Source organism: Triturus cristatus, chromosome 8, assembly GCF_964204655.1.
Source record: "Triturus cristatus chromosome 8, aTriCri1.1, whole genome shotgun sequence".
NCBI lineage: Eukaryota > Metazoa > Chordata > Amphibia > Caudata > Salamandridae > Triturus > Triturus cristatus.
Genome location: NC_140591.1, coordinates 1,470,496,266 through 1,471,649,698, shown reverse-complemented (window position 1 = coordinate 1,471,649,698; position 1,153,433 = coordinate 1,470,496,266). Strand labels below are relative to the sequence as shown.

At 46.2% G+C, this 1,153,433-nt stretch overlaps 3 protein-coding genes and 5 non-coding genes across 12 annotated transcripts; all 8 read left to right on the top strand.

Annotated features, from left to right (window-relative positions):
- The first annotated feature begins 310,353 nt into the window (after window positions 1-310,353).
- FCHSD2 (FCH and double SH3 domains 2) lies at window positions 310,354-800,624 on the top strand. 4 transcript variants are annotated; one of them, XM_085623301.1, is made up of 21 exons: window positions 310,417-310,719; window positions 331,904-332,001; window positions 425,609-425,654; window positions 527,986-528,062; window positions 533,657-533,801; window positions 572,119-572,252; window positions 585,157-585,211; window positions 593,482-593,610; window positions 676,266-676,388; window positions 683,843-683,938; window positions 686,230-686,295; window positions 713,438-713,554; window positions 718,845-718,949; window positions 725,539-725,628; window positions 757,788-757,922; window positions 768,574-768,657; window positions 768,788-768,965; window positions 772,967-773,187; window positions 776,104-776,233; window positions 776,799-776,881; window positions 798,127-800,624. In XM_085623301.1, exons 1-21 carry the CDS (start codon window positions 310,699-310,701, stop codon window positions 798,208-798,210), a joined length of 2,217 nt encoding a protein of 738 aa, XP_085479427.1. In that variant the 5' UTR covers window positions 310,417-310,698; the 3' UTR covers window positions 798,211-800,624. The 4 variants fall into 4 exon arrangements, with proteins under 4 accessions (XP_085479428.1, XP_085479427.1, XP_085479425.1 ...); XM_085623299.1 differs by having other exon boundaries at window positions 725,539-725,700; XM_085623302.1 differs by lacking the exon at window positions 686,230-686,295 and having other exon boundaries at window positions 310,354-310,719.
- Window positions 800,625-840,073: 39,449 nt separating this feature from the next.
- On the top strand, window positions 840,074-925,192 carry LOC146805957 (NACHT and WD repeat domain-containing protein 2-like). Its single transcript, XM_085620570.1, has 7 exons — window positions 840,074-840,224; window positions 856,123-856,211; window positions 879,149-879,265; window positions 879,781-879,984; window positions 894,437-894,563; window positions 908,049-908,632; window positions 921,249-925,192. The coding sequence occupies exons 1-7, from the start codon at window positions 840,113-840,115 to the stop codon at window positions 924,972-924,974; spliced, it is 4,959 nt and encodes a 1,652-aa protein (XP_085476696.1). The 5' UTR covers window positions 840,074-840,112; the 3' UTR covers window positions 924,975-925,192.
- A 164,784-nt stretch (window positions 925,193-1,089,976) lies between these two features.
- Window positions 1,089,977-1,108,921, top strand: RPS3 (ribosomal protein S3). Of its 2 annotated transcripts, none has more exons than XM_085623297.1 (7): window positions 1,089,977-1,090,130; window positions 1,093,525-1,093,655; window positions 1,094,234-1,094,327; window positions 1,099,413-1,099,507; window positions 1,100,134-1,100,321; window positions 1,100,970-1,101,190; window positions 1,108,860-1,108,921. In XM_085623297.1, the coding sequence occupies exons 1-6, from the start codon at window positions 1,090,101-1,090,103 to the stop codon at window positions 1,101,185-1,101,187; spliced, it is 756 nt and encodes a 251-aa protein (XP_085479423.1). In that variant the 5' UTR covers window positions 1,089,977-1,090,100; the 3' UTR covers window positions 1,101,188-1,101,190; window positions 1,108,860-1,108,921. The 2 variants fall into 2 exon arrangements, with proteins under 2 accessions (XP_085479423.1, XP_085479424.1); XM_085623298.1 differs by lacking the exon at window positions 1,089,977-1,090,130 and adding an exon at window positions 1,090,859-1,090,977.
- Window positions 1,093,981-1,094,125, top strand: LOC146805956 (small nucleolar RNA SNORD15). Its single transcript, XR_014968370.1, has one exon. It is a non-coding gene; the product is annotated as a small nucleolar RNA SNORD15 (small nucleolar RNA).
- Window positions 1,095,481-1,095,617, top strand: LOC146805955 (small nucleolar RNA SNORA29). Its single transcript, XR_014968119.1, has one exon. It is a non-coding gene; the product is annotated as a small nucleolar RNA SNORA29 (small nucleolar RNA).
- Window positions 1,099,565-1,099,709, top strand: LOC146805954 (small nucleolar RNA SNORD15). Its single transcript, XR_014968373.1, has one exon. It is a non-coding gene; the product is annotated as a small nucleolar RNA SNORD15 (small nucleolar RNA).
- Window positions 1,100,630-1,100,775, top strand: LOC146805953 (small nucleolar RNA SNORD15). Its single transcript, XR_014968371.1, has one exon. It is a non-coding gene; the product is annotated as a small nucleolar RNA SNORD15 (small nucleolar RNA).
- LOC146805952 (small nucleolar RNA SNORD15) lies at window positions 1,108,583-1,108,728 on the top strand. The gene has a single exon (XR_014968372.1). It is a non-coding gene; the product is annotated as a small nucleolar RNA SNORD15 (small nucleolar RNA).
- Window positions 1,108,922-1,153,433: the final 44,512 nt, after the last annotated feature.

Genomic DNA, 1,153,433 nt, shown 5'->3' with positions numbered 1-1,153,433 from the left:
GACATTCCCATAGTGTGAATAACGCTCCTTCTTGTACACCTGTTTTCTGATCCTCACCCATTTTGTTTACACCACCCCGACGATTTGTTCATTCATGAATCCCTATTTGACCCCCACTTTGCAGTCTGCCATGTCACTTAGTGTTTTGGCTGCTGCCCTGGTAGTGTATCTGCAATCAAGTCTTTGAAGTCGTCATTGCTCCTCTGAGGGTCCAAAATTACAATATTTGATTTTTAAATGTCCTACCATTTTTCCCAAATATCATACTACATGGTTCACGGATGTGGCCCAATGTGCTGGTCGGCCTTCACCAGAATTGTAAAGGGATTTTGTATTGGGCGTCACTTCATCTGCAAGGTGCTCATTTGCTTTTCCATGGAGGCTGGCATTCTTGGTCACCTCTTGCCTTAGATCCATTGTCGCCCCAGGTGTGGTGGTGGTTGTTGTTGTCGTTTGTCACTTGCCAGGCCCTCTGCAGTGCTTTATGAATCATCTGAAGCAAACATACCTGACTCCACACTACATGGCATGTGTGGGAGTCAAGTGAGCAGGGTTATTGGGAGCGGGATTGGTTTGGGCCACTTTTGCCATTGTTCGCATCATGGAGCTGCTATTTTGCCCCTGATGTTGCCTCTGTTTCTGTGTGCAGCATTCTCACATCTCCAGTGCTTGGGAGAGATATTTGATTTGTTTCTGCAGTTGATTTCTTGCCTTCAATACTTATACTGCTGGTTTCAAGCGTGGCGTATACATTGATTTAGGTGTCCTAATGTTCGATGTCATTCTTTGGGTGATGTGTTCTCTTGTTTTTTGCTGCAGGTGTGCTCAGGCTGCACGCCTCATTGCACTTTGTTTTCCTAGGCGGCAGGTGGAGGCTGCTTGTGTGCATGCATTAAGTTGCTTACAATATTATAGGGAAATTCTGTTCTTGCATAATTATTTATTAAATTACCTGTACATTGATTTACTGTAAACCAGGCTTAGAAGGCGTCAGAGCACTTTACAGAGGTGATAAATAATCCAGTTAAATACTGCGGAAATGAGGGGCACATACAACATTTCACATATTTGCACAGAAGGAGGGCACATCTTGAGACAGATAAATAAACATACAGCAGAAAGTGGAAGAGCTTCAGTGAAACCCCAGCGAGCAGGAAAAACCCTACTGACACAGCTTTATGGGGATAAGGCTTTCGGGCTTTAGGTTTTGGGCTAAGGCTTTGTCCTTTAGACGAGTGGCGGCTCTGAAATAGTATGCAATAGTGGTATTTTCGAATGCTACCTGGAAAGCAGAGACATGGAGCACAGGAGGGCAGTGTTCCAAATTGTTAGGAAACACTCTTAAGAGGGAGCATCTCAGAGAGTGGCAACGGCAGAAGAGTCCGGCAAGTTATCACACTTCAAGTCAAATGGCGCTGAGCGCCTGCTTGTAGGAAATTATCACTTAAGCAGGCCATTTTGGAAATCCACCCGATAAAAATAGACATTGTATTTTGATAAGAACACAGAAGAGTAAAACCGACAGCTGCCTGAGACTATATGGGATGCAGCCTGAGGAACTTCAGTGAGGTGGGTAAGAGGTATTTAAGGTCTCCCATGGAGGAAATCTCAGCACAACTACCTAATGTTGTCCTGCCCAATGATGCAGTCTGTTACATATCTGAGAACCCTACATTGGAATTGGCAATTCTTGGCCAAGGATGCAGTCTGTTACATCGCTAAGAATCCTAGATTGGGATTGGTTATTCTTGGCCAAGGATGCAGTCCGTTACATCTCCAAGAACCCTACATTGGCATAGGCCATTCTGAGCCAAGGATGCAGTTCGTTACATCTTTAAGAACCATAGATTGGAATTGGTTAGTCTTGGCCAAGCATGCATTTCGTTACATCTCTAAGAACCCTAGATTGGGATTGGCCATTCTTGGCCAAGGATGCAGTCTGTTACAACTCCACGAACCCTACATTGGGATAGGCCATTCTGAGTCAAGCATGCATTTCGTTACATCTCTAAGAACCCTAGATTTCGATTGGCCATTCTTGGCCAAGGATGCATTCCGTTATATATCATATATCATTGATGAACTGCTCGAGTTGAATGGCCAAGCACATTTCTTTGATCTTCGTAGGAAGGAAATACCCAAACTAGTATGGACGATGCAGAGATCTTTCAAGCCATTAGAGGCTTTTTTAAAGAGGGGCCATTTATGAGGCCATCAGGGTCCTCACACTGGTCTAGTGAGTAGTTCCCCGGACCTGCACAATATAGAGTAATATGTGGTTTATGTCATTATTAAGTATTAATACGGAAAAGTTGATGGAGTAACTGAAAGATTGAAATATGATTCCATGGGCACCCTGTTTCTATTTCTAGATGAGTACGGTGGTGAAGAATTGTATTGTTGTCCTGATGATGACCACCAAATTCTGCATCGAGGTCAAAACATCAGCTACGGATATGTTGATTCTTCAATCAGATTAAGATACTTTGCTAAAACTGTGACTCCTTCTTTGATTTTTAAGTGCTGTTTTAAATTTAATTTGTATTTAAATTGCACTTTCTTCTTAAACCTTGTTTACTTCATTGCAAGCGCCTTTACATCCCCATCTCCTTTAGAAGTCATTATTTTTTTTAATCATTAGTTATAAATACCCTTTATGTCGATTAGAAGCCCCCGGATTTTAAATTACTCACTGTTAAATCGACAATCCCCACATTGCATGAATTGTGCGGATTTTTACGCACACCCTCATTTGGATAAGTTCTATTTTTGAATGAGTCCAGGGGAGATATTGTTGCTAGAGGAACTATAGCAAAGAATGGCCTGATAATATGTCTTCATAGTATGTTTCAGTATTTTACGGCGAGTGTTTTTAAAATACCACTGAAATATTTAATTTATTATTCTAAACAACATACCCCGAATCCAAGTGGATTTGAAGTGGTACTAGAAAATATACATTGTATCGAAATCACGTCCGGTCCTCGTAAAATATGTTTATATTTAATGAATGATGGTAAAATATGTTTATGTTTAAGTGGTGGACTGACTGCCTAACATTGGAGTGACTTACCTTGAAATTATACAGAAACCTTGATGGCAGTGGTTGTATACTTTTTTCCATTTTAACTGTTTTTGGTCATAGCCTAGTGGAACCTGCTGTATAGATAAGGTCTCCAAACCTTGATCACATCAAAGAACAAGAAGTTTAAAGTTCAGAGGAATATTTGTCTCAAAAGTTAAGTTGATTCTTATAGATATATTTTCACCAACTCCCTAGATTTTGAGACAATGCCGCAGCCCAGGAGAGTGAATGCCTGTAAAGTAGCAAGAGATGTAATGAAAGAGAGAGAAACAAAGAGAGATAGAAGGCAAAGAGAGAAACAGAAATACAGATAAAGAAAAAAGAACGGAAGGAAAGTAGTTAAAAGGAAGGAAGATAGTAAACATAGGTGCCTCAATCGGTCATTCGATAAAAAACAGGTTGTAAATTCTACCAACAGCAAATAGGATCTGAAACGTGTGTAATAAATCACTTTTAAAAATGAGAATACAACATTCTTTATAGATTAAAAAATATTCTGAATAACCTAAACTGAGTTACATGGAGTTCAGGCGCGTAGCTAGGGGGGGGCGGTGGGGGCGGACCGCCCCAGGCGGCACTATATTTAGGGCGGCTGCGGCGGCCTTTTAATTTATTTAGGGACACAGTGTCACTAAATAAATTATAAAGTCCGCCACGGCCGCAACGGCGCGTGCGGCCCAGGTATAGTGCAAGCAGCATGCACTAACCTGTAGTGCTGAGTGCGCCACCATGATGACCGTTAATCAACAGGGGTTATCACTACTTTTCTTGCCGCTATGCTTCATAGCGTGGGGCTTGATGATAGGAGAAATGTCGCTTAGCGACATTTCTCCAGTCATGTCAGGTCAGGAACGCCCACTTAGCATCTCATTAGAGATGCAAACCTGGGCGTTAAGAATCTGGGCACTAATGCAAGGTTTCACGCGATAGCGTGACCTTGCTAATTAGGCGATTAAATTAGTGACACTTTTCGCCCGACAACGGACGCAAAAGCGGCGATAATTTTATATCGCCTCGTTGCTGATATGCCCCTTGATTTCACCCAGTGGAGCCACGATCTGCTTTGGAAAGTGCGTCTGACTAGTTATTAAATATTTATTTATTTATTTGACTTAAGATGCACCAACATGTTGGATAGGCCATTTCACAGCGCAAAGAGGAAGGTGAAGGGAGGAAGCAAGTAAATCTTTCTTATACATTTTGGGAAGCGTTTCATGTGTCCATATTATGTTACATTACCCAGAAAAGGAATTTAAATGTGCGATAACAAGTCTGTTGATGAAATCGTTGATAGTTAAGGAGGTTGGGCATATCAGCAGGCGCGTAGCTAGGGGGGGCGGTGGGGGCGGACCGCCCCAGGCGGCACTATATTTAGGGCGGCTGCGGCGGCGGTGGCCTTTCAATTTATTTAGGGACACAGTGTCACTAAATAAATTATAAAGTCCGCCGCAACCGCGCGCGCGGCCGGGCGGCCCAGGTATAGTGCAAGCAGCGCGCACTAACCTGTAGTGCTGAGTGCGCCACCATGATGACCGTTAATCTCTCTGCCCGCGGCGCCGCCCATCCCAGCCTGCTCCAGGGCCGTCAATCCAGGAGAGCGCGCGCCAGCGCTACCAATGACGGCCCTGGGCTACATTTTTGCCTGGCCCTCGCGATGAGAACGTAGCGGTGACGCGTCACGCGCTTCACCACTACGCACTCTCGTGAGGACCTTGTGGCCTGGGGTAGTCTGCTGAGCCTGCTGCGTGGATAATTCGTTTTAGTGCAGACTGCAGTAGTAGGTAAGCGAATGTGTTTCTTTTCTTTTTTTAAATATGCGCAGGTCCAGCAGGATACGTACTTCGTGTGCGCATCATTTAAACAGTTTTTATCATTATCATGGCCGATGCATTGGGCAAAATATTCCTTGCCACCACCTCCTTTTTTACCGGACGAACTTTCCACTTCATTGTCACTACTGCACAGGCACATATATGAGACTGTCGTCTCATTGCCCGATTTCCTGTCAGTGTCAACACCGGTTTATTCCAGTTCTTGACACAAGATAGCTGATGTAACAGAGCAAGAGTGGCTCTATCAATACTTGTAGTATAGTTTGATAACAATAAAGTTGTGTGCGCACTTGATGGTTCTCATTAAATGACACTGCACATCATTGTAGCTAGAGCCGGGCTTGTTGCCCCACAAAATAGTAAAACAGTTATGCTCTCATACTGCCCAACAAACATGCAAATGGTCGCCACTGACACTCATTACATGTGCATTTGATTCATGCATATATCTTATAGAGTACCCAGGATATCTACCTGGATTTCACTACTGAGTGGGTGGATGAGCCCAGCTTTGGATAAACATCGAACATCTGCTCTCCCTTGTCAGCCTGGATCCTTAGCACTGGTTTTGCAGAGTAGAATCCTACTATAATCCTTGCTGATTGCTGTCGCGCCTAAAGTGCTCCGAGGCAGGCGAATGGTGATTAGTAAAGCCATGTAGAAACCGTAAATAAGTAAGTAAACAAATAAATTAAAAACATTTGCAGAGAATCGAGGCATTTCAAATAAGAAAATGTTACTGAGGACCGTTCTTTTAATCTATTGATTTTTTTAAAGCCTGTTTACCACTTTAAACCCACTCCCTGGTGCATTGGTGCCAGGGATTAGAGAAGGTTTGAAGAGGCGAGAGAGGTAGGGGCCGGTGGATCAGACTGATTTGCGCTCGAAGCAATTCCAGACCCGTGAGTGGGTTGGGTGGACTGCAAGGCATGTGTTTTTGGGTGTTTAGTGGGTGGCTCTACGCTGCTGCTCCTGCAGATCCAGGCCATAAGCAATGTGGAGCAGGAGGAATTTGAGGCCAGGCCTGATGTTCATGAAGCTCTACTCTGTGTGGAGGTCCTGAGTGCGTGCCTTGCACAGGATTTTGGGCGCAGAGTCCTTCCCTCAAAGTGCTTGGGAGCATATCAGCAACAACCGGCGATAATTATCGCTAAGCGCACTTAGTGCTAGGATAATTATCGCCGGCTAACGTGGATTTTTATCGCTGAGATAGCGTGCTACTAGCAACGTTTATCTCAAAAGCGATAAAAATCCTAGCGCTAACTGCTTAACGTGAGATTATCACTGGAAACCCAGTGATAATCTCATTAAGTTTGGCGTTAGCTTGTTGATAGGGCCCCACAAACTTAGCCATGATATCCACCTTCCATAGGCTATCATGGCTAAGTCAGTCCTGAAGCAGACGTAAGGAAAGTAGCGATAACAGGGGTTATCACTACTTTTCTTGCCGCTATGCTTCATAGCGTGGGGCTTGATGATAGGAGAAATGTCGCTTAGCGATATTTCTCCAGTCATGTCAGGTCAGGAACGCCCACTTAGCATCTCATTAGAGATGCAAACCTGGGCGTTAAGAATCTGGGCACTAATGCAAGGTTTCACGCGATAGCGTGACCTTGCTAATTAGGCGATTAAATTAGCGACACTTTTCGCCCGACAACGGACGCAAAAGCGGCGATAATTTTATATCGCCTCGTTGCTGATATGCCCCTTGATTTCACCCAGTGGAGCCACGATCTGCTTTGGAAAGTGCGTCTGACTAGTTATTAAATATTTATTTATTTATTTGACTTAAGATGCACCAACATGTTGGATAGGCCATTTCACAGCGCAAAGAGGAAGGTGAAGGGAGGAAGCAAGTAAAAATTTCTTATACATTTTGGGAAGCGTTTCATGTGTCCATATTATGTTACATTACCCAGAAAAGGAATTTAAATGTGCGATAACAAGTCTGTTGATGAAATCGTTGATAGTTAAGGAGGTTGGGAATATCAGCAGGCGCGTAGCTAGGGGGGGCGGAGGGGGCGGACCGCCCCAGGCGGCACTATATTTAGGGCGGCTGCGGCGGCGGCGGCCTTTCAATTTATTTAGGGACACAGTGTCACTAAATAAATTATAAAGTCCGCCGCAACGGCGCGCGCGGCCGGGCGGCCCAGGTATAGTGCAAGCAGCGCGCACTAACCTGTAGTGCTGAGTGCGCCACCATGATGACCGTTAATCTCTCTGCCCGCGGCGCCGCCCATCCCAGCCTGCTCCAGGGCCGTCAATCCAGGAGAGCGCGCGCCAGCGCTACCAATGACGGCCCTGGGCTACATTTTTGCCCGGCCCTCGCGATGAAAAGGTAGCGGTGACGCGTCACACGCTTCACCACTACGCACTCTCGTGAGGACCTTGTGGCCTGGGGCAGTCTGCTGAGCCTGCTGCGTGGATAATTCGTTTTAATGCAGACTGCAGTAGTAGGTAAGCGAATGTGTTTCTTTTCTTTTTTTAAATATGCGCAGGTCCAGCAGGACACGTACTTCGTGTGCGCATCATTTAAACAGTTTTTATCATTATCATGGCCGATGCAGGACATCAATAAGACAATAAAAGATGCCCCAATAACGCTGGTGATTAATGATTGGCTTGAGAGAAATTATTTGTCTGTTAGTAGTTTTTAAATGCTTATGAACTGTATTTTGTGTGGAAGCTCAGTGGGTTGCTGCCTTTGCCACAGAGATCCTTGTGTTACTTGCAGTTCAGAAGTTACAATCCTAACATAGGACAGTGACCAATGAACTGAGTCTTGTCACCAAAGAGCTGCATACAAGCGTGAATGGTATAGATTTGTTTTGTGATATAGTTAGAACTTCCTCAGTCTTTCATCATTCTAATGTTGCTAAAATGAGTATGTTTGGGCAGAGATACATTTTTATCAGTAAAGCTGACCCCCATGGAATACTCTTTTAAATCCTAAGGTTGTGTTTCCCCAGACCAAACCCTCTCAAAATATACTGCCCACCAGTATGGATGACACGGACCTACTTTGAAATACAGTGCGGCAAAGGCTACCGGTAATGCTATTTCCAAGCCTGCCTCTCCACAATATTTTACGGCCCATCTTAATCTGAGCCCATGAGTGAAAGCGCCGAGATCGAATGCTATGTTAGCTTTTTCTCAACATTAAGCAGTTAAGAAACCACAAGAGTCTATCACCCTCCTCCGTCTCCAAATGGATTTGAATGAGTTTACGCTCCATTTAGAACAATATATTTCAGCAGTAACGAGGGGTGACATTCTAGACTGGCACCATGTACATCTTTTTTAGCACTGATTATTAATTCAACCATTAAGTGGCTCAGAAAACATCCTGCAGAGTAAAGAAGTTGACTATATTTTCCATTTCCTCTTTTTTAATCCTTGACAGGCAACAAGATCAATTGCCCTAGGAGTAGTTGAGAAACATCTGTGGCCAATAAAGCGCGTTTCTTCTTCCTTTTTAAAGAATAATGACCATGTTTTGGTCAGAATAATCATGTTACGAGTAGGCCTATGCATTACCATTTAACACCTGCTGGTCATGGCAGAAGTGTAAGTGATTAAATGAAATTTAACTAATTTCACCTCTGATGTGGCTATGTGATCTTCAGCTGCTTTCATTTCCCTTTGTGTATTATAATTTTTGTTTAATTTAAAACATGTATCAAGCTGTGCACGCTGTGTAACGTTTCGACAGTACATTGTATGGCAGCTGTTTGATGCAAGTTCCTTCAGAATAAAGCAAAAATAAAAATTAATTATGCAGGGTAATGGATTCAATGAAATACGTTTGTAGCTGGTCAGGTACAGTTCACATTAAATCACACAAATTAATAATTAAATGTGGCTTCAAAATAAATTATTGAAAAAGAAAAAAGGTATTAGGTTTTTGCAGCAAGCAGGAGTGTGTGCAGTTGAAATAGCATACACACAAAGCAACACTTGGAGTGTTTTGCTGCAAATAATCTTTTATTGGGGAGGTTTTTAGAGACATTTCATAACAAATCACACTTTTGCTTCCCTCCTCGGCATGTTTAATTCCATTTTGCTAACATTACAACGAAATCATTGTATCTATAGCAATGAAACAAGATGAAAGAGGGTGTGGATGAATTCAAATGTGAGCGCTTTGCAGAGACAAGAAAAGACAAACAGGGGCATATTTATCAAGGTTTTGCGTCGTCGCAAGGGCACAAAACGGCGTCACAAAACCTAAATGAGATTTATCTAGTCCCGCAAGGCCACCTTGATTTGAGGAATCTAGAGTAACACAAGGCAGCGCAATCGCTGCCTTGCGTTAATCTGCAGCAGGGAGGCATGCCTCAGGTGGAGTGTAGGTGTTCCAGCACATTTAACCATGGATTCTGACACATTCCCAGATTCACCAACATTAGTAGACCTGGGAATGTATCAGAATTGTACGCCTCCCCACCAGAGGCACAACGGGGAGAAATATCTTTATTTATGGTTGTTGTGTCCTCTTTCTAAGTATGCAGCAGATTCCTACACCTTGTAATCCTCATTGGCTTATGTGACATTCCCTGTAGACTGATTTACATACTTGTATGATTCATTGTCTCTGTATAATATGTTCGTGGTGTAAAGTGCAGACACACTACACTGATATGAGTAGCGCTAAACAACAAATGCATATGAGAGAGGGGCTACGGAGCGATGAGGGGCACAGGTGGAGGGTGGCAGTGAGGGAATCTGAGGAGGAGGTAGTTGGAGGGGCTGTGGAGCGATGAGGGCACTGGTGGAGGGTGACTGCAGGGCTCGAGTCTGGGTACCAGGCGGGTGGATGGCGTCCCCTCACTTATTTTCACGGGAGCTCGATTACTGGAGCCACACATTTACTCTTTGGCCTCTCTGGGGCGAGATCGGAGCTCATTCAGAACGCTGCTCACGCGCTGGCTTCTCTGATGCAATGGCATCTAAGGGGTGAGCGAGGGGAGGCAATGAGTCTGATGGTGCAAGCAACCTTTCGTGACATCACTTGCTGTTGTGACGTCAGCGTCCCCCCACTTCTTTTTTTAAGGACTTGTGCCCTGGGTGACAGTGAGGGAATCCGAGGAAGAGGTCATGGTGTGGAGGGGGAGCTAGGGTGAGATGAGCACTGGTGGAGGGTGGTAGTGAGGGAGTCTGAGGAGGAGGTCATGAGGGGGAGAGGCTACAGAGAGATAAGGGGCAATGGTGGATGGTGGCAGTGAGGGAGTCCAAGGAGGAGGTCATGAGGGGGAGGGGCTATGGGGAGAAGAGGAGCCCCTGTGGCGTGAGGCAGTGAGGGAATCTGAGGAGGAGATCACTAGGGGGGCCATGGAGGGATGAGGGGCACTGTTGGAAGGTGGTAGTAAAGATATTTACGGAGAAAGAGGTTATTAGTGTGGCGCCAAAAAAGACTTTCGCATCAGCGCTAAAGCCGGCCCTGTCATGGCCTTTCTGTTTTTGTTTATTTAATTAGCAGTCGGGTCATAAGGGCTACTGTGGAACATACTTTAAAGTGCATGCTAATTATATTTACTGCTATATTCAATGTTTTAAGTTTGAAGGTGATTTTACTAATGTTTTTACCGGGAAAAAGCAAAGTGGAGCCCGATGGGGCCTGATATGGGGCTGGGGGCCCAAGGTCAGCTGTGAGATAAGGTGCACTGGAGAGAGTAGTAGTGGATAATCAAGCCTGTAAGGGAGAGCGTTGCCGAGTCCGGGGTCAGGTGGAGGTAGTAATGAAGAGGGATTCTCCCTGAAGGCTCGCACAGAGGGAGCCTGTAAGGGAGTGCGTTGCAGAGTCCGTGGTCAGGTGGAGGTAGTAATGAAGAGGGATCCTCCATGAAGGCTCGCACAGATGGAGCCTGAGTAGTATCACTTGCCTGATACTCCCACCTCAGAAAATTCCTCTTCCCATCAAAGGAACATTACATGGAAAGTGATAATATTTAGAAAGAGATTTGGAAAAGAGTGAGTTTTACTGGTCCTATTTTTCTGGTTTCTTCTGAATATTCAAGGAGTGCCGCAGCGCCGGAACAGTTTGTCCCGGGTCTTGGATAGAGTTGAACAAGTTCCCATGGCCCCCACAACTGTGTTTAAGGATTGTGATCATAATGTGTCGCCCCTCGCTGTATTTTAGCTTTGGGCCCCCAGGCATTCTGTGCACCATGTGTGTGCTGAGGCTGCTGTGAAGGAGAGATGCACTATTACAAGCTGGTTTTGGGTACCAAGAGCACATGTCTTTTCATTCCCAGGGAGTTGGTTGCTGCTGCCTGGAAGTAATGACAGGGAGCGACCCCTGGTTGTTGCCTTTGGGCCACCAGAGTGGGCTTTGTATCCGGTCTGTGTTGGCAAGGTGGAGCTGACTGACCCCTTTGTGCTGTGTTTAGTTTTAAGGGCACACAGTGAGTCATTCCCTGTGAATAATTAATTTGCTGTTTTTGAAAGTTAAAAAAGAATCACAGGCTTCGACACTGTTAAGTTGGTTTTGGGTCCACAGAGCACATCACCTTTGTGCAGGTCCCCACTGCTTTAATGGGGGGGGGGGACCATGATGAATAGTCATTTAATGTCAGCTGTAGATGAAGGTTACATGAACAGTGTCATGAATGTGCATGTTTGCATTGTGTTGAGGGGATTACCAGGTAATTGTTCACGCAGCTCTCTGATGGATGTCACATGCAGTTTTTATGAGTCCCCAGATAGATCATGCAGTCTGTGTGTTCTCTTTTGTACTGCCAGTCACCGGTGTTTTCAACTGTGTAGCCTTGGACCGTGTCATGTATGTGCATGTAACTTGCATGATCAAGGTAACTATTAGCGGCGATACTACGTGTCTCTCGGACCTCTTTGAAGTGCATGCCCTCCGGGGGGGGGGGGGGGGCAATCTGAGGGATAGCCCCGGGCGCCACAAGCTCTAGCTACGCCACTGATGGAGTTTTCAACATTCGAGATCTACACATGAAAAGACTTACTATATTGTTTACACACCTCAGACTTGCAAAACCTGTACCAGTGAAAGCACAATTAATAGCGCCTAAGCAGGGCAAGAATATTAAAGTGGACACAATTTTGAAATGTCACTCATTGCTATCCAGCTAACCGCCATCAGTTTGACAGTTTTAATTTTCTATAGTTTGCAAATGTAGATCTAGGATCCGTTCTGGTGGAAACAGAGTTCGTGACTTTGTGGTCACCAGAATTAATGATATTCATGATTTATTATGTCAATATTTTTTCTGGATTGTATATCACGAACAAAGCCAAAGAGGCTTAACAAAGAGACAAGAAAACAGAAGTTCAAATCTGCACTAAAGATATGAAAGAAGTTACAAGTTTGTGTAATATTAGTATGAAAACAGATCAGGACAGAAGCACTTCATGAGTTCTGTTTACTTTCTGTCTATACTGCTGCCTTCTGTACCCTGAGACAAGGTGTAAAGAACACAGTGGACGGCATTACGTTTGTATTTTTGATTTATTTCCTTCTTTCTGTTTTAACCTCTTTTTACTCTGGCCACAGCAATACCCAATGCACCGCAATACTCAGAACTTTAGAACGATTGCACATGTGCCAACCTCCAAACCTGATTAGGAGCGGAAATATGCTGAACCCCTACTAACATATGATCGAGTATCTACTGTGAACAAGGCTGAGTCAATGCGTAAGAAAGTGAAATTTAGATTTGTAGACCAATGCTGTATACATTGCAGGCCGTATGACATTGCATTCTCTGAAATGTCTGCATCAATTATGTTTTTTTAGACATGTGTACACAAATGTGGTGAGGTAATGTCAGAATGTGTGAGGTAATGAGTGAGCGGAGTGTAGAATGAGAGGTAGCATAGGTGAAATATAGAACGCACAGGATGAGGAGTTCCACAGGAGCTTGGAGGTACAAGCCGCAATGTTGGATATGATCACTATGTTGTAAAGACTGGGGCTGAATAAAGTATATAGCTTATGGAGGCGTCCCTGCTTTCACTGCGATATTGGCGACGAGGATTTATGAGCAGAAGCATCTGTTCATTTTGCAATGTACCGCGGTGCCAACAAATACTTTAACAAGTCAGTCATTTTTCTCAAGTTGTTTGGGCACATTTGGCAGTACATTGCCTACTTATATTATGGTAGGCAGAGTGGCAGAAACAAACAGTGCTGTTATTGGGCATGCCAAGCACTGCTCCCATACTAGCAGCTGCTCCTTCTCCTACTTAGCAACCATCATTTGGAACGTATTAACTTTAATCATATCTATCCTTTTGGAAACTGGTAAAAACCTACTTGATCTCTTGTTTCATCAGAACGCACTCTATTTCAAAAGCGTTTAAAAGGATAATTCTACAAGCGGTGGAGTCATATTCAGTTCTTTGAATTTATCCACGCCGCAAGCATTTCTGTCGGCAAAAGGTGAACCCTCCATGTGATGGGAAGAATGGAAGGAGTGCTTTTGTAATTACATAGATACTTTTTGAAGCAGACAAATTTACACCTGAAAAGAAGAAAAAAGTGTTATTACATTGTTTAGGAATGGGTGGGGTCAAAACATACAATCAAATTGAGAAAAAGGTCAGACAGGGGGAGATAGTGATGTTTTCACACATGCACTAAAGGATCTCGATAATTATTTATTCCCGGTGTGTGTCGCTGTGGAAAGATTAAAGTTCTTCCAATGCAAGCAAGGCAAAAATGAGAATGTAGATGAATATGTCGCATCACTTAAGCATTTGGCCATTACTTGCAGGTTTGCGGCTTTGCAGGAAGAGCTGATTTGTGACCAGATTATTATGCATGCTAGCAATGCCAATATACAGGACAAAGGATGGGTAAATGGGGAGACCCCTTTAAAGGATGTTGTAACACTGGTAAACAAAGCAGAACTCACAGGTAGATGTGCCAAAGCCATTGTAGAGGAGGCTCAAGGGAAAAGTAAATTGGTTAATATCGTGAAGGGGTTACAAAAAGGGTAAAAGTAGCATGTACACTTATAGGAATGTTGGACAAAACACTTCTACATCCACCAGTAAATCTGACACAAAGAAGAAGGGTAAAGAAGATGCTGTAAGGAAGTGTTATAGGTGCGGCAGTGCAGAACATTTAGCATATTTTTTAGTGTCCAGCACGTACTCAAAAGTGTGCCAAGTGTGGCATTTTTGGCCACTACGCTAAAGTTTGTAAAAGGAAAAAAGACAGTAATGTGAAGTTTATTCAGGAAGAGGATTCAGAACCTGACGGACAAGGGGAAGATTTGGATGCCAACAGTGTATTCTGTATAGAGTATGATGTTCTAAATGTTGACCATACAGTTAGAAAGAAACCGATGTGTGAGTTGATTGTTGATGGAGTTACCGTGAGTGTAGTAGCAGATTCAGGATCTCCATTTACAATTATTAACAGAGTTGTGTAGGAAGAATTGTTTGGAAAGGTGCCAATTCATAAATTAGCGAAGTCAGATGTAAGAGCAAAAACTTACCCGGGAGAGAACATTGATTTGACAGGTTTGAAGTTGTCGGAGGTCACTTTTAAGCAAAGAAAAGCAACTTGCAAGGTTTATGTTTCAGAAAAGGTTCCATCTGTGCTAGGGTGGTATGGCCAGGGAGAGTTGGGGATTATACTAGATTCCAACAACATAGAACCGGTGCTTACTATTCAACAGGAAAAGAACATTAGCAAAATAATTTTAGGAGCATTTCCAGGTGTTTTCTCTGGAAAAGTGGGCAAACTAAACGATTTCAGCCATAAAATCGAATTAAAATCTGCAGCTAGACCATGTGTTCATAAAGTGAGATACATACCATTTTCCATTAGGGTTGAGGTCACACAAGAGTTGAAAGAAGTAGTCAAGAATGGGGTGATTGAATAAGTAGAGTCAGCAGAATGGGTTTCACCCTTGGTGGTCATCAGAAAATCAAACGGGAAAGTCAAGTTATGTGTGGACCTCAAAACATCTTGGTTGATCAATATGCTTTGCCCAGGATCAACAAGATGTTGGTAAATACTATGGGTGTGCACTGATTTTCAACATTGGACTTAAAGTCCGCCTACCACTAGGTGCAATTGCATTCCGAATGTTGAAAGTTGACCATATTCATCACACCAATTGGGTGTTTCCAGTATTTAAGAGTCCCATTTGGACTTGCGTCAGCAGCTGCCATGTTTCAGAGACTTATGGGTAATCTTTTTGAAGGGATTGGAAAAGTTTTGTTCTTCCTTGACGACATCCTGATAATGGGTGGGACCAAAGAGGAACATGATGATAAGTTAAGACAGGGCCATGAGATTTTTGGAACAGAAAGGTCTCACTATGGAATTTGGGAAATGCAAGTTTGCCAAAGAGGAAATAACACACTTGGATCATAATATTAGTGGTAAGGTGATTAAGCCCAAGGAGGCATTAGTTGATGCAATTTTGTAATGCTCTGCCGCCCTCAAGTAAGGAAGATGTAAGGGTGTTTCTGGGATTAGTCGAGTTTTACACAAAATTCTAATGGAATTTTGCTGAGACAAATTACAGTATTGGAAATTTGTTAAAATACAGGGTTAAATTTGAATGGGCCATGGAGTGTCAAAGTGAATTTGCTGATTTAAAAAAAACACATTTGTAAGGTACCATGTTTGAAGAGTGTTGACCCCAATACAAAATAGTTGTCACTACGGATGCAAGCAAGAAAGGATTGGGGGCTGTGCTTTCCCAAATGGAGGAGCAGGGTAATGAATGGATTGTAGCTTTCACATCACACCCTTTTTCATCAGCAGAGGAAAAACATGCGGTCAAAGATAGAGACACGTTAGTGTGTATTTGGTGTTTGATTCATTTGAGACAATTTGAATGTTACACCTAAAACTGATCACAAGCCCTTAACAAAACTTCTTACCATCACTAGATCACAAAGAGCTTCACCTCAGTTGGCATTTATATCTATCAAATTAGTGGATTTTACTTATGAAGTCAAATAAATATCAGGTGTCAACAACAGGATTGTTGATTTTCTTGAGTTGCATGTCTGTACTGGCAGAGGACAGTTGTGAGAGTTTTTTATTTGATGGGTGTGTTTTAGGTGTGTTTGATGAAGGAATTATGGGAATTAATAAGGAGGAGTGGCTAGAGCAAATGAACATGGATAACAGTGTACAATTGCAACTGGGTACAGAGGGAGGAACATGGCGTCAGCAGGCTAGCTGTCGCGGTACTCTGCTCCGAGTTCTGAGCTCTCGCTAGAGCGCCACGCCCCCAGCAGTGATTCGGAAATGCTGAGCGTGTGAACCTTTTCACCGGCGATCCCTGGGGTCTACGCTGCCGTTTTACGAGCCTGATCTCGTTCTTTCTGTATTTTTTTACATTGAGGTCTTGCTGTGTTCACTGGCCCCCCATCCCACGTTGCATGTGTTTAATGTGCCTAGAGAAAGGCATTTCAGCCGCGCCGGAGCCTTACTTCATCTCACGGCCGGTCGGCGCGGCTCTCCCACAGGTATTGAACCTGTGGCACTTGGCCGCCCTGGAGCTTGGCCGCGGGAGGCGGGCGCGATATCTTCAGAGGGATCTCTTTGCCGACAGTCTTACCCTACGGAGAGAACCACCAGATGCTACAAAAGGGAGTGCAATTATCGGGAAAGCTGGGAAAGCAGGAAAAGCCCCACGAGCTACGTTTAAAATATCCACATTACCTATGGATCAGGCAAGGGAGGAAGTGGGTGCTGGCAAGGGGGGAGCAGGAGGCTACGGATATTTTTCAGATCCCAATAGCGCATCATCCTGTTTTTTTCCCTCCCAAATAAGTGAGCGGGGAGCCCACAGTGGTGTGGCAACCACAGAATTCATATTAGAAAACACCCTAGAAGGAAGTATACCTAGCAATTCTAGCCTTCACCCTCGCCCTCAGCCCAGACAGCCCCCACCCCAGTGCCCTAGACAACCTACATTCACAATTAGCAGGGGGCGGAGGGGGCAGAGTGGGTCAAGAGATTTTTGCAACATTAAGAGAGGCAGTCCAACGCGTAGTAAGGGGGGAAGACAAGTTAAAGATAAGGAGGACAGGAATGGATGCGTAGGCTCCTCACCGCTAACATTGGAGGCCGTAGTACCCACTCATGCTACCACTCAAGCCTTAACAAGAGCTAGCCATGAGTTTATATCTAAAGTATCTTCTCATTTAGATATAACATCACCTATTAGAAATTCTTCCTACCTCTCTACTGTGGTTAAGGCTAAACGTACCAAGAAGTCCAGGAAAACCGTTAGGCCTGTTCTAGACTTTGGTTCTAAGATCACGCCCTCATTGCGCACTTACTTTAAAGTTATACCCCAGGTCTTAGATTTGGCCCAGAATAGCCCCTCCACAGTATCTACCCCCCAGATACCTCAGATACCTCAATGACTATGTCTGAGTCAACCCAGGTTAACTCTACAGCTACCAGCTTACCTTAGGCACCACACCCTCTTCTTCCAGCGTTGGCAGTTCCCACCTTAAGTACCAGTCATAATGTACTATCCCAGGATCAGCGATTAATCCTTCCTGCCCTCATTAATCCGGCTGTTGAGGATACAGACGTTTCTAATTTGGAAATACGCCATGAAGAGTGTGAAGATTCTGGATGCCAGATGACAGAGGGACACTTGATCTTAATACCTAATGACGAGCAGCAAAATGATGTTCAGGCTTCTCTTCCTTTGGTTTCCAATGCCCTCCAGGCTTCCTCCTCTTCTATTCCTACTGTAAATACACCTCCTGATCCCTCAGCCCCCTCATTACTGTTGATGTTCTCAAATCTATCTGCTGACATTAAAAGAGGGTTTGAAGAATCAACGATCCTTCAGAAAGAGATCCGCTCATACTGTGAGACCTTAGACAAAAAGATAGATGGCCTCCTTACTAGAACTGGTGTACTGGAAGAGTCAGTCGCAGGGTTGGCTGTAGAGATGGACCGCGTAAAGGAGGAGATTTACAAGTTGAAAAATGTAGACTCAGCCCTAATAGACAGGATGGAGGTGTTGGAAAACAACGCGAGGCGAAATAATATCCGCATCCTGAATGTGCCGGAAGGCAATGAAGGGCAGGATATTAAGTCATATATCATTCAACTCTTAAAGAAGTCTCTCAACTTCGATCATTCTGAAGAGCTCCTCGCTACCGATATCCAACGGATCCATAGAGATCCATTCAGACGCAACTCACAGAGGATTAAGCCCCGTAAAATTGTAGTGAATTTTCACACTTATGCTTTAAAGGAATCTATCCTGAATCTGGCTCTTAAACAAAAATCACTTACAGGTTCTGGCTTCACCTACCAAGTAAGACCTGATCTGTCTAGGGTTACGCTAGACAGACAATGGGAGTTGGGCAGGAGAATGGAGGCTTTTAGGAAATTAGGGGCGACCGTGCAGATGAATTTTCCAGCAGCCCTGAAGATAATGTTAAACAATAAGATGCATAACATCCGTTCAGTAGAAGCAGCTGATGATTTACTTAGGGTCATGGGGGGGCCGCGGGGGGCTCAGTCTGATAAATTGAATCGCCTTTTTTGGGTGGCCTCTCTTCTTTCGCATGACCCACTCTATCCCCCCAGATCTCCATTTACCTTACTTCTTCCCGGGGAAGGTGTGAAGGGCATACCCATAACATCTCTAAAGTCAATAAAGTTAATAAAGTAAGAATAAGTTACAAAGGAAGAGAGAAAAAGGGGAAGAATAGTGGAGATCAATAGGTTAATGAAATGGAAAAAAAAAAAAAAAAAGGGGGGTGAGGCAAAACAGGAAAAAATTGGATAAGATAGGAGTAAAGGGAAAAAAGGGAAAAAAAGGAAAAAAAAAAGTCCCAGTATTTTTCTCTATTTTGTTATTTCATTATTTGCCTTATCAGGTAGGGCATAGAAGATTCTTATTTAAGTAATGTTTTCCTTTTTTTTTTTCCCCCCCTCTCTCCCCATAGCGGGGGTTCTAGATCTCAGCAGTCCGTGAACATTTCAATCTTGACTCTTCCACCTAGCAGTGGCGCTTAGCCGAGGCTCAGACAGGGGCAAGGGTACCACTATCCGGACTGTTCCGGCTAGACTACACAGGGGTTCCTCAGGGGTGGGGGGTGGGGCTCTCTAGGTTTGGGGGGGGTGGGCAAAAAATCACTATAAAACTTTCCTCATTTTCTGCCAGGCTGATAATCCTTTTTTTTTCTTTCTTTAAAGTAAGGACAAACCATATATGTGGTTATAGGGGCCATAGGTCACCCTATTTTCCTATCCATCAGTACATATTGAGAAGGAATGGCTAACCTACGGATCTTTTCCTGGAATGTTAATGGTCTGCGCACCAAACCCAGAGCAAATAGGATTCTTCAATATCTACGTGATATGGATGCGCAGATCATCATACTCCAGGAGACACATTTAGCTAAAACGGAGATGCTTGAGATCGCAAACAAAAACAGATGGATAGATCAGTTAGTTTGTACGTCCCAATCTTCAAACACTAGGGGAGTTTCTATCCTTTTTAAAAAGGCGAGCAATGCTAGATTAATCTCGCAGAAAATTGATCCCGCAGGTAGATGGGCAATTGTCTCAGTGATCATAGGAGGTACATCTTTCACTATAGCCGGGTTTTATGGGCCTAATAGAGACGACCCCTCTGCCTTGGAAGCATTATTTTCTGAACTTCTGCACTTCCCTGAGCCTGTTATTCTATCAGGGGATTTTAACATCGTGCTTGATCCCTTATTGGATAAAACTCCCTCTAGTCGACAACAGGGGATGTCTAGGTCTAGAGCGTTTCTGCTTAAATGTATGGATCAATATGGATATATTGACATCTGGAGAGCAATAGCTAGTTTGAAACCTGGATATTCATTCCGAAATTTTAAATATCGTCATAGTTCCAGGATCGATTTTTTTCTGATTAACATAGCTCTCCGTGATTCAGTAAAAAATATCAGTTATCTTCCCTCTCATTTGTCAGACCACTCTGCTGTTCTGCTCGAGCTTGTGGATGTGATCCAATCTTCGACCAGGTCTTGGTCCTTGGATCGTTCCTTTCTTTCGTCACCAGATGATATTATATCTCTGAGACTAGACACAAAGGAATTTCTGCAAGCTAACATTGGTTCAGCCTGCTCCTCTATGGTATGGGACGCTTTTAAGTGTTTTCTGAGAGGGGTTATAAAGAGCAAGACAGTATATCGTAGGAGGCAATACACTCAGGAAGTCTCAAGTATAGAGGCTAATTTGACATTATTGCAGAATGAGTTAGACTCCTGCGGTGATGGCCCCAATTCCAACATATTGCGTGAGAAGCTTGTTGCTCTAAGGGGTGAATTGGCCTCGGTGCTCAATCAGCGTATTTTCCAGAGGTGGGAGGCGAGTAAACTTGCTCACTTTGAATTTGGAGAAGGGGCGGGTAAACTGTTAGCCTGGAAATCTAGAACGGACAGGTCATGTAGCAACATCAATTCTATCATAACCAGTGCTGGGAAGGTATCTTCTGACCTAGAGATAAGAACTGCCTTTAAATATTTCTTTCAAAACATCTACCAGGAGGATAAAAACATCTCCCCTGAGAAAATAAAAGATTGGCTAAATGGCATTACGTTACCATCACTATCTTTAGAGCAGAGCTCCTTTCTGGAAAGTGCAATTACTGTAGATGAAGTTATGGGGGCGATTCAAAGCTGTAAGAGTGGTAAAGCGGCGGAGCCGGATGGCTTGCCCGCCGAGATATATAAACATCTTGTGGTAGAGGTTGCACCTTTCCTTGCGGTATTATTCAATCAAATCCTGCAGGAAGGTGTTTTACCGCCCTCCTCTTGGAATAATGCCTCCATCACTCTCATCCTTAAGCCAGACAAAGTCGCAACCGACTGTGGCTCATACCGCCCAATCTCCATACTTAATGCAGATTATAAAATCTTTGCATCACTGCTGGCTAAGAGACTGGGTCAGGTTGCCCCCTCCGTATTGCATCTTAACCAGAAAGGCTTTGTTAGGGGTCGCCAGCTCTACGAGCTGACGTATGACCTTATAGGAGCTATAGACATGGCTATTGGTTCATCTTCACCTCTAGCTATCTTAACGTTAGATACTGCCAAGGCCTTCGACAGGGTCAACTGGTTGTACCTGTCGGGGGCCTTGGAGAGGTTTGGCGTTGGTGGCGTTTTTCGCAGAGCTGTAGAGCTCCTATACCATAACCCCCTTGCATCCGTTTTGGTCAATGGAGGTCTGTCCGACCCTTTTACCATTACAAGAGGAACGCGACAGGGATGCCCACTCTCTCCGCTCCTTTTTGATATGTTTATTGAGCCTTTTGCCCAAAGAATTAGAGAGGATAACAATATCAAATCCTTTAAATATAGGAATTGGGAAAAAAGGGTGTCGTTATATGCTGACGACATCTTGATCATGACATCGGAGATTAGTGCGGCATTCCCTGCAATTATTAAACTAGCTCTTGAATTTGGAAGTATTTCAGGATATGAGGTCAACTCTGCCAAAACTGAAATCATGGCATGGAACAGCGACCTTTCTGGATTCAATGAGCAAATGAGCAACAACTTGAGGTATCTAGGTCTTAGAATAATTAAAGATATAAATAAGATCGTCTCTATGAATTTTTCTATTGTTGCTAAAGAATGCCGGAAGTTAATGGGATCTTGGGTCCATCTCCCCCTAACAGTCTTGGGCCGTGCAAACTTAGTAAAGATGTCCATCTTGCCTAAGTTGACCTACCTCTTTAACACCATCCCATTACATTTTGAGGCATTGCTCATTAATAAGATGCAGAGCGATATTTCCTCATTTATCTGGAAAAATAAAAATGTGAGGATAGCATGGAAAAAAGTCAGACGGCGTAGGGAGAAAGGTGGACTGGCTGGTCCGGACCTCCAGATTTATGCTTGGGCCTTCCAGATGACACATGCTCGTATGTTGCTAAAAATTCCATCTGCCCATGGAATAGGGAATATGTTTTCAGCCCTATTACAGGGTGAAGGAGTTGGGCAGTCAGGCTTTCTATTTAAGTTTGGGGACCCCAAGTTTTTAAAAAAAATCAAGCTGAAGGTGCTCCATGGCTTGGCTAAAACCTGGTCTAACCTTAGGGCTGGTATCGAACTAGGGTATTTTTCAAATAGATCTCCAATATGGAACCTTCCACCCCCCCCCCGGCTGGGCTAATGAAGCCTTGGTAATTCCATTAAAGGATGCCGGTATTCAAACCTGGGGCGATCTCTTTTTGGAAGGCTCAGTGTTTCCTTGGGAGTATCTGGTTAACAAGGTCGGTCCAAACCTTTCTAGATTAAAGTACATACAAATCTCAAGTTGGGCCCAGTCACACCTATCCAGTGCCCCTCGGAGCTTCAACATGCCCCTAGGAGGAAATAGCCTACTTGTGTCAACGTTGTTGGACAGAGCACCTCAATCTAAAGAAGTTTCCCTTTGGTATAATCTAATTTTGGACGAGATAGATGGGGAATTTCTTCTTCCTGATCATCTGTGGGGCACCTTACTGCCTAATGAAAACCTGAATGAACTCTGGCGTATGTCTTGTAACATCATGTGGGACCTGGTTAAGCCTGCCTGGCTACGCAGAAATCATCTCTTTACGATCCACAGGGCATATTATTCTCCTCAGAGGCTCTCTAAATTTACTCCGGGAGTTCTGGTGGCATGTCCCCGTTGTGGTTTAGTCGAGGCTTCCGATGCCCACATGTTTTTTGAGTGCACCCATTTGTCACCTTTTTGGGATTCCATTAGCACTAAACTCTCTTCTGCTGTGGGTTTTACTGTTATTGTGGACTTGCGATTAGTAATATTTGGGACTGTGGATCAGAAGCGAAGTCCAGCAAAAGATCTTGTGTTTTATTCCATCCTGACGGCTCGAAGGGAAATATGTATCAGCTCTAGAGGCTAATCTTATTCTATTCAATGAGTGGATCACAGGTGCTGTTGCTTCAGTCTCGGCGGCTGGCCAACCTAGGCTGAGAAGAGAGTCCACTTCTAAACCCTGGTTTACCCCTTTGTTACGGAGTCTTAAACACAACTGCAAAGTTGCAGAAAGGGCCTGGCGCTCCCGTGGCTATCTGCTCCACGACAAAGTGCTCCTTAGGTCTGAGCAAAAAATCTATTATAGAGCAATTGGGGAGGCCAAGGGCCTGTACTTCGCTACGCGCATTGAACGAGCCAATAACAACGCCAAGGAGATCTTTGCCATAGTGCAGTCTTTCCTTGCCCCGAGTGCTCAGGTAGCTGTAGCCCCTACATCGGACACCTGGTGCAACACCCTGGCTTCTTTTTTCAAAGACAAGATCATCAGTATCCAGGAGACATTTCGGCCTCTGATGAAGTCGCCCAGCACTGAGCTGGTTTCCACCCTGCCCAAGATCCCTCCACTCTCCCGCTTCTCTGATTTTTGCCCTATTGAGTTAGTCGACTCTCTTAAAATCCTTAAAGCCCTCAAGTCTGGCTCCCCGCACGATCCATGTGCCGCCCGATTACTTTCCGATCTGGCAGACACCATCAACCCCGAGGTCAACTATTTGGTCAACCAATCGCTTAGGGAAGCTCTTGTTCCCTCGGCATGGAAACATGCTCTAATTCTGCCACTTCTTAAAAAGCCCTCCCTGGATCCTCTGCTCCCAGAGAGCTATCGTCCTATTTCACTCGGATGTATGACGTTACAACGCATACTTTTACAACGCATGCACTTACAACGCAATTTTTACAACGCAACATCCACTACAACGCATTCCATTACATCGCATGACACTACAACGCATTTTAAAAAACTACCTTTACAACGCATTCCATTACATCGCATACTACCTTTACAACGCATACCATTACAACGCATAATGTTACATTGCATTTAAGGTAAGTATTGGATAGTATAGGGGTAAAAATTACTATTCTTACTCCAGGGGTGCAACAGTAGGGTAAGTGTTGGATAGTATAGGGGTACAAATTACTATTCTTACTCCAGGGGGTGCAACAGTGGGGTAAGTGTTGGATAGTATAGGGGTAAAAATCACTATTCTAACTCCAGGGGGTGCAACAGTAGGGTAAGTGTTGGAAAGTATAGGGGTAAAAATTACTATTCTAACTCCAGGGGGTGCAACAGTAGGGTAAGTGTTGGATAGTGTAGGGGTTAAAAATTACTATTCTAACTCCAGGGGGTGCAACAGTAGGGTAAGTGTTGGATAGTATAGGGGTAACAATTAATATTCTAACTCCAGGGGGTGCAACAGTAGGGTAAGTGTTGGATAGTATAGGGGTAAAAATTAATATTCTAACTCCAGGGGGTGCAACAGTAGGGTAAGTGTTGGATAGTGTAGGGGTTAATTAATATTCTAACTCCAATGGTATGCATTGTAATGGTATGCGTTGTAATGCCTGCGTTGTAGTGACATGCGATGTAGTGTCTGCGTTGTAATGGTATGCGTTGTAATGGTATGCGTTGTAGTGTCATGCGTTGTAAGTGTAGTGCGATGTAATTGTTGCGTTGTAAAGGTTGTTTCCCATTTCACTCCTGCCTAGTTTGGCCAAAGTGTGTGAGAAGGCTGTCACATTTCAACTGACCAACTATGTTGAGGTGGCTGGCGTGCTTCATTCTGCGCAGTCTGGATTCCGGGCCTCCTACAGTACCGAATCCGCTCTGTTGGAGGTCTCGGAGTCAATTCGCGAGTGTCTGGACACCGGCGGGAGAGCGGCACTTATACTGCTGGATCTCTCGGCGGCGTTCGACACGGTGCCCCACGCCAAGCTCCTCGACCGCCTCTTGGACATTGGAGTGTCTGGGAATGTGTTGCTCTGGATCAGGTCTTTTTTGGAGGGTAGGTTTCAGCAGGTCTGGCTCCCTCCGTGCGCTTCGGCTCCCCTGAATGTCACCACGGGGGTACCACAGGGGTCGTCACTTAGCCCTCTGCTTTTCAATATCTATGTGACTCCACTGGTTTTCCTGGCGGAGTCCCTGGGGGCTAAAGTGATGGCCTACGCCGACGATACCCAACTGCTGTTTACCTGGAGCAAAGCAGATGACTCGGTGGTTAAACCTCATCAGTGTCTGTCCTCTGTATTTCAGTGGTTGGCTAATGCACAGCTAAAATGCAACGAGGCTAAGTCAGAAGTTCTGCTGTTCGGCTCTTTTCCCTCTGAGTTTAGAACAAGACTTTGGCCCTTGGGCTTTCCATGCCCCCCGGCGATCACTGGAGCCGTTAAAAACCTCGGTGTTTGGTTTGTTGATAACCTGAACTTTGCCTCTCATATAAAAAAACTTACCGGCACATGCTTTGGGCTTTTGCGGAGTCTTAGGAAGTTTCTCCCCTTGATCCCGATCAGGGCTAGAGAAATGGTGGTGCGCGCTTTGCTCTTATCCCGTTTAGACTATGCCAATGCCCTCTTGGTAGGGAGCCCTGGTTACCTTGTATCGAAATTACAGGTGGTCCAGAATTCAGCAGCTAGACTTCTGGGCGGACTGTCCTCCCTGCAAAGTGCCAGGGACCAACTGCGGGCTCTTCACTGGCTCCCCGTTCAGTCTCGTCTTAAATTTAAAATGCTGTCAATTGTTCAAAAAGCCCTTTATGGTCTTGGCCCCAAATATCTTCAGGTCAGATTCTCCTTTTACATCCCTAGGAGACAGCTGAGGTCTTCCTCATTGCTGCTTATGCAGACCCCCAAATTTGAGCGGGCCCGCTTGGGGGGCAACTCCTTCGCCCGTAGAGCCTGCCTTGCCTGGAACGCTCTTCCCCTGTCTTTGAGGGCCATTCGTGATCCTCTCCTGTTCAGGAAATCCCTGAAGACCCTGCTGTTCTGATGAATTTCGTGGGATGGTTGCCTATTTCTGTTGGTAGCGCCGGGACACTCCCGAGTATCTGTGCGCTCAATAAATTTAAATAACATAACATAACATAACATAAGCGCTGGAAAGAGACAACTCCACCTTCTCTATACGACTGGCAGTCGGCTATGCTACAAATCTCGAAAATAGACCTCCTTAGGTCCGGCAATCTGAGTAAAAGAGCTGTTTGGTACTTACTTGATTGGTCTCAATGACAGACTGGGGTTTTTTTTTTTTTTTCCTCCCCAGGTCCGATGATTATGAAGCCATGGTTTACTCTCCCTGCTAATGCCGCATGGCATTGATGCCAATTCTCCTGCGGATTTTAGCTATGGTGGAAGCGGTTTCTGGTTGACGTGTGTTGAGTCCATTACAAGATGTTAAGGTTGGCTGGACGCATGACATAGATGTGGGGTCATGGTCAGCATTTATTTACCTTAAGACCTCTTCCAACTATCTGTTGAGTCAGCTTGTCAATGTCCTAAATGCCATACTTTTGTTTTGGCCTACGCAAGTTTCAGCCTTGGTGAAGATGAGGACAAAATAAAAAATAAAAAAAAATAAAACAATTGCTGTTAAAGCATGTGGTGTGTGTGCCGGAAAAAACAGAATTTGAATAGAGATATACAGCCATTTTTGGAGATTCGGAATGAATTGAGTGAGGATGTTGGATTTTTACTCAGGTGTTGTCAATTTGCATCACCGTGCGGGTTAAGGATGAAGATTCTTGCAATTGGCCACGAAGGGCATTTAGGCATTACAAAAAACAAAGAATCAAAAATCTATATTGGTGGCCTGGTTTGGACATTGGCATAGAAAGGTTCGTTAGAGTGTGTATGGAGTGCAATAGTTCTGATAAGGCACTCAAAACTTTCTGTCCACCTTTGTGGCCCATTTCATGTCCTAATATGACAGGGGAGAACATTGGACTAGATTTCATGGGTCCCATTGAGAATGATATGGCAGAAAATAAATAAATTCTTTTGGCTATGGATCATTTCTCCAAATGGCCGGAAACAGAAATTGTCAGGACAGCAGATTGTTGCATTATAAAATGTTTAAACAGGATTTTCTTTAGAGGAAGACTTGCCGAAACATTTGTTCCCTGACAATGGTTCACAATTTGTGTTTGATGTTTTTAGAAACTTTTTCGTGAGGAATGGGATTACACATCACTTTATCATCCGGCAGGGAATGGTCTCATGGAGTGCTTCAATAGAGTGATTAAGAACTCAATACGGACAGCTGTAAGTATTAAACAGAACTGGGAAGTTGACATTTTTAAAATGTTGTGGGCATATAGGATCACTCCTAATACTAGTACTGACAAAAGCCTGTTTGTGAGAGGGATAGAACCTTTAAGTAAGGACACAGCGTGGTTGTCACTGTCTGCGGAAGAGGTGTGGCGCAGTGGCCAGGGCAACTGACGCTGGAACCGGGGGCTCACGGTTCGATCCCCAGCGGCAGATTAGCCCAGCACCATGTGACTCTGGGCAATAGCTCGCTTAATCTTCCTGAGGGCCCCCAGCGCCTTGACACCTTTGGGTAATTGTTCGCGTTTTACAAATACTGGACATTCACATTTTACATAGGCAGGTAGAGTGGTCAGCCGAAAATGTTAAGAAAAAATGTATACTAGCTAAACAAACTTACAAAGAGCATCACAATAAATGGCAAGGTGTGAAAGCGGTGCCGGTGGCAGTGGGTGATTGGGTGAAAGTAAAAATGGAGACAAAACTCAAAAAAGGGGACAGCAGATTTTCTGGATAATTGAAAAACAACAAACGGTTCTGTAATTCTGTATTATTGAGTGATGGCAAGGTGTGGCATCTAAGTAGGCTGGCAAAATGCAGGTATGCTGTTAATGAATGTGATAAGATCATAGAACGTGGGATCAATGAACGCAATTATGTTTGGATGGATGAGAATGAGATGGAAAAGAAGGCGGATCAGTCTGGTAATGAAAAGAGAGGAGGAGCCCAGGTTGGTGTTCAGGTGAATGAAGGTGCTAACTCTATGGAGAGGTTGGACACACAACACAAGGAGTTCCAGGCAAGATGTAAAAAAAAAATTTGCAAACCAAAAAATATACTAGGATATAATTTGTACATGAGCAATTGTAGAATGTTGCATTAGGGTAATCTATATCATGTTAGTTAAAGTTATTCTCATGTAGAGTATATTGAATATTTGCACAACCTATTTGCAATTGATATATCAGTATGAGTTTAAAAAATGTTTTGCTGTATTAGTCATAGGTATGTTTTTTCCGTTTTTATTTAAGGAGGAAGATGTGTGGTGAGGTAATGGTAAAGTGTGTGTGGTAATGGTAGAGTGTGTGAGGTAATGGTAGAGTGTGTGAGGTAATGGTAGAGTGTGTGAGTGTAGTGTAGAATGGGAGGTAGTGCAGGTGGAATGTAGAGGGCACGGGATGAGGAGTTGCACAGGAGCTCGTGGGTACGAGCGGCAATGTTGGAGATGATCGCTATGTTGTAAAGGCTGGAGCTGAATAAAGTATTTAACTTACATAGGCCTCCTTCCTTTTGTTGCGGTAACAAAGTATATCAAATTTTCCTCAAAATTATGCTTTCTCTACATTCTTGTTACCTGCTCCTGGGTCTCTGCCCTCTTCAATACTCCTTGTTTAGCTCTAGCTCTTCATTTTGCCCACTTTCACTAGCCATCTTGAATGCTTTTCAATTCATATATCCTCAGTGCTTCGGTAGCCACTGCTTGTTTCTGTCAACATGTGGCTGCCATTTTGTTCAAGGGTCAGGCCCTTAAAGTGGGATTCTCAGTTGCACTGTCACATACTCAGAAATAAAGAATATCAGAATGATAAGTACCATCTCGAAATGTACAGTGTCTCATTTCCCCATGTTGCGAGGAGGAAAAGAGAAATCTTCTTATAGAAATGCACAAAAGCTGGGGACAAAGAGACTGGTCATGAATACACAAAAGGTCCAGAGAGCAACTCATTAGACATAAACATCAGTCTTATTCACTGTCCCGGTGAACCTCTTGCTCCATGTCATCATGGCCACTGCTTCCAGTTCTGAACTTTTCAACAAGAAATCACTTCTATTAGATGTGCCAATCTAATTGGTTTATAGAAGGAACCCAAGACTACAACATCCAAAATGCATTAGGCTGACACAAAAAAAGCCCAAGAGTGGAAACTGTGTCTGTAATGAAATGGAGGGCGGTGGTCATGCTATTCACCGCTCCAGGACATCCCGTAATGCAACAACCCAACTTGATAGAAGAGTACCACTCACAACAGGTCCAAGAGGATTGTTTTAAGTGACAGACAAGACGTCCTAATAGCTGGTCTAGGTACACAGAGGGTCAGATGACCAGAACCCTTACTGCGTAAACCCGGGCACGCCTGCATAGACAACATAACAGCACATATACCCAGGTAATTGTCCAAAGTTAACCTCAGAATATTTTCAATATTCACATATTTTACGTTAATGAAGTATTTAAGTATGTTTTAAGACATTGTGCCATTAGGTCATAAAAGAGACACTATGAAATCTTTGGTGCCTTAAAAATATATTTTATTTACTGAATTCTTAACGTTTTTCTAACAGTGAATGTATCAGACATGTCGGAATTTTTTGTGAGGCCCGGGTCAAAAATGTTCTGCTGGGCCCGCATGTTACAAGCACCTATGAAAAAACATGTTCTCAGTAAAGTGAAAAAACACATTACCCTTCTGCATCTGGCGCCATCTAGTGGTTTTAGCCATGTTAGCTGCTACTTCATTATTAAGAAACAGGTAGGGCCTGATTCACAAAGGTAAACTGAGATGAAAGTCTGACTTTACGACTTTCGGTATTCACAAAGGGCCTTTACAAGCAGTAAAGTTAGACTTTTGTCTCCGTTTTGGTCTCACTTAAACTTAAGATCAAAACTTAAGTTTAACTGAGAGAAAAGTCTAACTTTACAACTCGTGAATGCCTTTTGTGAATATTGAAAGTCGTAAAGTTAGACTTTCGTCTAACTTTCCCTTTTTGAATCGGGCCCGTAGTATTGTATCAAAGTCTATGACTAGATTTTGGGGAAAGAAGTCGTACAAAAATGATAATTTTTTCTTTATTGAACTGAAATTTATCATGTGTCAATTGTTTTTCAATAAACAGAGTTATATAAAAAAGAATACATGGGACCTGTGGAATTATGCCACTCTGCCCCACCTTCTGGCGGCCCTGATCATAATTACATTGAAAGTTTAATCTATTCCATAACAACAAATAAATAGAAGGGAGATTACACCAGCACAACGTGGTACCCAAGGTGAACTGATCGTTTGTGAAATTCGGCATTAGCTGTACCCCCAAACTCTAATGTAACGGTCTAGTTGTTCTGTGAGAGCAGACCCCTAGCCCGGAAGGGCACACACACATTGTAACACTCTCTGGCCAGGCATGGCCAGAGAACATAAATAAACGGGCGGAGGTCGCACGGGACATCCGGCCCAGACTGTAACCCAGGCGTACGTGTCATATGTGTCTAGTGCCTGTACAAGTGTCCAGGCTGTCTGCGAGGGCCAACTCCACACTGACGACGAGCGTGGGTGTCTATGCCCACATACTGCTGTCCCCCTATCTCCGGTGACAGGAATTTGGTGCCGACCGCGCCTTCGTCCAGGTGCCTGCTCATCACGCTGAAGTCCGGCGCGCTCCCGCTGCCTCCCGCAGCACACCTGCGGCTGCAAGTAAGCAGCAAGAACCTGCTGCCGTGCTTCTCATCTGCCGAGGACAAGGTGCCACCCTGCCGGCCTCTGCACATCATCCACTGTGTGCCCAGAGTGAGTCTTTACCCGCACGCAGCCTCGACGACGCACGCACGCGTGCCTCTTCCAGCCGCGTCTAATGCCTGCCGCGGTGCTCTGGCCTTCCCGCTTTACCTCGCGGAGGCACGCTACACCACCTGCTGGTCACCAGGAGCAACTGCATGCTCTCAACCCGCGGTGTGTGTTCCTCTCGGCACACTGGTTGGCCCTGCACGTGCCCTGTCACCTGGCTATTGTGCATACCTGCACATTTACCTGGAGGTGAGAGTGGAAGACGACACCCAGCCTGCAGAAGGGTGTGGTCATCGCCCTGATACCCCTAGGAGCAGTGAGAAGACAGACTCTGCCAGGGAGGCCAGGCAGGCCCAGCGCGCGCCACTTACCTGCTGGTGAGAAGTTCATCAGACCCTACAAGGGGGAATCACCTTGCTGACGCCGCCAACATACCACCATGTTGCTCCCAGCTGTCGGCCGCGCCCGCAGCCCAACAGAACGCGCCGACGGCCCAACACGTGGCGCAGCCCACGTCGCATCACTCACAAATTGCAGCGCTGCCCCCGTTCAGCGAGCTGATTGATCCAGCCACGGCGTGGCCTAGGTGGACGATTTGGATCGACAGGCTCAACAATTACTTCACCACCACTCGTGAGACGGACGGCGAAGTCCAGAGGTCGCTACTACTCAATTTTGGTGGGGAAGAAATTTATAAACTATTTGCTCACCTCCCAAATACCGGTGCTCCCAATGATTATGAGGCAGCAGTTAGGGCGTTAAACGCCCATTTTGACCCGCAACTAAACCTAGACTACGAGCGTTTTAAGCTCCGTCAGGCGCGTCAGAGGGAAGGCGAAACAATGGACTCATTTCATGCTCCCCTGCGAGAACTGGCCAGTACCTGCACGGACGACGATCAGAATAAGGAAGTAAGAGCTCAAGCAATCCAAGGTACCGCAACAAACATCTTCGGACCCTCATACTGCGACAACCAGGGATCACCCTGGAAGACATCCTTATCCTCGCAAGGTCGCACGAACTCTCCGATGCCAGAGCAACAGTTATGGACGCCGTGCTTGCCCAACAACCAGAAAAACCAGCAATGATTAAAACTGAAAGAGCGGATGCCATATGCACCCCATCCAGAGGCACTCAAGGGCAATGGCCAACCAAAAACCCACGAGGGCCCCGCTGTGGCTACTGTAGAAATGAAGAACACCCACCAGAGGAATGCCCTGCACAAGGTCGGACATGCTCCAAATGCGGTATCCCGAATCACTATGCGAGTGTCTGCAGGGGAGGAGCCTGAAGCAGAGGAGCTCGTGGAAGACGACCACCATCCAAAGCGGTACGACAATTATCGCTTGATGAGGCGGAGCACCCCAAAGCGACGAAGACATCAGCCAACCGGAGACAGTACTTAGAAGACTCGTCCACTGATGACGAGGCAGAGGCTTATCTGATATAATTTGCAAGTGACCTTAAAAGGAGACGGAGACCCCAACCGACGTGCGCCATCGAGATTGCAGGAACACCAGTGACAGCTCTAATTGACACAGGTGCGTCCGTACACGTAATGGGCTGCCAGCTGTATAAGTAACTGAAGCCAAAGCCGGCATTAACCCCATCAAACGTGAAAATTCTGATGTACGGAAGCCAGAAGCCATTACCCCTAAAAGGAAAGATGATGGTGCAGGTCAAGTCCAACACTCACGAGGTCACCACGATGTTCCACGTAATAGCCTGAGAGGCAGATATCTTAGTAGGCAGCCACATGGCTGAAGATCTAGGGCTGGTGACGTTCGCCAACGCGGTCAAGACACTACGGACCGACGACATCCTCGAGCTGTTCCCACAGCTCTTCAAAGGCCTCGGGAGCATGAAAAGACCTCCGGTGAAGCTGCACATTGATAAGGCCATGAAACCAGTTGCCTTACGACACCGTTGCATACCTTTTTCACCTCCGGCCGCTCGTCTAGCAAGAGTTGCAGAATCTAGAACAGCCAGGAGTAATAGAAAAGGTCACAGGACCGACGCCATGGGTGTCACCCATGGTCATTGCTGAGAAACCGAAGCAGCCAGGGAAGATACGTCTCTGTATCGACATGCGCATGCCAAATCTAGGAATAAAGCAGGAGCGACACCTCAGCCCAACAGTCAATGACATTCCGGCTAATCTCAACGGCTCCCGATGGTTTTCTAAGCTCGATCTCAATGCCGGCTACCACCAGCTGAAGTTGGCGGAAGAAAGCAGATATATTACAATGTTCTCAACCCATCTAGGGCTACGTCGCTACAAGAGGTTGAATTTTGGTATCTCTTCGGCAGCGGAGATATTCCAAAATGCAGTCAGAGAGATGCTGTCAGGACTTCAGGGAGTCCTCAACGTCAGTGACGATATACTCATACATTCAGCAACGCTCGAAGGGCATCACCGTCATCTCAAGGCCACTCTACAACGCCTAGTCGACCATGGAGTGACACTTCACCGGGACAAGTGCCAATTCTTCCAAAAGTCCATTGAGTTCTTTGGCTACGTGTTCAGTCAAGACGGCGTGCAAGTAGATCCCAGGAAATCGCAAGCTATTCAGCGCCCAGCACAGCATCAGAAGTTCAGAGCTTTATGGGCATGGCCACATACTGTGGGCGGTTCATACCCAACCTTGCTACAGTAGCCAAACCTCTAAGGGCTATCACCAAGAAAGATGCTGTATGGAAATGGGGAAAAGAAGAGGAAGAGGCATTCCAATGGGTAAAGTCGGCCCTGCTGAACAAAATCACCATGGCCTATTTCGACACTGCACGGCGTACAGAAGTGATAGTGGACGCCAGACCCGTGGGGCTAGGAGCACTTCTCGCCTAAGAGATAGAGACAGGGAAGTGGGCCCCACTGGCTTTCGCGAGCAAAGCACTCACACCAACTGAAGCTCGTTACTCGCAATTTGAACGTGAAGCGCTGGCTATCAAATGGGCTTGTAACCACTTTCACCTCTATATCAGCGGCATCCCTTCAAGGTCGTAACTGACCACCAGTCATTACTCCCTCTGTTCAGAGGCACCGCTCCGCATCCGCCTCCCAGGATCGAAAGGTGGGCGATACAACTGCAACATTACCAAATGGAGATAGAGTACAGACCCGGGCCAAGAATCCTGCCGACTTCCTGTCACAGCATCTGCCAGATGTGCCCCCAGGAGACACTGAACAGGAACAACGCACCGAAGAATACGTACACATGCTGTCACAATGGGCCTGTCCACGAGCCCTCACAGTAGAAGAGATCAAAGCAGAAACTGATAATGACGCAGTGCTCCAGAAAGTACTAGAAGCCATAAGCTGCAGATCGTGGGAAGGGTTCCTCCAAGGCATCACAGGCTGGAACGAAGCACTAACGACAGTGGCATGGTACTACGAGGGTCGCGGATCGCCATCCCGGTAGGCCTCCAAGAACGAGCGACAGTTCTAGCGCATGAAGGCCCCAAGGAAAAGTGAGAATGAAGTCAAGGATGAGAGAAAAGGTGTGGTTCCCTGGTCTGGAAGCTGCCGTAGACACCGTTGTGAGGAACTACCGTGCCTGCCAACTCACCAGCAAGCCAGAAGGGCCAGCGCCAGTGATAACGGAAGACCCAGTGCCCGCTCCGTGGTCATGGGTGAGCCTAGACTTCGGGAGCTTCCCTGACAGAAGGGTGACTGCTGTCCTGGTCGACAGCTACATGAAATATCCAATTGTAGAAGTCATACCATCCACATCATTCAACCATCTGCAGCCAGTGCTGGAGAAGGCGTTCGCCCTTTTCGGATTGCCTCAAGTTGTAAAAACCGACAACGGGCCACCGTTCCAAGGAGGAGAGATCAAGGAGCTATTAACGCAACTAGGAGTCAAACACCACCGCATCACCCCGCAATGGCCGCAAGCTAACGGCGAGGCAGAACACTTCACGCGAAAACACTAAATAAAATCCTTCGAATAGCGGTGGCAGAGCAGTCTGATCCAGAAGTGGCACTTCACCGATTCTTAAGAAAATATCGCAGTACCCCACACTGCACCACACAACGGTTGCCGTGGGCACTCATGCTAGCCGGCCCCCGGCTAGACACCATTCCAGTGGCAGACAACTGGGTACCAGAACCATACAATCCAGTCGACACGCAAACGTGACAAACTGTAACTAACAACAAAGTTAGCAGCCAAAGAAGAGCCCGGCCCAGAGTCATAGCACCAGGATGCACCGTCCTAGTGCGCCACCGCCGCAGCGGAGGGAAATTCCGCACAATATATGAGCCAGGATTGTGGACAGTACTGAGCATCAACGGAACTGCTCTCACCGCTAAAAAGGTATTAAAATCTGGTTTGCGATGTCAACATAATCGGCGCCACCTTGTCCCCTCTCAGGCCCGTACGCTCACTTAAGCAGTAGCCATTTTGAAAGCACCATGGCCCCTCTGCCCCTCGCCGATCACCAGCGCGTTCCCTTGGCGCTGCAAACATCCCCCCCTGCGTGCCGGCCACCCCCGCTCTCTCATACATGGGCCATAAACCCTCTCCTTCTGCGCGACCCTGCCATGGAACCACATCCCGCGCCTGACCAACACCTCCTTTCATCCCATCATGGTCATACGTCCTTTTGATAACCCCCTTCCTCTGCGCACGATTGTCCGAACCGATCCCAGGCCATCACCTAGCCCTGCGGATGCAGTTTATTGCCCCCACTGTAAGGGAAACACCTCACATCAAAGGGATTACAGTAGATCAAGGCCCCCACCCCCTGAGACCCGACCAGTCGCACACACCCCCGGGAATTGGCAGAATGTCCACCTGTGTGATAGCCATCTCTTACTGTGGGTGGGGTGGGGACTTCCACTGTAGATATGTGTAGGAACAAGCTTGAAGTGGGGATTCCAAGGATGCCTTTCCGTACATCAAAGTCTTAACAAGAATGTGTCACGTGTAATAAAGCAATAAACCTGTGTATAAGAGGCCAGGCCTCAGAGATGTGGTCAGAGCACCTCGAGACGATACCTTGCTGTCCGATCTGACGTGTTCTGCTCCGACGGAATAAACCCTTGTTTCTTGCCTTCCAGTCTCCAGCGCCTATCCTTTTTTTTGGTTAATCATCGAATGGTATAAGAGGCAATTACCGCCGGGCAATACTTGAAAGGTTATCGACTGAAGGTGCCGCTACTATTTAACAAAGGGAGGAGAGACCATCACCCGGAACATCTCCTGGTTCAAACATGTACAACCGGATGATGCTGAGCCATCGCATCCCGTTGGACTAGGTGATGAGCATCCTCCAAGTGGAGGCCTGTCGCCACGCTCAGACGACACTCAGAGCAGGAACCACGAAACTGTCACTCCAACCACGGATGGTGGACATCATAACATCATGGAAACTCTGCCAGCCGCCAGCTCGATGAGAACCCAACGAGATACACAGCACCGATACAACCTAAGGCCAAACCCCAGACCGAGTCAGAGACTGGTAGACTTTGCATGTTGACCTATCATTAAGATTCCTGTTGAACACTGATTTGGGATGGGATGTAACGGTCTAGTTGTTCCGTGAGAGCAGACCCCTAGCCCGGAAGGGCACACACACATTGTAACACTCTCTGGCCTGGCATGGCCAGAGAGCATAAATAAACGGGCGGAGGTCGCACGGGACTTCCGGCCCAGACTGTAAGCCAGGCGTACGTGTCGTATGTGTCTAGTGCCTGTACAAGTGTCCAGGCTGTCTGTGAGGGCCAACTCCACATCTAATACACCCCCTTACCAGGGTGAAAACCAGATTGCGGCCTCACTAAATTATTCCAATGCAAATAATGATGATGTTATTAGCGTGACTGCAGATGCAAATGTGGTAAGTAAACAGAGCTACCAGATCACAAAAATACTGAGAGGGTTTTATGTTCATTGTATGGGCATCACTGACTACAGAAGAGCACTCTCCTTGGCTTTTAAGTCACTGCAAATATATGCATTGCCACATACATTTAAATAACCTTAAGTAGGGTTATTTCTAAATAAATGTCAAATGCTGGTTAGATGCTCAAAAGGTGTTCTGATCATCATTCTACACTTTCCATTGCTTCCTTTAGGTGACTTTTTAGCCTTTATCTAGCAGCACTCTGTGTCAGTGCATGTGCTTCCTTGCTCTTCCCTCTTTCTTTTATTTGTTTATTAGCATTCCTATGCAGCCGCAGCGCTACAGGTAAGAGCAGTGGGGAGGTGAGGTCGGCTGGCGGGGGGATTTCGAGGGACGACCATAAGGGAAAATTAAATAAAGAATACATTTCCCACCCAGCCGGCCCCACCGCTCTTATCTGCAGCAACCGTGGCTGCTCCTATGTGTTTTATTGCCACCTGGATGTTCTGTCTTTATTTAATTTTAAGAGGACCCAGCAGCTGCAAAGTGCCACTAGGCTCCTTTGTGCTTCAGTGGCAGCTCCACTGCTAAGGCGGAGGAGCGTCGCCCCACTGCCTCGGAGCAGCAAAAGAAAGGAAAAACTAAAATGAAAGTAACCAATGTTAATATCATTTTATTTTGTCCTCCTGCTGCGGCAGCTGGTGTGAGGGGGCGAGGCTGAAGAGTAGGGAAGGAGGTTACAACCCTCCTAAGTGTGCAATGAAAGTTTGGGCGGCACAAGAGTCATGCGCACTTTCCCCGTTCTCCATGCAGGCTGCATTACAGCCTGCAAGGAGAACATGCCCACCCCATCAGCCCCTGGCTGAGTGCTGTGTCATGGCGCTCAGACTAATCACAACACTGCATTGCAGCATTGTGATTGGCTGCAGGGAGCGTGGGAGCCCTGGTGCTTCCTGCTTCCTGTTTCTTACAAGAAGCCAGGAAAAGGACACAGGGGAGGCAGCGGGAGCTGGCCAGCCGGCCGGCCGGCCAGCCAGGAGGTAAGTGTTTTTTTCTTATTGTGATTCCACTCGCCCCTTCAACCCCCCACCCGGCCCACTGCTGCTTCCGTGACTGGTGTGCTTTGTTTTTTCTCTCATACTCCCTCTCTTTTTTCCATCCCAATCTGCTTCTCGCTCCTTGTTTTAATTTTTTGACTTGATTATGTTTTTTATGAAGTTTCTGCAGCTGCAAAGTGCTACTGGACTACTTGTTTCTTTTTTTGCTCTGCTGTGTGCTATGTTTTTCAATGTATTTAATTTTTAATTTCACTTTCTGACATGTCTGTCCTCCATGTTGAAAAGTAAATTTAAAATGGTCTCTGTCCATGCGTCATGACGCACACGTGCGAATGTGTCATGACGCACATCACGCGCGCATGAGACTGGCAATATAAAAAAAACAGTTTAAATAGCAGGGGCAAAGCCAATAGCACAGCCTTATAAAGCAAAGAATTGTTCTCTTTTCCAACTCTTTCTATTCATAAAGGCGCACGCAGCTTTTTGTCCTCTAGACTCAATTATTACCTGCCCCCCATAGGCCCATCCCACTGGTGACAATTAGATAGGAAGATTAGGAAGATGAAGGGACACCAAGAGATTCAGTGGCCATTGCCATCTCGCTCACCTCTGCCTTAACCCCCACAATGCCTCATGAAGGTTTACAACACATTTCCTCCTCCCCCAGGGTCTACGGGGACACGTTTGAGCAGAGGCAGAGGCTGAAGGCATAAGGGAACTGGAGTAGGCTGGCTCTCTATAGAGTGTACTAAAAATAAGTTAACTGTGCGAAGAGTCCAGTAAATCCCCAAATGGTATACAGAGGTAAAAGCAGATAATTCAAATGCCCTTTTTGTGGTAGTGTGGGCGAGCAGTTACGCTAAAAGAGGGTAGTGCTAAGCATTTTTTGTACTCCACAGAGGAAATATATGAAACACACACTAAAGAATAAATCTGAGACCAGTTTATAAAAATACTATCGATTTTTATGTAATGTTTAAGATCAAGAACACACTTCAAAGGTAAGTACTTTTTGGAGTTATGATTTTTCAAAGTTCACAAATTATATCGCATTTCAGCGCAATTATGCACCATTAGAAGTAATGGGGGAAAAGCAAAAAAATATATAGAAACTCAGGCAATGCTTTCACGAAGTTCACCTTCTCGTTTTAGGATAATGTGGGGACCAGGTCCAAAGTTCTAGCAGGAGAAGTTCTGGAGCAATTCGGATCGGGCTGGAGCAGCGTACTGAGGGATTTAGAAACTGGTGCGCAAAGACAAAGGGGGCTTCAAGAAACAACTCACTGCACAGGTGGACCTAAAAGTAAATTCAAGGGGGCGCCATCAATGGAGGAGGTCACAAGGGCGTGTGGACTATGGGAATACAGCAGGTTAGACGGTGCCGGTGGGGCCCGGTGGAGAGCGAACAGGTCAGCTGGGCATCGTGAGTCTCGAGGTCCTCGCTGTAAGAAGCAGGCAACTTGGAAATGCCATCTCAGGACAACTGGGCCACTCAGGAAGTGGATCTCAGGTGTCTCGATGTTCCTCAATGGGTGCTTGCTTCTGGTGCTTTGGGAGTCGGCAGTGGACTCTTGTTCTCACTGTTTGCCGTTGGGGGTCCGGTACCCTGGGTATTGGTATGCCGTGGCTCCGGTAGATCACGGTGTCTCCAAAGTTGGTGGAGAGGCAGATCTGACCCTCTGGAGCTGTTCTACCTCTTCTTGCTTTGTTGCTGCATCAAGGTCATCGGGGAGCAGCAAACTGACAAACCAGGAGAGAGATACTTTCACTCCAAGGGAGATTCTCTGTGATTTCAGGACGACACAGTAGGCAGTGATTGTCGGGTCCTTGGACCAGCTGGAAGGGTTTGGAGGCTTTTTCTTCAGAAGCAGGGCTTCATTTCCCGTGCAACGGGTCTTCTTTGTCCTAGTCTTCTTTTGTCCGATGAATCTGAAGTTCAGGTCTCGGGGTGCCACCTAAATACTGAATTTAGAGGCGTTACAAGGGGAGACAGGTAGAATCCAATGGGCTACTTACCTTTAGGGTGTCTACCCCCTTAAGTGACCCCTTCCAAGGGGAAGGGCCACTACCCTAGCCTTGATTGGAGGTTTCTCCACCATTCCGAGATGGTGAAAATCAGGAGAGGAGTTCACATTGCCTGCCCTAGGGGTGATGTAGGCTTAGTGGGGACCCTCCTCGTCCTCTAACTAATTATCCTGCATTTCCTCCCACCAAAAGTGGAACACTATCTGGAGAATCGGGAGAACCCTGGGTTGGACCACAAAGGCGGTATAGCCTTCGAAACTTCCTGTGTGAAGCATCTCTGCCCAGAGTAGGCTTTGTTCCTGTCTTCCGAGAGCCCTGGTTCTCACCCCATGAGGTCAGAAACATGTCTGGTGGTGGCATGCAGAAATCCATCATGGAGCTAGGAAACTCGTGTTGACAAATAACCAGCCCATGTTCTCTTTTATGGCTTCCCTATTCACATATAATATCACACAACGGGCTGAACATTGTAGGGGCATCCTGCTGATATGCCCACACATAGGATATTGTGCACCCTGACTTAGGGCTAAAGGCCTGCAGTAGGGGTAACTTACATATATATTGTGCAGTGTAAGAGTGGCATAGCACAAAGGGCTGTGTATCATGTCAACTCGGATTTTCCTGCACCAAGGCATGCATCCTGCAATGGCAGAGTGCATTGCCATGGTGAGGGGTCCCTAGGGTGGCACAACCAGTGCTGCAGCCTCTGAGGACCCTCTTCAGTGCCCATGCCCTAGGTACCAGTGGAACAATTTACTGGGGACTTACAGGGGAAGCTGAAGTTGTGCCAATTGTGGTAAAGTGGTTGGGAAAGAGATCTGGCACTGGGAACCTGGTTAGCAGGGACCCAGTCACTTATAGTTTGAAGTCACATCAGGCATCAAGCACAAAGTGCGGGCTAACCATGCAAAAAGAGTCCCTTTCCAGCACCCATTTTCATGCACCAAAGATGCATCCACAGAGGCATACATGGCACAACTGTTCTTCCTTTTTGTGTGATACTCGTGTGATTTAGCGTGACAGTCTTGCCATTATGTACCACTGTAAATATGATGTGTTATTATTCAGTGTACACTTTTTATTAGCCTTAAAGGAAGAAAATTGTTGTTGGCCACAACAAGATTTGAACCTGAGACTTTTAAGCTGCTTACAGGGTTCAACGGTATTAACATTAATCCACTTTTCGCCATCTTATTGGTTATATCTACCGTTCAATTGTATGAGCTGGTAATATGGCTCAGTGGACTAATGCAACTGTTGCAGAGATCTGTGTATCAACAGGCCTCAACGTTTAGTTGCTTCAGGGGCTCAGCGGGTCCTCTACAATGCACGCTATGTAACTACAGTCACAGGTTTCTTACTAGGAGACTACTCAGTGGATTTGTGTGTTGTTGTAGAGACGCAGTATGCAGGGCACGGGTTCCATTCCTGGTAAGACAGCTATAAGGAAGTGAGCTTGAATGCCTGCAGGGCAAACTGAAGGTGATAATCACCCACAGTAGATATGTCAGTCATGCATCAATCAGGACATGTTATTTTGCTTTTATATACTGAAGACAGAATGCAGTATATTTTCAGCAGATTCTGCTTTCTCTCATTGTTGTGCACAAATGTTATCAAAGTCTATGTAGAAAATAATTTACCGTTTCCTCAAGTTTGACCATGTGTATATTGCTGTTAGTTTGGCTCTTAACTGATGTGTGAATTGACCAGATTGTAGTGTTAGAGTCATATGGCACTGTCCCTCTGTACTCCAGTCCCTCTGATGCCTTAGACCTACTCCAGACACTGGTACTTACCAATCCTAAAAACATGACAAAAGGGTGTAATCTGATTGTCCAGTATTGATTGCATAGAGAGCTAGCTTCTCCCTATTCATTCTTTGTTTATTCCTCTGAAAACTCCAAGCAGATTTGGTGGTCCTAAACAGGCATGGCTGTGTGTGGGCAGCTGCAAACAAATTCTCCTTTATTGAGACGTCATTCCAAGATGGTCACCAAAAACAGACACCACTGCAAGATGGCCACCAAACATCAACGCCATTCAAGTATGTCCCTTTTTGAGAGAAGACCTTTCCTGTCTGGTAGTTTCTGTGCAGAGATCAGTCCCTTACATCAAGGTGGTTCCTGTTCTACTAGTATATAAGGAATCTCTGATCAATGTACCAGGGCATCGCAACTCCTTCAGGGTGTTCCTTGTCTTGAATGCTTTGTCTCTGCTCCAGTCACGTTAGAGCTACAGCTCGGCTCCAGTCCTACGAGCTCCACTGCTGTGCGCTCCAGCTTCAGCTCTGCTCCAGTCTTGGTCTTACCCAGACCCAAAACATCCTGTGATTGTTTGAGTGACGTGGCTTGTACGACACCTCCATATATTAGTTGGGTATCCAGCACTATAATTTTAAGTTTCAACTTCTGTTGTGAGCATTGTAGGTTGCCATCTGGTTATTGGTGCTCATCAGAATCTACTGAAGAAGAATAAGGTAGATCTGCTGCTGAACCCGATACACTGATGTACTTCTGGGCATGTTCTCCTATGGCCAGTCAACCAGTTCCCTGGTACCTCATGAGCTGAAGCCATCAAAAGTCTTTTTCTAGCATTCCCCCAGGAGAGCTGAAGGTGATTAGGGAACAAGCGGGTTCTGCCCACCCTTATGATAGAGCTTTTGTGTGAAATAACCAAATAAAAGCTCAATATTACCATGTACACAGCGTTCTTGCGAAGAACAGACACCTGTGATCCTAATATTTCATGGAGGCCTTTCGGATTACATAATGTTGAATTCAGAATCTGTGACCAGTTCTGACCCAGATTTTCTGTCCATTAAAGCTCTGCCAGATGAAAACCACCATCTAGAAAGCTTACCGGCCGACTCCAAAAGACTCAAACACCCAAACCTGGGACAATCAGGAGCTAAGCCACAGTTTAATGCCCGGTTGCATCTTGTGTCACTGAAAACCCGCTTGTTTGCCATTACTTTGGCAGGAAAGAATCAATACAGGTTGTCATCTGATCTAATCTACTTACAACAGTTCCTATAGTCTGATTCTCACCTTTTCCACGAAACATGGTTCTTGTTCAGCAATGTACAAATGGTAGTAAGTGGGAAGCTACAGCCGTAACCCTTCTTCAGTGAGACCAGTGCTTTGTTTGAGCCTGTGGTTTCCGGTGCTGGGCCCTGGCACTTAATTGGTTTTCGGTGCTCGGCACAGGCACTTAATTGTCAACACCGCACCTATGACAGTCGGCCACATGGTGGCACTGCTCATCTAGTTTAAAGATGATTACTCTTATCCGGTAAGATTAATATGGGGGCCGCTTCTTGTCTATGTACGATTTGGGGTTCATGATCAGTAGCGTGTTGATTTATTTTAGTTAAAATGTAAGTCAGGAGATGTCGGCATTACAGGTACCTTGTCATGATCTTTTTGTTATTACAAGTCTCACAATGTATGAATCACCAAATAGGTGATGTCGGCATTACTAGGCATCTTGCCATGATTTTACCGCTAGTATAAGTCTCACAATGTACGAATCACCGCTACTTGTAGCATTTCAACTTTAGTTTTTTAGTTGCCTACTCAGTTACATACTTTCTTTATCTGTAGATTTCTTTACGCTTCATACTATACAATTTGGTGTGTTCGTCAGTTCGGATTGGACACTCTATACTTCTATATCGCCTTATATTTGGTTTGGTAAGTGTCCATTCATATATTACTGTGTCCTTATATTTCTATATTTCAGCTCCTATTGTCTCTAGGAGGAGGCTCTAATTAGCCTGTAAGTTATGCTTTTCGCCAAGACAATTCATATGAATTTTACGTACCTAGCACTATATGGCTATATTCAGCTTTATAGTTTGTCACGCTACACACCAGAACATTGGCTCTGCGGAGGGTTTGCTAATTAGTTTGGCTTTCCTTCATTATCTTAATGAATTTATACTACTCCCTCACCCGACTTGTGATTACGAATGCTTTATGACTCTGTTCTCTTATACCTCCCAATTCGATCAGATTATTGACATCATTGCACACCCCCCTTTTTCTCTTCATTAGAATTTTGCTTATTACGTGATTACTTTGGAGACTCTTATGTGATTGGACAACCCACCTATATTGATGTATTGGAATGGTGGACCCAAAGTATGGATTTTGAGGTGGGTTCGAACTTACATATTGGTGGTAGAGAGCACTTTTTTCAGGTTCTCTATTGGTTACTTGGCTCCTAGACGTCAGCAGTTGGTTGACATTTCTGATATTATTATTCAATCGTATTTCACTAGATTTCTTGACCAGAACTTTACCTATTTACTCGTCTACTCATTATATTTTAGGTTTGCACTTCCTATATGATCTTACGTCCTCCTCATAACTTAAACTCCTTTCTTTAATAGGCCACAGTGATGCTTCTTTTCTTCTTGATCCGTTCTTTTTCTGACTGGGTTTTGGGACTCAGAATTACACTAATTTCTTATTATGGTATACAATGCTTATTACCCAACACAGCTAGCCTTCTTCACCTCTATTTTGGGCAGTTTTCACTATTTGGTCACACTTCTGTCGTTCGACTTCTTTTGCTCCTTCAATTTATGTTTATTTACATGTGCATATTCCTGTCAACAGCCTTGAAAAAGTCATTGTACCAATTAAGTACAGACGAAACACGTGTTGGCTGGGCTGCATCTGATATTGGACGCTTGTACCACATTTCTTGGAGCTGTATTCATTATTGGACGACTGTACCACATCTCTTGGATATCATTTTCAATAAAGAGGAACAACTTGAACATAACAGAGGACCATTGTATCCTGTCCAGTGTATTCGATTGGATTACTAACTTCTTAGAGACACTTTTCTTTATAACGTGTACATTCAGATGGACTGCTATATACAATTTGGTATAAGGGTGTGCTTGATAGCTGGTCTTTTTCTAATATAGTTTAAAGATGAGCAGAGCAATGGTTGCCTATTAATACAATATACTTTAAAATGGCTAATACCTGTCGCACTTGCAGGTGAAAGAGACTGTTAGTAGTTGTTTTGGTACCACCATTGGCAGCGATGACAGGGGCAATGGGTGTTGCAAGCTGCAGTGGCCTCCCGGTCAGGGCCCTGGCACTTATTGTTTTACAAATTAAGCACCAACTGAGACTCCATTCCATGGTGGCTACCACCACACACATACTCCACTCCAAGATGGCCCAAAAACATCAGCACCATTCCAGTATTTCCCTTTATGAGACCGGTCCCTTCATGTCAGGTGGCTCCTGTTCAGAGACCAACCCTTTCTTTCCTTGTGGTTCATTTTTCACCAGTATACAAAGTGTCAGGATCCAGCAGCCGGTTAAGCACTGACTGACTGCAATCGGGAGAACTAGGAAGTAACCCGAAAAAAAAACTACATTTCCCAGCATCCATAGCGAGAGTCATGCTCCACGTGACTCGGGCGCATAGCAGTAACCGGATATAAGGAAGCTGGGCGATCCGGACGCTGCCGACTATCCTGGCAGATTTCCCGTGGTAGCTGTTCCGAGGGTCTCAGAATCAGAGGCGGTAAGAGTGCTTTTGCACCGCTGTGTGCCTTTCTGGGCATTTCTGGAGGTACGTGTGCTCTGGCCGGTCTAGTGGGCGTGCCCATTCGCTCCTCTGTTGGTGAGACAGCGCGTTCAGCGGTCTCTTGCGGAGGAGCGCATTGCGCATCCGGTGACATTGTTTTCCTGATGCTCCCTGTTGGCGAGACCAGCTTTCCGCTGAGGTCTCATGCGGGGAGTCATTAGTTGCTATACCCTGCTCGGTGAGGCTACACCTACGTGTACGCTCTTGCTTACGATCTGGGAGCTGGTTGTGTACGACAAGGCTATACATTGACACTTCTACTAGGCTTCCTTAGTAGTACCAGACTGTTGATCTACTGAATGCATAGCGAACCTTTGCTATTTGTGATATATGACAAGCAGTGTTGTTTCTCGTGATGGAGCAGGTAATGCAAAATGTTGTATACCTCCTCTATTTTTGCATGAAAATACTAATTATATAATCTATTAATTATAATATTATTAAACGAGTGTTGCATGTATACTAATCAACATTATTAATACTTAAACTACACATGGGATTTGCTATTTGCATGGCTAAATAACTCTTGTAACTAAAATCTGTACGCATATTAACAATAGTATGTGTGGTAATAGAATACTGCATGATATATGTTGCTTTGTGATGTTGCACCCTCGAGGAGGATCAAAAAAGGTGAATATAATTGCTTTAAATGTCGCTATATGCTAGATAAATACAAGCACATAGAGGGATTAGCAAGGGGTTAACATTAGAATCTCAATTTCTATGAATTCATTATTCTCTTGTGTTTGTTTCGCTTAAGTTGGCATCTGGGCCTAAATCCAATATGGCCGCTGTCACTACACGCAGAAGTGGCCGCTGCCTCATGAGGCGCGGAGTGAGCTACGCATGTGCGAGAAATCTCCTAAACATCATAGCGACCTTTGCACATCATGTACCCGGTCAAGGATACGAAACGGGGCGTTCACCATGACAGGGGAACAATCAACCTTACAGTAAACCGGAACAAGCGGACACTTCGCTGACCAATGACCTCACCCCTCGAACTGTACTGAAAATCTGGGAATATAAATCGTACGATCCCAACCAACCAGTCACCACTGTTCTAAAGCTCAAAATTGTATCTTCTTTAACTTGATTTTATTATAAAAAGCGTAGTAGAATAAGGAGGGGTACTCAACTACTTCATCTTTTCCTTGTTCGAAGCTATGTTCGTGGCGCCTTTCCTGATGATCCAGATGCTGCCCGATCGCTTGATGACTGTAAACCTTTTCTAGATCCACGGGGCTATGATGGATGCTTGCACGATTTCTGGTCCTATGATAAATTGGGACTGTAGCGTGCTGAGCAGAGGACTTTGAGCTTTGGCCTGCTTTTCAGGACAATTTACAACAAAATTTGGTTATGCAGAGCCAATGAATTAGAGGACTTCAGATAGCCAGATTAGGTAAATATGATGTTCTGCGATTTATTTGAATTGATCTAAAAATTCTAAACTTTGACGAGACAAATGCACATATTACTCATTATGAAAATTTAGATAAACAAATATTGATTAACAAGAAATATGAGTTTGTGGTTTCATTAAGGGAAATAAGGATTCTGAGTCTTAAAATGTGTTTTAGCTGGTTCTAAATCACCATCAACCAATCCAAATAAATTGGTCCATTGAGCAAGTGGGTGGAATGCCTTGATGTTTGGGACTAGGGATCTATAGGCGAAAGATGTTAATGTATATTTTGTAAAATAACTTTTCTCACCCTGTAGGTTATAAGGTATTTCCCCCCCCCCCCCCACATGTCCAGGGTTTGAATTACTCATCCCTCCTGTGTGCAGACTCGTGAGAGAGACATATGAGTGTTGGTGTTATGGGCCCCACCAATGAATGTGTGTATGAATGAGCTAGTGTGACGTCGGGTCTGCGACGCCGGGAGGATATCGGTAAATGTTATTCCCCATTTCCAGCAGTTTTTCCTGGTAGCAGTATGATGGTTTTTATTGTTTTGGTTTGGTGATTATTGCTTGTAAATTGCTGATTGATTATTGATTGTGGGAAGTATTGGTTTATGTATTAACACTCTATGTTGAGTCGCGTTGAGTTCTATGTTGTTTGACGGCTTCTGGGATGTAGGAAGTCGGAAGTTTGTAACGGTTCTGTTGTAGAGCAGAGGCAAGCGCTGTTCTCGGGAAAGACGGGATTGTTGTTGCCCTGTAGGTACACGGGGAAAACGTGTGACGATTGAAGTTGCACGACACCTTGTCTGGGTTCGATTCAATAACATCATCGTGTGTTGCCATTAGGGATATTTTCTGTATGAGAGAAATGTATGGTAGCAAAGGTCACCTGTGAAATTTTGGTCTCAGGTACCAGGAGTCCAAAAGGCACTCTGATTACGCTTATCACTGGAAAGGTAATAGATGTTCCCTAAGCTTGCTAGAAGGATAAAGTAGAGGGAAGTGCTACTTTATTAACGAGTGTAATAATTCTGTAGTAGGGCAAACTGTTCGCTGTTCTCGGGGAAGACAGAATTCTGTGTGAATGAACTACATTTTCCGTATGAAAGTGCGTGAATGAAATAGCATTCAGGCTAATTGTGAAACTCTGGTTAATTTTCTCAGGAGCAGAGCGTCTCTAACTAGGAGTCTTAATTCTGGAGAAACGGTTAGCTAATGCTTGTTAGAAGGGTAAGGTAGAGGGATGTGCTACTTTATCAACGGAAGTAACGATTCCGTAGTAGGGCCGAGGTAAGCGCTGCTCTCGGTAAAGACGGAATTCTTGTAAGAAAGGTAATTAACTATTCTTCTGTTAGTGAAACAGATAATGGTGGCGTTTTTATGTCGTTACTAACAGATTTGTGAGTCAGAAAGAACGTAAAAAAGTTTGCCGATAAATTTTGTAAAGGAGGGGGGTCAGCAGAAGCAGGAGTAGCGAGAAAAGCTGACGTCAGAAAAACGTCATGGTGCCAAATCCCACAGGGGTATACAGAGAGCCCCTCAATATTTAACCAGATATTGAAAAAGTCCTTAGAAGATCTAGAGATGTCCGAGAGCTCGGTACTAGTGCAATATATCGACGACCTGCTTGTGGCGTCAAAACCACGAGAAGCTTGTGTGGTGGATACCATAGCATTGCTAAATCATTTAGCAGATGGAGGACTTAAAGTATCCCCATCGAAATTGCAATTCTGCCAGAAAGAAGTGCAATATTTAGGCCATAACATTGAAAAAGGATTGAGGAAAATAACTGCAGAGAGAATCAAGATAATAAAAGGAATGAGAACCCCAATGACGCAAAGAGAAGTAAGAATGGTTCTTGGAATGGTAGGATATTGTAGGATATTGTCGTCAGTGGATAAGTTACTTTTCCCTGATTGCAAAACCTTTGGTACGCCTGACAAGAAGTGATGTAAAAGACCACATTGAATTAAATAAAGAAGAGTTAACACCCTTTAAACAATTGATAGACAGTTTGTGTAAGGCACCAGCACTTGGTATGCCTGATTATGAAAAAGAGTTTGAACTATACTGCAGCGAAAGGAATGGATGTGCACTCTCTGTATTAATACAGAAACATAGAAAACTGAGAAGACCAATTGCATATTTTTCAGCTATACTCGACCCAGTAGCTGTAGCGTTACCCAGTTGTGTGAAAGCAGTGACTGCCACTTGTAAGAGTCTGGAACAGAGTGAAGGAATTGTGATGGGATATCCTGTGCGCGTATTTGTACCTTATGATGTGGCAATCCTTCTAACAAGGAGCCGCACTCAGTTCATGACACATAGTCGGCTGACTAAATATGAAAATGTCATATTAGGTGCAACGAATGTGAGCCTTGTAAGATGTCTGAATGTGAATCCCTCAACGTTATTGCCAGATGCTGAGAATGTGGAAGTCAGAGATGATGTGGATCATGACTGCTTGGATGTGCTTGATTTCTGTACAAAACCACGACCTGATATAAAAGATGTACCTTTGACAGAAAGTGACTATGGGATGTTTGTGCATGGATCATGCATGAGAACAGCATATGCAGTGTGCACAGTAGCAGCAGTAATGGAAGCATCTTACCTAAAGGGAGTAAAGTCAGCCCAAGTTGCGGAACTTTTTTCTTTAACCAGAGCATGTAAGTTGGGAAAGAATGTGAGAGTGATTGTGATAACTGATAGTCAGTATGGCTTTGGTGTTGTGCATGATTTTGGCCAAATTTGGTCACAGAGAGGATTTTCGACTTCAAGTGGAACCCCTATAAAGAATGCTGAAGTGGTTGGGAAATTGCTTGAGGCGATACAGCTGCCTAAGCAATTGGCTGTTGTGAAGTGTGCCACCCACTCCAAAACCGGAGATTACATCGCAGCTGGGAATCAGTATGCGAACGATATGGCTCAATATTGTGCGCGAAACCAGAATTCGGTGAATAGGGCAAAAGGGAAGGAAATGAATTCATGTCCCTTGTTGTTTACTAACATTGTGAATACATGGGAAGAAGTGAGGCAGTTACAGGAAGAAGCAGGAGATGAGGAAATGAGACAATGGGTCAAGGCGGGATGTGCACCAAGGGAAACAGATCATGTGTGGGTCTATCGGGGTGGAAGACCAGTTATGCCTGATAGCATGGTGTCAGCCATGGCCCGGATGTATCATGAACAAGCACACATAGGGAGAGATGCAATGCTTAGATTATTTAAGCAGACATGGTACAATGCAAAATTCAGACTTGTAGCTGAGAGTCTTTGTCAACGATGCCTTATATGTCAGCAGTTCAATCCCGGAAGAAAAACAGTGGTAAGTCTAGGAACGATAGATCGAGAAGGAGGGCCTTTCACCAGAATGCAAATCGACTTCATTGAGATGCCTCCCTGTAACAGGTTGAGGTATGTTTTAGTGATGGTCTGCCTGTTTTCCAGATGGGTAGAAGCATATCCCACAAGAAGAAGTAATGGAATAACAGTAGCAAAACTGCTTTTGAGGGAGTTCATCCCCAGATTTGGGTTTCCAGTCACAATTGAGTCAGATAGAGGAAAATATTTCCATAATGAAATCATGAAGCTAATTTGTGATGCATTGAATGTACAACAAAAACTGCATTGTGCCTATCGGCCAGAGGCTTCTGGTGTGGTAGAACAGGTAAATGGTACTATTAAAAACAGATTAGGAAAGATGTGTTTGGCCACAGGACTGAAATGGCCTGATGTCTTGCCTCTGGTACTCATGACTATTAGATCAATTCCAGATAGGAACACAGGTTTGAGTCCCCACGAGATTGTGATGGGTAGAGCAATGAGGCATGTATTCATACCAGTCAACAAGTTATTGCCTATCTCTGATCACTTGGTGTTTGATTACTTACTGTAAGGGGCTGGCTGACGCTGTACATTCTGTGTTTCATCAGGTTGGATCGGATGCCACCACCCTTGAAAAGAAGCCAGCTCATGATTTTAGCCCAGGTGACTGGGTGAGAATTAAAGTGCACAGAAGAAGGAACTGTTCGGTCCCACGTTGGGGAAAACCATGACAAGTAATTTTAACTACAACAACAGCTGTAAAGTGTGCAGGAATAAAGAACTGGATCCATGCTAGTCATACCTTGCGAATTCCAAACCCAGCGGATAACAAGGAAGGGGAGTATTTTGAAGAATCAGAAACTAGCTCTGAATCTGAAACTGAAGACACTAGAACAGGACAAAATTCTGAAAGGGGGGAGTCAGAATCAAATTTGACCGTTGCCCCAGACAACATTCCCTTGAGGAGGAAGTTGCAGATTTCTCACACCAGCTCAGACTCAAAGACTGAACAAGCACAGGTACATACAGGAAAAGAGAAAAACAGTGAAGAGACAATTAAAGAAGTTCTCGATACAGAAATTCCTGATGGAAAGTTGAGAGAAATTCCACCTGAAGTAACAAAAGCAGATGGTCAGGTGACAAATACAGAAAGTGAGGGAAAGAGTTTTGCGGAAGACCCCCGAGGAGTTGTAGGGAATTCAAACATCCAGTTAGAGGAAGGGACGTTTAGTCAGCAGGAAGATTGTGTGGGAGAAACACGAGGAGGGACAGAAGTAGGGAAAATAAAAGAAGTGGTGGAAAGAAAAACAGCTGAAAGTAAAAGCCAAATTGAAACAGAATCAGAGGACAGTGATGAAGAAGCACCAGAAGGTCGAGTTCTGAGAAAAAGAGCATGGAGAGCTGAGAAAAACGAAAAGGGAAATAAATTGATAAGATCAGCAAGAGATGAAATCTGGCCAAACAAAATAAAGAGATTAAGATACCGACTGACACGAGTAAATTCATCCAGAGCTGAACAAGTGAATGAAGTATCTGGTCAAGAAAAATTGAAAGACGAGGGAAAAACGACAACAGAGGAAAATAAGAGAACAAGAAAACCTAACCAGAAGTATAAGTCGCCGGAATGGTAATATGTGGCGCTGCCTGAAATAAAAGAAGAGGCGGATAGCCAAGAAAATCTAGAGGTGACTGTACCAGAAGTGGTTGAGGAAGACGAAGAATCGGAAATCCTGAGAGTTATCTTGTCCGACATTGGAGAAGAAACGGATGTTCAGGAAGTTCTGTATCAAGATTGTGAAAGAAAAGTGAAAGACGATCAAATGCCAAACTGAAAAGACCAAAAGTGATACCAATGGAAAGACAATAAATTACTGGAAAAGACATAACTGATAGAACCAAGTAGGTACTTAGAGCCTTGGGTTAGACAAAACTAGTTGTGAAGTAGAAGAGGATAAGTCAAAAGACACTGATCGTTTTTCGAAATGGCAAACACAGAGAATAGAAAAACTAAATGTGTATTTCTTAGAAGATGGTTAAAAATGTGTTGTTGTTGTACAGGATAACTAATGCTTCTATGGAGTGTTTTTGCTTTGATGATCTCATTTAAAGTTGCACTAGAAACAATAGAAGGACATAGTGGGAATAAAACTAATGTAGAAAAGTTTCAGAAAGTATATCCGACTAATATAGATAGAAATTATTTACATAAAGACAGGTCTATAAATGATTTCTCTAACAATGTATTTTCAAAATTACTATATGAATATGTAAAGACAATGGACGTGAGGGACTGCTACGTCTGCATGCAGTTACCTGCATCTGAGGGAGTGACCTATCATCACCTCCCAGTAACGTATGGAATAACATTTAGTGTAATAGCAAGTTTAGGGAAATTAGAACATTACTTTTCAGATGTAGATAACATATTTTCACAAGTACCTGTAATTAACAAATTGAATAAAGTAAACCCGCAAAGGTATTAGGTGAATTTTTCTTAGAAACTAAAGAATTAATATTAGAGTCCATATTTAGAAATAATCTAACTTGTAGTTTAAAGAAGGAGGAGAAAGTGTTCTTGGATATGGTTGAAGAAAGGAGATTGAAAATGCAAAAGAAAGCATCTGAGGGAAGAGAAGAAAGGACAGTCTGGGATGTTGAAAAGGAAAAACATTTGAAAGGAGAAGCTACCCCAACAATGGCTTTAGATTGGCCTCAAAAAGGAAAGTTGTGTATTAGAAGCAATCAAACTGCATATGATAACTATTATGTAGGTACAAGTGATTGCCATGATACATATCGAATCATGGGTGGATGGGGGTTTAAAGGAGGAAATGATCCAGTTTTTCCTGGATTATATTTTATCTGCGGGAGCAAAGCATATTATCGATTACCAGATCACTGGTTTGGCACATGTTATGTGGGCCTGATTTTCCCAAAGATATTCCATGTGGGAAGAGGAAGAGATGGTGTACATGAGTTAGGAAGACAACTAACACGTAGTAAGAGTGAATCTTAGTCAGAAATTGTGGGAGACATTTTTGGAGCATTGATACCAGCAGTGGGAATATCTCTGAATGCACATAAAATTAGAAAATTATCAACAGTAGTGGATCGCTTGTCAACAAAAACCGCTGGAGGATTTTTATTGGTAAATACAGAAATGGTTGCCATGCGTGCCATGATAATGCAAAATCGACTTGCCCTTGATATAATTTTGGCAAAAGAGGGTGGAGTCTGTGGGATGCTGAAAGTGCAACATTGTTGTACTTGTATTCCGGACGAAAGTCAAGATCTAAAGTCATACATTTAAAATATAACTGATTTGCATGAGGAAATTGCACTGCTGGAGGTTGAAGGTGTCTGGGAAAAGATTGGAAAGAAATTATCTTCTATTAAAGATTTCCTATTAAAATTAGGTAGTACATTTATAGGTAAAATCTTATTTCCACTAACCTGTGTAATTTTTCTAGTATTAGTTATAAGACTAGGATGTTTATGTTGTAAACGAAAGAAAATACAGAAAAATTTAAAGAGAGAAACTTTGAGAAAGAAAGAAAATAAAAAACGAGAAAGAGAATTTGAAGAAGTAGAATTAGAAGAAATGAAAGATAGTATGTATTGAAAAGCAAGAGGAGAAGAAATTGGGGAAACAGAAATGTGAACTAAAAATTCTATGAATTCATTTTCTTTTCATAATAAATTTACAAAAGTTTAGGTATTGTGGTGATAAAATCACCAAAGGGGGGATTGATGGAGCAGGCAGTGCAACATTTTGTATACCTCCTCTATTTTTGCATGAAAATACTAATTATATAATCTGTTTATTATAATATTATTAAACGAGTGTTGCATGTATACTAATCAACATTATTAATACTTAAACTACACATGGGATTTGCTATTTGCATGGCTAAATAACTCTTGTAACTAAAATCTGTACGCATATTAACAATAGTATATGTGGTAATAGAATACTGCATAATATATGTTGCTTTGTGATGTTGCACCCTCGAGGAGGATCGAAAAAGGTGAATATAATTGCTTTAAATGTCGCTATATGCTAGATAAATACAAGCACATAGAGGGATTAGCAAGGGGTTAACATTAGAATCTCCATTTCTATGAATTAATTATTCTTTTGTGTTTGTTTCGCTTAAGTTGGCATCTGGGTCTAACTCCAATATGGCCGCTGTCACCACACACAGAAGTGGCCACTGTCTCATGAGGTGCGGAGTGAGCTGCGCATGTGCGAGAAATCTCCTAAACCTCATAGCGACCTTTGCACATCATGTACCCGGTCAAGGATACGAAACGGGACGTTCGCCAAGGCAGGGGAACAATCAACCTTACAGTAAACCGGAACAAGCCGACACTTCTCTGACCAATGACCTCACCCCTCGAACTGTACTGAATCGTACGATCCCAACCAACCAATCACGACTGTTCTAAAGCTCAAAATTGTATCTTCTTTAACTTGATTTTATTATAAAAAGCGTAGTAGAATAAGGAGGAGTACTCAACTACTTCATCTTTTCCTTGTTCGAAGCTATGTTCGTGACGCCTTTCCTGATGATCCAGATGCTGCCCGATCACTTGATGACTGTTAACTTTTTCTAGATCCACGGGGCTATGATAGATGCTTGCACAATTTCTGGCCCTATGATAAATTGGGACTGTAGCGTGCTGAGCAGAGTACTTTGAGCTTTGGCCTGCTTTTCAGGACAATTTACGACAAAATTTGGTTATGCAGAGCCAATGAATTAGAGGACTTCAGATAGCCAGATTAGTTTAATATGATGTTCTGCGATTTATTTGAATTGATCTAAAAATTCTAAACTTTGACGAGACAAATGCAAATATTAATCATTATGAAAATTTAGATAAACAAATATTGATTAACAAGAAATATGAGTTTGTGGTTTCATTAAGGGAAATAAGGATTCTGAGTCTTAAAATGTGTTTTAGCTGGTTCTAAATCACCATCAACCAATCCAACTAAATTCGTCCATTGACCAAGTGGGTGGAATGCCTTGATGTTTGGGACTAGGGATCTATAGGCAAAAGATGTTAATGTATATTTTGTAAAATACCTTTTCTCTCCCTATAGGTTATAAGGTATTTCCCCCCACATGTCCACCGCTTTAATTACTCATCCCTTCTGTGTGCAGACTCGTGAGAGAGAGGTATGAGTGTTGGTGTTATAGGCCCCACCAATGAATGTGTGTGTGAATGAGCTAGTGTAACGTCGGGTCTGCGACGCAGGGAGGATATCAGTAAATGTTATTCCCCATTTCCACATTTGTGCTGGAGCACTCGTACCAAATACCTCAGTGATTTGAATGACCGAGCAGGATGCTTAACACAAACTGAGGGTTATGGACTGCTGTTCATACATGTATATGAATATAAAACGTGATTTGCTTTGGGTATTGTGGAACCTGAACAAGCCGAAGCCTGCTCCGTTTTATGCATAGTACAAGAAAGTGATTGTAAAATGTGCCTTTTTCTATACGTTTGGTTGTTGTTTATATTTAATTTCCTAGGAGAGAGAATTAGAGGGTGTTCAGGAAGATATTGCTTTGCATACCAGGCGATTCCACATGTACACCTGGGTAGGTGGGGGGAAATTCTCATACCTCGTTAACCGGAATGATAAATGCTATGATGGTGTATGTATTACTCTCACTGTTTATTCTCTATTCGTATTAGTTTTGTGTTGGAAGTCTGCAACCACCCTCTTCTCTCTTCTTGTATCGCTCCCTCTTTCTTTTACTTAGTGTTTTACAAACATTTCAGTTGTTTTATGTAGTCGTGTTTCACCTATCTGTGTTATTGAAAAAGTGGGCTGGGTATTTACGGTGTCTTTACTGTGTTATCATCAGATCTCCTTCCATGCTGTTCCTACCCTTTCCTTCCCTCAATTGACTATCTCACTAGTCCGTGTGTATTGATATTCCGGACTTGGGGCAGTCGAAAGGTGGACCCCTTTGAGCATCAGCACAATCCCGAGGATTCTGGAAGGTGGAACCTGACACAAAGAACCTCTGATCAGTGTACAAGTGTGTGGCAATGACTCCAGCTTGCGCCTACTGTTGGACTCTGTGCTCCTGGTCTGCTCCGGTCCTGCTAGCCGCAGCTCTGCTCCAGTGCTGGAAACCGAATTTCCAATCTTCAGCCTTGCAGGAACTTCTCTACAATTGGGGCTCAACACTTTGGAGGTTTTTTGTGCTAATGAGCTTTCCCCTCCGTGTGCAGTCTGGCGCTGCTTTCCAGAGGACATCCTCTGTGCAATCCACGGCTTCTGGAAGGGGTCCCCATTTCAGCAGAGCCTCCAAGAAACAGGTAAGTGATTCACCCCCTTATGTGTAACACTTGACATCAAGGCATACTAATGTCAGAAGGGAAAAGTGGAAAATCTGTCTTATCAAGGCCATATTCTTTTTATCCATTTATTTATTTAGTATTTTTATAAAGTGATAGCAATCCAAAGCAGTGCCAGCACGCTCTACCGGACTACGATAGGCTGGGGCTCCAGGCATCCCTTACATAAAAGTCCATGGTTAACCCTGTAGTACACAAAGATAAGCATATTCTGCTCTGCTGTGCATTCAGTAATACCAACCGTCTTCCAGTGCTCCAGTCATACCTGGCAATGGAGATCCTATTTGTGGATACAGGACCGGAAGGCTGGGCAGTGCTAGCAATAAATCTGTGATGCACAAATTATGCATTAAAAGCTTGATGCTGCCATAGTGTTATTGCATGACATAGATGCAAAGATTATAATAAAAAGAGCTTGTGAAAGCATAATTCTTTAATTATATAGTGAAGAACATTTTAACAGTTGTAGTGTAAAAGTCTTTGGAAAAAAAATTAATTAAGGCCCTAAGGTTTGCCACTGTGGAAAAGAGTCATAGCTATTATGAGTTCAGCAGGTGCAGTCGCAGCGGATCTAAGTCTTAGCGGCGAAAAGCAACTTCTTTGTCTGTCTTCTAATACACAACCAGGGGCAGCAAAGAGTGTTTAGCTTGTTTTCACTAGGGCTCATGGCACCTATGCAACACCAGCGCCTCTCCCATTCCTCCAGCCATACTCACCCAAAACGTCAAACGGCTAGGAGCACTGCAGATTGAGGATGTATTTATGCAGATCAATACATCATTTGTTCAGTGTCCAGAGAAAACTAAAGCCAAGTCCCTCCAACCTCTCTCTCTCCTTTCCTTCAATCCCCTGTTTAGGTCTCGCCTACAGACGGCTTTAGCTGTCTTTTGGCAAACAGAAGTATTATATCCTGCATGCTCCGAGTGGGCTATGTGCCCACCACTTGCAGATAAGTCTTTCAATCAATATCTTGCTTCCCGATGCTTGTGTTTGTTACACTCAAGGAGATCTGTGATCTCACTGTATTTCGAATGGATGACTTTCTACTGCTTTTTTGAGTCCTTGCATTTCAGGGCACGAAGGACTCTTTTCTCTCCTTTCTGCTTCTTGATGCTCCTCCGCTCCTTTCCCGCAATGGTCTCTTCATTCAAATATTATCCTCCCAAGTGCCTGCTTTCGCTTTCACTCTGAGCATTCAACTCTCTACATTGGTGGGTAGCAATTTTAAAATAGTTTTAAAATCATTCCAAGATGGCCGCTACTGTTTGCGCATGCGCAGTAGTCACCTTGGAATGTTTTATCATATGGTTTAAGCAAAATCAATCCAAAAACGCTACTGCGCCTACAGTTGGTGTCATTGGCGAGAGACCTATATTAGCTTGTCAGTGCTTGTTTCTCTCCTTATCACCTCTAACATCAACCTTTTCACGTACCATACTGTCAGCTCCTCACCTTACAAGTGATCGCTGAGACCTAATAACTTTTCAGCCCAACATGCACCGCTGCTTGAAACATCATCCGATGAGATAAAATCACAAATTGTGGTGTTTTATTCATTGTCCTGTTTGTTCTCCAGCCTTCATATTGAAAGCAGCCACACTTCTGCTTATGTATAATCTTTCCAGTAACAACCTCTTACAAAAGAGAGGCAGTTCCAAGAAGCAATACCAGTTTCTGTTTTGGTACCTTAGTTATCGAAATATTAAAAGACAAGTTCTCTGATCTGTAGGGTACTGATTCGAAGTCGAGTCTTTCAACCTCAAATCAGCTGCCTATTATTATCGAAAAGACACGTGCAGTCATCTGTGGGTTTTGCATTTCAAGGAAGGACTCCAGCTTATTGTCATCTCTGTCAAATCGTTTCTTCATTCCAAGGCAGGTGAATTCCCTCTCTGTTCCGCATGCTTTGGGAAGATCTTACTTCACAGTAGAACTGAGCTAAAATTAACCATTTATTTGAAGCTTGATTAAGGAGCCTTGTGGTCCATTAATGGTGCAAAATCTTGTTACCTCTGTAAAATATAGACACGGTTCTGAAATCTTTCACCAACAAGTGAAATCATTCTACCAAAATCACGCCTGATTTCCACTGGCTACCGATGCAGTATTTTTAATTTTTTTTTATCTAATAATTTATGTAGTTTATTTACAGAAATGTTCATATAAATCAATCTTTGAACCACCTATAAATGTTATGATATATTAATTCAGTTAGTCAATCAACTTTGTTCGATCTAAATAATTAGACCATAAAAGCAAATTAAAAAAGTACATACAAAGATGCAATAAAAGTCCCAGATCATTTACAACAATACCTATTTTAAAAACATTTCAGTTCGATAATAATCATCAATTACATCATTTAACTCGCTTGAGCTGGAATTTATACATACAATCAGAAAATATACAGGCGTGAAAAAACCTCTCATCCGGGTCCGCCATACATTCCTCATCTATTCTCTTGCATTGATTTGCATTCATAAAATAATTGATAAGATCCATATTTTTAATAATTATCGTAAAAAAGGCAAGTTAACTGAAAGACCTAGGTCATTTAGACACTTGCCCGTGTCATACAAGTTTATTCATGTCATATATCAAGAGGTTCTTCCTGGCATAGAAAACACTCCATAGAAACCTCGACATTCTTACACATATTTCAGTAGTGGGCAATGTCTGTAAGAAAAGATACGCCGAACGACATTGAGTGAACAGTAACGACTTCAAAAGAATTAGAATATAGCGTTTCCACCGTATATTGTAGAATTTGCAAAAGAGTACAACATGCATTGTACTCTGTGCCGAGGTGCTATCACAGGGGCAATTGCATAGATTTGAGAACCAATCATTAGGTTCCAGGAAACTGATCATCCGGTGAAAAATGTCCATTCTACAACGAGTCAGGATGAGTCTATGCCTGTGATTCGGTACAGCTATCAAATAAGGCTGTATATTGTTAGAAATGGGGGTCTCTAGTTGGCAATGGCTGGCCACTGTCCAAGTAGGGACCCTTCTTCCTAAGTCAGAGTAAGCGGGCTACACCCTTTGATAACCCCTGCTCAACCCTGTGGTAACGTACCACGAGCAGCTAGGCTTATCTCAGAGGCAGTGTGTGAAGCATTTCTGACCATACACAGTAACACAGTGAAGAACACTACAAAGGGACACCACACAAGTAGTTATAAAAAATAAGTATCTTTATATATAGACTTAACACAAGACCAATAACAGTAAAAATCCACAATACTAGGAAAATAGGGTTGCTCTTAAAATGCTGTAAAAATAGTTCAAAGTGTGCAAAGAGGAGTTCAGTTCAAGGCAGTGGTCTCTGCGACCCTTTTACTCACAAAGTACCTGGATTCTGTAGCAAAGCAACCAAAATGTCGCTGAGGAGTTGTAGCGATGATTTTCCTCAGGCGTGACCAGTGATGCGTTGAATCCTTGCCGCAAGGGAGGATGATGCGCTGATCTGTGTGAAGGACAAAGCGACAAACTTCTCCACGCTAAGCCCGCGATGCGTTGAAATCCTTGCCGCGAAGGGAGGATGATGCGCCGGGCCTGTTGCGTGTGCGATCTTGTTGCGATGAAAAGAAATGGTGCCCCGAGAGGGAGCGGCGATCCTGATGTGATGCGATGAAAATGGCGAACGCTCGGCGTCCGCGCTGCGATGTCGTGAAGCGATGAACTCGATGCGATGATCTTTGGTTAGCGAGCGCTTGGAGTCCCGCAAACATGCGATGCGATAATCTTCGGGTTAGCGAGCATTCGGCAGCATGCAAACGTGTGATGCGAGGATCTCCGGTAGCGAGCACACAGAGGCAGCAGCGCAATGATTTTCCTTACGCTCTTTAGCTGCGGCGGCTCGCTAACGGGCGTTAGCGACGATTTTCAGCACTCTGTTCTCCACAGTAGAACTAGAGGCCCTGGAACTCACAGGAGCCTCACCTGCAGATAGAAATCCTCGCTGGGAGGAAACAGGAGGCTGGTGGTGGAGTCTGATGTGCCTGAGACTCCAGCAGGAGGCTAGCTCTCTTCTAGCCCTTGGGTGATTGCTGTAGCAAAAATAAAAGTTCCTTTAAAGTCCTTTTCCTCTTCTTCCAAGTCCAGTAGTAACCACTGCAGGCCAGTCCAAGAAACAGCACACAAGCACAAGGACAGTCCTCTCCTGCAGATTCCTTCAGTTACACGGACAGAGGTTCTTCTTATTGTCCAGGAGCAATACAAATTGTATGGGTTTCAGCACAGATATTTATACCCCAAAAGTCTTTGTTCTCAGAAGCTTCAAGTCACTGAACCCAGCCAGAACCAGTTCTGCCCAGCCCTGGAGCACTTTGTTTACCAGGCTGCATCCTTCCTTTCAGAAAGAGGGGGTCTGCCATCAGACGCACAGTGGGAGGTGGAGCCAGCATTCACCTTGCCAGGCACAGCCCTATTCAGGTCCAGGAGCTACCCCACCCCATACTCCAATGCAGATCTCTCTATTCAACCCAGGTCTGACTCAGCCTGCCCTGTCCCTCCAAAACCAGACAGCCAATACACATAACAGCAGAGCAAACTGGAAGGCTTAGGCAAGAAAATACCTACTTTCTAAAAGTGGTATTTTCAAACACAGAATATAAAAATAAACTTCACGAAAAGATGTATTTTAATATTCTGAGCTCAGGCATACTAAATTCGTTTTTCTACCATGTTCTGTGGGTCAGTTAGGAATATAGAATGTAATAGCCAAACCTCCCATTCTGGCCTATGGAGAACAGGTAGCCTTACAGTAGTGAAAAACGAATTTGGGTGTAATTCACTACCAGGATATGCTACACACATGAGAGCATGTCCTACCTTACACATACAATGCACCCTACCATAGGGGTGGCTTACATGATGCCAAGGGAAGGTTCAGGGGCTGGGAAGTGGGTGCACTTCACAGCCAAGAAGGCAGTTCTAGACTGCACACAGACACTGCAGTGGCAGGTCTGAGACACACTTTACAAGCTGCTTCTGTGGGTGGCGCAAACCAGCGCTGCAGGCCCACCAGCAGCATTTGGTTTATCAGCCCTGGGCACACACAGGCCACGCTACTAGGGACTAACAGGTAAACCAAATAAGCCAATCATGGATATACCAATTCACATGTCATCTTTACACAGGGAGCATTCGCGCTGTGGCACTGAATGGCAGTGGCACAGCGCCCAGAGCATCTATTACCAGCAAAAACAGAGGAGACAACAGCAAAAAATGGAAGGGAGACCCACGCCAATGGTGCCAGGTCTAACATATATCATAGCTAGTTAGAATGAGCTGATTCCTTAAAACAGTGGACTTAAATCATTTGGCTGACAACCTTATGTTTTCTAAGTGTGTTAAGCATTCAGTTTTTAGATTTTTCCTACTGATTTGTGCTAAAGATTCAGGGTTATTAAAATAGTCTGGATGCCCCAAATCCCAGCAGAACTGTTGTATGTATGTCAGCCACGGAATACGTGTGTATAGAGTTGACTTTAAACAGTTCCCTATGACATAGCCGTTTAAGGCAGTATGTTCATAAGTCCAGACTTTGTGCCACAATAAAATGGTTGAATCTTAAGTGAATCAGTAAGAAACGATACTCCCAACTCAGCAAGGCATACAAATGTAGGAGCGCTTTTAGGTGTAGCAAGCAAATACCTCAGAAACTCATTTTCCACGAGCTGAAGCGTCATATAATTTGCGTGTCCCCATATACCCGCCCCATATAATGCTATGCTAATGCATTTAGCCTTATAGATTTTAGGCATCTCTAGAGGGGGATTTGTACCTAACCTAGTGGTGCGTTTTCGTAGGGCCATACAGGAGCTTCTAAATAGTAGTGCCCTGCTCTTAATGGCACGATTCCATGTGCCTTCTTTATCAAATAAAATTCCCAGATACGAGAAGTTGTTGGTAACTTCTATAGTAGTGTCCAGGATTTTGATGGCATGACAAGTAACAGTTTTCATGGCACACTTCATTATAAAAGTTTTAGCTCGGTTCACTTGAAGATCAAGTCCAGCATACAGCCAACAAAGTCATTAAGTACAGAATGCATCGCAAGGGGGGTATGGGCCAGTAAAACAGCGTCATCGGCGTAGAGGAGAGCAGGCACAGGACGATGACCCACCTGAGGGAGATCTTTGGCATGTAGTGTCATAGCAGTGCACTATATTGTTTATATAAAGCGATAAGAGAAAAGGTACTAAAACGCAACCCTGTCTCACTTCTCTCTCTATGCTTAAAGGCTATGTACATTCACCCCTGGTCACATATCAAACCCTTGCTTTCATACCAGAGTACATATCCCTCAAAAAAGTGATGATCGAAGGCTCCACTCCCATGTCAGTCATGATAATCCATCGCTTAGAGTTATTCACGCATATATGTTAATTCAATTCATAATGCTCACAAATAAACCCGGGAGGGGTATCTCAGTGCAACACAGCGAAAATTAGTAAAGGAGAAGACTGATTAGGCCTAGGCTAACAATGTTTTGAGAAGTTTCCTGAATTTGAAATGGTCTGCACATTGACGTATATGAAATGGGAGCCTATTCCACCAAAGGGGAGCTAGGTAAGAAAAGGATCTACCGCCTGAGCGAGATTTCATGATATGTGGGGTTGCCAGCAGGGCTTTGTCACTGGATCTAAAAAATCTGCAAGGACGAATATGAACAAGCTTTGCAGGGATATAACTGGTTGCAGTGCCCAGCAAGGACTTGTGAGTCAGGCAGCAAACCTTGAAGATGATTTTCTTGTGCTTAATGTAACTTTGACTTCACAAGAAATAGATGATATGGGCAGATGGATTCTTGTTAACCTTCTTATTGATAATGTACCACTTACTGAGTTAAATGTATATGCTGCTACACTTACCAACCATAATTTTGGCCCCCTTTATCCAGGAAATGAATACAATATAAAAATTCACATTTTATTTTGCGGAGAGATTGTAATCAAATTATGGATCCTTTTTTAGATAGGTGTTCTTATGTCCGACTTTTGTCCCAGCAAATGCATAAACAATTCCTTACTACAGTTCATAACAGTGGCCTAATGGAGTCATGACGACTTTCCAACCCTACATCACAGGATTATACTAACTATTCATTCTCTAATAGTACACTTTTACGATAAGACCACATTTTCCTTTCCAAATCTCTCTCCCAACACTTTATTCCATCTCAGATTTCTCCAATTATAACTTCTGATCATGCTATGGTTATTACTGACTTGGATTTGGTTCCTCCCTGTTCATCCTCTCATAGTTGGTGTTTAATAACTCTCTTCTACAAGATCTTCAATTTTCTAGCTCCTGTATCTCCTTTACTTCTGAACTTTTTTCTTTTAATGATAATCCTACTATTTCTCCTTCTCTCCTTCTTTACCTTGGGATACTTTTAAAGCGTCGGCAAGGGACTTTCTTGTAAATTATGTCGCTCAGTTGAAAAAGAGCCGTGCTACGGAGCATCCTGCTTTGCTTTCTTCCATTAAATCTTTAGAACACCATGAAATTGCTGGCGGTGGCGGAACGCATAATATGCTCAGTGAGACTGTGCCAGTCCCGCTGAGCATCTTACATTGTGGTGCAGCTCCACCACCTCCTCCGCCACAGCGCATTTTAAAGAAAGTCGTAATGTGGCGTACGGTGGACCGCACACTGCTGCGCCACCACAAGTGCGGCGGTCGGAAGACTGGCGCACTTGTAATCAGGTCCATATATCCTAAACGTATTTTAGGAGAGAATGTAACTTTATTTTATGATTATGACTCCACACATTTTTTTATTAAGAAACTGAATTGTCAACAAACCTGTGTGCATTTGTTTGACCAATATAGAAATGGATCTGTTAACATCGCAATCCTCAGCATTATCTATTTCTGCATGACATGATTTGATGGCCAGCCTTTTTATATGCAATTATTTTTGTAAAACTTTGCACAAGTCTATAAACTTGTCCTTTATGTATATTCCTTCCTCTTACATGTGTTTATGCATTGATGTATGAATCGTATGATTATTGTATTAAAATGTTGGTCCACTGCATAGTGTACATTCATTTGAATTGTAGCACTCTCCTGCACAAAACTAATGGTATGACGACGTATCGTTGTTTGAAAGATCATTGATAGACTCTTCAGAATAGATTTTATGGTACTGAAATTTAAACAATAGCTATAATAGTCTCCTCTAGGATTTCCTTTTGGGATGTGTAGGCATGTAGGTACTTCACTGTCCGCATAAGTGTAGGATCAATCCCTAGCTCTTGCAGCCAGCAGGCTGTATTTGGTGCAGCTCCAAGTGCCCAAAATGTTAATATTTAATCTATGATTTGATTTGATTTGATTGGTATATTTGTATGCGCAACTAATGCCCGAGGCCGTCTTGGCGCTAGACTCGGTAGATCTGAGCAGGGTTGGTGGCGTATACAGGATGGATCAGTTGTTAAAGAGCCAGGTTTTTAGCGCCTTCCTAAAGGACAAAAGCGATGAGCTGCTCTTTATGGAGATTGGAAGTAGATTCTTAACTGTCCCTAATAGGAAGCTTCTTCCACCCCAGCGGGCCTTCTTAAACTTAGGTGTCTGCAGAAGTTTCGTATGGGCAGATCTTAGGTTTCTGGCTGGCACATACTATTTCAGGTGTGTCCTCAAAACTTGCGGCCCTGTGCCATGTAGAGCTTTGAAGACAGAGACCTACCCTCCAACAGAAGATGCGTCTGAAACGCCCCAAATCCGTACTCATATGTTCCATTCAGCAGAATATAATGGATTTCCTTCCCATCCACATACGTTTCAATGTGTAGTTAGTGGTGTACAATTGCTGGCACAAGCAGCCTTGTACTAATTGAAAAGTAGTGAAGACATGAGGGACACCACATGTGATACTTTTTTCAAGGGGTCCCACAGAATTTTTTCCAAACAAAATTATGCAAGAGCTAATAACCATCAGAAGGATAAGACAACCTTTGTGCAATTATGAAATACTAATGCGACATTTAAAAGACAATGGCTAAGAATGGGTAAGAAAATAGCTTCAAATGCCCCTGAACCCTAAAGGCCTTTCTACGCTCCTAAACTTCACTCATCCTTGAACGCTTAAAAACCCCTCTCGATCCCTAAGCTCCTACCCATCCCAGACCCATGAAACCCCTCTCCATCTCAAAGTTCTCCCTATCTCAGAACCCCAAATCTCCTCTCCAACCACCCCTGAACACCAAAAACCCCTACCAACTCCCAAGATCCACCCATCCTAACCCCTAAACCCTGAAAACCCCACTCAATTCCTAAGCTCCACCCATCACTGACCCCTAAAACAAATCTCCACCCCAAACATCTCTGACTACTGAAACCTAAAAGCCCCTCTACACCCCTAAGCTTCACCCATCCCTAAACCCTTAAAAAAGCCCTATCCACCCAACTTCCACACATCCATGAACCCTAAAAATCGCACTTCACCCCAAAGCTCTACCATCCCTGAACCTTAAAAAACCCTCTCCACAGCAAAGCTTCACCAATCCCAGAACCCTAAAAATCCTTCTCCTCTTCTAATCTCCACCCATCTATGAATCCTAAAAACATCTCTCCACCCTTAACCACCACCTATCCTTGCACTCTAAAAACCTCTCACCACCCCAAAGCTCCACCTATCCCTGAAACCTAAAAGAACATCTCAATTCCTATTCTCCATCCATACCTGACCCTTAAAAAGAGCCCACCACCACGTATCTCTGCCCATCATATCCCTGACTCCTAATAGCCCCTTACTACGACCAAACATCTCCCAGCCACACACCTTTCGGCCCTTAACTCCTCCCATTCCTTGTCCTATACATATGTTTCTTAGCTTTTAAGGCAAGGTCGGATATGAAGTAATAATCCTAAGTCACTGGATCCGAAGTAATGGTAAACCTTAAGTAAATACAGCAAGAAAGTGTAAGTCGAACTAAAACGTCTGACAAAGCTCCTAGAAGCCAAGCAAAGGATCAGAGGTCAGAGCTTCACCAATTGTACTGTGGAGCTCTAGAATGTTCTTCCTGGTTCATTGAACCTTGAGAGAACTTTACTCAAGTTCAAACAACTTAAGGCTTGTGTTTTTAAGCAGACGTGTGCTCTTGTCCAGTGTAGTAGATGTCTGTGCTTTGCTTGAGGCGCACTTTCTATAGTGCCTTGGGTTCCTGCTGTTAGCACACTCTATAAATAACTGTAACATAACATAATAACATGGGAGGGTGGAAAGATGCAGGGAGTGCTCTCGAGAAATGGAGCAGTGAACATATGCAGTGGCTGTGGAGAGATGTGACAGTGAAAGGATGTATCGGCTGTGGAGAATTGAAAGGGAACTATTGGGAAGCGCTAAGACTGTGGAGCAATGGAGGAGTGAAGTGATGCAGAGGCTGCTGTTGACAGATGTGGCAGTGAAGAGACGTAGGGGCTGTGGAGAGATGAGACAGTGTAAAATTGCAGAGTTTGTACAGAAAGAAGACAGAGAAGAGATGCAGAGTTGTAGAGAGATTGAGCAATGATGAGATGTAGAGGCTGTGGAGAGACTGGGTAGTAAAGAGCTGCATGGGCTGTGGGGAGAGGGGTCAGTGAGGGAGCTCCAGGACATAAGACAAAAGGAGGCAGTGATGAGATGAAAGGGCTGAGGAGAGAGGATGTAGTGAAGAAATGCAGTGAAGTGGCACAGAGGCTGCTGTTGAGATATCAGACAGTGAATAAAGGCAGGAGCTGTAGAGAGAAGGGGCAGTGAAGAGTTACACAGGTTGCACAGAATATGATAGCGAAGAGATGAAGGGCTTTAGAGAGACGGCGCAATAAAGAGTTGTAGGGGCTGTGGGGAGGAGGGGCAGTAAGGTTTGCAGGAGCTCATAAGAAAGGATGCAGTGAAGAGATGCTGGGGATGTGTGGAAAGGCAGTGAAGAGTTTCTTGGGCTGTAAAGAGAGAATGAAAATGAGCAGAGGAAGGAGCTGGTAAGAAATAAGTCAGTGAAGAATTCAGGGGTTGTGGAGGGATGGGGAAGCGAAGCACTGCTGAGTCCAATTAGAGAGAAGGTACTAAGAGATCACATTGGGCAGAAACAGATGCTTGATTTTAGAAAGAGGAAGCAGTGGAGAGATGCAGGCCTTATGGAAAGATGTGACAGTGAAAAGATGCAGAGGCTGTGGAGAGATGGGGTGAAGAGATGCATGAGCTGAAGAGAGATGGGGAAGTGGAGTGATGCAAGGACTGTGGAAAGATGGGGCAGTGTGAGTGAATCAGAGGCTCTAGAGGGAGTGGGCAGTGAAGAGATGAAGTGGCCATGGAGCAATGCGCCCATGAAGAGATGCAGGGGCAGGAGTCAAGAGGTGAAGCAATGAAGAGAGGAAAGTGCCGTGGAGAGATGTGACTGTAAAGAGGGTACGAGCTGTAGAGAAATTAATAGGGGCTATTGAGACATGATGGGGCAGTGGAGGCATGCGACAGTGAAGAGACGCAAGGGCTGTGGAAAGAAGTTCCTATGGTCCCCAGTAGTGTGTGCATCTCACGTTCCTGGTAAACAATTTGCTTACATTAAATCTAGTTACACATTGAAATTGTTACTTTCTGCAGATCTTGGATGTAAGTAAAGAGGCACATAAAATGTTATATAATAAGACAAACCATAAAGCTGTTGCTTAGGACACTGATACCAAAGCCACTCCCAGCCCTAAGAATTCCTTTTATCACCCCCCACCTCCTCGCACCTGCAGAGTGCCACCATCACTCTCGAGGTAAAAGATGTATCTAAGAATCAAGAAGCCTTGATGATTAAAAAGAAGTGATTTACCTATATTGAAAGGGATACACGAGTTCGAAAGAGGTACCGCAATTTGCTTTAATTGGGGAGTTGCCTACATAGCATCAAGAGATGTATGCTGTATATTAAAGCACAATTTTGTAAAACAAGTATTGCCAGTGCCTGCAGGTTTCAACTATTTCTCATACTCTGCCCAGCTTCGCTTGCTCCTTAATAAATGTTGTGCCATTTTATATTAATTATTTCATACAGCAATGTCCCAGCACTGAAAATATTCCACTGGTACTCATTCAAACAATGAATGTCCCAGCACTGAAAATAATCCACTGGTACTGTTAGACCTGGCATCTTTTGGCGTGATTCCCCTGTCTTTTTGCTTTCTGACCTCTCGGTTTTGCTGGTTTAGTGTCTCTGCGCACTTTCTCAGTGCTGTTCAGTGTTAAAGTGCTAGTGCTCCTGTTGTAAATCGTGTTATGGATTGGTGTTTCCATGATTGGTGTGCTTGATTTACTGGTAAGTCCCTAGTACAGTGCACTGAGAGTATTACTAGCAAAGGGGACCCCCTCTAAGAGAGACTAAGGTCAGGGAGAAGAGGAGAACACAACTGGGAAATTAAAAGGAAAAACTCCCTCACGACCTCTCATTCTTTAACTATTAGCAAGCTTCTAGTATGGGCTAAACAATATGGTACTCCAAATTGGACACTTCAACAGTATAGTTTATTTGTCTTGATTTTATTGTTAAAAAAAAAGTTATATCATAAATACATTTAATTTTTTTCATTTTTTATAAAACTATAAAGACATACATTTTCATTTAAATATAATGATTTTAACATAGTCACACACTACCAACACATGTTAGACTAGATATGACATGTCCCTCCTGACCCGTAAATAAAAATGGTAAAAACCAATTCACAAATTCACTCAATCACAGCCACATGCATTCATACATCATTCAATCCAATAATTATAATTGGATCATGGGGAGACTTTAGAACTCATAAGTCTCTAAGCCCTGTCGTGAGGGCTAATGCAACAGGGTTTGGCCAGAAGGTTGATGTGCATTTCGGTGGGTGAAACACAGATGGAAACCACCTTCCTCAGGACCATGCCAAATATAGTGGTTTGTAACAACCAACCAAGGGGTACAGAGGGTGTACTATTGAGCCTAGAATCTTACAATTGCCGGTACATTTGTGTTCGCGATATACCCTTGGGTGCTAATAAATTCTACTTTCTCTCATTTCTGTAGGTTCATAATACATGTACTCGAAATCAGTTAGTGTAGGCAGATTCCCAAAAGATGCATGCTGTATCAACTTTGTAGGAGAAATATATAACAGTGTGTATATTTCTGTTGTTTACAGCACCGTTGTAGCCCCGGATGGAGCTACCGACTCGGAGAAACTGTGTTTTCAAGTTATTTTTTCAAACATGAAGTATTCTTGCAAAGTGCATAATTTTGAGTAACTGTATGTTGGACATTTATCGTTTTGGTCTTGTTTTGGATACATAAAAATATTGGATATTTTTCTAAACTGGTGTGGTGTCTTTTTGTAATGTTTTCACTGTATTACTGTTGAGTATGTGCAAATGCTTTACACACTGCCTCTGAGATAAGCCTGACTGCTCATGCCAAGCTACCAAGGGGGTGAGCAGGGGTTATTTTAGGAGTGTAACTCCCTTACCCTGACTAGAAAGAAGGGTCCCTATTGGACAAAGGTACCTACCTCTGCCAACTAGCGACCCCCATTTTTAACAGGTACTCATTCAAACAATCAATATCCCAGCACTGAAAATATTCCACTGGTACTCATTTAAAAGATCTGCGCTATTGATCATCTTTATTGTCACTTCTAAAGTCTAGTCTTTCAACCTCAAATGACCTGCCTATTCTTATCGAAAAGACACGTGCAGTCATCTGTGGGTTTTTTCGGATTTCAAGGAAGGACTCAAGCTTATTGTCATCTCTGTCAAATCGTTTCCTCATTCCAAGGCAGGTGAATTCCCTCTCTGTTACGCATGCTTTGGAAAGATCTTACTTCACAGTAGAACTAGGCTAAAATTAACCATTGTTTTGAAGCTTGATTATGGAGCCTTGTGGTCCAAAAATGGACCAACATTTGTTACCTCTGTAAAATATAGACACAGGTCTGAAATCTTTCACGAACATGTGAAATCATTCTACCAAAATCACGCCTGATTTCCACTGGCTACCGATGCAGTATTTTTTTTTTTAAGTCTAATAATTTATGTAGCTTATTTACAGAAATGTTCATATAAATCAATCTTTGAACCACCTATTAATGTTATGATATGTTAATTCAGTCAGTCAATCAACTTTGTTCGATCTAAATAATTAGACCATAAAAGCACATCAAAAAAGTACATTAAAAAATGCAATAAAAGTCCCAGATCATTTACAACAAAACATATTTTAAAAACGGTTAATTTCATTTCGATAATAATCATCAATTACATCATTTAACTCGCTTGAGCTGGAATTTATACATACAATCAGAAAATATACAGGCGTGTAAAAACCTCAAATCCGGGTCCGCCATACATTCCTAATCTATTCTCTTGCATTTATTTGTATTAAAAAAATAATTAATAAGATCCATATTTTTAATAATTATCGTAAAAAAGGCAAGTTAACTGAAAGACCTATGTCATTTAGACACTTCCCGTGTCATACAAGGTCATTCGTGTCATATATCAAGAGGTTCTTCCTAGCATAGAACACACTCCATAGAAAACTCGACATTCTCACACATATTTCGGTAGTGGGCAATGTCTGTAAGAAAAGATACGCCGAACAACATTGAGTGAACAGTAACGACTTCAAAAGACTTAGAATATAGCGTTTCCTCCATATATTGTAGAATTTGCAAAGGAGTAAAACATGCATTGTACTCTGTGCCCAGGTGTTATCACAGGGGCAATTGCATAGATTTGAGGACCAATCATTAGGTTCCAGGAAACTGATCATCCGGTGAAAAATGTCCATTCTACAACGAGTCAGGATGAGTCTATGCCTGTGATTCGGTACAGCTATCAAATAAGGTTGTATATCATAGCTAGTTAGAATGAGCCGATTCCTTAAAACAGTGGGCTTTAATAATTTGGCTGGCAACCTTATGTTTTCTCAGTGCGTTAAGCATTCAGTTTTTAGATTTTTCCTACTGATTTGTGCTAAAGATTCAGGGTTATTAAAATAGTCTGGATGCCCCAAATCCCGGCAGAACCATTGTATGAATGTCAGCCACGGAATACGTGTGTATAGAGTTGATTTTAAACAGTCCCCTATGATACAGCGGTGTAAGGCAGTATGTTCAGAAGTCCAGACTTTCTGCCACAATAAAATTGGTTGAATCTTAAGTGAATCAGTAAGAAACAATACTCCCAACTCAGCAAGGCATACAAATGTAGGAGCGCTTTTAGGTGTAGCAAGCAAATACCTCAGGAACTCATTTTCCACGAGCTGAAGCGCCATACAGTTTGCGTGTCCCCATATACCCGCCCCATATAATGCTATGCTAATGCATTTAGCCTTATAGATTTTAAGCATCTCTAGAGGGGAATTTGTACCTAACCTAGTGGTGCGTTTTCGTAGGGCCATACAGAGCTTCTAAATAGTAGTGCCCTGCTCTTAATGGCACGATTCCATGTGCCTTCTTTATCAAATAAAATTACCAGATACAAGAAGTTGTTGGTAACTTTTATAGTAGTGTCCAGGATTTTGATGGCACAACAGGTAACACTTCATTTTAAAAGTTTTAGCTCGGTTCACTTGTAGATCAAGTCACGCATATAGCCAACAAAGTCATTAAGTACAGACTGCATCGCAAGGGGGGTATGGGCCAGTAAAACAGCGTCATTGGCGTAGAGGAGAGCAGGCACAGGACGATGACCCACCTGAGCGAGATCTTTGGCATGTAGGGTCATAGCAGTGCCTACATTGTTTATATAAAGCGATAAGAGAAAAGGTACTAAAACGCAACCCTGTCTCACTCCTCTCTCTATGCTGAAAGGCTATGTACATTCACCCCGGTCACATATCAAACCCGTGTTTTCATACCAGAGTACAAATCCCTCAAAAAAGTGATGATCGAAGGCTCCACTCCCATGTCAGTCATGACAGCCCATAGCTTAGAGTTATTCACGCATATATGTTAATTCAATTCATAATGCTCACAAATCAACCCGGGAGGGGTATCTCGGTGCAACACAGCAAAAATGAGTAAAGGAGAAGACTGATTAGGCCTAGGATAACAATGTTTTGAGAAGGTTCCTGAATTTGAAATGGTCTGCACATTGACGTATATGAAATGGGACCTTATTCCACCAAAGGGGAGCTAGGTAAGAAAAGGATCCACCGCCTGAGCGAGATTTCATGATCTGTGGGGTTGCCAGCAGGGCTTTGTCACTGGATCTAAAAAATCTGCAAGGACGAATATGAACAAGCTTTGCAGAGAAATAACTGGGTGCAGTGCCCAGCAAGGACTTGTGAGTCAGGCAGCAAACCTTGAAGATGATTTTCTTGTGCTTAATGTAACTTTGACTTCACAAGAAATAGATGATATGGGCAGATGGATTCTTGTTAACCTTCTTATTGATAATGTACCACTTACTGAGTTAAATGTATATGCTGCTACACTTACCAACCATAATTTTGGCCCCCTTTATCCAGCAAATGAATACAATATAAAAATTCACATTTTATTTTGCGGAGAGATTGTAATCAAATTATGGATCCTTTTTTAGATAGGTGTTCTTATGTCCGACTTTTGTCCCAGCAAATGCATAAACAATTCCTTACTACAGTTCATAACAGTGGCCTAATGGACTCATGACGACTTTCCAACCCTACATCCCGGGATTATACTAACTATTCATTCTCTAATAGTACACTTTTACGATAAGACCACATTTTCCTTTCCAAATCTCTCTCCCACCTCTTTAGTCCATCTCAGATTTCTCCAATTATAACTTCTGATCATGCTATGGTTATTACTGACTTGGATTTGGTTCCTCCCTGTTCTTCCTCTCATAGTTGGGGTTTAATAACTCTCTTCTACAAGATGTTCAATTTTCTAGCTCCTTTATCTCCTTTACTTTTGAACTTTTTTCTTTTAATGATAATCCTACTATTTCTCCTTCTTTACTTTGGGATACTTTTAAAGCATCGGCAAGGACTTTATTTTAAATTATGTCGCTCAGTTGAAAAAGAGCCGTGCTAAGGAGCATACTACTTTGCTTTCTTCCATTAAATCTTTAGAACACCATGAAATAGCTGGCGGTGGCGGAACGCATAATGGAACACATAATATACTCAGTGAGACTGTGCCAGTCCAGCTGAGCATCTTACATTATGGTGCAGCTCCACCACCTCCTCCTCTGCTGCAACGCATTTTTAAGTAAGAATGTGGCGGACGGTGGACCACACACTGCTGCACCACCGCAAGTGCAGTGGTCGGAAGACTACCGCACTCATAATCAGGTCCATATATCCTAAACGTATTTTAGGAGAGAATGTAACTTTATGATTTTCCTGATTATGACTCCACACATTTTTGATTAAAGAAACTGAAATGTCAACAAACCTGTGTGTATTTGTTTGACCAGTATAGAAATGGGTCTGTTAACATCGCTTTCCTCAGCATTATCTATTTTTGCATGACATGATTTGATGGCCAGGCTTTTTATATGCAATTATTTTTTGTAAAACTTTGAACAAGTCTATAAACTTGACCTATATGTATATTCCTTCCTCTTACATGTGTTTATGCATTGATGTTTGATTATTGTATTAAAATGTTGGTCCACTGCATAGTGTACATTCATTTGAATTGTAGCACTCTCCTGCACAAAACTAATGGCATGACGATGTATCGTTGTTTGAAAGATCATTGATAGACTCTTCAGAATAGATTTTATGGTAGTGAAATTGAAACAGTAGCTATAATAGTCTCCTCTAGGATTTCCTTTTGAGATGTGGAGGCATGTAGGTACTTCACTTTCCGCATAAGTGTAGGATCAATCCAAAGCTCTTGCAGCCAGCAGGCTGTATTTGGTGCAGCTCCAAGTGCCCAAAATGTTAATATTCAATCTATGATTTGATTTGATTGGTATATTTGTAGAGCGCAATGAATGCCCGAGGGCGTCTTGGAGTCGGTAGATCTGAGCGGGGCTGGCGGGGTATACAGGATGGATCAGTTGTTAAAGAGCCAGGTTTTTAGCGCCTTTTTAAAGGACAAAAGCGATGAGCTGCTCTTTATGGAGATTGGAAGTAGGTTCCAGGTATTAACTGTCCCTAACAGGAAGCTTCTTCCACCCCAGCGGGCCTTCTTAAACTTAGGTGTCTGCAGAAGTTTGGTATGGGCAGATCTTAGGCTTCTGGCCGGCGCATCCCATTTCAGGTGTGTCCTCAAAACTTGCGGCCCTGTGCCATGTAGAGCTTTGAAGACAGAGACCTCCCCTCCAACAGAAGATGCGTCTGAAACGCCCCAAATCCATACTCATATGTTCCATTCAGCAGAATATAATGGATTTCCTTCCCATCCACATACGTTTCAATGTGTAGTTAGTGGTGTACAATTGCTGGCACAAGCAGGTATGTACTAATTGAAAAGTAGTGAAGACATGAGGGACACCACATGTGATACTTTTATCAAGAAAGGGTCCCACAGAATTTTTTCCAAACAAAATTATGCAAGAGCTGAAAACCATCTGAAGGATAAGACAACCTTTGTGCAATTATGAAAAACTAATGCAACATTTAAAAGACAATGGCTAAGAATGGGTAAGAAAATAACTCCAAATGCCCCTGAACCCTAAAGGCCTCTCTACGCTCCTAAGCTTCACTCATCCTTGAACCCTTAAAAACCCCTCTCGATCTCTAAGCTCCTACCCATCCCAGACCAAAACCCCTCTCCATCTCAAAGTTCTCCCTGTCTCAGAACCCAAAATCTCCTCTCTAACCACCCCTGAACACCAAAATTCCCTACCAACTCCTAAGATCCACCCATCCCAAACCCTGAAAACCCCTCTCCATTCCTATGCTTCACCCATCACTGACCCCTAAAGCACATTTCCACCCCAAAGACCTCTGACAAATGAAACCTAAAAACCCCTCTACACCCCTAAGCTCTAACCATCCCTGAAACCTAAAGGGCCTTTTCCTCCCCTAAGCTTCACCCATCCCTAAACCCTAAATATCCCACCCCACCCATAATCTCCAACCTCGGCGGAACCCTAAAAAGCCCTCTCCACCCTTAACTTCCACACATCCATGAACCCTAAAAAGCGCTCTTCACCCCAAAGCTCTACCCATCCCTGAACCTTAAAAACCCCTCTCCACGGAAAAGCTTCACCAATCCCAGAACCCTAAAAATCCTTCTCCACTTCTAAGCTCCACTCATCCCTGAACTCTAAAAACCCCTCTCTACCACCCCAGAACCCTAAGAACCCCCTCCAAGCCATAAGTATAATTTATTGATTAATTTGCAGAGTTACATAAAACCATTGCAATAAGTCACAATATGAAAACACATATTACATTTCGTTGCATTAATATCGGTTGAAGTTAGGTGAAAAATCTTGTTTGAAATGTAAAAACTTTAGTAAAATCCATAGTAAGAGCCATAGTAAAAGGCTGTATACAAAACAAATTTGTAATTAACATTTATAAATGATAATATTCATAAACCTCACCAATCCCTGAAGTCAAAACATCCTTCTCCTCTTCTAATCTCCACCCATCTATGAATCCTAAAAACATCTCTCCACCCTTAACCACCACCTATCCTTGCACTCTAAAAACCTCTCACCACCCCAAAGCTCCACCTATCCCTGAAACCTAAAAGAACATCTCAATTCCTATTCTCCATCCATACCTGACCCTTAAAAAGAGCCCACCACCACGTATCTCTGCCCATCATATCCCTGACTCCTAATAGCCCCTTACTACGACCAAACATCTCCCAGCCACACACCTTTCGGCCCTTAACTCCTCCCATTCCTTGTCCTATACATATGTTTCTTAGCTTTTAAGGCAAGGTCGGATATGAAGTAATAATCCTAAGTCACTGGATCCGAAGTAATGGTAAACCTTAAGTAAATACAGCAAGAAAGTGTAAGTCGAACTAAAACGTCTGACAAAGCTCCTAGAAGCCAAGCAAAGGATCAGAGGTCAGAGCTTCACCAATTGTACTGTGGAGCTCTAGAATGTTCTTCCTGGTTCATTGAACCTTGAGAGAACTTTACTCAAGTTCAAACAACTTAAGGCTTGTGTTTTTAAGCAGACGTGTGCTCTTGTCCAGTGTAGTAGATGTCTGTGCTTTGCTTGAGGCGCACTTTCTATAGTGCCTTGGGTTCACTGCTGTTCGCACCCTCTAGAAATCACTGTAACATAACATAATAACATGGGAGGGTGGAAAGATGCAGGGAGTGCTCTCGAGAAATGGAGCAGTGAACAGATACACTGGCTGTGGAGAGATGTGACAGTGAAAGGATGTATTGGCTGTGGAGAATTGAAAGGGAACTATTGGGAAGCGCTAAGACTGTGGAGCAATGGAGGAGTGAAGTGATGCAGAGGCTGCTGTTGACAGATGTGGCAGTGAAGAGACGTAGGGGCTGTGGAGAGATGAGACAGTGTAGAATTGTAGAGTTTGTACATAAATAAGACAGAGAAGAGATGCAGGGTTGTAGAGATTGAGCAATGATGAGATGTAGAGGCTGTGGAGAGACTGGGTAGTAAAGAGCTGCATGGGCTGTGGGGAGAGGGGTCAGTGAGGGAGCTCCAGGACATAAGACAAAAGGAGGCAGTGATGAGATGAAAGGGCTGAGGAGACAGGATGTAGTGAAGAAATGCAGTGAAGTGGCACAGAGGCTGCTGTTGAGATATCAGACAGTGAATAAAGGCAGGAGCTGTATAGAGATGGGGCAGTGAAGAGTTACACAGGTTGTACAGAATATGATAGCGAAGAGATGAAGGGCTTTAGAGAGATGGCGCAATAAAGAGTTTTAGGGGCTGTGGAGAGGTGGGGCAGTGGGGTTTGCAGGAGCTCATAAGAAAGGATGCAGTGAAGAGATGCTGTGGATATGTAAAAAGGCAGTGAAGAGTTGCAGGGGCTGTAAAGAGAGAATGAAAATGAGCAGATGAAGGAGCTGGTAAGATATAAGTCCGTGAAGAAGTCAGGGGTTGTGGAGGGATGGGAAGTGAAGCTCTGCTGAGTCCAATTAGAGAGAAGGTACTAAGAGATCACATTGGGCAGAAACAGATGCTTGATTTTAGAAAGAGGAAGCAGTGGAGAGATGCAGGCCTTATAGAAAGATGGGGAAGTGGAGTGATGCAGAGACTGTGGAGAGATGGGGCAGTGAGAGTGAATCAGAGGCTCTAGAGGGAGTGGGCAGTGAAGAGATGAAGTGGCCATGGAGCAATGTGCCCATGGAGAGATGCGGGGGCAGGAGTCAAGAGGTGAAGCAATGGAGAGAGGAAGGTGCTGTGGAGAGATGTGACTGTAAAGAGAGTATGAGCGGCAGAGAAATTAATAGGGGCTATTGAGACATGCTGGGGCAGTGGAGAGATGTGACAGTGAAGAGATGCAAGGGCTGTGGAAAGATGGGGTGAAGAGATGCATGAGCTGAAGAGAGATGGGGAAGTGGAGTGATGCAGAGGCTGTGGAGAGATGGAGCAGTGAGAGTGAGTCAGAGGCTCTAGAGGGAGTGAACAGTGAAGAGATGAAGTGGCCATGGAGCAATGTGCCCATGAAGAGATGCAGGGGCAGCAGTCAAGAGGTGAAGCAATGGAGACAGGAAAGTGCTGTGGAGAGATGTGACTGTAAAGAGGGTATGAGCTGTAGAGAAATTAATAGGGTATATTGAGACATGCTGGGGCAGTGGAGGGATGTGACAGTGAAGAGATGCAAGGGCTGTGGAAAGAAGTTCCTATGATCCCCAGTAGTGTGTGCATCTCACGTTCCTGGTAAACAAATTGCTTACATTAAATCAAGTTACACATTGACATTTTTACTTTATGCAGATCTTGGATGTAAGTAAGGAGGCACATAACATGTTATATAATAAGACAAACCATAAAGTTGTTGCTTCGGACACTGATACCAAAGCCACCCCCTGCCCTAAGAATACCTTTTATCACCCCCACCTCCTCACACCTGCAGAGTGCCACCATCACTCTCGAGGTAAAAGATGTATCTAAGAATCAAGAAGCCTTGATGATTAAAAAGAAGTGATTTACCTACATTGAAAGGGATATACTAGTTTGAAAGTGGTACCGCAATTTGCTTTAATTGGGGAGTTGTCTACATAGCATCACGAGATGTATGCTGTATATTAAAGCACAATTTTGTAAAACAAGCATTGCCAGTGCCTCCAGGTTTCAACTATTTCTCATTCTCTGCCCAGCTTCGCTTGCTCCTTAATAAATGTTGTGCCATTTTATATTAATTATTTCATACAGCAATGGCCCAGCACTGAAAATATTCCACTGGTACTGTTAGACCTGGCATCTTTTGGCGTGATTCCCCTGTCTTTTTGCTTTCTGACCTCTCGGTTTTGCTGGTTTAGTGTCTCTGCGCACTTTCTCAGTGCTGTTCAGTGTTAAAGTGCTAGTGCTCCTGTTGTAAGTCGTGTTATGGATTGGTGTTTCCATGATTGGTGTGCTTGATTTACTGGTAAGTCCCTAGTACAGTGCACTGAGAGTATTACTAGCAAAGGGGACCCCCTCTAAGAGAGACTAAGGTCAGGGAGAAGAAGGGGACACAACTGGGAAATTATATGGAAAAACTCCCTCATGACCTCTCATTCTTTAACTATTAGCAAGCTTCTAGTATGGGCTAAACAATATGGTACTCCAAATTGGACACTTCAACAGTATAGTTTATTTGTCTTGATTTTATTGTTCAAAAAGTAGTTATAGCATAAATACATTTAATTTTTTTCATTTTTTATAAAACAATAAAGACATACATTTTCATTTAAATATAATGATTTTAACATAGTAACATACTACCAACACATGGTAGACTAGATATGACATGTCACTCCTGACCCCTAAATAAAAATGGTAAAATCCAATTCACAAATTCACTCAATCACAGCCACATGCATTCATACATCATTCAATCCAATAATTATAATTGGATCATGGGGAGACTTTAGAACTCATTAGTCTCTACAGCCCTGTCGTGAGGGCTATTGCAACAGGGTTTGGCCAGAAGGTCGACACGCGTTTCGGTGGGTGAAACACAGAAGGAAACCACCTTCCTCAGGACCATGCCAAATATAGTGGTTTGTAACAATCAACCAAGGGGTACAGAGGGTGTACTATTGAGCCTAGAATCTTACAATTGCGGGTACATTTGTGTTCGCGATATACCCTTGGGTGCTAATATATTCTACTTTCTCTCATTTCTGTAGGTTCATAATACATGTACTCGAAATCAGTTAGCGTAGGCAGATTCCCAAAAGATGCATGTCGTATCAACTTCGTAGGAGAATAATATAACGATGTGTATATTTCTGTTGTTAACAGCACCGCGGTAGCTACAGACTCGGAGAAACTGTGTTTTCAAGTTATTTTTTCAAAAATGAAGTATTCTTGCAAAGTGCATATTTTTGAGTAATTGTATGTTAGACATTTATCGTTTTGGTCTTGTTTTGGATACATAAAAATATTGGATATTTTTCTAAACTGGTGTGGTGTCTTTTTGTAATGTTTTCACCGTATTACTGTTGGGTATGTGCAAATGCTTTACACACTGCCTCTGAGATAAGCCTGACTGCTCATGCCAAGCTACCAAGGTGGTGAGCAGGGGTTATTTTAGGAGTGTAACTCCCTTACCCTGACTAGAAAGAATGGTCCCTATTGGACAAAGGTACCTACCTCTGCCAACTAGCCACCCCCATTTTTAACAGGTACTCATCCAAACAATCAATGTCCCAGCATGGAAAATATTCCACTGGTACTCATTTAAAAGATCTGCGCTATTGGTCATCTTTATTGTCATTCCCAAAGTCGTGATCTGTAACCAGTGCTTCATTTGGGGGACACCAGCCCTTATTTCTGGGGATAAGCACTTATTTTCCCATGTGAGATATTTACGAAAAGTGAGAGAGGCACTAAACATGCAAATCAGAAAGATGGGAGAAGAGAAAGTAGGAAAACCCATCACAAAGGGACAAAGCTGGAACCTGCAAGAGTTACATAAAGGGGAATGGAGCGTTTTTTAGTGAATTTGTGAGGTCTGAGGTGGTTTAAGACAACCATCCTTGGAATTTGGAGCAGCAACATTTAGTTACAAATTAAGCACTGCGTAAAGTTTGGGGCTAGAGCTTTCTTGGTGGCCCTGGCCAAGATCTGGAACATACTCCCTGTGTGCCTTCAGTCCACTTGAAACCCAGCCTCCTTTAGTTCGGAAACTTCTCTTCAACCTGACATCATGTCTTCTATATTCTTGTTACTTCTTAGCACCAAGATACCTCAGTGAACAAGTGGTCTTTGAACTGTATTTTTCCCCAAGTACCAGACTTGTGTTTCTTCCCACCCCAAAATAACGCAGGACTAAGAGGATGTGAGATGTCTGCCCACTGTACTCAAGAAGGATCCAGGCACTCCAGTAACACCCCAGTCCTGACCGAATAACACCCATCTGCAGAAGAGCTTACTATCAGAGGCGTAGTTACCATTGGTGCAGCAGGTGCAGTGCACCGGGGCCCAGGCCCTGATAGACCCATTGAACCCTGATAATTGCTATATTTTACTACGCCAGTAGCAGTCAAAGGGCCATTTTCTTTGCCTGCACTAGGACCCATGGCATCCTTCCTACACTAATGCTCACTACTGTATTTCGAGAAAAAGCTTTGGGTTAGCAATGGACTAAGAAATGCCTCGGTCTAACCTGGAGAAAGGAGGCAGGTTGCTTACTCTAGACTAGAATCCAGATGTTTGTAGTCTGGTGCCCTAATGGAATTCTATTTAAAATGGTAGCAGTCCAGGAGATTGAGTAGCCCCACCATATCATCGTAAGCAAAATATTTAGGACCAAAATATACAATCAATCAATCCGTGGTCTTAAAAAGTGTGACTACTCACCATTGAGGGTCTCAAGGCGCTGACTGCGTGGGGAGGGTATGGGTCTGCAGTTCAGTCAAAGATTGCCTGAGGTGCAGAGGCAGCGAGTTCTAGGTCTTCACAGCGAGGCAGGAGAAGGATCTTCTTCCAGCGGTGGTCTTGCGGATCCGTGAGATGGTGGCCAGGGCCAGTTGGGCGGAGCGGAGATGTCTGGTGGGAGTGTAGAAGGACAGGCAGTGGGTGAGGTATGTTGGTCTAGCATTGTAGAGGACTTTGTAGGTGTGCATGAGAGTTATGTACACATAGGTAAGTATAGATTTAATATTCTTAACTCCACATCTGTATCATCAAGGTACATAGAGGTGGAGTTAAGCATAGTAAATGTATACTTACCTATACTGATTTACCTTGTTAATATTTTGGTCCTCATTAGTTTACGTACGATATTGCAGTGGGAGGATATTTTCTGCTCGATGTTCTGTACCTCCACCACTTAAAATGCTGCGCTACTATATGTTTATTCCAGAACAGAGGAGGAATCACTCGCACTGAAATCAGCTGGTCTGATGACCCCACTGTGGTCTAGAAAGGAGGGAGCTGGGGTGTGTTTCAAGTCTATTGGCCTGTAAAAACCTGCCTTTGCCTGTAAATGGCTGCTCCTTTTTGCACTCATCCCTGAGAAGGAGAAGTTATATGACCTTGCTTCAAAGGTTTAGCTCTCTTCACCTGAAGGTGCACCTGAGTGATGTCCAGCAGAGGACTGCTGCTGCACACTCTGCAAGGCTTGTCAAAGCTCCACCATGTGCAGCAGCCCAGATTTTTGAATGTGCATCATTGAGAAGCTAGACATAGATCTTTCAGCCAACGTTTTTCTCCATGCATCCTTACCCCGCAGCCTAGCAACCTGCTGACCAATGATGTCCCTCAGCAGTAACATACAAACTCTCTGCCGAGGCCCGCTCTTTTGCTCCTGTGGCTGTTCTGCTTTTCACGCTGCCACTAAGAAGGGCCCAGGGTGGGTTGAGAATTCTTAAACTACCCACCACTGTGATTGGCCATCAAGGAGGGCGAAGGTCCCCTGAGATATTCAGACACCAAGTTGTTCATCAGTCTCTAAGACTGAGCAACACCTTTACAGCACCAGGTGACCCTTTCTAAAGGGTAGATCTCTGAGTGTGGCATTCCAGGTTGTCCAATTTCTTTATTCCTGCCTGTGTATACCCTACTGAGCCCTACTTGATCCATGTAGATGCCAGCTTGAGGGGGTAGGTGTTGTTTCATCCCTGTGACTCTGTGGCGTCTGATGATCATTCGTGGTTGGTCATTGCTCCAGCACATGGTTGACTCTCATACACAGACATTTCTGTTTCTATTTAGTCTCAAGCCACTGCTAATAGACCTGTGCACCTTGCTTTGAACTAATCTGCCCCATTGTAGGAAGCTGGCTCTCTATATAGTGTACTAAAACAAAGTACACTGTGAAGAGAGTCCACTGGGTCCCCAATTGGCTTACAGATGCTAAAGTAAATACATCTAACGCTCTCTTTTGTGGTAGTGTGGACGAGCAGTTAGGCTTATCATTGGGTAGTGCTATGCATTTGTTGTACTCACAGAGGCCAGAGTCAGAGTCAGAAACAGCTTTATTCGATTTTAAAAACAAAAGCACACATATATAACATTTCATTCATGGCAAAAGACAACAAACTTTAAAAGACAAAATGTTACCATTTAAAAATAATCTAATTCATGGAGATCCTGAATCTTATAATAGTTTTAAGAAACATTGACACAGAAGAGATAAGAAATTCATCATCTAACATTTGCAATCTGACCAACGCCACTCTACATTGCCTCAACCCTAACTTTTTTAAGACGGGTCGAAGAATAGTTTTCCTTGGTTCTGAGTAGTATTTGCAGAAAAGAATACAATGAAGGGAAGATTGAACAGAGACCTGATCACAGGGACAAGGAATAAGTTCCTTTAGCCAGCAATTCTTCTCAGGGAAGGTGACTAATCTAAAAAAGATATCTGCCCTGAAGCAAGACAATAACATTCGGGAATAACAACTAGGGACTAATTTCAAGTATGGCTGAATACCTTGATTTTGAATAAGTAAATGGTTGGCCATAACAGAACTCTTGCATTTCTCTGACTGCCAGCGTTGCTCTGTTAGGAAATGCAGGCAGGTTTGCTTGAGCTTCTTTCTTGATAAGCCCACCATACTGTCTGGAGAGTCAAAAAATTCCGGGTGACCCATCTCTGCAAAGAAATTTTTTAGGTATTTAAACCATGAAATTTTCGAGACCCCATCAAGACCTAGACAGTCCTTGATTATATCCCTATTCAGGCCTGTCTCAATTCCAGACCAAACTTTATGCCACAACAAAATGGGCTCCAGTTTAATAAGGTCCGAAATGTATGGTACGCTCAGCTCTTGATGACAGACATAAGAAGAAGTGGACCCAGGCACTGCCAGTAGATAACGAAGGAAGGCATTCTGACAAGTCTGAATGCTTGGGGTGTTCACTATCCCCCAAATTCCTGCACCGTATAGTGCTATGGATACACATTTAGATCTATAAATGTCTAACAAGACTGGTACTGGCCGGCCTCCTACCTTATTAGAAAAATGTTTAACAGCCCCTATTGCTCGCGAGAATGCTAGTTTTCGTGATTCGCCTGCTACTGTCCAAGTTCCCTTTTTATCAAAATTAATACCTAGATAAGAAAAAGTATTTACAGTCTCGATTTTTGTGTTAGATAAAAATGAATTACAATTAAGATTCTTCTTTTTTGTGCAGCACATGTTAAAAGTTTTGCTTATATTGATCTTTAGGCCCCTGCTACCCATATACTCTGAATAGTTACTGATCGATCTCTGAAGACCGATTTGGGTCCGGGCCATTATTACAGCATCGTCTGCATATAAAAGAATGGGGATGTAGGAGTTGCCAATTTTAGGATAATCCTGCTTGTCTTCCAGGAGGTGAGACGCAACCGAATTAATATATAAATTAAACAAAAAAGGAGCTAAAATGCAGCCTTTTCTCACGCCCTTTCCTATAGGGAATTTGGAAGTGCAATCCCCCTTGTCCCCAAAACGTACCCTAGCACCTGCCTCCCGGTATTATTCTCTGATAAATATTAGGAGGTTTGGGTCCACTCCCATGTCCTGCATAGTTAGCCAAAGTTTATTGTGATTAATGCAGTCGAAGGCCGAACTTAAATCCACAAATGTAAGAAATAAATTCTCATTTTTGGCCTCGACGTATTTGGCTACTAGGAGTGCTAGGTTCAATCCTTGCTCTATTGTTCCCAAGCCTTCCCTAAAACCATATTGAAACTGAGAGAGAATACCTCTATCGTCAACCCATGTTTGCAATTTGTTAAGTATAACTCTCCCCGCGATCTTCATGAGTGAGTCAAGTAAGGAGATCGGTCTATAACATTTCGGTATATTGCGATCACCTTTCTTGAAAATGGGCACCACGATGGCTTCCTGCCAAGTCAGTGGGAAACCCACTTTAGTAAAGCTGTTAAGGACATTAGTTAAAAGCGCAGCCCATAGCTTATTGTTAGCCTTAAAAATGTCCACGGGTATTCCATCCGGGCCCGGGGCCTTTCCCGCTGGGCTCTTGTCAATAGCTGTCAGGACTTCCTCCATAGAAAAATCAACATTAATTGGATAAGGTACTACATCCTGAGTTCTTAAATTTAGCCCCCTTTCTGTCACTACCTGAAAGTCTTCTTGGTAAAGCTCCCGGAAGTAGGTCACCCATGTCTCTTCCGTAATAGCTATTTCAATGGAATCTGTTGCATTATCAGTAAAAAAAGGAGCATTCACCGCTTTCCAGAAAGCAGTATTATTTTTTGAATGGCAAGCTTCCCGAAGGGTATGCCAGGCTTCCTGTTTAATTTGTTTTTTCCTTTTTTTAACTGCCTGTTGATAGGCAAGTCTAGCAGATCTAACTTCAACCATTACCCTAGGGTCTCGTTTTAGTTGGGCCATTAAATGAGCATGGGTCTTACTACACTCTCTATCAAACCATCTCTTAATTCTGTTAGCCCCAGAATGCAAAGGTTTCGTAAGTAACTTTCTAATTTCCTCAGTAATACTAAGGAATGCATCATTGACTTTAGAGGGTTCAACGTTCTCTGTGAGGCAGGTATTAAATTCCACTTCTTTAGAGCAAATTAAATTTCCAAAGAAGGCCACTGGTTCCACTTTTTCCCATTTTAGGGTAAAACCTACTTCCTTGCAAGTTCCAGTCTAAAATCATATAGATTCTGGACCGTAGAAGCAGTGTTGCTTTTTCCCCTCAGTATGGCAAGGGACATACTAAGTGGTAAGTGATCACTCATTGCTACCTCACATATTTCAAACGCACGGATATGGTTGAAGATATCGTTTAGATATTAACATGAAGTCAATGACTGATTTACAGCCCCGTCCTATAAATGTGGGGTTAAACGGAACTGGTGGAGAACATAGTTCGTTTACGAAGCCCAGGTCCAGGGAGAAAAGTATATCGTTTAAGTGGTTTCCCAGAGATGTATGGGAAAAATGTGCCGAGGGAACACCATCCATCTCTCCCAGACCACATGTATTTTGGTCGCTAAATGGGCATAGGGAGTAGTTGAAATCACCAATCCAAATCACACAGAAATCAGAGGGTTCTTTTTCATCTATATTTTTAAGGGTCTCGTGTAGTTCTTTAAAAGTCGGGGCCCATAATTCTTTCGGGATGTTGTTATAGAAGTTTATCAAATTTATATGTTGCTTGCCCCCAAACGTTATATGCAAAATGTGATAAAAAACAGAAACAGGAAAAAAAGAAATCTTAGTTTCCTTTAAACAGTTTGAGACATAAGTGCATAGACCCCCTTTATTTCTCCCTCTTAAGGTATGTATTGCTGGCGTATGATAGGTGCGGTAACCATTCATATGAATGGGATCAACCGACCAGCATTCCTGGAGGCAAATAATCTGTACTCACAGAGGCAATAAATGAGACCAAATAAGAAAAATAACAATTGTATATATATTTCAAACTCAAGAACTTAGTTACAAGTTAAGTACAGTTTTTGATAACAAATATTCACAGGTAAGTAAAGCATTCAGATCACTGAGCTTTTACGCACAATGCAATCCTATGGAAGGAAAAGTCAATGTACATAAAGATTCGATACCGTCGGTTTCAGGGGTCCACCTTCTGGATAAGAATAGCAGTTGGCCAAGGTTCAAAGTACTACCAGCAGTTCATCAGGAACTATCAGAGTCCTCCCGGGAGCAGGGTGCTGGTGAGGCTGGTTACTAGTGTGATACAGAGAAGGGGGGCCACCTAGAAAGAGGCTGCACATGGGGGCTTGTAGGCAAGTCCGAGTGCTCCCAAACTGGGGCTCAGGTCATAAGGGGTCTTGGAGCATGGATGCACAGTCGGTTCGTCTGGACCCGGGCCAGAGGGCTCGGGAGCAGAGTGGGTTGGGTCGGCAGGGCTGGTGCGCAAAGATGCACCTCATGGTAGGGACTAACAGCTGGCGGGGCAAAAGCAAGCAGCTGGGCCACTCTCTACATGGGTCTCAGTAATGCTGACATCCCTTGATGTCTGCCTGGTCCTTGTGCAGTGAGAATCTGGACTGGACTCTCACTGTTAGTTATTGGTGCAGGGCGTCCGGTACCACAGGGATTGGTACTGCACGGCTCAGGTTGCTCCAAGTGTCTCCACATTCAGTGGGGAGACAGATCTGACCTTTCAGAGCAAGAGTACTTCTCCTGGTCGTCTGTGGCGTCAGTTGGGCCCGGGAGCCGCAAGGATGTGGACCGGACCTGTGCTGTCGTTGTTTGTCGAAGTGCTGGCAGGCTACCCAAGGGTTTAGTAGTTCTCCAGCTTGCAGGATGAGTCACTCCGTCACAATTGTCGAGAGAGGGCTGAGGACAGTAGGGTATCTCACCATAGTCCAAAGTTCTGCTGCAGTTCTCGTCAGGCAGTGACTCTTCTTCATCCTTCTTCTGTTGATCTGTCGAATCTCAGTTCTTGGGTTCAGGGGTGCCACCTAAATACTCAATTTAGGGGAATTTACGGGGATTGACAGGTAGTAGCCACTGGGTTACCCACCTTAGGTTGGCTACACCCTCTTTATGACCACTTCTTGTTGGAAGTGGGCATTACGGTGTCCTAATTCCGTCCAAAACAATATGGAGGAATCTGAAAAGTGGGGTCCACATCAGCAGACCTGTCCTAATGGTGGTGCTGGCTGAATGTGGGCACACCTCCCAATCTTACTAGTTTTCCCGCCTGTCTTGCCACCAAAAGTGGGTGAAGGACAGCGGAGTGGGCATCTCCACTATCTGGAGAGGCCCTGAGTCACCTAACAAAGGCAGCAGGGCCATTCAAAGTTCCCACTCTGGAATGCCCATCCTGCTTGGAAGAGGTGTGCACACCTCCACCCATAGCAGGCTTTGTTCCTGACCTCCTGGAGCATAGCCTCTCACCTCAGGACATTAGAGACCTGTCTATGGTGGGTGGCTGGTTGAGCTCAGTCAGTCAACACACTAGTAGTCAGTAGTTTTTAGGAGACCCCCTAAGGGGCCCTCAAGGAGCATCGTCTAATAAATCCATCACTGGCATCAGTGAGGATTTATTAAGATGAGATGTTTGGTATCAAACATCTTGGGGTACAGTCAAGCCATTATGTATCCGAGGAGCCCGTAATGATGAGTGTCCAGCTCATGTATTCATTATGGCTTCCCTGTGCACTTGTAAGATTTAAGGTTTTGCTTAGACATTACAGGGACATATCCACTCAGGCAGATATGCCCACACATGGGGTATAGTGCACCCTGCCTTAGGGCTGTGAGGCCTGCTGTAGGGGTGTCTTACCTATACCACATGCAGTGTTTCGCTGGCATGGCACACTGGGGTTTCGACTCTTCAGTATTCTCTGCACCAAGACACGCAGGCTGCGATGGCAGTTTACATGACCTTGGTGAGGGGCCCCTTAGGGTGGCACATTTCGTGCTGCAGCCCTTGGGGTCCTCTTTAGGTCCAATGCCCTAGGTACCAGGGGTACCATTTGCAAGAGACTTACATGGGGCCTACAGGGGGTGCCAGTTATGGAACAAATGGTACAGTTTAGGGAAAGAACACTGGTGCTGGGGACCTGGTTAGCAGAAACCCAACACATTTTCAGTCAAAGTTGCATCAGATCCCAGGCAAAAAGTGGGGGGTACTGCAACAAAAACCCAGTTTCTTACACCCATCAGCTAGTGGACCCCACACTTTAACCATTCCTTATTCCTTCAGTGGAGCGTACATGATATATGTTATGTTATGTTATGTTAATTTATTTCTTCTATAGCGCACGGCTACTCCCAGGAGCGTCCCGGCGCTTTGCTGAAGAACAATTGGCAGACAAAACAGAAACATAGCGACTACAAAAAAAGAGACAGAAGAGGGACTCAAGTTATCTAGAAGAACTTAATTAGTGAAAAGCCACGTTTTAAGCTCCTTTCTAAAGGCAAGGAGACTCGGGGCCTGTTTAAGAGAGAGTGGTAATTCATTCCACTCCTTCGGGACTAGGTAGCGGAAGGATCGACCACCCATCCTTGCACGCTTAATGACCGGGACTGTCATTTTAGATAGCAAAGATGATCTCAGGGCCCGGTACATATCGGGAAAGACATTTCCTTATGTACTTGGGGCCGGAGCCTTGTAGAGCCTTAAAGGCAAAAGTCAGGCACTTAAAAAGAATTCTTTTAGTGATCGGCAGCCAGTGTAAATCTCTCAAAAGGGCCGTGGCGCCGGCTCATCTTGGGAGCCCGTAAATAGCACGGGCTGCCGAATTCTGGACCACTTGCAGACGGGTCAGAAGATATTTTGGTAGGCCCAAAAAAAGGGCGTTTGCGTAGTCCAGTCGCGATCCAATCAAAGCCTGAACAATAGTCTTCCTATGCTGAACAGACAAAAGAGGAAGGAACTTTCTCAGCATCCGTAAAATGCCGAAGCATTTACCAGAGAGGCACGAAATATGTGGCCCAAAAGACAGTTCACTGTCCACAATTACTTTTTGCCTTGAGTGACACACTATCAGGAGGAAACAAATCTTGAGGCCACCAGGCTTTCCAGTCTGGTTCAGAGGTGCAACCAAAAAAGAGCAACTCCGACTTGTCGGGATTACACTTTAACCCATTACAGCTAAACCACTCGAAAGCCGCCCCCAAACAATCCTTAATCTGTACGCCATCGAAAGTCCCGCCCCTGTCACAAGTGAACAGGAGCTGGGTATCATCGGCGTAAGATATGACCTGGGCGCCAAAAGACTCCGCGACTGCCGCCAGAGGGGCCATAAAGATATTAAATAGCGTGGGGCTAAGGATGGAACCCTGCGGTACCCCTACCTCTAATGGAGACATATCCACGGAGAAAGGAGGCGCCCAAATCGTTTGTCGGCGGCCGGCTAGAAAAGATTTAAGCCAACTCCACACCGTCCCCTGAATGCCGCACTCCCAGAGTCTTTCTAGGAGGCGATCATGAGGGACGGTGTTGAACGCTGCCGATAGATCTAACATTACCAACATAGCCCTTCCTCCAGAGTCGAATACTTCCCTGATGGCATCAGTGACCTCTAAGAGGGCCGACTCTGTGCTGAAATTTGCACGGAACCCAGATTGCGTGTCGTGCAGCAGATCGTGCTCCTCAATGAAATTAGAAATCGTCCGATGTACAAATTTCTCGGCCACTTTCGCTAGGGCGGGGAGAAGGGAGATAGGTCTGTAGTTGGCATGGATAAGGGGGTCCGAGGTAGGCTTCTTGATCAATGGCAGGATCAAGGCATGTTTCCATGCTTGTGGGACCACTCCCGTTAACAATGAAGAATTCAAGAGTGGATTCAGTAAAGCATTTAAAGCAGGTGCCACCTTCCCCAGATGTTTAGCTGGGCACGGATCAAGTGGAGAACCTGATTTCAAACCAGACAGAAGCTCCAGGGAGGTGTCAAGACAAAGATGAGGAAAGAGTGAAAGAGAAGGGCCTGTACTCTCCCTAAATACAGGGAGGGATGAAAAACCTGCGGCCAAGTGTGAGCCAGGGTAGAGAAGAGAGGCTTGAATAGTTGTAATTTTGGACGTAAAGAAAGTTGCAAGCTGTTTTAACCATTCTTCAGAATGAGTATGAGATGGAGTGCAAATAGCCGGGGACATAAAATCCAAAACAACTTTAAAAATTTCCTTACAACCATTTTCAGCCTCATCAATTCGTCGCTCAAAGTATGCTTTTTTTTCCTTCCAAATTGACTGATGGTAGGCTTTAGTTATTATTCGAAATGTTGCTTTCTCAGTCAGGTCATAGGCCCGTCGCCAAACTCTCTCTGCCCTTTTACAGCCCTGCCGCTGCTCCCTTAACTGGGGAGTGAACCATGGGGCAGACACTCTGCGCTCGCCATATTTATGCTTCTTTTCGGGAATTAAGGTCTGAAGTCTGGCTGTCAGCCAATTCTGAAAGAGACAGAGATTCTCTTCCAACGTACCCGAAAGAGGACATGGAAAGATATTAAGGGCCTCAGATAGCATTTCCGCCGAAAGTAGATGGAAAGGGCGCGAAGATCGCGAGGTCTCTATAGATTCTCTCACCCGGGTGAGAACGGTGACAGGTACCGAGAAAGAGACCAAAAAATGATCAGACCAGAGTACAGGTTGTAAGGACTCTATCACAATAGCTTTTGTAGAAAAGATCTGGTCGAGAGTATGGCCTTTATTATGTGTCGGCTTTAGAAGAAACGGAGACAGACCTAAGGTATTTGTAATGTCACTTAGTTTCATTGCGTCAGGGTCCGCTGCGATATCCATGTGGATATTGAGGTCCCCAAGAAGCATACAGTGCTCTGATCTGAGACAGGGGACAGAGAGAGCGACTTGTAGTACATCAAAGAATGACCCTATCGACCCCGGGGCTCTATATAAGAGAATCCCGGTACAAGCCTGGAGGGGGAGAGCTGAAGGGTGAAGCCCAAGGCTTCGCATCCCTGAATGATCTCTACCGGAAAGGTTGAGCAGGGAATGTTTTTATTGACCACAAGAGCTACTCCTCCCCCTCTACCAGAAGTTCTGTCCCTCCTAAAGATGTTATATTCCGGAGGGATGGCGTTGGCTAAGTCAGGTGTTGAACAGTCACTCAGCCATGTCTCCGTAAGGAATAAACATGATATATCGGAATTATACAATAAATTCCAAATATCCAAAGAGTGACCGATCACGGATCTAGTATTGAGAAGAAGGCATTGGTAAGGGAGCGGAGTGGTATTAGGTGCAGTCCCGATGGAAATTGGAGGCCGCCATCCACAAGTAGAACAGCTTTTTCGAAAATGCCGGCTGCCAGGAAATGAAAGATGACATTGGCCACTAGGGGGGCGCAAGGCAAGTAAATCGGCCGCACTGTAACATACCATACCGGTAAGATTCCACACCGGTATTACCAGCATAGACAGCAATAGACACCTCTCCGTCCTGCCCCGGACACTCCCGAGACGCGGACGAGCGCAGACGGGCAGGACTCTGGCACGACTGGCGCAGGGAGGCGCACACCACTGCGCGTCACCGCTGCGCGTGCAGACGGCTAGTTTAAATGCGCCGTCGGAGCCTGCACTGCCCGCCTACTCCCCCAAAATGGCACCCAGCAAACACCTGCCAGTTCCTTCCCAAACCAAGATGGCTGCAAAAAGAACACCACACTTCCCAGTAGCGTGATCCGCCAAAGAGCGGTGTTGGAGCAAAGTTTTATAGTGCAAGTAAGCGGGTTGAATTGTTGCTAAAATCAGGGGATAACAACAAATAACAAATCAAATAGCATACAAAAGGGTTCGATTTTTAAAAATACCGCTAATCGCAAACGCGTTTAAATCTGCAGCCTCTTTGGTCCTTGCCCACCCTGGCTGCACCTTCTTCAGTGGGCTAGAGATCAGTCTGCTCCTCTCACCCCTCACAGCCATAGACTCAGGTGCAAACTATACAATCTACCATGAATCAACTTGATTTATCAAGGATATCGTATCTTTCAATAAGTGTCTCAATGTGTTCAAGCACTGGGAAAAGGAGTGCACTTGTGGGAGGGCACTGATGTGTGACTGTATAGTTTACTGCCAATTTGCACTAACCTTTGCCTCCCCACAGTTGAAGACAGTAAACCATCCTGGTTTATTTCATAACTGTTTTGTCCTTTGGGTTTGCCCTTATCTGTTAGTTTGTTGCACAGGTATGCAGCATGGATGCTGCTGGCTTCTCTTTTAGGTGCTAATTCACTTGACCTTGGTTAGTACATTTCCTTATGTATCTGTAGAAAAACTGTTTTTGTAGTGATGCACGAACTCCTGGAGGCACTGTTCTTTTTGCTCCTTTGTTTGCTACTAAGAACACCTATGCCTTATTGGCTACAAGCAATCCCGGAGGTTGGTGTGGCAGAGACCAATGCTTATCCCTGAGCATCCAGCTACCTAAAACTGCTCCTAGAGGGCTATAGGCGTTATATTTATTTTAGCAAACATTTTCAGTGTGCACCTCCTGCTTCCACATCCTATGCATGCTACGAAAGATCTTCAAATGGTTTCCTAAGAACACCAGATGAACTGTCACACAAGCACTCATCACCAGCAGGCTGAACTACGGCAACACTCTCTACTCTGGACTCTCCAAACAACTCCTACACAGACTCCAGTTCATCCAGAACGAAGCCACAAGACTCATACTCAACCTCCCATGCCGCACCCACATCCCACCGCACCTCAGGAAGCTTCGCTGGCTCCCCTTCACAAGTGCAGCCAACTTCTCACGCACACATTCAAAGTCCTACACAACACAGGACTAAAATACCTGAACAACCATATACACTTTCACCAACCCACCAGACATCTACGCTCTGCCTCACTCTCACTCGCACACACTCCCTGCGTCCGCAAAAGCAGCATTGGAAGTCTCTCATTCTCCTCCATCATACCCAAGACTTGGAACAACCTCCCTCAACACATCAGAGCCTCCTCCTCACCTCTTAAGTTCCGCAAGAAGCAGAAGACCTGGCTCTTCATATAAGCACCTTGGGACCACACACCAGCACACCTTGACCAAGCACCTGGATACTCTTTTGGGTGATTTGTGCACTTACAAACCAACATAACATAACAACATTTCCATATGGTTAAATGGCACTAGAGATGTAGATTAAAACACTTATGCGATTACAAGTGTAACTGAAAAAGAGCCTATTGTAAAGATGAAACTATTGGTATTTTTTCTTTCCTGCTGCACTATAAAATGGACTTACTGTGGTCTCTTTCATCGATATGTTTAACTAAATTCATTTTGCTGTTTGCCTCTAGCGCTGTTCTTAAAATATCACAATCACATTCTCTCTAAATGGCATAGCTTGACAGCATTGAAGCAAACAATGGTGCAAACCAAGCTACATTCTTCACATTTATTACATATTTTGCAATAAAGATAAGGTCTTCCGAGGCCCCATTCAAGCACATATGGTGTATGCAATACTCTTTAAAACTTGACCTTTGGTTAAGATTGGCACACACACATATTTAACAGGTATTATAGCTTTTATGGACGCCATTGCAAAATACAAGCCTGCAGCCTTGAACCCGAAAGGAGGCATTTTACTGGAGCCAGCTGTTTTCTGTGGTGCCAGCTCATGGGACCCCAACAATTGCACTAGAGACGTATCACCTGGGTGGAGCCAGATACGCCTCTCTGCCTTCTAAGTTTTACATTCCACCTGGAGAAAGGTAAAGCAACCATTAACTCAAATAGGCACACAATAAAAAGATACAATAAAAAGAATGAAAGATAAGCATGCTGTAAACAGAGAGAAGCATTTAAGAGTTCCTTCTAGGCGCAAGGAGTTAACACTATGGTGCCTGTTGATGTATCCAAATAAAGTATTTTAAGTGAAAGTACACTCCTGTTCTCATTGTGTCTCTCCTCGCTCACATGTGATTTGTTTCTCACTGTCCATCACTCTCTTCCTTACCCACCCTCACTTTCTCTGTCGGTCATTCCTCCTTCTCTTCCCCTCTTGTGTGCGCTCTCTCTACCAAGGGTATCACATGTAAAGGGGCAAGAGATTTCGAGCAGTAAAGGTTGCCCAACCACATCAATGCATGTGGGAAGAGGGCAGAATGTGTCCCTTCTTCCTCTCTTTTCCTCCCTTTCAGTCTGTTTCTCTCCAATTCAATTCAGTTCAGTTCAATACATTCTTCTTAGCATGACTTATTGATTGAGCATTGCCAAAGCCAAGTAGGTGCTTAGGCATAACAAGATAGGTCTTCGAATCTCTGCTCCACATTTTGTCAAACATGATTCTTCTCCAAGGAGGATACACATCTTCAGGTCATCCTTCAGTTCCGACAACTTAATAGTCTTCTCGGAGAATTTATTGTAATCGTAGTTCCTTATTTGCACCTTTTTTTGGGTAGTGTTTGACTAGATGTTTTCTCATATGCAGTGAGGCATCTACCTTAATGTCTGCTTAACAGGTCTTTCTAAATTATCCTTTAGCTGCTCTCTAGCATTGAACACTTATCCTGAGTGGTTGAAGCTACTGATGACTTCACATACACCAGCAGACATCTTGACACTACAACCAAACAATAACAAGAGGAAACAACTAGAGACCAGTCAATGAGAGTGAAGACATGATTGATAATCTGATCAAGGGTGAGAGGTAGAGGATTCCAGAGTTGCAGTTTTAGAGCAGAGAAGAACATAATTCCATCCCCATCTAATCTAAAGAGAAGGACTTTGTCGAAAAGGAAGAGCGCAAAACAGAAGGAGCGATGTGGAAGAGAGCATACTAAGTCTCACTTGAATATAACTGGGTGCAAGACCATAGAATGCTTAACCGGCAAGACATAGAGCTTTTAAATTGCTTCTTTGCAACTGGCAGTTCATGTCATTGGTGACGGGTATGTTATAGATGATCAAAATTCTGAACCTTAAAAACAAGCCTGACTGCCATATATTGGAGAATCTAAAGTTTTGTTAGAGTCTCAGAAGCATGCCTCAGGTAGCAAACATTTGTACCATTGATCTGAGAATGCAATCCTGCTCCAACCACCAGGGCTCACAGATGCTGAGTCATAGAGTGGAGGATCTCCTTGAAGGGTCTCATCTGGTGGAAGCGGGGAGATACTCGTAAATGTACTTGGTCCTCCACATATAACTCTTTTACCAAATCGAAATGCCAGGTTTTTATCAGTGGACACAGGGAAAGGGCACAGACCCATCAGCTGAGGCCAAAGTGAACAGCCACAGACAACAACTCCTGCTTTTCTTGTGTTGCTCTTCAAAAGATCAGACTCCATTCAGGCTTTTATCACTATGAGGTATGAATTGGGAAGCATGCTAAAGATCAGGCAAAGATTTGTTGACGCACAGCATCAGTAATGTGTCGTCTGAATATGATATGCACGTGAGACCAAAGGATCTTATGATAGCGATTAGAGAACGCATATTGGTATTAAATAAAACAGGATCAAAGGAGGTCCCATAAGGCTCACTCCACTCTGATAAAAAAGGAGGAGAACGAGGGTGATAGATTATTATGATAAGATTAGCTGAATCAAATGCAGCAGAAAATTAGGCCTTGGCGAAAACAAAATTATGCAAGTCTAATTTATGTCATATCAGAATTTCTTATTACGCTTGTTATGCAATATTTCTTGAAATTACGCCATGTCACATAATTACACCATGTTTTCAACAAACTTTTAGCCCGGGAAGGCCGGGACAAGAAGAATATGAGTGCCAGCTTTTCGCAGCACTGGTGTTTTTGACACTATTATTTAGTGCAAAGTGCATCCTCATGCCCAAAATGTAGCCAGGGACGTATTTCACGCTATAATATAGCACTGAGTGCCGGATTTGCATTTTGCATAATTACCTGTAATTAATTTCCCATCATTTTCCTGAAATTACGCTAATTTCGCACACCCCTACAGGAAAGTAAGTAAAACAAAATCAGTAGTGTGTCACTATATTTGGTGATCAATTGTCTGTATTCGAGATTAAATATTCTTCTAGGGAGTTGTTTCTGTTTAGGAGTTTATTGTATTTCATTTTGTGCAGTGTCTGTTTTTGGGTTTGCAGGAGGGTTGTTTGTTTTCTGTTTGTTTGTTTTGTTTCACGCACAGATTAAGGTACTGCGCTTGGGAGTTTTTCTATTTCTTTGATCGGTGTTCATCGCATCTTGGTTTTGCATTTGAAGTTAGTCTTCGGATGATTTGTTCTCTGTTGCTATAGAGTTTATGAGCGTTTTTATGGTCTGGCTTGACAGTACTGCTGCCATCAGACAATTATTTGAGCATCACTAAATAGGGGCTTTGGCTCAGCCCCCATGTTGGGGAACCAGGAGAACATATTTTGATTGGGCAGAAGTTGTGAGCTTCCACAAAAAAGTGCTTGCCCTCCAACAGCTGTGATCTTATTGTTTATGTATCCAGCTGTCTGAGCTGGATCTTTCAGGGGCACACATGTAACATTATACTGCCATTACTACATTATGCTGCATGAGGAAGCTTTAGCAGCGGTTAATTTGGCTCTCCCCTCTGAGTATGCGATTTTTACTCATAATCGTAACTCGAGAGGTGGTGGAATTGCGGCTGCTGTAAAATCCTGCTATTCATGTACTTGGAAGGCCTTAGACATTGCAGGTTGCGAAAGTGTTCACTTTCGTATCTCTATTAGTCCTCATTTTACTTTTTCGGGGCTACTTATCTATCGACCTCCGGGCCCGGATGCTGCCTTTAGCTCTTCCTGAAGTTGTGAGCGCATTAGCCTTAGGGGCTGCCAATTTTAGTATTATTGGCGATTTAAATCTTCATTTTGATGCTCCTCTTTCTTGCATGGTCAGCAGCACCATTGCCGATCTGGAGGCTCTCCAGCTATTTCAGCTGGTTGAGCATTGCACTCATGTTGGTGGACATATTTTGGACCCTATCTTTACCAACTTCACTTCGGCTAAAGTGCTTTCTCCCAGGCCGATGGTCTGGACTGATCACTATCTCATAGAGTTGCATCTTACAATTGAGGATTTCCCTCATAGAGCAATTGCGCCTGTGTCCTTTCGACGCCCATGGAAAAAACTAAAGCTTGCAGATTTTCATCGGCTTCTTGGGCTCTATCCGCTTGGCCCTTTTTCCGATGTTGAGTCGGGCTATGATCTTTTTTGTAGCTGGCTGACTAGAGCCTTAGACTGTCTGATCCCAATTGCCGAGAGTAAATGTCGTCGTGCTGAACCTAGCCCATGGTATGATGATTCACTCCGGCTCCTAAAAAATATGGCGTAAGTCATATCTGCCTGCTAGGAAAAAGCTGTATCTTGTTAAGATCAAGAAGTATCATAGAGCGGTATGTCAAGCTCGGGCCGCTTATTACTCTCGTGAATTTAACATCAGCACCAATCCCACTAAATTAATATTTAAGGTGCTTAAGGATCTTACAGCCAGTAGAGCCCCAGTCGCTGAGATCTGCTCTGTTTCACATTGTGAGGACTTGGCCGTCTTCTTTGTAGAAAAGGTGGAGGCTATTTACCGCTCTTTGCCTGGCTCATCTGTACCTCAGGAGAAGCTGAAATCCAGCCCGAAGACCCTTATGTCTTTGTGCTCTCTCCCAGAGCTATCAATGGAGGAGTTCAACAGAATTGCGGCGAAAGTCAAATCAGGCTCGCCAATGGACCCTCTTCGACCTGCCCAATTTAGAGAATCTGCGTCACTGTGACTCCCTCCTCTACGTGACCTCGTCAATCTATCTCTGACGTCAGGTTCTGTTCCTGGCAGCTGGAAACAGGCCCAGGTGATGCCCATTTAAAAAAAACCTGCCCTGGATCCATTAAAGCTGGAGAACTACCGTCCCATATCTCTTCTTCCGTGGGTGGCAAAGTTGACCGAGGCCCATGTCAACGCTATCCTTTCCACTCATCTCCACTCTGCTAATATTTTAGATCCTTCACAGAACGGCTTTCGATCTGGCCATAGTACTGAGACTGCGCTGCTTTCAATGGTCGATCATCTACGTACTCTGGTCGACTCCGGTCAAACGGCGGCTTTGGTGCACCGCGTTCGACACCGTCTCCCACGCCATTTTATTAAGTCGTCTGGTTGAGGCTGGTGTGGACAACATGGCTCTTGAATGGTTTCGATCATTTCTATCTGGTCGTACTTTTAGGGTTGTCACTCCTCCTTTCCAATCTAAACCCTATCCTATTGCACAGGGCGTTCCATAGGGGTCGGCTCTCAGCCCCACACTTTTCAATCTCTATGTGCAGCCGCTGTCTGCTGTCGCCAAGCGTTGGAACCTGACTATGGTGTCCCGCTGACGACACGCAGCTGGCGGTTGCAATAAGTGGGGCATCCGACCTTGAGGCTGCTAAGTTTCGTGAGGGAATTAGCTCAGTGGCCCGGTGGATGACTGATAACTGCCTACAATTGAATGCCAAAAAAACTGAGGTTCTCATTGTTGGCAGGCAGAGTCATCTTTGGGGCGATCATTGGTGGCCGTCTGAGCTTGGCCCAACTCCTCTTCCTGTCACCGAGGTAAAAAATCTAGGGGTTTGGCTGGATTCAAAACTTAGTTTTGTCTCCCACACGAAGAAAACCGCTGCCATGTGTTTTGGGACTCTTCGTAGACTTAGACCCATTCTCAAATTTTTTGATGCTCCAACCAGACAGCTTATTGTACAAGCCACAATCTTCTCTAGGTTGGATTATGCGAGTTCTCTTTTGCTGGGAGCCAACGTGGCCGAACTTTCCAGACTCCAACGTGTTCAAAACGCTGCCGCCAGGGCTCTGGTTGGTTTGCCGAGATTTTGTTCGGCCAAAAAAACTATCCATAAACTTCATTGGCTCCCCGTTGTTCAGAGGATTCAGTTCAAATCTCTTTGTCTTTCGTTTAAAATCTTGAAGCATTCTTCTCCCCAGATATTGGATCATTTTATTTTACCGTATGTACCTCCACGGTCTCTAAGATCTTCAGGGCTTCACCTGGTCACATTTCCGCGTTTTAAGAGGGCCAGAGCCGGTGGCCGCTCTTTTAGAGTACTTGCTGCTAGGCTATGGAACTCTCTTCCTGTTCATATCCGTGCCATTGATGAACTGATAGTCTTCAGGAAGGCCATCAAAACCTTCCTCTTTCCTTTGGACTTGTAAGAGCTGTTATGGCCGTGTTCCCTGATACTGCTTGTTGTCCGGTTTCTTTTGTCCATTATAGCGCCGGGACGCCCCTTTGCTGGGGCAGCTGTGCGCTCTACAAATCCGGATAACATAACATTAAAGTGTATTAGATAATTTAGGTTGCTTTTCTCTGGCAGCAGCATGGACGGTAGGAGGGCAGTCAATCACCTACAGGTATGTTTAAATCTGGAATGACACTGCAACTGTCAACTGACCTTTTAACCTACACAGTTTATTTCTACAGTTATTTGTTTCTACACAAATTCATATCTATTCCCATGCTATTTATTTTTACTGCCTTACATTACCATACAACATTCCTTTAATGCCAGACCTATTGGCGGTTATGTGACGATACAACGCATGCCATTACCCCACATGCCGTTGCAACGCCAAACTTTACCCCGACTTGCTGTTGTGGGAGTGATGGAAGTTGGAATAGATTCATTTTCTACTCCAACTTCAGTGTGTGGAACAGTAGGTGTTGGAGTTAAATCCAGCACCTTCTACCCACTGCTAAACACCTTTTTCGTTGCAACGGCATGCGGGGTAAATGCATGCGTTGTAACGGTTGCGGTTTAAAGGCTGTTTCCCCCTATTGGCATTGCCAATGCTTGTCTCAAATGTATGCAGATATTTGCAGTAATTGTATGTCAAGCGGCCATGTGTGCCGCTCTAGGTCTGATGAGCAGGCATTATTGGGAGCCTTCCTTGTTTGTAGAACAGCAGGTGCATGATTTCGGCTAGGTTGTATTCTCACTGTGTGCATCATTTTAAGACCCATGGTGATCCCACGTCAGGCACAGCTGCACTGTGGGTACATTGCTTTGAGGACATTATATGCCTTCCCCAATACCGCTTTATAAACATTGGGGCAGATTTATATTGGACTTGCGCCACTTTTACGCCGCCGTTGCGTCACTTTTGTGACGCAGCGGCAGCGTAAACCCTGCGCCATGTTGCGCCCCATTTACATCGTGACGCATCTATGGAGATGCGTCACGGTGTAAAGCCCTGCGCCACATGAAACCTGCGTCAGGTTTCATGTGGGCTTTTCAACTCAGGGGGGGCGTTCCGTCGCAGGAACGCCCCTGAAAAGTGACTCAGTGAAATCTATAAGATTTCACTGAGTCACTTTCCCAACGCTGATGCGTCAAAACCCTGCGCCTGCTTGAAGCAGGCGTAAGGCTTGACGCACCATGTTAGGGATAGGAAAGGTTGGAACAGTGCTGGAGTTGCGTCGCGCTTGCAACGCAACTTCAGCGCTGCGCCAACCTTTACGCCGGCAGATGCGTCACGTATCTGCTTGTCCTTGTGCCACGATGCACCGCATTGTAAATGATTGTAATGCTGATTTGCAGGGATGCACCAGGGAACATAAATCTGCCCCATTGTATCCATCTCACATTGGGTACATTTCTTTCTGGAAAACTAGAAAGCGTAGGGATAATTTCTCTTTCTGTACCTTGTATATGTTTGTGTTCAACCATGTTTGCATGAATATGAACAATTGTGCTATAACTGGAGAGGAAATTTATTTGGCTCTAGTTTAGGACAATATTTTCTTTTATAGTACTACTTTGGGTCGCATTGAACTTTTACGTTTGGCTTCAGGTTTCTCCCCAACCCCATGTTGTCAGCAAAAATCATAATAAGAATACTTATGTGCATAGAGGGGCTTTGGATAAGTTCTCTTCATTCATTGGTTTGCTCAAATGTCATTTATAATTTGCTTCCACCCAGAGCGTACAACATGGAGCAATGGGTCAGCTCACTTCACCCACCCGCTCTATTTATTGTGAGCGGCAGCATTTCTCTGCTACACATGTATGTATCCGCCAAAAAAGAAATGCACTTTAGTGTGAAAATGTCTGCTTTCATTTCTGCTTAAATTTCATGTTTACATTTATTTTGGAATGGGGCGTTGTTTACCTGCTTTGCTTTTCCAAACATATCCACACCCTTTGAAAGGTATTATTTTTTGTTATTCAACTATTTTAATGTCTATTTCATATGTTTTTTTAAAAAAGAAATGCATAAAAAAGTGAAGACTTATCATGGCCAGACCAATTGGCTTTGCCCGTGTTAGTTTCCAGGTTGCTGCTTACACTCATCCCTCATTAGTCGATAATTTCCACATGGTCTCGATTTTTCCAAGTGGGAGTGATCTTGCTTTGAGGAAGTGTCCTGAGCTGAGTGTCTCCGTGTTTCTCTTTATGTCTTTGAATCTCCCTGTTTCTTCTTTCTTCTCTGTTTCTAATTTTGTGGCTCTTTGCCTGCTCATCTCTGACTTTCTGTGACATCTGCACTTTCCTACATCTAAGGCAGTGGCAGGGGTGTGCCACTGTAAATGTTGGAAAATACACTTAAAGGTGAGCCCTTGTATTCATTCACCAACATTTACAATTCACCTCCCACCCTAGTTACACACATAAAGTTGCAACTACAGAGGTTGGCATATGCAGGGCAGTGGTAAAGAGCATTATCTCTGACATAATATGAAACATATTGGCTGCAAGGCAAAGAACTGTCAGGTTTGCAAATTCCAATAACTAATAACACTGCAAGTCAAAGGGGAAAGTTTACGCTATGGAGGAAATCAACTTTTTGTGCTTCGGCCCTGATGTCCACTCCAGCATAGATATTTGTGCAGTCTGCCACACATTGAAATTTTCATGAATTTACCTTTATCCAAGTCTATTAGAAGACCATCAAATGTTTATATTTGCTCTCAAGAATTTCTTAGTTTTCACTTGGATTCCCAGTGAGCTTCTTCAGAAAGTGAGCATCTGCCCATTGTGAAAAACATTTGAAAGCTATTTTTAGGGAGTATCTGTGACTCCTGGGAATAGTATTCGTATTCTCTCTGTATTTGTGCTCATAAAACAGTGCACAATGCTAGAGACCGATTCTGATTTACTGTCTGGTTTTTGTAATATACACTGCCAATGAAAGGCATGTTTGTTTGAACTTTGAGGCATTTATATTACATAGCCTTATTTATTTTTATTAAATAGCTTCATAATGAAGGCAAGCATAACATCCCTCTGGTGACATCATAAACCAAAACCCGAAGGCCAAATGGTTTGTAAATGCCACCGGAATACCACGGAGGCAATAGAGGCCTATATTATGTTAACCATAATGCATTTTTTATATTACAATGTTATTTTGGAGTACTGAGCTTGAACAACAGTTTTCTTCGAGGTACAGCTAGCAGTGGTCACTGATTTAAATGAAAAGGTTTAGGTTCACCATCCATGAACAAATTGATGGTAATAAGACAATGGTGAGGTTCAGTGGAATTAAGCAATTCTGTGACTGCTGCCTTTACCACATAATGAAGGATTTACATCACTTGCCACAATATTGCTTCTATATCAACAAGATGAAAAGAATACTGCCAGAGAATGTGCCTCATAATGTAATAATCTTGCTTCATGTTTTAGGAAACCTTTTAGCATAATCCTAGTGGACATGAAAATAAAAAGCTCTGCATAGTGGTCTGGGGCCTGTCATTATGATGATGAAACACCCATTTTCCATAGAACCATGAGATATTTGCCATATTTCAGAGTTTCTTGTGGAATATTATTTTTATACCACAACAGTTTGTGCACTTAATCAAACAAATACACACGCACACTGATATTTTGCTAGTGGCTGTGCCTTAAACTCTAAAAGACATGAAATAAATGATCCAATTTCAGTGTTTTGAAATAATTGCAATGTAGCATGCAGCACTTTACAAAACTATGTAATAATTGAAAAATAAATACATTTCAAGTGAATGGCTTCCATGGATGAAAAGATTTTGTCAACCTTCTTATTTTACCAAGCCGGGAAAATGTCTGATTGTGCCAGGTATAGGGTTGACTCTGATCATGCCTCTCCTGAAAATCAAGACAGCTGACCCATGATATCCGGCTAACTATTGGCTCAAGTATAACCTCCACATCCCCAGCAAGATCTTTAAAAAAGAGCTAACAAGACAACTCCAAGAATATGTTGAACTAAATTACATCCTTGGTGACCATCAATCTGATTTGAGGAGTTTGAGGTGGAATGAATCAGCCCCCGATGTACTTTAGGAAAAACATGATTATCTTCTTGATTAAAATAAGAAATAATTTATTTTTGACCCCTCGGCAGCCTACAATAAGGCCTGGATTGTTTAGAATTGAAGTAGATTGGGTCAGATCCTTCAAACCCAATAACATACAACAAATCACACCAGAATGTTTGAATCAGTCTAGCGTGGCATACAACAGAGTTCTTCAAAGTTTTCACTACCCTGAATTATTTTCAACATGCCCCCTCTGGGTTAGCCTCTAGAACAATACAATGTGATCCTGGTGATGTATGCATGGAGAACCCTTTTCCACTTTCAAATGGGATATGAGCCAGTGAGCCAGGATAGCATGAACTGTATGCTGTAATGGGTGAAAGTAGATTTCTGTAAATGAATGAAGCAAAGATTGAGGTTATATGATTAGAAGGACCAGTGTTGGACCACCTACCATTCAACGGGCCCCTCTGCTTTCTTGTATCATTCTTTTTTCGCTACTCGGAAGTGAGCAATTTGGAAATTCTCAGAAACGCAGAGGTCTCTTTCTCTCCCTTAGTTAATTCTGTAGGCAAGCACATCAGAATCAATTTTCAGCTCCCATTCCTCAGAAATGTCCTTTACTCCTGCAAACCACCCTCCAAGTTGATGAGAGCTTTGGTGTTGCCATGAAACAGATTATGGCAACACCACATATGCTGGGCAATTGAATAGGCTGGAACCTTAACAGGAGTGACCATATCAAATCTACCCTGAAAGTCCACTGTCATTTGGTGGTGACAAGAATAACATTCTAGTTTTTCTTCACTCTGCACTAAAATACTGGGGTAATTGTCCCACATGCCTACACAATTCTGGAACCCTCTATTGCCTCCACACAGATGTATGTTCAACAACTGCTCACCTAATAGATCTAAGAGTTTGTAAATGCATGAAACATAGCAGAACACCCTTCTAGTCAAGGTCCCACTGATATGGAATGCCTGAATACAAACCTGTGGGCTGAAAAACATTATGGGCCATATGTAGATAATTTATATTTACCGATTCATAAATACCGAATTTTACCGATTCGGTATTTATGAATCGGTAAATAGAATGTAGGTAACCATTCGGTAATTATTACCGAATCGGTAATATTCGGTATTTATGAATCGGTAATTACCGATTCGGTAATAATGCATCCCTTCCCATTCATTCCTATGGGCCTGGAGGCCCATTGGAATGAATGGGAAGCCATTCACTATTACCGATTCGGTAAATACCGAATCGGTAATAGGGGGAGCATATTCATGGGTGGCAGGGTGTCACATTGACACCCTGTTGCAACCCTGAATCGTGTATGTGTGCACATGTGGTGCACATACATGCCCTAAGGGCATGTATGTCTGCCACATGGCACTTTCCAAAAAGCACAAAATTGCTTTTTTAAAGGTATTCGTCATTTACCATCAACTTGTAGTTGATGGTAAATAACGAATCCAGAAACAAAAAATGCACTCACTTGAGTGCCCCCTACATAGGATTTCAGGATTCTGTAATTTACCGAATCGGTATTTTACCGATTTCTTAAAATTCCGATTCGGTAAATTACCGAATCCTGAAATCCTGCCACCTACATCTCAATTGCCTAAATACCGGTCGGTAACGGGATATTTACCGAATTTCGGCCGTTACCGACCGGTATTTAGCTACCTACATATGGCCCTATATGTGCTTCAGGACAAGCAGAAAACAGCACTTTCAGGCTCACCTATAACTGAACAAAACTAACAGGGGATAGTTATGAAAAATATTATCTAGGGTCCTCGACTTACTGATTGCACTCCAACTTCACTGCATACTTTTCTCTGATACAACTTCAGTATTTTGAAATAACTTCTAAACAGTATGCAGTATAAGGTATCCCAAGGAAATAGATTCAAGGATCAATTATCAATGTATTATTGGTACCAGTCTTTTTCACCACTTCCCTAGATGTTTGTTTGTATTGTGCAAGGCTTGCCACTTTATTTGCCAACGCCACAAACTTTCAGGAAAAAGGAGCACTCAACCCTGAACAGCAAACCTGGCTGGAGCAGGTTTAAGTAGAAGAGTTTGCTGAAAGCAAGGTCCATTTTCATGTCCATATTGAATCAACAGCAACTAGTGGTCTGAATCATATATTTGCATTGACCACAGTGGCGCCTAATGATGTTTTCTGGATCAAGCCTTCTAAACATCGAATAACATTCCTATCTGAAGAAAGGTGCATGCTGAAGCTATTCAGAGTGTTGATCACACTTCATTAACATCTGGGGATGAGGTAAGTGAAACTCATGCTAGAACAGTGGTCACAACCACAGGTCATATTGAACTTTTGGTGAGTGACATCATGGATGTGCCATATTTTGCAATTGACATTGGAAACCATTAGTTGAGGAACTATGATTGATCTTATTATTAGATGGAGAGAAAAATTAATGTATTTTTCATCAATGCATTGAAATATCTATTGTTTTTGAGGAGAAGGGTGTACCCGGAATCAACCTTTGACCTATTTGGTAACGTAGGCCTGGGCGGAGTTTGCGGAACAGAGCTACGCGGAACTCCTCGCAGTCGCAAAAATACTCTGTGATGCTATGTGGAATTCCGTTAGCAGGCGGAGTTTGCTGGTGCATCCATTTGCATTGCAATGGGAACCTGCAGGGCGAATTTCACGTGAACTGCACCACGCGGTCCGCAGGGGCATGCCCATTTTGTTTTTCTGCTCTCTGTGAGGTGCTGGGCCTAAAATGTAACCTCTCTCTTATCTGTGTAATCCTCCCCCTTTAAAACTAATCTACCCCTAATTTTTATTTTTTATATTAGCGTGTGTCTTTGTGTTTGTGTATTTCACATTTTGGGAATTTGTTTCGTTGCTTTTGGTTTATTTCCCCTTATTTACTTCCCTCTTTCAATTTCTTTTTTTTTGTGTGTGCTTTTTTCTGAACCCACCCAGCGTAATGGCAGAGATAGGATGGCTAAGTTGCGGGTGGCACTGCTGCCCCGGTGTGCAGCCCCAGGCGATCTTTGGTGAGGAGGAGGTGGCAGCACAGTTTTTTTCTTTTTGCAGCGCCACCTCCCCTCCATGCTGAACAGGAGACAGGCCCAGTAGTGAATACCCCCTGCAGGAGCGTTGACTGGTCTGAGGGAGGGTGCGCCGGTGGTGCGGTGCACCGGCAGGTTAGGCGCACAGTTCAGCAGCTGACGCACCGCTGGGTGGACATCCTTGACCAGGAACATGACCTGCTAGGGACTGAGATTACAGGGCTCAATGAGTATTAATTATTTGTTGTGTTTGTGTTTTACAATGCTAACATTTTTCTCCCAATTAGCATGCTTCTCACACTATGCGGTGAGTTGCGTTTAGTTTACTCTCGTATATTGTGTGATCCAGTTTCTATTTTCTGCTAGTACAGGTGCTCAGGGCTACCTAATCGTATTCATCGTTGGCGCTGGGTTTTGGCTGATTAATTAGGAAGCCATTGCAGACTGTTCTCCTGTCACTATAGTGAATCAGTGAGTATTGTGTTCTCTCTGTGACTTTGTTTGTGTAGCTTGTACAGTTCCAAGTTATTTATTTCACAGCAATAGGTAGTATGCATCTAAATATTGCAAAAAAAGGGAGACTGAGTTTGTCCATCAAGGGGATTGAGAAATGGGAATAGAATCAAAGATCATTCACTGCAATGCATTAGTTCCAAATGTAGTTTTTGTTAAGGAAATTTAGAATAGGGATTTCAGGATTAGTATGGGCAACTCAACAATAGTCGATAGACTTGAGTCGAAACTAGTAGTAATATAGGCAATCTGTTTTAGAGAAGTACAATGTGACTTTGTTTGCTTGTCATGAATCATATTATGGAGATTATTAACTGAATCACTAATCTATTTTTTGTATCTTTTTCATTTCTTACATCAGCACCCAAGGGCAAGAAGATGGACGTTGTTGAGTGTCTGGGAGAAGCTGGTCAGCCGGTGCCGACCATCAGCGCCGCTGCCGAGAGTTCTGCTGCCCCCAGAAAGTCCTATTAATTATTATCATTGTTTCCCTAATTTTGGGCTTTACTATTGTTGTGGAGTTTTTTAGGGCAGTATCTTGGGGTATTGGAATGTTGATATTGTCTATTGTGAAGATTGCAGGCCCAAGCAAGCTAATATTATTAATAAAATTCACCATGTATGTCTGTTGAGAAGGCTTTATTTTTCCTGCTCATGCTCTAACACAGTTGAGGCCACGAAAGACTGGCCATGATCATTGCCCCCCCCCCCCCCCCCCCCAATGTAGTGTGCTGCTGTCTTGTTCATTTATAGTTGCGGTATACCAGAAGTTTCCCATGACAATGCAGCATGGCTGGAAAAAGTTAGGAGGTCTCACCCCCTTTTCATTTGCTAACCGACACCACATGTCTTTCATTTTCCATTTTTCCACCCCTGGCTAGTCTTACTTTGTGAACCAATCAAATGCCCAGAGTGATATTTTTGTTAGAAGGTACTGCAGTGCTAACTGAACTGTGGTGCTGTATTGCAGTTGTATTTGGGGTGGCGTATCCGGCATCTAAAATATGTAGAATGTTTTATTCTAGCCACACAGAAAACCAGTGATGCTGGATCCAGTGCCGCTGCAGGATGGGACAGGTCAGTGGAAGGGGATTACTATACTCACTAGCTAGTACCAGAGTGTCCTCAACATATGACTGTGAAGTGAACCCCCAGCTTTACAGCGGTGGTTGAGTTATTATGGTCTCTTCTATCTGCAACTCAGCAAAACCTCACATTATGAGCATTGATGACTTGAGGACAACATGAAAGAACGGAAGGTTAAAAGAAAGGAAATGGTATATGAGTGAAAGGGTGGGTGGGTGAAATGGTATGTGGGTGGGTAAAAGGATGGATGGGCGAAAGGATGGTTTGAAGAAAGGATAGATATTGAATAGACGGATAATGGATTGTAAATGGTGAAAGACTGAATGAGAGAAAGTAAAGCTTAATCAGGGTGGTTATGGGTGAATTAGAATGAAAGGATGAATGAATATTCGGATTGTTTGGATGAATAAGCAAGACAGCTCTTCTCTTGAGGAGCATACTGCTCACCTACTTTCCTCACTTGGTTTATGTAGGGTTATCAAAGCTATGGTTCAAAGTGGGGGGTATTTTTAATGTTTTGTTCTACTCCCTTGACTCACTGACTCTTTTGACATCCATCCCCCTTCTTGCCCGTGGCATTTTTGCCACCTATGACCAAAGTGCAGTATGGGTAAATTCGTGACTGCAGCGTTGGCTCTGCAATGTGCGTCTGCTTTAGTTAATGTGGTATGTACAATGTTTTCGATGCATTGCAAACAGAACACACAAGGTGTGTTGTTTCCCTTCGCCCAATCAGTCATCTCTTAGTACTTCACTCCTTTATTTTTTTCCTCAGTTCTTCCATCCAAGCCTACCAAATTGGAAAATACATTCATGGCAAGTGCCACATTTCATTTTATAACCATGTGAAGTGAAGTGATCCCAGAATATATTTCATGGTTTCCTATAACAGATTTATTTTACACTTGTTCAGAGTTTTTCCTTTCGAGTTGTACAGTGACTGGATAATCCAAAGATGATGAATCAATGATCAGTGTAGTGATCCCTCTAGTCTATATCAAAAAGCTCTACACTGTCTAATCCCTTTACCCTACCCTGCAGTAGAGCAAGTCAAGTTTCCTTTCCTTGCTTACTGACCAGCGAAAAAATTACTATTCCCACTCCAAAGAGTGCAACAGTAGGGAAAGTGTTGTATAGCGGGGGAGTAAAAATTACTATTCCCACTCCAGTGAGTGCAAAAGGAGGTAAAGTTTTGGATAGCGTAGTAATAAAATTTACTATTCCAGCAACAGTAGGGAAAGTGTTGGATAGCGGAGGGGTACAAATTACTATTCCCTCTCCAGTGATAGCAACAGTAGGGAAAGTGTTGGATAGCGGAGGGGTAACAATTATTATTTCCACTCCAGTGAGTGCAAAAGTAGGGTAAGTGTTGGAAAGTGGAGGAATTAAATTTACTATTCCAACTCCTGTGAGCGCAACAGTAGGGAAAATGTTGGATAGCGCAGGGGTAAAAATTACTATTACCACTCTAGTGAGTGCAACAGTAGGGAAACTGTTAAATAGCGGAGGGGTAAAAATTACTATTCCCACTCCAGTGAGTGCAACAGTAGGAAACTGTTGGATAGTGCAGTGGCAAAAATTACTATTCCCACTCCAAAGAGTGCAACAGTAGGCAAAGTGTTGGATAGCGGAGGAGTAAAAATTACTATTCCCACTCCAGTGAGTGCAAAAGTAGGGAAGGTTTTGGATAGCAGAATAATTAAATTTACTATTCCAACTCCAGTGAGTGCAACAGTAGGGAAACTGTTGGATAGCAGAGGGGTAAAACGTACTATCTCCACTCCAGAGAGTGTCACAGTAGAAAAAGTGTTGGATAGGACAGGGGCACAAATTACTATTACCACTCCAGTGAGTCCAACAATAAAGAAAGTGTTAGATAGCAGAGGAGTAAAAAATACTATTACCCCTCCAGTGATTGCAACTATAGGGAAAGTGCTGGATAGCGGAGGATAAAAATTACTATTTCCACTCCAGTGAATGCAACAGTAGGGAAAGTGCTATGTGGTGGTGAGTGAGACCACTGAGTAAAGTGGGAGTAAGTGCATGATTTGATGTCAAGTTTGGCATATGGAATACACAGTGACAAATGTGCCAAATACAATTTATATAACCAGTTCCTTTCCTTTCCCTGTAGTGCAGCCCATCAGATTCATGTTTCCCAATATCTACTTACGGCAGACAGGATAATATTAGTATTCACATTTCATATGTGAGGTGTGTGATGTAGTATCTTATTTATTATTCATCTACCTCTTTAGAGTCAGGGTAGAAAGAGAAATGCATTTGGAGAAGAGCAGGGCAATTGGATTTAAAAAATAGATAATTGCCAGACAGTAGCAAACTACCTGAAGCACTGGCTAGCAATGAGCATCGCTTCATTATTTTAGCACAAAACACAACTTGTACTTCATACAGTGCATAATGCCGTACTCATTAATGAGAGGTAATTCATTTTTCAACTCAAAGTGTCTCTTTATAGTTACTTGAAAAGCCTTTAGAAGAAAAAAATAATCAAATCACTGTTTTTTTAATCCCGTTTTATTCTGCCTTTTAGTACTTTCCTGCCACACAGTCAGTGCTTTTTATGCAAGGCATGTGTAGGTAAAACATAACATTGGCAATGTGACTCTCCTAGTTATAGTCACGTCAAATTCCAATGGCCCTAGGGACCCAGCAAATTTACTGCTACTGTGCCACCCAGTAATTTAAAACAATTGTCTGTACAGAGCATTTTGTTACAATTTGTCTTTTTTGTTTTTCTCAATACAGCTGCTCTTGCTGGTCCAGCTGGACCACCCAACAGGCAGGAGATAGCTGCCCGTTTGCAACAGCAGAGGCTGGAGGGTATCCTGCAAGAGTACCAGCAGCTGTTAGTACTGGAAGAGGAGTAGGAGGAAACAAACCTCTCTCAGCAGGTCCCCTTCATCCTCCAGCCTCCTGGCCATCCCATCGCCAGCATCACCACCATATTCCATCAACTGCTGCCACCCCCTTCTAAACTGACAACACTGCCAGGCAATTGCTATGCCGCATCCTGCAGCGAATGGTCTCTATCGAGAGCAGGCTCAACACAATGGAGAGGTGCCTGGATCAGCTCTGGACAGACATCAGCAATGCCCTCTTGTAGCACTTTTTGTAATTTTTTGTTTTGTGGGAGGGACTTATTTGTTGGGCTGGGTAGAGAGGTTGGGAAGAGAGTTGGGAGTGATTTTCCTTGGACATTTTGACTTTTGGGACTTTAGGGCTTGGGTCAGTTTTAGTTGGGGAGAGGAATGGGCATGTTTTGTGGGTAGAGAGGGTGTGTTTCTTTGTAAAAAAAAAAAAAAAACCAATGAAACAATTTTATTTCATCTACATCCATGCCTGTAATAGTTTGTTTTCCTTTTACTTTGCACTGCTGCCTTCAGCTTTTATACAAAACAATGGGGAAGCCCTGTGTCCCTCAGAACCTGGGTATCAAACAACAAAACTACAGTGGTTCCGTCAGGTGCAAGCTGATTTCTTCAAAACATTATACACTTGATATAATATAAACATCCAAAAGGAACACATTCAAAGCTTTTTTCTTTATGCCAAATATCAAGTGTATAATGTTTTGAAGAACTCAGCTTGCACCCGACGGAACCACTGTAGCATTCAGCTTTTATGCAGCCTATTTATGTGCTTGTAAGAGAAGAGTATAGAGCTTTGTTATAGAGTTATTCTTCTTTAACTATCTTGACCATTAGGGGAAATGCTCCCATGATGACCTCTATTGTCTACAACAACCTAGATAAACAATAGCAGCAGTTACTTACTTACTTACTATTCTGACTAGTTCAGTTTACTATTTACTAGTTGTCTTGCCAGAATATAAACTAAGCAATAAGAGAGAAGGCATCACAACTTCACAAGCGAGGTCCCACTTCTAGTCCCACCCAAGTGAGCTCCAACTAATATTGCTAAAACACAAAAAATAGCAATACTATCAAGTTTTGGCTAATGGGGAGCTAGTAGAATTATTTACAACCTCCTCAGGTTATAAAAAAAATTGACCTCAAAGTCTGGAGTTGACAAGCTTAGGTTAGGCGTTTACGGTTATGCAACACAAGTCCTTAATGATGATGCTGGTGATCTTCATTCTATATCTAAAATATGGATCACTTTTTATGCGCGGGGTGGTAAATGGGGACAGTGTGGGCTACTGCTTAGAAGATCCTGCAGTAAGTTGGTATTGCTTTCACCACATCCGCCCCACCAAGTGTGTGATCCATTGATGGTGTAAATTAAGCCACACCTCAGTAAATCATGCAGCCCCGGGGAAGAGGTTTAGGGGTTTGATGAATGGATGGGAAGGGGGATTTGGGGAAAGGTTTGACAAAGACAAACACTACACAAGGACAACATTCATCTATGCAATGAGAGGCAGCACATCATTCGTCATCAATCTGTTGTGGAAGGAAACAAAGGAATGAGTATGATAGAGTACAGATAAATGCATTGCAAACAGTCCTTCTGTCCCCGAGACCCAAATTATCAGCTATCTAAATGTTCTGTCTTCTACTTTGGGGTGTGAACCCAAGTCGATAACATCTTGCTTATAGCTGTTGATGAGGTAGTCCTGCAGCTCTTTGCCTGAGTTCTTCCATCCTCCTCCTGAGTCCAGACTCAGAGTAACTCCGTCCCAGACGAGTCATCATCATGATCCAAGCAAGATAGACGTGTGGTGCACTGCTACAGAAGAACAAGTAGAGAAACAGAATTGCAGTATTTTGCATAGGTTTTTGTTTGTTAACTAAAGTGACAGAAGGACTCTGCAATTAAATCTGGCTAAGTGTGAAAGAGCCGATCACCTCCAGGGAAAAAAATAATTGCCCATCACTCAGGCCCCCAAACATTGCAAATCAATTATCACCTCAAGAAATTTCCTGTATTACAGTTCAACACACCCTCCCTCACTGTCTGCCTCCACATCAATTATCACTCACAGTCACTCGATAATTTGATCACTTAATGGTCCAATGGTTACCTTTTCCAATCCAAGCACATTGGTAGGTATACTATCTCCCCTTACTGCAAGCAACAGATTGGAATCTGGCAGTCTTGTAAATCAAATAATTGACTAGGGCAGCCATCCTAGATGATGAAAAAAACAGAATGATCATAGGAGTGTACCATACAAGTTAATTTATTATTGCTATGTAAGTTTGTGAAGGCCAATCACCTCCACGGAAAAAATTATTGCCCTTCACTTAGGCTCCAAACTTTGGAAATCAATAATCTCAGGCAAGCTCCCACGTTACAGTTCAACACCCTCCCTCACTGTCTGCCACTAACCCCGGGCGGAGACCTCCGCTCCGCCTGCGGAGTGTGCGGAAATTTGCCTCCTCCGCGTTCCGCGGAGAACGCAGAGAAGGCAAATCTCCACACACTCGCAGCGGAGCAGAGTTGGCCAGCCCCCGCCTCCACCCCCCTATATTATTAATTAATTCTACCTGACTTAAAATTAACTTAAAACCACTTACCTGGCATGCGGCATCACCGGGCTGCCCTCCTCTTCCTCGCCATCTGGGTAATTCTTTGAGGAAACTGCGCGTGCGCCAGCGCGTGAGCATTTCTTGGAAGAAGTAAACTCCGCTCCTCTTGCAGAGTGTTGGGAATTCGGGCACTCCGCGGAGGAACACGGAGTTCCTGAATTCCTGAAAAATTCGTTGGAGTGAATTTTCTTCTCAAACTAGCCGTTAGAGTTGGTTTGTTTGTGAGAAGCCTTTTTTTTTTGTTTTTAACTTTTTGTTTTCAAACAGGAAGGACCCCAGAGACTCCAACTTCCTGTTCTTGTCCAGCAGGCTCCTCCCAGTGCTTTGTCCCTCGCCTGGTCACTTTTCATTGGGAGTTTGAGCTGGAAGGATCACTCTCCTTGTCGGCGGCCAATATATCATTGGATTTAAGAACTTTTTATTTGAGATTTCACAAGTTGGAAAACTGGTGTATAAGGGTGTTGTTTGTTTGATTAGAGGCATGCACCTGGATGTATTTGTTATTCTATTATATTTTTTTAATTTATTGTGGTAGATGACCTGCAGTTTTAGTAGGGTCTTAGTTATTTTTTTGCATGTAATTTATATTCTATCGTAAAGGAAAAATGTTGCACAGTTCAGTACATTTTCTTCTCCATGTTTAATTTAATTCCATATGTGGCCTAGTCTTCCACTGGGCCTTCTAGCCAGTATGTCCAGTTGTTTCATGGGAGCATAAAACAACTGTTTCTGTGGTGTCTGTTGAATTGAAACATCTTTTAGGCCATGGCTGTGATAGAGCAACATGATATTCTGAAAATTGTAGGGGTGCATCATAATCAAGGATAGTCCGCACCCGCATATATTCTTGTGTTGTATTAAATGGTGGTCATTAGAAACGTGGTGTAATAACGAAATGTGTAAGTGAAATGACAGAGAATTATTTTGTGCCATTCAGGAAAGTAAAATGGCATTTAAATGGAATTATGTAATCCTCGATGTTCATTGCAAATGCTTAATGAAGTAGCTTATGTGTAATGCATTAGATTTAAACGAGCACCATATTAAAGTTGCACACGTAGAAGTGATTTAATTATGTTTGATATGTGATGAAATGTAGTGCTTGCAGATGCAACATTTATAAATGCATGTTTAAATTGATGTCAAAGGCCTAGATGGAGTATTTGCTCTTTCGTATTATGAAAGGCCTATTTGTTTTCTTACGTTAGCTGAATTATGTAGGCCTGAAATGCATTTTCCTTGGTAAAGCTCTCATTTGGAGGCAGTCAGCGAAATTCATGTGCGTGCAAGGCTGTTCTGTTCTCATGATTCTGTTGCAGGTGCAAGGACACAGTTCTCGTTAGTTAGACTGAGTTAGGTATGGAGGAGGCCCGCTACAAAGTATACTGGAATGTCGATAATTGGGAGCAGATATTCTTTCTCGCTGAAGAAGCCTGAGACCCAAGGACACACCAACCGTTGCTGGACGGAGTACAAGTTTGGTGGAAAATTACCTACGAGAGGTGCCTGGCCAGAGGAGGTGTTTCAAGGGCGTATTCTATGAATTGTGCATTTTGTATTAGGGACAGTGCCCCGAGGGATGAGTTGGCAGAGCGGCGTTAGAGACTCAGAAGGAAGGGATTAATTCTTAGAAGGAAGACTTACAACGAACTCTGTAGCTTTGGCTACTGACCCTTACAACGTGAGTGTACTTCGGGAGATGCTAAGTAGGGATGCCACTTTAGTGATAGTGTAGGGATAGATTAACGGATTTCTTTTGCAGCCACTAATGAAGACTAATTTAGATGTTGGAGCAGTTATTGCTTGTTTAGTATTTTTGGAGTTGCTCATTCTTTTTATGTTGCATCGGATTCGATTAATACATAGAATTAACTTTGTATTAGTGCCTATGTGTTTCTTCAACCTCGTCATGAGGTGCTTGTATGTTCAGTTCTTTTTGGCTTTGTAATAAAACCCCTAAACTGGAATTCGTAGTCAGTGATCCCTTCCGAGTCTAAATTGATTGGTCCATGCTGTCTAGTTGTGAATGTATTGGTTTTCTCTCCTTTACACTTTTCAGCAGGTAATAAAGGTCCAGTCGATCGAGGATTCTTAGTGAGCGATATAGTAGAATCCGGCGTTATCAGCTGGCATTGGATTAAATTGCAAAATTTGTTTCTTTATATTATTTCAAGTTTTTATCTGAAAACAGCGTATTTGATGGGTAATTATATTCGATGCCTTTGAAGGATGTGTGTTGTTGTAAAAGTTCTTAGTCCAATTAATTTTCGTTTTTGCCATTTCTGAATTAATGTTCTTTTTTCTGTGTTACCAATCTATGCCTCCTTTGTCTGGTCAGTGTGTGAGCGTGTTTGCCACAGGCCACTAATTTGTATTTGTTACCCATGCCATGTGGCCAGGGGCCAGTTTGTATAGTCAGTGCCCATAGGCCTGCATGTCTTCTTTGTTCTCCGTGCCTTCTTGCTTGTTGTTGTGACCATGCGGCTGGCAGCCATTTTGTGCAGGCAGTTGGTGTTCTTTTGCCATAGGCCTGCATGTGTTCTTTGTGACCATCCTCCTTGCTTGCTGTTTAACCATGTGGTCAGTAGCCATTTTATGGAGGCAGACAGTGTGCTTTTGTAATAGGCCTGCATGTCTTCTTTGTTCCCCATGCCTTCTTGCTTGTTGTGTGAACTTGTGACCAATGTGGTCGGCAGCCATTTTGTGTAGGCACTGCAGCCAGTGTGCTTTTCCATAGGCCTGCATGTCTTCTCTTTGTTCCCCATGCCTTCTTGATCAGTGTTGTTGTTGTTGACCATGTGGCACTGGCTGGCAGCCATTTTGTGCATCCAGCCAGGGCGGCCTTTTGCCATAGGGTTGCATGGATGGTTGAGATAAAAGTTTAATGAATTATATGCATGAGGATAATTTCACTTATTTATAATTTGTGTATTTCGATTTTTAAAATTTTAGGTTTTTTTATTTAATTTTTTTTAGTTTTACATTTTTTAAATTTTATAAAAAATGTGATTTTAATTTGATATTAATTTCAATTTTTTGTATTTACGTTTTTTATTTAATTACAATTTCTTTTCCATTTTCCTAACATCAGGCGTCAACCCCATATCTGCTATAAGTGCACAACAGCATTCATTGTCTAAGGATTATTCCATTTTCACCTGCACCTCCCAGAGTGCCACATCCCAATGTGATGCACTTTTAGCAAACAGTTACATCCGTATGTTGTTGCTCTTTCTTATCCTTCCTGAGTGTAAACCACAAACATGTATGTTGGTGTGGTTTTACAAATGGATAGTTACACTGTATTGCTAATTATTTATAATAACTTAAGTAACTTAAGTAACCACACTGAATGACATTGTTTGTTTGTACTACTAATTGAACTGCCTCAATGCCACGTTTCACTGAAGTTCTTCTTGCTTATTTCCTTTTAGGTGCACAAGAGAAGAGACATCACCCACAGTACAGCCAGACATAAGGCCTGTGCACAAAATGACGTGTGACTGACTATGCACACGGGCATCTCTTCAGCTTGTGAAGCTAAGTGCCACTGCCAACTTCAAGATGAAAAGAAACGGGCTGCCAAGAGAGTGGCCAGTAGGGAGGAGAAGAAGTAGATTTCCACCACTATTGTGCCGAACAGAACCTTTTCTGGCAAACTTGTGCCTGCCGCACCGGCCTCCGGTGAGCAAGCTGAGAGCAGCACTCCTGCATCAACAACACCACCCCCCAACCTAAGCCTAGGACCATGTCTGACAGTGAGGCAGCCACTGCAATCATGTCGATATCGATGAGTAGTGATGTTGAATTGGATTTTTCTCTTTCACAAAGTAGTGTACAGTCGTTTCAGGAAACAGAGCAAAGTGGACAGCAGCTGCAGCCGCAGCCAGCAATAGTACATTTGCCTGATGTTGGAGCAGGACAGGAGGTTGAGCTTCCTTCTGAGCAAGAAGTTGAACCTTCTCTTATAGAATCATTGGCTCTCAGATCTCCCGCAAAGAAAAGGAAGGGTACTACTCCACCACTTATAATTTAATCATAAACCTGTCAAACACAACACTAAACCAAACTGATTACCAAATCCTGAACAAAGGACTATCCTTTTGCCCAACGGCTACCTGGGACCTAAACCTGTGTAATCCAAATTGGAATCCAAGACCTGATATGAACTTGTACTATGCCCTGAGAAAGCCCTGGTCCAAATGACCACATAGGGGCGAATCACAAGTTGGTTGTGTGAAAGTCTCTTTGTCTCACCATGAAATGAATATTGGACAAATAAACAGATATAAAACCACAACCAGAACTCTGCAAGCATTTCTTCGTCTAGAATGAAATGAAAAATGGTGGAGGAGGCACTCGCTTACTCCCTATGCAATGGTACATTTGCCTGATGTTGGAACAGAACAGGAGGTTGAGCTTCCTTCTGAGCAAGAAGTTGAACCTCCTCTTTTAGAATCATTGGCTCCCAGATCTCCAGCAAGGAAAAGGAAGGGTACTACTCCACCACTTTCTCCAGTATATTTATTTAGATTTTTTTATTTGAGGTTTTTATCATTTAAATGTTATTTCTTTTTTTATTTAATTACATTTTTAATTAAATTTTTTTTGTAATTTTATTTTTTCAATTTGTTTTTAAATAAAAACAATCAAAATTCCCTCATTTTCCTAACATCAGGCGTCAACCCCATGTCTGCAAAAGGTACACAACAGCATTCATTGTCTAAGGATTATTACATTGTCACCTGCACCTCCCTGAGTGCCACATCCCAACGTGATGCACATAAAGCAAACAGTTACATCTTTATGTTGTTGCTCTTTCTTATGCTTAGGTTCACAAGAAAAGAGACATCACCCACAGTACAGTCAGACAGAAGGGATGTGCATGACGTGATGTGTGACTGACTATGCAACACGGGAATCTCTTAGACACGTACTTTAAGTTTTACATGTCCGAGTAGTGAAAAACTCCTGAATTCATTTTTCAATACTGCAAAGCCTACCTCTACCATAGGATAACATTGGGGTTTCACCCGCACTCCCCCTTTCCCCAACTAGTAACCCATTTTCCCACATGTTGGAACTGATCAAGAGAGCTAAGGTTTTCTCCAACTTTGTGTGACAAGAAAATGCAATCCTCTTGTGTGAGGACAGGAAGAGGAAGATGTATTTGACAAAATGAAAATGACATTTTACTAAATCACTTAGAATACATACCTTGATGTCTAGGGTTTCCATAGTCAAAAGTCAAGACAACATACATGAACTGCATCCAGTAGCATTTTACCCCAGGGCCCTAACTCCTACTAAACAGAATTAAACAATTTACAGCAGTGACCTTGTATGTTTTAATGGCCACCTGGCGACAACCATTGCAAAGATAAAAAAAGACAAATTGTGAATTAAGAATTATGGTGTTAAAAACCACGTCTTGATTTCTTTCCATAAATTTGTGCAACTTGTTATCTGTCTCTCAAATTGGTGCAGGAAAAAAGCTATTGATTTTGGTTATGAATTTTAGATTCTTTTCAAGATAGTAAACTGGTTCACCATATTCACTGAGTTTATGTTTAAACAATAGGATTTAGTTTTGGGAGTTTTCATATGCTTATGGTGTAGCGCGGACAACTGACGTCATTTGTTGTCAAGCTGCACATAATTTATAAACTTAGATTGTTTTTGGAACTAGAACATACAGATGTTTTTAACTGCTTCCAAGGCATTTGTAGTTGCCTTTTGCATAACCAGCTATGACAGGTCGAGTGTGGATATCAGAAAACTCAGTACATCCCTGCACACTGGAAGTCGAGGACTACTCCCAGTGCCTTAGTTATGTGCCTCAATTTTATTTAAACTCAACAAGGTTCAAGTTTGTTAAATTCTTATTACATATGCATTCTTCTGATCTTCATAAGGTTCCATATTTCACAAATATTATTAAGTTCATTTGACATCAATTTTCATATTGATGAGATTTTGCATTGATTGTTCCAGCAACAGCGTTGTCCATCCAAAGCCTCATAGTATCATGGAATTGCATTCCTCAGATGTTTCTGGCACAGCCCAATGTATGTCAAGCTATGCAAGTCAAGATGGGTCGTGCTGGAATTGTTTCAGGAGAGTGCTTATAGCCAGCAGCCTTCATCCTGTTCCCCCAAAGCAGATTTATCCTAAAATCACTTCATGAGAATTTGCTGGATTACATCAGAGGACAAAACATTCTAAATGATTTTAAGAAAACGTTATGAGGGGAGGATGCAAGTTTGACGTCTTGGAGGAGATGATACAAAAGGTATGTCAAAAGTATTACTGAAAAACAAACCTCGGAAAAGTGAACTGAATCTAGTTTTTGTGAATAGGTTTCCTATACAGTGAGGGCTGATAAAAAATATTATTAAATTAAATTAAAAAATGTGTACTCATAACGAAGGCTCATCATTTAGAAGGCTGCATAAACACAATTGTACGGGCTGGAAATTACACCAAGATGACGCCAGATGTGTGGATCGACTCCTCTGCCTTTTATAAGCGGAGAGCCCTCTCCGGAGCTGCCTGCATGAGGAGCAGAGTGGAGGTAACTCAAAGAAAGCAGCAGGGCCCTGAATCACCCAAGCAGTGAGAGTTCTGGGCACTGGGGCCACCGAGGCATCTGATGCTCAGAGTCCAATTTGTTGGTTATGACCCTTGCCTGGGAGACCTTAACTAGCCAGGGCGGCCCTGCTTTAGGATCCCACAGAGGTACATTAAGTAGAACCAGCTGGCCCTTCAATACACCAGCCCTACAAATCATCCCAAGGCCTATACCAGTGATACCAGCTGGAGCAGAGCTGGGGCTTCTTCGAAAGCACAGCATAGCCCCAGCGTAGGTGGGGGGCCCATAGGATCAAAGTGAGCCAGGGACCCCCACTCTTTATAACTTCAGAAAGTGTTTAGCTGGCATGTGAAAAATCATATTACAAGACATATCAGTGAACTAACAGTTTACGTTGATTTGTTCATATTGGATTAAATATGTACAAATTAAACAAAATGATCAGGGGTGCCATCAGTGATTAAAATAGTTGATGGTGAGCCCTTGTTAGCCCTGTCTATGAAAAGCTTGATCTGACGGCCCAACAGACTATGAGTGGTCAGAGGAAGGACATTACACTGTCCACCCTATTTAGGGTCAATGGTCAAATGTCCTTCTTTTTCTGTTCCTCTCTGCCAGGTAAAATCTGGTGGAGAAGAACAGAAAAAAAACAAATATTGACCGCCAACAACCTGGAAGAAAACTTTAAGGATGAAGGGGTTATCAATTTATTTTCATAAAGAAACTCCAGCGTTGGGAATTTGTTTCTGAAAAACAAAAAAAAGGTTTAAACGTTTGGTGAAAGAAGTCACAACGAATGCCAGCTCTCCACCCTACTTGTTATACCTTGAAAAGAGCCGTCGTGACGGTGTTTCCTTTTAAGGCAGAGAGATGACGGAGATGGCCGGTGATCATCTCTAAATTGCCGGATGGTAGTCTTCCATGGTGGCAAAAGCTGCCTGTCTAGCTTAAATCAGGCTCTTAGTGTATAGATAGCTCGCCTATAGATATCTTTTTATACCTTCAAATGTCCATCAAACTCATAGCAATGTCTCAATTCTAAGCCAGCTACACTGCTGAGTGCACCATTATATTCAAGCTCCACACGGTTACACATCGCTTTTTTTTATTGATCTTTTTTTCTGATGACCCTAGGGTCTGGTTTTATATTTTTGATGGCTAAAGAAAACATTAATAATCCTGTGTTCTGTTAAATTCTTTGGGATTTATGTCTCACAAAGATCTATCCACCAGCACCCCCTCTATGGTAGGGCAGTCATCCTGGTTTCTCCACACCGGTGATTATTCAACAACCTTGCATGCTTGTTATCAAAGTTGTGCTAGTGTGTCATTAAGTTCAATACAATGTTTGGCAAGCTTGAGCTCATGTCTTTAGTACAAGTGGTAAACCTGTTCTCATTAATTCATCTTTTGCATTCTCTTGATGTTTGTCCAATCTACACCTTCCCATGACTTTATTGATTCACAGATTACAACCTGTCACAAGCCATTGCCATGCCTGTATGTGGATACCTCAACTACATACATTTGAAACATTATTACAATTATGCACTCAGGCTCATTATATTATGTTAAAAATATAAATAAAAGAAATGTATGTTTTATTGGCCACCTGACCACAACATTTATACAGATAAAGTAAGAGAAATGGTGATTTAAGTATTACGAGGCTAAAACACAACGTCTTGATTTCTGACCGCAAATTATGGTAACTTGTGATCTGTCTCCAAATGGGTGCAGGAAAAAATGTTGATTTTTTTATATGAATCTTTTGAAGATGGTAAACTGGTGCAGAGTTAATGTTTAAATAATAGGATCTAGTTTTGGGAGTTTTCAGATGCTTAAGGTGTGGCGTGGATGACACAAGAGCTGTTTCCTGAAGGCGAGGTGGTCCTGGGTCAGCCGAAGGTGGATGGGCAGAGAGTTCCATGTCTTAGCCACCAGGTAGGAGAAGGATCTTCCTCCGGAGGTGGCTCTCTGGATGCGAGGGACAGCGGCGAGGGCGAGGCGCGCGGATCGTAGCTGGCGAGTGGGTGCGTAGAAGGCGAGGCGGTTGTTGAGGTATCTTGGGCCCAGGTCGTGGATAGATTTGTGTGCGTGGGTGAGGAGTCTGAACGTGATCCTCTTGTTGACAGGGAGCCAGTGTAGGTCTCTCAGGTGGCTCGAGATGTGGCTGCGTCGGGGGACGTCTAGGATGAGTCGGGCGGAGGCGTTCTGGATGCGCTGAAGTCTTTTCTGAAGCTTGGCTGTTGTTCCGGCGTAGAGGGTGTTTCCGTAGTCTAGTCTGCTGGTGACGAGGGCCTGGGTGACCATCTTCCTGGTCTCGGTCGGGATCCATCGGAAGATCTTGCGGAGCATGCGGAGGGTGTGGAAGCAGGATGAGGAGACGGCGTTGACTTGTCTGGTCATTGATAGGGAAGAGTCCAGGATGAAGCCCAGGTTGCGTGCGTGGTCCGTTGGCTTTGGTGCAGTGCCTAGGGCTGGGGGCCACCAGGAGTCGTCCCATGCGGAGGGTGATGGTCCAAGGATGAGGACTTCTGTCTTGTCCGTGTTCAGCTTCAGGCGGCTCATGTTCATCCACTCGGCGACGTCTTTCATCCCTTCGTGCAGGTTGGTCCTGGCGCTGTCGGGGTCTCTGGTGAGGGAGAGGATCAGCTGGGTGTCATCGGCGTAGGAGATGATGTTGAAGTTGTGTTGGCGTGCGATGGCCGTGAGGGGTTTCATGTAGACGTTGAAGAGGGTGGGGCTGAGCGACGATCCTTGCGGGACGCCGCAGATGACTCCGGTGGCTTCAGATCGGAACGGAGGGAGGCGTACTCTCTGTGTTCTGCCGGCGAGGTATGAGGTGATCCATTCCAGAGCCTTCCCTTGGATACCGGTGTTGTTGAGGCGTTGGACTAGGGTGCGGTGGCAGACAGTGTCAAATGCTGCGGAGAGGTCCAGGAGGATGAGGGCCGTAGTTTCCCCGTTGTCGAGTAGGGCCCGGATGTCGTCGGTGGCTGCGATGAGGGCGGTCTCAGTGCTGTGGTTGGCTCTGAAGCCGGATTGCGATGGGTCGAGGGATCCGTTCGTCTCGAGGAAGGCGGACAGTTGCTTGTTGACGATCTTCTCGGCGACTTTGGCTGGGAAAGGAAGGAGCGAGATTGGGCGGAAATTCTTGAGGTCGGTTGCGTCCGCTGTTGGTTTCTTCAGCAGTGCGCTGAGCTCGGCGTGCTTCCAGCTCTCCGGGAAGGTGGCTGTGTCGAAGGAGATGTTGATGATGTCTCTGAGGTGGGGTGCGATGGTGGAGGCTGCTTTGTTGAAGACATGGTGGGGGCACGGGTCCGTTGGAGATCCGGAGTGGATGGTGTTCATCATGCGGGCCGTGTCCTCGGGAGTCACCTTGGTCCAAGTCTGGAGAGTGACGGTGGTGTGCGAAGGTTCCACCGATGGGTGCGGGGGTGGAGTCCCGAAACTCTCGTGGATATCGGCAATCTTGCGGTGGAAGTACGAAGCGAGGGAGTCGCAGAGGTCCTGTGAAGGGGCGATGTCGTTCCTTCCGGTGCTGGGGTTGGAGAACTCCTTGACGATGATGAAGAGCTCCTTGCTGTCATGGGCGTTGTTGTCCAGTCGTTCCTTCAGGGATTTCTTCTTGGTGGTGCGGATGAGCTGGTGATGTCTGCGAGTTGCGAGTTTGAGGGCGGTCATGTTGTCGGCGGTCTTCCCGAGGAGCCAGGCCTTCTCGAGTGTGCGGTAGGCCTTCTTGGAGTCCTTGAGTTCGTCGGTGAACCAGGGGGCCTTCTTGCTTCTGGGCTTGGTGGGTGGGTTCTTCAGTGGGGCGAGGTCGTCGGCACAGGTGGTCAGCCACTGCGAGAAGTTGCGGGCTGCTGTGTTGGGGTCCGTTGTGCTGACAGGTGGGTTCTGGCTGAGGGAGGAGGTAAGCTGGTCGGCCGTGATCTTGCTCCAGTTTCTGTGGGGGACCTGCTTCGGGTGGTGGTGGATCGTGTTCTTCCTGAAGCTGAAGTGGACGCAGCTGTGGTCGGTCCAGTGAAGTCCGGTGGAGTGGCTGAAGGAGATGTGTGTGCTGGACGAGAAGATCGGGTCGAGCGTGTGGCCGGCGTAGTGCGTGGGGGTGTTGACCAGTTGCTTCAGTCCGAGGTTGGCGAGGTTGTCCAGCAGGGCGGTGGTGTTGCGGTCGTTGTTGTTCTCCAGGTGGAAGTTGAGGTCTCCGAGGAGGATGTAGTCGGTGGAGGGGAGGGCGTGTGGGCTGATGAAGTCCGTGATGTGATCGCAGAACTGTGTGCGCGGTCCCGGGGGTCTGTAGATGAGGGTGCCTCTGAGGGTGGTCTTTGGGTCGGTGTGGATCTGGAAGTGCAGGTACTCGGCGGAGTTGAATGCGTCGATGGAGTCAGTCGAGATGCGAATGGTGTCTTTGTGTACGATAGCGATCCCTCCTCCGGTCTGGTTGACGCGATCCGTCCTGATGATCTTGTAGCCATCCGGGATGGCTATGGCGATGTCGGGGGCTGAGGAGGCGTTCATCCAGGTTTCCGTTAGGAAGGCGACGTCAGGAGCAGCGGTGTCGATGAGGTTCCAGAGTTCCACGGCGTGTCGGTGGACGGAGCGGGTGTTGATCAGGATGCACTTGAGGTGGTCGCTGTTGTCCGTCTTGAAGGGCGCGGTGCAGGTTCGGAGGCAGGAGAAGTTGCAGGCTCGTCAGACGAAGTGTCCATGGGTGCGTCGCTGTGATGCTCGGTAGCATCCGGGGGTTCGGGCGGTGTTGAGTGCGATGAGTGTTGCGGCAGCATAGGTTCTGCGGACGCGGGGGCCAGGGGGTCTGGCGCTGGGCGCGGTCCAGGCGCGGATGGGCGCAGATGGGCTTACCTTTGGCGCACCTTCGGCGCACATTAGGCGCTCCCGCTGCGCGTGTCCGCTGCGCGGTCGCAGAGGGGGCGTCATAAGTAAGGAGCCGGGAGGGAGGGTCAGCCGGGAGGCGGGAGGCGGGGGGACCAATGGGCTGCAAGGGGAGGCGGGCCTGGGGTCAGCGTCGGCGGGAAGGAGGAGCGGACCAGGGGCAGCGGCGGAAAATGGCGCGAAAAAGAGGTGGCGGCGGCGGCACCTACCAGGAGCGAGGGCAGCGGTGGAGAGGCGGAAGGTGTGGGCAGCGAGCGTCAGGCGTCAGGAGGCAGCAGGAGGCAGTGGAGGAAGCAGGAGGCCGCAGGCAGCGGCGGCAGCAGGAGGCGTCCAGGAGCGGCAGGCAGCAGGGATGAGGAGCGACCGTTATGGCACACGTGGTTTAGGCATGCGTAGTTCTGTCATACAACCAAACCTACTGACATAAGGACTTATGGCCGACAACTTTCATCCTGTTCCCACTAAGTAGATTTGTCCTACAATCACTTCAAGAGAATTTGCTGGATTATATCAGAAGACAGAACATTCTAAATGAGGTAACGAAAAAGTTATGAGGAGAGGATGCAAGATTGACGTCTCGGAGGAGGTGATACAAAAGGTATGCCAAAAGTACTACTAAAAAACAATCTACAGAAAAGTGACCTGAATCTAGGTTTTGTAAATAGGTTCCCTATACAGAGTGAGCTAATCAAAAATGTTATTAAATGGAATTGATATTTCTTTACTCATAACTGAGGCTCCTTATCTAAAGAGCTTCATCAACACAAGTGTAGGGGGTTGGAATTACACCAGTATGACACTGGATGTGTGAATCAGCTCCTCTCCAATCTACAAGAGGAGAGCCCCTTCCAGTGCTGCATGCATGTGGAGCAGAGTGGAGGACATTCACGGAAAGGAGAAGCGGCCCTGGATCCCCCAGGCAGCAAGAGTTCTGGGGACTGGGGCCACCAGGGCATCAGATGTCCAGAGTCCAATATGGTGGTTATGACCCCTTCCTGGGAGACCTCAATTAGCCAAGCTGGTCTCTGCTGCAAGTTCCTGAGGCAGTACATTGTGTGGAACCAGCTGGCCATGCGATGCACCGACCCCACGCATCTTCCCAAGGCCTAGAACCACTGAGACTAGCCGGAGTACAGCTGGGGCTTCATTGAAAGCACGAGTATAGCCCCAGCAACGGTGGTTCCACGTAGGATCTAGGTAAGGTAAGGGACCCCCACACTTTATAACTTTCATAACATGTTTAGCTGGCATGAGAAAAATCATATTACAAGACATATCAGCGAACAAACAGATTACATTGATATGTTCATATAGGATTAAATATGTACAAATTAATCAAAATCATCATGGGTTCCATCAGTGATAAAAATAGGTAATGGTGACCCTCCGTTAGGCCTGTCGATGAAAAGCTAGTTCTGACAGCCCCACAGACAAGAGACTGTCAGAGGAAGGGCATTTCATTATCCACTCTATTTAGGGTCGATGGTAAAATGTCCCAATTTTTCTGTTCCTCTCTGCCAGGTAAAATCTGATGAAGAAGAACAGAAAAAAACACATGGTTACTCATTGTTTTCTTTCATTGTTCTTACCTGATCCTCTCCCGTGTCATTTTAGTATTTAAGCTTTTTCTTCTGATGTCTCGAGGGTCTATATTCTATTTGATGATCTTTCTGACAGATAAAAAAAACAGGAATAATCCTGTGTTTCATTAGCTTCATTAGGATTTATGTCTCACAAAGATCTATCCACCAGCACTCCCTCCATAGTAGGACAGTCATCCTGGTTCCTCCACACCAGTGATTTTTCAACAACCTTGCATGATTGATATCAAAGCTGTGCTAGTGTGTCATTAAGTTCAATAAACTATTTGCCAAGTCTGAACTCTGTCTTTAGTACACATGTAAACCTGTCACAGATTACAAAGTGCCACACGCCATTGTCCTGCTTGTATGTTGACGCCTCAATGACATACATTTGAAACATTATTAAAATGATGCACTCAGGCTCATTATAATATATCATGTTATGTTAAAAATATAAATATAATAAATGTATGTTTTAATGGCCACCTGGCTGTGAGAAGTTGGCCTGGCATATGCTGACCACTAATTAAAGTGGGCACCTTACACCAGTCCAAACGACCCTTATTGATGATTAGGTTAAAGACAACCTTTCTTGAAAGCTATCCTAGTGGTAGCTATGGAGAGCAGCCTTCAGGCTAAGTCTCGACGGAATGTAAAGCAGCTTGGTTTACCAGATTATAACCTCCTGAACGACCAAATGAAAGGAGAACCACACAAGGGATATATAAAATATATGTATTTATTACTAAACACTCTCTACTAACGTTTTTATGAGATTAGAGAACAAGGTACACAATATTAAAGCACTAGAACAACAGTAAATAGCACAAAACACAGTGGGCTCCAGGGCGAAACCAAACCCTATACTACGAAAGTGGTATAACAACCACGACTTGACTAGACACAGTGCCTAGAGTACGTAGAATTGTTGGGACCCCAAGGAACCACCCAAGGTAGTGACACAGGGGAGCCACGGGGACGCGTGCAGTGTGAGAACACTGCCGCAAGCTCCGTACAACTCTATGGGAAAGTCGCGGTTGGAATTTTAAAGATTAAGAACACTTAGGAGAAGACTTCAAGCAAACCCTTTGGAACATAGAAGGTTCTAAGGCCAGCACCCTTGAGAGTACTGAGGTACCCATGTTACCTATCCCAGGAGAGCCGGGTGCATAGGGGTTAAGTGGTGTCGGAAACGCTTGTTGATTTCAATGGCGTGATGCGAAGAAGTGCTGCGGCCGGGAAGATGAGAAGTGTCTGGTGTGATCCAAGCCTGGATCGGAGCTGAGAAGAACCTTAAAGCAGAGGGGACAGAGTCTGGGTCACTTCACAGTGACCAGGAGCACGGTATACGAATACCCACCGATGTCGGGTGTTTCAGGTGAGATGAGGTGAAGCTTGACTCTGCAGCCACGGGGACCAGGAGTCGTCAAGGATGACCAAAGTCCGCAAGTGAGCTGTCCCATGAAGGATGTCGAGTTCTGGGGGGTCAGTGTCCGGATTGAACACCAACAAGCCTTGGCAACTGCCACCCACGCGGTCAGAGAAAAGATGCTTCGGTGAGGACCAGCAAGGTCCTGGGGACTCCCCAAGCAATGGAGAGTCAGGGCACATCTGGAGCAACCTGGAAAGCCCACTGAAAGTTAAAGTTCCCTTCTCAGGGACCCACAGGTCGACGGACCAGGGATCGCGAAAGGACCTCGAGAGGAATCACAAAATACCAGCCCACAGAACACTCTTGGAGTGTAGACTGGTAATCTTGAGTGGAAACACTGCTCAGGGTCAGGACTACAAGTAGCCCAAAGCACAGCCTCAGGGATCGCTAAAAAGCATATGCTGCTGCAAATGGACAAGGTGTACAGGGGTACGGGATGCACGGTACCCACAAGGGCTGCGGGTCTCAGGTTTGCTGAGAGCACTAGTCGACCTCGGGGACACTTGGGAACCCACCTCCTGTGTTGCAGAAATCTTTGGAGTCCTCAGGAGCTTCGTAGATGCAAACCGGTCAGATGCGTTTCAGGTGCCTGCCTTGCAGGGGAGTAACTCCTTTACTCCAAGGGAGATTCTTCAGTTGTCCAGCAAAGCATAGATCGTCGAAGGATACTTGGTTTCTGTAGCAGAGTTTAGTTCAGGTAAAATCTAAAATCCTGTAGTCAGGGGTTCCTACTTTATACCCAAGGAAGGGGTGGGACAAACTCTGGGGACCCACCTATGGGACGGTCAGGACAGAGGGGTGGCTACACCCATGTCCTTTGTCCAGTTTCGCAACAGAGCAGGAGCAAATGGCTCCTGCAACCGGTTTGAACTGGACTATGCACAGGAACACCAAATGTGCCCCCAGTGCAGACATCAAAGCACTCTTGGAGTGCACCCACCCAGCCCCAATACACTAAAGCCTGTCTGGGAGGTGGTCACACCTCCCTGTGACAGGAAACCTATTGTCAAGCCTTCCCTTGCTGGAGTTTCGTCCAGCAGCAGGAGGACAGACTCGTGTCTGTGGCTGGCAGCATCCATCTTGTGGTGCCAGGGTCGAGAAAGCTGGTACCGGGTGTACCGGTGTTGTCTTTTGTCTCCCTCTAGTAGGGTGGAATCATACCTCCCACACCAGTTACTGGTGTGGAGGTATGATTCCAAGGTGTTTGACACCAAACACGACATGTTTCCGTGCAGCCGTTTTAAAGTTAGCATTTACAGCGAGGTTACAATGCACTTAAAGAGTATATGGTTGGCTGCATCACAAACAACCTCGGAATAGAGGTTCCGAAGGATGCAGAGGGGCTCTGCTCATGCAGGAGCACCCTCTCACATAAAACCCAGCACCCTGCCTTCAGGATTGATAAGGCCTGCCATAGGGGTGACTGATAGGTTTATATGTGCAGTGATATAAGGTAGATATAGTGAACCTATATCTAAGTAAGGGGTGCAGGCATCACCTTACACAGGCTGCTGTTCTTCCTCCTTTCCCCTCCTTGACATGTGTTCCCTGGTCTGTGTGTAATCACTATTGCACATGGTCATCTAGGCTGGCGGTTAATCCAAGTGCACATTGCTGTCTGCATCATGTGGGGGTGGGGTCGGAGACATGTGTTGTTACCTTGCCTGTGCCCTGTCCTGTTCAGTCATTTGGGGGTCCATATCAGTTGGCACTGATGCTGAGTCTCAACATAGGAGTGTGAGTGTTCAAATGAACAGACTTGCAGGATGCATGACCGATGTTGTGGCCTCAGACATGGTGTGCATGAGTGGGAGATATGCATAGTGCCGGGACGGTAGCTCATGTTACAGTCAGATAATTCCAGGCCCATGGAGCAGTGTGCCCACTTCAGTACCCTAAGACACCCTTGCCTCGGTATCATGTGTGTAATCCAACACTGTGCCCATTCTCAATGTGTTCAGCATAGTTTTCCCTCTGTGGCATTGTTCCCTGCCCTCATTTGTATTTCTCTGAAGTGTGCTACATGTGCCCATTGTACAGGCTGACTCCATTTTGCTTCTGCATCCTCACACTGGCCAGTGCCTGTGTGTCTATGTACAACAATCTGTTGAGGTTTTGTGTCACAAATATGTGTTGGCAGCCTCACGAGGTGATGTGGAGTACATTTAGGATTTCCTGATGCACTTTTTAGTAAACCCAGATTGAGAGGTGTCACTTTTTGAGCTGTCTCAATCACATTGTCTGAGGTATGGGTTGTTTTTGCGGGCAAGGACTACATGTCCATACCTTATGTCTCCTTGCCAGGTCTGACCAGTGTGTGATGATTGTCTGGACAGGCACTCAACGTGCAGTGACCCAGGCATGTTGTGCAGGGTGTCATGTTTGTGCTTTGCAGCATGTGTCACAAGTTAAAAAACATGTTTCCTGGTCATCCATTATTGGCCCGGGTGTGTGCTCCAGATGCTATGTGGTTTGGTCTGTGTGTGCTGACATCTGTGTGGACATTCTTCGTTCACATCAGGGTGTCTCCTCAGTGCAGGTGCTCCTTATTCCAACACAATTTCAGGGCCATTTGCTAATGCATTGTCCTGTGTCTGGACATGTGTGCCACTCCACATGACAGGTAGTGTGTCAGATGTGTTGCCAACTGTGTCATCATGGTACGGATGGCCTTGTGACAGGTGGCATGTTTTAAGTTGTTATTCAAGAAGGCATGTGCCCTGGCACTCACTACACTTGTCAACATGTCCCAATAGTTTATATGCTTCACTTTGATTTTTGTGAAGGACAATGATGTGCATGCATGACAGATGTCTCCCAAGGGAGTGCACAAGTACCACTTTTACACTTTTGTGGAACACGCTGGCACAATTAGAATATGGTCACATTGCAGGCCAAAAGTTGTTTAGGATTTTTACATATCCATGTTCCCACAGTGTGTTAGCATTTGGGTTAGTCTTTGGTTGTTGCTGAAGGCAACTTACCGGTGTCAAGTCATCCCGACCACCGTGGTGCCATGTATGTGTACTTCCTGATACCACATTTCTTCTTAACATTGGCTTCTTGGCATTAGGCGGGCAGCTCATACTATGACTGTGTAAATGTAGTTTTGTGTGCACCTCCTTGTGTGACTTCTGATATTCATGCACATGTGTGTTCTGTTCCACAGGTGGGACATTCACACATTCCAAATATTTCAATTGTGTAAATTGTTGTGCTTCCCAATGGATCAGATAGTATTACATTTGCTTTTCTACAGTACTCACAGGTCTATGAGTGTGGGGACCCCTTCAGCATTGGCGTCTGTTATTTGGCATTGGGTGCACGAATACTAGTGACCAGGAGGTGGCATGCCGTCATGGTCTGCCTGTGCTCCACTGTTCACAGACACTAGCTTCTCTGTATAGTTCGATATCCAGTTATTTGCTGTGGTGTCCTGATTTTCATTATTTCAGGGGGCATGTTGGGTGAACCAACTGGGGAGTGCAGGGCTTACATATGTGCTGGGTATTCTAGATGTTCCTCATGATGCTTTTCATGATATGCACTGTGACCTATTTAGTTTTGACTCATGTGTCAGATGTACACAGGTGACTGATTATTTCCTGTCTCTTCACCTTGCCCACAGCATCATCGGGGGACACCGAGGGAGACACCTGCACGGACGTGGAGGGGGGATCCAGCACCAGTGCCACCACTCCTGGCGAGTCGGCAGCATCAAGTGTCACCGAGGGCGAGGGGAGTGCGGCGGAGGACCTGGGTAGTACCACCACCGACTACGACGCAGACGGGTCCGAGGCTGAACTCCCTGAGGGGGCGGAGGCGGCTCCAACAGCTGGCAGCAGCACTACAACTGTCACCGCCCCCTCCATTCCCATCACCGCCCTCCCACTTGCTCGGGTCCCTTCTGTCCGTGTAGGGCAACAACGTGTCTCCTTCGTGCCAGGCACCGCACCCCCTGCCCCTGTCTCCCCTGCTGCCCTCACTGCCGAGTCTGTGGACATTCAGCGGCAGTTGCAGGTTGGGCAGACATCGATCCTGACTGTCCTCCATGGCTACACCAGACTGCTGACACAGATGGTGTCGTACATGGAGGGCATGTCATCAGCGATGTCTGACCAACGGATGTTGCTGAGGTCCATGGACTCGTCACGGACGGCAGCAGTGAGTCTCCTGCAGCGCTTCGTCCCCCCACCTACCCCTGTGCCATCCACACTTCCCACTCCCATTCCTGTCCCAAGCACACACACACCTTCCCAGGCAGGCACCACACCAAACACAGGCAGCACACCAACAGGGAAGGGCAAGCGCACACCTCCTGTCACGCACACTCAGGGGGAAGAAGGCACACCCACTGGGTCTAGGACACACAGCCAGACACGCAGACACAGTAGGAGTCCGCATGCCTCACTCCCCAGTCCCACCGATGTCACTCCCCTCGGCTCCCCTGCCCCACAGTCTGAGAAGGAGACCTACTTGGCTGTGCTGGGCCTCAGCCCCACTGTTTCACCTGCGCGCAAAAGGGCAAGGCACTCCACGGGTAGGGGAGTAGAGTCCCCCCCCTGTCCACCACCTCCCCCAGTAGCGCTGCGACCCATCCCTCCGACCCCCCCCCCTCCTTGGGGCCTGTGGTTCCTTCGGGTGCAGGGGAGACGCTGCAAGATCTTGCGGACGTGTGCAGCGCAGTACTGACCTCCACCTTTGGCGCTGCCCCACCCCCTGTGGTGGAGTTGTCCGTCCCTGCACCCCCAACACCTGCCCTACCCCCTCCTGTCCCTGCGGTGCCTGGTCCTTCCCCACATGATTCCCCCACCCCAGTCGATCAACCAGAGGTATTTAATGTGCAGGCAAGCTAGGGGAGACGCATGGACATGTGTCCCACCCCAGGCCTTCGTGTCTGGACTGGCCTATGGCCTTTGTAAATAGTGTCCTTTTCTACTTTTTGTTTTCATGCTGAATAAAGCATTTTGTTTTTCCTTTGCCCACAATTGCTTTTCAGGTATTGATGTTGGTGCTGATGCTCCATGAGTTGGGGTGGTGATCATGTGTAGGGTATCTGGGAAATGTAGTAGTCTGCTGCTCATGGGGTGGACCCTGGTATCTGCGTGGCATCACAAGGTCTCTGCAATGATTCTTTGGTCGTGTATGCTCTTTGTGTTTTGAGACATTGTTATGTTATGTTATGTTATTTAGGATTTCTATAGCGCACGGCTACTCCATTGGAGTGTCCTGGCGCTTTTTATTGGCAGCTTGAAAACATAAAATCATAACACATAGAGATAAAAAAAAACGACAGCAAAACTGAGGAAGAAAGCATGCTAAGAGGCAAATAGCCAAGTTTTAAGGCTCTTCCTAAAGGTCAGCAAATTAGACGTGCTACGTACAGACAATGGCAAAGCATTCCAAAGCTGCGATGCCTTCAGCTTGAAGGAACGACCCCCTACGCGGGCCCTCTTTACTCGAGGGACCACCGCAAGGAAGAGAGATTCGGATCGCAAAGATCGAGCCGGGCGATAAAAAGTAAGCCTCCTTTGCAGATATTTCGCGCCCGAGGCATAGAGAGCCTTATGAGCCAGCGTCAACGCCTTGAAAACTATCCGCTTCCGGATAGGCAGCCAATGAAGCGACTGCAGAAGGCCAGACACTCTGGCTCGCCTATGAAGGCCAAAGATAGCCCAAGCAGCCGAATTCTGGACCGCCTGAAGGCGCTGTAGCAGATACTCCGGAAGACCCAGATATAGGACATTAGAATAGTCCAATCTGGAGCCAATTAAGGCCTGCACAGTGATCCTCCTGTGCTCTTCTGAAATCAAAGGAAGAAACTTCCGGAGCATCTTCAGGAGGCCAAAACATGTACCCGTAAGACTGAGGATCTGAGATCCCAGCGTCAGACCATTGTCGATCTTAATTCCCAAATTTTTTGCCTGCTGGGAGGAATGTGCAGGAGGAAACATATTAGTCGGCCACCATTCCTGCCAGTCTGGATCAGAGGTACAACCAAAAAAGAGTACCTCAGACTTATCTGAGTTGCATTTGAGGCTGTTCAGCTGGAACCATTTGAAAACAGCCCCAAGGCACTCACGAATACTCTCTCCGTCAAACTCCTCACCTTTCCCACACGTAAAGAGGAGCTGAGTATCATCGGCATAGGATACGATCTGGGCCCCCAAGGACTCCGCCAGAGCGGCCAATGGAGTCATAAAGATGTTAAAAAGAGTCGTACTCAACACAGAGCCCTGTGGAACTCCGACTCCCAAAGGCGGCATCTCGGCAGAGCTTGGGGAAACCCAGACCGTTTGTCGACGGTCCGCTAAGAATTATCTTAACCAGCTGAACACCGTCCCACTCAGACCGATCTCGTGAAGTCTGACGAGGAGACCCTCGTGGGGGATGGTGTCAAAGGCCGCCGACAAATCAAGCATGACAAGCATAGCTTTACCTCCTGAATCCAGTGCCTCCTTAATGGCTTCAGACACCTCCAAAAGCGCCGTCTCGGTGCTTAAATTGGGGCGGAAGCCAGATTGAGTAGGATGAAGCAGATCGTTGGTTTCCAAAAATCCAGAGAGCACGGTGTGCACGTGCTTCTCCACAATTTTAGCCAGCGCCGGAAGAAGAGAGATTGGCCTATAATTGGCCAACGCCTCAGGGTCTAGGCCAGGCTTCTTGAGGAGGGGGATCACCATCGCCTGCTTCCAAGCCTGCGGGACCATCCCCTCACACAAAGAGAGATTCAAGAGTGGATTTACCAAGGGATTTACAACCGCTGCCATTTTCGCCAAGAATTTGGCAGGGCATGGGTCAAGAGGCGACCCAGATTTAAGATTAGCCATCAATGCCAATGACGATGCAGCTGAAATAGGCGGAAAATTGGCCAAGATGAACTCCTCGGGAGCCGAAGGAACTGGCTCATCCGCAAAGCTGAGGCACGCTTCCACCATCCTTGAGGGAAAGGAGTCCTGAATCAACTTTATCTTAGCTGTAAAGAAGTTGGCAAGAGCAGAAACCCACGACTCAGTGGGCGTGGCCTGGGTTACATTAGACCGTGGAGTCGTGAACTCCCTCACAATGGTGAAAATCTCCTTGCAGGAATTGGAGGCAGCCTCTATTCTCCTGGCAAAATAACCCTTTTTCTCAAGGAGGATGTCACGATGGTATGTTTTAATCGTGGTCCTATACAGCAGCCTGGCCGCCGGGTCATAATGTGAGCGCCACGCCCTCTCAGCCACCTTGCACTGCCGGCGAGAAGCTGACAGTGCTTCCGTAAACCAAGGGGCAGAAACCCGCTTTGATGTTGCTCGGGGTGTCCTCACAGGGGCGAGATCATCTAGCCTGTCCATCAGCCACGCCTGCAGAGACTCGAGGGCCCGTTCCAAATCGCCCGAAAAGGGGCAAGGATGATCAAGAGAAGCCTGAGCTAGCATCTCTGGGGTCACCCGATGGAATGCCCTCACTCCTAGTCCCTGCTGTCTAAAGACGGTACTAGAGGGTTTCTCCAAGCCTGGCACATAAAATTTGGCCAATCTATGATCAGACCAAAGCACCTGTAAAAGTTCTAGCCCCTCTAAGGGGAGCGTCGAAAAAACCTGATCCAGAGTATGGCCCCTATCGTGTGTTGGACCGGAGAGGTGAGGGACAAGGCCTAGAGGGGCCGTAATATCGATCAATTTAATCACCTCAGGGTCCTCTCCCTCATCCATATGAAAGTTAAAATCTCCAGCCAACACAAAATGCTCCGCTCTTAAGGCCAGCATCGAGATAGCTGACTGCAGCTCCTCGAAGAAGGAACCAGCCGGTCCAGGGGGTCTATAAACCAACAGCCCTTTAAGAGCTTGGTGGGCGGCCAGTGCGATAGAAAAGGTGAGGGATTCCGAGCCTGTGATAGCATCCATAGGGATAATGGAACAGGCGGCAAGTTTATTCACTACAAGTGCCACACCTCCACCCCTCCCCTCCAGCCTATCTTGCCTAAAAATATTATAATCAGGAGGAATTGCTATGGCGATATCAGGATTGGACAGATCCCCAAGCCATGTCTCTGTCAACATCAGGCAAAGAGGTTTTTCCGTAACAATGAGATCAAAGATCTCCTGAGCATGTCTGGGCACAGATCTGGTATTTAAAAGCATGCAAATATGCTTCACATTGCCCGCTCCCGTATTCAGTTGGATAGTCGGGACAATACCTGGTGTCCAGCCACAGGCCGGGCAGTGCCTCTTACCCCTAAAACGGCCAGGGAAGACTGTATGGCAAGCGCCCGATACCTTTTGCAAGGAGCGCAGCTCCTGCGACGAATAACATCCCATCCTATTAGCACCACTCCTAATCCTACAGAGCTGACCCCACCCGCCGCTCCGACGCCTCCAAGACGCTGACGGGCGCAGACGGGCAGGACTCTGGCAAGACTCTGGCAAGACTCTGGCAAGACTCTGGCAAGACTCTGGCAAGACTCTGGCAAGACTCAGGCACAGCGAGGGCGCACCCGCTGCACGATCCCGCTGCGCGCAGAGGACTGATTTAAGTAGGGCCGCCAGGTAAGGTGAGAACCGCCCCACTAGGACACTCAATATGGCGCTGGGAAAGCGTCACTACCCCTCCCAAGATGGCGCCCAAACAAAGATCGAGACTAAGCTCCTAAACCCTCAGAACCGGGCCCGCTAAGCAGCGGTGAACAGACCAATTATATGCAGGTAAGGGGACAGCTACCCCACTAAAAACAGGGCAAATAGAAAGAAAATTAAAATAAATAAAAAAACAGGTACTTTAAAAACAAGCGCGCTTCAAACACAGCGCTTGAAGCAAGGAGTGTTCCTTCCTCTGTGGCACCTGACATCTGCCCTGCAGGAAGTTGCACCATTGTTGTGCTGACCTGTGTCTACATTCCCTTGGTGGCTGATGGATCCCTTCAACTATGTCCATGCCTGCTCAGCAATGTGTCCGGCTGCATCATCTGTGCCATCCTTGGTAGTCACTGTACTTGTGTATGGAGTATGTTGCCATGCCTCCATGGGGAAATGGTCCCTTTTCCGCACTATGCATGTGTGTACTCCCAGCCTAGCACACATATGGTACTTGTTCTGCAGGGTATTTGGTCACCTGACTGACAATTGTGGGCATTGTATCTGTGGTAAGTCCACCCTATTCCTTCCATGGGAGACAACAACTTGGTGGCTGTGCCAGCACCTGTACATTCCTATCAGTCCTGGAATGTGCGTGACAGTGTGTGTTCCCTTTGGCTCTCTTAGTTTAGTGGGTTTCACATGACTATACAGTCTTGTGACATGATCTCAGTGTATGTATTGTGCAGCCTCTGCAAGGGGTGGGTATGCATGTGTCATTTGTCATCGCACCCACATTTGGTGTGTCATGCAGTGGGGGAATGACATCCATCCTCATGGGAGTGGGACACTGCTGTCAGTGATGTGTTGATATGGCACTCTCAACATAGTCGCACATTGGGGATGCGTTCATGGACCCATGGAGTTGTGGTCATCTGAGGATGATGCACCCACCCGTCATATGTCTGGGCACTGCTGGGAGGCCTCTGCACCCACGCCTCATATGTCTGCGCACTGCTGGGGGTGACATGCACCCACCCCTCATATGTCTGGGCACTGCTGGGAGTCCTCTGCACCCACCCCTCATATGTCTGGGCACTGCTGGGAGTGATATATACCCACCCCTCATATGTCTGGGCACTGATGGGAGTGATATGCACCCACCCCTCATATGTCTGGGCACTGCTGGGAGTGATATGCACCCTCCCGCATGTCTCTGTCCACTGCTGGGAGTCCTCTGCAGCCACCCATCCACCCACCCACCCGCCCCCTTGGTGCAGTGCACTGCTGTCCTGTGCATACACACACACCAATATACTGCTTATATGCTGCAACAGGCCCTATGCCAACATTCGTGGCGTGTGTACACCTTGTATCCATTCTGTACTGGTGCCGTAGGGGTACAGGTGGGACGGACCCTAATCCCGCATTCATAGGGTGTACGGGCCGTACCCACGCTGTGAGGGCGTGGGTACGGCGCGTACCCCTCCATCACCACCCCAATGGTGGTACGGCCCGTACCCACGCCCCCACAGCGTGGGTATGGCGCGTACACCTCCATCACCACTACAATGGTGGTACAGGCCGTATCCACACTCTGGGGGGCGTGGGTACGGGCCGTACCACCATAAGGGTGGTGATGGAGGTGTACGTGCCGTACCCATGCTGTGAGGGCGTGCGTATGGCGCGTACCCCTCCATCACCACAACAATGGTGGTACGGCCCGTACCCACGCCCCCACAGCGTGGGTACGGCGCGTACACATCGATCACCACTACAATGGTGGTACGGGCCATACCCACGCTCTGGGGGGCGTGGGTACGGGCCGTACCACCATTGGGGTGGTGATGGAGGTGCACGCGCCGTACCCACGCTGTGAGGGTGTGGGTACGGCGCGTACCCCTCCATCACCACTCCACTGGTGGTACGGGCCGTACCCACGCCCCCACAGCGTGTGTACGGCACGTACCCCTCCATCACCACTACAATGGTGGTACGGCCCGGACCCACACCCCCCAGAGCGTGGGTACGGCCCGTACCACCATTGTAGTGGTGACGGGTACGTGTCCACGTCCTCTTCCGTTGTGGCGGTACGTGGGATTGGTGGACATGTCCCCCGAAGTGACCAGACCATGGGGGTAAGTTATGTGCAGGATATATATGTTTTAACTTGACACGTAGGATGGGGTCCATGGCTGTCCGTCACGTACCGGTGCTCCTTCTTCGCTTCGTCCTCAATTTCCCGGCAGTTTTTGGCTGCCGTAAAAAATGGTCCGTGCGGAGTGACGTAGGCACGAATCGTACTTGCTGGTCCGTAAAACGCTGCCTGACCCCGTCCGGACGTCACGTACGCGATGTCCCGGATCGGAATTGTGGGTATTTTTTTGCCGGTCGGTGTTTTGTACGACTCGTACGGAAATGGTATTTCTGTACGAATCGTACTTGCGGGTTTGTAAGGTGGTTTTCCCGGGTACGAGTCGTACGGAAAATACGCTCCGTACGACCATTCGTACCCGGGTTTTACAGGATCGGAATCGGCACCCTGGTGAACGCCATCAAAACGAATGGCAGCTGTCCACTATTTGTTTTGTACCTTGAAAGGAACTGTAGTTACAGTGGTTCCTTTTAAGGTACAGAGATGACGGAGATGGCCGGTGATCATCAATAAATTGCCAGGTGGTAGTCTGCCTATCTAGCTTAAATCCGGCTCTGAGTTTACAGATAGCTAGCCTATAGACACCTTTTTATACATTCAAATGGCCTTCAAACTCTTAGCAATGTCTCAATTCTAAGCCAGCAACACTGCTGAGTGCACCATTATCCTCAAGCTCTAAACGGTTACACATCGCTTTCTTTCATTGATCTTACCTAGTCCTCTCCATGCTATTTTACTATTTTACCTTTTTTTCTGATGACTCGAGGGTCTGTTTTTTATTTCATAATCTTTCTGATGGCTGAAGAAAACATGAATAATCCTGTGTTTCGTTAAGTTCATTGGGATTTATGTCTCACAAAGATCTATCCACCAGCACTCCCTCTACAGTAGGATAGTCATCCTGGTTCCTCCACATGGGGATTTTTCAATAACCTTGCATTCTTGATATCAAAGTTGTGCTAGTGTGTCATTAAGTGCAATAAAATATAAGCCAAGCTTAATTAATCCCATGTCTTTAGTACACATGTAAACCTGTTCTCATTACTTCTTCTTTTGTATTTTTGTATTTGTGTCACAAGTCATTGTCCTGCCTGTATATTGATGCCTCAATGGCATACATTTGAAACATTATTAGAATCATGCACTCAGGCTCATTATATTATAACATGCTATGTTAAAAATGTAATTAAAAGAAATGTATGTTTTAAATGCCACCTGGTCACAACCATTACACAAATAAAATATGAAAATGGTGAATTAAGGATTACCAGGAGAAAACCACGTATTGATTTCTTTACGCAAAGTATGGTAACTTAGAAAAAGTATTGGATAGCGTAGGGGTACAAATTACAATTCCCACTCCAGTGAGTGCAACAGTAGAGAAAATGTTGGATAACGTAGGAGTAAAAATGACTATTCCCACTCCAAAGAGTGCAACAGTAGGGAAAGTGCTGGATAGAGTAGGGGTAAAAATTACTATTCCCACTCCAGAGAGTGCAACAGTAGGGAAAGTGTTGGATAGCGTAGAGGTAAAAACTACTATTCCCACTCCAGTGAGTGCAACAGTAGGGAAACGTTGGATAGTGTAGGGGTTAAAAATAACATACTTATAAATTAAATAATTTTGGTAATTAAATCTTGATTTATTAATAAATTAACTATAAATTAATTAAAAATACCAATGAATTAAATTTAATAATTACTTTAATAACATGAAATTACTTCCCACCCTATTCCTCAATAAACACACAACCCACTCTGCATAGAATTGCACACAATATAATTATCAATTAATAAACTAATACAAAATGAATTACCAATTAATAATTAATTAACAATAAATTATCAATACCAATAACTAATAATTAATAATTACTTAATTACAATTAAATTTCTTCCCAACCTATTCCCCTATAACCCCAAAACCCACTACACAACTAAAACGCAAAATGTAATTAAAAATAATTAATAATTCCGAAAAATTATTAATTAATTTACTATAATTAAATTACTTCCCATCCTATTCCCTATAAACCCACAACCCGCTCCAATAATAAATTAATACAATAAATATAATTATCAAGTAATAAAAATTAATTACCAATTAATAATTAATTACCAATAAATGATCAATACCAATACATACAAATTAATAATTGCTTAATTACACTTAGATTACTTCACACCCTATTCCCCTATAAACCCACAACCCACTACAGAACTAAAACACAAAATGTAATTAAAAATAATTCATAATTCTTAAAAATTATTATTTAATTTACTATAATTAAATTACTTCCCACCCTATTCCCCTATAAACCCACAACCCCCTACGGTACTAAAACGCATAATTTACTTTAAAAAAAATTACTAACTTCTCAAAATGTTATACATATATTTAAAAAAAGTACAATACTTAACAAAAAATATGGAACGCATACATATAAAATACATAGTAAAATACATAACACTAATATAAACATTGATAGTATTAACATCAATATTTTTGCTGATGATATTACTAACTTCGATCTTAACCAAAACAATATTGCTAACCTTCAGGTCGATATTCTGGTCGTCAATATTCTTGATGTCGATATTCTGTCCCCACGATATTTAAAACTCGATATTAATGTAGGTCGATATTAAAAACTCGATAATATGTCAGTACACAATTACTGAAAATCAATCCTCAGAAAATGGACCTGAATCTAGTTTTTGTGAATAGGTTCCCTCTATAGAGAGGGCTGATCGAAAATGTTATTAAATTAAATTGATAAATGTGTACTCATAACTAAGGTTGCTTATTTAGAAAGCTTCATAAACACAAATGTGGGGGTGCAAATTACACCATGATGACACCAGATATGTGAATTGGCTCCTCTCCCTTCTCCGGAGCTGCCTGCATGTGGAACAGAGTGGAGGACACCCACAGAAAGGAGCAGCGGCCCTGAATCCCCCAGGCAGCTAGAGTTCTGGGGACTGGGGCCACCGGGGCATCTGATGCCCAGAGTCCAATATGGTGATTATGACCCCTGCCTGGAAGACCTCAACTAGCCAGCTCGGCACCTGCTACTAGTTCCTGTGGCGGTATATTGTGTGGAACCAGCTGGCTCTTCGATACACCAGCCCCATGCATTATCCCAAGATCTAGAACCACTGATACCAGCCTTAGCAAAGGTGGGGCTTCGTTGAAATCACGGGCATAGCCCCAGCAAAGGCAGGGGGCCCATAGGACCAAGGTGAGCCAGGGACCCACATGCTTCCTAACTTCAAAATGTGTTTAGCTGGCATGTGAAAAATATTAAAAGAAATATCAGAGAACAAACAGCTTACGTTGATGTGCTCATATTGAATTTAATATGTACAAATTAAACAAAATCATAAAGGGTGCCATCACTGATTAAAATAGGTAATGGTGAGCCCCTATTGGCCCTGTTTATGGGAAACCTGCTCTGATGGCCCAACAGGCTGTCAGAGGAAGGGCATCACACTATCCACCCTATTTAGGGTCGATGGTAACATTTCCTTTTTTTTCTGTTCCTCTCTGCCAGGTAAAATCTGGTGGAGAAGGACAGAAAACAAATAAAAAGATTACCCCCCACACATACACAATCTGGAAGAAAACTTCAGGGATGTAGGGTCATTACTTTGTTTTTCAAAGACAAACTCAAGGGTTGGGAGTTTGTTCTGAAAAAGAAAAAAAAGTTTCAACATTTGGTGAACGCCATCAAAACGAATGGCAGATGTCCACCATTTTTTTGTACCTTGAAAGGAATTGTAGTTACAGTGTTTCCTTTTAAGGTACAGAGATGACGGAGATGGCCGGTGATCATCTCTAAATTGCCGTATGGTAGTCTGCCAGGGTGGTAAAAGCTACCTGTCTAGCTTAAATCCGGCTCTGAGTTAATAGTTAGCTCGCCTATAGATACCTTTTTATACATTCAAATGTCCTTCAAACTCATAGCAATAACTCAAGTCTAAGCCAGCAACACTGCTGAGTGCACCATTAGCCTCAAGCTCCAAACGGTTACACATCACTTTCTTTCATTGAGCTTACCTAGTCCTCTCCATGCTTTTTTACTATTTTAGATTTTTCCTGATAACTCGAGGGTCTGTTTTTTATTTGAATGATCTTTTTGATGGTTAAAGAAAACATGAATAATCCTGTGTTTCGTTAAGTTCATTGGGATTTATGTCTCACAAAGATCTATCCACCAGCACTCCATCTGTAGTATGATAGTCATCCTGGTTCCTCCACATGGTGATTTATCAATAACCTTGCAAGCTTGATATCAAAGCTGTGCTAGTGTGTCATTACGTGCAATAAAATATTCGCCAAGCTTAAGCCCATGTCTTTAGTACAAAAGTTAATCCTGTTCTCATGAATTCATCTTTTGCATTTTCTTGATGTTTGTCCAATCTACACCTTCCCATGACATTTATTAAGTCCGAGATTACAAAGTGTCCCAAGCACCAAGCTGTAAGTTGATGCCACAATGACATACATTTGAAACATTATTAGAATTATGCACTCAGACTCATTATAATATATAGGTGCCGATTCCGATCCGTAAAAAATAATTTGCGTACGACCCGTATCCGTATTCTTTTACGTATGAGTCGTACAAGTACCGTACAAACGGGCGAGTACGATTCGTACGTGAAAAATAACTACGAATAGCGTCGGGAAAAGTGTACGAGAGTGCGTCGGATAGTTTCAACGTCCGAATATCGTCGGGAAAAGTGTACGAGAACGAGCCGGACATTTTTACGTGCAAATCGTAAAACACAAGTCCGAGCGCGCAAGTACAATCCTGACCGTCCGTCCGAATACACAATCGCACGTAAAATGGCCCGTACGGAGCCAACGCACTAGCACACATGTGCACGGGTAAACTTATGCCCGTGTACGAGCCGTACAGCACCCCCACCCCCAAATATGTCAGCACCGTACACCACCCTGTCCGCACTGTACCCCAGTCCCGCAACTGTACGCGCCGTACCCCCATGTACGCGCCGTACCCCCCCATGTACGTGCCTTACCCCCCCTGTCCGCACTGTACCCCAGCCCCGCACCTGTACACGCCGTACCCCCCCATGTACGTGCCGTACCTCCGCATGTATGCGCCGTACCCCAGGGCCACACGTGTACGCACTGTACCCCCACCGCATGTACGTGCCTTACCCCCCCATGTACGCGCCATACCTCCGCATGAACGCGCCGTACCCCAGGGCCGCACGTGTACGCACCGTACCCCCACCACATGTACGCACCGCACTCCAACACCGTACCCCAGCATCCTCACCCAGCATCACGTATGTACGGATCGTACCTACGCGAAAAAGACTCTTACAGAACCAGGACACTGTAAAACAGCACAAGGAGGGTCAATTCGACTCGCACAACACCACAAAACACGTCTACATGACAAAATACATCTCAATGACTGACCTGGCACATCCAAACAGGCAAACAGAGGCCCTAAATCACAGCCACCTCTTATAACACACCCACCAAAATTCAAACAGAGCCACACCCAAAAATGGACCAATAAAAAGGGCCCACACACACAACCCATGAGCCTTTGCAACAGACCCACTGTTGCCAGACCCCACAGAGAAACAACTCTACATTACTGATACCTTCACTACACCTTCACGCACACACCTTCACACAACCACCTTCACAAACATCCCCCTCTTCACATTCACACACACCCACAACCATCCACACCCACACCCACACCCCACACCATGCCCACAGACAAGAATCCAAAGTTCACAACGGCGGAGCTGGACCTCCTTGTCAACGAAGTCATCAGAGTCGAGCCACAGCTGTTTGGAACATTGGTCAGACAGACCAGCATAGCTGAAAAATCTGCCATGTGGCAGAGGATTGTCAATAAGGTGAATGCTGTTGCGCCCATCCGAAGGACCAGACATGAATGCCAAGCCAGGTGGTACGATCTGCGCAGGGCGGTCAAGAGGAAAATGAACGAAGAATATGCCCAGAGTGACATCACTGGAGGTGGGCCGCCCCGCAGACCCGTACACTACTATCCCTGGGAGGAGAAGGTGATGGCCCTGCTACCGCCGGTGGGAGTACACGGAGTCGAAGGAGTCGCAGAGCCTGATGAGTACACAAACAACTTACGTAACATGGGGGCAATGGGGTCCACACCACATATACACCAAATGAACGCAACTTCCCCCAAGCACTCACCGCACACAACCACACTCAAAAACCAAGCTCATGCGACTAACGTCACCATGCACCCTTCACAAATCAAGGCAAAACCATGTCCAAGGCTACAACAACCACAAACACAAGACTGGATGTCCGGGAGGCTGGGAGGGTGGGCCCCACACAACACATTGTGAAAATGAGACATAGACACCAATGCCCTCAGCCCATATGGCATAGGTACATACCCATGCACAATGCACAGGGACTGGCAAAGTACTGACAAGGTAGCTGACACTTGGCCCTGCTGTATGCAGCACAAGGCCCCCCTGTGACCACTGTACACTCAAACACCAACTCCACAAGCACAGGTATCTAGCACAGGAACTCACACTCACTGTCATGCCAGCATGCACCATGAGGGGACAGACACATCACCTGGGAGACCCAATGACACCTCACACTACACACAACAGCAGGCCCGGTCACAACCCCCCCCCTAACACAAGCACACACCCCCGGGGCAGGCAACGGATTTACACACTCCCACAATGGACATGTGACACAACAAGACCAATCCACAGCCAAATAAGCATCATAGCCAACAATCTACAGGTCAAACACTCAGGAGAACATCCCAATCTGTCCCCCCCAACATACCCATCCCCAAGTGGACATTGAGAGGAATGCTAGGCACATCCAACTACCTGGAGGAACTGTGTCGTCGATCACAGTCCCAGGCTCCGCGTGACGATGATCCCACCGGCAGCGACGACTCTCACCACTCCATGGATGACCCCGACCAACCTGGACCCTCTGGTGCCCAAGCCCCTGCAGCACCTGCGTCAGGTACATCAGTGCCAACCACCACCCCCATTCCTGCCACATCCCAGGACACACCCAGGAGCCCTGCTCGCACTGAACAACAGAGCCAGTCTGACCAGGAGGGACATGGTTCCCCGGGCACCCAGGAGGAGGCAGGCAACCCTGCAAATGCCATCCCTCAGGGGTCCCGTAGACCCGATGTGCCCACAAGGGCAGGCCAGGCTCAAGTGGGCTGGGGTGGTGGGAGTGGAGGCAGGCGGAGGCGCGAACCTGACCAGCCAGCTCAGGACACCGGTATGTCACCCATACGCAACATTCTGGACTCATACCGGCGTGACACCGGAGGCATCAACCAGGTCGTGTCGAGACTCTCAGAGATGCAGGGGACCCTCGAAGAGATAAAGAACCTGCAGGTCGAGCATCATGCCAGTCATCAACTACACCAAGGACGGATGGAGGCAAGACTGGCTGAGCTCCTGGCGGTGCACAGGGACATGAGCCAATCACTCCGTCAGATCGCCCAAAGCATGGGCAACCCTCCCTGTGCCACCAGGCGTAGACCAGCACCAGACACAGGGAGGGAGGAGGAGGAGGAGGATTCATCTGATGGAGCGTCCCAAGCATCGTCAAGGCCTGCATCTGAGGGTCCCCGGAGGAAGGTGGGTCATCCACAGAAAAGACCGTGAGAGTCAGCGGACCATCCACATCTCCCAGGTCACCTGGCCTGGCACCTGGCCGTCTGGCGCAACAGCAGCACCTCATCCAATGACATTCTCTGCCACATGGACTTGCTGGTCACAGTCTGACCAATGATGACCAACACTGTGGCCTGGACTCTGATGACTTCCAATGCCAAGGATACCATCTCCCCCTGTGAACTTTGGATTCTATTCCCCCGGTAGAGCACCTAATTTCATCGACCAATACACGTACCCCACCGCAAATAAATATATTATTTTGGTCATGAGACGTTCCTGTCATTTTGCATAATTCAACCACATATGTGTGTGGAAATGTCAAACTATGCCTGAGTGTTGAACTAACTCCAGCCATCCATACCCTGGGATCAGAGTCTGGTACAGGACACACATGGGTCACAAGGTATCATGCAATGTAGGCATGGAGCACAACACTCACCTGTGATGGCCTCTGGCTGCTGAGGGGGGGCTTGCTAAACTGTGCGGACAGACCTATTTGGGAGAGTATCATCAAGGCGTAGAGGTCATGCCTCATGTGGAGGTTCCCGGGGAGGGAGTCCCAGGTATGTGTGGCCAGGTGGGAGAACAATGTCCTGTATGCTGGAGTACGGTGGATGTGAAGAATGTTGGCCAGGGCAAGGTTGGATGCACGGAGATTGTCCAACGGGATCTAGGATGACAGACGTACAAGGGTGGTTTGGGGTCGGGTTGTGGACTGCCTCCTGAGTGTGGGTGGGGAGTGTGGAGGTCATCCTGCAGCAGACAGTGATCCATTGCAGCTATTTATGGTGGACGGTGAGGTGGCTGGGGCGCAGGGTGTTGAAGCTGAGGTGTGCAGATGCACCCTGGATGTGGACAACTTTCCTGGGAGTTTGGATGTACTTGCTCCGTAGAGAACAGGCCAGTATTTGACACGGATGTTGTCATGGACCTGGGGGATGGTCTGTCTTTTCTTGGAGTGGATCTATCTGTGGATCATGTGCATAATGCAGAGGGCGTTGCAGCATGAGGTACAGATGCTGTGGACTAGCATGGCAAATGTGAGCGAGCCAAACATGATGCACACCATCTTGAGTGTGTGTCCACTGGGTGCTTGTGCAGGGCTCTTGTGGGTGGGACACAAGCACTTGACCCAGCTGGAAGGGGACAATCCTCAGATGATCACCTCAGTCCTGTACAAGTCCAGCCTCAGGTGGCTCGTGTTCAGCCATCCATCAATGGATCTCATGCATACTTGAATGATGGAACTGCCAATGTCTCTGTCTTTGTTGAGGGTGAGGAGCACCTGGCTGTCAATGGCATACGAGCTGATGATGAGGTGCTGTGCGCATGTGATTTGGAGAGGGGGGTCCTGGACACTCTGTAGATTGACATGCTGAGAGATGATACCTGTGCCATGTCCCAGACGATGACACCATACTACATGCTGAAGCCTTGAGTCCCACTCCCATTCCCTTGCTGGGCTACAGAGCCGGTGGGGAGTATTAGGGACGTGACCTGGTTGGTGTGACAGGGCCTGGAAGGCGGGGCAGCGCAGTGTAGGCAGTTGGAGTTGCACACTCAGCATGCAAAGGTGTCATGTGTGTGCCCAGGGTATGTCTGACAGCAGGCGTTAGATTTGCGGATGGACATAGCTCGGAGTGTGGCTGCTACATCAGACTGTAGTGTGATGTGGGTTATGCAAGGACAGGTTGGTGGTGCAATGTGCACCTTGCATGTGCTGATGGTCCAGCCTTTGGCACCGCGTGGCGGCAACAGTGGCATAGACAAGCTGAGGACAGCCAAATGAATGGGTGGAGGGAGGAAGTGAGGAGCATCTTGGAGGCGTGTGTGTTGCCAAATCTGGATACACTGTGGGCCCTTGCTGCAGGGGCCACAGCAGCAGGCGGCATCTCCTTGCAAAATGCCAGAATTAGCACACAAAGACTAGGATGTCAGAAGGACAACTGCAACAGGCGTGTGTGTAAAGTAAGGAATGTCCAGTGTCACATGGCACACCCAGAGACAATGCATGCACAATCACCAAATAAGCATGACACCGGATCAGGAAACTGAAGGCCGACCTGCGCACAGGAGACACACCCTCAGCAGCTGTTGATGGCCCATTGTGTGGACCAACATGCAAAAAAACATACACGACCATGTACTTCATGCCCAATAGGGAGCCCAATCCATGAGCAACTGCATGCATGTTGCTAAACTACACATGGACTCCTATGCATGATCTTCCACAACTATGCCAGATATGCCGGATGCAAAGTGGCAAGAGACCTGCATTGACAGAGATGAGGCACCTTGGAGTGTGACGAACACCTTTATTATTCAGCCTCACACTAAGGGAAATGCATCAATTGGAACAGACTCACAGGTCATTTGGCTGACCATGTGTGACCTACACTGGACACCCCCTTCAACACACAGATGTGGTAAATCCTACTGAGCTGGCACACAAGTGAAGGGGTTGAGCCTAACACCCCTTGCTGCACACAGAGAGTCTGCAAGTCCCCATAGAGCCTCATGTGGGGATGTCCCACACTATGTCCATCATTAGCATCCCGTATGTTCCTGAGGGACGTTTTACACACATTGATGCCTTCATCAGAATCCACAAACCATTACAGATGACTGTCAGGAAGGGTGACTATCGATTCATGGGAGCCATGCAACACGTCATGTGGCCCATGGTGAGTCGACATGTATGCATGGTAACACAACATGCACAGGAGCAGTCCCCACATATCACACACACGTACCACCCACAAAATGCCTTGCTGCACTCCTTACCCCAAAAGACTTTTCACCATGTCTGTGCATGTAACTCTGATCCAGCACACGTTGCAATACTCATGAGGAATAGCAGGAGGGCAATGATGACATGAGCAGACGACAGCCGCAAGAACCTGGGGAGGACAGACACACAACAAGTCAGCAAAGAGCTAGTAATCCGCAGACATGTGCATGTACTCTACTGGAATGATGTTGTCACCATGCTCTTAATAAATTTAGTGTCCCAGCTAAAATGTGTGGAATGACATCATCACTTGAATGACACATCAGAACACAACTCCAAGTCACTTAGCACACAGTCAGCTGGACACACACATTGCAACACATGCCACACAAGGCTCAAAGTGTGCACACTCAGACACAGGGACTCACCATCATGAGAAGAAGTTGCGGATAAGCTGACTCCGGATGTCCTCATCCTCATCCTCACTTGCCCCGTGCCCAAGCCCTTCATCCTCCACGGGTGGATGATCCTGCTCATCGGGATCCAGGATGAGTGGCACGGCCTTCTCCACTGCCATGTTGTGCACCATGCAGCACACAATGAAGATTTTGCAGACCTTCACCGGGGCATATGGGAGGGCGCCGCCGGTCTTGTGGAGGCACCGGAATCTGCTCTTCAGGAGTCCAAACGTCCTCTCAATCACGCGCCTCGTCTGCCCATGGGTGTCGTTGTACCGGTGTTCTGCGGCTGTTCTGGGGTTGCGGAGAGGCGTCATCAGCCATGGCATGTTGGGATAGCCAGAGTCTCCTACATGGAAAAATCATGTGAAGAAGTGGGTCAGGAGATGCCGTAAGATAAAAAGATAGCGCGAAACACAGGACTAACAGAGTATACCCACCAACAAGACATGCTCGTTCCGCGTGCAGCTGCAGCATCATTTCTGGCACCCTGCTACGCCTCATGATGTAGGCATCGTGTGCCGACCCTGGAAAACGGGCACAGACATGGGAAATCAGCATGTTAGCAAGACACACCACAAGGGCATTGATAGAGTGATAATGTTTGCGGTTCCTAAAGGCTACCTCCTGTGCCTGTGGTGGTACCAAAGCCACATGTGTCCCATCAATGGCCCCAATTACGTGAGGCATCCCTCCCGGGGCATAGAACTCACCCTTGACACGTGTCAACTGCTCACGAGTGGGAAAATAGATGAAGTCATCCAGGTGCACCAACATGGCTTCTAAAACATCATGCAGGACACGGCTGAACATTGTCTGGGACATGCAACCAACATCAGCTATGGTCAATTGAAACGTGCCGGTGGCAAAAAAATGTAGGGCTGACATCACCTTCATCTTGGGGGTCAGAGCTGTAGGATACCTGTGTTGTGGTTGGAGGTGTGGTGCAAGCCGGCGGGTCAAGTCCTCTATCAACTCTTGCGAGAAGTGGTATCTGCGTATGCAGTCATGTTCACGCATGGCATCCAGGTCTGGCATTCGTCTGGGGAGAGGCGGTGCCCTGCAGAGATTTGGAAGGAATAACGAAGAGTGAGTACATCACCACATCAATGTCACTGAGGTGAGCACATGTTCAACAGCTAATACACATCTGCTTAATACAGAGTCTGGTCTGTGCAATACATCCAGGACACGTAGGCCAGCCAGGTGATACTCCTACGAAGAGCCAGCCACAATAGTTGCATGGCAATGTTGACGTGACATGCCATTAAAATAGCTGTGGGCCAGTGTAAGTGACAAGCCAGACACATTACATGAGTGACAGATATCCACATATCAGCATTTGAAGGATGTCATCTCATACAGACAGCTTGCAGGAGTCTAGACGCACAGTTCACATGTCATCTGAAAAAGGACAGATAACACACATTGCCATGAAGGGGTACATGTCAAAAACTGATGACACAGACATTGAGAGAACGCAGATATTGCCTCATGTCAGGAAGTCATCTTCGAACCATCATGACACATGTAACGTGTGAGTCCACATGTGGCATGGTGTGCGTATATGTGTGTCATGCACATATGCACACAGACACATGTTGGATGCTGCAACAGCAGATGGAGTTGACGGAACACCAACGGCAAGCTCATGGGAACACATGACACACACGACATAGTCACATCGTGGCACGCTGGTAGTCACATGTCAGGTGTAATTATCCATGTACCTGGCATCAGGGGACAGTTGCGGGTGTTGCTGACTGTGCCATACCAGTAATGCAGTGCGTGACATGTGTGTCCTACATGCACACATGTGCAAAGTGTGAAGGGGAAGTGTGCCACGTAGTGCCCCATCACACATGACATGTGTAAACATGAGGAGACATGTGCCACATCACTGCCTGACACACCTAGGCCCTGCACATGAAGGACTTCACTGACAATGACTTGATGTCCAGCCTTTTGCGAGTCTGACACCTCCATTCCTTTCGTGTGCGCCTCCTATCACCAGTGTAAGCTGTGAAACGCAGTACACACGCTCTGAGGGTGTGTGTACGGCCCGTACTCACACGTGAGTACCTGCCGTACACGCGTGAGTACGTGCCTATCACTATAGTTGTGTTACTGTAGGTCCGAGTGATACGGCACGTACACACGCGTGTACAGCCCGTACACGCGTGAGTACCTGCCGTACACACGTGAGTACATGCCTATCACTATAGTTGGCGGTACCATAGGCCCTAGTGATACGGCACGTACACACACGTGTACGGCCCGTACACACGTGAGTACCTGCCATACACGCGTGAGTACGTGCCTATCACTATAGTTGGGGGTACCGTAGGCCCTAGTGATACGGCACGTACACACGCGTGTACGGGCCGTACATGCGTGTGTACGTGCCGTATCACTAGGGCCTTCGGTACCCCCAACTATAGTGATAGGCACGTACTCATGCGTGTACGGCCCGTACACACGTGTGTACGTGCCGTATCACTAGGGCCTAGGGTACACCCAACTATAGTGATAGGCACGTACTCACGCGTGTATGGCAGGTACTCACGCTTGTAGGAGACGTACACGCGTGTGTACGTGCCGTATCACTAGGGCCTACGGTACCCCCAACTATAGTGATAGGCACGTACTCACACGTGTACGGCCCGTACACGCGTGAGTACGGCCCCTATCACTGTAGTGATGGTGCCCTAGGGGTACGTGTGAAACGCGCCGTACCTGTGTGGGGATTTAAGAATTACAATGGGGACACATGAGGGACAAGTATTAGGGCCTAAATGCATGCTGGTTGTCATGGATACCGCGTTTCAAGTTCAAAATTTAACATCATGTGGTCTGGAAAAAGCAGTTGGCCACATTATACATTGTTGCAAAGTGGTTGTTGACTTGACATGATGCTTCAAAATCGAAAGATGCGAAGGCTGTCACTGGTGTATGTTTAAAGGGATTGGAGGAAACGTAGGATGCAAATGAGTCTGACCAATCACTCTGTACTCCTGTAAATGAAATAGGCCAGCAAGGCAGATATAAGGCAGGCAGAACCCATGAGAGGGCACTTGCCTGCACAACATGTCATTCGATACCACTGCTGCTGTATTGTCTCCCTCTGGCACCATGTCAAGGACTGTGGAGAGGGCCCAGCCTTTCACCCAGGAGGAGAACGAGGCCCTGCTGGATGTGATCCTCCCACGGTACCCCATGCTGTATGGTCGACCAGGGGAGCAGGTGAGTGCTGACTCCACTACCTTTGCCTGTGCACCTTTATTGTGTCTGTCAATTCTGGCATTGTGTCCAGGTGTGACAGACATGCAATGTTGGTTGGAGTGGGTCCCAGGGGGGGGTGGATGGCTTATGTCTCTCATGCAGGGCTTGATGTAGTTCATGTGTGCACTCCTCACTTGCATTGTGCTTACTGTGACATTCACTGCATAGTGCATGGCACATTCAGCCAGCCTAATCCTCTTGGGCATTCTTGTTCTATTGTCCTGCGGTGATTCAGTGGTCACCCCGGAGTGACAGGTGACTACACCCACAGATGTGTGTGAGAGTTGAGTGGAGCTGTGGTGAGAGTGGTGAGAATGATGTGTACGCCCCCTGGACATTGATGTGTGTGAATGTTTCTTGTCATGTGGGTGAGTGTCTATGTGGAGTGTTGCACCACAGCTGCATAGAGGAGGCAACTGCTCAATCCATCTCATGTGTGAAGTAAGCCGTGCTGTGTGTCTGACTTGCTGAGCTAGCCCCACACCTGTGACCCCCCTCTGGCAAGTGGCACATGTGAAGAGTGAGGTTTGCATCCGCTGTTGCCAATGGCAGGTGATTGATGTGTGCCTGTGTGTGTCTGTGTACTCTGCTGAGGTTTTGTCAGTGGCCTGGGGCATGTGACTGCTTTGCGGTGCTGTCCATCAGCCTTGTGTTGCTTCGGATGCACAGTGTGTGCCATGATCAGGGATTGTTTCGCACCCCTCATGCCACCTGTGTACTTACTATGCCATGTGGTGCATTGGTGCGTCCCCAGTGGAATAAGTCCCTATGAATAAGGTGCTATTGCCAGCATACTATGCCCTGTTCAACAAATCAAAGATGTTCAAATGTGTGTCTCTGTGACATGGTGCAGGTGTAGTGATGTTGTCCCACTTTGTCATCCACACAGGTAACCGCCTACCAGAAGGGGAAGATCTGGAAGGATGCCGTCAAGGCCGTGCAATCGGTGGAGGGTCGCAGTCGGCGCCTGCCACAAGTGAGGAAGAGATGGCAGGACATCCGGTGCTGGACCCGGAGGATCGCCCAGGTCATGCTGAAGGAGGAGGCTCCTCGCAAGCATGGCGGGCGCCGGCGCCTGACCCACCAGATGAAGCGTGTCCTGGCGGTGGTCTTCCCTGACATGGATAGGCGGATACAGGAGTTACAGCAGCAGGAAGGGGGTAGGTACATGTGTGTTTGTTGTGTGTCGCCAGCTTTTGTAGCTGCTCAGTCGCCTGGATACGCTGCCAGGCTATATATGTGCAGTGCATATCCTGTTCCCCCAAGTCAACCTGTGCTGTTCTTCCTCCCTTCCCCTCCTTGACATGTGTTACCTGGTCTGTGTGTTATCACTATTGCACATGGTCATCTAGGGTGCACACTGCTTTCAGCATCATGTGTGGGGGTGGTCTGCCTGTGCCCTGTCCTGTTCAGTCATTTGGGGGTGCATAATTGTTGGCACTGATGCTGAGTCTCAACATAGGAGTGTGAGGGTTCAAATGAACAGACTTGCAGCATGCATTACCAATGTTGTGGCCTCAGACATGATGTGCATGAGTGGGATATGTGCATAGTGCCGGGACGGTTGCTCCTGTAACAGTCAGCTCATTCCAGGACCATGGAGCAGTGTGCCCACTACAGTCCCCTGACACAGCCTGCCCTCCTACTCATGTGTGTCATCCAACACTGTGCACATTCACTGTGGGTTCAGCATGGCTCTGCCTCTGTGGCATTGTTCCCTGGCCTAGGTAGTATTTTTCACATGTGTGATACATTTGTCCACTGGACAGGGATACACCAGTTTGCTTGTGCATACTCACACTGGCTAGTGCCTGTGTGGCTATTCACAACAATCTGTTGATGTTTGTTTGTGACCAATATGTTTTGGCAGCCCTACAAGGTGATGTTGTGTTAATGAAGCTAGTTTTCAAGCACAGTTATTGTAACCCTGAATAAGAGGTGTCACTTCTTGATCGTTATCAGTCACATTGACTCAGGTATGGGTGGGTGAGTGCGGGAGGGGCGTACATGTTCAACCCTGATGTTTCATTGCCAGTTCTGACTTGTGTGTGATGATTCGCAGTACAGAAAGTCATCGTGCAGTGCCCCCGTGATGTTGGCCAGTGCTTAATGTTCGTGCTTCATAGCCTGTGTCAGTTTTTGACAATCATGCTTGTACATTTTTGGCACCTGTGTGTGGTTCAGATGCTACACAGCTGTGACTTTGTGTGATTACATCTGTGGGTACATTCTGGCTTGACATGAGGGGGAACCCACAGTACAGCTAGGCATTTTGGCTAAACAATTGCAGGCCCATTAGCTTATGCATTGTCCTGGTTGTGGACATGTGTGCCACTCCAGATGACAGTCAGTAGGTCATATGTGTAACCAACTGTGTGATCAGGTGACGGATAGCCATGTGACAAATGACATTATTCAAGTTGTTACTCAGAGAAAATGTCCATTGGCACTCACTACACCTGTCAACATGTCTCAATGTTTCATATGCTTGACCTTGTTGTTTTGTTGTGAAGGACAATGATGTGCCTGCATGACAGATGTCTCCCAAGGAAGTGCCCTAGACACCACCTTTACACTTTCCAGGGACACGCTGGCACATTTTAAAGTAAGGCACAGTTTGAACAAAACTTGTTTGGAGTTCATACATATACATGTTCCCACAGTGTGGTAGCATTTGGGTTAGTCCTTGGTTGTTGCTGATACCAACTGACGAGTGTCAAGTCATCCAGACCACCGTGGTGACATGTATATGTACTTACTGATACGCCATTTCTGCCTAACAGTGGCTGATTTGAATGAGTCTGGCAGCTCAGACAATGACTGTGTACATGTAGTTTGGTGTGCAGCTCCTTGTGTGACTTCTGCTATACAGACACATGTGTGTTGTGTTCACAGAGTGCCACATTCACACATGCTAGACATGTCCATTGTGTAAAGGGTTGTGATTCTCCAGGAGTCACAATGTATTTCTTTGGGGTGTCAAAAGTACTCACAGGTCTCTGAGTGTGGGGACACCTTCTGCATTGGCATGTGGTATTTGGCCTTGGGTGCGACAATACTGTTTGGTTCACAGTGAACAAGAGGTGGCATGCCTTCATAGTCTTGCTGTGCTCAACTGATCCCAGACACTAGCTTCTCATGATCTTGTGATTTAAAGTTTTTTGCTGTTGTGACCTAATTTTCATTGTTTCCAAGTGGCATGGTGGGTCAACCAACTGGGGAGTGCAGGGCTTACATATGTGGGGAGTATCCTAGATGTTACTCATGATGCCTTTCCTGATATGCACTGTTGCCTATTTTGTTTGGACTCATGTGTCAGATGTATACAGGTGACTGATTTTTTCCTGTCTCTTCACCTTGCCCACAGCATCATCGGAGGACACCGAGGGAGACACTGGCACGGACGTGGAGGAGGGATCGAGCAGTGGTGCCACCACTGCTGAGGAGTCGGCGGACTCAAGTGGCACGGAGGGCGAGGGGAGTGAGGCGGAGGACCTGCCCAGTACCAACACTGACTACGAGGCAGACGGGTCCGAGGCTGAGCTCCCAGAGGGGGCGGAGGCTGCTCCCACAGCTGACAGCAGCAGTACATCTCTCGCCGCCCCCTCCATTCCCATCACCGCCCTCCCACTTGCTCGGGTCCCTTCTGTCCGTGCTAGGCCACACCGTGTCTCCTTCGTGCCAGGCACCGTACCCCCTGCCCCTGTCCCCCCTGCTGCCCTCACTGCCGAGTCTGTGGACATTCAGCGGCAGTTGCAAGTTGGGCAGACATCGATCCTGACTGTCCTCCATGGCCACACCAGACTGCTGACCCAGATGGTGTCGTACATGGAGGGCATGTCATCAGCGATGTCTGACCAACGGATGTTGCTGAGGTCCCTGGACTCGTCACTGACGGCAGTAGTGAGTCACCTGCAGCGCTGCCTCCCCCCCTACCCCTGCCCCATCCACAAGTCCCACACCCATGCCTGTCCCAAGCACACCAAGACATCCACACACACGCACCCCACCAGACAGAAGCAGCACACCACCACGTAAGGGCAAGCGCACACCTCCTGACACGCACACTCAGGGGGAAGCAGGCACACCCACTGGGTCTGGGGCACACAGGCAGGCACGCAGCCACAGTCCTCGTCCACATGACTCACTCCCCAGTCCCTCCGATGTCACTCCCCTTGGCTCCCCTGCCTCAGATTCGGAGAAGGAGGCCTACTTTGCTGGGCTGGGCCTCAGCCCCACTAGTTCACCTGGCCGGAAACGGTCAAGGCACTCCACGGGTAGGGGAGTTAAGTCCCCCAGCCTGTCCACCACCTCCCCCAGTAGCACTGCAACCCATCCCTCCAACCCCCCCCCCTCCTTGGGGCCTGTTGTTTCTCCGGGTGCAGGGGAGACGCTTGAAGAACTGGCAGAAGTGTGCAGCGCCGAGCTCACCTCCACCTTTGTCGCTGCCCCACCCCCTGTGGTGGAGTCGTCTGTCCCTGCACCCACCACACCTACCCTTCCCCCTCCTGTCCCTGCGGTGCCTGGTCCTTCCCCACATGATGCCTCCCCCAGTTGACGACACAGAGTCTTCTGATGTGCAGACAAGCTAGGGGAGACGCATGGCCATGTGTCCCCCCCCACAAGGACTGATGATATGGTCTGGCCATTGGCCTTTGTGAATAGTCTCGTTAACACATTATTATTTTCATGCAGAATAAAGCATTTTCTATTTTCGTTGGAAAAGTCTTGCATTTCAGGTATTGATGTTGATGCTGATGCTACAGGAGTTGGGGTTGTGGGCATGTGTTATGTTTCAGGGAAATGTTGTAGTCTGCTGCTCATGGGGTGGAACCTGGTATCTGCGTGCCATCACGCGATCTCTGCAAAGATTCTTTGTCGTGTATGCTCTTTGTGTTTGGAGACATTGTCCCAAGGAGTGTTCCTTCCTCTGTGGCACCTGACATCTTCCCTGCAGAGAGTTGCACAATTGTTGTGTTGCCCTGTGTCTACATTTCCTTTGTTGGTGAAGGATCCCTTCAACTCAGGCCATGCCTGCTCAGCAATGTCTCCGGCTGCATCGTCTGTGCCATCCTTGGTACTCACTGTACTTGTGTATAGAGTGTATAGAGTATTTTGCCATGCCTTCATGGAGAAATTGTCCCTTTTCCGCACAATGCATGTGTGTAATCCCAGCCTAGCACACATATGGTACTTGTTCTGCTGGGTATTTGAACACCTGACTCACAATTGTGGGCATTGTATCTGTGGGAACTCCACCCTATTCCTTCCATGACAGACAACATCTTGGTGGCTGGCCCAGCACCTGAACATTCCTATCAGTCCTGGGATGTGCGTGACAGTGTGTGTTCTCTTTGGCTCTCTTAGTTTAGTAGGCAGTGATATGACTATACAGTCTTGTGGCATGATCTCAGTGTGTGTATTGTGCTGCATCTGCCAGGGGTGGGTATGCATGTGTTATTTGTCCTCACACCCACATGTGGTGTGTCATGCAGTGGGGGAAAGACATCCATCCTCCTGGGAGTGGGACACTGCTGTCAGTGATGTGTTGTTATGGCACTATCATCATTGTCCAAAGTTAGGGATGTGTACATACACCCATGGAGTTGTGGTCATCTGATAATGATGTACACCCCCCCATGTCCCTGTCTACTGCTGGTATTCCTCTGCACCCACCCCCATGTCTGTGTCCACTGCTGGTATTCCTCTGCACCCACCCCCATGTCTGTGTCCACTGCTGGTATTCCTCTGCACCCACCCCCATGTCTCTGTCCACTGCTGGGAGTCCTCTGCACCCACCCCCATGTCTCTGTCCACTGCTGGGAGTGATGGGCACCCACCCCTCACATGTTCCTGTCCACTGCTGGTATTCCTCTGCACCGACCCCATGTCTCTGTCCAGTGCTGGGAGTCCTCTGCACCCACCCCCATGTCTCTGTCCACTGCTGGGAGTCCTCTGCACCCACCCCCATGTCTCTGTCCACTGCTGGGAGTGATAGGCACCCACCCCTCACATGTCCCTGCCCACTGCTGGTATTCCTCTGCACCCACCCCCATGTCTGTGTCCACTGCTGGTATTCCTCTGCACCCACCCCCATGTCTCTGTCCACTGCTGGGAGTCCTCTGCACCCACCCCCATGTCTCTGTCCACTGCAGGGAGTGATGGGCACCCACCCCTCACATGTCCCTGTCCACTGCTGGTATTCCTCTGCACCCACCCCCATGTCTCTGTACAGTGCTGGGCGTGATGGGCACCCACCCCTCACATGTCTCTGTCCAATGCTGGGAGTCCTCTGCACCCACCCCCATGTCTGTGTCCACTGCTGGTATTCCTCTGCACCCACCCCCATGTCCCTGTCCAGTGCTGGTATTCCTATGCACCCACCCCCATGTCTCTGTCCACTTCTGGGAGTCCTCTGCACCCACTCCCATGTCTGTGTCCATTGCTGGTATTCCTCTGCACTCACCCCCATGTCTCTGTCCACTGCTGGGAGTCCTCTGCACCCACCCCCATGTCTCTGTCCACTGCTGGGAGTGATGGGCATTCACCCCTCACATGTCCCTGTCCACTGCTGGTATTCCTCTGCACCCACCCCCATGTCTCTGTCCACTGCTGGAAGTGATGGGCACCCACCCCTCACATGTCTCTGTCCACTGCTGGGAGTCCTCTGCACCCACCCCCATGTCTCTGTCCACTGCTGGTATTCCTCTGCACCCACCCCCATGTCCCTGTCCACTGCTGGTATTCCTCTGCACCCACGCACCCACCCACTTGCGCCCTTGCTGTGGTACACTGCTGTCCTGGGCCTACACCACCCCCAATTTACAGCTGATGTGCTGCACCAAGCCGTACACCTACATCCGTGGCGTGTGTACGCCTTGTATCCATCATGTAATGGGGCTGTAGGGGTACGCGTGGTACGGCCCGTACCCATGCTCTGGGGCGTGGGTACGGGCCGTATCACCATTGTGGCGGTGACGTAGGAGTACGCGTGGTACGGCCCGTACCCACGCCCCCCAGAGCGTGGGTACGGGCCGTACCACCATTGTGGCGGTGACGTAGGGGTACGCGTGGTACGGCCCGTACCCACGCTCTGGGGGGCGTGGGTACGGGCCGTACCACCATTGTGGCGGTGACGTAGGGGTACGCGTGGTACGGACCGTACCCACGCCCCCCAGAGCGTCGGTACGGGCCGTACCACTATTGTGGCGGTGACGTTGGGGTACGCGTGGTACGGCCCGTACCCACGCTCTGGGGGGCGTGGGTACGGGCCGTACCACCATTGTGGCGGTGAGGTAGGGGTACGCGTGTATGGACCGTACCCACGCTCTGGGGGCGTGGGTACGGTCCATACACACGTACCCCTACATCACCACTGCAATGGTGGTACGGACCGTACCCACGCTCTGAGGGGCGTGGGTACGTCCCATACCACCATTGTGGTGGTGACGGGTACGCGTCCACGTCCACTTCCGTTGTGGCGGGACGTGGGATTGGTGGACACGCCCCCAAAGTGACCAGACCATGGAGGTAATTAATGTGCAGGTTATATTTGTTTTTTGTCGGGTGTGGGTTATGTTTCCTGCCCCTTGCACCCCCCCCTTTGCCCCTGGGTGTTGTTCTAACCTTCTGCGGTGTCTGTGTCGGTTTTTGAACACGAGGTCGTAGGCTATGAGGGCCGGGATGACGCGTAGGTTGGGGTCCATCGCTGTCCGTCGCGTACCGGTGCTCCTTGTTCGCGTCGTCCTCAATTTCCCGGCAGTTTTTGGTTCCCATAAAAAATGCTACGTGCGGAGTGACGTAGGCACGAATCGTACTTGCTGGTCCGTAAAACGCTGCCTGACTCCGTCCGGACGTCGCGTATGCGCCGTCCAGATTCAGATTTGTATGTATTTTTTTGCCGGTCGGTCTTTTGTGCGACTCGTATGGAAATGGTATTTCTGTGCGAATCGTACTTGCGAGTTTGTAAGGTGTTTTTCCCGGGTACGAGTCGGACGGAGAAAACGCTCCTTACGACCATTTGTACCCGGGTTTTACAGGATCGGAATCGGCACCATAATGTTATGATAAATATATAAATACAAGAAATTTATGTTTTAATGGCCACCTGGCCACAACCATTACACAGATAAAATAAGAGAAATGGTGAATTAAGGATTGCCAGGCTAAAAACCAGGCATTGATTTCTTTCCACAAATTATGGTAACTTGTGATCTGTCTCTCAGATGGGTACAGGAAAAAGTACAGATTTTTTAATGAATTTTAGGTTCTTTTTAAGATGGTAAAAAACTTTTTCAGCATATTCATTGAGTTTATGTTTAAATAATAGGATAGAATTTGGGAAGTTTTCCTATGCTTATGGTGTGGCGCGGATAACACAAGTCTGAGTTGTCAGGCTGCAACCAATATATAAACTTTGATTGTTTTTGGAACTAGAACCTACGCATGCTTTAAGCTGCTGCCAGAACATTTGTAGTTGCCTTGGGCGGATCCAGCTATGACAGGTCGTCTGTGGATATAACAAAACTCAGTACATCTGGCACTCTGGAAGCCGAGAACCACTCCCAGTTCCTTGATTATATGCCTCTTTTGTTTTTTTAAACTCAACAATGTTCAAGTTAATTAAATTCTTATTATATATGCATTCTTCAAATTTTCATAAGATTTCATATTTCACAAATATATTATGTTCATTTCACACCAATTTTCATATTGATGAGATGTTGCATTGATTGTTCCAGCAAAAGCGTTGTCCGTCAAAAGCAACTTTGTATCATGCAACTGCTTTCCGCATATGTTTTGGGCACAGCCCAATGTAAGTCAAGCCATGCATGTCAAGACGGGTCGTGCCGGAATTGTCTGGAGAGTGCTTACAGCCAGCAGCTTTCATCCTGTTCCTACTAAGTAGATTTGTCCTAGAATCACTTCCTGCGAATTTGCTGGATTGCATAAGAGAACAGAACATTCTAACTGGCACATGCATCAACAATGCCATTTGCGATTCCTTATTAGCGAAAAATAAGGATTCGTTAATAAGGAATAGCAAAAGGCTATGCATGTAGAAATCGCTTAAAAAATAGCGATTTCTAAACATTCCTTAATTGCGACTCGCAAATTGCGACTTGCAATTAAGGAATACCTCCTCATTCATTCCTATGGGCCTAGAGGCCCATAGGAATGAATGAGAAGACCTTCTCAATTTGCGATTCTCAATTAGAGAATCGCAAATTGCTCATGCAATTTCAAGGGTGTCAGGGTGTCAAAAGGACACCCTGTTGCACCCCTGAAATATGCATATGAGTACATCTTGCACACACAGTGTGTGTATAAAATGGAACTTTGAAAAATGCACTTTAGTGCATTTTTCAACGTTTTCGCAAATTGCCATGAAGTTCAACTTCATGGTAATTTTCTCCCCCTATTAACGAAATCGCTAATTTTTTTACTTTAGTGCATTGCATTTAAGGAATCTCAATTTGAGATTCCTTAAATGCAAACGCAATTTAAGTAATCGCAATTTAGAGATTACTTAAATTGCGATTTTTGCATTTGGGATGATGCATCCCAAATGCAAAAATACCGGTCGCAAAGGAGCAGATTCTGAGAATCTGCCCGTTTGCGACCGGTTTTTGCTTTGATGCATGTGGGCCTAAATGAGGTAAAGAAAAAATGCAAGACTGATGTCTTGGAGGAGATGATACAAAAGGTATGCCAAAAGTATTACTGAAAAATAATCCTCAGAAAAGTTACCTGAATCTAGTTTATGTGAATAGGTTCCCTATAGAGAGAGGGCTGATCAAAAATGTTATTAAATGAAATTGAAAAATGTGTATTCGTAACTAAGGGTGCTTATTTAGAGAGCTTCATAAACACAAATGTAGGGGGTAGGAAATTACACCATGATGACTCCAGATGTGTGAATCTGCTCCTTTCCCTTCTGCAAGAGAGCCCTCTCCGGAGAAGCCTGCATGTGGAGCAGAGTGGAGGAAATCCACAGAAAGGAGCAGCAGCCCAGTATCCCCCAGGCAGCAAGAGTTCTGAGGACTGGTGTCACTGGGGCATCAGATGCCCAGAATCCAATATTGTGGTTATGACCCCTGCCTGGGAGACCTCAACTAGCCAGGTCAGCCCCTGCTGCGGTTCTTGGGGTAGTACATTGTGTAGAACCAGCTGGCTGTGCAATACACCGGCCCCAGGCATCATCCCAAGGCCTAGAACCCCTACTAACCAGCGACGAGCTGGGGTTTCGTTAGAAGCATGAGCATAGACCCAACAAAGGTGAGGCCCCCAAAGGACCAAGGTGAGCCAGGGACCCACACGCTTTTTAACTTGAAAATGTGTTTAGCTGGCATGTGAAAAATCATATACAAGACATATCAGCGAACAAACAGCTTACATTGATGTGCTCATATTGGATTAAATATGTACAAATGAAACAAAATCATCAGGGGCGCCATCAGTGATTAAAATAGGTCATGGTGAACCCTCATTAGTCCTGCAGATGGGAAGTTTGCTCTGACGGCCCAATAGACTAGGGGCTATCAGAGGAAGGGCATTACACCATCCACCCTATTTAGGGTGGATGGTATAATGACCTTTTTTTGTTCCTCTCCTCCAGGTAAAATCTGGTGGAGAAGGACAGACAAAACAAATAATGACCCTCACAACCTGGAAGAAAACAACAAAATGTGGAGTTATTACTTTATTTTTCAAAAACAAACTCCAGCGTTGGGAGTTTGTTTTTGTACAACAAGAAAAAGTTTAAACGTTTGGTAAACGTCGTCCCCCATATTTTTTGCACCTTGAAAGGAACCGTAGTAACGGTGTTTCCTTTTAAGGTACAAAGATAACTGAGATGGCCGGTGGTCTTCTATAAATTGCTGGATAGTAGTCTGCCAGGATGGCAAAAGTTGCCTGTCTAGCTTAAATCCTGCTCGGAGTTTATAGATAGCTAGTCTATAGATAGATTTTTATACCTTCTAATGTCCTTCAAACTCATAGCAATATCTCAAGTCTAAGCCAGCTACAATGTTGAATGCACCATTATCCTGAAGCTCCACGCAATTACACATCGCTTTCTTTCATTAATCTCACCTGATCCTCTCCCATGCCATTTTTGGATTTAGGATTTTTCTTCTGATGAGCCTACGGTCGGCTTTTAATTTGATGATCTTTCCGATGGCTGAAGAAAACATGAATAATCCTGTGTTTCGTTATGTTCATTGGGATTTATGTCTCACAAAGATCTATCCACCAGCACTCCTTCTACAGTTGGATAGTCATCCTGGTTCCTCCACATGGTGGTTTATCTGTAACCTTGCATGCATGATATCAAAGCTGTGCTAGTGTGTCATTAAGTGCAATAAAATATTTTCCAAGCTTGATCTCATGTCTTTAGTACACATGTAAACCTGTTCTCATTACTTCTTCTATTGCATTTTCGTGATGCTTGTTCAATCTACACCTTGCCATGACATTTATTAAGTCACAGATTACAAAGTGTCACAGGCCATTGTCATGCCTGTATGTTGATGCATCAAAGACATACATTTGAAACATTATTAAAATTATGAACTCAGGCTCATTATAATATATTATGCTATGTTAAAAATATAAATAAAAGCAATGTATGCTTTAATGGTCACCTGGCCACAACTATTACACAAATAAAATAAGATAAATGGTGAATTAAGGATTACCAGGCTAAAACCACGTATTGATTTCTTTCCACAAATTATTGTAACTTGAGATCTGTCTCTCAAATGCGTACAGGAAGTTTTTTTATTTCTGTTATGAATTTCAGGTTCTTTTCAAGATGGTGAACTAGTTCATCATATTCATTGAGTTTATGTTTAAATGATAGATTCTAGTTTTGGGAGTTTTCATAAGCGCATGGTGTGGCGCGGATAACACAAGTCTGAGTTGTCAGGCTGCAACCAATTTATAAACTTAGATTGCTTTTGGAACTAGAACATGCACATGCTTTTAGATGCTGCCAGAGCATTTGTAGTTGCCTTGGGCGGAACCAACTATGACAGGTCGTCTGTGGATATAAGAAAACTCAGCACATCCTGGCCCTCTGGAAGCCGAGAACCATTCCCAATGCCCTAATTATACGCCTCAATTTGTTTTTAAACTCAAAGAGGTTCAAGTTCGTTAAATTCTTTTTATATATGCATTCATCAGATCTTCATAAGATTTCATATTTCACAAATATTATTAGGTTCATGTAACATAAATTTTCATATTGATGAGATTTTGCATCAATTGTTCCAGCAATAGTGTTGTCAGTCAAAAGCAACTTTGTATCATGGAATTGCAACCGCAGATGTTTTGGGCACAGCCCAATGTAAGTCAAGCCATGCATGTCAAGACGGGTCGTGCCAGAATTGTCTGGAGAGTGCTTACAGCCAGCAGCTTTCATCCTGTTGCTACTAGATTTGTCCTGGAATCACTGCCTGAGAATGTGCTGGATTGCATAAGAGAACAGAACATTCTAAATGAGGTAATAAAATGTTATGAGGAGAGAGTGCAAGATTGACGTCTTGGAGGAGATGATACAAAAGTTATGCCAAAAGTATAACTGCAAAATAATCCTCAGAAAAATTGACATGAATCTAGTTTTTGTGAATAGGTTGCCTATACAGAGAGGATTGATAAAAATGTTATTAAATGAAATTGAAAAAAATTATACTCATAACTAAGGTTGCTTATTTTGAGAGCATAATAAACACGAATGTAGGGGGTGGAAATTACACCAAGATGACGGCAGATTTGTGAATCAGCGTCTCTCCCTTCTGCAAGAGGAGAGCCTCTCTGGAATTGCCTGCATGTGGAGCAGAGTGGAGGATATCCACAGAAAGGAGCAGCAGCCCAGAATACCCCTGGCAACAAGAGTTCAGGAGACTGGGTCACTGGGGCATCAAGTGCCCAGAGTCCAATATTGTGGATATGACCCCTGCCTAGGAGACCTCCACTAGCCTAGACAGCCCCTGCTGCAGGTTCCCGGGGCAGTACATTGTGTGGAACCAGCTGTCCCTTCGATACACTGGCCCCAGGCATCATCCCAAGGCCTAGAACCACTGATACCAGCTGGAGTAGAGTTGGGGCATATTTAAAAGCATGGGCAAAGCTCCAGCGCAGGCAGGGGGCCCCATAGAACCAAGGTAAGTCAGGAACCCATATGCTTCTTAACTTCAGAACGTGTTTAGCTGTCATGTGAATATTCATATTGCAAGATTAAAATGTACAAATTAAACAAAATCGTCAGGGGTACCAGCAGTGATTAAAATAGTCAATGGTGAGACCCTGTTAGTCTTGTCTATGGAAAACGTGCTCTGACAGCCTAACCAACACGGGGCTGTCAGAGGAAGGGCATTACACTATCCACCCTATTTAGGGTCGATGGTAAAAAGTCCTTCTTTTTCTGTTCCTCTCTGGCAAGTAAAATCCAGTGCAAAAGGACAGAAAAAAACTGAGAATGACCCCCGCAACCTGGGAGAAAGCTTGCCTGGGAGACCTCAACTAGCCAAGTCGGCCCCTGCTGCAGGTTACTGGGACAGTATATTGTGTGGAAGCAGCTGGCCCTTCGATACACCGGCCCCACACATCATCCCAAGACTTAGAATCACTAATACCAGCCGTATCAGATATGGTGCTTCTTTGAAAGCACGGCCATAGCAAAGGCAGGGCCCCCCGTAGGATCAAGGTGAGCCAAAGACCCCATGCTTTAGTTTTCAAATGCAGTTAGTTTCTGCAGCACACCCCCAAGCTAGGCAATCGGAACAATTGGCACTTTTGCGAGCCCAAAGCATAGCTGGGGCTTTTATAGAAGAACTGAGATCTGGGGTCACCTACATGTATACTAATGCAGTAACCAAAGAAGACGAGGGACACTAGAGGATCAGCAGAAGTCGGGGCTCCCACTTTCACCACTAACTGCATTGAGTCTGCTGGCTGAAAACCCCCATAAACTGGGAATCAGGCACAAAAGACTACAGAGCAAGCAGGCCTGAGCCTAAAACATAACAAGTGATACCCACCCTTATCCATAAATGGGCCTACGCAGGGTCGTAATGGCTGCCACATTCCCAGGGGTTCTTTAGACTACAGAGATATTGGCCACTGCGAGAGGCCTGGAATGCCTCCCTGCATACTGCATGATACTAGGGCATGAAGGTGGGCCCCATTGACTGATGGTATGAGCTATCTATGAGGGGGCCACTTGACCTGGCTGCCTCCTGGCAGTTGCGCCCTAGACCCTGAACTTCCTGTGCTCAGAGATACCGATGGAACTTCGCACAGGCCAATGAAAGAACTCTCCTAAGTATCATGCCTGGAAGTAAGATGTATCACACTTCTTGATTGATAGCAATCACTACCCTATGTAAGAGTTTACTCCCCAGGGCCAACTTTCCTACTGACCTGCAAACTCTGGGAATATCCGACTCTGTGGGCGAGCCCCCAGACTACTACATCTAGAGAGCCTCAATGACAACCACAGCTGAGAGATAAGACACTGATACAATCCAGCTCCCAATACATTACGTTAAGCCGAGTTAACAGCCCAGGCGCACAATGGTTGTGGCTAGACACAAGCGCTATGGGTCAATCAAGCACCTACTTCAACAAAACTGTAGTAAAAAGTCAGAACCCCATCACCAACAAACCAGGCAGCATGAAACACAGCGCAAGGGTTTTGAGACCCATGTAAAAAGAACGAATCAGCGATGAAGTCTTTCATGATGCAGTTCTTTTAAGACATTAAATCTGAAATCTCTGAGGTCAGGGCAGATCCAGTGGGCAACAGACATACCCGAATGTACCCAGGACAAGAGAACCTTGACCTAAAGCACTATAGAGCCCACTTTCTGTAATTAAACAACCAAATGATCATCCTGCAGGAAAAGTAAGAAGATCTGAAGAACAGGTCGTGCAGATGCAACCTCTGCATTTGAAGCATGCCTAAAGGCACAGAGAGGAAAAGACATTCAGGTTTATGTTAAAGGCCTCCAGGAAGCCATCCTCAAAAAACGAGACAACAGGGCTCACAAGGCTTTGCCTCACTGTGGGGTTGTCCCAAAGGGCCCCTGGACATACTTGACTGTCTACAACATTTCAAAGATAAAGAGAAAATCATAAAGGCTGTAAGGTCAGGAGGCCAAATATCTTACAACGGCGTGGCGCTGCAAATGTTCCATAACCAGTCAGTCATGACCCTCCAAAAAAGGAGAGCTTTCAAGCCTGTCATGTCCTTCCTGTAGAGCAATGGCATCCTCTACAAGTGGGGTAATTCCTTCTACATCAGTTTCAATTGCGAGGTTCATACCAGAGTATCAAAATCCCTATGAGAGACCTGCAATTGTGAAGGACATTTAAACCTTGTGGCTAAGTTCTTGCTGAGGTATTGTTGTAGATGTTTAGTTTCTGGTTGAGGTAATGCATATATTGCATATATTCTGCTGCAAAGAATTGGGACTCCCAGTTTTAGAGCGATGCAGCAATTGTAGTTGCAATTCTAGTGTAGTTTACTAGCCCTATTTTATCAAACATATCTTGGTAGTGGTGCAATTCTGCAAAGACCATTTTCAAGGTTTTTATAAGCTATAAATTAAGCAGGTTGTTCTACTCCCCCCTCCTTAGTTGAGATCAGTTTAAGATGTTTCAGGCACTGGTCTGAAATCCCTCTGCACTGTCCTGCCATCCCAACTTACAAAAGGATAATGCCTTTTCTATTTTTTTAAACTTTTATTTTTCATTTTCAAATAAATCAACTTGGCAGCAGTAATAACAGTAACCACAGTGTACAGCTGGTAAGTAAAGGAACAGTACCCACAGTTTTAAATTTGTTTTCATTAACTGCCCCAAGGGATAACAGTCTCAAAACAGGGTGGACCAGATACATTTCCCTCCCCCACCCAGGGATCCCACTCAGCAAAGAGCTACTATTCAGAGACAAAACTGTCATCACTGTTCGGATCAGAATCTGGGGCCTAGAACCTTTCACCCAGGTCCCGTCATACAAGGATATCTTCCCCCACCTTATCAACCCTGCTGCTAAGTTTCATATGAATCTCTTCTGCTATCATCCATTCCGCCACATCTCTGTGCCAGTCATGGCTCAACATCCTGTGATTCTGGACGAACCACTTAATCTCCTTATGCCTTAAAAATGTGTAACATTTTCAGGTGGTCATTTAAAGTGCTCCAAACAGGTTTTTACTATTTAAAATGTTTTAAAAAATGATTGTTACCCTGTGTTTTAGTTCAAAGGGATCAATCCAGGACCACAACTCCCAGACTGCTCAGGATTGTTAAATGCTGCAGTAACGGCACACAGTGAACTGCCCCCCAAGGTTACATACTGTGTATTCTGCAGTGCTTTAAGTAAGGAGAGCTTGTTACTCCCACCTTGTGTTGGCCATGTCTTGGTTTCTTTTCAGATGGGCTTTCACCACTTAATTGGCCGATAAAGAGCACGTCTGCTCATCTGCAGAAGGACTGTCTGAGAACACCTGCACGGAGATAAATGAAAATGTGTGTGGCCATGCAGGAGGGTAAGTTAATTCATATAGGAGAAGCTTATAATATTAACAATAGGTAGTGGGCAGGCTTCTTTGTCTCCTGCCTAGCACTAGATCCCTTTGATATTTTGGAGGAAGAGCCCAAACATGTGTGGGTGGAGACTGACCAAGAGAAATTATTGCTCTGATTTTTTAGGGGATGCCATTTTGGATTTTTTCCAGAATGCCATACAGGAGAGGGACAGTCTGTGGACTGGTTCCTTTAGTGAAGGACCAGTCCAGTGGTCCTTTTAGAGGTGGAGGGTTGACGCAGCATGTCAGGGTTTAGCGGATGCCTCATCAAGCACAAAAGTCTCCTTCCCCCAACTTAAACCCCTGTACAGTAAGGGAGTGCTACAAAGGGGCCTGGAAGGGAAGGAGGAGGGACAAGGGATGGTCTAGGCTATTGGAGGTGTACCCACTCCTGGTTTGCACTCATCACACTTTATGACTCTCTCCTGGATCTGCTAGAGTGCCCTGAAGGACAGGTACTATGGACCTCTATTGAGATTGGAACTTGCTGTAGTACCTCACTGGGGACCCTGGCTGGCTACTGTGTAAAGTCACCCTGTAAGAGACCAAAAACCTGGGTGGCTGGAGAATGTATGTGCAAAGTATGATCTGCCATGGAGGGCCTATGGGGCACTGCTAAGAAGCTGGCAGGTCCCACATTGGAATACCACTAAGGAGTGCAAGCCCAGAGACCCTACAGTACAACTGATGTTGTCTGGAAGTGGAATCAGCAATGCAGAGGCTGTAAAGGGCCGAATAATCTACCCTAACTGCTAGTGCTCGAGGCTAGGAGAAGCCTCTAAGAGTAAAACGCTCCAAACTCCATATATATACATGCAGCAGTGACCAAGTTCTAGTATTTTGAAGTAGCCACTAATGTACTACTTGTTCAGACCCAGCAACATCGTGCAATCCCAGGTTTGACAATGCATTTCTATGATAAAGCCCTTTGAAGTGAGTGACAGAATAAAGCTATAAGTGTGCATCTGTGCTTCAGAGATACAGCCAGTTGAAGGTTTCTTTGTGCGGAGCTTTGTTCTTACTTCTTGGCATGTCCCGGATGCTGGGAAAAGTCAACCGTGACCAGAGGTTTCATCCCTCTCTGCCTCAGAAATTAGTTGCCAAAATTTGTAAAAGCAACCACCAGATTCTCTGGCTTTACTGGAGGAAAAGGCATGAGGACAAGACAAGACCAGTGCGGCCCCTGCAAGCTGCAAATAATTTTTGGAGATCTCCCCCAAGGCTGTAGTGAGCGGAATATTCTTTTGCCCACAGCACGCCCAGGACACCCCACTGCCTGTGCCCACACCCAATGTATAAAACCAAGCAGCCACTTCAAGAGAGGAGAGCAGGTCAGGTGTGAAAGAATAAGCAGGTGGGATGGGCGAATGGTGTAGGTGTCCATGCGGGTAGTATGCTCAAGATGACACGAAGGACAGCCTTCATTATACACGGAAAGAGGTTGGGTATGCCAGATCATCAGTGATTACAGTGGGGCTACTGCCAGTGTGATGAGACAAAGAAATCCACAAAAAATTAAGTTAGATGGTAGAAACTGACCAAGACAAATTATGTGCTCTGAGCTTCATCGGAAACAAGATCACAGCATCTACGAAAACAACGAGCCCAAACGAGATCCTTCCCCCCTCGCAGCCCTCCTGCCCATCTGTACTAACACCCAGAAGATAACCCTGACCACCTGCCCACCATCACCTCTCAAGAAAGTGCAACAACCTGGCAGTCCATCTACTCCCGAGTAGCCTCACCCTCACCACGTCTTCATAAAAGGACTGGACATTATTGGCACAGCCCTCATCCCACTCCTGAATGACTCAATCATCACAGCCACATAGGCAGGTGCCTGGAGACACACCACAGTACTCCCCCTCCTCAAGAAACCATCCACAGACCCAAAGACACTAGCCAACTACTGGCCTATCTGCCTGCTACCCTTCCTGGCAAAAGTCATGAAAAAGATGATAAACAAATGCCAAGCCACCCACCTGAATAATAACTTCTTCCTCAGCACCACTCAATCCGGATTCAAGCCCAACTACAGTACAGAGACCACCCTCATCGCTGCCACGGACGACATCTGGATGACCATGGACAGAGGTGGTACTGCGCCCCTCATCCTGCTGGATTTTTCAGCAGCCTTCAACACTGTGTCCACTCCATTCTTATCCAATAACTGCACAAACCTGGCATCCAAGGTTCCACACGTTGCTGTGTTCACTTCTCTATGACATGCCACACTGGGCCTCCTTCACTTCGAATGCTGTCAGCCTCATCTGCAGTGTTCCACAAAGGTCCTCACTCAGCCCCACTCTGTTCAAAGTCTACATATCCCCACTCACCAGCATCAGACCCAAAACCTTCCCTGCAAGCCACACAAAGAACCTCGGAATGGTAATGAAAAACCAACTTACCATGATCAGCCAAGTGAACTCAGTCTCCATCTCCTGCTTCCACACTCTCAAGATGGCAAGAAGATCTTCAAATGACTCCCTACCAATATTCACAGAACCGTCACCAAAGCCCTCATCACCAGCAAGCTGCACTACAGTAGCACCCTCTATGCTGGAATCAATGCTCAACTATCCTGAAGATTCCACACCATGCAAAACTCAGCTGCCGGGCTCACCCCCAACCTTCCACCCTGCACTCACATTACCCCGCACCTCAAAGAGCACCACTGGATCCCAAACCACAAACGAGCACTTTTCAAACTCCTCATGCACATATACAAAGCCTTACACAACATTGGCCTCACATACCTCAACAAGCGCATGAACTTCTACAAACCTACGACACACCTCTGCTCAGCTGGACTCCTACTCACACATCACCCACATACACAGAACCAGACCCAGCGGTCGTGCCTTCTCCAACATGGAATTACTTGCCTTGCACATCAGAGTCACCTCCTTATCTCTTGAATTCTAAAAGAAACTGAAGACCTGGCTCCTCACCTAGCACCAACCTTGGCTCGGCCCATACAGCTCTTGCTTCAGTGTAGGCCTGGGCGGAAAACTACGCTGGCGGAGTGTGCGTAGTTTGTGCAACTACGCGCTACGCGAATTGCACGTAGCACAGTGCAAAAACGGGTAGTGTAGCGGGCATTTTTTGATCGTTCGCGGTCCTCAACGTCAAGTTGGTGACCGCGAGCGAGAAAAATCAACATCCCGGCAAGACTTTTTCCTCGCTCGCGATCCAACATCAAGTTGCCGATCGCGAGCGTGGAAAATAAACCTCCCAGCAAGATTCTCAACGCGGGGAGGTCAGGTTTCTCATTGCAAGTGGTCGCGTATGCTCGCGACCGCTCGCGATGAGAAACTACCAGTCCGTGTTGAGAAAGCTGCCGCTCGAGTACAATTCTACTTGAGCGGCACAAAACGACCGCTTGCACTGTGCATGATGCCGTTCGCAATGATTGCACAGTGCGGACAAGCATCCGGCACTGTGCAATCATTGTAAACAGCACTGTGCAGTTTGCGTAGCTACGCGTAGCGTGCATAGTGCAAAGTGCACTTCGCGTAGCTACGCGTAGCGCGACTACGCGAACTACGCCCAGGATTACTTTCGTGCCACGATACTCTCCCAGGTGAGTTACACGCTAGACCAATACACATAACATAAAATAGCAGGTATTTGCTGGTCAGTTGTTATGCCACCAGCTTAAACAACTAGATACCATTGAGTTCATAAAAATCACATCTAATGGTTAAGAGGCCTGTCTTGAGAGATACCTGAAGTTCATTATTTTATATTTTAGTTCTGGCCAGTTTGAAGTTTGGCGTCTTTAGTAAGAGACTCCATGTTTTTGTTTTGGGACAGCCTGAATACCTCTTGGTCTCTCTTTGCAGAGACTTTATGAGTAAGAAAACGCCTATAGGCTTGTGTTAATGAAATGTATTGTTAAAGTCAGTAGGCTTATTTGCCTATATTATGAAAATCTTGATGAAGTCCAAATGGTCTGCTTTTTTGATGGTGAATGGCAAAATATTAAGACAATAGGAGGTGCTGCTACTATAGCATGTTAAAGCCTGCAGGCACATCAATTGTTGCATAGAAAATTACAGATAACAGAAACAGACAAGGCTTATGGTGTTAGTCGGACCCCTCTGATTAATCTTTAGGGTAGGTGATTTACATTCTTTTTATTCAAGGAAGGGCCCATTGAGAGGGGTTCCAAACTGTTGTTCCCACTGAAAATGTATCTATATTTGTAATTTGATTTGTGTGTAGTATTTCGTTGTGTATTAAAATTATAGTCCTTTAAAAGTAAAAGTACTGTCTGGACATTGATTTGTTAAGTGCAAATGTTGTGTGTTGCTGAGTTTAGGGTTTCTTGCCAGCAGCACTTCCTGAGTCAGCTTTGGTCTGCCTCACTATCCCAAAAGCAAAGAGGTAAAAGCAGTACTTGGTCCCAGCTTCAGGCTACACAGTATGGAGGTCCCTGTACACCAGACATGCCCCCCCTGCCCCCATTGATGCATTTTGGGCCCTGTAACATCTGATATACCAGTATTTATCATCCTACCCATCAATATTCAGACCGCAAATTGCTCATCATCTACTGTTGTAGCATGAAGGGAGCCATAGTCTCTCCCACTATTTAATGATTCCTGTTAATTTTCTCTAATTTTGCTTCTTGCAGCAGCAACCAAGAACCTGGAATATATAGCGCTTTCTGAAGAGTCCTCTATCCCACTATGGTCTAGAGTCCATTTGGGTGTCCAACCTGGATGTCTTCATCAAGGTTGTTAATGGCACCGTTGTTATTTTATTGGTCCTACTAGATTGTTCACTATAGTATTTGGATCACCTGCCTTCAGGTGATCATAGCTGCCAATATCTTTCTTTTGGAGGTCCATTCTGTTTGGAGAACTGTCATTTAACTTGTTGCCTTCTTCATTGATTTATTTATTTATGTTGGGAAACGCAACATATCGTTTAGCATTCTGGTGTAAATATTGGGGTGACCCCCATGTGTCTGCTCAACCTTCCTAGAATATTTACCGTACATTTACCATAGTCTTTGGGGAGCATGTGACCTCTAGATAAATCTTTCATCAGTACATAAGAGAAAGCTAGTTGGGAATCCATTAGCTCTAACTGAATACCAACTAGTAGTGGAAATATAATTAACCTTCAGGGTCCTAATGTATGGTCAGATGCAATGGCAGCATGGCCAGAGCCAGTTAAGGAGTTAAAAAAACTTTAGCTTAAAATTTGACTCCTAATCTCTTCTTTTGTTTGTGCATCAATTATTTTATTGATAAAATTAACAATTGAGAAATAACAAATACAGTGACATGCAAGTCGCCCATATAAAGATGTTAACGCTAATTATGATGCATGCACCAATAGCAAACAATATTAACATATAATATTGAAGAAAGATAAAAAAAAAGGAAGAGAGGGGAGAAAGAATAAGCTATAGAAGGAAGAAAGTATAGAGAGGAAGGGAAGAAGGACAGCGAGAGAAAGAAGGAGAAAAATACAGCAACTACAAAGCAGGGAAGAAAGAGAGGGGAAGCGCAGGGAGGAGCAGTGATTACAATGATAGTAATGAGGAGGAAGCAACAGTCTAAGCTAACTATGGGGAAATGGGGGAGCATCTTGCAAAATGAGGACCCTATAAAAAGAAAAGTATCTGCTTTGGTAATTAATTGTAAATGATCTTCTCATATTATGCGGTCTTGTACATCTCCACAAGCATTCCTCATGTGACGCCAATTGCGGAGAGCGCTAATGTCGCAAAGTATAGATTTTGGCAGCTGTAGGGGCATCTGGGTCAATTTAGGAATGACCGATAAGTCATGGAGGAGAACTAGTAGGTCTGGAAGTGGCGAGGGCAAATCCATAGATTCTCAGAGTGTAGACTCTACTGACATCTAGAAGGGGTGTATGGTGGGACAGTCCAGCAAAATATGGACAATATCACAAGACACACGTTCACATCGCCAACAGGCAGAATGAGGGAGCAACCCTGCAGCCTGGAGCTGTGCCCGGGTCCAGTGCCAGCCCTGAAGGATCTAAAAAAGATTGAGTTTCATCCATGTCTCACAGACTCCTCTTTCTAGAACCTCCAAAAGTGCTGTCCAGTCTTTCTCATCATATTCCACCTGCAGACGAGCCTGCCAGTTCATCCTGAGGCCAGTCGGCTGTGGCTGAGAATAAATACGACAAACCAGGAGGTTATATGATCCAGACATTGTTGCAGGGACGGTGTTATAACTGGCACCGGAATCCCTTTCAAAATGCAAGCTAAATTAGGAGCGTGCACATTACATGCACCATGTAACTGAATGTGCCTACACACCACGGAATGATCTGGGGTCGTAGTGCACTCTTCACCTTTTAAATAAACCTCCTTGCCATCCCTCACGCATCTATACGTGAAAGGAAGCGACGAAACTTCGTGCAGGAAGGCACTTCCTAGTTGTTCATACCTGCCTAGGGCGTAATGTTTCATGCACGAACTGAACTTAAACAGGGGAAACGGTAACGTGATCAACCCGTGTACTAGCCACACAGCGGAGTTTAATTCAGCAATGGAGAAAGGCAAAGGCTCTAATTTTTCAATGTGCAGCAATGAATATGTAGCATCTTTCATGGACATGAACTGTTGTTTTGCAGTTAAATTAAAAGGAAGGAACAAAGATGAAGTATTCATATAATCCCAGGGGACTTTCCCAGCCTTTAACGTTTGCAAAGTCCATGCAAACTGCATAACAGAACGCAATTGATTTTGACCATGATACAATACAGACAAATCATCTTGCACAATGTCTACAACAGACGAAACAATATTATCTAATGTATATATTCTTGAAGACAAGGTGTTAATGCTATTATCAATTACAGCCAATACTTTTTCAATATTGGCTTGGTCAATTGCTCTTAATCTGGATGCAGCCTCAATTTGTGAAAGTTTCCAGATTTCGTTATAAACAGCATACACCCATCTCTTGGACCTGCCTACTACAGGACCCTTAACAAAATCATCTAAATCTATTTTGTCGTTTAGTCGTGATAAATGAAGTTTAACAGACGGTAAGGTGGAATGTTGCAGCCATGACTGGCATAACTTACCTACCGAGTAGGTAGTAACTGTGTGAGAAGATTCAAAACGGGGGTCCACTCGAACCTGAGTATACCCCGGAGTTAAATCTAGAAACCTATGTTGACATGAATCCGAGCTCGTTTGCCATACTAACCACCCTTCAGGATCCAATGCAGAAATATTGAAGGTTGTGTTGGAAACATATGACAGCAACTTAGTAAGGGACAGATCTGTATGGTTAGCCCTATTAGGATAAGCACCCCGATCCGGGAGAGAGGGAGATTTCAATTTTTGAGAGGTAGCCAATCCGAAGCAAGTGGTCTGAAAAATTGAGGAATTCAAAAATAACATATGGTTCGAAATGAGGCAGGCACGATGCAAAGCTTCTGTTCCTTGTACCTGCCACGGTTTAGAACCCCAAACCGATTTAAGATCGATAGTAGCTTTCCATAGGTCATAACCTCCGATAGCCAATTCGTCCATAAGGACTTAGAATACAACAATTTGGTGTGTGTCAGTCTTACTTTGGAAGCAGACTCAGGGGCAACCTTAAAATAATAGGAGGCCGGGTTAGACACACTAAAATCCGAAAAGTATGTGAACTTGTTCACCAACGTAGTGGAGTTTCCAGGCATAGGGGCTGGACAATGTTCCCATTGTGTAAAATTTACAAAATTTCTAAACGTATTTGCTCTGTGTAGGAAATGCGTGCCATAATGTTGATAGCAAAATTGCTCATCATAATTTGCAGTATCTAAATACAAATCCTCAGCATCAAATGCAGCATAATATTTTAAATCAGAAAACAGTGCTTCTATGGCTTGTACATCCCAATCATCCGATTGGATGTTCTGTTTAACTACATCACCCATAGAAACACGAAATACATTTGGCACATTGATTACTTCAGTGGGGCCATGAATTTGGAATTTTACAGCATCCCAAGCAATCTCATCACGCACAGGCCAGGCAGTAATGTTCACAAAAGTCTGGTCCCTCTTCATAATGTGCGATGATGAGTGGGGGGCCAACGTTCCATTAATTAATCCAATTGGAGATCTTTCATTCAGGTAGTGTCCATTGATAAGTCTAAAAAACACTACCACAAAACCAATGGACATAAACAAAAAGATACATGTGAGCACCAGCCAAATGTAAATCCAAGGAGGAATTAAAAAATGTCTTTTGAACCAGGCAACAAAAATAGAAACTTTGGACGGGGCACTGGAAGTCATTGAATTAGTGTCAAACGAATCATGTGACTGGTTAATTGCGGTGGATTGCAAAATAGGCACCGGGACATCCGCAGGATAAGTGTACTCAGGATCTTCAGGTAGACCACCAGACGATGGCGGCAATAAAGGACCAGTAACTGTATGCATCTCGACGGCAACATCAGGCAAGGTGTTAGAAGCCGGGGCCACAACAGAATTTCGCAGTATCGAAGGGCAAGAAATCGCTGGTGTCATACTAAGAAGTATCGGCCACTCGCTGTAGCTTGACATTGTCAATAGAGATGTACCTGTTATCCTTGCGACCAGGAAGTGGAGGTAAAATGACTGTACGTGTACCCTGTACTCCAAGCACCGGCACTGGTGCACGATATGAGGGGCCAAACTCTTTTTTGTTCTCCACCTTCTCTCGGACCAGGTCACCAACTCGAGGTAGCCAGCCGACTACCGGAACCTGCAGCTCTGCGTCAGGTGAGGAGGGTACGTGTACTTTTGCAAGAGTGTCTCTGGCTTCTTGAAGATTCTGCAATACAGCACAGTGATCATCTAGGTCATAGGGAGCGGCAGCCGCCGCCATGTCTAGACCGTCAAGGTCTGGGACAAACATTCGAATACCAAAGAGCATCATGTATGGGGTCCGCCCACCCAGAGACCTTCTAGGGAGAATATTAAGTGCACGTTGCACGTCATACAAGTGGGCTAGCCAGTTCTGGCCAGTACCTAAAACCCTGGCTGTCAAAGATTACTTTAAGTCACGGTTCATTCGCTCCACAACACTATTGCCCTCAGGCCGGTATGGAGACGAAAATTTGACTTGGACCCCCAAACTTTTCATTGCTTCTTTGTACGCCTTAGAGGCGAACGCAGGGCCCTGATCAGAATGAAAGGTACCACATGCAAAACTTCCAACAAAGACACGCAAATCGTTGATGACAGTACGGGCATCAGCACTCCTTTGTAGCCACACCCACAGAAAACGTGTGCACGAATCCACTGCAACCAAGATGTACTTGTACGCAGTATCAGAGGTAAAAGGACAGCAGTGATCTAAGTAAACACAGCCAAGTGGTTTATTAGATATGTACAACTGAGTTTGTGGTGGGCGCGCCGCAGATGAAGGCTTTATCTGCTGACAAATGTCACAATTAAGTACATAGGCGCGGGTTTGTTTGTATAACCCAAACCACCAGTAACGTTGCTGTAATAAAGAAACAGTAGCCGCAACGCCGGCATGCGCGGACGCCATGCCCTCGTGGGCTGCCAATATCAAAGATGGTCTGCAGTCCGCGTTGGGAATCAATCTGTCACCAACGTCGTTAATCTTCACTAACGGGACATTATCGGGACTTAAGCGATAATGGTAACGAGAAGGGAAACCTCTCGGGAATTTCGTTCCCTTCTCAGTAGCAGCAATAGCTGCCAAGATGTCATCATCAATCTTACTTTTGGATCTTGTAACTGCTGCTACTAAGTATGTTGCCACTGCGGTTTTTGCTGCCTCATGAGCCAAGCTGTTTCCGACAGCATGGACGCCAACTCGTTGGTGACCAAGAGTGTGAATAACATTCACGAGAGGCAGACCTTCTTTAAGTTCTGCCACTCGAACCCAAAGCGTTTTATGCTTTATTGTGCTACCTTTGGAATCACGATATTCATTTTGACTCCAGAAGTGTAAATTGTCGTTGTAAGCTTGTACACAATAGAACGAGTCACTCACTATAAGAGTAGTGACCCAAGAATCAGCAAACTCCAGTGCACGCACTAGAGCACGAAGCTCCGCCAATTGAGCGGTACAATCACCCAAGGACTGCGTATGCACGACATCGGACTGGAACTCACCGTTCACGAAAGTACCGACAACAATAGCGCAAGCCGCTGAGTAGGCATGCCTCGATCCAGTAGCCGGTTGCGCAGAACCGTCAGTGTAAATGACACAATGGTAATCCTCGAGCGGGCGTAAAGACAGAGGAGCTGGATGAACAAATTCATACTGTAAGAACTCCTGAGTCTGTAATGCCGCGTCAAAGATATATGTGACGTCAGGCGATGTCAAGGAAGGAGCCCATTGTATCCACCTTGGATGCAAAGCTTTAGAATTTGGTACACTAGCTTTAGTCACCGCCTCAAGGGCAGGATACGGTGTTACCACCAACATGCGTTTACCCTGTGATAGCGCTCGTTCTTTCAGAATCGCCATTTGCACAGCTGTCAGAACTTTCTCGACAGCAGAAAAACGCAGTTCAGCTGAAGGGTACAGATGTGATTTGTAAGCAATGGGGACGGTGTCGCCCTCATTGAACGTTAAGTACGTGAAACCCACTGCTCCTGGCACAATTCTAATGAACAGGTTGGTGTGGTTGTCACGTGTCAGTAAGTATTTTGAAGCAAGAAGATCAGCTTGCAATGACTGCAAAATAGCTGAATGCTCCAGCAGCCAACAAAATTTGGTGAAAGTAGGTTGTACCAAGGCGTAAAGCGGCTTGATGCGCTGGGCATAATCAGGAATGTAAGTCCGACTGAAATTCAGAAAGCCCAGCAAGGATTGTAATTTCTTCAGTGATGTAGGAGCACGGAGGCATGCGCATTTCTCTAGGAAGTACGGGGCCAACCCACGATCTTCGTTGTTGAGTTCGTACCCCAGGAACAACACTGTGTATTCTGCAGTGTGACTTCGCAAAGTTAAATTTGTAACCGTAGTCTGCAAACAAAACAATTATGCGATCCACACGACTCAGATGCGGCATCAACTTGTCATCTGTGAGATAAATATCATCCACATACGAGTACGCATCAGGGTCTATTGTCTCTAACAGAGAGACAACACGAGCGGCAAAGACGCCAGGGCTGTTCTTATAGCCCATTGGCAATCTTTTAAACTGTTTTTGTTTGCCACCCGAGGTAAACGCCGTCCACTCACCACTGAGAGAGGACAGGTTATGGCTATAAAAGCCATTGGAAATGTCAAGTGTTGTTTTAAATCGTTTTCTCACGAGACTATCGACGAGAGCCGAACTGTGAGTATTCTGCACCGCGCATGTACGGCAATTTGAGTTAAGATGCCGATAATCCAAAACTAGGCGGTACGACCCGTCAGGCTTCGTCACAGTGAATAGAGGGTTATTCATTGGTGACACACATGTCTCAATTACTCCTTGATATTCCAATTGTTCAAGGATAGACGCGACGTGAGGTCTTGCTTCGCGACGCATGGGGTATTGGGGTTGTGGCTGGGGCGTGGACCGCAACGGAATCTCATGACTGGGAGACAATTTATCCCATCCAACCTGATTGCGATACAACGCAGGCGCAAGCACCTGAGCCCACTCCCCGGCGAACTTATTAGCTTGGACCTTCGGCACAGTGTGCGCAAAGGACGGGAGGATTACTTCCTCCCCTCTCGGAGCTTCTAATACGAAAGCCGCGGGCCAATCAGCCTCTGCCAATAGAATATCATAGGAAGTGGTCAGATTGTCCCAAAAAAACCCTTTAATTTTACGTTGTATGTCACCTTCAATACAAAGGACTATATCATATAGTCTATCAGGGGGAGCTACGCGAGTGTCAGCAGTTTCAATATTTACAAATGTATTAGTTGCTGTCGCCACCAGAAATGGACGCAGTGCTTGTCGCACTACTATAACTTACGCCGCGCTGTCTAGCAGCGTTAGCGCCCATGTCAGGTTCAGAAGTTGCGTCTGTACCATCTGAGGCATACCTTGCTGTTAGAGCAGCCACTTTCTTCTTTTGAAACGGGGGTCTTTGACGTGCAGACTCGTCTTGCTTGCCTTTGCCGTCAGTCTGACGGGGTTGCTCACGACCTTGGGCACCCCTTCCTTTCCCACGGTCTCCGCCACCAGAGTATGAAGCCGATGTTTCCTGTGAAGAACGAGGAGAGCGTTGTTCAGAAACCTGAAATCTATCAGGAGACTTAATACGAGATCGATCGCGCAGATCATATGTGCGTTCGCTAGACGACTGAACGGGTGAGGCAGGACGAGACTCCTGTTTCTGTTGCTGCTTCCCCTGTTTTTTAGCTCGCCAACTTTGCTTTGAAAAATTGGGCTTTTCGTCTTTAGTAGACGAACTCACCTTAGTCTGCTGCACTACATCAGGAATGATTACGGTGGGTTTTACGCCCAAGGCGCTGCGACCCACCATTCTGTAGGCTTTCGCAATTATTTTCGCGAATTCCCTGGGCCGGTCGGCCACATCCACGAGTTCCAGCATATTTGCTACTTGGAACTGCATGGCATCTCCTTTGAGGTTGCCCATTACCATGGAACTCACCACAACGAAGCTGTCGACCAGCCGCATTCCCAATTCAATAGCCGCCTCCGCACCATGATTCTCCTGAACCTTCTTGATGACGGAGGGTAGTACAGACATAGACGGAGTGCCATAGCACTTCGAATAGGTCGCAGCAAAGACCTTGCCCCAATTGTCACAATCGACAATATCTGGGACCAGGTCTTTTGGCAAAGTAATGGTGAGTATCCTGTGTTTCTCCACAGGAGTGGTGTGCGGAAAAACCGCTTCCAGTTGATCAAATTTCTCAGCAAGCCAGTAAGGGAACTCATCCCTACTCTGGGGGCGCTTGCCCACAACCGAATTAACCATAACAGGACTAATGACCACTGCGTGGTGGTCAGTCGTGGGACCCGCAACCGCAGGAGCCCCCGCCTGCACGTTGCGTGATACGTACTGCACTAAAGCCCTATGGACTGTAATGAGGGCGGTGTGAAGTACTCGTAACTCAACCACCCCTACCGTCAAGTAGCGGGGATGAGGTGTAAAGCCGGCTAGCACCGGCCAAATGGCCCCTGCAATCGACAAAGAGCCCATTCTCGTCGGTGCAACCGCATGGGGAAGGGCGCCATTAAACCAAATGGTATGCTGCCAGGCAGTAAGAGGAATTTCCAGTGTCCTATATGGGGTATAGACCGCAGGGACCTGTGTGGCAGTATAGGTGTGGAACGTATCATCGTCTGCATCCACTGCCGGAAAAGTCACCCACGAGTAAAACAACTCATACGGGTAGGCTACATCAGCACATACCACAAAAATAACAGTCATTCCATCATCAGGCACCCCAAACGTCGTCAAATGACGGCGCAGAGGGGTCCGACTATGTGCGGCTATATCGACCGCCATTAGGACACTAAAGAGAAACAACAATATGTACAGTAGCACTGGGGTTCAGAAAAAAATAACCTTTTTAATGATCAAGCTTGAAAGAACCTATTAGTCGAAACCTAGGTAGCTTAACCCGTCACTCCCGTTATCCGGAAACTAGAGTGAGGGGGTTGTAGACTAATATAAGCACTACTAAGGCGTTTTCAAATCAAAAGACCAAACGTTAGGTGCGCCATGTTGCAGGGATTCTGCTTATGCGCAGAACTATGCGCAGGAACCCAGGACCTCAGTGAATTGTGGTGTACCAAAAAACACACCTCAGAACCCAGAACCCCTATCCGGCCAGCATCAGTGTCCCATTCGTTATCCGAGATCTAGCTCGGCGGTCCCAATGTATAGACAACCCAGAACAAGCGACTTAGAATATTTCTCAGGAGTGGTGGGGATCAGAAATACCTTTTCGTAATTATTCTTACATCAGTCCACAACAGAATAAACAGAGACGCGGTAAAAGTTTAAAGAGTTTATTTTATAAACCTCGCGTTCTAAGATGCAGTACTTTGGCTAACATAAGCAGACAAATGGTCAAGATCAGAACCATCAGCATTGTTACAATACCATAGAAAATGAAAGGAGCAATCATAACAAAATGACAGTGGCAATTGGCCACCTTCCTTTCTCTAGCAAACTAATATTATTATTATTATGCTAATAAAAGGTCTCTAGGCTTGAATGGGGAACCCCATACCGTAAGGATCAGCTTAGTGGAATCACATCACAGGATCAGCAAGGCTCTCTCCTGGGACTGCTCTTCTTCTGAATGAATCTAAAACATGCTGCTCTGTAATATTAAAAAGCACTCGTCTTTCAGGTATCTGCAGCTGCGTGCGTGTTATGGCTAAATAGTGGGACGATCAACCTGTACCTCACAACATGCACCGTCTAGTGACCCAGACTGTTTCTTTACACAATGTACAGACCAAAGTCGCTGCTCACTGTTAAGGATGTTAACAACTGACAGTTCTCATGTGAAGCAAAGCCGAGTAAGCATTTCTCAAATAATAACATGTAACTACAGTGTCGTGTGCAAAAGCAGCAAAAGCAGCAAAATGGCTTTCTAACATTTACGCGGTTGTGCTAACTTAGCATTGTACATAAGGAGATAGTAATCTTCACTACAACATCACTCCATTAAACTGACCCCAAGTGTTGAGTTAAGAGTGCACAGTCATACAGGGAATGGTCCAGGGTTGGGGAACCAATTTGCTCAGCAGACAATGACGTAACTGTGAATATTGCCATTGTTGGGTATGCATAAGCCAAATGCATCCCATAGCATCTCAAAGGACTTGAGTTCACCACCAGAGATCAAGGGCATAGGACCCAGAATCCCAGCACTGCACCAAGAGCCCCATGCACGCATGGTCCCCCCTATGCGGATGCCAGTTATGGTCTAGATGGGAGCTTTGTCATGAAGATACGCATCTGCCGAAAAAAGCTTGTGGGCCCGCATCCAGGCATAATAAATGGCTTTCAGCATGGAATTGGGGGAGTCGGCGGCAGTGGGGCCAGGAATCCCAATGATGCCTCCTGGAGTCTGCATTCAATCATTACCCACAAGGGAGCATCTTGGACCCGGGGTGCATGTATGCTATTTGTCCCAAATGCAGGGCTCCACAATAATGTTCCACAGAGGGAGCTTCCGAATTGCCAGACTAAGTCTCGCTGAGCCCCAGATGAAGGCCTTTCTAAAAGATGTGTTTACAACTACAAAGGTGAAGCCAGTAAAGGTAAGCACATCACATTTCTGTATGTATACATCACATAGTCATGACATTTACTTCTAAAAACATACAGAAAATGACATAGAAACAGTGCCCATTATATCTCTGGTATGGAAGCAGTGGGGAGCAGGAAGTAGTGGGTAAGCCATACAACAGGTCCGAGGCGCATCAGACATTTGCATGTTAGCAGCATGAAAACAGGCAACGGTATGCCGTAATTATGCGGTCCAGTCCATATGTTTAATATCCATCGCCCGCTGCGTGCCAACAGTATGGGGGGGCAGCAGGTCGTTCGTGTCACCCTTGTTCAGTGTAGCTGTTGTGGTAGCAGTGTGCACCCTTCAAGGTGAAAATGTGTCATTCTTGGCCTCAATGTTCATGATATAGGTGCCCCAATTTTCACCCCGCATACGTACCATTCCCTTGGCACATAATGCTCTCAGCAAGCTGGATTCCGCACATGCTCATTGTAGTAGTATAGTCAACCATTTACCAGTATCAGGGGTCGTGGGTGCTTTAAATTGCATTATAATTTGTTGCTTATAGAGAACAAGAGCAAAGTCAATAAACCGTTGTATGTGTTCATCTCCTTTGGCTTTTGTACGGAGGTCAAGGAGGCAGGATTCAGGGGTGGGTGTCAGTGTGCGGGCACCTAATTCCGCCGTGGTGGTTGTGATTTCTATCCAGGTCAGTTGCAGTGGCAGGCATTCCCACACTATGTGGTAGAATCCAGCTTCTGCTAGCTTGCATCTCTGGCATTCGGGTGTGGTCATAGGAAATATGGGCTGGATACATTGTGGGGAAGAGGTAGGCTTGGTGTGTGTTATTAAATTGTGTAAAGCGTAACCTGGGATTTCTGGAAGCCTGCACCCACGCCTTGTTTGTCAATGGTGGAGGGAGAACTCCATTCCTCCAAGTAAAGGCCTTTCCCACAACCGCCAAAGCATCAGTTGTCAGTGCTACATATAATGTTGATATGGCCCGGGGTGTCCCACCATATGTAAGGAGCATGTGTAGGACAGGTGATTGAGGCGGTTCCACCTCCCCGGTTCCCCATGTAGTTCTCACCATGTGTTGGATGCTGTGGTAAGTTCACTCAAGGCGTACGTATCCATGATGTCCGCAAAGGACATGGGGGTTCCCTCATGAAATAGATCTCCTAAGATATCCAGACCAGCCATTTTCCATGGCATCAGGTCGTGTCGGGTAGCCAACTCCCGCGTATCCGGCAGTTGTTCCAGTATAAATAATGATGAGTAAGGGGCTAAGCACATGTAGAAACCAGCACCAACATGTTCGCACTGTCATCATCAGGCTCGATCCTCTTTGTGGAGGACAAGTGCAAGCGGTCAGCCAGGTGTAGACACTCAGCTTGCCCAGACTAGCTCAGACCACTGCCCACTCAGCGCTCGGTGTTGTGTCCAACCAGTGCAGCACCCATTGCAACTGCACCACTGCGTAATATAGCTCAAAGTTATGTGCGCCCATTCCCTTCTTCGAGGAGTGGTCGGTGTGCTATAGGTAGAGCTACTCGCCTTTGCCACCCCCTCCCCCATATCAAGGTCAATAGCAGACCATTTACTTCTCAAACAGCTTTAGGGAAGCACAATTGGCAATGCAGCAAAAAATATGGCATCTTGGGTACTGCCACCCGTCCCTGTGGAGACAGGGGCAGCGTGCACCAAAAAGGGAGTGAACAATGCACCGTCCGCACCGCGTGGCCCTGGTTGCCCTCTCTGAGCACCCTGTGGGTGTGATATAATTGGGCACCAAGGTATTAAAATGTGTATTAACGCTGTTTGAGTCAGTGCATTGAGGAGTCTGCCCTTTGGGGTTCAGGAATTTGGGCGAGGGGGGAACAGACAAGATTTGGGCCAGTTGACTTTTGGGTCAATACGACTCCAAAGTCATCTAGTAGCCACATCAAGTCTGGCAGTGAAGCTCCAATGTTACACAGGAAGACCAATGCATCATCTGCGTAAAGGGACACAAGATGGTGCAAGTTTAATTACAGAATTCCCCTAGTCTCACGCCCACAGCCACAAGTGACAGGCAACTGGTTCCATGGCAATCGCAAAGAGCAATAATGATAGCGGGTATGCTTGCCTGGTGCCACTCAGGATAGGGAAGTGGTCTGAAATCAACTGACCTGTACTTACTCTAGCCGTCTGGTTCAAATACTGTGTACGGATCCACCCTAAGTGTCATGACAATGATATTTATGCTAGATAGAATGGAATGCTGGTCAAATAAGAATAATATCTTAACCGAAGCCCAGTATGGATTTAGAAGGGGTACTGGAACGGTTGAGCAGTGCGTTAACCTCGAGTTGCTAATATGAAAGTATACCATCGCCAAAGAAGGTCAACTCCATCTTTGTTTTGTTGACCTCACCAGCGCATTTGATTTAGTCAACCATGCCAAGTTGTGGCAAACGCTGGAAGGGATGGGTGCCCCACATGATATAATTGTTTATGTATCGCAAATATATGCTCACTTAACATCAAGGATTCGTTATGGCCCAAAAGGGGAACGTACCCCTCATTTTAGAGTCACCTGTGGGATCAGACAAGGCTGTGTCCTTGCACCTCTTTTATTTTCGTTATATATTAATAATGTTGATTTTTTACTACAGAATCTAAAAGCTGATGCTACTACCGTAGATAAATGTGTAACTCCAGTACTTTTATATGCAGACGATGCAGTCCTAATATCTAGGACTGCTAATGGCCTCCAAAGCTTGATAGATAACTTCACCCTTTTCATGACTGGAAAAGATTTAAAACTAAACTTGAGTAAAACCCTAGTCATGACCTGTGGAAAAAGTAAAGCCAAGAGCAGAAATCACCATGTGGAAGGTGTACATATTGAAAGGACAACATCATTCTCATACTTAGGATTACTTTCTAATGGGAATGGTTCCTGGAGTACACATATTGATTCATGTAAGCTAAAGTTCATACGATCAAGCAAGGCCATCTTTAGATTCTCTAATAAAATAGGTAATAAGCCAGTACGAGAAATCCTTGTGTTATATAGGAGTTAGTGTTTTACAGGTGCGTGCTACGGAAGAGCATTATGGGGAAGAGCAAATATCTCGCTATTACAAACCCTTGAAAATAAATTTTTAAGGAGGGAGTTAGCAGTCCCAAATACAACTGCTTAATATATTTCCCATAAGGAGACAGGAGTACCCTATATTAGCGATTTCATTAGCATGGCTGTACTTACACTTTGGCATAGAATCTGGACTAAAGATGAGACACAATTTACCAAAGATATAATACCGCACTGCCTCAAACTTGATTATTGCAGAAAAATACCTTGGCTACAGAATATTTACAGTCTTTTATTGGAGTGCAATGTCGCAATTGACTTTTACGATCCCAAGTCTATACAGGCCTACAACAAAGTGGAGTTAAAAATGAGGCTAATAAACTCTAGAGAATCTATAAGAGATGTCGAGTCGAGTACAAAATCGAGTGTTAGATCATTTTGGGAAGGTCCACTCTCGTTGGGTGTCCAGCCGTACCATGTTTTTACTAGAATTGTGCAACACAGATTTTATTGAACAAGGTGAAGTATGGGCACCCTGCATTACCAGATAGCATTACCTAGAATGGGGAAGTAGAGTTTTAATCTACCTAATTGCCCATGGAAAGTCTCCCCAAACCACTTTGCACTTTATACTTTTTTGTAACTTTTACCGGGACATCAGGAAATCAATTTTACGACCCCTATTTATTGATAACAGTTTTACACCTATAAATCTACTTTTTATCATATTTGTAATTTAGATAATGTAAAAACGTGTAATGCAGTTATCTTATTTATCCAAATGGCAATCAAGAGAAGAAAGGACCTTTCACATTTGGAAATACTAACATATGAAAAATGAATAGGTCTCTACCTTTGTACTGTATTTTCATCAATCTAATAGATTTGTCAAGTGATGGAGATATTACTACAATAAGTAGTAATTGTTAAGTCAATTTATTATGAACTGTATTTATGTATTTTATGCCTTAGTGTTTTTGCGAGCTTATGTCTATATAATCATTGTCTTTCTAGGCTGAGAAATTATTGTGCACTGATCAAATCTTAAATGTTTTTATTGGAAATTGTTTGTGGTGAAACCCTTGGTATGGGAAATTCCAGGTTGGAACGTTAACATGCAACATATAGTTTTTTAAAAGCTGGTTTACTATGAATAATTGTTTTTGAAGAGAATGCTTTTATGGTTATATGTCTATATACCGAATAAAGCTTGATTTGATTTGATATTTATGGGGTCATCTCACATGACGCTGGCCAGCAGGGGGGCTGCACGCCCTCCCTCCCTGTTTAATTGTATTTGGCCCCATGGGGTGGGGTCCCTGGGGCTAATTAAGGGTCGAGGAGGGGGCTGCAGACACCCCTCCCCTAAATAAATATGTTTTGGCCCCATTGAATTTATCGTTTTGATTCGAAAATGTACAAATATATCTAATTAACACATTTTAAATTGGCAAATCATTTGGAAGCCAGGCTAGGCTCAATACTGAGGCTACAAATAAGGCAGTTTAATTGCAGGGACTTGAAGATGGCTCGAGTGGACAAAAGAGATTATATCCGGTGCAGCAAATTTGCATCTTTTGTATGCCAGTGCTACAAAGCTACGAACGACTTTTTTCACCTCAATGGTTGTACATCTTTTAGGGAGCTTATGGAAGACAATTCCTTCATGTAATGAACACTTTCTTCCAACCATAAGGCCTGGCAGTGATCAGCACCTCACACTGACACATTTTATGGGGTTGCAGCTCTTCTGTGAGAAGAATCACATTTGTAAATGTTCCGAATTGATGGAAATGCAGCCAGACCTGAGACCCCTGTTTGCACAAAGGATGCGAGGAGATAACATTATCCATTCAGCCATCTGCTACTTGTCTTGTTTAATTGAGCACGTGTTTTTTGTTTGTCAAATATTACTAATTAGTTTATTGTATGGTTCATTTAATGAGATGGTTTCACTGGCATGCAAAGTAAACACTCAAACATATGACTGTTTGCTTTGCATGCTTGCTTGATGGGCTTAAACAGTATGCCAAAAAACTGTAGTGTGTGTGCTGTTAAACACCTGGCCGACATTTGCAGGGGCAGTACGTGCTTTTCATATGTACTATTAAAAGAGATTCCATATTCACATCATAAATGTACTAAACTGCTCCTTTTTTCTTATGATATTAGGGGGCTGTGTTTGGATAAAAATGACTGTTTGCCAACTGTACTCCACAATACTCCCAACACGACCAGCAATGAACCACCAGTTTGGCCTAATTAAAAAAAAAGCAGTATTCGAGTATACGACTACGCTCAATCAGAAGTACACCAAAACGGTGCATTTTTGACACTGGATCAATGCACAATAAAAGCGCCTAAACATATGCCTAGTAGTAGATTTGCGCATCCCCGCCATATCCAAAAGTTGCAAGTGAAGTGACGATATACGTACGTCACAAAACACAGCCATAAACTTATGGTTGTGTCAGCCTGCTTACCAGGCATCGAAGAAGCCTCCTCCTATACTACTTAGAACTACAAATATCACAGAATCTGTCATCTCAGGGAACAGCGAACACCTGAGATCTCTTCCTCCTGCTATGTAGGTCTGTGCGGCGCTGGAGTAAAAACGGGGAAAAGGAGGGAGGCCAAAGGCACCAAAATGCCTTGCATCACGGGTGGCACATGTTGGGGATTTTCATATACCTTTGGGGGGAAGGTCGTGCTATTTTCAGTTGTTTGGTTGTGTTTTGTGAAAAAGTGTGTGTGTGTTTATGTGTATGTGCGTGTGTGTGTGTGTGTGTGTTTGTGTGTGCGTGTGTGTATACGTGTGTGTGTGTGTGTGTGCGCGCAAACATGCACGTAGGTGTGTTTGGAACATATAATGTGTCCTGGTGTGAATTAGTGTGTGTAGATTAGTGAGTGATGTCAGATATGTATTTTTTGATTCATTGAAAATGTTCATAGCCCTATTTGTCTAAGTATGTGCATCTGTAATGTTCACATTTTTACAGTGTGTTAGTTTGTGTTACTGTTTGTAATGTGTAAGGTGTTTGATTATTTTGAACTTATTTTAGGTGTTCAGCTTGTGGTGACATTCATTGGCTCCATTGATTTCCATGTGATTTCCTAGTAGCAAGAGTCAGTGACCATGTGTGGGGTGTCACTTACTTCAAGGCTTAGCTGGAGTAGATGTAAGACTTTTTGAGCTATAGTACTAGTTGAACAGATGTGGGTGTAACTTTTGTGAACTACAACTGAGTTACCGGTTTGTATGTGTCTTTTTGTAGTTGCTTGTGGCCCACCTTGATTTCCCTTCCCCCCTCTACCTGTAGTAGAGATTCCCCATGTTCCGAGCACTTGTACATGTGTAGCGTAGGTTTATGCCGGTTTGTTGCATTTCTGAGTCCATGAGATTACAGGAGTAAAAATGCATTGTGAATTGCTCCCTATGTGTTTTAGGTGTAATACTATTTAGGTGTAATACTTTGTTTAAGTGTAATACTTTGTTCAGGTGTAATACTTTATTTTAAAATTAAGACTGCCGTTCTATTTTTGCACTCTGGGGCATATTCACAAGGAGTTATCGCTGCATTAGCGGCACTTTTCTGCCGCTAATGCAGAGATAATTTTATCGCCCTATTACCAAGTTGTCGCTAACAGCCGTTAGCGACAGTTTTCAGGTGAAAAAAAACGTTATAAAGATCGCTACTTCTGTTAGTGATAATCATATGCAGGAGCGGCGTTCCCGTGCAAAAACGCCTGCAAACACCACTATTTCATATTCACAAGGGGATTATTAAACTTCTGAAGACCAAAAAAACTGGCTCTAACTGCAGTTTGAGCCAGTTAGTTAAGACCAGAAAATAGCTGGACTAAAAAATTGGGATAACACTTAGGGCCACATCTCAGCAGGTTTTGGTACTGGACATCGCAGCAAGCAATGTTGCAGCGCTGCCCTGCGACAAAACTACCGTGCAGGAATGCGCACCATCAATAAGATAGTGCGCATTCCTGGGTCCCAGTCATGAAAAGTGTTGCAGCGCTGCAACAAGACAGCGTTGCAACACTTCTCACTATGCCCTTCTTGTGACAGCATGGATGCGCTGTATTCACTGGACAGCGCACCATGACGCAAGTAATGACAGATACGCCAGGAATCCTGACGTATCTGTCTTGCGCTAAAGTCATACATTGCTGCAGTCGTGTCACAACCATGAAGCAACTCCAGCAATGCATGGGGCCAGCCTATCCCTGTGGCACTGCATCACCCTCACGCCTGCCATCAGACAGGCGGAAGATACTGACGCAGTGCCGTTCATGAGGGGTGCCCGAATGTCGGCGCTGTTGGAGATCCATCGGTTGTGGTTGCGCACTGCGGTGTCATCGTTTGGAAGCATTGGTGGAGTGATGTTGCGGAGGGAGTAGACGAGACATTCTTCGGCGGCCTTGATCCAGCTGCGAGGGGGTGCAATGATGGCGGTGGCGTCCGGTGGGCAAGTTGAAGACGTGATGTTACCAATAATGGTCGGTCCAGGAGAGTCCAGTGTTGTGGTTGTAGTTGAAGTTCCCGCTGGCGGAGGTGACGTGCTTGACCGTGTGTCCTGCTATGTGGCTTGTTGAGGTGACTTGCTGCTTGCGTCCGATGTAGGGGAGCTTCCCCAGGAGGGGGTGGTGTCCTGGTCACTGGGGTTGTCCAGGTGGAACTTGAGTTCACCGAATAGGATGTCGTCGGTGGATGGGAGACCCTGGGGTGTAATGGTATTGGAGAATGGGGGGCCATGGCCCGGGGGGCCTGCACATGAGGGTGCCGCAGAGGATGTTCTTGGGCTTGGTCCGGATCTGGGAAGTTGAGGTGGTCCATGGTCACCCTTGGGTCATTAGAGTACGTGGTCAGTCAGAGTGTGCTTCTGTAGGTGATTGCAATGCCTCCTCCTTGATGGTCGGGGTGCTCCTTGCGGGTGATACTGCAAGGCAATGTCCGGTCCGGAGCAGAGGTTGGTCCTGGCAGGCGAGGTGGAGTCCAGGGTTGATGGCGAGGAGGGTGCTGGCGTTGTAGCGGTGGAGTGACCAAGAGGAAGACTCCTTGGTGCAGATCGCAGTCCAGGGGCAGACGGATCCAAATGGCATAGCCTATGGGTTGTCTTTGGCATGGGAGATGACCATTACAATGCAGGCAGTACATAGTTAACAACGCAACTCTGACAACGCGGGTGCCTTTACATCGCATTAGATTACAAGGCATTGTGAGGTCAGTAATGGGGTAATTTGAAGTTTTTCGAGTGGGTATGGGTTTCGGATGTAAAATATGAAAATTGGGTTGTGTGTTGCGGTAATAAAGGGAATTTGGGGTGTGTTTTGGGGTGAAAAATGGAATTTGGGGTGTGCATTTGGGTCAAATTTGATTTTTGGGTGTGTTATGGGGGCTGAAAAAGGAATTTCAGGGTTCACAGTTGGGTTTGGGGTGCAAAGCTTAGTTTTGGGTTGCACTAACTGAAGTGGAAATAGTGATATTAATGTCTCTGCTATGCAACACCTACTCTACTGTTGCAATGTGCCTAGTATTAGTATACATTGGTATGGAATGCAATGTTATGGCATGCGTTGCAACTACGTCTGTGCCTTTGGCACACGAGTGGTATGCCCACTGTGCATGAGAGCACAGTGGCCGCGATTGAGAAGTGCTCGGGGGAGGGGCTGGACAGCTGTGAGGTGGTAAACGCTGGAAAGAACACTGGATGAGGCGTGGACGCGGGGATGTGTGTGTGAGCGGGTGTTGTATAAATGTACATGAGGGAAGTCTTACCTCGAAGCCGGGTCCCGTGTCTTCGTAGCTCCTGCTCTCCTGCGTCTGCTTCCAGGAAAAGGAGGTAGGCAGTAAGGCTCCCTCCCCTGAGTCAATGACACGCTGCGATGCGGCGGTGGGATTGGTAATTTGCAACGGGACAAGTCATGCAGCCAGGGCCCGGGCGGTTGGCATGTTCTCCATGCAGGCTGGAATGCAACCTGCATTATGAACAGGGAAGTGCGCATGACTGCTTTGGGTGGACTGAGTAGACCGGTCAAACAGTCATTGCGCACTTGAGTGGGCGTGCCAATCCGCCCATGCACTGCTCCATGTTTGGAGCAGTCCTACTGAGGATACATACCATGATTACATCAGTCAGTTATCCCTTGTTTTTCCCTTTTCATTCTGTTTTTTTAGCTTCTCTGAGCCCGTGCTTCCCACTTGCCGCCGTTGCTGCCCCTATGGCCCTGCCCCCTGGTCCTCGCCCGTTCCCACCTCCCAGCTGATCATTCCTCCCCCCTCCCCTACTACATGGCGGCCGCTGCACGGTCACACGCAGCGTGCGTACCGCTGGCGCTCCGAAGGCCCGCCTCAGGCAAGCCTGTCTGCACCTGTCCGCGACCCGACCGCGACCAGCACCAGGAACCCTGGATCTCGAGCCACCCACTACTACAGCACAGCCACCTTCCACGCACTCAACCCTGGAAAACTCAGAGACTGCCAACAGGCCTCGCCAAACACGACCCACGGCCAGTTCTCCTGCCTCCACTGCAGCCAGAACGTAACCCCCACCCCGGCCTCCAACACATCCGGCGCAAGCACCGGCGACACCCTAAGATGCATCCTCCTCAACGTGCACTCCGTGCACAAACACCCCATGGCCCTACTCGCCGCCACAGACGACATTCGCACCCTCCTGGACCAAGGCCACTCTGCAGGCCTCATCCTACTCAACCTATCAGTGGCCTTCGACACCGTTTCACACCGCACACTAGTTGCCAGACTACACGACACCCGCAGACAAGGAACAGCCCTAGAATGGATCTGATCAGTCCTCACCGGAAGAAGCCAAAGGATCAGACTGCCACCCTTCCTCTCCTGCGGAGTCCCACAGTGGTCATCCCTGAGCCCTACCCTCTTCAACATCTAGATGGCCCCCCTACCCGCCATCATCCGACAATATGGCCTCAACATCGTATCCTACACTAATGTCACACAGCTTATCCTCTCCCTCACCAAAGACCCCACCACCGCCAGACTCAAGTTCCAGAAGCGTATGCAAGACATGGATGACCGACAGCTGCCTGAAGCTCAAAGCAGAGAAGACCGAAGTCCTCTTCCTTGGAACCACCCCTTCAACGTGGGACAACACCTGTTGGCCGACCGCCTTCAGAAGCCCACATACCCCCTCCGACCATGCCAAAAACCTCGGCTTTGTACTCGACTCATCCCTCACCATGAACCGACAGGTCAACGCTGTCACCTCCAGCTGCTTCAACACCCTCCGCATCCTCCGCAAGACCTTCAAATGGATCGCCCCGGAGTCAAGGAAGACAGTCACCCATGCACTTTTCACCAGCAGACTGGACTATGGAAACGCACTCTACTCAGGCATTAACAAGTCTCTACTCCGCAAACACCAGACAATACAGAACACCGTCACCAGACCCGTCCTCGGCATCCCCCAGTATGAACACATCAGCCAACACCTACGAAGACTCCACTGGCTACCCGTGGAGAAAAGAGTCACCTTCTAAGTCCCCACTCATGCCTACAAATGCCTACACAACAACGGACCCAAATACCTCAACGACAGAATCAACTTCCACGTACCCAAAACAAACCTCCGATCTTCCAAACATGCACTGGCCAAAACCCCACGCAATCTACAGAGCAGGCGGAAGATCCTTCTCCCACATTGCAGCCAAGACCTGGAACGAGCTACCAGCAGACATCAGACGCGCCCCTTCCCTGAACAACTTCAGGAAGACACTCGAGATATGGCTCTTCGGCTAACAGATCTGCGACCCCCCTCCCTCTGCACCTTGAGACCCTCACGGGTGAGTAGCGCGGTTACAATTCCCTTGATTGATTGGTTGTTTGAGTTATCTTCATGTGATGATTGTTCCTCTTCTGCACTGCTTGAGGCAGTGGGGCAACGCTCTTCTGACATTGCGGAAGTGCCGGCACTAGGGGTGAGTCATCTACGTGTGATGAGCCTGGGTGACTTGCCCCCCGGCCCTCCTGCGTTACGCGTCCCACCTTTTCCTTACCTGGACATTGACACCATGGCGCCATCCACTACACTCTCTCCAAATCTGTTACTCAGCCAGCAGGAGCCTCAGCTTGGTATGATTTCAGTAGACTGGGTACAGCAGTCGCCGCCTAGTCCGCTGGTGGACATCCTGATGCAGTAGATGCAGCAGGGCCCCCTTAGGGGTGAAGTTGCAGCGCTCACGCCCACAAGTTTGGCGTAGCACAGGGGCCTCATCCTCTACAGCATACGGCCAGTTCAACATCATGGGACCTGTCATGCAGGGAGATGGCACACAGCGTTGGTAATCCCCTTTGTGCACCCCAGTGTAGTGGTGGATTGCAGTATGCAATGCGGCCCTCACTACATTGGTGCGCAGGAGCACCTCTACCATTAACAGCTCCAAGGGTCGCAAGGCGGTCTTCTCACACAGGTCAGCAACGTGTCTCCATGCCAGCTGCCAGACTTTACCAACAGGTACGGGCGATCGTCGCGCCTCAATGTCTACCGCCACGGCTCATTGACTCCACAGCTCCTCCACATCCCACTCCAGGCGCAGGTCCAGCAAGGCATCCAGGCTCCAGGCGCAGGTCCAGTGAGGCATCCAGGCTCCAGACGCAAGTCCAGCACGGCATCTAGGCGCAGGTCTAGCGAGGCATCCAGGCTCAAGGCCCAGGTCCAGCAAGGCATCCAGGCTCCAGACGCAGGTCCAGCACGGCATCCAGGCGCAGGTCTAGCGAGGCATCCAGGCTCCAGGCCCAGGTCCATTGAGGCATCCAGGCTCCAGACGCAGGTCCAGTGAGGCATCAAGGCTCTCATCCTAGTCATCCTGGATGTTGACTGGCTTGCAGGGGTTGTTGATGTGTGCTGCACTTGGCCCTGGCTGCTCCATTCTGCATTTTATTAGTTTTTATGACTATTTTATATTGGAGGTTGACTGATAGGCTATTTGTTGCATTAGAGACAAAAAGAAAATCACGTTGGGCTGACTAACGTGAGTTTTTTTGCCGCTTATGGGCCTATCGGTAGTTATCGCCCGCTAACGCCCGATTTCCTATCGCCATCGTGCTGATGTCAGCGGCAGTTTTTTACCGCCGTTCCATGATACTATCGCCATGTAGCGTCGGCTTGTTAAGACACCGCTAACATGGCGATAGTTTTCAGGATTAGGGATCGATAAAAAGGCTGCTGCTAACTGGCGTTTGCGTTTACTAGCCACTGGGGATATTCCTATTGATTGATATGTGTTCCTTGTGCTACCACAGATTATGTAAGTTATGATCCTGACGGACTGTTTCTTTTTCTTTGTTTTTTTTTTGTATGTCGTTTCTTTGAAAAATGCAAATAAACACATTTTTTTTTTTTTTAAACTGGCGTTTGCGTTAGGTATCGCTGGTCCTTGTGAATATCCCCCTCTGCTTAATAAAGGCAACTGTTGGGACATGGAACAAAATCAGGGACATTTACACTAAACGATCATGTCGACCCAACCGGTAAAAAGCAAGTGCAACAAAATCTGAGTGCAAATAGTATTTGTGCTAGACAATACCAGTGTTTTGCAACCTACATACAGACCTGTTCTAACAATGCAGAATCATGTACATTCAGAGTATTTACGCCTGTCTGCCATGTGTTGTGCCCAGGTTTCTGTGCACTTACCACTGTGTAAAACATTGCACAAAAAGAAAGAGCAAATTGAAAGCAAAAATCCTACTCTTTGCTGGTGCTCAAAGTGAGGAAAATTGTAGTTGCCCAGTTTTTAATAAAGTGCTGGGGTGCAAATGACTGAGATGGTGTGACCCAAAGCACCAAATATAGGGAGGGCATAGGTTAATATAAATATCTACATGTGTATTTGTATATAACTCGCACCTCTGAGAGAAACTTTGATTTTTGATTTTTTTAAATATAGTTTTTAAGGCATTTAGGTATTGGAGCTCACCACATATTGCAGTTCACAAAGTCATACAAGCATAAAAATACAGCGGACAAGTGGTAAATGAAGAGAAAAACTGAACCAAAGAGAAAGAAACAAGCATTCACTTGAAATTAACCATTCTAGAAATGAATGTATTTGTTTTGGTCAGTTACAGAGCACAACACTAGCCACAGCGCAGCAGGGCGCTTTACATGTAACAATTCAGTTACCATAGAACACATTTATAGTTTCTACTAGCAACTGCATTCTGGGGGAATCAGCATTGTATGATCATTAGAAAGACCCGAAGAAGGTACATCTTGGTTCATACCTGTCCAGCTACAACTTATTTTGAGGGTGGGAAGCAGTGGCGGCTGCTCCATTAGGGTGTCGGAGTGCTGCCCCACTGCTTTCTCTCAGTGCGAAAAGCAGAAAATAAAATGGTATTTGAAATGCCATTTTAGGTTCTGCTTCTCGCGCTGCGAGAAAGCAGACGTTAGGGGTATGCCTGGTTGGGGGCGGGTGGGAGGGATTGCCTGGTTGGGGGCGGGAAAGGGGGCAGTTCAGGGAGGAGTGGCTTGCACCACTCTGAGTGCCCTAACTGCTTGGTCTGCCCTGGGGCCGACCAGACTAGTCATGCGCACTCTACATTTTCTCTATGTAGGCTGCATGCAGTCTACATAGAGATAATGGTGTCCCTACTGGTGCCCGGCTGGGCGCCGTCCGAGACTCCGCACCAATCACAACGCTGCCATTGCAGCATTATGATTGGCTTAGGGGAGGGGAGGGAGGATGCATGTTTCCTTCCAATGCCAGGAAACCCCGGCAGGGCCGTCACCCGGCCAGGAACGGAGGCGGTGCGGGACCAGTAAGGTAAGGTTTTAATATATTTTTTTCAACCCCCCCCCCTGAGGGATCCTCCCCCTACGCGAACCCCCCCTGCACGAACCCCTCCTCCCCGCCCATGAATCATGCGAGCCGCGACTGACCTGATGTGTCCTGAGTCCTTTAGCTGGTTCGCAGTAACGAGTTACTGCATGCACTGTAGACACCATCATTTCCTTGAAAAGAAGCACATCATTTCATACCACACAATGGCACATCCTTACAGTAGCACACCAGCACGTGTTTCATCTGCCCCCTAATTACATTGCTACTACAATTTTGTAGTTTGCCATGAAAATCCACAGATATTGTCTAGAATTGTAGCCCTGCCCAATTGTACCACACAAAACAGTTGAGATAAAACCACCCTGTTATTTTTCACTAAGGAAAAGGTAAATTATGAGGCTGTGGCCCATCTGCGTTTGTTCAAATAAAAGTGTGATTGCAATACCTCCTACAGCCCATTTCCTTCCAATGAAAAAGGATAAAATGAATTAATGGAAATAAATCATTAAAGCACAACAGAGACCTTTGGCGCGATATCCAGGACCTGTAAGGAATTACTGTGCACCTCTGCATGCGAGGAGTGCGTGTTTGCACATGCACGCCTGTGTGCATGACCAGTTTTGTGGTTTTCAGTGCACAAGAAAATAATTTATGGTGTGGGTTGTGTAGTATCCGGCTGGATACAGTCTAGTGTTTCTGATGCTATTAGCCCACACTAAACACCCACCCACCACAGGCGTCACCAGTCAGGTGACCCTGATAATAAAAGGGGCCGAGCGCACGTGCTCGAGGCCAGTTATCTACTATCCAACTGGTGTCTGTGTGCTTACTATTAAAGTATGTGGGCCTAGCGCCCCCACCACTTTACATTGGCGACGAGTGGGTCTTATCCCAAGTGTGCAGTGGCGACCGCTTCCCCGGGTCCTGGTGGGAGAAGAGTAGCCTGACCCGGGAGGACTGGCGGTACCCACAGCCTAATCTCGATGAAATGAGGTTCGGGTGCCCACCCCACACCAGATGCGACTGCGTGCATGCTCCCCCCCTCGGCGACCCGGCGCCCGACGCTCACAGTGGCCTGCAGGCGTAAGAAGAGCCCCGAGAAAAGCAGAAGGTGACTGGGAGACCACCTCGCACCTGGAGTGCCCGCGAGCGCGCGGCGACACACGACGAGTGAGAGCCACGCGGCGAGTCCTGGAGCCGCTGTCATGCCCCTGTCGCCCACCTACAAAAGCCTGACTCAAGAGCAGACCGAGCGGAGCCCACCCACGTCGGTCGCGATGCCATGCCGCGCATGAGGTGAGCCTAAAGACGGAAGGAGTTGGGGAAGGACCGCAGCGCAAGGAGTGCGACCGCCAGCGGAGGTCCGCGGGAGCCCACCCCGCTTCAGTAGGTGAGGGCTGCCGGCCGCGGAGGACAGGGAGTGGAGTAGCTAACCGCTCCCTGCCACGCTAGGAAGATGTGCGGTGATCTTCCTCCCCCGCGGGCAAGACATGCAGTGCCCTTTTCCCACCCCGAAATGAATGCGCGGCCCGCAGCTGAGTGAAACGGCCGGTGCGCCGTGCGGACAGCGGAACTGCGAAAGTATGTAAAGCGGAGCCCACCGGCAGCTTATCACACCGGCTCTACCCCCCCTCCGCCCGTGCAGTAGGAGAACTGAGTGAGGCAGCCGCGGGTGTGAGGGGGAGCCGTCGAAATCAGGCATGCGGCCCACAGCCGATCTAAATGCACATTGAGGAAGAACATGCTGGGGCAATAGTACCCGGACCGCAGCGGAAGCAAGTGGGTGTCCGGCAACGTAGTGAAGGTTCGGCGCGGCCTGCACTCCTGTGGGGGCCGGCGAAGAGGGGTGCCCAAAGTGACTATATGCGGCCAGCGCCGCTGCAAAGCCCCCTTCCACCCCGACAACACCGAAAGCACACGTGGTGCAACTGCTCGGCCGAAAACACTCACCGCAGTAAAGGGGAGATCTCCTCCTGCTGAGTGCGGCCGTGTGCGTGTGTCTCGGGCGGTAGCGGTTGGAGTGGGACCCCTGCCCAGGAGGTGGTGAGTGTGAGACTGTTAGGAGGTGGGGGCAGCACCTGACACGGGTCGCCATCGTTCCTCTGCCCCAACGATGCCTGCAAGACCAGGACACCACGCAGCACTACGGAACCTGGGAGGGGCCAGAAAGAAGCTAAAATAAAGCCAGTCAGTCAGTCAAAAAGTCTTTATTCGATTTGCATCATAAAAGACATACTACACATATTAGACAATTCGAGTATAAGACAATTCATGTACAATACAAAAATAGACTGTAAAACCTTTAAAATAGTAGATAAAATAGTAGATAAAAATGATCACATCATGTTAAAAAATACAATAAAGTGCAAAAAGAGAGACGTGCCGTTTATGCCATGGACCAAAGTAGATACTATTGTGTGGCAGCAGGGAACACAGGTTATGGCTTCAATTTCTTGGCCCTAAGGATCCATGCCCAACTAATAAATTTAGCAACACCAATTACTATAGGAGTGGAAGTATCGGTTTTCAAAATTCTACTAGCGACCTGTGCAGAACGAGTGCTCATTAGTCTGCATGCAGGTCGAAGCCAGATACGTCTAGGAAGTTGATAAGTTGGGCAACAAAAAAGGAAGTGGTCCATGGTTTCAATCTTGTCAACACAGAATGGGCATTTATCACTACCAAGAGGACTCCAACTTTTGGTGAGTCCTCGCAGTGGTAGAGCGCCCACTCTGAACTGGTGATACAACTTACGATCTAGAAACTTCAAGATGGTATCCCAGTAACTTTCATAGACAGAGTCCTCCTTAAAAACTAGGAAAGAAGCAGTCATTGTGGAACCTGTAAGGGAAACTAAAATAAAGCAGCACTGCCACCTAGTGGTTTTGGTGCAACAGCGCACCCTAAAGAAATGAAATAGAACCAGAATGGAATGTGAGCAGTGACATGCAGCAAAGAAGGTCTAACTGTTGTGGCCTACGGCGAGGGCCACATGAGAGACAGTTCCTAGGCTGTTTGTGACCCACGGAACAGAGGTAATCAGCGGAGAGCCACCCTGCTGGTAGGGGCTGCCTCCAAGGAAAGTCATAAACAGACGAAAGCATCAACAATCAAAGCTTATATTAACGTAAGTCTGGCTGCACTCACAGTGCACAAAGGAAAAGTAGCACACCGGGACCACCGCAGATGGCACGGCGAAAGGTGCAACAGAGTAAGCGGATGGGGGCAGACCCCACAAGTGTCCCGGTAAGGCTGTCAAGGACAAGCTGACAAGGTGCAAGGGAAAGCCATGCGATGACGTCCACTAGTGAGGAATGGTCACTGCAGCAGTAAGCAAGTGCCCGCAGTTCAAGTGAGATGACGAGAATAGCCCCAAGAAGAAAAGAAAAGCACAGTCACTAGCGCGCAAAAGGGAGTGACCAGGAGCAGGTCGATGGAGTGGTGGCGCAGACCACCAGAAGCACTGAACTGACCTGAGGCCGAGAGAGAGCGCAGTGGTACCTAGTAGCCACAGGTTGTCGCTGCAGCAGTAGGAAGGAGAAGGAGCACCACCAGACAAACGAACGGTGATTCAAGAACTCAGCACCAGGCAAGTGCGAAGGAGCGCAGGAACAGCAGACACTGCCCCGGAACGTGCAGCGAGTGCACACCGTGAGGTAACGGAAGAGCGCCATCAGAAGCGCGCTACAGCAACGTGAGTGCGGAGAAGAAGAGGTGGTTGCGCGAACCACCAGAAGCACGAAGACCCGGAAAAGGGTGAAGAAGCGGACCAGCCACATGGTCGCCAAAGAAAAGAAGCGGACCAGCCAGATGGTCGCCAAAGAAAAGAGGCGGACCAGCCAGATGGTCATCAGAGAGGGGAGACCTGACAAGAGGTCTGATCAAAAGAATGGAGAAGAAGTCCGTGATGTGAATGACGAAGAGGATGTCCGCGAAGAGGACCAGAAAGGCACGGACGAGAAGTTCAACATCAGTAACTAGAATTTGGAATGAATCAAAGGGAGAAGGTCGCGACGACCGGTCCAGTCACGGAGCGAAAAGAAGACAGTGTCCCATTGCTGGGACAAGACCATAGGGAAACGTGTAGAGTGCACGCTACACGGAGAAGCCTGGTTAGGATGAGAAAGAATGCGAGAGGACCAGACCGTGTCGCAAAGGAAGGAAAGAAAGGAAAGAGCGTGAGTGGCAAGACGCCATGAAGAAAGAAGAGGAGAAGAGGATGACAGGATGTCAGCCTACAAAGTAGGAAGGTAGAGTGGCACCACGCCACAGGGCAGACAACCAACACAGGCGGGTAAGGGACAATGAGGCGAAGTGACCGGGCAGAGTACTCACATCATTACAGAAAAGAACACCCCGAGACATTGGACCACCGCCTACTGCCCCATCAAAGAACAACGGTGAGGTCATCAACACCACCAAGGAGCAGCACAACACCTAAGGGAATCCACACACTCCAGGCAACCGGAGTCCAAGAAGGGAGGCCGCCCAGGAACCGTCTGTGCACCCCTGTTAGCCTGCAGCATACGGAAGTAGAGCACAACCGGACATTAGAAGATCCACCCCTTGGGATACAGCAAGACTAGGCCGTGGCCCTGTTGGGAGTTCAGAAGCGACCCCTACGCGCAGCCTATACGAAGGCCCGCACAGCCCACGCAGTCAAGTGGAAATCCAGGGGCAAGGGGCCTCGGCGGAATTCCAGTGAAATGGGAGTCCGAATGGGAGAGATGTTCGGCAGCAGCTCCTCGACATGCGCAGGATGCACGGAGACCACAGCCGGAGACTGGTTGCCCTGCGACCCTGAGAGGAAGACACAGAACCGGATTCCTGATGGCGAAGACACCGAGATGGAAACATCACCCTTGGTGGACACATGAGCGACTAGGCTGTGAGTACCGTTGGCAGTTCTGAAGTGAAGCCTTAGCATGGCCCACGCAGAGCCCGCACGGTCCCTTGACCGCTCAGCAGGAAAGCCCACCCGGAGGCACCGGTGAGAGAGGTGCCCAAGTGAGAGAGGCAAGTCGGAAGCATCTTGGCCATCAAGACACTGGGACAACAGCTAGCACGTCACCTCCAGGCAGTAACCTCATGACAAGAAACATCACAGAGTGGCTCTCATCACAGCTCCCAGTATCCTGATGAAGGACTCGTGTACATAGACATTATTACTGATAGACCAGGTCGGTCTCAGGTAGTTTGCCAAGATGAACCCGAACGTCACGAACAATGGTGGTCTAAGAAATCCAACACCGCCGGACTGCGGCCTGAAGATAAGGCTACGTGTGATTTATTTTGGGGTGTCTGTTTTCTTTGCAGGTTGGACTTCGTATATTTCCTTTTATCCTAAGTTGGGAGGGATGTAGTATCCGGCTGGATACAGTCTAGTGTTCCTGATGCTATTAGCCCACACTAAACACCCACCCACCACAGGCGTCACCAGTCAGGTGACCCTGATAATAAAAGGGGCCGAGCGCACTTGCTCGAGGCCAGTTATCTACTATCCATCTGGTGTCTGTGTGCTTACTATTAAAGTATGTAGGCCTAGCGCCCCCACCACTTTACAGGTGGGTAAGTCAATAAGGGAGTTAACAGACAAGCCAGGATATGTGTGATTCACACATTACTAAATTGTCACAGAGTGGATGCCTCAAAGGGATACACAGCAGGCAGCAAAGAACAGCAGCTACTTCCGACCATCTTGCCACTCTGATTGGTTGCATCCCTTGTCGGCTGCATGTCTAGTTGGCGACCTGTTGCCCATCAGTGTAGTCTGTTGGACCATCATTATTTCCAAGCAGTGCAGTCACTCATGTGTCAAGTATTTTTTAATACACTTTTCTTTCACTTGAGAGCCGGAGGCGTCAGATGTCCGCATCTGCAGATAGCGCTGTGAATCCCTGACTTATGACACCAGTGTAACGCGCGAGAGGCACGGAGAAGCGCACACCAGTATTAGTATGCAGCACACCGTGCACCCCTCATTACCAGACATAAGACACCCATTGATTACAGAGCCCGCAGTCACAGTGGGATTACCGACACTAGCATTAGTGCTGGCTTGGCGCTGTAACACCCAGGGCAGCAGCATTCGGGGAGCAGCAAGTTTAAACAAATTGACGCTCGACGCCCACTCCAGTCAACTTTTCTTCCGACTGCCTTGCTAGTGGCACAGCTCCCTTATTTATTGCACAGCCCAAGCTCTTTAGCAGACTGAAGGGTAGGCGTCACATTTCTGACTTTCAGAGCAGGCTGCAGCAGTGCTTGGCACCATCTTTGTTAAGCCAGTCTGGCATGCCGTCCCATATTGGTCCAAATTTATTATCTGTCGGACGGGTAGCCGAGTTCCCTCCTTGTTGGCATTTTTTCTTTGTGAATGACGTGCTGAATACTAAATATGGCTGTGGTAATTTAGGGCACATCGTCCATTTAAAAAAATATATGTATTTGTGCTAGGGGGAAGGCGTGAACAAAGGCACACAGCAATAATCTTTTTTTTGGCCACGGGTGTCACATTTTTTTATTTTACTCTTCATGCACACTTTGTAAAATGGTAACACTAGATAATTCCGGAGCGACGTACCTCTATAGCTCATAAAAATGTGCAATTTCTTTGCAATAAATGATCTCTTTGGAAAAGACCCCTAAAGAACTGGCGGTGTCTACTTTTGCCTCATACCTCTGGCCAGCTGTTAGTTTCAACTGTAAATATATTTGCAAGAATAAAAGAAAATGATGCCACAGGTGTGGAAGAGCATGAATTACTCAGAGAAATATAGAGAATTATAGCGGATAAAATGGCCACTAGTCCCAGCTAGTTTACTCATTCCCTGCGTTTTCATGGCAACTGTCCTTCTAATCCCAGCAGATTGGCCCATTTCCTGCCTATTCAAGACACGCACCATCCAGGGTCCAAAGCTTTACCATGGCATTCTCAGAATTGTTTTACACATTGTGAAATTATGTAATTCAGTCTTTTTACTATCCTGTGAGAGATGTAATATATGCCGTTCCTCTAGTCACTGGTTCTAGGCGTGGTGCTGTAACTCCAAATAACTGACTAATATCCACCACTCAAATTACTTTCATATTTCACCATATTAATTCACCACGAACCTTTTATGGGTTTCCGGAGTAGCGTGCTACTCGCCCAAAAAAAACAAAAAAACAATTGCGCTTTAACACCCCATCAGGGGTAACAACGCTATATAAATACAAACCTTTTTTCCTCTTCTATCCTTCTGCTATCCTTCTGAATCCAAATAACTGACTAACCTACCCACCACTTAAAATTACTTTCATGTTTCACTATACTAATTCAACACTAATCCTCTATGGGTCCCGGAGTAACGTGCTACTCGCCGAAAAAGCGCTTTGACGCCTCGTCAGGGGTAGTAAGCGCTATATAAATGCAATTACAATACAGTAACCACCTGCATGGCATTCCAGTTATGTTACGTGTATTTGTATAGTGCTCTATCACCAGCAGGGGTAGCCTGGCGCTGAGCAGGTGTGTGTATGCCTGGCCCTGTCCATGGTAGGTTGGTTAATTGAAAACCCAGGTCTTCAGCTTCTTTCAAACTTCAAGAAGAGAGGAGGAGGCTCTGATGTGGGGTGGCAGGTTGTTTCATGCTTGGAGCGATGTAAGGGAACCCTTGTCCTCCTGATTTGATCCTATGTATGTGAGGGATATGGGCAACTAGGAATCCTGCAGAGCGGAGATTGGTAGAAGGAGATGAGAGTGTTCAGGTATGTGGGGCCTGAGTTGGGTAGTGCCTTGAATGTGTGTGTGAGGTTTTTGAATTGAGTGTATTTGTATATATGGAGAGCCAGAGTAGTTCCATGAGTTGATGTGATGTGAGTTATGTGTGGGAGGTTGAGGATGAGTCTGGCTGCCGAGTTCTGGATGGACCCTGATTGCGGTGCATTTTGAACATTACATTTCAGCAGCCAGAGCTACAAATGTTTGCCTTCTGCTGATTTCCCATTGAAGAGAATCTGCAAGCGTAACTCGGCGCTAGAAGTGAGTTTACGTCCAGTTGTCCACGTTCCGAGTCATGATCCATTAATGAGGGAGGGCTGGTATGAAAAGCCAACACCAAAACGAGTGAAAATATCAGCTAAACTACAGAGTATGAATACATTCTATATCCAGCCCATCCCTTGTAAAATTCTGATTGCACATTTGCTTGCATTCATTACCTCAAGAAAATACAGATCTCAATGTATTCCAAATATTTTGGCCGCACATGCCCATCAGCCCGGAAATTTACCATTTCAAAATAAGATTCTCGGGTTCCTACGAGATTGTATGTGCGAATTTATATATGTGTGCGCAATTGGGGAATATTGAGAGCAAGCTATTTTTGTTTTCTTTGGTTCATGTGTTATTTCCACATTTTTCTTGATTGCAATAGAATTTATACTCAGTAAATTTTAGGGGTCTCTGTGAGTGTAATTTTCGTACAGGTATAAGAGGTTTTTGAGCATTAAAAGGGACAAATGGTATTTGCACCAATTTTCAGTCTGGCGTTAGCCAAAACCCTTTTGATTTATTAAAATGATATGTGAAATATTTACTTGTAAGGGTTTTCAGCCTTTTGTTATGTCATTCACATTTTCACACGGTTTCTAAAGGTCACTCAATATAATTCCCCGAGGGGAAGCGGTCCATCGGGAATTGCTTCCCCTTTGCGAACCTGTCACCACTTATTTTGAAGATTCAGTAACATTTCAAGCCAGTGAGCTTTAGAATTAGAGTCCTTTTCCATCTGTGGGTTAATGCGGACATCTAGCGGCCAAAGCGTTAATTGCACATACAGCTTATGCAATAAACATAAAATACAAACACGTAACTAATTTGCAATGCTTCTAAAGTTCACAAGGCATGCAGAGATTACCTCAACTCTGTACAAAACTTAAAAAAAATATTTCAACCACTTTTAAATGAAGGATTTTATATATATATATATATATATATATATATATATATATATATATATATATATATATATGCAAAAAAGAAGCAGAGAACTCTGGGTAGTTCTCAAGTTTAGGTGGAAAGCAGCTCCTGTATGGAGCACTCTCAACACCAGCGACACTCTAGATCTGCTCACCTCAAATGTCTGTTTTTCTATCAAAATCTTTAAGCATAGGATTAGCACAGTGCCATCCACGCCGAGATAGAAAAGGACAAAGTCTTTTGCCATTTGTACAGCAAAGTCTTTAAGCATAGGACTAGCACAGTGCTGTCCTTGCCGAGCTGTAAAATGACAAAAGCCAATTACCACTCCAGGCACAGTATTACAGCTTTGAGTTGGTAAAATACCAATCAAGCCAACCTGAAATGAGTAAAAGCAACCCCTGACACAGTGTTTCGCTCTAGGAGCTGCTTTCCACCTAAACTTGAGAACTACCCAGAGTTCTCTGCTTCTTTTTTGCATAATTTATTCGTCACTCTATGCCTGAAAGGGTATTTCTTTGAGATATATATATATATATATATATATATATATATTCACTGAAAAAACCATAGGTTTCACACATGTTATAGTTAGCGGAAATTTTACTGATAAAAAACCAATGAAATTCCCCCGTTATAGTTAGTGCAGGAAACTATAACTCACGCGACCGCAATCCTCTGCTGATGCTAATAGTGTATTTAGACACTTATTTGCCCATGTCTTCTTCCATAAATTTTTAGCTATACATATATTACAAATATTTTTTTTTCATAAAGACACATATGTCATCAGCAGAAGATTGCGGTCGCGTGAGTTATAGTTTCCTGCACTAACTATAACGGGGGAATTTCATTGGTTTTTTATCAGTAAAATTTCCGCTAACTATAACATGTGTGAAACCTATGGTTTTTTCAGTGAATTTGCAAGGTTTTTTAAATGCTAATTCCTAACTATAACGTGTGTGAAACCTATGGTTTTTTCAGTGAATTTGTACGGTTTTTTAAATGCTAAGTTACTTTACGCCATTCGTGGCGTGCGCGCCCACTTAACGCAGTTCGTTCCGTGCGCGCACGGTGCGCTTCGCGCACCGTGCGCGCACAGTGAGCACGCGGTGCGCTTCGCGCACCGCGCGCCCACTTTACGCAGTTAGTGCCGTGCACGCACGGTGGGCACGCGGTGGGCTACGCACACCGCGTGCCAACGTTACGCTAGATGGGCCATGTACGCACGATGCGCTTCGCGCACCGTGCGCACATGGAGGACATATTATGCGCTTCCTTGTGATAGGTAATCTGTTGAAATTTTTTGGGGAAATGCTGTGCTCTTATATGCCATGCACAAATGGTGGCCTTCGGCCACCATTTGCTCACGGGGTGGAGAGAGTGGGGTTTTTTTTTTTTTATATTCTTTTACCGTACGCGTACGGTAAGCGTACGGTAAGCGTAATCGGCGAAATTTTCGAAAAATAAAAAATTACCGTTTTTTGCCTTGGGGGATCTTTGAAGACTCAACTAACATGGTTATGTGCATGGGCGCTGTCTAAACAGCCCCTTTATATGTTTTTGGCATTTGTTTATCAGCTCCCCCCTCAGAGTGCGAGAGAGAAAATGGCGGCCGCCGCTTCCTGGTTTCGACCGATTCGAATGTTTACTAAGATCTAAGGGCCAATCAGAATCGCGCTCGCGCACGCCACCGTACGCGTACGGTAAGCGTACCGTAAGCGCACCGTAAGCTGGCTCAGATATATATATTGATTTAAAGGCTATTTTCTCAGAATCTACTGAACAGATTTACACCAAACCTACAAAAGGCACTTCCTTGACCTGAGGACTACCTCTCTGCCAAATTTCAAGTAATTCTGTTCAGCCGTTCGGGCTGTAGCTGTGTCTAAAGGTCCTATGGAAAAATGCATGGGAAAAACGTGTTTTGGGACCCCCCTTTTATCTCAGCCCCCGCTTGACGAATCCCCCCGAGACTTTCAGGGTAGGAGCGGAGCGTAGCGCCCCACCTCTTTTGAAAAATTCGCAAGGATTCGTCAACCGGCGCCAAAGTTATTCAAAATAGAATGTTGCGAATTTCCTATGGAAACGTGGTCCTAACTATAACTACCTACTGGCGACCGCCAGTAGGTAATATATATATATATATATATTCTGCTCAGTGGGGGGGTCCATTAAATAAACCCTTATTGTTTAGATGCTCGCACACTATATCATGTGACATGAGTAAACATCGTATTGACCCGTGACCAAGAAACCCTCGGGTTTCGAAACGCGTCGGGAGTTGTTTGCCACAACCTGATTAAATAAAGCACGCTTAAAAGCAAATTGGGGCTCGGCGCAATCTTTTTGAAGAAGGATTGAACGGTGTTTGGTACGAAGGGGTCGCGTCCCTGCCGGCAGCCTGCCACCATACAGAGGCAGAGGTCATCGCGAAGAATGGTCTGAATGATATAAATATATATCTCAAAACAAAACCCTTTCTGTGAAAAATTCCTCCAGGTTTGCAGGATTCTTTAAGATCACGGGTTTTTTCTAAACTTGAGTAAATTCCCGTTACTTCCTTCCCAGCATCTAAGTTGTATAGGAGCATGTTTAGGTCTCGCCTGACCCAGCGCATGCGCTGGTCTGGGGAGACTTTTTGTGAGGGCTCAAAAAGTGCTACCACTGTAGCCTAGAGCTACAGTGCATGTGCGCGGGCGCACGCGCCTCACTTTCGTGGCCGCACGGCCGCTTTGATGTTTGATCGCGATCACTTTCACTTTCATGGCCGCTTTGATGTTCTCCGTGAGCCAGGTTTTTTTTCCTGTTTATTACTTCTATGTAGTAATGGTGGCACCCATGCGCCGCCATTACTACAGAGCAGTAATAAACAGAAACAAGCATTGGCATAGCCAATAGATCTCGCTTTTGGGACCTTATAAGTATTTAGTTATGCAACTGTTGCATGGCTAAACACTTATAAGGTCCCAAAAGCGAGACCATTGGCTATGCCAATGCTTGTTTCACATGGACTTGGGATAGGTTTGTTTTCAATAAACCAGGAAGCTGTATTTACACCTGACCTCACTTCTATCCCAAAGGGAAGCAAAGGCAGAGAGTGGCTGGGAGTTCACGGCGAGGTGGCATCCACTCTTACTGTTCTTCCTTGCCTCATCTTCATCTTCAACCTTTGGTCCAGCCCCTTCCGCGCTTATGAAGTGAAATACCCGAGGGCAACAAGTCTCTGGTGCCAAAGTCACAGCAAGTGCACGAGCACTCACAGTGGTGGGTCATTCTGCACAATCTGGATCAGGGTTTCCTTTGGTTTCTCTCACTCCCCTGGGATCACAACAGATGCCAGCAGATGGGGTGGAGGTCCACTGGAGACCTTTCTGTACAGGGCCTTTGGAATCAGACACTGAAAAGACAGTGGTGTAACGAAACTTGCGGGGGGGCCCCCTGCAAAGTGCATGGAGGTGCCCCCCACGCTACGGACCCAGTAAGGAGCTTTCAGGCCCACCCGTTCACCATCCCGGAGGGGACCCCCCTGAGCTCGGGCCCTCCATACCCTGGGGGCTGTGGGGAGTATTGTTACGCCACTGCTTGAGCCAGGCTCCAGCAGGATACCTGGCTTTAGCTCAATTTGAGGCCCTCTTAGACCCTCAACCCCAAAACAAGCTGAGTTTAATGTGACTTCTAAGATTTAATGTGGCTTCGGCCTGCAGCCATGCTCTAACTCCATGTGCAATGAGGTGATTTGCACATGGCTGAGTCCAAACGGAGGTGGCATGGTGAGCAAAAGAACGATGGGTTGGAGTGCTACACCGAGCAATTGCAAATTGCTGTCTCAGACAGTATAAGACACGATCTTTCTCAGTCCAGGTGCCTTGTATATCTTTTGCTTTCTTGCCCTAAGTGCGCCGGGTATGCCCAGACGTGGGTCCCGGGCTCACTGTGCCACTGGATTCAAGCTATCCTGGCTTAAGAGGGGTGAAACCCCGAAACCGGTCCTTGAAAGTGCATGTACACCAGCCCGGTGTACATGCACTTTACAAAACCTTTTAACATAACATAGGATGCTTGTTTCCGGTCCAGGGAGGACCTGGCTTGGCAGTTCAGGGTGGACTGTTCCCATGAGGCACAGGGCCAAGACTGATTTGCATATGGCCAGGTCTAAACTGGGGTGGCTTGGTGAGCAAAAGAATGATGGATTTAACCTAGATCTCTTGACTGGGGGTGAATGTTTTGATTGGTTCTGCATTCCGTCCATCAATTGTATATCTTTTGCTTTCTCGCCCTAAGTGCGCCGGGTATGCCCAGACGTGGGTCCCGGGCTCACTGTGCCACTGGATTCAAGCTATCCTAGCTTAAGAGGGGTGAAACCCCGAAACCGGTCCTTGAAAGTGCATGTACACCAGCCCGGTGTACATGCACTTTACAAAACCTTTTAACATAACATAGGATGCTTGTTTCCGGTCCAGGGAGGACCTGGCTTGGCAGTTCAGGGTGGACTGTTCCCATGAGGCACAGGGCCAAGACTGATTTGCATATGGCCAGGTCTAAACTGGGGTGGCTTGGTGAGCAAAAGAATGATGGATTTAACCTAGATCTCTTGACTGGGGGTGAATGTTTTGATTGGTTCTGCATTCCGTCCATCAATTGTATATCTTTTGCTTTCTCGCCCTAAGTGTGCTGGGTACGCCCAGACGTGGGTCCCGGGCTCACTGTGCCACTGGATTCAAGCTATCCTGGCTGAAGAGGGGTGAAACCCGAAACCGGTCCTAGGATGCTTGTTTCCAGTCCAGGGAGGACCTGGCTTGGCAGTTCGGGCTGGACTGTTCCAATGAGGCACAGGGCCAAGACTTATTTGCATATGGCCAGGTCTAAACTGGGGTGTCATGGTGAGCAAAAGAATGATGGATTTAATCCAGATCTCTTGACTGGGGGTGAATATTTTGATTGGTTCTGCATTCCGTTCATCAATTGTATATCTTTTACAGTCCAGGTGCCTCGCTGCATCCTAGATCTAGCGCCTCGGTGCCTCATACTATGCGCCTGATTTCAGATTTTGAGTCAGGTGGAATATGCGCTTGTCTAGTAGTTTTGACTTCAGGTTTGAAATATTGTGGCTAAAACATCTGACAGTGGAATACCACAAGGCACCTAAGTTTGCAAAGAACATTCTACATTTTAGTCCCCTTTACACGGGTAGAATGTGTCACTAGAAGCAAACCCTGCACAGGGAAACGGCAGTATCAGGAGATAGTGGTATTTCCGGGTCTTTTTGCACCAGTTGTTAGGGTTACTCGCTTGGAACCAGAGGCTTGGCATTGCAATTGGGCTCAAAAGATGCCAGGGCCATGTATTTTCAGTCTAATTTAACGCTTTATATGGCAGCGAATGCTGGCAGAATGACTGTGTTAAATGCCCGCCGCTGAGACATGCTGTAATCTGAGAACCAGGTGTGAACCACCAGCAAGGTCAACAAAGCCTTCCATCTTTATGAGGTCAGTAGACTGAGCTCCATTAAACTGGGTCACAGCAGTGCGTAATTTGAGCCGGTGGTTTCTGGTGCTCAGCACTGGCACTTAATTGTCAACACCGGAACTTGACAGTTTACCACAGGGTGGCAGCGTCTGGCTAATTTTAGAGATTACTACAACAATAGTTAATTATTAATTCAATAGACATTAAAAATGACTATTACATGCTGCCCAAACTACTCTTATAGCTTTAGGGGTCTGTAATAGTCTCACTTGTAAGAGTGTGATGGTTAGTAGTTGTGTTGTTACTATCGTTGGCAGCGCTGGCAGGGGCAATGTGTGGTGCAAGCTGTAGTGGCCTGCTGACAAGAGCCCTGGCACTTATTTTTTTACAAATTAAGCATTCCTCCCAGGCCCTCCTCTATAACCAAGAAGAGGATGCTCTGCTACGGAATGGAAAGTTAATCGGGGCGTATGCTAGTCTACAAAGTCAGACTCACTATGGTGTGATACTTTTTTGTGGAATAACAAAGATTTCGGAATAGCATACTCCCTTCCTATGTCACTTGGCCCGTATGTTCCTTTTCTTGTCAGTCAGTTCACTAAAGGTGTCACACCCTACAGAAACTCTATAGAGACAGGGCATTTCATACATGAAATAGTAACCCACTCTCCTGATTGCATCAGAACTATAATGAGGAAAAAGCTGAGCATTTAATGATTAAACCAGGTGCATGCTCTCTGCACAAGCCGTTCAACCATGCCGAAGTAGGCCCTTCCTAACAAGAAACTGTTCTGGGAGGCAGAGCTATCTGGGAGAACAAAACATTCCACCTTTTCTTTCCGCTCCCATCCATTCTTTACCACTGCTCTCAACACAACTATGTACAACCCATCTCGGAAGCTGGACGTGCTAAACTCGGGAATACTACACCAAAATGGGTTCGCAACAAGCTCAGTATGATTGGATGTTATAAATGGACGCTCTGTACTGCACCTGTTCATTTTCGGAGCTGATGCTGATATGTTACTATGGACACCTCATTATATAGAATACCTGGGATGGCCACAATTGTACGTGGCGGGCAGTTTTAGGTCCCGAAAGACTTTCCATCCTTAAAATGTTAGCAGATTACCAGTGTGCCCTACCCTTTCTAGCATAACTGTATTCGGATGTTAGGTAGTTTACATTTCCATACATTGAGTAACATCCATGCAGAAGCAGCAGCACAACATAGAAAGGACAATCGGAATATCCTTATATATCTGATGATCTGCAATGTACTCCATCATTCCTTGAATGCCCCACGTGCTCCTTGGTTCGCTGCATTCCTTTTGTTAACAGGAGTGCGGCTGCGGGCAGATTGTGGTTGTTTTTGAAATTCTTCATGTTGATCGCAGCGTCCGTCATACCTCTACGCGACGCTGCAATTAACATGAATACTTTTAAAAAAGGCACACAATTTGCAGAATATGCTGCTTACACTCACTTCAGTAGTGGCTGAGGGGCTCCCTCCAGTATGAGTATGCCTGGGGGCCCCCCGCACTGCGGGGGCTGCGGGGGCCTTTGTTACGCCCCTGTGAAAAGAGGTTCTTCCAGTTCTATCCTCCAGAGACCTTTGTTATGCCTCCCTCGCCCTCGCCCAGACACCCTGCATCAGCTGAAGCTACAGTTGAGGTCGTTCCTTCTCCTACCTCGCCACCAAGTCCTGGAACATCCTTCCTATCCACTTCCTGTCAGCACCCTCTCTGGCGGAATTCAGGAAGAGACTCAAGACCTAGCTGTTCGACTGAGCCCAGTAACATAGCACCTGGACCAGTGCTTTAAATGGGGCGTTAGTCTCCGATATGGAGTACCGGCACTTTTTAGGTCTCGCCTGACCCAGCACATGCGCTGGTCTGGCGAGACTTATTGAGAGGGCTCCAAAAAGTGCTACCAGACCAGCCTAGAGCTACAGTGCATGTGCACGGGCGCGCGCGCCACTTTTACCGCGATTACTTTCACTTTAGCGGCCGCACGGCCGCTTTGATGTTTGATCGCGATCACTTTCACTTTTGCGGCTGCTTGGCATAGCCAATAGGTCTCGCTTTTGGGACCTTATAAGTGTTTAGAACTATAGGCTATGCCAATGCTTGTTTATTTTGAGAGGGAGAGTACCGGCACTTCTCAAGAGAAATGCAATACTTTTAATTGGAGAGTACCGGCACTTCTCAGAAACAAGCAGGTACTCTGCTACAGAGTACGTGCACTTTTATTTTTCCATTTCAAGCACTGGCCTGGAAATCCATGCGGGTGATTTGCCGCGCTCTACAAATAATAATCAATCAATCAAAAACCTTCATTTGATCTTACCAAAGGTCTTAAAAGTACAAAATACAGACATTTCAAACAACTTCATGCTAAAATACTAAAAGATTAAAATAGGCAGAGCATGCTCTACAAATACATATTGATTGATGGTTGGAAAAAGCTGGCTCCTATTCAGAAAGCACTCTTGCCTTTTTCTCTACTTCTTCAAAAGGCAGTTTGGATAAGAGCATGCAATCAGGTGGTTCTGTCTTATATCAGCCATAAGGGAGGAACAAGGTTTTCATCCTTGTTTGTTCTGCCTCAACAGGTTTTCCTCTGGGCCTTGGCAAATCTCTCTGACTGCAGCCTTTCCTTTGGTGAAGGAGTAAGGGCCTGCACCCCACTTGAGCCATGTATTCCTGCCTTGATAATTATTTGCCTGAGCTCAATTCTGTTTCAGAGAATGTTTTGGGGGTACATTTTTCTTGCAGCACCAACCAATGTACAGAAATATCACTGAGACCGCACTGACTAAGGACTTCAATACCGTGGAGTAGAACCCAAGACTTGGCACAGCAATTACTTGTAGAGAAGGGAGGTGCAGTTTTCTCATGAAACCAGATAACCATATATAAACATAGACATAGTCAGGGCAGCTTCATGCAATAGAATGTCTCATCAGGGGCTACAGTGGTGCTCCCATCCAAAAGATGGACAAGTGATAACTTCCAACCATGGAAGGCCTTCAAAAGAGAACCAGGTGGACACAGCTGTCCCTATGAACCACAAACCTTGGGAAGGAGGGGGTGCGGAGGTAAGGGGTGAGATGAGGGAATGAAATATGGATCTCCTTCAAGGGTGGTGGAAGGGAAGGAGCCGAAAACGTCTAACACTCCCTCCAGTGACAGCATATGCCTAAATTAAAGTCGATTCATTGGAAAGACAAGTTATGTCAAAACAAGCCATACAGTAGAATACTTATTAGAGAAATGAATCCAATAGGGAAGACACAGGGAGACCGAGGGTGTAGGGAAATATATATTTGAAGAATGTTCAGCACATGATGGACATATTAAGTCATATGTACATATCATACAGGTGAAGAGCACTGCGTGACAATTAGTGGCAATGTAACCAAACGAAATACTGTGCACAAGTGCTCGTGGAATTTTGTGACGGCGCAAGTGACACATAAAGTGGTATATACAGCGGTGAAGGAGGCGCAGCATAAAAAACAATGGTACATAAATCTGGCGGAGTTAGGGCATTCACACAGTTGATGTGAGAATTTTCAAGGAACAGTGGAGCAAATGCCCATGGACAGAGGGGCGCCAAAATTAACGCTGTTGAAGTCGACGGCGTTTCGGCCTGTAACAATCTAGGCCATCATCAGGACTGGTTACACATACTTGGGGCAGTGTTCGTAGAGGGCGGGGGGCTCAGTCAATTGGAATGGTGTCCATGGCGAGTGAATCACCGCAGGGGGGTCCGTGGGTACACGCCACGGACCCCCCTGCGGTGATTCACTCGCCATGGACACCATTCCAATTGACTGAGCCCCCCGCCCTCTACGAACACTGCCCCAAGTATGTGTAACCAGTCCTGATGATGGCCTAGATTGTTACAGGCCGAAACGCCGTCGACTTCAACAGCGTTAATTTTGGCGCCCCTCTGTCCATGGGCATTTGCTCCACTGTTCCTTGAAAATTCTCACATCAACTGTGTGAATGCCCTAACTCCGCCAGATTTATGTACCATTGTTTTTTATGCTGCGCCTCCTTCACCGCTGTATATACCACTTTATGTGTCACTTGCGCCGTCACAAAATTCCACGAGCACTTGTGCACAGTATTTCGTTTGGTTACATTGCCACTAATTGTCACGCAGTGCTCTTCACCTGTATGATATGTACATATGACTTAATATGTCCATCATGTGCTGAACATTCTTCAAATATATATTTCCCTACACCCTCGGTCTCCCTGTGTCTTCCCTATTGGATTCATTTCTCTAATAAGTATTCTACTGTATGGCTTGTTTTGACATAACTTGTCTTTCCAATGAATCCCACATTGAGACATTGTTGTTAGATATAATGTACCGCCCCAGTCTCACTGTGGTTTATGGGCTACCTCCTGTGGTCTGTTACTGTCTAAATTAAAGTCGAGGCATGTAGGGTTCCATAATTGAGAAAGAGTTCCCAGATATGGAGAAAGGTGTCAGTCTTGTCTTGTGTCCTATAGGTAAGACGCTCGTATGAAGTTGTTTGGTACATTGAAGCACGCCATTCGCTATGTGTCAGTCTTTGCGGCGCTCTTCAGAGGCCCAGAACACAGAGTGTTGCCTTAGTGAGCCCTGTGGCCAGGTGGTGCCGCCTGTGGGTCACCAGGTCTGGGAGGTCAGGTGTACCATGGAGAAGGACCAACTGTCCCATTAAAGGAAGGGGAATCTGCAAAGCAGCCACGGTCTGTGCAGGTAACAGTGGTGGGGCCCCACGGGGAGGGGGGTTCGGGGAGGGATTTCGAGGGACGATGCTGAGGGAAAATTAAATAAAGAATTCATTTTCCCTCAGCATCATCTCTAGAAATCTCCCCCCCCCCCCCTCAAGTGGCCCCACCGCTGTTACCTGCACAGCCCGCGGCTGGTGTAAACCTCACCAAGCGATCTTTGAATAGAGGTCCATGTATGTGGTAAGTTTCGGCCTTGGTAAACGATGGTAAAGGATATGCGGCAGGTCACAACGGTCATGGGCACCCCTCCAACAGGTCTAATAGTGCCCCAGACCTGCCTGTTTCAGCTTGAAAGGGGACCAATACCAAGCATGAAGTATTTTGAAGAGAGTAAATTTCATTCTAGATTCCAGGATATCCTTGTTCAGGTTTTCAACGAGGTCTGTGGAGTCTTCTTCAGAATAGTCCACATGCAGCAGTCGCTGACAATGTAGCCATGTCCGGTGCAGCAGGGGCTGGGAGTGAAGGTGTCACGTCTGTAAGTTATAAAATCCTAAGATCACCCCCTTAAACTGGTCCCACACAGTATGGATTTGCAAGATCAGGGAGTCTTCAATCTCCCATGGCGACTTGCCAAGGCAGCCAGAGAGGGGGTGTTTCTGTTGCCAGTGGCGCCACCGTTGGGAGCTGGGCCGGCGGAATTCAGCCCTTAGGGTTTGAGTTGGGTTTCATGAATCAGGTTGTCAATCCTATGGAAGCCAGTCTGGCTTAAAAGAGACCAGAAGATGGGCTGTTAGGCAGATACTGACATTGCACCATAACGGTGCTCGGTTGTGCATTCTTGCTTCACTTTTGAGCAGTTCGTGTGCGTGTGTCCATGCCTTGAGCATGGCTTGTATGATGGGGTTGGTAGTACAGTGCTGGGGGTGCCTTGGAGCATATACAGTTTGTGGAGAACCAGGCCCGATCCCGTTAGAAGGCCTTCTATATGAACCCATTGTGAAGCTTTCGACCGAGACGGGGTAAAAAATACTAGTTGAGAGAGGTGGAGTGCATTGTAGTAATGTTCCAGGCTCTGCAGGCTTGGGCCTCCATAGAGCCTTTGGGCATTCCGTTTTGAAGCTTTCATTTGTGGTCTCATGTTCCCCCTTATGAAGGATTCTGTGCCTCAGTCTATTTCTCGGAGTATGGATGTCCTAAGCACTAGTAGTAAAATTCCCAGGATGTACACAAAACGCAGGATAATCACCATCTTGACCAACTGTACCCTCCCCCAAGGGGAGGGACTGAGGTGGGCCCATTTGGTAGCAGCTATGAGTGGGTCCAGATTGTTGGATATCATCCACTCAAGGCCACAGTTAATGTATACCCGAGGTAGTCTGCTTTGGTCACTTTTGTGGTAACCAGAGAGAGTGGTAGGGTCTCACTTTTGCGCCAGTTAATCCGATAGCCTGAAAATGTAATGAAATCAGAAATGGTGGACATAAAGGTTGGTAAGGATATGGTAGGTGGGTCTGGGCAAGCAGAATATCAATATTTTGAAGCACCTGCCAGGGTGGAAACAACCATAATGAGAGGGTGTCGCCAGATAGCAGCTGCTGGTGGGCTCTAAATCTACAAGAAACAGCAGCAGGGAGAGAGGATAGCCCTACTGTGTTCCCCTCTTAATTTCAAAAGGGTCAGAAAGAAAGCCACCACAGTTGACCTGCACCATCAGCGCCTCGTACAGCAATGGGACTTTAAAAATAAAGTATTTGCTGAGTCACAACTGCAAAAGTGTCCGGAAGAGGTAGTGTCACTCGATGCGATCAAACGTCTTTTCGGCATTTAGGGAGAGGGCAACTCTCTCTTCCTTGGCATCTTTTGAGAGCCACAGCATGTGGGAGAGGGTGCAGAGATGATTGCAATATGTTCTAATGGGCACAAAGCCCACCTGGAAAATTATGACTCAAGGTGGGATCACACGTTTAACACGGGCAGCTAATATCGCTGCAGCGTTAACTAAAACTAAAACTAAAATTAAAAAGGTGTGCTAGGCTGCCTGTTTTCTCAGCTTCCTTAAATGCATCAAATAGGAAGAAAATCACTGTCGGCTGCATCCGTTTGTAAAATTCTCTTGGTAAGTCATCTTCACCAGCGCTTTGTTGCAAGGGAGACTAGAAACCGCTTGGGATGCATACACTCGTTATTTCTTCCATAAGGAGAGCTCGGCCCTGGTCATTAAGTGACAGAAGATGGATGTCCTCAAGGGAGCATTCCTCCGCACTGGTATCATTCCAGCCTCCGAGCTGAAGAGGTGTTTCAGAGAATTTTGAATCCCTTCATCCAGCAGTGGGAAGAGCTTTTAGCATCAACAAATAATGTTCTGATTCCCAGCTTTTGAATGATTTTTCCAATCCAAAGAGATAAGGATTTGATGCTGTTTCCCTTTCCTGGATCTGGGACTTCTGTATACGTTCTCTTTGTTTCTCTTAATCCCCAAGGACCATCAAAAGATCTAGTAGAACCCTACAGCCCTGTTGGCTGAAACAGCTTGGTATCCTCTTCTTCTCCAGCTCATGTAATTTTCCAACCAGTCCATCCCCTCTCAGAGTTTCAAAATATCACGGGGGACCATGGAAACGTGTAACTGGTAGTCACTTGTATTGTCTTCTTGTACAGCTTCCAACTAAGAGCCATTGGATTTTTCTAACCTGTAAATCCCTTCTGAGAGCTACTTGTATTCCAGTATCTTGCCTTTTTCCCCTTCTCCTAGGGTCTGGAGCTTAAGCGTCTAAATATTATCTAATCTAATCTTATCTAAATCTTATGGCTCAAAGAGTCTCCAACACCCAACAGCCTCCGTGACCTGCAACCTTATTGTTCTTCTCATTTTGAGAACTAGTTTGCATCAGAGGGATTGAGGGCTACTTCTTGTGATCCCTCAAAGCTTTTTGATTTTTGAGGGACTTTTTTTGTAGGTTTAGGATTTTCTTTGTTTGTGTAGCCAAAGGGCCACCATTCAAGATTACAGGGAGCCTGAGCTGCAGGAAGTTTCAATATTAGCATCCAGGGCCGGACTGGGAACCAAAACCCGCCCTGGCAAAGTGCTCAGCCGGCCCCCACGGGGCTTGGGGGTGCCGCCGAGCTCTTTTCCAGGGCTGGTTTTCGGCCGTTTTTGTTACAGGGCCGATTTTGCAGCTAAACGGCCCTGTAACAAAAACGGTCCCCTGGGCCCCAAAACCGGCCCCCACCCGTGCGGCGCACCGGGGGATTGCCCGGTGCCCGCTACGGCCAGTCCGGGCCTGTTAGCATCTCGCTGTCTTCAATGCTTTTTTCATCATGATTCAGTCTCCTGTTTCCACTTTGGATCGCCCAATGGCTCTTCAAAGTCTTTAAGCTTCTCTTTTGAATCTAGGATACAACCCAGTTAAGGCTTCTTTAAGCCAAAGTTTTATTTTTGGTGACTATTTGTTCAGATAGACATATTAGGGAACCAGGAGCCCTCTGTCAACCACTGATGCATTTTTACCCCGATAAGGTTGTCCTTCACCTCAATCAATCTTTCTTTCTTAAGACTCCTTCTAGGTTTCCCTGTTCTCAGATACCGTCTTGCCATTTTCCTATCCATCTTCTCCTTCTGACAGAGAGGCAAGCCTTCATTTCCTGAATGTACATAGAGCTTTCTCCACTGATCTTGCTTGTATGGCAGTCTTACGAAACGTGGATCCTTTGTTTGTAACTTTGAGTTGTTCAGGCAAAGGTCTACTCACCATCCTATTTCTACTGTTTCTCATTGGTTTGGGCGGATGTATGACGTTACAACGCACACTTTTACAACGCATGCACTTACAACGCATTTTTTACAACGCATAATCCATTACAACGCATGACATTACAACGCAGGATACTACAACGCATTTTAAAAAAATACCTTTACAACGCATTACCATTACAACGCATACTACCTTTACAACGCATACCATTACAACGCATAATATTAAATTACATTTAAGGTAAGTATTAGATAGTATAGGGGTAAAAATTACTAATCTAACTCCAGGGGGTGCAACAGTAGGTTAAGTGTTGGATAGTATAGGGGTAAAAATTACTATTCTAACTCCAGGGGGTGCATCAGTAGGGTAAGTGTTGGATAGTATAGGGGTAAAAATTACTATTCTAACTCCAGGGGGTGCAACAGTAGGGTAAGTGTTGGATAGTGTAGGGGTAAAAATTACTATTCTAACTCCAGGGGGTGCAACAGTAGGGTAAGTGTTGGATAGTGTAGGGGTAAAAATTACTATTCTAACTCCAGGGGGTGCATCAGTAGGGTAAGTGTTGGATAGTATAGGGGTAAAAATTACTATTCTAACTCCAGGGGGTGCATCAGTAGGGTAAGTGTTGGATAGTATAGGGGTAAAAATTACTATTCTAACTCCAGGGGGTGCATCAGTAGGGTAAGTGTTGGATAGTATAGGGGTAAAAATTACTATTCTAACTCCAGGGGGTGCAACAGTAGGGTAAGTGTTGGATAGTATAGGGGTAAAAATTACTATTCTAACTCCAGGGGGTGCATCAGTAGGGTAAGTGTTGGATAGTATAGGGGTAAAAATTACTATTCTAACTCCAGGGGGTGCATCAGTAGGGTAAGTGTTGGATAGTATAGGGGTAAAAATTACTATTCTAACTCCAGGGGGTGCATCAGTAGGGTAAGTGTTGGATAGTATAGGGGTAAAAATTACTATTCTAACTCCAGGGGGTGCAACAGTAGGGTAAGTGTTGGATAGTGTAGTGTAATATTATGCGTTGTAATGGTATGCGTTGTAATGGTAGTATGCGTTGTAATGGAATGCGTTGTAAAGGTAGTTTTTAAAAATGCGTTGTAATGGTATGCGTTGTAATGTCATGCGTTGTAATGGATTATGCGTTGTAAAAAATGCGTTGTAAAGGTAGTGCGTTGTAAAAGTTGCGTTGTAAAGGTTGTTCCCCGTTTGGGCTGGTTACTTCCCTTTTCTATACTAAGGTAAGAATTGGCTTTTCCAGGTTCTGCTCAGGGGAGAACTATTAGATGGGTGTCCACCTCGTGGGCAGCTTTCAAGGGTGCCACTGTAAAAGATATTTGCAATGTTGCTGCCCTGTTTTAGCCTCATATTTTTATGACTCATTATCAACTGCAATTGAGTGGAGGTTTTTCTATGGACTTTGAATCACATTTGTTGTCTCTGGTGGAGAATGGTACATCTTAAAAGGCTAATTATATAATAAAGTTAGCCGGGTGCTGTAGTATACTAAGTAGTGTTTTTCTCTTTTCCTTCGGACTCGCTCTGTTTTTCTATGTCGTATTGTCTCAATGCTAAGGACTGGGACAAGGTAAATGAAAAGGAGGTAATGACTACATTACTTTTTATTACTGATCACAGTGAGTTCAAGCAGAATATTTCAGTTTTCTGCCTGCCACACCAAAAATAAATAATCCATGTTCTATTGTTCTACCATGCTGTTGTGCATACTCGCCCCCTTGGCGGTGTTCAGTGTGCTGTCACTCCCACCCTCTCTTGCGCCATGAGGTAGGCTGTTTGGTAAGAATGAAATAGTACTCTGAAGTCATCAAAGAGAAAGACAACTGTGGAAGCTATCTCCCTTTTTAGAACTCAAGCTAATCCTAAGCCCTACAGTTAGCAAAACAAGGTCAATGGAACCCATTGATGTCTTACTTGCACATCTTTGTGAAGATGGTAGCATCTGTGAGTTTCCAAACTCAGAGGAAGAAATATGCACTCAGACCTGCACAGCATCCATGCTCTACAACTAAGACAGATACTGAAAGAACGTCAGAAGACACTGCAAAATATATTCATGCAAGCATGGAGCATGGTCACAGAAACTGACTGAAGCTTTTGCCTCCCACCTGGAACCTTCCTTTGCAGTCTTCTCCATCAAAACACAATCAGATGAATCAGTGAGTGAACACTCCTGACACCCAAAGCTATGCTCCCCAAAAAGGAAGTTCCATGGATATACTATGGAGGCTCATATCTCTGCCTGCCCAGCAAAATGGAAAACCTGCTCAGGGTGTTGGAAAATCAATCATTTTGCTGAAGTAGGTCGCGTCACGCCTGCATCTTGAAACTTGAAGCAGTTCATCTCACTAAATGGAAGCAGCGTGAACCCTTTGTAGACAGATGAATCAACACATTAAGGTGATATGAACCTGGAAAATGAGGAAGACAAAGGGCATATCCACTTCATATCAACAGTTGACAATAAAACAAAGGTGGGGCAACATTATCCACAGTGAAAAGTCCACATGCATGGGCAACCACTTGCCTCCATAATCAATACTGGGTTGCCCTTGATTGTAATGACTTTCATGCTGTTGAACCCAACTCCCTAACTTACCCAGCTCAAATATACATGCACATGGCAAAGCATTGTGTCTTCCAATCACAGGCACCTTAATCACAAAGTCACCCATGAAACGCACACTCTAAAAGCATATTTTTCCAAAACAGTTGGTGGCGTACTACTAAGCTGTCATGGTGCGAAAGCTCTCCAGCTCAGCTTCATTTGTATCCAGCATCCTCTCGCAAGAACTAGGCAGCACTAGCAGTCTAGAAGGAAAGGACATGCTTTAATTCAATGCAGCCTGTCAGATGGAAGAAGAACTTGATAAAGTAGAAGGAGCTGGCATCACAGAGAAGCTTGAAGTCCCAAAACCCTGAGTCATCCAGTAGCCATTGGTAGAAAGTCAAAGCATCCCTATGAACTCCACATCTACATGGACAAGCACATGGCTAACAAGACAGTCAAGAATGAACCGCATATTGCTCCCACAATAGACAACGTAGAGGTCTAAGTAAAGGGATATAAGTAGTTTCCAAGATCATCCTTAAAGTAGATTAACGCACGATGTAGCTAGACAACGCCCTTCAATACATTGCCACCTGTTCACCACAACAGACACCTAAAATATGGAAGCTGCAGTGACACTCAAACACACATGGAAGGTGCAGTCATGGCTCCCAGTGTTATAAATATAAGTGATGTTCCAGTGCACTCTGACAACACAGAACAACACCAAACCCAACTACAAGATGCCTTTAGAATATTCTGAGACTGCAGCCTGACACCACATCATAAGAAATCTGAGTTCTTGAAGGGAAACATTGAGTTAATTGATTACAGCTTTTCAGCAGAGGGTGCGACTCCTGACCATAAGAAGGTCCACGATCTCCAATCTTCTGCACCTTGAAGCCGCACCGCAAAGACCACCGTTTTCTAGGCATGGTGACCTACTGTGGTGGTGTTGTTAACCCCTTACATGACTGGCCAAACCACTAGGAGCTCTTCTAAATGCGGACTCTCTGTCGAAAGGATATGAACAGCAGGTGTGGGCATTCCAAAAAACAAAAGCTGCCCTATCAGATGACGCAACAATGAAGTAAAAGGACCCCTGACAACCCAGTAGGTGTGGGTGGTAGTCTCACTGGGCTCAGTGCTATCTTCCTTCAGCAAAAAATCACTAATGAATTGGGGATGATGACTGAGCACCTATCACTGATGCCAGCCGTGCCTTTACTGCCACAGAACAGAGCTACTCTCACATTGGATAGGACGCATTGCAGTTTTGTGGGAGTGCCACTGTTTCTATTTCTATCTATGAAGCTCTCTACGTGTGCCACAAACTGCCTGTAACTGAGGAAGAACTGTTGCTAAAGTGGAATTAAATCATTGTTCCCATGATCTTGATGCCTCAAAATGTTAAAAGTAGCTTGTGTGTACCTCACAGGGGTAACCTTAGCAAAAATAGCAAGGAGACAAAATGCTTTATGTCTACGTGGCTGTCAGTTAGAGGCAACTTTCTATCATACTATATGGGAGTGTCCGATCCTCCGCCATATATGGGATGGGGCAACGACACATATGCAGGATGCAACAGGGAAACAGATAAAACTTATGCCGCCGCTGGGGCTTCTGAACATTTGGGAGGCAACAGATCTCCCGGAAGTGGAACAGCAATTTGCCACACTAGGGTACATATTAGTCAAAAGGGCGACAGCAATGAAATGGGGGTCAGCGGAATTTCCATCAACTGGGAGCTGGGCGGCTGAAATGGACAAATGCATGATTGCAGAAAAAGAGGTGTTTAAATCCAGAGGCTGCCCTAAAAATGGGATAAAAAATAGGCGGTGTGGAATGCACATAGAGGTGAACTATGTATATCTCCCACTGTTGAAATGGAAATGTTAAGACACAATGGACATCTATCTGAATCGCTAGATTGAGTGTTGGTAAACTGTTATGTCATGGCCACAAGATACAGCAGATTTGTGAAATGTGTTTAATGATGCTTTGTGATTCTTTGACGTTTGAATTCAATAAAAACAATTAATAAAAAAAAGTAGCTCCTGTGTTAGTCCAACCGCTGAAAGACCAAGATGGGGATTCATTAGAAGGTCTGGTTTGCAGAAGTGTACAAGAAAAACAAGTTGATGACATGGTGGCCTCCGGGCCTCTGTCCTGAGCAACTGGTCAGGGGGAGTCATCAGCCTCAATCACCAATGAAGCAATCCTAAAAAAGCCTTGGATCAGAGAATGGGCTGACTTTGCTTACTTCCCCAGTAGTCATCACAACAGTTTTCTTGTTGACGACTTGAGCAGATATTCACTATTAGTAGAATAAACACTAGGAGAGCAAGTAATAACCAAGTTCCAAAAGATATTCTCAAGACAGGATCACCCAATTCAGATCTCGCTGTGGCCCACCATTTAATATGGGAGAAACTTCACGGCATATCTCCAGTCCCTGAATATCACACTTAAGATAATGCCTCATGGGCCAAATCCAATGGATACATTTAACAATTATGATGACTTTGAACAAGGTCATGAGTACAGCTGAATTAGTAAAGGAAAACACTGAATGGGCAATACACCATTTGCTAAAAGAGTACCACACCACATCCAATGTATCTACAAGTACCACTCTGGTCTTGATAGTTATGGTTAGCCATGTAGTAGAATCAACCCTGCTGAAATACTAAGATGCCAACAAAAAACAAAATTACCAAATGAGCATAAGGTGGTGGCCACTGAACCAGTCCATCAGGACATTCAACAAGGAAAGTATGTCCTAATATGTATCCGTAACCTAGGTAACAAGTTTAAGACACCCTATCCCCCGCACCCTGGAGAGTGACTTCCAAAACAAGAACCATGATCACCATCCAACAAGGGGAATAGCAAGGTTGGGAAAACATTGCTCCCTTCAAGAGAACCACTTGTGCTGTCGGGTAAATCAGCTTGGCTCTCTCCACAATAGCACATAGTCAGATGAACATCTCAATGACGTTAACACACACAAAGCACAACCACGTCATCATCCAGGCTTGAGGAGAATTGTTGACATGATATTGGAGTATCCAGCAAGTTACCTCTTTTACTCTATATTCACCGATCCCGGCAGAAGAATCTGGCCTGGCACTGCGGCCAACAACAACCACAATTTGTTTTGACTGATTTTGTCATTGTATGATTTGGTAGGAATATTATATTTGGTGAAAATGGTATGACCTGAAATTCGGGGATCCATCACACCTGTCCCCTTGTCCATGGTCACACCAGTACGAGTTCATGACGTAACAAAGGTCTGAAGAGGAGAAAAATTGGCACTGCCGGTTTTATTAGAAGTAATTTCCTTATTTCACTAGTTTCTTGTGGCAATGAAACAAAATTAGGTTTAGCTGCTGCAGTCAGCAAGGTAGCACCCCTCTCTACTGCCATATGGGAAAACGAGGGAGGTCTGCAGTCGATGCATCCTTGTGTGCTTGTAGGGAGGTGTTTCGGGTTATTTCTGGCCCAAGACAGGCAATATTTCAATCAGTTGAGGCAATATGATCTTGCCACAGACATTTAGATGGCATAATAGTGTAGCTGACCAACCAGCTGCTTACCTTTGGTCAGCAGTGTAATAGCTCTCTAGCAATTTTGTGTCTCACACAGTGCTTGAAGTGGAAATAAATAAGCACTGGTACTCACTAACCCAGAGTACCTGATTGGTAATAAGAAGCGCTTGTATTCACTAACCCAGAGTACTTGTTTGCTAATAAGAACTTCTTTAAGAAGCACTCATACTCACTATAGCAGAGTACCTGCTTGCTTATAAGAAGAGCAGGCACTCACTATCAGAGAGTACCTGTTTGATATTAAGAAGGGCTTGTACTCTATCCCAGGGTACCTGTTTGGTAATAAGAAGTATTGGTACTCACTAACCCAGAGTACCTGTTTGCTAATAAAAAGCGCTGGTATTCACTATCCTAGAGTACCTGCTTGCTAATAAGAAGCTCTCGTACTCACTATAGCAGAGTGCCTGCTTATTTATAAGAAGCGTTGGTACCTGTTGTTTAATAAGACGTGCTGTTACTCCCTATGGGGCAGCCTCATTTGTAATGGCTGGAGCTGACGATCGCAGAGGTAGGTGCTTTAAGTGTGACAATTCCCATGTGATGGACTATCCGGGAGGATGGGCCATCACCAACTGCCCTTTGCACGTCACACCCCTCAGCAGATCCACAGCAAATGGAGGGTCTGTTTTCCGCTTTCGCTTCTGCTTGACCAGGACTAAGTCACACTAATTGAAGACTCTTTCTTAGGCTCTCTGACGCCGATTGCCAAACATCTTCATATTGCACGTTTGAGAAGTGTCGATGACCCGAACCTTATCAGCACTCACTGAGTGGTCTACTGAGCATTGAGACAGTCTGGTTCAGATAGCTCTCCTGAATAGCAAGTTGGCGGGGCTTTCACCTGTTGGGCAGTGAGTAGTTGAACAACAGGCATGGAAGCCTTGACATAGAGCTTGATTTAATTCAATTCCCTTTATTGATACTCACTGAATTACCCTTTTGAGGGCAATCTTGAATCTTTCCACAACACCATTTGCTTGGGGCCACAAAGGTGTCCTCTTTTGATGCTTGATATTCACTCTGGCTGGAAGCTCTTTGAATTCTTTGCTGTTGAACGGCGGACCATTGTCAGATTTATGAATGGTGGGGATAACCCACTCTGCAAAGATGTTACGCAGCCACTCAATAACCTTGTTATGGGTTGATGATGATACCTCCTCTACCAGCAGGAAGCATGAATACTCATCAATGACTATCCTAGGTGCCCAAAGACATTAACTGCAACTCTTTCCCCGACCTTTGTCGGAAGGTCACATATTGTCAATGGATGCTGTGTCATTTTGGGGGAAAGGTACTTGCAAAGGTGGCACTCCTTTACTTCCCTCTCAACTCCCTCATCTAAGCGTGGGAGCCACACTCGGTCTCTTAGGGCTCTTTTAGTAGATACATTGCCACAATGTCCTTCATGGGCTAATTCAATGGTCTGTTGTTTTAGCCTCTCAATACAACACCTTCCTTGGTGACGGACAGTTCATCTGGTACATTTTTGATATTTTTTAAAATCGACATCGTCAACAAGAGGTCAAACTCTTTTTTTCCAGATCTGTGTTGAAATGATGTCTTTGAGGATAAGTATGTTCTTGTCAGCATTGGTAGCAGAAATAATCTGTTTAATGGATAGAGCCGTTGGCGTGCTGGATTTCACAATGAAGTTAATATACTCTGCAGCTGTTTTGCATGTTGAAGTGTGATGATTTAGCGGTACTCGTTAAAAATAATCAGCAGGGCTCTGGTCTTTACTTGACTTATGTACAATTGCATAGTCGTACTCTTGCAGTCTTAAACACCACATCTCAATGCGACGGGGCACCTTGGCTTTTAGATTTCCAAAAATGTTGAGCAGCGCTTGGTGGTCTGTTATGATAGTGAAATGCTTTCCATATAGAAACACATGAAAATGTTCACAGGCCCACACTACAGCCAGACTCTCCTTCGCTGGCTGACAATAGGCACATTCTGTGTCAGACAAGCTTCGACTTGCATAGGCCACAATATGTCTCTGGGCATTTGGATGACCATTATGTTGAGCAAGATTGCATCTACTGCAATCTCAGTCTGTAGTTTGGGGTCAAAATAGGTCATCTTGATTGCATTCTCAATTGCATGTTTTATTCTTTTGAAGCTTTGATCTCATTCCTCAGGTCATGCGAATGGGACATTTTGTTTGGCCAGTTCTCTCAATGGAGCACTTACAGTGGCAAAATCATGAATGTGTCTTGATCAATAACTGGCCATGCCTTAGAAGGATCGTAGCATAGTGACAACTTGTGGGGGGCAAGTAGCTGGGTCAGAAGTCATTCCCCCATCAGAAAATATATGTTCACAGAATTTAAGTTTGGCGCTGTGAGACTCACACTTTGCTGCGTTCAGAGTGAGACCTGCATCAGCAAGTAACTGGCACACACATGTAAGAGAGCTGTCATGCTCCTTTTCCATTGCTCCAAATACCAGTATATCATCACTCTAGATAAAAGCATTTTAACATATTATTTAACATATAGCATCCTGAAATATTTCTACAGCTGGCGACTCTTCAACACCTAACCTTTTGTATCTGAACAAACCAACATGAGTTGAGAAAGTAGTGATGTGCCTGCAATTCTCTTTCAACTCGAGTTGATGGTATCCCTTGTTCAGGTCAAGACGGAAGAAGACTTTGGCACCATTCAACTGAATGATCATGTAAACTATGTGCGGACCAGTATGTCTTTCCCTCTCAATCTCTTTGTTGGCCTGGCGCATACCAACGCAGATGCAAACTGCACCCGCACTGTCCTTTTTTTGCCACCAGCACAATTGCCGACACCCATGGCGTAGGTTCAGTGGAGCGCTCAATTATGTCATGTTTCAACAGCATTTTTAATTCTTTCCCAACAGCTTCTTCAAAGAGGAAAGAGACTCCAAGGTGCCGCTAGGCAACATGGCGAATGTCCTCATTGACGTGAAGTCGCACTTTTATCGTCTTGAGCCTGCCTAGGTGGTAATTTACAGACAGGAACTAACTCACAACTTCAGACTGAGTGTGGAAGTTGTAATTGAGAGATATCAGTCCAATCTCAGAAGCGGGGGCAAAACTGAGTAGACAAGCACTGGAAGAAGCTCCTTGAAGATATGAATTGTTGCTTGCACAGATACTGCTTTATGTTTCAATGTCACAGTAAATAACCCTTGACTCTGCAATGGTTTAGAAGCAGCCGACGTGTATACTTTTGTGTTTCATAGGTTGAGGCACTGGAGATAGGCTGTTGATGGGCATGATGTTATTCGATGCACCACTGTCTATAATAAAGGCTATGTGGCAACCATCGACCTTTATTATGTTCTAGCAGCAATGTCCAAATGAATTCCCTGGTTTTGTGTGGTGGTTTGCTTTTGTCATTTGTTCTTCTGTGTAAGCAGCCAAACCTACATGTGCCTGTCATTCCTTGGTCAATGCCACAGCGTACATCCATCTTCTTCATGGGCGCTCAACAATGACAACGATGATCCTTTGTAGGATGAACTTGATGACGATCGACTTTGTCTGGTTTCTACTTGTTATTAAGGGTGGGCGTAGTTCGCGAAGTAGCACTTCGCGAAGCTACGCAAAGTGAAGTTCGCACTACGCGAGCTACGCGTAGCACTTCGCGAACTGCGTAGAAACATGTTCGCACTGTGCAAGATGTTGTTTTCAATGATTGCACAGTGCGGACAAGCAACCGGCACTGTGCAATCATTGAAAATGGCATCTTGCACAGTGCGAGCTGTAGTTTTCTGCTGCTTGAGTAGATTTTTACTCGAGCGGCAGCTTTCTCAACGCGAACTGGTAGTTTCTCATCGCGAGCGGTCGCGAGCATACGCGACCCCTCGCAATGAGAAACCTGACCTCCTCGCGTTGGGAATCTCGCCGGGAGGTTTATTTTCCATGCTCGCGATCGCCAACTTGATGTTGCTGATCGCGAACAAGGCAAAAGTCTCGCCGGGATGTCATTTTGCTTGCTCGCGGTCGCCAAATTGACGTTGAGGACCGCGAGCAAGCAAAAAATGACCGCAGCACTACGCAACACTACGCTACGCGTGTTCGCACTGTGCTACATGCAGTTCGCGTAGTGCGAAGTAGCGCGAACTTCGCAAACTACGCGAGCGTAGCGTAGTGCTTCGCCCAGGCTTACTTGTTATAACTGAGGTTGCCTTTTGGTTTTGTGGCCGTAGCGAGAATGCTTCTGGAACCTTCTGGTGCCCATTTCCTCTTCTCGCTATGATGTAGTCAGTTTCTCTTTTACTTTACAAACCATTATGAAGTGGTTCTCTACAGCAACATTTGCACGTACGTCCTATGGCTGGACATTTGCCTTCATGAGGAAATGAAAATCCACATCGAAAACACACTTTTGTCTTCTTTGGAGACATTGACTTGCCTGAATCTACCTTTTGCTTGCTTTTCATGATCAATGCTGATTCATCTTTTTCTGTTCCAGCTTCCATGTCAGTGGCTTGTCAACCTGCGCTTTCTTCGGTCCTTGCGCCCATTAGTACATTCTCTAAGCTGAGCATATCTACCAACATGACTCTTCTGAAAGAGTCTGAGAGACAGCCATTGATGACTTAGAGACGTATGGCCTCTTCATTACTGAATTCACTAAATTTGCAATGTTTGATAAGCATATCAAACATTTAAAAAAACTCATCCATCGTTTTACCAGCTTGCTGTCATGCTTGATTGAAAATGTACCTTTCATAGTCGACATTCCGTATCTGATTGAACTTGGCTTTCAGTGCTTCCTTGATTAGACAGTTTGATACTGCATCCGGTTGTGATATTTTCATCAGCATTTGTTTAACTCCATTACCCGAAAGGTACTTCAAATACTTAATGATTTTCTCATCATCTATTTCTACTAGGGCATCTATGAAATCATCAAAAGTCTGGATCCATGCAGTCTACCTGGTACCAATATTCTGCTTCTTTGCCGTGGTGAATGGTGGTGGATTCAGAAATACAGCGGCACCGAACGTCACACTCTTTTCTACTGCAGGTGAGAGTATATGCTATTCAGGTGATGGTAGCTGTTCTTCTGGGCCTGTATCTTCCGCAAGCACTGGTCTTGTGCTTGTACTTGCGTTGTTGCGCTCGATCGGAGGTCGTAAGACGCCATCTTCTTTCTTGTCGGTCAGTAACTGTTTTCTCTCTCATACTTGTTCGTCACTGTTTTTGGCATTTTGCATTGTATTTGGTTGTGGCTGCCGTTAGCGTTTTGCATTTGTATCAATGATGGCTCAGCGTTATGCTGTGGTGCAATATCTCTTCTTTTGTCCTTACCAGTGGGCTTCTGGTGGGCTTTTCAAATGCATTGCTGTGTAGGGCCTTCAACTTCTTCGAGGGCCTTATTTGGGTTGAGCGGAGCTACAATTACACACACGCTGCCTTCAAACTGCTTCTCATCAAATTATGCGCACATGGCACACACAAGTGATTTGCTGTTACATTGCAAACTTCCAGGGAGAGCAGTCTTGTTTATATGGGGCACAGCTCCGCACTTGTCGCTAGTTGTAGTGTCCTCCCTAGCCTGGGAGAATGGAAATGAATACACCACACACAGAGATCTGGACTGTACATCTTTATTCCTCTGCATACAATCACACACTGTTCTCTGATTATGTCATAACCATTGATAACCACACCTTAACACCTCCCAGCCAGTTACGTGCTTCCTCTGTTAAGTTCGACCAGAACTACAAGGGTCCTAACACACATTGTCTCACAACACTACTGTAACCAGAAGATGTGTCAGTCCAGGTGTCCCCTTTTTGAGTAGACTCCACCCGCCTGTTGGCTTTTCAAGTGGGGCAAGCTTAAAGCCAATTAGAGCTCCCCTGCCATTACTCAGCAGATTCACCATTTCTCTCTGCAGGGCCTGAAACTGGTGTATTTTCCCACAGCGGCAGGCCACACAGGTTGAAATCTGGGACATTCCACTGAAATCAAGAAACTCCCTCCTGATGATGTCATGCTGTTCAAGTTAGAGCACAACATTTGAGAGACTTTCACAGTCAGGATTCCAGCCAGGGAATTCACACAGTCCATGCCATTGAAGGTTTCAGAAGACATGGTGGCACATCCGGTGCATGGCATATCTAGTGCCTTGCTCTGGAAAACTATGCCTGCGGGCCCCCAGGGTCATTGCAAACACATGCTTGCTACACCAAAGGCTGTCCAAATGGGACAGTCTGTGCAGCACTTTACCCAGGCACTGGATCTGGGAAACCTCCATCAAATCTCTATGTGACACACCAACCAACCTGTAAGTGTGTAACAATATCCCACATTTCCTGGTGCCTTCTTCAATAATATCATCAGGACGGTCATGTTTCCATTTCCTTGCAGTATACTAGCTCTTGCTGACCACCCAATTTAAGGTTTCAGCCACAGAAGGGAAGGTGGCGTTCCTTGGCCTTGCAAGAGAGCAGTAAAGTACCCATTTTAAGACCTTCCAAGAAAGGAGAGGAGCAAAAAACAATAAAAGACAGAAAATCCAAATGGGATGAAGCACCTAAATATTATATCTTTCTCCATCATCAGAAGTATCCAGGGTTTCTGTTCTCCACCCACCACACTGAGAATTTGATCAATCAATCAATCAAACAGTACTTTGACAGCGCATGCTAATCACCCATGAGGGTAACCAGGCACTGGGTTGCTGAACTTAGTCGAAAAGACAAGTCTTGAGTTTCTTCCTCAGGTCCGTCAGTGAGGGCGATGTTCGGAGGAGGAGGGTGTTCCAGGACGTGGAAGCAAAGTGGGGAAAGGATCGGCCTCCACTATGGCTACGATGGACGTGTGGCGTCTGTACAAGGGCGAGGGAGGCAGAGCAGGGGTTTCTGGATGGTTGATGGAAGTTCAGTCGGTGGTTCATGTATGCTGGTCCTTGGTCGTGCAGGGCTTTGTAGGTGTGTGTCAGTAGTTTGAATTGGCATCTTTTCTGGATGGAGAGCCAGTGGAGGATCCTCAGGTGCTGGGTGATGTTGGTCCATTTGGACAGGTTGAGGATCAATCTGGTCGCTGAGTTCTGTATCATATAGAGCCTTCCCATGAGTTTGATGGTGTTTCCTGCATATAGTGTGTTGCCGTAGCCCAGATGGCTAGTGATCAGGGCTTGTATGACTGTTTTTCTTGTGTTTGTGAGAGCCATTTGAAAATTCTTCAGAGCATGCGAAGAGTAAGAAAGCAGGCAGAGGAAACAGTGTTCATTTGTCATTTCATGTTGAGTTTGCTGTCTAGGATGATGTGGAGGTTGCGGGTGTGGTCTTTTGGTGTCAGGATGGGTCAGAAGTCCGCAGGCCCCCAGGTCTTCGTTCCAGAGGGAGGCATGGTTTCCAAAGATCAGTACTTCGGTTTTGTCCGTGTTTAGCTTCAGACAGTTGTCCTTCATCCAGGCTGCGATGTTCTTCATGCAGTTGTGAAAGTTGGTCTTGGTGGTGGGGTCTGCTGAGAGCAAGAGGATGAGCTGAGTGTCATTGGTGTATGATATATTGATGTTGTGAGTTCTGATGATGCCGGCTAGAGGCATCATGTGGGTGTTGAAGAGGGTGGGGCCTAGGGAGGATCTTTGAGGGATGCCGAGGGATGCCTCAAATGGTGCTCATGTGTTCCGAGTTGATGCGGGGAGGCAGATTTTCTGCGTGCTTTCTGTGAGGAATGATGCAAACCATCTAACTGCGTCTCCTTTGATTCCGATCTGGTGCAGTCTCTTGATGACAGTGTGATGGGAAATGGTGTTCTAGGCAGTGGAGATGTTGAGAAGGATCAGGGAAGCCAATTCTCCTCTGCCGAGAAGGGTGCGGATGTCATCCATGGAGGCGATCGGGCCGTCTCAGTTCTGTGGGTGGCTCAGATACTGGAATGAGAGGTGTCTAGCAGGTTGTTTCTCTCGAGGTGTTCAGTGAGCTGGCAGCTGATGGCCTTCTCCAGGACTTTGGCGGGAAATGAGAACAGCAAGATGGGGTGGTAGTTCTGGAGTTAGTTGGGGTCTGCGGGAGGGTTCTTGAGGAGACGTCTGACCTCTGCGTTTCTCCATGCATTGGGGAAGGTGGCTGTGGTGATAAATGCATTGAGGAGGGTCTGGGGCATAGCTTCGAGGGGGGGTTGGGGTGTTACACCCCCCTTACAAATGTATTTTATGATAGTTGGGTACAGGTGCTTTCACTTGGGTATGGTGAGGTGTCTCCTGGATTCCACCAGGAATTGTTACATAAACACAGGCAAGAATGCACATACAGGCTCTCCCTCTCAGTTTTGAAAGTCCTTGAAAATGTTGGTTATTTAACAAAATATTGGGTTTACTCTCACTTAGTACTCCTACCAATCTACATTCCTCTGACTTTCCACTGCCCCCATTCATGTACCCTGATTGTCCTATAATGTATTTTAACATTATATGCCAGCGTGATTGTTGTGAAAATGTAAAGCTCACAACCCTTCAAACTTAATGACCAAGCTACGCCCCTGAGGATGGCGGTGAGTTGGTGGCTTATCTTGCTGCTTCCTAGGTTGAAGAGGCAGTTGGGGCAGTGGTCCGTGGGTGCTCCTGAATTGATGGAGTTCATGATGGCTGTGGTGTCCGGTGTGGTGAACTGTTCCCATGCGGTCAGATGTTGGTTGGTCTTGGCTTCCGTTGGAGTGAGGAGGCTGAGAAGGTCGGTGGGTTGGGGCTCTAAGTTCCTGTAGATGGTGGATACTTTGTTGGGGATGTGATTTGCTAGAGCGTCGCAGAGTTCCTGTGATGGAGGGATCGTGCTCTCGGTGGCTGTTGGGCAGCAGAACTCTGTGCCGATGGTGAAGAGTTCCTTGGTGTGGTTGGCACTAGCTTTGATGCTGTCTACAAGGGGTTCCTTTTTTGGGTGTTTGAGTTGTAGGTGGTATCTGTTGAGGGCTGGCTTGAAGGTGGCTCAGCCTGTATCGTCTCTGCTGGTGTGCCATCTTCTCTTAAGTTGTCTGCAGCTGAGTTTCATTGTGCTGAGTTCCAGAGTGTACCAGCTGGCTTGTTTGGTGGCTCTGAGGGTTTTGGCTGGTTTGATGGGGGCAGCTCGGTCAGCGGCATTGGTAATCCAGGTGTTGAAGTTCTTGACTGCCTGTTCCAGGTTGGTTGCAGGGGCTGGGTGGTGTTGAGTGCATCTGTCAATTGGGTTGGTCACCTTGCTCCAGCTGCAGAAGGTTGTGCTGAGAAGACTGGAGGCGGTGCGAGGTGATCCTGTGATAGTGAAGTGGACAATGGAGTGGTCGGTCCAGGTGAGTTCTGTGGTATGGCTGTATTTTATTGTGTTGCTGGACATGAAGATAGGGTCCAGTGTGTGTCTTTCTCTGTGTGTGCGGTCTGTAACCAGCTGGGAGAGGCCAATGCTGTCCTTTCATTTAAGAGGCTGGCGGAGTTCATATATGTGGGATCGTCCAGGTGGAAGTTGTGGTCTCTGAGGAAGATGTAGTGCTTGGGTTAAATGGCGAGAGGGGCAATGAAGTCGTCGCAAAGGCCAGTGCGAGGTCCAGGTGTCTGTAGGAAAGAGTGCTCTTGACTGTAGTTTTGTCATTAGTGTGGAGTTGGAAATTCAGGTGCTTCAAGATCGGTGTGGTGTCATCTTCGATGGTAAGGCAGCAGATGTATTCTTTGTGGATGATGGCGATGCCACCTCCGTGTTTGTTGGTGCAGTCCCGGTATGTCTTGTAGCAGTGGGGCATCTCAGTGATGAGGTCGGGGGCAGAGGAAGGTTGACCCAGGGCTCTGTGATTACATCAGGGGTGAGAGTTCAGATGGCAGCCCAGACTTCAGTGGCGTGTTTACAGAGCAATCTGGCATTGATCGGGAGGCATTGGAGTGGTTCTGGGGAGGTATCGGTCGGCAGGGTGGGAGTGGCACGGGTTTCTGTGAGAGCAGATGGTCTTAGGCTGCAAGTGAAGAGCCATTGGTGGCAAGAGAACGATCCTGCTGTGGAGTGAAGAGATGTGAGGCAGCAGTTGTTGCAGCGTCCGGGGTCCGGGGCTCGAAGATCTGCGGTGGAGTACCAGTAAGCGCCCAGAGGGCCGGGCTACCTGGAGGTAGGCGCAGTCCAAGTGCAGACAGGTTTGCCTTCAATATGCCAGAGGTGCGGCCGCACTGCGGCCTCCATTAAATAAGTCCTGGGAGGGGCGCTGGGAAGGCGGGAAAAAGCAGCGAGTGGGCAAGGGACTAGGAATTGGAATCTAAAAGGGCTGAACTAAAACTGAAGAAATAAAGCTCTGCGCTGGCTGACCATGCTGTCTACTGAGGCTCACTCACAAGGGCAGGAGCAGCCTAGCAGCAATCAGGAGTGAGGAGGGACATGGGAGAAAGAGGCCACCCACAGGCAGCAAGGGGAGCTGGTGAGGACATGCTACAACATCAGTGCTATGCTGCCTGCTACCTCACCTCCAACGCAGTCATGGGCATGCTGTACTACACACATGCGCGTAGACGGAGGTCGTGGGTGGCAAGATTTGAAAAACATTTCTCAACCAAGAAAATGAGTCAAGTTATTAAAGCAACTGTCAAACAGGCTGAAGGTTGTCACTCCATACTAGATGCACTCAGCACACAACTGGGACCCCCAGCCAATCCTGAGTCCAAGAGATTCATCATATAATTGGCAAAAACAAGGTGCAAAGGAATCCACTAATAACTTCAGAGAATTGAGGTGGGCCTACACCTCCAAATTCACAAACTCAGAGGAGTTACAGGTCCAGATTATCCAAAGGTGTCCCTATGCAAAGCTAATAAACCAATAATTTATGAAGTCATAAATTTGAAATTCCAAATTTTACTCTCATATAATTCTTCTTGAGAGCGAACATAACACAGGACTCCTTATTTTTTATTTTTCAAATATCACTGTAATATTTTATTCAAAGGCTATGTCTGAAGCAGACTAATCCAAATGTGAGACCAAAAGCAAGGCCAAACTGTTTTTCACGATTTCAGGATTGCTTTTTTGGGGTAAAACTAATTAAGAATCTCTTTTAGAATGTGCAACACCCACTTTGCTTTCAAAGGGCTCCAGTACATTAAAAAAATGTCAAACTAGTCAGTCTTCTAGCCCTACTCTGGAAACCATGCTACTTTTCCAAAGTTATGATTTCATGCACGTCCTTTCAAATCACCATGATAACCATTTCCTTTTTCGTTGGAGACGCGGTGTCCATGGTTCCTCATCCATTGACACCACATTTTCTGTGAAGCTGAGACGGCTGATTCTGGAAGAACCTTTGATGATGCTGGATCGCATGCACATGGTAGGAATAAAGACATGAACACTCAGAGGTGTGCACATGTGAAATGGAATCCTCCTTTGCTCATATCAAGAGGAATCAAAATAGTAGGTGAGCAATGTTTCCTTTTGCTATTTGGAAAAAAAATTATGCAAGAGAGGAGAGGGGTGACTGTTGAAAAATGGCCCTTTCTAAAGGGTCAACCCAAACTTTTTGCCTTCCTCCTCCTCTTTTTGCTTAACTCTTTTTGTTGGCCTTAGGACTCTGAACACTTTACCACTTCTGAAAAGTGCTACAGTGCATGTGCTTCTCCGCGAAACATAATGACATTGGCGTTTACCTTGTAAAGTGGCATAACATATACCCAGGGCCTGTACTTCAAATGCTAATAGTGGGCAGCAGCACTGATTGTGCCACCCACAGAGGTAGCCTTTCAAACCTGTCTCAGACCTGCCACTGCAGTCCCTGTGTGTGCAGTTTACTGCCACCTTGACTTGACATTTAAAATGACTTGCCAAACCTTAAACTTCTGTTTATTACATGTATGTCACCCCTAAAGTAGGTCCTAAGTAACCCTAAGGGCAGGGTGCCATGTAAGGAAAAGGTAGGACATGTACTTTTATGCTTTTCAAACAGCCTATTTGTTTTTCACTACTGTGAGACTGTTAGACCTGTCAGCCCTTTGGGTGGTCCCTCCTCATCATTATTTATTTTGTCCCACTTTTGCCTCAAACCCTGTTATACTTTTTCCTTTTTGGGAACCACCAGACTTTTTAGTGTTGATGCAGGGTCAGGGAGCCATTTTCCCTACCCCTGGAACTTCTGTCTGAGGGCCTGAGACACAAAATGGTGGCCACCCATTGTCACCTGTGACATCACCAGAACCCACTGGAGGTTTCCAGAACATTCTAGAACCCTGTGACAGTGAGAGGCAGTTTAGAATGTTGGGAGGCCATCTCAGAGTGGCAGTTGGCATCTGACTAGAGAGGAGAGAGGACCAGTTCAGAAGGTGGTCGGAGTAAGGCAGCAGGGGTGGAAACCAGTGCTTGGAGTGGGGTCCAGAAACCCACCCTTGATGCTAGTCCCTACTGACCAAGCCCAGCCTAGAGCCCTGTGTGGGACCAAGACCAGAAAAACCATCTTAAGGACCTAAATATGGTGAAGAGGCCTTAAAGAAGAAGACCAGCAAGCTCCTGACCTGTTTAGCGGTGTCCTCCTGGAGTCCTGACGTCGGGAAGCCTGGAGACCTGAGGCCTGAGGTGGAGAAGCGACGCTGACAGAAAGCAGACGTCGTACCCGGAGCCGTCAGAGGTCGAGAGAGGGCGCCGACGGAGGTCGTGGAGAGGCACCGGAGGTCGAGTAAGGAGTCGCCGGAGATCGAGGTGAAGCGCGCCGGAGGTCGGGAGTGGAGATCGCACTCCGGAGTCGCCGGAGATCGAGGTGAAGCGCGCCGGAGGTCGGGAGTGGAGATCGCACTCCGGAGACGTCGTAACCTGAGGTGAAGCGCGCCGAGGTCGGGAGTGGAGGTCGCACTCCGGAGACACCCGGAAGCGGGGAGACCGTGACCCTGCGACGCCGGAAGGCGACATCGATCCGAAGCCGCCCAGCGACACCGAACCGGAGCCGCCCAGCGACATCGAGCCGGAGCCGCCTCACGACGTCGACCCGGCGCCGAGCGGAGCCGATCATCGTGAAAAGGGCAGTCAGTGGTAGAAAGGGCATCTGAGGCCCTGTGGAGCCCTAAAAGACCATTCTAGGGGCTAGAGGGGTGTTAGAACCAGCCTGGGAGTGCCAGGGGTGAACTGAGACTGGTGCAGTGACCTCTGTGAGGGGTTGTGTATTTTGGGAGAGCCAGATCCCTAGGTTACCCTTATTCTACCTCAGTTCAGGCCCAGCCTTGACCAATCTAGGTGGGACACCCTCATGTCATCCAAATGACCACAAGCTGTACATGGGCATAGTAAAACCAAACTACCTCAGGAAAGTGATGTGAACTGTAATTGTCATTAATTGCGTTATTTAAGTTATTGAAGGTGCTTTATTTATTGACTGTATTTATTGTCTGACTGTATTTATTCCTGCATTGTATTTATTGTCTGACAGTATTTATTAGCCATTTGTATTTATTGCACCCATATTTATTCCTTGCTTATTTATGACCTGATCCTATTTATTGAAACCCCACTGTGGTATTATTTATTTGACCTGCTATTTTCAAGAAAAGTCTTATGGTATTGTATGTATGTTTTGAAACCTGCAACTAAGAGAAAATAAGATAAAGACAAACTACTTTCTTTCATAATTTTTACGGTGTAGTGTCGTTTTTGGAACGGATGAACGCATGGTTATTGTGAGGGTGTGACGTACGCTTCACACGGTGCCTGCCCCCAACCGCTCGAGCCAAGCTACCACTGTGCTGGGAACATGGTGACTGCTAACCCGGTTGCCCGGTTTCCAACAGAGACCTACCCCTCTCATAGGCCAGCACTGGGAATTCCTTAATAGACTTTTAATCTGTAATTCCTGATCAGAGAGAAGTAGCTTTTTCATGTTTCATATGTTTGGAATAGTAATAATAAATCCCCCTTACTGGTGAAGTTGGATTTAACATTACTGTACTTTTAGAAAGTGGGAATTTCTCTGTACTTACTGCTCCTTGTGCCTGACAGACTTTCACCAATACATGTCTGGGTTGGGTGACAGCTACACTTTGTGCTTTTCCTCTAGACAACCACAAAAACAGGAAGGTGAGGCTCATCGGCATTCTAAAAATTAATCTGCATTCTGATGGGTCTTCCTAGGCCGTGAGGAATTGGAGAGGCTGACACTTACACTTCGAAAGGTAGTGTGCTATCCACACACAAAGCACTGATTTACCCCCCATCCCACCCCAAGGTTAGCCTGGCAGACAGGGCGGGATTGAAAGGGATCCTTGTGCAATTCAGAGCGCTCCTTTGAAGTCACCCCCTACATCAAAGGTACTTTAGGTTATAAGTACTGCATCTTTGACCCCCCTAAAAACTGGCACTTCTAGGTCTTGAACTGAACCTCTGTGTTGCTTAAGGGACTCAACTGGACTGATTTTCTGGAAGGACTGCTTTTCTGCTTGTTGCCCTACTTCCTGCTGCTCCCTGACTCTGCAGGTAGGGGAGTTGAACTCTGCCCTCCTTCCAAGTAATCTCAAAGGGCTTCCTGGCTTGCCTCCTGTTTTATGAAGTGTCAGGGACACAAAAGACTTCCTGCAATTCTGCTGGTGCTGCTGGACTCTGCTGTCTGTGAGTCCTGCCTAAGATAGCCCCTCTATGTTCTGGGCCTAAGAAGTGGGTTCTGCAGCTGTTGTCTTCACCTACAGCTCCTGGGCCCGCCTTCAACTCACTCCTGACCCCCAGGATGTGCCTCTGCCGTCTTGGGCCTTTGGAAGTGGTTTTTGGGCATATGAAATCAAGCTTTTCAGCTGTTCGCGACCGCGAACGGGTCCATTCACTCTGGGACTGCACCGCTCACCCCAAGAATCAGAAGCATTGTCTCCTCGCACAACAAGCATCACCGCCAGGGTTTTGTGCGTAATGCAGGCAATTTTGTAGGAGGACCTGCATTCGATAGGAAGCCATTTAAGGTCCTTGAGGGCAGGTGAGATGTGGTTGAAACGTTTACAGTCCATTGTTAGCCTGGCCGCTAGTTTGAGAACAGATATGAGGGGGGCAAGGTGAACTTTGGGAGTAAAGCGTTTCCGTAGTCAATTTTCGAGAGGACTAGAGATTGGACAACCGATTTCAAATCTTCAGCTGGAATGAAAGGTTTGATTGTTTTGAGATGTCAGAGTGTGAAGAGTGCTCCCTTTGTCGAATTTTTTATATGGGAATTGAGCGTTAACTTACTGTTGATGGTGATGCCATGAGATTTTACTGATTCGGTGAGGGAGAGAGAACAGTTTAGGGCATTAAGGTCAGCGATCCATGTTTGAATGGGGAGAGGGTTGTTTTTAGGAGAGAAAAGAATGATTTCACTTTTGTTTGGATTGAGTTTGAGATGATTGGAGTAGAACCAGGATTGAATCTTGGTTAGAGCAGTGTTGAGGTGTAAGATATCGGAATGGAATTTAATTTTATAGTACAGTTGGGTGTCATCAGCATACAGGTAATAGTTAATTCCGGCTTGATGAGTCCTAGAAAGTTGGATGGGGAGAAGATGGTGGACGGTCGATGAGTCCGGTCGGGAGCTCCGTGATGCAGTAATTGTATGCAGCTATGCGGCTGAAGTAAGCTGGGAGAAGTGCTGCTCTCTATCCGGGGAACGCTGTAATGGGGGAGTATGATGAAGTCTCTGGTCTCCCCTCTACTTATCTCTTAACGTTGTCCCCCGTTTGCTGTGTTGCATTTTGATACACTGCGTCCGCATCTTGATCTTTATCACTTACTTGGATTAGCGGTTAGCGACGGGAGTGTGGGCTTGCCGAGGCATGGTGGCCGAGCTTGAAGAAGCCGTCAGTGCCAGTGCTTGTGTGTTTTTTTAGGCGGAGCAGGTTGGGGTCAAATCTCGATCGGCTGTGCAGTGCTCGTCCATCCGTGGCTCCGCGTTCCTGAGTTGCTCCGGTTGGTGGGAGGCGGCTTCTCTGGCTCAGAGAAACTGCAGGAGAGCCGTGAGCCGGATCTCGGTGTTTACCCGGGGGAAAGGAGGAAGAGATTCGTCGAGGGACTGTCCTGTATTTTTGCCTGGCTTTGTGGGGCATACAAGGCATACAAGTAAATTGCCCCCCCAGACTTTTCAAGACATATGTAGAATCCAAGAGCCGGAAGCAGACTCACCATAAGACCTAAGGTATTAGAAGGATCCCACTTCAAGTGCAACCAACACATGATTCGGGTAAGCAGGCTCTTAGAGGCAAAAGTGGAGGGGGTAATATCTAACACTAATAAAACAGAGAATATAACTGAGAATACTACCCTGCCCCCTGTAGCTGAGGGTTTGGTTAACTCCCGGAAGGAAGGGGGAGGGGTTCAATCACCAGATGAGGGTATAGGAGAGCCCCCCCAGCTAGAAAGATGGGCAGGTATAAGCAGTGAGGCGAAAGGGGTTTCCTCTTACTGTTTAAGGAATAGGCAGTTAACTAATACAACCATACCCCAAGTGGTAAAACAGCCCGTTATTCCACGCATCACTAAAAGAGTCTCTCGTAAAGCCCCGAACATACAGGCAAACAAATGAAATCACAAAAGAGGGCTCCTAGGGGAAAGTGTGGAATTAGGGGAGGGGGGTAGAGCTCCCAAAGTAAAGATTACCACCTCTTTAAGGTCATACTTCAGGGTTCAAGATCGTGGGCAGAATTGGGAAATAAATAAAGCCCTGAGAAAACAGGTCAATCTTAAGATAGGAATGGAAAATCCCACAACCATGGTTGAGCCAGAAACCCTGACAGAAGGTTTAGTAGGGGAGATAGTTGATTTTTCTGTTCAGACCGTGGCTCAAAATCAATCCTCGACCTCTATTCCAACCCAGTCCCAAAGCCCGGCCCTCAGTCCAGTACAAAGTCTGGTCACAACTACACCTATTAGCCCAGATACATGTGCATTAGAAAACTTAGACACGTCACTAGACAAAGCTCGAAGTAGCACTGACATCTTGCTGGGAAGAGTGCTGGACGAAATTAAATCAAGGTTTGAAATCTCTGAGGGAAATCAAAATAAGATTCAGGAAAAATGTGAGTTGCTCGACGCTATGTTAAATACATTGAGTGAGAGAGTCTCCTCAGTGGAAGCAGAAGTTGAAGGTTTAAGTGAAAAAGTAGAAACAACACAAAAAGAAATTACAGCTCTAAAGGCAAAGGATAAAAGTATTTACGAAAAACTGGAAGCATTAGAGAACCAGTCCAGGAGATGCAATCTCAGACTTCTCAATGTCCCTGAAGGGTGAGAAGGTTCAGAAATAAAGAAATTCATAATTTCTCTCCTAGAGGAGCAGTTTCCTTGGAGTAAATCTATTGGACTGGAAGAGGACATTCAACGGGTGCATCGGGACCCTTATGGGAAAGTCAAGGAGAGGAAGAATCCAAGGAAGATCCTAATAAATTTCAGGACTTACACCATTAAAGAGAGATTTCTAAGTGAGGCTTTGAAAAAGGGTATATATAATAAAGATGACTGGTCCTTTAAAATCCGCTCGGACATTGCAAAGGTAACGCAAGACAGGCAGTGGGAACTAGGACAGATGATGCCAGAATTGAAGTCTCTTGGAGCAACTGTTCAGATGAAATTTCCTGCAGCCCTCAGGATCATGTGGAGAAATAAGATGCACAACATCAGAGACCCTAAAGAAGTTGAAACCCTCCTGGATCAAATGCGTGAGCAGGCTCGGAAATAGGGGTAGCTATAGGCTATAGGTTATAGACTCAGGCATAGGTACAATAACAGTTTGCATTGTGGATGTGAGTAGCAGCTTACCCTTAGAATGTTCCTTCATTCTTGCTGTAGCACGGAGCTCAAAGTGGGCTAGTAGTAAGGCCCAAAAGAAGAAAGGGAGGCTTCTCCAGTCTCTTTTTTTTTTTTTATTGCTTTGTTTTTTATCTACATTTGCTTAAATTATTCACTTGAAAAAGGAGTGGAAAAAAGGAAAAAAAAGGGAATGTACACGGGTTGGGAGCAAGTTAGGGGAAAAAATTAAAAAATGGTCCTCAGTATATTGTAGGTTATAAAAGGAAGGGGGAAATTGGGGTGACGCGAAGGGGCTGGGGTTGGGGAGGTACCCAAAAAAGGTAGGAAGTGATGGAAAAGAATTTAAAGTATGTAAAAATAACTTCCTGGAACGTTAATGGTCTACGTATAAAGAGCAGGCGAAGGAGGATTTTTGAATATCTGAAGTCAATAGACAGCGAAATAATAATCTTACAGGAAACCCATCTATTAAGAAAAGAGTGGGAGGAAATCATGAAAACACTCCATTGGATTGATTCTTACATATGCACAAATCAAGAGTGCGTTATTAAGGGGGTGGCCATTTTATTAAAAAAAATCCTTGAAAGCAAGAATAGTTTCTTCAGAGACCGACTCAAAGGGAAGGTGGGCAATAGCCAAAATTAGTATACTTAGCGAGTTCTTCACGGTGGTAGGCTATTATGGTCCAAACTTGGACGATCCCACCCCTCTCCAATCGCTTTATTCTCAACTGATTACGGCTACAAGTCCAGTGATCTTAGGTGGGGATTTTAATATTATTTTAGACCCGAAAATAGATCGGTATCCCAGGGGGGGGGCTGAATAATCTCCCTAAGATGAGAGAATGGTTAGGAATCTATAAAAGGGAGATCCCTTTTATAGATTCCTAACCATTCTCTCATCTTAGGGAGATTAATCGACATCTGGAAGGACAATGGAGATAAGCAGCTTAAGTATACCTTTAGGAATAAGAAACTAGGAATTCAATCGAGAATCGACTACTTCCTATTAGATGCAGGGCTATTAGAAAAAATCCAAGTAGTGATCCATCTTCCAGCCCATCTTTTGGATCATTCGGCAGTTCAGGTCACCCTATATTTGAAAGAGGAGTTGGTAGCCCCAAGATGGATGATGGATCGCACAATTTTACGGGACCCTCAAATTATTGAACTACTTATTCAAGAAACAGACACATACTTTGAGAACAACAGTGAGGGCGCCTCTCCCCAAATTATATGGGATGCATATAAGGCGGTGATAAGGGGGAAGGTCTTTGGTTTAGCTATATTTAAATCCAGTTGGCTTAACAATGAGATTCAGAAGCTGGAGGGTAAAATTAAAGCACTTGACCAACAGATATTTACAGATAGACGATCTTCCACGACTCAGGATTTAGAAGTTGAAAGATCAAAGCAAAAAGAAATGTTAGCTGATCTACTGGAAGACCGAATTAGAGAGAAATGGGAATGTAGCAAATTGGCCCATTATGAATACGGGGAAGGCTGTGGAAAAATGCTAGCCTGGAAAACCAAAACGGATCGAGCGAGAAATAAAATTGATAGTATAGACCCAAGTAATACATCCCAGAATGGATCAGAGGAGGCTGTAATAAAACAGGAATTTACCGCCTTTTTCACAGACCTCTATATGGAAGACTGTAACACAACCATCAGGGAAATAAAAAACTTTTTAGATGCCCAAAACACCCCTAGTCTCTCGTTGGAAGAGAAAGAAAAACTAATGCAGAAATATCAATGCATGAGGTAGAAGGTGTTATAAAAAATCTAAAAAGAGGCAAGGCGGCAGGTCCTGACGCTCTCCCAAATGAGTTCTATATAAAATTAAAAAACATTTTGGTCCCCCCCTTAACGGCCCTCTTTAATAAAATCTTTCTGCATAAGGGTAAAATTCCAGAGTCATGGAAAGATGCGACGATTTCCATCCTGTTAAAGCCAGGACAAAAAACCCTAAAAGGTGTGAGTCTTACCGCCCAATATCGATTTTGAACTGTGATTATAAGATCTTCACTCAAACTATGGCAAAAAGACTAGGGAGAATCGCAGGGATGCTGATAAATTCTAATCAAAAGGGCTTCTTGGCAGAAAGACATTTACAGGATTTGACGCATGAGCTGATCGCAACAATAGATATTGCCATCTGTGAAAGCTTACCTCTATCAATAATCACCATTGACGCAGCTAAAGCGTTCGATAGAGTGAATTGAACATACTTAATTGAAGTATTAAAGAAGTTTATTCTAGGTGATAATATTCTGAATATGGTAACTAATATTTATGATTCTCCAAAAGCTAAAATATTAATAAACGGTATACTTACTGAGAATATCCACATAAAGAGAGGCACTCGTCAGGGGTGCCCCCTGTCTCCGCTGCTCTTTGACTTTTACATTGAGCCAGTGGCAGAAAGTCTCAGGATGCATCCTTTAATCCCTCCGTTTTGTTTTTGAAGTTGGTATAAAAAAGTGGCTCTTTATGCCGACGATCTTATGATTTTTACGTCAGAATTAAAAGAAGCCCTAGGTGTATTAGAACAGACCCTAATCAACTTTGGAAGAATTTCGGGATATCAGATAAACCAGGCCAAAACTGAAATTATGACCTGGAACGAGCCCTTTTTGAGTCCATACTGCAAGGATAAAATCAGATATTTGGGTATTGATATAGTTAAAAACCTGGATAAAATATCCCACAAATTACATCCATAGAATAGAGGTCGAGGTGAAAAAGCTGCTGAAAGTATGGAGTGGTCTCCCATTAACGATCTTGGGTAAATCAAACATAGTTAAAATGTCAGTCCTGCCGAAGTTTACTTTTATTTTTGGTGCCATCCCGTTGGAGTTTAATAGGGAAACTATAAAGAAAATCCAAGGAGAGCTGTCGAGCTTTATCTGGTCCTCAAAAAGATCGAGAATTGCCTGGAACAAAATTAGGAGAAAGAAAGAACAAGGGGGTCTTGCTAGCCCTGACCTCTTGGAGTATTGTAGAGCCTTTCAATTTCAATCTTGCAGGACTTTGCTAGGCCCATATGCATACTACCCATTATTCTAACAGAAAATGACAAATAACACAAGCCACTTTTTATATAAGTTCGGCCACCCGAAATACTTCAAAAAAATAAAACTGAAGGTCCTGAAGTCTGCCGCTAAGTTGTGGTATGGTGTAAGATCTACTTTAGATATTCCCCTTTTAAGCGACAAAGCCCCGATCTGGAATTCACCAAGTACACCAGAATGCCTTAAGGACACTCTTGCGCTTCCCCTAAAATCAGCAGGAATAAAAGAATGGGGGCAATTGTTGTCTCAGAATAAAATACTAGACTGGGAGATACTAGTTGAACATATGAACATCCCGCTATCAAAATTCAAATATTATCAACTTTTAAGCTGGGCAAGGACACTAAAAGAAAACAGAAAGGGAAACCTTCCTTTAGAATTGAAGATGCTGGAGAAGGATCCATTTAAGAAAGAAATATCGTACTGGTATTGGGCCCTTATTGCAGCTGGGGAGGAAGCCTTCCGGATCCCAGAAAGAATATGGGGGAAAGATCTGCCGACGTTGGATACGAATAATCTTTGGCAAGTATCAATGAGCAAATGCTGGTCCATTGTAACTTCTGCTGCATTAAAAAGAAACCACTTATTTACCACTCATAGAGCGTATTGGACGCCGAAGAAGTTATCCAAATTTAATGGGGCAGCAGTGAAGAGTTGTCCGAAATGTGGTCTGCAGAATGCAGATGACCTGCACATGTTCCGGCTGTGCCCCCACCTCGATGGTTTCTGGTCGGATGTGGGTAAGACCTTAGGAGAAGCAGTGGGAAGACAGCTAATTGTAAGTATTGATCTAGTTATCTTTGGGGTGACGGATGTAAATATAGTAGGAAATGTAAATAAAGCTCAGGAAAACCTGATCTTTTTACTGATACTTTTGGCCAGGAGAGAGGTGTGTATAAATTGGTTAAGTCCTACCCCTCCACTTCATAGGGATTGGCTATCTTCAGTTTTAAAAGTGTATAATTTAGATAAAAAAAAGAAACCATTTTCTAGGAAATATAAATTTTGGGAGATATGGGAAAAGTTGCATAAGGGTTGATTTTATAAATATATAAGGTTACGACACCTACCTTGTTAGAAGGTTTGGTGCCCCTTCTTGAAATTTGGTCACAAAGTCCGATGATTATGTGTGTGTAACACAAATATTGATGAAGGCTTCAAAGAGTAGCCAGAATGGCTAGCTCACCCCCCCCCCCCCCCCACACTCTATAAGAAATCTTCTCCTAAAGTATATGGAAGTAAGGGGTTCCTATTCTCACTAAAATTCCAGGAAAAAGCAAACTTTGCCAGAAAGGCATAAGTGGGATAGAGAAAATGGACCCCGAGATCTCCTCTACTATCAGAGTTACACAATGAGGACAAAAAAAAAAAAGTTAATTCTGGCTTGTTTAAGTATGAGGGTAAGGGGTTCCATAAAGAGGTTGAAGAGAGCGGGAGAGAGGATAGATCCTTGTGGGACACCGAGGGAGACAGGTGTGGGGCAAGAGAGGTAGTTTTGAATTTGAATTTGTTGGGTTCTGTGTTGGAAGTAGGAGGCAAACCAGTTTAGGACAGTGCCATTTAGGCCGAAACGATCTTTGAGTGCATTAAGTAAGGTTGAGTGGTTAACTGTATCAAATGCAGCAGTGAGGTCGAGAAGAATGAGTAGGCAGGTCTCGCCCTTATCCAGGGCGAGGTGGATGTCATCCACTATATTAAGCAATGCAGTTTCTGTGTTGCAGCCTTTGCGGAAGCCGGATTGTAGAGGGTCAAGCAGGTTGTAAGTGTCAATGTGTTTATCTAATTGACGTAGGGCACATTTTTCAAGGGCTTTGGAGAGAAGGGGGAGGTTGGAGATGGGGCGGAGGTTGTTAGGGTCATTAGGATCGGCCTTGGGGTTTTTAGGAATGGGTGTGATTTGTCCAAGTTGGAGGGAGACAGGGACGCACCCCATAGAAAGGGAGGAGTTAATGATATTGGTCCATTATGGACCGATGACGTGCTTTAGATCTTGGACGAGTGAAGATGGAAGCGGGTCTTTTGTGTGAGAGGACGGTTTTAATTTGGATAAGATGTTATGCCAGGAGGCATTATTTTTAAGCAGTGGGTTAGAGAGGTAGGGTTCAGGCAGGGTAGATGAAGGAAAGTATAGGGAAGGAGTAGGGGGGAGTGTGGTATTGAGGTGGCATCAAGAGGACAGTGGGGGGCTGAGTTACAAGGAAGCATTGATCAATTTTTTCGGTGAAAAAGTTAGCAATTGCTTCACATTTGTTAGTGGAGGCCAACAAGTTGAGGGAGGCCGGGAAGGTTTGGTTTCTAACAATGTTGAACAGTTCTCTGGGTCGGTTCTTGGCACGGGCGAGTTGCGAGCGGAAGAAAGATGCCTTTTCAGAGAAAAAGTTTGTATTTTGTAGGTAGATCTAGTGGTTCTAAGGCGGGCGAGATGGGAGGGGGAAGGGTGTTGCCTCCATGTTCTTTCAGCGAGTCTAAGTGAACGTCTTTCATTGTTGAGGTCTGAGGTAAACCATGATTTGGAGGGGATATTTTTTTGAGTTTTAAGTTTGGGAGGGGCAAGTTGATCTAAAACCTCAGGAGACAGTTTTATTAAAGTGATCAGTGAGTTCATTTACATTGAACAAGGCCGAGCGGACACATTTGTGGAGACCTGGGTGAGATCCAGGATACCTAAGGAGGTCCTCTCTCCATGGTTTGCGGTCAAGCGCGCCCATCGCTCCCTGGCTCCCCGGCCTCTGCCTGGGGCTCCACCCCGGCCCATCATCATGAGGGTCCTCAATTTCCATGACAGAGACGCTATCCTTAGGGCGGCGAGGACGCAAGGCCCCGTGACTTACCAAAACAGCACGATTATGCTCTTCCGGGACTATACCAGAGAGGTACAGGCCCAACGACGAACAAATGACGATGTCAAACAGAAGCTCCGTAATCTGGGTCTTCATTACGGTCTCCTCTTTCCGGCCCGGCTCAGAGTCGTTTTCCAGGACAAGACACTCTTTTTCGACACCCCTCAAGCAGCTTGGACTTGGCTCACAGAAAAGTGCCCTCTCTGGACTCGCCCCACCTCCCCCCTTGATCGGCGGGAGCCTTCGCAACCCCAACCACCCCTTCCCAAGCCGCAGCGGCGCCGCACTCGGTCCCGCAAGAAGGGTGACTGGCATTGGATGCTGTGTCCCAATTGCTCACTACCTCTGAACTGCTTTGGGTCTCTGGGACTCACAGCCTGACCGGTTCTCTGATCGATCTGAGCTGGGTCCCTGACCCCTCCGAGACACTGCGCCCTGCCATATCTGACTCTGAATTGTCTAGGAGTCCCGCACTTTGGGGATCTGGGGAGGATGACGGAATCTGACCCTGAAGCCCCGCGGATCAGGGACCACAAATTGTTTCTTAAGTTCTACTGCAGCTGTTAACAATAGCTTATCCGTCTACATGGAGGGGTCCATCATCGCCACAAATACGCCCTGCTAATCGTTTTAGCTTAGCACTCAGACTGTTTGTCATTATTGTTATCATTGTTTTTTTTAAATGTTTCCTTATCAGGACGACAGATGCTTCATTTTCAGAAGTGTAGGGTGGGGGGTGTTGGGGCGCATGGGGGGGTGGGAGGATCGTTGTCTTCCGATTGTTTATTGTTTTTGGCCTCGTTCGGGCCACTGTTCTTCATTTTTCATGGCAGATCATTGCACACATACGCCACTACTGATGACAAGAGACCTACCACACTACACAAGCCCTATCCTTACACCCAGACTCTGAGATGTCACCTTCCCTGGGACCCGGGACCCTTTGCACTAGTCCACCCATACGCCACCCAGTCAGACTATGGAACCTCATAATAGACCCCTCCACATTAAGTTGTGGAATGTCAATGGCTTATTACACCGTATAAAACGAACCGCAGTTCTTCGCAGTGCCCAACGCCAAGCGCCTGATATTCTACCCCTACAAGAAATTCACCTCCTGAGAACTCACTGCACCTTCCTTGCCCGATATGGGTTTGATAGGGTCTGGCATTCTGGTTTCGCACGGGGCTCCCGGGGAGTGGCCATACTGATTCGTAGAGGTCTCCCCTTCAATCTGGTACAGGTAGAGACTGACACGCAGGGACAATACGTGGCCTTAACTGGTAGGCTCAAGGGTCATCTTCGCAATCTCCTTTGTGCATACATCCCTTCCCCCACAATTTCCTCTGCCCTCCGACGCCTCACACTGTTAATTTTGACTTTCCCTCAGGGTCTGACAGTCATTGGGGGTGACTTCAACGCTGTTATGCAGCCTTCTCGTGACACAACAGGTATTCCCTCCACGTCCCGCCTTGCCTCTGCTACGCGCCTTTCTGATTGGTCCTCTGCCCTGGGTCTCTGCGATGCTTGGAGGGTCTGGAACCCCCGCCGAGAGCAATACACTCACACCTCCGCGGCTCACCATACCCACTCCCGTATTGATTTGATCCTGTTGCCGGCCACCGATTGTCAGTTGGTGTCTAAGGTTACTATCCTGCCCTGAGGCATCTCTGATCACTCCCCTGTCTCCCTGCGTCTGGGGCGTGCCCCCGATGGAGTGCGCACGATTTGGCGGATGAACGCATGGTTCTTACAAGATGCGGAGTTCGTTGAATCCCTTGGGCAGGAGCTGAAGCACTACTTATTGATCAACAAGGGATCGGTTCCCTCCCCGGGCACACAGTGGGAGGCCGGCAAGGCTACTATGCAGGGCGTAGCTAGAGGCTTGGTCCACGCAAAGCGAATTACCCAGACCACCCGCCTGATACAGCTGGAGGCCCAAGCCGCACAATTGGAATCATACCAAGCCTCTGCAGAAAGTGCTCGCTCCGCACGACAACTCGCGTTGCTCCCTGAGGAGATCTGTCAGATCTCCCTAGAATCAGCTAAAATGTTATGGCGTTCCTCGGTGGCGCGTGTATATGGCTGGGGAGACAAAAACGGGAAACTACTCCATAGTCTGGTTTCATATCCCAAAGCCAACTGCATAATCCCTGAGGTCTGCGACGATCTAGTCGATCTTTTCCGACATGTGGTGGAAACGGGTCCTTCCCCCAGAGACCGACTTGACCACTATCGTGGTTATTCCTAAGACACAGCCGCCCTCCCTCTCCTGCGTGGACTACCACCCCATTTCCCTCATCAATACTGAGGTGAAAATCTTTGCCACTGCCTTGGCCCAACGCCTCCGCCCCCTCCAGCACGATTTGGTCCATCCAGACCAATGTGATGTTATGCCTGCCCGAAGTACCCGGCACTGCATACGCCACATTCACCTCGCCCTCGCACACCGCCACCAGCTCACCCCGTACTTGGCCCTGCTTTTTATCGACTTTGAAAAGGCCTTTGACACGGTTGACTGGAGTTACCTGGAGGACGTGCTAGACACGATGGGATTTGGCCTCCCATTTAGGCGTTTTATCCGTGTTCTGTATTCTAGCCCTAAAGCACGGGTCCTGACCAATGGCAGACCCCAAGGACTCTGGCCTACGGTGCTTAGAAGTCCTTTACCCCTTTGAGTGAGTCTCTGGTCTGTGGCTCAACCCGGCGAAATCCACTCTGGTTCCCCTCCACCAGTCACGAGCCTGTTCGACTGGCAGACAACTATTCCTTTGTGTAGACAGTCATTCAAATACTTAGGAGTTTGGGTAACCTTGCTCCCAGAGCTTGAATGGGCCCTCAGCCTTACACCCCAGGTTACCAAGGCCAAGGCAGACCTCAAACGCTGGCATTCCCTTCCTCTCAATCCCCTTGGCAGAAGTGTGCTCTTTAAAATGATAATTCTCCCCTGCTTCCTGTATATTCTTCAAAACATAACTTTCCATCTCCCGGGAAGCTGGTTCCGCGAGATAGATGGTCTGCTCACCCGGTTTTTGTGGAAGGGCGGGAGGCTGCGTATGGCCCTGGCTCATTGTCGGATACCTCCTTATGACGGTGGCATGGGTGTAACCAACCTTCACCTCTATTATTTGGCCACATGACTTATTGTTGTTCATGACTGGTTCGCCGGCGGCTGGTCCGACCCGGCATATCAGTCTGAGCTTCGGACTATGGATTTTCCACAGCTCCAGGCCTACTTGTATGGGGCCCCCATACCACAAGTCCTCCCCCCTATCACTAGGGCAGTCCTACTGGCTTGGCACACTGCCCTGCGCCATACGAGATGGGATGGGAAGCTTACCCAACACACACACCTGTGGCATGGTGCCTGGCAGCGTGAGACTTCGACTCTCCGAGACTTTCGTCAATGGGAGGGCATTGGGATCTTGCTTCTTGGGGACGTCTGGGTTGGGGACCATATCAGGGCCTTCGTGGATTTGCAGCAGCGCTACTCCCTCCACGCCTCCCAGTTTTACAAATATCTGCGGGTTCGCCACGCCCTCAATGCGCACATTTCATCACCCACCTCCCTCCCCAAATTCAGTCCCCTCAAGGCCCAAGTTATGCTGGGGAACCTAGGTAGAGGAGAGGTGTCACGGATCTACCGTTTCCTTGTGAACAATGGCCCCGCGACTCTAGACCCACTACGCACCCGCTGGGAGGGTTGGCTGGGCCCCTTGTAGGATGCAGACTGGCGGGACGCTCTCGTGGCTCCCAAGACATTGACGACGTCCTCCAAACTGTGCCTAATCTAACTCTACTATTTGCATTTGGCATATCTAACTCCTGCGCGTTTGTACAGAGCTCGACTGCAGCCCTCCCCGACTTGCGCACGATGCGACCACGCCCCAGCTGACTTTTACCATGTGGTCTGGCAGTGCCCTGCCATTGCAACATTCTGGGCGGGTGTGGAACTAGAGCTTACACAGACCTTGGGGTGGGTAGTCCCTCATGACCCACTACGTTTGCTTCTAGGTGTGTTTAATGGACTGGATGGCTCTCGGGCCGATAAACGTTTCCTTGGGACCGCAGTGGCGGTGGCAAAACGGGACATTGCGACAGCCTGGTCTCAGGCCAAACCCCCTACTGTACGGAAATGGCAGCGGGGGGTGGAATGGTGTGCAGCCCAGAAATAACCCCTCTTTGAGGCCCGGGCTGCCGTGAACTGTTCAAAAATATCTGGGGTAAATGGTTACATTTATTGTCTTGATTAGTGTATGTGTTCCTACGTATCCTGATAAACCTGCACAGGGGCCTATTTTAGAGCCTGATAAACAGGTCTATGTCATCACCTCTACTGTTAATGATCATCGTGGAAATGTGCTTGATTTTGCTGTCAATGCAAATGTTTTTTTTTCTGAATACTAATAAATTTGATTATCAACAAAAAGGATGGTTTCGGATATTTCGGTCCCATGTCGAACAGCCGAGCGGCAGTTCACGAGCATGCAGGTCAGGGGTTTAGGGTTAGTATGTGGGAAGGGCATGAGTGAATGGTGGTGAGTTGAGGGGGGGTCTGGGGAAGCCGGGAGAAGAGTGCATTCTGCTGATCCCCATAATAACAGGGATGTTGGAGTGGGGGAAGGAAGAATCCGTAAGGGGGGACTTATTTAGGTAGGAGTTGCAAATGTCTGATAGGTCTGTGGCGGAGTAGTCATTCAAGGTGCGAAGAGGTCTGTGTGTACGGTTGTGAAGAGGGGTGGTTATCCAATATTTGGGATATGGGCATTTAAGAGGGCCAGAGCATGGAGAGGAAGACCATGAGGGGCGGGTTCTAGGGTTGGGGAATTTGAAATTTTTGAAGTCTTCTCTAAGTCGGGCAAGTTCTGTGACCAAGGTAGAGCTATTGCGGTCAATGTTTCAAAGTGCCTGGGTTAAAAGAGTGAGGTGGGATGTGGTTGGGGCAGGAGGAGGGGAGGAGGTATGGTCTGAGTTGGCTGTGGCGGGCGGTTTGGTGTTCGGAGAGGGCGAAAGGCCAGGGGGTGGGGACAGGGGTAGTACTGAGACTGTGGGGGTGGGGGAGGCCTGGGGAGAGGGTGTAGCAGGTGTGAGGAGACGCAGCATCAGAGTTGGGGGTTGGAGTGTAGTTCTGGGAAGGAGGAGAAGGGGCAGGAAGGGGTATAGTAGCTAGGGGGAGAGCTTGGGGGAAGGAGAGGGGAAGGAGGGGGTTTGAGATGGGATTAGGGGTTAGAGGGAGACGATCATTAGGGGGCATGGTAATTTGAGGGGTTGTGAGTGATGAGGGGGGTGGGTTCAGGAGAGGGCGGTAGAATAGAGGTCAAAGAAAGGGATATGTCATTAAGCTTTTGGGTATGTCAAGAGGGAGAGTGGTTAGCGTCGGGGAGTCAGGGGAGAGCCAGGAGGGGTCTTGAAATTGGCCAGGTGTGGGGAGAGGAGTAGGTATGGACAACTGGTGGGATAGGGTGCTGAAATGGTGTTCAAAGATGGTGAGGTGGTGTTCGGAGGCTTGTATCAGGATGTTACCTGTTTTGAAAATGGAAATGTCAATTTCACCAGGGAAAAGTGGGGAAGGAGTAGTGGATAGTTTGAAACCGTAAGGGATTTTGCACTATTTAGATACTGGGAGGTGGCGTAAGAAGGTGCTCTTCCATTTGGAGGGGCGTTTGCAGTAGAAAATGTAGTTGGTTTTTATGGGGGACGTGAGGCTGTTGTAGTTGTCAACAATTAGGGTTTCGGGATGCCGGATTAGTAATTTATGTTTAAAACGTTTCTTGGCATTTTTGGAAAGATTAGGAGGGTAAGGAATGGTCCAGGAGTTGGGGCCATGTTTGGTGAGGGAGGGGTGTTTGGAGGAGAGAGCGGGATAGAGGTGGGATGTAAGAGCGTGATTGAGGCTGCACATGATAGGTCCGTTGGTTGGAGGAGATGGAGGAGAAAAGAGGGGACGGTGGAGTGACATAAAGAGATTCAGGCGACAGGGAGGAGAGAGGGGTAGGGAGGTTGACGTAGGATGGTGAGGTATGTACTGAAGGCAGAAGAATAGGGAGAGATTAAGTGATGGGGAGTGAAAGGGCGAGAGAGATATAGAAAGAGAGAAATAGATTCGGGGGGATTGACAAATTGGAGTGCTTAAATGAGAGAGTATTAGGCAGAGGTTAAAGTAATGGATGGGGTTGGACGCAGGGGGAATTGAAGGGAGAAGTCTTAAAGGGGACTTGCGAAAGTATGAGTACTAGTTCTAGTAGAGAGAAGCGATCCTACAGGAGGTGAGAGAAGCAAACTGCCATGGTAGTATCTAAAGAAGTGTAGAAATCTCATTACTTAGCAGAGTGGCAAAAGGCAAGAGGAACAGCAGAATTAGAATTTATAAAAGATGAAGATAACAACAAAATTGGGTATTATAAATAGAGCATTCTAGCATCAGTAAGATCAATACAGGTAATTTAAAGTGCATATAGGTCATATTAAATAGCAGTTAGGAGATACATAAAAAAGAACAACTGTAGCGCATCATAGTTAAAATAATGCATTTGGAGAGAGCAGAGGTGGCGCAGCGATGGTCTCCAGACAGGAGGGCTAGGGCGGGCGGGCGGGCGGGGGCTGCACAGTAGTCCTCGTGCAGTGGGACAAATAGAGGTGCCCACATGAGTGGTGGGGGAGAAGCAACATCTGAATATTTTAGGTGAATCCAGTAGTCACTGCACGAGTGTCATTAATGGAGATCTCAGTTACTCTAGTGTGCAAGAATGTGGTGAGTTGCCCTATCCAAGATGGCCGTCATAGATTGTGGCTAGACCAATCCTCTTTCAATTTCCATATACCATTGCTCAAGTAGCAAATAATGCTGTACATTGCCCTATACAAGATGGCCACCATAGATTTGAGAAAAGACCATTCCTCTTTTTATTTCCATAGACCACTTTGTCATGCGTGTGTACCTCTTCTATTCCTAATAGTGGTAGAGGAAGCACAAAATGGGTGTCATCCACCGGGAAATTCAAAATGGGTGCGAGTCCAAAATCAAAATTCAAATTCAAAATTCAAACATGGAGACCCCGCAAAGGTAATTTGGGAATGTACCTCAGTGTTAACTCGCCTTGACTCAACTCGCCAGCACTGCTCTGTGAGGAAGGGGGAGTTACAGCAACGCCAATGTGAGTCCCGGGCAGCGTGGCTCCTGCAACGACCGTATCCCAAGCACCGAGGCCGCCCCAGAGCATGCCAACCCCCCGTCTCAACTCGCCAGCATTTCTACGCGAGGAGGAGGGATCAACAACAACGATGGTAAAATTCACCGGCAGCGAGACACCAGAGCATCCGTGCCCAGAGCATCAAGGCAGCCCCAGTACGTGAAGGCTCCTCGTCTTAACCCGCAGTTGTGATCCTCGAGGAGGGATCCGCAAACACCAGCGGGGAGTCATAGACCAGAGTGAAGCAACCCACAAAGAGTCTGATCAGCGGAGGGAACGGGTTCAGAGAAACTTCAGGGACGGGAAGCAGCAGGCTGGCGGATCAAAACGCGCCAGGAGGGACACAAGCGCATCGGGACAGCTCAGAAGGCAAAACAACAAGCCCCGTCACGCCAGGACGGTCCCGGAATGATCGGGCCAAGGAGAGCGCCAGGGTTGGGAAAGGAACAAGGCTGGCGGCATACCTTGTTTTTCAGAAGAGTGGTTGGAGGGTAGAGCGGCGCAAGACTTCCCGACCAGCGATGATGTCCCAACAGGCAGTCTTCCTCAAGGTGTTCAGGGATGGGGCGCATATGATGTCGATCGGGAGCTCGTTCCAGGTCTTGGCCGCGATGTAGGAAAAGGCTCTTCCACCTGTTCTGGCTCTGTGGATGCGTGGGGTTTCGGCGAGGGCTAGGTCGGCGGATCGGAGGTTTCTTTTGGGTACGTGGAAGGAGATTCTCTCGTTGAGGTATTGGGTTCCGGTGTTGTGGAGGCATTTGTAGGTGTGGGTGAGTATCTTGAAAGTTACTCTCTTGTCTACGGGGAGTCAGTGGAGGTTCTGCAGCTGTTGGGTGGTGTGTTCGTATCGTGGGATGCTGAGTACGAGTCTGGCTGCGGTGTTCTGAATGGTCTGGAGTTTGCAAAGCAAAGACTTGTTGATCCCGGCGTAGAGGGAGTTTCCGTAGTCCAGTCTGCTGGTTATGAGTGCGTGGGTGACGGTTTTCCTAGATTCAGGGGGATCCATTTGAAGGTCTTTCGGAGTATGCGGAGGGTATTGAAGCAGCTGGAGGCAACGGCGTTGACCTGTCGGGTCACGGAGAGGGAGGACAACCGAACAACGACGACGATCAGCCCCTGAAAGTGGGAGAAGAAATCCTAAACTTCATCTTACGTGTTGGTAGAGTGCAGAGAGCTTAGTCCCATGAAGAAAATGGCCACATTTATCCTTTTCAACTGGATCCAATCTACCATTGCAGTGGTACTCCAGGAGTTGCCTTGTTCTGAAGCCTTGGATTTTTAGCTGGAGAAGGTCCAGGGCATTCACGAGCTTCTATGGCAGCTTCAATTGGAGCCTCAATTATTTGCTGCCAGGTAGATACAGGAGGAGCTTGAGTTGAAGGCCCATCCTGCTCCTCCACGGTTCCAACACAGAGCAGAGCACAACCAGACAAAGCAAACCACAGCCGAGGCACTGCCACTTCCTGCTTCTCCATGTAACTAGCAGGAGAAAGCAAAGCATCTCCCAAACTCTTGCAGGAGCCGCAATCTTGCAGTCAGGCAATGTCTTGAGTTGGGCTCAAAAATTCCACGCTCTGAGAATACAAATATAAAACCTATACTGCTTTAAGCACTCTGGGCAGTAGCGGGACACCAAAGTTACATGCCATAATCACTTTGAAAGAATAAGCACTCTGTGCTCCGATTAAGGCAGCATTATCGGTCTTGGCATGCTCAGCAAGGAGGTACAACCTCATGATGAATACAGGGACTGCTAAAGCAAGTCTCAAGGAAAATAAATATATACATTATACATATGTCCATTCAGTAAAAATTAAAGAAAAAGAAGCCACTTAACTTCAAGTAGGTAACAGACTCATGGTTGCAGAAAGCAAAAATACAAACAGGAATTGGTCTTACTAAGTTTCTCCTGTTCTGCATGATGGGGAAACAGCCATTTTGGGGATATTTTACCTTTTGGGTAGGTAATAGAATTCTACTGAGAGACATTAGCAAGATGCCACCTTTTAATTTAATTCGGGACAAGTGAATGTGAAACTGTGGGAAACGAGGGGGGGGGGGGTATACGGTGAAGTTTTCATCTGCTTACAGTTGAATTAAAAAAAATGAATTTGCCCACCCTTGTCAGGAGGCTGCTTCATAAAGCTAATAAGAACACGACTGCAAATCGGTCTGAACAAACGGTTGTATCTCAGAACCATTTGGGGTCTGCAGGGGAATGAGCCCGGGATGCCCGTTGAGCCCTATGCTGTTTGCGCTTGCTTTGGAACCATTCGCCTCCACAGTCCAGACAGATGGACGCGACAGAAGACTCCAACTACATGATGGGGAGCACTGCGTGTCGCTCTATGTCGGTGACATGCTGCTGTATTTACAAGCTGCAGATACTGGTGTGCTGATCTGAGCAGGGTATCAGGCCTTTGCCAAATTGGTCCAAATCATGTTCATTTCCACTTAGGACGCACTGTCAGAACACCCCACTAGAGGTGGCCCACGCGGGACTCCAATGGGAACCAGTCACTTTCAGGTACCTAGGGGGGAGGTTTACCACGAAGAGCAGAAGTTCGGGAGGGAAACTTGGGAGGGGTCCTGCGAATTCTCCGAAGCACACGGATTGCTGATGCACACTACAATTACCGATCATGGTGAGCATCGCCTGGACCAAGATGGTGGTGCTACTATGAATGCTTTATTACTTTGCGAACCTTCCCATCTGGATCCCACAGTCTTTGTTTAAAGCAGCGAACATGCTGCCAAGAGACCTGATTTGGGATGGAGACAGACAGAGAGTTGCTGACCACCCTAAGGCACCCAACTGAACAGGGGGGCCTTGGTGCTCCCCATTTTGAGCTATACTATCTAGCTGCCCAGCTGCAATGGATAGCCTAATGGCTGAACGGGCACAGACAAGCCGAACTGAGGCAATGAGTGGGCACATTGATTGCTCTGATGCTTGGCGTCAAGCTGCGAGAGGCCAAACCCACTAAACTGGTGGCCACTGCTCTGCGATGTTGGCAAAATGGCACTGCAAAGAATGTTGGCAAAGGGCACTGCGAAGGATGGTGCCAAACTTAGCATATGCCCCTACTATCCCCTTGGTGGGCCTCCCAATGGCGAGAGGAGGATATTTTACAGCACAAAGAATGCGGAAATGGATGAATGAGGGAATTATGACAGTGGGCGACTGCTGCACTGAGGGTCCACTTCGGGAGTTACGCTCTCGGACTGAGGAAGACAGACTCGCAGAGTCACAGTACTTAACCTATGGGACATTGGTGCGCTCCCTAGATGTCATGTGGGAGGACAACCTCACTAATCCCAGAACCTGTGATGTTTACAGGTTCTGATGGCAGATGCAAACTTATATCCTGCTTGTATATGTAACTTCAGGCGATGTCTGATGAAGCGCCGAGCATACTGGGAGGGCATGATAGGCGAGGAGCTGAGACACAAAGAGTGGGAGCACCTCCAGGCCCATCCATGTAAGATTTCCAGGAACACTAAATTCTGCTATACACAATGAAACTACCAGCACCCTAATTATGTTACACCCCAAAGGTTGAACACCATTTTCATGACTGCTGAAAAGTATGTCCCCGATGTCACACGCCAGATGCAGACTTCCTAAATATGACGTGGACAACTCTTTGAGTAGGTTTTGGTAGGCGGTCAGTGTGGATTTGGGGATTAACCACAGAGACCTGCCTGTTGGGCCTGTACCCCGCCCACAGTCCAGGAGGGTGCAAGCCAGGTTCAGGGGGCTAGGCTTGGTTCTGGCTCATCGAGCCATAGCAATGCACTGGAGATCTCCTGATGAACCCCCCCCCCCCACCTTTGTAGGGTGGAAGTCTATAGATGGGCAAACGCTGAGGCCACTGCCCTCCAAACTGAAGGACACAGAGGACTCCACAAGCATCCAATAGCGGACTTCTGGAGCAAACTCATGACACATTTGACAGTCCATTGCATGACCCCAAGGTACCCTCATCGGCAGGGACAGACACAGAAGCTTCACCCCAAAACATACTACTTAGGCCATTGTTCAGACCCAAGCACAGAGGGGCTACCCGGACGGACAGCAGTCATTAGCGAATGTGGCACACTCACTACATTGAGGCGCAAACTATGACCGTGGAGGGTCAGGCATACGTTATTGTTACCCTGTTGCTTCCTTCAGGTCACTCTAGACCACGTACTGCTACCACTAAAAATGCACCCTGCTGAAATTGCAGCAATTGCAAAATTGATTGTTTAGAAAGCGGGGTCAACTGATATATATGTCATGCTGCGTATACCACGTAGATGTGAAGTACGCTATGAGGCACTCATATATGTATTGTTTGACTGACACTAAAGCAATAAAGTTTTTTTTCTTAAAACCACTACTAAATCGTTCATACCATGTCACGTTTTGATATTGTTCATATGAATAATGTGTTTGAAATAAAAATGATAGAAACACAAAAAGTGCATGGCTTCCTACAGTATTCTCTTTGTTAATTAATTTTAATTTCATGATTGGCTCACGGGAATACCCAGGGACAGTATTACTTGTACAGAACTATGAAGCTTGCATGTACCTTGCAAAATGTATTATTGCGATTAGTCCTAGCTAAGGCTGTAATATATATGTTAAAAAAAACTTACTGATTTACTCTGATTGGTGTGGTTGTGTATGCGAGTCCTGGGAAGATGGAGTTGTGATGGCGCACACTTGGCCATTTTTGCTAAGGTAACAAAAGCTCTACAGCCGACCCCCAGGCTATTGAGAAGTATTTGCAGGGCCTGGGGCAAAAACACTATAGGGCCACTGGATGATTCCTGGGCGTAAACTCTGCTCTGCTCGAGGAGATGACGGAGTTCCCCAATCCGCGTAGAGCACGGAGTTTCAAAAAACTTCACGAAGTGGCGGGGAGCGGATTTTTCCCTCTTGCGCGGCTTCAATTTTAAGTTGCCAAAGGAGAAAAATCCAAGGCTAGAACACCTCCCGACGAGACTTCTGAGAGTGGACCACATATATGTGAAGTATGCTATCAGGCACTCATATATGTGTTGTTTGACTGACACTAAAGCGATGAAGTTTTTTTTTTTTAAACCACTACAAGTTGTTCATACCATGTCACGTTTTGATATTGTTCACATGAATAATGTGTTTGAAATAAAAATGATAGAAACACAAAAAGTGCATGGCTTCCTACAGTATTCTCTTTGTTAATGTGTATTTCATCATTGGCTCATGGGAATACCCAGGGACAGTTTTACTTGTACATAACTATGAAGATTGCAACTGTATTATTTTGTTAGTCCTAGTTAAGGCTGTAATATATATGTTAAAAAATAACTTACTGACTTACTCTGTTTAGTGTGGTTGTGTATGCGAGTCCTGGGAAGATGGAGTTGTGATGGCGCACACTTGGGGCTTTTTGCTAGGGTAGCGAAAGCTCTACTTCCGGCCCCCAGGCTAGTTAGAAGTATTTGCAAGGCCTGGGGCAAAACACTGTAGGACCACTGGATGATTCCTGGGCGGTAAACTCCACCCTGCTCGAGGAGATTGGAGTTACCGAGTCCGCGTAGAGCACGGAGTTCCCAAAAACTTCACGGAGTGGCGGGGAGCGGACTTTTCCCTCTCACGCGGCTCATCAATGTTAAGTTGGCGAAGGAGGAAAATCCAAGGCTTGACTACCTCCCAACGAGACTTGTCAACATGGACTGCCATGGCAGGTCGCTACAACTCGCGTTGAGAAACCTGCTGTTTGCGTTAAAGAAGCTCCCGAGTCGAACATCCACTCGAGAGCAGAAAGAAGCTGCTGCCTCTTGCGTTGTGCGTGGTGCCGTTCGGGCTGATTTTACAGCACGGGGCAAACGCCCGGGGCTAAAAATAAGTGCCAGCAGGTGACTTACCTCACTCCGTCGCTTGGGGAACACCGTGAAGCGTGGCAGAGATTTTTTTGTCACTTCGCTGAGTTCTGCCCAGTGCCAGAAGCATCAGTTTCTAAGTAGCAAAGGTAATCCAGGGAAAGAGAAAAACAAGTAATTTGGCGGCACCTTCTGGTAGGGCCACGTAGGCTGCTCTGTTAATGAAGCTGGACAGCATGCGATCAGACAAAGTTTTATAAATTCATTTAGCTGAATCAGCGCGTGGCTTTGCCCTCCTCTGCGCCCCCGCCACCCCACTTGTGACATTCCTCGTTCATCGCCGGACCTGTGTCGGTGCACTGGTTTGCAAAATGGTTCCGCTCCCGTTCACTGAGGGGCCTAGGCAACAGCTACTGCTAGAGTGACTGGTGAAAGCGGACACAAGGAAGAGATGCAGCAAAGAGATGACAATGAAACTAAGCAGTGTTGTAATGGAGCTGCGGTGTTGGGCTTAGTAATAGGCAGCAGAGGGCGCACTTCACCAAGGTAAGGACGAAACGAGCACTTTACGCTATGGGTTAAGAATCCTGTTTAGAACTGCGATCTGAAGTAAGCTTAGATGCAAGGGGTGAAAGATGCCGCCACTGCTTGAATTTAGTTCAGCCTGTTTATTACGTCAGTCCAGAGCCCCAAAATGGGGTAGGTAGAAGAGGTGGTGGAGAAACGGGCGGTGACCTCTGTGGTGAAATATTAGTGTTTTTGGAAACACTCACCAAAAGATGCCACCTGTACTAAAGCCCCAGTGTAAGAGACCCCTCTAGCATCTATTTTCTACTGCCCCCCAATATTTCTTGAGGGTCTATTGGACCTTAACCGACGGCTGTGTCTGGTGTACCCTACTTCAGCGCCGTCGTGTGTGTTTAACATGGCAATTCTCCATGTAAAAAGTGTAAAAAGTGCAATTCTTGAAGCAAAAATGGTGAGAAACAGTAACAGCCACAGTCTAACTTTGAACAGTTTGAAAGTGGCTAAGGGCCAGATGTACGACCATTCCGTTTTGCGGGCCGTAGATTGTGATTGTTTGCGACACACAATTTGCGACTCGCAAAACCGAATGTACTAATGTGTCTCAGAAACATTTAGTGATTCCCAATGGGGTCATCAATATTCAATCAGGCAGGTCACAATATGCGACCCATTGGGAATGGCCCATAATGACAGGGATAGTGGCCTGCTGGGGTCAGAAGACCAACATGTCTTTGTTTGCTGGTATAAGTAAAGCAACTTTTTTTTAAAAATGCAGCCCGTTTTCCTTAAAGGAAAACGGGATGCGTTTAAAAGAAAAAAATGAAAAGTTTTCTTTTTATTTTCTAAGGGCAATTGTACCACTGCTGCCTGCCCTTAAAAAATGTTTTTGTGTACATGCACAAAGGGGAAGGGGTCCCCCGTGGACCCATTCTTGTTTGCGACTGGCATGCCACCTTCTTCAAGTAGGTGTAACTGCAATTGTATTGCGACCAAATTTGGGGTCGTAAAACAATCGTACATACCAGTGCAATTCGCTATTAGGAAGGGACTCCTTTGGGACGCCCCTTCCTAATAGAGACTCGTAAACCCTATTTTGCAAGTCAGAAATAGGTTACCGACTTGCAAAATAGGGTTTTTACATGCTACAACCCTTTTTAGCGGTTGTAAGCGGCCTAATTTTCCGTTTGCGACTGCTAAAAACAGTCGTATATTTGGCCCCTTATTGCTTGAGCTGCAGCACATGCGTAGCGTCATACTTCATCCAGGTCCTTATGGCCACTGGAAGCCAGAGTAGAGAAACGAAGCCGGATATGATGTATGTTCATCTACGTAGGTTAAGAAGTCGTCTGGCGGCACTGTTTTGAATTCAATGTAATTTAGCTCAGTATTAATAGTGAAGCTCCTACAGAGTCTATTAGTGTAGAAAGAGAGAGAGCACCAAGGAAGTGGTAGCTAGGACTGTCTGCAGGAACTCTGTAGATGTCAGTTCATTATGTGGAAGCCTCATATGACCATATGATAAACTTGATCAGACCTTAGTTTTTCACTTAGGCTGAGTATGGAGGAGGATTCCAAGGGTATTAGGCCTACAGGCAGGTGTATGCCACCTTGTCCAGACGCTGGCGCGTCTATCTGCAAGTACTCAACCACCACTGAAGGAATCAAGCATTTAGACGACCAGAGATGTCATCTCATCTGAGTCAAACATAGAGGCTTTTTAAATGGCCTCCACTTCCAGTCATTAGGGTTGTGATGGCAAACAATTACCTTTATTCTGCTCCATCGTGTGGGTCAGATGGACCAATCCCAGTAAGGTGACCTCTTCAAGTCTGGCTCTTGGATCCTGGACAAGTCCTCATCTTTTTCATCCTGCTACTTAGTACGAGCGGAGGGATCAGCCTTCAACTAATGCCAGTTTGAAGTCCCCTTGGTGTCTGCCATCTTGACTGTGATGCATCCCAGGTAATTATTCTATGCAGCTGGAGACTTCTTGGAGGTTTGCCCAACTTATGCCAAGAAAGTTTTCGCAGTTTCCATGGGGTATTGGTCACCGGCAACCCTCTCCCCTGGTGCCCATTCAGAGGCGATGAACCTGTTTCTGGAACGTGGTGTCAGGTGCTTCCACTGAAATGTCCCCTCACTGGTTGGTTCAGCCTCCATTCCCACTGGCGATTCTGGGACTGTGACCTTGGTCTGCGTCAAGGATGGTTCATACGGAGTGTGAAATGGCTTAAGCATCTACCCACCCTTGTGAGATGGCTTCCATGGAAATCGGCACATCTCCTCTCACCTGCAGTTCTTAATTTGAGCTGGTGGTTTCCGGTGCTCAGCACCCGCACTTATAGGAGCCTGCCACAGTTGTTATTAATTAAATATACATTAAAATCACTAATACTTGCTGCCAACGCCATTCTTATTGCTGAAGGGGCATGAAATAGTCTGAGTTATCACACTCGTAGGAGTGTGAAGGTCAGTAGTTGGTTTGGTACTGTCATTGGCAGCGCTGCCGGGGCCAGTGGGTGATGCAAGCTGCAGTAGCCTCCTGATAAGGGCCCTGACACTTATTGTTTTACAAATTAAGCACTGCTCACCTGTAAGGAGAGATCCAAAACTGTCCTGAGTTTGTGACTGAGAAGGCAGAAAGATTCATCCCTTTTCGCCATGCCCGCAGATGACATAGGGGGAAATATTCCCAGCACAGTCCACTGAAGAGTCACCACGTGAGCATTGAGCCTTCAGCACGCGGCCCGTGCTAGCAGCCCCACGTCACAGAGCTTCAGCTTCTGCAGTATCGCAAACACCAGACAAAGTACCAGAACAAACAATAAGTAGTCACCTTTTGTACATATTTTATGCACAAAGAGAAAATGAGAGGTGTTGCGGTGATGTGCAGAAGATCAGAGAGAATTGTGTTACTGGTCACACGATCTGCAGTTTACTTTTCTTAACATTTTCTTTGGTTTGCAGGGAAAGACAGTTTATATTATTGTTCTTTGGTGCGGTCAGAAAGATAAAGAAATTCGATGAATAGTTCTCACCTCCTTCCATGCCACAGAATCAGAGCCATTACATAGCTGGGATTCTCATCAAACGTGTGGCTTAGAAGATATCAAGAAAGATCAAGATAGTCCAAGTGTGGTCATATAAAGTACTGTGACACTTTCTTTGATTACAGCAGCACAGTTGGCTGCGATAACTAAGATCCCGATATGCCAACCTAGAGCTAAAGAATAAAGATGGATTCAACCCAGATCTGTGACTGGGGGTGAGTGTCTGAAAAGTTTCAGCGCTCCGTCCATCATTTCCATGTGTTTGCTTTGTTCGCCCTAGATTGGCAGGGTATACCCAGACGTGGTCCCTTGCTCACCTTGCCACTGGATTCAAGCTAGCCTGGCTGATGAGGGTTCTTACCCCGAAAGCAGTCCCAGGATGCTTGTTTCCGGTCCAGGGAAGACCGGGTTTGGCAGTTCGGGATGGACTGTTCCCATGAGGCACAGGGTCAGACTGATTTGCATATGGCTGGGTCTGAACTGGGGTGGCGAAGTGAGCTAAAGAACGATGATAGAGTCAACCCAGAAATGTGACTAGGGGTGAGTGTCTGAAAAGTTTCAGCGTTCCGTCCATCATTTCCTTATGTTTGCTTTGTTCGCCCTAGATTGGCAGGGTATGCCCAGACATGGGTCCCTTGCTCACTTTGCCACTTGATTCAAGCTAGCCTGGCTGATGAGGGGTGTTACCCCGAAACTGGTCCCAAGATGCTTGTTTCCGGTCCAGGGAAGACTTGGCTTGGCAGTTCGGGCTGGACTGTTTCCATGAGGCACAGGGTCAAGACTGATTTGCATATGGCTTGGTCTGAACTGGGGTGGCGAAGAGAGCTAAAGAATGATGATGGATTCAACCCAGATCTGTGACTGGGGGTGAGTGTCTGAAAAGTTTCAGCGCTCCGTCCAGCATCTTTTTGTGTTTGCTTAGAAAAATAGAGTACAATTCAATTTAAAAGATGACACTAAAATGACAACAATCCAATAAAAGGAATCAGAGCCGTGAATGTTTTACATTTTAAGTGACAATAGCGCCAAAAAGCAATTATAGTCAATCGTTGTGGTAGACTATACCCTAGCGCAATTTGAGCATGACCAGGATGGAACAGTGGCCAGATACACCAACCAGGTTTGTCCTGGTCAAATGCATTATTTATTTTATTTTTGTGATTTAAGATAGCGTGGAAATGGCCTGGAGGCATATGAGCATTTCACAATAAAGTGAGAACATAGCAATAACACAATTAAAATATACACGTACATTAAAGGAGGAGTGAACACCAAATTAGCTTCTTCATCACACGTATTTATAGCATTGAACAGCAAGAGGGACAGTACAATTGGATGATCATCAATCAATTGTGTGTGCTGTGGTTGGTATGCGTTAGGAAGGAGCGTGAGGAGGTAGGAGTGGTTTAGCCCAGGTAGTGTTAAAAAAGAAGAGGTTTAAGGTCTCTTTTGAAGGTGATATGACATAATCAGGTGGAGGCTCAGTGGGAGGGAGTTCCAGATTCTTGTTGGGCTTCCAGAGAAGAACTGGTTCATGTATCGCTCGTGGTTGGAGAGAGGTGTTCGTGGAGGAGCAGTTGAGCTTTTCTTGAATCTCGGCCAACGCCAGAGATATTATGTTTCTGGGCGAAGTACGAGGGTAGAGAGAAGTGAAAATCTTTATGAGTGGTGCAGACACTCTCACCTCTATGGGAAGCCACTGAAGTGAGCGCAGAATGGGGGGCATCTATGATGAAATTTCTTGTGACCTGTCACAAAGCAGACTGCCACCTGTAGGATTGCTCCTAGAGGACCTAAGTGGACTTTGGGAATGCCCGAAAGGAGTGCTAGCCGTAGCCGAGTCTAGAGAGCACCAGCGTATGGACTCTTCAGGTCTTGTGTTAGGATGAGGTTCTTGATTCCCCAAAGCAGCCTTAGCTGGAACTGGACTCTCTTAGCCATGGAGGAGACAGGACTATGGGGATTAAGAAATCTGTTGAGGGTGAAACCGAGAGATTTGGCTTTCTGAAAGATGGAGGGTGACCTTCAATGTTGTGAGAAGATCCTCCCAGTCTTGGATCAAAGAGTTAGCTTTCTTTGGAGAGATGAGAAGAAAGTCTGTTTTTACTGGGTTTAGTTTGAGGTAGTTGTTTGCCATTTAAGCTGAATTCTATTCAGGGAGTTGGATAGGTGAGTTAAGTATTCCAGGCATGAGATCTTCAGGTAGATTTGGCTGTGGTCGATTAATAGGTGGCAAAGGACTCCTGATTTCCTGTGGATTAAGTAGAGGTGTTTGAGGTAGAGATTGAAAAGTGTTGAGGAGAGACTCGAACCTTGGGGGAGCCGTTGAAGCAGGCTAACTGGATCAATGACTGCATTCTAATTTTACAATTTGGGAACAGTTTGTTAGGTATGAGGTGAACCACTTAAGGAATACACCATCAATGCTCATTCAATGCTTCAGAGCATCTAACAAAGCCTGCTAGTCAACTGTATCAAACACAGCAGAGAGACAGCTAGAGTCAAAAATGCAGAGGGCATCGTCCACAATCTGCAGAATTGCTGTCTTAGTGTTGTGGCCCTGACAGAATCTAGTTACGGAAGTTGTGATCCTTGATTTGGAATGATAGTTGAGAGGCTATGCAATTTTCAGTCACCTTGCCTAGGAGAGGCAGAGTGGATACTGGTCAGAAGTCGTTAAAGTTATTAGGGTCCACTGATTTTAAGAAAGGGGAAATTTGACCTCCTTTCTAGACAGTCTGGGAACAAGTCCTGATCCAGACAGTTAACCAGGGTTGTACAGTTGGGGAGAACAGAGTAGCCCGCGATTTGCTGATGGAGCTCAGGATGGTATTGCAATGATGGTTAGAGGGTTTCACCTTGTATAGAGTTAGAAGTAGATCTGATTCTGAGATTGGAGAGAAAAAGGATCATGGCTGTAGTGCTTTGCAAGGCAGCTTCTTCTTCATTATGTTGTCGAGTTTGACTGAAAGTGAGAAGTTATTGACTTTTACTTTTTTGATGAAGAACTCTGCAAAGTTATTGCATAAGATCTCAGATGTCTTTTATGGGATGTTGGGGGAGGGTTGTTAGCGTGCTTAATTACTTGAAATTGTTGTTTTGGTCAGTTCTTGGCTGTATCCTGGAGGGATCTTGTGTGTGATGACTTGGCTTTGGAAACATAGCCTTTGTAGTTTTGTCTCAAAGCACAAAGCTTAGTTAGACTTAATGATGATGGACCGCATCGCCACTCTTTCTACAGCTTTCTGATTGTTTACCTTTCTTCGCAGAGGGATTTGGAGTACCAGGGCAAGAGGGTTTGGATCTGCAGTGTTTACTCTTCATTGGTGTGAATTCCCTCATCAGGGAGTCCATGCAGGGGTTGAACTTGTTTGTGGCCAATTTGATGTCGAGCTGAGGAACTACCGAAGAGAGGTTTTGATAGGGCTAAGTTAGCCAACGTTTCAGTGCCGATGATACTGGTGTGTCTAAACCAGATTTTGTCTTTCTTCGATTGTCCAAGGGATTTCTTGTTTGAGAAACTCATTGTGAATGGAATCTGCAGGTGATCAGACCAATCTACAGGGATGGGATCACTGGTTGATAAGTGAGAAATGATCAGGTCGAGAGTGGCCCATTTGCAGTGTGTGGCTTTCTGGCAATGTTGGTGATGGTCATGGTCTTCTAGAATAGCAGTTGTCCAGTGGTATATTTCCTTCTAACCCTCAATGGAAGTTGAAGTCAGCGAGAAAGATAATGTTGTCAGAGCTAATTAGTTGTATTTTGAAGAATTTAATGCACTCTTCGATGAAGGTTTTTATTTGACCGGAGTGCTAGATCATGTTCAATCTGAGTTTAGAGGTAGCTTGTCAGAGGATTTTCAGTGATAAACACTCAAAGTATTGAAAAGTGGGTAAAGTGGAGAAGCCCGCTGCTCAGAGAGTTTCTGTGTATGACCGTTACACCCCGACTTTTTTTGACAACCTGTTCATTTCTCAAAATAGAGTAACAAGGGGGCCACAGGAGTGGACAAACACTGCTTGAAGTATCGCTCAGCCATGTTTCAGTGAGCACCCAAGATGTTGATGTGGTTGATGATTGTGTCCGAGATTTCAAGGCAGTATCTGACTGCCGAATGGCAGTTGTGAAGCATAGAGATACGAAAGGGGATGATGGACGGAGCGTTACAGCAAATCACTCATCCCCAGTCAACTGATCTGGGTTTAATCCATCATCATTCTTTAGCTCACTCCACCCCCCCAGTTCAGACATGGCCATATGCAAATCAGTCTGACCCTGTGCCTCATGGGAACAGTCCAGCCTGTACTGCCAAGCCATGTCTTCCCTGGACCGGAAACAAGCATCCTGGGACCGGTTTCAGGTTTATAACCCTCATCAGCCAGGCTATCTTGAATCCAGTGGCAAAGTGAGCAAGGGACCCACGTCTGGGCATACCCTGCCAACTTAGGGAGAACAAAGCGATACCAAAGGGGATGATGGACAGGAGCGTTAGAGCAAATCAAACACTCACCCCCAGTCAACTGATTTGGGTTTAATCCATCATCATTCTTTAGCTCACTCCACCACCCCAGTTCAGACATGCCCACCTGGTATGTGTGCTGGGGGCTATAAACTCTATTGCCACAACAAACCTCAGCGCCACTTGCTGTCACAAACTCGTTTTTCCTCTCATCTCTGTTTACAGGCAAACCTTTGGACACTCTACCCCTCACGGCACCTACTTACACAAACAGGTTCCAAACACCAAAAAGACTCTTGCAACATGCTTTACTGCACTGCAAACAGCAAGACTTGTTTTTACCAACAATGGGACCTGTTTTTATCAACAAAACAGACTCTTAGATCTGGCCGGTCTCACATGTTTTAGACCCTGAAGCAAGGTCCAGCTGCAAGATAAGATTGTCTGTTTGACCTGGGTGGGAAGAGAATTACTGTTGGGCTTGTGTGACAACCTGCCCGGGGCGGGGACTCCAAGCTTGTGTAACCATGTTGATGAAACAAATGCATTGTGTCAAACCTGTATAAAAGGAAGAGCCAAAGGAGTTAACTGCCGAGCACCTCCCTCAGACATCCCGGTGTCTGCAGTTGACGTGATCTCCTCATGAGAAATAAACCTTTTTCTTGTCTTCCAGTTTCCAGCGATTGCCTCATTATTTTGATAGCGAACCCAACGTGAATTAGAGGTGGAACCCTGCACCAGGCGGCATTGAGGGTCTTAGAAGACTCGCTGCCTTTCACAAATTGGCGCCCAAACGTGAGGGCCCATCCGCGACGCGTGGGTCCGGTAGAGAGGTCCTAACCAAGGAGTGAACGACTAAACGATTGGGGTATACCTGCCTGAGAAGACCCTCGTCTGGCTGCCGATCGACTGAACTTCACCGATTTCTAACAGACCTCTCTCGAGTGACCTGCGGTCCTGACTGGGACCTTAGAGGAATGCCGCATTGATTGTTGGAGTGAGAGGACAACCAGGCACTGGAAGGGGAAGACGAAGAACTGTCCATACGGTCCGGGTAAGGTCGTGAAAAAAAAACGACTTATATTGATTGATTGATGGAATAGTTTGCTTGAAATATTAGTATTCCTATTTTGATATTGAGTTATTTGAGACATTCCCTGCTTGCAAACAACGAAGAATAGGAATATTCTCTCTCTTTGCAGACAGCGAAGGACAGGTAGTGCAGACTTTTTGTCTAAATTGATTGAGATACTCATTTTGACCGATAAATACGTCATGCCTGTTTACTCTAGATTGTTTGATTGTAATTGTTTTGGACCGGACCGTTTGTTAGAGGTCAGTCAGCCGGCACCGCCGGCAGGCACCCCTAACAAGGACATGTACATAAAGTATGGATTAGCCACCGTAGCTTAAAGCAAACTATGGCATAAATACACTAGGAAGGACCGGGTAAATCAGTGGCCACTGACGGGATCTTTCGATCCTGCTAAAATAGAAACGTTAGAATTAGCTCTCCACAAAAAGAAAACTAGACCAGCCATGTTTGACAGTTTTGGTTTATGGCGAAAAGAGGCAGCCCAAAGAAAGAAAAGAGACGAAGCTAGACAAGATAAAGAAACACGAAAATCAGCTTACCAAGCCTGTAAAGGGTTAGAAGAAAAACTAAAAGAAAAAGAAATCGATAAAAAGGAACAGGAATCTAAAATATCAGGTCAATGCCCTGTTAGAACGCCCTCGACTCTTTACCCAGAGTTACCGGTAAAACGAAGGGTAGATGATGATTTATTGTTAGGTCCCCCAATCATATACATGCCACCCCCTTACGCCCCTACTCATCACGTAGTACTACAACAGGACCCCCAAAGTATAGCCGGAGGTGGCACGATCGCCTCAGTCTCCACTGCCTCTGCTCCCACCGAGTCACCCACACCAAATGCCTCATCAAAGGATACAGTAGTACAGGTAGGATCAAAAGAAGAAGGACCGCCCAGGGTCCCGCGATTAAGTACAAATGAGCGAGCAGGCATTGATAAAATAGTTAAATCCCTCATGGATAGGAAGGAGACAGAAGAGTATGTAACTAGCATATGCAACTCCTATGTTGAAAATCACAAACGATACTTTATTGTACGTCTCTGTTACCACACTCTTACTGAATATGAAGAGAAATACCAAGATGTAGGGCCCGAGCGACTAGTAGCTCTCTATAGGAAAGTAGACACCGGAGATGAAGGCGACAACGATGTTACAGAACTCTTTTCATCTACACTGGAAGTATTCCGTCACCTTGTGGAACAAGGACGGATAGATAAGGACAGGACATCTAAGATAGCAGGACCCGCGGTGGAAGAACCAGATAGCATGAAGCCGATAAAAGAAGCTGCCCCTTATTGGGTACCTCCTAGAGGACAAGGGACTCATGACGATATGAACCATCAAGACGCTAGAGGAAGGGTGGTCTACAATTGGGTGTATCAGCCATGGGACAGACAGGACATTTTGACGTTCCGTAAATCTTTACCGGATTTACGAAAAACCCCCACCGCCTTTTACACCGAGCTAGGTACCGCTCTGGGATCAACAATAATGACACTTGCCGACATAGACTTTTTCTTCGGGGTATGTTTGCCAGCAGATGTGTGGAAACAGATTAGGAAAATAGACCATACCGAACTGCTTGGTCATACCTGGGAACAACTCAAAACACTAGATAAACAGCGGAACCCTGGTCAAAAACCGGTTAAAGCAATATTGGACCTCCCTGACAAAATAGTGCAGAAAGTGAAAACACTGATCCCAGAGAAAAAGAGAGACTGGTCCATAGTAACGCGGTACAAAAGGGGGTGGTGATGGACGGAGCATCAGAACCAATCAAACACTCACACCCAGTCAACAGATCTGGGTTTGATCCATCACCGTTCTTTAGCCCACTCTGCCACCCCAGTTCAGACATGGCCATATGCAAATCAGTCTGACCCTGTGCCTCATGGGTACAGTCCAGCCCGAACTGCCAAGCCATGCCTTCCCTGGACCGGAAACAAGCTTCCTAGGACCGGTTTCTGGCATTTCAGCCGTCTTCAGCCAGGCTTGCTTGAATCCAGTGGCAAAGTGAGCAAGGGACTCACGTCTGAGCATACCCTGCCAACTTATGGCGAACAAAGCGGTACAAAAGGGGATGGTGATGGACGGAGCATCAGAACCAATCAAACACTCACACCCAGTCAACAGATCTGGGTTTGATCCATCACCGTTCTTTAGCCCACTCTGCCACCCCAGTTCAGACATGGCCATATGCAAATCAGTCTGACCCTGTGCCTCATGGGTACAGTCCAGCCCGAACTGCCAAGCCATGCCTTCCCTGGACCGGAAACAAGCTTCCTAGGACCGGTTTCTGGCATTTCAGCCGTCTTCAGCCAGGCTTGCTTGAATCCAGTGGCAAAGTGAGCAAGGGACTCACGTCTGAGCATACCCTGCCAACTTATGGCGAACAAAGCGGTACAAAAGGGGGTGGTGATGGACGGAGCATCAGAACCAATCAAACACTCACACCCAGTCAACAGATCAAAACGATGGATTTAGGCCCAGATCTCTGTACTGGGGTGAATGTATGACATTGTTCTGCATTCTGTCCATCAATTGTTGTTTTTGCAATTGACACCCTGAGTGGGAAGGGTATGCTCAGACGTGAGTCCCGTGCTCTCCATGCCACTGGAATCAAGCTATCCTGGCTGAAGAGGGGTGAAACCCCGAAACCGGTCCTAGGATGCTTGTTTCCAGCCCAGGGAGGACCTGGCTTGGCAGTTCGGGCTGGACTGTTCCCATGAGGCACAGGGTCAAGACTGATTTGCATATGGCTGGGTTCAAACTGGAATGGCATGGTGAGCAAACAAACGATGGATTTAGGCCCAGATCTCTGTACTGGGGTGAATGTATGACATTGTTCTGCATTCTGTCCATCAATTGTTGTTTTTGCAATTGTCACCCTGAGTGGGACGGGTATGCTCAGACGTGAGTCCCGTGCTCACCATGCCACTGGAATCAAGCTATCCTGGCTGAAGAGGGGTGAAACCCCGAAACCGGTCCTAGGATGCTTGTTTCCAGCCCAGGGAGGACCTGGCTTGGCAGTTCGGGCTGGACTGTTCCCATGAGGCACAGGGTCAAGACTGATTTGCATATGGCTGGGTTCAAACTGGAATGGCATGGTGAGCAAAAAACGATGGATTTAGGCCCAGATCTCTGTACTGGGGTGAATGTATGACATTGTTCTGCATTCTGTCCATCAATTGTTGTTTTTGCAATGGTCCATAGTAACAGCGTGCCGCCAGAAACCACAAGAGGATGTCTCAGAGTATTTCTCAAGATTTGAAACCGTGTTCTACGATTACAGTGGACAAGACATGTCCACCGCAACCGGACACCACTTATTTGTGCAGAAATACGTTAAAGGATTACTGCCAGATGTATCCCAGTAATTACAAGCCAGCAAAAGTAGTTGGGCAGCATCTAAACCGGCGGCCATTCTCCAAATGGCCCAGTACTATGAGCATCAGAGAAACGAAAATGACAGGGCTACAGAAAGGAAAAAGAAGGACTTGAAGGAAAGGGTGATGATAGCACAACTCCAGAGGGCGAATACAGGAAGGGAGCAATATAGGGGAGGATACCAGCAGAATACCCTAGAGTACAGACACCTAGAAACAATTCATCGACTTCATATGTAGGACGCCAAGACATAGGGCAGGATCAATGTGCATTTTGCAAAGAATATGGACACTGGAAAACCCAATGCCCGGCTTTGTTAGGAGCTGGTAGGGGCAGGGGGGCGAGGGAAATAGCAAGTGGACAGAGAGGAAGAGGACATGGGAGAGGGTATGCGAGTGAAGCAAACGAAGAAAGGCCAGGAAGAGTGAATGCATTTGACCATCCCAAACAGAATCCGTACCAAAAGACAGATTATGACAATACGTACGATTTTGCATAGGACAGCCAGGGGCAAGGGAGGGATCCAGTCGAGCTCTATGTTGACCAGCAAGGCCCTTATGTTACCGCTAAGGTCCTGGGCACAAAGTCGCCATTTTTAGTAGACACGGGAGCAACACGTAGTGCACTATCCAAACGACTGATTCCAAGGGCACCCTTGTCAGGCTCACATGTGACCTCAATAGGATTTGACGGTACGCCCACCACCAACCCTTTGTCCTGACCGATCCCTTTTAACCTTGACAACAATAGCGTTGAAACGACATTCCTCCTCTCTTCTAACACACCAGACGCCATATGGGTCTCGACCTTTTGAAACACTTCCATGCGACTATCAGATGCTCACCAGACGGAGTATGTGTCATCCTGTATGACAACCCCCAGCGCCATAGAGAGAACCCTTCTCAGCACATGTTTCCCATCTCCGAGACTGGCGCATCCCTACTGGACACTTTGCCATCACACTTATGGGCTAAAGCTGATTCAGACGTAGGACGAATGATGATTGACCCAGTACACGTAACAATACGACAGGACGCAACCCTCCCGAAAGTACCGCAGTACAAAATATCGCCAGATGGTGAGAAGGCACTGACAGAGATCATACACTCTTTGGTAGAGGCAGGGGTGGTAGAGGAAGTAGTGAGCAACGTTTGTAACAGTCCCATACTACCGATTGTAAAGAGACAGGGAGAGGGAGAGGGAGACAGAAAAGCCTACCGCTTCATCATTGACCTGCGGGAGATAAACAAAATCGTAGTGCCGCAATACCCAGTAGTTTCCGACATCACGACAATTTTGAATTTAATCCCCTCCGCTGCTACCACCTTCACTGTAATTGACCTCAAAAACGAATTATTTTCCATACCTATACACGAGGACAGCCGCTACCTACTTGGATTCACCCTAAACTCCCGTTCGTACAGGTTTTGCAGAGCACCTCAGGGGTACACTGAGAGCCCAAGCATCTATAGCCAGGCGCTTAAAAGACAATTGGACGCCATACAATTGCCAGATGGAGTGGCACTAATACAATATGTAGACGACATCCTTCTAGCAGCAGACACCATACCAATAGCCGTCACATCCACCACCAAACTACTCCATTTTCTTGCTGAGAATGGTCACAAGGTCTCTCGAAAGAAATTGCAGTTCTGTAAATCACAAGTGACCTATTTGGGTCACCTTTTATCAAAAGAAGGGAGGAAACTCATGCCTGACAGGATCCAGACAATTCTAGACACCCCTGTCCCCAAAGATCAGAAGCAAGTCCGCTCTTTGATAGGTCTCACCTCATTTTGCCGACAGTGTTTACCGAACTTTAGCCTCATTGTCAAACCCCTTCTCTCCCTCCTAGCTAAAGACATCACCGCGCCTCTCCCCTGGACCCCCGAACGCCAGTCAGCCTTTAAAGAACTACACAATGCCCTTTGTTCAGCGCCTGTCCTAGGAACCCCAGATTACTCCAAACCATTCTTCCTCTACACGCACGAGAGGGAGGGATGTACATTGTCTGTCCTAACACAATCAATTGGTCACAAACAACGCCCTTGAGCATATTTCTCTGCCACCCTCGATCCAGTAGCCAGAGCGCTGCCAGCGTGCCTGCACGCTGTGGCAGCTGCAGCAGTATCAATACGCCAGTGCGAAGGGATAGTCCTCTCCAATCCAGTCACTGTTTTAGTACCCCATGCAGTCGACACACTACTAAACCAGACCGAAACCCAACACTTGACTAGCACCGACTGACAGGATATGAGATGACCCTGCTAGCACCGCACATTACTCTAAAGCATGGGTACTCACAAACTTTCTCTCGGGGGCCAAATTTACAGTGTGGTTTGTGGCCGAGGGCCGCACCCGTGGGGGCGGGGGCAGTGGGGGAGGGGGCGGGGCTAGAGCAAAAAGAAAAACTGTGACCATGAGGTTGAACACAGGCCCCTGCAGCGGACACCTTTGTCCACTGAGCCACCAGACCCGGCATTCACACATCTCTATCTATCTATCTATCTATCTATCTATCTATCTATCTATCTATCTATCTATCTATCTCTCTATCTATCTATCTATCTATCTATCTATCTATCTATCTATCTATCTATCTATCTATCTATCTATCTATCTATCTCTCGCTCTGTCTCCCTCCCTCCCTCTATCACTCTCTCTCTCTCTTTATCACTCTCCCTCTCTACCTCTCTCTCTCCCTCTGTCTCCCTCACTCTGTCTCCCTTTCTCTCTCCCTCCCTCTCTGTCTCCCTCCCTCCCTCTGTCCCTGTCTCCCTCTCTCACTCACTCTGTGTCTCCCTCCCTCTCTCTGTCTCTGTCTCAGTCCCTCCCTCCCTCCCTCTCCCTCCCTCCCTCTGTATGTCTCCCACCCTCTTGTCTCCCTCCCACAGTCTCCCTCCCTCTGTCTCCCTCCCTCCGTCTCCCTCCCTCCGTCTCCCTCCCTCTGTCGCCCTCCCTCTTGTCTCCCTCCCTCTCTCTCTGTCTCCCTCTCTCTCTGTCTCCCTCCCTCCCACTGTCTCACTCACTCTGTTTGTCTCCCTCTCTCTCGGTTTCCCTCCCTCCCTCTCCCTCCCTCCCTCCCTCTCCCTCCCTCCATCTCCCTCCCTCCTGTCTCCCTCCCTCTTGTCTACCTCCCTCTCCCTCTGTCTCCCTCCCTCTGTCTCCCTCCCTCTGTCTCCCACCCTCTCTGTTTCCCTCCCTCCCTCTGTCTCACTCAGTTTGTCCCCCCTCTCTCTCTGTCTCCCTCCCTCTCTTTTTCCCTCCCTCTCCCTCTTTCTCCGTCTCCCTCCCTGTCTCCCTTCCTCTGTCTCCGTCTCCCTCTGTCTCACTCACTCTGTGTCTCCCTCTCTGTCTCCCTTTCCCCCCCAATCCCTCTCTCTGTCTCCCTCCCATCTCCCTCCCTCTTGCCTCCCTCCCTCCCTCTGTCTCCCTCCCTCTGTCTCCCTCCCTCTCTGTCTCCCTCCCTCCCTCTGTCTCCCTCACTCTGTTTGTCTCACTCACTCTGTTTGTCTCCCTCTCTCTCTGTCTCCCTCTCTTTGTCTCCCTCCCTCTCCCTCTCTCTCCTTCCCTCTCCCTCTCCCTCTCTCTCTCTTTCTGTCTCCCTCCCTCTCTCTCTGTCTCGCTCCCTGTCTCCCTCCCTCTGTCTCTGTCACTCTGTGTCTCCCTTACTCTGTCTCCCTCACTCTGTATCTCCCTCACCCTCTCCCTCCCTCCCTCTCTCTCCGTCTCCCTCCCTCTGTCTCCGTCTCTCTCCCTCCCTCTGTCTCCCTCCCTCTTGTCTCCCTCCCTCTTGTCTCCCTCCCTCTTGTCTCCCTCCCTCTTGTCTCCCTCCCTCTTGGCTCCCTCCCTCGTCTCCCTCCCTCGTCTCCCTCCCTCTGTCTTCCTCCCTCTTGTCTCCCTCCCTCTTGTCTCCCTCCCTCTTGTCTCCTTCGCTCTTGTCTCCTTCGCTCTTGTCTGTCTCTGTCTCCCTCCCTCTGTCTCACTCACTCTGTTTGTCTCCCTCTCTCTGTCTCCCTCCCTGTCTCCCTCCCTCTCTGTCTCCCTCTCTCTGTTTCCCTCTCTCTCTGTCCCCCTCCCTCCGTCTCCCTCCCTCCGTCTCCCTCCCTCTTGTCTCCCTCCCTCTTGTCCAACTCCCTCTCTCTCTGTCTCCCTCCCTCCCTCTGTCTCACTCACTCTCTGTCTCCCTCCCTCCCTCTGTCTCACTCACTCTGTTTGTCTCCCTCTCTCTCGGTTTCCCTCCCTCCCTCTCCCTCCCTCCATCTCCCTCCCTCCGTCTCCCTCCCTCTTGTCTACCTCCCTCTCCCTCTGTCTCCCTCCCTCTGTCTCCCACCCTCTCTGTTTCCCTCCCTCCCTCTGTCTCACTCAGTTTGTCTCCCTCTCTCTCTGTCTCCCTCCCTCTCTTTTTCCCTCCCTCTCTTTTTCCCTCCCTCTCCCTCTCTCTCCGTCTCCCTCCCTGTCTCACATCCTCTGTCTCCGTCTCCCTCTGTCTCACTCACTCTGTGTCTCCCTCTCTGTCTTCCTCCCTCCCCCTCCCTCTCTCTGTCTCCCTCCCATCTCCCTCCCTCTTGTCTCCCTCCTTCCCTCTGTCTCCCTTCCTCCCTGTCTCCCTCCCTCCCTCTGTCTCCCTCACTCTGTCTCACTCACTCTGTTTGTCTCCCTCTCTCTCTGTCTCCCTCTCTTTGTCTCCCTCCCTCTCCCTCTCTCTGTCTCCCTCCCTCTCTCTCTCTCTTTCTGTCTCCCTCCCTCTCTCTCTGTCTCCCTCCCTGTGTCTCTGTCACTCTGTGTCTCGCTTACTCTGTCTCCCTCACTCTGTGTCTCCCTCACCCTCTCCCTCCCTCCCTCTCTCTCCGTCTCGCTCCCTCTGTCTCCGTCTCTCTCCCTTCCTCTGTCTCCCTCCCTCTTGTCTCCCTCCCTCTGTCTCCCTCCCTCTTGTCTCCCTCCCTCTTGTCTCCCTCCCTCTTGTCTCCTTCGCTCGTCTGTCTCGCTCTTGTCTGTCTCTGTCTCCCTCCCTTGGTCTCCCTCCCTCCCTCTGTCTCACTCACTCTGTTTGTCTCCCTCTCTGTCTCTGTCTCCCTCCCTCTCTGTCTCCCTCTCTCTGTCTCCCTTTCTCTGTCCCCCTCCCTCCGTCTCCCTCCCTCCGTCTCCCTCCCTCTTGTCTCCCTCCCTCTTGTCTAACTCCCTCTCTCTCTGTCTCCCTCCCTCCCTCTGTCTCACTCATTCTGTTTGTCTCCCTCTCTCTCGGTCTCCCTCCCTCCCTCTCTCTCGGTCTCCCTCCCTCCCTCTCCCTCCGTCTCCCTCCCTCCGTCTCCCTCCCTCCGTCTCCCTCCCTCTTGTCTCCCTCCCTCCGTCTCCCTCCCTCTTGTCTCCCTCCCTCTCTCTCTGTCTCCCTCCCTCCCTCTGTCTCACTCACTCTGTTTGTCTCCCTCTCTCTGTCTCCCTCCCTCTCCCTCTCTCTCCTTCCCTCTCCCTGTCTCCCTCCCTCTCCCTCCTTCCCTCTCCCTGTCTCCCTCCCTCTCCCTCTGTCTCACTCACTCTGTTTGTCTCCCTCTCTCTGTGTCTCCCTCTCCCTCTGTTCTCCCTCTGTCTCCCTCCCTCTCCCTTCCTCTCCCTCGGTCTCCTTGTTTGTCTCCCTCTCTGTCTCCCCCTCTCTGTCTCCCGCTCTCTGTCTTCCCCCTCTCCATTTCTCTCTCCGTCCCTTTGTCGCACTCTGTCTTCCTTCCGCTGTAAACTCACCCGCTGCTCTCACTAGCTGCTGCCCCCCCCCACCTCACCCTGCTGTCCCTGTCACCTCACCCCGCTCTGAGACAGCTTCCCTGGAACACACACAGCCACCGCACCCAAGTACTTCACAGGTCTTTTAAAGACCATTTACTTGTTAATGAGGCTTTGTTGAATTTCACCTCTTCTTAGCGCCCCTGCATCTCCACTCAAAAGCGCCCCTGCATCTCCACTCAATCAGAGTGGAGATGCAGGGGCGCTAAGAAGAGGTGAAATACAACAAGGCCTTATTAACAAGTGAATGTTTTTTAAAAGAATCGCCCGGCCCCCACAGCTCCGCGCTGCTGCAACCGGCGATATAAAAAAACAGAGGTATGTTGCCTGCAAGGTCCGCGGCCTGCCAAGGAAGGCTTGCCGGGCCGCTGGCGGCCCGCGGGCCGTACTATGAGTACCCGTGCTCTCAAGCGATGCACCACCCTCAATCCAGCCACACTGTTACCCCTACCCGAAAATGATCCTAGCGTGACTCCACTACACGACTGTGTGACACTAACCGATGAACAAACAAAGAGTAGAATAGATCTCAGAGACACCGCCTTTCTAGAACCAGATGGAGAACTATGGGTGGATGGTTCATGTATCAAACTCTCCGATGGCACCACCTCAGCTGCATATGCTGTCACCACAGCCCGACCCGTTCTGGAAACAGCCCGTATCCCCCAATGATCTGCCCAGGCTGCAGAACTCATTGCCCTCACACGAGCATGTATCCTAGCGACTGACACAACAGTTAACATATACACCGACAGCCAATATGCCTTCGGGGTGGTTCACCATTTTGGGATCTTATGGAAAGAAAGAGGGTTCCTGACTTCACACGGTACACCCATCCTGCATGTAGATTTAGTCTCCGCCTTGACCCAAGCAGTCCTCCTCCCCAAGAAGTTAGCAGTGATAAAATGCCAAGCACATAGGAAAGTGACTGATCTCATTGGACAGAGAAAAGCACTAGCAGACGTTACTGCCCGAGCCACGGCAGGAGACGGAACTACGACACTAATGTATGTGACCAGGTCACAAGCTGAACAATGGACTGACGCTAGGACCACTGTAAGGGACATACAGACTACAGGCACACAAGACGAATTGACCGAGTGGGAAAAGGTCGGACTAAAAGACGAGGAAAATTGCTGGAGAACTAAAGACGGAAATAAATGGCTGTTGCCCAATTCCTACCTCATCCCCATATTGACAATGGCACATTTACCAGCACACATAGGCTCCACCCCCATGATTCAACTAATCACCAGAGTATGGCATAATGTCAAGATAGCAGAATCTGCAAAACGCCTAGTACAACAATGTATAGTCTGCCTACAACACAACCCAGGGAAGGGGACAGTAGTACCACGGGGAGGGTTTGGAGACCCTGACCACCCCTTTGAAATCCTTCAAATGGATTACATCCAACTAGAGAGATGCCATGGTCTAAAATATGTTCTGGTGGTGTGTGCGCTTTTAGCAAATGGGTGGAGGCATATCCCACCCGCGACAATACCGCCTTAGCCACTGCAAAAGTATTGCTGAAAGAATTCTTCCCCCGATACGGCCTTTGCAGAATTTTATGGAGCGACAACGGCCCCCACTTCGTAGCCGAGGTGATACAGAACATACTGAGAGGGTTGGGGGTAAAACAAAAGTTCCATGCCGTCTTCCACCCCCAATCAGTGGGCCTGGTAGAGAGACACAATGCAACATTAAAACTAAAACTAGCCACAACCGGGTTGAAATGGCCCGACGCCCTTCCATTGGCATTGCTATGAATGCGCTCCACCCCAACCAAACACAGACTGACCCCGTATGAGGTGGTCTTCGGCAGGCCTATGAGCATTTGGGCGGCACCAAGACCAACCTCCATTAACGATGTCAAGAACATATTAATGTCGGATTATTTTCATAAATTGACAAACGAGCTAACAATTATCCACCAACAGGTGCAGCAAGCCTTGCCTGACGTATCCAGGGTCCCGGGACATGAAATAAAGCCAGGCGACCATGTATTGATTCGCAACTTCCAAAGAACGAAGAATCTGGAGCCTAGGTGGATGGGCCCCTGGCAAGTCCTGATCACCACCCAAACTGCCCTCCGAGTGGAAGGAAAACAAAACTGGCTGCACGCTCATCATTGCAAGCGAGTCCCTCCAACCCTGGCAACCTGTGAAGGGGTGGAGGTGCAAGAGGAAGTACTCGCGAATAACCGACCAGCTCTGAGTTGCTACCCACAAGAAGACACCCTTGAACTATCAGAATTTCCCGACCCCACGGTGCCATCCAAGAAAGGGTACAACCTAAGATCGACGAAAGTAGGGAGCTTCAACGACCAGGGCACTAACTGAGTCAAGGTCTCAGATCGGTAGCACAGTCAAACAACGCTACCAGGAAAGAGCCAGACAAAAGTCTGTGGTCCTACCAGTTGTTGAGCTCCTCGAAGATGATGGAAGAAACTGAACACCTGCAAAGCCACCGCAAGACACCAAAACTGCTAACATGCACAGTACAAAAACAATTGCACTTGTAGCCGCATTTCTCACCTGTCTCCTGTTAATGGTCGCACTCTGGATCATTGAAGAGAATGCACCTGCATACAGAACATTGTCACCCACCATGCAACCAATCACCAAGAAAGAACACTACCTGGTATCACTACTGTCACATCTCCGAGAATGACGCAAAGAATTCTGGAATAATTATTTTGTGCAGATGTTGCACCAGCACAATCTTGCCACCAATGCTACCAACTGTTGGGTCTGTGGGCTGTTACCACATGCCACTGAACATTCCATCCCTTTCATCCCTTCGCCCTTTTCTATTTACGGATCTTGCCTTGCCTGGATGATGCTCCTACAAGAAAGTTACAAAGACAATGCCACTTCCGACGAAACAATCGCTCAGTTCTACAACGAGTTCTGGCGAAACAAAACAGGAAGAACAGCCTCACCCTTCTGCCCTCACACCTTCAATGCGACATTCCCGATGAATGTCCCCTCCATAGAACGAGTGGAAATGCAAGTGTTAAATAATCCTAACCGAGCCACATTTTCCTACCTGAAGAAAAGAACTGCTGTAACACTGACTGTGGCCCTATCTGTGGTGAACGTCTCTGGCCTTGTATCCATTGAAGACCGTGGGACTAAGAATGTGGGTCACAGCACCTGTAGCATTGTAAGGAATTTGAACACTGCCACCCCTCCAGCGCTTGTTGCATCACCCAATATGTACTTTGTTTGTGGAACCAAAGCCTACACCTGGCTCCCAAGAAACTGGAGGGGCACGTGCTACAGCGCCTTTGTTTTGCCACCAACCTACACAGCCCATGCAGAGCATCATCGAGAAAAGCGTTCTAAAGACACTGATCAAGCAGACTCTGCCTCATCACAGTTCCTCGACGCAGCAAAAGGGCTCATCCCGCTATGGGGTCCGATGGCAAACAGCTGAGCCATCAGACATCTGTCCCAAGCGGTAGAGACCGCCCTGAACGTCACTGCTGGCATCCTCACCAACAACACTGCTGAACTCCAAGCGGTCCGTCTGGTTACCCTTCAAAATCGCATGGTCCTAGACGTGGTACTAGCGGACCGTGGAGGAGCATGCCGCATCATCGGTGCCAGCTCCTGTGTATACATTCCTGATAAATCACATTCTGTCTATGAAGCAATCGAACATCTCCATAGACTGTCTTCAGAAATTCATCAGGGATCAGAGACTTGGACAATTGGAAATTGGCTTTGGGGCATCTTGAAGGAGTGGGGTTGGAAAATATCAATGATTCTCTTGGTCCCAGTATTGACAATATGTGGTTGTTGTTTGGGTATACACTGTATACCACCTTTGTGTTCTCTTTGCATAACTACCTTGCACCTTAAGACTATGGACTCTCAGCTAACAAAAATGAGAGTAATGTATGATCAAGAGATACAGGACATTATGGAGATCGAAATAGACTGACAAGCTGGCTAGTTATGTTCAAAGGGGTCACTGTTAAAAGCAAAACGACAATCGTGAACATTGTCTGCACCATTTCTATGTGCACATAAACTGCAGTCATTTTAATCTATCACAGCCATTGTGTACTCTGTTGGTCACCTTTGTTTCACCCTGCCCTTACTAGCATCCCTCTGACCCTCTGCCCGACCTGGTATGTGTGCTGGGGGCTATAAACTCTATTGCCACAACAAACCTCAGCGCCACTTGCTGCCACAAACTCGTTTTTCCTCTCATCTTTGTTTACAGGCAAACCTTTGGACACTCTACCCCTCACTGCACCTAGTTACACAAACAGGTTCCAAACACCAAAAAGACTCTTGCAACATGATTTATTGCACTGCAAACAGCAAGACTTGTTTTTACCAACAATGGGACTTGCTTTTATCAACAGAACGGACTCTTAGATCTGGCCGGTCTCACATGTTTTAGACCCTGAAGCAAGGTCCAGCTGCAAGATAAGATTGTCTGTTTGACCTGTTGGGCTTGTGTGACAACCTGCCCGGGGCGGGGACCCCAAGCTTGTGTAACCATGTTGATGAAACAAATGCATTGTGTCAAACCTGTATAAAAGGAAGAGCCAAAGGAGTTAACTGCAGAGCACCTCCCTCAGACATCCCGGTGTCTGCAGTTGACGTGATCTCCTCATGAGAAATAAACCTTTTTCTTGTCTTTCAGTTTCCAGCGTTTGCCTCATTATTTTGATAGCGAACCCAACGTGAATTGGAGGTGGAACCCTGCACCAGGCAGCACTGAGGGTCTTAGAAGACTCGCTGCCTTTCACAGGAGGACCTGGCTTGGCAGTTCGGGCTGGACTGTTCCCACGAAGCACAGGGTCAAGACTGATTTGCATATGGCTGGGTTCAAACTGGAATGGCATGGTGAGCAAAAAAACAATCGATTTAGGCCCAGATCTATGTACTGGGGTGAATGTATGACATTGTTCTGCATTCTGTCAATCAACTGTTGTTTTTGCATTTGTCACCCCGAGTGGGACGGGTATGCTCAGACGTGAGTCCCGTGCTCTCCATGCCACTGGAATCAAGCTATCCTGGCTGAAGAGGGGTAAAACCCTGAAACCGGTCCTAGGATGCTTGGTTCCAGTCCAGGGAGGACCTGGCTTGGCAGTTCGCGCTGGACGGTTCCCACGAGGCACAGGGTCAAGACTGATTTGCATATGGCTGGGTTCAAACTGGAATGGCATGGTGAGCAAAAAAACGATGGATTTAGGCACAGATCTCTGTACTGGGGTGAATGTATGACATTGTTCTGCATTCTGTCCATCAACTGTTGTTTTTGCATTTGTGAAGCATAACCAAGTAAGGGAGGAACTGGCAAGGTTGCGCTCAGTTTGACTGAGAGGAAATATGGTAATGTGATCAAGTTAGAGGAGGAGTTGCTATTTTGAGTGGTCGAGTGGAATGGCACTTGCGTACGGTTCAAGATAATGGTGAGGTTAGGGAGGCGGCTTTGTGTTTGGCTGGAGATCAGAGTATCGGTTCATTTGGTGTTTTCATAGCTTTTCACAAGGTTGAATATTTCATACTCATTAAATGGGGAATATGCCGGGTTGGGTCATGGAGAGCATTTATCCCTAGGGATGGTGTTTGGAGAGGGGGCTCTTGGACTGCAGCGGATGTGGTAGGTAGCATTTGTGAGAGGTGAGCAAATTGCTGAAAAGGAAGAAGGCCTGAGGTAAGAATGTCTACTTTCTTTGTGAGATATGAAATAGAGGACAATAGTGCAGAAAGAACAGTCCAGTGATGTACAAGGGAAGGCTGAGACGTTTGCTGTTCTTTTGAGGTAGATGTTGGGATGGGCTTGTGGTTTCGGATGAGTCAGATGTGGGTGGGGTGAGCTGAAGTGGAGAGTTGAGACGAAAAAGTTTCAGAACGTGGTTGTTCCTGTTGAATGTGATGGTGAGAGGAGACAAGTTAGTGGCACGGTGGAGTTGCCGGCAAGGAGAGTGAGGGAGGTGTAGAGATAGAGTTAAATGAAGGGGTGTGTTTTTACTTGATGAGTGGGAGGGTATGCGGACTCTTGTTGAAGGTTCTTGGTGTAGGGGTAGGTGTCTGGGTCCTTTTGGGATGTTTGTCGGTGAGTGAGCAGGTGGATGAGTGAGGAATAGGATGGTGTATGGGAGCGGGATGAATTGTGGGAGGTGAAGGAGTTGGATGAAGGTGTGTTGAGTGGAGGCGATGACAGAGGTGCGAAGTTATGAATGTTGGGGGACTTGATGAAGGGGGTGAGAGACCAGATGGGTTGGCATGTGAATTCGGTGAGAGGGGAGTGCGAGTGGGAAAGATCTTGTCAACCAAGGCCAGCATCTTATCATGTAATTGATACATGATTTTCCCGTTATCACAGATGGATATTGCTGATGTTTGACAGTGAGGGGGTTCCAACCCTACTTTGTAAGGAGGTTACCATAGGTCGGTGTTGTGTGTGAAGAGGAGTTCTGTTTTAAGGGCTCCTCTCTGCATGCAATGGAATCAGTCCACAAAAAGGGATTCAAGGAAGTCTCTCAAGATTTTGTGTTTAAAAATGTTCTTTCAATATTTAGAGAGGTTAGGTGGGTATTGGAAAAGTGTTCGAGGGAGATGAGGTGTCAGGTAGTGTCATTGCCATGCTAGTGTGGAGTGTGGATCAGGAGGAAAGAGAAAAGTAACAAGTCAAGAAAACACTTCAGAACGTGATCAAAACCTGCCTTAATGACCTCTGGGTTGTAGTTCAAATAAACACGAATGGACAGGTCACGTTATAAATGAATGCAAACTATTTCATATAACGTTCTGTTTAAAAAGCATGAAAGGGCCTTTGCAGAATGTTAAAACAAGAACTGAAGGCTGGTATTTTTCTCATGGAAAAATGGCAATCCTACGTGGGAGGAATGTAGAGGAGTTAGGATTGTGAGGGTAGTCTTGGTAAGTAGATGATCAGCCTTAATTGTTTCTGTTAATCTTCTTGCCGAGAAAGCCATTGCAGGGACTATATGTGGTGAAAATTATTGTTTGTGGTGTTTCTGGTCTGGTCGGTCATAAACAGTGAGTTCTGGGCAGACGGAGTGCAATCCAGGACACAAGTTTTTCTTAAATGCTAAGTCTCGGCACAAATCAAAATGAGTGGTCAGTCTGAGAGTGCATCTCAACAGGAACGGAGACAGGCTGGATGGATGAATCCTCTTTCAATTTCCTATTTTGATTTACCAGGAAGTCCCTAGGATGGTGGAGAGAATGAGTCCCTTTTCTCTCTCAATGACTTACTCTTGGCTGTTGAGGTAAGTCCTCTTTTTGCTTTTGTTGGGGAGACCTGTGCCTCATTCTATGCTGCTCCTGTGGAATCAGGGCCATAGAATGGAAGTCAGGATTCCTGACCCACATTGGGAAAATGGTGTTGAAAGTGATTCATGGAGATGACACCACTGTCCAGTGGCATGATTGATAGGATGTAGTACAAGTCAGTTCCTGGGATTAATTCAAATTATTAACAACATTTTGCAGGCTTAAGGCAGTGATTCCCCAAACTGAGTGGCCCTTCAATGTATTCTAAGGGTGAGTTGCCTTTGGTACACAGTAGGGGCACTGACTCCTGTATCCTTAGGGCACTGTGGCACTCCTTATGTAGCTGTGACGTTCCGTAGAATACAATATGGCCGCAAATTGTGGCCTGGTGATGTCTTCAAAGGGAGCCACTCCTAATCCAAGATGGCCACCAGAGCTATCCAGCAACAGGGGAGCCTGGAAGTCTGACCTAGAAGCTAATTTGCAGGTTTCAAAAGATATTGGTTTATAACGCATAATAACCAGAATTTGAGAAATAATATTTTATGTTTGGTAGAAGATGTAAAGCACATAGACGCATTTTGGGAATAAAGACTGATTGGGTCTTTTACTGCATGCATTGCAAGCTTCACCTCTGATTGGAAATCAACTCAGAAATTTTCACATCTCTGGTGCACACTGTCAGCATAACTCGGGCATTAATCTAGCTGCTTCATTTAGAGTATAGTCACTGTGTTGTTTTTTTTTAATATTCGTGACTTGTGGGGTGGGGCACGCGGCTCGCACTCACTGTTTATTTCTCTTGCTATTTCTCAGACATGCTGATCAGCCATGGCAGAGTCAGGCCAGCCATCTCCGTTTCCTACTCGTGCAATCTCGTGCGGTCTCTACACCATCAAAGATTTTGCCCTCTGAAGTTAGTTCTTTAAGTCCCAATCCACCACAGGGGTACAGTTCTAAAGACCCCAGAGCCTCAGTGGAGGCACTTAGAGGCTTAAAGACTGGTAGACAGAGGCCGATAAGTGGGTCTAGTTCACGTCTTATTGCCACTGGTTGGAAGAAAAGGCCTCTAATATCTTGTTGTGTCCCTGTAGCTCTAACAGGAGGTCAGTCTGCCTTGGAGTCCACTTCTTTGTTCTGACTTCAAGAGGGAGAGCAGGTCCAGACTTCTAGGCTCTTCTTGGGTTTCAGACAGCAGGTCAGTCCTCTTCTGATCTTCCACAGGTCCAGGAGTGTTCTGAAGTGGGTGCCTGGAGGTGCCACATTTATGCCTGATTGGGAATGACTCCTAGCCATCCCTTAACCAATGCGGGTAAAAGTTTCAGGGGCCAACCCCTTTCCTCTTTGAGTGTTTTCAAGACGGCGGAAATCTTTGATCACACTTATCATGGGTTCAAAAAGCATTGCATGTGTGAGGGGGGGGGGGGGAGTGTACTATGGTAAGCCTAGTGTCCTCCCACATCTAACACTAAAATCAAGTTTGGGGGGTATACTCCAGATAAACCCAGAGATGGAAATCCGGTGGAACAAAGCAGGGCTTTCCAGCAACCAGACAGTGGATACACAACAATTGCTTGGGCATCCTGTTTCTCGCTCACGGAAGTGAGCCGAAGTCTTATATGTAAAACCCCTTGTGGACCTGTCAAGAAGGATTTGACATTTAAAGAGGAGTTAACGCTGAAATATCAAAAAAGCCCACTGTGATTGAAGCATGCCTGGCTGTGGAGACAAGGAATGATAACTGCCTAGGTGTTTTTTTAAATTTGCCTGGAACTAGGGGGGCTCTTTGAAGTTAATCCAGTTCCTGGACCCAACCACACGAGTCCTCTTGTCGAGGGAACATCATCATCTCCCCACACCCAGGACTTTGTTCTCTGCTCTGACAGTAATTCTCACAGCTCTTCAAATGCCACCGACTGGCTGGCAAAAATGGGAGAACAGTTGCAAATGGGCCTCCAGAGAGTTTAGGCAGTAAAAATGTAACTTTCTAAAAGTGTTATTGGATTTTTAATACCTATTTTAAATGGTAGTTTAATTATTTTTCTAGCTGTTTACTTACCAAAGTTAGCTTTCTTAAATGTGATAATGTAACCAGTGTTTTTTTCTATGGAACAGCCAGCATTGCTATATCAAAAATAGCTTTTGGGGCCTTTTAACTGTTTAACATTAAATACCTACATGTTCTATTTTTAAAAACTCTGCACACTGCCTTATCAGAGGTCTAAAATGGGGTGGCTTATAAATATTCAAAAGGAAGGTTTTGACTTTACAGAAATTGGTTATTTTGACACGTCAGATTTGCAATTTAAAACTGCAACAGGCGGGCTACAAATGGTTGGCCTGTAGTCATGTTTCCACTGCCATTGTAGCAGATGGGACAATAGGTACATTTAACTTACAGGCCTTGGGTACAATTTCTACCATATACTAGAGACTTATAGGCAAGTTAAATATACCAACCAGGTGTATACCAATTTTATTGTGTTGAAAGGGGAAAAACAGGCACGTTACCACTGGTTAGTATGGGTGAAGCACACAGAGTTGTACATCCAGAAGATACAGAATTTAGCAAAAAAGGCAAAAACATCCAGAGTGAGCCTGCAAAAAGGGAAAGTTTTTGTACACATGTCCATCTAAACTCTGCCAAGGCAACCAATATATAAAGATATCTAAATATTTCTGTAGGTACCCACAGGTGCAGCAGCGTCTTTAACCAACACCTTTCAAGAACGTTTACGCGCTTTTTAAAAAACTTAGCAACAGTCATAGCCTCTTTTCAAACACAAAACACCTAATTTTCTCCCACAAACGACATCTGCAGTCAACATGCCTTCACCCAAAGGTCACCCAGGTGACAAAAGATGTCTGAGAGTAGATGCCTACTCAACTCTTGAGACAGTGCATTAAGCCTTGCAACAGGTATGAAAAGCTCTATGTAAATACAAATACATTTGTGAGAGGAGAGAGAAGATATCATAGCCCGTGCCCCACAACAGAACAACACGTGCTGGCAACTGCACCCTGCCTGAAAACTGCATGAAGAGTGACATCACCCATGGAACTATTGAAGGAAGTGACCCGATTAGGGCCACCCGGTTCACTCGCGACCACGTCTCAGCCTTCCATACAAATGAAGAGTCCGTCAGACAGTAGAGAATACAAACCAAAGCTATTTATTAGTCATACACTCGAGCAGAGTCCAGTCTGACCAGCCTCCTTAGATAGCTGCCGAGGGACTGACCCCTGCCAACATGACAATATCAGATATACATTTCCAGCACCCCTAAAAACCCGCCCAGACTGCAATTTTTCAGTCTGGGAGCTGATGGCCAAAGGAGGTACAGAAGGATGAGCTATGATCCTGAGACTGGGTACATGCTATCTTATTTTCAAGGTTACTGAGAGTGGGAGCAGGCCTACCTACGTGGAAAGGCATGCAGTTACAGAACGAGCTAATCATTAGTGCAGCGAAGCTCAACCTTGAACAATAAAAATAAACAATTGAGGCTGCTTTCTGCTGAGGCAGACAGTATGAGACAGAAGCCTCCTTTCGATCATGGAACAAAATGGCAGCTGAATACAAAATGGTGCCGCAAATGCTAACTTAACTCGCTCAATGCTAAAAGGAGTCAGCTAGATGCATTTTTCAGTCCATCAGACCCTCCTTTTAACATTTGCTAACAATTTTATCTAGTGCTAGGAAACCAATAAATATGTGCAAATGGAAAGAACCATCATTATATGTCAATACACACATTATCAATATTCAAAATACCCTCATCAACGGCCATTAGGTTGTGGCCAGCCTGCATCATCATAGCTGAAGACTTAGCATTATGTATTAGGGCCTTCTGTGTGGGTGTCAGCTTTCCAACACAGTAAGTACAGCAGGCAGGAAGGCAATGTACGCATAAGCAACATCTGAAAATGCCACCTGCAATTGCTATCAGAAAGAGAAGAATCTTCTACCCCCAGGATGCTAATATAACCCAGAACCAACCAGAAAGTGTCCAGGTACCATTGTCTTGGTGGATATCAGATTCAAGCCTATGCAGCTTTTGTATAGCAGCGTATACATTAGGGGTGTGATCCGGCATGTACACACAACTGCTGCCGATGACGCGGCAGGCCCCACCACGATCAGCAAGGATGACGTCTACCACCATCCTGTTCTGAAGAGCAACAAGCCTCGTAGCCTGGAGCTCAGCTGTAATATTTGTCAAAATCTCTGCTGTGGTATTAATGACCCCCTCCACAACTCTGGTGAGCCGACGAATGGTAAAGCTATGGACATACGACCCCAAAAGGGTAAAAATACCCTTCATAGCATCTGTGAACTGCTGCAGAGTGTTGTCTGTCTGGTCTATGTCTTCTGTGTTAATAACCATTCTAATTCGGGACAGATGAGCACGCTTACGCTGTAATCGATGGTCCTTATGATAATTAGATAGTGCTATGTACACTGGGGAAAGGAGGAAGAAAGAGGAAACATACACCTGACCATCCCCTCGGAAGCCAAACATAAGCGTGAGATCCACAAACATAATAAACATTATGCAGTGGGAGGAAAGGCGGGCTATTACTTGTGCTCAATGTATATGTATATTTGCAATTACTCTCCACAACTTTCACCTTCCCAAACCCTTGAACACAAACTCCAGCTGTGGTGTTGACTACTGGCACCGGTATTGCCTCATCTTGAGTGATATTGCGCATCTGGAATGACTGAAAATATTCAGTGACATTAAATCCCTGGAAATCCAACATTTAATTTTGGAGCCATGTTACATTTTTCTCTCTTTCATATATATTCATACAAGCTGTTGGGGATAATGTGTCAGGGGTCCCTTGTTCTCCCGGTGTATATTCTTGGTGGACACTTATATATTCTAACACTGTGTGATAGTCAGCAGATGTCATATTCATAGTACAAGAATGATAATGAATGTATACCATAGAGAACAATTCAAACCACCCCTCACAGCTGGCTAAATAAGACATAGGCAGCAACAACAAGCTATCACTCTTATGTGTAACAGAAGGGAGCAGTCCACATATCCAACAGTTTGTAACATTAGAGGTATTGTGGGCTTAGTGGAGTGTTTGCAAAAACATATTATCTACATACGTATTTCTGTGTTCACCTTTATGGGGGGCCAAAGTAACACACATGTATTCAGGGGGAACAGCCGTTGTACCAATCAAAGAGTGCACAGGATATCTCTCCTCAAGGAACCATACTATTCCAAGCACTGCTATCACGGATATCAAGACAATCACCACAAGAACAATTTTACTTTTTGTAGACCAACTAGACCAACCAGACTCATCCTGCCCAAAATGTGAGGCTGCAAATGGCTGTTCCTCCACCATAGTGGGGGGACCAAATGAATAAATTTCTTCTAGCGAAAAGGACATGCAATGGAGCCAATGACAAGAAAACAAGAAGGGGCAAATGTTCCCAGTGTCTGTCAGAGCCTCACTGGTAGACTCCTATTATTCATCGATTGTTGGCACTGTTGAGCACCAGCGGTGGAGCTGTCAGACCAGCTTTTTAGGAATCCCAGGTCGCTCAGGATGCAGCACACCCCCTTCCCAGGGGAGCACGCTCGATCAATCCTGTCCAATGTCCGAACGATGCACCAATCTCGTCTCTCCCTATGCTACTGTGGCCTGACTTATCAAGTCCATCCCTGCTAGTCTTACTTTTCCTTTGGTGCACTGTTCCTCCATCAGGGGCGCAGATTATACCTAGCTACTCCAGGGACAGAGGGGTCTGCAAACAGGGGCTCAGACACAGAGGGGCCAATGGACTCAGGAGGCACTGTCTCGTTCAACACTGCGTCGTTTTCTTCCTCCGTTTGTGCCCACGTCAGCCGGGCATCCGAAAAAGGAATGAAACATGGCACCTGCTCAGTTTCAGAGTCGCCAACTCTGTCAAGCACCCATTGGTCGTAGGGTAATGGGAGGGCTACCTTGTGGCAATGCTGGCAGTGAATCCAGTTCTTCCGGCCAGCCACCTTCACTGCGGTGCAGGTGGCTAGAAGTGCTTGCGCAAGCCCCTTCCACCGGGTCTCCAAACCGCCTTTCCTCTGGAAGTGTCTGGTCAGCACAAAATCGCCAGGCTGAATATCGTGCCTGGGCCCCTCGGGTGTTGATGGTAAGGCCTTGTGGATCTGTTGGTGAATAGAACGTAAGCTTTTAGTCAACTCATACAGGTAATCCACCAGCAAAGAGTATTCAATTTATGAAAACCGTCAGGGTCGAAGGATGCCCCAGACATTCCAGGGGCGTCCGAACACAACCTCGTACAGTGACAATCCTTTCCTAGAGTGAGCCGTAGCTCTTGTAGACAAAAGAGCTAATGGTAAAACATTTGCCCACTGCAACCCTGTGCTCTCCTGAATATTTGCCAATTTCAGTTTAAGAGCACTATTGTACTTCTCAACCAGACCTGCTGACTGGGGGTGGTTTGCAGCATGAAATGTCTGCTTGATGTGCAAGCCCTCACTCACCAACTGAATAACCCTTGAATTGAAGTGACTTCCGTTGTCACTCCAAATCAAACGGGGCAAACCAAACCAAGGGAAGAACTCCTTTAAGAGTGCCTTCACCATGGCCCTGTTCTCTTTAGTAGGGTAAGCCTCAACCCATTTACTGAATGCACAAACAACTGCTAACACATATTTCAGATTGTTGACTGGTTCCATTTTGATAAAGTCTATCTGAAGGACCTCGAAAGGGAAAGAGGGGGGACGCAAAATTACCAGGGGTTGTAGGGGTGGCTTTTCCAGGATTATACATAATGCACACCATACAGTATTTAACTAGATGAGAAGCAACCTTGGGAATGTTGTCATTCTGCCATACAGGATCTGACAGTCTACAGATACCTTTCGCGCTAATGTGGGCTGGCCTGTGCGCCATAGTGACCACAGAGAGGACATGTGCACCTGGTAACATCCATCTCTGTTTTCCTGACTTATCCGTCCAACATGTATCACGAAATGGTAACAGTTCCTAATAGAGAGGAGGATAAGTAACCCAAGTGTGGTTAAGAGTAAAGTAGAAGTGTCTCCAAAGGATAGTTGAGTGTGCTCGAAAGGGTAAGAACTCCTAATATCTTTTTTGCCCTCACACACTCTTGCGAGTGTAAAGTATCATCATTGGGCGGTGCTCCTCGTGGGGTGGCGCTGCAGTCCCTCACGGGCTCTCCAAGAGAGCTCTTTGTTGGAGATCTTTTAAGGAGGTGCCATACTTGTGCATGTGGGTGTGTGGGTCAAGAAAAAGTGAGGTTAAAATTACCTCTTGGTACCTGAATGAGTTTAATTAAAGGTCCTTGAGGTAAATTAAAAAGATAGTGGGGTTTGGAGACTCTCCTTCAGACTAAATGAGGGGAGGGACTGGTGTGTTTCCACCTGCTCTCAAACCGTGAGCGAAAGTGTGTGGTGAACTAAAAATGAGTGATGGTCGACATGTTTCGCGCAAACTGACAGTCCCTAATGGATCCACGTGCGCTTCTTCAGGACCTAGTGCATGAAAACTTAATAAGTGGTAGTCAGGGGAAAAAAACACCCTATACTTCCACTTCACCTATCGTCAGGTAGGATGAGACGTCTCTGCGTCCGAGACACGTATTATGCGTAGTCTCAATAACCGGAACCTGTTGGAGACATAATGAAAGAGAAGAGAGGGGGGGATAAAGAGAGCTGTATGTGAGGTTAACACAGCTAGAAGTATAGTAGACAGACAAATAAATACTTCTATCTATCTGGGGCCACATATTTAGTGGTCCTGTCATTCAGGGTATAGCAGAGAACCATAAGTGCTGAATCAAATGATTCTGGTTAAGCTAATAAGAGGCAGGGAGGAAAGTAAGGGTAGCGCCCAGCGAGGGTGGCTATCCTGGGTGTGAAGGCACATAACAGTAGGCTAAGGATGGACAGAGATGTCCTCATGCTAGAAACCGTCTGGATGAATATAGTGACGGTAAACAGAAGTGGTGTGTACACGGTGGTATGCTCAAGAGGAATGGAACGCTATCGTGGTTAGCGTGTGGCGTTTTTGTGGGGCGGGGTACACTCATGCTGGAAGCAGAAGCCACAAAAGGGGCATGGGCCGCTTAAGGGGTGGAACTGCTGTAGGGTTGGTACAGCTAACATGCATAGCACACGGTATCGGTCCTCATGCTAGAAGCCGTCTGGAAATAAAAGGTGATGATAAACGGGTGATGGTATGCCCAAGAGTAAATGGAACACTATTGTGGTTAGCGTGTAGCGTTCTGGCTGGGCGGGGTATACTCATGCGGGAAGTAACATGCATAGCGCACGGTGTCGGTCCTCATTCTAGATACCGTCTGAATATATAAGGTGATGGTAAACAGAAGTGGCGAATTAACAGTGGTGTGCCCAAGGGTGAATGGAACGCTATCGTGGTTAGCGTGTAGCATTCTAGCTGAGCGGGGTATACTCATGCGGGAAGCAGATGCCGTAGTAGGTTGTGCGTGCCGCGTAAGGGGCGGAACTGCTGTGGGGTTGGTATGTTAAACATGCATAATGCACAGTGTCGGGATGATGCCGCTTTGCAATCGGGAGCGGAGGTGGGCGGCGTGAATGCTGCTTAACTGTGTAGTGCGGGGTGGATCTGGCTGTAACTAACTAGCTGCCAAAAGACGATAGAAGAGCATGTAAAACATATTATACATCATTGTCAAATGAGTCATACCCTCCCCTAAGAGTACGGAGGGCCGCGTCAGCATATTGTCAGGCAGCCGAGAGAAGCTGTATGTGGGAACAACCCTTCCAACTTTATCTTGTATCCGCCATATGCACCTGGAACAATTCTGCCGGATTCCAACGGTGTCTTGCACTTGAGACCATTGTAGGTGTCCTTTGACGAGATTGTAATTCTTGATCCAGTATCCACCAACATCTAATCACTGTCTCCATTCACGCCGACATTACACCGGGGTTGGTTTTGCGCATCTTCTCTGTTAATAATGGCGACCAGCAGCACCAAGTTCTCCAGTAGTTCACTCTCATCTGAGTCTTCTTCGGACTTTGACTCATTCACTGTATAAATCTTCCTAGTACGCGAAGTTCTGCAAACCTTAAGGAAATGTCCCATTTTTCCGCATAACTGGCAACCTTTTCCCCATGCAGGACACTCTTTACTAGTTGCCACATGCACGTTGGATCCGCAACGATAACAGCTTTGCTTTCCAATATAAGTACTGGGGGTTTCCGAGTGAAATTCTTGCGTGGTCTGTTGGATGCAGATTCTTCATCCTTATGCACAAGATTGACGCTCATTTGTTGGGAATCAGGTTTGCGCAGTAGTTTAACTCCTTTGTCCGATCTTTCCATGCTCTTGATGGTGGAAACCACCTTTTCTAGGTTTGGGTTCCTATGCCATAACAGTTTTTCCTGCGCCTTCACACACGTGGTGCGCATCACAACCTGATCAATAATCATCTCATCTGCATCTTTGAATGCACATGTTGTGGCCAACATTCTTAATGTCGCGACGTTAGACTCAATTGCCTCACCTAGTGCTTGGTACCTGTAGTAGAAGTTTTATCTCTACATTATCACACTCATTGTGGTATCAGAGTAGTTCTTCTTCCTGATTTTGCCTTCTTTAAACACATCCCACTCTTCATCCCCTTCTTCCTTTTCAATGGGAGTTATGTGATAAAATAACCTCCTTCCTTCTGCCCCCAAACAGTTGTACATCATGGCTTATTTCCTGGTAGGATTGTATTCAGTTCCATCAATTGCCTCCAGATGTTTACGAAACATTTAACCCACTGTGTCCAATTTTCCGTAGGTGGCCCAGGGACTTCTAAAAAGGTGCTGGGCATGGCCACTGCATTCATTATCCCAGTCAGGTTGACACAGTACCGGTGTTTTGTTTTCTTAGGAAAATGTCACAAGTCTTTTACTGGGCTAAAAGTTAAGAAGGGTTATGGCTCCCTCTGGTGTCAGTTCAGGGTAAAACCCAGTGAGCAGACAAATAAGATTTGTTCCACTCACATTTAGTTGCAGCTCCTCCCAGGGGCTGACAGGAGTAAGAGAAGACGAATGAAGTGAGGCTGGATAAGCAGCGGACGTGACACAGTGGAGATCGGGAGAAAAAGGAAGTCCCCCTCACACTACATTAGATCGGAGAGTAACTTGAAGGTCTTGAAGCCTCAGGCGCACTGCCGCATCGATGCACTTGAAGATGCAATCCCGTAGTCTTCGCCAAAAGTAAATGTGGTAATGAAACGACAGGCGAAGGTGAAAGAAGCAACCTTCTTTATTCGTTCTATATGACAGAATGCCGTTAACTAATGGCTCCCTCACGTTTCAGAATCAACATTCTAACCGTGCACCGGGAGCCACGCGCACAGACACAATAGGTAGGGCGGGAGCGGGGAAGGGGCACAGACAAGGGTCTATAAGGACAGCATATTACAACGTCTTTAGTGGTTAGTGCCAACAAGTTTTTTAGCAGTAAGGAATAATTAGGGATCCAATGGCGACAGTAGGAAGAGATGCCAATAAAAGCGAGCACATTCCTCTGAGTTTTAGGGATAGGCATTTTAAGAATATCGCTGATGCGCTCAGGGGTCAATGTCCTACCCTCCTTCAACAGTAGGTGACCGAAATAGGTGACCTCCTGTCGACAGTTTTGAAATTTAGAAAGGGACACTTTATGTCCATGGTGAGCCAAATGTAGCAACAACTTAACATTACTATTTTTGCATCCCTGTTCAGTGTCAGAAGCTATTAGTATATCATCCACATACTGAAGCAATACATTACCTGGGGAAAGCGTGAGGGAGCCCAATTGAGCTTTCAAAGCTTGGCTATATATACTAGTGCTCTCAGTATAGCCCTGAGGAGTGCGACAAAATCTAAAGCTTCTGCCAGCTAGAGTAAAACCGAACAAATGTCGGCGATCAGGATGGATCGAGATACTAAAGAAGCCATTTTTCAAATCAATGAGAGAGAAGAATTTAGCAGAGGAAGGAATCATTGTCAGAATGGTAGTAATGTCAGGGACCACCGGGAACGGAGGGACAACTATTTTATTAACTGTGCGCAAATCAATCACAAAGCGATAAACATCTGGGTGGTCATCGGGGGAGTCTGAAGATGCCTTTTTGAGAATAGGAAACATAGGGCTATTACACACATTCGCCGCTGTCTCTTCAACCACTCCCGACTCAATCAGATCTTGTATAATTTGCACCAAAGCTCTCTCTCCTGCTTGAGGAATTTTATACTGGGGAATACGAGGCAACATGGCATTGTCTTTAACTTTAATGGAAATCGGGGGAATTTGCAATAATCCTACATCCGTGTCACCTGTTGCCCACAAAGTGGGTGGCACACCCTTAAACTCAGCAGGAAGGGCCGCATCTATGGACAGACACTGCTTAGAGCTAACCACATTTGGACCCATTGTCATGTAAACACCTTCCAGGGAGCAAAAAATGGTCGCATGCAAATTCTTTAATACATCTAGGCCCATTAAATTTTCTTCACAGTTTGATATCAATAGGAACGGTGAATCCACAGTAAAAGGACCGATAATCAAGGCAAGAGGTTTGGAAATGGGGCTTACAACTGGTATGCCAGAGAATCCTACCAAAACATTATTTTGGCCAGACAGAGCCGCCCCGGAGACCAGCGAATGAGAAACAGAGCTATTCATTGCACCTGTACCCACCAAAAATGTCTTAACTGAGCCTTGCAAATCCGCTGTGACATAAGGACCGCGCTGATCTACAGGTATCTAGATGGTCCCTCACCCTGCCCCTGGCTGTCCTAGCTGTGAGACATCCCTGTCACCTCGTACAGATCATAATCGTCGTGATAACACTGTCTCCCTCGAGAGTTTTCAAAATAGTTTTGGTCTGTGCACCCTGTGATACCTTATCCTCCCGAACCCTATCTTGATCACCTCCTTCACGACCCCGTCCATGAGAACCTCTTCCTCTAGTGGCCGCAACTTTCTGTAGTAACACCGGACACACACTATGCCAGTGCCCCTCCTCCTTACAGTACGCACACTGATTCAGCCCCACAGGTGAAGTGCTCCTGCTAGTATAGGAAAGCTGCAGGGCCAGACCAGCACCACATCCCCTACCGTTTTCCCTAGACGCCTTCGTCTTCAACTCCTTGTGCTTCTTCTCTACCTTCTCCTTCTCCTCCCTGTGTTCATAATACTGTGCCATACTCAATATAATAGAAGGGGAGGATGTCGTCCAAGTGCTCTACGAGGTCTGCAAATGAGTTGCTATCTCAGGAAGCAGGTTCGTAACAAATCTATTAATGAACAATCAAACACCCCCTTCCATCAACAAATCCTGTCCACTAAAATCCAAAAGACACCCTCAGACCGGGTGAAGAAATCTGACACACTTTCATCTTTCTTCTGACGACATTCCATTAACTTGTCCCAATCTACTCTCCTTGGTGGAATAAGAGAATGCATATAAGTAATAATTCGGCCAGGCAGAGCTAGTATCTTGGCCTTAGGCTCTTCCCCAGGCTTCCTCTCCTTAACCCATGCTTTATTCTGGTCCCAGGTACCACCCAATTCCACAGTGTGGTCCTGCATGTGCACCTGCCTCCAAATGTCAACTGTCACCAGCAAACCAAAAAAAAATCAATATCTGCAAGCGCCATTACCGTCGATGAAGCAGCGTCAGTCAGTTCCTTATAATACGCAGTGGGATTTTTCCTTGGGTCAGGTAACTGAGTATTAAGGGACAAAACCTCACTCCTCTTCCATGGAGTGCACACCCATTGCTCTTGGAAACAGGCCTCTATCCTTGGTCTAACAACAGCATTGTGCTGATCTCGGAGCTCCGGTAACTTAGGGTGATATATGGGATGGACTTCCCTCATCGGAAACTGGGATACTGTCTTCGGTCTCTTCTCAAACAGCCTACTTCGATAAGTTACCAATGTTGCAACTTTACCGAAAGCCTCCTCAGGAGCCATACCAGTAGCATATACATTGTCTCTGATATCATAAATAATCTGGGGCGCTACATCACTGAAGCACTGTTCCCACAATCCAATCAGTGTAGCCGACATGTGCTTAAGGGCATGCTGCTGCACAAACGGCTCATAATCTCTTATCACCCTCCACACATCTTTAATACTATAAATGGGATGGCGGGCCCACTAAGCGGCCTGATATGCTACTGCCCTTTTCTCTTCCTCCCCCAAATCAGATTGTATCAATATCCGCCCCAGTCGCTCCCTAGCAGTTGCCCAGTCCCCGTCCCCAAACGCACGTACAGGCATCGTGTTACCCAGTACTGTCGGGGAATGAGGGAAGAGGGAAGGAGTAGTAACAGAAGAAACAGGCACCAATGTCGTTAATGGCTGTGTTGTGGGTGTAAGGGCTGGAGAGAGAGGAGACAGACACGATAGGCATAGCAGGGAGACTAGCAGTTATCGCAGGCGCAGAAGGCAGAGCCACAGAATTGACAGGAGGCGCGGCGGCTAAGGAAGCTGGGTTGGTAGCAAAAGAAACAGAAACGACAGGGGCAGAAGAGACAGACGACTGGGGCTATGGCACAGCAGGGTATATTCTTTCCGGGCCTATGGAGGCGGAGATCAGGTGTCCAACAATTCCTCCACAAATGTATAATTTTCTTAGCCGAACCACATAACACTTTTCACATTGCAATCGGAACTTCCTATTGACACACTCTATCCCCTACTCAGTTTTCTCTTTATCATATGCAACAGTTTTCTGAGTCACTGTGTGCATCCTTCCGTTTTGGGCCTCCTTTTCTGCTTTAATTCATCTCTGTTTAGCTTCCTTTTGCCTTTCTCTAAGGGAATCAAACATCGACTGCCTACTCCTTTTAGCAAACAATTCATCCGGCAGGAAATTATGCTTTTCCTCATCAAAAGTGCCTGTCAACGGCCATTGCAACTCGGCAATGTCCCTCGTATATTTGTGCCATAATGTACTAAACATAATAGGGCCAAGGCCATGCTTGACATACATCTCAAAATTTGGAGTGCCTTCGGAGGCGCAGGCTGACTCTCTTCCAATCGAGCATCAGTAGAATAGTTTGCTAAAACAAGGCGTTTTAAAACGAAAACGTATTCACTATTTATGGCGAACAGATATTTGCAAATATCTTACCAAAGTTGGTCCTCAGACCTCACCAAATCCGAATCAAAGTGGTACCATGTTCATAAAGAACTCAAACAAATTCAAGCACTTGTCCAAAAACGATCCTCAGACCGAACCAAACACAAACCAAAGAGGCATCATAGCCACAAAACAAAACCAAAGCAAACTCACCTGGTGCACACAGGTCAACGGAATTTATTTTCCACTGCCAACTCTTCGGACCAAACGGTCAGATACAAAGTTTTCGCCGTTCAGGACCCCAGCCATCATCCATGACGCAAAACGACGCGCACCAATCACAATTGTAGGTGGAGCCATGACACAACTTCTGGATTCCAAAAAGCCTCTGCATGGCAGAGCAGCGCATGCGCTGCTTTCGCCAGGCCGAGACCTAAAAACTTAGCAACAGTCCTAGGTTCTTTTCAATCACACAAAATACCCAATTTTCTCCCACAAATGACATCTGCAGCCAACATGCCTTCTCCCAAAGGTCAACCAGGCGACAAAAGATGGCTAAGAGTAGATGCCTACTCAACTCTTGTGACAGTGCATTAAGCCTTGCAACAGGTATGAAAAGCTCTATGTAAATACAAATACATTTGTGAGAGGAGAGAGCCTGTGCCCCACAACAGAACAACACGTGCTGGCAACTGCACCCTGCCTGAAAACTGCATGAAGAGTGACATCACCCATGGAACTATTGAAGGAAGTGACCCGATTAGGGCCACCCGGGTCACTCGCGACCACGTCTCAGCCTTCCATACAAATGAAGAGTCCGTCAGACAGTAGAGAATACAAACCAAAGTTATTTATTAGTCATATACTTGAGCTGAGTCCAGTCTGACCAACCTCCTTAGATAACTGACGAGGGACTGACCCCCGCAAACATGACAATACCAGATATACATTTCCAGCATCCCTAAAGACCCGCCCAGACTTGAATTTTCCAGTCTGGGACCTGATGAACAAAGGAGGTACCGAAGGATGAGCGATGATCCAGAGACCGGGTACATACTATCTTAGTTTCAAGGTTACTCTGCCCGCTTCCGTCTCTCTCAGAGTGGGAGCAGGCCTACCTACGAGGAAAGGCATGCAGTCACAGAACAAGCTATTCATTAGTGCAACGAAGCTCAACCTTGAACAATAAAAAGAAACAATCAAGACGGCTTTCTGCTGAGGCAGACAGTATGAGACAGAAGCTACATTTCGATCATGGCACAAAATGGCAGCTGAATACAAAATGGTGCTGCATATGCTAACTTAACCCGCAAAATGATAAAAGGAGTCAGCTAGAGACATTTTTCAGTCCATCAGTAGAAAAGACTGGGAATTAGCTACCCCGTTACAAACTGGGGCAAAGTAAAACGTTGATTAGTGTAGGAATTAGCAAAGATCACCCCATCACATACAGCTAAAAGTGAAAGTGAAGAACCTTTCTTTCCAACACAAGGGAAGGACTTCGCTGCAAAACACAATGAACTGAACCACCTTAAAATCAACATTTAACGAAAACAGTGAATTGTGCAACACCATACAGCCCATTCAAAGGCAATGACCACAATTACGGACCATTCACGAACATTGAGAACACTAGATACTCATTGTTACATGGGAGGATGTAGTTTGTGAGTACCCACTCCCACTTATGCGGGCTACAGCTCCCTAAAAAAACATCGGTGAAGCTAATCAGTCTCACTTTACCACTGCTTTGTGGTTGCTGATACTGGATGCGACAATGTCAGAAGCTTTTAAAATGCACCAACCAATGCAATGTAAACGTTCCAATCACCACATAGCGCTCGACACGGCCGATCTTTTACAAGGCCTGAGAGGTTGCCGCCCACACTGCACTAATTTACCACCTGCCAACAGCCTCTAAGCAGAGCGGCAGGACCAGCCTGCCACACAGAGCCCCCTGACTGAAAAGGGGGAGGAAGAGATACAGCCAGTCCCACAGACGCAGAATATAACCAGGAAACAACCCTCTCTGAGACAGTCTCTGCACCTACACAGTCCGTAGAGGAGGTGGCAGTCAAAGGTCCCAAGATGAACGAGCCAACTAGCAGCCAACTCTGACCCTAGGAGAATGAGAGAAGAGAGAGAGTCCTGGCCCAACTAGGATGTGACCAGAACAGGAACAATTATGCCTGTGGGGCAGCCAGGGTTACACCCAATAGAGGCGGCCCTACTAACCCAGAACCTGAGGCTGTTCAGTCAAATCAAAACCACAATGGATCCAGAAGAAATTATTTTTAAAATAATATGTAACAAAAAAACAGACAGGTGCCCACGGAGAAAATTTTCAAAACAGTAAAAGTTATTATTAAATTCTTATCCAAATATCACAAAAATAAAAAAACAATGCAATATACAAACAATTTATGCTCACCATGTTACACTAAACAAACATATACAGACAATAACAGTGTAAACAAAACAACTAATAATGGAAAAGGGTCCTAAATTAATTTAAGGGGTCCACATAAAAAACTGGAACCTCACACAACCAATGTTCCATTCCAATTTACCAAAGATGTGTCAACTGCGTTTCGACCATTGCAACTTATTAGATCATCATCAGGACAAAGAGATATTTTTTGAGCAACGAAAAGACACAAAATCTGAAAACATAAAATATAATTACAATGAGGGGCACCATAGAGAACCTAAAAACACAAAATAAATGGTAATGATGAATAACCAAAAGGTCAAGTACTCATGTTACTGACCACTGAGCAAACCACATAAAACATTTTAGTGGAGCAGCCAGAGCACAGCAAGAGGGCGCTCAGACGTGGATCGGTAGCACAACATGGATGCGGTGCCCCTGAAGCGCCACAGTCACAGACAGTCCCCGCCGCAACTGTGGTCCAGACACTAGCACTACATTGTCCTGCGCCCTCAAAGCACACCGTGATACACACCACCAAAAGTGTGTGGCGGCAGAGAGGCCTCACGGCACAAGTCCAGCACCATGCAGAGAAGGAAGGCACAACCACAGCTGCCTACTGCCCACAGAAGGGGGTCCCTGATGAGGGAACATGCAACACATGGCCGGATGCCACAGAGCACTCAAGAAGAGGAGGAGAACAGAATCAGCGACTGGCCTGATGATCACCAAACCAGAGTCAACACCGGAGGCCGGTAGCCAGATTATACAGAAAGCCGACCACTGAGCGGCCCTGTTGAAAGTGCATGCCGCTGCACCCAGAAGGAAAACAGACTCAAGCAACTAGAAGTCTCACCTGTATAGTCCCAAAGATGGTGCATGCCGCTGCACCGAGGAGATGTGATGCGAGCATTGGGAAGTCTCACCAGCATAAGTGGACAGAAACTGCATGCTGAAGCACCAAGGAGACAGAGGAGAAGGAAGTGTGACCTGCTGGTTCACATTGAGAAACCGGATGACGGACCAAGCCCAAAAAGAGGGAAGATCAAGAGTAATCAGGCCTGGAAGGCGTGGTTGAGAGGATGCGAGCCATGGATGGAAGGCATCTATACACACAAAGAGGCCATTGAGGTCAAAGGATGGATTGGCGACAGCACAGCAGGAGAACCACGAGCAAGCCGCAGGCATGTGCCAAACGAGTCTCTGCCACATGCCCAGTGGCAGGACCGGGAGTAAGTCACATGCATGCACAAACCAAGTCTCTGTCCCAAGCCCAGCGGGAGAACTGGTAGTAAGCCGCAAGCATGTGCTAACCGAATTTCAGCCCCAGGTGTCCCAGCATAACCGTCCAGACACTGGGTCCGGTGGCTCAGCATCCCAGAGTATCCAGGCTGAAGGATTCAGGTGCTTCCACAAAGAAAGAAAGTAGGGCCATATGTATGAACACATTTTCCCCATAGACACAGAATGAGTAAAACCCTTTGATACATCCGGCCCGTAAGCACCTGGCCACCATCTCTCTAAGTTGTTGACGACCCAAGAAGTTTTAGTAACAAGTATGTCCACCAGCGACCACCTGCTCAGCCTGTCTGGTCTCGGTGGCGAGAGCGCATCTTGACCAGGACCCATCTACCCCTGTGGTTGCACGAGCGACTAGGCAGTGGCTCCCCTGCGGTCTTGCCTCGGCCAAGGCGTGACACGCAAGAAGTTCCAGCACAGACCACCCACAGTCCTGTGGCAACCCAACCACGGGGCATCCACAGAGAGACAGGCTTGACACTGCTCCACCGATGGATGTCAGGAGCTAATGGGGCCCAAGAGCGGAGGCTTCCAACAGATTGCAGCACACCAAGACTGTCTTCAAGGAGTCCAGCAACACCACCAATGCAAGCCTTGTGATGGACTCCGACAATGCTCCTTATGCACCCCGTTTTTGAACTGTTGAAAACCAACTACGAATCATCTGGAGCACCAGCAGAGTGGACCAACTCCACACGACCAACATGACATCCGCTGGCATGCAGCCAGAAGGTTTTGGACGTCCTTTAAGCAGTGTTTGTGTCCTGTCTCAAACAGGTTAAAGTATGAATGCGAGCAGAGATGTCCTGCCGCAGCCAGCGTCATCTGGCCATGCATCCACTGCTGTCCTGCTGAGTGACTCCAGAAAGGGATGGATTACGTGGTATCGTTTGTTTTGCTTTGTTGCCACGGGTTTAGACTTGTTGTCGTTTTCATTTTGGGAGGAATCTAGTGTCCTGCTGTGCAGGTCATATAGCAGCTCCTCCCTAAGGGCAGTGTCTGCATCCGGCCCACACCCATCCACAACAGGCATCATCAGTAAGGTGACCCAGCCAATAAAAGGAGTCAGTGCACGTGCCCAGGCCAGGGCTAGTCATAACTCCAAAGTAATGGTGTCGGTACTGTTATTTTTTTAGCATGGGGGGGGTCAAGCGCAGGACACAGCACCTGACCACAGGTCAAACCATGAACGTTTCCAACAAGTCCCATGTGTCTGTCTCCAAAGTCTCGGCACCGGTTCAACATCCTGTGATTCTGGGCAAATCACGTTATCTCATTGTGCCTGCAAAAATGTATGTGTGTAATGTAACTGGTATTCATGTAAAGCGCACCAATACCTTCAGGTCGAGTTTGCGCTATATTAAACTGCAAAAATAAAACCACAAAAAAACTCATGCTTGTATACCCTTTAAGGGGGAGGGGGTGCGCTCAGATGATCCAGAGGTATATTTACTTCTGACAAACGTAAGTTAATGTCCTGAATTTTCTCTTTGAGTTAAGAATAAACAGCTGCATTCCTTCCTGCTCTTTTTCTTTGACGGACTTAAAATAGTTTTAATAAGACAGAACTTAGTTTGGGCTGGGAGAATCCCGGACTAGACTACCGGACTAGACTACCGCCCACAAACATCAGTCTAGTAATTATTTCATTTCCGCCTTCTCTTTCGAAGTTCTCGCTCTCTCTGGTCAGGTCCACTGTTTGCCCGGCCACAGGCGCCCTGCTCCTAGAGGCCCTTTGCCCCTCTCGTCCCTTTCTTGAAGCCCACCCCTTCGCCCCCATCCCGAGCCGCGTTTGACGGCTCCCGCCGTCTGCTTCACAACTGAAGTCATCCCGCCTCCCAGGCCTTCTTCCCACCTCCTCCTCCTCATAGATTCCGTTTGCCCTCCTCTTCCAGGAACTTTTCCCTCCTCGGGCCTGTGTCTCCGCCTTCTTCAGGCTAGCCCTCCTCCTTTCTGTGCTTCGCACCCCCCTCTCCATCTGCCGGCCCCTTTCCTGCCCTGGGTCCTCCCTCCTGTCTGTCTGTGTCCCTCCTCTCCTGGCTCTGGGGTCTTCCCCCTGCTGGACTCACCTCCCTCTGTCCCATATCCTGCCCCAGGCGTACCTGCAGCCCCCTTCTCCCCGGGTCTCAATGTGTACTGTCCCCCACCTCCTTCCACCCCATGCCCCGGCCCTCAGTCTCTGCCTCCCTCGTTACCAGGGACATCCCCACACCCTCAGCATCTCCTTGATGGGACCCTTTCAATGTGCCTGTGACCCCTCCTCCAGGGTGAGCCCTCCTCCTCCCCATCTCTGCTGCCCTCCTCCCCCGTCCTAGAAACCCCTTTCCCTCCTCCTCCCAGGGTATGCGTCTCTCCACTTTCCTAGAAACCTCCCCTCCTGCCCAGGTCAGCCCTCCGGGTACCACCCCTCCTCCCTGGGAACAGCACCTCCTGCTCCGGCTCCTCCCGCATCTCCTGGGCCCCTCCTCCAGGACCCGCTGTCCCTCCTCCTCTGGACTCTGCGCTCCTCCTCCCTCTCCTCCGTCCCTCCTCCTCGGGGCTCTGCGCTCCTCCTCTCCCCCATCCGTCCCTCCTCCTCCCCGGGCTCCGCGCACCTCCTCCCCGTCTCTCCCCGCTGCGCTGTTATTCTCCCGGCCCTCTCTGTGTTGTGCACCGCGGGCTCTCCCTCCCTCCCTCGCCGCCGGCCGCCAGGGTCCGCTCTGCTGCTGCATGGAGGAGACCCGGGCGGGCCTAGACCGGCGATGCCGCTGCTGAGGCGGGCAGGGCGGCAGCAGAGCAGCGGCTCCCCCGGCGCCGGGCCGCTCTGAAGCGGAGACGGGCTCCCCGCGCGGGGGACAGAGCAGCGCCGGAGGCTCCTCTCCACACAAGGGATTTATGGTTCTCACCGGACCTGCAGGATCACCATGCAGCCTCCGCCGAGAAAGGTGAGCCTTGGCTCTGTCTGCGGCGCGCCGGACAACCGTGGAAGCGGTGGGGGCGTGGACACTTGAGAGGGGGTCACTTCAGAGGGCCAAAGGAGTCCTGCAGCACAGGCAGACACAACGTCTGCCAAAGCCAGGGGAGGACTCGGTCCTTCAGCCCCTACACACAACCTGCTAAAGGGACCCCTTAGAGAAAGCAGACTGTTTTGGTTTTTGGGTTGGGGGGTGCATGCATGTTTTCGCGGCGGATCCATGCTGCATGAGTCTGTGTTTCACAGGAACATGTATCCTGGGTCGAGTATAACTGTGAGTTTGTGCAGGATGTGTATAGGTTTTGGGGAAGGGAGAGGGTAAGCATCTTCCTTGACAGGACAGGGGGTAAGGATCCTGCTCCTGGACTGGGTAGAGAGTAAGGATTCTGCTTCTGGACAGGACAGGGGGTAAGTATCCTGCTTCTGGACTGGGCAGAGAGTAAGGATTCTGATTCTGTATATGGCAGATAGTAAGGATCATTCTTGACAGGACAGGCGGTTAGGATCCTGCTTTTGGACACGGCAGAGAGTAAGGATTCTGCTTCTGGATAGGGCAGAGAGTAAGGATTCTGATTCTGCATAGGGCAGATAGTAAGGATCATTCTTGACAGGACAGGGGGTTAGGATCCTGCTTTTGGACACGGCAGAGAGTAAGGATTCTGCTTCTGGATAGGGCAGATAGTAAGGATCATTCTTTACAGGACAAGGGGTTAGTATCCTGCTTCTGGACCGGACAGAAGGTAAGGATCCTGCTTCTGGACAGGACAGGGGATAAGGATCCTGCTTCTGGACAGGACAGAGTGTAAGGATCCTGCTTCTGGTCAGGACAGGGGATAAGGATCCTGCTTCTGGACAGGACAGTGTGTAAGGATCCTGCTTCTGGACAGGACAGAGTGTAAGGATCCTGCTTCTGGACAGGACAGAGTGTAAGGATCCTGCTTCTGGTCAGGACAGGGGATAAGGATCCTGCTTCTGGACAGGACAGTGTGTAAGGATCCTCCTTCTGGACAGGACAGAGTGTAGGGATCCTGCTTCTGGACAGGACAGAGTGTAAGGATCCTGCTTCTGGACAGGACAGTGTGTAAGGATCCTCCTTCTGGACAGGACAGTGTGTAAGGATCCTCCTTCTGGACAGGACAGTGTGTAAGGATCCTCCTTCTGGACAGGACAGAGTGTAAGGATCCTGCTTCTGGACAGGACAGAGTGTAAGGATCCTGCTTCTGGACAGGACAGAGTGTAAGGATCCTGCTTCTGGACAGGACAGGGGTCGAGGATCCTGCTTCTGGACAGCTTCAGGACAGGGGACGAGGATCCTGCTTCTGGACAGGACAGGGGGCTAAGGATCTTTCTTCTTGACAGGCCGTTCGTAGTCTGGTTCTTCCATGCAGCTGGGGGTGGGGTGCAGTGGATGCAGGAGCCTTCTGTGAGCACAGGGGTGCCTCGAGGATACTGCAGCATGTGCCTGAGCCACCCTGACAGTAGGGCGAATGGGAGCCTGAGGGGGGTCAGTGGTTCTGCACTGCTCGGGGGTTCTTCAAATCACTCCAAAGCCTTCAATTTTAGGATACGGGTATTCCCAAGCGTTCCCCTCTTTGTTTTTAGGAATTTACAGGGATTCCGAAGTCCTATCCTAAAGTTTGCAGATACTGAAGCTCACAGATTCTAGTGTTTATGGATTCTGCAGTGTTCAGGTTCGAGAATTTGACCTCTGAAGCCCGCTGGGTTCATGGATAGAGCACCCTTTGGGTTCTAGGTTTAAGGCATTATACACCCTTTGAATGCTTAAGTTTAGGCACTGTGCAGCCTTCAGCCCCCAGGGTACTGTGTCTGCAGCCTTTGGATGCTTAAGTTTAGGTACTCTGCAGCCTTCAGCTCCTGGAATTCTGTGCCTGCAGCCTTTGAGCGCTAAAGACTAGGCACTGTGCAGCCTTCAGCCCTTAGGGTTTTGTGTCTGCAGCCTTTGGACGCTTAAGTTTAGGCACTGTGCAGCCATCACCCCACAGGGTTCTGTGTCTGCAGCCTTTGAGCGCTAGAGACTAGGCACTGTGCAGCCATCAGCCCTTAGGGTTTTGTGTCTGCAGCCTTTGGACGCTTAAGTTTAGGCACTGTGCAGCCATCAGCCCACAGGGTTCTGTGTCTGCAGCCTTTGGATGCTTAGGTTTAGGCACTGTGCAGCCTTGAGCCCCCAGGCTTCTGTATCTACAGCCATAGGCACTGTGCAGCCTTCAGCCCCTAGGGTTCTGTCTGCAGCCTTTGGGTGCTAGAGACTAGGTACTCTGCCGCCCTTTGCCCCTAGGGTTCTGTGCCTGCAGCCTTTGGCCACTAGAGACTAGGTACTCTGCAGCCCTTAGCCCCTATGGTTCTGTGTCTGCAGCCTATGGCGGCTAGAGACTAGGTACTCTGCAGCCCTTAGCCCCTAGGGTTCTGTGTCTGCAGCCTTTGACAGCTAGAGACTGGGTACTCTGCAGCCCTTATCCCCTAGGGTTCTGTGTCTGTAGCCTATGGCCGCTAGAGACTAGGTACTCTGCAGTCCTTTGCCCCTAGGGTTCTGTGTCTGCAGCCTTTGGCAGCTAGAGACTAGGTACTCTGCAGCCCTCAGCACCTAGGGTTCTGTGCCTGAAGCCTTTGGCCGCTAGAGACTGGGTACTCTGCAGCCTTCAGCCCCTAGGGTTCTGTGTCTACAGCATTTGGCCGCTAGAGACAACGTACTTTGCAGCCTTCAGCCCCTAGGGTTCTGTGTCTGCAGCTTTTGGGCGCTAGACTAGGTACTCTGCAGCCTTGAGCCCTTAGGGTTCTGTGTCTGCAGCCTTTGGCCGCTGGAGACTAGGTACTCTACAGCCTTCAGCCCCCTAGGGTTCTGTGTCTGCAGCCTTTGGGCGCTAGAGACTAGGTACTCTGCAGCCCTCAGCCCCTAGGGTTCTGTGTCTGCAGCCTTTGGGTGCTAGAGGCTAGGTACTCTGCAGCCATCAGCCCCTAGGGTTCTGTGTCTGCAGCCTTTGGGCACCAGAGACTAGGTACTCTGCAGCCCTCAGCCCCTAGGGTTCTGTGCCTACAGCCTTTGGGCGCCAGAGACTAGGTACTCTGCAGCCTTCAGCCCCGGGGGTTCTGTGCCTGCAGTCTTTGGGCGCTAGAGACTAGGTGCTCTGCAGCCATCAGCCCCTAGGGTTCTGTGTCTGCAGCCTTTGGGCGCCAGAGACTAGGTGCTCTGCAGCCTTCAGCCACTAGGGTTCTGTGCCTGTAGCCTTTGGGCGCCAGAGACTAGGTACTCTGCAGCCATCAGCCCCTAGGGTTCTGTGCCTGCAGCCTTTGGCCGCTAGAGACTGGGTACTCTGCAGCCATCAGCTCCTAGGGTTCTGTGCCTGCAGCCTTTGGGCGCCAGAGACTAGGTGCTCTGCAGCCTTCAGCCCCTAGGGTTCTGTGCCTGCAGCCTTTGGCCGCTAGAGACAACGTACTCTACAGCCTTCAGCCCCCTAGGGTTCTGTGTCTGCAGCCTTTGGGGGCGAGAGACTAGGTACTCTGCAGCCCTCAGCCCCTAGGGTTCTGTGTCTGCAGCCTTTGGGTGCTAGAGGCTAGGTACTCTGCAGCCATCAGCCCCTAGGGTTCTGTGTCTGCAGCCTTTGGGCACCAGAGACTAGGTACTCTGCAGCCCTCAGCCCCTAGGGTTCTGTGTCTGCAGCCTTTGGCCGCTAGAGACTAGGTACTCTACAGCCTTCAGCCCCCTAGGGTTCTGTGTCTGCAGCCTTTGGGTGCTAGAGACTAGGTACTCTGCAGCCCTCAGCCCCTAGGGTTCTGTGTCTGCAGCCTTTGGGTGCTAGAGACTAGGTACTCTGCAGCCTTCAGACCCCTAGGGTTCTGTGTCTGCAGCCTTTGGCCGCTAGAGACTAGGTACTCTACAGCCTTCAGCCCCCTAGGGTTCTGTGTCTGCAGCCTTTGGGTGCTAGAGACTAGGTACTCTGCAGCCCTCAGCCCCTAAGGTTCTGTGTCTGCAGCCTTTGGGTGCTAGAGGCTAGGTACTCTGCAGCCATCAGCCCCTAGGGTTCTGTGTCTGCAGCCTTTGGGCACCAGAGACTAGGTACTCTGCAGCCCTCAGCCCCTAGGGTTCTGTGCCTACAGCCTTTGGGCGCCAGAGACTAGGTACTCTGCAGCCTTCAGCCCCGGGGGTTCTGTGCCTGCAGTCTTTGGGCGCTAGAGACTAGGTGCTCTGCAGCCATCAGCCCCTAGGGTTCTGTGTCTGCAGCCTTTGGGCGCCAGAGACTAGGTGCTCTGCAGCCTTCAGCCACTAGGGTTCTGTGCCTGCAGCCTTTGGGCGTCAGAGACTAGGTACTCTGCAGCCATCAGCCCCTAGGGTTCTGTGCCTGCAGCCTTTGGCCGCTAGAGACTGGGTACTCTGCAGCCTTCAGCCCCTAGGGTTCTGTGTCTACAGCCTTTGGCCGCTAGAGACAACGTACTCTGCAGCCTTCAGCCCCTAGGGTTCTATGCCTGCAGCCTTTGGACTCTGGAGACTAGAAACTAGGTACTTTGCAGCCTTCAGCCCCTAGGGTTCTGTGTCTGCAGCTTTTGGGCGCTAAAGACTAGGTACTTTGCAGCCTTGAGCCCCTAGGGTTCTGTGTCTGCAGCCTTTGGGTGCTAGAGACTAGGTACTCGGCAGCCCTCAGCCCCTAGGGTTCTGTGTCTGCAGCCTTTGGGCGCCAGAGACTAGGTGCTCTGCAGCCTTCAGCCCCGAGGGTTCTGTGCCTGCAGCCTTTGAGCGCCAGAGACTAGGTACTCTGCAGCCCTCAGCCCCTAGGGTTCTGTGTCTGCAGCCTTTGGGTGCTAGAGGCTAGGTACTCTGCAGCCATCAGCCCCATGGGTTCTGTGCCTGCAGCCTTTGGGCGCCAGAGACTAGGTGCTCTGCAGCCTTCAGCCCCTAGGGTTCTGTGCCTGCAGCCTTTGGCCGCTAGAGACAACGTACTCTGCAGCCCTCAGCCCCTAGGGTTCTGTGTCTCCAGCCTTTGGGTGCTAAAGGCTAGGTACTCTGCAGCCATCAGCCCCTAGGCTTCTGTGCCTGCAGCCTTTGGGCGCCAGAGACTAGGTGCTCTGCAGCTCTCAGCCCCTAGGGTTCTGTGCCTGCAGCCTTTGGGCGCCAGAGACTAGGTGCTCTGCAGCCTTCAGCCCCTAGGGTTCTGTGTCTGCAGCCTTTGGGTGCTAGAGACTAGGTACTCTGCAGCCTTCAGCCCCCTAGGGTTCTGTGTCTGCAGCGTTTGGGTGCTAGAGACTAGGTACTCTGCAGCCCTCAGCCCCATAGGGTTCTGTGCCTGCAGCCTTTGGGCGCCAGAGACTAGGTGCTCTGCAGCCTTCAGCCCCTAGGGTTCTGTGTCTGCAGCCTTTGGGTGCTAGAGTCTAGGTACTCTGCAGCCTTCAGCCCCCTAGGGTTCTGTGTCTGCAGCCTTTGGGTGCTAGAGACTAGGTGCTCTGCAGCTCTCAGCCCCTAGGGTTCTGTGCTTACTGCCTTTGGGCGCCAGAGACTAGGTACTCTGCAGCCCTCAGCCCCTAGGGTTCTGCGTCTGCAGCCTTTGGCCGCTAGAGGCTAGGTACTCTGCAGCCATCAGCCCCTAGGGTTCTGTGCCTGCAGCCTTTGGACTCTGGAGACTAGAAACTAGGTACTTTGCAGCCTTCAGCCCCTAGGGTTCTGTGTCTGCAGCCTTTGGGTGCTAGAGGCTAGGTACTCTGCAGCCATCAGCCCCTAGGGTTCTGTGTCGGCAGCCTTTGGGCGCCAGAGACTAGGTGCTCTGCAGCCTTCAGCCCCCTAGGGTTCTGTGCCTGCAGCCTTTGGGTGCTAGAGGATAGGTACTCTGCAGCCATCAGCCCCAAGGGTTCTGTGCCTGCAGCCTTTGGGCGCCAGAGACTAGGTGCTCTGCAGCCTTCAGGCACTAGGGCTCTGTGCCTGCAGCCTTTGGGCGCCAGAGACTAGGTGCTCTGCAGCCTTTAGCCCCTAGGGTTCAGTGCTTACTGCCTTTGGGCGCCAGAGACTAGGTACTCTGCAGCCATCAGCCCCTAGGGTTCTGTGCCTGCAGCCTTTGGCCGCTAGAGACAACGTACTCTGCGGCCATCAGCCACTAGGGTTTAATCTCAGCCTCCAGTTTAGGACTTTTGCTGCCAGCAGCCTCCACGCCTGCCAGAATCAGCATTTTCTAGATGACAGGACTCGATTACTTTGCAGCTTGTTCTGCTATGGGTCATGCTCTATGAATGTGTCAGATGCTTGACTTGAGAGAATCTGCAACGTTGAGATACTCTGGATCACAGATGCAGAATCACTAATCCCTGTCTTTGGGATTTCTGCTAAACCTCGGGTCCTATGTGATCTCTAAAGCAATCAGACCTGAAGTCGAGGATGCGGGTGGCCTGAAGTCGAGGATGCGGGTGGCCTGAAGTCGGGGATGCGGGTGGCCTGAAGTCGGGGATGCGGGTGGCCTGAAGTCGGGGATGCGGGTGGCCTGAAGTCGAGGATGCGGGTGGCCTGAAGTCGAGGATGCGGGTGGCCTGAAGTCGAGGATGCGGGTGGCCTGAAGTCGAGGATGCGGGTGGCCTGAAGTCGAGGATGCGGGTGGCCTGAAGTCGAGGATGCGGGTGGCCTGAAGTCGAGGATGCGGGTGGCCTGAAGTCGAGGATGCGGGTGGCCTGAAGTCGAGGATGCGGGTGGCCTGAAGTCGAGGATGCGGGTGGCCTGAAGTCGGGGATGCGGGTGGCCTGAAGTCGGGGATGCGGGTGGCCTGAAGTCGGGGATGCGGGTGGCCTGAAGTCGGGGATGCGGGTGGCCTGAAGTCGGGGATGCGGGTGGCCTGAAGTCGGGGATGCGGGTGGCCTGAAGTCGGGGATGCGGGAGTCCTGAAGTCGAGGATGCGGGAGTCCTGAAGTCGAGGATGCGGGAGTCCTGAAGTCGAGGATGCGGGATTCCTGAAGTCGAGGATGCGGGAGTCCTGAAGTCGAGGATGCGGGAGTCCTGAAGTCGAGGATGCGGGAGTCCTGAAGTCGAGGATGCGGGAGTCCTGAAGTCGAGGATGCGGGAGTCCTGAAGTCGAGGATGCGGGAGTCCTGAAGTCGAGGATGCGGGAGTCCTGAAGTCGAGGATGCGGGAGTCCTGAAGTCGAGGATGCGGGAGTCCTGAAGTCGAGGATGCGGGAGTCCTGAAGTCGAGGATGCGGGAGTCCTGAAGTCGAGGATGCGGGAGTCCTGAAGTCGAGGATGCGGGAGTCCTGAAGTCGAGGATGCGGGAGTCCTGAAGTCGAGGATGCGGGAGTCCTGAAGTCGAGGATGCGGGAGTCCTGAAGTCGAGGATGCGGGAGTCCTGAAGTCGAGGATGCGGGAGTCCTGAAGTCGAGGATGCGGGAGTCCTGAAGTCGAGGATGCGGGAGTCCTGAAGTCGAGGATGCGGGAGTCCTGAAGTCCAGGATGTGGGCGGCCTTAAGTCTTCATATCCCAGATTTCTTGACTTCAGTAGCCTCAGACTCGGACATTTATAGATTCCGCAGCCTTCTACATTTAGCAAACAAGGACTACACTTCCCTGAGATCCTAGAGTTCAGGGATTTGTCTTTGCTGTCAGCTCCCGCCCAAGGCTTCAGTATTCTGCGCCTCCCAAATCCAAGGCTTGGGAATTCTGCAGCATTGGATCCCCAAGCTTGTGTTCTGCACCTTCTAGATCCCCGCCTTCAGGAGATCCGAGGCCCTGGCACACTATGGTTTTGGAAGCATCCTACCTTAAGGATCCAGGCTAAGGGATTCCGCTGCCATAAAGTTCTTGGTTTCAGGAGCTCTTTCATTTTCAGTTCTTTGGCTCAAAGACTTTTAAGCTGTCAGATCTTTGGCTCCAGCTAAACTTTCGATCATTGGCCTAGTAGATTGCAAGGTTTTCGGGTTCTGGATTTTAGGGCACAGGGATTGGGAATCTCTTACATCTCAGAGTGTATGGATCCTACCATCCTGAGGTCCTAGCGTGATGGCAGCCTTCAGGTTCCAGTTCATGGACTTTGAGGGCTTCAGATACCAGAGTTTGTGAATGATGGACCCTCGGGATCTACGGATCAGGGAATCTGCACCTATGGGGTCTAGAGCTTAAGATCTGCGCTGTTTTTGGGGTCCTGAGTTTTGGGGCAGTTAACCCTTCGTGCTCTAGGGTTAGATTCCTCTGTGGACTTGGGTTCCCAGGCTTCGGTTAGTCGGCACCCTTCAAATCTCGGGGCTCCGGGATTCTGCTGCCATTAGACATGGGGCACTGCAATTAGGACAATGAAGGAATACATTATGCTGCATAGCGTGGCACTTTGCATAGCAGTATATTGCTATGTTGTCATTTTAGCTCATGTAAATAAAGTCTGGGCATTGGCTGCACCTCTTTAATAAACCACCGATGGCGGCCAATTGACCTGCGCACGTGGCATGCCATTGTGCCGCCACACAGCATATGTTTTTGTTTGTTTGTATTAAAGTAACTTTGGATCCATTTGAGCTGGAAACATTTTATTGAGGTCATTGAAAATGATACAGCAGCCTTTGGCGGATTGCACCGCAGCCATACAATCACAAACTTTCAGTTGCCATTCTTTAAATCCAGTAGCCCATGCATTCTGTTGTCTCTAGATTTGTCAACTTGAACTATTGAAAACGGGAGGGTGTCGCGGACTGTGTCCGAAGTATCCACACGGTGGTGTTAAGGAGCTCGCTAGCACGTTCTCGGGGGTCTGCACTGTCCCCGATTTTACCCGCTGTGTGTTGGTTTATTCTGGTGCAAGGGTGGACGCTCTATGCCATTGCATATTCTCTTCATGAGCAAGGGCCCGACTCAGCATAGTGGCTACGCATGCGCATCATGTCGCTGGCACCCTCAGCTTGGTCTCTGGGGGTTAGATGTGTGTGGGAAGTAATTGTTTAGTTGCAGGGGTTAGCAGCACACACATGTGCAGGCCTGTTTTTGTGAGCTGCGGTCCCACATTGCCATCATGTTTTCACGCTGCCCGGTGCCCCAGGGGCATTGTTTTTTTTTCTTGCATGCAGCTGATGCTGTACTGAAGGGCTGTCCTTTTAGCTCCAAGTCCTTTGGTTTAAAAATAGGAGTCTCTCTTCTGGCAGGTCTGTGTGCTTGTCTGCATTGCAGCGCCCCTCCCCTCCGAGAGCCGGCTCCGGTGTGTATTGCACCCTCCATACAGGCAGTCAGTGGGGGGAAGGGCCCTGCAATGCTGGCTTTGTTTGGATTGAATATATTCCCAATGTGAGGCCTGGCAAGTGGCAGGTGTATTATTGTCATATGTATTACCCAACCCGCTTGGAAATAGGCACTCAATTAATCATGCCTGGATAGTACCCTTATGTGGGCTGCATGCCATTTCAGGCGGTCGTAGATTTTTATTCTGTATTTATTTCACCTCAGCCCTTGTGGTAAGAGAGCTCTGCAGAGGCAGCAAGTTAGGAAAGGCCAAAGGAAAGGGATGGGCGAGGCAGTAGAGCTGAGGAGAGGGCAGTGTGTCATGAAGGAATACAGCCAGATTCCACCAGAACAGGGGGTTTCTCCCTGATCCATTCATTTATTTATATATGTATATTACGCAGCCAAGAACAGGGAGTGTCCACGGGTGCTTTTTATACAACAAATAGACATAAACAAGCATTGGCACAGCCAATGGGTTCCGGCAGTAAAATGCTGAGCTACTGGCCTTACCAGTGCTTTTTTGCAATCTCATATATGTGCAAGCATGAAGACACGTGATGGCAATTTTGGAAGAAGATTTCTAATAATCAGAACTCATTGCAAGATTGGCCGCTGGCCCCAGGATGCTACGCGCATGCAAAGCGATCAGGCCAGTTTTAATTTCCTCGCGCTTTACATGGGCACCATGGACACATTCATTTTTGTTAGGCACGGGGAGATTAAAGTGATTTGCCCAGAATCACAGGATGGTGAGCGTCCCTGCCGAGACTCGAACCCAGTTCTTTAGGCATCTTGTTTATGTGTGGGATAAACTCTAGGACAGGGTTGAGGCTGCATTCCAGCCATGTGAGTGATGGCGCAGGAGCAGTGGAGAAGGCGTTGAGATTTTGTAGGTTCAGGAGAAATGGGTCCAACTTTTTTTTTTGCCAAAAAGGAACAATTCTTCTCTTTGCTGGTTTAAGAGTCTTGGACTGAATTTGGCAGCTTCCTGGTTTTAATACTGTGAATATTTGATGATTTTAGACACAGCAGTGCATTGATGTATATTTGCGCCAGTGTTCTTAACAGATCAGCTACATGCTAGTATTGTTGATCTGCTTTGTGTGCCAACTAAAGTCTTGAGACTTCACAACACTGTACCTAACTGGGGTTGCGATAACATCCCTTGGCGGTATTCATTTTATCGATTTCAGCTGTTGTTTTATCTGCTCCTGTTAAGTGGTGGGTAGAAAATAGTGGGTGCATCCGCTGATGGAGCTGTTGGGTGATTTTCATGGCGCTGGGTAATTTCTGGTCCTTTAGTTGGTGTGTGACATCCTGCTCTGTTTCATGTACAGGTATCTGCTGGACCAGTGGTCTCCATCGAGGCGGTGGGCAGCCAGCTCTGTCTCTTTTTCCAGTATGACCTCTGACATGACATAACATTACCCAGAAGGGCCTCTTGGCGCTGAATAACAGATGTTTGTTACCCAACTCAATGGTACTCATTTTATCAAACTCAGAAGGATGAAAGACTTAGTGGACCTACTGGGATTTGAACCTGTGACCATGAGGTTGAACACAGTCCCCTTCAGTGGACCCATTAAACCACCAGACGCAACATAACCCGGGAACTGAACATGTAAATAAGTTCCTATTTTGATGTTTTTTTTTTATTCACATTACTTAATTTGGTATCTTTGGCCCTTGGCCTTGATGTCCTATGGGCAAACTTGAATTATACTCCTGGGGCTGCGTGGGCTATGGACAGGGCCACTCCAATTATGCGGCAAGAGAGGGACAAATTATGCGGCACCGTTGAGTAAATTATGCTGCAAGAAAAGGCAAATTGAGCGGCCGAATGTGGCACATTCTTAATAGTATTGGATCATTATGTCAACGTTTTTAAACTTGGTAACACTGTCTGGGTATTAGTTGCATCTCATTAGAACCTGTTTAACACACTAACGTAGCAATAAGCCACGGAAAGGTTGACCTGTCCAGCTATGTAAAGAGCCTTCCACTGCGGTCAACGTGTCGCTACATTTTTTGTAACTTTTGAACTGTTAGAGCTAGAAACATGTTTTGGGGGTTAAAACTCTGCAGGTTATGCCACTGATGATTGATTATGCGGCAAATCTATGATAATGTGAAAATCACTGTGGCCGCACAACCGCATAATTCCAGTGGCCCTAGCTATGCGTTAGAACATCTACGGCTTCATTCTTGTCGGACTCAGTTTATCCAATCCGATACCTTTGTCCCCAAAATGACGACTCCTATCAAACTAATGCGCCAGTGAGTAAGGAGCCCGTAACAACTATCTTTTTGTAGATTTAATATTCCTTATCAGAGCACTGTAAAAAGAGAGCAGTCTTACCGCGACTTAAAAAAAAAAAAAAATTTGTATCGTCATCTGTAGGATGAAAGGCTGAGTCCCCCCCCTGCTGGATTTTGAACCTGCAATCTCAGGATTACACACAGGCTTGTCCAGTAAGAGGTCGGCGCGCTGGCCCTACCACCATTTCTATGTACTCTGCCCATGCAAACTGTTTCAAAATCAATCCGGCCACTTTAAACATTCTTGTCTGTAGGTAGGTACATGAATGACCTTGTGGCCTACAGTTTTTCAACTCTCGTAAATCAGTGCGGTGCAGGTTGCTTCCTCTCTGCTTGGGATGCGGCTGAAACCGCAGACTCCTTCCGCTGTAAACGAGAGTTAATGCGGTATTCCATAAGTTTGTGCCACCTGCAGATACATCAACGCCTGGATCAAGTCCATTAACTCTTCGATTATTGATTCGTAGTTTGATTAAGTAGTATTGTGCGGGATAACACGGCCGCCGAGTCCTAAGACCCATTTCAGTTTGGTGTCTCTCTGAATTGCCTACAAAACAAAGAGAGTTCAGAAACGTGGTTTACTTGCACTTTCAGCGCCATTTGCTGTTCTTTTTACGATTTGTAGCCTGGTGCCTTCAAAACCACAAGAAGCTGTCCAGGAAAGACCACAATGTGTTTATTTGCTGAATCTCGATAGAGCTGATGGGTGGTTGACGCTGTTGTTGTTTTGATCACCGGTTTTGTGGCAGAGACACGTGGTGTGTGTCTCGCCCGTGTTTACTGACTGCACTCTCAGTGCACGACAGAAAACCATCGGTTCATCTCAAAATGTTCCCACACACGTCCCCAGAGGCGCCTGGCCTGTCGCCCCTTTGTGTCCTATGCGTTGAGGACTAGGGCCGAAAATCAAGCCGTCTGCGTTTTGTTTTTGGGGTGAAGTGTGCTGTTGATGGACTTTTATATTTTATTTCTAGCTCCTAGCAACCCACTAAATATCTGTAGGCGCGAAAGCGAGCACGCTTTTACATGGACTCTGCCAATACGTACGTTCAAAGCCCAGACGACGGCGTGGAAATTTAATAAACTGGATTGGGAATGAGGGCATGTTTTATTCATTGTTTCAAATCCGTCCTTTGTGGTCGTCTGTCTGTCTGTCTGTCTGTCTGTCTGTCTGTCTGTCTGTCTGTCTGTCTGTCTCTCGATGTAGCCCTTTTCCAGGAGACACCAGGCCCCGTTATGTGCCTGGGGACTGTCAGTTCTTACAATGCAGCCTTTTACAACGCGAAACATTAACATGCGGTCCATACATTACAACGCATATAATTCAACGCATTGACCTTTACAATGCACTATTATAGTGCCCTATTCCATTGTATCATTTCTATTGCGCTTACTAACCCTATGTGGGGCGCTTAAGCGCTTGCCTGCATGGGTGCACCATGTAGGCTGTGTGGTTGGAAGGATGTTGTCTTTCTTTTGATCCTGTGTGGGAAGTGTTTCCATGTGTGCTTGTCAACCTTCGAGGTGTGGTTATCATATTATGGGACGCGGAGCGATCAAGTGTGGCAAGCAGTTTACGTTCTTCAGTAAGCTGGCAGCTTTAAGCAGCTACCTACCAGACAGTACAGCCCAGCTGTCTGATTTGCTGAAGACATCTTGGGGACATTCAGAAAGCTGACCTAGAATGCCTTCTTCCCGTTGCTTCCCGTTGGCTTTGCTGTTTGGTACTCGCATTTTCTGGCTTTCTGTTTGCTGGCTTTATTTGTTTTAGGCTGGCCATCCCTTCTATTGCTACAAACCCATTTACTGTATTCTTCTGTAAACAGGCCTTTAAATCTTGTTCTTATCTTGTCACATTTGCTGTGCATTCAAAGACAGAGGTCAGATGTCAGGCTGTGTCTTCCAGGAAGCTTGGTGTTTATTTTTCTTTCCCTGACTTCAAAGTGAGAGGATTTATGTGACAGTCAGGCTGGCTAGTGGGTGTCCGGTTGAGGGAGGCTGTACAGAGGTTAATATTTTGTTCTAGCACACAACAAAATGTTAAATGTCTGTAAATGTGCTGACGATCAAATCAATACATTGGATATATAGTTTTATCAGTAAAACTGTATGTGAGTGCAAATGTAATGGTAATTTCAATTGAAGATGTTGTCTGTAATGGCAGTACACTACGTTTTGGAAAGAGGCACAGGAAACCTTGGAAAAGAGTTCTTTCTTGAGCCCTGATCTGGCTTAGACCCTCAGCAACTGTGTTCTTCGCAGCTTCTCAGGATATAACCCTACAATACCATGCATACTCCACGTTAACCCCACCACACCCACTCTACTCTGCACCATTCCACAGCGCCGCACTCTACTCTGCATGACTCTACACTCTGCGTCACTGCACTCCACTCTACGCCTCTTTAGTCTACACCACTCCACGCCAGTGCACTCTACCCCACACTACTCTACTATGCACCACTGCACTCTTCACCAGTGCACCCTATACCACTGCGTGCCACCATACTCTGCAACTCTGCACTCCGTGCTACTGCACTCTACACCACTTTACTCAAAACAAATGCGATCTACAACAATCTACTCTGCACCAAATCACTCCACGCCACTCTATTCTACTCTGCATCACTGCATTCTATGCCACTCTATCCTACTCTGCCTCACCGCACTCTACACCACTGTTCTACTCCGCATCACTGCATTCTATGCCACTCTATTCTACTCTGCGTCACCGCACTCTATGCCACTCTATTCTACTCTGCATCACTGCACTCTATGCCACTCTATTCTACTCTGCATCACTGCATTCTATGCCACTCTATCCTACTCTGCCTCACCGCACTCTACACCACTGTTCTACTTCGCATCACTGCATTCTATGCCACTCTATTCTACTCTGCGTCACCGCACTCTATGCCACTCTATTCTACTCTGCGTCACTGCACTCTATGCCACTCTATTCTACTCTGCATCACTGCACTCTATGCCACTCTATTCTACTCTGCATCACTGCACTCTACGCCACTCTACTCGGCACCACTGAACTCCATGCCACTTTGCTATACACTACTGCACTCTACAACAGTATACTCTGCAACACTGCACTCTCTGCCACTGAATTCTACACCACTGCACTCTATGCTAATCCACTTTAAACCACTCTGCACCCTATGCCATTCTACGCCTTCACTCTACTCTGAAACAATCAATCTACTCTGCTACGGCAGTCTGCACCACTCTATTGCACTCAGTGCCACTCCACTGCACTCTATGCCGCTGCACTCTATGCCGCTGCACTCTGTCAATCTACTCTGCACCACTGCACTGTATGCCACTATACTCAGTGCTGCTGCACTCTACGGCACTCTGCTCTACACCATTGCACTAGAGTGCTATGCCACTGTACTCTAAACCACTGCTCTCTAAACTAATGCTCTATGCCACTTTACTCAAAACCAATGCACCCTACGCCACTGCATCTACTCCAGCTTCTTTGCGCCACTGCACTTCACACCACTATACTCTACAACATTCTATTTTATGCCACTGTATTCTATTCTACTCTGCACCGCTGTACTCTACGTCACTGCTCCCTGCACCACTCTATGACCCTGCACTCTGACACTCTACTCCTCATGACTGCCCTCTATACCACTACACTGTACTCTGACCCACTCAGCTCTATAGCCACTCTTTTGCACTCCATCCTGCATCACTCCACGCCATTTCACTCTACGCCACTCTTCTCCAATCTGCACAACTCTACTCCATCTGTGCCACTCCACTGTACCCCACTGCGATCTACTCTTAATTGCTCTACTCTATGCCACTAGACTCTACGCTACTCTACATCACTGCACACTACACCTCTTTATTTAAAAAAACCCAGTGCACTCTACACAACTGCACTCTACACCAATCTTCTCAGCACCACTGTACTTTACGCCACTTTCCTCTAGGCCACTCTGCTACACGATTCTCCACTCTGTGATGCTCTACGTCATTAAACTCTGCTACACTGACACTCTACTCCACGCTATGCCACTCCACTATAAAGCACTGTACTTCACTCTGTGCCATTCTATGCCACTCCATGCCACTTTACCCCACTCTATTCTATGCCACTCCACTCTGACAATCTACTCTCCTGTACACCACTCTACGCAACAACCTCTAAGCCACTCCACTCTGCTCCCTTACACTCTGTGTCACTCCACTCTACAACACTTTACTCAACTCTGACAATGTGCTCCACTCTACGGCACTCAACTCTACAACACTCTACTCCCTCCATGACACTCCACAACGCTGTACGCTACTCCATGACACTCAACTTCACTCCTCTTCACTTCTCTCCTCGCCACTCAACCCTACTATGTACTACTCCATGCCACTCTATTCCACTTCTTATCACTCCACTCTCCTTTACCCTACTAACATTTCACCATGCTGAATAGCAGCCACTCTGATGTACAGCATTGCTAAAACATATTGGCAAAGCCAATAGCTCTTGCATAGGCGAGACCTATTGGCTTTGCCAATGCTTGATGGTATTTCCTATGTTCTTAGTCCACTTACCTGGTTACTGCACTGGGTTGTCTATAATGTTTATGGTCCTGAGAAGGGATAGGTTAAAAGTGGGGAATGGTGGAGCAATCTGCAGAGATGGACGTTAAGAGCATCCCCAATCTGACTGGCATCATGAGATGCCATGAAGTGGCCGTAGCAGGTTGCTAGTCGGGACTGCAGTGTTGGACCAAACTTGAGTCCTCCGATGGTTAGAGCTTGTGGCAGATCTCTTCAGTAATTCTGTGCTTGATCAGAGGGTAAACGGTGTGGACTAGTACACTGCTCGGTAATGGATATGACCCTTAGAAGTGTTGTCTTATGTAAGTGTAGAAGTGTCGAGCAGTAAAGGGAATTATGAGGCTGCCTCTATGAACTTCCATCGACTGTCTGACTGCTGACTGTTATGATTGTATGTTTTAGCGTGGGTTATATATTGTATTGTGATTGCATTATATAACACTTACTACCCTGACGAGGCATTGTCGTGCTTTGCGTTGGGCAGCACTCTTCTCTGGTTCACAGAGTTACTGTTTTCTTTTTTGTTATTGTTGGTTGTTGGGATTCGTCTTGTGCTCCTAAATGAACCATTCAATGTCTTTACTCCAGTTTCTGTGTGGTAGATTACATAGTAGGAAATTAGGTGTGATCTGTAGTGGGAGAGGGGTGTATGAGGATTTCATGCATTGGTTGGCAGTATTATTAGACAAGCTACAGGAGACTAGGTAATGTTAAGGTGGGAGGGTATGACGTTTAAAGGCGAGGTTCCCATCTTTGAAATAATGTGTGGGCAATTTGCAGAGATTGATGTTGCACTCCCTTGCTGGGATGTGTCCCCCTTGGGCACTCCAAAAGTCCTATGAAAATAGGTTCTTCAAATTGTAAATAATTGAGAAGTTCATTTTGTTGTATACATCAATTCATGTATTTAATTCTTCATACATGTTGTCATTTTGCAGAGATGCAATCATGGTAATTAAGGCAAACATACATGTGACTTAGAGCAGAGTCTGCTCGGAGAGAGGAGACATGCAGAGGATGGAAAGGAGGAGAGGGTCATTTAAAGGGACAAAGGAGAGCCAACATTGCGAAGTTTCCCATCGAGGTTGTTTTTTCATGCAGGGTTTTTAGGAATATTGTGGAGGCTTTCTGCCATAGTGTGCACAACTGTAGAAGAAAACATTGTTTGCATGTGTTACAATACCACTGCACCCATGAGAACCCCCGCGTTCACACAGACCAGCATCACCTACGAGTAAATGCAGTGAAATAAATATGATTTAGTTTAGAAGGAAACCAGAAAACAGGAGCTGTATTTTAATTGTGGTCAGGGGTGTGGAATTTATTAAAATATCTACTTGTCCATGGAGCAGGTTGCTTCATAAATCTACTTGTCCTGTAACAAACTCCACTTGTCCCTTTGGTGCCATGTTGTGCGGCGACACATTTTGGCAGCAATCTCATTATAAAAGACCTCTTGTATAGTCTCTCTGATTATGCCAGGGCTCATACCATAGTAGTGTTTGAATACTAGCAATCCCTTTATGTTGCTACGTTTCCGCAGATCTACATACTGTGACTGAAGGTAGTGGTAAACAATAGTTCCAGGGTTGGAATGTCCTTTTGAGTCTGTGCAAATCTACTAACTTGCATGTTTTTAGAGTTTTTCAACAACTCGTCTCTAATCTTTCTCAATACTGAGAAATGTTGGAAATTTACTCCTGACAATGGCAGACATAAACCTTCTTCCAGAGGTGGGAAAAACGTGGTTGGAGGGAAAATAAACTTGCAAACACTCAGGTTTTTGCATGAGCAAATCTGCGCATGCACATTTGCTCATGCTAAAATGCAGTTCACAAATATTTTTTAGGAGTACTATTTCTTGCCCTACTGCTGTAAATTCTTGTGAATTCAGGAAAGCCACATAGCTGCCCTTAATGCAAGGACATATACCAAGGGTCCACTTTTGAGGCCTTCTTTAAATAATTGGGCCCCTAATTTGGTCTGGCGTTGATCATGACCTTTTGTGTTTATTAAAATTCTCTCTCTCGCTCTGTATCGGTTGGCTTCACGGTGAGTGACAGTATTCTGCTCTTTCACAAGGAGCATATCGGCACACAAAGTAGTTTTGTTCAGTGCCAGTAACTAATGTGGCGGTATGTGCTTTTTTGAGACCAAAAACAATTTTTTGATTTTGCCAATGTTTGTTATAATGGTGAGGGTCCGGCAGCTCTCACATCAATAAGGTTTTACAAAACCCTTGCCAAAACAAGTCACGCGTTGCCACAAATAAAAAGCTGACCACTATTTCAGACCTACTGGCTTTGCCAATGCTTGTTTATTTTTGTTTTCCAAAATCTTATTGAAGCTGGTTACACTGATTTTCTAATATGAATATTTTGGGGACATACTACGATGCATCAACACATTTTACTAAACGATGCTGCAAAGAAATGGTACCTGAAATTTTACAGTAGTTTAGCAAAAAAATGTTTTCCTACGTTCATTTTTTAGGTACATTTTATATTGAAAGAAAAGAATCATTAATCTTGCTTTCAAGCTTCTGCAAATATTTGCATCTAATCAGAGAGCATTCTGGGAGCATTATACATAGCCTTATATTGCTAAACTTTGAAACCGTGTGTACACCTTTTTATACTGGAACCACTGTCAGTAGTGCAGTCAGAACTTACATTTACTGAGAGCGCTCACCCCGATAATAAAGGCTTTCAATTAATGAACCATAAATACAAGTTTGAACAGCATTAACATATGCACACAAATATTACCTTAACTGCAGGCAGTGCCCTTCCCTGATCCTTAATGTGGTACTGTAAACTGGCAGCCAAAGGGTTTGTGCTGCAGGGGGTTGGGCCTGCTTGTCCCAAGGACAAAATGCACATTAAAACTTGTTGCCCTTGACCCCAAACAATATGTCCTGGGCATCAGGCTATAGGAATTCCACATCCCTGCAGTCAGGGTGAGATAAAGGATAGTGATTTTGTGTAACAGTATTGCTTCTCATGGGCAGTTGGCACTGGTCCCTCCAGTTTGAAGCCCCCACAACATAGGCACAGTGAAGTTTGAATCCTGCATCTGGCTGTCATTGCGTCTTCCTGTAGCAGGAATCGGATGCACAAAAGGAAAATCTCCGCCTAGAAACTTCTCACCTGAGCAATAGAAACTGCTGCCCCACAGTTAACACTTCCCATCTGACAAACCCGCAGTGCTCAGGAAGAACAAAGAATCCGCAGCCCCTGCCCAACAAGGCCGTCATTGAATTTCAATGGGGAGACCTACCTTCATTTCTTCCCACCCCAAGTGTATGGGAGCTATAAGAACGGAGGTAAATGGCGCAGTTACACATCATCTAGAAGGATGATTCATGGCAGGACATCAGCCCCCGCCCCATACAAAGCTATAAACTTACATTATTGTGTTGTTGGGGGAAGTGGTGCAAAGAGTAGTGTTCAAAACCAATGCAGCTTTTTGGTGCTAATAAGAAGGAACCTGTATGATAAAATACTGTTCTATTGAAAAGCACTTTAGTGCTTGCTGCCTTTGAAATTGTCCATCTAGCCTCCCTTTGTGAGCCAGTTTATTTCACAGCTTCGCTCATCTGTGTCTGGAGCAGACCTAAACAACCCCCTCCCTTTACTGATGGAACAGTTAACACGCAAAATTGGTGGCGAGTACCTATATATTTTACCATCTTCTTAAATTCCCCCACTTCTTCACTTTTTATAAATGTATATTTTCCTTTCTAAATGGGGAGCCACCAATACACGCTCACAGACGCACATTCTCATATATATATATATATATATATATATATATATATATATATATATATATATATATATATATATATATATATATATATACACACCCCCTTACCATATCCTGACATTAAAATTCTTTTGCTTCCCCCTTACTCCCACCATCCCGAAACTCTTTTTATCCCTACTATGCTTAAACCCTAAAACCTCCCTACCCAACCCTGTAAATTACTTGCTACCACTCCCTGAACCCTGCAAATCCCTTACTACTCCTACTTATCCCAAAACACCTTACTATCCCGTACGCAGCGTTGAACACAAAAAAAATCCTGTACCCGATAACCCCTATCCGTCCCTAAATCCAAAAGCACCTTTCCTCTACCCATCCTTGAACCCTAAAAACCCCTTACGATCTCTTGCCAGCATTGTAAAGTACCTGAAAATGGCCCGGCGTGCTACTTACCTGTTTTGCAAAGACTGTGGTGAAGGCAACATACCGTGCTAGGGTTCTCTTTTTTGAAAAACGCTACAGATATCTGCAGGGGCGGCTCCTCCGGAATGGCGGAGGAGCGTTGCCCCACTGCTCAGACCGCAGATGATAAATAAAATGATAATAAAACAATGTTACTATAATTTTATTTATCACTATCTGAGCCACAAAGCTGATGCTTCTAGGGCGGGGCCGGGCCATGATAGGGAGGAGGAGTGGTGGGCACTATTAAGTGCACATGTCAGGTTGGCCGTCCGTCTTGGGCAGCCACGGACATGCGCTCCTATGTTTCTCCAGCCCAGCCGTGTTGCACAGCCGGTTGGGGACAAAGTACAGGCTTCCCTGTGCCTGAGCGAGTGTCAGTACAGCCTGATCAGGCCACTCCCGGCGCTTCTCTCATGCTGAATATAGCATGAGAGCAGCTTCTGGATTGGGTGAGGAGCCTGTGCTTTGTCACCTATTGACTGTCAGGACAAGAGGAGCAAGGAGTGCGCATTAGTGGAAGCAGCCTGTAAGTCTTTTTATTGTATTTTATCTCCCCTGCCTCCTCGCGCTGCCCTACCACTTTAGACTGGGGGCTGCCGCCACTTGCTTGTGTGGTGCCATCCAACAGTACTGTGCCGGATACAGGTTGATGTAAGCAGTCTCTATCTGATTAGGAAGGATATTACGTTATTCAACATTATCTAATGGTGCCAATGATATTGCAGTGGAATCCTAATCAATACCTTCTCGATTCGTTTCTGTTTTGGGTTAAGTTATTCATGTGATGCAGGACACACTGAATTAATCCCTGGTACTTTGGTCTGTCTTCCTAGGTGAAAGTTACACAAGAGCTGAAAAATATTCAAGCTGAACAGATGACAAAGCTGCAGGCCAAGCACCAGGCGGAATGCGATTTGCTGGAAGACATGAGGTGAGGTTACAGAAAGTTGCTGCAAACTCCTGTTCGGATGTCCGTGTTTTTTGGAAGAACATTTGGTTCACCCAGCTCCGGGAACTAACGCTGGAATTTCCTCCCTCGATTTCCTGCATTCGGCTGTTGTAGCGTCGGCCCAGCTGGAAAGCATAACTGAAATTAATACAAGACAAACTCTGTCCATTGTTTTTTGTGGAGCGAATAGAATCAAACCAGCAGGCATTTTTTAAAATCTGTTTTAATAAGGCTGACAAAGTTAAAGAAACTCTTGTAAAAGTTAAATGCATTTAGCACGTACACCGAGTATTAAGGTGTAGTTTTTTCGGTCTGGTGTTGAACAGGACCTCTTTGATTTTACAAAAAGTACATGGTACTTGTAGGGAGGGCCTTTCAGTCAGCCCTCTTCTTCCGTTGGTCTGTTGTTGTGTCATTCACATTTTTGTTCCACCCTCTACAGCATGAGGCAGTGGGTCTGCGGTCTTCAGTCATTGGCTAACTTCAGTGTGAGTGATGGTATTCTGCCCTCTCACATTGAGAACATCTGCACACCAATTAGTCTGTCAGCGGCAGCAACTATTAAAACAATGGGTCATTTTGATATCAGAAAATTATTTTTACTTTTAGTCAGTGTTTTCTTTATTTTATTGATGGCCCAGCAGATTCCTTAAGCACTGACAACGCCATCATGGCTGGCAGTTGACGCCAGACTTGTTGGTGTTGCCTATGCTTGTTGGTAATGGCCTTATACAATGTTTAAATCCACAGATATCCACTTTTTTTGGTTTTTCAGCGTTTTTTAGTTTTTATAGATTTCTGTGACTTGGTAGGTGTTTACGTAGGTTTGTGAATATTTGTTGATCTGGTTTTTCTGACCTCGGAGTGCGCTTTGAAAATGTGAGCCTTCTGTCGTGGTAGATGGCACGGTAGGGATTCCTAAAAAAAAGTAAGAGTTTGTCTAGCACTGTGTCCGGGCACTTCTTCTGATGGACAATTCCACCCCTGGGTTGCAAGATGTCTGACGATCAAACGTTGATGGATAAAGTAAGATCTCCCGCCGTCTGTAGCATGGGCGTGTTGGGGGGTGTTTGGTCTCCCAATTAAAAAAATAAATAAAAAAATCGTGCCTGCTGCAGCTCTAGTGATAATGCATCATTACATTTGCCTCCTTCTCACTCTCGATCTAGTCTTGGTGCCTGTGTTTTTCTTTTCCCACTCGGTCAGCCCCCGATTGTGTTGATAGTTTACCTTTGTTTAGTATCTTTTTTATTCTGTTGTCTTCTTGCCCTGTCTTATGTAATAAGTGTTCTGTCCCTCGGGTTTTTTTTATGTGTCTTTTATCGTGTTTGGGTGTTTGTTTACAGATTTGAACACATTCACATTACATGTTAGAAATTAATGGATTTACCTTAATTTCTGCTACCTTGACAGCGGGAGTTTTGGGTGATGAGAGGTGGGTTGGGTGATTTGGGTCATAAGAGGTGGGTTGGGTGATTTGGGTCATAAGAGGTGGGTTGCAGAAGCGATATTAGTTGACAGTGACTTCTTGTACATTTGTGGTTCATGGAAGAAGAGGTGGTGGATCTAGGAACCATGAGCATCCCCCAAAAAGGCTGACGCTTGACAACAGCGGTGCGCTCTTGCGCGTATAGTTTTTCAGCGCATATGGGCCCTCATCCCCTGAGGCCTGGGGATATGTTGAGTTTTTATACCAATGTATGTGATGTTGAATTATATCAGTTTTTAATTTTCAACCCTATGCTTTTCGAACATTATTTTTTGTATTTTTTTTTATAGTATTTCATGTCTGCTCTCTATTTTTCATGTTTTAGTTAATATCACTCAAAAGGGTTTGACTTGTGTTTTGCTTGCACGAGCTTCGCCTTTCTGTCTTGTGTACTCCCTATGCAGCGTGTCTACTTTTTTTTCTTTCTCAAGTTTCAACTATTTTTGTCTGTTCAGTAATTTATTGGGTGGCCTCACTTGCTTTAAGTTTGGCTCCTTATTCTACCTTACACCACCATATCTTTTTGTTGTTTTTTCGGTTACAAGTCTATTGATACTGAGTCATTTGTTTCTATTTATTTTTCTCAGTATTATGGTTATTGAGTCTGGTGTTTGTTGATTTTGGAAAGGAGTTGGCGAACACCCAGTGAAAGCTTGCGTCATCACTCAAGGATGTAATGGAGGAAGGGCTGCGCGTGTACTCTGGAAAGGGCGGCCAGTGGTGCTGATGCTGGTGGGAGCTAGTGGAGATTTTCAGGGGATCGAGTTTGTCTTTCAGGACATAGAGGCACACAAGATTGTCCTTTGCCTGGTTAACATTCCCATGATGCAGAGTGTGGCTGCTAACTGAGCTGCTCCACGTTGTGGTTGCAGTTGGAAGAATACAAAATGTATTTTCAGATTGGTGGACGGTCGCTTGCACTGATTGTGGCTGGAGTCCTTCTTCCATTGAGGGAGAGTTACGTGAGCACCATTGAATTGTATAAGTGTGACACTTTCAAGTGCAGCACAATTAAACCACATCGAACCCGAATAAAGTCTTCTAATAAGCATATTCACTATTGTTCAGGAACAGCTGGTATCGGGGAAAAGTGGCGGGGCAGCGCCAGGTGGGGCAGACGACAACAGCACACGCAACAAAAATAAAAAGACCTCATCTGCTGCATTGTCGCTTTTCTGATCCTCTGCAGCATAGGCTGAGGCTCCCAGATATGGCCAATCCAGACTTTCCTCTCAAGCTGCTGGCAGCATGAGCAAAGCGCCGGGATTGGCCTGAGCACCCTGGATTTGCGCTCCCACAAGAACTGGGAGTTTATGCCTGCTGTCTCCAAACCGCAGCGCAGCTCAGGTTGGAGACCTCTCAGTGCGCATGTCGGTTCGGCTGGCCAAACCCACATGCGCACTGAGCAGCAATGCTCACCGCTCCTCCTATGCCATCATCACAATGCCCCGCCCCCTAGACCCGGCCCTACGAAGTAAAATAAAATGATAATAAACCTGTGTTATTTTATTTTACAAGGTTTGCATCTGTGCTGGCAGAGGGGCCAAAACTCCTTCGTCATAACTGAGGATCCGCCGATGCTACTGTAGTTACTTTTTGTGGGCTCTAGCCACGCTTTTAGGGTCACCCATGCCAGGTGAGGATTACAGGATGTCTGTTTTGGCACTAGAGGGAGATCTACTCTACTCGACGGAATCCCTTGCTTACCCGGCACAATGTCCCCCTTTATGCAGTATTATTCTGAATTTTAGTTTTCAAAGGTACTCGCAAATCAGGTTGCTTGTTGTAAACAAGATATCCTCCAGTTCTCTGTTAGGGCTCCACCAGGATATCTCTTCTTTGGAATTCTATTTTTTGTAGATACTTTTGTGCTTTTCAGTTATGTGGCTAGCAGAATTATGTGGAATATAAGACATTTGAATGTAAGACTTGGATGAGACTACGCTGGTCGAGAAACAAGGCGACACTGTCAGGACAAGTGAAGTCCTTGTGCAAGGGTCTGCCTAGGAGGTCGCTGCTTATAGTGTAACACAACCAGATGCTGTACATGAAATGTGAACTTGGCAAGGTTCACGTGTTCTATTTATTTATCTTTGAAATTTGCCTTGAAATTGTCTCAGGACTATCCAACTAATGTTGAGTGTTGCTCCACTAATGCAGCGGTGGGCATAAAACATACTGCTTCTGCCATGCAACTTTCATGATGATGGTGGTATGCCGCAACCTACAGTTTATGAATAAAGCATAATTAACAAGTTTTGTGTTTTTAAACAAAACAAAAATGTTCTTGATGAATGCAGGTTTGCACTTTGCGAATGGTCCTGCATGATTTAGAAATGTGGTATGAGTTTCAGGATTGGCCACTATGCATTGAATATATTTATTATCTGGAAAAAAATCTGGTAGGGGTAGGCCACTGGTTACCCAAAGTGCCAATCAACCAAAGTGGATGTGGATTCTTGAGAGCTGGTTGCTGGCCCTGAAAGTGACAGATGCATGTTGGCGTGAAAACCCAGCCCTTGAAGTCTGGGTGCCTTCCAAGGATGCGGGACAGCTGGAATGCAGGAAGACTGCTTTACTGCATTCTTCGCGAGGACACGCCCCTGCCAGATCCCCTCCGGCTGAACCCTCCGCGTGCACTCTGTTGATATCCGAGGTCGCTAGCAGTCGAGCGATGCCCTGTCTGGCAGATTTAAGGAAAACCCTTAAATCCTGTGGTTGCCTAAGCTAAACGTTTCTGTAGTAGTAGTCCTGGTAGCTTAGATTGGGCACTTAATTTAAAAACAATGAGTGACCTATTTTGATCTTTTGACATTGCTGAGCTTTAAACTAATATATATATATTTTTTTGCAGAGTTTTATATAGCGTGAACTTGACCCGAATCCAATCCGGTATCAGAGCGCTTTACATAGCACCAGTTACGTTACATGAGGACACACATTCATTTTTTTTTTGTTAGGCAATTAAAAAAAATAATACAATTTAAAACCTTTTCTGTGGTTGTGATGCTGCATGCCCAAATTTTGATGATTGAGAAAATGCAATGGAATGTAGGTTTGATAGCGTGGAATGGAATGTAAGGTTGATGACGTGGAAGTCCGTCTTTTCAGCTTTGTTTCGCCTTGTTTTGACCTAATGTTATAGGACAGGCGCGATCGACTTTAACTGGGCCCCACATGCTAGGTCTGCTCCTTTCCAGGTCTCTCTTGACAAGCCTCACTATTATGGTAGGCAGACCCTAGTATGGTGATCAAAATGCCATTACACTTGTTGATTAATGCTTTTTTGTTTAATCTTGAGAGAACATTGCTGAATGTGCATTTCAGTCCAGGCCATGATTCTGTTTTTCCTGGATTACTGTGCCTCACTCCTTATTAGTTGTCTGCTGCGGAAGATCTTCCCTGAGGAGACTTTGTCCCTGCAAACCATGCTTGACCTGTTCTCGACTCATAACCGCTGTGGCCTCCGGTCCATTCCCATGCTCCTTGTTTCATGGTGCTGGTCGACGCCGCTTGTCTCTTGCCCATCGGGTCATCTTTAAGCTTTTTCCTGATCTGGGCATCAAACTTGACATACCTACGATACGTATTCAGTACATGAAATAAACAACTTGTATTATGGCATCGTTGTGGTTCTAGCTCTCTGCCTTACATTTCACATTTGCCCCATATCCACCCGCACCCTTGCGGCGACGTGCAACAATCAGGCGGGCTCCTGTCCACCCAACTGAAAGCTGGCAGGGATCTACAAACAGGACAGAGTCTCCCTTCTTCACGCCATGCACAACTACAAGTTTGCCGCATCACAACGGCAGCACCCCTCCCGAACCTCTTGCATGCTATATAAAAGCCACATACTTGCTACTTATCTAGCCACCTCTCCTGTCACTTGTTAACTGTGCTTTAGTCTTTGAGCCTGCACAGTGTTCTGCTCCCTCTTGGCTAGGTGTGATCTATACAAATAGCACGTACATACATAGACCCAGTGCTTCCCAGGTCACCGTCACGACGGGCCCACACTCCACCTCCATGTCTACCTAGCGTGCTAGCCTCTTATTCGCCCACCCTGGAAGTGTTCTGGGTCCGCGTCTGGAGGATGCAGTACTGTGTACGCCATACCCCGCAAAGCTGCCAAAAAGAAGGGCCAGCTTTGAGACCACTGGGAGGAGGCGTCCCATTAGGGAAAACGATGTGGGCAACAGTCAGACAAGTTCGAGAAGGCCACGCATTACCGATCACGACTATTCTTTTTCATGAACACAGTAGATTTCCTGTTCCAATAAATACCATGTGTACAAATTCTCTTGGTATATGGTCTAGCATGACAGCCAGCTTTGAAACAGACATTTTGTTTACATTCTAATTACACGGTTCTTTGCATCTCCCCCCTCCCCCCCCACCACCACCACAACCTTTTTCAGCCATTAGCTTGAGACTTTGTCAATAACATCTTGTCTGAGCGAGCGCAAGGAGTGTTTCTTTCTCACATGTTAAGGTGTATCTTTGCACTTCCAGTTCAGAGCCTGCATTGAACTGCATGAGGGACTACTTAACAGGATAGGCCTCCCTGTATGCTCTTCCGGACTCCCTCTCGGGTATCTAGCTCTGTTTCCCCTGCCCGCTACCCCCTTAGTTCCTCACTACCGCTCCTACTTCTGTCCCATGCTTGCTTCTGGTTTTTGCTGCCCACTCTTTCCTCCTATAGGCTTCTCATGAGTGCCATGGAGTCTGAGTGCTTTTTTCCCTTTTTCATTCCTGATATTAAAAGCTCCCCTTTTTTGTGTCTATGACTAAAGAAGATCAGGCGGCAAGGTATCCTTTATTATATTTAGGGCTCCCGGTTTTGTGGTATTTCTTTTTTTGACCTTTCCGTCTGTATTCATCCATATTTATTTTAGGCTTTGCGAAGAAAAATTAAGCTGAAACTGGTATATTTCCACATTTATGTAACCGATAAATATGCACTCAGGCTTGAATGCCTGCTAGGTTTCAGTGATATAAACACCCGCAGAAGATAAATCGAGGCACTTATATGAGAATATATGTAAATTTCAGTGTCAACGTTGTGCATATCTACTTCTGTTTAAGCCTCTTTACTAAAATTCCTTTCTTTTTTAACCTCCTTATCTAGCAATCCACACAGTTATTGGCCAGGCAGTCATGGCAGAGTGTATTTAGAATCACTCAAAAAGCAATCCAATTTCTGTTTTTACATACATTTAAAAATTAATACAGATAAGAAAATAAATGGTTTTCAGTCTGTATTTATCTGTAAAAATAAGTGAAAACGGGGAGCCTTAATTATATTGCTTGCTTTCGTTCTGTCATAGAAACATAAGACAGACTATAATGAAGGCTCCTGGGATCTTTTTAAGTCTTCTGTGGCCCCCAGAATGATGCACATGATTTGTGGGAGTTTGCGGTCAACTTTGAAAGGTCGTTTTCTCCCTAAAATCTCAGAATATTTGTTTTTTAAGAGTATTGTGGAAGCCAGGTGGATGGAGAAATGGCTGCTTTCATTTCTTGTTTAAGTCCCCCTTTAATGTACTTAAGGCCAAACAAGGGCTAGTGGGAAACTCCTGAGCCGAACATGCCAATTCATCTTCAGTTTGCATTTTTTGCTGCTTTTTTACTCTGCAAATGTAGAATCTCTCTTGCGCTCTCTCTCTTTACCATGAAGGAAACTTGTATTTTTCTGCAGAATTAAGTATCTGCACTGGTACAGACCACCCCAAAATTAATTACCAGAAGTTAATTAATCTTGTACATTTAAAACCCACTCCAAACTCAGTACTTTGCATACTATTTATTTAGTGCACTATTATTTGCAAATAAAAGGCATGCATATAATTGCCTGCTTCTCTTTGAGCGTGTCTGATGTGATGTTTTTTAAGGTCTCAAAATCACAGGAGTGTGTGATAACGCAGCAACTACTTTTCTTAAATAAATAAATATATATATATATAATGTTACATTTTTGGGAGATACAAAATTTGTTGCAGCACCAAATTTGCAAAATTGACTAATTCCCCCTTGATTAACTAAATTTGGTTTACAGTGCCCAGCGTTTTATAATTTGGAATCCAGGTTTACAGATTTGCAATCCACTGTCCGTCATTAGTTATTTTGCTGCCTAGTGCAGCGTTTATGCTAATTTAGAATCCAGTGCCAGGAATTTGTGAATTTAAGAACCTGTTCAAAACAATTGCTAAGTTGGAACAGAGGGGCGCATATTTCCTAATTTGGGGCCCAGTACCAGATTTGTATGCAGTGCCAGGAATTTGCTTTGCCATTGCCAGTTGTTTCAAAATTTGGAATCAAGTGTTTTCAGATGTGCAATGCAATGATGGGACCTACAGAAAGGCTTAGCTTGCAAATGTCAGGGCTCAATGGAAGGGCAACTATCGGCAGTCGCCCCAGGGGCCATGGAAGATAGTTTACCTACTCTGTGGCTTGCAGCTTGGGCCTCTTTACTAGCCCGTGCTGGTTGTAGCATGCCTGGTTGAACTGTTGGACACTAGGCGTGCACACTCTACCTACAAAATGCAAATGTCTAATTCCTCATTGTTTTACTCCACTCATAAGCGAAGCAATAAGTGTGCCCCGACACTTTTGGGGCACCCCATTGCACGTCACACAATGTCCCGAAACTCTTTACTCATATTCTTCTCTATGAACCCACGCTCTATATGTGACACAAGACGAACTGATTGGCGCCCCATTGATGCCGCCGAAAGTGCTTCTGAGCCGTGTTAGTGGTATGAGGCGCTATGCAAACGCAACAACACGTTGTCTGCGTAAGGTTAAGTGAGAATGCCCCCTGATTGGACGCTGCCGTAGCAGGTGTTGGAATAGGCGTTGTGACGTCCTGATTCGTATTCAGCACACCTAAAATGGCGCCAAGACATTAAAGTTGTCATTGTACTCTTAAGAGTAAGTAGTGGTCCGCCGTTGAATCGTTAAACCCAGTTTCGTCAAACCAATTTGGCCCCTTGTCTGGCCTTCGGGACACTTCTGAAACGAGCATGCATCACTGGTACAGCTGGCAGCTTTGAGGTGCTTACTGTGCAAATACCGGTTAATGGGGGTCAAAGGGCAATGCGCAGTGTTGAAACTTTCTTCTTCCAGCCCTTTCTTCCTAATATCCGTGGCTGTGCCAGTTCTAAAGGCCCTGTACTTGTTTCAAGAGAGGGAAACATTGATTTTGTGGAAAAGAATGCAATGTTGGGAAATGTTCGGTTCGTACTTGGCTGTAGTTAGACATGGGAGGAATTTTCCGGAGGAGAGAACGTTAATATTCTAAAAATAACGATCTAAGCGAGTCGGCGATGACTCACCCTGTTTTCTTGTGCACACACTGCACCCTGTTAGCTTTTTTGCAGCATGTGGTTGGTGAGGTCAGGTATGCGGTGCAGGATGGAGCATAAAAACAAAAGTGAAAATGTTTGTTTGGAGGGGGTGGGGGGGGGGGGGGGTGTAAGTAGCTGGGACGTCTCAAACGAACCACCGCAGTAGAGTTGCATAGGCACATAGTATAAGGGGCTGGACTGGAGAATGTGCCTCTTTCACTTTTTCCTTGTTCATCAGTGTCACAACATGTACTTTTTTTTTTTTATCTTTGTACCAAGGCATAGGTATGTGCCGAGTAAGTTGTTGGCCTGCCCTCACCTCTTTTTCATGAATTGGTCTACAAAGGTCCCAAAGCAAGTGGCACACAAAGAAAATGCTGGAATACCAATGCAAGCATTGGCTAATAAATAATATACAAGGGGGCCTGGGCGCGTACTATGTGTTTATTATGCATTGGGGGTACCATCTAATGAATATGCATGGGGGTACCATCTAATGAATATGGAAATATGATGAGGCGTGAATCGACTAATAAATATTTACGGAGGTGCCAGGGCAATTCCCATCTACAGAGTATGCACTTTAAATGAAGATTTAGGAGTGCCAGGGCAAAACATCCTCATATATCCAGGGAACAAGTATGAATATGCAAACATGCCAGATTGAGAATTGCATAATGAATATTGTATTGTAATTGGATTTATATAGTGCTTACTACCCCTGACAGGGCGTCAAAGTGCTTTTTCTGTGAGTAGCACGCTACGCCGGAATCCAAAATGGATTAGTGGTGAATTAGTATGGTGAAATATGAAATTAATTTGAGTGATGGACATGTGAGTTGGTTATTTGGAATGGAAAGGATAGTGGAGGGATAGAAGAGTGAAGTGTTTGCATTTATATAGCTCTTGCTACCCCCCGATGAGTGTCAAAGTGCTTTTTGGCGGGTAGCACAGTACTCCGGAACCCAAACGGGATTAATTATGTGATGGAATTTGTAAAGCACCTGGTTACTCCAGGAGGAGTGTCCCCACGCTGAGGATAGACTGCACTAAGCTCCAAGTATAAGTCAGTCAGGTTTTGATAGTTAGTTAGTGGGGAATTAGTATAGGGAAATATGACATTTATTAGAGCGGTGGACATGTGAGTCGGTCGGTTGGATTAAAAAGGGATAGTGGAGGGACAGAAGAAGGAAGGGTCGAGAAGTGTTTTTTTGGGGGGCTCATAGCAGTAGTAGGAGGTTTGGGATGAGGAAATGGGAGGTGGAGGGGTAAGGGTTTAGAAAGGCTTGTTTGGGAAATCTGAATAGTAAAAGAGGTAGGAGATGATGCAAGGAGGGTAGAGGAGGGAAGAGTCTACAAAGGGTTATTTTGTGGATCATAGTAGAAGAATGGGGGTTTGGGATGAGGGGGATGGCAGGGAACACACTTGCTATTGAATAAGCAGAAGTGTCATGGCAAGTACTACCTAATACACAGGCAGGGGGCAGTGTAAGAACCATAAGCATCTAATTAATATACTGAAGAACCAAGTAAAGCTCTACCTAATCAATAAGCAGGAGTGTCCAGGCAAGAATATGGGTGACCAGGCAGGACACCTGAGCACACAGTGAGTGTGCAGGGATGGCATTGTATGAACCACCTTCTAAGCACACAGGTGTACCACAGCAGTGACACTTGAAAGAGTGCCTGAGCAAGTAGAACTTAATAAACATATATGGCCGGTGTGCATTCCACAATGTCCAGAGATTAGCATAGCACCTATGTAGTGGCAACTACGAAAGGCCATCGCAGTGACAAAACAGAAGTGACATAGGCAAGATTCATCCAGTGGCTAGACAGAGGCAGTTATGCAAGTTCCATGAGAAAGTTATTTGGTTGTGGTAGTGGAAATTCCACCCAGTGGATGTGCAGTGTGATAGAGGAATCGCTGTCCATGGGCTATGCCGGATTAGTAGATGAGGCTCCATGCAAACACTATGTAGGGATGCTAATATCATGCACAGCCTATGAAGAGATGTTCTAGGACACTCCACCCAGTGCATATCCATAGCCTGTGAAGCAAACTCTAGTTAATAGATATGCCAGGTTGCTGGAGGAAGCTTTAGCTAATGACTATGGAGAGGTGGTAAACGGAAGTCCGCTCTGCTTGTTGAATGTCGTGGGTACTTAAATATTAGCAATAGGTGAGGACCAATCATGCCTCTTAATTTCAGTGCCTGCAGTAACACTGTAGATTTGATGTTTCCGAGTCAATCAAGGAACTGTACATTCAATATGCTTGGTTAACCACAATATTCAACACTGGGTCTCATTTTAATTTTGGCAAATTCTACAGCCCATCCTATTATAATTAATTGCTTACTGTTCAAATGGCACTAGCCTTGTTACATTTTCTTACATGTTTACGGTAGTTAGAACCTATCTTGTTTTGATTTTCTCTTTAAAAAAAAAGCTTCCCTCGCAACATATGTTTGCAGCCATCTGCACTATGGCAACACAGAGATGGCGTCCAGCATCAGGCATAGAAAAGCTAACCTGTTTCTCCTAAAAAAAAAAAAAATGGCCCATCATGTTTAGATTTGGGAGAACTAAGGGAGGAGGTGAACTGAAAACCACTTAAAAGGGTTGCTGTACTGAAGCACTCCGGGGCATTTGTACAGAGTTTAGGGATTGTGATTACCTAATTGCACTTCTCACCAAATCGCAACTGGGGAATCTCAATTCCTAATGTATAAAATAAAGATTTCCTAAATAGTGATTCTAATGGGTTTGCAAATAGACCTACCTCATGAATAATAATGAGGTGGGTGGCAATTTGTGACCCAATTGAAATCACTGCCATGATAGGGATGGTGGCCTGCTGAGGTCAGCAGGCCACCATATCTGTGATAGCTTTACAATAGAGCATTTTTTTTTAAATACAGCCCGTTTTCCTCAAAGGAAAATGGGATGCGTTTAAAAAAAGAAAAGAAAACTTTAAAGCTTTTTTTTTTTTTTTTAAAGCAGGCAGTGGTCATTGGACCACTGCATGCTCTTAAAATATAATTGTTCCAACATTCACAAAGGTAATGGGGTCCTACGGGGACCCCTTCCCTTTTGCTTGTGGTTACCACCAACCTTGAGGTGTCGATAAAAAATGAATGTTTGCGACTGTAAATCGGTTGAATAACATTCATAAAAACCATTGTGATTCTTTATTACAAACGGATACCCTAAACATGCCCCTTCCACATAACGAACCTCTAAACACAAATTGCAATTCTGTAACATGTTACTGAATAGCAATTTGTCCTCTGTACATATCGAAAAACATTTTTGTATTAGTAATGGCTGGATTCTTAGAGCCGGGCCGTTATGTACCGGAAAAGGGCTTTTGTACAAATGGCCTTTAATGTGATATGAATAGACTTTGAGAAGACCCATTTACTCCTCCATGTTTTCTGACACCTAGCACATACTGTAAAAATATCATGAGAGACTAGAATGTTTAGGTCTCACCTTCATACAGCCTTGAGCTGTCTATTGTTGGAAGACCTGTTGTATTTAGTACCAATGCAGAGCTTTGGATTGTCCCATTGCTCATAATTGGTTGGCTTTCTTGTCAACTTCATTTACATGCTTGTTTTTCAGTGGCTATCCTTCGTCCTATTGTGTTTGTCACTCCCAAGGAACAAAGTTTTTCACCTTCATTTTGATTGGATGAGTTGTATCCTTCCGCAGCGCACAACTTGGAACTTTCTTTTTCTTTTCCTTTGAGCCCTCCATCGGGGGCTTGTGTTTTTTGCTCTCTCCTCCCATATGCGGCTTCCACCTTATACATCTCCGAAACCCCACGCCGGCAGTTTTACTCCCTGCCCCTCCAAGCTTGTTCCTTTTGAAAGTGAATGAGGCTTTCGCAAGCATTTTCCTTATTCGCCCACTGCCATCTTTATCTATTCGTATATGTTTGCTTTTCAACCAGTATTTTGAAAGTTTTGTTTTCTTAAACTTTTTTAAAATAATGTATTTACATACAAGTATTGGCAAAGCTAGTTGTGTAGCATTTGCATTGTGAATTTGCCAGCACTTTTTATAGATCAGTAAGTTTGGTAGTTAAATTCTGCAATTCAACCATAAGACTGGCTGGGACAATTGCGATTACTAACAAATTAACCACTCCAGTGGCAGTGTTACTGACCCAGTAAAGTTAATACTCCGTAATGTAGTTGCCCATCTCTTGTCAGATTGCTAAAGAGGTCTTTAAGGCTAGTTATTAAAATCAGGATCGTTGCCTATTTTCCGAAACACCTACTGGTTACTACAGCGGCTTTTTGTGTGCCGTAGTACATGCATATTGTTGCTAACATTGCATGATTATCGAAACAAGGCATGTTGTGATATATGTTAGGAGACTAGATATTGTTCTTATGTTCCAAACGGATTCCAGAAGCCGCTGAAAACGTTGCTCGACCTCTGTGTATCTGTATTTGTGTACTTCTACTTTGAGGTTTACAGAAAATGCTCAAGACAGACTTTCTGTGGAAAAATGGTACATGCATCGTATTGTAGGCATAAGAATCTACAAAATGACACCCATGCGCCATTGAGCCTTTTTTTTCTTTACCATTTCTTTTGACCATGCTGCACATCATCTTGCCGATGCTGTACATAATCATCAAAAGGCATTGGCAAAGTCAATAAGTCCCAAAGGCATGACACATTGGCATGCCCCATTCTTGCAGAAACCTGTCGCTGCTCCTTGTTCTGGTAATATATCCGAATCTGTATTGTATTTTTCCATTTATATAGTGTTTACTACCCCTATGGGTAGTGCTGAAGCGTTTGTCTACATGACCAGCATGCTGCACTTTGTAGGGTATGTGGTTGAAAAAGTGTTGTATTTTTTTTACCCTGCATGAGGGATGTTTCCAAGTCATTTGTGATGACCACCCGAGGTGCTGTTGTTGCTATTTGGGATGGAGCGCTCACCAGTGTGGCGCATGAAAAAGTGTGAGCGAAAGCTCCGTTTATTTTTCAATGAGCTGGCAGCTTTGACAATAAGAAACAGCGCAAGGAGAAGTGATCAAAGTCCATTAACCTGGTTGCTTTATGAGGGTGCTCATTCTGACATGTACGCTTATTTTCATGGTCCTGAACAGATATAGGTTTGAGGGAGAGATGGTCTGGAGATTTTCGGGTTGGGCTTTCTCACTGTCAGTTATAAAGTAGGCCAACGAACTTCCCATCATTCATCCAATTGTGGTCATTGACGATCCGACGCGTCACAGAGGCAGGATATGGTTAAAAGTTTGCACCCTTGTGCCAAATCAAACTGGAGAGCGTTGCCGCATGGCAGGAGTCCGCAAAAAGGAGAAGCCCTTTACAATACTGTAATAAGAGGCAAGTTAAAACTCTAAAAGCCATCATTGACACTTGGTGATTATACTAGCGGGAAGTCCCGCCTCCTGCACCGGAAGTACTTGTTTCACGAACGTGGCGTTATGCAAATTATGATAGCCTTTTGCAGATCACTGTCTCGTTCTTAAAGAGATTACGCTTTGGAAGAGTGCTATTTAACCAACCCAAACATTTCAGACTGGCGTTTCTCTCCAGCTTCGATGAAAATAAAATAATTCACCTGCGATGCTGTTGAAGTATTTTTAGCGTGGTTCCTTCTGCGCCACAGGTGCTGACCTTCCAAGACTTCAAACCCCTTTTCTCAGCATCAATAATTTACCTGCCGGAGACACCTGCGCCCCACTTGCCCTGGGGGAATGCAACAAGTTGTCCTCCCTACATTCAGAGACGCATCGGTGTTAACAAGCAGCTGCCTCGCACGCTTTCCTGCTGTCGCACTCTGAGCTGTTATTTCCGGGTGTTTTTATTGCTCTCGCATCCACGTCTCTTTCACGTGTTGCAAAATTCGGATCACCTGTAATTAGTTTATGAGTCCCAGATGTGACACGTTCTCACTGTAACCCATGACCCGCCGGGCCCCAGAAAAAAGTGGGCGGGTCCAGATTGTGCGGTATTCGCTTGCCTAGAAGGCATGGAAATGCAAGGAAGCTCAGAGTCCTGGCACTTGGCAGTTGCACACCTACGATTTTGGCAGAGGTTTCTTGAAAAGTCGGTCAGCGTGCCTTTTGTAGCTTTGATCCCTTCCTGGTTTTCATCCAAGACGATCATGAGTTCGTAGCCTCTCGTTTATTGCATTGTGTGTGGTTTGTGGTTCAGTGGTTTCGTAAGCAAAAATAATCCACCTGCCTCATTGAGCTTCGAATGCTGCACTGATGTTTCCTGTTTCACGCCTGGTGTGTTTAAAATTTGTTTTGTACAACAAAGTAGTGAAATGGATAAAAAGTGGGTTGTCTGAAAAGATCGCAGTGCATCACAAACTATCGTACAATACCCCAATTGTACAGAATGGGTGACTGTTGTGCCTCACACTGTACACATTTGATTTGTGCAGCACTGCATATTGCACATACATTATTGCTGTATTTGATTTGAAAACAAATTTTATTGGGTCAAGCCACGAATATCCTGCAGAGCCCTGAAACCCAGAGAACCTCTGCCACATATACGATACAAGAAAAGCATTGACGTTTATACTTTACAAATTATAAGGCAACATATAATGACAACAAAAGAACAATAATAACCCCCCCCCATGCACTGTCAAAATACCCTCACCCCAGCAATTGCAGCTCATCCTTCATAGTGAGAAACAAAATCACAAAGAAGTACATAGGAAGGCCCCGGTCAGGCCGAGCCACTCCCAAACTACACTGTATCATACCTCCTTCAGTGCGCGTCCATACCAAGTGAGGCAGGTTCTAACAAAAGTCCTCTATAATCAGCCCACCGCTTCCTGTTCTTTGTGTGTTTACGTGGACATCCCCTGGCCTTGAAAATCGGGAGTTCCAGACCCATATTGAAGTCTAAGCCATTATTCCATGCCGCCAAGGGGGGTGAGGCAGCCGCCTTCCAATGGCGTGCAATGTCGCGTTTAGCTAGCGTAAAATCCCAAAACATTAGGTGGCGTTTGTAAATGTTGCCTCCAATTCCTTCCATAACATGTAGGAGTACTAGCCTAGGTGAATAGGGAAGGTCCCAACCCAGAACCTCCGACAGGCACGCCAACACTCTCTGGCAGAATCGCACAATCACCCGACACTGCCTAACTGTGTGAAAAAAAGTTCCATCTTCTTGCCCGCAGCGCAGACAAAGCGTAGAGGCGATCAGGCCAGCCCTATATAGACGAGCACAGGTATAATACACCTGGTGTAAATAATTGAATTGAATTAAGCGGAGCCGCATTGCGATAGCAGCCTCTCTAGGGGAATAAAGAGCCTCCGTCCAGAATTATTGCTGTATTTGTGCTCTTCAGTGTGCATTGTTATTGTACTGCCTCACGTGGTGGTGAATTTATGAGGCAGGAGGATGTTCTGAAACTAGCAAACACAATAAGATGATGATGGAGTGCTTAAACCAGGATGCTTGTTTCCGGTCCAGGGAGGATCTGATTTGGTAGTTAGGGCTGGACTGTTTCCATGAGGAAAATGGTCAAGACTAATTTGCATATGGCTGGGTCTAAACTGGCGTGACGTGCTGAACACTTCGTCATCATTTTATTTTGTGATGTTGCTATGGATGTTTTGTAAAGTGTGCTGAATTGTTTTCTGAGTGCATTACGCTGTAGAGAACTAGTTACCACAGTGCCTTATAATTCACACAGTAAGTGGTGGCCGCATACTGGGGAAATTGGTGGAGCAGCTTGGAGGCAAAAAAACAACAACAAAAAACGTACCTGCATCCTGACGAGCGCCTCTTCACCGCTTCTTCTTCTTTGACGATGCTCACACAAGCGCCCAGACTCCCCTGCGCCAATCCAGATGTTATTTTCATGCTTGTATGACCCAGCATGAGAGAAGCGTAGGGATTGTGCGGAGCGGGCTGGTTCCACACTCCAGCAGTGACTCTGAGCCTATGCTCCTGAGCACTGTTGATACTTCCAAGCAACAGCCTGTCAGTATCCAATTGAGCATGTTGGTTTGGCTGTCCTAAGATGGCCGGCCAAACCAACATAAACAATGGCAGTTCCCTGAGCCCACCACCACTCCTGCTATTGGAAGCCCGACCCTTAAGACTCAGGTGTGGCTCCGGGGTAAATTAAAATAATAAAGCAGTTTTTTAAATTGCTTTATCATTTTATTTTACATGTGTCTGCTGGCTCCAGTAGTGGGGCGACGTTCCTCCACCTTAACAGAGGAGTTGAGAACTGTGATACCTATTGTAGATAATTGATTATAGTACATTGTCAGTTTAGGCAGAGTTGATTTTAATTGGTTATTGATGCAGAAAGGCAATCCGAAAGACGGACACTAATGCCTCTTCTGTTTCAAAGACTGTAAAATTGCAGTGCCTCTTGAACCGAATTGATTCCTGAGTGTGTTGCTTTGTCCTAATTAGCTATTGTAGTGCCTCACATTCCTGCATTGCCTCACTTTGCATTCATTTGGTTAGTGCAGTGCTTCACATCACACAGAATTGGCAGTTGTGTCCTACTATACAGCTTTTGTTCTTGTGGGGCCCCCACTGTGGGCAAAATGTTTATTGGAGCACTTCACTTTAAAGGAATTAGTTACTTTGGGTTCAGGCTCAAAGATTTACAGCCTGTCCTCTGGTTGTTCAGGATTCGTTATTGCCAAATTTGACCCAACTCGTATGCTGATTGGCTGACACAGTGATGCCATTTTGTTTGCATAAAGGTCAAACTATAACTATCAATTCAGTCATTAAACGTTATAATAATATATGATAACCCTCTAGGCTTCCTAAACGCATGATATAGGACACTGTTGTCAGTAGGAAGTGTGTCTTTTATTATTTTTCTATGCAAGTGACCCCTTCTATTCAGGATGAGTCATGGGAATACTAGAAGTGTAATGTTTTAAATCCACCCTCCTAGCTTTATTATTTTTTACACCACACACTTCGTTGATCCTATCTGCCAGTGTAAAAATAGATCCGGTCCACCAGCACCTAAAAGGTGCATGTTGTCATAGTGGCAAGAGCTTGCTCGTCAAGTCTTTAAACGAGCTTTCAGTGCATGGTCGGTTGGACATAGGATGTCATCGCCTGCATTACACGTTCATTGTGAGTTTCTGTCCCTTCGTGTGGAACCAGACGTTCACAATATGCAGTTAAAGGGCAGGTGAATCACTCCCACGTGAGTCCGGTGTGATTGGCGTATGCAAAGAGTTCCAGACTCTACTGATGAAGGATGTCAGTGGAACAAATTCACTGTTCGTCATCACGAGCTATCTCGTTTATATTACTAAGAAATCCAACCTGCTTTCTTTTAGGCTTATAAACCAAGTGCTGTGTGAAATCACATCTATATCCAAGGGTTGTAATAAAGACACAAATTACACATTCCCAGAGTCCTTTGATTGGAGCCGCCTTGGTGTTTGACCCTTATGAAACCTCATTCTGCTGTGAGTGCAGTCAGTTTTGATTACTTGGCTTTTCAGGGGGATGCCTCCCACCACCAGGAAATTGAAGGTTCAGATACTGTGAGTTGTAAGGAAAGGCATGTTTCATCTCCCCACTGAAATATATTGAGCAAACTGGAGTCTTTCTTCTGAGGTGCAAATAAACAGAGGACTAATTCTAGATTATAAAATTTGAAGTGTACTTGTGAGGAGTAATCACAGAAAGGAGATTTACTCTACATCTTAATTGGCATTTAGCATGTTGTAGGGTTTCTATAAAGTACATCATTTGACGCTGAGGAGGCCTCGTGGCATTTCATCTGACCACAGCCATCACTAGCGCTGTGTTCGACGGGATTAGCCATTTTAAGCTGCGAAGAGATATTTAGAGACAACAGTTAGCACCAAAAAATAGCAGCATACACTTGGGTGTGTTACAAAAGGGACGTGGTATTTCTCACTGGTACTATATTAGTGAGCCGTACAGTAGTAAGTCATGCCTGCATTCATTGCCCTGCACTGGATCTAAGTGGCCAGGCAAATCCCCTTTAAAGCAATGTGCAGAGCTCCCCAAGCAATCTACTGGACTGCACCACTTTCCCTTCAATAAAAGCTCCAGATCTATAGTCAAGCTAGGCCTTTTCCCTCAAGGCTTACCCCTTATCTCTAAAGGCTTACCCCTTATCTCTAAAGGCTTACCCCTTTACTCTAAAGGCGTACCCCTTTACTCTAAAGGCGTACCCCTTAACTCTACACGCGTACCCCTTAACTTTAAAGGCGTACCCCTTAACTCTAAAGGCTTACCCCTCATCTCTAAAGGCGTACCCCTTATCCCTTAACTCTGAAGGCGTACCCCTTAACTCTGAAGGCGTACCCCTTAACTCTGAAGGCGTACCCCTCAACTCTAAAGGCGTACCCCTCAACTCTAAAGGCGTACCCCTCAACTCTAAAGGCGTACCCCTCAACTCCAAAGACGTACCCCTCCACTCCAAAGGCTTACCCCTTAACTCTAAAGGTGTACCCTTTAACTTTCTATGCCTTCCTTCTATAAGTGCTGAACAGGTGAATGTTACTTCTCCACCGAGTTTGCCAAAAGAATCGGACAGATTGCCAGTCATCTCCTATTCTGCAAAGCAATATCATCATGTCCTTCACAACACTGAAACCACAATATCCAGAGCATGAGCTATGCAAATACAATAATAAGTATGCACAGCTGTGTTTAATGTGACACTCTCCACAACACTACATGCTTAGGAACTGCCGCAGTCACTGCACCGTGTTTCAAACATGTTTCGGAACCTCCTGCACCTCAACTAACATTTCCCATCTAGGTTGTTCACCCCCCCCCACACCCCTCCCCCCCACCCCATCCTACATTCCAAAAACGGTGCCTAGGTACCGATGCATATTGGAGCGCTTTGAGGTTTGTCAAGTGTATGAAGTGCTACACTAATGTGACCATGCAGTCATTAGGGTGGACTCATGCTTTGTAGATTACGAGTGGTTGCTTCCCATTACTCTGGCATGTTTCTGACTGGCTGTCCTCTTCCTTAGGGTCATTGTGTTGCTATTGCCTGCTGTCCTATGTTCTCCATCCCTATACGCGACCAGGCGTATCGAAAAGCTGGTAATTGTATCAGCAGCTCAATGATAACAGCCCCTGGGCATTTCTTTTAGATGTCGACCTTCATCAGATTGCATCAATATTTGAAATTCATTCTTTTCACGGGTTGTGTTTCATCCTTTTGAGATGCCTGTTGGATTTCGCAGAGGGCACTGTATGGTCGTTTGCAGACTAGACTTCTAGGATGACGTATGCGGAGAGCCGATGTCCTACCAAGCCCTGTTTCTCCACCCATTTGAGACTTTTGAAAGTAGGAAATGGGCACCTACATCCACATTTAGTTTTATCCCTGTTTGTGGTTTCTGATAGACACAACTTTTGCCTGATGCAGCCAAAGTGGGTACCTATTGTGTTGATGGGGGACATTTAAAATTAAAAAATAAAAACCTCCTGCAGTGCGACTCGGATTAAAAATGAAAATGGCGCATCAAGCCATTGAGAATAATTTTTTAGACACCTTTCTATTCCTTCTCGTGGCATGATGCTGATCAGAGACGGGCATCATTTTCCTACAAAGCAAAACCAAAGGGAATGATGGACGGAGTGTTGCACATTGAAAGCACTCACCCCCAGTCAACTGATCTGGGTTTAATCCATCACCGTTCTTTAGCCCACTCTGCCACCCCAGTTCAGACATGGCCATATGCAAATCGGTCTGACCCTGTGCCTCATGGGAACAGTCCAACCCGAACTGCCAAGCCATGTCTTCCCTGGACCGGAATCAAGCTTCCTAGGACCGGTTTCTGGCATTTCAGCCGTCTTCAGCCAGGCTTGCTTGAATCCAGTGGCAAAGTGAGCAAGGGACTCACGTCTGAGCATACCCTGCCAACTTATGGTGAACAAAGCAAAACCAAAGGGAATGATGGACGGAGTGTTGAACATTGCAAGCACTCACCCCCAGTCAACTGATCTGGGTTTAATCCATCACCGTTCTTTAGCCCACTCTGCCACCCCAGTTCAGACATGGCCATATGCAAATCAGTCTGACCCTGTGCCTCATGGGAACAGTCCAGCCCGAACTGCCAAGCCATGTCTTCCCTGGACCGGAATCAAGCTTCCTAGGACCGGTTTCTGGCATTTCAGCCGTCTTCAGTCAGGCTTGCTTGAATCCAGTGGCAAAGTGAGCAAGGGACTCACGTCTGAGCATACCCTGCCAACTTATGGCGAACAAAGCTAAACCAAAGGGAATGATGGACGGAGTGTTGAACATTGCAAGCACTCATCCCCAGTCAACTGATCTGGGTTTAATCCATCACCGTTCTTTAGCCCACTCTGCCACCCCAGTTCAGACATGGCCATATGCAAATCAGTCTGACCCTGTGCCTCATGGGAACAGTCCAGCCCGAACTGCCAAGCCATGTCTTCCCTGGACCGGAATCAAGCTTCCTAGGACCGGTTTCTGGCATTTCAGCCGTCTTCAGCCAGGCTTGCTTGAATCCAGTGGCAAAGTGAGCAAGGGACTCACGTCTGAGCATACCCTGCCAACTTATGGCGAACAAAGCAAAACCAAAGGGAATGATGGACGGAGTGTTGAACATTGCAAGCACTCACCCCCAGTCAACTGATCTGGGTTTAATCCATCACCGTTCTTTAGCCCACTCTGCCACCCCAGTTCAGACATGGCCATATGCAAATCAGTCTGACCCTGTGCCTCATGGGAACAGTCCAGCCCGAACTGCCAAGCCATGTCTTCCCTGGACCGGAATCAAGCTTCCTAGGACCGGTTTCTGGCATTTCAGCCGTCTTCAGCCAGGCTTGCTTGAATCCAGTGGCAAAGTGAGCAAGGGACTCACGTCTGAGCAAACCCTGCCAACTTATGGCGAACAAAGCAAAACCAAAGGGAATGATGGACGGAGTGTTGAACATTGCAAGCACTCACCCCCAGTCAACTGACCTGGGTTTAATCCATCACCGTTCTTTAGCCCACTCTGCCACCCCAGTTCAGACATGGCCATATGCAAATCAGTCTGACCCTGTGCCTCATGGGAACAGTCCAGCCCGAACTGCCAAGCCATGTCTTCCCTGGACCGGAAACAAGCTTCCTAGGACCGGTTTCTGGCATTTCAGCCGTCTTCAGCCAGGCTTGCTTGAATCCAGTGGCAAAGTGAGCAAGGGACTCACGTCTGAGCATACCCTGCCAACTTATGACGAACAAAGCAAAACCAAAGGAAATGATGGACGGAGTGTTGATCATTGCAAGCACTTACCCCCAGTCAACTGATCTGGGTTTAATCCATCACCGTTCTTTAGCCCACTCTGCCACCCCAGTTCAGATATTGACCATATGCAAATCAGTCTGACCCTGTGCCTCATGGGAACAGTCCAGCCCGAACTGCCAAGCCATGTCTTCCCTGGACCGGAATCAAGCTTCCTAGGACCGGTTTCTGGCATTTCAGCCGTCTTCAGCCAGGCTTGCTTGAATCCAGTGGCAAAGTGAGCAAGGGACTCGCGTCTGAGCATACCCTGCCAACTTATGGGCTAAAGAACGGTGATGGATTAAACCCAGATCAGTTGACTGGGGGTGAGTGCTTGCAATGTTCAACACTCCGTCCATCATTCCCTTTGGTTTTGCTTTGTTCGCCATAAGTTGGCAGGGTATGCTCAGACGTGAGTCCCTTGCTCACTTTGCCACTGGATTCAAGCAAGCCTGGCTGAAGACGGCTGAAATGCCAGAAACCGGTCCTAGGAAGCTTGTTTCCGGTCCAGGGAAGACATGGCTTGGCAGTTCGGGTTGGACTGTTCCCATGAGGCACAGGGTCAGACTGATTTGCATATGGCCATGTCTGAACTGGGGTGGCAGAGTGGGCTAAAGAACGGTGATGGATTAAACCCAGATCAGTTGACTGGGGGTGAGTGCTTGCAATGTTCAACACTCCGTCCATCATTTCCTTTGGTTTTTATCATTTTCCTACATACATGTGGGATATTGTGAGTTGTAGCGGTTTAATATCCAAACAGCATTGCATTATTGATCAGGGTTTCAGAATAACATGTGTAGGCGTTATAGTGACTTTAAAAAATAAAGAAAGGTGTGTTGCAGATTTTGGAATATTGTCTAGCGTGCAAGCGTTTCCATCTTTGCTTTTAATTGCAATCTGCTGTTTGTTTGGCAACAATGAAAATGAAGCTCACGAAATTGTAAAGAGAAAACTGTTGTGCAAAGTAGTGTGGCAGTAATTAGCTGACGGGGACGCTAGCAATCTGTTTTATTTCATGTTTTACAATATATGCGCTGGCTTTTGCAGTCAGTTGAATTATTCCCATGATGTCCCTGGCACAGAGTTTATCATTTGGTTTGCAGATATAGACCAATAATAGACCTATAAACTGAATTACCTTTTACTATACTGCATGTATAATATTTTATACATTTTCCTTCTATTATTATTTTGTCACGTAATCCATGAATTAATTTTAAATTGTACTTTACTTTGTGATCGGTTTTAGGTTATTTCCTCTTTTCTTTCCATTCACTTCTTTCCTTTTTCTCTGTATCCTTAATGATTTCTTTTCTGTACTTACTATAATATCCCTTATTATATTAAATAATTTATAAAATAATGTAATATCCTCATTCTCTCTATATATTCTAAATGTCAATAAAGTTTATTAAACTAAAAAAAAGAAAATCTACCCAGGTTGACGCCTTAGAGCAAAGTGCCCATTTGGTTTAGGGAGCCTGTCCACTCCACGGAAGACACATTTGTGGTGTAGCTGATATCACAACGTATTAAATTCTATAAGGCTACCACAGTAAACTGTGTTATAACAGCCAAGGGGTATATATCTTTATAGAGAAGAAAGCTGTCGACCGCAGACATGTTAAGTACCATACTTGGATGGGTGGGAGGGTGGATCTGAAGAAAGTTAATGTGAAATGGCAGTTTGGTAGGTTGTCACGAAATGGGTAATATGCTGTACCCAGTTGAGAAATGTTAATTCAGGGATGCCAGTAAGGGGGGGAGGGGAGGGGGGGGGAGATGATTAGGTTTAATACATTGCCCCAGAATCTGCTAAAGTTAGATTCTGCAATTTTGTTCCTAAATTAAGGAAGTGCACATGTGCATTTGTACAGTTGCGGCCGGCATTAATCACGGGTGGGAGGTCACGCGGGGAGGGTTATAATATAATAAAAAAATGTACCCGTCTGCCGTCCGGGTCCTGTGTCCTGTCTGCTGGTGCTCCTGCTCTCCTGCCTCCGGTGGGAACGGGAAGGAAGCAGCCTCCCTCCCCTAAGCCAATCACAACGCTGCAATGGCAGCGTTGTGATTGGTGGGGACGCCCCCCAGCCAGGGGTTTACAGGGAGGCCATGTTCCCCCTGCGGGCTGCATTGCAGTCTGCATGGAGAAAAGGCAGAGTGTGCATGACTGGTTTGGGCAGCCCCAGAGGGCCGACCAAACAGTCGTTATGCCCTCAGGAGTGGGCACACGTCTCCTTCCCTGCTCGTAGAGCAGCCCCGCCCACCCACAACTAAACAAAAAATGGTAATAACAGGAAGTTATTACCATTTTATGTTTCTGCTTCTCGCACTGCGAGAAAGCAGTGGGGCGACGCTCCTCTGCCCTAGTGGAGGAGCCGCCCCTGCATTTGGAACTGTTTCACATTAAGCAGGGCGGCTAGAATTATGCAATTCTCTGGCCGCAGGTTTTTTTAGATAACTATGAATTTGCCTGGTTTCACGCATTATCCTCAATCACCTGCCTAATCTTCAGACAGATGTTTAAAAAGAATTTGTTTGTAACTCAAACGGATCTAAAGTTACAAAAATCATGGCGATGTGCGAAAGACCATTCACAAAGGTTAACTGGTCATCTTTAATTTGCTTATTCTGTATTTGGTTGTTAAACTGGTACTAATGAGGTGAAACCTTTGCCCAGACAATATTACTATGGGTAAAAATGACAAAATAATGAAGTAATTTTATTTTAAAAAGTGCTGCATTATGAAGCGTAATTTGCCTCTTCGTGCTGCATAATTTAGTCAACCCTGCCCCATAATTAGCTGCCTCACTGCCGTATAATTCCAGTGGCCCTGTCAATAAGTTTGAGGATGGCATGTCCTTTGTTGGAAGAAAGACACACACATGACTTGGTAATGCTATTAAAGTATCTTAGATTACTAGGTAATGTATGTTGTTTTTCTCTGGCAGCAGCGCAGATTGGAGGAGGGCATTCATGAAACTACGTGGTTTTCTAGGTCTTTACTTGTAACTCTCAGCTTACCTTTTAACATACGCCAATATTATTTTACAGCTGTTTTCTTCCACACAAATTCACATCCATTTCCATGCAATCTACTTAGAATGCTTCACATTACTTACAACATTCCTTTAAAACCAGACCTACTGGCATTGCCAGTGCTTCTTCTATGCTGGAACCTGTTGAGAAAAGTGAGATTAGGAAGGTCACCTGAGGCTACTTTCTGTGCCTCCTGCGGTCGCCTCGGTTTACCCTTCTGGAGGAGGAATGGCTAGTTAGGAACACGGCAGGCAGTCGTGTTTGCAGTGGTAACTGTGAGATGCGAGACCATAGAGAACTTTTTCATGATTTCTGCAGATCATACACTGCATATTGATAGACTGAGCCACGTTTATTGTAGAACAAAGGATGAGGACATCAAAGGTCCCATTCTCAGACCTCCTTGCTGACATAAGTGTCACCTACCTGCATAGAAACTGTCCTCCGCTCCAACAAATGACAAATCCCGAATGGGACACTTATAATAGCCGATGCAAGGTACACCTGCAGAAGGTTTGCTAGCCGACTTCGTTTTTCATAGTTTAATTAAAAAAAAGTGTGGGAAGAAGAAAGTTTCTAGAAAAGGGTCCCGAGATGATCCGTAGAAATTTAAAAAACCTAACTCAAGATATAATGGGCATTCTTGAACTATACGAAGGTATTTCCCCATTCTTCGTGTAGGTGTAAAAACATTTTTTTTAAATTGATGTAAGTGTACCATAAGGGGTGGGACAGGATGTGGGGAAATATGGAAATTCCACGTTTCGACAACTCCTAAACCTGCAAATGGTCCATCTGTGGACAATCAGCTGAAGCGCACCTGGAGGAGGTCTACCTACATGTGAAGATATGTTGCAGATTTCCAGGCATATTTCAGTGGATCTGAGAAGTTCCTTTTTCATGTTTCTGTGGCATTTGATTTTTGGAATACAGAGTTACTCCCTGGACTGTCTTTTATGTCCTAGGTCGCTTACCTTGTTTTAGAATCTTATGCTCTGTGTTCCATCTTATAGAGTCTACAGTGTGTTTCTATACTGTGTGCTTGCTGGTGGTCAAGAAAGTGTCATCAGCTGCTCCAATTGTGTGGTGGAATAAACTCCTCTTAAGTTCATTCTTGTGTAGATTTCTTACATACTTATTTTACTCTCTCTGTCTCCCTCTCACTCTTTCTCTTTCTCTCTCTCTCCCCCCCCCCCCCCCCCCCATTCCTGTGGGTTGTTTCGAGCCTGCTCTCTTTGTAGCTATGCCTTACTCCCCAGCTCTTTATTTCTCCCTATTTGTTCACCCCGGGCTTCACTCCTGTGCTTTTCCCACCATTGCTCTTTCCTTTATCTAGTTACTTTGCTAGAGCCACGAACACAATAAAAATGGCTGCTCACCTCAGCTGTTTCTGCGAAGTTTGCTTTTACTAATACTTGCACAATTGCGGGGCAAGCATTGGCCAAGCAAACAGTGTGGGATGGCCATCTTGGAATTCTGTTTGGTTGGTGTTATTTATTAAAGTTGTACTGTTCCAAGATGGCCATGACGTTGCGTCTAATGTAACATGATGACCATCTTGTAATGGTATAATTAAAATAAATAATCATATAAAAGAATTCAGATACGGCACGCGGTATCTGCATGCAAAGTGCCAGCCATCTTGGGACTGCAGGATTATAATACAGAACACCAACCAATTCCAAGCTGCCCCACTGACTCTGTGGGTTTCGCAATGCTAGCTCTGCAGTAGTACAAGCTTTGGCTAAACCAATACTGTCCGCAGTGGGCAATAGCATGTTTAAAGCCAGCCAATAACTTTTGCCAGTGCTCGTTTCCTTTGTACTGTCATGGTAAGTTATACTTAGGACATGCATACAATAAGAGTGTACATAATACTTTTATTGATGTCTAATGCTCAGCAGTTTGAATACAGGTAGGGCCAGATCAGCTCTTAATTTTCGTGGTTGGTAAAATGAGAAACATTGTATTGTAGAACTTCAACGCCTATTACGTACAGTGCTTAGAAATTGCTGAAGTGTTAAAAAGACCTAGATACTATAAAACCTATTTTTAATGTTGTTATTAATGGTTATCTAATTATGACTAGTAAAATAAAATAATCCTATAAGCACGTACTGATAATGTAGACGTATGTTTCTGATTAAAGTTTAACATGCAGGCAAAGGTTTGCAAACTCCATTACATTCCACCATCAAACTTTGCAGAACTATGAGGGCAGAATATTACAATAAAAAACACACCTACCCTTGTATTGTAAGCCTTCTTATCTTGCTTAGTGTGCCAAACCTGTGAACATGAGTGTTAGGAAGAAGTGGGCGCTAAGGGACTTTGAGGTGCCCTCGGCTTTGCTTCATTTGAGCTCCCTGGCTTTGTGATACATATCTTTGTTTTTAAGTCTTGCCTACGAGACAGCACATGCGCTGCTGTTTCAAAACGTATTGTGGGCTTACCAAGAATGTACAGAGGCTTGGAGCCCACTCCTGCTCACCACTGGTTGGCTTCCCCGTCACTCTCATTTGAGAGTGCATGTTGTTTTTCAGCTGTCCCCCCTCCGGTACTTCTCTCCAACTGCACTCGCTGTTACTCTCTGTCATTCTTGTGTTTTGCCCTGCACCCTCCATGTTGCACTTTCTCTCCTGGCATCCTCCGTTGCTTTATCACCGTTGTCTCCAAGCCCGCTCAATGCTGTTTTCTCACCTGTTGCTTCTCCTCACCCTCTGTATTGTTTCTCCCAACCCCGCCCTCCTCTCTTGCCAATTGATTTTCCTCCCCCTGCTCCGTTTCCTGCTCACCTGTGTTCTTCTCTCCTGCCCACTCCATGTTGCTCGCTCGCCCGTTGCTTCTCCTCCCTCCTCCTGCCCCAGTGTCGCTTAAATGCCACCCAGTGTTGCTTCCGTCCCCTTTGTTTCTGGTCCCACGTTCCTTCCCCCACCTGGTCTGGCGAGACTTATTGAGAGGGCTCCAAAAAGTGCTACCAGGCCAGCCTAGAGCTACAGTGCATGTGCGCGGGCGCCACGTTTTACCGCGATTACTTTCACTTTCGCGGCCGCAAGGCCGCTTTGATGTTTGATCGCGATCACTTTCACTTTCGCGGCCGCTTGGCATAGCCAATAGGTCTCGCTTTTGGGACCTTATAAGTATTTAGATATGCAACTGTTGCATGGCTAAACACTTATAAGGTCCCAAAGGCGAGACCTATTGGCTATGCCAATGCTTATTTAATATGCTTTCGTGCTTTTTTCGTTTTAGTTATGTATCCAGCTTAGGTCAGTATGTGTCATTTAGTAGGTGTTCGCTTGCATGGTGCCTGCACCCATCATGGGTTTTTGTGGCACAGCCTTTTTAGGTCTCGCCTGGCGAACACAGCGCGAAAACGCTGTCGCCAGCGAGATCTATTGTTGCTGACTTGCCTCAGAAGTGGGACAGGAGATGGGCACGCGCAAGGCTTTTGGCAGATTTGAGCCTGTGTACGTGCACGTGAACACGCACGTCCACACACGCGATGTGCACATCTCCTGTCCCCCTTCCGACCACATGCCAGCCCCGTTGGAGCTGCCCGCTGCAAGACGGGGCCGCTCGAGAGCCAAAAGGACACTTTGTCAAAAGGACACTGTGCCTCGATCAGGCACCAGCAATAGCCCACACGGACCCCCCCAGCCCTTCTTCACTCACCAGGCTGCTCTTCTGGGCGTGGCTCCTCCTCGCGGCTGCAGCACTTCTCACCCGGGCCCCCTCCTGGGATCCGGGGCTTCTCTCCACTCCGGCTGCCACCGCGGGGCTCTCCCTTCAGCATGGGAGCCCCGCGTTAGCACGGCACGCCGGTTTCTCTTTTTGCCGGAGCAGGCCTCGCCCACGTCCCCGGGCAAGGGCACCTGACTTCCGGTTTGTTAGCGTCCGGGACTGAAGACTAGAAGTTAACAAGCATTTGCAGTGACATAGGTCTTGCATTGACGCAAGTTTGAACTGTTGACATTTGCAAATAATAATGCCTTTTATTTTTGTTTACTTTTTAAAAACATAAATAAAAGGCATTGTTATTTACAATGTCAATAGCTCAAACTCGCGTCAATGCGAGACCTATTGCATTGCAAATGCTTGTTATGTTTTGTTTTATTCTTTATCCAAGCTGCATATTCCACCCGACCACCTCACATTAAATATTGAATACAGAAAGCAATTTTTATTTCACTGCTGCAGGCCTATTGTTTTTGTCAGAACTCAAACTGCAAGCTAGGTCTATTGGTTTTGCCAGTGCTTGTTGTTATCTGTGCATGGTATATAGCATTCTTTTGTTGAGAATAGCCTTTCATGAATTTGAAACCGATTCGGTTACCCCACTCCAGTATGGGCCTTTCCCCCCACTCATAGAGCAGAGGTAAAGTAATTCTGAACTGATGCGACATAATACCAGCATAGTCAGTCTGCGGAGGCAAGGACATACAGTACACAACTGAAATTTAGAAAACTTTAGAAACACCCCTTCTCCCTCCATCCATCCCTCTTCCTCCGGAATTTGAGAAGGAAAGCACCAACGCCATGTTTCCAAAACAATGCTGTTATGCCATATTATGTGAATCCGATATAAAGCGTGTGCAAACCCAGGGGGCTTCATGGCGCTAGGACATAAAGAACAACCGAACCACAACTTGACAAAAAGTTAAGTGAAAAGCCATTAAGGAGTCTCTTGGAATCTAAGGCCAGCATTCTCCTTAAAACAATATTTTGGGAGATTGTATGATTCTATAAACATAACATAGCTGTGTACTTCAGCCGTTTAACCAATGTATCCGTTTGTTGCATGCCTGATTAACTCGGCACGTTCACCCTTTCCACTTGTGTTGTTCACACCTCCCCCCCCACCCTCCCCTATGAGGATGTAACGAATACAGCAGAACATTTCCCGGTGAGACAACATTCGTGTTGTACATAACCAGCTATGTAAGAGTCAACAGAATGTGTGAGAATCTTGGCAAAGGGAGCCCGGGGTATAAATAAACATGCTGAACAGCCAGATCCTGTTTAGAAGCCCATCTGGAACAACAGGCGGCGTGAAAAAAACACATCATGCCTCGTCAGAACCACGGCCTTTTTGTGAAAACCAGGCTTGCCAGCAGATTGTTTTCAGTCTAGAACTTGGGGGTTTCAAGCGGCGTGTGTCTACCTCTGGTGTGTCTCTCGTGGCCTATATATAGTGCTGCTGTGGGCGATATTGATTCAATATGCCATGCGGAATGTAAGTTTTTTTTATTCCCTGGGGCTTGAATATAGCTTTAAAGGCCACTACAGAGCGCTCTGCACATTGTTAAAGGCCCTGAACCAGAGTTATAGCCCATCCTGCAGTCAAGGGCCTATAATAACTAATCTAGCCAGAGGTAGAATGTATTTCTAAGGATGTTAGAACATTCCACCCACTGAAAGTAGAATGTTCTAAATTTAAAAAAGGGAGAAAGACAAACATTGGAATGTTGGAGCCGAAGCCTTATTATTACCCCAGAGCTGCTTCATTATTTTCAGTGGAGCGCGCAAGTTTCCAATGTTCTAATTATGTTTGAAACTGGTATTTTGGCCTTCAAAATGGATATTATGTTTCAGTTTGGTTGGACCTGCCTGGTCTCCGCCATCTGTAGCTTTGAAGCGACCGTGTAGTTATGGAACATGTAGAGCTGATCTTGAGTTGACTTTCTTAACCAACCCATTGTCAGGAAGTGGGTTTCTCGTTGTACTCAGCTAGGCAGAGACTGTCTTAACTCATCCTATCCCCCGCTTACTACTGAAATGGAACCTGAGCGCTGTCAAAATCTGGAGGGAATTGCAAACATCCAGGATGTCCTAGCTTTTCTGGAAGGCCAGTGATGCTTCAGCATCCCATGGCAGCAAACCAATGTTAGTTCGAAAGTTGATATACTGTAGTTTATAAGCACTTCCTGTTGGGGGATCAATAACCCTGTGGCTATTACACAAAGAATCAAAGTTAATGCTACACAACGTTCCCCTATGGTCTCTTCACACCTGACCAGAACACAATACTGGTTCAGACAAGTGAAAGGCTCTGACCTTTGACAAATGAAGGGAGTACTGGTGTAGGCTTAGCTAATTGACACTTCCAGGTGGTTAACAGCATCCAGTACCTTTAGATGGATACCTGTCCACCCGTTCCTGTGCATCTCCTATAAACCAGCCCTCTGGAAAGGAAGCCTGGGCTCTGCAGAGATTCGAAGCATCTCCAGAAACGCTGTGAAACTCAGGGCTGCTGGTCAGAGTGGGCAGCGTGGGAGGTGCAGGCTTCTCTCTTGATGGTCTTTTTACCCGATTGTTAATTATTGCTGTAGTTTACGCTTTACATTTTAGATATTGGCTTCAAGAAGGGGCATGGTGCTTGCATTTCGTTTCCGCGTTGCAGACGCGGATCCAGCAGGATTGTATTTATCGGGGTGTACAGTGCATGCATGAATCAATGAAGGCAGTGACCCCCAAGTTTCAAATCCCTGAGCTAATGCTTTGTAAAGAAACCATATTCGGAATGGGATGCAGTGCGTGACATCTCAGGAAGCTGGAGCCCACTACTACACAAAGAAACCCAGCTGCATCCAGACAGGAAGGTCACCCCGGGCACCTCTTTAACCCACCATGCTTCGCTTTAAGAAGTTTTTAAGTGTGGAGCAAGTCTCTGGACCTCAGGTTTCGCACCCAGCATTTGCCGCAGAGGACAAATTACATACACCCCCTTTCAAGCCGGGGGCTTTTTAAGAGAACCCAGGAACAGATGCAAATCGGGCGCTTTGCAGCCTCGTCTGGGGTCTGAAGCGCTGTACAGAAGCTATGGCAATTTTTTAACTTCTTGGTGCTGTAATGGTTTAGCAGGAATGACTTACCCTTGTCTCAGCAGTGCGATTGTGGGGCAAGTAAACCCAAAACTTTGGAAACGCCAATGTGAATATAAAGAGAAATTATATCTGGGTGACATGTAAATGTTCATATTTTTGAGACGCATTGCCTCCACTCTAACCTGAAAATAACGCTTATTTCAACTGTTTGTTTGTTCTGCGTCTGCCGACCAAAAATATCCAAGCTGAGCAGAAGGTCCTCCGTGCTGCGGATTAAGTCCTCATCCCCGCCATTTGCTTAGTTGTAAAACAGTCTCCAGTTTATTACATTTTACTCTGGTGCAAGCATTACTTGCATAGCTGCTCCGCTAACCCTATAAATGTAACCTCGTGTCGCCCTACCAATACTTCCGAGACAACGCATGCACTTTTTGAGTGTTAGTGATCTTAAACTGTTTATGTGAATTAATCACACTCCTGCTTTTGTCCTGCAGTCATACTCTGCTTAACATTGACATCTCTTACCCTTGACTGGGGCGAACTTTTAGTTGAGCTATCGGGGATGTTTTTACATTTAGCCCTGAGCTTACTCCTGGCCCTGTCAACCGCACTTTCAATCATCAATCAATCAAGATTTGTAAGGCGCGGCTGCATCACCCTTGAAGGTCTCGAGGTATACTTATCAGTGGTTGGCTACTACTTGTTGCAAAACACAAGAATGTCTCCGTTATCGTATTGCTGATCACTGTTCATCTGCACATGTTCAGGTCGGACCTCAAGACCTGGTTCTTCGATTGATCCGAAGCTGCACCCCTCTTTCCCCCCCCCCTTCAGCGCCTTGAGACCCTCACGGGTGAGTAGCGCGCTTTACAAACCCCTGATTGATTGATCTGTAATAACGTATGCAGGCTCCACCTCTCATCCTCAGCAGCACTAGAGTAGACTTGGGCGGACGCGGAACTCCACGAAGGGAACAAAAATCTCTGGTGCGGTACGCAGTGTTCCGCATGCGGCAGAGTGCATTAGGTCGCACTGTTTGAGCTGATTTTTAGCATCAGGTGTTTGTTTCATGCTGGAAAATCAGCAAGAAATGCACCATGCGCAACGTAAGAGGGTGCTGCTTCTTTCTGCCACGCCAGTAGATGTTCTATTCGAGCGGCAGCTTCCTCGACCCGAACGGAAGGTTTCTCAACACGAGCGGTTGCGGCCACCTGCGAGCGCTCGCGTTGAGAAATCTCGCCGAGAGGTGGTCTGGAGTTACATTTTTTTGCGCTCACCAAATGAGGAAAAAACTCTGCACTCTACGTGGGCTGCGGAGTGGGAAAAACTCAGCGAGCTGAGCGGTATTTCACACCCAGGCCTACACTAGAGAGGAAGGGAGATTGGTTCACCTAAACACATGAAGGATTTCGGTGCCCTTGCGCCTCTCTTGGGATAAGCCTAAGAGGAGACCCGGTAACTCTCAGAACTAAAGAAAACTAGCTGTGTGGATGGTTCTATCGGGGTTGACAGTAAAATTGTTGCTGTTGGCCTCCGGCACTTCTCTACTCATACTTCCGACTCCTACCACGCCAGCCTCCAGCTCCCTCACCTTCAAGTCCCCTCCACGCCAGCTTTCCATCAATGACGTCATAGCTGCCTCAGCACTGCATGCCCCCAGAGCTGTGTGCAGAGCAGCACTCACACAGGCCTCTGTCACACAGACAGGTAAACAAGGAAACGTGGAAACCGTGAGACTTGCAGCTCCTATTGGACAAACGACCCAGTGCTGCAATAAAGGCTGCTGGGACCAAATACAGCTCGTGCACGTACTTGCACAAACATTACTGTTGCTCTGATCGGTACTCCTTTGCATACTCTAGAATTGTTATCCTTTAATGAGTAATGCATATGTGTGCAATCGTTGCGTTTACTGCTCGAGTGCCACCCAGTCACTGCCTCTTTAGCATGAAGCTAAGGCTTCCACAGACCTGAGATGCCAAGGAAACTGCTAGGTGTTGGTGATGTTGTTGGTCCCTACCTTGGCAGCCTAGAAACAAGAGCATCTTTGATCCTGTAAGGACCCTCCCCAGAATGTGAAGTCTAGCACAAGCTGTACCTGTGTGTTCCTGATGGTGAACAGTGTGACCTACAACCTGGCAACAAGTCCCACAGCGCCCTGGTGATTGTGCATCTATGACCATACACTGGCAGTTTCTGTTCTTGTTCATCTTTGCGAAGAGGTTAAATGTACTCCTCTGTGCAACCTCAGGTGCCATCTTTTACTTTCCATTATAACCTCTATTTTACAATTGTGTGTTCTTTTCATGGGGTGTGGTGGCGGGAAAACATTTTTACAGATCCATTTTAAGTTGGCAAACCAACCTCGCTGACTGACGCCTTGCCATGCGACGTGGAAATTCACATTTGTTTCATTGGATTGAAATAAACGATTTTTTTTTGTATGTGAACTAAAAAGCGCCCAGCTACGCCAAACGTTTTCAAGAAGTTAACACAGTTTTGAAAAAAGTCTTTCTAGCAGCCAATTTTTTTCATTAACCTTTTTGTGCCTTTCTACTAATTATAATCTTTTTCTTTTTATATAATTATTCATTTTTCAATTTGAACGTTTCGAAGAGCTGTAAATAACACATGTTAGTGTTACCCAATTTAATGGTGTTCTATTTGCCCACCTTGAAAGGAAGAACGGCTGCACATTGCAACGGCGAGTCTTAACTCGCTGAGCCATCCTGATGGCCAACTTAGCTGGCGAGGTGAATCTGGTATGGTAGCAGATGTATAGTTCTTGATGCCCATGATCAGGACCAGAATGTGTTCGCTAGCGCCAAAATATTTGTCTGTGATGGTAGAGGCTTAAGTTGCTAGCCTGTGTTTTTTTTTTTTTTTTTTTTTTTTTTTTTGCATTATGACAGCCCACAATGCCCTAAATGAAATAAAAATGAGTTTGAACATCTTTCTCCAACTCTTTGAACAATGCAAATTACATCTCTGCAGTGCCTCTGGGTGCATTATAGTCCTGAGCTTTTAAATTAGTTTTAAACAAAATTGTAGAAATTGTTGTCTTTACGGTGACCTGATTAAAAATGGTAGCTAAAACCTTAAATAATGCAGTGAAGAGAGGCGTATAGTATTTGATTTTCTTTCTAAAACAATACATTTGTAGGTTGGTTTGCTAACCAGTACAGGTGAATCATATATATATATATATATATATATATATATATATATATATATATATATCCCAGAATTCCATATCTGTTCAATGGCACTTTGTTGGTACTTGCTGTACTTTCAACCTGCATTATTTATATATATCCCAGAATTCCATATCTGTTCAATGGCACTTTGTTGGTACTTGCTGTACTTTCAACCTGCATTACATGACAGTCGATTTAGACCATGCTTTCAAGAATGTGCAGGCGCCGCCCCAGCGGGTCTGTCTGGGGAAGGGGTGGGCAAAGGGTGGTTGGGTTGTAATTATTTCTTAATGCTTTTGCAAAACTCGAACCCTTAATTATACAGGCTCCAGACCAGATGCTGGGGAAAAAGGTGTAGGTGGCACTGGTGTGGAAAAGATTAAGAAGGTGGATTTTAAGGATTTCTTGAAAATTTTGAGGTTGCTGTTTGGTTTGAAGCGTAGCAGGTGATGGTTACATCTCTCAGGGGTCCAGGAAGGAAAGGAGTACATTTGACCTTGTTCTTGATTTTGGAGATCTTCTTTATTTTAGGGACATGAAGGTGTCCTGGTTAAATCCTGTTCTGATTCGAAGCCTGTTCTGATTGGAACTAGGAACCAGTGGACGCCTAAGCACTGCAGATATGTGGAATTGTTTTTGTTTGGTGACATTTCTGGCAGCTGCTTTGGAGTATTCTAATATGTTGAATAATGTTCTGTTCACCAGTGGTTTCCATTGAACTCTGTCTCGCCAAGCTGAGATCTCAAACTAGATGAGGTTTTAAAAAGTTTGCCCTTGAGAAGCATGTTCTTTCTTGTACTTCACAGAAGAATTGTTGTCGTAACAGCCTTTCGGCTCTTGTGACTGCTCCCGATACTTATTTGAGCAAGAACTCTTATCAGTTGTGCGGTACACAGTTGTCCAGGTTATTTGAGTCAGATCTCCAGTCAGAACTACTGCTCTGCGATATCCAGCATATTACTTACGCAGGGCAAATGAAAGTATTTTTCATCTCCAGCCATATGCTGTGCATTTATAGGTCTCGCCTGTCAGACAGCGTAAGCTGACAGTTTGCAGAAGACGTAAAGCCTACAACACGTTCATAGCTTACTGTTGTTTGACTTCATTGTCACTCCCATTGGCTTGCTTTTTATTCATAAACTTGTGTGGACCTTTCTTCCTCTTCTTGCTTTTGCCCCTTCCTCTTGAGCATGGGCTTTGCCAATACTTGTTCTTTTTGGGGCGTCCAGTAATTCTAATTCCCAAGTACCTGGACCTCTGATTTAGAAAATGTTGAGCCTTCCCACTAGAAGTCTATCTGTCCATCAATTCTCTTGACTCGGAGCAATGCATTGGTGTTTGTGTTTGGATCAGAATGTTTGTGTTTTTTCTGACAATCTGTTTCAGCTATACTGTTTGTCGCGCACTCGGACAAGTATTGTAGGGGAACAAATAGTGACACTCGTAGTCCTAACAAGAGCCACTATTTGTTGGAGAGAAGTTGGTTGGCCTGGGGTTAGAAGTAGTAAATAGTACCCTGTTCCAGAACTTCTCACACACCTTTGTAGTTTGCCCTCAAACTTGAGGTTGACCTTTCTCCATATGGACAGAGTTTAAATGGGCTGGAGCGGTCTGCCCACTCTGTTTATTTTTTTTATTTTTTTTGGTGTTGGATATGAATTGTAAATGATTTCTTTACACAGTCTTTTACATGGCCCAAAATAAATGATTTGTGGAGAGACAGTGCCAAGTGCCTTATTGCGCTCCCTAGAAGACTAGCTTCTGCCCACACTGTAGCCTTTGTCCGGAGTTAAATATTTCCTTTTTTTAAAGTCTGCGTGAAAATGATGAACTAGAAAAGGTCTCCAAAAATGGCAAATGAGGAAATGTGTTTTCCTTCATGCCATAAAAAAAAAGATTGTACTTGCCCTGTCGACTATTGAAAATGTCCCTTCGCTTTCTTCAACTCAGATGAACCTGAAACTGGTTTAAAATAATTTGATTTTTTAAAAACTGTAAAGCAAAGTATCTTAAAACCATTTTCAACGCGACTTATGTAGTCCCTGTTCCACACGCCCTTTTAGATCTACATCAAAACCTTTTCTTCTTCCAATTTGGATATGTTCCCCCAGGCAATGACTAGACAGGAAATTACTCCCTGGCGTTATTTTTAGCGTGGAAAGAGGTTGTGTACAGAGCTGTTCCTGCCAGGCCCAGTACAATGCTAATGAGCTGTTTTTTGCCGTTCCAAAGAACTGCCGGGGAAGCCCAACTTCTTGGAGAGTAAACTGTAGCGAGACCTAAACACGGGAACCTTTTGTGGCCTAGAAAATATGGTATAATTGTTCACAAGATTTGCTTTGTTTGTGATGGAGGCTGTGCAGAGATCCAGCAGAGCGTTCTGTCCCCAAGGCCTGGCTTCTCATTCTTCTGCTAGTGTCTGGCAGAGCATAGACTGCTGAAGGTGATGACGTAGGTGGGCGATACTGATTGTAAATGGTATTGATGCAGTGACCTTACCATTCTTATCCGGTGGACCTTTTTTTGCCAACTGAGAGGTAAAGGGAGTTAGCATTTCATCAATCAATTGAATTATGAATTATTAGCGCAACCCATTTGGTTACACAGAACCATGAATCAGTGACTATAGTTAAGAAGGTTTATTACAAGTTAGCTGTCCAATTACGGTAAACAAATCTCAATACCGTACTGTAAAGATACAGATTAACAACTGGATAAGCCAAACTCCTAAAGAAGTTGAGGCATACCAATATAAGGCAGGCAAGAAGTTTAATCACAGCAGTATAAAAGATCAATAGCTGAATTTGATGCCCAGAGAAGAGTTTCTGATTCTCTCTTCTATACATGATTGAAGTCTAAAATCATCTAAATTAAAGTCCAATCTAAGGAGGATGGTTAAGAACCTAAAAGGATCTAAAAGATCAGGGAAATACAGAAATTTAGGAAGATACAGGAAGGTGTCAGCATATCAGAAACTTGGTCAAGAGTCTTCTTGTGATAGGGGTATAAGTGTTAGCCTAAACCACACTCCGCAAAGAGTCAAGTGAGTTAAGCATGGAGGTCTACACCTACAAAGTCCAAAGGAAAGTGTCACAATCGCAGACCGTGTGAACACCAGTTATTACCGCAACAGTCTACAAAGTAACACCCCTCTGTTCGCATCATCAGGGGCTCCATTGTCCTTCCCATTCTCACGTTATGAGCTGAGCATTAACGATTTCTCCCAGTCCAAACATGGGAATAGTGTTGTCATTGGTTACCTGCGGTTTCACCTAACATCCTTTTCTCAGGCTCTCTCTATCACTAGTACAGTGTTCTATCTATTCTCAAACTAGCAAACCATGTGAATGTACCTACAAGGAAAGGACAAGCAAGCAGACAATGGGAAACCGCATTTTATGCAGAAAGAAATACGGCCTAGCCATGCCAAGTTAACATATTAAATCAATGGTGCACATTTAGTATGTGTGTGCACATTCAACTTACAAATAAATGGAAAATGTCAGTATATTAGATTCATGTTAGACGTAAACAGATAGAATAACTGGAGTACATGTGTGTAAATGTGAGTAAGAACTAAATAATAAATGCAAATATGAAACATTAGTGCGCACATTACATAAATCCTTTTTGTTTCTAAAGTAAATACATTTTAATAGTGTAAGGATAGATTTATTCAATCACCTAAACAGTAAATGTCATTTAATGACTAAGAAAATGTATAACTCAGTGTAACAATGAAAAAAACTGGTGCCCACAATAGATTCTTGTAAAAGACTTTTTTGTTGTTGAAAGTGTTTTTTGTAAAACATGATTTATACAAAGTCCAGTATACATACAATTGGCACTCACAATGTTACACACAGCAAACATATAATAATACACATCACAGTGTAAACAATAACGCACAATGGCAGAGGTAACAAAAAGACAAATATTTGTCCGTATTATAACAAGATCAGAATGCAGTGCATGCTTCCTCTTGGTTTGCCAAAGGAGGACGTCGACGGCATGTCGACCTTATTGATTTTTTAGCTCATCATCAGGACAAAAAACAATGTTTGATAGCAACCATCAATACAGTTTGTAGAGTATACTGTTTTCAAATCTCAAGAGATGATGGTTGGAGAGTTTCGTGTTTGGCAACCCAAGGAGAATTGATTCCCTGGGACGTTAATTTGAGAACTGGTGATCCCTTCAGATGAGTTTCTTGGAATTTGATACTCGTTTTAGGGAATGTAATCTCAATGTACCAGTGTAATTATGGATATACTGGGTAGCAAAACTACGGTTCCTTGAGGTTATGGAAATATGTTGGTGCAGATCTTTTCGCCTACAAGATATCATCTCTTGACCTGACATTTGAAAATAGTATGGACTACAAATCGAATTAATGGTTGCTCTCAAACATTGTCTTTTGTCCTGATGATGACCTAAGAAATCAATTAGGTCAAAATGCTGTTGATTGTCACCTTGGCAAACCAAGAGCAAGCATACATTGCATTCTGATCTTTTTATAATAAGGAAAAATATTTGTATTTTTTCCCCCTCTGCCATTGTGTGTGGTTTTTGTTTACACTGTGAGTTGTATTAATATATGTTTGTTGTGTGTAACCTTGTGAGTGCCAAATGTATGCTTATTCTGGACTTTCTATTATTTATGTTTTACAAAAAATATTTTCCATAACCTAGTCTTTTACAAAATGTTTTAGTGGGTACCTTATTTTCAGTTTTTGTTTCCATTATTACACGGTTATGCGTTTTCTTGATTTCGTTTTAGTATTATTAGTGTTCTCCCCCCCCCCGCTCTGCCACTTTTCTAAAAATATTTTCCCTGAACCGTTGTAGCAGTTACATTGTTTTTTGTCCCCAGGTTCTGGAGAATGGGGCTGCCCCTGTTTGATGCAATCATGGAATGATTTAAGAAACACAGTATATATAAAAGTCTCTAACCCTTCAGTGAATGCGTGATATCAAGGGCAACAGTTTACATTAATATCGTTAGGACACACAGAGTACATGTGCCAAGTGCATGCATTAATTGCGTATTTGTGACGTGTAAGGGTGGAGACAAAATTACACTGCTGCAGTATTTATATCCCTGACGAGGCGATGAAGGGCATTGCTGCGAGGAGTGCACTTCTCCGGAACCCAAGATTAGAAGGTTAATAGTTAGTAGATTAGTAATTTATTTGTGCATGAGTCTTGTTAGGTTTGTGCTCTTGGCTTCTTGTGTGTTTAGTGGAGTTTAGATTTGTGACAGGATGAAAAGGGAAGTCAAAGTTTTGGGATGAGTTGGAGAGTAAAGGGATAGGACAAAGATTGAATGGAGGAATTTTTCCCCCAAAAAACTGGAATTATTTTATACATAAATATATGCACATGAGACTTAGTAATGTTTTCTTGGCTGGAGAACACCCCTCTATATAAAAACCCAGATGTCCATAGAGGCAGCAATATTTACATGGTCGGATATGCGCCTTTAATTTGTGGTGAGTATACATATATTTTAATTACATTTCTTAAAGGTTTGGTAGCAGGCATAAACTCCTCTATATGTGCACCTATATGTACATAGAAGCAGCAATTATTACGTTGTCCTATACACACGTGCATCTTGTGGTGTAATATATTTTCTTTTCCCTTATATGGATGTATCTACTTATAACAGGAAGCCTAGTTCAATGTACACTGACACATGTTTAACTACAACTAAATCTCTATACTATGAAAAGCATAGATGGTCCTGTCTGAGTACATTGTTGTGGTACATTGTTGTGAGTATAGTCGTCATTTGGGGGAAGAGCCAGCTCTCCACTAATCCCCTGAAGCTTAGATGGTTGTCAGTGGGTCTGATATGTGTAGGTAGCGAATTCCATAGTTTGGCTACTTGAACAAAGAAAGATGTTCCTACCATTTTTTTTAGCTTTATGTATGAATGTTGAGACGGGGAGCCATTCTCAAGCGTAGGTTTGTTTGTTGTATGTATTTGTTGGTTTTATTCCTGATGAAGAGTGGCCTTACGTGTGTGGCGCACAGAGGTTTGAATATGGATCTTCTGGCAGCTGGTAACCAGCGTAGGGCTCTCAAATGCAGGGGAGATGTGTTTGTAGATTTACGTGTAGGAGACTTCTGAACCCTCTATAATCTTCTCATAGCTGACAGAGGAGCAGTGCATTATCATAATCCAGTGGAGATAGGACAAGAGATGGTAGCTGGGACCTTGTGAAGGAATCTTAAGTGCAGCAAGATGTGCCACCGTGTTTTCATTGTGAGAAAGCTTGATTTGACTACCTTATCTACTTGTGCATTCATTGATGGATTGGTGTCCATGGTAGTTCAGAGGTTTCTTACCTCCTTAGATATTTTTGGCGTTGGCCCTAGATTGTCAGGCCAGGTGCAAAGAGGGTCATAGATTTTCCAGTCCCCTCACATGAGTGATTCGGTTTTGCACACATTCAATTTGAGGTGGCTCCATGTCATCCATTGGGCAACTGCCCGGAGGGAATCGAAGATTTTGGATGTGCCAACGTCCTTTGGGTTTTCCAATTTCAGACATGTCTGCTTTTCTGCAATGCAGTTACAGCCGGTGAAGTCAAAGCCATTCATCAGATCTGCTAATGGTTTAATATAGATGTTGAAAAGCATGGGCGAGATGATTGAGGGCCTCCGATGTTATGGCCAAGAAGAGAATGGAAGAGTATGTATGATATTTTATCTTTTGCGCAGGTCCGATGTAGTCCAAACGAGAGCTGTGCCCTCTATTCCAGCAATGCACAAATGTTGGCAAAGGACTGCACCTTAATAGTGCTCCATCCAATAAGATCGTTTGGAAGATATATGTGCATGCTGCGGAGATTTTGCTCTGTTTGCGGGCTTTCTTTCTCGTGCTTCCAGGGTTATTAGTCTTTGTATTACATAGGTGGGAAACGTCTGCAGCTCACATAACAACAAAGTCTGTCACTGTATGTCATCTCAGTGCATTCTGTAGTTCACAAATGACTTTCCAGGCATTTTGACACATTCCGTCACAGACCAGCGTCTGAGTGGGTATAGAGATATGTGGTGTCCATACTGTATGGACGGTGCCATTGTTAACTGAATGCATTAGGCTTCTCTTGTGTTTTAGATTTGCAGGAAGAGACCCGAGGGCTCTACCAAGGTGTTATCCATATCTTCTCATTCAGTGTGCCTGCCCTTTGTCCAGCAGATGTATCTATCTGTGTGTTGGGTTGTTTGTGGCATCAGTGTGTAATCTAGACTGTTCTTCCTCATTCAGATACTCAAATATTATTCACAGTATTAATAAAAGTCATTACCATAGTAGTGTTTCTCTATTTTTCACAATATTTTAAGAGTATAACGTTTCATGTGACGACAATTGTGAATGAGACCCACTTACCTGTGTCTGATGTACTCGCCCATTGCGTGCTCTCTGACTTTATTGCACTTGCAATAGCAACTGAGAGAATCCTCCCTTCCCCCTCATTAGTTTCCTCTTCCATTTCCACAATCATTTTAAAACCGTGCCCACTCGGAGCCACAAATCACATTGAGGTTGCTACAGACGTCTGTAGCCTTGAGAACTCTTTTGTGATGTGGCAGCCTGCAAGGCCCATGAGAACCTTCTGGTGGCCAAGATGAGTGGATAGAGACACAACCTGACCACAGCCATAAAATAGATTCAGATTGCCACAGGACAACCCAACTTGGGTATTACTTCCTAAAAGGCCACAGCTCTTCTCTGTACTAGCATTAGTGGTTATGCTGTAAGGGGGTCTGATGTGGAGATGGCACACGTGTTGTATCTCCCAAATGCCATGTTAGTTACCATATGAGTGTCTTGTGATGTATTTTTTTGCTGAAGTTGCCTACATTGAGTTTTCCTACAAACCCTCTGCAGATAGAACAGGCGGCCTCTTGTTGGATATTTGAAGAAGGAAACAAACAGGTCTCAAAATCCATCTGGATCTTATCGTAGCAAGTTTCTGAAAGTTCCCAAAGCCAGACAACCTCTTTATGATGTGCTCTGCAAATGACCTAACACCGAACTTGACATGCAGCCTTTGAATAGAACTGGAGCAAAGGTTTCACAGTCTTTGTCATTAAACAAGAAGGAAACAGAGCGATGCTTGATGGGCGTTTGGTCCTGTTGGAGACTGTAGTCCTGTCTCTTGTCAGTTTCTGTTAGTGGTCCAAAGGTTATTTCCTCTCAAACCTGTTTCCTGCCTGTGGTGTGCACAGATCGGTGATTTCTTTGAAAGGTGTCTGTGCATTGTCGGTGAGGTTCTACCAACTGGATCACCAGAAAGCTCACAGCCCAATGTGGCATACCCTACCCCTGCTGTCTGACACAGCAGATTTGTCATGGCTTGCCACACCATGCCAGATAAGTTTTGGATGGTGATGGAGAAAAGAGGCATATGCAGACTCTTGTAGACTTCTCTCCACTGATTTGCCTCACTGGCTAGTACATCCTTCTCCCGCTACCCAGACTCATGTCCCATTGACCAGCCACCTTCCCCACCTGCTTCCCGTCGCTTAGTGTTTGCTTTATTTTAATAATTTGACATACTGGGGACCTCCCGCCAGTGAGCATCTGCACACTATACAGAGAACATCTTCCAAACAAAGTATTCCAAACAAGGTGTTGTACACAGAGCAGGTTTGTGTGTGTGCGCAGTGCACAGGACACAAAAAACAGGTTTTGACTGAGTGGGAACGTGTACTTGGAGAGAAGTTACTTTTTAACTCCACATTACAGAACAAACACTTGGCACACCAGACACATTTCCAGGTACAAGGAGGTAAAGTGAATTGTTCTGAACGATCCATTTTTTTGACAAGCGATGGAGCCTTGGTAGAGTCCACTTACTTTGGATGGAAGATAATTCACCAATTCACAAGATAAAATCTGCAATGTGACTAGTATATTATCCTGATTTGTCCTTTCTCTTATCATTGTTTTTTATTTACCCCTCTGTCTCTTTCTGATCCAGCCCAGCAGGTGCCCCACTCCCTCTCATGGTTCCTGAACCTTTCTATCTCTACCGCCTCCCTGTGACTGACACTGTTCATCAGAAGGGGTACATTTGTTGCAATCGTAAAAATTGTAGTTGTCATCAAAGTTCTCTGGACTTAAGTTGACGCTACTACACCAGGAGAGATCGTTTCTAATCTGATCTTTTCCAATCAATTGAAATTGTGGTATCCTGAGAGTATGACTTGGTCCCCCTTACCTTAGTTATGTCATCCGTCAACATCGAGAGCTTTTAGAAACGGGAATAGCAGCAGCAACTGCACTACGTAGACCAGCTGTTAATTTTGATTCTCATTTCATTGCAGCCATTTTAGGACTCCTCTCCCAGATGGGCCAAGCTATCCGTTTGCAAAAAGACCTATTGTCTGCTCACAGTGGGCCTAGATCCTGCCCATTGCTTACCATTGGTTGGTGTTGCAGTCACTCATGTTTCATATCAGCTTGTGTGGGCTTTCCTTCCTCTTCTTGTTTGTTCTACCCCCGGAGCTTGGGCAGCATTACGCGTGTCCTTTCACTGCTTGCTCTTCAAGCACTATTTTTGCTCTTTTTGGTTAACGCACTTCATGAGAGTACATGTGTTTTCTGTCTCCCTCGTGTACCCGAAAATATTCCAAATTGCTGTCTGTTACCCATGTGCCCCCCCCCCCCCCTCGGCACTCCATGTTGCGCTTGCCTTGTGTGCTTCCCCTCCGAGTTGTTTTCTAGCCTGTGTGCTTTACTCCTACCTGCTCCACATTGTTTTCTTGGCCAATGGTTCTCCCACCCACCCGCCGTATGGCTTCCATTCACGCCGACCTCCATGTTGCTTCCCGCCACCTGCACCCACTATGCTGTTTAACCCCCACCTGCTCCCTCCATTTTGTTTCCCCCACCTGCGCCCTCCTCGTTGTTTAGGTTGGTCTTGGGTTGGATGACATTGGATGAAACAATACTTTGCTTAGAATAGTTTACAATACGTTCTGGTTTTTAAGAAAAGGGCAGTATGCAACAGTGCCATTTTTTTTGTCAGAAACTGGTAGGTAGTGATGCTTAAAGGGGAAATGAAAAGTGTTTTTTTCTCATGTTGGGATAGGTCATTTTGCACGAATTGTAATTATATCTATATAGCGCTTACTACCTCTGACGAGGCATCAAAGCGCTTTTACGGCGAGTGGCACACTACTCCGGGACCCAAAAAGGATTAGTGGTGAATTAGTATAGAGAGATACGAAATTAATTTGAGCAGTGGACATGCGAGTTTGTTATTCGGATTGAGAAAGGATAGTGGAGGGATAGAAGAGGGAAGGGTTTGCATTTATGTAGCACTTGCTACCCTCGATGAGGCTTTGAAGCGCTTTTCGGCAGGTAGCAGAGCAAAATGATGCGTGTAATGTTAAAGAACCAGCTCAGGTTTTGAAAGCTTGGACGACAAAACGTAACCAGTGCCTGCACAAACAATTTCAATTTAGAGGTGTGCGTGTGCTCCATTTTTCAAACGTGAGTTTTGAAGCACATTCTTCTGGCTATCACCTCTTGCAGGGCATCAGAAGGGCGAGTCCATCTTGCACTGCAGCTGTAGCGCAGGGGGAGTGGCCGGGCCCATCAGGGCGTCCTTCCTGCATGACTCTCCCGCCTGCGGCTTGAACTCTAGCGCGAGCCCTGCGCGGGACAGGCGAGAGGTCGCGCACTTCAGGCATTTATGGAAGTGTCAGCACTTTGAAGGGGAGCCGATTTCTCCGGATGAAGATTTTTCGCTTGTTGCCACAGATGTTGCATGGCAGATAAACGAGGGCAGCACATTCCTGTCTTCCAGCTGAGCATACAAGCATGTGCTGCGGGCCGCTTCTCTGTGTAGGAATGGCAAGGGGAGGAGTTGGAACATGCTGGAAAGTAAAACATACACATTGCTTCAAGTCACTGCACTTGTTCATAAAAATAATGCTATTCCCTATTAATTATCTGTACGCTTTTTGGGGAGGGGGGGGGGACAATAATCGACAGGACGAGAAAAATGTATGGTATATAATATAGAGCTTTTTACGCGGTATCTCGAAACGTCTTGAATGGAATTATTTCTGTGTTCCTTAGAGGTGTGTACAAATTTGCTTTTGCCCTGGTGAGGGTTTTTATAAATTCCCAATTTTAATCCTTTGGGAACGTTGCAAAGTTTTGTGGTTTACCATTAGCAAAGTTTTTTGTGTGTGTGTTTTACTAAATATCTTTTTGTGCCTAACGAGATAACTTTCACTTCAGTGGAATACCGCCAACCTGCAAAATGTGTGCAGAGGTTGAAGATTATTTGCACGCTTACCTTATGCAGTTTTAAAAAAAATATTAGCAATACTAGCTTTTTTCCTAAATATATATCTTAAGAAAATCTCTTTTCTGAATGTTAAATAAGAATATAAGTCTCAATGTTTATAGGGAAGCAGAAAATGGGAAACTTCGCTAGGTGCCAGGTTTTCCATAGAAATTTCTGGAATAAACTTTGCACTTTCACTGGCTTCTAGATTTCACATCATTTGAAACGCTTCTCTTTCTAAATGATGTGCTATCAGGCTTAAGTGAGCTGGGGGGTGGATTTTACTCCATTTTTGTGACAAAGATGAATGATAGTAACGGAGGAAGTAAAAAGTAGACATCTAGCTTGTCTTCACAGCCATGCTTTTTTTCTTCTCTCTGCCTCAGCAGCTTTTGAGCAAGTACATATAAGGTGCAGGCAGAAGACATATTGTATTGGTGGTAATAGCGGGTTTCGATTGCTGACGTGGATGACCGTGAGTGGGTTACGGTGGAAAAGAGTAGCGTAGGGTGCACGGGAGAGTGAGGATGGTCAGATCGCTGGCTCTCCTGTAAAATGTTGTTGGCCCGCTCACTCTAGATCGCTGATTCTCCACATTTATTAGAGGTTCCCAGCTGGGGAACCAATATAATTTTGTGGAGGAGCCTCATTTTGGGGTAAACTATAGTATGTTGCAAGGCACAGCATTCGCACTGACCTGTTGTATCCCAGCTTTTTAAATTGGGGGTGGGGGGTGCCAACCTCTAAAATGCGTTCCAAAATGGCACTCAGCGGGGGTTGGAGAGTTGATTTCCATCGATGAGATGAAAGTAGAGGCACAATTTAATTTTCACTTTGTCTGGACACGTCTAAAAACACATGTAAGATACCAGGGAAAATGGAGATAACCATGGAATGTTTCTGTCACCCGTTGCAATATTCTTATTAATTCTGGAATCCAAAGTAATTCATTCTTTCTTCTGACATAGCATCTTCACAGTGCAACCAACTGCAGATGTAGACCAGTGTTAAGATGCTGAACAATATGAGCGGTCTTCCAATTACTATCATTTTCTTTTCCAGATGTGCACTCATGAAGTCAGGCATGACATGAAAACGGGCCAATAAAAGGGACTAGTTAATGCATCCAGAATCAAAACCGCTTTGGACTGGGTTGGGGTAGAGTAGTTGAGGGGCTAATTTATTATTGGCCCAGTTACTTCAATCTCTTCTGTGGGTTTTTAGAGGTTGTTGCATGCTCCAAAGTGAGAATGGCCCAGATGACCAACAATTTGTTCCTATTAAGAAGCACAAGAGCAAGCATTAGAAACCCAAACAGCAAAACCTTATAACAAGATGCACATAAAGACAAACAAGTACAGGTGCTGTCAATACAGGTTGCTCAAAAGGTGCAAATTCGCCATGTAGTTTTATTCAGATATAAACAACCCACATCTTGCTGCACCTTAGTGTCAGGCGAGAATTATAAGCACGGTTGAGCAATATTACGCAGCACCCATTTTGAACAAAGTGGCATAGAGGCCCGATACTTAGTTAGCCTAAGCTAGAAAAAAACACTTGAACATATTGTTGTGATATTGTTTCAAATTGCATGAGCTCCATATCAGTTTATACACGTGTGACCCGAGGTGCAGAATGACTAATATTAGTTTGCGTTTTAGTTCACATGCACAAAAGTTCTAGCAGCATTTATTGACATGGTTGAGATTTCACAGTATCGGAAACCTTTACATACGACTGCCTGTTGTATGTTGCATTCAGTGAAGGCGTGAATTGCAATGTTTCAGCATGTCGTGAATGGTAAAGTGCCAGTGGACCATGTACCCGGGCCTGCTGTGCAGATGCCGGTCACACTCTGCGAGTTCATTCACGTTCCAGACTCTACTTCTGTAGAAGGTTTCCTTTCTATCAGTGTGGAGGACATGCTTGCACGGCGGGGACTCACTTCTCTGAAGGATGTTAGTGATGGTCTCTGACGGATGTCAGTCAGTTGTAAAGGGGCCTTCCAGTGGAATGAAGAGAAAACCCAGCTCTCCTCACCAAGTCCAGCACCACCACCAAGGATGTCCATTACAAGAGTCCAGCTGGGTTTTGAGACCTTTTGTAGCACTAATCTCTAGATGATACTACTGAGGGAAGACTGAAGCTGTATTGTAAAGAAGTAATACCACATGCTACACACGTGACCCACACCTTAAAGTGTTTATTCAGAACGAGTGTTGTAGCCTCTCTAGTGGCACCCTTACTCTCTAAGCATCCCCTTAGAGTCCTTGGAGAAGTATGTGTAAAAGAATGTTTGGATATTCTGGCCTATTTTTGGCTCCTACAGAGAAGCAAAATATGGTTTTGCCTGGCTATCAAGATACATTCTTAAAACTACCGTAGAACTATGTGTTTGTCAACCAATTTAAACAGTTTGCAACTACAGTATTAGCACTTAGTTGTGGCTGTATTAATTCGGTTGATGGCATTTATTTTAGGAACTCTGCTCCTAGTCTCAAACAACCTAAGAGAAGTTGATGAGATTGTGTGGTGACGTGTAGGAGTATAAGCAGTAGTTATCTTTCGGGACAATAACATACTGAACAAAGACTATGTGCATATTAAACATTTTATGCCTTAATCTACTTGGGAAGGGAGCAGGGCGGAGATGGGTGTTTGAGGGAGAGAGGGATGAAAGAACTAGGATTGCTAAATTAGGGGGGGTGGTATGGATCATTGCACCTATCAGATCATCAGATCAACCATGTTTTTAGGGTGTTCCTGTTAAGCTTATACAGTATGAACCTCTGCATTTATGAATGCGAAGGTATCCAAGTGCATTGCACAACAGTATTAAGTTTATTCTACGTAACTGCGGAGATTAAAGTGGTTCCAGGAAACTTTCTCAGAGGCGGGGCCCTCCGTCTGTTAAAGGGCAAAATGCTCAGGCAGGTAGCTACTACATAAACTTTTATAACGAACCACTAATTGTGTGTGGCTGCTTTCCAAGTTCCAGTCTTTGTCATCCCTTTTAACTGTTGGCCCTGTATGCGTGCGTAAACAAATGCGCATGTACACACTAACAAATGAAGTTGTGCAGCTTGACAGATTAGATTCACATAGGAGATTTTTTTTAAATCTGGTATCAGCCAAGACCTTTCGATTTTAATTCAATTATATGATATAGTGCACTTTCCTACAGGGGTTTTCTGCCAGCTCTCTTCATTCATTGGTCAGTTGCAGTGTCCTTCACATTTTTCTTTCGCTCACTACAGCATGGAGCACTTGGTCAGCCCACGTCAGCCATTGGCTAACTTGACTATGTGCAACGGCATTCTGGTCTTTCACAAAGAGCACATCCACACAAAGTAGTTCCCTTCACTACCGGGGTCTTCTATGGCAAAGTATGTTTCGAAGGCCATAAGCCTGTTTTCTCGTTTAGCCATTGTTTATTATTGTTTATCTAGGCAAGGCTCTGGCAGCTCATTAACCCCTTGCATGCTTCTGACGGAACCACTCCGTCATGAGCCACGGGCGCCGTGTGCTCATGACGGAGTGGTTCCGTCATGCTGCGGCCGTTGGCGGCCGCCCACGCGGCGCTGTTTCCCCGCCTGTGCGGGCGATCAGCGCAAGTGGGTGGAGTCATGACGGAACCACGCCGTCATGAGCACAGCTCGCCCGTGACTCATGACGGCGTGGTTCCGTCATGAGCATGGCGGCGCCGCAAACCCCCCAAACCCCTCCAGCGCTGTGGCGGAATTCGCGCCGCAGCGAAGGGGTTAAAAATAAAGTATCTCAAAAACTACGACAAAACAAGCTTTGCCAGTGCTAAAAGGATAGCAGCCAATGTCTGACCTTTTGGCTTTGCCAGTGCGTGTTAAAATGATTATACCAAGCTGTGCTTACTCTAATAGTACTACTGTATGACTAAGCAGTGTGTATCTCTCCTGAATGTCAAAACTGAGACAACTGTTTTTAACCCATTACTGAAGGCAGTCCAAATCTGTGGAAAAATGTGAAATTCTGCAGAAAGATTTTCACATTTTCCATGGGAGGAGATTGATGAAATCTGCAGGATAAACCTAAATGTGAGTAAATAAATATCAAAATACTGAAATCCTGTCCAACCCCTTCTGCGGCTATCTGCATGATAAAGGATTTGCATGAACCAAAAACGAAGTAGTACATATCCAGGAGTTGCCGGTAAACCTCTTGTTCGCACGCGCTGACTCTATATGGAATCAAGAACTTCCTGAGCTCACTCAGTATGGGAGAAATCGAAAACTCTTTCCTCAAAAATAGTTCTCCAGATTGCTAGATGTCAAATCGATGCCTCTTCATCCCTGCAGTTAGTTTCCTTTCTAATGAGTAGCATCTTGCTGTCTCTCGTGTTGAATCTTTGTTGGTAGTTTTTTGAGCTATCATTTATTTTTGGTACACACACATTGGATCTACAATGAGCGTTCCCTCTTTTAGATGCCATCAATCCTTGTGCTTTGTTGTAGGTCTGAATGGCTTCATGAACCTCTGGTTGTTGTGTGGGATCACGCAAGACCTCCGTACACAAAACGTTTTCATGTCCTCGCACTGATATATTATTGCGGTGTTGTTCAGGTTTTTCAGTTAACAATAAACAAAAGTGGTATAGAAACTGTTTACACCAAATGTAAAAGATGTGATAATATGGTATGGACTATATTACTGATATCACAAAGGAAATGTATTCAATATATTCACATTGTAGATCTGATTTATACATCCTCCTTCCTAAAATCTAAACCACACATCCTTTCATTTATCCATCATAAATGATTTATAAGATGGGAGTCCAAAACCAAGGTCAAGTTGTCTCTCTTTCCACCTTCTGTAAATCCTGTACGTTAATCTTCAGCGATTCCTCGTCTCCCAGTCATTTTCTATATATCAGCTATGTTGTCATGATGTAATAATTTCAGCCATCTTGTTTAACATGCCTTCATCACGGTAATAGATGTATTGATTGAAATTTCCATCATTCTGTTTGTACCACAGATGTGTCTTGGAATCCAGAAGATTTACTCCACCCATCTATGTCTAGGACATGTCGGTGAGCACTAGCTCAACTCCTTGAGATTCCTCCATTGTCCTCGTATGAATTTTTTTAAACGGGTATTGTTGTAATTATAATTACAATTCCTCTATTTGATCCTTAATCCCGGGTGGCCACTGAATTCTGTCCTACATTTTTAAATGCTTCACCTTCTGTTGGGACAAACCGCTGTGACTTCATCTTTCACCGGGAGAGTGACCGACCCTTCTCTTCCACCGTTGGCATCAAGGTTCCACCCTCGCTTCATGCTGCAAACCTAGTGAGATTGGCAGTGCTTGTAAATCGTCTTTTGCATCTGATGCACTTGCCCATGTCCCTTTTCAAAATGTTCAACTTTTGCCTCCATTTCTTCCATGTCACCTTCCATAGAAGGAACCTGTTTGCTGTTCTGTGAAGTATTCTAGAGGTATTTCAACATGTACCTACTATTGTTTTCCCTTGTGGCATGCTGACCTTCTGAGGGTCAGACATCCCTGTTCCTTAGGCAGGTTTGACCCATTAAGAAAGGGCATCTTGGATGAAAAAATGCCTGGGCTCAAATTTTATTTTATTTGTTACACATTTGAGCAGTAGCGATGCAAGGCCACAGCTCCAAGAGCCTTGCCAAACCAATGTCACGCATGTAAGTGAGCCCATAGTCCTCTCACATCTTGGCCAGTGGTCTTCTCTGCTCATCCCTAATGGTGTGGACATGTGTTCTGCTCGCTTTATCTTCACCCCCAGTGCTTCTTGGTGTAATTGGCAGTCCTGGGATTCTCCTTCCTCTGCCTCTAGAGTCCATGTCCCAACTTGAACACTACAGCATCGGGCGTCCTACAGCACCAACCTGACACGGAAAGAGTTCACTCCTCTTGGTAACCATGCTCGAGGGTCAATTGATCTTTGCAACACGTAACTCTTGCTGCAAGGGCGTTGCAAGACTTGAGGCTAGCTAAACCAAAATGCACCATCAGTCCTCCGTGGGCCTTGTCGCTCCACTCTGTGCTCTGCCACATTGCATGTCTATGCGTAGTTCTTGATAGGGAGCTACTGGAGGACCAAAGCTTCCCTGTTGCTTGGCAAGCTCCGACCCACATACTGGACGGTCTTGTCAATACACATAGCGTGTTCTTCTCTACAATGTTTACCCAATGCGTCTTCCTTGATAAATATTCGATTTTAGGCTCCATTGAAGCAAAGTGCAGTTACCTTTAGTTACTTTTGATTTGTTTTCAGACATGTACAGATGCCTGTTAAGGCTTACGTTCATGTCTTTTTCTTATTGCTATGTTCAAGACTCTGTACATCTCTGCTGCCCGGTCCTACTCCCTAACTTGCCATCAAGCCATACACTAGTTCCAGTTATTGTGCTGGTGCTCCATATGTTTGTTTGTTCATCTGTTATAGCTCCCCTCTGAAGTTGACACTGTTTATTTAGTATTTTGAGTTCTTGAATATTAAATGTGCTTTTCTTCTGATTTTGATTCTTTTGCATGGACTTCCTTGTGGTTGCCTCGATTGTGGTTTGCAGTAAGTTTTGATGGTCTCTTTGAAAGGGTTAGTTGATGGGAAACCATCCATAAAGATTGTTCACCATCGAAGTCGTCAATCTCATGGGCACATTGGTACCTGGTCTGTGATGTGCATTTTATAGATGATAAACCCCCTCTTTGCTTTCCTTAGTGTTTTTAGATTGAAACTTTCTACAGCTCATGAAAAAGAGAAAGGAAAAGTAACATATGCATACAAACACCAGTGGAAATGGTAAAGAAAGTCAAATACTTAAGTTGGGTTTGGATGGGACAAACACTGTAGGATCTGTACATTTTATATGGCGGCCCTTAGAACTTTAGTCGTAAAATCTTAGACTCTAGTAGGTTTGATGGTAAACCAAAGCGGCACATAACCGGACGGACCCGCAGACGTATGTCTTTGTATATTTTCCCACTCTATTGGAGTACATCAATTTCACACTGATTTGGGACCAAATGCTGGACTATTCACATGGCTGGCTACCTTGAGTTATTTTTCTCTCTTGTGTGTCTTTGGATTGCGCCTAAAAACAGTACAGTTGCTTGAGGCTGACTTAGTGAGACTCCGCCAGATTTTTACATCTAGAACAAATGCAAGATCAATGAAGAACCCCAAAGCGTTTGTCAATTTACCAACCCACACGAGATGATTCAAAGCAAATTTATTATTGGTTTGTATATTGTAATTTTCCGGGACAGAAGCAGGATAAAAGCTGCTCATTTTGACATCTGTACTGATTTGCAGTGAGAATTTGATGTTTCCCGTGTTCCGTTGGTGTTTGCCACGCTCCTGTCGCTCATCTGTGTGAAGATGGGACATTTATAGCCCATGACTTGGGGTACCATTACACAGTTCCTCTTTCACAAATAGCCATTTCACTGCTCTACAAAGGAACAACAAAGATTTCCACTGACAAATGATGAGTAAAGCTTTGAACAGTAACTGCTCTGTAAAATGTTCTTAATGCCCTTCCTTTCCCATTCTTCCTTCGTCATGGAGTTTGGCAAATATTCACATGTCCCTCTGGTAGGTGTTGTCCTTGGTCTTCTGTGTAACACCTTACTCAGGTAGGATTCCTCTTGTCAAAGAGCTCTTATTCGAGAGAGTAGCCTTGGGGTATTCAGGGACTCTCCAGACCTACGTCATTGAGCGTTTCAGTTAACCTCCTGGGATTTTGAGTATGAATTTCAACATTTGGCCTACTTTTTCATCTTGGAATAATTATTTTTCACATAGCACAACAATGTGGAATAAACATTATATATTGTCCCAAGTGCCCATGAGCCTGTGCGGTTGTTTCTGTTACTAAATCAACCATTTCTGGCATTTGCTGAGTACAAGCCTTCCGTTTTCCTTTTTCTGTACCATGCTATTTTAATATCCAGCTATTATTTAGGCCTCACAGTGTGTAAATTGCCTTTGTGCTTTGCGGAGAGATGTGCCAAAGTACATGCCTTTTCTTTCCTATTTCATGTATCCCTTGGCGAATAGATCCTCTTCTTCTAATCCCAGAGGTGTCCTCGTCTTGCCAATTATACTGTCACAGTCGGTTTTAATGTTTGAAGCAGCTCTAGGGCTCATTTCGACTGAAAAGCTGAATAAAAGCAATCATCGAATGCCATATCGTGTTTTGTAAGTTGCTGGAATGGGCAAGCAACCACTTCATATTCGGATTGTCGGCTGGGTGTTTGGACTATATCCCAGGTCCCCTGTTCTTAAGCTTTGTTGGACAGTGGTTGATATTGTGTTGTTGGGTCCAATGAGTATCTGGCAGTGCGTCATGTCTTATTGAAAATGGTCACGCTAGAAAGGTCGATACCAGGGTGGTACGCCACTGGAGTCAAGCTCTCCTGGCTGAAGAGGGGTGAAACCCCGAAACCGGTCCTAGGATGCTTGATTCCGATCCAGGGAAGACATGGCTTGGCAGTTCGGGCTGGACTGTTCCCATGAGGCACAGGGTCAAGACTGATTTGCATATGGCCATGTCTGAACTGGGGTGGCGTGGTGAGCAAAATAATGATGGATTAAACCCAGATCTGTGACTGGGGGTGAATGTTTTGCCAATGTGCAACATTCCGTCCATCATCTTGTGTGTTTTGCTGTTCACCCTATGTGGGAAGAGTATGCCCAGACGTGGGTCCCGTGCTCACTAGGCCACTGGAGTCAAGCTATCCTGGCTGAAGAGGGGTGGAACCCTGAAACCGGTCCTAGGATGCTTGATTTCAGTCCAAGGAAGACATGGCTTGGCAGTTCGGGCTGGACTGTTCCCATGAGGCACAGGGTCAAGACTGATTTGCATATGGCCATGTCTGAACTGGGGTGGCGTGGTGAGCAAAATAACAATGGATTAAAAAATCACACCAGTCTTGAGGAACCCTGCAGGACTCCTGTTGGGCCAACATGTTGGTTGCGTCATGTCTTATCTGTTGGTGTCAGACTGATAAGGAATCAATCCCATGCATTGCCCGGTCTCAGGTCCATACCCATTTCTCCAGCTAATTTGATGGATGTTCATGATGTGCCTTGTCGTTCTTTGCCAAATCGTTGGGCAGAATTAAAGAAGCTGTTCCTGTTTTAAGGGCCATCAAGGTGAATTCGGTACCCCTGAAGGGTTTAACCCCAGACTTGACTGTCCTGTCGGTGTTTGTTGATTGGTATGTGGTTTTAGATTTGGTTAGTGATTTGTCTGCCAAGTACCTAATAGTGAAGATGAGCTTGGATAATGCACCTGCTACCAGCTTCTTCAACAAATGGTTTATTATGGCGTGCCTGAAGTCATTGTAGGGGAATATTGGAAGAATCCATTCAGCGTTTCGACAGTGTCTAGCTCAAAGGTCACGGTCTCAACTCTGATGGTCACTGCTGGGCACAGTTCACATGGAGCTTTTGACACTGCTTCATGGAGCATTTGTAGGTCTTGTGAGTTGGTCAGTTGTGTGAAAGGTGTTTGGAACATGTGGGTTTTAGAGGCACAATGCAGGCTTGCAACATGGACCTGGAGGTCAGAGGTACTGAAGTGATAATTTCACAGGTTGTCTCATACTTTAGCGCAAATCTTCTTTGTTTTAGACTTGAAAAGAGCGGATTTTATTTCAGTTTTGTGTGGCGGTTTGCAGAGCTCCTGTCTATTCACTGAATATTTGTTCCTACTTTCATTATCTTGACTATTCCTGGTCCCATAGTGTCCTTTTTAGGTCTCGCCTGGCGTATGCTGCGCAGACATGCGCAGTCTCGCTGGCGAGATTAAATGAGTTAGGGTAGATTTCACTAGCGGGGTTTAAGCCCCACCCCTCTTTTCCATTGGCTGGCGTCACCGTTTATGCTAAACGGTGGCCATCCATTGGAAAAGAGCTTCCAGTGACGTACAGTTTTCTCTTTTAGAGCCGTCCCAGTTGGACTGGCTCGCTTGGTTTACGTTTGTGGTAAAAGCTTTCTTATCTTTATGGGGCCACGTGTTTCAAACACATGGCCCCATAAAGACAAGAAAGCTTTCGCGAAGGACTAAAGTGAAAGCGGACTGTGCCTTAAAGCGGACTGTGCCTTAAAGCGGACTGTGCCTTAAAGCGGACCGTGCCTTAAAGCGGACCGTGCCTTAGCAGTTCAGCCAGGCAACACAAGTCAGAGCGGAGTGTTTGGACAATTGACGATCTCCGTGTTTAATTTTTGTTTTGATGTTTTGTTTTCAAAGGATCGCTTTTAAAAACCTGCGTTAACATAGCTTGTATTGTCTTTGCCCTTCAGTATCTGTTACTCCCTCTTTGTACTCCATATTGCTGTCTTACCTCAGCTCATCTGTTGCTTATCGTCATCTTTTCCTGTGCACTCGGCATTTTTTGGTGTACATAAAATTATGCCAGTCATCTGCCTGTTCTCGTTCGTCGCTGCTCATTGGCAGCTCCCCCCCCCCCCGCCCACATTCTTTGCTTTCAGACAGCTTTACTCTTTCTTTGCTTGCTACTGGCCTGCTTGATATTCTGCATTCACATACTTTTTTTTACCATCTTAGATGGGTGAAATAAAATGCACAAACATTGTCGTGATGCTGGGGTCATGTGTGTATTACATCGGAGGCCATCGGTGCTTGTAGTTGGCAAAGAGACAAACCAGACTGTTCATTGCTGTAACGGTGCTTGCCTGGGTGTCACGGGCACGACTGCAGTGGGCTCATGACCGCAACAGCTGTCTGTCCGTGCCGAGGGTTACCTCTCCTTGGGTGGGCGGAGCCAAGGAAGAGCCGTCGTAGCTGTCCGACTTCGGATCTTGTCTGTCCTTTCCTATGTGTTGCATAGCCTCTGCCCTCTTCTCTCTCTCTCTCTCTCTCTCTCTCTCTCTCTCCACAAACACACACACACACACACACGATCTCTATTTCTCTTTCGCTATTGCTTTCTCTCTCTGTCAAACACACTCTCACACTCTCTCTATTTCTCTTTCGTAATTGCTTTCTCTCTGTCACACACTTTCTCACTCACACACAAACGCGCACCCTTCTTTCTCCTTCCTTCTTTGTCTCTCCATTCTCTCAGTTTTCACTTACACACACATTCACAGAGCTTATTTCTCTCCATATGTTCCCATACCAGGTGTGTCATGGAGTTTCGTGCTTACTTTCCCTCCATATTAAAGAATAGTAAATGTTCCAGCACCCAGGCTAATATGCTGCATTGCTAAATACATATAAGGTCCCAAAGGCGAGACCGATGGCCCCTTGAACCATTAAAAATGTTATAACTTTATTTACAAAATCTTAGATATATATTCCGAATTAAACGTGGCTGTCTTCATTTGTTTTTAAAGCACAACTCTAATCTGGCTGTATGGGATGGTCCTAGAATAAATGGCATGCATTAAATTATTTTCACCGGGGCATGGTAAAAATAGCTTAACGCTAGTGTCCGTGTGTGAGAATCTTGAATTAAAAGTACTCAGGACTTGGGGGTCTCGGTTCATTATAGTTGCTGATTTTTTAATTTATTTTAACAGTCCTTTCAGTAAAAAATATCATATTCTTGTATTGAGGTAGTGCATCAAATTTAACTGGGTATGCCCTGGAACAAGGTAATGTTCTCCATTCTTCAAGGCCAATTTTTGTCATCTTGCAAAGCGCTCCTATAAAACCCAGCTCAATTGCAGCCATCAAATCTGGAGTCACACGTTGCTATTCTTGCAGCTGCAAATTCTCCCTGGTTGGACCCTCCAACATATGCTGTGTGTCCCACTGACACTGTGCTATTTCTACGTCATTAGATGTAATATTTAATGCATGCTCTGTTCAATTTAACACACTTATTGTAATATTGAACAATTGACAACAAGTCATGTCTCTGACTGTGTTCGTTTAGCATAGATGTAACTGCCCAAAACAAGCTTGTGTTTTTGGTGGCATTTTGTTTATTCAAAAATATTGGTAAGATGGCCAATAGACTGAATCAATTATGTAACTACTGGTTATGAAAGTTTTGAAGTAGGCCGTGCGTGTGTGTGTGTGTGTGTGTGTGTGTGTGTGTGTGTGTGTGCGCGCGCGTGTGTTAGCCTACAGTGCAATTTACAAGTAAAGGGAAATATCCTTTTCAATTACTGTTCTGCCTGAGGCGCCAGCAGGTTATGCATTTTGAAATCAGGCCAACCAGTTGCTGCTCTTGGCCAGATCCTTCAGTCGCAAAGTTTATAGAAACAACTGGTCAAATCTAACTCACTACCAATGCTGAGAATAAAGAAAGACGAAGTCCTAATCTGTTGTACGTATTTGCGGCTGTATTGGGTATGCAGTCAATAACAAACGTCTGTGGGGGCCATACTTAAGCTCTCGTTTCATTAACTAATTCCAAAGCACTCTTATTTCTCAAAGGGACCCCAATATTGACACCACCCAGTAAAGCGTAATTTGCATGTGTCATCGAACTCTTCCTATGAATGGGACTCACCGCCCGTATCTAAAGCACAGAGTCCCCATAATCTCCTCTGTTATCACCTGTATTTCCTCCCAGATCTTTGGCAGAATCCTCATCTGTTACCCTTCTTTTCAGGTTCTCCAAAGTTTACAATTTAGCATTAAACTCCATGATCTTTTCAATGACTCATTTTTCGAACCCAGCACACTACTCTAGGTTATTTACTGTAAGTTCTTAATGTTGCTCCAACGTCTCCATTTGCAAGAAATTTCGACATATTCATAAACTTACTTTTTATGTGAATCATTGATAATGTCTCATTCATCTGGCGATGGAACCAGCAAATGTGTTATAAGATTTCAAACGTTTTTTTTGCTTTTTGTAAAAAATAATGCTCATTCTGATTTTGTTAACAGTGCGGTTAACTTGAGCGTGGGAGATCCGGAGCTGGAGGCGGGCATTCATAGCTCAAAAGCACCGGAAGTTGCCTTTCACTTTCTCCCGCTCTGCTGCTTATTTTTTGTTTGTTTCATATGCTGTTTCGATCGGGTGTATCTTGCAAAATAAATAATATATTTCCTTTTATCAATATAGTCTTCGCATTTTTTTGACCGGTCCTTTTACTTGCCTTTTAGCAATTGTGAGTAAAATGCTTGGATTCTTGGGTTAAAGTGGTGTAAATCGTTGACCAAAGCAAAGGAGTCCACCAAAATATCTTTGTAGGCAAGTACATTCTCTGCTACAACATTTGCTGTTTGAGGTGTGTTTTACAACCACGTCATTTGCTGCATGATGTAATTTTAGGAGCATTTGCGTTTGAATCTGAGTACAGTTTAAAAAAAATACATCAACACGATGTTTGTTGAGACTTTATTCAGAAAATACAAAGTGGCGGTATTGAGCACACAGTGTGCCTTATCACAGTTATTTGCGCAGTTTCAATCACCGCTTTCTCTTCTCGCACAATGGTAACACCTGGTCCCACCCCTGGTCAGAGGATTCCAAAAGAGTTTTGTTGCCAAAATTCCAAAGGGATATTTTCTTCAAAAAGACTCGGACAGTCGCTGGTTGTTTTGATTAAATTTTCCCAGGGCCCGCCATAAAAGGGTTCTTTTCCCCTCATTCTTAAATAAATGTATCTCTTTACTTGCATAGTCTAATGCTGAAAGAATCGGCTAAATATAGAGTTTTCCTTTGTGAAAGAAATTGGTCCTAATATCATAATTTCTGATTTTTTCTGTGGTCTTTGGTTTATCTCTGCGATTGAGTACTCTGCGTTGATTGTGTGCGGATGCTTTGCAAAGGAGACTGTTCACATTATTTATCAAGGTTTCCACAAAAGCCACTTTTGATTGAAAAATGTTGTCATTTTTCACGAGCAGGCAGGTAGGACTTTCGCGAGTGGCCTTTTTCGCGAAGCATTTCTTGTTGTGCTGCGCCAGTTTTTCATGAGGCTGCTTTCCATCACGAGTACTGCTCTCGTTATTGAGTTCCTAGTTGGCACCTCTTGATCTGGGTGTTGCTGGGGCAGCTTTGCGCTGTCTCTCTTGCTGTTTTGTCTCTGAAGTCCTCTTCTTTTTTTTTTTTAATTCAACCATTTCAGTTTCTGAGAATCTGCGCTTGCGGCAAGGATTTTTATTTCACCCTGTGCAACACAATCCTAGACGCACAATAACTAGGCAGATTTTCGTATCCGTTGCCAACGGCAACGCTGACTATTAATCCGCCATTGGATTACAGCGCATGACCTACAATGGGTCAGGATGTTGAACAGGTCTGCCAGATATGTTTCGCTGCAGTGTGGGAGATATTCCAATATTATTGTGTGCAGTAATTTAAAATGTAACTATGGCACTGCTGATGTCCATTGGGGAAAAGGTTTGCATTAAGTGAACCTAAACACAGTGAGGTCTTTCTGCACCTCACCTTTGGTTGAAGCCACTGTGTAAAATATACCTTAAATTAAGATAATAAACCCCAGTTAGGGCTGTGTTAATATCCTTGGGGCCAGTGCACCCTCCCTTGCTGAGCCAATGTTGCTGTAGGCCTCAGGGCATTGGCCTGGGGGTGGAAGGTGTGAGAGTGGGGGCTCATATTAGAGCATAGGAGATGCCATGGCTAGGGCTCAGAAAGCTGGTGGGGCCAGATAAGGGCCCGTGTTTTTAACACAGGAACCCCACTTTGCAAGATAGTAGCTACCTTTAGGGAAGTAGGTGCCTTGGCACTGGGCCTCAGGGGAGGAGAACTTCGCTACATCACAGCAAAGACCTTCTTTCATCACAAAAGGTGCATGGTGGCCCCTTTTCTTTGCTTGCATGAGGGCTGCGGGCGCACTTGCTGCACAGATGGGGCAACACACAGTCGATGGTAAGGGACAGACAGGAGTGATGCCCAGGCATGGCGGGGAAGGGTGAAAGAGGCCCAGGAAGACAGCCTGCTACTCAGAGCTGCTGCCATCTGTGGTGCACTAGGTGCAGTTCCGTTGGGACTCAGGAGTGCGAGTGGCTCACAAAACCCCAATTACGGGGAGCGTTTTTTTTTTGGGGGGGGGTCCAGTTTGTTTAATGCATTCACTCTTTTTTAAGTCCCACTTTTAACGTGGATCATGAGTTGCAGAAAAAGTGCAGCTGAAATGATCTCATAAGCACCGCCACTTGTGTCAACTGTGAACCTCCTGTGATAAAGTGTTGGAGTTCCTGAATTCAAGACATTTTGCCATGGGGGATGGGGGGGGGGGGGCTCAGAGCAAAAAATTTAAGACCTCTGTGTTAGAGGGACAGACGCAGCAAGGCTCGGCTCGAGCTGAGCCAGATTCAGGCATCTTGCTCGATTCTGGCTTGAGCCAGAGTCTAGCACTGAACATGGGGCATGAGCCCTGCGGTAGAATTCATTTACAAGAGCAGGTTGTGTGCAGGGGTATGCCCTGCTATACGTCCTTCAAGAGCCTGAACTCCTCCCTCGGCATGCACGGCCGCAGTTCTTTTGGTCACTTTACTGTACTTTTCCTGCCGTATGATTCAAGAGCAATCGCCTGATATGAGATATCTTGCCATAGAAGTGGCAGCCTTGCTTCGAATGATACTGCTGCTGATGTCCTTGAGAGAGAGAGAAATAAGATATGAAACCATTCGGTCTGACGTACAATACGGAATAGTGTGAGTCATGACTGATGTTCGGAATCTGTGAAATTGATTGTTAGCAATCAGATCTAATATTACACCGGCTTCTATTGTTGGCCTTGCATATTATTGCTGATTTCCTGTCTAGTTTTAACAGGCCAGTTACTTGTAGTTGTGTTTCGCCGACTACCATTGTTGAGACGTCTTTGTTCCCTTTCCGGCGGATCTGGTGAATTGATTGTGTCTGCTGTTTGTTGTAGTTGGTTCTGTTAGGTAAATATAGAGTTTGTTAATTGTTTACAACTAGTTTGAGTACTTTTTTTTATTTTTATAAAGGTAAGTTGCGTTGGGAGAACTTGGTTGGTTCATGTTTGCTTGTTACATATTTTCACTTCTCAGTCACTAGCTAACAATAGATTTGTCAAAACAAACATCTTTCATCATTTGCAGCACAATGTGCCAAGGGTTTTAGTTTTATATATTGGTATATAGAAGGTGTATAGTTACATGTTTTTGTATGACAAGGAGGAACCAAGCCCTCCCAACTTCACCAAATCCCATCAAGAACTAGAAACATGTAATAATTCCGTGCCCTCAAGACGACAGACTTGAATATGGGTCATTAAATGTATTATTCACTCACTTAGTGCCTTACTGAGTGAAATATTAAGAGATGTGCACATGGGGGAGAAACATTACAGTTTTAGATCTGACTTGACAGATCAACTGTTTTCTGTTGCTTACAGTTCTTTAAAATGTGGGCTCTAGTTTTTCCAGAGAGGTAATTCTTCCTACTTTATGAGACTGTTTGGGTACCATCCCACCTCCTTTTGAGTGCTTCAATTGCATCTCAGAATTGCACAGTCATCCATATATATTTAGCTTTTAGATACTTAACATGCAGAAAGCATCTATTTGTGTTTTTTCATTACAGTAGGCTTTTAAATAATATTTATTCAGAGGCGCATAATGCAAGCCAGGCCTATTGGCTTTTGCAAGGCTTACTAATGGTCACCATCCGGTTCCGTTGGCGGAGGAGTAGGTGTAACGCTTGGAATCCTTGCTAACCAGGACACTACATGACAGGTGTCCTAAGACTCGCCGGCAGCTGCTGAGGCATGATTTTTGCAATAGTAGGTCGTCCTCCACCTCTGTGGGCACTTTTCCCGCAGTTTCGTCATGTGGGAGGTAGGTGTTCCTGCCTCGCCACGATGTCTAGATGCATTTTATTTGGTTCTGAAGAATTGCCATTCGATCCTCCTGACGAGCGAGGCAAGAAACATGTTGACCTGTATAATTTACGAGTAGAGCGTAAATATCCTGATTTATCACAGTCACATATTCGCCACTCTATCTTTATTTTAATCAGGCAGGGAACCTACCAGAATAAAGGTCTCTTATTGGATTCCCTTACCTGTTTTAATCACTGCATGCACTTATTCACCGCATCTACTCTTATCAGGCCCCTCACCCCCACGACACCATGCGACATGGAACAAAAGATCTCTGCCAAAGAGCCCCACATTGGATGCCCGTGGGGTATTGCAGCACTGACCCGACGAGGGGCCGGGCCAATGATGAAGCATGACACCTAGCTGGCTGGGTGTGTGAGGGCCCTAGTTCCAAAGGAAGGAATTCCCCCTCCCTCCTGTTAAATTGGTTGGACTAACCCCTGTAGTAATAGTTTCGCTGGCTCCCTCACCTTGCTCAAGACCCCTAAAAAGGAACTACGTACCCTCTATTTTTATGAATGGCTTACTATTGTGTTAGGAATGTTGAACATAAATTCAGTGGGTGCAGTTTGAAGTGTTTTTTTGTTATTATTTTAGTCATTGATCTCCGAAGCAAATCCCATGATTTGTTATCTGTTTCTTTAGATTGCCTTGGTTTTCCACAGATTTGCCTTTTAAGCAACAAAGTGTCAAACTCTTAGAAGCCAGGCATGGTTCCTGGATGTATAAACCACTAAAGCAGAAGTTAGAACGTCACATATGAGAAAATCTCACTCCTGATAGATTTCACACAGGGATATTGTCAAAGTCAGTATCTAACAAGAAGCTTTTTCACCAAAAATGCTAAATGTTTATTTCCTATGACTGCAATTTAGGCTCACATATTTTAATCAGGAAACTACCAAAAATGACAGAAAAATATACCAGCACAATTGAAATGGGCCCCTCAAATCTCCTTGTATGGGAATATTTTAAAAGTGCCAATCACTTGCGCCACCAATCTTCATCTATGTCATGATCGTATCAGTCCAACTCCAGAGTCTCACAAGTACCTTTACAAGTACCATGTAATCACATTTTATCTAACTCCTATACTCTTATTGAGGACAATCATGTGTGTTGACCTTGTCCCCGCTGTGTTACGTTAGTGGTTTGGGGGTACCCCTATTTGTCCAAACCCATTACAATGTGTTAAATATATGAAGACCGAGTCAAGTGTAATCCATAAAATGTTAATCACTGCGGGGCAGGACCCTGTTTAAATTATATTCATATTTGCTGGTATGCCTAAAATCTGATTTGTTGCCTTGCATACTTTATTTGACACTAAATGGCACACCTACATATGTTGTCGACTAGTTTTGGCGTGTATTACAGCAATCCAAGTCAATCACCTTCATCAGGACCTTTAAGCAATGTGTTACAATGACTAAAAGCATATGTTCTCAAGCCACATTAAAGGCTACATGCAGGCATGTGCCTATATAGACTGAGAACGCCATTAGTCACCAGTATACAGACAAAAGTACTAAGAGACCATAATCGAAATAAAGAAAAGGTGCATCACACAAATTGTATAACTAAATTACAAACTTAATCACAAACATGAATGTTATTCCTCTATTGATGTTAACTTTAACGGTTGTGAAAGACTGCATTTATCCACCCAAAAGCTGGAATTATTTTGACATTACATTGGTAGGAAAAAAACAGGTCCTTTTTAGGTCTCGCCTGAGACAGCGCTTTAGCGCTGCTCTGGCGAGACTTATAGTAAGCGAGTTTTGGAAGTGCAAACCAGTGCTTTCAGGCCTCCAAATACAGTGCATGTGTACCGGGCGCGCGCACCATTTGGAGACCTGAAAGCACTCGTTTTCTTTCACTTTCGCCTGTCACACAGCCGCGCTTTGAAGTGTGATCGCAATTGCGATCACTTACATTTCGCGGGCGCTTTGATGTTTTTAGTGAGCCGCGCGGCCACTGAGGACATCAAAGCGCCCGTGAACACCATTTGCCACCCCCTTCCTGCTTGTTTTAAAGTTTACAAACTCTCAATTTTTATAATCTCTTCCTGCGCTCAGCCTCTTGACGCTATAACCTGTCGGATCCATTGCACTGTGTGATGGTGATTAAAATAAATAAATGAATAAACTGTACATTCTTCGTGACTTTCTTCAATAGTTCTAGATACTCCGTTACTGCACTATAATGTATAAAGTAATGCTACTTCAGTCTATAATATCCATAAGATGTACCCTTACAAAACACACTCAGCTAGAGTGTAGACTAGAGCATACTAGCATGTGTACACATCTGCATGACCTTAGGAGATGCATACATGTGTCAACAGGGCCACACGCACGGGGCGAGTTATACTGGTGGACGGAGTTCATGAGTGCATGACTGTTTATACACATGGTAGGAAGTGTATACGGAACACATGGGCACGCAGACTTTACTTATGTAAAGTACTTATGTAAGTATGCACACAACACATACACGGCCCATGAGCGTAGACTATACCTTTGTGTGTAAACAAGACACACGCATTCCCTTGGGGTATGATATGTATCTGTGTACACAGCACATGCACGCAGTACATACATTTATATGTACAAAGCACCCATATGATGAGTGTGGAACATACCTGTATACGTGTGTACACACAGCCCACGAGCGTAAACTATGCATATTTGTACACATACAGAAATACCGATAAAATGGATAAAATTAAATCACGAACAGCACTTGCTGTCCAAAATAACAAGGCACGCTCTGTTTTACATAGAACACACCGGCAACTGAATAGAAACGTTTAACTGTTCTCATTTCACGTTTGTTGTTGATAGCACCCACTTACAAAGTTTGGCTCCAAAGATAAAACTTTCCAAAACTCCTCCAACACGTATGCATTAGCTCAGAGCGGGTTTCCAAGGAAACAGCGTGCCCAGGTTGCATTATGAAAATGTTTATTTGTTTGTCCAGACTTGCTTCCTAATGCGTGCCTCTCTCGCCGTTTTCAGTGATGTGCGGCCGTAATTGCCTCTTTTCGTCTCGTTTTTGTTTTATCGCGGGTGAGATTACATCGGATTATTAGCAGTGATTGCTGTAAACAGCTTTCCTCTCCCACTCATTGTGCGAGTGCCGCCCAAGCAGCTCCCCGGGCCGCGCGCAGCCTTTTCACAGATTCAATGTATGTTTGTGAACTAGTTAACTCTGGGGAGAGGTTGTAGTCCGTCGCCTAGACTGCCGATTTAGGAGCTGGGAAACCACGGCTTGAGCCTCGGAGTCGCGATGTGATTCATTCTGGGCAAATCACTTTAATCTCCCTATGCCTGAATGTGTAATGTAACCGGTGCTCGTGGAAAGCTCTTCAATACCTTCGGTCCGAGTTCATGCTATATAAATCTGCATTAAAATAAAACAAGCATTTGCAATGCAATAGGTCTCGCATTACGCGAGTATCCGCTATTGACATTGCAAATAACAATGCCTTTTATTTTTGTTTTCGTTTTCGTTTCTAAAACAAATAAAAGGCATTGTCATTTACAATGCCAATAGCTTAAACTCGCGTAAATGCGAGACCTATTGCATTGCAAATGCTTGTTCTTTACAAAGTTATAATGGCCTATCCACATACTTATGAAAAACATTAATAGATCAAAAAAATGTTAAAAACAGGCCAACAGGATTTGAATGCCTCTTGTCCTATTATGCTCCGCTCACCTGCTGCTCTGGTTATTGTTGGTCATAAGTTTTATTACCCTGTGTGAAAATGTGTGGATTCCAACTCCTTGGGGTTTTGAAACAGGACTCCTTACCATTTCCTGTCAGGAAAGCGACACTGCACATCCTGCCATAGTTGTGCTCGTGTGTGGCGTCATGATGTCACTGCGTATCCTTAAAGTCTTCATGGCAACCAAAGTCCAACAACTCTGGCGGGGGAGACGCCAGCAGCCATCTCCTTCGAAGTCCTCGCTTGTGGCCATATTGGGGGTGCGAGCCCCAATCGTACCATTCCCCTGATTTCTGGATGGCCAGGAAGGCTGGCGTGGAGGACATTGATGGTTTGCCAGAGGAATGGGCTTTCACCCTACATTTGATATACCATGTGGGCGGGAAGCACATGTATGCGTTCAAAAGCCAGTCACGTCTCTTCCAAGGTGATGGATCCGTCCAGTCAAGATAGCATGTGTGTTTCCATCCGAATATTAAAAGGACAGTTTGGGCTTTCCAAAAATTAATTCCACTCGAATAGATGTATATGCTGCTCAGAGCCAGCCAGGGTTTTGGTCCAGTTTATGGAGCAGCGAGGGTAGTCGTGCAGGTTGTCGAGAACTGTCATGCTGAAGACAAGGGAGGGTTAGTTATGTGGCCACGATTGTGTCTATGGAAAGAGGAGACAGACTGCAATTCAACACTCTGTACCCAAAACCGCAAATGTACCGGATCACATATGCTGTTGTATTGTGTTTCTTAAAAATGGCAATAAACGAGTGTAAAAAAAAAAGATTGTGTCCATGGAAAGATACAAGCGGATGAACGTTGTGAAAGGAAGGTTTAAATTAGTTATTCTTTTACGTTATTTTCTCTATCTTACCAGAGACCTTTTTAGCCAGTTATTTTACAGACGGTGGGATTGTGCGCTCTCGCGATGTTGCAGAAGAAGGGCCCTTTGATGCGAGCAGAACTCCACCCGGTGATGTCAAACGGGGCCAGAACTCCGAGCACACGGATGGAAACGACTGATGAGCCAGGGCCGTGGTTAACACGGGAGGCAGCGCCGCATAATGTTGGTGTAAATAATTGTAAAATTACAGAGGCGCCACGAAGGTCCGGAAGGATTTAAACACATTGAGGGGAGTTTAAATTACAGATGGCTACTGGCAAACAGATGTCTAGCGCGTAGTGTCGACCAAACGCTTAGAATTGTGGGGTAGGGCTGATTGACATATCATATCCTTCACTGCACAGTCTGTGGGTGCGTAAACGATGACGCACTGCTAATATTGTTTTTAATTTTTACATGTGATGCACTGGTTGGTAGTGGTTACCTCTAATGGGCGCATAATCATGGAAAGTTCCATTCTCTTTGTGCCTCTTTAGTTCCATTGCTGCAAAATTGTAGTGGATTGAAGCTGGGTTGGCTACCGCTTGGCTCTATATGACTGCTGTTTCTTTCTTTTAGTCACGACTGCAACAAGACTAAACGAGTCAACATTGGGCAGGGTTCAAAGCAGACCTCACTCTCTTGGTGTGTAGCCTAGAAGTCTTGGATTTATATCTCCCCGGGTTCACCTCCTGAGCTTTGTTTTACAAGACTTCCACGAGGAGGCTTGTCTACTGGTACAGTGGAAAGGGAGTTCCTCTAAAGGCCGGAAGGGCTGGAGAAGAGCCACTCGTATGTGCATTCCTGATTGATTGTTTCATGTGATGCAGTCAACTTTTTTCTAAATTTTGTGTGCCATCGACCCTGAGCCTGGTTTACCAAAGGTTTATTTTATTATGCGTTGCTTGGGTTTTGTGAGTATTAGACTGCTGCACTGCAATGGTGAATATCAACGGGGGCAGCATGTTAAGGTAGCTCAGTGAGTAAAGTGCTTGATCACAAAATCTCTGTAATCTTCATGCCATTGGTTCAAATCTAAGAAGAAACAAACTCGGAATTCCACGCTGCTGAGGTTGGTAACATTAATGCATTTGGGTTTGGTATTAGTACCGCCTATAAGGCACTGTGAACATTAAAAAATGCTATAGTAGCGACAGCTATGCAAAACAAACATTACATTCCTCTACAAAATGTTACAGAGCTGTGATATTTTTAGTTAGTATGCTTTACTTAATTTATCACAGCCCTTACACGAACTGATTCGAATGCCAATGTTTGTATTACTCCTGTTGACCTGTGGCTAAAATAGTCACGATGTTTTGTAGCCAAAATGGCTAGCAATTTTAAAACAAAATTACGTCTCAAAGTTGTGACATAGAGGGGCAACGACAAAGATTACTGAGGAATGGGTTGAACACACCCCATCAATATTTGCCCTTGAGCTGGCTTTGAAGTGGAACAGCCACCGTTGGCAGTCTCACTACTAGGTACATCTCCTGTAGGGCGAAAGTTATGAGGTTTCGGCCCTGAAGCTTGGCATTCCTTTCTGGTTTGTATACACAGTTTCCGACCTCTTTCTTTGTCTATCCAGACAATAAAAATGGCTATTCAATTAATTCACTTGGTCGTGCCTCTAATGTGGCTAAAGTCCACCCCATCCATGATACAAATTTAATATAAGTGGGTGCGGTATGTCGCACACAATTCCAAAGTCTCACTGAAGGAGTCCTGCTCTTTCCTGTCACTTTGACCGGTGCAGCAATAGAATCACTTGAAGGTTCTTTGCAAGTACTCACGCCTCCATCAACACTAGGAACCTCCCAGCTACACTCTCCTTCCAGACTGCTCCAGACACTGGCAAAGATTGTTTGACATTTCCTAGTTTCACCAAATACCCCACTGGGGACTCGAGGAATTACTCCAGTTCAGGTCCACGCTTCACCACTCTCCCGATATTCCGCACTTGTTCATCTTGAGATGCAACACTGTGTGTAACTGTCTACAGTTCACCATACTTAAGACCTCCCTGTGCCACAAGACCTGGATTGAGAATCCTGACCCATACGGCAGCTTCCAAGTCAACGACCTGAACATCATTTCTACAGTCTATTCTAACCTTTTCCATTATTTGCTCCTTAGCCACTCTTTCAGCGACCATCTTCCTCTCGCAGCTGACATCTCCTTCCTCTCTAGATTTCTTATTAAAACACTGTGAGCAAAGTTTTGATGCTGCTTTTCGACCTTTGAGCCACTTAAAGGACCTAATTTCCTATGAGGCGTGATATGGTATAACCATATTTTAACACCGAGGAGCTCCTTCCATTCCAACCCTTCGGACTTGGCCCAAGTGGTGCTGTCTTTGAGGACTTAGATGAATTGTTCCACTGTACTGGTAGCCATGCAAAGCTATTGTAATATGCTCGATACCGTAGGGACGCACACAAATTCTGCTTCAAATAAGTGCACTGGACCGTATTATTTGTGGTCAGAGTGCCAACATTCCCTTCCTTTGCAAACAACTCTTAATAAAAAAAAACCTCAATTACCACTCCACTTGAAGCTCAGCTCGCAAACTTACCTTCAAGCCATTCGGAGAGGTAATCCACCGGCACAAAGGCTAAAGGCGAGTCACAGGTTTAGCGGAGGAAAGGTCCAGATATGTTGAAAGTCACCTACTTCCTTTGTAAATCAGGCCAAGGCACAGGTATGAGTGGTGCTGATTTAGCCATTCGCATCCTCTCATTGTTACCATTCTCCAAACACTCCCATCCACCCATCCACCATCTTATCTAAGCCAGGCTACCACAAATGCCACAGCAACAACTTTTCATGGAGGACATCCCTGGGTGACCTTGAGTAAAACACAGAATTGTTTATTGCATGAAACATGGTGGTGCGCATGTCTAGGCTTTGAACAGGATATGATCATCTGTTGCCAATTCATCAGAGATATGGTAGTAGAAAGGAGTCTCCAAGTGGTAAACTCTTACAGCCCTCTTACTCCTTTGTGACCCAGAACTTCGGAGTTGTGCATATTTTCCTTGTCATCTACTTCACCCCCATTCATCTTCTTTTACTTTTATTCCACCGAAACATCCAGCAATAACTCTATTCACAGCGGCCACCTCATCAATATTGGTCATCTCGGCACACTCCATTGTGTCACAGGGAAGCCTAGACAATCAGTTGCCTGTTACATTCACCTCCCCCAGAGCATACTCTAAATGGAAACTACAAGCCACCCAGAGATGTAATCCCAAATAGTGGCTTGTGGTCCTTTCTCAGACATTCATTCTTTCAGTGCCATTTACAGTCCCTGATGCAAAACCCACGTTCCACTTTTCCTTGCTCCTTCTTTGTGATAGCACAACATAGCACACTGTACACACTGTTCAACTGTTACAATACAGTTCATCCCCAACTAAGGGTTTCAGTGTTGATGCATCAACAATTTTTGCCCTGATCTGTTCAAAACCTTTTGTGGAGATTTAGTCCAACAAAATTCCACAACCTTCGATATAAGCATCTTAAGGATTCCTTTGTCTTGGCACAGTTGTTCATGAACTTGCTGTAATAGTCATAGAATTCTGTGAACGCTTATAGTTTGTTTTTACTGTCTGGGTCAGGAGCCCATAGGAGATCGCTTCAACCTGTGACTTCTTAAGCACAACCCAGTCTCCAGACACAGTGTGTCAGAGTCTCTTTATCACAGAACAGTTTACACTTGTCCCCTCTCAGTGTTGATCGGTTCTCGCCCATCCTCCTGCAGATTTATTTGATGTGCCTCGTGATGTCTTGTTTTTTTTTATTTAAAGAACAAGATGATGTTCTGAAACATCTGACAAACTGATGCATTGCCCCCTGAAGAACAGAAGCTGCAGAGCATAACCCAACGGGCATTCTCTTACATTGGTACAGACTCCGTGGAGTTGCAAACGCAACAAGTAGTAGGACTCTGGATCTTAAACAATGTGATGATAGGTAGACCTAAGATCCTGTGTGGAGAAAACCTTTACATCCTCAAATGTGGGTACCATTTGATAAATTTTTGGCAGCAGATGGAAGTCTGTCAAAATGTTGGCATTCAGAGTTTTCACATCTACACGAGCATTTCTGGCCAGGACAATGGGCGACACCCACTCTGAAAAATCAACATCAACAATTTCGCAATTAACCACCCTTCCCTCTGTTTGTTTTTCACGTTAATGAGTACTTACCTCAGCCTCTCCCTCACTGAAACAAACCCCTTTTTGAGTTTGAGCTTATGAACAATTCCATTGAACATTTCCAGATCATCTTAAAATCTATTTCGAAATCATTTATTCTCTCTTCTTATACAACTAAAACGTGTTCTTTGCTATGGAATTTAACTCCTTAGTACCTGTAACCCACAAAGAGACAGTGGCAACCAAGAGGGACATTTCTTCGCCAACACAGTAGTCTGACACCGATGGCCATTCACCTCTCCTTCACCATCCTTGCCTTCCTTAAGGGCTAGAACCACTCTGTTGACTCCCTCGGATTCTTCCTTATGCCCCCACTTAATACCCAGACCATCTTCTCCTTCATATATGCATGCCGCTTTCCCCTTCATATTCCTGATCCCTCTTTTGATGTTTTTATAAATCCTGGTCAAATGTCCAATTTTACGACAGTTCTTTCACTTATTCCCTATTGTAGGACAGAATTTAGATGGCATGGTTGATGTTTTTAATTTTATTGTGCACAGGTTTTGCCCCTGTGCTGGTAATGGATTAATCTCTGCTATCACAGGCTCTCACACTGCATACCTAATAGCACGTGGAAGGGGGGGGGGGGGTCAACTTTATCCTTTTCCATTTTCCTGAGATTCAGTGGCATTGGCAGTGGCTATAATATTTTGAAGATTAGGATCACGCAGGTCCCAAAATTGTTCTTGTATTTTCTGGCTTCTCTCGTTAATTTTAATTTGGTGTCAAATAATTTCATAAGCCATTGATCCAAGGTTATAAGACTTGCATAGCACCCTCAATTATGTAGGAATTCGTCGGATGACTACCTCCCTCTGAGCTCATGTATAAAGCTTGTACCCATCTAGAGCTTGTACAAGGCTTACATGTCTCATCCATTCTTAGCCAGGCCTATTCAAACTAATTCATGACCGCTTGCGCCCACCCGTTGTACAATTTGTGGTAAAGACCTGAACACCACTTGTTCCTCTGATCGTAGGCATAGCAAAATTATGTTTTGCGTCTATCCACAAACATTTTGTCCACTTCAGTGACTCCTCCTTCCATCTGCTCCACTAAATGGAGGCTGTCCTGCAAACTATAAAAAAAAAGTTGAGGGTTGACCACATTGCATGTTGGCAAGCAGGCATTGTTACTTTGACCATTATAGTCAAGTTCCCAAGAGTTACGACTTGCTTCCTGTTTGTGTTCATGTCACAGGAAAAACAAGGTTGGAACTAAAAAAAAAAAGGGTTGCATATATTAAGCTTGAACTTGGCAACTATTAAACCAAGGATATATGAAAATCGAACCATTGCACCAATCCAGATTAAAAGTCCTGGGCAAATGTCAGTTAGTTCAGGACCAGCCAAGTCAACGATGTTTCATTTACTGTAAAAATGCAGGTGTGTACGGAGGCATCAAATCATTGTGCACAGCAGTGACTCCTTCACCAACACTTGCAACCAGCAACCGGCTACGGGTTAGCTCTCTCTGCACTCAGGGTGATGTACTGCGCAGGTCCCCGAATAGGATGGTGTGCAGGTTTGCACAGGCCCTAAGTGCCTAGGAGAAAAGGAACTTGCCTCTACTTAGCCTTGGCTGCCCCGGTGCTGCCCCAGAGGTTAGAGGTGGTTGGGTCCTGCCCACAGATCTAAGGTGGTGAGAGTAGGTGGTGTGGCGAGAGGGTGGAGCCTTTGAGTGGAGCCCTCAGAGTGCTGGTAGAGGGTTCACAGCAGTTGGCGTCAACACCAATGACCATGGAAGTGCAGTCAGATATCAACCTGCACACGTCTGCACGTTTTAACATGAACACGATGAAAGAAGCTTAGGTTCACCTCTTCATTTATTTATTCAGCGCTGATCACAAGCTCATAGCGGTTTAATTCAGAATCCCTACACTACAACACGTGAAATGAATGGCACGTGTAGCATTCCAAAAAAAACACACGAGCTAGACTACAAGATAAGCAGTTCAAGGAACAATGAAGCATGAAACAACTGTGCTCACAGATTGCAACTTGGTTTTTTACCAGCTAATTTGTCCATAGTTGTTAATAGTTGCCAAGGTGACACTGGTTCTGGCACTAATATAGAGGGTGTTCATATATAAAACAGGGATTGAGCCCCCTCTGATTCTTACTAACTCTACATCCAAGGCCTTTTTAGATTTTGGCTTTTTTCACAGCTAACCTGTGGCAGGGACACTGAAGAGGTTTTAGTGAGAAAAAATAATTAAAACATATTTCTGTTCCAGACTTTCATAACCCAAATCTGAGATTGATAAGCACCCTTGCCAAATGTTTTTTTTTTTTTCGTTTTAATACATTGACTCCATTTCACTCTACTTCCTGTGTCCTAATTCCTGGTGATTCTTGCTCTAAAATATGTTTGACAGTATCGTCAGTGTTTGCATGCATGGTTTATGAACTGCTGCTGGCCGCCTTTCTTCCACTATTCTCTGAAGTGTTTTTTGGTAACGGCTTGTTTTGTTCTTGGCCTCATGCTATTCAGTATAGCCACCATGTACAAAGTGAGACCCCAGGCCTGATGGTGCAGCGGTCTTAACTGTTCAGCGATTGGAAACAAAGTTGTCTTCTGTGGCCTTGTTGCGGATACCCAAATTTTATGGGCTGAGCCCAGCGGACAGGGGTCTAGATGGGCGGGGGGAGGGGTCAACCGTTGTCAGCCAGGGTGTAGCACGTGACTCCTAGTAACGTTCCCCAGGTCCCCAAAAGACTTCCAACACTTCCTCGCTCATGGTTCCTGCTGCAATACATTAACACCACTACAGATCGAGATGTCTTTAAAGAGCAGGGGACACTATTCTTCACGGGGAGTTCTGTGTAAGTAAGTTTGGGTGACTACGGGTGTCTGTACTGGAGCACAAGTACATAATATAGACTCTCCTTACCAGTTGGAGCTCATCTGCCTTCATACTGGAGTATTTGAAATGGTAAAAACGTACCTCACTGTATACTTTATCAAAGTCCACTTCTATGTGGGCCGTGGGAGATGAGTCCCCTCTGACTGTAGTTGTGGCTGGCCATTCCACTGTGGCGTGAATAACACATGTAAAGAAGCGTAGTCTTTTTCCAAGGATATACTTTTCGAAGTAGGCAATAATTCCCACCCTCAGTAGCTGCTTCCTGCCTTTGCATTGATTACAAAGCCATGACTCCTCCTCTTGCTGACATCATCAAAAGGGAGGAGAACGTGTCGCAGGGCTATGGGCGTCTCAAATCCAAACACGAAATCTGCGTATCCTAAAACAGTACTATTAAAAACAATATATGTATATACACATATACATACATATACAGATCTATTTATGTAGAATATAGAAAGTCAGTTCAGCAGCCTAATGTATCATCAATGGTTGCAAAAAAATACATATAGAATATTTTCGGCTTGCATCATTTTAACTATTTTGCGCTGTCACCTGTTGACACTGTAAGATGAAGACATTCAAAAAATCTACTGTGGGTCAAAAGAGAAGTACCTGTAAAACTCAGTTTATTTTCTAATGTGTTTGCCAAGCGTAGCCGAGCCAGCTAGAAGATTACAGTTGCTTATAAGCTTTTAGGCCCCACAGCGCTATAATCTTCCCTGTTGGGGGTCTCAAATCTCATCAGTTTTACGCTGTGTGTTTACAAAATAACTATACTTAAATCCTTGTATTGTTCACCTTTAATCCATGCATAACAAGGTGCTTTTAGGAAATTCTCACCCATGTACTGCTTCTCTTGAAATCTCTAAATTATTGGATAGGAACAATTGCTACAAACGGTTATTCTATATTGCAATTTGAGGGTTTACCCTTTTGTTGCTGCACTGTAAAGCTCCGCTTCTATTCCTGCGGCAACAAAGAAATAGGAAAATGGGCGTGAAAAGTCAGCACCTTCTTTTTCTAGATTAATGCTTTTTTTATTTTGTACACCTTGGGTCCAGTTCACAATAATACTGTGCATTACTCTTGGGATGATCCAGGCATACACCTGCATTCCAGCAGTAGGTCCAGACAGTGACCCCACCTCCTCATCAATGCAAACAAACTTCATCGTAGGCAAGTAAAATCAAGGGTCCACTCCAAAGATCCCAGCATGTGGATAACTTTAATACATATAAGTCATCTTGAAAAGACTGGGAAAATGCGCTAGGTGGTGTTAAAATTGTAAGCACGTTCCTGAATAGGATGGTGTCACTCGTAATGCACTCGGAATGAAAATTAATTTGTGTTTTTTCATGGAGTAGACCAAACGATAATTCAAAGGTCAATTGAGTTGTGGTGTTAACCTTTCTTGTTTGATGTGGCCGCCACTTCTCCCTGGTTACTAGTCACTCATCCGAGTTTGCCATCAGCTTATCAGTAGTCGTGGCTACTAAAAGCATGCACCTTGGATAGGAGCGTTCTATCTGTCTTCCCTCACTCTCTTTACCTCGCGGAACCCTGTAACTCATCTGTTTGTTGATCAACCCATATCCAGTGCGCTGCTTTGTTTTAGAACAAGAACTCCATTATTTCTTAAGTTAGTTTACTGCTGTTGTTGCTTGTAATAGTGTCATTTATGAGTAGTTGTGGTGCATCTCTCTTCTTGTTTCAACTTCTTTCACCTCTACTGTTACTTTTTCAAATATGTGTTGTGTGGCATAATTTGTATTTATTCTAGCAGTTGATAAAACCTTTTTCCTATTCTTGAGTGTTCAGAGTAGAAAGGTGTCAGTGAAAGTGTTCCTGCTTCGAGTTACTTGACCTAGTACTACTTAATGCTATGTGTTTCAATACATCAGAGTTTGTATTCCACATTTTAAAATGGAATCTGCGGAGCATATCTCTCTCGCTCTCTCCGCACTCCAAAAATGGTTGCTCCGAAGTTTAATGTCAATAACCACAGAAAAATGCTAGGATCGGTGGCTGACGCTCCCTGATAGGTTAAAAGCATACTGTACGTGAAGTGATAGCTATTGGGTAGATCCAAATAGCCGGCTCCACAGTTCCCGCATATGCAAAAGAGAAAGGGTAAGAAAATAGGGAAATCTAGCCCCAGTGGGCAGGCATAACTAGCAGAACCTGTAATCTGTATTCCACCGTGTTGCAGAAATGTTACAATTAAGATCATATGTCTATACCTTTCTGTAGCCTAATTCAGATCTATGAAAGGAGAAAATATATATGGCACTTAATCTCTACATCAATCTTGAATGAAACAAAGACCTGGCCTATACAAAACATACCTGCGAGCGGTTACCCCTGCCTCATGTTCAATGCTTGTATACAAGCTTCCTACATCTAAAGTGATAAACAGGAAATGTTATCACTTTAGATGTAGGAAGCTTGTATACAAGCATTGAACATGAGGCAGGGGTAACCGCTCGCAGGTATGTTTTGTATAGGCCAGGTCTTTGTTTCATTCAAGATTGATGTAGAGATTAAGTGCCATATATATTTTCTCCTTTCATAGATCTGAATTAGGCTACAGAAAGGTATAGACATATGATCTTAATTGTAACATTTCTGCAACACGGTGGAATACAGATTACAGGTTCTGCTAGTTATGCCTGCCCACTGGGGCTAGATTTCCCTATTTTCTTACCCTTTCTCTTTTGCATATGCGGGAACTGTGGAGCCGGCTATTTGGATCTACCCAATAGCTATCACTTCACGTACAGTATGCTTTTAACCTTTCAGGGAGGGGCAGCCCACCCGTGATCAAGGCGACTTGTTTGTCGAAGCGCATTAGGAGCGTTGTGGTGAACTTTGCACTTTTGTGTTGTTATTGCCATTAAACTTCGGTGCAAGAATTTTTGGAGTGTGTGTACATTTTCTGCAAGTCAAGGAGAGTTGTGGTCCTGTGATACTTATTTCGGAGTTCATGTCTGAACACGCACCGCTGTCACCTGGGCAGGGCACTCAATTGAGGAAGTTTGCGATATATATACAAATATATTTCGCCAACCTCACCAATCCTCGTGGCTGGGACCCACTCAGTAATGGTGCGCATTCTAGTGTGCAGCCCGTTCCACAAATATTACTTTTCCAATCGCCACCCCATTCAGATACGTGCGCTCCAGTGCACCAATTACTTTGATGCCGCTTAGTTGTGAAAATCCAGTTCATTGTAGTGCGGACATGCCAAAGTCAATACCCAACACCTTTCTGCGTCACCACGCCTTGTTCACAGGTGGTGACGCCGAAACGTGTTGGGTATTGATTTAGGCATGTCCACACTACCATAGACTGGATTTTCACCACTGAGCGGTATCAAAGTTATTGGTGCACCTGAGTGCGCATCTCCTAACATGGTGATGATCGGAAAAGTAATATAATATATATTTATTTGATTAAACAGAATTGCATTTCTTAAGTCCTTTTTGTAGCCTGCGGGATGGTTGATAAAGTGTAGCTATAAATGTAGTTTTTACGAAAGAGATGCCATTAAATAGGTTCAATACAGATTCTCTATTTAAAATATAAATCATACATGGCATGACATTTTTATGGAAGAAAGAGGATTTATGATTTTATTTTGGTGTAAAATGCATAATAGTTTTTGATACATAAGTTTCTGAAAGAATGTCACCCCTTTTTAAATTAATTCATGTAGTCAGATAACAGTCAAATTCAGGGAGCTGATTTAACCATGCCTTTACAATAAAGTAATGAGGCAATTAAAAAACTTTCAATTGTGTTTGGAATCTATAATAGTTTCTTGTGATTCAGTCCTGAGACGAAATAGCTATATATGCTTTCTAATTAGTGACTATGCAATTTGGACTTATGATTATCAAATAGATCTGTAGACACTTAGGGCCCCATTAGTATCGCGGGCGGACTTTGTCCGCCTGCCATACCCTCGGGAAACGGGACCGCCCGCTGAGGGTGCGGCGGTCCCGCACTCCCGATTAGCATGCGCCCGCCACACTAGCGGGCGCATGGTGCATCTGCAACATTGCGGCGGGCGGTGCAGAGAGCACCGCCCGCCACAATGCCACAAAGGAATCCTGTGCCTTTCAATGCACAACGTGACAGGCACCGCGCGGTGCCTGCCACGTTGTACATTGAAATGCAGGGGGGTACCATAGGTACCCCCCATGTCCACCCCCGGGCCCCCAATGTCAAACACCGCCTGCCTGCATAGTAATATGGATGGCGGTGTGTCCAGACACCGCCACCATATAAACTGCTTGTCCGCCCGGTAGGCAATCGGGCGGATTGCCTACCGGCGGAAAACTGGTGGACGATCTTCCCGTCCGCCGGGGTCGTCCCCCCCCCCCCCCCCCCCCGGGGGGGGGGGGGGGGGAATTTGCAGCGTGCGAAGGTTTTTAGCGGGCGGTCCGCCCGCTATACTAATGACCCCCTAGGTGTTACCCGTTAATTTTACAACATTAGCTGGTATGATTTCATTGTGTAAATCTTTTTGGCTAAACCAGTGAGGTTTAAATCAATTATAATAAAGTTAAAGTTTTGATCTTTGGTAAAGCCAGACATAGTTGACACTGGAACGTGAGTGATGAGTAATTAGATTTTGTGGAAGATATGTTAACAATCTTTTTCCATGGATGCAATGTCAGTGAACAAGTATTGCTGGAACAAATTGCCTTCTCATGCTCAACTTGCAGAATGATGGTCTAACACCTGCTCAAGCTAGGTTGACTGCGTACTGGGCAAATCTTTTTAAAGGTGTATTGTGTGGAATAGCATTGATGTCCTAATAGTAGGTAACAATGACTTCCTCATGGTGGGAAGTTATGTTCTTCAAAGAAAGCTTATGGAGCAAAAAACGCTGGAGAAATGTAATAATGACTTACATAATAGAGCCAAAACCCATGGGAGTAGTAGGTTAAAGTGTTGTTTAAGGCTCAGTGGATTTGTGTAAAAGTTAAGGTCACAGTTTAGTGTGAAACGTTTAAAAGTGATCAGTAAGAGAAAAAAACAAGTTCGGACAAGAGATAGGATTAAAAAAAGCATAAGGATATACTAGAAAAGAAAGTTTATTCCCTGAAATCAATGAACAGATATCCTAGTTCAAATAAGGTTAGGGGCAGAATAACTCTATCAATCATCTGAGAATATTAAAAAGTACTTAATGCCTCTGAAAAATCATGAATCCATTTTAAAGCCTTAAACGGTTACTCCTTACTGGAGAATATTTGTTTGAATGCAGACTTGTGTAAGGAAGTATTGTATGAGGGCTACACTTATATTAATAAGATGATGGGTAGAAAACAAAGCCGGTTTCTATTAAAGAAACCGATGGCTGTGAAGTATATGCTTTACTTGAAAGAATAATAGCATTTTTTTAATGGGAGACTTCCCTGTTATATTGATTAATGCTCCTGGGCTTTATGGATAGATGTTCTAATGTTGGTATAAAAGAAGCCTGGGAAGAAGTGTAATAAGAAATAAGTGTGCAGATTCTGCAGTTTAGAAAGATAATTGGTAATATGCTTGTTTTTATTTTCTCTCATTTGCTGACCATATTTACCTTATATAGCTGCTCAACCAACAGTCCAAGACCTTGGTCTGCTGCACATTGTTAATAACAACATCCTCCTCGAAGGCATGGTAGATGCCACTCGAACTCTCTGAAAGTTCTCTATTGCCAGACTCATCAAAGACCAATACAAATCTGTGATATTCCCCCTAACCTTATAGGTTTGCGTTGACATCCATTACATGTCCTCTTACTCTCAGACCCATTGTGTGCTCTCTAAGGCCCTAACATACAAGAATCCCTCCCGCCTAATAGATTGAATCACCATCTCAGATGCTACCTACACTTGCTTCCCAACGCATCGAACCTGCAAACGTACATCCGAAAACCAGCACTCAACGATTGATTGCGCCCACCATGCACTTGTCATGTGAAGCTCACATCTGCCACAACTTTTGTAAGCAATCATATTTTTGTAACCTGTAATATTCATCTGTATAGATGGAATCCTTTTCACTGTAAAAACATGAAGCCTCAGAACACACCCAAGAAGGCCACAGTCTCTGTATCCGTGAGTTAAACTTATCCTGAAAACCAGACACAATCCAGAGTAGTTTTTCTTTTTTAAAGGCTTCTCCCTTGTGTAGTAGTGAGTTGTTTCTTTAAGATAATTTTTTTCCCTCAAATATCCAAAATAGGTGAAATTAATAGAACTGATCTTGGAACCATAGCACTTTAAAGCTTTCTAGATGGACACACAATTCTTAAAAATGATTGTGAATTTAGACTGCAGAATGTGGAAACATACACAGGTAGTTTGTGTATTGAACAGAAATAAATAGCTGTTTAATTAAATGCAACTGTTACAGTTTTTGCATTTTTGATACTATAATTCACTTTTACTTCCTTTAAAATGATCTATGCTATTAAATCCTGGAGCAGTACTGATTAACTTTACTGTGTTGAGGTGGCTCAAGTCATTGTTTTTTCTGTTGAGGGATATAATGTTTAAATTTGCTATGTTCAGTTCGCTTCAAAATGTTGTTGTTTTCTGTTGATCAAGGAATTTATCAAAATCTGAAAGAGACACGTTAGTGATAGATTCCATACCTTAGAATATCCCCAGGCGTCAGATTGGATCTGGAAAGTTTTCGTCAGCAGTACCCCTGCGCATCGGAAGGTGGCGTCGTGCGGCTCCGCGTCCGTCGCTGGCGTCGTATGCGCCAAGCTGACGTCACGGAGACTACTTAGGCACCACCCATGCGTGCCGATGTCCGTTCTTTCTTTTTCCGCGCCAGCAAGCGCAGATCTGGTTAAAGCACGTACCCTAGTCACTTTTTGACTAACGTTTGAGACTTTTTTGTCTTTCATTTTTGAGTCTTTGACTCCTGGTGCCACGTAGGAATGCCTGGGTGTAAATCCTGCGGGGCCTGTCGCCGTACGATGTCGGTGGCCGACCCCCATGGCATCTGTCTCTACTGTCTGGAGCGCGACCATGACTCCCAGTCATGTTCCGACTGTCTGGCTCTGAAGGCCTTACGGAAGCGCTCCCGTAAGCTGCTGGAGGCCCGGCAGTCGTCTCCGTGCCATTCGAGGTCCATCATCATCGCTCCCCGGGGTCGAAGTCTTCACACTCGGAATCGGGTAAGAGACGTCTTAAGAAGAAGTCGTAGCAGCGTTTTCGCTCTCTGACGTCCCCCCGTCGGTCTCCGGACGTGGACGAGGGGGCTGGGGGTACCTCCCCCGCGGCTACTTTGGAGCTTGTGACTCCTGCGGCCTACCCACCATATCCGGGTCTGTCGGTGACTCCTGCCCAGGTGCAAGCTTTCCTTGCTGCCATGGACCGCATTTGCAGGCCTAGGGCTCCCGCCGGTGCGCCTTTAGGCCCCACGGTCCCAGCTGAGGGCCCTCCCTTGCCACCGCCGGCTCCAGCCCCGGTACCGCAAGGTCCTACACTGGCGACTGGTGCCGCCACGTCCTCCGCCGGCGACTCCAACCCCGGTGCCGCCCGCGACTCCATTCCCGGCGTCGCAGTGGGTTCCGTTTGTTCCACCATCGCCCTTGCCTGGTTTCTCGGACAATTTTGTTCCCAGTTGGGACCCTAATTGAAACACGGAGCCAGACCGGCGCCGTTCCCGAGGCCGTTCGACCCTTTTTTCCCCCGTCCCTCCCCCGCCGCAGCAGCCTGTTCCATGGGTGGTGGAGGACGGGGATGACTGGGAGGGGTCAGAGGACCCTCTCGCACGGCAGTGCGAGTCGGAACAGGAATGGACAGAAGAGTTGGAGGATGCAGGTGGTCTCGACCTCTCCTCTGAACCTGGTTTTCTTTCTCCTCCTGCTGTGACTATGGAGGAAGGCGCCACATACACTATGGTGCTCCATAGAGCAGCTGAGGCCTTGACCTGCCTACGGTAACCCTCAAAACGTAATCTCCTCAAAGAAGTACTTCAGCCGGCGGCAAGCTCTATGGAGCCCCTGCTACCATTCAATGAGGCGTTAACTGATGTATTGATGGGCACTCGGTCTAGACCAGCAGCGGGGGTTCCCGTGGATAAAAACGTAGCCAGGCGTCATCGCCCGGCCCCGGGTGACCCTGCTTTTCTGACAACCCACCCAACTCCGGAGAGCCTGGTTATCCAGGCCTCCACTTCCCAAAGCACATTCCCAACCGCACCGCGGATAAGGAATCCAAGAAGCTGGAGCAGTTCGGCAAGTAACTGTTTTCATCTGCCAGCTTAGGGCTGCGGTCGGTGAACACCGCATGCCTCTTGGGCCACTGCTCCCACGCTCTGTGGGACATGGTTGTGCAGGTGCTGCCTCAGTGTCCGGAGGAGGTTCGGACAGTGCTTTCCCAAGCTGTTGCTGAGGGGAAAGATGCAGCAAAGTTCGCCATCTGGTGTGGACTGGACACCACGGACTCACTGGGTAGGGCAATTTCCATGACAGTGGCCCTCCTTCGCCACGCCTGGTTGAGGTCCACTGGGTTTTCGGGGGATGTTCAAAGTTCTCTTATGGACATGCCCTTTGATGGTACTCTCCTGTTTGGCGATAAGGCAGATAGTGCGCTGGAGCGTTTTAAGGACTCCTGGGCTACGGCCTAGTCCTTGGGTCTCTCCACCACGTCTGCTTTTCGTTCCTTTCGTGGCCACGGAAGGGGCGCCCGACACGTTCGTTCTGCCAGAAGCCTGCACAGAACCAACCTCAGCGCGGACGTGGTTCCCACCGCGGCGGGACAGGGGACCAGCGCGCGGGTCAGTCCACCTCCGCTCCCACAGCATCCGCCTCAAAGCCTCCCTAGTCTTAGCTTTGGGACACACCCCACGCCGGTGGGTGGCAGGATTCACCATCACCTCCCCCACTGGCGTTCCGTTACCTCAGACAAGTGGGTGTTGGAAATTGTCCGAAGGGGCTACTCCCTCCCCTTCGAGTCTGCCCCTCCAGCCATGCCACCTCAGTTCCACTGCATGTCGGGTGACCATTTTGCGCTTCTCCAGCAGGAAGTCACAGCCCTCTTGGCCAAGGGGGCCATCAAGCGCATTCCTGGGCCTGAAGTAGGACGTGGTTGTTATTCCCACTACTTTTTGGTCCTCAAGAAGGAGGAAGGGGGCCTGCGCCCCATCTTGGACCTCAGGAACGTCAACCGCTTCCTCCGGAAGGAGAAGTTCAAGATGTTGACTCTGGCTCAGGTCTTGGCTGCCCTCGACCCCGGAGACTGGATGGTAGCTTTTGACTTGCAGGACACATATTTTCATATCCCTGTCCTGCCGGCCCACCGGCATTACCTGCGGTTCATGGTAGGCCAAGAGCATTTTCAGTTTACCGTGATCCCCTTCGGCCTTACCAGTGCCCCTCGGATGTTCACGAAAGTTATGGCGATGGTCGAGCTCATCTGTGCAGATCAGGGGTTCCAGTCTTCCCCCTATCTCGACGACTGGTTGTTGAAGGCGGGCTCACCCCAGGCAGTCGTCTCCCACCTCCAGACTACGGCCGACCTCCTGCATTTGCTGGGGTTCTCCATCAACGTGCCGAAGTCGCACCTGAACCCCTCTCAGAAGCTCCTCTTCATCGGAGCGGTTCTGGATTCGACGCAGTTTCGGGTTTATCCTCCCGAGCAGCAAGTCTGGGATATTCAGGCTATGATTCTGACCTTTCAGCCTCTCTCCCGGGTTACGGTCAGCTTGACCCTCCACCTCCTGGGCCTGATGGCATATGCGGGCTCTGCAGTGGGACCTGAAGTTCCAGTAGTCACAGCATCAGGGCAACCTGTCCGATCACGTCCAGATCTCGGAGGGCACTGCACGACAATTGCAGTGGTGGCTCACGAATCGTGATTGGGTCAAGGGCAGATCCCTCTCCCTTCCCCAACCAGAGCATACAGTGGTGACGAATGCGTCCCTCCTGGGATGGGGTGGCCACTTGGGAGAGGCGGAGATCAGCGGCCTCTGGTCTCCTGCGGAGTCCCGGCTCCATATCAACCTTTTGGAGCTTCGGGCGATCCGGCGTGCACTGAAAGCATTCCTTCCCCCTGTCCGGGGAAGTGTAGTGCAGGTGTTCACGGACAACACCACCACCATGTGGTACTGCAACAAACAGGGCGGGGTGGGGTCGTGGACCCTATGTCAGGAGGCTCTTCGCCTCTGGACATGGCTGGAACATCAAGGCATTACCTTGGTGGTGCAACACCTGGCAGGTTCTCTGAACGCCAGGGTGGACGAACTCAGACGTGGCGCAAGGCCTCTTTCTGCAGTGGGGAGAGCCTTGGTTAGATCTATTCGCCACCGTAGAGAACGTGCAATGTCATAATTTCTGCGCGTTGAAATTTCCAAGGCGGCACTCGCTCGGCGACTCTTTCGTCGTGAGTGAGCTGCGGTCTGTTGTACGCCTTTCCGCCTATACCACTTCTGCCCAGAGTGCTGAAGAAGATTAGGCGCAACTGGGTCCAAGTCATCCTTGTGGCTCCAGATTGGGCACGAAGATACTGGTATCCCGAGCTACTCAGCATGGCTATCGATCCCCCGATCCGACTGCCTCTTCGGGAGGATCTTCTGTCACAGCAGCAAGGGACGGTCCTCCACCCGAACCTGTCCAGCCTCCACCTCCATGCGTGGAGATTGAGCGGCGACAGTTGACCGCTTTCGACCTTCCTCCCAAAGTCTGTGATGTCATTCTGGCAGCCAGGCGTCCCTCCACTAAAACGGTATACGCCTGCAGGTGGGACAAATTTGTGGCATGGTGCACAGCAAAGGCTGAGGACCCCCTTTCTGCCGCTTTTTCCGAGGTCCTTCTGTTCCTTCTCTATTGGCCCAGCAGGTCTCTGCTCTGGGCACTATCAAGGGTTATCTTTCGGGCCATCTCCGCCTTTCTTCGGCTTCCAGATCAGCCTTCTCTTTTTAAATCCCCAGTTGTTAATCGCTTCCTCAAAGGAATTACAGACACGTTTCCTCCCGTGCCTTTCATAATGCCTCAATGGGACTTAAATCTTGTCTTGAAATATCTGATGTGCGCTCCCTTTGAGCCCCTTCATAACTGTCCCTTACGTCTACTCACTCTCAAGACGACTTTCCTGGTAGCTATCACCTCTGCCAGAAGAGTGAGTGAGCTCCAAGCGCTTTCTTCTAAACCTCCTTTTCATTCTGTTCATCCGGACAAGGTGGTTTTAAGGACCCGTCCTTCTTTCTTGCCGAAGGTTGTCACGCCCTTCCACATCGGGCAGACCATCACTTTGCCCACCTTCTTTCCACCTCTGCATCCTTCAAAAGAGGAAGAGAGGCTCCACCGTCTCGACCCAAAACGTGCGCTCTCGTTCTGTCTGAAGCGCACACAACAGTTCCGGGTGGATGACCAGCTTTTTGTTGGCTATGTGGGCGCCATAAAAGGTCGGGCCGTGCACAAACGAACCATCTCTGGGTGGGTCGTTCTGTGTATCAAAGCATGTTACTCATTGGCTAAGAAGGAGCCTCCTGTGGGACTGCGTGCTCATTCTACCAGGGCAACGGCAGACACTACTGCCTTGGGCCGTGGCGTTCCCTTGCAGGACATTTGTCGGGCAGCTACGTGGGCCTCGCTGCACACGTTTACCAAGCAGCATTGCCTTGACAGTCACGTCCGGAGAGACGGCTTCTTTGGCCGTTCTGTCCTCCATGACTTTCTGGTGTAATCTTGTTCGCAGACCCACCACCGGGGTTGGTATTGCTGGGGTATCTATTCTAAGGTAAGGAATCTATCACTAACGTGTCTCTTTCAGATGCACAAGTTACTACTTGTGTAATGATATATCTGTAAGAGACATTAGTTAGTGATAGATTCCTTACCACCCCAATCATCCTCCCTGCTCTGCAACCTGATTTCTAGGGTTAAGGTCATCCCTTTCAGGGCCCTAGTTTCATGGCACCAGTGGTCAGTTTCTTGCATGGCTCTGTGTTCCTGGTGCGGAAAGTCGTGTACAGAAAGGACGTAAGCGCATGGGTGGTGCTTAAGTAGTCTCCGTAACGTCATCTCGGCGCATACGACGCCAGCGACGGACGCGGAGCCGCACAACGCCACCTTCTGACTAATGTCTCTTACAGATATATCGTTACACAAGTTAACTTGTGCTACAGGACTTTGTCAAACTTAAATTAAGATTTACTGAGAGTTTTCAGCCCACTGATCCTATGAGCTGTCAACCAAAACCAGAAGAAGTTATGCCACAAAGAACGTTTTTCTTCTGTCTTGAAGATTCTGATCTTCAGATCTTGCTCCCCGCACCAGACCTGAAGTCTTGTCTCGCCCTACAGTGCCCACAATGCAGCCTCTTGGTATGCATCGCTACATGCCTATACTAGGACTGGGTTCCTAGGCCCAATAGAAAATGTTATTACTTTAGCTTAATCTCATATAGTTTCTCTTTTTATCCGGTATACATGTTTTTCATAAATTCCCATAATTTTTCTCTTTGTTAGTTATGATTTTTCTTGAAAAGTACACAAACTTTATGATGATAACATTGTGATTTCACCCATAGCTAGCTAGAATTGCAAATATGTCTCCTTGGCTTATGAGGGAAATTGGTACAAACATTCTAGGACAGCAGTTACAATAGGAAATGAGCTGTCCAAACCCTCACTTCCCTTAGGGCGCTATTAGCACTCACTGGAATAGAAATCAATGCAGTGATTGGCAACCATCGGAAATAGAGCGAGGGCGCGCGTCTCTGCTTTCTCGTCAGCTGCCCGATTCTACACTTTGGATTTCTAGGCCTGACATGCCAGTGATATTAAACATATTTGGGCCTACTTTGCCAAGACATTTTGGAGCATGTGAAGCAGTACTCATGTAGTACTCTTTTTAGTACTTAAAAAAATTATATAGAGTTTTATATAGCGCAAACTTGACCCGCTTCGGGTATCAGAGCGCTGTACATAGCACCAGTTGCGTTAGATTAGGATACATTCATTTTTGTTAGGCACGGGGAGATTAAGTGATTTGCCCAGAATCACAGGATATTCAGCGTCATTGCCGAGACTCGAACCCAGTTCCCCAGATTCGAGGTCGACCGCCCTAGCCGTTAGGCCAACTCCTCTCCCCTCTTTCATGCCTTTATGAATTATTCTCCAAAACATCTCAAATGGGAATATTCCAGGAACAGCCATACACAGTTACCACAGATAGAAAGGACGGTGCCCTCAACTTTTATTATTAGGAAATTGGACTTTTTTGAGCTAATTCTCAAATGCATGTAATAATGCATAAAATAATACTCCTGTAGTACTACTTTCCATACTCAAAATAAATTGCCGTCATGGTTATTTATAATGTAATAAATTAAAAGTAAATTAAAAAAATCAAATGCTTTAAATTTAATTACCGTGCCCCTAACTTGCTATCTAACATTGTACCACACATATGGGTTGAGCTGAGTTGACAAGTAGGTACATTATTAAAAGGTTTTTCATGTAAGTCTGAAATTGGCACTGTAAATTTTACGCTGATTGGTTTAAGCTTTTTAAGGTAAACACCAACACTTTGAATAGCCCTTCACCTTCAAACGTTTGCACATTTGCTCTTTTACGGGCCCACTTTGTGCACTCATCTTTCCTACTGAAACTATGCAGTATATATATATTTTTACTTCATTCTGCCTCTGTTAAATATTAATTCGGTTTCTGCGGTTGATGATGTTGATTAGAAAAATATAAAAACAATTAAATTGAGTTTTCAAAACTTATACATTTTCTGAGATCTTTCAACACAAGCAATTATTTTGTGTTGGGCGGTTTCCTATCACCGATTGGTACCACACTTATAACCAATAATTATGAGCTTAAGCATGCCTAAGCCTTCCTCTCTGTTTGAAGGAAATTTTAGTATAATATGCCATGGTGGCTTTGTTTTTAAACCGGGTGGATGTCTAGACTTTGCAGGTCGGCTCGGATTCCAACATTGAGTTTATTTTACTGTCCTAGCACAAGTAGATTTGTTTTAAAAGGGCACTATTTCATGTAAACCTTTTAAGCAGATCATTTAAAAAAATTAAAGTAGTAGGTAATCATGCCTGTAATTATTCCCACTCCAAATATTTTCCAGTTCCTTCCCTGGCCTAACATTGGAACAGCTGCTAACACTACCTCCAAAGCGGAAGCGAGCGAAAGGAATTATTGGATTACTACCGAAGAGCATAAAAGGTTCAGTGTAACTATTTTGTGAACTTTTAAAATCTTTCCTGCACATTAAGATACAAAGCTTTGCTTGGCCGCTTGAGTCTAGCTTGCTTGAGATTTTTCCCAGGCCAGAGCCTGAAGTCTCAGTTTGAAGGCTAGAGTTTGAGACACTGTGATATAGCAGTGAATACTCAGTGTAGCACTGTGTACCTATTACCCGCAGAGTAGCAGTAAGGAAAACCATAATTCTGCCTGCAGAGCAGTGCAGCCCTTGGGGAATCCGAAGATATGTTCGGGGAGTAGCATTGAGACACACCAAAGTTCTCACTGGAGAGTAGCACTGGGGAAACCATAGTTCTACCTTGAGAGTAGCACTTGAGAAAACAATAGTTCTGCTTGGAGAGCACCACTGGGAAACACCAACGTTCAGTCTGGAGAGTACACCGGGGAAAGTCACATTTCTCCCTGGAGAGGAGGACCTGGGGACGCCATATTTTTGCCAGGAGAGCAGCATCTGGAAAACCATAGTTCTGCTTGCAGACTAGCACTGGGGAACGCCATCGTTCTCGATGGAGAGTAGCCCACGGGAACGCATACGTTCTCTCTGGACCATTGCACTGGGGAAAGTCAGAGTAGCACATGAGAAAACCATAGGTCTGCCTAGAGAGTAGCACTGGGAGAAACCCATAGTTCAGCCTGGAGAGGAGCATTTGAGGAAAACCATAATACTGCTAAATAGCACTAGGCAAGCCCAAAGTGCTCCCTGGAGAGTAGCATGTGCGAAAATTATATCTTCCTGGAGAATAGCAACGTGGAAAACCGTACGTCTGCCTAGAGAGTAGCACTGGGAGAAAACCATAGGTCTGCCTAGAGAGTAGCACTGGGAGAAAACCATAGGTCTGCCTAGAGAGTAGCACTGGGAGAAAACCATAGGTCTGCCTAGAGAGTAGCACTGGGAGAAAACCGTAGGTCTGCCTAGAGAGTAGCACTGGGAGAAAACCATAGGTCTGCCTAGAGAGTAGCACTGGGAGAAACCCATAGTTCAGCCTGGAGAGGAGCATTTGAGGAAAACCATAATACTGCTAAATAGCACTAGGCAAGCCCAAAGTGCTCCCTGGAGAGTAGCATGTGCAAAAATCTAAATCTTCCTGGAGAATAGCAACGTGGAAAACCGTACGTCTGCCTAGAGAGTAGCACTGGGAGAAAACCATAGGTCTGCCTAGAGAGTAGCACTGGGAGAAAACCATAGGTCTGCCTAGAGAGTAGCACTGGGAGAAAACCGTAGGTTTGCCTAGAGAGTAGCACTGGGAGAAAACCATAGGTCTGCCTAGAGAGTAGCACTGGGAGAAAACCGTAGGTCTGCCTAGAGAGTAGCACTGGGAGAAAACCGTAGGTCTGCCTTCAGAATAGCACTGGGGGGAAACCATGGTTCTGCCTAGAGAGTAGCACTGGGAGAAAACCGTAGGTCTGCCTAGAGAGTAGCACTGGGAGAAAACCGTAGGTCTGCCTAGAGAGTAGCACTGGGAAACATGGCGGTGCTGCCGGGAAAGTAGCTCCAGTAGCTCTGCTCTGCTGGGACTCTTGAATTATTTCATTAAGTTTTGTCAAAGAACTAGACATGCTTCTCAGTATACAGTTGGGTTGTGACAGAAGGAACACCTCGGACCGCCCTGCCAGAGAAATGGTCTTGGCCTTACGGATCTCATTTAATAGCAGTCAGGATAGAGCTTGGGTTTGCATGAGCGGTGCAGCCCGCTGACCCACTCACACCTTTAAAAGATTTCCTGGTAAGCAGAATGGCCCCCTGTCCTATGAGGGACTTGAGCCATCTTCTTGAAGTCATCAGTTGAATGTAGTTGGTTGATAGGTAGGAAATTTGGAAGAAGATAACCATGTCATCCGGAGGCATATTTTCATGCATTTAGTGAGCCATCATCAGGAAGTCTCTATAAGCTATGATCTACATATCTGTCTGTCTGTCTGTCTATCTATCTATCTATCTATCTATCTAGATAGATATTTAGATATGTATGTAAGATTATTCACAGAGAATTCAGATACACAGAAATGTCACATTTGATTTCATTGAATTCTCTTGGCGCAATATGACATGCATATCCGCCTTTTTTATTTTTTAACACACAATGAAAATAGATCTCCCCCATTCTGTCCTAGATGCATACACGAAGGGCAACCTCGTCCCATCCCAACTTAAAAATGTTCAAAATGCCCTTTGTTGCTCAGTGAGTCTTCTTGCAAATAGGGAACCCAATCCTTGGATTCCTGGCTACCTCACAGGCAAGCCTTTCATTCTTGTGGTAACTCAGTCTGCACAGAGCTTCACTTCGCATTTGTGGCGAGGAAGTCCTAACATTCTATGCTTACAATTGTAATAATTGGTCCATTTTGTTCGGGAATGTAAACACTTCAGTGTCTAGAATTTAGATAAATAATGATATCCATGAAAGAGAAATTAATAGTTATTGATGGGGAAGGGGGGGATTTCTCGCTTATTTATGTTTTCTTTTATTATTATTATGAGAGCAAAAGGAGGACAGGGCAGTCAGCAGCCAATGGGATTTTTAGGCCTGATGTTGGCAGATGGAGAAGGGGGAGGTTCTCAGAAAAACGTACAAGGCAAAGAAACGTCTGCCTGCCTAAGCAGGAGTCTGGAGCATCACATATAATGTCACAGTATAAACCTAATGCAGTCTGTGTAAGTCGGTGTCTTCATGGGCCCTACTTTGGAGGCTTGTTTTTTGCACTTTAACGCTAACTGATTCACTTGCAGTTTAGATTCTCCGGGTCGCCTGCTAGAATATGAGGTTTCACCGTCTCAACCATTTCATCCACCGTAAAGTTTTTCGTTGATTAATCATGACCAGGGCTCATCTGCTGCTAGCCTAAAGGAGAAGATGAGGTTAATGCATTTTTTTTAGCTGAGACTGAAAGCGCTTAGATTTATTTTACTGAAGCTACTGAACACCGTGTTGGCCTTTCTCTGTCTATGCACATCTTCACTCACTGTTTCGTTGTGTTACTCTGCGCCCTCCAGATTACTTTTGTTCTACCTACTGCATTAAATACCAGTTCATTGATAAGTTGTGCCTCACGGCTTCATGTTTTTAAAAAAAGAACTCTGATCATTATTTTGATTACTCGTTGGTTCATGTAATGTTAAATAGATTTTATAAAGCGCCCAAATACCAATAAGGCGTCTTGGCGCTAGCTGAGTGAGCAACCTGAGCAAACTGTGGTGGGTAGAAATGAATGTAAAGTAAAAAGCCGTGTCTTGAGAGCCTTCCTGAAGGCTGAAAGATTAGGCTGAGATTGGATAACAAGGGGAAGAGAGTTCCAGGCCTCGGATGCGTTCAATACAAAACCACGGCCGCCCCATTCTTCCATTGTTAACTTGTATTATGGCATTAATAACAAAGTAAAACCACTGCTGTTTTTTTTTCCAGCGAACAGAGTCACTCCATGCATGCAGGGAGCACTGGGCCTTAGTTCAAGCATTACTGTGCCACTGACCTCCAGTGCAATCAATGTTGTGGAGTGAGGAGCAGGTGGCTGGAGCGGGCCCACATGTTAATCTCAGGGTCTTTAGACATTTTGAGATTAATCTCTGATGATTAATCGGAGTAATTAATGTCAGAGCCCTATTTTTGTACTATTTTTTCATTGACTTCAAGACATTATTTTGTGCGAATGGCGAATTAAATTTTGGAGTATATATGCTTTTGTTTATTAATTCTTTTTATTTAAAATACTTAATGCGCTGGAAAAGACCCAGTACAGCCCTTTCTTCCTTTTATCCTTTTCCTTTTTAATTATTAATGTAATAATGGCTAAAAATATGACAAGTTATTACCCTTGCATGAAATTCATCTAGTCGATCCCTCATCCCTTTGTTATTTTTATTGAAGAATAATTGCGTACTATTGATACATTTGTACGGTTCTTGCAAAAGTAATTATAAATGGATTGCCGGAGGGTCACAGGCTTAGCGACTGCGTTATTCTTCTCCTGAGGTGTTGAGATGGAATTGAAAAAATGTAAAATTAGGCTTTGTTCCTGACCACGTCAATTCTCAGATGGGCTCATCTTCAGAGCCCCAGTCAGTATTAATTTTTAAAAATTTTAAAATGGAAATTTGTGACAGTCTAGCTCCATAAGCGGATCATATTCTTTCTCTTGTACCACATACCCACAATGCACTGTCCAGGAAGCTCAAATGCAAACAACATTGGATGGCTGACACAGTTTGAGCCCTACCATTGTTGTTTTTACATATTTTAAAAATAGGGCATGATCATATCTTTTTCTAAACTTTATATTTCTTTGTTTTATAGGACGTTTAGCCAGAAGAAGTCTGCAATTGAAAAAGACTATGCACAGGTAAGATCTTTGATTATCTTCTGTTGTAACCGTATGTTAAACCAAAATGGCGGCTCTTCCGAGCTGATGTAGAAAGCCAGAGTTGATTGTGCATCAGAGATTTGTGCCTTTATATATGGTGATAGCTGTGATAAATCTTCATTTTTGCACAAAACCTTCTCCTGTTAGTGGACACCTTGGTTTATGAAGGAGAAACCGCATAGCCCACTGAGGCCGTGCGGATCTGTTCATTTAATACCAGTGCTTCTTTGTTAAGTGAATTATTGCATTGCAAAGGTAGATTCCGACCAACACTGTACAGCATATGGTTAAAAAAGACAAACATATTTTCTACGTGGATCCCTATCCCACCACGGGATGAATGGCATCATGATACTGTATATATGTATTGGAGGGGACATTTCTTACAGTGGCCTGACTTTGAATGTACCGGTCTGGTTTGCGTAAAAATGCAATAAAAAGTAAAAAAAAAGACAATCAGATTTCTGTTCTTTTTTTTTAAATTTCATTTCTTATGTGAAATTGTTTTGCTGACTTTATGTGTAAATTGATTTTAACCAATCATCCGTCGGAAACCGTGTTTATTGTAGTCACAAATAACAGCATTGCGTTTATTTCTGTGATGCTTACACTTGAATGTGAATTGCCCCTGACAATAAATAAGCTGCTATTAATTACTTTGCTTGTCGAGTCATAAGACAGTGTGACAGTCCTTGCTTGCATCTTAAAAAGGTGAGCATTTATCTGGCACCGCAGTTTTAGCTAAACTTGAGAGAGCTTGCAAATGTTCATACGCCACATTATAGGCTCAAGCTGTTTTGTTCATATAGATTCCTAATTTTCATGCATAGTTGAAGCACCTCTTTTTTTATGGGCAGTCCTTTTTTACTGCAGAGTATGCATTCCACAAAAAATGTTTTCCTTGATATGTGCTGAACTTATGTTTTTCGTCCAGTTCGGAAACTTTCGTGAACATGATGGAGTTTTTAGGCTGGGCAACATAATGGCAATCCTCTTTAAAGTTCTTCAGAAGAAGTTGGTCGTCTTCCGTGTTCTGTAGGTCCAGGTTGGATAATTCCAGAGGCTTGCGCCCAAGATTCATGAGCCCCTATCTCCGTGTATGGTCTCTCTTGCCATTAGTACCGGTGTGGTGGTAATATAAAACTGAAATAACTTTCTCTTGCGGGAGAAACTTTGTGCATCCTGTGGCTTACCTGTAACGTATGCCCTGTTGCTCTTGGGTACTAAAGAAAGGGAGCCACAGGGATCTGGTTAGCTGCAGATGTGCGTGTAGGCTTGAGTGGTTGCCTCAGTGGTGTGGCTTCTCACTACGCCCTCTGGATGGGGATTAGAAAAGCCACCATGTTCTTCAGAGATGAGAGCGCGGCAAAGAAGCTGCTATACATTGAACTTTAGAAGTGCGCTGACGCCAACATATGCTTGACTGGGTATCAAACGACATATGAAAAGAAACACATCTGTAGATGGAAGGATATGCTGTCTTGTAGTGGCTAGGTGGGATGTGCTTTCCAAAGTGTTGGTGCTGAATAAAGTTAACATGCCAATAGTGATGAATTTGAACCAAAGGTGCTGAGGCTGATTTTTTTGTTGTTGTTTTATTTTTTGGGGGGGGCAGTGGGGGGAGGTTGAGGTAGGGCATGGCCAGGAGTTTATAGTGAGAAGCTGACATTGAATATTTTGATGGTCCCTCTGTGTGGGCGAAATGTTACATGAACCCATGACCTCCGCGTAGTGAAAAAGGCCACATTATTAGTAACAAAGTACCATCCCCCGCCCTTCAACCTCCCCAAAAATGCCACAGAATCTCCAAGAACTCACTCACATGCAACACTTGGAGTTTTCATCTCACAGCCATTCTTTTCCGCAGCCACATCGCTCAATCAAGTTACCAACCTCTCAACGCTACCTCCCACCTTAACCTGCCCCAGCTCCCCAGCGCCTCTTGCCCAGCCCACAGTCTGTGCTCCACCTACACCCCAGGGGTGGATATGCTCACCAGTGATTCACCAGCCCCCCACCCCAGCAACTACCACCAACCAGGAATGCCCAGGTAAGGTGTTTTCCTGCCACCCCAGTCACCAAAGACACTAAATACTGCTGGCTCACTGTAATGCTCAGTACCACAACCTCTCAACCAACAAACTGTGCAACCAGTTCCTGCAAGTCCATTAAATAATGTGCATTTCCAAAAAGGGACCGATGCACTCCATCTGAGCGATATAAAGTGGGATCTTACTCCTTAATATTCTTTTGTGATTGCAATTTTAACCCTGTGCTAAAGACTTATTTCTGTATTTAATTTGCCTCTCGCTTTGTCCATGGCAGTTTACTTGAGATTACCATTCCATACCCTTCTCAGAACAAATTATGTCCATACCATGCATCTGCTAGCCCATTGCATCTCCAACCTTACCAGGTCCTCTTTCATGTTCTTCAGCAAAGAGAGGCTGGACGACTGAACGCCATAATGTTCTCCCAGATGTACTTTAAATCAATCCAAGCATCCTTTGCCCACGAACAGTTCTGCCGGCAACTTCCTCAGCTACCCCTACCTTATCCCGTCCATGCCTCACCAATATACCTCATGTTTACTATTTGAGAGCCCCAACGATCCACCATTTTGGACGGGTATCAGCAAACCATGTGGCCCCCCATACCAAGGAATGCCCACCAATATCATTTCACAATTTATTTTTCTGATGCTGGGCCTTGTGTGGAACCTAGAACAGAACATAAATAACACAACCAAATATTCCCGCCCTTCCAAATGGCCAAACCTCCTCTCCCCCATTATGTGTCCCTCACAACATCTTAGCCACCATCTTCAAATTCTCTTTCTTCAGCCTGCCGACCCAACTTCACTGCCTCAGATGCTGCACTTATCTGGAAAGAACGTGTGCCAAATCCCTCCTCATTCAATCCCAAGGACACTAATGATTTTCTCAACAAAGCCCAATCGACCGCCCCCATTCATTCTCCTACTGTCAGCATAGCTGAACACCCTCTCTCCAACACAATCTGGAAATGTAACTTTACGTTCCATGCCACAATTTGGCATGTCTCTGTGACCAGCCCAGGTTGCAATAAAACCCAGCCCCTACCCCTTCTGATCTGTTTTGGATTGCCGTAACTAGATTTTCAAAACTGTATTCTCCATCACTATCTCCTGTGTTTTCACCCCTGGTCTGTTCTTTGAGCCCGGCAACTTAGACAAACGAAACGCGCAATTAAACATGTCAACTTTAAAATTGTAATAGCAGCAAAAATGTAATGCCCCCAGCAACCTCATCAAGTGTGATGTAATAGTTTCCTGCCACCTAGATTTCTTTTCATTCCCTTTTACCAACTCACTGGTGCTCTCCTTACCGGGAAACATCGTTTACAACGCATGCGATACATCGCATGCTATTACAACCACTTGCTGTAGGGGGCATAAGGTGTTGGATTTAAAATCCAATACCTTCCCTACTGTAGCACAGACTAGAGTTGGAATAGTAAATTATACTATTCCAAAATCCAGCACTCCCCCCTACAGCAAGTCGTTACAACGATATGCAATGTAACAATGCGGTCATTATAATGGCATGTGATACATGTAACGTGGTACAAAAGGGGGTGGTGATGGACGGAGCATCAGAACCAATCAAACACTCACACCCAGTCAACAGATCTGGGTTTAATCCATCACCGTTCTTTAGCCCACTCTGCCACCCCAGTTCAGACATGGCCATATGCAAATCAGCCTGACCCTGTGCCTCATGGGAACAGTCCAGCCCGAACTGCCAAGCCATACCTTCCCTGGACCGAAAACAAGCTTCCTAGGACCGGTTTCTGGCATTTCAGCCGTCTTCAGCCAGGCTTGCTTGAATCCAGTGGTAAAGTGAGCAAGGGACTCACGTCTGAGCATACCCTGCCAACTTATGGCGAACAAAGCGGTACAAAAGGGGGTGGTGATGGACGTGGCCTATTCCTCCTTACCAGTTCGCTAAGCAACTGGTCATAACCCCCTAAATAACTTCCCATAAAACAACAAACCTGACAATTTCCCGGCAATATTAAACACTGATAATCCTCTGTTAATTAAAGTTAATGCAAAAAGCATTGAATCCTCATTACGCGGCTCTATGCCCTCTCTGCCATTTTCTCTCTTCCATCTCCACATTCCTGAAACTCCCTTCAAGACGGCAAATAGGACAGTCCAGTAGTTGCTGATAAAGTTTGTTCAACAAGTTCCTGTACGCTCATACCCCAGTGATCAAGTGTCCTGTGGCAAGCAACTCTGTCTTCTTCCCTTTCGTTTCTGAGGCCAAACATCAAAACCCTGCCACCTCAAACAAGAAAGCATCAGCAATGTCGTAGTTCATGCTTGTGACATGCTTTGTTCTAAAAAAAAAAAAAAAAACATATTGTATTGTAGACAGCCTATCATAAGCGTCCTCAAGAGCTGTAAACTCCTCATTTCCTTCGCCTCCTGTCAGTTCTCTAGCTCCATCACTCCATGTTGTCCACTTGAGCATCACTTTTCTGTTTGCCGGCCTCGCACCCCACACCACCAGAGCAGCCATGAATGGAAATATTTTAAGGAAGTGATAATTCTGCCTTGCTTCCCACAATGTCATGGCACTTGTTCCGCACCCCATTGCCGTTCCCAGAACGAGCCAAGAGCTCCTGCATGCGTAGACATCTGCACATGCTAATTTATCCCATCTGCAAAAAATACGCTTTCTCTTGATATTTTCCAGAAAATACTACCACACGCTCAGATCTCCCATTAGAGCACCTGTCATTCACACCAAATTAAGCAGTAAAACCATCCCGACGTGGCAAAGCTCAGCATTCTATTGAACATTCTGCCGACTCTGACCACTCTGCACATTGTCCACATTTCCTCAACAATTTAAGTGCATCATCCTCCGTGGCATCGTCGGGAGCAATGTAGTTGTTCATAGATGACCCCTCAGGCCATGTAAGTGGTAAATCAAGCTATATCCCATTGTGTTTATTTTCTAACCACCTCTATAAGGGACACCATCAACTCAGATAAAGGCCAAAAAACTGGCCTTCAATTCTCCCTTCTTGCACCTAATTTCTCAATTTTTTCTTCACCATTGATTTCATCTCCTTTGCTGATCTCAAGTTGTCTGACCAACGATGCTGCCAAGGGCCTTGATATCCCAGCCCAAGTCCCTCACTGAAATAACCTTCAGGATTGCTGGACAACACGCCACCCAACCCACCAAACCAACATCCTATCAAGCTGAGCCAGTGTAGGGGTCTTTGTGAGAAGCCGGAGTCTGTTGTCCCCTACCTCTGGACGCTCTCCACTGCTCCCTCCGCCCGCCACCTGTTCAAAACATTTTGTAAGCAGGTGTCTCACCCCACAGAGACAGAACATTCATGCCTGTAACAGCAGAACGGGCTGGCGGGGCCATTCACGCAATCACAATTCAGAGTCAACCTTCCCCGGGGCTTCTCTGTATTGACGCTCAAATGTGCCCTCAAATTCTCATCTTATCTATACCACGCTAATCCCTAAATTCCAACTGTGCTCAATCAGTGTAACGCTTGCAGTGCACTCTAGCATACATTTAAAATGTTGATGTCCATCTCTTGATCTTTACTGGGACGCTTGGCTAGATCCCATTCCTCTTCATTTGATCCCTCGCTTGCTTGGGTCCTCCTGCGTAATAACTTGTTGACAACCACAAATTCTTTCCGCCATATTTTCTCCTTCATACTGGTAGAAAAATCAGCCCCCAAGGGCATTGTTATTACCATGTATGGCAACCTCTGCTACTTCACTCTTCTTTCCCCCATCCCAGTCCTTTTCATACTCTTACTTTCCTTCTTTTCCTTTCTAGTCCGCTGATTTCTCCATCACTACCATCCTTATTGCTCTTGCCTCCTGATGTTGGATCTGACCCTACTGCCTTATCAGCACCCCTTGACTCTAATGCCATTGCCACTTGCCTGGTTTCTATGATTCCTTCAACACTAACCTATTTTTGTCTCCCCTCGCTCCCGAGACACCGCCACCTTCCAGTCAGACCACCACTTCCCCGTCCCTTGTTGTACAGTTCTTTTCCCACTTCCTTCCAATCCTCATCCCCTCCCTTCCAACAAACATCTTCTCTCCATAAGGTGTTCTGACTGCTTCCTACTCGTGTCTGCACTTGACACATTCAATGCACCAAACCTCCTTTGACAATGAACTGCCCCAAAGCCCCCCCCCCCCATTTATGCTTCCATTGTGTCCACTCCCCTTCACCAATCGCCACACTCTCCTGAATCTCTCCCTCTTCCATTTCATTGCTCTCATCCTCATAATCCATGCAGGGCCATCTGGTGGTGATCCAAGTGAATAATCTCAGCCCTTGAATTACTGCAATTCCATATATTTTGGGCGGACGCAGGACGGTGAAGGAAATTGCAAGGCATTAAGAATGTGGCAGCCAAGATGATGTTGGACCCTCCTTGTTGGTCATCTCCTTCAGAGACCCTAAAACATCTTCACTGGCTTCCAGCTGAAAAGTGAGGGAAGTTCAAATCGCTCTGCCTCGTACTCACAGCAGCTCATGGAATTGGACCAGTCAATCTGGCTAATAAATTCAAGAGGTTCACTCCCTCTTGTCTGCTGCGCTCCTCTGATACACTGTGCGTCCTCGATGCTGTACAGGAGGCGAGGCTTTTCCCAGTTGCGCAGCAAAACTGTGGAATGAGCTTCCTGTTCGTCCCCTTTCTAGTTCAATTCATTAAAGCTCTAAATGCTTGGCTGTTCGGCGTCTAGTAGTTTGCTTTGTGCCTTTTTGGGGAAGAAAAATCTCTGTTCTGACACCTATTCGGCCCTGCGGGCTCTGCCTGTTGCCATGTCATTGTTGGGAATCTTTGCCCTTAGGGGTATTTGGTGATCTCTGTGGAATAAATCGTATAACATAACATAATCCCACACTAACTCATCATGCAATTAATATTGCGCTCCACTCCTACTCGCACTTCGATGAGCACTCACCCACACCACATCATACAACTATAATGCAGTTTTTTTTTAAATGGGCCATTTGAAAAATCTTGTTCCTGCACTGTCGGAGGGGCCACATACATCCGTTTCCTCTCTTCTTGCTGGTATAATGGAGTCATAGCTAACTGAGGTGCTGAGTGCAACCTCTGCCCGGCCCCTTGTGCTGGGATTGTGTTTTGATCGCCCTATGATAAGGGAGGCCCACTCTGGCCCCTCCCACTTCCCCGCCTCTTTGCCTTCAGCTCCGCTGCCACTCCCAGGATCCTCCTTTTTGGAATAAAGCGGCATCATTACTCTCAGCTCTTCTCAGCATGGAGAACGCTGATGGCGAGACGTCTCCCACTGGTAGGTCCTGATTTTGTTGGGTCTTTGGATAGCAGCCCTGCCCCAAAACCCTGCGTTTGACCGCGTCTTCCCTCCCTAATGCACACAGCATGCTTAGGACTGCCCTGACCTCCCCACCCTGCTCCATACGGCACCCACTCCCACCTTCCTAATGGCCCCTAAAACCTCACAATCTACTGTGGAACCCCTCCCCCAGACCAGGACACCTGGGCCTAGATAAAATATAAATTGATACAGATGAAGGTTCCAATTTTCCACCTGCCTACACGAATTGCCCATGGATCAAGAGTCAGTCGAAGGAGTTTGTACTCCTGACCCCTGCCCTATATAACTATATCTCTAACCTACCCCTTGCTGAGTTCAGTGACCAGTCACCTGCCCGAGTAAACTCAGCAGCCCATTGTGATTGTAGTTGTGGAAAGGTGTGTGTTAGATCTTTTGCACCTCTCAATGCCACAGTGGCTGTCTGTCCTCTGTGACCATGGCGACATAACGCTACCCATGAAAGCTGCATTACTGTTTTAAAAAAAATCTGTTTTATGCATCAGAATGCTTTTTGAGACTCTTGGCTTCCATGTAGGACGGGAGCAACTGCAAAAGTCAAAAAAGGAAACATTGAACATTTGTGCTTAAATGCATACACTAAATAAAGACTTTTTGTAATCTTTTGGATTCCTCGGATAGCACTTGCCTAAATAGGTTGGACCAATGGCTAACTTGCAAACCTAACAGTCGCGTGACTGATAAAGGTGCCCTCCCGCTATCTGCCTCTCGCAGATGCAGGCAAAGGTCTGGTTTGTAAAAATCAATCTTTCTGTGTTAACAAAACCCTTTCTGTGCAGAGAGCAGCTGAATTCTGCTCACTGCCCTGGGGTCAAGGGTCGGGGAACGCACTGGATCATAGGAAAGCACCAGCATGGCCACGAGGAAGCATTTAATAAAAGCAATAGGCAGTTAAAGGACGCACTCTATTAATTTCAGATGCTAGTTTTAAACTCCCATGTTGACAGAGGGATTTATGGTTAGCAACTAATTGAGTTGACCCCTGGGCCATCCAGCTTTGGAAGACCAGCAAGAAGGCGGAAGTGCATGTTTGAAAGGGCACTCTGGCTACAAGTAGTGTACTACTGTGAATGATTACTGGAAGGGCTTACACTAAGTGTGTGGATGTGAGTGTGTACATATATGTGTCTGTGTACATATGTATAGATGTATGTGTGTGCGTTTGGTGTGTATATATATGTGTGTGTGTGTGTATATATATATATATTACCTACTGGCGGTCGCCAGTAGGTAGTTATAGTTAGGACCCCTTTTCCATAGGAAAACCTCAACATTCTATTTTGAATAACTTTGGCGCCGGTCGATGAATCCTCGCGAATTTCTCAAAATAGGTGGGGCGCTACGCTCCGCTCCTACCCTGAAAGTCTCGGGGGGATCCGTCAAGCGGGGGCTGAGATAAAAGGGGGGTCCCAAAACGCGTTTTCCCCATGCATTTTTCCATAGGACCTTTAGAACGAGCTACTGCCCGAACGGCTGAACAGAATTACTCGAAATTTGGCAGAGAGGTAGTCCCTAGGTCAAGGAAGTGCCTTTTGTAGGTTTGGTGTAAATCTGTTCAGTAGATTCTGAGAAAATAGCCTTTAAATCAATATATATATATCTGAGCCCGCTTACGGTACGCTTACCGTATGCTTACCGTAAGCGTACGGTGGCGTGCGCGAGCGCGATTCTGATTGGCTCTTAGATCTTAGTAAACATTCGAATCGGCCGAAACCAGGAAGCGGCGGCCGCCATTTTGTGTATTTCACTCAGAAAAAAAAGAGTGAAAACAAGAAAAGGGGGCAATGAGGAGAGTTACAGACCCCCTTACATTTGTGAGGGGGTCAAAGAAGGACTGTAAAGTACAAAGAAAACATTTATTGATTTTAAAAAAAATCACGGGGTACGCGTACGGTAAGCTTACGGTAAGCGTACGGTAGAAAAAAAAGAAAAAAAAATGAAAATCAGATTTAAGTGTTTAGATATTAGGGGGCTCTAAAAAGAGCCGTTGTGTTTATGAAATGATTTTTTAGTGGTACCTACAAGTAAGTACCGATGCAGAGTCTAAGGTTCAAGAGGAAGACTCTGTTCCCTTCATCATTGAAGTGCACACCATCTCCTCTATAAATGTCTTGCATGTCATAACGCAAGTTGTTGTGGTAAATGGCACCCATACCATAGTCACGGAGGAAAGCAGAAACAGATTTGTTGACGTGCTTTCTTGCTTTGTCATCGCACCGCGTGCCCACCGTGCGTGCACGGCACTAACTGCGTAAAGTGGGCGCGCGGTGCGCGAAGCGCACCGCGTGCTCACTGTGCGCGCACGGTGCGCGAAGCGCACCGTGCGCGCACGGAACGAACTGCGTTAAGTGGGCGCGCACGCCACGAATGGCGTAAAGTAACTTAGCATTTAAAAAAACGTACAAATTCACTGAAAAAACCATAGGTTTCACACACGTTATAGTTAGGAATTAGCATTTAAAAAACCTTGCAAATTCACTGAAAAAATCATAGGTTTCACACATGTTATAGTTAGCGGAAATTTTACTGATAAAAAACCAATGAAATTCCCCCGTTATAGTTAGTGCAGGCAACTATAACTCACGCGACCGCAATCTTCTGCTGATGACATATGTGTCTTTATGAAAAAAAAATATTTGTAATATATGTATAGCTAAAAATGTATGGAAGAAGACATGGGCAAATAAGTGTCTAAATGCAGTATTAGCATCAGCAGAGGATTGCGGTCGCGTGAGTTATAGTTGCCTGCACTAACTATAACGGGGGAATTTCATTGGTTTTTTATCAGTAAAATTTCCGCTAACTATAACATGTGTGAAACCTATGGTTTTTTCAGTGAATATATATATATATATATATCCTACTGGCGGTCGCCAGTAGATAGATATAGTTAGTACCTATTTTCCATAGGAAATCCGCAACATTCTATTTGAAATAACGTTGGGGCCGATTGACGAATCTTCGTGAAATTTTCCAAACTTTTGGCCAGCTCCGGTCCGCTCCTATCCTGAAAATTTCAGTGTTCCGTCAAGCGGGGGCCGAGAAAAAAGGGGGGTCCCAAAACGCGTTTTCCCCATGCATTTTCCCATAGGACCTTTTATATATATATATATATATGTGTGTGTGTGGTGCTGGGCGTTAAACCAAAATAAACTATAGCTCTACGAATGTGGGTCCGTATCGTCTGTTTTCCACAAAAAGGAATGGTGTGCAGTACAAGAAATTGGAGTGTGTGTGTGTGTGTGTGTGTGTGTGTGTGTGTGTGTGTGTGTGTGTGTATGTGTATGTATGTATGTATGTATATATATATATATATATATATATATATATATATATATATATATATATATATATATAACCCATCCCCTCCCCCCGGCTTCGACCACAGAGAAGAAAGCAGCACAGAACGAAGGTATATTTGCTGATTTATTCCACCACACAAAGCTCCATCTGTGTACAATTCAGGAAAGACATGTTTGGGTGTTTTATTGAACGAAATGCAGTGTTATGAAAACCCTTATGTCACAGCCCCCTGTGAAATAATTGCTTTCATAATCACAGCTCACAAACCATGCTGCAGAGCTTTACCATTGTCCGGGGAACTGGAGTTATGTGACTTGGAGGAGCAAATTATGCAGCAAGGTTATCTAAATTATGCAGCAAACCAACGCAATGTTAGTGCATATTCTCTGGCAGTGTTATTCCATTTGTTTGAGTTTCAAACAACATGCTTTGTGAAATCTGGAAATTCTGTGGCAAATGAGGAACATCCATAATTGCGAGTTAATCGCTGTAGCAAAAGAACCGCATAAATCCCCTGGCCCTCACCATTGTTTTATTAAAAATATATAAATGAAAGGTAAACAAAATCTAAACATTTTAATTCCAATCTGTGTCCATTATTAGCTGTCATTTGAAGGCAAAAAGTCTTCCAAGCGTACTAATACAAAATAATTATGTGGTATACAAACTACCTAATGTACCACATGGGTTATATGGTCCTATTTTGCCATAAGGGGATTCTGGTGGCATTTATAAACCACAAGGCAGAGTGTCCCCAGGACCGCTCATGCAATATTGGACCATATTACACAGTTAGCCATTACCTGTACTCTGTATAGTTCTATTTGATTACTTGTTAAGTATCTTGTCGATGCGCTGAGTGTAATAAGCTGTTTAAGATCATTGTTGAGTTTGGGGCGAGGCCATGACTCACAAGAGGCGAAGTCCCCTCCTTCAACAATGGTAATGAATAGCAAATGTCTCTCTTTGCATATTTCTGCATTTTGAAAACATCTGGCCAGGACAGCAAAGAATATCAGAAGGTGGGTTCATTCAGGATTTCTTAATTCATTAGCGTAGAGATACTTACCCTGTGCCAATCAGGTAGCAGGTTGGAATTGAGCAAACTTTGTGTCAATAGGGTAACACTGGTTGGTAAAATTGTTGAAGCCTGTGTTGCTCTCTAGCCAACCTTCCTTGGCTCGGTGGCTCATGGTGATACCCAGTCTTGTGCGGTTCAAGTATTTTGTGTCAGTAGTCTTGGGCGGCTAGACCTGGAGCTCTCAGAGCCACAGGCATTGGAAAAAGGGACGCAGCCGACTATTGCATCTACAGAGATGTCCGCTGCACACCCGCCTCATGAACAAGGTCATTTAGTCGCCCCACCATCAAATAATGTCCTCTTTGGCTTGAAAAAAAAATCTCTAATGATTAGTTTAACTATTGAGCTGGGTGAATTGAATCATTTGCTAAATGTCAACCTCCTGGCGCCTGGATCCAGGGTCTTGTGAGTGATGGTCACATACGCTTGTCGTGATTTGTAAAGCTCGAAGCTACATGCAAAGCAGCAGAGCACTGACCATGTAAACATGGGATTGTTGATGTGAGGAGTCTGTTTTCAGTGGGAGGCAATAAACCATACTATGCCATGCTATCTTACTCATAACTTATAGTGAAATACAACTCTGTGTGTTCGGATCACTGTGTGACTTTGTTTCCATCTGCTTTACATTTCGGTGGATTGGCTTCTATAGGTTAAATAGAAGCTTTGGTACATTTTGTAATTTGTTTTTACAAATTGGGGTGTAGAAGAAAATACACACGAGAATACAAAAGGGCATTTCGGGTTGATTGGACAGTTTTTACGTTTTTGTATTTAATAAGTCTAGTAGTCATGAAAGATTGTTCCCAGCTGTTTTCAAAGTTCTTACAGTACAGACAGGTGGCAGCTATGTTAGGTCTCTGTATACCGCATCGAATGGTCTCTCAACTCATTGGGCATTGCCCACTGTTGCTGGGCAGAAGCTCGTAGTAGGCAGCCAACGTTTTTCAGCTGCATTTTCCACACACAACCCCAAAAAAGTACTGCACTTGCCGATCATCAACACCTCCTTTTCTCTGGCCACAGTTCCTAAAAGCGAAGAATGAGGCATCTGTGCTGGCTGCACAGCCTGCCACTGTGTTTAGATGCTGTAAATTAATCTCTTGACACACAAAATAGCAAGTACTGAGGAAGGTCACTTAGAGAGGCTTTTTTGCAAACATTCAAAAGTCACTATGGGCTAATTCAGACCTTCTAAAACCAACAAAGCTCGGACTGTGGCCGGGGAACACAGCACCCTTATGACAGCACAGCTGAGCAGAATGAGCATGGGGGATGAAGTCAGGCCTGGCCGCTGACTCAGCAGTCGGCTTGACCACCGGGGCGTTGGTAAAATCATTCTGCAGCCCTCGCAGTCAAATTGTTACAAGCGACTTTGTGTGCGTTTCAGTTCGCTGGCGGATAGGCCTGGCACGGCGGTGCCTGTGAAGGAAGCCGGGGTACAAAAGCCATACTGTGGACGCAGGAAGAGGCTGTGGATTTAAAGGGCCTGCCTGCCGCTGCTGGCGAGGAAGAGGATTGGGTGGCGGGAGGGCTGCAGCCAGAGGAAGGAAGAACACGGATATAATCGAGCTATCCAGAGCACCCCAGGCATCGTTTACTTTCCCAAAACAAACGTGTACAGTTCACCCCTCCCCCACCCAGACAAGTGGGTGTAATTGTGGTCAGCATCAGCATAGGGCCGTGGCACACGCACCTGTAGAGGGCATCATTCTTGAAAGGTATAACCGAGTTTTGTTTACTCTTGGAAAAACTGGATGGCAGGGCAGGAGTGGGGCATGCTCTAGAGGCCTAACCCACTTTATCGAATCTCTCAAACTGACCTGTCTCTGTTTACAAACTACAGTACATGGGCAAAGGCCTTAGGCTCAGTGCTTAGTTTGTAAACAATTAAGTACTTACTGGTCCACGGCAGCTGGCGCAAGCCACGTCACTTTAAACTGCCAATTTTATTTAAAGTTCCATTTTTTTTGCATATATCCAATAGCAATAATGCTTCACTAATGAATGTTGCTTAAAATTACACACACCTCCTCACAATGTGGTGGATTCTCATAAATATGTGCTGGTGTTTACAAATAAGTGCAAACACCGGCGCAAATTAGGCCCTTGCCTTTGTGGTTCTGCCTTTTGACAGCACAGAGGCCAACCTTTACTATTGCTAACAATATGCTTAGAGTAGACTTTGGGTCTGTCCCTTTCATCCATTGGCTTTCTTCAATCCGCGTCTTTGACCCATGGTTTGAGACTTTCAGCCATCTGGTGGAGTAGTCATCTCTCACCTAATGCGCTAGGCTGTTTGGCAGCCCAAACAAAGCGCACTTTGAATGTGTGTCTGCTGATTTGCATGTCACAGTGATTGGCGGCTAGGTGTTGTGAGTTAGTTACATTATTAGTGTTGCACTTTTTCTGTGGTGCTGCCCATTAGTCATCAGATAGCCAGTGCTGTCTGTTCAATGTGATTAACTTGTATGTTTGACTGGCAGTGATATTCGTTTGTCTGGTATGCAAGATGTTCTCTCTAGTATTTGGGGAAAGCTGGATATTACAAAATGACAATGATTATTGGGGAAAGGGAGTATCTCTGCTGGAATGAAGAGTACTTCAATGGAGTATGATCAAGAAACCACCACCCTGGGGCGCTTTGCTTGTTCCACGGAGAGCGCAAGCCATTAGGATCCTGCCTTACCTTGCTTTGCTGACATCCCCTGCAGCTCCCCTGGGCGCCATTGAAGGAGCCATCCTGCCGCCGCAATTCTTGCCACCCGCGCGGCCGCAGCTTGGGAGGAACTACAAACCCCACGAGCCTTAGCGGCAGGAAGCCGCCACCGCCAGCACGGACTTCCCGCCAGGAGGAGTTCAAATTTCCAGCTCGTTCTTGGCAGAGCGGGCGCTTTGCTTGTTCCACGGAGAGCGCAAGCCATTAGGATCCTGCCTTACCTTGCTTTGCTGACATCCCCTGCAGCTCCCCTGGGCGCCATTGAAGGAGCCATCCTGCCGCCGCAATTCTTGCCACCAGCGCGGCCGCAGCTTGGGAGGAACTACAAACCCCACGAGCCTTAGCGGCAGGAAGCCGCCACCGCCAGCACGGACTTCCCGCCAGGAGGAGTTCAAATTTCCAGCTCGTTCTCCGCGTCGCGGGACCGCGCGCGGGCGGCGCCGGGAGAAGCCCGGGACAAGGGCGGGACCGTCTGTGGCCGTCCGGGGCCGCTCGAGGCCGGGCAGGGCCATTCCCCTAAGTGTCGAGTTCCTGCTCCTGGATGGTAATTTGACACTTTGTTGACTAATCGCTGTAGACTGTCATGAACTTGATATACTGACTGCACAATATACTGTTAGTCTTCTTGCACGCACTACACTGCTACCACACCACCTGCAAATGGCTATGTTGACCCGGTCAGGTAGAGGAGGCGCTTTAGGAGGTTCATCATCAATAAGTGGCACTTTAGATCACTTTATAATTCGTGCCTGCTCGGTTCTTGAGAAAGAAATCGCCCTCACTGAACGACGTGTTTCCCTTGGTCTGCATAATGATAAACGTTCTTCACTGGGAAATATTGCTTCTGTTGTATCCCCTGGCTTAGATAATATTATTATTACACTCGATGGAACCCCATTGGGGCACACACCACATATGTCACCTACTGTGGCTGCCTCACCTGTGAGATCTACAGCCCATTGTTCAAATTCACAGTTTAATTTATCGTATTCTCCCCTCTTTCCTACCTCATTGGTTGTTCCTGAACCCACCACTAACATTACATCACCTTCTCCTGAAGCCTGCGACTCTTCTGAGCCACCTAACCCAGCAGGTCAGAACCCTACCTTAAATAAAAGCAAAACGGTGGGCAGTGGAATAATAGAGGATCAACCAAAAGTTCCCCAGAAATGTAAAGGGAAATTGCGCAATACTCTTGGAAAGAGAGCTGGCCGTATAGTTTCTCCCCAATTCCAGCACCAGAAGTCAAGATCATCTCTTGTACAGACCCCTAATTTAGTTTCTGCTAACACTGTTGAGCAGTGCCCTCTGTCTTCTGATCTGCTAGAGGTTCCAGATTTCCAACATTTGTTCATTGATCAACTTAAGTTACTTATTAACTCCCTTTTATTACCTCTGATGGAAAAAGTGAGAATATTGTCAGAGAGGCTTGAGAAGTTCGAACAGTCTTCTCTCGACAATTTTTTCTCTCTTAAATCTTTAATTAAGCTATACTCAAAAATGGTCCAAGAAAACGGTGTAACTACCAACCCTCAGCATACTAATCATGCCGACCCTGTTCCTAAAAATGGTTCATCACACACAAATGTGGCCCCACGTCCAGAGGTAAATAATGGAACCTTTCCTTTGGGTATCAAGTCCCCGGCATCCACATCGCAACTGGGTTCTCTGCCCAAAGGGAAGAAGCTAGATACTACTTCAAATGTCAGCTCCACAACACTTGAAGTACCAGCTTGCGCAGCAAAATCCGCGCAGAACCCCTCTAAAACACTTGACATAAGCCCAGCCCAAGATTCCCTAAACAGTGCCGCTAGCGACCCTGTGGACAAATTACCCTACATTAATCTTCCACCTGAATGCCAGCCTTTTGTTGCTGTCCTAACATGTGTTCCACACCTCAAGGCTGGCAAGTCAGAATCCTTCACTGAGCTCAAAAACAAGACGACATACTGGCTGAACAACAATAGGCCGCTCCCTAGGCATCTGGATGGCCATGTTCTTCATGTCAGGAGGGTTGCTTGGGTGGGGAATAGACCAAAGCAAACGACTGGCGACTGTATTGTTATAAACTTCAGGGATCCTCACGTAGGTAATTTGCAATAAAGGATATCCAGGCCCTAACAACAGCGGGATAGAATGCTCAGATTTAAGTTACTTCTATTCTGATCCCGTGTATTCTCATTATCCACATTTCCCCCCTCTTCACCTGCCTCAGGCTGAACACTTCTTGGGTAACTGGGTTCCTCGTGAAAATGTCCACTTCCCTTTCGTTCAAAATAGGTATTGTGCCCCTTATGGGCGCTATGATTCCTATTGACACGTATCTTTTTCTCTAGGGGATAGAATTTACCCTTTTGCAGAAGCACAAAAAAGCAAAGAAGCAATCATGCTCACCACCTTAACCAATGATTTTCCTCAAAATATTCAGCAGTGCAGCCTACAGCCTACCTCTACTCATCAGGCTAGCAACTGCCCATTGCCGTCCTTACCACATAATTCTCTACGGCACCTTTTCAACTCTCCCGGCCCTATTACAACGCAAGGCACAGTTTCCGATGCCTCCTCTCTAGAGGCGCTTAGTTCGAATGTAGCTGACCCATTGCCGCCCTTACCTTATAACTCTCTACGGGATTCCTCCAACTCTCCTGGTCCTACTACAACGCAAGGCATAGCAACCGTTGTTTCCACCCTAAAGGTGCTTAGCTGGAATGTAGCTGGTCTTTCCAGCAAACTTGATCTACCTGATTGGAATTCCTTAATAACGCCTTATTCCATTTGTATCTTCCAGGAGACATGGAGCATAGTGCCCCACCATATGGTCGGTTTTACCACCTTCTTCATACCGGCCATTTCACCACCAACAGGATAAGGTCGCCCTTCGGGAGGTCTCCTGATCTGGGTTAACATCTCTATAGGGTGCTCTGTAAGGCAAGCCTGTACTATCTCCCCTGACATCCTAAACCTAACCCTAGGGGGTCCCCATGGAAGGAAGCCTATTGTTATTTTCAATGTTTATGCCAGGGGCCTTAATGATGTTGCACTATCCCCTGTATTTCCACTTCTAGAGGGCGAATTACGTAAGTGCCACCATACATCACACATATTAATAGCCGGTGATTTCAACTGTTGCTATGAGCCCCTTGCCTCACTGGACCTCCCTGATCTTTTTGGGGATGATTTCAAAAGAGGCATCCCCTTGTTATCCCTAACTCCCATAAAGAGATGGACGAAAACAGCCATCTTTCTAAACACTATGACACTTGAGTTTGGCTTAAGGGCTACAAATGGTAGAACATCTTCTGACCTTCAATGTATGCACACTTATAATAGGACCAACCACTCATCTCGGATCGACTACATACTTCTTTATCTTAATCTCTGGGCATACGAGGTAGATATGGTAATAGTCCCCTCACACGATAGCGACCATAATCAGCTATTCCTTAGCATAAAATCATTGTGGGAAGACATACATGGGTCTCTGCCTCTTTCAGCAATTAGCACCATGCAAACCCATGAGGTATGTCCTGCCAATTGCGAGAGACGCCTCAAATGGCATAATGTGAGCCTAGATGATGTAAAAATCGATTTAATTAGATCAATAATGAAGGAAGTGCAAACCGATCTGGCCCCACTAAGCGACCTTGAGACAAACTTAGATAAAGCCCCTTTGATTTTTCAAGATACTATAAGTAAGCTGGGCAATTTATTTCGTATAGAGGGTAAGGGTGGCCCATCAAGTGGTATGACTAAACGCATTTCCACCGATGGGTGGTATACACCAATGTGCAGGAAGAAAAAATCTGCCCTAATTGCAGCCTTAAAAACAAGGATTACATCTGAGATCCAACTGGCCAGGAAGGACTATAAGGTTACCGTCTTTAATGCCAAAAAACTTTGGGAAGATCAGTATTGGCAGGCACTTAGAGAGGCTTCTTACAAACGAGATTCTGGCTCTTTTTGGGAAATAATCAGAAGCAAAACCAGGCCAACCCATACACTTTTAACATGCAACATCACGGGCATGGCCTGGTTCGAACACTTCTCCAAACTTTACTCCTCTCAGTCGGAAGAGTTGGGGACATCCTCTATCGACGATGTCCCCCCTCTTGCAAAAATTCCAAATCCTACTCCATTTACTGAAAGGGAAGTAGTCTTTGCTATCAAGTCTATTGTCCCCTTGAAGGCTGCTGGCCCAGACGGCATTCCTGGAGATGTTTTAAAACTTGATCCATCTCGATGGGGGAGGCTTCTTTCTATCTTAATCAATGCCATCGATAATGGTGCCTCGGTCCCCGAGTCCTGGAAGGGGGCGGAGGTTGTTCCCATATTTAAAAAGGGAGCTAGAGACGATCCAGCGAACTATCGCCCGATCAGTCTTATTGATTCATCCCAGAAGGTGACCGGGAAAGTGATCCTGGAGAGGATTCTATTTTGGGCCAATGAGAACAATATTATCTCTGACTACCAAGCAGGCTTTAGGGTCGGAACAGGCACCATAGAGCAGGCCTTTAGGCTGTTTCTTCTTTACTGGAAGGTCGTACTCCTTGGAAAGGGCAGTCTCTATCTTGCCTTTATCGACCTGAAAACAGCTTTCGACCTTGTCCCTCGCAATACTTTGTGGTGTGTTTTGGCCAACATGAATATCCCTTCTTACTTGTTGGCTTTACTAATGAAATTACACGAGGGAAATTATGCCCAAGTGCGTTGGGGGCCCCAGGGTCAGAAAACTGAGAGAATCCCAGTGAACAGGGGCGTCCGCCAGGGATGTGTCCTTGCCCCTACCCTATTCTCATTATATGTGAATGGTGTGGTGGAGCATCTGAAAAAAGTTCCTTCTGATGCCCCATCCCTGGCGGGCGATCGTATTCCAACTCTCCTGTTCGCGGACGATACTCTCCTGTTATCTAAATCGCCAAAGGGTTTACAAATCCTGCTTGATAGTTTTCAGGCTTTCTGTAGTGCTAGAGGCCTCATTATAAATACCTCTAAAACTAAGTATTTAATCTTAAATCCACCCAGAAAGTTAGGGCGGCCACCAGTCCTGAATTCGGTCACCCTTGAGCGGGTGAAAGAATTCGATTACTTGGGTATCCGCATTTCTGATACGATGTCCTGGTCATCCCATTTACAAAAAATGCTAATAACCCACAAGAGGGTTACTGGTGCCCTCCCCTGGGAGCATCGATCCTCCATGTCCCGGCCGATAGCTCCAGCTTTGGATATATACAAAGCAAAAGCTGTGAGTTCGGCACTTTACGGTGCCGAACTATGGGGCTTAACTAATATTGATGAGCTTGCCAAATCCGAATCTAGCTTCTTCAAAGAATTACTGGCACTCCCACAGAGCACCCCTTTAGTTCCGTTACTAATGGACCTAGGGTGCCACACAATCAAAGACTTGGCAAAAGTACGCCCCTTACTTCTATGGGCCCGGATTTGGCGGACCCCCGAGTTAGCCAAATACGCAGAGGGTCTATCCGATATTTTATCCATCCCTTCTTGGCATAAAATTAAATGGTTGAAAGAAGTCAAAACTTTACTTATGGATCTTGGCCTTAAAGAAGCTTGGGACAGTAAAACGTCTCTCCCAAAAGCAGAACTCAAGAAGCTTTATTGGAGATGGATGATCGCAAAAAGAAATTCTAATTCTTTTGGCGGCAGTAGAACTACTGAGTTCCTCACGTTTAAAGATGTAGTGTGTTACGAGCCCTATTTTGACATAATCCAAAAGCCGTATGACCGATCCCTCTATTTTAAGTTCAGGATTGGCACCCTTCCGGTTCGTGAGTTGACTGCACGATGGAAACCGCCTTCTCAGACATCTCCATATTGCCCTTTTTGCGAGTCCTTAATTGAGTCGATCGCGCATGTTTTATTCGCATGCCCAAAATACAGAAATCCAAGATCCTATTGGCTCACTCCCTCATGTAAAACCTTGGGAACACGCGACCACCGCATAGCTTTGCGTATCCTGAAATCAGATGCTCGACCTCTTTATGCCTGTGCCCTGGCAAAATTCTTGAGGTGGTCCTTGCTGCTGAGAACCAAAGCCCTTGTAGACTCTAGCTAAGCTGGATGATTGATCCCCCTCTTTGTATATACTCCATCTTTTTAAATTGTCTTATTTATTGTGTCTATATGTATTTTTCTTAAACTCTTGCTGTATAATTTGGGATCTATGGATGCTATTGTATTTCTCCGGCTTGTGCTTATTTTGTACGTTACATTTGTATGTGCTTTTTAAGATATGTTTTTTATCGAAATAAAGCTTATTTCAATTCAATTCAATTCAACCACCACCCTGAAGAGTTGTTTGAACCAGAATTACAATTACATGGATTGAAATAACAAAAACCTTTGTAATACATTCCTTTGTTAACAACAAGCAATCTAAAGCACCTAACCCGTAAACCGCATCTGAATTGAAAATCATTACTCGGAGTGTGACCCACAACCCTATGCCAGGTGGTACATTTTATCCTTTTTAACTTAAACCTTTATCCTTCAGTTTTTCGTTTGTTTTTTTTTTTTGTTTTTTTTTAACGAATCTATCAAATAGCCAATGTTTTCAGAGTTCTTTTTATATTCGTAATAGTAACTTAAAAAACAAAATCGAGGACTACGAAATTTTATCTTACTGACTTTCTCATAGTGAAAGTTTTTTATTTTCGTGATCCTTTCTTTATAGTGACATGATCCTAGCGAAATAATCACCTGCCTGGGAATACGTCCTTCACCATCATAATCCGGTCAACTCAAAGGTGCATCCTAGTTCTGGCTAGGTATTGAATAGATGGAGTGATCATAGCAGGAAGTCTTAGCCAACTTCCTAACAGGACAATAAAGCTCTGTCATTCAAATACCTTCAAACAAATAATTTCTTAGTGGCTATCGTGAAACCAAACATGGTTGCTACCAGCTAGCCCTGGGAATAGCTAGACATTTTTTCCACAGTAGTGAAGAAATCGGATCACATACATTTTTGTCTTAATATGATTATGTGCAGTCCCAAAGACGTCATGCAATTCAAGGTTAGCATTATAAAATTTGATAATTGCTTTTCCTGACAGCCTAGGAGAAAGAGGTGGTCTTAACAACTGCACAATGGCAGTGAATAAAGTAGAGCTTCGTTTGACCAAGACTGATGTAGTTACGCTGATAAGTCGCCGATGGACCTCCAGACTATGGCCTCCTTCCTTTGAGGCCTTCGAAGTCCTGTTCACCAAAGTGAAGAATCCATAAATCATGTTTGACCGGGAGCCATCCTTAGAGGTCAGAATTGCATTGTTGAGTAACCTAGGCAGGCGTCTTCCGTTTGTGCAGACAACGGCATATGTTGGACTATCAGAAATATCGGCCATGAGTCTGTGCAATTATCACGCTACCGTTCTGAAGGATAGAATGCTAACAGCACACATTGGCCAACCAAAATATCTAAGCCACCTGCTACAACATCTGTAAAATGGAGCTGCTGCAATAATGTGAGGCGCTCTTTCAAGAGATTATACTACACCTGCATGCCACCATTGAACTGTCTCTACACAAGCGATAAAATTACTTTAAAGCCCCTGGACCTCAGGCTAATGACTTAGGACTGAGACTGTTGGACCACATCATGATGTTTTTACAAGTCTTCAAGAACACTTTGATAAGCCAGAGATCTAGGGCCATATTGTGGGAGTGCCCGGGAGCATGAGAAGGGTTTGAGTTGTTTATGCACCCCAGGGGTACTTTGGTTTCAGAGAAGGGGCTGCAGATAATAGTGAATCCCCTCCAATAACACAGATTGTACATTTTGTGCAGGGCGATCTTGCGGGTAGTGGTGGATTCCCTTATGTGTTTTTTGGTGTGCTTCCAGTAAATGAGGGATTGCCTTCACTTTTCCAACTCAATTTATCTGGAGGTGCACTACCTAAATTCCTCTCCAGGAGCAGTTTAGGAGAGGAAACCGAAAATCCATGGTAAGCAGCTCCCTGCAGGCAGGTGTAGTCACTCACTGAATCCTCATGCTGGTAGATCCCTGCTTTCTCTTCAAAGTGAGACCGGACCCGCCGCATGGAAAGACTGGCCGGCCGTTGAAACCAGTGGCCTTTTTTTTCACTCATGCAAAGTTCCTTGCAACTTTGATGCATGCACCGGGAAGAGCACATTTTTTTCATGAACCTGTGCACAGTAGTGTGTGTAACGTGTCCCCTCATTTTCACGATATCAGGAGGGCATTCTTTTGCAGCACTTGCTTCAAATCTAATGAGTTGGAACCAATTACATATCAGAAAGGTTTCAAATTAATTACATTATAGGAAACAGCAAAAACAAGCATTTGCAGTCCAATAGGTCTCGCAATTACGCGAGTCTGAGCTATTGGCATTGTAAATGATAATGCCTTTTATTTTTGTTCTGGTTTTTAAAACATAAATAAAAGGCATTGTCATTTACAATGCCAATAACGTAAACTCGTGAAAATGCGAGACCTATGGCATTGCAAATGCTCGTTTCTTAAGCTGCCTGGTCTATCCAGAGAGCCTGCAAGTTTTTAGCAACGTTTTAGCCGTGTGTGAAGTTGGAGCTCGATGTAGTCTGGCATTCGGCTGAATTAATGAGCAGCCTGTCAACAAATTCTATGCTGATTCGCACAGCGTGTGAGCATGAACACATTTTTGCACAAGGAGTGGGCACATGTGTATGTATTGAGTCCAGTTCTATGCTTTTGCTATAGCACCAGTGTCTCATGAGATGTGCCTGTGAAGAGGGGGTCAGCGTTCAGAGTTTTGTTTCTAGCTGCGTTGACACTTTCCCAGAAAATGGAAACCGTGCACAGCTTGCTTTGTGAGTCTCTGAAAATAAGTAAGCTAATGCAACTCTGTGGGAAATGCATAGAGCAAAATCAGTGCCAGGGAGTATTTTTCGCGCCATGTTGATATAATTCCATTTTAGTGTAAAAAAATTACAGTTTATTGAGGGGTGAAACTGTTTTTCGATCTCTAAGGTTCATTGCATACCATTGCCAATAATTTTAAAGCCAAACTGTGGCTGGCTTAAGCTTGACAGAGAACCAAAGAGCCCTCAAAGCGCCCGGGAGGTCGTTAGAGCACGATTAGTATGGTGGCCACAAGCGAACGTGAAGAGAGGACTGAAAACTTGAACGCACATAAAGCAATCAGCTGCTGGAGACAAATGGCCTGATTGGTCTCAAGAAGCAAACGTGTTCTTTTCTCATCTGAAACTGGAGAAATGTACGTCATGCAATGCCTGACTTGTAAATGTGTGGGGTGCAAGAAAGGACATACTGAAATTAAGAGCCAAGTCAGAGATATGTGCTCCCAACAATACATATTTAAGTTTCCATACTGAACAAGCTCTGCAATTAATGAATGAGAAAATACTTGCATGCACTTCTTGAAAGTTGTCTGGATAGAGTGCATACTATTTCCGATTCTGCTTGATCACTACTGAGGAGGCAGATGAAAAGAACAGCAACAGCTCAAAACTGCATGCCAAGCATTGCAGGAAGCGCACATGGATTTGAAATTCCAACTCCCTCAACGTGGTGTACGGCAACCTACTGGGGTTTCGGCGCGGCTGGGATCCGGTTGCTCCGCTTTGCAGACAACAATAAACAAAGTGATGGGCAGGGGAGTGGCACAGAAGGGCGCTGAAGCTGAATAGGCACGGACAAAAGCAAAGTCTTGACAATCGATTTAAAATACATTAAAAAAAACACTTGCTGAAAGTCTTTGCTTTCGAATACAAAACAAGCAGAAGGGGTGTAATATCAAATGAGGCGCCGTGCAGAAACACAAAGCACGGCTCCCCATGCATATAGCTGTGTGTTCCTAAGCGGAAATCGGAAATTAATAATTAAAAAGCTGATGGGCTGGCAGTGGGGACGTCCGCGATGGCAACGGGTGGACAGCAGTAAATAACAAGCAGGAAGTGGGATACGGGAGGGGGTGGCAAATGGTGTGCACTTTCGCGGCCGCTTTGATGTTCTCAGTGGCCGCGCGGCTCACTGAGAACATCAAAGCGGCCGCAAAATGATCACGCAGGCTGCCAAATGGTGCGCGCGCCCGGCGCACATGCACTGTAGTTGGCGGCCTGAAAGCACTGGTTTGCACTTCCAAATCCCCCTTTTACAAAAGCTCTCTCGAGAGCAGCGCTAAAGCGCTGGCTCAGGCGAGACCTAAAAAGTGCTTCATGAACTTATTTGCCTTACCTCTACTTGGACGGAAATCTCAAGGTCTGCAACCCTATTTCCTTTTTTTTTCTTACACCTATTGTCTTATGTATCAAAATAATTTTGTAATGTTAAATTTGTGATTATGCAAAGAAAAAATAATGTAAAACTGCACACTGGTCTATCGTGTAGACAGTGCCCAGTGTGTGTTTTGTAGACAATGTATGCAACCCTCTTGTTTTCTGAGAAATTAAATTCAGCGGGTAACGCACACAATCTATTACTTTTCTAGTTTTTGTATAGGGTGAATTACAAGTGTAGACATTTGACCTAATTTTTTCATATGATAAGTGAAATATATGCAAGAAAGTTTTAATAAATTATGGCAAAGTATCCCATCTTGATTCTAAAGCTGTTCTTTGTGTTTTAAAATTCTGTGGCTTTCTAGCCTTTTCATATTAGTAACAACTTTTCCCATGTACAATTATTTAATAAAGTAAAAAAGGCCCTTTCACACACTGTACTGGGGTAAAAAAATATTCAGCATTTTTGATTTTTGGGTAAAAGTGTCAAAAGCAAACCACAAAACCTGGTTAACGTCCTAATAAACATAATTATGTTTTATATTGTTTTTTTCAATTTATATAGGGCTTTGTGCTTATGACCGGGCGGGTGGAGGGGCAGACTGTATTAGCTGACTGGTACATGCTATGCCATGGGTGAGATCTTACCCTGTCCTGTGGGCTCAGCACCCAGGCGTGCAATGGCGAGAAGGGAAATGAGGAATAGAAGGCAAGCAGTTTCCATTAATTCATTGCAGTGCCTGATTTTGGAAAGTCTTTGTATGGGACAAGAGAGTAGAGGGCAACGCCATGCCCATGTAATGACTGATGTCCTCAGAGGAAGCGTGTGTGAGCACAGCATGCATGCACTCTATAGAGCTAGCCGTGGTGATGCACCCAAAACAAATTTTCTTTACAAGTGACCTGTGAATGACCAGAGCAACCTACTGGGGACCACTGGTTAGAGTTGTCCAGTGTAAAGCCCTATGGGGTCAAACTAATGCGTGGCATGAGGCTGATATACCGGCCACAGACAGCCAATGGGAAGCGTTTCCTGCGTCCACTCAGGAATGATGGCGATTGGCCACAGGTATGCCACAATGAGACTATGGTAACACTCATTACGCCCTGCTAAAAAGCAGCTAGTGGTTATAGGCAGCCACAGAAAATGGTTTTAAGTCTGTGCACGAGCCGTAAGTTTTATCCGGTAGGGATGCCAAGGGTGTTAGCTCTTTGGAGAGTTCCTCAGGCCCCACACAGTGGCAATCCGCTGGCAAGTACAAGATACCAAGTCACTGTCCGGTGTAAGGCCTACAGAAGGACACTGGACTGAAACGTAGTTGGGTGGCAAGGGTGCCGGGTCCCTTCTGCAAGCATCGACATTTGCTCCCCAGGTTGCCTAGTAAAACACAGTGGAAATTTGGGTGCAGTGTGCCCCGGTGCCAGCGTACCTGCTACACTTATAACTGCGCTCCTGAAGAAGGGCTCAAGCTAGTGTGGCAAGTCAGGGAGACTAGGGCGAGATGCCGCTCTCACAGTTAATCTACAGCCTATTCCCATTGAGAATTAATATTTCCAGGCAGATTTCAAGCTTAGCTTGCTGGCATCCATCTAGGAGCAAAGAGAGGCTGTCCGTGGCATGCACTGGATAGAGACACCCTGAAAGCATGCCAAGACAGAGGGTGGTGGTCCAGGGTGATGGAGGGGGGAATGCGCAACACATAGTGGCAGCATGAACTGTGCATAATTGGAGCAGTAGACCTTAGGGACTGTGTAGAAACCCTTATGATTTAGCTGCTGTAAACATCTGTAGGCAGCCTGAGGTTCTAAGTTAAAATGCCTGCAGGGATGACTCTGCCTTTCATGCTTCGATAGGAAATTAAGGGTCAGATATGCTAAGAATCCATGCTCAAAAGCCGGTCACAAATTGCAAACTGACTTTTTTCAAATCAGCACTGATATACCTAATAGATCAGTTTGCGAAATTCCCATTCAGAATGTGTTGCAATCTGCCCTACCATTTGGATATTAATGAAGGGGCTCGCAAAATGCCACCAACACCAATTGCAGTCATCACAGGGATGGCTGGCTTCTAGGGTCAGCAGGACATCATGTCTGTGATCACCTCTGTATAAAGGAAACTTTTTTTTTTTTTTTAATGCAGCCTGTTTTCCTTAAAGTAAATTGGGCTGCGTTTAAAAAGAAAAGTTTACTTTTTGTTTTAAAAGTTTCAGCGTTGGCAGTGTCCCCATGGACCACTGCTCACTCATCAACTCACTTTGTTTTTTTAACATTCACAAAGGGGAATTAGTTACCATCTCCTTTGAGGTGTCCGGAGCTTTGCAATGGTTTGCAATCGGAATTGTGGGTCCAAACCATTGATATACCCAATCTCAATTTGTAAGGGATTCCATAAACAAGCCCCTTGCCAACTGTGATTCGATATCCATTTTTCAATCCGATTCAGTAAATATTTACCATATCACAAAATTGGTTTCGTGAATAGCAAAAGCCGTTTAGTAGTCGCAAACCGTCTAATTTTGTTAATCGCAGGGTTTTCTGCTGCTAAATGACTTGGTACATCTGGCCCCTTGTGTTTAACGCTGGGATGTGGGATGGGAACACCCAATATTGCAGCTCTTTGATGCTTTGGTAAGTTCTAAATTAATTACTAGCATCACCGTCATTCTTATTATTTTTTTTAGAATATATTAGAATTGATTATTGGTTGTCTAAGAGTGCCGGCCTGCACATCATCACAGCGACATTGTCCTACTTTTACGTAGCTCTGAACTTTATAGACATCTCTTACTTTGATCTCTTTCCGCAGCGCCTTGACACCCCTGGGCTAAGTTCACGCTCTACAAAACTTATATTCATTCATTCATTCATAGTCCACCCAGTACCGCGATGCAGGTAGCAGTGCTTCGCTGGCTCGTCGATGTATGTATGAAACGCTATACAAATTCTGCATTACAATACTATATAGTAAAACTACCTTTAGATAGCGAACTACATATACATTGACTTCACCTATATTGTCATTTAACATTTAGGGTTGGGGGTTAGAGGTGGGTAGGATAGGGTTAAACTGTGTTTTGAGATTGGAGTTAGCTGACCATGTCAAAGGCATTCACATTTTAATTGCTTAGATTTGGTAATTAAATGCATGTAAAATATGTAATGTTAAGTGGCATTTGTAATGCTGACATGTGTAGTGACCGGTTTGTCTGAAAATATCTGATGTGTTCATTTATTTATTTCAAAATAGCCTTCCTACACTTTTCCCCCTTTTCTGCTCGATAAGCAAATTGCAAATGCGGAATTTTGCTGGGTGTAAACAGCACAAACACTTCTGCAAGTGTTTTTTCTTGGTATGGGCTCCCTTCCTGCCTAATGCTGAATTAAATAGCCAGCAATTAATCTGAGAAAACACAAAACGTCCATTCATGTTGGAACTCGTTCCTAAGACATTCCTAGAAGTCTTTGCTGTGCTTGTTTGTTCGAAAATATTTCTTTTACCATTCATGGATGCGAAGGCTTGATGAAAGAGGCCCAGTGTGGAGGCCTGCGTAAGCAGGGGCAGAAAGGGAAAGGGTATTATTGTAAACAAGGCACTGAAAAGCGAATGCGTGAGGGGATCTTATTAATATCTGAAGGTGGCGCTTCATATACTGAAGGTGCTCTCTTCACACAGGTTTATAAAAGAGACTGTTTAGTTAGAAGTGTTGTAGTTAAGATGCCTAGTTGCAGGCTGTCTCTAAGGCTGCGTTAAATGGTACTGAGAATTGCGACTTCTGCAGACGGACGGAGGGATGCGATATTCACCATAAAAATAACATCGCTGCAGGTCAGTACAGTGTTAAATGCACCTGCATTGTGTGTAATGCTGCCACTCACAGTAGGGTTAGATACCATATTGGCTCCCCATTCCCTCCCAGTGGACATCACTTTGCTTCTTCCTGTGATTCGCCGCCCCCCCACCCACCTACCCAAACCTACCCTCCCACCTGCAGGCCAGAACTTTGAGGAAGGAGAACTAGAAACACCGTAGCATTTTTGAGTCACAAATGCCCCAGCCATAAAGTGAAGGAAGTGCTACAAAACAATCCTGTGTTATACCAAATGGGCTTACTGACTTCCTTATGAATAAAGACACAAACCTACCTATGTTTTTCCCAGACCATATGCCAGGAAAGACAAGACTGCTCAGAATGTGAGCTTTCAAAGGGCTCTGCATTGTTATGTGGGCTGTAAAGGATTCCAGCCCTTCGTCCCTTTTGTCCCCCTGTGTAAAGAGTGCCCATGGCCAGGAGGTATCCCTCGCCCACTGGAATGTCCATAACCTGCCATTAGAGTACCCCATTAACCACCACAGGGGCAGCCCTAACCACCTGAACCAGGGGCAATCCATATTTAATCCAAACAATGGTTTAGAGTGTTCACAAAATTATCATAGCACAAACGTATATCAACAACAAACAATTAGTTGAGACAAAAAATGCATATAGCAATGCACACACAGAAAATAAGAGAGGAAAGGCCCATATAAGAAAAATCTAGAAAAACATAAAAAATGTATTCAATAAATTGTGTATCTTAAATGCTCCAGTGAATCAAATAAGCAATCAAAATTGTATCATTGAAGCATCAGTCCAATAAGATGTCAGTCCAATGTATTATCAGACAATATTCTTCTTTATTTTCTCATTTCTCAAATATTCTCATCTTGATCATAACCGTAGGTGTATTACACATTGGTTAATAATAACTATTGGTGTAGATGGTATAACCAAGTTGTAGCCTGTAGCCCACAGAGTTCCACAACACTTCGTCCCAGCTTTTTCAACATCTTTGCCCTCTGACCACCCTAGTGAAATGCTTCGACTTTGTATCAATGCGCAAATTATCGTCTCTACTCCTGACAATCTGCATCAGGCCCAAGTTAGGTTCCAAGAATGTGTGTCTACTGCTGCTTCCTGCAGTCAACGTAATTCCCCCGGGTTGAACAGTGATAAGACTGAGGGTGATAATGTTTGGTGAACTTTCTTCTCCATGGTCTTCTGAAAGTGAGCATCTGATCAGGGTGTCGCTCCTCTCCCTGTTAACATTATTACAAAATTAGGAGTTTTTCTTGATCAAAATCCTGATATTAGCACTCAAGTCACCAAAGCACTGTCACATCTTTGTTGCTTCTCAAAATGTTCTCCATACATTTTTCTTGGTTTCCCCATCATGCTAGAAAAATTGTGATCCATGGCATGATCACTTTCTAACTAGATAATTGCAACATCCTCTATCAGGGTATTGCTGAATGTCTTCTCCAACGTCTCCAAATTGTCGAGAGTTCGGCTGTGCCTGGTACTAAACCTGCGTAGTTGCACTCACATCTCTGGCCATCCTAAGGATGTACACTGGCTCCAGGTGCGTGAACATGTCCTTTTAAGACTGTGCTTTGTCCACTGTGTTCTTCACAAGTCTGGCCATTCCTACCATAATAAGTGAGTCAAACTTCAGTGTCCCACTTGCCCATTCTGCTCAGAAAGCCACCATCTTGCCGTCATCCCTCCCTCCCTTTGTTTGCAAAACATGATGGCCACTCTTATTTTTTTGTCTTACACCAGCATCATGGAATGCTTTGCCGCTGTCTTTCCATGTGCAACAGAACATCCTTACTTTCAAGAAAGACCTAAAAACTTGACTATTCCAATCGTGTTGTCTCATGTTGTTTGTTGTAGCGCGAGGATGCCCTTACTGGGTAACAGCAACGCTCTACAGAGGCAGTAAATAAATTGGGTTAATGCATACTTGTCCAATACATGGGATATGTAATTTTAATAAATATCTATTTGTCTGAGGGACTGCATGTTTTAGAACTCAAATTCTCCGGTAAAAAAAAAAAATCTATTTGACCCTTCAGGTGCCACGCAGTGAGGTGACAAATCATGGCAGGTTTTTCATTATATCAAAGCTCTGATAATAGATTCTCTGTTTAGATCAGGGCTCCTATGAGGTCAGGAATTCGACTCTGGCAAGGCTCTGGTTTTGCCATCTTTCCACAATCTATATAGAGGGGCTGGAAATAGGTGGGAAGCAGTAGTTCCAGGTTTGGAATGGTCTGTGTGTCCTTGTTTGTTTGAGGGTATTAACCAACCCCTCTTAAATGTCATCTTACATTGGAAAAGGTTGGAAAATTGTTTTTGGTAAAGGCAGGAATAATTTTTTTTCATGATGTGGAAAAGAGGTGTAGAAAAGGCTCAGCAGATTTTCGCACAGACAAATCTATACATGTATGTATGGAACTCACGTAGGTTAGCTGGGAGTATGGCCCCAGGCCTACTTCTGAAAAGTCCTTTCAATTTCTAGACACTTGTGAGTGCACTTTTGTGACCTTTGTTTAAATTAATTTGCATGTTGTCCATAATGGTTACACAGATTCTTAATCTTTCTGCTTTAATTTAAAAAAAAAAAACATTGGTGTGCATGAAACGCTTTTTACTAAATGTTGCATTGGATAAATGGTATTAAAAATTGCACAATATTTTAACAAAGCGTATTCTTTCAATTTTAGCATATTTTGTGCAAGTTGTGTTTCACAATTTATTGTGAAAGCAATCTCCTAATTTTGCTTTCATGTTTCTGTGTGGATATGCATCTAATTGGAGAAATCTTGGGGCATTATTCGTTGCCTCAAATAGTTACATTTTGTGAATATTTGTATATTTTTTTTATACAGGAACCACCCTCAGTAACGCAGCCAATCTCACAACTCAGTTCAAGCTCAGCTCACTATTCAGTGCTTGCCTTAATGGTAAAGACTTTTGTATTAATGAATCATATTTACAAGTCAGAACAGCATATTCCTATGGATACTCATCTTGCCTTGGTGGCAGGCACTTCTCTTTCACAGATCTATGTTTGGTATTGCAACCTGTCAGCCAAAGGGTTTGTGCTGCAGTGGGTTGGGCCTATGTTACAGTGGACAAAATGAACTTGAAAACATGTCTTTGACCCATAACAATATTCTTACAGGGTTGGGCATTGGGAATTATTTCCATAAAATACGTTTACACATAATTAATGAAAATGGTTCTCATTTTACTTGGTCTCTGATTTTTGGTATGGTGAAAGGTACCCTTCATAGCTCAGGAGGGCCTGCGTATGTGCCTGGAGGTCATCATAGCGGGCTGTAGATTTTTATACCCCAGCATGTGGTACATGCGATGACCGTGAATGTCTGCAGGAGGTGCTTGTGATGCAGATTATGACTTATGCTGAGGCTGTGTGGTCTGGAGAGACACGCCATGTGTGGCCTTCTGAATGTGACTACTCTTGTTTCGCTGGGTTTGTTGAGAACTGACATTGGTAGCAGGAATACCTGTTTGTAGTGGCAAAGCCAGCCTTTTACCCATCTGTGCTGCGGCGAAACACCCACTGATGGCTCACACCTTTTTTAATTGGTCTGCCAGTCTGCAATCTGATCATTTGCCCTTCCAAGTGTGACATCGATCTCATATGATCCTTTCTGCACGTATAGCAGATGTGTGTATAGGGGATGCATGTAAGGAGTGTTGTGTGACACAGGTGAACATAGCCAATGTGGACTCTATTTTGTATTTGCTACATCCAGATGTTATCAATCGTGAATGCTTGTAGAGAGCCCAGACAGCAAATGTATATTGCTGGGCTCCTCCAGGGCTCTTAGGGATCATTTTTAGTGGGTCAAATGTTTGGGTGGTGTAGAGATGAGGCAGAGAGCCCCTTTGCAGTTTATGTAGATTCCCCGTCTGTTTCCGGGCCTGTGGTTTACTGGAAGGGATATACCCTACTACAGGCTAACAGATAGTCTAGTGAAACAGTCTCGCTTTATTTTTTGGTCTTGCCTAGTAGACCGCGCATGTGCAGTCTGTTGCAAGACATGTTGTTAGCATACAGTGGCCTTAAAGTCCTCCCATTGCTCATCATTGGTTGATTTTATTGTTACCTTCATTTGCTTGCTTCTTATTGGTTAGTTTGTGTGGGTTTCCTTCTCCTTCTTTGTTCCTCCCCCGTGCATGGAAACACATTACTTATATCTTTACACTGCTCATTTTTCAGGTGCTAATTTTTTCATTTTGTTTAAGTAGTCCATGAGCGTCCATGTCTTCTCCAGCGGTCGCTCTAGTGTATTTCTGTTCCCCCCTCCCTGCTCTTAGTTGTGCTCTATCTGTCTAGCCTACGAGCCTCTCCCCTACCCTCTCCTCAATGTTACTCTCTCTCTCTCTGTTAGTTTGCTTCCCACATGTTGCTTCCACCCTTCCCTCTGTATTGTTTCCCTCACCCCCTTACTCCATGATTCCGAACCCGCCTTCCTTGTTGCTTTCAATCCACCCCCACCCTCCAGATTGCTCCCTTGCCTGTGTTTCTCCTTTTGTGTTTGAATCCCTGAGAAGTTGAGGAAAGTTCAATCTACTTCGCCAGAGTGCACATACCTGCTTGACTTTGGATCATGTTTGTCAGGGAACAAATACTGCAGCTCCACTTATAAAGAGGCTCTGTGATAGCAGGAACCTGGGACTTACAGTCACGGCACGGGGTATCTGAGGTCATGCACTCTTCTTCTTTCTTTGACCACGGTAAAAAATGTCCTCCTCTGCCACGTAACACCAGCAGTGCTCCTGCCCTCCCAGAGATGCTGCAGAGTGAGTGCCTCGGAAGACCAAAGCAGTCCCTCCTTCTTTCAGGTCCACAAGTTTTAGGGGAGAGGATGTAGCCTTGCGGCTAGAGCGGTTGACCACAAAGCTGGGGAACCGGGTTCGAGTCCTGGCAACGGCACTCAACATCTGTGATTCACGGCAAATCAATTAATCTCCGTTGTGCCTAACAAAAATTAATGTGTCCTTCTGTAACGAAACTGGTGCTCATGTAAAGCGCTCCGATACCGGATGTCTCTGGTCTAGTTCGTGCTATATAAACCTAAAAAATTTTTTTTAGGTCTCCCTTCGTGACAGCTTATAGTTTTCTGTAGGCAGATGTATATTGTGGACTACAGTGCTTTAAGTGAGATGAAAAGGGTAGGGAGGCGTGCGGGGGGGGGGGGGGCGGGAGTCTTTAGAAAGTGGCAATGCCTAAGTAATTAAGAGCAAGACTTAAAACATATGAACTGCAACCCTGTGCTTCACACAGCATGCTGCCTGACCAGCATGCGCATGTCTCTTTGTGAGTTTCCTGCTGTTCCATCCAGACATATCACACAAAAAACATAGACCTGAAACAAGCCACACCTTTTGGCTGCTGTTTAGCAGTGTGATATAAATGAGTAACTACAATGATTTTGTAGTTAATAATTAGAACTGGTTATTACTAGTGGTAGATATTTGACCATCACTATGAGCGCCGTGGAGAGGTCAAGGATTGATGAGCATGTAATATAAATACTGTTGTGGCCACCGACTCTCACAGCCTTCAGCCTCCGCTCCAGAGCTCGCGGTTGTGCCTCATTATAAACACCCTCCCTCAACCAGAGCTCACCGGGACACCTAAATGCTACTCTGCTCACACGTCCCATGCAGATATTGGAAAACCCAGTAGCTCAACCTTTTAGAGTTGACACCTCTTGGATTTGCCAATACTTATCACAGTAATTTACTATACAAAATTGCATGAAAGCAAAATGTTCACAATTTGAAAGTCTTTATGTAAGTGAAATATGCACTGTATATACAGTAACATATTGCTAAAATCATATGCAAAGCCAAGAGGTCCCAATTGGCTACCGCCCTAATAGGTGAGACCTATTGGCTCTGTCAAGGCTTATTTACCATTGGTTTGGGTCTCTCTTGACAGCAGACTCCGATTTCCTCCCCACCTGCCCTTGCCAGTTTCAGGACCAGAAAACTGGGAACTATTTATTTTTTAAAGCATCCTTTATTGGGTATTTACATTTTATAGTTACAAGAACAAGTAACATGTCAACAATAGCCATCTGTAACACTGTTACAGAGAGAAGTAGTGTGTATGGCACAAGCATATCTGTAACGGAGTATTATATGCAAGTCGACATCCACCAAGAACGGGTACTTGAGCCTATTTGACTCCAGTGATCTAAACGCGGCAGGGTTATTTCCTGCAAAACATTCAAGCTGTGATGGAGTCGAAAACTGGTGACTTTGACAAAAACTACCAGGAGGGGTTGCTTAGAAACTTGTTCCAGGGAGCGAGCTGATGGGCTGCTCAGAAGGGGCATAAGAGGGCGTCTTGCTTGAAGAATACACTTCTGTGACGGAGAGGGTCCGTGAAGGAACGGAGGCAGGACAGGTCCAAGACATCCATTGCAGCATCAGAGAAGGACCTACGCCGATATCTAGGTTTAAAGCTTAGAGACCCTGTGGTGTGAACAAGACTGTGTACCATCCCTGGCGGACTCCCGCCCAGGGGAAAGATAGTGCTAAGGAACTCGTGTCCACTTGAGTTCCTTTGCAAGACCAAGTGTCAAGAAGCCATGTGGTGCTACGGGACAGGACCGCGGTCTGTCGTCCACATGACCAGAAACCAACAGTGGCCGAGGAGAAGCACATAAACCGAATGGTTGCATCAAGTCTTGTGTACCCACTGTTGCAACGATAGGTGTGCAGGTAGGCTGTTTTGGTGATGGGTTCCATGTTTGGGCCAAAAAAAGAACCCCAGCACCAAAATCCATTGCGATCAGTGGAACTCTACAGCAGCCTCCTTGACTGGTGCTGTTGCTACCTCCTGTTACTTGTTGCACCTTGCAGCTCCATAGATGCTGCCATTGTACCAGTCAGCTGGGGCGAGATCACTACTTCTTGTGTTCTGTGGGCCATGCGGCCCCCCTAAAGCGGCATTGCTTTTCCTCCCAAGTCTCTAAGCACTGGCTGGAAACTGAGTAAATTTTTAGGCCGACTTAATTTTCAGGCTGACTTATTGAGTTCTGAATCTCTCACCACCTCCCGGAGTAAACCTTGGACTGTTCGTGTTTGCTACTCTGCAGATTAGGTGCTCAGGGGTGTACTTCTGTGATCGATACAATCTGGGCTCAATCACTAACCCTTGTCTGCCCGGGACTCCTCAAAAAGTGCCTGCAGTGAATATCCCTCATGAGTCCAGCACTCCTTGTCCTATGTTGGGTACTCAAACTCTATTGGTAACAAGCAGAACATGTGCCACAAATAAATGATGCACCATGTTCTCACAGAATAAAACAAATGCAAAAAAACACAACCCAAAACTAAAAACTTGCAGAGGGGATGAACAAGATAATCAAAAAAGGTTCCTTTTTCTAAATTCTAGAGAGCCATTGTGCTGTCATCTCTGTTCCATACTTGCATATCAATAACACTCTGTGTAAATTTATTTAATATTGATATCCTGAAATTTGGCATGAATCTGATCCTCCAAAACTTTAATTGGACACCCCTACTCTACAGCTACCCAATACAGACCTGCCCTGACCCCAGGAACTGTTTTACATCTCTCCCTTCCTCTGGTGCCCCCTGCAGCCCACCCGCCCAGGAATCATCTGTGGTTGCTTAAAGTATTGCCAACTTCAGTCTCCGCTTATACTGTAGTTCAGCGCTGTTTTCCCGGATCAAAGTTTGTTTTGGTTGGTATTCGGCTGTGTTTTTACTGGGTTATGTAGAAAGCAGCAGGACCATATTCCTTTCTGTGTGTGACTTCCATAGCCCTTCTGCTCTGCACATCTCATGTTGCACACAGGAGTGGCACCAACTTGACCCATAGCTCAGTATGGGTTGGCTCAGAAATGAACTTGCCTCAGTAATCCTATTCAGTCTTCAAACTTTCACACCAGTAATGATCACTTGTTATCTAATGCTTTATGTAGATCATGAATAGGTCTGCGTTAGCCAAGACTTTTCGATTTTCCCAAAATCTGGGAATCCTAATTCCAAACTTGCAAATCAATCAAATGGCAGCAGCGAGCCCTTGATCTTCTGAGCTACCCTGCCCGCTCAAATGATTAAGAAGACACAATTATGCATTTACTTAATTTTTGGTATTCCTCATAACGCCCCATCTGAATACTCTTAACATACCTACCTTGATTCCAGCGTTTAACCAAACCCTAGTAATTGCTTTATCTAATGGCAACAAAACCTGTTTAAAATATAATTTGCATTTTTGTAATTGTTCACCATCTCTATTCTAAATCCTTTCCTCATAATTTTTTGTTTTCTTTATTTTCACCTTTAACAAAGTGTTTTTTGTCATTAATCAACATCACTTTTCGTCCTTCTTTTCCTCATTCCATAGTTTTTAAGTTTTTTTCATTGCATTGTTTGCAACATTTATATTCTCATCTGCTGCCACAGAAGACTAAATACATAGCCGCAATTTTGTTTTTAGTACTCTATCAGCAAAGGCTGCTGTTTTTTTTCCATGTTCTGCCGCTGCCGCCTCACTCTGGGTCTACCGCTGTCCAGTCACTGCAGAAAGCGAGCGGGAAACAATTTAGCTTATTGAATTTATCCCGGTGCAGTTATCATCAAATGAGCTGGTAACCGAGTTACTGAGCAAGAATCAAATGCACAGTGGATTTAAATTAAATATCAATTGGCGGAGTGCCAAGAAAGAGAGTGTGAGGAGGAGTAAAGAACATCGATTCACCTCCAGCCTGCCTCTTCCAACAGGGAAAGGCTATGTGATGTGCTCAGTTTTATGTCTTGCCTCGAGGACAAAAAATTGAAAGTGCATGTTATGTTATTGTATTTTTAAAGCGCAAGGCTACCCCAGCAACGGCGTCCCATTGCTAAGGTCAGCAGAGTGGAGAGGGCAGAGCGCGAGTAGCTAATGGTCAGAGAATAGCCAAGGCTTCACGGCCCTTCTAAAGGCCCAGTGGTCCAGAGTGCGCCGGGAAGTGAGAGACCGGGACCTCCAGAAAGTGGGGACGATCGCCCTAACGGAGCGCCCAGCCGCTTTGGCCCTACGCACCCGGGGCAACAATGGCCAGATGGAGATCGGCCGAGTGCAGAGCGTGGGCAGGCACATATGGAAAACACAGAGTTTTTACGATTCTCCACCATACACAAGTGCATTATTAACAATAGTGTATAACTGAATGCTTGGGTCCCATATGGGTTTTTGGGTGGTCCATCTGCGCAAAATTAACGGTGTTGTATCAGCATTGGGTCTGCATTCGATGTTTTGATTCAGCAGTATTTTGGACTTGGTGCGTCACTAGTCAATATCTGGCCCTCAGAACAAAAAGAAGTAGTAATGGTTCAAAAAAATTTGTTTTAAAGCGAAAAAGAAAAACATTGCCATAAGGCTGCCTGTGCAAAAAGTGGACTCCACATTTTCAGTACTAACTAGAGGATGCAAAGTTACGTAATTTAGTTTTTGCTAAATTTCATGAAAATTAAACTAAATTAAGAAAGTGGTGTGAAAACGGGCTTACCGGTGTCTTGTTTTAAAATTTCAGGCTAGTCATACTGTGGGTAAAAAATTACCCACACATGATACTAACATGCGCCTGGTTCAAGCTGAAAAGAACTCTAAATTGCATAATGGAAAATTTCATAAGTATAATTTATTTTGCGTTAGCCTTGTATGGACCTGAAACATTTGTGCAGCAGCTGGCAAGATGGTGTAGTGAGTTCAAAACTTCCCCTCGAGCTTGTGCGGTGACCTGCATATCATGAGTTCCATTGGCTGATTTTATTTGCTTTTGCCATACTGCCATTCGCAACTGACCACTTAGGAAGTGTTGTGGAACGGTAGGTAAGCCGGGTATACAAGGAATACAATTAAGCTACACTGATACTGGGCATGGAGGGCACCAAAGTCACAGAGCTGGACCGGGGTTTACAGGTTGGCAACGTTGCATTTGCCATGAGTTTCAGGCCAGGTGATGGGGTAGAACTGTAAACCTTCAAAGCTGTGCTAGGGCAGAGAGAGTCCTGTGGGTTCCAATGATGCTGGCAGATAGATGCCTATGAGTCAAGTTGAGCCTGGCCGGGAATGTCTTTCGGTTCGTCTTCAGAATCCTTTCTTGTTAGTGACCGGGTTCTTTTTGGAGTTTCAGATCGCTCGTCAGTATTTGGTCCTCTTCTTACCTTTTTGGCCGCAACAGTAGAAGTCAAGGTTGTCGGCTGGGGGTCTGGAAAGTAAATCCGCTGTGCCACGTGCACCAGATTTTAGGAATTCTGAATGGCTTTTGGAGCTCACCAGCTCTACAGCCCAGCACTACCGGGGTGCGTGACTCTTTCTCTATGTGAATGAATGAAGGGATTTCTAAAGCCTCTGACTACTCCGAGGAGTGTCCCGGCGCTGTATGGGAAATAAGAGTCAGAAGGTTCGGAGAGAAGTCATTAAAGAGTAAAAAGCCAAGTCTTAAGTTGCTTTCTGACCGATTGTTCATGTTTCGCTTGACGTAGTTCAACAGGCAATTTGTTCCAGGCTCGAGGGCCCAAAAGAGAAAAAGATCTTCCTCCGGGTCTGGCACGCTTTACCCTTGGATCTTTGGCCAAGTGAAGAGCGCAAAGATCTACAAGGAGAGTAAAATCGGATTCTAGAGGCCAGATAATCTGGGCCAGATTGGTGCAGCTCCCTGTGCATAAGGGCCAAGGTCTTAAAGAAAATCCTATTTCTGACAGGAAGCCAATGCAGCTGTACGCCATCTTCCTCTACTTTTCATCTCTTCATTCTAGGTCACAAATCCAAATTCAGTATGACTTGGAGCAACCCAAATTGGGCAGTAGGACTTGTACTTGCTCTCTTCTTTGACTCTCGTGGGGAGAGGGGGTTATGAATATACGATATGCAGTTAATTTTACAGGTGACTCAAGACCTGACGCTTAGGTAGGGACAGAAATGGCTCAGGCTATAATCTGCTTAACAGTAGGGTGCAGTGAGGTGGTCTGGTTGTAGCTTCAGTGGAAGGGTGACATAGGAATGATGTACTCGGGTAACAAACACACAGGGATTAAGATGTTGATTTTGAAAAGAGGAGCCAGGCTTATTCCCTCAAGCATGAGTATGCTGTGGACTGCCTTGGCGAATGAGGGCGGATGACATAATACAGTGGAGCAACCTACAGAAGAGGGCATGGCCTCTGCCACTGTGTCACCCTCTCCACCCCTGCGGATACAGTGGCCCCTATGCCTCATGCCCCAGGCACTTCTTCGCCCTCCTTCTCCTCTCAACTTTTATAGAGAGAAGGGGAAGCTGTCAACCAATGACCCAGCGACTAGAACATCCTCTGTATTTCAGGTTCGGAAGCTCTACTCACGGTGACCACTATTACTAGTAGGGGAAGCCAGAGGGTTGATTTGTTCCATACACAGTGACACCATTGGGGTCTCTAGACACAGCTCACTCTTTCATAAACTCAGGCTTCACCTTGCTGGAGAAGACTACATTGAACAAGCATTGATAAAGCCAGTAGGTTTCGTTTTAACGTACCTACGCACATAAGCAGAGGTATCCACAAATAATTGACATTAGTCGCATGTGCAGATGCTGTTTATCACATTAAAGACTGCCCTGTTCATTTAGCCAGAGGTGGGAGAAAAAAGCAGTAAAAAAATAATTGCTTTCTCTGTATGATGTATGTATGAGATAAAGAATCACACTGATATATACAAACTAATTGAAATGTGATACCCAGTGCTTTGTTATACATTTGTGCAGTAGACTGGCATAATCCAACTTCGGCTGTACTTCACAGTTTTCTATTGCTAATAAAATGAGTTTCAAAAAAATTGATTTAGAGTAGAATTTGCAATCAACAACAAGAGAGTGTGACGAAAAAAAAGAGTAGGGGCTGCGTCCTCTTCCCGTAAATAATAGTAGAACCAACATGGACGAACCCACCAAAAAATGTTACCACTTAAGTTGACTCATTGTCCTTTAGCAGAGCAGCTCTGTGAGCACTCACTTCACTCATCAAACAAAACTTGCTCCGCTGTAATCTGGCGTTTTAGCACAGCTGGGTTGCATTCGGCAACCCAATGGGACCCCAATGATGAAGCATGCCACCAACCAGGTTGGTGGTTGAGGGGTCTTATACATCTACTGGATGTCTGTCCTCTGCTAAAAGGACATAGAGTCACCTTAAATGGTAACATTTTTTGGTTGGTTCGTCCACGTTGGTTCTACTAGAGTGGAATTTGACCAATAACATGAGGATTGGGTGTACTTTTTAAATGTGAAAAAAAGTCCCACCTAGATTCCAGTGGAAGCACTTTATAGAAGGTGGAATTGTACACCAAATAGCCAGTAAAATGAAGAGCAACAGTCATATTCCCCTGGAGAGAGCCAAAGGCCAGTGTATGTATATTTTAAATGATTGGTAACAATACATCCTGCAGACAGCTGTTTTGTCAAGCCAGACCTAAAAGGTGGAGCCTTTAGGTATCTTCTGAACTTTAGAAATTGGGAAGAACTGTTGTCTTTCTGATGTCTTATTAAAACTGCATCAAGGTCGGTAGTTGTTAAGGGTGTCCTCACGAGATGCTGGTGCATGAGGCGATGCAGAATTTGACAAAGGGGTTAGAGTGGGGTGTATTTGCTTAGGTCGTTGGCTGCCCACGTTTCCTTTCTCGCCAGAAGAGATTATTGCTTCCTTTTGTGCGGAATCTGCCAACGGATTAAGAATAAGAGAGAAATTATCTTCCGTGTGACTCTCTTACTCTTTGTATTATGTGAGCTCTTTTGTGTTCCCAACAGCCTCCCCGCCCACTTCTTTATTATTAGCCAGACTGCCACTGCTTCCTTTTTAGGTTATGATTTTAAAATGTTTTGTATAATATACATGATGAGATAAAGTACCCACTGCTGTACATTATAAGGATATTGTAAGTCGCAGAGGGGTTCCGTGACCATATGGAGGCACGAGGCTGAAGTCCGAGTTCCTTTATAAGGCCTTGGAACACCGAGTTGATTCGCAATATCCTTAAAATGCATAGCATAGTATATTTTATTCTTCATAATACATGTTCCCACCATCACCCTTCCCTCAAAGCACTTAAATCCTTGGCATCTTGCTCTTTTTAATGAAAGAGATGATATAGACGCAGACATGAAGGATAAAGGCAGAATCTAGTGCGAAATTAAACACATCAAAAAGCTTTTAATAACTTGCTGCAAAAAGATGGAATCAGTTTAATGTCAGATAAAAAAAATGATGAGGCTCCCAACATGTAGCTAAATTAGAGAGATTCTAGGTTTATTGTAACCTTTGGACCTTTAGTGTCCAAATCAAAATAAAATGTTCCCTAATATTTCCTCTGTATTCATCACCCTTCTGTCGGGAATGAAAATCCTGTTTTCACTTTCGATGCTTTATTGAAACTGCAGGTGTAATTATGGTCCGTGACCTGCCTTTCGCCTTGGCTGCTGGCTCTGGGAGCAGGCATTATGACATCAACTGTAATAACGTATTACAGTTAAGCAGCTATGCCATTTCATTATTACAAGTGACTAAAGGCGTCAGAAGCCTCTTGCAATAAGAAAATTAGAGACAGGCTTTTATACAGGTATAGTAGGGCCAGTGTATTACTCTTACTTTCAGGGGCGTTCAGTCGGCTCTCCTTCTCCATTTTTCTGTTATTGTGTCATTCACAATTTTCTTCCACCCTTTACGGTGTAAAGCTTTTTCCCTGTCACAGGGAGCACATCTACACTCAAAGTAGTTCCCTTATTAATATTTTTGCTGTTAGCCACTGCTTTTGACTGGCATCTTCCTCAACAAAAACTTTTTGAAAAAACCATGACAAATCAAACGTTGACAAAGTCAAAAGACTCTTGGCCAACACCAGACCTGTTGTCTTTGCCAATGCTTATTAAAGATGGCTCTTGCGAGGGTAGTCCTAGGTTGACACGGTAAAGTGCCTGATGTCTAAAAGTAGCATTCTCAATAAAAGCAACTTCATACTCTTAGCCTCTGGGTGTCCATCGCAGATCCATTTGAGGCCGATTCATGGCCGATATTTCGGCTATCGCCTAAGAAGCAGTGACTCTGAATGGAAATAATGTACAAGTCCTGGTTAGCCTGAAAACCTGGCATTGAACTGGCCCTCGTGGCACCTTAGTGTAACACGGCTGCTATAGGGACCTCTTGGGTATCTCCGTTAAATTCGGGTGCTTTTTTTATTTTTCGAAGCCAACAGGTTCCTAGAAATTGTGAAGTGTGCCATTCTTCTTCCACTGTTAAGCTGTATTTCCATGCCCAATATATAAGGTTCCCAAATGACTCAGTGTCTTCAGGGACACCATTTTCCAGTCTCTGCTTTTTATTATCAACCTGGTGCATTTTGGGAGTTGTAGTCTTGGTTGATTTCAGCTGAAAAATTGGACTGAGACATCTGGAAATCAGGATTTCTTCAAGGAAAGCCCAGAATTGGAACTTTGCACTGTTGCTGGTGACGCAGAGTCATTTGGTAATCTTACCATTACATTGCTTGCTTTGCATTGATTTTTGAAAATTCTGACACATACTTTGACTGTGCAATTGTTGTTCATATAATCTGAAGGAGATAATTTAGGTACAATTCCCGATCTCCTAAAAAAAAAGATATCTTGCTTTTCCTAGAAGTAATGAATTCTTGCAAAAGAACAGTGCTGCAGGATTTAGGCGCATTTCGTAAGTTCTCTGGACTTTGATTTTACTTATCTGACCATAGGAGATAGTGGCGTTTATCCTAAAGTAGGAAAATGCCATTTTAGGCGTGCGAGGAAAGTAGGCTGGATACGCGTTTTTTTCTTCTTCTTGGAAGTAATCTGTCTAGATTCCTCGGTTTCAGAGCTTTCTCCGGCTCTTTGTCCCTGGGATTAGTGTGAGTTGGCACACTTAGTGCCTCTGTCTCCAGGGAGCAGCTGATGATTGACAATGGACTTCGTCCCGCCCCCTCCCCTTTCTTTACTCTCCTTGGAATGTGATTGGCATCAGACCATCTACAAGAACGGTCAACTAATGAGCCGTGGCAAGCTACTCAAACTCTCCATCAAGGGGGCTAATGACCATGAGTGATTCATGGCCACCCCTCCTGTCCCTGGGACTGACATCTGATATCACCCCGCCATTATCAAGGGGTGGTGAGCCTGGTTTTAGGGGTGGGTTGTGGAATTGGTGGGCAAGGAGTGAAGGCATGTGATAATCCGAAGGAAGCAAAGGACTTGCAGTTGGCACTTGAAAACAACGCAGTTTGTCGAGGTTGCAAAAGCACTGCAAGCGTAAATTCTGAGTGCTTGCAAAGAGGAATGCTTGCAAAGGGTGTATTTATTCTAATTCTCAGAGCACAAAGCTTTTAGATGTTTGCTTGCCCCAAGGAAGTATTTAACTATTTTTTTTTTTAAGTTTACTGGCACAGAGTTTCATGTCACCACATCTTCTCGTGCTCACACTCCACTCTGAATTAAAATATTCAAAGTGGTTTGTCACTGACCACATACACTGCATGCCACAGAGAGAGGGCTTAAAAGACTCGTTACAAGAAAAGAAACGGGTTAGGAAGAGGCTACTAAAGGTGTTAGCAGCAAAAGGCTGCAGAAGTCCAAACGAAGCTTTGGTGACGGATGAAGGTGTGGGCAGGATTCTGTGAGAAGCCTGGGTCGCCACCTGACAAATTTCCCACTAAAAGACTTCCACTCAGGGTACTGTGACTTCTAAGAAAAGTCCTAAACACCAGGAAAAAAATGCAGAGCTCTTAACTTGTTCAAGTAGATACCCCGATCCATAGCTCCCGTCTCCAAGGTGGGTGTCTGCCACTCAGAAGCAGCTCCATATGTCCTAAAAAGAGATCTACTGTTGAAAATAAATAAGGGCACGGTGCCGCTTCTTCTGGTGTGCCCATGATCCCAACTTATGAACGTTCTGAGGAGGAGATCTTAAAACTGACTTCTACGACTGAGGTCTGAAAGGTATAATGTCTGTTTCACCTGTGTATGAATGTATTACTCCCTGTTTCTTGTTCTCAGGTGACTTTGACGAAATGTATCTTCTGACTTGTTTTGTTCTTTATCGTTGACTGTAATCTTTCCGTCTCTGGGTTTTATTTTCTGGTTATCGATTTGATCCAGGAGTCCATGTTTCTCTTTTCTTTTCTGTGACTTGTCTGTCGCAGCTCGCGCGGCTTTAAGGAATCCACATTGTGCTGCTGGCCTTTTCCTTTGTCTGCCCCACACTGGACGTACATCTGCTTTTGAGGACTCTGTGCCCTGTGTTTACCTTGTGGTGCCCTGCTGCTGCGAGGATATACATTTTCATCCTCTGTGACAGATTGATGACCAGCAGTGATCTAAATGTCTCCACCTATTTATTATTATGGATTTGGGGGGATATTGAGAGACTTCTAGCCAAATGTTGTTATACTTCCATCTTCTCATCAATTATAAGGCCAAATAGGAACTAGATCACTTTCCATCCCATGGGTCCAGAGAGTGTTCAGTCTTTCAGATCTGATGTGTCATTTGTACTGCGGGACCCTGCTGACTCAGCATAGGCCTTCTTGGTAGTGATTGAAATTTCAGACAAGGTTGTGGAGACCTGTGATTTATAAGCCTAGGACAGGTTTCCACACTCATAATACCTCGGTTGTCAGTGGATTCTCAGTTGGTGTTCCAAGCTTTAGGTTTCAAAGAAGCATGCTGCCTGCTTCATAATTTATTCAAATTGTGTTGATGTGACCAATGAGGCGGTGCGCGATCGGCCTATAAATGAACATGCCTATTACCCACACAAACGTTCACATGCAACTCATTTGCTGCAAAATTATTGGATACAGCAAAAATGACTGTAGTCATCATAGTTTAGTATCATAACTCGGATAGCAGGTTTCCAATGTGATAATGATGATTTAGATCATAAACTGCACCATCCGCATTACAAAATATATGTTTAAAACAAGATGTGTGCAAAGTGACCCCCACATGAGCAACAACCACAACCAAAGTGAAACAATCGTAGGTACGTTGGGTTGCAAACAGCCACCAGGCGGATCCCTGTTCTCCTCTGCACAGTAAGTGGTACTGCCCTAGGTGGGGGAGATTAGGTGGTGTGTTCCCAGCAGTACAAAACGTATTAGACAACATCGTGTACCAAAATAACATAGGCGAGGGCGCTCGATTACGTCCCTTTCAGTACTACCCTGTATAGTTTTATTTTAATATGTACAACACATATTTACATTGTTAAGCTCAGTATCGTGTTTGGTTTAAGTGCTAAAGCTTGCATTACAACTTTAGACCCCTGTTTTCAAGGTAGGGCATGTGGTCAGTAGACCATCATAGGTCTGGAATGTGGCCCGTCTTTGGATCGTTTCATCCCCATCTTCAATATCTAACAGACCACAAGGAACTCTTCATCGTACGGTGGAGAAGGACCGATTTAATCTGTCATCCATGGGTCGACCCTTCTCGTGCAGACTGCAGCTTTTGCAAATGCACTGGAAAACTTTGCTCCTTCTAGACTAGAGGAAAAAAACACGTCTTGACGTATTTTTGTGTACATTTTACTCTTAGTGAACTCCTCTTCCTTCAGAGTATTATGGTCAAGAAAATGGGTTCGAGAGTAGGAAAATTATCATGGCAGACACCAGGAGACCCCCTCCCCCCATTTCAGTGTTATTGTGTTGTCGTGTAAACCCGCAGATTTCCTCGTCGCCATGTGGTATGCCTCGTCGCCATGTGGTATGGAGAGTCCGTAATGTGCTCTCTCGTCGATAAAGAATGCCGCATTCTGTCTGCTCGATAATCCCTCTGACCCCCGTCTATCGATGCCCTGTCTGTTTTTGTTTTTTTGTTTTTACTAGATCTAGTAAATCATCGTGTTTGGCACCCGTGGACCCTCCTGGCTGATGCCCCTGTCAGCTGTCCCAGCGTTAAACGTGAAGTGGCAGACGTCCAGCGCCCCCTCGCCCCCGTAAACACGGCATCCCCTGGTTTGTTTTTCCACATGACTGGGACACAATTGCCCGTCTTCCACGCCGAGCCTGCTCCCATTCCTGGGAAAAAGGGCCGGGAAGGGGGCGCGATTTGCATAATCGTCTTTGGGGCCATTGTGGGCGGCGCTGGATGCCGGCGCGGAGGCAGACAGGCCACCTGTCCACCACAAACGAGCCTGGCCCTTTGTGCACGCGCTCCTGCCCAATGAATAACTTGATTAAATATTATTTCAAAAAATCCAAATTCTGCAAATATTTACTCTGGGTTTAAGCCCTTCTTTTCACCTCACGTCAGAAGCGATTTTCCCCCCTTTTCTCAGGACGAGCCTGAAAGCTGCCTGCACTCCGAGCGGTACAGCCCGCGTGTGTGGAATCTTCCTCATGAATAATGCATATGGGGTGGGAGTGGGAGAAAGCGTCTGTCTTTATCCCTTGTTATGAATGATAAATTAAACGCTGTTTGACATTTCATCATCTGTCATTCCATCTTAAACACTTCTGGCCCGATTTAAAAAGAACTTTTTGTGACTTGGGGCTGCCACGCATGCCAACACTTTGAAACAAAAAAGTGGGTGATTTTCAAAAAAATAAATAAAAGGGGGTATTTATTTTGTCCAATGACCAGCATTGAAAAGGGGGCAATTTGGGGCGGGAGAAAGCTAAATTAAAGACATTTTTGGCTTTAATAAAGAAGATTCTTTCACCTCAGTTGGGTCTCTTTGCTTGTACATCTTTCAATGAGCTTAAATTACAGTGTCACTACTAACTTAAGAAAAACTGACACAAGTCTCCGAATTAAAAGTGCCTAACTCAGATAAGTCAATTTATAAGTGTAAATATTTCAGTTGAGGGAGTGCCAGGGGTGTATTTATTAGGGGAGTGGTCAGGGAACTCCCATGTAAATGAGGTGCGCTCCCATCAGACGTAGCTTTTTGAGATGTTCATAAATGCTATTGACTGAATTTCGCACACTTGCCTGTACACTTACTTTATATATTGAAGGTTCGGACGTCACTGCTACTGAACAAAGCGAAACAAGAAGCAATCGCCCCAGTTTTCTGAGGGAGGGCGGACGAAGAAAGGACACGTTAAGGGAAGACGGGATATCTGACCCTAATTTCATACTATGCACTTTTCCTAATCCTAAAATGGCTTATTTTACGAGTACTCATGTAATGTATACCCCTTAGGCTGTGAAGCCCGTTGTTGGGTTCCTTTTTTGCGAATTCCGCACACTTTTCGATTGTACCTTGAATCATGCATAGTTGAGACATGATACATAAGACATGTTTGGGGTGGCTAGCAAATACCAGCAGAAGGCATAACAGGCAAATCTAACGTGGACATGTGATAAGTTACCCCTGTTTTAATAATTAGGCCTTTAATGAGGTAGCAGGCAAGGCTAACGTTCAATGAAGGCTGCTAGTGAGTGTTCTTGTGGAGGAGTTCAGCTTGTAAACTTCTACAATGATGTGGAAGATTTTTTGTTAGCGGAGGGGCACACTGCTAATATTTATAGTCTATATTCATAGAGTGGTGGTGAATTAGCTCACCTTTCAGATATCTGCTAATATCGGTATTAGTCTTATAGAGCAATCAGCTACCCCTGGAGATTTCCCGGCGCAAAACCCAGGTAAAGTAAAATCAGTCCTCAATTAAAACGACCAGGTCTTCAATCCCTTGCAAAATTCCACGAGCGAGGAGCAGCTTTGCAGTGATTCCAGAAGGTTGTTCCATAGCTTCGGGCCAAGGTACGAGAACAACCGCCCCACCCATGCACACAAGAAGAATTCTAGGCACTTTACAGAGGGACTGTTTTGATGACTGAAGCATACGTGCGGGCTGGCACGGCACCATCAGATCTTGAATGTATTGTGTAGCTCTGCCGAATCTAGCCTTGTGCGTATAGCACAAGACTTTGAATTGTATTCGTTTGTCCATGATCAACCAGGGAAGCTCTCAGAGCAGATTTGACAGTGACACATGCTTTGAACTACTTGTAGGCGCCGAGAGACTGCCTTCTCTGCCCCCAAGTACAAGATGTTTCCGTAGTCCATCCTCAAAAAGATCAGCGCTTGGATCACTGTTTTTTGGGCAGAGTGTAAAAGGAACGAAGACATTTAGGCTAGCTTTGTACCCAGAAGACCAGTGATGTTAGCCTTTCCAGGACGATGGAATGGGACACAGTGTCGAAAGCCGCACGGAGGTCTCATAAAATCAGTGTGGCTGTATTGCCCCCATCCAGGAGTCGTCTAAGATGTTCTGTGACCCTTAGGAGAGTGGATTTGGTGGTGTGTCCCACTCTGAAACCTGAATGCGATGTGCTCTTCCACAAAGTTAGTGAGCTGCGAGTTTAAATGTTTCTCCAGAATCTTGACGAGAACGGGCAGCATTGAGATTGGTCTAAAAGTAGGCTAATTAGTGGGGTCAAGCCTGAGCTTTTTTTTAAAGTGGTAAAACCATAGCATGTTTCCGGGCCACTTGAATTGCGTCCCTCTCTCAATGAGGAGTTGAGTACTCTAACCACTTTTTGAAGTATATTCGGGTCCAGAAGATTGCGTTTAGATGGAGGGAGCGGGTTGAGTGGCGAACCTGATTTAATCGACCGCAGTATGGTCAGAAATTGAGTGTCCAACTAGAACAGCGATTCCATTTTCTGATCGTCCAGTGGCACACAAGGCAGGTTTTTCACCCTTCTTGGGTTGTCTTCCCCAGTGCAGATGCTAGAGATGGTACTGAGCGAGATGAGACTGAATATCGGCCACCTTTTTAACAAAGACATTAGCCAATTCTTCTCACCACAGAGATCTTAAAGCATCCAAGATAGCCCAAAATGCTATCAGTTGCTTATACAACCCCCAAGAGCACAATTTTGCCAGGCGATGGCATTCCTACCATCTTTGGTGCTATGTGAGCGATACGGTACAGCCCACCCCTCTTACCCATCAAACACTAAAACCCACCCCCACAACTCACTCGTGTTGGCACAATCCCTTAGTAAAGGAACAGATCTATCGCACTACTCGGTGTGCATCTTCATAAGTTATATCAACCTGGGAACGTCACCCCTGGACTGGTGAAATTACTGCAGTGCCAATCCAGTGGCTTATTGTGCCAAATTCCATAGCCTAATATTTAATAGATGGGATGTTGCAACGTATTTATGTTATTGAATGGGCATTAGACCATACTAAGATTTTCCAGCAAATAGTAAAGCCTTACTCTAAAAACATATCACATTTACACCCACCCCTCAATCATCTAGCATGTCCGTTAACGGTCGTTCCACAATGCTCCGCCATCACCAGGTCCTTAGGCTTTGCTCTCCATCGCATGATTTATGGACACAAGACTACCACAAGTAGTTGAAGGGTGCTTCATTGAGCTGAACAATCGCTGCTGACATTAGTGTGGGTGTGCATGTTGCGGGTTTAATCCCTAGCAGGACAACTTGGTCTTCCATCCTTCAAGGAACGGCTGGACAACAACACCCACAACAGCAAGGAACTCTTCAGCATCGTCAAAGAGCTCTCCAACCCCGACGCCGGAAACAATGACATCACTCCCTCGCAAGACCTCTGCGACTCCCTCGCAGCCTTCTTCCACGACAAGATCGCCAACATTCACAATAGCTTCGGCCCACCAACCACGAACCCCACCACCGAACCGATGCCCCCCACCGCCACCCTCCGCACCTGGACCCCAGTCAGCACCGAAGACACAACACGCACAATGAACACCATCCACTCCGGATCCCCTACGGACCCCTGCCCACACCACATCTTCAACACGGCCGACCACATCATCGCACCCCACCTCCGCGACATCATCAACGCCTCCTTCAACACCCCCACCTTCCCGGAGTGCTGGAAACACGCCGAGATCAGTGCCCTGCTGAAGAAACCAACGGCAGACCCCTCCGACCTCAAGAACTACCGCCCCATCTCGCTCCTCCCGTTTCCTGCCAAAGTCATCGAGAAGACCATCAACAGACAGCTAGCCGCCTTCCTCGAGACCAACGGATCCCTCGACCACTCGCAATCCAGCTTCCGAGCCAACCACAGCACGGAGACCGCCCTCATCGCAGCTACAGACGACATCAGATCCCTAATGGACAACGGGGAAACTGCGGCCCTCATCCTCCTGGATCTCTCCGCAGCGTTCGACACTGTCTGCCACCGCACCCTGGTACAGCGCCTGAACAACACCGGCATCCAGGAGAAGGCCCTGGAGTGGATCACCTCATTCCTCGCCGGAAGAACCCAGAGAGTCCGCCTCCCCCAGTTCCGGTCAGCGGCCACCGAAGTCATCTGCGGCGTTCCACAAGGGTCATCGCTCAGCTCCTCCCTCTTCAACGTCTACATGAGCCCCCTCGCATCCATCGCACGTCAACACAACCTCAAGATCATCACCTACGCCGACGACACCCAGCTGATCCTCTCCCTCACCAGCGACCCGGACGCCGCCAGAGCCAGCCTACACGAAGGGATGAAAGACGTCGCCGAATGGATGAAGAACAGCCGCCTGAAACTGAACTCAGACAAGACGGAGGTCCTCATCCTGGGATCATCACCCTCCGCCTGGGACGACTCCTGGTGGCCCCCCGCCCTGGGAGCCACCCCCAAGCCAATGGACCACGCACGCAACCTAGGCTTCATCCTGGACTCCTCCCTCTCGATGACCAGACAAGTCAACGCCGTCTCGTCTTCATGCTTCAACACCCTGCGCATGCTTCGAAAGATCTTCCGGTGGATCCCCACCGAGACCAGGAAGACGGTCACCCAGGCCCTCGTCACCAGTCGGCTGGACTACGGGAACGCCCTCTACGCCGGCACCGCCGCCAAACTCCAGAAGAAATTCCAACGGATCCAGAACGCCTCAGCACGACTCATCCTGGACATCCCCCGACACAGCCACATCTCCGGACACCTGAGAGACCTGCACTGGCTCCCCGTCAACAAAAGAATCACGTTCCGACTCCTCACCCACGCACACAAGGCCCTCCACGACCTGGGCCCCAAGTTCCTCAACAGCCGCCTGACCTTCCACAAGCCCACCCACCCGCCAGCTCCGCTCCGCCAGCCTCGCTCTCGCCACCGTCCCCCGCATCCGCAGAGCCACCGCCGGAGGAAAATCCTTCTCCTACCTGGCAGCCAAGACATGGAACTCCCTCCCCATCCACCTCCGGACAACGCAAGACCATCTCGCCTTCAGGAAGCAACTCAAGACCTGGCTGTTCGAGCAGTAGCGTACCCCCCCCCCCCCCCCCCTCCTCCAGCGCCTTGAGACCCTCCGGGTGAGCAGTGCGCTATACAAATGCCTATGATTGATTGATTGATTAGGTCTTCAAATTGAGTACCACTAATATGGGCATGACAGCACTTAGAATTGGCGGAAGTGCTTTGTACCATAGGTTTTTCTTATTATTATTATTGCTTGACTAAAGAACAACACCTGAAACACCTTCTTATATTATGACTGAGCCCGATCTGCTAGGATGCTTCCAACTTAGTTGAAACTCATGCTAGAAGTCTGCAGCGCTACCAAGCCTTGCTAACAGGCTGCATCGCTCATCAAGATGGGATTTTCCCCCCAAGTTGTCTTTATTGGCAGTAGGTATATCAAAAACAAAGATGAGCCTATTTTAATGTTTCCAAAAACAAGCTGATGCCTCATTATGCTCCAGTCCCAAGCTGCACAGCCATACCGACGTAAATTACTCCGGTAACAAATCAAACTTCAATTTTTTTCCATGTAATCCAAATTGAATTCACGTTTTTCTGTACTTTTTTGCACAATGGAGGCAAATTAATTCCAAGGTTCAAATGTTACAGACGTGCCTATCCAGGCTTTATCCTGTAGCACGATGGAATTGCCGTTACATCCTGGTTCACCGTGTAATGATTGACCCAATGCGTTTCAGGCTTATAAGCCCTTCTTCAGGGGTAACTGAAATATAAACAAGCCAATTTACCATGTAGAAAATCTCAAAAGGCAGAAACATAAACTAACCATTAAATTATACAAAACAATACCTAAATGTCCAACCAGCATTACCCTCTGTATCTATGCGTAAAAACCATATAAAATAAAACAGGACTAGCTAAGATGTATAAAACGTGTATGCTGCTGCATCAAAATATACATGTCAAAAACTGGAAAATAAACGTGACAATTTTAATGTAAGCCTTCTAACGAAGACTTCCGAGTTTGTTGGAAAAAAATCCAGTTCCTTGAAATCTGTTTTGGGGCAATTCAAGTGCCCTCATGATGATCACACTTTGTCACACCGTCCGTCTTGGTGCATACTATTTTCATTTTTCAGTGACTTTTTAACGATTGCCTGTTGAACTTTATCTGGTATCTTTGGAGCATTACTCCACATTCTTTTTTTTTTTTTTTTTTTTTTTTTTTAATCTTATTTTCTTCTAATCGAAAAATAGCATAGAGAACAAAGCGTAAATATTTGACAGACAATAGTGGATAACCCATTGTAGTTCCATCAGGTATATGTTCACAGTAAATGTCCATTGCAAGGCAGTACATTGAGTGACACAAAAAAATCAGTGTTGTATAGAGCATATTGTAAAGCTACGAACTTTGTGTGGCGTCAATAGGAGCATAGGATACAACAATTAAGGGTCTTCCTCCATTCCTCGTGACGGTGTTCCCCCACCCTCTGTTACCCCTTCCAATTCTAAGCCATAGTACTTCATTCAAGGCGCCCATATCTTCTTGAATTTGCGAGGATTACTCCACATTCTTAGTCATGTTTTTACAGTACACGTGTTTTCCAATCCGTTAGTGACTATTTTCAGCTCATAAAATCACAGCATCTTAATGTCAGTTTCCGAATCAAGTGTAGGCCCAACTTGACACCAACACTCCAAAGCTCATACCTGCTGCTCAGGTGCTAATTAAAACAATGTTCTTGCAAAAGTCAGCGCCACTTGTGCTGTGATTAACATTTGCACATTGATGAATTCTGAGCTGTAGGTAATTAATAAAGACTGACGCTGGAAGCAGAATTTAGAGATCTTTGGGAAATGTGCCCACGGATGCATACTTTAAACTCTTCCCACATTTGAATATGTTCTTTTCACTTCTATGGGAGAGTCTAACCTTTGGATGCTTGATTAAGGGGTTCTCTAGAGTGGGATGGTGGAGTATGGTGATGAGTGTAGAGTTAGGGGTTGTCCTCCAGGGGTTGCGGGATTGCTTACTAAAGATAAAGGTGGTCTGAACCATGGGCATGTTTTGATGTAAGTTGGAAGAGTTCATATCTGGAGTAATTTCCTTGGTTGAAAACTTACTGTAGAAAATCATGGAAGTAATCTACACGGCACTCTCAAAATAATTAATCCGGTGTCATTGCTTGTCAGGCTATTGAAATTCATAATATGATGCCCTAAAGAAAGTGTGTAGGCGAATCCTCATGAGAGCCACGTTGTATTGTTCTCCATCCAGGGCTTAAGTTAGCACTTATTTTTGGGGACCAGCACTTCTATTTCCAGCATCAAATATTTACAGAGAGAAAAGGAGAGAAGGCACACACATTGAAAAGATGAGGAAGAGAAAGACCGAAAACCCGTCGGAGAGGGAGAAAGCAGGGACAGGCAAGAGTGAGGCATAGGAGAAGGGAGTGTATGGGAGTGGATTAAAGAGACATAAGGTGGATTTAAGATCCCAACGTTGACATTGGGTGCGCTGACGTTTAATTTCACCATCCGTGTGCTTCTGAGCAGAGCTAAGGGCACTCTCCCTTTTACAAATAAAGCGCCGTCTCCATCCCCCGCTGCACAACCAGTACCTTCTCTTGACTCCTCGTTCACCCCATCTTCTCTGCTTTTCTTACTCCTACCTTTCCATATGCTGTACTTTCTTCCGACCTCTATAGTTTCCTCCAGTTAATTCAGGATTGTTTGCCTCATTCATAATAATGCATAATGTACTTCTGGACTAAAGAGACTACCCTGTTAAATCGAGCAAAGTGAGGGATCTTGGCTAAAATGACCACATTTCTTCTATTCTGCACTGTCTGATCTTCGATGGATGAGCACTTTCTACACTACACTGTGCTGACTTGTTTTCAATGGCCGAGTTCCCACTACACTGTGCAGTCTGACTTTAAAAAGGGCCAGTTCCTTGTACATTGCACAGTTTGGTCTCAAATGAGTGTCTTCCAGCGGTGGAAGCACTGGGTCTTGTTCTCTAGAACCTCGTGACTGAAGCTGATGACTTGAGAGGAAGGAGGTACTGAGGGTTGGAGTCAGTGGGCCCCATCCGTTCCTTGCATAAGATGCTTAGCTAGCCTCGACTAGCCTTCGGCTTCAATGCATGGAATCTCTTCCATTCCATGAAATCTACTAGCCCTGTGGCTTTTGACCCATAAATCACACAGTGATGTTGATATTTTTGTTGTATTTTTCAGTCTTTGTGGCAAGGGATAGGCTCCCTGTCTACTTAACTTTTTTTGTTCTTTAAAAAAATCTTCTTGTCCCAGCAGGCCTGCTTAAAGGCTCTCTCTGTGTGGGCCATGCCTCCATTGTTGGCCTAATGTACACCGTTCACCCCGTCATTTTGGTGTGTAGCTGGGATGAGCCTTCAACCCATGCTTTTTTAGGTCTCGCCTGACCCAGCGCATGCGCTGGTCTGACTTATTGAGAGGGCTCCAAAAGTGCTACCAGGCCAGCCTAGAGCTACAGTGCATATGCATGTGCGTGGGCGCGCGCGCGCCGCACTTTACCGCAATTACTTTCACTTTCGCGGCCACACCGCCGCTTTGATGTTTGATCGTGATCCCGATTGTGATCACTTTAACTTTGCATAGCCATAGGTCTCGCCTTTGGGACCTTATAAGTATTTAGTTATGCAACTGTTACATGGCTAAACACTTGTAAGGTCCCAAAGGCGAGACCTATTGGCTATGCCAATGCTTGTTTGCCTTGTAATCCATCTCTTGCGTGGGCCTCCTTAGCAAGGCCTCTCTGGCCATGCACTGCGCCGCCTGGCTCACCTCTCCAGTTCCTGGTGGTGCATTGGTGCTCCGTGCAGCTGCACTGTGCTATGGGCCTCTTCGCCACTACTGAACATCCCCATGGAAAGATGACACTTTGCCATGCAGAACACTGTTCGGTCAAGTTCATCACCGGTGTGAAGGTTGTTTATTTTATGCTCGGTGCATTTACCTAATGTCTTTGAATGTAGCAATCATAAATTGTCATTTTTAGTTCTGGCATAAGCCAAGATCGTTTGAATTAGAAAGAAGCATTATTAAATACATACCTGCATTTATTTCATGCAGCCCGCTTCATCCACTTGTATGGTGGAGTGCAGTTCATCTTTCTCTTCTGCTTTGCATAGCCATGTGGCACGGTGCAGTGGGTCTGCCCACTTTAGTTGTGGTTTCCCTGCTGCATGCCTGGCATTCATCCAAAGCACAATGTCATCACCCACACAGAAAATAGTCCCCTACAGTGCCTGGGACTTTTTGAGCCAATGTGTTTTTTATTTACTTTTTAAACTTTCGAACGCTTTTTTTTTCTTCTCTTTGCATTGGCGGAGCAGATCGCCAAACACTAGTACTTGCCCATCGCTGCTGCTTGTAGTGCGCCACATCCTGTGCAGGCAGTGAAAGGGACATTCGTCTTTGAGTGGGCTTTCAAAGATGGTCACCTCTGTGTGTTTGTGTATAAATGTGGATGAATGCGCACAAACAAGCAGACATTTTTTAATAGTTTTTACTTTTGTAAAAAAGCATTAAAATATGGATTCTCCTGTGTTCATGCGTGCATCTGCACACGTGTAGTCTGCTATTCTTCAGTAGCTTTTTAAAGAACTATGTATAAAAAAAATTAGGATCACTGCTCATGTATGGTGTTGCTCGCACCAGTGACCATCTTTGAATGTTTCTTGTAATAAAATTTCAATAGAAAACAAGCATTGGCGTTTTCAAAATGTCTGCTGACTTTATTTCCTTCAAACCAGTTTGAATGGTGCAAGTTCCACCTTCCGTCGGTTGCAAAATGATGTGCGCGAGGGAAGATCTCCTGACACGACCAATAATTGCCTTTTTCAGATCTTTGGGGACAGTGCTTGTATTTCCTCCCTTCAGTAAGCTAATTCTGCACGTCTTATTATTGCGCGATCCCTACATGTAGGGCGCGTCATGCTGACTCACGTTTGAGTAATGTTGGGGGCGAAAATACAGATGTTGCAGTGAGAGCAAAAAGACGAGGGTGTCCAGTGGAGGGAAACAGATGGGAATCTGCTACAGATGTTTCAAGAAACAGACTGGTGAATGGCCGAGAGAGTTCTCTATTTCGAGTAACAGATTTTCTGAATCCAGTGCCACGGGGCAGCGCCTCGTGTGGAAGTGAGGGGAACACATCTGTACATAAACCAGCGCGGACAACCGTAACAACTGGATTGGTTCTCAGAGGAGCTAAGTTTCTGAGTTGAGACTTATTAGCTAGTGGAGAGCGCGAAATCGTGTATCACCGTGGACAGCTGTGGGCATCTCAGACTGGAAATGGGCAGAGGCCCTCCAATACTAGGAAAGAAAACATAAAACTTGCAAGAAAAGCCTATGGAATCCACATAACCATATTTTAACGTTTCTCAGTTAAATGCCAAAAACAACGAAACAAAGATCATGAAATCATCAACATTCCCGAATGTCTAGAAATCGGCCTAATTGAGATGTGGGAGCCTCTGCCCCTCACAAACATCTCTCTGCTGCCGTTGGCTGTGCCTCCGGATGTAACGCCTATGTGGTCATGTAAGAAGACTCTGGCCAAGAAGCCTTAAGGCCTCTCTATTAGCACCCACGCGCTGGCAGCTCAACAGATTAACCAATGACAGCCTAACATAACACTCCATCAACCCGTGCGATGAAAGAAGCACAAGCTAATGCACTGGAATGTCTGCAAAACCCATGACAACACAAGTACGCATTGCTACAGCCTATCTTGCCGTGGCGAAGGCCTCTTGTCAGGATCTGTGTGTGAAGATGCCAGCTTCTGTGCTTCCTGAGACACACCATCGGAGCCCCCTTGTGTGTTTTGTGACGTTTGGAGCACACATACTTGCCGTATTCAGTAGTAGTGTGTAGAAGAGAACGTTTTGTAGTTGATAGCATGACTCTGATTGGCTGGCTTTCCGGCACAGACTCCCTAAACAGGTGCCGATTCCTCAGCCCAGCCTCCAGCTATGAAGGGCAGTCCTTATAGCCAATCAGTACTTCGGCCAGGGCCGGAAGCATTGGTAACCTACCTTGGTTGCATGCACCCTCTGCAGTGCCACGTCTTGGGTCGTCATTTCAGCTTCCTTTCTAATCCAGCTCCACACATTCTAGGTGTATGGAAATTCAGGCTGGGATAAAATAAAATCTATAGGAGATTCACAAAATGGGCAGTATTTGCAGGATATTTCTTAACTGTAAACTCTGCCAAGAACAAAAAAAATGGATATTTTCTGTAGTGGATCTATGCCAAAGTTCTGTACTTTATGAAGTATGCACACCACCCACACTTCATGTAAAACAAGGACCACAGACATGATCATGGGGGCGGGTGCAACAAGAGGACAAGATGGGCATGGAGCATTGGAGCGCTGGGTTAGCTCCCTCTTGCAGCCTCACAGTTGAGTGCCCTGGGTGATGCGCGACCACCGATGGGAAGCATGGTGCCCTACCCGTGATGACTGAAGAATGGACCGCACTCCGCTCCCAACAGGTTAGGTCCCAGTGGCTCCACAGTCTGAACAGTGGAACCGGAAGACTACAAAATCCCTTACTGCAGTTGAATGCCCTCTTGCTTGCTTGGCCCTCCATTTGGTGCAGAGGGTGGTGAGTGGCACGCGATCACCAGTGGCACCACGAGATGCTGGGAGGAGATGCCATTCCTTGAGAGAATGCAGCTTAATCGGGCTTCTGGAAGGTAGTTAACTATCATTTGGAGTGTTTTTATCCCTTATGGGTATCAGAGGAGCACACAGTAATCACAAGGGGGCCAGGGCACTGCGCAGGGGCCACCGGACGTAGTACAATTCATCCTAACGTGGCTTTGATGGTTGAGGTGCCTTCCCCGGAGAGAGGGAACCTTGCAGGAATGAGTAGTGAGAAATACTTGGCAATTGGGTGTGGACTGGAAGTGCTACAAGTTGTTGTGCACTATAGGGGACAAGAAAATGTGGAAATTATTTCTTTAACTTCTGAGGATTTGCAAATAAACAAGTAAAATAAGTAGTAAAAGCAGAATCCACAGACAATTCAGAACTTACAGCTGGAGAAAGTACCCTAGTGAAATCCATCAATGCGTTTCATACCGATATGGAGAAGAAAACCTTGAAGATTGGGACCGGGGTGGACTCAGTCTGGCATAGATTGGAGGGACTTACAGGCAGGATGAAGGTGGTTGAGCAGAGCCTGGAGGCTGAGCAAGGTAAAGACTGTGGAGGTTAAAGTGGGCGAGCTGCTTATCCTCAATACGTGCTGTGACCAGTATACTTAAAAATAAATATATATTTTTTTATTGCTTTTCAAACAGACTTTTACAAGAAAACAGGTCAAAGATGTCGCACTTGAGGAGGAGCCTAGCGCGCATCCAAGATGGTCGCGTGAGCACAGGGCTCCCCGGACCCTTGCTGCTCCTCGGAATTTATCCTGAGAATATCCTGATGTGGTTTATGGAATCTGGCAGATGAAGACCGGCTGAGCACGTATCTCTTTTCAGAACTCGAATCGGACCTGGGAATCCTGAGTTGTCGTTGTTCGAACTTTTGGGACCCACCCGACGGAGGTGCCCGGGGCGAAGGTGAACCGTGGAGCCGTGTCGTAATTGAACAACAGCGGCTGCAGTGCGGTGCCAGTGGCCGCTCTACCACTTTCGGTTTCACTTTCGGACTTCAGGGGGCTGGCCTGCGAACGCACTTGATGTGGCGGGGTGTTTCCTTGGCCTCTGCACGAGGCCTTGTCTCCACCTGCCACTAGTGTGCCCATCGCCTTGGGTCCCCCCGCACCGCTATATTGTGGTCCCTGGTGAGGCGCTGGTCTGCGGTGCCGGTGCCCCTACGACTCTTGATCGGCGGTCCCCTTCGGTGTCCGTGACCACATGGGGGGCCCCGAGGGGCGTAAGACTAAGGCCCCCCTCCGCGGGGGACCGCTCCAGGCCAACAACATGGACCGCTACACTCAGGGCAGAGGGTCCCCTGGAGCGACCGGCCCCCCCCCGGATGCCGCCGGCGGTGGCACGACCGTCTCTCCGGAGCTTTCCCTGCAGGACATCATGGGCGCCATTGATGGCATCAGGGAAACCATCGCCACGCAATACGAGGCCCTGGCCCGTAAAATCGACACGGTGGCAATCGATGTCACCTTAATTCGGGCAGATCTCTCCAAAACTAACGAGAGGGTTCAGGCTCTCGATGCGCGGACCTCCACCCTTGGTGCGGATGTGTCGGACCTGCAGGCCGCGCTTGGTGACATTAAGGCGGTCAACGATCAGATGGCTCGGCAGCTGGAGGACTTCGAGGGACGGGCCCGACGCAACAACATCCGTGTCATAGGCGTACCGGAGTCCTCCGACAACCGCCCGGTTGACCTCCTGGTCGAGGAACTCATCCTCCAACAGTTGGCCCCTGCAGGCCTAAGTAAGTTCTTTGCCGTGGAGCGGGCCCATCGAGTTCCGGGCGGTCGGCTACGGCCGGGGGCCCCCCCGAGGCCTATCGTGGCCAAACTGTTCCACTATAGAGACCGAGATGCGATTCTGCAGGCCTCACGGGTCCACGGCCCGGTTCGTCATGAGAACTCATCCATTAACTTTTATCCGGACTTTACCCAACTTGTCCAGAAACAGCGGATGGGATTCCAAGGGGGGAAGCGTCGTCTCCGCGAACTGGGCCTAAAGTACTCTATGCTCTACCCTGCAAAACTCCGAGTGGAACATGAGGATCGGACTGCCTTTTTTGACTCTCCAGTGGCCGTGAGTGACTGGCTGGACTCGCTGCCGGACAGAGGTGGCCGTCCCGGGCCCCCTGCAGGCGCAGGAGGTGACGGGTCCCCTTTGGAGTGACTTTTGGTCCTTGATTTTGCCATTTTGCACTGTTCAGCTGGGTTTTACTTCTTTTGTTCATTTTGTCTCACTAGGACCTGTGTGGGGGGCGGGCGGGGACGGGTCCCTTTCCTCCTCCGGGGTCTTTTCGTAGAATGGGGTTAGTAGGGCGACAGGCACACTGCAAGTTGGGGGGTTTTCTGGCCCGCAGGGGTGCAGGGTGGGGGGAGTTGGATTTGGGGGGGGGTTGGGGGGAGGGAGGGGTTGTTTTGCTGTGTGTTTTTTGTTTGCAGGGCGAGGTACTGTTTTTTGTCCAGATTTGGGAACTGTGCTACTGACTGGGGGGCCTTTGATCTATTGGAGGGGATGGGGGGGACGGGTTGAGGCTGGTGTCATGGAACGTCAATGGGTTGGGGGACCGTATCAAACGGGGTGTAGTACTGCAGTATTTGCGTCGTCTGACTCCTGATGTGGTGTTTATCCAGGAGACGCATCTGGTTGGTAATGTTTGTCATGCAATGAACAGGGGGGGATACCGCCTCGTGGCCCATTCTGGTTTCACAACTGGTTCCAGGGGGGTGGGCATTCTCCTGCGATCCTCACTTCCGTTGGATATCACTAGGGTAGTCTCGGATGACAGAGGGCGCTATGTGTGCCTGATTGGGAGGTGGGAGGGGCAGCCCCTTTCCCTGGTCTCAGTTTACGTCCCCCCGGGCCTCCAGAACTCCACCTTCGCGGACTTGGGTCGAATGCTGCTTGAACTTCCGGATAGTCTTTTGCTTATGGGCGGGGACTTTAATTCGGTGGTTTCGGGTGACCTGGATCGTCACCCACCCAGGGCCCTCCCCGCTGCCCAGGCATGGCTTGGTGGTCTGCTGGAGACCTTCGGTCTGGTAGATAGTTGGAGATTAATGCATCCGACCCAATGTCAGTACACCTTTCACTCTGGGGCGCATGGGAGTCTTTCTAGGTTAGACTATTTCCTTATGCCCGCGGCACAGACTGGTCGGATACGAGGGGTTAGGCACCTGGCGCGGGGTATCTCCGATCATTCCCCGCTGTGGCTGCTCTTTGACACCGAGTCGCGGTCTGCAGGGCGGATCGCTCCCATCAACCCGTGGTACCTGCGAGACCCTACGACTCGCGACAGCCTGGTTAAGGCTATGGACCAATACTTCCTTGAAAACGAGGGGTCGGTGTCGTCCGCAATGTCCCTGTGGGAAGCCTTTAAAACCGTAATCCGCGGACACGCCCTCTCCCAGATAGTGGTGGCTAAGAAGCTCAAGAGTGAGGCAGTGGTGAAGTTGGAGACTGACATCTCGGGGCTGGAGTCGGCCTTGGAGACGGGTGTCACTCCGGACGGGCTCCATGCCCTCAGCCTGAAACAGTTTGAATACAGGTCTCTTGTCACTGACGCTGCCAAAACGATGTATAGGGAGCAGCAGGGTCGATTGTATGATGCCGGGGACAAGGCGGGAAAGTTGATTGCGTGGCTGGATAAGAAGGCGAGAGTGAATCGTGTGGTCCCGGAGCTGTGTGTCTCGGATGGAGTGTGTGTGACTGAGCCTGGTGAGATTGTGGAATGTTTCGCTGACCACCTCCGGGCCGTGTACTCCCCGGTGACTGATAGGGATGAGGAAGACTCTTGCCTTCTGCTGAGGGATATTGCTTTGCCCTGCCTGTCCGTCGAAGACCGTGAGCAGCTGGACGCCCCCTTGTCTGTAGATGAAATTGCAACTGCGATTCGGTCCCTTCGTTCGGGCAAGGCGATGGGTCCCAACGGTCTGCCTATTGAATTATATAAGTTGCGCCCGGATAAACTCGCGCCCTTCCTCCGTCGTATGTTTCAGGAGTCCCTTGCGGCAGGCTCCCTTCCTGACGACCAGCGTCCGGCCACGATAGTCGTGATCCCCAAGGACGGTAAGCCACGAGACCGCTGTGCCTCCTATAGGCCTATTTCACTGCTAAACGCAGAGCCTAAAATCCTGGCTAAAGTCCTTGCCAATCGTTTGTTGAGCGTCATCTGCGATCTGATTCATCCTGATCAATGCGGCTTCATCCCTCACCGTAACACCGCTCTTAACTTGCGGCGTCTTCACGGCGCCCTCGCCAGGGCGGAGTACCTCTCCGAACCAGCCGTGCTGGTTTCTTTAGACGCCACGATGGCCTTTGACACCATCGAGTGGCCATTCCTCTGGGCTGTCTTGACCAAATTCGGCTTTGGGGACGGATTTCTTGGCTGGGTGAAGCTTCTTTACACGGGACCCATGGCTCAGGTGGTGGTTAATGGGCGGGTCTCTCGGCCCTTCGCTCTCGGTAGGGGTACGAGGCAGGGGTGCCCGTTGTCCCCTCTGCTCTTTGCTCTTGCCCTGGAGCCGCTCGCTGCTTGGCTCCGCTGGGAGCCCTCGATCAGAGGGATCCGGTGGGCCCCGGGCTTCGAGGATCGGGTCTCGTTGTATGCGGACGATATTCTCCTGTATCTCACCTCGCCGCGGCAGTCGCTTAATGTTCTCTTTGATGTTCTGACTTCCTTTGGGAGAAATTCGGGTCTAACGATCAACTGGTCTAAATCCTGTGTCTATCCTATCTCCGGCGACCCTCCTCTCTTGCCGCCTCGGCTTCCGATCCAATTATCTCTGTCCGGCTTTAAATACCTGGGAATATACGTCTCGATGGACCCGGTGGCTCGCTATGAGCAGAATCTCCTGCTTCCACTTCGGCGTTTGAGGGAGGACACGGCTCGGTGGTGTAAGCTGCCCTTGTCCCCGCTGGGTCGGGCAGCACTGTTTAAAATGATGTCCCTTCCCAGATTCCTCTATGCACTTCAGAACTCCTTCGATGTCATTCCTGTGTCCTACTTCCGGGAGGTGGAGAGCCTGCAGAGGAGACTGGTTTGGGACGGACGGGCGCGTATCGCTCTGGCAAAGCTTACTCTCCCCTGGTACGACGGGGGCATCGCGCTTCCCGACATTCGCAGGTATTATTGGGCCTCAGAGCTATCGGCCATTAACCATGCCACGTATGCGCCTGGCTTGAGTCCGGCGTATGAGATGGATAAATTACTGCTTCCCGGCGGAAACTATAATAGGGCACTTTACTCCAGTTCGGCTGGACGGACCCTTACGGGCCCTACTAAGATTGCGGTACGGATCTGGAAGGCGGCCAATGTAGCCATGGGCTGGAGTGAGCGATTAACATGTGCTACTCCCCTGTTTGCCTCCGACCGACTGGGAAGCCTCTGGACAACGAAGGGGTTTGAACGTTGGGACACGATTGGTATTAGTAGAGTGGGAGACTTATGGATTAAGGGTGCGGTTAAAACATTCGCGGCGCTCCAGAGCGAATACGAACTTACGGAAAGGGAGTTCTTCCGCTACGCCCAGGTTCGGCATGCCCTGCTCTCTGTTTTTGGGGAGGGGACCAAGATCCCGGCTTCTTCGCCCCTCGAGGACCGCATACTCGATGGTCATGTCCCCGACAGTACTATCTTTTTAATTTATAAAAAACTTATCAATAATCGGGCTGACCTCTTGGTGCGCCTCCGGGAGGCGTGGACGGGGGATGGGGTGGAACTGGACGACGAGGACTGGCAGTCCGCACTGTCGTCCCCCAAGGAAGTCGCCATTCCGGCCCGTCTCCACCTGGTCCAGCTTAAGATTCTCCACCGGGTGTATGTGACGGGTCCCCGTTTGGTCTCGATGGGATTTTCTGAAGACGGGCTCTGTAAGCGGGGATGTGGGCTCAGTGCCACCTTTCTCCATATCCTTTGGGAGTGCCGCGAGGTGGCTGAATACTGGTGTCGGGTTCATGTGGTCATGGGACAAGTCACCGGGGTTGCGCTGTTGCCGGAGGTGCGTCGCTGTGTCCTGAATGTGTGGGAGCCCAATGATTATTATAATGTTCAGGGAGAAGACTGTGTATGTGGCTCGTGGTAAACCGGGGGCATGGGGTAGAATCTGGGGGCAATGGAACGCGTATCGTGGGGGTATCTGTACTCCCCCCCCCCTAGTGGATACCGATATTGCTTTGTCCCCCTGACCGTTGATGGTTCCTTGCGACTTTTGGAATAACCGAATATAGACGTTCCTCTCCCGTGACCCCCCCCCCCGACCTATCAGTACTCCTTCCTCTTGATAGCTATTTGAAGGTCTGAAGTAGAGTCCCCCGGAGGTAGCCGGACCCACACTTTTTGCCCTTATGCCTCGCCTTTTGTTTTTATTTGTTAATTATGTTAAACCTATGTATCCTGCTTCCCTAGGACTATCCGGAGCCTTGTACGGGGCTGGGCCCCGGGAGTCGACTACTGCCTTAATAACTGTATGATCCTTTCTGAATCTAGCGGCCGGCCCTGGTGGTTGTAGGCCCATGCTTGTAATTGATTTATTGTTCAATAAAATTTTCAAAAAAAAAAAAAAAGATGTCGCACTTATGTTGCAAACGAGGAAATCATAAAAAAAAGGTACATAGGAATTCATAATAAAAAAAATGTGCAGAGTGAAACTGGTCTTGCGATAGCCACTGTAAGTACTTTGCAGACATAATTGTTCAGAGGTACTAGTACAAGGCCAGGCACACCACCTTACGCCCAGATCATCGCACGCTCCGCAATCAAGCCTGCCAATATCCAATCAGCACAGACCTTCCCCAACTCAAGTGACCGCAGTATCATTATGCTGCCCTGACTTAATGGCCGAAGCCACCAGGGACTCCCTGGACGGTCCCTCCTCCACCGGAATCCTGCCATGGGGGTCCAGTCTAGTGCAGGCCAATAGTACTGTGTTCCATGGTGGCAAGATTGGACTCATGTGCACCTCTGCTGTCCTCAAACCTTCAGATCTCCTCTCCCTCAAAGTCCCTCTACTTAATCACTTCCTTCCACCACCAGTACAGATCAGGGTCCCTAGCCGACTTCCAGCTCATCGTCAACTGTCTACGAGCAAGGATGAGTGCCAAATCTGTCCATCTATCAGTTACCTTGCCAGCAGCGCTGCGTCCGTGGAGGCCCAGCAGACACAGCTGTGGTGTGCTCTCAAAAGGCCTGTCTGTAGCTCTGTGGACAACCTGTAACACCATGTTCCAATAGGGGGTCAGCACAGACCAGGTCCAGACCCTGTGAAAGAAGTCGGCACCCGCCACATAACAGTGGGGGTACGCCGAAGAGGCTGCAGGAAACATGGCACGAATATGCCGCTGAGTGAGATACGCCCTGTTTAAATAATAAAACTGAATCAACTTAAACCTAGCATTGCTAGATACTTTGGGGGTGTAGGCCTAACGGCTATGGCGGTCGACCTCAAATCTGGGGAACCGGGTTCGAGTCTTGGCAAGGACACGCAACTTCCTGTGATTCTGGGCAAATCCCTTAATCTCCCCGTGCCTAACAAAAATGAATGTGTCCTCATGTAACGCAACTGGTGCTCATGTAACGCGCTCTGATACCCGATGCCTTCGGGTCAAGTTCGTGCTATATAAAACTCTCTAAAAAATAAAAATAAAAAAGAGGGCCCTAGGTCTTCCATTCATTGCTGATGCAGCGGAGCCAAGTCTGTCTGGACTCCCTTCAATGGGACCCTGTAAAGAAGTGGGACTGCCCTCGTCTTCCTCCATTATAAGGAAGAGGTATCGGAGGCATTCATGTTCCGCAGAGCTCGAGCCTCACCAATTATGCACCTGACCCGTCAAGGCCGCATATAAAGAAATGCCCAGCTGGAAGATCATAAGACTCTCGCATTTCCAAAAAGGGGTTGAGGTCACCCCTTGTAAAAAGGTCGCTCAGTATAGTAAAACCTGCCTTGGTCTACGTGTGCAGGCCTCTCCAGTTCCCTAGGGTTGGCCAATACTGAGCAATTAAGCAAGGGGAGTTCAGAAGTATAGGGGGCTCTTGTGAGTGTCGTTTGCAGCGCCGTAACTCAGACATGCCTCGCAGTCCTAATCATTCTCAAATCGTACCATCGATGTAGGGGTTGGTTTCAACAAGATCTGGGTCAGAAGATCCTAAGAGGGTAGACCTGCTCTTCGTGACCCAGGGCGTCCCAAAGGTAAGAGCACCACCGGGCCACCCACTGCAACTGTGCAGCCAAGTAGTAAAGTTCAAGGTCCGGGCGGCCGTTGCCCCCTCATCCACGTGAAGTTGGAGCTTCCGCAGGGCTCCTCGTCATCTAGAGAAGCCCCAGTACAGAGTCTGGAGAATGCCATCTATTTGTCGATTTCCCCCATCCCCTCCTGGAAGTTCCGCCCGCAGAGCAGCAAACGGGTAAAGAAAACATGGTAGAATCACCATCTTCAAGACCACTCTCAGTAGCCCTATACAGATTGATTTTTTTTTTTAAACGTGTTTTTATTGCAGCATTTTCAGCAAAATAACCATCGGGGTAATCGACACCCCCGTACAATCTCCGATCACACCCCTCGGTTTAGCAATGCACACAGCCATTTAGCCCACATCCCGGGGGCCGGGCGGCATATATAGACAGTTAAGCAAAGTAACACAACTATCGCCTCATAGCGGTGCCCGGTCCATGCCCCATGAGAGCCTCTGCTTTTCTGTCCAATCAGATTCTCTCCCCATCCAACTCAATATAACACTACCCTCCTACCTCAGGAACTCCCCCCACCCCCGCCCACCCCACCCCCCAACTGCTGCTGATGTAGGCCCCTCCAGTGATCCCTAACTCTAATGTGTGCCATCCGTCGGAGGTTACAACTATTTTCCCCAGCCTCAAGGAACTCCGCTCTCATCGCGCTCTCGTTCCGCCCGCTCGAGCCGGCTATCCTGCAGGGCCTGCCCTATCATCTCCCAAGCCCTCACCCACTCCAACCCCTTTTCATTATCCGCCTTAGTCGCCTGCCGCCGTCTAACCTCACTCTCGCATCTAGTCCATTTTAACAACTCGGATATCCACCGCCCGACTGACGGGCCCTCCCGGGACTTCCAGTGCCATGTAATTTCTCTCTGAGCCAACATGAGCCCCAAGTCAATGAATTTGCTCGTCACTTTCGTCTTTGCTGTGTGAGGGAACCAAAGCAACAAACACGCCCCCATGTCAAACTCCACCTCCCGGTCAGTGATAGTATTCAAGATCTCTCCTACCTCAGCCCAGTACGACCCAAGCTTCGGACACCCCCACAGCATATGATCTAGTTCAGCTCCCAGTGTGAAACAGCGCGGGCAAGCGGCCTCCCGCACCTTAAAGTACCGGCTAATCCTTCCCGGGGTCAAATATGCCCTATGGAGGATGAAGAAATTCACCTGCTGAAAGCGGGCATTCCCGCTACCCTTCCATGTCTTCCGCAGGATGTGGCTCCAGATCGTGTCCGGAATGGGTTTGCCTATGCTTTCCTCCCACCGCTCTTTCAATGCCGCCAGCGGCTTCAACCCCTCCTGCAGCAATCTAGCCTGTAGGCATGTCACCGCCTTAATCGTTCCCGCCGCCATCACCACGTACTGACAGGTCAGGGCCGCAGAGGGTTCCGCCAGCCCCTCCCTCCAGTATTTTTGTATCGCCGCGCTCACCGCCGCGTGCAGGAGATAACTCCCATCCGGGAGGCCAAACTGCTCCTGCAAAACCCCGAAGGGGGCCAGCGCCCCGTCTATGTAGAGGTCCCCCACCATCTGCAGCCCCAGCTCTTCCCACTCCGCTAGCGGGGACCAGTCGCCTCCATGCGGCAGTGCCGTCAACATCCCCAGCGGGATCTCCGGTGCATAAGGTCTCACCGTCTTCGCCCTCTTCATACCCCTCTGCCAGCAGAGCCGGAGAGTCCGCTCCTCGATGGACAAATCTCTCAGGTCTAATTTCTGTTGCATGACTATGTAGGACAGGACATGCCTCTGGATGCCAGTCCCCCGTCCCTGCTCCGGGCCTCTGAACACTCTGGCAACATTCTGTGTCAGCACTTGTAGCTGTGCCGCCAGGTAGTATAATTCAAAATCGGGGACCGCTAGTCCCCCCTCTAGTTTAGGCCGCATCAGAGTTGTCAGGGCTACCCTTCGCCGTCCCGTCCCCCAAAGGAAGCCGATGATCTGCGACTTCAATTCTTTGAAGATCCTCTGCGGGATCCATATTGGCAGTGTGCGGAAATAATAGAGCAGTCGGGGCAGAGCCACCATCTTCAGCAACGCAACCCGGCCCAGCACCGAGAGCGGTAGGGCAGCCCAGAAGGCCATGCACCCCTTCAAGGCCCTTATACACCGCCCCACATTACCGTCCAAGAGATTCACGACGTCGCGGTATATCCGGACTCCCAGGTAAGTAAAGCACATAGCTTCCCATACCACATCCCGAGTGGGAGGGCAATATGGGACATCAGCCCGCAGCGGGAAAACACAGGTTTTGGTCCAATTGACCTTGAGGCCCGAGAGCTCGCCGAAGCGCGACAGCATCCCCACAGCCCCCTCCAAGGCTTCACCGGAGTCCTCCAGGTACAGCAGGTGGTCATCCGCGTACAGGGAAATATAATGATGCTCCTCCTCCCCACAGCAAACCCCGCCGTACACCGCTCCTGTTCGTGCTTGTGCCGCCAAAGGCTCCATCGCCAAGGCGAACAACAGGGGGGATAACGAGCAACCCTGCCGTGTGCCCCTGCGCACCGGATACGCTGCGGATACGACCGCTCCCAGCCGCACCCTGGCCGTAGCAGAGGAATAAAGGACCCGTGTCCACCGTCCAAACCCCTCCCCCAGGCCGGACTTCTCGAGCACCGCATCGAGGTACCCCCATTCGAAGCTATCGAAAGCCTTCTCAATATCCACGGAGAGCACTGCCGGCCGTTGCTCCGGGCTCCAAACGCTGTCCATGATACGGACCAGGCGGCGAATGTTCCAGGCCGTGCTCCTGGTGGGGATAAAACCGGCTTGGTCCTCGTGAACCAATTTGGTCATGTGCGGCAGTAATCTAGTGGCCAATATGCGACTCAATATTTTGTAATCGACCGTCAGCATAGACAGAGGTCTATACGACGTCACATCCGAGGCGTCCCTGCCGGGCTTCAACAGCGGCACCACCAATGCTTCCCTCATCGACTGGGGAAGTCTCCCTAGCTCCATGGCCTCAGTGTAGACCAGCAAGAGCCTGGGCGCCAAGGCATCTGCAAACTGCGCGTAGAATTCGATCGGTAGGCCATCCACCCCCGGCGTTTTATTTCTGGCCATCTGCTTAATAGGCACTCGAATCTCCTGCAGCGTAATGGGTCCACCCAGCACCGTCGCAGTTTCAGCATCCACCCAGGGGAGGCAAAGAGTCGCCAGATAGTCAGTTATTGCGGAGTCCTCCACCCCCAATTGGCTCTCATAGAGGACCGAGTAGTACGACCTGAACCGCTGTAGCACCGTCCCCTGCGAATAAACCACCTCCCCCGTCTCCGTTCTAATGCTCATGACCGGGCAGCCCCGGGGTTCAGGGTTAGCCAGTCTAGCCAGTAGCGTTCCTACTTTGTCCCTTTCCGCATGCACTCTGACTAGATACCGCTTGTAATCAAAGCCCCGCAGCCGCTCAGTTTCAGTCGCTACCACCTCCTTCGCCTCAAGCAGCCTGTCCTGTAACTCTGGTCGCTCAGGCCTACGTCGCTCCAGATCTCTCAACACCCCCTCCGCCTTCTCCAGAGCCGTCAGGATGGTAGTCCTCACATTCGCAAATGCACCCATACAAACGCCTCTGGTCACCACCTTCATGGCATCCCATTCCATTGCCCTCGTGGCAGTGGAACCCTCATTCTCTTTAAAGTACTGCTCTACGCCCCGCTGGACCGCTTCACTAAACACCGGGTCTTCCAATGCCTCCGGCCGCAGCCGCCATGTCGGGACCGCCGATCGCGGCCGCCGCCACTGCACCGTCAGCAGCAACGGGTTATGGTCCGAGATAGTTCTAGTGAGGTACTCCGTGTGGGCCATCACGGGCGCCAAGTCCCCGCTGCACAAAATGGCATCTATCCTGACGTGCAGCGCGTGCAACGCGGAGAAGAAAGAATAGTCCCTGTCTCCCGGATGCTGCTCCCTCCACACATCTATCAGCCCCCACCTCTCCTGCCAGTTCGCCCTGTGCGCCGCTAATCGGCGCACCGGCGAGTCAGCCAAGGGCGGATGCGACCGGTCCAGTGCCACATCAGTGCTTGAGTTGAAGTCCCCTCCTATCAATATGGGGCCCGCCAGGAAGTGCGCCAAGGAGCCCGTCAAGCTAACAAAAAAGCGGCCTGGTCCGTGTTGGGGGCATATATACTGCATAAGGCTACTTCCTGACCATAGAGCTTCCCCCCTACCGCCACAAATCTACCCTCCGGGTCCACCAGCTGATTCGTGGCCTGGAATGGGACTCCCGCCCGCACCCATATCAACACTCCCCTGGCAAACGCCGAACATGTAGTCCCAAACACCTGGCCACGCCATCTCTTCTGCAGCGCAGTGAGTTCCTGCTTAGTTAAGTGAGTTTCCTGCAGGAGTGCGATTTGTACGCCACGCCTCACCAGGTGGGCATGGACCTTGTATCGTCTAGACATAGAGCGGAGACCACGAACATTCCACGTGAGGCATTTCAAATTAGGTAATGTCCCCATTGCAACCAGTACCCCCCCAGCACACCAAATTCCCCGGCCCACCTACAGCAGCGCAACAAATCCCCACAACCAAAACAACCCCACAAACTCCCCCCCACCCATTCCCCAGAACAGGACCCAATAATGCACTATCAGCCCCCATCCAAACCTGCAACCCTCCAAACCGTCTCTACTCTGTGGTCGTCTCCACAGAAAGCCTTAAGGGCAGTTCGAGGGTGATTCAGAGCCGACCCAGGGTAGGCCAAGCCCCCCGCCCCGCACCCACCATCCCCGGAATGTCTCAGCACCATACCTGCAAGTCCGCCGAGCATCGGGACCCCCAGCCAGACCCGGATTCGCAAATGTGGCCCCACCCTCCGCATCACCCGTTAAATAGTCCATCCGCCGTCTGCGGGGTGACCGTCGGCCCCCCGGAACTGTCAACCTCCAACACCTCTCCGCCGGACTGCCCGGCCTCCTCACCAGAGTCCGAGCCCACTGAAGTCTGCTCCTCTTGAGAGCCCGTTATGATCGCCGTCGCAGCCAGCGCCCTCCGCCTGTCGTCCGCCATCTGTCCATCCCGCTCCGCTCTCTGGAGTTTGTTGCGTTTGCGGATACGTTGAGATTTCCGCACTTGGACCGGTTTCCGTCGCTCCTTGTCCTCCGTCCCTCCCCGGGCCGTGCCAGCACGATACGACTCCAGCCATGTCCACGCCTCAGCAGGGGCCTGAAAGAAGTGGGTCGCCCCGCCCAGGATAACCCGCAGCTTCGCTGGGAACAGCAGGAAGTACTGTAGGCCCTCGATCCGCAGTTCCTTTTTTACAGCCATAAAGGAAGCCCTGTTCTTCTGTACTTCCTGCGTGTAGTCTGGGAACACCGTGACCGAGCTGTTGGCCACCTGAAAGGGGCCATCTGCTCGCGCCTTCTGGATCAGCAGGTCCCTGTCCCTATAATGCAATAGTCTGACCAGCATGGGTCTGGGAGGGCGGCCCTGTGCCGGCGGGCGAGCCGGGACCCTATGCGCCCGCTCCAGGGAGAAGAAGGGGGAGAGACCCTCCGGGGCCACAGTCTTCTTAAACCAGTTCTCCATATATGCCACTGCGTCATCCCCTTCAACTTTTTCCGGCAGGCCCACTACCCTCACGTTATTTCTCCGATTGCGACCTTCAGCGTCCTCCGCTCGCTTCTCCAGCGTCGCCAAACGGCCCAGGATATCAGCAAGTTTGCGTTCCGTGGTCACCGCCGCTCGCTTGAGCTCCCGGATCACTACCTCATTGTCTTTGACTCTGTCCGCCAGTTTGGCATGATCGGCCCTCAAGAGTCCCAGCCCAGTAGCAACCGGCGCTATGTCCTGATGCAAGGCCTCCTTGGTCGCCATGATTGCCTCCAGGATCCCATCCAGCCGTTTGTTCAGGCGCCGTTCCTGTGCTGTGTCCCCCGGGTCATCGTGGGCTCCACCAGCTGCGGCCGAAGCCGCCGCCCGGCCGTGCCCAGGGGGCAAATGCGGCGCGGCACCCTTCGTGGTCATCCCGCCCCGCACCAGCTCTAGTTCAGGGCCCCACCGGCAGGCAGGTCAATTCCACCGTCCGTCCACTCCAGGAGAGAAGACCCAGGGCCCGGCACCCGCTCACCGAGCTCAATGTTCTCCTCGGGGGCGGTCCGCTCCCCCAGGACCCGGCGGCCCAACAGCCCGGAGCCACTCCGCTCGTGGCCAACAGGTCGTCCTCCCGCCAAGGCCACCCGCCACTGGCGCAAGGGCCCTCCGCGGCCCCTCGTGGCGACAGCAACAACGCAGGCTCACCACCTCCCTGCTCCAGCGCCGGGGACGATCCCGCTCGGTCCACCCCAATGGGCCAGCCTCACATCTGGGGGGGGCGCCACTCCGCAGTCGCCAGGCCCGCCGGTCCACAGCGCTCCCCCAGCTCAGCGCTGCTATCTCTTCAGGCCGCCATCCGGCCGCCACCACCACCTGGCGCGCGTCACCCGGCTCCGCCGCCAGCTCCTCCGCTGCCCCCAAGCTCGTCCTCTCTTCAGCCCAGCAGCCGCGTTAGCCGGCGGGCAGGCGCTCTGCCCCGAAGTCCAGCGTCGGCTCCACTGTTCCTCCCGCAGTCTGCGCTGGGTGCCCCGAGGCGCGGTGCCTCGCACCAGGAGCCGGTCTCCCTTCACCAGGTCGCTGCGCGCTCCGGTGGGGGAGGGGCGGCGGACTCGTCAGTCGCCGCCGCGGCGGTGAGCTCCTCACTCCAGCACCGTGTTCCCGGAGCCCCGGGCAGCAGGCGATCGGCCCCGCCTCGCCACACCAGCGGCAAGCTTCCCCGTGGTCACCAGCTCCCGTCCGGAACTGTTTACTCTTCGCCGCTCGGGGCCGCCGCCATCTTGTTCTGCGAGTGCCATCCGTCCCGCTCCGCGACCCGGCTCTAGCACCTCGCCTGGGTCCCCACCGTCTCGTTCTCTGCGTCCGCTGTCGTCCCGGCGCCCAGCTCAGCAGGCTCGCGCCAGCAGCGGCGCGTCTTGGACGGTTTTTCAGGATAAGAATCGGGGATTAGGCACGGAGCTGCAGGCTCACGCCGCCATCCCGATCGGCGTCCAAACCACGACCCCAGCCATATACAGATTGATCTCGTTGTTACCCATGACTCTGAATCTCTGCACCATGTCCTCTCATGTTGTGTTGTAGGCTGAGTCGGCGCTACAGTTTCTCCTTGGACATAGGAGTTCCCCATATAGATGCTTTCCTTTAGGGGTATTGAGTAAAAGCTGCCTGCGTAGAGAAGACTAATATCTGATATTGGTATTTCATAAACTATTGTGTTCAGTTTCATGTTCTCCACTCTGATTTTAACTTCCAAGAATTACATTTATGTTTCCTCTGTTGTGCTTTTAAAGCTGAACCTTGGATCACCTACCCCTCCTGCCAGCCTGTTTGTTTGTCTGTCTATCTTTTATGAAGTGGTGGGTTTACTTCACAAACCAAAACAAAATAATGAAACTAAGAAAGATTGTGGTTGTAGAAAACACTAAATTTTGGTTCATCTACCCCGGCAAGCAGTAACAACTTCCAGCCCTGCAGGCTTGGAGGGTTACATAGTCTGACAGCCATGTTGTGAACCACAGAGAGTGTACAATTAACACATTTCCTGAGTTCCTCCGCAAACCACAAGTATTACTTTTCCAGAATTGTTTCCTCTTGTGACAACTAAGTGCCGAGCATTCTGGTAAATTGCATGGAGTTAGGTGCCAAAAGTCACCCCAGTGCTGATGGCAAATACACTGACGCGGAATTTGGAACTCTTTGCTGCACATACAGAGTTACGAGTAATGGTTAAGGGTAATGCGTGTACTTTGGAAGAGAGCACTAGCACAAGTGGCAGAAGCCACTAGCAATGCACGGTTTAAACTAATGGATTACTATCCACACCGCACGTATCTTACCCCCTAATAACGGCGAGCACAGTTCACACCTGGGTGGTCTTCCGCATGTCCACGCTGTGGCACAGATCCCGCCACGTTTTTACATATGGTCTGGAATTGTCCACACCTGCACTTGTACTGGCAATGGGTGGTGGTATCTCTGGGCACGGCCACGGCGGTGCGTATAGATACGTCTATAAAGCATTGTATTCTGGGAGTGCTTCTGACGCCTGAGAAAGGGGCTAAGATGCGCCATATGTTTGCGCTCCTAGGGCTGGTGCTTGCGACACGGAGGATAGCAATACACTGGATACATCCCGGTCCACCGTTGTGGAAGAAATGGAGAGATGACTTGCGGGAGTGGGAAGTAGCAGAGGAATGTCGCCTCAAAGCAGTACGGACCAATGAGAACGCGGAAGGTGATCTCCTTGAATGGGGGCAAATGTTGACTGAAGTGTCCACAGCAGAGCATAAGGGTGAGACTGTGCGCACGCATGGCTCGCCGAGCACTGGGTCCGCTTTAACGCTTCCAGTTATAACACGATCACACGCATCCTCTCACACCACAACTCCATAACCTTTGAATAAGATATGAGTGTAATGCTGGTTTTTATACCTAGATTGGAGGTACTATGCCACCTGTCTGGAACTACCACAGGGGAGGAGGGTGGGATGGGGGTAGGGGGTGGGTTTAAGTAATAGAATTCGTATTCCTGGTTGTGATTTTTGTTATTATCGTTAATTGGGATGTTGGTTTAATTATTTGAAGATAACGATTCCATAGGTATATTACTGTGCTGCTGATAACTGTTCGAGCAACTCGTTGTTACGAGTAATGAGCCTGTGTATACTCACTAGATGTGTTATTAACAATAGCAGGAATATTTTGAGCAGATTTCCTGTAAATGTACTTATGCGTACGTATACTTGATGTAATTGAACGCAGTATTTAATAAAAATAAATTTTAAAAAAACGGTAATATGTGTACTTCTGGACACCAGCTATGGAAGTTATGGATGTGTAGATCTATTGCTAGATTTGTGGATAATAAAGGTAAATATCGTGCTGGATAAATAAAACATTTTGTCCTCTGACCGAAGGGCAGCTACAAGAATTGGGATCCCAGGAAGAGCAAAGGCAAAGCCATTTTCACCCCCGGGTGACTTTGTGCAATTGGCAAAGACCCCAAAGGTTGGGCCACCCACTGCAACTGTGCAGCCAAGTAGTAAAGTTCAAGGTCTGGGCGGCCGTTGCCCCCTCATCCACGTGAAGTTGGAGCTTCCGCAGGGTTACTCGCCATCTCGAGAAGCCCCAATACAGAGTCTGGAGAACGCCATCTATTTGTCGACCCCCATCCCCTCCTGGAAGTTCCGCCCGCAGAGCAGCAAACGGGTAAAGAAAACATGGTAGAATCACCATCTTCAAGACCACTCTCAGTAGCCCTATACAGATGGATCTCGTTGTTACCCATGACTCTGAATCTCTGCACCATGTCCTCTCATGTTGTGTTGTAGGCTGAGTCGGCGCTACAGTTTCTCCTTGGACATAGGAGTTCCCCATATGGAATGCTTTCCTTTAGGGGTATTGCGTAAAAGCTGCCTGTGTAGAGAAGACTAATATCTGATATTGGTATTTCATAAACTATTGTGTTCATGTTTTCCACTCTGATTTTAACTTCCAAGAATTACATTTATGTCTCCTCTGTTGTGCTTTTAAAGCTGAACTTTGGATCACCTACTCCTCCTGCCAGCCTGCCAGCCTGTCTGTCTGTCTGTCTGTCTTTTATGAAGTGGTGGGTTTACTTTGTGCAAGTGGCAAAGACCCCAAAGGTAGGGCCACAGGATAGGTTTAGGAAAGGATGGAACCAATGGACGGGGTATTTAAGGACGGCCTCTCGCTGACTCCATCACTACGTGGGCAGACCGGGAAAGAATAGACCACCCACCCACTAAATGAAAGGCTATTTATAAATATGGTCAAGATGGAGTTAAAATGATTTCACAGTTATGCCACAGTTGGACAGGTGCACGTACATGAGGCGGTGGTTTGGGAAACCAGAGAGTCAGGTGCAGGTGTATCCATCCCTCTTTGGAAGGATAAGTTTTGAGGGTTTTGGAGCAGGTGAAAGAGAATTGCGTTGGAGATGCTTGGTAGGGCGTAAGCAAGTGGGATTGGGGCATGCAAGGCAAGAGAAGGTTTGGCATATGGATGAGCTGTTTGGGGGACTGTTTATACTTTAGGGTGTTTTTAAGGGAGAAAGGATGTCAGTGAGGTAAATGCATTAGTGAGGTTTATTGAATGATTTATTGTGAGTTAATGAATTTCTAGTACAAACCTATCCTGATAAAATGACCTTATATCCTAACAAAAAGTTTGTGGTTATTTGGTGTTTTACGTAGGCGCCTTCTTCACATAGAAGAAAGTGTCTGGTCGCAGTTTGGTTCCTGTTTTTGTATTCCGCCCTTTGCGTAGTGCGGATGCCCAACTCACCAAGGGATATCCTGTTGGGCTCCGGCTTCATGTTGATACCTAGTGCACACTTCACATGGTCACAGGGGGCACAAGCTTTCCAAATAGTTTTCATTAAGATCCCCCACCGTATATGAACAAACATTGGCCTTTACTTCCAAGTTTTTCCCTTCAACTGTTGTGTGCTCAGCATGCCTCTCTGTTTCCCAGACATGATACAATACCCGGAGAGGCTTAACGGCTGGAAAGAATTAATTTATTCTCAAATGAATTTCCTGCACTTGAGTATATTAATTCTTTAAAAGCCCTCTTAGGCTTGGTCCCATGCGGTGTAAAAGGCCAAAGTGTGCCCGATGAATGTACGCGGGTACGTATCCCGATGGAACGCTACAATTGCATTGGCATTCACTGTAATGACACTGGGGTAAGAGCAGATCTGGTTTTGCTTCGATTACAGTAACAGACATGCGATCAATCGGTCAGTTTCTATAACTTTAAATCAACGCTTCCACCGCCCCACAGTTGAGTGTATTCAGATCCTTGTCAGGCACACTGCAAAGCTAAGCATTTGTGGCTTTCTTGTGCAGAGCCTTTTCACAAAGTAGGGCTCCACATGTGAGGTACAGCTCATCAGAAGCCCCAGGACTGGCGGGCTTCTAAAATATGCAAATGTATGAAGATTGGTTAGGAGGGACTTGTAAACTATGCAGATCAGCTAGAGGGTTATGATTATGACAACCTGTAAGTTGCCTATTATTTTGCAACCTATTAGTTGGTTTTTACTTTACAACATGTCAGTTGGTTATTACTAGGCAACCTCTCTCTATCTGCTGGGTATGACATCATATGCAGTGCTTTGGTTATGACTTCATGCAAGGCCAGTAGTTTGTGACATCATGACCAGCTAGTTGCTTGTGATCTCATGACCTGTCAGTTGGTTATGACTAAGGCCACTGAAATGATTCAGTTTGGAAAAGTCAAGTTATTCAGTGTAATACGGCATATTTTAACCTCTTCGGTGCCCGTGACGAGCTGGACTCGTCATGGGCCGCGGCGGCGCTGTGCCCATGACGAGTCCAGCTCGTCACAAACCCCGCCCGCTAATGTAACGGCCGGCACAGGGCGGGGAAAGGGGCGGGCACCGAAGGGGTTAAAGCAGTATTACTTCACTATTTTTACACTATATGAAGACTATATGGGAATGGCTTCCCCTCATTCATATCAGTTTAACACCTAATAAGCAACTGAAAGGTGACCTGATACATTGCGACAACACCTGCGGTAGCATTTCTAAAACATTTGGTCTGTTTGAGCTCGAAACAAAATTGATTTTGTTTATTAAATTCTGCAAATTATGCAGAAGACGATGTATTATGACATCACAACCTGCCAGTTGGTTATAAAACATGCTCCCGTTAGTTGTTACTTATGAATAATTTAAAAGACTGGTTATGGCTTCACAGCCCCTTTGTTGGTTATAACTTCATGACCTGCTGGTTGGTAATCATTTCAAACCTCTGTTGGTTTAGACTTCTCTTTCTCATGGCTGAATATGATCTCTCAGCCTACCAAGTGATTAGGACTACACAACCCAGGACTGTATTACACAGGAAATCTAAGACACGGCAGACTTGATACTACATCTTGAGCAGTTCGAAGAATTTGAATGTTTCTAGTAATGATTTATGTTTGGGTATTTGCCAGTCGGCAGTCCACTTTAAGTAATTTTCCATGTTTTCATCTGATAGGAACCAAGTATCAATTTTAAGTTCAATGTTTTAGATTTACATGAAACGTTAACTTTTGATTTATCTAATTATAGAATTTGGGAGTTGGGCCGTGATAGTTGTATACTGTTCACCCCACAGCTTATCATACATTTCAGATTAAATTATTTGTTTTAAAGTGTTTATTTTACAAACTTTAGTGACTTGCTTAGTGCAGTTCTCTTTTTCATTTTCTATATTTTTTATATGTTGTGTTCTATTGTATAATGCCGAGCAGTGCTCTGGTAGCCAACTGACATAGTTGGTTATGAAAAATTAAAATGCAATAACATTAAAGCATCAAGTGTTTTCCCAGTAAACCTGACAGTCTTATTTTCAACTGTACAATACAATGCAATACAGAGAATGGGGTGGAAGCAAAACGCCAATGCTTCTTAGCTGTGTCCTCATCCTACTCACAGAAATCACCTTTGCGTCTCATGCCCTTTGGAGCTGAAAAGACTGGGGTATCTGAGCCGTAGGTTGGGTGGGAAGGGACAAGATGTGGCTTCTGGTAACTCGTTCCCTGGCATAGTTCCTGATAGAACTCCTTTTCGTACACAAGCATGCTTCCAATCTAGTAGGTTTGTAATCAATCACTTTCCAGTGGAGTGGTACCATCTGGCTGGAAACAGGCCGTAGTTGCACCACTCTTGAAGAAGGCCACTCTTGATCCAACCTGCTCGGGTAATTATCGGCCCATCTCTCTCCTCCCCTATCCAGTGAAAATTCTCGAACGTCTGGTCAGCAAATCTCTGTCAGCATTTTTAAAATGCACTGGCTGCCTGGCAGATGTACAATTTGGTTTCCGTCCAGAACAAGGAACTGAGTCGGCCTTGGTGACCGTGATGGACGATCTGCGTCAGTTGGCAGACGGGACAATCAGCAATACTTATTTTGCTTGACCTGTGCCTCTTTCGACACGGTCAACCACGATATTTTGCTAACCCGTCTAGAGGAGGTGGGAGTAGTGGGCACTGCCCTGGATTGGTTCCGATCATATCTATCTGGCAGGTGTCAGGCAGTGGCTCTTCCACCGTTCCAGTCAGCCTTCACAAATATCTTTCATGGGGTTAGGATAGGATAGGATAGGATAACCACTTGTAAAGCGCAAACAAATGCCGAGGCATCTTGGCGCTAGTCCATAGAAAGAAACCACCCCGTCTAACCCCGGGTCACATCAAAAAGCCGTGTTTTTATCAATTTTCTAAAAACTTGATGACTGTCAGTTAGTTTAATAAAGCCAGGGAGCTTATTCCACCGGCTGGCCGTGTGAAACGAACAAGCTCTGCCGCCCCATCTAGCTTTTTTGACACGGTTTAGTTTAAGCAGGCTTTGAGTGGATGACCTGATTGTCCGACCCGGGAGGTAGGGAGTAAAGAGCTTCTCAACTTCCTTAGCTCCCCCCCCCCCCAAACACAGCCTTGTGGACTAGGCATAACGCCTTGAAATCTATCCGCTGCTGGACTGGGAGCCAGTGCAATGCCTTAATTCCCTCAGCGACAGACTGATCCCTAGGGACGTCTAAGAGGAGTCTGGCTGCTGCGTTCTGCAGAACCTGCAGTCTCTGCAACAAGGTCTTATTTAATCCTAACAATAATGTGTTACAGTAGTCCATTCTGGACAGCGCTAAGGGAAAATCTTCCGCAATGTCCTGATTAAATAAGAGCAGGAAGAGGCAAGATTACTGACATGCGCAGAGAAATTGAGCTGGTTGTCAAACACCACCCCCAGGTTCCTGACCTTGAGCACTGGACAGGAGCATTCACCAGCCTCGGCTGGCCACCAGGAGCTATTCCACACGGGACTTCCCGGGCCAAACTCTATTCTCTCCGTTTTCTCTGTATTAATTTTGAGGAAATTTTCTCGCATCCATCTCATAATTTCTGACATACAGCTATGAAACTTGATAGCTGTGTCGTTCGCTTCTTCACCAGCAGAGACTATAAGCTGGGAGTCATCAGCGTAGGAGATTATAGTAAAGCCCTGAGCCCTAATGAGTTTGGCCAAAGGGGCTACGTAGATGTTAAAAAGCGTAGGAGATAAAGAGGAGCCCTGTGGCACTCCACATGGTAGGTGAAAAGGGTCCGACTGTAGACCATCCCATGACAAGCTGTGGTCTCTACCCTCCAGGAAAGAAGCTAGTAGGGTCAATGCCATTCCATGTACCCCAAATTCCTGGAGCCTTCGAAGCAACACCTTATGATTAACGGTATCGAAGGCAGCCAAGAGATCCAACATCACCAGGACTGCCCGACCTCCCACCGTCTACTATAGTGCGAACATTTTCTGCTGCGATCAACAGTGCTGACTCTGTAGAGTGCAGGGCACGAAAACCGTGCTGAGAAGAGTCGAGCAGATCGTGGGCCATCAAATATGCCGTAAGGGCGCGGTTTAGCTCTGTCTCCAGAATCTTGGCCCCCATGGGTAGGGCGGCGATTGGCCGATAGTTTTTTAAGACAAGGGGGTCTAGTGTGGCTTTTTTTTAGCAGAGGTTTGATTATTGCCCTCTTCCAGCTAGACGGGTAGCAGCCGGATTGCATTGCTATGTTAATTAACTGGGACAGCTCTTCCGCAATCACCTCGGCAGCCAGGTGAAAAACTGATGGAGGACAAGGATCTAAAGGTGATCCTGAGTTGGTTGTAATGATCAACCTACGGGTTTCCTCCACCGTAATTGGGGCAAACTCACTAAGTCCCATGTTGTCCCTAGGGCCAGGTTCCAGCTCTAGCTCCCCCCCCCCCTCTGAGCTAGAAGATAAACTACTAAACTCATCGTAGATAACCTGAACCTTCTCTTGGAAATATACCGCCAACTTTTGGCAGGTTTCTTGGTCCGGTCGGTAGGTGTTCTCCTGCGGCGGTTTAGCCAGAACTGTTATAGTCCTAAACAGCTCCTTGGCCGAGTTGCCAGCCTCCCTAATTTTGATTGAAAAATAAGCACTCTTGGCTGCCACTATTGCATGCTTGTAAGCTGCAAGGGTGCAGTTATAATGTGCTTTGCCCTCCGCACTGTAGTCCCTTCTCCACAACCTATCCACCCTTCTACATGTAGCCTTCAAGGTCTTAAGCTCGATGTTGTACCAAGGTGCGCTTGGTTTGGTTCTCCTGGATCCAAGCAGCTTCTGAGGGGCTTCCCTCTCCACCGCCGCCACCAACCAATCCTTGAAGCGCCTCGATGCCACCGAGATCTCATTAGTGTAGGAGGGGCGTGATCCGGCCAGTATATGGAGTAGTTTCTCAGCAGTCACCTGAGACCATGGTCTGACCACACGTTTCTCTGCCCTATGACCTGAGGGAATAACCGATATCCCGGTCATAACAGTGAAATTCACTGCCTTATGGTCAGACCAGGGAAGTGACATGATGTTGACCGCCTTCAGAACCATATTGTTCCACAAGGATCTGCCATCAGCCCAATTTTATTCCACATTTATCTGAGCCCATTGATTAATACCATTCGGGCCTACAATGTGAAATTGGTAAACTATGCTGATGACACCCAGATCATTCTATCTCTTGATGGAACCCAACCTAATGCCCTGGAGGATTTTCATGCACGACACTGCGCAGTGGTTACAAAATAATTATTTACAATTTAATTCGGATAGGACCGAAATTCCACACTGCGCAGTTGGGAAGGTTCCTCTGCCTCTTCCTTGCAACTTTTGGCCTCTTGGCACTTCTACTCCCTTGGCGCCGTCCACAACGGTGCGAAACTTGGGAGTCATGTTCAATACCAACTTGTCACTGGAGACACAAGTGAATAAGACGGTGGGGTGCTGTTTTGGCCTTATGAGAGCTTTAAGAAAGATCCTTCCACTGCTTCCAGTTTCGGCCAGAGCCTTGATTGTTCAAGGCGCTATCTTAAGTAGACTTGACTGCTGCAACGCCTTACTGTTGGAGTCTCCCAAATATTTAATCCAGAGACTGCAACGTGTTCAGAACATAGCAGCAAATCTAGCCCTGTCCAGACCACGAGGTTTTTCTGCCTCAATGTGCCTAGCCGAGCTACACTGGCTCCCTGTGCAGCAAAGAATATATTTTAAATCCCTTTGCAATGGGTTTAGGGCGCTACATGGACTCGGTCCTACGCCACTACAGAAGAAACTAGCTTGGTACACTCCTACCCGAAGTGTCTTCGTTCCTCTTTCGCCTATCTGGCAAAGGTACCCAGATTCTACAGGGCCAGACTGGAAGGAAGATCCTTTAGTTTTGCTGCCACGAAACTCCGGAATAAACTTCCACTCAAAATCAGATAATGTAGTACCTTGTCCCTGTTCAGAAAAAGGATCAAAACATGGCTGTTCCCCAGAAGCTGATTTTGTTGTCTCTGAGTAATGTTCATCAATCTTTCTTGCTCCTTGCTGGTCTGTGTTCACGTATCTTCTGTGCCAGGGTACCCGTGGGGTGTTTGCCGCGCTCTATAAAGGTTATATACAATACAATAGGTTTAACCATCAAATACGACTTTCTATTTTCAATGTACATTGTTGCTTGTTTTTCTTTTTTTTATCTATGTAAATTCACAATAGTCATATTTTCCCTTTTTTATTTTTTATTTTATTTAAAGAGTTTTATAAAGTGTGAACATGACCCTAGAGTATCCCTAAAGTAACCCTTTTCATGCTTCACACGTTGACATTGGATCTTTTTCTGAATCTGCACATCCCCATCTGGCAATCAGAGGGAGAGCGGGGAATGAATCATTGCTTCTGTTGCTGTATAAAACATTACTGTTATGTGCTTCACGAGAATTAAGCTCTGCTTCCCATACCTTCCTATTGGCTATGAAGCATTGTTTGTTGTCTCTTCTTGAAATACTATTTTATTTTTTAGAGTTTCATATAGCACGAACTAGACCCAAAACTTGGGGTATCAGTGCGCTTTACAGGAGCACCAGTTTCGTTACAGAAGGACACATTCATTTTTTGTTAGGCACGGGGAGATTAAGTGATTTGCCCAGAATCACAGGCTGTTGAGCGTCGTTGCCGAGACTCAACCCTGGTTCCCCAGCTTCGAGGTCGACCGTATGGCTACATATTGCTTCACTGACTCTGTTATTGGGACGAAGGATTACTTCTATATATATATATATATGTATCAAGAGGGGGGGGGGCTTGGAGCGCATAAAGGTCCAGCATACATGCTCTGATTGGCTAATCATGATCACCGGGTTATGCAGTTCCTAGTAAGTACGGATTTGTCTGCTTAGGTCAGTTAAGTTCCACAGAGTCTGCAGGGAGCATTACTACATTACTAATGCTCCTTGCAGACTCTGTGGAACTTAAATGACCTTAGCAGACAAATGCGTACTTACTAGGACCTGCAAACCCCGGTGATGGCGAAGGATTGCTTCCCTTGCCTTTAGGAAGGAAGTGTTGCTTCCAGACACTCTTCTTAGAATAATGCGTTCATTAGTTCCCATGCTCTCCGACTGGAAAGGATGTGTAGCTTTCTGCTCGGAAATGAAGCATTGCTCTGTTGCTCTCCCCTTGGAAGAGAAACGTTGCTCCGATTGCTTTTTTCTTGAAACTAAGCTTTGGTTCCATATTTTTCCTATTGAGAAAGAATTGCATCCTATGCTGTCCCTTTGCAAATGAAGCATTGCATTCTAGACTGTCCATTTGAAAATGAAGCTTTGCATTCTAGACTGTTCATTTGAAAATGAAGCTTTGCATTCTATAGTGTCTATTTGGGAAGGAGGCTTTGCATCCTTCCCTCTTGCATTGGGAATGAGGCCTCGTGTTTTTTTACTTCTCATTTGGGAATGAAGCAATGCTTCCTTCTTATGGAAAAGCATTGCTCTCACACGCTCTCATTGGGACTGATGCTTTGCCTTTACTTCTTTAGTCTTAGGAAAACAAAAAAAAATGTTTGTACTTTCCTATTCCAATTTAGGCATCAGACGTTTTAGCCACCTGAGTTAGTCGACCTAGATAGACGGCACAGGATACCTTGCATGACGAATTAAGACTTTAGCCTCCAGGGCCCGCATTATGCTTGTTTTGCGATATTCATAGATTTATTTCATTATGTCACTGTGCGAAATTACTCCACGTTTGCGGCTAAATAATAGCACGGGTATGCCGCCTATGACCAGAACACGAACAGACATTTTTTTCCCGGTACTATTTTTTCCAAACGATTTTTGAAGCACTAAATTGCTCACGCTTTCAAAATAGATGCCAGGAAGCGTTAAATGTCGGATTCGCATTTCGCGCAAGTATGGGTAATTCCTTGAATGTTTTATCACGAGCATTTCGCACACCTCTAAAAAAAAAAATACTTTGAATTAAAGAAGAAAATGATATAAATGCTGTATGGTTAACTTAGGTTGAAACGTTTCAAATATTGTCTGTTTGTGATGTTTACGATGGGCTTAACGTGTTTTTCTACTTACTAATGTTTTCCTCTTTATTAAGATGTGTGACTTTGCACTGGTATCACAATGGCGTCACTCCACCCTGGGGATATATAGCCCCAATGGATTATCTGATGTGTGGGTCATGCAATGGAAAGTTTAAAAACACAGGACTGCGGTTCTTTGCAGCCCTTCCGTCTCGTGAATTCCCTAACATTTGTTTTCAGTGGGTTAATCCCTTTCAAATTAAATTGATGTCGCGTCACCTAAATATAGACTGATCAGACAATGTCAGATGGGGGCTTGTCAGACACTCTTGTTTGTCCTTCAGAGCAAATAAAAACACAAACATACGCGCATAGTTGTGTGCCCTTTAGCTGTGTTTAGTAAACGTTGAAGGCCTTTAAACAAAGGCAATTTTGATAATTTTAACGAAACAATTTCAAGCCCAAAAACGTGTTGTCTGCTTGGAATTGAACCCCCTGATGAGCACTAGAATCCGCTGTCAGTGGATTTCTAAAGCAAATCGCCTCACTCTCCCAGAACGAGTGGCCCAGTAAAAAGCAAATTATATCTTTTTTTCTATTCCCAGCTGCAGCCTTTTATTTTTATTTAGACCAAAAGGTGCCCCAGGGATATAATTGCTGTTTTGCTGTGTGTCTGTGTTGTCTCTGTTGATGCCCTACAGACCCGCCCTGACACTGCCTTGCCAAGCTTTACACTTTTGCCAGCCATTTGCTACTTCCGGTTTGGATTACGCACTTCCGTCCCGTGGCTGCGCATCCTTGGTCGCCACTGTCTTTTCCCGGGGGAGCTAGTGTAATGCGTCTCGTCTAAGGGTCTGGATTAAAAGGCGCTCGTGCCCTCAAGGAGCCGCAGCCATCGAGGAGCGAAGCGTGAGAGGCTCTTTAATTTCCCATGCCTGCCCAACGAGAGGCTGTCTGCCTGCTCACTTACTGTCACGCATTTGATTGATGTGGTAGCTATTTCTGAAGATATGGAAGGAGAGCGAGCCTGCCGTGGCCGTTCACATAACCCTGGGTCACTGGTCACTTCTCCACACAAAACCCAAACCTGCTTATAATTTTCCATTAGTGCCGATGCACTCTGCTCTCATTCAGCCTTCTTTGCCCATGTATTTGAGGGTAGTCGTTAACACCACCTTCTTGATTATTCGTAAATTAAGTTACAACGTTTGTCGTAGTTGGTCACTGCCAGCGACAGCGTTGTGGTTTTGAAACATCTGTGGAGCCCACCAGACGGCCGGCAAGATGGATTTAATATGTAGGCACTTCAAGAGGAGAAGGGGCCATTTAGTTTTTGTCAGTGTGTGCTTGGTTCAGTTCCACGCCTAGAACACCTGATGTTGGTTGAAATGTTATGCTTTAATTCTGGAGTGACAAATGCAAAAACAACAATTCTGGAGATGACTGTTGATGTAGCATTTTGGTCTTCTACCTCGCTGCATTCACTCTGACTTAAAATAAATACCTTTTGCTTACCAGTCGTATGTGTATGATGTTACCACTGGTCGAAGAACGAGTGAAAATTGAACCAGTAGTCACCGAATCAGGTTCCACTTATTCTATCAGAGGAAAAGGAGCAAAAATGTTGGTAAAGAATAACATTTAAATGCGTAAGATTATACATGAAGAAAAGAAAGTTTTGAAACAGTCCAGAGAAGTATATTGAGGCAGAATGGAGAACAGACCAAATCTTAAGGTTCTGCGCAGCACCTAGCTTGTCATAGTCTCGGCAGCATGTGGACCAATCCCAGAACAGGGTGCCAGCCTTTTTAGGAAAAGTAGAAGTAGACTGTGTAGAGGCTTGCCAGTTGTGTTACGCTCCCAAGTCGTCAGCCCAATGTCTGTTGGTGATGGTTTACCTGCCTCTTTTAAAGTAATGCCCTTCTTCAGACTAACAGAAGAGGTTTAGGAACTTTATGTAGCACGTGAAGAACTCATAAGCTACTCATGCTTATTGGCAGATGGTAACATAACAATGCCTAGCTTGCAGCAGTGAAATTTGCTGCTACCATACTTTTCCTGATTTCTCAAGACTTCGTGTTATGAAGTTTCGGACAAATTTTGAAAAAGGGAGTATGCACGTCACTTAAAACAGTCTTGTAAGATGACCATGGGAGAATGGCCTGCACAGAAAATATCTTGCTGAGACATTTTCTGCTTGGACCAGTATCCTGGTGGCATCTCACGAGTGGCATCTCAAGAAACATTTTTACACAAGTTGCGTGGTAGTCTAAAAAAGTTAAACAAGACACTGTGAAACCACATTTCTGTCTTGAAATATACATCTATTAAATTTTCATGCAATTCTAAAAAAGTTTGTGGTAGTAAATTACGAATTTCAGACACTACTAACTAGGATAAATGGATCATTGGCAGATTATTTTGACTGTTGGTATACGCTAAGAATAAGTTGAAGTTGATGAGAGTCCAATCAGAAGTGCCTTCTGTTGATAAATTAATCTGTATTCATCTGAATAAGCTGATCTGCTGTGCTTTAACATTTTGTGAGTAGAGGGTTACTGGATAGATTTAGGCATTGGTTACTACTTCACTCACTGCACCTAAGGCAGTATTAGGGCATTTCTATACGCAGTGAGTAATCAGCAGTGGATTCTTAAGGGATGTTTAACAATCTGGTGAAATATAGGCATGTAATTCACTAGAGATCCATTACTACTAATTTTCTAAGTTTATTTAAAGGGCTGCTTTTCGGGTCTCTCGCCGAATTTCTGCCCAAACTATTTTTCTTTGATTCGTCTTCTGAAATGTCATCGAAACAGTAATTTTGTGTAGGACATTTAGGAATTATTTAGGAATTTGGAGGCAACATTTTTTGGTCATCCTGTAATATGTGGTGATGTGGTGTAGAGGATGCGTTCGAATCTACTTTTAGATGAAAAAGCTGTGACAAGTTCACTACAAACGCACTTGGAGGCCGAGCCAAGCATTGTGGTGTAGCATTTCCAGTATTATCCTCTTTGAAAACGGTTCCATAAGCTTGTTGAATTTTATGTGGCAGTATTGAGGGTCGTAGCTGCAACATGTGAAATTGAAATCTGCACTTGAGACTAGAAAACATCTCAAGACACCTTATTAGAGATCAAACATAAGAAGGCTGCTATGGGAAAAAAGTGCTGTAAAAGTTGCTAGAATGTAGGAATGCCAAATTAACCATAGGCGAAAGTATTGAATAGTGCATGAAATTGTCACAGGTGCTTAATCAGGAATTATATTAGGAGACATTGTTAATGCTGTATCTGAAGAACAAAATAAATAAGGATAATATTTTACTAAAAAGGAAGACGATGGTAGGTACTCCTGGTAGATCACGCTCATCACAAGCTAGGGACACCTACACATGTTGGAGTGATGTCCCGATGTTCATGAAAATGTTGATAACTTGATTTGAACGATGTTGATGATGTTGAGAAAGACAAACCCGTTAACTAAGTGGTAATACAGAATTGAGAACTTAGCTCTATGGCAGATTTTGAGTCATCGACTGCCATAAACTCCAGGTAGAAGTTACAACAGGACTGGTTGGCTATTAAGTTATTTAAATAGGAAAGATATCTTGGAGAATAACAAACACAATATTGATTTTGACAGATTTTAAATTTCATAATCGGCATACCAAATGTATTGTTTATGTGGGAAAAGGTGACTCGACTGTCATCAGTTAGAGGAGACATCTGAGGACCCTGAAAAAGAAACCTGACAAATGTTCTAGTCCACAAGGTTTGTCTGTGGCCTGGAGCAACACATTGCCCTCTGCCATAAGAGTTTGATGAAGTTGGTGAAATTACTGGGGTTCCAACATAACTGTAAACAAGGTGCCCATCTTATTATGGTGGCATGTAAAATGAATATGGAACTTGTTTATGCATTGATTTACATTCATTAAGTTCTAATGTAGAGGCAGACGGTCACCTTCTGCCTAGAATTAGTTATTTGCTGCTCTTAAGGGAGCCGATGTGTTTCTAACACTTGACATGGATGTCATTGCAGTATACAACTGCGTGGGGCTGGCTGGGTAGTGGAAGAATCTGATGACATTTGTCACTTCGGAGAGTGACTTCCACTTCCATAGAATGGAATTTGGATTCCTGAAGCATCCAATGCCCACATTAATCCGGAGTTCAAATTGGGGGTGAACGCTTTCTACGATGAGTTTCAAATATGTGGATCCAGTGAGCTGGAGCAGATCAAATCTTTGAACAGGGTAGTCAGCATTTTAAGAGAACGGGTTTTAATATTCCAAAATCAAAAGTGTTTGGTCATGCAAGATCGAGTTGGTACCTATGCAATATGATCTCTGGTGAGGAGTTGCTCTTTAACAGAGTCTGGTGAATGCAGTTGAGGAGGCACCAACAAGCATAGAGGATTGAATCCTCTATGCTTTCCTTGATGTGCACAAATGCTATTTGAAAGTTATGCTGTAGATTCGGAACCGTCAAAGCAGTTACTAAACATAGGGCTTACTTATGATTGGATTAATGAAAGAGATGATTTTCATGTTTATAAATAGATGTTTGGTCATCTCATGTACTTGAGTGTAGAGTATTCTCTTCAATACGTAGACACAATTGATAATTGGTGCATAAAGCATGGGTGCCATGCTTTCACAGGTGGATAGTAAATATCCATTGTGTGTGCATTGCACTCCCTTTGACATGTAGAACATAATACATATTCCTGGGCTGTAAATTTTTATGAAAAAGTTCTTATAACAGTTGCCCATAGACTCAGGTATTTGATTGAATCAGAATAGTAAAAAGGACTGTACCTTTGATAAGACTGGAAGGTCATGGATGACTTGTCTTTCAAAGATGGGTTGTTGTGTAGTGGCAGCTAATTATTGCCACAGGCTAGCCTGTAGTGCCAACATAATTTCTTATTGGCACACATGGACATGACCAAGAAAAAGCTCAGGAGAAGTTTTTAGGCAGTTTCATCTGGACTCTGCGATGGAGTTGTTAGTGAAAAGTTTCTCTATTTGCTTTCTATCAGATAAGAAGTTGATGCCAATCATTGTCCACTGATGTCTATAGAGCGGCCGGTGAGAAGGTTACAGTATATTTCACAAGTGATTTCTGCACTTGCTCGCTAAAAATGAAAATGTCATCTTTTTTATGGTCTACATTATGAAATGGGTCAATGTCCGCTTTGTGCAAAATTCGTATCTGGAAGGTGTTACCAAAGTGTTGGCTTCCAATCAGCACCAAGAAAAACAGCCATGCTCTCCCTGGTCACAAGCAAGCTGGGCTACGGGAACACCCTTTATGCTGGTATTAACAGAAAGCTCGCCAACGGGCCACGAACCATTGAGAACTCTGCATCCAGAATCACTAGCACTTACATCACACCACCAGCAGAAACGGAACCCCCGGCTTTTGGAGGAGTCCCACTAGGCCACAGGCTTTGCTCGAGACTCACCGGAGCTCAGCTACAGGCTATTCTCCCAGGTGAAAGTGTGCTCCAAACCTGCATAACATAACAATTACTGAGACATTTATTCAGTGGAAGTAGTTCTCTTTAACCATCAATAGCATCCATAGGCCCAAGTTACTTTTGATGTGATCAAAACATGTTTTTTGCAAAACTCTGCCATTATTCACCCATGAGCTGTCAATGATCATCCTCTGGCAACCGGGTTTAGAAAAGAACAAAGCTCATTGTGAAATAACGTGCGCAGTGAGCACTATTGTCATGTTCTGCTTCATGAGACATGGGGAGCAATCCAGTGGTGGCATAGAAAGACTCAACAGTGTTACAGGGGAAACAGTTTTTTTGTATTAATGATCAGGTTACAGTTAGTTTGCCTCGTGGATGTTTGATGTGAGGTTTGACTCGACCAAAAGAGTTGGACCTGATCGTGTTGGTGCTACTGAGATAAAGAGACATTGTAGAAAATAAGATGGAGGGAGTGTTGTCATGAAAAACTTCAAGGTGTCTGCAGACAAGGCTGTGGTGACGAAATTAGGGCTGGGCACAGAAACCTGAGGAAAGTTGGGGAAATTATGCGTGTTTTGCAGCTTGTCAGTTGTGCGAAGAGACCCAGGGTGTGGGTGTTGGCTTGTGACAAACGATGGAATCCTAACCAAGATATAAAAGTGTCCACTGTGTACAAGTGGCACTTGTATGACTGATGATTGTTGATACGAACACTTAATCGATGATATGTCATCTTCAAAGGTAGAGGCTGCAGATGTTGGGGGAGCCAGAAGTGATAATGGTTCATAGTATAGACAAGGCAGGAGCCGATGTGCTAGTAAGCTCATGGTGTCCATACTCAACTTTTGTCTCCTTTACAGCAGGTAACGGACTTGTCAGTTTGAGCGACTTCAAATGGTTCCAATAACATTTACCCAATTGGGTCGGTCCATTCGCAGACCTAGTAACCTCAAAGATTGAGTTTGAATCAATGCCTTTTTCAGTTCTTTGAAAATAGATACAGATGTTGTATCTTAGTTTAGGGTGCTTAGTATTTTGTGCTGTATGTTTGGTCTGGTGCAACCCACAGAATCTCGTGTTTATTGTAATGTTGTGGTCGTTTACTGTAGACCTCTGGCGACGAGGCATTGTTCCACTGTGCCGGCTCGTCCTAGCACGGACCTTTCTTGGCACACCTGCCCATGCTGTGCAGCCGGGCATTCTACTGTGTACACCTGAGTCTGTGCCCAGTAGGGTGCCCTTTGGATCGCACATATTTTTTATTGCTGGGATTGGTATACAACCTGCCAAGTTGCACATTGCAGGTTGGCAACTTTTAATAGGTGAAGTTGTTTGTCGAGTGCAAACGGGAAAGGCCCTTTCATTTTGTACCAAAACGTGGAGTCATTCAGACCTCTAACGAAAATGTTTGCATTGCGGTGAAAGTCCAAAACAAGGACATCGTTCAGCAGAGGTTTCTGGCAGGCACGTTGCGTGACTTACCCTGTTGTTGATGGTGGCTGAAAGGCCGTAATGATGAGCGCACGCATACACCCGAGGGCAGGCTGTCCTCGAAACAGGTAACCTGTGCGAACTAATTATGTGGCATATAGTGAAACCTGTTTCTTCCTTATTTTTTCTACACATTGCTCATCTCGAAATTTGCATTTGCTACAAATGTGCACTGTATGCAAATGTAATTCCTACAGGCACCACAGAAAGACCTAAAACTTTATAGCTGTTAAATATTTTTATAAAACATTGCAAAAGTGATTTCGGACTGCCATAGATTTTTGTAACAGTTTAATGCTGCTGTTTTTCTTGATTACAGGGCGTTGGAAGGGCAGGGGGGGTTACGACATAGCAAACTATGAATATCTTAAAAGCAAGTGAGTTTTCTGGATGATAAAAACCGAGGGCTATAGGAGAGTATGTTATGTTATTTTTTAAACAAGTGCCTTGTTGGTGGATTCTTAGGGTTTGTGATCCTTTTCTTTTTACGTGAAACTCCGTGAAGTGCAGAGTTCCTCAAGCGGCTGAGTGCGTTGGATAAATGCTGTGTGCTGTGATTTTCAGTGCCAGGTGCTTGTCTGCACTGTTCAATCATCTCGAATGGTACCATGCACAGCGCAAGCGGGCGCTGCTACCTTTCTGTCGCTCAAGTAGAATTTTACTCGATCGGCAGCTTTCTCAACGTGAGCGGACTGTTTCTCAACGCTAGCGGTCGCGAGCATATGCGACCACTCGTAATGAGACATCTGACCGCCTGTGTTGAGAAATCTCGCCGGGAAGTTGATTTTCCACGCTCGCGTTGGATAACTTGATATTGACAATCGCGAACGAGGAAAAATCTCGGCGGGAGGTGGATTTTCCTTGCTTGCAATCGCCAACTTGATGTTGACGAACGCGAGCGAGGGAAAAAACTCTGCTCCGCGGAGCTGAGTTTTTCGGAGCTCCGCATAACGAGGAGTGCAGAAATCTCCTCAGACTCTGCGAGCGGAGCGGAGTTCACCGACCAGGCTGATTTAGAAGTCATCTTTCTGAAATAAATTATCTCAATATTTTAGTACATCCCTTGGAACTGCATAAATCAGGAACACGTTCATGTATGGTGAAATGCAGTAATCTATGAAAAACATGTAGATTAAAAAATGTGGTCATTAGATTACGTATAAAAACAATTGAAGCCACATGTTTGTGGGATTGCTTGTAAATTTGTGGGTGGGGCTGAATAAGTCTTTCCCACTGCTTTTACTGCCATGCCTCCAAACAAAACATCAAATTTTATTGTGATGACAGTCACAGGGTAGGAAAAGTGTGCGGCCATCCGGAACCGCTTTTGTATCTACCCTTATTCCCCAAGGTAAAGTTTACCGGGAGGTCATAAATTGCTGACGGGCAAGCCTCTTGAGTGCTTCTCATTTCATATGTTAATATTTCTATAGAATAGAAATACAGCTAAGATGAATTCTTGATTTTTATTTTTTTGTTGTATTCCGCTCCTTGTTTTTCCCATTATTCATAATGTATTTCTAGGCCAAACATCAAATCCTTGCTTTGTTTGATCCTGTGAACGTATTTAGTCATAGTTGTCTTTATAGCTTATGTAAATTGACATAAGAAATATTTTATATCCTTTTGTCATACATTGTTATTGTGCATTCTTTTCCTGTGAAGTTACCCTTGTAGAATTGCATGAAGCGTGACATCAGAGTGGTCACTAGGGCGTGCACATGTGTTGCTGAAGGGCACGCATCATGAGCACTGCTCAGTCGATACATGAACATTTCTGCTGGATAAATGTACAATTTACCTTTTTTGTAGTTTTTGATCCATCCTCTGGTAATCAATACCCTGTCACCAGGCAAAGCATCAGATCCTTGCTGTGTCTGATACACTGACTCGACTTCTAGTTAAATTATTTTTACTTTAAACTATCTTATAAATAAATAAATACTTTTGTAAATTTTAGTCCTGTCATTTCTCTGTATTCCGTTGATACTAAAGTGCTCAAGTGACAACACTTTACCATCAAGACAGTCTAACGTTTAAGGATGCAGCTCAGGAGTAGTATCTGTTTTTGCATGCATGTGTATGTAAGTGGTATTTCTATAGCACAAACCTAGCTAGAAGGCAGTCGAGAGCTGTACAGAGTCAAAGACCACCATAAATTCAATGAGGGAGAGGCTACTGGATTGTGGACGATTAATGCACTGGGATGTAGTGTTCTTTTAAGAGGTGGTTCTTTAACTCTTTCCTAAGTTGGAGCAGCTTTGGGGCGGTCCTGATGGATACTGGGATGTTTGTCCAGATCCTGGGTGCATAAATAGAAAAGACCTGCTGCCTTATTTTTTCGTTTTTACACTTCTTAGTCTGCAGTTTGATGGTGTTCTGGGTGTGGCAAGAACCACCAGAAATGGTGAGCTTGTCTGCAAGATGAGCAGGAGTGCTGGTCGCGATGGCTTTGTAAATGATTCAGCTGGTTTGATTCAGCTGGTTTTGAAGATGTTGGAGGCCCTCAAGAAGAGTCAATAGAGTTATATTAGGGTGGGTCTGATTTAACAATATTTCTTCAGTACCTGGATGAGATGTGCTGTGGCGTGTATAAAACTCTTAAGGGGTGCCATTGTGAAATCTGGGAGGCCATGGACCAGTGTTTCTATCATCCTGAGGTTTAAGTACAAGGGCTTGAAAAGAAATTTTGAAGTCCCTTTTTGAAAGAAAGGGTTTCACTTGCTTCTGAGAGCTTGTACCAGGCCATTTAAAGAGCTTGTACCAGGCCATTTTCTTGGCAGTGTGTTCCTTGAGGGTGAGGGTGGTGCCCAGGATGAATCCAAGTTCATTGCCATTTGGAGAAAGTTTGTGTTTGAAACCAGTCAGTCTGCATGTCATTGAGCCTGGCTTGTACTATTTATTGTTTGTAGCTAGGTAACAGGAATTCTGTCTTGGTTGTGTTGAGCTTCAGGTAGGTGCTTAACATCCAGGTCTGTAGGATGTGCAGGCAGTGTTTGAGGTGTTGGATGTCTGAAGAAGAGGGGACTTTGAAGGTGAGGTGTGTATCATCAGCATGTTGGTGAATCTTGTTGCAGTTACCATGAACAGAGCATAAGCATCTACGTGTAGAGGTTCAAAATAACAGGAATGTATGAAACCCAGGAGGATTTCACAGGTGATAGGGAAACTATGAGATTTGGAGGTGATTATGTGAGCAACTGGTGTTTGTTGGAAAGCTAGGAGAAGAACCATGTTCGGAGAATTCCATTCGAGACTCCAATGTGCATATTAGTTGTCTTCAACACAGTCAACCATCACACTCTAAGAGGTCCATCAATCTCATGAGGCAGGGGCCGTCTTAATCTTCAGTCAGAAGGTCATCGTCTACAATGTGCAAGATAGTGGTCTTATGTTTGCAGCATGATTTGGTGCCAGAATTCTAGTTGTCTAGGAGATAGCTAGCATTGTAGTATTCCTTTAGGGTGTCAAGTCATGTGTTTGTTCAATAGGGTGTCCCATTTACTGCACACCCTTTGCCTCATTTAAAGCAGGCAGGTATGGTTTGCTTGACTGCTGATGGCATACAGTCTTCAATTGTGTCTCTAAGTTTCTTCCAAATCTCTTCATTTAGATCTGCAATAATCATGTCCTGTTGTGACCGAGGGCGACACTAGAAGGATGATATATCAACATGAACAAAGTATCTCAGATTATACTATAGTTACCAGCATACCCACATTTCCAAATTGTCGTGAGGTCCACAAAAGCGATTTTTTTTTTTTAATTCTTTGGTTCTCTCGTGAAGCATGTTCTAGCCAACCTATTTTGTGTCACTCGGTAGTAATCCAGAGACTTCATCAGGGCTAGAAAGAATACATGCCAAGTGCATAATAGGTCCATCAAGGTCACACAGTTAGATAAATATAAGTGTTTACCTTAACCAGTTGGCAGGAAGTGGGTATATCTGAAGGAGAATCGCCCACAGTTCTCTCACGAACATAAAAAAGCAGTGTGTGAGGTGCATTGTGGGGAACGTGGGCCTGTACAAAGATAGTCTGTAATAGGCAGGATGCCTACATATTGAAATAATTACATTATCACGGACCAAGTGCAGTGCAGAAAGCTTCAGAAAAATACAGTAATTCCATGAAGATCTCACCCCCAGAGCTTCTGCAATTGGTTGGCTTAAAATAAATGTAGCCATGTACTTTGTGTAAGAGTCTACAACTATGAATTAGGAACTGAACCACCGCACAGAAGATCTCTGGGATGAGTTTTGTACAGAAGTGCGGCATATACTGATAGTGTGGTTCATTTGGAAGGATCAGTGGCGTTGAAGTTGCATCCTCTGTTTTTTTCCCAAGTGCTTTTAAGCAAGATCAGGAAACTAAAAAGTTTAGGCTGTTGTGTGGACGAATGTTGTGATTGTTGCTTGAATCGGATGTTTCGGTGCACGTAACCCCAAATCAAGTATACCATTTGGATGTTTATCAAAAATTGGTTGAATTTCTCTTGCTCAGATTGAGGAATCAATGCTGATATTCGTTTTCTTGATTATTTTTATATATGGCTTTTGATAGCAGAGATGTCAGACAGGCTTGTAGCTAACAGCTAATAAAATGTGCTCTGGGTCTGTCCTTTCATCTATTGGCTTTCTTTGGCCAGCCTCTTTCAGCTATCGGCTTGAGACTTTGTCAATCACGTCTTAGCCTAGTGGAGTATTAATCTCTCGTCTAATGAAATTGGTTATTTGGATGTATGCTTCTGCATCCACTTGAGTGCTAGCATTGAACTGTGTGAGGGACTTCCTTTCAACCGTAGCTTTCTCTTTCCCATCCTGCTGGCTCCCTCCCATGTGTCTCATGCTTATGTGCTACAGCTGCATGTGTTAGTACATTAACCCAGACCTGTTGGCGTTACCAATGCTTACTCATTTTTGTCCTTTGGCAGGGTATAGGTGAAAATGTTAGTCTTTGATGATGCAGTGTTTTCATACAAGCTATTTACTTTCTAACCGTGTTATTTCGGGGCTTCATTTATGTGGACTGTAAGCACCAGTATCTCTCTGATTGCTTTGTCGTCAGAAGTGAAGGTAAGTCATCTGATTGGGGGCGATAGGTCTTGCTTCCCCTGTAGTCATTTGCCTTATAGTTAAACATACACCCCTTTTTGAGAGTCATGGCTCGAAGAAACATTTCCACTGGTAGTACCCTCTTTGGTCACCACTGAGGATTGAATATGTGGTGCCCAGTGTGGTAATCCCCGGGCACGCTTCCTGGCAGCCTGCAGAATCCCTCTCCTCCAAAGGTTAAACACTCAATGGGTTTTTCCAGTTTAAGCCGCACAGTGCACCCTATTGTGTCCAGGCACGGCTGTGCGGCAGGACAGTGAGTGCCATTGACTAAAGAAGAACGAGCTCATAGAGCGCCTATTAAAGGAGTCTTTTTGGATCAGACTTCAAACCCTACCATACGTGCTGATGTAATACAATATTTTTACTTAAGTCATCGCCCTTTTAAAATACCTTTGACAGTGTATTTAAAAAGGTGTCTCTTGTAAAATCAAATGCCCTGTGTCTATGTGGACATAAAGGGTGGCACAGGGCATTGGATTTTTACAAGAGACACCTTTTTAAATACACTGGCAAAGGTCTTTTCAAATATCTCTTTACATTCACCTAACGTAAAAATGTGTCTCCTGTAAAATGATGAGCTGTGCCAAACTTTCTTTTAGATGTTGCAGAATTTATTTCTGGTTGTTCTTTGTATACATCCTGTTAACATTCCAAGTTAGTACCTGGATCTGTCTCCTCCTATCTCTCGAGGCTACAATCATAGCTTTTTAAAGGCAGGCAAAAGCCGCATCAGAAACGTCCCATGCCTCCCTCTATCGGTCAACTTGGGGTTGCCATTTGTTATCCGCTTTCCAGAGTAACTCGTCCCCAACTAAATGGCATGTTCCTATTTGCCTTGTTTTAGGTCTTTGCGTATCAGAGGACCTTTTGTACATCATATTACTAAATAGTGACTATACCCAGCCATGAGTTGCGTATATGTATTAAGTGCCTTTCTGCCCAGCTACATGCATATTGTTTGAGTTTGTCAGCCTGTTCCACCTTTCCAGAGTTTTGCATCTTATGTTTACCTTTAACGTGGCTGGGAACCTTAATTGTACTTTGGCTCCAAATTTCGCCATCTCGTCCCCTCTCTGACCCAGTTCCCACTAGTGCTTCTCTGTCACTCTGCTGACGTCCGATCTAATCCTACAGATATTTTCCCCCACTGTTACGTTCCCGGACTTAAGCCCGAGTCCTAGAATCTGTTCCTTGACAGAGTATGACAACAAGTTCATTAAGATTTTCCTGGGTTTCTTTCACCCTTCCTTCAGTCTATAAAGGTCTCTAATCACCAGCTGAATCTCTTTCTCTAAATCAACCTCTAGATTACATCAAAGGACCCCTTCTCTTAGAAAGTTAACAAAACCTTTAAGGTCATTGCCCTCCACCCCTTCTGGGATGTTTAGCATTCTTAGATTGTTTGACCTGGAATCATTCCCCAACCTTTCGAGATCCTCTAAAAGGCTCTGATTTTATCTCTAAGTTTGCTGCTCATATTGTCCATCTTTTCCTCTAGGGCTGAAATTCGCTGTGCAACATCATCCTTCTTAACCTCTAAACTCTGACACATACTGTGAATCTCTTTCTGATTAGTTTCCAAAACCTCAAATCTTTTCCGCTTTTTTTTGTCTGTATACCCATTAAGAGTCTTTACTGGTTCTCAATGTCCACACACACTGGTGTCTCTTTATTGCCCACATTTCCTCCATTCACCCAGCTTACGTTAAATGATTTATCTATCTCAACACTTCCCACAACATTCCACCCAGCCGGCTCCGCCAACACCTCATTTCTGTTCTGAGTCTGCACACCTTATCTAACAGGTTCAATCTCTTGCTCTGTAGTACCTCTCTCGACCCCTACCAAACGCACATTATTGCACCCTGAAGAAGCAGTAGTCCATGATGGTGATTTGTGTAGCCGTTGTTGTTCATGCGTGGGCTGCAGGACGTGCTCAGGGATCTGCTCTCAAACTGCGGGAACCAGTGTGCCTTTAGTTGAGGTACTGCCAGTGGAAATGTTTCTTTGAGCCATGACTCTCAAAAAGGAGTTGATGGATGGTGTATGTTCAACTATAAGGTTCAAATTCATTTTCCCTCTCCTCCGTCCCTTTTGACTGTGGGCTACAGGTGAACTTGTGCTAGCTACGTGGTGTGAGTTAAGTCGCTGTTTAGTTCGAGATTTAGGAGATGTCGCTGATGGTCTGGCGGGCTGGGGTATCCATGCTATCTCAGTATACTCGGGTGCCTCACCTTGTTTTCCAGACCCGACTAGCACTGCTCTGCCCCTAGTTCACAAGGAGTATCTCATGATGCAATTTCCCTACTCTAAAAGCAACTGACTTTCACCCCTCTTCCATACACGCAGAGTATTCTCTCGCCTCGTAGGACCCGGCCTTCTGTGTCCCTGGTCTCCCATTGCTGTGCACAGTCGGTGGCATCCTTAGGATTAGCAGATTACTACTGCCTGCTGACTTGTTTTGCCTCTGCTCAAAGTGTTTATTAGCATGAGGTGACCGTGGGAGCCCCTGCACAAGGCGACTGCCTCGGCTGGTACACTGTAACGTGGCAGGGAAAGAACAGCAGAGGCAGGACCAGGCCTTCACTCTGCTTCCCTCACTCCCTCATATTACTGCCGGCGGCTACACAGTTGAATGGAGACTGCGGCAAGATGAAGCCAAGAGGTGGAACATAGCACCGCTACACCCCTCTGACAGCGCTGACCCGCAACCGTGCTCTCAGCTGGCCTCCATATTCCCCAGTGTCCCGCAAGATGTTATCTTTGTGAAGTAGGACTTCTAGCAGTGCTACAAATCTAAAATGAGGTGCACCCACAACTTGTATATTAGCCTTCTTGATCCATGGCTGTCTTCAGGAATGTTTTTATAAGGCAGGGATTCAATTGTCTTTAGGTCTGGCTTGACAATGATGTTGTCTATCTGCTACTGTTACCAATTGTTTAAACTATGCATAGACTGGGCTTTGCTTTCACCCAGGGGAGTATTTTTCTTGCAATTCCATGCTGTTGGCTTTTTGGTGTATCATTCTGCCATTTAATAATTTCTTCCATTGGACCACCTGAGTGACTAATTTTACATCTGAAAGGTGCACTCAGGCATCAGTATTTACTGTTTTTTATTTCTCTCCTGTATGCACTATATAGATAATGCCAGTAGGTCTAGCTCTCTAATGTGCTGAATGGCATTGTGCATCTAACACATGCAAACAGAATTTGTGTATACCTTAATTTGCATTAGCCATTAAAGTCAGGCTATTGGCTTTGCCAATGTTCAATCCCATGGCATTTATCTATATTCACTGGAAAAAAAATAGAGATTAGAGTAACATTTTAGTCAGGTGTGATCAAAAGATCTGAAAGAGAAACACACCGGATGGTGGACTATCCTTCCTGCACCTCTATACCAGTGTCCTGTTTTGTAAAAGTCCCACGCTACAAACCCAGACACCAACCGCCCTATGGTGCCCTGTTATCCAGATCATAGATCAAAAGATCTGTTGTTTAAAATAAGACACCCTAGAAATTCACTGAAAAAAACAAAGGTTAAAGTAACATTATAGTTGGGTGGATGCGTCAGTGACAACATTACCATTTTGTAATAAAAAAATAACACAGAAATTCACCAGTTATAGTTAGCAGAGCAAACTATAACTAGCGCCCCCATCATACACTGCTTAAGACCTCACATATTTCATCACTCGCGCCCCCCCTCCCCTAGCCTTTAAAAGGCCCTGAGGACCCCATCCACCAGGGTTGTGGGATTTTTTTTAGCATAAAGGGAGCTGCGTGGCCCCCCTCGCCGAGCCTTATTAGGCCCTGGGGACCCCCTCCCAGAGGGCCTTTTTCTAAAAATTGCAGCCCCCTCCCCGAGTCTTATTAGGCCCAGGAGACCCCATTCCCTCAGGGACATTTTTTTTTAAATTAAAGGGGTTTAGGACTGTTTTTTACCCCTCACCGAGCTTTATTAGGCCGAGGGACCCCATTCCCCAGGGCCTTTTTTTAAATCTCGGCACCCTCCCTCAGCCATATTGGGCCTAGGGCCATTTAAAAAAAAAAAAAATTATTAAAAGGGAGCCAGCCCCCCTCCCCGAACCTTATTATGCCCGGGGGCCTGAGCCCCCAGAGCAATATTTTTAATTAAAGAATAAGGAGTTGGGGAGGAACATTTTTTCTCATGTTGCTAGTGAAAGATGGCCCAAGGGAAATAAAGCTCCCTGGGCCAATCAGAACACCCCATTTTTAAATTGGCGTTCCCGTGTGTGTCTCTCGAGACTCTTGCAGACCCAGCCCTCCAGATTTACAATTATTTTTTAACCTTAGTTTCTCAAAAACCAATGAAAGGATTTACACCAAATCACCAAAATATGCAATTTGCGGAACGAGATCTAGTTTCCTGCCAAATTTGGTGCAATTCTGTTCTCAAGTTTTTGCTGTAGCATTGTCTGAGAAAGTCTATAGGGAATGCAAGGGGTTTTGCGTATTGGGAGACCCCGTTTTTCTTGGCCTCCCGCTTGATGGAGCGCACCAAAACTTTTAATTCACAAACTAGTCAAAAAGTAGCACCTTTTTGGAAAGTTTCATGGAGAATCTTTAAAAGGAGCCAAAGTTATTAGCAACACTAAAAACGATTTTCTTTTGTTACAGCTGACCTAGATATATATTATGCATTTGTGTGTATGTGTGTGTGTATATATATGTGTATAAAATAAATACTCGATTTCATGTATAATCCTTTTTTTCAATATTCTGTAATACTGCCATTTGTTAAATCCGGTCATGCAGAATATATGAGAGGAGGAGGCTTGTGCTGTACAAAAAGTTTAATGAAATTATTAAAATAACCTATTTCTCCAGAGGCGCCCTTGGAATTCTTTTTCCTGTGCTATGATTTGCTTTCGTTTACGCTGTATAAAGAAGCCAGCTCTCGCTTTCAGGCATGTAAATGTTTGACTTGGCATTTGTTTATTTTTCAGGCGATTCAGAAATTGGCCAGTCAGTACCTGAAGAAGGATTGGCCCGGGATCAAGGCGGATGAAAGGAGTGATTATAGGTATTTAACAAACGCTGCTTTTTAATGCCTATTTTTAACCTAATTAGTCAAAGAGGGAACGTATGTGTGAGGGAGAGCTGCACTTTCCTAAGAAAGTCATTAATTGTGTTTTGTGAGAGCGCCGCCATCTGCACTGGCACGAGGCTATTTTGAGCAGTGCCTAGAGAGAGTCACAGCGGCTATTCAACTGTACCGACCTGGGAGTTGAAAGTTAGCTGAAGTGATAATTATTAAGGCAACAGTGCATAATATATCCCTGGCCTCAGCATTTCCTTTAAAAAAACATTAAAGCCCAGGATTTGAAACCTCATGGCTTTGTGGGTAGCATGTTACAAAATCGTTTTCTTGAAAATGTTTTACTAATAGTTATTTTCAAAAACAAATGTATTTTACAAAAAATGTATCCTCGGTTTTACACAACATTTTGAAGTAATTTACCCATTGCATTCTATGGCACAAAAGAAAACATAATTTTGAGTGAAGGAATTGATTTCAAATGAATGTGGTTTTATGTGTTATATTATTTATTTATTTTTTAAACTTTATTTTGAAGGTTTTATATAGCGCAAACATGACCCTTGCGGGTATCAGAGCGCTTTACAGGGGTAAACATAAAACAAAAGTACGATGTAATCAGTTATGATGTCCTGCTATAGATAGTTACAGAGGTGTATGCGCGAAGGTTATCACTGTATAACATTCTGCAAATATTTTAGGACATTTTTAAAAATCTGTAGTTTTGTTTCTTTACATGTTATACATGAATGGTAAATAAAAAAGCAATTCACCACAAACAAAGAATCTCACAATGTTAAAAGTTTAAATAGGTTGCATAGAAATGATAGGTATTTGAAAGACCATGTTTGTTGTATAAAACTACATCAAATAAAAAGATGTCAAAGGAAAGTCGCAATTTACAAAAATAAAATTTATAAAAAATAAAAGAATACATATAAAAATAAGGTTATTTTAAAAGATCTTTAAAAAAAAAAAAATTTACGAAAAACTTTTAGGAAAATAATTTGAATACATGGAACAGTGACTTCGATGACAGGGAGCACGCAATAATCTTAATTATAACGTAACTATTAAGCTGATTTCAAAGGGTAGTGCAGTTCTTGAGAGCCGAATTTCAACCTTTTCCTCTAGCCCTGCTCTCTCCACCCATTTGTGATGTCAGTATCAGAATCTACCTCTCTCCAGCTTTTGCACATCAAAAAGCAAGTGTTTCAAAACCTTTGTTTACAGAGAATAAATCTCACCATGTTCCATTTGCATATGTAGAAAAGATTTTTAAAAAGCTTTTTCCCTTCCTGACACCATGAAAGCGGCAGAGAGCTGGTGTTGCCACGGGGCACATTGCACTCAAAGTAGAATGTGTTCCCTAGCCTTCTGTTATTCTTCTTTATGTGGATAGAAGCTGTTTGCTATGATGTGTGCTGATAAATGTTGTATGCAAGCTTTATATAGAGGGGTTGACAGTATTGTTATGTTTCCAATGCATTTTGCGGGCTCATTTCTGATTGGTAGTTGTCACCACCTTCCTGTTTCCCTAAATCCACTCCACCAATGAACTATTTAAGATCTGTGACCATTCTGGCAGGGTTTCGTTTGTGCCAGAGACATTTTAGCAACATTAGGGGACTACTACTACTAGAAACAAGCCGCATGGGATACAACATACGGGTGCACCACTGTATTTACTTCGTCAGAAAAATTCTACATGTTTCCCTATATGTGAATAAGTTGGTCAGCTTATGCTGAAAGTAGTGTTTCTTCTATTTTAGTAAAAAAAAGTTGACGCCACACAAGTCCATGTCTTTAACTTGAGGGTGAAAACCTGTTCAGAACAGTCTGTTATTTGAGTCTGAAGCACATCGTAACACCTTTATGGAACACTTTTGTCAGTTGTTGTTTGGGTGTCAGATTGAACAGAGGTCTAGGTCTCCTCTCGCCAGCTTTATAAATGTCGGCTATACATTTCGACTGTCTCGGGAACAAATCTCACCTCCATCTTGTACACAAGGTCAGACTTTGTGTATCCAAAATGGACCCTACCGGCGTCCATTGTTCTGGTTTACTTATATACCATGCATGTACCACACTGTCCGAATACACAAATATGCACAATAAACACTTGGGATGTTTGTGCTTGCATCTGGGCTACCTCATATGAGTGTAAATAATCTCAGCAGGGCCCCCATTTTATAGCTCCCTTAATAGTGCCTCAGGCTACAATACCTGTCTTGTACCAACCACTACACAATTCAGCTCTCAAGCAACACAGCACTGATGAAAATTACTGAGATGTCTAGCCCTGTCATTGAAGTGAGGGCAAATGACTGGATGAATGATAGAGCAATGGGAATTGACTACTTGAAGGAAGTTGCAGGTCTGCTAAAATGTCCATTGCTACTTTGTGAACACACATTCAACTATTTTATATTCCTTTGTCCCTCCAAACTTTGCGTGATGTAAGGGTAGACAAATAATCACCTTGTATAGCACCAATAACACAATAAGCATATTAGGATACTGCATCACAGTGGTTACTGGGAGAACAATATTCAGTTAACTGTATTTATAACTTAAAACTTTATGTAGAAAATAACTAATTTTATATTTAGATTTATGTTCAAGCTAATTTCCATATATCTTGAATGATATCTAGTTTTCAGGCCTTAAAAGATATGATATGTGACTTACGAAAGGCAACCATAGTAGTACTTCACAAAAAGGGTAAGCCTCAGGAGCTTTGCAGCTCCTATAGACCTATCTTGCTAATTAACTTCGAGGCAAAAGTGTTAGCAGAGGTGTTGGCAAACAGGCTTAGACCGGTCATTCAATCTCTGATCCACTCGGATCAGTCTGGCTTCATGCCCCATAGGGGCACTAGCCTCAATCTCCGTAGCTTATATAGCGTGATGCATGTGGTCTCCCAACGCCCGGACATACCAGCTGCACTCCTATCTTTAGATGCCCATATGGCATTCGATAACATCGAATGGGAGTATCTGTTTGCGGTCTTGACTAAATTAGGCTTTGGGCCAAACTTCCGGGCATGGATCCGCCTCCTTTACACAGCACCGTTGGCGAGGGTGAGAGCGAATGGGTCTGCGTCAAGGGTTTTCAAGCTACATAGGGGTACAAGGCAGTGCTGCCCGCTTTCCACAATTCTTTTTGCGCTTGCACTTGAGCCGCTGGCCTCGTGGGTGCGCGGTGACCCGTTAGTGTGGGGCATTGATACAGGGGGAGGATGGGAGGAGCGTATTTCCCTCTATGCTGATGATGTCCTACTTCATGCACATCGCCCTAGACACACTATCCATAGGTTTCTGCATATCTTAAGGTCCTTTGGGGAGTACTCCAGATATCACATCAATTGGGACAAGTCCCTTGTGTTCTCGCTGGCGGGAACGCCGGCTGTGTTGACATCGGAGTGTAAGGCTCTGGTATATAAGGAGACTTAAGTATTTGGGCATCTGTGTCACTAAGTCGGAAGCCGAATTTATGCGCTTGAATGTCTATGCACAATTGGATTGACTGAAAAGCGATGTGGCCCATTGGAGAAGTTTGCCGGTCTCGCTTATGAGGCGCCGTCTTGTTTAAAATTATGGCCCTCCCGCGACTATTATACGCGCTACAGAGTACTCCCTTTCTGATCCCTGAGAGTTACTTTCGGGCGCTTGAGACAGAGCAGCGCACGTTACTGTGGGGCGGGGAGTCCTAGGATCGCCCTACGGAATCTCCAACTGGGGGTATATGAAGGAGGGCTGGCGGTGCCGGATATGAGAAAGTATTAATGGGCGACACAACTAGTTAACCGGTGGATTTTCACTACCTCCGACGAACCAGCATATCGGGTGGATCGCATGGCCATGAGTAGGGGCAGCTATCTCTCGACCCTCTATCGAAAGCGAAGTGGCAACTCAACTCTCCCCCCTCAAACAGCGACAGTAGTTGCAGTGTGGCGTAAAGCGACAAACATGACTGGGTGGGTGGCCAAACTTACAGAGCAAACCCCATTATGGGAGGGGTATTTTCTGACTGGAACCGTGAGCCTAAAGGGATTTTGCGGATGGAGTAATATCAGCATTAATCTGTTGGAGGACATCTGGAAAAAAGGGCAGCTGTTGGATTTTGTCAATATGCAGTCGGAATATCAGATGGGAGAGGGTGCATTTCTACGGTACTCACAGCTGAGACATGCGCTACATTGCTACCTAAAAGCGGGTGATCAACTGCCAGAGTACGTCCCGTTAGAGGATAGGCTGTTGCTCGATCCAATGCTTGATAAGGCCATCTCACTAACGTACAAAAAATTGATAAATACCACACCGGACCCCCTGGGACCATTATGGGAGGCATGGGAGTCAGATCTTGGCCTCCTTGAAGATGACTGGGCAGAGGCTTTACAAAGCCCTGGAGAAATTGCGATAAGGGCAAGGTTCCGCCTAGTTCAGCTCCGAATTGTACATAGATCATACGTCCTTTGTACTGTACAACATCGTATAGGTTTTTGTTTGTCGGAACAGGGACATTCTTTCATATCCTCTGGGCATGTCCCAAAATTCAGGAATACTGGAAGAACCTGGCCCAGGTAATGTCGGAGGTGGTAGGCGCCACGGTCCCCGTGGATGCTGGGTGGCTTATCATAGGAGTGACAGTAGATATAGTATGGCCTAAAATGGCCACAGTATGGCTCGCACTGGCGGGAATAGTGGCAAAAAGAAGCATTACCAAAAAGAAGCATTGCTCAACTATGGGGCACCAGTGAGGTACCCTCAGTGTAGAGTTGGGAAAATGACTTGGACTGGTGTCAAAGGGCGGAACAAACTGTGTATCAGAGTAGAGGATGCCCACAGAAATGAGTAAAGATTTGGGGAGCTTGGAGGGCCTACAGGGGGAATTTCTCGATTGAGTGAAGGGGACCCTCCATCGGGGTGTAGATGGTTTTAGTTTCTCCACGATAGCACGAAATGTTTGGAATCGGGAATAATGATACACTGTGGATGTAGTTGAATTGTATGTGCGGCTCCGCTAATGACTTAAATGTACACTTTTGTGCAAGCATGTTGTTTACAGTTTTAAAAATAAAAATAATTTTTAAAAAATCAAAAAAAAAGATACATGATATGAAATCACATCATGTATCTAGATTTTTTGTCACAGAGCAACTTAATACTGAACATTTATCTGTGATAGCATAGGCTCCTCTCTTTCATGCTGATGTCACAAGAACAGCTCTGCTGCAATTAATCTGCGTAATGACTAAATCCAGTACACCTAAAGGATGAATGCTGCTCCCTGGATGCAACACAATGAAAGTGCATACAAATCCTTCTAGAACATACAAATTAATGACTGCTGTCAACATATACATCTTTTCACACTTCCCGACTGCTGTCAACAGAAATATATTGCCACAATACAAGAAAATTATTCATTTTTCTGACTCTGTATGGTAATGCCCATAACTCTACAGGTGAAATCAGTACAGTTTAAAACAGGTGAAAATAATACTGATCGTGAGTCAATTAAGACTTTGGCCCTTTCTCACTTTATGAACAAATCACTTCTTTTTCCTTTTCTAGGAGCATGTATGCTGTCTGGAAATCATTTTTAGAAGGTACCATGCAGGTGGCCCAGTCTCGCATCAACGTCTGTGAAAACTACAAAAACCTAATTTCAGAGCCTGCAAGGAATGTGAAACTTTATAAAGAGCAACAACTGAAAAGGGTAAGTCTCTCCCTCTGAACCCATGGATCAACTCACCTCATATATATATATTTTTTAGTTCTTTTGTATTATCTAGAATATGATATCATAAGAGTAATAGATTTGAAAACAGACGCTTTACTAGAACTGTGCATTTTGTTGTAAAGAATGTGATAATGGAAAAATGCTTTCTAAATTATTTTAAAAATATTATTCCCAAATATATTTTTAAGATATCTGTTATAGTATTCGTCTTGAGCACATCTCCAGTATCTTAATCGTACCAAATTTGAGGGGATGTTTAATTTATTGTGTGGGCGCTGATCAGCGTGTAAGGATTCTGCCATTAACTTGTTGTTCATTTAGAACCTTGGTGTGTTTGTTGGTCCCAAGAAACAATGATATGAAACGCTGAAATAAATAAGTGAATAACCAAAGTAAATAAAATAAAAACTTGTATATAAAATGAATACAACTGAGCTGTCTACAGTCTACGTATATGGCGCTATTTGGTTATTATATCAATAGAGATTGATGTAGGTTAGGTGATAAAGTTATGAGCAACATTCCATTTATTCTGATATATAACCTTACCGTGGTTTGGATGTTGGGCCAGACATATCTTAGGAGTCCATAGTGATTTATTTCTTTTGATCATGCTTTACTCTTTAAGGGAAGCAGTTCTGAGGATATAACAAAGCCATGCCCACCAAGTATTTTAACACTTTGTCAGCTGATATCCAGTTAATCAGTATTATTGCCCAGCGAGATCATTAGATCAAGGAATAAGATAACTTTATTTTTTACCTTGGGTAAAATATACACTGCGTGAATTACCAAGCAGGTAGAAATAGGATCTAATCCAGTGTCTCAACTGACACATTTTAATTTGCATTTCCATTAATTGGTGTGCATGTCATATTATTTTTGTTAAGTTTGGGCCAAAAGTCTGGAAATTTCTGTGGCGTGGGCGTAGATATTAATAGCATATAGAGCATTGCCATTTTGTTTAGCATAATTATGACCTGTCTTCCTTCCTCATTTATATCTGACAACCCAATATTTAACTTGTATTTCCTCAATAATAATGTAATTACTCACATTATTGCCTTAGTGCTTTCAAGCAAGTTATATCTTCATCCATGTGCCGCTCATGCAGTTTTGGTCTCCTGTAAAAAATAAAAAACAAAAAAAAACTCTGTTTTTCATTTTACAACAATATTCTAGAATATTTCTCTTCTTCAAAAGATGATCCAAGCCCTTGTTGTTGAGCAATAATTTAAGCTTGTTCCTGTTAGCTTGTGTGTTCTAATCTTCATTTCATGGTGGTTAACTGAAAGAGTTCTATTTTGAAGTTTAAAAAATAGTGTGATTAGTATCCATTAAACAAATTCACAACTTGTAAAATATTTAATTCACAAGCAAAACAATAGAAAAATCAACCATTTTCATTTTGACGGGAAGGCAGCTTTTTTTTCAAAACATGTCTTTCTTTAAAAGCCAAAACTGTACTCTAGACTCTAGCTTATCACTTTGTCTTTTTTGCTTTTTACTTTGTCTTTTTTGCTTATTATGCATGTTCTCTTTTTGCCAGCACATATCAGTGCTTTAATTGAGGCCACCCATTGCCCAGACTAGAGACAGTTGGCTGTATTTTCCCTGCTCCCATGAATCATGCATTGATGTCCTTATGTACCAGACCAATTAGTTAGTCCACTGTTCTAGTGGCATTGGCTGTATTCGAGAAGTTGGTAGCCTAACCAATAAGGTATCTGGGGACTTCAGGTGGATTAAGGTATTGAATTGCTTGGGTAACGCCTTAATCAGTCTTGATATATGCTGAAATCTGGGATCTTGACTCCTCCTTTGTTTGGAAAGCTGTAGTTTTTGTGTAGACATTTTGTGGCGATTACTATTCCCAGGTAAATGTGATAGAATTCTGTACCTGTCTCAGAAAATAAAATGCTAGAAGAGTTGGGGCATCACAGGGAGGGCGTAGAGTACAGTATGGGTCTACAATATTTTAGTAGTTGCTAAACGCCCTGTGTTTTACTTTTGATATGATATAGTATTCTTTTTGGATTTTAGAGGCAGTATTTGTTTAAGTCCTTGGTGAATAGTATACAGAGATATGTAATATGACCAGGCTTCCTTTTGAAGTTGATCTCATCAAAGAGGTGCTTTTTGACACAGGTTTGTCAGTGGTAGTATCTCCGTTTTAATGCTGAGTTTATATCTAGATGAGGAGCTAACTTACTCTATATGTTGGAGAACGGGAAACCCGCAAGTACGATGGTTGATCACTATCCGAAAAAAGTTGTTGACATATGCTGATAGCTTGAGTGAAAGGGCTGATGTCATGAATGTTCTTGTTGACTCTGATTTTCTGCAGGAGTCATTCAAGAACCAGAATAAATAGTAAGGGAGAAAGTGGGCATCCTTACCAGGTGTCTCTATCTGAAAGAAATACGTTGGTTAAGAGATTCCTTACCTTGGAACTACCCCCAGGCGTCAGACTCCATCCGGAAAGATTTTTCGTCAGCAGTACCTCTGCGCGTTAGAAGGTGACGTCGGTCGGCTCCGCGTCCGTCGTTGGCATCGTGGTCACCGGGATGACGTCGTGGTAGCTACTTAGATGTCGTCATCACGCGCTGACATCAGTTCTGTTTTCTTTTTCCGCGCCAGCCAGCACAGATCCGGTCACTTTTTGACTGATTTTTTTCTCGACTTTTGTTGACTTCTTTTTTTGAGTCTTCGACTCCTAAGGTGCATGAGGAATGCACGGCTGCAAGCCATGCGGTTCCTGTCATCAGATGATGTCGGTGACGGATTCGCACCGCGTGTCTCTTTTTGCCTGGAGCGTGACCACGACCCCAAGTCATGCTCCGACAGCCGGTCAATGGTGCCGAAGGCTTTGCGGACGCCGTCCCGAAAGCTGCTTGATCACCGGCAGAGGGCTCCGCGCCGTCTGAGGTGTCGGTCGCTAGGGAGGCCGAGGGACTGGTCGCGAGGCCACCACCATTCGTCCAAGTCTTCGAAGTCTTCGCACTCTGGGTCGGGTAAGTCGAAGCATAAGAAGAAGCCAAAGAAGCATCACCACTCTTTGACTTCTCCTCGGCGGTTGGCCGACCCGACGAGGACGTGGTGGTGCCTCTCCCACGGCTCTGCACGCTGAGCCCGAAGAGCCGACTCATGATCCCCCCTCCCTTTCCGGGACCCGGAGCGACTCCCGCCCAGCTTCGTACGTTCTACGAGGCGATGCACGCCATCTTTGGGTGGCCCAAACCCGCCGGCGTGCCTTCGGTCCCCACAGACTCGGTTGGGGGGACTAGGCCTTCTCCGCCGGCGGCTTCGGCCCTGGCGCCGCATCCCCCCGTGGATCCAGGTCTGGATCTGGATCGGCAGCGGTTGACCTGATTACGCCTCCACCTGCACGCTACCTCCAGCACCACTACCGCGTATGACGCCGGTCGGCCCCCCAGCCGGCGTCGACCCCAGCCTCCGTCCCGACATGAACCCGGAGCCGGACCGGCGTTGCATGACGCCATATCCGGCGCCGAGTGGGGTTTTTGTGCCCCTGTTCACTCCTGGGGTCCCTTTTCGACCAGAATGGCACCCAGAAGATGAGGACGACTGAGAGGCGTCAGGTGACCCTCTGACTGACCAGTTGGACAGTGAACGGGACTGGAGAGAGGAACTTGGGGATGCCAGTGGTTTGGACACCTCCCCTGACCTTGGCATGTTATCTCCTACCATAGCTACGGAGGAGGAAGCGTCATACGCAGTGGTGTTGCATAGGGCGGCCGAGGCTCTCAACCTCGAGCTTCCAACGATGGCGGTTAGGACTAACTTCCAGACAGACGTGCTTCAACTGGCTGCAAGCTCTTCGGAGCCCTTGCTACCATTTAATGAGGCCCTCACCGTCGTTCTTTTGGGCATGTGATTCAGGCCCAACACGGGGTCTCCCGTGGACAGGATGATTGCCCGACGCCAATGCCCGGATCCGGGCGACCCCACTTTCCTCTCCCAACACCCCACCCCGGAGAGCTTGGTAGTCCAAGCCTTCGCTTCTAAAAGCGCATTCCCTACTGCACCACCGGAAAGGAAATCCAAGATGTTGGACCATCTTGGAAAGAAGATTTTCTTTTCCACCAGCTTAGGACTGCGGTCAGTAAACACTGCATGCCTCTTGGGCCGTTATTCCCACTCCGTGTGGGATACGGTTGCGCACGTGCTGCCTCAGTGTCCGGAGGAGGCCCGGGCAGTGCTCTCCCAGGCTGTTGTCGCCGGGAGGAATTCAGCAAAGTTTACCATCCATTGTGGGCTGGACACCGCCAACTCTCTGGACAGGACCATTTCAACGTTGGTAGCGCTTCATCGCTACGCCTGGATGAGATTGACTGGCTTATCAGGGGATGTCCAGAAAACCCTGATGGACATGCCTTTTGATGGCCGTCGCCTTTTTGGCGACAAAGCAGACAACGCTCTAGAGCGTTTCAAGGACTCACGGGCTACGGCCAAGTCCTTGGGCCTCTCTAACCTCCCTGCGCAGTCTGCTTTTTGCACCTTTTGTGGCTACGGAAGGGGTGCCCCGCTACGTCCCTCCCAGAGCCACAGGCCGCAGCAAGTTACCCAACCTTTGTGCATGGTTCCGGGGGCCAGCGGGCAGGCCAGTTCACCAACAACCCCCCCTACCCCCACCCCCCCCCCTCTGCAGCAGCCTCCTAGTCCACCCTTTAAGGCCCATCAAGCGCCAGTGGCCGGCATTATTCGCCACCACCTCCCCCACTGGCGCACCATCACATCAGACAGGTGGGTTTTGCAAATAGTCCGAAGGGGCTACTCCCTCCCCTTCGAGACTATCCCTCCAGCCATGCTACCGAGATACCACCGCATGTCGGAGGATCATCTGGCCCTTCTCCAGCCGGAAGTTACGGCTCTCTTGGCCAAGGGAGCCATCGAGCGCGTTCCTGTCGCAGAAGTAGGTTGTGGTTATTACTCCCACTACTTTCTGGTCCCCAAGAAGGACAAGGGCCTGCGTCCTATCTTGAATTTCAGGGATGTCAATCGCTTCCTCCGGAAGGAAAAGTTCAAGATGTTGACGCTTGCTCAGGTCTTGTCTGCCCTCGACCCGAAAGACTGGATGGACATTTATTTTCACATCCCCGAGCTGCCGGCCCACCGGCGTTACCTACGGTTTACAGTAGGCCACAAGCATTTTCAGTTCACTGTTCTCCCCTTTGGCCATCACCAGCGCCCCTCGGGTGTTCACGAAAGTGATGGTGGTGGTCGCAGCTCATCTGCGCAGATCAGGGGTTTCAGTCTTCCCCCCTATCTTGACGACTGGCTGTTGAAGGCAGGCTCGCCCCAGGCAGTCGTCTCCCACCTCCAGACTACAGCTGACCTCCTGCATTGGCTGGGGTTCTCCATCAATGTGCCGAAGTCACACTTGATTCCCTCTCAGAAGCTCCTCTTCATCTGAGAGGTTCTGGACCCTATGCGGTTTTGGGTCTATCCTCCCGAAAAGCGTGTCCGCGATATTCAGGCTATGATTCCGATCTTCCAGCCTCTATTCCGGGTTTCGGTCAGAATGACCCAGAGGCTGCAGGGCCTCATGGCCTCCTGCATCCTGGTGGTCGATCATGCTAGGTGGCATATGCGGGCTCTGCAGTGGGATCTGAAGTTCAGTGGGAGCAGCATCAGCGGAATCTGCCCGAATGCGTCCTGATCTCGGAGTGCACTGCATGACAACTGCAGTGGCAGCTCACGAACCAGGATTGGGTCAATGACAGATCCCTCTCCCCTCCCCCAACCAGACCACACCGCGGTGACGGACGCATCCCTTCTGGGATGGGGTGGCCACATGGGAGAGGCGGAGATCAGAGGACTCTGGTCTCAGGCGAAGTCCTGGCTCCACATCAACCTTCTGGAGCTCCGGGCGATTTGTCTTGCACTGAAAGCATTCCTTCCCTCTGTCCGGGGAAGAGTAGTGCAGGTGTTCACAGACAACACCACCACCATGTGGTACTGCAACAAACAGGGCGGGGTGGGGTCGTGGACCCTTTGTCAAGAGGCCCTCCGCCTCTGGACATGGCTGGAACATCAGGGCATATGCCTGGTGGATCAACACCTGGCAGGTTCTCTGAATACCAGGGCGGAGGAACTCAGCCGCAGGTGCATGATGGATCACAAATGGCGTCTTCACTCGGAGGTGGTGCAAGGTCTCTTTCAACAGTGGGGAGAGCCTTGGTTAGATCTATTCTCCACCGAAGAGAACGCGCAATGTCAGCAATTCTGCACGTTGGAATTTCCAACGTGGCACTCGCAAGGCGACGCTTTTCGTGGAGTTGCGGTCTGTTGTACTCATTTCCGCCTATACCACTTCTGTCCTGAGTGCTGAAGAAGATCAGGCGTGACCGGGCCCAAGTCATTCTTGTGGCTCCGGATTGGGCACTAAGAGTCTGGTATGCTGAGCTGCTCAACAAGGCCATCGATCTTCCGATCAGACTGCCTCTTCGGGAGGATCTTCTGTCGCAGCAGCAGTGGACGGTCCTCCACCTGAACGTGTCCAGGCTCCACCTCCTTGTGTGGAGATTGAGCGGCGGCAGTTGATGTCTTTCGTCCTGCTTACTGAAGTCTGTGATGTAATCTTGGCAGCCAGGCATCCCACCACTAAGGCGGTATACGCCTGCCGATGGAACAAGTCTGTGGCATGGTGCACAGCAAAGACTGTTGATCCCCTTTCTGCCCCTTTTTCTGAGGTTCTCTGGTTTCTTCTTTCTCTAGCCCAGCAGGGCTCTGCTCTGGGCACTATCAAGGGCTATCTTTCGGCCATCTCTGCCTTCCTTCAGCTTCCAGATCAGCCTTCCCTTTATAAGTCCCCAGTTGTAAGTCGCTTCTTGAAAGGCATAACTCATCTCTTTCCTCCTAGTCCTTTCATTATGCCTCAGTGGGACTTGAACCTGGTTTTAACTTCTCGAATGTGCGCTCCCTTTGAGGCGCTTCAGAATGGTCCTTTAAGCCTCTTGGCTCTCAAAACTGCATTCCTGGTGGCCATCACCTCTGCCAGATGAGTGAGTGAGCTCCAGGTGCCTTCTTCTAAGCCTCCTTTTCTCTCTCTACATCCGGACAATGTTGTCCTTAGGACTCGTCATCCTTCCTGCCCAAAGTTTTCACTGCCTTCCACATCGGGCAGACTATCACTTTGCCCACCTTCTTTCCGCATCCTTCCAAAGAGGAAGAGAGGCTCCACTGTCTGGACCCAAAATGTGCGCTTTTTTTCGATCTGGATCGCACAAAACAGTTCCGGGTGGATGACCAACTCTTTGTTGGCTACGTGGGTGCCAAGAAAGGTCGGGCCGTACACAAGCGAACCATTTCTCGATGGGTCGTTTTGTGTATGAAAGAATGCTATTCTCTGGCTAAAAAGGAGCCTCCAGTGGAGCTATGCACCCATTCCACCAGGGCGACGGCAGCCGCTTCTGCTTTGGGAAGAGGAGTTCCTCTACATGACATCTGTTAGGCAGCTACGTGGGCATCGCTGCACATGTTTACGAAACACTACTGTCTGGACACTCAAGTCCGGAGAGACAGCTTCTTTGGCTGTTCTGTTCTCCAGGACTTTCTGGTGTGATCTTGGTTCGCAGACCCACCACCGGGGTTGGTATTGCTGGGGTATCTATTCTAAGGTAAGGAATCTATAGCTAACGTGTTTCTTTCAGATGAACAAGTTACTTACCTTCGGTAACGATATATCTGTAAGAAACATTAGTTAGTTGTAGATTCCTTACCGCCCCACCCATCCTCTCCGTTCTGCAAACTGATTTCTAGGGTTAAGGATATCCTTTCAGGGCCCTAGTTGTGTGCACCAGTGGTCAGTGTCTTGCATGGCTCTGCGTTTTTGGCGCGGAAAGTCGTGTACAGAACTGACGTCGGCGCACGAGGGCGACGTCTAAGTAACTACTGCGATGTCATCCCGGCGACCACAACGCCAACGACGGACGCGGGGCCGACCGACTTCACCTTCCAAAGCGCAGAGGTACTGCTGACGAAAAAGCTTTCCGGACCCAGTCTGACGCCTGGGGGTAATTCTAAGGTAAGGAATCTATAACTAACTAATGTTTCTTACAGATATATCGTTACCAAAGGTAAGTAACTTGTCCTTCAAGTAGAAAGCTAGAAGAAATTACGGTATATTTGCTAGTATTGCTGCTAATGGTTTGACTTAGAATTGCTTATCGTAGGAGATACATTCTTGCGGGGCCAGGCATGCTTTGATAAAGGACATTATATGTGCCTCCATGTACACATTTTCAGGGTGCATGAGGATGACAAACTTATTTTAGATTTGACAAGCCTGCTTCTGAAATCCAGGATACGCCAAGTGGGTGTCTCACCTGCATTGTATGTTGGATGAATGGAATCTTCCTGAAGCTTAATGCCTCTAAAGTGAGAGTCTTATTCTTGGGTCAGGGCTCACTAGGAACACCTGTCTTGCACACGAGAATGGGTGAGGTTACTGCCCATACTGGCACTGCGAAAAGTCTTTGCTTTTTCTTCTTTGATAAAGATCTTAATATATCCAGACATATATTCAGTCATCAGATGAGACTGTTGAGTAATTCAGCCATTCATCAGGGTCTGCAACGATACCGTAAAGATAATGCCCCTCCGGTAAGACAAAAAGATTCTGGCCAATCGACGACATGCATGGACAGTAATAAACACTTACACACACCTCAAGCCGCAAGCCTATTTATCAGCACACTTTCATCTAGAGTTAAAAAGGAGTTTCATCCAGTATCGATTTGAAGCACACGACTGGAAGGACTGCTACCAACATGGAAAGGCAAAAATGTAAATGCAAATTGCTGCTTATGTGGATACCATAATGAATCCATAAGCCATTTGAAGTGTGTATACCTCATAGTCAAGGACTTAAGAAGGACACTCCTTAAACCAATTTTTAACGAACTAAATATTCGCACCAGTAGGCAAGCCGTAATGCGCTGGATAGAGGGCATATCCACCATAGTGACTTGCCAAGGGGTAAAATTTCTCTTACACATAAGTAACCTCCTCCTAAAAGTGGTCCCATAACAGTCAAAGTGCCACATGAAGGGACAGTTTTTTTTCAAACCTAAATGAAAAAATGAAATGAATTTACCAGAAATTAGTGTCCAATATTTATGTTAAATATTGTAGATACAAACTCAAACTATTTTATGGGAAATATAATTACTTTTTAACATTTGTATATTGAACATTTTATAAAGTGACAAAAAGCATATTTTATTTATCGCGCTTTATGGTTATGAAAAAACCAAATAAAGGACTTTTTGACAGCCATTGCTCCCTTTTCATCTCAGAGCTCCCGCAGACCATGCAGGGATTAGCTCCAGGCTTGAATATGTTGGTACATATTACTTTGATCTTCCTGCTCACTCTCTGCCAGAGTTAGATTGTGTTCAGACAATGGCGTTATACCTGCTACAAAACCTCATGGAGTTTAAAAGGCAGGCAGTTGGCTGCCTGTTATTCAGCATATCCACTTTAAAGCCATTTTTATTTCTCTAAAAGCTTTCTTTTGGGTCTAACTCTGAATACTTGATTGGATACATCCCCAAATGATCTCTCTAGTTGACATCTTCACTTTTATTTGTGGTACCCCGATTCTCACGAACTTTGTGTGGGGGCCATTCTTTATCTGCCTTTAAGCCTTCTATTTGTAACAAAGGTCCTCTTCATATAAGCCTGATTGACAAACACAGCAGCTTCAGGAAGGTTCTGAAGATCTTCCTGTTCAGTTAATTAGGCTGAAGCCAACCAGCCAGTGCAGCTGTCTGGTTTGCTAACAACATCTTGGGGACTTTCGGAAAGCTTCCCTGGGAAAGCATTCTGCCTAATGCTTATCAGGAGGCTTTGGATTGTAACTCACATTTGCTTGCTTTCTATTTGTTGGCTCTATTTGGGTTAGGCTGTCCAGCTTACGTTCACATCCCTTCTGTTTCCCGAACCCTATTTACTGTATTCTTCAACCAGTGATAGATTTCTGTAAACTGGCCTTTAAAACGTGTTCTTATTTTGTCATAGTCGCTATGCATTCATAGACAGAGGTCAAATGTAAGGCTCGGTCTTCCAGGTAGCTTAGCATTTACCTTTCTTTCACTGACTTCATAGTGAGAGGCTTTATGTGGCTGTTTCCTGTTGGCTACTGGGGGTGTGCTTAAGGAAGGTTGTATGATGTTGTTTTTTTCTAGCACACAACAAAATGTAAATGTCTGTAAATGAACTGTGCAGATATTTCAGAATATATCAGCATTAGGACAGCACAAATGAAGCACATTTTTGGATAATTCTGAACTGTGGTGTAAACAAATACTTTAATTTGATCAAAATAAACCAATACATTAGATGGTGACATTTCCACATATTATCGTTTGTGCGCTGTATACTTTTATAAATAAAACTATATATCTGTGCAAATGTAATGGTCATTTCAATTGAGGATGTGTTGTCTGTAATGTCAGTACGCTACCACACCCTACACCACTGCACACTGCGTCACTGCACTCTACTCTTCACTACTCCATGCCACTTCAGTCTATGCATCTCTAGTTTACACCACTCTACTTTATGCCAATGCACTCTACCCCCCACTACTCTTCTATGCACCACTGCACTCTTTGGCACTCTGTGCCACGCCACTCTGTGCCATTTTACTCGTCGCCACAGCGCTCTATTCTGTACCACTTGACTCTACAACAGTGCACTCTATGCCAATCCACTCTACGCCACTCTAATCTACGTCACTGTACTTTACTGTGCATCACTCCACTCTGCGCCACTCCACGCCACTCCACTCGGCTCTACGCCAATGCACTTTACACCACTGGACTCTATGCCAATCGACTGTGAAACTCCACACTCTACGCCACTATACTCTACAACACTCTGTGCCACTGCACTTTAAGCTAACTGCACTCTATGCCATTGTACTCTGCTTCACTGCACTCCATGCCAATGCACTCTATGCTACTCTACTATACTATACATCACTGCACTTTGACAGTGTGCTTTGCACCACTGCACTCTGTTCACTGCACTCTCTGCCCCACGCTGCGCCAATGTGCTCTGTGCCACGTTACATCACTCCACGCTACTGCACTCTACACCACTCTACTCTGCAACACTGCACTCTCCGACCATTGAACTCAACGTCACTTTACTCCGCACTGCTGCATTTTTCATTGCATCATTTTATGCCACTCTGTGCCAATGCACTTGATTCCACTTCACTCTGCACCACTCTACTCTGCATCATTCCATTCTACACTAATCAACTTTAAGCCACTCTGCACCACTGCCCTCTCACAATGCACTCTGACACACTGTTCCATTTTGCGCCATTCCACACTACGCGCCGCTCCATGCCACCCCACTCTGTCACTGCAATCTACCCTGCACCACTCTACTCTACACCATTGCACTTTATGCCGCTGCACTGTGTGCCTTTGCACTCTACGCCACTTTACTCAAAACCAATGCACTCTACATTATTGCACTACACCAATCTACTCTTCATCACTGCACTCTATGCTACTCTACACCATTGCACTCTACGTCCCTTTACTCTGCCCCACTCCACGCCACCGCACTCTACAACACTCTTCTCTGCAGCACTGCACTGTCTGCCACTCTACTCTGCGTCACTCTACTCTGCTCCATACCCCCGCACTCTACTGTGCAACACATCACTGTCTGCCACTCAACTCTGCACCTTTCTACTCTGCGCCACTGCACTCTATGCCAATCTACTCTACACCAGTCTGCTCTATGCCAGTGCACTCTACTGTGCACCACTGTATTCTTCACCACTGCACTGTACACCACTCCATTCTAGGCCACACCACTCCACTCTGTGCCACTGCCCTCTATGCCAATGCACTCTACACCACTTTAGACAGTACCAATAAACTCAACGCCACTGCACTCTGCATTCTACACCAACTACTCTGAACCACTGCACTGCCACTATACTTTACTCTGCAACACTCTAGGCCACTGCATGCTACACCACTCTGCACCATTGCGCTCTACCCCACTGCACTCTTCGCTTCTGCAATCTACATCACTCCACTCTATGCTACTCTCCTCTGCAAGATTGCACTCTGTGCCCCTGAAGTCAACACCACTCTACTGTAGTCCCCGTCACTACACTCTGCATCACTTCACTCTACATCACTCCACTCTACATCACTCTAATCTATTTTGTACAACTGCACTCCATGCCATAGCACTCTGCACTATTCTACTCCACAGCACTCTGCTCTACACCACTGCACTTTACCCTGCACCACTGCACTCTACGCCACTTCATTCTGCTCTGAAACAATCTGCTCTTAGTCACTGGTCTCTATGCTGCTCCACTCTGCACCGCTCAGCTCTACGCCATTGCAATCTACTCTGCACCGCTGTACGCCACAGGACTCTACGGCAGTGCACTCTACACCACTTTACTCAGAACCAATTCACTCCACGTCACTGCAATTTCGGCCACTCTACTGTACGACACTACACTCTGACACTCCACTCTGATACTCTACTCCACTATATGCCACTCCACAATGCTCTACTCCTCTTTATAGCACTACTCCACGGTACGACGCTCTACTCAACTCCCTCCATCCAACTTTACTCCACTCTATTGTAACACACTTCTCCACTCTACTCCACTAAATGCCACTGCACTCTACTCCACTCTATGCGTTCCACTGTCCTACACTACTCCACGCCATTCCACTCTACAACAATCTACTCTGCTCACCTCTACACTACAACACTCTGCTCCGCTCTATGCAATGCCATCTACGTCACTCTACTCTACTCTGACAGATTGCACTCTATGCCACTAAACTCAACACCACTCTACTCTGCACCTCTCTACTGCACTCTACGCCAATGCACTCCTCGCCACTGCACTCTGCATCACTCTACGCTAATCTATTAAGCACCACTGCACTCCACGCCACTGCACTCTACACCGTTGCACCTGCACCACTGCACTCCAAGCCTCTTTACTCTGCGCTACTCTACTCTGCGCCATTCCACTCTATCCCACTTTGTTTTACTCTGCACCACTCTATGCCACTGCACTCTACACCACTTTACTCAAATCCAATGAACTCTACACCACTGCACTCTAGTCCACTCTGCGAGGCTCAATGATACTCCACTCTCACGCTCTACTTCACTCTGACGCTTTACTCCACTCTATGTCACTCCACGACGCACTACACAACTCCCTCTGTGCTACTTTACTCCACTGTACTCTGACACACTATTCCACTCTGATACTCCATTCTATGCCACTCCACTCTGGCACTCTATGCCACTACACTCTATGTCACTACACTCTGCAACACTCTACTCCACTCAATGCCATCCCATTTGCCTACACTACTCCACTCTGCCACTCCACTCTAAATCAGTCTACTTCTCTCTACGCCACTCTGCTCTAAAACACTACGCAGCACCTTCTATGCCGCTCCACGGCACTCTATTCCACTCCACTCTGACACGTTATGGTACTCAACTGTACTCCACTAAGCTCTACCCCTCTCTATGCCCTTGCACTCCACAACATTCTACTCCCTCCACAACACTCCACACCACTGTAGTCTACGTCACTCCATGACACTCTACTTAACTCTACGACACTCTATGACACTCCACTTTACGATATTCCATTCCACGCCATTTTCCTTTACCCCCCCCTAACGTTTAACCATGCTGAACAGCAGCCACACTGGTGTACAACATTTCTAAAATGTATTGGCAAAGCCACTACCTCTTGCATAGGCGAGACCTATTGGCTTTGCCAGTGCTTGTTTTATTTCTGTCTTTTGTTCCAAGATGCCTCTGAGTGTACATTAGTGCATTATATGTTTTAAATTCATTAAGTTCATTCATAGGGCACATGCTATCATGGACTAGCCCTGCATTCCTTGGGAGCTTTCCTGATATTTCTTCAGACCAAATGGAGAAAAACAAGAAACTAAAAACATCCCTTACAGGGACACATTTTGGTATGATTGTGTTGACATCTTGAAATTTGCAAATTTCATGATTACCCAGTGACCCCACTAGTGTAACTTTTCTGTTGTGTTTGTTTGTGCTCCGAATAGCAGGGGAAGGCAAAGGGTGGTTCCTTCTTCATAGGTACGCGTTTGGATTCGTAGGCACCATGTGATATTGGTGTCCTGTAGTCCATGGACCCTCAACATCATTTGAACATTGATTTCATGTTTAGTAAGAGCCAAGCACCTTCATTGCTGGTATATGGGAGTATCCTGGCTGTTGAATGGAGCATCCGGGACCTAAAGCGCCTGGATACCCCATCGGGTGATTAGCCGTGCTTTATAACTCCTGATTAATTGATCGAGGTTCGGAAGCTCGGCCTTGCTCAGGGTAAAGGAGTCATTGTAGTTACTGAAGAAGTAAACGCACGCCGATTTTTCAAGCAAACTCCAAGTACCTAAACTCTGCAGCCCGTCCAGTGACATCATCTCTTTCTATTTCGCCAGACCCCTATTTACATGTCCTTCCTTTAATGCATAGGAAGTTTAATCACTTTCCAATTAATCTGAGCACCCCGTTTTTAATGACCTCAAAGTCCAGACGTTAACGTGACCTTAGCGGCCCAGGCTGGTAAATTAGAAATTTTTACATTTACATTTTTTACATTTAGTTTTGCATTTAGAGAAATCTGTAGCGTTCACTTTGGCATTAAGGCTGACTGTATTGGATAAAACGCTGCTACGGTTTTAGCTTTTTGTTAAAATCTGTGCTGTTATCTAGATTTAACACTAGCAATGTGTGACATGACAGTTTAACAAGTTTTACGGATTTGGAGATGTCTAAACAAACAGGTGGAAAATCATAGAAAAAAAGTTTCGTAGAGCAACAAAAAAAAAAAACCTCAACCATTGCTGGATAGTTCAATCCAAAGTCGAAGGTGTGTTAAGTTGACAAACTTTGGAATTTCTATGAGCTAACAAAGGTTTCGACTTTGCACAATTCCATCGGCTGAAGTTTAATTCCATCACTTCTAAATCACAGATACCAGTCTGTCAATTAACTCGCATCGTAAAAAATGTTGGATCGTTTATCTTTCAGAGAATATTGCATATTCCAAACTTGGAACATATCTGCGATTTAGAAATGGGATTTTCACAACTGAAGGACATTGTCGCCATTAGGGGGTGTAACATTATTTGGTACAGTCCAGCTCACTGGATTCAGTGTGCGCCAGGCTCCTGAAAAGAACTCCAGTTCTCTCTTCAAGGGACAGCCTTTAAAAACGATGGTCCTCATTCACAAAGGTAGACTTGACTTTTGGTGTGAGTTTACTATTTTTTCTTGCTATTCGCAAACTACGAGTGCAGTTTTGCGTGTACTTTATTTACAACTGTGGATAACTCCACACATAAAAAGATAGGACAATCCCTGCAGTCGTAATAATACATGTAAAACTACACTCGTAGTTTGGGAATAGGGCTCCAAGTTTTATGTTTTTTTTTTTTACATTTCCGTCTGTATTTATTTGTGGTCCATTTTATTGCTATTTATCCATATTTATTTTATGTTTTGCGAACAAATGGGGTCGTAAAATGGTATATTTCCACATTTAACTGAAAATCGTACTCGTACTCTGACGTCTGTGACATTTTAGCAAATTAGGCCGTCAAATATAACTTAACACTGTGCCTGGAAGCAAATATTAGCAGTTATATACAAATATATGTTAACATATGCCTGAATTTAAGGGAATCTCATCCTGTTTTAAAATCCCCACGGTGGGTATCTGCTTAGCAATTGGTCTGGAATTCATGAACGACAACAAGGAGAGTCACTTACAGGAAGCACAATTTCCTGTATTTTTCTACTTTTAAAAATAAATACAGACTGGAGATAGATTGGTTTCTGTCTGTGTGTATCTGTAAAAATCAGTAAAAATGGAAAACTGGAAGCCTTATTTGTGAATAGCACGTAAATAGTAAACTTACACCAACATTGTAAGTTTACCTTTGTGAATAAGGCTCCATATGTTCATTAATTTATCTTGTTGACTTCCAAACGTATATTTGCCCAGTAGTGAACTAGGTGTTTGATGGCATTGTCCACACACCTGTCACAGAATGTTTGAAAGCAATTACAAGCGAGTAGAAATGGAGGCCAATGTGCAGTGTATTTTTTTTTTTTTTTTTTTTTTAATCAAACCTATTCCTTTTAGAACATTCTTCATCACTCCATGGGATTAATTATTCATAACCATTTTAGTTGTTGCATTATAGTACCCTAAAACAGTTTTGCAGCGTGAATCTTTCTGGATTCACTATGCTGTGCATTATTCCGCGATCTTGTGGTTGGGTCCGGATTCGTAGTCTTTTCTTTGTTTTTTTTTTTTTTTTTTTGTAGCCCAGGTGGGCGTCGACGTCCACCATTTGGTGCACCTCCCGTGACGTCGTCGTGCTTCCTGCGGAAGTCCCACCTTTGGGGCGCCATCTTCAGATTCTTTTTTCCGCCGTTGGGTCTGGATCGTCATCGGGAAGCTCCAGAAGTTCACTCGGAGGAAGAAGGAAGAAAAGCGAGTTTCATCGATAGAATCAAGAGAAGACATCAGGAAAGAACAGATTTCGACAGGAACGCGAAGAAAGAAGACCAGCGAGCCTTTTTCTTCGACAACCTTGGAGAATGCACGCTCAGAGACCCTGAGCGAAATGGACAAGACGCCATTCAAGTTCTGCCCAAACTGCCACCACAAGTTCGCGCAGAAAGACCTGCATCCGGTCTGCAACCTCTGCCTACCGGTGGATCATCAGAGTATCGACTGCAACGCCTGCTCAGTCTTCGCGCCGAAGACACTCAGGGTCAGAGAGAGGCAGAGGAGAGCCAACGCCAACATGGAGGGCCAAGGAAAACCCCCGACACTCTACGCGCTGGGCCTCGACACGGACGACGAGGACAACGTCGCCGAGGCAGCCGAAAACTTCACGGTCGTAGAGACCGACAAGAAGAAAGAAGACGAGGTAAGAGAATCGTCGAGCGCAAATCAAAAAACACCTCGAAAACACGAGGGTGACTCGAGAAAAACTGAGTCAAGGTCCACGAAGGGAGCCCCGGCGCCGAAAACTTCGACGTCCAAAGGGGGAACTTCGGACAAAAGGCCCAGCGGATCCTTACAAAAGGACTCCCTGGCGCAGAAAGACGCCGAAAGGCAAGGGTCGTCGAAATCATCCCATGAAACGGGCCGATCGACGCAGAAAGAACGTTCGACGTCGACGCAAGTTTCATCGAAAAGGCCCGCGGTCGACGCCGAAAGCATCTCCGAAATGGAGAAAAAGAAGAGGCGGCTCGAGGCCGAAATGGAGAACATCCTTCAAAGGAAGAAGGAGTTCGACGCCAGGATGAAGGAATTCAAGATTCCAACGGTTTCATCGGCGGACGTCGTCGAAGTCGAGGAGGAGTTCGACGCCGAAGGGCTGACAAGGGACCTCGAAGAGGAAGAGGAGCCCTATTATGAGGAAGAAGCCGAGGAAGAAGACCAACAATCGTTCTTCGAATCGGCGACATCTACCGGCAACGACGTCGAATGGCAAGATCTCGACACCGAAAACCCGGAGGAGGCCGTGGACACGTACCCCTCGAGGCCTTCGCCACCAGACGACATCGGGGTGTACAATATGGTGGTGAAGAGCGCAGCAATGGCCTTCGGCGTCAAGCTCGACGAGGAGAGGCCGAAAGCAGATTTTCTCGTCGAAACACTGCTCCCCATCCAGACTAGGAGCCAGTTCCTCCCCATGCTACAAAGCGTGATGAACCAGGGGAGAGAAGCCTTCAAGGAGCCTGCCACCTGTCGGTCGATCACGCCCAGGACAGAGAAAAAGTATAAACACTCCTCCCTGGACCCACCTTACATCAAGGGTAGCGTCACCGCAGACTCCATCATTGCCTCCACGGCCAGGAGAAGGGCCAACGTGCCAGCAACCTCGGGCCCACCTCCAGATAAAGAGAGCAGGAGAATCGACCTCACAGGCAGAAAGGTCGAGAGGAACGCCGCAATGCACTGGCGCATGGCGAATTCAAATGCACTCCTAAATAGACACCAGTACCAACACTGGGATGAAGTGGGGGAGCTAGTAAAGCACCTCCCCGAAGAATACCGCCAGAGAGCCTCTCACCTGGTAGATGAAGGCAAGAACATCGCCAACTCCTGTATAAAGACGGCGTTGGATGGGGCAGAGACTTCAGCAAGACTCATGGCCATAGGGGTCACAGAAAGGAGGCATGCATGGCTAAGAATCTCGGGATTCAAACCGGAAGTGCAGAACAACATCCTGGGCACTCCCTTCAACGGAGAGACACTGTTCGGAGCAACGGTGGACGAGAAGCTCACCCAGCTCAAGAAGGAGAACGAGACAGCGAGGTCCATGGGGGCCCTGCAGCTGAGGGGAATGAGACGAGGAAATCCCTCGAGGAGACCCTACGGTAGGGGTGGAAGCCAACAGGGGACGTCGCACCAGGCGTTCCAACAAGGTCAGCAGGGCGAAGGTCACGGACAAAGTCAGCAGAAGCAAAGCTGGCAATATCAACCTCGGGGCCAGTCCTTTCGAGGGAGAGGGAACGGACGTGGCCAAAGGAGGAGAGGGGGCGATCAGCCCTCCTCGAAGTGACTCAGCACGCAAGAAGACGCCCACCCTCGTCAGGCCCCCAAGGGTGAGGCGCAAAAAGGTGTCATCAGGGGGAAGAGAAGATCCAAGAGCCTACGAGCATACGTCACCGGTAGGCGGAAGGCTGAGGTTCTACCTTCAGGAGTGGCGGCGCATAACCACAGACAAGTGGATACGGAACATCGTGCAGTACGGATACTGCGTAGACTTGGAGAAAAGACCTCCAAACAGAAAGCCGAAGGGAAGACAGAGATCGGCCCAAGAACTGGCAATACTCAGAGAAGAAACACGGAAACTCCTGCAAAAGGGAGCCATAGAGACAGTGCCGTTCAGGGAACGCAACAAAGGGGTCTACTCAAACTACTTCGTGGTTCCGAAGGTAGACGGAGACCTCAGACCCATACTGGACCTCCGGTACCTAAACAAGTTCGTCAAAACACAAAGGTTCAAAATGACTTCACTGCAGGAGGTACTGCCACAGATAAGAGAAGGGGACTTCATGGTCACCGTGGACCTCAAGGATGCCTACCTTCACATCCCAATAAACAGAAGGCACAAGGGCCTTCTAAGATTCAACATCGAACAGGAACACTACCAGTTCACAACCCTGGCCTTCGGATTAAAATCAGCGCCAAGGGTCTTTACAAAATGCCTGTCGGCGGTAGCGGCACACCTACGAAAGCAGGGCATACACGTATACCCCTACTTGGACGACTGGCTGGTCAAGGCAAACTCACGCGAGAAGTGCGAGAGGCACGCAAAACGCGTAACGGACACCCTCACAAATCTGGGATTTTCCATCCACTGGGGAAAATCATCGCTGGAACCGGAGCAGGTAAAGATTTTCCTGGGGGCACAGATCAACTCCCTCAACAGTACAGTAGTGCCCAGCGACAGGAGGACAGATGCCCTACTGAAGGAGACGCAGCTCTACCAGAAGGGGCGAGCTCTGACAGTGAGGGCGGTGAGCAAGATGATGGGGATGATGGCGTCCTGTATCCAGCTGGTGCCGAATGTACGCCTGCACATGAGACCATTCCAGGAATGGCTGCAACAGCAATGGTCACAAGCAAACGGAAGTTGGGAGGATCTAGTGGTTGTTACGCACGCAGTGCAGGAGGAGATAACTTGGTGGAACAGAGACAACATAACAACAGGGAGAAGCCTGACACCACCAAGCCCAACAGTGACCATTACCACGGACGCATCGCAGATGGGATGGGGAGCGCACATGGACAACCTCAGAGTGAGGGGTCTATGGGCTCCGGCAGACGCGGTCCGCCACATCAACTACCTCGAGTTGAAAACAATACTGCTAGCCCTGAAGGCATTCCAGAGACACCTGTGCGGGCAGAGGGTGTTGGTGCAGACAGACAACACCACGGCGATGTTCTACATCAACAAACAAGGGGGGACACAGTCGTTTCCCCTCTCATCCCTAGCTCAGGAGATTTGGAGATGGGCCATACCTCTCAGGATAGATCTACTGGCAATTCACCTACCGGGGAAGGACAATGTGGAGGCAGACTGGCTGAGCAGGCAGACCTCAGCATCGCACGAGTGGGAGCTCAATGGCCAGGAAACGGAGAAACTCTTCCGGAGATGGGGGACTCCCACAATAGACCTTTTTGCAACACGCCACAATGCAAAATGCCAAAGCTTCGCGTCCAGGCAACCAGATCAGCAATCCAAGGGAAATGCCCTATGGATAAGCTGGTCGAGGACATTTGCCTACGCCTTTCCACCGATACCCCTGTTGCACAGAGTGCTCGACAAGTGCAGAACCAGCAACATGACTCTGATCCTGGTGGCCCCACAGTGGGCGAGGCAGACATGGTTCTCACAGATTCAAGAAATGGCGCAAGGCAATCCGTACAGGTTCGAGCGAAGAAAAGACCTGCTCTCAATGCAAAACGGGGAGGTCCTGCACCCAGAGCCAGAGACCCTCAACCTAGCAGCATGGCTCCTGAAGACCTAGAGTTCGCACACCTAAGGTTACCTCAGAGCACTATGCGAGTGCTACGGGAGGCAAGGAAACCTACTACAAGAAAGTGCTACAGCGCAAAGTGGAAGAGATTCACGGTGTGGTGCAGGAAGAAGGGCCTGCACAACAGAATGACAAGAGACTCAACGGTGCTGAGGTACCTCACACACCTTCTAAAGAGTAACCTCTGCTCGAGCTCCCTAAGGGTGCACCTAGCAGCGATCGTTGCCTACACCAGAGGTGAGAAGGGTGGAAGTTTCTTCAGCTCGCAGGTGGTGAAGAGATTCATGGAGGGAGCCAAAAGAATGGCACCCCCGAAAAGGTTGCCGCCGCCGGCATGGAATTTAAACGTGGTTCTGACGGAGCTCATGAAGGCGCCGTTTGAACCCATTCACAAGGCCAATCTACAAATGTTAACGATGAAGACTGCCTTTCTAGTGGCCATAACCTCACTACGCAGAGTGAGCGAGCTTCAAGCACTAACGCTACAGGAGCCCTACATTCAAATTCACAAGGACAGGGTAGTCCTGAGGACGGACCCACACTTCATGCCCAAGGTAGTGTCGGCGTTTCACATAAATCAGAGTATACATATACCGAGTTTCTTCCAAAACCCGACTACAAATGCAGAAAAGGCCCTGCACACCCTCGATGCCAGAAGAGCGGTGATGCACTACATTGAAAGAACCAAAGAACTCAGGAAGTCGAAGCAGCTGTTTGTGTCCTTTGCTACTAGCTTCATGGGTAGACCAGTGACCAAGGGCACCATCGCTAGGTGGATTGCCCTCACTATCCAATTCTGTCACAAACAGGCTGGACAGGAGCTAACGGAGGGGCCACAAGCTCACTCCACAAGGAAGAAGGGGGCCACAGTTGCCTTCCTGGCAAACACGCCCATCCAAGACATTTGTCTCGCAGCAACTTGGGCATCTGTGCACACGTTCACAAAGCACTACTGCGTGGACATTCAAATGAATAAGGAAGCACAGGTCGGACAGAAGGTGCTACAACACATTTTCAACGACCAGCGATCATCTTCCACCCAGCCACCACAAAAATAGGAAAACCGCTACAAAATCTATGCACAGCATAGTGAATCCAGAAAGATTCACGCTGCAAAACGAAAAGTTTCTTACCTGTCGGTGTAGTTTTGCAGCTTGAAGATCTTTCTGGATTCACTAGCGAACCCACCCACCTCCGCCAGGAAGATGAGGCTGGAGGAAGAGGGGGTGAAATGGATAGGATCAAAAAAGTGGATACGTACAGAAATATGGACAAAGGGATTAATCAATCGCCTAGGGTTAAAAAAAAAAAAAAAAAAAAAAACAGGGAAAAAAGAACCCGAAGATGGCGCCCCAAAGGTGGGACTTCCGCAGGAAGCACGACGACGTCACGGGAGGTGCACCAAATGGTGGACGTCGACGCCCACCTGGGCTACAAAAAAAAAAAAAAAAAACAAAGAAAAGACTACGAATCCGGACCCAACCACAAGATCGCGGAATAATGCACAGCATAGTGAATCCAGAAAGATCTTCAAGCTGCAAAACTACACCGACAGGTAAGAAACTTTTCGTTTCTCTTCAATATGACAACGGAGCCGGATCTCTTTCTTCCATTTCATGCAGAGGGAGTCATAAAGCATGATTAATAATCGTAATGTTATCACATATTGCATTCACAACTTGATTTACCTTTGTTATTCTTTGTTATTCTTTGTAAGATGTTGCTTTCTTTCTCATGATTCTTTAACTGTTATTCTAATCTGTGTAAGAAATTATTCTGTCTGGTTTTTTTCAGTTTCCATCTTGTTTTGCACTCTAGTAGACACTTTCAGCTTTTCCTCCACTGCTACTGAAATAATTGACCCTCTGTGGATTTCATCCGTTAAGTGTTTTCCGAAGCATACTTATTTATTTTCTTAATTATATATTGTATCTGATGCATCCCCTTGGGAATGCAAACCTTAAGAAATACTTAATTTTATATTTCCTTTTCAGGCATAAAGTTAAAAAAATTTCTGATCCAGTGTTTTTCTGAGGATTCTAGCCTAACATAAGGCTGTGGATTGTAAAACCACAGATTTCCAAAGGTGAAAAAATGCGATGTTTGTACGTAATAGTGCTTGGGGTCTAACCAAGAAGCAACAGGGGGCGCGAAGACTACGGTATTATTCACCATTTTTTACAGTGAGGTAGACACCTTCTTCCGAGTGATGTAGAGAAGTGGGTCTTCAGTTCCATTGTGATTTGGAGAACGAGAAGAGCAGTTCTTATGTCGGTGAGGATGCTGTGTCAGATCCTGGGTACTTGGATGGAGAAGGCCTACCTTCTATGCTTTTTCTCTCTATTGCAGGACTTTGCAGTCTGTCTGGCAATGTTCTGGCTTTTGATGTGGCACTGTCCACTTAAGGTGGCTATTTTCTCAGCCAGATAAGCAGGACTGCCTTTTTTGGTGCCTTTAAGTGATTGCAGCTGGTTTTGAATATAATGCGACCTTGAAACAGGGAGCCTTGTGGGTTCTTCAGAATCTTGTGATGTGGTCGAGCTTCTTCAGACCTTTGGTTAGATGGGCTGCAGCGTGTCATTCCTTTTCAGAGGCACAATTAAGTATACACCCTAGTGTGTTCATAGTATTGTGGATTAACTCAATTTTATTTTTCTTATACCTGCCACTTTTTGTCTGATTAATGAGTAATACCCCTTCTAACTGTTATTTCATAACTCCAACTTCTATTGATATTTCATATTCCATTAATCTCCAAACTCCCATTCCCACGTCGTTCTTCAGTCCTTTCTTGTCTTTATTCTTCCTCAACCTCCTCTGCATTCTCTTCGTTTGATTCATCTGGCTATCCCTCGCTCGTAGCAGTACCGCTGATGCAGTGTTATCACCCTTGTTCTTGTACACTTGCAGGTCATTAAAAGCCCCATTCTTAAAGAGTACCCAGACAAATTAGATAGCCATAACTTTTAATGCATTTTCAGAAGCAGGGTACATGTGATATTCAATAAGGGTGACTAAGGGTACTCTGTTTCCAGCCTGTCTCGCTATTTCCCACCAGGCCCAATTTGCTACTCCATTCACATATATCAACTCTTCGAACAGTTGCCCTTTACTATACTACTGATAACAAGTGGGGTTCAGATCATTTCTTTCTACCTCACGTGTTTAGGAGATCTGTGCACCAAACCAGTATTTAACATAATGCGCTTGTGTGATTAGCTAATATAGAAGTTTGGTGGCACTGACAGCACCCCCCCCACCCCCACTATTGGAAGAAGCAAAAGCTCCCACTTCACACATGGCTGCTTGCTCCTCCATATCAATCTCACTAACGCCTGTCTAAGGTGGTGAAATAATTTGCTTAGTACGCATATAGGGATATATAATATTACTTACAGTCTTGATGAGCGCAAGCACCTGAACAACAACTAGTGAAGCAATTACAAGCATTAAATATGCCTTTTGAGTTTCTTTAAGGCTGTCCCGAAGTTCTGCCTTCGCGACTCCACTGCATAACTAGTCACATATCCCGTCAGCTCTCTATCTAAGTGGGTACTCTCCATTGAAGATAGTGCCGTTCTAAGTTTGAATAATTCTTACTTGTTCCAGTTAATTTCTAAGCCAGAATAACCTCTCAATTTAATGACATCACTAATAATAGGGCCACATTAGTCTCATGGTGTTGGATATACAAAACAATATTGTCATCATAGAAAGATAGCAAAATAGGTCTTCCTCTAATGTAGGACCACACTTGAAACTCATGGAGCAGACACACCAGAGGCTCCATAGGCAGGGGTCAGAGTAGACCAGAGACAGCCCTGGCGAATGCCCTGCCAACGGGAATAGCATCCAAATAGACTATTAACCTTTACACAAGCCAAGGGACCTACCTGTATGAAATAGGTTTATTAAACTCAAAAGTATTTACGCAGGCCCATAAGCCTGAGCTACTCCTGCAGGACTGGCTATTCCAGTGCATTAAAAGCCTGCTCAGCGTCAAGTAAGATGGTCGCGGCTGGTAAACTTTGGTCTATCCGGTGTAGGATGGCCATCAATGTGCGCAAATGAAAGGGTGTTGAACTTTGGGATATAAACCGGGACTGTTCCGAGAGTACCAACAGAGACTGGAATCTCGGTGCTAGAATTGTATTCTCTTCATTCAATAGTAAATGCCGTCTGTTCATGGAGCATTGATAGGGATCGCTGCCTGGCGTTGGGAGTGTAGTGATTATGGCCTACAACATCGACGTAGGCAGTCTATCTTCAGCAGCAACTGCAGAATATACGTCCTTCAGCCTGGGAGCCTGGATCAGAGAACTCCTTACAAAATTCCATGAGGAGACCATCTCCTCCTGGGGCTTTACCTTTGGCAAAACTAGCTAGCTAGTCAGGAGGGGGGCATTGAGAAGCTCATACGTTTCTCCTTCAGTCCAGGCAAGGCAAATGTAATTTCTAAAAACCTGCTATGTCACGGATTGAGTAAGTCAAATATGATGCATACAGTCTCACGTGATATTTCCTGACGGTATGTAAAATACCAGACAGCAGTGTTGCAATTGAGCCACCATCTGTAGAAATGCCCAGTGTGTGCGTATTGTCATTATCCATGCTACATGTTACCCAGCCAATCGCCTTCTTCTAATTGTCTGGCCCAGGTGTTCCTGCCTAAATACAATACCTTGGGGGTCTACAACTTCCAGAATTCATTGTGTGTCCAGTAACGTAAGTAGTATGGCTTTATCCTTGCATGCATTAGTTTCTCACAAGACTTTAAGCTCCCTTTTCAACCAACTTGACTATGTTTGCAGGGATCTTGGAATACTCACCTCTTTGGAAATGTATATAATAATATTAAAATAATAATAATATTAATAAAATATATTTATATAAAGCGCCCAGCTACCCCGGATGGGGTGTCCCGGCGCTAACACGGACAGCAGCAGAGAGTAAGTAGACATCTAGTCATTGCGACTAAAAAGACCGGTTTTCATGGCCTTTCTAAATTCCTGTTCGGACTGCAATGTGTGTAATTGAGCAGGTAGGTTATTCCAGCATTTAGTGGTGCCCATCTCGAATGTCCCTGCCCCCCCCCCCCCCCATACCCCGCCTTTTAACCTTTGTGAACCGGGGGGTGGTAAGGTATCGTTTGTGGTTAGACCCAAGGGATCTATCCTGCTGGTAAGGACGAAGTCTCTTCCTCAAGTAGTTGGGCCCCATGCCCTGATACGCCCAAAAAGCTAACGTAAGGGCCTTAAATTCGATGCGCTTGGCTATGGGGAGCCAATGCAGTTGTCTCAGATGAGGAGAAATACGTTGGCAGAGAAAGACCTTGCAGACCAGTCTAAATGCCGCTTATGTGTGATTTGAACGCTTCCTACATTGTTTTCACGTTAAACTCCAAATCCTTATTGAGCCTGAAGCATTCCAGAATTCCAGATGTACCCTCCAATATTTAATCCTCTGAGGAAGGCGAGGGTTATCCACTGAGCACCACTGGGGAGTGGTCTGTTAAGGTTTTAGTTTGAATAGTTACTTCTCGAACATTCACTATTAAAGATCGCAAATCAAGCCATAAATCATTATGGGAACTTGTATCATGTAGTGACCAATAGTATGTGTATTCAATAGCCACAGGATGTAGAGTTCGCCATGCGTGCTAACTATTGTACAGGTGCATGATATGGGACATCACATTGTTCGCTTTCAGGGCGATATAAGAGTGTCAGCAGTTCTATCTTGCTGCAGAATCTGTGCTTAATTGAAGACTCCCCACAATATTGACATGTCATCAGATCTGATCCATTTAAGCATAAACTAGTTGAAAAATTCTAGGGCATCAAGATTGGGCCATATATATTTATCAGTACCATCTTCATTGAGTCAAAGCACCTCACAACTATTATAAACCACCCCTGTGAATCCCCTATTTATTCCTTTATGGTTAAATTCATAGTTTTTCATATGAGAGTAACCACCCTCCATGGAATAGGTTGAGTCAATAGAAAAATACCTGTGGTAGCCCCAAGTGGAAGCAAATGTGGGTTGTGTTAATGGTGAGATGTGTGTCTCTTGAAGTAGATCTACATCAATCTCATGGTGATCATGGTATGCGAGTACTCAACCAGGTTTAATCCGGTTGTTAATCCAGCGTATATTCCATCTAAGTATTCCTAAAGTGGTGCCAATAGAAAGTCATATTTCACAATCTTATGAACTCATAGAGATGCAGAAAGGTATGTGATTGTGTTTATTATACCAGTTACGGCATTTGGTCCCCGTGCCATTTAAGAATACAGACAAGCGGTTTAATAAATCCCATGGTAATGAAATATCTACATTACTTAAGGAAATGAAAGAAAGTTTGCTATCTATTGATGGGTAAAAAGAGACACCTTAGCCACGAGAATACATCAATTGAAGAAGCAACTCAACAAACATGATACCCTCGTGACTGCAGCTAAAGTGAGAAGCCATCCTCCACCCGCACCAAACCAATCGCTAGTAAACAGCCTCATCACAACCAAAGCTACAGAGGAATCATCACAGCGTCACACATCATCTCCGCAGTGCACGCCACATCTTGTATCTGGCCCATGGTAATTAGTATCTCCCATCTCAAGATAATCCTGTTACTCCAAACATCCAGCAAATTACAATAGTACTGAAAAAAAAGTGGTCCAAAAGCATGCAGTACTTCAGACCAAGGTGAGCGATCATTATAAGTGGCAAAAAAAATAAGTTATTGAAACTGCTGTGTTTACTAAACATCCAAAGACAGCACACTTGGGCAGAAGAATATATAGAACTCATTTGACTTCTGGGTATGCAGGAATGACTGTTAATGGATACGTGATATGCAGTTAATCATTGTCAATTTAGTCAGCGACTACAGTTCACTGCCCCAAGAATGGATCCTTGACTACTGGACCCGAATCTCGTACCCTTTCTGAGCTTCCTGGACCATATTCGATAAAGTGCCCCGGGGTGCAACGGCCCTTTGCACCCGCTTTGTCCGCCCATGGGGCACTTTGGTATTACAGAAGGGGCCGCAGTCGCTAGTGCGGCCCCTTCTGTAGTTCCAAAAGGTCTGGCGCACATAAGGCACCAGCGCTATCTTTAAGGGGGCATTCCCTCATTTGCCTGGGGCGTTCCCCCGGCAAATAAGGGAATCCCCTTTGCCTCTGCGCCTTTACCATGCTACAGGGTGAAGAGGCAAAGTAGTCCTCAGGAGGCGCACTGACAGTGTGCTTCCTGAGAGCAGCCCTCGGCAGGGTTTAAATGGGGTACCTATGGCCCTCTAGACATCCCCTGCAGGCAGGTGCAGTCACTGACTGCACCCGCCAGCAAGGGGATCTCTATTTCCCTTTAAAAGTGCAGGCAGGTTGCCGCTTACACAGTGAAACACAAAGCGGCTCTATAGCAGCCGCTCGGTATTTCACATGAATGCACTGCCCCTTGGGCAGCTCGAGTTTGCAGCTGCCCTGGGGGCAGCACTTTTCCCATTATGTGGTGCATTTTCCTTCATTGCACTGGGCGCACCTTTTTTAAAGGTGCGCCTGGTGCAATGAAGTAAAATGTGCTGCATGTGTAATGCGAGCCCAGATGTGTTATAATAAAATACAGTTCTGATTCCGGCTGACTGAAAAATTTACCTTTTCATTATGCGCAACAGTTTGGCTGAATATAGCATTAAGTATTTGATGGACTTCTTGCACAGTAGCTTCTTGACCTCTAGTATTGCTCTTCTGCCTTCTTGTACCAACGGCATAAATTCAGCATAAAATGCTGTGAAGGAAGCACTGCATTGGAAGTTGTGATTTGTTGTCCCTGTAGTTGGGCAGGCATGCACTTATGGTCTTGGGGTTTTGGTCTGGTCGAGGTTTATGTGCAAAGGATCTGTTGTGCTCTATCCACAATAAACACCTGAGAGAAAGAAGCCCCTCATCCAAGCAGGGACTCCAACAGGGTCTCTACAAATTCTTCCATATTGGATACTTCTGATATTTCTGCACAAGTGCCCTTCCAATTCTTAATTATTCAGCTTGGCAAATGTATCAGTTGATTCTCGGTGGAGTCTTCTACTTCATACATTCTCCCTTTAGCTGCACTCAGAAGCGTATCATGTTGGTTGAGTTGCTCCTTCAATTGATGTATTCTCATGGCTAAGGTGTCTCTTTTTACCCATCAGTAGATAGCAAACTTTCTTTCTTTTCTTTAAGTAATGTTGCTACTTCATTATCGTGGGTTTCAGTTTGCTTCTGATGCTGGTATTCTCACTGTCCTGGCTTCTACTGTTTATCAAACTGTAACTTTTGCTGTTTCAGCTCCAATTTGGCCGTTATGTTGGGTATCGACCAAATGTGCTGTTTGCCAGATCTATCCTAAACTGAGGGAGTGCAATAATTGTTAATAAGACGTCAAATTGGCCCATTAAGTAACAAGACAACAATGATCGGGTTTCTCTATCACCCTTTTTTTGGAATTATCCACCAGAATAATAAAGCATGTCTCAATAAAGGAGCACTGGCACAATGTCAGTAGAGGAGGCAATGCATATTGTCCCGGCACGCTGCATAGCACAGTTATTGCAACTACACAACAGGTGGGTATACCGCATCCTGAACAGACCAGCTGAATTTTCATTGACCGCTACCTACCTGACTAAAGTGCTAGTCCCAGGTGTGCTGGCTGTGGCCCAACACACTCACCTCAAGAACCAGTCTATCTGATAGAGACTTCTAGCTGCAGAGTCCTTACCTTAGAAATATCCCCAGGCGTCAGACTGGATCCAGAAATCTTTTGTGGGCAGTACACCTGCACGCCGTTAGGTGGTGTCATCGGCGTAGTCCACGCAAGAAGTGCAAGATGTCTGTATATGTGCTATCCCAACATGCTGGCGTCAGTCCTTTTCTTTCAGTGCCAGTCAGCTCAGATCCAGGGAGAGCTACCCCTTACTAAATATTTAACTAACTTTTTCTTTTACTTTTTGTTGTGTCTTTTTGAGGCTTTCTCCAGGGATGTCCTCTCGGAAGGTCAGCTTCAAGCCCTGTAGCGCCTGTCACCTCTCGATGTCGGTGACATACCCTCATCTTGTTTGCCTTTGGTGCCTTGAGCTGACCACGATCTGAAGACTTGCTGCACCATGAACCCGAAGGCCTTGAGGAAGCGGTCCCTCAGGCTGCTGGCGGCTCGATGTGCAATGATCCAGGTCCCGTTCGAGAGGAAGGTCCTGTAGTCCGAGATCCTCGTTGCACTCAAAGTCGTCTTGTCATTCACGTAAGTCCTGCAAGAAGAAAAAAAAGTCGAAGAGGTCTTTGACTTCTCTTTGTCCGTCAAGACGAGAGAGCGTCGACATTTGAGGCCTGGCTCCGCGATTCAGTGCCTGGGCCGTCGCCACACCTCCCTGAGTTTCCGGGAGTCGGAGCCACCACCACCCAATTGAGAGAATTTTATGAGGCTATGTAACTCATATTTGAGTGGCCCGTTTCCTCTGGCGTGCCTTTGGGCCCAAGAGATACAGGAGGGGCCCCTACTGTATTCACGCTGGCTGCTCTGGCACCAGGCGAGCCCCTTGGATCCACATATCGATACAAATCAGCTCTGGTCGTGTCACCTCAACCTTCCCTGATGTCTATCCCGATGCAGATACTCCTGGCGCCGTCCCCATTCTGAACCCCAACTGCGACACAGCCGGATGGGTGTTGCCTGACGCCGACTCCAGCACTGACCGGATCCATGCCTTGCAGGCCAGAGCCTGGCCCTATTCCTATGGGCCAGGTCTCCGGGAGGAGTGGGAGGGGTCGTTTGACCCTGAAGAATGCCAGCATTATGACCCTAACATGGACTGGTTTGAGGATTTGGGAGATGCCAGCAGACTGGATACCTCTCCAGGTACTGGCATGCTTTCATCCCATACCGTGGCTACAGAGGGGGGAGCGTCAATCACAACTGTGATGAGAGGGCAGCAGAGGTCTTTGACCTTAGCTTGCCCTAATCTTGACAGAAGTGCTTCAACCAGTAGTGTCCCCTTCGGAACCGCTTCTCCTGTTTAATGAAGCTCTTACTGACGTCCTGCTTGAGGCTCAGTCCAAGCCCAAATCAGGGGCTCCTGTGAACAGGACTATTGCCCGCCACCATCACCCCTTCCCAGGGGACCCCAACTTCCTCACATAACACACTACACTGGAGAGCTTGGTGGTCCAAGCCTCCACTTCCCATGTAAATCCTGGCACATTCCCAACCACACCACCAGATCAGTAATCCATTTTTTACATGAATCCCACACGTTAATGATTGGAGTACTCTCCTTTTAGCGATACACATTCCTTTTATTCTTGAGACGGTTTTTGAAACAATTGACCGATAGTCCAAACCAGTTATATATGCCTTATCGTTGAAACTGGATGAATACGAGCGAATCTCAGATACTAACCATATGGAATCAAGTTTAGGCCCTACCTAATGTGTGATGTATTACTTGCTTAATATTTTATTTGCCCTGATGAAGTCGTTGGGCCACTAACCCAAGACGAAACACGTGTTGGCTGCAACTTTTGTGCTCACCTGGTACTATGAATTGTCATGCAATGGCCCTAAGGAGAGACTTTGGGAAATAAGAAAATAAAGAAGACTGTTTCCTGATTATATGGACTGAATCCTTCTTTTGAGACATTGATATTACTCTGAACATTTATGTGTTTGTACTCGGGAACGATATCTTGTTCTAGGTTTATCCTCTGTATACCTTGGTAACGGAGGATTATTGGGACGCAGGTGGCCGTTTCCCTTTCTGTTCCCTTGAGCAATCCTTTTCTTCGTTTCATATACACGTATTGGTTGTGCGCAAGACTAACTCAGCAACTTTTCTATGTTTGTTTCAGTAATCCAAGAGGCTGGACAACTTAGGCAAGAAGATGTTTTCTTTTACCAGCCTGGCACTGTGGTCCTTCAACACTGTGTGCCTTTTGGGCTGCTATTCCCATGCTCTGTGGGATACGGTTGTGCAGGTGCTGCCAATATTCCCAGAAGAGGCCCGGCCTGTACTCTTCCAGGCGGTTGCCGACGGGAGAGATGCAGCTAAGTTCACGATCACTGCACACCACCAACGCACTTGGCAGAACGGTTTAGTCTACAGTTGCCTTACGGTGTCACGTCTGGTTGAGGATGACTGGCTTTTCTGGGGATGTCTAAGCATTGCTCATGGACATGCCTTTTGATGGCACCCGTCTATTCGGAGACCAGGCTGATTCAACGCTAAAGCACTTTAGGTCAGTAGGACTATGACCAGGTCCTTGGGCCTTTCCATGGCCCCTTGACACCCCCAGTCTTTCATTAGCTCCTTTCAAGGCCATGGAAGGGAGTTCCGGACTCGTCCTACATCCCGAGGCCACAGGGGCGTGCAAACCTCGCTGCCTCTGTGTGGCCAGGACGAGTTGCTCACAGACCTCGTGGATCAGGCAGTCAGAAGTCTGTCAAGACCACCACATTACCTCCCCCCGGCAGTCGCTGTCTCCAAGCCCTTATAGTCTGCTCCTTATCATGGGCACCCCCGAGGGCGGCTGGATTCACCATTACCTGCACCTCTGGGGTGGTCTATAACATCAGACAAATGAGTTTTACAGATTGTCCAGAGGGGCTACTTCCTCCCCTTCGAGACTGCTCCTCCACCCATGCCACCTGCTTGCGACAGGCTGACAGAGGACCCTCTTTCTGTGCTCCATCAGGTAGTCATGGCTCTCTTGGCCAAGGGTGCCAAAGAGAGGGTGCCGATGGCAGAAGTAAGTCGTGGTTGCTATTCCGCTACTTTCTAGTGCCCAAGAAGGACTTATGCCTTCGTCCTTTTCTAGACCTGTGCCCAATCAATTTCTTCCTGAAGGAGAAGTCTAAAATGCTCACTCTTGCTCAAGTCTTGTCTGCCTTGGACCCATGAGATTGGATGGTAGCGTTGGACTTGCAGAATGTAAATTGACTTGCAGGATACATTTTCCACATTCCCATCCTGCCTGCCCACAGGCGTTGCCTGCAGTTCAAGGTGGGTCACAAGCATTTTAGGTTTGCTGTGCTCCGTTTTGGCCTAACCAGCGCCCCTTGGTGTTCACCAAGGTGATGGCGGTGGTTGCACCTCGCCTGCTGAGATCAGGGGTGCCAGGTTTCCCCTATCTCAACAACTGGCTATTGAAAGCGGGCTCACCCTAGGCTCCCACTCCAGACTACGGCGGACCTCCTACATTTGCTGGGGTTCACGATCAACGTGCCGAAGTTGCACCCTACTTCTTCTCAGACGCTCCCCTTCATCTAAGTTGTTCTGGACACACTGCAGTTTTGGGCCTAACCTTCCAAATGAAGCGTCCAGGATATTCGGGCTATGATGCCGATGTTTCAGCTTCTATCCTGGATTTCGGTGAGACTAACTCTGAGGCTGCTGGGCCTCATGGCCTCCTGCATCCTGCTTGTGGCACATGCCCACTGGTATATGCGGGTTCCGCAGTGGGACCTGAAGTTCCAGTGAGCACAGCATCATGGAAATCTCTCTGACATGGTCCAGATCTCAGCGGGAACTGCACATGATCTGCAAGATTGTTAACAGACCGCGATTGGGTCAGCGGCAGACCCCTCTGCAGCCAGATCTGACAGTAGTGGCAGATGTGTCACTCTTGGGATGGAGACCATTTGGGAGTAGTAGAAATCAGAGCCCTCTGTTCTCAGTCAGAATCTGGACTCCACATCAACTTTCTGGAGCTCGGGTGCTCCAGCTGGCATTAAATGCCTTCCTGCCCCACATCAAGAGAAGGCTAGTGCAGGTGTTCACGGACAACACCATGGACCATGTGATACTGCAACAAAAAGGGCGGGGTGGGGTCGTCGATCCTTTGTCAAGAGGTCCTGCATCTCTGGACATAGCTGGAATGTCAGTGCATTTTCCTGGTGGTTCAATACCTGGCGGGCTTTCTGAACGCCAGGGTGGATGAACTCTGGTGCAGATGCCTAGTGAATCACGAATGGCATAGCCACCTGGGGGTGGAGTAAGGTCTCTTTCAGCAGTGGGGGATTCTTGGTTATATCTTATTTGCCACTGCAGAGAATGCGCAATTTCAGCAGTTCTGCGTGCTGGAGTTTCCAAGGCGGCTCTCGCTCAGAGATGCTTTTCCTCTCAAGTGAAGCTCAGGCCTCCTGTTCGCCTTTCCAGCCATACCACTCTGGGCATAGTTCTCAAGAAGATCAGGAACGACTGGGCCCAAGTCATCCTTGTGGCTGTGGACTGGGCATGGAGAGTTTGGTATCCTGAGCTGTTGAGCATGGCCATCAGTCCTCTGATCAGGCTGCCCCATTCGGGAGGATCTTCTGTCGTAGCAGTGGAGGGTTCTCCACCCGAACCTGTCAACACTCCACATTCTTGCGTGGTGATTGAGCGGCGACAGTTGACAGCATTCGTCCATCCACCGGACGTCTGCAGTGTTAATCTGGCAGCCAGGCGTACCTCTAGCAAAACTGTATACCTTTACCGTTGGGACAAGTTTGTGGCATGGTCTGCGGAAAACCAGGTTGACCCCCTTTCTCAGATTCTGCTCTTTATATTTTCCCTTGCCCAGCAGGGCTCTGCCCTGGGCACCTTAGAGGGTTATCTTTCTGCGATCTTAGCCTTTCTGCGGTTGCCTGACCAGCCATCCCTCTTCAAATCCACTATTGTACATAGGAGGCGGAAACATTTGTTGTTGCAAACCTTTCAAGAACCTATCTTTATCATGCGTTAGTGGGAACTTAACCTCGTCCTGATGTTTATGATGTGCGCTCCCTTTAATCCCTTGCACTATCCTCTCAGGCTCCTTACCATCAAGATGGCCTTCCTGGTGGCAATAACATCTGCCTGGAGGGTCAGTAATCTTCAAGCTTTGTCATCCAAGCCTCCATCCCTGATCATCTACCCAGACAAGCTTGTCCTATGAACTAGAGCTTTTTTTCTCCTGAAACTCGTCACTCTTTCATGTAGGTCAGTCCATCACTCTGCCTACTTTTTACCCTCTACCACATCCCTCTAAGGAAGAGCACCCACCTTACCGACTGAACCTAAAAAGAGCGTTGTCATTATACCTTGACCACATGAAAGAGATATTGGTGGATGACCAATTCTTCATCGGGTGTGTCGGAGCGAAGAAGGGAAAGGCAGTGCAGAAGCGGACCATCTCCAGATGAATTGTGCTCTGCATTAAAATCTGCTATGCACTGGCCAAAAAGGAACTCCCTTGGGGTTTGCATGCGCATTCCACCAGAGCCAAATCTGCGACCACTGGAGCCCCGCTCCTAGACATCTGCCAGGCAGCAACATGGGCTTCCTTGCACACGTTCACTAAACACTGCTTCCTGGGCAGTCAGGTCTGTCGGGATGGGCACTTTGCCCAATCAGTCCTACAGACATTTTTTGTTATAATTTTTTTTCGTATACCCAGCTCCGGGGAGGTATTGCTTGGGTATCTGGTCTAAGGTATGGAATCTGCTGCTATAAGTCTCCATCAGATGGACAAGTTATTTACCTTCGCTAACACCTTATCTGATAGAGACGCTATCTAGCCGCAGATTCCTTATCGACCCACCCATCCTTCCCGCTCTGCAAACAGATTTCTAGGGACAGGGCTTTCCTCTTTCAGGGCCCTAGTTTTCCACATCAGTAGTCAGTGTTCTTTGTTGCTCCGAGCTCCTGGCATGGAAATTTGGGAAAAGTAACTGACGTCAAGCGCTGGCATGACGCCTATATAGGCCCGCATATGTCACTTTCTGCGCGATCGATGAAGCCACACAAAGCCGATCGACGCCACCTACTGGCCGTCTGCGGTGCTGCTCACGAAAATTTGCCAGTTCCATTCTGACGCCTTGCTATAATTCTAAGGTAAGGAATCTGCAGCTAGATAGAGTCTCTACCAGATAAGGCGTTACTGGAGGTAAGTAAGATGTCCTTTATTCCCACCGTGGTTACAGAAAACAGCCTCTGTATATGAGGTCTGCTGCAAGAACACAACTTCTAGAGCTGAATATGACTGTCAGTCCAATCACAGTTATAGGAGTTTCAGTGTGCCATCATTACCCACTGTCTCGCACTCAAAGTGCCAATGGAATGCCGTGCTGCGCCAGGCACCACCCGTCCAAACAATAGTTGTAGACGTCGACAAGTTGTAGTCACCCCACAGGGCCCCAGCGCAAATCTGTAGTGTGCCATGTGCGCAGTGGGTTAATGTAGTGTATGCCCAAACCAATAGCAGATGAACCAGGCCGGTCTGCCCAGGCCAGCCCGCGCAGCCGTTGCAGACTGAGATGCAGCCACAGCTGCAAGTTGCTTTTCCTCGATTCCTCAGGACTGACAGTCCCCGGTTGCAGTCCTGGTCCTGCTAGCTGGACTCTCCGGCACCCATTGCTAAGCCACCCCAGTGTCAAGAATTCCTGTCATGCGAGGGGAGGAAAACGGTAACCAGCGAAAACGGACTACATCTCCCAGGATGCTTAGCGGTTGAGAGGTTCTGTAAACAGGAGAGCTGTTACATAACTCAAGGAAAACACGCCCTTATGTAAAACAGGAGAGCTGTTACATAACTCAAGGAAAACACGCCCTTATGTAAACAGGAGAGCTGTTACATAACTCAAGGAAAACACGCCCTTATGTAAACAGGAGAGCTGTTACATAACTCAAGGAAAACACGCCCTTATGTAAACAGGAGAGCTGTTACATAACTCAAGGAAAACAACGCCCTATAAAGGGATGAACCGGGAGGTACAACGCTGTCGGATATTGTGTTTACAACCGACGTACCTGCTTAGTGAAGAGCAGTGTTCCGGAGTGGTGCTCCAGTAAGGCAAGAACGGAGGTAGGTCGAGTCGTTACTCCCTGGGCCGTGTCTTGCCCCATCGTCACCTGTGAAGGACCCGGAAGCTCTACCGGATAACCATTGAGCTTCGCTTTTTGACTCGGCTGAGTCAAAGCGCAGTGGCGCTTTTGCTGGTTGGAGTCGTAACTCCCAGCCCGACCAGAGATACAGGGACTGCCAGCTGTAACGCACACCAGGAGGTGTTTGCCGCGTTACAGACTCGGAAGTCCACAGGATCGATCGAGCGGCTGCTCTCGGTTCAGTCTTCTTTGCTTGTGATTGGGGTATCGGTGACGCATCACCAGGAGGTGACTCCGCGTCCCGGTGCAGTCTGAGGAAGAGGTTGAGCGGCTGCTCCCTTCAGGTAGAGACCCCGGCTGGGTGTTTCCCTGACTCCTCGATTCTCCCCAACACTCTTCGTGCCCCTCACAGCCTACCGATTGGCATTGTCGGCCATTTCATTTCTGCCCTCTGTTGGCATACGCCGGGATCGGCGTATATGCAGAGGACGGTTAGGACCATCCGTGCTGTGGGCTGGTAACGTACTTAGCCTGGAGGATTCCAGTGACTATAACCTTTGTTTATTCCTTGTATTATTTTTGCCTTCATTAAAATAACTAAACCTTCACAAGTGGTTGCGTTCTCATTATCGTGTCTGTTAAACGATCCTGAGACGTTCAGGGCGTTACACCCAGATTCCAGCAAGCATGCTAATAAGCCCCCATCAGGAGTGTACCACAAGCTCTTTATAATGTGGACACGACTCTAAGTTGATGTCTGGATCCTCACCACTTCGGGCTAGCAGCGGTAGCAGGGCTAGTAATTGCAGCTTCTACATTTGGGCCAGGAGACCTGTCCTCTGAGACAGCCATGTTGTACGGTTCTCTGGTGCCCCCTGTTCAAGTTTAAGATCTGTGTGGTGCATTGAAAATAATTATATTTTTCGTACGGTCACCGAAGCAAAAAAAATTGACATTTTGTAGAAATATGTGTTCAAAATGACCAATGGATCTTCAAACATAGGTTCTGTGGTCATCTCTACTTTTGACAATATTGAAATTGCATAGAAATGAATGGAGAGTGTCTGTTTTCTCTAATGTCAAAATGTTTATGCTCCACTCGCTGCACAGCAAGTTGTAAATGTCTGGCACAGTTTAGCGAGTGGAACAGGAAGTACCATGTTTCAGCGAACAAGTTGTTACAGCTGATCTCAATGTTTGAAGAGGAGCGGCTTGGCTTGTACTGTTGACAAACTCGTCAGTGTGGACCACAGGCCACTACTGAGGCAGTATGCATGATTGACATGTAGCACTTCGATGTTGTTTAAATAGGGTTACCGCATGGCAGCCACTACACTGATATGGTAGGTGTTTTTAAACGGAGGCTGTTATAAGTGGGAAATTCTGTGAGCGCGTAAAATATTTCTCTTTGTTTTAGAATATTTTTACTATTCCCACGTCAGTGCTTTGGAAATGTAGCAGTATTTGCCTCACAGGATATGAAAACTGGAGTATTTACTTATATAAATCTGCCCATGGCCAGACCCTCCCATTCTCCACACCACAAGTTATTTACTCTCACTATCTCATTACTAAGGGTGGAAATGTTTGCAAAGCAGATTAAGTGCTAGTCATTTGTTCAGTATATTTCACTTTAACTTGACATCAGGAAGGTGAGTTAAGATCAACAAACAACCAGCAACAATGTGCTGTATTAAAGCATGGAAACCTCCAAATATGACTGTCTTTCCATTTTTGTATTTGTAGTGTGTGGAAAACTTGACAAAAATCCAAACTGAGTTTTTCGACACAGTCAAAGACTTGGCCAAAGCCAAGAAGAAGTACTTGGAGACGGAGCAGATGGCTAATGCGGTGCGGGAAAAAGCAGACATCGAGGCTAAGTATGTTTCTTGTTCTCAAAAATACTATTCAGAGTCCTGTATTTGATGTCACAAGCCTGTTGTATACGTCTGTTTGCCAACACGCACACCAAAATATCTTATTGACTGTCTAAAATGTTGGGGTCACTCTTTCTGGAGCAGTTTTTCTCACACTTTGATATAAGCTTCAGTTATTGACGAACTCAACATCACTAGCCCTAGTTTTGTGCCCCTTGACTACTTTATATTTGTTTTCAATAAGCTACTTTAGGGGTCTTTTGGAATTTCTTAAGGTTTTCACTTTCCCAAACTTGAGATAGTTTAGTTTGCAATTCTGCTTTATTCAAATGAGTCTTCGTTCCTTCATTCAGTCATTTATTCATCTTCTTTCTAGCACCTGTATGACTATTGACTCAGTATGTTGGTAACCATCCCTTGGAGTACTGAATGCTCAAGAATCTGTTGCCACTCGCTTACCTATATCAAAGATTACATTTGTTGAGTACTAACCATGAAACGAACAAGTGTGATGGTTTTTGTGATTCTCTTTATTGTATACGTTAAGTTATATGGTGCTAAAACCTGAGAGTATATCCAGATCCTTCATTGGATTGGTTGGTTGGGAGATGTTTTAGGAGTGTGAACTTCACATCCAATATGCCATAGAATTAGGATATACTTTTGAGGTTCGAGCGGTAAAGCTCATTGGGAACTTCTTCCCAAATTCCCAGCAGCTTGTTCTAGGGTCCAGGTTACATTTGAAATCCATTCTCTCTCCAGGTTGGTAATTTATCAACTTCAACACTTTCTTTGTCTTAGAACACTCTCTTTGATAGAAGGTGCTTACCTGACCCCAGCCCATAAAACACAAATCGATAGGTGATCTACCAAAATGTAATCATGTGTTCTCTTGTGTAACATACCCTATAAAGTAACTTTATTTGCATCAGTCTGAAACCAGATCATAATTCCTCTTTCCTAAGGTATCTCAGATGTTTAACTCAAAGTAACCCATTAGTTTTTTGTTTAAGAAAAAACATTGTTCACAGGGTTTGTGGGTGAATTCTATATTTCTCCGACAATGCCTCATGGGTGGAAAATGATTAAAGTTCTCAGTGCATTTTAAATAAATATTGTTTATAATTGGGGCTCTCGGTTTTATGGTATTTATTTTTTTAACATTACCGTTTGCATTTATCCATATTTTTTTTGTGTCATCTTATCAATATTCATCCATATTTATTTTGTGTTCTGTGGATAAATGAAGTTGTGAAATGGGATATTTTCACATGTATTTAACTAATCAACGTTCACGCATACTTTCACGCCTGTTGGGTTTTCGCAAACTAAACAGCCAAATACAACATAATAATACACCCACAGGTAAATACGTATTCACATTATTCTTTAAATGAATGTAGACATATGTTGTTATTTAAGGATGTCTCACCCTGTTTTTTAACGCCCCACATCATTAATCTGCTCAGCTGTTAGACTGGAATTGATGAAAGACCGTATTAAAACTCACTGAAAGGAACTCCAATTTTCTGTATTTTTCCATGTTAAAAAATAAATACAGACAGGAAACATATTGTTGGCTCTCTGTAATTATCGGAAAAATCAAATAAAACGGAAAACTGAGAGCCTTATTTACAATTTAATACCAGAGATGATATTTTATACATTATTTTTTGTATTTCAGATTTCTGCTATGTATTCTGTTGTGGTCACTTTGTCTAGAATCGATTGATTATTTTTTGCACTTGTGAGATGTGCCATGTTGCATATTTATAGGGACGTTGCAATTTATGTTTCATAGGGCATATAACTCACAGAAAAACCCTAGAAATGGACAGGGTGCTTTATGTACAGCTCCACTATGCGGCTGTACCGTAGGTAGTGAATTGATGACGAGGGATGCCAGAGAAGAGCCACTGTGAAAACCCTCTGTAGTGTGAGAAGCAGTGACACTGACACATCTAGTTACAGTAATGGAGTCTGGAAATAATAGTGGCATTCAGAAGTTTAGTTCTTGTTGGGAAAATTAATATATCCAGTCTAGAAACTGGTGAAATGGCAACGGCACACCCTTCTTAGGAGACACGACCAAGAAGGTCTTGTGTCCACCAGGTGCTCAGTATCCTAAACACGACTTGAGAGAGCAAGGACTATTTGCAAACCTAATGGCCAGCAGAAGACAAAACTGTCGAAAAGAAAGACCGTTCTCTCTGGAATGTTGTGGTTTATAAAGTTGGTTCTCATTCAGTAGTCTATCTCAAGCAAGCTTTGTGTAAGTATGCTATCAGTTAGGTCACCTTGCTTAGCAGCATTGTTGTCTTTGCAGTCAACATGAGCTTGTAACTCATGTGTTTAGACAAATAATGACAAAGCAGCGAGGCAGATAAGACACAAATTTCTGGTGGTTCTTATCTCTACCAGTAAACAATAAGCAGTCTTGACTATAGGCTTATCGTCGAAAAAGGGAAAGGCAGACCAATGCTGCATCAGTCAAGAGCCATACTTGAAAACTGCTCTAATTGGAGGTGGTGGGGAAGTATTTGGCATTGCCTTATAGTGCTCCAGCTACATTGAAAGTGAAGCATGTTTTTATTTGTTTATGGGATTCTTATTTCAGCATCACACTGGACCAGTTCAGTCTTCGTTCCACAAACTGAGCAAAAGACCTGTTGGGGGAAGAAAGTCCAGAAACCCTGTAATCCCATTGTTACTGCAGTGACATTTCTCCAAATTACTTTAGCTAAATGGAGAGTATTTCTATATTGTTGAGATGGAGAAATCGCTCAACTTGCTATGTCAGAGACCAAACAATGATTGTCCAACTTCAAAGACATGGTTACATTGCCCTCTCTAGAAAAGAAATGATTGTTGAGCCCAGGTTTGAGGCCTGGGCTTAAACCTAGGACCCCGGGATTATGTCCTGCCAAAAGGACATAGGTTGGAGTTGCTAACTGATGCACAGTTTAGGACCTTTAAGGAAGATTTATTAATTTAATTAGGGCCAGGAATTTAAGGGATTAACATTGGTGTGATGAGATCCAAAACGCGAAGGCTGCATTTTTTCATAATTGTAGATATGAAGACACTTGCAGGTACCAGCACCAGTCTTGGATGTTACAAAGCATCAGAGTTAAGTGCACTTGGGCAAGTCCCTTCAAGGTTACATCTAGCAAGCCAGAGAATCTGTAAGGGGGCCAAACAACCTCACTGGAGACGGAGCAAGCCCCATGCCACATATAAATAGACAGGAGTCCATTGTCTCTGCCAAATATTAAGACATACTTTCTCCACTTTTTCTTTGATGATCAGCCTTTGTCTCTGCTCTGTGAAGAAACTGCCCTTTTTCATTTGGAAAGCTGTTTATTGGTTATCAGTAAGTATGTGGGGGGAGCATTTGGCATCTTCTGTGTCCTATACATTCCCTAATACATAGCAAAGTGTAAGATGGTTGTTAAATAGCCTTGCTTGATGGTTGGGTTTTAGAAAAGGTTTTTATAAATCAGAAATGAACTGAGTTTCTGCTTGTGAAGGGCAATATTGACAAGCAAAGTAGCTCAGTGATCTGTGCGAGAGAGAACATGGGGAAAATGTGACTTGTGGGTGGGAAAACTATTTTTGTGAGTCCCGAGCCACACTCGAGGCGCTTGGAGACAGATTAGTCTTCCATCGACACTGTTAGAGGTCCAGCTGAGAAGATCTTGTATAGTCCTATTTTGAACTAAATAGATCCTAGATAGCCCCAAAGAAATCAGATTTAAGAGATGGAGAGTGTGGTGTCCACCACCTATGAATAAGTAAGTCTCACACTTGATTAAGTGTAAAGATAACGTTTATTCACCTCATCCATCAACTGCCAGTTTCAACTGACTCATCCCAAACTCCCCCACATTCCAAGGTTCCATATGGAATCTTGGATGATGACATGTCACACATCTTCCCTCTTTACAACAAAAGAAACTTAATAAAACGAGATACACATACCTAGAAATACAGCTTACAAATGAAAAGGGTAATGAAAAGCAACATGGTTAAAAATGAAATTGAATGTGAAACTTTAAAAGTGATCCTAACAAACATAATCCTTCATATGCAAAGGTTGTCTACTCACTCTTTGGCTTTTCTCCCTAACAGAGCCTGGCAAAGACTGTGACCCTGTTTGAGAAGAATCACAACCATTTTTAGAATGTAGATTGTTACCACAACCCACATCCACAAAAGTAGAATCTGAGATGGATTTGACCACGACAACCCTGCTCTTATTCCAAACTCTGCCATCATCCGTCTTCACTGCATTCTTGAATAATTTAATAACTCTTCTGGCTTTTGTATACTTTGACCGTGGTTGACATCCAACAGGTGCCCTAATTTTAACATAGTCACCCACAGTCAAACAATTGGTCCGTACACATTTCCTTTCATCAAAGTACAGCTTCCCGGCCTTCTGTTGCTTGAGTTCTTTGCGCCTTCATCACCTATCCCATTATTCTTCAAACCTTTGTTCAACACCATCCAACCTGGACTCAACTTTGAGTTGGAAGCTCTTCCTTTGAACACCTCAAAGGGTGTTCTGCCCATGGTTGAGTGAAGAGACATGCAATACACTGTTATCTTGTCTTGCAGAACAGATTTCCAATTAAGGTTACTTGCTCTAGCTAATTGAATGCTCTCTAAGAGTTTTGTTCACCCTCTCAACAGCACCAATGATTTCTGGGTGGTAAACTGAAATTAGTTTATGAATTATACCACATTCTTTTAAATATCGCTGCATTTCTGTCAAGCAAAACTGGGGACCATTATCTGAAAGAATGGAATTGGGATAACTTTCTCTTTTGAATATTTCCTCTAAAGATTTTATCACACTTGCAGAAGAAATGTCTCTTACAGAACTTACCTCAATCCATCTAGAATATAGATCCAACACAACTATCAAATAAGGAGTATGACTCACACCATGCAACACTATGTCTATGGCAACTTCATCCCAGAGAGGGTGGGGAAGCTTCCTGCAGACCATGGGAATTTGCTTACTTTTTAAAACCTTATCACTCAGGCAGCATTCCACACAATCTCGGACCATTCTTTCAACTTCTTTATCCATCACTGGCCATCAGAATTGCATCCTCAAACACTCTTTAGTCTTTACTATGACCAGATGACCAACATGTGCAAAATTGAGTAGTTTCTTCTGTACCCCTAACGGTGGTACAAGTTTAGTTCCACAAACAAGCATACCATCCATAACAGACAATTCCTCACAAACCATAGACCAAGGTTTTTCAAAAAGCTTGTTTCTCCCTATCAACAACAACTCTATCACCTTTGAAATGTCCATGCCTTTAACTATCTCACTTATCCATTCCAACTATTCGACAGCACCCATTGTAACCTCACAGATGTTTATAACTTCATCTTCAAGACTCTCCTCTTCCGGATCAATCTCCTTGGCATCTACCAAACTTGACAAACAATCTGCAGAACAATTGATCACCCCAGGAATATAATCAACTTCAAAGTCATACTCCTGAAGTGAAATGATCCACTTCCTAATCCTTGACGAATTTGAATCTAGTCCTTTTTTTAGAGAAAACTTCCTTTAAGGGTTTATGATCTTAGAGTACCTTAACCTTGATACCCCAAATCAAATTCCTGTACTTCCTCAATGCCCAAAAGATTGCCAAGGCCTCTTTCTCAATTACCGAGTAATTTAACTCTGAACCACTCAAACACCTGGAAGCGCAAGCTATTAAATGTTCCAACCCATTTCTCTTCTGTAGCAAAACCGCTCCTATGCCCTTGGCACTAGCGTCAGTCATGAAATCGGTCTCATTACCTGGTTCAAAAGCCTGCAAACAAGGTGCATTCTTCAGATCATCCTTGATAGAATTGAATTACCTACCACATTCAGAACTCCAATCAAAGCAGACATTCTTTCCAGTCAACCTCCTAAGACTTTGTGTCTTGTCAGGATATCCAGGGATAAATTTACAATAATAGTCTATCACTCCCAAAAAGGATACCAACTCCTGTTTGTTGACAGGATCCTGCAATTTCACTATGTGTCAACTAACTCTTTTGTGGGAAATACACCTTGTCCTGTGATGCAATGTCCAAGGTAATTAACTTCCTGTACACAAAATTGTAATGTTTCCTTCCTCAGCATCAAACCAGCTTTCCTCAATCTCTCCAACACAGCATGCACCCTTGAATGATGTTCCACCTTTGTGCTTCCATAAATTAACAAATCATCCTGGTAACATTTAATACCAGACAGACCCTTAAGCACATTGGACATGATATGAAACACCAAGGCTGCTGAGACAAGCCCAAATGGCATTCTGAGTAATTTAAATGTTCCAATGGCTGTTATGAACGCCTTCAAATCTTGCGATACCTTATCTAACTCTACCTGATGGTATGCGGAAGCTAAATTTAAGTTAGTAAAGTACTTTGCACCTGCCAAAGTGCTGATGATCTCGTCAATGTTTGGTAGAGGAAATCTATCCACAACCACCTCCTTATTAAGTACACTCAAGTCTCGCCACAAGCTTTTTTTGCAACGACAATCGGAGCTAATCACTTCGTTACCTCAATAGATTCAATAGCAACCATCTCAAACAGACGTTTAATCTCCTGCACACCAGCTTGTTAGTTCAAAGGTATTCTCCTTACTTTGGTAACAATGGGAATCGCACCCTCTTTCCCCTTTATGTGATGTTTATACCCTTTAAGACACCCCAATTTATCTTGAAACACATCAGCAAACTGTTCACTCAGGACTGCCATGGGATCATCTACCTCTTGCACTTGAACTTGTGGATCAGCATGAGTCAACAAAGCTTTCATGAGGCCATCATTTAAACACACCCTCCAAACTCAGTGCGGATTAGAACACTAGCATCTTCTTCATTACATCACATCTTCATTGATTATTATATCAGCCATGTCTCCATACCTTGCCCAGCTTGCCTTCCCAGCCAACAGGCTCACAACTTGCCATGTGCACAGAGCACCTTCTATGCCCTAAGTGATAGTTTGGATAACACTGCTAGCAGAGTTCCTCAGTCTAAGAGGGGACATGAAATAATGAGTGTCTATTGTGTGTACATCCATGTTCCAAGCAACTATCATTTAAAAATAAAAAGACAAACCACTTTGACAGCACTGAAAAGATGTTGGAACACTGAGCGAAGAATGTCAAGTCTTTAGCAACTGGAAGCTAGCCATGCTGAGTGGGTGTGAGTGGTGTAAGTGATTAGTACATTTGTGCTGATGGTGAGGATGGCTGAGTGCAGCTAAAGCGCAGCAGCCACAGACTAGAGATCGTCTCCATGACTTGGGCCGACTGCCGTCCTAGTATTGGCGGAAGAGGACAATGTGATCGGAAACCAACAACTGGAGGCTAAAAGCCAGTCTGGAGATAGCCAGTACCCCTCACACCTAAGCTCCACACAGCTGTGGGGCTGATTTGGAGTTGGAGGAGGCTGTAGTCTTGAGGACTGAGATTGAGGAATTTAATCATGGCTTGGTTGTACTTGGAACTAAACGCCGGGGGCGGAAGCCACAGAGACCATGAGTCCAGCAGCAAGTCAGCTTGTTGGGGCCAAGACTCTTGTTTGTGGAGAGGAGTGGGAAGTATGAAAAGTTGTGGGTGCTGGGAGTTGTATGGCTCTAGGAGACGACCAGCTGCATGCAGGATGGTGGAGAAAGTTGATGTTGGAGAGGTCATTGGCGACCCAAACCTAGTTATGCAGGTTAAATTAAATGTTTGAGTGAAAGGGAGGCATAAGTAGAATTTTTTTTTTTTTTTTTTTTTTTAACATGAGGACATGCTGTCAGGCAACTGCCCTACATCTTTTTCAGGAGTTTTGTCACTTGCTTCAAAAATATTGTCTAGCAATGGTAGATCACAGCTTCAGCACTTGACCAAACAATGAAATATCTGTTGCAGGCCAATTTATTGCTATGATCGCTGAATTGTAAATATGTGGGATGTGATGTGGCCATGTAATTAGGTATGAAAAAAGTATTCTAATATTATTTTTGCATGTTCTTTTCTCCATCACGTTCAGTTTTCTGTAATTTTGCTTCCAACAGGACTTCAAACTAACACGCATGGCTACACACACTCGCACAATAGTGTTCTGTGCACAGCATCTTATGTCTGAGGTTGTTCTTAAGCATACTACTCCTTGGAGCTAGGTGTGTACTGTCATATACCTAAAATTATGAAGGGCATGAAGACTTTGAGTGGGCTTTTAAACGTCAGCATTTAATCTAGTAAAATCTCTTCAATCCCTCGCCTAAAAGCCTACACAGACAAGGTAATTCCACTGATGGCTTTGCAGGATCTTCAACTGGAAGATATCTATTTTAAAAATGTTTCGTTCATGGACAGCAGACTTTCAAGAAGGACTTGTTATTGGGAGTTCAACATTTATTGGCTGATTTTCTTTTGGTTGTAAATAGTAAAAAAGCTACCCTTTTTAAAACTCACTTAGAGCATTTGTGGGAAGTTGGTGATAAGCATAAATGGCTGCAAAGAACAATTCTGAATACATTAATAAAATTCATTTTAATATATTAGATGTATAGCGTATACCAACTATGCCCTATTGAACTATTGTGGTGGAGCTGACAGCCCCTGATGTCAGCTCGCTCTCTAAAAGAAATTGCCCAGAATACACTCTGTTATGTGTGTTCTGTTGCGGTCCCGTTCTTCAGGTTTTTAATGATGTATTATGAAGTGATGCTGGTGGTTTGTTAAAGTTTTTGTTGGGGTTTTTAGTCCAGAATTGATTGATTGTTATCTCTGTTTGTGGACATTGTAAAATTGTGCAGTTATATATAATGTATGCACGGCCCAATGGATGACTCATCGAATAATGCATGTATATTGGATCCTAAATGTATATTGAACCAAGGCTCAAATGCTGCACTAAAGATAGCCTTTCAGAAGCATATTTTACCCCGTGAGCAGAATAATGTAGTTGAGAGGCGAGTGTTAGCGAGGTTAAACTTGCTTGAGATGCAATTGATGGATTTGAGTTTGTGCATGATCCCAGTAATTGTCAGCAAAATAGCGTTGCCTTGAAGCTGAAGTCCTCTATCCCTGACTCTGGGAGTTTGTGGAACTGCAGACATGTAATTACTTGTAGGGCCAAATGTAATACGCTTGTGGAAAGCTGCGATAATGCATTAAGGGACTTGTTCGCCACATTCATGCATTTAGGTGAAAATTATGTGACATGCATCTCCGATGCCTAGGTGTTGTATTGTGTCTTTTTATGGTAAGAGCTTATTTTTGTGGATCCCTTAGGTAATGAAATTATTAGTTTTGTTCGTGTAGACAGATGTAGTGGAATTGTGTAGCCCAGCTTTTATTGAGGTTTATGAAAATGTTACATTTTGCTTAACAATGGAAAAAAAATATTAAAGAAAGCATTATATAACTAAAAATTAAAGATATAAGTATTTTTTTTTAAATCCACAGTAAAATACCTTCAAAGTAGGTCTGTTGCAAATTAGTTTTTTTTTTCGTACAACCACTTTAAAAAAGTGTAGAAATACTTTCAAATTTCCTTCACTCTACAGTGGTGTCTGTTATAAAGAGTATTTTCTTATCGTCCCTTACACCTGGTAGTGTAGTAAATGAAATCTTTATTGCATGATTAATAAAAATCTTTACTTTATAAGTTAAAAACATTAATGCATAAAATCAGTAAAAACCCAAAATGTAAGCGTTAAAAAACAGTCGCAGTGTGTTGAATATTAAGTGCAGGGCTAAGTTCAAAGGTGTATTAGCAGGATCTAAGTTTAGCAGCAATAAATAGGTGCAGCGACAACGAGTAGCTCATGACACGATCAGGCTCGATCTTTAGGAGATTGCATCCTTTATACTCTGTTTCATAATATTAACATATATATTTTTGTCCTATTTTTGCTAAATCCTCAGGCTCCGTGATGCTGAACGAGTAGATTTATTGCCTCGTTGCAAGTTCGGGCACTGTGAGCGATAAGTGTTTTTAGTAGTCAGCGGCGCTATATGAGAAGTGCGGGCCAACGAGAAAGCAAAGGGTTAAAAGATTCATATTTGTAGTGGCAGAGTCGGCAGTTTTCAATTGCCCTGAGATATCACCATCTTGGGTTTAATTCCTTGATTTGTCGGCCCATTAACCTGGCTAAAAGGATTTGTTTTAGGCACCTATACAGCGCCGACTTGACAGCTAGGCTACGGTCTGACAAAATCCGATTGTGTGTTAAAATTCAACCACCCCACGGCTTGCAGAACTCTCGCGTTTTTAAGCTGGTTCATGTCTTTTTCCTTGGCTAGTGTTTTAGATTGTTTTTTCAGGGCATGTTTGAGCACGACACACGAGAGGTGCAGGCCATTAAACACCTCTTGGTCAATTTGAAGGGTGCCAATTGAGCGTTGTAGGTGTTGTGACCAAAGATTCCCTCTTTGGCTGAAGATGGGCAGGATGGCTGCTTTCATTGCATTAGCCGGCGCCTTGATTATTCTATGATAGTTATGTACAAAGGCTACCATGCTTGCCCACATTTGGGCCACCAGTCCGAATTCCAGCCTTATCAGGCAATTCCGTAGATACGGAGGTAGGCTGAAGACTCTTTTGTAAGGCTTGACATGGTATTTGTCCAGGGTGCGTACTAACTGACCCGGGTAAATAAGTAATCGCTGGCAGCAATGTGGCTGCCAGAACCCGTCTTATTGAACCAGTGGACGGGCTTTCCAGAGAATTATTAAATTTACTCACTGATGATGATTACCTCAGCTTTTGTGAGGGCATGCCTCAGTTGCTTTTTTTTTTCTCAAAATACTTTATTGGTATACAGAAAGCGTATAGCAGGGTACGCAAGGGTATCCAAGGCAAACTTTTACATGTGCATACATGTCTTGAGGGTAATGCGCCTTAATGGATAACGCGAGCCTAACCCGGCAACCACTGGTATCAGAAAAAAAAAGGACAGGCAAAGGAAAGGAGAAAGGAAACAAAAGGAGAAGAGAGGAGTGTGGCTCAATGGTTCGAGCGGCAGACCCTGAAGCAGAGTTCTGGCCAGGGACCAGGGTTCGATTCCCGCCTCGGCGGGGCTCGGGCTCAATTTCCTCAGACCTGTCTATTCTCGCCTCGGTGCCTATTCTAATCACGGGCCCCACGCTGCAACTCTGGGCAATAGCTTGCTTAGCCTCCACACCGGCCCCAACAGCGCTAAGGATGCCTGGCTTCACCCTGGGGGTGCCCAGGAGTGGACACTTCACAGGGAAAGCCAGGAGGGGTTCCACAGCAGTATGAGTATCAGCGCCAGGAAACCGCAAAGGCGACACCGCAAGGTGGCCGTCTGGTGACAGTGCGCTCTATAAGTACCTTGACATTTACATTTACATTTAACCATACACCCGGGTAGTTGTAAGACTCGGCATTCTCAATTTATAACGCCCCCAGGCTACACCTTATTTTGACTGGGTGACCAAAGACTAGATATTGGTCTTACAAGCATTTGCTGCCATTTTGTTAGCCATATTATACTTGTGCATTGCATTCAGAGCTCTCTCTAGGCCTATTCTCTAGTGGTCCAGGAGGACAATAATCTCATCTGCATATTGCCGTATATGCGTCTTGGTTCTGCCTATCTTCGGAGGGATAAGATTGGCGTGTTTCAACACAATGTCCATGACGGTCGTGTAAAGATTGAATAAGAGGGGGCACAAGCACACAGCCCTGCTTGAGACCGCTGTCAGTCATGAGTAGTGTGTACCTCACTTGATTTGGGGATAGGGATGAAAGATGTTGTGAGGAGTCAGCTTCCAATTTTTTCAAGGACCAAAGAAGGCCTTGTTCTACTCTAGGAAATCTTTCTTAGATGTGTGTTTTAAAGGTTAGAGTTTTGTAAATTATTTCATTTCTAAAACGGTGAAAGAGTCGAACGGAAAACGCATGGCAAATATTTTGGTTTTTGCAGACTCGGAGAAGAGATGCAGCTAAAGCAGGAGTTATTTATATTGTTGGGATTCCACGCCTGAACATTTTGTGGTATTTCCCAAAATTGAGTAATGTCATCGCTGGTCTATGTCTGTCCTAACTCGAATTTGTCTTGTTGGTGTGGGTTGCGTTGCGTTTACACCATCTGTTGTCTGTTCCGCTTATGACAGCTCGTTTTGAGAAACTGCCATTGTATTTTTTAAAGTCTGACATTTAGCAGTCTCGTGTATTAAAAAAAAAGTCACCGTAAATTAAAAATAAATTCGTATATATAAACATAGATGGGCTTTGGGTCAGCCCTATTAGTCTGTTCATTTGCTTCCGCTCACCTCAGCGTAGGGCCACTGACGTTGTTGCCCAGTGGGTCCGCCTAAAAGGGTACTTTAGTTCCAGGACTGGTGGGCCAATACTTTAATCTAAGTATGCTTTTTTTCTTTCCATTCTTTCTCCTTTTTTTATTGTTTAGTCATCTATGTTTTTATAAGCAATGTCTTTGTGTCACAGTATTTCAAAGATTATAAGAATAAGAATGATATTTTCTTAGGTGTGCATGAATACTCTTGCATGTAACACTTTTAATATTCTCTTAAAAATATATGCAATGGTTACTTTTTTATTTAAAATTGTTATTGCAAAGTATATCGCTGCCTTGTTTAGGCAACGGTATGTTTTCTTTTTTTATTTCTTTTTATTTAATTTTGGTATCGTATCCAGGCAGTAAAAAGAAATAACTGTCACACCAGTTTCACAAGGACAGACCTATTAGGTTTGCCAATGCTTGTTTTCCCATTATATTCCAGCGCAATGCTTTTCCGCACAATCAATTGAATTGTTTCCTGTAAAATAGCATCAGAGCTGATCTCCCAGTTTCTCGTAAAATCATTAAAATGTTTATTGTTTTTTTTTTACAGATCTAAACTCAGCCTATTTCAATCGAGAATAAGTTTACAGAAGGCCAATGTCAAGGTAGGCTTTTAAAACTTTTCGAAGTGTGGCTGATTCTAAAAAGCAATTTAATCCAATGCATATGCTATTTGCTAATATTGCCTACTAATTTGACAGCTGTGATCTGTGTTGGGTTTGAACCTGTTTTTTTGATTTTGCATCTGTTGTGGATCCAACTTGGTGTGTATTTTCCGGACTATTTTACAAAGAAGTGTTGTGACAGTTGAATAAATTCTGGAAGAATATTGATCCTCCTTTCACAGTAGTGTTGGCCCTTCATTGATTGCATATGCTCCATCCAATTAATTTCTCTCTAAAGGATTTCCATAATCTAAAAAAAAGAATACCTCAGTTACCGCCTCAGTGGCACACATTTGCTGTCATTAGACGGATAAGAGGCATGGCTGCCCAAAGGGGATTTGAATTTGTGAAATGCAGGGTGCATACACATCTAAAAAGCAAGGACTTGAACTCTGAGGTGTCCTGCACGATTTTCTAAAAATACTTCTCAGAATCTTGCAATCTAGAAGAGAGAAACAAGCTATGCATATGATATTTACAAAGTTATGTAGTTCAAATATTTTGTTGCTGCATTTCAGTTTGTACATAAATATAGTTTGTTGAACCTGGCAAACATCACACAATAAGAGTTTTCAGGAACTTGTACTGCATAAAGAATAAGCTTTCACATTTTCAAGCAGAAATGTTCATTTTTATATTTTGTAATCCTGAAGAAAGAAATCCTGATTGCTCGGGTGCCAACATTTGTACAGAAGTTTGTAAGTAGAAGATATCGCTAGACTAGCCCTTGATCTCTTCTGTCGCCTTCTCTTTCCTCTTTTCTTTCTGCTCGTCTCTCTTCCTCAATTATTGTTCATTAGGGTTAGGCCCTTGATACTCTTATAGGCATAATAACCTCACCTTACACTTTTATATGTGATCTGTTTACCTCACAAATATCTTATGCTAACCCTGGTACAGTATTATTCTCTGTTTGTTCTTCTTGAAAAACAATAAAATACTTTGAAATAAAAAATAAAAAAAACGTGCTTCTCAACAGCACTTGGATCTAGCAGAACATAAAACATTTTCTGGATTTCAAAGCAATTACTTTCTTTGAAGTGGCAGAGAAATTCCAGTTGAGATGACAGAAACCAGTAGGAGAGCGTTTGCTCTGTGACTTCGACACTTAAAGATAGCGCCTTTTCAAGAATGATCCTTTGGTCCGGCCAAGGAATATAGGCCTGTTTATCTGTGTGGGTAATATGAGTACTTCATGGAAACATGGGTTCACTGTAGTGACTGATGCTCCAACGATTGAGTGTTACAGTCGGGTGCCTCTTGACTGTCTGGAAAGATTTGATAAGTGCACCTCTGTACAGGAGAAACAGGTTCCTCTGCGATACTCCTCTGTTGGCTTAGTTGATGTCCGCCTTCCTGACTTCATTCTCCTTCAGCAGAAGATAGTGGAGACATTCTTTGACATATATGGCTTCTGTTGGCCTGAAGACCAAATTTTGTTTCGGATCTGATACATGTGGCTTACTTCACCTGTCCTGCAGCATTTATGTATTTCTATCAAGTACCTTGATTCTTTACTAGAAATGCTTTGGTGGCATAAATAATTCCAGAAACATGAATAAACTAAGATTTAATAATTGAGTCGACAATGATTCCTGTATTAGGAAATACATAGAACCAATCAATGAAACAGTTAAATGTAAGAATAACCTGTGGAATGTAACATGAAAACAAGTATACGTCTATCTGTAAGAGTAAGGGTGTCAACCCAGAGTAAATGAAGGGTCGTTGAATGGTGAGTGCTGTAATTTTTGGGCAAACCTCCAGAAATTGCCAGACCCCCCCAACCAACCACATCATGATCCCCCTGGCTCCCTTCCCCAGAAGCCTAACGGCTGCAATAACATCGACTGCATGCTCATAAACTGCAGATCAGCCACTTATCTTGCAAAGGATCTAGCTGAAGCCATTCTAAACTACGGCATTGCCATCGCATTCATCGTCAAAACATGGCAAAATTAAACCTATCCTTGACCTACCAGTCCACCTGGTTTCTCGATCATCAAGGGAAAATCGCACTGGGGGTGGCATTGCTATTATCGACAAGACAAACATCCACGTGACAGAATCATTCCTACCCCATATTTGAACATATCAGCTTAACCTTAAGAATGAAAAACAACAAAACTACGAAATGCCACATACTCTATCACCCACCAGGCAACACATCCTTTTGGAGAACACCTATCGTAACTGATTACCTATTCCTAGGCGCCCTCAACCTTCACTGGAATGATGATAACGATGCTCTCTTACTATCCATAAACGATCTCCTTCTCAGCAAAAACCTGATCCAACCCTACAGAGGACAAACTCATACCTGAGGCGTAACCCTTGAAGCGTAGTAGCACACAAGGAAGCAATAAATATCGACAACATCATTCCAGTCGATTGGTTGGACCACCAAATGATTCTGTTTCCGATCAACCAGAACTGAAACCACCTTCAACAGCTCAGAGTTGGACGCAGAAAATATAAAAAACACATTGTAAAAAAAAAAGCTGCTCTCTTACGCAGAGCACTAGATAAAGGAAAAAACTGCCCCAAATAACTGTTCCCTATCATTAAACAACAAACCCCAAAACCAGTAAAACCACATCCCCATGTCTCCAAAGAACATTGCGATAACCTAAATAAGGATAAAATCTCGAAGATCAAACTCTCCTTAGACTATCACACTGCCATCCTCTGGTAACCCTCCCCTCAGAAGGGAGCAACCCAGGGCACCACCGCTCTCTCTGAACTCACCAAGGACGGCCTCTCACTTTAAGTGCTCTGGATGTGACACAAGGCCAAGACCCCCTACGACACAAAAGAGATGGAGGTCATTTAACACACTCTAGGAGGACGTCATCTCAAAGATGATTGTGAATACCAAGCCCTCCTTTCACCTCGCAGATCCTCTTCCGGCCTCCCAACTAAAAGCCTGTACCACACTCTTACTCCTATGGACCAAAATAAAAATAAGCTCTCTGAGTAATGGGTTGATGCCTGACTGCCTCAAACTAGGACAAGTTACTCCCTTGCTGAAGAATCCAGGTGCACCTAAACAACTCAGGCCCATCTCCAACCTCCCTTTCCTAGCCTAAATACCCCAAAAATGTGTTCTTTTCCAACTCACCCAACACATTGATGACAATAATCTCGACTCACTCCAGTCAGGTCTTAGAAAAGGATGTAGCACAGAAATAGGCCTACTGAACATAGCGGCTGACATACACAAGCCACTGGACTCTGACAGATGCTGCCTAGACCTATCGGCAGCCTTTGATGTGATCAATCACAAACTGCCTCTGGAACACTCCAAAATAGTCTTGGAATAGATGGCATGGTCCTGATATGGTTCACCTCCTATCTCCATAACCGCTCTCAGCTACTAAAACAATTCAACCAACACTAGTGTTCCTGGGGTGTTTGGAGACATAGGAAGTGTTGGCGCCTGGCAAATTTGCGTCAATAAGCTGATTCAATTTTATGTGTGGTGCAATAGGTAGGGGAAAAAACACCCTATAACCCACAAGTTATGAATGATCAAAGAACCTCTAAGTAAAAGTCAACAGATTATCCCATGCACACGCTGTTGGTGTTCAGAATGAAAGTGCATTGCTAGGTAGGAGCACAAAGGTCAGTGAAAAGTCATGTGGTCCTTTCTTTGTCTTATATTCATACAAAGGGAAAAATGTCCAGCCAACACGTGTTTCGTCGTGCGGGGATTACCCCTCGACTTCTTCAGGGCTGTTCTGTTCTTCCCATCGAACAGAATCACTCCGCCGGTTGTAATTCCGACGCGGCTGGTCAATAAATAAATCTTGATATATCCAATAAAAAATCCCAAAGTTGTATCTAACACCTTAATGTTCATTCAAAAAGTCATTACCGGGCCGATATATCATAAATAAAGTCGTATTTAGCATGCTTAACAACCGACACAGAAGGCACACCCATTGCCGATCGTGGATCAAAGCGTACTCGCTACTGGTCGTACATTTTATTGGGCAAACTAAATAAGGCTTTATTTATATCTCGTCCCGGTAATGACTTATGGATTTAGGACAAGGGCCCAATTTGGATCCATAGTTAATCTTGGTTTCATGTAAAATAAGAAATGGGTCGTAAAAAGGAAACTTCAAATTCAACGTGAAAAAGATTACAAGTGAAGTGCTTCTTCAATGTGTAGGCTTTTGCACCAGTGGTCATGTCCTTGCCTGAGGTCCACACCTGGATTCAAGGCTCCTCTCATCGCATGTGCATGTCTTAATGTCCTCTTAGAAGCCAGTTCTAATAGATGGGCCAATTCGCTGTGTAAAGACCATGTCCATATTCTTTGTGTTTTACTGAGATCTCACATGGATAAATCTGTGTATTTTGAACACTTCCTCATGGTTTTAACTAGAGGTGTGTGCTACAAACACTGGGCAGGCTTCCCTGATAACCTCTCCGTCTACTAACATCCCCATCTTTTCTCCTTGCTCTAATGGGCACTTGCCTGATGTTGTCAGTGATGTGACTGTTGTTTACACACTTGTGCTCCATATGATAATTTTCTCTGTAGATTTGTACCTAAGTGTCCTTCTCACTGGTTTTGTGGGTTTTCTACTTGAGGAAAAAGTCAAGAAACTGAAGTGAGGGGATTAGTTTGAGCACAGCATGGACCTTCTTGGAAGTTCTTCTTAGAGGATTAGTCAATCTTAGGGGAGCAGTAATCCATAGGACTGTGTTTGTGGTGTCTTACAGTAAATACAGAACTCTGCTTCTCATGTGCCTCCATTCTCAATAAGAAAACACAGGGTGCTTTCCTGATGAGTAGACTTCCATGGGGATAGTGTGTTGACTTTTTGGGTGAATTGCAGAATATATTGTTACCAAAATAGCCTTAATAGTGATGGAGACCTGGGACTTTGTGACTGGCCATGTGATGCTCATGTTGGATCTGAACATTCGAGGCAGATCTTTAAAATTAAATTTGTGTCCGCGCCTTGGGTAGTCCTTTCCAGAGCAGAAGAGTTCGCTGTGATGGAATTGGGCAGCCGGCTGTTCTGCGAGACAAAAATCTATCGCTTCAAGGCTCGAAAAGCTTGGCTTTGCGTCAGCTAATTAAAAACAGGCATTTCCTGTTGATGTTTAAAATGGAGCTATTTAGTCATGTATTTTTTTTTTTATCAGCGAGCTGGTTTGTGAAACTAGCAATGTCAATGACATTAAGAGACTGATTTCTTATGTGCCTAATTCTCCTGGTACTTACTCTCTGATGAGCAGGTTAATGTTGCATAGTATAGTCAAATCTTTCTAGTTGCACATTGTGCTCTGTAGCAATGTCCACGACACTCACACAGCTTTATTTACCACATTTTACTCCAGGCATGTTTTACAGCATGGCAGCTTTAACCCCTTCATTGGAATAGCCCCATAATCTGGTCTGGCTACAATTATATGAGCATCACTAGAAAGGGGTTTTGGCTCCTCCCACATGCTGCGAGCACAGGAGTACATGTTTTGATTGGGCAGAAGCTGTGTGCTTCCACAAAGAAAGTACTTGCCCTTCACGCTGCTGTTATCATTTTGTTTATTTGTCCAGCTGACTGACCTTGAACGTTCAGGGGCACACACATGACATTGGAATGCTGTAAATGTGCCTTAGATAACTAGGGAATTTATATTTTTTCTCTGACAGCAGCACAGATGGGAGTAGGACAATCATTAACCTACATGGATTTTTGGGTCTGGCTTGACAGTGCAACGGTCACATTGTATTTTAATTTCAATATTATTCTCCAGTTCTTTGCTTTTACACAAATACATACATATTCCCGTGCTATTTACTAATAATGCATCTCCTTATTATTGTACACCATTCCTGTAAAGCCACACTTATTGCATTGCCAGTGCTTGTTTTGAATGTGTACATCATTCCTATATTGCAGCTGTATAGTCACGCCTCACCCCAAATTTGTTCTTCTCACCTTTCCTGTGCATTCTAATCACCTTCTTCCTCTACTCTTTGAACATGTTACTTCTTTACCTAACTCTTAGCTGTTACTCCTGTCATCCTTCACTCTTTTCTGTTTATATCTCCTTTCTCTCCTCTTCGCCCGCTCTTCTGTCAGTGTCCAGCTTCCCATTGATCTCACCCTCCCTGTCACTAGGCTGGCTTCTTGACAACCTGAACTTGCTGCTTCACAAATGTGGGATTCGGATTTTTCAGTTTTTCTCTGTATATGTGACCTACACCATGTCAGTGACATATTTAGAATAAACCAAGATGTATGACAGTGGGGCTTTGAAAGAGTTGATTACTGGTATAAACCTTCTTCGGAAAAAAATGTGTATTGCCCTGTGAGCATACCCCTATGCCGTTTAAAGATGTGCATGTTACGGATGTGGGGAACGCGATTGACCGTGTGGTGGAAAGTTGGGATACTGTTATCTAAAATTTTATTTCTCTCGCGTACTATCTGATAGAGTTTAGGCAAATCGAGTACGTTGGATTGTAGGCCAAACAAATATTACTTCAATATGGCCTAGAGATGTTTTCCTTTACTAGCCAGAAATTGGATAGGCTTTTAAATTAAATTCTGAGATGGTATTATTGCCTTTGGAGTTTTTTTAGGAATGCATTGAGCAAACGGCCAAATGTAGTTATCCCGTTCCATTGGTGTACCCCAAATAAAAATTTGTTGTCACAAGTAGCGCACTGCTTTTGTAATTCCACCTGAATGTAGGCCATGCAGGAGGTTGATGAGTTTGTGGCTATTAATCGGAAAGAGGTTATTATGCTTAGCAGCTAACAGTGGTTTGGAGGTGGGTTGGGGGGGGATTTGTCACTGACTACTGACTGTACAAAGGATGAACTGATATTAAAATTCATATTCTTTTCGAATATAATCCATTATCAGACACTAGACACTGCCTGCTTCTTTATCCCACTCTTTCCTGTTATTTTTCACCCTTACTTTCTCTTTGTTACTATTTTCCATCTTCCTCTTTCTTTCCCCTCCTGAGTTTCTCTTTGTCTTGCTCAGGGTGACGGTCTGATGAAGAAACATAAGTGCCACCTTCCAGGAGTGCTGGTGGGCCCCACTTGCAACCACCAGGTCAAATTAAGCACTGCCAGTAGGGATTTTAGATGTAGGGATCTCGGGTTCATATTTAACTTCCTTCTGTTGCCCAGGAGTAGTCATCTTGGAATTATGTAACATTTGTTCAATCAATTAAGGTCCTTTCTATTTCTCAAGAAGTTTCAAAATGTATTAGTTTACCCCGCCTACCTCCACTTGCACTCATCTATGCCCAATACGTTGCCTCCTCTTTCTGATATGTTTATGGTAAGTTCTTCATAAGCACAGGAATTCCATTTGGTAACAACCATTATCATTTTACCATTTGGACTCTGTTGTGCTTGTGTATGAACACGTAGTTTCACATGCACCACATTATTTCACAGTTTACTCATGGTATGATGTGTTAATACTAGGATGATGTGCAGATGAATGCTGGTCTGTCTTTGTGCAACCTATGCATTTTGTAAGGTGCATAGATAAGGACATAGTATTCTGTAACTGCATTGAGGTACACTTGTTTTCCTGCTTTCAGCATTTGTGGTTCCATGCTTATCTGAGACTATACATTTGTGCATTATGAAATCTTTCTTTTGAATTAAATATTTTCCTTTAGAGATTTTTTATGATTTATCAATTTTTTCATACACACTCGCTGTGAAAATCGAAAATATTGATGCACCCCCTTTACAATTTCTGCGGAGCTTTGATCTGGATCATTTAATCAGATTTCATTTGCAGAGGAGTGCTGATAATGCATTGGGAACATTTGTGAATATTCACAAAGCTGTGACTGTGTGGGTGGTCGGCGCACTGGCACTACATTTCCCTGACTGCTTGTCCACCTCTGTTGAAAATGCCTACTCATGCATCTTGCAGGAACTAACAAGTGAACACAATGCTTGGAAAGTTGCATGCTTGTAGATGACGCCTCTGCATTGTCAGGTGGGAATTCTGCCTTGTACAGATGTTACTTCCATGCAAAAAAAAAGCTTTTCTGTTATACCCACTTACATCGTAAAGATGAAAAAGTCTCAAACCGTTATGAAAGATTGCTGGGTAGCAAATTTGTGTTAGTTTTTCATGATTTTGATTTTTAAGAATTTGAAGTCTCACTTTGAAGTTTACAAGGTTGTTTTTGCTTTATAAATGTAGTTAAAAGCACGACGGTCAGAGTGCAATTCAAAAGCGACTCACGCCAGGAACGACTATCTCCTGACCCTTGCCGCGGCTAATGCGCACCAAGACCGCTACTACCAAACAGACCTGGTCACCATAATGAAGGTAAGTTTGCTCCCATGTTTTACCTTTTAACTTGTATTTACATTTTCATTTGAATTCTAATTTAAATATTTGCCTGTGTTTTATCTTGACTGTAGCCATGAACCTAGTAATGGCACTCTGCACCAGGCCATCAAGATCTTTTTTTTTGTTAAAGATATGTATTGCACTTTATTGCTTTAGGAATGGCTTAAATGTCTCCATTTTACCCTCATCTTCCTCCTGATCATTCTTTCTCACTTGTGGATGGCCTCTGTAACTTTGATTTATAGTTGCTGCATCTTGATTGTAGTTTGTAAACTTTCTAGGAACATTCAACATGTATGTGACCATAATTTCGTGTTGGATAGTTATTGACACGGGGGTGCAGACTAGTTTTCCTAGATGCTTTTGAAATGGCAGCTTTAAGATTGTGCTTCGTCTGTTTTGTTCTGTGATAGTGAAGGCATGCATTCTTTTGTGCAGGCCCCTTAATTACCAGTGTATGGGAACATGGCCAACTCGTGGGAGGACTGGAAAATGTGTCAAAGCTATGGCTTGCTGATGTCAGAATCACATGCCTGCACGCTTGTCTTGTGCTTACTTGTCCTTTCTTAATAAGTCTAAGTTTTTCATCAAATTGTGCTGCAGTCTGGTTTTCTTGGTGAAACCACACGGGTGATTGTTTCCCATATTAGCAAGTCTTCCGTTTCACCGATTTTACGACCCATTATATAGTTCTGGACTTTGGTTTTATGTGACAAGAGAGGTAGTCAAGGCAGGAATTTTAATAGAATCATTGTATAATTGACACAGTAGATCTTCTGCTTTGGTCTCAGGGGAAGAGACTAATCTTTTCAGGTATGATCACTTCAGAAGGATGATCTTTCAGCTAGTGAGTCACTATTTGCACCCACATTCCAAAAGTACACTCCCGGTCACTATTACCAGTATGATAGCTTATATGGTCATGATCACTTTGGTTGTTAGACCTGCTCTTTGGGGTTCATTCCATATTCTCTGTGATAAACTAATCAATGTCATTCTTTGTGCTGCAGCAGCTTGATCTTAACTTTGCTCTAAATAATTTAAGTTCATGTGCCAAGCTGCTTCTATGTGGGCATGCTATCATGTCTACTATTGCCAATGCCACCAAGATCCATTCACCAACATTATTAACCCAATAGTTATGTTGACATACTAGTTTTTCCATGTTCTCACCGATAACCTTGCAAATCTAGTCCATTTTGGAAAAATGTTTCAATAACTTTTAATAAGTTTTTCTCCTTTGACTATCACTTAAAATAAGAGAAGTGTGATTTACTGCTAAACCACTTGTACCACTTCCCCACTCATAATGTGTCCTTCCTCATTTAAAAGTGAAAGTGAATGCCTGCTTCCTTTTTTGTTTGCCACTTTAGGCGGCCGTTGTGGGTTGTATTGCCGTTTTACTCTTTCATAGATTTACTTTTGTGTAAAAGGGGGTGAATGCATTCACAGGAAGGATATCTGTTGGTTTCACTATCTAAACAACAGAGCTAGAATGGTGTCTGTACTCGGGGAGCATGTACTTTACATTATTGTGGACTTAGTGTGTTACACTGGTGAGGTTATAGGACCGACCATTTCTTCCCCACCATACACTCTGGCATGTCTCGCAATGCAATTGTTATAGCCATGCAAGAATTGTGGCTTTATTTTCTTAAACATCATGGTCACAGCTTCCCATAACGCCGAACCAGGTGAACCTGTAGCGTTGGTGATGCGGCAAAGTGGGCCATCAGTTCAGAAGTGGGAAACAAACGATAACATACATAAAGGAAAAAACCCTGTTAAGTAAATTCCTTCTTGATTTTTTTTAAGTTCTAGCTCTAGCGAACATATATTTGTCATAATAGGGCTCCTTATTGGTGTCTGTTTGCCTGGCTGGCTGGCTGCTGTTCTCTTTGTCTGCTTGTTTGTGAATGTCTGCTCTGGACGGACAGGACCTTTACAGACCCAAATCTGATCTTTAATGCCAACTTTGTTTGGTTACAGGTTACCAGCCCCGTTGAACAACTTGGCAGTAAAATACAATATATTCTAAAATTCTATGAAGAATATATGTATATAGCAAACCAGTTGTAGCAATCTTTGTGTAGTACCGCAGAACAGGTTGATTGAAGTCAAAGAGGTACAAAAACAGCTGAAGGCTTTGCACGTCAGATAGTTGTGTACATGGTGATCTAGAAGAGTTTGTCTGGGCCCCTGCCGTAAAGGCTGTGGGTTCCAAAATCCTGGGTGGACCAGGAAAATGTTAGCCGTCCTGAGTAGCCAAAGATTGTCTGGCAACACCGTTAAGCCTTAGCAGAGGCTATGTAGCTGTCTCCGGCTGTAGGATCTTTTCCAAGAGCACCACTAAATACCAAAACCTGCCGTAGAGCAGTGGTTCTCGAAAATCATGAAGCATGTGTGCAACTAGCAGGGGGGGGGGGTGTTAAAGATGGGGAGATGTTGACGTCGTAGTACATTCCAGACCATAATGTAGAAGTTGGGAGCATGGTTTGACTGAGAAGTTTTCCTATAAATGCGAGTGCCTGGCATGAATGCTTTACCTAGGATTACTACAAGGTCACTTTGTAAAACCTTGCATCCAATAATTACAAACCTGCAAAAATTAGCCTTGACCACTGCAGTTGACTAGGAAAGGTGAATATTTAAGATAAGTCTTTGGCTGTAGGAACTAGAGCCATCTGTTGTCTAATAAAGATTGCATATAAATTTCCTCTAATTTAGGAGCAAACCTCAATTGATATCCTTGGGGTCAGGTTGCCTGCATACCAGCTCTGTTCCTTTGAACTTGTCCGCATTCAGGGACTCACAGCCTCATGGGAGGTTTTAAAAAACTTTTTTTTCCATGAAAAGAAGGCATTGTTGCTTATTGAGACTGACTTGTCACGTGCAAGATGTAGAAGCGGGCTGGTTATCTACTAGGATAGTTTAATCGTAGTAGTGGCGTCACATTTTGTTTAAGAATTTCTACAGGAGTAGTTGTTGCTACTTCGTGAAACTCCTTGCATTTCCCACAGTGTAAATAACATTTCGGCGATATCTTTTGTGTCTTGTTACTTTGTTTGCCTCGATGGACATCTCGAAAATAGTGACAGCACCGCTGTCTTCCATTCACTTTGGTACGTTTACTAACTTTTTAACCATTCTCAGTAGAGTTATGGTCGAGTTAAAAAATGTTTTTGGAAAAATATTTTTGCACTGGAATTTCTAGCCATCACTGTGGTGGCATAGTGTCCTCCCGCCCCAGTAGTGACGGAGAATCACTGCATTTTGAATTTTCTGCTAGGATAGCTGAGGTTCTTCTGCAAAAGTGTCTAACATGAGAGGAGCAACTTTAAAAGTGAAAACCCTGGCCAAAAATTACACCCCTGCCCATGTTACTTGGTGGTATTTCCATAATCTATGTGGGGATTGGAAATGTACTGTAGTGTATACCTAGTTTCTCTGACGTGTTGGATGAGTGCCCCGTCTGGCAAGCAATAGTTATTGCACCCAAAGAAATCCGACAGTGTTGTGTTCTGAATTTATCTGTTGCGATAATTATCGATCAATGCGGGTTGTGTTCTCACACATGAGGCATTGTGTGTGGAATTTGCATTTACAGCTCTCAAATTTGCATTTATCTGTTTTTAGCAGACATTTTCCCCTACTAACTATTGACAGGTTTGACCTGCTGAAATGTATCTGGGGTTTGCAGATTTTATTGCATTGGGTAAGTACAGAGTGTGGTAGAGTTTGCGCACACATAATTCCGTTAGATGAGGTAGATATCGCACATATTGGGAATTTACCGGGGCACACCTGTTCAAGGCCTACAAAGGGTACTTGGACAGCTGAAAATGCTGACAGCGCCAGAGCCTCCGTAACAGGATGGTGTCATTAATGGGGAAAAAAAAGTCTTTATTCTGTTTAGAAATCTAAAATTGGCACATGACAGTCCTCTGGTGCTGCCTGTGTCAAATGGGTATGTTCAGCACATGTAATATGTTTAGGACTGGGCGTGGTCCTGATGCTGTCATAAGCAGTGAAAAATCCACAACTTTTCTCTATTAATAAGCTCACCTATGGCCACCTCCCTCTTCAGGTACATGACGCCCCTTTGTGACTTCTGTGACATGCGCACTGTCGGTGCGACTTTATTTCACTTATCCAGGAAGGCTTTGGTGATGCACTACAGTGCAAGTGCTCCCCCTGTAACTTAAGCTTACTTAGTTTACTTACAGATGGTTTATATTCTTGCATGAGAATTAAAACAACTTGCATTCATTGTCGAACAGTAGTCCATCGCTGTGTATTTCCCTTCTGCCTCATGTGCGAGACCCAATAAGCAGGTCTCTACAGTTCATTTGAAAGGTCCTTTTCTTCTACGCTGCAGGTTGAATGTCGCAAGACTATACAACCAAGTATTTACACTATCCTAGTGTATGACACATTTTGTAATGTTATGCAGGCTAGTGCTGTGTCAACTCAGAAGTGAATAATAGATGCAGTAAGTGTCCTGAAAAATCAGATAAGAATCGGTGCTTAATTTGATCCGGTGGTTTCCGGTGCTCGGAACCGGCACTTAATTGTCAGCATCGGGTCTATTGGCAGTCCACCACATGGTGGCGCTGTCTGTCAAATTTTGAGATATGCACAACAGTGTTTAAAAGTTAATATACATTAAAAATTCATCATATCTGTTGCTCACACCAGCTTTGGGCGGCTTTGATAGTTTGAATTATCACACTTGTGGCAGTGCGACGGTTAGTACTTGTGTTGGGTCTGTCATTGGCAGCGCTGGCAGGGGCGATGAGTGATGCAGACACTTACTTTTTTTCTTTGTACAAATTAAGCACTTGATAAGATACACATCTCAAGGTGTGTTGGCATCTTGGCACAGGTGCGGTTCTGATTGGCCTTCAGCAGCCACTAGAATGGACTGTGTCCTTTTAGTGTGCCATTATCGTCCTTTGGAATGCATTGCTGGTTACCTCTCTGACACCAGTCAGTGCATGTGTGTACCTCTTTAAATATTTCAGATTTTAAATCAAAATACTGTGGCCCGATTCACAAAGAGCCTCCACACCCAGAGGCTGCACAGTCGTAGCGGGATCTCTGCACCCGCAGCGCAGGCTACACAGTCGTAGCGGGATCTCTGCATCTGCGGCTCCACATTCGTAGCGGGATCTCCGGACCCGTGGCGGAGGCTCCACAGTCGTAGCGGGATCTCCTCACCCGCGGCGGAGGCTCCATACAGTCGTAGCGGGATCTTGGAACCCCTGGCGGAGGCTCCGCAGCCGTAGTGGAATCTCCGCACCCGCGGCGGAGGCTCCACAGTCGTAGCGGGATCTCCGCACCTGTGGCGGGCTAGTCGCACTGCAGTTTCCCATTGCGCAGATTTGGCCACGAGTGCAGAGATCCCGCCACCACTGAGGAGCCTCCGCCATGAGTGCGGAAGGCTCTTTGTGAACGGGGCCTCTTCATTTTGCATTCAAACAAGGGACTGGATCAGAGTGATTAGTGCGGCTAAATTTCAGCAATTTCTTCTTCGGGAAACGTAATCTATATTTGTGTATGTAGTTCTATACTGTCAGCACTAAGCATGCTGGGGCACGTAGTTACATACTTCGAAGACGATTCCTAGAACTTCAGTATTGAGACTACAAGTCCCATCATGCTTTTTGCTTTTGAGTGGAATCTCAGGATTGTCTGAAGCCTCCATCCTGGTGTGATACTTCATAGCTGTGGATCTTGATTCACTTGCATCCTTTTTCATCTGACGCTTCTCACTATAAGGGCTTTTTTGAAAGTGGCCTTGCACTGCTATCTTGACCTGTTATAATTACTATAACCACCATGTTGCTGTTGGAAGTCATCATGCTAACACCTTTGCTCACTGTTTCATACATCTCTGGCCATATGAATTGTCTAGAGCATTGTGAATGAGGTATTTGTGAGCCTAGCAGTCGTACCAAGGCGCCTTGAGGCTAGAAGTGACTGATGAAACAAAACAATCTGTCTCACAAAAACCAATAATAAAAAACACAGGATTTCAGGGCTTCAGCCTTGTATACAACCTCCCTCTCCTAGGAGAGCTGTGTAGTGAAACGGCACTTTTATCAGTGAAAATTACCTACTTGATGAACTACAGTTGGGCTTCAGACGCGGCTGTACTTCTGAGATTGCCATTTCACAAATAGTAGATGATGTGCTGAAGGCAACCAGGCATCTTTCTTGAACTGTGGTAGTGCAAACGGTACAATGTATAGAATCACACAGACGTGTGAGTCTATACAAGACAGATAGGGTTCACAATAAGGGTTTGGGGGGGGTGGGGGGGGGGCTTTGTCCTGAAGAATGCCTCAATTGCACCCTAAACTTGGACAGAAACATGTTGGCATAATACCAGGGAATATCTTCATAAAGTCTGTCTGAATTTTGTGGTAGTAACCATGTGATAAGGAGTGAGCAATAAAATAATTACACAAAATCACCCGTCTACACCGTTTTCCACTTTTAATGTCAGGTCCCCAAGGACGATTAAAAAAAAAAGACAGGCATACGTCACTTACCCCCCAACGAAAGAGCTCCAAATAGAGCCATCCATGAATATCACAGACTTCTACAGTGGGGGAGGAGCCCGATGATGAAGCATGACCCCGTGAGCGAGGGCTTTTGTCCGTTTTACTGGGAACCCCACTTTCTGTGTTTCCAATCAGGTAATCCCAAGGACTTCCAAGTAGTGTCATGAAATTATGAGGGTTTGCCAAGTACTCTTGTGGTGAACTTACTTGGGAGGATGCACTTTGACATCATCAAATGGTTCCCCTCCAACTTGCCCATTTGTGTTGTGTCATAGGTGCACAATAGTTGCACCCGACTGGTAATGAGAAGCCTCAGAAGGAAGCTCTGAATAGATGTTAAAAGTGTTAAGAGAGATAATGTTGGAATACAATTATGGGCAAAGGCAGGAATCTCTTTCAGTGACAATTGGAAAAAAAGATGATCTCCCTTATGCACTCCCATATAAGAGCATCTTAGTACGGGGCACTCAACTCTGTCATCCTAGAAGGATGGGATTTATCAATGTAATCAAACAGTTTTGCTCCTGGGAAGCGGTGGAATTGTTCAGCATATTCCTGATCTTCTGGTCACCGAGCACCAAGAGAAACAAGGGTCTCTTGACTGGAAAAACTGCTGCCCTTCAGTAATACCAAGGTGCCCTGGGGGTGCAGAAAGCAGGCGCACATGCATGTTGCGGTCCCAGAGAACGTCATGTAATAGAGCCCCTGGTGTCCACTTCCCAGGGATGTTTCTAATGGAGCCTCCGGCTCATTCTGATGGCCAGGGCAGCAAGGATCCCGAGTGATGCTGGTGCGACCAGGAGAGAGGCGGCACCGACTGCCACAGACCTCACCTAATCTTTACCCACCTAGAAAAAAATGGACGTCTACTTAGGGTCCAACCCAGTGATTTAATTATTTCAGGGTAAATGTGAGCTTTTTTCTGCACGCGGAAGAGGAACGAGGTTTGCATTCATTTTGATTAGAAGCATCCAAAATATCTGTCTATGCTTACCTTTTTAACCAAGTCTTGTTTTTGTTGTAAAACGCTCTACTATTTTGAATATATACCATCTGGTCTGCTTAATTGTAAAGTAAGCACCGACCTCCATAACACTGCAAACATTAGCAACAACGATTTATCGAAGAAGGTAATTTGTGTTTTTCGTGTTTTTATTTTTTGCTCGGTTGGGTAGAGGCATTGAGGGTTGTGAATCACTTCTTTGAGCACTCATAATAAAATGAAAGATTGCAAACTAAGTTTGATTTGTCGGCTGTTGCTGTGCTGCTTCATTTGCTCTTTTGCTGACTTTTGATGAAGGGATTCTTCTTTGCTAGTTGTTTTAGTCACACTAGCATACAGTAGCATTTGTGGGGGGCAGGGGTGATCTCTGGTGGGGTGGTGGGCCTAGTGCCAATTACTGTAACCATTTGTGGATGGACCTCGCGAGACAACAGAGGGGGCGTGGCTCAGTGCTCAGCACACATGGGTTAAGACTCGCTCCTAACTCTCTTACCCCCCCACCCCCCAAAAAACAAAACATAAAAGCTTCTGAGGTTGGCGCTGATGTCCAAGGAGGTTTTGTGGTCAATTTGTCTCCTACCATGTGATATTTGCCCTCCACCAGCTTACCCTATGACACACAATGGAACCTTGTGAGATGTCCGTTCTGAAGACATGCTGCCCTTTTATGTTTTGTCTTGGAGGCACTTTAGCTTCCATAGGGGTGTGGGATCTGTTGCTTTGGCATTGCAGAGGTGGGGTATGGGTCAAACACATGCTACTTACAAACAGTGCATCATATCATGCTGTTGTGCCCATAGGTGTGAGCATGGTGCACTCATCCTCTTCTGTGCTGCTGCATGTTCACTGGCTGACATACTATGAATTCAATACCTACCCTTGAAATTTCGACTTTTCCTACTAAATGCAACAGCAGCGTTTTGTCTGCAAGGATAAGTCTGCTGAAGGCTTCTCTATTTGTAGCAAAAGTAAAAATGCATTCATGAGTTTCATGAAATTTCTTGCATTAAAATTTCTTCAGTATTGTGTTTTTTAACATAATTGTGTTATTTGTAATTAACTTGTGAACCTGTTAGAAGGTGAAGCAGTTGACTCGGCTACCGGATAAAAAATGTTGTTTATTTATTGGCAGGTCTTTTTTTGCATTGAAAAGTAAATACTCGGTTTCTAAGCATCATTTACATTCTTGGATATTCTACTTCAGGCACATAGAGAAAGTAAGAGGGAGAAACAAGGCTTTTGGTCAGTGGCATACTTTGTCTCTTGTCTTCTCACTTGTGTTTGAATAATAGATTTTAGTTTCTAGAATCCTGATCTGATGAGACAGGTGCATGAATGCCAACTTTTGCAGCAGTTCAGATTCCCAGCGAATTTGTTGCAGCCAAGTCATCCTGATTGTCTCTCAGGCCCTCCCTGTGTGCTTCAGATGTAGTCCTTATTGGCGTACCTAACACTCCAGAGATCGGGCCTGCTCTTGCTTCACGTCATTCCATTGGTCCTGATGATGACCCTTCAGTCACTACTGGTCGAAACGCTGTCGACACTCATGCCATTGTGAGCAAGACTGATTGTTGACGACCTGGGAAATCTACAACCTTTTGTCTCTCTACCATTGATCCTTTGCCCTTCTGTAATATATTCACAGTACTGCACTGGTGTATTGCCAGTGTGATCATTCGCACCGAGCACTGTTTTTTTCGGATACTGGTTAATTGTATGAATCTTAGTACAATTATTTATGCGAGTCTGCCAGTATTCTTTAACATTGATGATTCATGTGATTTCTATTGTTTAGTCATCACTGCTTTTCTAATTTGATGTTCAATCTGGAACCTCAGTATTGATTGTTGTTTATATACCCCTGGTTCCAGGCGGTTGTGGGCTGCCTCTGTTGTGTATAATTACTATAGCAGAATTATAGCCACAGGTGTGTGCGAAATAAATTCATCTTTAATATCTAGCGGACACTAGAGTGTTGATGGGTGTTTTTATTAATGATTTTCTTTTGCTGCTCTACCTATGCTGTCTGTGGGGGGGAATCTTGCGGTGCTTTCACCTGCGCTGCGTTTGAGAGCAAATAAAGACATTGGACCTTATGAAATCTGTAAAACATAGTAAAGACATGCATCGACAAACAGATGACATGACACTATGAAAAGCTCTCCTCTAACACAATTCCTATCATCATGGCTAGTCTCCATCCATACTAATGAAATAGCGAGTTAACTGTTGTTATTACAGGTTTGGAATACAGGTTCTTTTCGCACCACGTTTTAGATACCCTTTCATCTATTTATTTTTGTTACAGAAAATACACAAACCGACCACTTCCCCCTGGTTGTTCCATGGTCTCCCAAGTTTGGATCTCCAACAGAAATAGTCTCCCAATCTGTGAGAAGGCACCTTAGCAGCTGTGTGTCCAGTTCACCATCATATATGCAGGACACTAAAGATCTATGTAACTAGCTGTGACTTGATCAGCAAACTGGGGATGCATATGGTGAACGTTGATGTATGTTCCCTTTACACTTCAATACCAGCTGCACTGGACTTAGAGCCATGCTGCGAACACACAATGATGTTGTTTGAAACAGCAGAAGTTCTTGTTGGGAGCGATGTGTTTTTATGCGAAGACAACTGGCACCGACAGAAGCAGGCAATACAATGGGTTTCAGAAATGCCCCCAAATATGCCAAACTGTGTATGGTATGGTTTGAGGGTGTATATGTCTAGACCCAGAACAGTGCACCACCAACTAACGACGCCCTATATTGGGGAAGTATATAGGTGACATTTCAATGCCATATATTGGGGAGAGGAGTTAGCCTAACGGCTAGGGCGCTCGACCTGGGGACCTGGGTTCGAGTCTCGGTAATGACGCTGAACATCCTGTTATTCCGGGCAAATTACTTAATCTCCCCGTGCCTAAAATAGAATAACGTAACTGGTGCTATGTAAATCGCTCTGATACCTGATTGGATTCGGGTCAAGTTTGTGCTATATAAAACTCTGCAAAATATATATATATATATATTATAATGTCCCTATTATACTAAACCATTGCAACATTTCTAGTTGCATATATATATTTTTTTATTCTGCTTTCATTTCTGTGAAGCTTTCATTTTGGTGATGTTTTCATTTAGGAGTGGAACCTTCCATTAGAACCCAAAACAGGACCTCAGTGGATGGGCAAAACGCTGGTGTTTGCTCTTGTGACTTGCGGAAGATAAAACTGGATGCAAATCACAGGAGCAAACCGTGCACATGCCCTTTTGCACAGTCAGAAATGCCTTGCAAGATTAGGGTGTTATGGCCCATTCCAAGTTGGCTGACGTGTAATTAGTCACAAATTCCACACCTGCCAATTTGTGAACCTCCGGTAATCATATATTAGCCGGTGGTCAATCTGCACCAATTTTATTCGGCCAAATCTGATGAGGCCCAATGTGTATATGCACGCCCATTACAGAAGCTTAGCTGGAGCCACTAATTTTATAGCCCCAGAGCTGTTATGTGCTCCAGTTGGTACTGCTGTTAGACTATAAAATGAGTTGGATAAGTAAATGTGTGTGGGAGGGCTGTTGTGCACTTTCTGTGGTTGGTATATTTTAGTGCATCAGCTATTTCTGTCATTAGTCTCTATGTATGGTATGGTTTCCTGTGAATGTTCTTTAGCTTTGTAGAAAAGTGCCTTGTTTGCACACTTGCTTGCATTCTTTAAAGTGTTCATCTTTGAAGGGTACTGTGTTTTTGGGGGGGGGCGGGGTTGTACTTCGGGTAACGTAGCTCTGGGTAGGCAAACTTGCTTTAATTTTACCCCCAAAACATTCTGTAAAATTAAGCTGGAAAACATTTCACAAAATGCACTTCCAGGATATCTTGGACATACCTCTCTTTCAGAAGTCACTTTTGATAATGGCGTGGTGATTGGCTCGAGGAGAAAATATTTATTGTAAGACTATCTTGTGCATGAACCATTTTTCAGGGATCTATTTTCTGCTTAAACCAGTCTTCAACAAGATATGTTTTGCTTAAACGTAATCCCCTCCGGAAAAGCAAATGTGTGAAATTTCATGCCTTTGAAATTCTCTAAATTTTGCAAGAAGAATAAAAATGTCAATGCAGATCTAGCTAATAATAGATTTTGAAGAATATATTGATTAGCAATTATTTTTAATTTATATGCACATCTGCTTTGTTTTATTGCAGTGGTTTTAAGTGACTATAGAATAAGTTTTCCTCCTTCAAGGGATCGACAGTGCCGTTTAAGATCAATAGTTCTTATTTCTGAGTCTGAGACATTTGACTTTAGGCGCCACCCAGCGCCCCTGGCTGTGGCTTGACTGTGGCCATTGGCACATGTATACACCTACATTAGTGTGTGCTAATTGTGGCCCTGTGGATAACTACGTGAGATTGTGGTGGGACGCGGTAATGTTGTCAGCCGGAATGCTTGCACAGCTGCCTTGTGATTGCATGAGGTTGCTGTGATTTTGACGTCTATTCATAGTTCTTCTCCTTAACATCTGCATTAGCGGGCCCTTCCTTGTCTGTTGACAAGCAACCTCATTTAAGTCGCCACCTCATTATTACGTAAAGCCTTTGTGGCTTTGTAAATGACCGATGCTTCTGTTACTTAAAATGCTGAGGCTGAACAGAGATTCAGTAGGTAAAAAATTCTAAAAGAATACACTGAACTTCAGCTTGATCAAAAAGGCAGACCAGACAGGCCTTGCTGTACATTTTTGTTTCTGGCTTATGTCTTAGATTCAATTTGCACTGATAATATGTCAGGGCCTGTGCTAACTACCCATCTCTGTGCAGATACACTGCACACAAAGCTTGACTTCCCTTGTTCTTCCGACTAACACATTGGCTTCACAAATTGGCCACTCTAAGTCCCTCTCTCTCACACTGATGGAAAAACCTCTCTTTCTTGCTGCACCAGATGCAAACTGTGGCTTCCCTGTAAAGCAAAACCTGTCTTCAAAAACAATGTGAAGCTAATCAGTCTCTATCTGAAAGCAAAGCCTTGTACTGTCTCTTTTTTTTTTTTTTTTGGTAAACCTTTTTATTGGTTTTTCAATGTCCATACACAATATACATTTTATAATGTCATTGATAGCCATGTAACATTCGTTCAGTTGTATTGCCAATATGACAGAAAAATATCAAAGTCCTTATTAGTTCTGGTAGGCATCTTGTGTCCGATCGTGTATGGGTGCCTAGTGAAACTGGGTCTCCTCCCCGCTTGCTCGTTACAGGGGTCTATTCAGTGCATCTTACTACTCTTAAGGTGGGCTGAAAAGAGTTCACCTGGTTGAACCAACTGGGGGCCCAGTACTGTCTCTTATCCCCTCCACCTGCTTCCTTTGTAGACTCGCCTCTATCAACTCCTTTACGAAAGACCTCAGGGGCAGTGTTGCTTCATTTATCACCTACTGTACCACTCTGTGGATGTTTACATCTAATGATGCTAATGTTATGCTTCTGTTCTGTTTGCATCTCAACCGCTATGCTCGCCAGATAACGATGGTCAAAATCGACGCGTATACCCTCCCATGTTTGTTCCCATAATCCTGTTTACTTGCCCCTGTAACACTGCCATGATGTTCCAGCCTTTCATATGCCCTTTGATTTTACAGATATAAATCTGAAAATTTATTTTTTTCTTCTACTCTATTATACCCTTGTAATCATAATATTACTTGATTTGTGGACCCCCATATTGGAACGAGGGCTTGATTTGTGATCCTCCTTGTTAGAATGTAGGTGTGTGGACCCTTTGGTTGGAACGAGGGCTTAATGTGTTTTCTCTTTTTGGAATGAGGGTTTGTGAACCCTTTGGTTGGAATGAGGGTTTGATTTGTGTTTTTTTCTTTTTGGGATGAGGGTTTGTGGACCCCTTAGTTGAAGTGAGGGCTTGATTTGGGGACCTCTTGTTGGAGTGAAGCTTTGCTTTGTAGTTGTGTTTTTCAGGATAGTTGTCCAGAAGTGGTGACCTTCTGTAATTGGAATAATGCCTGCTTGTCATTGCTCATCATCAGGGTCACACCTAGATCATAAGCCTTCACCATAACTCCTTAGTTATATTGAATTAATTAAAATAACATTCTGAGCAAAGTTGCATTTACGTTCGATCTTTAACAGTCAGCTCTGCTTCAAACAAAGTAGGTCTTCATAGCTCCCCTTACATACCAAAAGACAATCTGATTTGCGATTAATCTTTGATATCAGTACATTGATTTACTGCCTTTCGTTGGTATGAGTGGCACTCAGCAGCCCTTCCCCAGCGAGACGAATCATTGAATCCTTCTTGCTCAATCCTAGAAGTAAAAACAATAACAGGTGTAGTTGAGCTGCGATAAACTGGTCTCTCCGCATACCAAAAATTCATTAACACAGCCAACAGGGCCTTTCTATGAATGCACTCTCACAAAGGCAAACATCATGCACCCCTCAGGGTAGTACAGCAAGTCTACTCAAAAGCAGTCCATCAACTTAAAAAATTTCTGTCTCTGGTGCATTGATAGCTTCTCGTCTGTAGTTCAAATTAGCTCCATTACATCCAACTGTCAGGGTCAGCGTTTAAGTCCCCAGATCACGCATTTTAACTCCTTCCCAGCTGTTGAAAAGATTTTAAATGTTCTAGGATATCTCGTGTCAAAACTACAGGACCGATCTCAGTCTTCATCCATGTTCATTTGCATTTTGGGGTATTGCACTGTTTATATCGAAGATTGTCAAAGCTTGACTTAAAGAGGAAAATATATTCATCTCCCCCAATGTATGTCTGTAGGGCATCCCAATTCCATTTAAATATACGCACATGTGATACAGTGAAACACGTACCTCCTTGCCCTCCTCTTCCCCATCACCTCCATTTCCCTTCTCTTAAAATCCAACACGCAGTAGCACTAGGATTCTATAAAAACCCTGGATAGAATTTAATCATGCCGCTATAGTAATTCTACCGTAAATCTCAATACTGTTGATAGGTGTCTTTGTTTAACTGTCTCCTTTATATAGCAGATAATATAACTTATATTCCAGATGGAACAGAAACATATTTCCTTCTGATCTACGAACTATTCTAGTCAGTGCTAGGGATGAATAGACTTTATTATGTCTAAGACGTGGCCGCATTTGACACCATAATCTCTGTGTCTAGAGTGTCTCCTGTCCCACAGAATGGTTTCTGTTTCTGGGATATGAGAACCTATTTCCAGAGCCCTATGTTGCATTTCATGCCTGACTTATGGTGTTCCTAGCAAATGGATTTCATATCCATATTCAAACCTTTGTAGATGATACTTGTTCAAGCATCCTACTAGTTTGGACGATATCAGCATTATGATGAAACGCTCCCATGAACCTAGTCCTGGGATTAAATCGTTGATCTGATTTAAATGGTGATATGTCTTTGAAGATGTTTTTTTTCTTCATCTTAACCACTTAGCGGTCACGAGGCCCTAATAAAAAAACTGCCACTAATTTTGGTTTAAGATTATGGTGCGTTAGTGCTTAATTTGAGCCAGTGGTTTCTGGTGCTCGGCACCGGCACTTAATTGTCAACACCGGGACATATGAAAGTGTCCCACATGATGGCGCTCTTTGCCTAATTTAGAAATGAGTACAACAGTTGTTTATGAATCCAATTTACTTTTAAAATGACTAGTACCTGCGCCCTAAGCCATTCCTATAACTTTAGGGCACTAGAATAGTCTGAATTGTCACACTTGAAGGAGTGTGATGGCAAGGAGTTGTGTTGGTACTGTCATTGGCAGCGCTGGCAAGGGCAATGGGTGGTGCAAACTGCAGTGGCCTTCTACAATTACAAATTAAGCACTGTGGTGCGTCTATTCATATGGTCATACTAGTCTTTCGAGGGTGGCTGGTAGATTGGAGGTGGGCGCATGCAGAGGTGCACCGCTGGTGGAGATAGCCTCACTGTTGACCAGACCCTGCTGGGTGGAATGTCACCAATGATGCATTGTTCCGCAGTTCATGCTCGTAGGGCGCTTGCATGTTGATCGACTTTGAATGTGAGCCAAACATAGTACTGAGTAGAGCCTGTCGAATGGAAAAGAGGCTGTCCACGTGCTTGTTGGCTGCCACTGCATTGCTACGTGTGTAATGATCTTGCAGGTGTGCTACTTATACACCTGTGTTGGTTCAGGATTATGTTTGTGGTTGGCAACTGTCTTACAAGGCCATCACAGATGGCCACAAGTGGATGCCATATTGTTTCAAATGGACTGTAAAATGGATGTTCTGCTTGGAGAAAGGCAAGCGGCCATGTTGTTTTGTCTAGGATCTGAAAATCCTTGCGCCACTTCTGCTTTTGTAAAATACCCAGATGAAAGAAAAAGGGAACAGAAGAAGAACAGACTCCGTGATTGCCTGGACTATTAAAAGCCCCAAAACAAAAAGGCTCAACAAAGCGAGCGGGAATCAAAAGGCTGAAAGAACAAGGTGGGCAGAGTGCAGTGCTGAAGACCACATAGGTGAATTGACAAGATGGGAAACCAAACGCCAAAATCCGATGACTCTTTGAGCAAATTAACGTAGTGGCGATGGACAGGGCGAGGATCACAGATGATAATCCAGTCAGTCCTGCCAAGTATCATGCATCACGTGTGACACTAACGCATTTCAGTGTGGTGATCCACATCACCGCACTGAAATGCATTGTCACGCATATATAGCGCCTACTGAGCTGTTAAGCAGGAGTGCTAGTAACCATGCACCACTGAGCTGTACTGAAACTAACGCTGGAGGGAGGAGTGGCAGTGCGCCCTGCACTCTGCTCCTGGGGCCGTCTCGGAGTCTGCAGCTATGGCTGCAAAGTGTTACAATGTAACATTTATACTAGGATTCACCACCGGCAGCAGCAGGGCATATTTGCTACATTCCTAACTTCCGTGACTCAGTCAGGACGAGTTTTGTAGCACACGCATCCTGCTGCCGCCAGTGGCCGAAGTTAAAGTTTCTGCAGGCTCGCACCGCGGTTAATTTAAATTAATACATATGTTTGCTCTAGCACCGGAGGGAGCCGACTCATCGCAACGGGGCGCTGGCGGTTGAGTGAACAGCCCGGGGCAGGCCTTGCGCTGGTTTTGTTCCGCACATAAGGCGCACCAGTTTCTCCACGCAGCTGCTGAACATCAGAAGGCGGAGTCGTTGAGGCCACGGCTAAGGCAAAGTGAGTGCAGCCTGGAGTGTGAACTCTCTCTTACTCTGATTATAAATATGGTTTCACTATATAGCGCTTTCCACACCCTGTCTTCCTCCTTCAACCGATCCGTACGGTTTTGCTGATCCCTGTCTTCATCCTTCACCCTTGTTAATCCCCTCCACCCACCTCGCGCTTTGAGTCTTGTGCCTAACAGTCAACTTGCCATCCCAAGGGCCCATGCTAAGCCACGGTGTTGTTGCCAGTAGCTATTGCTTGTACACAAGCTTTTGGTCCCCTCCTTTACGTTTGCGGTTTATTTCTCAAAACCGCTGGGGGTAATTTAAAACCGGTTCCTGACAGTCCTAAGTTGTTTGCTATGTTGTATGAAAAATTACTGCGCCGGCCTCAGCCTGTGAAGATAATGCAAAATGGTGTTTGCAGCCTGTCTTATGCTAGTCCGCTGAGACTCTGTGACTCTTGGGCAGCTCAGATGCCTCCGTGTGTAACATGTTCATGTTGGGCCCTTGCATATCCTTCCTGTTGGGCCGGGTCCCACGTGACAGAGACCATTTCTGGTGCTTTGCAGCAGTTTTAAAATCTTCTTGGAGTTTCTTGTTGCTCAAATGGGTGTAAATTCTGATATTTATGTTTCCCTCGTCTACATTGCTTGATTTTGCTCGCCAGAAAGTGTCACTCATAGTAGTTGAAATGTCACTCATAATTGCACTGAAATTATGTAAATGTCACACATGGCTATCTGAAACCTTGGCAGCTATGTCCAGTATACCTAGATGCAGAATCAGTGCGTTGCAATGCTGGATCCAGGCCTATGGTCTCATCTCGAGGTACCAGCCATGAGTATGGTGCATCAGTGAGTTTAACGCGTGTGAAGCGAGGAGTAAAGTCCTGTGATGGTGGAAGGAGTCGTGCGAGCAGTCCTAGTGTGTTCACCATTATCTTGGTGGAGGACAGCGTCTGCTGCATGGAGGACACAAGATGTGTAGCGGGATAGGCCCCGGTGAGTGTTTGAATAGCTGGGGTTTTAGACTGCTTTTCTGCACATGTTAAGGTAGGTATGGAGCATGGAAAATGACAGGATGTGGGGTGTGTCGGTGTGGTCATGTCAAGAGATGCAGAGAGGTTGCAGATTTACCTCTGCGAATTAGGCGGCCTGTGGATTTCCACCAGTGTGAAGGGTGTCCGAGGAAGTCCTTTCCTGCCTTTGGCCCATACACACAGAGCAGAGTTGGGTGTATTTCTCACAGCACCCATCCGGGGACCAGTGTTTTGGGATGCTGAGGGCTTAGCCTGGAGGGAAACCTTGTAGAATAAGATTAATTTCCCAGGACCCGGATGTGAAGCATTGATTGCAGCTCCGAAGGAAGATTGTTGTGAATTAGACACAATATGAGACTACAGGCTTCATGTGATGGGGGTGCTGACTGCTGGTCAGCATCAACAAACAATGACTGGCGCTTAGCTTGGAATCCTCCGATTCTAACGTTCTAGGGGGAACCAAGAAGGCGCCAGGGAAGGGGGGGGGGGACAAAGGTGCAATCGATAAACATGTATTCATCGTCGATTTAAATCACATTGCAAAAATGCTTTAAAACTACCGCGGCGTAACGCAGGCCCCTGCAGCCCGAGCTGCGCAAGGCCCAGCCCTTCATGGAGCCCGATCTCGCCCCAATTGGAGCCCCAGGGGCCCCTCTTCACACTGCGGGGGAGGGGTGATTATCATTTTACCTCACGCTGCAGGAAGCGATCTGTCGGAGTTCATGTGGCTTCATTTCAGTTACAGGATTCCCCGGAGGTCAGTCGCGCTCATCGAGCCGCGGTGCTCTTTTAACTGTCTTTCAGCTGTAACGAGATTATTTGTGTTTGCTGGTGGAGCGATGCTGAATCTGTCAGCCCTGGCTCGCAGGTCTGGACGCCTCGGTGCTGCTGTTAGCGAGACAGGAGAGTCGGCGCGGAGACCCTTTCCAAAGCGGCGCTTCTGGGCTCTGTGGGCACCTCTGATTAATAGGAACCAGTACCGCAGAGTTTTGTATCATGTCTGCCAGTTTCACTGCATCTCGAAGTGACAGCTGCACTCCGCAGGGATGGCTGCTGTACTGCACCCTGCATTGATGGGTGCTTCGCAGTCCCCAGTCTACTCACCCTGCAGCGATGCCCGCTCCGCTGCACCCTGCAGCGATGCTCGCTCCACTCTACCCCGCAGCGACGGCCGCTCCGCTGCACCCCGCAGCGACGGCCGCTCCGCTGCACCCCGCAGCGCCAGCCGCTCCTCTGCACCCCGCAGTGAAGGCCACTGCACCCCGCAGCACCGGTCGCTCCACTGCACCCCGCAGCGATGGCCGCTCCACTGCACCCCGCAGCGCCGGCCGCTCCACTGCACCCCGGCCGCTCCACTGCACCCCGCAGCACGGCCGCTCCACTGCACCCTGCAAATATGGCCGCAAGTCTGCACCTCGCAGCACCGGCCGCTCCACTGCACCTCGCAGCACCGGCCGCTCCACTGCACCCCGCAGCGAAAGCCGCTCCACTGCACCCCGCAGTGATGGCCTCTTCACAGCCTCCAGTCTTCTTCATCCCATGATGCCTACTCCATTGCACAATGGAGTCATTGATGTAGTTCACGAACAATTCTTTATCTAGTATTGCCACTGACGTAATCCTTTCATGAAGTCACTATCGTTGCAGACACCAAATCGCTTGTCTTCTCCATTAACACCACCCTCTTGTTCATGCCCTGCATTGGCCGTCTGACGAGTACCCACTGTTAATGCTGTAAAAGGTAAAACCATATCTCCTTAAAAGAAAAAACAGACTTCAGAATGTCGACCCAGGACTGGGTCCCCTCCAGCCCTCATGGTGCTGATGCCAGTCTCACCAGCATTGCTGCCTCTAGACTGGTTCCTCTTTGGGGTGTCTTACACAATGCTGCTCGTCTCCTCAAAAGAGTGGGAGAACAGTACCACATCACTCCCTCAATGAATCATCCACCGTGGGTGCCTCCCAAGCTTGCACCCCCTTTAAAAGGCTCGCCTACAAATCTGTGATAGACGGCAGTCCAGCCTACGGACCGCTCCGGCCAGCGAGCATCATACAAGGTAGCAGAGAATCAGCAGGCTCAAACCCGAGAAGCGCTCAAGAGAAATACCACATTAGCAAAAATGTGTCTGTATTATTTGTCCACTCATCGGGGAAGGGTAGGCCGTGGGTCATCCACCGTCTAGATTCTAGAATGACCATCCCCTCTCCTTTGATCTAGCAAAAGACGTCCCGCTTCCCCACCCTGGCCACAGTCACCGTACCTGCCCGCCACAGTCACCCTACCTGCCCGCCGCAGCCACAGTCACCCTACCTGCCCACCCCAGCCACAGTCACCCTACCTGCCCACCCCAGCCACAGTCACCGTACCTGCCCACCCCAGCCATACCTGCCCACCCCAGCCACAGTCACCCTACCTGCCCACCCTAGCCCCAGCCATCCTACCAGCCCCACCCGGGCAACAGGCATCCCACTTGCCAGACCCTGGCAGCAGGCACCCTCTGCGCTGCACCCCGGCAGCAGGCACCCTCTTCACTGCACCCCGGCAGCAGGCACCCTCTTCGCTGCACCCCGGCAGCAGGCACCCTCTTCGCTGCACCCCGGCAGCAGGCACCCTCTTCGCTGCACCCCGGCAGCAGGCACCCTCTTCGCTGCACCCCGGCAGCAGGCACCTTATTCGCTGCACCCCGGCAGCAGCCACCCTCTTCGCTGCTGCCCGGCCGCAGGTGTCCTGCTTGCCCCGCCCCCTCACACAATTGCACACTCCTGCTGTTCTTACGATCCCGTTTTCACCGTGTGCATTGCTTTTTGCTCTCTTGCGCCCTTCTTCAGACACTAATAATCGATAGAAGGGCGCACCATGTTTCATCGGCTCACAGTAGACACGCTTCCGTTGTATGGTAATGTTCTTTTAATCAAATTTGAGAGCTGTATCATTGAGCATTTAAAAATAACCAAAACTACCGATATCCGGGGCGGGGGGGCGGGGGGATGGGGAATGGAAATGTTCTAAACTATCACATTTCACCCAGGAATATAATTTTAGTGGAAAGTTTTTAACCACGATTCCGATTTGCAGAAGTGTGAAAGTTGGCTGGTATGGTTTGTTCATGAACGAAAGACCTTCAGAGGTGGCGTAAAATACAGCTTTTGTCCTTCTAAGAAGCGTTTGCTCCAGAGTCTTATCGGTCATCGTGTTTGTAGATCCAAGTTAAAAATATCCCCTCCGCACTCCGTCCGGGGGCTGTTTAATCACACGCCTTCTATCTGAAACCGCCAAAGGCAGCACCGAGTTTGTCCTTTACACTTTAAAGGTGCCTTTGATACCTGAGTGTTCACGAGTGGTTGTGAAAGCTTGAGAAATCAAAGTTTTTTACTAAATGGGCGCATACAGGAAAGTTTTAATATAGAGAGGGCAAATTTTCCTTGCATTTGTAAATGAATGATAAATACAACTTTGTTTTATACAGTCGCCTTCGTGGCATTTCGACAGGCATTGTGTAATGTTGCAAAGCTTAATGGCACAGTTGTAGTAAACGTCCATTCATTCATTTTGTGGAATTTTTGGATTGAACATAATTACTAATACCTGTAAACATTGTCAGAGTATGCTTGTAGGTCTAGGAAGAGGTCAGAGTTCATGGACGAGTGGGCTCTAACTTTCAGTTCGATTAGAGTCTGCTGGCCAGCAGGGGTGCTGGGGAGCAGTTTTCAGAGTGGGGGTGCTGCCATTAATATTACATGACTTAACTCATAGGGCTTGTGAAAAATCCAGACATGGCAAGAAAAACGAGTGTAGCAAATGAGCCACGCCAATTTGGCAAGAGTGGTAGGGGTGTAGCACTATGTAGCTGGGGGTGCATTCTGGATCACACTGCAAAAATACGACTAAAGTCATTTACCAACAGCACATTCTCCATGGAAATGGGCACTACATTTGCAAAGGCATGAAGTTTTACTGATAAAACTTTACAGCTCACAAACGATGTTTTATGTTTTGATCCTATTCAAATCTGTGTTTCCATCACACTTTAGAACTACAAAAAAGTTTCATTTGTACTTTTTTAACTGTTGATATATTGTAATTTTTGTGCCGTTTATTTATAGGTATTTATACATGTTAGAAAAAAATGGCGGGCTGCAGTCTTTCCTTTAATACCAGCAAGATTATCACATAGTTCACTTTAAAAATCCTCTCGATTTTTAAGTCAGAGAAAAAAATATAAACACCAATTTCCATGTTAAAAAGAATAATTTGTCAGAGGACAGTCTGACATTTCACCTCTTTGTCAGGACGCACAACAGATCTGACAAGATAAAAACTACATTTACAGGCATCTTTATTGCTCATTCACCTTCGGAAATCCAGCATGGTTATTTTGGGGGTGCTGCAGTTCCCCCAGCGCCCCTAATTCTAGCGCCTGTGCTGTCCAGCTGCACTGCAATACCATTGCAAAAATAAATAAACACATATATAAATAAAAAACAACAATCCATCTGAAATTATGCCTTTCTCCTGAAAGTGCCCATCTGGTTACATAAAAGAAATACAGACATCTTTCTTCAGTTACATGAGGTCAGTACTTTCCCTCCCAGCTTCCTGAACCAGGAAGCCCATTGAGACGCTCCACAAGTTTTCGTCAAATTAGATTAAACTACTCTTTTTTTTGTTTAGTCTTTGTTTGCCACCCCCAGCATGAGAGAAGGGTTGTTTCAGAGAGCTTTTCAATATGTGATATAGTCTCCATTTAGCCAAAAACAGCAGCCGAACTCGTACCCTATGAACCATCAGCAGTGCTCTATCGTACCCATAGTTCTGAATCTGTTCTCCGTTAAGTACCTCCTCTTCCTTGGCCATCTTCCTGGCACGCTCTTCTACCCAAAGAGAATCAGATTGAGTCGATTGGTCTAAGTTGGTACTTTTTTCTCTGAAGCCCACTATATTTTATAGGTCTGAGTTGCCAGCAAAGGTTTGCCAGACCCTTGGTAGAGCAACAGAAAAAGAGCTGTCATAAATACTAATCAAAGAGGGGGTTTGGCTCCGCCCCTACAGTTATTGCTTTGAGTACATCCTTTGAAATGACAGAAATTGTGAGCTTCCACGGAAAAAGAGTGCTGGTGTTGTATATGGTGGCAGGCAAAACATTAAGGCCCAAACTGTTTACTATAAAACATGACAAAGGTGATAGGCCTAACACATTTATTGTGAAAAGCATGCATTAAAGCCAATGGGCATTTAAGGGATACACGGTGTTACAGCTTTTAGAGAAGTACTTTGTCAAATGGCATCTTACAGATTATTGTAATAGGCGCTGTTTTTGTTGATAGTTACCCCACTGACCAACCTTGGGGAGTAGAAGATTTGCATTGTGGTAATCCTTTGTTAGACCCTCTTACAACTAATTGGATTTTAGTAGCTATAATTTTAAATATTTGTGCTTTAATGGCTGTTTGTTTGATGGTTGACTTGTGGGAATATTTATGCAAATTTCAGCAGGCCTGAGTAGGCATTGGTCACAGGCAAATGATAAAGGCTATAGCTCTTATTGGTTGATTTGAAAAAGTTGGGTGTGATACAATAGGTCTGATCTGTTAAATAAGAAAAGTCAAGCTGAAGGCTGGAGGCCTGCCTTATTTATCGTGGAAAGCACTTCTTAAATCCAATAGGCATTTAAAAATGGATTGTTATTACACTTAGTTGAAGGTTGCAAAAATATATTTTATTGGCTTGAATCTCAGAGGTTACCTGCAATGGTTTCTTTATTGGTACCTCCTCTGACAGAACCTTTGGATTGAATATTTGGATTGTGGCAAGCCTTGTTGGGCCCTTTTTAGGGGTGTTGTATATTGTTTTGGGGACTTACTTTCAAGCCGTGAGGGGAACGGGCAGCGTGCCCAGCAATAGCGCTCCAGCTCTCCAGCCGTGAGGGAAACGGCCAGCGCTCGCACACCGACGCCCGGGGGAACTTCAGTACCCAGGTGCCCCGACGGCGGAAGTGACGCCGCACGAGCGCCAGGAGGCGCCTTAAGGCACGGAGCGCCCAGAGCTCCTCGGGGGACTTGCTTTCGGGCCGTGAGGGGGACGGGCGGCGTGCCCGGCGTGCCCAGCGGTGGCGCTCCAGCTCTCCAGCCGTGAGGGAGGCGGCCGGCGCTCGCGCACCGACGCCCGGGGGAACTTCGGTGCCCGGGTGCCCCGGTGGCGGAAGTGACGCCGCACGAGCGCCAGGAGGCGCCTTAAGGCACGGAGCGCCCAGAGCTCCTCGGGGGACTTACTTTCAAGCCGTGAGGGGAACGGGCAGCGTGCCCAGCAATAGCGCTCCAGCTCTCCAGCCGTGAGGGAAACTGCCAGCGCTCGCACACCGACGCCCGGGGGAACTTCAGTGCCCAGGTGCCCCGGCGGCGGAAGTGACGCCGCACGAGCACCAGGAGGCGCCTTAAGGCACGGAACGCCCCTCGCACTCGCGAGTCGCACCCGCGGGAGAAGCCCGGGACAAGGGCGGGCCCTCTGTGGCCCTCAGAGGCCTGAGGAGAGTGGACTGGGCCAGGAACTTTATATTGCCTCTTCTGGACCCCTAACGTGCTATGAGCATGTAAGACATTTTACACATTATCATTTTGTTATTTTCGTTTGTTTTTGTTTTGTGAGTGTTTAGACTTAAGGGTACTTGTGTGGCAGTCTAACATCATTACTGCTCATAATGTCTAAATCTAAAACTAACAAAGTGATGGTGGGCCCTGCTACCCTAGACAATTTTCTGGTTAGGAAAGTAAATCAGATTAATAATGATAGACGTGTATCTCTGGGGAAAGGCACTGTGATAGGGGAAACACTATCTGAAAATTCCCCTATTAGTCTGACCCAAGATTGTGAAATTAACACGAGTGTTGTCATCTCTACTGACCCTCCAGCGCCCATTCTAGTGAATGTGGAGGTTCATCCCGACTCACGGGCGCTGTCAAGTTCAGACATTGGTGTGCTGAATGAGACCCAACCTGAAATCAGGCATCTGAGAACTTGTAGAACACTGTCTCAAAGGGAGAATGGGAAACATAACAATTCTAAGTCTAAAAAAAAGGATGGTAAGGCAATTATCAGTCCTGCTATAACAACCCCTTTTGTATTCACGGGCACTAATGGTAATGGTAATGGAGTAAATTTAAATCCTGATTTGCTTGCGTCACTTATAAAAAACTTAGAAGTTTCTTTAACAGCAAAAATGGAGGAGCTTATTAAACCATTAACCATTAAGATAGATAACCTAGTCAAGGAAGTGAAAAGGCTGGGTGGTCTGTTATTGTCACAGAAGATTGTAACATCTAGTGGAAATGTCCACTCTGGGGGGAAAGGGAGAGAAATTGCTGAAGTTAATGATACACGAAATAAGGGGAGGGGGAATATTGTTGTTGCAGTGGCCTCAGGATCTGAAACACCTATTTGACCGGATATCCCTGTGGCAACTGCCGCGCAGCAACATCCATCTACAAACCCCCAAAGCAGTAGAGCTCCCAGACCACCGAGGTACAACCGTTATCTTAATTTACCACCAGACTGTGCTCCGTTTGTGGCAGTACTGACTAATGTGTCCCCCTGTGGCACCCATCCCGCATCTCCTTTTGATGAATCTCAAACCTCTTTGAAAAATAAGACCGTGTCATGGCTCAACAAAAACTGTGGTTTTCCCATCTCATATTTTGACCAGATAATGACAGTAAGGCGTGTAAACTGGGTGGGGCCGTCTAAAAAGTCTGGGTCTGGGGATTGTATAGTTGTAAATTTCAAACACCCCCAGCATGTGGCAACTGTCCTTTTGAGAGCTTCTGCACTGGTATATAATATGAACAGTATCTGTGTACGCCCCCTGGGTTACTTTTATGCGCATTTGTGCAAACCTCCACCACAACAGAGTTTAACCAGGCGGGGGCTTGAACCTTATACTCCTGTGCAAGAGACTCAATTTCTTTACAACACCACTAATCCCTGTGGGTCAGGTGGACCCATTGGAACTTATAACGGGAGCCCCAGTGCTGGACACTATCAATATGGGTCGAACTTAAACACACAGAACAGGTATGAAGTGTTATTCGGTCTTGAGCTGTGTGATTGACGGGGGGCACTTGTGGCCCAGGATACTAGGGCTACAGGTGAATCTATAAACTCAGATAACCCGGTGGGCAAAATGCCAGGATGTCTTGCTGTCTCTTGGAATATTGCTGGTCTTGCGGCCAAAATGTCTGATGCAAATTGGGTGACTTACATTAAGCAATTTTCGATTGTTTGTTTACAAGAGACCTGGGAGCTGGGCTGTAACCTCTTCTTAGAAGGGTATAAGGCCTTCTTTGTGCCAGCCTTGCCATCTTTGCGAGGTAGGCCCAAGGGGGGTCTTGTAATTTTTGTTTCCATACTAATACCCTGTGAAGTACGAAGAATTGAAGCACAACATACAGGTGTAATGGGCTTAACTCTAACTGGAGGTAATATCCTTGTGGGCCTGGTGAATTTTTACAATGCTGCTTATGATAGTGCAGGCAGGAATCACATTCATATATTAAATTCTTTTGTCTCTAATTTTATGAAAAATGTGGGCCATAACCTCATGATTATGGGGGATTTTAATCTGCATCCCTGTATAGACCCATTGCACAAGTGCTTACCAGAAATGACTTGTGAACGTGCGGACTGTCTCCATATGGAGCACTCTAAGGAGGGGGAAATGTGCAATGACCTACTGAATGACTATGACCTCTCTCTGGCTATGTCATTAAAGGACCCGCTATATTGCTTTGATACCCCTACCTTTAAGGGGCATGGAAGGGGTACCTTTATAGACCACATACTTGTTTCGCGGACGATGCAAACTTTTTAAGATTCTTTTTGCATTGTTCCTAGCGAATTCAGCGACCATAACCCTCTAACAATCTGTTTAAAATGGCCCTGGTTAAAAAAAAGTAATAAGATCATCAATCAAGGTAGATTGGGCACAACAGATGGGAGGAGGCGGTTAAAATGGTCTATGGTCTCTGCGGACATCCTCTATAAGAACATCTCTGTTGGGTGTGCAGAGGATATTAAAGTCTGTACCAATGGGGGGGGTGAACCTAGGCTGGTTTTAGAGGCTTATCAAAATATTTCGGAGAAGGTGTCAGCGTTTCTATCGGTCCCTAATAAAACTCAGGTTAATATAGGCCCGAGATGGTTTAGCCACGACTGTACTATAGCTGCTCGCAAACTGAGGCTTGCACTGTCAGCCTCCCCGACGAATCGTGAGGTCGTAAAACTCTGTAGAAAGGAATACAAGGCTATTACTGTTGCTCGCAAGGAGTTTCTGAGGAATGAGGCCTGGGAGGAACTGCTTGATCCCTCCACCCTGAATAGCAGCACCAAATTCTGGGCCCTGGTTAAAAAACCTTTTTTGACCGAGGACCCTGGAGATGGACTTGTCTGTTGCATAACCAAAGAGTAATGGGAAAGCCATTTTAAAAGTCTGTACTATTCTGAGGGCTCTGGAACCATGGCTGCTGCCCCCCATGATAGGGACAGCACCATTATTTTTGACAAAAGTGAGGTCTTGGCTGCCATAATGGGTCTCACTGCAAATAAAGCGCCAGGTCCTGACGGAATACCACCGGATCTTTACAAATCTGATCCAGTTTTCTGGGCTCCCATTCTGGTTTCTGTATTTAATGCTGCGGCCATAGTGGGTTGTCCGGGAACGTGGGGTCTGTCAACTATAGTTCCTGTTTTCAAGAAGGGAGATAGGGGAAGTGCTCTTTGTTACCGACCAATATACCTAATCGCTTCAATGGTTAAGATCATGGGGAGAGTTATACTCCAACGCCTAACAAGCTGGTCGAATGAAAATAACACCATGTCGATTTCTCAATATGGCTTTTGTGAAGGGCGCTCTACCATAACTCAGTGTCTCAACCTGTTTCTTATTCTGAATAAATATACTGTTGTACAGAAAGGAGTAATTCACCTTGCCTTCATGGATCTGTCCTCAGCCTTCGACTGTGTCAACAGAGGGAGGCTGTGGCAGACCATGAAGGATAAAGGTATTGATAGGGGGATCGTGGAGTTTTTTAGCGGATCTGCATAATGACACAAGAGCCAACGTGAGGTTCTCATCGACCGGGGAAACCACAGGAAGTTTTAGTATTAATAAAGGAGTACGTCAGGGGTGTATCCTGGCCCCTTTTCTTTTCAACTTTTATATAAATGATTTAGAGGCTGTACTACAAGAGGTAAAAAAGATTGTCCTAGAGCTGGTGCGAGGGGTATTCCTTTACTTTTATATGCCGACGATGCGGTTTTAATTTCACGAACAGAATTAGGTCTCCAGGCGCTTTTGAATGCTTTTAATAATTTCATGTCTGACAGGGACCTTATGGTCAACAATTCTAAATCTTACGTAATGCATGTTGGCCGTCAACCTAAAAAGAAGTTCAATTTTAAACTGAATGATGTTCTGATCCCCATCACCCAGACGTTCTCATATTTGGGTGTTTTATTTGATACGAAGCTTAGTTGGGCCCCACATTTGGCCAAGAAGAAGGGGGAAATGACTAGAGTAAATGCCTCCATCTTCAACTTTGCCTCTAAATTGGGGAAAAAGCCAAATGTGGCTATGATGAAATTATACAACACTAAATCCATAGCCACCGCAGTATACGGAAGCGAGATATGGGGCTACATAAATCGCGAACAACTACAAATAGTTGAAAATAATTTCTTAAAGCGTCTGTTATGTGTCCCAGGTAGCACACCGAATTTAGCTGTACATGAAGAACTTGGTTGCCTGCATTTATCCGACATTGTTGGATTGAAACCACTGTTATGCTGGGTAAAATTATGGTTAAGTGATGAAATTCCTCTAACACACGAGATAGTGGAAGATCTTGTATCACTCGAGCATGCAACATGTGTACCTTGGCTTAAATATTTGAAGTCCCAATTTTTGAAGCTTGGCCGCCTGAACTTGTTTGATAACCCGAGGGATATAGTTAAGGGTGATGTTGCAGCAATTAAGAGAGCTTTTTTCTTGGATTGTAATGCCCTCAGAGATGAAGTTGAGCTTTTGAAACCCAATGTTAGAAAGTATACCATGTTGAGAACTTGTGATTCTATGGAAATGTACCTAACATGCTCCTTTACCTCCCATGAGAAATTTTTGCTGACCCGATTCAGGTTTAACATCTTTCATCATCTTTTAATTAGACCCAAGTCGGACATTTTTAAGAAACCTGCAGCTCCCTGTGGCTGCGACGGGAAGTCTCCACAGGATATGCTGCATTTTATATTTTTATGTACATTTTATGAATATCCCCGTAGGCGGTATCTTGTTACTCTTTTAAAGAAATTAAATTTTAAACAAATTAGACCCGCCCTTATGTACTTACAGCTGCTGCACTCTGATAGTGTCCTCCAGGTGCTAGAATTTTTAAAACTAACCATGAGACTAAGAAAATGTTTAGATGAGTAACTGTGAATCATCTGCAGCCCAATGCACTAATGCACGTTTTCTGTATGTGGGCACTACCTGCACTTTTCTTGTACTGATTTTGTCTATGCACTCTTTTAAGAAATATATGTGTTGTATGTAACTTAGATTGACTTTGTAATTATTGTGATGTTTTTAATATGAATTGTTTAATGGTGTGTACTTTTATGGATTGCAATATATCCGAAATAAAGTCAATTTTGATTTGATTTGATTTGTTTTACCAACTATAAGTTGTACACATTTGTACTTTTATTACAATATGTGGGATGTTTGCCAATGTATGCTCAATACAGTAGGCCTAAGTTGCTTACGGTAACAAGCCCATGTCAAAGGCTACAGACTTGATTGACTCATTGGGAGGAGTCTTGTAAGATTTCATAGGTTTGATCTGTTTGTGATGGAAAGTTTTAACAAAGGCTCTAGTCCTGGCCTATTTATTGTAAACTATTGTAAACAGGATATTTTAGAAACCAATGGGACATCAAGGATGATTTGTTTTTAAACAATGTAAAAGACTGTAGACAGGTTTTCTGATGCATGGAATCTCACAGATTTATCTTACTTGGCAAGGATTTTGGGATTGATTACCCAATCTATCAACCCTTGTGAGCGAGATTTGCGGAATACCTTTTTGGCTCCCTTAGGAGGGGATGTGTATTCTTTTCTCAACTGTAATTTTGTACATATTTGTAATTATTTTGTGATTGTATGACTGATGATTGCTTTGTGGGAAAACCTATGCTCAGTACAGTAGTCTCAAGTTGGTTATGGCAAGCCAACACTAAAGTCTGATGGCCTCATTGGTTACTTAGGAAAACTTTGTTTTTTTTTTTTGTTGAAATCTTTTTATTTTAAATCGATAGAACAACGTTATGGTGACTGTAATTCTTGTTTCACATAGCATTGAGACACAGCGCAACAATAAACGTTTTCCTGTGTCCCCAAATACCCATAAACTCCCAACCTCCCTGACCATAAATTACAGTCCAGCGATATGGGCCTGACGCATTTGGTACATATCAACAGGATTCACTTGTACGATAGGAGCACACAGCATTGCTCTATATTTATTCCACCTCCTCCAGATTTTGGTCTATTTATTTGGGCAACCCCAGCTTTCGTAAACTACCCTTTCCGCCTGCATACACCAGTCCATGTCTTTTTTCTAGTCATCTAGGGTCAGAGCTGATTTATCCCTCCAAGTTCGGGCTATATTTGGTTTGGCCAAAAGATATGTTAAACGTCGTAGGTCTGACCTATTTATTTTGAAAGTTTACAACATAGCCATTAGGCCTGAAATATTTATTGTAAAAAGTTTAAGTTAAAAGCAACTGTCCTTTAAGGGTGAATTGTTATTAGAAGGAGCTAAATCCTGAATACAGGTTATTTAGTTACAGGAGATCTCGGAGATTACCCCAGAAGGCAGGAGTTTTTTGCATTGCTGATCTCCGGCAAAGAGAGTAGAAATTTTACACTGTTTTAATCATAAGGAGTCCATTTCAGGAGAAATTGTAGTGTTGGACAGCTGCAACTGTGTGCCTTTGTGTAATTTTATGGCTGTATATCTGATGATTGTCTTGAGGGAAAGCTTATGTTCAATACGTTAGACCTGAGCTGGTTATGATGGCAATCCAACTATTAAGGCTATTGCCTGAATTGTTTATTGGGGAAAGTTATGTCAAATGCCCTAAATGTAATCTGTGTAACTATGAAAGTTAAAAATTAAAGGCAGTTGGTCTGGTGTATTGATTGTGAAAGGCATGTATTACTGCCTTTAAGGGAATTGCTACCTCACTTTGTAAAGACCTCTATACAGATATTTTGAAAAGCAGTGTTTCACAGATTACTGTAGTAGGCAAAGATGTTGGCGTTGGTTACCCTCTTACAGGTCCTGGTAATATTAAGATTTACACTGTTAGAATTCTTGCTAGGCCTCCCAAAAATGGTTTGTATATTGGTTTGCTAATGATAATAATGTGCATATTTATACTTTTATGACTGTACAGCTGATGGTTACATTGTGGGAAAGCCTATTCTCAGCATAGCAGTCCTGAGTTTGTTAGTGACAAACCAATCTGGAAGGCTGACTGGTTGTCAGACAAAAAGAATGACGTAACCACAAACCTCTGTGAAGTAGCCAATATGTTATGGGAGTGGCATGTATCCCTGCTTCACCAGGCTGAACATACAATTGAAAGTTACCACAATGGCAGTAGACATTTTTATTTATGTATTTTTTTTCTTTTTTTTTTTTTAAACACGCGTTCAACCCAGTGGGCCGTCAGTGTTACTGTGCAAGGCCTGTGTACAGGCATTTTGTTGTAAAGAATCTCACCTATTCCTTTAGCTAACAAAAAAATAAAAAGATTTTGGTGTTGATTACCCCCTTTGACGAACCCTAGAGGTAGAAGGGTCACACCATGATAATCTCGGCTAGACCCTCTTAGGAGGACCTGGCAGGTTTAAGGGGGGGAGGGTGTGTGTGTGTGTGTGTGTGTGTGTACGTACGTGTGTGTGTGTACGTACGTGTGTGTGTGTACGTGTACACACGTACGTTCACTCACTCTCACTACTTTTCCCTCCACCATTGGTCTGTTTAATAAATGCACACAGTGTGAGGCAATGGATAGGCTCATTTCATTCATTACCTCTGTTGCCATGTGATTGACGGCAGTTTGCCTGAACTCTTGCATCACCACCTGAAAGTGAGCGTGCCTCGGACAGCGCTAGTGTGCCTTTTAGTTTTCCTTTTTTTTTTTTTTTTAGATCGCCTTTAATTTCTTTTCTTCTACTGCTTCCAAACTGGGATGGTATTGTCCACAGTGTGTTATTGCATTACCCTCCCAAGGTGACCAACATGATGCTGCTAAACAGTGAGGCCTTGTTGAAGTACCATTGCAAGATTGATGCCCACGGTTAATTTTAGTTTTCTCATTGCTAGCTTCCACCTGTCTGGTTTAGATGACGGAATGTTTTTTTAATTCTTTCTATTGGGTATAGGAGGGAAGAACTTATGTCCTGGCGGCTCACAAATCCCGTACCTTGTAGGTATGTCAATGAGGGTGATCTACCGTTCCTGCCTTGTGGGACATGCAGTGGGGGTCGGTGTATGTCCGTTGATAATTCTGTGCTTTCTATAGCTTTGCTGAATTGCCGGTCTGTACCTAATCATGCCACAGAAATTAATTCCTTGATTTTGGACCATAAGTTAGATGTGTTATTTTTAACCGAGACCTGGATCTCTTCCTGCTCGGGCCCTGACATAGTCACATCTCTCCCTTTTGGTTTCCTAATGGCACATTTGGATAGGCCTGTGGGGAGGGGAGGAGGGATTGCTATCCTTTATAGGGACTCATTAGTTTGTAAGGTGCAGGATGGAGGGATGAGTGACTGTGAGAGCTGCCAGTTCTCTCTTCGACTTTCACCCACGGCGTCTCTGACAGGCTTTTTGCTCTATCGTCCCCCTGGGCCCATGGGAAATTTTCTTAATTCCTTCTTGGAATCAGCTGCCCTCCTTGCCTCTTCCACTGGCAATTTCATCGCCTTGGGCGATTTTAACATCCACTTTGATGATCCTTACAACCCCTTGGGAGTAGATCTACTAAGTGATCTTCAAGCTTTGGGGATTAACTTGGTTAATTTCGGTGCCACACACAGGAAGGGCCACTTGTTGGATCCGATATTTTCGAACTCGGCCTGCCTTAAAGCTTTTCCAGCGCGGGCCCTGCCTTGAACTGACCATTTTATGGTGTCTGCCCAGTGGCAGTTTGATATCCCAGTTACATCGGCTCCCAGGGTATACACGGTGGAAAGAGCCTGGTCGAGACTCTCAGTTGATACCTGGGCGGTCCATCTGGAGGCGTCCCGGCCTCCCCTTGGGTCCAATCCGTTAGTCGCCGATGAGAGGCTAAACATCTGGCTGACCAACTCGCTTGATGTTCTCCTCCCCAAGAAGAAACAACTTTCTATGGGTAAGAGAGTGGGATCGGCGCCCTGGTACACATCAGAGTTGAGAACTTTGAGAAGGGGCTGCAAGAGATTGGAACGGTCTTGGAGGAAAGACTGGAGTGAAGCAACCCGGAGAGAATACCGGGCGGCTCTTAGCACTTACAAATCTGCTATTCGGGCAGCTAAATCTGTATTCTTTGAGGAGAGAATAGGCTCGGCGGCCAACTCCTCAAAAGAGTCGTTTAGGATCATCAAAGAACTTTTAAAAGCTCCCGAACCTCAAGTCTACCACGCTGACTCTCTTGGGAAATGTTCCGAACTTGCCTCTTTCTTTAAAACCAAAATAGATAACATTCTATTATCACTCCCTCGGTTGGACGTGGAGAATTCCTCCGATGGCAAGTTTGAGTCTCTGTCCAGGGTGCGGACAGCGGAGTTGGCCTCTTTTGGGCTTGTCACTGTGGAAGAAGTTCTCACAGTCTTGACGACCATGAAAAGTGGCTCGCCTAAAGATCCTGCACCAATGAAATATCTTAAGCAGGTAGCCTCCATCATCGGTGGTCCAGTGACGGATCTGATAAATTTATCTTTTGCCCATGGCGTGGTGCCCCCGAGTTGGAAGGGAGCTGTTGTTAAGGCTCTCTTGAAGAAGCCTAACTTGGACCCCGCTGACCTTGCCAGCTTTAGGCCCATCTCGCTGCTCCCTGGCATTAGCAAGGTAGCGGAGAAACTGGTGAATCGGCGCCTCTCGGGCTTCCTGGAGTCCAATTCCCTTCTGGGTGATTCTCAAACAGGTTTTCGCCCCGGTCAGGGGACCGATACTGCCCTGTTGGCAGTCGTGGAGAATGCCAGGAGCATTCTGGATACAGGGGGATCAGTGGCAGTGATCCTCCTCGACCTCAGTGCGGCATTTGACACTGTGGACCATCAAGTGCTTCTCCAACGACTGTCGGGGGTGGGGGTCTCCGGGCTGGCCCTGAAGTGGTTCTCTTCCTTTTTGGCTGGCCGAACGTTTGAGGTGTGGGAAGGCCATATGAAATCTTCATCGGTTCCTCTCCAGTGTGGTGTGCCACAGGGCTCATCGTTGAGCCCTACTTTATTTAACATTTATATGGCCCCCCTGGAGAATGAGATACTGCCCCTGGGTGTCAAGATTATCAGCTATGCTGATGATACCCAGCTGGTGGTAGGCCTCCCCCAGTCATCTTACCATCCCGTTCAGCTGCATACGTGTCTGGATAAGATCTACACGTGGATGTGTAGCTCAGCACTCAAGCTTAACGGCTCCAAAACGGAATTGATGATATTGGGGAACTCCCCTCTTACCCTGTCTCCGGGTAGCTGGCCTAGTTGCCTGGGAGCAGCTCCCACCCCAAAACAGGAGATCAAGAGTTTGGGGGTGTAGTTGGAGCAGGACCTTACCTTTAAGACTCACGCTAAAAAGACCGCAGGCGTGTGTTTTGGTCTGCTCCGTTCAGCCAGGAAGATTTTACCTCTCCTCCCAGTGGTCTCTAGGAGGTTACTTATTCAGGGGCTTATCATCTCCCGGCTGGACTTTAGTAATGTGCTGTTTCTGGGGGCCCCAGAGTCCACCTTAAACAAATTACAGCAAGTGCAGAATGCGGCCGCCAGGCTCCTGATGGATCTCCCCAGGCGTCAGTCTGCTCGACCTGCGCTGAAGGCGTTGCACTGGCTTCCCGTTAGGGAGAGGGTGAAATTTAAGGCACTCTGCATGGCCCATAAAATCTTGCTGGGGAAAGGCCCTCCCATCCTACGGGATATGGTGCAACCTTATAAAGCCTCTCGTTCCCTTCGTTCGGACCATCAACATCTGCTGCAGGTCACGAGAGTAAGGAAGGCTAGATCTGGGGGCAGAAGATTCTCCATCAATGTGGCCACTCTGTGGAACTCCCTTCCACTTTACCTACGCCTGGAATCAAGTTTCTTGCGTTTCCGCAAGCTGTTAAAAACTCACCTGTTTCCTGCCTAACTTCCGGTGCCTCATGTTATGACGTCTCTTTCTGGATGAGCGCGGGGATGCCCAAGGGTAACCAGGCGCGTTATAAAACTCATTAATAATAATAATAATGATAGTCGTTTTTAATTTGTTTTACATAAGTTTGTTGAATTTTTGTGTGTTTCGTTGTGGCTGGAAACGTGCCTGAATGCAAGAACTCATAGTAGTGTAGGTGGAAGTATGCATAAGTGCAATAATGAGTGCCAAAGTGCTTGTATGATGACATATTGAGTGCCTAGACGCACCAGTGACAAAAGAAGCACCTTCAGTTATAAGCCAAACCTATTAGCATTGCCAATGCTTGTTTTTTTTGTCTTGTTATAGCTTGGCCAATTTAAATTCAGAAACCTCTGTTTTTCTTTCTCCCGACTTCCTTCCTGGCTTTTTTGTATTGTTTTCCATTGGAAGCCTCTCACTTCCATGTGAACACTATTGTTCGCCTGGCATTCCTTCATATTGAGTCAGCGAGGGGGTGCGCCTACCTTGACAATCGGCTCCTTATGCCAGCCGTCTGTTTGCCTTTATGAGAGTACAGAAGACGTGCCTTTTTGGCTGTACTCCCATTGCCCTAGTCGGTCAGCAGGACTCCGCAAGGAATGCTGTAACAAAACTCTCTGCTTTTGTTGGCGAATTTGTTATAAACAGCAACTTATGTGTTTTTTTTCCCCCAGCTTCTCTTAGCGTGGAAGGAAGTATGCCACTTAAGAGAACCTTCAGCATGGTGGCACCATCTCACAATGCGTGTCCAGTCCACGAGCAACTTCTTATCACTAGATATGTTCCCACAAGAAACCTGCATTGCTCCCATGGCTACACACTGCAATGCATGCCTCAAGGAGAGAGGCTAACATCAGAAGACAGCTGTTTCTCTGTTCAAGGCTCAAGCCTATGGGACTTTTGAGGAGTAGGTCAAACCTACTTGACTTTGGAGGAGCGCTGAATCCAAAAGGGAGCGCTGAATCCAACAGATTGCAAACTAAAGAATGTCTAGCAATTAATGATCTTACAGAAGGTTTGTGGACACCTTTTTATAAGGCCTTTAATTGCAATCTTTTGGCTTACGTAGTACAGTGAAGCAGTTTTAGGTCGAAATGCAGTCCTATGTATCTCACTGGTTCGGTCTGGCATTAGCCCAGACCTTTTGATTTTTACTAAAATAATATGTATAATATACTTACTTATAAGGTGGTTCAGTCAGCACTCTTCATCCATTGATCTGTTACGGTCATTCACATATTTCATCCATCCGCTACAGCATATATCATGGAGCAGACGCTGACTTCACGGTTACATCATTATCCCCTTTCACACGGAGCACATTCACACCCAAAGTAGTTCCCTTAGGTGACAGGGACTATTATGGCAATTTGTGCTTTTGAGACCTGAAACACTTTGTTGCTTTGAGTCACTATTTATTTTAGATTGAGGAGGCCCGACAGCTTCCCAATTTTGCAAAAACCATGACAAAACAAAGCAAGCATTGACAGAGCCAAGAACCTGGCACTCAACCCCTTCTCTTTTGGCTTTGCCAGTGCTAATCTTCAAGGCCCTGGAGATGCTGCACTGTATAAACACATCCAGAAAATGCCTAGAACCCATAGGTAGTCGCTAGCACACTAGAAGTAATAATGAATGCCTTTGTTCGGGAATTGTGTACTTGAATGTTGAATCGGTCGAGTGACAAACCTGCAATGAAGACAAACTCCTGGGTGTATAAAAGCAATATCACTGAAAGCACCGCAGTAGACGTGTAAGACAGAAAGTGATTGCCTCAGGAGGAAGCCATAGTGTATGCAATTCAGCATGCATGTCCGCTTGTGCTTGTGTAGAGGGAGATCTTCACATTGGAACAGGGTCGGTACCCAGGAAGTGAAAATATTCTTAAGAGTCATAAGGTAACTGGACTGAAGACAAGTAAGGCAGCTTATCCCAGTAAATTTGTTTACTGGTTCATGCTCATTTTTGACCTCCTAAGATCCAAAATTCCTTTCCCTGAAAGTCGTGTTCTCTATTAGTGGCCATTATTTTGGTAAGATCTGGAAGAGAAACGGATTGCGCTTAGCCATTTTCGCTATTTGTCTGTATTTAGTGCACTTTAATCTTTGGTGTAGATAGGTAGGGGTTCACCTCAGCAGTGAGGTGTCATCGGAATGATATTTCCAGAAACAGCTACACAGGAAGAAGTTGGCTGGATCTCTCATGCTTCTCTTTCACAAGAGTGTGTCTCTCGTGCTCTGCCTCTACCATGAAGCATCCGTGCAGTGTGATGTTGAAGTGCTGTTCAAATTCTGCCCATGCCAGGGTGTGTTCTTTGCCATCATAGCACTTCGCTTGCCCTTGGTAAGGAGTGCAGAGCAGGCATGGTTTCATTCGCTGTAGAACATCCATTTGGAAGAGGCGGCCATCACGCAACATCGTTTGCGTGGCCACGCACTGATAGGGGTTGGTGGGATGCGTTTGCGTGAGCACGTTCAGAAACTGAAACCTGGACTGAAAGCAGTCCGGTGAGTGCATATTGCACACTTGCTGTTGAAAAACACTGAGGGTAGCAGTGTGCTAAGCAACACTATTTGTCATTTTAAAGCATTAGTTACCAGATGAGAATCCAGTTTTGCAGCTTCAAAAACAAAGAGAAACAGCAAGAATATCTATATATTAAAAGGCTAGACCATCAAACCCAGAGGTACAGGGATATCCGGAGGAGAATTAAAGGAACTGCTTCACAGAAGTGGCATACAGTCCTTGGCGATTGAAGGACCCCAATATGGTCATTACAGCAGAGAGTGGGACTGAGGTGTAGTGCCACAGCAGAATTCTAGAGAGATGGGCACTAGAAGTGTGTGGAGGTCGCTTAACATGCATCTGTAGGATTACACACACTATCTGATAGAGACTTCTAGCTGCAGATTCCTTACCTTAGAATTATCTCCAGGCGTCAGACTGGATGTGGAAATTTTTCTTGAGCAGTCCCCCTGTGCACCGGTAGGTGGCATCGTTCGGCTCCGCTTGCCATTGTCTGCGCCGCAAATGATGAGCGCAGTTCCTATATAGGCGCAATCCCAGCGTACGGATGTCAGTTCTTTTCTTTACATGCCAGTCAGTGCAAAATAATCAAAAGCTACCCCTTAGTCAATTTTTTACTACCTTCTTTTGGCGTTTTGTGAGGTCTTTTTGTCCTCCTGATGTGGCCAGAATGTCATCGAAGAAGGCCGGCTTAAAGCCGTGCCGCACCTGTCACCATACTATGTCGGTTTCGGACTCACATCGTGTGTGCCTCTGGCCTGCTCTGATTGCTACACCATCCACCCGTAGACCTTGAGAGAGCCATCCCTCAAGCTCCTGGCGACTCGACTTGTGATGCCGTGATGTTCCAGATCCTAGTTGAGAGGAGGGTCACAGGAGCGGTCGCGGAGTCCGAGAAGCTCGTCACACTTGAAGTCTTCAGGTCATTCTGGTAAGGCCCGACACAAGAAGTTATCGTCGATGCATGCTTTGACTTTGCCTCGTCCGTCGACCGACGAGACAAGCGAGGGTCACTCCAAGCTTGGCTCCGCGGTTGAGCTAGCACCTGGGTTGACTCCAAGACTCCCTCAGTTTCTGGAATCCGGAGCGACCCCCACCCAACTGAAACAGTTTTATGGGGCTATGCACCTCATATTTGGGTGGCCCGTTCTCTCTGGTGCGTCTTCTGACCCCGTGGATTTGGGAGGGGCCCCTACAGCATCCACACTGGCGGCTACTGCCCCAGGGATCCACAGATGGATCCGGATCGGCGCCAGTCGTGCCATGTCGACCTTCCCTGGCGCTGGTCTCAAGGCCGCAGTTCGCGACACCACCGACGCCATCCCCATTTATATCCCTGACTCTGACACAGAGCTGGCGGAGCATCACCTGACGCCAACTGGAGCCATGCCTTCCAGGTCGGAGCCTGAGCCCTTTTCCTATGGGCTAGGACTCAGGGACGAATGGGAGGGTGTTGTGAAGAAAGACCACTCTGGACACTTCTATGCGGCAAGAAAAGTCGGCTTTATTAAGAGCCAGTAGCGTAGTCGAGTAACAATCGAGCAGAATGTTAGAGCATGAACAGCACTAGAATCCACTAGGGTAATTCTAGACGGGTAATGGAAAGAGGACACAAAGAAAGGGCTAAGGCATAACACTTAAGTAAACGGTATAACTTATAGGTATAAGACATCTTCCTCCTTTTCACAAATTAACACACAACAACCTCCATACTACTGTTGCTATAACAAACAGTCATTTAAATATGCAGGTGGCCTGCTACTTCTTAAACCCCTGACCACATGGAACCTTTGTGAGTTTTCTTTGCAATAAGCATTGGCATCACCACCACCACCTTCCCTTTGACCCCCAACAGAAAGGCCCTCTGAAGGACTGAAACCGTCAGCCAACATATAACCAGTACTCCCACCCATGCTGTCTACACCTAGGGTAGAGGTGGTAGTCTCTGAAGGACGTGTAGCTTTCTGATATAAGGCTACACGACGAAGATTCAATTTTTCACTGTTTTCCAAAATGATGCAATGCGGGAAAGCACATTTGACTGTAAAAGGTCCCCTGAACTTGGAAAGACCTTTGCTAAACCTACCCGATTTGACTTTGACTAAGTCTCCTTCCGAAATGCGAACCTTCCCACCGCTCGAAACGCTTGCAGGTGCTGTGCCCATCACACCACCACTCAAAACCCACTCCTTAAACCAAGCAGGAAATAGTTTGGTGCCTGGAGACCTACCAACCATAAGTTCAAAAGGAGACTTATCGCAATGATTAAGCTTGGTGGTGCGATAGGCCCACACCATTTCCTTCATCATGTTACAACCAACATCTCCACTAACACACACCATCTGGATGATGCCTTTGACCACACGGTTGGCTCTCTCACAGAGACCATTCCCCTGCAGGTTGTATAAGGAAGTGTGATGATACACCACCCCACTAATGGAAAGAGGACACAAAGAAAGGGCTAAGGCATGACACTTAAACTGTATAATTTATAGGTATAACAGAGGGGTTGCTGGAATCTGAAGAATACCAGCTTTGTGACTCATTGGACTGGTGTGAGGATCTGGGCGAAGCCAGCGGACTGGACACTTCTCCAGATACTGGCATGCTTTCTCCCCCTACTGTGGGCACCGGAGTGATTTCGTCGACAGTGGCCTTGCAGCGCCATGCCTGGTTGAGGACTACTGGCTTTTCTGGGGATGTCCAGCCATCACTCATGGACATGTCCTTTGATGACTCTCGTCTCTTCAGAGATGAGACGGATTCAGCATTGGACTGCTTTAAGGACAGCAGGACTACAGCCAGGTCCTTGGGCCTTTCTGTGCCCCCTTGTCACCCGCAATCCACCTTTAGCTCCTTTCGTGGCCATGGAAGGGGCGTACAACCATGTCCTTAACCGCCCAGGTGCACAAAATTTCCATCCTCTGCGGGGTCGTGGATGCCGGTCCTACCAGTCCTCTGGCACAGGGAGCCAGCGGCCAGGTCAGTCCACCACTCCCCAGGAGCTGCAGCCTCCAAACTCTCCTAATCTGCCCATTTATCATCCTGGGCACCCAGTGGATGTCAGGATTCACCATCACCTGCCCCACTGGCAGTCCATAACATTGGACAGATGGTTTTGTAGATTCTCCAAAGGGGCTACTCCCTTCACTTCAAGACTACCCCCTCCTCCATCCATGCCACCTACTTACGACACGCTGACAGAGGACCACCTATCCCTTCTCCACCAGAAAGGGACAGGTGGATCAAAGGATCCTAAAAGAGAGTGCTGATCTCAGAAGTAGATCGTGGTTGCTATTCCCGCTACTTCATGGTACCCAAGAAGTACGTAGACTTGCGTCTTATCCTTGACCTGCGCTCTCTCAATTTCTTCCTCGAGAAGTAGAAGTTTCAGATGCTCACTCTTGCTCAGGTCCTGGACCCCAGAGACTGGATAGTAGCATTGTACTTGCAGGATGCATATTTCCACATTCCTGTCCGCCAATAGGCCTTACCTGTGGTTCACGGAGGGCCACGAGCATTTTTAGTTTGCTGTGCTCCCTTTTAGCGCCTCCAGCGCCCTGCGGGTTCTCACCAAGGTGATGGCGATAGTTGCAACTCATCTGCGGAGATCAGGGTTTCCAATCTTTCCCCTATCACGGCAACTGGCTGTTGAAGGTGGACTCGCCCCAGTCTGTCCTCTCCCACCTCCCCTCCAGACTATGGTGGACCTCCTGCATTTGCTGGATTCACTATCAACGTGCCTAAGTCACACCTAACTCTCTCTCAGCTGCTCCCTTTCATTGGAGCTGTTCTGGGCACGGTGCAGTATCCGACCTATCCTCCCGAAGGGCGAGTCCAGGATATTCAGTCTATGATACCGATGCTTTGGCCTCTATTCTGGATTTTGGTGGGACTGACTCTGAGGCTGCTGGGTCTCATGGCCTCCTGCAGCCTGCTTGTGACACATGCCCCGTTGGCATTTGTGGGCTCTGTAGTGGGACCTAGTAGTTCCAGTGGGCACAGTATATGGAGAATTTCTCTGACATGGTCCTGATCTCAGAGGGAACCGCAAACAACCTGCACTGGTGCCTTAGAAACTGAGATTGGATCAGCGGGAGACCCCTCTCCCTCCCCCTACCAGATCTGACAGGAGTGACAGATGCATCACTCCTGGGATGGGGCGGCCATCTGGGAAAGGTGGGCTCCAGTGGAATCCGGACTCTATATTAACCTGTTGGAACTCTGAGCAATCCGATTGGCATTGAAAGGCTTTCTACCCTCCATCCAAGGAAGGCTAGTGCAAGTGTTTACGGACAACACCAGCACCATGTGGTACTGCAACAAGCAGGGCAGGCTTGGGTAGTGGACCCTTTGTCAAGAGGTCCTGCGTTTCTAGACATGGCTGGAACAGCAGGGTATATCCCTGGTGGTTCAACATCTGGCTGGCTGTCTGAATGCCAAAGCGGACAAACTCAGCCACTGATGCTTCGCGGATCACGAGTCGCATCTGCATCCGGAGGTAGTGCAGGCCTATTTCAGCAGTGGGGAAAGCCTTGGTTAGATCTGTTTGCCACCACTGACAGCACGCAATGTCAGCAGTTTTGTATACTGGAGTTTCCAAGGCTGCTCTCACTTGGAGAACCTTTTCGCCTCGAGTGAAGCTCAGTCCTCCTGTACACCTTTCCGCCCATTCCATTCCTACCAAGAGTTCTTAAGAAGATCAGGAACAACCAGGCCCAAGTCATCCTTGTGGCTCCGGACTGGGCACAGAAAGCCTCGTATCCTGAGCTGTTGAGCACGGCCATTGGTCCTCCGATCAGGCTGCCCCTTGGTGAGGATCTTCTTTCACAGCAGTAGGGGAGGGTTCTCCACCCAAACCTGTCAATGCTCCACCTGCTTGCGTGTAGAATAAACAGCAACAGTTGACAGCTTTCGACCTTCCTCCCGAAGTGTGTGACATTATCTCGCAGCCAGGTGTCCCTCCACCAAGACTGTTTATGCCTTTCGGTGGGCATGGTCTACAGCACGGGTACTCATAGTACGGCCCGCGGGCCGCCAGCGGCCCGGCAAGCCTTCCTTGGCGGCCCGCGGACCTTGCAGACATTGTACCTGTGTTTTAAACATTTTTTTTAAAGAGTGTCAGCAAATACCGCCGCAGCAATGCAGACTCTGAGACACTCTGCTCTATGGGGGCCGGGCAATTCACAACTTAGCCTCATTAACAAGTAAATGGTCTTTTAAAGACCTGTGAAGTACTCGATTGCGGCTGTGTACGTGCCCGGGAAGCTGGGGTGAGGTGACAGAGGGAGACAGACAGAGGGAGACAGACGGAGGGAGACAGACGGAGGGAGACAGACGGAGGGAGACAGACGGAGGGAGACAGACGGAGGGAGACAGGGGGAGGGAGACAGGGGGAGGGAGACAGGGGGAGGGAGACAGGGGGAGGGAGACAGGGGGAGGGAGACAGGGGGAGGGAGGGAGACCGAGACAGGGGAAGGGAGGGAGACCGAGACAGGGGAAGGGAGGGAGACCGAGACAGGGGAAGGGAGGGAGACCGAGACAGGGGAAGGGAGGGAGACCGAGACAGGGGAAGGGAGGGAGACCGAGACAGGGGAAGGGAGGGAGACCGAGACAGGGGGAAGGGAGGGAGACCGAGACAGGGGAAGGGAGGGAGACCGAGACAGGGGAAGGGAGGGAGACCGAGACAGGGGAAGGGAGGGAGACCGAGACAGGGGAAGGGAGGGAGACCGAGACAGGGGAAGGGAGGGAGACCGAGACAGGGGAAGGGAGGGAGACCGAGACAGGGGAAGGGAGGGAGACCGAGACAGGGGAAGGGAGGGAGACCGAGACAGGGGCAGGGAGGGAGACCGAGACAGGGGCAGGGAGGGAGACCGAGACAGGGGCAGGGAGGGAGACCGAGACAGGGGCAGGGAGGGAGACCGAGACAGGGGAAGGGAGGGAGACCGAGACAGGGGAAGGGAGGGAGACCGAGACAGGGGAAGGGAGGGAGACCGAGACAGGGGAAGGGAGGGAGACCGAGAAAGGGGAAGGGAGGGAGACCGAGACAGGGGAAGGGAGGGAGACCGAGACAGGGGAAGGGAGGGAGACCGAGACAGGGGAAGGGAGGGAGACCGAGACAGGGGACGGGAGGGAGACCGAGACAGGGGAAGGGAGGGAGACCGAGACAGGGGAAGGGAGGGAGACCGAGACAGGGGGAGGGAGACGGAGACCGAGGGAGACGGAGACAGGGGGAGGGAGACGGAGACCGAGGGAGACGGAGACAGGGGGAGGGAGACGGAGACCGAGGGAGACGGAGACCGAGGGAGACGGAGACCGAGGGAGACGGAGACCGAGGGAGACGGAGACGGAGGGAGACGGAGACGGAGGGAGACGGAGACGGAGGGAGACGGAGACGGAGGGAGACGGAGACGGAGGGAGACGGAGACGGAGGGAGACGGAGACGGAGGGAGACGGAGACGGAGGGAGACGGAGACGGAGGGAGACGGAGACGGAGGGAGACGGAGACGGAGGGAGACGGAGACGGAGGGAGACGGAGACGGAGGGAGACGGAGACGGAGACGGAGGGAGACGGAGACGGAGGGAGACGGAGGGAGACGGAGACGGAGGGAGACGGAGACGGAGGGAGACGGAGACGGAGGGAGACGGAGACGGAGGGAGACGGAGACGGAGGGAGACGGAGACGGAGGGAGACGGAGACGGAGGGAGACGGAGACGGAGGGAGACGGAGACGGAGGGAGACGGAGACCGAGGGAGACGGAGACCGAGGGAGACGGAGACCGAGGGAGACGGAGACCGAGGGAGACGGAGACCGAGGGAGACGGAGACCGAGGGAGACGGAGACCGAGGGAGACGGAGACCGAGGGAGACGGAGACCGAGGGAGACGGAGACCGAGGGAGACGGAGACCGAGGGAGACGGAGACCGAGGGAGACGGAGACCGAGGGAGACGGAGACCGAGGGAGACGGAGACCGAGGGAGACGGAGACCGAGGGAGACGGAGACCGAGGGAGACGGAGACCGAGGGAGACGGAGACCGAGGGAGACGGAGACCGAGGGAGACGGAGACCGAGGGAGACGGAGACCGAGGGAGACGGAGACCGAGGGAGACGGAGACCGAGGGAGACGGAGACCGAGGGAGACGGAGACCGAGGGAGACGGAGACCGAGGGAGACGGAGACCGAGGGAGACGGAGACCGAGGGAGACGGAGACCGAGGGAGACGGGAGACACAGAGACCGAGGGAGACGGGAGACCGAGGGAGACACAGAGACCGAGGGAGACACAGAGACCGAGGGAGACACAGAGACCGAGGGAGACACAGAGACCGAGGGAGACACAGAGACCGAGGGAGACACAGAGACCGAGGGAGACACAGAGACCGAGGGAGACACAGAGACCGAGGGAGACACAGAGACCGAGGGAGACACAGAGACCGAGGGAGACACAGAGACCGAGGGAGACACAGAGACCGAGGGAAACACAGAGACCGAGGGAGACACAGAGACCGAGGGAGACACAGAGACCGAGGGAGACACAGAGACCGAGGGAGACACAGAGACCGAGGGAGACACAGAGACCGAGGGAGACACAGAGACCGAGGGAGACACAGAGACCGAGGGAGACACAGAGACCGAGGGAGACACAGAGACCGAGGGAGACACAGAGACCGAGGGAGACAGACAGTGGGAGACAGAGGGAGGTGTACTGCTCGATTTTCCTGGCCCTATTGTGTTGACGGGTGATTAGGGTGACTTCAGTCTCTTACCATTCAAGCCTAAGGGTTAGAGTAGTGAATGAAGTCTATTTACTAGGCACTTCGACATGATCCTGTGTTCTTCCCCATAGATTAGGGCTTGCACACATATCCTAGGGGATAGATTCGTTAGTATTAGGGATAACCTGCCCTGTAGTGAGGGTATTTCATGGAGCCGTGCTGAATTCAGGCCTGGTAGGCCTCAAACGGGAGAGACTCCATCTTTCTTTCTGCTCCGGCAGCTTGAGATGCTTCTAGGTTAAAGGGGATGTTTTAGTTATGAGGTGTTATTCGCTTGGAGAGAACCGGTTCAGACCGGCCCTTATCGAAGGATTGTATTTTTCTTCATGCCGAAGACACTACATCAGGCCGGCCGGCTGGAAAAGTGTCCTTGCTACGGGGAGGTACAAGAATTTGGTGGGCGGCAGGTTACGGGCCGGAATTTTCCATGAGGAAATGCACCTCTATATTAGTAAAAGTCTGAGGCAGTTACGTGGCACTTACTTCAGTCCGTAGGCGGCATCTAGCCGTTAGCAGTAAAGCTACTACTTATTCCAGGGAAGACAGATGACAAACTTGAAGGCGGAGAAAAACCGAGAGACAGATACTCTTCTAGCAGAATTGCCAGAGAGGAGAGAGTAGCCGATGAGGAAGAGGTCCCAGTGACTCGGAGAAGGGAGCCGTGACTACGGAGGTGTGACCTCCAGGCGAGCCGAGGCACAGACGAGAAGGGAACCTAGATGACCATTGAGTGCAGGCTACACACGACTAAGGTGATGTCGACCCCTTTCTTATTAGAGTGTACAACCTAATCTTTCACTTTTCTTTGCAGGTTATGTGTTACACAGTAATGTTATGTGATTGCGTATATAATGAATAATAAAGTATCCAGTTTGTAGTGAATCAACATGTGCTGCGTGTTCTTGTATAAGAGGGTAGCCTATTCTTCTAGTCAGCTGTGACTTGACATGAACAGATGTTAACCCTGATCAGGTAAGTGGTAACTGAATAAGGGAGAGAGGAGCCCCTCGAACCAGAGAACAGGTTGTGCTCAAACTGGCAGTTCTTGTGTGATCTGATAAATAGTAAAACTGATTCCCCTGTTGTATGTTATGGTAATCATAGGATGAACTTGTACTGAGGCTGCCGTCTGGGTAGGAAGTCCTGGGTCCGTCTGGGACCGCGAGGCTAAGGCTGCCGTCTGGGTAGGAAGTCCTGGGTCCGTCTGGGATCGCGAGGCCGCCACTTGTATTATAAGAGGTATATATATATATATATATATATCACCTAAGGACAGGGAAATATATATATATATATATATATATATATATATTTCCCTGTCCTTAGGTGATATATATATATATATATATCGGTGGTTACTTGTTGTGAATAGGCCCTAGGGAGAGGGTAACGTTCTGGCTGGGTTAGAGAGGCTCTGATGAGCGGGTTCTATCTGATCCGAAAACCCAAGCAGAACAGGAGGGAGACAGAGAAGGAGGCAGAGTGAGGGAGACAGAGGGAGGAGGGCGACCGAGGGAGGGAGACAGAGGGAGGAGGGAGACAGATGGAGGGAGACAGACAGACAGAGGGAGAGAGAGGGAGAAAGAGGGAGACCAAGACAGACATAGAGACAGACAGATATAGACAGACAGACAGAGACAGGGACAGACAGACAGGGACAGACAGATGGAGACAGGGACAGACAGATGGAGACAGGGGCAGACAGATGGAGGCAGAGACAGGGGCAGACAGATGGAGACAGAGAGACGGAGAGGGAGTGAGACAGGGACAGACAGAGACATAGACAGACAGAGGGAGAGAGGGAGACGAAGGGAGGGAGAGGGAGGGAGACAGAGAGAGAGAGAGAGGGAGGGAGACAGAGAGAGAGAGGGAGAGGGACAGAGGGAGGCAGAGGGAGGGAGTCGGGGGGAAACAGAGGGAGGGAGAGGGAGACAGACAGCGCGAAACAGAGGGAGGGAGACAGACAGCGCGAGAGGGAGACAGACAGCGGGAGACAGAGCGGGAGGGAGACAGAGAGCGGGAGGGAGACAGAGAGCGGGAGGGAGACAGAGAGCGGGAGGGAGACAGAGCGGGAGGGAGACAGAGAGCGGGAGGGAGACAGAGAGCGGGAGGGAGACAGAGAGCGGGAGGGAGACAGAGAGCGGGAGGGAGACAGAGAGCGGGAGGGAGACGGACAGGGGGAGGGAGACGGACAGGGGGAGGGAGACGGACAGGGGGAGGGAGACGGACAGGGGGAGGGAGACGGACAGGGGGAGGGAGACGGACAGGGGGAGGGAGACGGACAGGGGGAGGGAGACGGACAGGGGGAGGGAGACGGACAGGGGGAGGGAGACGGACAGGGGGAGGGAGACGGACAGGGGGAGGGAGACGGACAGGGGGAGGGAGACGGACAGGGGGAGGGAGACGGACAGGGGGAGGGAGACGGACAGGGGGAGGGAGACATACAGAGGGAGAGAGAGAGACAGAGGGAGAGAGAGAGACAGAGGGAGAGAGAGAGACAGAGGGAGAGAGAGAGAGAGAGAGGCAGAGGGAGAGAGAGAGAGAGAGGCAGAGGGAGAGAGAGAGGCAGAGGGAGACAGAGAGGCAGAGGGAGACAGACAGAGGGAGGGAGACAGAGAGGGCGACAGAGGGGGCGACAGAGGGAGGGAGACAGAGAGGGAGGCAGAGGGAGGGAGACAGAGAGGGCGACAGAGGGAGGGAGACAGAGAGGGCGACAGAGGGAAGGAGACAGAGAGGCAGAGGGAGGGAGACAGAGAGGGCGACGGAGGGAGACAGACAGACAGACAGAGGGAGGGAGACAGACAGACAGACAGAGGGAGGGAGGGAGACAGACAGACAGACAGACAGAGGGAGGGAGACAGACAGACAGACAGACAGACAGAGGGAGGGAGACAGACAGAGGGAGGGAGACAGACAGACAGAGGGAGGGAGACAGACAGACAGAGGGAGGGAGACAGACAGACAGAGGGAGGGAGACAGACAGAGGGAGGGAGACAGACAGACAGACAGAGGGAGGGAGACAGACAGACAGACAGACAGACAGACAGACAGACAGACGGAGGGAGGCAGACAGACAGACAGACAGAGGGAGGGAGACAGACAGACAGACAGACAGAGGGAGGGAGACAGACAGACAGACAGAGGGAGGGAGACAGACAGACAGACAGACAGAGGGAGGGAGGGAGACAGACAGACAGACAGAGGGAGACAGACAGACAGACAGACAGAGGGAGGGAGACAGACAGACAGACAGACAGAGGGAGGGAGACAGACAGAGGGAGGGAGACAGACAGACAGACAGAGGGAGGGAGACAGACAGACAGACAGAGGGAGGGAGACAGACAGACAGACAGAGGGAGGGAGACAGAGGGACGGAGACAGACAAAGGGACGGAGACAGACAAAGGGAGGGAGACAGACAAAGGGAGGGAGACAGACAAAGGGAGGGAGACAGACAAAGGGAGGGAGACAGGGAGACGGAGAGGGAGACAGACAGTGAGTGAGACAGTGAGTGAGACAGGGAGAGAGAGAGAGGGGGAGAGAGAGAGAGAGGGAGGGAGATAGCGAGAGGGAGGGAGACCGAGAAAGAGAAAGTTGTGTGTATGCCGGGTTTGGTGGCTCAGTGGACGAAGGCGTCCGCTGCGGGGCCTGTGTTCAACCTCATAGTCAGTTTTTTGGGTTTTTTTGCTCTAGCCCCGCCCCCTCCCCCACTGACCCCTCTCCCACTGACCCCTCAGCCACAAACCATACTGTAAATTTGGCCCCCGAGAGAAAGTTTGTGAGTACCCATGGTCTACAGAAAGACCAATTGATCCCCTTTCTGCGCCCCTTTCTCAGATTCCCCGTTCATCCTTTCCCGTGCCCAGCAGGGCTCTGCTCTGGGCACTCTGAAGGGCTATATCTCTGCTATTTCAGCTTTTATGTGGTTGCCTGATCAGCCATTCCTCTCCGAATCCCCTATTGTACATAGGTTTCAGAAAGGTTTACTACATTTGTTTCCACCTTCTCCCTTTACCATGCCCCAGTGGGACCTTAATCTTGTCCTCACTTTTTATGTGCTCTGCCTTTGAGCCTCTGCGCAATTGTCCTGTCAGGCTCCATACCATCAAGAAGGCCTTCCTGGTGGCAATAACATCTGCCCGTAGGGTCAGTGAGCTTCAAGCCTTGTCATCCAGGTCTCCTTATCTGAACATCTACCCAGACAAGCTGGTTCTTCGTACAAGAGCTTCCTTTCTCCCGAAAGTGCCCACTCCATTTCACGTAAGCCAATCCATTACTCTCCATACTTTTTACGCTCCGCCTCATCCTCTTAGGTAGCGGAACCACTTCACCATCTGGACCCAAAAAGAGCGTTGTTTTATCTTGATCACATACGAGAGTTCTGGGTAGATGGCCAACACTTTGTGGGTGATGTGGGGGCGAAGAAAGGAAGGGCCGTACATGGACTGTGCGCTATCAAAATCTGCTGTGGATTGGCTAAGAATCAACCCCCTGAGGGTTTGCGTGCTCGCTCCACCATAGTTAAAGCTGCAACCACTGTTTTAGATCACAGAGTTCCAGTCCTGGACATCTACCAGGCACCAGCGTAGGCATCCCTGGACACGTTTACCAAACACTAGTGCCTGGACATTCAGGTCCGTAGGGATGGGCATTTTGCCCTTTCGGTCGTACAGGACTTCCTCATGTGAAACTGGTCAGCAGACCCACCTCTGGGAGGTATTGCTTGGATATCTATTCTGAGGTAAGGAATCTACAGCTGGAAGTCTCTATCAGGTGAACAAGTTACTTCCCTTCAGTAACACCTTATCTAGTAGAAACTCTATGTAGCCGCAGATTGCTTACTGACCCACCCATCCTACCCACTTTGCAAACTTATTTCTATGGCCAAGGCTTTCCCCTCTCAGCGCCCTCGTATCCCAAACCAGTGGTCAGTGTGCTTCGTGGCTCTGCGCTTCCAGCGTGGAAAGTCACGAAAAGTAACTGACATCAGCGTACAATACTTCCAGCTTGGATAACGCCACGCAGAGCCTAACGACACCACCTACCGGCGCGGAGGATTACTGCTCAAGAAAAATTTCTGGATCGGGTCTGATGTCTGGGGATAATTCTGCGGTAAGGAACCTGCGGCTAGATAGTCTCTCTACCAGATAAGGCATTACCAAAGGTAAATTTTTCTTTATGAAATTTACACGAAATTAAGTGTCATTACTCAAAAGGCAAAACAGCCATTTTGTGCTATATTGTACCACAAAATGCATCACTTGAGTAAGCATTTTGCACAAAACAAATAGCACCAACATAAACAAGCACTGCAAGCAGCACAGTTTGTTCCTCGTGTAGCCGGACACACATCTCACTGCGCCCCAGCACTGCCAGGCTTTGAAGTGGAGTGCCCTTTCAAGAAGACTCGCTGTGGGGAGAATCTCCCATGGTTGGAGAAGCTGGTGGTGTTCTGTAGGAACTCTTTTCGGTGCTGCAGTGCAGCAGCAAATTTGGTGATCTTGCCCACCATGTGCACACTTTGGTTGGTGAGAGTAGGCATCAGCCGTGTCCAGTTCCTGTTGCTCCCCCATGTTCACATCTGCCTCCGTGTTGCGGCCCCTGAAGCAAGACAGGAAAATCCCTGTTTCCAAATTGAAGTGTAGAAACCGGGGCATGAAGCTATCCAATACTTTCAGAGTTAAAATTTGCACCATTTTATCTGTATTTGTACTATCGAATAACTCGACGGTGCAAGTCGTAGAGGGGGTAGTAAGATAAAATAGATACTCTGAATCTGAAAGGTGTTTAGTAGGCCTGGGCGGTAAATTCCGTTCCGCTTGCGAATTTGGGTAATTTTGTGTTCCGCAAAGAACGCGGAATTGCCCAAAATTCTGCCTTCTGTGACGTCGCGGAATTTTTTGCTTGTTCGCGTTCTCAAAATGCGTGTTCGCAAAATATTTCTCCCCGAGCACGCGAACAGGAAAAAAGCATCACGAACAAGCAATTCCGCGTGTTGGCGGAATTTCTGCGTGCTCGCACAGATTTTTTACCGTTTCACAGAGCTTTGCGTAGCGCAGCTACGCAAATTCCGCCCACCCCTTGTGTTTAGCAGCAGGCAAGGGTCCGAGAGCTCAATAACTGCGGCACATGTGCATTGGTAGAATATATATACTTTTAGGTGGCCTTAAGCTGGAGCCTCCCTTTTAAAGGAGCATAGGCAAATACCATGTTCTTCTCCTTTTAAAAACAATGCAGACCTTTTGACTTTGCTAATGCTTTTGCTGATGCTATTGTGCATCGGCAAAAAGAAAAAAATGCTTGTTTGTCGATGCTTACCAGCATCAGCAAAAACAAACAACAAGAAACACAGTGAAGTGTTTGTGCTCTTACGGCATCATGCAAGCATGTGTATGCGTTGTAGTGTTACAGCAGGCATGTATCACCACATGCAAACACATGGTATGATGCAGCTACAATTTTTTTGTTTTAACCTTTCCATGATTGTGGACATCGGTCTTGGAGTGATGAATTTAAAAAAAGCGTAAAATGTGCACAAAAGCACTTCTTAAATAAGCAGCAGCTTACCAGCAAATTGATGCTGCCGAGTTATGCATAGAAAAGTGGGGGAGCAATGGAGGAGGCGGGAAAGGGTTAAACATTTAAAAATGATAGAATTAAAAAGTATTTCGGAGGTGGGGTCCTGGTGGCATGAGGACAAACGCAGAGAGTCGTGTGAGTAATTTGATGGGAGAAGCAGCAGACAGAAATGAGATCAAAAAAACACATGCACAACCTTTGAGTGCTGGAAGGAAAAGAGAAATTAGTTCCCAGAATGCAGGCAGTAGAAGTTCACAAATAAGGAAATCAGAACACATTAAAGAAAGTGCACCAGAGGCGGGACAGACCAAGAATAGGAAGGAAGGCCATCGAATGACGAGCATGGGAATAACATGACAAGAAAGCCATCAATCAACAGCAAGGGGCTGACCCAAAGTCCACTATATGTAAATAGTTGAAAGTATTAGAGACAATAGGTCTTAAACTGCAGCCGAAGTCTAAAAAAAGAAACAAACAAGCATTGGCATAGCCAATAGGTCTCGCTTTTGGGACCTTATAAGTGTTTAGTTATGCAACTGTTGCATGGCTAAACACTTATAAGGTCCCAAAGGCGAGACCTATTGGCTATGCCAATGCTTGTTTTAACTGGTGTATGTTTTTCGTTGTCTCTCTCCAGCAGAGTATGTTTCTCAATCCTATGTTACTAGTTACTTTGTGGCATCTCCTAGAAAGCCAGTGTATGGGTTTGTGAACGGATTCGACCTGCTCTATTGGTTTGAATCTGAAGTTAAGCCCCTCTGCTTTCTTTGGGATTGCTTGTGGCTTCCTAGTGAACCATTGTGCAAGCCAGACCAGAAGGTGGTGCAATAGGACGACCACACAAATTAAGGAGGGTAAAGACTTTTTTAGGGAAAAGACTTGGGACTTTTTGAACCTCCCCAGTTAGTAATTAAGAAGGATGACACCTAGTGGGATGTGAGGGTCAAGGGTCATTTCGTCGTCAAAGAACATTTACTTGGATTAGTTTAGAGGCTATGCCTAGAGAGAACGATACCTCGAGAAGAATATGCGGACAAGACAATTTTATTACTTGCATTACCCTATGGAATAATGTATAGAAAAACGTGTTTGCATAGTCACCTCTATGGAAACATATGCGGTAAAACAAAGTTCCACAGCAATGTGTGAAAAATATGCATAAAAACAGAGACTCCCTCTGCAATTAATTGAATAATATACATAAAAACATAAGACACCCGCAGTAATTTATGGACATATATGCTAATGAGAACTCGCGGACAATTTATAGGGCTAAATGCATAAAAAACAAAACACTTAACTTATGGTGGAAAGGACATCAAAACAAGCGATCCACAGTGAAGGAAAGATCAACGTGTACATAAACTGCGTAGTAGATTTTAATCAAGAATTTAAATATCTATATACTTATATAACCAAATACATTGTGTGTAATTTGTATAAGAAATTGCGTAGAACCCGAGACATCCATGGGAATCGAGACAACATGCACATAAATACAAGCATTGGCATAGCCAATAGGTATCGCCTTTGGGACCTTATAAGTGTTTAGCCATGCAACAGTTGCGTAACTAAATACTTATAAGGTCCCAAAAGCGAGACCTATTGCCAATGCAAAGAGCCGTGAGGCCGCGAAAGTGATACTGATCACGATCAAACATCAAAGCGGCCGAAAGTGAAAGTAATCGCGGTAAAACGCGGCGCGCGCGCCCGCGCACATGCACTGTAGCTCTAGGCTGGCCTGGTAGCACTTTTTGGAGCCCTCTCAATAAGTCTCGCCAGACCAGCGCATGCGCTGGGTCAGGCGAGACTTAAAAAGGAAGAGGTAAGTATTCTACAGCAGCTTGAGACCACATGATGAGGATTTTATAGACTATGTACGTCAGCTGAAAGGCACTGAGATGTTGTATAGTAAACAAACCACATACTCCCACATGAGGCAGACAACCCCATGTTGGGCGCCATGTTCCCCTCATGGCAGTCAGTACATAAAGTCTCAGAGATCACTGCCCTGCTGCATTTAAATGCTCCATTTTGGAACAGCACCAGCCTCGTTCTAGAGCTCGACGATTTCTGTTTATTTGAAGACTTGGGGCACTTTGGTGAACTGTTCAGGAATTTGTTATTTTGTAATCGAAGAACGTCACTTGAATCAAAACAGATTGAGTCTGGTGATAACATCCTGGCAGAACATACTGGCGACCCTGTTCTCTGAGAAGAACTTGTCACGAGTCCGACCTGTTGTCATTTCATGTTCGAAGCCTGAGAAAAGAGTGCCCGAAACAGTTTATCAAGTTGATATGGGGGTGTGTGAAAATCTCATAATGTCCTTTCCCAAAATTGCACAAAGCTTTGGAGAAATTGCACATATTTCGTTTTCCTCTTTTCCGTCCCTTTTATTCACTATTTTCAGTTTTTACATCAAATGTCTTTTTAAGATTTTGGGCCGAATGCGGCTTATCCGACTTTGTACTGTCATTTACTGTGTCTTGATGCATATATTTCAGTCAATGTTTTAACATTCCATATCACTCTCATATAAAAAATGTTCCTTAAAAATGAAAGAACATTAGGGTTGAAGGACAGTCAGCTGTCAGACAGCGCACATAGGACTGACTTTTCGCTGCTCCTCCGGCCTTTTTCTGCCCTGCCGAAGTCTCTCGGTGACCTCTGGCCTCCTATCTCTCAGTGCATTGACAGCTGCTCCCCTCCTCAGGCAGTCACCCGTGCTTGACTCCCCTCCTGCAGATTGCCTGGCCTCCAGCAAGTACCTCTTATAGAGTAGTGCCTCTCTAAGGCTGGTAGGATTGGTACACAGTCAGTGGCATGTGAGTTGCTGTTTGACATGCAGCTAGCTGTCCTCAAAATATGCTGGTGCCAGCCGTGCCCACTTCCCATCTGCATCAGCCTGCAGGTGAATCTCCCCGCCACAAAGGCTCCCTCCCCCTGCGACCCCAACGCCCTTGAAAAGTGCGTGGGGTGCTGGAAACCGGGTAGGCTATGGTGTGAACCGAGTTGTTAGTCGCAGTGCAAGAGAACAGGCCTGGCCTGCTGGGAGACATCCTTTTTAGGTCTCGGCTAGCGAAGGCTGCGCTTGCGCAGTCTCGCTCGCGAGATTTAATGTTTTCTAGTACGGGGCTTGAACCCGCCCCTCTTCTCCATTGGCTGGCTTCCTAAACAGGCCAGCCATTGGAGGAGAGGGGCGTCTGTCCATTTAAGCCCCGTCTTTTTCGGATTCGGGGGCGTGTTTTTTACTTTCTTTCTCTCTTCTGGAATGTAAACATTCCAACCAATGGGAAGAGGAGAGAAAGAAAAACACGCCCCCGAATCCGAACATGACGCTGCGTTTCTCCAAGGCATTTCTGCCTGACCTCGGAGAACGACGTCACTATCTCCCTTTCCTCCCCGCCATGTTACAGGCGCAAAGAGGCAAGATTGAGGCCTGTTAAAGGGCCCGCCGTACCCGGGCTACCCCTTCATCATGATCCCAGACCTGGGCAACCCCTACCACCCCAACGGCTCCCTCTCTCCGACAACCAGAACAGTGAGTGCCTCACCGCCGCGCTGCTCTCCGCAGCCCCCCGCTCTTGTTTTATGTTCATCTGACTCTCAGGGGCCGAGCTAAACTTTCAGCTGAGCTGTGTGCGCGCTGCTGCTAAACTTTCCCCCGTCGCCGCTCTCTGGGACTGGGGATTGTTTACCTCCGCCATATTGTCCCGTACGCTACTTCCTGGTTTAGAAGGGAGCCTCGCTTTGCTCCGTATGTCCATCTTTTCCTGTTTCCTTTCTTCGCCGCTCTCTTTTTATTTTTACCTCTCGCTTTCTTTCTCCCACCTTGCGCTTGTGCCTTCCTGCCATGGCTGACATCGGGGGGTTCATGGGGGCCCTGTATTGGGATTTGAACGGGTTTGCTGCCTCCCTCGGAAACGTGGCCCTGTCGGACTCCCCCGGCTTCTTGGCCGAGCGTCTGGGGGAGATCGAGGGCCGGCTGCAGCGGGGGTCGCCCACCGACTGCGCGCACCTGAAGGGCATCCTGCGGCGGAGGCAGCTGTACTGCCGGACCGGCTTCCACCTGGAGATCTTCTCGAACGGCATGGTGCACGGCACCCGGCAGGACCACAGCAGGTTCGGTAAGAGCCGCAGGTGTAGCTCCTGCACGTCTGCCTCGGGCGCTAGCTAAGCTACCTCAGGAGAAGCAAGCAGGTTCATGTAGCCAACTCATACCTCGCCTCCAGAGAGTCCAGGCTTGGGGGGGGGGGTGGGAGAGGCGGCGGGGGGGTTGGGAGGGGTCAAGACAGAAAGGAATCCTACACTCATACTTCCTCGGGGTCCTTTGCTCCTAGATTAGTTTTGTGCTCCCCACTTGAACCCAGTGGCACAAATTAGGCCATTCAGTAATTTCTTTCAGAAGAACAAAAAATCTGTACGGAACTTTTAGCTGTGTTTATTCTGTCTTGCCCTGCCTACCGAAGAGATCCTTCTGTACTGTGGGCGGGAGCAACGCATCCTAATACAACACGTGGGGACTCCTATTTTCAACTCAATATATTTTCGGGCACCAGGTTTCCAGTATGGACTTCAGCACATAACCCGACAAAGCTGTGAGAGGGGAGAGAGAGGCCAGTGCCAAGGTAGTTGTGTAATTTGGGTTAGCTAATACAACCGCAATGTTATATATTACTGGACATCGCGAAACCCAATGCAGAATGGGTCTGCACAAGCCCTATTTCTAACCGTCTCAGTGGCAAAATTTTACCATTGAGAGTTTGAATTTTAAAGTGTAGCGATTTAGATCGATTACAGAAGAAAATGTTTTTTACTCATTTGTTAGTTCAGTCTATGTCTGCCTCCCAATAAGGTATAGCGACAGAGTAAGAAGGATATTCTCGACTTGGCTATTTCTCTTGTTTCTTTCTTTCTTTGTTGTTGTTTTTTGTTTGTTTTAGAAATGACGCTGTGCACCTAGTATCTGCTGTCATAGCCTGTTTGGGGGGGAAATACTTTCTTGTGAAAGATTCATAAACATGGTTATAAAGATTGTACTGCATGTTTCAATTTGAAGTGTAGCAGGAAAGGTCCACACTATGTTACCAGCTCTGCCCTTAATCAAAGCTGCCACTTTGGGAACATATCTCCAAGCACTGACATTTTAGAGGAGAGAGCAGTAGGCCAATGTCATGAGCAATACCAATAGCTCTAACTTTGACAATGCCGAGACCATTGCATTGCAAATGCTTGTTGTGACTGTCAGGGGAGGGGTCACGGATGAAGGAAGTGTTAAGATACTCGAAGTTATAGCTGTATAATTACAGCCCATGAGTACTAGCTCGTGCACGCCGTGTAACCAAAGCAAGGCACTTCCGGGTGCCCTAACTGGTGATGTGGTAACAAAAACAATGTCTCAACAGGGAAAATATGTCAGGGGACCAATAAATACAAGATTTAATCAAACAACCAAGGAGGGACGAGGGGGACCAAAGGAATGAAAAAGTAAAGAGATTTATAATTAAATACACAAATGGTATGTACAATTTAAAGTAACCTAACTGGTGATGTGAGCAGCGGAGCGGATATTAAACGCGGACGGCGTGCCCGGTCACTCACAGCCAATACACTCCTCATTCTTCAAGTTAATTCATAAAAACTTAAATATCTCTTTAGACCTCGCTTCGCTGATGAGTGAGGTCGCCAGGTGGTCACAGTGCCTAGAAGCTGAACCGCAGTCTCGCCTATAAGTGCCCATGAAAAGACGGATCTTCAGTTGATCGCTGCAAATCACCCAACCTGCCAGTCTCGTAAGAGGTCCACTGAAGACAGTGGGGGTGGCAGAGGGCCAATATGATCCGTTATAGGCATTCTGCTCCATCATACCAATGTCTGTCTTTCCCTTTCCTCGTGTAATTTAGAACATTCTTCCTACATATTCTATGAACATTCGCGTTTTTATGACACCAGCCTTATGAGTCATTAAAGGGCATTCTCTTATTCACATTTGCCTGCGGCACGGGCAGATACATCGGATATGTGGCCTTTAAAATGTGATGGCTTTCAGCAGCGGGCTATAATTCTACATTTGGACATTGAATACAGGGCCACTATTGGCTGGGAACGGCCCTCTGCCTCCACTCTTCAGCTCTAGGCTTCACATCTCTCCCGGATTAATATATTTTGCTTTCAGTTAGTGGTTTGTTCAAACGAACCTTCTCCTTCAGACATGTAAGTTATAATGGACCTCGTCTCCGCTCTACGTACCGGCCCACAGCCAGGGCCCGTATCTCAGAGAGAGGGCCTTTAATGAGTGTACAGAGCTCAGCAGCCGGTGGGCTCTGATTCTGTAGTTAATGTTCATCCAGAAGGCTGGTGCATTTTAATGGGCCTCGGATACCCCTTTAAACTGGGACAGGGCTCTCTATACAAAAGGTCTTTGCTATGACTCGTGTGACACTGAAGCATTTTACATTCTTTCGTTTTTGTGCACAGAATTCAAGAATCCAGAGAGGGGCAAGTGAACAAGAACGCTCCATTTTCAGTGGAACTGAATAGAGAGCTTGGTGTGGGCGGTGATGGAAAGATAATGAATCTGCCATTCACTCTGCCTGGCAGGCGCAGTCTTGTGTTTTTTGGGGAGGGGGGGTGGGGGGGGGGCTTGATCTTTCTGTCGTGTTAGAGTGCTTTTGAGCAGCTTCCAACCACCACATCACAAGATTTGGCCTTTATGAACTCCGTGGGGAACACTGTAAATAAAAAAATACTTTGACGCATTTTTGCGCTGATGGGGCGGACTAGAAGTACATGCAAGGTCAGCGGGGTCAAAAGTTACATATTTCAGAATTGAACTAGTTTTGTTTTACTGCAAAAGTACATTTATCGCGGACAGCACGCCTGCTTTTGAGTTCTGGAACAGCAGACATCTAGGTCTCTTTGCAAGTCGAAGAAAAGGCGCGATCCACACAGGCCTTGTACGACGTGGAGTTGGTTTCCGCAGGGATGAGGGAACAACAGTAAAGTGGAACGTGAGATCTCCCCCTTCAGTCTTTTGGATGGATGGTATCTTCCACACACTGCTCAGTGGTGACTGGTAGCCGGTTAAGTGGGTGAAGTCAGAGAGGGCTTAAGGTCAGGGAGAAGGTGCAGCACAGCCTCGTTCATCGAGGCATCCTAACACACCAGGAGGCACAGGAGGAATTAGCCCCTTCTGCCATCCAGTGATTTCCAAGAGTTGGTTAAGGACCGATTATAAAAGTAGCGCCAAGCCAGCAAAATGCAAAATGCTGCAGTGCAAAGAGGTGGGAGCCCCCTCCTGAATTTGCAGGGTAAAAATAAAAGGTGAACCACAGAAACCTAACATATCATCCTGGTTGCAGTCCACCAAAAAATAAAATTAAAAGAAGCCACTCTTCTGGGGGGAACCCAAAACAACAGCAAAAAATAAATAAAACAGGAACGGGACATGGGGAAACAGGAGACACAAGTAGAAAGGGTATCTGAGATGGAGATATCACCACGGGACAGTTGTAGGCGGAAACTGGGCATCCGTGTGAGTTCCGCTGTGAAAGGTCTGCAGATCGATTCAAGGGAGTTAAGGGTCTGGTACTGTCTGGGTCAGCTTCGATGAAACCGGTTTGGGCAGTACTATGAGCTTGTTATTGCTGCTGATGGGACTGGTTTACAAGCGGGCAGGATGATGGCCAGAGTCTGCAGAGCTCAATGGTTTGGCTTATTGCAGATCCAACAGATCCATCTGGGAGGGAAAGGGACGTTGTTGGATGGAGACTGATGGTTGGTAGGGACATAGGCAAGAGTGTAACAAGGTGTAATTGGAGGAGAATTTGAGATGAATGTAGGAGAGTTTAGAAGAGTTAAGGAATTTGCCCTAGTTGTGTATTGGTAGGCTCCTTAGTTTAGTACTTCATTACGACCTCAGAGATCAAAAAAAGTGCGTAACAGTACAAATATATGGTACTGGTAGGACCTGTTATAGTTCCAGGGAGTTCTGTGGGCTAAGTTGTTGCATTAGTTAGGTGGGTACATTTGTTTCTAATGGGGGTTTCAGAGGGTTTTGTTAAGCAGTGTCATCTTGAGGATTTTGGGGGCCCCTGGCAAAACCTGCTTTATGGGCTCACATTCTGAACAACTTTGTATTTCATTGTATATTTTCAGCTAACTCTGGATCCATGATGCCAAACAATATTGAATAATATGTTAAAGGTTGAGATGGAGAAATAGACAGATGACTGATACAGAAAGAGTTCACTTTCTCACGCACCCCTTGGAAGGAAGGTGGGCACCCTGGGCAGTTGCCAACTTTGACCGTGCCTTAAAGTGTCTCTGTTGTAAGCGCGATCTGCCCTATTACATCGGCCTTTTGCACTTATGTATGTGTCTGTGGTTACATTGCTTGGTATAGCCAAATGCTGTATGCAGAAGAGAGCTTTGATTGTGGGTACTCACAAACAATTCATCAGGGGCCAAAAAGTAGGGTCTGTGGCACACCCGAAGCCTGCATTGATCCCCGCAGGGTGATGGCCAGAGTGGTGTAAGGTGGACAGAGGAGGAAACAAACCATGTAGATGGTGTGGAAAACAAACCAAGCCTTCATGTGGCTTCTGTCTGCCCCAGTGCTCTACCTTTATGCGCCAAGAATGCAAGACAAAGCATTCGCATTTGATGTCCAATGTATGTGGGAAATAAATACCCATCTGTTAGCCGAATTGCGCGGTGTGAAACCAGAACATATTGGTTCAACCTCCGCTTGCCCACTTGATCAAATTGTGTGATCCTAGGCATTTTTTTTATCGCACTTTGCCTCCTTTTACTCCATGAAAGCACCTTGAAATGCATAAGTTCAGGATGTGTGGTGTATAAAACTTTCGCTTGTGTTTGATTTAATAAACTATAGTGTTTGTCCAATTATAATAAAAACCAAGGCCACACAGAGGGTGCACCTGACAAATGACTTGCCTCTTTGTTCACTAATGGCATTCTTGTCAGCAGCGGCGGCAGCATGAATGCTGCTAAGTTCATGGTTGTAAATGATCACTTCTAATCCTCTCACTGCAGTCATTTAATCAGATTTACAAACGTGGAACACATGCATGTTAGGCAAATACATTTTTTTTTTTTTTTTTTTTTACAGTGTCTTTATATTTTCTCCTGATTAGTGCCATATCTCTTTAAAATGAAGGTTTTCCGAAAGGCAAGTTGTGCAGGACACCTTCCTTTGATTACGGTGTAAATAAATGCTCGCTCGGTTAATTCTTTGTGGATGTTCTGCTTTGTCAGGTAAACAGCAGCCCAGTTCTGCCATTCACCAGCGGGCGTCATATAAAGGTCAGGAGGGCCGCATGCGGCCCGCGGGCCGTACACCGTGTATCCCTGAGCCATAGAATGGACGTTAATGGTGTTTGCTGGACGTAACCATCCTCATACTGCGAGGTGGTGATCTGAGCTTCCGTAGTTTCATGTTGTGGACCTGCACAAGTTGTGTATCACAACCAGTCTGTTCACATTCCTGTCATGCTTTGCACGGTACAGTCACGAGTGCCGACGGTACAACCCCCTAATCCTGTCACTGTCCTACCAACCCTTCTGTGAAGAGAAGGAAACCTTCAGCGAGAGGTGGTTGAACTTTGGAAATGAAAAGCTTCCGTGGGGTGGGGTGGAGGGGCCCGACTAGCCATAACCGAGCCATACCAGTCTTTCTCTGGCTGGGGTCAGACAAGTCCGTGCAAGCATGGAGACTAAAATCAGAGTTTGCAATCACCCTTACGTCACACGTTCTTATCTCAAAAACCTAATCCTGCCCAGCACACTGGGCCACATTCTTTCCAGCTCATTAGAAACATATTTTAGCTTACTCCATCAAAGTAATTTGTTTGTGAACTAACATAACCAGGTTTTAGTGGCTGCTTGTGACTGTTCCAGAAACGGCATAATGAAAACTATATATATATATTTTTGTCTTAAATGTATTTATGTTTTAAAAAAACGGGATATTGCAGGTTTAAACCAAGACAACAGGCATGTAGTATTTGAATTTCTTTGTGCCTATTTAACATTGTATTGTAACATTTGTATAGCGCTTTTTATCCATGTTCAGGCCTCAGAGCGCTTTCTTGAGGTCAATCCTGCTCACTTTGTTTTCCATGGTTGGGAAAGTGTAGGGTTATGGTGTGACCTGTGTGGTAAGTGTTGGTGACCACGTGTGAGGATCAGAGGGGTGCTTCAGTTGAGTTGCATCGAACCTAGAGATGTGGTTACGCATGTTCTAATGAAGACCGGTGTAATAGAAGTTCACATTTGCAGATACGTGCCATCCTCTTGACCGCCCTGTGTCTGAGCGGGTCATACATTTTGGTACAGCCAGTACCCTACAGCTCTCCCGTAATCAAGATGTTTGTGCAGACTCATGTTTCTTGGCTGAGGCACATTCTGGAGCTGGCCTATCTGTACAGAGAAGAAGTGCTCCCGATTGGATGTCCGCGTTGGGGTCCCTGGTTTGGAGTGCCATCCTGGTCAGTAGATGCAAGAGCGACATCTTACATTGAGCAGTCAATGAAGATTTTGAGGAGCCGGAATGATGTGGTCCTCTTTGCACAGCTGTGTTAGTTCTATGATGGGCGTGTCCTGATGAAGCTCTTCCTGATTGCAAATGGTGCTTGACCGGCAGCATCTCGGATGTCGGACCGCGTACATATGGCTACTTCAGATTTCGAAATCTATTTTCTATTGATCTCTGAATGGTAAGCTGTGAAAATTCATTAGACCTGCCTTGAAAGAGATCGCTGGAACTCCATACCCTGGAATGGAACACCTGACAACAACAATATTGGAATGGGCTCCTCTTGGAAAGCAAGCATTGGCAAAGCCAACATATCGCGCCTTTGAGACCGGTTGGCATTCCCAATATTTTTGTCGATACTGTGCAGTATTGGCAAAAATAATCTTTTTGCCGTAGATGTGAAGCATGATCGAAAGAAAAACAAGCATTGGCATAGCCAATAGGTCTCGCTTTAGGGGTCTTATAAGTATTTACTTATGCAGCACAATATCCTTGGTGCAACAACATCAACTGTTGCATGGCTAAACACTTATAAGGTTCCAAAGGCGAGACATTTGGCTATGCCAATGCTTGTTTTTAAGGCAACTTTTACCGATGTCAGGACTCTAACCCGGCTCCCCAGTTCGAAAGTCAGCAGCTCTGGAGGTTACGCCACAGCCTCTCTCCTGCTGGGCATAGGCGTCAGTCTGTTTAGCTGCAACTTTCTTAATTTATTTTTTTCTCGCTTTTTTATTAAGCGAGGAAGCAACTTTAGAAAAGCGTCATTTGCAGCTCAAACAAACATAGCTCACCATGAAAGCAACTCCTAAATAAGTCTAATGGTCAAAAACGTTTTCGTAGCAGTTTTGTCTTCAAATGGATATGCTTTATGATCTCATTCAAGTCATTTAAAAAAGTTGGCATATTGTATTATATTATCAGATATCGAAAATGTATGATGAAAACTTGAAACTACTAATCGTCATTAAAAAATATGAAAAAGGAGTGCAAGTTTGTTAATTCTGCTAGTGTGGACGTTGAAATAACGCGGATTAAAGATGGCCGCTGTGTTTGCAAGCATCCTCCCCTCGTCGATGGTTACTCTCCCATGTTGGGATTCTTCAGCTGAAGAGCGACTTCACAGTTTACGGGTGGAAGGAAGGCAGCTGCTAGTGCCGCCCTCTGAAACAGGAGTTGTGTTCTGTGATAACTGGCCCAGACTATCAGGAAGGAGCTGGAGGCTGCAAATGCAGGGTAAGGTTTGCATTCTCGTACCTTGCTCTCTCAAAAGAATCATCTAGTAAGTAGACCGATAATGATGTTCTGCTTGTTTTCGGCCAGTGAGGAAGTGAAGATAAGTTCCCCAGACAAATTACTTAAGACTGTACAGAAACACGTTATAAGACACGCAAGACAGTTGGGGTGCTGATCCCTGCTAAAATACACAAGCTGATATTTAGGGACGCGCTTTATGGTAATTTTGCAGTGGGTGAAAATGTGTTTGCAGAATGCCTTTCAGCATAATGTGTTTTGTGAGCAGGGTCAGAGAAAAACAAGCATTGGCCGCGCGGCAGTAAAAGTAACGCCGCGCGGCCGTAAAAGTGAAAGTCATCGCGATCACTTTGAAAGCGAAAGTGATCGTGATGACGCGCTAAAGCAGCGGGGGGAGGGGCATGGTGCTGAAGGCTGGCGGAGGAAAGGCAGATGGCTGGGCGAGAAGGGAGGGGGGAATGAGGGGAGCAGCTGTGCGCGTGCACGCCATCGTGCACTGTAGCTTGTAGCCAGCACAAAAATGTGGGTAGCACTTTCAAAACCCACCTACTGAATGTCTCGCCAGACCAGCGCATGCGCTGGGTCAGGCAAGACCTAAAAAGGGCGGTATATGGCCACTAATCATGGCTGTATCATTCTTGTAGGTGTGTGATATCATCATGCAGGCGCTATTTTTTAAATTTTACTGATCCTGGATGGAAATGTGAATAAAAAATAATAATATTGGAATAGTATTTTTTTTTTTTTTTTTTTTAAAGCAATGGAGCTGGCAGCAATTTGACCACAAGACTGTTTGGGTGGGGGGAGGTGGGAGTGGCAACAGAGAAACAGATGGGGGGAAGTAAAACAAAATTAAAGCTGAGTGGTAAGGGAGCGGGGGGAAAAGTAGCCCGGGAGAGACAGCAGCACACAGGGTGAGGAAGCCCCACATGAGGGAAAGAGCAATGCGGAGGGGGAGAAACACACGAGTGGGTGAGCAACACTAAGTCCTGGTAGATTCTCTATAAGGCCTTTCATTGTTTATACTGATGTAAATATTTGTATAGTGTTAATTGGGGTATTTTTAAAGAGTTTTGTGCAGGGCAGAATTACTTTAAAATCTTCCTGCTAATGAGGGGCGAAATGATCTGAAAACCTGATTGCAAAGTCTAAAGAAGGCAAGGCTAAGGCACAAGAGTCTTCCTTTTCACTTTTAAAGCATCACTGCATTGTGTGTTAGAGAATCTGCATGTTTGTCCACGGTGTAAAGCAGAATGAAGGAGTTGGCGGCTACTGGGCCATCTCGAGGAACCTCTGAGGCTCCAGACTGGTGAGACCTAGCTGCCTCCCAGAGAAGTATTAAAACACTGCTCCTCATCCCTCCATAACTCAAGAAAGCCCTTGAAGTTCAATGGGCATTGGTGCCCAGCTTTTAGCCTGCATCCTGTGCCCCTGGGGAAGTCCAACTAAACCCCACCCACATTGCAGGAGCATGTGTTACTCCTCTGCTGTTTGCCAGAAAGCACTACTTCTTGATTCATAAGAGAGGTAACAACCAGTGATTGTAAATTCAGTCACATGTCGCAATTTAAAAAGTGCTCCTTAAAAAACAAACAAAGCAATGTAAGGCGTCTTTCTATTCACCGTTAAAGAGGCAAATAATTGATTTATATTCTTGTTCTTTTTAGTGCTATTGAAGCACATTAAGAAATCCAGATAATTATCAGATAGATCCAGTAGCTGTGAAAAAGTAGAATCTGTATGTCTTTTTCTTTCCCCAAAATGCAAGTTTTGGTTACTAACCGTTTGAAAATAATAATCAGCTGGTCCAAAGAAAGAAAGTGCGAGGTAAAACTGTGCAGGTCAATACAAAAAACTTTATAACCTTCTAATTATTTGTGTACGTTAGCGTGTTCCATTTGTTAGGTGCTTTTAGTGAAATTTATCAGCAATCTTAATGTCACAAGCAGCATGCATTAGTAGTCTATAAGGCAATCTGTGTGGTTTTACTTAAAAATAGCAGAGAACCCGTGTAGGCTGCCCTTCCAACATCTGCATCGGTTTTCTATGTCCTCAGAAAGATTTTCCCTAAGATGACCTGCATGAATTCGACAGCCCTGTGGCTGCGCTTAAGATATACCTGTGGCGTGTTATTTGATCTACGTGTTGCAGAAGACTTGCAGTCCTCTAAACGGTGCAAGGAGAGTGAAACTAATATGGTGTTGAAAGGAGCGTGCTTTTTAAAGTGACTGAATGTGATCCCCGGTGACAAAGTAGTCCTGTGTACGCAGCTCATTGTTAAAGGCAGGACTCTGAGCAGAAGAGGTGACCGTTCCATTCCCAAACCTTTGTTTATTTTTAGCTACAGGGCAGGGATGGGTTTTAAGAGGGCCAAAATGAGAAGTGAATTCTGAGAGAGATTGTCATTTTCTTTCCTGGAACTCGAGGATCTTGAGAACGGGAGGACATAGAAAAAGATTAACTTTTTTCTGAACTTAATTTCGACGCAAGTTGTTACAACCCGTGAGTCTTAAAATGATTCCTGCTTCTTAAATTGTCATGGACACTTGGTCACACTCAGCGTTACCTGGACTTGTTTTAAAAATGTACTAATGCCAGGGTGTATTTAAAAGAACAAACCTTCACATGTGTGAGAAATGTAACACGATCACCAGCAGTAGAAATAAATACATGCAGACCTCGTCAAAGTGCAGTGTTAGACAGGACATTACAAGTATGATGTTCATGTTATATTCAAGTTAGAACCTCCAGAAATGTTTTTGCTATATTGTGATTGTAAATTTCATTTATATATCGCTTACTACACCTGACAAGGCGTCGAAGCGCTCTTTGGTGAGCATATCACAAACTACTGTTTGTTTGTTGAATTGAGACACCAGTAGCCCACATGTGAATCACAGATTTAATGAATTCTGACTTTGTACATCAGTTTATGAACTTGTGTCCATGTTTGAGCCCATTCTCCCCATTTTTCACTGTGAGCGGTACCTAGTACTTCGTTCCCCTTCCTACGGACAGCTGTGCCCAGGTCTTGAGGTGCTCACACCAGGAAAAAAGAGCTTTTATCCGCGCTTGTGAGTGGTCATCAGTGCGCAGCTTTGGTAGATGGACACTGAAATTTCAAATCCTCTTGTAAATTTAAGTATAAAGTCACCAGTCAAGTTCTCAAGAACCAGAGGTTTTCAAGAGTGTGTATTCTGCCACATTTTGTGATTGCAAGCTATTTGTTATTATTGCAAAATAAACATTGCAAAGTATCTACAAATATTAAGTTCTCAGCAGTTCTATCATTCTGTTTGTAAATGAGGAAAATAGCGTACAAGGTGACAAAGAAATAAAACCTTTTGGCTAGAGAATAAGTGTGGATATAAAGCAAGCCCCCAGAACAAAACTGTGAGAAATAAAACCGGAAAGCTGGGATCAGATGAGAGGAATTAATCCAACATTGCGTGGATAACGTGGCGGTCAACTATTCAGCGACAGTGTTACTCCGTTTTAAATACTCTGTGGATAATCATAATCTTACAGGATTAACTCTTAAAGTCTCCCTTCACGCAAGCCTCTCCATTCCCTTGTCTCATTATGCAGCAATCCCCTTTTTCCCTTTGCACAAGCCCTTGGCATGCTTTCCTCCTCCATTCCCTGAGCCCCGCCATTCAACTTCCCTTCTTGTCGCGCTGCTTGATTCGTCTAATTTCTACAGTAAAGAAGCTCGCAAAAACTGAAAGCAAACCGATCCGCCAGGAGCTACATTTATTCCATACTACAGGGTCCATGCCTCATAGGTGAATGAAATCCTGCAGTGTTTTAATCATGAACTTTCGCCGCTGGGTGGCGCACTGCGTATTGTCTATAAATTATCTAAATAAATGAATAAGACATTGCAATTATTAATTATTGAGCAAATTAGCTAGAAATGGAGCAAACTTTACAATTTTTGTAGGTTAATGTGCTAAAGGGATTTTAGTTCCTCAGATGCACATGGTTGGCATGGTGAGCAACACTTGACTCTCCAGCACTCGTGGGTGATTTGGTGTCTTGTGGCTGAGGAGAAGTAAGCTTTTGGTTGGTAGTTGTGGCAGAGGTGGAAAGAAATGGGTGCCCAATAGCACGAAGGGAACCATGGGTAGCATTGCCCTGGTGCTGAAAGAACAGTGACTTTTATTGGTTGATATTTTGCTAAAAGAAGGGTGTGCTACTTCTCACTTAGTCCTTTCACCAAAGGAATCTTTAGGTGAGTAAATGGTGATGTAGATTATAGAGGTTAATGGTTTTTTGAGGATTGTGATGGGGATGGGAGGAGTGAAATCAAAGCATTTAATTCTCCAAGAATCTATGTCCGAAGAGGGGATTTACCAAAGTTTAAGAGTGATTCGATTGTGCGAATGGATTAGTGAGAAAGCACACATTTGTTGTAGCATTACCATGATTCTTTAGTCTGATCAGATTGCTTGGTGGAGAGAATGGAAGGAGAGAGGAGATATTAGGCATAAAGCTTTGAATGGCTTGTTCGCTCGGTGGATCCAGCATTGATTGGGTTGGGGCATGCGTGCTTTCTAGCTGTTATGGGTTGTAATGAGACTCCCCATGCATTGACTCTGTGCCATGGTGTAATGCATGAGTCTGGTGTTCCCAGGCGGAAGAACGTCTGTGACGGGGAAGACAACAGATGAGTTGAACAGGTGCCTGGATAGACGTGGCAGGTTATCAGGAAAGTGTCTGAGATCGCATGACAGGCCGAGTACCGATCGAAGAGGGGTGTGTCTAATAAGGATTTGTGGTAAGTTGCTGAGCAGTAATTCCGAAGCTGCACCTACAAGGCAGCAGCCAATCAAAGGATTGTGGAACAAGTGAACACTGCGCATGTGCAGCAACTCCAAAGAGCAGGAGGGTGGGGAGTGTTAGTCTTCAATAACTGGCGTGCGCAGGCTGCCAAGTCCAAGGGTATGCATTGCTAGTGTGGAACTCCCCATGGACAGTACCATTCCATAAATCTGGCTCCTCTTGTCTCTCTGACATTTCCTGGTTCTCACAAACGCTCCTCACCCTGGAGCTGTCCAAAGCAGTCACCCATGGGGCAGATTTTCTCTAGAAATAACCATGGCAGAGGAATCCTGCAAGGCCTAAGGAATTTGCAGGGAGCCGCAGTTATTATTAGAAAGCCATGTAACCAGCTGTTTGGAATTCAGTGGTAGGGTTTGATCTATTTTTCATCTCATTGGTTAATCTAGTCTACTAGTGTGTGTTTTGACTCACCTTTCATCCTTCCGATGTCGATACAATGAGTACCATTGGGTTGGGTAACAATAAACATCTGTTATTCAGTGCCAAGATACCCTTGGGTGAATGTGTGCTTTACAAATGCACTTGTTATGTTGCCTAATTCCTGGTCGATATTTATTGAGCACAATGTTAAATAAACCTTCTTGGGGCTAAACAGAACTAAAAATGTATAAAAATAATAATTTTTGGTTGAGTAGTTGGGATTTCTGAATTGGTGGATACTGAACAGAGACCAGCAAGCAAGGAATCCCAGGCGTTGGCCGTGACCATCGAAAAGGACTTGATTGAATTTGATTGTCCAAGATCTGGGAAATGTTAGTAGGAATTGGTTTACAGAACGAAGTGTCCGATTGGCCTGGTGCCAACAGTATTTCCTATTAAGTCCGGAGATCGCTGGTGCTTACCTCTTCAGACTATGGCCATTGCTTTGATTGTAATTTGCCTTTGGATAGGTAGCCACAGGAGCTGGACCTAAGCAGTAGACATAGGTGAAGACCGGCCTATTAGAAATAAGTAAAGCAAGTAGCAGCGTTTGTACCAGCTAGTTTCTGGGGTGCTAAATCTACTGACATCCCATAATCCAGTGTAGCCTGAACAAACGCATTTACGACAAGAACATGGAATTTATCAATAAACGCAATTAAAGTCCTCAAGATTGTCAAGTAACATAAAAACATATTTACTATCTTTGTTGCATAAACTTGTACTGATCGGTTGACATTAATAAAAGATGCTGAAATTCAGAATAAAATTACCTGGGACCTGAGTGACCCCATTACGGTCGGCTAGTGCAAACAAATCAATTTTCAATACATCTTGAGATGTGAAAAGAATTTCTGGCTTGGATGGATTCAACTTTAAAACGTTTATTTCACCCATCTTGCAAGTGGCCAGCAGGCAGTTTTCAACACTGAGACCTTTGTTGGCGGATCTGTATCTTGTTGTTAGCAGAACCAAAAATCAGCAGCGTATCTTCAAAAGCAAAGCCCTTCTTGGCATGGTGACCACCTTTATGGTAAAGGAGTCTGTGAGCTAATTTAAGACCTCTGTACTCTAGGTAGCGCAGATGATGGGCAGCCTGTTTCTGGTGTATTGTCTACATTTAGTGTTCATGATCCTATGATGGAGGGAGGGATTCGTTTGTTTTGAGGCACCACCCTGTTTACTGATACTTGTCAAATGCTATGGCCTGGTTGGCTCCCCTGGTTATCATTTGAATGTAAAATTAGGTGTTGAACGTGCATTATTATAATTAATTCCATCAAGTTTGTTAATCCCTTATTTGTTTATGAATTCATTGCACAGTACATAAGCACTCTATAACTGTATTGTAATTGCATTTATATAGCGCTTACTACCCCTGACGAGGCAGCGAAGGACTTTTTCAGCGAGTACCACTCTACTCTGGAACCCATAAAGGATTAGTGGTGAATTAGTAAAGTGAAATATGAGATTCATTTGAGTGGTGGATATGTTAGTCTGTTATTTGGATTGAGAAGGATATTCGAGGTATATTCGAGGGAAAGGGTTTGCATTTAGATCCCTGATGAGGTGTTGAAGCGTTTTTTCTGCGAGTGACATGCTACTCTGTAACTGTCCTAGGTAATCCAGTGGGTCTGTATCTGAGAGAAGTGTTTTCCACGTAGAAATGAAATTTGCAATTTAGCTGTCGTTTCATTAGCACCAAATTAATTGCATATGCATGTTTGCACACAGCGAATAAGCATGATGGATTTTAAATTACATTGTCTTCTTTTTAAACGGATGGTAGTTATTATTTGTTGATCGCCTAAATGTCTTTGATTGTAAGAATTAATTTTCCGAATGAATTTACTTTTGAGCGAATTAAAACTTTGGATTCAAACACGTTCTCAAATCTTCCTAATGTGAATTGCTGGTGTTGTGGTGACCTTTTGACCCTGCTCAGTGACGGGCGTTCTGACGCTCCAGTGACGTAAGACGGGGAGGGTTCAGTGTTACCGAGCAAGGAATGCGTGAGTAGGGTTCTCGGCAGAGGAGCGAGTGTGTCTGCTTTTATGTGCACCTTCCAGTCTGTTGTATCTAACTGTATTTGAAAGGTGTTGCTGTTTGCTGTGAGAAATATATCAGCCGCAGTATCCTAGAACTTTTATAGACATTTTTTTGTAATTAATAGCGCCACCTATAGGAAACGTGCGCATATTGGTGAGAATAGGTTTACATTGTGCATTTTGCAAACTGCATAGATGCTAGAAAGTTGTGGGAGTTTACTGCGCGTGAACTACAGACCACGTGCACTCACGCGCTTGTGCAGGTGAAAAGGTAGTTCATAAACGGCACTCGTTCAGCTCCGGGTTGTTTTTGCCGACTCCCACTCGACGAAGATGCCAAATTCTGAGAGTCAAGTGAGCAATACCCACCTCATGTTTAGTGAAGCCACCAACTCGTTCCGCACAGACTACCGAAGAAACCCTAGAAGGTGAGTGCTGATCTGCGCTCCAGCATTGCCCTACAGTCAAGCCTTGGAAACCCCGTGCCAGGCGGGCCCTTGAGCCGCCCCGGCCTCCGTGCCTTTGATACGCGGCTGTTCTGCCATTGTTTGTCCAGTTCAAAATAAACTTTCGTGCCAGCCGTGTTTGCTTAGCAGGAGTTCCAGCCGTGCGGTGCCCTGATATGGCGGAGTCGTGAAGCCGCGTGCCCGGCCGAGCGCCTCATCTCTGGGCACCGCCGGCTGAGTCCTCTGAAGGGCTGGGGCCCTGGTGCTGGTTTCCTAGCATTGTTTGCAGCTCTGTGAAAGGACATTCCTGCGGGTTCAGTGGTCTGTTTTGGGAATTAAGAACAAGTTCAGTGTGCTTTACAGTGAGGTGACCGCACGGCTTGCTGTTGTTGTTGTTTGAGAGAGCCGGGACCCTCTGAGTGGCCCTGTGTGGATTAATTGACATTAATCACTATTTACATCTCGGTTTATTGTTGGCAGACCTATACATATACACAGTCAGTCTCTTTCCCGTGATTGAATGCCTGCCCTTGTAAACTGCACCAGGCTTTCCCTGCCACCAGGTCACCTGAGCCCAAAATGGTGGCAGGGAGCCCAAAATCACCCCCTAAATAGTGGTTTCGCTATATTGGGCTACCCAAAACAAAATGGCAGTCAGTGGTCTGCACCACCCTCCCAATCTGTCGGGGGGCAGACCTCCCAGTGGCCGGCTGCCCCCCAAACCCCTCTTGCTGGGCACCGCCGACCGAGTCCTCTGAGGGGCTGGGGCCCTGGTGCTGGTTTCCTAGCATTGTTTCCAGCTCTGTGAAAGGTCGTTCCTGCGGGCTCGGTGCTCTGGTTTGGGAATTTAGTACAAATTCAGTGTCATTTACAGTGATGTGACCGCACAGGCTTGCTGCTGCTGTCTGGGAGAGCCCAGGATACCTCTCTGAGTGGTCCTCTGTGGAGTAATTAACATGAATCCCTTTTTACATCTCGGTTTATTGTTGGCAGACCTATAGTTTCTAATACAGAACATATACACAGTCAGCCTCTTTGCATGATTGAATGGCTGTGTTGTCTATCTCGGGTGTCTGCTCTTGATTCAGTGGCCATCTATGCCAAATTATTTTTTATTAACAATGTTGTGCCTGTTGTTTAGATGTTACTCTCTTCTGTTGGCTGCTGTAATCCTCCATTGTTGGATTGTTATCACTTTAGGCTAATTTTGTAGGGCATAGTTCTAAGCCTGTAGCACTAAAGGTTCTGATTCGAGCAAGAAAACACAAGCCCGTACCAAAGTCTTAGCTTGGATTGCAAGCTTTAAGAAAGGGAACTGGCTTTTAGCGTACCTAGATGGCATTTGGTACTTGGTATCAGTCGTTAACTGATTATTTCTCATTTCTGAACAAAGTTGAAATTAATGTAGAGCAAGTCTTTTCCAACAGAAGGGAGTACACATCTCCATTCACAACGTGAGCAGTGGTTTGATTGGTCACTTATGTTTTGTGTTTTATTTTTATTTTTTGCTCCTTCTAGAAAACGTTGCATCCCCCTCCTTCTCCCAACCCATAAACTCATGCTTTTGATTGGCTGCCACAGTTGGTGGTCGATGCGGTCTAATACTGAACAAAGTCCTGATCCTTAAAGTTTGTGTGGGTCATTCTGTACTGGGCTTTGTGGGCTGGGTGTGCAGCCAGAACAAACTTAGCTTCTGGGCAGATCCAGGCAAAATATTATTTTGCACCAATATCAGATGCTTTGTAGTGAACCCTAGGGACAGAAACATGAGATCCACCCTGCTGTAGCAGAGAGTAAATCTTACTTGTAACTTTGCATTTCAAGGATCAGCCAGAGGTTTTATTTTTGCAACATCATTTGCATGCACTTTACAGCAGTCTGCAAAATATTGTACGATTTGAAATGTAAAATGTGCCTTATTCTTTACTTGAGGGCTTGTATCCTTGGTTGTGTGATTTGTCTTTGTGCTACAACAGCAGGCATCGAAGATCAGTTTGTTGGTGGGTTTGGTAGCCTTCAGGTTGATTGGAGTTGAAGGCACTTCTGGAGTTGTTAAACGATTTCCTGTACCCCTAAATTGTGTCTTAGTTTCCCTCACTGATGACGTCTTATACCACAGTACATCACCTGGGTGCACTTTCAGATATGGTGCAATATCTCCTGTCACTCACTTTGTGCAGTAAGGATAGGTGTAAAAAATTGGTGTATTCCAGTAGTATTTTTAATTGAATTATGGAGTTTAGTTTATAATTTAAGAGGGCGCTCCCTTATTTGCATGGGCGTGTGCGTGCGCCTGTCCTTTGAAGAGCAGGCGGGTGCCGTCTGCACAGTGAAACACGGAGCGGCCGCTTCAAACAGCTGCTCTGTCATTCACTAATGTACTGCCCCAGGGCAGCCACAAGTTGGCATCTGTCCTGGGGCCGTAGATTATCAGCAATAGGTGGCGCTGTCCCTGTTTACACCCGGTATGCCTATTTGAAGGTGTGCTGTGGCACAAACAGGCGCTCTGTGTATGTCTTTGATGACACCACCAGGAATGCACGTGATGCAGTCAGGAAGAGGCGGGGCAGTCTGTGACAACACTCTTGCAAATCAGTGGTAGTATGCTGAGAAATGAGCCCCAAACCTATGAGGCTTCCCTTCCGATTAGTAGATGTGTGATGTCACAGGGAAGAGCCGATGATGGTGGCTTGGGGCACAGCAGTGTGGGTTTATTCTGATCAAGAACCATCAGTGGAGATGGCATGAGGCTGCGGCACACGCTCCTTTATTTCATATCCACTCTCAGTGGTGGCTTATTTGTGAACCTCCCTTTGAGTCTTATGCATGTGCTGTCATCAGGAAGAGTCGGGTAATGGTGCCGGAGCAGATCAACAGTATCCCGGTGTGGTCCGCGATGGGGTTGTCTTCAAACGTCATATGTAGCTCCCTGAGAGGAGGGGTATTCCTCTTTTATTGGCCTTTATCTAAAGTGATGTGCAGTATGTGTAAGGAGCGGATGAAAATACCAGGACAATAAACTTATAGGGTCTAATTAAGGAGGAAAACTTGTGTAAATGCTTTTTGAAATAATTCTCTCCAGAGCTTGGGTCCTTACGCTATGTTAAACCTAATTTGGCTGTTTCAAGGTACCCTGGATTCTGGCACTGAAGGAAGCGGAGGCACACAGCCCAACCATCTACGGTCGCACAGTACGTTCCAGAACCACCACACACTCTCACACTCACTCTCCTATGCCACAAATGGGTATGCGTGCAAAGCCATCAGGCGGCCAGGTTGTTTGATCAAGCCCTTCGATCTTAACCAAAAAAAACAAGAACATTCCCCACAACTCATTAAGGCTGACACTATAGGAATATATTCATTCACGCTACCGATACATCTTCTCAGTTCTCAGGTGGGGATCTCCAAACCATTTGGAAAGTCACCGCTGGAATGCCAAAAGTGATGTGATGCCCTATAAAATACTAGTGCAAATAACATTACAGAGTGAAAGCAGGTTAGCAATGCAGGACTCCTTGTTTCACAGTTGAGAGCCTACTATGTGGGTGACATCTCTGCCTTTGACCAAGTGAGATGATCCCATTCGTAGATGTTTGATGCCTCTATTTACTCTTTAGCATCCTCTGTCAGCAGCCGCAGGATAGTTTACTACTTTTATGCTGATGATGGTCTGATACATTTTAGCACTACCAATGATGGTGGTAATCACAGCAGGATTAAAGGCGTCTTTCACACCCGCTGCTGTGGATCAACAAAAATAGCATGTACTATAACCGGGCTTTAGGATTGGGAAACTCGCCTTAGATTCGTCCCCGATTCCCTCTCGTAAGGTCAGTCTTGTATTTGTTTGTCCTTCCTTCGTCAACTCGTTAGAGTGACTATGAGCATGTGGCATCACGGTTACCTCCCAGGAACTCTCGCCGCTGCTACAAACAGCGCTACATGCGTGCAGTTGGCGTTTCTTACTTGGAGTACTTCAGCGGACTCTCATAGGGCCCCACTGCTAAAACAATGTGAATGCTCGAAAAGAGCTCAGCGTTGCTGCCCAATCCATCCTCGGCTTGGCCATTACTCGCCCACTCCCATTACGCGCCATTATCCGTTGGTCAAGCAGAAGACTTGCTTCAAAACCCTTTGTTCTGTCCATAAATCTCTGCATGGTGCTACACCTGAGCTCCGCTTCAAACTGGTACTACCTTACCCCAACTTCCTATTACTGCCACCATCAAGACTTCAGCAGTACAGAGGAAGGGCTTGAACTTTCCAGGCTCAACCCTCAGAATCTCTTTGAGATAGACTGCAGGACATAAGGCTCATCGGTAGAGACCCAACAAGGGCTGAGCTGGGCTCACCTCAAGATTGAATCACCGGTCCTACACCCCAGTATACCACCACATTCTTTTCCCATGAGCGCTCCGAAGATACTGTCGGCTCTTGTCGGCGCTGTAAAACAGATAAAATAAATCAGAACATGTAAATGATAGCAGGGTGTTAAAGCGTTTCCAGACATGGTCATGTTAATATAGCGTTTCTTATTGAGTTGACTCGGTTCAAGACCTGAGAAGTTTAAAGTCTAGCATGAACAAAAGGTGTTCTTGAACATGGTTAAAAAAAAAAAAAGAAGCAAAAACACTACATTTATAAGAAATGACACCAATAAGGCATGCAAAAATAAATGTGTGGCCGACCTGGGCATGTTTAGTGCGTATTGTGAAAACCAAGAAAATATTTTCTGTGTTTTTGAGCAGCAGTTGAAAACCCCCAGAAATTCTGCTGCACAGACCTGCCCTTGTTTAAGAAGTAACAGGTTATTTCCAGTTGGCCCAAGATGGCTGCCCCTGCCCATAAGAAAGGGAAATAGCCTTAAGATTTAGCCCTGCCTTTGTGTTTCGTTTCTGCTCTGAGCAGTTTTCACGCAGTACTCATCTGAGCCCGGGAACATTCCGGTACTGGTGGAAATGTCTCCACCCTGTGTTCCCAGGGTGGTTTTCACACCTGCTGGTACTGCAGCAGACCAGTGTTTCTGCAGATTCACCCTGAGAACGGAAGTGACCCATAGACTGTGGTTAACGTGCTAGTGCCTGTGGTTGATCTCGCACATGTCCTGGTCTGGGCTCAAGTCAGGTTGTAAGAGGAAGTGAAATGATACATTTACATTAAAGAGTACTCAAACTCAAGAGAGGCCTTGGGGTCACTATGCACCTGGGGTATTTCAGAAGGAAAAAAAAGAGAAGATGGCCCCTATTCGAACAAGGATAAGGCAATGACAATAAAAGTAACAGTAATGATAATAATATAAGCAAATGTTTATTAACAATTATCTAGTCAACAACTTATATAGAGCACAGAGATGCATCAGAAACCGTGCCAGTGAGGTAAATGACGTGCTCAAACAAGCGTGACACACAATAGCATGACAGTAGACTGTCAGCGGTGGCACTGAGTGTGGTATGGTGTGCTGCTTGAAGAGTAGGTAAAGAGACAGCCCCGTTAGCCATGAAGGAGTCTGGGTGGGCAACACAACTTTCAACACTGAAAGTCCATGAGAAAAATGTTAGTACACCTATAAGGTGGGTGTGGTATGAGGGTGGCACACAAGGCTCAGACTTACCTATGCAAGATGTCAAAAGACCAGCTGGGTACAAATAGAAGTGACAAAGAAAGACTGACACAGGCGATTAGTGCAGAGGTGTTGGGGCGCAAAACTGCCCCTTGCTGATGACTGCTGTGGAAATGAAAGCAGGTTGGGAGATGGAGCGGGAAGGTCAGATCCCCCAATCACCCCCCAATGCTTAACAGTCACCGCAGAGACCAGGACTGAGCAGACGGTCCATAGGATGGCCCCCTTTCACGCAGTCTCTGGAGAGTGTAGCTGAAACGTGGAGCACTCATACAGCCAGCAGTGGTCTATGTAAAAGTCTCAAAGGGACCTACAGTGAATGTGCTGCAGGGTGGGTAAAAGCTAGTGCCGAATGCTGGTGGAAAGTTCTGAAAGAGTTGGCCTGTGACTGTGATGAGGAGGATGGCGAAAATCCATGAACCTGGGCACCAGAGAAGCTGCTATTGGAAGAAGACCTAGCAGAGCAGGACTAAGGGTAGGTTGAAGAAGATGGAGAAAAGGAGAAGGTGCTGAGATGTGTGAGAAGACTGGCATGGCAGTGAGGGCAATTATAGATGCAAAGGACTAGGACTGGGGTCCTCGGTGGATAATGGAGAGATTGAATGAAGGCGGGAGAATAAAAGCACTAGAGCAGAGTGCCCGGGCCAGGGAGAATGACCCGGGAGAAGAGTTGGTGTCTCAGAGTGCAGGTGAGAGCAGATGTTTGTAGAGGAGCGCCAAGAGAAGGCGTTCCGGGCACATGGTGGATAATGGAGGGGAAAGTCTTGGGTCACCTATAGCTTGCAATGAAAAGGCCAGTAAGGACTATAGCACGCGGGGTGTAAACATTAGTGTAATTGGCCTCTCTTGACCACTTTCCCAAGGTTAGGGGGCGGTGTTCAAAGGTGGAGGACAGAGGCAGTGATAGCTGGTGGCATATAATGTGACTCAAAGAAAAGGGATGGGGTGCAGGTGAAAGTAGGAATGCAAGAAAGAAGTGCTGGGAGGGCAAATAAAAGAGGAGAAGGAAAGAACAGAGGGCAAAGAAGGGAAGAAGAGGGGAAGCTGCCTGAGCGTTACTAAGTCCCAAGATGAAGATGAAGATGAAAATAGGGAATGGGGAGATTGTTGTGAAATAAGGGGGAATGATGGAGGTGGTTGGATAATTAACTGGCAAGGAGCCTAGGGTGCCTATCAACATAGAAAGCCAAGCGCCTCAGCATTGGCCACGAGCCGAGGTGCCTACTAACATAGACAGCCAAGTGCTCCAGGATTGGCTGGGTGCCGAAGCTGTCTTTTAACCAAGAAAGCCTAGTGCTCTGGGATTGGCCAGGAGGAGAGGGTGCCTACTAACATAGAAAGCAAGTGCTCCGAGATTGGCCAGGAGCCTAGGATGCATTACTAACATGAAAGCCAAGCACTCTGGGACTGGTCAGGAACGGCGCGAAGTGCAAAAAAAAAACTCTGCCGCGCTACGTGGAGCGCCGCAAGCAGCGATTGCATTGGATAAATGCTGTTTGCGGTGATTTTCAATGCCAGGTGCTTGTCTGCACTGTGCAATCATCAGGAACGGCACCATGCACAGCGCAAGCGGGCGCTGCTTCCTTTCTGCCGCTCGAGAAGATTTTTACATGAGCGGCAGCTTTCTCAACGCGAACGGACAGTTTCTCAACGCGAATGGTCATGAGCATACGTGACCACTCGCAATGAGAAATCTGACCGCCTGCATTGAGAAATCTCGCCAGGAGGTTGATTTTTCACACTCGCGCTCGCCAACTTGATATTGACGATCACGAACGAGGAAAAATCTCCATCGGAAGTGGATTTTCTTCGCTCACGCTTGCCAACTTGATGTTGAATAACACGACCGAGGGAAAAAACGCTGCTCCGTAAGGTTTCGGAACTCTGCGCATAAAGCAGAGTGCGGAAATCTCAGGAAACTCTGCGAGTCGAGCGGAGTTCACCACCCAGACTTAGCCGAGGGTGCCTCCTAGCATAGAAAGCAAGTGCTCTGGGATTGCCCAGGTACCTAGGGTCAGGGGTGTAACTTGGTCAGTAAGATTGGGGGGGGGGTGTAAGCTTCAGATTTTCAGACAATCAGGCTAGCATATAATGTTTCAAAACATTAAACAACAAGCATGGTACACGAGAGGGGACTAAGGAGCAATGGAAAGGAAGAGCAATGCACATTGGTAGGAGTACAAAGAGCTCAAATACAATATTTTGTAAATAACTAATACTTTGAGGACTTTCAAAACAGAGAGGGAAAGATAGTGTGTGCCTTTTTGTCTATGTACATCCCTGTTGAAATCCGACTGACATCTCACAATACCCAACTGAAAGCACCTGTACCCAACTATTTATCAGAAAATCCATTTATAAGGGGTGGGGTGTAACACCCCCCTGAAGCTCTGCCCCACCTAGGGTGCCTACTAACGTAGACAGCAAGTGCTCCAGGATTGGCCAGAAGTCTAAGCTGCATACTAACGTAGAAAGCGAGTGCTCTGGGATTGGCCAGGAGTCTAGGGGCCCTGCAGACACAGAAAACTACGTGCTCCAGGATTGGCCAGGAGTCTAGGCTGCATACTAACGTAGAAAGCGAGTGCTCTAGGATTGACCAGGAGCCTAGGGTGCCTATTAACATAGAAAGCCTAGCGCTCTGGTATTGGCCACGAGATGAGGGTGCCTGCTGAGAGTAGAAAGCAAGTGCTCCGGGATTAGCCAGGAGCCTGTGGTGCCTACTGACATATAAAACCAAGCAAGTGCTCCGGGATTGACCAGGATTTGAGGGTGCCTCCTAGCATTGAAAGCCAAGCACTCTGGGTTTGGCCAGGAGCCGAGGGTGCATACTAACAGAAAGCCAAGTGCTCCAGGATTGGCCAGGAGCCTAAAGTGCCTACTAACATAGAAAGCAAGTGCTTGTCCAGAAGCCGAGGATGGCTACTAACATAGAAACCAAGTGCTCCGTAATTGGCCAGGAACCTAGGGTGCCTGTTAATTGTAGAAAGTAAGGGCTCCAGGATTGTCCAGGAGCCTAGGATGCCTAATGATAGAAAACCAAGCCAGTGCTCCTAGACTGACCAGTAGCCAAGGGTGCCTCCTAACATTGAAATCCAAGTGCTCTGGGATTGGCCACAAGCCGAGGGTGCCTGCTAACATAGAAAGCAAGTGTTCCGGGATTGGCCGGGAGCCTATGGTGCTTACTAACATTGCAGGCCAAGCTTTGGCATTTATTCTTTACATCAGCGTGTACTGTGGATGCTGCCCATGGTGATGCGTTGCGCCGATGCATAGATGTTCTCAGCCCCACACTGGTGCATTTGTAGGACCATGTGTCTTTGAAATGTGACGAGGGATGGCGGAGGGCCTTTGGAGCCCCGGAATGAGGCTTTTGGAGGTACAAGTGCAAGAACTGAGGCAGGTGCAACATCTGCTGGACAAGTTGCATTTTGCCTGCAGGGCTGCGAGGACAGGTTGGTACTTTTGTAGAGGGACCGTCAATTCCTTTCGACGGTAATTTCAACATATCTTCCATACTCCGTCCCCTCTTCACTTTCCACCCAACCCACCCTTCTGACGATATTGGACGCCTGGTAGGCTGTGCTGAATTTGGGCTGGTGGTTTCCGGTGCTCGGCACCGGCACATAATTGTCAGCACCGGAACTTATGCGGTCTGCCACATGGTGGTGCTGTCTATCTAATTTAGAGATGAGGAGAACAACAGTTGTTCACTCATTCAATTTTCATTTTAAATGACTAATACCTGCCACCCAAGCCATGTCACACTTGTAGGAGTGTGATTGTTAGTTATTGTGTTTGTTGTGTCATTGGTAGTACTGGCGGAGGCAATGGGTGGTGCAAGCTGCAGTGGGCTCCTTCCGAGGGCCTTGCCACTTATTTTTTGTTGTTGGACAAATTAAGCACTGCACTATGTTTGAGCTCAGTTAATCCCGCCCACAAAGACTGTGCATGGATATCTGACAGGCAGCTGGAGAAATCTAACCATCGGTGGATTTTATCCCAACCAAGTTCAGCGCCTCAGTTATTGTTGCGGTGATTGTGTCGGTTTGTGCTGTTTCTTGTTCTTCTCCAATGTACATTGACTCTCTTTTCCAAGACTGACTATGAATGTGCAGTTACTGTTCTTGGAAACGGCCTGGAGCCAAAATCTATGTGTTTGCGAAGCTTAAGGGTCCTACTCTGAGGTGGTGTCGGTGTGGGGTCCCCATGCGGCCTTTGACCCCTCACTGGCGGGCGTGGGGTGTGAGTGAACAGTTTGACACTACTAGGGTGAGTTGGCTGGGACCAGGCAGGCGTTTGGTACGTGTGTTTGACATTTCACATGACATCTCGTGCTTCTGCGATGATGACCTGGATGCCACCTACATTTCTAGTGTGGGAATTTCCAAATGTCACATATGACTTGCCTCTAGTCTAAAAGTAGAATGCATCGCATTACTGACTAAATGTCCAGGGCGCCACCTAGTGGCGCTAACCAGCACATTTCCAATATCAGTACTTAACACATTCTTAAATGGTCATTCTATGTAGAGAGAAAAAAGTTATCTTTGTCCAGTCCTGAACCCTTTAACAAACACCAACAATAGACCTTCTAGAATGTTTATCGTTTGTTTTATGATCTCAACTGAGGTTTTGACGTCGATTGTGACATTCCTCACCGTATGGCCCTGTTAAATGGACAGTGGGATTTTATACTGGTCACTTCTCGCCTCCTGTGCCCTTTGTGCAGCAGGGACAAAAGACATGCATATTAAAACGGGCTACATTCACCGACCTACATCTGGAACTCATGTATGCAACAGTTTAGACGAATATATAAAAGTATTTTTGTTTTCAGGGCATCTTTGAATTCTTCTGAAGCTCAGGAAATGTGTTCAAAAATATTTTCGTTTCAAACTTAAAACAAAAACTGCTTGTGCCTATAATTAGGTTTTGTTAAATAGTTTTATTCTTTTTATAGCTTAAGATTTCACACTTTATTTGATATTATGCTGCGTTTCTATCCGTGCCAACACGTGTTTCGCTACACTTGATGCTTTTTCAAGGTCTTACATTTCTCTCAGAATTTTGTATTATTCGTTGTCTCATGAAATTAGTTTTTCATTTGTCCAAACAATATTTCCGATTGTTTAGTGTTTTAGAAGACCTTTCCATTTTTCCCCAGTATGATAACCTTCCCATAGCTCTCCATTCTTTGTCTTTACTTGTCACATGATGACTTTCAGAACTTGTCTTCCGGTGCTGTGAATCTTTGTACTAATGAATGTGCGGTTCCTCCTCTGCCCACAGGCTCTGGATGGTAACTTCAACGACCATCTGAAGGACTATGTGATGGCGTTCAGCAGAACTGAGCTGGAGACATGCCAAGCTGTGCAGACCACATTCCAGTTTTTATTGGAAACCTCCAACCGGGTAAGTCCATTTACGCCAAAGCACGATGTGTACCACTATAGCCTTAGAGCCCGCCGTAGCGGGCTTTACCAGTCCTTAAAGGCCCGCTCCAGCGTTTCGGCTCGAGCCTTTAACAAAGGAGCGGGCCTTTAATGGCTGGTAGAGCCGGCTACGGAGGGCTCTAAGGGTATTAGAACATTCCGCTACTAGAGGGCAGAATGTTGTAGTTTGTAAAACAAAGTCATCACAGAGTTCGAGGGGGTTGAAATCCCCTCGGGCTCCGTGAGGCCTTTGTTCAACACCAGCTGTGAACAAACATTGGAATGTTGATGCTCAGAGCTTCTACTGGCCATTAAAAGCCCAGAGCATTCCATTGTCTTCAATGGAGCGCTCAACATTCCAGTGTTCTAATACACAGTATTGTGTACCTCAATGGTGGGATCTGAGTGCCTTGGAAAAAGGCCAGCGAATTGTTCTCTTGTTGCTGCAGTCTTTCCTGCGCTGCTTTTCTTGAAACAGTTTTAGAGGTGTGTTAACCCCTTGCCTGCTCATGACGGAACCACTCCGTCATGAGCCACGGGCGCCGTGTGCTCATGAGGGAGTGGTTCCGTCATGCTGCGGCCGTTGGCGGCCGCTCCGCCCACGCGGCACTGATTCCCCCGCCTGTGCGGGCGAACAATGCAAGTGGGCGGAGTCGTGACGGAACCACTCCGTCATGAGCACAGCGCGCCCGTGGCTCATGACGGAGTGGTTCCGTCACGAGCATGGCGGCGCCGCGCTGACCCCGAACCCCCCCAGCGCCGCGGCGGAATTCGTGCCGCGGCGATGGGTTAAAAAGGCACGGCATGCACAACACTAATACTTTGGTTTTCATAATGTAAAATTTGAAAAATTTCTGCTCAAGGCGAATGAGTGACAGCACACTGAGCCCTGTTTTATCCCAGTTCTAAAAACTGCTGTGCCGTGAGCATGTATGTATGTTCGAGCAGTTTTTATTAAACATAGTTATCACTTCTTGTATTGCATTCTCCTTATTTTACACAAAATCTTCATTCTTGCAGGCCTTTCCGTTAGTGCTGGGATACTTCTGTTGTATGCACTACAACACTGCAGTTGTTTAATTTTAAAAATACGAAGTATAGTTTTCTCCGTTTGTATAAAATCATCATAAAACTCAGTCAATTTAAATCTTATATAAAACATTCTCAAACCATTTCACTCCAAAATCCAGCATATTTTTTTTGAAAAGAACAATTTATCTGTACATACTTCACTAATACTGAATTGTGTGAATGTATGTTTCCTCGAGAAAAGTTGCTTCTACATGGCTATGCAAGAGAGCCTTAATTTGTTAGGTCTTGCGTTAACCAAGACCTTTGATTTTACTAAATGTATTCATAATTTACTTGTAGAGGCTTTCTGTCAGCCCTCTTCATCTATTGGTCCGTTGTTGTGTTATTCACATTTCTTCACACACTGCATCATAAAGCATGGCGCAGTAAGTCAGTCCACTTCAGGCATGGGATACTTCAGTGTGAGTGAAGACATACTGCTCTTTCACAAAGCACTCTTCTCCACACAAAGTAATTCTCTTTATTCGAGGGGCTAAAATGGCACGGTGTCCTTTTTGAGGCAACAAAATATTTTTGCTTTAGTCCGTTATTTTTGTATATTGGTGAGGGCCCAGCACCTCCCCCAACAATAAAGTTAGAAAAGCAATCACGAAGCAGAAAAAGCACTGGCAAAGCCAAAAGGTTTGCAGTTTCTTTTGGCTTTGCCAATGTTTGTTGTTGAGTAGAAGAGCACATCCACACACTTTGTGAGCCCACGTAGGTTTAATCTTTTTTAAAAAAAAATCTTTGTTGCTCTTTCCACACACACATGTCGATTTGAAGAATGTGAAGTCTAGCTAGTACAAACGTGTACTATAGGGCCTGGGAGGTATCGATATTTTACAGGCCGGCTTCAAGACAAGTTCCCAGTACAGTCCACCTGTACTGCACTAATGCGTAAGCTTGTACAGCAGCTATTCCCAACTGACCCACGTTGATTGTTCCTGCACTGCTTTTACCCTTGCTGCTTTTACCCTTACTTTTTTTTTTACGCATCACATTTGCATAGGGTTTAACGTGCTTTCTACTGAAATCCTCTTAACATTTGTTTAGTAAATTACGCCAATTGCCCATTATGGTTTCCATCTTTTGGAGGCCGTACTACACAACATCTTTGTCTTTTTTTTTTTTTAAAGATTAGCCTAATTCCTTGTCCTCTTGTACTCCAACCGCCTTGGCTCCCTTTCACATCACTGCCAGCACTTTTGCTACTTCTAACAGAATATTGGAATGTGTTTTTGTATGCCAGTCTGTTTATATTTGACAGCCAAGCAGTTTTGGGAGCATTAGATTTCCAAAAATGTCCATAAAGCTACAAGACCTTGTCCTTAACTATAGGCAACTTTGCTTCGCATTATTGATGTCAATGGCAGAGTTCATGACCCATGGAGCAAAGGGTGGGATTTTCACCTTACAATACCTCCTTCAGTCTTCTGCCCAAAGGCCACCCTTAATGCCCTGCAGGTGTTGCACTCCAAAGGTGACCACTGGATGCAGCAGCTGATCAGAACCCAGCATAGCACAAAAAGGTGTGCGTCTGTATTCAGCATCAGAAGTGTGCACCTTGATCAACAAGTAATCAAAAGTATACATCCTGATCAGCAGGAGCAGCACATACGCAAACCCAACCCATCCAAGGTACTCGGCGACTCAGTCTCCTTGACTGAATGGTATAATGGGCAGGTCAACACTCTCAAGGACAAACTAACATTCCAGCACCAGGGTCATAATTACCACTTGAGAGGCACACTCGGAACACTCACAAATGCATAGCAGACACACCACCTTCCTCTTGAGAACACAGAACCAGTGACAAAAGAAAAGATGAGACAAGTACACATCTTATTAAACCGCGTTGTGCCCACATCAAGAACACAGAATGCAATCCCTATACGGGGATAACTTGCAAGCGGACAAAATCCTTTTTTAACTCTCCGAAACAACCTCCTCTTCAGGCTCAGACAGGGGTCCAGGAACAACAGCAATTGGTGACCATCAAAGCAGACTTCTAGTTTATTAATAACGTTATGCAAGATGATCTTTCTCAGTTCCTAGGACAACCGAAGAGCCTGAGATCTTCAGATCTTGGGTCCTCTGTCCTCACTGCCAACTTTTGGATTCTTTGTAGAGATTCTGAATACTGGTCGCTGTCATACGGGTTATCAGGTGTATTCAGACCATAGAGGAGCTTCCATCATCATCGTCTCACATCCGTCCTCAGAATATTCTCGACCACGCAGTTTTGTAAATTCCCAAAGATCAGCCGAGGCTTTCTCTATTGTATGCCACTAGGCCAGAACAGATTTCAACCGACCTGAGGGCCTGTTGCACACCTCTCACCCTCCCCGAAAAAGATTTAGGGTAGTTTCTTGGATACATTTGTTGGAAGGCAAGGAGGCCAGGGTAAAGTGAATTGCGATAGTTGATTCTGGATTCCCAGGGCTTCCAAACTAGTGCCCAATGCGAAGGTGGTAAAAGGTAGCACAGGTTTTTCAAACATGCATGTGCTGGAAGCAGCCACAACCTATTACATCTGCTCATGAGATTGAAATATTCTATCCATGTTAGTGACTTCTGAGGTACAGTGCAGACTCCTCTTTGTACTTCTCTAGATGGTGATACTGTTCTTCCAAACGGCTCTGCTGCTGTTCGTCCGGCTATCCTGCATGTGACCACTGCATTGGTCAGCGATTCAAAGAAATATGAACTCCTTTCCCCCATCCTAGGGCATCGCTACTGGCTCCTTCACGAGCATAACAAGCAAAGCAATCTACTCTAAACGTCCACTTTACCTGGAGAGCAAACTCCCAATTTACTGGCACACAGTGGGCAACAAGAGGCAAAGAGCTTAAAATGTTTGACTCGCAAAACTAGAATAACGACATCCAAGCAGGTCTTCTCGTGCCTAGCCCGTTGCATAGTGCGTAAAATACAGTTGTACCATTAGCCAAGCAAAGATTACAGCAGTGCAGGCAGCACCCTACTCCAAATGGCGGCTGACGGCTTGATGGGCCTTGCTGCGTGCCCGGGATAACCCCAGCGAAGCACGGAAGAGCAGCGTTGCTCCCCTGATACCAGCTCATGGCGTCAGCATGCATGAGTGTGCACCATGTGCTCCTTCGGTTACAAAGCCAGTTAGGAATTCTGGGATCGGAATCAAACAGATGATGCAAACACTCAGCTGTGGCAGTACGCTAGGTCGCTAGAGCAGGCAAGGATTGAACTTCCATGTATGGCACGAGAAGTGCATTGCCAGGAAAAAATAGAAATAGAGTCCTCCAGCATACTTAGAATGGGTAACATGTATGTGAAATATCATGTGCAGTAAATGTGTTGGCAAACCCTTGCACAGGTCAATAATGCAAGCAGGTTTGAGCATGCACCGGGAGCCAGAGGCGAGATGCAGAAGATGAGCCAGCTAGAGACACTGCGGGTCTTGAGTCCAGGAAGAAAACCCGCCCATCGGCAGGAGGACAAGCCAGGCTCCATAGACGGTAATCAACATTTATGACACAACTTTTTTCCCGCATGGAATCACAACGCGGTTGTTGCAACGACCGCGTTGTGATTCCGCATACCATTACTCTGCAAGTCGGAACAATGACTTGCGGGGGGGGGAGGTGTTGGATTTAAAATCCAACACCTTCCCTAGTGTCCGCACAGACTGGAGTTGGAATAGTAAATTATACTATTCCAACATGCAGGGACCCCCCATCCCCCCCTCTCCGCAAGTCGTTGTTCCGACTTGTGGAGTAATGGTATGCGGAATAACGACCGCGTTGTGATTCCATGCGGGAAAAAAGACTGCGGGACAAAGACCTATATTCTCCATAGACTGGCACAGAGGGCAGAAAAGTTGCACAGCCATGAAACAGAGGTTCAGAAACAGTATTTTTAATCGCCCATGAATGAATAGTTTTGAGTGTGGGGACAGGTTGGGAGGCACCTTTGCCAGGAAGACTGATATAACATTGAGTGTGTTCCTTCTATATAATGTTGAGTAATTGTTTCCTAAGTGATTCAGATTTTTTTAGACAATATTTTTTAGACCAGTTGCATGATGTATCACTTCTTGTTCAATACTGGTAACAACAGTTCTCTTAACTCCAAATGGGTAGCTACGCAGTCATATGCAGGTTTCAGCCGCCCCATCAAATTTGCAGGGCCTTCGTCAGGTCAAATATTTTGAGACACAATAAGAAATGATGGCTCATGAAAATATCAAAAGCAAGGTTTTGATCTACCTGTAAAGTTCAAGTTGTTACCCCAGAGGGTGTTCTGACACTAACTGGTTGAGAAAGCTAGCAAAGGTAACACCTGCTCACCAGAAGGCATGGACAGACAGGTTTTCAGCGATTTCCAAAACTTAGGTGGTTTCGAAAGAGTTCTGAAAGAAATGGGAAACTTGTTTCAGTGTTTGGCTGGCAGGTAAGGGATACGCTTGTTCCCGGGCCTTCTTTACCCTGCTAACATGAAGAAGATTCAGCAATGCTGAACAACGTCAGCAGGGAGGGGTGTAGGGTCAAAACATATGCTGTGAAAGGAGCTTTGCCAAATGCAGAGAGCTTTGAAAAAAAAAATGTTTCTCACTGGGCACCCAATATAGGTGGGGGAGAAGATGAGAAATGGAGGAACTTCTAGGAAGGTTGATAAGGCCTGCACCAGCATCCTGAACTACATGAAAATTGACAATGATGCCCTGGTCTGTCCTAGATATATAGAGTTGTCATTATCAAGCTGAGTGATAATGATGGACTCTACAACAGTTTTCCTATTGTCTTCCGCACAGAAGGGCAGCATTTTGCTGAAAAGGACACTATCGTTTCGCACTGAGAGCTGGAGAGATGTCATGTTCACCTGATCGTGTAAATCACCCGACTGGCTGAAAGAATTAACTACTTGGACACTTGCCAAAGACCTCTACGACTCGTGTCTCTTTTTTTTTAGATCAAATATAAATCAACCACGTTTTTGGAGATAGAAGTATAACAAACGCGCAGTGATTAATGACTTCTGCGCAGGGCTACATATACCCCTCCGTCCCGAAGAAGACCTGCCGTGACGCTAAAAAACTGATGCGCCTTACATAGGGTCGAAACGTCGACGCACACTAAGAGTCTACACAACGTCTCAGTTCAAAAATCTATGAATATGAACAGGAGACATATGTGATCAATCATATGGACTTTACCAAAAATCGCACCTTCCCAACTATTACTTTGTTTGTTATACTAAGTGTATTAAGTGTATTGTCTGTATTTACTTCTACATGCCACCCCTCTTTCACATTTCTTTCAATTGTACCATTGTAGCCTAACTTATTCATTATTTCTTAAAATATTGATTGAAACTTTCGCTTGGGTGTTGTGCTTTTCTTTTCCTGAATAATGGAGACATGTTACATGTAATGTATTTTATATTGTGAACATCCCAAAGCAATTGTATTTCCCCGACAGAACCATTGTAGCTATATAATAGAAAAGGACACAGTAGTAATAGCAATTAGAAGCCGCACGGTAGATCTTGGTGGAAAAGGAAAGGGTATCGTTGGACCAGAAACAAAGCATCTTGATAGGTCGGGAAGGGTTGGGAAGGGGCTCAAGGTCAGTTGGCCACCATAAAAAAATACCATACCAAGGGAAGGATATCAAAAAATCAGTTCTTCAGTCCTATTCAAGTTCAACTTCAGGTAAATTCCATCGTTCAGCGAACCACGTCGCAGAAACCGGTGCAGATCCCTCCCTGTCATCAATGCTGACAACAGTTTGGGTGAAGCAGAAGAGGAGCATACCCAAGCAATTTGTGCAAATGCATGATTGTAAAGGGACTTCAACCCACCTTTCCCCTTTTAATTAGCATTATAAATAGAACACCAAAAAAATATGAAGATACAGGATCATAAGCCTCGAGCCTGCAACAGGTTCTGCAGCCTTCCTCACTAGAGGTGCAGATACAAACGTCTGCACCCCGGGGTCTAGATTCACCAGCAGCTGGTCTGCGGATAGCCTGCTGGTAACAGACCAAGCCACCCACCTCTATGGCCAGGGTACACTTAACAAGCACATCCCTGCCAATAGAACCGGAGCCTCTCCAGCCAAATGTCAGAAGAACATGGAACTTATTCTGGGGACTCACAGATTGTGGAGTCTCCTGGGGAGGAAAATCACAGGACAGGGCATAAAAAGTCAAACGGGAACAATCGACATTAGAGAATGTCTGGGGGCGGAGTGGTGTGAAAAGGTTATGGGAAGCAAGGACTTTTGACAGGTGTGATCGCTGGCATAATTGCTAATTGGAGTGTTCTAACCAGACCGAGTCATCACCCTGAGGAACCATCAAGCCTGTCCTTTTCTGTCTCTCCAGGTGGTTCGAGAAAACAATCTGCAGATGTTTGTGCAGGACAACTCTGTGTTCCACAAAGCACAGCCCTTCCAGTTTCAGCCCAGCGACAGCGATACGGTAAGTCCTTTTACCAGTGGGTGTGAGCTGTGTGTGCGTTACTTACTGTCTTGAATGACATATGTACTTGATAATCCGGAACAATTGTGTTCTTATTAAATTCTGTTGATTATGCGGTTGTTCTTGGTGAGTTTACTTTTGGTTACTCTGTTTTGATACTTCTGGGAAATTCAAGATCTCTGCTTTTGGCTTAGTTTCACAGTTCATATTAACTTTTCCAAGAAAAATTTAAAGAATTCTAAGGGGGCCTGTCTTCCCTTACTTTAAATGTCGGTCCCATTTCAAGATGTATTTCCCGTTCACAAAGATTCATTGTTCCCAGCGTCTAAATACGCGAGATTGGCGAGCACAGCGTGGATTACTGCAAAACTACAAGCACATATGAGTTCTTGAGAAGGAGGACATCTGCTTTCTCCCAGCACGAGGGTAGCGAACTAGCCAGGGTTTTTATCTGCGTACAATCGGTTAGGTGTTGTGACCCAGTGAGTGTTATATGTATTTGTGTGTGTGTGTATATATATATATGTATATATTTGTGCGTATGTATATTTGTACATATATATGTTTAGTGTGTGTATAGAGACACATATATATATATATTTTTATATATATATATACACACACACACACACACGTTGTATATTTTTAGAGAAAATGTTAGTGAATTACAAATTACAGTTGATCACTATTTAGGTGTTGACCGGTTGTGCCAGATAGAGGGTAAAACCCCACGCGGTTGTGGGACAGTGGGCCACTTTCACTTCTGAAGAGGTTGAGGGAGCCTCATCCCATCAAGTCCTAAAAGTAGCACCTAACTGAAGTCTAGCGCGCAGACAGATGTTTTCCTGGATACGGCACTCCAGCCTGAAGCATTGGAGTATTTGATGATATTTGCTTATTTCTAAATTTAAGTTGTACAAAGAATATCCTAGACCTTTAAAATAAAATAGTAATTTCTTGCATGTGGTAAATTACCAAACTCCTTCGGAGAGGCCCCGTTTCTCTCTGTACACTCTCTCGCTTGGAGCAAGATGGGGCTTCTGTTATGAGGACAGCCTTTTGCTCCCTTCAGTCCCTCCTCCGTTTTATTTAAGCGGTTGGCCGTTAGGTTTATTCCAATCCTGCTACCTGCCCGTTCATCTCCTCCATAGCCTGCACCTGGCTGGAAATAGCCAGTTGTGGTTGCCGCTGTAAGTTTTTCGTTTGCCTGCAGGTTAATTGCTAGCGCGGCCTTTAGACTCTGCATTTGCCAGCTTTAATGATATTAAAGTGTGTAGTGTGTTGGCCGTCCTTCGGTCACACTAAGAATTTTTTGTCATTCAGTCATGTCTTACCATACCCTGCCAGCCAACTATGCAATGGCTATTGGTACACTCATGGCTATGGACCCAGAGTGATGAAAAGAGCACCTAGCCAGGCGAGAGGCTGCTCTCTAGTCAAAGTGTAGTTGCAGAAAAAGTAATGTACATTTTCCTACTTGCTGCTTGTAACTCTCCATTCACACACCCATTAAAATGGCAGCATTAGCACCTACTGTTAAACCGTGCACGTGTTTGCAAATGTTGAAAGTCCAGCTCAGAAGGAACCAGCTGCATTAACCAATTGGCAGCCTTCGTTTAGTGTAAAATGAATCTATAGGACTCTACTCCCTGAGCACTGTTGCGATGCAATATTATCATCCATGCTCTCACTTGACGGTTACCATCTTGAATGTATATCTGTCTCCTTGGTCCTTTTGGTTGCAATTTCCCACACACTACGAGCCGCTGCATCCTATATCGGCTTCGAATTGGTGTTGTTGGTTTAATTATATTTTTCCACATGGCCATTTGTAAACCGCTCTGATATCCGCCTGGGTCATGTTCGGCTACATTAAACTTTCTAAATAACTAAATACTAGTTTGAAGGCTTAAAGCTCCTCCCTTCCTGGGATTCTAACGGAAAAAGGTCATAGGAAGGTCAGTAGAAAATGGAGCCTACTCTAGTCGAGACACATATTTAGAGTTCTTATTTAATGTTCTGTGTGTCTCATTGCCATTGGCTTTTGTAAGTCATTTCAGAATGTGGCTTATTGTAACAATGTCATTTGTGAAATGTGTATGTATGGGGGGAAAACTCTCTTCTCCTTGAAATGTCACGTTATCACCGTCTCAGAAGAAAAGTGACCAGTCCACGCAACTCTCAGTCCTCCACGTCCTTGTGTTTGTTTGAAGTCTACATGTTAAATTGCCATGTGTTTGCACTACAGATTTAACTTTGTCTGTTTTTCGTCCTTGTGCTACTCCAATCAGAGTATAAGTGCAGTTCCGCTGGTGGATATTGACCCCACGCCTGCTATGAGAGTGACTTTAGCAGAGGTACCTAGTCTCATCTGTCGCTGCCTTCTACCTGCACTGGTCGCACTGGGGGGTGTGCTTGCTCGTGGTGGTGGTGGTGTTCTCCATGGTGGAGGTTGTCTTTCATCGCTCTCAGCTGACATACATCTGTGATAGCAGTCTTATTTTTAGGTGGTTTTGAGATGAAGTCTGGGGTGTTAATCTCACTCTCACCTTCTCAGTCATCTGTTTCCTTGCACAACATCTGCGTCAAATCAGGTTTTAATTAATCAGCTAGAACTCCTTGCTGTTTTGACCTACTTTGGCTCTCGGTGGGGGTGCAAGTGAAGCTAGGTGGCCATAGGGATCCCTCACGTATGCAGTAAAGCTACCATATTCAGTTTTATTTCCCTGTTCCTGTGTTGCCTCGGGGAAACATGTGGCCAACCATGTTTTCAAGTCATGCTGTGATGTGGAAGCTTTCAGGGAGAAAGTATGTTGGTGCTGGCATGCACCAGAGAAATTCTTCGGCTTCTTGTCAAACATTTTGAGAGCAAAGGGGATGTTCGTGCTGTTTTCTTAGTCTTGTATATCAGTCGTGATATGGGTGTTGTAAGGTGCCAAACATGCCTCCAGCTTATACAGACCACAGCTAATGGTGTAAAAAATGTACACGTAAACGTCCTGTTTTTACATGGTCTTTCATAATTGAGTTGTCGATATTTCTTACCACGAAAAATCTCAGCAGATAAAATAACTGAACTTGCGGACATTTTCAGTGTAAAGTACATTTGAGTAACTAGAATTCCTCAGTTATTCATGAGTTTGTGGTTGGTAATTTAAATCTAAACTTGACCGAAACTGGCGAGATATGATGGGGTACCGTTCAGTTATTTTTTCTTTAAACAAAAGTTTTTACTGAAGTGCACATTGTTTTTCCACCACAGATGTTGGACTAAATGAACCCCTTGAACATCGCTGTTAGCTACCCAAAGAGTAATGAAAATTGATGAACTCCTTTCCTTGTACCAATCGAATATCTCTGTAACCGCACGTGTTCATATAGCGGCACTGCACTGGGTTATCACAGTTCTCAGACAGTGGGTACCCTGTTTGATAGGATTATGCTTTATAATGGATAACCTGGTGCCTCCAGGGACTGCGTAGGGATCCCTACCCTCAAGCAGGTAGTTGTAGGCATGAGGATAAGCGGCCTACACTGTGGGGAACAACTATGGGCATGGACCTGTAAAAAGAATGAGAATATGTGACCCTAACACGTTACGTTTTGTGCAGTCCAGCAACTTAGAACAACTCTGGTAACCTCCACCAAATACCACTCCATGTATATTATGTATTGCAGAACGGACATTTATTACGCTGCCTATGGGGAGGTTAAGCAGGTTAGGGGTATACAAGGCTGACTCTACACCATATTGTACTCATTTCATAACTGTACATTTCTGCCTGACCGTGTACAAACCCTGTTGGAAGTAAAACACAATTTGAGTATTGTCACTGCTCCGCCCCTCCCTTCCAGAGGGCAGTCTTGGAAAATGACCCTAAATGCTGGCGCTTGCTATCGAACTTGCTGACCGTGGAGGTGTGTTTTGTAGCTACCCATCTCCTGCGGCATCAATGATAGTTCGTAAAGTCTAATGTGATGGGTAGTCAGGAAGCCGGTACACAAGATTTGGGCACTCCACTCCACCCTACCCTCTTGGGTGACTATGACTGTGGGAGCTGGTGCGACGCTGAATGGAAGTCTGCCTGTTGGGCCAGCTTGCATTTTCCAAATACAAGTGCAAACTAGAACTGCTTCCTTGAACTCCTTAACAGTCCCCAGAATGGAAATGGTTACAAGCTATCAGCGTATCTAGGGGCATGGCCCGATATCCTCAAGCCTTCCAAACTTGCCCCAAGCTGGTAAGGCACCAAACTGTGCTGTACCTCCAAGCTTCCTAGATTGCCAAAGAGCAAGATGGTCAAACACTGGGGCTCCCTTTCTAGATTCTGGAGCTATGGGGCTAACCACCTACGGCCGTGATCCTCTCTCTCATGGACAATAAACACATTTGCCACCTTAAAACTCTCTAATGTGGTGGGGGGAAGGGAAGCAGGTGATCACTGAGGCTCCCAGGGATTGAAATATCCTGCTCCTAATTTGGGCTATCATCGACCGGGAAATCCTCACACCCGTCCCTTTTGTTTCCCCAAGTACTAGTCAAGCTCTATTTCCTTGTTTGCCACCACTAACTCCTGAGTGGTGGTGGTGTTATCTAAAATGGCGAGGGTCTAAGTCACTCCTCCTGCTCCTCCTCCCTATAATCCTTACCCCAGCATCCTTTCCACGTTAAACCCCCACACGTAATGCAGTATTCCCGCCATATCCTCCCCAGAGAGAGCCCTTTGGTTTCTCTTATCTACTCTACCTGCTGTAAAACCCCCATTGTAGAGAGTTTGCACTTATGAGTGAAAAGTATTAAGCAAACCTGTTACATCCTGCAAATCCCGAAGTGTTTTAGAGTTTAAAAGTTATTTAGAAGACTGGTTCACATCATCACGTATTATTAGAGTGGATGAAAAGCTGTGTGTAACTATGGGCACTTTTTGTTAGTGTATTCTCAGAAAGTATCGAAAGCCAGAAGTGGCTTTGTCGACACCTCCTACAGATACCAACGAGAAGTTCGTATCCGTATACTGATTAAGAAACTCCATTTCCAGCTGACCCGGTTTTTGTGGAAATCATCCTACTGTTTTGCCTCACTTAGTATTATTTTCCACCTTCTCTTTGATTAACATTGCATGTTCAGGATGTTATGATAGAATTTATCAAGTGTTAGCAAATTTTGAGGAAATCTCACATTTAATTCTTTTAAGATTGTTCTAGTTAACAGCTGCTTAATGGTTTTTGTCCGCATACATGATCAGTCACTGCTTCCTTCTCAGCCTCCGCTCCTCCCAAAAAAATGATACTAAGTCAAGGTTTAGAAGATGAGAAGAAAAGCCCAATGGGATATTTGCAAATCAGAACTAAAATGAAAACAAATGAATGTGCAGTTCAAGGTCTGAAAACATGATTTGCATTGAACTGATAAATTAGTCTGGGGACCTTGACACATCTTTGTTATTTTATTCTAAGTATTTTTTAAGTCAGTGTTAAAGGGAAGCCACAGAAAGACCGGAGTGAAGGCCTAAGCGACATGCAGCTGCTCTTGATTAAAGTGCTGCGCTAGTAAAATTGTTACTCTTTCACGCTGCCTCTCGCCAGTTCTTACAATCTTTTATTCCCTTGTGCTGAGGCATTATGCAAGTGTTGATTTGGAGGTCTCCTGACACTCTTTACTTCGCCAGTGGCTTGCCCGAGTCCTCGACATATTGTCTTTGCCACCGCATAGAGCAAAAGGAGTCCTCTTTTTTGTGCAGTGCACCTCCCTAACTTCCCCATCCGGACCCTCGCCTACCCCCCTGAATAGTCCAGGAGTATGCTTCTCTTACATGCCCTAATGGAGGTGCAGTAGGGTCAAGCACAGGTAATTTTGATCGTACCATATTGGGTGAAGAGGACTTGGTACTCCGATCTGTTGAAAATCAGCACCCAGCCCCATCCTATTTTCCTGCACACGGTGGACCAGCAGGATGGACAGGTCGTTCAGCCCAACCCTCAGAAACTGTGTCTCCATGCTTGGTGGCTGAGTGCTGTAATCTAGAGAGGCAGGTGTCAGCTTGCCTGCCTAAAAACGTGCTGTAAATTAGTCTGTCCAAGCTGCTGTCAAACTTTATTGCCTTCTGTGCAGTAAATTGCCCAGTTTGACCCCTCCAGCCTAGCCTCTGATGTCTTATGCTTTCTCTTGCCCTCCAGGGCTCCACAGTCCCCACTGTAAGGGGGTATCTAGCTGCTTTGTCCTCTTTTGTGTGTCTTCTTGAACCACCCTCTCTGTTTAGGTTGATCCTGGTGGTGCTCTTTCTAAAAGGTTTGTTAGACTTTCTTCCTCCCATTCCTAATTTTTTAATCCAAAGTAAGATTTGAATTTGGGTTTACATTTCCTATGGTTTTCTCGTTTTAACCTGTGCACGCTTGTTCAGTTTGTTTGCTTGCGCAGAAGTTTGCATTTTTGATGGCAGTAACTTTGGCCGCTAGGGTTGGTGAATTACAGACTCTCTCAATCTGGCAAACCTACACTGTTTTCTATTCAGAGGAGCTGTTACTTTGTGCATTTCCAAAGACCAAGTCTGCCTTCCACATGAGGCACTCCATCACTCTTTCACACTTCTTTCCTCCTCCGTATCACACTACGGAGAGGAGATCTCCTAGACTGGAGTCCAAATGCTCAGTATCTTCTTGCATTGACTTCACATGACAAGACGGGGTGACTCTCAGCTCCTTGTATTGTTGCAGGAGACCAGAAAAGCAATGCAGTCACCAAATGTACAATGCCATGTTGTGTTACTTTGTGTATAAAGATCTGCTAGCCTTGGTCATGAAAGATCATCCTGCTGGCATTTGTGCAAAATCCACGAGGGGCATTGAAGCTTCTTCTACCATTACTAGGGGTTTCCCTGTGGCTGTTTGTTGGGTACCCATTTTTTTTTAAAAAAAAAGTTTGTTGTATTTAGTTAAGACAAGACATTACGTACAGCAATGACTGGCAAAGGAAAGCAGCGATGAAGAATAGAGCGTTACATAGTTCCCCGGTCAAGTCATAAATATTGCAGGGTATGTCACAACATTGCAAACCAAACAACAGTGAACTCCATCCCCCCCCCCCCTCCCAACCTATGGTCATGTCACCTAAGCTATAAAATACAAATATGCAGCAATACGTTTGAGGGGATATAGAAATGGTATAAACATGCGGGGGCAAAAAATTGCACCATGTCTGAACAGAGAGGGGACGCAGCTAAGCCACTGCCACAAACGGCATCCAAGAGAGTACCCTCAGTTACATCGACAGGGTCACGGAGCGCAAGGGGGCCGCCAACAAAGCAGCCCTCACTCCTGGACTGTCGGAGAATATGTGCCCAGGTCAGCTAGTCAGGTGACTTGTCCTGTGCTTTTAAGCCCTCTAAAAGAGCACATCTTTCTAGGAAAATGGGCTTTTTGCGGAGGACACAATACTCCTCTCGACAAAGAGCATTGCTCTTCGCAAGCCCCCAGTGGGCCACCTCATCTCGCCAATTATTTAACCTCAGGACTATCGGGGATTTCCAGTGTCGTGTTATAAGCCTTTTCGCCAACAATAAGGCCAGATCGGCATATCTCAGTGTCACCTCGGAATCGCGTGGTATTTAATGGAGACCAAGAGGACACAGCGCTGGTGTGTCCCATTGATCCAGCCCTGTAACATCCGATAATCCAGTGCCACTCCTGCCCAGCACTGAGATAAATGGTGACGAGTCCAGAGTATGCGGATGAGGTCGGTCTCTAAAACGTTACATCGGGGTCGGCTGAAGGAGGCGGTAGGGAACATCTTAGCTAGGTTTCGTGGTGTCGAATACGCCCTGTGCAGAACAGAAAACTAAATACATTGAAATCTAGAATTGCAGGAGACTCGTTTGGGATATTCAAGTATACGTGCCCAGTCTTTTTCCGGGATATCCCCAACGAGGTCTGTTTCCAATTCATCTTTAAAGGAGTCAGCGACCCCTCCAGGTGTGCCTGGAGCCCACAATAAAACCAGTGAACAAGGTGCCTTCCATTTCCCATCGTGTTCACTGCCTGAAGTAAATCATGTGTGCCGGGTTGTTGGGCACCCAGTTAGCCAGGTAGTCCCCATTGTATATCTTTGTCAAAGATTACTGCCTCATAGCACATGCATGAAGTGATGGATGCCTTGCCCAGTTTGTGCTGCATGATTTATTTGGTTAACCACTTCCTGAGAGGGTACTCCTTTAAGACTCATTGTTAAATCTGCAGGATTCGGTGTCCATCAGGAAAATAAGTTAGTTGCAATGTTGTCACAACTAGGGTAGATGGCACCACAATTGAGTATGTTCGGTTCCACCAGGCTGGATTGGAGAGCTATTGTTGGAGAAACTTTTCCTGGATTAACTCTTTTTCTCGAAGAATTTTCATGAGATTGGTAATCTACAGGGAGATTTAGAATTCACCAGAAATTACCAAAGGTAGGTCATTTTTTCATCATGTATCCATAATTATATGTAGCACACTTAAGACTAATTATAGTACTTTAACAGAATAAATAAACATTAGTTTTCTACATGAATACCCTGAATTTCAATACCAAACTATTCATTTCAGATACTCTTTCCGTAATAAATTTGCTTCTTGAATTAAATGTAATATCACACACTTTTCATTAACTAATATTTTGTAGTGACCAATCAATTACGTTGCTAACCATACGTCGAACTAGACTTTGATTTCATCAAGCTGACTTTTCAGATGGCACACATGCTTATCTTCAAGCAATGAGACCAGAGGCTCATTAGGGCCATCCATCACGCGTTGTTGTTGTAATGCAAACTCTGTGCTAATTTATGGAAGCAATTGTGGCCATTTATTAAGTCTATTGCGATCCATCGTCGTTCGTCCTGCTCTGACTTGATTTGTCCCCGTCTGCATGGATATTATTCAGCCTCTCGACAAGGGGGAGGACATAAGGAAGCGGGAACAAGACTGATCATTCGTTTGGTACAATCGCTGCTCTTCTTGGTCAGCTCATCATTTTACCTTTCCAAGGAGTGAGTTGTGAGGCTGGCGTCGCACCATTCCATTGGTGCCCATGATCTCCGGCAGCTTCTTTGAGAGAGTTCTTTCTCCTGTTTCATTCTTGTATGAAAGTGTTCCACCTGGTTATTAATAGTGTGTAGAGCAGATTTTAATGTGCAACATCTCAAAAAAAACATTGACAAAGCCAATAGCTCTCATAGAGGCAAAGCCTATTGGTTTGCCAATGCTTGTTCTTCTACATGGATTCTGTACAGGAAGCAATTCTATTTTTGCTACATTTTACCGCAGCATTGGCAAAGCCAATAGGGCTGAGTTTAGTGTGATAAACCGCATTTGTTCATGTAATGCTTGCAAATAGCATTTGTAAATACCTTTGTTTAAATGCTTCTCAGTTAGTACAAAACGTTTTTGGGCCAGATGTATGACCATAGAATTTTTTGACTTGCAAATTGCAAGTCGTAATTTGCAAGTCGCAAGATGCTATGTACAAAAGTGTCTGAGACACTTTACGATTCCCATTGGGGGCGTAAATTGCATGTTTCATGAATACTAATGAGGCTGTCGCAGTTGTGACCCCATTGGGAATGGCTAGCACTCCCAGGAAAGATGGCCTGATGGGGTCAGCAGACCTCCATGTCTGGGACTGCTTAGTCAATAAAGCAATTTTTTTTAATGCAGCCCGTTTTCCTTAAAGGAAAACTAGATGCAATTAAAAAATATAAAACAAACTTTTCACTTTAATTTTTTAAGGGCAGGGAGTTGTCTCTGGGACAACTGCCTGCTCTTAAAAAATAATTTCCCACGCATTCCCAAAGGGGAAGGGGTCCCCCGGGCACCCCTTAACGTTTGCGAGTGCTTTAACACCCTTCTGAGAAGGGTGGTAAACTGCAAGTGTTTTATGACCTCAATTGCGGTCGCAAAACATTCATACATAGGTTTTTGAGTCGCAATTAGGAAGGGACACCCTTGGCACGCCCCTTCTTAATAGTGAGTCGCTAACCCTATTTTGCGAGTCACCAATTGATTACCGACTCGCAAAATAGGGTTAGCACATTGGCCTGACCTATTTTGCAGTCGCAAAGGGGCTGAAATCCCCTTTGTGACCGCAAAAATCGGTCGTACATCTGGCCCTTAATGTGGTACTTGCTGATATACAAAGTAGCTCCAGTCACATGGCCTGGGTCATTGTCCTTTTCTCTGATATGAAAAGATGTACAAAGTTAGGTTAGATCACTTCATATCCAAAGCTCTACACCTTCAAACACCCTTGCACCTGCTTGAACCAGGCCACAACGTTCAGAGGAACTATGACCATCCATCTGGTGACTGAAGGAACCCTTGCCCCCCACACCCCTTTTTTTTTAAAACTAAATTGACACATATGTACCCCCCACCCTCCCTTTATTAGTAACCTGAAACTGCCTCACAGCAATAAAGGCGCTATGCGAGCCCTGTAAGTAATCGACTAATAACATTAGCCTTGAGGTTTACTAGACCGGAAGTGTCCAAAAAGAATGGCAGTGCATCCTGTTCACAGCGATGGGATACTGAGATAAAAATAAGATTAACACATTTTAAATGAATGACCTTTAAAACGCCAACATGCAGAGCAGATCTGAAGACAGCGGTGTGTCTCCGGTCCAATATTGGCTGGTATAGGCCTTCTGCTCCAACATTCCCATGTTTTTCCCTCAGTTATTTCCTTTTAAATTTAGAACATGCTACCCTCAATGGGAGGAATGTTCTAATAGCTCTAAAACCCTTCTGCCTCAAGCTGTAAAAGACATTAAAAGTGCTCTCCCTCATTGAACGACTTTGACGGAAGCTCGGGCCTAAAACCCAAGTAGAGAGCCTTTAATATAGCCTTAGAGCCAGACGTAGCAGGCTCTACCGGCCATTAAATGCCTGCTCCAGCGTTAAAGGCCTTTAACAAGGGAGCTGGCCTTTGAGGGCAGTAGAGCCTGCTACGGTGGGCTCTAAGGCTATTAGAACATTCCGCCCCTAGAGGGCAGAATGTTGTAACTTGTAAAACAAAGGCCTCACAGAGCCCGAGGGTGTTGAAATCCCCTCGGGCTCCGTAGGCCTTTGTTCATAGCAACAGCTGTGAACAAATATTGGAATGTTGATGCTCCGGGCTTCTACCGGCCATTAGAAGCCCCCTGCACTCCATTGTCTTCAATGGAGCGCTCAATAGTCCAATGTTCTAATTGTCAGTATAGCCCTTTGCAGCGAGCTGTAATAAATCACTCGTGTTCATGGTGCTCCAGAAAGTACTGGCTGGTATATGTTGGTTCTATACCGGTTGTATTCAACACGAGTCCATACTGTTCATTCATGCACGCTACGTGCTGTGATTGGACAAAACCAGGCCAGGGTTTGATGAGGAATTAAGCTTGATAATGCCAGGGTTCCTATTGTGGTCCTGATGACTGGTTGTGCCTTCTATACCAGGTACAGCGCCCATAGATACGCATACAATATTAGTCTGCAAGAGCCAGGTTCTGCCACAGGAAGGAAGTGCTACATTTTCCTGGCACAAATGGAGCAGTATTGAGTCAGTGTTTGCGTTATAACGTTTTAGTCAAACTTGTCATCTGTGGACCGTGTCCCTTTTTCATATTGTGGTGAATCTCGATTTGTGATGACATTAAATGCAGCAGCAGAAGGAAGCGTTTGAAATGTTAGAGATAGGGCATATTCATGTAGTAATAACATATTGTACTAATGAGCTTCTGGCTCTAGCAGTGATATTAAGCTGTTTCTGATGTAGTGCTTCATTCACACATCGGCCATTTCTAAGCGCTGCTGACTCTCAGCCTTTTTTCAAGGAATGCCTTAATGCAAATAAACATTACGTAGGTAGTGGGGTGATGTGGTGTCTGCAAAAGTCTGTGTGTGCATGCATGATTCAAGTGATGAACTGCGCTTTTTATCCTTTGCAGGCTTGATAAAATGAGTGTCATTAAGTTGGTTAGTAGTGATATCAACAGCCCCCCCCCCCCCCACACACACACACACACACACACACACATATTCAGTAGTAGACAATACTCTGGGGTTTGTAAAACAGGCGATGTAAGTGTTTGAAAACTAGAGGGGCCATTGAATTGAGTGCTGAAATATAGGAGAACAGGAGCATGCTGACAACTACCTGCATTAAGGAGACTTAGGTTCTACGCTTTCCCCCAAAGGTATTTCACCAGGTTGTTGTGGTAAAGCAGACATAGCGGGAAAGCATATGTTTCCATCATAACAGTAAAGTAGGGGTGGGCGTAATTTGCGAAAGTGACTTTCGCAAATTATCGCGAAAATGTTAAAAATCTCCGCAAACACGCGGAAATATCGCGAAGATACGGAAGTTTTTTTCCCGCCCGTTCGCGGTATTTTCTGCGTGGACGCGGCTCGCCAACTTAACCATGCGGTTGCTCGCGGGCGCGGCCATCTTGTTTTCACTCTTCTCGCGGTGCATGATCGCGAGAAGAAAGACGTGATCGCGCGACCAATGACATTACTGCGGGCACGAACTGTCACGAGACAGCGCAAATGGCTACCAACAATCCAACATCTCGTGGAGAACGCGACCGGATCGGGAAAACTTGTCGGCGAACGCGGGGATTCAGGTAAGGCGATCGCGCGCGCGCAAGAATGTATTAGTTTACAGCGCGAGCAAGAAACAAATTATCGCTAAGCTGCGGAATGCGGAAATTTTGACATTTTCGCGCTCTCCGTGGAACGCGAAAATGTCAAATTATCGCAATTTCCGCGCGAGCGGAACGGAAATTTAGCCCAGGCCTACAGTAAAGTCCTTGCTTGTGCCACCTTGATTTCTGTATAGTTAAGGGGTTGGATCACAGAGGTGTTAGACCTTGAGTAATCCTCATTGGGTAGGCCAAGCTCACAACTAGTCTGTTTGTTCAATTACCTCAGTGCACCTCCCGACGGTCTCTTACCGCTTGCACCCACATTTGTAATATGACGCTGGCGCACAGGCGCAGTCTTCCCACTTTTCCATGGAGCCATCCCTCCATTCAAATGAGATTATGCCCACTCGAGATTTCACCCGTGCAAAAGGTGACCAACAGCATCTGTCTGGTAGAAGGGTCGCACAAGCATGTGTGGCCGGTTCTACAATACCACAGTGGCCAGGGGCCGAAAGAAGGGAATGCAGATGCTGAGGGCTGGCTCTAGGGCGGTGCGACCGGTGCCACCGCACCGGGTGCTGGCTTGGCATGGGGGTGCCTGTTTTCTAGACTATATTGTTTTTAAAAGCACCCGTCACAGCGTTCCTGACCGCCAGCATTTTTCAGCCAACAATAAAAATGTCAAGCCTACTCCGGTGATTGGTGCTCTTCCTGGAGAGCGAAAGAAGTTTTGTCTAGTGGAAGCTTTGACTGGGGGATGTTTTGATTCATCATAAGTTAGTGTAGGGGGTTAATGTGCCTGCTGCAAAGAATGTGCATCATGCACACCACGAAGTGAGCATAACGTGAATAGGTCAGGGGGTTACTGCTTTCGTTGGAGTCTTTGTTTTGTTACTTGTAGCTTGTTAGTTAAAATACTAATAAAAAACTGTGAACTATAAACTGTCAAAGAACTGAAATGCAGACTTCAAGTATAGATTAAAGCGTGTTGAATTCCCCCCCAGACTTTCAATATCCTAATGTTGTGCAAAGTGTTGATTTGGGTAGAAATCAAATCCAATTATTAAAGATAATCCCCAACCGTGGTCTTCGTTTTAAATTCTGAGACGGTGCTTCTCCAGACCAAGCCCCCCTAAACTTTACTGCCTTCCAGAATGGATGATATATAAATCCTACCACTCTGTCTTATGTAATGTTTCCTATACATTGATTTGCACACATATGATTGAGTAATGGGTGTGCAATGTAAAGTGCTCTGACACCCTTCACTTTTATGAGTGACGCTATAAAACGAATTGAATGCAGCTGAGTGAGAGTGGTTATGGAGACTGTTACGGGGTGGTGGTAGTGCGGGAATTCATTGCGTAGGTGGTCATGTGGGGGGGGGCGCCAAGAAACATTGTCGCACTGGGCGCCACCAGTGCTGAAGCTGGCCCTGCAAATGCGTGCGGTGCCCCTGGGGCACTTAGTGTGATATGGACAGTGGGCCGTGTGCCCAAGTTACTACTCCGCCTTCTGGCGATCAGGACACATAGGGAGCTTGACCTTATTTTAACCAATTCAGCAGGGCCGTGCTTCACAGCCGTCACACTGAGATAAATCTGTCGTAGACTGGGTGAGAGCCTTCACATGTGACCACCAGCTTTGTCCTCCTTCCTGGTTCTTATTTAGTTTGGGAGGGGGGCATTCCCTGCTCCTCTGAAATCCAAACTTATCGTTGTCAGAAAATGCTCCGGCTGCAAAAAAGCATATCCCAGAGTCAGAGTTGACCGGTAGCTCGTCTGTCGCCGACCCTGGTGAACCAAGGCCTCCTTCCTGTTTTGCTCAGCAGAGACTTTTTAAGGTGTGGGCAAAGTGAGCTCTGACCCAGGCCCCAGCCTTTCAGGATGATAGGTCAGGCTCTGTTCTCTACACAGTCCTGCCCTGATGCCCTTTAATGATTGTTAATACCAGTGATGTGTGGGAGTTTATTACAGATATTTCAACACCATGCAATAGCCATAAAAATGTTCCTTTTAGGTCAAAAAGAGGGCCTTGGTCACATAGATTTGCAATAAAACTAGTAAGCCGCTGCTATATTACAATATTGAAATCACTATCCCTGAATATTAGATAGAAACATGCTGTTCCTAACAGGGCCCCATAAAAATGTTTGTCCCAGGGCCCCCAAAATCCTTCAAATATCCCTGCTGCTCAGTTGTTTATTTATTTCTATGTTTCACCGACTCGGTGTTTAGTGACCTGTTTTAAGTGCACGTGCTCTTGTACAGCTTCCAGTCTGGGAGATGTGGAGTAATATATGGGATTTTAAGTATAATGTAATTTCAATGCGCATGTCAGTGGCGTAGCGTGGACAGGGCCACAGGGGCGGGTGACCCGGGTACAAAATTCTTTGGGGCTCAGGGCTTTCTAGCTGCTTTTTTAAAATTCCTTTTGGTCTGATTTTGTTGCTGTGAAATTATTTAGATTATATACCCACTGGTTTTTTAGGTCTCGCCTGAGACAGCGCTTTAGCGCTGCTCTGGCGAGACTTATAGTAAGCGAGTTTTGGAAGTGCAAACAGTGGCTTTTCAGGCCTCCAAATACAGTGCATGTGCGTCGGCCGGGCGCGCGCACCATTTGGAGGCCTGAAAGCACTCGTTTGCTTTCACTTTCGCGGGCCGCACAGCCGCTTTGATGTGACCCCTTCCTCTCAGCTACAAAACACCACCCCTCCACCCCCCCCCCCCCACACACACCCCCGTCAGCAGCCAACAGACGCTCATTGGCCTGTTTATTATGCATGCAGAGAAAACTCACTTTTCTTCCCCCTTAAATCCGCCATTACAATTAACAAAACACAGAGCCCTGCTACCACATGTGGCCCCCTCGTACGTCTCATCAGGCCGCCCACACCCAATGCCTCAGAACTTCACGCCAGTTTAGTGTCCAGAACTCTCAAACGGGAACTTTGTCTACACTAAGAATCGAAAGCTCCTTGTTAAATTAAAGTTCTTAAATTGCGCTATCCTCAAAAGCGCTCCGCGCTTAAGGACGAGGAGTTCTCAATGCTCACCTGAGAGACGACCCAGAGAACATTCTGCTGCTGTCTGTACTTCTATCGGCGACGTTAGCATGAGATGGAGGAGGTAAAAAAATGCTGCCTGTAACGCAGCACTCTCAGGCACAGGGCATGCCTAATGAAGCGTGAACAATGTGTGCCCGCTTTCAACTACTTTTTGTGTCACGCGTCAGATTATCCCATTGTTAATGTGACGCTCAGGGCGCACTGTTGTATCACATTAGTGAACATGCCACATGACACCACACAGCGCCACAACGTTTTTATTAACAACACACGTTAAATTGGAGGCTGAGTTATGCATCTGCATGAACACGTTGTGCGTATGGACCCAGCACGTTTGAAACATCCCAAACTAGAAAGCTTTATTACCCAGATCGGCAACGGAGAATTGAAACCGAAACTTAAAGTAAAATTATTGCGCAAGGTATAAAAACAAGCATTTGCAATGCAATAGGTCTCGCATTTATACGAGTTTGAGCTATTGGCATTGTAAATGACAATGCTTTTTATTTAAGTTTGGTTTTTTTAAAACATAAATAAAAGGCACTGTCATTTACAATGCCAATAGCTCAAACTCGTATAAATGCGAGACCTATTGCATTGCAAATGCTTGTTTTACCGTATGAATGTAACTGGAGAGTTACTACACAATCTATATTTCTTGAGTAGTAAAGTACAGTAAAGAGTTTCAGTTTTTTTCTTGAATGGGTGCAAGCAATTTAGTTAGTCTTTGCTATATATGCTATAGCGCTGCCTCTGCAAACAAATAAAAAACAAAGCTATGTTAGACATTAATGGCAGACCTCCTTTATGAATCAAGTTATGTGCATTTGTCCACCCTAAACTTTATATATGAGGCTCAGTTTTCTAGTTATTCATGTTGTCCACGTTTTTCATGCTTCTCTTAGCTCAATGACGCTAGTTAAATTATTTTCAGTGCTATACAGTAAACTTTGTGAAATCGATAGAAAAGTAAGAAGAAAGAAACAATAATGTTGAGAATCAAAAAAATAAGTTGTTGTGATAACTACCAAGCAAATCAAAGGGGCATGAGAAATGTAATACATAAATAAACTTTTGTCTGGTGATATCTATGGGCGTCAGGAGAGGCCACAGCAAAAGATCAAAGAGGGAGAAAGCAGAGAGAGTAACAGCCAAAGTGCTGAAAAAATAGCACGGGTAGCAGGAGGGCGGGTGTAAAATAGATTGTGATGTGCAGGGGGGGAGGGGAATACAAAACCACTTTCAACATTTAAAAAAAAAACAATCTTCCCTTTAAACATAGATTTGTGTGTAATTTTTATTGAAACATACAGTAGCATGGGCCATCCCTAAAAAGGTAGACCATGTAGTCCGTGGAACCCAATCACTCCTAAATTATCGGAAAATGCCAGCATGACTCTAATTCCATTCCGATACCAGTGCGAAGGGCGTCTGAATTTAGCCACCGTGTTTGCCAGTCTTTCAAAATAGCCTATGGAAGCTGTTTGAACCATGCTGCCCATCTGTATTGTATATTATCCCAGTAACATGTGTGATCGATGTTTGCTTTTCAACGCCGCACTTACACTGGACTATGTTTGCATTCTTCGATAATTGAGGCGCTAATAAGTTGATTTTGACATTCCCATCCATACCACATTTTTGCCAACAATGCTAAAGCAAAAAGTGATTAATAGGTTCAGTTCCAGTAGTTGAGAACTCTCTAATTTCCATCTGTTGAAAGAATCCATATCTAAATTCATTTAAAGCGCACCTAAACACATGGCGTCAAGGTGCACAGGGGCACCCTCCTCCTGTAATGTAGTAACAAGGAAAGGATTTTTACTCGTTTCTGAGAGCACTTGAAGCCTGGACTCTGCCCCACTGAGAGGGTGTTCATTCCATAACTTGCAGCCTGAATAGTTTCAACCCCCATCAAGTTTTTCTAAAAAGACCAATAACATACTAGACTGGGATAGGCTGGTCTCTGAGCGTGTACCAGGCTTGTTACATATAATTCTGTCAACACAGTGTTGTGAACCTCCCTCGTACCCAGCTTCACATGTGTGCACCAGTGCTGCAAATCACAGTCCTAGGTTTAATAGGGAGCTAGTGAGCAGACTGCAAGGTGGGTGAAAACATCTCCTGTCCTTACTATCCCCAGCACAATTCCTGTTGTGTGACTTTTAATCCTGGTGATCAGTTTAGAGGAGCCTGGTAAGAAATCTATTAGAGGAGTCCAGTCAGGACCTCTCAATGGCACACCAAATGTCCAATCTTGTTCCTCTAGATATTGCAAAGTTTAGCCATCATCCGAATACAATTAGTACAGTTTTTCACAAGGGTGTATATGTGATCTTTAATGGACTATTGTTGGTCCAAGGTGACTGTCATAAGTTTTCCTTCTTGGGCAGGCCAGTGGACACAACTCCGATAAACCAAAGTTTGTGATAGTTGAATATCATCCCAACAATATCAACTTTTCTTTGGTGATCCTGAGAGCTTCGTCCATTTGGGGATTATCTCTGATGAACCCTGCTCTTTTTATCTTTTAAGGGTATTATAGATGGGTGTCATGGCATAGATATGAAACCCACTGTGCGCCCAAATGCTGCTCCTCTTTGCAGTAACAGCTTGTGTATGTGTGTTACGCATTTATCACTGTGTGAATCACCATTGTATAATTATGGTTCAGGCACATTTTCCATTGAAAATGCATTTTTTTATTTGCCTATATCTTTTGACTCCATTGGACAGATCTTCACCTATTTTGGCAGTTGCTTGGTGTACATGGTTAAAGTCTGGCATGTCTGGTTTTATGCCGAGCCATACACAGAAAAAAAAAGTTGAAGCTGGGACGGGATGTGAAAATAAAAACGCTTTCCGATCTCGCGTAGGACATTTTTGTTGTGCCTACAGCCACAACTGCCAAACGGATTTGAGCCATGCTTGGTATGAAAGTAGAACTTTAGTCAGAAAGCTTGCTTCCACTGGTTTGTTGCAAGTCAGTTAAGTAGTCCTTCAGAGATAAGTATTTTTAAAAGTTGCAGAGCGGGCCTTTAAAGGTAAACACCTTTGTATGCCTGTGCTGTTTTAATCGTAGATGATTCCTGGATCCAATCTGTGGATATCCACAAATCCAGATGAATACCAGAGGCTATTCCCGTGGAGGCAGGGTGAACACACCCTGACCCCTGGCCATAGAGTGACCACTCAAAGGAGTCCGGCATTGTTTAAATAAAGTTGTTTAAAATGTTGCATAGTCTGTGGATCCTTTTCGGGATTTGCGGTTGGCCAACACCTAAAATGATGGTCTCGATCCACGATGCCTGTCTCAGTGCGCGAACCTATGGCACCATTAAGTTCTCAAGGTACCACAGATCTCGAAAATGATCTCTGGACAGTGCCACCTCCATACTGCAGGCCCAGGGCAAGCTTCACCAACCTATTCCTCACCATGCAGGGGTTCGCTTTCATGACTTTGGAACCACGAACCCCCGTAAGCAAAGGCATAGGTCAGAGAAGTTTGGTCTGTGTTTGTGATACCCAGATATTAAGCATACCCTGGTTCGCTGTACCAAACTAGGGTCTGTAAATACAAAAAAAAAACAATTGGCCTGTTCAGAGGTCAAACTATGTGGGCAACCCCTATCAGCAGTAGGGGTTAGCTGTCTGAAGCATATTGAGCACAGGGCCTGGACCGTGCACCGCAGGGGCTGGTCATCTGGAGGGTTTTGGGCTCAGGGTCTGGCCAAAGGCCAGCTGCCCACACTTGGGGATCTGTACTTCTCTCCACGTGCTGCTCTCTTGTGTACTTCTCTTTCCTTGCTGCTCTCTCCCTTGTGTTCTTCTCCCACACCCTGTGTCTCCTTCCTGCCCCAGTGTTGCTTTCAACCTTGTATGCTACTCGCTCCTGCGTGCTTCTCTCCCATGTTCTGTGTTTCTCTTTCCATTGTGTGCTTCTCCCCCGCCACCCCTTGTTGCTCTCTGTCTCCTGCACTGCTTTTCTTATTCCCCCTCCCCCCCAACACACGCTTTTTCTTTGCCCCCTCACATATTTTTTTGGGGACCTTCCCACAATTCTTTTTAAATTTGTTTACTTGCTGATTCAAGTGGCATCCACCATCTTGAATCTGTAAATAAAAAAGCAAAGCAAATGAGGGATGTGTCACTCCGCTGCACACCCATGCACCCTATTGAGTCCTCACGGCAGCGGAATGACTTAACTGCCAGCAGCTGTCATTTCATCCCGTCTTTTTTCCCCAATGCTGCACAGCATTGGGGGGGAAAAAACATTTTGCTTTTTCTTTTACGCTGTACATCATCACCGAAAGGCATTGGCAAAGCCAATAGATCCCAAAGACTAGTTTATTTTTTATTCCAGGGGGACAATATTTTAGTAAACGATGTGTAGAACAAAATATGTGTCAGGTGATAGTCTGACTGAAATATCTGTACAGCTAATAAAAATAAAGTTGGTTACCACAGTGAAGAGGGTCTGGTCAGAATCCTCCATAATTGAAGAGGGGTGCAGGTCAAACTCATTGTATTGATATTCACAGTCCACATCAGCTTGTCAAGATGCACATCAGATACCTGTTTCAACACACAGGCCGGGTTTGGCACCCTCCCGTCCCACCCACTTGCCTGACAATTGAGTTTGATAGCTGAACTTCTGTTCTGCTCCTGCAGTGATGGCTCTGGGTGGTTGTAGGAAAGATCCTCACTCCGTTCTGCTAACCCTGGCAGTTGAATGAAATTGACTTTTTTGCACAAAGGGGCAGATGTACGAACACATTTTCCCATAGACACAGAATGGGTAAAACTGCTGGATACATCTGGGCCCAAGTTCTTAAGCTTAATATCAATGGAGCAGTTCAGGTTTCTTGAGCAGGAAGTAATTCTGCTGACTTTCCCCAAGATCATAAGATGTTCCAGAATGCACTTTCTTGCTTCTTTGATCCACTTAGTAATGTAAAGTTTTGAAACTTCTTCAGATGAAACTCTGTAATTGGACTCAAGCCTGATCAGGTGCCGCTTTGGCCATTTCAGGTCCTGACTATTGCATTTTAATCATAATTTAACCTGTTCGACAGGACAAAAAGCTGAACAGTAAATACTTTTTTGATTCGGAACATCTCTCTACCTGGCAGTCACCGTTTTCAGGGAGACCAGCTTGCTCGAGCCTGTCATACAGTTTAGTAAGCCTCTGCAGTGCTTCTTGAGTGCACTTGTTAAGTGCTTAAGTCGGGGTTGGATGTTTTCCGGCTGGAGATTCTGTTTCCAGTCTTTTGGCCCTTCTGGCAGTCGCGCCAACAGGTAATTAACTCAGATATATTTGGAAGATAAAGCCCAGTCTAACGTAGAATCCTTCTCGTGGGTTATTAAGGTCGCACATTGGTTGAGTTACATTATATAGAGTTAATGAACTGGTCAGTTCATAGTTTTATCTGATCGACTATCCTGGCCTGTCTGTTAGCTAGGATCAAAAGTTACCAAGGTGAATAAGGCCACTCTGAAAGTCTCTCCCCAAGGAGGTACCTAGAGAACTACTACAGTCCGTGTACCTGGCGGTCTACACCAGGTTTACAAGTGGCTGTTTCAAAAGGGCACAAGTTAGCCATTGAGATATGTTTAGTAGAAGGAGATTCTTATGTCACTAATGCCACCTCTCACCCCATCCCTGTCAATACAACACATGCCATATTTCTCATGTAACTTAATATTGTCTGGAACAGCCAAATGGCTTTTACCCATGTTTCTGTTATTGCTAGAAAGTCTGTGTATCCCTTTACAGAAGACAATAGCGACTGTTCGCAAGAGACTATGCATTTACAAATACCAAATATACAAACTCTGTTTTACGTTAGTGCTAAAGCAAATTTGATGTTAGTAAATCAAGTAAATTTAGTGCCTTCTATCTTAGGGGTGCCTACATTAGTTGCTGGGCTATAGTGTGTGGCCCTTCTTTTGAGGCCAGTCATCTAGAGGGCCCCTTCTCAGGCCAATGAATATCTGTGAGAGATGGGAGACTCAGGGGCCTGCATCACATTCTGCAGTGGACCCCATTATTTCGCACTCCCCCACTGACCAGGCTTGATTCTATAGGAGCATGCCCTAGAGTGCCGTACGAAGGATCAAAGCCCCTAGGCTCAGGCAAAAGGATATGAAACAGGTCTTTACCACAGCAAGCAATGTAAGGGAAGAAAGGGCACGGCTTGGGCAATAGAAGAAATAGCAGAAGGAGCAGCAATTTTTTTATTTACTCCTTGCTTGCGCAGAGGTTGAGAATACTGTCCACAGCAGTATACACAATACTTAAATTTGGGGCCTCACTCAGAAGTATTTAGGGTGCTCTAAAGATAAAGCCTGGTATTCATTATTAGCAGCTACCACCCAAACAAACAGCGTGTTGAGCTTGGTCTTGGCTATAAGAATACACATGCATCGGTCTGTATAGGAGTAAGCCACTGTGATTCTGTACTGGGCACAGCTCACTTACCACAGTGACACTCCACTGCAGAAGTGTGCCGTGTGACCAGTTGCAAGAGTCCTGTAGGCCCTCGAACAGGAAAAAAATGACTGCTGGACTTCCACGCCGATGCCGGATCCCTCTATGGCAGGAACGGATAGACTCACACCTACTTAGTGTTGCCACAATGTGTTGTGGCATTGATGCACCACAGAATACTGTTTTGTGGTGGTGGATGTTGGCTTCCACGGTTTGTAGCAACCTATGCTGTGGCATCTTTAACTCTGTGAGCCCAAGTCTGGCAACTTACTGTTTGACGTATTGTACCAACCACCTGCCAATCAAAATAAGACGGCCAGGTCATCACCAGATAAGCAATGCAAATTATGTCATTTTAATCGAAGATTAAAAAATAAAATGAAAGAGTGGTGATAGGCAATTGCCTCTTTATTTAGTGTATTCCTCATTTGTTGCTTAAATCTTTCCATTAAATATTGGCATTAATATTTTGCTGTGAGTCGTGAGAGGGAGGAAGGGGGATGAGCACTAAGCGTAGGGTTTTATGGGATTAATCTATAAAGGAGCACAATATGGATCGAGTGTTCATTACCTCTCAACTTTCGAATTTTCCAGGAAGGGCCGTGTTTCCTAAAGGCGGTTCTCTAATCCGTCCCTGTAGCAAAATCACTTAGCAAATTAGGTTCTGGCTGGGGTTCCCGTTTTGGAAGAATCGCTGAGGTAATTTCTAAGAACTAGGCTGATATGTTTACAGTACTCCAGTGACGTATGTGCTGTAAATATTTGTGTTGGATTTTATGCTTGAGTGCTTACTTTGTTTAAGCTCTGCTGAAGCGTTGTAGCAGTGTTGCTGAGGAGGTAGTTGTTCAAATGCAGTACCTGTTGTAGTAGTTGTGAGAAGTTGGCCTGATATGTAGTGCTCACTATTCTAGTGATCACTGTGTATCATTCCAAACAACCCTTATTGATGATTGGTTGTAAGTCAACCTTATAGACCAGCTATCCTAGTAGCGTGGATACGAGCAGTCTTAGGCTAAACTCTAGAGGGCGTGTTAAGCCAGCCGTTTACCACCACATATACCCCTTGAACACCAAGTGAAAGGACACCACACAAGTTGTTATCAAAATAAAGGATATTTATTTATAACAAGACTACCCTGGCTCTTTATGAGTCAGGGAGCTAAGCACAATACAAAACTCTTAGGAAAATACTTCTGGTTGCACAATTTACACAAATGCCCGAGGGCACGAAACCATTACCCTGCAAGTGGAAGGGGTGAAGTTAGCAAGTCTAAAGTTACTGATTCCGGAGTGATCCGATCAGTGGGACTAAACGAAAAAGGAACTGGACACTTGTAAAGCGAACCTGCGATGGAGCACCGAAATGCTCGAGTTACCTAGCCCAGAGGCTGCGACTGTGGAAGGTTCGGCAAGATGTCGGAAGTTCTCGTTGTAGTCTCAGGAGCCTGAAAGAAGAGTTGCTGGCAGGCGACCAGTGTCGATGTTCAGCGAGATCCAAGCCTGGATCGGTGATGAAGGAAACCTGAAAGCGAAGGGGACTCAGTTCTCAACCGCTAGCCAGCGATCGTGTGGGCACCAGGAGGGTACCGGCTGAAGTCACCTCGACCAGGTGAGTGGATGACGTCGGACTCGGCTGTTCCTCGGACCAGGAGGCGCGGCGGCGACCAGGATGGAGGGCGAGCTGTCCCACGCAGGTGTCTGCTGTCGATGAGGCTGGGCCCAGGAATGGGGCAGCGGATCTTGGCAGTGGCAACCCACGCGGTGGAGTCAAGATGGCGTCTGGAGTGGACCAGGAGGGTCCGAGGTACTCCTCTGTTGAAGGGGAGCAAGAGCCAGTCTGGAGCAACCAGACTAGTGATGAAACAAACGTGGTGCGTCGTGAAGAGGGCCACAAGCCGGTCGGCAAGTGGTCGACAACGCGGTGAACAGCAAGGAGCGGAAGGGCCCCCACGCAGATCTCGGGGATGCTGGGGAGGCAGACTTCGGTGCTGGAGCTGCTCAGGGTTAGGGCTTCTCAAACCCTAGGTGCACTCACTCGAGGATCCCTCGGTGGGCGTGCTAGATAAGCGTCGTGCAGGTTCTGAAGATGGCCGGTCCCGCAGGTCTCGTCACACCTACGGCTCTCAGCTGGGCTGATGAGGTAGATAAAAGGTCAGAGATGGCAGGGAACTCGGGTCTCGTCGAGCTGGGCAGTCTTGATCCGTAGGAGAGACTTACAGCAAACCGCAAGCGCTTAGGTGGTGCCTGCTGGTGCAGGGTGGCTACTCCTTAGCCACAAGGGAGAGTCTTCAGAAATAGTCAAGAGTTCCTTTCGTGGAAAGTAGTTCAAGATTCAGAATTATCCAATTTGGGAAGGGGACTCGCTCCTACCTTTATTCTAAGAAAAGGGGCTGGCCCGTGACTAGGTTCTACCTATGGGTGGAGCCAGGAGGGGGGTGGTTACACCCCTATCCTTTGTCCGGCTTCGCCCCAGCTCAGGGGCTGGTGTGCCCCCGAAACTGGTTTGAGCCGGGCTATGCACAGTGAGCACCGGGGTGCCACTGGCAATCACCTTCCTTTCAGCCCTGCCTACCTGGGATACACAAACCCTGTCTGGGATGGTGCTAACACCGCCCTCGACAGGAAACCCTTTGTCCAAGCTCCCCTCGCTGGAAGGTCTCCCAGCCGCAGGGGGTCAGACTTGTGTCTGGTGGCAGCATCCATTTTGTGATGCTGAGGCTTGAGTCAACTTTAACCGGGGTTCAAGGTTACTTCCATGTCGTGCCCCTCTAAAAGGGGGGAATGCTAACCCCATCGCCAGAACCGGCGAGGGGTTCGTATTCCGATTCGTATGACACCTTACTCGACATGTGTAGGTGATGCGATGCCAAAGTTAGCAAATAACCGCGAGGATTATAATGCATTTAAAAGTAGTTGGCCCGCGTCACCATGGAACGGCTATTAGGACTTGGTTCCGCAAGCCGTCGACGGGCTCAGCTCGCGCCAGAGCACCGTCCCACATGATTCGCTGCACTCTGCCTTCAGGATTGATAAGGCCTGCCATAGGAGTGACTGATAGGAATCCATGTGTCCATTTTAGGGTTAGGTGTAGGAATACTACACCTACAGCAACGGGTGATTACACCACGTTGCCCCAGCTGTCGTGCAGCCAGTTGTGTCAGATTTGGGCGGCCATTCCAGGGGTGGCATAATACATGCTGCAGCCCCTGGTAGGCCCTGGGTACACCGATGCCCTGGATACCTGTGGTATGCTGAGACAGGGACTGACAAGGCGGCCCAGTTCCAATTGGTGGATGCACCTAATGTACATGTGTTTAATTTCGAGAGAGAACAGCTAGGCTGTGGGTCTGATTGGCAGGCCCACAGCCGGGGAAAGTCATTAACCAATGAAGCAAAAGCAAAAAATCTGGGTGATCATAGGATTGCAGACCCTACTCTCCTACAGTAGTTTCATACAGGTTGCTTACCCTAGTGATGTTTAGTTTCATCCATCCACCTCCTTAGATTACCACAACGAACATCATTCAACACAGTTGGAAGGGACCCGAGATTTACGGGAAGAGCTATTAATAGAGGGAAAACTTTGTGTTTTTCTTGTGTCGAAACTTGTTCAGCGCAAAGTTTGCAGATAAGCAACTGAGCACTGTGTGTACTTCACAGGTATTGGAGCAAGTGGACGATTCAAGATGGTGTACATAACTAAAGGGTGGAAAGAGAGCTCTCTTCAAGTTCAGCCTAGCAGGCATTCAGAGACGGGACGTTTCATCCCTGGGTGGATGCATGGATCCGCTCGCCACCTGAACCCATCCCTCCCCTCCTGCCTAATTGAAGAATACATTATCAGTGTACATTGATGGATCATACAAGTCTGCTGAATGGCCTTTAAATCTTGAACCCTGACCAGAACGGTTAAAACGAAATATCGACCTAAATCATAGTGCACAAACGTGCACTAAAATATATTTTCCCCCGTCTGACCCCTCCATTCATCATCTCTCCCCTCCCACATAAGTTCCAATATTTCTTTCTGTATTGAGAACTTCTACAAGATGATTTACAATATCACATAGGCTTGTGGCTTGTTGAATGGGCAGAGGTCTTGAATAAAGAGTGCAAGCCTCAAAACGCTGAGTGATAACTATTAGCAGGTAAAACACTGAGGGAATGCTATTAACTGGTAAAACATTGAATGATCGCCATTGGATGATTTAACATCGAGCGATCACTGTTAGCTGGTTAAACATCGAGCGATCACTGTTAGCTGGTTAAACATCGAGCGATCACTGTTATTTGGTTAAACATTGAGCGATCACTGTTAGCTGGTTAAACATTGAGCGATCATGTTAGCTGGTTAAAGATTGAGCGATCACTGTTAGCTGGTTAAACATCGAGCGATCACTCTTAGCTGGTTAAACATCGAGCGATCACTGTTAGCTGGTTAAACATTGAGCGATCACTGTTAGCTGGTTAAACATCGAGCGATCACTGTTAGCTGGTTAAACATCGAGCGATCACTGTTATGTGGTTAAACATCGAGCGATCACTGTTAGCTGGTTAAACATTGAGCGATCACTGTTAGCTGGTTAAACATTGAGCGATCACTGTTAGCTGGTTAAACATTGAGCGATCACTGTTAGCTGGTTAAACATCGAGCGATCACTGTTAGCTGGTTAAACATCGAGCGATCACTGTTATGTGGTTAAACATCGAGCGATCACTGTTATGTGGTTAAACATTGAGCGATCACTGTTAGCTGGTTAAACATTGAGCGATCACTGTTAGCTGGTTAAACATTGAGCGGTCACTGTTAGCTGGTTAAACATTGAGCGATCACTGTTAGCTGGTTAAACATTGAGCGATCACTGTTAGCTGGTTAAACATCGAGCGATCACTGTTAGCTGGTTAAACATCGAGCGATCACTGTTAGCTGGTTAAACATTGAGCGATCTCTGTTAGCTGGTTAAACATTAAGTGATCGCTATCAGTTTTTAAAGCATTGAGTGATTGCTATAAGCTGGTAAAACATTAAGCTATTGTTATTTGCTGTTTAAACATTGAACTATCGTTCTTAGTTGGTAAAACATTGCGCAGCCGGGATTAGCTGGTAAAACAATGAGCGATCGATATTAGCTGGTAAACATTGAGTAATTACTATTCGCTGGTAAGGCTTCCAAATATACATCATCGGGCACTGAAGGCTACTACAACATTGAGGTTAAGGTAAAAATATTTTTTTAGTGTGGGCCAAACAAACTGTGTGTTGCTTAAGAAGTGAAACTACAAGCATGAGGTGTAGTTCAAGGGGCTTCCTTGCAGATTACTTTGATGAAGACATGCCACTGACACTGCCATAGCTGAAATGTTTCTGAGTGTAGACCGGGAGTAGAATAACGCTGTATTAAGCAAGACACCACCTGTCGTAGAATCTGCTTTTCCTGGGTCCTTCTGTGTGCTGGGAGATCACTTAAACGGTTAAGGAGTCCAGGAGCAGCAAACCTGAAAGCAGTAGGGTCAACAAAGCCAGGGCATCCTGAGCACGGCTGGACGCCCTGGCAGAAATACTCAAACCAGCCCCACTGTGTAGCTGGCGATGACTACAATGAATTGCTGGGGACATGGTGGGTGCAAGGCAATTCTTGCTGCCCTGAAAGCTGCCCCCTGGCACAGAGTGACAGAATGGCCACTGTGGCCCTGCTCCTGAGAGGAAAGGTTGTGGCAGAGGGCTTGATGCATAAGGCTGCGGGGTTAGCCCTTTGGGGTATGAAGGGCTTGGGAAGTGGCAGTAACAGTGTTCACTGTTTTATAAATAGGAGCGGAAGCCAAATATTCCAACTGGGGAATCCTCTCAAGGGTTTTTTTCTAAAACAATGTCCTAAGATTAACTCATCGTTTGTACCTGAATATTTACATCACAGAAAAATTAAGAGTCGTGTGGCGCATGACTGAAGGCTAGAGAAAGAGGGATACATCATGGGGCTCTGGGTAAGCTGTGGTGGAGGCAAAGCAGAAGCATCCAAGTGTTGAGGCTGGTTGGCTGTCCTTTATGCTGAAGTAGTGCCCCTAATGTTACTACACGCTACCTACTCACTCACCGAGTCAGCAACTAGATATTTGCTCACTATGTATGTTCCTTTGTGCAGGAGGTCAAACTGGGCCTGGACAATTTAAAATTGAAAGACCCTTATGCCTCTTTAAGGCTCACTAGAGTGGACTTAAGTGGGTTGAGGGTCAGTCATTAAAGGTCTCAAATAACTGAGGTGCTACAGAGGACTTGGCAGTCACGCTAATCTCTATCCATCTTCTTCAGCTTAGCAGCACTAGAAGACCTTTTAGATAGAGAGTACCTATCGTAGTCAACTTGCTACCCGTTTGCGCCAGAGTATTTTCATTATTCTGGATCATCAGATGTACTCGGCTCGCAAATGGTTGTATATATGACAAACGGTACTTTATAAAACAACTTCTTGAAATAAACTAGAATAAACATGTGAACTCTGAGAAGGATATTTCATCCCTCCACCCACTTCTGGAGTAGCCTTCGACCTAGAGGCGTTTGAAAGTTCTTCACTGCACCCTTTTCCCTCATTATTAGAAGTGAGCAGCTCACAATAGCCGTGTCGTTATGTTTTCATGTCTTTAAGAGTTTTTTTTTTTAAATGAGCCTTTGTTCTTTTTCCCTCGTGCAATATTAATAAAATAAACAAAATGTGGCAAAAAAACTATTTTTCTTCTAAGCTATAGAGAATTGTTTTGTGTTAATTCTGAAAACTTTGTTGCTCGTTGTTTGGTGGTTGGCCGCTTTCATTTTGGTGGTGTTCTGGTGGAGGGACTGAACAAAAACATGAGCACTGTCAACCCTTAAGATGTGTTGGTGTTCACCCCTGGGTTTAGGAGCGTTTACACAGTCATCACATTTAACATTCATAAGAACATCCACTTAATATGTCTCTGCATAAATAAGCAAACTATGCAAAAGGATGTTGTTTTGGGCCTCATGTAAGAGGACTTCACTGACCTGCAATCCTGTAGTGTGGTCATCTTTCAAACCAGGGGCTACAGCAAGGACCATTAAGCTGTGCCCTGTTGTCTGCGTACCAGTCGTTTCTCACCTGTGAGGGTTGACAGTGTGCATGTAGATGGGTATTCCTACTCCTGATTGTGTTTTATCAGTTGCATCATTCAGAAACAGCTGTAAGCAGAACTTGTCCAAACACTGTAGTTATTAACTTGTTTTCATTGATTAGTGAGTTTCTCAATCTTCAAAGTTTTTCCTTTTCTTTTCTCTTTTGTAGAGCCGGCAACTTGAATCTGAAACTGGGACCACAGAGGAGCACAGTCTCAATAAGGAGGCTCGCAAGTGGGCTACTCGAGTCGCACGGGAGCACAAAAACATTATCCATAGTCAACGGGTAGGTTGAAGCAGTTTCTACACTCTATAGAAGTATTGTGTGTGCCTATGCTCTCCAGTTGTGTCCACACTCACATGTTTGAAACGCCCTATAGGATGGTAGCAGATACATACCCTTTCCTCTGCACACCTCTTCCTTCCACTTATGCCCTCGTTCCGTGCTCCCTCCCCCTCCACGCCAAGAGCTTCATCTAACAATGAGTGCGGCTCAACTGTTATCGTGGTAAGAGCAGGAGGACGCACACCAGCTTCATTCTGGCTTCCCCATGACCAGTGATCATTTTAATGGATTTTGTAACCACTTTAGTAGACTCCAAACATGAATCTTGAAAGGGTAGCCCCATAGGTATATTCTGGTACTAATAATTGCTGCTCTTAAGACAGTAGGTACCTTAGTTTCCGTCATAACATCAATGTATAGGCCCAGAGACCTGAATCGTTCACTTGGCCGTACAAGGAAATATTGTTGATAAATAAACTTGTTAGGTTACTGAAACATTGCCAATAAAAACTTTGAACAATTTGGTAAAATCTGTTACCCGCCTTCATGCTGCCCTAGCGTTTGTGTATATTGACTATGGTGCATAGTTGTTCTTCCATGTAACATGTTTGAGCACGTTATTTAAACCAAACTATTGTGCTGCACAGCTTTACGTTAAGGTTTGCTTCTTTTCTTTGCTCATGCATCAAGAAGTACTGTTCTCCAGCATTCGCTCCTTCAGAGATTAGCATGCTTTGTAATGTTACTGTCGCCAAACTGGGAACCCTCTGTACAATACTAACAGTAGAGCACAAACAGTTCACTTTAGGAGCACGTCCACCCCATTGTTGGACTACTTTACTCTGAGCTATTGGACTTAATAGCCACCTCTATACAACCTGTAAGATTCTATTACGCTGTGTCATTTGAGGAAGACCGCCATAGTATTCTTTTGAGTTCTATAATGACTTTTATTCTTAGTCTAAGCGTTTAAGCTACACAACTTTATGCTTAAAAGGTTTTTTAGTGCAAGGTATGCTTTTAAGACTACTCACCAGAGCAAGTTGTTTCAGCACTTTGGTCTTGAGCACATCCCATCCATTGAACATGACCAAAGAAAAGTCCAGCCTTTTCAAGCATAGCAATTCTTCTGGAAATAAACACTTGTAACAGAAGTCCCTTATAATATATATTCTGCCTTTACCCTGATAATGTGGAAGAAGACTATTGCTTGCTTCTCTGCTGTAGCAATCATCATTTTTTTCCGTCTGGCACTATTCAGTCTACAGCCTTCTAATTATCAAAGCAGTCACTTGGTAATTAGAAATGGGTAAAGGAAAACCTGTCTATTGGATTGAGATCATGAAGCTATTTTGGATAATATGGAAGATTTAATGGAGTCTCAGCTTGATGCCCTTTATAAAGGGCTAAATAGTACACTGATGGGCGAAGATAATATTGTTCTTCACTTCTCAGTGAAGCCTACAAGAGCTCTGTAGATGTCTTCAGGGTGTTTAGGAAACCAACCCAAGGTGTATATCTAAGTTTCAAATTTACGCCAGCTGATGACTTCGCTGAACATATCTGAAACTTCTTTAGAGAACAGATGATAGGGATGGGGCTCATGGTATTAGATTCACCCGATCCAGTCCTTGTTTGATATTTTGCCCGACCCACCCACCCAAGATTCTTAAGAGTTTTTTTCACATTCGCATTGAGTATCTGTACTAAAGCATGGCTTAACAAGGATGTCTGTTGAGGTTTGTTGCTTGAGACTTGTCTGTATTGCTATCTAGAGTACTTGGTGCCAGCTTTGATGCTTGTAATCAGGAAAATCATCAACAGGCACCTTAACGAGGAAGTTGTTCCTCCATAGTGATTGAAACTTGTAGTGGTTATTTCCTTCCTTAACAATCCGGTTCAGGTAGTGATCGCACACTTCTGGTCACATTGGACCTGGAGATCACCTTTGTTAGACCTGTCAGTCTTAGGGTGGTCTTCCCCCAAATTGTTTTCTCACCTCCTCCATTTCTTCTGACCTCGTTTTTGTTAGCTTTAGGACTCTGCACACTTTACCACTGCTAACCGGTGCTAAACGCTTGTGCTCACTCCCCTAAAACACAGTTCAATTGGCTCATACTTAATTACGATATTTAATTTCCTTGTAAGTCCCTTGTATAGTGGTATACCATATACCCATGACCTGTAAAGTAAATGCTACCAGTGGGCCTGCGATTATTCTGCCACCCACTTAAGTAGCACATGTTCCAGAACTGCCATTGCAGCCTGATTTCTGTTTCAAATGTTGGCCCTTTACACCCCTTAAACTCCCCTTTAAGTCACCACTGAGGTAGGCCCAAGATAGCCCATAGGGCAGGGTGCTGTTTCATCAAAAGGTTGAACATGTACTTTTAGGTTTAACATATCCTGGTAGGGAAAAACTCCAAAATTCATTTTTCATTGCTGTGAGGCCTATCTCTCTCATAAAATAACATTGGAGTTGCCTTATTACCTTTTATGGGAATAATTACCAAATGGGAAGAGATAATTGGTTCATGTTTTGTGTCTCTGGGATTGGAATTTAAAAATTCAAACCTATGGTCAAGTCGGATTTTAAATCTAAATCACAATTTTGAAAATTACACTTCTAAAAAGTCACCCAATCAAAAGATTAGGTGTGCCTGGATGTGCCAAATTCTGACAGGGTGGGGGGTGGCTGACTGAGCACAGCCCCACTTACAACTGAAAAGCCTGTGCTCTGCCTTCACACAAAGGCCTAACAGCCCTGTATTGTCACTTCGGACCACTTGGGCAGGGGAGGCATGGATTTCCATGCACTTCAAAGCCACCGTCTAAAAGCTTATCCCACCTTCCAGAACCAGAGCACCAGGTTATAAAAGGAGGACCTCAGACACCAACTCGTCAATACACTTCTGGACCTGTGGATATTCTGCAACAAGGACTGCTATGCTGCTACAAGGACTGCCACTCTGCTGGACTTCTGCTCTAAAGGAAATGCTGCCCTGCTGTGATGACCTGCTGCCCTCTTGCCTGAGGAAGAAGAAGAGCTCGACCTGCAACTTCATCTTGAACCCAGGACACCAGAGTGACTCAAAGGGGTAGTTCGCACCAGAACTGCACCGCTCGTACCGAAACTAGCGCGAGTTGCCATCAGCCCGTCTTCTTGCACAGCAAGCATTGATCGCCCACAGAGGACCTCCAACGTGAAGCTCCAGCCAGCCCGTCCGCAATGCCTGGCAGGCTCTTCGTGCCACGCCGACCATCCTGGGGCCGTTTCCAACACGAACAGGACTTTTGGCACAAAACTAGAGATGGTAAACCTCCAGCAGGACTAATCTGGGACTGTATCCGACCCACGCTCCGTCACAGTCTGCCTTAACTTTTGACTTTGACTCGGTCCAGCATGACCAGCTAGCCACAGTTGGCACTTTATGCTTTTAGGCGCTATATTGCAGTTTGGTCGTTAAAAATTCATAACTCCAGTTCTACAGATTGGATTTTTGTTGTTTTGATTTTGTTTTATTATTAACATTTGCTCTAACCTGGTGTGGGATCTTTTTGTGTGGTCTTTTCACTGTTTTACTGTTTGAAGTGTTGCACAAATACTTTACTTATTGCCTCTAAGTTAAGCCTGCCTGCTTTGTGCCAAGCTGCCAGAGGGGTGATCACAGGTTAATTTGGGGTTTGCTTGTGTCTTATCCTGACAGTGATTGTGGTTGCTACTTTGCCAGGGCTCTCCACCCCCTCCCCACACCCCACCACTTCCCTCTCAACCAGTAACTCGATTTCTAACAACTCTAAATACGTGTGACATGTACACCGTTGAAATCTACCTGCTTGGTTTATATCAACAGACCGAGAGGAGGCTGGTAATGAGACCTGGCTCTGAGTGTGGCCTGCAGGGACATAGTACTACACTGAAAGTCCCCAGGAGGCCCACAGCATATAAGGTGGAAGAAAGTTGTGGAGACCTGGACAATGGCCAATGGGGCAGGTCTAACAATGGGGGGGATTAGGGTTTTATGTATTGCGCCGCTGACGGCACAATAGCTGGGGGTAATTGTGGCCTTTACAGAAACTGAGGAGTAGCCCTCCCCCCTCTGTCCAATATGAGGACACTTCAGGTGAAGAATAATGCCCCAGTGCTTGACATACAGAATCTACTACCCCGTTTAGGTCCCCTTCCGCCGCCCCTTCTTTGACTTAAGTGGAATGTAAGCCCAAATGATCAGTTGAAAAAAAACAATTACCATGTCAGTTTGTTTCTTTTTTCTACTTTTATTGTTGCTCCTGTGTATATTACCCTTTAGTGAAAAGGGGGAACTGAGCTGCACTGCTGCAGAACTTGCCAGTAGTCGTTTCTCCTCTGAAACGCAGTGAGCTTAATTCACACCTTGAGGGTAATAACTGCTTTTATTTACCCTCCTCTTGTTGTTTTCGCTGGCCTCCAACTTGGAACCATAATTGTATGGATGGTAATTAAAACTTGTCATTGCCCACATTTCCTCAGTTTAGCACATTGGTTATGCTGCATCTGTAGTCAAATAAACAATCACATATTGATCACTTCCCTGATCTAATCCACAATTAGATCCACAAAGGATTCTTTAGTCACATCCCCAATTAAATCCACAACCTCAGCACCAATTGAATCCACACTCACATTTGAATCCACACACTCAAGAATAATTGAATCAGTACTAGCATCCAGAAGTGATTCTACACTCGCATCCACACTTGAACCCAAATCTTGCTTCCACAATTGAACCCTCAATTAAACCCGCACTCGCACCCACAATTAAACCCACACTCGCACCCAAAATGTAATCCACGGTGACATCTACAATTGAATCATACTCTCATCCACAACTGATTCCACACTAGCACCCACAGTTGAATCCACACTCTCGTCCACAGTTGAATGCACAACTGAATCTACACTTGCCTCTACAATTGAATCTACACTTGCACCCACAATTGAATCCACACTCGAATCCCTAGTCACATCCCGATTTCCTCCACATCTGCAATGAAATCCTTACCCACTGTCACATTGATGGTCTCATTTAAATCCACTATCACAATCATGTTTTGCATTTTTGACGTTATTGAAAATATTCTGAACCCTTCTGCTTGGAGACATAATTCTGCAGATATGAATGCAGTGCATTGTACACCACGTCCATTTATGTTGATAAAACAAATTACATTGCAGTTTGTGATTTCTTTTTTTTGTAGCCTACATATTTATTGTCAGTAAACGCCATGCTCTGTCTTTTTATTTTGATAGACACTGGATGAACTAGAATGCCATGGCACTGTAGCATCAGACCAGAACCGAGCAGAGCTGGAACTGAAAATAGATGATGTCAGAGAGAGCATCCGCAAAGCTGAGGTGAGGTGCAGCCTGTGAAGGGAATTTCTCACTCAGAGTGAGAGGGGTGCCTGTGAAAGATTCAACCATTCTTAGAATGTGGAAAGCAAAGCAGGAAGGACACAGTGACATCCGTCAGATGACATTGTGGCAAATTTGCTGTTATTTAATATAAAACTGTCAAATGAATCATACTATGCCAAGTCGAAAGTTTGCTTGTGTAATAAGGATAGGGACAGGTAGGTATTAATAATGGTGGGACATTACACAAAATAATGTTTTATTGTCTATTACAAAACACAGATAACCAGTGTCACTGACATTTTTACAGACCTGAGCGCCCACACACCTCCCTCACTGGTGGTACATCAGAATAAGTGGTTAACCCCTCCCCCCACCTCTTCTTCATATGTTGACATGTCATTTAAGGTTTTTTTTGCCCTCAAGTCAAGTGTTGCAGACCTCATTTGAAAACTCACAATTCCTACATTTGTTCTGCAGAACAGTTTTTGTGCTCTTCAGAAAATATTTCAAGACTTTGGAGTGTCCCTGTGAACTAGATTAATTTCAAAATTACTTTTTGAATTGATTGCTTGTGGAAGCAGAGCTGCTACAGCAACTGCTGTGTTTTATAAATGAAGTTTATACTGGTTGGGTCAAATAGGTAAAGGTATTTGAGAAACCATAGCTTCTATCCTTTGTTACACCACGTAGCTTACAAACGAGGCCATCGTTACTGGTGAATAAGTTCAAAGTATGTTTACATATGTGCTTTGCCGCTGTATGTCTCTATTGAGCATTTTTATCCTCAGTTCACTTTGTAAACAAGGTTACCTCACATATTGGCTACATAGCCTGATTGTACGTATCACGACTTTGGGGCTAGGTTCTTAATTTATAAACAACACTAAGAAAATTAATTAAATTCACTTTTATAAAGTTGTATTTTAGGCAACATTCAGATCCATCAGAAGCGCTTCAGCAGTTTAGTACCATGGATGAGTATGTTTCTTAACTTTGGAAAATATGTTTCTGGTGGATATTTTGTAGATTCACAACCTCATGAATCTCCCTTGCGAATCAGTATGAGTTCTGGAAAAAATGAAATTGGGTCTCCTACACCAGCAGCAGGTGGCGCCATGGCTCCAGCTCACCGCTGGTGGCTCCTCGGGCATGACATTATATCTGATTATGGCACAGCCCCAGCGCTCTGACATCAGTTCCCATCCTTTTTTCCAAGCGTTCAGAGGAAAAGATGAGATTGACAAAAGCAGCAGAAGCGCTGTGCAGAAAAAATATTTTGAACCTTTGTTAACCTTACACCAACTCAGAAAAAGGAGACTGAGTAGGTTACCAAGGAATCTGCAGATCGAGTATTCCCCATAAATATCAATGCAATGGGTAAGTAACTTATTCTTCTGATGGATACTTCTATGTGCAAATTTCTCACCTCGTGAATCAGTAGCACAGCAATACACCCCAGGGAGTAGGGTCTGAGGAGAAAATTCTTACAGAGTAAATGCCATCCAGGCCCAAGTTGACACTGTTCTGCAGAGACAGTCTTGTCTGGCAAGGAGCACACTCCAACAGTCCAACTCATGCCCGGCTAGGACACTTCTTGATAGATAAGAAACAGCCTTGCCCCGGCAAAGTTGGCCATGCATTAAAAAAAATGCTCAATATATGTAAACCTATAAGTGCCTGCCACATTATTATAATGCACTATGCATACATACATACATAAATACATACAGATAAAGATCGTCCGTGTCCAGTAGGGACTGGCAATCAACAATGTCACACTCAGAATTGGACAAAACGAGAAGTGCAGCACTTCTTCTATCCCCTTTTGACAGGGTACAGAAAGCAAAATGTTGTCAAAGAAGTAGAAGAAAGGCCTATGTAGGAACACAAATACGTCAGCAGAAGATACTAAGGCGCAACCCCAACCAAAACCATAGTCCTAAAAATACGGACTCAAAATACAACAGCCATACGGCAACTGTTTATGGCTAGCACCACACACCTATCAGAACTAGGACCAAACCAATCTGAGGCAATGAAAGTGGAGGACAAGAAAGCATAAAAGACAACGGTAGAGAGGAAACCACCCTTTCTCAGTTAGGCTTCTTGCGGCAAACGCTCATGCCCGTTACAAGCACTGCTTGCAATCTGAGAAACAAAAGGAGGCCGAAGCATTGTAGTTGAGATTGCTCATGGGAAAACATTTCAAGGCCCAAAAATGGAACAGAAGAGCCACACTATCATCGACGCCATCAAAAAGCCAAGCTTGCCCAGAGGTAGCCCACTGGAGTATAGAATGGGCCTTCACTGTAGACAGGGTTTTAACGCTTTCATTGTCTCTCTTGTGAAGTGACCCAGTTTTTAAAGCTTTTGTGGCAAGCCTCACCCTCCACTCTAGCCATGCCAACCTCTTTGTGGGCCCCAGAGCAACATTTAAAAGCAGAGGAGACCTGCAATTTTTTGTCACTACCCATAACCCCCCCCCCCCCCCCATCCCCCCGTAGAACTGCCTCTCTTTGGACATTACTACTCTGTATTTTCTTTAGCACATAATATTTAAAAACTGCCTATTTTGAGTCACCAGCATTTGTGATGGACATGTTTCTTGCCAGCGTTGTGCGCCATACAATGTCTCGTCATCTGCTCAGCACAGGAAATGCGATCAACGTACATGTCTATGTTGGTTTCAAGCTGTGACTCTATGGAGATATAGGTAATGTGCCTGCGCTCCTCTGGCTTACAACTGTTGCTTCCCTTATTAAGATATACAGTTTGTGGTATATAAACTAAATTATCTTATAGCTATCTCAATGCCTGTTCTAGAACATGCCATTATGCAAATTGCATTGCCTACTTGCCTGCTTTTTCTGTGAATAACTTCAATTTTTAGAATGAATGTAATCACCCCTTGGACAATCGGCTGCTTCTTTGGATGTTCTTTTCCTCATTTTCTTGGTTCTCATTCCCTGTCTTCCCAAACAAAGTTTAAAATAATTTCCAGTTGTCTGTCGAGGCTAGACCAACATTTGAAGATTAAATGGTGCATCAGGTGCTCAGGCTCATGGCGACTAGTGCTGCTCCCTAGAAATGACCATTTTGCTTACTAAAAGTTAGCTCCACGGCTTCTCTACATTGGTTTACAAATTTCACATGATTGAACTTGACATAATTACCTGATCTAAACTTGCATTGTCTCATCAGTCACTTTTTTAACAATGGTCTTTTCCCATAGTATTAATTAAAGTCCTAGGTTTATCTCAAGTGTAAGCACTGTCAGAAATGGACTTCTAGCGGAGATGACCTAACATTAGAAAAAATCGCGATATTCGTGGAGAAGAGTTTTGCAATATACAGGGATAGTCCTGTTTTTCCCAAAGATCAGTTTAATAATTAAGAACAAGCAGAACAGATACACGATACCCAGCCCCTGAAGCGTGGGTAATACAGATCCAAAGAGGACACGCTTCAGGGTTGGCTGAATCTATGCCCTTTCCCACAGCAAATTGTGTGACCCCTCTCCCGAAGTCCTTCCCTTCATAAAAAGCAAAAAGGCGCTTGTTCCCACAAATTTCGCCAAAGCCTCCAATGTGTGAATAACAATGGTAGACCTTAAAGTTCAGAAAGTTTGATTAAACGTGATTTAACGTAACCATTCACTGTAAGTTTCTCCCAGATGAAGCATCAACATACCAATTAACTGCTGCAGATTCTCCTAGAAACAAAACCATGTAAAACGTTGACAAAGATTTTACAACAATTTCCTACAAAGTCCTCGTAGAGCGTGGAAAATGGCTGTTTTGCCCTCAATTCCTGTATATAATACAGGGAGAGAAATACTGAGGCGTCAATGGGGTATTTAAATTGCAATTGTTGTATTGAGACATAGATACAACAGCACTTATTTCCTAACTAGATGCTTTATTTCATTTGGAGAATAGACTCCCTAGCAGTTTACTTAACCATATTCCCAAGCTCCCGACTGGAGTCAGCCAATAGTTTGAGAAGTCAATATCTATTTAAGGTTGTTTTTATTCTTTGTTTTGGCTTGTGTGGCTAGGTTGCTAAAGTTATACGTATGGAAAAGAATCTTCCCAACACCATCTTCCATTCTCTGTACTCACATAATGAGGCTGAGAAGATTTAACCTCTTGAAGCATGGTGAGTCTTCAAATTCCGAAATCAAGTAAGCATACACCGGGAACCAACCTTGGAAAAATTCTCTGATGTATAGTCAATGGAATTTATAGATTTTTTTCCATTGCTAATAACCACTAAAATCTGGACACCAGTCTCCGAGAGGCAACGGTTACTGGATGCCCTATGGAGCTACATGTTTTCCTGCGTAGAAGCACGTACTGTATGTATAATTTTGCCAGAAATTAAATGCAATATATATTGGGTCCCCATTCATATACTATGCAAAATGTTCTCGGGTCTCCTAGCAAAGCGTTGTTCAACTCCATTTCCCCTTTTTGAATTATTTGACCCCAAAAACCATGTTATCTAATGGCTTTGTTGGGTATTCAAAGATGGTGTTTTTAAGTAAAAGCTTTTTGCTGGTGACAGTTCATTATTGAAGTAGGTTCTTGCTAACATGCTTTGCTTGTCTGATGCCACAAACTGAAGACTAGGTTTGGTTTTCTGTTCTCTCTGTATAAGCAGTTCACAGACACAGGATGAGGTGGCGGAATGTCTAAAATTAGGCAAGACCCTCCCCTCTCTTGAAAAAGCCAGGAGCTGATCACAAAGAGCAAATGATTTAAATCCCTTAACAATGTTTCTCTTTCTCGTGCAAGCCATGGAATGCTGTGCTGAATCCCAGCTCGAGCAGATCATTATGGATTGTGATCTGTTTGATCTGCAGTCGGGATTGAGATCGGGGTGTGTAGGACTGAAGCAACAATTCTTCAAATTGTTGATGATTTGCTACAGTAATATGATGACTTGTGTCTCTGCATCCTCTGTGACTTCTCCGTGGCATTTCATACTTTGCACTACAAACACATTAAAGGTGAGGACGGGTATAAACGCATGGTGCCATGCTGGTACTTGTCATACCTTGAAAACCATAGCAATAAACAAGTGAGCAGCCGTCTTTGAGACCCCCTTGTCTCAGAGTGCCTCCAGGCTCCATTTTGTCTCCTACTTTTTAAAATGTACACTTGGAACATCTGACCATGTTTCAAAAATGGTCATACATTTTGTATCATCTCTAGGGTGATGTTACTTGGTTATACCTACGGGCTTTTTTTGGAGTTTGGGGGGTGGGCTACACCATCAAATTGTGGCAGATGTCCTGTCTGCTGTATTACAAGTGTCAAAGGCTATAAAGCTCTTGTAATACTACAGACGGAACATCCACCGCATTTGTGACCATGTATCCCATCCACCAAACTCTAAATACTGCCCAAACTTGCTTCCCCTTCAGACATGCTCTTTCTTTGGCAGATGATTGCATTCAATCCTGGATCTTGTTTCATCATGTGGAACTAAACACCCTAAAACTGTACTTCCTAGTTGTCTTCTCCTGGGCTCAAAGTTTGGTCTCTCGTCAGTCAGAGCTCTCTGTGTACTAAACTGCAAACCCAACATCATTGAAAGCGCAAAATCACTGGGCGTCGCACTTGATAAAAGCACTGTATAAACACCACAGCAGAGAGTGCGGAATTAGTACTTAGGCATCATCAAGGGTGAAACCCTTCAGACCAGATCCCTTCTTTGAAACAGTTGTATAGTTTACAATCATATTGACTTAACTATGGAAATTCTCTTCCACAGGTAAATGCTCAAATTACACCCGGCACATTTGAATGCAACCTCGTGTGCAGCAGTTTGATTTGTCTCAGGTTCAAAATATTTAGGATACATCATCCAGTCCTGATAACGCTATAGTGGTTTCCTATTGAATACCATAGTCTATTTAAAATGGGATGCACCGTTCACAGAGTTCAGCACTCTGATGTGGGCCGCATAATTATCAAAGTTACTATTAGTCAGTGTGTTTTACTGACTCATTCAGAATCCTGAAAAGAATGTGAAGTTGGGTGCAAATTCCTCATGTATCCAGGGTTTTTCCTCCCTCCTCAGTGGGAATTCGCACTGGGAGAACAGGTTAAAGATTGAAATCCTGTGTGATTGAAACTGAAGCCACATATTATTCCCAATTCTTACCTGTGAATCTTGTTAAAAATTAGGTAAAACCACCTGGGTACTAATATGACCATGTTTTAACAGGATCCCGTGTCCTATCCTCAATGAGTCGAGTTGTGGTGGCCAGTGATGTCTAGCACAGTGAAAGCCATTACTGGGCACACACTTATTTTAATATATGAAGTTTATGAAAGGTGGGTCTAAATCTCGAAGGTTTCTTCCATGAGAATTTGTAACATAACAACTGAGATTTGTGGAGTAAATAATAATTGTCACAGGAAGATCTTTGCGTACAGGCCTTATTTTTTTCCAGCTCTGAGACTATCTTGATATTCTATTTTCTGATAGTCGTTTCTGCAAGCATGCAAAGATGGTTATGCTAGAAATCCGGAGCAAGTGAAGAAGTCTGCTCATTTCCCCTTTTTCCTCTTCGCAGATCATTAAATTAAAAGCAGAGGCTCGACTGGACCTTCTACGGCAGATTGGCGTCTCCGTGGACACCTGGGTAAAGAGCGCAATGAATCAGGTGATGGAAGAACTGGAAAATGAGCGCTGGGCAAGCCTTCCTACAGTGATGAATAATGGCTCGGCACACTTGGTATAGTCTCCCTGTTTGTAGAGTAACTAAAGCATGTATCCTGATTAATTGGGAAAATTGATGATTCACTTATTTTTGATCTGTTCTTAGGCCTCGGGTCAATAGACCACTTGTGGACCATACCAACCCATACAGTGGGTTTAGAGCCAGTCCATTGCTTGCTATTGGTTGACTCTATTATCACTCATTTGCTTGCTTCTTATTCAGTGGCTTACCTGCCTGCATTTCCTCCTTCTACTTGTTTTCACAGAAGCACAGCTTCCTTACCACTTTTTTGGTTGGATGACTTGTATCCTTACACTGCTCACATTCATGGAACTTCTTTTTTCTTTTTCATTCAGGACTCCGAAAGCGTGCATGTTTTTTTTGTTGCTCCCTCTCTCATGCTCTGCTGCCCCCCCCTACCATACTCATCCTGGGCTCTGTATTGCTCACTTGTCACTCCACCCCCAGCTCCTCCATTGCTTTTCCTACTTGACCTTCCCCTCGTCTACCGCTTCACCTATCCCGTCCATTGCTTCACTCACCCCAGCTTTTTACATTTTTATTGATCTCCTTCCCCATGACCCACTGTGTCAAACTTGTCCATTGCCCTTCTCCGCCCACTTCCCATCGCCTCCCTTCCACTTCATTGTTTTTGGAGGGCACAAAATGTGTAAAGATTAATTTCATTCAGATGGCGTCTGCCATCTTTGAATGGTAGGAAAAAAAAGATAGTTAAAATGGTGCCCGCTTCATTCTGTGGGATGTGCGCATGCCTGGTGACACATGCACACACACCTCATTGATCATGCCAACGTAATTACGCCTTTATTTGGGGGGGTGTTCTCTTTTTTCCAGTTACTGTCATCGGGAAAGCCAATATTTTAAAAAGCTCGACCAGTGCACGTTTTCTCAGACAGTAACCTTATAAATATTTTACTTTTTAACTCCCATTGACTAACCAGTACTGTATACCATCAGCAAACATGATTGTACCTTAGATCAGATAGCACAAAATATGATGCCATCATATCGGTCTTGCTTGCTATATTTGGTATGGGAGCAGTGTTTAGTTTTTATATAGATATCATTTTTAAAAACCTATTCTTATTGTCATACATGAAGGTATCTCAAAACACATTCTCAGCGTGATTGAATCCTCGATGCGGTCGTATTTGAATATACCTTCCATATTATTTTCTCTCGTGAGGTGGATAAAGACTTATGTCAGTTTAGATTATTTTCTTCCCATTGGTTCATTTCACTCTTGATTATGCTTGTCCCTTCACACCAACTGATTTTCGTATTCTTAGTTCTCCTACAATATCGCGTCCATGGTTGGCTTGTTTTCGTACATTGTTTTGAAGCAACCACTGCTCTCGGGTACAAGCTTTTCATATGACAGGCTCCATTTCATTTCCTTCATTTCAGTATGTCTGTCACCTTTACTTCTCCCTATTCACATGCAGTGTCCTTACACTGCATGTGAATACAAACAATATCAGACTATACCGAGGCTCTTGGTAACATCCCGCTAGATACCTAGTAATGCCCTCTACCTTAGCACCATCGTGTCCCTTCCAATGTTGCTGATACATCTCCCATTACTGTCTCCCAAAGTGTCTGAATCAGAGCACATGTCCACTGTGTTGCGTCTAGTTTGTGTTTGATTCGTTCTATGTTATAGTTGTTTTACTAGTCAAGAGTTGCCTGTATGGTCACCTTCTTCAGATGCATTAAAGCTTTCCCACCAATCACCATCTTACTCACCCATAGAGACATATATATCAAGAAAAGAATACCCTACGCATTGAGACAAGGTGCGCCATTTCATCTTGCCCATGATGTTTGCAAGTTAGTTACGTCTCTGTTGTGTAGAGTTCTGTACTGTGTGCACTGAGGGTTGCCAGATACTTCTACACTTGGTTGATTTGCCAAACTTGTTGTATTGTCAACAAACAAGAAATGTGCTGCTCAACAATTGAATTGAATAAGGCTTTTACAAAATCTGCCACAACTGAGAGCACAGCTCATGAAGAGTTACCAACACAAAGAACATTGAACACAGAGACGTCTGTCTGTCGGGAAAATATGTTTTCGATAAAATTGGCAAACAAAGCTTTTTGACAAGCAAGTTTTCCAAGAAAGATAGAAGTTGTGATCTGTTGAGGAGCAGCTACAGGCATTAACTAAACATCCAGAGACAGATAGAGAACAAAAGGCCAGATGTGCTGAGCACTGTTTGCAAATTTCAATCAGTGCATTATTTTTTAAACCATCCTATGGACTAACAAGTTGGATCTTAAAAATCGGGAATCGGAGCGAGTCCGAATCCGACCCACATCATTCATTTTAATGAGGTAGTTTGCAAATTGTGACCTGCTACGATTCGCAGCCATCACTGGGATGGTGGCCTGTTGGGATCAACAGACCACAATATCTATAATTGCTTTTAAATAAAGCAATAATTTTTCTTTTTTTAAACTCATTATGGAAAACGGGATGCGTAAAAAACGTTTTTAATTTATTTTTTAAAAATTTTAAGCGTATGTACTCCTAAAAGTTTTTCTGGGCCATTCACAAAAAAGGGATCCCTTGAGGACTCTTTAAAATTTGCAAATAGGTTACCACTACCTTTCAGTATTCAGTAAAATATTAACATTTTGTGACCAGATTTTGGTCGCAGAACATTATTACACACCATAAGGAATAGGTATTTGGAAAGATGCCCTAAACACATCTCTTCCAAATTCCGATTCGGTATGGTTCCCTAAGCCCATTTAATGATTGGGTTCTGTCAAACAGCCTGCAGAAGAAACACGTGCGACTATGGTGACTAGAAGTGGTTCACCACTTCTCCATTGCTGAACATTGTACAGATCAGTGCATTCTAGGAGCTGTAGTCTTGGTTCATTTTAACTGAGTCAATTGGTCTAGCACACCTCATTACAGTGATATGTAAAAGCAAAGGCCAGGAATGGAACCGTGGTGTCCCAGGGACGAGGAGCCATCAGGTCGCTCTGCATGTGACTGAGAGCCGAGCTTGCATCCTTGTGGCAGGATATCCGCAGGCCGGGCGAGTCTTCTGCATCCTGCGAGGATATCGATTTTGCTGACTCGATTCCTGCATTGATAGCCGGTCGCTTGTCATTCCTGGTCTCAGCGGGGTACTGCCCAGTGCCAGGTCAGCGCTCCGACGGTCTCTGTGCCAGGAACTGACAGAGGACAACGACCGCATCGCTGCAGGTATCATTTGTACGTTTTCAGTTTTTAAAGTACGCGCATTTGGAAAACTTTAACATATTTTGAATTTCTCATGTTCCTGTCTGGTGTTAACTACTGTTATTCGCCTGCCTTCAGTGAGAGCGCCTGCCTTCAGTGAGAGCGCCTGAGTTCAGTGAGAGCGCTAAGTAGGGCGATCTATGTTTTCTCCATGCACTTGTGACATTCCAGCAGCGTGGGGTCGATGGGAGATTGTGTTTGTAGCTTCATGCCTTACCTGCTGTAAGGCATTAACAGATGTTAATTGCTCTTTTGTATGTATCAAGTTTAAGTAAGCGTTATTGAAATAATATAATCAAAAGGTACATCTTAACAAAGTATGTCCAGTAACTGGGAATAAAGATAGTAATGACGTAATAATGCAGAAAAAAATGGTACATTTGGAGCATACAGAGGCTCGTTGGGGAGGTAGAAGTTTCCTTTTGGGAACTGCGAAAACCTGGAATCTCCTGCCATTATCCATAAAAAACAGTACGTCTCTTATCTCCTTTAGAATATTACTGAAAGCATGGCTATTTTCCAACTGACCGGTTGGAATCCCATAGGATATGACTTTACCCGTCTATACATATGTCCGGCCAAATCCAGCGCCAAGACGCCTCGGGGCATACCTTGCGCTATATAAATCGATAGATCAAATCAAATCAGAGGCAAATATTAAAATACTGCATTATAGAGACTATAGACCAACAAAGAAAAACTTAACAAAAACAGTATCATAATAGCGCATTTTATGTTTTATAATAAGAGGGAAGAGAAATGAAAAGAAAAGGAAAGAGAAGAGAAGATAATGAAAGAAGCAATAAATGGAATAATACAAATAACCAGGTTTACAGAGGACAATATTGTGAATTAAAGGCGTTGTACATGAGGATAACAACCATTAATGACATTTGAATGTTATAAACAATAATGAAAAGATCACGGTAGTTGAAAAATACAATTACTGTCCTGAATCTGTTCGATGTTAATGTTTCTTTTCCCGCGCTTTGTGCTTTCACTTTAGGCTCATAATTGTAATGGGGCGATTAACACCGGTTAACGCTTCATTATCCCTGAAGGGCTTAACCCTCCTTTACCTTCATTATCCCTGAAAATCAGCGCCTGAGGCCGGGGTGGGGGGACCACGGGTGCGTCCCATGTGTCTGTGTCCCTGTTTCCGCGCACCCCCGATTGACTCGCGAGGGGCACCTGGAGGGTTTTCCATCTTCCCAGGCTGGGCATCCTTTTGGTCACCTACTTTGACGTGTTACGTCATTCATAGCAGCCGTCCCCTAACCCTTTACACTTCTTTTTGTAATGGGCAAGTGCGCTTGTAAAAACCACACATACCTCTGTGGGGCTCGAGGACAGGGCCAGCATTAGGGAGGTGCGACTGGTGCAGCCGCACCAGGCCCTGAGCTGGAGAGGGCGCTGTGTTTAGGAATAGCTAAAGCACCTGCTGCAGAATTCTTTGTGTGCACAGCAGTTTTCAGGCAACAGTAAAAATGTCAAGATAACTCTGGTGATTAATGCTCCTGCTGCAGAGAGATCAGGGTTTTGTCTAGAGGCAGTTTATAAAGTAGCGCAGAGGGTTAATATGCCTGTTGCAAAGAACATGTATTGTGCATATAACAGAACTGCATTAGATGCGGATAGCTCAGTCGGTTACTGCTTTGGTCACAGAGATCCTTTTGTTACTTGCAGTTCATAAGTTACAATCCTAAAATAGCACAGTGACCTGTGAACTGTTATCAGAGAGCCTCATGCATACGGCCTGGTGTAGGTTAGAACATTATGTTTTTTCCCCAGTCTTTCATTATCCTACTGTTCTTATTAATAAAGCGAACCGCAACCACTGTGGTACATTTGAATTCCAGAGTTTGGGCCTCTCCAGACCAATCACACTTAAAACATGCTGTCTACTACACCCTGTCTTATGTAACGTTTCCTATAGACTAATTTACACACCTATGAGTCAGTGTCTCTGCAAAATGCATGTGTGATGTAAAGTGCTCTGACACCCACACTGGTATGAGAAGCGCTATAAAACAAACGTGAGAGAGGGGCTGGGGAGAGATGAGGGGCACTGTTGGAGGGTGGCTCTGCCAGGTCTGCTAAGAAAGCGAGGAACGCCGGGATTCTTTCACGCGCTAACAGAGCGCTGGCTTCATTTTCAGATCTGCGAAGAATTCTCAGCATAGATAATCGTCGGTTAAGATGCACTTTCAATCCCGAGTAAGTCGTGTTATTGCAGTGCACCTGTCACCCCAGGATGCGGAGGAAGTGTCACTTCCGGGGTGCTCTGAACATTCAGCGCCCAGATTGTAAAATTGTGGCTAAGACCGTGTAGGACGAGCCCTGCTGGGTGTCACGAGCCCAGCTTTGATAAAACAGTGCAAAATATGTCTGGGCATTTTTCAGTGACTACACCCACTCTACGTACTACAGTGTGTGCGTGCTACAGGAGACACCAGGCAAGTGAAAACAGCTCAGCAGCAGCTTTTCTGACCCAAGTGCACACGTACTAAGGTTCTCTGTAAACACATCCATTGTCACTACATACCCTCCTCTGCATCATCTGATATTACTTCCTCATGAAATGGGCGTTGGTTCAATCCAGAGGCATAACGCTCTATCACCTCATGCTATTAGCTGTTTAGTGTATCGTTCCGCCTCATATAGAGTGCCTGCATTGTTGCATATAAGGAACTATTTTAAATCTCAAAGGAACCATGATTCACCGCACGTTAAATTCTTTATCTCTCAGATGTATTATATACAGGAAGCCATCTTTTTTTTCTTTTTTTTTTTTACCCTGGTAGGAATTTTTAAATTCTTTATTCAGAACACAGAATGCAAGACAGACCTATTTGTTACCATAATTTCAATTAAATATCCCTTACCATTACCCTGGTTTACCTAAGTTACCTTTGGCAATGTAGTAGTCGGGCAGTGTAGCAGTCGGGCAGTATAATGCCAGGCGATGGGGGTGCAGGTATGGCATTAGAAGACAGTACAGACGTAAAAAAGAGGTCCCATTGACATTGTAACCGGCACATGGAACACATCTCGGGGTCATGGATGGGTGCATAGGGTGCTCCACCTTTCATATCAGGAATTTTTAAAATATTTTTCATTATCTGATACTTATAATGTGCTTTTGCTCTCCAGAGCAAAGTACTGTCAAGCCTAGAATTTAATCAGCATTTCTTTTGTAGATAAACCACCCCTTCCTGCTAATTTTTGTTTAGTTTGTTTGTAAAGCTCATCTTTCACCCACTGGGATATCATGGCGCTAAAAACAGGTCAAAACAAGCTTGTATTGTAGCTGTCTTTTGCCAACATTGAGTGCAGAGAAAAGGTCAGGTCTAGGATCTCCTTCTAAATCTCTAGAGGTCTGGTTCATCTTTGAGTACATCTGGGAGAAAGTTCCAGCTTTGCCGAGCTATAACCGAAAGGTCTGACCGCTTGACTCGTGGATTCAGATGAAAGGCTGATCTCCGAGAGTACGGATAGGAAAGTGCGGTGTACAACAAGAACCCCGGGGCAAACTACCGGGTGAATAATTTACCTTGTGAACAAGGCAAAGTGATTCGAACATAATTCACTCTTTTATAGGCCACCAGTGAAATTGTACCAAAACTGGAGAGATATGAAAGCTGCGTTGGATACCGCTAGCTAACCTCGCTGCGAAATTTTGAACCAGTTGATAAGGAATGCAGGTAACCCTAAATAAATAGAGTTACAGTAGTCCAGGTGTAAAGAACTATTAGATCAAATGAGAATATTCCTTCAAAACAATACCTTTTTATAAAACCCATCATATTACACTTAGGCCATTTGTAAGCTCTTCAAATAATAGCTGTTGCTATTGCCGAGTCAGTGTGTTACTTTATCATCCCTAGAAGGTTGGAAGGCAGAGCTGGCCTTGCAGAGGTTCTAACTCATGACCCTTACATCGTTGTAAATGTCACTGTCAAGTGCTTACACACCGAACTTGCTGGGAATAGTGCTAGAGCCTAACAAATTATCAATAAACTCTTGTTCAGAGAATGAAATGTTCAAAACTTTTCCTTCTAATGTAAGAGGCACAAACATCGGAATTCAACACCCAGCTCAAAAATCGGGAGTTTGAAAATTGGTTAAATGAACCATGTGCTTGTATCAACAAGTTACAGAATTATAATAATGTTAATTTTAACGATCTTTAACTTTGAGTGTTGTCGTTTTGAACCGTTACGCAGGATTGGTGGGGTCTTCTTCAGGGCAGTAGGAATTCTTACGTCACCAATCAGATTAAGCATTGATGGCTTCTCCAAACAAAGCATTAATCATTGAAGCCCTGATGTAACAGACTCGCCCAGAAACCTAGACTTCATAACTGATAGTTGAGTAACTGAATAATGAATACTTTTTCACCGAAATGATTTATTGTAATACCGTAACTTGTTGATCCAAATAATTGGACTAATTTCTGATCATATGGAAACCATCACACTTTGCACTTTTGAACCACTGCACTTGCACTCTTACCACAGGTTTTCTCATCTATTTCTTCTATAAATAAAAGTGTAATTTCATAATCTGCGTGCCTTGGTTAGCCGTTTTTGGCATGTTTGCACCTACCGGTGCGGTATTTGTGTGCCTCACTGATTTGGTGTTCCCCATCCACCAAACTTTAGTTTTAAAATCATTCCAAAGGGAACAATGTTTTTTTTTTCTTTTCTTTAATGTCACATATATGTGCCTCTAGCATAAACGGGAAATGCACATTTGTTTTTATCAAGAAGTGCTTGCTTCGATGTTCAGCTGCAGGTGCCAGCAAAGATTTTAAAGAACATAGCTGTGATTTAGTGCCATCTGGTTGGTGGCCCTGCTGTTCTTCATTACTTGACTAATTAGGAAAACAATTTATCTAGCAATTTAGGGAACTCGTGTTTTAAAACTCGAATAGCTTTTGTTTGCCAACATTACGGAGTAGAGGGAAATGGAAGTCCGGGGGCGCTGTTATGTAAAATGATGCACAGACCCTGTCTGCCTACGACGAATGCTTAAGTGCATGCACCTAATTGCTTAAACATTGTGCTTCCCCCTTCCAGGTGCAAACTTGCACCTGCACTGGTGACAGGGCAGCATTGAAAGGCAGACCAGCAGTTTGAAACCACCATTCAGACTTTCAGTGCAGATGGACAGGTGGGACATTGAACAGGGGGCAGGGATCAGCTCCAGTGACTGCACCCTCACATGGGTGGTAATGCCACATAAGACTACGTAGCAAATATGAGAAGATATATTTCTAACATTAACTCTGCCTTCTTTTATCTTGGTAAAGCTTGTAGATTGTACTTATGCAAAACTCTGCTTTCTGTTTGCCTGCTTTACCTGTCCGTACCTGGCTGATGAGGTCCAACATTGGCAGCTGATACACAAGCGACCCTTTGTATAAATTAACGCTGCTTGCTTGTCAGAAGCCTTGTCCCTAATTTTGACACAGATCTCTAAATCATTTCTATCATTTTGCTGTCAGGGCAGCAGTGAATGCCATAAAATTCAAATGTTTGACTTAGTTGAGGCCAAATTTACAATTGGAGCGCTGCTGTTTTTCTGAACTGGCCAAATGTCTTCTTCCTAGCCATAGACCCACAACCTCATAACAAGAGAGATGCAAACTCCCGACTGGCTAGCTGCTCTCCTCCCGACTAATGAGCTGCACTCCTCCTGACGAGTGAGCTGCACTCCTCCTGACGAGTGAGCTGCACTCCTCCTGACGAGTGAGCTGCACTCCTCCTGACGAGTGAGCTGCACTCCTCCTGACGAGTGAGCTGCACTCCTCCTGACGACTGAGCTGCACTCCTCCCGACGAGTGAGCTGCACTCCTCCCGACTAGTGAGCTGCACTCCTCCCGACTAGTGAGCTGCACTCCTCCCGACTAGTGAGCTGCACTCCTCCCGACTAGTGAGCTGCACTCCTCCCGACTAGTGAGCTGCACTCCTCCCGACTAGTGAGCTGCTCTCCTCCCGACTAGTGAGCTGCTCTCCTCCCGACTAGTGAGCTGCTCTCCTCCCGACTAGTGAGCTGATCTCCTCCAGACTAGTGAGCTGCACTCCTCCCGACTAGTGAGCTGCACTCCTCCCGACTAGTGAGCTGCACTCCTCCCGACTAGTGAGCTGCACTCCTCCCGACTAGTGAGCTGCTCGCCTCCTGACTAGTGAGCTGCACTCCTCCCGACTTGCCATCTGCTCGCCTCCCGACTTGCCATCTGCTCGCCTCCCGACTTGCCATCTGCTCGCCTCCCGACTTGCCATCTGCTCGACTCCCGACTTGCCATCTGCTTGCCTCCCGACTAGCCATCTGCTCGCTTCCCGACTAGCCATCTGCTCGCTTCCCAACTAGCCATCTGCTCGCTTCCCGACTACCGAGCTGCTCGCCTCCCGACTACCGAGCTGCTCGCCTCCCGACTACCGAGCTGCTCGCCTCCCGACTACCAAACTGCTCGCCTCCAGACTTCTCGACTAGCCATCTGCTCGCTTCCCGACTAGCCATCTGCTCGCCTCCCGACTAGCCATCTGCTCGCCTCCCGACTACCGAGCTGCTCGCCTCCCGACTACCGAGCTGCTCGCCTCCCGACTACCAAACTGCTCGCCTCCCAACTACCGAGCTGCTCGCCTCCCGACTACCGGTGCTGCTTGCCTCCCGACTACCGGTGCTGCTTGCCTCCCGACTACCGGTGCTGCTTGCCTCCCGACTACCGAGCTGCTTGCCTCCCGACTACCGAGCTGCTTGCCTCCCGACTACCGAGCTGCTTGCCTCCCGACTACCGAGCTGCTTGCCTCCCGACTACCGAGCTGCTAGCCTCCCGACTACCGAGCTGCTAGCCTCCTGACTACCGAGCTGCTAGCCTCCCGACTACCGAGCTGCTAGCCTCCCGACTACCGAGCTGCTAGCCTCCCGACTACCATGCTGCTCGCCTCCTGACTACCGAGCTGCTCGCCTCCTGACTACCGAGCAGCTCTCCTCCCGACTACCGAGCGGCTCTCCTACCGACTACCGAGCGGCTCTCCTCCCGACTACCGAGCGGCTCTCCTCCCGACTAGTGCGCGGTTCTCCTCCCGACTAGTGCGCGGCTCTCCTCCCGACTAGTGCGCGGCTCTCCTCTCGACTAGTGCGCGGCTCTCCTCCTGACTAGTGACCTGCACTCCTCCCGACTAGTGACCTGCACTCCTCCCGACTAGTGACCTGCACTCCTCCCGACTAGTGACCTGCACTCCTCCCGACTAGTGACCTGCACTCCTCCCGACTAGTGACCTGCACTCCTCCCGACTAGTGACCTGCACTCCTCCCGACTAGTGACCTGCACTCCTCCCTACTAATGAGCTGCAGTCTTCCTGACTAATAAGCTGCACTCCTCCCAACTAGTGAACTGCACTGCTCCCGACTAGTGAGCTTCTGTCCCCCTGACTAGTGAGCTGCTAAATCCTGACTGGGTAGCTGCTCGCCTCCCAACTACTGAGCTGCTTGCCTCCAGAATAGCCAGCTGTTCACCTCCCGATTAGTGAGCTACGAGCCTCTCTATATAGATAGCTGCTTGCCTTGCCTGCTGCTAGTCAGCTGCACTGCTCCCCGACAAATGAGCTGTTCGCCTTCTGACTAGTGAGCTGCTCACCTTTCGCCTCCTGGCTAGTGAGCTGCTCGCCTCCTGACTAGTGAGCTGCTCGCCTCCTGACTAGTGAGATGCTTGCCTCTCACGTCCTGACTAGTGAGCTGCTCACCTCCTGACTAGTGAGCTGCCTACCTCTCACCTCCTGACTAGTGAGCTGCTCACTTCCTGACTAGTGAGCTGCTCGCCTCTGTTGTCCTCCCGACTTGTGAGCTGCTCAGGTCCTGCTTGGGCAGTTGCTTATCATAGCTCGATTGCCGCCACTCTTAAAAACCTGGGAACCGCTTACCACTTTAAAAGAGAGGTAGAGGCCATATAACGCGAGATCCGCTTAGTTTCCAGCTGATGAGCTCTGTACCTCCTGACTGGAGGAGCGCTTAACCAGCGACCACCTAGCTCAACAGCTGTAGTCTGGCAACTAGAGCGCTGCTTGCCACCCACCTAGATAGCTCTACATTTCAACTGCAGATCTGCTGGTTTCCCTTGACAGTATGCTTGCCTCCAGCTAGAGAGCTGTATGCCATGCCGACAGACCGGACTGAGAACTGTGGGTCTCTTTACGTCATATTAGAAGAGCTGTTTGCTACAGGACACTAGAGAGCTTTAGAGCTCGTGGCTGTGTGATTTTTCCCCCACATACCGGAGACTGATCGCAAGAGCTCTCCCCTGTCTCTTTAGCTAGGAGTGGTGAGACCCATCCCCCTGGGAGAGTATCCTGTTACTGCCACAGGAGCCCAGTGCACTATGGGTTAGTTCACACATCACTGAGGGATGTCTTATCCCATTTCATCCTCTGATGTAGCACTTTGAACGCGCTCCCTTCTCCCGATGGCTGGGCACGTTTCATTTCACAGAGTGGCCTGATTAATTAACCATCAGCCCCTCAAGCCTGACTCGGGGCCATTAATCAGCCCTGCTGGCCTCGCCTGTCCACGCCTTTCTGCTTCCTCGTTCTCCAGAGCATCCTCCCGCTCTCTCATTTCACCATTTACTTTCTGTCCGCAAATGAATAACTAATCGACCTATTACCAGGAGAGGTCCTGCAACCATTGCCTCACGTTTAATGGTTTGTTCGCTGAAGCAGGAATGAATGGAAGTGCAGCCGGGTCATTGTAGAGAGACCAGGGGCATGGCTTTAAAATAACCATGCACTGAATGCAGGGCCCTCAGTTAATGCCCGCTCCCACACTTGTATAGCTCTTGTCTAACCAAGTGTCTGCTAGTTGGCTTCACTGCCCCTGTGCTTCACTAGTTTGATATAATACTCGAGAGCCTGCAGTCTCAGTATAAAGCATGCTTCTGATTGTCTTCTTATGGAAGGGTCCCATAGACAGCCATAATCCTAAACTAGAGTGGAGTTACTCGCTGTAATTGCTCTGCAACAGTGAGAAACAAAGCTTGGTATTCTCTTCTGTGATGTAACAATGCTGAGTCCTGGAGCAGGGCCCTTGCAGTCCATGTTTATTTATTTGTTTAAGAAACCTTCATTTGAAAAGCCTGTTCAGGAACAGTGGATGGGGTTGGAACAATTGTAGGTGGGTAGCTGTGAATCTAAAGGATGTTTTGATCTCTGGGATCCGAGTGGCATTATAGACCCACTTTGCTCTTTCATCTCTTTCAGGACCTGTGTTTGAAGAACATGCCTGTTAGTCAGATATCTGTCCACAATTCTGTATGTTACACTCCATTTGTGGCACCGCTAGTCATCTGTAATTAGAAAATGATATAGCTACTCAGCTATAGTACATTACTATAGTAAAGTTTTGACGCCAACAGAGTTTTTGAAGTCATGTCAGTGAGCAGAATTAAAACTACTGCTTAAACAATGAAGACAAGAATGGGCTTTTAAGCTCCTATGGACTGTTTCTGTAAAATGAAGTCATTCACAAAAAGGAGACGTTTATGCCAATACTACAAAATACTGCGGCACGGCTCCTAAAAAATCCAAGACTTCACTCTGTAGCCTCTGCCATTAGGAACCTCCATTGGCTCTCTATTAGACAGCACATCGCTTTCAAGGCGCTTTATATTGCCTACAAGGCACTCCATGGCTCAGGTCCCAGCTATTTCCAACAAAACTTCAAATGGTACGCCCAAAGTCGAACTCTACTCTCCACCACGGCCAAACACATCATTATTCCCAAATTTAAACGCTCCACCTGGGGAGGCAGGAGCTTCTTTTTGGGAACCACAGCAACGTGGAATACCCTACCACTCCATATTAAGAGGGCACCTAATATTACCTTCAGGAAGCTCTTAAAAACCTGTTTTTTCAGTACTTGCTAGGCCTGTTTGTGCCTCCTGCACGTCCTTTCGCCTGCATCAAAGCCAGCGTCAAGACGCCCTAGGGTAATCGAGCGCATTAGAAAATATATTAACATAACATAAACTGCTTATAATCTGTTTTTTAACAAAGTACTAACTGTACACTTGTGTACTTTTTCATATGAAGGAGCAGGAAGCTAACAATTTAAGCTTTTTGGAGGGAAAGTAATAGTGTGACCGTGTATTGTAATGAATAACATACTCCGTCATATGTTATAAAGATATTGCAAGTGGCATTGAATTCCATGTCTTCTTAAAGGAGCTCAGCCTTCAGCCTCATCCCTCTACATCATCACTGAACTCCTAGCTTACACGCCCTGCCTTTATAATGCACAGCGGATTGCACTTCGTCCCAGCTGTTCGTACCTGCAGTGAATGGACGCAGTTTAGACTTGGCTACCTCCATACTGGTATTTTGCAGATCTGCTGAGGTAACAGAATGGGCATTGTTGGTTCTCAGCCAAGAATCCTCCTCACGTGTCCACCATTGAAGATCATGAAACTGCACCAGGTCTAGGGAAGGCTACTGTCAAAGGTGAGCCTAAAGAGGGAACGCTTAGTCCCCCGAACGCTCAAGTCTTTCTTCTTGGCACTATCAAGACGACTGCATGAATTCTCCAGGTGTTTGAGCCGAGGACTGTCATCGGCCCCAAAAAAGGTTATCCGAAATCAAGCTCTTAGCTATGGGACCATTTGAAGGCCTACTAATTCTTCAAAGTCAAGACAACATTCTCTGCCCTGCAATGGTCCTGAGAAGTTTTGAATCCTCCTCAGTTAGCTATGTGGGGGTCTTTTTTAAAATGAACAGTTCTTCAGTCTGGATTGTGCCTGAGGCACAAACTGTGCTTTTGTGATTGTCTTGTTTGCAGTACATATATTTTAATAATTGATCGTGCGACTGGTTATCGAGTTCATCGAGTGTGGCTGGAGATCTTGACAAATCCTTTAGGTACTGTCTAGGTCAGTGGTTCTTAACCTGTGGACCGAGGACCCCTGGGGGTCCGCGAGGCCTACTATGAGGGTCTGTGGCTATGTTAACAAATTAAATAATAAAATTAATACATTAACCCCTTCGCTGCTGCGGACATTCCGCTGCAGCGCTGGGGGGGGCAGGGGGGCAGCGCGGTGGGCCTGTGCTCATGACGGAGCCGCTCCGTCATGAGCCACGGTTGAGCTGTGCTCATGACGGAACGGTTCCGTCATGACTCCGCCCATTTGCGTTGTCCCCCCGCACAGGCGGGGAAACAGCGCCGCGTAGGCGGAGCGGCCGCCAACGGTCGTGTCATGACGGAACCGTTCCGTCATGAGCACACGGCAACCGTGGCTCATGACGGAACGGTTCCGTCATGAGCGGGGAAGGGGTTAAAAAGCATGTACAAATAAAGAAGCAACATTGATAATGTGAAAACCTTTTCTATACTAGATTGTGAATTAAACAAAATATTTCAATATCTGAGCATTTGTACGCAAAGTGTTCATGCTTAGTTGCTAACCTCACAGTAGGCCGGCTATGGCCACTGTCCAACATTGTTTGTTTATACCACACAACTCGCTCTCTTTAGTCGCCTATTCCCATCATTTGCACTCAACAAGAGAGTATTTTGAAAGAGGCTCTTGCACTGTTTCAAAGCCTGTGGCTGCTTATCTTTCCATCCCTACCCTTTTAAAAGGTAATTGAAGACATACTAGAGACATTTAATGTTCTGTTGAGTGGAGAACAAAGGCACTGTGTGTGCGTGCTTGGGTTAGCGCTTCACTAAGCATGTCTCTGTCAAACGACTTCAAAACAGCCTTGCTAATAGATTACAACAATGATGGCGATTCAGAGTTTATTTAAAAATGCTTAAGAATAAGTGATGCCAAAATGTATTGTGAGAGTCATGATTTCTCTCACAGTTCAGCTCCACTGTACCTCAAGGAGTCGGGTTATGAGCCATTCAGTTGGAAGATTGATCAAAGCTGAAATGTGGCGTTTGGGATTGGCCGCCCATTTGGTTATGGCTCTTCGAGCAGCTTCCCCACCTGCCTCTCCAGAATTACGAAGATCATCGCAACAGAGTATTCCATCACAAAATCCTCCTGTCACACCCATAACCACCACTGCATGACAACCGTGCCATTCGAGAAATGTTTTGACCTCGACGGTCTAGTGAACGGTTGTGTAATCGTCCTGTGCATAAAACAGCATCACATTGTTCCTGATGAACTACATAAAGGGATCCCTCAATTGAAAGTATGTGCACCCTTTAGTCTTTTCCTGAGGGGAACACAGAAAAGGTTTTTATGTACAAGTGCTGAATGGTGGTTTACGTGAGCTCTTATTTCGCCTGTAATGTTAAAAGCTGTCATAGGTACAGTCTTGTGAGGAGTTTAATCTGATAGAAACTTCTAACTACAGTTTTCTTACCTTAGAACATTCTACTGGCATCGGACTGAATCCAGAGGTTTTCCAGCAGTACAACTGAGCGTCGGTGGTGGCGCCGTTCGGCTCAGCGTCATCTGCGTCGAAATTACATGCACTGTACTTATATAGGCTCTACCTCGGCTGGCTGATATCAGTTCTTTTCTTCCCACGCCAGATAGCACTGATCTGTGAAGAGATACCCTCAGTCGTGTTTTTGACTGGCTATTTTCTCGACTTTTGTCAAGCTCATTTTTGAGAGATTTTCTCTCCTGTGTGACAGCATGTCCCTGAAGGAAACAACTGGTTTCAAATCATGTGGTGCCTGTCACAGGCAGATGTCTGTGACATATCCACACTTGGTTTGTCTGTGATGATTGTAGAGGAATCACAACTCCAAGACCTGTGAGGACTGCTGCGCCGTGTACCCTAAGGCACTGAGGAAGCGGTCCCCCAAGCTTCTTGCTGCCCAATGTCTGAGGACCCAGCGGTGCTCAAGATCCCGGTCGCGCAGAAGGTCCTCGAACCGTTCGTGGAGCCGCACCCGAAGATAGTCGTCCTGCTCGAAGTAGTCTGGTAAGTCACAAAAGTGAAAGAAGTTGGAGAGGTCTTTGATTGTTGTGGCAATGTCAAAGTCTTCTGACGAGGCGCAGGAATGGCAGCACTCAGCCAGAGTCAGGGTCTGCTCCACACCTCCCTGACTTAGCCAGAGCCACCCCCACCCAGCTCAAAGACTTTTATGAGGCCATATACCTCATATGTGGGTGGCCTTTAGGCCCCAGAGGCTTGAGAGGGGCCCCCACTGGGTTCTCACAGGTGGGTTCGTCCTTGGTGTCAGAATGGCCCCGTGGATCCAGTGTTGAATCCAGAGGAGAGTCACCGGCGAGTCTGAGACCTTCCCCTGTGCCCGCTCCATTGCCGACATCCCACAGCAGTGCCTTCGTTATTCCCGACTCCGACACAGCGCCGGACGGGCGTCATCCGATGCTGGTTGCGGCTCCAACCAGTACCATGCCCTCCTGAGCAGAACCAGTGCCTTTTGCCTTTGACAGGCCTGGAGAGGGTGACAAATGGGAGGGGTCTGAGGCCCCTTATGCAACGACTCCCTTGGGGCCTGGTCCAAGCCTTGCACAGGGGCTCCTCTGCATGCGACAATTGTTTGCCGCCATCGCCCGCTCTAGGGGATACCGGCTTCTCTACCCTGCACCCCACCCTCGAGAGCTTGCAGGTCCAAGCCTCACCTCTAAAATCAACCCTGGCACGTTCCCTCCCACTTCACCAGATGGGGAATCCAAGAGCCCGGATACCTTTGGCAAGAGGATATTCTCTTCCGCTAACCCTGCACTATGGTCAGTGAACCCCGCTAACCCTGCACTATGGTCAGTGAACCCCGCTTGTCCGTTGGGCTGATATTCCCTTATGATCTGGGATTCGATTGTTCAAGTGCTGCCTGTGGGCTCGGAGGAGGCCTGAGCCATACTCTCCCAAGCTATTGCTGACTGGAGGAATGCAGCAAAGTTCACCATACGATGTGGAATGGATACTTCCAACTCTCTGGGTACAGCGATTTAATAGTCAGTGGCCCTGCAGTGCCACGCCTGGCTGAGAACCACTGGCCTTTCAGGGGGTGTTTAAGCCTCGCTTATGGAAATGCCCTTTGATGGCTCTCGTCCATTTGGAAAGAAGGTGGACACCTCAGTCTTTCCCTTACCTCCACGATTGGCTGTTGAAGGAAGGCTCGCCGAAGAAAGTTGTCTCCCACCTCCAGAATATGGTGAACCTTCTGCACTCGCTGGGGTTCACTATCAACGTGCCAAACTCACACCTGACTCCCTCCAAGAGGCTCCCTTTTATCCAAGCTGTTCTGGGCACTGCAGTTTCGGGCTATCCTCCATGAGTGGCGACTTCAGTATTTTCAAGCTATGATACTGATGTTTCAGCCTCTATCCTGGATTTTGATGAGAATGACCCTGAGGTTGCTGGGCCTCATGGCCTACTGCATCCTGCTGGTAAACCATGTCCATTGGCATATGTGGGCTCTGCAGTGGGACCCGAAGTCCAAATGGGCCCAGCATCAGGGGAATCTCTCCAACATGGTCCAGATCTTGGAGGGAGCTGCGAAAGATCTGCAGTGGTGACTGACACACTGCAATTTGATCAGTGGCAGACCCATCTCCCTTCCACAACCAGAGTTGACTGTAGTGACAGATGGTTCACTTGTGGGATGGGGCGGATATATGAGAGAGCTGGTGGAGATCAGAGGACTTGGATTTTCAGCACAGTCCAGGCTCAACATCAACCTGGTGAAGCTTCGGGCGATTCGCTTGACATTAAAAGCCTTTTTTCCTTTGATCAGCGGTAAGGCAGGTGTTTACGACAACACACCACCATATGGTACTGCAACAAACAGGGTGGGGTAGGGTCGTGAATTTTTTGTCATGAGGCTCTAGACATACCTGGAACGCCAGGGCATTTCCCTGGTGGTTCAACACCAGGCAGGCTCTCTGAACACCAGGACGGACAAAGTCAGCCGAAGATACCTAGCGAATGACGAATAGCGCCACCATCCGGAGGTGGTGCAAGGTCTCTATCAACAGTGGGGAAAGCCTTGTTTAGATCTGTTCGCTAGTGCCAAGAACACTCAATGTCAGCAGTTTTACGCTCTGGAGTTTTCAAGGCGGCTCTCACTCGGATACGCATTAGTCTCGAGTGGAGCTCCAGCCTCCTGTACGGCTTTCCGCCTATGCCACTCCTGCACAAAGTTCTCAGGAGGATCAGGAAAGACCAGGCTCCAGTTATTCTTGTGGCTCCGGATTGGGCATGCAGAGTTTGGTATCCTGAGCAGTTGACCATGAACATTGGTCCCTTGATGTAAATGTAAATGTATTTGTACTTGTATAGCGCACTTCTACCCAGGGGTCTCGTAGCGCTGTATTCATACCGCTGTGGAACCCTTCCTGGTTTTCCTGTGAGATGTCCACTCCTGGGCACCCCCAAGGTGAAGCCAGGCATCCTAGCGCTGTGGGGGCCGTTGTGGAGATTAAGCAAGCTATTGCCCAGATTTGCACAGTGAGACCCATGATTAGAATAGGCACCGAGGCGAGAATTATCAGGTCCGGGGAAATTGAATCCAAGACCTGCCGAGGCGGGAATTGAACCCTGGTCCCAGGCCAGACCTCTGCATCAGGGTCTGCTGCTCTAACCATTGAGCCACACTTCTCCGCGGTCTGCCGCTCTAACCATTGAGCCACACTTCTCCACTCTTGATCAGGCTGCCCCTTTGGGTGGATTGTCCGTCGCAGTAACAGGTTAGGGTCCTGCACCCAAACCTGTGCACCCGAGCCTTCATGCCTGGAGGTTGAGCAGTGACAGTGTACAGCTTTCAACCTTCCTCCCGAAGTCTGTGATGTTGTTCTGGCAGCCAGACGTTCCTGTATACGCCTGCCTCTGGGATAAATTTGTGGCATGGTGTGCCTTTAGAAACATCAATACTCTTTCTAAGGTTCTCATTTTTGCTTTATCGTTGGCCCAGCAGGGCTCTGCTCTGGGCACGGTTAAAGGTTCTTTATCTGCCATTTCAGCATTTTTGCGGTTGTCGGACTGAATTTCTTTGTTCAAGTCACCTGTTGTGGCTACGTTTTTCAAAGGCTTGCAACACGTTTCCACCCAGACTATTCATTATATGCCCCTGTGGGATTTAAATCATGTTCTGATTTTCTTAATGTGTGTGCCTTTTGAGCCTCTGCACAATTACCCTCTTCGGTTATTGGCCATCAAACTGGCTTTCTAGTGGCCATTACATTGGCCAAGAGGGTCAGCAAATTGCAGGCACTCTGCACACACTTTCTATAGCACCTTCTATCTGGATAAGCTGGTACTCTGAACACGTGGCTCCTTTCCATGTAGGCCAGAACATCACCCTGCCTACCGCCTTGGCTCTGCCTCTCCCATCCAAACAGGAGGCGAGACTAAACCATCTGGACCCAAAAAGAGCATTATTGTTATACCCCGATCACACAAAAGAGTTGCGTGTTGATGATCAACTCTTCTTGGGGTACGTAGACCCCAAGAAAGGGAAGGCTGTGAAGATGGATAGTACTCTTCATTAAGAGCTGGGGGCTTGCGTCCTCATTCCACCAGAGCTAATGCTGCGACCACTATATTAGCTGACGGAGTCCCTGTCCTCGTCATCTGTCCAGTAGCATTGTGGGCATCTTTGCACACGTTTACCCAGCACTACTGTCAGGACAGTCCGATCCAACGCTATGGGCACTTTGCCCGTCCTGTCCTTCAGGACTTTTTAGTTTAGATTGTCTTTGCAGACCCACCTCCGGGGAAGCATGATTGGGTATCTATTCTAAGGTAAGGAATCTGTGGATAGAAGTCTCTATCAGATGAACAAGTAACTTACCTTTGCTAACGCCTTACCTGGTAGAGACTCTAGCTGCAGATTCCTTACCGACCCTCATTTCCTCCCAACTCTGCAAACTGATACAGTAGGGTCACCTTTCTCAGGTATTTAGTATTTCACACCAGTTGTCAGTTCTGGATGTGGCTCCGTGCTACTGGAATGGAAAGATGCGAAAATAACTGACATCAGCATGTTGGGGTGGTGCCTATATAGGTACAGTGCACGTAATTTCTGGCGAGGCCACCTCAGGCGCGCAGGGTTACTACTCGAAAACTACTGCATCAAATCTAAGGTAAGGAATCTGCGGCTAGAAGTCTTTATCACATAAAGGGTTACCGAAGGCAAGTAGCTTGTTCTTCCAGCATTCTGGCAAATTGGGCAGCTTTTTGGTTTTCCTAAAGGGTCCATTTAGTGAATGTCACAGTGAACATTGATGCCCAACCAGATTCCATCAATCTATTGGACATTCTGGAATCCTTATGGTTGGTGCTACAGTAATGGGAAAAGAAAACAGTTTTTTTCATTTAATTGTTTTGCCCCTTGAAGTTCTCGCCGCCTGCAACTGTGCGCATAAAAGATGTGTTTAATCATGACACCAAAGAGGCCTTAAAGACTCAAGACAGCTTGCAAATGCCAGTGTGTTAGTTTTGAGTGATCGTTGATGCCGACATCAAAGCCTTCGTGCTGCAAAAGCTTCCATTGCAGACCCTCAAGTGCTCAATGTCTCCAGTCTAAAGTAAGCTCCAGCAGAGTACAGGAATAGAAAGGATGCCTTGCATGATTGGGGAAGGTCTGTGTACAAAAGAGGGTACTTGTTTATTCAGGATAAAGGATTACAAGTAGGAAAGTCCTCCAGGAGTGGCACCCACTTGAGTCAACACCCCACTGACTTGACACGCAAGTCTACACGTACACACGCATATTGAACACAGACACACACTTTCTCTACCTCTCATGTGCACAACATGCCAATGCAGAAAAGGACATGCATGAAGCATGTTCAAACACACGTCCTTCTCTTAAAAGCATTACCCCCACATGACAGTGGTTACTCAAATACAAACATATAACCAATAGACTTGCCCACACAACTTACATTGGTCCAGAGGTTTTTGAAATACAGGTTGACCACAGCCATATCCTTACAAAACCATTTACTACTAGCACATGCGTAGTCCTCCAACCAGCAGGACAAAACTCTTAAGACCTTCCAGGACACAGCATAAATTCCTACATCATTTTTAATGCTTGCTGCTCAGGATCCCTTACTGCCCCTATACTCACAGAGAACACAACACACCTACCTTCCAGGCAGTGTTTAATTCTGTACTCATAATTACAGGGCACAGGAAACAACTCATAATTCCCTTTTTTTTAATTTTATTTTTTTAACAAAGGTCTTGTGCCACCCAACACAGAGACACCTTGAAAATGAACCATTCACAGTCACCCAGCCCAAGTGGACCTGCCAGGATATTGTCATAATCTTGTCAGCCCACAGCTTCAGCAGCTACACAAAAGTTTTCTTCTCACCTAGGACACCTCTCAACTGAGCAAATAGCATCAACATAGAAAGCATAAACACAGTGAGTGTGCAACTACCAACACACAACATTCTGCCCAAACTTACTCTTGGGATATGACACTGATCCATCTCCCACATCAGTATCCCGACCTGTAGTCTGTTTTTACACATAATTATGGATGCAACTGGTCTGTCATAAGAAGTACCATTTCATTTCGGGTTTACTTTCTGTTCCAAGAATGCTGAACAAAAACCCCAACAGAGCATGACACTGCAGACTGTGGTTAAAGTTATGGCCACAGCCGCCCAACACTACAAGTGCAGTTCCAACCTTCTGCAAGCGGTTGGAAACGCAGCCCACCACTAGTAAAATTTATCAGACCTCTTTTGGCCCGACTGATGCTGACACATCTTGAATTACATCACTCAGCAGATTGTACTCACTCTTTTCTCAATGCAGCAAATCTACAGATGTTTAATAACATTTCATTTATGACATGACCTCAGTAGGCTAGTTTTCTGATGGATACTTTTATCCAGCGATCCTTCACCTTAGAATAACACTTCCCAGGCACCGGACTGGATCCGGAAAACATTTTTCACAGCAGTTCTCTCATATGCTGGTATGTAGTGCTATGCGGGTCTGCTCGGACTCCACACTACCACAAAATTGATGGAGCGGGGCCTCACATAATCATCAGCCCTGTGCGATGATGTCAATTCCTTTTGTTCCACACATTTTGGTGTAGATCTGGCGTCCCACTCCCATTTATGTCGGATTCCCAGCAACGTCTAAAGCAGGGTGCTAGGTAACAATATCCCCACCAAGAATGACAGATTTAAAACCATTCCACTGCAGAAGCCAGTTAGAGGCATGTGGGCTGCTGAATTCATATCTGTGCATAGATCGCCGCCTAGTGTTGGGTCCGGATGTTTGCACGTTGTTGTCCTGGAAGAGTCTTCGAAGTATCCTGGGATAGGTGACTCCTCCCCTGGACTACAGTGCGCATGGGCATCCTCTCCATCCTCAGATTGTTTTTTTCCGCCATTGGGTTCGGATGTGCTATCTTGACTCAAGTTAGGAAAATCTTTTTTCAGGCCAAAAGGCCTTTAGTTCGCGTCGGTACTGTTCTCGATCGGTATCGATAGTATCTTTGTTAGTTTACTAACTTCCAGAACTAACTTTCGCATCTTACCCGACCGTCGATTCGACATCAACGATGGAATCGAGGACACCATTCAAGAGGTGTCCGGTATGCAATGCGAAATATCCCCACGTCGACGTCCATCCGGTGTGCAACAAATGCCTTTCACCGGATCACGACGAATCTACATGCATGGCCTGTGCCAGATTTCGATCCAAGAAGACTCTACGGAATCGACGAGCGGCGAGACTCGAGGCGCAGCAAGCGGCACCGGCCCCGGCCGACATCTTCAACGCCGAGACCGAAGATGTCGAAGAAGTGGAGAACCTACCCTCCAGTCCCGTTTCCGAACATGACTCCGGATCGGAAGACGTCGACGAAACACTCTTTCGCAGAGATGAAGACGACACCGAGGTAGGAGACTACAATGAGGCCTTAGGGGCCGAAGAGAGTAGCTCCGGTGATGAGCAAGGCCTACCCGTTCAGACTGAAGAAAGCCCAGTGCAACAGTCTATGGCTCCGGTCGAGGGATCGCCTTCGGGCCTTACCCAAGACCTATCCCGCAGTTCTTCGGCCCCGCCCTCGGGCCCGGCCTCGGACATTCAGCGGCAGCCATTAATGCCCAAAACGGCTGGTTTCCCTTCTTCGAAACCGAAAGCTGTATTGGTTCAATTGAAACCGAAACCGAAAGTGGTGCTGGTCGGATCGAGGCCCTCCACACCTTCGACGCCAGCAAAACACATCGGCACCGAGCGCACCAAACGAGACTTCGGTGCCGAACTCGAAGTGGCCGACGTCGGAGTCGACATAAGGAAGAAGGCCTTCGGTACCACCAAACCTGCTCGGCTCCCGGCACCGACGCAATCGACTCCGACCCCAAAGGTCAAACAGCCTGCTGCGTCTCACACCGCTTCCACGGCGACGCCAAAGCCACACTCATCGAAGAAGTCGACGGCCATTCCCGCCCCTCGACTCGATGACCCACCGGCGCCGAAAAAATCTACGACCGCCTCAACAGAACCGGTCGGTGCAAAAGACTCGAGGGCGCTCCAGACGTGACCCATTGCTGCGCAAAGCACCAAAAACAAAATGGTCCTCCAGGACACGTCGGGCTCCGAACCAATTAAAGCTCCAGCAGCCTCTTCGACACCAGCCAACATTACTTTTGGCCTGCCACCATCCACGGCCCCGAAAATGTTCCAAATCAGGACACGGGTGACCCATACCACGATCACGCCTGCCGAACGCTCTGCGGAGACGTCTCCATCGCATCTAATCGACGCCGACACCGGCAGGATGATTATCCACAAACGGAAAATAACTTCGGAGCCGGCTTTGGACTCCTTCAGGATTCCACTTAAACGAAAGCTGCCTGTGGCTACAGAACCAGTTCTTTACGAACCTTTCCACTCACCCTACCAGGATCCACAATCCTTCTCTCCCACACACTCCGACACGGATGCGTTGGTGGACTACATGGGTGACCAAGTCCCCTACCCCGGAGACATGGACCCTGACGGCCAACAGGACCCTGATCAAACTTGGGATGACCCTGTGGACCCAGGTGCACCTATGGATGCACAAGACCCGCAACTCTATGGAGCAAAAACATCTCCCACAGAGGACACGGCAGCGTTCAACGCTCTAATTGAACGTGCTGCGGCCAATCATGGGGTGCAACTTCACTCGGACACCGTCGAGGACGACTTTCTTATGGATACTTTTGCATCCTCAGAAAGGAATATAAAAACTCTACCCATGTTGAAGGGTGTCCTCAAACCAGCAAAGGACATCTTCAAGGAACCCACCAGGGCAAGAGTGATAAACCCCAGGATCGACAAAAAATACAGATCAGCGCCTGGGGACCCTACTTACATCAGAGGCCAATTACCTCTGGATTCCATTGTCGTTGCGAATGCTCGCAAGAGGGCACACTCCCAAACAACAGGTGACGCTCCTCCCCCGGACAAAGAGTCCAAGGTGTTAGAGACCTCTGGGAAACGGGTTGCCGCCCAGGCAGCCAACATATGGCGCATTGCCAATACTCAAGCACTCCTCGCTCGCTACGATAGAGCGCACTACGACACATTAGAGCAACTAATCCAACATCTCCCTGACCAATTCAGAGAAGGTGCAGAGATCCTCATCAGGGAGGGACAGCTCCTCACAAACGCATCCATCAAGTGCGCACTGGATGCCGCAGACACAGCTGCCAGGGCCATAAACACTAGCGTCCTGCTGCGACGACATGCCTGGTTACGAATCTCCGGATTCAAACCTGAGGTGCAAAACAACATACTCAACCAGCCTGTCAACCCCGACTATTTATTCGGCCCGGAGGTTGACACCACCCTAGAGAAAATAAAGAAGGACACGGACACTGCAAAGTCCATGGGGGCTCTCCAGACTCAGTCCTTTCGGAGCGGCTCCTTTCGTCGCCCCGGAAATAGAGGAGCAGGTAGAGGACAGGGGTCACAGCAAACATACAACAAGGGCAATACACAAACCACCTACGATAAAAACACCCGGGGTGGATATCGTGGCTCCAGTACAAAGGGCAGAGGACGCGGCTACGGCAACACCAGGTCCTCCCCCCAAGAACAAGCAGTGACGCCCTCTCCCTTCCTCCCGACCACATAACACATGTCGGGGGAAGGCTACAAAGGTTCCTGTCCACGTGGAACTCCATCACCACGGACAGGTGGGTCAAAGATATTGTCAAATACGGTTACTGTCTAGAACTAACCTCCACTCCACCTACAATACCTCCAAAAAACCGTCCTATGTCCTCAGAGCACTTAACGCTCTTACAGCAGGAGGTGCAAAGTATGCTTCTAAAAGGCGCAATAGAGGTCGTACCCGTCCACGAGCAAGGTACGGGGGTGTACTCCCTGTACTTTTTAATACCGAAGAAGGACGGGTCACTCAGACCTATATTAGACCTGAGACCCCTAAACAGATACATTCTTTCCGAGCATTTTCACATGCTCACTCTCCAGCAAGTCCTCCCGCTGCTCAAGCAGGGAGACTTTCTAGCCACACTGGACCTCAAGGATGCGTATTTCCACATACCCATTCACCCATCACACAAAAAATACCTCAGGTTCACTGTTCAAGGGCAGCACTACCAATTCAAAGTCCTTCCCTTCGGCGTGACAACGGCACCAAGGGTGTTTACAAAGTGCCTAGCTACTGTGGCGGCACATCTACGGAGGCAGCACATACACGTCTACCCTTACCTGGACGACTGGCTCGTTCAAGCGAAGTCAGTCCAGCAATGTGCCAGCCACATGTCCCGCACCATTCACCTCCTTCACAGTCTGGGGTTCTCACTAAATTACCCAAAATCCCATCTACAGCCCGCACACGTACAACAGTACCTAGGTGCGACTATAGACACTCTGGCGGCCACAGCTCAGCCAAATTTGGTGAGAATCAACAGCATGCAAATGCTGATTTCAAAGTTCAAACCACAACACTCCCTTCCCGCGCGAGTGTTCATGCAGTTGATAGGCATGATGGCCTCCTGCATCTTCATAGTCCCCCACGCGAGACTACATATGCGCCCGCTTCAGGAGTGCTTAGCACGTCAGTGGAATCAGGCTCAAGGACAGTTGAAGGACCTAGTGTTGGTGAGCGGTCGGGCATACAACTCTCTGCATTGGTGGAATCCACAAAACCTTTGCAAGGGCCGACCGTTCCAAGAGCCTGTCCCACAGATAATACTGACGGCGGACGCATCTCTCCAGGGATGGGGAGCTCATGTACTCCATTACACAGTGCAGGGACTATGGACACAACAACAAAAGAAGATGCACATCAACCTTCTAGAGCTGATGGCAATCTTCCTCGCTATGAAAGCTTTCAAAGTACACTTGTGCAACAAAGTCGTGTTGATCCGGACGGACAACATGACTGCCATGTACTACATACAGAAGCAGGGAGGAACACACTCTCCACAGTTGTCTCATCTGGCTCAGAGCATGTGGAAGTGGGCCATTCAAAGGAACATGTTCCTCATGGCAGAACACCTCCCCGGCAAGGACAACCAGATGGCGGATCTGCTCAGCAGACACAGCCACCAGATGCACGAGTGGGAGTTACACCCATCAGTACTCCAACCGTACTTCCAGCAGTGGGGTCATCCAGAGATAGACCTATTCGCGACAAGCGAAAACGCAAAATGCCAAAGCTTTGCCGCCAGGTTCCCACATCCGCAGTCGCAGGGCAATGCGATATGGATGAACTGGTCGGGCAGATTTGCGTACGCTTTTCCCCCGGCACCACTGATACCGCTGGTGGCACGCAAACTGCGTCAACACTCACTGACGCTCGTCCTGGTTGCTCCAACGTGGGCACGCCAGCCGTGGTACACCACCTTTCTCGAACTTTCCGTGGTGCCGCATCAAAGGCTGCGGATCAAACCCGAGCATTTAACGCAGAACCATGGAGAGATTCAGCACCCAGATCCGCAACAGCTGAACCTGGCAATCTGGCTCCTGAAGTCCTAGAGTTTGGCTACCTCAACCTGCCACCTGACTAGATGGACATCATTAAGGAGGCCAGGCGACCCACTACCAGAGCTTGCTATGCAGCCAAATGGAAGAGGTTTGTCATTTATTGCAATAATAATGACATTAACCCGCTAGATGCATCCATCCAAAACATTATTTGTTACCTATTACACCTATACCGATGCAATCTGGCGTACACCTCTATACGTGTCCATTTGACCGCAATATCAGCCTATCTGCAGACCAGGCAGCACCTCTCTCTATTCAGAGTGCCTGCCATCAAAGCATTCTTGGAAGGACTCAAACGAGTCATTCCACCAAGCCACCCACCGGCTCCGATGTGGAACCTCAACTTGGTCCTCACACGCCTGATGGGTCCACCCTTTGAACCTCTACACTCATGCAAGATTCAATTCCTTACCTGGAAAGTAGCTTTCCTAGTAGCGATCACTTCTTTGAGAAGAGTTAGTGAACTCCAGGCACTAACCGTTCAAGAGCCATTTATACAGGTTCACGCCAACAGGGTCGTGCTACGTACCAACCCCAAATTCATGCCAAAGGTGGTATCGCAGTTCCACATGAATCAAACCATTGAACTGCCCGTTTTCTTCCAAAACCCACAAACTGTCGCAGAAAGGGCACTCCATACACTATATGTCAAAAGGGCCCTCATGTATTATATCGACAGGACCAAACCCTTTAGGAAAACACAACAACTTTTCGTTGCCTTTGCCCCACACCACAAAGGTAACGCTATCTCCAAAGCAGGAATAGCCAGATGGATCGTTAAATGTATTCAAATTTGCTATCAAAAGGCTAAACGCACTTTAACGATTCCCCCACGAGCCCACTCAACACGTAAGTTAGGGGCCTCAATGGCTTTCCTAGGAAACATTCCTTTGCATGACATATGTAGAGCAGCCACCTGGTCCACTACACATACATTTACCAAACACTATTGTGTAGATGTGCAATCAAAACAGCAGGCAGCTGTAGGACAGGCTGTTCTCAAAACTCTTTTTCAGACCGCTGCAGCTGGCACTGGTAGCCACCGCTAATAGAGGGCACTGCTATACATTCTATGCACAGATATGAATTCAGCAGCCCACATGCCTCGAACTGAATATGCTACTTACCAGTATGCATCTGTTCTTGGCATGTAGGGCTGCTGACATTCATATCGCCCTCCCTCCTCCCCGGCGCCTGTAGCAGCTGCAGCTCTCAGAATTACTGTAAGCATGGTCATCACTTTCTATATCTACTCCATCACTGCCACAATGGCGAAAAACAATCTGAGGATGGAGAGGATGCCCATGCGCACTGTAGTCCAGGGGAGGAGTCACCTATCCCAGGATACTTCGAAGACTCTTCCAGGACAACAACGTGCAAACATCCGGACCCAACACTAGGCGGCGATCTATGCACAGATATGAATGTCAGCAGCCCTACATGCCAAGAACAGATGCATACTGGTAAGTAGCATATTCAATATCGGTCAATTGACGTCTGGGTCAGGTCACAAGTCCGGCAATAAGTATGCACAATAAGAAGAGGCCTTCACGTAAGTTCCACTCACATTCCATGTCACAAGCGCAGACTCTGTCTCTGTCTCAAGGCCGTTCCCACGACTATTCATCTTTGCACTTGAAGTCCTCTTGTAAGTGCATGTCCAAGTACAAGCATAAGAAATCAAAGCGGGACTCGACCCCAAACTGCCACTCTGACTCCAGAGAAAAGTACAGAGGGCCTCAAAATGTCAGTCGCACCCCTTTGAGTTCTTCAGCCACAGAACCAATTCCTCGGCTATTCCCAACTCATCGGAGTTCTCTGGGCTATTTTCGACTCTGCAGTAGATCAAGGCCTTCAAGGAGGCCTTGCTGCAAAGTTTTGGTTGATTTCTGACTCCATCTTGGGTTGCCTTCGGGCCCATGGAAGCGCAGTGGCCTCCATTCAGGTTACCTCCTTCAGTTCCATACCCAGCCTCATCTGTTCATTTGGAGCCATAACCAGGCACGTACCAACACCAGAATAGTATTTACCCTAAAGGTGAGGAATCTGTGCTTATTAGTATCCATCAAAAGAACAAGTTACTTATCTTTGGTATCTCTAATTTTGGTGGATACTCTAGCTAACTCCAGAGACCTTACTGTCCTCCCTGTTCCGTAGAATGTTCTTTTTTTCCCCATCCAAAAAGGTCCCAAATTCGGGATCAGCTCAGTGGTACCTCTGATTGTTGTTTGGCTCTGCATTCGAGGGTGCAGACAGAGTTGATAAAAAAAAATGAACGTTGATATGTAGGCATGGTGCTTATATGTGGTTACCTTGTCCCTTCCGAGGAAAAATTAAGTCAACGCGGAGTCGCACAGCGTCACCTAAATGCGCATGAAAGTACTGCTGTTCAATTTTTCCAGATCAAGTCTGGTGCCCGGGGATATTCTAAAGGTAAGGAATCTGCAGTCAGAGAGACTGTTTATCAGAAAGAGCGTTATCAAAGGTAAGTAACGTGCACTGGGTGTTGACCAACAAGTCAGGAAAAACATTACCTTTTAGAATACTTTTTTAATCCAGTTAACACATTTAAAAAAAATAAAAATTTGCAGTAGTAACAAGCTATCACTGAAGTGTCTTCAGAATACAACGCGGGTGCAAGGAAAACTGCTGCCCTAGCCCACGTGCCCTGTTACCCCTCTGCTACACTTGAGGGCACATTTACTGCTTGCAGGGTCAAACTGACAACGCCCTAGGCACCTGCCTAATATTTTCATAGTCTGGAGTCCTCCCCAAGAACACATGTACCATAAACAAGGATGGACCAGTCAGATGCAGGAGGCCAGCAAGGTCAAATGAATGTTAATTTGAAAAACCATGGCCCGTGGGGTTTTTTCTGACGGTCACTGCAGCACCACCAACTGCTGGTGATTCCCACAGCAACCACCAGCGTCTCTGCTATCGCTGTTTCCCATTCTCTGACATCGCTGTTTCCCATTATCTGACGTAGTTTGTATATCAGCCTATTGCTTTTTACAGCTTTTCATTGACCTCCAGCTAGATTAGTGCATCAGTCTATAAATGCACTGTGGAATAGTAAATATTTTTCAAATGAGCAGAATTAATGCAGATAAGGATTTATCCTGAGCTGTTCCTTGTCTGGTGTGAGTAACTGGTCCAGTGTTGTATTTCCTTTGCATCCTGGTGTTTGTAGTCCTCCATTGATAATATAAAACAAAATACAAGTATTGGAATTGGATGCAAAAAACATAACTACATAGGTTTATTAGCTGCCATTGGTCAGCTTGAGGGCTCCAGTCAACCAATAGGAGGTGATTCGGCACCCTCTGTGTGTGGTTGTGGCAGGGCCTCGGAGAGGTCTCATGTACCACTGACGCAAAAAAAAAAGACAACAATCAATACATTCACGAATGCAAACACCTCAGTTAAGTCTGGTGATGCCAAATGGCGTATTTTTGCTGAGCTATGCAAATCCAGGCTCAAATTAACCTTTGGGCGACCAGGGCGCAGATCTGTTCAGTGCCAGATCTTTATTTCTTCCCGAGTCTTCGGTTGGAGGGGTCGTTGCTCAGAGTCTCTGAGCTGCTCCCAGTGCTTTGATTCGAGGGCAGAGAATTCATTGCTTTCTTTAGGTCCTTTCCCTTATTTAAGTATGTGGTGAAGGTTCGCGTCAGTGCACGGAAAGGGCAGCTGGGATGGGAGTTGGAATTAGCTGTCTTCTGCTACCAGAGTCTGTTGTGCATTATGCAAGTTACTTGAAATGAAACCTGTTGTGCAAACATTAATTAGGTTTCTAAAATGAACAGAAAACTAAAGCTTTGTAACTTTTTGTAGCTAATTCTCAAGGTGCTGAAACCTTTTAATTGAACACCCTCCAAACATGCCAAGGTTGCAAATTGCCTAAACTTGAAAGGACGATCTGCTCCTTTGTCAAAATAAGGCCCCTGATGAAGTCGCAGTCCAAGTAAAGAAATGCAGACACGGTGCCTTTTGATTTTAGACAAGACAGGCATTCTTAAACCTCTTCTTACACGCGTAGGTGGGTTCTGCCCCTGTTAGGACCTTCTCCTTGCCCACTTGCATCCTGTAAACATGGACACAGCCTGACATCTGCTTGTACAAATACGTTGGGGTGACTTATTAAAGTATTTATGAGTATGGGAAGAAGTACTACAGGGCTAAGCTTTTCCATACTCATACCTGCTTTTGTGAATTGGCCCCAAAGCCATCAACTCCCGATCAGTCAAGGTTCAAAAGAACTCCTTCCTTTCTATGGGTGTGAACTGCATATGAATGTTTCCTGAATATTCCAATTTTAGATATCTTGAAGCCAATTCACAAAGCATTGTAAGAGTAGGAAAAAGAACATTACATGAGTACTCCTTTATGTACTGCAAAATGTCTTTTGATTTGGAACTTATATAGCTATCTGTACCACTGGTGTGGACTCTCTAGTATGTGCATCTATCTCACACAACTTCAAGTCTGATTCAAGATACTAAATCCGGTAATAAGAGACTTCAAGTCTCTTTGAGATTGTCTTTCATACCAAAGAGCCTCATAGTCCAGCTCAGTAATCTGCTAGAAAGAGAGAAGTAGTCTGCTGGAAAAAGTGTGTTCCGGCCAGCGGGTCTGCATAGCAATTCCCCATTCTGTGGGGATTAACTCATAATAGCAGGAATTCCACGAGGAAATTCTGGTGGGTAGCTTTAATTTTGGTAACCTGGAATTTCCTCATGGAATTCCTCCGTGCTTTTAATCTTATTGTCATTAAATTGCAAAGTTTTACCAATTCATTGAATTACAGAATATTACGATTGGTCTGACTTTTTTTTTTGCATATTTCATTGACAGGTTATCACCGACATAGAGCGAGAAGAAGGGGAAGACTTTGAGGACAGTATGGATGCATACGATGACAGTAGTTCCAGCCCTTCTGGCACTCTGCGAAACTATCCACTAACATGCAAGGTGGTCTACTCCTACAAGGTTCGTATTCCTGTAGCGACTCTGGCCGTCGTACGCATGTTTGCAATTAATACACCAGTCACAAATAGACTTTGGTACTTTTTATTACTCTTTTATGTATTCATTTTTTAAATTCTTTGCTGAACATTTGTATTTTTACAGATTTTTGCTAGGCTTGCTTTGTAAAAAAAAGTGGAAATGTAAACATTGGGGCATGGCTGTGTGATTACAAAATGAACTCTCTAGTGGGCTCTATAATCTAGAGCTTTCAATCTGGTTTGTTGAGTGTATCCAAGAAATAATGAATGATTCTCATTTAGGAAACTCCTCCCCTAGATGGCTCCTTGCGTGCCTCGCCTCGTTTTAGTTCCTTGGTCGTTATTAAAAATGGGCTTTCCTCTGGTAGACAGACCAAATGGTCTCATAAGATATTTGGAATTTACAGTGGCACTTCTCCCTTGTTGGATTTTACATATGTTGGCAAGTTAATCTCCATGGGACCTTTTATCAGCCTTGTTTAAGACATGCTGTGGAATAAGGTAGCTTCCTGACTCAACCTGTGCTAAATAAATTAATACACACACAACAAAACTCACTGGATGTGACACATTCTTTCCTTCTCGCTTCCTCTCTCTTGTCTTGAATCCAACATGTACTATTGACCTGTGAGTACAGTAGAGAGCCTCAAGGACTTCTTCTGGTCAAATCTTGAAGTCTGAGGTTGCTGCTACAAATCTTCAATCAATAAATCAGTCATTTGTAAAGCGCATTACATACCCGGGAGGGTCTCAAGGCGCTGGGGGGGGGGGGGGGGGGGTGGCTACTGATCGAACAGCCAGGTCTTGAGCATCCTCCTGAAGGTCAGCAGGTCTTGGGTCTGTCGGAGGCTCAGTGGGAGGGTGTTCCAGGTCTTGGCGGCGAGGTGGGAGAAGGATCTCCCGCCGGTGGTTGTTCTTCGGATGCGCGGGACGGTGGCTAGTGAGAGGTCGGCGGAGCGTAGCTGGCGGTTGGGGATGTAGAAGTAGAGCCGTCTTTTGAGGTAGGCTGGGCCGGTCTTGTGGAGTGCCTTGTGTCCGTGATCTTGGATGGCGTACATTATATGTGGAAGAGGGTAACTCATCCTTAATCTTACTTCCCGTCTTTTCAGTGACGTTTGACACAGTTGCCTACGGTAGGCTGCTATGAATGCATGAACTCTGCATGGGCATTCAAGGTCTCGCCTTCAATTCTCTTCTTTTGTATTTAATCTATATAGGTTGGCGAAGATGAGAAATCACACCTGGAAGGGAGGCAATCCCTTGTGATGTTAGGTTTCAATACTGTCATCAGAAGAGTTCAACTTGTACCTCAAACCACTTAGGTCATTAATTGAGCAAGTACGAATTTCCATTAATTAATATGTGGATGATAAGCAACTTTACTATAAAACATCTTCCTTAAATGACATCCTCCTACTTCGATCCTACCTCTTGAAAGCCCAATTGATCTAGGACCACCTCCTGATATTAAACATGGGGAAAAAAATGATAATTCTACAGAAATACATTGAAGCCCATGCTACTAAATGAACTCAATATCGGTGAGTTTTCTTTATTTGCCTCATTGGCTAAATCCCTGGGGTTGACACCACCTTCTTCCTCGTGCCCCACATCAGTAGTTTTGCTCCACCGGCTGTCTTCCACCTTCACTCTTGAAAGACATCAAGGCTTTATTAACTCCTATCAAGCTGAAGTGAGCAGCACGTGCTGTGTTCATCTTGCGTCTGGACTCTGGCAGCAGCATTATGGTGGTAGTCATGCTTCGTTCCTCTCAAGTTATTCTCTGTTGTACGACTCGTTTCATTCATGAGTTAGTCTGATCACCACTTTCCAATACTTCAGCAGCTCATTTGCTTCCCTTTAAGACAAGAATTTCATTCAAAATTTGACACACTAACCGCGAAGCAGATTATATTAAAAACAAAAGTCAACATACCTTGCTCGCCTTCTTGTTTTGCAGCGTGAATCTTTCTGGATTCACTATGCTGTGCATTATTCCGCGATCTTGTGGTTGGGTCCGGATTCGTAGTCTTTTCTTTTTTTTTTTTTTTTTTTTTTTTTTTTTGTAGCCCAGGTGGGCGGCGACGACCCACCATTTGGTGCACCTCCCGTGACGTCGTCGTGCTTCCTGCGGAAGTCCCACCTTTGGGGCGCCATCTTCAGATTCTTTTTTCCGCCGTTGGGTCTGGATCGTCATCGGGAAGCTCCAGAATTACACTCGAAGGAAGAAGAAAGAAAAGCGAGTTTCGTCGATAAATACTAGAGGATATCACAGGAAGATTTCATCAGGAGCGCGAAGAAAGGAGGTTCAGCGCCCTTTTTCTTCGACGACCTTGGAGAATACGCACTCAGAGGCCCTGAGCGCAATGGACAAGACGCCATTCAAGTTCTGCCCAAACTGCCACCACAAGTTCGCGCAGAAGGACCAGCATCCGGTCTGCAACCTCTGCCTACCGGTCGAACACCAGAGTAAGGACTGCAACGCCTGCTCAGCCTTCGCGCCGAAGACGCTCAGGGTGAGAGATCGGCAGAGAAGAGCCAACGCCAGCATGGATGGCAAGGGTAAGGCCCCGTCGCTCTACGATCTGGGCCTCTCCACGGACGACGAGGACAACGTCGCCGAGACAGCCGAAAACTTCACGGTCGTAGAGACCGACAAGAAAAAAGAAGACGAGGTAAGAGAATCGTCGAGCGCAAAACAGAAAGTACCTCGAAAACACGAGGGTGACTCGAGAAAATCAGAGTCTAAGTCCACGAAGGGAGCCCCGGCGCCGAAAACTTCGACGACCAAAGGGGGAACCATGGACAAGAGGCCGAGCGGATCCTTAGAAAAGGACTCCCTGGTGCCGAAAGACGCCGAAAAGCAAGGGTCGTCGAAGACAACCCAGGAAACGGGCCGATCGACGCTGAAAGAACGGTCGACGTCGACGCAAGTTTCATCGAAAAGACCCGCGGTCGACGCCGAAAGCATCTCCGAGATGGAGAAAAAGAAGAGGCGGCTCGAGGCCGAAATGGAGAACATCCTTCAAAGGAAGAAGGAGTTCGACGCCAAGATGAAGGAATTCAAGATTCCAACGGTTTCATCGGCGGACGTCGTCGAGGTCGAGGACGAATTCGACACCGAGGGCCTAACAAGGGATCTCGAAGAGGAAGACGAGACCTATTATGACGGAGAAGCCGAGGAAGAAGACCAACAGTCGTTCTACGACTCGGCGCCATCTACCAGCCACGACATCGAATGGCAGGATCTCGACACCGGAAACCCGGAGGAGCCCGTGGACACGTACCCTTCGAGGCCTTCGCCACCCGACGACATCGGGGTGTACAATATGGTGGTCAGGAGCGCAGCGACAGCCTTCGGCGCCAAACTCGACGAGGAGAAGCCGAAAGCCGATTTTCTCCTCGAGACCCTGCTCCCCATCCAGACAAGGAGCCAGTTCCTCCCCATGCTACAAAGTGTGATGAATCAGGGGAGAGAAGCCTTCAAGGAACCAGCGACCTGCCGGTCGATCACGCCCAGGACAGAGAAGAAATATAAGCACTCTTCCCTGGACCCCCCTTACATCAAGGGTAGCGTGACCGCCGACTCCATCATAGCTTCCACGGCCAGGAGAAGGGCCAACGTACCAGCAACTTCGGGCCCACCACCTGATAAGGAGAGCAGGAGGATAGACCTCACAGGAAGAAAGGTCGAGAGGAACGCCGCAATGCACTGGCGCATGGCGAATTCCAATGCACTCCTCAATAGACACCAGTACCAGCACTGGGACGAGATGGGGGAGCTAGTAAAGCACCTCCCCGAAGAATACCGCCAGAGAGCCTCACACCTGATAGCCGAAGGCAAGAACATCGCCAACTCCTGTATAAAGACGGCGTTGGACGGGGCAGAGACTTCAGCAAGACTCATGGCCATAGGGGTCACCGAGAGAAGGCATGCATGGCTAAGAATCTCGGGATTCAAACCGGAGGTGCAGAACAACATCCTTGGCACCCCCTTCAACGGAGAGACACTGTTCGGAGCAACAGTGGACGAGAAGTTCACCCAGCTGAAAAAAGAAAACGAAACGGCGAGGTCCATGGGGGCCCTACAGCTGAGGGGAATGAGGCGAGGCAATCCCTCGAGGAGACCCTACGGTAGGGGAGGAAGCCAGCAGGGGCCGTCGCACCAGACGTTCCAGCAGGGTCAGCAGGGTGAAAGTCACGGACAAGGTCAACAGAAGCAAAACTGGCAGTACCAACCTCGGGGCCAGTCCTTTCGCGGGAGAGGGAACGGACGTGGCCAAAGGAGGAGAGGGGGGAACAGCCCTCATCAAAGTGACTCAGCACGCAAGAGGACGCCTACCCTCGTCATGCCCCCAAGGGTGAGGCGCAAAAAATTAACATCAGGGGGAAGAGAATATTCAAAAGCCTACGAGCATACAACACCAGTAGGCGGAAGACTGAGGTTCTACCTTCAGGAGTGGCGGCGTATAACCACAGACAAGTGGATACGGAACATCATGCAGTACGGATACTGCGTAGATTTGGAGAAAAGACCTCCAAACAGGAAACCAAAGGGAAGACAGAGATCGGCCCAAGAACTGGCACTACTCAGAGAAGAAACACGGAAACTTCTAGAAAAGAGAGCCATAGAGGCATTGCCGTGCAGAGAACGCAACAAAGGGGTCTACTCAAACTACTTCGGGGTCCCGATAGTAGACGGAAACCTCAGACCCATCCTGGACCTGCGTTACCTAAACAAGTTCATCAGAACGCAGAAGTTCAAAATGACTTCGCTGCAGGAGGTACTGCCCCAAATAAGAGACGGGGACTTCATGGTCACCGTGGACCTCAAGGATGCCTACCTGCACATCCCAATAAACAGAAGACACAAGGGCCTTCTAAGGTTCAACATCGAGCAGGAACACTACCAGTTCACAACCCTGGCCTTCGGATTAAAATCGGCACCAAGGGTCTTTACAAAATGCCTGTCGGCGGTCGCGGACCACCTACGAAGGCAGGGAATCCATGTCTACCCCTACTTAGACGACTGGCTGGTCAAGGCAAACTCACGCGAGAAGTGCGAGAGGCACGCAAAACGCGTAACAGACACTCTCACGAATCTGGGGTTCTCGATCCACTGGGGGAAGTCATCGCTGGAACCGGAGCAGGTGAAGATTTTCCTGGGGGCGAAAATCAACTCCCTCAACAGTACAGTAGTGCCCAGCGACAGGAGGACAGATGCACTACTGAAGGAGACGCGACTCTACCAGAAGGGGCGAGCTCTGACAGTGAGGGCAGTGAGCAAGATGATGGGGATGATGGCGTCGTGTATCCAGCTGGTGCCGAATGTACGCCTGCACATGAGACCATTCCAGGAATGGCTTCAACAGCAATGGTCACAAGCAAACGGAGGTTGGGAGGATCTAGTGGTTGTTACGCACGCAGTGCAGGAGGAGATAACTTGGTGGAACAGAGACAACATGACAGCAGGGAGAAGCCTGACACCACCAATCCCAACAATGACCATTACCACGGACGCATCGCAAAAGGGATGGGGAGCGCACATGGACAACCTCAGAGTGAGGGGTCTGTGGGCTCCAGCAGATGCGGTTCGCCATATCAACTACCTCGAGTTGAAAACAATCCTGCTAGCCCTGAAGGCATTCCAGAGGCACCTGTACAACCAGAGGGTGTTGGTTCAAACAGACAACACCACGGCAATGTTCTACATCAACAAACAAGGGGGGACACAGTCGTTCCCTCTCTCCTCTCTAGCTCAGGAGATTTGGAGATGGGCCATACCTCTCAGGATAGATCTACTGGCAATTCACCTACCGGGGAAGGACAATGTGGAGGCAGACTGGCTAAGCAGGCAGACCTCGGCATCGCACGAGTGGGAGCTCAATGGCCAGGAAACGGAGAAACTCTTCCGGAGATGGGGAACTCCCAGAATAGACCTATTTGCAACATGCCAAAATGCAAAATGCCAAAGCTTCGCGTCCAGGCAACCAGATCAGCAATCCAAGGGAAATGCCCTATGGATAAGCTGGTCGAGGACATTTGCCTACGCCTTTCCACCGATACCCCTGTTGCACAGAGTGCTCGACAAGTGCAGAACCAGCAACATGACTCTGATCCTAGTGGCTCCGCAGTGGGCAAGGCAGACATGGTTCTCACAAATTCAAGAAATGGCACAAGGAAATCCATACAGGTTCGAGAGGAGGAAGGACCTGCTCTCAATGCAAAACGGAGAGGTCCTGCACCCAGAGCCAGAGACCCTCAACCTGGCGGCATGGCTCCTGAAGACCTAGAGTTCGCACACCTAAGACTACCTCCGAGCACTAGGCGAGTGCTACGGGAGGCAAGGAAACCAACTACACGAAAATGCTACAGCGCAAAATGGAAGAGATTCACTGTGTGGTGCAGGAAAAAGGGCCTGCAAAACAGAATGACAAGAGACTCAACAGTACTGAGGTACCTCACACACCTTCTAAAGAGTAACCTCTGCTCGAGCTCCCTAAGGGTACACCTAGCGGCGATCGTGGCCTATACCAGAGGTGAAAAGGGTGGAAGTTTCTTCACCTCGCAGGTGGTGAAGAGATTCATGGAAGGAGCCAAAAGGATGGCCCCCCCGAAAAGGTTGCCGCCGCTGGCATGGAATCTGAACGTGGTTCTGACGGAGCTCATGAAGGCACCGTTTGAACCCATTCACAAGGCCACACTGCAGATGTTGACGATGAAAACGGCCTTTCTGGTGGCCATAACCTCACTACGCAGAGTGAGCGAGCTTCAGGCACTAACCCTACAGGAACCCTACATTCAGATTCACAAAGACAGAATAGTCCTGAGGACGGACCCACACTTCATGCCCAAGGTGGTGTCGGCGTTCCACATGAATCAGAGTATTCAGATACCAAGTTTCTTCCAAAACCGGAGTTCAAACGCAGAAAAGGCCCTGCACACCCTCGACGCAAGAAGAGCGGTGATGCACTACATTGAGAGAACCAAGGAACTCAGGAAGTCGAAGCAGCTGTTTGTGTCCTTTGCTACTAGCTTCATGGGTAGGCCAGTGACTAAGGGCACCATCGCTAGGTGGATTGCCCTCACTATTCAATTCTGCCACAAACAGGCTGGACAGGAGCTAGCGGAGGGGCCTCAGGCGCACTCCACAAGGAAGAAGGGGGCCACCGTGGCCTTCCTGGCGAACACGCCCATCCAGGACATATGTCTCGCGGCAACTTGGGCATCTGTGCACACGTTCACGAAACACTACTGCGTGGACATTCAGATGAACAAGGAAGCACAGGTTGGACAGAAGGTGCTTCAACACATTTTCAACGACCAACGCTCATCTACCACCCAGCCGCCACGAAATTGGGAAAACCGCTACAAAGTCTATGCACAGCATAGTGAATGCAGAAAGATTCACGCTGCAAAACGAATAGTTTCTTACCTGTCGGTGTAGTTTTGCAGCTTGAAGATCTTTCTGGATTCACTAGCGAACCCACCCACCTCCGCCAGGAAGATGAGGCTGGAGGAAGAGGGGGTAAAATGGAAAAGATCAAAAGAAATGAAAACGTACACGAAAAAATGGACAAGAAGGATTAATCAATCGCCTAGGGTTTAAAAAAAAAAAAAAAAAGGAAAGGAAAGGAAAAAAGAACCCGAAGATGGCGCTCCAAAGGTGGGACTTCCGCAGGAAGCACGACGACGTCACGGGAGGTGCACCAAATGGTGGGTAGTCGCCGCCCACCTGGGCTACAAAAAAAAAAAAAAAAGAAAGAAAAGACTACGAATCCGGACCCAACCACAAGATCGCGGAATAATGCACAGCATAGTGAATCCAGAAAGATCTTCAAGCTGCAAAACTACACCGACAGGTAAGAAACTATTCGTTATCTCTGGCAGCCAATGTGGCTTTGCAAGAAACGGCTCTCCCTAAATGGAAACCATGAGATTCAAGTATCACCGGCATGGGATCAGTCGTTTACAGCAGTAGCGACAAACTTGTGGAACTCTATTCCAACCAACACATGATCTCTTTTTAATATTCTTTCTGTCAGGGAGTCGTTAAGTACTCCGCTTTTGCAGCTCCACACAAACAGTGTCTCAAATCCTGTTTTTATGTACACACATTATACAGTTGATGATTTTTATTTCTCCTCAGTTGCAGCATGGTTTTTGTTCTGTACAAAGCACGTTGATGACCTTTTGGAAATGTAGTGTAATGCAACATGTTAACTAAATTAGCAGATCTTCGACATGCTGAGTAATATGTTGCCCTTTCACCCTAGCACAATAACACAAGTAACTCTATCATTGTCCCTCACTTGTCAGGATGTACTGCTCCCCTTTTTGAATGCTTTCACTGCGTCCAAATTCAATTTGGGCCATTTACTAACTAAAGGGATTGCATTTTAAGTATACATTTAGTGTTTATTAGCAAAGGTGACCCGCTTTTGGTTTTTGCGTCACGGTGCTCACCTAGCCTCTCTGCTGGTAAAATGCCTCTGATAGCTGAGGTGGAAAAGGTGGGGGAGCTTACAGGCAGTTTTTGTTAAGCTGCTTTTTCAACCACCTCTAACTCTCTTGATTTGTTTCCATCACCTGGGATCGTGTTACTGAATGGCTTTGTATTCCTAACCGTAGAGCAGATTGTCCCCTTTTACCTCTTTTTTCTTCTCCGTGATTCAAACTGCTTTACAATTTACAAAGTTGTGAAATTTTGATAAGCCAGGAATCCAGTGAAGGGTACTGGGCTTTATTCTTGCTTGGAAGAAGATATTTTTCCCGTCTGTGGAATCTGAAAAAAACATTCTCAACATTAGTAGATTTGATGTTCGCAATGGAATTGTTAGGATACACCCAATCAGTCATTGAAGGTGAAACTAAATACTGCTGGGGGCTGATTCAAGATGTGCCTGACAAATGTCGTAAGCCAGTGGCTGAGGTTCCAGAACCAAAGAAGCCAGTGGTTGCCAGCGTCTGAACCAAAGCCCTTTAATCTCTTTAGTGAAGTCGACAACACAATGGCACCCCCGCATTAGTGCGCAGAACATGGGCAGCTGTCCACCACATTCAAGAAGAAAATGCTTCTTGTGCCAGTACCACAAGCATTTATTTAAAATTTAAATAAGAAAATTATTGCGAGGGAACAGCTTCCCTCGCGTACCACAGAGAGAGGACATCACACAATTGAAACTGAAAGCAGTCAGCACTAGGTCATGTTTGCGCTATATTAAACTTAACAAATAAATAGAATTACTCTCTGTTGACTTTCAGTTTGATCAGTGCTCGGGTGTATAACTCTGCGGGGTATATAAGCAAATTTGATTTCTCACAGAAAAAGGCTTTTTTAAACATTTTTATTTAGAACAAGGCTTGTGTTGACAAACTGCTATTCTGTTTGACAATACTGGTGTGTTTGATTACCAACCTGAAAGCTGATGAATGCTTGTAATGTAATTGACTACTCCGTAAACAATGGGGTGTCTCTCAGAACCTGGGTATAGTAATGCAAAAAGTACAGTGATTCTGTCAGGTGTGACAAAATATTTCTTATAAATAGAATTCAATTTAAAACAAGTTATTTACTGCACAGGTTTAATGTTAAAGCGTTTTCAGGGGACACACCGTAAGAACACAGAAAACCAAAAAGAAATCAAGTTTTCAGGGTATTAAGATGTTTTATATAAATTACATCATTTATATATACCCACATACAAGGAATTCTTGTATACACGGCTGCCGACAAGTTGCAAATTAAAGTGAGTTGTGAACAAGTGACATATTGTGCTGAGTGACACAGTTGAGTGCGTAATATGTACAAAGTGATTTAAGATATATACAAGTTTGGAAGAGGCCAGGGTAAACAGAAGCACAATGACCCTGCTGCTCTAGTCAATTTCAATATTTTTGCAAGCAAGGCCTTGAACTGGACCGGGAGGTATCGTCGACGTTCCAACCCTATATGCGCGATAGTTGACTACACAATATCGCGCATTGGATGATACATGAATAACTAGTGTTTGTAGAATTCTGCCATCCCAGCTCCATTTTATGATCCTGCTTTGCAACATAGATTTGAACACCTCAAAATTAGGAAAAACCTTTCTAAATCATGTCTGTCTTTAGGCTTCTCCAGGTTAGTCTTGTGGTTTAGAGGTTCCCACCAACACTTCTGTCAGTAGCAGCTTTTTATAATTCTCTGCATTGGGTTTCATGTGTTGAAATTGCATTCCTTGTTACTTTGCCATGGCATGTATGTCAAGTCATTTATGTTCATCCTACTTCAGCCCTCATTCCATGTTTGCTATGTATTTGTCTCGTCAACGCCTAAAGCCCCGACAAACAGTTTGTGCCAGCGGTTTAACCCTATGAAGTATTCACTTCACTTCACTGCAGCTGAGCAAATGTAGTTTGTTGTCATTAGCTGACTAAGCGTACTGAGTGTCACATAAGCTGACTAAGCGTACTGAGTGTTATCATTAGTGGACTATACGTACTGAGTGTTATCATTAGTGGACTATACGTACTGAGTGTTGTCATTAGCTGACTAAGCGTACTGAGTGTTATCATTAGTGGACTATTCGTACTGAGTGTCGTCATCTGCCAAGTAAACGTTCCTGTGTCCTCCTCTCTCTCTCTCTCAGTCTTCCCAGCCAGATGAGCTAACCATCGAAGAGCATGAGATGTTAGAAGTCATTGAAGATGGAGATATGGAGGACTGGGTGAAGGTATGCTGCTTTGCTTCCACCAGTATTAACTTTGAGATCACTTTTGGGCTTATGAAAGCATCTTTTGTTGTTGCATTATCAGGGAGTACACAATGTAATTTTGCTCTGCATTTTCCATTCTCATTTTCAGGCGCGAAACAAAGCCGGCCAAGTGGGTTACGTGCCAGAGAAGTATCTACAGTTCCCAACATCCAACAGCCTGCTCAGTATGCTGCAATCACTTGCAGCATTGGACACTCGGTCGCACACCTCCAGCAACTCAACCGAGGCAGAGCTCGTCTCCGGAAGTTTAAATGGCGATCCTAGTGGTATGTACGAGTAGACCTCCAGAGTGATGACTTTGTAATCAAAACTGTTTTTTATAAATATACTCAGATCTCGTATACCCCCTACATTATGGTGACACTGTCTTGTTGCAGCTCACCTATTGATCTTCAAAGACAACGTTGCACATTTCTAGGTTCTACAGTCCTCTGTGGGTAGAATTAGATATCAAAGAGTTTTTTTTTCAAATAGTGAAATGTTTATTGAAAACAAGAAGTGGAATGCTGGCCTGTGATGTTTGGTTGTCTGTAGTAAACCGAGAAGAACCATGTTTCAGAAGGGTATTTAGAAGTTGGGGGTTTAGTAAACGCTAAATGCTTTGGTAAAATACATTTTGTTCGTAGAAGTTAGAGATATTTGAAACTGCTGCATGGAAGGTTTAGCTAACAGTGAGCCCTGATTGCAGTCAGAATATTCAAGTTATGTTTACCTTTCAGGAAGAGGATTTGGATTAAACAAAGGGCAATCATAAATCTAATCCTAATGGTTCGGGATTGTCATTCTCTAAATGCACAGTCATGTTTGCGGGTTCATTAAGTGGAGAGAAGGATGTCTGACTGAGACTAGACCCTCCCTTTGGATGAAATCTGTATTTCACAGGAATTGTTATAGCTTTCAAATAACATCAGATTCTTACGAAATACGGTTGCAAGAAAAGCTGTCAACAATTAGTATATATTTTAAAACACACACAGACTTTTATTCTTGCCCATGTTCAACCAACCATTTTACTTTCCCCTTGTTTCTATATACAGTGAACCACACTATGCAGATGTTTTTGTAATTGACAAATTATTAATAAAAATTAGATATGGTGTTTGGAGACTTTCTTTGAAATTGTATGTGTATAGGAGATGAAAGACTTATGAATAGCATTGGTAAATTTAAGTTATCAGTAGAGTAATCAAATATTGGAACTTCCCTCTGTATGTAGCCTCCCTTAGTCTACATCCAAGAGGCTGAAAACAGATCCCACCTTACATCTATAACTGGCCACCTGAAATGGTCTTCCAGAGAAAACTCTTTCTTCATGGGACCCTTCCCTTCCTCACAAAGAAGACTTGCTTTTACCTTTATTGCTTTTGAATAATAGGCACCATATGGTGTCCGCATGGACTAAGCAACCAATACTATGCCAGTAAATAATGTAAGGAGGGGGCTCATATAAAAGCCTAACACAACCAACAACTGGATCACCAGTTGTTTAGTCATGACACCATTATCTCATTTTTTGAGCATCACTTTTGCCGAGGTCGTTGTTGCTTCCGACCCCTCGGTCTAGTTCTGAAGAGATGGCTACATCACAGACATTATGGATGCCCGAGTGAATGAGGAGGTGATGTGTGACCAGTTTAACTCAGTGGGTGTTTGTTAGTTATAACTCCAGCAGAGGTTCAGCAAACTTGACCCCCGAGTCACCCTCCCAGCCCCCCGCACTATAGTTTTTAGCCGCAAAGGGGAACATCGTTTTAGTTGGTTTCTTTGTAGCCATTCTTGCCCAAGGCTGGAGTGATGTTTGACTTTTTCATCGTGCACATTGAAGAGAGGAGATCCCTTAAGGTCACCAGGACCTTCTTCCCTCATTTACCTACATGTTATCGGAGCCTTTTGGGGCCATTAGGGCAAGATTTCCTAAACACCCACGGTAAACCAGAACGCTTCTGGTAAGGAGAGACCAGCACCTGGAAACTTCGTATTTTTGACCTTCCACGCCATCAGTTAGGTGGTTCTTGTAAACTCCACTGCCGGGCCAAAGCCAAATGCTTTCTGCAGTTTATCTCCTGAAAGAGATTCTATAAAGTTTGACCCCCTGGGCAGAATGGTTTTACTATCAGAGAGTCTGAGATAATAGCTTCTAATCCCAAACACTTCTTGCTTATATGAAGATTGCAATATTGGCAGGGAGGTTCCTGCCACCGAGATGCAACTTTCATGTCAACAAAATGTGTCTGATGGCATGAATACCACGAAGTATGCCCTCAACGCCTAGACGCAGTAATGTTTTTCCCAAGATGTTTTCACGATGAGCTTGCAAGCGGGAGTTCCTCTCCCTGGTAACCCCACAGCTGATGTGGACGCTCTTCTTGAGTACCCAACTTCGTGGAGAAGTGTGGCTCAATGATTAGAGCGGCAGACCCTGATGCAGAGGTCTAGCCCGGGACCAGGGATCAATTCCCCGCCTCGGCGGGTCTTGGGCTCAAAATTCCACGGACCTGATAATTCTCGCCTCGGTGCCTATTCCAATCATGGAGTCCCACTCTGCAACTCTGGGCAATAGCTTGCTTAATCTCCACAACGGCCCCCACAACGCTAAGGATGCCTGGCCTCCACCTTGGGGGTGCCCAGGAGTGGACGCCTCACAGGGAAAGCCAGGATGGGTTCCACAGCGGTATTCGTACAAGCGCCTTGAGACCCTTGCGGGTGAGTAGTGCGCTATACAAGTATCAATTTACATTTACTTTGAAAGCTAGTGCTGCCACTCTCGCTTCCCCTGAAACTGCACACCCAGAAATCAAGCCCTCTGTACCCACTGACAGCACATCAGTGATTGTCAAATAAGAAAATACAGAAATGCAAAACAAGTTGACAAGATTAAAAGCTTCTGTGCTGCTCATGCAGAAACTTCACCAAAAAGCCCAGTCTACGACAAGTCCGGTCAACCCCTGCAAAATCCTTCAACAGAAGCTAATCTCTCTTATAAGCCATAAAACCCTGAATCATTACAATTGCAGATCCTCAAAACAGTAGGCAAAGGACAGGTTTAACACCATCAATTGTTCTTTCACTGAAGAATACATCTCATGAGGCTCCATATCACTTTAACCAAATAATGCTGTGGAATACATCCATCCAAGAAGCATTGCAAAGTGGACTACTTTAAAAGGCTCACTCTTAAAGACCTTTCTGAAATACCCACCATCCTGAAAGACACCAGAGTGTGCACAAAAGCTTGATGGTAACTAACTGGAAAGTGTAATGACACTGAGTCATCTGACTCAGGACATCTATCAAGGCCTAGCATCCTGTTGCCTTTCCATATGTCTTTACACTTACTTTTGGCCTAATCTGGCAGACTGCACTCTGTAGCTTGTTCATGTGGGCACCAAAGCACATCCATGCACAATATAGGTTTTGGGCCCGAACCCGCAGCTTGGGGGTGTAGGTCTTGCCTCCTCGTGCTGGAATAGAAGAGGTAATTTAAAAGAAGGTCTTAACCTGATGTATGATGTTCAGGTGTAGAATTTATCTGACGGGCCTGGAAGGGAAATTATGAAAGCTGGCTCAGTTGTGCTTAAATGGCCAAGATTGAGATGGGTGCTAGGTGAGGCATGTGTCTTCAATCCCTCTTTTCTAGGTCTAGCCTTGGGGTCAGAAACAAGCTGATCTTGCCTTCCAAAAACAGGAATGCAGCGGGTGTGGTATGTGTGAGCCGCTCCATTTTGAGTGCCATCCCACAGACTCCTCTCAGCGTCTGTGTGAGTGATGGGACAGGGCACAGATCATGCAGTCTGGCCTGCCTTTACAGGAGTTATGAGTGCAGACTTGCTTTAAAGAAGAGAGGAGCCCCCTCTGAAGTGGAGGAGGAAGGGATTGAACCTCAAACACTGGCATTAGGCAGCCTCTGCCACCAGATGGTGGAGTGGCGGTGGCAATAAACGCCCACACGTAAGCTCTGCTACCTTCACCCACACTGGTCTAGTCTCCCTCTAGTTCCCATAGGCTGGCCTCACCATCTATAGGTCTTGTCAGCACACCAGGGGATAACCCACAGGTTAATTAGCTCTCATGGAGGCTTGAGTACTTTGCTATTTAAGTTACCCCTACAGATGGGGTCCAGTGTTCATATTTGCTTTCCAATTTCTTATCCTAAATAACAGAAATATTTTTAGGAAACATTGAGTGTGCTGAAGCATTATTCTTAGATGGACATCTATTGAAATTGTTTGTAATAAACTTCTCATTTCTTTTCCTCCCAAACCTGTAGTCTGTTTCGTAAAAGCACTTTATGATTACGAGGGCCAGACAGACGACGAGCTGTCATTCCCAGAGGGAGCCATTATCCGAATCCTAAACAAGGAGAACCAGGATGACGATGGCTTCTGGGAAGGGGAGTTTAATTCACGCGTTGGTGTCTTCCCGTCCGTGCTGGTGGAAGAACTTGCCCCCTCGGAGAACGGCGACTGCCAGTGGCTTGGGGATATTCAGGTATGTGCCGTGCAGCGAGTCACAAGATGTTACTGTACACAGCATATTTTTGTTATTCGCAAGATATATGGGGTCAACAGCAACTACAATGGAAATTTGTCAGAAATTCCTCTAGCCACCAAATAAAAGGAAGAGGTCCAGTGTGTGAAGTTTTTGTAATAAAAGAGTAGTAGTGTACTGCTAGGGCTGGGTTTTCAGCATATTTCCCGGCTTTATGCTGAGAATCCTGAAACTCTGAAGCGTAGCTTCTATACATCACAAGAGCTCTTATTTTATTTGTTGGGTCCTCTTGATTTTGAAGCCTCCGCTTTTTAGATTCCTTTTATAGACTGGGTAATTGTAATGGTGCCATGGAACCTCCCCAAAAAGACAGCAACACGATGCAAATTATTAGTGCCAGCCTATGTAGGTCACACCCTCTTCCAGCATAAGAATTTTTAAGTTACGTGTTTAGAATAAAGTAGCAGGCAATAGGAAGAAAATGGGGCGGGCTCTGAGGAACTCACCCCCTTACCTGGATATACATTTGGCAGTAGCATGGACCTCTGACCAAGTGCCGGCAGTCCTTCATGTGGATGCCTTGAGCTTCTCTACTCGAGGCTGACTTACCTTTGTGCCTGATCTCTGCGGTACTAGGAAAGTGAGCCCTACGTTGTGTGCATGCTTGTGTTCAATCTCCCTGCATTACCATAGTGTGTTTTCTGCCTTACTTTACGTGTGTGTGTGTGTGTGTGATTTGCCGGCACTACATGTTTTGGTGCTATCAGTGTCACCAACATGTCTTGTGTATGGGTGATCCCTACAGTCGCGTACCGGGTGATCGAAGCCTTACCCATTTGCAGGTGTCTGTGTTGGAGAGATCCCTACATTACTGTTCTGGGTCAGCTCTGCATTGCAGTTGTAATACACCAGAAGACGGACCCTACTTTCATCATTACTTGTGTAGAGTCTCCAGACGGCCACAACACCCCTGCCAAAGGACTGAAAACCCTGCTCTTCTGTGCTCACATTGCATCCTGTGGCAGCCACGTGTTCCTGGTTCCCATCACCGTATGCTTGCATTTCTGCTGCAAATGTTTTGTTCCTTGATTTGAGAGTTGCTTAGTGGAAATAGAGGATGCGGCCTAACGGCTAGGGCGGTCGACCTCAAATCTGGGGAACCGGGTTCGAGTCTCTGCAACGACGCTCAACATCCTGTGATTTTGGCAAATCACTTAATCTCCCCGCGCCTAACTAAAATTAATTTGTCCTTGTGTAACGCAACTGGTGCTCATGTAAAGCGCTCTGATACCTTCAGGTCAAATTCGTGCTTTATAAAACTCTGGAGCAAAAAAAAAATAATTGTCATCCGGCCTTCAGTGAACGCGAGGTCTCTTGGCTGCAGAAATGAATATATTCCAGCAGCCCTGGCCTGACTTGTGGCAGCCGTGCAGAGTACGCCCTGCGGTAACGAGGTTTAACTCAAGCAGACAAAACTATGCTGCATGACATTGACACACCTACATGAAACCATTGACTTTTGCCTTTAAGATGACCATCATGCTGAAATGACACTGTGCTAGATCTAGTAAAATGCAACATGCGCGGGAAGGGAACAGAATGCAGATGCATTCAGCCTTTCAGGTTTCACGCGCTACAAGGTTCATAGAAGTCACCATGTTTGCATCTGCTGTCCTGGGACAGGACCAGCCAGCTGCTACCTCGCCGCATTTCTGTATCTTTTTCAAGGTGCTGTTAATGTGGAAAATGAGACACCTTGTGAAATCACTCACCTGCCTGTCCCACTATGGGCCAGAGTCATAAGACTGAGACTGAATTGAGGCGCATAAAAAATAGCAATGTTTGTCCTAGATTTGCTCTTGCTTTAAAATTCTTAAAATCCCTACAGGCGATGCATACAGAGTCTGGTATGGAATTTATAGAGCACAAACCTAGCTTCAAAGCAATCCAATACTGTACAACCAAGCATTGCCAAAGCCAATAGGTCTGGTTTCTATTTTTGAGTCCTGACTAAAATATGTGTAAAATCCTGTTGCAACCTAACAGAATGAAGTGAGAAAGAAATACTCCTCAGGGAGGAGGCAAAGCTCACTGTGTGTGTACTTGTAACAATAGGTTGTGCAGGCATCTGTGCTGTCAAGTCAGACCTTAAAAGGGGATGGGGGTTCTAGTTAGTTGGCCATAGCAAGAAAAAAGGGTGGGCTATAGTGAAAAAAGATTTCAGTGTATTTAAGGGGAGAGCAGCTGTCAGCAGGGCTCTATTAGGGTGTCATGAGATGTTTGCAGATGTGGGGACTATTTGTCGGCTCAGGGCAGTGATCCTTTTCTAGATTCTAGGGGCGTACCAGAAGGCTTGCTGTGGGTTTGTAGCCGCCTGCATCTCTTGCTTTTCAACCTCGACATAGCTACTGTCTGCACCTATGTTCTAACACCTTTTTGGAACAAAAAAACAAATATTCATTGAATAAAATGATGGAAAGTTGCAGAAAGCACAATGGGTATTGTACTCATGGGCTCAATCGAGAGTATGATATAAAATACTAGCATTTGTAAATCGCACAGCTACCTCCGGGGAGGTGTCCCGGCGCTGGGGGCCGTCGGGAAGATTAAGCAAGCTTTTGCCCAGAGTCACATGGTGCTGGGCTAACCTGCCGCCGGGGATCGAACCGTGAGCCCCATGGTCCCGAGTCAGGCACCCTGGCCGCTGCGCCACACCTCTTCCACATGCCCTGTCCAAGTTTATCTGTTTATCTGCCTGATTTGTTAGTGTTTCCACCCAATTATAGAGAGCCATTGTTACAGGTAAGTAACTTTAGATAATCAGTACCTGTACTATAAGGAAACAACCTCTACAGCATGCAGAATGTGCCCAACTGTGCCACCTTTAATATTCTCTTGCCTTCTATCCTATTTCAGATCTCTCCGTCCCCAAAGCCTCAGAATTCCCTCCCACCGCTGCCGCTCTACGACCAGCCTCCCAGCAGCCCTTTCCACAGCCCAGAGAAGAGGAACTCTGGGTTCTTTCCTAGATCACCTTCTGTCAACGGTAAAGTGTTCTTCTCTTTCCTATATGTTTATCTACCAATTCGTTTATATGTTTTTAAATAAAGCATTTCTGCGCAGCGCGACATTCAATCACAGGTGGCAGAATGGTTACCGAGATAAGTGGTTGAGCTGGTGAAAAGGACAATACAATGACAGTATCTTACATATAATATACATTATTCTTTTTTTAATAATATATTAAAGATATTTAAAGTTTTGCTTGTTGCTCAGTGTCTCACAAGATATTCAATAATACCTAAGCTTTCAAATGAACCCAGGTCCCAAGACCATCATTATAGTCCCTTGACCACATCTTCGCCCTCTTTTGTAGAAATTCATTCCTCTCTGTGATTGTTTTCCTTCCTCTCTGTTGTAATACATTTTAATCTGCACATTACATGTGGCTAGTATGTCTTCTCTTGCGCCATGGTTGTTGTAATGTGTGGCTTGATCGTCTCCGTATATTTTACAATAATTTAAAGTGAATGGGTGGTAAAATGTGTGGCAAATGAACAGGGGCGAAGCAGCTGGTTTGATTGACAGCTGTCCTTCCTTTGCCTTTTTAGAAAACAGTAGCTGTTCAGAACCTCCTGGATTTCCCCAGCCCCCGCGATGCACTCCAGAAACCTCCTACGGAAAACTGCGGCCGGTAAGTTTTACTTTACTTTGGGTAACCTATAACGGGTGCTCTCAACTTGGTGCAAAGCTACTAATTTAGGTCTAGACCTGTGCAAGCAAAATGCTGTGTCAGAACAACAAAAGTGAATATTTTTTAAGAGCGTGGGCTTTCACATTTGTCTTTAATTTATTGAATACTGTCCATGCTTTTTCGTCAGGTGACTGAAAATTATCAAACACAATTTTGCAACTGATGTTACAAGTCATGCTGCATCGCGAGAAAAATTATCCAATGGCGATTGGGGGCTCAGTTTGGAGACCTTGAGCAGATAGTAGCAACTACTTGGGTGCAGTATGGGTACCAGTGGAATGTTAGCCTTGGATCCTCATCGCACTCCCTCTCCCCACTCTCCATGATCGAGACAAGTTTCCAATCGATTAAGCTGATTTGCCAAACTACCCATGTACACAAAAAGCATACGCGGAGCAGTAATCCTAGGTCCCTTTTCGCTTTTCCTTAATAAGGTTTAAAGCCTTTGCTCCGCCTTTTCCTTATTATTGCACTCTTACAGTAGCACCACCTTACAATAGAGTTTACTTTGTGGTTTAGTTAAACAGAAATATTCTTAGAAGTCTTACTTCCTTGATTCCTCCTTTCATAATAAGATGTCCATCCAAGAGGCAAACAATACAACCGGATGGAGTGTTTGCCAGATATAGTAGCATTCATGTGTACACCATGGGATTCTTTTCTTTCCAATTCTTCTTCTAAACTCGTGAGCATTGCTGCCTCTGGTGGTTGGACTCAAAACTACTTTCCAAAAATAGTTTAAAAAATATTAGACACGGATACCGCGCATGTGCCTTTCTCAGCTTATCTAGCCTTTCCCCCTCCGGAGCGCATCCTGTGCAAGCCATATGGTTCTCTGTTTCTCTTCTCACTATTGTGAGCTGAAAACGACCCTATGGTCTCTTGAGCCACTTTTTTAGGTTGTATCCAGATGCTCAGATACATTTTTATTTTCTATAGCCTCCCTCTCTGGCTGCTCAAATCTAAGTGCACACATTCCTCTAGTTTACTTCAGACTAGATTACTTTTGATTACTAAATAATGAAAAATACCCCACAGCTGCGAGATTCCTGGGAGCATTGTCACATTTGTGTACAACTTTTTGGACTTCTGAGTTGTGTTTCCAGTGTCATGGCTTCTTTGCGGTACAGCAGCAACCAAACCTACTTGAATGAAAGTAAAATGACAAGAATAATACGCTAAAATGGAGAAATAAATGTATTTTAAATGACAAAAAAAGCAATCGACCCAAAAAAGCAGAAGCCAGAGCAAAGAAGAAGCTGCAAAATACATAAATTACGCAAAAAAAGGTGAGCCTGCTTTGGACAAAGTCAGAAAGCAGGACCCAGAGACCAATTCAGGGAAAATACACATCCGGGGAAGGACTGCAAGCCCCTCATCTATTTCTAAGCCACATAGATCACTGAATGTGAAGCAAGGCTGTAATAAAGTGACTTCTGGGCGCTAGTACAAAAGTAGTCTCTTTATTTCAGTCACACATCCTTCCACATTATTCCAATTCACCCTATTATCATCCACGGTTTTAGGTACCACCCTCTTTACTAAAACACAAGATACTACACTATTAACTTGAATACATTCAAATTCAAAATGCAATAGTACAGAGGCCTCTGCATTAACTCAGTGCACAACTCTCCTATCAGATACTTAAAACCACTAGGCCTGCAAAAAAGTTTCTTCCAAGTGATCTAGACACACATCAAGCACACTTCTGATTGTGCCCTTAAAACTATAGGCATACATTACTGAGCAGAAAAGGATCAATTCCATACACAAAAGGGCACCATCTATGCACCCAAGAGTGTAATTAATTCTTCGTATCCAAGTCAGTCAGGTAGGGTTAGTACTCCTAACACACAGTGCTGAAGTAGTACATCTCTCAAACCAGCAGCCTCCTTTCCTCTGTCCCAGTTAAGAGGTTGAGGTTTCCAGCACCTCGTACAGTTCTCCCTACTGTCTGGCGCATAGGGCACTAAAGCCATCCATTGCAGTTAGCGTACAAGTTATGCGCACTGAAATCCATGTCACATTTGTGGAAGGTTTCATTAAAAGACAGCTTGCCACATCGCAGAGGACAGTGAAAAACTAAGTCCTGCGAGTCTATTTTAAGGGTGCCCACGTTTCTGAGAAGACCTGGTGGTTGCTGCAGTATGCTGGTGGGGTGTGTTACGCCACGTGTCACGATGGCTTTAAAGAACCACCCCAGAAGCTGACATGCCTACCCTCCAATCTCTGCTTTCCTTTGCCTGCAGCTGATAACACGATTCTAGAGCAACACAGACCAGTGCAGCTTCTCTTTTCTCAGTTAATCCAATGCCTCTCCCATCCTCCACGAGCACTCTATAAGTAAAAGAGGCAGTATACCTGGAGGCCCACCGCTACACTGGGCATGCTTCCCAGAGTCCGAGGTTCTTTAAAGGGTCATCCAGTGTAGAGAACAAACAATTCTCACGCCCACTCTGACGACCAACAATAGCCATTCTGGAGGGTTGCTTCATTTGATGATGTATTGTCACGTAGTTTGCCAGATGGAGCCTCTAAAGTATCTAAAGGACCTCTCATCGGGGATCCCAAAGAGAAGCACCAAAGGCGAGCTGCAATGTTCCTGAGTGGGAGAAGGTTTCCTCTTCTAAAAATGAAGAATCCATGGACATAGTAATCACAGCTTCGGAGTCGAAATAAGGGCTGCAATTTTCTGACTTCAGGAAATTGGTGTCTTTGTTCTCTTAATCCTTAGTTTACAGGCAACCTTCAGCGGGAAGTAGGCAACAGACACTGAAGGTTGTGTGGAATTGTGTAGAGTTCTGATCCAGTGCCACCCAGTAATTATGTCAATGAAGGACGGTGTTTTTTTTTTTTTTTTGTTGTTTTTTTTTACTCTTGGAGTATTTGTATTTGTAGTTGAATTTGTAGGGCGCACAGCTACCCACAGGGGGTCTCCCGGCGCCGATTGAGTTAGTGATTACCCGTGGCAGTTGTTAGTGAGAGAAAAGCCAGGTTTTAAGATCTTTACGGAATTTAAGAAGAGATGGTTCCAGTTTCAGTGAGGCCGGGAGAGAGTTCCACAGTCTAGGGGCAACACAAGAAAAAGAGCAGCCGCCCATTCTCGTCAGTTTGAAGCGGGGAATCACAAAGTTGCCCTGAGCTGATGACCTGAGGGGGCGGGATGGAAGGTATGGTTGAACCAAGGCCTTAAGGTAGCCTGGGGCCGACCCTAGCTTGATTTTATATAGGAAACAAAGGGCCTTGAATTTGACACGGTTTGTTATGCGGAGCCAATGAAGGTCTCTAAGAAAGGGAGAGATTGAAGATCTCCACGGGACCTTACAGAGGAGGCGCGCGGCTGAGTTCTGTACAAGCTGAAGTCTCCTCTGAAGCTCCTGTGTAGCACCTAGGTAGAGCACGTTGCCGTAGTCCAGGCGAGAGGTGACTAAAGCCTGGACCACCTGGCGTCTTGTCCATACCGGGAGCATCCACAACATTTTGCGGAGCCACCCCAGGATGGAAAAACAAGTGGCTGCTACCTTAGCCACCTGATGTCGCTTGGAGAGCGATTCATCCATGACAAAGCCAAGATTACGAACCTGGGTCACTGGAAGGGGTAGAGGGCCCATTTCTGCCGGCCAATGTGCAGGGCCCCAGAGGTGCTTCTGCTTGCCCAGAATAAGCACCTCTGTCTTATCGCCGTTCAGTTTCAAGAGGTTCGCCTGCATCCACTCTGCCACTCGGCTAAGTCCAAGTTTAAGAGCAGATGAAGTATTAGCTGCAGCGGAAGAAAGGGAGAAGAGGATCTGATTGTCATCGGCGTATGAGTAGAAGGAAAGACCAAGGTCTTCCATGATGGTAGCTAGGGGTCTCACGTAGATATTAAAGAGCATAGGGCTCAGTAAGGACCCCTGCGGAACACCATGCGCCGATGAGCGAACAGAAGAAGAAGAGCCGGAAGAGACAACCTGAAAGGTGCGATGATCCAGGAAAGAGGCCAGCCAAGCAAGAGCAGGGCCAGTCACTCCAGCCGTTCTCAGGGCTCTCAGAAGAATAGAATGTGAGACCGTATCGAAAGCGGCGCTTAGATCTAAAAGAATAAGCACCGCTGTCTCGCCATGGTCGAGACGAGAGCGAAGGTTCTCTGTGACCCCCAAAAGGGTTGTTTCGGTAGAAAAATGGGAACGGAAACCAGATTGGGATGGGTGTAGGAAGCCTATGGTCTCAACATGAGATGTAAGATGTAGATTGATATGTCTCTTCAGGATTTTAGAGAACATAGGCAGTAGAGAGATAGGCCGAAAGTTGGCAAGCGTCTTGGGGTCTGCACCGGGTTTTTTCAAGTGGCACTACCAGAGCTCTTTTCCATTCATCCGGGGCTATGGATTCTCGTAATGAGGAATTGAGGAGTTCTTGGATGATTAGTAGAGCCTCAGGGGAAAGTTGTCGAAGAATGTTCATGGGAATTGGGTCTAAAGGGGAACCTGAGTTGACCTTAGTTAAACAGACAAGTTGCGAGTCAGGATCTAACAGGGGCCATTCCGAAATCAGTGTCTCCTGGGGGGGCGAACTCAGTAGGGCCCAAGTAGAGGAGTCAGGAGGGGGAAAAGGGGAGGCTCGGGACAAGGCAGTATGGATAGTTATGACTTTGGAAAGGAAAAAGTCAGCAATTTCGTTACATTCCACTACCCCCAATACAGGTGGGATGGGACCAGTCTTGGAGCCGGCTAACTTCTTCACCATGGAGAAGAGGGCTTTCGGACGATTGATGGCTTTTTCGATGGATTGTGAGACAAACAGGGCTTTTGCCTTTCGGCAAGCTTGATGGTAATGCCTGAGTGCTGCACGATAGATTAGTTTATCATTCGGGGCATAGAATTTACGCCAAGACCTCTCCAAGTGTTTGCATTTAGATTTGGATGCTTTCAGGTCGTCCGTGAACCAAGGGGCGGGGACAAGATGCGGAGTTGGTGGCCTGGGACGCGCTGGCAGATGGTGATTGATATTAGAGGTTAGCCAGTGAGATACTTCTTGAGCCAAAGCGGTGCACCCAAGATTGATATTGGGGCAACTGGCCATAAGCGAGGTGTTAAAGGCCGAGATATTCAGCTTAGACCAGGCTCTGTGGCTGTTCCTAGTGACGGGAAGAGACATACACTTTATGAGATCAGCAGGCAGAGTGAAATAAATAGCATAGTGATCGGACCAGTCAAGGGGGAGGGCAGGGGAAGTACAATCAAACGGAATGTTGGAGATAACAGGGTCAAGTAAGTGGCCTGCCTGATGGGTAGGGCCTTGGTTGTGAAGTAGTAAGTTAATAGCCTCGCAATCTGATAGAAATGTTCTACTTAGACCGTTCTGCGGGTCCTCTAAATGGAGATTTAAGTCTCCCAGGATGGCAACATTTGCTGCTTTCATAGCATGGGGGGCTACGGAGTCAGCAAATGAGGTTAGCCACTGTGTAGATTTATCAGGGGGGCGGTAGATTAGTAGGCCTGATAGCATCAGTCGAGGGGAAACTGCTATCTTGAAAAGTGCGGCTTCGCAGTTTGGGAGGGGAACAGCATCCAAAGAGCAGGAGTGGATGTCTTTAAAGATAATCGCAATCCCCCCTCCTTTCCCGGTGGCTCTGTCTTGCCTGACTATAACATAGCCAGGTGGCAAGGCGCAAGCTACGTCAGGGCCGGAGCTAGCGTGAAGCCAGGTTTCCGTTAGGAACAGGGCATCAGGCTGAGTGGACGACAAAAAATCAAAGATGTGGTCTCTATTTTTGGGCAAAGAACGACAGTTAATACTCCAGAACTTGTAGGGAGGAATTAATGGCACTAGAGGTGCTGTGTAACCAGAAAAAGCAAAGTTACAGAGCGAGCATTTTGACAATGCTTTGAACGAGCAGTCAAGAAGTGTGCAAGAAGGAGGAGTAGTGTTGAGTAAACAGAATAAAAAAAAAAAACCTTCTAAAACAAAATGTATTATGTATTTTTCATGAACAGGTTGCAGAACTTGTGCAGTTAAAAACTTGTCAATGAATGTCCACTTCTGTTGCCTTCATCAGAGGCACTGCTTCGACTATGCTTTGTAGTTTTCTGAGTTTTTGTCTTTGCTGTCGTTCACAGCACACTACTTTGTGGGATTTGTTGCTTGATTTGGCAGCTCAGGCCTGAAACCTTGCTACCATTGCTACAGTGCATCTGTTGGCATTGGTTCAAAGTGGTGAAGGCGTTAAAAAAGTTACTCTCCTGTAACAGTGGTTTCGTGTTGAAGCTGTCAGTGCGCTTTACTGCTGTGCTTGAGCAGACGTGGCATAGTTGGCTAACTTACCCAGTGGGTAGCATGGTTGGAGATGGCCGCTGTGGAAGAGGAGTGAATATTGAAAGCAGTGGGAAGAGTATTATACCCGTCTGTTACAGAAGTGTTACTTTGTTCACTGATGATACTAATATTAGGAGTGAGTGAAATTGCAAAAAAAAGGTCTTTTGCATTTTACTTAAAATGCATTTCTCTAGCTGTGTTTGCAAAATTGTACTTAAGTGCACCCTGTGTACAAAAGTCATGAAAGATACCAGGAGCAGACCAGGTCGGGCAAGAACTCTCTATGCCTTGGCATACATCAGTTTCACAGTCCTTCCATTATATTTTCTGCTGAAAAAGCTATCCACTGGTAAAATTATGTGGAAAGTAAAACTGGAAGTAAGAAAAAATAAACAATGCAAATTTCGTGAGATTTCATTTGTGTAGCAGAAAGTTCACCCATGCCCCAACAACATCTGTTGTTGAAAGGTTGTAAGACGAATACTTATGCCTCGAGGCCATAGAATCCATCTTTAAATGTAAATAACTCAGTCCTCCAAAAGGGCGTTACAATGGTGTACTAAATGCAACAAAAAACCTCTGTTGAAGAAGACACATTTTGTAGCTAAATAAGAAGTTAGCATTATCATTGGTTGTCCAAAAAAAAGTAAGAGTTAAAAATTTTGGCTGTGGAAAGAACTTCATATGGGGACAGTCAGGGACCTTGCATGTGTAAACTGCCCTTTTTTAAAATCAGGAAATCCACTTGGGAGGAATTCAGAGGCATTACATTTTCAATGCTACCTTCTAGGCGTATTGTTTGTGGGATTTGATTACTGACCACTTGTCATCTGTCTTATGTAGGACGAATGGGGTGCACCTTTGTAGGTGTTGCAAGATTAACAAAAAACAGACCGCATCGATCACTTTAGGTTTCAAACTAAATGTTTTTCATTGAGGAAGTAGATGGAGGCTTTGTTACACTAGCAACAACATTAGTGAACATGCTTGTGTTGTTACATATGTGGTGCTGTTAAGATTGCGTTGCCTTCCTTCTACAGTGCATTTATGCAAACCCGTCTATGTAGTTGTGTATATGTATGTATGTATATAGGAGTTTTTTTTTACTGTGTGAGTCCAAGGCCCTCTGCGCATGAACACCCATAACAGACAAACAGTTCCTCAAGCCTCAGCGAGCCATGTTGAAAACTAAACCCTTTTTCCTGAATCAGGAACTCACTCTGAACAATACCAGTAATAAACATGCATGCTATTTTATAAAACCAATAATAATGATTTAGAGTTTTGTATTAGTTGACAAATTGGTCAGACCAAACATACGCAGAACACGCACAGAGTTATCGCATAATACACTCTTCAATTTACACCTTGTGCCAAAACTAGCCTAGGGGTGCAGTCCCATAAAACTGCATCGAATAAAATTGTGGTTAGTTCCTTCCTACCTCTAGCGGGCCTGGCATAAGCAAAAGAGCGTCCCGTTTGTTACTGGTTGCATATACCATTTATAAGAGCTCAGACCCCCTTGTATAAGTCCTCAAAGGAATGCAGTTTGTTGGTAGCCTAGTGCCTAGAGCTTAAAATGATGCCCTTGCTCTAAAATACCGCCCCCCCTCTTCTCAGTTCTGTGAAATACCTGGTCTGTACAGCCCAAATCTTGCATTCCTTGTTCAGAGACACCACTTACTCAGTGGGGACAATCATGGGGTTCATAAAACAAACTACAAGGCTCACGTGGAAGAGCGGACTTCAAAGCATGTTATCAGTTCTGACATGCGCATATACAAACGACACACTAAGACCCTCATTTCAAATAGCTGGTAAATCAGGACTCAGCGCAAAAAGATCAGATTATGAGTTATGCGCAGATTTCATACTGATTTATGATTTTGGAGGGATTTGCATGTTGAAAATCCTGCCTGTTGTACTTCATTCGGCAGAACTCTGACTAGCCCCAGAGAAGAACTGCAGGTTATATCTGAAAGAAACACGTTAGTTAGATTCCTCACCTTAGAATATCCCTAGGCGTCAGACTGGATCCGGAAGATTTTTCGTCAGCAATACCCCTTGCGCGTCGCTAGGCGTCGTCTGCGGCTCCGCGTCCGTTGTCGGCGTCGTGCACCGGAATGACGTCGTCGAAGTACTTAGACGCCGCCCTCGCGCCGATCCGGGAGAGCTACCCCTTTAGTCAATTTTTGACTAACTTTTTCGACTCTTTTTGGTCACTTCTCGACTCTGATGCCGGTAGGATACCTGGTTTCAAGGCCTGCGACGACTGTCACCGACTGATGTCGGTGACCGATCATCACCGCCGGTGCCTGTACTGCTTGGGCCTCGACCACGACGCGGAGTCGTGCTCCGGTTGTATGGCCCTGACCTCGAAAGCTAGGCGGGAGCGGTCCCGCAAGCTTCTCGAGCTTCGCCACTCGGCTCCGCGGCCCTCTCGATCCCAGTCCAGGAGGAGGTCCAAGGATCGGTCACGGAGCTGCACTCGACATCGTCGCTCGTCTGGCTCGAAGTCTTCGGGTAAGTCGAAGCACTCCAAGAAGTCCAAGAGGCGACACCGCTCTTAGGACTCCCCTCGCCGGTCGCGCGACTCGGCCGAGGGTCCGGGTGGTTCCACCCCCGCAGCTCCGCGGGAGCCGCAGGCACCGCGCAAGTCCCCATACCCGCCGGTCCCTGGGACTGACGCGACGCCGGCGGAGGTCAGTGCCTTTCTCTCGGCCATGAGGAGCCTGGCCCCGCCGTCGACGCCCGCTGGCGCGCCTTCGGGCCCCGCGGACTCGACTGGGCGACCTCGCGTGCCGGCGGCTCCGGCCCCGGCGCCGTTGGAGGCTCCGGCCCTGACGCCGCAGGTCCCCGAGGGGCCCGAGCCTGGGCCCCCACCGACGCCGGTCGACCTCGTTACGCCTCCTCCGCCGGCGCCGACACCGGTACCACCCCTGACGCCGACTCCGGTCCCGACGCCGATGCGGCGCCGCCCGACGCCGCTAGAGACACATATTGTCTATCGACCGGCTCCGATCATTCCTCCTGTTTACCAGGAATCAGATGACGGGGGCGAATGGGAGGGGTCTGAGGACCCTATGGCCCTTCAGGGGCAACTTTCTCAGGACTGGGCAGATGAACTGGGGAGGCCAGTGGATTGGATACCTCACCGGACACTGGATTCATCTCTCCTCCGACTGTGGCTTCGGAGGAGGGTGCAGCTTTTTCTGTGGTGCTGCGCAAGGCGGCCGCATCCCTTGGGCTTGAGCTGCCTGCCGTGGCTGTGAGGACTAACATCCTCACTGAGGTGCTTCAGTCTGCCGCATGCTCCACTGAGCCTCTGCTGCAGTTCAATGAGGCCCTCACTGACGTTCTGCAGGGCACCTGGTCCAAGCCCTCCACAGTCCCTCCTGTGGATAGGAACGTCGCCAGGCGCCACCGCCCTGCTCCGGGCGACCCCAGTTTTCTGTCCCAACACCCCACCCCCGAGAGTCTGGTTTTCCAGGCCTCTACCTCCCAATCCTCCTTCCCGTCCGCTCCTCCGGACCAGGATTCCAAGAGACTGGAACAGTTCGGTAAAAAGCGGTTCTCCTCGCTCAGTTTGGGCCTGCGGTCTTTGAACACCGCATGTCTCTTGGACCGTTATTCCCACTCTCTGTGGGATACGGTGGAGGACGTGCTGTCACTGTGCCCGGAGGAGGCCCCGGCGCGGCTTTCCTCGGCTCTGGCCGATGGGAGAGATGCAGCGCGCCATGCAATCCGATGTGGACTCGACACTACGGACTCGCTGGGTAGGGTGATTTCTACCACGGTGGCGCTTCGACGTCACGCCTGGCTGCGATCCACGTCCTTTTCAGGGGATGTCCAGAGCACACTCATGGACATGCCTTTTGATGGCGCTCGCCTTTTTGGTGAGAAAGCGGACAGTGCGCTGGCTCGCTTCAAGGACTCCCGGGCTACGGCCACGTCCTTGGGCCTCTCGGCCCGCGGCCACAAACTTCCGCTTTTCGCTCCTTTTGTGGCCAAGGAAGGGGCACCTCCTCACGTCCACCTAGCCACCGGCCGCAGAACCAGCCTGCACACGGTCGCGGACGTGGTTTCCGCCGAGGCGGTACTGGAGGACGACGCGGTCAGTCCACATCCACCCCGGCAGCATCCGCCTCAAAGCCTTCCTAGTCCGAGCTTTCAGGCCCATTCCACGCCAGTGGGAGGCCGGGTTCGCCATCACCTGCTCCACTGGCGTACCATTACTTCGGACAGGTGGGTGCTGCAAATCGTCCGAAGGGGCTACTCCCTCCCCTCCGAGACGACCCCTCCAGCCATGCCACCGCAGCACCACCGTATCTCGGGGGATCATTTGAATCTTCTACAACAGGAAGTTTCGGCCCTCTTGGCCAAGGAGGCCGTTGAGCGCGTTCCGAGCCCAGAAGTAGGTCGTGGTTGTTATTTCCACTACTTTCTGGTTCCCAAGAAGGGCAAAGGAGGCCTAGGCTACGTCCTATCTTGGACCTCAGGAACGTCAATGCGTTCCTCTGGAAGGAACTGTTCAAAATGTTGACTTTGGCTCAGGTTCTAGCTGCCCTAGACCCTGGAGACTGGATGGTAGCGTTGGACTTGCAGGACGCATATTTCCATATCCCCGTCCTGCCGGCCCACCGGCGTTACCTGCGGTTCACGGTGGGTCAGGAGCACTTTCAGTTCACCGTGCTCCCCTTCGGCCTTACCAGTGCCCCTCGGGTGTTCACGAAAGTGATGGCGGTGGTCGCAGCTCATCTGCGCAGATCAGGGGTTCCAGTCTTCCCCTATCTCGACGACTGGTTGTTGAAGGCGGGCTCGCCCCAGACAGTCGTCTCCCACCTCCAGACTACGGCGGATCTCCTGCATTTGCTAGGGTTTTCCATCAAAGTTCCGAAGTCACACCTGAGCCCCTCTCAGAAGCACCTCTTCATCGGAGCGGTTCTCGATTCGGCGCAGTTCCGGGTTCATCCACCAGAACAGCGGGTCCGGGATATACAGGCCCTGATTCCCATCTTTCGGCCTCTATCCTGGGTTTCGGTCAGGCTAGTGTTGCGGCTTCTGGGGCTGATGGCCTCCTGCATCCTACTAGTGCATTACGCCAGGCAGCGCATGCGGGCTCTGCAGTGGGACCTGAAGTTTCAGTGGGCCCAGCATCACGGCAACCTGTCCGACCATGTCTTGATCTCGGAGGGCACTGCACAGCAGTTGCAGTGGTGGCTCACGGACCGCGATTGGGTCACGGGCAAGAGCCTCTCCCTACCCCTACCGGAGCATGTCGTAGTGACGGATGCGTCCCTCCTGGGATGGGGTGGCCATATGGGAGAGGCAGAGATCAGAGGCCTCTGGTCTCCGGCGGAGTCTCGCCTCCACATCAACTTGTTGGAGCTGAGAGCGATCCGACTTGCACTGAAAGCCTTCCTTCCCTCTGTCCGGAGAAGTGTCGTGCAGGTGTTCACGGACAACACCACCGCCATGTGGTATTGCAACAAACAGGGCGGGGTGGGGTCGTGGACCCTATGTCAGGAGGCTCTGCGCCTCTGGACATGGCTGGAACACCAGGGCATCACCCTGGTGGTTCAACATCTGGCGGGCTCTCTGAACGCCAGAGCAGACAAACTCAGCCGCCGGTGCATGATGGATCACGAATGGCGTCTGAACTCCGAGGTGGCGCAAGGTCTCTTTCAGCAGTGGGGAGAGCCTTGGTTAGATCTATTCACCACCGACGAGAACGCGCAATGTCAGCAGTTCTGCACGTTGGAATTTCCAAGGCGGCACTCGCTCGGCGACACTTTTCGTCGCGAGTGGAGTTGCGGTCTGTTCTACGCCTTTCCGCCTATACCACTTCTGCCCAGAGTGCTGAAGAAGATCAGGCGCGACCGGGCCCAAGTCATCTTGGTGGCTCCGGATTGGGCACGAAGGTACTGGTATCCCGAGCTACTCAGTATGTTGACCGATCCTCCGATACGTCTGCCCCTTCGGGAGGATCTTCTGTCGCAGCAGCAGGGGACGGTCCTCCACCCGAACCTGTCCAGCCTCCACCTCCATGGAGATTGAGCGGCGGCAGTTGATGCCTTTTGACTTGCCTCCTGAAGTCTGTGATGTCATTCAGGCAGCCAGGCGTCCCTCCACAAAGACGGTATACGCCTGCCGGTGGAACAAATTTGTGGCATGGTGCACAGCAAAGGCTATGGATCCCCTTTCCGCCCCTCTTTCTGAGGTTCTCCTCTTTCTTCTTTCTTTGGCCCGGCAGGGCTCTGCTCTGGGCACCTTGAAAGGTTATCTTGCTGCCCTCTGTGCCTTCTTACGGCTTCCTGATCAGCCCTCTCTTTTCAAGTCCCCTGTAGTGTCACGCTTTCTTAAAGGCATTACTCACACGTTCCCTCCTGTCCCTTTCGTAATGCCTCAGTGGGACTTGAATCTTGTCTTAACATTTCTGATGTGCGCTCCCTTTGAGCCTCTTCACAATTGTCCTCTTCGTCTTCTAACTCTTAAGACTGCTTTCCTGGTAGCCATCACCTCGGCTAGACGGGTGAGTGAGCTCCAGGCTCTATTGTCCCAGCCTCCTTTTCTATCTGTTCATCCGGACAAGGTTGTCCTTCGGCCTCGTCCTTCCTTTCTACCGAAGGTGGTGACTCCCTTTCATCTTGGGCAATCTGTCACCTTCCCCACCTTCTTTCCGCCTCCGCATCCTTCCAAAGAGGAAGAGCGGCTCCACCGTCTGGACCCAAAACGTGCGCTCTCCTTTTATTTGGACCGCACAAAACAGTTCCGAGTGGATGACCAGCTTTTCGTTGGCTACGTGGGTGCAAAGAAGGGAAAAGCTGTGCACAAACGGACCATCTCCCGGTGGGTCGTTTTGTGTATAAAAATCTGTTATTCCTTGGCAAAAAAGGACCCTCCTGTTGGGCTGCGAGCCCATTCTACTCGGGCCACGGCGGCTACTACTGCTTTGGGACGGGGAGTCCCTTTGCAGGACATCTGTCAGGCGGCGACGTGGGCTTCGCTGCACACGTTTGCCAGGCATTATTGCCTAGACAGCCAAGTCCGGAGAAATGGCTTCTTTGGCCGTTCTGTCCTCCAGGACTTTCTGGTGTGATCTTGGTTCGCAGACCCACCACCGGGGTTGGTATTGCTTGGGTATCTATTCTAAGGTGAGGAATCTAACTAACGTGTTTCTTTCAGATGAACAAGTTACTTACCTTCGGTAACTATGTATCTGTAAGAAACATTAGTTAGTTAGATTCCTCACCGACCCACCCATCCTCCCCGTTCTGCGAACTGACATCTAGGGTTAAGGCTATCCCTTTCAGGGCCCTAGATTTTTTGGCACCAGTGTCGGTCTCTTGCATGGCTCTGCGTTCCTGGCGCGGAAAGCTATGTACAAGAACTGATGTCAGCGCGCGAGGGCGGCGTCTAAGTACTCCGACGACGTCATTCCGGCGCACGACGCCGACGACGGACGCGGAGCCGCAGACGACGCCTAGCGACGCGCAAGGGGTATTGCTGACGAAAAATCTTCCGGATCCAGTCTGACGCCTGGGGATATTCTAAGGTGAGGAATCTAACTAACTAATGGTTCGAGGCATGTGGGCTGCTGAATTCATATCTGTGCATAGATCGCCGCCTAGTGTTGGGTCCGGATGTTTGCACGTTGTTGTCCTGGAAGAGTCTTCGAAGTATCCTTGGATAGGTGACTCCTCCCCTGGACTACAGTGCGCATGGGCATCCTCTCCATCCTCAGATTGTTTTTTTCCGCCATTGGGTTCGGATGTGCTATCTTAACTCAAGTTAGGAAAAACTTTGTCGAGGCCAAAAGGCCTTTAGTTCGCGTCGGTACTGTTTTCTCGATCGGTTTCGATACTACCTTTGTTAGTTTACTAACTTTCAGAACCGACTTTTCGCATCTTACCTGCCCATCGACGACATCGACGATGGAATCGAGGACACCATTCAAGAGGTGTCCGGTATGCAATGCGAAATATCCCCACATCGACGTCCATCCGGTGTGCAACAAATGCCTTTCGCCGGATCACGACGAATCTACATGCATGGCCTGTGCCCGGTTCCGTTCCAAGAAGACTCTACGGAATCGACGAGCGGCGAGACTCGAAGCGCAGCACGCGGCACCGGCCCCGGCAGACATCTTCAACGCCGAGACCGAAGATGTCGAAGAATTGGAGATCCTACCCTCCAGTCCCGTTTCAGAACATAACTCCGGATCGGACGACGTCGCCGAATCACTCTTTCGCAGAGATGAAGACGACACCGAGGTAGGAGACTACGATGAGGCCTTAGGGGCCGAAGAGAGTAGCTCCAATGACGAGCAAGGCCTACCCGTTCAGGCTGAAGAGAGCCCAGTGCCACAGTCTATGGCTCCGGTCGAGGGATCGCCTTCGGGCCTTACCCGAGACCTATCCCGCAGTTCTTCGGGCCCGGCCTCGGACATTCAGCGGCAGCCATTATTACCTAAACCGGCTGGTTTCCCTTCTTCCAAACCGAAACCGAAAGCTGCACTGGTTCAATTGAAACCGAAACCAAAAGTGGCGCTGGTCGAATCGAGGCCTTCCACACCTTCGACGCCAGCGAAACGCGTCGGCACCGAGCGCACCAAGCGAGACTTCTGTGCCGAACTTGAAGCGGCCGACGTCGGAGTCGGCATACGGAAAAAGGCCTTCGGTGACACCAAACTTGCTCGGCTCCCGGCTCCGACGCCATCGACTCCGACACCAAAGGTCACACTGCCTGCTGCGTCTCACATCGCTTCCACGGCAACACCAAAGCCTCATGCATCGAAGACGTCGACGGCCATTCCCGCCCCTCGACTCGATGACCCACCGGCGCCGAAAAAGTCCACGGCCGCCTCTACAGACCTGGTCGGCGCTAAAGCCTCAAAGGCGCTCCAGGTGCGACCTGTTGCGGCACAAAGCAGCAAAACCAAAACGGTCCACCAGGACACGTCGGGCTCCGCCACAATAAAAGCTCCAGCAGCCTCTTCGGCGCCAGCCAACATTACTTTTGGCCTGCCTCCATCCACGATCCCGAAAATGTTCCAACTCAGGACACGGGTCACCCACACCACGATTACACCTGCTGAGACGTCTCCGTCACATCTCATCGACGCCAACACCGGCAGGATGGTTATCCACGAACGGAGGATAACTTCGGAGCCACCTTTGGACCCTTTCCGGATCCCACTAAAAAGGAAGCTGCCTGTGGACTCAGAACCTGTCCTTTGCGAATCTTTCCACTCGCCCTACCAGGATCCACAATCATTCTCTCCCACACACTCCGACACGGATGCGTTGGAGGACTACATGGGTGACCAAGTCCCCTACCACGGAGACATAGACCCTGATGACCAACAGGACCCTGATCAAACTTGGGGCGACCCTGTAGACCCAGGTGCACCTCTAGATGCACAGGACCCACAACTCTATGGGGCGAAAACATCTCCCACAGAGGACACTGCAGCGTTCAACGCTCTTATTGAACGTGCTGCGAATAATCATGGAGTGCAGCTTCACTCTGACACCGTCGAGGACGACTTTCTTATGGACACCTTCGCATCCTCAGAAAGGCATGTTAAAACTCTGCCCATGTTGAAAGGGGTCCTCAAACCAGCCAAAGACATCTTCAAAGAACCCACCAGGGCACGGGTGATAAACTCCAGGATCGATAAGAAATACAGATCGGCGCCTGGGGACCCTACTTACATCAGAGGCCAATTACCACTAGACTCCATTGTCGTAGCGAATGCTCGCAAGAGGGCACACTCGCAAACGACAGGTGACGCTCCTCCCCCGGACAAAGAGTCCAAGGTGTTAGAGACCTCTGACAAGCGAGTTGCCGCACAGGCTGCCAACATATGGCGCATAGCCAACACTCAAGCGCTCCTCGCTCGCTACGATAGAGCGCACTATGACACATTGGAGCAACTACTCCAACATCTCCCTGACCAGTTCAAAGAAGGTGCAGAAATTCTTATCAGAGAGGGACAGCTACTCACAAATGCTGCCATCAAGTGTGCACTAGATGCCGCAGACACGGCTGCCAGGGCCATAAACACAAGCGTCATGCTGCGACGACATGCCTGGTTGCGAATCTCCGGATTCAAACCTGAGGTGCAAAATAATATACTCAACCAGCCTGTCAACCCCGACTATTTATTCGGACCGGAGGTTGACACCACCCTTGAGAAAATAAAAAAGGACACGGACACCGCAAAGTCCATGGGGGCTCTCCAGACTCAGTCCTTTCGGAGCAGCTCCTTTCGTCGCCCCGGAAATAGAGGAGCAGGTAGAGGACAGGGGTCACAGCAGACATACAACAAGGGCAATACACAAACCACCTACGATAAAAACACCCGGGGTGGATATCGTGGCTCCAGTACAAAGGGAAGAGGACGCAGCTACGGCAACACCAGGTCCTCCCCCAAGAACAAGCAGTGACGCCCTCTCCCTTCCTCCCGACCACATAACACCTGTCGGGGGAAGGCTACAAAGGTTCCTGTCCACGTGAAACTCCATCACCACGGACAGGTGGGTCAAAGATATTGTCAAATACGGTTACTGTCTAGAGCTAACCTCCACTCCACCCACAATACCTCCAAGAAACCGTCCTATGTCCTCAGAGCACTTAACGCTCTTACAGCAGGAGGTGCAAAGTATGCTTCTAAAAGGCGCTATAGAGGTCGTACCCGTCCACGAGCAGGGTACGGGAGTGTACTCCCTCTACTTTTTAATACCGAAAAAGGACGGGTCACTCAGACCTATATTAGACCCAAGACCCCTGAACCAGTACATTCTTTCCGAGCACTTTCACATGCTCACTCTCCAGCAAGTCCTTCCGCTTCTCAAGCAGGGAGACTTCCTAGCCACGCTGGACCTCAAGGATGCGTATTTCCACATACCCATTCACCCCTCACACAAAAAATACCTCGGGTTCACTGTTCAGGGGCAGCACTACCAATTCAAAGTCCTTCCCTTCGGCGTGACAACAGCACCCAGGGTTTTCACGAAGTGCCTAGCTACTGTGGCGGCACATCTACGGAGGCAGCACGTACACGTCTACCCCTACCTGGACGACTGGCTCGTTCAAGCACAATCAGCCCAGCAATGTGCCAACCACATGTCCCGCACCATTCACCTCCTTCACAGTCTGGGATTCTCACTAAATTACCCGAAATCCCATCTCCAGCCCGCACACGTACAACAGTACCTAGGTGCGACTATAGACACTCTGGCGGCCACAGCTCAGCCAAATTTAGTGAGGATCAACAGCATGCAAATGCTGATCTCCAGGTTCAAACCCCAACACTCACTTCCAGCGCGAGTGTTCATGCAGTTGATAGGCATGATGGCCTCCTGCATTTTCATAGTCCCACACGCGAGATTACATATGCGCCCGCTTCAGGAGTGCTTAGCACGTCAGTGGAATCAGGCTCAAGGACAGTTGAAAGACCTAGTGTTGGTGAGCGGTCGGGCATACAACTCTCTGCATTGGTGGAATCCACAAAACCTTTGCAAGGGCCGACCGTTCCAAGAGCCTGTTCCACAAATAGTACTGACAGCGGACGCGTCTCTCCAGGGATGGGGAGCTCATGTACTCCACTACACAGTGCAGGGACTATGGACGACACAACAAAAGAAGATGCACATCAACCTTCTGGAACTGATGGCAATCTTCCTGGCCATGAAGGCATTCAAAGTACATCTGTGCAACAAAGTCGTGTTGATCCGGACGGACAACATGACTGCCATGTACTACATACAGAAGCAGGGAGGAACACACTCTCCACAGTTGTCTCATCTGGCTCAGAGCATGTGGAAGTGGGCCATTCAGAGGAACATGTTCCTCATGGCAGAGCACCTCCCGGGCAAGGACAACCAGATGGCGGATCTGCTCAGCAGACACAGCCGCCAGATGCACGAGTGGGAGCTACACCCTTCAGTACTCCAACCGTACTTCCAGCAGTGGGGTCATCCAGAGATAGACCTCTTCGCCACAAGCGAAAACGCAAAATGCCAAAGCTTTGCCGCCAGGTTCCCACATCCGCAGTCGCAGGGCAATGCGATATGGATGATCTGGTCCGGCAGTTTTGCGTACGCTTTTCCCCCAGCGCCGTTGATACCGCTGGTGGCTCGCAAACTCAGACAACACTCCCTAACACTCGTCCTAGTTGCTCCTACGTGGGCACGCCAGCCATGGTACACCACCTTCCTCGAACTTTCCGTGGTGCCGCATCAAAGGCTGCGGATCAAACCCGCGCATTTGACGCAGAACCATGGAGAGATTCAGCACCCAGATCCGCAACAGCTGAACCTGGCAATCTGGCTCCTGAAGTCCTAGAGTTTGGCTACCTCAACCTGCCACCGGACTGTATGGACATCATCAAGGAAGCCAGGAGACCCACTACAAGAACTTGCTATGCAGCCAAATGGAAAAGGTTCGTCATTTATTGCAGTAATAATGACATTAACCCGCTGGACGCATCCATCCAAAACATCATTTGTTACCTCTTACACCTATACCGATGCAATCTGGCGTACACCTCTATACGTCCATTTGACCGCAATATCAGCCTATCTGCAAACCAGGCAGCACCTCTCACTATTCAGAGTGCCTGCCATCAAAGCATTCTTGGAAGGACTCAAACGAGTTATTCCACCAAGCCACCCACCGGCTCCAATGTGGAACCTCAACCTGGTCCTCACACGCCTGATGGGTCCACCCTTTGAACCTCTCCACTCATGCGACATTCAATTCCTCACCTGGAAAGTAGCTTTCCTGGTAGCGATCACTTCTTTAAGAAGAGTTAGTGAACTCCAGGCACTAACAGTTCAAGAGCCATTTATACAGGTCCACGCCAACAGGTTGTACTACGTACCAACCCCAAATTCATGCCCAAGGTAATATCGCAGTTCCACATGAATCAAACTATTGAACTGCCCGTTTTCTTCCAAAACCCACAATCTGTCGCGGAAAGAGCACTCCATACACTAGATGTAAGGAGGGCCCTCATGTACTACATCGACAGGACTAAACCCTTTAGGAAGACAAAACAACTGTTCGTTGCCTTTGCCCCACACCACAAAGGTAACGCCATCTCCAAAGCAGGGATAGCCAGATGGATAGTTAAGTGTATTCAAATTTGTTATCAAAAGGCAAAACGCACATTAACTATTCCCCCACGAGCCCACTCAACACGTAAGTTAGGGGCCTCCATGGCTTTTCTAGGAAATATTCCCCTGCATGATATATGTAGAGCAGCCACCTGGTCCACTACACACACATTTACCAAACACTATTGCGTAGATGTGCAATCAAAACAGCAGGCAGCTGTAGGACAGGCTGTTCTCAAAACCCTTTTTCAGACCGCTGCAGCTGGCACTGGTAGCCACCGCTAATAGAGGGCACTGCTATACATTCTATGCACAGATATGAATTCAGCAGCCCACATGCCTCGAACTGAATATGCTACTTACCAGTATGCATCTGTTCTTGGCATGTAGGGCTGCTGACATTCATATCGCCCTCCCTCCTCCCCGGCGCCTGTAGCAGCTGCAGCTCTCAGAATTACTGTAAGCATGGTCATCACTTTCTGTATCTACTCCATCACTGCCACAATGGCGAAAAACAATCTGAGGATGGAGAGGATGCCCATGCGCACTGTAGTCCAGGGGAGGAGTCACCTATCCAAGGATACTTCGAAGACTCTTCCAGGACAACAACGTGCAAACATCCGGACCCAACACTAGGCGGCGATCTATGCACAGATATGAATGTCAGCAGCCCTACATGCCAAGAACAGATGCATACTGGTAAGTAGCATATTCATTTCTTACAGATACATCGTTACCGAAGGTAAGTAACTTGTTCTTTTCCTCCACGTAATTTTGACTCGGAACGGCTACTGTTTGCATGCTGCCAAAATATATCTTTACTCTCGCTTTTGACCTAGGTGGTGACCTAGCTCACCTTACATTAAGGTTCAACCTTGGTCAGGGTGGGACAATTGAGGTGACTCCTGCAACTTCTCTTTGGAATGAAAGGGCTTCTTTTCAGGAGCTGCCTGCTTTGATCCGTGGAATCACCTTCCAGTGTTTGTGTTGGGATATTCTCTATGTAGCATTTACTTTCTGTCCTGCCGTGGGTCACTCCTACAGATTCCACACATGAAGGAACGTTCATGAGATTTGCCATGCAAGGCCCAAGTAGAATCAATTTGCTGTTGCCTTTGTTTTGGAGCTAAACTAAAAAGCACATTGCCCTATTTTCACAACTACACCGAGTACAATGACGCCCATCACTACTTCTTCAAAACTTCTCCCACGCATGCTCCACCCCACACACACATACCCTCGTCTCTGAATAGGTTTAAGAGTCCTGACTCAGGAAAAATTAAATCACCAACATTTAGAGTCAGGATCCCAGAATTAGCCTTTCTGTCACTTAGGAGGTATAACAAGTTAGTTGAATGTTAATATCAATGTTTCAATACATGCGAAGGACAGAAGGAATTTAATGTAGGTATTGGTTGTAGTCCACATTTACTAGTGTCACACCCAGAGATTGTGTGATATTTGCTTCCTTTGCCCACAAAGGGGAGAGGATGTTGTTTTTGGTACTTGTTTCTTTTGTGTCACTGGTGTGTCAGGTAGGGCAATTGACAACTTCTGTGTTGTAAGATTTTACCGTGCGCATCACTTGGCACACTTTTCCGGTTTCCACCGCATTCTACACTGAGCCGCCATTTTAGTGACATTCGTCACTGCAAAAAACACAGTGCCGTTTCCTATTGATGTGTTCTCCACTGAAGGGCAAACAATGCTTTCACTTTGAGTTTGGAGTCATTTTCCTCATTCTGTCCCTTTTATCTTTTGCAGGTGAGGGCTGCGCCTCCTCCCCCAACACAGCACCCTCGAAGGCCGCCTGAGAAGATAGAGGACGTGGAAATCACATTGGTGTAGTGGTTGGACTGTCCACGCGCTGTCGGACTACAGTCGAGGCAAACTATGGAGTTTGGCCTATTGCGTTCTCTTGGCACCTTTGCATGAGGAGACTCTGGATGACTCAAGGGGGAGACAAACAAAGAGAGGGTTTCTCACCATCATATTTTGTGCCTTCTTTTGTTTTTGAAACCGTACGCGTCATCTCTCCTCGCTTAGCACAAAGACTGGCCAAAACAGCCAGAGTGCCTCTGAGCAGGCTGCTCTAATTGGCTGAGCATGGCTAAATTCTCTACCAACGCTGGTGGAAAGGACACGCCCATGCAATGTAGTCATAGCATACTTATATCATGTGCATTAGTACAGTACATTACTGTTGCCATAGGAATGTTAAAAGAAAAGTCTTGTAATAATTCATGTAGCATTACTTATCTGATTAGGTATTAATCAGACGTGATCGCTTTTATAAAATGAAAGTGAACAAAGGAAATATCATTGAAAGGGAGGCTGGCTCCTCTCGGCGATTCCATTGGAAAAGGAAAAAAGGGAATCAAGACCAGGTAGCACCAAGTGTTGCAGAACTAACTACGCACTGGTCATGACTGCGCAGCTTTCTAGCGACGGAAAAGCAAGCAACATTCTCCTGCAGTCCTCTGGTCTCTGTGGTGTGAGGGTCCACCACCAATCTCCTCTCAAGCTGCCACCTGTGTGCTTTAGAATAACAGTCGCCCTTTCCAGTGCAGTGCATTGCCAGTGGAAGATGTTCCTTTCACCCCTTCTTCTTTTTCGGAATTCACTTTTTCCCAAATTCAAATGGAGAGTTACTTGTTTTATGAAAAGCATACCTGCCCTCCACCACCACATCCTTGGCATTGAAAAAGCTATCTTTGTGAGTAGTGTTGACTACGCTTAAGATTTTCACTTTTGCATTTTTTTGGGCTTCTCAGTAAATTCCTTCTTTGAAGAAGACTTTTTTCTTTTCAAGATGAGGAATGTGGAGAGAAAAACCCTGCGTATGTAAATTAAAAAAATAATTGTTTTGTGTTCAAATTAATTCAGTTTGTTTCTTATAGTCTATCAGCTTTGGAGGTGCTTGTGCGTTGGGCAGATTTTGCCCTAGAGTATATACTGACTGAGCGAGGTAAATAGGGCCTTTTGTCCAGGCGTACTAGAGCTGAGGTTGAGTTGTGTTGGCTGAATTTGTCCTTCTTTCTTCTGTGTTTCGTGTTTTCCGCCTGTGTACCCCATTCACTGTAGTCTCCATTATTGCCTAGCATCATCGGAGTACGTCATAATTCCACCTAGCTAGAGGTAAAGACTGCGTTTAGAATATTTATGTGCATTGCTCATTTCTTGGTTTCTGTCTTTTCCGTTAAAGTTTAAGTACAGACCTCTCCTAACCTGCCATTAAGACTACTTGCCACCTCCAATTGCTAGGGCCGTGCTTGGCTAGACGGTCTCTAGTTATCTGCTTGCAAGGCCATTCTGGCTGCCTTTGGTGACTTCTTGTTGAACGCTCTGTATATACTCAAAATATTTTGACACTGAGCAGTTCGCATCCATAAATATATACAAGTAAGGCAGCCGAACTAGCTTGCTTCAGTGGGACAACATATTTGGATGCTAGAATTAAAAACTAAATTGGCCGTTCTTAATGAGCGCTCGCTACCAATCAAAACAAAATGCCCAAGAGTGATGGGCAATTTACAGGTTCTTCTGCGTTGATTTAATAACGTTTGTCCCCTAACACTATTTAGCTGGCGAGCTGGAGACATTTTTGCATTTTTCTGAGATGGTAAACATGACAATTATTGCAGCTGTGTAGGAGACTGAAGAGTGAGCTGTTTTTTCCAGGGGGTCTTTTTTGTCCAGCAGAGTGCTGTGTCATATGAATATTTCGATTGGTTGTCTTTCAAATCAGCAACGGTATCTTCTTTGAAGACTTTTAGTAACTTTTCCATGTTCTTATACATATTTGGTTTTGTTGCACCTCTCGTCCTGTTGATCTGTTAGAGGTCTTTTTATGTGTTATCAAACTTATTATTAAGTTTAAAAAACAAGATTTTTTTTATTTCCACATAATTGAAAATAATCACAAAACAAAGTTAAAGTATTGCCATAATTTGCCCGGTAAAATTCTTTGGCCAGTTTCTTTTTCTGTTTTCTTTAAAAAAAAAAATCTGAAGTGTTATTTGAAAACTAGTTTATATTTTAAAAATATTTTCTTTAAGAGCTGCTAATTTTATTTAAAAAAAAAAGTTGTAAGATATGGCTCCTTTTAACTAGACTTCCTTATACAGGGCACCTAATCCATGTATCACAGTGTACAGTGTCAATACGTAGAGAGCATAGGTGCAAATGTTTCTCATTCGTATTGGCTGTAAAAAGTTTATATTTATTATGTATAAAATGTTGAATAAAAAAGTGGAACAAAACCCTTTGTATTAATTGTGTTGGTGTCATGATTTTTGTTTTTTTATTTGTTCAAGATAATTTGCCTTCATGTCGCACAACCCTCCGTTGCATTAGTAATATGCCCCTTGATTTGGTATAAGTTGAGCGGAGGAAGGGAAGGATTATTTACACTGTTTAAGGATATCAATGGAGAATTAAATCACTTAACTCATCTGGTAGGACATGAACATAACTCCAAGTCCTTGCATGTGTAGCTCATGCAGTCCAGTTTTTCTTTGCATTCAGGAACTTGTAGGTCAGAGTTTATAATGACATAAACAGGACACCAAGAAACAAAATGCAACCAACATACCCAGACTGGATGTGCTTTTCACACATGGAACTGGAAACTTGGAAACTCTCCATGACTTGATTTTTAGTCTTGCCACTCCAGTGAGTTTATATCTTGCCAGTCCACCAGAGGAGTCAACATACTCACTTTTTTATTGAATAATGTGATCTAAGCTGATGATATCAGATAGTAATAAGAAACAGCCTCATGTATTTACATCATCAAGGAAATGATTAACCTAATTTTTAATCTCCAACATTGACACTGTCATCAGTCACATTCTTGATAGAATTTGGGGTTACTGGTTCGGGTTGGGTGTTATGCTTTGGATTTGTGTTTGGGGGTTGCTGTTGGATGTGGGATTTGAAGATGGGACAAGGCTTTGGGATCGGGGTCAGAGGTTTGGGATAGGGGGTTGCATAAGGGTTTAGGGAGTGGATGATGCAAAGGCATTGACAATATAATATTGTCGATCGATAGATGACGAAGTAATTGTTGACAATGATAATGTGATTTATTCTTCAGTTAATTTTCATTCTTTAGAGTTTGTTTTTGTTAGACTCTGGCTAGACTGTCTTGTTCACAATTAACTTCGTATTAGATTCAAGTAGTTAATATGTTATTTGAAGCAACAGGCTTAAATGAAATCTTATTTTAAGCACAACAGCTCCAGCGCATGACTTATGTCGGCATGCAGGCCGGTCCACCTATGCAGTCAGACCTTTAAGCTGGAGGGAGTTTTCAGAGAGTTAAGCGTTTACTATTGAGATCTGCATTTTACCTGCAGTCGCACTTTATATGAAGTGCATTTGTATATCTCGTTCCCACCATTTAATTAGTTCGATTGAGCTCTCTGAATACTAGAATTCTGACAGGGTTTATTTAGCCCTTTATACTTCAGAGGTCTATAAATTGTGTACTGTTAAGTTAGTAATGGGAACATTTGTTGTTCTGAGCGTGCCAGAACTACAAATCCCACATTGGGAACTCCTACATGAAAAAAAGCTTTGACAAAGACAATTGTTTGGGGTTTTGTGTATTTAAAAGTTGTTGTCAAGCTTCACATATCATTAGTAGATGAGTCACTGGGAAGTAGGAGGAACATTCAGTGCTTAAGCTTATGGACATGCATGCCAGTTACAGGGAAGCACGTGCTCTGCATTGTTCAGCTGCTGCAGGACATGAGCTTTGTGGGAGAAAAGTTCAAAGTATTGGCTTCTGAATCATGTTTATTACTCAGCTACTCATGGAATTGGCCCTGGATCCCTTTTAATCAAAATTAATGACTGGAGTGCTCACTGATCTCAACCCCTGATCTCTCACTAACAGTAAGTACTTCACTTCAACAGGACATGAAGTCGAGGAAAAACATTCACAATTCAAGCTTCTGAGCTATGGAGCATTCTCGGCAAAGACTTTGCAGGCATATCGTGCATTCTGCAAAGTGTTGGGAACCAGAATTTTTCCATGCTGCCTACCCAGACTGTCCACAAAGTTTGTTCAATGGCTTGCAAAAGATTGTCACAGCACACAAGATGTTATCCCCATCGTTATCACATCTGTTTCAAGAATCCAAAATTAATTGTTTGTAGCATGTGTGGCTGTAGAAACCCATGCTCTACATACTTCTGCCTTCTGGTATTGGGTATAAATATTTGCAACTTTTTTGTTCATAGTAGTTGGTCATAAAACCTGTTGTGACTCCTCCCACAATATACAATGCACGAAGACACAGGCTCCACTTCAAATAGTTTTTTTACTCCATTGGGTTTGGACATTTCGTGTATGAGCTCTGAGACACTGATTCTTGTTGACTTTTCGGGACCAGGTCTTTGAGAGATCGAGACATACAATTCGGAAGAAAAACGAAAAATCTTCTTACCTCCTAGCCATTTCATCAATGACTCTTGGCCGACCTGCAAGCCTACTATTATTCTACTAATTTCAATAACCTTCACCTTAAGTTAACTAAAGTCTAAGATAACAGGGGTTCTTAATGTGTTGTCCAGGGGCCCCTTGAGGTCCGCAAAGCATTCTCAGGGGATCCGTAGCTGCTTAGAAAATTAAATATTAACAGATTAATGATGTGTATATAATTAAAGAAGCAAAATTGAACATTTTATTTCGTTCTGTAAATGTGAAGGAATTTGAAACTGAAGGCTAAAAATTAATCGTCAGATTGATTAATGGGTGCAGTGCAAGTGCATTAAACTGAATATAGTATGGACGATGAGTGGCCTCAATTAAATTAAGAAAAAATCCAACCTTCCTATTAACATTTAAAAATTATTGATTTTTTTTTTTTTTTTTAATTTTGTGAATCAAAATGTTTCATTATTTGTGTTTTATTTGTGTTTTTGTTTGATGAATGCTTGTTTCTTTATTTTTTGTGTGGTGTTTTGTGGTTCAGATCGTCATACATGCTTAGGCTAGGGTCTCCGGTATCCATTAATGACTCAGTGGGGGGTCCCGGGTTGCAAATATTGATTCAGTGGGGGGTCCTCGGTTGCCAGTAATGATTAAGTGGGGGTCTACAGAAGTCAAAGAAACACTCTAATATGTGATTCTCATCCTCCCATTAGCTAACTGTAAAAGACAGACTTCCAACTCGGTCATACACATGATGCACATTTCCCAAAAAGCTACCCCATAAAGTGTCAATCTTCCAGTTGTACAGATTGTCTCATAGTAGCACATTCTTAACCCACTGAAATTAAACGTGAAAAATTACTAATAAAACTGTTTAAAAATTAGCAACTGTATTATCATTATCTGGGGTCAAACATTTGTGCAGGTAAATTGCTGCATATCCAGTTTCCTCTTTGTAAATCCATTTAATAATGTAAACCGTCCCTTTCAATATTCTGTACCCTTTAACTTCTGAGCTGTTAAGGGGGCTCCTATCCCTCGTCTTGAAACAGAATTCTGGAGCATGACAAGTACAACACAGGCGAATGAACTGAACCCCCCATTTTGAAGCCACAGTATTAAATTCAGAGCGGACAGTGTCAACAAGACGCATTTCATTTGACCTTTCCTCGTGTGAAGTGACTGGTATGTCTCTAAGTTACAAAAAAAAATGGAAAAAAAATATATAAATATGTTATATAATACATACATTTCGCCTAATCAACAGAACACATCCAGTACAACTCCCTCCCACTATCGTGTTCGCAACTGCACCCTAGCTCTCTAAATGGCTAAAAACACAACTGCACAATGTTTTACATAGATTTCACTCTTCACAAACGTAACATGCAAGGCATACCACAGTATCACACACACACACCGTACCACTAAAGCAATATAGACAACTCGCACTGCTACCTAAATGGCAACTAAATATCCATGTATATTTATTCTCTGAACTGCAGCAGGAAAATGCATTAGATACTCCCCAAGCAGCATCATCCACAGCACCAAAGCCCCTTAGTCGCTTAACCACTCCCACCTCAGGAGACATTCACATGCATGTATATCTACATTTCCCCTTATTCTAGTAGGACACATGCAGTACTCCTCCTGGGACTGTCACAGGCACAACATAATAGCATCAAAGCCATATGGTTGGCTAAGGTCTGGCACCTCAGGAGGACATCTACTGTCTTCCTTAATCAATACTTACCAGAACATCTGCTGTACAAGTTTGTTAAGATGTACCACAATCTCATGTGCACTATATTGAACCATTGCAATATAAGCAGCTAATGCTTAAGAGAACAACCTCTTTAGATCAAGCATTGAACCCCCACCATCCTGTAGGAATTAAATGATCGAGCCATCGGCACATGCAACCATGCCGCTGATACACAAAGTAAATTGTGATGGGTTAAAAGACATCTTACATTGCCACTAGCCGATAGTAAAGTAGGGAAGGTGCACTCTTTAAAAGGGAACAACACTGGATTTTCCATCTGTCCACGCATATACAGGGATTGAATGAGGATATACCATGGGCAGAGATCAACTGGTAGCCTTCACTAATCATTTGATAATCTCCATCTGGCAACATGCTGTTTCACACATTGTGTGTTCTCTTTACTGGCAACACGTTCCACCTCTGCCATGGGACTAACCATGACACACACGTTCTACTTCTTGCTATTGGCCAGAACCCAGTGGGTTAGCACACTCTGTAAAGACACCGCATGATTAATACTTGACTACACTACTTCAGTGAGTGTTAGCTCTGTTTGTCCCTGTCAATTCTCTACTGCATTTGATTGGCTGTTAACATAATTCACACAAACTTATAGGACCATCAAGGATCCTTTGCCCCTTGACTTGTGACAAATTATTTCTTAGGTTTCACTAGCCTCCTTCATGGGATCATTTCCTATGATAGGTTGCACACTCTCCCAGGACTGTTAGTGGGTGACTGCCCTCCTGGAAAATTGTGTTTTTTACATTGCCTCTCCTATTCACTTCATGGTAAGGAAAGGAGACCCACTTGAGTGCAATTTTCAACCGTGTCGCATTAATTGTTCGCAACAATCCATGTGATACATGGGCTCTTAACCCACTACAAGATGGAGCCCATGATCCCCAGCTCATCACTCCTTACCTTTGATGAGCTGCACCCCCTGCCCTTCCACAGTGTGATTCCCACATAGGCACATACATGCCCACATTCAATGGGAGCGCTCCAACGATTTTCAACCCTGTCACATTAATTGCTAGCAACAATCCATGTGATACATGGGCTCCTAATCCACTACAAGATGGCGCCCATGATCCCCAGCTCATCACTCCTGACCTTTGATGAGCAATTAACCACGCTGCACCCCCTGCCCTTCCACAGTGTGATTCCCACATAGGCACATACATGCCCACATTCAATGGGAGCGCTCCAACGATTTTCAACCCTGTCACATTAATTGCTAGCAACAATCATGTGATACATGGGCTCCTAATCCACTACAAGATGGCGCCCATGATCCCCAGCTCATCACTCCTGACCTTTGATGAGCAATTAACCACGCTGCACCCCCTGCCCTTCCACAGTGTGATTCCCACATAGGCACATACATGCCCACATTCAATGGGAGCGCTCCAACGATTTTCAACCCTGTCACATTAATTGCTAGTAACAATCCATGTGATACATGGGCTCCTAATCCACTACAAGATGGCGCCCACGATCACCAGCCCATCACTGCTGACCTTTGATCAGCGATTAACCACTTCATGCTGACCACCTGTCACCGATTGGGGCCGAGAGGCGGGTTTATAAACCGAACGACCACTTCCAAGTCCTCACTCCCGAGGCATATGAGATGGGGTAGGTCGTTGGTGTAGTTCTACAATGGATGATGTGTGTACTGGATCTTTGGCTTTCCATCATGTGAACGGAGGTTATTATTCCTCCCCCTGGGCTCACTTACAAAATATCAATTAAAATTTTACTTCCCAACAGCACGCTAACATTCTTAGCGTTTATCTCAGTGTTTCTCTTGAGGAGGTGATGACGTCACCCTATTTAGGCCAGTGTTTTCCCCCTTTTGACCAGTGTATGTAACCACCACCTCTGTTTTTATGTATGTGTCACATGTTTATCTAACTTGTTTCCTATCACTACATGTTACAAATCACAAATTTACGCATGCTAGTATTGCATGCCTCTACAAATACTATACAAGACTTCTTTTCATATCTTCCTCCCCCAGGTCAGTGATTATACATTCTGCAGGTACACTTATAGGGTACTTAGTGTTTGGACATTATTTGTTGCATCCTTGGTTCCAGACACTGTATAGATTAGTTATACATTTTACGGTCATGAAGAATTACCCCCGATCACATCTTGACTAATTGACGGCATGAAACATGTTGACCTTATAAGTCACCAGGGATCATTGTCCCCACTGGTGACATCACTTTTTTAATAAGTTGGGCATACTCATGAATTAAAATTTGATTTGAGACTTGCCTAGCTTTTTTCAGTCCCTAATCACTACATCGATACCTATGTTTCCTCAATCTACACAAAGGGCCCTTAACTTGCACTTCACATCACAGCTTTGGAAAATGATCTCTGATAAAGAACCCCCTTGAGGGTTCCCGGCAGGCATTGCAGTGCCGGCCCGATGAGGAGCAAACCCGATGATGAAACATGACACCACCTGCAAGGGTGTGTGACGTCCCTGTTTCCAAAAGGAACTACTCCCCTTGCAGTGGTTCCTTTTCTCTGACCTACTTCCCTTTGTCCCTTTTAGGAACAGCATACCTTTTTCTTTTAAGCACTAGCCTATAGTAACCATCATAAAACAAGAAATAGGTAAAAACAGATTAGCAGACGAGTTAGATGTTTTTCCCAAAACCTCCCTATAAGATGTGAAGGGAGCAGGACAGCGTCAGTCCTAATGATCGCCAAAGTTCCCAAAGCAATGAAATAAACTATAACTCCAGCCCTACAGGCAAACGGCAGGTTCTTTGAGGAGGCTGTCTCCAGAGTTGAATAAATACCATTTGCATTCCTATGTACAAGAACTTGGTGGTAATATCACGAGAGATCTTGGTCAAGGTATCAACAATTCTAAGAACAAGACTTACATGTGGCAGATTACATTGTGGTACACGCCGCCTGATACTCGTGATCAGGACTGTATGGCCCTCGCAACAGAGAAACATTGGAAGCACAGGTATGTCAGACTCCCATGTACATTGTCTCTATGGTCATCTGCAGAGCACACACATGCTTTCCAAGTCAGGTGCGACTAATTGTGCACCCTCGGAAAAGGATTTGAAGCTATGGGAAGGAAAAGGACCATAGGCGGTGGAGACTGCGCTTTTCACCAATTCACAGGTGCTTCTCGTTAGGTGTGATCACTTTATATGGGAATGAATCTAAAATTGAATACAACATCTGACGAGAACCAACCAACCAAAATATCGGAGATCATTCTGGTAGGAAACGCATTCTTCAGCACTTTGATCAGCTGCAGATAGAAAGTAGCCAAGCCAAAGACAGCCATGTCAGACCACCTGGGATACACACAATACCACCTGCAGCCACTGTTCCAAGCACCAGAGAAGGAATATAGACCCAGGAACTAAGTGCTGTCACCAGCAATCAATGACAGGCCATGCATTACCGTGCTGACATAATCTCTGCTGGGAAAACTGGTGTTATTCCTTGGTCAGTGGGAGGAAATGACCTCAGACTTGCGGTTGCTGGAAATAGTTACCAGCAGTGTCTGCATCAAATTCAGCTTTTTCTGCCCACCACACAAAACCAATAAAAGGACATAACACTTTAGCTTGTCTTTAGGAATAGATATCTTTATTTCACAAGGAGACCACAAAAGTTCCCTCAATTGAAAGAGATGAGGCTCTGTTCCAGTGCAGAGCACTGAGCATCTTTTTCTATCTAAGAATGATGACTCTCCATGAAAGCAAGCATAAAGAAAAGGACCCCCTGCCATAAACTGCAGGTCTAAGGGCAGGGAAAATACAATTGTACAAACGAAACCCTCAGCAACTAAATAAATGAAAAGCTCAAAATAGACAAATAAAAATGGGCCAAGTGAACATGCACATATGAACCAACTGATTTATTAATAAATACAAATAGTACTATAAATATAATTCAAAACCCTATCATACATGTTTTTAGGGTTTAAGGACAGTGTAATTACAATGAAATCATACCGCAACATATCAGTCAATACCTCCACACAAGCAGCCATACTAACAACAAAATATAATCCAGTCAATGAACAAAAGCAGAACAAGGTCACGGTAGAACATACTCTATAATAAACACACAAAATTATCCGTATGAGGTACAAATGAGAACAATCGATCATAAAACTTGGAAAAGCTGTGGATTAAGTTCTTGATTCTTTGATGCAAAAAGTGTGGTCATAATCATTACTCTCCAAGGACATTACATTACACGATTTCACCCTTAATGTAAACCATTCTCTTGCTGCAATATGGGGACTATATTATGATGCTTGTTCTAAAAAATGTGTACTTTTGCATTCCATGCAAAGGCAAAACCAAAGCTATACGATGTGTATACTATGGGCAGCAAGTGTTGATAGCTTATTGGAGATGCCTGTGCCTATCAGCCACACACTTTTGCACCGCCAGGTAATCCACGTATATCCATAACAAGATGACTGGTGGGTGAAAATGAAACCCCTTTCACAAGTGTCAACACAAGAATTAATTTTCATTCAATTGGTGCATCAGTTTGGATTCAATGTGAGCAAAATGCCGTATGAGCACTTATGGCAAGTGCCAATCGCAGGTAGCCAATTGCAGGCTTAATTGTTCTTGACCAGTATACACAGCATCTTACAGTAAAGAAGTTAACACACTTTTTGAGGATGATGGACAACATACACTTGTCCCTGGTGATCAGTTACGAAGGCAGGATTGGCTAACCTCACAGTGGTCACAGGCAAGTTGTTTTATTTAGCACTTATGGCGTGCCATGGCCACGTCCTAGGAAGATGCCACTGAATATTTTGCCTCACACGAATGTATAACGTTACAACGCAAACATTTGCAATGCATGCCTTTACAAAGCAGTTTTTACATCGCAACATCCATTACAACGCATGATTTTATATTGCATGCCATCACAACGCATTTTTAGAAACTGCATTTACAACGCATTCCATTTCATTGCATTATACCATTACAATGCATACCATTACATTGCATTTAAGGTGAGTGTTGGATAGTGTAGGGGTAAAAATTACTATTCCCACTCCAGTGAGTGCAACAGTAGGGTAAGTGTTGGATAGTGTAGGGGTAAAAATTACTATTCCCACTCCAGTGAGTGCAACAGTAGGGTAAGTGTTGAATAGTGTAAGAGTAAAAACTGCATTGTAACGGTATGCGCTGTAATGGTATGCCATGTAATGGCTGCCATGTAATGGCATGCGATGTAAAGGATGTTGCGTTGTAATGACTGCGTTGTAAACTTAGTGCGATGTAATGACTGCGTTGTAAAGGTTGTTTCCCGTCTCACACTCGTCAGGTTACCTGGATAAGCAGTTGGAGGGTCACAATTCTGGAAAATCTTGACAGTGATCTACGCGTGAGGTACTGTTCACATCAATGGCCCAATAAAAGATAAATGTCTACCAAGACTTCATGAAACGTATGTTTCAGCCAACCCATCTCTCACTGGAGCTTTCTAAATTTATGTGGATATGAACTGCTATTAAAGCAAGGGTGCCCAATGATATCATGTTTGACTATGAAATCATGTCTCTTCCATTTGTTACATACAGGTCTGTAACAAACAAGTAGTCTGTCTTTTTACTAAGTAACTGAGAAAACCCTGTTTTTTTTAAAATTCCTGCATCATAATAGACCTGACATATTTACCGAAGTAGAGGCATCTATTTCTGTTAATAAATCTAGAGAACCATTTGCAGTAGTAAAATTGGCTGTAGGCAACCATTACAGCTAAAATAATCCAGATATGGGGAGGGTGGGGCGTAGATATGAAGAGTCTGTCCGCAGGGTGGTGTTTATCATTGACGAGGCACATCCACCTACAAGACTTCAGGGCAATAGCTCTGAATGATGCATCCTCCGACAGATTCCTCATCTTCTGAATTATTCTTCTAGACTTCAGACTGGTCTAAAAAGCCTTTTTCCCAGCACTAGAGCCACAGTGGCATCACATGGCTTTATCCATGACTCCTTCTCCTGACATGATGATTCCAGAGTATATTGGGCACCAAACAGCATGCTGGCGTCAGTCCCGGAAGTTGTATCGTGCTCCCACAAAACGTGCAGAGAGGAACCAAGAGAGCAATGACAGCGACCAAATACAGCACATGACATGCTTGCATACCTCAGGATCCTATTAGTGTCATTGCACAAACTCATAAGGGGAGGAAGAAGAGTGGTGAGGAATCTACAGGAAGACTGTGTATCCAACAGAAATATCATTACCAAAGTAGGTAACTTTTTTCTCTTCTGATGGATACATCTTCCTGCAGATCCTCACCTTATGGATGAGTCCCAAAGCAATACCTCCCTTTGAGGAAAATCATGCAACACAGCTCTGAAAAGTAACCTTCACTGTGTGACTGAGACATGATTCAGTAGTACTTGCCAAAAGTATGCAAAGAGGCCCATTTAGCCACTGGGCAGTAACTGAGATGCCTTTGGAGAGGGCCGTGGAGGCAGCCATTACTAGTGAAATGAACACGCATGTTCTCCAGAGGGTCTTTCGTGGCCAACACAGTAGATTTTGAAAAAGAGGATGACCTATCCCGTAAGGGTGCACTTGGTTTCCGCCTTACTCTTCTAGATGTAGTAGTTAAATTTTGAATTTAATTCTTGTGATGTATGTAGAATGACACTGTTACCCTGCAGCTAATAAATGTCACCCCATGGTTGCTGGCACATGATGTAATGTGGAATGTTATGCTACAGCTGTTAGTCAGGAGTGAAAAAGCTGGAAGGGAGGGAGCTTGCATCCTTAGGTCTGTTGTGCTGGGGCCTTTTTTGTACAATAAAGTATTTTTATAAGTTTGAAGTGCATGTCCATTACTAGAATGCTCTTGTGTGGGCTTCGGCCTACTAATGGTAGATTTCCCTCTAGTTTCCTCTCAGACATGCATGCGGCTTATACATTCAAGAGGTACGATAAAAAACAGGCTAAACTATATCTTTCTAGGAACAGGGTATTGGCAGAAAGCAAATTACTTCTATGTGGATCTCAGTACAGAAATTCACAATAACCCACTTGTTCTGTATCAAGACACAGGCCACCCTCAGGCCAGAAGCCTGCCGTGATGAGACTATCTCGACCAAATAGATGCAGGTTTAAGTGGGATTAAGAGACGTCGCACTTGAAATATCATCTCATAATAGGGGAAATTACCCATTATGTGGAGGTGAAAGGGATCATTGTGCGCTCTTAAGACACGTGAGAATATTGTTTAATTTTCAAAGGACTGTTGGAGCAGTGGCAGAAGAATTTTCATGGTCACCCAAGATATGGAAGAAACAGTTTTAAGACTGAGTTGACAAAAGAAGAGGAAACACCTCCCCACACCAACAAAAGCATCCCTGAAAGCGTGAAACAAGGCACATCGAGCTATTGGTTGGCCGGCAAAGGCTACACTGGCCACTCCGTTATGGCCTAAAGAGGTCCACAAGTTGAAGAGTTTCAAGAAGTGGGAACTGGTGGGTTTAGAAGCCTTAGGAGAAGTCCTCCTCAGTGGAAAACTAAAACCCTTTGAAAGTTTGTTGCAAGAATATCAGTTAGATTCCAGCCAACGATACAAATACTTACAATTAGCACCTGCATTCTGGAGAGAGCAGGCGACGGGGCAGACATCCTGGAACATTCTCCCTTGGAAAACAGAGCGCTGCAGGGTGAAGTAATCCAGAAGATGGTATAGCAACTTTATCGTATCTTGATCAACCATGCCACAGACAACCTTCAATACCTACGGGCCAGATGGGAGGCGGATATGGAGAAATGGAAAACATAGGTTGGGAGGTGGCCCTCATGCACTGAAGGGAAGTAGCTATCAAGTCACAATTAAGGTTAGTACAGTTGAAAATACTACACCGGATCTACTACAATTGTAGTAAACAATTCAGAATAGGTAGGGCATCCAGCCACGGATCACTGAGGTGTATTTCAAATGAGGGAACATTCCTACATACCATAAGGGGATGCCCCAAATTAAAGGTTTCTGGAGGGATGTGATACAGGAGATAGAAGAAGTTATGGGCCTGGAGATACCGCCAATGCCCTAACATACTCTTGGGGATCCTAAATGACATACAGTCTGCGTCAAACCCTGGGATTTTGCATGTTGGGGTTCATGAATGATGGTGAGACATGACTAAGTTGTGGGATCAGACGCAAGTACTGACCATAGTACAATGGAGGGAGGGAAAGAATTTGTGCATGGAAGCAGAAAGAGTAGTATTTGAAAATAGGTGGTGCCCCCAGAAGTTTGAGAAGGTGTGGGGAAAGGGCTGGAAGTACCAAGAGGCGATGCGGAATCAATTGAACTTTGGACTGATGCCACAATCCCTACCACAATAAGGAGAAGGGAAGGGAGAAGCATACGAATTGTATTAGGGTTGAGTAGCCCTGACACCCAGGGGGAGAGGTCAAGAGGGAGGGGGAAGTTTCCATTGTGCAAACTCATCAGCTCAATATCCATCTGTACTGCATGCTTTGGTTTTGTGCCTTTAAAATCAATGCGTTTGAAGAAGAATGGGTTGATAAAGAAGACAGGAAAACCAAAAGGGAGATTCTAGGTGTGATCAAGAGCGATTCTGTGGTTAGATTAATGAGTGTGTCATCAGCAAGGAAAAAGGATTGAATGACTCTAACACAGGAATAAAGGCAGTGTGCGGCAAAAGGGAGGAACTTCAGACGATTGTAAGTGTGAAGGATTGAAATGGGTTCTGGGCTGTGATAGGAAAATACCTGAGAGGACATGACATGAGCCAGTGCCTTATCCCAGCTGTTCGGTGGTTTCTCATCCTTTCATGGAGTGGACCTGGCTACATTTGATTCTGTACAGAATTTCAGTAATTGTATAAAAAAGAGAAAGATAAAATGTATCCATCCCCTAAGAATAACAACGGGGGAGGATGCTCTGCCTATTTTGGCCTAAAAAAGGGTAAGGCCCAGGTGCAGTCCCGGTTCTTTGCCCATGATATTAGATTTTATTTTATTTATTTAATGAGTTTTATATAGCGCTGGCTGGACCCGTAGGTATCAGAGCGCTTTACATTCGGTTACACAATGTTACAGAAAATGATAACAATTAAACATTCCGTCAAATATAAGCAACACATTAAAAGAGGAAAGAAAGGTGAGAGGAGGAGGAGGGGGGAAGGGGGAAGAGTGAACGGGGGAGGATGAGAGAAAATAAGTAGGTTACATACTGATTACATAGTCGCGATAAAAGTACAGTCAAGGTGCAGTAAAAAAAGGCAGATGCACGGACACTGGGGAAAGGGGGACAGAAACAGTGTTAAGAGAGAGGGAGCGGGGATAGGAGGGGATGGAGGAACGGCAGACTAGAAAAAGGGAGATACATTAGAGGATCGTCAGGGGGAGAACAAGGGGACAGGGGAGAGGACAAAGGATCAACAAGATGGAGGATCCGGGTCCGGAGGAGTCGGCGGAGATCAGCGACAAAAGGGCGTTTTTTGATTAATTTTTGATTTTGATTAATACTTCTAAATGCAGCCATTCAAATTCTACTGCATGCTTAGCTGCAGTGCCGTCGAAATCTGCCGTGGCCTCTGGAAATGATGAGACAGAGCTATATAGAAGTACCACCCCTGTGTGCTAGTAACAGTTCCTTTCTTTCCAAGCCCTTTGCAGTGGATCTGGACCTCCACTGATAAACATTTGTTGACGTTTTATTGACTGCACAAACATTATCTTCAATTCAGTGGGCAAGGGGAATAATCTACCCCAATGACCACAATATTTAAACTGCTGTGACTGTAGGAAGCAGATGTCAGTTACAGATGTGCATGATGTATTCTTGTGGTGTCTAGGTACCGAGCATGATTCGAAGTCCTGCGACAAATGCTCCCTGATCTACCCGAAGGCCATAATGAAGGTGGAGATTAAACTGTTTATCCACGAGCACAACAAATGAGGCAGAGTCCACTCCACACCATGGATTCACTCCAGCTTCAAGTCACAAGGTCTCTCCAGTCTACATTCTTGCGTAACTCAGACGAAGTCTAAGGGCAAGTCCCACCATAAACATTAGCAGTCCAAGCGGGACACTTCTCAGTCAAATCACTCCCACTCCAGGGAGAAGTCGCTAAGTTGGCACTCAAAGGAATTGACTCAGAGCTTATCCACTGGCGACACCAGTTCTTATAGGAACACCTTCATCGCAGAGGTACCCAGTCGGGTGTTCGCCAGCAGGGCCTACTCCAGCACCAATTTGTCCTGTTGTACCCTGACCCATACCTTCACACATGTGCCGAAGGGCACACGGGTCCCTTCGGCTCCAGTGCCAGTTTTGGCTTCAGTGGCACATACTCCTTATCGCACACTGACACTTGGTTGGCCAAAGCCCGATGTAAGATCAGCAAATAGCATCCCACAACCTGGAAGGATTCTGAAGCAGTTCAACTACCTTGACACTAATACTGCTGAATGCTGGAGACCCTGTGTGGATTGCACATGTTCTTTACAGGGCATCCAAAGCTTTCCACATGATGACAGTGATGATGATGATGAGGTGGTGGATAATTTACTCCTAAGTTACTGATTACACTGATGCTGGCCAATATTTAGATTTACAGAATGCCATTTGCCAGGATACTTCTGCTGAGACAGAGTTGGACTCTCTATTGGGACACTAAGAGTACCTCTTGTGGGGGTAGTCCGCAGAGTCGGCGAAGTTTTGCAACCTAAGCCACCCACAGTAGCAACCAAGGCAATGCTATTGACAGTGATCTTGCAACTGCCACTTCATAGCCATTGCTTCCCTTTAACAAAGATGTGGTCCCCTGCTTCTCAGCCAGAATGACTGCGTGAGAGAATGTTGGTATGTGGAGTGCTGGAGGGCCTGAGTCAGTTGGTGTTTGGGCTGGTCAGCAGGGAAGCTGCTCCTGGTGGGGCTCTCTTTCATGTAACCTGCTCATCAATAAATCTACATGAAACTTACTTGGATTCGACTACCTTCATTATACTACATTTTGGTACCAGGAGTGGGGTGTCTACAGTCTGAATAAGAAGAGGCTGAAGAGACTAGAACCCGCGATCAAGCTAAAGGGCTTTCTCTGAAAACTTATGCGGAGCATTTCTGAGCCCCACCAATGACCTTCCATCAGTCGCCCACAACTGAAGTGTGCCAGTTCTTACCTGCAGGTCCTGCTGCCTCTCAGTTCCGGCCTGCAGTTCCTGCCTGCTGACTTGGTGTCTGCCATTTCCTGTGACATCGGTTGCACACAACTGAAGTGTGCCAGTTCCTGCCTTCTGTTGCCGGCCAGTTCTTGCTACATTCAGAGTGTTTCTCCACTCACCAGTCTTTTCTAAAGGAGTGACCAGTTTCAGCTCCCTTCTGTTTTTCTACTTCCAAGCGCCCTGAAAGTTTCCTACTGTGGAGAAGACCTTAGGTTCCTGATTGATACAGCCCAGATATCTGCTCTTAGCAATCGAGTTTGGCTTGGGTTGTCTCTTGCCTGCCTTACTACGCGATATTCACCGTGTCTGCTCTGCCCGTTCTACTTTGCCGTGATAACCCACCTAAATTGGAGGATATTGCATCTATTTGTTGTGGCAGGGACCCATGGCTGTATTCGAAGGGCCATTTGTGAGTATTTTGTGTTTTTGCGTATTACTACTCCGTGTACTCTTCATGGCAGCTTCATGACAGTTTAACCGTTACTTCATTTTCAAAATCTGCCGCGAGCACATGCAGAGCACGCAGTCTTACCTGTGCTCAGCTGTCTTCATTGTCTATGTGACGTTGTCTTCCTGCCAGCTGCAACGTTTTGGAGCACGGTGATCCCGGGAGCCATCCAGCGCAGCGTCACCGTGCGTGCTGCCATTTTGAGTTTGCCCCAACATCTCTGCCAACCATGCTGTTTTTGCCAACCAAGTTATGTTCACCAAAATAAAGCTATCGTGGGGCTGAAGAAGAATTTTGCGCCTCCATCATGCATCAGCGCTTTCTCCCGACGTCTGTTTTGATTTCAAGGACATCGTCTAGTGGACACTCGTGCTCCTATGCAGGTACATGAAAATTACTTGGATTCGACTACCTTCATTATACTACAAAAGATTTGACAGACATTGATGGTGACCTGCTCCAAAGCGTGCTCAGATCCTGCAGTGAGTCACCCTGTATCATAGCTTGCCCTTTGTGACCTGGTCTGTCTGACCCAGCCCCCGACTCCTGAGAGCTTGATAGTTCAGGCTTTAGATAGCAAGCACAATACATTCCCCATTGCTCTGCCGCACAGCTAATCAAAGCACATAAACTCCTTTTAAAAGAAGAGGGTGTTATGATTCACCAGTTTGGCTCCCAAGGTCCTTGACTACTGTCTGGCCTGTGCTGTCACATGTCCGCTAGGAGATGGCCATTAATATCGTGCCTGTCATCCCGGAGGAATTTGGTAATGCTTTTGCTCAAGCATCTCAACATGGATAAGACGCGACTGAGTATGTGTTGAGAGCCAGTCTAGATACAACGAACTTTGTAGTTCGGCCTTTTGCTGTGGGTACAAGTGTGCTGATCAGGCATCATGCTTGGATGTGCGCCACTGGATTTTATGTGGACGTGCAGGTGTCCCTTATGGACAAGTCATTTGATGGCTCCTGGCTTTTTAGAGAAAATGCTAACTTTGGATTTGAGTGTTTCAAGCACATCCAGTCTCCTGCCCGCTCCTTGTTTATCCCCAGCTCATCAATTCTGCCAACAATACTGAAAATTATCCTCTTCATGTATCTCGCCTGCCCCAGGCAGCTCTGGAGGCCATATACCAACCTGTACAGCCTGTTTGTGGCTCCAGGTGACGTTGCATCAGAGGCTGTTGTCACCAGCAAGGACAGCGGCCAGTCCACGTCCTCCTCGTAGCCTGCCGCGACTGCAGCCAAGCCACTGTGATTCCCCTTACCCCAGTCATGCATGGCCAGTAGGGGGCAGAATTCATTTTTACCTGCACGGCTGCTGTGTAATTACCTCAAGACCAGTGGGTGCTGCAGTCTGTTCAATGCAGTTACACCCTCCTATTTACATCCACTTCTCATGTTCCACATGTTTTTGTTCAGACTTCGGAAGATCACGCCTCCATCCTTGCCCATTAATCACTGATGACCCAAGTGGTTATAGTGAGAGTTCCCGAAGTGGAGAGGAGCAAAAGGTGTAACCTCCTACTTTTTGAGGCCCATGAAGTACAGAGGGCTCGGTCGATATTAGACCTTAAGTTTTTTAACAATTTCCTTGGGAAAGATAAGTTCAAGATGTTGACCTTGGCCCTTGAACTCGCTTCCCTGGATCTGGGGGAATGATTACAGGGCACGCACTTTCATGTGCCTGTCCTCCGGTACCACAAACACTTCCTTCAGTTCATGGAGAGGATGGAACAATTTCATTTTACATACCTGCCCTTCAGCCTCACCTCAGCCCCTGGGTGTTTACAGAGGTGATAAGTGTTTGCAGCCTATCTTCACAGTTCGGGCTACATGTATTCCTGTATCTTGACAGCTGTCTCATTTAGGCAAGCTCGCTGCAATCAGATGCAGGCCACCTACAGATAATTCTCCCCTGCTGTCATCCCTGGGAAACTCTATAAAGGAACAAAAATCCGATCTGCAGCCAACGTAAAGAAATCCCTTAATAGTTGGCCTCTAAGGCACAGTGGCTTTCAAGGTCTTTCTACCCAGACAGTGAGCCCGGGACATTTAGGTTATGATCTCAATATTTCAGGCCCACTCTTAGTGCCCAGCATGGATGGTTCTGAGGCTTCTTTGCCTGTTGGTCTTATGTATCCTGTTTGTCCCATGTGCCCGCTGGCACATCAGTGCTCTGCAGTGAAACCTCTGCCTTCAGTGGGCCGAGCACTGTAGTTGCCTCACTAACATCATCTATATTTTAGAAGAGGCCGCCCGGGACTTTCTATGGTGGCTAACAGAAGCCAGCCTGACCTGCAGCGGGCCGTTCTCCTTACACCACCCAGAATTCACAGCAGTGATGGGAGGCATCATCGCTAGGTTGCGGCGGGCACCAGGGGGAAGTGGACATAATGGTCCTTTGGTCCCCTGTCCAGCAGAAGTGCCCCTTATCATTTCTTCATTTGGTTAGCCATAAAGGCCTTCCTCCCACCCATCAAGGGTACTCAGACCACATCTTAATGTATAACTCTTTTGAGTTGTCCATTAGGGTGAGAATATTGTGGTCTTTGGGGGGAGACTATTTTTGCTTGCCTGCTGAACTATACACTATATCTAACTGAAGTTTCTTCACCGCCCTCTCACCACCCTGATCTGAGAGTGGAACTTCAAAAAACGGGGCGTCTGGGGGTCACGGGTGCTGTGCCAGGAAGCTTTAACCCCTTCGCTGCTAGGCCTTTCTCCGCCATGTGCTAAGTCTTTTCTTTTGCTATTTGGGATAGTTTGCACTTAGGCCCCTGTAACTTTTTGACCACATAAGGTATCCATGCCAAATTTGCGTCATTTTTTCCCAACATCATGGGGATTCTAAAGGTACCTAGGGTTTGTGGATTCCCCTGGAGGGGACCCAGAGATGAGCCAAAATACAGCAACATTTTTTTTTTGGGGGGGGAAAGGGCTCCAGATGAAAGCTTCTGGTTTTTTCCATGCAAATGGTATCAAAAAAGGGGTTGCGGTGCTGAAATCACCATCTTCCTAGCTTTCAGGGACAAGCAGACGTTTGTCAGAAAACCAACATTTTCTACACAGTTTGGGCATTTTTCTGGGACATAACCTATTTTTGCTATTTTTTGTGCTTTCACCCTTCTTCCAGTTAATGGTCGAAATGGGTATGAAAGCAATAATGGATCCTGGAAAGCAATACGTTTTGGAAAAGTAGACCTAATTCTGAATTCAGCAAGGGGTCATTTGTGTAGATCCTTCAAGGTTTCTTTATAGAAACTAACAGTTAAATATAGGAAAAATTGAAAATGAGTTGAAAAAAATAGCAGTTTGTGTCAACGTTTTCACCTGTAACTTTTTCTAATTATGACCGCTGTTTGAAAGAAACATACCGTTACATCCGCTGGACCTTTCTGGTTGTGGGGATATATAGGGCGTGTAGGTTCACCAAGAACCCGACGAACCCAGAGCCAATAACTGAGCAGCGACTTGCAATGATTTTTTATTATATACCGGGTATATAGCAATTATTCTGGGAAAATGTATACGTGGAAAAATCGGTATGAAAGACACCTATGTAGTTCTGAAATGGGAACAATATATAGAGTTTAGAAACAGTAGATATTTGCTCATTTCCGAAATTGGGAATACCCATACTAGCATGAGAATTATAGGACATTTTTCAAAATGACTCCTTTTTTACACATTGTCTTTCATTTGGAATGCAGAGATGCATCGAAAGTCAATGGGTAATAACAGGTGCTCTACCATTCTGTGTTACCCTAAGTCTCCCGATAAAAATGGTACCTCACTTGTGTGGGTAGGCCTAGTGCCCGCGACAGGAAACGGCCCAAAATGCAAGGTGGGCACACCGCATTTTCACAGTGAAAAATGACCCTTTTTTTGCAAAGTGCCTAGCTGTAATTTTTGAACCCTAGCTCTGCCGGCACCTAGGGAAACCTAGCAAACCTATACATTTTTTTAAACCAGGCACCCAGGGGAATCCAGGATGAGGTGACTTGACTGGCTCTCACCAGGTTCTGTTACCCAGAATCCCTTGCAAACCTGAAAAAGTGTTACAAAAAACACATTTTCCTCACATTTCTGTGGTGGAAAGTTCTGGAATCTGCGTGGATGCACAAAATTCCACCCACCCCGTGTTCCCCAAAGTCTTCTGAGAAAAGTGGTTCCTCACTTGTGTGGGTAGGCCTAGTGCCCGCGACAGGAAACGGCGCAAAACGCAATGTGGACACACCACATTTTCACAGTGAAAAATGACCCTTTTTTTGCAAAGTGCCTAGTTTTTTAACCCTAGCTCTGCCGGCACCTAGGGAAACCTAGTAAACCTATACATTTTTTAAAACTAGACACCGAGGGAATCTAGGATGGGGTGACTTGAATGGCTCTCACCAGGTTCTGTTACCCAGAATCCCTTGCAAACCTAAAAAATTGTCAAGAAACACACATTTTCCTCACATTTTCTGTGGTGGAAAGTTCTGGAATCTGCGTGGATGCACAAAATTCCACCCACCCCGCATTCCCCAAAGTCTTTCGAGAAAAATGGTACCTCACTCGCGTGGGTGGGTAAAGTAAACGCGACAGCCAAGGGCCCAAAACCTATTGAAGTGACCTCAAAATTACCTTTCACAAACCAACCTGGTTTTGCAAGAGGGGTCCCATGAGTGTTTGGCCCGGGGCTCGTCGGACATCTAGGGAAACCTACCAAGCCCACACATTGCTGGAAACTAGACACCCGGGGCAGTCCAGCAAGGTATGCTTTGCGTGGGTCCCCCAGCATTCTCCTACCCAGAATCCCCTGCAAACCTCAAACTTAGCTGAAAAAATCACTTTATCAAATTTCTGTTGAGGGAAAGTTCTGGAATCACAAATTTCCTCCCAACCAGTGTTACCCCAGGTCTCCCGATAATAATGGTAACTGACTCGCATGGGTGGGTCAAGGACCGGCGACTGGCAAGGGCCCAAAACCTTTTAAGGCGACATCAAAATTACCTATAAAAAACTATCTGATTTTGGGGGGGGGGGGGGGCACCTGGGGTTTTGGCCTCGGGCCGGGTGGCCACCTTGGGAAAGTACCAAACCCAAACATTTCTAAAAACTAGACACCCGGGAGAGTCCAATGAGGTATGGCTTGTGTGGATCCCCCAACGTTTTCCTACCCAGAATGCCATGCACACCTCAAATTTAGCTGTAAAAACAACATTTTCCACAAATATTTGTGTGGAATCACCGTGCCGGCACAAATGTCCTACCCCACAGCGTTCCCCTGAGTCTCCCGAGTATAATGATACCTCACTTGTGTGGGGGGAGGGGGGGGCAAGGGCCTGTGACTGGGAATAAGGGTATAGCACCGAGAATTCTAAGCACTGTATTTTTTTTAAAATAAGTTTTTAGCCAATTCTGCATTGGACACCCACACAAGTGAGGTATCAATTTACTAGGGACACTAAGGAGAACGCTGTGGGGTAGGACATTTGTGTCGGCACGGTGATTCTACACACAAATATGTGGAAAATGTGGGGGGTTTCAGCGAAATTTGAGGTTTGCATAGCATTCTGGGTAGGAAAACGTTGGGGGATCCATGCAAGCCATACCTCACTGGACTCCCCAAGGTGTCTAGTTTTCAGAAATGTATGGGTTTGGTACTTTCCCAAGATGGCCGCCAAGCCCGGGCCAAAACCCCAGGTGCCCGCCCCCCCAAAACCAGATCGTTTTTTATAGGTAATTTTGATGTCGCCTCGATAGGTTTTGGGCCGTTGCCTGTCGCGGGTCCTTGACCCACCCACGCGAATGAGGTACCATTTTTATCGGGAGATCTGGGTGAACGCTGGGTGGGAGGAAATTTGTGGATCCACACAGATTCCAGAACTTTCCCACACAGAAATTTGAGAAAAAAGTGATTTCTTTCGGCTAAATTTGAGGTTTGCAGGGGATTCTGGGTAGGATAATGTTGGGGGACCCACGCAAGTCATACCTCGCTAGACTCCCCCAGGTGTCTAGTTTCCAGGAATGTGTGGGTTTGGTAGGTTTTTTCTAGATGGCCGATGAGCCCCGGGCCAAAAACAAATGGGACCCCCCTTGCAAAACCAGGTTGGTTTGTGATGGGTAATTTTAATGTCGCCTCGATAGGTTTTGGGCCCTTACCTGACGCGTGTCCTTGACTCACCCTCCCGAGTGAGGTACCATTTTTATCGGGAGACCTGGGAAACGCTGGGTGGGAGGAAATTTGTGAATCCACGCAGATTCCAGAACTTTCCCACACTGAATTTTGAGAAAAAAGTGATTTTTTTCAACAAAATTTGAGGTTTGCAGGGGATTCTAGGTAGGAGAATGTTGGGGGACCCACGCAAGCCATACCTCATTGGACTCCCCCGGGTGTCTAGTTTTCAGAAATGTGTAGGTTTGGTAGGTTTCCCTAGATGGCCGCTGAGCCCCGGGCCAAAAACAAATGGGACCCCCCTTGCAAAACCAAGTTGGTTTGTGATAGGTCATTTTGATGTCGCCTCAATAGGTTTTGGGCCCTTCCCTGCCACGAGTACTTGGCCCAGTCACACAAGTGAGGAACCATTTCTATTGGAATACTTGGAGAAATGCTGGGGGGTTGAAATTTTTTTACTTTCTGCAGCGTGAAGATTTGGGCACAGTAATGCAAGGAAAATGTGACCGTCACATTTTGAGGTTTGCAGGACATTGTGGGTAAGATAACTTGTTGGGATCCACAAGAGAGACATCACCATGTACTCCCATGGGTGTTTATTTTCCAACAATATCTACAGTTGGTAGGTTTTTCTTAGATGAAATATACACCTTGGCAGAGAGACAAAAAAGACAAAGATTACTGTACAGCAATCAATTCCTCAAGCACACACACATACTGGTTGGATTTGGCACGAGGGCGAGTGATGGTTCAGTATATAAAATTTTATTAACAAGAGATTACACAAAAATGAAATGCACTGTCATTAATTGAAAGGACAAAAAACGGAACCAGTGACTCGCAGCTCGTGAGCCACGACAAGGCACCAACCGCTTTACAGGCCATTCAGACACCTTTCATACGTGATACACACAAGACCATTCACGCCACCAGGCACGAAACCAACACATTCCAACATTCACAAAAAGGGACAAGGTACACCCTGCTTGAGCAAAACAGAAAAGTCTAATATTTCTGCACAACCACCTACTCCTCAAGCACACATACATACTGGTTGAATTTGGCACGAGGGTGAGTGATGGTTCAGTATATAGTTGTATTAACCAGAGATTTCACAAAAATGAAATGCACTGTTAATAATTGAAAGGACGAGAAACTGAATCATTGACTCACAGCTCGTGAGCTGTAAAGCCACGACAAGGCAACAAACTTCTTTACAGGCCATTCATACACCTTTCATATGTGTGACACATACAAAATCATTCACACCGCCAGCCGCAGGCCCAACACATTAGAGCACTCACACCAGCAGACCGCCATTTAAGGGCCCATCACTTTCACACACCCACATTCCTGATACAGCAACCACACCAGCTCACGGATTGCGTTGAGTGGCGTTTAGCTAGTGTGTGTAGTGACCAGCAGCAAGTCACTACTCACACACCGCCAGCCAAGCACCCATTCACGCACACCGCCAGCCATAAGCCAGTCCACACACACCACCAGCCAAGCGTCAGTCGACGCACACCGCCAGCCAAGCGCTAGTCCACGCACACTGCCAGGCAAGTGCCAGTCCACGCACACCACCAGCCAAGTGCCAGTCCACGCACACTGCCTGCCAAGAGCCAGTCCCGCACACCACCAGTCAAGCGCCAGTCCATGCACACCGCCTACCAAACACCAGTCCACGCACACCACCAGCCAAGAACCAATCCACACACACCGCCAGCCAAGCAGCAATCCACGCACACCGCCAGCCAAGCGCCAGTCCACTCACCGCCAGCCAAGCGCCAGTCCACGCACACCGCCAGCCAAGCGCCAGTCCACGCACACCGTCATAATTATTTTTTTTCAACAAGAAAGAAAACACAAACCAATTGCAACTAGATACAAAACTATAACTACAAAAACATCAGTAACTAAAGACATCATTCTATTGCCTAACGTGATCACTGAACAACTATATAAAACCATACAGACCAGGCAGTACACTATTAGACTCACGGTTGCTCCCAAAAACTCTCTTGAGTGTGATACAATCTGAAACATGTGGGCACACACAGCCCAGGATTAGAAGGACAATCAGCACAGTGGATGCGACTCCCCTTCCGCACACCTCTTCGCAAGCAGACTCTATATCTCTTACAGGGATTGTTTTTTTTGGGCGTGGGAGGAATTAAATCAGGAAAGTGGTGATCTTTCAATCTAGCCACATCCTCCACCACTCCTACTCTAGGAACACTTGCCTGTTCCACAACAACAAGGCTGCCTATCACAGACTCCTGAAACTGAACAAAAGTCATCTTTGACGCAGAAGAGAGGGGCGTGGCTAAGCAAGCCACGATGGCGGTCCTGCTTTGCAGAGGCTCCGCGTCTGGGCACCTCTCGGAAGCCTTATGGAGCGTCTAAATGGGTGCTAATCGGTGCAGGGGGCGTCGGAAGGTGGCTGCATCGTAGTGTGATGCCGGCAGCCGCCTGGACGCATTCCTAGCCCTCAGAACGGGACTTTGTCTGACTGCTGCCGCCAACACCGCAACCTGAGTCCCAAGATGGCGCCGGAGCTCTTCTACCCGGAGCGGGAGATGGTGTAAAGGGAGTCTGTGAGGTTAGCGGCGCATCCCGCCTTGTTTGCATTGGCACCCGGGGGGTGTGAACGGGGAACGGACCCACGAAGAGAGACGCGGGACATCGGAGGGGCTTCGCCGGCCCGGGCACACCAGCCATCTTGGACGCACTGAGCCCGCCGTGACCCGGAGGTGAGCCCCGAGGTAGCCCTTGTACGCCCCAGGTACCCCTTGTGACTGGCTCTGGGGGGGCACCGGGATTTGGTGGGGGCGGTGGGACCTGGAGGCCCTTCAACCTACCAAACCAGAGCTCGCCTGACCCTAACATGGCCGCCCAAGAGACATCGGATCCTTCCCGGCGCGGCCGGTGAGGCCTTGATCCCCGTGACCGCCGAGGAGACGGCCTCTCTGGCGATATCCAAGGGAGTTGCTGTGCCCTTGCGGACTTATCGGCCGCCTTCCCGCTACGAGCCGCCTGGGACTCCCCCTGGTGCCGGGGGGGTCTCGAGGCCTGACGGGGCCCGATGGGGCCGACGAGGACGCCCAGGGTGCTGGGCGCTGTGGAGTGCACTGAGGGGCACGCGGGTGGCGGCTGCTTTGAGGGGGGGCGTTGTGGCCCGGGCCCCCCCGCCGCCCACGTCGGGACCCGGACACCGATGTACCGAGGGACTTTGATGGCCTCGCCTCGGCTGTGGACCCTGAGAGAGAGTTAGGCCTACACGGAGGCCGCGAGGACAGCTCTTGAGTTCCCCCCCTTGACCTTGGGGCCGCCGCAGGTGCTCTCCCGTAGCGTCAGCCGCCAGTGGAGTCTCCGCGGGGGTGGCCTGGTACTGGGAGCGCCCTGCTTGTGGTGTCTGGTGGCTGGTGTGGACGATTCCTGTGCCTTGTCCGCGGCGGGAGCTCCAGTAGACCGGCTCGGGCTGCTACTTCCCTGTGCGGCTCCACTCGAGGGACAACGCTGCTGCGCCTTCTGCGGATCCCTGGCGTCACTGAGGGCTCCTCCGACCTGGCCGACGACGCCGACCCCTCCAAACCACATGGAATCACGATGGGGAAGTCAAAACCCGTGCAGCATCAAGCGATCCCGGAGAACATGCCTCGGACCTCGACTTGGTCCCCCAACACGGTGCCCTCCACAGATCTATCAATCTCGGACAAGTTGGATAAGGTCCTCGCCGCCATTGAACTGTCCCGTCTGTCTATGGAAGAATGCCTTGGTACCCTGGCGACAGACGTCAATCTCCTCCGCGATGACCACCGTAAACTGGCGGACCGGGTGCATACGGAGGAACGGACACTTGAGGAAATGCAGCCCATGCTAAAAGAGCAACAGCAGACGCTCCAGGGGGTCCTTACTCGTCTAGCCCCGGTGGAGGAACGCGCACAGGATTTGGAGGCCCGCTCAAGACGCTGTAACATCCGAGTGCTGGGGCTGCCGGAGGGAGTCGAAGGTGCCGACCCCATAGAATACATGGACACGTGGCTGAAGCCCTTTACCCCGCAATCCGACCGCACACCATTCTTTTCCATAGAGCGGGCTCACCGAGTGCCAGCCCGAAAGCCCCCGCCCGGCGCGGCTCCTCGACCATTCCTCGCCAAGTTCCTACACTTCCGGGATCGGGATGCGGTGCTTCGGGCGGCGCGACTGGCTGCCCCGTTGCGAGTGGAAAACAACCACATCATGATCTTCCCGGACTATGCCCGAGCGGTACAACAGCAGAGATCCTCCTTCCTGGACGTAAAGCGGAGACTACGGGACAATAAGATCCAATATGCATTGCTCTTCCCGGCCCGCCTCAAGATCCTCTATAACGGGTCCTCCCTCTTCTTCACGTCCGCGGAGGCCGTGCAAGACTGGACAGATCAGCATTGCCCGCGGGCACCCGCTCCTCATCCCCAAAGGGGCTCCCCTCTTAAAACTTTCCACGCCCGGAAGCGGCCCAAGAAGCTCCGTAATATCGAGTCCAGACCAACGCACGGCTCCCACGACTCGCCGGATCTCGAACAGATTATGCGAGAAAGACGGGAAGCTCTACAAGCAGTGATCGACCTGCGCACCACACAGCCCTCAGACACTATAGATCGACCTCCGCACCTGTTCTCATCAGAAGGCGAAAACGACAGCGACAGCACCGTCTCGGGGGCAGACCAGGCGGCGCCCCCCCACGCCACTCCGCAAACTGCAGATGGACTATTGGATGGACTGCCCTCTCCTACTTTGCCCTGAGGCAACTCAGGCACACGGACTACTACTTGGTATCCTTATCTGTAACGCACGCCTAGCACCCATGATATCTCACTCACAGGGACTGTCACCCTGCTCCTGACACACACCGATCCTACTACATGCCCACTCAGCGTGCAGCCTCGCACTAGCATATCGTCACCCCCTCTCATATAAAGCAGTTCTCCCGCCCCCTCGTGTTACGGGAGGAAGTTTGGACACATCGTTTCCCACAAGATGAGTCCTATGTATTGGGACAGTTTCCCGCACCCCCACACGTTGCTTAAACCCCGGTTCGCATATGTCCCACCTTGCCATGGAGTTTCACACCACAGCACATCCGTTTTTCCAGGCTTCCAGTCCGCCTGCCCCCCTCAAACGCAGCGCATCCCTGAGGGTCCACTACACGATTTCTCTAATGGGCACCTCACCCAGCCCCCACACAGAATCGACCATTTATGACACGACTGACGACCAACGCAGACATTAATATACTCACACTCAACACACGTGGTCTACACACCCCACGTAAGCGCTACGCGGTATACGCCTATGCGAAACGACAGAAAGCATCTATCCTCTGCTTACAAGAAACCCACCTTAATTCAACCGAAGTCGGCAAACTACGAGTGAAATGGCGCGGACTCATCTGCGCCACGACCTACTCCTCATTTGCCCGGGGAGCACTGATATGGATCCGTCCGGGAACCCCTTTTCGGGAACTTAGACGGGTGGTGGACGACGAAGGCAGATACGTCCTACTAGAGGGTCTCTTAGATGGGAGGGCTATCCTCTTAGGAAGCATATACGCCCCAAATGTCGATCAGGATAAATTCTGGGACCGACTCACAATCTCTCTGGCCCAATTCACGCATGTACCCTGGCTACTAGGAGGGGACTACAACTGGACCCGGGGCTGGACCGCTCACACCCCCCACTCCCACATTCCCCCACCTACAGACAAATAGACCGATTTAAAGCATGGGTCGCACACTGGTCCCTCACGGATGCATGGAGGCTACACCATCCCCAGGCCCGCATTTACTCTTTCCACTCCATTCCTCATAATCTACAAGTCCGGCTTGACCGATTCTTATGCACTGCAGCGCTTCTCCCGCAAATTTGTCACTCGGACTATCTGGGTAGAGTCATTTCCGACCATGATGCACACCTTCTCAGCCTCCAATGGCGACCCCCGCACCCCCTGTCCCCACGTGGCGACTGTCGCGGGACTGTCTCACAGACCAGACCTTCACGCACGACCACCAACGTAGCATCCACGACTACTTTACGCATAATACGGGGACCGCGTCGTCAACCCTGGTTGAGTGGGATGGCTTCAAGGTAGTGGCCCGTGGAGAATGCATTCGGTACAGAACCGGGGTGAGACACATCTTGGAGCAAGCCCTAGAGAAGGCGGAGCAGCGACTGGCGGCGGCCACTAAGGCTGCGGATCAATCGGTGGCGACGGTAGCTCAGGTCGCCCACGCCAAATCAGAGTACCAGACGGCGTGCGTGGACCTCCGTCGTCACAATTTTCGGGCATATGCAACCCGAATGCACAAGGACCGTGACAAGTCGGGCACACTCCTGGCATGGCTTGCTAAGCAGGATATTGAAGTCCGGCCTATTACCGCAGTTATAAATCCCCAGGGCACCCTGGTGCAGTCTCAGGACGAGATCCTCCAGGCGTTCTATCAACATTACTCAGCAGTCTACACTGTTCCCTCGTCTCTCGATCCCGGGGCCATCGACCACTTCCTGGACCCTCTTCCCCTTCCCCGAATCTCCGCTGTAGACCGGAAGGGGTTGGACGCAAAGATAAAAACAACTGAGATTACAAGCACGGTACGAGCACTGACCCGCGGCAAGGCCCCTGGCCTTGACGGGCTCCGGCTTGAATATTACGCCACTTTTGCCCCACTGTTGACTCCTCGTCTATCAGCAGTATTAGACTCGGCGCTTAGACTCGGCGAACTGCCTGGCTCTATGAGAGCGTCTGTGATTGTGACATTCCCGAAACCCGACCATGACCCTCAACTCCTAGCCTCCTATTGTCCCATCACACTACTCACAGCCGACTGCAAAATTCTAGGAAAAATTTTGGCAGACAGATACTCACAAATCATATGCCCGTTAGTACACCCGGACCAATGCGGTTTCGTTCCGGGAAGGAATACCTCTCATAATATCCGGCGCCTCTTTCATATCCAGGATCAGATTGGTGACTGATTTCCTCACGCGGCATGTCTGATCTTGGACCTTGAAAAGGCGTTTGACACACTAACGTGGCAATTCCTCTTTGTCGTCCTGGGACGGGCGGGTCTCGGCCCCACACTCATAGCCTACACTCGCCTGCTCTACACCAATCTTACGTCCCGGGTCCGCCTCGGTCGCTATATCTCCCCGGAATTCGCAACACACAGGGGCACGCGACAAGGGTGCCCCCTTTCGCCCCTATTATTCGCGCTCGCGGTAGAACCCTTGGCCATCCGGCTCCGTAGGGACGGGCAAGCCTGGGGTATCCCACTAGCGGACGTTACGCACTGCGTATCCATGTATGCGGACGATCTCCTCATTTATATACGGGATGTGATAGCGGATCTCACCATGCTTGAGACCGCCCTGGCGGAGTTTGTGGAGGCCTCGGGATTGAGAGTGAACTGGCACAAGTCGATGGTCTACCCCCTCCACCCGGACGCCTCCTCCCGGGAGCTCTGGATCGGTGACCGGAAACTGCATTGGGCGACAGAGGGTCCCCGATACCTCAGGATCCGATTATATCATTCACCAGTTGACATTTTTTAGGGTAACCATCGTAGGGCACTAGCAGGGATACGATCCTCCATTGGGTTCTGGCGGAACCTACCGTTGGCCCCGATTGGCCGGGTAGCCCTGGCGAAGATGATACTGGTCCCGCGGCTTTTGTACTACTTCACCAATCTCCCAGTGATCCCACCCCGCTCCTTTTTCAAAGATTTAGACACACTCCTCAGCTCTCTGATATGGGGGCAGGGGCGGCACAGAATCGCGCTGGCCAAGCTAAAACTGCCCACGACGCAAGGGGGGCTCGGGGCGCCCTCATTCGAAGCCTACTTCCTGGGGTCGCAGCTCCAGTGGCTCTCATACTGGACGGCGGAGCGATACACACTCGAGACATGCACTGCCACAGGATGTATGCCCATGCCCGAGTTGCGTCGCCTGCTTCTGCCGGGCTCCCACCCCACGGGAACCTACCCCCTGCCGGTAGACATCGCCCGGAAATGTGTTCAACGCATACACCGCATGGCACCGCGTTGCCCTCCATACACGCCATCATTACCACTAGTCGGCTGGCCCAGAAATGACGGATTCTTCACATCCGCCATGCTTTGGGAGTGGGCGGCTAGGGACATTGTCGAAGCAGAAATGTTGTTTGACGAGGGACAGCTCCGGCCATACCGGCAGCTCATGGAGGTCTACGATTTGCCCCCAGGCCAGTTCCTGCTTCACCATCAACTCCTCAGCCACTTTCGACCACATGCTGATCTTACACTGGGGGAGCCTCCCACACACCCAGTCCTCCACACAATTTTACGAATGGGACGGGGTCGACACCTTATTACATGGTTGTACAAATCAATCAGGGACCTGACACCCCCACTACTGGTGCCTCTAAGAGCCCTATGGGAGGAGGAAACAGGAAGACCATTTCATGACAGCGAATGGGACAGGGCGATAGAATTCCCCAAAAATGTATCCAGGAATGCCCGCTTTAAGAATATACAGTTTCACATCCTACATAGGGCCTACTTGACGCCAGCGCGCCTTCAACGCTTTTATCCCGACACTACCTTCCTTTGCCCTCGTTATCAAGCGGGGGATGCTGCCTTTTTCCACATGTTCTGGACCTGCCCGGGCATTCAGAACTATTGGTCATCTATCCACTCGACACTTAGAGATCTTACTGGGCTGACCCATTTGACTACCTGGGAGGGATGCGCGCTGGGTATACTGGGGCGGAGGAAGCGACACTAGGTGCCGATGCGCTTCGTCTTCCTAGCCCACCTACTGGCCAAACACTGTATAGCCATGCACTGGCGGTCCCCTACTGGTCCTCCGCTTGCGGCTTGGGTAGGGGCAGTTCTTAAATGGGCTGCAGCTGAAGAGGACGCAATACGGGAGGAGGAGGCCAAAGGTACCCGTAAAACCCCAATCTCTCTAGAATGGGCACTCCTACTACACCAATTCAGACAATCCCAGACCCCGGATGCCCCGGTCACCGACATGCATACCCCCGACACCGTACCGCCTCATGCGGTGCGGGGTCCCCACGGCGGGGGATCCCCCCCAGTGTTCCCCCACACCACCCTCGAGCCAGTTGGGTTCCCCCCTGCTCACCTGACGCACCCAACGGTTCCCCACACCGGATTGCGCATGCGCCCATCCCCCCCTAGGTGGGAGGCAGCAATACTGTTGAATGGGCAAGGGCAGACTTAGGACATAGCCTTGGCCCCGTCATTCAGAACTTCATGGCACTTCCCAGTTTGGTTCTCCTCCCCAGTTTTCTTTACGGGCAAGGATCTGCTACAGTACAGACCGCATCTACACGGAACAAGACACATACGTGCTTTCTATATTGATAATGGTCTATTTCGCTACTCATGTAACATACTCATTTCCACGGAATGTGGTGTATGTATGCTTATATTCATAAATGCCAATAAAAAGAACTTTCAAAAAAAAAAATCCAAGAGCAAAGACCACTACAAGCCGAAGACAGAATGGAGATTCAATAGGCACCCAGAACCCTAAATGCACGGACGGCAGCTACAAAAAAACACAAAAGCGACATGCTCAATGTCAAAGCTTTTGTCTTTCAAACTGAGATTCAGAACTCTCTCAATAGACCACAAGCGGCAGTCCAAGTTATGAAACTTTATTCATAACTCTAAATGGCTCTACCTAAAGTCCATTCTACGGCTAATACCTAAAATTTCAAGACCTCTTCCTTAACAAAATGGCACAACTCTGAGATCCCATCAGACGTTCTCTCAGGTGTTTGAAGACCAACAATTCAGGGTCATGAAAAAACAGAAACATGTCTTTTACAATGACAAACTAATTGTGTCTCCATAATTTGAAACAAAGATTTTTCAGCAACTCTGGTGCCAACTTATTAACTTTTCCCCCCAGAGACACTAACTTCTAAAAACTGGCTGAATTTTCACCCTACTAAAGAAACCTTAGGCTGACGCCTCTTTAATCACCAACTAGATATGTCACCAGAGGTGGGTAATTAATAAAAAAATGACCTGCTTATCCTAGGGATGAGATGCCTAAAAAAAAAAAATAATAATAAATAATCTTTGACGCAGAAGAACACTCCTTGTACACAACAAAATGGCCAACTTCTTATACCAAATGTAAGCCTTACGACTAGCAGTGTAAGGTTCCAACCTCTGATCTACTCTACCGACACCACCCATGTGCTTATTGTAGTCTACAATGCACACAGGTTTGCGCACTTCCCCAAACAGTTACAGGTGAAGTACTCTTATCATGAATGGTAGTCAGCATGTACACATCCCTCCTGTCCACAAATTTCACAGCTAGCAGTTCCTCACTACACAAGGCACTGCACTGTCCCCTCTGAAGCTTTTTGCAAACAAGCTCTTTTGGGTATTCTTTACGGTTAGAGCGGATTGTGCCTCAAGCAAAAGTGTCCACTTTGAACAATTCCTTAAATAATTGCATAGCAGTGTAGAAGTTATCAAGGTACAAATGGTGGCCTTGGTTAAACAGTCCTCTAGCAAGATCCCACACAATTTTATCTGAAACTCCAAAAGTGGACGGACAACCAGGGGGGTCAATAGTGGAATCCCTACCAGTGTACACCCGGAAATTAAAGACATATCCTGTCCTACTCTCAGACAACATATACATCTTAATTCCATAACTTGCTCTCTTGCTAGGAATGTACTGCCTACAAACCAAACGGCCCTTGTACAGGACCAAAGACCCATCAACAGATATTTCTTTGCCTGGAGTATAGATCTCTGAAGATCGATCTACAAATTGATCAAGAACAGGCCGAATCTTAAAAGGACGGACACAGTCAGGGTGATCTCGTGGCAACACCAAAGCATTATCAACAAAATGCAGCATCCGAAGCAAAAGTAAATACCGATCACGACTCATAATTTCAGGAAATATCGCCGTTGCCATCAAGGGACTGCTAGACCAATATGAAGCCAGGGATGGCTTCCTTATCAATCCCATCAAAGAAGTCAAACCCAAAAACTTCTTCATCTCATCCAAATTTGTGGGAGTCCACCGGGTAGCTTTAGAGCGGGGCCTAAGTCTGGCACTGTTGTCCCTCAAAAACTGTTCAGCATAAAAATTTAGTCTGCTCAACAATCTCACCCAAAAATACATCATCCATGAACAACTGAAAAAACTGTATAGGCAAAAAAAATTACAATCCACTCTACACCCTGCATCACCACTAAAGGCAGGCAGCACCGGCTGCACCATGTTTGGATCAGCCCACAGTCCAGCACTTCCAGTAGGAAGCCTTGCAGCCTCAGGCTGCAATCCAGATACGTCTTGCACCATCGGCACATCAGTGTCCTCCTCTAAAACAGGCACTTCATCTGCACTGAGAGTAGCTTCATCTGCACTGAGAGTATCTTCATCATCCGATGAATCCATGTGGAGAGAAAACTCACTGCCTGAATCTTCCCCTCCCTCCTCTCCCCAGACGCACTGTCAGTCTCATAATCCTGTTCAGAGGAAGATTCAAGAAGCATACCAACTACCTGCTGAGCAGTAATTCTACTGCTAGCCATAATGCTTACAAATAAAGGTAACTTGTCAAACAAGTCAACAACAACAAACCCTTTGTAAAAAAAGAAATGAACAAAATGTAGCTTTATCACAAAGGCCTATATACTCCAACACTATACCACTCACTTGCCAGGAGCAGCTATCCTCACCACCACCTACTCTGCACAGACACAGTAAGGATCAAGAATATCCCACAAAAAAGAATAAGAAAAGAAAATTACACATAAGACAATGCAAAACACATCGCAAAGAATTTCATGCTCAAACCACTAACTAAATATGCTGCCATCACCAACATCACTAACAAAAAAATTCATTCATGCATGACAATAATACTCATTTGGAGTAAATACAACATAAATGTTTTTCTTACCAAAAAAATGCAAATACGCAAAACTGCAGAACAACCACTGCCGAAACTGCAAACAGGAATCAAAAGCTTTACACTAGAATAAAAAGGAGAAAAAAAACATTACAATCACATATGCAAATAATGCACCAGTCCACACACAATCCACCAGCCAAGCTAAGGGGTAGGTGGGCCTAACGGTATAAATAAAATATTCACCCTGTAAAAGGGGAGAAACCCTTGCCCTCAAGGCCACTCCCCAACACAAACATTTTAAAACCCCTGTTGTCTAGTGGCTTCTGCCCCCCTTGGGGGCAGCTGGGCCTAAAAAACATACTGCTAATCTCCACTCGAAGAGGACAGAAATGGCCACAATCATCCTCCCATAAAGGGGAGCGACTCTTTTCCAAGGGGCCGCTCCCCAACATTTGAAAAAAAAATAACCCTGGTGGCATAGTGGCCATACAAAGGAAAAAATCAGCCAATCTGCCCCTCACTGGGGCAGAAACGGCCAAATTAATGTTCCCCAAAGGGGAGCGACCCTTGCCCAAGGGGCCACTCCCTACAAATAAATCCATGGTGGCCTAGTGGCCATAAAAAAAAATGCCGATCTGCCCCCCAGGGGTGCAGAAACGGCCAAATTAATGCTCCCCAAAGGGGAGCGACCCTTGCCCAAGGGGCCACTCCCCACAAACAAATCCCTGCTGGTCTAGTGGGCCCAAACATGGAAAGACACAGCCCCCAAATGAGACCGACCCTTGCCCAAGGGGTCACTCTCCCCCCAAAAAAATCCCTGGTGGCCTAGTGGGCCCTAGATTAAAAAAAGGTGAAATCTGCCCCCCCATGGGGGCAGACAGACAAAACATAGCCCCCAAAGGGGAGTGACCCTTGCCCAAGGGGCCACTCCACACAAAGTACTCCCTGGTGGTCCAGTGGGCCGCTTTTAATAACATTTGGGTGAAATCTACCCCCCCCCCCCCCAGCGGGGCAGACAAACCCAAAAAAACATTGCTCCCATGAGGGCCGCTCCCCCCAAACAGTAATCAATTTCAAATAAAAGAATGGCTGGCGTCTAGTGGGCATTCCTGCTGCACGATCGCAAGATCGTGCAGCAGGAATGCACAAAAGAGACATCGGGTGAAAGGAAAACCCTTTCCTTTCCCCCGATGCCTCTTTTGATTAAATCCCCCCCTCCCTCGAGGAGAAACTAACCTCCTCTCATCCAAACGCGCTGGAAGCAAATGGCTTCCACCGCGTTGGGAATCCTCAATGACGTCAGCGTGCCTCGGAGGAGAGGCGGGGGGAGGAAGGGGAAGGGCTTCCCCTGCCTTCCCCAGTGGGGGCATGTAGATGGGCGGCCCACGGGGGGAGCGCCAGCGCTTCCCCCGTGGGTGGGTGATATGACAGCTGGGAGCCGTCCGACGCACACGCCACCCGTGACGTCGGACGGTCCCCGGCCATCCGACGCACAGAAAGGGTTAAGTCTCCAGCAGTGGCTCGAAATTCTGGGCATTCTCTGATGGCCAAACAACAAGAGAAGGATGGTGCAGGTTGTCATGGACACCCTTACCATGTGTTATTGAAACAAGCAGGGCAAAGAGGGGTCCTGTACCATTAGACTGTGCCTTTGGAAATGGTTGGAGAATCAAGGCGTTCCCTTGATCGCAAACCACCTCGTGCAATCCTTCAGTGCCAGAGCAGACAAGTAAAAGAGGCGTTGTCAGCTAGATCACAAATGGCATCTGCATTTAAATGTGAAGTAGGCCATTTTCCGACAGTGGGGAGAACACTAGCTTGATCTTTTCACCACCGACGAGGATGCACATTGTCAAAGGTTTTGCACATTGGAGTTTCCGCCAGAATGCTCACTAGTAGCTGCATTTACAAGTCAAGCTGTCTGATGTTCTTTTGCTTGTTTTGTCTTTGGCCCACAAAGACCTTGCAGTGGGTGCTATTAAATGTTATTTTTTTGGCTCTTTCAGCCTTGTTTACGTTTACTAGTCTAACTTACCTTGTTTAAATCACCTGTTGTGATGAGGTTCATTAAAGGATTGACATATTTCCTATCAAACCATTTGGGATGCCACAACAGGACCTTAATTTGGTCTTAATGTTGCTCATATTCATGCCCTTTGAACTGATGCAAAGCTGCTCGCTGTGTCCCTTGAATTTGAAGACTATGTTCCTCATTGCAATTACTTTTGCTTTAGGCACTGACGGTGCAACTACCCTACATCACTTTTTTTACCAGATAACCTGGCATTGGGAATGCGTGTGCCCTTCCTGCCTAAAGTTGACTTCTTTCCACTTTGGACAATCAGTGACCTTGCCTGCTTTCTTTGCATCTCCTCACCCCTCAACAAAGGAGGAAAGCTTCAAGGGCATTAAGCTCTTATATTGATCGTACGGAGGAAAATCTCATGGGGTTCTTTGGGGCAAAAAAGGGTAACTCAGTGAAGAAGAGGACCCTCTTGAGGAGGCCAGTCCTCTGCTTTAAGATATGTTATGCACTTGTCATGCAACTGCAGGATGTTCTGAGAGCACATTCCACCAGGGCTAAGGCTTCTACTGCTGCGTTGGCACCTGGAGTGCCTGTGCTTGACATTTTCCAGGCTGTGACTTGGGCATTGGTGCAAATGTTCACAAAGCACTACTGCCTTGATAGCTAGACTGGATGGGAAGGGCATTTTGTCATGCAGGACTTTTTGATCAGAGTTTGTTCCACAGACCCTCTGCCTCGGTGCAGGTATCTATTCTACAGTGAAGAATCTGCGGCGGGAAGTATACGTCAGAAGAAAGAAGAAGTTATCGTTGGTAATGCTCTTTCTGGTGGACACTATATCTAACTGATGATTCTTCACCGCCTTCCCACTACCTTGATCTGTGAGTGGCCTCTTTATACCATCTAAAAAGGTCTCAAGTTAGGAATCTGTACCCTGTGATCGACAATTGTTCGCACTCCAAGGTGTGGAAAAAGACAAGTAAGAAACTGAAATCAGCTCATATGTGGCTCCACTCCATCACTTCTGGGGAGGCATGGAGCCATATGGTGCCACCTAGCGGTGCACAGGGTGATTGCTGGAAAAAATCTTCTAGATCTAGTCTAGTGCATGGGGAGCATTCTAGGTTGAGGAATCCATGGGTAGAGTGTCCACCAGAAAAAGCATTATTGAAGGTAAGTAACTTGCTCATTTAGTTGTTATTAGCAGCTGTCAACACTTTTTAAAGTTATGATAAATTAATGATGTATTTTTAATTTTAAATCGACAATTTGTGATGATGGTGATATGCACATACATAGTGTCTGGTAAAGGACCTAAATGCAACAAAACAGCATTATGGGATACTAAATAAAAAGCAAGTTACTATTATTAATTTTATTTTGCAGTAAGTCCATGAATATATTTTAAGTGTCATTTGTTAGTAGTAAAGAATTGATGGTAGTGAGTTGCTGCTGCATACGTTTGATTATACCAAAGAGGCCAAGGACAAAATGGGCATGCAGAGAGCACTACATTCTTACCTACAGGTTACCATTGGAAAGAAGGCAAAGATGTGAGGGGAATGGAAAATGAAGTATTTGGTCCCCCACTAGATGTGATTTCTCTGAGGAGAAGCCAAGGACTGAATAGACACTAATCGTTTGTCTCCCTTCAAATTATGACAACAAAGGGACTGAAGTTATGTGAACTTGAAGCCTGTATTCCTTCATCTAGCATCCAGCTCCGTCCATCCCTCTGTTTGTCTACAGTTCCTCTGTGTGCCTACTTGTGTACCTGTTACCATGTTCTATGTTTTCTGCGAGTTAGGCTCTGAGCGGCGGATTTACAAGCTCCTTGCAACACTTTTGCGCTGCCGTTGCGTCACTCTTGTGACACAGCGGTGGCGTAAACAATGCGGACAATTTACAACGTGACGCATCTAGGGAGATGCGTCACGTTGTAAAGCCACGCATCACAATATATCTGCATCAGGTATAATGTATGCAGGGTGGGCGTTTCCAGGCAAAAAGCCATGTAGAACTGACGCAGTGAAATTTACAACATTTCACTGCGTCACTCTACGCCTTCACTGTGTCAAAATCCCTACACCTGCTCAGACCAGGCGTAAGGAATGACGCAGGGCTTTTTGAATGGGACTCACCTAACTGTTGTGGTGCATTGCTGGAATTGCGTCACTTCCATGAGCAACTCCAGCAATGCGTCACTTTTAGGACAACAGATGCATCAGAATTTCTGACACATCTGTTAATCCTTGCGCCATGGAGCACTGTATTGGAAATACAGCAGATCCATATTGGCGCAAGGACTTTTGGTGCTGACGCAATGAAACTGACGCATCTATTCAGATGCATCAATTCCTTGTAAATCTACCCCTGTGTGTTGACTTCTACACTAGGGTTCCTGCCTCTCTCTGAATTGCCTTGGTATTTCTTTTAGCTGTCTACCCTGGGTCCTAACTCTTGCTCACACCCTAACTCATCACCCTGTTTGCTCCCTCCCCTTGTTCGCTACCATCCCTCTCTTCTTCACTATCCTGCCTTCCACTTTTCTCATCTGCTTCTTCCCGACTGTCCAGGCGCCTAAGGTGAGCTACTCACTACCACTCTGTTTTGGGGGATATCATTCCATTCACAAAGCTCATTTTTGATTCCCTCCAGTTACATTTCCTCTCACCTATTGCTCTTTCGGGTGGTGTAAAATGGTGTACACACTGTCAATCTACCCAATGTATGCTGGTTGGTAGCTGTGCCCTTAGTGCCTGCTGGTCTGGCTGCTTATGTGCAGGGGTAGCTCTGTATGTGGGTGCCATTAGGCTCTTGTGCTGTGTCCATGGATAGCTGTTGGGATATTCCTCTGTATAAGTGCATAGTCTGTGCCCCATGCTTAATTTGTGGCGGGTGGAACTCGGTACTCATTCTTGTGGACTAGGAAAGTTTTTTTTATTTATAACAGACTGTTACCCATAGCAAGAGGAGGGGGAAACGGATGGGGGTCGGAATGAAGGGAAAGGTGTCAAAAGAGTGACAGATAGAAAGAATGGAGAAAAAACTGCAGGGATGAGATTAAAGAAACAGTTTCAGGTGGCGGAAGAAAGAGGCATGAAGTGGAATCAAGACTAGGCAGTTGTGGTGTTAGGCAGATCCAGAGCCGGGCGGCCTAACAAAAGCTTTGCGTTTGTGCTTATGTTTTTTAAATAAAGCACTGTGCCAGTCTGTTTGTGGATGCTGAGTATCTGCGCACATGCGCTATACAAAAGCCACACCTATTGGCTTCGTCAGTGCTTGGTCTTTTTGGGTCACGATTTGAGAAGCTGCTTCCTTTGCAGACATGTTTAATGACACACGTGTCATCTTGCAGGCGATTTTGCTGTTGTGTGTGTCCAGCAGTGGCCTTAAATCACTGAAATACCCCACATGCATTTTAAAAAGGCCCCTTTCTTGTGACGTCCGAACTTATCCGTGCTCCCAGCTCTTAACAGTTGTAAACAGAGTAAAACTGAACGAGTCGTGACAGACGAGGATTTCCTGAGGCCCTGGGGACGCTTCCCTTCAAGAGCTGAGATGGCGCAACGTGGTCCGGCCGGGAGTCACCGAGAGCAGACGTCCTACACCAGCAAATACGTATTTGTTTAATCTGAAGACAGAGGGTGTAGAATATAGACTTCTGAGTCCATTTGCTTTAAATCTTGAACCGAATAAAGGACAAACTCTCCATGGAGGCCGGAGATGTGCTGCGAAGAGTCCTCCTCGCCGGAGACCTGTCCCAAATCCCTTCTGAGGAGTTCAAGAAATGCATCCGGGTTTTCCTGTGCGCGGAACCAAGAGGTGAGCGGTCATTGGACACGTGTGAGGTGACGAGCGTGATTCCTTGCTGGCTCGTGCGCTCTTTATCTCGGTGGGTGCTGTCCAAGGCAACCAACTAGAATACTCCATGCCCCATAGATCCCCAGGGCCCGATTCACAGAACTAACTTAAGACAAAATCCTAAACTTACTACCATTTTGGTATTCACAGAAGGCGCACTTACTCATTTTGGTATTCACAGAAGGCACTTACTCATTTCTGTATTCACAGAAGTTAGGAGTCCTAACATTTATGTGACGCCTTTGATCCATCTGGCTGAAGCTCTCGGGGCTAAGGTATTGGCTTATGCGGATGACACCCAGCTGCTGTTCACCTGGGATAAAGCATCTAATTCTGTCCTTGCGGTGCAACATTGATCGGAGATTTTGCTTTTTGGCAAATTTCCTGCTGACTTTCGTGAACAGTTGTGGCCACAGGATTTTCCACCTCCGCTGTCCGTGGGACAGCCCGCTAAGAACTTGGGGGTCTGGTTCGAGGAGAATCTTTCCTTTTCTACTCACATTAGGAAAACTGCTGGCTGTTGCTTTGGTCTTATGAAAACCCTTAGGAATTTTTTTCCTCTGCTCCCGCAGGGGGCTAGAGAAACGGTCACCTGTGCTCTGATTCTCACTTGTCTGGATTACACCAGCTATGCGGGGGTCCCTGGGTATCTGATTAAAAAACTGCAGGTGGTCCAGAACACAGCGGCCAGATTGCTCCTGGGCATCTTGTCAAGGAAGAGTGTCACCTCTCATTTGCATTCTCTTCACTGGCTACCCGTGGCGGCCAGGATCAAGTTTAAACTCTTGGTCTTGGCCCATCGAACCCTCCATGGTCAGGGCCCCCTTTATCTCCAGAGTCGTTTTTCCTTTTATGTCCCTTCGCGGGCCTTGCGCTCCTGGTCCCGTTGCCTTGCTTCTGTCCCGCGTTTCAAACTTCAGAGGTTCGGGGGCTGTTCCCTTGTGGTTAAATCCAGCTTGGCCTGGAATGCTCTTCCTTCCGATCTTCGCCTTACTCACGATCTTGTATTGTAGCGTTTAAAAAGAAGCTTAAAACACATCTCTTTGCGTGAATGGCTTTCCTCTCCCCTCGGGTTTCGCGCCGGGACACTTACGAGTAGCCGAGCGCGTTACAAGTGGACATAACATAACATAACATAAATGCCTTCTGTGAATACCGAAAGTCTTAAAGTTAGAATTTTTCTCAGTTTATGAGTAGTAAAGTTAGGACTCCTAACTTTAGGACCCCTAAATGCCTTCTGTGAATACCGAAAGTCTTAAATTTAGTATTTTTCTCATTTTAGGAGTAGTAAAGTTAGGACTCCTAACTTTAGGCCCCCCTAAATGCCTTCTGTGAATACTGAAAGTCTTACATTTAGGATTTTTCTCAGTTTAGGAGTAGTAAAGTTAGGACTCCTAACTTCTGTGAATACCGAAATGAGTAAGTGCCTTCTGTGAATACCAAAATGAGTAAGTGCCTTCTGTGAATACCAAAATGGTAGTAGGCTTAGGATTTTGTCTTAAGTTAGTTCTGTGAATCGGGCCCCTAGTTCTCAAACCCTGGTATTTCCTTTTACAGACCATTGTAATCTCGCCCTTCACTCCAATTGGTTTCAGTGAACCCAGTTTACAAAGTCAAAATGTTTCCCCACATGTTTTCTCCTCTGTTTGGTGTATGTTTCTACCTTTTATGGGATCCTTGAGGAATCTGTTGAGCAGCACTTCTTCAACTTTTTAAAACTGCAATCCAATTTTTAGAACAACAAAGTTATGAGTCCCACCTAGCATTAATGGGCATGAGGGGGGCGATGTTTTAATGTCACTAAAGCATCGTGTGGTAGCGCACTGTCATTTACAGACAACACTTTTTCCATTGAAATGCCCACTAAGCAGCTTATTTACAAGCAAGCCCCTTGCACCGCCGTATTAAAAGCAGGCTTGTAAATAAGCCCCTAAATTTGCACAGACATAGAGTTATACTAATAAAAAAATATTGCACACAAATGCTAATGTATGGAAATCAGGTTCCAGTGAATATTTATCATGTGTGCATCACCAAGAAAAGTGTCTTGATTTATTTAGATCCTTTTAAAATCTTGATTTACTTCACACTTCAGAATTGTAACCAAAAAAGTGCTTCATTTTTGCTTTCCTACCTGCTGAACGTGTACAGTTCATTTACAGATATTTACATTTTGCTGTGTGAGTTACTCAAAATGACTTTCTTTTCACACTGGCGAACCCCAGCAATCTTTTCACACAACTTACTTTAGTTTTCTTTCCCTGACTGCAAAGTTAGAGGTTTGTAAACACCAATCCCCACGTTAAAAAACATAAGCAACAATATGTCAGAAAACGTAGTCTGACATTTAACTTCTGTCTATGACGTGCAGCAAATGTGACAAGATAAATAGAGAATGTAAATTAATCTTTAATTATTGCTTAGACCTTTGCGACCCAACAAAAATCGGATTGCGAGCCCATCGTTTGGGAAGCAGTGCTTTAGAAAACTCCTGAAATTCTACATCAGCGGTAGAGCTCCGGTACCCCAACGCTCAAAATGCACTCATGCAGAATTGTGCATTCGCACAATAATTTTTTTTCCTAAGCAGCACTGCATGTCTCCAAGTCAATTAATTCTGTTTACTGCAAACCAATTACATATGGACATCTTCCCTTCTGTTTCCCACCCTAGAAAAGCACTTACTGCTGCCTTTGACAATATTCCTCACACCTTAAAGAACGGGTATTTGCCCTCATACTCCTAAACATTCCTACCGGGCTCCATAGCCAGAGTTCTTGGCGAGACATGAGCTGCTGATTCAGTCAGCTCACCTTGCTGTCTGGGACCAATATTAATACAGGGTGAAACAGGAGTTGCTTAGAAGGGGAAATTACATTACTACATATTTGTCTACTGCTGTTTGAATCACATGTCTCTTGCTAGAGGTGAGAACAGAGTTAATGGGAGGAGAAGGATGAGAGTCGGAAGGGACATGGTGCGATAGACCTGGGTGAAAGTTAAATTATGGAGATATATATATATATATAGGTTTTATTTTACAAGGCTTCCAGGTTAGAGAAGAGCTTGGTTAAAACTGTACATAAGGAGGACAACAAGCCAGTGCCATGCTGGGGTTCTAGGTGAAGAAAGGTGGGTCAAGTTTAGCAACTTTGTCTCTTTTTTATCCTGAAATGTTGTTTCCTACTAAAATGGAAACGGGAAATTGGGAGGAAATTCTAAAAGAGCAGGACGATGCCTCCTCATGTAAAATGCGAAGTGGGTCGCACACCGCTCGTCATACTAGCAAATAGCCCCATAGGATTCTGGAGGATGTAGTGACAGCGGCGGGTACACCTATGCCACGAGTAAAAAGTTTAAAATGCCATCCCTGGACACGTGTTTCGAGGTAATTGCCTCTCGTCAGCAGGGAGCAGGTATGTATGCGGGGTGCTGTAGACTGCCAAAAATTATCAGGTATAGTACCTCTCACGGCGCGCGGGTGCGGGATCCGGGCTCGTCAACCCATAGCTCAGGGAGCTTTAAATACAAAATGCGAAGTGGGTCGCACACCGCTCGTCATACTAGCAAATAGCCCCATAGGATTCTGGAGGATGTAGTGACAGCGGCGGGTACACCTATGCCACGAGTAAAAAGTTTAAAATGCCATCCCTGGACACGTGTTTCGAGGTAATTGCCTCTCGTCAGCAGGGAGCAGGTATGTATGCGGGGTGCTGTAGACTGCCAAAAATTATCAGGTATAGTACCTCTCACGGCGCGCGGGTGCGGGATCCGGGCTCGTCAACCCATAGCTCAGGGAGCTTTAAATACAAAATGCGAAGTGGGTCGCACACCGCTCGTCATACTAGCAAATAGCCCCATAGGATTCTGGAGGATGTAGTGACAGCGGCGGGTACACCTATGCCACGAGTAAAAAGTTTAAAATGCCATCCCTGGACACGTGTTTCGAGGTAATTGCCTCTCGTCAGCAGGGAGCAGGTATGTATGCGGGGTGCTGTAGACTGCCAAAAATTATCAGGTATAGTACCTCTCACGGCGCGCGGGTGCGGGATCCGGGCTCGTCAACCCATAGCTCAGGGAGCTTTAAATACAAAATGCGAAGTGGGTCGCACACCGCTCGTCATACTAGCAAATAGCCCCATAGGATTCTGGAGGATGTAGTGACAGCGGCGGGTACACCTATGCCACGAGTAAAAAGTTTAAAATGCCATCCCTGGACACGTGTTTCGAGGTAATTGCCTCTCGTCAGCAGGGAGCAGGTATGTATGCGGGGTGCTGTAGACTGCCAAAAATTATCAGGTATAGTACCTCTCACGGCGCGCGGGTGCGGGATCCGGGCTCGTCAACCCATAGCTCAGGGAGCTTTAAATACAAAATGCGAAGTGGGTCGCACACCGCTCGTCATACTAGCAAATAGCCCCATAGGATTCTGGAGGATGTAGTGACAGCGGCGGGTACACCTATGCCACGAGTAAAAAGTTTAAAATGCCATCCCTGGACACGTGTTTCGAGGTAATTGCCTCTCGTCAGCAGGGAGCAGGTATGTATGCGGGGTGCTGTAGACTGCCAAAAATTATCAGGTATAGTACCTCTCACGGCGCGCGGGTGCGGGATCCGGGCTCGTCAACCCATAGCTCAGGGAGCTTTAAATACAAAATGCGAAGTGGGTCGCACACCGCTCGTCATACTAGCAAATAGCCCCATAGGATTCTGGAGGATGTAGTGACAGCGGCGGGTACACCTATGCCACGAGTAAAAAGTTTAAAATGCCATCCCTGGACACGTGTTTCGAGGTAATTGCCTCTCGTCAGCAGGGAGCAGGTATGTATGCGGGGTGCTGTAGACTGCCAAAAATTATCAGGTATAGTACCTCTCACGGCGCGCGGGTGCGGGATCCGGGCTCGTCAACCCATAGCTCAGGGAGCTTTAAATACAAAATGCGAAGTGGGTCGCACACCGCTCGTCATACTAGCAAATAGCCCCATAGGATTCTGGAGGATGTAGTGACAGCGGCGGGTACACCTATGCCACGAGTAAAAAGTTTAAAATGCCATCCCTGGACACGTGTTTCGAGGTAATTGCCTCTCGTCAGCAGGGAGCAGGTATGTATGCGGGGTGCTGTAGACTGCCAAAAATTATCAGGTATAGTACCTCTCACGGCGCGCGGGTGCGGGATCCGGGCTCGTCAACCCATAGCTCAGGGAGCTTTAAATACAAAATGCGAAGTGGGTCGCACACCGCTCGTCATACTAGCAAATAGCCCCATAGGATTCTGGAGGATGTAGTGACAGCGGCGGGTACACCTATGCCACGAGTAAAAAGTTTAAAATGCCATCCCTGGACACGTGTTTCGAGGTAATTGCCTCTCGTCAGCAGGGAGCAGGTATGTATGCGGGGTGCTGTAGACTGCCAAAAATTATCAGGTATAGTACCTCTCACGGCGCGCGGGTGCGGGATCCGGGCTCGTCAACCCATAGCTCAGGGAGCTTTAAATACAAAATGCGAAGTGGGTCGCACACCGCTCGTCATACTAGCAAATAGCCCCATAGGATTCTGGAGGATGTAGTGACAGCGGCGGGTACACCTATGCCACGAGTAAAAAGTTTAAAATGCCATCCCTGGACACGTGTTTCGAGGTAATTGCCTCTCGTCAGCAGGGAGCAGGTATGTATGCGGGGTGCTGTAGACTGCCAAAAATTATCAGGTATAGTACCTCTCACGGCGCGCGGGTGCGGGATCCGGGCTCGTCAACCCATAGCTCAGGGAGCTTTAAATACAAAATGCGAAGTGGGTCGCACACCGCTCGTCATACTAGCAAATAGCCCCATAGGATTCTGGAGGATGTAGTGACAGCGGCGGGTACACCTATGCCACGAGTAAAAAGTTTAAAATGCCATCCCTGGACACGTGTTTCGAGGTAATTGCCTCTCGTCAGCAGGGAGCAGGTATGTATGCGGGGTGCTGTAGACTGCCAAAAATTATCAGGTATAGTACCTCTCACGGCGCGCGGGTGCGGGATCCGGGCTCGTCAACCCATAGCTCAGGGAGCTTTAAATACAAAATGCGAAGTGGGTCGCACACCGCTCGTCATACTAGCAAATAGCCCCATAGGATTCTGGAGGATGTAGTGACAGCGGCGGGTACACCTATGCCACGAGTAAAAAGTTTAAAATGCCATCCCTGGACACGTGTTTCGAGGTAATTGCCTCTCGTCAGCAGGGAGCAGGTATGTATGCGGGGTGCTGTAGACTGCCAAAAATTATCAGGTATAGTACCTCTCACGGCGCGCGGGTGCGGGATCCGGGCTCGTCAACCCATAGCTCAGGGAGCTTTAAATACAAAATGCGAAGTGGGTCGCACACCGCTCGTCATACTAGCAAATAGCCCCATAGGATTCTGGAGGATGTAGTGACAGCGGCGGGTACACCTATGCCACGAGTAAAAAGTTTAAAATGCCATCCCTGGACACGTGTTTCGAGGTAATTGCCTCTCGTCAGCAGGGAGCAGGTATGTATGCGGGGTGCTGTAGACTGCCAAAAATTATCAGGTATAGTACCTCTCACGGCGCGCGGGTGCGGGATCCGGGCTCGTCAACCCATAGCTCAGGGAGCTTTAAATACAAAATGCGAAGTGGGTCGCACACCGCTCGTCATACTAGCAAATAGCCCCATAGGATTCTGGAGGATGTAGTGACAGCGGCGGGTACACCTATGCCACGAGTAAAAAGTTTAAAATGCCATCCCTGGACACGTGTTTCGAGGTAATTGCCTCTCGTCAGCAGGGAGCAGGTATGTATACGTAAATTACTAATAGCTCATTCGAGCGACTTTGGCTGACGAGCCCGGTGTCTGCACCTGCGCGCCTTGGAAGGTATTTTACCTATATATATGGCAGTCATCGGCACCCCGCATACCTACCTGCTCCCTGCTGACGAGAGGCAATTACCTCGAAACACGTGTCCATTGATGGCATTATATTTCTATATACTCGTGGCGTAGGCGTACTCACCGTAGCCACTACACTATCCAGAATCCTTTGGGGTTATTTGCAGCATGACGAGCAGTGTCGCGACCCATTTACGTAAATTACTAATAGCTCATTCGAGCGACTTTGGCTGACGAGCCCGGTGTCTGCACCTGCGCGCCTTGGAAGGTATTTTACCTATATATATGGCAGTCATCGGCACCCCGCATACCTACCTGCTCCCTGCTGACGAGAGGCAATTACCTCGAAACACGTGTCCAGGGATGGCATTATATTTCTATATACTCGTGGCGTAGGCGTACTCACCGTAGCCACTACACTATCCAGAATCCTTTGGGGTTATTTGCAGCATGACGAGCAGTGTCGCGACCCATTTACGTAAATTACTAATAGCTCATTCGAGCGACTTTGGCTGACGAGCCCGGTGTCTGCACCTGCGCGCCTTGGAAGGTATTTTACCTATATATATGGCAGTCATCGGCACCCCGCATACCTACCTGCTCCCTGCTGACGAGAGGCAATTACCTCGAAACACGTGTCCAGGGATGGCATTATATTTCTATATACTCGTGGCGTAGGCGTACTCACCGTAGCCACTACACTATCCAGAATCCTTTGGGGTTATTTGCAGCATGACGAGCAGTGTCGCGACCCATTTACGTAAATTACTAATAGCTCATTCGAGCGACTTTGGCTGACGAGCCCGGTGTCTGCACCTGCGCGCCTTGGAAGGTATTTTACCTATATATATGGCAGTCATCGGCACCCCGCATACCTACCTGCTCCCTGCTGACGAGAGGCAATTACCTCGAAACACGTGTCCAGGGATGGCATTATATTTCTATATACTCGTGGCGTAGGCGTACTCACCGTAGCCACTACACTATCCAGAATCCTTTGGGGTTATTTGCAGCATGACGAGCAGTGTCGCGACCCATTTACGTAAATTACTAATAGCTCATTCGAGCGACTTTGGCTGACGAGCCCGGTGTCTGCACCTGCGCGCCTTGGAAGGTATTTTACCTATATATATGGCAGTCATCGGCACCCCGCATACCTACCTGCTCCCTGCTGACGAGAGGCAATTACCTCGAAACACGTGTCCAGGGATGGCATTATATTTCTATATACTCGTGGCGTAGGCGTACTCACCGTAGCCACTACACTATCCAGAATCCTTTGGGGTTATTTGCAGCATGACGAGCAGTGTCGCGACCCATTTACGTAAATTACTAATAGCTCATTCGAGCGACTTTGGCTGACGAGCCCGGTGTCTGCACCTGCGCGCCTTGGAAGGTATTTTACCTATATATATGGCAGTCATCGGCACCCCGCATACCTACCTGCTCCCTGCTGACGAGAGGCAATTACCTCGAAACACGTGTCCAGGGATGGCATTATATTTCTATATACTCGTGGCGTAGGCGTACTCACCGTAGCCACTACACTATCCAGAATCCTTTGGGGTTATTTGCAGCATGACGAGCAGTGTCGCGACCCATTTACGTAAATTACTAATAGCTCATTCGAGCGACTTTGGCTGACGAGCCCGGTGTCTGCACCTGCGCGCCTTGGAAGGTATTTTACCTATATATATGGCAGTCATCGGCACCCCGCATACCTACCTGCTCCCTGCTGACGAGAGGCAATTACCTCGAAACACGTGTCCAGGGATGGCATTATATTTCTATATACTCGTGGCGTAGGCGTACTCACCGTAGCCACTACACTATCCAGAATCCTTTGGGGTTATTTGCAGCATGACGAGCAGTGTCGCGACCCATTTACGTAAATTGCCTCCTCATGTAAACTCGAAAGAGTTTAGGGGCTCTCGACCCAAGAAAGGTACTGAGCTCACATGAAGGGGCGAGGACAAAAAGGTAACACGGGTGGGCCATTCTGTCAGGGCTGCACCTACCAAGGCTTTGTCTTTCACTCTTGCATGTGCAGGGGGCCAGCCTGGCTAGGGTTTGAGACATGACCTGACTAGGACTCCTCCTCCAGTGGGAGCAAGAGAGGGACCAGTGGCATACACTGATGCTGAAAATATTCGCCTCCTTTTTCCTCATAGGAACCAGATAACACTTGGGTCTTTACATATTGTATACCTTCTGCTCAGGTTGCCAGTCTTTATTACTCTCCCACTTCTTTCTTTCCTCATGAGGTTTATTTGGATCACTGCTTAATTTGTAAAAAAAAAAGTGCCAGGGCTCTTGTCAGGAGGCCACTGCAGGTTGCACCACACATTGTCCCTACCATGCTGCCAACAATAGTAACAACACAAGTACTAACCATAACACTACTACAAGTGTGGCAATTCAGACTATTCCAGCCCCCTAAAGCTACAGGAATGGTTTGGACGGCAGGTAATAGTAATTTTATTGTTTATTGAATTAATAAATTACCTGTGTTGAGGTCCTCTCCAAATTAGCCAGACAGTGCCTCCTTGTGGCAGCTGTCACAAGCGCCGGTGTTGAGAATTAAGTGCCGGTGCAGAGCACCGGAAACCAACAGCTCAAATTAAGCACTAATTTGGATAGCTGTGTACCTGCCTTTAAGAAGCTGCAAGGCTTCTGCTCAAGCCATTTGGCATCATTGTACTCGTCTAACAGCATTTCTGCAGTATAGATGACCTCTTTTTTGGTGCACACAGACAGCACCCTGCTGCTCCTCTGGCCTAGTTGGTTCTAGCTAGCTGCATGTGTTTCAGTTCCCATCAGTCCCCTTACTGGACTACCTACATCTGCAGCACAGACTATGGAGGTAGATCTCTGCCTCATTCCCCGTTACTCCTCCCGCCGTCTGTCCTCCTCCCAGACTTTACAGAGTGGTTGACCTAGCTGCGGCAGTCAGCGTTGAATATGAGCAGAAAACACAACAGGCTCCATGGAAGCTAACACTGGACCTGCAGAGTGAAATATAACCATCATCTAATTACAATTATAAATTGTTCGCCTAGCTCTAACACCACCCCCATGTTATCTTAGCTGGTTTTATAGAGCGCAACGGCTACCCAAACCGGGCATCCCGGCGCTGACAGGAGGATAGGTAACAGAATGACTAAGAATGAACTGAAACTTTATCCAAGAAGGTGAGTTTTTAGTTGTTTTCTGAAACTTAAGCAGATTATTGTTATACCTGAGCTGTCCTGGAAGAGAATTCAATAGTTTGGCAGGAAGGTAGCTGCATGAGCGACCTCCTCCTCTCGTTCTCTTGATTCTGGGCTCTACGAGGAGGGAGAGATCATGCGATCTCTGTGCTCTTGTGGTTCTCTGAGGTGTGATGAGGTGTTGCAATGCCAAAGTTCTGGCTGAATATTTTAACTTGTGGGCAATACTTAGGGCTTTTAATTCCATACGTTTTTTAATGGGTAGCCAATGCAATTGCAGAAGAGCTGGGCGTGCTGAATTTATCTTGGGCAAACCCATAAGAGCTCGTGCTGCGGCTGGACGCAGTGCCCCGAGCCAAGGTAAGAGCAGCTCGCTGGTCATACACCCATTGCTTCAAAATGCTTTGCACTTAGAATACAACACAAACAACACTGACAATGCACACTCCCCCAATGCACCTATAGGATGTCTATTATGTTTGGATCAAAATTTCGACTCTTCTGCTCATCAAGGAAAACTACAGGCATTGAGCGCCCAAATGCATAAAATATGTGGTTGTAGAACTTCCACCAAGTGGAAAACAGCCATGTGTAAACCTGGCACAGATGTTCATTGGCGCATTTAACTTTACTTTTAGTTTTTCCATGGGCAAACAAAAATCTCAGCGGACAAACTCTCATTCAATACCCAGATTAACAAGCACTGGCTAAGCCAATAGGTCTCGCCTATGGGCGATCTATTGACTTTGCCAGTTGGATAGAGGTGCACAATGACAGGTCGGGAGGGATAGTTACCAGGACTAGAATAAGAAAGAAGCACTATGAAGCATGCAGCACTGGCAGCGTCATATGCTTTTTTCTTCTTTACAGTGGTTTAGGGGAAACAAGCAACATGGACTGGGAGGGGAAGAAGGAACATGGACGGGGAGGTTGGAGGGGAAATAGCCATACAGACTGGGGTGAGGGGAAAGAGGTAACACGGAGGAGGGTGGAAGGGGAAGAAGCCACATGGACCGGTAGGGGGAGGGAAAGAAGCAACATGGACCAGTGGTGAGAGGGGAAGAAGCAACATGGACCAATGGTGGGAGGGGAAGAAGCAACATGGCGGGAGTTGGGAGAGGAAGAAGCAACATGGCGGGAGTTGGGAAAGGAAGAAGCAACATGGATGGAGAGTTAGGAGGGGAAGAAACCACATGGACTAGTGGTGGGAGTGGAAGAAGCAACGTGGACATAGGGGTGGGTGGGCAAGAAGCAAAACAGACCAGTGGTGGTAGGGGAGGAAGCAGCACGGAGGGGGTTGAGAGGGGAAGAAGCAACATGGACAGAGGGGTGGGAGGAGAAGAATCAAAACAGACAGGGGGTGGGAAGAGGAAGAAGCAAGAAAATAAAATAAAAAGTACGTCAATCGCAGCACTAGCAGCAGAAGGACCCTGATTGAGATGAAGCAATTATTACTTAGTCCATGCTTCAGCCGATAGAAGAGGAAGTGAAGCTGGTCAGTAGCACCTAATTAGAAGGCAGCAAATGAGAGTCACAAGTAAGCCCACAAATGGTAGGCAATGGGTGGGCTCCAAGCCCTTTGAAGAACACAATATCTCTGGCAAGCAAGAGTCCATGAGCTAGCGTATGCTCACATAGGCGAGACCTAAAAATGAGTTTTCCTTTCCGTGTTCCCTCCCTAGAAAAGCACTTACGTCTACCTGCAAAATAACTCATTTGTGTGTTTTCCAGAACGCTACCTGCAAGAGATATTTGAGATACTTTCCCAGGTAGGACCCTAGAAATATCCATAACTCCCAACACGAAGACCCGGCAGGGGGAGGGGGTGGTGGAGAGAGGGGTTGTTGGGGAGAAGTTGGGGGGGTGACTGGGGGAGTTAGGGGTAGTTTTGGTTACAGTTAAGGTACTATGACACGACACAAAAACAACGAAGTAAACCCTGAATACTTGGACAACTTCCAAAGGACTTCATACTGGACTAAATTCCTGAGTTCATTGTTGGGCTGATTCACTATCTCGACTGAGGTGGAAGTATTATAAACTTGTAATTGTACATGAACGTGATATGCAGGTTGAAAGAACAAACTAATAAAGAAATATATGAAAAAAAAGAAAAACTCCCAACACGAAATTTACGGATGCAGAATTCCAACAAACCTGCAGAATTTCCACATTCACAAATGCACATTAGACCTCTAACATTTTGCCAATCCTGTATATATGAATCATGATTACGAGTGTCAGTGCACAGCCATTGTGTGACTAGGGCCCTTTGCTAGCACATTTCCCCATAGACACAGAATGGGAAAACCCCTTTCTTACATCAGGTGCTTGGTACTCAAATGCTTTGTGACTCGGCTCTTGGAGCGGATCAGATTAGCAGGGCTGACAGAGGGCAGGGTTGCTTCTCAGAATTGTTCAGTCCTAGCTGCAGACATAAACACATAGTGCTGGCATTCCGGGCTGCATTTATTGAGGAAGCCGCCATAAAGCCTTTTGTTTAAGCTCCTTGTGTTGGCTTCTTGAAATAGTTTAATCTGCTTCTTGCAGGAGCCGCCTGCAGTGAGGTCAGTTTCCGATGGGGAAAGTGTGTTCGTCTGCTTGCTTTGTTTGCTAGTTTACGTTGATTGGTTGTTGTTTGTAGACCCTGCCTCTGCTGTTATCACTTTTTCATTAGTCAGCAGCGAGTTCTCCTGCATCCCGGATACTCTTAAATTGCAGCTCATCGGTAAGACGTCAGCTCCAGCAGAGGCGTAGCTATCAATGGTGCAGCAGGTGCAGTGGCACCAGGGTAACAGGTGCCCACAGCAACCAACATATAGATTTCTTCTACTACACAACCAGGTGCGGGGGGGGGGGGGCTTTCCCTTTACTTAGATTAAATGGGGCCGGTGACACCACTGGCTCCCAGCTTAGAAGGGGACACACATGGTTTTCGGGAGTTGGGGTCCACACAGAAAAATATCGTGCACTGTCTGTCCCCACAGTGCTCTTGCATCAGTAAAGGTTGATGTTGGCGACATTGTGTGATCTTGAACACTCTCTTTGTGACTGTGGATGAGAACTGTATTTAGATTTCAAGCCTGTAATGTACACAGTGGCCTGTGTAATTACCAGGTGGTTCAACGCCCCAGTGAAAATATCATTTGCACCAGTTTGCACCAGTGTACACGAGTGCAATATAATGGGGACTAACTAGCACAAACAGGTCTGCTTCCATTGTGTGTTTATGAAAGCCCCTTACACAATGTGCATAGCGTAAAGCCCCTTAAAGTCAATTGCACCCTTCACTGGGAGCTAGTGGAGCTCTTTCAGAGAGCTCCTTACACAGTGCTGTATCCAGATGTGGCAGAGCTCTGGTGTCTTGTTTTGCATCGTCTTGAGTTTCCAGGTGTTCTACTCCAGTATATCTCATACACAGAGCTGCAGTGAATCGTGTTCTGATGTAGGTCGAAGCTCTCGCTCCTCGCTCGACTGAAGTTCTAGGCGGGGTCATTTGGACTAGTTCAGCTGATGGTTTCACCACTGCCTTGACTTGGGGATCAAAGAGTCTTCAACCTTAACAAGGATGCCCAGGTGGACGGGTCTTCTCGGATATGTGTTCAGACTGATTCCCTTCTGCCAGTTGTCCTCAGGTCACATTGAAGATAAGACAAGAGGCTGTTCGTCTCTGAAAACCCTTGAAGTTGACGTGCAATAACCTAAATCCTTAGCCACTGAGTACTTATAATCCACATGTCAGTGCTTGTAAAATTAGAAATTGGAAGACACGGAGCGGATTACTGATTGCATTGTAATTTTATTCATATAGTGCTCACTACCCCTGATGAGGCGTTGAAGTGTTTTTCGGCGAGTAGCACGCTACTCCAGACCCAAAGAATTAATGGTGGATTAGTATAGGGAAATATAAGTTGCTCATTTGAGCGGTGGACTTGTGAGTCTGTTAGTTGGATTGGATAGAATAAAGGAGGGATAGAGGAGGGAAGAGTCTAGAAAGTGTTATTTGGGAGATGTATTATGATCTCGCTAATAACCCTTTCTTGACTCTTACCTCCTCTATCCCTCCTTTGACTCGTCTCAAACCTCATTCAATGTCTGGTTCACCCACCACACACATTACTATCGTTGTCTCTCTCCAACCTCCACCCCCTCCTAAACCCTCCCCCCAAAGAACAATGTTACAATAATTAGAATAACAAAGCAAATGCATGAAATACCACCAGTGCTGGTCCGGAGGAGGAAGAGGTAACTCCTGGAAAGTCCATTGGGCAGCAGAGGCGCGAGTGTCAGGAGGGAGCTCATTCCAAAGTGTAGGAGCCGGAAGACTCCGAGTAGAAGGACAGAGGTGATTGAGAAGTGGAGCATCCAGAGAGAAGGAAACGAGGGAGGAAGGTAACCACGAAGAGGTGGAGGAGGAAGAAAATTGAGGTGCGCTGAATACTGAGTTAAGATGGTGATCAGGAGATGGTGGAGGGAATTGAAGAGGCAGCAATAGTCATGAGACTGCTCAAAAAGTAGTGAATTGTAAAGCTTCTTTAGTGGACTTAAGACAGCAGGCAAACTTCATGTGAGCAGTTAAAGGATGATAAGGCTGCAGATGTTGTGCATTCTCACTTAAGCTGTTCAAAATGTCGCGCAGGTTTCCCAGAGGGAGCCGTGGTTGCGGAGGCTTGAGGTTGAGCTTGGAAGCTCTGAGAGGAGCTAGAGAATCTGTACAGCAAAAAATCAGAGAAGAAAGTGAATCCATCACAGAGTCAGGAGAGAGGGAAGAGACAGGATAAAGAGAAAGGTGGTGAGGGGGAGTTATGTAGGCTCGCTGGTCTCTTCCCGTGCCAGTCCAGCACATGTTCTCTCACTGCTTCAGCTGTTATGCTGCCTTGATAGGATATGTGTGTACAAGGATTCATCCTCTGACATTCAGACTCAAATGTCAAAACATCACCCTACTCAAAGATTCAGAGACACGTATACTCTCAAACAACCCAAAGCACCTAAACCAGGAGAGCTGCAAAGTGATCGAAATATATACAGTGAGATACAACAGTAGATCATTCATACTAAAAACATGTGCAAGCAAATGCACCTGCACAATATCCATTCACCGAAACACCTACTACTGCAAACACAAGCATATGTGTAGCTAGGTTAACCCAAAGCAACAGGGTGAATTGGAAGGACATAAGTGATCTCACTTTCGTCAACGTGAGACGATGACCGTGATATCTTGGCGCATCGTCATTTCATTCCAGTGTACTGTGTACCCTAACAAAATTATTACTTTCTAAAGGTGTAACAGGAATTTGCATATTTTGTATCTCTGCACTGCAGTCTGGCTCAGTGTCACTATATCTATTTATATATTTATCGATTGTCCTAGTAAATATCGACCGGCTAAATATTGTGATGCAAGAGTATCGAGGACAGAATATCGAGGGACAAAAATATCGAAAGGTAAGAACTTATAGGGAAGTATAGATTTTCTTTTCCTAACTCCACATCTACGTACCTTGAAGATATATGTACCACACAGGTACATAAATGTGGAGCTAGGTCTAGAAAATTTAGATTTACTTACCCGACAATATTTGTTTTGATATTGGTTCCTCAACATTGTGTCCCATCAGTATCCTGAGGTCGATATTTAGCGTGCACACCATAGTTATCCCATGGGACGGGTTATGAGGCCAACGTGCTTCCTGAGTGTGGCTTCTGAGCACTTTCATGCCACTAAACCTTTGATAAGGATTGCTCCTACTTTATTCCTAGATTCTGAAAGTGAAAGAAGAGTTCTGAGGGAGAGAGTGTACCCAAAGCTGCGTGAATACTGCAGACAGACACATGGAGTTGAATTTCAGGTAAGCATTCTGGTCACCTCGGCTTTCTCCGCCTGGTTCCTTTAGCTCCATTGTATTTATTGTGTTCTGGTGTTTTGCTTTTTTATTCTAAGCATTGACAAACTCCTTGCTCCAGGAGGAGGTGATTATGTTGATGTCACTTGCCTGGATCCCCTCACAGGTAACAAGAAGCGCTCCACAAATCTACTGATTGATTGAGTGATTGATTAACTTGTGCAGCTGTGTTGCACCCTTTCGCAGCCACCTTCTATTACTAACCCTCCACTTTCACCCCATCTTCCCTAACACGCTTTCAATAATGTCCTCCATTTCCAGAATGTCACGCTAAGCCTGAGGAATCAGAAATGCACTCCAGTCTCTCTCAATAATAATAATCTATATTTGTAAAATATTCCATACTCCTCAAAGCATATCTGTATCTACTCTTTTGTCAGAAAGTGCAAGAGTCAAAGTAGCCAGCATAGCTATAATGGTTGTAATATAATGTATAATGAACACTTCCTTGATACCAAGTAATAGATATCTGAGAAATCTGAAATCACTCACAGGGGAAGAGAACGGCGGAAAGGCTAGCGCTTTTGGTCACTGTCTATGAGGATATGCAGAAAGAAGAGAATGAGTGGATGGATCAAACTCATGAAAGCCCTCTCTTGCCTTTGACATCTCACTCCTTGTCTAGGGATTTACCCACATCACACAACAGAGGTCCTCATCTAGCGAGTCAGAGGAGATCTCGGCAGCCATCTTGGTGGCGCCGATCCAATGCTCAGCAAATTCCTTGCCATAACTAATATCGTCACAACAAGACTCTGTGTCAGAAGCCGACTGAATCTTTCAGACTTCAGGAATCTACCTATTTTCAAGTTTCCAGGTTATAGCTTTTACAAGTTATTAAGAAAAGGGATTGTGGGGCATGTCAACAAGAGTCAGCGTTAATTACCGCTGACCCCGCTGACCCCGCATAGCGCGGGTTTTTGTTAACGCCGGCTATCTCTGGAATTTATCGCCTTGCGCTGTATTAACAATGCATAGTGCAATGGCGATATAAATTCCAGCGATAGTGGGGAAATCGCCATTTTGCAGGGAACATCGCTGTTTTTTCAGCGATGTTCCCTGCAAAACGGTGATATGCTTGATGATACGACCCTGTGGTTGTGACACAATAATTCACCTCCCATGTTACACATACATTAGTCAGGATTTTAGCAGACGTTAGCTTTTGGCAAAAAACGCGGTTTTCACCAAAAACTAACGTCTGCTAAAATGCTGTGGGCCGCCTTGTAAATATTGCGATGTGCACTTAGCGATATTATACAAGTCCCCCTGTGTGAGATACGCCCAGTGACGCCCTCTTTGCATCTCATTAGAGATGCAGAGCGAGGAGTCGGGGAAAAGGCTGCTAACATGCGCTAATGCATGTTAGCATCCCCTTGTAGATAGGGCGATAATATTATCTCCGCTTTTTTGGCTTTTAAAGCCAAAAAAGTGGAGATAAGGCCCTTGTTAATATGCCCCTGTATTCTTACTGCTAGCAGCAACAGTAGCGGGGTTTGATAGCCCTGTGCAAGTAATCAAATCCAAAATGTAATTTGGTATATCGTTCCTGTGTTGCACTGCCCACTGTTCCTAATAAACATTCCCCAAGCTTCCCTTTAAATATGGCTAGTTAAAGTGACCAATAACCCCTCAATTACCAGGAGTAGCCGCACACCATTCTAGGTCGTAGACCGCTGGCATCTTCTCTATCTTGATCTTATCCATTCCTGGTGCCAGCCCCTAGATCCTCTGCCACTGTGAACAAGACAATGAGCAATGTGATTCTCCACCCATTCTCCAGTCCACTGTGTGTCATGCCCTGAAGACGATTGTGCATCATGCACCACAAAGTACACACCTGAACAAGCATCAACATTTGCTCATCCCATGCCAACAGCCTGTTCACTAGACACCAGCGCCTCATTGTCCATACATTAAATTCACCTTTCTGTTCTCCAGCATTCAACCCCACTACCAATGTCACTCCAGAAGAAGAACACCAAAACGCATTGCTCTTCTACTACATGAATCACATCTCTGACCACCTATCAGCACACCATCTAATCTGCAAGTGCACACCAAAATCACCTGCTACTGCCAAAATAGAAAGAATGTGTACCAGCCATTCTGCTTCATCATCCACAGCACATAATGCTACTGCATTGAAATTCTTTAAAAAAGCTGCCGAAGCCCTCAGATCGGGCTTCACTTCCACTTTCAACTGAATCCTATGGAAAGTTCAGGTCTTCCACAAATGTCTACACCATTTGTAATTCCAAGGTTTAGAGACCAGGGGCCAGATTGATCAAACTTTCAACTTGCTGCACTGCGTGAAAGAGAGAGGGTAGGAATGCACCAAATTTAACACCATATAGAACATTCATGTCCTTTCCTTTCGCTGGTGCACAATGTGCTGCCTGCTTTGCAGACAGTATGGTTTTTGTGCACTTTCCTGTGCAAAGATGATCCTCTGAGGCTTTGTCCTCTTTCTATATGTGTTGCAGAATGCAGCACATGTAGAAAGATTAATAAATTAGGAGAAATAAAGATTTTTCTCCTTGTTACACCTCCATTTTGACACGTTTCCAGGTCTACCACTCATGGTAAATCTGGGAGTGCACCAAAATCCATAGGTGGATGCGTGGGATTGCCTACGCTCCACCCATGAAACGCCCTCTTGGGGCAGAGCCAAGCAAGGCAGCAACTTGCGCTGCCTTTCATTACTCCAGATTTACCACGCACTGCACGGCCACGCAAGGTGGCTGTGTGCTGCTTGGTAAATCTGACTTTAGTATTGCGTTGCCCTTGTGTTACCCTGCGTGATGCAAGGGCAATGCATTGCTATGATAAATCTGGCCCCAGGTTCAATCAAACTATGCAACGCCTCCACTGTTGCTACGGGCAACAATACATCTATACATTCAGAATCTACTTCGACAACCAAATAAGTCAACGTTGTGGCTGTTATCTCCATCTTCTACAATACCAGCAGCACCCCCAAGTCTGCTAAATCTTCCATTAACAAATAGAACTGCGATCGCGCCTCTCTGCAGCAGTCCCCACCCCTCTGTGCTGCAGAAAGAAATCATCCAAGTAATGGTCACATCCACTGGTCCTGTCTGTGCCAAAAAAAAACTGAGGAAAATGAACTGAACGTCTTGAACAATATTCAAAACATAAAACAGCCCATCAGCAGCAACAATTTGTTGACAAAGATATGCCTGTCAAACTGCTTTCCCAAAAAAGAAAAGGCCTGCAGAGGAAACATCATAAGGCAGAGTACCCACTCAATGTTGTGATTTGCCATCTCAGCCACCCTTCCCACCCCAGTCCTTCTCACTGTCCAAATATGGTCATTAACCATCACATAGTTACCACTGCTGCCCTGGAGCAAAGACAAATAATATATGGACTAAAACTCTTCTGCTGCTTTTTTTTCACTCAAACTCCAAATGTGAAACAACCAAATTCTCTACTGAAAATCAGATGTTTTAATTACCAGCATCCCCACCCGGATCTCAATCTTCAACTTGTTTCCCACAACATCCATTACTACCATGTCTTGCTATCTGCCAGCAACTCTCACGCCGGCCTCTGTAGCGTTACCTAAACCCTTTCCTGAATCTATCTGCTTCTCTACCTGGTGGCAAACTCAGCAAAGCTTGGCAAACCTCCAGTGTAAACAGTAAATGAGCCCTTCCCCTTCATTCCCCGATTCCCTCCACCCTGCTGCCTTGAGTCTTCCCCCACTGTCCGAATCATTGCATGACTAGATACTTTGTTCCACATTTGACACATTAATCCCTCAAATTGCCAGCTAGAGAAACTTCTAAAAGATCTGCACATCTTCCTGTCTACACCTGTCCTCTTGCCCCACCCCCTACCAAAACGGGCCGGGTGCCCACGAAAGGGATAAAAGGGTAGGCCTGGGCGGTAAATTCCGTTCCGCTCGTGGAATTTGTGGAATTTGGGTAATTTCGCATTCCGCAGAGAACGTGGAATTGCCAAAAATTCCACGATCCACGGCTTCGAGGAATTTTTTGCTTGTTCGCGCTTTAAAAATGCGTGTTCGCAAGATATTTCTCCCCGAGCACTCAAACTGCGGTCGCAAACAGGTATAATAATAATAAAGCATCGCGAACGGGCGGAACAAGTAATTTTGCGTGTTCGCGGAACTTTTGCGTGCTCGTGGAGATTTTTTACCGTTTCGCTGAGCTTTGCGTAGCGTGACTATGCAAATTCCGCCCACCCCTATAAAAGGGATAATAGTGCACCGGGAGATCATTGGGGATATTAATGGGTGATTCCAGCCTTGTTGGTGCCATCTCTTATAGCCATAAATGAATCCGTTCTGGACCCTGACATTTCTCATCATAATACACCCATCCCAGTCCCCTGAAATTCACTTTGGCCTTCGTGATATAATCAATGCACTTGAACAATGTGAGACACCAATTATTTGCAACATTCAAAACAAGCATTTGCATAAAAAGAAAAACCGATACCCAGTTCTAATTGTTTAATAGTATTTGTAACGTCTTACCCAGTTCCTTATTTTAAAACCTCTTTTACCCTTATTTCACTCTGCAATAGATTGTATCAAACTCCTCTCTGCAGGTCTTCTTCCTGCATTAAAATGCGATCTAATATCCTTAGTTATATCCACGTGAGGCAATTTCTTTAGTTCTGCCAAACCACCTCCTGAACCTTCTGCAACCCCTCATGTTGTGTTCTCTCCCAGACCCTTTACTGTGTGTTAATCTTTACCTTCTCTTTGCCCTCACCCTTATTGTCCCCTTTCTAGCTTCCTCTTACTCTTTCCTTGTCAACTGCTTCTGTGGTCACACCTCTCAATCTTTTGATCAATTTGACAACCTCAAGAATGTGGTGGATCTTCTCATAGCCCAATGCACAGTATCTTCACCATGAGTCCTTAACACACCCCACTGTTCCTCCAAGGTTCTTGCCAACTCAGTTTACCTTATCAATAAAGAGGTATGCTGTTCCCAGCAGAGGGAGCAGGATCAGTACAGAAGGGGGGGATAGCTCCTATAAGGAGCAAGGGCCCTCACACACCCTGGGAGGTGTCATGCTTCATCATAGGGCAGCTCCTTGTTGGGCTGGCGCTGCAATGCCCAACAGGTCCTCCACGGGGGCTCTCTGCTGACGATCTTTTACCTGCGGGTTCTACCATAGATGAAGGGGGTGTGAGTGGCATGTATAAAAGTGAGTAGAGTGTGGGGTGAAAGGAATTAAAAATAACTATAGGAACTAGCTGAATTCACTTTATTTTGTGGGTTCCATGTTATGATTAAAAACCTGTGATTCTTGTTTGGGAGATTGTCAATGTTTTCGTCTAGCGTTGAGAGTCAGGATAGTGGTCAACATGTTTCATGCCTTGTTTGTCATATCGATTGTAGCATTTCGTCAGGACCTAAATACCCTATTTTCTATTCAAAGGGGGGTGGTGAGTACAAATCCCGAATGACGGAGGTTAGGTCAGCCGTGCTGCGCGACCTTCTACACTGAGTTAGCAGTGACACCAGTGAGCATCCCATGACTCCGGAGAAGCGGCCCCCCCTTACCTCCACTGCGGTCCCTACTCACGAGGAACCTGGTTGCAGATTGTGTATTCTGGTGAGGGTATGGTTATACATTTATACAAATTTATACTCATCATCCCTCTTTGAGTGGAAAATAGGGTCTTTAGGTCGGCCCATCGAGGAGCTGCCCTTTTATGAAGCATGCAAAAACAACAATTGATGGACAGAATGTAGAACACTGTCATACATTCACCCCAGTACAGAGATCTGGGCCTAAATCCATCGTTTTTTTGCTCACCATGCCGTTCCAGTTTGAACCCAGCCATATGCAAATCAGTCTTGACCCTGTGCCTCATGGGAACAGTCCAGACCGAACTGCCAAGCCAGGTCCTCCCTGGACTGGAAACAAGCATCCTAGGACCGGTTTCTGGCATTTCAGCCGTCTTCAGCCAGGCTTGTTTGATTTTCAGTGGCATGGAGAGCAAGGGACCCACGTCTGGGCATACCCTTTCCACTCGGGGTGACAAATGCAAAAACAACAATTGATGGACAGAATGTAGAACAATGTCATACATTCACCCCAGTACAGAGATCTGGGCCTAAATGCATCGTTATTTTGCTCACCATGCCGTTCCAGTTTGAACCCAGCCATATGCAAATCAGTCTTGACCCTGTGCCTCATGGGAACAGTCCAGACCGAACTGCCAAGCCAGGTCCTCCCTGGACTGGAAACAAGCATCCTAGGACCGGTTTCTGGCATTTCAGCCGTCTTCAGCCAGGCTTGTTTGATTTTCAGTGGCATGGAGAGCAAGGGACCCACGTCTGGGCATACCCTTTCCACTCGGGGTGACAAATGCAAAAACAACAATTGATGGACAGAATGTAGAACAATGTCATACATTCACCCCAGTACAGAGATCTGGGCCTAAATCCATCGTTTTTTTGCTCACCATGCCGTTCCAGTTTGAACCCAGCCATATGCAAATCAGTCTTGACCCTGTGCCTCATGGGAACAGTCCAGACCGAACTGCCAAGCCAGGTCCTCCCTGGACTGGAAACAAGCATCCTAGGACCGGTTTCTGGCATTTCAGCCGTCTTCAGCCAGGCTTGTTTGATTTTCAGTGGCATGGAGAGCAAGGGACCCACGTCTGGGCATACCCTTTCCACTCGGGGTGACAAATGCAAAAACAACAATTGATGGACAGAATGTAGAACAATGTCATACATTCACCCCAGTACAGAGATCTGGGCCTAAATCCATCGTTTTTTTGCTCACCATGCCGTTCCAGTTTGAACCCAGCCATATGCAAATCAGTCTTGACCCTGTGCCTCATGGGAACAGTCCAGACCGAACTGCCAAGCCAGGTCCTCCCTGGACTGGAAACAAGCATCCTAGGACCGGTTTCTGGCATTTCAGCCGTCTTCAGCCAGGCTTGTTTGATTTTCAGTGGCATGGAGAGCAAGGGACCCACGTCTGGGCATACCCTTTCCACTCGGGGTGACAAATGCAAAAACAACAATTGATGGACAGAATGTAGAACAATGTCATACATTCACCCCAGTACAGAGATCTGGGCCTAAATCCATCGTTTTTTTGCTCACCATGCCGTTCCAGTTTGAACCCAGCCACATGCAAATCAGTCTTGACCCTGTGCCTCATGGGAACAGTCCAGACCGAACTGCCAAGCCAGGTCCTCCCTGGACTGGAAACAAGCATCCTAGGACCGGTTTCTGGCATTTCAGCCGTCTTCAGCCAGGCTTGTTTGATTTTCAGTGGCATGGAGAGCAAGGGACCCACGTCTGGGCATACCCTTTCCACTCAGGGTGACAAATGCAAAAACAACAATTGATGGACAGAATGTAGAACAATGTCATACATTCACCCCAGTACAGAGATCTGGGCCTAAATCCATCGTTTTTTTGCTCACCATGCCGTTCCAGTTTGAACCCAGCCATATGCAAATCAGTCTTGACCCTGTGCCTCATGGGAACAGTCCAGACCGAACTGCCAAGCCAGGTCCTCCCTGGACTGGAAACAAGCATCCTAGGACCGGTTTCTGGCATTTCAGCCGTCTTCAGCCAGGCTTGTTTGATTTTCAGTGGCATGGAGAGCAAGGGACCCACGTCTGGGCATACCCTTTCCACTCGGGGTGACAAATGCAAAAACAACAATTGATGGACAGAATGTAGAACAATGTCATACATTCACCCCAGTACAGAGATCTGGGCCTAAATCCATCGTTTTTTTGCTCACCATGCCGTTCCAGTTTGAACCCAGCCATATGCAAATCAGTCTTGACCCTGTGCCTCATGGGAACAGTCCAGACCGAACTGCCAAGCCAGGTCCTCCCTGGACTGGAAACAAGCATCCTAGGACCGGTTTCTGGCATTTCAGCCGTCTTCAGCCAGGCTTGTTTGATTTTCAGTGGCATGGAGAGCAAGGGACCCACGTCTGGGCATACCCTTTCCACTCGGGGTGATAAATGCAAAAACAACAATTGATGGACAGAATGTAGAACAATGTCATACATTCACCCCAGTACAGAGATCTGGGCCTAAATCCATCGTTTTTTTGCTCACCATGCCGTTCCAGTTTGAACCCAGCCATATGCAAATCAGTCTTGACCCTGTGCCTCATGGGAACAGTCCAAACCAAACTGCCAAGCCAGGTCCTCCCTGGACTGGAAACAAGCATCCTAGGACCGGTTTCTGGCATTTCAGCCGTCTTCAGCGAGGCTTGTTTGATTTTCAGTGGCATGGAGAGCAAGGGACCCAAGTCTGGGCATACCCTTTCCACTCGGGGTGACAAATGCAAAAACAACAATTGATGGACAGAATGTAGAACAATGTCATACATTCACCCCAGTACAGAGATCTGGGCCTAAATCCATCGTTTTTTTGCTCACCATGCCGTTCCAGTTTGATTTAACTCAGATCCCTTGACTGGGGGAGAATGTATGCATTGTCAGCATTCCGTCCATCATTTGTTTGTTGTAACGCTTTTCGCCCTAAGTGGGATGGGTATTCCCAGACGTGGGACCCGTGCTCACTACGCCACTGGAGTCAAGCTATCCTGGCTGATGACGGCTGATAGCCAGAAACCGGTCCTAGGATGCTTGATTCCGGTCCAGGGAAGACATGGCTTGGCAGTTCGGGCTGGACTGTTCCCATGAGGCACAGGGTCAAGACTGATTTGCATATGGCCATGTCTAAACTGGGGTGGTGTAGTGGGCAAAAGAACAATGGATTTAACCCAGATCCCTTGACTGGGGGAGAATGTATGCATTGTCAGCATTCCGTCCATCATTTGTTTGTTGTAACGCTTTTCGCCCTAAGTGGGATGGGTATTCCCAGACGTGGGACCCGTGCTCACTACGCCACTGGAGTCAAGCTATCCTGGCTGATGACGGCTGATAGCCAGAAACCGGTCCTAGGATGCTTGATTCCGGTCCAGGGAAGACATGGCTTGGCAGTTCGGGCTGGACTGTTCCCATGAGGCACAGGGTCAAGACTGATATGCATATGGCCATGTCTAAACTGGGGTGGTGTAGTGGGCAAAAGAACGATGGATTTAACCCAGATCCCTTGACTGGGGGAGAATGTATGCATTGTCAGCATTCCGTCCATCATTTGTTTGTTGTAACGCTTTTCGCCCTAAGTGGGATGGGTATTCCCAGACGTGGGACCCGTGCTCACTACGCCACTGGAGTCAAGCTATCCTGGCTGATGACGGCTGATAGCCAGAAACCGGTCCTAGGATGCTTGATTCCGGTCCAGGGAAGACATGGCTTGGCAGTTCGGGCTGGACTGTTCCCATGAGGCACAGGGTCAAGACTGATTTGCATATGGCCATGTCTAAACTGGGGTGGTGTAGTGGGCAAAAGAACGATGGATTTAACCCAGATCCCTTGACTGGGGGAGAATGTATGCATTGTCAGCATTCCGTCCATCATTTGTTTGTTGTAACGCTTTGCGCCCTAAGTGGGATGGGTATTCCCAGACGTGGGACCCGTGCTCACTACGCCACTGGAGTCAAGCTATCCTGGCTGATGACGGCTGATAGCCAGTAACCGGTCCTAGGATGCTTGATTCCGGTCCAGGGAAGACATGGCTTGGCAGTTCGGGCTGGACTGTTCCCATGAGGCACAGGGTCAAGACTGATTTGCATATGGCCATGTCTAAACTGGGGTGGTGTAGTGGGCAAAAGAACGATGGATTTAACCCAGATCCCTTGACTGGGGGAGAATGTATGCATTGTCAGCATTCCGTCCATCATTTGTTTGTTGTAACGCTTTTCGCCCTAAGTGGGATGGGTATTCCCAGACGTGGGACCCGTGCTCACTACGCCACTGGAGTCAAGCTATCCTGGCTGATGACGGCTGATAGCCAGAAACCGGTCCTAGGATGCTTGATTCCGGTCCAGGGAAGACATGGCTTGGCAGTTCGGGCTGGACTGTTCCCATGAGGCACAGGGTCAAGACTGATTTGTATATGGCCATGTCTAAACTGGGGTGGTGTAGTGGGCAAAAGAACGATGGATTTAACCCAGATCCCTTGACTGGGGGAGAATGTATGCATTGTCAGCATTCCGTCCATCATTTGTTTGTTGTAACGCTTTTCGCCCTAAGTGGGATGGGTATTCCCAGACGTGGGACCCGTGCTCACTACGCCACTGGAGTCAAGCTATCCTGGCTGATGACGGCTGATAGCCAGTAACCGGTCCTAGGATGCTTGATTCCGGTCCAGGGAAGACATGGCTTGGCAGTTCGGGCTGGACTGTTCCCATGAGGCACAGGGTCAAGACTGATTTGCATATGGCCATGTCTAAACTGGGGTGGTGTAGTGGGCAAAAGAACGATGGATTTAACCCAGATCCCTTGACTGGGGGAGAATGTATGCATTGTCAGCATTCCGTCCATCATTTGTTTGTTGTAACGCTTTTATGAAGCATTACACCTCCTGGGGTGTGTGAGGGCCCTTGCTCCCTCTGCTAGAAACAGCACACCTCATTGATAAGTTGAAGTATTGAGGGAAGTGTGCCGGACCCTCATTTGCCCTTGTTACCCCCTATTTGTCTATTTCAACTCAGTTTACCTGGCAGAAGGTGGACTGCCCATTCCACAGGTTATCGTTTTGCTGACATCCATCATCTACTCTCCTTATTCCGCTCCGTTCATTGTAGGCTTCTACTTCTTTCTGTTTCCTAAAAAATACCACCCTCTGTTGCACTGCTCACCAGCAATCCACCACAGCCATCTTACCGATCTTCTGTCACCTCTGTCTCCGTAAACTTGCCAGTTTGCCACTGAACTAACACCTTATCTCAAGACAGCTCTCCACACGGGTCATGTGTGCAGTGATTACTCCTTTCTCATCTCTTCTCAGTCACTCTCTTCGTTCTCATTGGACCCCAACTCTTCACCATGCAGTTCACTTCATGGAACATCAACCCAAGCAACTATCTGTTATTCCAAACCACTCATTACTTGGACTGGGCTACCACTTTTTGAGAAAAGGTTCACAGCAAGAAGTGACACCATTCTAGCACACACCTCACTCACCATGCCACATTCTACACATCCATCAACACGCACATAAGATTACAACACTTCATCCCTGCCAGGCTGTGAACAAGGGCACATGTCTGTTTGCCCTTGCACCTTCCGAGCCCCTTACTCCTGGAGCTCTCCAGCGCTCCCTATCCTTTTCTGCTGGTGCCCTATCACCCATGTGACCAGGCCAGTCTGGTAACACAACAATCTCGCCCAATCAGTGGCATAGCTAGGGGAATCGGGGGGTGGTCCCCACCGGGCGGCACTGTTTTTGCAGGGGGTGGAGGTGAGAAAGTCGTGTCTGTCAACTACCACTATTCCCCTGCCCCCCCCCCCCCGAGAACAAGTCGTCCGTGAGACACGCCCCTCTCCCACCGGAGCAAGTTGTCCGTTGGCCCCCACCCACTCTTACCTGCACCGGGTGACAAACTTAGGGTCCGCCCCGGGTGACAGTAGGTCTAGCTATGCCACTGCACCCAATAGACTCTCCTCCACACTCCTACAGCCTCATGTGAGACCCCAAGGCCCTCCGCTCGCAGGCACCCATTCTACAAATAAATCACTGCTAATGACAGATAAACAGTCTCTCCCCACCCTCTCAAAAAACAACAGTATATGTTATTCAAAGGCATGGAACATCTTCCAAAACAATTCCTTGCAGATTGGCCCTTGATCCACCCACAAAGTTAACTCTGAAATACCGTCAGGTGAGGTCTGTTGGGGATCTTGATGCCCTGGTGAGCAGTAAAGTGCTCATAACCAGTTGCTGCACATGAATCGAGCTGGCATTAGTGAGGCTTTGCTGGGTGAACAGGCGATAGAAATGCTGCATTGGATTAGACTAGCGCAACAAAGCAGGAGTGCCTCAGATTAATGCTATGGCCATCTGAGTCTTTGAGCAGATTAAGGGGGCTGTAGAGACAGATAGGCCTCTCATAAGGAAGGAAGATGGGACATGTAGGATGGTAGGATCCTTTTGCATGGTTACCCCCACTTTTTGCTTGGTACTAAGCTGTTTTTGACGACTGACAGGGATTCTGCGTATCAGGACCCCAGTCTATCTGCTTTCTCCCTTAAATTGTTATGTTCAGTACTTAGGTACATCCCAGATTAGATACTGGTATTACCTTTATCAGTCCATAGCACATGTTACTAAGGTACCCAGGGCATAGGTACCCCAGAGGTCCCCCATGGGCTAAAGCATGCCGCCCATGGGAGATCATTCAAAATGGAACTACAGGCCTGCCATTACAGCCTGTGTAAGCTGGTGCTAGCACCGCTTACTGAAGATATAGGTTTCCTATATCTAGGGTCACTGCACTTAAAACCTATAAGTCGCCCCAATAGCAGTCCTTAACAAATCCTGAAGCCAGGGTGCTTGGTCCTAAGTGTGAGGGTTCCCCTGCATGAGCAGGACACCCCTACAGCCTACGGAGTCCATTCTCCCGGGTTGTAAGTGAAGCAGCCATATACCATATAGAGGGGACCGCGTAAATATGCGATGACCATCTCGAAATTGGCTATAATGAATCCAATCATGTTTGGTATCAAATATGTTGGAATCATACCCCCCCACACCGTAAACGTTGTGGGAGGTTTGATTCCAAGAACTGGAAGAGCCCTCCGTTGGGCTCTCAGTGTACCCGGTACCAGTCTTCCAGACTCGGACAGCACAAAATGGTTGCTGCTGACCAGAGACACGATTTTGCCCTCCTACTGCTAAACCAAGCTCAAGCAGGGGAAGGCAGAACAATAGTTATCCTATCACAGTGAGGTGTGACCACCTCCCAGACAGGATTTAGTGTATTGGGGCTGGGTGGGTGCGCTTGCCAGCACCACTAAGACTGCATGAGGGGCACATTTGGTGTCCCGGTGCATAGTCCAGTTCAAACCAGTCCTGAGAGACGTTGGCTCCTGCTCTGGTGCAAAACTGGACAAAGGACATGGGAGTAACCTCCCCCCTGGGAGGGTCCCCTGAATCGTCCCAACCCTTTCCCTAGGGTACTTAAGGGCTTACTTGTGGGTGGGTCCCTAGATTCGTCGTGGGACCAGATTCAGATCAGACACCACTTCTTCTTCTACCGTCTCGGCACTCTGGACTTTGCTGGACTTCGTTTCGGCTAGACTTTGTCTCCGTTCCAGTCTGTTGCATCGTCTGTGCACCATACAAGAACCTTCCAAGGCCTGTGGGCATCAAAGACACCTGAAGGGATCTCCCTTGAAGTGAAGGAGTCACTTCCCTGCATTCACAGGCACTGCAACTGAGTCGACTGGTCTGCTGATCCTGAGCTCCTCCGGACTCCAAAAGGTTCTGCAACACAGGTGGTGGTTTCCACAGCTCTCGAGGCTTGCCCTGCCCTCTTACCAAGTTTGAGGCCAGTATCCTTTGCGGTGGCTGCAATGACTGAACGTAGAAAATCAAAAGGAAATAGCCCCACGGTCGAGGGGGATATGTGTATGTAGATATGAAGAAACAGAATAGTCTCTTTAGTCAAGGGAAACCATTTAGGTTTTTAAGAAAGGCCTCACCCACCAACCTAGTTGCTGGCATGCTTCATCATCGGCCCCCACTAGGGGTACCGAATGTACCCCAAGTGTGCTGCGACGCCTGCAATTGCAGCGGAGCTGGTTTATTGTCAAGGTGAGTGTGCAGTGATGGTGTAGTGCGTGTATATTTAAAAGCTGTCCCTCTGGTCCCAAAAACCAATTAGAATTATTTAATAATGGGCCATGGGCAGCATTAAAGGAGGCAGGGGATGGCTAAGGAGGTATCAATGGCCGCCACCATCCAGTGGGGTCAACATGTTTCAGCCAGTGTCTGGAAACTGGGGCTGGCTTTCATCAGGACCAAGAAAGTGGAAGGTGAGAGGACAGGTCTAATAGAGTGTGTATAGCCGTCTATGTGCGGTGCACGCTAAGGCGCCTTAACTGGCAGAGGGGGTATTCCTCTTATTTCCAATCACCAAAGATTAAAGGGACAGGCTCCATGAGTCAGGAGTAGGGGTATTCTGTCACAGCTACCTTTTGTAGCTGACAGAGCTCATACCGCAAACCTGTGTTGCCTCTCTCCGACTCCGACTGCAATAACTGAACCCCTGTGCACTGCAACAGCTTTCAGTTGCAAAGATTTGTTGGTTTCCTTCCACCAAGATCTTCAGGCTCCTAGTAGCCTCAACCTCAAGTATCTCCAGTGACCAAAGTCTTCATCCACCTCACATTTCTTACACCATAACCTGCATCTTCTGGTGAGCTGCTTGGGGTATTGAGGGTCCCCTTTGTCTCTTTTGGGCTCCCATGATTGTTCGGGCCTGTCCTGACTCCTCTGCTTGTGGTGAGTCCCCTGGACCTTGGTGGTCCCGACAATGCACCTTCTTCGACTTCTGCATGGGTTGCATTTGTCAAGGCTTGTTGGTGCTCCCACCGGACACCAACCCCTCAGCACTCGACAGCCGACGTGAGACAGCTCGTGCATGGCTCCTGGTCTTCCTCAGTGTCGCCTGGTCATCACAGCTGCAGAGTCAAGGTCATCGTCATCTCTCCTGCAACACCCAACATCGGAGGGCATTCGTCTTCCAGGTCTCCTGGTCACTCCTGAGTAACATAGACTCTGTCCCCTCTTCTTGCAGGTCCTTCTCGACTAGAATCCACCTTCGGATTCCACCAGACACTTTCTCCTCTTCCAGCAGCAGCACTTTCCTGAAGTCCTCAATTGGGTTCGGTGGAGGTTTCTGACACTACTTCACACCTATGCACCCGGCTTCCGTGGTGTAGGTAACATGGGTACTAGGGTATCCGTGGATGGGGTGGCTCTCCAACCTTCTGTCTTCCTCTGGTTTTCTTAAGGGTCCACTGGGAAGGGTCCTTAATCTAAATCCAACCGCGACTTACACATACGGGGATCGCGGGCATGTTCTCACACTGCACATGCTCTCCATGGGTTCCCTATCTACTTACCTTGGGTGGTTCCTTGGGTCCCCAGCACTCCTACGTCCTCTCGACATTGTCTTGACCTGAGTCGTGGTTCTTATACCACTTTCTTAGTATGTGGTTTGGTCCCCACCCTGGGGTCCACTGTATATTCTGTGATAAGTATTGTGTGCATTGTGCATATCTCAGGGTAGGAGATATTTGTATGTGTTGGAGAGTATTATATAATAAACACATATTTTTATAAATACGTTGTGTTGTTCTTTTTCCCTTTTTTTTTAAAGTATCTTTATTGGCATTTTCAGTGGTTGCAATACAAGTCTCATAAAATAGATATGTTCAAAACATTCCTAAGTACAATTATCAGGATAGCCTCAAAGCAGAATATTTGCCATAGGTCACAGTACATGGCCCGTCAGACTCAATACTATACAATATGCAGTATGGGGCTAACCACCAATCTACCAGGGTACCCACATAACAATTCAAATTCACAAAGTTCCACTTCAATTATTGAAAACATATTTCCAGTAGCATGATACTAGAATGACTCCAAAACAAATGGCCCAACTGGGGCAAAGAAAAAAAACAAATAAAGGACCTTCTGCAGAGGGGAAAACATATCATGTCCATCTATTTCGGCTTGTGGTGGGGAAATTTAATATTAAGAAGCTACAGCAGAGAGCAAGTGGGTTGACACATAAGTGAGAGACCCATAGCTACCAGTAAGGGTGCGTCCTCCAGTTTACACAGATTCTGTAAACTCATATTCACTCAGCAATTGGACATATTGCACCATCAGGATCTCAAGCCTTCTCAAATAGCAGTAGGTGTTCAGTAGGTGTTGCAGGCAGAGTCACCCCTGGGTGTGCATCCGTATCTGATTCGGGCCCAAACCCATCACCCTCTCCTCCTGTCCGGCTGGATTCTTCCAGGTCGCCAGCACTTCCCTCCATTGGCCAGCTATGGGAAGCTTCCTCATCCCCTTGGATTCCTCCCAACCGAGTGCTCTACCCTCTGCTCCACCCCACACATTAACACATCTATGCCAGGTCGCGAACTGTGGACCCCTGGCAGATTTCCATTCCATTGCAATGCGGCGTTTCGCTAGTCCCAGTGCTAGGTCTACAAGTATGTTCCCCACTTTATGTTTCGGCGGTCTAGGAAAAAGACCCAGAATGCAAGACTTTATTGTGAGAGGTAAATCTCTGCCCAGTACTTCAGTCAGCATACCCAGGACTGCCTCCCAGAAAGGTCGCAAGGCACCACACTCCCAAATCATATGACCAAAGACCGCATCTGGGTGAGAACATCTGGGGCAAGAACGAGCCTCACCGCCATATGCCACATTGAGTCGATGTGGGGTCATGGAAGCCATATGTGTATAATTAAACTGAATATATTTAAGACAGGAGTTTCGAGAGATTTTCTTGGGATAATGCCAGACGCTTCGCCATTCCACATCTGTTAACTCTTTACCCCCAATCTCATCCCATTTAGCACGTAGTCTGGTCAAGGGGCACACCGAGGCCTCCTGGAGGGCCACAGAGAACCATTTCACAAGGTGCCTTGCCGTTCCAAACGTGAACAAGGCTTGAAGCACCGGATGTGTTTCCGGCTCGTTTCTACCCACCTCCCACAACTGTGCAAAAGTTCGGGTCAGGGCTTCATAATGCAGAAACTGGCCAGGGGGCAGACCACAAATCTTCTACTAGGCCATCGAAGGGAATTAGGGACTTGTCCAAAAAACAATCCCCAACCGCATCTAGTCCCACATCTGTCCAGGGGGCCAGTTGCTCAGTGGTAAAGACGGACTGGGTGTCGCCATGCCGCAGGCCCACCAGGGGCAGCACCGGGGTGTATTTAGCGGCCTGCCGTCCTTGATTCCCACATCTCCACCAGGCCTGAAAGGCAATGCGTTGTAGTAAGGAACAGTACGGTGTAGGCGTCTTAGCTGTAGCAATTTTGACATTACCAATCTAGGACGGGCATCCGGGAGAGCCAAGAATGTACTTCCCTCATTGACCTCTTCTATCCATTGCACCAAGTCACTGTAATTGACCAGCTAGCATATAATGTTCAAAATTCGGCACTCCCAGGCCACCCTCAGCAGTCGGACGCTGCAGAGTTGCCAGCGACACCCGGGATCGACCATCTCCCCACACCAGATCCCGAAGCAGAGCATTCAGTGAGCAAAACCACCGGCTAGGCATGAGGACAGGAAGATTGACAAAAAAGTACAACCAACGTGGAAGCATAACCATTTTGGATAAGGAGACCCTGGACATCACTGGTAGCTGCAACGTACGCCAAAACTGAACACTCACTCGTAGGGATCGGACCGCCTTTCCGAGATTACCCTCCTTCAAGTCATCTAATGAATGGAACACCTGTATACCCAGATATTTAAACGTATTCTGAACCCATACAATATCGGGCGCCAAGGCGTCCGGCCTAGGAAGGGGGCCTGCCACAGGGAATATGTAAGTTTTTGCTTTGTTAACCCGCAAACCCGAGAGGCCAGCAAATTCTTCTAATATTCGCATTACCGTCGGGGCGCCCGCCACAGCATCCCCCAGATACACCAGAAGATCATCTGCGTATAGGGAGATGTAATGCATCTGCCCAGCAGAATCCAGTCCAATTCCATTACCCCCTCCCCCCGGCGCAATCTCTCGCCTCTAAGTTCGATTGCCAAGGCGAAAAGAAGAGGGAAGAGGGGGCACCCATGTCTGGTCCCTCAAAACACACCGTATTCCCTGGATATTGTCCTACCCGTTCGGACCCTGGCAGTGGGCTCATGCCATTAGATGTCAGCAGATGCTGGATCTGCTGTTTTTTTCTCTTTCCCTGCAGGACATTTTGTTTACGCTCTGAATCAGGATGTCATCCTATGAAGGGCTCCGCTGTAGTCTATTGACCCGGTGTCCCAGAACAACTTCTGACATGCTTGGAAGCAGACATAACAGTTCTAAACAATCCTTCCAATCCCACGACAGGGGTATTGTTGTGGGGACAACAGCAGGCTGAAGGTATAAGTCAGGCTGCAGAAAAAAAATCATCTATTTTCCTATTGCTGAATAAATCTCTTTTGGACCCACTGGAGTAAAGGCAGTTGAAGTGATTCTGGCCTGGAGGTTTTGATGACTGGGTAATACAATACACTAATAGTCCAGGACCTTGGGGAAAAGCCTTGGAAACATTTGTCTGAGCCTGAACAGCGGAAACTGTCATTTTACATTTAGGAACCTTGAGAAACCCAACAAAAATCTCAATAGGGGTAAAACATCTAGGCCGTCCTTTGCGGTCAAGAAACCTTGTCATGATCTCAAAAATTGAATGACCGAGTTTCCAACATTGTGGTGATAAAAAGTTGACTAATTTAACAGTTTGACTATGTGCAACAGTTAAGGGCAAGTTAGTAATCTCTGGTTAGTAGAAATTGTGAATAAAGACCGCAAGGTGAAGAGGAGAGCTGGTTCTTTCTCCTCACAGGATCATTAAAAAAGTAGAGCTACTACACCCCCAGTGAACCTGTATCCGGAGGCTCCTAATAGCCTCCCCGATGCTCACTTCAGATGGAAGGACTAGCCAACCCTTGTCCAAGGGGTAAGGAAAGCTCCACTGAGAGATGTTGTGTTCACCTCAAGGACTGCATGCCACCTCCTGGACTGCCTAAGTGGTGTCACACACACAAGTTGACCTAGGAATTCAATGGTGGCCTTTTGTATATATACAATTTACATAGTTCATTTGTATTGCGCCTATGCCTACTTGTGGCTTACAATATTACAGTAATCATATCGCCTACACAGTTAAAAAACACTTATTACAGGAAAAGTGTAAATATTACATTATAAAACTTCCCCATTCGGTGCAACAAAAAGAGATTATCAAATTTAAATAGTCAGAGTGAGACACAAAAAGACAATTGTCTATTTCAATAATTTTGATGCATTCATTACTATACATGATGTTGTATGAGGGACATGGAGGAATGTCAGCCATGAAAAGGAGAGCTTGTGTGGATTTTCGGTTGCCAGGTATGAACAAAGGGATTGAGAGATTTGTGCCCAATTGGATCACTTGCATGTGCAGTGATAAATCCCATATTGTCAATGAAACTCCTATTGAGCCAAGGAATCTCCCAAGAAAGCATGACAAAAGGTGGGAATTTATATTTCTGGTGCATTCAATTGTAGAGGAATGGATGGGAAGTATGCTGTGTGTTGATAGCCAGAGGTAGCTTTTGTGAAGGTGGTCAAAGTCTATAACATAGCAAGTTTTTGTGAAGAGATCTTCAGAAGAAGGTGTCCTGAGTTTGTTGTGTTGCAATTTGTGGCAGAGGAATTCCAGCAGTTCCTGGAAAAAGAGGGTATATAACAATACAAAACGGCAGTTTATCATCCCTGAGAGAATGGTCTCGTGGATCGTTTCAATCAGGTCTTGAAGGAGCGTGGACTGTTGGCAGTGGAGATCGATCTGTATTGTAAAAGAGAAGTCAAAGAGAAGTCAAGAAAATGCTGTCGGGCTACAAGAACACGACTCATTCTGCCACAGTCGAAACACCATTTTTACGTCTCGCGCCTAGCGTTGCACAGCGCAAGATCTCTTGTACGGGGTTTAGAAAGCTACCCATACGCTCGTGCGTGTGGTTTTGCTTTCCCCGTCTGGCATTGGCATGCGCTTGTTTTTTTTTTTTTTTAAACGGCACGCGATTGGGCAAAGGCGGGACAATATCCCGCCTTTGAAACGCCCATTCCCGACGGTGGCCAGCATGTGCAGCAGCGCACGTTCGCCTTGCTGTCGCTCCCTCCCCCCGCTCCGCTGTGGTGCGCGCGCACCACTAGTTGTTGACAAAAGCGATTGTGATGCGATCGCTTTCAGTGCCGCTTGTTTTCTTTACTTTTGATATAATCGCGATTATACCAAAAGTAAAGAAAGAGAAAAAAATATCTATTTCTTTACTTTTGCTATAATCGCGGCACACGCGCTTTACTTATAACATTAAAAGTAAAGCGTCGGTGCCGCGATGCTTGTTTCACCAGTGCCCGGGCCAAATTGTGATCCCATCCGACCCTACAGGCGAGCACATCCTAAAGCCATTTGTCAGCTCATAAACACATCCCATATCAAACACAGATGTACACAAACAGCAATGCCCCAGTGTGTGGAGAAACAGGCTGTGCAGGTTAAATAAATGCTGAAGGTCGTGTTCTTGTGTGTTTCATCGGAGCCGGGTTCATGCTCTTGAGTGGCAGGGTGTGCAGATCTCGTAAGCAGGAGGGCCGAGGTGTAGGCACTGATATTTAACATCTATTTAACAGCTCTAAAACAAGAACACATCATAGGGGATGATCACAGGACTCGTGATGTGCGGAAGATGCATGCATTCAGAACATTTCACAGCCTTATTTTAAAGTGTTACCAATTTGGATTATTTTGTTATTTCAAAAGAATAAAAAAAACACCTCGAATGACACACAGATTCAGTGTAGTTAAACTCCTTCCCAAAGCCTAAATGCTCATGTGTTTCCTACACGCACAAACATCTCTAGCAGATGATTCTCTGTAATAAATAAACAAATACCTTGAATTTGGAGATCGTGATTCCGCCGCAGCAGGTTAACCCACTGTGCTGCTCAGATATTGGGAGCCAAATAATTACCAGAGGCATTACAAATAAGCATTGGCATAGCCAATAGGTCTCGCCCTTGGGACCTTATAAGTGTTTAGCCAGGCAACAGTTGCATAACTAAACACTTATAAGGTCCCAAAAGCGAGACCTATTGGCTATGCCAATGCTTGTTTTAACTGCTGCAATCTATTGTAACCTCACGGAGAACATCAAAGCGGCCGTGAAAGTGAAAGTAATCGCGGTAAAGCGCGAAGCGCGCGCCTGCGCACATGCACTGTAGCTCTAGGCTGGCCTGGTAGCACTTTTTGGAGCCCTCACAAAATGTCTCGCCAGACCAGCGCATGCGCTGGGTCAGGCGAGACTTAAAAAGAGAGAAGGAGCACTTGTCTCAGACTGCACAAGTGCCCCGGACCAACAATATCACGACCATGACCTTGGTCCCTGCCCCCCCCCCCCTTCACCCCACCCACCCCCAAAAACAATTTTGCAACCATCAACCTTGTCTAAGACTGCACAAGTGCTCCGGACTTACAAGATCAAGACCTTGGGTCCCTGGCCCGCCCCACAAAAATGTGCAACCATCAACCTCTACCGGATCAACAAGCATTTGCAATGCAATAGGTCTCGCATTTACGCGAGTTTGAGCTATTGATATTGTAAATGACAATGCCTTTTATTTATGTTTTGGTTTTTAAAACATAAATAAAAGGCATTGTCATTTCCAATGCCAATAGCTTAAACTCCTGTAAATGCGAGCCCTACTGCATTGCAAATGCTTGTTCTTACTTAGGGGCAGGGTAGCATGTACTAAAGTGACACCGCCATGGATTAACAGAGCGCTCAGATTTAAACAAGGTGAAACTGAAAAAAAGTGTCTATGTAGCAAAAGAAATATGAGCAAAAACACAATGCTAAATTGAGTAAAAAAATGGTGTGTGTTTAAGAATGGTAATTTTGTGAGAGTGCACCTGGTTTTCGAATGTAATAAAAGTTTTTTCCAAGTGGTCGAGTCCAAAAAAAATAAAAGAAGTGAAGGGTAACACTGTATGGTTGGATGATGGAAGAAAGTGCAACACAAGAAAAGTGGCAATGTACAATGCTTTGGAGCGTCCTGTTTGGTTGAAATAACTTGTGACCTCTAGGTGGCGGTAAGTGATGTAAAGAAAATTATATATAAGTTTCAATGAAGAGTGATAGAATTCGCATGAGAAGACCATATTGGCACAAAGATTATGTAAGTACATAGGTTTGTATTATTCCCTTGTCAAATGTATACAAAGGTGTGTTTATGATCAACATTTGGCTAATGTAGATCGTGACATACATTTGTGATGAGGGTGATACAATCCTGTACGTTAAATGATAAATATAGTAATAACATGTGGGTTATAGTTACATTTTTTTAGTGAAAAAAGAGAGATATGTTATGTTTTGACTAGGAGTTAATTTCTGGCAGGGTTCCATGGAAAGGCTGGAGATTCCAGAACCTTTAATCAAGTGGATTCCTGCCAAGGGTTGGATGACCAGAGCTGAAGTTCTGCATTAAACATCTTTAATTACAGCGTTTGGCCGATATTCCTTTCCAAAAGTAAATAGTCAGGTGCAGCAGAGGAAGGAAGGTGTAAGACCCCTCTCTCTTTGAGCTCAGCTTGAGGGATGGCATCACACTTCTAGGTGAAAACCTGTGAAACGACCTGATATGCATGACTGGAAGAGGGGAGAAAAACTAGGAAAGGAAAAACATTTGTGTCATTGTCATAGACATGGTAGGTTGCATACAATAAAAGAAATGATGTCACCATACGGAAAACAGCAGTGGACTCAAGAGTGAGCCTTGGGATGAGACACTTTTGCATTGAAGCAGAACTGGTTTAGGGGCTGCAACATGTAATCTGGTGGGTGAGTATAGCACAAAATCCCATCTGTGAATGAGCAGGAAGAAGGAAGACTGAGGGGTACTGGACAGTAATTAGAAGTAGATGGTTGGTTTATCACAGGTTTGTTTTTTACTTTGAGGTATGTTATAACCACTGTATATTGAAGCATAATGGGCAAGTGCTGGTATACGAGCAAGCGCTTGAAAAGAGAAGTAAAGCCATTTAATTCCATGATTTCTACCTGTAGTTTGCAACATAACCTTGCCTCAATCAGAGAAAGAATTTTTTTTTTGTGGCATTTATTGGCAGTTGTAACAAATACTAGTATTTACATTTCTGGTGTTTTTGATTTGATTTCTACCAGGTCTTCGATGGATATTACGGAGTTGATGCGGAAGACGTGTACTCGCCTCATATCCGTCAGTGCCGTATGAAAGTGCTGCAAGAGTGTCTTCGGTCATCAGCCGGCCCTTGTTTTGTGGTGAGCATGATTTACCCATTGAGTGGATCACTGTAACTGAGCAAGCTGTGGTCTGTGCTTGATCATGTCAGTGATTATGATATTTGAGTTTGTGAATCCCTGTGTGGGATGGGAATGCCCCGTACATGGCAACAAGGACATGTAATATACCCCAACTGGATGAAATGTGTTATCCTGACCTATTACTTTTGACTGGAGCACATGACCACCAGGCATGCACATTGTGAACTAGGTGATTCTGTAATTTGGGAGACCAAGAGCCTGGCTCTGTGGTCTGGAGAGGTACACCAAGCGTACCCTCGAGCAGACACAAGCACCCACTGTTGGCATGTTACATGTGTTCCCGGAAAGTTTGCCAGAATAGGGCCAAATGTCCAGTGCTAACCAAAATGGGGATAAACTCAACCCTACCTTCCTAGGTGATCGGGACCTTTATTATCAGATTTTATTCATAAAACATGTTAACTAATTATTTGCTTAGTTTACGTTTTTTTCCTTGTGTGTTTTTTCTATAGGCTCTTATAGGCGAGCAATATGGAAATCCTTGCTTCCCAACACAGATTGATGCTGTGGAGTTTGAGCAAATCATTGAAACTGCTTCAAAAATGAGAGTTTGCACAAAGATGTTGGACGCCTGGTACTGCAGGGATGAAAATGCAGTTCCACCTGTCTATAATATGTTGGAGAAGAAAGAGGGGCCCTTACACTTCACCAGGCAGGTGAATTCTGCAACACTGTGTATTTATTTTCTGTACCACCACAGGAGTCTGATATTTAATATTACATTATCCTAATCTAACACTTATGTCCTTGTGTGTCATGCCTGTGCAGTGTGGTGAAGCATGGAGGCTGACAGAACTCGGGAAACAGCGTTTACAACACTATCATTACGTCGTGCTACTATTACAACGCGATCGTTACACCGACCGTGTTGTTAATACGTGATGCATTCACATCATACTCAAACAAAACAAGGGGACCCAAAAGGTAGTTGAGGACCTTGGGTAATCGTTAATTACAAACAAACAGTGGTCCTCAAATGGTTTAAGGAATAAAGGGAATAAATATAGTACAGAATCGAAACTATATTAAGGATGTCCAGCCGGACACCCAGTTTAATTCTTCAATGAAACATAAAAAATAGTCAACAGCAAAACATATGTGGGACACAGTCCTGCATCCGTTGGGAAAAAAAGACATATACAAAACAAACAGACATTTCAGGCAAGGCAGAGGAGCTTATTTACAAAATCCAGTGTTTTAAGCTTATTCCGAAGAGACAATGCACTTTTTTACGTAATGGGTTAATGTGCACGCTGTTTAGACTGGGGTCGACGACGTTTCGATCCTATTACAGGGATACAAGGATCATCATCAGGACGGTAGAATGTACAAGCCTGGTATTGAGAGAAATTGCCTGTGGGGAAATGAGAGGTGAAGTAGGAGTAAAGGAGGGGAAAAAAGGAAAAAGAGGAGGAGAAATGGTAAAAATTAGAGCTAGGATAAGGCGGCTGCGGTAATTTAGCCAAAATTGTGCGCAGTGCACATGCCGTTTGTGAGTGCATGCGTATTTGAAAAGGTGGCGGTCGTTAGGAAGCCAACGAGTGAAACTGGTGAAGGAGCCGGAAGGGTCTCTGGTTCACGGAAACGTGGGGAGTGAGATAAGGCAAGCATTAAATTGGCGCCGATAGGAGAGTGCTACGAACGGCCACTAAAATCGGGACGGATAAGTGGAGAGAATTGAACCGCATGAGGTGTAGACGGGGTCTTGCAGGCATTGGGTGGTAACTGCCGGTCATTATATGGATGACAACACAGGATGTAGGGTAGCCAGAGGGCCCGCTTACCGTAGTGAGGAAAACAGAATTCAGGACGTGTTCAATGCCGGAATGATGGAACTCACGTTTTGCAATGGGAATTAAGGAGGTCCGGCAGGAGGCTCGGGAGTACGGGCGTTACCGTAACAGTTGCTAGGGGAGGAAGAAGGCACGTGAGGCAGTGAGCAAGTGAACGGATAGGGGCGCCGAGGGGCAAAAAGGGAAAGAGAGGTACCTGAGATTGGGAGGAACCGGGCAATTCGGATAAGTTGCTCCGATGGGTAATCCGTGAACTAGCACTGGAAAAGGAAGGTACGAGGGGAGGTACCTGACATTCAGAGGAAACGGGCAATTCGGATAAGTTGCTCCGAGGGATGATCCGTGAAAATGCACTGGAAGAGGGGGGAAATGCGAGTTAGTGACTGGGTCAGTAGTGGTTGAACCCGTGAGGGGCGATGGTGAGGGCGCTTACCGTGATCAAGTCGCGTCCTCAAGTGGCGATGGACAAGTGAAGAGGAAAGCGTGCTGGTATACATGCAGCATTGGCATGTGGGGCACTAGAGCGTAAAACCGCGCCGCCATGATGGGACAGAAGAATAAAGATGGAAAAAAGACTCAGCAATAAGAAAGTCATCAAAATTGCGACGATTTCGGAGAGAAGTACATCAATGAGAAGAACACATTAAAATTTTGACAACCATGAGGAGAATTGAAAAAATTATAGATTATGTGCCACAGTATGAGAAGGGAGGTAAAATATACCATATAAGACAGAATACTTAAAAACAGTGAGAAAATGGCAAGTGGGGTACTAAAGCGTAAAACCACGTCGCCATGATGGGAGAGAAGAATACAGATGGAAATAGGACTCGACAATCAGAAAGTCATCAAAATTGCGACGATTTCGTAGAAAATTACATCAATGAGAATAACACATTTTCATTTTCGACAATCATGAGGAGAATAGAAAAAATTATATATTGTGCGCCACAGTATGAGAAAGGGAGGTAATTTATACCATGTAAGACAGGATACTTCATAACAGTGAGAGAATGATTGGTAATGAGGGAGAAGAAACAATTATTAATCAGACATAAGAAAATAAAAATAAAAATAAGGTGTGAATTAAAACAACCTCTAAAGAACTGTGAGGAAAATTGTCAATCGGGAAAAAGGTAGAACCATTCCGGTGATAATCAGATGAGATTGGTCCAGTCCTCGTTGCGGTTCAAACCATCCCTGATGCTGTTGGTACGAATGATCATTCTTAGTTCTTCTTTATTTAGGATTTTTGCAATGTCCCCACCCCTTTGGGGTTGCTTGATGGTTTTGATAATTGTCCACTTAATGTCATCCTCTGTGTGCCCCATTTCGGAAAAATGTTCAACATATGTTTTGCTGTTGACTATTTTTTATGTTTCATTGAAGAATTAAACTGGGTGTCCGGCTGGACATCCTTAATATAGTTTCGATTCTGTACAATATTTATTCCCTTTATTCCTTAAACCATTTGAGGACCACTGTTTGTTTGTAATTAGCATTCACATCATACATCATTACACTAGGGGATGCTGAGGTATTGGAAATTAATTCCAACACCTTCCCTACTGTTGCGCAAACTGGAGTAGGAATAGTAATTAATACTATTCCTAAGTCCAGTGCACCCCCATGTGCAAGTCGTTGTAATGACTTGCAATGTAAATGCATCGCGTACTAACAACGCGGTCGTTGTAACGACCGCGTTGTAAAAGCACGCAGTGTAATACATCGCGATGTAATGAACCATATTCACAGAACTCACGCATAAATCTGGTTGGATGTTGGATGTCAGAATATCACGGGCAAAAATAGCAATATATAAAAATATTTTGGCCTTAGTATCGGTCACTAAAATATCAATAGTGTTACTATTTACAAGTTATACTTGTGTCAGTTATGTATGGCAAATTTACTTGGTTGTTTGTTTTTTAAACGGTAGTGCTTTACCTTACTACCTTCCCCACGAATATATATATACTCTTTAGCCTTTGTTTTTTCAGTGAATATAAGACACACATGCACACACCACCCCCTAACACACACACACACACACACACACACTCACCTCCACAATATTTTGTAATCCATATTAATCCCATGATATTTTTGTATATAAATATTTTGTTTGTATACCATAAGTGCTGATCCTGCCTGCTTATTACTGCTTATTTCCATATTCTTGCGCTGCCGAGGAAATTCTGCAGAGAATTTCAAAATGCGGCCATTTTATTATGATGGACAGACTTAAAAAATATGTATATATATATATATATATATATATATATATATATATATATATATATATATATATTCACTCTGAGCTAACCGGCATCTGAAGAAGGCGTGTGACGCCGAAATGCATTATGCCCTAACCAGCAGGGAATAAATGGTCTTCCCAGTATACCCCGCTGTGTCCTCCTGATTGCCCGTCATTGGAGTGGTTGTTTTGGATATATATATATATATATATATATATATATATATATATATATATATATATATATATATATATATATATATATATATATATATATATATATATATATATATATATATATATATATATATATATATATATATGTATGTTTAATTCTGAGTTTACATTATTGAATATCCTAGGTGATGAAATCGCGTCAGAGTCCAACTTTAGCACTTATAAAGAACTGCCCTCAACTTCTCGATTTGGATGTTACCACTCCATGCTATATATTTAAATAGATGGGATAAAATGTAAAAACTAGCTATATAGGAAATTAACCTCAAATTCGTTTTAGGTAAACATGAATCTGCTTATGGGTACATATAAATTCATATTCATTCTTAGCTCAAAACTAGAACTTTATATACATACTGAATACATTTCCTGTTCTGTGTTCTAGTCTATCTCACATGCTTTTTTTTTGAAAAACGTTTTTATTGGCATTTATATGGAAAGACATACAGAGGCACAAGTGGTAGCGCCAGCAGCACAGAAATTTACATAGCAAGCTTGCTCAGTCGCAGCCCTCTTGACCTCGCAGTCTTGTGGGTGCCCAGGCCATCCGACCCTATCCTAAGTAGGGCCGCAGGTGCGCTTTCGGGGGCAGCCGCTGTGTATGTCCTACCGGAGTGCGGCCTGATCTCTGCGCCGCAGGGGTGCCGCGCAGTGTAGTTGGACCCCTTTGCGTGGTGTCGCGAAGGCGAGAGAAATGCAGCCAGTGAGTAACTATGAACAAACTGGGGGCAAGGAACCAGGGGATGGGGGGGGTGCACTATGTCGGCTATCAGGAATGCTTGTAGCTATGCGCTCGAGAGCTGGACCAACGTGAGAGAGCAAGAATAGAGAGGGGGGGGAGTCGGGGAGGTCGCGGACGCCGAGAGGGGGGAGCATGCCGGGGGGGGCTGGGGCATCAGCCGTAGCCTATGAGGGGTCCGGCGGCGGGGCATGCGATACCTGCCTCTGCGAGGCACTGGGCGTTTGGACTGCCCGCGCCGCTCCCCGGGTGGGCTTCGGGGTCGCTGGTGCCCCCAGGGGATCAATCGGTTGTGTACTCGCTGCAGCCGCTGTTTCCTGCGTGAAGGCGTGCAATAACATGGCCCAGGGCATGGAGATCGGGTGTTTGCGCATCCCTCGGGCCTCCTCTGTTCTAAGTGTGGTTTCCTCTGCCTTGCCCCATTTCTTGACCGCTCCCACCCATGCCGCTGCCGGGGGCCCCCCCGGCGACTTCCAATGCATACCGATGCATCGTTTAGCGAGGAGCAACATTAAGAAAGCGAACCTCCTTTCCACTTTCTGCGACTTGTGACGTTCATGAATACCCAGCGCACACGCCTCCCATGTGTTCAGATCCCGGAACCCCGTAACCGCTTGTTGGGCAGTGTGAATTGTGTGCCAGTAACTGTGTAGTGTCGGACAGTCCCAAAACATGTGCTTGAACGAGGCCGCGGGCATCTAGGGCAGCCAAACGCCCCGTCAGGGTAATATTTCTGCAGCTTTTCAGGGGTTAGATACGCCCGGTGCAGGATATGCAGCTGTATGTTCTTAAACCGATAATTGCGGGACACTTTTTTGGTGTATTCGAGGGCCCTAGCCCACTCCCTGTCATGTAGAGGCCGCTGGAAGTCGTCCTCCCAGTGGTCCCGGAGGGTCGCTAACGTAGGACTCCGCAGGGTTCTCACCGCTTTGTATATCCACGTGACGAGATGGCGACCGGGACCCATCTGCAGTATCGCATGAATGACCGGGTGTGTGGGGGGCTCCGCCTCTATCCTTCCCCACTGCCTGTGGCAGTCCGTGAGAAGCTGCCGGTGCCGGAGGAATTGTCCCCCGGGTAGCTCGAAGTCCCCCGCCAGCGCCTCGAAGGACTGCAAACTTTCACCGGAGAACAGCATTCCCACCTCCGTTATCGCATGATCCGTCCACGCCCGCATCATTTGCTCTGTGTAATATGTCCGGCCCCTAGGGAGCCCCACCAACGGCAGCAGTGGAGAGTACAGGGGGGTGCCCCGGCTAAGGCGATGAACTCGTGCCAGGCAGGCGCGCGCCGTCATGACCTGAAGAGGCCGGGATACCGGCGGTGCTGCACCCGGCAGCAGCATGCGGAGGACGGCCGGGACCGGGATCCGCCCCGCCTCCGTGATCAACTCCTCTTGCGCTCGGCCCTCCGTCCAACGCGACTCCCACTGCAATTGGGCGGCAAGGAAATACGCCTCGAATGAGGGAGCCGCCAACCCGCCCTGATCCAGGGGCAGTTGCAGTTTCGCCAGGGCTATCCGCCGGCGGCCGCTGCCCCAAATAAGGGTCCCGAGCAGAGTATCCAACTCCCGGAACAGGGATCGCGGAGGAACCACCGGAAGATTGGAGAAGAGGTACAGCAGGCGCGGGACCAGGATCATCTTTGCAACGGCTATCCTTCCCGGTACGGCCAAGTGGAGGCCTTTCCAGAAATGGACCTGGGATCGGATGGTGCCCATCAGCGCGCGGTAATTCCCCTCATAGATATCTTGCGGCGTATGGTACAGCTTAATGCCGAGGTAGCGGACCGCCTGGGGACTCCACGAGACTTCAACGTCTCCTATTCGTATCGGACCCTGGGGCACAACTTGTGTCAAGGGGTAGACAGTGGACTTGGCCCAGTTCACCCTGAGGCCCGTCACCTCTGCAAAGTCATGCAGGATGCGCGATATCGGTGTCAAATCGATCGTGATGTCCCGGACGTATATGAGTACGTCATCGGCGTACATCGATACTGCATGGGTAGAATCGCCTATCGGAATGCCCCATTCCCCACTCTCCCCGCGCAACATGATCGCCAGCGGCTCCATCGCCAAGGCGAAGAGTAGGGGGGAGAGGGGACACCCCTGTCTGGTCCCGCGCCGGATCGGAAAGGAGTCCGAAATGAGAGGGCCTATGCGCACTCTGGAGCTGGGCGAGGAATAGCTGAGCCGGGTGTAGGCTAACAGTTTGGGTCCGACGCCCATGCGCAGTAGGACCTGAAACAGGTAGGCCCAGGAAAGTGTGTCAAACGCCTTTTCAAGGTCAAGCACCAGAAACGCTGCCCGAGGGAACCGCTCTCGCACCTGGTCCTGCACGTGGAACAACCGCCGGATGTTAGAAGAGGTGTGCCTACCGGGCACGAATCCGCTCTGATCCGGGTGAACCAGCCGTGGGAGGACCGTGGCGTACCTATCCGCCAGGGCCTTCCCATAGATTTTGTAATCCGCCGACAACAGAGTTATAGGTCGGTAGGAGCCTAGCTGATGCGGGTCCCTATCTGGCTTAAGGAGGGATACTATGACGGACTCGCGCATGGAGCGAGGCAGGACTCCCGTGTCTACAGCCGCTCGGAACTGCAACTCAAGTTGAGGGACCAACTGGGTCGCGAATGTCTGGTAAAAGTCAAGGGGGGAAGCCATCGAGGCCGGGGGCCTTATGGGTGGCTAATGCCTTCATGGCGTGCCGAAGTTCGGCCGCCTTGAGAGGGCGATCGAGGTCCTGGCGCGTATCACGATCAATGCGGGGAAGCTGAATACGGTCCAGGAAGTCCACCGGGGCCGCAGCCGACGCCACGGGACGGGGGCTTGTGTATAAGCGCATGTAATGCTCTTGGAAGGCCTTAAGTATCTGCCCCTGCGAATACACCAGGGTACCCCGGACGTCACGGATGGCCGTGATGGTCGGGAGGCTCGAGTCCTGCCTTATGAGCCACGCCAACAGGGCACCCGCCCGGTCGCCCTCTGTGTGGGCCCTAGCAGCGTAAGCCGCAAAATTAAACCGGCGCATGCTTGCCAACGCCACGGCGTATGCAGTCTCGGCGCTAGCCCGCGCGGCCGGCGTGGCCTTGGCAGGATCTGTCTCCTCAAGAACCCGCCGGACCCCCGTAATATGCCGGATGCAATTGCCACGCATCACGACCTTAAAGGCATCCCACTCCGACGCTCGGGTACTAGCTGTGCAGGCGTTCTCTCTGAAATAATGACCGATGTGGTCCACCAAGGTTTGGCGGAAGACCGGGTCTTCAAGGCTGTCCCGAGGTAGGCACCACGTGGGGACGGGGGGATGTGGCGGGCGCCACTGCAGCGTGATCGTGTGGGCATCATGGTCCGATATAGTTCTACCCAGGTAGTCAGCGTCCAGAACGGTGGGAAGGACGGCGGGGGAACAGAGGAAACAGTCCAGGTGCACTCTAAGGTTGTGCGGACGGGAGTGAAAGGAGTATAGCTTAGTGGTGGGGTTCCGAGCCCGCCAAGCATCCGCCAAGGACCAATGATGCAGCCAGGCCGTGAACCGTTTGGCTTGTGTGACGATGGGGGAAGCGGGGAGGGGCGGATGGGAGCGATCCAAGGTGATATCTTGCACGCAATTATAATCGCCCCCCAGGATCCACGGCACCTGCGCGTATGCGCTTATGGGATTGGATAGCGTGTCCCAAAATTTGGACTGATCCACGTTCGGCCCATAGATGCTACCTAGTAAGAGCGTCTGGCCGTCTAACCGACCAAGTAAGAGGACATAGCGACCCTCCGGATCTATTACGTGCGATATCTCCTGAAAAGGAACCCCCGGTCGCACCCATATGAGGGCACCGCGGGCGAATGCAGAGTAAGTCGTAGCATACAGGGTCCCCCGCCAGCGTCTGCGCAGTTTCGCCACTTCCCCCGCCGCAAGGTGTGTCTCCTGCAGGAACGCAATGTGTGCCTGGTGACGCTTGATGTATGCGTATACGGAGTATCGCTTGTGCGCCGTGTGCATGCCTCGCACGTTCAGTGTGAGAAGTGTGATTTTACCGGCTTGTGCCATCAGTGCATGTGTCTAGCGCGCATCGCAGGGCTGGTCAGTCGGGGCTCCCAGAGGCCCCCCGGCGCCTATCCCCGCGCCCCACCCCCATGGGTCGTGCTCTACAGCGCGGTAGCTCAGCAGCGCATGGGTAGGGACATAGTGCAAAAGGTGTGCGTGGGGAGGGAAAGGGAAACTATGGCGAGGCGAACGGAACTTGCCCCAACACGGAGGACATATAGCCAAGCGCGATACGTCCAAACTGACTCCCGGGTTGCATGGGAGCATGAACCTAGTAGGAAGGGGGAGTTCGGCTGGCGTCTGCAGCGGGCTCTACGAGTGGGCTGTGTGCGGTATCTATGATGAGCCACTTGGGGAATGTAGACGCTGCTGGGGGGGGAAAGTGCCCAGGGCAACGGGGAGAACGCTAGTAGCGCCGGGCCTGTAGTAACATGAAGCGGGGAAACGGCAGCCCAGGTTGCGAATGTGTGTCCCTTTGTCCATAGTCACTCATATCAGATCGTCAGCTGTTCGCGGGGTGACTGAAGGCAGGGCCCCCGAGTCAATCCCGGACTGCGTCGCCTAACTGTCCTCTTCCTCCTCTGATGTGAAGACATGGGGGGCCCGTTCCAGGTCCGTCGCCGGGGAAGCCGGACGTAGGCCCGCCGCCGCTTTGATGGCCTGGCGCCTTTCCTGGACGATCTGCTCCAAGTCCGGCGACCCCAAGGTGTGTGACGGCCCCCCGGGGGTACCCGGGCGGTTTCGTCTGCGCGAGCGCTGCCTCCTGCGGCCCCCCACAGTCGCTCGCTGTTCATTAGGGCGCCCGTTCAGCCGGGCCCCTGTACAGTTCTGGTCCGCCCAGTCGTGTGCCTCCTCCGGCGTAGTGAAGAAGTGGGTGACACCGCCATAGATGATCTTCAGACGGGCTGGGAATAGGAGAGAGTACTGTATGTTTTCTGCTCTAAGGCGCCGTTTCACCTTCAGGAAGGACGCCCGCTGACGCTGGACCGCCCGTGAGTAGTCGGGAAAGATCATGACAGTGTTGTTTTCAATGCGTAATGGGCCCGCCTGTCGGGCCGCTCGCAGTACTGCATCCCGGTCCCTGAAGTGGAGGAATTTGGCCAGCAGCGGGCGAGGTGGGGCTCCTGGCTGCGGCCTACGAGCAGGCACGCGGTGCGCCCGCTCGACAGAGAAGTAGGCCGTTCGGTCTTCGCCAGGGGTGAACGACTTAGTCCAGGCTTCCACGTACTCCACCGCATCTGCCCGTTCAATTCTCTCCGGCAGCCCAATGACGCGGATGTTGCAGCGTCGAGACCGCCCTTCCAGGTCGTCAACACGTTCTTCCATGGTGGACATGCGACTCAGCAAGGCACGCATCGAGTCCCGGTGTGTGTCCACCATAGGCTGGAGGTCGGCGACCGCTTTGGCGTTGTCCGTAACTTTATCAGCCAGCTTACGGTGATCGTCGCGGAGGAGATTGACGTCTGTAGTGAGGGTGCCCAGCTGCTGCTCCAACGAGAGTCGCGACTGTTCGATCGCCGCCAGGACCTGATCCAACTTGATCGACAAGGACGGGTCCGCGACCAATCTTGCGGCCGCCGGGGCCCCTCCCCGTGTTCCGGCCGGGCCCCCCGACGCCGCTCCGGATGCTGGCAACACCGCCCTGGACTTGCCCATGATGGTGACTGGCAGGGCTATCGTAGGCGCGGATCAGGCGCGGAATCCGGGCTAGTTGAGACCGAGGCCAGTCCCGGGCCCTCCGGTGCTCCGCCGCCACCTTCCCCCGGCCGCCTCCGCCGCCGGGCCGTATCGCTGGCGGAGCAGGTGTCACCCTCGGCGCAGACTCCCGTCGTCCTGCTCCTGCGGTCTGCGCCCTCCACCGCGCTCCTTCAGACCAGGTCCGGGTCCGCCGCCAAACGAGTAGTGCTCCGCCCAGGTGACCAAGCTGATGTCGGTGCCTCACAGGTCCCACGCCGGCCGCCCTGCGCCTTGGACAGATCCCAGAGGAACGTTGCTGGGGGATCGGAGTCTGGGCAGCACCTCCGGGTCCCAGGGGCCGACATGCACCCCACAGTCACTCCGCTTCGCCGCTCGACTCACTCTGCCGGACTGCCACTCACCGCCATCTTGGAGTCAGGCAGACGCTCTCGCCGGTGGTATCCGAGACTCCTCTCCCGCGGGAGCCCCCCCCCCCCCCGGGGGTCGCCGCCTCCAGCTCCGCACACCACCTGCACCTCGGTCTCCAGGCTTGTTCCGCGGAGGCCGCTTCGTGGTCTCCTGCGGGTCTGCTCACAGCCGCGGTGGACAGTAATGGCGGCAATCCTCACCGGCCGGGGCCATCGGCCGTGTCACTCCCCGCCAAGCCGCTCCTCCGCACCGCGCCCAGCTCCGTCACTCCGGGCGATCCTCGCCTGAGGCAGCTAGCTGGCGTCCCCGTCCCGGGTCCGCAGGCCGTCAGCAGCCGCGGCGGGGCCGGACGGGCGCCATTTTGTGGTCGGCTCCTCCACGTCCGGGCGGCTCCCGCTGCAATTACTGGCCCCTGGGAGCCGCTCCGCTACCGGGACATCAGCGCCGGGCTCCCCCCGCCGCAGGGCATCTGCAGGAACGCATGAGTCGCCCCCAGGCTCACCGGGAACAGGCGAGGGGAAAGCCCGATCCCGGAGCCTCAGCAAGACGCGTCCGTCTTGGCGGCCATCGTAGCCACGCCCCCTAGTCTATCTCACATGCTTACCATGTAAACTTCTCTATACCTAAATTGGCCACTCCATTTGGGTAGCATGTTTCCAATGCATTAGTCAGTTCAGTGAGGGGACCCCAGCCAGTTCAAAGATTTTCTTTAACATCTTCGGCTACATAAGCCTTTTTTGTGTGGCAGAATACATATAGATCATTAAGAAGGTTAAATATGGTAAATAAAACTTAACAACTTTGAACAAGAACAGGGGGATTTAAAAGAAAATGTGGAATAAACAAGGAAAAGACTGGAAGGCGAACACTGTTAGCTTTTCATCTTGCGTAAGTGCACTTCTTTGATTAACGTTTCGGAGGAATTGAGGCAGAGTAAGGTATTGGCCCTATGATCAATTTCAACATAGGGTACCGTCTTTACAATTTTCTACTGTCTGCTAAATATTCTGGCAAATTACCGGTTCTTTGGCTTATAATGATGCCGCCATTTTTTGGACCGTTCTGGAATCTTAGCTCCGCAAAGGCTTTTCAAATCCTGATGCCACACCACATTTGGCCAGGTTTCTCCATTAGCCACGAAAGAGCCTTTTACCGGGAGGTATCCCGGGGCTCCTTTTTATGAGGTTTGGAATGTTGGGAACTACAATATTCCATTGGTCGATAGTTTTGGTCCTGATGTTTTGATTAACTCCTACTGGCATGTTCCTTTTAGTTTACCTTAGGCTTCCAGGATTGTTGCTTAGGATGGGGTGAAAGGGTAAGGCAAACACTTCTAGTTACGCATTCCATGTCTTGTTCCTTGGCTTTAGACTTTGAAGCATCTTTACAAGCCCCTAACGCCACTGGAGCGTCTCTTTTTTTAATGCTTCAGTAGCGTTGCGCCATTCTCCGTATTTACAAGGTGGCACTAAGCCACTCAGCGTGGCTTATCGCCACCTTGTAAATATGCCCTTTACTGCCGCAGTCTGCTGCGGCAAAGAGGCAGGCAATAGGTGTTGCTGTGGACATTCCACCGCAACACCCATTGCTTTTTGATGCTGCCCCAGGAGGGGGAGCACCAAAAACAAAGGCCAGATAATATCTGGTCTTAGGATGGCGATACGAGGAGAAATTAATATTTGTTTTGTTTTTTGCTCTTTCCATGTGTGCTGCATTCTGAAGCACTCATACAAGGAACAAATTACAATTATTGATTGTTTATGTGCAGGAAGGTGTCCCTTCTTGCCCATAAACAATCGCCCCTGCATCACAGGCACCCTTGCAACAAGGCGCAAGGGTGCCTGCACCAGCAGTAGCTAGTCTGTGCTGCCGCTAGGCAGCTTTTTGAGCGCCACCGCTAGGGTTAAGGCAGGGGTGCCCCATATTTTTGTAAATACGGTGCATCGCTGCATTTTGAAAATGTCAGAGCGCAGTGTTGCCAAATTAGTCGTAACGGCGCGCTCCTGCATTTTCTTGTAAATATCCTCCTTTATGTTTTGATGAATGGGATGTGGGACTGAGAACTAGCTATGAAATTGAAGTCTCTTCAGACTGTGTAGGAGATGCATGCCAAGGGGTTTACTGTTCACTTGGGGACCCTAGATGAAGACTGCTGATGACGTTGGTGACTTTGTTGTGTTTATATTCTTAGACGTTGATGACTGGCTCATGAAAGCCTAGGTTACTTTCTTGTCTGCTGTTACCTTTAAATCTATTTTATTCTTCATTCTGCTAGTAACTCAGAGCATAGTTTAATTATTTCTTTACTTTGATATTCTTCCAGAACCTTGTGGGTCAGTGCACTTATAGGGTTTTCAGCTAAAATAGCCACTGCTGATAATTTGCCTTGAGTAAAATCTTCTCCGCCATGACTGGTCACCACTGCCACTGTCACTTTCCAGGATGAGGGCTTCATAGCTACCTGGGAAGGTCTAATTAATAATGTGACTGTGTGTAGATCTGCAGGGTCTAATTTGCTGTTTCCGTTTTAATTTATTTGTTTTTGTTTTACCCATGTCATTGTTGATTTTACAGAGGTTAACCCCTTGAGTGCCCCGCACTTTCCCCCTCCTGTGCCGGGCATTGTATTAGCGGGCGGGGTCCATGACGAGATAGTCTCGTCATGGGCACAGCGCAACCGCGCTCCATGACGAGACTATCTCGTCATGGGCATTGAAGAGGTTAAGGAAAACACCATAGAAAGGGTACTTATGGGAATGACAAGAAGAGCAAGATGAAGGAGATTAGAAATAGATGAAATGGGTGAATACATTAATATAACATTGAATAACTTAACTGTAGTGTCGAAGGCTTGTAGGCTTTAGATCATGTGCATAATCAAAACGACAGGCTAGAAAAACAAAAAGATACCTTGGAGGAAGCAATGTATAAACACCAGATAATACTACTGTTCCAGTGTTCACTAATACTACTACCATTGCTGCTGCTTCTTCTTTTACTACTAGGAGCACTACTATTATCAATATTACTACTACTAGTGCTGCTAACACTAAAGTTACTTTAGGTTTAGTAGTACTGCTCAAAGGTTTACGAATACTAGTACTAGTGCTGCTGCTTTTACTAATACTACTGTGACTACTTCTATTATTAATTCTGATACAGTTGCTACCATCAACGCTACTACAGGTACTGCTACAACTGCTTCAAAAATTACTAATACAACTACCAGTACTGCTGCTTCTACTTTTACTGCAATGACTACTATTATTAATAGTTTTACTTCTAATACTTGTGCTGCTACAACTAACGCTACTTTAGGTATACTAGTACTGCTAGAAAGTTTACTAGTACCAGTGCTGCTGCGTTTACTAATACTACTGTGACTACTACTATTAATAATACTGCTACTGTTGCTACCACTAATGCTACTACTGGTACTACTAGAACTGCGCCAATGTTTACTAATACTACTACCACTACTGCTACTTCTACTGCTATGACTACTATTATTATTACTTCTACTACTACTAATGCTGCTACTACTTATGCTATTTTAGGTACAGTAGCACTGCTCTAAGATTTACTAATACAAGTACCAGTGCTGCTGCTTTCACTAAATACTACTGTGACTACTACTATTATTAATACTGCTGCCACCACTAATTCTACTATAGCTACTACTACTCTCCTTTTGCCTCAGATAGTAAATATTAAAAACAACCCTACGGTATAATGCCGGGAGCTCAGCAGGCTCAATTTTTCCTGCCCATCCCTTTACTTCCAATTTCCGTACTCGGGTCTCACCTGGACCCCACACACCTACTTATAACACTCCTTGTTCAAGATATCACTGTAGAGCTGCTCAATGAATCGAAATCCACTCTATAAATACCGAAAATGTGAATGAATAATGGCACTGTGTCTTTTTGGCAGCAAACAAAAGTCAGTACCTGGAAAGAGGCTGTCACAGACCTGCACGAGCTGTTTGATGTCATTGTACCTGTGTGCGTCAAAGAGGGAACCTTGAAAGCAGACCAGGCCAAGAAGTTTTCCATCTCCGGTGAGAAGAGCTTCCAAGCCGCAGTGTAATCCATCAAGCAAACAATTCTTTGGCTACCTACGCACATCCACAGCGGAGGCTTCCTTGTGCCAACAGAGACCTTGAATGTAGCACAGTCTGTACTAAGCTGGGAGAGCACAGTTACTCCCTGTTTGTTGGGCCCAGCGGTGTGTCTGGTAGTTAATTTGAAGGGGCACATATGTGTGTGTGTGTGTGTGTGTGTGTGTGTGTGTGTGTGTGTGTGTGTGTGTGTGTGTATATATATATAAATGTATTTATAAACTGAAAAAAACAACGGTGACAGGGACGTAATAGTTAGACTCAGATTTCACTCATACAAAACCAGTGAAATTCAGCAGTTACAGTTACCTGAGCTAACTATAACTTTACACCCCTGTAATGCACTGCTGGTCAATGACAATACTGATGACATCATCAAGTGATGTAAGTGTTTTTAAGAGTTTGAGTGTTAAACATATATACTAATCTACTATAAAAGTTAAATTAGTATACTAGGTGCACTACTACTGAGTGATACTACTTCTAACATATATTATGTGAGTGGCTGTGTGACTGTATGTATCCTTGTGTGTATGGGTGTGTGAGTGGCTGTATGAGTGTGTAAATGGGTGTGTGAGTAGCTGTGTGGGTGAGAGATTCTGTGTCAGCGGCTGTATGGGTAAGTAAGTGGCAGTGTGAGTGGCTCTATGGGTGGGTAATTTGGTGTTTAGTGACTGTTTGGGTGAGTGAATGGGTGTCTGAATGGCTGTATGAGTGAGTGACTGGGTGTATAAGTGGCTGTATGGGTGAGTGAGTGGCTGTTTGAGTGGGTATTTGGTGTGAGTGACTATAGTGGAGAGTGAGTGCCTGTGTGAATGGCTGTATGGGTATGTGAATGGGTATGTAAGTTGATGTGTGGGTGGGTGGGTGAGTGAGTCTGTTGAGAGACTGTATGTGTGAGTGGGTGTGTGAGTGACTGTGTAGGTGAATAAGTGGGTGTGTGAGTAGCTGTATGGCTTAGTGTGTGGGTGAGTGACTGGTTGTATGAGTAGCTATATGGGTAAGTGAATGGTTGTGTGAGTGGCTGTATGAGTGAGTGAGCGAGTGGGTGTGTGAGTGCCTCTATGGAGGAGTGAGTGGGTATGTGAGTACTGATATGTGTCTGTGAATGGGTATGGGAGTGGGCATACAAGAGGTTGTATGGGAGTGTGTCTGTGTGTGAGTGGTTCTGTGGATGATGTCATCATTTATTTTATTTGGATTGTCATCGGTGATATCATTGACTACATCATGAGTGATATAATATGTGAGGTCATGAGCAGCCCATTGCGGGGCGTAAGTTATAGTTAGCTCAGGTAACTATAACTGCTGAATTTCACTGCATTTGTAGAAGTAAAACCTGAGCCTAACTATAACGTACCTGTAACCTTTGGGTTTTTTAAGTGAATTTCTAAGGTTTTTCTAATTCTATTTCTTAACTATAACGTCCCTTTAACCTTTGGTTTTTAAAGTGAATTTCTATGGTTTTTTAGGTCTCGCCTGAGCCAGCGCTTTAGCGCTGCTCTCGCGAGAGCTTTTGTAAAAGGGGGATTTGGAAGTGCAAACCAGTGCTTTCAGGCCGCCAACTACAGTGCATGTGCGCCAGGCACGCGCACCATTTGACAGCCTGCGTGATCATTTCGCGGCCGCTTTGATGTTCTCAGTGAGCCGCGCGGCCACTGAGAACATCTAAGCGGCCGCGAAAGTGCACAATTCAGACATGGTGTTAGACAACACTATCACAGTGTAAGCCCCATCTAAGATGTCACAAGGCACGCTATTTGGAATTTTCTCAGCTTGTTACAGAACAGTGGACCATAATTCCCTTCACTGGGGACACACCAGGTCGGTGAGAACTATGACCGTATTTATTTACAAATCACAAATACCAAACATTGATCGAATGCCTTCCGCCAACGGTTCCTCAGACCAACCCCCTCTCACATAGTGTAGACAAATTCACCATTCTAGCAATACCAGAAAAGGCATACAGTTCATACCAAAGGCAGCTTGGACCCCATGTGCTGACCAGTACACGCTGCTTTGGGTCATTTCTCTCACGGGAACGCGGCTTTCATGGACTTCAAGCACTATTTTAAATGGTAACAAAATATTTCCTGTAAAATATAGTAAGGGGAGAAAATGGTCACGAAGAGGCGCTAGCGTATTGATCTGAAATCGTAACCTGGGATCGGGCATGTTTGGTTGAAGACAGGAGATGAGCTGCGGTTTCTTGGGACTGCGGTTCTGAGCAGGGGTGAGGCGCGGTCTCTGCTTTCCTTCCCTGTCCTATGGTCTGATGGCTGGAAATCAAGTGTAATTCGCAATGAAGTTGAAACGGCAGCTTTTGACCAGAAAGCAGCAACGTGGAGCCTGTTCAGCTCTAGACGCAGTGCTTTAACTGGGCCGGTACTGTCTGGTTTGGGGTACCGGCACATTTTTTATTTTGAGAGTGAGCGTACCTGCACTTCTCAAGAGGAACGTAATACTTTTACTTGAAGAGTGCCGACACTTCTCAGAAACAAGGAGGTACGGGGTACCTGCACTTCCATTTTTCTATTTAAAGCACTGTCTAAACGTGCAGGATGTATACAGTGTTGGAGATATAAATATAAAAGCACAGCTACTCTCTCGCCCAGACTGCCAGTTTGCTACAGACAAGCGGAGGTACTCCAATTAAAAGAACTGAACCTCTGCTGAGAAGTGCTGGTTCTCTCCCTTGCAAGTTAGAGGGGTGTAGGTACTCAGTGCTCTAGGGTACCGGCCCATTCAAACCATGGGGTTATACCCCCAGTGGCAAAGCCATGTACTTTTTGATAATCTTTGTGTCAATGCCAGGGATACAACTACCACGTTATTTACCCACCTGACAGGAATAGGAGCACTTCAATACAGACTACAGGCGATGCTGTGAGTGACTGCAGAACAACGCCGTGGCTAGGTTCTTATTGCTGTGAGTTGCCAGCAGTGTCATTGTTGGTGGGTGTATTTATGAGTTTGGAAATTTTACAGATTACGTGAAAAAGACTGAGAAAATATTTGTTCGTTAAAGTTTCTGAACAGTTTCATCGAGTCGTCTGCATGTTGGGTGTGTTTAAGTGTCACTATGAAATTGTGACTTTACGTTGTATAATTGAAGTTCTCGGGTGTATCAAAAAGTCATGGGCGAGATTTTTGTTTGGGAAATTTATGGTTTTCTACTAACGTTTCAGAATAAAGCATTACACGTCTCCAGTTTAAGACCACAACTTAAATCTTCTGAATTTGTTCAAATATTGTGAGCGAACTCCTCACTCCCGGAATGCCTGCATCGGATCCATACATAATAAACGTGTGTGCCATTGAAGTTAAACATATTGAAAATAGTAATTTTATCTGGGAAAATGCACCCATCGCCTTCATTCACATTCAAATGGTCACACAACGGGTGTATTGTTTGTAGCTTCAGTGGTAACCCCAGCATTGTCATACACAGTGCCTGATGTGATGTGTGTGGTCGGGCGGGTGCATTGGGGGCGCTAGGGAGCGAGAAACAAACGTAGCTAGCTGAAGAATTACAGTAGTTTTTAGGTTTGGCTTGACCTATTTATATGCCAAAGCTTAATGCTAGTTATACGAGCCGTGCGATGCAAAGTGCTGTTGTGGTCAGTTGGGTGCAAGGTTTTAGCCTCTGGTCTCTATTTTCTATATGGTATCTGCCGGTTTACTGGTATGACCCTAGTAAAAGCAAGTTCTGTCTGAGAGCTTGCCAACGACCTTGCCTGATCATGGTAGCAAGAAATTAATTTCAAAGCGCCCTCATATCACTTGTCACATTATAAACACGCATTCACAAAGCCAGTAGGCCTGGCCTTCACCAGCTGGTGTGATAGATTTTTCTTTTATTGCTTATTGTAAACGGGCAAGAAAAAGGTAACCAGCATTTGCAATGCAATAGGTCTCGCTTTTACGAGAGTTTGAGCTATTACCATTGCAAATAACAATGCCTTTTATTTTTGTTTTCGTTTTAAATAAATAAATAAATGGCATTGTCATTTACAATACCAATAGCTTAAACTCCAGTAACTGCGAGACCTATTGCATTGCAAATGCTTGTTAAACTAGTAGTCTCGTCCGCAGAGTGGTGGTGAAAGGGGGCAGGGCTTCTGACTAGCTTTTAGGAATCCTGCTGTATCGGACTTACTCAAGGTAACAGGATGGCTTCTGGCCCCAAAGAACCCTCAGCATCCAAGAGGACTTCAACCCCCAACCAGCAGTGCACCAGGAGGTGCGTTTGCACAGTGGTGGAGAAAGGATATGTGGCCTCCAAAGACCTCTCAGCAATTCCGCTGTGTGGGACTTCCTAGAGGTTACAGGAGGGCTTGTTAGCCCCTAAGGACACTCTAGAGCCAAGGGAACTTTATCCCCCAGCCAGCAGTGCGACAGAAGGCATGTTTGCAGAGTGGTGGAGAAAGGGGGTGTGACCTCTGAAGTCCTCTCTGCAATCAAACTCTGTGGGACTTACTGTAGGTAACAGTAGGGCTTGTTGGCCCCCAAGGACCCTCAGCATCCAAGGGGACTTCATCCCCCATCGAGCAGTATGCCAGGGGGCACATTTGCAGAGTGGTGGATAAAGGGGGCATGGCCTCTGGAGTCCTCTCAGCAATCTCGCTGTTTGGGACTTACTGAGGTAACATGAGGGCTTGTTGGCCCCCCTGTACCCTCTGCAACCAAGGATACTTCATCCCCCAATCAGTTGTGCGCCAGGAGGCAAGCTTGCAGAGTGGTGGTGAAAGGGGGCAGGGCCCCTGACTAGCTTTCAGGAATCCAGCTGTGTCGGACTTACTGAAGGTAACAGGATGACTTCTGGGCCCCTAAGAACCCTCAGCATCCAAGAGGACTTCAACCCCCAACCAGCAGTGCACCAGGAGGTGCGTTTGCACAGTGGTGGAGAAAGGATGTGTGGCCTCCAAAGACCTCTCAGCAATTCCGCTGTGTGGGACTTCCTAGAGGTTACAGGAGGGCTTGTTAGCCCCCAAGGACACTCTAGAGCCAAGGGAACTTTGTCCCCCAGCCAGCAGTGCGACAGGAGGCATGTTTGCAGAGTGGTGGAGAAAGGGGGTGTGACCTCTGAAGTCCTCTCAGCAATCACACTCTGTGGGACTTACTGTAGGTAACAGTAGGGCTTGTTGGCCCCCAAGGACCCTCAACATCCAAGGGGACTTCATCCCCCCATCCAGCAGTATGCCAGGAGGCACATTTGCAGAGTGGTGGATAAAGGGGGCATGGCCTCTGAAGTCCTCTCATCAATCTCGCTGTTTGGGACTTCAAGAGCTTGTTGGCCCCCATGTACCCTCTGCAACCAAGAAGACTTCATCCCTCAACCAGTTGTGCGCCAGGAGGCAAGCTTGCAGAGTGGTGGTGAAAGGGGGCGGGCCTCCGGTGACTTGTCATCGGGTTTTTTTCTAACTTAAAAAAATTGTATTAAGTGCCCCCTTCCCTGTGCCATTTTCGGACCCGGTGACCCCATCCCCTGGGTCAGGCCTTTTATGAATGGGGGAGCTCCCTCTCTGTCAAAGCAATTGTGCTCCGCTTCTAGAAAGCGAGAACATTTTTGTATGCTTACGCTTGCTCGAAGCGAAGCACAGTTTGCTATGGCTTGGCGGGAGCGGTAAAGCTCCTGCCAAGCCAAAGCAAACAGCTATGTCCCGGGGGTGGTTTGCAGATTACGCTTTCACTTAACCGGTGTAAATCCCTTCAGAAGATGTTGAGAAATTTAAAGGAAAGCAAACGAGGCTATCTGGGCAGAGCCTAAGCACGGATCTCATAGGAAGTTTCTGATTGGCTAGCAACACTTCAGCCAGGAAGTGTTGGCAGCCGTCTTGGAACTCGGTTTTAGCCCAGTCTCACAAAAAACGTTTAAATAAGAGAAAAGGGGACAGGGTAGAAATACCCTGACCCCCTAGGTGTTGTAGTGGGGTCCCCCTGTGCCCCGCAACGACCAAACATCACTTTTAAAAAAATCATTGCCGCAAAAAGGTGATGGAGCCATGAATCCGCAGCAGAAAACAAAACAAAAAACAAGTTTGGGCTCCCACGCTTGTTTTGAATACAGCCCCCGGGTGGGACAGGTCCTGGTGGCATTTGTTTTTTTTTAAAGGCGGGGGGCACACAGGGCCCCCTTATTAAGGCTCATTGAGCGCCAGGGACCTCCACCTCCCTGGGGATGTATTGATAAAAAGGAGGGAGGCACGTGGGCCCCCCTCTATGGGCTCTATAAGCCCCAAGGACCACCACCTCCCGGGGCTAAAGAAAGATTAATGCGGGGACTGCGTGAACCCCCATAAGTTCCGGGGACCACCACTTCCCTGGGGCTAAATAACACCCTCAAGTAAGTCCCCCAAAGTTGGATTGCTCAGATCTCGTAGGAGGCGCCGTCCCCTTTCTCAACCACTCTACAAATGCACCACCTGACGCACTACTGTTAGGGGGGTGAAGTCCCCCTGGCTGCTGAGGGTCATTGGGGGCCAAGAACCCCTATTGTTGTCACAAGTAAGTCCCCCACAGGGGGATTGCTCAGACCTCGTCGGAGGCCCTCCCCCATTCCTCAAGAATTCTGCAAATGCACCTTCTGATGCACTACTGGTTGGGGGATGAAGTTCCCTTGGCTGCTGAGGATCTTTGGGGGCAAAGAACCCCTATTGTCACCACAAGTTCGTCCCCCACAGCAATATTGTTCAGACATCGTCGGAGCCCCCACCACCTTTCGCAACCACTCTGCAAACGCACCTCCTGGTGCACTACTGGTTGGGGGATGAAGCCCACTTGGCTGCTGAGGGTCGTTGGGGGCCAAGAATCCATATTCTTGCCACAAGTAAGCCCCCCACCTGGTTGGAGGCCTCGTCCCCTTCCTCCACCACTCTGCAAGCGTTCCTCCTGGCGCACCACTGGTTTCCCTGACACTTGTTTCAAGAATGCTACTGTAAAACGTTGTATTTCTTTGTAAAGCCGGATCCATGTTATATGCTTACACCACTGCACCATTGGGATGCGCTCTTCATGTGGAGGCAGGAGATGGTTAGCTTTGTGTCTTTTCCTGGCCGAGATTCCTTTCTTGTAAGGAGCACTGCAGTGTGCGCCACAATGCCAAAATTAACCTACGCCAGCATAGAACAAGTTTGCGTCATGCACTCAGTACAGAGTAAGCATATCACACGGATGCAGCTTTACAAAGAAATAGAAAGGTTTACGGCAGCCCCTCCCCTTTATCCCACCAGTGTTTCTACCACCACCCCGTGCTCACTATTGTTTTTCACCCACCTCTTGCTCACCGTTGTTTGTCATCTACCCCTTGCCCTTCCCTCGCTCTCTGGTGTGTTTAGGCACCTACTTCCGCTCGCCGATATGTTCACTCAAACCCCTGCCCTTATGTTGCCTGAACCCCTTCCAGTACCCCCCAGACAGTTTTTTTGCAGCGCGGGCTGCTGTGCAACATGGCTTAAAGAAAAAAACAAAGCACTATGATGCGGACTATTCTTGCCATGTCATAGTTTTTTTTTTAACCTGTGCAATATGTAACAAAAAAAACATTGTCAAAGCCAATAGATTTTAGATAGGCGCAACCTATTGGCTTTGCCAATGCTTGTTTTTTTCTGTGTCGCCTCTTGGCACATTTAGCAGCTGTAGAGGTGGGGCTCAAGGTAGGTGTAACAAAAAAGGTGAGGCACTGACCCCATGTTCACCACCATGTGGCAGACTGTCATAAGTGCTGGTGTTGATAATTAAGTGCAAGTGCTAAACACCGGAAACCACCGGCTCATATTAAGCACTGGGCTCATTTCCTTAGCCAATAGACAGTCTGCCATTTTCAGGTGCCAACTTTGGAAGAAGTATATTGCCATTCTGTGCCGAAATGTGGACTTGCACTGGTCTCTCCCCTGAGGCGGAAGCCGGGGGATTTTACTTAGCGTTTAGCAATTTCATCTCATTGTTTTTAGCTTTGATGTATATTTTGCTGTTTAACCTTTTTAAATACTTTTAAAGCCTAATTGCTGCTACTTACTTGTTCGCTGCCTTGCCATCACTCCTCGCGCGTTCTGTCACACTCTTGCGCTGTGAAGGAAGGGGCCGGCCATCTTGGGTGAGGGAGGGGTAGCGCTGCAGCTGCTCGACGCCTCACGCCCTCCCAGAGTACTTAATCAGCCGGATTTTGCATCGCGCTGACTTGCACTGGTCTCTCCCCTGAGGCGGAAGCCGGGGGATTTTACTTAGCGTTTAGCAATTTCATCTCATTGTTTTTAGCTTTGATGTATATTTTGCTGTTTAACCTTTTTAAATACTTTTAAAGCCTAATTGCTGCTACTTACTTGTTCGCTGCCTTGCCATCACTCCTCGCGCGTTCTGTCACACTCTCGCGCTGTGAAGGAAGGGGCCGGCCATCTTGGGTGAGGGAGGGGTAGCGCTGCAGCTGCTCGACGCCTCACGCCCTCCTCACACGGATAAATGGGAAGGAACACTCGTCCGCGCAGTGGGCGAGCGCAGCGGGCGCGCCGGCGGCGCGCCAATGGCGCGCCAAAGGCAAGCCCGTCTGCGCCCGTCCGCGCCTCTTCCGGGCCAGGGGCCACGACCCCTGTTGTATTTTCCTCTCAAATCAAGCAAACATATGACCGCTCAACTCTTATGAGGCTTCAACCCGCCCCCTCCTCACAATGCATCATATATGATCCTTCACTATTAAATAAGGACGCCTACTTGACCTGCCCACACTGCAGCATCATGATCCGGACTTATAACACCATGGTGGCTGTCAACCAGCAGAATGACACCAATGAAGTGGTCACTCTCATGGCACTTATTAATGCGCGCTCCTTAGTTAAACACAGCCAAGAAATTGCTGACCTTATTATCGACAATAACTTGGATGTACTGTACATCACGGAAACCTGGGCAGATGACGCTTCAGGCCCCGATCTTGCTGTGGCAGTTCCTTCTGGTTATAAAGTCTATCGACAGGACAGGCTTGGAAAAAAGGGTGGGGGGCTAGCGATCATAATTCGAGAGTACCTCGAAGTTCGAACATCACCCATCCCTGTCACCGCTTGTGAAGCTATGTATTTCGATATAAAACTTACAGCCCTCTATAATTTTAAGGGTGTACTTCTATATCGTCCCCCGGGGACTAAAGCAAACTTCCTCACCAACCTCAGCGTCATAACAGAAGTCATAGCCACAGAAGCATCTGTTACAATGATGGGCGATGTGAATTTTCATCTAGAACAACTGGAGGACAGAGACACCGTTGCCCTCATCTCGGACCTAGAAATCTTGGGTCTCAGACAACTAGTCACCGCCCATACTCACAAAGCAGGACATACGCTAGATGGTATTTTCTCCAACGCAGAGGGCCTACATATATCTCACATCTCGCCCATGCCTTGGACGGATCATTATGCCATTTTCAGCGGTTTAAAAATTAAGGAAGCAGCGAAGAACAAGGCTGTATCTTCTATAACACCCCCCTTCAAAGTTTGGAAGAGTCTAGACCAGGATAAACTCGTAGCATTACTAGATGAAACCCGCCCTATCTTATCTGCTGATCCTATCATCGCTACCAACCAATTTCACGATTGGTTCAGCGAGGCTTCAAATCATCTGGTACCCACTAAACGTTACTCCAGGAACAGAAGCACTCCTACTGCTCCGTGGTTCACCGATGAACTAAGAGCCTTAAAACAGATAAGCAGGAACAAGGAAAGGCAATGGCGCAGAAGCTATGACCCTAAAAGTAAGATTATCTACAAAGAATCCTTGGCCACTTATAAATCCACGATTGTGGCTACCAAAAAAATATATTTTTCCGAGCAAATCGAAACATCTAAAAATTCTAGTAGACAACTGTTCACCATTACAAAAACTTTGACTGGTAATGCGCCTGATCTACATCCTCCCCCGTCCCAATCACTTTGTGACGCGTTGTCAGAATTTTTCTACTCCAAGGTTAATAACATCTACCAAGCCTTTTCCTCTCAAAATTACATCAGCAAAGTTCCCCCTGCTTATACCAGCCCCAGTAGTTCCATGACCAGCTTTAGGACCCTTTCCACTGATCAAATAATCACCATCATGAAATCTATTAAATCAGGTTCGGCCTTGGATCCCTGCCCTCCTGCAGTATTTTCCATGGCGATGGACACTACCGCCCCTGCCATTACCCAGGTCTGTAATACCATACTGACCTCTGGGATTTACCCTTACTGCCTTAAAAACACGCTGATTAAACCTCTATTGAAAAAACCCAGTCTTGACACTGAAGAACTCAAGAATTATAGGCCCATAGCTAGTCTTCCCTTCCTAGCTAAAGTGGCAGAAAAGGCGATGAATCAGCAGCTCTCAGAATACCTAGAGACAAACCTGCTCTTGGATGACACACAGTACGGTTTCCGTAAATACCACAGCACAGAAACTGCCCTTTTCAAGGCAGCCGATGATATTAGAACCACTCGTGATCAGGGCATGACAGCGCTGCTTGTACTGCTGGATCTCTCGGCGGCTTTTGATACGGTCGACCACAAGATCCTGGTCGACCGTGTCGGGAAGAAGGGTATTGACTATCTGGCTAGAGAGTTGCTCTCGTCTTTCCTTGCCGATAGAACTCAGGTGGTCACCCTGGGACCATATCAGTCAGCTAAGCTGTCGCTCCCGTGTGGGGTTCCCCAAGGCTCATCCCTGAGTCCGACGCTATTTAATATCTATGTGTCGGACCTTGCAAGTATAATAAAGGCATCTGGGATGAGCCTAACTTCTTATGCTGATGATACACAACTGGTATTGGCCATTAAGGATAAAGGGACGGAAGTGGCAGAACGCTTTCAAAATACCATGAGCCTGATAGGAGAGTGGATGGCAGGGAACTGCCTAAAGCTCAACTCCGACAAAACGGAGGTGGTCATCTTTGGACCCCTCTCTCCGATCTGGCCTGCTTTTTGGTGGCCCCCCGAGTTCGGCACTCCAACCAATCCGACCTCCAAGGTTAGGAACCTGGGAATTATTTTTGATGATCATCTTAACTTTATGGCACATGCCAATAAAGTAGCAGCCACCGCTCACTACAAATTAAAGATGATAAGAAAAATCATGCCAGTTCTCCCAGATGCAGCTGCCAAAACTCTGGTGACCTCCCTGGTCCTTCCCTCTTTGGACTACTGTAACTTGCTTTTTCTTAATGGTCAAACCAGAGTTATAAAAAAACTACAAACCATACAGAACGCGGCAGCACGCCTCCTGACAAGAACACCCAAGTTTGCACCCATCTCGGACACCATCAGGACACTCCACTGGTTGACTATCAAGAATAGGATCACTTTCAAATCTCTTTGTATAATTTATAAAACCCTACACGACCAAGGTCCACGCCCTCTCAAGGACCAACTTAAACTTTATAGACCAACTAGACAACTCAGATCCATGACTCTTAATAATCTAGTGGTCCCACGCTCTAAAATTGTCTCATGGGGTGACCGCCGCTTTACGGTAGCAGCTCCCAAGATCTGGAATATGCTTCCTCAGCATATCAGATCCAGCAATTCATTGATGCAGTTTCGCAAGAGCCTGAAAACTTGGTTGTTTAACCAGTAATTCCCTTGGTCTTTCCAATGCTGTGGAGATTCAGTCGTTCAGTCTAGCGCCGAGACGCCTACGGGTATTCGTTCGCGCTCTATAAATGCCAAAATTAAATTAAATTAAATTAAATTTCATCTTTGTGAAAGTGAACACACGTTTTGCAGTCCCTTGACTACTGGCACCAGCGTTTGCCATATGAAGCTTCTTGGCTTTATACGTGTTAATGGTGATACAACCAGGTCCGGCTTTAGGCAGTGTGACCAGGACCAATGCACTTGGCGTTGAGCTAATGGGGGACGATCTGTTTTGAAATATCTCATAGGTTTAAAAGAACCTGCTGAAGAGTTCCTTGTGTGTCTAGCAATTTTTAGGCAACAATAAAAATGTAAAGATAACTCAAGTGATAATGATTGTGCTGGAGAGAGATTGGAGTTTTGTCTCCTGGTAGTTTTGACTCATGATATAGTAGCGCAGAGGGTTAACATACCTTGTGGATCACAGAATGGTATTTATTGTGGAAAGCTCAGTGAGTTACTGCTTTTGTCAGAGAGATGTTTTTTCTTACTAGCAGTTCACAAGTTACAATCCTAATATAACACACTGACCTATGAACTGTCATCAAAGAGCTGCATGCAAACTGCAAAGGGCAGTTTAGAACATTATATTTTCCCCAGTCTTTCAATATCCTAATGTCCTTAAATAGGATTTCTTATGGGTAGAAATAAATTCTTAGTATAGCCAACCCCAAGCACTGTGATATGTTAGAAATCCTGAGGTTGAGCTTCTCTGGGCCAAACATCCTTAAAATATCCTGGTTTCCAGTATGGATGACATGTGACTCCTACACCTTGTAGTCCTCATTGATTATGTAACATTTCCTATAAAAATCACTTATTTACATATATAAATAAAGATTGCCACACAGGATGCCGCCATCACTAAAGCTGGCACTGGATATAACTACAGCACATGTTCAATCTGTATCATATTTAAACTATATAATATACCTTAAGTCTTTAAAAGAATCGTAGGAATTATACAATCCTGCAGCTATGCTGGTTTCTGCATAAATATCGACTACCCTCTTCCCAAACTATCTGCTACATAATTTCCATATTTCAACAACAAAAACATATCTAGCTCAGGCAGACCAAAAGTTACTGAAAAAAGTGCCACATTGTATTGCACAGTGGCAGACCCTTTGCAAAGGTTAACTGGCCACCACTCGGCTGCTATTGGCTGTATTAGAGTTAATTTGTATTCAAATTGTGAAATAATACTGACCCAGAATGTGGCGCAATATGCTGCACAATAACAAAGTCAAAGTAAACATGGGTGAACTATTTACAAAACAGTGAGATAGTTGACGGAGAGGGTTAGTTCAGTTAGATGGTGAACCAGAGGAGGGGTTGGTAATAGGCAATATGGGAATGGCTTTTTCTAACGTTGAGAAGGCCACCTTCCCATAATGAATCTCCTTCAGCACCGCTGATGTGTATGACGTATGAGTGGTGGAGGGTAGCCAAAAAATGGAAAATTACCCCCTTTCGGGAGTAAATTTGTAGTGCGTAAATTAGTGACAGAAATTCCATCATCCCTAAGACATATGATGGAATTGTCATCATTGATGTCTTTCCCTTGATGCTTCTCTTGCCATGCCAATGAGATCCGCCTCAGGAGAAAAGGCCCAGCGAGCATCTCCAATGAGCTCCAACATTGGTTGTCACCTGGTAAAGATGTCTTACCCATCACACCATCATATAGGCAGTATGATGCTAAGCGTAGATTGGTCCACATATATTACATAGACGTACAACTTAATCACAAACTCTTTTTGTTTTTCCCTAGCCTTGGAAGAAGAATTGTTGTTGGCGCTAAGTAATCAACCCCCAGCGTTGCTTGAACGATGCGTTTGTTATAACCACAAAATCCCTTATGTATCCTTGAAGAAAAAGGGAAGAGTGACTTTTAAGACAAAGTCCACCAGTAGCCATGACGCGCATGTGTCTTTCGAGACAAGTGACCATAAGAAGCTTTGCCAGCTCCGCGATGTCACTTTACCTGCTCTGGCGCTCCAAGAGGGGCTTCAGGTCTTCAGCTCCACCACAACCTGTGACATGAAGGTGGGGTACACGGAAGAGCGGAAACAGGCCTACTTGGAAGGTCTCTGCAGACAGTTCTACACCGACATGCTGAGATTAATCGAAGCAACAGTGGCCAGAAAGACTGCCCACTTGGACTGGGTTGCTGAGGAGGCAATGCAGCATATATCACTGTGCAACATGTACGCAGACCTGTACACGTATGAGTGCAAAGAAATGGCGGTAGTAATGCAGTATATTCAACAGAACGAGGCTCATCGCACCCCGTTGGTGGTTGTTGGAGAACCTTGCAGTGGAAAGACGGTGCTTTTAGCTGCATGTGCCACAAAGGTAAGACAGAGGATGGTGATATTTGGGCTTTAAGCAAAAGTATCATGAGCAGAGGTGCTGCTGTCTTTCCAATTTAAGGGAAGAATATGAAATGTGATTTAAAAAAAAGCAGATGCAGATAATGGGTGGTCCAGTACTGTACGCTTGGTTCATCGCCCAAGCCATGCTGTGGTGTTGAAGTATAAGCAGCACGTTGAGTACACGCCCCATCAAAAGTAATGAGGGCTTCTCTAGTCTCAAGTTATCCAACTGTTATTGGTAGAGCACATAGGACATAACCCTGATGCATCATACGTCCTCGCAGGAGCAGACAAGCAGACAGGCGTACACTTGGCACCCTGACTTACATAAGCCGGCCCTACTCTAGAAGGGCATAGCCAAAAAGGTTCTGAGGCCAGTGAAGAAAAGGGATCATTTCAATAACAGCACATGCACTGCTCCAAAATATTTATTAGGCACTTTCAATTAGAGAAGTTTGCTCACAACCAAAGCTGGTCTAAAGTGCTGATCATCACAAATACACTAACGCACATTGTGTCATGCTGGCCATTCTTACCAGGGTTCTGTAATAAGTGTCATGGTGTTGTGGAAACTGGTGTGGGGGTCTTCTGTGGCACACAGGAGCTACTATGCACCAACTGTGTCAACTAGAGTCTTTACCACTGATGCACCAGGCCTGACCTATTGTTGGACTCAAAACTGAGCACCAAATTCACCCTTCCGCATTCTACTCTCAGGGAAGCTAATCCAGGGTTTACTCAGGGATGGGATATGGGTTGAGAGTCAGTACCCTTTTTACATAGTTTTATTTTCTCAAGGCACAATACAAGTTTCCTTCATGACGTATAAACAACATCATGGCTTTAATAAAACAATAATTGCAAGAATAACAAAGATGGCAAAGCAGCGAGCAACTTTTAGGAAGATGTAAAGAGAAACAACAGCGAATCGAGACAGCTAAATCATCAATTTAACCCAAAAGATCTAGAACATCAAACACATGTTGCTAGACTGTAGTAAAGCTTTGGTTACAATGATGACCCAGAGATTTTTCAATGACTCATGATTCACAAAAAATACTACACCAGCGAAAGCTAGATGGATGATTACCGGGTGACTTACTTACCAGAAATCCTCATTAATCTTAATCCTACTCGCCACAGTCCTATCCTGGTGAGGTTTGTCTCATTCTGTAGGTAGAATGCACCCCATGCAAGCTGTACTTAAAATTTAAATGTTGTAATACCTCTGTGATCCCCACTTTGCTTCTCCCTCACAGGAACTGAAAAATGGAGATTACACATCCCAAAACGTAATGAAATATCAAGCTGAAGAATGGGACCTCTGCTCCCTAGCTTAAGCAATTGTTGGGGACTGTGAGAAATCAAAACTGTGATAAGAACAACTAGAAGTAATTAAGATTACCATAACGTGGATTAGGAAAAATGGAGATTACCAATAAGTAACTCAGTCATTATCTCCTCGCCCGTCTTCCTTGGCCCAGCCTTTACCAAGTGATGATGTACCCAAGCCACATTAAGGGAACATAGGTTCTTCTTATATGGTTAAGAGGCAAGACACTGAAATGAGTGCACCACGTAGTGCTCTTTAAACACCAGTCCTTTGAGGTACCCAAGACAAGGCAAAATCAGCTGAAAATGGCAAGAAAGTGTAAGTAGCAGCATTACAGCCATCTCTAAAATGGGCTGTCTTGAAAATTGCACAGAAAGTAAAAATACCTCAAGTTGATGTGTACCAAACCTGGCATAGTTGAGATAGAAGCCAGATATGCCCAATAAATGGTTAGCTTTACCCAGCCACTAAGTGTTGCTATTGAAGGTTTCTGACCCTGATCACAATTCTCATAATTTACAAAGGGAGCACTAGACTTCAGAAGAGAACCTGTCCTATCAACATAAATGGAAAGAACTATGTGTATATCAAGAAAATGTAATCTCATCTCCTCACCCGAGGATTGAGAAGGGAAAAAATTGAGCAAAACAAAATCCTATTATTTGTGAAATTCAGATGGGATTTTAGGAAGACATTCTGTGTTGGACGCAAGGCGACTCTGTCTGGAAAGAAAGAAAAGAAGAGGTTGCCAGCACAGTAAGTCATCCAGCTTCCTCTGATGCGTTCAGAACACACTGCAACCACTGGACAGTGAGATTGTGCAAATAAACTATATCCTGGAGTTCAAAAGGGCTAACCTGCAGACCCCGAAGGACCAAAGGGCCCAGAACTGAACAGTAGAATGAACCATCGGCTGTCACAAGAAGAAGCTTGAGGAGACTGGAGGCTAAGTGGGCAACCAAAGAAACTTCTAAACCTCTAATGCAACGGTTCTTAACATTCTGACTTGTGTGGACCTCCATTGAATGACTACTGGAAGCCAGGCCTAGGAAATTGTATGATTTGAAACTCACAACAATAAACAAAAATACAAAAACAAGTATACATCAAACAACCATACTAATTATGAAAGACTTCATTAAATTCACAAACAAAAACTATGCAAACTTCGAAATTTTTATTTTTAAAGGAAGGCTGGACCTTTTCAAAATGTGGTTTTATTTCCAAAAGATAAAGCAATGTGCTAGATGGGAGGATATCACTTTGTGTCTTTTGCTTCTAACACTTGCCCTCTTTTTGTCGGTGCATAACACTGCTTCAGTTGAGGCCACCAATCTTCCGTACTAACCCCTTCAGTGCCCCGCCCTTTCCCCGCCCTGTGCCGGGCGTTGCATTAGCGGGCGGGGTTCATGACGAGATAGTCTCGTCATGGGCACAGCGCAACCGTGCTCCATGACGAGACTATCTCGTCATGGGCACTGAAGAGGCTAAACTCTGTTTGCTGAACTGCACTGATCCCACTAATAAAGCAAGCAATCTAATTTGTTAGTCTCCCATAATAAATTCCTTCACATCTCCTTTTAAAATTTTCAATTTTAGATTTTGTTTTAATGTAAATATATTTTATTAATCTGCTAATATTATTACTTTTGTGAACAGTCATGGACCCTCTGAGTACGCATCGTGGACCCCAGGTTAAGAACCACTGCCACAAAAGGTGTAATAACCACCCACTAAGTTCGCAAATTGAAACAGTAAACTAAAAGAAAACTAACCTATAGGAAGTCTAGACTCTGGGATGGAACAAAAAAGCAGCTCTAACACTCTTTGAAAAAATCAAAAATCAAAAAGTTCCCAATAAAAAGCTTTCGCCTTGTGAGTAATTGGCCACCTAAGCTTCTAAATGGAAGCAGCAGCTTTCCTGGAACAACACTGGGATTCCAGATTTAGCCTTTCAAGCTGCAAGTTACAAACTTTAGATGAAGAAAAGAGGATTCTTAAAGGAGAGGGAATCTTAGAGCAGACAAATAGACTGGAAACCTCCATGGAGCTAGGTCTGAGAGCTGTTGCTACTGGGGTAAATACGGTTTCCTTGGCCAACAGGGAGCAACTAAGAGAACTTCTGCCTTTTCCGTTTGAATCTTTTGAAGGACCCTGCTCAGAAGGGGAGAAATGGGGGGTAACCTAAAGAAGGCCCTCTACAGGATGAGGCATTGACTTCCCAAGCTCTGGGAGAGGGAGTCAGAGAACAAAAGTGCAGATGGAGTGCATCTTGCTTGAATGCAAATAGGTCTAGAGAAGGGAGACCTAATCTCTTGATGGCTCAGCACTAGCCACCCTTAAAGGTCTTGCTGTATTTGAGGAGTCACTACGCTCATCGCTTTGTAACCCCCTAAAGAAGGAGTCCAGTATCTCAGTAGATGATAATGAAGAGGCTGCAGGTGTAAACAAGACCAAGGAACTACCTTCAGAGAGGCCACAATATCTCACTGGACAAACAGCCAGTCCCTTGCTGTAGCCTCTTCCAGAATTAACAATACCATCAGGCTGGTGACTATCTTCAGCTTCCTTCATTGAGGAAGGAACACCTGCCCATGTATGCTTAGAAAACTGCACCAATACACCTAAGGGACTGAGACAGTTCCAAATTAGACTTTTGGTGGTTCAGAAGAAAGAATGCAGGACTTGCACACCAGTTGAAAATCATTGCTGCCCTTGGAAAAAGAAGAAGAACAAATGAAACAGTTGTGAGGAAATACCTGGATTCTGTGGAATGCTGCACACATACCAGGGTCATGAATACCTTTGGAGCTGAACCTGAAGCAGAGAATGATGTCCCAGAATACAAAACGTCAGTTACGCTGAAGGTACACATCCAACAGATCCAATAAGGCAAAACAATTCACAGAGAGCCACCACAGCAACATAATCAGCAGAGTTCCCATTTTGAATGTTACACGTGGAAGGGTTATATTTAATCTTTTTAAATCCAAAATGGGTCTAACACTTCCAGAGGGTTTTCTGATGATAAATCAGGCTGAATAATACCCTTACCCCTTCTTCTTGCTGGATCTGCAATTTCCTTCTCTAATATTTTTTGTGTGCCCAGCAGCAGGGCTTTGCAACAAAGAGGAGACACAGTGCACAGTTTTTTAAAGAAAGTTCCAGGGTCTATTAAATACTGAATGTGGTAGCCTAACTTGACATCCTTCTTCCTTTAACACTCATGCATCTGATATTAAGGTTTCCAGATCTAAGTCTAAGAAGTGTTGAAGCTGCCAGAAGGCATGCTTTTAAGGACTGCACAGATGTTGGAAGGAGCAGGTAAGGACTCATCAATCAAACATAAGGGCCCTAGAGTCATAACCCCTTTACCCAAAAGGGCTGATTTGCACCCGTAGAATTCAGGTCCAAAAACTCTTTACCGCTATCTGAATTGGACTAGAGTATCATTTTACAGTCTCCCGCTGAGCATTCGACCACATCTTCTAACTAAAGACCATAGAGCTTTGCATTAAAAGGCAAATGAAGAAGAAGAGATCAGATATTTGGGAAGTATCTCTTTTCCACATTCTTTTCCTCTGGGACAGATAATTACATGAAACAAAACCTTCAGAAAAGAAAATTCTCACTAATATTACGCAAAATGAACAAAAGGACTGATCCAGACCTAACTCCAAAGCCAACTGAGTGAGGCTATTCACCTTCTCCCACTAGGGCTGTAAATTCATTAGATTTGGTTTTCAATGCACTCTCTAATTTGGCCCACCTGTTAGCAAGCTAACCAAACCTGGTAACTTTCACCTGCACCATCTAAAAAGAACAAAGCATCTCCTCCTCATATATCAGTGAGGACAGAAGCACATGAACTCATCATCTGCAGAATTGATGTGGGCAACGCCATCCTGACTGGCCTCACAGTGAATGCCTTGATGTCACTAAAAGCAATAGAGTAAATTGTGATAAATAAAACAATACCAAAACAACCAAATTCCAATCAGTAGAACCGGAGATATGCAGTTTTAAAGTTTTCAGTAACAATAGAGCCAAAAAGCGCACCTCGCCAACTGTAATTATCTGGTCAAGCAGGACCAGGCCAAACAAATTCAGGCCAACCACGATGGAGCACGGGCTGGTTAGAGGGATCCTGTTAGGCCCGCTGAACAACAGTATCTTAAATCCTGGCTGTGGAGCTTTGCGAGGACCAGCCAAACAAAATATCCACGGGTCTGCCAAATCTATTGAAGAACTACAAGCATGGCGCACAAGTGAGAACCCCTAGTTATGCCTAAAGAAAGTCCTTTTAAAAGGACGGAATCCCATCACTCACCGAGGTGACATGCTTCATCATCTGGGATCTCCATGATGATGAAGCATGATGATGAAGCATGTCACCTCGGTGAGTGATGGGATTCCGTCCTTTAAAAAGGACTTTTTTTAGGCATAAGTAGGGGTTCTCACTTGTGCGCCATGCTTGTAGTTCTTCAATGGATTTGGCAGACCCGTGGATATTTTGTTTTGCGAGAGTGTTTTATTGTCATGTCATAAACTGCAAATATCAATCGACACATTGGTCGAACAGCTCTGACATCCTGTCTTTAATCAGGTGTGGCTTGAACATCTGCTCTCACTCAATAGTAACATTCAGGTAGAGTTCAAGGCAGGTTATTATTAATTATTAATGCACAGTCCTCGCACAACCTAGAATTGCTTGTGATCCCCAGCAGGAGCACAATTTACTAGTTCCACCCCCGCTACACAACCAAAGCGCATCTGAAATGAGGGGTTGGACACAAGCCCCTGCCACCCACCCTCTGTTGTCCGTGTGTAGCCCCTGCACATCCTGACCTGCCCCCAGTGTCTGTATGCTGCCCCTACGCCTTCTGCCTGTGTGCTTCTGCCCGTCCATCCTGCCCTCCATGGTCAGCTTGCTGTCCAAAAACCCTGTTCCCCTCCTCTCCGTTCTCCATGTGCCGCCCGGCTTCCTTTCTCTGTGTGCTGACTCTGCCCCTCCTTGCCTGCCATCCATAGGCTACTTGCTGACCTTTCCCATTCCAGCCTGCTCTTCATTGTCGGCTTGCTGCCCCTGCCTTCTGTTCCTTATATGTTGCCCCTGACCACCTCCACCTGCCCTCAATGGTCAGCTTGCTGTCCCTGACCATTCCTGAATGCCCTCTGTGGTCAGTTTGATGCCCTTGTCCATTCTGGCCTGTCCTCCATGGTCAGCGTGCAGTCTGGCTGTCCTCCATTTTCCATGTGCTGCACCTGCCCCTCTCGCCTTCATTCTGTTGCTCATGCTGACTATGCCCCTTCTGCCTGCCGTAGATTGTCAACTTCTGGCTCCTCCTGCTTGTCCTCCATGATCTGTGTGCTACCTCTGCCCCTCCTGCTTGCCCTAGATTGTCAGCTTCCTTCCCCTCCAGCCTGTCCTACATGGTCTTTGTGCTGCCTCTGCCCCTCCTGCCTGCCCTCCGTGGTCAGCTTGCTGAGCCTGTTTTTACCACCTTACCTCCATTGTCTGTGTGCTGCCCCTGCCCTCAGTTGTCTGTGGGCTACAACACCCCCTCCTGCCCGCCCTCCATGGTCAGTCTATTGCCATAGCCGCCTGCTCTTCATTGTACTTTTTCTACCCCTGACCCTCCAGCCTGCCCTCCATTGTCTGGGTGCTAACCTTGCCTTCTCCGGCCTGACTTCCTTCATCAGCTTGCTGCCTCTGTCCCTCCTGCCTGCCCTCAATTGTTTGTGTGCTGACCCTGCCCCTCCAATTGCACTTCAGAGTCTCTGTGTTGACCTGGCCTCTCTGGCCTGTCATTCATGATCCATGTGATGACTTAACGGGCAGCTTGTTGTCCCTACCTATTCTAGCCCTCCCTGGTTAGCTTGTTTCTCCTGCCACCCTCCTGCCTGCCCTCTGATCTCCATGTGTTGTCCTTGCCCCCTCCCACCTGTTCTCCATGGTCAGCTTGCTGACCTTTTTTTATTCCAGCCTGCCCTCAATGTTTAACTTGTTACCCGTGCCCCTCTTGACCTGGCCTCTCTGGCCTGTCATTCATGATCCATGTGAAGTCTCTCCCCTCCAGCCTGCCCTTAACGGGCAGCTTGTTGTCCCTGCCTACTCTAGCCCTCCCTGGTTAGCTTGTTTCTCCTGCCACCCTCCTGCCTGCCCTCTGATCTCCATGTGTTGTCCTTGCCCCCTCCCACCTGTTCTCCATGGTCAGCTTGCTGACCTTTCCTATTCCAGCCTGCCCTCAATGTTTAACTTGTTGCCTGGGCCCCTCTTGCTTGTCCACTGCCACTGCCCTTCTCAGGTCAGCTTGCTGCTCCTTCTCCCGCCTCCTTCCTGTCTGCCCACCATTCTTTGTGTGGTGCCCCTGCCCTGCTCCTGTCTGCCCTCCATGGTCAGCTTGTTGCCCCTGCCAATTCTAGCTTGCCCTCTTCGGTCAGCTTGCTGCATCTGCCCCCCTTCTGCATGCCTTCCTTTCTCTGTGTCCTACCCCTAACCCCCTCCCACCTGCCCTCTGTGGTCAGCTTGCTGCCCTGCCTATTCCATCCTGCCCTCTAAGGTCAATTGCAACACATGCCCCTCCCACTCACTCCCACCTGACCTCTGTGGTCAGCTTGCTGGCTCTTCTTCCCTCCCACCAAAGATTCACACTATTTTGACTGTCCCTCAATCAATCAGGAGTTCGTATAGCACGGCTACTCACCCGTTAGGGTCTCAAGGCGCTGAGGGACGGGGGGGGCTGCTGATCCGTCTGGGTGTGAAGGTTCAGTCGAAGAACCAGGTCTTGAGATCCTTCCTGAATTGGGTCAATGACAGGGATTGCCTGAGGTGGAGTGGTCGGGTGTTCCAGGTCTTGGCGGCGAGGTAGGAAAAGGTTCTTTCTCCGGTTCTGGTCTTGTAAATCCGTGGGACGGTGGCCAGGGCAATTTGGGCGGAGCAAAGTTGTCTGGTGTGTACGTGGAATGAGAGGCGGTGGTTCAGATACGCTAGTCCTGCATCGTGGAGAGCTTTGTACGCATGTGTGAGTAGCTTGAAGGTGATTCTCTTGTTGACTGGTAGCCAGTGGATTTCTCGGAGGTGTTGTGTGATATGGCTGCTGCGGGGGATGTCGAGAACCAGTCTGGCTCAGGCATTTTGAACATTCTGTAGTTTCCTGAGCTGTCTCTGGGTGACACCGGTGTACAGTTCTTTGCCGTAGTTGAGTCTGCTGGTGAGTACTGCGTCTTTCTGGATTCTGTGGGGATCCATCGGAATGTCTTTCGAAACAGGCGGAGTGTATGAAAGCAGGATGAGGATACGCCATTGATCTGGTGGTTCTTTGTTTGCGAGGAGTCCAGTATGATGCTGAGGTTAAGTGCATGGTCCGTGGGGGTGGGAGGGGTTCCCAGTATGACAGGTCACCAGGAGTCATTCCAGGCTGAGGGGGCAAGCCCCAGGATGAGTACTTCAGTCTTGTCCGGCAGCTAACTTTCATCCAGGCGGCGACTGCCTTCATCCCTCTCTGAAAGTTGATTCTGGCAGCTGTGGGTTCATTGGTGAGGGAGAGGATCAGCTGGATGTTGTCAGCGTAGGAGACAATGTTTAGTCCGGGGTTTCTGATGATGGCCACGAGGGGGGCCATGTAGACATTGAAGAGGGTGAGGTTCAGGGAGGAGCCCTGGGGCACTCTGCAGCTGATCTCTGTAGATTCTGAGAAGAACGGAGGTAGTCTGACTCACTGTGATCGGCCGGTAAGGAAGGAGTAGATCCAGTCCAGAGCCTTGTTGCGGATGCCAGCGTCATGGAGTCTTGTGATTAGGGTGAGGTGGGAGAGGGTATCAAAGGCGGCTGAGAGGTCCAGTAGAATGAGGGCTGCAGTTTCGCCCTGGTTGAGGAGGGAGCGGATGTCATCAGTGGCAGCGAGGAGTGCAGTCTCGGTGCAGTGTTTACTTCGGAAGCCAGATTGAGAGATGTCCAGGATGTGGGTCTCTTCGATGATGTCAGAGAGTTGGGCGTTGATGACCTTCTCAATGACCTTGTCTAGTAAGTGGAGGAGGAACATGGGTCCGAAGTCTTTGAGGTCTGTTGGGTTGGCGGAAGGCTTCTTCAGCAGGGGGTTGATCTTGGCTTGTTTCCAGTCTTCAGGGAGGGTGGTGGTTTTGATGAAGCAGTTGATGGTGCGGCGAAGCTCTGGGGCGATGAAGGTGGCCGCTCTATGAAAGATGTAATACGGGCAAGGGCCGGATGGGGCTCCGGAGTGAATGCTCTTCATGGTCTTGAGTGTGTCGTCTGTGGTGAGGGGAGTCCAGGTGAGCAGGATCTGTTGGGGTGCAGCCTGGTTGCATGCGGTGGTGACAGGCATTGCGGCAGGTTCTTGGGTGTCAAAGCTGTCGTAGAATTGCCTGATCTTGTGGTGGAAGAAGATGCAGAGTTTCTTGCAGAGGTCTTGGGAGGGTGGGACATCTGGGTCTTGATTATGAGCCTGGCAAACTCCTTGACAATGGCGAAGAGTGGACCATTTTCTTTGTGGTGTTGAGGAGGAGGTGGTGTACGTTGATGGCGGTTTTGAAGGTTGAATGGGTTTAGGGGGTTTTGTTGTTCCTCCATCTCTTCTCAAGTCATCTGCAGGTGTGTCTGGACTCGTGGAGGGCAGGAGTGAACCAGCTGGCTCTCTTGGAGTTTTGCTTACCTGGTGCCTTCTTGAAGGGTGCCAGAGTGTTGGCGCAGTTGGAGATCCATCGGTGAAGGTTGCGTGCTGAGATGTTGGCTTCTGTTGATGTCGGCGGTGTGGTAGTGGTGAGGAAGGCGAACAGATGTTCTTCAGTTGCCTTGTTCCAACTACAACGGGGGAGGACTTTGAGGGCAGTGGTGGACGGTGGGAGTGAAGGTGAAGTGCTCGCAGTGGTGGTCGGTCCAGAGGAGTACGGTGTTGTGGCTGTAGGTGACGTTTCCGCTAGCGAAGAAGACAGGGTCGAGGGTGTGTCTGGTTGTATGTGTCGGAGCTGTGGCTAGCTGCTTGAGCCCGATGTTGGTGAGGTTCTACAGAAGGGATGCAGTGTTTAGGTCACTGGGGTTGTCAATGTGGAAGTTGAGGTTGCAGAGTAGGATGTAATCGGTGGATGCAAGAGCCTGGGGTGCGATGAGGTCTACAATGGTGTCAGTGAAGAGCGGGCATGGGCCGGAAGGCCTTTAGAGGAGGGTGGTGTTGGGGTTGGTCTGGATCTGGAAGTGAAGGTGTTCCACGGTTGTCGTTGAGTCATTCAAGTGACTGGTCAGGCGGAGGGTGTTCTTGTGGACGATGGTGGTCTCCTGCTCGGTCGGCACGGTCCTTGCGGGTGATTTTGTAGCCATTGGGGATGGCGGTGGCAATGTACAGACCAGAGCTAGGGTTGGTCCAGGTTTCTGTGAAGAAGGCGATGTTGGGAGAGGTGGCGTTGCAGAGGATTTCTTTGGCGTGTTTGTGGAGGGAGCACGTGTTGAGGAGGATGCAATTGAGCCAGTTGGGTGCGTTGTTGGTTGGCTGGGTGGCCAGAGGAGCTGGAGTGTTGGGGTGGGTGAGGTTGTGGCTCGAGTTTCAGAAGGAGAAGGGTCCTTGGGTTTTCTCAGGTGAGGTGAGGGGCTAGGCGGTGTGGCGTCCTGTGTTGAGGGTGAGGAGGGTGCTGGCATTGTATCAGTAGAGTGTCCAAGAACCAGGGTCCGTGGCACTGGGTGCGGTCCAGGCACGGACGGGGATGGACGGACTTGCCTTAGGCATAACTATCACATGCCAGTGGCGCACCCACTGTGCAGCCATGCAGCAGCCGCCATTAAATGGTGTGCAGGGGGGCTGGACAGCTGGGAGGCGGGAAAAGCAGGAATGGTCACTGGAGGGAGTGGCAGGGCCGTGGGGGATCGCATTGGCAAGGGCAGTGAAAAGAGAAAAAAAAGTGAAAATGAGCAAAAGTAGGAAAGAAGGCAAAAAGCAAAAAAAGGCAGAATCAGAAAAAAGGCAAAAGAGGCAGAGAAAAGCAGAAAAAAGACAGACAAAAGGGCATCCCAGCAGCAGAGCAGTGATGCTCTACCACTAGACCACCAGGGATGAGACGCAGGCGGGAGTCTGTGGGCGGAGGAGGGCTCTAACACCTGACCAGGGGGCCAGCAGCAGCAACGGGGGCAGCAGCAGCTACCAGGCAGAGCTGTGCAGTGAAGGGAGCAGTCCACTAGAAGGTAAGTGAACTGCACCCTATGTTCAGAGTTTACTTTGTCAGTTATGGAAGTGGAATACTCGCTCTGTCCAGGATCACCGGACCACCTCCCCACATGGCAGAGGTAATGTCTTTAAAGACTGCTATGTAAATGGTGGTTGACTTTTATGGAATGGTCAATATTGGCCACTACTTGCTGGCAAAGAAATTCCCAGAATTTTACAGAGAGAGGGTTATATGGGCACTGATATTGATCATTGGTGGATGTTCCACTAGAGTTTTGTTTCCTGCATTGCCTCCTCTGATGGGAGAGACTGTGACTTTGGTGGAGAAAGCTCCACTGTCCTAGATACGACAGATGTTCTATCATTACCTTGGTGGGGTAGAAATTCTGCCATCTGGCAGACGGAAATTGTCCTAGGAAAAATCTCAATAAGCCCTTTTGTGTTGACCCAAGTAAAGGGGTGAGAGGCTTTGGAAGAGCAAGTTTGTCATGTCCCATGTCATTGTCTGTGATGGAAATCCACGATACATAGAATGTGCCTCTAAGTTGGGGATAGAATGTGGCCTAATGGCAAGGGCGGTCGACCTCGGAGCTAGGGAACCGGGTTCGAGTCTCAGCAGGGATGCTCAACATTCTGTGATTCTGGGCAAATCACTTAATCTCCCTGTTCCTAACAAAAATGAATGTGTCCGTCTGTAACGCAACTTTTGCTCATATAAAGCGCTCTGATACCTCAGGTCTAGTTTGTGCCATATAAAACTCCCCCCCCCCCCAAAAAAAATATAATAATAATAATTTGGTCAAGGAGTGAGGGATGGAAAAGAGGGAATTGGAAGTGCTGTAAAATAAAACAAATAGAATGTTTAAGTTGTTGAACAGTAATCTAAATCTTTCAAACGTGCAGGCCATTTGTATGAATGTTATGTCAGTAATCTTTTAATTTGTTAAAGTCTTTGACAACCCATCTCCTTTGCCTCCATCGAATAAATAAATCTGTTGTCTGAAGAGTTATGATGCCTTGTAAAGTGATAGTTTTCTGGCTGATAAATGTTTTCTATACTTCATCTCGATCTTCTTCCTTTCATCTTGCAGGTACAAACGTGGCTGAAATGTGCCTGCCCTAAATTGATTGTTCGATTTCCATGCGCCTCTGGGGACAGCATCAACCTGTGCAATCTTTTGGCAGGATTGTGCCAGCAAATAGCAGTAAATTACCAATTGCCCATGCAGGTACACCAGAAAGATGCCACGCAGTTGAGAACATGCTTTATTGACCTTCTGAATGCCTCATCCCAGCAAAGTCCTCTGATCCTTATTCTTGATGTCCTTGACCACATCGCGGAGGATGACAATGCCAAAAGTCTTTGGTGGTTGCCCGAATCCATTCCACCATTTGTGAAGATTATCATTTCTGCCACTCTGGGAACATCTGAGATTTTGGGAAATTTGAAGTTACTGTACAAGGATCAGACAATGCTTCTTCACCTTAAACCAGAAAGGAAAATTTGTAATGAGTATCTAAAGCAAAGCCTCTTTGAGCATCATAGGAAGATCACCTCTGGCCAACAAATGTATGTGAATAGGTGCCTCGGGAAAAATACATCACCATTAATGGTCCTCCTGCTATCCAAAGAACTGATGCACTGGAGATCTCATGAAGACGTCAACGATCAGACTCTTGGTGACAGTCTGCACAAAAGCATTGAAGGACTATTCCTCAGGCTTGAGGAGGAATATGGAAGAACGTTTGTCTCAAAAGCCTTGAGCTATATCACACTTTCTCGGTCAGGAATAGGAGAGACAGAACTGGTGGATATTTTGTCCATAGACGACACTGTCACAGCAGATTGTGTTTCATCAAACCATGCCACCGACATCTGGAGAGTGCCAGAATCTGTGGTTGCAGGTTTGGTGTTTGCATTGAGTGGATGCCTGTCTCAAAGACAGTTCATGGGCTCCATGGTGCTGTGCTGGACTCACTTGTGCTACAAGCTTGTGGTATTTAAACGATACGTGAGCGATGCCACTGTGGTTAATGATCTCCACACTAATATGGGCCATTATTTCAGTGGGCGCTGGGCATGTGGAAGGGCTAAGCCATATTTGAAATTTGACAATTTGTCAGACAGCAAGAGATTTTCCAAGGTGTATATTGACAGGCAGCAACCATCCCAGCCTTGGCTATACGGCTCGCAGTCAAGCGATCAAAGGCACATTATTGCAAATGTAAGAAAATTGCATGAGCTGCCCTTTCATTTAAAAAACTGTGGTAAACTGGAGGAACACTGCACTAATATGCTGACTGTGTTCCAGGTCTATCAAGCCATGATAAAGGCTCATCAATTGCATCTTTTACTTTATGAGGTGGAGGATACAGCCCGACTTGCTCAAAGAATTGAACTCAAGGTAATAGGTGATATTTTAAGGGAGTCCACTTGCCTACTAAGTCAAAATCCAGGTGCACTGGAAATGGTCTTTCAGGCTGCCATTTTGCCACTTACCACTGAATATCCCAGTCTACTGAAGCTTCTGAAGCAAGCCTACCACGAAAGCCTTAAAAGCTCCGCAATTATTGCTATGCACTCATCCTTAGTTATGGTTGCGGCAAAGTCTGTTAAATCTTTGGAGCCCTCGAGCATAATCTCTATTTTGGAAATGCAAACTGAATCATTAATCATTGTGGTATTGGTCAATGGAGCTTTCTATACATGGAACTCGGTACAACCTCTTACTTTGGTTTATCGCTCTTCACAGGACATTGAGGTCAGAGATGCGGAGCTATCACAAGATGGAAGACATCTTGTAGTATTGACTGGAAGCAATTCACTAATGATATTGGACTGCGATACCTGGGGCCTTCTTTCTGAAATTAATGGTAGTGGACTTCTCACCACACCTTCCCATAACCCACTTGATCTTAAGGGGTTCAAAGTAATTGGTACCAATATGTATGTTTGGTTCGAGAATGCTTCTTTCGTCAGAGTTTGCCATAATATGTCTGGTGCCAGCTTAAGTGATCTTCACTGTCCTCAGTATGTGACCTGCTTGTCAACCACTAAAAATGGAAAACATGTACTTGTGGGACAGCAAAGTACTGTCTCTATATTTGACAATTCTACCTTTTCACATCTGGCAACCATCCAATGCAGCTTTGAAGGACATTGGGTAAAAGTTGTTTATGTCTCTGAATCAGATACTGAGGTGTACATTGTAGACACAATTGGAAATATCAGTGCCTGGGATATTCTTGATCCATGTCAGCCCCAATGTTTGGATGAAATTCACAATTCAGAGGAGTCTGGTGAGGTTATTTCAGTAGAGCATTCTCCCGATTTTAAGTGGCTACTCCTCTGCAAACAGAACCACGTCCGAGTGTGTAACACAGATGGTTGGTGTATGGATGAGTTCACAGCCCCCAAAAACAACAGTTTTTCTAGTGCAGTTCTTTCAGATGATTGCGAATATATAATAGCTGCTATGATAACTAGTACCTCACTCTTCGTGTGGAGAAGGGACTGTGGACAGTGTGTCCTTCAACTTAAACATGGCTGCGGGGAAGCGGTAAAGCTGATCAAATGCTTACAGCTGCGCTGCTTAGTAGCTGTGGTGAGAGGGGGCTACATCAGAGCTTGGAGCATGGATCTAGTACAAAACGCTGCGTCAATGTTCAAAGCAAAACAACCAATGAGATCCGTCCTGCTCTGTCCTTCTGGAGAACATTTGTATACCAGTGATGGTTCTGAAATGGTGTATAAATGGCAATCTTCATCATTTGAGGTGAAGGCTGTCTTGGAGCATGACCATCCCATTGCAGGCACACAGCTGACTGCCACTGGTGAGTTCCTTGTAACTTCAGAAACGCTTGGGGATCTCTATATATGGTCCACCGACACCGGAGAAAACCTCTTCCGAATCCAAGGCAGCCAGGCATCACAAGTTCTACTTACTCCCAATGGTCATTTTGGTGTGTCCCTTTGCAAGAATAGTGCGTCTAGAGTGTGGAAGCTAACAACTGGCCATGTGGTGTGCACTTTCCATACAAATCTTCAACAAGCATACATAACTCCTGAAAGCACCTTCATTATGGGCATAAACAACGGTGATCTGACTGCATTTAGTTTGTGGTCGGGATGTGTAAGCAAGACGTTTCAGTGCAACGAACAGTCCAACGTACTAGCTTTCCAAACCTTGCTGAGCTATCCAGATATCACTGTTGTTATCACCGCAACGAGGAATATCTACACTTGGAACATGGCTGAAGAAACAATCTGCCATCAAATTGAGTTGCCAAGTCATTTCCCAAGCGAAGTGTCTGATTGTCAGATGTCGTCAGATGGCAGTATTATCATCAAAATGGCGGAGCACAGCATACATGTTCTCAACACCCATTCTGGAAAACTGGGCATGCTCTGTACTGATGGCAAAGTTCTCTACCAGCACCTGAGCAAGGATGGCCGAAAGGTGTTTTTTGTGTCTTTCGTCGATAAAAATAAGTGGGACTGTGAGTTTCACGCCAATCCAGTTCTCCAGGTGGTGCAGGTTTCCAATGGAGAAACTATTGGACAATATTTTCTGGGTAAAATGCCATCCTGCTTCACTGTGTCCGAAGATGACATTACAATCTTTATCGGCTATGATGATGGAACGATTGGGGTTTATACAGTCATTGAAACAGACGAAGACAGAGAAAAACTAGAAAGTACCATAAGCTTTACAAGCAAATGTGCCCAAGATACCACTGCCATTAAAACATTTCTGAGTAAAGAGATTCCTGACATCATGTGGGTGGATTCACATGATGTTTTTCCAGAAGAGTAGATATCAAGTGTGCTCTTTGTGAAAATAACAGGATATGCAATAAATATGAAATAAAAAAGTCTAACACAGTAGTCTTGTGAATGTTTGCATTTGTGAGCCTTCATATAATGACTGTAGGGAATAGCCAGCCTGACACCCTAAAGCTAGATCCTTAGACAATGACGCTATAGGGTAGAGCCTTTGAAAATGAGTGTAGGAAGGTGGAATCTGACTAATGGTTGCCCCCAACTTTTTGCCTGGTATTTGAGTGGTTTTTGACTAGTCTGGTTGGGATCCTGCTATCCAGGACCCCAGCCTATCTGCTTTCTCCTTAAAACTGATGTGAGTACCCTAGGTACAAACCCAATTGGATGCTGAGGATGCCCTGACAGCCCCTTGTAGATGGTACCCTAGGTACCCAGGGCATGGGTCCCTCAGTAGGCCTACCAGGGGTGCAGCACTTATTGTGCCACCCTGAAACAGCCATACAAACTGACACCACCAGACCACTACTGTAGTCTGGGTAAGGTGGTGCTAGCACCCCTTACAGGGATATAGGTACCCTATATCCCACCCCATTACAACACATGTACTCTCATGGGTCACCCCTATGGTAGGCCTTGCTAATCCTACAAGGCAGGGTGCTGAGGTATGTGTGAGGGGGGACCCCTACATGAGTAGGGTCTCCCTGCAACCTTCGTAAAATCATTGCTGGGTTGTTTGTAGTGTAGTCTACAATAAGGAGCTGAAGGGGCAGAGAACAGGTCATCCCCCACTCAATGCACTGTATACAACAAAGACCTGTTCACACTGTGAACAATTATTTCATACATCCGTATCAATTGTCATGAACTTTAGACACTCTTCACAACTTGCGATTCTATCGTCTAAGCTATTCAACGGTGTAGTTCACTAAAAAGAAAGAAAAATAAATTTTGCGTACGAGGTAAGTCAAGATGACTCTCAATGTGCAATAACCTTCTGTCTCCACCACCCAAATGTCGTGAGAAAAGGAGTGAAAAGGAGTGTTGGTGCCTCACGGTAGCGCCACCAAGGAGGGTTAAGCAGGATGGTACTCGCCTGCTACCTCAAATTCTCATCATCAGCTACCAACACTCCAAAAGCAAGAAATTTGTGTATAATGACAGAAATTAACTGTACAGGTGCTAAGGTGTGTAGTTAAAGAAAGAAAGAAAGAAGAACTGTGCAATAGTGTGTGCACCGTCTTAAACCCCTAAGTGATATATACTAATATCAAAAAGCGAGCTAAATCACACTGGCTTGAATACTTTATTCTAAGCTGCGTGATAACTCAGGTTCCTGGGCTGAGTAAACGCCAGTGACGAATATTCACACGACTCACGTTTGGAGTGGAATAAGTGGAGCCTTGAATGTGCATTCAGAGCCGCAAGGACTCACGGGTAAAGGTATGCCCACGGTGGGCGACATCCTGAATTGCTTTTAACTGACAATTAGAGGTGCAGGGTGAAACGAACAGACCCCACGCCCTGAAGAAGTTGCCGTGAGTGTTATCCAGTGGTAACGAAACATGTCGGCATTTTAACATAAGAGCTATCACGCAGCTTAGAATAAAGTATGCAAGCCAGTGTGATTTAGCTCGCTTTTTGATATTAGTATATATCACTTAGGGGTTTAAGACGGTGCACACACTATTGCACAGTTCTTCTTTCTTTCTTTCTTTAACTACACACCTTAGCACCTGTACAGTTAATTTCTGTCATTATACACAAATTTCTTGCTTTTGGAGTGTTGGTAGCTGATGATGAGAATTTGAGGTAGCAGGCGAGTACCATCCTGCTTAACCCTCCTTGGTGGCGCTACCGTGAGGCACCAACACTCCTTTTCACTCCTTTTCTCACGACATTTGGGTGGTGGAGACAGAAGGTTATTGCACATTGAGAGTCATCTTGACTTACCTCGTACGCAAAATTTATTTTTCTTTCTTTTTAGTGAACTACACCGTTGAATAGCTTAGACGATAGAATCGCAAGTTGTGAAGAGTGTCTAAAGTTCATGACAATTGATACGGATGTATGAAATAATTGTTCACAGTGTGAACAGGTCTTTGTTGTATACAGTTGTTTGTAGTGTAGCCATACCATATACTCTTAACCACATTATAAGTCTATCGCGATAACGCGATAACTTGAGAATGGCTACACAGAACCATATAGTGTTTGGTATCAAACATGTAGGAATCGTACCCCCAGTCCAGCCATGGGCATGAGGGCACGATTCTCCCCTGCTAGAGGGGCGATATGGGAAAAGCGGCAGAATTCGGACACCAATTTAAAAGAGCACATGTAGTACAAAATGGCTAATACCCGCCACCCACACGACTCTGGCTGGCTGTTGCTGGGGAAAACCCCAGCCTCGCCAGCTGGACAATAGGGCTCCTGTGGCAGTGAGGTGCTAGCATCTCCCCAGACAGGATAATGTGGATTGGAACAGGGTGGGTGCACCAAATGTCCTTTCAGAGTTGCACGTAGGCAGCTGCAGAGCCTTCATTCTGCATACACCGCTTGGAACCGGTTCAGGGGCATCCTGCCCCTCGCCCAGGTGGGAAACACACAAAGGGGAGAGGGTTTAGCCACCCTTTCCCGCCTCACCACTCATTGGTGGACACTACTCTGGACACTCCCCTAATCTTGGGGATAAAGGAGAATAACGTGGCCCCAGAGCCTCAGATTAATCTTGAACTTTACAGTCTTGACCTTTGACTTGCTGCTGCCCAGCTGACGGAAGAAATCTCCCTTGGGATAAAGGAGTTATCCCCCTGCTTGGCAGGCACCTGAAACACTGCAAGTGACCCGGTTGGAACCTCGCTGCTCCTATGGACTTCGACGACTTCCAGCACCCTTGAGGTGGGTTTCCTAAGCATCCCAGAGGCCAGTGAGTGTGCACAGCAAACCTGTGTACCGTGGACCGCGTGGGTGCCGAGATTCCCAATACCCCAGGACACCAACCACCTCTTGCGTAGCACACGACCCTGACCAGTGGGGAAGTTGTGCTTTGGCCCATTATTGAACCAACCACCAAGCAGCATCTGTGCCAAAGATCAGCGCCCTAGCCCCCTCCGGTGGCCCGTGGGCTCCCTTTTACGCACTGCATTTTGCTGCCTTCCGCGGTCCCTTGTCTCTCGACTTGTGGGCCCAAGTGGAGGACAATCTCAACAACTAAGAGTTCCTCTGGTTGCTCCAGGCCTGCTCTATAGTCTGTCCAAAGGAGACCTCTCACAGAGCTCGTGGGTCTGCACCAGTAGCTGATTTGTTTATCTTGCATTGGTTGCGGTTGGCAAGGCTTAGTGGATCCAATCCGGACACTAACACCGCAGCGACCCTCATCCATTGTGGGAAAGTTGCCCTCCAGAAGCTGGCCTTTCTTGAAGCCTCCCAGAGCCCGTGGCTGCAGATCCAAGCTACACCTCTTTCCACTTGAAGCACCCGACATTGAAGGGCTCTTTGCTTTGAGCTCCCTGGTCACTGTGCCGTGACCCAGACTCTGTCCCCTCTGCTTTCAGGTTCTTCTCTTCAACTTCTACAACTTCAATCTTCACGGCATCATCGACGCTTTTGGCTAGCAGCACTTTTGAACATTTTCCCATTGAAAATCAGCCCGCGACCCGACATCGAAAATGACCTATGCACCCGGCTTCCCTGGGGCAGGTAACAGTGGTACCTCAGTACTCTCGTGGTAGTGGGCTCCTCAAAAGCTTAAGTCTAAAGTTTTAACTTTGTACTCCTGCTAGAAGTGACTTTAATCTGTGTAAATCAAATCGCGACATTCTCCATAGGCTTTAATAGAGATCCCGATAGCAGCTATTTCCACTGCACGCGCCTCCCGTGGGTCCCCTTCCTCATAACCTGGGGTGGATTCTTAAGGGGCCAGCAATCCTAAATGCCCTAGGCATTGTCTGTAGAATTGTCGTGGTTCTTATACCACTTTTTTGATATATGGTTTGGTCCCCCCCTGGGGCCCTGTGATTCCTGTGCTATTTATTGTGTTTATAAATGCTTGTTTGAATTGTAACTTTGCCACTAGCCTCATAAAGAGACTGTGGGATTCTGTCTAGAATAAATACATATGTTTTATATATATACCTGTGTGGGCTACTCTTTCATTTGGTTATTCAAGAGGTTATTATGGTAAAACAATAAGCTTAACACTCCTTCAAGACTTAGCCTGAAGGCTGCTCTCCACAGCTACCACTAGGATAGCTTTCTTTAAAGGTTGTCTTAAACCTATCATCAATAAGAGTCGAATTGGACTGGTGCAAGGTGTCCCTATAACTAGGAGACAGCATATACCAGGCCAACTTCTCACAATGAGTTACATTTTGAGTCGCTTCCTTGTCTAATAGGCAAGTAGTGCTCACCTCGGAAAGGACCATCTCTACTATAAACAGACCAGGAGGAGTACAGTCTTGACATCTGTGTCGGAAGAATGCTTGAAGATTTGCTCTCTGGAAAATTTAATTCTGGTGACTCCGTTTGGCTGAGGCAAGATTATCTTCAGCTCTTACCGGGTTACCATCGGTATTGCCACATGAATCAGTTACCCTGCTGGCTCACCGACCTCCTCTTTCAATTGGGAGCATGGCCGGTCGAACCAAGTAATGCCTGTGTATGACCATACATTTTTAAGAGGTATTTGGCACATCTCAAACAGCATTCCTGACCATTGGACATGTTGATAAATGGAGAATTTCTGCATGATGATGGATGTAAATGTTTGACTACTTACTGTAGCCCAGAGAGTCATATGTCATAATGGAACATGTTATCTTGGGTAACGATTAACAAAACCCTGTTTAGAAAATTGTCTATCTTGTCAGTATATGTCTACTTCAATTTAGCAGGTAGTGGCATAATTGCACCTCAGAGATGCCTGAGGTAAGCAATCTTTCCTTGTTTAGGCAAACACTTAAATCTTACCTTTTTTTTTTTTTTTATTAGAAACCGTTAGCACACAATAAAAGACATACAAGGGCCTACAACCACCAGGGCCGGCCGCTATAGAGCCCGAGGGCCCGCAGTGTAACGCCATACATTCAAATGAACCAGCGGCAAAGTACCCGGCAGTCCGTAAGCACCTATAACAGACCATGGCCATAGGCCAGGAGCGGTTTAAGACAACGGTTTCATTTTTTATTAAACATAAAACACACTCAAGGCAATGAGAGTCCGAGATAGCAGCGTGCTCTTCCCAGGACGGGGAACAACATACAGTGTCCAAAACGATTCTGGTCCAGAAGCGGTGAAGGGGGGCAATGGGAAAACAAAGCATGGAACACACATCACACACTCCCGCAGAATGCGCAGCTAGGGGGTCAAAGCAATATCGACCTCTAATGGCAAAGGCGGGGCGCAGATACGGCCTCAATATAAATTTCACGGACCCCATACCCTACTCCATTTCCCTGGCTTACCTCTCGCCACATACACCGTCTTTTCCCTAAACATACACCAGTCCATATTCTCAAAAATCTTACCTTTTTAATTCATTTTCGACTATACCAGTAGGCCTCCACTCAAGACTGGCGCCTAGAGAAAACTTTTGTCTGTAATTGTGAGGTCCAGAAATATCCTATCCAGTGCTATCCAGTTCCTCTAAAATCCCTTCTCTCTCTTTGAAGATTCATAAAACTAGAGAGGATTACTCGTGGAAATCTACACAAGTCAGTTTTCCCAGAATATGCCTTCTTGTGTACACGCTCTCCCTCCTGTGAATTGCCCGCCTGAGTAACCACAACATAATTGTACTTAAGTCCATTAAAAAAAAATCTTTTTTATTCACAGAGAGATATTTTTCCATGTGATCAAGTCCATCCCCAAACACTCCCAAGTAAATGTTTCCAACTTTTTGATAGCACATGTAATTATGTGTGTTTTAAGGAAGGCAACGGCAGGCACAATGGCTGTGAACCACAAAGTAACAACTTTGTTCTATGCATTTTGCATCGCTACACCTTCTCCTCAAAGAACCCACTTACTGCCACTGATCCCAAATGTAGTACTGCAGAAACCCATCATACTTTCGGATTATCCATGGGATTAGTTTTAATCTGTCTGCATAAATGTTCACAAATCATGATTCTAGAAAGCAGGATCCTGAAATATTTCACTGCAGATAACTTTAAGTTAGGAGTTCAAAAAGTTTGTGAATCAGCCCTTCTGTGCTTATTTCTTGGTCGCCGTTGCTTGCGAAAAACATCCCTATATGTAGTCAAAACAATGACACACGCTATCTTATTAAAATCGAGATCAGAGTAGGAATCAGACCCCTGTTCTGTCCACATTATCCTGATCATCTTCAATAGATTTATTTCAGATGATCCGTCCATAATATGAATAAAGTACATTTATACACATCATATCGATAAATATTATTAACTTTAAAAAGAAACATAAAGTCATACAAAACTAAACATACAAGTGTAACAAAAACACATAATGGGCAGGTTAAAGACCTGAAGTCTGTCACCCGCCAACACCCTCATTCTCGACGGACGCTGGACCCCAGACCCTTCACGCACTGCTTTGGAGAGATTCCAGATCCTTTCTCTACATTCTTTTTCCAGTCTAATGGGACATCGCTTCCACTACAGGAGGGGACCAGAACTTGTTACAGAGGTCTCAGAAACGGGTTTGGGTGCCAGGTTACTAGGTCACAACGGTGGTGGTCGAGGCCTCTAACCACTGTTGTCCACCACTGCTCTCTTGGGTTCTGAGCCACTGCAAATTGAACACGAAATACACCCTTTCAGGACTAGACCTTCGGGTTCACTGGCGAGCATTACAAGGCTTCTCAGGGGTGTAGTGTGGGGGATAGAGACTCAGATCTCAGCAGTAACAATATAGCATGCATTATTGATTGACCAATCCAGTAGTTACCATTTATAGAAAGAGAAGTACTTTATTATACATGTCAGAACCCCATTCGGAGGGCCACAGGGCAACAGGGGCCACTGGACCCAACCATGGTGACTGAGGCCTTTTACTCCTGCTGTCCTGCGACCCGACCTACTATGTATCCTGAACAATGGGACAAGTAATCCTTCAGTACTTGACTGTCAGTAGAGGAGCGAGTTGAGCATTCCTTGGCTTCTGGGGTGAGGGGGCAGTATATGCAAGGGAGTGAACATAGGCGCATAACTCAAAATTCGTTCAATAGCAGCAATAAATGATTGTCCAATACTTGCTTTCATGAAAAATGGTAGTTATATACAAACATGAAGTGATCAAAGACAGACACAAACAATACACACAGTCCCCTGAGGTCAGTTCTAGTGTTTGATGGGCAGGCCCCTGAGTTCTTCTTCCCTCTCATCAATGGTAGTGGTTATTCCCCATTCACTATATGCGAGATTTAGGATAGCTCCGCTAGTAGTCTGAGTCTCAGGAGTCCCACTCCAACTCTTTCAAAAGTGCTTCAGCGCCCGAAGTGCTATGCGGCAGAACAAGTTCCCCTGGAACCTTCCAGCCCTACAATCAAACTTACCCTATCCTGCATGGATTGCACTATCGGAGACTCTGGGAGAGTTTCGTTTTTGGGCTTTGCAGAGGGCTGCAGCGGCTGCGGGCAGAGAGTAGCACTTACAACTACAAAGGGGCAGAGGCTGAGCGTCCATCGCGCTTCCTCCAGTGAGACGATAAGTTCTTCTGATCCTTCTCACAGGTGGGGGGGATGATAACTCCGGTTCCAATTCTCAGTTGAAGCTTGGGCATGCACATGTCACCATGGTGTCCTCTCCTCTTTACAATGGCTGAAACAGGCGATGTCCTTTGTTCTTCACAGTGGCCCCCTCTGGTATACAGGGTCACCAACTTCATTCCATCACTCTGCACACGGGCTACGGCCTGATCGGCACAGCAGTAGTCATCCTGGAGGCCCCCTCTGACAGATGGGTCGCTGATTTTACTCCGTACATGGGAGATTGGCAATCGGCACTGTAGTGATCATAACGGTAGCCCCCTTTGGCATATGGGGTCGCCGACTTAACCCTGCACATGGGCGACAGCCCGATCTGCATGGCAGTTCTCTTCACAGTGGCCCCTTCTGGCATACAGGGTCACCGACTTCACACTGCACATGGGTTGATAGCCCATTCGGCATGGCAGTGGTCTTCACAGCTGCCTCCTCTGGCATACGGGGCCTCCAACTTGAACCTACACATGGGCGACAACCCATTTGATACAATTGCCATGTCTTCACACCTACAGGGAGCCCTCACTGGACCTCGCTCCTGCCAAGCGCTCTCCTCTTGCTCACAAGGCACATTGGTCTTGGCAAGCAGACAGGCAGTGGTGCTCCAGGGCAGGTAGCCTTGGATTTCCCCGGGTGATGTCCCCTGACTCAGCTAGAAGACTGGCAGGCCCTTAACGCCCAGTTCTGGTCTCAGACAGAAATTTAGCAGAGCTTCTCCTCATCACACAGCCCCAATGGCTGCTTAATAGTTGGCCCTTTTGGGGGCTCTGAGCCCCCCTTCTTATAGTCCATTTCCAGACACCTAATGGGATTTAGGGTCTGACTCTGTAGATTGTTTTAGAGTCCTGCTTTCTTTTGAAGTGCCCGCTCCTCTGTCCTGCTGTTCCTCCAGAAAGCAGTCTGCCACAGCAGGAGTGACTCCAAAACTGATAGCTCCACACCACAGGCCATGGGAGGGACCAGAGGTTCACACCTAGATGTCAGCCACAGTGATATGTGCATCAAAAGGTTACCCCGGGGCTCGAGCCCTACTCTTTATGATTCTCTTATCAGCCCCCTCTCCTTCCTGAAATGTGCCCTGGCCTCTTTCCAGTAACTTCTCCCTGAATGAAAGAGCGCCCTTTGAATTATACTAAAGCGCCTGGCTCTTCTTCCTCCAGCGCGTGTCCCCCTCAGCTCACAGGAATGCAGCAGTGCACATCTGTCTGGGGGATTCCTTTACCTCCTCATGCTCCTCCAGTCAGCCCTGGGTCTCCCAAAATGGAAACCAGTCTTCCAAGTATTTTATCATTCACAGCACACATACACACAGCCCACACATGCATCCGTACACATGCTGCACAGCGCTGCATACTAACTTGATGTAGGCCAAGGGTAAGTTCAGTACACAGCAGTGGGACTTTGCATGAGTGATCCTGTAGGCCTCACTCCAGTGACACAGGTTAAAAGGTCTGTTCAATTCTACTAATGACTACACGATTTACTGCCACCACCAAGCTTATGCTACTTAACTCCTGGCAAAGGCAGTAGCCTTTCACCACTTTGAGGGTAGTGCTTTGAGCAGGGTGCACGCCCATAACCATGCAAGGGAATTTTCCGTCCCAGCAATACAAAAATGAAATTCCACACAAAGGAATAAGCCCATGGGCACATGGTTCTATAATGGGTACTAGATGGGAAATAGGCTTAGAATAATCTCAGGCTCACTGAGAATAGTGTAAGCAGCCCTCCGTGTCAGTGGCTTATAAGCCAGTGACTCAGTGGCCAGTCACTGGCAACCACGCCATAGCTTTTCCTAAAGCCAAGCCAGTCCCAGTGTCTGGAGAGCACAAATTAAAAGCTGCAAGATTTACCTCAACATAGAAACATCAATGTCCCCAGCAACAGGCTCTTACACTGTAGTGTGTGCGTCAAGGCCACGCCTTCATCTGATGTTGTTTGGGAGCGCCATGTAGACCACGACTGGTCATTTGGTGTGGCTGCAGGCTCATGAAGGGGTACAGGCTGAAGCAAAAGTTCCCTCCCAAGCAAGTAAAGCGTCCACCCTCCACGCTGGTGATTTTTCGGTCTTTGGTGATCCTTTACTCAGAGGCAGAGTCAGCATAGTATGTCGCGTTTCGGGTACAGTACTGGGAGGCTGTGGGTGGAGTTTGATGCAGTCGGTGTCTCTCACTTTCTTCTTCTTTCCCTCTCCTTGGTTGTTACAGCATGCTGGTTAAAGCAGTGATCAGTTGGCAGGGAGACGCACTCCAATACTCGGGTCCACTCTATGCACCTCGCTCTCCTTCTTGTTGTGCACAGCGCACGGATAGTGATTTTACAGTGATCTATGAGGCAGGGAGGCCAACTCCAACATTCATGTCTGTTCCTGTGTCTTTCCCTCTACATCTTCTTGGGCATAATGGCCCGAGGGTGATTTTAAAGCAGGGTCGGATTGGGAAGGTGGGCAGTCGGGTATTGAGCGATGGGCTGGTGCCTCAGGGTCATCTGGGGGCCCGTTTTTTAGGGCCAAAAGACTTCTCCCAAGAGACTTATTGTCTTCCCCAGGCCACTGTAATGTGGCGCGAGCATCATGGGTACTCCCGACATGCTGTAAACAGAGGCTGGGTTCCAGGTGTTGCTTTGGCCTCTGGGGCGTCCTCACCTCAGCGCCCTGCCTCGTGCGGCCTGACCTACCAGAAGCCGTATTATCCCCCACTGGGCCATACAATTTAGGCCGTAGAGGGTGTGGGGAGGATATTAGTATACAGGGGCCTCGCTGGGGGGGTCAGGTAATTTTGCGCCATTGGGCCATTGTCACCTAAGTCCCCCTCGAGCAGCAGGGGCAGTGTGCTTTTCTTGACCCCTCCCCTGCCAGATCATCGCCCTGAGGCTAGAGTCAGCTGGGGAGGGGGCGAGTAAGAGACGTGACCTCTCTAGGGGACAGGTGTTCTCATCTTGGCCCCATTGGAAAGGGGAGAGGAGGGGTTGCATCAAATTGGATGTGGCGTTTTGATTAGAGCTGCCGACGTTGATCTTAGGTTGGAGTCCAGCGTCAGCTCAACATCCTGTGACTCTGAGCAAATCACTTAATCTCCAAACCTAAAATAGGAATGAACTGTGTAATGCAAGTGTACATTGCTCTAATGCCTTAGGGTCGAGTTCACACTATATATAACTCCAAAAGATTAATTGACAAAAAATAACCGGCCAGATTCCAATGAGACTAACAGATGGTGATCCATGAAAAGGACGATCTGCAAATATGGCCCACTTTTTTGGGAGTGCCCGGGCCTACTTTTGATCCCAAACCGACCCTACTTAAAAGCGATTGGGGAGAAAGCGAGACCCACTCTAGCCCAGGGCTATTGTGCCGTTCCAATGCTAATGTTCGAGGCATGTGGGCTGCTGAATTCATATCTGTGCATAGATCGCCGCCTAGTGTTGGGTCCGGATGATTGCACATTGTTGTCCTGGAAGTATCACGAGATAGGTGGCTCCTCCCCTGGACTACAGTGCGCATGGGCATCCTCTCCATCCTTAGATTGTTTTTTTCCGCCATTGGGTTCGGATGTGCTTATCTTAGCTCAAGTTAGGAAAATTTAGTTTAAGGCCAAAAGGCCTTTAGTTCTCGTCGGTACTGTTCCCGTTCGGTATCGACCAGTTTCTTTAGTGCTTTAGCACCTTCTTCAAGCTTTTCGGATCCGCTTGGTCCGAACATCGAACTTCGATCGACGATGGAATTGAGGACTCCCTTCAAGAGATGTCCTTTATGCCACGCGAAATACACACACATCGACGTCCACCCGGTATGCAACAAATGTCTCTCACCGGATCACGATGAGTCGAAATGTATGGCCTGCGCCCGGTTCCGATCGAAGAAGACTCTCCGGAATCGACGGGCAGCGAGATTGGAGGCGCAGCAATCGGCGCCTGCCCCGGCCAACATCTTTAGCACCGAGGACGAAGACGCCGAGAGCGTGGAAGACGTAGACTCCAGCCCCGCTTCCGAACACGACTCCTAATCGGAAGATGACGATGAGGTGATCTTTCAGGGAGAAGAAGTCGTCGAAGAGGTAGGAGACTACGATGAGGCCCTTGGGGCCGAGGAAGATAGCTCCAGCGAAGAGCTAGGCCAACCCGTCGATACGGAGGCCGAAAAACTTAGTCGTCATAAGGCTCAGGTCGAGGGATCGCCTACAGGCCTTACCCAAGACCAATCTCACGGTTCTTCGGCCCCGCCTCCAGGCCCGGCCTCGAACATTTCACAGGAGCCATTATTATCGAAGACGACTGGCTTCCCTTCAGCGAAACCGAAACCGTCCATCGCACCGGTTCCATCGAAACCGAAAGTGAAATTGGTTGCGATCGGCTCGAAGGCCTCGAAGCCCTCCACTCCTTCGACGCCGGCAAAGGTGATCGGCTCCGAACGCGCCAAACGAGATTTCGGTGCCGAGCTCACCGCAGCGGATCGGGGCGCCGAGCCGAAGAAGAAGGCCCTTGGCCCCCACACAGCCCCTCGGCCTCTGGCACCGAAGACGGCGGTGCCTGCCAAGTCATCGACTCTGACGAGCGTCGATACCTCCCTTCGGATCGATGACCCAAAGACCGCAAAAAAGTCGGATGCCGCTTCGACCCCTACCTCTAAGGTGCCGATCGGTTCCAAGGCGCCCTCTGCGTTCACCGTGCAACAGGTCTCAGAATCGTTGCAACGCATCAGGGACCGGGCAACCCTCCACTCTACGTCGGGCCCCGAAACGCACAAGAGCGCAAAATCACCCTCGGCGCCGGCGAACATCACGTTTGGATTGCCGCCACCCACGGCGCCGAAAATGTTCCAGATTCGGACACGTGTCCGCCAAACACAGTCCCCATCCACTGGACAAACCGATATCGAGCCTTCATGGGCACACTTTATCGACGCCGACACTGGTAGGTTGTACTCCGCAAGCGGAAAATCACGCCAGAGAGGGGATTGGACTCCTACAAAATTCCTCTCAAACACAAATTGCCGGCAGGATCAGAACCAGTGCTTCATGAACACTTACAACCCTTCCATCAGGATCCACCGTCCTTTTCTCCTACGCATTCAGAGACAGACGCAGGAGAGGACTATGTAGGGGATGATACCACCTACCCTGGGGATATCGATCCTGATGATCACTTGCAAGACCCAGATCAGGCATGGGATGACCCCACCCACCAGGGTACCGCACCAGATATCCCTGACACGCAGCTTTATAACATAAAGACATCTCCCACTGAGGACACTGCTGCCTTTAATGCCCTCATAGAACGGGCTGCTGCCAATCATGGAGTGGAACTCCATTCTGACACTGTAGAAGAAGACTTCTTAGTGGACACTTTCGCCTCCTCCGAAAAAACTGTCAAAACTCTGCCAATGTTAAAAGGAGTTCTAAAACCTGCAAAAGACATTTTTAAAGAAACAACCAGGGCACGGGTGCTCAACCCCAGAATCGAAAAGAAATACAAGCCTGCACCCGGAGACCCTATGTACATTAGGGGTCAGTTACCTTTAGACTCCATGGTTGTTGCTAATGCTCGTAAGAGAGCCCACTCACAAACAACGGGTGATGCTCCTCCCCCAGACAAGGAGTCCAAAGTGCTGGAGACATCAGGCAAACGGATTGCAGCGCAAGCGGCAAACATCTGGCGCATTGCCAACACACAGGCACTCCTGGCCCGTTATGATAGGTCCCACTACGACACACTAGAATCACTGCTACAACATTTGCCAGATGAATATAAAGAGGCAGCGGAGCTCCTTATCAGAGAGGGACAACTCCTTACCAATGCATCCATCAAATGCGCACTGGATGCAGCCGACACTGCGGCCAGGGCAATCAACACCAGAGTCATGTTGAGGAGGCACGCATAGTTGAGAATCTCAGGCTTCAAGCCTGAGATTCAGAACAATATCTTAAATCAACCGGTCAACCCGGACTATTTATTTGGCCCTGAAGTTGACACTACCCTCGAAAAAATTAAGAAAGACACTGACACTGCAAAATCAATGGGGGCTCTCCAAACGCAGCAGTTTCGTAGTGGCTCCTTTCGTCGCCCCGGGAATAGAGGAGCAGCTAGAGGTCAGGGGTCACAGCAGCAGTACACTAAAGGGGGCACACAAAGTAACTATGATAAAACCACCAAAGGTGGATATCGTGGATCCAGCACCAAAGCGAGAGGACGTGGGTAGGGCAACACCAGGTCCTCCCCCAAAAACAAACAGTGACGCCCTCTCCCTGCCCCCCGACCACATAACACCTGTCGGGGGGAGACTACAACAGTTCCTGTCAGTCTGGAAAACCATCACCACAGACAGGTGGGTCAGGGACATTATCCAGCACGGTTACTGTCTCGAATTAACGTCCCCTCCACCACCCATACCGCCAAAGCGCCGTCCTATGTCCGTAGAGCACTTGACATTATTGCAGCAGGAAGTGCTAAGTATGCTGCAAAAAGGTGCAATAGAGGTCGTGCCCGTCAACCAACAGGGGACAGGGGTGTACTCTCTGTACTTCTTAATCCCAAAAAAGGACGGTTCGCTCAGACCTATACTAGACCTGAGACCCCTCAACCACTACATTCTCTCAGAGCATTTCCATATGCTCACCCTACAGTAGGTTCTACCGCTCCTCAGTCAGGGAGACTTCCTAGCCACACTGGACTTAAAAGATGCGTATTTCCACATACCCATACACCCTTCACACAGGAGATATCTCAGGTTCACAATTCAGGGGCATCACTATCAGTTCAAAGTTCTCCCCTTCGGAGTAACGACGGCACCCAGGGTCTTTACCAAGTGCCTAGCAACAGTGGCTGCACATCTACGGAGACAACACATTCAAGTCTTCCCTTACCTGGACGACTGGCTTGTTCAGGCAAAGTCAGCCCAGCAATGTACCAGCCACATGTCCCTCACCATTCACCTTCTTCACAGTCTGGGATTCACACTAAATTACCCAAAATCACATCTCCAACCCGCACACGTACGACAGTACCTGGGCGCGACCATAAACACTCTGGCAGCCACAGCTCAGCCAAATTTAGTGAGGATCAACAGCATGCAACTGCTGATCTCAAAGTTCAAACCTCAACACTCCCTTCCTGCGCGAGTGTTCATGCAGTTGATAGGCATGATGGCCTCCTGCATCTTCATAGTCCCGCACGCGAGACTACATATGCGCCCGATTCAGGAGTGCTTGGCACGTCAATGGAATCAGGCTCACGGACAATTAAAAGACCTAGTGTTGGTGAGCGGTCGGGCATACAACTCTCTGCATTGGTGGAATCCACAAAACCTTTGCAAGGGCCGACCGTTCCACGAGCCTGTTCCACAAATAATACTGACAGCGGACGCCTCTCTCCAGGGTAGGGGAGCTCATGTACTCACTTACACAGTGCAGGGACTATGGACGACACAACAAAAGAAGATGCACATCAACGTTCTGGAACTGATGGCAATCTTCCTAGCCATGAAGGCATTCAAAGTACACTTGTGCAACAAAGTCGTGTTGATCCGGACAGACAACATGACTGCCATGTACTACATACAGAAGCAGGGGGGAACGCACTCTCCACAGTTGTCTCATCTGGCTCAGAGCATGTGGAAGTGGGCCATTCAGAGGAACATATTCCTCAAGGCGGAACACCTCCCCAGCAAGGACAACCAGATGGCGGATCTGCTCAGCAGACACAGCCACCAGATGCACGAGTGGGAGCTACATCCGTCAGTACTCCAACCGTACTTCCAACAGTGGGGTCATCCAGAGATAGACCTATTCGCCACAAACGAAAACGCAAAATGCCAAAGCTTTGCCGCCAGGTTCCCACATCCGCAGTCACAGGGCAATGCGATATGGATGAACTGGTCCGGCAGATTTGCGTACGCTTTTCCCCCAGCGCCATTGATACCGCTAGTGGCACGCAAACTGCGACAACACTCACTGACACTCATCCTAGTTGCTCCCACATGGGCGCGCCAACCATGGTACACCACCTTTCTAGACCTTTCCGTGGTACCGCATCAAAGGCTGCGGATCAAACCCGCACTTTTAACGCAGAACCATGGCGAAATTCAGCACCCAGATCCGCAACAGCTGAATCTGGCAATCTGGCTCCTGAAGTCTTAGAGTTTGGCTACCTAAACCTGCCACCTGACTGTATGGATATCATCAAGGAGGCCAGAAGACCCACTACCAGAGCTTGCTATGCGGCTAAATGGAAGAGGTTTGTCATTTACTGCAACAACAATGACATTAACCCGCTGGACGCATCCATTCAAAACATCATTGTGGGAGGGCAGGTCGGATAAACAGACGCGGAGGCCGTATATATGAACACAAGGGTCGAGTTTTATTTAAGGCTGCGCTTAAGGGTGTTGGAGATAAGGTAAAGTTCTCTGTATCCTCTATCTTCGCTGTCTTTTCTTCTTCTTCCCTCCGTGTGTTTGGGTCCGTGAATCCCTCGCTTGTTGATTCTTCTTCTGGACGTATGGTGTTCCTCCGGAGGGTCATGAGCATGAAAAGAAAAAGGGAGCCGTCAGTTTATTGTGAAATGGCACCTTTTTAGAGGATAGTTCCTTCACCAAACCCGGGAGTGACTGTGTGCTGCTTTCTGAGGGGGAAGTGCCGCTCGTGAGGAAGAAAAACTGTAATGATATAGCAGGAGCCCCGATATCCTACAGACATGGGTATCTTGTCCCTCGTCTCAAGTGTTAGGCTAGCATGGTTGATCGTGGTCATAAGGAAGGTTCAGTGTACGAGGAATAGGTGAGTTACAGGGAAGGTTTAGTGCACGAGGAATAGTTGAGTCACAGGGAAGGTTATTCTTCTCCCCCCCCTCCCTTTTCAGCCTCTACCCCACCCTTGTCTCCCTTCCCTCGTCCCGCACCACTCACCGGCTCCGCCGCAACTCTTCTCCTGAGTTGCGGCCGCTCTCCAGCCTCCTCCTGAGGTGTCCACCACTCTTCACACCACCGCTCGTCTTCTTCGTCCTCTTGGCCTTGGGTGTCTTCGGGTTCCTCGTCTTCTCCGTACTCCGTGGTTCCTGTTCTCGTCGTCTCGTCCTCCGTATACTTCCTCCTTTCTCCGGCTTCCTCGTCGCGCCCTCTGTTCGGGGATTGGTCTCTTTTATTCTCGCTCTCGTGACTGTTTCCGGGTTCTCCCCTCTCGTCTCGCGGGACCTGGAGAAGCGGTTCCTGTAGGGGTGGCATACGGAGGGGATTGTTTACTGCTCCGAGGATGGCTTGCCGGGTTTCCAGTCTCAGGGTCCTAATGTCGGTAGGTGGGGGTTCGGGAATGCGGAATACTGGCCAGGGGGAAGAGTCGCTCGGCTCTTCCCAACATCCCCTTTCCCTTGCTGTCTTACTAGTGGGAGGAGGCCCAAGAGGATACCGGGAGAGGAAATCCGCATTTATCTGTTCTGTACCTTTCCGATGTTTGGTTTGGAAATTGTAGGGCTGTAGTGCCAAAAACCATCGTAAAACCCTTTCGTTATTCCCTTTGTTGCGGGCCAACCATTCCAAGGGTGCGTGATCGGTATAGAGGGTGAATTCACGGCCCTCCAAATAGTATTTCAGAGATTCAATGGCCCATTTGATGGCAAGGGCTTCTTTTTCAATGACTGCGTAATTACGTTCGCGGGGAAACAACTTCCTGCTAATATACAATATTGGTCGTTCCTCACCTTGTTCATTCCTTTGGGATAGGACGGCCCCTAACCCGTGGTCGGAGGCGTCTGTTTGTAGAACAAAGGGTACGGAATAGTCTGGACTGGCGAGTACTGTATCAGAGGTGAGGGACGTATTTAAGTTTTCGAATGCTTGGACTGTCTCTGGGGTGGGGTTTCGGAGTCTACTTTCTGTGTGTATTGTCTTCCATAACAGGTCCGTAAGGGGGGCAGCTATTTGTGAGAATCGGGGAATAAACCTATGATAGTAGCCAAGTAACCCTAAAAAGGCACGGAGGTCTTTTGCTGTCTGTGGAAATGGTATTTGGGATATTGCTGCTAATTTCTGACTTTGTGGGCGTATTACCCCCTCCCCCAACAGATAACCCAAATATCTCACTGTTTGGGCAGCCAAATGGCTTTTGGCCGGGTTGATATTCAAGCCATAGGTTCCCAGGGAACGGATTACTTGGGACAGGTGAGAAAGGTGGTCACTCCATGTGTCGCTAAAAATGATGATATCATCAACGTAAGCCCCGGCATATTGTTCATGAGGCCGTAAGATAATGTTCATGGCTCTTTGAAATGTAGCGGGGGCTCCATGCAACCCAAAAGGTAATACCCTGAATTGGAACAGGCCATCCGGGGTGGAGAAGGCCGTCTTTTCTCTGTCTTCTGCTCTCAAGGGTATCTGCCAGTACCCTTTGCATAAATCTAGGGTGCTGATGTACTTCGCTTTCCCTATCCGTTCGATCATTTCATCTACCCTCGGAAGCGGATAGATATCGAACTCGGAGATCTTGTTGACTTCCCTAAAATCAATACAGAAATGCACCGAGCCGTCAGGTTTAGGCACCAGTACAATAGGGGAATTCCACTCACTGGTAGAAGGTTCTATTATACCCATTTTTAACATCTGTTGCACTTCTTCCCGTATGGTGTTCCTACGGGCTTCCGGAATCCGATACGGTCGGAGACGTACCCTCCTGCCGGGACGGGTTTTAATGGAATGTTCTAGTAGCGTGGTTCTCCCTGGGGTCAGAGAAAAGATGTCCTGTAACGGTTTTAAGACATTGACTAGGTCAGTCTTAAAGGGAGGCGGCAGATCATGATCAATGCATTGTTCGAATAGGGGTATAACCCCTCCTGTACACCCTATAAGAGTCGGGAGGGGTCCCTCCCATTACTTTAGGAGGTTTACGTGATATACCTGGGATGTCCCTCTGTTTTTATCCAGTTCTATTCGATAAGTAACGGGAGTCACTTGCTCTAGAATGGTATAGGGACCCTGCCATTGTCCTAAAAGTTTGTGGTCAGAGGATGCCATCATTAACAACACCGCATCTCCCACGGCGAAAACTCGAGTCTTGGTTTTCCTATCGTAATGTGCTTTTTGTGCCTCTTGTGCTCTCTCCATATTGTCCCTGACTATGGCCCTTATCTGGTGTAGATGAGTTTTTAGTTGACTCACGTAGTCTATGAGGGGGGTGGAGTTATTTGGTTCGGCTTCCCATTTCTCACGTGTCATATCCAACAAAGAGCGAGGTTGATGCCCATAAAGCAGCTCAAACGAAGAAAACCCCGTGCTTTTTTGGATTTTGCAACGAATCGCATATAAATCTAAGGGTAGTAGGTCTTCCCACCGCCTCGATTCGAGGGATAAGAGTTTTTTTAATGTGAGTTTAAGGGTGGCGTTATAACGCTCCATCAAGCCATCCGTCTGGGGGTGATATGCCGCCGTTCGTATCTGTTTGATGCCCAATTGGGTACACACCTGTTTCATCAATTTAGAGATGAACGGGGTCCCTTGATCGGTTAAGATCTCTTTTGGGAAACCGACTCGTGAAAAAACAGTGATCATGGCTTTAGCTATAGCAGACGCATTTGGGTTTCTCAAGGCGATTGCCTCTGGGAATCGCGTGGCGTAATCCACCAAGACTAGAGCGTAGCGACAGCCGCTACGAGAAGGCAAAAGAGGACCTATAATGTCCATCCCTATTCTATGGAAGGGTTCATCTATAATAGGCAGGGGATGGAGCGGGGCTTTAGGGGGCCTGTATCGGCTGTTTTTTTGGCAAATGGGACATTCCCTGCAGTATTGTTTTACCTGACTGTATATCCCTGGCCAATAGAATCGCTCTGTAATTGAGTGTTCGGTTTTCTCATTACTAAAGTGACCCCCTAGGAGATGGCTGTGGGCCATATATAGGACTTTTCCCCGAAAAGGGCCGGGAACCAATAACTGGGGTATGGAGCCGGTCTAGGCCTTTCGGTACAACAATCCCTTGTTGATAAAAAAATATGGACATACATGTGAGGGGTCCTCTTGTTGTAAGGCTTGATTCCAAGCTTCTTGTAGAACGGGGTCTTCTCTTTGTGCAGCATGGAAGTTTCTATCTTCTTCCCAGGGGTTGGTCTCCACTTGTACTGGTAAACCTAGGAGAGGGTTCTTCCTTTCTTTACGTCTTTGGTTTTTAGATTTCCTCATCTTTGAGGGAGGCCATTCAGGGGCCTCGTCTTGGGAAAAAGGTGCTTCGGCCCACCAGTCCTTTCCATCTGGTTTTGTTTGTTCAAGTAACTGAGACAGCTGCGGATAGTCATTTCCTAAAATGACCTGTTCAGGAAGTTTCGGAATAAGGCCAACCTTTAGTTGTGATCCTGGATCAGTGGGGTGTTGTATATGCACGTAGGTCGTGGGATACGGCTTAGTGTCTCCGTGTACACATTTGATGTTCACGATCTCTTCGGAAGGCTTGAGGTTAGGTCCCAGTTCCTGAGGGCGTATCACGCTCTGTCGACATCCAGTGTCGGCCAACGCTGTCATTGTGCGGCCGTTCACGATGACATCACAACGATAGGGTGGTGATGGAACAGTTTGTGATACACAACAATAATTTCTCGCTACCCCTATCTCCATGGGTTCCTCTTTTTGCGGACAGAATCTAGCGATGTGTCCCAATCCACCGCAATGAAAACATTGAGGGCCAGGTAGTGGTGTTCTTACTACAGGGGGACCGGGAACCCTGAATACCGGTGTTCCAGGAACAAGAACCGCTGGTTCCGATTTTCGACTCAGGGGTGGTCTTGGTGTACGATGGGGCCCGCTGAACCCAGCTCTCCATGGCATGTCCTCCCGCCCTTTGTGTACTTCTTGGGCTCTATTATATGCACTTGCGATCTCTACAGCTGTTGCTAACGTAAGATTGGCATGCTGTCGTACCCATTTCTGAATGGGAGGATGTAGTGAGGACAAATACTGCACCAAATATATTTTTTCCATAATCTCGTCCTTGGTGGAGGTGGCCGGCTTCAGCCATCTATCGGCCATATCCTTTACTCGGAAGTATAAGGCTCTGGGGGTTTCTTGGGGACCCTCCTTGATTTGTCGGAACCGTATTCTATAGGTATCGTCGTCTACCCCTAACCTTTCCAGGATGCAACGCTTAATCTCGGCTTAGGGAGTAGTTCCTTGGATGTTGGTTGCTTGGTAAGACGCCTGTAGTTCTCCCGATAGCAACGGCCCTAAATATTGCCCCCATTTCTCTGCTGGCCAAGCCGCCATTGCCATCCTCTCGAAATTATTAAAAAAATAATCCGGATCTTCACCTGTAACGTATTTTTGCAAAATTACTGACGGTAGGGTGCTTGGTGTCCTCTGTTGTCCCATAACGTCTGTAAGCTTTCCCATGGCGGCATCGTGTGATTGACCTTGTTTGGACAACACCTGTTGGAGCTTCCCTCTGTCCTGCTCCACTACTGTCAAGAACATTTCCATAGCCTTACCCAGGCTCTCTTGGTTTTCGGCCATCTTGGCGAGTACAGCCTCCATGTCTCACGAAAATCCCACTTCTGACACCACTTGTGGGAGGGCAGGTCGGATAAACAGACGCGGAGGCCGTATATATGAAGACAAGGGTCGAGTTTTATTTAAGGCTGCGCTTAAGGGTGTTGGAGATAAGGTAAAGTTCTCTGTATCCTCTATATTCGCTGTCTTTTCTTCTTCTTCCCTCCGTGTGTTTGGGTCCGTGAATCCCTCGCTTGTTGATTCTTCTTCTGGACGTATGGTGTTCCCCCGGAGGCTCATGAGCATGAAAAGAAAAAGGGAGCCGTCAGTTTATTGTGAAATGGCACCTTTTTAGAGGATAGTTCCTTCACCAAACCCGGGAGTGACTGTGTGCTGCTTTGTGAGGGGGAAGTGCCGCTCGTGAGGAAGAAAAACCGTAATGATATAGCAGGAGCCCCGATATCCTACAGACAGGGGTATCTTGTCCCTCGTCTCAAGTGTTAGGCTAGCATGGTTGATCGTGGTCATAAGGAAGGTTCAGTGTACGAGGAATAGGTGAGTTACAGGGAAGGTTTAGTGCACGAGGAATAGGTGAGTCACAGGGAAGGTTATTCTTCTCCCCCCCTCCCTTTTCAGCCTCTACCCCACCCTTGTCTCCCTTCCCTCGTCCCGCACCACTCACCGGCTCCGCCGCAACTCTTCTCCCGAGTTGCGGCCGCTCTCCAGCCTCCTCCTGAGGTGTCCACCACTCTTCACACCACCGCTCGTCTTCTTCGTTCTCTTGGCCTTGGGTGTCTTCGGGTTCCTCGTCTTCTCCGTACTCCGTGGTTCCTGTTCTCGTCGTCTCGTCCTCCGTATACTTCCTCCTTTCTCCGGCTTCCTCGTCGCGCCCTCTGTTCGGGGATTGGTCTCTTTTATTCTCGCTCTCGTGACTGTTTCCGGGTTCTCCCCTCTCGTCTCGCGGGACCTGGAGAAGCGGTTCCTGTAGGGGTGGCATACAGAGGGGATTGTTTACTGCTCCGAGGATGGCTTGCCGGGTTTCCGGTCTCAGGGTCCTAATGTCGGTAGGTGGGGGTTCGGGAATGCGGAATACTGGCCAGGGGGAAGAGTCGCTCGGCTCTTCCCGACAATCATCTGTTACCTCTTACACTTATACCGATGCAATCTGGCATACAACTCAATACGTATCCATTTAACCGCGATAGCAGCCTATCTTCAAAACAGGCAACACCTCTCTTGATTCAGAGTGCCTGCCATCAAAGCCTTCTTGGAGGGACTCAAACGAGTAATTCCCCCAAGACACCCACCAGCACCGGTGTGAAACCTCAATGTGGTCCTCACCAGATTAATGGGTCCACCCTTTGAACATCTCCATTCATGTGAGATTCAATTCCTCACCTGGAAAGTAGCTTTCTTAGTGGCAATCACTTCGTTAAGAAGAGTTAGTGAACTCCAGGCACTAACCATTCAAGAGCCATTCATACAGGTTCACGCAAACAGAGTTGTACTACGTACCAACCCCAAATTCATGCCCAAAGTGATATCACAGTTCCACATGAATCAAACTATCGAACTGCCTGTTTTCTTTCCAAGTCCACAAAATGTCGCAGAGAGAATGCTCCATACACTAGATGTAAAGAGGGCCCTCATGTACTATATAGACAGAACTAAGGACTTTAGGAAAACAAAACAACTTTTCGTTGCCTTTTCTCCACAACACAAGGGCAACGCCATTTCCAAAGCAGGGATAGCCAGATGGATCGTTAAATGTATTCAAATTTGCTATCAAAAAGCTAAACGCACATTAACGATTCCCCCACAAGCCCACTCAACACGAAAGTTAGGGGCGTCCATGGCTTTCCTAGGAAACATTCCTTTACAGGAAATCTGTAGAGCAGCCACATGGTCCACTATACATACATTTACCAAACACTACTGCGTAGATGTACACTTAAAACAGCAGGCAGCTGTAGGACAGGCTGTTCTCAAAACTCTTTTTCAGACTGCTGCAGCTGGCACGGGCAGCCGCCGCTAAGTGAGGGACTGCTATATAATCTATGCACAGATATGAATTCAGCAGCACACATGCCTCGAACTGAATATGCTACTTACCAGTATGCATCTGTTCTTGGCAGGTAGGGCTGCTGACATTCATATCGCCCACCCTCCTCCCCGGCGCCTGTAGCGGCTGCAGCACTCAGAATTACTGTATAGCATGGTCATCACTTTCTGTATCTACTCCATCACTGCCACAATGGCGAAAAACAATCTAAGGATGGAGAGGATGCCCATGCGCACTGTAGTCCAGGGGAGGAGCCACCTATCTCGTGATACTTCGAAGACTCTTCCAGGACAACAATGTGCAATCATCCGGACCCAACACTAGGCGGCGATCTATGCACAGATATGAATGTCAGCAGCCCTACATGCCAAGAACAGATGCATACTGGTAAGTAGCATATTCACTACTCTTCTTGGCTGTCCATTTCAAGCAGGGACCTTTGCTGGGTTTCTCTTGGCTGTCTTATTCATACAGAGGCATTGTCTGCTCCATTTTCTAAGGGGCATATCAACAAGGCGAGGCGATAGAATTATCGCCGCTATTGCATCAGTTTTCGGCCGAAAAGCGGCGATAATTTTATCGCCTAATTAGCAAGCTCACGCTAACGCGTGAAAACTTGCGTTAGCATAGGAATTCCTAACGCCCAGCTTTGCATCTCTAATGAGATGCAAAATGGGCGTTCCTGACCTGACATGACAGGAGAAATGTCGCTAAGCGACATTTCTCCTATCATCAAGCCCCACGCTATGAAGCATAGCGGCAAGAAAAGTAGCGATAACCCCTGTTATCGCTACTTTCCTTACGCCTGCTTCAGGACTGACTTAGCCATGATATCTTATGGGAGGTGGATATCATGGCTAAGTTTGTGAGTCCCTATCATCGAGCTAACGCCATATTGCGTGAGATTATCGCTGGGTTTCCAGCGATAATCTCACGTTAGGCAAGTAGCGTGAGGATTTTTATCGCTTTTGAGATAAGCGTTGCTAATAGCATGCTATCTCAGCGATAAAAATCCATGCTAGCCGGCGATAATTATCCTAACGGTAAGTGCGCTTAGCGATAATTATCGCCGGTTGTTGCTGATATGCCCCCTAGTAGGTTAGTAAGGCTCTGGTACCAAGGCAGTACCACAGTTTCTCCAACAGCTCTTTGCAGACTTTACAGGTGATGTCTCTTTACTTCTAGGTGACTGGCTGTCAGGGACACCAGCCCTGCTCTCAGGAATTCCTCTGGTACGCTGCACTGTCTTTTGTCAATAAGAATTCCGGAACGAAGTGGAAAGTTTCAGGCCCACTTTAATAGTCATGTTGTGGAAAGGGAAAGTTTATATTACTACCAGAGGCCTGGGACTGGCCCAAAGTGGTTTCCCCTCTGACTGTATATCTCTTCCGCAGGACAGAGGAGTCTTTATTTTAGGTGATGGGTTCCTCAGCAGCTAGCGATGAGGAGTGTCTCACCCTGGAGCGCCCAAAACATGAGTACAGTTATACCTGAAGACCTGGCAGCTGGCAACTATCAGCCTCTGGGAGTCGCACCTTTTGGTCAGACAAAGGGGCAGGCCCTACCTGGAGGGTTTCCTCTGCACAACAAAAGACACTGATGTCCCCACCTCCACTCACCCTCCATCAAGTCAAATGATGCTACTCCAAAGGAGACAATCATGAGTCCTCTGCTAAAAATGTCACTGCTGCATAGCTGCAGCAGCCCTGTCTCCATCCTTTCAGACATTGTTGTCTGATGCTGACCCCAGAGCTCAGAAATGCCAGCAACACACTTTGCCGGAGTTAGGGGAGGCTGTCCCTCAGGATCCATATAGTGTCATGATTTACCATGGGTGTTCCAAAATGGATCACACGGGTCTCACAGTCACACACTTGCATCCAACAACGAGCCGTACTCCCCGTCACCATATATACTCCCAATGCACACTCCACTCGCTCAGGCATGGCAGAGCAGGGCCTGAGCATCACTGTAGCAAACATGTCCCCTATTGACGCCAGTAGGCATCTCACTCTTCCAGAACAGGAAAATGGCCAGACCTCTGTCGTAGATCTGAAACATGGAAGGTTGCCACTATTGTTCCGCAACTGTGTCCATCGAATGATGGAGATAAAGGTGGTCGAGGTGGTAAGAGTGAACAAGCATTTGCAATGCAATAGGTCTCGTATTTACGCGAGTTTGAGCTATTGACATTGCAAATGACAGTGCCTTTTAGTTTTGTTTTCGTTTTTAAAACATAAATAAAAGGCATTGTAATTTGCAATGTCAACAGCTCAAACTCGCATAAATGCGAGACCTATTGCATTGCAAATGCTTGTTGCTTCTCCCACCGAGTGCGAGAGCAGAGGAAGCTAGCAGCTGCCAGCAACTGACACACTGTGTTGACCTTCCAGAGATGTTGGCACCCCTCTGCTCTCTCAGCCTAATTGTGCCCAAATCCCCAACCACGGCACTCATTTTAGGGCAGAGCGCTTCTGATCCTCAGCAGACGGCAGTCCGCAGGACCACTAAAACAAGGGTAAGAATGTCTGGGGCATGTGAAGGGCCGATACTGTACATGCTGCTCTGTCTCTGAGAGAAAGGGCTGGGGTGCAGAGGATCAGAAGTCTCAGCAGCCAGGCATGTGCCCCATTCACTCTATATTTAAAATAGGCTGAGATAGATTGTTCGGTGTCGACAATCACCTCAAGTGCGTACAGCACGTTCTGTGGTTTGGATGTTTGCACAGCTCCCCGGTGTGTGTGTTTGTGTGTCCCTGCAGAGTAGACGCCGTCCCGGCGGGTGTTGAAGCCCTCACCTCCCCTCTGCGCCGCACCGGTCCGAGGGTTGTGCCGAGGATCAAACCGCCCTGTGACTTGTCTGTGATGGACGGCTGTCTCCTGGCTTCTCACTAGAACATTGTACAAGTGAGAACACCATTAGCATGGCCATTCGAGCATTGTTGCCAGTCAGAGCACGGATTCCAAACCGCAGATGGTTGTGGGTAGCAAAGACGCCAAGTGACGGAATGCAAGCAAGGAAAACAAGTTGCAGGGGCCTCCTGGCCTGAATTATTCACCTCATTGTTGGAATGTAGCAGTACCAGTGGAAATCAAAGCACACGGCAGTACACAATGCAGACACGAGCAAGAAGTCACTGGGAAAAAAAGTACAGACGAGCTAGCAATGACGGAAAGTGCAGAGTTCACACTTGTACAGTTCCAAGACAAACAAGCTTTGATTAACAAGACAAGCCCGGCGGAGCGTGGCGCGCGCGCTTGGCAGGGGCGGGGGAGCGCATTCCAGGCGGTGGAACGGACCCTTTGAAGTGCGATGCCAAACGGATTGCATGGCGGCACGATGCGCATATTGTGCGCGTGCTAGCCATGCAATCCGCTTTTTGGGAGCACTTTTAAAAGCCCCTTACAATAGTCTTGCTTAGCGATCGCTTACGCGATAGCAAGGCGAGACCTAAAAATCAGTCTTGGTCAGGGAGTGTGTAGGTAAGCACTATGCTCCAAGAGGAATGGTATGTGTGAGGAGCAGATGCTAAGTTGCATGATTGATGTAGGTGACGTTTGGGGGAACTTAAGGTCTAGATGTGGTGAAAAGGGACATGTGTATGAATGTTGTTATGAGAAATGGGTGGATGTAAATGACAAACCCTTGAACATCAAAAAGTGGTTGGTTCTAATGAACAATGTGATATGCAGGAGGGGGTTCACTCAAAAAGACATTAGTCCAGACCTCTGGATCTGAAAGATTATATGTGCACTATGCCGAGTTAATTGTTAGGTAGGGCATTTCGTGTAGAAGCATTGGTATGTGCCTCACGAACAAATTAGTGAATGCATAAATGTATACATTATCCCACCAACTCGTGTTCTCTTAGTGTTATATATCACAAATTTAGTAACTCATTTTTTAATGCTGAAGAATTCTCTATGCTGTAGTCCAGCTATGCCGGTCTGCTGACTTGTCGAGGACAAAGCCAGCTGTAAGCCTAAAAAAACACACCTATTCATTTACCGTACTTCTGCCTGCATGCCCCAAGGCGCGTCATCTTATAAGCACGACCCAAAACAGGGCGGATCCGGCAGACTGTAGACAATGAAAGCCATCAGATAAATGACAGAGTAAGATGAACACGCAGGCATATGGACTGAGGCGCTGTATAGACTAAAGCCCCAGAGATGCAATAAAACAGACGAAGAGCAGCACAGAATTCAACGTCAATCAGCTGTGGGACAAGAAAAGCCGTCACCTGTGCTTACCTCCCGCCCGTCCCCAGGACAATGCCAGCTCTTCGGCCTGAGGTAAAATCGTCACGGGAGGCAATTACCTGGAAAATTACGATGTTACGACAAAGTGAGGCCTAAATTAATCATGAAATGCTGTCGGGTGCCCCTGAGATTATCATTTATTCATGTTTTCGGAAGAATGAAGCGGCGCGAGCACAGAGGCACTCGCTGGCTTTGAAGTCTGTGCACCTCAGAAATGGCCGCCATTGTTCGCCATTTCTGAATCGCACAGTGCGTCTGTTCCTGCTCACATATGGGGTGCTGACTGGATGTAATGTATCTCTGAGAAAACCGCACCCATTGGACTAATATTTCTTCACCATTCAGACATGCCCACGGGGCCGCCACTCGGCCAAAGGCTTTTGTATATCATTGTGGGGAGGTGACATTTTAAAGTCCTTGACAGGAGGGGGCCCGAATTGGGCGGTGTCATCATTTTGCATGAAGCTTGCTATGAGGATTCGTGCATTTCAAAAGGCCCAATTCTCAAAGTCTTTGGTGACAATGTTGGGAATGTGTTCCTATGGCTGTCCTACTATATATATACTTGGAGTACACTTCCCACGTTTTGGAGAAGCATATAGAATCATGGAACCACTACGGAAAATCTGCGCTAGTCATATATTACAAGCTTGTAAATCAATGTGCAAAATTTACATCCGAAGGAAAATTCTGTACACAGATAATATGGAACTGTACTATTTTATGTGCAGCAAATGTACATAACCAAACTGGAACATATGTGTAGCACTGAGGTCTTTTCTTTGAATTGCAACTTCAAAATCACTGCTATGTTGTGCTGGGGGAATAGAGGCATCTTCTCATGTACTCTTGTCAGTTGACTAGGGTTTTTTTGGGTAGGCCTTAATAACATTTTTGTATGTTCACTTCTTTGTGAATTAGAAACTGAGCGCTATGCAATAACTTTGTTCGTTTTTTCATTACTATCTTGCAAAGTTTTGTCAAAGCACACGCATTCATCATATTTTTTTTTTCAACACAGTTTATTAAGTTTTGCAATCTTGATGAAAAAACATGTTACATTACATTTGTGTATACATTAGTTTGCTGAGTCATATAAAAGACAGCAGATAATGGAAAGACAGTATGACCAATAATAGAATCATAATAATTACGCCTTCAAGGTGCCTATTTACATATATAGGTCGTAGAAATGGGCAGCACTAAGTAGTGTCAATAAATTCCAATATACAATATACATGTATAAGCGATATTTTGATCACAACCCTGACTGTATTGTCTATTATCTCGTTATTAAACACCCAATCTGTATTAAAGGTAACAAAAAACCCCACAACAATAAAGAACTGTGCTACTAAGAACTAAGGGCCAGATGTAGGTAAATTCAATTTAGCGAGTCCTTAATAGCGATTTTTACCGAATCGCTATTAAGGGACTCGCTAAATTGAATGTAGGTAGGAATCGCAAAAATATTTGCGATTCCTTAATATTCCTTAATTGCAAATCGCAAATTGAGATTCGCAATCAAGGAATACCATCCCATTCATTCCTATGTGCCAAGAGGTCCATAGGAATGAATAGGATTTGCGCCCGCAATTTGAGAGTAACCAAGAGGCACTCGCAAATTCTGGGCGCAATTTCAAGGGTGCAAGGGTTCCAAAAGGACACCCTGTTGCACCCCTGAGATATGCATGTGTGCACATGTGGCGCACATACATGCCCTAAGGGCATGAATGTGTGCCAGATGGCACTTTAAAAAAAGCAAAAAAGTGCTTTTTAAAGGAAATCGCTAATTACCACCAACTTGAAGTTGGTGGTAATTAGCGATTCCTTAAGGCCAAAGTGCACTTTCTTTTGTGCTACTTACATTGCATTTAAGGAATCGTAATTTGCGATTCCTCAAATGCAATCGCAAAATAAGGAATCGCAATTTTTGCGATTCCCTATTTTGCGAGTAGGTTTATTCTTACCTACATTGCTCAAAGACAAATTGCGATCGCACAGGCCGAAATTCTGCGAATTTTGGCGTTTGTGTTCGCTATTTGGCTTCCTACATCTGGCCCTAAGTGTCTGTTTCAATTTCCATCGAGGGGCAGGTCACAACAGGAGCACCAATATCAGGGGCGGAGGAGGGAGGGAGGGAAGGGGAAGGGGAGGAGGGGAGAAGGGGGGGAGAGGGAAAAGGGAAGGGGGAAGGAGCAGGTCACGATTCCAGTCTCACATCAGTCATCAGTGACATCTACATTTTGTATTTCGAAATGCTCTATCAGTTGAGCCCATTCTAAAGATATAGGTTTCTTCCTCAGCCCTCTGTATTATTCACGGTGCAATGCCTCTCTCTCAGCAGTGGCCCACTTTATAACTTCCTCCCGCCACTGCCCTTTGCGTGGCACTCTGTGTGACTTCCATCACTGTGTGATAAGCCTCTTGTCCAACATTAAGATGAGACTCGTGAAGCAACGCAATACTTTTGCCTTCTTGGGAAGAGGAGAGAGCTCTAGGAGGCAGGCCTCGAAGGTGTTCCAGGAGGGACGCTCTGATAGGTATGTGAGGCCCTGTAGAACCTCCATCCAAAATTCCACTAGGGAGGGGCAGGTCCAAAACATGTGCATAAAATCTGCCTCCAGGCTATGACACCGGGGACACTCCGATGAGGAATTAGGGTACATGTCCTCTACCACCCGAGGTGTGAGATAGGCCCTATACAGTACAAACATCTGTATAGTTTTTAATCGGGCATTCCGAACACGTGCATGGGATATTCAAGGATCTGTACCCATTCCCCGTCAGTAAATTCTCTAGACAACTCCGCCTCCCATCTTTGACGATGAAACAACAGGTGAAATCCCAATTGGGACCGTAGGCCTCGATACAACCACCGAACCAGGTGACTGCCATGTCCCATTATGTGCAGTGTCTGTAACAGTTTAAAGGTGGGACTCTTTCTGATCCACTAACCAGTACCTACGCACATATTGGGTAACCGCGGCATGTGTTAAGAATAGTGTTGGGGGGCCGAATAGGTCTGTACAAATTCTTCTTGAGGCATTAGGTTTCCGTCCAGAAATAAGTCCCCTACAGTTGTAGCCCCAGACTCCACCCAACCGAGTAATCTAGTAGCAGACAATATTCCCCGTAACGTGGTTAAGCCGCACAGGGGTACATTTGGGGCATATGGTGCAGGTGCACCAGCATACTTCATCGCCAGTTTCCAATAGTAGAGTGCAATATGTAAAAGAAATGGAGGGTCTTTCACCCGAGCATAATAAGGATTGTAGAGTCCCAGCCGGTAAGCGTTCGGGCGAATAGCCTATCTCAAATTGATTATGACCAGCCAACCAGTAAGCTAACCATTGTAGTTGGGCCACTATGGAATAGGCTTTGAAATCTGGTGCTCCCATGCCCCCCTCAGTACTTGGTAACGGCATTTTAGCAAGTGCTAAGCTATGACGGCCCTGCCCCCAAAGTAATTATGTCAATAACGTATCCAGCGCTCTGTAGATCCAGGCAGGAAGGACCCCGGGTAGATTCGCAAATTGATACAGTACTCTAGGGAGCGTAATCATCTTAGAAACTGCTACACGGCCTGCAGTAGTTACAGGCAAGGTAATCCAAAACGCTACCGTGTCCGAAGTAGTTCTGTAAATATGGATCCCTAAATATTTAAAGGTAGTGGGTTCCACCCTGAACTGCATTAGACCAAATTGAAGCGTGGGGAGAGTATACATGTCATAAAACGAAAAAGCCACTGATTTGGAGGCATTAAGGCGCAGTCCAGATATCTCCCCAAACTGCTCAAACAGCAACGCGACAGGTGTCATATCTAAATGCATATCTGCAAAATAAAACAACATATCGTCTGCATATGCTGCGACAGAGTGACGTAGCTGACCCACCGGGATGCCACGCATTCATCAGATGATCATTTTCCATATAGCAGGTGTTGGAAAACGAGGCAGCATCTGTGAGGCCTGCACAAATAACATGACTACATTTGTCCTTCACTGGGAACCAAACACCCAATTGTAGCGCCTGACTCTCAGAGGGTAGCGTTGCAGAGCAGTCTGAGGCTTACTCAAGGGAGGTGGTGTGGGCTAGTAATCGCCATTTGCAGGTGCACAAAAATAACACTCAATAATTGATTGTCCAGTCTGTACTTTGCTTTATAAAAGTAAGAGTACATTTATTAAACACACACACTACTCAATACCATGCACCAATTTACAAATATACATAAGCTGTTGGAATTACTTTGTGACATTGCATAACATCTCCACCCCTCCCGCAGGGGGGGTGGGGTCTAGTACCACCACTCCCATGTATGCACATCAACTTGCCCCCAATGCAGTTAGTTGAACATAACCTGGAGCGAGGGCCCTGCGCACTGGCACCATCCCAGTGGCGACCCACCCCATTACCTCAACAAGCATTAAAAAGGGGTAAACCTGCCTTGGTGACACATGACCCTGACTAAGCATCTCCTACTGACCATAAAGTAGGCACCTCTATATCTTAAGGGCTAGCAGTATGGGGTCTTCACCTAAGCGCAGCAGCAAGAATCCATGTTTACGCACACTTTAGAATGACAGTACTCATCACCTTGGTTGATCATTTGAATGCATTGCAATTACAGCCCCTTAGGGCATCACAGATGAAATCACAGGATTGCTCATATACAACCAGACACCCTAGCAGGACTGTCTGGCAACATAGCCCCACTTGGCCTATGACATCTCCTTACACATGTGACTTACAGTCCCTTCAAAAGAAGTACTCCTGGCAACTACACTTCTCCTGCAGTGTGCCTCTTCACTTTAAAAGGAATCACAAAAGCATGGGATTACGTAAATACAGCCAGACCCCCTAGCAGGAGGGTCCAGCAACATAACTCCATTTAGCTTAACATCACCTTACACAGGTACTTCACTTTACACATGTGACTTTCAGTCCACCTAAAAAGAAATAACCAATAGTAAATGCATTTCGGTGCAATTACACCACTTCACCTCCAGGGGATGCCCTTCTCCAGACGTCCCCAACTCAGCCCTTCTGCTGAGCCCTTGAGGGGTTATTATTTCAGATGCCCCGTGAAACTTAGGGGTGGACTGTTCTTCCTTATGCTGGGGGAGACTGCGGTGCTCCTGCCGCCCCTCTGCACCCCTTTTCACAGATGAGGTTGACCCCCTCCTCCGGAGGCCACCAGGCACAAAAATGGCAGATTTCTTCATGCTGGGGGGGGAAAGACTGTGCTCCCCCAGCCGCTCCCCCAGCACCTTTCCACAAGTGAGGGTGGCCCCTCTCCTCTGGGGGCCACAAAGCACTAAAACAGCAGATTTCCAAATTCCTGGCGAGGCATTATGAGGCACTTCATGCTCCTCCTTACCAGCCCCCGCCACTGGGTACACTCTCCTCTTCCCTCAGGGTCTCTGATTCAGCAGGGTGCTGTCTTCACTGGCTCCCTGCGCCAGCCTCTCGCCAGGCTCTCCTTCTGGGACTCTGTTCTCCCTGCGCAGAGGCCCCTGCTTCTGTGCACCAGTCCTGGGCTCTTCTTCTGGTGCTGATAGGGTCCTGGGGGCAGTCAGGGGGTCTCTCCTTCCAACTGCCCATTGCGCCAGGCTCCAGCACCTTCACCCTCAGCAGACCACACCCCAGAGAGCTTCTCTTCCTGTGCAAGCACTTTTTAAAAGTTGAGTAGGGGGCTGGCAGAAAGTCTCTGTTGGTCCTATCAAACAGCGACACATCACGTCCCTGCCCCTGCTCCCTCCTTCTTGTCCAGCCTCTGAGCTTCTTCAAAATAGTGTCGTCCAGGGTTTCTGGCCACATGTCTGAAGCCTCATCCCCCACGCTGCCTTCCCTCCTTGGTGCAGCCTGGTGCCTGGCACCCAGTGACAGCTGCTAATTGATGAACCTGTATCCCCTCCCATCTTCTCTTCGGAGAGGAGGCCCTAGCTTGTGGAAGAAAGGTTATCAATCCATCCAGCTGAGGTCAGCCCTCAGCCTGGGTCTGGTCCTGGTTGGCTCACAGAAATATGACAGTTCTGGATGACCCAAAAGCAGTACAAATATGACTTTGGACTCTGCAGAATACTTCTTTTCACCTCCAATACAATGGACTTTAGTGCATGTCTGTAAACTGTAGGCCTTGTGGAAGTTAATTTAGCCATGGTCCCCACATTCCCTTAGGGAAATAATGAAGTGAAAACACAGTAAGACACACTGACTTTCCCTGGCATGTTTCCAGTGTATAAAGCCTATTCCACCCAATACTGCATAAGTCCTGCCACACCATTCACTTTGTAGCTGCTCCTGGACTGCACACGCTAGGAATCTCCCCTGAGCTGCCCGTACACGTGTGCACACGCATGTACACATGTGTCTGCATGTAACCAGCCTGGTGTCCCTTACTCCAGCTGCTGCGCAGTGGCCTGGTCAAGCCAGGGGAACACCAGTAAAATCCCCATGCAGTCTCTTACATCCTGAGTTCACTGTGGGTGAGTCCCAACTTATGAGGCTCCCCCACAGTAAAAGCTCAACAATTAGGTGCTCAAAAATAAAAAAATCTGGGCGGCCCATAGTGTCAGAACCACCTTCTAACACACGCCGCGCCCAGCTGATTCCTACAGGGAAGAAGTAGCCACTCTACATGGGTACACTTCCCGTAGTCAGCGATAACTAGTTATAAGGGGTTCTGACCAGACCCCCCTTACTGACCAGTTATCCGCTTAGACCACCTACTCCTCCCATCCATGAAATCTCCACCCATGACAGGGATCCCAGACTACCCTAAGAACCCTCCGGGCTCTAGGTTAGATACCTCTAGGTCACTCATGGTCTACATGGACTCCGCCTAACTATGCTCACCTTTGCCCTTGGGCATGCAACACTATGCCTACCACTTCTCCGGACAAGGGTCCAGTGCCTCAGCACCGATGCGGTCTTCTGGGATAGGTCTAAATCCCATCCCCTGGGTCACTAGCTGGTCTCCCTTCCAGAGTTTGTTCCAACCAGTACCCTCTCTCTGTTTTGGTCCTTGCACCCCAAATATGCAACCTCTCTGGACCCTCACCCTCAGCCTGCCGCTGAGGTCATTCTGCTGCCACCACCCTTTCGGGATGACTGTCTTCCCTAAAGAAAGCACAGCCACTTGTGTTTCCCCACACAGAAAAGCACCCTTTGGCCACTGGCCTGGCTCCCTGATAGGACCTCAGACTGGCCTCACCACCACACTGGCAGTGCCAGGGAGGAACACTGAGGGTGCCTCATCAGACATCCTACAGCTCATTCCCCCCGTCAGTAGCTCCACACGGAAACTACCCCGGGAACCTAGACCCCTTCCTTGTTCTCCGCTGCGAGAACAGGGCCTATGTACCCTTCCCTCCGAGAGGTGCGCTCTCCTCCCGGAGTACCCTTAGAGAGCCTGTGGGCCCCGAGTTAGCTAGACCCAGGCCCACCTCTCATGGCTCTCCCCGGTCTCCCTGCAGCGCCTTGGGAGACCGCCCAGGGACCTACATGGTCCCTGGATGGCCTGCACCACCCCTTATGAAGAGCAGGGTCCCTTCACTTAAGATAGGCCCCACCTGCCTTCAGGGTAGTACTACCACTCTCAGCCAGGGGCTCTAAAGATCCTGGCTAGGCCTGCACCACCCCTTCGCGAAACACAGGGTCCCTTCACTTAAGATAGGCCCCACCTGTGTTCAGGGTGGTACTGCCTGACAGAAGTCCTCCTCCTGCCTCGAGCTAGGGGATCACCCCCATCTTCTGGTCCTGGGGTTCACGTCCCACAGGGCCTACTTGACTGGTCACCAGCCACCCGACCCCGACACCTCAGGATCCACCACTAACCCTTCCCCTGGAAACTAGGGAGCACATCGCCCCCACTCAGATCTCCACTGGGTCAGTTACCTAGCCCACCTAGGGTACCTAGGGGCTACCACTACACACCATTACTCAAGAACTACCCTCCTTGGGGGCCACCCACTACCAGGGGCCACCCCTGGGTTGCTCACCTCCCCACCAGTTAACCTGGGGGACCTGCCGGACACTCAACTCTACCACACCCTCCTCCCACAGTGGGAAACGTTTCTTGAGGTCCCCCACCATGGGAACCCCTGGGGCGCTACTACACGGGGTAAAGAAACCTCCTGCCCCACCCTTCCAGTGGTTTTGGACTGCGCCATTAGCAAGAAACTTCCAGTGGGGGAAGGATATCTTGGGCCCCTCCTGTGGAAACCCTCCCTGCCCTTAAAAAGCGCTGGAACCTCCCAGGACCCCTACTTCTCCTGTCCCCCTTGAAGGTCAATCCACCCCTACACCCCCACCTGTGATATAGGTATCAGTTGCTGTCCCTATCTCTTGAGGAGACACCCTCCTCATGCAGGTGTAGTGTATGTAGTGTTAGGGTTCAAAGGTGTACAATATGGCTTAGAACATTTGTATGCAATCATTTCCTGGAAAGCACCATCCCGCTAGCACATTATAATCAACATAGCATGGTCATATCAATACAGCTTACATTTAAACCATAATAGCTTCACATGACACATATGGGCGCTGGGCATTCCTTTCCCATACCTTTAGTTCACATAACCAAAACTTTGAACCTTTCTCAGAGCCTTGCGCTCTTCCATTTGCTCATTGCTGCATAGGTAATGTGTGGCAAAACTGGACTTATCAAATGCTATAAATGCACACCAGAATGGGATACTATGTATCCCACCGCTGCCACCAATGTTGGAAAACGAGGCAGCATCTGTGAGGCCTGCATAAATAACATGACTACATTTGTCCTTCACTGGGAACCAAACACCCAATTGTAGCGCCTGACTCTCAGAGGGTAGCGTTGCAGAGCAGTCTGAGGCTTACTCAAGGGAGGTGATGTGGGCTAGTAATCGCCATTTGCAGGTGCACAAAAATAACACTCAATAATTAATTGTCCAGTCTGTACTTTGCTTTATAAAAGTAAGAGTACATTTATTAAACACACAAACTACTCAATACCATGCACCAATTTACAAATATACATAAGCTGTTGGAATTACTTTGTGACATTGCATAACATCTCCACCCCTCCTGCAGGGGGGGTGGGGTCTAGTACCACCACTCCCATGTATGCACATCAACTTGCCCCCAATGCAGTTAGTTGAACATAACCTGGAGCGAGGGCCCTGCGCACTGGCACCATCCCAGTGGCGACCCACCCCATTACCTCAACAAGCATTAAAAAGGGGTAAACCTGCCTTGGTGACACATGACCCTGACTAAGCATCTCCTACTGACCATAAAGTAGGCACCTCTATATCTTAAGGGCTAGCAGTATGGGGTCTTCACCTAAGCGCAGCAGCAAGAATCCATGTTTACGCACACTTTAGAATGACAGTACTCATCACCTTGGTTGATCATTTGAATGCATTGCAATTACAGCCCCTTAGGGCATCACAGATGAAATCACAGGATTGCTCATATACAACCAGACACCCTAGCAGGACTGTCTGGCAACATAGCCCCACTTGGCCTATGACATCTCCTTACACATGTGACTTACAGTCCTTTCAAAAGAAGTACTCCTGTCAACTACACTTCTCCTGCAGTGTGCCTCTTCACTTTAAAAGGAATCACAAAAGCATGGGATTACGTAAATACAGCCAGACCCCCTAGCAGGAGGGTCCAGCAACATAACTCCATTTAGCTTAACATCACCTTACACAGGTACTTCACTTTACACATGTGACTTTCAGTCCACCTAAAAAGAAATAACCAATAGTAAATGCATTTCGGTGCAATTACACCACTTCACCTCCAGGGGATGCCCTTCTCCAGACATCCCCAACTCAGCCCTTCTGCTGAGCCCTTGAGGGGTTATTCTTTCAGATGTCCCGTGAAACTTAGGGGTGGACTGTTCTTCCTTATGCTGGGGGAGACTGCGGTGCTCCTGCCGCCCCCCTGCACCCCTTTTCACAGATGAGGTTGACCCCCTCCTCCGGAGGCCACCAGGCACAAAAATGGCAGATTTCTTCGTGCTGGGGGGGGAAAGACTGTGCTCCCCCAGCCGCTCCCCCAGCACCTTTCCACAAGTGAGGGTGGCCCCTCTCCTCTGGGGGCCACAAAGCACCAAAACAGCAGATTTCCAAATTCCTGGCGAGGCATTATGGGGCACTTCATGCTCCTCCTTACCAGCCCCCGCCACTGGGAACACTCTCCTCTTCCCTCAGGGTCTCTGATTCAGCAGGGTGCTGTCTTCACTGGCTCCCTGCGCCAGCCTCTCGCCAGGCTCTCCTTCTGGGACTCACCAGCCCCCGCCACTGGGTACACTCTCCTCTTCCCTCAGGGTCTCTGATTCAGCAGGGTGCTGTCTTCACTGGCTCCCTGCGCCAGCCTCTCGCCAGGCTCTCCTTCTGGGACTCTGTTCTCCCTGCGCAGAGGCCCCTGCTTCTGTGCATCAGTCCTGGGCTCTTCTTCTGGTGCTGATAGGGTCCTGGGGGCAGTCAGGGGGTCTCTCCTTCCAACTGCCCATTGCGCCAGGCTCCAGCACCTTCACCCTCAGCAGACCACACCCCAGAGAGCTTCTCTTCCTGTGCAAGCACTTTTTAAAAGTTGATTAGGGGGCTGGCAGAAAGTCTCTGTTGGTCCTATCAAACAGCGACACATCACGTCCCTGCCCCTGCTCCCTCCTTCTTGTCCAGCCTCTGAGCTTGTTCAAAATGGTGTCGTCCAGGGTTTCTGGCCACATGTCTGAAGCCTCATCCCCCACGCTGCCTTCCCTCCTTGGTGCAGCCTGGTGCCTGGCACCCAGTGACAGCTGCTAATTGATGAACCTGTATCCCCTCCCATCTTCTCTTCGGAGAGGAGGCCCTAGCTTGTGGAAGAAAGGTTATCAATCCATCCAGCTGAGGTCAGCCCTCAGCCTGGGTCTGGTCCTGGTTGGCTCACAGAAATATGACAGTTCTGGATGACCCAAAAGCAGTACAAATATGACTTTGGAATACTTCTTTTCACCTCCAATACAATGGACTTTAGTGCATGTCTGTAAACTGTAGGCCTTGTGGAAGTTAATTTAGCCATGGGCCCCACATTCCCTTAGGGAAATAATGAAGTGAAAACACAGTAAGACACACTGACTTTCCCTGGCATGTTTCCAGTGTATAAAGCCTATTCCACCCAATACTGCATAAGTCCTGCCACACCATTCACTTTGTAGCTGCTCCTGGACTGCACACGCTAGGAATCTCCCCTGAGCTGCCCGTACACGTGTGCACACGCATGTACACATGTGTCTGCATGTAACCAGCCTGGTGTCCCTTACTCCAGCTGCTGCGCAGTGGCCTGGTCAAGCCAGGGGAACACTAGTAAAATCCCCATGCAGTCTCTAACATCCTGAGTTCACTGTGGGTGAGTCCCAACTTATGAGGCTCCCCCACAGTAAAAGCTCAACAATTAGGTGCTCGAGGGGAGGAGCCTAGCGCGCATCCAAGATGGTCGCGTGAGCACAGGGCTCCCCGGACCCTCGCTGCTCCTCGGAATTTATCCTGACTTTATCCTGACTTGGTTGATGGAATCTGGAAGACGAATGTTGGCTGAACACTAAACTCCTTTCGGAAACCAAATCGGACCTGGCAATCCTGAGTTATGGTGGTTTGAACTTTTGAGGCCCAACCGATGGCTATGCCCGATGCGAAGGTGATCTGTGGAGCCGGGGCGTAGTTGAACAACAACGGCAGCGGGGCTGTGCCAGTGGCCGTCCCATCACTTTCGGTTTCACTTTTGGATCTCTGAGGGGCTGGACAGTGGAATTGCTTGGTGCGACTGGGCTTTCACTTTGCCTTCGCTTGATGCCTGTGTCTTCGCCTGCTACCAGTGTGCCCATCGACGGTGGTCCCTTCGCTCCGCCACATTGCGGCCTCTGGTGCGGCCCGCGTCTGCTTGGCCTGTGCCCCCTCGACGCTTCCTCAGTGGTCCCCTTCGGCGAACGTGGTTCTCATGGGGGGCAGGGGAGATCCCGAGAGGCGTACGACCAAGACATCCCTACGTGGGGGACCGGTCCAGACGAACAACATGGACCGCTACACCCAGGGTAAAGGATCCCCCGGGACGGCCAGTGTCCCCCCTGATGATGCCAGTGGTGGCCCGTCCGTTTCTCCGGATCTGTCCCTGCAGGACATCATGGGCGCCATTAATGGCATCAGGGAGACCATCGTTACGCAGTACGAGGCCTTGGCCCGTAAAATCGACACGGTGGCCATTGATGTTACGCTAATCCGGGCGGATCTCTCTAAGACCAACGAGAGGGTTCAATCGCTGGATGTGCGGACGTCCTCCCTTGGTACGGACGTGTCGGACCTGCAGACTACTCTCGGCGATCTCAAGTCGGCCAACGATCTGATGGCCCGGCGGCTGGAGGACTTCGAGGGACGGGCTCGACGCAATAACATCCGCGTCATCGGCGTTCCGGAGACCTCCGACAACCGCCCGGTTGATCTCATGGTTGAGGAGCTCATCCTCGAACAGCTTGCCCCCGCTGGCCTGAGTAAGTTCTTCGCCGTGGAGCGGGCCCATCGAGTTCCAGGTGGTCGGCCGCGACCGGGGGCCCCCCCGAGGCCTATTGTTGCGAAACGTTTTCATTACAGAGACCGAGATGCGATCCTGCAGGCTTCACGGGTCCATGGCCCGGTCCGATATGAGAACTCGTCCATTAACTTTTTCCCGGACTTCACCCAACTTGTCCAGAAACAGCGGATGGGCTTCCAGGGGGTGAAGCGTCGTCTCCGGGACCTCGGTCTCAAGTATTCTATGCTTTTTCCTGCTAGGCTCCGAGTGGAATATGAAGATCGGACTACCTTTTTTGACTCTCCTGCAACTGTGAGTGACTGGCTGGATTCGCTGCCAGACCGGGGTGACCGGACTGGGCCCTCTGCCGGTGCCGAGGGTGGCGGGTCTCCTTCGGAGTGACTTTTGGTCCTTGACTTTGCCATTTTGTATTGTTCGGCTGGGTTCTACTTCTTTTGTGCATTTTGTTTCATTATGATCTGTGTGGGGGGCGGGCGGGGACGGGTCCCTTTCCTCCTCCGGGGTCTTTTCGTAGAATGGGGTTTGTAGGGCGACAGGCACACTGCAAGTTGGGGGGGTTTTTTGGACCGCAGGGGTGCAGGGTGGGGGTGTTGGATTCGGGGGGGGGGGGTTGGCGGGTGGGTGGGGTTGTTTGGATTTGTGTTTTTTGTTTTCAAGGCGAGGTAATGGCTATGGTTCAGTTTCGGGTGTTGCGCTATTTGCTAGGGGACCTTTGATCTACTGGAGGGGATGGGGGGGGACGGGTTGAGATTGATGTCTTGGAACGTCAACGGATTGGGGGACCGTATCAAACGGGGTGTTGTGCTGCAATATTTGCGTCGTCTGACTCCTGATGTGGTGTTCTTACAGGAGACGCATCTGGTTGGTAATGTATGTCATGCCATGAACAGGGGGGGGATACCGACTCGTGGCCCATTCTGGTTTCACCACTGGTTCTAGAGGGGTAGGCATTCTCCTGCGATCTTCACTTCCGTTAGAGATCACCAGGGTAGTCCCAGACGATAGAGGGCGCTATGTGGCTCTGACTGGGAGGTGGGAGGGGCAGTCCCTTTCCTTGATCTCGGTCTATGTTCCCCCGGGCCTTCAGAACTCCACCTTCTCAGACTTGGGTCGTGTGCTGCTCGGGCTTCCTGACAGTCTTTTGCTTATGGGTGGGGACTTTAATTCGGTTGTCTCGGGTGACCTGGATCGCCACCCGCCCAGGGCCCTCCCTGCTGCCCAGGCGTGGCTCGGCGGACTCCTGGAGACCTTCGGTCTGGTGGATTGTTGGAGGTTAATGCATCCGACACAGTGTCAGTACACATTTCACTCCGGGGCCCATGGGAGTCTCTCCAGATTGGATTACTTTCTTATGCCCGCGGCCCAGGCTGCCCGGATTCGAGAGGTTAAACACCTGGCCCGGGGTATCTCTGATCATTCCCCACTGTGGTTGCTTTTTGACACTGGGACGCGGTCCGCTGGGCGGATCGCTCCTATTAACCCTTGGTACCTGCGAGACCCCAAGATCCGTGATAGCCTGATTAAGTCGATTGATCAATATTTTCTTGAGAATGAGGGGTCGGTGTTGTCCTCAGTGTCCCTGTGGGAAGCTTTTAAAGCAGTGCTCCGCGGGCATGCCCTGTCCCAGATAGTGGAGGCTAAGAGGGTTAAGAGAGAGGCGGTGGTGACGCTGGAGACTGAAATATTGGGGCTGGAGGCAGCCTTGGAGGCGGGTGTCACTCCGGATGGGCTGCATGCCCTCAGCCTGAAGCAGTTTGAATATAAGTCTCTTGTTACTGACGCTGCCAAGACTATGTATAGGGAGCAGCAGGGTAGGTTGTATGATGCCGGAGACAAGGCGGGTAAGCTGATTGCCTGGTTGGACAAGAAGGAGAGAGTGAATCGTGTGGTCCCGGAGCTTCGGGCTTCGGATGGAGTGTGTGTGACTGAACCTGGTGAGATTGTGGAGTGTTTTGCTGACCACCTCCGGGCTGTGTACTCCCCGGTGTCTGATAGAGATGAGGACGACTCTCGTCTTCTCCTGCGGGATATTGCCCTGCCCGGCTTATCCGTCGAGGACCGCGAGCTGATGGATGCCCCTTTGTCTGTCGACGAGATTGCTACTGCGATTCGCTCCCTTCGCTCGGGTAAGGCTATGGGCCCCAACGGCCTGCCGATTGAACTGTATAAATTACGCCCGGATAAAATCGCGCCTTTCCTCCGTCATATGTTTCAGGAGTCGCTCGAGAGGGGTTCCCTTCCCGACGACCAGCGTCTGGCTACTATAGTGGTGATTCCCAAGGATGGTAAGCCACGTGACCGCTGTGCCTCATATAGGCCTATCTCCCTACTAAATGCCGAACCCAAAATCCTTGCTAAGGTCCTCGCTAATCGCTTGCTGAGAGTTATATGTGATTTGATACATCCGGATCAATGCGGCTTTATCCCGCATCATAATACCGCTCTCAACTTGCGGCGTCTCCATGGCGTCCTCGCTAGGGCGGAGTACTTCTCTGAACCGGCCATATTGGTTTCCTTAGACGCCACGATGGCCTTTGATACCATCGAGTGGCCATTCCTTTGGGCCGTCTTGGCGAAGTTTGGCTTTGGGGAGGGATTTATTAGTTGGGTTAAGCTCCTCTATGCTGGACCAATGGCTCAGGTTGTTGTCAATGGGCGGGTTTCTCGGCCTTTCGCTCTCGGGAGGGGAACTAGGCAGGGGTGCCCGTTGTCCCCGCTGCTCTTTGCTCTCGCCTTGGAACCGCTCGCTGCCTGGCTCCGTTGGGAGCCCTCGATTAGGGGGCTCCGGTGGGCCCCGGGCTTCGAGGATCGGGTCTCATTGTACGCGGATGATATTCTCTTGTATCTCACCTCGCCGCGGAAGTCGCTCAATGTTCTCTTTGATGTCCTTACTTCCTTCGGGAAAAATTCGGGTCTGATAATTAATTGGTCCAAATCTTGTGTGTATCCTATCTCTGGTGGCCTTCCTCTCTTGCCGCTTCGGCTTCCGCTCCAAATATCTCAGTCCGGCTTTAAATACCTGGGGGTGTACGTTTCGTTGGATCCGGCGGTCCGCTATGAGCAGAATCTCCTGTCTCCACTCCGGCGTTTGAGGGCGGATACGGCTCGGTGGTGTAAGTTGCCCTTGTCCCCACTTGGTCGCGCGGCGCTGTTTAAAATGATGTCCCTTCCCAGATTTCTTTATGCACTCCAGAACTCCTTCGATGTCATTCCGGCGGCCTACTTTAGGGAAGTGGAGAGTTTGCAGAGGAGACTGGTTTGGGACGGGCGAGCGCGTATCGCTTTGGCAAAGCTGACTCTCCCCTGGTATGACGGGGGCATCGCGCTTCCTGATATTAGACGGTACTATTGGGCCTCCCAGCTGTCTGCCATTAACCATGCTACGTACGCTCCTGGTTTGAACCCGGCATATGAGATGGATAAATTCCTGCTTCCTGGCGGTAACTATAACAGAGCGCTTTACTCTCGATCCGCTGGTAGGACCCTTACGGGCCCTACTAGGATTGCGGTACGTGTGTGGAAGGCGGCGAACGTAGCGATGGGCTGGAGTGAGCGTTTAACGTGTGCCACTCCTTTATTCGCCTCAGAACGCTTGGAAAGCCTCTGGACAACGAAAGGCTTCGAGCACTGGGACACGATCGGCATCAGCAGAGTGGGGGACCTATGGGTTAAAGGTGCGGTTAAATCCTTCGCGGCGCTCCAGAGCGAGCACAAGCTTAGTGAAAGAGAGTTCTTCCGTTATGTACAGGTTCGGCACGCCCTGCTCTCGGTCTTTGGGGAGGGGACCACGGTCCCTGCTTCTTCGCCTCTCGAGGACCGCATACTCGATGGTCACGTCCCCGACAGTACTATCTCCTTGATTTACAAAAAACTGATAAATAATCGGGTTGACCTCTTGGTGCGTCTTCGGGAGGCATGGACGGGAGATGGGGTGGAGTTGGACGACGAGGACTGGCAGACTGCACTGTCATCCCCTAAGGAGGTGGCCATCCCGGCCCGTCTCCGTCTGGTCCAGCTTAAGATTCTCCATCGTGTTTATGTGACGGGCCCCCGCTTGGTCTCGATGGGGTTCTCTGACGACGGACTCTGTAAGCGTGGCTGCGGGCTCAGTGCCACCTTTCTCCACATTCTATGGGAATGCCGCGAGGTGGCGGCATATTGGCGCCAGGTGCATGATGTTATGAGACGAGTCACCGGGGTCGCTCTGCTGCCGGAGGTGCGTCGCTGTGTTCTGAATGTATGGGAGCCCAATGACTATAATGCGGCTCAGGCTCGGTGGGCGGCCTTGGGGAACATGATTGCAAAGAGAGATATAGCGCAGCTTTGGGGTTCCCAACGGCCTCCCACCGTGTCCGTATGGAAGGAGAACATGGACTGGTGCATGTTCAGGGAGAAAACTGTGTATGTGGCTCGTGGTAAACCGGGGGCATGGGGTAGAATTTGGGGGCAGTGGAACGTGTATCGCGGGTCTATCTGTGCTCCCCCCTGGTGGATACGTCTGGGGTTGCCTCGTCCCCCTGATCCTTGAGGGTTCCTTGCCTATCTCGTACTCCGGGAGTACAGATTTGGTTCTCCCGTGGCCCCCCCCTCCCTCTCAGGCCTCCTTTTATTGACCGCCCTCGGGTGGTCGGGTTTGGACTCCCCCGGCTGTGGTTCGACGCCCATTTCAAGTCGTTTCGCCTTGCTTTTTGTTTTTCTTTATTTTTGTTGTTATTTATATTAAAAGTGTGTATCCTGACTTCCCTTATGTGCAGTCTGATCTACTGTAATATAGCGGTGCCCCTGTGGGCCAGTCATTGTTTTTTGATCTGCTTGACCACTTTAACTACTAGCGGCCGGCCCTGGCGGTTGTAGGCCCGTGCTTGTAACCTTTTCTCTGCACAATAAAACTTTTTTCAAACAAAAAAAAAAAAAAAAAATTAGGTGCTCAAAAATCAAAAAATCCGGGTGGCCCATAGTGTCAGAACCACCTTCTAACAGCAGGTAATTGAAGACAAACTTTTCTGCCTTCAAGTATACATTTAAGTTTGAGAAGTGTTGGCCAATTCTCCTTGCAAAATAACTTGACTTAATTAAATTCCTAACTCCATCCACCGTTATGTATGACATTTTCATGAAATTGAGGGAACCTCACCCAATACAGGACCTCATGGACAGAAGGATTTTATTGTTCAGAGGGTTCGGGGATTGGTGCAGGACTAGACTTGGTCCATGGGCTGAAGCCACGGATTGAGGTCACCCAGCAACCACTACAGTCATCAAGGTATGCTAAGGCCTGCCAGATAGAGTATGTAGTGCCCCAGTCTCAATCTCGCAATGCCCTGCCAGGCAATCAAGGCATTTTAAGACCTTCCAGATAGAGTATGTGGTGGCCCAGTCTCAATCCTGCAAAGCCCTGCCAAGCCACAAAGATGTGCTAAGGCCTGCCAGAAACAGTATATGGTGGCCCGGTCTCAATTTCACAAAGTCCTGACAGGCCACCAAGGTATGCTAAGGCCTGCCAGATACAGTATGTGGTGCTCTGGTCTCAATCTCACAAAGCCCTGCCAAGCCACAAAGGCAGTCTGAGGCCTGCCAGATAGAGTATGTTGTTGCCCAGCCTCAACCTGGCAAAGCCCTGCAGCGTGTTGCACCAGGCTCAGAAGGCAACATGATACATTCAGAAGGCAACATGATACATTTGTGGATTGGCGTTTGCTTCCTGGCTCCAGCATCAACAGAGAGTGCCACACCACTGCTCCTCTGGTTGTAGGTGTAAGGAACCCACAGGACCTAACTAGCATGGTGGGTTATGCCAGTGTACACGTCACAAGACTAGTATGTTCTTGAACCATGGGCTGGCAGTTCTGCCTCAAAGGAGACTTAACAGAGAGTTATGCTTAGACAAATGTCCTAATCCCAGCAAACTAAAACACCTCTCCTTGTTTATTTCAAAGAGAGTAACACCATCAGGGACAAGGTAAAAACAAAATCAGTGTATACATTAATTAAACCCTGTTTGTTTACCCAAGTGGACTAGGAATATGGCAAAAAGAAAAACATTTTACCTTTGAAAAAACGATCTCATTATTCTTGTTTTTCTCCATCATATATTGACAGGGTCAGCAGTAAACACTCGTCTTGATTATAGCATTGAATTAGCTGCAGATTTCAAAAAGGTTACCTACTAACTTTGAAGTAGCTCAAAAGGCCATGGTGTGCCGATGCCTTGGTTTAAAAAAGAAGCTACGAGCCGGCCACCCTTAAGAGCTTACAGTGGTTGGATTTATAGAATAAAAACATATTTAAATGCCTTTGTCAGCGGCTTATATAACTACAAAAGAAAGTCACCGAACCTTGATCAGGTTTGGATCCATGAACGTCAATTCACCAAAATTCCAGGGGTAGCAGAAGTGACATCACACACCCTTTGACCTTCATTTTCACTCACACATACATACACATGCTTGCACATACACACATTCACACTCTCTCTCACATAAACACAGTCTCACCTGCAAGCATGCAAACAGCCTACATTTAGAACCATTTTTTTACTTAACTCAGATGCAGGGCAAGATCATATTCCAGCTAATAAATAGTAATAAAAAGCCATTTTATTACTCTATTAGTGAATAATGTACTATTATTCATCATTCGCGCAATAACAAATTGACAGAAAGCAAGGAGAGTGAATGGACGTCCATAAAGACGAGCTGCTACTGTGTTCCAGGCACTCATTTTGGCAACTCTGAGACCAGCGGTCACAAAGGCAGTGCCAGGGGTCTCAAGGGTCACTTCAGGGGTCCTAGCTTTGACGCCTGGTGACCCCTAAAGGACAGTTAATTGGATCACCTAAGAGCAAATGAGCTAGACTTTTTCACACCTGCACACTGATTGTTAACCCACAAGTGTTTCACAGCCAGCATTTTTAAGGCTATTTTTCATTTCCTGTTGTATTGTATCTTTTCTGTCCCCATGACCAGGTGTTGCAGTTCAGTGCCTAAAGACAGATTGTATATAAGGCTCTCAAAAAAGTCTTACCTCACTCATTGTGCTCACAAATTTTCAGTCCCCAATGGATTTAATTGTGAGTGGGATACAAGTGTGGCCCCCTCTTCAGAAATTGTGTGAATTACATTTTTATGTATATCACATGTTAAGAACATTCACAGTAAAGTATATTAATTTATGATTCACTGGGCTCTTGCAATTTTTTTTCTAATTTTGAGTCGCAACGCAAACGCAGCACAAAACTTGGAATGGCATTTACCAAAGCAAGCAAGGTCACATCGTGTGAACCCTGTGTGGCTTGGTAAATGTGGAGTATGCAAGACAGCGCAAGTCAGTGCCTTATGTTCCTCTGCCTCAGCGAGGCATTCCATGGGTGGATCGTGGCTGTTCCCACTCATCCACCCATAGATTTTGGTGCATTTCTAGATTTACCATTAGTAGTAGACCTGGGAATGCATTAAAGTGCTACGCCTCCCCAGAGGAGGCATTACAATGAAAAAAATGTTTATTTCTCCTTGTTTTTTCCTCTTTGTGTGCTGCATTCTGTAACACACAAAGATAGAGCATTAAAAATGTATTTCCAGTATTTATAAAGCGCATCATTCATCCATAAGGGGACATCGTGTGGCTAGAGGGCTTCCAACAGCCTTGCTACTGTGAGAACTCGACCAAAAGATCATCAGAGGAGGAAACGCTAACTTCTGTAAAGGCGCATGTTTTAAGTTTCTTTCTGAATCAGGGATGGTTATCAGTGAGCGAAGATAAAGGGGACGAGCATTGAGGAGGGCCGCTGCCAGATAAGAGAATGAGCGGCCACCGAATCTGGCTTTTTTAATCCTTGTGCAAGTGCCAAATTACCAGACCTTAAACCACGTTGAGGGATATACCATTCCACTTTCGCTTGAAGAATTTCGGGTCCAGGATTGAACAAAACCGTGTGAGTATGGCATAGGAGCTTGAAGCTTGAGCTTTGTCTCATAGGCAGCCAGTGTAGAGTTGTCAAGCAAGCTGAGGCAGAGCTAAATCTATCTGAGTTACTGATCAGCCTGGCGGCAATATTTTGGATCACCTGAAGCCTCGTAAATAGGTAAACCACCACGCCTACATGCATTACGTTGCCATAGTCCAGTCTGCTAGTTACAAGGGCCTGGACTATCGTTTTACTCCAATCAGTTGGTAGCCACTTAAACAATCTTCCCACCAGGGCGGCTCCTCAGTATGAGCGATGGAGCCTCGCCCCACTAACCAAAATTCCCATTGAAAAACGCCCCAGAGATGAAAAATAAAATGGCAGTATAGTTAATTTATTACCATTCTATTTTTCATCCACCAGTCCCGAACTGAGTGGCAGGATGGGCGGGGCCTGCTGACTGACAGCAGCAGGGAGGAGAGTGGGCTGCCTGGACAGTTCAAAGTGCGTATGTCCCTTTGGCTGGCCGTCCTGCAGCAGCCAGCCAGACATGCGCACTTTGACACCTCTTTAACACAGCTGTCTTAAGACCAGGCTTCTAGTGCCCTCGGGAGCACCTCTCCCTCGAATCCTGGCGCTGCTCTCATGCTAGTTGAGAGCAGCGCTAGGATTGGTCAGGGTTGTTGTTGAGGGTCCCGCGCTAGAGGCAGAGCCGAGAGGAAGAAACCAGACCGGAGCGCGGAGGACCAAACAAAAGCTAAGATGCACCACACATTTGTGAAAAGCAGTAAAATAATAACAATATATATAGTTCAAGTCCAATTCAAAAGACAGATAGGAGTTCCTTGATTTAGTCTTTTTATTCCAAGTTCATTGGACAATGACCAATACAATGCGACACAGCCGACGCGTTTCGTCCTGAAACAGGACTTCTTCAGGGCAAGATGTAAAAAAGATCACACTTATATCTTAAGGTCGTTGTTGATAAGATGAGGAAAAGATCTTCTATGTAGGTTCTTTTCTTCCATAAATGAATATCTTCTCTATACCTAGTATGTCTGTCACCATGGATTTTTCTTTTGTTTGAATAGCAGATTTTTATTTCTAGTCATATATTTGAGAAAAGTATTTATCCGGTCGCAATATGTTAGTCGCAACTGGAAAGGAGAGAAGTGTGCTCGAGAAACGGGTCCTCCGATCGGAAATAAAAATCTGCTATTCAAACAAAAGAAAAATCCATGGGGACAGACATACTAGGTATAGAGAAGATATTCATTTATGGAAGAAAAGAACCTACATAGAAGATCTTTTCCTCATCTTATCAACAACGACCTTAAGATATAAGTGTGATCTTTTTTACATCTTGCCCTGAAGAAGTCCTGTTTCAGGATGAAACGCGTCGGCTGTGTCGCATTGTATTGTCCATTGTCCAATGAACTTGGAATAAAAAGACTAAATCAAGGAACACCTATCTGTCTTTTGAATTGGACTTGAACTATATATATTGTTATTATTTTACTGCTTTTCACAAATGTGTGGTGCATCTTAGTTTTTGTTTGATCTATTTGATTAAGTTCCCTAGGAGACCAGCATTGTAACAGTGGGTGCTATTCAGAATGCACACATTTCCTTAATTTATGTGTGACAACACTTTATTGGGGAGAATACTTTAAAGGGTGATATTAGATCAGGTGCTGTCAGGTAGAAGGTTCCATTGTTAGTCTTAGGAGCGCGGAGGACATTCGTCAGGTAAATTATATTTATTTTCTTTATTTAATGTGAAGATGGATGATGGCGGGGCAGCAGAGAGGAGCCAGTGCTTGAGTCCGCTGCTAGGAGGTGAGGAGGGAGCAAGCATGGACAGGGAAACATGTTTGTACCATGGGAAAATGCCTAAGCTTATTGTGAAGCGCTCTGACACCTTCGGGTAAAGTCCGCGCTATATAAAAACGCATAAATAAATAAATAAATAAGCTTGTCATATGGGATCTGATTGGAGTGGTGGGTGAGCATGGTGGGTAGGAAGGGGAGAGACATCCCTGTGAAAGGCAGAGAGTTGGGGTAAATGGAGGAGACCCCCGCCGCTTCCAACACTATCTGAGTCTGCGCTCCTCGGAAATTTACTTAAACGTGCTGCTGGGCTTGTAGACGGGGCATGGAGATAGGATAGATGTGGCTAAGAGAAACACAACTGTGAAATAACAACTCCACACGCAAAGCAGGCAAATTCAAAGCATCAAACATTTTTGGTGGGAGGGTAAAGTATACCTAGATTTGCCCTCATCGGGAGAAAAACTCTCATTATCCTTACTCAGGGCTTCAACTGGGCCAGGTCTTGCCAGTGCTCAGCACCGGCAGTTCTAAAAAGCAGGTGCTGAGAAGGGTCCATTTTCGGACACTCTATTTTTGCCATCACCTTCATGATGAAGAAAATATATCTTAACTTTGCAGCAGTACAACCCTTTACTGCCTTTGATGTGACTTCAAGGAGACTCGTTATAGTTCTTTCACAGTCTCATCATTTCAGAACTGAAGCATTTTCAATATTATATACGATGAAGCCATAGTTTTTGCTTAATTTTCTTATGCAAGTAACAACCACTGGCAAAGCCAATAGTCCTGGCTTGTTGAAAGTGTAATTTTAATAGTTGTGTTATACATCTGGATGCAATGACTGAAGCAGCAAATTACCAGTCAGGCGGCACACTATGGTAAGCACAGATGTTTAGCTTACTTTTTAGCCACGCCCTAACTACATCGACCACGCCCCTTTGAGAGACTCCACAGTTTTTTCATCCCACTTAAAACCCTGACCTTACTAATTGTTGCCCACATTCAATGATTGGGACCCCACTCCAAAAAGATGTGATGTCACTCTCTGTGGAGGCCTGGCGGCTTAAGAGGCGTTTAGCGGCTCCTGGAATATTGCTGTGGAGCGACCAGCAGCTGTCGGACCCACTGCTCCTCCCTCTTCTTCAGATACGCTTTCTTTGACTCACTCCCCCCGCCCCCCCCACCAACTACTTTAGAATTCAAGTTTCTATTGTGTGGTTGCAAAGTCACATGAACACAGCTTATCTGCCTACATCAGACAGCTTATCTGCCTACATCAGACCCACCAACTACTTTATATCCTCGAAGTAAACTGTGAATTTATGAGGAATGACAGGACGTGCAGGCTGCATGAGATACTTATGAAATCGCCCCTTCGGATTACTCTCCATTTGGAGATTTTGGAGATTGGCTATTACCAAGGATGGTTTTTGATAAATGAACTTCACATTTGCAAAGATTTTGAGCAAATTTGCGCTTGGGTGCTGCCCTTCCCAGCAATAATCAATGTTAATTGTTTAAAAAACAGTTTCTAAACAAGTATTAATTTACTTCCTCCAGTTTCCTTATGGGGTATCTCTTTTTAGAGTAGGCGTTTGGAGATATGGAAACAATCAACATCTCGCCCAGGGTGAGATCAGCTTCAAATTACGACAGTACATTAAATTCATAAAATATAACTGTCTGTGTTTATTTCAGCCAGCGCAATGCAATAGGAAGTGGTATAGAGCGAGAGGGGGTGGGGGGAGGAAGGAAATCACATAGTAAAACCAAAGACAATGGCAATTAATGTTTTGTGGGAGTCTTTTTATGTGGGAGGAATTGGTGAGCCTGCGAGGAAAGTAGTTTCGTAAAATTGAAGTTCAGATAAAGATGAGGTGAAGTTAGGTGCGAGGGAGATTTGAAAGGGAACTAAAGAGGAGGGCAGAGGTGAGATAAAGTGGAGTAGGTGCAGAGACGATGTGATGGGAAAGGATGTGGCGTAACAGTCAGATCCTACTTTTGATCTGGGGAACCAGGTTCGAGTATCAGAGTCGGCTCAACATCCTGTGATGCTGGGCAAATCACTTAATCTCCCTGTGGCTACCAAATATGAATGTGTCCTTGTGTTACGTAACTGGTGCTCATGTAAAGCGCTCCAATACCTTTGGGTCGAGTTCACACTGTCTAAAAACTGCAACATATGCAGCCACCCACCCACCACCCATTTGCCCGACTCACCACTCTCAACTACTGCCAGCCGCAACTGCTACTCAACATTTTGAGGATGCCGAAGCATTTACCACAAGTGATGCTAACTTGATCTTGCATGGACAGATAGTCATCAATCATAAATCCCAGATTATTTGCTTCTTTCTTAGGTTTAGCCATAACTACAAAAGAAGCTGGCCACCAGGAGAATTCCCAGATCTTGTGGACTTTCCCAATATGCCTCAGAGGATTTGCTTTGTGCAGGAAGGTGTTCCTTCCAGCACAAAAACAACCCTGCTGACAACACAGGCAACTTTGCACCATTGTACAAGGGAGCTTGCATTGGCACTAGGCAGCAATTTGTGCACCAGCGCAGGCAGAGAGCAGGAAAGCGCCCTATAATGTTAAATATGGCACGTTCCTACCCTTTCAAGGTGGATTGCTGCAGTGCGTGACTACTTGATAAATATGCCCCTAGGCGTTTACCGTCTGAGCAAAGGCAGGGAAAAAGTCCCCGAAGTACACTCATGTACCCTCAGGTTCCAGCCCCATTTCAACTAAAAACACTGTGGCATGTTATGGGAAAAAAGTATAGGGTGCAATGGAGCAATGCACTGATGCAATACGATGGAGTAGTCTTGGTGAGTGATGATCGGAATCTGGAACATACAGTAAGGATACCTCAGTGATGAGGCAAATCTGAACATTGGCTCTAGGATTAATCGGATAAATCTGACCCTAAAATATGGATTAGGATTGATGGTGAAACATGCACTATAAATTAATTTGTGGCAAATTATGGACATACACTCAACATTTCTGTGTGACTGTACAAATGGTATCATACACTGAGATTTACAAAGTGATTGTGGAAATCTAAGGGGCAGATTTATGAGCCCCTTGCGCCACTTTTGCGTCACTTTTCCCATGTTAAAAGTGACGCAAAAGTGGCGCAAGGGGCTCATAAATCTGCCCCTAAATATCTAAGGAGGATTTGTGAGTGATGGGGCAAACCTGAACATGCACCAGTGATTACTGAGTGATGGGGCAAACCTGAACATACACTAATGATACAGAGAGATGGGGCAAATCTGACCATGCACAAAGGAATATTACTGAGTGATAAGTCAAATCTGAACATGCACTAATGATTACTGAGTGATGAGGCAAGCCTGAATATGCACTACTGATTACTGAGTGATAAGGCAAATCTGAAGATGCACTGATGATTGTTGAGTAATAAGGCAGATCTAAACATGCACTAATGATACTAAGAGATGGGGCAAAGCTGACCATGCACTAATATATATTACTGACTGATAAGGCAAACTGAACACGCACTAATGATTACTGAGTGATGGTGCAAACCTGGACATGCACTAATGATTACTGAGGGATGGGGCAAAAATTGAACATGCACTAATGATTACTGAAGGATTGGGCAAACAATGGAACATGCACTAATGATACTGAGTGATGGGGCAAACCTGAACATGCACTAATGAATATTACTAAGTGAGGGTGCAAACCTGATCGTGCACTAATCATTACTGAGTGAGGGGGCAAAATGGAACACACTTTCGTGATCACTGAGAGATGGGGCAAACCTGAACATGAACTAATGATACTAGTGATGGGGCAAACCCTGAACATGCACTACTGATTACTGAGTAATGGGGCAAAGCTGACTATGCACTAATGAATATTACTGAGTGATAAGGCAAATCTGAACATGCACTAATGATTACTGAGTGAGGGGGCAAAATGGAACACACACTATTGATACTGAGAGATGGGGCAAATCTGACCATGCACTAAGGAATATTACTGAGTGATAAGGTAAATCTGAGCATGCACTAATGAATATTACCGAGTCATGGGCCTAACCTGACCATGCACTAATTATTACTGAGTGATGGGGAAAACCTAATGATTACTGAGTGATGGTGCAAACCTGGACATGCAGTAGGATCACTGAGTTATAAATATAAACATGTGATAAGGGGGGAATGTGTGATTGTGCAAGTCTGGGAAAACACTCAGGATTTCTGATGAATGATTCTGTCAGAACATGCATTTAAGATCAATGACTGACATGTAAATCTGCACATCTGTACATGCACCAAGGATTACAGAGTGATGGGTATTTGAAGAGTTAAGTTGTGAGGAAATGTTCTCTGCATTGCTCTGAGAGAGTCCTTCTGCCCTGCTTTATGTTGTCTCCTGTAATGTTCTGTTGTTTCCCCTCCACCTGCTTGACAATATGCAAACCTATTCAGGTGTCTCTCTGTCTATTGACTTGAGCCCCTGTGGATGTGTTCTGAGCTAAAAGTGTGCCTCTTTCAGAGAGTAGATATTGCCCTCTCTACATGTGCACTGTGGGGCTGGCAGCAAAGGCAATGAGATCTTTGGTGAAAATATATGCTTTTTCCCTATACCCTTCAAAGAAGAGATGCAAACTGCCCTCCCCTGTATAAATATCTGTCAGCCTGCCTTAACCCGGGTCGTTTACCTCCAAGTGTATGTGATGTGTATGGATGCTAAGTTTGAGTGTCTAGGCATGTTGTGGTGCAATGTGAGGTCTGTTTGTGTGATTGACAGAGGATATCATAGGGTGCATTTTAACTCTTTCCTCAACAACGCTTGTTCCTGTGAATAGGATTGTAGTTTGTAGTTGTGTTTCCACTTACTTTTCCTCTTGCTGCCTCAATCTATGTCCCCAAGAGATATACTCAGCTGCGCGTGCTCTAGTAAGCACGCTAGCCGCGCCCATTAGAACTTGTTCCTCATGACTCCTACATGCACGGATTATTCAGTATTGATGCACCCACGGCTTGAGGGTGCTCTGTAGAAGTCTGAGGTTGCAACATAGCTGGTCAGCTCTGATCATAAACACTGGCCCCCTTGACTAGTACATTGTTCCAGTAATTTGCATCTTCCAAAGTGCAGCTTCACACCAGCGTTACAAAGAACACCAGTGGTCATGCGGCACCACTCTACTAGTTACTCCCTTCTTCTGTGGACAAGTCTATGCCCAAGACTCAAGAGGGAGTGCTGCTGAGACCGCTGTCATAGAAGAAGACACTGAACGTGCTCCAGTGCTTGCCTGCTAGTGAAACTCGGATACAACTGGGACGGGAAGAGGTGTGGCGCAACGGCCAGGGCGACTGACGTCAGAACAAGGGGCTCACGGTTCGATCCCCGGCGCTGGCGGCAGGTCAACCCAGCACCATGTGACTCTGGGCAATAGCTCGCTTAATCATCCCGACGGCCGCCAGCGCCTTGATGCCTTTGGGTAATTGTTCGCGCTTTACAAATACTGGATTTAACTATACTGAGTAGTCCTGTGGGAGTGGGACTGCGTCAGCTCCACGTTCCCAAGATGCCCCCATCCAGCTGCTTGACTTCGTCACTGGACACCCTTGGCTTGCAACGCCTGGGGGATAGACGTAGAGCAGTCACTGTCTGCTGCTGCTGAGGGTGAGCCTTCTCTGTCCCCGACCATGTCCATGCTGCTGGGATACATGTATGTGTTTTCCAGTTGCCACCAGAGGACTTGAGGACCACTTTGGCTTCAACTCCTGGCTGGGCAATGAAAAAGGTAGCGGGAGGAGGCCACCCTGAGCCACTGACTGCTTCGAAACCTTTTAAGCAGTTCTAAAAATATTCACATTTGAACCCCAGTCCATTGTTTCACGCTTTGTCTTGGCTGGGGAGGTGACCGTAGTCCATGTCCTAGGCCAGGGAGCACCCCTGGTACCATAAAAGGTCAACTCCGATGAGTGGTGTAACCTTAGCCCCCATGGGGTGGGGGCTATGGGGGGCGAGCTCCAGGGGGCTCCCTCCGGCACTGTGCACAGGCTGTGGGCCCCTGGCCTGAGAGCTCCTTACTGGGTCTGGGGGACCCCTCCATGCACTTTGCAGGGGGGGCTGAAGTTTTGTTATGCCACTGACTAAGACCTAAAGTTTTCAAGCTGGAGGGCCGTTTAGATATCTTCTCCCTTTCCACATGGGTCTATAGGTGCTCGTATGGCAGTGGACGCTGCCTTTGCACCCCTGAGAGGAGACTGCGTGTCAATCAATGATTAAGGTGGCCACTTTGTACTTTGGAACAGGGGGTTAGTGATTATTCTTTGAGTCCAGAGAAGTTACATCACATGTTCACGAAAACCTCAAAAAAGGGTGCACCCAAGAAGTAATGATTGATAACCAGAGAAGATGAGCAGAAATGGCTCAGAAGATTCCCACGATGCCTCTCGTTCTCCATTGAGATGGTATAAACTATGCCTAAAATAGCACAAAAAAAATGGTTTTAGTGTTAAGGTCTATTAAGCTGTGAATTCAGCCAGAGGCCTTTTCCGTGCTTTAAAGGACCCGGAATCCTCGCAGTGTGAGCTCAGATCCATCACTGGGAAATCCAGATGCTCCAGGAGGACATCACATCTGGGGCCAGCATCATGAAAGACTCAGCTGAAGCACTGGCATCTATTGGGGGAACCCATCCCGATGCGGCTCTGAGGTCGATGCTTTTCTAGTGTTGATAAACTACCCCCATCCACCCCGCCCCCACCCCCGTGATAACATCTGGCAGGTAGCTGAGCTGAAGCGTCTGGCCTCCATGGTGCTGACGTGGTCGCACCCTTGCTGCATCTGATGAATACACCTCCGAAGCTGTGCCAGAAATGTGGGAATCTGGAATATCCCTCGGGGACAAATATCCATCATTGATACACAACACAAACATGCTTTTGTCATTACATACTTTTACAATTAATTATTTCATCGATATCTCACTTTGCCAGAGTTCTGGCCTGCCCGAATGAACACCCAGAGAGATGCCTTCTTCAGGTGGGTCATGGCTTGTGTTTCTGAACCGCGGTCCATGTATCTTAATGAGTCTCTGCGATACAGCTGACGTTTTACGACTCCTCGAAAAGGATTAATGGGCTATTAAAATCTGAACAGACACAAAGGGTCACTCGGTGATGGAGCAATAAAAAGCGACGAAGCAATAAAAACATGTAACAGCACGTGCTGCGCTCCTATTATAAAAACCTCACTATGTGTCCATCCAGACATGCTGCCTCCTCCCCTAGCATCACTTTTATATGATAATCTCTGTATACAATGTTAAAACTGCATTAAAATTAGACGTGTCTGAGCAAATATAAAAAGTCTTTAAGGATTGCTAAGTGGTGCGTCAAATCTGAACATGCAGTAAGGAAAATTAAGCTGAGTCGTGGTGCAAACCTAAACATTTATTTAGCACGAATACTGTATGGTGCAAATCTAAGCCTACACTAAAAACTAGTGAGGGATGGTGTAAATCATGACGCGCATTGAGGATTAGTCAGTCATAAGCTTTTATTCGATATGCAAGATATCTTGTAAGCACATAAGAAATACAATAAGCACATTAAAAATCACAGATACAAGAAGCCAGTATGAAATTCATAAGAAGATAAAAAGGGCGTAAATTTCCCATAATAAATTATCTAAAAAAAGAATTAAACAGCTACTGACAATCTCTTACAACGAATAAGCCAGGACCACTTTAAAAATTTTGCAATTCCACACACTAAAAGGGGGGAAGTGTCCGTAGTTAAAATACGCAGGGCTTCGAGGGAACTACGTGTGCCCATATTGCGGCAAAGGGGTTTTAACCAGACACTCCTAGGCCTTGCATAGTCCGGGCAAACAAATAAGACATGTACAATAGTCTCGGCCTTGCTGGGGCAACACGCACAGTTGGGAGAAATGCGGGACACAGATGACCAACTCGATACCAATGCACCTAGGGGGAGGCATCCAACTCTAAATTTGAAATAAAGGGCTCGGTCATAAGGGAGAGTTATCAAGTCCAGGTAGGGTTCAAAAGCCACAGTGTCTTTAATTTGCAAAAAGGCGACAGTCGACTTACAGTGATTAGAGTTTGTATTTAACCGCTCCGCACACCAGTTCCAATAATGCGCCTTGACAACTTCTTTTGTAGGGGCTGAACGTAATGACCAGCAATCTCCTAGACCGACATTCTCCAAAAGCTTTTTGGTATCTCTTAGCCACTTTATTTTGGCCCAACCCCCCAAGCTCATAATTTCCCGCAGGGCATCAGCATAAGATTTTAATTCTTCACCCCTCCAAATTCTTGTCCATAACAAAAGCGGGCGAAGCTGGGCCTGGTCTTTAATATTTTTGCAGCCCATATCCAGCCGGACAGGTACGGATGGAGTACTCAGGGGGACGGAGATGAGGGATTTCAATAACTTGCTCTCCGCTGTCTCTAGGTCGTTCAAACAACAGTGGCCCCACAATTCTGCCCCATACAAGGCTGATGACACTACTTTAGCCTTGTAAATTTCAACTACTGGGGTGAGTGATCTCCTTGGAGAGGCCCTGAACTCCCTCATAAGGGCACCTCCCACTCTCCTGTGGCTGAGGACCATTTTGTCAATATGACTAGCCCAGGACATCCTATCCGTGATCCGGATACCAAGGTAGTCAAATTCGGCTACTTTCTCTAGGGGGGTCAAGTTTAGAGTCGGTGGGCGGCCCAGTTTCTTAGGAGGATTTAGGACTAGATATTTTGTTTTATCCACATTTATTGTTAATCCTCTTGCAGCACAGAACTCCTGAAATCGTGTTAATAATTTCTGGAGACCTTGAGGGGTCTTCGAAATCAGGAGCGTGTCGTCCGCAAATAGCAAGGTGGGGATCCGGACTCCTCCGAGACAGGGGGCGTCGGCCGGTTCTTGCTGGAGATGTTTTACCACCCCATTCACATATAGTGAAAATAGGGTTGGCGCCAAGACACAGCCCTGCCTTACGCCCCTAGAGACTGGAATCTTCTCGGTAAGTTCACCATTTTTACCCCAACGGACCTGGGCAAAGGTGTGGGCGTGAAGGCTGATAAGGAGTGACAAGATGTAAGGGGGTAAGCCCAGCTCGTAAAGTACCCTCCAAAGATCTTCTCGGGGGACTAGGTCAAAGGCAGTCTTCAGGTCAATAAAGGCCAAATAAAGACTGCCCTTGCCCAGTTCCACCACCTTCCACCCCAATAATACCAGCCTGAACACCTGCTCAATTGTCCCCATTCCAACCCGAAAACCTGCCTGGAAGTCTGAAAGAATTTTATTCTCCTCCACCCAGTGGAGAATCCTTCCAAGGATAGCTTTACCTGCTATCTTTTGGGTGGAGTCGATCAGACTTATGGGTCGGTAATTACCCGGTGCTTCCCTACACCCTTTTTTATAAATTGGGACCACCACCGCCCCTTTCCAGGATTCAGGTACTGGCCCTCCCATCATGATGTCATTAAGTAGCGCTGATATGACCCGAGCCCATTCCGCTGGGTATGCCCTCATGAGGTCCCCCGGGAGGCCATCGGGACCCGCAGCCTTGCGTGGAGCTACCCACCCTATAACCCCCTCAAGTTCTAGTGGAGTAAAGAGATCGTAGGCATGGGGTACAATTATTTGCGAAAGAGCCATCCCCACATTACAATCCCCATCTGGAGGGAGGTATAAGGACCCAAAGTGCTTTACCCAGCTTTGTGGCGAGATGTTACAGGGTCTCATAAGTGCATCGGGATTTTTCCGTGCACTTATAAGTTGCCAAAATGCCCTTGGGTCCCTACTTTTGCTGGCCTGGAGCAGGTCATCCCAATATTTGTCTTCCCACTCCCTCCTGGCTAGTTTGAGAGAGTTATTGTAGGCCTTCCTTGCTTCCTGTATCTCAAGACGGGACTTTGCTTTGATCGCCTCAACTAACTTAGCCTTAAAAACCCTACATGGTTGAGAATACCAACCATCGTGGGATTTTTTAGAGAGTTTGTTACCCAATTTATTGTGGTGAAGAGTGAAGACATTAGTTAAGGCTTCTATCAGGGAGACAAAGAGCCCACTCACTCTACCCACGCCTTCCGAGGATGTTCCAAGGTTTAATACCATGTGGTTTAGGTGAGATTGTATTTCTTCTACCTTCCCCTCTGATAAAACCAGTTTGGCCCATTTAATTCGCCTACCACAAGGGGAGACTTCCGAGATCTCAGGTGGTGCTGCTACCTGGTTTATAAAATCCTTACTTGAGTGGCGCCACCACTGGGCCATACTTAAAGAAAGCAGGTTGTGGTCGCTTTCAACCGAGGGGACCACCTGCATGTCCTTTACATAGGGCCACAGGCACACGTCTACTAAAAGATAGTCTAACCTAGAGGTATGTCCGGGCCTATTATACGTGTGGGCGCCCAGCCTATCCGAGGGTGTCCTCCCATTAGCAGCCCTTAGATTGAATTCGAGGCACAGGGAGTATAACTGAAGCGCCACTTCTGACCACCTCTTGATCGGTGGGATTTCCAGAGCCGGAATCCCCCACCTAATGTCCTCCTCCTCTTGGTCGAGGGAAACGTCCGAGCCCAAAGGCTCGAACGAACAATTCATATCGCCTGCAACCAGTATACGAGTCTTATATGGGGTGTTGTTTAACAAAGTCTCGAGTAAAGATATTGCAGGAGACTTTCTCCCGCCCACGGTTCCCCGGGCATAAACATTAAAAACGTTTAAAACAACTCTCCCCCTTTGATCTATTAAGATGATGTTTTGTATATCAGGCGAACCTGTGGGGAACTCCATAATTCTGCAATCAAGAGATGCCGCAACCCAAATAAGGAGGCCACCGGCTGGGCGCCCCCTCCCTGAGGGCTAGACATGCGCAGGGGAGTAATAAGAGGAAAAACCCACCCTGTAGACCGGCACACAACTCCATGTCTCTTGAAAGAGGCACAGAGAGTGCTCATCAGCCTGAGTAATAAAGTCAGGCAGGGACAGCTTTCCTGCAATCCCCGCGACATTCCAGCTGAAAACCTTGAAAGCAAGGTCCGTCACAGCTGGAGTGACGCAGGGCGCCGGAATGTCCCCGCCTGTAGAGCTCCTCGGGAAAACATGAGGACAGCAAGGGTCATGCATGGTGGGTATAAGATCACCTATCCCCCTTGTAGACTTACTCTTGCTAGCTGATAAAGTTTCCACTAGATCTACTCTCTGCCCAACTTCCAGTCAAATGGGTCCCGCTGGCCACAAATGTTTCTCCCTAGTGTCCCCTGAAACCCCGTCCCTATTCTGGTCAAGAACAGGGAGACTTAAGCTTCCACCGGTAGAGTCAATGATTTGCCTGGGGTAAAAGAAGGAAAGGTCTACCACTTTAATCCCCGGGACCCCCATATTAGAAATAGGGGTACAAATCGACGGCACCACTCTTAGATCTTGGAAATTTACAATTATACAGTCCCCCTCCTGTGTTTTTTCCCCCTGTCCAACCCAATCCACTCTACGGACACTCAGTATAATGCCATCCACACCTAACGGGATTGGCTTATTTGCTTTTAGCCAGTGGATACACTTATTCTTAAGTGATTGATGATTTTCCAACTGGCCATCCTTTAAAGGTGGCACATTAACCATGACTGCCACAAAGGGTTGACAGTCTGGTGGAAGGTTTACTGGGGGAATCTGTCGTATTTGCTTACTAGAGACACGTGAAGGGGTTGGTCTAGTGGTAGGAAGGGGGACGGACCTAGGCGTTTTCTCTAAGGCTAACCTGCTAAAGTTAGAACATGCCCCTTGTTTTTTGGAAATTTCCATTATGCCACTCACTACCTGTGGCTGCTTTTGTCGGGGAGACTTAGGCTTATTTTTATCGGGCTCTATGTGGGATAGAGAACCCTTTTGCTGAAGAACTGCTTTGGAACTTTGAATAGATGTGGAAGCTAAGGTAGATGGGCTATTAGAAGCTCCCTTCTCGCAACATAATGGGTGCTTAGAGGGTTGCTGAGATAAAAGCACATTTCCATTTGCAACCAAGTTCTTAGCTTCAGTCACTCTACTTATTTGTTTAACTGCTACTTTAAGTGAGTGAAAGCCGTCAAGAGTTGAGTGCTCGAGTTTGTCAATCCTATCCCCAAGGTCTTTAACTTGAGTTAGCAACGGATTCAAGAGGCTATAGACCTTCTCAAGAATATTTTCTACCGTTGCTAAATCCGGAAGCTTTAAAGGTTTCGCACTATTTGCACCAGGGTGTAGCTCCTCGGGAGAATTCACAACATCCCCAGCTATATCTGGTTTATTCACTATAGGTTTGGCCCTTGTAGTTCTCATACCCACTCCAAAAGGCTTTCTTAAATTTTGGTAAAGGGCGGCCTGTCTAACTGGGCAGCCCCTTTTACGTTTACGAACCTTTTTGCTTAAGGGCCTATTCTCCCGTCTAATAATGGGTGTTTGGAAATTATTGGGGGACCTAGCTAACTCCCCTTCTGGTAATGCCAAGGGCGAAGTGGGCGATGATAAAGGCTCCACAACACTAGTAACTTCACTTGGGGTATTGATGGATGATAATGTAATCAATTTACCAAGACCGTCAGGCTCCATGGTGACTATAGGAAAAGAAGCAGCCAAACTTTCTAGCCTGCCTATATTTTGTTCAATGTACACCAGCTGGGGTGGGGTTGAGGAAGTACCAACAACACTAGGCGAAGAATCGCCCTGGGGCTGGGTATTGGCAATTATAAGTGATGATTGAGCATCGACCCCCAGGGATGAACGTCTTGAGGGGAGGTAGACCTCAGATAGACGCCGCTCAGACATGGCAATCTCCTTATCAATCACCGCCGCCACCCTGGTAATGAAGCGGTCCATAGTCCCAATAATGGGGCTTGCTGCATTCTGCCCCCTTAGGCCTTCATTCCTTAACAGTTTGCCAGATCGGGTAGACATAGTTCAGTGGGTACGAAACCGGGCTCTGTACTCACAGGTCTTGCAAAACCAAGGGACGTGGATTAGTGAGTGAGCAGCGTGATCTGAGCATGCACTAAGGTTTACAGAGCGAAGGTGAAAGGAGCAAACCATATGGATTATTGGACAAATCTACAAGTAACAATAAAGGCATCAACACGTGCTCTGCTTCTGTTATATGGGGCCTCCTCCTCCATTAATGCTGCTAGATGCCAGACTCTATACAATGTCAAAGCCGCTATCACTTGAACGTAGCCGTGAACTGCATTCCTACTGACACCACCAATTGCTTTTGAATACATTGACTCGTTGTGTAAACTTTGGAAACGTCTCACAGCGGCCACGTGACTCGTTCTGAACTGATTCTCGCAGTGCTGCCTCTAAAGGTGGTTTTAGGTCTGGAATGACAGTGCAGCTGTCTGCAGACCCTTTGTTGCCGATTTTCTAAATAATGTATAACGTGGGCTTTGTCCATAAGGGTCTATTTTACATCTGAAAGTACATTGAATTTTCACACATTGAATTATGTATCTCCTAGTTTCATTGTATGCAGAAGGTACACACAGCTCTTTTTTCACTGCAGCAGGCTGTTTGCAAATCTTACAGATGTGGGTGGCCTCTGTCATGCACAACTTTAAATTTCGTACTTACTTACAGCTGGTTCTAATGATACCGAACAATACCGCATGACACTAAACTTTCAGAAACGGGGCCCAAAACCAGTTGGAGGCAGAAGCTTAAGCCACTTAGAAGCATGAAGAGGCATGACAGAGGGCCATTTCTTTTTGCATTTCCATCTAGGTTATTTTTCTGTTGGAAGATTTTAGATGGTGTTCAGTGACTAATCAGCCTGTTTCTCCCACTGAAGAACAGACAGAATAAGGGTAACTATGTGGTTTTTAGCGCAAGGGAGTGGCCCGAAAATTACCATACCCCCCACTTTGAACTAAAGCTCTTAAGCACCAAGCAAGCGAAGCAAGTCATTGCGACCCTTCCCGGAAGAGCTTTCTTGCCTCTTCCATACAAGTATCTTCCCATTCATCTTTTCATCCTTCCATTCACCTGCTGACAATCACCATTTCACCTTTACATTCTGTCATCGATTCAGTCTTTCATCCAACATTCAGTCAATCACCATTCTATCTATCCGTCCACCCATGCATAGCCAACCTATTCACCAAATATAGCCATTCTTTCACTCAGTAACCCATCCTTTCACTTATCCATCCACCCTTTCTTCCATTCATCCATCAATCTTTCCTTTCGGTCATCAACCTTTCACTCATCCATCCATCCTTTCACTCCATTCATCCATCCACCCTCCCTTTCACTAATCTATCTATCCTTTCACTGTCATCCATACCTTTCAGTCATCTATTCACCCATTTACCCTTTTACTCATCCATCCATCCATCCTTTCACTCACTCATCCATCCCCACTTTCACTCATTTGTCCATCCATTCACACCCTTATACTCATCCAAATGTGAACCCTTTCATCCAGCCATCCATTTACCCTCCCTTTCACTCATCCATCCATTCTTTCCCTCATCCATCCTTACATCCATTCTTTCACTCATCAATCAGAGAGTGGGAGGGGAGGGGAGGGGGAGAGAGAGAGAGAGAAAAAAAAACCTGGTCAAAAGCCACTCCCCTCTTCTTTTTTTGTCCTGGCTATAAACTAGCCAGACAGCGCTGGCTCATCACACTCTGTAGGAACTTAGGGTTCATGCACTGTATGGCCTGAAATATGACTCCCACCCACCCATTGTCTTTGCCGTATCCCGTTTTTTAAATTCAATGTGGCACACGTATGAGGTTGATAAACATGACCGCAGATTGATAAAAAGCCCTTAGTGCATGTAGCCTCCCTTCATTTGAACTTTTTTATCTTTTAAAACTTTTTTTCTATGTTTTAACAACTAAGATTAGTGATGAATTGTAAATTTGTACTGATAAGACTGTATATGTAGTGTCTATGGCCCTAGTGGCTTTACACAGGGCAATTGACAGGGCAGCTGGGTGAGGACCGGGTGTAGGCCTGGACCCTGTGATCCCCCCATCCTGTGCTTACTATGATGTATGCCAAATGTACAATTACCATATGTGTGTTTTACCTGTATTTTTCTATGACATATGTTTTTATCCATGCAAACAGTTTTTTATCTTGTACTTTTTATGGTCTATATTGACCGAAATAAAGGGGCATATTATCAAGACAGGCGATAAAATTATCGCCGCTTTAGCAGCAGAAAACTGCAGCTAAAACTGCGATAATGGTCTTGATAATATGCTCTATGGCATTCCAATTGAAGCTCAGGTTAGATGTCCTTCACATCTAACATGGGCTTCAATTGGAATTCCATAGAGCATATTATCAAGCCCATTATCGCCTTTTTAGCGGCAGTTTTCTGCTGCTAAAGTGGTGATAATTTTATCGCCTGTCTTGATAATATGCCCCAAAGTTTGTTGGAATGGAAAAGAAACATGAGGTTGAGAGAGCTGAGGTAGACGGAGGAGAGATTCGGAGAGGTAAAATGAAAACAGAGCAGCGAGGGGCCGTGAGGGGGCGAGGTAGCGATAACTGTGGCAGAAACAGTACTTTAAATGGCCTGGTACTGTCCAGTACTGAGTACCAGCACTTTTCTATTTTGAAAAGGGAGATTACCTGTACTTCTCAAGAAAAACGGTATACTTATAATTGGAGAGTGCCTGCACTTCGCAGAAACAAGCAGGCACTCTGCTACAGATTACCTGCAGTTCTATGTCTCCATTTCAAGCACTGGGTAGAAAGAATAGGTAGAGAGGTGGAAATATGCATGGAGACTGTTAGAGAGACAGGGAAGGAATGTAAGAGTTTGGTAGAGTGAGGCGAGGAGAGAGGTGGCATAGACAGGGGTGACGAGAATAGAGATAGAAGTAGGGGGTAGATGCATAGAGATGTAGAAAGAGGGGGAGGGAGGGGTATAGATCGAAGGGCGAGGTAGAAGAGGTGAAGGAGAGATATGAGACATAAATATATGTGAAGCTGAGAAAGAGGTAGAAGATGGTAGAAACATGTGACAGATGCTTTCAGAGAGCAGGGGAATAGGGAATTAGAGCAAAGAAAGGGGAGGGGCTTAGCGAATGGGGAGTGTAGTATCCTGCTGGATACAGTCTAGTGTTCCTGATGGTTGTAAGCCCACACTAAACACCCACCCACCACAGGCGTCACCAGTCAGGTGACCCTGATAATAACAGGGGCCGAGCGCACGTGCTCTGGGCCAATTATCTAACCATACTGCCTGTGTCTGCGTCCATCCTTGATCTGCATGTGGGCCTGAGGCCCAAACACTACAATGGCGACGAGCGGGTGAATCCCGCGTGTGCAGCCGCTTTTTTCCGAAGGTGGTGAGGGGGAGGGCTGCCCGTGCGAAGGGCACCCCCTGCGAAGAGGCCCATGGGGCATGTGAGGAGCCCTGGGCCTGCATGAAGAAGAAGGTGACCGGGAGCCCACCCCGCACCTCATGAGCCTGCGGTGAGCAGTGGGGAGAAACGCAAGCCAACCGGAGCCCACCCGCATCGGCCGAGATGACCCGTGAGTGAGCGCGGAGCTGTGGTTAATAAAAGAAGCGACCCTGAACGATATGAGGCCAGTGGGAGCCCACCCCGCATCTTCGGCCACAAGTGAACACTGACCTGGTGTGAAGCCCCGCAGTCCAGAAGCAGCAGCTTTAAACCTCCACCCCGCGCAGCGAAGGAACTGAATGAGGCTGCTGCGGGTGTGAGGGGAGCCGAGTGAGAATAATGTGTACCACCCGCGGCTGACCGGAGCGGCGCCAGCACCCCCCCCGCGCAGCCCGAGAGATGAGAGGTCTGCTGCGAGGGGCGGGAATCTTTGGAAGTGAATGGCTATCCGCCGTGGTTGGGAAGTGAGGGGAACTGGTGGCGTGCCCTAACACCAGCCTGTTATAGCTCAAGTGAAACACGAGCCGAAGCGGAGCCCACCCGCGGCTAACGTGATGGAGGCCGGCTGAGTGGATGTCGGCCCAGGCGGCCCTCAATGACGAGGGCCGCCAGTCATATATAAATAAATAAAGCGGTGCCCACCCGCAGTGACTGGGAACAGCGCCGACACCCTGCCGCGCAGCGTATGTAAGGTGAGGCTGCGGCGGCGGGGTGAAAAGCGGAATGCGGCCGAGCGGAGTGACTCCGGCACCCCCCTGCGCAGCCCGGGAAGCAAGAGAGGCTGAGAGGGGCAGGACACGGAGAGCAGCTGTAGGTGTCCGGCGCCGCAGACAAGAGGAAGAATGAATGCGGCCGGAGCCGCTAAAAACCAGTAGGAGAACTAACGATTACCATGACAACGGGGTGGTGGTCCTGCGGTGAGTGTGTGTCCCAGGCGGCAGCCGTCTGGACCGGAACCCCGTCCTCAGAGGTAGAAAGCGCAGAGCTGGCAGGATCAACAGGGGAGATTTTGCCCGGTGAAAAGGCAGCGCCAGGCCCGAGAGTCAGGAAGGACAGTCTGGCATTTGAATGAACGACACAGCGCCATCTAGTGGCCAAACTGCAGTAATACGCCTGCTCCGGCCCATTTTAGTATCTGGCAATTATCTACTAGAACCCACTCTGGTCAGATGGAACTTTTTACTTGCCCAATAGCGTGGAGGGAAAAACACAATTATCAAAATTACTGTCCACAATTTGCCATAATCAAGGACTCGAGACTTAATCTCTTGGCTCTCTGGTTTTTATTATCAGCATAAAGATTTGGAGATACAGAGTCCTCAGTACGAGGCACAACAAGTACATAGGCACTAACACAAATGCTACTCTACGAAGAATCCGCATACGGCTAAAAATAACTAAAAGTACGATCTCTAAAAGCATGAGGTAGAAAACCACCAAGCAAATGTCGATACTAGGGACACTGAACCATACCATCTCTGTCCCTACTCTGCACTAGATGACATCCCTACTTAGCAATCCCATGAGACCCTCGTCGAGTAAAAGGTGTCAGAGTGAAACTTCCTAAGAAGTCTTCACTTAGAGAGCTTGGTCTAAGTTGCCCCCTCTATCCCTTCGCCTAGCCTTCCTCTGCTCTGGGCTGCTCTGAACTGCCTCCACCCTCGGGGCGCTGTCCCTAATACAGAACCCCAAATCTCAGAACACGCCCTCTGCGCCTCCTCTTCTGCGGGGTCGACTTTCAGTAATTTTCCACAGAGCGCTGTCCAGTTCCATCGTCCATCGCTTGGCCTTGAGTCCCAGACGCCATCCGCACTAGGAGTTACGATTGGCACATTCCAATGCACTCCCATGTCTGGCTTTTACTATAAGTCAATTTGTGAACAAAGAGCTTCTCTACTAACGAGCAACTGTCCTTGCACCTGGGGTGAGATCATGCAAGGCAGACATACTTCACATCTTTTAACTTGCAATTTACTACAGCCTAAAACCTCTACTGGAATAAATCCTTTTTGGCCTATTGCCCTTGGCTAACATAAGAAAATACCAGGCCTTTCGCCTCAACGATATATGCGAATTCTGGCCACTACTTCGGTTACACAAGCAGGTCTAAATCACAGTATTGACATTTACGTCTTTCTTTCATGTGTGGTCAAACTAAACAGTCTACAGACACGAATTCTAATCTACACGTTTTAACATCACATTGTTCAAAAGGACTAAGCTCTATGCATTGCTTCAATATATACACAATATGCTTGTACATAGCTAACACTTCTATTGAAATCGACATAGGTTATACAATTCTTAATACATTGCACACAAAAATACCTGAGTACACATTTGATTATATGCGGGTGCCGACTAACACTGAATATAACGCACCCCTACGATTTTCAACCTTCTAAGCGCTACATCAGTTCCCCCCTTTGATGACATCTGTCATCACACCATTACAATCCTCTTTCTGAACTGATTTAAACCGTACTAGTCATGGCTCCGCCATGTCGAATTCCCTCCATTCTTTTAAGACTCTCATATTGCTGCTCCTGGAGCTTCGCCATCCTTTTCTCGTTTGCCCTAAGAGCCCTTTCAACCTTGCCTCCTTGATACCACTTCCATGCCTTCACGCATCCCCACAAACAAATCACGCAAACCACAGCAATGATAATTGGCTTCAACACTGATCCCAGAAATCCTCTTCCCAGATTCGCAAACCAAGTTCCCACTCTTCCAAATCCTAATCCAATCTTCTCCCACACATTCTCCTCCGTCAAATCCATAATCTCCTTGTGAATAGTCGTGATGTTATCTATGTACTTCCCTATCTCCTTCGTGTTGTCTGGAATATATGTGCAGCATTCCTGAACCTTCAATAATTTGCAGACTCCGCCTTCTTTGGCTAATAATACGTCTAAAGCAAGGCGATTCTGCATAACCATATTCCGTATCGACAACATCTCTCCAGCCACCAACAACAAGGATCTCGCCGTGTTCATAGACAACTCATCAACCACAGTCGCCAACCTCCTGATCTTCACATCATTCAACACCACACCCATACTAGGTATCATTGCTCCGTATATGTCCCCAATCACTGCACCGGTGTTCGTAGCCCTACGTTTCCTAGACTGTCGCTTCGTCTCTAACAACTCCAAGTCCTCGGTGTGATAAATCTTCGGGAATATAATAGCCAAATAGCATATGCCATACCAATTTGCAGGCAGTCTGACATAAGCATTCTTCCCACATACATAATATACTGTCGGAATTACCTCTACTGGACCTTGCATAAAATTCTTAGCAGAAGCTTCCACTGTGAAGGTCTGAGAACAAGTGCTATGTCCTACTGCGACCTTATCCGTATCGGATTGAGGCCGTCCAATACACAAATTCCCTCTCTGTACCTCATCTAACGCTATTGGTCCATAACTTCCCTTGGATCTGTGAGCCCTCTCCTCGTCTGTCCAATCTACTGGACTATCTCCGGTGTGTCGGGTCTGGGTCAACTTTCTGTATCTGTCCTCTACCTGATCTATGAATTTCTTCTCTGTCTCAGATAACGCACATGTCAGGTTATTCCTGTGAGCATGCGCCGTATCTAACTTCATAGTCGGTCTAAAATACTTCAGGAGTCTGTCCTCTTTCTTATTAGAATCATATTTGTTCAAATGCTTGATTGCTGGGACCTCAGGAAGTACTGTGTCAAAATTTGAAAAGAAATACTCGAACTGTCTCCTGTCATAAAATAAACTGAGCAATAAACTACAAGAAATTCCATAGGTCTGTGGTAAATATTTAATTACCTGTACTATTTTTTATGCGGTAAAGTCTAGTAAGAATAACTCAGTAAAAATAAGAGGCAGAATCCGTGGTATTAGAGGTTCTGAAAGGCTTTATTCCTCTACAAAGGAATTATGGTTCGAACCATAGGCATCAAATTCCATCACCACGAGGGTTCAGGAAGGAAGGCAATACATTATTGACAAGTAAAGGTATTTATATGAAAAGCATTACATTAAGACAGATGCAGGAGGCGTAACAGCTGATAATACAGATAATAATACACATACGTAATGAAAAAAGGGCGTAAACATAGGCGTAACTAGAAACGTCATTAAACATGATGTCACAAGTGGGTGGATCCATAAGAGAATCCTGCAATGTCAGCAGAAATACTTGGCAGAGATGCGTGCGCAGCCGCATGACGTGTGATTGACGTGCAACTAGAGGGTGAAGGGGACTTGACATTTAGCTCTACATGTGGAGACAGAAGTCTGAGGGGTCATGTCAACCTAATCCCGAATCATATCTAATATCTTATGTTTAAAGAACTGTATTATCCAAAAGGAAAGGTCTCTCGGACGGAATCTATTCTATACTGACTGTTAGTGCGTGTACAAGCGTCTAAGTGTCTACATGAGATGCGAGGGGGCAGGAATCCTCCATAGTAACAGGGGCTATGAATTACTTGCATGAGGACAGTGAGGCCTGGCCCTTTGCTCGGTAGCTGGAAGAATGTTTACCTAAACTACTAGACAGGAATGCATCGGATGAGGAGCGAAGCAGATAATCTTGAAGGTGAAATACAGTTTTTGGCAGGCAACAGGCCGGATCAGGCACCGTTAGCCGCGCAGGGAGTAGGACAAAGTTCATGGATACAGATGCGGGCTCGAACTGGAGCTTTCAGAGGCAGAAGGCAGAAAAAGGCTTGATGGCAGAATTCAGGGCCTACTCGCCTGAACTGTAAAACGTGGAAAGTGAACCACATAAAGTCGGTGGCCTTTCATACTTAGGAACGGAATATCCAACTCATTCATGGCGGATCTGAAAGAGGACATGTTGACGGTGGACGCACATGTATTTGCGTCTTCATAACTGGAACTGGAGGGAACATACATGTACTTGTAGCATATACATGGAGCCGTTGGGGTCTAAGATAGGGGACATAGCTGATCATAAAATTCATATTTCCTCATTCCCTCCTTGTCCCCTACGGACCCTCAGGAGATATCGATCTTCATCAATCCATCAATCTGTTCATATAGCATAATTTGTTCTTCTTTCTTCTTCCGGGATCTTGAACGAAAACTTGGATGCGGGATACACGATGTGGCACACAGACCACAAATCGCTGGCCCACATTGTAGACATAAGCAGCAACTGAATAGTATGAGAAAGCCAATACCTAGGAAGGATAGGATCCTCCATCCCCAGGCTGACAACACGCTCCAAAACCAACCGGACCAAGTCCAGGTGCCTGGACTCTGGTGTATCTGGCTTATAATCTTATGAAGGCGAGTTATGGCTTTATATACTGACGGCGAGTTTTCTGGTATGAAAACACAGCAACTTGATCCGATGACCCTACAAGCTCCGCCCCTATCGGCCAGGATGACGTCAAGGACAAGACGATTTTGAAGCACAACAATCCGCATCGCAGACTGCTCTTCTGTTAAATTGCCTAAGGCGGAAGTAGTCTCGTTCACTACTGCTTCAAGGGTTCTAGTTAATCTACGTATCAGTTTACTATTAGTGACTGTACCTATATAGGGAAAGAAACCTTTATTGAAATCTGTGTATTGCTCCCATGCCGTTTCAGTGTAATCGACAATCGGGAGATCTCTCTGCTGTCTATTGTGTACTAAATGGGTATTTCTGTGATAATCAGGAGGGGCTAGGAAAACAGGTGGCAGAAGGAATGCAATGTAACAGGTACCATCCCAATCTAGAGGTAAACGTATATATGCGGTCTGGCCACATATGAAGTAGGAATGACGGGAAGCTCTAAATGTAGACTTGCCTTGATCACTGAATTTTATTACAGTAGTGCATTTACTATGGCCCATGTGTATGGAACCATTCTTTCTTACACATAATTCACCTTTAACTGGAAATACTGACATAGCGGGCAAGATTGGTGTAGCTTCGGATTCAACATTCAGAATCATGAGGTTAAGTGTAAAGTTACCTAATCCATATACTTCATTTTCTAGATCAGTTCCTGTTCTTTTGGGAAGTCCCTCCTTGTTAGGGTAGCAGACTTTAAGCAAAACTAGGTTCAGGTTTCCCCATACCCAGTTGTCTTGATAAACTACTGAATTTGAATCTAGGGAATTAATCAAACTAAACCATGCTCCACAGGAGCCATTGTGAGTGAACGGATATGGAAAGAGAGGCAAAACTCCCTTATAGTTCTGATAGGGAGGGAGTGGGCCACAGATCCAACAATTGGTAGCATTGCTGGTCTGATGGGAATGATGTAGCATACTAATGAATGTGTTGTTGCGCAGCGCAAATCTATAAGACAACTCATGCGGAGGTAATTCGCTAAAAGAATGTTCAGCAGTAGCATTGTAAGCACGCTTAGAAATAGGGTAATACATATGTAGCAATACACTAGAAATGATGATCAGAAGACTTAGAAAAAACAAAATTAATAATGTCATTATGCAGTGACTACGAAGCGATTTACAGTACGCATGTTTTTTAAGCTGTATCTGTCTATTTCTCTCTCTATTTCGGTCTAGAGGATACATGTCAGAGACAAATTCAACCGATTCACCTTGGAGAGGACTTAAACAATCAAATTGTCTGACTTGCTAGACCTTAGTTTCAGTTTATAGAGTTCGTTCTCCGACCTTTCAACCAAGGGGAGCTTTGAGTCTGTCTGTGAGGAAATGCAGGGCTGAGTGTTCACATCGGACGGTAGTCCATAAAATTTCTTGATATGGCTCGAGTGCAACCACCCTTTACGTCCCTCAATCTTCACGGCTGTCCTTGTAGTCAGCAGGACGAGCTTGGGCGACTGCCACCTAGGCTCCAGCTGGGTCTTCCGGTCAAAATTCCTCACAAGAACCAGGTCACCTGGAACCACGTCATGGGGCTTCACCTCAGTGTTATCGGGAAAAGCTGCAGCTACCTGTGAACGACAAGATTGTAGTGCAGACATCAAGGAAGCCAGGTAATCTGTCAGCATATTACAGTCAACATCAGTGATTTTACGAGGTATAGGCGTCCCCCACATATTTGGTGGTCTACCGAAGATCACCTCATACGGGGATAGCCCTGTTCGAGAATGTGCTACCATTCTCATGTAAAAGAGCGCAACTGGTAAGGCTACTATCCAATCGACACCTTTTTCTCTACATATTTTGGACAATCTAATTTTCAGAGTTTGATTATGGCGTTCCACGAGACCTGCTGCCTCGGGATGTCGGACACAGTGGAATTTCCATTGGTAACCTAACAGAAGTGAAACGTGTTTCATTAGTTCGGATGAGAATGGCTGACCGTTATCTGAGTATACAACACGTGGTAAACCGTATCGTGGGAAGAATTCTCGAACTAACTGTTTGGCAGTAGTCGTGGCAGTGTAATCTGAAACCGGGTAGGCTTCTGTCCAACGGGAAAGAGCACAGACAACTACGAGAACATATTTGAATCCTCGACATCGTTCCATCTGGATATAATCCATCTGGAGGACTTCAAAAGCGTGATCGGGAGGTTGAAATCCACCCTGCTCTACGGGGATGCTTTTACCTGGATTAAACTGACAACATATCATACAGGTACGTACTTTCTGTTTGGCTGCTGCTCGCAAGTGCTTGTTGAACCAAATGTGTTGAATGCTGTCTAGCATAGCTTTTTCTCCTAGGTGCGCTGGACTATGTATTGTGTTAATGATGACTTGAACCATGGAGTCGGGAAGAAACCATATAGATTTTTCCTTCGTCATCCATCCTTGATCCGTTTGGATCCCTCCTAATTCAGTCCATTTCTTTATTTCTTCTGGTGTAGCATGTGTCTGTATGTCAATTACATCAAGGGCGGGATCCTTAACTGTCATGCAATGTGTTGGTGTCGGAACTATTGTCTTTGTCGTGTCAGTTGTATGAGTCTGGGTCTGAGCAGTCTGTTTAGCTGTTCTGTCAGCTAGGTCGTTACCCTGAGAAATGATGTCGGTAACTTTTGTATGGGCTTTGCATTTCATAATCGATATTGTAGTAGGTAGATGAATTGCGTCTAATAAAGCTTGAATGAGGGGTCCGTGTTGGATGTGGGCACCGTGAGAAGTTAAATAACCTCTCTCTCGCCACAGTACGCCGAAGTCATGGACGACTCCGAATGCATAACGTGAATCTGTGTATATGTTGACTTTCTTATTTGTGGCTTGAATACAGGCTTGTGTCAGAGCGATGAGCTCTGCTGCTTGAGCTGACAGAGTGTTAATACAATTTGTTTCAATGACTTCAGTGTCTGTTGTGACGGCGTAAGCGGCCACTAACTCTCCTGTACTTGTTCTCATACATGAACCATCTACATACAATGTTAGGTCCGGATCTGATAAAGGAATGTCTGTCAAGTCTTGTCTGGGTTTCGTCGTGATAGTAATGACTTCAATACAATCATGTGCTAATGGATCTGTTCCGTTTACTGGCAAAAGTGTGGCAGGATTTAATGTATTACATCGTCTGATTTCTATGTGTGGCTGAAACAATGTTAATTCATAACCGGTGAGTCTTGCTATAGTCAAGTGTTGTGTTTGTGTGCGGTTCAAGAGAACCTCTACTGCGTGTGGTACTTGTACTGTCAATTGATGTCCTAATACTATGGCATCGCTTTGTCTGATTGCTAAAGCTGTTGCTGCCACTGATTTCAGGCACGCAGGAAGAGCCTGAGCTACTGGATCTAATGTACTAGAAAAATAAGCACATGGTTTGTGTGATCCTGCTTGTTCCTGAGTGAGTACTGACAAGGCAGTACCTTCGCGTTCTGTAACAAAGAGTGTAAACTGTTTACTGTAACATGGTGTTGCTAAAACAGGTGCTTGGCATAAAGCTTTCTTTAAGCTTTCAAAGGTTTGCGTATGTTCTTGAGTCCAAGGGAGGACAGTCGATGTGGCTGCCTCCTGTGTTGTCAACTGAATGAGTGGTTTTGCTAGAAATGCATATTGAGGGATCCACTGCCTACAGTATGAAGTGAGGCCTATAAAAGCCCGCACCTCCTTTTGTGTCTTGGGTGGTGGCATGTTAGCAATTAACTGGATGCGGTCAGGTGTAAGCTGTCTTCCCTCCTTGGACAGCAAGTGCCCAAGGTAAACAACTTGCTGGACACAGAATTGCAGCTTAGATGGGGACACCTTGTGCCCCTTGTCGGCCAGAAATTTTAAAACCGTCAGTGACGCTTTTTCACATTCAGGTTCGCTTCGAGCGGTGATCAGCAGATCATCGACGTACTGAAGCAAGGCAGTGTTAACTGGCATGTGGATACTGTCAAGTTCTCGTTTCAGTGCTTGGCTATAGATGCTGGGGCTTTCTGTGAATCCTTGAGGTGCGCGTGTGAATTTAAAACTTCGTCCATTTAAACTGAATCCGAACAAATATTGACTTTACGGATCTATTGGGACGCTAAAGAAAGCATTCTTGAGATCAATTACAGTGAAGAACGTTGCTTCTGAATCAATAGCTGTTAATAATGAAGAGATATCTGGGACCACAGGGTATTGTGGTACAATACATTTATTTAATTCGCGCAGATCAATAACTAATCGATATACTGGTGGTGCTTTTGGATCCGTTCTTTTAAGAATCGGAATTATCGGGGAATTACATACATTGGAGTCGGTTTCTACAACCACTCCTTGTGAAATGAGCTCGTCAATGATTTGCAGTAAAGCCACAACAGCATCTGGTGGTAACTTGTATTGTCGCATTCGTGGTAGCACCACTCCTGTTTTTAGTGTGACTCGATATGGTGTAATGTTCATGCAACCAACATCAGTGGGGCCTTGTGCCCATAAATGTGTAGGTAAATTCTGCAACCGGTGATCCATGTCTCTGGACACGTAGTGACCTTTGAAGTCACGTAAAAATAATCGCACTCCTTCCGGAGAACAACATATTATAGCTCCTAGAGCTTTCAATGTTTTTATACCTAACAAGTTTTCTGGACATGATTTAGTAAGCAATAAATCTGTAGTTCGTGTCAATGGACCAACCGTAAGTGGAAGCGGTTGCGATACTTCATTAATGATAGGCTTTCCTGAGAATCCAAGGGAAATATTCTGTGAGCCTGAGAGGGGTGCCCCTGGAACTTCACTGCGTCGTATAGTTGTTCTGCTTGCCCCTGTATCAAGTAAAAACTTTCTGTCTTCCCCTAATAGTTCACTATGTACATAAGGTCCCTCTTGATCTACAGGAACCTCGATAAGGGGTAAGCCAACTTCCCTCTCTAGGCTATTTCATGTGTATCGCTGATAATCGGGATAATCAGTTTGTGCATACTGGTACATCTGTTGCGTTGTTGCTTGTGTTGCAGCAATAGGCTGCGCTTGTGGTGTTGCTACGGTCTGTTGTGGAGCTGCCTGTTGCGGAGCTGGCCTAGATTGTGCATGCTGAGGGATTTGTTGTTGGTTCTGATCCTGTCTAGGTGGACGTGGTCTTTCCTGAGTTTTACCTGTGGCGATATTATGTTTCAGAACTGCACAATCGTGTATATAATGACCTTGTTGTTTACAATAGTTGCATGTCCCTTTCGCCGGACCTGCGGAATCACCCTTTTTATGACCATCAGCTGGAACTGACTGAGCCACAAGCATTTTCATTTTCGTGTCTTTCATACGTCTTTGTTCATGTTCTTGTTCTTCTCTAATTCTATTGTGGTGATATTGTAACATCTGTAACATCTGTGACGGGGTGTTACCTTGCCAGGTACTCTCGAATTTCGATACTCTATTCTTAACTTGCGGTAGGGAATTTTCGACTAATTTTGTTACAAACAGATGTGGATATGACTCACTACTTGCTTTTATGCCACTATTAATACCAAAACATTTTTCAAATCGGGAATAGAAATCACTAGTGTCTTCATCTTGCTTTTGTTTACAGGCTGAGATTGCACCCCAGTCCTCCTTTTTCGTAGTTAATAAACGTGGCAGTACCTGCACTAGTAATCCTGGTAGTGCTGTAGTCTTTTCCCCAAGCCCTGATCCTGCAGCTCGAGCCTTTTCTTCGTTTTCTAATGCTGTCCAATCTATCTTTTGGTCTCCCAACTCCCATTCCTTTTCTTTGAGTTTTTCGTAAATACCGGCAGGCATTAATACTTTTAATATTTTCATAATGTCGGGGTAGGTATACTCTCCCATGAGTAACATGTCTTTTATCTCACGGTGGAAACCTGCTGGATCCTTGTCATGGCTGGGTACTACTTTCTTCATTTCTAATAATTCAATTTTAGTTATAGGCGTGTACACAAACACGCGTCTAAAGTTATTGTCGTCACCTCTTATTGGGTGCACTTCGCGTAATGGATTCTGTCTATCTATGTGATACATTTTTCTTCCCATAGCGGGAACTGAAACATGTTCTGGGCATACGAAAACTATATACTGGTTTCGAAATTCTAGAATTTCTTTAATTAGATCAGTACCTGACCCTCTCCATTTATTCGTGAGTAATTCTGTCAATATGTCAGGTAGAGGTCCAGGATCGGAGTGTTGGCTTTTATATAATATAAGGAGGTGTTGAATCATGTATATACCAGCTAAACGCTGTTCGTATGGGGCAAGGTTCAGAAACGTGTGTGCTAGTGCATCATCACTGTATTTGCCGGGACTGTCAGCCCATTGTACTGCTGACCTGGCCAATTCTTGTTCATCCATGGAATCGAGCATATGGTACCCCCTTCGGTCTCGGAGTAATTTATCAGCAGCTTGGAATAGGTGTTCAGGAGACCTTGTATTTAACATAGGGGCTTGAAAATTTCTGTTACATTCTGGACGTATCGGATGTATCGGATCATTAAAGCATCTGGTATTATTAAAAGATCTTCCTTTACCTACATAAGCCATTGTCTCTAAGTGTCCTGTGTGCATTTCTGATTCTTCGTCCTCCTCTCCCTCTGATTCATGTTGGTCTGTCTCTAATCTTTCTTTATGTATTCGTTCTACTTCTTTGCGGATCTTTCGGCACATAACTACTATACATGTCTGTTTATCATGTTTCCCTTCTGATATATTCTGACCCCATCTGGTAAGTACTTGTATTTCCTTCTGCTCTACCTCAGGCCTGTCTTGGTTTCTGATCACACAGTTTATGAAGAAGCGTAACAGTTGTCTCTGTACATCCACTTTCTGGTATTCCATGGCTTCGTCAATACTTTCAGGGCCTCGCCCTGATTGGACAAAGTGATATATATTGTCTAAATGTGCCCCCATTCCTGGTAGCGTCGCTAAATACCTTGAGGCTCGTCGTATACGTAATGATGACAGCAGCATACCGTCCCGTCTACCGGGCACAGGATCATATCTACAATCCACTAGATGCTCTTTAAACATGTCGGAAGTTGCTAGTTGGGGTGTACGTTCGTATGCTAAATCTCTAAGGGATAATTTATTTCCTCGGGGTGGCGTGGCAAAGATTTCTGTCGTACCTCCTGTCGCACCCTCTGAGGTGCTAGGCACGAAAGGATTTGTTGGATGTAAGATAGAAACTGTAGATGTAGGAAAAGCGGTAGAAACAGATGGACCTGTGGGAATGTGCGTAGGAGTTTGTTGTTGCGGGGATACAGACGGATGATCTTGGCGTTGAGCACCATCGGTGGGCGGTGTGTGTGGCGGAGCATTAGCATATTCAGGAGCTACATCATCTAAATAGGAAGAAAGGAAAACGTCTTTTGCTGTTTTGGGATATGCTTTTATCGGGAGTAATGGAGGTGTCAAGTCTTTCGGTATTTCCGGGGTGACCTGAGGTAACCCTTCGGCCAAAAGAGGATACATACCATTCATAAGAGTGTTTCGTTGTCTGTCTACTTGTTCTGCTTTTACTCGGGTACCTTCCTCAATTAATATATTTTCTCGGGCTTTATTCGAATTCTCCCTACTTTTCTCTTCCTGTCTGAGCGCTTTTTCTGTACGTCTATATGATTCTTTACGCCATAATTCAATGGCATCTTTCTGTGACTGTCTAGCTTTATTTTTCCATAATTCTTCTTCTACTCTCATGATGCAATCTGCATCCCAGGTCCCAGCTGCGGGCCATCTCTGACTTTCTGGTAAATCTTTGGTGTAGTCCACCCATAAATCAAGAAATAATACGGCGTCTAGGCCATGTTTATGATACATAAAGTACCCTGGAGTGTCCCTAGGTGGAATGGGAACAGCTTCTTCGAGTACCCCTTTTCTGGTTTTGATCTGTCTTAATTTTGAAAAGAGCGGCATTTTTAAACCTTATTACTTGAACACGTTTAATACAATAAACACAATAATGAACAATCATTCACACCACAATATGTAGAACGTATTAAAACATTTAACATTTAACAGTTAACGAACGATGATAACTAATAGGAAACTAGTTACTGACATAATACTAACACTAGATAATACTGAATTATATACAAGACATACTAGATATACTGCTAAACAGTACAGATACACTGCTGAAACAGTGCAGACCGGATTTGTGTACCCAAACCCGTCTTGACCGGCACCAACTCTGTGCACGTCTAAATGCCTCCCCGGCAACGGTACTCACCGGGTAGCACGGAACGGAAGGCCTCGGAACTGAACTGAACTGGACCGGACTTGACTCGACTCGACTCGGAACTTCGGAACCTGGTGGGCCTCTGTATACCTCGGATCTTGCTCTCTCAGCTAGGCTCTGGTCGGGATACTTCGCACTTCTCACCGCCTCGTCTGGGTGTTGATCGCAGCCTCAGTCACCCCCGCTTGGCCGGAGGGAGATACAGGAAATCCTGCGGGTACGCGTTTTTGTCCGTTCAGCTGTGGCAGGAGACCGGGCCTGCAACGCACCTCCGGCGCGTGAGATGAGAAAGTGTCCCTGTTCGGGCGCCAATTTATGTGGTAAATATTTAATTACCTGTACTATTTTTTATGCGGTAAAGTCTAGTAAGAATAACTCAGTAAAAATAAGAGGCAGAATCCGTGGTATTAGAGGTTCTGAAAGGCTTTATTCCTCTACAAAGGAATTATGGTTCGAACCATAGGCATCAAATTCCATCACCACGAGGGTTCAGGAAGGAAGGCAATACATTATTGACAAGTAAAGGTATTTATATGAAAAGCATTACATTAAGACAGATGCAGGAGGCGTAACAGCTGATAATACAGATAATAATACACATACGTAATGAAAAAGGGCGTAAACATAGGCGTAACTAGAAACGTCATTAAACATGATGTCACAAGTGGGTGGATCCATAAGAGAATCCTGCAATGTCAGCAGAAATACTTGGCAGAGATGCGTGCGCAGCCGCATGACGTGTGATTGACGTGCAACTAGAGGGTGAAGGGGACTTGACATTTAGCTCTACATGTGGAGACAGAAGTCTGAGGGGTCATGTCAACCTAATCCCGAATCATATCTAATATCTTATGTTTAAAGAACTGTATTATCCAAAAGGAAAGGTCTCTCGGACGGAATCTATTCTATACTGACTGTTAGTGCGTGTACAAGCGTCTAAGTGTCTACATGAGATGCGAGGGGGCAGGAATCCTCCATAGTAACAGGGGCTATGAATTACTTGCATGAGGACAGTGAGGCCTGGCCCTTTGCTCGGTAGCTGGAAGAATGTTTACCTAAACTACTAGACAGGAATGCATCGGATGAGGAGCGAAGCAGATAATCTTGAAGGTGAAATACAGTTTTTGGCAGGCAACAGGCCGGATCAGGCACCGTTAGCCGCGCAGGGAGTAGGACAAAGTTCATGGATACAGATGCGGGCTCGAACTGGAGCTTTCAGAGGCAGAAGGCAGAAAAAGGCTTGATGGCAGAATTCAGGGCCTACTCGCCTGAACTGTAAAACGTGGAAAGTGAACCACATAAAGTCGGTGGCCTTTCATACTTAGGAACGGAATATCCAACTCATTCATGGCGGATCTGAAAGAGGACATGTTGACGGTGGACGCACATGTATTTGCGTCTTCATAACTGGAACTGGAGGGAACATACATGTACTTGTAGCATATACATGGAGCCGTTGGGGTCTAAGATAGGGGACATAGCTGATCATAAAATTCATATTTCCTCAGGTCAATGGGAGATGATGATACTTGATACCCTCATCCACTGAAGCAGGCAACTGCATGCACACATAGCAATCCTTCACATCCATCGCATCAACATACTCATACAGCAACCTTGCATACGCGTTAAGCTTGAAATCACCCTTGGACAAATCCATGTGGAGTCTGCGATCATCCCTCACCTTCGATATTTCCTGTTCTCTAATACTGACACCACTCTGCCCTGGGGTAATAGGTGTGGGTGCTCCCTGAACCTTCCCCTCTTGCCTGTGAGCCACCATGTATGAACTTATCACTACCGCAAATATGGTGACTATCACAACTCCTACCAATGTGCCTATTATCAATTTAGCCCTACGATGTGGGTTTGCAGGATCTGCCATCTTCGGAATATACTCAGTGTCCAATACAGTCTCTGAAAGGGTAAGTCTCTTTCTCATTAATATCTCTTTCGTGAATTTTAGGCAAACCTCCCTAACTTTTCTTCGTTCTATAACGGAAAAATCCCTAATTTTGTTCTTCTTCCGCTCGGGCCTAGGTTATCTTCTTTTCTGCTTGCAACCTTCTCAAATCAATCTAACATAAGCGCTGGTCCCAACAGCTCCAAGACTCCCTGCAATATTTCGAGCTTAAGAATGATCAGTTCTTGTGGGTCTGGCACAGTCGTGAACGTCGGGAACTCTAAATTGTCCAAGATCATACCTCGAATGACACTCAGGAATGGCGGACTCGGAATATGAATCGTCAAAATTCCTTCGATCTCCAATCCCGGAACCTTCAGCAACACCTCCACTCTCTGGAGCGGGACACTGTTGACCAATGTCATCGACCTCAATCTTCCCGTGCTCGGTAACCCTGGCATCAGTCACTTGATATGCCCACTCTGGTGAAGCGTACTTCCGACTTGGCACTCGAGTTCTCTTGGACCTTCTCACACCACCTTGAGGATTCTCCTCGTCACCTGATTCTTCTTCTGGCTCTTCCGAAACTGGTGCAAGGTCTGTGTCCGGTACCGACCTCAGGTTTACCCGGTTCTGTCTTGCGGGCCAAACCCTTTCTGCTTCGGTGGCCCCTCCGGTCTTCCCTTCGATACCCTGTGCACTGATCTCCTCCTCTTCGGCAGAACTCGATTCTGTACTACCCACTGCACCTCTTGCTCTTTCGCCGGTTTCTGGGTCAGTACTTCTTTCACGCTCTTCCCCAATACGATTCAGTGCACCATCAGCCGCTTCAGCAACCCTTACAGCTTGACTGGCCCTCTCAGGAGGCTCGGTCGGCTCACCGGGATCTTTGTTCTCGAGAGGGGCTGTATCTTCCAAGGGTGCTGGAACTCTACGGGTATGGGAAGCATGCACCCAGTTCGGTAAACCTCCACACTTGACAGCTGTGTTCGTGACAAGGATCACTTGGAAAGGGCCGCGCCACCTAGCATCCAAACAACTCTTCCTCACGTGCTTTCGGACTAGGACCCAATCGCCTGGGTCCAAGTCGTGGCACCTGTCACTCGCAGCTGGAACCGTTGCTGTCTGCACCTGCTGAGACACAGAACGGACCACGTCAGCAAGGCCTTTACAATAGTCCAGGATCATATCATCAGTGATATTTATCAGAGCAGTAGCAGGTATTGCAGGCAAACGCATCGCTCTTCCCATGAGGATTTCATGGGGAGACAACCCAGTCCTTCTATCAGGCACACTTCGGAGGCTCATAAGGACCAAAGGTAATGCGTCAGGCCATTTCAGAGACGTAGACGAACACACTTTCGCCATCCGAGCCTTCAGAGTTCCATTCACCTGCTCCACTATCCCTGAAGCTTCCGGTCTATAGCTACAGTGTAATTTCTGATCTATATTCAAAGCAGCACAAAGCAACTTCATAACTTCGCTGTGGAAATGAGTTCCTCTGTCCGATTCAAAGGACGTCGGGAACCCGTACCTTGGAATGAGTTCTCTCAATAATAGTTTCGCTACTGTGAGTGTGTCACATCTGCGTGTAGGGTACGCCTCCACCCACCTGGAAAAGACACATACTATCACTAATATGTACCTCAACCCATTACACTTCGGCATTTCGACAAAATCCAACTGCATCCTATTGAAAGGTCCCCCTGACCTCCCTATGTGGCTCAACGTCACAGCGGTTCTTTTCCCCACATTCATCTGTTGACAAGTGACACACCTCTGGCACACAGTTTCAGCCACTGCACGAAACTTCGGGTTGTACCAAGTCTGATGAAACACTCTCGTCATGGCATCCCTACCCAGATGTACAGCACCATGTATCAACCTCGCCATGGGATTCAACAAACTTTCCGGCAACACCGCTCGTCCATCATTCGAAACCCATATATCCACATCTCCCTTCTCACATCCAGCTCGTATCCAGCTGTCACGTTCCTGATCCGAGACCTCTTCCTGAAGCTGTTTCAGTTCCTCCCATGAGTCTGCCATAGCTAACATCTGACCATACACCCTCTCCTCCCCAGTTGCCTCCATATAGGTCTCAGTGAAGTTGCATCCCTGTTCTGCACAAAATCGGGCTACTTCATCAGCATAGTTGTTTCCCAACGAAACAAAATCATTTCCCTTTGTGTGTGCAGCACATTTGACAACAGCAATTTCATCAGGACCTTGCAATGCTTTTAACAGTTTCCGTACATGTTCACCATTTCTTATAGGAGAACCTGAAGACGTCATAAACCCTCTCTGGGACCATAGCTGTCCGAAGTCATGAACCACACCAAACCCATACTGGCTGTCCGTGTAAATAGTTACACGGATCTTTTCCGCTGCCAAACAGGCACGAGTCAGAGCAATGAGCTCAGCCACCTGCGCGGAGTGTACTCCTTCTAAACAAGCGGCTTCAACCACACCCGTAATGGTGCATACAGCAAAAGCTGCTCTCAATCTACCGACACTGTCTCTTAAACATGAACCGTCCACAAAGAAAATCTCATCTGACACTGGGAGTGGTTCATCGACAATGTCAGGTCTCGGTTTGGTGCATAGTTCCGTAACGTCGAGACAATCATGGTCCTCACAATCTTCATTATCATCTATAATTGGAACAGGTAACAATGTAGCAGGATTTAAAACAGCACACCTCTTCAATGTCACATTATCGGCTGCAAGGATAACTTGCTCATAACGAGTCAACCTATTGTTCGTGAGGTGCTGCGTTTTAGTCCTAGTCATTAACAATTCAACCGAATGTGGCACATGTACAGTAAGAGGATGACCCATCACAATGCTCTCACATCTCTCGATGCTGACACCTGTTGCCGCAACGGATCTGAGACATCCGGGCAACGCAGAAGCTACTGGATCTAAAGTAGCTGAGAAATAGGCAACTGGTCTACGGACACCTCCATGATTCTGAGTTAACACTGCTAATGCGCAACCTTCTCTTTCGCAGCAGAACAATGCAAATGCCTTGTTGTAATCCGGCATTCCCAACGCAGGAGCGCTACATAAGGCTTCTCTCAGCCTCAGAAATGATTTCAAACAGTCGTCGTCCCATGGTACCGGATCACTTACATCCTTTCGCGTCAGCCGCTGTAAAGGCTTCGCTTCAAAGGAAAAGTTTGGGATCCACTGGCGGCAATAACCCACCATTCCCAAAAACATTCTAACTTCCCTCTGCGTTGAGGGAACTGGCATTCTCAGAATCGCGTCAATGCGATCTGGAGACACTTTCCTTTTACCCTTTTCAATCCTGTGCCCCAAATACTGGACCTCAGGTAAACAGTATTGCAGCTTGTTGGGAGACACCTTGTGACCATTCTCTCCCAGGAAATTCAACAACGCAATGGTATCGACCCTGCAAGCGTCTTCTGTCTCTGACGCGACAAGCAGGTCGTCAATGTATTGCACCAAAACAGAGTTTTTCGGCAACACAAGACCTTCAAGATTCTTCTTTAAGAGCTGATTAAAAATTGACGGGCTCTCCGTATACCCCTGTGGGATACGACACCATGTTAATATACGATTCTCTAGCCTAAATGCAAAAAGAAATCTGCTCTCTTCATGTAGAGGAATCGAAAAGAATGCCTGACACAAGTCAATCACTGTGAACCATCCAGCTTCACATGGGATCTGGAACAGTATCACAGATGGATTCGGTACCACTGGACAACATGGAACAACTATGTCGTTTATTTTCCGCAGGTCTTGCACTATCCTGAACTTCCCACTTGGTTTCTGCAGTCCCATAATGGGTGAATTACATGGACTACCCATGATCTCCACCAGTATTCCCTGCCTAATCATAGACTCAATCACAGGTTTAATCCCTGCAATTGTTTCAGGCGACAGTTTATACTGGGGTGTTCTCGGGAATTCCGCGTTCGGCTTAACCTGTATTTTCACTGGTTCCACCCCCCTGACTAAGCCGATCTCCTCTCCGCTTAGATCCCACACATCGGTCGATACAGACTCCCTCAAATCCTGTGGAAGCTCCTCCACTGTCAAAGCCGGGTACATTTCCACGCACACCCGCTGATTTGCAACCTTAAAGGTCGCGTCATCATCTCTTGTCTGTACCTCTACTCCTTTCGGGGTACAGTAGATTGTGCAATTGAGCTTACACAATAAGTCTCTTCCCAACAAACAAACAGGACTAGAATCGCACACCACGAACTGATGTCGATCCCTAAAGTTTCCTATCCTGACTGGAATCGGTTCCGTTAAGGGGCTCACTAGCCTCTTGTTCGCCACTCCAACCACTTGTATGCTTTCCCCAGAAAGGGCTACCCCCGGAACTACTGCTGATCTTATAGTTGACCTGGTAGCCCCCGTATCTACCAAAAAGGTAGTAGGGTGTCCATCGAGTTCTGCTTCCACAAAGGGTCCTCTCTGATCTACCTCTAGAATGGCCCTAAGTATGCAATCATCATCCTGACCTAAACTCAACTGCGCCAGCAAATCTGCATCCCTCTCCTCTCCCACTTCGAACATGGGCATCTGCAAATAAGTCCAGGCTCCCTGCTGTATGTTCTGCATCCTGGGTGGCTGGGGAACCTGCACCTGCGAGACGCCGGTCCCCCCTTGCATCATTCTCGGTACAGTCACCGTCTGTACCTGTTCTGCCCCAGGGACCTGACCCATTCCTCCCTCCATCTGCGGCTGATTATAGGGGTTCAAGGGACACTCGCGCCTCCAATGTCCCACCTGGTGACACTGGTGACAAGCAGTCGTCTTCTTCAAGATCGCTACATCTATGCCTGTCCTAGGGTCCACGGGCCTCGGCCTTCCCTGACCCTGCATATTCTGATTCCCTGTCTGATAGTTTCCCTGTCTCCGCACCACTGGACCCCCATTCGGCGGTCCCTGAGCAGCTTGCATCTGAATGAGCAATAGGTTATCCTTCATCTTCTTGTGCTTGGACTCAATCTCATCCGTGCAGTACCTGGCATACCGCAAGATCTCATCTACGGGCTTATTCTGCCAACAGATCAAATGCTGCTGTATCATGAGACTGACCTCGGGCTTCAAACCCAGCACGAACTTAGACACAAACTGTCCCATATCCTTCGTTTCCAGCTCATCTAGGCCACTGTATTGCTTAAAAGCCTTCAAAAGTCTCTCATAGAATTCATGTACTGTCTCCTTTGGCTCCTGCACCGTCCTATCTATCTTCACCCAATCAATGTCTTGGGGTGAAACCTTCGATTTCAACCAGGTAATTACTTTATCGTACAGCCTCATCACTACGGGCGACGGACCATTTGTAATCATGTTCCTATCAGGCTCATAGTCCGGCCAATCAACAGCAATCCACAGATCCCCTGGAACCACAATATCGAATAAGGTGTTCAGGTCTATCCACAACACCTTCGAAATCTTAACAAAACGCTCAACTTGCTTGTACCACTCTGCAGGCTTCTCCCTGAGCCTGGGAAAATCATTCGTAAATGATGCCAAATCCCCCCTGCTCCATGGTACATGCACATATCCTCCATTCGCCACTTCCCTAAGGGGAAAGGTCTTAGCTAATAGCAACCCCTCTGCCGGAGTTCCTCCTTCCGTTCCCCTCGAGGTCTTTTTCTTTGACCATTTCTCTTCCCATTTATCAAGCGTCAACCATGGCCGCATGGCTAGGACCAGTTCTCTAGTATGTGACCTCAGTCCAACAACCCTCTTCTCCTCTAGCTCCCGCTCTGTATAATGCATCCTATGACTTCCTTGCAACGCTCTAGTCTTGGACAGATCCACACCATATTCCTTCGCCAATCCCCTTAATTTCTCGTGTGCCATTCGTGCTTTCCGCGTCACATCTTTCGCCACGAAAAACAGGTCATCTGGATTATAGGATACTATCCTCTCAAGAGGTAGACTTCCATATATAATTTCATCTGCCTCTGCCTTAAGCCTTACTACGTCTATCATCCCTGCCTTCAAGGCTCCTTTCAACACCTGACAACTTGCTCCACGTCCCTCATCATATTCACATTCTGGCTCCTTCTCCCTCCTCTCTTCTGGTGTTTCTATGGGAGCAGAATGGCTCTGAAAGCCAACCGGAGTTGTCCCCGCTTGACCCATATTCCAGCTCATTTGCTTCTTTGGCGGTACCCATGACCTTAAATCTGATCTCGACTCCATCAGAGTCCTCGGCCTCACCGGTCTCTCGTCCTCTTCGCCCCTAGATGTGTCTGACACCGCTGCTAATGGTGTACTCCATTGTACAGGGCTTGGAGGTCGGGCCGTTGCCCCTTCCAACCCACTTTCCCCGCTTTCTCTCCTCGTTCTTTCTGCCACACGTTCTGACCGCTCTCTTTCCTCTGATTCCGGACTGTATATCGACACAATCGGTCCAACGGTGACCGGTACCCTCAAGGCATCCGGTAACCTCATCTCTCTTTCAATCCTCCCCCTAGCCTCAGACTGACCCTGTGAACTCGCTGTTTCAAACGAAACCAACCCTTCCACTCGGGTCTCAGGCTGGATTGTTACCCTCCTAGTTTCTCCCCTCTCACCCCACCTATCATCCGCTTCATCTGGGTTATAAGGAGGTGGTCTCTCGTCTAGCAATCTTTGCAATACCCCATCATCGGAATCACTATCTTCCTCTTGTGCCTTCTCCTGTGCTTTCACATGGCGTATCCCCGTCGAATCTATTATTACGGGACACAGTTTCGCTTCCTCAATTGTCTGCACTCTCCATCTTTTCTCCGCTGCGTCCCACTTGGCATCCTGAAATGCCCTAATCGACTTCCTCATCCTCTCCTGACTTCTTCCCTTTTCCTTATCAAGCGCTGCTCTAATCCACGCATGTAATGCTTCGAACTGTGCTGGTCTTGGCAAGGGTCTTAAGGACCCCATCACCGTCTTCAGTTGGTACAGCACTGCTAGTCTAAATGAGCCATACCTCGGGAAAGCTAGTTCCCCTTCGCCTTGTGTCATCTTGTGCCAATTCTCGATCCAAACTATAGTATGTAACCCCACATTCTGTGCCATGTAATGTGCCGGGGTATCCTCGGGAGGGGCTTCTTCTCCCCCACGAACAACCACATGCTTATCGCCTCTACACAACTCTCGCAAAGCCCTAAGGCACTTCATGATGAGCAAATTCGATCTCGCGCCCTATTTACTTCTTGTTCTCAAATCCTCCAATAACAGCGCGACTCACACCAACCGGCCTATCACAGCGCGACACTCTCTGACGTCACCTTCCTTCGCTCGCAGCAGTTCCCTTCTCCAAACTCGTTTCACGCTCACCCTCGTCCCATTCATACACTGAAATAACCGATTAAGTTATTTCTCTGGCTGTCCGTCCACAGCCTCTGACTGTTCGTCCACAGTCTCTCGACCTTGTTGAGCTCGATTGGCGCCCGTCTGCCCCCGTCCGGCCAGACAGATCGCCTCTGATAGGTTACTAACACTCCGATCTGCACACCACAACCCACGACCAGCGTTAAGTTGCCATACACACACGCATTCGCTCCCCCTATCTCGGTCCAGGTGATCGATGGTACCTCACGATCTCCTTTGGGTGGTCAACAAAATCTATCTCAGGTGTCTTCTACACCACAATTCCCGGGCTGCGCGCGCTCACAGCCTGATCTCACAATCACACGACATACACAACAACTCCGCAAGACATCACACAACAAATCAACACCGCAATCTACAACATCTCATTATGTTCATACTCACTCCTGGAACTGCTGCTTTCTGCCGCGCTGCTACTCGCCGTCGATGCTCATCTGCTGCCGCCTGCTGCTCGCCATCTGATGATTCAGCATCACTTATCGTCTCTTGGGCCTCAAGGGTCACTTATCCTTATCTAATCTTCCCTCGCTATCAGAAAGAAACCATCCTCGTTTGCTACCAACTGCTCCGGCCCATTTTAGTATCTGGCAATTATCTACTAGAACCCACTCTGGTCAGATGGAACTTTTTACTTGCCCAATAGCGTGGAGGGAAAAACACAATTATCAAAATTACTGTCCACAATTTGCCATAATCAAGGACTCGAGACTTAATCTCTTGGCTCTCTGGTTTTTATTATCAGCATAAAGATTTGGAGATACAGAGTCCTCAGTACGAGGCACAACAAGTACATAGGCACTAACACAAATGCTACTCTACGAAGAATCCGCATACGGCTAAAAATAACTAAAAGTACGATCTCTAAAAGCATGAGGTAGAAAACCACCAAGCAAATGTCGATACTAGGGACACTGAACCATACCATCTCTGTCCCTACTCTGCACTAGATGACATCCCTACTTAGAATCCCATGAGACCCTCGTCGAGTAAAAGGTGTCAGAGTGAAACTTCCTAAGAAGTCTTCACTTAGAGAGCTTGGTCTAAGTTGCCCCCTCTATCCCTTCGCCTAGCCTTCCTCTGCTCTGGGCTGCTCTGAACTGCCTCCACCCTCGGGGCGCTGTCCCTAATACAGAACCCCAAATCTCAGAACACGCCCTCTGCGCCTCCTCTTCTGCGGGGTCGACTTTCAGTAATTTTCCACAGAGCGCTGTCCAGTTCCATCGTCCATCGCTTGGCCTTGAGTCCCAGACGCCATCCGCACTAGGAGTTACGATTGGCACATTCCAATGCACTCCCATGTCTGGCTTTTACTATAAGTCAATTTGTGAACAAAGAGCTTCTCTACTAACGAGCAACTGTCCTTGCACCTGGGGTGAGATCATGCAAGGCAGACATACTTCACATCTTTTAACTTGCAATTTACTACAGCCTAAAACCTCTACTGGAATAAATCCTTTTTGGCCTATTGCCCTTGGCTAACATAGAAAATACCAGGCCTTTCGCCTCAACGATATATGCGAATTCTGGCCACTACTTCGGTTACACAAGCAGGTTTAAATCACAGTATTGACATTTACGTCTTTCTTTCATGTGTGGTCAAACTAAACAGTCTACAGACACGAATTCTAATCTACACGTTTTAACATCACATTGTTCAAAAGGACTAAGCTCTATGCATTGCTTCAATATATACACAATATGCTTGTACATAGCTAACACTTCTATTGAAATCGACATAGGTTATACAATTCTTAATACATTGCACACAAAAATACCTGAGTACACATTTGATTATATGCGGGTGCCGACTAACAATGAATATAACGCACCCCTACGATTTTCAACCTTCTAAGCGCTACATCACGCCCATAAGGGATGAATAAACCAAAGACAGCTTGACAGAAAGGGTGTAGGTTAAGGAGTGCACTCGAGGACATGGGCTATGGAGTTGGGAGGTGACTTTGTGCCAGGAAGTGCATAGTGCAGCGCAGGGGCAGCTGCTGTAGCCCAAAAGAACACTAAGACAAAGAAAAGAAAGGCACCACTGGACAGTGAGGGTTGACAAGTGCGCGAATGCACAGCAAAAGATGCCGTACTAGAGTGCTGCCAATCCACTACACAGCTGGGGAGGAGCAAGTGACAAAGCACAGGGACGCACCAGGAGTACGAGACCACAGCGCAGGAGCAACAGTGGCTACCCAAAGCATAGAGAGCGATACCACGAGGAGCCCTAAGAAGAGAAGAGTGCAGCCATTAGCGCGTAGAAGGGAGTGACCAAGAGCAGGTCGACGGAGTGGTGGCGCAGACCACCAGAAGCACGGAGCTGAAGCCGAGAGAGAGTGCAGCGATGCCTGGTGGCCACAGGTTGTCGCTGCAGCAGTAAGGAAGAGACAGGAGCGCCACCACACAAACCAACGGAGATTCCAGCACTCAGCACCATGCAAGTGCGAAGAAGCGCAGGAACAGCGGCTACAGCTCCAGGTATGATGGACCGAAGGGCGCCCTCAGAAGCACGCTGAAGCAATGCAACTGCGGAGAGACAAAGAAGTGGTTGCGCGGACCACGAGAAGCCAGAAGACCGAGAAGACGGTCGCCAGGAGGGAGAAGCCGACCAACCAGATGGTCGCAAGGAAGAAGCCCACCAGCCAGATGGTCGTAAGGGAGTAGCCGACCAGCCAGATGGTCGCCAGAATGAGAAGAAGCCGATCAGCCAGATGTTCGCCTGCGAGAAGATGAAGCTGACCAGCCAGATGGTCGCAAAGAAGAAGCCGACCAGCCAGATGGTCGCACGGAAGAAGCCGACCAGCCAGATGGTCGCACGGAAGAAGCCGACCAACCGGATGGTCGCAAGGAAGAAGCCGACCAGCCAGATGGTCGCACGGAAGAAGCCGACCACCCAGATGGTCGCAAGGGAGAAGCCGACCACCCAGATGGTCGCAAGGGAGAAGCCGACCACCCAGATGGTCGCAAGGAAGAAGCCGACCAACCGGATGGTCGCAATGAAGACGCCAACCAGCCAGACGGTCGCAAGGAAGACGGAGCCGACCAACCAGATGGTCGCAAGGAAGAAGCCGACTCATCAGATGGTCGCTAGGAGGATGCAGACCTACAAGAGGTCAGAGAGCACACTGACCTGTCAAGAGGTCAGGAGCGAAGAGGAAGACCGTGGGGACGTCAATGAAGAGGACCCCAGGAGAGGTCCGCGAAGAGGACCAGAAAGAGATGGACGAGAGGTCCAACAACATCGTTTTGAAATCAGAAGTAATCGTGAGAAAGAAGGTCGCGACGACCGGTCCAGTCACAGCGTGAACAGAAGACAATGTCCTAGTGCTGGGACAAGACCAGAGGGAAACTTGTAGAGTGCACGCTACATGGAGAAGCCTGGTAAGGACGAAGAAAAAGGCGAGAAGACCGGACCGTGTCGCAAAGAAAGGGAAAAAGAAAGACAGATCCTGAGTGGCACGACGCCACGACGAAGGAAGAAGAGAAGGAGAGGAGAAGTGCAAAGAGGTGTGCGTGACAGATCAACGCAACACACACCGGAAGGGGAATACCTGAAGAGAAAGTGAAAAGGTGCCTGGACATCCGAACACAGTACCTGGGAAAACATCAGCACCACTGGGGAGTACATATCTATGTGCAAACCCGAAAGTCACCCGGGGACGACAGAGGCAAGCAGGCCGGTCCGTTGGAAACAACCACCTCTGGGATGGAACGGACACAGGACCATGGATATCCAAGGGGCAGAGGCCTCAGGGACACCGGTCGCAGCGGGTCCCAAAACGAGAGATGGACTGTTGAAGCTTGCTCTGGAGATCCTGGGAGAACAGAGGTAGCACGCGAAGCACCAAGTGCCAACAACACCCTTTTCAGGTGGAGCTTCGGACACGGAAAGAGGACCCGTAGCGACTCCTTCAACGCGGTTGGAGCGACAAGGCGGCAGTCCACCGGTCCAGTGGAAGCCTGGCAACAAAGGGCCTCCGGGTCGTCCGGTGAGACGGGACACCCACGAGAGAGGGGTATCCATGAGAGAGATATCCTGCAACGGTGAATCCTGTTAGAAGACAACCACCAGTTGGAGAAAACACCTCTACCAGGACCATACAGCGGAAAGTAGAACACCAGTGATCCACCATCTGTTCATCCACACTTTTCTCTGACCGCCGTACCGGAAGAAGGAGATGAGGAAGCACACTTCCACGGTGCAAGTCCAAAAGAGCACATCCACAGAGCACCCGGACATCGTGCCGAGGAGACAGAGTGGTCCTAGCTGCAAGGATACCATCGCCGGCAGGTGACCATCAGCGAAGAGACTACGTGGAAGGCATTATCATTGATTTATATTTTGTTTGTAATTTGTGTTCTCTCCCACAGGTTTGGACTTCTTTGTGTTTTGACTTTTATTAAAGTTTGGGAAGGATGTAGTATCCTGCTGGATACAGTCTAGTGTTCCTGATGGCTGTAAGCCCACACTAAACACCCACCCACCACAGGCGTCACCAGTCAGGTGACCCTGATAATAAAAGGGGCCGAGCGCACGTGCTCTGGGCCAATTATCTAACCATACTGCCTGTGTCTGCGTCCATCCTTGATCTGCATGTGGGCCTGAGGCCCAAACACTACAGGGAGGTAGAGAGACTTGAGAAAATAGAGAGAACCAGAGAGTTGAAGTAGAGAAAAGTGAGACAGAAAGTGGAAAGGTAGAGAGCGAGGCAAGGCAGACAGGGGTGGGAGTTGCAAGTTAGAGGGAAGCAGGCAGAGTAGACAGACCGGTAAATCGAGGTAAGCAAGGTAAGGTGGAAGAAGAAAAAAGAGCGAGAGATATATAGGTGACATCGAAAGAGAGGTGACTAGGAGATATAAAGTGGTGTGGTATGGATAGGTCGAAATAAAATGTCAGAAGTAGATGTGGTCAGTGAGAGGATGAGATGAGGAGAAATACGAGATTGTCTTATTCTTTGTCAATCGGGGAGCCCCTTGATGGTTGGGGGCCCTGGGCAACCGCCCACTTTGCTCATGCCTCAAAACGTGCCTCAGACTAAAGATGCAAATCAGACTTATTTTGACTTTGCTAATGCTTGTTTGTTTTACGGCCTGCGCGCATGAAACTGTAAATCCCCCAGTAATTTATGTTAGCTCTATGAAGCCTCTTCTTATGCTGTCATTTGCGCCCTTAGTCAAACAGACCGAAACTGAAGACCAAAGTCTCGGGCCCTGTCTTTTCAAAACTTCGACTTTCCCCCTTTCCTTCTCTCTGCTATTTAATTTTTAAAGTCAAACTTAGTTTCACATCAAAGGCTCAAACGCGGTGGAATAGAAGGTAACGAGCGTTCTATTATTTAAGCCAATCGTGCCATCTAGTGGCTTCTTTAGAAAAGTCTTGGCTCTCGTGTGCTCAAAAAATGATCTCAAACTGCATACACCAGGGGACTCTAACCGGGTAACAATAGTAGACAAACGTCTCTGACTTGATGCTGTTTTTGTTTCCTCAAAATACAGAAAAAGAAATCGGTCACGGAGGTGAAGCCATAATTTAATTTTGACTTTCTCACGGACTCTGCAAAATTAGAAAGCATTATATTCATGAACTAGAATGTATACCACCAGAGTTCGGTTATGATGACACAATGCGCAGAATGTTTCATCTGTAAACACAAAATAAATGCAGGGTCCCAATGTTTTCTTAGTAGCCCGCCGCCGACGATGCCAAATTCATATCTAGATACAACTCAAGTCTCTTTCTTCCGCCACCCTTTATTCATGTCTCTTTATCTCGTCGCAGGCTGTTTTTCATTCTTGCTTTCTCCTTTTTTTTTGCCTTTCTCCGTTCCTGCCTTTCTCTCTTTCTTGTATCAAAGTCCGATGATGAAAAATAAGTCGTGGTGCTCACCCGCTGCAACCACCGGCACAAATTAAGCAAGCGATACACGTTCAATCAATCAATCAGATATTTGTAAAGCGCACTACTCACCTAGGAGGGTCTCAAGGCGCTGAAGTGGGGGGGGGGGGGGGCAGCAACTGCTCGAACAGCCAGGTCTTGAGGAGTCTCCTGAAGGTCAGCAGGTCCTGGATCTGGCGCAGCTGTGTGGGTAGGGTGTTCCATGTCTTGGCGGCGAGCTAGGAGAAGGATCTGCCGCCGGTGGAGGTCCTGTGGGTGCGTGGGACGGCGGCGAGGGCGAGGTCAGCGGAACGAAGATGGCGGTTCGGGGTGTAGAAGGTGAGGCGTTTATTGAGGTATGCTGGTCCAGCGTTGTGGAGTGCATTGTGAGCGTGGGTGAGGAGCTTGAAGGTGATCCATTTGTTGATTGGGTGCCAGTGCAGGTCTTTCAGGTGGGCGGTGATGTGGGTGTGGTGGGGTATGTCGAGGATGAGGCGTGCGGAGGCGTTCTGTATGCATTGGAGTCTTTTCTGGAGTTCGGCCATGGTTCCCGCATAGAGGGCGTTGCCGTTGTCAAGTCTGCTACTGACGAGGGCCTGAGTGACCGTCCTTCTGGTCCCTGTGGGGATCCACCTGTAGATCTTGCGGAGCATGCGGAGGGTGTTGAAGAAGGAGGAGGAGACGGCGTTGACTTACTGGGTCCTTGAGAGCGATGAGTCCAGGATGACCCCCAGGTTACGTGCGTGGTTGGTGGGTGTGGGTGCCGCTCCCAGGGCAGCTGGCCACCAGGAGTCTTCCCAGGCGGAGGGGGTGGAGCCCAGGATGAGGACCTCTGTCTTGTCTGAGTTCAGTTTCAGGCGGCTATTCTGCATCCAGTAGGAGACGGCCCTCATTCCTTCGTGGAGGTTGGTTTTTGGCGTTGGCGGGGTTCTTGGTGAGTGAGATGATCAGCTGAGTGTCGATGTTGGTGAGCGGTGCCATATAGATGTTGAAAAGGGTAGGGCTGAGGGAAGATCCTTGGGGCACGCAGCAGATGATCTTAGTGGCTTCGGAACTGAATAGGGGGGAGGCGTACCCTCTGGGTTCTGTTGGTGAGGATGGAGGTGGTCCAGTCCAGGGCTTTGTCGCGTATTCCTGCGTTGTGTAGGCGTGTGCGTAGGGTGTGGTGGCAGACGGTGTCGAAGGCGGCCGAGAGGTCCAGGAGGATGAGGGCTGCGGTTTCGCCGCTGTCCAGTAGGGTCCTGATGTCATCTGTGGCAGCGATGAGCGCGGTTTCGGTGCTGTGATTGCTGCGGAATCCCGATTGGGACGGGTCCAGGATGTTGTTCTCCTCGAGGATGAGGGACAGATGCTGGTTGACAATCTTTTCGATGATTTTCACCGGGAATGGGCCAAATAATCTTGAGGTCCTTTGGGTCCGCTGTGGGTTTTTTGAGTAGGGCGTTGATCTCGGCGTGCTTCCAGCTTTCCCGGAAGGTGGTGGTCTCGAAGGAGTTGTTGATGATTTTCCGGAGTTGGGGTGCGATGATGCGGTTTGCTTTGTTGAAGATGTGATGAGGGAAGGGGTCGGATGGTGAGCCGGAGTGGATGGTGTTCATGGTCTTGATGGTGACGTCGTCGTCGACGTGGGTCCAGGAGAGCAGGCGGCAGGTGAGGCTGGCGGGTGGTGAATCTGCGGTGTCAGTGGTTGTAGGGGGGTTTGGGCATTGAAGCTGTCATGGATGTCAGCAATCTTGTGGTGGGAGAAGGTGGCTAGGGAGTCGCATAGGTCTTGTGACGACGGGATGTCGTTGGAGCTGGGTTTGGAGATTTCCTTCACGATTTTGAAGAGCTCTTTGCTGTTGAGTGCGTTGTTGTCAATGCGTTCCTTGAAGGAGGTCCTTTTGGTGGCTCGAATGAGTCGGTGGTGCTTGGGGTTGGCATTCTTTAGGGCAGCGTTGTTGTCTGGAGTCCGTTCGTGGCACCACTTTCTCTTGAGTTGTATTTAGATATGAATTTGGCAGGTCTGCTTGGATTCCTGGAGGTCAGAGGTGAACCAGCTGGCTTTTCTGTCTGTGCGTCTGCTAGGGTTTTTTTTTGATCAGGGCGAGGGTGTTGGGGCAGTCCTCTATCCATTGCCTGAGGTTGCGGGCGGCTATGTCGGTGTCGGTGGTGTCCGTTGGTGGGTCTCGGTCGAGGGTGGTGATGAGCAGGTCTTCGGTGACCTTGTTCCAGCTGCGGTAGGGGATTTGTTGCATGTGGTGGTGCGAGGTGGGTTTCTTGAAGGTGAAGTGGACGCAGTGGTGGTCGGTCCAGTGGAGTTCGGTGGTGTGGCTGAAGGAGACGTGGTTGCTGGCTGAGAGGATGGGGTCGAGCGTGTGTCTGGCGGTGTGGGTGGGGATCTTGACGAGCCGTTTGAGTCCGAGGTTGGCGAGGTTATCGAGCCGAGGAGGATGTAGTCTTTGGAGGCAAGAGCGTGTGTGCTAACGATGTCAGCGATGGCGTAGATGAACGGTGGCCGGGGTCCGGGGGGTCTGTAAACGAGTGTTCCACTGAGGGTGGTGTTGGGGTCTGTGTGGATCTGGAAGTGCAGGTGTTCCGCAGTCTTGGAGGTGTCTGCTGTGCAGGTCGAGACTCTGAGGGTGTTTCTGTATTCAATGGCGATTCCTCTACCAGGTCTGTTGGTGTGGTCCCTTCTGGTGATCTTGTAGCCATCACGGATGGCTATGGCGATGTCTGATGCAGAGGAGGGGTTCATCCAGGTCTCTGTTAGGAAGGCGACGTCCGGGGATGCTGAGTTGAGTAGGTCCCAGAGTTCGATGGCGTGCTTGTGGATGGAGCGGGTGTTGAGTAGTATGCATCTGAGGTGGTTGAGCTCTGCTATGGTGGGTGGGGTGGGGCGTGCAGGAGTTCGGCGGCTGGTGAAGCGGCAATTACGGCAGGTTAGGGGCCATGGGTGAGCTTCGGGGTGGGTAGGATGCAGTTGGATGATCGTCTGCCGTTGTGTTCATGGAGGAAGTTGGCATCGTAGCAGCGTCGGGAGTCGTGGCTCTCGCTTGGGCCAGGGTTTGGCGCTGGGTGCGGTCCTGGCGCGGATGGGCGCAGACGGGCTTGCCTTAGGTGCGCCTTCGGCGCCCCAGCAGCGCGACCGCACCCCTAAGTAGATGAGGGGGGCGGGACTGTAGGTCGGGAGGCGGGAGCGGGGCTGTGACGGGGTGGGATGGGCCGCAGGGGCAGCAGCAGCAGGGAAAGCTTACGGGGAAATCACGAAGGGGGAGAAGCACTAACAATAAGGCACAATCAAGACACTACAATCAGGCGCAACACAGTGAAACAAAATAGAATACCATAAAACAAAATACAGTAGATACCACGCAGAAGTTACGAGGGGAGTGGAGTGTCCTGGAGACTGGCAGGCAGCAGGCACGAACCCTGCGCAGTGGATGACTCGAGGCTGCGTCGGTGAGGCGGAGCTGCTGGGGAGAGTGCTGCCTGGACCGGACCGTTCTACCAGATTGGCTCCTTGTGTAACCAGCAATGTTATCTGGGTGTCAAGGCAGTTTGTTTGCGCCAAGGGGCCTAGTGGGTGCTTGTGTGATTTGGGCTCGAGCAGCCACCATGACTGGGTGTTGGTGAAAAGTTAAACACTAATACAGCACTGTCACTCACACAACAGTTTTCATTTATTAAATGTATACAAGGTTTGTAAAAAAACATCTGACCTTACATACAACACAATCGTATCTCACAACCCAATGACTCAGTTTCATTCGTTGTGACATCCATGGCCTCTAAACGTACAAGCAAAACAGAGACTCATATCAACAAAGTCTTGGATATTGCACTAGAATCACAAGCAGTGGTCAATTTCATTTCTTTTTACAACTATGGGGCCAAGCACACATATAAACAGCATGAAGGACGGTGATCATGAACTATACTATGTCCTCATCAGGCCAGCAAAATCACTTTGCTATTGCTTCCCATAGCTATTTCTTCACAAAATGTCAGTATGATGCCCAATTGGGATATTTTGTTTTGGTGAAGTAGTCATCTCAATTCTCTCAAAACATGAGTCGGGAAAGAAGTGGGAATATATGTACTTTTTATAGTCTAACCACCCTAAATCTTGTGTAGTTCTCTATCAGCATTGTGGTTTTTTCTGTGTAGATCCATACATAAAGAACACTTTTTTTCCCCACAATACTTAATGACAAGCTGTGTTTCCAAACAATTACTGGCAGCAGCACCAGCGTTATTGGCAATGTGTGATTGTATATGTGGAACTGCTGCTTTACAGTCATTTGCGTGTCCCAAAGTTTAAAAGTGGAAATAACAATACATAAATAATAATAAAAAGCAGCACCAATGAACCAGCTGGATGGTATTCACACTCTCTCGAGTGTCCCTTCATTGGCAATCCCAATGGAGATAATAGACCAACTTTATCTACACTTTGCATCGGTGCAAAGTCACCAAAAGTGACTCAAACTGGTGCAAAGTCCTAATTTGTTATTTACTCTCCAGTGCTAATTTGCATTCAAATGATGCCTAAATATAAACACAAACGCGATAGCAAGCCGATAGGTTGATGAACTGTTTTCATTTCAAACAGTGAGGAGAGAGAAAAGCAGATAGCCACTCTGATGTATTCCAAATTCGTGAAAGTTGTAATTGAGGACAAAATCAGCGAGTCGCTTCCAATACTATAAAATACAAAATTCTTCATTAGAGTGCACAATAAAAAGGTATGGAGAAGGAGTATAATAAGGCTTTTTGAGAAGCCTTCTTTCAAATGTGCACAGTTATGTGAATTGAAAAACGGTGATGCATATTTTTTATTTCTGTATTTTTTCAATAAAACCGGCCTTGGTCCTGAAGAGACCTCAAACAGAAGAGGTTGAAACGCGTGGATTTTTTCCGCAAATAAAAGGGAGTTGAACTTTTTGATTTATTCCTTTATGGGCAACCAAAGGTTTGTGACAGATGCCCTGTATTACTAGTGGTGGTTACAACCCCTTAGCAATGCGAGAAGTAAAGAGTCCTTTCAAAAAGTACAATTGAACATTGACTCCTATGTGTTTCTATGAACATTACAAGACTGGTTTTTGTGTTATGTGACAATCTAGTGTTTGGAAGCAGGTTTTTGTTTTGTGAAATGTGTATGTCAATGTGTTAGTTGTAATGTATATGTAAGAGACACTTGTGTTGAATGTGGATTATGCAATGTTGACTTGATCAAAGGCTTAAGGGCCCGTGATAACCTTGTTGTATGTGATCCAATGAGTTTGATACAAGAAATGTTTCAAAAATAATTAAGTAATTGGTAAAATATAAATAAAACAAGGTTCGAGGTAATGAATATCCTGAACCTAAAAGAAGAGAGTTGTAAATAATTCCAGCTAAGGCAAATAAGTTGTTCATAATAAAAATAAAGCAGGGCAGCACTTTGTGTATCTCTCGTCAAGGGGGTGTCCCGTGAGTGGTACATGGGTGTTCCCATGCAACCACCCAGGGTTTTTGACCCAAAATCTACCAACATTTGCAGGCAGAGCTTTTCACTAAGTACGTACTCTCCTCAAGGAAAGTACAAAGAAGAAGAAAAGTTTTCTTTTCTCCAAGCATTTCTAGCTTTGCATGTGTGCTATAATGCACAGCACATACAAAGTGGGGCAAGTTTTATACTTAGGGCCTGATTAAGATCTTGGCGGAGGAAAATACTCCGTCACAAACGTGACGCAGATCCCGTCCCCAATATTACGATCCCATGCTATCCTATGGAGATCGTAATACGGTGTGTGGGATATCCGTCACGCTTTTGACAGAATATTCCATCCGCCAATATCTAAATAAGGCCCTAAGTCTCAGTACATTTGTTTGTCCTGGAAGGGCACCGTTAGTACAAAACCTATAAGAGACTCCCACAAGCACCTTTGCACTATGGTGAAAAGGTGGGTGTGTGGTGCTAGGCAGCCAGGAAGTGCACCAAGCGCTTGGAAAGGGAGCAGCAGCCCCGCCTCTTAGTAGCTATGGCGCTGTCCTGTTTCCTCCCTCTCATGCAACGCAGCACAGCAGCTTTGGTTGGGCTAATCTCCTTGCAGAGCAATTATGATATGCTTCTTTTCCTTTAACACAGCTTTCCATTAAAAAGTATACCTGATGGGGAAACGACCTTTACATCGCGGGCATCACATTGCGATGCCATTACAATGCGGTCGTTACAACGACCGCGTTGTTACCACGCAATGCCATTACTATGCAAGTCATTACATCAACTTGCAATAGATGGCGTGCTAACATTAGGAATAGTATAGTTTACTATTCCAACACCTTTCCTACTGGTACGTAGGCTGGAGTTGGAATAGTTAATTATACATTTCTAATGTCAGCGCGCCATCTACTGCAAGTCGATGTAATGACTTGCGTAGTAACGGCATTGCGTGGTAACAACACGGTCGTTGTAACGACCACGTTGTAATGAGTCATATTCATCCCTGATTAATACTCCTAGAACTTTGTATATATGAATCGAAATATTTTGTTAGAATGTAAGAACCACGCACTTATGTTCCTTCCATGCCTGAAACACATGATCTTGGTTTTGGACAAGTTATTTGAAAGATTATTTTCTGCTCTAAAAATGTGATTCTGAACAATACATTTAAAAAAAAAAAAAAGATTTTATTAAGTTTTCACACCCAAGGCCTTACAGACCAACATTACACATATGACCAGCAGACGAGGAATATCCCCTCCAAATACACATCAGGAGAAATCCGTTCCACTGCATGTCTACCCTACATCCCCCACCCGCCGCCCCCTCTACCCCCACCCCCCCAGTCAGTGTGCCCGCAGTAAGTCCTCAGCAGCCACCTTCCATCTGGCCCTATGGCCTAAGACATCCCCGCTCCGGGCAAACGGGCAAACCCCTGCTAGTAGTCAGCCCGAGAGAGAGGGCCCCACCGTGGGGATTCTGAACAATACATATATATATATATTCCAATAGAATTCTCATAGATCCATGTCAACAGCAAAATCCATCAAAGGAATATATGTATTCCAGCAGCCGCTGCCCGTGGAGGGAGTTCCGTGGGGTGGAAAGGTGGGGCGGGGGAGGGGCAGGGTGGGGGGGGTACTGAAAACCGTAGCGCGCCCTGCATCGCAAAATGCGATGCAGCACACGCAACGAAATTTGTTTTATTTATTTAATTGTTTACTTACCTCCAATTATCCATATTCTGGTTTTTAGTACCCCCCACCCTGCCACTCTCCCGCCCTGCCTTTCCGCCCCACGGAACTCCCTCCACGGACCGCGGCTGTATTCCAGAACCTGGGTGGAAATCGACTATTGTCTCCACAGCTATAGCCAAATCTTTAATGTAGATTCTGATAAGTAAATGAGGTAGCATACATCCTTTGCAAACACCACAGTTCCTATGTGCTAGGGTGGGCACATTTTTTAATCTGGGCTACTATATGCAGGCTCTTGCCTCAGAATACAAATCACAGATAATGTTCCCAAGACACCTGCGAACCAGTTCAACATTTTTCATTGGCGTGAGCAACCTCATCAAATGCTACGGCGAATCTGACAAATGCACAGTAAACAAAAGTGGCCCCTCTCTGGAGAGCATGTTGTGTGGTATTGGTAAAGGCTGCTACTACATTGTGTCTTGTAAGCATTGCAGAGTGGGGATTACTCCATTAGGAATAATTCCTCCGCTGCTTGTCCTTTCCGTCAAATAGCCCCAAATGATCCTATTATATAACTTTGCAGATGGGCAAGGCATAGACAACATAAAGCAGTTCTCTTGACAGCCAGCCTTACCATTTTATGGATTAGACAGACCTATTATGGTTCCCCTCCAAAAAGATGGCACATTTTCTTTCATTGCAGGGAAATCCACCAACAATGGGGAAGTCACTGATCAATATTTCCCTTTATTTCTAATGATGAAAATCTATCAGGGCCTCAGGTTATCGAGTTTTTACACTTAAATAAAAGCTTAGTAAATAGTACTATAGAAATGTTCAAGATAGGGGCTATAAATCGATGCGATTGGATAGATTGAGTTGAGGGATTCTATCCAAACCGAGCCTTACCATGCAACGCCTACAACTCCAACATAATTCTGGGCAACTTTTACCGTTGATGGCTTTCACTGCTAGTTTGACAAAACGTTTGTCATGGCCATGGATATGCCTGTTCAGATCATGATGCTGAGAAATGCTGAGCCTGTTATGCTTCTCCTTCCCGCCTCGCGCCCCTTCCTGCATGGGGTGTGTGCACAATCCCTACCGTCTGCCAGTTTCCTCTCTATAGTGCTGTCATTTTATTAGGGAGCTGGTGAGAAAGTGTGCCGTGCAGCGGGCCTTGAGGACAACATCCCCATACTCTCTGGATACCCAATGTCTTGCATCCTGATTGTGTCCATCTCTCTGCCTAAAAACCCTCTGTCTCGGTGGTGAAGCTTCTAGTTTGTCGAGATGTCTTGAATAAATTCACATATCAAATGGAGGCGCATGAAGAGTTGAAGCTGGCTCCCATGTACGTTCTTCAGAACCTAACTCTTTTCATTTGACTAAACCGTGCTATTTTGTTTCTGGCACGTTTTTAATCTAAAATGTTATGCAAATAATTTTTATTCCAGCACTAATCTGAATTACCACAGGATTTGGAGCAAGATGTATCTTCGCATGACATGGCATGAACAAAAATACTTGGAACAGCGGAGGAACTTTCATGGACTGGGGTAATTCCCCAAATCCCAAATGTAAAGTGTTTTTTACCAACCACACTTTCTCATCAACAACATATCAAGACGTTGGACTTCTCTTATGATCAACATAGAATTTGTGACTCGCTTTAGCTTTCTTCAGGTCTTCTTTGGCTGACGTCTGTACCTCTTTTAACTCACTTAAGTGACCTTGCATCAAAGAAAGTGATATACATTATGAATCAAATAAAGGTACTACTCTGGGATGATAGCCATGTGTACAAAAGAAGAGAGGTATTCCAATAGATGAATGTTCAGTATTATTGTCTGTTAGTTTTGCTAACCATAATTTGTTACTCCAATCCTCATCTTGCTGCAAGGTTTGACATCTCAGATATAGTTCAATACATTGATTCACACTCTCAGTGTGTTTTCCGTATGAAGGTGGGAACTGGAAGACAGGCAAACGTCTAAATTTAACTCCTTACACAAGGCAGACCAAAATCTTGAAATAAACTAAGACTATCTTTAAGAGATCAACACCTGTTGAACACTATGTAATCAAACAATAATTTGTGCAAAAACCCGTACTAAGATTCTTAAAAAGTTATAATAGGGCAATTTTTTTCAAATGATATACATCTACTAAAACTGGCATATAACCTTGACTTTCGGGTATTTCCACAGTGAGATTCTTTGAAACTGTATCCCAAAGTCTAAGTGGAACACGCAGTGGTCTTAACTCCAGAGGTTTATTATAGGAATGTTTAACCTGGGGACAGATAGAGCATGTTTATACATAATTTGTAACACCTGTGAACAGTCTTAACCACCAAAAGTACCTTCTCACCTCTGCTGGAGTCTTACCTATGCCAGGATGGCCATCAATTTTACAATCATGAAGCCAATTCATACTCTGTTTCTTAAATGAACCAATGGGAATTTCAAAGTTATTCTTTGACACATTAAATAATCTTTTTCTTCTCTGCTTTCTTGTTCCTTCATACAGTTTTCTATCAATAGGTTGAAATTCAGTATATACTTTCAAAGCAATAGAATGATCATACATTCTTTTCAGGGACAAGATCAAAGGTGGATCACTGGACTTTCTCTATTGAATATTAGCGGGGTAGAAAATCTGCTTTAGCACTGTTGGGCCCGTTCAATAGTTTATCACAATGTCATAACCACACAAGAGCAAGGTTCACCTAAGTTGTCAAGGGGTCGGAGCTCTACCGGAATTTATGAACTGCAAATTTGTAGGATGAGTATAGACGTCTGAGGTCTGCTTTGCAAACAACATGTAAAGTCTCCACTCTTCAAAAGACCTCTTCATTGCTAAACGCTCTTTATAAGTCAAAGTGCAGTTTCCTTTTGCTGCTGAGAGAAAAAGGCAATAGAGTGAACTTGTCCAAAACTCTGAGATAAACCTCCTCCCATGGTATGAGCTGAAGCACCTGTCTGTACAATAAATGGTGTGATTTTAGTGTGTTGTAAAAATAGGAGCACTATAAAATGTTCTATTAAGACATACAAATAATGAATATGCCTCTTTTGATCAATACAAGACTCCTCCTTTATGTAATAACTCAGTAGTGGGACTTATGATAACTGAACCCATATAAAAAATTAGACAAGCCTAAAAATCTATGTCTGTGGCAGATGTGAGCCACCGTACAATTGCTGAAACCTCAATTTTATGAATCCAAATACTCTCTGGTATAGTAAAAAATCCCAAAGCCTCTACTGTAGTAGTAGTATGTAAAACACATGTATTTGTCTTGGCAAAGAGATGGCGATGTCTTGATTGTTGTAAAATTGCCTTAACGTCTTTTCTAGGGAACCTGAATAAATCAGAGTGTCAGTCAAATATACTGTTAGAAATTGGGTTACTGGTTGACTGGGGTGTGAGCCCTGGAAAAGCAGCAACCACAATCCTAGTCAAGATAAGGCCCAAGCAAACCCCAAATTAACCTGTTCTTAACCCCCAGGTAGCTTGCCACAGAACAGTTAGGCTTAATTTCGAGGCAATGTGTAAAGTATTTGTGCAATACTTCAAACAGGAAAACAGTTTAAAAAAAACTACACAAAAAGATCCCCCACCAGGCTCTAAAATATAGCTTAATTTAATAAATATAACAAGACCAAAACTACACAAATCCAATATGTAGAACCTGAGATATTACATTTTAGATTTTTTGTCTGAAAATAGGACCAAAAAGCAAAAAGCACCAACTGGGGCTATCTGGTCGCACCAGACTGGGACAAAGTCAAAAGTTCAGGCCAACCGCGATGGAGCGTGGGCCAGCTACAGGGACCCAGTTAGACCCGTGGAACAGAGTACCTTAAATCCTGGTTGCGGAGCATTGCGTGGATTCGTTTCGAAGGTACGCTGTGCATCCGAAGCGATGTGTCAGTTCCGAGATGAAGCGAGGCTGAAGTGTGAGGTCCTGTTGCGTTATCATCAAGGATCCTGTCTAAAGGGCTTGTAATGCATCGGAGATGCAGTGCGCAGCTGGTGATGCATCGGTTCCAAGGAGCTGCGAGGAGAAGTCCAGCATCATCGAGGCTGCTCTCAACAAGAGATATGAGGAACTGGGCTGTAGAGGTGCTGCACCATTCCGGCAATGCATTGGTTTCGAGGACTGCGAGGGTGACGCGCGTCTTTGAGATGGGTCTAATCCACACAGCAGCAGTGATGTGCGAATCTGCTAGGTGATGTGCCTCTCAGCCAAGGAGATGCATCAGTTCCACTGGCAAGCACCTTAGGCCCCCTTCCAAGGTTACAAGACTGGGGTGGCACCATGTGGCAGGGAAGTCTCACTGATGGCAGAGTCCAGGTGTGGGTGCAAGATTGTTGGAAACCTGTCATGTCCCTTAGGTTTCAGATCAGGAGGTCAGCCAACTAGCCCTTGGAGTCACTCTGGGTTTAAGAGATGCAGGTCCACTCCTTCTCACCCAGGCAAGAGGTCAGCAGGCAGTAGGCCAACAGAGCAAAACAGGAGTCCAGCAGAGTGCAGTCCAGCAGAGCAGCAGTCCCTCAACAGCACAGCAGCTCTTCTTCCCGGCAGAGTATCCATAGGTCCAGAAGTGTACTGAAGTGGTGGTGGCTGTGGTCCTTCTTTTATACACAGTATGATTGTGAAGCTGGAAGAAGATGCTAGAGGCATGCCGTTGAATTGCACAGATGCCCTGCCACCAGACTAACTACAGGGGGTATGCAGCCTTTTGTGTGGAGACAGGACATAGCCTATTCAGACATAAGTGAGGCTGGGGCCAGCTCCTCCCACCCATCCTATCAGCGACGGCCCATCTAGTTGCACCTAAACTCCCATTGTGTGTGGCTGTCTAGGAGAAACACACAAAGCCCAACTGCCAACTGCACCCAGTCATGTGACCAGAGACAGGCTGCAGGCACCAAATGGCTAAGACAAGAAAATGCCATCTTTCTAAAAGTTGCATTGTCAGAATTGCAATTTAAAAATCCAACTTCACCATAATGTTAGGATTTTATATAATGATTGAAATGACACCCAACTTGAAGGGGTTAGCTCTTCCCGTTTGGAAATTTCACTTCTAAAACGTAATAAGGCAACTCCAATGTTATCCTATTAGAGAGATAGTCCTTGTAATAGTGAAAAAACAAATGTAAGAGTTGTTCAACACCAGGACATGTAAAACTTAAAAATGGATGTCCACCTGTTTAAATACACTGCATCCTGCCTTTGAGGCGGTCTATGGCCTATCTTAGGGATGACTTATATGTATTTAAAAAGAAGGTTTAAGCCTGGTAAAGGGTTTAGCTTGCCAGGTTGACATGGCAGTTTAAACTGCACACACATGCTCTGCAATGGCAGCCCTGAGACATGTTTAAAGGGCTACTTAAGGGAGAGGCACAATCAGTGCTGCAGGCCTACTGCTAGCATTTAATTTACAGGCCATGGGTACATGTAGTGCACATTACTAAGGGCTTATAAGTAAATTAAATATGCCAATTAGGAATGAGCTAATGTTACCATGTCTTAGGAAAAGGGCACAAGTATGTTAGCACTGTTTAGCAGTGGTAAAGTGTGCAGAGTGCTTAGGCCAGCAAAAACCGGAGTTTTGAAGGCAAAACGTTAAGGGGAAACTACGTCAAGGATGCCAGGTCTAACATATACTATGCAAACCACATTGAAAATTCCATACAACACTTTGTCAAACAAATATTGGAATGGTGCAGGGGGACTACAGAGTCACAAAGGCATTACCTCAAGCAACTCACACTAAAGGAGAAATGTGGTCATCCATGTGTCACTATTTAGGCTTTCAATTCGCAATCACATACTCTTAAAAAGATTATACATTCTGTTTGTTTATTTTGACACAAACTGTGCTCACAGGGGAAGAGTAAAATAGTGCTACTCTTATAGGAACCTGCAAGATGATTTTGCTTCCCAATACTCCCACTAACAATGCTGTAATGCTTGCTGAGCATGACCAAGAAATTGCAATCAGGTCGACAACCGGGTGAAGGAGCACTGTGACCTGCAAAGGAAGAGAAAGGCACAGCACAAAATACCCCTGACAACCTAATGGCTACAGGTAGGAAACAAAAGGCAATCCATGTGGGAAAAGCAAACAAATGTGAGGGAACAGAAGGACCGGCTTACATACTATAGTTGTATCAGACAGCCACAGCGAGCACACAATTGCCAAAGACCCAGCAAGTGACCATTGCACCTTCTTGTACTTCTAAACCCAAGTTGATAAGGAAAGGGAGTTAATATACCAGGCAGTGAACTCAGTTATATTCTAAAACACTACTGTGTTAACCCAGTGAGCTAATCGCCATGTCCTGTATGCGATAACCTCTAAGACTGCAACCTGATTTTCCTTGTAGTCAATTTTCATGTATGTGTGAATGCATAAGGTGATTTGCATGTTATCAGACCTCTCCTAACCGGAAGTCCTGGCAGTATCCCCCCAAAGGCAGATGACCATCTCCCTTTCACTCAGAGCCAGGATGCAGTTTCTTTACAAAGAAGTGGTGCAACCTGGCAAACAACCTAGGAACATGTACAAATTCCATAGGTTCCCAATACCCGTCCAGCCCATCATCCTCTTCCCTTTCAAACACGTATTGTAACTGTCCATAGGAAATCCAGGAATCGAGAATGAAAGTGATGACCCCTGACATCTTGCCTTTTTGATCACAGAGATATGAACAACAATGTAAATATGCCAATGTGAGGTAGCTTCAAATGCAGAGAAGATGATCCATCGAATCGCTCTATATCAAAACTGCCTAAAACCTTGGTGAAATCTTTCATTAAGAACCAGATATAGTAAAATATTTGGATGAAAGTAATACCTTATCCCCAGTCTCATAGAAAGGAGCTGGGACCCTATATTTATCAGCATGTCTTTTATAATATGCTTTTTCCTATCGTACATGAAGTATTGCCTCTTTTCTGACTGTGCTAATGATCTGTAATAATGCTAATACTTAAGGTATCATAGAGTTCCATACAAACAATGGAAGGGAAAATACCCTAAAGCACTGTGGAGTGTGTTGTTATAAGCAAACACAGTTCTAGTCAACAAACAAACCAAATGTATGTATGTGGTATTTCTGTATATGCGTTTTATATATAGTTTCTATCCCATTTTTATTTTTGAGATATAAATAAACATTTTAAGTACTGTTCTAAAGACTGTGATTCAGCCATTCGGCTTGCCCATCAGTCAGGTGATGGTAGCATGATGGGTGGTGGCTGAGGGTACCTACCCCTTTCATGAGTTAAGTTCATAATGTTGACACAAACTGTGCTCCTACATCTGTGCCAACTCTTTTGGGTGTCCATCTAACCATGTAATCAGAGCCGGACTGACTACCGGGCGTTTTGGAATTCTGCTGAGCAGGGGGCTGATTTCACTGCGGTGGGGGCTGATTTTGTTCATGGAGACCTGCGTGTACTTCGAAATAACTAAAGCAAAACGAATTTCGTTCAATACACGCAGGTCCCCATCAACGAAATCAGCCCCCAGCTCAGCAGCATTCCAAAACGCCCGGTAGTCAGTCCGGCCCTGCATGTAATGAAAACATTTCCAGCACCACGACTTTGGGTAATGCAGGGGCTTAGGTCAGTTGTTTCAAAGGTATGAAATGGCCCACATTAGTAAAACAGTCCACCTCCACTACAAAACTATTTTAACCTTTAGAATTTGGCAGCTCCACAATGCAATCCATTGATATGTTAGACTAAGGGAACCGAGTTGTGGTGAGTGGTTGTAACGATCCACTAGTCTTTGATATTATACTTTTGTTTGAGAACAAATAACACAGGTTTGAACATATGATTTGATGGGTTTGATCAAGGATGCAGTGTGGAGATGAATCACATCAATCTCTTTTCTGTGCACCAACACCTAACTCTGAAATGCAAATAAACCTCAGTCTATTGTGTACAGACAGATTATAACACTTTACCTCTTCTTCTTCTTGTCACCCTGTCTTAAGAGATTTAGGGCCCAATTTAATTCTTGGCAGTAAGGATACTCCGTTGCAAAGGCAACAGAGTATCCTCATCACCACGATTAAAGTCCACCTACTGCATTTAGATGCGGGCAGACCGTTGGGTTAATCACGTCAGTGACTAATCTGCCTCCACCGTGATTAACCCCCTCTGATGACCCTGGGGAGCCGGGCGGCTGGAGAAATGACTACATGTCCACCAACCCAATTTGGATGGGCGGGCATGTAGTCATTCTTTACTTACCGCACCACCAGGTAAGACCTGGGGGTAAGGAATAGTAAAACAAATGCAATGCTCCTCCCGACATGGGAGAAATCCCCATGGTAAAGGGAGCATTACTTTTTTTCTTTACAAAAAGAAAATCCCATTTCGGGATTTTCTTTTTGAAAAGCAAAAAAAGATCCCTGTTTGTTACAGGGCTGCATCCTTCTGATGCAACCTGAAACAAACAGCACAATGCATTGACAGCAACTGCTGAGACAACGGTTCCTGCCAATGCCTTTATAAATAGCCGACTGTTAGGCGTCATTTATAAGTTTGGTGGGCGAAGTAGTCTCGGCCTGGTACTCCATTCGCCAAAAATTAAATCGGGCCCTCAATGAGGTAACATAAACCAACCCATCTCCAAAAAGAGAGTATGTGATTTTCTATCAAACAACTTCTACATCTGATCCAATAAAGCAAAAAATTGTACAACAAAGGATCATTTCTCTCCACCGATGAAATAGTCCAATTGACAGCGTTCCCACTTAGATAAGACCAAAAAAAGTCCCCTTAGATTGATCACTTGCCTTGGGAAGGTTGTAGGCTTACACAAATAAAATCAACAGACATCGATTGAGAAATAATACAAATTTATTTGGCGCTTCAAAAACCCTTTCAGGAGGGGCCAATGGTATAGTGGGACACATAAGCATAAGATCTTTCTTATATGTAAAAAGAACACAATTAATCAGAAGGTTTTCAACTGTTATTTGAGAATAATAACTTGGTCTATTAAATAAACTTCATCCAAACTGGCATTGATCAAACAAAGAGTGTCCTATCATATGTTGTTCAATTCATCCAGTCTTTTAATATTTCAGTTTTAAACATATAAATAATTTTAGATTATTGTTACATTGTATTTCTTTTGTGTATGGAAATAGTCTCTTCTTTTCTTTTTAATAATTGAACTCAACTGCTTTCTTGTACATATTAGTTGACAAAAACATTTTAATGGAGCATGATGTAAAATGATGTATATGGTTAACACTGTGACAATACAAGATTGAATTGACCAACGTAAGACAGTATGCTTTTTTATCAATACCTGTCATGTTATGTTATGTTAGGTACATTGTAAAGCACACTATTGTCTTCATGGTGCTGCAAAGAACACTAGTGGCTGAGCTTAAGCATTATTGAAAAGAAGCTTTTAAGTTTTGTTTTAATAAAAGATGACTTGAACAGAGCTGTAGATGTTTAGGCAGTTTGTTCCAAAGCAGAGGAGCACAGGCAGAGAATTAACAGTCTCCTGCCTCAGTTTTACCAATTTGGGAACTGTTAAAAGAAAATGTTCAGAGTACCATAGTGCCATACAGAAAACAAGGCATCGGTGTAGTCCCTCACAACTTTCTAATTTAGCCACGGCACAGATGTAGAAAGCTGGCCACTGCCACCAATGTTGGTGGATTTAGACTGCTGCAAATTAATCCGTAAGTTATTCACCTTGTAATAATGTGCTAATGAGGTTAGTTGACTCTGTAAGCCAAAAGGAGTTCCATCAAATAATGCAAGGTCATGTACATACATAATTATTTATATAGAAATTGTACTTAGTGCCGGTGGAAATATTCAAAACATATATGTAGCAGGTAGGTTGGAGGTGTATAATGAAAACAGGCATGCCCAAACCCATCCTTGCTTGAACCCATTATACACCCTTATCTTGGCTGTGAATGTGTTTTTGTACTAAAAAAAGTACACCTCAATTTTTCAGAGTGTAAAGCAATAGGGGCATTCAGAAATTGTGTTGACCTAGTTTGTTCCAAAGGAACTAGAATGTACATTTGAGGGACATAATGAATAAGCAATTGGGTTTAACCTTATTGAACCAAAAAAGGGGGAAATTATACTTTTTCTTTTGAAATGGCAGCTCTGTTACACTGCAGGCTCTTTGTTTGGTACTCTTATCCCTAATGGGACTGAACAACAGAGAGTGCAAGGAAATGGGACTGGTTAATGTACAACTTGAGACACTAAGAATTATTTCTGGTGTTTTGTAAACAACCCACAAAGAGCTTACTTGCAGCTGCTCCCAGTGTCTTCCTAGCACTGGTGTTTTTTCCTTCCCCACTTCCCGGATCACCCTGAAACTTTCAATGCACCACAAGAATCACTATGACACTTTTTTGAGAAAATGTTGTGAACATTCGTCAAATGGTGCCAAAGATATAGGCAAGTCAAAAAACGCTTTTCCTAAAGAAACATGGTCCTAACTATAACTGTAGGTAATATTTATATATATTCATTGAAAAAAACAAAGGTTGAAGTAACGTAAATAGGTGAATTTCTCTGTGACAACGTTAATGCTTTGAAGTTAAAAAAAAAAGAAATTCAGCACTTATAGTTAGTAGCACTAGCTATAACTTGCACCCTGCCATGCACTGCTTATGACTTCACATATAACATCACTCATGACATGTTCTATGACATCACTTATGACTGTGGTTCCCAATCTGTACGCCATGGCATCCCAGTACACCGTCAAAACAAGCCAGGGGTGCCGCAAACAGATGCCTACCAGTTTGGGAACCACAGAAGTGTTGCCATTAAAAGTTCTCTCGTTTATTTGTGAATCTCTGTTTTTGGTCTGCGTTTCCTTGAAACGAGTCAAGGAAGCAGGGGGTGTACCTCATTGAATATCAGAATTCGCCTGCGTCTTAATTTTCCGGGTGAAAACTCTTCGTTTGGAATGTTCAGGAATAATATTACTTTTCTACCGGAACAGCATTTCAGTTTTCAGACTGTATTTTATGCACCAAGTCAGCACTAGAGAGAGCAAAAACATAAAATTGCTTATTCCTTCATAAGGGGATTTCAAAAGGTGTCACGCTGGTTACATGTAGATTGTTATAACAGGCGCATTAGCCTGCTATCAAAGGGAGAGAAGAAGCAATATCCTGATCTGTAGCCCGCACTGTAATCACGTAGTTACTGCACTAAGCTACTAGAAGCACAATTATTACAAATAATAAACTCCATTGGCTATTCAAATAAGGCACGCAAAAAATGGAATTGTGATGGAATAATAGTACTTCTTTCATAGTACAATGAAGAATGAAAGTTTGAGTCCACCCTTCCGGCATTGGAATCCATGAGGTACATACTTCACATAGGTCTCGGCCCAACCCACTGAGCTAGAACTTCCGGCCAGTACGTAAAAAAGCGCAATAGCGCAGCAACCTGGCTTCTTGATAGGAGCAAGTAGAATAAGGGTAACAAAAGGCGATTGCTGCAAAAATAAGAAAACGTCTAATATTCCCTTCACCTTTGTTTCCTATTTGAAGGAAAATAAAATTCATCATCTGTACAAGGTGCAGAAAAGCAAACAGTGGGCGTGTTAAAGGGTTTCAGCCCCGCAGTTTATTTCAACGTTCATTGGAGCGGAAATATAACTACAAATGACGAGGACACAAGCCAACACTGCCAAACACAGCATCCAATGCTGCTAGGGGTCGTTTTAAAGTCAAATAATGAATAAGTATAAAGACAAATAAATAATAACAATATTCAACCATGTCGCAAATCCGACCCGTCTCGTGACAGGTGCAGACAGCGCTCCCCTTCTTCGTGACACTTGATTGGTGATTCTGTATTCCTGGAGGCACGTGACTGCCGCGGTTTCTGTTCTCAAGGTTCAGCTGCGAAACACAGATTCCTGATGCTACTCTGGGGCTCTTACAGTCTCCTGTGAGGGAGAGGAGGAGGCAGCGGGTGAGGAGGCCCCCTGTCCTCTTTTACAGTTTTCTCATGCGTCTCCAAGATCCTATGCCAGGAGACTGGCACCATCCGGCCTGGGGTCATCAGTAGCAAGAAGCCCAAGGGGAGCCCCTCTACTCCGGGATGGGCACACTGAGGGGTGGGTGGAGAGAGGGACAGCGGGAGCAGGATGCTCAACTCCACCTCGAGGCACGGAAGTGGCACACTGAGAGGGCAGGAGAGCCTAGGTGGAAACTGCCACCCCAATGCATGCTGCTGGCACGATGAGGGGGCTAGTGGAGAGGGCCAGTGGGCACCAGTTGCGCACTTCCACCCTGTGCACAACACTGACACACTGAGAGAGATGGTGGAGCGAGTGGCAATGGGCCCAAACTGTGCACCTTATATCACGGAGCTGCCACACCAAGGAAGCGGGAGGGGAGGGGGGCAGTGGGCCCAAGGTAAGCCCCTCCCGCTGCGGCACTGAGTGCGTGCTACTGGCACTGTGAGGGGAATAGAGTGTACATGGGGCAGCCTTCCAAGGAGATCACCTCCATCCCTGAACAAACTGCTGGGCCTTGAGGGGAGACTGTGCAGCAGGCACAAGATGAATCCTTCCACACCGGGATGTAGAATGAGGGCAGCTGGCACACTTAGTGAGCTTTAGGGGAGAAGCGGGAGCAAGCCCAGGATGCCCTCTGTTCTATGTGTGCACCGTGTGCACCTTGTGGACATAGCGGGAGTAGGCCAAAAGTAAGTACTTTGTCTCTGAGATGCTGCAGGAGCACCACTGGCACACAGTGTCCCGCAAAGGCTGGAGCGAAGGGTCAAGCATCGGCATCTGTGAATGTGCACACTGCTGGCACTGTGGGGCCTGCAGGCAAAAGGGAGGCCGTATGATTAAAATACCTTCATCAGGTTCATCCCGATTATTTTCAGGGAGAAAAATAGAAGTACTCCAGAGGCCAGGCTTACATCCACCCACCCGCGTAAAAAAAGTGACAATGGGGAGCCGTGGCCAACAGCCAATAGGTCAAGCGAGCCTGCAGGTCAAAAAAGTTTGGGAACCATTGCCTTAGAACAACAGCGATATGCTGTGCTGTCTGGGAAGGGACTCGTCTCTCTGCAAACACATCTTACCAGAGTAAGCGGTGTCTCTAGTAGAGTTTGAGAGAAATGAGTCTCTCTACTCATGCCTCTTCTCATGCTGATAGGTATCCATAGCAGACTGTAGGGAGAAATGTCCCTATTTCCTGACACAATACTCTTGCATGATAACTTTGTGCAGTATAGTGTGTGGAGAGACTGGCATCTCTCCTGTGATGTGTCTCTTAGATAATGCTTCTGCAAATTAGGGTGTGAAAAGTGGCTTACCTTTGTGGTCACACCTCTCCCCAGTATGACAGAAGTGCAAGTGAAGTATGGAGTTGAAATTACCTTTATGCTCAAAAGTATGTATTAGATCACATCTATAGAGACTCTGGGCTTGATTTAGATCTTGGTGGAAGGGAATACTTAGTCACAGACGTGACTGATATCCTTTCCGCCATATTACAATCCCATTATATTGTTTGGAGATCGTAATACAGCAGACAGGCGATCCGTCACGTTTGTGACAGAGTATTCCATCTGCAGAGATCTAAATAAGGCCCTATGATATGAAAACTCTCAGGTGAGACATCTCCTCAGAATAACATGTGCACCATAGGCTGCGGGTAGAAACTGTTCTCTCTGTACATACCTCTCTTCACACTGATGAATGTCAATAGTAGAATATAAAATGGAGTATCCTCTCTGTTCAGAACTGTGTCTTGGACAACTTGTGTTCATATTTGATTGTAAGGACATACTTGCCTCTGTTTCAAACGCCTCCCGTGGCAACACCCGTACATAATGGGGTGTGCACAGCAACTAACAGCACTGTGTATTAGAGTATAAACATGCACTTACCTCTGTGTTATGTTATGTTAAATGAATTTATTAAAGCGCACGAATACCCTGAGGTGTCTTGGAGCTAAAGCTCAGAGCGGATAGACCTTGAGAGCAGCGGCTTAGACCGGAAAAGGCCGGGTTTTAAGGCCCTTCCTAAAGGCGGACAAGGACTGCAAGGATCTAATAAGCACAGGAAGGGTGTTCCAAAGTCTTGCTGTTCCATAAATCAAACGGCGGCCGCCCCAATGAGTTCTTTGAAATCTAGGAACCGTCAGATAATTAGCCTTGGTGGACCGAAGCAGTCTGTTAGGACGATACCATTTGAAAAGATATTAAAGAAAATCAGGTCCTGTGTTGTTTACAGCTTTATAGGCCAGACACAAAGCTTTGAACTTGATACGGCTTGCCACTGGAAGCCAGTGCAGTTTCCAAAGTTCTTTGGAAACTTATTGATATTTAGGCAGATCCAGTAAGACTCTTGCGGCTGCATTTTGTATCATCTGTAACTTTTTTAGACGTTGACCTTGCATATTTAGGTACGAGCCGTTGCAGTTATCTAATTTAGATAACACAAGTGCCGTAACCACCTTTCTCCTGGAGCTGGCTGGTAAGTATGGGAGAATGTTTTTTATTTTCCTCATTATGATAAATGAGGAAGACACTGTGGTGTTTATTTGGTTCACATAGGTTAATTTATTGTCTAATATTATTCCCAATTTTTTTGCCTTGATCACTGGTTTGGGAGTTTCCCCTAGTTCAACTGGCCACCACGTGGCATCCCAAGTTGGCGAAAGACTGCCAAAAATCATTATCTCAGTTTTCTCTGAGTTGAGCTTTAAACATGTTTACTTCTCCAGGAACTTTTTTCCCGCATGCACTGTTGAAAGCAGGGTGAGATAGAAGGTTCATATTTAAAGGCAGCAACCACAATGTGTGTGTTGTATGCATAAGATGTCAAGCTAAATCCAAATTGTTGAATCAAGGGTGCCAATTCCGACACATAGATGTTAAATAATGTCGGGCTGAGGGAGGAACCCTGTGGAACACCACATGGCAGCACATAAGGCATTGATTTAAAATGATCCAGTGCAACTGACTGAGTTCTATCCGCCAGAAATGAGGAAAGCAGAGAGTGCCGAATCCTTGATGCCCTAGGTCTTATGACGCCGCTTCAACAAGCTATGGTCTACTGTATCAAAAGCTGCTGACAAATCGAGGAGTATTAGGGCAGCAGACCAACCTCTATCCATCACTGCCCTAATCTCCTCGGTGGCTTTGATTAAAGCAGTCTTGGTACTGTGTTCTGAACGGAACCCAAATTGAGTAGGGTCGAGTAAATGGTTGTCCTGAATGAATTGGACAAGTTGTTGGTTCATCAGTTTCTCGACTAACTTAGCAGACAAAAATGGAGCAATAGTTACTGGGGTTAGACGCATCCAGATTGGGTGAAGATCCCTCTCTTGCATTACAGTTACCTTTACTACAGAATGCAACACATCACTGTTGCATGACAACTAACCATACCAGCATTGCTTAATAATTGGCTCCTCTACTACCGACTCTCTATAGGATAAAAGATGAGTATAGTACTATTCACATAAATATGTGTAATAGCATATTCACAGTCCCTCAACTTGGTACTTCCAGTTTTACTGAATTTTGCAATACCATAAGGAACTGGAAATGTATTACGGAGACTAATACAAAGTAACTTTTAACTATTTATTACAACAAAATAAATTAACAAAATACAAAACTACACCAACTGCATTAACAAACAATATAAACAACTATAACATGAAAAAACAGCTCTCTTGCATTGCTAATTTTCTGTCACCAGAATGTCATCCTCCGATTCAGATGAACAGCCTAGTGCTGTTCCTACAACTCAACCACCTCAGCCACCTAAGGAGTCCTTGGTGTTGCAATTTATTGAAATAAGGTCTGGTGGGAAATAAGTTTATGCTAAATATATCATATGTAAAATATGCAGAAAGGAGTTCAAGGAACAAGCACTACAGTATGAGTACCACTGGGATGTGGTGACATTTGAGGGCTGCACCCTCAGCGCCTTTCTCGGGACGAGTTAGCTTGTGCTGCAGAGCTTGATAACTCCTCAGGGGCATTCACATCCTTCCAAACTAAATATATTGTGCCTGAAGAGGTAGTTATTGCTGAACAGCACAATAATCATGCTTCTCTAAAAAAGGCTCTTCTTTGCTGCTTACGAAAGCAGATAATTATTTAATAAAAGGCATCTTTATCTTTCCATTTTCCTCCTACAAAAAGACAAAATAATCAAAAAGATAAAAGTTATATACAGATCATTAATTGATAACAATGATACATCAGTATATTTTATAAACATTTCTACATTTTGCCCACAATCACAAATTTATATCTAATGCACCAGTAACGTGTTATTCCTTTTTCCTGAAAAATTCCACATCTTCACCCAGTGCACTTTTTCCCCCAAATAAATTATAACATGCTCGTAAAATAGGGTCGGGAAAGGAACAGATAATCCTGACAATGCAAGGAGGTTTTGCTGATATTCAAGTTTAGGTGTTTAGAGACCACAATCTTTGTCCAACTCCTGGGGAAGTCCCAGGTTTCTGCTCCCCTGGACACTCCGGATGATATTATGTTTGCCTCTTCCCCATGTCTTCTTCACAGGGACAGCAGACGTACAGCGACCCTCAAAGTAAAGTACAGGGAGGGTATCAGTTGGGACTATGGCAGTATACTATGGCTACCCCCCAGCCCTTATCACCGCCTGTGTTTGTGGAAGGGAAAGAATCACTTAAAGCAATCACAACTTCTCTTTAACTTTGTTGCTCCTTTGACACCTAGACCTCTGGTCCAGGCAAGCACTCTCCCCAGCAGCTCTGCTCACTGAGCCCCCTGCCTCTGCGTTAGAAGCCCTTCGCATCCAGGTTTGCACCTCTGCTAGGAGACTCGTCTCCTGTTTTCTCACTTATTTTAATGTAACTTTTAATTTAATTTTACTCACACTCTGGGCACAGGACAGTAGCCCTACCGGTCCTGAACCCATTCCCGACAGCCTTTTCCTGCCGCTACAGCCCCGCGGCCCCACCCACCGTCACAGCCCCCCTCTTGCCTCCCCACCTCCAGTCCCGCCCCCCTCCCCTACTTAATGGCTGCAGCGCCGCTGACGCGCCGCAGGTGCACGTTAGGCAAGCCCGTCTGTGCCCATCCGTGCCTGGACCATGCCCAGTGCCAGACCCCCTTGCCCCCGCGAGCGCCACGACACCCGACGTCGCTACGATGCCCCCTTCCTCCACGGACTCAACACCGGCCGATCACCAGACTGCTTCCAGGCCAAACCGAAGCTCACCCACAGACCGTTCTCCTGCCAACACTGTAGCTTCACCAGCTGCCGAACACCTACACGTCTTGCCCCACCCATCAAGACATGACGCAACCACCTAAGATGCTTTCTACTCAACACCCGCTCCATCCACAGGCAAGCCATCGAACTCTGGGACCTACTCGACTCAGCCTCCCTAGATATCGCCTTCCTAACAGAGACCTGGTTGAACTCCTCCTCGGCACCCGACATTGCCATCCCAGATGGATACAAGATCACCAGGAGGGACCGCGACAACGGCCCTGGAGGAGAAATTGCCATTGTCTACAGGAATACCCTCAGAATCTCGACCAGCACAGCAGACACCTCCAGCACTGCCGAACATTTCCACTTCCAGATCCACATCGACCCCAACACCACTCTCAGAGGAACACTCGTCTACAGACCCCTGGGGCCCCGGCCACAGTTCAGCGGCGCCATCTCCGACATCGTCAGCACGCACGCCCTTGCGTCCACATACTACATCCTCCTCGGAGACCTGAATTTCCACCTCAAGAAAACCGATGACAGTAACTCCATCGCCCTGCTTGACAACCTCGCCAACCTCGGACTCAAATAGCCCGTCACGGTCCCAACCCACACTGCTGGACACACGCTAGACCCTATCCTCTCCGCCAGCAAACACATCACCTTCAGCCACACCGCCAAACTCCACTGGATCGACCACCACTGTGTCCACTTCACCTTCAAAAAACCCACCACACACCACCACCCACAATGAATTCCCCACCGCAGATGGAACAAGATCACCGAAGACCAGCTCATCACCACCCTCGCTCGCAACCCACCAACAGACACCGCCGACACCTACACAGCCGCCCGCAACCTCAGGCAATGGATCAAAGCCCTCAAACAGATGTACAGAAAGACCAGCTGGTTCACCACCGACCTCCAGGAGTCAAAGCAGAATTGCCGAAAACTTGAGAAGATGTGGCGCCACGAACAGACACCAGACAACCACGCTGCCCTCAAGGACGCCAGGAGCTAGCACCACCAACTCATTCGAGCCACCAAAAGGACCTCCTTCCAGGAACGCATCAACAACAACGCACACAACAGCAAAGAGCTCTTCAACGTCGTGAAGGAAATCTCCAACCCCAGCTCCAGCGCCAACGACATCCCTCCGTCGCAAGACCTCTGCGACTCACTAGCCACCTTCTTTCACCACAAGATCACAGACATCCACAACAGCTTCAACACCCAGACCCTACCAACAGCCGCTAACACCGCAGATTCACCACCCCACAGCCTCACCAACCTCCTGGTCTCCTGGACCCACGTCAACGACGACGATACCATCAAGACCATGAGCACCATCCACTCTGGCTCACCATCTGACCCCTGCCCTCACCACATCTTCAACAAAACCAACCGCATCATCGCACCCCAACTCCGGAAGATCATCAACAGCTCCTTTGAGACCGCCACCTTCCCAGAAAGCTGGAAGCACGCCGAGATCAACGCACTACTCAAGAAACCCACAGCGAACCCAAAGGACCTCAAGAACTTCCAGCCCATCTCCCTGCTCCCATTCCCGTTGAAAGTCATCGAAAAGATCCTCAACAGGCAACTGTCCCACTTCCTCTAGGAGAACAACATCTTGGACCCATCCCAATCAGGATTCCGCAGCAAGCATAGCACAGAAACTACCCTCATCGCTGCCAACGATGACATCAGGACCATGCTGGACAACGGCAAAACCGCGGCCCTCATCCTCCTGGACCTCTCGGCCGCCTTCGATGCTGTCTGCCACCACATCCTTCGCACACGCCTCCACGACACAGGAATCAGCGACAAGGCCCTGGACTGGATCACCTCCTTCCTCACCGACAGAACCCAGAAGGTCCGCCTCCCCCCATCCCGCTCTGAAGCCACCACGATAATCTGCAGTGTGCTCCAAGGATCATCCCTCAGCCCTACCCTTTTCAACGTCTACATGGCTCCACTCGCCAACATCGTCCGCTCACACAACCTCAACATCGTCTCCTACGCCGCAGACACCCAGCTGATCCTCTCACTCACCAAGGACCCCGCCACCGCCAAAACGAACCTCCATGAAGGACTGAAGGCCGTCGCCGACTGGATGGAGAACAGTCGCCTGAAACTGAACTCAGACAAGACAGAGGTCCTCATCCTCGGCTCCTCCCCCTCCGTCTGGGATGACTCCTGGTGGCCGGCTGTGCTGGGAGCCGCATCGACGCCCACCGACCACGCACGCAACCTGGGTTCATCCTGGACTCATCACTCTCAATGACCCAACAAGTCAATGCCGTCTCCTCCTACTGCTTCAACACCCTCCGCATGCGTCGCAAGATCTACAGATGGATCCCCATTGGAACCAGAAAGACGGTCACCCACGCCCTCGTCAGCAGCAGACTGGACTACGGCAACACCCTCTACGCTGGAACCACGGCCAAACTCCACAAAAGACTTCAACGTATACAGAACGCCTCGGCACGCCTCGTCCTCGGCATCCCCCGCCACTCTTACATCACTGCCCACCTGAAGGACCTGCACTGGCTCCCAGTCAACAAGAGGATCACCTTCAAGCTCCTCAACCACGCTCACGAAGCACTCCACAACGCCGGACCAGCATACCTCAACAAGCGTCTCACCTTCTACACCCCGAATCGCCAGCTTCGCTCCGCCGACCTCGCCCTCACCACCATCCCACGCATACACAGAACCACCACCAGCGGCAGATCCTTCTCCTACCTTGCCGCCAAGACGTGGAACACCCTCCCCACCCATCTGCGTCAGACCCAGGACCTGCTGACCTTCAGGAGACATCTCAAGACCTGGCTGTTCGAGCAGTAGCTGCTACCCCCCTCCCCCTCAGCACCTTGAGACCCTCATGGATGAGTAGTGCGCTATACAAATGGATGATTGATTGATTGGTGCTCCAACTCATGCAACTCCCGGTCTGGTGTGCCTTTGTAATCATCCCACTGCCCCCTGTCATGTCTGTCCTCACCCTCTACTCATTTGCACCTCGAACCACCTCCCACCACCTCCTTAAAGAGGTTGCCCCAACCCAAGGGACTTGCCTATGGTTGCGACCCTTCTGGGTCGCAGCAGTCGGTGCCACATCGTCCGCCTGCTCCCCTGGATGGCTAGGCTCAAGCGCATCATCCAGGTATAGGTCCTTCGATGTCTTTGCCTGGTCCATGGTGTTCCTCGGACTCCTCGCTGCCGTGTCTTCTCCGTTGTCTTCTTGGTGTTGTTCTCTCCCCGTGGTCGGTACTCCTTTGCTCTCTCCAGTCCTCTCATTGATGGTCGCGGTACTCTCTCTTGCACCACCCTTGCGGTTGCTGATTCGTCCCGTTGGGCTGCCAAGATGATGTAGTCATCGAGGATCGCTGGACTTCCGTTGTATCCTTTATCAAGCTCGCATCTGGCTTCCCTGTTAGAGAGTACGGGCGGCCAGCCACCATTCTACAATGCCATCACACCTTACAAGGTAACCAAACAATGAAAAGTTACATACTGGTCATTAATTGATAACAGTTATACAGCACTATATACTGTAAACATTGTTTTACATATTTCACCCACAATCACATAGTTACATGAACTGTATCACAAATTCATATTCCTTTCTCTTGAAGAATTCAACACCCTCAACCAGTGCATTTCTCTCACAATTAAAAACTAAATTATAACATGCCATCAAACATGGTTCCATAACAGTTTATAAAGTAACACATTCCTCTTGACACACATTTCCTGTGAGCACAGTGTTTTGCTCTTGAAATAGCAATATCTCCACTTAAGCATCTCATAGGGATACAATGTGTGTATAGTAAGGTTCATAAAAACACACGGCCTTGTATTAACAGATTGCAGATTCTTTGTTTTATCATTTCAGGAAAGCTGCGTCTTTTACTTACAACTACATACAGATTGAACATTTCATTTTTTAACACAACATCCAATACTTGGTGATATCTCTCTACATTCAAAACTCTACTTCTCAAAACCTATATTAAAAAAACATGCACCTTTAAAAACAGCTTTTACCTTTTTCAAAAGTAGTAACTTACTGACACTTCTCAACAAAGGTCATAAAGTAAATTTTTATTACTTGACATTAGAGCAGTTTCTTACATGCAACAGAAGGCACCAGTCTGTTTCATTTCTAAATTCAGTCACTTCTGTTGAGCACAACTTTAACAGGCTACCTGCTCCTCCAAATCATCAAGAACAATGTGAACTATCTCTGGTTCTGCACCCAATCACATCACAGCATTTTTTCAACCATGTAATAAGAATTATAACTATTGGTTGAGCCTTGGCCCTTTTTTTTTACTTCTTCTTATGATCTCGTGAGACTCGCAGGGTCGTAAAACACGTTGTGGCAGGCCCAGTAATTTTCCATGCAGGTCTCGCTAGCCTCTTGTGAAATCACACATGTCAATACAGCAAGCTTTACTTCCTGAAGCTTGTGAGCTACTCTTACAAGATTCACGTATCTGTAAGGAATTAGTAGCATGTGGGACGGAGTATCCTCTCCACTGAGACCTATCTCTTACATGACAGGTGTATGTATTAGGGTGTGGGGAGAGACTGACCTCTCCACACTGGGGAAACAGCCTTTACAACGAGGTTTTTACCTCGTTGAGCCTTTACCACGCATTTTTAGCATGCATATTTTTACCGCAAACATACATTTACAACACATGTCAATACCACGCATTTAAGGTAAGTTGGGAAGCCTCCCCCCACAAATACATTGTTTTTAAATCTAAAAACAATGCGTGCTATTGGCATGTGTTGTAAATGCATATTCGCGGTAAAAACATGCATGCTAAAAAATTTGTGGCAAAGGCACACAATGTATTTACATGCGTTGTACCGTCGTACAACCTCCACACTGACCTCTTTCTCAGATTACAGGTATACGTAGTAGTGTGTATGGAGGGACTGGCCTTTCCATTGAGACCCCTCTCTTGGATGATGGGTGTGTGTAGTAGGGTGTAAGGAGAGACTGGACTCTTCCCTCAGACCTCTCTCTTACATGAGAGGTGTGCGTAGTAGGGTGTCTGCATGGACTGCCCTCTCTTTCCACACCTCTTTCTCAGATAATGAGAGTGTGTAGTAGGGTGTGTACATGGACTGCCCTATTCTTCCAGATCTCTCTCTCAGATGACAGATTTGCGTAGTAGGGTGGATGGAGACAGACTGCCTCTCCACTAAGTCCTCTCTTCCAGATCACAGGTGTACGTATTAGGGTGTGTGCACGGACTGATCTCTTTTGTCAGACCTCTGTCCCAGATGATGGCTGTGTGTAGTAGGGTGTGTACATGGGCTACACTCTCCTTTCACACCTCTCTCTCTGATGACAGGTGTGCGCAGTAGGCTGTGTGGAGAAAGACTGGCCATTCCAGTGAGACCTTTGTCTCAGATGACGAGTATGCATACTAGGGTGTTTACATGGACCAGCCTCTCTTGAGATACCTCTGTCTCAGATGATGACTGGCAATGTAGGGTGTGTGCATGGACTGGCCTCTTTTGTCAAACCTCTGCCTCAGATGATGGCTGTGCATAGTAAGGTGTGCACATAGACTAGCCTCTCCTTCCAGATCTCTCTCTCAGATGATGGGTGTGCATAGAAGAGTGTGTGGAGAAAGACTGGCCTCTTCGCTGAGACCTCCCTCTTGGATTACATTTGTGCATAGTATGCTCTTTCCAGGGACTGTCCTCCCTACTAACCCCTCCTTTCTCAGATACTGAGTGTGCATAGTATGGTGTGGGAATAGATCAAACCCTACTGACAACGCTTATAAAGCCGATGGGCGTAAATAGTGCACTCGGACAAACATCTCCAGAAATACTCCTTCGTACAGTAGCAAGTGTGCACACTATAGTGTATTCAAAGATCAGTTACTACTTTCTACAATTCAAGATCCCGCAAGAGTCTCGCGAGACAATAACCTTTTTTTAAAAAAAGAATGAACTATCTTCTCATTACAGTACTTATGTCTTACACACTCCCTCTCTAAAACAAGGACCACAATTTGCATTCCTACTCATAAAGTGTATTGAGAACTCATCTACACCTTTTAACCATTCACAATCCCGCTGAAAGTCCTGCGAGATTGTAAAAAATAGTTTAAAAACAATATACATTTATTATCTTTACAGTAAGTACCCCTTCTCTCTAATTCAGGGGAACAGCATGTCTTTCTGCTGCCCCCTCATATAGCTTTTATACTTCATTTCCATTACACCTCCAATTTTTCACAGTAAACAGTAATGGCGGCCATTTAATTTCTAACATTCCAAAAACCAGCCAATCAGAGCGCTCGCTCTAGCGGGACTCTCGGAAGCCTATTGTTCCCAAGAGACTGTGAAAACTCACAGGAAAAACAGGCCTCTTGACCAATCACAGGGCTCCATTTTTGATTGTGCACTCTCGAGGGACACCCGTGGGACTCTGGAAAGTCCAACTGCTAAAATATACAATTATTGTTTACCCTCAATATTCCCAAAACTACTGAACCGATTTACACCAAATCACAAAAAGCACAATCTGCAGACCAACATTTAGCTTCCTGCCGAATTTGGCTTGATTCTGTTCAGCAGTTTTTGCTATAACCTGTCTTAAAAAGTCTTTGGAAAATGCATGGAGATTTATGTTTAGGGACCCCCCTTTTTGCTCGCCTTCTGCTTGATGGATCACCCCAAAAACTTTACAGGAAGGAGCTGATGTGGATGAACTTTTTTAAAGAAAGTTTCTTGAAGACTCGTCAAAAGAGGCCAAAGTTATTAGCAAACCAAAAAACGCTCTGTATATAGAAAAGCCGACCTAACTATTACAACCTAGGTAACATACACATATCTATCTATATCTATATATCTCTATATATATAGATATAGATATATATATGTGTGTGTAAAGTTGTAAACATAATTACAATATGTACATATTTAGTAGAATTAAAGCAAAAGGTTTGATTGTGTGACGATTTTCGTCAGTGGCTCCATATAGAGGTTGAAGAGTGTGGGTGAAATGGTCGACCCTTGTGGTGCTCCGAATCTTAAATCTAGGAGGATGAGTAGGCAGGAATCGTCATGGTCTAGCACCGTGAGGATGTCATCCATGATGTGTACGATAGCTGTTTCTGTGCTGTGTCCGGGTCTGAATCCTGATTGAAATTTGTCAGAGACGTTGAACTGTTCAATATGCTGACACACTTGGGGCCTGATCTAGAATTCGGCAGATGGGTTACCCCGTCGCAACGCTGATGGATATCTGGTCTGCCAAAATATAAATCGCATAATATCCTACGGGATTTATATTTTGGTGGCCGGGATATCCGTCAGCGTAGTGACAGACTAACCCATCCGCCGAAATCTAAATCAGGTCCTTGGTTGTGTATACATTTTCCAACAATTTGGTGAGGAAGGGTATGTTCAACCCAGATGAAAATTGGTCAGGCGTGTGGGGCCCACTTTTTTCAAGAGGGGTGTCACTTGCCCTACCTTCAGGCAGTCCGGAATTGAACCTTGGCAGTGATGAGTTTTCAATCTTCATCAACATGGGGGAAAGGTGGCTCAGTAACTTTAGTATTGTGGAAGGGATTGGGTTGTTGAAATGTGTAGTTTGTTTCATAGAGATTAGGATCTTGTGGACCTCAACTTCGTTTAGTGGTCTGACTGTACTCCAGGTTGTCTGGTCTTTATTCTTGGGTGCATGGTTGGTACGTTTATCCTCCTCTGGGTATGGATATTCACATTGGAAAGGATGATTGTTGACAATCGTAACTTGAAACCTTTCTATGTTGCTACTGATCGATTTTCAGTCTCTAAACCTTTCCCTTCGAAAAAGGTTGAGAAAGCTTCATATTCTCCCTTGAGTTATTGCTGATCCTGGTTGTGTTGTTTTAACCTGTTTGACAATTTCGAAATGTTTACCTGGTCGGTTTCTTGCGCCATTATGGGGTGATCTAAAGTAGAATGCTTCTGCGTTCCAAATGTGCTTTTTATAGTTCTTTCGTTGTTCCAATAGTTTTATTAAATGGAATGTTGAGGGTTTGTCTTTCCACAGATGTTCAATGAATCTGAGAATCCTCCTTTAATTGTTTAGATTTTGATAGTACCATGGGTGGGAGAATTTGTTTTTCTGCCAATTGAAGCTAAGTAGGGCAACAATCTCTATTATGTTTGTCACCGTTTGTTTGTAGTGCTCCGTTAACTTGAGAACACTCCGCATATCTAATAGGTGAGTGAGGATTTTCAGGCAAAGAGAAGCCAGCAAGTACCTATTCATGTTTATGGTATCTCTAACCCAGCACTTCGTTTTGGGTTCTTGTCCTTTTGTTCAGTGTGTGTGCTGTTAGGTGGAATAACATTGTCTGATGATCAGACCAGTCATTAGCTGTGATACCCTCAATTGTCAGAGCTCCTTTCCTGGCTATGATAAGATCGAGCATTGCTCCTTTTGGTATATGTCAGGCTTGTGCCGGAATGGGTCAGGTTTTACTCTAAGAGGAAGTGTTTTAAAGTAGATACCTGTGTGTCCTCCTCATTGTCCAGTGTAGATTGAAGTCACTGAGAAATAGGACATTGGGGTGTAGCATGGCGTGCATTGAAATTGATTCCATTATCTGTTCAATTTACAGCTGGTTATCTCCCAAAGGGCGATAAGTGAGGTGTACTTTAGCTAGTGATCTGCATGCTGTAAAGATTGCTACACCCATGTATTCACAAAATGTGAGACTGTCCACTGGGATGGTCGTGGTGTATAAGGATTTTTTGTGGATGACTGAAATCCCACTGCCATGTCACAGCAAGTAGTCTAGGTGTGAGATTGTGTTGTTTGAAAGTACCAGGAAGTCATGCAGGGGTGTGAATAATTGATTAAGCCAGGTTTCAGTCAGAAATAGAATGTTCAAGTTGTAATAGAGGATAGCTTTGCCAATGTCTTCCGCATGTTTAACCACTGGTCCACAGTTGAGTAGTATGAGCTTTGGGGTCTGACTTGTAGGGTACATGGATTTAAGGTTTGGGATAAGCAGGATCGAAATACGATTCTCATGGGTCGAACTCTGCATTGTCCCATGTGGCCTGCACTTTTTAGTGATGCTGATGGTCGGTATGTTGTAGGCCAATGATGAGGAAGGCTGCAAGGTTTCCTCATAGGACTGAAGCAAGGCCTAGATGCCCATCGTGGATAGTTGACTATGAGCTCTCTTGGGACAATGGGACTCGTGGTGCAGGTGCAGATGGCCATGGGTTTTTAGAGGAGTTTGTGTTCACTGATAGTAATATGTGCCGCAATAGAGACTTCGTCTCCTGAAAAGCTAGTAAGGTCTGCTTTAGGTTTGCCTTGGAGGTTTTAAGTTCCTCACTCATTTTTTCAATTGTATGTTCTAACCTATTAAAATGGATGTAAAACTAAAGAATCCAATCATTGTGAAAATGTACCTTTTTATGGGTACACTGGTGCAGGGTAACCCATTTGTCCACGGGTCCAAAGACCAACAAAATAGAGATCGGCACTGAAGTTGGAAATAAATAACAAGTTTATTAATCACTCATGAGTGGGACCACGTCCACACAACACTCTCAAGTGCTGCCTGGAGGCAGTACATTGAATCCACAGAACACAGGTCTTATATACAGGTTTTGTGCAGTGTAAGCATGTGAACAGAAATAGGAAAAACAAGTTTTAGAAAAAGGACAGATGAAAAACCACATGGTCAGCAAAGTGGGAGGGGGAGCAGAAACGCTTTTGGAAGCAGTAAAGGATTGACAGTCAACATCTATGACCAGGTGCACTGGCAGCTACAAGCACGTACATTGCTTTTAGCGGAGGCAGGAAGTCAACTAAAATAGATGGCACAGGCAGAAAAAGACGCGCAGCAGAGGACAGGAGAATTATGAAGGAAACTTAAATGGACACCCCAGCCAAAATGACTGTCGCTTATGCCAAGTAAAATATTACACGTTTTCCACACACGGCCCTTTTGGCATAAGCTAAGACATTTTCTTATGCTTCAAAAGGTGTACGATAAACATTATGTATATCAATCAGCATCATATCTCTGACTTTTCGATCTATTGCAACATTTACATTTTGGACATTCATTTTAGATGGTAGACAAGTAGTACAAGTGGAAATACAGAGGGAATAAAGCATTAGCCTGCATTGGATACATAAACAACAAGAGAAGAGAATTGTAATAATTATGAACAAGGCAGATAGTATTTTTAAACCCCATACAGAAAATACGCTCCAGAACCATCCAGCCCAAGTCCATGTTCCTGAATCTTGATGTATCTCAGTGGCTATTTTGTGTAGTTTGGAGATGACCGCATATACAGAAGGTGAATTGTCCGGAGTGAAGACACAACAGCTGGATCCGATGATACAGCATGCTCCACCTCGATCAACCAGAATAACATTTAGAACGAGTCTTTTCTACAAACCAACCACGTGGATCGATGCTTGTTCTTCTGTCAAGTCCCCTAATGCTGCAGTTGTCTGATTGATCACTGCTTCCATTGTACGGGTGAGGCGACGGACCAGCTAACTGTTCTGTACTGGGACAACAAAGAAGAAGAATCCTCTGTTAAAGTCTATATTGTTCCCATGTGGTCTCTTTCTGGTCGACTTCAAAGAAATCGATTGCACATTTTCCCCTACTACCAGCATGGTGATCGAACAATTGCAAATCTTGATGGTATGTTGGGGGAGCTAAAAACACAGGTAGTAGAAGGAAGGCTATGTGACAGGTACCAGACCAGCCTGGATGTAGGAAGTAGAATGCCTTAGTTCCACAAACAAAATAAGTGTGACGTGATGCAAGGAAGCTGCTTCGGCCTCCCGTAGACATCTGCAACACTGTAGTACGGTTACTGTGGCCCACTGGCACATCGCCTGTACTTTGTACACAAAGTAGGCCAGTGGTCATGGCAACAGAGATAACAAGGGGTCCATTTCCTTTAGCCGACCTAGAATTTGGATACACATAGTTTGTTGCTGCACTTCCTTTACTATATTATTCCATTTCTAAAGCAGTCCCTGTTCATGTTGCAGCAAATCAAAACGATGGTGCTCTTTTGCAGCAAGTGATGTAACAGTAATGTTAGGTAAGGAGGTTCCAGACATTACTTTCTCCACTACCCACATTACAGTAGCGATGATGGCAGCAGTCAAAGTCAGACCAAGGATGCAGATTGTACAGCCGTTGCACGTTGTCGCAGTGATCTTCTTCTTCTTAGGCGAGCTCATTTTCATCGGCAAAAAACAAACTAGATGATGCCATAAGGTCCTGGGCAGGCATTGGTTTCTCCACTAACGTTGAGATGAGTAGTCACTAATAGGCTATCCCCCTTTGTAGTCAGTCTTTAATCACCCATGACAGTGGCTCAAACAGTCTAATTCTGTGATGAAATGTTTTTCTTGCTGGATCGAAACAGATATCTAGATGTACCAGGGATTGTGTGGTCCGGGAAGACTTCCTCAGGTCTTTCAGGTGACACAGCTCGTCCTTTCTCGGTGACCAGGATGTCGCGGTGGTCTGTAAACACAGCAGGGCTCACGAAGGAAGAGCTTCCTGCACCTGCTGATAAATAGAAGACAAGCTGTAAGTTAACTGGGACAAATAGTCACTCATCAACATGTCTGAGGTACCTTATACTGGTGCAGAACAAAGGGCTTGGCGTAACTGTTGGAAGGCGCTCTGGCACTCATCAGTCCATGGGAGAGGCATCGGAGTGTCTTTAGTCAAAAGGGCCAACAAAGGTTTAATAATGTGTGAAAAACTGCCTACAAAAAGAAGTGAGGTCAATCAGTGCACGGACATCCTTCTGAGTGCGGGGTACAGGAGTATATAAAATAGTCTGAATGCGGTCTGGTGTAAGTGCACGTCCCTTCTTAGACAGGAGGTGACCTAAATAAATAACCTGCTGTCTACAAAATTGCAATTTCTTTGGCGAGACTTTGTGATGATGGGAGACAAGAAATGTTAACAATAACAGTGTTCCTTCTTCATACTAGGTAAGAACGCCAGAGCGGCATCCTCATTGATAAGACAGGATCTCTCAACCATTGGATAGTTGTTATTTAAAATAACACGCACACCTTCCGGAGAACAACGTATTGTGGCACAAAAATATTTAAGCATATCAATACCCACATTGTTGTCCGGTGTGGTAGGGGAAAGCAAAAATGGACATGCTGCAGTGAATTCATCAAGCCTGATTTCAAGTGGCTGTGAAAGTGGGCTAGGTGTAGGTGTCCCATCGAATCCTATCAATGTTATCATTGTGCCGGACAGGGGAGCCCTAGGAACCAATCTTTTATACAGAGCACTACGGGTAGCCCCTTTATCAACCAAAAACCCATCAGTAGATCCCAAGACGCTTGCATCAACATAAGGACCTATTTGATCTACTGGCACCTCAACCGGTCCCTTACCCCATCCTAGGCATCCCTATGCATAGTCGGAATCTGCAAGAGCATCAGCAGAATAATCAGACATTTGATATTGATTTCGTCTATCAAAAGTATTCGAGTAATTTGGTCCTTGTTCAACTGCTTCAAATCTGGGGCGAGCTCTTGTACCTCCCCTGTTTCCTGAATTCCCTGGGCGTCCTCTCATACTTCCCCTTCGCCGCTGATACTGCTGACCTCGCAAAAGGGGGCACTCAGAACGCCAATGCCCATTCTCTTTACAATAAGCACACTGATCAGGGGACAAATTTGCTTGAGGGAGAGGGGGCACTCCAGGTGTATACATTGCCACGTCCGCCTCTTCCACCTCCCCTAAATGGTGGACCATATACTTGAGCCAACATAACTTTTGTCTTTAATTCTTTAACCTTCTTATCCTCCCTGCCTTTTGCTTCCTGTCACTCATAATAGTGGGCCATGGTCAAAAAAGGAAACTGGGGAAGACGTGGTCCAAGAACTCTCGCTGACCTTTAAGCGACTAGCTATTTCCGGTAACATATTAACGACAAATTTATCGACAAACAAATGTTTACCCGTATCATCGGCCAATGACTGACCACTACAATCATGGAATGTTTCCTCAAACCTTGAAAAGAAATCAGAAATTGACTCATCCTTTTTCTGTTTACAGGACGATAACGTAGTCCAATGTATTTTCTTAGGGGGTATGAGAGTTTTCAACTTAGTCACAATAGCTTTCGGAAGATATATCTCCTTCTGAGGTTTCTGCGCAGGCTCCCTTTCCGCATCTATTTGTTCTAAATGTTACCAGGTATGCTACATTGTCATCTATTTTACGTATTGTTCTCCACATATCAGGGGGCAAAATAAGTCCAAAGAACATATCAATATCTGGAAATGTCATAGTGTAAGAGCTAATGGCACCTTCCACCTCCTCATAGAAGGCGGCAGGATTTTTCCGGGGTTTGGGCAAAGCAGCTTTAAGAGCCATCACATCAGCTCTACTACAAGGAGTGTAAACCCAATTATATATTGTTGGACCTGTCAGCCCTAGGGTGGTCTCCCCATTTATTTTTGATCGTGCCTCATTTTTTCCACCCTCATTTTGATGTTGGACTTAGGTCTCCGAGCGCCTTTTCATTGCCAACCAGTGTTAAGGTGCAAGTGCTCCCTTCTCCCAAGATGGCTGCCACGGACCCCTGCTACTGCAGAGTGGTCTTTCATAGTAGCACCCTAGCTGCCAGGAGCTGGCTGGAACCCCACAACAATGTTGCAACACCAGCCCGCCTTTTTTGTCCCATAAGTAGAATGGGGAAGCTCCTGGAATGTGCTGGAACCTTCTAGAAGGGAGGTGTGGTTTTACTTTTGCCGCCTTGGCCTAGAGGTCACCTGACCTAGGGATACATAAGTGAGAGGGGGAACTTTTTCTAGTCAGTTGGCCAGTGGGGTAAAGCAGAGCTGGAGAATCCACGCAGGAGTGTAGGCGGTAGGGCCTAGCCAGGGACTTATGCCTCTGAGAGTGACAGGATTTAGGTGCTGCCTCTTAAGTGAGTGAGGGATCCTGTGAAACCCACTGATCTTGCCCAGCAGTAGGAGGACCCAGAGAACCTCTGCCCAGCCTGACTAGGAAGGACCTAGTCGCCAACTCACTCCCTACCCCCCTGTAACAGAACCCCTTAAGGGCGCCAGATACATCTGCGCCATCAAGACTTTCTAGAGCAACTAATTGCCAGAACTGAATGCTGAGACTGCGTGTCCAGACTGAACCTTGAAACTACCTACCTAACCGATTGTGGTATCGCTGAGGATCAACCAGGTCTTAGAGCTGTGACCCCTGCGCCCCCTGACCTGGCCTGGGATCCCTGGCAGCGTGTTCCGTTAAGCGCGGAGCCCCCAGCTTAATTTGAGCCCCCCCCTGTGGCGTGGAGGCTGAAGCGCGCTCACCGCGGCGGCCCGGAGGCCGGAAGAGTGCCCCTCATCGTCGCGAGGCCCGAGGAGAAGCCCGGGGCCCCGTCGCTGCCGTCGCAGCTGTGGTGAAGGAGCGTGAAGGCCGTGACCGACCCCCGTCGCAACAGGATCGCCTGCGGACTTCGGAGCTGGTTGGACGCCTTCCCGACGTCGAGCAAGGTAAGCCCGGAGGCTTGGGACTGACCCCGGTGCGCCCCCTACAGGCTGGGAGCCACACCGCACCCTGAGCCCGGGTTCCCTCTCCGTGGGAGTCCCCTGGTCACCCCGACAGAGAGACCCCTCCGAGGGATTCGCCCCATGCTCCCCACTGACTATCCCGGAACTCTGTGTCTCCCGAACTGCACCGGAGGACGAGAGACTCGTTTCGCGCGACTCGTTGTGCTCCGTGAACTGCTCCGTTCTGAAGTCCTCATTGCTACTGATTACGAGTAGCGCGCTGGTCTAAATGCTCTATTCTGAAGTATACATTGCTATTGATCACGAGTAGCGCTATGTTCTAAGTGCTCCGTTCTGAAGTATACATTGCTATTGATCACGAGTAGCGCTATGTTCTAAATGCTCCGTTTTGAAGTATACATTGCTATTGGTTACACGAAGCGCTATGTTCTAAATGCTCCGTTCTGAAGTATACATTGCTATTGGTTACGAGAAGCGTTATGGTCGAATGCTCAGTGCTGGCATATTCACTGCTTACGAGTAGCGTTATGTTCCAATGCTTAGTGCTGACATATTCACTGCTTACTGATTACGAGTAGCGTTATGTTCTAATGCTCAGTGCTGAAGTAGTCGCCGCTTCCTGGTTACGAGTGGCGCTATGGTCTAATGCTCTGCTCTGAAGGTGTTCGTCAGATTTGTCCCAAGGTAACGGTAGGCCCGCGAGGTCTGCCCTGGGTCCCTGCACGCCCCCAAGAGTAGCACTACAATCCCCAAACCCTAACACGGGGAGTAAAATATACAAGGTACTGGTGAATATCATACTGGTGAATATCATACTGGTGAATATGGTGCTGGCGGATCAACCGCTGACATAAGTGAATTGCCATTGTAATCTCCCTAACTGAATTTACATCTCATAAAGTGCATATATATGTTATGAACTGCATTTATCTCGAACTGCTTGGATAAAACTTGAGTTATTTGCATAAATCTCTACAGTGTGGCGTCCCTTATTGTGTGCGTTCCTTGCTTCAGTGGATGTGCGTGTTGTATGGTCGCTTTACACACAAGCCTTTGGGTGCCCAGCCGCTCGTGTCACGTTACCCCCTTAGGGCCTGGAGACCCCAGGTCTTACATATATAAAATATCCCTTTGAATCATCCGTAGTTTTATCCTTATTGGTTCTCACACCCTTCGGAGGAACATACAGGGGTGCAGCTTCACGAGTAGGTTTTATGGCAACTGTACTACTAACAGGTGCAACCTCATCCACCGGAGCATCTACTTTTTGTGCTAGGGGTTGAACTGTTTCTACACCTTTCTGTTTTCTAGCTAATTCTTGCTCCCTTCGGAAACGTAATGTTGCGTCTCATATTTTAACCACTCGTCTAATCATATCAGATAGGTTTGAAAAAGGAAAAGTCCCCTCTGTTAATCGTTTGTAATCAGTATTTATATCAGCTGACTCTAGTTCCTGAGAAATTTGTCTATAATCAAATATCACCTCCCAAACGAACTTTTCTACAAAATAAAATTTTATTTTTCCACTGTTGAACCATAGTTACAATGAGCGATGCAGCGTGAGACCAGCGAACCTCCTCCCTAGCAGCGGTTTTTAATTTATCTTTTTCTGCTCTAGTCAAAGTAGAGCGAGTCTGTCGCCCATCTTGTTTATCTTGTTCTTTGTCACCTAAAGACAAATGCTCCTTATCAAAAACCTCATCCTCAGGGGCACTAGGAGTGGGGAATTTATACGGTGGTGGGGGTCGATCTAGGATGCAGTCATCCTGAGGTTTATTAAGTATGGGATAAATAGGGTGCCTAATAGGGTATTGGCCATTTACCTCTAATCGACGTTCCCTATCTTCTTTTTCTATTTCTTTCCTTCTTTTCTTTATATATATTTTTTTTATTCTAGCGCTTTTTTTTTATATATCGTTTTTCGTGGTTCTTTTTCTGCTATAACTTCTGCTCTCTTCACTCTCTCTCGTACTTCTTTCTCCCACATATGCACACAATCCTGTCTATTTATTTCTTTCAAATAAACACTAACCTACATATTGAACCTTTTTAAAATCAAATGACCCATTCACAGGCCATTGTAGAGCAGAATCTTTCTTGGTGTATTTGTTCCATAGTGTACTGTACATTATAGAAGAAATACCATATTTGACATATATGTCTTTATTAGGTGTCCCCTATGGGGGAGCCGGATGACTTTTTTTTTCAAACTTAATTTGGTACCACCAGAGCAGCAATACCACCTACGGAGTGTGCTGAGAACAGGCATGTTTCACCAAAAATGTGTAATATATTATCACTTCATATACTTCAAAAGGAGAAAATCTCCACATTACCTGCCTTCAATTTTTGCAAAATGTGAATGACAAATCCAAACCAAAAGACCTAGGCCAAACAAATCAAGAGTGCCGCTTCATCGACCTTACCTCTCCAACTTCCACCTGCCGATCCCTGGTTGACCTAATGGTCACTGCAAAATTACACCAAAGAAAACCACAGTCGAGACCGGCACCACCTGGAGGGTCAAATCAGGAAAACCGGAAAAGTCACGTCGGCCTGCAAAGACAAAGGTCTCCTCGTGCAGTGCGCTTCCTCAGTGAAATTTCGATCTTCTGTCAAGACCACTCCTTCGGGCGGCCGTGTCTCCGATGGGGTCCCACGACGGGCGCCAACTGTGGCAATGTACCTTTTTAGGGGTACAATGGCGCAGGGTCACCCTTTTGTCCACGGGTCTAGAGACCAACAAAATAGAGATCGGCACTGAAGTTGGAAATAAATAACAAGTTTATTAATCACTCATGAGTGGGGCCACGTCCACACAACACTCTCAAGTGCTGCCTGGAGGTAGCACATTGAATTCACAGAACACAGGTCTTATATACAGGTTTTGTGCAGTGTAATCATATGAACAGAAATAGGAAAGAACAAGTTTTAGAAATAGTTATCAGCAAACAAGGATAGATGAAAAACCACATGGTCAGCTAAGTGGGAGGGGGAGCAGAAATGCTTATGGCAGCAGTAAAACGATTGACAGTCAACATCTATGACCAGGTGCACTGGCAGCTCCAAGCATGTACATTGTTTTTAGCTGAGTCAGCAAGTCAACTAAAATAGATAGCACAGGCAGAACAAGATGAGCAGCAGAGGACGGGAGAATTACGAAGGAAACTTAAATGGCCACCACAGCCAAAATGGCTGTCGCTTATGCCAAGTAAAATATTACAATTTTCCACATGTCTGTGGTTAGCGGCATTCCCCAGGGATTCACTAATATGTTGCTCTCCATGTCGATCTCCCAGAAAGCTGGAGCTCGATGTGAGATTGCTGAACCCCATGAGGTCTGAGTTTGGTGTTTGTTGTGCTGCAGGTGTCATTATGTGACCTTGTTGAGTCCCAACGTGATCTCTGTAGGAGATCATGCCAATGATTTGTTCTCTCTGTTGTTCCATCTAATAAGATTAATTGGGTGTATGATCAATGGAGTTTTTGTAGCCTGTGTTGGGTGTTCTTTGAGGTGCAAGTGACAATTCTAGGTGTGAGTCTGTGAAGTCTTCCTCCCTGAGAGGTGTCGTTTTTGGCTTTGTTCTCTGATCATTTTTAGCTGTATCTGCTGTTGAGATCTTGTCAGGTCTCTGATCCTCCCTCTCAGGTGGTGTAACCATGTGGAAAGGTGGTTGGAAGGTGATGACTTTACAGGAATCAGATAATTGAAGGGGAACATGACTAGTTCCTGTCGTAGTCATGGTTCTGTCGGATGGAGTAGGTATAACGTAGTTGGATTGGTCAATGTTAGGTGGGTTTGGGCCTCGGTCTGGTGTGTTGCGGTCCCAATGTAGTAGGTGGGCAACTGGCAAGTCTTGAGGAGAACACATGAGTATTGCTGCTCTTAATTTGATGAACCACTGATCAAAGGTTTCCAGATTTGGGTCAAACACTTTCACCAGTATGTTGCCATTCTTGTAGATTGATATTACTACTTCTGCTTTAAGGTGTTTTAGACCTCCAGGAGTTCATGCACCGACTCTGTCCACCTCTTTGTAAATTGCGTGAAGAAGATGTGGTCTGATTTTACAGGTGTCACAGATGGTGATTAGGGTACATTCAGAGCCCCTTCATGGATGGAGCTCTGTTTGGTAGTCAGAAAATAGGGGATTCTCCTCAATGAATTGTGGGCATAGGCTGCTTTATCTATCCATTTGCTATAAGTCAGTAGTTGTTTGGGTTTTGAGGATACAGGTTTGTTTTCTTTAGCACCGGGTGTATGTATGCCTTTTTTTTAACTCTTCTGGAAAAACTCCTGCTGTTAAGAAATTGTTGATCATTGTTGACTGTGGTGGGTAATGGAGTTGTTAAAAGAATGTCTTTGAAGATTCGTTGTGGGCAAAGGCCAGTGGGGCAACCAGTTGTCCTGCTCACATTCACAAGTGCAAGGAATCTAGTTGCTGGTAGTTCTTTGAAGGAGTTGAGAGGCATTACTAACCTACCCCTGGAGGGTGTTGCGGGACATGGGTTGGTTCTGTTGGTTTTCTTGAGGGTTAAATAAGAATCCAACAAGTCTGCTCAATGGGGAAATCTAAATCGGGGCAAACCCGTCAGCTTGACGGTGGTGGAGTACTGTTAGCCAGCAATGGAGTTTGCTGTTACGGAACAGTAAACAGTCTGTCAATGCGGATGGAAGTTCAGCCAGCACACATCTAACAACGGTGGGTGGGTCTCTATCGGCACAATGGAGTACTTGTAACCGCCGCCATGGAGGGACGACTGAAGTCCCGCCAAGATATTAAATCAGGCCCTAAGTCAGGTTCTGTATCTGCCAATAGGCTGAAGATTAGGTATTGGCTTTTTTTTTAACGGATTGAGCTTTTATTATTAGTCAGTTTAAAGAATGTGCTTTAGAGGTGGAGTGATTTTGTGCTACGGGAGAATGAATAATGTCCTTTGAAGTTGTGGGAGGTGTGCTATTGATGATGTAGCAGGACAAAAAGTGTGCTGTTTGTGGGTGTTGTTATCCTCCTCCAACATGCTTAGAAGACATTTTGTGGGTCTTTGGAGATCTGAGGAGTCTGGTAGAGATTGAGGTGATGGCCTATGGGGATGTTTTTGAAAGGTAGCCTTGTTGTATAATAGGTAAGAAGATGAGAGGTTTTGAAGAGTGTTGTGGAGTTGATGTCTTTTGGGTATGTTAGATGTGGAAGGTGTATGGGCTAGGGGTGAGGGTGAAGCATGAGTTTCAGGTTTTATGACTTTGAATTATGCAATGGATGATAGGCGTTTGAGTGAATACTGTGTATTTGTGGAGTGAGCGGTTGATGTCTTTGTTGTTCAGAAAGTGTGTGGTTGAGTAGATTTAGAATATGATATTCTGATAGCAACAACGGCGGGCCCTTCTTGCCGCACCTCACATCAGTTCTGAAAAAAAGTAATCGTCGTGCAATCAACCCCGTACGCCAGCCGTTGAGCAGCGTTACTGTGTTCCAGATCAAAGCAGAGAAAAAAGAAAGTGGGGGTGCACATATCTAACAGTCCAAAGAACCAAAATATAATTTTCAAATGTCCTCTTTATTTCAAAAAGATTTTTGGGGAGTAATAAGAAATGGTCAGCCATAACACTGTCAGTCACAATGCTGTGAACTAAAATTTACATACCTAAACATACAAAATATCCATCTTTTTATGGATTATTACATACTCTAATATTTACAAAATATACATATTTACAAGATGTTATCCAAGTGGGCATCTATTTATCAGTATTACCATCTATTAGATTTATCAACAAATCAACAGTTTTCTCCTTTCAAATCTACTGGTGACCTGGAGAGCATGAATGTGTCTATGTATGATCTTCAAAGGAATCACACTTTCCGATAGATAAACCATATTCCAAACCGATACATCAAATCCCTGAACAGAACATCCACTTCAAATAAGTACTCTTATGACATATCACAAAGAGTGGCATATATTCAAAGAACGTGGGAGGATAAAAATCGAAATTCTCCCACTCCCATTATACATCAAGATTATTTGATCTCTCAAAAAATAATCAAAATTTAGAAAAATTGAAAAAAGATAAGAAAAGAGAAAGGTGAATAAGAATACATAAAAGTGGTTTAGAGACAAAGATACACATACAAAAAAATTAAGCATACCTTTACTTAATGTTTCCACTCTTCACAACAATTCCCAGAGAAGCAGTCTATTTAACATGAGCCTCGAATTCCTAAAGAAGGTAATCATTATCAGAGTCAGAATATCTGACATAGGAACCTCAGCTATTCTGTCAGGACTATAAGTAGCTTGCAGTAATATTCAAAGTGGCATACAATGTATCATGCCCTACAGTTTTTCCATATTAGCAATAATCTCACTCTAAAAATAAAAATAAAAATTACCTAATTACTTATAAAAAGCAAACAAAATACACCCTTCATATACCATTTGCAGCAGTAAGGGGGAGCCCAAAACGAAACTGACTAGCAGGCCAATAATTTTGTAATCAGCAAAAAGGGGTATATATATAGAACTATTATATACCGATACCCTGACTCCGTAACCAGAATATTGAAACTTGTATCCATACATAAGTAAACGCATACAGAGCTCCGTGTTGTTAAAAAATGTATGCCAAACGCCGTGCGTCTGGGGTTTTTAAACATAGAGACACGGCTCAAAAAGCAACTAGGCACCATCCCAATACGGACGGGGTACTTCTAATACTGATCGCTGTAACGCTCTCGCAGATTTAGAATATGTGTAATTTCTGTTGAAATAGAGAGCAGAATGGACGTGTGTGGATTTTTAATCGCATTTCGGTCAAAAATAGGAGTTTTCAGCTGGAAAAGGTTAAATAAGTTCCCTCATAGCCTTTTTATAACTCCCAGTATGACTTTGTTCTCACCAATTTAAATTCCCAATTCACTCACAATAGTGACAACAAAATATCATTTGTATCATTATTTTATTATTACAATTTCTTAGAATAAATTTCATTTCATATTTCTTAACGTATATGTCATTTTTTTCTTTTTTCTTTTTTTTGAATAGATATCAAACTAACAATAACAATTTATATCCCAGAACATAAACACATACAATAAATACAAATAGTCTCAAATCCGTAATTCAGCTGGAAAAGGATCACTAGTCAACTGAGAATGCAACGGGTGGACTCCAGCTCATGGGCTTGTGCAAGGGCCACTGCATCTAGCAATGTCCAGGACCCCTTCCTGTTTGCAAATGGCTTACACCCTCCTTTGAATTGGTGGTCAAATAATGTTAGGTGACTGGATTTTGGTTGCCAAATATTTATACATACCACAAGGAATCAGTATTTGGAAGGGAAACCCTAACCATGTTCCTTTCAAATACTGACTTCTTAATGTTTGCTTAACTCATTTAATAACCCAGAAGAACTTTTTTTATCATTAGTTGGGTTCAGTTAATTCTAAAAAATGTTTAGCAGTCACGATCCCTCAGATTTAGAGAATCTGAGAGCTTGCAACTGAAAGGTTTTTTTATCACACAGTATATGTTATTTTTATTTCTTTAATGGGTTTTTACATGTATTACAACAATTGTCAACGGCATATATGCACATCCATCACTTACATTATTACATCATATTTCAAATTGTTAATGACTTTACATCATATGCAATTAGTATGGCATGCGAAAAGTGTGCTTCCAGTCATGTCAGCATGACGCCCTATCGGAGAGTGTTCTAATAATTGTGTTTATGGTATCTACATGGCAACATGCCAACTCTTGGTGTGAACCTCAGTGTACAGGGGAAAAACAGGGGGGTCTCATCTATGTCATTTTAATGCATGGGGCGCAAGATATCGTATTTGTGTATTATTTACATGACATCCCACTACTCTACTGCTGGGCACTGCTTTCACCTTTAATGTTGTCTGTTGCTTTTACCTAACTTGTAATGTCTTGGATATATGCTGGGGGGGACACCTCACGTCTGCACTCCCACTATTAGTGAATGCCAACTGGGGGGGGGGGGGCGCTGTTTTTAATTGTGTGCTATACGTGTGACCCTACGTCTCATTCATCTCTGGAGGGGCGTTTTATGTTTCCGGGCTTGTCTGCCATGTGCTGCGAAGGTCTGTTAGTATTGCGCCCGCGCTGCTGCCTTTGGTATCTAGCGTATGCTAGTGGCGTCTTCCCGTCTGAGTGCTACACTCTCTGCTTGCGCCCAGCACACAACAGAATGATACCATGCCTTAACTTGGGGGGGGTCCTGGAGACTTCCAGCGCTTAGTAATGAGGCGCTTTGCCACAATAAGACCCAGATCTATAAAGCGGTCAGTCACCTTGTGACTCTTGGTTCTCCGGTATAAACCCAGTATGCACACCTCCCATGATCACTCTAGCGCACGTTCAGTACATTGCACCAGGTGTGTTGTAACAATCTCCCACTATGTGGCAAGTGCGGTACAGGACCATAGCATGTGTAGAAGATCACCATCAACCAGTCCGCAACTAGGGCACTGTGCATCTACTCGGTTGAAGATTTTATTTATTTTGGCTGGTGTCATATAGGCCCTTTGTGTTATGTAGTACTGCATAAGTCGGAATCTGGCAGTCCTTGGAATATAGGTGGGGCTCTCTAGAATTGTCAACCATTCCCATTCTGTGCTTTTGCTTTGCAAATCTGTGTCCCATCTGTTCTTCAGCGCTGTTAGTTTGGTTGCCCCGTGTGTGCGCAATGACTCAGCCAGCCATCTAGTAAGGTGTTGGCCTGTGCCCATTATTTGTAGATATTGTATCAATAAGTGAGTTCTGGGCTCCTTTGCTAGGTCACCCCATACCGACTGTATCGCCCTCATCAGCGCAGCATAGAGCAGGAATTGGCCCTGTGGCAGGTCGTACTCATTTACAAGGGCGTCAAACGACATCAAGTGTCCGTCTCGGTATAAATCCCCCATGTTCTGAATTCCCGCTTTGTCCCATGCCTGTAATTCTGCTGTTGTGAATACCCGCTGCTGTCGTGGCATCCCCAATATTGGGAGGGAAGGTGCGTATGGTGTGGCCTCTTTAGTGAGTCGGATACTACGCCGCAAACAGGCATAAGCCACCATCAACAACAACTGGATGGGTCCCTTTCCTCTACTGCCAGGATGAAAGAAAGTCACGATCCGTGTTTCTGTGTAGCTCGGCTGATACGATGCAGTGTCAGTGAGTTGTCGGTCGCTAAGCCAGCGTGCCACCCATTGCAACTGTGCTGCTAAGTAATAATGCTCCATATTTGGCACTGTCAATCCACCTTGATTGGCAGAGAGAAATAGTTTTAGCCAGGGCCACTCTGTTATGGGTGCCATACCATATGAATTGTTGCATGTCAACTTCGAAGGCACGGAATAATGCAGGCTTGATGTACAAGGGTACGTTTGTAAAGTGGTACAAGAGTTTCGGAAGTACTATCATTTTTATCAATGCTATCCTACCCATTGTAGTCAGGGGCAGCGTGCGCTAAAATTTCATTTGTGATCTGATCGCTGTTACTGAGCGAGAGTAGTTTCCCTCCAATAAGTCCAGCGGCTCTCGATACACTTGAATTCCCAAGTAGCTAAATGCATCCTGCTGCCAGTGTACCGGCGTGCCATTAACGGTTAGTGCCGGGTCTGGGGTTGACTCATTAAAAGGATACAGACAAGACTTGCCACAGCTAACACGCAGGCCCGACAGGGCAGCAAATTCCGAGAGTGCTCTTTCTATTGCAACACATGGCTGCCGGACATCCCTAAGGTATATCAGCAAATCATCTGCATAGAGAGACACCGCATGGAGGTCGTCTCCCAGAGGAATGCCCCATTCTTCTATTGTGCCCCGCAGAGATTCAGCCAGTGGCTCGATGGCTAGCGCGAACAACAACGGGGAAAGAGGACAACCCTGCCGGGTACCTCGTCCTACTGGGATTAGCTGAGATATGTACGGCCCTGTCTTAACAAGGGCCGTAAGTTGCGTATATAGTAAATGGACTAGCCCTAGACAGTCTTCCCCCAGGCTACATCTGTTTAGAGAGGCGAATAAGAAGTTCCACTCTAGCGTATCAAACGCCTTTTCTAAATCTAGTACAAGGCATCCCGAATGTGGCCAGCGTTCCCTGAAAAAATGAGCCACCCTAAAGAATCGCCTCAAGTTCAGCAATGTGGATTGAGCCGGTACAAACCCATTCTGGTACGCATGGACTAATTATGGGACTATGGGGGCCAGCCTGTTCGACAATATTTTGGTTAAGATTTTGTAGTCTGAATTTAGCAATGCTAGCGGGCGATATGTGTCTCTATCTGGTTTGGGCAGCGAGACAAGAAAAGATTCCCATAGCGATAATGGCAAAGCAGAGTTCTCCTGTCCAGTGAGGTATAGTTTGAGTAGTTTTGGGGTGAGTATTTCCTGATACGCCTTGTAGAATTCTGCAGGGAGACCATCCGGGCCTGGTATCTTGCCTGTAGCCAGAGCCCCTATTGCCAGTTGTATCTCCAAGAGTACTATTGGCTCATTTAGCTCAGCTCCCTGACCTGCAGGTACTTTCGACATGGGGAGTTGAGACAGGCATGTTTCCAGCACTTCTGGCTCCGCTTGTACTACTGATTTATATATTGCAGTATAGTGGGCGGTGGACTCATTGTGTATGTTGTGTTGCTGTGCTAGCAATTGGCCCGTCTTGGATCGCAGGCTCAATGTCGGTTGTTGCATGTGTTCTTGTTTTATTAGTCTTGCCAATAATCTCCCAGCTCTGTCAGCCGAGGCATGAGTGCGACCTGAGTGCGCAGCATAATTTAGGCTGCGCAGTCTCTCCATTACTTCCGCGTGTTTCTGCCTTTGGTCATCTAAGCTTGCTGTGTGCCCGTGCTATTAACTAGGCCTGTTTCCAGTGTAATGAGTGTGTCCTCTATTTGTTTAGCTTCACGGTTGAGCAGGCTATGCATGCTCCAGTTCGGGCTCAAGCACTGGCCCCTGATCACTACCTTACATGCATCCCACAGGATGCCGTGATCAGACACTGAGCCTTCATTCGTCTCGAAGTATTCTGCTATATCCATGCCTACTGAATCTGGGAAGGGGGGATCTTCTAGCGCTGATGTTTGCAGTCTCCATAATTTAGATGTGCGCACCTTATCTACACCGTGCAACTGGAGCATATGTGGGTTATGGTCCGAGTGCGTGCATCTGAGATAGCTCCCTTCGACACATTCAGCCAACAGCACAGTGCTCCCCATAAATCTATCTATGCGGACATGTAGGCCATGCGGGTGTGAGTAATGGGAGTAGAGGCATGCTTGTGGGTTTAGGGATCTCCATATATCAACTAGTCCCCACCTATGTAGCCATTCTCGTAATCCTCTGGCATTTGACGCAACAGTTGTTTGTTGCAGTGGCGGGAATGATCTGTCTTGGCTCGTATCTAGTACTGCATTGCAGTCCCTACCCAACAGCCAGGGAATATCGCACCATCGGGATAGCTTGACCGATAATGCGCCCCAGAATGAGGCATTATGGAACCCAGTACTATTCGCCTGCCATTAAGTTTGCCTTTTGTTAATGCGCATCAGCCATGAATGTCTATTTCTGTTTCTTCCCATATGAATGGAGTACCTGGTCTAATCCATACCAGCGTCCTCTCGCATGTGAGGAGTATCCTATAGCAGATATCTGTCCCCTCCACCTGCGCTCCAGTCTATGTATCTCTGGTTGTGATATGTGAGTTTCCTGTAGGAGTGCGATATGTGCTGCATGTCGTTTCAAATAGGCATACGTGTTGTACAGGCGTGCAGGCGTGTGCATGGCCCTAACATTCCAAGTAATTATGGGGGTTGGAGGCATTTGTCAAGTGTAGAGTATACTTGCAGTGTCAGCAGATCTGTCACCCAGCTAGTAATGCAGTGGGCGTATGCATGCGTACTAGGCTTAAGCTGCAATCCCAACATTTGTGGTTCCAGATGCGATGTTTGTGAGACATGGTGTGGGGGTGTAAACATGATGTTATGTAACTGGGACAGGGCAGAGGGACAACAGTTATCTGCCCAAAATGTGAACTTTGCCTTACGGCAACTATCGGCCTTTCGCGCCCTGTCACACTAAGTAAGGGGGGGGGAAGCTTGGCTGGGTTTGCAGTGGGCAAGTGGAGCTCGGGCCCTGTATCAACACCCATTTGTCCTCACTGCGCACTGCCTATGCTATCTTGCAATTCCTTCCCTGGCAGAGAAGTTAAGGGGGAAATAATTTAGTGAGGAGAAGAGGGTGGGAAAAGGGGGTGGGAGAGCAAAGTTTTCACGGTGAAGAATGTGCAGGTGTGTCTGCCTCTAGCTTCTCGATCAGCACAACTAGGACTACTCTCTGTTATGTTACGCCTGCACATGTAAGATCAGTGTGTTATGCGCATGGGCCCTAAAATCGATATGTAGACTTCTGCTTCAGCTTTTCTGGTTTTCATGCAATATCATCTGCCGTTTGGGGCGTCACGTCCGGCATAATCTGCGAGTCCACTTCTTGCGACCACAACGCCGTTGAACTGCCGTCACTCATTGACCTCTCCGAAGATGCACCTATGTGTCTATTGTCCGGACTGCTCCTCATAGTTGCTGCCTTTTGTAGGGCTTCTCGTCGCTCCTGCAGTCTTTGTTCAAAATTAGGGGCCGCTCTAAGTTGTAATGGACCCTTCTGGATTTTCCTCCGTGGTCTCTAACAGTTCCTACGGACACCCAGCGTTGAGTCAGCAGTGTTATTCCGTCTACTGGGTAATGTGTGGTGGCCTACTTCCTCAAGCCAGTCCTATGCTTCTTCTGCTGCAGTGAAGAAGTGTGTGGTGTCGTCTTTGACTACTCGCAGGCGAGCTGGGAATATCAGTGAGTATTTTATGTCTAACTCCCGCATTGTTTTTTTCACTGCCGTGAATGTGCTTCTCTGTCTCTGTACTCCAAGGGAATAATCCGGGAAAAATAATACTGTGGAGTTGTCAACCCTGACCTCTCCCATCTTGCGGATTTCTCGTAATATTGGATCCCGATATTTATAATTTAGGAGTCAGAAAAGGAATGGACCAGGGCCTGTGCCCGGCGGTGGGCGACCTGCTGGAACTCTGTGCGCCCTCTCGACAGTGAAAAAGGAGGAGAGTGAGTTTGGCGGCATCAGAGACTGTAGCCAGGATTCTGAGTAGGACACTGCGTCTTGCCCTTTTGAACCTTCGGGAAGGCCAACTGCGTGGACATTATTGCGGCGAGAGCAGCCTTCCGCATCGTTCACCCTACGTTCCAGCATACGCACTTTCTCCGTGAGCTCTTGCACTTCTGCGACTGAGGCTTTTGCGGTTGGGAGGACGTCTTCCAGCTCCACTTCCATTTTGTCAACTCTCTCTGTCAGTTTACGGTGATCTGCACGAAGTAGCGTGAAATCTGCCGTAATTTTGTCTATTCGTCCCTTTAAGGATGTCTGGGTTTGCGTGACGGAAACACCGATCTGCATCACAGCCTGGAGCACATTGCCTATTTTCGATCCCAGTGTGGGGTTTTCCGCTGCTTCTTCTGATTCCCTTTCTGGTCCTGGCTGTTTAGGAGGTGCTGTGGACTGTTCAGCTGGCATGTTAGAGCCTGCCCATTGTCTGCCCATGGTTGCTGTCTGATGTGTGCAAATTGAGCATCAATGTTGCACACGCCCTAGGCAGGGCACTTCCTCTGTATTCCGATTCCACAGACACAGGTTTGCAATGAGGTGGCGCAGTTACAGTTCCGACACAGGGGGGACTCCTCCTCTCTACAGATCACTACTATGTGGCGCTGTGCTGGGTGGTTTATTCAACTCTCCTATTCGATAGGAGCCTGCACTGTTCGAGCTGCCTCTGACTTTACAGCGCTAGTATCTCTAGAGTCCAGTGGGCCCACTACTTCTTGGGTTATGTATTGAGTCTTTCTTCCCTCTCTTCACCTGTATCATTCGATGTAAATGGCATTAGCTCTCAGTATCTTTTTCACTGACGTCCAGCTCAGTCAATCCTGCGGCTCACTGTTTTGCCCCACACATTAGCCCAGACTTCGCGATCACATCCTCGCCATTTTGCGCTGCTTCTGGTCATGCCTGAGTTTGAGCCAACCCCCATGCCTCTCATTGCGACCGCTGTGCTACTCGCCAGAGTTTTCTGGCCCCACTCGAAACACCGTCTGTAGACGTGGGTGACCCTTGCAAACAAGTGACCAGAACTGTATTGTCTTCCTACTTCGTGTTTATTCTCCCTATTCGTGGTGGCCGCAGCTGAGCTTGTGTGCGATTCCAGCCCAGATTCTACTCTGCGCATCTCACTCAATGGCCGTATGTTCCTCCGGCCCTAACGCGCTTTTATCCTGCCTTTGCTTGTGTTGTGCACAGCTGCTCCGCCAATGTGACTTGTCATTTGCTGGTCAGGTCTCACCGAAGCCCGGCAGTCCTGCCTCTTGTAATGCAGGTTTGTGTGGGTATCCCTGCGCCCATGCAGTGTTCTCAGCCGCCAGTGTCCGCCAGGCCTGGACTCGATAAAGCCCCCAGACCTCAACCTTACTGCGCTTACAGGTAGGTGCCTGCCTCCTCAATCACAGGGCTCCGTGGGTGCAGCCGCTGCTCATGCCACCTCCGCCCCGGCTCTCGTGCAACTGGGGCCGCTCCGCATTTCTTGCCTCTACCTGTTCCGCCTTACCCCGCCGCTGCCTCTTACCGGCGTGTAGGCGTAGACTCAGCCCCTCCTCTATCAGCTCCGTTACTCTTCTCCGGCAGTCCCAAGATGGCCACCTCCCACAGCTCGCCCAGGGACAGGCTCGGTATCCATAAGACACTTCATGGAGAAAGACCAACGAGCATCATTTGGGATCAGAACCTGGAAGGGAATATAGAGAAGTAATACACCATTCCCTCATAGAACAAAGTACAGTAAAAGGGGAGGGAAATACAAGGAATATATACACAGTATAAGATATAAATACAGTCAAGGCAGATAATGTAAATAACCATATGTAATACAGAATTGGGTGGGATAATCCTCGTCTCCGTGTCCTTAATAGAATTGAAAATTCTTGTCACATATGTTCGCAAATTTTGAATTCTATGTCAGGACCAGAGGCTCCGATTATGCTTGTTTAAAGCTGCACCACCACTACAGATGCAATATCCACAATCGGTTTATAATAAAAGGTCTTAAACGTAGAATCAGATGACCAATCAGCTGCATTCATAATGTCTAGCAAACAAACCCCCATAGAAAAAGCCTTTGAAGCCATAGCTCCACAAGCTGAATGTGCACCAAATTTTGCACCATCTATTCCTGCCTCACCCATGAGCCATCGCACCCATCTTGATAATGTAGCCGGGCTCACTGGGCGAAGAGGTTTCTGCAAAGCAATCAACAACTGACCCCTCATATCTTTTAGAAATTCAGCAGTACTTACCTCATAATCCTTAATACATTGCACCACACAAAGTTTAGGGTTATTAGGAAAAATTGGATAAGTAATAGAAGTAGTATTACACTTAGTGCGTCTGGAGAGAGCAAAAGTGACACTAGTGAAAATCTACGACCTGCAAGATCCAGCGCACGGATATCAGAAACGCTCTTACAAGAAACCACACATAATAACATAGTTATTTTGCAGAAAGTTGTTTACGTGACAGATATTTATTGGAGGGCCAAGCCTCCAAGAACCATAAAACAGTAGACACATCCCATAATTCAAAGTATTTAGAGCAAGGCGGTTTTACCAACCTGATACCCCTGAGTAGCTTGCAGACCAAAGGATGCCCACCAGCAGGTTTGTCATTGACCGTTACATGGCCTGCAGAAATGGCAGACCGAAAATTATTAACCGTTCTATAGGCAAGACCGGAAGAAGCAATGGATGCAAGAAAATTCACAATCAAAGAGACATCCACTGTAGTGGGATCCACCTCCTGTTGAGCGCACCAACTACACCATCGTTTCCAGGCTGTAGAATAACGCTTGTGTGTGTTGGGAGACCAAGCTTCGCTGATAAATCTGGTAGCGTCTCGCGAAAGGCCTGGGATCTTCCAGCGATCCCCGAAATCCGCCAGGCAACTAGGAGTTGTCCCGATGCTATCAAGGGATGCGGGGTGTTTCGAGGGTCCAGCAACAGATTCCATCGCTGGGGAAGAAGTAGCGGCACTGCACAAAGCATCTCCAGAAGAACCGGGAACCATGCCTGAGCCCTCCAAAGAGGAGTGATCAGAATCAATTCTGATTGATAATGTTTTGTGCGTGCTAGGACCCTGGGAATCATCACAAATGGGGGAAAGGCATAACACAGACGTGACGGCCAGTCCTGCAGAAAAGCATCCGTGGCCAGAGCTTCCGGATCCAGACGCCAACTAAAGAACATTGGAATTTGCCTGTTGAGGCGAGAGGCAAAGAGATCGATCTAACACGGACCCCAAAGCTGAGTTAGTGACTTGAATACACGAGGATGAAGCCTCCAATCGCTGAAATCTCTGAGATGACGAGAATTCCAATCGGCAATCAGATTGTTGCACCCCGGAAGATACTCCGCAATCACCCCGATTTTCCTCTGAAGGCAAAAGTGCCAGAAATCTTTGGCAATTTCTGCTAGAATCCTGGACTTCGTCCCTCCCAGTTTGTTCACATACCGTACCGCTGACACATTGTCCATGCGGAGAAATATGCAACAATTCGTCTTGCGTGGTGAAAGACAACGAATCGCAAAGGACCCTGCCAGAAGTTCCAGACAATTGATGTGGAGTGACAATTCATCCTGAGACCACCGGCCCCCTGTAGTTTCCTGACCGCAACGGGCTCCCCAACCACACCGACTGACATCGGACCCTATCACCACTTACGGAGACACTCCGAATAGGGCTCGACCATTCCAAGACTTCATGTGTTCTAACCACCACAACATCTCCCACCTCGTCTCCTCCGAAAGAGGAATCTGATCTGAATATTTGAGGCCTTTCTGGAGATGGCGGATTTTGAGTTGCTGAAGTGCTCGGTAGTGGAGAGGACCCGGGAATATCGCTTGGATCGAGGAAGCTAACAGGCCGACTATCCGGGCTACAGATCTCAATGATACAATCTGTTTGTGCAAAATCAATCTCAACTCTCTCTTGATGGATCTGATCTTCTGATTGGGTAAGAGGAGTTGGCAACTGAGGGAATTGATCAGAAAACCCAGGAACTCTATTGATTGAGACGGGACGAAAACTGACTTCTGTGGATTCACTAGAAAACCGAGAGACTGCAAAAGATCGATTGACCACTCCAAATGAGTCACTAACAGACGAGGGCATTGAGCCATGATGAGAATGTCGTCCAAATAAATTATTAGGCGAACACCCCGGGCTCTCAGAGACTCTACGACAGGCCTCAGACGTTTCGTGAAGCACCAAGGTGCTGACGAGAGGCCGAAAGGGAGAACCGTGTTACTCGAACCAGACTCCCTGCCATTGAAATTGCAGAAATCGACGATGAGGACCGTAAATGGGAACGGACAGATATGCATCCTTCAGATCTAGACGAACCATCCAGTCCCCCTCCTGAAGAAGGTCTCGAAAAAGATGGATGCCCTCCATCTTGCAGTGTCGATAAACGACCCAGCCAATGAAGTCCTTGAGGTTGAGAACAGTCTGGACCCACCCCCTTTCTTCTGAACCAGAAAGATGGGTGGTCCGAATTATGGCCCCTTTTTTCAGAAGAGAATCTATTTCTGTGGAAATGACAGCCTGATCTTGAAGGGAGAAAATCAGGGGTGAGAGGAGGTAGAGTTTGAATGGGGGAACTGAAGAACTCTATCTTGTAACCCTTCACAGTATCCAAAATTCATGCATCGTTCGAGATCTGTTGCCAACTGGGAAGAAAAAATTGGATTCTGCCCCCCAACAAAACTTCTGAAAATGCGATCAAGCTCACCTAAAGCTGAGGAATCCTGTTGTCCTCCTTGATTTCCACCATAACGCCCTTTCCTGAACCTGTTGCGTGCTCTGCGAGTGGGATAGAAGGAGAAGGTGTTGTTATATCCGGAGTCCTGATAACCTCCACGATGGGACTGAGAGCCACGCTGGGCGCCTTGGTTAAAACCGCGGCCGAACGATCGTCCCCTATATCGTCCGGCCCATCCAAAAAACGGGCGAAAAGCCCGTTTAAGGGAGGACTGAGCTTTATCAAGACCACTGAAAGTGGCAACAAATTTGGTCAGTTCTTTAAGAAAAGGCTGACCAAACAGCAAACCCTGAGCTAACGGCCCAGATTCAGAAGAAGACAATTCTGCTAACTTCGGGTCCAATTTCAAGAGAATAGATCTCCTGCGTTCACAAGACATGGCACATTTGGCGTTACCCAACTGACAAATGGCTCTCTGAGCCCACCCAATCAAATCATCTGGGTCAATGGCGGAGGCGGACTCTTTAGCCCAAAAACCCAGTTCCAAAATGTTGGTGAGGGGGCCAAGCAAGTCTAACAACTTGTCCTGACAAGAACGCCATGCTTTATGAGTCCCCTTTTTCGTGTCTTTGGCGTACTTCTTGAGAGAAGTCATCATGGAAGGATCGACTTTGGGCGTTTCCGCCAACTTGTCAGCCAAATCCGGCCGAGGACATTCAGAACGCAGGCGCGTTCTTACATCTTTGTCAATAAGTTGGCGAATATGGGACTGCACATAATCCGCTACCTCCGCGGAAGGAAGCCAGGAAGATGAATTAGGGTGTACAATTTCGGTTGGGTCAAAGGAAAGGAGTTTAGGAAGCGTTGGTGCATCAACAAAATGCTCCTTACGAGACTTTTTAGCTGGAGGAGCAGAGTCTTCCTGGTCCGAAGGCGTGTCAGAGGAAGTATCCCCATCGTCAGTCTGATGAGAATGCGAAGCCGGAATGTCCTTGGAAGAATGACCATAGGAATGGTCATTAGAGAGAGCCTTGGCTAATTTAGCAAAATCAGATTTATGAGGATTCGCAACCTTCGCAGCATTAGAGGAAGGACGACCAGAGGAAGTAGGTAGCCAGCCCTGTTGCAAAGCATAAGAACACAGATGACGTTTCAAGGGCTCAATAGTGCGAACCAGCACTTTATTAACAGAGTGTTGGACACCCACATCAAGTGCTTCAACCAACTCTTGCTCCATGGACACAGAGGTCCCCTCGTCATAATAGTAACCTTCCTCATCATAATATTCAGCCATAATAACACAATAAAGTGTCAATAATGCCCACTGGAGGAAGTGTAAACACTGTAATCAAGAGTATTACCAGAAGGCAAAATAAGGGGGAGTGGAAAACCCCAGGCAAGCCAACAACAAAGTAACCCTGAGTAAACAAATTAAGCGTGGACGGAGGGCTTGCCAAGAACCACTCTAGGCAATGCCTATGCACTATTATCCAGCCCAAACTGGTAAATGTTTGAAGTTTGGACATAAACTGGGGCAGTGACAGGCAAGTGGGCAAAGAGCATGAAAAGCGCTGCTCCCGCTCTAATTTGAGATTCGTTAAAGCCGGCAAATCTTCAAAGAAATGGCCGCCGCACATGCGCGGTAACGACCGCCTGATCACAATAGAAAGAGGACTGCGCGATGGCAGTACGCGTGTCCTCTAGCCCCCGAACTCCCACTCCACAATAAATCAAGCGCGGGCACGAAGTGCCCGGACCAGGGAGGTGGCAAACGCTCCCAGGAAAGAAAAAGCAGCGAAAACCAGAAACAAAATGAAGCACAAAGCGCAACGCGCATTGAGCGCCACTCGCAGAACAAACAAATATAGAGGCAATATACAAACAGAGCAAACAAGAATGCGATAGCAAACACACTGCAATCAAAGCGAGCATGAAATAATGTAAGTACAAATGCAAAGCACTTAACTGGCTGCGGAGCAGCAAAGAAAGAGGATGTGGTATTCTCTTATGGACCTTTTATAGGCGATTCTCTATGGTTGTCATGTGATACCCAGTGTGTGTTCATGGGTATTGTAGTGTTTATTTCTTTTACTGTTATTTGATTGGCTGCTGAGATTTCTTCAGTAAAGAAATGAGAAGCATAATCGGAGCCTCTGGTCCTGACATAGAATCATGAAATGTCCTAATTGGTTGCAACAGTACACCTGCAGGGTACAGGCTGGTCCAATGTATCTAATTTTTTTACAGAAAATCATAAGTTTGAAGGATGTTTAGAGAAGCTATATTGTGGTGGATCCTTTTTATTCTATTTTGACTGGATTGTTTTATGAGATCTGTGTGTAGGTGTAGGAAATGTTAGAATTGTATGATTCAAGCTAGTGCAGAGTAGATTAAGCAGAAATTCTCTGTTCCTCATTGAGGCAGCTTAGAAAAGAGTAAGTTACAGTTCAGAATGCTTACAGGATACTAAGCAGAGTAGATTTAGGGATGTCCCTTTATGGGATAATCGATTTACTTAACTGTTCCTTTTGAGGTGACTTTATAGTAATTTGTGCTCTCGTTTGTATGCCTTTGATTGAGAACAAACAAGGCACAGGCAGGTCTTGGCTACTTCAGACATGTACATAGTGTGTGTTGACGGTCCAGTTTATAGTGGGATTCTCGGGCCTGAGTACAGATTTTAATGTGAATGTGTTTTTTATCCATACAATAAGTACTTTACTGTATAAAGATCAAACCATTCTCCATGGACAGAAAGCCAGGAAGGGTTCCTTCAGCGGTATGAGTACAGCGCTGAGATACCCGTAGTGGTCATCAGCGCTATATAAATACCTATACATTACATACATTACATTACATATGCACTAGCAGATGTAAGCATGCATCAGCAAATACATGCATACGAGTGAGCTGATGAGAGGCAGGTTCTGCTATCCACTGTTCTATTGCATCTGTTGAAATGGGTAGAAACTCACTTCCACTGATTGCAAATATTTCAATAAAGGGAGATCTCTGATGCCCATTTCAAGATTTTATTTGGGAATACTGTGTATTTATGCAAATTAATGTTATGACCCCGATATTAAGACTTGGTTTACCTCACAATAACTTGTCACAGCTTACGACATTGAAATGTCAAACATAAGTGCACTGTCAAACTATAAATGTCACACATGAGCTATCTGAACCCTTGGCCGCCATGCAACACCACCTCAGTCCAAGTATATCTGAGCAAAAATGAGCACTTACTTCTAAGGTTTGCATAGCACCAGTTGGGATGATTTCTGATATTTTTATTTACAGAGATTTTTTTCCATGGTTTTAATCACAATGAAGTTTCACATATAGTGTCACACTTAAAGTATAGAATGTTACTTATTAACAAATACGAAATCTGAAACTTGGCAGCTATGCAATTTGCACTTAGAAAAAGCACTAACACAACTGTTACAATACTTTATACATGTGGTCCTCAGTCCTATAAATGACATACTTAGGCGCTTAAGGGATCTTGCTGATACACATTAATTTCCCTGTAAAACAGCACTTAAACCATATTAGTTCAGACCAGTATTAGCAAAGTGATCCATGTCATTAGCCCACCACATTTTAGATTCTTGGACTTTGCTTTTACATATCGGTGAATTCTGGCAAGTGTGCTCTTGGTTCATTTTAATTGAACCATCTAGACTAACAAACTTGATAATGATATGTAAAAACCAAAGTCCATAAATGGAATAGTGGTAACGCAGTGACACGGAGCTATATGGTCATCCTACAAGTGACCATTTTCTTGGGGAAAGAAATCACCTCACCTATCCAAGACGACCCATTTTCAGTACATAAAGGGTCAACCTAGCCTTTAAAAGGCAACATACGAACGCCAGCACCTTCAAAATAATTACAATGCGAACAAGCACATACGTGCTAAAACGAAACACACATTTTAGAAGTAAATCATTAAAACAATGAATGCTACTTTGATCTTCTGGTACCCACTGACTACTCTATCCTCAGAAATGACAGATCAGACAAAATTGGGGGCGGTGTCGCTATCATCTTCAGGAATTCTCTTCAAATGAAAGCCGTCCCTACCACACTTTTCCGTACATTTGAATGCCTATCCCTAGAACTTCAAATACATCATGGCTCACCCTTTAGATTCCATGCCATCTACCACCCGCCTGGTAACTGCTCTTCCTTTGTGGAGGAACTCACTGACTTCATCAGTGACCAATTTTCTCAAAGTGACAGACAGATCTTCCTGGGTGACTTTAATCTCCATTGGGGCTCTTTGGAAGACTTGGCTGCCAACAAGCTTGCCACCGATCTCTTCCAACATTGCTCTTAAACCACTCATTCAAAGGGCTCAATTCTGGATCTTGTTATATCCAAAGCAGACCTGCTGACTACTGCTCCCCCAATCCATGTAGACTGTTCTGACCACTTCCTCGTTCCCTTCCGTTTTCATCTTTCGCACGTTATAACTCTCGGCCAACCTAAATGAGCTACTACCTGGTTCCGCAACACTAAAAACATTGATTTTGACACTTTTTGTGACTCTGCTATGCGGTCACTTCCTAGACTTGACCCTAACATGGATGTCAACGCTCTCACCACTCAGTGCCTCTCAGTCCTAGCAGTTGAAATCGACAATGTCGCTCCACTCCAAAGCAAAAAGAAAAGACACACCCCCTCAGCACCTTGGTTCAATAAAGCTCTCTACAATGAAAGGAAAAACCTTAGAATCCTGGGGAAACATTGGAGAAAATCTCCTTTTACCTTCAATCTCTCTCTGCTACGTTCAGAAAGATCCAAATACCACAACCACATCTTCCATGAAAAAGCATCCCATTTCAGATCCCTCCTTGACTCAGCCAAAAACAGACCCAAAAAACTCTTTGACCTCATCAAAAACCCAAACTGTTCTCCCCTAACTACTAAGCCTGAGGACTCCACAAAGAAAGCAGCCGATTTCGCCATTTTCTTTGATGAAAAGGTCAAAGCACTGGTGGATCAAGTCGCCCACCCCACCCCCTTTGTGGAGCGGAAATCCTTAGTCACCTGGCAATACTTTGACGTCATCTCGGAAGATGACCTCCTCAAATGCATCCTTGAAACCAAACCATCCAACCACTCTTCTGACCCCATCCCTAGCATCATCGCCATCGATTTCTACACCCATACTCTCTCTTACAGGACCGGGCTAGTTAATCTCTTCCTCAGTCAAAACTCCCCCCCTGTTGCCCTTAAATCAGGACAGGTTACCCCTCTTCTAAAAAAAACCCTCCGCTGATGCAACCGACCTCAACAACTTCCGCCCTATCACCAACCTCCCTTTTCTTTCGAAAATCACTGAAAAATGTGTTGCGAAACAACTTTCCCTACATATTATGGACAATAATCTCCTCGATGTTTTCCAATCTGGCTTCATCCAAAATTGCAGCACTGAAACAGCCCTGCTGCAAGTGATTGATGATGCGTTGCATATACTCGACTCCGGGGAATCGTGTCTTCTGATTCTTCTAGACCTCTCTGCAGCCTTTGACACTGTTAATCATAGCACCCTCCTCAACACTCTTCAAAAGAGAATGGGATTGGATGGCACAGTGCTTAAATGGTTTGCCTCTTTCCTCTCAGACAGATCCCAAATGATTAAGATAGCGAACAGCCTATCATCTCCATTGGCTGTAGGTCAAGGTGTCCCTCAATGTTCTATCCTGGCACCCACTCTGTTTAATCTCTACCTGGAACCATTAGGGAACCTCCTAAGCAAATCTGGAATCCATTACCATCTTTATGCGGATGACACTCAAATCTACCTCAAGGTGTCTTCCGCACGCGATCTCTCTTTACTCGACTCTACTCTCAACTCCATCCACAACTGGATGTTAGCTCACCAACTCATTCTAAATCCCGCCAAAACTGAATTCCTCCTCCTTTCGACCTCTCTCTCACCTCCTCCTGTTCAATCGTGGATGGATCAGCTGAACCTGCTCAACAACAAACCCATCATTGTCGACAGCGCTAAATCTCTAGGTGTCATTCTTGACAAAAGACTCAACTTAATCTCCCACATCAACTCTATTGCCAAGAACGCACGGTATCAGTTGCGCCTTCTATGGGGGATCTGTCGGTTCTTCCCGGAGAAATCAATCAATCAATCAATGCATTTGTAAAGCGCGCTACATACCTGTGAGAGTCTCATGGCGCTGGGGGGGGTGAGGGGGGGCGCTGCTACTAATCGAATAGCCAGGTCTTGAGAAGTCTCCTGAAGGCCAGCAGGTCCTGGGTCTTTCGTAGGTTGGCAGGGAGATCGTTCCAGGTCTTGGCGGCGAGGTAGGAGAAGGATCTGCCTCCCGTGGTGGTTTTCCGGATGCGAGGAACTGTGGCGAGGGCGAGGGTGGCAGAGCGGAGGTTGCGGGTGGGGGTGTGGAAGCTGAGTCGGTTGTTGAGGTATGTCGGTCCGGTGTTGTGTAGCGCCTTGTGTGCGTGGACGAGGAGCTTGAAGGTGATCCTCTTGTCGACTGGGAGCCAAGACTTAAAAACCTTGGTACAATCGCTAGTTCTCTCAAGACTGGATTATTGCAATTCTCTTCTGACGGGTCTACCCAAATCCCACCTCTCCCCTCTCAAATCCATCCTCCATTCAGCAGCTCGCTTCATTTCAGGGTCTAAACAAAGCGACCACATCACTCCTATCCTGTCCTCTCTTCGATGGCTTCCGATTGAGGCAAGATCTATTTACAAAACTGCCTGCATCACACACAAAGCCTTGCACACGTCCTACCCTTGTTACCTGGCAAATAAATTGAATTTGTCCGGAGGATCTCGACCCTCTCGTAATGCGGAAAAGCTTCTGCTTGAGCCCCCCTGTCTTCAAAAGGGAAAGATCGATGGCGCAATCCTTCTCAGGCAATGCGGTGAGAATATGGAACTCACTTCCCCCATTGCTCCGTGTCACCTCCTCTACCCGGTTCTTCAAAGCTGAACTCAAAACTCTTCTCTTTCAAAGACACTTTCAGAACTAATACTTTCATTCTCCGGCCCTGTTAAGAAAGCGCATAGGCAAAGACGTTGCGCAAGATTACATTTATTTAATTCTTCATTATAAAGGGCCCACGAGACCAACAGCACCGGCGCAGCCCGGTCACGGCAAATCGGCCAGTGGCTCGGAGAGGCGCTGACGTCACATAAATACACCTCCGAACATTCGGAGGTGGAAACCACGTGATGTACACCAAACACAAACGAAAGACTTCACGGGAAGTCGTACAGGGTTATAACTATTTCAATACATTCCCAACATCTCCCTTTCCCCATAGAACAATATCGCACTAGTACAACTCATAATCATCATATCTTTTTGGAGGTCTGATTTCCCTTCTAGACCTTCCCTGTAGTCCTTTTTCTTGGCCTTCAATTTGTTCTTTTGCCTCAGTACTCCCCATTTTGCTTCTGCTACTTCGGTTGGTGCCAACCTCTCTTTTGGAGCAGAGACTTGTTTGCCCATTGACACGAGATGACTCCTTGCTGAGGTTGTCTTTCATTGCCATACCACTAGTTCCTGGTTCCTCATCGTAAAGTTCATTCCACCTTTCCGCTGGTTCATTCATGCTTTGGCTTGCAGACACATTGTCTTCCCAATGCAAAATGCTTTCATTTACATCACCATCTTGTTTGCTTTTTCCTTCCATCATTATCTACTCTTGCCCTTTTTTAAGTTTTACCACATTGTCTTTGCTTCGCCATCCTGTCTTTCCCAAACAAACTGCTCCTTTTGATGCCTGATGTACACAAATTGGTTCGCTGAACACCGACTCCCCTTTTGCCACTTTGTAAGGTTTTTTTACAATTACCCAATCTCCTTTTTCAATGTCTTTTCCTTTTGCTTTATTTGTCATGTCGGCATATGCTTTAGTCTTTTCCTGCTTTGAGACAATTTTTGCTTAACTTTTACCACGTCATCTCTTATTTCCTCTGCTATTTCGTTCTCCTTGTACCACCTGTTGTACTTTGGTGTTAGCTCACTGTTACACTCCCTTCCCCTCATCAGATAGAACGGAGTTTGCTTGGTGGTTTCATTTGGAGTATTGTTGTATGTATCTATTTTTTCACACATATAGTTTTTCACATTTAAATTTGACGCAATAGCAAGTTGGATACCTTCCTTTATAAATTTGTTCATTCTTTCTACTTGGCCATTACTTTTCGGGCTTTAAAGTGGCGTTTTTTCCTGTTTGATTCCTAATCCACTAAGGAAATCAGTCATTTGTTGCGACACTAGTTGGGTTCCGTTGTCTGACACTATTATTTTTGGTTGACCTTCATTTGAAAAGACTTTTCTCAGAAACTTTATCACCCGTTCAGTGGTTATGCATCGCACAAACTTGTACTGCACCCATTTTGAGTAATAGTCCGATAGCACAATTATATATCTGCTCTCTTCTTCCAGTAAGTGGAATGGCCCTGCAAAGTCTATTGCTATCTTCGTCCACGGTCCACTTGGTATCTCCACCAATTGCAGTTCCCCTTTGCTCACTTTCCAGTGTTTGTCCGATTTCAAACACTGTTCACAGTTCTCAATGTATCCATTCACATCGCTGGTTATTCCTGGCCACCAGTAGTATTTTCTCAATATGTTTTTAGTAGCAGTGCTGCCTGGGTGACCCTTGTGGGCTATTTTGATTAGTTTCTGCCTCAGCTTTGCTGGCGGTACAAACAGGTCGCATCTTTTTAAGAACCCATTTTCAATTGTTAGTTCATCACTTATTTGTTGGTAGCTTTTTAATTCATTTGCAAGGTTTTTAATTGGAGGCCATTTTGATGTTATATGCTTCATGACAGTCTTCACTATGTTGTCCTCCCTCGTGTTTTCCAGCCACTCTTCTTCTGTTATCGATCCATTGCACATCACCGTTGCATCTACTAATGCCACTACGCACTCTTTGTCCTCAAGAGAACCTTCTTCCTTTACCTGAATAGGCAATTTCGACAAACAGTCTGCCCTGCAGTTTTTTCCTCCTTTTATGTGGCTTATGCTGAAATTGTACTCTTGCATTTTGGACAACAATCTTATTAGCCGCGAACTTGCTTTGCCGTTACCATGTCCTTTTCCATCCAACATGTATCTCAATGGCTTGTGATCCGTAACTATTTCAAAGTCTTTTCCCCACAGATAGTTCTTCAATTTTTGTAAAGCCCAAACACATGCAAGCGTTTCGCGTTCTATTGTGCTATAATGTCTTTCTGCTTCATTCAATGTTCTTGATATAAAAGCAATAGTGTTCTCTGTTTTCCCATTCATTTGGCAGAACACAGCACCAATTCCTTTTGCACTAGCATCCACAGTGATGATATTTTTTACATTTGGATCGTAGGGTTTTAGAGCTGGTGTTTTTGCAATATCGTTTTTGATTATTTCAAATGCTCCTTTTTGTTCCTCCAACCATTGGTACTTTACATTTTTTCGCAATAACTTTCTTAGAGGTTCTTCTTTATTTGCATATCCTTGTATAAATTTGGCATAGTATTCGCTGAGCCCTAAAAATGATTTTAAGGAGTCCTTGTCTTCTGGTTCGGGTGCTTCCTTTATGGCTTTCACTAAGTCATCCTTCGGTGTTACTCCGTTTTAAGTTAGGGTATGCCCCAGATACTCTATTTTTTCCTCCATGAATTTACATTTCTCTTTTGAAACCGTCATTCCCTTGTTTCTTAATATTCTCATCACTTCTTTTAGTAAGTCTAGATGTTCTTGCTTCCCCTTGGAATGTATCAAGATATCGTCTTGGAATGCCTCAACCCCCTTGATGTTTCCAAACAGTAAATCCATTAGTTTTTGGAAAACTCCAGATGATGAGGCAAGCCCAAATGGCAGTCTTATGTATCTGTAAGCCCCAAATGGCGTTATGAAAGTTGTTAATTTTTTAGATTCCTCGGTTAGACACACCTGGTGGTAAGCAGACTTTAGGTCTATTAAAGTGAAATACCTTGAACCTGCTATAGACGTTAGTATTTCCTGTATCTTGGGAAGTGGATGGCAATTTACCAAGATATTTTTATTTAGCGATCTTAGGTCTACACATAACCTGATATCACCACTTGTCTTTTTTTTTTAAACCACGATAGCAGATACCCATTCAGAAGCATCTGCTTCCTCTATAACTCCCTCTTTTTTCAGTTTATTTAACTCTTCTTTCAACTCATTTCTCACAGAGAGTGGTACAGTTCTCACTTTGTGCTTTACTGGGATCGCCCCTTCTTTTAACTTTATGTCATGTACAAATCCTTTTACACATCCTATTTCACTTTTGAAAATATCCTCATATTCTTCCAATACACAATTTAAATCCATTTTACCTTCGTCAATTTGTACTGCATTTACCCAGTCTTCTCTCAGTATTATGGGTTCTTTGGCCCCTGGTACAAGGATTACGCCTAGTTTTGCTAGGTCCCTCCATCCCACCAAGTTCCTACCCCGTTTTGCTACATATATCTTTGAATAGATTTCTCTTCCTTTGAATGTGAGTCTATCACAGAAATAACCCACCATATCAATGTTCTGCTCCCCAAATGTCTTTGGGTTTACATCAGTTTCTTTTAATTTTACATTTTGCCATTTTTCTTCAAATATCATGTCCGATATCAATGTTATGGGTGACCCTGAATCCGCTGTGAATTGCAACACTACCTCACCAATTAATACACTTCCTATTGGTCCCTTAATCCTCCCATCAACACTATCTATAGATAGTACAATGTTTGCACACATTTCCTGTTCTGACTCACTCAACGCACTTATTCTCATTCCTTCTGCTGTCTTCTTGGTTTTACATAAGGCTGAATAGTGGCCCATTTTTTTACATTTTACACATCTCTTACCTATTGCTGGACACGTTCTGCAATCAGCTAAATGCTCCTGTGATCCACATCTGAAACAACTCAAATTCTTTATTCCTACTTTTTTTCCGCCCCAACCTTTATCATTACCTCTTTGTTCCACTTTCCTTTTATCCTGTAAATAAAAGACATTAGAATTACTGCTTGTGCTCGATAACTCCTTTGTTGATATTAGTGATCTTTCTATTCACTTGGCAATATCCGTCACTTCCTCTAGTGTCGGGTTCCTGCATGCCAACAACCTCTCCTGTACTTTTTTCGAATAGCAGTAAAATACCACTTGATCCCTTATATATATATCTGTCATGTCTTCAAATTCACAATCTTTTGCTAGAACTCGTAAACATGCTATATACTCCTCAACAATCTCTCCCTCTTCTTGCCTTCTCAATGCGAATTTATGTCTTCCTACCATAATATTACTTTCTTCAGAAAATTGTTTTTCAAGTCTTTTTAGGGCTTCTTGGTACTCATCTAATGGTATGAACACCCCTGGCGGGCTTTCATACTCCGGTAGGCTGTCGAATATTTCTTGTCCTGCTTTTCCTAAGAGACCAAATAAAAGCGCTTTTTTCCTTTCTGCATCATATTTTTTCCCATCAATGGACACTATGCAATTTTCAAACGCCCTTAACCAACTTTTCCATTTCATTATAGGCCTCCCCGGTTGTTCTAGGAACAGTGGTGGTACGCATATATTATTACTTTGCGCCATGTTATGCTGTTATGCACTTCCACTTATTTTCTTACACTCAGCAGTTTTTTTTTCCTTATTTAATATTCTTGTTCTCATTTTTTTTCTGAAGTAGGTTGGTTTATTTACTTGTTAGGTCACACCCTAACCAACATTTCCTCTACAACTGTCCATTTGTCAATTCATTTATTTTCCAGTGTACACTTCTCCTCACATACAGCTGCCAAAGGTTTCTTTTCTTTTCCTTGTCAGCCCCTACAATTGCACCTCATATTCCTTATCCTTCGCTTATGTTGGGCATCACGTTAGATTTAGGCAAAGCTTAAGGGTTTATAATTGAGAGTACACCGCTATTCTCCTTTTCTTCAATGCGCACTGCTTTATTTAATTATCTCCACAGCGCGTTAAATTCCTCTCAGACACTTTTCTGCTACCTAAAATGGCGGCTGTTCGTTACGTCGGTGTGACGTGTCCGGCGTTGCTCCAATGAAACCCGGAGCAAAGCCCTACGTCACTCCCGCCCTTCAGGTTACTTTTTTCTGTCAAGTTTTTCTCACCACAGCCACCGCGTTATTTACCACGCAACGTTCACTTACTTCTTAGCGTATCGTTGCTTTACACTTAGTCCTTATTTATCAATCTTCCTTCCGATTTTCTTCGTGAACATTTTCCTCACCTCAAAATTTCGTTTGCCCGTGAGCCCTTTTTCAGATCCCGTTCCTCGTCGCCATTGTTAAGAAAGCGCATAGGCAAAGACGTTGCGCAAGATTACTTTTATTTAGTTCTTCATTATAAAGGGCCCACGATACCAACAGCACCGGCGCAGCCCGGTCACGGCAAATCGGCCAGTGGCTCGGAGAGGCGCTGACGTCACATAAATACACCTCCGAACATTCGGAGGTGGAAACCACGTGATGTACACCAAACACAAACGAAAGACTTCACGGGAAGTCGTACAGGGTTATAACTATTCCAATACATTCCCAGCAGGCCCCTCTTGGAAGTTCGCTCTTCATTGTAAATTTGTATTTTTTCCTGTGCATCCCTCACCCCTGCGTGCTGTGTTGGATTTTGTGTTTGTGTACCCTTCATTCTCAGGCCCCTCTTGGAAGTTCGCTCTTCGTTGTAAATTTGTATTTTTTCCTGTACATTCCTCACCCCTGTGTGCTGTTGTTGGATTTTGTGTACCCTTCATTTTTAGTCTGTGTAATGTTATACTCTGTACCACTTTTCTCTTGTAACGTAACTAGCTCTATTGTACAGCGCTCTGACACCTTCGGGTAATGTCCACGCTTTATAAAAATGCACTAAATAAAAATAAAATAAAAAAATAATAAAATGTGTAATAGGATTTGCATCAAAACAATGAATGCTACTCCATAATAAAAATGTGTAATAGGATTAAGAGAGAAACTAATGGAACGTGTTAGTATTAGTTTCGCGACACTAGCGGCTACACTTTTATTCCTTGCGAAAGAAGCACACAGCTTGATGTACTGGAAACCATGCTCGAGCTACCACTAGTTACTAACTCGCGGCCTCTTTTTATTTCTTATTTCCTACTTGAGCTGTCGCACACCTCTGACGCGCATTCCGTGCGTCCTACTTCGGATAAGTTCCGGATTACAGCGTCGTTTATAGCTACTTCCGCCGGAAGAGCCCTTCCTTTCCGTTCAGCGGCGCTGTGCAAGATGGCGGTCCAAATTTCCAAGAAGAGGAAGGTGAGCCGTGTTTAATGTTGAAACGGTAACTTCTGGTTGAAGAATGCCCTCTAATAACACTGGGACAGTGTTCCCCTGATTTGGCAGATCGCAGTGGCCCTGCAGTTGTTCTTGTATCATGTTCTGATAGCTAAGGATGGCGTCGGATTGAGGCTGGTGGCGGTATTTTGCTCCCCGCCTTAGACCTCGCCTGTGTCAGTACAACCTGCTGAGCGTGGTATGCATGACTGTCTGCGGGAGGCTGTGGATGCCTTGCTACTATAATTCACGGTAACCACATGGCGTTGACTAGACGCTGTCCTACAATGTATTCCTTTTTTCGTGGAAAGTGCACTGGTGTCTTAAGTTGGAAAGTTTGTACTAATAGCATATTAGACCGTCATTTTATGTTTTTTCTGATTACCGTTTTCACTATAAACTCCACCCTTTCAGAGTTGGTTGGCTGTTATTACTATATTCAGGTAAAGTTGCCGTATTAAGCGCGGTTTCGTAAAATAACTTTGTTCTCGCAAAGCAGCCTTATTGTATAGTACGGCCATAACTACCCCCAACTCACTTGCTATTACGTGCAAGAACCCTTGCAAATACAGGAGATCAAAAATGTTGTGCTAATTTTGAAATAGCAAACTCTCCGATTTCCTTTCAGCTACAGATTTCGGGCAGTTGCACAGGTATAAGTTGCCATATGTAGTAACTGTTCCTTAACAAGCAACATCTTTTCAGTAGGCCAATATGTTCACTGTTATGCTGCAGGTGTATGAATCTTGTGATGAGCTCACTCCACTGCAAAGTAGCTGAGAAGAAACGCATTTATAGGGGCCTCCAAAGAGTCCGTCTTAAGGCCATTGTAAGTTACCTGTGCACGTTTTAAACGCTTCCTGTCTACTACCGGTTCTTTCCGAACGTTAAAAATGGAAAATCCCTTCTATTCTGATCAGTGTAGTAGATGCTTGTTTGATGTCCCTTGATTGAGGCTCCCTGTGTAAAACACAATAGTGGGCACTTGTGGTAAGTGCGTTTTTTTTTTCGCAGTACTTTCATGAACCCTGTATAGTTTGATCTGGTGCTTAGCCAACACAGAAATTGCAGTGGGGGGAAAAAAGGTCGTTGCAGGGATATTAGTGACTTGCGTATGTTTAGTGCTACGGGTCTCAGTCTTTAACAACAAGTACTGTGACTAAGGTATTTGAAACTTGCATTGCATACAGTATATTGGGCTGCTACAAAATGCGCAAAACTTTAGATAACACGTGCTTACTAAATGTAGATTTTAGTGATACTCATTCTGTAAGGAGTGCCATTATTTTTAAACGAATTAGGAAGCTTCAAGCGATTCCCTCAACTAATTCTAATACCTGCTTCCAAGCACCCTTTTCGAGATTGACCAGTTACGCGCACTTTTTTTCTCACGCATGTCGGCTCAATGGCATGAAGGCATGTTGTGTCACTTCAACTTCTGGCCCCTTGCAGCATGCCTGACTCGTCCCTGTAGTGGGGATTGCAGAGGTTTGGCTCCGTTAGTTATTTTTTGCCATCAATGGGGCTATCCATAGTTGGTCCAATGTATCTAATTTTGTTAAAGAAAATCAGAAGTTTGAAGGATGTTTAGAGAAGCTATATTGTGGTGGATCCCTTTTATTGTATTTTGACTGGATTGTTTTGAAATCTGTGTGTAGGAAATGTTAGACTTGTGTGATTCAAGCTAGTGCAGAATAGATTAAGCAGACATGCTCTGTTCTTCTTTGAGACAGCTTAGAGCAGTCATCTGCACAGTTAAGAATGCTTACAGGATACAGAGTAGATTTAGGGATGTCCCTTTATGGGATAATCAATTTACTTAACTGTTCCTCTTGAGGTGACTTTATAATAATTTGTGCTCTCGTTTGTATGCCTTTGATTGAGAACAAACAAGGCACAGGCAGGTCTTGGCTGCTTCAGACATGTATATAGGTTTTGACGGTTCAGTTTATAGTAGGATTCTCGGGCCACAGATGAGTACAGATTTTAATGTGAATGTTTTTTTTTTATCCATAGAACTAGTACTTTACTGTATAAAGACCAAACCATTCTCCATATGCACTAGCAGATGTAAGCATGGATCAGCAAATACATGGAGATGATAGACGGATTGCTGAAACTTTTCAGACACTCACCCTAAGTCACAGATCTGGGTTAAATCAATCATCGTTTTTAACTCACTTTTCCACCTCAGTTCAGACCCAGCTATATGCAAATCAGTCATGACCCTGTGCCTCAAGATAACAGTCCAGCCCAAATTGCCAATCCAGGGCTTCCCTGAACTGGACATAAGCATCCTGGGACTGCTTTTGGGTAACACCCCTCATCAGCAAGGCTATCTTGAAACCAGCCTGTGGCGAAGTGAGGAAGGGACCCACGTCTGGGTATACCCTGCCAGCAAGAGTGTAGAGTTATAAGATATCCAGGTTTATCAACCTGGAAGCCCCTTGGGTGGATGAATGCGGAGTAGTTTACTTTGTGTCCTTGTTTCGTTGGGAACATGGTTAAGAGGGTGTTATTTCCACACATGCTTAACTAAATAAGCTAGTTGGCTGTGTTATTTAAGTGAGTCGTTTCTGTTAAACTCAAATCATCTGGATACATTAAAACATCTGCAGGAATAATGCACACAATGATGGAGAATGCGGCACCTACAGCCAGACGTACTTAAGTGTTCAGCCAAGGGTTGGATAGGTTGTGGCCTTACGATCAGAGCTGCCTACTTAAGACCTGGGGAACCAGGTTCGAGCCTCGGCTCAGCTTCTTGTGATTCTGGGAAAATCACTTAGGGGCATATTATCAAGCCAGGCGATATGTCCTTAACATTTCGCTCCAATACCTTTGGGTCGAGTGCGCGCTATATAAATCTGCAAAAGAAAAGGGTTTCGGGAGAGGGTTAGCTTTAATTGTTACATAGCAGTCTTAAGTTCCTAGTAGTGTGGCTTCAATTTAACTGCAACAAGGCGATGAATGGAATGCTTGAATTAATCTCCCTCACTGGCAATCGCATAATTTTTCTCCCACTGTCCACATCAGTTTGGACCCAGTCGTGTGAAAAGCAGTCTTGATCTTGCTCCAGTGGGATACTGGCATTTTATTTTGTGGTCTATTCGATGCTGCGTTCTACTGTCTAGGTTAGAGGGGTATGTTTTTAGACCGGAGTCCATAGTTGCATGCTTGTATTTTAGCAAGAACTCCACTATTCTTATTTCTAAATGTGAGTTTCAGCAATCTTATTTATTGGCTTGCATTGGATAGATCCGCGCCAGTTCTGCTGTCATGCATTTCAAGAGCCCCAAAAATAGCATTACATTGCAGTTCCTGGAGAATTATACTTACGTTATGTGTTTCTTTTAATTTTTTTTGTTCTCCTCAGTTTGTTGCTGATGGCATCTTCAAAGCAGAGTTGAATGAGTTCTTGACTCGTGAGCTGGCTGAAGATGGCTACTCTGGGGTGGAAGTCAGAGTTACACCAACAAGAACTGAAATAATCATCCTTGCCACCAGGTATGACACTAATCGTAGGTTGGCATCTTTTAGATTAATGTAGTTCGGTATTTATGATTTCTAGAGTAAAATGGATTGTTTTGAAGAACGGTAAAGATCTCTCAAAAATGCCCGTCCAGCTTCCCAGTTCCTCAAATATGAGACGCTGCCAGGGGAATGGCGTCGACAAGTAGCAGTATTGAAGTTGCTGTATGAAAAAGATTGTGCTTCCAGCTGCTGGGAAAATGGGTCAGATGAAAGATTGGGGGGCGGAGGGGTTAAGCAGGAGGTTTTCGGTCAGCCCTGTTTTCTTTTTCTGAACTACACTTTAGCACATACCGCACTCCTTCAGTGATGATACGATGACGAGTCTGGAAGGACACTTCTTGCTCGTGTGCCTTGCTCCATTTCACGTTCTGTGCCGTGGACGTCTAGGCCTCGGGTATGGATTGTTCTTTAATTGATGATATAGAGGCATTTGTCTGAGAAGGATTACTTTGCGACAACATGACTACAACTCTCTCTTTTTTGTAATTAGCAAGCAACCTTTGCTTTTTCCGCATAGTAAAGAGAAACTAACAATCGTCTTATGTTTTTAGGACCCAGAATGTTCTGGGTGAGAAGGGTCGTCGCATCCGTGAACTAACTGCTGTTGTTCAGAAGAGGTTTGGCTTTCCTGAGGGTAGTGTGGAGGTAAGCAATATCTGTAGAAACTTTAAAATTGCTGTTAGCTAAATATTTCTGTTCGAAAATGTTATTTGGGAAGAATTGTAACATTGATAATTGTTCAATCAAAGATACTTTCTTTAATGCAGTGCGTCTTCGTGGTAACTTGATGACCAGTCTGACTTCTTTCTCCTGTCCATGAATAAAAGCTGCTGCGCTCTGCAAGCATTGTTCTGTTTGAGGGGTCAGACTTGAATGGAGTTATGGGGTCAGACTTGAATAGAGGTATGATGACCGCATTGCTAGGCATTTGTCGGATAAAATGCTATTTATTATGCCAAAATGTTTTTTTTTAGTAGCTTTTGTATCAACGATCTTGTGTTCCGAAATCCTGTTACTTGGTATACGTACACTGGTGACTATCAAAAGCCCAGCACAAATTTGGAAGTTAGTCCAGTCGTTTCTTACTCCAAGTTAATATGGTTGTACACAACTTTTGAGTTAATGATGCTCTAGGCGTTTTATTCCTTCGGCTGTGTTGATGCTACATATTCATGGCTGTCTTAAGGCATGTGCAGAATTGTCTCAGGGGCATCAGCCTTTCAGGAAGCTCATGGTTGCCAGAGGTATTTCTGATCTTTCTGAATGAAGATTGCACAGATGCTTTATGCAAAGTGAATACATAATTGAAGGTGGAATGCGACTGGCTGGATAGGTCTGCAGACATCTTGTCTGCTTTTAGATCCACTGTCCTTTCTTAAAATGCCTCTTAAATAAATGGCGTTGTACTTCTTCCCCCATGTGTTCACATCAACAAAGTCTCGTAAATGATGGTTCGTTTATTTTCCATCTTCATATGTAGAAATGTAATTCATATCTATCTGCTTTTATAGCAGTCGGAGTGACTGGGATCCCAAGCTCTTTTGTAATGGCCAGCAGTGGTGCACTAGATGCTAACTCTGAAGTGCAGTGCCACATCTTTTCCTAATCTGCTTGGGCCTTAAGAATGTCTCGACAATAGGGCCAACCTTTCATGCCAATGTGGTTAGTTGAAATCTCAAGATAGATAGTACTCACATTTACTTTCATCTTCATTGACCTATGGCATCTAGTAATCTTTTGCCTTAATGTTCATTTTTCTATTGAGAATTATTTTAGCTTGTCATTTGCTTTCTAAGAAAGTCCCATTTTAGTACCGCTTCCTTCGGTTTACAGAATAAGCGGCTATGCTAATGGGATAGAGCAAACCTGCCATCGTCTGAAGGAGATGATGGATTTTGACTGTCTCTCCTATATGAAATGGTTGAACAAGTATTAAGAAAAGATTTAATTTTATCTAATAAATCCTTACCAGAATGGCTATTACTAATTCTTGATGCGTAGCTGGTGCATGCCCTCAATGATATCCCTGAATTGATTTGCTTTTGAGCACATTATTGGTGTATGGTGAAGACATGTCTAATGGACAGTACCAGGCCTGAATTGGGATAAGTAAGTGGTAGCTTTGACAATAGTATAGGTGCCTGGCCCATAATGATTGTCTTCCACCATGACCTGCCTCTAAAGACTGAAAAATGGTCAAAAGATTTCTGCCAACCGCCTTCATCCATTGGTTTATGGTGCCATTCAACTTTTTTCTTCTGCCCCCTGTAGCATACAGTGGGTCTGCGTACCTAAGCCATTGCATAACCTCACTGAGCTACCTTCTATTCAACAAGCGCATCCACACATTAAGTAGTTGCCCATATAGCTGTCTGTGAATATTATGACTTCCAGTCCTTGAGACTACGATTTTTTGCTTTTTAATAACTTTTTTAAAATTGTTAATTAAGCATCCAGCTGCTCATCCATTTTCAAAAGCCATACACAACACAATGCTTGGCTTTTCCAGTACTTGTTTACGCAGTGTTGGCATACATGTGGGCTAGGTCAGAGATTTTATATAAAGCAAAGGTTATTAAAACAGTGATGGGTAAGGCTAGTTCGCTGTGACTTCTTTTCAAGTACCTCTGTAGTTATTTGAAGTATACACAGCCTTTGCAGGCCTTGAAAAATCTACTTGCCCACTCACTATGGAGTCAGATTCGATCAGGTAGAGCTTTTTTTTACGACTCACTGGTTTGCTCAGGTGACTGAACTTAAGCTGGAATGGAAAATGTATAAAGATGCCTTTAAATTTAGTTTTAATCATGACACGTTCTATCTGTTCAAGGACCGAGATCAAATGTCAGTTTGTCGTTTTACTAATCGCTGCTTTATTTTGTATTGGAAAATAGTGTTTACTTTCCTTTCTCACTACAGTTACGGTTTTTTGTCAAGTGAGCTGTCTAACAATTTTTGTGAAAACAAAAAGCTGTAAGATGTCAGCGTTTTTTCCCAAACACATTTGAATAGCTGGTAAATAAATGCTACAAATGTTAATACAAAAAAATACCCGCAATTGTGAAAGGGTTTTATTTTTTGTAATTCAGAAGTGTGATGCAAACAAAGATCTAAATGAGAGCAGAATTGGAACGCTTTGCTTGTGGGTGTGCAAATGTCAAATATTTGCAGAAACTAGATTTCCAAACCTTGTACACAACATAGTTTTAGCACTAAAAAAACTATGTCGGTGGGAAATGGTATGGCAATTTCAATGAAAGATCTCATGACTGCAAATGAGTGTGCTACCACTTCATGCTTTAGTTATGTACTTACTAAAAGTGTTAGCTTTTAAATATGAATTAAAAAACCTTTTAAATATGAATTAAAAAACCTTCCTATCCCCACCCCGATGACAATACTGTTAAACTAAGAGGCAAGTCAGGGGTTATGTGTATCCTATGTGGCTAGATTTGTATTGCATATGAAACAAAAGTTTAATATGTTAAATCACGTTTTTTTGTACAGCAGATATGTTGTACTAGCGTCTTCGAAGTTGTTCCCATATGTGGCAATGAAGATAATAGCAATTCAGTGAATTGAAATATTTGCCCCGGATCACAATTTGAAACCAGGTTATGGGTCAAGAGCATTACAGTTGGGTCGAGTAGATTATTTAACACCCCGTGACCTGCAGATCTAGTAACCTATTTATAATTTTTCAGGGACTAATTTCTGTTGCACAATGGCCTTTGTAGCAGGATAGTCTCCAACCTGGGGCACCTGCAACAGAGGCACAAAGGGGTATGAACTATCTGCACCTGCCTATGAACAGCCACAAAACCTGTGATTAGGAAAAAGACAAAGTGGTGGTTTTACCGGAGACTCCTCTTGCTCTGCACAGCAGACTGCAGCCCCCTTTACCTCACTACCATCTACCAAGTGGCTGGGCCACAGGAAGGACCTCATCAAATTTCTGTAGGAGATTTGTTACTTGTCCTCACTTCACTGCCTAGGTCTCCTTCTGCCTGCGTTCTGATACACTTCCACTGTCAAAACGTCAAACCACCTGCACTCCCGCCCCCTCCCCCGGCACCACCTGCACCAGGAACAGACCTGGGATGTTCAAAATGGAACTCGCAGGCTTTCAGAACTGCTTTGCATATACATAAAATGCATATACTACAGTGGCCATGTACACCAACATGAACAACATACAGTTCGATGGGATTAGGAGACCAAACGGTATAAATATGACTACATTGGCGAGACACTCTGCCAGTGCCAAATAACTCCTTTTTTAGTGAGTGGAAAAGAACCTATGTACAGAATAGTAAGATCTTGTAATGAACCTTTTTTCTTTTTTTTTTTTTCTTTTCTCTTCTGTGCAAACTTCTCGTGTACAGACCCTGTGCCATGGTTGAGATACTCAAGACTGTTTTAAAGGGCTGCCCTAAGCTTGTCACACAACAGGCTAGGGGCTTTTAATGGTGTACACTTCTAAGCGCACGTTTTAGCGCTCTGCCCCGGATTCCGAACACGGTTTCTTTCTACAGATTACATTCTCAGGTTGCTTGCTAACTTAAAACGCCTTTTCCTACGATAACCCAAAACTGCATTAAAAATGTGACCTTTCCGTACCTTTTTTCAAATTGATCCTCTTACCTTTTATCTTTTGCATACCCTCTATTTGAGTATAGCCTCCTTTGTTTCATACCTGTGTACCACATTCCCCCATAGTGGACTATTGCAATTGGCTGATGCCTCATTTCATATAGGAAAAACCTCCCCTCTTTAAAACCCCATCCTTGCAATCTAACATCACCTAATCTCTACCAGTCTCACCAAGAAATCACCTAAAACCACATAGCCCCCATAACACCTACCTGGTATTAATAGATCACAAACTGGAGTAAATGCATGCAAGAATACATGTCTAATCTCAATACCCACCAGGTTAATCACTACCTTTGGTTCCTGAAGTAGAGTACTACTCGCCATAAAGCGATTCAAGGCCTCTCCGGGGTAGTATGTGCTATATATATCCAGTTACTAAACCAGCATTGAGAAAGACAATCTGTCTTGCCTCTGGTATCTGTTGGTTTTTCCAGTAGCTGGTTATCCATGCTTTGCAGCGTTAAAGAAAATAAACCAAAAAGACGGTATGATGCAAGTGGCAAGAAAAATGGAGTGGGGTGAGTTTACACAGATTAGAAGGCAATGCTTCGGAGAAGTTCATGAGGGCGAGTACAACATGGGGGAGAAGCATGCATGTGACGAAGCAGCAGTCTGGCCAGGTCAGAGCAGTGCAGTGCAGGAGGGATACAGCTAGAAAACACATGCACACTTAGAGGACTTAACCCCAAAACCCCTGGTGAATGGGAGTACAGTCCGCTCTACGTCTTTAGTGGAGTAATATGGGTTTGATGCCCAACAACTTCTAGTCTTTAAAATATGGGTTTGATGCTGGGCAGTTCTAGTCTTTCAAATCACTGCAAATATTGGGATAGTTGCTTTCAGTTGCCCAAAAGGGCACTTTAACCTGAACTGTTAATATTTCATTTTCTAAGCTCCGTGGATCCTCTAAGTCCCCGGGCCACAGGTTAAGAACTGCTGCTTTACAGTATTTCCTGTTCACTAAATGTGCAGTACAATTTACCCACATTTGCTGAAATGGGTAGCCATTTCCCAGTTAGATTGATCTTTACTTTGTATGCCTTTTAATCTTTTCAAATGTTTTTGTTTCGACAGCTCTATGCTGAGAAAGTGGCTACAAGAGGTCTGTGTGCCATCGCTCAAGCGGAGTCTCTGCGTTACAAACTTCTGGGAGGCTTAGCGGTGCGTAGGTAAGCTGTATTAACTGCATGTATCACTTGTGCTTGAATGATAGTCATTTGTTTACCCTTCAGTGAAGATCACGATGACGAGGCTGAAAGGACATGTATTGTCCAAGTGTCCAGTACCACGTCACGTTCTGTGCTGTGGTTTTACGGCCTTGGACTTTTATTGTCCTGTAACTGATGATCAAGAGGCATTTGTCTGAGAAGGGATTTCACCGGCATTGCAGGTTATTTGAGGACATTTGGAAAGTAACTCTATTGTAGAGACCATTTCCACAATGAGCCTTCATCTCATCGTTTTAAGTTGTGCTCTTAACAGATTTGCACCCCCTTTTTGTCGTTTTAGCCCAGGCTTTCACAAACTGCACTTTTGGGTTCTTACTGACTTTGTATTATGTAAGGTCTGTATATAAAAAAAAGTCTCTTGAGCAGCAGGGTGGCTTCTAAGGTTACTGAAATCAATTATCGTGAGCCAACTGTCGTTAACTAAATACATAACCCTGCGTTTTAGATTTCTTTGTTTCTCGAAGTATTGTCACTACAATTTTAGGTACTTAAAAGTTTGATAATTAGGACTTTTTTGGTATTTTGTTATGTTACCATGATTTATAAATTTCAATTCTCTTTCCCAGAGCTTGCTATGGTGTCCTGCGGTTCATCATGGAGAGTGGCTCCAAGGGCTGCGAGGTGGTGGTCTCTGGTAAACTTCGAGGCCAGAGAGCCAAGTCCATGAAGTTTGTGGATGGCTTGATGATCCACAGTGGAGATCCTGTGAACTATTATGTTGATACTGCAGTCCGCCACGTGCTGCTCCGGCAAGGTAAGTGCTTAAAGGCATTTATTGATCTAGAATTTAAATAATTGGTTTTGTTCAACTTCGATATCCTACCTCACTAGCTGGTAACTGTTTTCAGATTTTTATTTCAATGCTTTTCTAGGTTAGGACTATTGTTTAAATTAAAGAGTCACCTGACCGTTAGGCCCACTTAAGTTCATGCCATTTTTGCTTGAGTATTATCAAATGGCTTGGACTCACCAGTGTTTCATGAGACTTTGTTCCTAAAACCTGCCCCGAAATTAATTCAGTATTCTAGGCAGCGCTATGGATCACCAGTTTGTTACTTAACCCTTCCGTGATGATACGATGACGAATCGGAATGGACATAGTCTTCAAGATTCTACCTGTTCAGTGCCACGTTCTGTGGTTCTGTTTTAGGCTGTCTTGAGGCTGTGTCCTTTTTCATGAATGACCATGAGGCATTTGTCTGAGGAGGGTTAATGAACTGTCTGTCCTGTTGCTTGCCTATAGTGCCGCTTGAAGTCCAGAGTCATTCCCAGCTAGTATCTGTTTTTAGGGATGACTGCTATCCCAGTAAAAAAACTTTTCCTCATATTTCGTCTTGTGGATTATAAAATCCACAGTACCAGTATATGAGATGCAGCTTTTCACGTTCAATGTTGTTTACAGGTGTGCTTGGAATCAAAGTGAAAATTATGCTGCCATGGGACCCAAGTGGCAAGATTGGGCCCAAGAAGCCACTGCCTGACCATGTCAGCATTGTGGAGCCCAAGGATGAGATCCTCCCAACAACTCCCATGTCTGAGCAGAAAGGAGGAAAACCAGAACAGCCACCACAACAGCCACAGCAACCACCAGCCATGCCTCAGCCGGTTCCTACAGCCTAATGGGTACGTTGTTGTGCCGAACTCGAGTTTTAATCTTCTACTATGACCCGAATGCAAAATATCGGTGTGCTGCTAGGTGCATGTAACCTTTTAGTTGCAGTGCCCCAAATTGCATTTCAGCTTTGTAACAGTGTTTTTGCAATTTAACTTTAGTGATCCATGTCATTTCTTAATTCTGCTGTGAAGTTAGCCAAACCCTTTCTCGGGTGCACTTGTTTCTCGATATACATCCATCTTGGTGCTCATATTGCCTGGCTTGTAAATTAGATGTTGTTGGTGGGGTAAGCTTTTTTTTATTTGATTAATGTTAGGAAAAAGTCTTTAATAGAAGTACATTTTTATAAGGGAGCATGGAGGGACCTGCGACGTAGTTCATTGGCTTCAGGACTCCATGCAACGTGTTAGCTGTGATGGTCAGTCAAGTGAGATAGATCCAAATTACGAATCATTAGATTCTGGCCAAGCTTTGACTTTTACAACAATGGCTCCATTACTCTATGCCGCTTGGCCTGTAAAGACTATGTACTCTTCTGGCGACTGGGATGCGGCACGGACTTAAACCTTGTTTGTAGCCCTGTTAATACTTAGTGTAGCAATGCAATTGCAGATCTCCTGCCTGCAGTAGGTGGTATTGGGGCCTTGGCTTACGTTGGGGCATATTGGTTTTTCGTCCATGTTGGTTGATGATAAATGAAAGGCTTGCATCTGCAAAAGATGGCGAGTGCTCTCAAATGGTTCTTAGTCACTGAAATTATGCGTCGGAGTTGACCAAACTTTCTGGCAAGAGAGGGCAAATTATGCTGCTCATTTTTTATGTTTTGTAATATTTGCACATGGTAATGCAGCCTGGGCAAAACATTCACCGTACTATTTTAATAACCAAATGCAGAAATAAGCATCTGAAAGCTGCTCAGTTGAACTTTTCGAAGGGTCTTACTGTAGCACATGTTGGCACGTTTTAAGTAATTTTGACCCATTTGACCTAGAATTTTTTGGGCGGGCATCTGCAGATTGTTGCATATGGATACAATATGCACGGCACCAATTGAAAATGATACGATAAAAGCATTGACAATGGCATTTTGTTGGTCTCTCGTTATGCGGGCCCAATTTCTCCAAGTTGTGTAAAGATTTAACAATGGGTGCAAAGTGGTCTCCATGGCATCTGCTTTCTTAAAGTATGTGGGTAGTCAGTTTATTTTCCCTAATTGTCCTTTATTCTCATAGTACTGCCTCTGCAAATTGTGCTCTTTAAAACTGATCTTTCCCGCATTCACAGTCCATTAAGAAGTCTTAACAGTAGCTTGGCTCCTAATCCTTTTTTGTAAATCGTATTTATCCCTCACGGGGGAGCAGTCCAGCTTTAAATGGTGTGATTTGGGTGCCCTTTCTCATTACCAGTGTACCGTATGTAAACATAATCTGAACTCTCCAACCCCAGCTCCAACATAGACATCCCACCTTCGCAAGACCTGTGCGACTCCCCTGCCACCTTCTTTCATCGCAAGATCGCAGACATCCACAATAGCTTCAACACCCTGACCGCCCCGACAGCCACAGACCTCCGACCTCACGGCCACCATCCACACCGTCCAACCCCCCCCCCCCCCCCCCCCCCCCCTCACCTGGACCAACAGACACCATCAAATTCATCCTTCGTGACCTTGCCGGAGAGCTGGAAGCAGGCAGAGATCAACAAGGCTGATCCAAAAGACCTCGAACGTCCGACCCATCTCCCTGCTCCCGGTGAAGGTCACCGAGAAGACCGTCCGACAACTGACCTGCTACCTCGACCAGCATCCTGGACCCGTCCCAGTCCAGGTTCCACAGCAACCACAGCACCGAAACTGCCCTCATTGCCGCCACCGATGACATCCAGGCCCTGCTGGACAACGGCGAAACCGCGGCTCATCTTCCTTGACCTGTCAGCCGCCTTCGACACGGTCTGCCACCGCACCCTACGCACACGCCTCTACAACGCAGGGATCCAAGGCAAAGCACTGGAATGGACCACCTCCTTACTCTCCGGCAGAACCCAGATTGTCCGCCTTTCCACTCCAAAGCCACGGAGATCATCCGCGGCGTACCCCAAGGTTCCTCCCTCAACCCAACACTGTTCAACATCTGCATGGCACTGCTCGCCCACGTCGCCCAACCTCCATAATCTCCTACGCCGACAACACCCAGCTGATACTCTCCCTCACCAAGGACCCCCTCACCGCCAAAACCAACCTCCACGAAGGAATCCAAGCCTTCGCTGAGTGGATGAAGAACAGCTGTCTGAAGCTGAACTCTGACGACGGAAGTCCTCATCCTCAGCTCCACACCCTCGGCCTGGGACTCCTCCTGGTGGGCGACTGCACTGGGAGCAGCACCAACACCCACCGACCACGCACGAAACCTAGGGTTAATCCTCTTCAACACTCCATGGCCATGCAGGTCCACGCCGTCTCGTCGTCCTGCTTCAACACCCTTCGCATGCTCCGCAGGATCTACAGGTGGATCTCCACCGAAACAATAACGAACACCCTCCCCATTCCCCTAAGGCAGACCCAGGACCTACTAACTTGCAGGAGGCTACTCAAGACCTGGCTATTCGAGCAGCTCCCCCCAGCGCCTTGAGACCCTCACGGGTGAGTAGTGTGCTTTACAAATGTTCAGATTGATTGATGGAAGCCCTGAGCTGCAGAATTAATCCTCTACCTGCCAGGCATGTGCTATCGCATGACAAGCGCGCAGGACACCTTGCTTCTTGTGGTAGCAGGTGAGAGAGTGTTCAAATAAGTGTCCCTCTAGCGAATGGGTGTTGTAAGGCCTGGTGGGCCAATAATTTTAAAATTCTCATAGGGCGTTGACCGAGCGTCGAGGAAAGGGGATTGCAGGATACTGATCGTTATCACAATAAAATCTGTATGAACGTGGTTAGTTTACAAGAATCCACATGGCAGCATCAATTACTGTTTATTTGATAATCTCGTCTTTGACCTATGGGTTTTTAGGCCGCAGCCTAACGCAGCACATCTGTTTACTTTTTCTAAAAACATCTTTGGGACTTTCCGAAAGTTGACCTAAGAATGCCTTCCGCCCGTTGCTTGCATTGGCATTTTGGTTTTTAACTCTTGATTTCTTGATTTCCATTTGCTGGCTTTCTGTGCTTTAGACTGTCCAGGTTCAGTTTGTCCCTCCTTGCCAAAGCAGGTTTATGGTATTCTTCTGCAAACTCGTTTTCTGTAAACGGGCCTTTAAATCTTATCTCTTCCCTCTTGCGGGGCATTCAAAGACCTAGGTCAGTTGTCCAGCTGTGTCTTAGGAGGATCCTATTTACTTTGCTTTCGGCTGACTTCCAAGTGAGTGCGTTTTTAGGCAAGAGAAATGCAGATTAGCTGTTAAATAGGGGTGTCATTCTTTTAGTGGTATTCCTGTTAAATAATGCATGGTCTTGGTCAAATCGCTTTTATTCTTCTGTTTATGCTTGTCATTATGAAGTGTATATGTGTAACTTAGCCCCGCGAATCTCCCCATCTCCCTTCTCCACCTGTACTCTTCTAGCTGGTGGAAACCTTTTTTGCTTTATCTTGTTAGAATTGCTTTATGTATAAAAATGCTCCATTATTTGTTGCCCCATGTACAACTCCTTTCCATTAATGAATCTGGATAGCGTGCAACTGCTGTTTCTAACCACAATGACGTGTTTTGGATCGAATGATCCTTCTTAGGCGCAGCGCACATGCGCTACTCATAGAATCACTTCAGCTTTTCAGCAAACTCGTGCGTGTGGCTAAAAAAAGCAACATGCTGGAGTTTGCTGAAGTGATTGGCTATTGCGTGTGGCTTTCAAAAATTGAAAGCCCGCAATTACCTAAAGGCGGGTGCATGTCCCGCCTTCTCTAAACGTTAACAGGGCTCAAAATCATAAATGCACTAGACTTGCAGGTCTAGTAACCTACCACATCTCCTCGACCCAACTGAAATGCACTTGACCTCCTAATCTGAAAGCTGAGCAAATGTGACATGTTAACAAGATTTAAAAGCATTTTTATTGCTCATTTACTTTGTGAGCAATAAAGATGCCTTTAAATCTTGCTATCTTGTCCCATTTCCCCTGTTTTCAGAGGCAAGGTGTCAGTTTGTATTCCTTCTCGCCAGTAAGGGCGAGTAGGACCAAAAAATAGCTCGTCCTGAATTAGTCTGACTCGCAAATGCGAGTGGTCGAGTGAATTTGTCGAGCCCTGGTTAACTCCCCTGGCCTAGGGAGTGAGCAGCCGCGCGGCCGGATGCCAGCTGCATATCTTGTCTAATTAGAGCGGTCGCTTTAACTTTCACGACCATGATCGTTTGTTATCCTGTAAATGGCCCCTTTTCATTTTCCCTAAGTTATCAAAGCCCGCTAATTCCCCTTTTATCGGAGACGAGAGAAAGCAAGTTGAAAGCCAAGGTCTCTGATCAGTTTTCGAAGCCACCTGCAAGATCCTGGTCTGAGGAGAGGAAAAAACCTCAGGCACAAAAGAACAAACACACAGGCACTTAAAACAGACCGCTTGAATTAACCCTTTGAATAACCACAAGGATAATTCCCCACTCGTGTGGGAGAGAATGCAGAAGAGCGGGTAAATTTGCAAAATGCCCTCTAGCACTTTTTCCTTTCAGACTCTAAATATCAAAGACGTGCGCTTTGCTGTGCAGCGAGGCACAGGTTTTTGAGCTGCAGGCTGCGCGCTGTGAACATCAGCGCTTGGCCCTCGGATTCAGTTACCCAGACAGGGGATGTACAAGAGGTTAAGCCACTAGTTTATCAAAGGTCTGAACGGTTCCTACAAAATGGCGCCAGCCTGAGGAGACTTGAATGCAGAAGCGAGCTTGTTTAGATGTGTGGCGCAAGTATAATCCTGGGCTGGCCAGGAGGAGGCCATTGGCTTGCATGCCAGTGCATTGCATTTTTTAACTTTTTTGTAGATTTATATAGCGCATACTCTACTTGAAGGTATTCGAGCGCTTTACACGAGCACCAGTTACATTACCCAAGGGAACATTCATTTTTGTTAGGCACGGGTAGATTAAGTGACTCGCCCAGAATCGCAGGATGTTGAGCCGATGCAGAGACTCGAACCTGGTTTCCCAGCTCCAAAGTCAGCGGCTCTGGCCGCTAGGCCACATCCTGGCCTTTCGTTTTCTACATTTTGTAGTCAGTGGGCTGCAGCAGGATGTGTGCACCGAAACGTGGGAAGAATACAGCAAGAACAAGCCATTTGTAACGCTCTTGCGCTCCCCATGGCTTTCTTTGCTTTGTGGGAATTGTAGTCCCGATTATCACTTTATTAAATGAGAAGTAAAAGTACCAAAATGGAAAGAAAATGTGGACTAGATAAGCTACTCATGCCCTTGCCTTGAATTTAAGAGCTCTGTAGTCTATTTAGTAGCCTGTGATGAGTGCTGCACGTGTTGAGCTCTGTGATGCACACAATGTCTTCGGGGGTTTGAAACTTATCGCGATAAGGAAGCCAGGTTGATTGAGCATCTGCAGGGGGGTATCTGTGCGAACTGGCGGTCACAGGTTTGAGCCATGATCGGTCGACTCTGCCCCTCACCCTTCTTAGAGCAATAACATGATGCTGCTTGAGAATTTTCACAGCGCACTCTCGATCGAGATGCGTGAATATCTGTTTTTTTTTTAGCTACCGACAGTTTCTGTTAGATGTATGTGAGCCCAGTGTTGAAAGGGTAACTTGAAAACCCTGAATGCAACATTCTTTTTGGATAAAAAGCCATGTCTGACTAAAGGTGTTATATTTAAGAAGGGGACACATGGCAGATCTGCACAAGGACACCTCATTTTCTGTCCTCTGCTTTTTAAGCTGGGCCCTGATGTGTGTCCAGGGAGGGAAGTCCGCAGGTGATTGCTGCTATGTACAGAAGAATTATTTTTTTCGCTAAGAGGTACCTTGTTTAGTTCTAACCTGTGGCCCCTAATTCATAAAGACCACTACGATGCAATCTCTAATGCCCTGCTGAACCCTCCTAGACTGAAGATGGAGAAAGAGAGACCCTACACTGCCCATGTCTGCCCTCCAGGGAGAAACTGCTTCGACTAATCCTGGGAGGACTGTTTGGTAGTGTATGTGGGGTTCGAAGGACAGCATTTGTGCTCCTCCTGATTGGGGAGGTCTTCTGACTTAAAATCCACCCTACAGTAAAATGCTTGCAGTGGCTAATCGGGACCATCTCCCCAATCCTTTTTGGCTACACATCCACTTGTTTATGGGGCGTCTAGGACAAAGGAACAGGTGCAGCCTATGCCCAACAAGCCAATGCTGCTTTTTTAATAGAAACCTAAAAAAATGCCTCTGGTCCTTTATTGAATGCCACCAAAAGCAGTGACCAATGTCACCTTTGTTAGCTGGACCTCAGTCCAGCGCCCTACATAAGTACTGGGGGGGGTCTGCAAACCTCCCTTCAACTAGACCTTTCTGGCTCTTAATGACGCAAGCCGTGGGACGCCTGATTCCCCAAAACTTAAATCAACCCTAAATAAATCTTCACTCCCTCCACCCTCCCACCTTCACTCCCTCCAGCTCCCTCACTCGCCCCCTCCCAATACCTTCACTTCTCACTCCCTGCACCTCCACCCCCCCCCCCCGCACCTCCACTCCCCCCACAGCCCCGTGCTTACATAAAACAATAAAACTAGAACACATTCTACTTCAGTTGTATAGAACGTTTTCTAGGTTATATATAAATTGACAAATGGTTATAACCCTTTTAAATGGTTATAACCCTTTTTAAATTACTACTTGTAACTTTTAAACATGCTGCGCAACGTTTACAATGCTCTGCAACCCATATTAAAAACGTTAACAAAGCCAATAGCTCTCTAAACACTTAAAGGCCCGGCCCCAAAGGCGAGATCTATTGAACCACCACTTTTTTTCTCTTCAAACGCCATGTGTGACTGCTTAATTACTCCATGCATCCTCCCAAATGAAATGTCGGGCACACCTTCCTTCGTTTTCTTCGCCTCCGTTCCCATCAGATATGCCACGCTTGGCCCCTAATATTCCTCGTGTGTACTCTGCCTCAGGACCGAGCCAGACTTGAAATAGGACTTTAGTGTAAGCACCTGCTACCCCAGTCTACCCGCTATTGAAAATGCGAGTAGCCTCCTTTTAAAATACCAAAGTCCATGTTCATAAGGATTCTCAACTGTTTTTTCCCTCGCTTCAACTGCATTTAGGAGTTTGTTCGAAAAGCTTACGCTGTGTTGATACAAAATAAACTAAATTGTGCTTGTGGTATAAAGTTCTTAATCCTACCGCAATCTGTGTTTTCCTGTTTTAACATTGCTTTATAATTGGGACTATTTTTCACCACCTTCTCTTTTCTTGTGACCTATTTGAATCCTTTCAGTGATGATACGATGACGAGTCAGAAAGAACATGTTCTTTTCTAAGTTAACTTGTCCAGTGTTACGTTCTGTACTGCTGGCTTAGTTGCATTAAAGACCTGTTCTATTCCTTGAATGAACTCTAGGCATTTGTCTGAGAAGGGTTAACCGTAATGTTAAGCTATATAAAATGCATTGGAAAACAAAACCATGTTCACAGCCTTATTTCCTCAAGTTTGCAAAGCTGTGCTGCATGAACACATTCTTACTGGATTTTATTTTCCTTTTTTGCAGGTCACGGTGCGCCTGAGATGTCTGGATACAGAGCTGTAAAAAAATAAATATGAAAGACCAAACACTCCAGTTGTGTTGAATTTTTGATGGTAGTCTCCTCATTGAGTGGGCAGTTCATGGGAATGAGCATGTGGAGCAAAAACCTACAGGAAAATGTAGTCACCAGTGTATTCATAGAATGGTGTTTACATCCTCCTTTGTACAGCATGTGAAGTTAGTTTTATTAAAGCCACCAGTAAATGAACCAAGTTAAGCCTTGCCCCTCCCCCAAGCCCGTAGCTGGGCCCCATACCTGATCCTCCAAATAGTACGTGAAGTCATGCAAGTAGAAGTATATAATAAAAGGAAGCTGTAATATTACAGGATAAGAGACTGGCAGTGGGGAGGCACGAGTCCTAGGATAAAAGGGCTTTTCAAGCGAGGCAGTAGGGTATGAAGGGTAGAATAGCTAGAGTACAGTAAAGGCTTGTTCCCGAATAGCAGAGATTGGAGGTGTTAAGTGCTTGTAGAGCAAACAGAGTAGTATTTATTCTTACTAAACCTACTCCTCCCAAATAGATACCACTCAGTACATAGAAAACGTGCTAGTAGGTGACAAATGAGGGTGCTGCATGAAAGTAGGTATTGCATTAGTGGGTGCAAGTGTCTCTCAAACAAGTTAACTGGTATGAATTTGAAGCTTTGAAAGGAGATGCAGTTCAAGTGTGGACAGGGAGGACATTTCCTCCTGAAAAGTTGCTGAAGAGACGGAGAGGCTAATCTGTATTTACAGCAGAGAGAGAGCTCCTAAGATTCTGGGTGAGATTTGTGGATGCGGAGGGTTTTGGATGTGTGGCAGGCAGTTCTCGCTGTGGAGCATGCCTAGTTTGGCAAGCATTTAAGATGGGTAACTAGGAGTAATACGTTCCCGTTATTTAGTGTTTGTAAGTAACTTGACAAACATTTAGCCCTTCTTTGAGGAGGAGCTAGCCTATTGGTAGGCCACCTAGGACAGAGGAGACATAACCCGGATCACTTGACAAAGGAAAAGGAGTTTGTTTCTTGATTTAAGGTTGTGGAACTTGGGGAGTAGCCAAGGCTTCAATATGTGAGAGCACCAGGTATTTTCAGGTAGTATGTTTTTAGAAATACCGTAGAAGGTCAATAGCTGCGTCAGGTGTGGGTGTAATTATAAGAAATCCAGCCTCCTGTATATTCATTTCAAAATTGTTTGACTCTACATTCCCAGAAACGCGTCTTTTAATTGGGGCAGAGGTCTTCAAACTGGGTTGCACCCTATGGTCAGTTGCAGCATCCTTGGGGTTGGTGCAAGTTCTTCAGCATTTTAGGACTTTAGGCCAGTGGAGGGGCTGCTGGTGGGGTGATGCACCAGTGTAATTTTTGAATAAAAATAGCGTAGAAGTTAAACAATAGTTACCAGACTTGCTCGCAACAGGTGTTTACAAGCATTTGCAATGCAATAGGTCTCGCATTTGCGAGAGTTTGAGCTATTAGTATTGTAAACAAGCATTTACAATGCAACGGTCTCGGCATTGTTAAAATTAGATCTATTGGCATTGCTCATGACATTATTTTTGTTTATGTGCACTAACCTGCTAAACTGTTTTACAATCACCAACTTGACATGAGAAGGGGAGCATGTCAGCATTTGGGGTTCGGGCACATGTATCAGTATGCTGTTCGGAGTCCACAATATAAGCTGTTTTAAGACAAACAATAGTGTGGCAGGTAATGGTGCCGGCGGTTTGTTCTAGCCGAGACCTAAAGAACGCGGAAGTCTTACCTCTACATCGTTATCTACTAATATTAAAGATTATATTAAATCGGCGTAATGCTTCTAAAGGCTCCATACACAGGCAACAGACATTAACTTGTTCACATATTGCATACATGAGTAACAAAATAGAGAATTCGCTTTTACCTCTAAAGGTGCGCGTCATCATGTTCCCTGCCATCAGTTGTTGGGGGGGACTGATCCCGTGGGGCGGCTCTGTCGTTATGTCATGGGGGGCAGTGTAGGAGGGGTGCTCATGGCTGCTGCGGGCCCTATGTGCTGTCTCACAGAGCCATGGCCGGAGGAGGATCTGTGCTGGGGATCGGGGAAGAGCGCTGACGTACCACAGGAACCAGCGGCCACAGGAAAAGGAGGGCTGCGCCCGCCGTTCCCTGACTGGCGGGGCGAGCAGGCCGTGGATCCCGAAGTTGCAGCCGGTCTGCAGATCCGGAGTGAGGGGGTGGAGGTGGTCATTGGGGGGCACCAACAAACACTGTCGCACAGGGTGCCACCAGCACTCGAGCCGGCCCCGCCCTTGAGGCCAGTCCGCCTCACTCATTGGTACCTCCATTGCCTGGTTTCAGCAGTAGTAGCTGCAGCAGCGCACCAGGGATCCACGAAGCAGGATTTGCAGGCACACCAAACGAAGTTTGCAAACTTTACAGTCTCTCCGCTTCGTGCACACGCACTTTTAACATGTACTGCCTGCGTGGGGGCCACTGGAATTATGCAACAATGGAGGACAAAATTATGCCACATTGTTGACTAAATTATGCAGAAAATAAAAAGGCTGCAGCATAATGCACTATTTCACATTTTTTGTAACTTTTGATCCGTTTGAGCTACAAACAATTTATTAGTTATGTCACTGCCTGTACCTCAAAGTTAACAATAACCGGCCCAGGGGGCTTGGAGGTGGGGATGGGCAGTGAGGGTGGAGGACTGAGTGTGAAGGAGAGCGAGGGAATGGATGGAAAGGGGGATAAAAGGAGGAGAGTAAGGGAGGGGCTGGCTCGAGCATCTGTTCCATGGCTGCTTTAGGTTTCCCAGTCCAGCGCTACCGCGCGTTCAGTTAATATGTTGCACCTTCTTGAAGCGCTTAGGGGTTGGTGTGTGTATAGCCAGAGAGGTGTCCTGCTTTGTACTGCTACGTCAGAGGTGAGTGCCTACGGGGTACCGCAGGGCCCACAGAATCCCTTTGAATCAGTGCACCTGTGGGGTGTGACTTGGAGCACTGTGTTGTCTCCGAGGGGTGTGGTTTTATGAAGGATGGGGCGTGGCTGCCCGCTCTCCTCTGATGCATTCCTGGTTTGATTCTATCGAGGAGGCAGGGCGGCCCCCAGCCCCGCCTCTGCGGCCTTGACTGGTGCGAGAGAGCCAACTCTGCGTGGGCTACCGCCCGAGCTCCGTAGGCCTCGGCGGGGTGATCCGTGGTAACCTTTCGGCCTCCCCCCACGGAGCACAGCAAAGAATGCCGGGAACTGACACGGACCTGGGTACTACCAGCATTGCCCCATGAGCCATAGGTACCACCAGGGCCCCAGGTGCCAGCAGTGCTCCGAGAACTAGCGCCTTCCCAGATAACAGCGCTATCCCGGGTCCTAGAAAGCCGCTCTGCCCCAGACCCACCCTGTCTATCCAGGTCATCTGACACCACCCCGTGCAGACAGATGGCTTCACCCGCTGCTCCAGCACGGCAAATCCCCTGCTCGTGACTCCATAGTTCAGGCCCACATGCAGGGGGTCAAAGGTCGTGCACTGTAAACACACTATTACCCCTCCACCCAGTCTGAGATCAGCTGTTCCTCTGCTTGTCTCAGCCGTTTATCATAGGGTGGATCCTGCGTGACCTATCATCCAGCACCCCCCCCACCCCCCAGAAAGCGCTATTAGGAGAGAGGGCGTGGCTAACGGACAGAGCTCTCGACTTTTGAACTGGAGAACCAGGTTCGAGTCTCTGCGTCGACTCCACATCCTGTGATTGTGGACCAATCACTTAATCTCGGCCAACAAACGCATGTGACCTACTGCATGTAAAGCGCTCCAGTGCCTTATGGTGGAGTTCGCGCTATATATAACTGCAACATCAAAAAACATACAAGGACAATCGAAGTGTCTTAGGTTTAGGGATAGGGTACGCCATGGTAAATCCGCGGATCTTGAGAGCTTGGACAGACAATGTCAAAGTACAGCAGACCACGATGTCTGTCGTGTCCTCATTAATCTCCGGGGCCCGTGTGGGTTCTTAGAAGCGTATGGTGGACTTAACAGATGGACGAGAGGAGGTCATGTTTGCTAAACTGCGTGAGAATGGTTCAAAAGAGGGTAGGTTGTGTGCAATGACAGGAGATGTTGGCAATTTACAAAAATACAATAAACGAGATTGAGGGGGCAGGCTTGTGACAGAGCAGCAGGCATGCAGAGGGTTGAAGGTGAGGGGGGGAGACAGTTTAAAATAAAGGAGTAACTCTTGAATGATTCAAGTAGTTTTCGAACAGACAGGGCTTAAAATTAAGCGGGAGGGGTTTCGGGGGGGGGGGGTTTGCATGTATCTAAGGAAATACACAATAGAAAGAAACCAGTCTACGTCCAATCAAACCCTGCACGTCCAGGCCTTGCAGCGCAGACACCGACTGCACAGCAGAGTATGACCACTGTGGCTAGGACGCACCATCATACTACACAACACGTAAGGCAGAATTCCTAGCATACATCTGGCACTGCCAAAACCTGGCATGGTTTTGCTACTACGACACCGAGCAGGACTTGTAACTACCAATTCCTGGAACCCCTGCGTACCCTGATTCGCCTGGAAAGCGTTTCGGGCCGAACTAGGAGACGCAAGGGGCCATTCACGGGCACCACAGACAGGAAAGTGGCAAAACCATGCACACGTGACACATGGCACTGTGAGCGGCGCTGCAGGCTGGGACTGAGGTGCACCGGCAGAGCCCAGGTCACAATGACGTAGCAGCGGTCATGACTAAGATGCAGAGGGTGGCGGCTATAGGTCAGCCTATCGGCGGACGTAAGAGGGGATAGGTCAGCCTATCGGCCGGCCGAAGTGGCGATAGGTCAGCATATCTGGGGACGTAAACATCATCATGGCCCAAAGACTTGCCAAAACAAATATCGCTTCCATGAACTTCAGTGGGGCGACACTTATGCGATATTCAAGACATTGCATCAGACAATATTGTGCCCACAGTATTCTTGTGCTGCACCCAGGAAAGGGCTGCGTGGATTGGCTGTGCCGTGACCCCCCGGTTGGCATGGCTGAAGTCCCCGCAGGGCAGAGCAGCTGAGCTGGCGGGTAAGCCGTGCCAACACCTGCTGGCACCAAGGCGGGCTCTAAGCAGCTCCATTAGTCACTGCACCCACCGGATGTACAACACCAGCGTCGGACATAACACCCTATCACTCCGCAAACGATAACAGCAGATCGAATATCCGGGCCCGCAGCATGGAGGGGCAGGGCTCAGGCAGAGGCCTGCTCTCGTTCCGCCAAGCTCTCCTAACAAGACGTTTTCAAGCCATGTTCCCGCTGCTGCTGTTAATAGGGATGGTAAGGGCAATGCAACTGCCACGGGATCCGATCCTCCATCTGTCTATGTAGGCCTCAAACCAGCTTCCCCTTTAGGAAAGAAAAATAAACACTTCCCATGCGGGCAGGTCCACAGCCAAACGATCGCTTTATTTTTCGCTTCTTTCTGTTCCAGATAGTAATCCTTGTACGGAAGTTACAGGTTTCCCAGCACCTACGGTGGAAAGGGCGCCCGTGTAAGGCTTGTCCCTTCCTGCAGCTTTCCTTTTGCTCAGCAGAGGTCCTCCTCACCCTGCAGTGCACACAGAAACTGAAGTTGTAACAAGCCCACCACTGCCTTTCTCTGAGGTGAAGCAGAAATACCTCTGAGAAAGGCAGTGGCATTTTCGGATTCGGGGGCGTGTTTTCGGATTCGTGGGCGTGTTTCTTTTTCTCTCCTCTTGCCATTGGCTCGAGGAGAGAAACACGCCCAGCGAAAAGTAACCAACACGCCCCCGAATCAGAAAAGGACGGGGCTTGTTTTGCGAGACAAGCCTCTTCTCCAATGGCAGGCCAGCCAATGGAGAAGGAGAGAAGAGGGGCGGGTTCAAGCCCCTCTTCTCCAAGTCATTAAATTTCGCGAGCGAGACTGTGCAAGCGCAGCCTTCGCTAGCCGAGACCTAATGACAGTCTTTGTTTAAAAAAAAAAAAAAAAACTTGAATAAAAAGCATTGTCATTTACAATGCCAATAGCTCAAACTCGTATAAATGCGAGACCTATTGCATTGCAGGCTACTAATTTTCTTGAACTTGCCTCACGCACTCTAGGCCTACATGGCTATCATGTAGCAGGAAGGCAAGCGTTTGCTCCCGATATCAGGTATGATTCAGGGGACACCAGTTCAAGTCCTGGCAAGGTCACATCTGCTCAAGCTTTCTGGGGTCGACAAACTGGAAGGTGTTCACTATTAATTTAAACCTTTCTCTATAGTGCTTAATGTCAAAGACTAGAATGAAAAACCATCAAACTAGTAATAATGCTCTCCTGTGTGTATCTCAGGTCTTTGATATATTATTGTGAATCAATCACTGCGGCTAGTAGTCACTGCATGAAATTATGTTGATTAAGGAATTCGTAGCACAATTTTGGGACCGGTTCAGTCACACATTTTGCAATTAGGAGCACCCTCTTAGTAACAACATAGTGTCATTGCGTTAATACTGATCCAAAGAGACCAAGGTGTGTGGGTACAGAAGTGTAGCCTGGAAGTGGGGCTATGGGGTGAGAGCTGGCAAATTGGAGTATATAGGATGACCGTGTCAATGAGACTGAGGAGTAATGTTAACCTATTCCCATGTGTATAGAACACCATCCGATGCTTGTGTAGCATTGAGGCACGTTTTTTAGTCCATTCCTTGAACAGTGTCAGCGAAAGCAAGTCAGACAGGGAGGAGAACGTGAGTGAAGGACGAGAGAGATCATGCCTGGGGGGAAAACTTCTATAGATTACATTGTGATTAAAATAGGACTTTGAGGCTCGGGAGGCTAAGAAGTATCCTAAGCTGGTTGTCATCCACCTTCAGATCCCTTTCAGGACTTCCCTCAGTAGAAGTGTTCTGATTGGCTCCACACCACCCAAGATGTAGTTTCCATTAATTTTGTTGTGGAAGTCAGTTGCTTCCAAAAATGGAATGCTTAACCCTATCTAAACGCTCAAACACTGAAATTTCTTCCAAAATTATGTCACTTCCTCTTTCGGAAAAGTTATGAAACCCTAGTCTGTGCCTAGCCCCCTTCCACTCCAGCCCATGATCCAACACTGCACTATAAGAGGTGTAATTCTAATCGGATAAAGCACTCCTTCAGTACAAGGCCAGAGTGGGTGCATGGATATCCCTTTGTGGGAGCAAAGAGTTGCCAAGCGGACCTCTCAAAGAGGTGGACTGATCGTCTTACAGCTACAGATGATACAAATATACTTCCCTTGCTTCACCTTAAAGGCTGTACTGGGTAGCCCACATATACATTGGAATCCCTGGACTGCCTAGTGCTGACCTGAGCATTTACCACAGGAGCAGGGGTCTGCCAATCAAGCTTTGCTATTTGTCTTGGACTTGCATCAATCAGTACTTTTTTTCTGAAAGAAAAATCCTTAGGAAAACTGACGCAAACCATGGACTATCTACATGTAGATCACTAGACGCAGAACAATCTATGTCGACTGAAGGGAGCTGAAGTGTTCACATCTTTCTTAGGGGACCACGGCTGTCTTGGTGGTAAGCATTTAATATACAAATATACCGTTCTGAAACCAAAAGTAAAAGCTTAGGAGGAATCTTTTGGAAGTACAGCAGAGGTTCCCCCTCCTGTTACTTTACAATATTCATCCTTTATCCTTAAGTCCTTGGCAAGCTCATGTGACCCAAAAATTAGTGTCACTGGCATGCCAGACGATGTTGTCTGATTGTGACCTGCCAATTGTCAGCCTGACTTCTCTCCAAGCCCACCTGTCAACAGCACTACTAGCTTGTCTCCTTTCACTGTGGCCTGCAACTGGCCCCTCCTCCAGTGACCTGGCTCTTGGCACTGTCCGCTAGGGTCCTCTTCCCTGCAATCACCTGGAAATTCTGTCGCTCAAAATGTGACACCCTTCTGGATTCTCTAGTTCTATTCTGTGGTCCTACCATTGAAATTAGTCTGTCTGCTACCTCCTGAACATCGCTACCATGTATGGCCCTTTCATCGTTTACCTGTCTCCTTTTGCCTTTGGTGTGTCGGGGACAACTGGTATCAGTCAGTCTGGTTCCTCTTCTTGGTCCCTGGGAGTGCGTCACTATTAGCCTGTCTACTCGTCTTGTACCTGTTGCTGGTATCACTGATAGCATGTTCCCCTCTTATTTCTGTCACTGGGACACTGGTAACCTGTTCTGCCACTATAGCATTAATTGTACTGATAACCAGTCCCCCTCACTTGCCTCTGGCATTTGAGTCACTGACAGCTTGTACCTTCTCTGGCATTGGGGACACAGATAGCCTTTCTCTTCATAACTCTGCCACTTGGGTCACTGGTAGTCCCTCTCGTCTTCTTGATTCTGGCATTGTCACTAAATGTCTCCTCTCCCTGGTCTCTGGCACGGAGGTCACTAACAGTCTGTCCCATCTTCTTTTCTCTACCACTGAGGTCACTAACAGCCAGTTTCCTCTCTGTGGGATCTGGCATTGTGGTAATGGAAAACCAGTCTCGTCTCTCGAAGACAGCAGGGATCACTGAAAGCGTGTCTCCACCTCTTTTCTGACACTGTTACTGTTCGCCAGTTTCCTTTCCTAGGTCTCTGCACAAGGGTCAGCTATAAATTCTCCCTCTTATCTCCGACACTTGAGCTCAATAACAGCCCGCCACTTCTTTCTAATATTTGTATAGGGATCCTCAACGGCTTTTCCTCTTTTCTCATCTCTTCCACTGGTGTCAGATGCTCTTGCATTATGATCAATGATAGCCTCTCTCCTCTTCCTTCAGTGTAACTAATAACCTGTCTACCCTCCCTTGCCTCTTGTGTTACTGATGGCCTGTTTTTTCTTCTTGCCTCTGGCATTTGGGTCACTGCTACCCTGTCTCCCCTCCTTGCTCTCTCACTGGTGTCCGTGATGGCCAGTCTCCTCCTCTTATCTCTGTAAGGGTAGGAGGGTTATTGGTAACCATAGTACTAGAGACTAGTTAAAAGACACAGGATGTCTATTCTTCCTTGTCTCTTGCATTGTTCACTGATAGAATGTCCCCCCTCCCTTGGATTTAACCCTGTTGGTCACCGATAGGTTATCAGGGACTCCAGTGCCAGGGACCAGGGGGATACAACAGCCTATCTACTATTCTTGTTTACGCCACTGCTAACCCTGTCTCCTAGTGCTGTTCCCCTGCACTGGTCACTCTGGTAGCCCCGGTGAGTTCCTAAATACTAGCGTCCCTGCCACCCATCTCGTATTTCTTTCCCATGGTACTGGTGTCACCGATATCCGCTCCCTCGTCTTCCTTGACAGTTATTGGAGCACCTTTCCCCTTCAATTTCCCTTCCTGTGCCCTTGGCACTGGTGCCACAGCAACTCCTCTCTTGTGCCCATTGTTGGTTCACCTGTTCTTTGCCCCTCTGGTACTGGTGCCACTGTCAGCCAGGACGCCCTTCCTGCGCTCTTGGGGGTATATTATCAAGCCAGGCGATAAAATTATCGCCGCTTTAGCGGCAGAAAACTGCTGCTAAAACGGTGATAATGGGCTTGATGATATGCCCTGGAGAATTCCAATTAAAGCCCATGTTAAAAGTCCTTCAAATTTAACATGGGCTTCAATTGGAATTCCGTAGAGCATATTATCAAGCCCATTATCGCAGTTTTCTGCCGCTAACGCGGCGATAATTTTATCGCCTGGCTTGATAATATGCCCCCTAGTATCTGTGTCAAGAGGAAATAATGGTTCGACGGATCAAAAGACTTGCCATTTTCAGGACAAACGCCTGCACCTCTCCTTTTCCCCTCGCATATTCTCCATCCTCCTTTCATCTCACCGTCTCTCCCATGTGTTCATCCCCTTCTCAGTTTGTCACCGAGCTCGCTTCTGTCCTCCACTCACTCACCCACCCCCCCCCTCCCCGGCAGTGCTCGGCTCGGTACCTTGGTGGACGGCCACATTGCAGCTGTGGCCGTCGCAGTAGACCAGTGGGTTCTCAGGCCATCCCCTCTCATCGGAGCACACGCAGCAACCTCCCACCATCTCCTTCATCCTTCCATCAGTCTGCTCTGTGCCCTCCTGCTTCAGCCAGGCCCCGGGGCCCCCGAGCTGGCCCTCATCGGCGTGGGGGCGGACAATGAAGATGTGGAGCCGGGCGCCCCCCTCCTCAAGAAGCTGTGGGCTCAGACGGGCTCTGCCTGTGTTTAGTAATCATGGCTGCCCCTCCTGCCGGCCTGCATGCTGCTGTTGCCGAGCTGTAAACTCTTAGGTTCTGAGGCGCTGCACGGGAGGGAGCGGATTTTTCACCCTCCGTTTTCCTTCCTCTGGAGGGCTGCGCACTCGCCTGGGGGTGGCAGAGAGAGAGCCAGGGGCTTCAGGGTATTAACCCCGCCACAAAGAGTGAGATCTGAGCGAGGAAGGGGCCGCCAACAGTGCCTCAAGCCTGAGATCTCATTGTACTCCGGGTACAGAGGGGCCGGATGCCTGCCACCGCCTGGCCGGGCCGCATACCTGCCACCGCCTTGCCTGGAATAACGACTCCTTCTCTTCACGTGCCACCTGCCTAAGAGTGCTCCCCGGTGTACCCACATAGTCATTTATTAACTGTTTGCTCAGTGAAGGAGAGAATTATAAACACGCGCACGCCATGATTAATTTGCTCTGCTTTTTTTGCCGAGCCACTTTGACGGCCTTGGCTGCGAAAAGGTTTTTTGTCTTTATGGGGCCATGTGTTTGGCCCCATAGAGATAAGAAGCCTTTTGCGACGAACGCAAAGCAGGCCAGGCCGTCCAAATGGGACGGCTCAGAAAGCCAAGCAAATACGTCACCGACACCTCTTTTCCAATGGCTGGCCACCGTTTAGCATAAACGGTGACTCCAGCTAATGGAAAAGAGGGGCGGGGTTTAATGCCCCTTACAGAAAATACCACATCTCATTAAATCCCGCCAGCGAGACTGCGCCTGCGCGCAGCCTACGCCAGGCGAGACCTAAAAATGATTGGGGATGTTGGAGGCCAAAGGACTGATCACTCACAGCAGCTTAGTTCACCACCTTTTTTCAGAGAAATTCCAGGAATTTGTTCAAGTGTTGGATTGCATGATCTTGTAAAATTACAAACTCTGCTTTTTGGAAATCTGCAGTTCTGAGTTTGGATGTATGTTAATTGAAATGAAACAATCTAGAATGGTTTCTTATGTGAATTGCTGTTGATTGCAGAAATACACTTTCTGCTCCCTGTTTTGACCTAAAAATACCAGCCATACTGATAAACTACTTGCTTGTATTAACCCAGTTGACCTACTGAGCAGCTTGTGTCCTGACTTCTGGTCGGTGTCTGAACATTGGCCAGAGGTGAAAAACTGCTACAGGTCCCCAGTCCATGGGTCTAGAGGAGGGAGATATGCGCAGGATTTTTTTCTTACTTCTGCAATAGAACTTACAAATGATAGGTGTTATGTAGTTCTATATAGTACGCAAGAGTGGGTGATAGCAACTGGGAGTTAGCAGTAGTGGGGGTGAAGGGTTAAACTAGCAACTGTGTCTGATACATGACTCCACCGCTATATTTTTGTATATTCATGGTAAAGCACCTCTAATTCCCCCATTATGTTTGAGCTATTAGAACTTCATTAACTAGGGGAGACAATGTAGTTAAAAAGCATCCGTGGTATGATTTTAATAAGCCCCGTCCCTCTGTTTACCTCGCTCCCACTTCACCTTTATCAATCTTAAAATTTAGGAGGAGAGCCTGACTTCAAAACTGCTTTGTGTGTGCTTGGGGGTGAAGGCGAGGGGGAGCACAAAGTTTGATGGCCTATGATTTGAGGATAATGAGGTGTCCAGTTTGAGACAGATTTTTTTTGTGTGTGTGGCAGGAAGTGATTAGAGGTTTTAAGTTCCACATGGATATTAAAGAGAATCCTCTGGATAAAGGAGCGTCTGACAATCCACACAGTTGCCTGCTTGTTTCTTGCCAAAACCGACTCAGCTGGTTCTAGTAAGGGGCTCTGCTGCGGTGATTGGAGGGGGGGGGGGCGCTTTGTTCCTGTTTTATGTCCCTCCCCCTCCTTGTGGGATCCTTGTCTCTTGTACGCTGAGGAGCGTCGCCTGCCCAGTACTTTGCTGCAGATGCCCCCCCATCGTAGTTGCCCAGTGTGGAAAGGATGTGCTGTACTTTGCAGCTGGCAGCCCTGCCTTGGTGAGTGCCTCATTCTGCACTGTCTGAAAAGGGAACTTGCTTAGGCACTCTCCATTGTTGTGCCTGTAAAAAGGGTCCTTCCCTGCTGGGCATATCGCCCAGTATTTGTGCATCCCGTGAATCGGGCAGGATTTGTCAGACACTACAGTTTTCAGTTCCCCTTGGCCTGTCTGTCAGTCTTGGATCTCCTTAGTATTAGACTAGTCCTGTGCCCAGCCATATGTCATGGGCCTGGATGCTAGGTCTGGCATTACTGAAAATATGAGCTATTGACGTTGCATTATTTGCAATGCCAGGACCTCCAACCATCTCTTTTTTTGGTCTCCCATCTGGAATTGTGAGCGCCAATCTGCTTGTTGTTGACCCCTGGGACATTCCTCCCCTCAAATCTATGTTGCCTGTTGACTGCAGTTTCACCATGTACCTTAAGTGTCCCAGCACTCGAGTGCACTTGGCGACCCTACTGGTAATTGCGTGCACCACTGCCTGGTTAATTGACCACAGGGTGAACTTAATGTATCTCGACCTCTGTTGCCATATTGTCAGTGCCACCACTATGGGAAAAAACTCTAGGAATATGTTCTTGGTTATCACCGTTGTGGCCTATTCCTAGGATTACTCCAAAGCCCAGGCTGCCTGAAGTGTATGTGTGCAGTGTGATTGTCTTTCCTCCCAGATTAGTGCTCCATTGACATCTTTCAGGTAGGTTAGCCAGGTTCTCTGGTCCTGTTTCACACTATTGCTTAATCTAGCAAGTTGAGATCTCTTTTTGCATCCCCTTTGTCAACTCCGAGGTGCCTTGTAAACACCCCTGCCCTGCTGGTATCACCCTTGCAGCGTCTTTCCTATGAGCTCCTGGAGTTCTCCAAGCGTGTCTGGCTCCTTGCCTTACATTGCCTTAATCCTTTTTGTGATGTCCTGTACTTCATCCTCTGGGAAGTGCCTGCGATGGGGGTCTAGCTCGAAGCACAGAAGAATGATCTTGGTTGGCTTGTCTGCAACCAATGGGAAACCTAACTCGGCTGCTAGCTGCTGAAAAGCATTCAACAGGCTTCTGCATTCCGCTCCCCTTGGTTTGCCAACAAATAAGAAATCGTCCAGGTAATGGATTCTTCCCTGGTCTGTTTTTTTTTTTTGTGCATGGTCCATTCAAGAAATGTACTGAATTGCTTGAAGTACGTGCATGAAATGGGCCTCCTCAAATTGTTACCCTTCAAATTTAACATCAGGAGGTGGTAGCTCTGGGTGCACCGGTAACTGTCTGAAGGCGGATTCAGTGTCTAATTTCTCCATCAGGGCTCCCTGCCAGACTGCTGATACTGCAGCATGAACTGGCACCTTCCCCTCTGACACCATACCCTAGGCTAATTTTTCCACACTCCACTGATAGCTACCCTTTTCCTGCTCTGACTTCATACTATATGAAAACTGACAACTCTTAACCTACTCCACAAACCGCACACACCATCACCCTCTGTCACTGCCCTTCTTCCCCGTCCCACTCAAGCACTTCTTCCCTGTCCCACTCAAGCACCACCGCTCCTTGCTGTAGTGACTGTACTTCTTCCACCGCCTCTCTTCCATGATGAAGTCCACTTTATCGACCAGTCCTGGACAAATTTAGTGACTACCTCTTTTCACGCACTACTTCCTGGGGAGGATCATGTCCTAACCGGCTGTTTCAGTACTCTACAGGTTAGCCTGTTTTCGCATACCGATTGCACTCATTCACTCTGAAAGTTGGAAACAACAAACATTGGCAAAGCCTATAGGTTTTACCTTTGTAACTGAAAACATGTGTTTTTATAAAGTGGTCAGCTACTCCTAGGATTGTCCTGGCAGTAAGAACTTTGGAAAAACATCTCTTGTAGCCATTTAAGAGAACAGTCTTGTTTACTATTTCCTGTGAAATAGTGATTCAGCACCCAGGATCCGAAGTCCGAAAGGGCTGATTCCAAAGAGACTGAACAACTCCTCCTTCCTCACAAAGATACCAAGTACCTGAAAAGCAGGTTGTTCGGCCAACAGGCTTCCACAAAGTTGTGAGGGACAACTCCAAAGGTCACAATCTGTTTTATCCAGGCTGAATCTCAAATGCTGCAACTCCAGCCACTGAAAACCTTGGTAAGACAGCAAGAAATCAGCTTACCGTCTGTTCATGCCTTTCTCGCATATAAGCAGCAGCTGCGTGTCATCTGCATATGGAATGACTTTAGCACCAAGAGATTCTGCGAAGTAGCAAGGGGTGGCAGATATACATTGAACAGAGTAGGACTGAGGGCTGAACCATGCAGAACACCCACCGGCAGGGGTTTGGCTTGAGCTGTATACGGTAGCAGCCAGACTTCCGGTGTCCGTCTGCACAGGAATGATGCTAAGCAGCTGATGGCCCGGTTTCTGATCCTATCTTGTGAAGGCGTTCCAGCAGTTTGAGGTGGGGCAATTTTGCCCCTGTAGGGTCTAGCAGTATCCGCATGGCTTCACCTCCCTTATCAAGGGTGCTTCGGATGTGCTCTACAACCTCAAGCAGCGTTGTCTCTGTGCTAAGTTGGGGTCGGACGCCGGATTGAGAATAGTTATCTTCCAGATACCTGGAGAGTGGCGATTAATTTATTTTTCCAGAATTTTAGAGAACGTGTGGAGGAGGGAGATAGGCCTGTAGTTTACTGCTTGCTTGGGGGTATGCTGCAGTGTTTTTTTAGGAGCAGTAAGACTTCCTCCTTTTTCTACATAGAAGGAACTGTCCCTGTAGCCAGCGAGGTATTAAATCTGTGGTTCACTGAGGAATTGATTGACGGTGCCACCATCTTTAGCACCATAATGGGGCAGGGATCCGGGGGGGGAGGGGAGAGAGGGATCCTTAAGGGTGCAGAAAACAGAAGCTGACCACTGCAGATACCAGAAGTTGAAAAGAAAGTTGATTGTCAAACTGGACTTCAACAACGTTTTTAGCCACTAAGATGGGCAGTGGAGGAGATGGAGAGTTGTTGGCCAACCCAACTCCTGCCAATTGGCACTCTGGGACCCAAGCAAGGGAATTTCAGTCTTCCCTGAATTGCACTTCAGCTGGCTCGTGTGCATCTAGTTAAAAACCGTATGCAGGCAGAATTTAAAAGACGTCCCAACAAATGTGAGCTACTCAAGCGAGAAGCAGCTACTTCTCCTCGGCACAGGAGTTGTTGCACTCCAATACCTTGATTAGGATGGCCAATGGACCTATAGGCTAAGAGAACAGCTCCATGGCACCCCCTGCTTAGGTGGTTTGATGGAAGATGAAACCAGCATTGGCATAGTCTATAGGTCTCGGCTTTGAGACCTTATAAGTGTTTAGCCGTGCAACAGTTGAGGTTGTTGCACCAAGGATATTGTGCTGGATAACTAAATACTTACAAGGTCCCAAAGGTGAGACCGATTGGCTATGCCAGTGGTTCCCCAAAGTGTGCGCCGCTGCACCCTGGCGCGCCGTGATGAGAAGCCAGGGGTGCCGCGCAGGATGTGGGTCATGGAAATTGCAGCCGCAGTGCACCATGCGGGGGGTTTAGAAATGCCATCTTCAGAATGGTTTTGGCCAAGTGAGCTGCCGCCATACGCGTGCGTACGCACGTGCTTTCAGATGCGCAGTCTAAGCATTACTGCCATAGCAAGATTGGAGCGTTCGAGGATCGTTGTTGCTGACCCCCATGTTGTGCCGTGCCTCATGGGACCCTCTTCACCAGGAAATCGGTAAGTAAGCAAGGGCTTGTAGTGCCGCGCCCCCGATGCGCACTTTCTTGTAAATGTGGGATTTGTACGCTCTTGTTTCTCCGAATGCCTTTTTCTGTCCTCACCACGTGTTCTCTCATTTTGTTCTTCTTTTGCTTTCCACCACATCTCAGCTCCCTAATTCTCAAATGATCCGTTCCTTTTTTCCTTCTCTTCTCCACGCGCTCTCTGGTCTCTCCCTCGTTCTTCTTCTTCTCGTTGAACTTATTTGACCCGTAGCTTATTTGACCCGTAGCTATCTAATTTAGCACCCCCTGTGACCTCAGCTGTTGTTTACTTCTCTCTTCCCTCACTCTCTGATCTTTCACTTCTCCCTCTCTGACCTGGAGAACTAAGCACTGCAGGACAGACCTGTCCCTCATACTTTTTCCCCCTATCGAGGCTTCTGCTTGCCCATCTCCGCTGGGTGTAATTCTAGAAATTGAAGCTTTGGAGGTGTTTTAGACTTTTGTGTCTCCGGTGTGCATCCCTCAGGCAAGGGACGTTTATCACCTCTCAGAGGTTATGGCAGTTCCTGAACACATTCAGAAATAACGTTTTTTCTCGGAGAGCAGTGGCCCCAAGAAGGGCGAGTTTGACATTCCCTGGTGAAACTAGTGACTGGTAAACTGATTGCGGCTGATACAGGGGCCACCATGTCCCGGGGCGCCTCCGTGCAGGAATACTTGGGAAGAGGATGTGGTCCGTCGGCTAGACTGCTGACTTTGGTGCTTAAAACCAGGGTTCGAGCCTCGGGTCGCGTCCACATCCTGTGACTCTGGGCAAATCACTTGATCTCCTCGTGCCTGAATGTGTAGTGCAAATACAGTGCTCATGTGCAGTGCTCCAATACCTTCGGGTCGAGTTCATGCTATATAAATATGCAAAAAAAAATGGCCATCTGCGGCTCAAAGATGTTCTGCTGCGCTCCCATTGTTGCTTTGACAGGTGCCACGCACAGTGCCCGTAGGCTCTTTATTAAGGATGTTATTTTCTTTATTATTCTGGATTTCTGTGTTAAAATCTGTATGATTCACAAAGAAAGGCTTATAAGCGTAACAAGTGTTGGAGATGGTTGTGTTATCTGCTGTCTCAATTTTCTCTTGTGCGACTATCTTTCTGGGTCATGAAGAAGAATCATAGACTTCTCGCTCTAGTATTGCACAAACAGCAAAAATATCGCAATAGATTGGCCCTGCTTTTGCACTGATGCAAGCGTTCTGTACTTGGCCCCTGATGCCCTGTTTCAGTGCTGACTGATGTGTGGTAAGCACGTGGTTTTACCAAATGACGTTCCTGTGCAGTTTATCTATCCCACACATCTCTTCACTCAATTTCGGTGGGGGAGGCATGGGCCCTCTCGACCAGTAGTGAGGCCCACCAGGATGTTGCAGATGGCTCAAGCCCCCTCCGGGAGGGAGGGTGGGTGGGAATGGAACCGTAAATGCGGTGGGGGTATTCAGACTGTCCTCACCCGTCGTATCCTCCAGCAGTCAGTGGGCCCCTGATGCTTCCACGAAGGCTGGAATTTTCCAAAGGAGGAAGCTATTTTGTTGTTTTTTTGGCATGCAATGCTATGACTTTGTGTTTAGAAACAACATGGCGCCAATCAAGACTAGTTCAAGTAAAAAACTGAGGTTGGGCAGAAGATCGGCATGGCATTTTAAATAGTATCACCAGCATTATTTTTCCACTGAAAAGGTGGGCTCCACGGAGCTCGTAAAAGAAATCATAAGCCTTATTATCACTATGTCTTTATTTTAACGAGCTCCGTGGACCCTGCTTATTAGTGTAAAAATAATGCTGGTGATGCTGATTACGACAGACCAAACCCAATGTTCCATTTTCTCAGAGTGGGTCTCAGTACCAAAAGCTACTGAAAGCTGCAGCTGGCATAAATAAGGGTTTGGGACCAGGCACACAGTTTGCATCACTGCAGCATGTGTGTGCTCTCTGTTGCATCTGCTGCCTTGTGGTTAAAATAAGTTGCATGGAAACATATTTTGCTATTAATCTTATATTGTTTCTCACTTAACATGTTTTTATTAAACAACTATTATCTTTTTATTTTGTTACAAATATGATTATAATACCTTCATTGCATCCCAATTAACTTAAGGGAGACAACCGGAAGTACTCCAGAGGTCTGGCTTACAAGACCCCCCCCACCCGCCAAAAAATGATGGGGAGTCACGGCCAACCGCCAAATAGGTCAAGGGAGCCACAGGTCAACAAAGTTTGGGAACCACTGGGCTATGCCAATGCTTGTTTTTATATCGTAGCTTGCTCTTTCCAGTTTACATGAGAAGGCTTCTTCCTGCCCTTGTAGAATTTCCTCCCAGGCAGTTTTCACTTTTATTATTCGCAGGGAATATTCGTGGGGGATGACAAGTCACGGTAAACCAATCCAGAAGCAATGTGGTGAAACAACACTTACCTGTTACCTTTGCTTTGTCTAGGGCGCCACCGTGGCAAATATCTGGTACCGAGGGGAAAGGATCTGAAATTCTAGCAAATGTTGACAAAACTTGAAACAATCGTGAAGCTAACTCCCTGCACGCGCCCCTGCTGGGTATACAATGTTCCATTGTCTGCTCTGGTTTGATATGCCCTGGTATGCTACCCTGTTACCCGGTTCACACTCCTGACGCATGCACTTGTGAACAATGTAGAGATCTCCCATGAGTTCACAGCATTGCATAAAGATGAATGTATTTACAACCACTGGCATTTCAAATCATGACCTAAACGCCAGATAAACTGGTGGTACATGCGTCTCCCATTGGATGCTCCACCAGGCAAAACCTTGACAGTGTTGTGAAATACAGACCCCCTGAAAAGTAATAGCCTTAGGCTACTTTCCTGTGGGTGTACACAAAAGGTAGACTCGGTCATCCTGTAAAAACACTGGGCCAGGTGCCTCTCTCCCCCTAGTGACTTGGCACCGTGTGTGAAAATTTCTAACTAAAGGACTATGGTGGCTCTTAGTTTCAACACAGACTCTTGTGACCATGCCTGTGACACTCTGAACTATTTTGGAGGTGGATGTATTTTGATTAGATCGATTTGGAAAATGTTTGTGGCAAAGTCAGCAATATGGGCTCAACTCACTGAGTTGCCTCACCTCGCACATAGAGCTAGAGTGGGCATTTATTCAACAGGTTAAACTGCTTACTAACATCTGGCATCAATACCCCAATGACAAAATTTAAGTAAATACAATTTCTCTCGTAGGATAACTTCAACCCCACAGCCCCATGTTAGAAATAATCTAGCACCTAGCATGTATCTTGGTTTCAGATGTTTCTGGGTGTTGTGTAGCTCCTAATTTTGACTAGCCTAGATTATGTACCTATATACGAAGATCGACCCTTCAAAGAATTAATCACTGTGCAGGTCTGGCTAGACTTTGGGTTTATTGTTTGTTCTTTACCGAGTCATGATGTATCGGAGTTCTAGCCCACTACCATGCCTTAAAATGCCCATGGGAAGTAACTTGGTTACTCAACTGTAACACCTCTCTGCTGCTTTCAATTCAGTCAATCATGCTGTATTGACTGACCATCTCTACTTTCTGGGCTTTAGGGGTGCAGCTCCCGCTTTGCTCAAATCGTTTTTATCTGAGAGAGAACAATTTGTGGCCATATGGCTATACATCCATCTCTTTCTATCTCCCATGCAGGGTACCTCAGGGCTCTTACCTGAGCCCTACCCTTTTTCAACTTTAGCCAATTTAATTTAAAAGTTCGAGCTTTTGGTGGTTAGCTATGCAGACAACACCCAGATTGTGGTCCTTGTGTCCGGAAGCCCCGAGGTCTCAGCTGCCAACTTCCACAGCTGCATGCAGCAGATCAGTCACTGGATGGCCAGCAATCGGCTAAAGCTGAACTCCTGTAAAACCGAAGTACTCCTGTTGGGTAACTCCATTTCCTTTTGGTCCCCAGCTTAGTGGCCAACAGAATAAATCTCTCTACCAGTTCTGGTCTCCAAAGTAAAAGATTTGGGGACTGTTTGACAACAAACTAGCATTTGACAAGCAGATACATGCTGTGACTTCCGCTTCTTTCTTTGTATTAAAGATCTCGAGATTTGCAGAAACTTGTTTTTACTGTCCTAGTTCTTCTGAAACTGGACTATTGCAATGCCCTTTACATTAATATGCAGCTTAGACTACTAAATTACAAGTCCTACAAAATGCTGTGGCACATTTGCTGATGGGGATTCCCAAGCACCAATCAGCATATCGGGCTTTAGCCCAACTCAGAGGTTACCTGTGGGTAAACACACTGACTTTAAAGCCTTAAGTCTTGCCTTACGAGCCCTGCAATGGACAGGTCCAGATTATCTAATGAGGAAGTTTATCTGGTATGCTTCCTTCAGGACCCTGCAATATTCTTCAGCATTTAATCTGACCATTCCAAAATACAAACGAGCCCATTGGGGCAGAAGTTTTATCTATGGTACAGCTAAACGGTAGACTGTCCTACCGTTGCATCTGAAGAAATGCGCAAGTCTTATATCATTCAGACAGTGCCTTAAAACTTGGCTTTTTAATATTTAGTTTGAGAGTCCCTTTTTCTTTCGTTGTCTGGCAGCACCTAGACACCTTTGGGCATTAGTGCACTTTATAAATCCTATTTTAATTTAAATTTCACCAGTACTTGTGGCTCTGACCGAGCTGGAACTAAAGAGCACTGATGGAGTGAGGGGCTGTTAAGTGTCAGCTGCAGGCAGCGCTGGACCTTGTGAGGAACTGGGGCCGATAGGCTGGTGTTGATTGCCAGTGTGAGGAGCAGGGGCTGATCGGGGGGGGAGGGGGAAGAGGGAGAGTGCTGATGGCCAGTGTGAGAAGCTGGGGCCAATGGACAGTGGGAAGAGCAAGAATTACTGGACAGTTTTAACTATTGGCCACTATGGATAGTATGAGAAGACTCCATAAAGTGTCATGAATTCACTCTGGTGTAAAGCCTGTCCTGCTAATCAAGCCACAAATACTCCTGTGCACCGCAGGAGTTTCTGCTTCCTCTGCACAGATTTGCAGATCAAATTCAAGATGCTCCCCCTCACCCCGTCATCCTAAAGCAAAGGATTCAAACATGCATCACTTCCAATCCATCCAACCTCCCTGATCTAAAATAGAAGCTTTACGATCTCCGTGTCTGCAAGACCCTGAAGGTTTCACAATCACACAACCCTGCAAGTCCATGCACGAGGGACCCGCCACAATCTGCAAAAGAGTCCTCAGCCCTCCCTTCATACAACATGCATGCGACACGAAGGGCGTCGTGGGACCCTGTGCACCACCGAAAGACAAACTCCCTTCCCTGTGGGCAATGAAAGAAAGAAGCGAACCAGATCAACCGTTAACTGATAGAAGCGCCAACGGACAGAACCACAACCACTGCCCGACTGCGACAGAACACCAAGAACCCTCCAACTTGACAGGGTGGTGTAAGAGGCGCTACACGAGGTCTGCACCTGGAGACACTTTCAGGAGGATGAACCGGGATGCAAGAGCACAATCCACTGAGCCCATTTGACACGGCACACACTTCACCAGACTCTGATTCACCCGTCCCCTTAATCCACCAAGAGGGGGGACGAAAAGCCAATGGGTTTCACCTAGGAGTAGAGGGAGCGGGGCGGGTGTAGCGCCTATAGGGTTGCTGCACTCAAAGGTACTAACTTGAGTAATCATTGAAAAGGGGAGTGTTTAGTAAAACTGTGATTAAAGTACTTTCTTTCCTGTAACAACAAGCAGTTGGCTGGGCTGTAGGATTATTGTGTCTGATTTTTTTAAATGCTGAGTGCCGAGTTCAAACCCACCACGCTAGTTCCCTGAGAAGCTTGGGACTACTACTCACTCGCGGTGAATGCAGTGCAGAAAGAGTCATACTTAGCCTAGTTCTGAAAGCCATACTAGGACAGGCACCTTGACATCAATAGCAAACTACCTCAACTCCCACAAGTGAGGCCCAGTAGCCCACCACCTGCCCGCTTTTTGTCAGGGCTGAATTTGGTGCCCAGCTCTAAGAATGGACATGGTAGTAAAGAAGCAAATTAAATATACCAGGAAGAAAAGACAAAATTGGAAAAACAGCAAAGTAAACCATTTGGAATAAGAAACGAGGAATACCTGGTAAAGTCAAAGTAACGGCTCCAGGATCTCAGTGTGTGGGACACTCTAGCGGATATTCTCTGTCCGTAGTGTCTGCCTCCAGCATGTCACCAGTGCCCTGGTGAGAGAAAGAGATGCGGCCCGGAGAGAAGCAAAAGAAGAACACCCGCTGCCTTTTCTTCCTGGTAGTGACCGTGAAACTATTATATCAAAGCCAGAGGCAAGCCCGGGTCCTTGTGTCCGGGGCTCCGTAGTGACGTGCGTCTCTGCTCGTCCCCATTTACCCCCCCTTATGCCTGCACTCCCCAAGCCCAGTGAAATCACTTATGCATAAAATAGATCTGAATAGCGCACAACACAAACAAGGGGGAGGGGGAGTGTGGCCAAGAGCAGGGACGCAGCAGCGATTCCCTTGCGGGAGCGAGTGCGATAATTACTAACACATGGCGCCGCTCACTCCCGCAAGGCAATTGCCAAATGTGCATGCCTTGCAATAGAATGCAATGCAAAGTGTGCACGTTTTTGGGGAGAAAAACTGATCGATTAGAAGAGATCCCTGCCTATGCAGCACATGCATAGGCAAGACCTAAAAAGAGCCAAACTTACCCAACTGTGTGACCTGGAGATTAAAAAGGATTCAATCCAGCCCAATACCTGGCCTCCAACCACCAGATTGCCTAGACGTTGCAAAAGGATGGAGTGGGAGACTGTATCAAATGTCGCTGAAAGATCAAATAAGATCATAGTGGCATTCTTTCCCTTATCGATGGGCAGCTTGATATGATCCTACACTTCGAACAGCCGGTTTCCGTACTATGCCAGGGCCGCAAGCTAGCTTGACTGTGATGTAAGACCCTGAGCTCCTCCAGAAAATCCAAGATCTGAGTATGGACAAGCTGGGCAAGCATTTTAGTTAGATAGGGAGAGAAATGGCTGAAAATTGGTTAGCAAGTTAGGGGTCCAAGAATAACTAGTCTGTTTACAAGTAGCTGGCACAGTGACTGTAGACAGTCATTGCAAACCTTATGTAATTTATAACCAGATTGTTCACCTAAACCACCAGAATAGGAGGACAGCAGTCTGTCTGCGAGCCAGATTTTCATTTCAGCATTGTCAATGTTTACAAGCAGGCACGTCAATCCATGCTTTTTTCTCCAGGCAAAGAAAAGGTTCAAGCAAATTCCTCTGAATATTAATGATCTTGCCCTTGAAGTCTGTAACTCAGTTACAAAGTGCAGGAGAAGGAGAAACGAGCATATTACAGGCCTTAAGTGACAGGCAAGTTTTAGATATCTGAAAATGGGATAATTGGAACCAAAACTTTTTTTTAATTCAAAATAAGAAGCCGGAGTTGACTTATTAGCAGCGTGGTAGTGACCCCGGGGATGCTTTATAAATGGTCTTGCTAGAAGGAAAGTAGTTCTTGCACCACTCTCGCTCAAGTTTCTTGCAAGCCCTCCTTTCCAAGGCAAGAGAGGGATAAAAACCAAGAAGCAAAGAGGTCACACTTAGGCTCCTTCAGCTTGAGTGGGGTCAGAGCCTCTGATGCAGGGGCGGCTGCAGTTAAAATAAACTGATGGGGTGGGAGAATAATGATGATAATCAAAAACCACTTATCCTTGCACTGCGGCCCACCTCAGTGAATAAGCATGAGGAAGTCCATGAGCCACTCGAACCCAATCCAAACTCTTTCAGCATGAGAGCAGTGCCAAGATTGGTCTGAGCTCCCTGGTTAGTTGCTCTGTAAGTGACTTGTAGCCTTTGGTGTTTCTCAATCCTGCTGTACACACAGCTGGGTTGGAGAAGTCAAAGTGAGCGTGATGGTTTGGCCGGCCAAGCCATCATGTGCACTTCCAGTGCCCAACAACGGCTCCTCCCCTGATGGCTGTCCCTCAGGGTGCCTGCCCCGCTCTCTGCAGCATCGGCTGTCAGAGGAAAATAAAACCATAATAAAAATGGATTGCCAAATATGCATAGCAGGTATAGAGGCTCTACAGTGTCAGAAGGTGAATAGTGCATTCCATATGAGTACTTTAAGGCAGAACCAGGAACGAAAGGCGACTCCCAAGAAAAGTCCGAGGAAGAACTACTGTAGTGCTCTACCACGGTGGGCTGCAATCAGTAAAGGTGAAGAAATGGATCTGCATGTCTTGTGGTTCTGCAAAACACTTGTCTTTGTTTCCTGTACTGAGAATTGTTTGGGGCTTGCTTCACTGCCTCAAGGTGGACCAAGATAATATGCAAATCAAGGCAGCTCGCAGCGAGGAAAGCAACAGCATACACCTAAGCTTTCTGGCAGCCACGATCAACCCGTCTAATCCAATCCCACTCGGAGAACATGCAATCAATGATTGAAGAGATCTGTCCTAGGCCTGGACTTTTAAAGGCACTGCTAACTCCTGCTATACAATGCATGTTTGTTTCTTGGATGCTGTAGAATGGCCTAAACAAACCATTATTTGTTATAAATACAGCTTGCATTTGGTGTGACATTGTGCAACCAATCCCTGCAGCTGTCTCCCTACTCCTTCAAGAATTGCTTTTAGAGTGTACAGAGCTCCTGTCTTGTTTGCAGTGTCCCGCAAAGGATGTGGTTTGATGGGTTGGGAGGTACGTAAGCATTACATGTGGGACCTGCAAATTAACTTATTTGACTATAAACCATGCGCTCTATACCTCGCTCTTCCCTCCGCTACTCTATTAAGGGGGTCCTATTGCTGCTATTTTACATAAGTGCTATTGAGTATTTACTGTCTACCAGACCACTGGACAGAATAATTTAATCTCCTCATTTGGATTTTTTTTTGCTGAAACTTGATTACATTGCATATCATTCCCTAACCTAGAATTATCAGTCGCAGAAGGATATACATTTATTCACTTGCTTCTTCCTCCCTGAATGAAGGCGGTATCAAGGCACTGCAGCGCTGCTGCTCCATTTCCCCATAGCAATCGCCTACCTTCTGTTGCAAAGTGACCCCTTTTTGGGAGGTCACCCCCAGTTTTTCTGATTTGGCCACTGCATGTGCTCTGAACCCTAAAAACATGTTCAAATTAGCTTAAAACCTGACTGGCACACTTGACTTCCCTTTCTGGCCATAGTATGTGGTGCAAACTTACAGCCATCCTATTGTGATTTGTGTGGCTTTTTCTACTGTGTACGCGCTGCTTCAATACTTCCCACATTACCTGTGATTTAAGCTTGACTGATTCATGTCATATTACCAGTCATTGAACACAGGTTTATTTCAGTTAATTTGTGTTATTTAGCAGGTTTTGGCCTTCTTCTTTGAGGTGGACACCTGCCCACCTAAACTAATAATCAACTTTCCTAAGCCTTCCTATTAATCTATTGTACCTTCCACAACCAAATTGTGGACCCTTTCAATACAATCTTGCTGTGCAGGACCAGCACTGATAGGATCCCCTAACCTGACCATTTCTGTAGGATTTCACCAATAATATCAATAAAATTGATGACGCTCCCACACACTATTACCTTCAGAACATTGTATGCTTTCTGGATCTCAACTTATACAAGTTCTCTCACCCTCGAAAAGTCACATTCCAGGCCATATCGGGGTACAAAATGAGTTGCTTTCCCCAACGCTGATCACCTGCACTGGATAGATCACCTAATCCCATTTCATCTAAATCTCTGTAAGAAGACTTGGAATGAGACGTTAGTTAAGTAGAAAACTTTCTGTGTCTGAGAGAAAAAGAATCCCACAAGGACACTTTGATCTTTAGATTCTCTATTGTGGTGTGATTTTTAATTCATCTCAGTTAATGACTGTCCTCCAACAAGTACTTGATCAGAAAGTTGCTTTGGAACTTCTAAGGTGGTTCAAAACAAACAACAAAAGAAGCGGTTTTCTGACCATCTCAAATAAAATTGACTGCCAGGTGGTGCAAATCCTACTCTGAGGCCGAGGCCATAAAACCTACCTGTACACTCTCTGGAATGAAAATCGCAGCAAATATGTGAACTAGTCGTTTTTCACTTGTGAAATAAAAAATAAAAAAATCTTACGTAGAAAACGTGCAAAATATTGTTAGTCTTACACTCCTCCTCCCTCTCCTTAACTTCCAGCCAACGCTTAGTCAAGTTTCACCCCAGTAAAAACAATGAGGAAGTAACTTTTACTCTTAGTCATATTAGCCACATTAAATCCAGCTCTCCCACCGAACCATGTCCAATCTCTTTTTTCACTTGTGCACATCAGAGCTTCTACTTTTTCCCATATAATTAAACTACCTGCGTCTTGGAGCATAGTCCCTTATGCATGGAAGTCCTCGGTAAGTACCAGCTGTATTTAAAAAAGAGAATCTGAATGGGACTCTGGCGGAAAATTGTGCATCGTACGTATAAGACACAGCCACGCATCTGTGCCATCTAATTCATTGGGTTAGAATCTGTGCCATCTAGTTCATTGGGTTGGTGGTCGCATATATGCATTAAACAACATCACTGAGCATGAAGTTACCTGTGAGACACTACATTTATTGGTCGAGACTGGTGACCTATAGGAAGATAAGGCTACTTGCCAAGACCTCTAATCAAGGAAGGAGGTGTATGACTGAGCTGGGGATTTCTTAATTCAGCTAGCCGAGTCGAAAGAATGGAGTGGCCTACCAAGTTTAATACTGCAGAGCGATCCAGAAGAAGCCGGGCAGATGGATTGCCCTGATCTACAATCAGCCTTAGTTCATCCTCGGTAAAACCAGAGTTGTGTGAGTGACTTGGCCATGGCGGAAGCCAAGTTGCCAAGAGTCAAGGTCTTCTGAATGGGAGGTAGTTGTTTGGCCACCATCCGTTCTATCCATTTGCCAAGGACAGGGAAGAGTGTAATGGGCCAATAATTAATTGTGAGTCTTGATCATCTGCCACCTAGAGCAATGTCCCACATGACAAAATGTTTATGTGATGTTCAAGGACGTAGGTTTCAAAATTTTCCCACTCTTCAAGCACTTAATCGATAGGTAGCAGGGCGTGGCATGCTACCTATTCAATTATTTGTTATGGAGCATCATCAGAGGTATAAAGTGCTATACAAGTGCAATTACGGTTGCTTGTTAAGTTACTTGATATTAAAACCGGTGATTGGTGTCCATGTGATTGGAAAATCAGTCTACTCTTCCACGGATCTACCAGGATCTGTTGGCATGCAGTAAGTAGCACAAGAGTTTTGCTGGTTATCAGATTGTTGACCTTGATGTTGAAAACCTTCAGCTGCATTTAGTATCTTTTCTGACAATACGTGTGCTGTCAACATAAGACGGCTTTTAGATAGAGTCGCTTTTTTTTTTTCCCCTTTTGCTGAGGGCGATCCAGAAATGTGATGGCATTTTTCTCTGTAACTAAATGTGATGGACCAGGCTTTGCTAGTCTCTTTCATTCCCGTTTATCAGTAATAAAATGTAGAATTTGGTCATTCCTACATTGTACTTTGGTTGTAAGAAATAGACGAACACCCCTTGGTGATGAGAGCAGATTCTACTATGCTGCATTCATCTTCTGATCACCAAAAACGGCTCCATTATCAAAGCAGGTAGGTATGAAAAAGCAGGGCCGGCTTTAGCGCTGGTGGCGCCCTGTGCGACAATGTTTGTTGGTGCCCCCCCACAGACTCCCACACTACTACCCTTCAACAGTGCCCCCTCAAGTCTCCATAACCACATGTATTTAATATCACCACCTTTACCAGTGTAGGGTGTCCGAGCACTTTACATCACAAACACTACACAGAGACAATCAATCATAGGTGTGTAAATCAGTGTATAGGAAATGTTACATAATACAGAGGACTACAAGGTATAGGAGTTGCATGTCATCCATACTGGTAGACAGTATAGTTTAAGAGTGCTTGGTCTGGAGAAGCCGACTCAAAATTTAAAACATAACCCCATGGTTGGGGGTTACATTTAATAATAAGGATTTTTTTTTACCGAAATGAACCCTTTTTGAAACATTAGAATAATGAAAGACGGAGGAAAACGTCATAATGCTCTAATCTATACCTTGCAGTCTGCATGCAGCTCTTTGATGACCGTTATTAGTTCACTGCTTCATGTTAGGATCTTAACATCGACACTGCTAGTAACAAAAGGATCTCTGACAAAAGCACTGACCTATGTACACTATATGCACTTTGTGATCTGCATGGTACACATTCTTTGCAGCAGGCACATTAACCCTCTGTGCTACCATAAAATGAGTTAGAACTTCCACTTGAAAAAACTCCTTCTCTGTCCAAGAAGAACATTAATCACTGAGTTATTGTGACATTTTTATTTTTGTGTGAAAATTGCGGAGGCCAGCAATGCAGCAGCAGGTGCTTTTAAAACAATAAAATACTTCCAAACAGGGCGCCCCTGGAAGAGTCAACACCCGGTGCGGTGGCACCGGTCGCACCGCCCTAGAGCCAGCCCTGTGAAAAAGTACTAAAAAAGTATTGTCATCCCTTGAATAGTGTGTATATATAAATATATCGACCACAATGAAATTAAGAAATACTCCCAAAACAAATGGAAGTTGTATGTTTACTAAATTATCTCCACTATCTGTAAACCCCATGATGCACATGTGAAGTTTTCATCATTTTTATATGTGTATAATTATTATTAATAATACACAACCGGTTAGCAGACAGTGTCAACATTTTGAAGAACCAGGATCAAAATTGATGCAAAACGTCAATGATCATTATGCCCCCAAAGGAGCTACAAGCATCTTGTAGTGTAAAAACAAATAATTGGCTGAAAAAATATCAATGCAGTTCTAGGTCTGTATGTACAATGTTGTGTAACAATAATGGAATTATGTGCCAGGTGGAAGAATTCAAGTCTATCTTGTGTCCATTGATGTGAAAGAGATTGTGACCTATATTTACAGTCATGGTACAATAAAAGGTGATGAACATTGATTCCTAGTCTTCTATACCAGCCAGGCAGGTGAGAATCTGTGGGTATACAATGTCCTGTGGTCCCCTCAAGGAAAGCCCTCCAGTTCCAAAAGCTTAAGTGGTTCAATGGAAGATAGATCGAACCGGTTCTAGAGCTAGCCTTTTTTGGCGTAAAGGGATCCCCAGCTCCCTCTTGTGAGGTCTAGGCATCTGTAGGCCTAGCAGAGCTAGTCTTATGATGATAAAACTCATGTTGCTTGAGATTAAAGCCTCAGCTGAACGCTTCCCACGTTTCAGAGCCGGACTAGGATAGGGCAGGTCAGATACACTGCTCATTCCTGCTTATAGATACTAAAATGTATTTGTGCCACACCCCGGTTCTGTAGTGACACATTCACAATACTGATGCCATAAAGAGCCCTTGATTGAACTTCATTGGCATGTTGAGTAAATGTACTCCGAATATAAAACGTGTGTGAGCCCTTTACTGAGATTTACCAGACTGTGTCTTACAATATCTGTTCTAAAATGTTCCTGGCTGATATCCTTTTTCTTTATGTAAGCTTTGTTTTCTTTGCCTGCACAACTGTTTTTCAGTTTGAATGCTTACTTTTTATGAAAACCTGATGCTAAAGTCTTAAAGAAATGATAAAAAAACACAAGTTATTGGAGGAATACTTGCAAATAGTCTAAGCCAGTGTTTTCCAAACTGTAGGGCGCAAGGTGGTTTTTGGTGGGTTGTGAAAGTTCAAGCAATAAGTGTAGATTTCTTTACATTCTGTATTTATCTTGTCTCATTTTCTATGCTTTAAAGACCGAGGTCAAATGCTGGGCTATAACTGCTGACAAATTGTTGCTTATTTTGTTGGCATGGGGATTGGTGTTTAGTGGCCGTTTCAATGAAAAATGTGCTGTCTATAAATGACAGTCTGCAACCACACAATGCTTTAGTTACATTCAAAAAATCACCTGCCTTGTGTCCATTAAAGCTAGGTGGGTTGCAAAAGTTTGTCATTCTGCAAATTGGAGCGTGGTTCTAAAAAGTTTGGGAAGCACTGGCAATGGCTCAGGGTGGCATTCCAACCCATAGTTTTTCTGGCACATTGTCAGTCTAGTCTTATGCAAACCAGCACTGACCCTGCTCCTCATGGGAACAGTCACCTCAAACTGCCAGGTGAGGGCCCCTTTAGAGGGGAACACAAGCAGCCACAGATCAAGTGCTGCCTTATTAGGCCTCCTCAATAGGTACAGTTTGTTTCCTGTGGCACTGCAAGCAAAAAAGCCTCGAGGAAGCAAGATCGCTTGCAAAACACATGTTGGCTGGAAATTGTATTAGTATAATGCATGAGAAGAATTAAGAGATGTTGAGCCTATGCAGTATATTTATGCAAATAATTTGATTGGAATTGAGTAAATATTATTAATTAAGCATATCAACAGTTATTTTGCATCATTGCTTAAGATACAGACCGCAGACCCCTCCCCTCCTTCCAAATCTTTTCTTGCCTCACCTGGGGTTCTTCTCTAAAAAGCAAGAATGCCTGCTGTTCAACCAGTTCAGTTATAACCAATATCAGCCAAGTACTTTCTGGACATCACCTACTCAGCTCGAATGAAACTGCACTCGTTTGAGGTCTTCTCAGCACAACACATCACAGCAATCTCTCCGCCTTGATGTTTCAGGAGGATTTGGCACAGTCTATCACTCCATCATACTTCGGAGCTACAAGAATGTGCTTCATTTATGCCGACATATTTTGAAATATTTATAGAGCTCATGTAAAGGTATTTTAATTCAGTTTTGTGCTTAAAAAAAAAAAAAGACATCCTATGGCTTTTTCTATCACGCTTGCTGTACCCCAGTCAGACTATCCTGTAGTGTACATCACAAAATCCTCTGATTTTGCACTCAGAGATCGTAAATACCAATTTCTATTTTAAACAAATAGGCAGCAATTTGTCAGAAGACACAGTCTGACTTTTGACTGCAGTCTTTGAGCACACAGCAAATCAGACAAGATAAAAAAGTTTTTTTAAATTCTTCATTCACCTTCTGTGCTCCCGCAAGATTGTTTTGGGGCGCTGCAGCACCTCCAGCACCCCTAAGTCCAGTGCCTATGAAGCTACCCGTCAGCATTGTTTACCCTGTCAGTCCCGCAATCTCGGCCAAGTGGCGGCTACAATGGGGCCCTGGTGGTGAGGCAAGTAGGGGGAATGTGCGGGTTTAAAAAAAAAAAAAAAGGAAAGAAAATTGCACTTACCTGGCAGTCGCCTCTTCTCTGTTCTTCTTTTGTCAACGACATGAACAGGAAGCATCCAGGCTCCCAGTCTCTCCCAGCCAATCACGACGCTGCTGATAGCAGTGTCGTGATTGGTCTGAACGCCGTGGTTCTGCGCTCAGACAGGCAGTGGGAGCCTGGACCTGTAATACAGCCTGGGTGGAGAACATGCAAAGTGCGCATGACGGTTTGGCCAGCCTGAGACTGCCAGCCAAATTGTCATGAGTACTTAAGTGCACATACCACTCCTCCTCCTGCTGGCTAATAGTCCGGCCCCACCCCGGAAACAAAACTGGGCCAGTACCGTAAAAATAAACTGATAACGTTATGTTATCATTTTATTTTTGTGTGAGGCAACGCTCCTCCACCTTAGCGCAGGAGCTGCCGCTGTTTCGGCCAGCAATCTCCGCATGCAGTGCAACTCCAGCATGGGACTAGCACCTTTTCTCGTTTTCAACTGCCAGGTTCTAAGCGCTATGTATCTGGAAATGTATCTGTTGTCCACTCTTTCCCTTTCACGCCGCCAGGCCCTTGTGAGGTTGCAGCGACTGGGTGCTTTGTTGTGGGGGTTACAGGCCCAGAGATCAATATGGGCCTCATTATGAGTGGCAGGGGTGTGGCTTCAGGGAGGTGTTTGGGGTGTTACAGCCCCTCCACCCCTCATAAATGTATTTTGTGATAAATAGTTGGGTACTGGTGCTTTCAGCCAGGCATGGTGAGATGTCTGTCGGATTTCACCAGGAATTTGTAAATACACACAGACAAAAAGGCACACACACTATCTCACCCTCTCTTTTAAAATTCCTCAAAAATGTTTTTTTCCCCACAACATATTGTGTTTTCTCTCACCTAGTGCGAGTACCAATCTGCATTCCTCTCCTCTTTCACTGCCCCATAGGCCCGTCTCATGTGCCCTACTTGTAGTACAGTGTATTCTAAGATTATATGTCAGTGTGATTGTTGGAAAATCTGAAACTTACACCCTCCCAATCTTACAGACCAAGCTACGCCCCTGATGAGTGGCCCGGACCTACACCCGGTAAGTCCGCAACCCTGGAGTCAATGTTACAGGAGTGTCCCTTTGAATCTAGGAAGGTGGGGCGGAGTTAGCAGATATTCTGAGTGGAATGAGAAATGGGTAATTAGGACGGGGAATTGGACATCTTTGGTGAGATTCACTCAAAAGGTACCCTATTCTCTGCATTTTCCGCAGATTGTTTGGCCATTTGAATAGCCTAAAGATCCAGAGGAAACAAGACAGTTCTGTGGTATTTCTGTGGACCTCATAATTCTGATAGGCCAGTTAACTTCGGCTACCCGTCTCATCCAAATTGAATGGTACTTGTACTGAGGTCGTTTAGAAAGTATTTGTAGAATAAAGGTTCTACTAGAGTTTGGAAATGATGATCCCCACTCTGGTGTATATCAGTGGGCGAGTGTTTACCTCACTTGGCGGCCATTATTTATCCTTAGAGTGAAGATCAGTACGAAACCTGGGCTGGGTAGCTGCATGGGAGAACGCAATCCATGGTACCGAGCACTGTAAATCACATGAATAATACTGCAGGGTATCGCAATAAAAAGATTCTGCAAATTAGTATTCGTGCTGGTAAAATGTAAACAACTACAATTTATCATTGTAATGTCGAAAGTGGAAAACCGAATTAGACAAATATATACTATACATGAAGAAAAGATAACTTTCCTGAAAAGCTCCAAGCCAACCCACGGAATGCACTTTGATAAATAATTCAAAAAGTGGGAAGTTAGAGGCATATTGGCACATGTGATATATAGGTGTTTTCCTCGATAAGTTGTTGAGGTAAACGGACAAAGAACAATTGATGGACGAAATGCCGAGCAATGTCAAACATTCACCCCCAGTACAGATAACTGGGCCTTAATCCATCATTTCTTTGCTCTCCATGCCATTCCAGTTCAGACCTGCTATATGCAAATCAGTCTTGACCCTGCTTCCCATGGGAACAGTCCAGTTCGAACTGCCAGGCCAGGTCCTCCCTGGATAGGAAACTAGCATCCTGAGACTGGTTTCAGGGTATCACCCCTCATCAGCCAGGCTAGCTTGATTCCAGTGGCATGGAGAGCACGCGACCCACGTCTGGGCATACCCATCCCACTCGGGGCGGCAATTGCAAAAAGAATACATTGAAAAATGGAAGGAGACTTTTTTGAAGTGCAGCAAGTTGATGAGAGGATTATCACAACACAGGATGCTGTAAACAAGTCTGTGTGTGGGATGACAACTGTGCCACTGCATTGGTGGAAGGAGTGTGCAGTGGCCAAGAAGCAGATCTGAGCAATAGGTCCAACCAGCAGCATTTGGTATAGGTGCTTGCCTGACCCAGTTGATGTCCATGGGAGGAAAGAGAGTTGATGCGATACACAGTGTATGGGTTGTAGTTTTGCACATAATTTTGAACTGAGGGCCATAATACACCAAAATTTGATCTGTGCATTGGGCAGCTATGCTGTGAAAATAGTCCTTAACCGTAACAGAGAATACTGACATTCAGTGGTGATGGAATCTGATGGAAACCTCGTCAAAAAAGAGTGTTCATGAAACATCCCCACACCCATTCCCCAGTGGTCAAAATTCTTACCCTCATTCCAACAGAAGACAGTTCGTCACCCTTGATAAAGACGGTACTGCCACTCCCAGCAAAAAAATTGAAAAAAGGCTGCATTAATCTGGCAGCTGAGGCAGGCAAATCATATCTGGATCAGTAGGAACTGTTAATGTAGAAGGTGTTGTAGAGCAGGGGCCGCAAGGCCTGGTCCTCCTCAGAAACTCTGTATTGTGACAATAGGCTGAGAGCACCCAGGTTTGAAGGGATTCTCCGCTGCGGCAAGTCCCTCTGGATGGTATTGTTGAACCTTGCACAGCCCCAGTCATTGCTTCTCTCTGCCGCCCCTCTTTTGAGTGTCTGTCAGTCTGCTCAACCAATCTCTGAGGATGACGGATTTTCAGACCAATCGATGGTGTGTTTCCTCCAGGAGGTGCTCACCTTCTTCCTGCAGAGTCAGTTTGGTGTTGTCTATGCCACCTGCCTCGGGGCCCAGTGGTGGGCTTGCGCCTGTCCTAGACTCTGCAGTGTTGCTGTTGTATAATGGTCTGACCCCTGCCCAGGCAAAGGCTTATTGTGAGCCCAACAGTAAATCAGCTGAGCAGCCTCCCAAGAAGCCTACGCTGTTGGACCACCTCACCATGGGCCACCCCAAAGCTCTCCGCTCCAGACGTGTCGTCCTCAGCCGAGGCCTGGTCTTGGCAGGGGCGTGGGTGGGAAGAGTAGGCACACTACGGGGGGGGGGCTTGCAAGTATTCTTCCTTTATATCTCATGATGGACAATTATCAGTAAGATGGATTGAGAAAACACTGCTAAAAGACTGTCCGCAAACCGCTCCCAATAAAAAGCCATGCATAGCAGTGTTATCGTTCACAACCCATTTTCACAAACAAAATACTGATCCATTGTCCTTCTCCATCCGATGCCATGGATTTATTAATTGCAGTTAAATCTATACTCCAGTAACTCCTTACAGTAAAATGGGGGATGGAGTTTCCTGCCTCTGTATACATTGACTGAGTCCGAGAGGTATTTTAGTCTTTATCTTTTTGAATCAGTCGCTGCTAATGTGATTTAGGTCAGGATCCATATCACACTTAGACCACCTATGCGTTTTGGCACAAAGGTGATGGGGGGCCTTCTTCAGGGCTGGAGTAGACCTAATGGTGAAACATGTAAGGTTTTATTAAAGAGTATGAATATAGTTAAAGGACAAAATTGAAAAAGTGGAAACAGTAAGCATGAAAAAGCATTCCACCCTGGTGCACATTTACCTTAATTTCTGATAGCCATTCACCATATAATTCAGTTTCTTACAGAATGATAAATATGTCAGACCTATATCAGCTTATTCATCAGGGAAAGGCACTCCCTAGTGGCAGGATCTCTGAGTTGCCATGTTTACTTTTACTCTTGTATTTTTCCAGCCCTCCAGAATCGACACATCCCGGGTTGGATCGAAGACGAAGAACCAAGAGGTGTTCCATGTTTAAATCTAGTTTTTTTTTTATCATACAGGGTGTAATAGGTCGCTTTCCACTGGAAAGTGTTTGTTGACCTGGAAACTGCAACTGACTCCTAAACTCACTGAACAACTCTGCTGTGGACAAAATCATCATCTTCTCTGCCTAACTTTTCATCTTCTCCAGATGCACACTCACCTGTCTCTACTCTGCTGGGTATTGGCTAAACACAGGGTACTCTTTGAACTCTCATCCTTGTCTTTAAGGCAGCCGTATCCCTGCATCTCCCTCAGACCCTCCTCTGCTATGTCATCCTCCGAGAATGAAACCTGCTAGCGCGAGCCACCTTTCCATCCTTCAACCCACTACGACTCTTGCACGCCTAGACCTTTGAGTTACACGCATCCCTCACAGACTGCAACATTTTGGCTTACTGAATCCTCTCTCTTCCTAGATTTAGGTCTGGCCTCGTGGTCCACCGTAGTTAGCCTCTAGCATTTCTGACCCTCCCCACCCATGGATGATGCTACCCGCCCCAGCGCTTCGGCTCGGACCTCAAGGAACTGTTGGGAAACTGAATTTCTCTCTTTTTCCCTAATCACCCCCTCACACATTTAGCTTTTGATTCTATTCTGGTTGCGTTGCTATGGAGGGACTGTGTCGTCTCTAGAAATGTATATCAAAGTTTTGTGTTTTTTGTTTTTGTAAAAGTTGTTGTGGAATATATCTGCTATGTTATCCTTCACTGTTGTATGTGCCTTGTGCATACCTTCCACCTTGGAAGTAGAAAAAAATCATGAGAAAGTAGGGAGTGCCATCTTGTGGTCAAAAATGATAATGTAGCTGTGTAATAAAAAAATATATAAGAAACATAATGGGCTGAATGAAGAGTGAGAAGGGATTAGGCCAAACAGTCAGTTCTGCGGTATCTGGCTGGTAATGCTGAAAATATACATCGAAAACACAATTGTGATAAAAATGCATAATCAGTATTAAGAGGATGGTGATTCAACATTTCCTTTAAAATATAAGTTATTTATTTAGCCTAAGTTGATTTAAAAAAGAATGTAATTAAATCCTTTCTAAGCTTCCCCTATGCACTTCTAAATACATAGTGGGAGGCTGCTGAAACATCAGACTGAGCAGTCCACTGCTTTTGACCTTGTCAATAGGTCATTGCTCTGGAGGGCCTTATTGGATTATGGTCTGGACGAATCCTTGGTTCATTTCCTGGCCTACTTACACAGAGGCTTGAGGCTTGTGTCAGGATTGGTCAGGGGGGCGAGGTTACTGAGTTGGTTAGAGTCAATAGAGGGGTTAGACAGGGCTGTGTCTTAGCCCCTCTTTTATTTATCATTTATATCAACGGCCTACACAAACACCTGGTTTCCCTAACTGGCGATGTCCCGACAATAAAAGGTAACCAGATCCCCGCCCTGCTATATGCAGACGATGCGGTCCTTATGGGCCGCACCCCTAACGCACTACGCACTTTAGTGAACGGCTTTGTTGACCATATGGATTCCTTAGACTTGAAGACCAATTTAAAAAAATCTTTCGTAATGTCATGTGGCCCGAAGAGACGTCACATTGGTAGCATGTAGTGGGGACAGAGAGATTGGGGTCAACATGCAGTTTCCCGTATTTGGGCGTGGTCTTTGCTGCGAACAACTCCTGGAGTGGGCATATCGCCCACTCCAGGAGTAAGTTCTCAAAGTCCATTAACTCAATCCTGAGTCTCCCCCGCCCCAAGATGACTGGCGCACTGGCTGCTATTTTAAAAATATACAAAGCCCAATGCGTCCCGGTCGCCACATATGGTGCTGAGGTCTGGGGAACAGCTAGATGTTCTGACATAATTGCTGAAGAAAACAGATTTTGCAGAAAGCTCCTCTGTGCCCCTATTACTTCCCCACATTATATATGTCATAAGGAATTGGGGTTGCATTTTATAGGGGATTTTATTCGTGCTCGCCCTGCTCTTTTTTGGCTGGCGATTTGGAAAAACCCTGCCGCCAATTTGACCAGGGATATTATCGAGGATTGCTTACGTTGCGATAAGGGCATGGCTTTTCCCTGGTTATCAGGGGTGCTGAGCGCATTTCGCAGCGCGAACTTGCAAAATGTTTTCTTAACACCCATTACCACTACGCTCCCTTCAAAAAGTGAACTTAAAAAAGAACTTTACATGTTATTCAACGATGAAAGGGTAGCGAGGGAGTCTTTGAAACCTAGTGTTTCCAGATATCTAGCCCGTAATCTCTTAATTTACCCCACACCCAGTTATTTAACTCTTCCACTAAGCCATTGGGAGCGTGGCCTTATATTCCGTCTCAGGGCAGGTACCATTAAACACGCTCTCAGTTTTCCTTTATGGAATTTTAATGACCAATGTGTTGAGCCTTGCCCTTGTGACTGCCGGAGTGAGCAAACAATTTTACCTTTTTGTATTTTTTTGTAAATTTTATATTAAGTATATCAAATGGTTTTTAATTCCGTATTTTAAAAAACTAAAACCAATTAGCCTGGAACTTGCATTTTCAATGATTCTGACCCTGGATGACCATGAACTTGTCTTTCGTGTGAGCTACTTTTTAAAAACCGCGGTTCGTGCTCGTTTAACAATGTCTTAAAAATGTGTATGGACTGTTGACTTCTTGTGTAAACAGCATCTTATTGGGTATTTTGTATGTTTTATTTGCTGTGCTTTTATGGATTATTATTGATCCGAATAAAGTTTCATTGACTTGACTTGACTGAGCAGTAACGGTCAGCAGCCACACTCCGATTTCTCCTAAGTCCTTTTCCTCAAAAGGAACATATGATAACATAACTGAAAATAAAACACTGTAAACTTGAAAGCAAACATGCCTCTGCAGGTCTCACTGGTGTGTGGCGGCAGCCATTGTCATGACGCACAACACGCTGCACACTCCACAACACACAGGCACATTCGTGCACAGAAGGGACCTTTTGGGCGGCCTCTTTAAGTCATTGGCTACTGTGGTTTGGCATTCACATACAGGGCTGTTCATCACCCTGGGTATAAGCTGATGGTATATGGCGGGTGTGAACATCCAAGAAGTAGTGCCTCTCTTTTTTTCGCACTCAAAATGTCCAGTGGATAGCTTGCCTGCATCTGTCCCCCTCATCCCTGCTTGTCTGGTGCTTCCTGCCCCATCCTTATTTTACTCCGGTGGGTCCGCTTCCATCTCGCTCATGCTTTTTTTTTTTAAAAGATATGTATTTTTTTATGTAGTTTGAGGGCTTGGCAGCTGCAAAGTGCTATTGGGCCACTCGCTTCTAATTTCACTTATTGAATTAAAATGGCTGTTAGCCATGTTGGAGCAGTAAAATAAAAAAAAAAGCCAAAATTGCTTGGGGTGCGTAATAGCACACACACATGCGTATGCATGCACACACAGGAGCCATACTGGAATTGTTTTTTTTACCATTCCTACATGGCTGCCGTATGCAAGCATGTGTGCATATGCATCTCAATGCATGTACATGCATATGTTGTGATGCTGGAGAACCAACACAAACAAAGCATTGGCAAAGCAAATGGGTTGGCATTCGTATTTTGAAAGGTGAGACCTATTGACATTGCCAGTGCTTATTTTAATTTCCATTTTGAACAGCAGAGGTCTCGGAAGAGACTTTAACACTCCACCAGAACGTTGCTCAAAAGTTACGTCCTTCAATGAAACTCCTTAAATGACCAAGGGGCATATTATCAAGCACGGCGTTAAAATTATCGCCACTTTAGCGGCAGAAAACTGCTGCTAAAGCGGCGATAATGGGCTTGATAATATGCCGCAGAGAATTCCCATAGAAACCCATGGTGACACCAGAACATGGGCTTCTATGGGAATCAAGCTTTCTCCTGCTTTCTATACTAGACACACACAGCCGCCTAGGCACAGTCATCTGCACAGATACCTGCTACTGGTAGTTTCCACCTTGCTCTGCACATTTGAGACCGTTATTTGATGCCCTTTTATGAAACTCTTCTAAACTGATCTGTTAATACAGGGCTCGGAAAATTCACTCGCCCACTCGCATTGTCGAGCACGATTAAATCAGGACGAGCTATTTTTAGGGACTGCTCGCCCTTCGTGGCAGCTGAAAATCCTTTAACTTCTATGGAAGACAAACTGACTTTTGACCTCTGTCTCTGAAAGTGAGGCAAATGTGACAAGATGTAAAGGCATCTTCATTTCTCACAAAGCGAAAGAGCAATAAAGATTCCTTTAAATCTAGTTACCTTGTTACATTTGTTGGCTTTCAGAAACAGAGGTCAAAAGTCAGTTTTTCTTTCTACATTTATTTTTCTGTGACTGAAGTTAGATGATTTTGAAAAGTGAACTGTGTTACAATTAAACTGTACAAAGCATGTGAAATGAAAGGCTGTAAGATGTCAGGCTTTTTTCTAATACAACACTGAAATAGCTAAGTGAACTGTTCAAACAGTTCAAATATATTTCACTAGTTGTACTTCTGCTGTAAAAAGATATTTTTATAAGCTCAGAACAAATTAGAACACTTTACTTGGTGATGTGCAAGTTTTAAATATTTTTGCTGAAACCCAATTTTCAAACATTGTTTATGCGCTATTATCAGTGATGCTACATGTAAGTGGGAAAGATTTGTGGCAATTTCAATGGAAAATATGCTATCTGTAAATGGCAGTGCACTACTACATCATGCTTTAGTAATGTATTTATGAAAAGTGATTTTTTTTAAACATGATTTGGGAATTATTACTGCTGCTGCCCAGATGACAGTGCTATTAGTGAACTAAGGGCCAGATGTACGGCCATTCCATTTTGCAAGTTGCAAATTATGATGTTTTGCGACTCATACAACAGTGTCTGAGACACAGTTTTCAATTCTCAAATGGGTCACAAGGGACCTGCCTCATTATTATTCATGAGACATGTCGCAATATGCGACCCATTGGAAATGGGCTGGGAACACAGGGAGGGTGGCCTGCTGGGGAAAGCAGACTCCCATGTCTGTGTTTAATTTTTCAATAAATGCAAAAAGAAGTATTGATGGACGGAATGCAGAACAAATCTAAACATTCACCCCCAGTCAAGAGATCTGGGTTAAATCCATCATTCTTTTGCTCACCATGCCACCCCAGATTAGACCTGGCCATATGCCAATCAGTCTCACCCCGAGTGGGATGGGTATGCTCAGACGTGAGTCCCGTGCTCTCCATGCCACTGGAGTCAAGCTATCCTGGCTGAAGAGGGGTGAAACCCCGAAACTGGTCCTAGGATGCTTGTTTCCAGTCCAGGGAGGACCTGGCTTGGCAGTTCGGGCTGGACTGTTCCCATGAGGCACAGGGTCAAGACTGATTTGCATATGGCTGGGTTCAAACTGGAATGGCATGGTGAGCAAACAAAACGATGGATTTAGGCCCAGATCTCTGTACTGGGGTGAATGTATGACATTGCTCTGCATTCTGTCCATCAACTGTTGTTTTTGATTTTTCAATAAAGCAACTTTTTTTTTCTTCAAATGCCGCTCGTTTTCCTTAAATTAAAATGGGAGGAGTTTTAAAATATATTTTTTCTGCCATTCACAAAAGATGTTTCCAATAACCTAATAACTCAACTGGTGGTTACATCTCTGACCACACCTACCTCTGGGCAATGGGAGAACATTTGAGCTTTGACTGTTTTGCTTTAAAAATGGTTCCAAGTGTAGAGTTGGTTTGTATGGAACATTTAAAAACTGCCTATGTACTAAAAGTGAATTACTTTTGTCTATGAGATGTCTCAGTGTGATATCTAGGCATATCACACTGATTAGCAAAAGTAATCCGGACAGTAGTCTAACAAGCATTGGCATAGCCAATAGGTCTCGCCTTTGGGACCTTATAAGTGTTTAGCCATGCAACAGTTGATGTTGTTGCACCAAAGATATTTAGCTGCATAACTAAATACTTATAAGGTCCGAAAGGCGAGACCTATTGCCTATGCCAATGCTTGTTAATGTTGGTTTGACCGGATACCCCGCTCACTCCACCAACAGGTCATATATCCCACAGCGAGCACACAGTCTGTCACTATCCATCACACCACCGCCACCTCTGGTTGAGTTTCTGGCCTCACTAAACCATCTCTGGTTCACTGCATAGACCCTGCTGCAATGCTTGGTAAGCTGGCCTTGAAGCCTGACAAGGGTATTCAGCAATTGGTTCCTGTGAGAAGTTGGCCTGGTATATGATGTTCACTAGTTAAAGTGACCACCTTGTACCATGCCAAGCAACCCTTATGGTGTGGTTGTAAGTCAACCTTTTCGGACCAGCTGCCCTAGTGGTAGCGTAGGCTAAGCAGTCTTTGAGGCTAAACTCGTTTCGGCATGTAAAGCAAGCTGTTTTACCATATGTAACCCCCCTTTACACCAATGAAAGGACACCACACAGATATATATTCAAAATATATATGTATTTATTACTCAAAGTATCCCCTAGACTCTTTATGAGCACAGGAGCACAAATCGTTAAACAAGAAAGTATCACAATATACAGAAGTTGCTCTTTATATGGAAAGGCCCTGGTGGCCGCTCGAACCATGTACTAAAATAGTGGTATAAGTACCACAAACAGGAAAGGGAGAAGGCCTAGGGCCTCTAGAATCGCTAGGCCTACAAGGACCTAACTTCAGTTAGTGACCAGGATATCCACGGGTCGCGTGTGCAGTGAGGAAAGTTACACGCGGGTTCCCATAGGTTTTCAATGGGTGCATAAAAGTTCAAAAGTTACTGCTAGAATGGTCTTCTGGTTGGACTACGAAATCAAGACTTCAAACCTAGACATTAGAGATGTTACTCTACACTTGTGCACCGGAGTGCCAGCTTTACCTCACCCACAGGAAGCGGGTGCATAGGTCTCGAAGTGCGTCGCGTTTCGTCTATCTGTTCAATGGAGCCTGACGACAAAGATGCTGCAGGCGGTCAGTCCAGAAGAGATGCAGTGGATCCAAGGATGGATCGGAAGTGTAGAAGACATGTAAGCAAAGGGGACAGTGTTCACAGTCACTAGCCAGTGACCGGCGTGGCACCAGGTAGGTACCAGGCGATGTCGGGTGCAAACAGGTGAAGAGGTGTAGCTTGTCTCTGCAGCCACGTGGTCCCTGAAGGTCGACGACGTCCAGGAGTCGGTTCACGAGCTGTCCCACGCAGGCTCTCGCTGTCGGCGGTGTCGGCGATTCAGAAGAAGCAAACAAGCCTTGGCAAAAGCAGGAGTCGCAGGAATTGAAGAAAGCTGTTAGCTCTGACCAGCAAGGTCAGAGGGGCTGCTCCTTTGGAGGGAAGCAGGGGCCAGTCTGGAGCAACCAGACCAGCGTCGTAGTTTTCAAAAAGGTTCGCCAAGATGGCCACTAGCCAACGGGCCAGGGACCGGGTAGGCGCGTCGAGTTGCAAAGTGCAGAGGGGCCCCACGCAGATCGTGGAGATGCTGGAGGGCTCACCTTTGGTGCAGATGCTGCTCGGATGTTGGGCTTCTCAGGACCCAAAGCACAACTTGGAGGGAGCCTCTGTTGTCGCGCTTGCAGCTTGTCGAGTGTCTTCCAAGATGGCTGGCTCCACGTGTCTCGGTGCCTCCACGGGTTCCTTCTTTGCAGGGACTGTAGATCGGGCTGTGAGAGGTCTGGAGGTCCAGTTCTTGTCGGTCTCTGGGCTCGGGCTCCGGTGGGAGGCGGCGGCAAAGCAGACGTCGATTCGCTGGTTGGTGCTTGCGTTAGCAAGATGGTCACTCCCTGACCATAGGGGAGAATTCCTTCAGTCTTCTGTGCAGCAGAACGTCGAAGTTCCCGTCTTCTTCTTAGTGTTAAGTTGATTCCAGGATGTCTGAAGTCTTAGGACACAGCTCCTACCTTTAAGCGGATTCTAGGGGCCGGACTACCTGCTCGGTCCCTCCCTAAGGGTGGGACCAGGAAGGGGGGTGGTTACACCCCCAATCCTTTGTCCAGCTCGCCCCAGGTCTGGGGCTGGTGTGCCCCAGGACCGGTTTGAACTGGCATATGCACCGAGGCTCCTTGTGAGCCTCAGGCATGTCTGATTCTATTCAAGCCCTACCTGACCAATACACAAAATCCTGTCTGGGGTGGTGCTCGCACCTCCCCTGGCAGGAAACCCTTTGTCCACGTCTCCCAAGCTGGAAGGACTCCCAGCAGCAGGAGGGCAGACTTGTGTCGGTGGTGGCAGCGCCCATTTTGTGGAGCTGAGGCTATGTCTGATTTTACCCGGGTTTCAGGTTCTGTACATGTCGTGTCCCTCTAGAAGGGTGGAATGCTAACCCCGTCGCCAGAATTGGCGAGGGGTTAGTATTCCAATTCGTATGACACCTTACTCGACATGTTTTGATAAAGCCAAACCAAAGATAGCATTTAACCGCGAGGTTCATAATGCACTTAAGAGTATATGGTATGGCGATATCTGGAAACGGTAGAAGGAATTTGTTCCGACCACTGCAGACAGGCTCAGCTCATGCCAGAGCACCATCTCACATGAAACCAAGCACTCTGCCTTCAGGATTGTTAAGGCCTGCCATAGGAGTGACTTATAGGTTAACATGTGTCCCATTTAAGGTTAGGTATAGGTATTCTACACCTAAGTAAGAGGTGGATACACCAACTTACCCAAGCTGAGTGATCAGCCAGTTGTGTCAAATTGCTTGGCCAGGCCAGGGGTGGCACAATACATGCTTCAGCCCCTGGTAGGCCTTAGATACACCAATGCCCTGGGTACCTAGTGTACACTGGTACAGGGGCTCACAGGGTGATCCAGTTCCAATTGGTTATGCACCTGAAGTGCATAGTGTCAATTTAGTAGAGAGAACAGCAGGCTGGGGGTCTGATTAGCAGGCCCACAGCCTCAATATGTCAAGAACCAGTGAAGCAAAAAGCAAAAATTTGGGGTGACCATAGGATAGCAGACCCTACTCTCCTACACAACCCCTCCCAAACGCAGGGACATTAAACTAGCCTTGACCAGTCTCGTCTTCATGTCCTAAGTGGAAGTACCTGGAGAGACCATCTGCATTCCCATGGTCTGTACCTGGCCGGTGCTCCACTGTAAAGTCCATCCCCTGTAGGGAAATGGACCACCTAAGCAGTTTGGGGTTTTCACCCTTCATCTGATTTAGCCACAAGAGGGGCTTATGGTCGGTCTGAATCTTGAAGTGAGTTCCAAACAAGTATGACCTCAGCTTCTTCAGGGCCCACACCACAGCAAAGGCCTCCCTCTCAATA

Excerpts from the sequence above, each read along its gene's own strand:
- FCHSD2 (XM_085623299.1), top strand. The coding sequence starts at position 310,699 with ATGCAGCCTCCGCCGAGAAAG. Across the intron at positions 725,701-757,787 it reads ATAATGGCTCGGCACACTTG|GTTATCACCGACATAGAGCG; the intron begins GTATAGTCTCCC and ends TTTCATTGACAG. Across the intron at positions 776,882-798,126 it reads CCTACGGAAAACTGCGGCCG|GTGAGGGCTGCGCCTCCTCC; the intron begins GTAAGTTTTACT and ends TATCTTTTGCAG.
- LOC146805957 (XM_085620570.1), top strand. The coding sequence starts at position 840,113 with ATGGAGGCCGGAGATGTGCTGCGAAGAGTCCTCCTCGCCGGAGACCTG. Across the intron at positions 856,212-879,148 it reads CACATGGAGTTGAATTTCAG|GTCTTCGATGGATATTACGG; the intron begins GTAAGCATTCTG and ends GATTTCTACCAG. Across the intron at positions 894,564-908,048 it reads CAAGAAGTTTTCCATCTCCG|CCTTGGAAGAAGAATTGTTG; the intron begins GTGAGAAGAGCT and ends GTTTTTCCCTAG.
- RPS3 (XM_085623298.1), top strand. The coding sequence starts at position 1,090,888 with ATGAATCTTGTGATGAGCTCACTCCACTGCAAAGTAGCTGAGAAGAAA. Across the intron at positions 1,090,978-1,093,524 it reads GAGTCCGTCTTAAGGCCATT|TTTGTTGCTGATGGCATCTT; the intron begins GTAAGTTACCTG and ends TGTTCTCCTCAG. Across the intron at positions 1,100,322-1,100,969 it reads CCACGTGCTGCTCCGGCAAG|GTGTGCTTGGAATCAAAGTG; the intron begins GTAAGTGCTTAA and ends TGTTGTTTACAG.